At 40.5% G+C, this 1,153,433-nt stretch overlaps 2 protein-coding genes across 3 annotated transcripts; one reads left to right on the forward strand and one right to left on the reverse strand.

Annotated features, from left to right (window-relative positions):
* Positions 1 to 194,587: 194,587 nt before the first annotated feature.
* On the reverse strand, positions 194,588 to 878,636 carry SPOCK1 (SPARC (osteonectin), cwcv and kazal like domains proteoglycan 1). Of its 2 annotated transcripts, XM_089529615.1 has the most exons (12): positions 878,491 to 878,636; positions 877,533 to 877,709; positions 663,207 to 663,252; positions 462,286 to 462,400; positions 395,381 to 395,513; positions 335,717 to 335,831; positions 230,106 to 230,222; positions 216,468 to 216,689; positions 213,177 to 213,239; positions 206,323 to 206,460; positions 203,260 to 203,340; positions 202,950 to 203,031 (listed from the first exon to the last, which is right to left on the reverse strand). In XM_089529615.1, the coding sequence occupies exons 2-11, from the start codon at positions 877,707 to 877,709 to the stop codon at positions 203,264 to 203,266; spliced, it is 1,203 nt and encodes a 400-aa protein (XP_089385741.1). In that variant the 5' UTR covers positions 878,491 to 878,636; the 3' UTR covers positions 202,950 to 203,031; positions 203,260 to 203,263. The 2 variants fall into 2 exon arrangements, with proteins under 2 accessions (XP_089385732.1, XP_089385741.1); XM_089529606.1 differs by lacking the exon at positions 203,260 to 203,340 and having other exon boundaries at positions 194,588 to 203,031.
* LOC149321840 (uncharacterized) lies at positions 424,216 to 426,763 on the forward strand. Its single transcript, XM_089529629.1, has one exon. It carries the CDS (start codon positions 424,533 to 424,535, stop codon positions 425,577 to 425,579), a length of 1,047 nt encoding a protein of 348 aa, XP_089385755.1. The 5' UTR covers positions 424,216 to 424,532; the 3' UTR covers positions 425,580 to 426,763.
* Positions 878,637 to 1,153,433: the final 274,797 nt, after the last annotated feature.

Below are 1,153,433 nucleotides of genomic sequence, written 5' to 3' on the forward strand. Positions count from 1 at the left end.
AAATATGGATGACTGTAGATTATTTCTGCAGTGTGTTTTGGACCTAGGATTCCAATCCCCACTCAGCCATGGAACTCCACTGGGTGACACTGGGCAAATCACACTGTTAGCCTTAGGGGAAGGCAATGACAAACCTCCTCTGAATAAATCTTGCCAAGAAAATCCTACAATAGGGCTGCTACAACAAGTACAGATGATTAAGGTCATTGGCTAGAGCAGAGAATTCTGGCCTTCCACATCATCTTCATCACCATCACCAGTTCTATCCCATCTTTTCCCCAGATTATGACTCAAAGCATTTTACAATGATCAAAAAACATCTTTAAGAATCCACAAAATACAAAAGTTAAACCACAAACAATCAGAACTGCCATGCCCATTAGGACCAAGCAGCTTATATAATGATAATGAATGCTGGGAGTTACCTTTCAGCAACATCCCACTCAGATTCATGATCCCCGTCCTTTTGCCAAAATGATGTGTAGCTTCAACTACATCCTCAGAATCTTCTAAGGTCAGGGGGAAAATTGCTTTTGTATGGGAAGGATCCCAAAATAATTTTCTTGAGTAACTTATTTGGATGTACCACTCCTTGAGATGCTATTACACAGAAAGCTGACTGGATGGAAGAAAGAAAAGATATGAACCTATGACTGGAATTCACAATTGCAGTTTACAAATGCATAACCTAGAGTTACACATTCAAAACTAATTCATATTCACAGTCCCCATGCATTCAATAGAGTAGGTGGGCAGTAGCTGTAGCGAGTGAGAGAGGCCTTTTCTCCTGTTGATCTGGATGCCCAGACGGCTGTGTCCACCCTCTCCCTCCAGCTGTCTCCGGTGAGACAATCTGAAACAGGATTGCAATTCCTCCTTAAACCATAGATCACCAGCAGGAAGGGGTTGGAAATGCCAGTCTGCTGCATCTCTGAATGATAAGAGAATAAACCTCCATTGGTTATAGTGACTGCTGCCTGGGAAATCAGGATAAGGGGGGTAGTCAGGCTAGGAGATGGTACTTAGCTACACAACTAAGGTAGTTATGTAATTAAGTAGCACATTTAGAATATGAGTACCAGCTAATATTAAGAAAAGAGAAAAGTCCAGTTAGCCTTATGAAAAGCACTGAAGCCAGGTATGGGGCCACGCCAAGTAGTCCTACTTGTGCTATGATGTGACAGCACAGTAAGTCTTTTAAAAAGGTTATGGAATTATAAACTGTTTAAGCATTAACAGATCAAATGCCTGCATGGAGGAGGTCTTTGTGTTTACTGTTGCACCAGTAGAAGCCTTTGTATAATTCAGAACCCGGCATTATTAGATTTCTGAATCCAATGGAAGTCTCCGCAAGCACAACACTACAGTCAAAGGACTCCCTACTGCAGCCTTTTATTCTGTAAGCAGGTATGCCTGCAGGGATGGAGCTCTGGCATCATGGATGGGGCCAGAATTGGGCTGCTGTGTGATGTCATACAAGTTTATATTACAATATTTTACATGGGCAAGCAAAACTAGGGATGCGTATGAAGACTGTGTGGCTGGTATGCAATGTCAGGGCAGAGTGAATTTGTATAGCATGAGGAAATGAGAGCAAAGTGGTGTTGGAATTATGCAGGGAAAGTGAGGAGGCCTTTACTCTGACGTCTCTCTTGTTTCTCTGAATCTGTACCAGAGGGCTATAGGAGCAGGTAGGAAAAATTACATGCATGTTTATACCAGTATTGAAGGGAAATGGCTTTCAGTGAATATGATGGAGGTTGCAATCCTTCAGTGAACCCTAGAGGATTTGTGATTTATTCAGACAGTAAAAATAATTCAGGTACAATCTAGGTCGAATCTTTGTTGTTCACATTCATTTAGAATGAATCTGACTTAATTTTTTTTTTTGGGGGGGGGGGCTGCTAAAAACGCACTTTACTTGGGATAATAAATGTCAAACCTCCCCTCCAGTTTTTCTAAAAGATTTGGATTCTCAACTGTGTGAATAACCAATGTGAACAGACTGAGTTAAAACTCTGCATTCCTTGAACATGCTTTGAATATATTTGAATCATCGGCTCCATCTTCATTTGAGTGCTAACACATGTGAGCAACTGAACTTGCAAAGATACACATAGATTCAGTTCCATGGTGTGAATAACAAACCCAGAATGCTTGAGTGAGATTGCTTGGTTGTTGCGCTAAAAACAATGTGTGGATGACCCATAAGTCTCCACTGGGTTCACTGGAATATGTAGGTTACTCCACCGGAGTAAGTAGGTTCACTGGAGTAGGCAGGCAACACTAACTGTGTTTTTCACTTTCTCTTTTAAATAAATGATCTAAAGAGTACCTAATTTCGACTGGATTGCATCCTGTATTTTCTTAGCTATACTGTATTCTTATCTGATATTTATTTGAGGGTTCTCTTAGACACTGCTTGTGGAATACATTAAGCCAGAAATATGAAAACTGAAACGTTCAACACCAAAATAACAAGAAGAAAGAAAGAAAGAAAGAAAGAAAGAAAGAAAGAAAGACCAAAATATATCCCACTCTTTCCCAGAGCTGGGACCCAGAGCAGCTCACAGCATTAAAAGAACAATTCAGTTAAAAACATAGCAAAGTGATACATTAAAACAGAATTAAATGGTTACAACATTAAAATAGATTACTACAGATAGCTCTTGCCAGGTACCTGAACTGACCACTTGAGGAGGGCTCCTGAAATAAGATCCCCCCCCCCAATCATACAATAAGAAACTACAAGTTAATTTGCCCCATCACAGTTATTATTTTCATTTTGCAATTTAATTTGTGGCAATCTTTGCTGCACAAGCACAATGCAGTCTTCTCTGCTGCTTTTCCCACACGCTGCTTCAAATGCTTTGCTCCATATTACATCCCTGCATTCTATGCCTAATTATTTTTTTCTGATTTTGAGAGCATGTAGCAATTAAAAAGAACAGTGGGTAGATGAATGCTCCACATCACTCAATTAGAAGACAATCCATCTAAAATTCTATAAGTACAGCCTCTCCAGTGAGGTGCCTTGTGTGTATCTGGTGTGTGTGTATGTGTAAGTGGCAGCCAGAAGAAGATTGGTGCTAAAATATGGATAAAATTATTTGGTCTAGGAAACTGCAGTCTAAAATCAGACACTGGGGGCCACTATAGGCCAGCTTGTAGAATAAAGTGAAGCCCAGTTGCTGTGACTGCAAAAACCTCTCTTTCAAAAACATTTGCAGCAATTTGAATACTCTTTTCTAATTGTGTGTTAGCATAATAACAGAGGTGTACACCACAATTATCATGTGCAGGTACACACACACACACACACACTCACACACACACACTTTGGTGTGTTTTCCCTGACTGGTTTTAATACCAGATAGTTAACCTAAAACATGAATTATAAGATAAGCAGTTAGTAGGGTTGCGTAGAAGTAATATGTGCAGTACCAGTTCATAACTTCCAACATTTCCAGTGGGCACACTGAGAACAAAACCTTGCTTTTTGCCATTTTGATCCTTGACTGGACATCAAGGTATTCAAAAATAGAGCATTTTACCAATAGTCACTTCTGCTCCAACATGCACCTTAGCAGCAGGAAGGCTCCAGAAAAATGTGAACTCAGTGTTGTCAGTGCCCTATGCATATGAAAAGAGCCTGTGGGAACTAAAGAAGTATTAAATTATCATTTTGTATAAATATGGATGTGACCTTTGTAACCACCTTTCCTTTAAAATAGGGGTGGGAATTGTTTTTGGACTGTAAACCCCAGCAGTCCTAGCCAGCATAGCCAATGGCAAGGAATGTTGTGGGCTGCAGTTGAAGAACATCTGGGGGGTACACAATTCCCACCTGTGCTTCAAAACCCATGAAAAGTTAAGAATGCACTAGGTAAGTTAGTCATTTTCTGTTGTAAGTACAGTACACGTCTCATCTTTGGACTATTTCTCATGTGTCCTCATTTATAAGAAGCAACCATTAATTCATTAATTGTACGGCAGTCATAGATTAAGTAAAAAGTGTTCTAACATAAAATGCTTCTGCCTGAGAAGAGCTAAATGAATTAGACTTGCATAAAAGGTAAAACATTTGGCTTCACAAAGAACTGCATTATATGACATCCAGAGGATTTCCCCACTTGATCAGGAAGGAGATTCAGACCCATTTTAGATGACCCCTACTTTACTGAATTCTCTTTTGCAATAATTTCTGCCAGATTAAGCAAGCCTATTTTTGCTCTGTAACAGTAGTGAAAATGCTGTTGGATTGCAACTCCCAGCATTCCTCATCACTGGTTAGGCTAGCTAGGTCTGCTGGAAGTTTAAATACAACAACATCTGGAGGGCCATGTGGTTTCCACCCTTGATGAACTGAGTTCATCTTAAATCAGTGGGTTGTGTCCCAGCCAACATTTGGCTTCAATATTGCATTTATTAATTTGTTTATTTTCAGGTTTGGGGAAATTTTTTCCATCCAGATGTTTTGGACTACAATTCCCACAGGCTCTTACCATTCTTAGCATGCTGGCTGAGCCTTCTAGGAGTTGAAGTCTGAAACATTTGGAGGACAGCAAGATCCTGTGCCACAGATGTGCACACTTGCTAATCGTTCTGGACATGCAGATGTTGTGATAGATTAGGTGTTTTATACCCTGATTGACAAGTAGCCCCTGCCAAAATTCCCTCCTCTCCCCTGTTTTTTAAAAATAGGACCTTATTCTTGTGTGATCTAGTCATTATGAAGATTAATGGGATGGTGATGTAACTTGCATATCTGCTAAAGAAGATAAAAGTGGTTGTTCCATGTTGAGGTTTGAGATTAAACCCAGGTGCTTGATCTGACAGAAATTCCTGATGAATATGATACAGGCATACCTCGTTTTAAGATACTTTGCTTTAACATGCTTTGCTATTACAACACTTTTTTTGTTATAATTTTCCTTGGAAATTCCACATACAATAAAAGTGTCATATACAGAAAAAAAAAAAGACTACACAAAGAAAAGAAAAGCACTTCCAATGGAGCTTTCAATGAAGATGGAGCTTGGACATTTGTGAGAGTGCTGCACTTCTCAGAAACAACTTTGCCAGTGAATACCAGCTGCGGGAACCGGCAGCTCTGGAAATTTTGCTCTGGACTGAGGACGAAATGTGGGCTCAGACAGATCAACTCTCAAGCCAGTAGTTCCCTGTGGGGAGATCACCATCATCAGCAATCACTGGTTAAATAACAGGACGGTGGTGGATAGAACAGCATTGCCCAGCTACTGAAGTCAAGCCACTTAAACTAATATAAGATCACCTAACCCCATCTCTTTAAAGGTTTATTTTATGGAAGTTTGGATTAACTAAGGTAACTATCTCACTGGAAAAAATAATAATGCTAGGAAAGGTGGAGGGAAGCAGAAAGAGAGGGATGGACTCTATTAAGGAGGTCACTGGTATGAATTTTCAGGACCTGAGCAAAGCAGTGGAGGATAGGGAGTCTTGGAGATGTTTCATCTACAGAGTCGCCATGGGTCAAGATCGACTCAGGGATGATGACAACAACAACTAACTCACACCAAGGGTGAAAAGAAGCCCTGGTAAGCTCCCTGATTCTATGAACAAGACAGAGTGCATTGGAGTAGGGGGAGGAGTAGTGATTCATGTTTAAAGTCCAAAAGTCAAAATGCTACTATACTTCTTAAACAGGAAATCAATCAGACAATCAAATTTAATGTTAAATAAGGAACTGAAAGAAAAATGGAATCTTTTTAACCATGAGTAGTAGTTGAGCTGGGATGAAGTGATTAGATAAGCACGTTGGTAGATATATCAATTGAATGTTTATGAAGTGAGTGAATTTGGATGATCTCTGCTACCATCTAGTGGACACTTGATAAATTGTGGGGCTAGGGAGGAGGAAGAGTTTTTGGACATGGGAAGCTGTGTGCTTCCATCCTAAAAATGGTTAATGTGCTGGCATCCCAGAAAAGCAAGCCCATTTGCTAATGGTTATCACACACAAGAACACAACAAGAGGTTAAAGGCATGTTACTGAGGGTCCAATGCGAATTTGGGTATCAAACGGAGGAGGACAAACCCCCATTGTAGAAATACTTTTTCTGTGCATGCTCCAAACTGTCATTTCCACAAGTGCATACACACACATATGCTCCAGGGAGGGAAGCAAAATGGGGAGGAAAAAACTCTTTGCCCCAGAAGCCCCAGAAACTGTGTCAGTGGAAGACAGGATGAGTATTCCCTTTGCAAACTCTTTAAAACCACACACAGAGACACACACGTACACAAGAGAGAGAAGGAGGAGGGGGCTGGGTCCATAAACCTGCCTGATTCCAGTGAGGGCTTATGCTCCCAGATGCCCTCCTTTTCCAGGATATGTCCTCCATTTCTCCCTCCTGTCCAGGAGGAATGCCAAAACATTCTGTCTCTGCCTTCTCCCAGCAGCTGATCCCTTAATTAGAGGCTGCAGGAGGAGAGCAGCCGGGTGAGAGAAGGGTGTGTGTGTATCCCTTTAAGAACAAGGCTTTCTCTCTTTCCCTGGCACAGCAAGGGACCCAGGGAAATCTGGGAACAGGGGGCATCTGGAGGCTTGGTTTTCAGATGGCTGCCATTACATGAAGAGAGTGAATTTGCAAGCAAATACAGTAGTTTTGCAAATTTGCTTATTTCCTGATTCACCTCACTTTCTGTCTGGAAACTGTTCTGTTTGCATGCAACGTCATGTGAAAAGCGGCTGCAAACTTGTCCCTAATGCCCTGGATGACCCTGCATTGGCACCAGTATAACCTTCCAATTTTCCTCCGTGTGAAAAAGTCCTGAAGGTATTTCATTCAAAGAAATGAAAGAGGCAAAGAGAAGAACCCACCCATTAATGCGACTTGGTAGGAGATTTATATAGTTATGAGAATGCTGAGACAAAAGATCTATGAAAGGATAATAAAAATGGATACATAGGGAACAAACGGAGATTGAAGAGAGATACAGATGAAAAATGTGGATAGATGGAAAAGGATTGCAAAAGAGGCAAGCTCAATCTGTAACAACAGCCTCTGAAACGGAGATGTTTTGGTACCCTCAGAGAAGAGAGAGAAGAGAGAGAAGAGAGAAGAAGATGAAGTTGGAATCTTTAAAAATGCTTGGAGAAGTCCCTTGGGATCAAGGGACTTAAAATTGGTGTGAAGAGTGTTGTCTGGGAAGGACTTTTTAAAATAAAAAACCTCTTATATCAAAGAAGACATGCTGAATCTGACTGACTGCAGGTATGCTTTCTTTGAAGATGAATTAGAAGGAAACAAAGCTATTCAAAGAAATAGCCATGTCAGTCTGTAGAGAGATCTTGTAGCACCTTTGAAACTGAAAGAAAGAAGTTGGCAGCATGAACTTTTATATAAGTCTACTTCCAAATGCATCTGAGGAAGTAGACTTAACTCTACTGAGATCATTGCATGCAAAATCCATGCCAGGTTACATGCAGGTTGTAACTGTCAAGGACAGATCTTATTGTGCTGCCCCATGCCCAAGCAGTAGGCAGCCCATATCAAACCAGGGCTTCTCCCACAGCTTTTCATGAATGGGACTTTCTGTTATTGACAAGTTGCTGGAGAAGCCCGGTTTGGATATGGGCTGCCTACTGCCCGGGCATGGGGTAGTGTGATAAGATCTGTTGCTGACTGTTACAACCCACATATTAACCCGGAGTGGATTTCATGTGCAATAATCTCCTACGAAAGCTCATGTGGCTAACTTCTTTCTTTCAGTTATTTATTTATTATTTACGGTATTTATACGCCGCTCTTCAGCCCTAAAGGCTCTCATATATCACTTAGTCTTCAAGGTGCTACAAGATCTCTCTACATTGAAGGCTATAAAAGTTGGTGCTGGTAGGAGGTTATACTTATTCCAGTTCCTTCTTCCCTGGATACTGCATGTTCAGTACTTATTATGGCTGAAGTTTTTGGCAAAAAAAAAAAAAAAAAAAAAAAAAAAAAAAAAAAAAAAAACCACAAGTAAAATTTAAATTAAAATTTTATTACGAGATAACAGTAAAGGGGTAATTTTACCTGTTTTTGGAGAATATGCATGGTTTTGTCCTATTAGATGTGGGAGCTCTAATATAACGAAATTACTATATATAAATGTATTTGAATTATATTAAAGGCAGAGAGGTTAGTTAACTAAACATGATTACAGTGGTAATAAGTATTATTGGTTAATATGAAAAAAATTTATAACATTTGTTAATAAGGTTTTAGAAGCTGCAAATTTCTGACTTTTTGAAAAAGAATTAGAGTGATTTTATGTTTGTTGGTTTTACTAATTAATATGAGTTAAATATATAGATGGAGTTTAACTAATAGGCAAGTTGGAGAGGGGAAGAATTTAAAAATGAAATGTACCTGCAGAATAGATAGTTGGAGGTGATCTTTTCCAGTTCTATTCTGTTGGTTATAGATTTTGTTCTCTGTAGTTTGATTTATATAATGTTTAGTTAGTTGTTATTGTTGTTGTTAATTGGATTATTCAATTTTTATTTCATGTAGTTTTTACTCAGTAAAAATAATTCAAAAATAAAATAGAAGACAGATAAATAAAGAGATAGAAGTAAACTAGCAAGAGAAAGGAAAAAGAAAAAGAGAAAATTTAAAAATGACTTCCAAACTTCTCTTCAGTGGTTATTAAAGCACATAATTAGACTACACCTCTCTCATCTATCATACTAAATCCTCCTCCTCCTTTCAATAACAAATGTTTACTAATAGTATCAAAACTCAGGATAAAGTCACATACAAATTTCCTACAGAAAGACAATAAAGAGTAATAACCTTTATCGAAGAGACAGCATGGCATAGTGGTTTGAGTGGTGGATTATGACTCTGGACACCAGGGTTCAATTTCCTGCTCAGCCATGAAACCCTCTAAATGACCACGGAAAACGTCACATGCTGTCAGGCTCAGTGGAAGGCAGAGTCAAAGTTGGAAAACAACAACAATAACAACAACAACTCTTTTTCAAATAGTACTATTAACATCCCACTAAATAAGCTAAACATGTTATCCCCTCTCATTTTCTATTTTAATAACAATCTAGTATAATATAAAATATCCTTGTTGCATACTGCTTAATCCTTCATGTTTAAGAACAGATCTCTGTTTTACTATAGGGGTTAAGCAGATGGAACAGAAGGAGTGGCCAGAGGCCACTCCTGCACCAATCACCCTGGGACCGCCATGGGACCGTGACAACTGGATGCTGTGGTCCTGAGGTAGCCTGCTGCTACAGTTCTGAATAGGCCGTGAAAAGGAGCAGTAAGAAACTGCTCCTTTCCCAGCTATTTTTGGGCCACGTTCGGCTGCCCTGACATGGCCTCTGTGCGGCCTCTGCGCAATCCAGGGGCATGTGTCATGTGCACACCCCACCCCTGGATCAGCCTGACAGCAGCCCTTTTGGGCTGCTTGTTTGAGGCCATAGTTAGTCTTTTCTTCATTTACTTCCCACGACACTGCTCTTCTCTTAATTCTACTTTAACTCCTCTCTTCTTCAAAATAATATTTCTTCTAATTATCTAACCCTCCAATATACATATAAATCAACTTTAATATTATTCAAAACAACCGCCTTGGTTTTATATACCCCCTCCCCATCATATTTTATTAAAAATTATTTAAACGAGGCCAACATCAAGCAACAGGATAGCATCTTAATTCCAGTAAACTGAATCCTTATTTCTTCAGTCTCAAACATCAAGCAACAGAATTTCTTTATCCATTTATTTTGAATGTAACCTTTGATTTCCCCCCAAGACCTCTGCAATTTCACCCAATGAACATCAGTCATAAAAAAACTCCTTCATATTGATCTTGTTCACTTTGTTCTAATCATTATCTTTTCCAAAGATTGAACTGAGAACCAGATATCATCATTGTCTTTTAGAAGCTCCCCTCAAATATCAATGTCCTCTCTGGTGACTTTACTCTAAATTTCAGCCTTCCACCCTCCAAAATCTCAATTGCCTTTCAAGAAAATCTTCCAAGAACTCTTCTCCTTTTGAATATTTCTGAAGTATCCAATATTATTCCTCTACTCTCTGTTGTTTCCAGTTTATTCATTACTTTTCCTTGGCTCCTCTGAACTCACTTCTAAATCTCCAAAATCAACTTAATCTGGCTTCAAATCACTATCCCTTGTTTTTTTCCTTTACACTCAAATATCTCCTCTGGAACCTACTCTTCCATATGATGCCCTGTTCCTTCATCTGATTCTCTGTAGTCCATCATATCGAAGATAACAAATGTCAAGTTTATTTTTCATCAGTTTAAATTCCTCCCATATCTTCTGCCAGACTGCTAAATCACAGTTTCTGAAAGTTGAATCATTGCCATTATTCTATTTAACAAAACCTTGGCATATATAGGGTTAACACTTTTGTTTCCATAGACACTCAGATACAGTATTGCAACAACACAGCTTGGATATTTGTCTTCATTTGTTCTTCAAATTGTTTTCAATGGGATGGCTCTCACAGACAAAACCAATTCCCTTTCCCATAACAAACCAGTCTCTTTCATAATTCTGTTTCTATTTTTCAACTTTAAAAATTACTTTCCAACTAAAATAAAAATCTTATTAAACTTTCTGCTTTCCAAACGCAGTCTTAGGAATCTTGTGGTGTCCTCGCAAAGGGCCTTTTCCATCTCGGCCCCAAAAATGTGGAACAACCTTCCCGACGAGCTCCATTCCACCACCTCCCTGGATCTTTTCAGAAAGAACCTTAAGACCTTTTTCTTTCACCAAGCTTTCCCCCCATGAGATGTGATATTATGCCCCCTCCCCTTTTCGCAATGTTTTTGGATCAATTCAACCAAGCTGGCTGTGTAATAGTTTTTAGTGGTGGGATACAGACCGCCGCTTTGCGACGGTCTCCCGCCAGCGCCATTTACTCCGCGCGGGAGCTGCAGCAGCCAAACTTCTTTCTGCGGCGCACTGATGACGTCGCGAAGCGCCAAGGGCGCATTCGTGACATCATTAGCGCCGCGACACGTCTGGACGCTATGCGTCCAGTACGTAAAGATGGCGGAGCCCATGTGGAAAGGGCGCCGCCATCTTGTACATATTCTATACGTACGAGGGTTAGGGGGGTGCGGAAGCACCGCCCCTTCCTAACCCTAGTACGTATAGAATACGTACTATATGGCGGTTTGTATCCCGCCAATATGATATTTTTTACATTGTTTTTATTGATATGTATGTATTTTTATGTTGAATTTTAATCTGTAAGCCGCTTTGATCATTGCAGAAAAGCGGGATAAAAATAAAATCTATTATTATTATTATTAAAAATAGTCCTTAACATCTCTGATATTAGTTTGGAAAGCAGAATAGTCACTGAGGTACTGGCATCCCATCGAGTTGAGGAACTCTTTTTGTTTAGGTTCAAATAATTCCAGAAGTTTTAAAGACATAAATAAGAAAGTGAGGTTGTAGGCTTAATAGCCTTTAAAAAGGCTTGCATACAGCAGTATGAACTTGGTGGAATTTGTCCCACAGATCCAGCCCAACTTTGCTTGCTTCAACTTTTACAGTCCCCACAAGTTTAGTGAGACTTCCAGACACTTGTGTGTGATATCTCTATGTGTTCCTCTTCTATGGAGAGGGATTGACCAGACAAAACTGGTCTTCACGCTGGCGGCTATTGCTACTGAAGCTATTCCTTTCATGAAAAGATGTCATCTGGCTATCACCTCACCTGGAAGTCCCAAATAAAACACTTTTCAAATATACAGGAAGGCAACATTTTGTTACCTACATTTATTCTGCTTGTAGCATTTGAGCCCTTTGTGTGTCAGTATCATATTCTGGCAACTCATTTATTTATTATTTCTATTTTTACTTTTTTTTTTTTTTACATCCAGCATTATTGTACTTAATAAATGATAGTGTAAATATGTGTTTAGGTTTCTATGTCCACTGGCAACTGTTAAAAAAAACCAGTGATTCACTTTAAGGTGATATTTGCTTTACAGTTGTGGTTTAGAATTAACCCACTGTATAAGCAAGATATACCTGTACATAGATATGCAGCTGAATATGTGGACCTGAACACTTTCTGCTGTTGAGCTGTAAATAAGAAGAGGATCACATACCAACTGGCCAATTAGGCAGAACAATAGATGCTGTTAGACTACACTCCAACGTATCCTTCAGCAATTGATTCCCATTGTTTATGCAAGCTACTGAAGACTATTTTATGGTTTTCTGAAACACAAACACACACACACTGGCTTGAATCTAATGTCACACTTGTGGTCTCAAGATGGATTATTTCTGCAATCTGTTTTGGCCTGTAGTCTCTCTTCTCATTTAATTGACAGAAGCAGTTATGATATCACAACAGCACTGTTGGATCTTGGCCGTTTATATATATTCATAAATTACAGTTGTGTAGACTATAAAGGAATGTTTCTGCTGCAATGCTACATTGTTAGCATTACTGTCAGGTAAGTGCAGCTGGTGGATAATTTGCTCGTGATAATACAGTGGATCCTTGTTATACGCTGGGGTTTGGTTCCAAGATCCCCCGTGTATAACAAAATCCGTGTATGCTCAAGTCCCATTAAGTTTAATGACATAGCAAAATGGTGTCCCTAATAAAAAATGGAACATCAAGGTAAATTTATCCTTTTTTGGAACATTTTCAAACCGTGTATGCTTAAATCCGTGTATAAAAAATCCGTGTATAAGAAGGGCCGACTGTATGTACAGCTTCTATTGTTTACTTCTTTCACTCCATTTCACCTAGAGGACAAGGAAAATTCATATCTCACAAGTGGGAAAATTTATGTGAAGCCCATCCTCCTGAACTTAAGAAAATAATCACATCGTGTCTGCCATAAAATATGGTAGTCAAACTTCATCATTATCCCTTACCACTTAAAACATCCTAAAGAAAGTTGGACTGTGTCCTTGTCTGAGGTCCTTGGTGCTTTTTGAAAAAAAGTATAACTGGATTCTTTCACTGGTCTAGCTTTTCACTGCCTCAAAGTTGCTCAGAATTTGCTTCTGCCAAAATGAAGGCAAAAAGGAACCTAAAACTCCATTATAGCAAATCCCCAGACTCACCGTAAAGAACAAAGTTGTTTTCTCTTGTGTGTCATAAAGGCTTTCTTCTTTTGAACACGGGTCACCTCCTTGGGGACTCCTATATCTCCTGTGAGGGGACCCTCAAATGTTTTGTGGTCTGATGCACAATCTTTTATGTAGCTTGAATTGGATTGCCAATGTGACCTAGAAAGCGTCTGCAGCCTGGCACTCGAAAGAAAGAACTAATGACTGAAGAACAGCTGAGAGTGGGGCTCTGCTTTTTTTTTAACTCTGCAACTCAAGGGCGCCTAGAGATGACTTCCTTGTGTTTTTATGCTTCTCCCTGAGGATGGTGAAAATTGGAACTCCTGGGTATTGTTCTCAACTCAGTGCTCATCCATGAATAAGAGCAGCTACAGCAATAATGTGATAACAATATATTACTATCCTAGTTTCATGGGAATGTTTCTGTTGCCGTGAGCAAGATCATACCTCTGCAGTGCTATTCTGTATCCTAAATACTCTATGGTGCATATTTTTGGGGCCAGAGTAAAAACCGAGTATATCTTATTAAATGGCTTAAGAATATGAGGTGACTTCCTAAATTATTCTGATCTTCAGAGAATTTTGAAAAATAAACTGATTGGAAAACTCTGTTTAGAACCTAATTGTGGTACAGAGCTTGGATATTTTACTTTTCTTTTTTGGTCTGAATTCCCCCAGTCAGCATAGTTGCTGGCATCTGTGGTACAAAAAAGTAAAATTACTGATCTTATGTGAACTTTTGAGAGGACAGTCATAACAATGAGTAGAGGTGCTTTCCCTTTAAAAGCAGGGCACTGTGTTGATGGGCAACATTGCCATCACTTATCACACTACAGTGAGAGAATCTTTAGCTGCAGTCAGTCTGCCTGTCAAACATATTAAAAGGGGCTAGCCTTTCTGGAAGATGGTCATCAACTGTTAGACTGTGGGCCTTGTAATTCATAGCTGGTGGGATTAATGTTGCCACCTAATGTTGCCACAGTAAGGCTCCTGTATATTTAATAGCCGCATGACAGCCAGAGGTGATGCTCCCTACACAAAATCTGTTTTGACTTCTGCTTGCCATCCAGCTGCTAATGGAATAGGCAAGCTTGTAGCACATGCTTGGAAAAACCAAGTATAAAACAAAAGACATACACGGAGGCCCAGGCTTATCATGGAAACACAACGACATCTGGGAGGAAAGCTTGGCATGTTTAAACATTAACTTATTGAGTAGAGGAAGATTAATTTGCTCTTGTTAATGATGGGAAGGTGATTTGTTACATTAATCATTGATTTATTAATTTGTTAGATTTTAATGAAATTGCAAAATTGATAGAGAATGGCATATTTGGTTGTCATTGTTGCTCTCTAAGTTCACACAGAGTGTATGTATGCATGGCAGGGGTACCTTTCTCACCCCATTGTCGTCCTGGGTTACCTGTTCAGAAACCTACCAAGTTAAAAAGGCCTTCCTGCACACGAGTGCATAGGTTATGGACAAAAGGTTTTAACTGTAGCAATATCAGAGTGTTTACAAGGGTGCATCTACACTATAGCAATAATGCAGTTTTACAGTTCTCCAGCCTACAGAGTCTTGGGATTTGGAGTTTGTGAGGCACCAGCACACTTTGACAGAGAAGGCTAAAGGCCTTGTAAAGCTACAAATCCCAGGACACCATAGGATAGAGCTACAGCACTTAAAGTGGTGTTAAACTGCATTATTTCTATAGTGTAGTTGCACCCAGAGTAGAAATTGCATGTTTCCTGATTAGGGGGCATGTTAGAGGTGTAAAGGCATCATGTATTAAGTAGTTGGTGGGAGGGGGACAATTGGAAGATAGTCCTTGGTGTTCCCTCTATTCTTTCCTTAAACCTATGTGCTGAGGCTTGTAATTTCTCTCCTACATGGGGCCCTTTCACACTACACAGTTGCAGTGCTATAGTCCACCTTAACTGCCATTTCAACTTCCTATAGTTTCCTGTAGTTTGTAGGAGGGGTGTAGCAATGTGGGGAATTCTGTCTCCTGAATGACATTCTTCTTCATACCACAAATTGTTAGAATTGCCATTGAAATATAGTAAGGCATCCTCTCGCCCTAAAAGATATGGTAGAATCCTGCACAATTCCAACACTAACACTAACTGAACTTATAAAAACATTGTACATGTACAAGGAGTCCTTTCCATGCATGTACATTTTACATGCTGCAGGAGTAATCTCTGGCACATCTACAGTTGTGTAAGAAAATTCATTCTCAACTTTGACACATGTGCTGACACCAGATTGGCATTCAATGCTTCATCAGACAAAAACAAATTTAGTAATCCTGGCTTTTGAAAGTAACATATTTCAAGTGGACAATTTCTCTGCAGAGAAATCATGTTGCTTTATACCGTTCATATCATTATAGTATATAAATGTTCAGATCATTACAGTAGGCTGACTTCCACAATATGCATTTGCTTCTAAATCACTGTTATTTACTGTAGTTTACACAACTGTCTGCATCTGGAAAATATTATATTTTAAACTGATTTGCTTTTTTGAAAGCTTCACAATATAGTTCCTAATTAAAGTGCATTAACTGAGCAGTATTTTTGCAATTACCTTTTCCCACAGAAATATTTCATAGTGATTGATGCCCAAATCCTTCTGTCCCCTCTTTTTTCTCTCTCTGCCCCTGCCCCTACCCCCACCCATGAAAATTGTCTTGCTAAACGCATGGTTTGCAGTTTTGTGATGCACAAGAGCTCTGTGGTTCAGAATGCTAAATATCCTTCCCTAAACTACAGATCCCAAAATTCCATAGGATGTTGACATGCCAGTTAAAGTAGAATCATAGCACTATAATGACTCTTTTGAAATTGTTTCCTCTACCATCAGGGAAGATAGTATCATTTTGTCTGAGGATGGGACAGCTTCATGGGGTCTCATATTCAATTATAAGTGCTAGCCTGCCCCATGCATAGGAGCCAGTAGATACTCTTTTAACCAAGTCTCCTTTGATTATGTTCTTTGTTTACCCCTTTCTTATTCCTTGATGGAAGACAATAAATTACTTTTTAAAAAATCACTAGAGCATTCCAATGTGGCATAATGGTCCGAATGTTGGACTATGACTCTGGAGACAAGGGCTCAATTCTTGCTTGGCCATGAAGTAGGGTGGGTGAAACACTAAGTGATCTTGGGCAAGTCACATGCTCTCAGCCTCAGGGGAAGGCAACGACAAACCTCATCTGAACAAATCTTGCCAGGAAAACCCCATGATAGGGTCACCTTAGGCTTGCCATAAGTTGGAAACAACTTGACGGCACACAGCAGCAACAAATCAGTTAGAATAAATTTGTGTTTCTACAAGAGTTGTCAGGTGAAATCAGGAGCATGTCTCCTGTCTCTTTAATAGTTTTGTACATTAAAAGAATTTCAGCAGGTGTGGCATACCTTCTGCGCAACTATTAAAGGCATACGCTGCCCCCTTTTATTTCACCTGGTAACCCTAGTTTCCACCATAAGTTCACATGGCTCTAGTTCATTATACTGTGCCAACATAAATACCAAATATCCCTACACTATCCAGGGGAGACTAATCACCTTAGGTAGCTTTAGGGGATTTTTTTTTCTGTCTGTCTCTCATACTCCCATCTAGTTCTCCAAAGTCTCGCCTTAAATCCTCTTGCTGATCCCAGCCAGGATATTCCTATTGAGTCAGCAACTGAATGATATGTCAAGCTTATATAAATACTATTGATTCAACAGGACTGTTCTGGAAAGGGCTAGCAATTGGATTTGGGCAAATCAAGCATTGTCTTTTAGAGCCAGCCTGAATCATGTCTTCATCCTTCTGGCACCACCTGCTGCCACACATAAAGAGGAAACACCTGCTATTGGGAGCACTCTTAATTAAACCTTGTTGGGAAAGTGAAAAAGGAAGTAGTGTGTAATTAGTAAAATTAAACAACCTCTCAAATTTAACTAAAAAATCAGGAAACACATTCAGCGGTAGCTGTATTGGCCCTGCAGGAAAACACAGCCAAATCTAAAACCCACAAAACAGCAATACCTTTATTGGCCAACTGAAATGCACAAAATGCATCATGTCCCCAGTCCCCCAAGAAGGGAGTAGTTTCTGCCTGCTTCGGTATTGTTATAGATTATAGACTATTGATTATTTTAAACCCAGAATTTTAACCAGAAATCAGCAGGGAGACCAAGGAATTGATTGGAAAAGAAACATTTTTATTATTGCTGCAGCATTGTTCCCAGTAGGAAATTCATCCAAATTACCGGGAACCAGTTTTTATAGTATTTTGAATAAAGAAAACTACAAATCACATTTCATTGGTTACACTGAATTAAACATTTACACCCCTGTATTTTCATTGGATATTCACATATTACACCTAACATATGTCACTATCCCTCGGATACCTATCAATCTATTATCTTCATGTTTTGTTTCACTGACTCCAAACTGTTTATGCAGTATTTCTTTTTATTTTGGTTAGAAATTCAAATCTGGAGCCATTCAGAGTTGTTTACATTCCTAAACAGAACTTTTGACATGACCTGGAATAACAATCCTTTGCTCTCATTTCAGCACTATAATCTTCAGCTCCTGGGCATAAGTAAAATTCTGAATTTTAACCATTCTCCCACAGTATTTGTCCATATCATCTTAACTTACAACAGATGCAACACTTGAGATGTAGGCCTATGACTCTAACATTGTCATCCCCCCCCCACTCCTGTATGATTTTTAACATGTTTGCCTGATGATGAAGCCAGTGAAGCTTCAAGTTTGTCTGTGTGATGAATTTTGTGCATTTCAATTGGCCATTAAAGTATTGCTCTTTTGTGAATTTTGGATTTTGTTATACAGTGTGCCCGCGCCATACGCAGGCGCGCCATACGCGCTCAAGTCGCGGTGCGTGCGCGGGGCAGAAGGGGCGTCACGTCCCATTCAATTGAATGGGCGTGCGTGCCCGTTGCACCCTGCGTGCGCCCGCGCCGCTGCGCCGCCGCGCATGAGCCCCATTGTTTCCAATGGGGCTCGAGCATAGGAGGAATTCGCCTTACGCGGAGGGATCCGGAACGGATCCCCCGTGTAAGGCGAGGACGGACTGTATCAGTTACCATATATACTTGACTGTTGAGAAATGTACGCTCCAAAATGAGCTCCAAAATCTTGGGTAGACTTATACATGGAGCAATACATAAATACAGTGGGGATCTGTTCTGGATCCCCCCTTCACGGATACCCAAAACAGTGGTACCTCAAGTCTCGTTTTTCCTAATGGCCACGTGAGTGCTCAAAGAGGCTCACAATTTAAAAGACTGATGCAAATCAAATATGAGAGCTTGAAGGAATTGGGAGGGGAGGATAAGCAAAATACTCACAACAAGTGAAAAAAGTAAAATAGACGCACACCAGGCAAGCGGAGCCCTCCTTACATACGAGCCCCAGGCTCATTGCTCCTGGACCCACAAAAGTCCTCCAGAGACACCAACACTGCCTGCGGAGGCCTCCTTGGGCCTGTCTTTACATGAGGCTGGGAGGAGGCCTGGGCTTCTTTCCAGGCTGGGCTACAATCTCAGCTTGGCACCAGCAAGCATGCAGCTGAGCAGCACAGTCTCTCCTCCTCCGCCACATTGTTCACTTCCAAACAGCTGGGGATATTGCTGGGCGGGCGTCCTTGCTCTGCCAAGTCCTCTTCTGCTTCCTCCGTTGCATCAGCCATTGGGATCCCAGACTGCTCGAAAGTGAATGACATGGCAGAGGAGCAGGAGGAGGAAGACAGGGGAAAGAGACAAGGAGACCTGCCCACTTCATAGTCTGCTGTGTTGTTCACCTTTGAGCAGCCTGGGGGCTTTGCCAGGTGGGCAGCTTTGCCGCTCAAAGGTGAACGACACAACAGAGGATGAGGAGGACAACGTGGTGGGTGAGCATCCTTTTCTGTTTTCTCCATTCTCTTCCTCCTCCTCCTTTGCCATATCATTCACTTTCAAGTGGCTTGGGGGCTTCCATTGTCCCATGGCCAATGCGATGGAAGACTCGGCAGAGACAATGATGCCCGCCTGGCAAAATCCCCAGCTGTTTGGAAGTGAACAATGTAGTGGAGGAGGAGAGACTGTGCAGCTTGGCTGTGCATTCACTGGTGCCAGGCTGAGATTGTAGCCCGTCCTGGAAAGAAGCCCAGTCCCCCTCCTGACCCCATGTAAAGACAGGCCCAAGGAGGCCTCTGCAGGCAGTGTTGGCGTACTCTGGAGGACTTTTGTGGGTCCAGGAGCAATGGGCCTGGGGCATGCATGTGGAGCCTGGGAACAAAGGAGGACTTTGTGGGGGGACTCCGCTTGCCTGTTGAGTCTATTTTTTTTATTTATTTTTTTACTTGTGAATATTTTGCTCATCATCCCCTCCCAGTTCCTTCAGGCTCTCATATTTGATTGGCATTGGTCTTTTAAACAGTGATCCGCTTTGAGTCCGTTGCCCCCAATGGCAGTGCAGCTGCCATATTTTACCCTCAGTGTATCCACGGATCATAGTAAAATCACCAATTTTGGTCTCTAAATGACTTGTAGTTGAATATATATGGTAGTTAGTTGTTTTTAAAATTCTGAAAAAGTTGCCAGGCAACAAATTAACTCACTGAGCTTCCTTGTGGGAAAGAAGTAACCCATCAGCACATACCTAGTTAAATTTAACTATTTGTTTTGAAGCTCTGTAAAACAGGATGTTACAAATACTGCTGTGCTCTTATGCCTCCCTGTTTTGTAAGAGAAAACTATTTAAAAAAACACAGTTTGATTAAAAATACATAATTTGCTTGATGAGATCATATAAAATTAATAAGGGCTATCAAAAAAGAAAAAGCTTTCATGATGAGCAGGAGATTAGCTCAATGGCCTCAATTTCTGCAAAGTGATTACCAGAGAAATGTGTGCATATGTGTTTCTGTACAACAATAAAAATGTGTAAGAAATGAGGGATAGAGAACTGCTTAGAGCAAACAGAAACTGAGAGTTCATAATGACAGCTTCCTAGTCTGCAAATGTGAATATTAATCTTTTAAGTAACTGCCTACCCTGCTGAGTTCTAGTAGTGTGGCTTTTGTAGGCTAAACTATGTACTCCTCCAAGGTGTGTACCTCCATCTTGCAAATTCTTACAGGCTGATGTGCTTCGTTTTATAATAAACTGTGCCAGGGGAAACTACCTCTATTAAATGGAGCCATCTCCCCCACCCTCCAGAACTGTTCATTGCAATTTGCAGGTGACATGTGCAGAAACAGGGCAGGAGGAGCAAGGGAGAGAGCGACGAGTTTAGGAAAGGCAAATTGGCCAGATTTCACATTAATTTTGGAAGATGGTGTGATTTGGAAATAAAATTATATGAGCTTGAAGGGAACTAGGGTGAATTTTAACATGAAAATATAATCAAGCAGTAGAAAAGCTGAAATACTGTCTCTGCTGGGATCTTTTTTTCAACAGTTATCTCAGCATGTTCTATTATTCTTTTCTCATTTAAAAAAAATCACAACTAAAAAGAAATGCATCCTGAACTCACAATGAGCTACTGCTTGTTGTGTGACCAATCCTTTGGTTAGTCTCAAGTAATATACATGACTGAGGATGGGCAGGGAAGGAAGGCAATTTTATTTAAAATCTGGTGTTCCTTCTTATCTGTTGAGGTCACTTCTTTCTTCTTCAAGAAGTTAGTCAATCTCTTTCTTTCTTTGTCTGGGAGTCAAGTAGTCATGGGGTCCATCTCCAGTAATGGTTGCTCATGTATGCACATACATGACAACCATCTTTTCAGCAGTGATGTCTGCTAGTCTTTTACTTTAAATCTCAAGACAAGTTTAAAGTCTTTTAACTTTGATTCTCAAGCTGAACCTCAAGTCCTTGCAGGATATTTTCATGTCAAGTTTCAGGTCGTTTCAAATCTGGGGGCCAATTTTAACAGGAAAAAAAAGAGGTGGCAATGGTGTGTGAGTGTGTGTGTATGTGGCCTTTCAATAACTAGAAAAGTTAGAAGATATGCACAATGTTAGGTAACAGAACATTAAAACTATGCCCAGGAAAAAAATTGATATTTGACATGATATAGTCTGCTCTTTTGACCATGCGTGGAATTTATAGGTTCTGGTTATAATTTTAAAAGGTTATACTTGTACTATATGAAGTGGCAGTGGGGTTACTAAAGGATTGGGGGTATATGGCCCACACTGGGCGGCACCCCAGAAGAGGGGTGACACCCGATTGCCCTCCACCTTGGTGGCGCTGCCTCATCTTCCCCATGAAGAAGAGGATGCGGCTGCACCAAGGAAGGACAAGTGTGTTTCCCCACCTTGGTGCTACTGTCTTGTTCTCCACATAAAGATAATGACATGGTGGCACTGAGGAAGCTGCTGCCTTATTATTCTCATGAAGACTCATGAGCATGACACTTCTGGAAGATCTCTCCCCCCCCCCCCACACACACACCAGAAGCCCTACTCCCAAACTAGGTGACACCAGGGACAGGGATGTCACTGTGAGGTAGGTTGAGGTTCATCATGCAAGCACTTGGAGGGATGGGTTTCCTGAGAGCTGTGGCTGCTGCAGGGAGCAACATGTCAGTGCAGAAAGCTGTTTGTATCTTAATGGCTGATCCTGCCATTGGGAACAAATTCCACGGCATCATTCACTTTGACAGCAACAGGCAAGACTCATCCACAAGAGCCCAGGGCATGCTTCTCAGAAGGGAACAGTTAATGCATTTAGGCATGAGCTCTGCCCTCTGGGAGTGACTCTTGCCTGTTGCTCCTTGAAAAGCTTTAAAAGAACATTCTGCCTCAAGTCCATTCCCTAACACTTTTGCTCTTCCCCTCTGAGAAATGTTATGAATGTGTTACGCTACTGAATCAAAGCCAGAACGTTGATTGCTAAAAATATATAAGTTGCAGATGATACTGAAGGCACAATTTCAAACAGTTCCATTGAGAAAGAAAAATGGGAGGTGTCTCAAGAAACCAGGATGGATGACTAAGAAACTTTCAGCTGAGTTAAGTTTTAAATGGAGCATGTATAAGCAAATGGAAAAAGGAGGAAATCGTGAAAAAGGAATTCAATGAAATAGCAGGCATGTGTAGGGGTAAAGTCAGAAAAGCTAAAGCACAGAATGAACTCAGACTTGCTAGAGAGGTTAAGAACAACAAAAAGGGCTTTTTTGGATATGTCCACAGCAAAAGTAAGAAGAAGGAAATGGTAGGGCCACTGCGTCGAGAGGATGGCAAAATGTTAGCAAGGGACAGAGAAAAGGCAGAATTACTCAATACCTTCTTTGCCTCAGTCTTCTCAGAAAAGGAAAAGGGTGCTCAACCTGAGGATAATGGAGCAGAAGACAGAATAGGGGAATTTCAGCACAGAATAAGTAAAGAGATAGTAGAGGAATACCTGTTTAACCTAAATGAATTTAAGTCTCCAGGACCAGATGAACTCCGTCCAAGGGTATTAAAAGAACTGGCAAATGTAATGTCTGAGCCATTGGCAATAATCTTTGAAAACTCCTGGAAAACAGGAGAGATCCCAGCAGACTGGAGGAGGGCAAATGTTGTCCCCATCTTCAAAAAGGGAAAAAAAGAGGATCCCAACAATTATCGTCCAGTTAGTCTGACATCAATACCAGGAAAGATTCTAGAGCAGATCATTAAACAGAGAGTCTGTGAACATCTAGAAGGCAATGCCATAATCACAAAAAGTCAACATGGGTTTCAGAGAAACAAGTCATGCCAGACAAATCTGATCTCTTTCTCTGATAAAATTACCAGCTTGGTAGATGAAGGGAATACTGTGGATATAGTATATCTTGATTTCAGTAAGGCCTTTGACAAGGTTTCCCATGACATTCTTACAAACAAGCTTGTAAAACGTGGACTAGACAAGGTAACTGTTACATGGATTTGTAATTGGTTGACTGGACGAACCCAAAGGGTGCTCAACAATGGCTCCTTTTCATCCTGAAGGGAAGTGACCAGTGGGGTCCCACAGGGCTCTGTCCTGGGCCCAGTGCTGTTCAACATCTTTATCAATGACCTGGATGACAGAATTGGGAGCATACTTATCAAATTTGCAGATGACACCAAATTAGGAGGAATAGCTAATACCCCAGAGGACAGGATCAAAATTCAAAATGACCTGAATAGACTAGAAAGCTGGGCCAAAGCTAACAAAATGAAATTCAACACAGAGAAATGTAAGGTATTGCACTTAGGGCGGAAAAATAAAATGCACAAATATAGGATTGGGGACACCTGGCTGAATGAAACTACGTGTGAAAGGGATCTAGGAGTCCAAGTAGACCACAAGTTGAACATGAGTGAACAGTGTGATGCGGCAGCTAAAAAGGCCAATGCAATTTGAGGCTGCATCAATAAAAGTATAGTGTCTAGATCAAGAGAAGTAATAGTTCCACTGTATTCTGCTTTGGTCACGCCCCACCTGGAATATTGTGTCCAGTTCTGAGCACCACAGTTCAGGAAGGACATTGAGAAACTGGAGCGTGTAAAAGGAGGGCGACTAAAATGGTGAAGGGTCTGGAAACCATGTCCTATGAGGAACGACTTAGGGAGCTGGGGATGTTTAGCCTGGAGAAAAGAAGGTTAAGAGGTGATATGATAGCCCTGTTTAAATATTTGAAGGGATGTCATGTTGAGGAGGGAGCAAGCTTATTTTCTGTTGCTCCAGAGAACAGAATGCCGAACAATGGATGCAAGCTACAGGAGAAGAGATTCCACCTCAACATTAGGAGGAACTTCCTGACAGTAAGGGCTGTCTGACAGTGGAACAAACTCCCTCGGATTGTAGTGGAGTATCCTTTTTTGGAGGTCTTTAAGCAGAGGCTGGATGACCATCTGTTGGGGATGCTTTGATTTGGATTTCCTGCATGGCAGGGGGTTGGACTGGATGGCCCTTGTGGTCTCATCCAACTCTACAATTCTTTGATTCTATGATTCTATGACATCTAGTCAATGTATCATAGCAGAAGCGAAACTGAGTCATTGAAGTGACTTGAGTCTGACTTGAGTCCTAGTCAATCAATTTGAGTGTGCATCACTGCATTTCGGAGCTTTTGTAATGAAGGTCAACTTCTTTTGTCTATCTTCTTTTCTACCCTTTAAAGGCACACAATGACACTTTAATTCCATTTTAATTCTCACTGTTCTGTCTTAGGGAATCCTAGAGTTTGTACCTTGGTGTGGTACTTAGAATTCACTGCCAGGGAGCTCTAAAGTTGTAGTTCAAGGGAGTACACTAGTGAATTTAACATATCCCCACCAAACTAAAAGTCCTGGGGTTTTTAAAAGAATGGAGCCATGAATGAGGATTCCAAAGGCCCCTTCCTTAAACTGCAAATCCCAGGATTCAACCATATAAGTTAAAGTGAAACCATAGTGCTATAATTGTGTAATGTGAAACGGCCCCAGGTGAGGTATTTTTGCCCCCCCCCCCCCCCCCGGAACGGCCTTTTTTTCGTTCTGTCTCAGGAGGCGGTGCACATATAAATCACTGCAAAGTCTTAGTCTCAGAAAGTTATTTTTTAAAATAAATATTTTTATTAATATACAAACATCCATCATTCTCTGTACATCAATTATCCAAATAAAGGGTTTTATTCATTATTTGCAAACCTGTTTCCTCCCCCTCCCCACTCATTATTGAGTTTATTCTTATCTCTCGAGTTTATCTCCTGACTGTTTCTTCTATTTGTTAATTCTTCTTAAATGTTATTCTACATCTTTGTAATCAATAAAATTATTTCATATATAAAAACATTGTTTATCAATTCTTAATTTATAAATCAGATTTTTATATCACCTAGATGATGATGATGATGATGATGATGATGATGATGATTAAAAACACTTTCAGTCCTCAGCCTTGCATGTGTATGCAGAATCTGATACTCTTGGGGTTGAAAGACCATCCTGAAGGGGTGGTGAGATGCTGCCCCTTTCCTAGTCAGATTGGGGCTGTGGGAACTTCACACCACGGCCCCAATCCAGTCTTTCGAGGGTTGCAAAAAGGAGCTGCAAAAAGCGGCTCCCTTTTGCACCCTCAAAAGGGTGCCATAGCCATGGTGGCTTGGCTATATGATGCTCCTTTGGCACTGCGTCATATGGACACAGCGCCAGAGGAGCGCCATGATGTGAAAGATCAAGACATCTAACCTTCACCCCAAGTGGGTGCCATAGGTATTCACCTGGCCCCTAAATCTCTCCCCGTCAATGGAAGTGACCGCCTATTTAAGTCCACACCTAGGGATGCCATATCCTGGTGGCTGCCGGGAAAATCACGCTTTTGGGGGCCCCTCCCGGTCACTGTCCGGTTTGGCCCCCAGCCATGCATTGGTCCCGGTTCAGGGTCTGCTCCTGTGGCCATTGCCGCTGCCGCTAATGCGGCTGGCCACGGCGCCAACTTACCTCCTCCTCCTCTTCTGGAGTGGTGGGCAGCGCCAACCCACCTCCTCCTCCGGCTCTGCCTTTGTCCTCCTCGGCGGCGGCAGCACTGCCGCTGCCGCACCTCCCGCGCGCGCATCCGCGTGCAAGCCTCTGAAGCAGGAGCTCGTCCCCTGCTTTGTTGCCAGCCAGCCATTGGCCAGCTGGCCAAAGGGGATGGGCTCCTCTGCACGCGCCACCTGGGCGTCAGCAGGAGCAGCGATCGCGGCGGGCCCCCGTGCGCCTTCCTGGCCTTTAAGGAGGCCTGGGACTCCTTAAAGGCCAGGGAAGAGGGAGGAGGCTGGCCGGGATCGCGGCCAGCCCCCGCTCTCCTTCCTGGCTTCTAAGGAGGCTTGAGCCTCCTTAAAGGCCAGGGAAGAAGGAGGAGGCCGCCGGGATTGTGGTGATCGTGGCTGGCCCCTGCTCTCCTTCCTGGCTTCTAAGGAGGCTTGCGCCTCCTTAAAGGCCAGGGAAGAGGGAGGAGGCCGGCCGCGATCGCCGCGATCGCGGCTGGCCCCCACTCTCCTTCCTGGCTTCTAAGGAGGCTTGAGCCTTCTTAAAGGCCAGGGAAGAGGGAGGAGGCCGGCCGGGATCGTGGCGATCGCAACTGGCCCCGCTCTCCTTCCTGGCTTCTAAGGAGGCCTCTGTCTCCTCAGAGGCCAGGAAGGAGGGACACTTTTTTTGGTAGGACACTTTTTCTTATTAAATGGAGGACACCCCACACCCCTTCCTGGCCTCTAAGGAGGCCTCGGTCTCCTCAGAGGCCAGGAAGGAGGGACACTTTTTTTGTAGGACATTTTTTCTTATTAAATGCAGGACACCCCACGCCCCTTCCTGGCCTCTAAGGAGGCCTCGGTCTCCTTAGAGGCTGGGAAGGGGCGCGGGGTGTCCTCCATTTTTAAAAGTCCTACATTTGAAAATGTTGTCCTACATTTGTCCCGGTTTGGCAGTCCTGACGTATGGCAACCCTATCCACACCTAAACCAATTTTCAATTCCTTGAGTGACAGTGTGAGGTAGGCGAAAAACTCTTGGCAAGGGGAGAAAAAGTCAAGGCAGGAGGGTGGGAAATGCAGCAAAAGAGGAGTAGGAGAGGGCGGCATAGGCTTAAATAGCCTTAGCTCTGCCCAGGCTCCATCCATAACATGGTGCAAGGGTGCCACGACAAATTAATTTGCTGGCCTCTATTGAAGAGGCAGCAAATGCACGTCCCCGGCCATGATTTGGCCCGGTGGACGTGGATTCTCTCTTGCTTCTGATTTGGAAACTGTAGCATCAGGTTTGTTAATTTGCTGGGGTACTTGCTTATTATCCTGGGTAAGAATTCCCTAGTTTGGAAATAAGGGGGAATTCTGGCTTATTATTCAGGCCGAGAGGTTCACTCCAAAGGTATTACATAAAGGAGTAAAGAGTGGTTTATGAAGCGGTGGACAAACAGCTGAATGCAGCCATTGTGAACTTGAACTGCCCAGTTGATACATGAGTGTGAATCACCCATGCTTGTAGTTATGAGTCATTCTGGGGAAATGGTTGGCTATAATGCAGAAAGTAGAGTTAAAATGGTTAAATATTTCAGGATTATTCTTTAAACCAACGGCCAGTTCGCATATATCTGCACAAAAATATATAGCTCGTTATATGTTTTGTTGCCTAGAACATCTGATATTTTAGACTGCAATTCTTTGCCATTTTATATGAGAGTACTGTAGATCTAATTGAAGTCCATGGAATTTACTTGTGCATATATAGTCCATGGAACTGAGCTTTCTATAGACAGACATCCACTAATTCATGTGCCATCACCTACTCCTGTTTTACGGGTTTCCAACACATGAATGTGAATAAAACTTTGGCTGTCAGAATTGGATCTAGGTACTTTAAGGTGCTTATTTATATTGATTGGAAATTGCTATTATTTTGAGTCTCCCTCAACGTCAGTCTGTCAGAGTTCTTTTTATTGTTGTTGAAAGTGATGCTATTGCATATTCTTCTTCCCAGAATCTGTTTCAAATTCAGAATATATCATTTGTATGTTAGCTTCTTTCTTCACTTTGATTTGCTTACTAATGATCTCTCCTACTCCAGGCTGTTCAGTTGTGCTACATGGAATCAGACCTAATGATGCCTATAAAATAAAATGGATCAATAGTTTTTCTTTTTAAATTGTTTGGGGAAAATGGTGTATGTTTTAAATTTGTATAGTACTGGTGAGATGGATGTTTCTTTATAATTCTGGGTTTGAATAAAATAGGCGTGAGATTCCTATAGCTCTTCTTATAGGCTGCCATTGGTCATCCATGCTGCCTACAAGGAAAGACTTGATTAATGAGCCAACAAATAATGAAAGTATAAGCAGCAAAATGAATGGTATGCCTGGAGGCTGATCATCAAAATTTTTAATGCAGCTAAAGCTTGTCTATTGAAGGATTCAGAGTTCCCACAGTAGCATCTTAAAACATATAAAATAAAAGGTATCTACAAGCAATTAATATACACTGTCAATTTAAATCCACTTGAAGAAAATATTAGCCTGATATTATATTTAAAACTAAGTAAAGTCAAGAGACATTATATAAGAATTCTGACCCTTGTAAAAACTCTGAATAAAAGCCTTCAGGACAAAGAGAAGGCATGCCTGATGCTACAGTGGGTGAGTGTTGCACATTTATCTTTGTCATGCATTCTCCTCTGAATGAAGCAGCCATCACTGTAGCTGCTGTGTAGAAGACAAAGGCAAGATATGTCATGTTGCCAGTGGTTTTGCTTCAGTAGTAATGTGCAGATTCTACTGACAGTGAATCAAAAATCTCTCTCAGGTGGAAAGCACCCAAGCAGAGCGCTATCAGTGACTTTTTGGGTACTTTTTCCTTGGCTGTGATACATAAATGGGCTATACTGCAATAGGATGGGGAGAAAAATGCTGTCATGTGTCTTTAGTTGGGATGTTTTTGCTTATCTATGGCGGGTTACAGAACGGCAGCCGCCGAGGCCCCGATCCGCCGCTTTTCAGGCTGCGGGGAAGCAGCAAAACGCCGCTTCCCTGCAGCCTGAAAAGGGGTGTCCCTGGGGCTTCAAGCCCCAAGGACACCCCGCGGTGGCGGGGAGGGGGAGAAAGGGGCCACTTGGCCCCTTTCTCCCTTGCTTCGCTGGGCGCAGCCGTCTGAAGGCTGCGCCCAGCGAAGCAAAGCGGCGCCGCAAACCAGGAAGGAGCTCCGAAACGGAGCTCCTTCCTGTTTCGCGCTAAGGGCGCCCTAGGCGCCTTGGTGCGGAGCGAGGACGTCACGTCCGCGTCGCCCCATATAGAAGCGGCACGGCCGGGACGTCCTCATGACAGCGGACGTCTGGAACGGCCGCTGTCATTTTTTACGCGCGGAGCACGTATTAGGGTTAGGGAGGTGCGGAAGCACCGCACCTCCCTAACCCTAGTACGCGCTCTGCATGTACTTTCATGGCGGTCTGTAACCCGCCTTCGTACTGGAAGTATTTTCCTCCTTACATGCAAAATGCTAAGTTATTACTCTTTGAGGACTAGCAGAGATATGAGTCATTTAAGATACCATACCTTCCAAGCCATGGGAGAGGTTTGTGCCTTGTTTATATTATCATTGAATCAGAGACAATTAATTTCAAACTGTGACAACATTCCATTACAAAGAGATTAATGCAAGGATGAAGTAAGTTCTAGGTCAGGCAAAAAGAGACTTCTTTGGCTTGAGATAATTTATAATACAGTTCACTTTGTGCCAAGGTCCAGTTCCTGTGAACTTATTACTTGAAGATTGCAACACGAATTGGTGACTTGCAAGCATGAATAGTCAAATACCACACATAAAACTATCATCTATACATTACTTTTCAATGGAGGCAGTTGACATGTTAAGTTGAGAGTCACTGTGTTTGAATGGTCAGTGCTTTGTGTACTAATACTTAATAGCTTTAGAAAGTACTGAAAGGTTTGTCTATTTGTGGTTTGAGAGAAATTGTTAATAGATGGAATGATGTACAATCTTTATCTTTTCTTTTCTTGTCTTTTGGATTAGAGGTGCTATATCTGTATCTTTTGATAATAACCATGTTTTTACATACAAAATGAGATAATTGGAAATAACATTGGTATCCACAATCCTTGATAGTGATTAACACCATTGGTTGAATAAAGCATATAGCAGGAGAAATTGCAATTTGATGATATCAGAAAAATTAAGTTTCAGAATCAAGCTACGTAGGCTTGTCACTGGACAAGTAAAATGTGGCTAAAAAGTAATCAAATATTTAAGCTGTCCATTCATTAGTTTAGTAACAAAGACCAAGGCTAATTATGCACATGTAGTGCAATCAAACTGAAGCATTGTGACTGTAGTTGAACTACTTTCTTTGGTTTTGTAAGCCATTTGTGTGATAACAGTTAAACTTTTATTCAGAAACCAAAGTGAAGTTAACTGCTTGATTTCTGCAGACAGAACTCTCATAAACCCGCATTACAAGTATGTAGAAAGCAATACTCCCCCCCAGGATTTCATGGGCTTTCTTTCCATTTCCCCATTCCTCAAAAATTTACACATCTGCTCCTGTCCACTCACACCCCTCTTTTTTTGGACCTCTGCCATTCCTTCCCGTGAGACTGACCTTGGTGACTGCTACCAGTACTATTCCCCCACACATCTGCTCATTATCCAGTCAGGCATTCCTTTCTCTCCCCATCATGTACGGACACATCATATCCCATCATACATGGACATGGCATAGATGTCACTATGAGGCTACTTGAACATAGCCTTAATCCAAAACAGCACAATGAGGGCACCATTAGTGTACCATAGTATTATAGTATTGTAGTGACACAATGGGTCTGGAAAAGAAGGCATGGTGGTGGTGGGTTAAGGAGCAAAGTTGACAAGCTCCGGGGCCTGGGGGCCAGGTCATTTGGCAAAGATTTCTTTTCTGTAAAGAAAAAAAGTTTAAGTTTCTTGTTGTTACTTTGCCAGTTGAAATGCCTACCACCTCCTCCTCCTCCTCCTGTCCATTGCATGTCCATTAACCACTCCAAACCAGACTACTGAAAATCACCATTGGAGTTTAACTTTCATAGTGCAAATCATAGCAGCACAGTTGTGGGAAAGGATGTCATTAATGATTTTTTTTCAATAAATACAAATGCTTGTAAGACAATTTCACATAGGAGAACAACAGGAGAGCAACAGCATCATGTGATAAACCCAACCGATGGTGCAATTATCTTGCTCTATTTCCTATTTATCTACCTCATGTGAAAAGCCTCATGGGCCTTATCACACGAGGGGTTTTGCAGCACAGATCCAGAGTCACTGAGGGTCCAGCCATGCGTATTCATGTGATAAATTATCAGACATGATTGCTTTCTACGGGGGGTCGTTCCAAGACGGATCCACAGTCAGTTTGGAGTGACTCCTCATTTTTGTGAATTCGGTAACAAGCGAATTCACAAAAATTGTTTCCAAGCTCACTTCAATTTCACTTCAAATTGGTCTGGTGTGGAAGATCACGCCGATCTCACCCCCTCTGCCACCCTTCCACCTGTCCCATCATCCCCTGCCTCCTCCTTCACTCCGATCTCATCCTCAATGACCCCCGTGACCTGTCCCATCATCCTCTGCCTGCACCTTCACCCTGATCTCACCCCCTCTGGCACCCAGCCACCTGTCCCATCATCCCCTGCCTCCTCCTTCACCCCGATGAAGGATGACAGCTAAGGAGGGGGCAGGGAAGGATGACAGCGTCCAGAGCCCCACTGAACATGCGCAAGGGTGCCAATTTGAATGGTTGAATCCCTCGGGTGTGGTAATACAATGTGCGCTCGCTCTGCTTTGCCCAAGTAGAGACCACAGTTTTGTTCCTCAGGTATGATAATACATCATGTGAATTGCCTTTGATCCGAAGTGACCCTGCTCCTCCCTCGCTTCCAATTGGAGCTCCTGTTTCACGTGTGATAAGGCCATAGTTAGCTGTAAATCTTGTTTTAAGTGAGATCAAGTAACAAAATTTATTTTGAACAACAGCAACAACAAAGAATCAACATTTTGATTGACAGCTTTGGATGTAGACTAATGCAGGACTTGCTTCTTTCTTAAGGAAGCACATGGAACTGTAAGAGTGGGCACATCCAGAATCTTGGGGTTTGGGGGAACATAAGGAGCCTTCACTCCTGCCTTTGGTGTGAGATGACATTATGATGCCATTAAAAAAGAAGCATTCTGGGCTTTTGGAAATATTTGATGATATGTGGTCATGATACAAGCACTGGTGGTGATCAACTGGCATCACCCTAGTTCAGGGATGGATACTTGTGGTCCTACAGATGTTGTTGGCATAATTCTTCACCATTGGCTGTGAAGGCTACTGATGATGGCAGTTGCAGTCATCAACAATACATGGAGAGCCTTAGGCGGGTTACACACCGCCATTTAGTACGTATTCTATATGTACTAGGGTTAGGAAGGGGCGGTGCTTCCGCACCCCCCTAACCCTAGTACGTATAGAATACGTACAAGATGGCGGTGCCCTGTTCATACGGGCGCCGCCATCTTTACGTATCGGACGCTGTGCGTCCGGATGTCGTGCAGCGTCTATGACGTCGCGAGTCCACCCCAGGCACCTCGCGACGTCATAGGGGCGCTGCAAAAAGAAGCTCCAAAATGGAGCTTCTTTTTTGCTCCGCGTGGGAGCCGCGCAGTGTGGCTGCTGCAGCTCCCTCATGGAGCAAATGGCGCCGGCGGGAGACCGCCGCAAAGCGGAGGTCTATAACCCACCATAGTTACTCATTCCTGCCCCACATAAAATTGCTGTTGTTATATGCCTTCCACTTGTTTCTGACTTATGGCAACCCTATCATGTTTTTTTTCTTGGCAAGATTTGTTTGGAGGTTGAAAGAGTGTGACTTAGCCAAGGTCAGCCAATGGGTCTCCAGGGCTGAGTGAAGATTTGAACCCTGGTTTTCAGAGTTATAATCTAATGTTCAAACCACATTGGCACACTGCCTCTCAAATACTAAAGAGTAAAATTTGGTCTTCAGTTCCATTCCTGCTTGTAAGTAATTTGCACTCTTACCTTGAAGTAAGCTCCATTGATCTTAATAGTGCTTACTTTTGAGTAGACAAGTAATAAGATGGCATTGTTAGTCTCTTATCTCTCTTCCACAAGATGGCACCACGACAATAAAAGCTGGCTGTGTCCGATGTATTAATGCAAATAAAATTTGGTGTGTGTTTGTGTGTATGTGACTGAAATAAATTGTTTGCTTATCAAACAGGGTTTTTTTTGCAAAATGTTTTTAGTTCTATTGTTTTTATGGCTGTATCTCAGTCCTGTTGTTTAATAATCAAAATGCACACACCAATCAGATGATAGGTAATTGAAAAAAAATTAGTTGGGTAAATTTTGTCCTAACAGCCACGTACTATTTGCTCTGCATCAAAGACTATTCTTGAAATGGATCATGGACTACATAGCTTACCTAAGTGACATTAATACTGGCCAACATGTTGTGCTTCAGTGATATTTTTGTAATTTCCTTTGTTGGGACTGACTCATGGCTTGACCTTAAGATTTGCTTGATCAGCAGTCTTTTAAAAGATTACTCTGGGACAAGGGTCACACTGGAGATCATGAGTAATACTAATACTGATAGTGTGAGAAAGATTGAAATGTTAAGGTTTAGATTTGTAATGCCAAAGCAGTGGTTTTAATTTTTGTTCTTTAAGAGATAGGCATCATAGAAGCAATTTCTTTCTGGCTTCTTTTACACTGCATTCCTTAAGTGTCTCTCCAAATTTCCTAGGATTTATATTCCTGTGCTCCTCAGTATCAGATTTGGTTCAAGATTCTTCACACTTTGGCTTCCTGAATCAAAATGATTTTCTGTAATTCAGTTTACTACTGTATGAACATAAACCATAAGGAGGGCTGTGACCTGCTACTCATTTTGATATCTTTTCCCTATTATTAATTCTGCAGATGCTGAGAATCTATGATACATGCCTCCAGATACTTAACAGTGCCTTCAGATGTAGCCAGCATTGCACACATGCCAAGAGTGAACATGTTTATTCATAAATGGATATGTATCATAGAGATAAGTTACATGCACATGCTGTGCATGTTTAATGTGTCTAAATAATGCTGTATCTGAGCAACATCTTGAATACTGTGTGCTGTTTTGGCCTTTTTTGTTTGATTTCAGAGAAAGGCTGATATCTAGGATGTGACATATTCAGCATTAAATCATGGGTCAACACAGGGTCAAAAGACATTACAATATAGCTAATTGTCTGATGGCCTCTCCATTGACAAATTCCAATGGAAAAGATGCTTTGTGATGGTAGAAAGAAGATGTAGAAACACCCATTCCACTGAAATGTTTCTCCCAGCTGCTTTTACCCTGGAGTTATTGTAATGTTTGTTTCTTGAGAAATAAACATGACAGGGAACACTTGCAGCAGAAACACAGCTACGAAGGAAGGATGTTTCATGGGTTAGGTGGTTAGCATAAGAAGTGCTAAACAAACTGTTCTCCCTTGCAGGCTGTAAAGCACCCTCCACCTGAGGGTCCATTACAATCATTGTTACATATGGTTGTTCTGCAATGTATAATTTGGCCCCAAGGCAAAGGTGAGTCAGGCCAGGCCAATTTCCCTTCTAGATCTTCTCCCTACAGCAAGCCCAGATACCTTCATTTTCCTCTGAAGTCCTTCTCAAAATGGTGACAGGAAATATTCACGTCATTTTCTGTTGCCTTTTTGAGAGGGACTCTGGAGGTGTTGTGTCCGGGAAAGCAGCCAAAGGGCTGATAAGGCAGCTAGTTCTCAAACAAACAAACCCCCTCCCAGCACAGCAAAGTCAGTGTAAGCTACACAGTCCTGGAGATTCACAGTAGTTCCACCAAAAGGGATTACCAAGAGAATTGTCAGACGGTCCGAGGTTCAGGGCAACAGATAGGCAGGTCGATAAAGCAGTCCAAGGTCAAGGTTTCCGGGTAGTCAAGACAAGAAGCCAAAGGAGCCAGAGACAGAGTCTTTCCTCTAAAAGAGTCAGATATCCACTGGCAAAGAACCACACATGCTCCAGGTGCTTAAGAAGGCAAGGAGCCGGCCTTCAGCTGTGTCTGATTACGAACACGCTTCTGATAAAGCCTCCGAGATCTTCGAAGGCCCTCTCTTTCTGCTCGACGCTCATTGAAGGTAGGCACACTGCCCAGATCCTCCTCCATGTCCACAGCCTCGGCACCAGGCAAGCTTGACTGCTGAATCTCTGGAGGGGCCATAGACTCTGCTCCAGCAGAACTAGGGCCAGCCTCTGGCTCCTCCATTACAGGTTCAAGCCCCAGGAGCTCTGGCTCCTCCATTACAGGTTCAGGTCCCAGGGGCTCTAGCTCATCCTCTGAGTCCTCCAAGCCGTCCTCCAGGCTGGGCATGACATGTTGAGAGGGTTCCTTGCAGGGATAGTGGTGAGTATCCTCATGTGTTTTCACATATTTGGGAATTTTGGCGAGTTACAGAGCGCTGAAAAGCGGCGCTCTGCCTGCGCCGTCATTAGCTGCGCCGAGAAGCCCCAGCAGTCAAACTGCGAGGCTTCCTGGTGCAGCTAAAAAGAAGCGCCAAAATGGCGCTTCTCTATGCATCGCGGCTATGACGCCATGAGGTGCCAATGGCGCACTCGCAGCATCATATCCACCGCGCGATGTGTGGACGCAGCGCATCCGCTACGTAAAGATGGCGGCCCCCATGTGGAACGGGCGCTGCCATTTTGTACGGACTTGGTCCATACTAGGGTTAGGGGCATCCGGAAGTGACACCCCTTTCTAACCCTAGTACGGACTGAGTCCGTACTATTATGCCCGTCTGTAACGGGCCTTTGTGTTTGGGGCAAAATTGTGCTGATTTAAAAAAAATATTGGGCAGATTGTGAGGCTTTGGGGGACTTCAGGGGGCACAAGAGTGGTTATAAGGAGCACACTATTCCCATCCTTGCCCTAAGGATTGGATCCAACTGTTTGGATTCACTAGTTTGTCTGAAACTTTAAAAATAAAAGGCATACCTAACTGTGTCAAGGATGTACATAAATGTATCACATCTTGTTAATGTTCTACCTTCTTGTCTGAGTAGTGAGAAATTTCGGGGGTATAGTATTTAATTGGATTTTGTTTTTCTTGGCTTGACTGGATACTTGAGGCTTCACTGGATGCTTGAGGCTTTTTGTATTATTTGAGTTCACAAGTATATAGACTGACTGTAGATGTAGCCAAAAAGTACAGCAATGGACAGCAGCCTCTCATCCTAGAGGGAGGCAGCCCCAAATGTTTGCTGAGCCTGAAGCTTCACTCTCTGTCTCTTTAGCAAACCTTTCTATTTTTTTCCCTATTTAGAAACACCTGCATGAGTGGCTTTCTGCATTTTCCCCAGACAGAGCAGCTGAAAATTGCTATAAATCTTGAGGAAATCCTCTAATTTTTTTATGTTTGTTTTACTTATCAAAGCACATAACTTTATTTTCATAGCTTCACTATTGCCATTTGAATGTGATGAATATTCATGTTTCATCAAATCAGGTACAACATTGATCATATTTAGGTACAGGTCAGATTCTGCAGTGATTCCACTTAAGTGTTGTTTGAACATAGCTCAAGGACCAAGACGTGTCCATAGACAACAGATTGAAAACCTCTGACCTGGAGTTCATCAGCCTTAGCTGGTGGCACTGAGGAAGGGGAATGAGCTCTTCTTTTGCCCAGTTTAGAAGACTTAAGAAAGATTTACTGTTGAGAGCAATCTTTGTAACAAAAGGTGCATCTGGTAAGTTAACTGTCAACTGTTGAGGGCAAGTCAGCATTCCTTCTGGCTCCTATTAAATCACTTTTATCCAAACCTCAGTCTTACCAATGGTATGATTAGAACTATGTGCATCTTATGCTGAAAAACATTATAATTAAATCTGCTCTACAGTAATCCAGATACTGTGCTAAGAAAAGCCTAAAGAAAAGGAATGAATTCTGCAGTATGCTAGAGATCTATTCCTTGGCACTTTCTGCATATCTTCAGGCATTCCTTTTCAACAAAATAGACTAAAACTTTCTTTAAGTCTTATGGGATGAGCTGTCTGGGGAACAGAAAGTGGTTTGGATGCAAGAAGGCTCTAGGCTCAATCCTGAGCATTTCCAGGAGAACATTTCTTCCTGCAATTCTGGAATGATCCTGTAATGATATACTTACCCTAACATTTGCCTTTTAAATGTCCTGTACTTCAGCCACTCACTCACAATCCACAAGGTTGTGAGCTCAGTCCCAGCCAGGGGCTCAGGGTCGACTCAGCCGTGCATCTTCCAAGGTCACTAAAATGAGTACTCAGCTTGTTGGGGGCAATTAGCTTACAGTTGTAAACTGCGCAGAGACTGCTCAGTGCAGTATGAAGTGGTATATAAATGAAGCTGCTATTGATAATGTGTTGAACTAGAGCTCTCATCATTCCCAGCCACCATAACCAGTGGCCATAATAGTTGGAATATGGGGGGAATTTGATAAAGGAAACAAATGTAATTGATACTAAGCTGAATGTACTGATACTCCGACTGCATAAGGCAGCTCCATACAATTTTAGAAATAAGTCAGATGGAGCCTAATAATGTTGAGAACACTTTGCTGAGCAGGGATTGCTCTGGTTAGCAAACTGGAGGGGTTACCAATTACAGCAAAATTCAATACAATAAATTATGAGGGAACATGATGAGTCCCTGGCTCTAACCCCCTGCTTGGTGCAGGATCTCTAGCTAGAGCATCTCTAATGGGTAGCTGTTCAGCCTCTTTTCAAAGATGTCCGGAGAATGAGTCCCCACCACTTCTCTAGGCAACTGGTTCCATTGTTGAACTGCTCTCACTGTTAAGAAATGCCTTCTAGTGTTCAGTAGAAATCTATACTCCTGTAACTTAAAACCATTAGACCTAGTTCTACCCGCGAGGCATCAGAGAACAAGCCTGCACCATTTTTTTGTGTCAGCCCTTGAGGTATTTAAAGAGTTCAATCATGTCACCCCCCCAAGTCACCAAAACCCACTCATGTCATTAAAATATATTCTCCACTGAAAACCACATATTTGTTTGCATTGTGTAGTGCATACTTATTGCCTAACTCTCCATTTGATGTGGAAGGTTGCATGTTCTCTACTGTCCAAAAATGGTAGATTTAGGTTTCTTTCTTGATCTTAAGCTTATTCTGTTTTTATATTACCAACTCTGTGCTGAGAGGACACAAACAAAGTATGTATTTTTTACTGTTTTCCAAAAGTAAAAAATCTTTTATATAGTTCAAATCCCTGTGTTATGCTGTTGAATATTTGAGTGAAATTTTATTTTATTGGGTGCTTATATGACAAGACACTCCCTGGTTATGCAGGAAAAGCTATTGAGAAATAGTAGCAGTAACAGTAATAATAATACAAATTATTTGTATGTATGGCAGGTACCAGATCCCATCTATCTTGTAAGCTAAGCAGGGTCATCCCTGTTTAGTACTTGGATGGTAGACCACTAACAGATACCAGGAACTATAGGCTGTATTTCAAGGGAAGAACCTGGCAAAACCACCTCTTGAGTATACATTGCCTAAGAAACCTCAACGAAATTCATGGGGTCACCATAAGTCAACAGGCGACTTGAAGAGACACAAGCACATGCACATGCACACACTAGTATAAGAGGTCACCACTGTTGTGCACTTGGTGCCTCACACTCCAACAGCTAGTTCTGCTGTGCTATTACTCATTGGTATTACTTTGTACAATTGCAAGAGCAGTCTCAAGAGAAGGAAAAAGGAGAAGTAATTTCCACATGCCTTTTCTTCTCCCATTGGGTACAATATTATTATTATTATTATTATTATTATTATTATTATTATTATTATTATTATTGTGTGCCTAAAGGTCAACACCAATTTATAGTAACACTCCCATTAAATTTATTCAGCAAGATATATTGAGAGGAGGTTTGCCATTGCTTTCCTCTAAGGATGAGAGGGTGACATCCAAGATCACCCAGTGGGTTTCCATGGGAGAGCAGGGATTTGAACCTTGGTCTCTCAAAGTCTTAGTCTAATGTTTAAACCACTGCAGTGCACTAGTCTAACATGTATCATCTTTAAAAGGAGAGGAAGATTTTATGGTCAATATGGACAGTGGCACAGGGGAGCCAGTACCTTGTAGAGCCCTCTCCCAGCCCCCAAATCTGGAGTTAAAACTGCATAGTTAGGCAAGAATGAGAAATCACTAGAAACCCAGTCCTGTTGCCTAGAAAGGCAACCCCTTGCCTGCTCTTTCTTTGGTACCATGTAATAATATAAATTATGTGATGTTACTGAACATTCAGATTCACTCATCCAGGAAAGTGACAGTCAGTGAAGAAGTGGAGACAGTGGGACTTGTGTGGTCACATCAAGTGGCAACGGTGCCAGGGACTTAAGTGGCATTTCAGAGTAGTTCACAAACAAGCACAGTTTAGTTCTGCTCTAATTGATAACATGATTGCTTTGGAGACTGTTGTGAAGGCAAAGCAGTCCAGAAGGAAGGTGAGACTGGACCACTTTATCAAAGTGGAAAAGTGCGAGGTCAATTCATAGTCTTAGCATTTTCCTTTTAGTATTCCCTTGAGTGCTACATGTGGTGAAAAGATGAGTTAGAAATTCTAGAAATAAGTATCAACATAAGAAAGTTGGTATATCCTGATGAGAAGAAAATTTCCTGCTTCAATTGTGCAGTTATTATTATTATTTTTCAGTTAGGAGTTAGCCTACCCAATGAATCTGTGGCTCAGGTGGAGCACATGCGAAAGTTTACCGCACGCAGCCATCTTAATCTAGCATGACTGTGTTTAGATCACATTGATACTTAAGAAATCACACAACTTGTGTGTCTTATTCAATGGCTTAGAATGCTTTGACCTCTGTATTCCTGATGTTTAGCCTCCATGTTCATTTTGGTAAAGATAGGTTTTTGAAGTCTAAGTGATAAAAAAAATCATGCTGTGAAAATCTGAGCCCTGGCAGGGTGGGATTAATCTTCATGTCAGTGGATTTGGAGATTGATTAAAGCATTAGCCACAGGTCATCCTTCTCTTCTGTATGTTGCAGCTTGTGGCTATTAAGGCCATCCAGTGTGATTCACAAATTGCTGCAGCTGCCTTAAATTCACTCCTCTAGACCCCTTGAAGGAAGTTGCCAGCTTTAAACTAGTTTAAATTCAAATATACCTGTTTAAATGGGCATAGATCACAGGAGAGTCATGCTCTTAGTCTTTTCAGTCCAATTGAAGTTGGATTAGATTAAATCCATTTGCAGACCAGGCCTGCTCAGTAAGTCTCCCTGTCTTTGGCAGTTGCATTTAAAGTTCAGTCATTATGTCACAAGAACAAGTTGGATATATACTTGTACTGCCATGAATAGACTTTGGTTTTTAGATAGCCACTGCATGCTAACTTTGGCATGCTGTTCACATTCAATAACAGATTTACACATACAGTAGAAAAATGTGGTAAAGTTTTCTTGCAGGTTACTACTTCAAACTAGCATTAGTGACAAATCTAAACATGATGCTGCATAGATTGGGAGAAGGAGTGGTGCTAGATTTGAACTGAACATTAGAAGGAACTTCTTGATAGTAAGTTTGGCCTGTTACAGACTGCCAAAATAAATCTGCTTCGGGTCTCTTTGGAGGTATGCTGTTTAAATGATGCACACATCCTAAGAATCCGGAAGCTGCACCAAAGCTGCACTCCAGTGCTTAGGAATGGAGTGTGGCTTTGGCGCGACCTCCAGACTCTTAGGACCCTTGCATCATTTAAATAGCATACCTCCAAAGAGGCCCAAAGCAGCTTTATTTTGGCAGTCTGTAACAGGCCTTTGGTTTGGCAATGGGACCAATTGCCTAGAGAGGTGGAGGAGTGTCCTTCTCTGGATGTCTTCAAAATGAGGCTGGACAGTATTGATGTCATGATCATTTGTTGCAATTTGGTAAACCTATGGACTTTTGTTTTCTTGCTCCCTTTACTTATTAATAAAGGAGCCGAGAAATTTGCCACCTCTTTGAACTAGGCATGAGAATCTTCAGATGATTCGTTTGCAAATGGCCTGACAAGTCAATAAATGTCCATTTGAAATTTGTTCTCAATGGTTTTATGGCGTCAGTCCTTGTTGAGCACTTAAGTAGTGGGGAGGGGGGCTGCAGTTCACACTCTCTTCTTGTTGTTTTTGTGTGCTTTCAAGTCATTTCTGACTCATGGCAACCCTAAGACAAACCTATGGCAGAGTTTTCTTGACAAGATTAGTACAGAGGGGGTTTGCTTTTGCCTTCTACTGAGGCTGAGAGAGTGTGACATGGCCAAGGTCACCTAGTAGGTTTCTGACCCAGTGCTCTAGCTTGTATGATATTCTTAAGGGCCATCTTAGATCATTAGCTCCAGGAGCTGCAGAGACTACAAAATATGTTTGTCTGTGGCTTCAAGTAGCAGTTTCAATGGCGCGTTACAGACTGCCTAAAAGCAGAGGTCTGCCAGCGCTGCTGGTTGCTCCGCGAGGGAGCCGTAGCAGCCAAACCACGCGGGTCCCACGCGGAGCAAAAAAGAAGCCCCCAAATGGCGCTTCTTCCCGTGGCGCGGTTATGATGCCGCGAGGCGCCAATGGCGCACTCGTGACATCATAAGCACTGCTCGACGTGCGGACGCTATGCGTCCGACACGTAATAATGGCGGCGCCTGTGTGTATAGGGTGCCGCCATTATTACGCCCCTGTCACGTGCTAGGGGTGAGGCCGGTGTGGGCGCTAGGTCCCCGGCCAACCCCTAGCACGTGATGGTGGCGCCTCAAGAGCCCGTCTGTAACGGGCCAATGATTCAGATGCTGCTGAGTGCAGCTGCTAGAATTTCCCAGCATTGGCTACACCAGCTAGGGGATGTTGGGACTTGCAGTCTAGCAAGAGCTGGAGTGCCATATGTTGTGATAAAATAACACAGTGGTTCAAAAGTAGTTTTTTTAAAAAAAGGAATAGCTGCATAATTGAATGGGACAGCTGTATTCTCTGTTGAGTTCTGAGAGGAATATATGGTCTTGGATTAAGTCCAATAATCTTGTAAGACTTAAACTCTGACACTGACTGTCATAACGCCACAATGTAAATTTAAGTTGTATCAAGGATGGAAACCCAGATGTTTCTACCCAAAGTCGAACATGCTAAACACCACGCTGGACTGTATTTTCTATGTCCATTAGCTGATCCAAATAAGTTGGGCATTACAGTATACACTGGAGAGAAGGGAGTAGAGAGAGATAATTAGAACTTGGAAAGGTTTTGGACAGTAGCTCCTATAATCCCCCATGTATGGGATCTACAATCCAAAAAGGCAATGTTTCCAAGCTCTGACAGATAAGAAACAATGCAATTGAATGAACATTTGTAGTCTCTTCAGGGAAGTGAAGACCACAGTGTGTGTGTTTCCTGAGCTACATAGAGTGCTTCTTCTATAGATCGATTTGGCTGGAATGCAACACACAAGGAGCTGAAATGGAAAACTGATCCCAGCTTCTCTTTACTATATTCTTAATATATCTACACATATATATTCCCAAAAAAGATACCTTTCCCCTCCATTTTCTGTTTTAGGGTGGACAAATTTGAATCCAGTCATTTGCAAAAACAACAACACAGAATTTCAGCATCTCATTATCAGTATGTATGTATTAGTCTGTCTTTATTTATTATGATTGAAAATGCCCCCAAATCGCACTCTCTCAGCCTCAGATGAACAACTCCTCCCGCCCCCACTGTTTAATTGCTCAGCTTAGTATTGGGGCAATAAAGTCATCCAGGACATTGAATTTCAAATGGACCCCCCCCTCCATATGAGATACGAAATATTTTAATTTTCTCATACTTCATCTGCAGGGAGAACAGTAAATTTATGTCCCACCTTTCTCCAAGGACTAGAAGAATGTTGACAGGTATTTCCATTCCTACTGGACAGGTACCTACAGGGGATACTTTAGCGGGAGATCCTGTACTGATTCCTCCCACCTCTATGATTCTGCTCCCATTGCTAAGCTTTGTTTCTAGCTGTATCTTCTGCAACCATATTGGTCTGTCCCATCACATCAATAAAATGTATTTGCTCCAAATCAACCAAAGCGATTTTATAGAACTCTGGACTCTGAGTCATTTTCTCCTAAGAAACATCTATTTACATTTGCAATGGATAGAATGATGAATTATAAGATAGGATGCTGCTTCCAGAATCCTATGAGGCATTGTGTTTCTACTATAATATTCAGCAACACCAAATTTCAATACAAAGCTAGTTCAGAAATTCAGGTTTTTTTTAACATGTGCCTGTTAAAGTACATCACATCTAGCAGTATGGGACATGACTTTGAAAATCTCCCTATTGCCACATGGCCAGAGGGAGGATGAGCCTGCCTACAAAAGATATTCTCCTCAACACAACATATTTGTTAAGGACTTGAACAACATGCAGATAATTGCCCCCACCCCCTCCTGTTTGGTTTGTATCATCTTGCCTGATGAAGAAGCCCATGGAGCTTTGAAAGCTTGCAACAAGTAAATTGTTCATTTTGGTTGGCCAATAAAGGTATCACTGATGGTTTTTTGTTTGTATTTATTAAATGGCCAGCAGAGCTACCCCTGCATGTTTTCTATGCCATTCAACACTTAGACACTGACTGGGGTTGGATTTTAATGCTGTGATACCAAGAAGGTCATCTCCCTTGTTCCCACCACATAAACCTGGGAGAGTGGTGGGACAGAGAGAAGGGCCTCTTTAGATGATCATAATGACCTAAGGGGCTCACTAAGGGAGATTTGATTCTTCAAGTAACCTGGACCTAAGCCATAAAGGGCTTTATTTGTCAAAACTAGCACTTTGAATTGTGTTTGGAAACAGACAGGCAGCAGGTGGAGCTATTGCAACAAGCTCCCTGTATCCAGCTCCAGTTAACAATCTGGCTGCACCTCTATGGGTCAACTGAAGTTCCTAAGCACCTTTCAAAGGCAGTCCCATGGAAAGCACATTACAGGAATCTAAATGGAAAGTAACCAAGGAATGTTTTACTATGACCAGCTCTGATTTCTCTATGGACAGGCACAGTTGGCACACTAGTTGCAACTGCACTCCTGGTCACTGCTGAAACCTTGGCCTCCACGCTCAGAGCTAAATCCAGGAGTGCCCCCAAATTGAGAACTTGCATCTTCAGGGGAATTTGCATCTTCATCTAACACAGGCTAAACCCCTATTCCTGGATCTGTTATTTTTTTTAACTGACCAGGAGTACCTCTTTCTTTGTCTGGATTAAACTTCAATTTGTTCACCCTCACCCAGTTCTTATATGTATTGAATCATGAATTACTAATTAATTTTTTTATCTAGACCAGATACTAAGAGCTACTACATTTTTTAAAAAAATCCCAGATATAATCTCAAAATACAGAATATCTGTACATTTATGGAAGGTAGTTATCTTTTGTTGGTACAGCAACTGGGCAGTTGATATGCACGATTGCTGTTCAGCCCATATGTACAAACAGCAGAAGACTGTGCTTGCCCTGATCTGTAGACAATACAGTATAAATTACATTGTAGCCCTAAACTTGCTTAAGTATACCTGCATGGCTCAACTGCTGTATGAAAGACAACTTTTCATGAATTATTGCTTGTATTAAAAAGCAAAAAAGAAACATTTATTTGAAAGAAAAGCAATGGCCCATAGATGCCTTTTGGAAATCCACATGTAATGTCTTTTGTCCTTTCACCAAATTTTTACTAACCCATTCTGTGACAGACACTATACCCTAAATCATCGCTTTCCATTTATCTCCAGTGAACCACATAAATCATTTACCAATTCAGTCCTACATGGCCCAAATCATTTTGAAATTTATTACCATTGCCTCTTAAATTGACAATGATTTGCCCCTGTAGTTTGTACCATTATCCTTTTCTTTATCACCTTGCTACATATTTTTTTTCCAGACCACTGACACAAAAAAGTGAAGAAAATCAGCCTTGATAGTAATCCTTATAACATTTTCCAAGAGAGCGACTTCCACCTCCAAAATGCATCAGAATGAATTTCAAAGAGAAGATGGACCGGATCTGTCATACATAAAAAATTGGTTCATTGCAAAAAGTGAATTTAGTCCAGGTTTACATAAAAGTGGTATATTTCTATAGCACAGAAATTAAAAAGAGGAAAGACCTGGGAAAACTAATGTGCACTTCAATATAGGTGTCATTTCTATGTTTTACCATACTCTTCCCACTCTGAAGTATAAATTGTTTTTTGAAGGAAGCAACAAAGAATTTTAGTAATTTTCTTCATACTGTGATAAAGTCTTTTAAAATGGCAGTTTTTAAAGATTAGCCACAGTTTGGTACTTATTCTTCAGAAAATTAGGACATGACATTTTTGTGCAAAAACCAGAATTTTCTGTGCAAAAGGTATTTTTTTTTTTTTGCTGAGAAAGTACTGCTTCCTGCACAGAAAATGTTATAATTGGCAAAAATGGCAAAACTCACATTTTGTGTGAGTTAAGAAAACCACATTGCACAGAGATACATTTTTTTTGGCAGAGAAAATGCTGTTTCCTGTGCAGAATATGATGTAGTTGGGACTTATTCTGTTTACTTTCTGTTTTTTTGAACCTAAAGTATCATTTTCTGCACAGAAAATAATACTCCTGCTCAATATTATTTCTTGAACAGAAAATACTTGTAAAAATTTGGTTACAATAAACCTTGAGCAACAAAAATGCTTGTCAATCCAGATTCTCCTCATCAGGGTTTCTCAATGCTCAAGAATTTTTCTCTTACTTCATGCATCAACTCTCAGAAGATAAGTAAAGAAATTGATTAAACGGTTTCAGCTATCTTAAGCCTGGCATTGCCTTGTTGACTCTTCACTTTTAGAAAATGGCATGTATTGTTTTATTTAATGTATCTAAAGTTCACCCTCTCTAAATGACTGGTATATTTACTGAGGGAGCATTATCATCTGAGTAGTCACCAGGTCATCTAAAGGATACTTTTTGCTGGAATGCCAGGGTGTTGTTTGGGTATTTACACCCCTACGCTGGCTTATGGGCCATTGGATGCCATATAATGCATCCTATAATGGCTTAGATTGGGTTACTGTTTTAGGTTAAAAAATTAAATCTGTCTTTGTTGTAAGAGAAATTCCAGAATCTGTATTAGTGATATTCCATCTTTAGGTAACTCAGAAAGGGTCTTATTGCACATTGATACTGTGGTAACATAGTGATCAAGTGACACCTCCAGCGATCATGCCCTACTGCATGACATTGTTGATGTTCTGGTGTCATCTCACTGTAGCACAGCTGAAAATGTGCATTTTTGCATGCTCCAAATAATCCTTTAATGACCCCCCCTTTGCACTACCAAACAGTAAGCCCATAAATAAAATAAAATAAAACAAATAAGCGTTTTTGCTGCCGAACATTGATTCCACTTTCTTCCATTAAAAGTCCATTACTGGGTGGGATGTGGGTTTGGCCAGCTAATTCCTCTCTCAGAATTCCCCAGGAGATTTGTGCAGGGAATCCAAAGACTACTACCAGTGCTTGTGCTGAGAAGATCACTATGGTATGTTTTTAAACCCTCCTGTTCTGTCATTGTAAAACCACAGTATTATAGCACCTTATCATTTATGTAATAGCTTTATGGAACTTTCCACTGGGAAAATGCTTGACTACATCACACTTTTTTTTTTACCAAAATCATGCATGCCTGGACAATGGGGGAGGTATGCACAAGAGGATATGCAGTGCTTGAATAATCTCATGTGGGTTTGCAGTTTTGTTTGGGTAGGGTTCTTTCTTTATATACAATGTTTTTCCTATGGTCTGAACATTGGACTAGGACTTTGGAGATTTGGGTTTGATTCCCTGCTCAGTCATGGAAACCTCACACACTCTTGCCTCCTGAAAGCCCTGTGAGAGGGTCAACATAAGCCAAAAATGACTAGAAGACACACAACAACAACAACAACAGTAATGACTGGAAGGCACACAACAACAACTCCCTTTAACCAGCTCCCCATTTTCTTAGCTCTGTCTGCTGAATAGCTTTCTAGTGCTTCTGGAGGGAAGGAGTGATTGGGGTGGGTCTTCCCCTAAGCCTCTGATTTATACCTTTCCATGGATCATGACAGTGGCATTATATTTTCTTCTGTCATTGTGCATTTTGCAGGGATTTCTTCACCTTTCCAGACAATTTATGTCACTGCTTTGGACATAGTGCAATAGCAAGAGAATCGCAGAGCATGTAGTCTTTGTGGGGATGTGAGCAAAAATTGTGCTGGTGCAGGGTCCTTGAAGTAGCAATGGTGGAGGATGATGAGGGGTATGCACAAGATTACTTATAATTAGCATTTCTTATAATTAGTATTTCGTCTCCTCCATCTTCAGGGTGCTGTTGTTGTTATAGACAACACAGTGTACCAGTGGCATGCTGCTAGACAGAAACAGAAGGAAGCATGGACAGTGCACACCGCCTTGAGTCCCTGTAGTGGGAGAAAAGTGGGATATAAATAAACATAACAACAACAACAACAACAATTTCTGCACAGTAATAATTTCTGCACAGTATGGGCCTTCCCTATCACATAATGTCCAGCTCTTGCAAACATTGCCCAATATTTGCAGCAGTTTCAGAGTAATCAGGCACAATTAGCACAAACAATGGATGCAAGCTACAGGAAAAGAGATTCCACCTCAACATTAGGAGGAACTTCCTGACAGTAAGGGCTGTTTGAACAAACTCCTTCCTTGGAGTGTAGTGGATTCTCCTTCCTTGGAGGTATTTAAACAAAGGCTGGATGGACATCTGTCAGGGATGCTTTGATTGAGATCTCCTGCATGGCAGAATGGGGTTGGACTGGATGGCCCTGTGGTCTCTTCCAACTCTATGATTCTATGACAACTAATCATGTTGATGGCCATTGTAACTCACATGCATTTTTGTTGTTATGTCCAAATGTACAACTGGTTAAGTTGGTGCTTAAAGGACGTATCAACTCTGCAACAGGGTACTCATCAAAACAATGTATAATTATTCATAATCATGCTTTCTTTTCTTGCCAGAAACTTGGACAAACAGTAGTCTATCTAGGATGTCCCCAGACATGAGGCCCAGACTGGATAGGGGAAGAGGCTGAACTGGCCACAGAGGAGAGAGCTTAATGCTTGCTATAATGAACCATGCAAGCCTGGAAGCTGACTGTTCTCATGCAATGAGCAGAGACGAGCACCAGGAGCTTGTTCGTGGCAGTGATGGAAATGTCAAATGCCATGCTAAAGGAACTGATCAATACCAGCAGGGTGGATACATCAGCAAACATGGACAATAGGCAAGAATTGTTGGAGCAGGTGTGTACAGGCACATCACTCCTCACTGCCCTAGTGAACAGCTTTCAAGCATATGTTGGTGCCAAATGGCTCCAGTAGCCAGAGTAATGAGACAATGCCAGGTGTTGCAGGAGCAAGAACAGGCTGTGGGGGCATCCCCATCTTCTGCAGAACTCATTAGTGCATCTCTGCCCAGGAACATGGATGCAGGTGGAAACTACATGCCAGCCCCCATCAGGAATCCTCCCACAAAGACAACAACCAACCCAAGACAACAACAATAACTATTTACCTTCTTTCTCCTCCAGTGGTACCTGTTGTTCTTCAACAGAATTGGGACAAAACTTGCATTCCATGTGTGAGGAAGTAGCAGATCTTAGAGGAAATGCATGCAGTCCACTATATCAAAACAAAACAAAACAACCTTGAATATTACAGCCTATTAGTCTCAGAAAGTTTAACACTGTTGAATGTATTTTTTCAAATGTTTGGAAATTGCCACTTATCTCTGCATGTGAATATTTCATTCAAGCATTGTTTCTGTCATACCCCTACTGTCTGTTTGAATAAGATGCATAGTGCTGAAATGGCAATTGCAGTGGGAAGAGGAACCCAAGTGTGGCTTTGGAGAAGCATCCTCCCACTCCAAAGTGATGGCCTGTAAAAGATGGCATTAGTTGCCATCAAAGAAAGATGCACATTCTAGGGCAGGCACAGTTCAGGTGTGTTATTGTGTCCTTTTGCTAGATGCTGAGCTCTGACAACACCATAATTGTCATGGATTCTGCTGTGCTGGCGAATGGTGGGGTGGGTTTTTTCATGTTCAAGGCCTGCACTTACTCAATGGTCAAACCCAATCCAGAATGCAGTAGACAAATTCTCATCCACACATAAGGCAGAGACCATCCTACCATGTATGTTTCTCCTGTAAGGCATAGCGAGACTGGGCTTGGCTAAAAAGGGCAGGTAGGCAGCACCAATAAGAGCACAATATTTGGCAAGGAAGCAAAAGCAAGGAGATGGCAGCTGTCTTGTGTGATGGGGAAGGAGAATAGCCACCTGGGTGCCAGATTTGGGACCATTGGAGAACAATGGTGTAAGGTGTGGAATAAGCAGCCATGTCCCACACCATGCCACAGTGCAATTTATTTAATTTACTTAATTTATTTAATTTAATATTAGTGCACAGCCTAGAATTAGTTTGTAGGGAATCCAACATCGGTTCTGTAATAGCACTATCTGATTTCACGGGATGTGTGGCATCTTTGGAGGTTTGTAAAGATGGACACATTGCAGCCATTCAGTGATAAAAATGCCAACAGGCAATGGTTTTGGGAATGGGAGAGACTGCTCAAAGTGTGCCAAACACTGTTGTATGGTGAACACCAATTTTATGATGGTGGCTTTTTCTTTGTATGGCTGCCCGACACTGTATTTCCTATTTATACTTTTAGACAGTTAGTTAGGAGCATGAAGAATCTATGCAACTGGTGAGTTCCCCACCATGGGGCTTCGAAGTGAGTTTCTTCCAGCCACTGCAGTTTCTCAGAAACAGGAAGGTGACCAATGTGTATAAAACATCCAAGAATTCTCTACTGAGAGCAACCAGTCATAAATGAAATGACATTATCCTGTTCACCCACACTGTCCAGATACCAAAGTGGTCCAGTACAGTGGAGCATGGACACAGGGCTACAGTTAGCCAGAGTGGAGTGGCTGAGAGAAAATGTTTAGAATACATGGGCCTGTTACAGACTGCCAAAAAAAAAAAGCTGCTTCGGGTCTCTTTGGAGGTATGCTATTTAAATGATGCATGGGTCCTAAGAGTCCAGAGGTCACGCCAAAGCCACACTCCATTCCTAAGCACTGGAGTGCAGCTTTGGTGCAGCTTCCGGATTCTTAGGATGCATGCATCATTTAAATAGCATACCTGCAAAGAGACCCGAAGCAGCTTTATTTTGGCAGTCTGTAACAGGCCATTATTTCTTTTGCAAGCTCTGGCTAAATGCCATCCAAACTTGTTTCTTAAGTTTCTTAAGTTTCCAACAATAAGTGCTCTATTTATTAATTGATTTTTCTCATCATAACTGGAGTAGAATGCCATCTGTAAATCATTATGAAACAGTTTTCCTCTAATATCTATGTTGATAGCTTGTGATCATTAAATATTTCCATACGTGAATATTGATGCATACATCTTCTGTCAAAAACACTGCACAATATTTTACTTGTTCTAATTCTGCTTCATAATAATGCTACACACACACACACACACACACGTAACCCTCCATGTATTTGGTGAATCTATTGAATCGCTTAATGTATGTTTCCTCATAAATACCAACAATGTTGTTCTCATTTGAAAGTAGTCAAACTGAAGCAACATTCTCCCTTAAATTTTATTTTGATGTCATATGAATATAATGCTCATAACTGTACTAGTAAATCCTTAATTCCAGAAATGCACTTCCCCCCGCCCACCCTAAACTTTCTGAGGCTTCAGTTAAAATGAAACTCATTTGATATTAAGGCAACAGTGAACTTCAATCCTGATTTTATATTTGTTGCAAGTTTTTAATATGTTTATTAACAGTATTCTTTATTTTTTGAGATTCGTTTTTATTTATTTTTAGCACAAACATTCTAATTTACAATAAAAGTAATATCCAATGAAAGATAAAGAAATGAAAGCAAGAACAGGAGGAAAGAAAGAAAACAAGACATATAGTGAATACATAGAAAGCTCTGCCCCCCAATCCTGACTGTTATTAAAAAAGAAAAAAGGAAAAAGATATTTTTGTACCATTACAGATCCAACTAAATAATCCTACTAAAATTATTAATAATTCAGCAAAAGTTTATTACATCATTAGATTTCTCATTGCTCTAAAAGTCCATAAACCATTTACAGTCTTTCAAAAAGTCCTTAATTGGAACATCCTTTAGAACCCATATTAATTTGGCCATTTGGGCTAACTCAGAAACTTGAACTCTTCATTATTCCATCATTGTTGCTTCAGTTTGTTTCCAAGTTGGAGCAAACAACATTCTTGCTGCTATTGCCATATATCGAATAAATGATTCATATTTACCACCCAGTTCTTTATCCATAATGCCCAACAGAAATATTTCTGGTACCACTACAAAATCTACCTTTAGAATTTTTTGTGTTAGCATATAAATCTTAGACCAGTCACTTTTTGCCTTTTTACTAGTCCACCAGAAATGGGGGGGGAGGGGGGTCCCTCCTTATCTTGACTCCCCAACATTGATTTGAAACATTCTAGTCCATTTCAACAGGTTTTTGGGGGTTAAATACCATCTATACATTATTTTATGCAGGTTTTCATTGAAATTACTGCATAAAGTAAATTTTATAGCTTTGACCCACATTTTCCCCATGTATCCATATGGACATTATGCCCAAAATTTGGGCTCATCTCTTCTTAACAACTTCTCAAGCATTTAAATGTCTCTCTGGGGTCTCTTCCTTCAACATTTAGATCCAATATCTTGCTTGCTCCAAAGAGTTCATCATATGTTTTTTAAGTGCATAAATGGTTATCAGACTCTCTGGGGTGATCCAGCAAAAGGTTATATATTTTTTTCTGAACACCTCCATCAAGAATTTATACTCTCTGTGTTTTTTCAGCATTCTTTTGGGAATTTCTTTAAACATAATTACAGTCAGCCCACCTTATCCATGGATTTTTTTTATCTAGGGATTCAAACATCCACAGCTAGAAAATACTTTAAAAAATATACAAATTCCCATAGGTAAACCTTGATTTTGCCCTTTTATATAAGGGACACCATTTTACTACACCATTATATTTAATGAGACTGTTTAGCCAGCATGGATTTTGGTATCCATGGGGGGGTCCTGGAACCAAACCCCAGTGGATACCAAGGGCCCATTGTATTTCATTCTCAGTTCTTTAAAGACTTTTCTTAAATTGTGCTCTCAGTATTTCACCTCTGATGCTTTTATAGGTAAAACGAATTAGCACTTCTCCAAGTTTTTTCCTCTGTGCAAAAGCAGAGTTTTGCCTATATATTGCTTCTTTTTTCTTATCAAAATTATTCACCAGGGCTGTTCATAAGGTCCAACAAGGCTGTTAAGACTGTGTGTTTTAAGTAGTTGGCTCTTCTAGAATAACTCTTAATTTAATTTGTGTTTCCTTTGATTGGTACTCCATCACACAATTCTACCCTGTGCCTTTTCCAAATCCTGCTGTGAAATGTCCATTCCCTTCAATTTATCAGAGGTCATCTGTTCATGTTTATGTGTAATCATTGTGAGATTCTAAAATTATGCCATTTTCTCTTTGAATTGTTTTCCAACAAGGTCTTTAAAAATATTTGTTTGTCCTGTAATCTCTAATCTTAATGGGCCTAGTTTAAGTTCCCATTCCTTTCTGCTACACATTTACTCAACTCTAAAATCTCATTAGAGATCACTTATATTATGGCTTGAATTTTAATGAACACAGGGTCAGTTTTGTCTAGTCCAGTTCTGGACATTTTTCTGGAGGCCATATTTATGATACCATATAAATCACTTTCTGTTTAAATTCTGGCATCAGATGCAATATTTATTCCCCCTTTCTGAAACTTAGATCTTTTAATTGATTAAATCTTGGAGAAACAGATTCTACACCTTATTTTTAGTCCAAATTGCCAATTAGTTTGATTTTCAATTTTTGAGCGTTATGTTATCAGGTTCTTTCAGCTCCTTGTTTCACTTTGTTTCTTTTTCAAATTCTTTTTCAATGGAGACTGTATTTTGAAAGTGTATGATTCAAATAGTTTACACTCACTCAAGTGTAATAAATCAATTGAGCAGGGAAATTTCAATATCTGTTCAGCATGGTCCATCCAAGATCTTTGATAATATTATAAATCTTTTTTTGGATAGGCTTTTATCTAGCTGACCTCTTGTATTTTGCAGTGGGGAACGTTATAGTTTCCAGGGTATACATCTTAATCAGACAGCTCCTCAGCTCACCTCTGATCTGGGAGTGTATGTATCTGGGAGACTGCATTTCTGCCCTTGTGTAATCCTTCTGTATCTTTATATCCTTAAAGATATTAATAAATCCTGCAAAGCTAGGAACAGCGCACAAATGATGCTACCAATAGTCAGCAATCTTGCCAGAGTCCATACCATTCTTTCTTTTTTTCTGACTGTGATCTTAATAGACTATCTAGAAAATAATAGAATGCAACAAAATATTAATTATTGGATTAAACACACACACACACACACTCACACTTGATTAAAAGCAAACCAACAGCAATTCCCCCAAGTTTGTCCTGGATACTAGAAACATGAATTTAATCACTGAATATGCAATTAACAATGAGAAATTAAAATATATATATTAAGAGCAAAACATTTTAGCTTCTACCGTCTTCATTTGCCAAAGATGAAACCACACTGTGCAGTAGATGGCAGTTTAGACACATTCTGGACAAAAGGATCAGTTTTTAGATATATAGGCTAAAAACTCTAATAGCACATGGCCTCAACATATGGGTGAATACCATCATCCATTAAAAATGCTGATAGTATAGTATTTTAAATTGCCAGCTTGTATGCAGTTCAGTTTCATCTTTAGCAAGTGAAGAAGCCAGAAGCCAAAATATTTTGTTCTTGATATATTTTAGGGAGAATTCTGGAACCCCAGAATCCCACTGGGTTCCCCTTAAGAATGTAGTATTGTAGGTGGACCCTGAATCAGCCAAGGAAGGGGCAGGGACGTAGCTAGGATTTTAGGAAGGGGGGGGGGGTTCCAGACTAAATGCCACCATTATAATGGGGCTTGGGTGCGGCAGCGCAGCAGCACACACCATTCATTTTTCTAATTGAAGGGGGGGTCCGGACCCCAAGAACCCCCCCCCCTCTTGGCTACGTCCCTGGAAGGGGTAAATATACAGAGAAAGACTTACTATTAATCAAGGGGAGGTCTTCCAGGAGATGCATGAACAGGCCAGAGCTTGTCATTTGTAAGAGGGACCACTTTGTTGATTAAGCAAAGGTTTTATAACTTCACTTTAGTGAAGCTCATGATAATCAACAGCAAAGTTTTTGATTCACAGTCAGTATTGTTATATATAATATCACAGTGGAAGGAACAGAAGAGTGAGCTAGAAATGTTGCTATTTACAACAATAGAGGGTTGTAGATCTAGTGCCTGGGAAGGCAGTCAAGCCAGAACCACTTGCAACATTTGGTTACACTGAATTCCTTTCCATAGCTGCCTTCTGCAAAACCTGTTCTCTTTGTTTCAGGAATAGGTGGGGAAGCAGAGAGAGATGATGAGGATAAGAGCAGTCCCCAAAATGGTTTTACAGTACTGTGGTTCACCAAACCTTGTCTGGGCCGTGCCATAAATTCTGTAGAATTAAGTTCTGTAAAGCAAATTTAAGTAAGCAGGGGGATCCAAATCTCAAACCAATTTCTGGTTTGCTGTCCAGGGTTCTGATTTCTGTCCATTGGTTAACATAGAAGGGAACTAGCTTAACTTCCTGTCCTTCTCTATAACCCAGAATATATTTTAAGTAAAGATTGTTAATAGATAGATAACAGATAGACAGTGCATTCTGAAAGATTCAAAAAAGAAGCCTTCAATATGGAGTCCATAGTTTTTAATGGGGTTTTTGGGCTATGTGGCCATGTTCTAGAATACTTTCATATTCTTTAAATAGCACTGGTGTTTAATCTGGTGGCCAGCACCTACAGTGAAAATTTAATATTTTATACTATTGGACAGATGGTAGCCTTAGGCTAGAGGATCTTCCAGTGATATCAGTTGGATCTAGACTTGCTGTTCCATGAACTGAGGTTTTTTCCCCCTATTTGAGGAAGGGACCAAGATCTAGTGGCAGCTGTATGTGGAAGAGGAGGGGAGAAAGTGATATTCATAGATCTTCCCTTCCCTCTACAGCTCCACACAGTCCTAAAGCAGCTTTTTGGGAATCACAAAAGCGTGCCAGGAAAATGAAGAAATGATATAAAGTAGTCTGCACAGAACTTGATGTAGTACCCATTTTTAAGATGCCATCACATCCACACTTCCCAAATCAGTATGTGACAGAATGCAGTACTTCATAATTTCCACTTTTCATATATAGGTGATGCAATTATTAAAATATATATTTTAAAAAAGTGCACATAAACACAAGTGGAAAAATATGTTTTTAAAAGCATTGTGTTAGGGAAAACTGGTTGAAAAATTAGATATATTAGTCAAAGGTATATTAATCCATATGTTAGAAACAATAAATGTGAAAATGCTTATGAATGCTTGAGCAGGTCTCCTCCCTTCAGCATTACAACAGATGAAGTGCAGGTCCAACTAATGTAAAAATGAGTCAAAATAGACAATACAGTTACCAAATTTCTCTCTCTCTCTCTCTCTCTCTCTCTCTCTCTCTATATATATATATATATATATATATATGCTTTCCCATGTGGGGAAAGTCATCTGTTTATTTTGCAGGTGATTTTCCTAACATACATCTCTTGTGTTTATTTTGCTTTTTTATGATTAAGTAAATATGGGTTTAATTTGCAATACATCCTCCTGAACCATGTATTTCTGAGAAAATTCTGGTGTGTGTGTGCATGCATGTGTGTAGTCCCATTATGGGAGAGAAATCAAATTAATCATAGGAGAAAAACCAACTTAAACCCCCTACTCTCTTGTTTCAATCTGGGAGAATCTGGAATTGGCAGGTTTATTTGTCTTTGTAAATTATTAAGTCATTATGGAAGTAGGCTGTTGCACAAAGTGCAGCTCATGAGAAATCTAGATCCAGTCCTCTCTATTTGTTGTTGTTGTTGTTGATGGTACTGTTGTTGTTGGGTGCACCTTCAAATAGTTTCCAACTTATGGTGACCCTAAGGCAAATCTATCACAGAGTTTTCTTGACAATATTTGCTCAGTCTTTTCTTTTTTTCTGAGGCTGGGAGAGGATCACTTCCTGAAGTCACTCAGTGGGTTCCCATGGCTGAATGGGGATGTGAACACTGGTTTCCAGAGTCATAGTGCAATGCTCAAACCACTGCACCACACTGGCTCATCCTCTTTATTCATTCATTGTTTTTCAGAAATGGAAGTGGGTCCTAAAAGGGAACTAGTCAGTCAGTCATTACACAATTCATTTGACTCAAATATAATTATTCCACAGGAAGCCAGTTCGGTGTTCAGCTTTACTACCATTAGGATTCTAAACATACTTGTTTCAAAGTATCATTCACATTTAGACCAATGAAATTAAAATTATTAAAGCTGGTTTGTTTTGTTTGGGAGATTTTTTGGCTCCGTTTGGAGCAAAGGTGTATTTTGAACCCCTCCTGCTACTAAAGTAATGTTGCCAGGTATGATAAAATTAATTAAAATGATGCTGGGTTGCAATTTTAATTAGTTTTGAAGGTGGAAAATCAAACAAATGGCGTGTTTTCTGTTTCAGCCTCCTTAATAGCTCTGAATGTTAATTTGGTGAATTAACTTAAACATTTAGCCTCAGAACCTTTGTGAAAGATTAATTTTGTTTTGGGTAGTGGTGGGGTCAGGATAAGACCCTGAGAATGAGAGAAGGGGGGGAAGAGAAGTTATAGAAACAGATAAGAAAAAGATACAAAGAAGAGAAGTTGTGTTTAGAGAATTATAATTATATAGTCTAATATCCATTCAGTTTTCACAATGGTTTATGTAGTAACAATAGCGACACTCACACATCTGAGGGAGGCATTGACCCACTCAGTGTAATGAAGGGGAAAAAACAACAACAAACTGGCACAGGTGGATGTGGGGACCCCAAATAACAAAATGAAGATGTCAGTAGATTCAGTGGCCACAGAATACTGTTGAGAGAAAACAGAAAACCAGATGTAAGAGAGAAGCAAAGGGAACAGATTGAATAGAGCAGATAGAGAAGGTGGTCAGACTCAGAATCCCAGACTTGTACTTTCCAGAAGTCAGATTTAGATTTCCCAGTTACTGGTGGTTAGACTTAGAATCATAGCAAAGTACCCCTGTGAAAGATAGCCATCCAGCCTCTGTTTAAAAACTTCCAAAGAAGAGACTCCACCACACTCCGAGGAAGTATGTTCCACTGTTGAACAGCTCTTACTGTCAGGAAAGTCTTCCTAATGTTGAGCTGGAATCTCTTTTCCTGTAGTTTGCATCAATTGTTCCAGGTCCTATTCTTTGGAGCTGCAGAAAACAAGCTTACTCCATCCTCAATATGACATCCCTTCAAATATTTAAAAAGGGCTATTATGTTACCTCTTAACCGTCTCTTCTCCAGGCTAAACATACCCAGTTCCCTAACCTGCTGCTCATAGGGCATGGGTCCCAGACTTATGAACTATTGCTTATGGAGTGAAAACTGGTACCGTCCATGCACAAGAGGGAATTATCCACATGCTTGAGATACCTCTAAGATTTAGCAGAAGCACAAAAATAATTGGGAGAGGAAAAGTCCTAAGATGGTATATTCCCCAAATCGTCCAATGAAGTGGTCAGTGCATGACATACTGGACAACTGTGTAGGAAAGGAAATGGACTGAGTATCTGAAAGACTGAATAGGAGCCCTTCACATTGCAGCATTTTGTTGCAGGTTCACATGCATTTTGGAAATAATGTCAAATATTCCCCGCCCCCCAAAATGTTAGTGTCACCCAGGAGATTATATATTTCCAGTGGAAAATGCCCTCTGCACAGATTTTGAGAAGAAGCTGTCAAGAAACTTCAGTGGAAACGGTTTTTGAGTTTTCTCACAGTGGATCCTGGGCAGTCTTTCTAGCTAGCCGTTCTTTCTACATACTGTAATTCTATGGTGGGTTACAGACAGCCGAAAAGTGGCGGCCTGTACCCACCCCTTTCCCCGGAGTATCGGGGCCTCAGCGGCTAGAACGGCAGCCGCTGAGGCCCCAATCCGCCTCTTTCCAGATTGCGGGGAAGCGGCAAAAGGCCCCTTCCCCGCAGCCTGGAAAGGGGTGTCCTTGGGGCTTCAAGCCCCAAGGACACCCCGCGACGGCGGGGAGGAGGAGAAAGGGGCCGCTTGGCCCCTTTCTCCTTTGCGTCGCTGGGTGCAGCCGTCTGAAGGCTGCGCCCAGCGGCGCAAACCAGGAAGGAGTTCTGAAACGGAGCTCCTTCCTGCTCCGCGCAAAGGGCGCACTAAGCGCCCTGGCGCGGAGCAACAACATCACATCCGCGCCGCCCCGTATAGAGGTGGCGCGGTCGTGACGTCGTCATGGCGGCCCCCATGTAGATGGCATGCCACCATTTTGTATGGACTCAGTCCGTACTAGGGTTAGGGGGGTGCGGAAGCACCGCACCTTCCTAACCCTAATACGGACTGACTCCGTACTAAAAGGCCCGTCTGTAACGGGCCTATAGTTTCTATCTCCACTGAAGTTCTTGCTTTTACATAAGGTAAGGGCCTTGTTAAATGTGATTAATTTACTAGTGGAATGGCGGTTCCATGTTCAAAGGTGTTGGTAAACAATGTTTAATTGTCATACACACTCACACTTGTTTTGCTGTCTGTATATGTACTGGAAAGTCACCATCTGTCAGTTCCTCAGTGAGCTGAAGTGCAAGAAAACAGAATGCAAATATACTCATGACTGCAATTCATGATTTGCACATGCAAATATTATCTATGTAGGATACTCATATGAAGGAGTCTCAAGCAATTCAGTACAACAAATTACATTCATGCAAAGTGAATCACATTTATTCAATAAGTCAAGAATGCCCTTGTCTCTGTAACATTTCCACTTGGTATTTGCAAGAGCAACTCAGGTTAAAATCGATTTGAATAATATGCATCAAAGTTCATTGCCCAGCTGTTATTATCAGTGTTTGGCACAGATGTTCCTTGTGTGAGCTGAAAGAACCAGAACACAATGTACTATATTTCCTGGCCAGTTAATAGTTTTGCCTTTATTTCTCAAGGAAATATTAAGATTCTACACAGCTCCCTCTGCTTTCCCTTGGCCAGGGGGGTATGCCAGTTCTATACATGCTCTCATCCTCAATTTCACTGCCTGTTCTTCCTTTAGCTGGAAAATATTTTTCCTTATATCTTTCTCTTGCTTGAGAGAAAGCAAAGCAAATATCCTGTAACTATTTTAAGCAACATAACCTCACCACCTGATCACTTGGAAGCTTTTATTAGTGATTCTTTATTTGGGATTCATCATTCAAAGAACAGTCCTTAATTTTTCTCTCTGTAATTTCTTCCCTTTTAATTTTTTTTGGCATTCTGTGCTAGGACACTTGGTGGTGTAGTATGCTGAGAGTTGCAGTTCAACAACATTTTGAGGGCCACTGGCTTTTCACCTATTTAATGTTATTTATAAGTCAGTCCTCTATACATCTACTCAAAAGTGAACCCCATTGAGATCTGGAAGTGAAAGACTATATTACTGGATATTAAAGTTAGGATGGTCCATGCTGTAGTATTCCCTATTTCTATGTATGGTTGTGAAAGCAGGACAGTCAAAAAACATATAGGAAGAAAATGATTCATTTGAGATATGGTGCTGGAGAAGAGTTCTGCAAATACCATGGACTGCTAAGAAGACCAATGTTCCTAGATCTGATCCTAGAACAGATCTTGCCAAAAGTCTCTGTAGAGGATGAGTAGGCTGTGGTTGCTGAACACTGGTCATATCATGAGAAGAAAGGACTCATTAGAAAATACAATATAGTATAACTACCCTAAGTGGTGAGAGAGTACTCTGTGAAATAAAACAAGCAATATATATTACCTTTTGTCTTAGTATAGATAGTCAAGAACCAATAGAATGCGATAAGACAGACTGCTGCTACGTTCTTGAATAGTATCTGCTCAGTGAAGCTGGTACTTGGGATCTTTGTCAATGAAAATTAGCGTATGTAAGCTATGCTTAATTTAATTTTATGCTATGTTAAATCTCTCTGGGGTTATAGGGATTGTAAAAGTGTTTGTCTGTCAGTGAATGTTTTTCCTTTCCCAATTCAGTCTTAATGTAGTCTGTGAAGTCTGCCTTCTCATATATATTGGGAACTGAAGGAAAAATTAATTTCGGAAGGCAGAATTCTTATTCAGGGTAGCAATACTCTCATATTGTCCTCATCCCATAGCTAGGTCTCTGTTCCCACTCCTACATTCAGATGATAGCTGCATACCTGCTGGATATTGCAACGAATCCAGAGGCTAACTTGGTCATCTCTTTGAAGTCAGGGCCATCATGTTATCTGCATATCATGGATCAGTTCACCCGATCCAGTGTATAGTACAACGTTACTAGTAATACAAAACCCCACAGATTACAATCAGACTTTTTGATGCTTGTATGCTTCTGATTTATGTTAGGAGTAAAACTTGGTCCCCCCCCCCCCCCCCCCCACACACATAAGTACTGCCTTTGAAGTTGATCAAGCAATTTGAATTCTTAAACTTGATGAAATACTAAAACATAGGATTCAAGAAAATCATTATTTGAAATGCACAACATAAATTGTTAGCTAACAAAACTCAGCTGAAAATTATGTTTTTCCATTACTGATTTGAAAGAGCCAAACGTGTTCCAACCAAAATTGCTTGATATAAAATATCTTTATGTTTCAGAAATAATATTAGTATAGTAAAACACTACGCTCTTGCGACAGAGATTGCCAAGTTATCTAGTGATAGTAACAGTGTACAATGTGGATTTACTAGACTTTGTACAATATATGCTGTGTGCATGTTGTACTTGGTTTAATTCAAAGCACCTACTTTTTGAGTAGTTTAGCCTCAAATACTGAAATTGTTGAATATAAAATAAAATAAACCATCTATCTGTAATGGAGCAGGAAATTGCTTCCCCTGTTTCCATCACATTTTTCAGTAGCTGTGAATGGAGATCTCATGTCATAACTACGTGGTACATTAAGTCTGTATCGCTCTGAGATCCTTTTCTGTTTTACACTACAGTAAGTGTGTGTTACCCCAATGTGAATCAGGTCTGGCATAGTGGAAGAGAGTTAAACTCTCCCCATCTGGTTTTTATTTTTGCTCCCCCCCCTCCCCCGCTACCACATGGGATTTGAAATTTGAGTATTTTTTAAACCTCACATTGGAGGGGAAACATTTAAATAATGAAAAGGCTGAGGGAAAATCTATACCTTGGCCTTTCATAATTGGCTGGTCCTGATTCATACTGGAGCTACACAATCTTTGTTAAAGAGTAAAATAGAAAAGGTCTTACACTGCTTCATATGTACTTAACATATTTGACCTGAACCTTATTGTTAGTCCCAATTAGATTAGATCCATTGAATCAATGGGATTTCCCAGTCAACAGTTGATTAATTGGGCCAGCTCTAGTTAGGACTAACCAATAGCATTCAGGCCATTGTGTAGATTCATTCACCCTGGGGTGGACACAGTATTGTCTAGAGCTTGGTGCGTAACTATTGATGAGGTGTAGGTATGAATCAGCTCATAAGGTGGATATGATTCTGTTACAAGTTCTTCTAAAACAATGAGATGGAGCCAAATTTAGCTAGAGTAGGACCACAGAAATCAATGAGATTGAGTCCAGTGGTATCACTAGCTAGAGTGTCGCCTGGTGTGGAGACTGTCACCAGAGATGGGCACATGTTCACTCCTTCTGCTATCTGTCATTAGGCTTGCTCTCAAGGGGGAAAACCTGACAACAGAGAAGCTGGGAAGGGCATACATTTACCCTTCCTGCACCAAAGGGGAAGGAGAGCCCAACCAGGTGTAACCCCTCCTGTGAGGTGTCACCTAGTGTGGCCTGAACCTTTGCACCCCCATTGTCACCACTGACGCAGTCATGCTCCATTCATTTCTGTGGACATGTTCTGTCAGTCTGTGTCCAAGTTGGATCCAGCCTGCCTCAGTGGCATGGCTGAGAGAAGGGACAACAGAGTCAGCACAGACAGTACAGTCAGAATAGCCAATATTCCATCAGAGAGCTGGCCTGAGAGAAATGAGGGGTTGCTCTTACAGGAATTTATTCCATGCTTCTGAACAACTGCTAGAGCACCAAAGGAAGAATAAAGAAACCTAACACATTGCTCCATTCTGTGGAGTCTGCATGGCTATGAAGATTTTGATATACCATGGTATATTGGACGAACTGGAAGGAAATGGATCCTGAGCTTGCTGTAACAGCACCTGACTTTGCAGAAAGCTCTTATCGACCAGATCAAGTTGCCACTATATTTCTGGACAAATGATAAAGCCAAAAGGATGTAGCGTACAGAGAGTGGGTCTTATGCTTGGAATGAAAGCCTTTAATATATCTAATTTCTTTCCTTTACAGCTCATTGAAGATAAGGAAGTTGTGGCTGTTTGGAAGTATTTCATGTTGAGATGTTAGCAGTGCTTGTTAATGTTCAACACTCCTCCTTCCCCCGCAGGGAGGCTTGTTTTTCCTCCCCTGTTTCTTCCAGATCCCCTTTTCTCTTGGGCACCCGTCTCCTGAGATTAATAGGCTGAAGTAAAAGGGAAAGATGAATGCTTGCCAGGGGGAAACAGAGCCTCTTCAGACTTCCTCAGATTGCTTGGCCTGTTGCTGTCCATTGTGCTGCCTGTTCTTCAGCATTTGCATGCCTCCACAGTACTGTGGGCCTGAGGGACCGGAGGACTGCTCACGGCTTGATAAAGTTTTTGTTTTCTGGAGAAACAAAATATACACCAAGCCTGTAGCGGTCCCCTCAGATTTGCAGACTATGCAACAACAGGCAACAGATGCTTTTGTAAAACCAAAACCTAATTAAGCCCAGAGCAATCCCACAGGTGCAGAAAACACAGATTTCTAGATTGCTGTGGTAACGTGTGCAGGCTTTTTAAAGTGGCGGAACACATTTGTGTGTGTGTGTGTGTGTGTGTGTGTGTGTGTGTTCTTTTTGTGCAGTCCTAAGATGAAAATGCTGACCCTCTTTGACCTGAAGGACATAGAGCAATATTTTTCTTGGTATCTGAGCATTCCCTAATTGGTACTAAAGCATGCAGCCTTTCATCACATTGTGGCATCAGCTTGTTCCTTGTCACTTTCCATTTGAAAATTCTGACATTTGTTGCAGGCATAGAATTTTGAGCTGGTTTGTTGAAAAGTCAGTTCAGATTTACCAATGCTGGAGGAAGGCAAAACAGCTTCTGATGCATTAAAAAAAATTCTGACTGTGTGACTTTTAACATGGGCTCTATGAAGTCTGCTTGGTGAAGCCTTCTGAATAGATATGTGTTTTAATCTTAGCACAATGTATACTTTACAAGTCTGCTCAATGTTCATTTGTGATCATTTATCTCTGGTACAGTCTGCTCACATGAAGAATAGAAATTAGTGGTGGAATGGATTCCACCCATTAGTTCCCTAGTAACAATAATGACAACAGTAGCAACTACTACTACTATTTTGTTCAGTTTCATCTAATTGTTTCAGCAAAACTGAGGTCAAGGCACTTTACAGAAATTAAAACAAATACATATAAAATGTGCTCCCTATATAGTAGATGATCTTTTGGATCAGGTTTGCAGAAAGACTAGGGTGGTACAACAGGAAAAAGAGCAAGCCTCATTTCACAAGCGGAAATCTGCTCTCATGAAATTGCATGGGACCTAATGGGAAGCCTAAAATGGAGATCTGATATGACATTATCACATTCCAACGATCTTTCTCCAACATAATGATTCCAACAATAATTATCCATAGCAAAAGAAACTTTGGATTGGTTTGCACCTATGAGAATAAGTGAATGAAGTACAGGTAATCGACCAATTATTTCATTTGAATTCAAAGATATAGCTGTGTTAGTTTGTGTAAGTATCCAAAAGGAGCTTGTAGCACATTTGAATCTAGGTAAGAGCAAGAAGTATGTACTATAAACTTCCCTAGACTCAGTCTACTTCATCAGATGCATCATGAGTCTGAGTCTGCAAATTTCTTTCTCTTTGGCTGCATCTGCACTGAAGAAATAATGCAGTTGGACACTGCTTTAACTGCCATGGCTCAATGCTATGGAATTCTGAGATTTGTAGTTTTGTGACATATTTATTCTTCTCTGTCAGAGAGTGCTGGTGCCAGAACAAACTCCAAATGCCAGGATGAATCCAAAGGAGTTATGTGCTGTTGATAGGAAATGGTGCCTAGAGGAAGGGAAAACTGAAGTTCACTTAAGATCCCTCTCACTTTTTTTCATATTCTTCATTTAATAGCTACATATTAATAGCACCACAACTTCTAATTGTTGTGATTTGCATAAATGTTAAGCAGCATAGGAGTCAGAATAAAGATGGAACCCAATGTGGTAAAGCAGTAGTTCTATAGCTAAGTCACCATAAAATAAAATAAAATAATACCTCCTGTGTTTCAAAAAAAGGTGCCTCAAAGGAATACTGTGGCTGATGGTATGGAAAAATTCTGAGAGATTCTTCAGAACACCCACACCTTTCCATTTCTCATGTGAAACTATACTTTGTATATCAATCAAAGGGTTTAGGGTATTATGTATCTGAAAAGTAGAGTAAAATATATTTACCCTTCTGTAAAACAGAATACGAGTTTGGAATGATACAAGGTACTTGTATGGGGAAGAACAAGTTTATTTACTTGCTTTCTTCCAGTATGGTTTAGTTGTGAATTTTAGCTGCCAGACTTGTTTTTGAAATGTGTTGCATAGAGATACCTTTTAAAGTCATGGACTGAGGGGGGAAAATCAATGAAGGTGACAAGAAGTGTTTACTAATAGCTAAATGTAATTCACAGAAACTTTGTGTGGGTTTTTCAGAGTTCCAGCTGAGTGGATAGAAAGTAGGTATATATGCTCTCAGCTAAACTTTGAGAAATCTGTACATAGCTATCTGCCATAGTATTGCATATCTCAAGTCTGTCTTTTTGACAGAGTTCAAAGTGCAAAAATAGTTCATGCTTTTTTTCCCCTTTTTAAAAAATTTTATTACACAAATAACAAACATACAAACAAAACAGACATCACAAAAGAGAAACAAATGACAAAATAAAAATCAATACATTATACATATTTCTTATTATCACTTTCACTTTCACTTCTACTTCTATCTTCTATCTTCTCTACAGACTTCCTTAGGTTCGCATCTTCCACCCTCTCTTTTGGCCTAATATTAAAACAAACTCTTATTCATCCAAACTTTCGTTCTATACTCACACCATAGGAAATAGGCAACCACTCTAATAAGAAGAATCCCAATAATTCCCCTGGTTCTAAAACCAACAATTTTCCCCTTTTCCACTTTAACCTAGAGATCTCTGAAAATACCCATCCCAGTAACTACCTCCTATTATGTAAATATCTATTCCAAGGATCCCATTCCCTATTAAACTCATCTAAACTCCCTTTCCCTATCAAGGTTGTTAACTTATCCATTTCACAATACTCCATCACCTTTAAACGCCAGTCTTCAATCGAAGGCAAGTCTTCCGTCTTCCACTTCTTGGTAATCACAGCTCTTGCGGCGACGATCATATAAAATACTATCTTTTCTTTATATGCTTCCTCTTTGCTCAAATCAGTAATATTTAGAAGATACATTAAGGGGTTTGGTTTTTCTCTAATTGTCACTATTTTTTTTATCTCTTTATGGACCTCTCTCCAAAACCTAAATATTCTGGGGCAACTCCACCAACAATGTAAGTACGTTCCTACCTCCTTTTTACACTTCCAACATGTATTATTTTGATTAAACATTTTAGATAGTTTAAAAGGAGTCAGGTACCACCTATACATTGATTTATATAGATTTTCTTTAATATCCACACTAGGTGTTATTTTTACTCTTCCATTCCAAACACTTTCCCATTGCTCCAATTGAATCATTTCTTTTAAATCCTTAGGCCATTTAATAATATAATCCTTTATAATTTCTGCTTCCAATTCATACTCTCTAATTAAATTATAAAGTTTGGCAATTTGTTTCCTTGGATCTAATATAATCTTTTCTAATTGTGGTTCCCCTTCCCCTATATCTTCCATTTTCTTATCCATTATAAATCTTTCTTTAAACTGTCTATATGAAAACCAATCACATTTAAATCCATCCCTCTCCAATTCTTCTTGTGTTTTCATACTTCTCACTCCTTCTGCCACAGTTGTTAACTGTTTATATGTCACCCACATATTGTCCTTTATAACCACTCGATTAAAAAAGGCTTCATTAGGGGAGGTCCACAATGGAATTAATAAACACCATTTTTTAAATACCTATTCTATACCCTAATCAAAGATTTACGTATAATATGGTCATTAAAGTATCTGTCTATTTTAGTTTTCCCATATATCAAATAGGCATGGAGACCGAATTTTAAGTCCCTTTTCTCTAGATTTATAGCCCTTCTATTATCTAACCTAATCCAGTCTAATAACCAATCTAATACTGCAGCATAGTAATACCATTTTATATTCGGCATTGCCAATCCTCCATTCTTCACCGCGTCCTGCATTGTTCTTGCTTTAACCCTTGCTTTCTTTTTTTTCCAAATAAAATTATTTAAATCCTTTCCCCATTTCACAAACGGTTTATCATTTATTATAATCGGAAGTGTCTGGAATAAAAACATCATTTTTGGCAGTACCATCATCTTAATTGTGGCAATTCTCCCCATCCAAGATAAATTCAATTTGTCCCATCTTTCTAATTCCTTTTTAATCTCCTCCCATAATTTATCATAGTTGTTTCTGAAAAGATCCGGATTTTTAACTGTCAACACCCCCCCCCCCCCAAATATTTAACCTTTTTCTCCATTTTAAATTTTGTTGTCTGCTCTAACCAGTTCTTTTCTTCTGTTGTTAAATTCAAGGCCAAAACTTTTGTTTTGTCCACATTAATCCGGTACCCCGACACTCTTCCAAATTTCTTTAAAGTTTTCATTAGCTGTTCACAACTCTCCCTAGGATTAGCTATTGTTAAAACCACGTCATCCGCGAATGCTCTAAGTTTATACTCTTCCCCTTTATATTTAAATCCCTCAATCAATTGATTCTTTCTAATATTCATTAATAATGGTTCCAGGGCCAGAATAAATAGAAGCGGGGACAAAAATAGTTCATGCTTTAAGTCAAATATGAAACTTTTTTATAAGCTTCCAAAAGTCTTTGGATGGCTTCTGAATAAAGCCAGTATAGGAGTTTATCACACGGGGGGCAAATGGAAGTATAAACAGTGATTAGCCTGTGATAATCCTGCAATTGCGCTAATGATTTTCACATGATGTTGAGGTGAAACGTGATTAAAATGTCATTAACCTGTGAATAACAAGGCAAGGCACAGCAGCAAATCACTCACAGGATTTTCCAATGAATGACTTTTTGCTGTTTATTGCCTGATTATTCCCTGGTTATTCACAGGATAATGGCTCTTGCATTAATCTCATTTTAATCACATTTTAATGACAATTGCCCAATTTTCTCAGGTTAGCCATTGTTTAAAGTCCCAATTTCTCCCCATGTGATAAACTCCAATCTGTTGGGAAACTGCATGCAATCCGGTGTGCAATAATTCTGGATTAAAGAGCTTTTCCTGGTGCTCCTTTGGTACAGGAGGTGATGGCCATGTTTGGATGGCATGATGATCTAATGCCATGGCAGGAACCCTGGGTGTCAAGGGCAAACAGCATGTTGGGTGCTGTGGGTAGCTAAACAAAAGCACAAGCATCTGGTTAGTTTAGCCCCCTTCACCGTGCATGTAAAGTCATTAATTTATTTTGCAGTTTAATAACATTGAATGGCCTTTCACATTTCAATGCCTATTCCCTCATTTTGAACCTTTTGGAGCTCTTCACTATCCTACTTTCTTTTTTGTTGCTATGTGCCTTAAAGTAGTTTCCACCTTATGGCAACCCTCTTGCTGGGTTTTCTTGGCAAGATTAGCTCTGAGGGGGTTTGCCATTGCTCTCCTCTGAGGCTGACAGCCACTCAACAGGTTTCCAAGGTTGAACGGAGATTTGAACCCTGGTCTCTCAAATCCCTAGTCCAACACTCAAACTACTACACAATGGTTTCTGTTTTAATTGCCCTTAATAATTTGGTAATATCACCAAACCTGATCTCCTTGCTGTCATCCATAACTTCATGTCATTTATGAACAAGACATAAAGTGCTGGTTCCAGTATAAATCCTGATTAGAACACTCCATTGTACATATATTCTGTTTATTCCTACTCTGTGAACTTTTTTCAGGTTTGGCCTTCTGCAGAAGAAGAATGAACCCTTTGCTCATTGCTGTATTCATTACTGCCAAATTGACTTTTTGTGGTGGGTCCAGAACCTTTATGATGCAAGCCTATCTAAACATTACAGAAATGCCTTTCTACCTCCTGTTGATCCCATATGGGCTATTTGTGAGTACTATGTGCTGAGAGCAATGTTGTACATGGTCACAGGTTATTCATAATGCCAGGGCTCAGTTTTAGCTCTGAAATAAATTCTTATGATAAGCATTGTTGGTTTCTAGTTCAAATTAAAACTTATTTGTGCTTGTGTGGTTGAAGCAATTACTATCCTCTATTGTTTTTAATGGGGGCAGGTATCATATGGTTCTCTATTTCTGGCAATACTGCATCTCCCAGCAGGGACGTAGCCAAGGGGGGGGGGGGTTCTTGGGGTCCGCCCCCCCCCCTTCCACTAGAAAAATGAATGGTGTGTGCTGCTGTGCCACCGCACCCAAGCCCCATTATAATGGTGGCACTTAGTCTGGATCCCCCCTTCCTAAAATCCTAGCTACGTCCCTGCTCCCAGGAACCTTTGCCAGTATAGCCAATGGTGGGGAGAGTGAAGAGTTGGAGTCCATCAGTTTCTGGAGGGTCATATGATTCCCATCTCTGTTTTAGAAAAACAAAGACCCACATCCAATTGCTACAGATTGGAGAGGAGATCCATTGAATCTGTGGGATTTCTGAAAGTGTTTACTTACTATTCCACAGTTGTTTCAGTCAGTGTACTCTAATTGGAATTAGCCACTGGATTTAGGCCAAATTATTTAATTTTGAGAGAGAAGAAAGGATTTAAAACAGCAGGTAAGAAGTCTGAATGACAAGATGTGTTTGTATACATGTGTGTTGACGTTGCTCCAAAACACACGAATCCAGTAATTTGTAATGCAGTATGGATTAATTTCTAAATTAGCTTTATTTGGAAGTCATGCCTATGCTTTTACATGAGCCCACAGAGAACAGATATTGTTGCTACATCCACATTATATTTCAAACTGCCTAGTCTGTTAGTTTCAGAGTGATTCTTGAATAATGGAGAATATAGTCTGATGCTAGAAGATTATAGCAACTGCAAATAGTCCATTTTCATTTAGATATGCTATATGAGTCCCAGTATCAGAACTAGAATGGTTTTTAAAGATTGCAGCACCACTAACTCAAAAAAATCTCCAGGCTACTGTCTAGCACTGCAGCGAAAGGTTAAAATACAGATTATGATAAAATAGGTAGCTTGCAGCTGGCTGTCTTTTTCTTTTCTTTTCACACAAATGAGTATGTAAGCTCCAACCTGGATAGGGGCTATGGCTAGGAAATATTGTTAGGTATGCCCTCAGAGCACATGAATAAATTCATACATATTCTAACTATACATGTCTATCAAGGGTCTTGTGACTTGGACAATAGTGTGCTTAAGGCAAATTGGAATCAATACCACATTCACAAAAGAGCCCCTGGCTGGTGCAGGTGAGTGTTGGACTATGACTCTGGGAGTCCAGGCTTCAAATACTCTCTCTGCCATGGAATGCACTGGGTGACCTTGGGCAAGTCACATTCTCTCAGCCCCAGGCAAAAGTAAATCCCCTCTGAACAAATTTTGCCAAGAAAACCCTGTGATAGGTTTACCTATAGGTGAAATAGGTTGGAAACAGCTTGAAGGCAGAAAACCACCACCACCATATTCATGCAGACTCCGTAAAAGGGGAATTTTATTGAACACACAGAAATCAAGATATACAGAATAGTTTCACTGGGGGAATAGCAAGTGTTATAGTAGAGCCTCATAAATGGCTAACAGTACATGCAAAATAAACACAACTGCTTAATAGATAACAGTGGTTTTAGAATGGAGAGATACTAGCTCAGAATGAGCAAACTTGCAAGGATGTGAGGGTTTGGGATTAAGCAACTTAAAGTTTGAAAGAAAGAGGCTCAGAAATCTGGGCAGTGTAATACTTTCTCTAACACATACCAGAGAGAAAAATGATTTCTCCCCCAGAAGCAGCAGCATACATACTATTGATTTCAGAGATGTCCAGTGATGTCCAGTGGACCCTTGTTATACACTGGGGTTTGGTTCCAAGATTCTCCATAGTTAACAAAATCTGTGGATGCTCATGTGCCATTAAATATAATGACATAACAAAATGGCGTCCCTTATAAAAAATGGAAAAGCAAGGTTTGATATTTGAAATTTATACTTTTTTAACATTTTCAAACCATGGCTGCTTGAATCAGTGTATAAAAAAATCCATGTATAAGAAAGGCCGACTGTATTTAAGTCTTTTACTTCAAGTCTCAAGTCAAGTTTCAAGTCTCATCTTAAGTTCTTGGAGGATACTTTCAAGTCCACAAGTTGAGTCTCAAGTCTTACAAAGTATTACACAGAATGAAGTGGTCATCCAAGCATTCCTTTTCTTGTTGTTGTGTGGCTTCAAGTCATTTCTGACCTATGGCGACTCAAGGGCCACCTTGTCATACAGTGCCTTTCCCTAGCCCTCTCTCTTTCCATAATTGCCTGGCTCCAGTCAGCAGACCCTCCCTCTCATTTTTGAGAGGGAGAGGAAGGGAGTCTGCCAGGGGCTTCAAATGAAGCTGTTGTCCTGACAAACCAAGAGAACATTATGGCTTTGATTGGACTGTGGTTAAAGAGGACTGTGTGTGTGTGTGTGTGTGTGTGTGTGTGTGTGTATGAAAGTGAGTGAGACTGAGGGGGAGGCCTCAAGGGTTGAAAAGATGGAAGGACCAGAGGAAGGAGTTAGTGCGTGTAGAAAGGTGTTGCACAAGTGTCAGCTGAGAGGAGTCCCCCTTCCCCTCCATTCTGAACCACTCATCTTCTCACCTGCCTGCCCAGCTGCTTTGAGAAAGAGAATGAGCTAGTAAGAATCTCTGGTCAGATCCCAGATTCTGGGGGACTGAAGGTGTCATTTCAGCTAAATGAAACTTAGCCTAGGCAGTAATATCACCAGGAGAGACAAAATAAAAAGCTAAGCCACTGATTGCAGCAAGAACAAATTTTAGCTGGTGATTTCAGCAAGAGGCCTCCAGAAGGAGGAGGCAGGCAAACAAAGCTCTTGGTTCATGTACCCCCCTCTCCAATAACAACATTTGAATTTAGTATCCTTTTAAAAGGAAAAAAAAATATGACATCCAGAGGTTCTTTAAAATGAAGGAAATTCTTAAAAACAACAGGTGTCAATCTGGAATTCCTGAGAGACACCATCCAATGCTTGGTTTAACCAAATGTAATAATGTCTCAAACAAACACTCACTTTAGAAAGACATCCCAGACAGTGACATTTCCTATCAATAGCATTTTGTGTCTATAATGCATTTTTTTTGTCCACTGCAGGGCCACATGTTGGGAGGGAGCACCTTTTTTGGGCGGATATTCAATTGTTCCAATAGTTTAATCAGTAATCTTGACATACCTAAAGTTCGCATTATTGGAATCACATTCTGTCAGAAATGGATGCTGGTTACAAGATTTTGACTTGGGTGAAGTTTTTTTGGCTAACCTTTCCTCTCCTAGGCCAGCACCTCAAAGAGGGTCCATGTTAGAACATACATATGTACACCTTGATGGGGTGTTATACAGGTCCTAATGTCCCCTGGTGCTTGTTTTCTTAAAATTCCTCCATCCACATCTAAAATGCTGAGGGAGGCTTCATTGCTACCATGGGCAGCTTAACCGAAAAAAATTGTAGCACCCATAGAGTGGGCTGAATTTAGTAAAACAGAGAATGGAGGGAGAAAGTTTAAACCTCCTCTACCTGTCCCTAGTGTTTCTAATCTGGTTAAGGACACCATATGCTTTCTTGTAAGTAAAAGTGATAAGGCTGATGACATGCTACATATTTAATGTATTATAATTGACTTGAAGTAATCCTGTTGATCAATGGCCTGTTCTTACATGTTTTATTATAGACATAGTAAACCCAGGAGAAACTTGTGAAAGATGAAATGTTGCACAGGTTCAAGTTGCAACATGCTATTTTTAATGGAACAATTAATTTTGGTTCAATTCTGTACTCTTGAGAAAAGCAAGTAAGAAACAGAGGCTTACAGGTCAATTTTCTTAATGAACCAATTTATATGTGACTTTACGAGTGTCAGTAAGACAAGGCATAGCCAAACAAGAAACAAGAATAATTTGTCTGAAGCATATGAAGGGGGGGGGGGGGGGAATGAGAACCCAAAAGACAATGCCTTGAGAGTCCTCACCCAACATTTGAAGTTCTGTGGATGCATTTTGAAATGTTTCCAGATTTTGATGGGTTTGAATTCCCATCCTTCCTAACCAGCATAGAAAATGAGGGGGGAAATGGAAATTGTGGTCTCTGGAAGGTCCTGTATGTCCTTATTTCTGATTTATGTAGTTTCCCTTTGTATGACACTAAATGTTGTAGAAACCAGAATTACATAGGTATTGTAAATGCCAGCCACAGCTGCTCAAGACGTCTGCCTGAGCCTTAACTATATTGTACTGAAAGGTATGCACATGTTCTGCCTGTGTGGTTACCCATTTCTATTTAAGCCATCTCTTTTCAGAGGCAAATCTTATTTAAGCTGGTCAGGACCTTCCACAGGACTCAGTTACCTGTTAGTTCTGAGCAGTAATCTACAACACACACATTAATCTTAAATGGCAGTATGCACAGAGGCGGGAATAAACAGCTATTGATATCTGTGAGGTGATGCTAGTGCTACAGTGCTGGAGTCATTATTCATTATTAAGAGAGATGTCATACTCTGTAAGTAGCACACATGGCCATGCTCTGTAGGGAGCTGAAACTATACTGGTAAATGAAGATTGCATTCTGCTAGCACAGATGTGTTCTTCTAGAAGCATCCTTTCTGATCCCATCTCCCCCCTGCTCCCTTTTCTCTGCCATCAACACTGCACCTGCTTTTGTGGGCTTTGAGATAGTAAGGTTGTCCTCTGAAGTATCAGAGGTATCCATGCAGCTGGTTGCTGTTGTTGTGTGCCTTCAAGTAGTTTCCAACTTATGGCAACTCGAAGGCTAATCTATTATGATGTTTTCTTGGAAAGTTACATCAGAGGGTGTTTGCCCTTGCCATCTTTGGAGGCTGAGAGAGTATGACTTGCTCAAGGTCACCCAGTGGGTTTACAAGGCTGAACCAGGATTCAAACCCTGGTCTCCAAAGTCCTAGTCCAACATTCAGACCACTACACCACGTTAGAATGAGGGATATCCAAACTGGTCTGTGCAGAGTGTTTTACCCTGGAAAGAATGTGTAAACTTCTATGTGTAGACTGTCTAGGTCTCTTTCCCTTCTCGTCTTACAGTGTATCCACACTACACAGATACAGCACTTTCATACTACATGGTGCCAGTTTACAGAATCCTGAGATTGGCATTTTGTTCAGAATTCTCTCCCAGAGATTTCTAGTGCAGCAGTTCAGAAGGGCAGGCTAGAGCTCTCTAGTAGAGCATTGCAAACACCCAGGGCCGGCTCTAGGTATTTTGCCACCCTAGACAAGAAATATTTTGGCGCCCCCTGGCACCCTTCATGGCTCATTTGACTGCCTTTGTCCTACACAAATAAAAGCCAAGTGATGTCCTTGCCATCAGGGAAAAAACCTGCCACATTTGATATTGGGAGTTTTATATTTCATGCTTGACTGAATGTATGATTTGTGTATAGACTAGGGAAAACAAGGGTTCTTTCACAATGCCACCTGGAAAAATTCCTTGTTGGACTACAACTCCCAGAATCACCTGGTCAATTGAGTCAGCATGCACAAGAGGGGGTATAGATTGCCTGGGCACGGCCAAAACAACAACATCATCATCAACAACAACAACAACAACAAACAGCTTCTCAAAATTGAGATTTCAAATAGATCTGCTTCTGTTTTGTTTTTTGCTTAAATCTGATGTATTAAATGTAGCTGTAAATGCTGTATTTTTGTCTAGTGATTTGCAAACAGAGAGGGAACTGAAGGCACCTTTCTTGCCTCTTCTTACCTGGGTGAGGGAAAGCACGCCTCAGGGCACACAGGTGCTGCACCTGTCACTTCAGAAGATTAATACAGAAGGGAGCTTTGCCTTTCCCCCCTTCACTAGCAGCAATAGCCAGCAGGAGCGCGAATGGCGCCTGTGGATTCCTCCAAGCTCTCCCCGACAGCTGCTTTTTGTTCTTTGCAGGCAGCAGGAATAACCAGCAGGAGAGCAAGTGGCACCCTGGGGATTGCCTGGGCTGTGCACGCGTGCGCGCCAGCCAAGCACCCTTCACTCTCCCCTGGCCCTTCTGCTTTTTGCTCTTTACAAAGAGCAAAAAGCAGCAGAGCCAGCAGGAGAGCGAATGGCGCCCCAGGGATTGCCTGGGCTGTGCGCACGCTCTCTCTCAGCCTATCTTGTCACCTGTTGCGCCAATGCCGCCCCTAAAGTTTTGCCGCCCTAGGCAGCTGCCTAGGTTGCCTATATGGATGAGCTGGCCCTGCAAGCACCTGAACAGAATACCAGTCCCAAGATTCCAGAAGTTGAGGCCATGATGAGTAAAGTGGTATCAAAGTGATGTAACTATGCAGTATGGATACACTCTTTAATCAGGAGGGAGAAGGACTTAGAAAATGTACACATTCCTTTCAGAGGAGTCCACAGACCAGGGGTCCCTTTCACACTATGAAATCATAAGACTATTAACTGCATTGGCTGCCTCTTATAGAATCCCAGGGTTTGCACTTTGTTGGGGCACTAGAGGCAGAGAATTCTCAATAGTCCCTCTTTAAACTCTGTCAGAGGATGGAACCATGTCACTTCATGTAGGCTCACACTGATATAATTGTTTTAATTGTTTAGTCCCTTGTATGAGCAATTCCTCCAACCCTCTTGTAACTTGAAGAATCAATTCTATTAACTCTGAGAGAGGGTGTCTAGTACTGTAGACAGTTTCAAACTTTAATTTAATATCAAAATATGTGCAAATGCAGGCTTGAAATATAACTTTTGTTTCAAGAATTTGCATTTTGAGAGATAGTGATTCAGAATTTCCAAATTTTCATATAGATTGATTCCAAAGACACCACTTTAACTGTCATGCCTCCATCTTACAGAATCCTGGGATTTGTAGTTTTGTGAAGCTTCTCTTTGGCAGAAAAGATTTTGTAAAAGTTTAAATCTCAGGATTCCATAGGTTCTAGAGTATAGATGCACCCTTAAAAGCCCTTCATTACCCCCCCCCCCCAGGGAATTAATTCCTGTGTGGATTGTGGATATTTCAGAATTAAATGATGTGTGGCTCTAAAATCATGTTATTTTCCCTCTCACCTTGTCAATAATAGTTTTGGAAGATTCAGACGCTGCTTATGTTACTCTGCACTTTATTTATTTTGATTTATTCTTAAAGGCTGTGTTCCAAGCTCTAGACAGGACAAAACTATTAAAACATAACCACACTGAAAACCGATATCATTTTACAGAAATGTTTGCACCCTCCTTGTTTCCCCTCAATAAACCTGCTATCATAAACTATTAATTGAAATAATATTACTTCATTTTCTATAGCTAGATATAAGGACAAGGCTAGATATTTTGCTGGGTATAGCACCTTTCTTTCTGAAGGAGGAGATCATAGAAATCTATAGCTATTTGTTTATGGGATCAAGATTAATGTGGTGTGCACAGAAAAGTGTATTTATAGACCCATGGTTAATGTAGTGTGCACATTCTACATGAGTGAACATTAATGAATATTTTTCTGTATGAACTTAGGTTTAAGTGAATGGACTGTGCATTAGTTCCATGAGAGAATCTACAAAAGTAAAGTGGTGATGTAATTTAATTTTGGCTTCATAAAAGTACACAGCATTTAGTAAAATATTACACATGCACCTCTTTTTTTAAAACCACTTTGCACATAATGTTATGGGGAACAAGCAAATGGGTTCCTGTGTGCTGACCAGTTATTTCCACATGGTTTTTCCTGCATACATGAACCAGAAAGCTTCAATCAATTCCTGGTTTATTGTTCTTCTAGCTAATCAGATGCTGGAACAAGGATTTACCAGGAGAAGAACAAGCCAGGGATCCTAGTGTGGAGAAACCAGGACATAATGCTCAATAAATCACAGAAGAAGATTTCTGCAAAACGGCCTGCTTTTTTCTCAGGAGTCAGTCTAGAAACCTCAAAATTGTTCCCAGAAAAATGTTTTCTGAGAAGTTTTGAATCACTTCTAATTGATTGATTCTTGGTAGCTCCTGTAAGTAACTTGAACATGAAACTTGGAAGCTGATTAGGGTAGTTGCAACCCTTCACTAAGGGTAAGATGGTTCAACTGCATTCTTCCATTATAATTAGACATAAGAAGGGGTAGGATGCTGAAGCTCACATGGAGAAAACAGCTCATTGTCGGAGAGGTAAGGTAGCTAGAAGATGGTCCTTGCTGATTTGCTGGTAGAAAGGATACGATGTGGTAAGACATATTCAGGGACATTTCTAGGAAGTGCAGGCTATACCAGGTGACACTTCAGAGGGGGTGCCTGCCTGCCAGTGTGGAGTGGACTGTTAAATTTTTCTGCAGATAGATCAGAACTCTCAGAGACTGAAGATCCTGAGAAGGAGCCAGTCCACTTGCCTGGAGGCAGCAGGGAGGCCAGGCAGGATGCTGTCTGCACACCATGGAGAACTCCTGGAGACCGTTCCCATCACTGGTGGCAAGTAGGCTGAAGCTTTCTCTTCTATAGTGTCCTGAACTACTCCAGAGGGACAATTGGCCTGGTGGCGCTGAACCTGGGGATGACAGTATGAGTTACCACACTGGGGATCATTTGTGAATGATTTAGGTTGCCAGTTGGGTTTTTGTTACATGTAATGTTAACATCATTGCATAGACTCTAAAACTCTATTCAGATGAACAAACATCTTCTAAACTTTCTATCACTTGACCACTGACAATCAGCCAATTTCAAGATAGCATCAGTTAAGCATACAATATGCATATTGCCTACATAATAATGTATATAATATTGCATAAATTATATTGTGGCTTGTGGTTTGCTATTATTATATGGAAAGGTCGAGTAGGCTAGTGTATGAAGACTGAGTGAGAGGGATACAGTGTTGGATAAATGTGCATATGACTGGTAATTGGTGGAAATGGTTTGGGTGGGAGATTCTATAATGATGTTAAACAGAGCAAATCTTTTAAAAAGAAGGAGCATGAAAGTCAGCTAGCATTAGTTTTGTTCTGAGTGAAAGTGTGAAGGTAAATTGTGTACTGTGTTAAGACTAGTTGGTTTTAGTGTATTTCAACCTATTGCTGTGAGGTTCCTTGGATACTGCACAGGGAGAAATGCAGGATAATCAATAACAATTGATTAATTAGTATGCAAAGGGATCTTGCAGAACCTTTGAAATTAACTGTATGAAAGAAGTTGTAGCATGAGATTTTGTAGATTTGATCTATTTCCTCAGTTGCATGAACTGATGCCTAGGAAGGGCCTTTATATGGTCCATACCCATGGAGATGCAAAATTTGTGGGTATGGTGATTGGTGACAAGTTCAATTTTAACAATGATCATTGAGGGACAAAGGCAGGATGAAAGATATTGCCAGACGCCAGCATCAGTGAGTGTGCATATGAAATGGTGGAAGGAAGATGTAGAATGTGGTGTGGGCAGGGTGGAAACCAGAAAGGAGATATGTTAACTGGTCAAGGGCATCCCGTGTTATATGTGCAGTGTGTCAGGAACCCCCTGTCTTTGTTCAACCCTATATGGATGGATTGGAGTTTGTGAATATATTCTAATTCAGCTGTTTCTATTTCCAAACTTTATTTGTAGATTTTAATTTTATTCAAAGACCACTGTCCTGAGGTCAGAGATGGAATGCCCAGGAATACTGAAGTTTTCTGCAACAGGTGTTTGTATATTCCCATTCCTAATATCTGATTTATGTCCGTTTATCTTCTGGTGCAGATGTCAGGACCATGTGGCACATTGGTCTGAAAATGACATGGATGTGGCCAATAGGAGTCACTGGAGCAGAGGTTACTACAGTTCAAGTGCCAGGTGCATGAGTCAGCATTTGGAGAGCTGTGCATCATGGGAAGTCTGATGCAACATGCACAGTAGGTGAAGTCAGCCAGTAGTGCATCATGGGAAATATTCGGATGCAACAGGTTCTGGGTATGAAACCAGCCAGGTTTCATTGGTGGCTTGACTGTCACATGGCTTTCAAGAAGACCACCTATATAAGGGAGAAGGTGACTATGTCTATTGTTGGGTTGTTGTGGTTGGCGGTTGGCAAAGCACTCTCTTGGATTGTATGATAGTGAGTATTCAAGACGGCGGTCTGATACTCAATGTCATCTTTGTCAATAGTTGGCAACAAAGATTAAAAACCTTCATGTTGAGTGAAGTCTCGTGGTCCAGAGATTCATTTCCTCAGGCTGGGAGCTCAAGGCGGCAGCCTGTGTGTGGGAGGAAATTTGCTGTGCAGCTTAGAGGCTTCGCAGAACCTTTGCTCTTTGCAGACCTTCTTCTAGGCATCATGCCTACATGCATCAACTCTGTGTGTGGTCATAAGGGACACAGCTCGTCTCTCTATGCCCTATCAGCAGAGACTGGCCTGTTTGCCCAATGTAGTGTGCTGAAGGACATCACTGACAGAGGATGGCATATATCACGTTAGAGGATGAGTAAGTGAAAATGCCTCTAATATTATGGATTATGTGATTAAGTCTTTTGATGACATTTCCTGAATAGATGTGTGGGCAGAGTTAGCACCTGGGATTGTGGCAAACCTTTGTATCCATCTCCCCATCTGTGTTGTGTGTCCTTCAGAGAAGCCATCCTTGAACAAAAGAACTACAAAGGAAGATTGGAAAGAGAACCAGCAGAACTTGAATATATCCATAAACTGCAGTCCATCAGCAGTGGGGAGAACAGAGACAATGGTTTCCTGGCACACTAAACACATTATAACACTAGCTAATCTCCCAGCCTCATGCGGGCTCTCTTAGCCAGTTCATCATATCTTCTTTTTGGTTCCCACACTATATCCCAATACTCATTCATATGGTTGTCAACTCACTTTGGCTTTAGGAATATCCTTCGTCTCACCACAGCCATAATTAAAACTGGTCACCCCATCTCCACACCAACAAGGTTTTGCATTCCTATGGACATTCTCCCACACAAACTGTATATATAGGTCTGTCCCTGGACTTTCCACTCTACTCCATGCATCTGAGGAAATAGGCTCAAGTCCATGAAAGCTCACGCTAACAACCTCTCTCTTTCAGTTAATCTCAAAGGTGCTACAAGATCTCTTTGCCCGCTAGTAGTACTACAACTTCTTTTACACAATTAATCTCAAAAGTGCTGCAAGATCCCTTTGCATACTAATATTCCAGACTGAAATTTAGTTGGTTATTTAAATGGTTACAATTGTTATTGATTATCCTGCCTTTCTCTCTATGAAGAAGTGGCCAGCTTTATCCCCAACAGGTGACAATTAATGTTTGGGGTAAAATATTGACCCAGCCCTGTTATATTTGTGCCATCCACCTAATGAAATCAGATGCAAATACTGGTTTTACAGTACATTGAAGAGATGGATTTTCTAATGCTTAATGAACAATAAAGCAGACAAAGTTGTTGTTATTGTTATTATATCAAACTGAAGGTTGGGTTCAGGACGTTAATGAAAAAAACCCAATGAAGTGGTTTTGTTGTAAATCATTCTTAGGGTGTGCAAATGGCATGAGATCCTAGTATAGAAGTATGCTGAATTAATCAAGTTTCTGGGCCTGAAGATGACAGAAGCCCTTTTTACTTAATGAAAGAAAAATATATAATCTCATCTAAAGGGGATTTTTTTGTTCCCATTTAGCCATATTAAGGGACAAAGCATATAAGGTACGATTTTGAATTAAAGACTAAAGATCAGAGCTTTTCCTCAGAGCAGAACAAAGTCAGCAAGCCACTTTTTGCATTTTTCTGCTTTTTACTTTTGACACCTGCTTCCCACTCCCCATGCCACACTAATAGCTAAATGGTTATGTGAGTTTGAAACCTACAGCCTTTAAAGCCCACAGGCAAGATTACTATCCTCTGAACAGATCTGATAATTTCTTTTGTCCTGACATTTACCTTTATACCTTTTGTCTCTTGAAATATTTGAAATTCTACAGGTAGCTTTTGCACAGGACTGTAACTTCATCTAATTGCTGGTACAATTCAATGAGTAGCTTATTTGTTCTGTCAGTCATGTTTAGACTATACTGCATTTCAAAGCAGGTGCATGGACCTTGTGTACATGCAAGCAGACCCCTCACTTAATGTATGATATCCATTCATAGGCTTTACTGCTCTAGGGATAACCTCCAGAGGGGTCCTTGTGAAACAGCTTGACATACCACCATAGTTTCAGTCTCTTCATTGATTGATTGATTGATTGCACTTATATCCTGCCTTTTCCCCAAAATGGGATCTGACATGCCTTACAATAATTTTAAAACATTACACTAAAACTAAACATTAATTAACTAAAACATTAATTTACAAAAGTTAAAAAGGAATTAAAACCAAAATTATTTAAACATGATTAAAACATCAAAAACACTACAGACAAAACATATTAAAAACACAGTTTCAATAAAAGATACACACACAACACATCACTTCACATATAGCAATGCAATAGTTAAAATTAAACAGCTTGACTAAGTAAAAACGTCTTCACTTGCCAGCAGAAAGACAGGAGAGAGGAAGCAAACAGAGCATCCAGTGGGTGGGAGTTCCACAGCCTGGGAGCAGCCACAGAGAAGACTCTTTCCTGAGTTCTTACCAATTGCACCTGTGAGGATGGTGGGACTGCAAGAAAGCCCTGACCAGCAGACCTCAATGCAAACCTTGGTTTACATACCTCTGTCACATAGGCGGGTTACAGATCGCCCATTTGGGGCGGTCTGTACCCGCCCCTTTCCCCGGTGTGTCGGGGCCTCAGCTGCCAGAACAGCAGCCACTGAGGCCCCGATCTGCCGCTTTTCAGGCTGCGGGGAAGCAGCAAAACGCGGCGGGGAGAAGGAGAAAGGGGCCGCTTGGCCCCTTTCTCCCTTGCTTCGCTGGGTGCAGCCGTCTGAAGGCTGCGCCCAGCGACGCAAAGTGGTGCCGCAAACCAGGAAGGAGCTTTGAAATGGAGCTTCTTCCTGGTCCGCACAAAGGGCGCACTAGCCGCCCTGGTGCGGAGCAAGGACGTCACGTCTGCGCCGCCCCGTATAGAGGCGGCGCGGCTGTGACGTCCTCATGGCGGTGGCCATCTGGAACGGCCGCCGCCATTTTTTACGCGTGGAGCGCGTATTAGGGTTAGGGAGGTGCGGAAGCACCGCACCTCCCTAACCTTAGTACGCACTCTGCGCGTACTTTAATGGCAGTGTATAACCCGCCATAGAGATCTAAATTGTTGTGTTATAATTGTGGAAGTGGAGAGAGCAGTTTATTTTAGTTGTTCTTTTGTTGATGTTTTTCAAAAAGGCAAAACTTGTTAGGAATAGAATATTTATTTTATTTATTGTTATTGATTACATTGTTATCTCACCTTTACATTAAACATGAATCAATGTGGTCAGCAAATGTCCTTAAAACAAACAAAATCATTTAAAATCAATATAATAGTCAACAGAATATTAAAACAGTTTAAAAGGCCAATTTTAAGAGATATGAATTCACACCCTTCATAACGACAGCAATAGGATATGATCGCAACTCCATGCATGCAGCAGTTCAGGAAATGGTGACTCACAAAACACTTTGGACAAAACCACAGTAACATCTCCATATACTTTGACAGTGGAACACTGTAGCTGTTTAATACATGCTGAACGATCTATCAGAGCTTTGTGTGTGTGTGTGTGTGTGTGTGTGTACCTTCAAGTTTCCTGACACCTTATGGCGACCCTTGAATTTCATGGAATTTTCTTAGGCAAGGAATATTCAGAGGTTGTTTTCCCAGTTACTTCCTCTGAAATATAGCCTAAAGGACCTGATCTTCCCTGGCAGGGTGGACCCAGATCTAAGATCAGCCAGGATCTGGTGTCTTTGAGGTATTTAGGTCCATTAGAGCTTTACCAATAACATTTTAAAACCCATACCTAGTTGAACGTTTTAATGAAATTTTACAGAGCCCCAATTCCAAAGAGCTGGAAAACCTCAAGTATAGTACCAGTTCCTAAGAATCAAGGAAAATACCCATCATCAAATGATTTTTGCTCTCGTAAATCAGGATTTTAAAATGCTAGCTGCGATATTAGCTTCTAAACTATTTTCATTCATAGCACAATAATTAATTTGGATCAAGATGGATTTATGCCTAAAGGGAAATTACCTGATGTGATTTGTAAAGTTCTAAATATTATTTAGTTTTCTAATAAAAATAAAATACCAGTTGCTTTTATATCTCTTGATGCTCTTAAATCATGTGATCATATTAATTGGTCTTACCTGTTTCATCTGTTACAAGAGATGAACTTTGGTGAAAATTTTATTAAATTGATCTAAACACATTATAAAGATTCAAAAGCAGTAATCCATGGTGGGTTACAGACCGCCGAAAAGCGGCGGCCTGCACCCGCCCCTTTCAGCCGGATCGGGGCTTCAGTGGCCAGAGCAGCAGCCGCTGAGGCCCCAATCCGCCGCTTTCCAGGCTGCGGGGAAGCGGCAAAAGGCCCCTTCCCCGCAGCCTGGAAAGGGGTGTCCTTGGGGCTTCAAGCCCCAAGGACACCTCGTGGTGGCAGGGAGGAAGAGAAAGGGGCCGCTTGGTCCCTTTCTCCTCTGCTTTACTAGGTGCAGCCATCTGAAGGCTGCGCTCAGCGACGCAAACGGCAAAAGGAGCTCCATTTTGGAGCTCCTTTTGCGGCTGGGGGAAGGGGCTCACTATGCCCCTGGCGCAGCATGACGACGTCACATCCGCGCCGCCCTGTATAGAGGCGGTGCAGTCATGACGTCATAATGGCGGCAGCTGTGTGGAATGGCCGCTGCCATTTTGTGCGCACTCCACGCGTGCTAGGGTTGGGAGTGTCTGGAAAGGACGCCCCTTTCTAACCCTAGCACGCGCGGAGCACACACTTTTAGGCCCGTTTGTAACGGGCCCATGTTAATAAAAAAGATCCCCCACTTTTTTTTCTTTTCCTATAGGAAAAAAACAGGGGTGCCCCCTCTCTCCGATCCTCTTTGCTGTCTCAATACAACCTTTAGTGAACATTATTAGATCAAACAAGAAATTCAGCACCTGGATATAAATAAACTAGAGCATAAAATACCCCTTTATGCAGATGAAGTGATGATTAATTTAATTAATTCCTCTCATTCTCTTCCCCTGCTGCTCAAATTTCTTAAAATCTTCAACCAGTTTGCTGGCATAAGAATACATTTTAATGAATCCAGTGTACTATGTTTAAATTCTCCACTTGGTCTTCAAAAAGAAAGGCGGTTGATCTCAAAATGCCAATTTAGGGTCTGTGCAGACCGCCCCAAAGAGGTGGCCTGAAGTCGGCTCCATCTTTGCCAGATTGGGGCCATGGCAACTGCACGCCATGGCCCAAATCTGGCCTTTCCGCAGTGCAAAAAGGATCTGTTTTTTGTGCTCTGGAAAGGACCCCATAGCCACAGCACCGCAGCTTTATGGCACTCCTTTGGTGCTGCATCAGCTAACAGTGCCAGAGGAGTGCTGTGATGCTGTGCACCATGTGGTGTGGTGTGTGGCATCACATCAACATGGGGTGGAGTTGGTGCATGCATCATATGAATGCCACGCTTTGACTCCACACCCAGGCCGGCCTTTGGGTATTCTTATCACCAAAGATTTATCTCAATTAAATCCTAGAAATTATAAAACAGTGACTAATTGGATGAAATGAAAATTGAAAATATGGAAATCATTTACCCTCTCTCTTTTGGGGCAAAAAGGCCTTTTAAAAATGTTCCTTCTTCATCCTGGTTTCACGTTTGGTGGGAATGCCCCAAGGTAAAGAAATATTGGAGCCAAATCCATTCATGTATAATAAAAATTCTTGGGACAAATTTTGATTTAATACCAGAAATCTATTTGCTGAACATGACGAATAGAATCCCATGGGAAATAGAGAAACAACACTGGCATAAAATCCTATACATGGTCTCAGCAGGAAGATTACTGTTAGCACAATATTGGAAGAGTAACGAAACACCAACTATAGATGCATGGTTATTAAAAATATATGACATGATGGAAATGGATAGATTAACAAAAATAATTCAAGGAAAGGATGAGGAAGAGGTAGAGAGAGAATGGGAGACACTAAAAACCTTTTGTGGTAACCGATGGAAAGATGGATAAGTTAACGTAATACAAAAGAACTGTTAAGCAATACGAATTAGCTTTTAGAGGATAGGGAGATTTATAATGGTAAAGCAATAATTAGATTGGAGTTATCAAGAAATATTAGTGCATAAGGAAACATTAATATAGAAAGTAATAAATTCTCAAGACATATGTTATACTTTGGAAGTTTATTTATCTGTTATATAAATTTGAAAATACAGTAATTTTTTTTGTATATAATAATGGCATGATGAAGGTACAGGAAGCTATTTATGTTAAACATTTCGAATTGTGAATAATATGTTTTTAATTAATAAAAGGTTAAAAAATAAAATAAAAATGTTCCTTCTTCCTAAAGGTCTGTTTTTGTTTCAGTCAATTCTGCTAGCCTCTCCATAATCATATTTTAAAACTTGGCAAAAAATTACAAAGTTCATACACTGACCATTTCATGCTAGATTCTCTAATTGTGCTAAATTTATTAGTGCTAAGGATGGAAGCGAGCATCACTGAACTTTTAATTTTTCTTTTATGTTTTCCAATTTTTTTCAAATAGCTCAGTTAATCTGTTATGACTTTTCAGTGAAATGGATTTCGATGGAACTCGAACACGAATTCTCTGCAGCAGTTGAATACATCTTCCCCAAATCCCAAGAAGTCCCTTTCTTTGAAGTTCAATATGGATTTGGAACAAATGGAAATCATTATTAGTTCCTGCTTCCTCTCCAATTCGACCTCTGCTATTACATAATGATTTTAAATTCATTGATAAATTTTGTCAATATAGAGATTGGAAGGATAAGGATTTGCATATAATGCATATAATGCGAGATCACTTTAAAAAATTGTCAGTTTGTTGCAGGGATTGTCTCAAGGAAGGTTCATATATACATATGTGGATTTCTTGTGATTATGTCTATAATCACTTTACAAAATATTGTGTTTTGTCTAGCTTTTCAGTTTCTACAGAGAATATAAATCTAAAATATAAAGGATTAATCTATTCCCCTTTAACTAACCCAAGGCTAGAAATAGCCCCAAACTGGAAATCAGGACAATGGACTGTAGATAAATTGTGGAATCATTTATGGAATATTTTATTAATGAAAAATTTGACAATTACAATGAGTACACTGCAGACATCAAATAGATCTTTCAAAGAAAAATGGTCCTGCTCCTAAATTATGTCAACAATCCACCTTAAACATTACAACTAGAAGACTATTACAATTTTTGGAAGATATACATTATGTGATTTAGAAATTCTTTAGTCCATCATTATTCAACAGATTTAATTGTTTATGTCCTTCCATATTCAGATGTTCAGTAAAACAATCATCTGTAGTATTTACCATATGTACTTGACTATAAGTTGACCTTGTGTATAAGTTGAGGTCAGCTTTTGGGGCCCAAAATGTGGATTTTTACATGACTCATGAATACATCAAGGGGGCAGCCCAGCTGGGGAGAGGCTGCTGGTGATCGATTGCCCTTCCCAGATGTCCCTGGCTGGGCTTTATCCCACGGAGGCAGCCGAGCTGGGGAGAGGCTACAGGGCGATCCATTGCCCTTCCCAGGCTCTCCACAGCTGGGCTTACCTTCGCAGATGACGTCTATCTGGGCAGAGCCTGCAGAGCGATCCATCACCTTTCCCAGCCTGTCCTCAGATGGGTTTTCCCCAATGGGGGTAGCCCAGCTGGGGAGAAGCTGCAGGGCAGTTGGTTGCCCTTCCCAGTGTCTCCCCAAGTGGACTGTTCATTGTGGATGGAGCCCAGCTGGGAAGAGACTTGGTCGAAGTACCATACTGCCCCGTGTATAAGTCTACTCAAGATTTTGGAGTTCATTTTGGGGCATAAATCTCTCAGTTTACAGACGAGTATATACGGTAGATTTGACTTCTTGTCATATCCCCCCCCCCCCCCCCCCGCTCCTGATTATCACGCTTGGTTTTATGGAATAAACTTTAATTTATAAAATCCAATAACATTTCTAAAAAGTAACATCTTACCCTTATCATTCTGATTAGCCTTTCTGTGAGGGACAATTTGTCCCAGTTATTAATGAGAAAGAACACATAAGCAAAGAAAGGCTGCAGCACTTTGCTTTTGCCTGAGCCTATGGGTAAGGGCAACATTCTGCTCCCATCTTAATTTAATGCAAACTGTTTTTGTACTTTGAACTCAGTTTGCCACAAATCATGTAAGCTGAGGACAAAAGGGGAAGTGGGAGAAGGAGAGAAAAACTGGGATATTTTAAAAACAGGTGTAAAAGTGGGACAACAGAAGATTAACTGGAACTATGTTAATTGGGACATTCGGAGAGAGTGCTACGGGCTACTGAAAATATTGTAGTCTTTGCTGCTTCCAAGGGTGCATCTACACTGTAGAAATAATACATTCTGACACCACTTTAACTTCCATGGCCCCATCCTACAGAATCCTGAGATTTTTAGCTTTGTGAGGCACCAGCAGTCTTTGGCAGGGCAGGCTAAAGACCATGTAAAACTGTAAATCTTTGGATTCTATAGGATGGAGCAATGACAGATAAAGTGGGGTCAAACTGCATTATTTCTACAGTCTAGATGCACTCTAAGGGCCTCAATAGACTGGTGATCAATGCCAGTTTCAAGGGAGAGTGGGGGCGTGGCATCCACATGACGCATGCCCTGATGCTGCCCTGACACCGCCATCACATTGTGCACCTGACCGCATGGCGGGTGGCATCATGGTGCTCCTTTGGCACTGCATCCAGATGATGCAGCATCAAAAGGAGAACCAGAAGGTGCTGCTGTGGAAATGCCAGATTGGGGCCGCAGCATGTAGTTGCCACAGCCCTGATTGGGCGCTGATAGGGCTGGCTGCAGGCTGCCCCTTAGGGGTGGTCTGTTTAGCCCCTAAGTGAAAATAATAAGCCTTCTGGTAGGGAACAAGGTGACATGGACCTCCTGTTCTCACTTGTACAAATTACTCTCCCACTCATGGCAATGTTGCTAGAAGAAAGAGGCAGCTGGGTTATGAAATCATCACCAAGCTTGTCAGGGTTGTAAAAGCTGCAACATCAGCACCACACCTGTAATAATGTTGTGTGATGCAGGGAAGTGGTAGCCTGGGTTCTTCAATTGTTTGATAATTTCTTATCATTTGAGACCTTAGGATGGAGTGGCAACTATATGGTCCTCAAGGTGCTTTGGACTACAGTCCCTAGCTAACATGGTCAATGGTGCGGAATGCTGGGAGTTTCAGTCCAACAATATGTGGAAGTGTACATGAAACCCTCTTTCCCTCTCTCTTTTTTCTAATGGGGATTGAGAAGTATGGGGAGACAGTCCTGCTCCTTTTTCCACTGTTTTGTAAGGCAGTGCACAGTATCTCTGGTGAAAGGGAAAAAGCATTTGAACAGTCTTTAAAGGTCTAGACTTTTTATATTATGTAGGGCTGTTTAAAGGGATTTTCCTTTACATAAATTGTGGAATTGTTAGGTGCTGTTGGCTTATAGAGGGAAAATGTTTACAATGCCTTCTTGATGGTGCAACAATGACTGAGGGCGATTGTGTCATAGTAAGTAGTAGTAATAATAATAATAATGTGTTTTTGTGATGGCTTTGTGGGGCACCAGGTGACCTGCCTGTGACTCTCTTTGAGGGCCTTGTCACTTTTCTCAGTAGAAATGTGAATTAAGACATGCTTCTTATGCTCTGGGCCAGGATCATTTGGGGACTAACTCATGTCACCATCCTATTTTCACATTCACTTTTCAGTCTCCAGGGTTTGGAGATAAAAGCTTTGCATGTCTTAATATTTTATCCTTTTCAAAATAACTCAACAAGACAATCCCCTAAGAAAAATACCATTGAATTTCAACAGTAGTTATTTGGATGGCTGTGCTTCCATTTATATTCAGAGGCCTTCAAAACCATGTACCTTTCACTCTCCAGGCTAAGAAAAACGTCCAGATTTTTTGGAAGGAATGATTTCCTCAGTGATTTTATTTCTTAATCTTTATGAGAATACATCTCCCAGACCTCTTTGAAATACTTTCAGATGACTGAAAGGGGGCTAATCTTCTTCACTGTGCAAAGAACATCTACCCACAATTTTATTGTATCATTTGCACATTCTTCACAACATTACAACTATGCCTTGGGGAAAGGATGCTTGTTTATTATTTATGTTTGAATAGTGCCCTTCATGGAGTTTGAATTTCATTGCAGTTTACACAAAGAATTGTGAGAGGATATTTTTTTTTTACCTCAAACTTTGTGTGTGAAGAGCTGTTTCTTTTGGGGAAGGGGGCAGGAGTGTCTGGGCACAGCTGCATGGGAACCCCCCAAGTTACATGACTCCCATCCCTGATCTAAAAAGCTACATATTTGTTGTTGGTGTTTGTGTGCATTTAAATAATTTCTGACTTAGGGCAACTCTAACGTGAACCTATCTTATGGTTTTCCTGGCAAGATTTGTTCAGATGAGGTTTGCCATTGCCTTTCCCTGAGTATGAGAGAGTGTGACTTGCCCAAGGTCGCCCAATGTGTTTCCATGGCTGAGGTGGGAATCGAACCCTGGTCTCCAGAATCATAGTCCAACACTCAAACTCTGGCTCTCTACCATATTTCTTATTTGTGTCCATTTTCTTTGCTTATTTCCTTCAACAGAAAGAAGTCGTAACAGAATGCTCTCTGTGTGTTTACAAGGATGTTCACTATAAAAGTAACTTTTTACATGACTTCAATCGGTGACAACACAAAGATTTTTTTAAAAAGATATCCCTCACACAATGTCATCTGGCTGAGTTCAAAAAGCCTTTGCTGCCATTTTGTCTTCTCAAATTATTTGAGCAGAGTTGATTCATTTTTCTGGCTTTCCCTTCTACATTTCAGAAATGCCCTGCAGTGCAAAACACACACAAGCATCAAAGCATGGAAAATAATTTGACTTTCTTAGTTCTGGGTGTATCATTTTTATGTAATTCTCTCAGTAGTCTGTGAAGGCTGATTACAGTTTCAGCATTTGAAATGTAGCAACAGTTTGTTTTCTAGAAAACTGCCTGCTTTTATGTTTATACAGTTCTATTCCGGATTTGCTGATTCAAGAGCATAGCCTTGTCCACATGGGTGATTTACCCTGAGTTCTCTCAGGCTTGCTACATCCTGTTTAAGTGATGCAGGGCCAAAACCCCAAAATGGGTCTGGACTGTTTTCATGATGCACACACCCAATTCAATGCTTCTTCTCCCTTATCCACATTTAAATAACTTACAATTTGCTGTGGATTTTCAACAGGGAGTGTGTCAGCAACAACGGTGACTGCCTTTTCACTTGTGGTCCCCATTCATTGCCCTATGTTGCTGCTGCAGACATGAGTTGCTTTGAGGTCAGAATAAGGTGCCCAACGTTGATAACATGAGTGGGCACCTTGTTCTGAACTCAGCAGCAGCGCTGGGCAGAGAACAGGGACCATGTGAGAAGATGGCTACGCATTACTCCTGGGAAAAACTTGCAAGGTAAATTGAATATTTGGGGGGAATTTGGGAAGGGAATATTCTGGGGGCAGCCCTGACTTGCCACCTCTCAGTGAAAGATGATAGCTATGGAAGTATATTTTGAGGGCTTCCATTGCTTATAGGGAGGGAAAAAAACCCTGAAAGATGTTTTTTATTTGCAAAAGCAAACTTACTGAAACATGGAACTGAACTGAACTGACTAGTGGGGGAAAGAATTCTGGCCAACATTGCTGTATTGATATGTGCCATTGTAGTGATCTAATGCTACTAGATCTCTCTACATAGTGATGTGTGGTATTTGCCATCATCAGTTCCATGCAGAACAGATTAATCTTTGTAACAGTCAGTCAGTCTCATAACACATTATTTAATATTTGTGATGTGCTGAGAGTAATTTCACAGTGATGTTTACAGGACAGATCGTCACACCTTGGGAATTAGACAGATGAATGAAACTAACTAGCTGTGGGTTGTGATCTGCCAGGTCTATTCAGGTTCTAATGATTTTGATTTCATGGGCCACCATTTGGGTCATAACATTTTCAGACTTATGCTAGAATGTCCATGTCTCATAATTAGGCCTAATGTTTTGTTGCTTGTTGTACTGAGTTAGAAAATGAATTACTTAATACATGTCCAAATTCAGATATTAATAAAAAGGTGGGATGGGGAAAATGTACCCCATGGGTTGCATGCAGCTCCCGTGGTCCATTCACATTACACAGTTATAGCTCTTTGATTCCACAGAACCATTTAGAATTTTCAGCCAGATAGATAGACAACTACAGACATCAGGAATATATTGGGTTTTGCTATGACATTTAAAGTGGAATCACAGTACTATAATTGTGAAGTGTGAAAGAGCACCAGACCACACCTTTTTGGCCCTTGTAGTTTACCAGCAACCCCGGCCTCATTTCCTTTAAAGAAAAAAATCTGCAATTTTCAAGCAATTTTCACCCCCAAAGTGCAGGAAATTGCCTAGTAGCATCTCCTATAGGGAATTTTGGAGAAAACAAATTGCCCACAAATTTTTATTGGGAAGGGGAGGGGGATATGTAATCCATGAGCCACAATTTCCCCCACTCTTGTGGGGGATTCTACCTGGACAAGAGCAAGATGATGTTTCATATTGAAACAGTGCAGTACTAAACTTTATTTAAACTGAAATGTTACAATATTTTAATATTCTTCATATTGTACCAGTTTTTAGATTTGCTGAAGGTTTTGTGCTAGCTTCTGCCTGTGACCCTTATGCTGCAGGTGAAGTGCTCTATGCAGCAATCACCGGCTAGAAGAGGGGGGCAGTGAAATTGTCCCCTAGAGTAAAGGGGGACATAGGGAATATCCACAAAGTTCCAAAAGTCCCCTCCTGAGGACCAAATAGCTATTAGCTGCAAGCTGTCATGAGTGAAGGTGAAAAACCAGCAGAAACACTGTGCCCACTGTGTGAGAAGCCTCCTCTTAAAGGGCAACAAGCTTCATGTATAAAGAAAACACAGTCTCCCCTCTGTTCCTGCGGACTTGAAATCCGTGCTCTTGAATATTCAAGGAGAGGCGACCTCTGTTATTTTCAGTGGGGCTTGAATATCAGCGAGTCTCCATTTTCACAGGGGGCAGCGGGCGGAGGGCCGACTTTGGGGTCTAAAGCTTTGGGGTCTATTAGATTGGATGATGAGAGCTATATTTCTAGCAAAAATACTTTTTTGTGAGTAAAATGGCATAGAAAATATTTTGCTAGTTCAGAGACTCTATCATTTCCTTATCCTCTTTTAAAATTCTTCTTAGTTTTCTAAGGGTTTTTCTTCTGACAGCTTCAATAATTGCAAGAAGCAAAAAGGAAAGAACTAAGGAACTTTAATGAATTAAGAATAAGATGGCAATTCCCATGCAGTCAGAATGACAAAACAATAGATAAACAGATGTCTCATTGTTACCATATTGACTGTAATACAAGTGAATTAATTTTTTTGGAAAGAGAGGACAAAGCTCAATGTTCTGCTTCCCTGCATCAGGAGGCCACATGGAAAAGAAAGAGTGCTCAAGGATGATTGGGATCACCAGTTGTGATGCGAGTGCTTGGAAAGTAGGACCCAAGATGGCTTGCATCTAATTTGAAACAAAACTAAAAACTATTTGTGCAACTTTTTTTAAAAAATCAAACAACAAGCAATGCTGTTAGAAAAACAAGAGTTACAACAGTTTAAAACACAGTGGAAGCATCTGTTATATGCTGTCCCCCGTCCCTGCCCCAAAGACATCACAGGTCCAAAATACATTGCAGGAATAATCCATTTGGAGAACTCTTTAACTGTTCTGTCTCAGTGCTAGGGAATCCTGGAAACTATAGTTTATTGTGGCACCAGAGCTCTCTGACAGCGAAGGCTAAATGTCTCACAAAACTACTGTTCCCAGAATTAATAGCACTGAGCCAGGGTAGTTAAAGTGGTCTCAAACTGGATTATTTCAGCAGTGTGTTTTGGACCACAATTTCCTTTCTGCTCTGCGTGGATATACTGTGCACCCATGCCATACATGGGCACACCACATGTAGCTTTTAGATTACACTGAAGCCATGCTGTAATACACTGAATGGTGCCCGTGCCACACCACAAGCACGAGACCCATTGTATTCAATGGGGCTTAAGCATGCACATTTTTTGCCTTACACGGGGGGGGGGGGGTCCATAACAGATCCTCCACGTAAAGTAAGGGCCCACTGTACTCTTGAATACTCATCAAGACTTTAACTGAGGAACCAGACTAAATGTGGCAAACAGCTACTGGGTAGTGCTGATACTGGTGGAGGATCTGTCAGAAACAACAGCAGTTGCACCATAGCTAATGCTTTTGAATACTGTACAGAAGGAGGCATGGTAAAACCCTTTTGAAGATCTTTTACCAAGGAAACTCTGTGATGAGACAATCCAAAATGAAACAAAAATAGTGCTAGAAGATGACTCTCCTAGGATAGAAATCCACTCGGCAATCTACTGGGGTACAGCAGAGGACAACTATGAGCAGCACTGGTGTTAAAGATGCAATTGACCTCAAGCCAAAAGATGACAAAATTGACCCATTAATGCAACTGTTCAATGACTTGTGCTCAAAGACAAAGAGTACTATAATAATCAATGCAGAGAAACTAGAGATGACAACAAAAAAAGAAAAACAGGAGACCTCTTCCACAAGATCTGAGAAATCAAAGAGAAATTTAAAACAAGTGCGGGCATGCTGTATAACTAGCAGCAGAACTCATTACATGCTCAAGTAAAAAGCTGGTGGAAACAATACACTGAAAAACTACATAAAAGAGATGAAGGGATGATAAATTAATTCAAGGAGGAACAAGGAGGATGATAAACCTACAATTTTTTGAACGTGAAGTAAATACTGCAACTAGGGCAGGAAGACTGTAGTTAAGAAATCAGAAGAAGGCTAGGACTTGGAAGGGCTGTTATGAAGGGACTAAACAAGATCCTGATGTGTAAAGATAAGATATAATTGAATATTAAAGTTAGGATTGTCCATACTATTGTATTCCAGTTCTTGTGTATAGTTGTGAAAGCTGGACAAGAAAGCTGATTAGGGGGAAAAAATCCAACATATTGGAAATGTGGTGGTGGACAGCAGTTCTGTGGGTACCCTGCACTTCTGAAAAGACAAATAAATGGGTTCTAGAGTGAATCAAACCTGAAGTTTTCCTTGATGCCCAGATGACTGAGAGACTGTGTAGACCGGCCATTAAGGCCAACCTGGGGATGGAGTCAGGGTGTGGCATCCACACAATACATGCCAACTCCATCCCATGGCAGTGTGACACTGTGCACCACATTCACAGCATGTGGTGTCAAGGTGCTCCCATGGCGCTGCATCTAGATGACGCAGCACCAAAGGAGTGCTGTAAAGCCGTGGCACTGGAGGCTATGGCGCCCTTTCCAGGACACAAGAAGGAGCCACTTTTTGCGGTTCATTTTTGCACCATGGAAAGGTGCCGCAGTGTGCAGTTGCTACTGCCCCAATCTGGTGAAAACGGAGGCAGCTGCAGGCCGCGGGGGCGGTCTGCACAGCCCCTGAAACTGTTATACTTTGCCATATCATGTGAATACTTGATTCACTAGAAAAGACAATAATGCTTGGTAAGGTAGAAGGCAGTAGGGCATGACATTCCAAAATGAAATTCCAGATAGATAGACCCAATCAGAGAAGTCACAGCCCTGAATTTGCAAGACCTGAGTGGTGCAGTTCATGACAGTGTGACTTGGAGGGCTCTCATTCTTAGGGTCACCATAAGTCGGAGTTGACTTGACAGTAGTTAGCAACAACAAATACTCTAGTTATTGTGTTCACCTTCCTTTTTCCATAAACAAGAATAAATTTGTTGTGATTTTATTGAGCTGTAGGTAATTGTGTAGTCACTTTGATGGATAGAAAAACAGTATGTAAATAATTTTTAATAAATAATAAAAGCAAACAACATTAATCACACCTAAGAACAAACATAAAACCATCAAATTAAGAATAAGCAACAAAAATTTATGGGGCTGTAGTCAAAGGAAGGGAAGCATTGAGGTAACTCGTATATACTTTAACTGTCCTGATTTGACAGGAACTTAATGCTACAGCCTCCCACTTTTTCACCTTTTAAAAAAGTATCCCGTCTTTTTCTCCTCCTCTCTTTCCTACATTGTCCTCAGCTTACTTCACTTTCTCCATACTGATTTGAAAGTGCAAAAGTAGTTTGAACTCAGATAACTCAGCAAGGGGGAAGTAAGTAAGGGCAGAATCTTGCCCTTCCCTCTAGACTCAGGCAAAAGCAAACTGCTGCACCTTTTATTAATTTATGCACTGTTTCTCCTTATTAATGTTTGCCATCTTGACCACCCATTGATGTTGCTTGACCACACACATCCCAATGGCTCTGGGGAAGGGGAGCACTGAGGTGGGATATTAAAGATACAGTCAGCCCTTCTTATACACAGATTTTTTATACATGGATTCAAGCATACACAGTTTGAAAATGTTCCAAAAAAGTATAAATTTCAAATATCAAACCTTTATTTTCCATTTTTATAAGGGACACCATTTTGCTATGTCATTATATTTAATGGAACTTGAGCATACACAGATTTTATTATACACGGGGATCTTAGAACCAAACCCCAGCGTATAACAAGGGTCCACTGTATTTAGACAAATTGTAATAGAATGTAGGAAATATATACACAGAATTATGTATTGTATAATAATCAATATTTAATGTATGAATTTTAATAATAAAAATTAATAAAAATAGACTCAATTAACATGTCAAAAGCAAGTTTGGCAGAGGTTTAAAGAACATTCTTCCACTTGAAAAAAAACAACACATGAAGGCACATGCACACACACACACACAAATAACCACACCAATCTCAACAAATAAACTTTGGTTGCAGCCCCAACAAGAAATGGTAGAGTTGGAGGGACCCTCAAGGACCATCCAGTCCATTCTGCTTCTACTATGAAGGAATACATAGGAATACTTAGGATCCTAGAGGACATGTAGTCTGATCCCCTGTTCAACACCATGATGGCAGTGGAGGATGTGATCCTAAGGCAAACCTATCACAGGATTTTCTTGGCATAATTGTCACTTGCTATTTGATGTTCTTTTGTTGTCTGTTTTATTGAATCATTTCCTGTATTGCTATGTATTTTATATGTATTATCCTACTAGAAAGGCCCCTTCCCCATCACCACTCCCTTCTCCTTTTGTGTCGTGTCTTTTTAGATTGTAAGCGTGAGGGCAGGGAACCATCCAATTAAAAAGATTGCATGTACAGTGCTGTGTAAATTTACAGCGCTTTATAAATAAAGGTTAATAATAATAATAATAATAATAATAATAATAATAATAATAATGAGGAGTTTTGCCATGGGCTGCCCCTAAGCTGAGAAAGTGTGGCCCTCACAGAAGAGAAGAATGGGGTGGGGTTGGTGGCAAATGGCAATGCTCTTCTTCCAAGAAGGAATTTGACCATGGAGAAATCCTAGCATTAGAAGTGATCCCAGTGGTTGTATCCAGCCCCATTCTACCATCAAGGAATAGCTAAAATTCTCAGCCTCAGAGGCAGGGCATGACAAACCTACTTCTGCACACTCACTCTCCTAAGTGATCCTAAGGCAAGTCACTTGCTCTCAGCCTCCAAATCCAACCATAGAATTCTAGGTATTACTTCATGCTAGAAGGGAGTTGAATGAGATGACCCTTGGGAATCCCTTCCATTGCTAGGAACTCACTCCCACCCCTTTCTTCTCTTTTGTGAGAATCTGAATGGGAGAGCATGATGAGAAAGAGGAGAAAGTCTGGAGGTATCCACCACCACCTACACAGAAAATGCTCTCTCCTTTTGTTCTCATTTGTTTTTTAAAGCAAAGCTGTGGGCAAAGATTTGGGAGGGCATCACCCCAATAAAGGAAATAACCTCTGGTAAAACCTAGTATGAATGGTAGCTTTGCTTATGCAAAATAAGCAAATCCTGGCTATCCAATTGTCAGCTGAAAGTCCCATCCCATCACTTCATTTGGAAATGATTAAAAACCAAAATTCTTACTCATTGATTGAGAAGTGCTAATAATTTCTTCTCTTTAAAAAGCTTACAAAATATTTGAATAACAGATATTTCATGTGTTTATCGAATTTTGATAAGAATTCTTTACATCACTAGGACTGGCATCAGTCCAGGAACCACCGCTTTGACTAACCATGTTTTACTGGACAAAGAGAAACCATAAATGCCTCTTATGGTTATGGCTACTCTTTTGCTAACTACGCGTGTACAAGTACAACCAGAATGAGTTCATAGTTGTTAGTCAAATACAGAGATATGTGCTTTGATACTATGTATGTTTAACCTCTTGTTGCCTGTTGGATACAGTGATATTCCCAGCTCTCTTAGCAGCTGGGTTCATTTTGTATGGTCCAGGGATGGGTTTCCCTGTTGAAGTTATGCTTCAGTTTTTATTTTGTTGCAGCTGCTGTGAATCATTAAATTTGATCAAAAAGAGGGATATAGTTAAGCAGTTCTATCATAGATTTCTCCCCAGTTTACCAAACCACTGCATCCAAATACATATTTAAGACCCATTTGTTAAGGATATCTGGAACCTTGTGCGCTTTAGAACTGTGGTGAGGAACCTGTGAATTAGCCTCCATAGTTATATTGCATGAAATACTGTGTTTATTTGTTTTCTAAACACATTAGCAAACTAACATTTCTGAGATCCCTTTTCTGAGGTGGAGGGAGATCTTGGTGCCCTTGTGTGGATTGATAGACACTGTTCTAATGCTGTTGGTTCTCAGGCAGTGCTGCAATATGAATCATGATGATAAGTAGACTTCCAGTAGAATTCAATTAGGAAAGCCATTAGAACTGCAAAGAATGGCTCCGATTAAAGTGAACAAGTGCTTGGAGAATCACATCTCTTTGTAAACAGCAGTGCTGCATGTTATTTATAGCAACATGTTTGCGAATCTAGATTAAATATGCTTTACTTGTTAAGAGTCAGCCTTTATCAGAGAAAATAAAATGATCATTCTAATCTAAGGTATCTCTGGGAAAGAGGGAGCTTTGTCTGTGTGATAATGTGTCCCTGTAGAGATAACACCAAGTGCTAAGATTGAATGTGTACAGGGAAGCATGTGTATGTGTTTCTTTTTGTTTGTTTCTTTGGAAAAGCAATTCAGAATTGAATTGGCTTTCAGGTGCTTTCAAATAACTTTTTCCATCGCTGTTTGCTGTTCAGATAGAATGATATGCACAGAGAGGTGAAGCAGAGTGACTTGTGTCAAAATATATTTGGAAGAATGTTTTCCTGGAGAACTTTGTAATAGTGAGGCCCATACACATTACAAAATTATAGCACTATTGTTCTTTTTTTAGCTGCCATGGCAACATCCTATGGAATCCTGGGATTTTCAGTTTAAGGAAGAGTATATAGAATTCTCAGCAGAGTGATCCAGGGCCCGAACATCATAGCATGAAACAATTGTAGTTAACAATTGCAGTTAACTACAATTCCATAGTGTGAATGGACCCCTGGTGCCCAAGAGCCCCATAGAACTTAGGGTTCAGTTTGAAGGCAAATGGTCTAGAAATCTTGCTGAAGCTAAACAGATTCAGGTCTGGGCAGTGATGGATAGGAGCTCACCTTCCAACTCTGTCTGCATCATCTTGAGTTCCATAATGTGGAGCAAAGTTGCTTATAACACAACTGAATAAAGGGTTTTTGGCTAGTTACCTGGAACAGGTCATGCTTTTGGTTCCAGCATTCTCTAACTTTTGGTTTATTTGCAGACTGTGCTCAATATGGTTGCATTTATCCTAAAACTGTAAATATGGTAAAACCATTTAAGATACCTAAGAGGGCACCTATTATCATAGGAACCTGCCCAAGCCCTGATGTCATCTGGAAAGCTCTCCTGTAATTATTTGGTGGGAATACAGTTGAGAATGCGTGCATGCTGAGATTCCAGAGATCAGCAGTCCCTTGTTCAGAAAATCCCAAAAGCTAGAGCATCAACAATAGATGGCCACCTTCTCCTGGAATCCTAGAAGTTGGAAGAGACCACAAGGGCCAATCAAGTCCACCCCCTGTCATGCAGGAATGCCCAATCAAAGAACCCTGACAGATGGCCATTCAGCCTCTGTTTAAAAACCTCGAAAGAAGGACACTCCACAGAAGACCTCCTGCAAGGGACAGCAACCTCCTGAGGTAATGGGTTCTTTTGTAGAATTGCATATGTCATTATGTAAAGAGATTTTGCAGCATCTTTGAGACCAACTGAAAGAAAGAAGTTGGCAGTGTGAGCTTTTGTAGATTTAACTCTGTTTCTCAGATGCACTTGAGGAAGTAGACTGTAGTCTATGGAGGCTCATGCTGCCAGCTTCTTTCATTCAGTTAGTCTTGAAGGTGCTACAAGATCTCTTTACATACTGATTTTACAGACTAACATGGCTATATCTTTGAATTCTGCATTTACCATTAAAACCTTTAATGTTCAAGCAAAATGTCTGCTGTAACTTAACTTAGATCTAGTCTTTCCTCTGGAAAGCAGAGAATAATTTTTTGCCCTTTTATATGTGACAGCTCTTTTTGTGATAATATTTGATGACTACAGTACTGTTAAGCATCCCTAGTCTTCTGTTCTCCAAATTAAACATAGGTCTAATCAGGACTGCAGAAATAATGCAGTTTGATACCCCTTCAGCTCTCATGACTCAATCCTATGGAATTTGGTAGTTTTGTGAACAATTTAGCCTTCTCTGCCACAGAGCTTGGTGCCACTACCAATCCCAGGATTACATTGAGCACTGAGCCATGGTAGTTAAAGTGCCAAAGTTAATAGATGCATTTGAGGAAGTAAGCTCAAGTCTATGAAAATTCATGTTACTAACTTCTTTCTTTCAGAGAGGGACTTGACAGACAGTCCCTAAGAGGCAGCTCCGTGCCACCCCTGGGAGCACTGTATCGGGGCTGTGGCAACTGCATGCTGAGGCTCTGATCGGCTCCTTTTTGCTCCATGACACCATCCAAGCAACCATATGGTGGCAGCATGTGTAAATACTGTGCCATAGATGTGGTGTGATGCCACCCACTGTGTGGCTGCTTGGGCAGCATCACACTGGCATGGGGGCAGAGTCTGTACAACCCTTTAGTCTCAAAGGTGCTACAAGATTCCTTTGCATACGGCTAATATGGCTGTGTCTTTGAATTCTACCACCATGGAAAGCACCAAATTTAGCTGGGTAGAGTGGAAATCCATCAAACTCTTCAAGATTATACTGTATTATGGAATCCCTACAAAATGCTGGGATATAGTTTGGAGCTAACATCATTGACAAGTCAGAAACCCTGGACTTCTGTGGTGCTCCCTGCCACTCTCCCCCGATCAAACAATAGTTTCTAATTCTGATCTGTAAAGTGTAGACCACAGTTTCCTGTGTGGATGAAATGGCAAGCTCTGGTTTGTGGCAAACCAGGACAGGAGGGTGGGAAGTAGGCAATTAATCCAGAAGCTCCTGGCAGCTTTGTCATCAAATACCAAACAATAGGGATTTTTTTGCTTTCATCTGAACTAAAGGTAATAATAATAATAATAATAATAATAATATGTTTATTTATAGCCCGCCTTTCCATAGATCAAGGTGGGTTACAACAATAACAGTTACAGAGTAAAAACACAATACGCAGTAACAGCAATTATACATTAAAATCACAATAGCAATATCCAACTAGCATAAGATGTTTACAACAAAGATAATAATGGTGAGGGGGAGGAAGGAGGCTACAAAAGAAGAAAGTTAGGGGAAAGCTGTTTGGAACAGGAAGGTTTTTAATTCCTTCCTGAACCGCTCAAGGGAGGTGGCTGAGCGGAGCTCACTGGGAAGCGCGTTCCAGAGCAAAGGAGCCGAGATGGAATAGGCTCTACGCGATGTTGTGGTGTATTTAGAATCTGGGACTGTCAACAAATGCTTCCCAGCCGATCTGAGTGTGCAGGGCGGATTATATGGGGAGAGGCGGTTCTCCAAGTACCCTGGGCCCAAGCCATTTAGAGTAGGACTAATAAGAGCAATGTATTATATTGGAACAAAAAAAAATTATTGATTTAATGAGTAACATTTTCTAGATATTTTTTTAAAAAAACTTTTAAACATATTTATGCATTTGAGAGATATTTTTACAATATCGTTTTAAGTTTTCTATCACTCTTATGAACATGTTAGAGTTTTTTTTTAAATTAGCTAAAGACTAACAAGTAAGGCTATGAGTAAGGCAGTGAGTTACCTTTTCAACATTGCAGCTAGTAACAACAATCAATTACTTTAAAATGACTGTAACGAGGAACAGGAAATAATTGCTTCAAAAATATCTTCTCAGTCTTTGGCCTGGATCACCCTTGAATTTACTCATGGGTAGGGACAAGTAATATTTCTGCCTATATATGACATTTCTTCAGGCAGGCTTTAATCTCTTTAATTCTTTTTTATTGCAAATTACTTCATAACTCTCCACAAAATCCATTTCTTGCTTTCTGGTTCTGAAAAATAATAGGAGAAAATATAAAGAGTTGATTTAGTACTGAGCAAATACTGAAGGGAGATATGTGCCTGTGATTAGAATTTATGTGCTCTGTTCTTATGTGTCCAAAGAAGATCTGAGGTAATGCCTAAAAACATACTTGAAAGATAATTCTTAAGGAAGGCTTACTAATGTAGATAGAATAGCAACTTGAAACAAGTACTGTGTTGCAGGACTGATATATAGGGAGAGCCCATCTGAATCAGGTCTTATCCCCAACAGTGCCTAGTAAGATGACTCCAGAAGGCCCAAAGGCAGGACATGAAGCCAACAGCCTTACACCAGCAGAAGGGCTTAGTACAGCTTGGGAAAGTTATTTTTTAGATAGTCTAGTGAGTCCTGAGGTGTTTTACTCCCTCAAAATAACTTTCACAAGAGGTTTGCTGCTTCTGAATCTTGAGCTTGCTCTAAGCAGCATGGCCAATTGTAAGTCATTATGGAAGCTGTTATCCAAAAATATCTGGAAGGCCTCATTTCCCCCTATATCTTCAAAATATTTTTCACAATATTGGGGTGTAAGATTTCTCTTTGTAGAAGCCAAGCTAACTTATTTTCAGCAAGGTTTATTCTTCTGCAACTTCAATAACTCTTGCTTTAATGGTATTTTCTATCACTTTCCATGAACATAAGATTCAAATATATAGCTGTGTTAGTCTGTAGAATCAGTATGTAGAGAGATCTTGTAGCAGCTTTTAGACTGACTGAAAGTAAGAAGTTTGCAGGATGAGCTTTTGTAGACTAAAGTCTATTTCCATCTAAGGAAGTAGACTTTAGTACGAAAGCTCATATTGCCAAGTTCTTTCATTCAGTTAGTCTCAAAGGTGCTACAAGGTCTCTCCACATAATGAACTTAAGAGATATTCTCCACCAATGATCATTATAATTACGAGTACACAAGATCCCCTATGGATGTTAATAAAAATATTGGAAGATGACCAATGGGGAAAAATTCTATAATACTGAGGAAAAGGGACATGTGAATTTAAAATTTGCAATAGAATCTAATAGGACTCATTTTCAACGGACTCCATTTACAACAGAATCCAATAGTACTCATTTGCAAATTATTTTTCTTGTATTGTTCCATGTCGTCCAATACATAAATGGTGCTCTCACAAGCGTCCTTGCTTGTGAAAAGCTTGATAGCCTTCCTCTAACTTTTCTTATAAGTTGGAGGAACCAGTCACAGTGAGCATTGTGCACCTACTCATTTCTGACCAGGCTCCAGTTAACTTTGTACTATATTATAATTGTAGAAACAAACCAGTTTATTGTTCTGCCCTGGTCAGAAGGAGATGGGGAGGATACTTGAAAATTCTGGATAAGAACGTGAGCTGTAACCAAGACACATAGGAAGGAATGGGCTATATTTGCTACATCTTACTGTGCAGATATAGTTTAAATTCACCAATTTGCTTGTCTAAACCTGAGGCTTTTATATTTTTAAATATGATAAATATGCCAAATAGTACAATTTGGTATGCTGACTAGGTCTGGATGAAGCATTTTATCTTGTTAAAGCAGTAAAATAAGTTTAGATTTGATATGAAAATAAGTATTGCATATATTTCAGGTTTCTCAAAGTGTCAGTCTCCTCCCCACAAAAGAGGAGAAAATGATACCCCCCCCCCCCCCCCAATGGCTCAATGGTTTTAGAAATTTGACATCTCTGAAAAGGAATCAATTATATTGAGAGAGAAATCATGCACAAAAAGCCTTGTAATCAAGTTGGAAGTAAAGACTTTTCCTTCATTTAGCACAATTTATGCAATGTAGAGTGCGTATATAATGACAGATGAATTGTCAGGCTTTAACAAGGTTGTTATTCTTTAAAGAACTTGAAAAATTTAGTATTAAGCAGTTGAATTACAGCAATTGTTGAAAAAAAGTAAATACCTTCCTTTCAAAGAATGGCCTTTTGGCAATGAGCACATAAGTATTTTTCTTTTTCTTTGGTAGATGTCTTCTGGGATTATTGGCAGAAGTAGTTCATTAAAAATAAATAATTTAAAGAAATGACTTGAATCACAGCTTTTAAAAATAACATAGAAGCAGAGACGTGTTGGGATCTGGGCATGAGAGACTCGATTAGAGATCCAGTGAGGTGGAGGGGTTTGCGCATTGTACTATGACTCTGGACACCAGGGAGTTATTCACACTGTGAAAATAATCCAGGATGAATCTAGGTTGAATCTCCATTGTTCACACACATCCCAAATGCACCTGATTAGCCACCCCCCCCCCAACTTAATCTGGGATAATTAATATCAGGTTTTCCCCAGAGTTTTTTTAAAAAGATCCGCATCATCAGTAGTGTGAATTAAGTTGATGCGAATAGACAAAACACTGCATGCCTTGAAGTGTTCTGAATACATTCACATCTTCGACTCCATCTTTATTTGAACATTTGCATGTTTGAGTAACTGAACTTGAGTGATGTGCATCGATGCAGTTCCATAGTGTGCATAGTGTGCAACCTGGAATGTGTGACTAAGATGATTCTTATCATTGTGCTTTTTTTTTTTTTAAAGACGTCTGAATGACCCCCAGGATTCAGATCTCTTTTCAGCCATGGAAACCTTGGGCATGTCTCCCACTGTCAGTCTCAGAGGAAGGCAAAGGCAAGTCACCTGTGAACATATTTTGGCAAAAAAACCCCCATGAAAACCCCTTAGAGATGCCCTAAATTGGAAACAACTTGAAAGAACATAACAAATATCTAGAATGTGATGCTATATTTAGAGAAACTGTGGGAGATATAAAAGTCACTTGTAAGCATTTCAAGAGCCTTTCAGGTGTATAAAAACATATATAAGTACAAGTAATACAGATTTACTGGAAGAGTCCTTACAAATTCTATAAACAAATTACAATGGAATAATCTATAGATGATATCCTCCTTTGCTGCTGTGATTCATTTTGTCATTTGTATTACAGCAAAATACAAACTGAGCTGTTTGAAGATAAACCGAATTTTAATTATTTCACTATTGCTGAATGCAAAAAGTAAAGACAATTTAATAATGGTTCAGAATGTCTATCATATTGATTGCATATGATTCTTTTCTTTCATCCTAAATAATCCGTACTCCTGTGTATCATCCTTATGGTTGTTTTCTTTTGTGTATGATGTCACTTTACAATGGCATCTGTACACTTCTGAATTGATCACAAACACTATTCTAATAACATCCTAAGAAAAACAAATCATATGTTTTAAAAATGAGAGTTCAGTAAGATTGTTACCTCAATGTTTTGCATACCAACACAAGTTTCTCTTTCTTTCTTTCTTTCTTTCTTTCTTTCTTTCTTTCTTCTTCCTTTTGTAAACCTGATGAGCTGAAATCAAATGTTTCTCAACTTATAGATTCTTAAAGCATACTTGCTGTTTTTCAGTCAAAGTATACCTGTTTCAACACAATGCATTTTGGGACGTGTGTTTGATGAACAAATTTTAATTTTCAGTCATGGTGTTGGGCATTGAAAATGTCATTTAGAAAGCTAGACATTCCATTTAGCATCCATCAGACTTGTGTCAGATATTCTCACCTGTCTCTTTGCAGCTTATTCTGTAAGAGAAAGAGATGGCAGAGTTCTTGTGGAGAAAAGGAAGGAGTGTGTAAATTTTATGTAATATTTTTATAACTGTACAAAATCTAAGAATCCTTCCAACAATTCCAGTAAAGTAGGTTGATATGGTTTCCTTCTTCTAGTGTGTTTATAAACACATGAAAACAGTTGTGCTGGATCAGGCTACAGGTCTACCTACTCCAGTATTTAGCTTGCAGAGGTCTATGTGAAGCATTCAGCTAAGGCTGTGTCTGCACTACTACAGTAATCCAGGTTGATACCACATTGTTATGGCTTAATGCTATAGAATTCTGAGAATTGTAGTTTTGGGAGACATTTAGCCTTCTCTGCCAGAGAGCTTTGCTGCCACAATAAATTAGAGTTCCCAGAATGTCATACCATTGAATCATGGCCGTCAAAAGTGGTGTTAACCTGGATTATTTTTGTAGTGCAGGCACATCCTAAGAGTTCAGTGAAAATGATGATGATGATGATGAAAGCAATCAGTTGCTTGCTTTCCATTGCAATGAACCACGAAGGCATTCTGCCCTTGATAATAGAGCGAGCCCTCTGTATTCATGGATTCTTTGACCACAGATTCAACCCTTCATGGCTTTCTGTTCCAAAAAAAAAAAAAAAAACATTTTATATAAGGGACACCCTTTTACTACCCCATTGTATAAAATGAGAGTTGAGCACCCATGGATTTTGGTGTCCACAAGGAGTCCTGGAACCCAAGCAGATATCAAGGGCCCAGTCTGTACAATAGTGGCTAGTGGCTTGAGTTTCAGTGAAGTATTCAGTATGCTCTTGATTCTATTCTAAACTCTGAAGTTGCTATACAACATGCTGAACCCTTATCCCCATATAGGTTCATTATTTTGGATAGCTCCTTTAATGTCTGGACTAAAATGTGGAGCAAATTCACAGCCCCAGTGACATGGAAGCCAACAGTTGTCCCAGAATATACAGTACGGCCCCTGTATCTGTGGTACTGCTATCTGTCATGTAAAAAACAAAATAAAAACCAAAGTTCTTTAGAAATTTACTAGACCCTCCAGTGCAATTCTATGGTATGCTTGTAGCAGAAGTTGACCTTAGTCATGCTAGAGCAACTAGAAATGGCTAGATATATGTTCTCTTAGGATTCTCTAGGTCTTCCAGTGTGACTCTATGGTCAGCTTCATTTATTCATTTCAATAAGGTTCACTGTTATCTGTGGTTTTGTGTTTCCAAAGTAAGCCCGGGAACATATCCTTTGCAGATATGAGGATCATATTGTATAGCCATCATGACTAATAACTATTGATAGGCTTCCATGTTCTGGCACCTTCCAGAAGGATTGGACTATCCCTCCCACTAAGAGCCAGCATGGTGTAATAGTTTGTTCATCGGACCCTGGAGACCAGGGTTTGAATCCTTGCTCAGCCATGGAAACCTACAGGGTGACCTTGGGCAAATCACACTGTCTCAGACTCAGGCTTAATTTGGTTGGTGTTTCTTATATAGTAACACAATCCCTGACATGTTATGGCAGGCACTGTCATCAGCCCTTTGCTAGCAGAACAGAAATAATGTATTTGCCCTATATCCTCCTGGATCTTTGGATGCAAGCTATCTGATTTCCTTTGAATCAGAACTGGTTAAATCTTGGTCTCATCCAGAATGGCTTTTCTTGGATTCTTATACACTCTTCTCTTTTCAAACCTAGCAGACCACTGCAACTGCAACAGATCACTGCTACAGCTAAAGCAGTCTGTTAGGATTTGGTCATCCCTATGATTAATGTAGCCTTTCGAGCTCTAACAAGATGAAATTGTACTTGCACTACCCCATATTTTGGAGCTGAAAATTAAAGTCTATTAAGAGGGTTTAAGCATTCAGGAGTTATGATGGAGGTATCCATCACTGCAAAAGCATTATCAATCAACTGAGGCCAGTGTAAGAGGAGACTGAAAGGAAAAGAACTGATAGGATTGTCCAGGAGTAGAAGGAACTATATGATAAAACAAAATCTCCACCACAGAATGACAATTATGGATTCATGGTCTGTCTTTGCAGATGAAATAGAAGTTGATTGAGTGGCAAGATTCAAAATTAGGAAGCAATGTGTAGATATGAGCTAGAAAGGAGAATGTGTGCAAGATTGAGAGGGGTTTGATTAAAGTTTGAAGAATAGGAGAAAAGAGATTGTAGCACCAAAGGAAAATGTTGAAAATGAGTTTTCTGAAAGACAGCAATTTGTCAGTACAAGCAGGAAAGGGATGAAAAATTCTAATAATCAGCAGGAATAGGTAAGCACTGAGGGAGAGAAAAGAAAAGAGAACTTTTAATGTAGTAGTACTGGTAAAGTTTTCAGAAACACATATGTAATTTAGGATTTTAACTCCTCAAATCCCTGTGAGTGCAGTGACTGTTTTCTCAAGGGAATGAGAAAATGTCATAGGAGAACACTGAAGAATTCTTATTATATGCCTACCACAAAAGAAGGCATCGAGAAGCAGATGTACAAGTGGGAAGGGAAAACAATGTGTAATTTGGTAATGGGTTACAATGACTATGCCTTTGATTTTAACTTTCCTGTATACATCTGTGCTTCATAAACATAACTAATCCTGTAACAGCCAAAATTAAGTTGATGTTTTATCAGCTATGGAGAAGAATGACTAATTTCTTTTTCCTTCTTCTTATTTTTGGCTGAGATGAAATTGCCTTTGCTGTAGGGTAAAGTCAAATATCATGCAGAAACTGGAGTACTAAGATTCTAGTGGCTGGATTCTATCCACCAGGCATTAGCTTGATTCTAGTCAATAACAGAGGAGAGAAAGAGTTGAATTGAATTGCCTGGGAAGTGTATACCGTGGCTTACTAAAGGTATATAAAGAGGCAATGGGAGAATTTGAGAGAGTTGAGGCCAATGATGGGTAAAGTAATCCTCTTAGATTGCCCTGCTGTGCCACAGCCTCACATTTTCATTTAAATCTTCCTAGTCTTATGCCTTTTCTCTGCATGTAATGGAATCTGTAAACTGTGGAATTCTCATTGTATTAGCAGAGCTGTTCCAATGGGTGTTTTTCTGTTTGTTTGGTGGGGGTTTCTGGCATTTTGGAAAAAATTGCCAAACTGAGTGACTTTTGACTGCACACAGCTGAGTTACAATTTCCGTTTACATATACCTTTTTGTAATACATATACACAACAACAGATAGCATAAGGGAAAGCACTATAAATAGAGTCTAATGTCCAGATAATACCCTCCCCCCTTGCTTTTCCTTTGTAAAAAGAAAACACCACAGATATTTGGAACATCTTTTTGACAAGGAATAGCTGCCTCTACTCCAGCTAGATTCACAAAGGTTTATCAATTGATTACTGGATATGTGAATGAGCCATCTAAAAATATAGTGAAACTTTCAGATCATCTGAATTCATTTCCAGTGTGGTGCCTATATCAATGAAGTCAGATTACACATTCAGCTGCTAGTCCTCAAGTGTAAGAAGATGAGTAATATACACCCATGTGTACACTGTAGTTTTAAGTGATATTCTTGGAATACCGCAAGTCTGTATTAGCTGTGTAAAAATGTAAAGTTCAAGTTAAAAGAAGACATGCTGCCAGCACATGAACAAGACTGTGCAGTCAGCTTTGATGTTATCCTCTTTTCTCTGAAATACAGAACACGGTTCCTTGTTGCTCTTTATCTTGCTCACTACTTTATATCTTATTCTAAATCTTCACATCCTTCTATTCCTTCTTTTCAAAAAAAAAAAAAAAAAAAAAAAAGAAAAAAGAAAAAGAAAGAAAGAACTGACCACTGGATCTAATAGAGGACAAGCTCTTGAAAGTGCTGTGCAAAATCCCACTGTGCAAATGTCTAAATCAAAGGTTATGTGAGCAAAAGAAGTGGGCAGAGGAAAGTTGTATTTGAAGTCTAGACTGAATCAATGGCTTTAGAGGGTAAAATGTAATTAAAAGCCTGGAGCCAGATTGAACTACCATGGGTAAACCAAAATTAAACATGATTACACAGCTAACTGATATAATGTGATAAGTTACATAAAAATTAGGCATAGGGTACATGACAGAAGCAAATCAACAGAAGGTCCTTAGGCGCTCGTCAGCCGTTGTAAATTTTTATGCCCTTAGCCAAAAACCGCATCCAGTATTTTGGATCGTGTAGGAGAAGAGAGCCAGTACTCATGATTAACAAAGCCTTGAAGCAAAAGTCTAATTGATAGACGGTGGGGACAGGAACTTGCAGTATCTCAGCACAGGATGACATTCATTACTGGGGAAGATTATGAATTGCTACAATTGCTGCATTGTTATGTGAAAGCCTTTATAGCATTACAAATGATTGCAGTTTTAGAGGGCGAGAATGGTATGTAGGATTTGGTTTCTTGTTTGAGAACGTAGATAATAGTAATACCATAACATATGCTGAAAGAACATTAACCATGGTCCAGTATTGAGTTAGATATACTTAAGCCTTTTGAAATCAGTGGCTAACTCTGTTGAATTGTGGTCAATATGCACATTGAACCCAGTGACCATTATAAGTTGCCATTCTCTTCTGGAGGGTTGTTGATGTTGTTGTTGAGATGAGGGCAAAAAAGTACTGCAGTATGCAATGTGATCACCAATAAAAGAAACTTTAGAAGTTAGTATCTATCAGATAATAGAATACAAAGACTGGGTGCCTGGTGGCTCAGTGGTTAAATGCCTCTACTGCAGCCACTCACTCACAAACTACAAGGTTGTGAGTTCAATAGCAACCAGGGGCTCAGGGTCGGCTCAGCCTGGCATCCTTCCAAGGTTGCAAAATGGGTACCCAGCTTAATGGGGGCAATTTGCTTACACATTATAAACTGTTTAGGTAGTGCCTAAGTACACTGATAAGCGTTATAGAAATGTACTTGCTGTTACTTGCTATTGTGGCTGTTGTCTGAATAAAACCAATAAATAAATAAATAAATAAATAAATAAATCCTTAGTAAGCCATTCAAGACAATACTGAGCAGTGGGGAAAAATGTCTATTATTTTGTCTGCTACTCCTAGACTGGAATGACCTGCCAAAAAAGATACGACAGCTGAAAGTGCTGACAACATTTCAACAATATTAAAAGTGCGTCTCTTTTGGCAGGCCCACTCAGTCAATTTTAAATCATGACTTATTAATTGGTATACTTTAAAGAAAGTATTATATGGGTGTATTTTAATGGTTTTATGTATTGTATTTTAGCTCTTGCTTTTATGTGTTCCCTTTTTTTTTATTGTGTTTTGTATTTTAACATGTTGCACTCTACCTTGAGCCTTGAGAAGAAATAGGGAAGAAATTGCTGTTGCTATTATTTATTTATTTATTTATTTAATTCTGCCTTTTAAATGTTACAATGACGTCAAGGTTGCTGGTGATATTCCTGTGTCTGTGTTTTCCCATATAAAACTACTTGACCCCTGCCTGGCCCTTTAGATCTTCAGGACAGACCCTACTCTAAGTCCCATTAATCTCACAGGGATCTCTGGCTGAAATGTGAGAGAGGGCTGCTCCTTAGGCTCTGGAACTCACTTTCTGGAGGAGTAGATTGACCTCCTCTTGTTGCCTTTCCATTTGCTGTCAAATAATTTTTTATTTAGACAGACTTTCAGGAACTGTTTTTTTTAAATTTAAAAATGGGGTTTAAAGGGTACTGTGCTGCTGTACTGTTTTGTAAGTATGTTTTAAATGTATATTTTAATGTTCTAACATAATCTCACTTCTGAATGAGAAGGCAGGATAGATGATGATGATGATGATGAGGAGGAGGAGGAGGAGGAGGAAGAGCTTTTGTCTTGTGGTGCTACAACTCTGCCTCCCCCCACCTGAACCGTTCACAGCACAATCCTTTGTGTGTTTGTTTGGAAGACATGTTTACTGCTAGATAATAGCAAAGTTCACTTTCAGCATCATTATCATAAATGGAAAATGCATGTGCAGAGGGAGTCCATATATCTTGGATATGCCATAGAACCTCATGCAACAGTATTACAAGCAGTCATTAAAATGTGTATTCATTTTAACTGTCTTGACCCACTGATGATACTAGTGAAATAGTTCTCTTCCTCTTCAGTAATAACACTCCAGGCAACTCCCTCTTTATACCTTTCTGGTTGCACAGCCTGGTATAAGTTTTGCAGAGCAGGGACCTCATAGTCCCCCATCATGCCCAAAAGGAGTTTTACAGGTCAGGATTCCTTGGTGGAGTGGGATGGGTAGATTTTTGTGAGCTGTATAAAATCAATGCTGGTTACACAGCCCAGCACACCATTAACTTTTCAGGAGCAGGAATATCCAATGCATATTTCACACAAGTTTGTTAAACAGTTTGCTGTGGTCTTGTGAATACCTGTCTTGTAATCCTTGCTGAAACAAACACATACAGAATTATGCAGTGAATGAGTCAAGTGTGAGGTAGGGCAGAGTTGTAGCACTAATAGACAATAGCCAATTTCATACAATAATCGCAACAGACATTACTATGCTAACAGAGAGGGTCTTTGCATTTTCCACAATACATTTTATGCACCTACTGTTGAAGCGTGCCCCCCTTTGCCTCCATGCCGGACTCCGCAGCCAAGCCGCGTTTCTGCCGGGCGGTCTTCTCCCGGGGTGTCGGAGGTGCGCATCTGCGCACCGCCCCGGGAGAGCCGCCCACGGACTGGAGAGTCACCGCAGTGGGACTCTTTTTTCGTTGGCTGCTTGGCGTTTGCGGTGCCGGGAGTGGGCCTTTAAGACTCCTGGGGGGAAGCCAGGGAGAGAGAGCTCGCCAGGTGAGAGCGGCGAGCTCATAAGCCGGACGCCCGGACCTTCCTGACACACCCCCCTTTGCCTCCACGCCGGACTCCGCAGCCAAGCCGCGTTTCTGCCGGGCGGTCTTCTCCCGGGGTGTCGGAGGTGCGCATCTGCGCACCGCCCCGGGAGAGCCGCCCACGGACTGGAGAGCCACCGCAGCAGGACTCCGCAATTGCGCAGCTGCGCAGTTTTTACGGGGCTAGGGAGGTTGGGGTTAGCTTGGGTAGAGGATGCCTGTAGTGGCTAACCTCTGCCCTTTATTTGTCGGTGTAGGGTGGGTGGGGGGAGGTCATGGACGCGGGGGATGCACGGGCTGGGGAGGAAGGGGACGACATCATTCTGAGCGGAGCTCCTATTGAGGTAGTGTGGGGCAGGGGGAGGTATGGCGGTGGGAGGAGGGACATGCGTTCCAGGGGAAGGCGAGATAGATGCTTCATATCCATCTCTCCTTCCGGTCCCCCTCCCAACCTAAGGGACCTGAGGGTCGCTCCAACCGTGCCACAAACCCTGTCGCTGCTCCTGTGCAATGCCAGATCTATTAACAACAAGACCCACATCCTCCACGATCTGTTGGAGGACCGGAGTTGTGATCTGGCTTGCATTACCGAGACCTGGCTGGGGCCTGAAGGGGATGCTGTGTGGGCTCAGGCCCTGCCTGCCGGGTTCTCGGTGAAGGACCAGCCCAGGTTAGGTGGGCGGGGGTGTGTGTGGCCTTGATACATAGGAACACCGTGTCCCTCACTAGGAACCACATAAGACAGACGTCCTATATCGAGTGTATTTACCTGACCCTTAAAGCTAGGGACAGTCTAGGGATTCTGTTGGTGTATCGGCCACCCCGTGCGCTAACTGACTCCCTTAACGAGCTGACACAGCTGGTCGCTGAGTTGATGCTGGAGACGCCCAGGCTACTAGTCCTGGGCGACTTCAACATCCCTCTCACGGCCAACTATGTTCCACCCGGTGCGGCTCGCGAATTCATGGATACCATGGCTGCCATGGGCCTGTCCCAGCTAATCCAGGGTCCTACGCATTGTGTGGGTAATACTCTCGATTTGGTCTTCTGTTCGGATGTGGAAAATCCGTGGGTGGAAATGTCTGATATTTCCCCCTTGCCATGGACGGATCATTTCCTGGTTGAGGTGGAAATCAAGGTCTCTACCCAGATCCCTCCCGGGGGTGGTGGACCTATTAGGATGGTCCACCCTCGAAGGCTAATGGAACCTGACCGGTTCCAGGCAGCCCTAGAGGGATACATGGTTGGAAGCGACGGCGACTCTGTTGATGCCCTGACTGGTATCTGGAATACCGGTCTTTCGAGGGCTATACACAGTATCGCTCCCAAGCGCCCTCTCAGACCCGCTTCCAAACGCAAGCCCTGGTATACGGAAGATCTCCGGGCAAGGAAGCGGGAGCTGCAACGGCGGAAACACCTTCGCTTACACGACAAGACTCTCCTAGCCCAACGGTTAGAGGACTACGGAGAGGCGATACGAGCAGCAAAGAATTTGTTCTATGGTGCTCGTATCGCGTCCGCGGAGTCGCGTCCAGCAGAGTTGTTCAGGGTAGTCAGGGAGCTTACTCAGCTCCCTCCTGCCCTGAACCAGATCCTTGAACCTTCTAAGGCCTGCTGCGACTTATTTACCGACTTCTTCGTGGATAAAACTTCTCGCATAAGCGAAGGTCTTAACGCCGACATTCAGGCAGAACCTAACGTAGAGGCGTCCAGGGCCTCCGTGGACTTAGTTAAGCTGGATCGGTTTGAGTCGGTTAGTACCGAGGAAGTGGACAAGATCCTCGGAAGTGTTCGGAAGACAACCTGCTCTCTCGATCCCTGTCCCTCGTGGCTAGCAGCCCAGGGGGGACCGGCTGTAACTTTATTGTTACGCCGGATAATTAACACATCTCTGAGGGAAGGGCAATTTCCATCTGTCCTCAAATTGGCCGTAGTAAAACCTTTGTTAAAAAAGCCCTCCCTCGACCCCCTGGTGTATAATAATTATCGGCCTGTTTCACTGCTGCCATTTTTAGGGAAGGTGATCGAGAGGGCGGTTGCAATCCAGCTTCAGAGGGTCTTGGATGAAACGGATTATCTGGACCCATTTCAAACTGGCTTTCGGGCAGGTTATGGGGTTGAGACGGCCATGGTCGCCTTGGTCGATGATCTCCGTCTGGGCATCGACAGGGGAAGCGTGTCCCTGTTGGTGCTCTTGGATATCTCAGCGGCTTTCGATACCATAGACCATGGTATCCTTCTGTGATGCCTGGCAGAGGTGGGAATCGGGGGCACTGCGCTCCAGTGGTTCCGGTCCTACCTCTCTGGGAGGTCCCAGATGGTGCAGCTGGGAGACGTGTGCTCCGACGAGAGGGCCCTTAAAACTGGGGTCCCTCAAGGGGCCATTCTGTCTCCCATGCTATTTAACATTTACATGAAACCGCTGGGAGAGATCATCCGGAGACATGGGGCGCGGGGTTATCAGTACGCTGATGATACCCAAATAATCTTCTCTATGTCTCCGACTGATGCAGTGACTGAGGATGGCGTCTCTCCTCTCGTGGCCTGTCTGGAGTCAGTAATGGGCTGGATGAGGGAAAACCGACTCAAGCTGAATCCAGAGAAAACGAAGGTACTCGTGATAGGTTCCCCTGGTCCAGGAATGGCGGTGGTTCCACCTGTCCTGAACGGGGTCACGCTCCCTGTGAAGGACTCCGTGCGCAGTCTGGGGGTGCTTCTTGACTCGTTGCTTCACCTGACTCCTCAGGTGAATGCGACGGTCAAGAGCACCTGCTATCAGCTTCGGCTTCTTCGCCAGCTGCGCCCATACCTGTCCCAGAGGGACCTTGAAACTGTGGTACATGCCCTGGTAACCTCGAGATTGGATTTCTGCAATGGACTCTACATGGGACAGCCCTTGTACCTAACCCGGAAGCTTCAATTGGTGCAGAACATGGCCGCAAGGCTGGTCACTGGCACGTCCAGGGCCAGCCATATAACACCGGTTTTAAAAAACCTCCATTGGCTGCCCATTCGCTTCCGGGCGCAATACAAGGTGCTGGTAATGACCTATAAAGTCCTAAATGGCTTGGGCCCAGGTTACCTGAAGGACCGCCTCTCCCCATACATTCCGCCTCGCACCCTCAGAACATCTGGGCAGCAACTCCTTAGGGTTCCCGGGGCGAGGTTATCCTCCACTTCCAGGAGGTCCTTCTCCATCGCCGCCCCGGCCCTTTGGAACACGCTGCCCATAGAGCTCCGCTCAGTCACCTCCCTGGCCCAATTCAAACGGGAGTTGAAGACTCACCTGTTTAACATCGCATTCCCCGATTAGTCCTCATAGGCCCCCCCGCCATAAAGGCCGCACAGGCAATGGTTGGCTAACCCGGGGGCATTTGTTGTTGTTTTTTTCTTTTGTATTGTTTTGTAATTTTAATATTGTATATTGGAATTTTTTAATGTAATTTTAACTGTTGTGAACCACCCTGATCCTACGGAAGGGCGGTATACAAATAAAACAAATTTATTTTTTTTTTTTTTTAATATACAAGAAAGATGAAAGCTAGTGCGAAAATGTCAGGACTTTACATAAGAAATATATGCAAGGTGCCCATTTACTGTTCTAAAAACTAGTCATCTGAAAAAAACTAGACATCTGGAAAAAAAGATTAGTTAATGCATCATCTATGTCTGCATTATATTAAAACTACACAGTGTTTAATCCCCCCCACAGCTGCTCCTCACCTTTCAATGAGTTCTGATTATGTTTCATATTTGGACTCTAATTGTGAGCAAGTGGAAGTCTTGGCAAAACACATAACATGATAATGCCAGACATTTGAGTTGCCTGCAAACATCCTCCTTTATGATGCTGCTGCTGCTGGTGGTGATAATGATGACAATGATGATTTTACAGATGGACATCAGTTTTCTACAAAAAACAGAGTCAGTGCTGCTGTTAGGCTGACTGAAATAGTTACCTCCATCCTGGCAAGTTCCTGCTGTGGAGGAAAGTTGCTGTTCTTCACACTTCTGGTTTCTACCACCCCTCAATTTTGTGAATGCCCTCCTTCTTCAGTATCCCAAGCAGAGGAGAAGCATGCAGCTGCAGGAGCATCACTATTTCTCCCATTATGGTATGCCACATAAGGAGATGGAAAAACTCATCAACAACTCCTGGAGAGGAGATGGAGGAAGCAGTGACTACACTCTTTTTCCAAGAAGGAGGCAGAGAACTCAACCATAGTGAGTCCCATTAGGCCAACTGCATTAAAGAATAGCTCCTCCTCCTCCTCCTCCTTCTCTGAACTAGGCTCTGACATAGTGACGTTGTGGTGATACCACAATTGTGCCCTCCACCACCTCCTTGGGGCTAAGCACCTTTTTTCTCTAGAGATGGATACCAGGTGTCACAGCCATGTCCTCTTCTTCTGAGATGATGGAAGGTACAGACAATGCCACAATGTCCTCTTTCACTTTCTTGGATGGCATCACCTGCTTCTCATTATCCCTCCTCTTTTGGGGATCGGGGTGCTTTCTTTAGGAGTGAGTGCTTGTAGTATCTTCTTTTTTCTCAGGGCATTTAAACCACCTTTTCCTGTATGTATATGCTTGAATTTTGCATTCATTTCCTGAAGTCCTGTTACGTGTCTTTACTCCTGGAGAAGCACAATTGGTGGGGACTTGAGCTGTCTTTTGTATACCAGTATCCCATTCTTTGGGAGAGGGACCAGTGCTGGTCTACGAACCTTTGGCTGCTGGTAAAGCTGTTACATTTTGCTGAGATTTGGTGATAGAGTATGTTCTCCAGTTTTTAGATAGCCCTCCCTATTTTTGTGTAGTATGCCCCTTGACCATTTTTTTTTTTAATTTCAGTGGTTGTATTTTATTTTTGTTAAAGGTTGTTCCAAGGATTCCTTGAGCAGAAGGGCAGTTCAGAAATACATTAAAATTAATATCCCTGTCAGAAGTTACTGGCAGTTGAAACAGTTCTCATTTAGGACCTAGCAACTCCAAGCTGGAATATGGACCAGCTCTTCTGCTTGTGTAAATTGGTCTAGCTCCATTTCAGGTGCGCTGATTAGAGGAATTGACTCTGCTTCTATAGATACTTTGGCTGTATATATTTAAGCAGCTGTGCACCTTTCACTGACAGCGATTTTAATGAAAGCATCCCACTCAGCTAAGCCCCAAACCAATGGTATTGGCTTTCTTTCTCATTTTACTAATAGAAGTAATGGATTTATCTACCTTTAATCCAGAGTGCTCTTGGCAGAGCTGAGGAAAAACAAAATGAGTAATTGTAACTTGTTGGCTTGTGTTCGTAAACATGAATTTGCTTCATCAGCACAATCTATTTGGGCTGCTTGGCTCATAGATCCACTAATTAGTTTATTTGATGGCTTTACCCTATTCTGTAATTATTCTGTAGTTTCATTAAGAAGCACAGGCCAGTGGATGATCCAATTAGTCTTCACTCTGAGCTATGAGAGTAACAACTTCTCCCACCAAGACAGAAAGGCAGTTCAATCGCTGGTGGTAACTTGTGAAAGCTAACTTGTAGGAAGATACTGAGTGGAATGAGGGGCAGACAAACAACTTGATGATATCAACAGAGATGATGGAGGTTGTAAGGAACTCGATCAGAAAATCAGTCAGGGTCTCCTGAAAAATCTAACATACCCTCTCCTCGTGGCTGTGCTCCTGTACAACAGAAAGACCAAACCAAATATCTTTATGATGAGAAGGCTAAGGTGCAAGAAAACCCTGTAATAGGTTTACCTTAGGTTCCATAAGTCAGAAATAACTTCAAGGCATACAGCAGAATCAACAAGATACTGCAAAGAGACCCAGCAGACCCTATTGCCATCATGGTGTAATGATCAGCATAGGGGAGGAAATGCTAGAGTACCATAGCGCGTTACAGACCGCCCAAAACGGGCGGTCTGCCACTGCCGTCATTTGTAGCGTGGAGGAGCCCCAGTGTCCAAATCGAGCGGCTCCTCCGCGCTGCAAATAAGAAACGCCAAAATGGCACTTCTCTTTGCAGTGCAATTATGATGTCGCGAGGCACCATATGCGCCACGTGACATGCAGATGCAACGCATCCGCTACATCAAGATGGTGGTGCCCGTGTGGAACGGGCACCGCCATTTTGTACGGACTCGGTCCGTATTAGGGTTAGGGGTGTCCGGAAGGGACGCCCCTTCTCAACCCTAATACGCACTGAGTCGACCCTACTACGCCACTTTGGCGCATCTGTAATGTGCCATAGATAGACTTCAATTCCCAGAAATACTTTCTATTTATTATGCTATCAAGAGCTGCTGGAAGTTACCATCCACCAATACTCAGAGGGCCAATGATTCTTAACCTAGTCTAGGGCATTTGATTAGAACTGAGGTGATCTAAAGTCAAATCTCTGCTTGGGTACAAAACTCACTGTGCACCAGGCCAATTGTTATCTCAAAGCTTGTCCCACCTCACAGGCTGTTGTGAAGATAAAACAGCAGGAAGAATGCAATTTTCACCACCTTGAGCTTCTTAGAGGATAGGTGGGATATCAGTAAATAAATGCAGAATAAGGTGCTTAGTCCCATTAATGATGATAGAGGTTGGTGGATTGTTCTACCTTAATAGAGAAAGTCTTCCCTTCTGTAGAAGTGTTCCATTGTCTGCATAGTTTTTGCCTGTTTCTTATGGAGATGTGTGTGTTTTGAACATTGTTTCTTGATTGCTGATTCCATCTGCTTTATGAAATACATACATGCCCTCCCCCCCAAGCTCAATTTGGGGCTGTACATACAGCCCCTAAGGGATGGCATGATGCTGCCTCTTTCCTAGCCGGATTGGGGCCATGGCCTTTTGAGGGTACAAAAAGGAGCCACAAAAGGGCACCATAGCCACGTTGCTGCAGCTATATGGTGTTCCTTCAGGTGATGCATTGTTTGGAAGCAGTGCCAGCAGAGCACCATGACACCGCATGCTGTGTGGAGCAGTGCTCAGTGTCAGGGTGCCCTGGGGGATGGAGTTGGACGTGCATCATCAGAACACTACGCCTCAACTCTGCCCTCGTGCTGGCCTTAATGGACGGTGAGCGCTTTAGTCTTCACATTAAGCTGGAAGATACTTTAAGGTGCCTCTGGAGGATATGGCAGTACCCTCTTATAGTGCTGCTATTCTGATTTTACTGCTCTGACTATGTTGTGAGGTATTCTGAGGTTTGTAGTTCAGTGAGGCCTAAGAGCTCTTTGGCTGAGAATTCTAAACACCTTTTCTTAAACTGAAAATCCCAGGATTCCACAGGAGGCAACCATAGCAGCAAAAGTGGAATAGCACCACTATAAGAATGTGGTGCATTATTCTCTTTTGTTGTTGTTGTTGTTGTTGTTAAGTGCCTTTGAGTCAGCCCTGACTCATGGTGACTCTGTAGACGAGATTTCTCCAAGATCTTCTGCCCCCCACTGCTGTGCTTATGTCCTGCAGATTCAGGCCACTGACTGAGTTTATTCATCTTGTATGTGGTCTTCCTTTTGTTCGTCTACCTTATTGTCTTTTCTAATGTGTCATGCCTTCTCATGATATGGCCAAAATACAACAGTTTTGTCATCTTGGCTTCCTGGAAGAGTTCAAACTTGATTGTCCTAGGATCCATTTGTTTGATTTTTTGACTGTCCATGATATCCTCAGCCCTCTTCTACACATCAGATCTCAAATGAGTTTATTTTCTTTCTTTTGGCTTTCTTCACTGTCCAGCTCTCACATCCATACATGGCGATGGGGAATACAATGGCTTGGATGATCCTAACTTTAGTATTTAGTTGTATATCTTTACACTTTAGGATCTTTTCTAGTTCTTTCATGGCTGTCTTTCCCATTCATAGTCTTCTTATTTCTTGACTACAGTCTCCATTCTGATCAATATTTGATCCAAGGTATGGGATATCTTTATTTTGATTTCCTAATTATCTGGGTTGAATTTGTGTAGATCCTCCAAGGTCATTAATTTTGTTTCTTTATGTTCATCAGTAAGCCAACCTTTGTACTTTCTTCTTTGACCTTCCGTAGTAATTGTTTCAAGTTATTCACATATCTTGGATTGTTGATATTCCTTCCTCCTATTGTTTCTTTTGCTGCTGCTGCTGCTGCTGCTGCTGCTGCTGCTTCTTCTTCTTCTTCTTCTTCTTCTTCTTCTTCTTCTTCTTCTTCTTCGTCTAAATCTGCTTTTTGGATGATATTTTCTGCACACAAGTTGAACAACTAGAGTTGTTCAGAAGGGAGGGTGCCTGGCTCCTTTGCCAGTTGGGGTATTCTATTTCTCCCTATTCTGTTCTAACAGTAACCTCTTGTACTATGTACAGATTTTTCATCAGGTCTATCAAACATAGTGGAACTGCCCTGTCTTTAAGAGTGTTCCATAGCTTTTCATGATCTATGCAAGTCAAAGGCATTGCTATAGTGTATAAAATACATGCTGATTTTCTTCTGGAATTCCTTGGTCTGCTTCGTTGTCCATAATGTGTTTGCAATGTGGTCCCTAGTGCTTCTTCCTTTCCTGAACCCTGTTTACACCTCTGAGATTTCTCTCTCCAGGAATGATTGAGGTCTATGCTGCAAAATTTTTGAACATAATTTTAATTGCATGGGAAATTAATGCTATGGTTCTATAATTGCTGTGCAGTCTTTTGTGTCTCTTTTTCATGGATGGGGATGTATACTCTAGAGAACAAGGTGGAAGTTACAGGAAGAGATTGGGAAGAATGAGAACAAATATGTAAGACAAAATGGTTACCAGTAGATTAGAAATTTTGTTTTACATGTTGTTTTGTTTTACATATTTGTTGGCATTTTCCCCAATTTCTCTTCACTTCATTCTCTAGAATATGAGGTTCATCTTCGTATAGTTCTTAATTCCATGTGTCATTCATTTTTACATCTCTTTTTAGTTCTTCATTTTGGCTGCATTTTAACTACAATAGGAAAATGAGTACCTGGTAAATCAGTCTACTTTCAAACTGTTAAATCTAAAGCAGACGTGAGCAGCTTGTGACATTCAGAAAGTTGCTAGACCACAGGTCCCATTAGCCAGCATAGCCAGTGACTGGGAATTACAGTGATGATGGGAATTACTGTCCAACATAATCTGGAACCCACAAATTGCACACCCTGGTTTTAAAACTCCAGTCCTGTACACTGAAGCACTGTAACAGTGTTTTCTTGCACACATCTATTCATATATAGTTAAATGGGTGGATTCCCAGGTAAATAGGTATTAGATTTCAGGTAAAGTCTCATGGGTGGAATTAATGGAGGAAGCATAGACTTGTCATTTGTTGTTGCGCGCCTATAAGTCATTTCTGACTAATAGTAACACCATCATGGGTTTTTTTTTTTTTGCAAGATTTGTTCAGAGGAGGTTGCCCTTTGCCTCCCTCTGAGACTGAGAAAGTCTGACTTGCCCAGGGTCACCCAGTGTGCTTCCATGACCAAGTGGGGATTTGAACTGTGGCCTCCAAAGTTGTCATCCAATGCTCAAACATCTATGCCACACTGCACCACAACCTAAAAAGACTTCATGCCATTTCTGCTTGCAATCACAGTGTCAGGACTTTCTTTTTGTAATAGGACAGGAGCCTGGTGTTGTGGCTAAGAAGGAACTGTTCATCTTTCTCATAGTTTATCTAGCTAATCTAGAGCCACTCACAGAGGTGAAAGTATGTTCCTGACTTTAATATTATGCTGGATTGGATGAGTACTTTAAACACTCAGTTTGAGGGTGTGTTTTCAACAAATATTTTGCCTTAGTTTTGATCACTGTCTCTGTCTGAGTTCCTGTGAATGGGCACAATTCCATCTAAAATTAACTTCTTTAGATTTATAGATCCCATTGGGAGAGTGTTAAATGGGTGCTTAAGGCTACAGTTATAAGTAGCTAACTATGTGGATTTGCTCATAGGAGCAAATCCCACAGAGAGTGCCTTCTGAATAACCACTATGTTGATGATTGATGGTAATTTTTAATCTCACTTTTCTGCTAAGGAGCCCAAGACTAGACTGTGCAAGATGATCTAGTCCTAAACTAATGTTGTTGTCCATTTGATGACCAGTCTGAATCCCATAATTCAGAGTCATTTAGATATATGTTGCTTAGACACGTCTCTCCTGGCAATACATTAACTTTTAGACTAGATTAAGTTTCCCTGCATAACCGAGGTAATTAATTCCCTAGGCTTACACAGGCAGTTAACATTTAAGTAAATGTAAACATACACCATAATGGCTTATAGAATTAAAAAGTATTCTTTTTCTGTTTAAATTTTTATTAATGTGAATTCTACTGTGGCAATAATTTAACCAACGGTATAGCCCATCATAAATGCAAAGGGCCCCTTCCATTCACTAAACAGACTCAGATCTAATAGAGCCTCTTGCTCATGGGACATGAGATGATTGTTTTTGCTAATTTCCTTTTCTCCATATACCCCTGAGTGCCACCTCCTATGCAATTTAAGGGCAGTGGTTCTCATTCTTTAGTCCTTGAATGTTTTTGATTTCAGCTCCCAGAATCCCTGACCATAGGCCAAGTTGTCTTGGGCTTCTGAGAGTTGAGGTCAAATATATTTGAATGACGAAAGACTGAGAACCACTGTTCTAGAGGATCCCAAAATCCATAACAGAAGATTTCACAAAAGGGTCCATGGGAATTATTTATTTATTTCCTTTATTTATATGCTACCTTTCTCTCCAAAGGGACTGAAGGTGGCTCACAGATTTAAATAGCATTACAATAAAATTAAAAACAGTTAAAATCAGCTAAAACAATATAAAATTACATTAAAATACAATGCAAGTTAAAAGGCAATGCTTATTCTCAATATAGAAACCATTGAGGCATGCTTATATTTTAAATCCTTGCTTAAATAAAAATGTCTTGGTCTGCCATCAAAAAGCAGGCAGGGAGGGGCCAGTCTAGCCTCCCACAGAAAGAGGTTCCAAAAGATGGGAGCAGCCACCAAGAAGGCTGTCTCTTGTGTCCTCACCAAGCGAGCCTGGGATCTTGGTGGGACTGAGGCAAAGCCTTCCCCCCAAGATCTTAATGTTCTGGCAGGTTCATATGGGGAGATACAGTTCTTCAAATAATCTGGACCTAAGCCACATAGGGTTTTATAGGTAATGACCAGCACTTTGAATTGTGAATTAGTAAAAATAGCCCACTCCCATTTCATAAGCAGGAATTGATCTATGCCAGCATAAAAGGATAGGATAAATGTAGTTTCTAATTGGGATCCAAAGGTTCCACAGGATATCTTTTGTTTAAAATGATATGTTGTAAAAAGAAACCTTAGCCCTGTTGAGAGGCTTTGTTGTAGAGACAAAAATAAGATACAGTATTTGAGGTTAAAGAATGAATTAACAAAATGAATTTCAGCAGGGATAAATGTAAGATACTATGTTTAGACAGGTAAAATAAAATGCACAACTATAGGATGAGTGACACCTGGCTTGAAAGCAGTATGTGTGAAAAGGATTGAGGGAGCTTAGTTTACCACATGCTAAACATGAGTCAACAGTGTGATGTGGCAGCCAAAAAAAGCAATTCAAGCAAGAGTCTACTATCCTGAGTGAGAGAAGTAGTAGTGTCAGTCTATTCTGCATTGGTCTGACCCTACCTGGAATACTGTATCCATTTCTGGACACCACAGTTCAAGAAGGATATTGACAAATTGGAACATGTCCAGAAAAATGTGACCAAGGTAATAAAAGGTCTGGAAACCAACCCTTATTGGAACATCTTAGGGAGCTGTTCAGCTTGGAGAAGAGAAGACTAAGTGGTGACATGACAGCTATCTTTAAATATCTGAAGGGATGTTGTGCAGAAGATGCAGCAAGCTTGTCTTCTGCTGCTGCAAAAACTAGAACATGAACCAATGGATTAAATTACAAGAAAAGAAATTCCACAAACTGCCACATTAGGAAGAACTTTTTTAAAACTAAAAGCTATTCAAAAGTGTAATGGGTTACCTCAGAAGGTGGTGGACTGTTCATCTTTGGAGGTCTTTAAACAGAAGTTGGATGAGCATCTTCCAGGAATGCTTTAGTTGTGTGGGTCAACTCTGATTCTATGATACTATAATATGGGCAGCCTGTGGTCCTCTGGTGGCACTTGTCATAATTTCAAAAATTCTCTGCAAGAATTATATGTTCTTTCCCCAGCAGAATTTGGAAGGAGGGTTGGGGGAAAGAAAGGGGTGGCAGAATGAGAAAAAAGAGAGTAGTAATGCGGGTGAGTGGGCTTGCCTATTTTTGGCTTGGAGCACTCCGTTCGGGAATGTGACTGTCAGCAGGAAAAAAAAAGTGAGTTGCCTACTTTTGACCTGGAGATAGGCTGCCTTTTTCTCTACAGCATTTCCCCTCTTGGGAATAATAAAAATATCTGTTTATACAAAGATATAGTGTAGGACAAGTTAAAACCATGCAGGATAGATATCAACATATGGGAGCTTGCAACATGGGACAGAATTAGCTCGCAGTCAGTACCACAAAGCCTTATACATTTTTCAAGAGTGAAACAGTCACTGCAGGAAGAAACATACACATTTTAAAGCCAAACTGTCTGTCTTTTCCTAATATCATATGTTTTGTAATATACCCTAATACCCTAAAAGCACCCATCTGATCAGGAAGCTAGGCGAGGTTAGTCTGGTTAGTACTTGGATGGGAAATTGCCGAGGAATACTAGGTGCTGTAGGCTATATTTCAGAGGGAGGAACTGGCAAAAACGCGTTTGAGGATTCTCTGCCTAAGAAATTCCTATGAAATTGACAGGCAACTTGAAGGCACAATCATACACATGCATGCAGTTACATTTGCTAGACTATGTTTGGTCTGATATTTCATGTGAGAAACGATATTGACCGAGGACTCAAGCCAGCAATGGTGTAGATCCATCTGTCATAGCAGCAGGGACTGAGAGGGAGAAAGACAGAGAGAATTACTATTTTGCTGTCATTAAAAAGAGACTGGTATTTGCATTATACCAAATACAGCAGATGCCTCTTGATATGACACCAGGAGCTAAAAGGTAATCTGCCCACAAACATTTACTGTTTCCTCAACAAAAGCTTCAAACACTTTGTAGTAGGTACAGCCTTGGACTTAATTTGCATTTTTATTTATACCTATCTAATCTACCTGTCTGCCATTCATTGTGCTAGTTATGTAAATGTCAACTTTCTTCTATTTCCAGTTAACCTTGATCTAAAATGCCCTGCTTGAATGATGCAATACCAAAGGAAAATTAAATTTCATTAAAAAAAATCTCTGCTATCAAGTATCTTGAAAAGCACTCTACAGGGATGTAACTATATCCCTGTACCATGCTGTACATTTGTCTTGGCTATTGCTTCTTCAAGCTTTATTTTTTTAAAGCTTTCTTTTGTGCCATATAATGCTCAGATGTACTATTAAGCAAATCAGAATTCACTGAGAAGTCTGCTTAACTTTAAGGAAATGAGCAGATTTATGAATGCAAAACAGGTTGACCAAATGGTACTTGAAGCAATGACAGCACTGATTATAGACATTTTAACATTCTGACTTCAGGAGACCTGTAATTCTTGTTTCTTTCTAGAGTGGAACTTGGATTACATTTTGAATATCTTTAAAAATTCCTAGCAGAAGTAGCAAATTATGGTGACCAGAGAGACCAGTCTTTCCTTGATTGAGATAACTTTCTTAGGAACATCTATAGATTTGGGGCCTTCTGTTATATCTCTGACATAGTTCCTCCCTGATTCACCATTCTAGAAGAGACTGCACTCAGGGAGGACCTGCCCTCATTGAAATATAAGACTGTTGCCAGGCAGGGTTGACCTGTGCATTGTAAGCAATGGCATCAGTAGGGTTGGTATCACCTAGTGCAGGGTTTGTGGGGTGAGCTGCCTTGACTCTGAAGGCTTCTTCACCCTCCCCCTTGGCCTTCAGGGTTCCATGTGGTGGCTGCTATACGTGTGGAACCCCAAAGGTACTGCTCCTACAGAAGCCACCCCTACTGAAGGGGGTGGCACTGCAGTCTCTGGAGGGCTGTTTAGGCCTCCGGTGTGGCTGCTTGGCAAGTAGTAAAGTGCCCTTTCCCACTTGCCCAGTAGCCATGTGGGTGTACTATGCCACTGGGTGACACCCCCCTCTAGGGTGTCACCTGGTGTAGTCCACAGCCCCCGCACTTCCCAGGCATGCCACTGATTGCAAAACCTCTTAAATATAGCAGATCAGCACAGAGAACTTGCACTTACTTTTGGAAAATGGGAAGAAAGAGGATTTAAACTGTTTTTCTGGGGAAACAGTCATGCTTGGGCTCTTTCAGATGCAGCAAAAGAAGTGGATCTGTTTGCCATTGCAGCTGTCAGGTTTTAATCTCCCCCCATCCAAACAATGTTTCTGTTCTCCCAAACTATTTTCTGACAGTTCCCAAAACTGGCTTATTCCCACCCTGATTGAGTTTCTTTTTAATTCTGAGAGATATCAGAACAAAAAATTATCATTTTTGTCTCCTCCTTTCTTTTTAAAGATACAATATTTTTCTTATACTGCGTCAATGAAATGGCACTTTTGTACAGTATCCTTCTTCTTGTTGTTGTTATTCAAGTTGTTTCCAATTTATGGTAACTGAAGGTAACTCTATCATGAGGTTCTCTTGACAAGATTTGTTCAGAGGAACTTTGCCATTGCCTTCCCCTGAAGCTGAGATTATGTGACCTGCCCAAGGTCACCCGGTGGGTTTCATAGCCGAGCTGGGAATCAAACCCTCCAGAGTTGTAGTCCAACACTCAAACCACTATATCATGTGGGTGCCTTAAGAAAAAAGTGCTGAGGAAGGAGGAGAAAATATGCCCTTCAAATAATAGGATCACCTCAGCAAACCATGCCATTGGTTTAAAAGAAAACCTTTGGAAATGCCCTACTGCAGACTCAAGAAAATGCCACCAAAAGAAGGGGGCGAATGGATGGGCAGGCAAGTACAACAAGCAACAATTGGAAAGGCCAATGGAGTTATATTGCACGGATGGATGCTTCTTCAGTCTGGAAGAGGTACTTGAGAATCTTAAAAGATGCAATGCTGCAACCTCCAAAGACATTTCCTACAATGTTGTATCACCCTAGCCCAGTATGAATCAGTGAGCAACAAAAGGATCCCACAGTGCTCTGAGTGATATGGGACATTTGTTTTTAAATTAAAACAAGTGACAAGAGGGAACTTGAAGGCAATCTCATACATTCAAGATAAGCATGGATAAGATTCCTCTATCCACTCCAAAGAATTACATCAAAAATAAAATTTCACTCCTGAAAATAATGTTGTTCTGTTCTTCAGTAGGATAAATTGTATTCCCCTCATTATCCAGGAAAAGTAACTCATTATGAGTAATGATGTGAATTGTAACAAGCCACTTCTGAGCTCTGAGTTTTACAGAAATATGTATGTCAAGCATTTTGAACACTTAAAAAGTATCTGCTGATGGGAGGATGAATAATCTCCTTAAGTATATCTGTGTACTGTATGCCATCCTGCAATTTCTCTAAAGAGTGGGGGTAGAAACAAGCTTTTGTTATTGGGAAGAAGTCAGATCCCTCATCCATCTACTTTCTAAAAGAAGACATCTTTTGGATTTATAGCTCTTTGTGCTGTGACTTAATGCTTACATTTGCAAAGTGCTTTATTGTGTTCACCCTCATAAAAGCTGTGTCCTCTAATCCACTGTTTCTCCATTTTACACCCTCCCCCCCCCTCAAGCTAGCATACTGGTAGACACTTATGTTTGCTTAATAAAATTACTTTATTTACTTAGCTCTCACACTCTCTGAGTGTACCATGACATCTCCAACCGTGCTGTCTTTAAAAATGGTTTCAGGAAACATTATCAGCTATTTTCTTTAGATTATCTTAATGATATTTTTAACTTTACATTGTTGCTGGAATCTTCCCAGAAGCAAGTTTTTTTCCTGACCTATCTGTGCTCTTTACTATCTTTGAGACATTGATTTTCTTGTGTTTCCAACAGAGCTTGAAATTAACACAGCTGTGCTTATGATCAAAAACAAAAAAGCAACCATTACTTTTGTAACATCAAGGTCTATATCAGGCCTGGGAATCATGTAGCCCTCAGATGCTGAACCTCACCATCCCCTGCCAGTGCTTATTCTGGCTAGGTCCACCGTTGGCTGTGCTGGGATTTTCCCACTTGATGCATGCAGTTTTGGAACGCTTTGCTTGGATAATCACTGACTGTGTTTGGACAAGAAGATTGGTTTTAATGTTTTGCTGGCAGGATAACATTGAGAGTTTACAGCAGGGATGGGCAACTGTGTAGCTGTGTGGGTGCCCAGTTTAAGCCTTGCACCCTGCTCCTGAACATCTATGCACAGTGATGTCACTGCCGCTTGATATTTTGGTCAAATTTCAGATGCTTTAAAAACAGGACCAAGTTAAATTGCAAACAATTTTGGTGCATTTAGGGCCATTTCAGGAGTAAAAATAAGCCCTTATATAACTTCCAATATGTAAATTTGGTGAGGCTTTTTGGGAGGAGTATGGGGAGGGCTACAAAAGTGGGGATATGTACCTTATGTGTCTCAGGAGCCCCTTTTTCTTCACTCTTAGTTGGACAATGGTCTGGTAGCAGAGGAAGGGGATGCTGGGAATTCTAACCTGCAGGCCTTGATTGTAGGACTGAAGTCCTGTGTGTACTTTCTGGGAATAGGCAACACAGAGCTCACTTCTGTGTGGATATACACAAAGTTCCATTGTTTCACAGGGAATTTGGAAATGAATCTAATTGAGAGGAATACATTTCCAAATTAATTAAAAAGAGAGCATTCTGATATTGTAGTCTATTGATGTGAGGCTTTGGGGGGGTCTTTGATGGCATTGGGTTTCATACAAAAGTTTGTCAGAATTAAAGACTGGTTTAAACCCTGAATGCATTGGGAACCTAGAGACTTTACTACAGTACCAGAACTGAACTGGACTCAAGAGTTGTTGTTATTATTATTATTATTTTGATATGTAAAATCTGCTTCTGGATAGATTTTTCTATAGCACAAAATAGGTGGCAGAAACTGTATTGTTGTTTCATATCTGAAAAAAATATAACAAACTTTTGTTTTGTTCTTGACTTTAGTACAATCCACACTGCAGAAATAATCCAGGTTGACACTGCTTTAACTGCCCTGGCTAGGGAATTCTAGGAACTATAATTTAGTGAGACATTTAGCATTCTCTGTCAGAAAGCTCTGGTGCCACAATAAAATGTAGTTCCCAGGATTCTCTAGTACTGAGCCAGGGCAGTTAAAACAGTGTCATACTGGATTATTTCTGCAGTGTGGGTTGGACCATAGACTGATAAGGAAGACATTGTTAACATTGTTCCATGTCAGTGTGTCTTCCCCAGTTCTTGACCATAGCTTGTGGTGTAAAAACCTCTAAGAGGGATCACAGCTCATATATCATATAACTTTTAGTTTGACAGGAACAGTGGAAACCTTTAAAGCTGAACTTCCACATTGCAAAGGAATGAATGAAGAGGTTCCAAGTTCACAGAGGTCGTGCACGGATGTCTGCTTTTTCCATGTTGCAAGTACCACTGTTCTCAGGCAGAACTGCAGTGCTCTCCCAAATGCTGAGAACTCTGGGAAAGCTAAAAGGTCTGGGAAGAGTGAGGGTGAACTGAGTTTTAATGGCACCTCTCAGCATTTGGTGCTACATAACCCTCATTTACAAGCCACTTGGAAACTTGCAGCTTGTCCTGCTTTGAGCAAAAGGTTGGGTTCACATCCAGCTGCTTTGTTGGAAAGAATTAAATAGTTTTCCTCCTCTTTACCTGTGCAATAGCTTTCATCTCTCAAATGATAATACTTCTTTCCTTCTTGACACAGTGCAATGCATGAAATACCACCCCAGACAATCAAAGTCATGTCTGTTGGTTTCCAAGGCAACCATCTCAGATACGTTCATTTGAACCAATTTCAGATGGCAGAAGGAAACCAAATAAGAAAATTGAAATCCTTTTTGCTTTTCAAAACTTGGGATGCACGAATCCCCGTCAGAATCCTGTTGTCCCTGCCTGACAATGTCCACACAGGAGATGAAGAGAGAGAGAATAAAAGAAGTATTTTCATGCAAACCAAATGGATAGGAACCCAAAGCAAAATATGATTAAAAATGATACCCACAGTTGCAGTGTGACCTTATCGCACTCACAATTTTAAACATTCTGGGGACTGGAGGAGGAGGCTCGTGTGCGCGCGCGTGCTGCAGAAAATGGAGTTTATCGCACATGAAGACATCCTCCAAGAGGCCCCGTTCCGTCCCCCGGCGCGCACCCGTTTGCATCCAGTCCTGACGGGTGTGATTTTTTGCTGATGGAAAATCTGTCCCCAGAATGTGTGTGCGATAAAGTCCCAAATTGCTTCGGAGATGCTAAAACTGTTCCTGGATTCTAAGAATGTGGACAACAGAGGTGAGATCTTTGAATGTTGCTCATGGGAAGCAATAAGTGCACGTCGGCTGCATCTTCACTGCAGAAATAATCCAGTTTGACACCACTGCAACTGACATGGCTCAATGCCATGGAATTCTGGGAACTGCAGTTTGTTGAGGCATCAGAGCTCCCTGACAGAGAAGGCTAAATGTCTCACAAAGCTACAATTCCTAGAATTCCATAGCATTGAGCCGTGTCAGTTAAAGTGGTGTCAAATTGGATTATTTCAGCAGTATGTATGCAGCCCTAGAAAGCTGGTGCATGCCATGGAATAGACTAGTTACAATCAGGTTCAGTGTTCTGGGAGATGGCTGTGTAGGTGAGCCTAACCCAGAGCCCTGGAGAGGTAAATCTGAAATAAAATAAAATGGAGGCTCTCTTTCTTCACTCCTTCCAGTGCTGTCAGTAGATAGTGGAGTATTTAAATAGATGGAGTAGTGACATAATGAATGTATTATCTAATTTAATATATTGAATTCAGTGGTGAAGAATTTACTAACCTGCCTTAATGGAGTGAAAAAGGAATAATTTACAATCCGCAGAAATTCTAAAGCATTATAATATCGATAAACATTATCCACTATATGTGGTGAAAACCACTGTTGTAGTATTTTGAGCATTACTGTTTTTGTATGTGAGATCAAAGCAATGGTACAGTGGTTATTGCAATCCCTGGTGTCCCCTTTCTTGGGGACTGAAATATATATTCATCATGGTCCGTTGTTTTGTTTTCCTTAATTATAGACAGATTTTATTTAGACATCAAATAGATTTTGTCTTTGTAGCTTAAAGCAGCTCTGTTAGTATGCCATCTGTTCCTGATGATTTATTTTTCCAAAGTAATCTAAGGCGGGTTACAAACCGCCATTAGGGACGTCCTGAGGATGTCCCAGTTTGGAAAAGGGGCATCTCTTCTAGATACCCCTTGCCCTATCATGGACTTAGTCCGTACAAAATGGTGGCGCCCTGTTCATACGGGTGCCGCCATTTTGACGTAATGGACGCTCTGCATCCGCACATGGCGCCCCAGAAGTGACGCCGCAAGTGCGCCCTTTGGCACTCGCGGTGCCTCTTCCAGGGCCTGAGAAGGAGCACGATTTCTGCGCTCCTTCTCTGCAGCGTCCGGGAGCCACGCCGTTTAAAGGCTGCAGCTCCCGGATGCTGCAAGCGGCAGTGGAGCCAGACCGCCGCTTTTCAGCGGTCTATAACCCGCCTAAGTGCAGCTTCCACTTCACTTTCTAAAACTGTAGGTTCATATTCAAATGTTCTTATTCAAATGAATCTGTTATTCTTTCATCTCTTTTATATAGTTCTTTGATGTATTGTTTCTATCATTTTTTTATTTGCAGTTTGTCATATAATGTTTTCCCCTGCTGGCCATACAGCATCCCCACTCTTGGTTTAAATTTTACTTGTTGGTCATGTAACGTGTTCTCCTGCTAGCCATACAGCATCCCTACCCTTGGTTTAAATTTCCTTTTGATTTCTCAGATCTTGTGGGAAAGGTCTCTTGTTCTTCCTTTTTCCTTGTCATCTTTTATTTTTCTGCATTGATTATTATAGTAATTCTCCTTGTCCCTGTGCACAACCTGCTACCATCAGCATAGCCTCTTTCCTCACAGAAGCATGCAATCCCACTACTCTGGAAAAGTAATGCCTTGGTGAGGAACTTTTTCTTAGGCTATGGTATACCCTAAGTAATCCTTTGCCTTTGACTGAAGGTACACTTGTCCAATAAACTATTATGGGGCAGAATTCATATTTTATTGCATGTATATTCCGCTTTGTAATCCCACCCCTGAGCTGAAAGCAGTGTTGGAGCCTCACCTAGGTTTCACTCAGGACTGCTACTAGAACCAGTTTACTGTCTTCAGCCAAGTAATCACCACAACACTCAAACTCATCTGCAAGAAATTCTTATAGCATACTTGGACTCTGTAAGTGCAGTGCCTTAACTGTCAAAACAGAAAGGTGCTATTGTGAAAACAGCAGCAACACCAAATTGTTTGCAAAAACTAAAGGATGGAGCTTAAAGTGGTGTCAAACGGTATTATTAATGTAGATGCACTCCAAGTCTAGGTAGATGCAACAGAAGAAAGGACTTTCTTTGAGGATAGTGTTGCTAGAATTATCCACTTTTCTGACTGTTTTATCAACTTTGATGGGCCTAAATGAGTTGAGGCTTAGGTTTGGAAAGGAGGACTTTTAGTCATCCCCTCTGCCCTGACAATACCAAAGGTTAAAAACAGAATCATAAAGAAAGGAGAAGGTCAAGGGGGAAGGGTGAGAAGCATAAGTAGATAGATTTAGAGTCTAACAAGAACTGGTTTGACATAAATCTGTGGAGATTATCAGCCGGGGGACAGGATGGGGATGGGAAAGAAGCAGATCACTCCCCCATCCTTTCTGCGATCCCACAAAAGAATGTCATAAACATCGTGCTTATCTGGTGATTATCCTGTCAGCAGAAGTGGAATTGTCCTGTCACTAGTATTAATGGGTTATTCCGCTAATGAAAAATGAAAGGAAATGATAGGACAATTTCACCTCAGTGATGGGGCAATGATGGGATCAGTGTGACATCATCAGAAAGTCTTTCACATGGTCACGGTCAATTGCACTTCAGTGTTGGGATAACTGGATAAGCATGCCGTCGTATGAAATTCCTTTGCGCAATCATGTGATAAGGACAGGAAAAGGACAGGATAAGGGTGTCCTTTCCCTCATGTGATAATCCCCTGTGTCAGTGGCCACACTGGACAGAGTCAGGACAAAGAATAAGGTTTCTGTGGGGATAATTCTTGTAAGGCCTACTTTTCATCATGTGTCAGAGGCTGATACCATATTTTTACCCTTTGGCTACAACAATTTCATTCTTTCTGGAAATTCATGTGCCTGCCAGTGCCCTTTGACAGATTTGTGGGAAACCTGGAGGGGGCTTCAGCCCCACAGCCTTCATGAAGGTTGCCACTACGGCCTAGCACCTTCTCGCTGCTATCTTTTTTCTGTTTTTCTTTACATGGGCATCATTCAGTCACACAAATCACACTCCTCCAACAGCAGTCATAGGATGATATAGACCAGGAAAGGTTTCACCACTTTCTGCTTGTTCCACAGACCAAAATACTAAAGGAGAAGGCCATTAAAAAAAAACTATCAGAAAGTAGTGAGAATCTTAACTGGTAGAAGATGAAAGGAGGCTATCAAGAGAATTATAGTGACAGTAAACTTGACTCTCAGTATACATTGCAAAATAAAACAAGGATCTCTGTCAGTTGCCATTTCCTATTGAGGACATTAACCTATGCAGCTATGGCAATGCCATTTGCTTTTGCTGGTTTCTTTTGTATCTAGTAACAATCTGAGTGCTAGCTGAACCTACTCTTCTTTGTTCAGATGTGTGCTTTCGGTCTTGGACTCCTGACCTAGCAACTACAAGACAATGTCTTGCCAAAGGGTGACTGTGTACCATATTGCTCAGCCAGAGGGAAAATGCAGTGACATTACAAGGAATAAGCTTTAATTAGGCAGCAAGGCAATGGATCGTTCGTGCAGAGTGTAAACTACAGAGTTCCATGTACAGCATACCCGCAGTGAAGGTCACAGTGGCCAAAATATTTCTTTGATAGGATGGCTGTACTTGACAGAGGCTAAAAGTTTTGTATTCTATAAAGTGAATATTGATTTTTTAAAAAAGGCAAATGTCACCCACGGTATCTTTCGTTCAAGAGAGATTCCCCCTCCCTTTCAGAAGGGCTGTGATGGTTGTTTTGAACCAGAATTCTGTGGCTGCATTTTCTGTTACTTTGCCCTGTATGTGTCAGAGAGGAAGAAGGAAAGTCATTTTTATCAGCTAGGATAATAGAATCTTAAAATCAGAAGGGACTGACATCTAGTCCTTACATTTCTATACCACTTCATAGTGAATTCAACACTCTCTAAGCAGTTTACATTCTGTAAGCCAATTGCCCCCAACAATCTGGGTACTCATTTTACCAACCTATGAAAGGATGGAAGGCTGAGGTAACCTGGAGCCCTCTGGGATCAAACTCACAATGTGGTGGCTGCAGTACCAGCATTTAACTACTGTGCCACCAGGGTTCCTTTCATTATGTGAAGTCTAACAAGAGATGAATAAATTGTGCTACTATTTGTAGTACAATATACTATCTCTTTAGTTTAAAGATAGATAATGGAGCACACCAGAGAATACCAGAAGAAAATCAGCATGTGCTTTATAGACTATAGCAAAGCCTATAGATAGATTATGAAATGCTGAGGATTGCACTTAAAGAGATGGATGTGCCAATACATTTGATTGTCCCGATGCAGAAGTTCCCATTATGCAGAGAAATGGTAGCTCTGCAAACACTTTAATGATGAGATGCTTCCATGACAATTTCATCACGGGAGACAAGCATGACCGGTCATCACACCCTCGCACTTTAGGGACGAACTAGCCACATTTTAAGCCTCTGTGTGATAATTTCCTGTGTCCTGGTAACTTCTCTCCAGGATAAAGAGAAGCCATTGGTGAATGTACCCTTTGGTGGGTCAACCAGTTACAAATCCACCTAACAGTAGCACTGTCTAGCCCACATTTTATTAGTTTTTTTGCAATAATATCAGGGGGGACCTCATCAAAGGCCTTACTGAAATTAAGATATGCTACATCCACAGCATTCTCTTCATCTACCAAGCTTGTAATTATAGATTAGTCTGGCGATCTGTATTAAGGTTGGATTAAACAAAGTACAGTTGCCCCTCCTAATTCGTGGACCTCGGATCCACTATCTTGAAAATCTGTGGAGGGGATCTTTGCTATTTTTAATGGGGTGTGCTCCTGCGCACCTTTGCGTGCAGGGGCATGAGCCCCATTCAAGCCTACGTGGCTCTAATATGTGCGGGCCTCTGTTTCATGGGGGTCCAGAATGGATCTCCTGCGAAAACAGAGGGCCAACTGTATTTTTTAATTAAAAATGCTGATCAAATATATTTTTTTCTTAATAATATTCTTAAAGGTTATTTAACTCATAAAATTGAGTTCTTCAGAGAAGTATTTTAAATTGTGTTTTAAATCTATTTAAATCCAATCAACCCAAGTGTTTGTAGTCCAACAACATGTGGAGGGCTGCATAATTCCCATCCCTTGACTAAACCTCAGGACGATGTCCTGATAAGTCTTTGTGAACTATTCAACGGTGTTCTGGTGGTCTTCTTTGCTACTTTTTTCTAGAACATTGGCTCAATGGCCACCTATCAAAGTTGCTGCAAGAGTGCATTGAAAAGAAGTGGGATTTGCTGACCCTTGAGGTTTGTTGCAGTTCAGGCCACATAAAAAATAAGCCAAATTTTACCAGAACCCACACTTACTGGCTAAAAACAATGTGCTAGGGCATGCTTCATGATCTCTTCCATTGCTTTTCCTTTCAGACAGGACTCTCATCCATGGCTTGTTCGTCACAATATCTGAACCAGGAATTCTTGTCTTTCTTCAAGCAAGCCAGTGTCATAAAGAATTGTTTGTTATTGGTTTTTCACTCTGGCTTGATCATGTAGAAGCAGATCCTGTCCTCATTAGCCATGTTAGTTAAGTGGCAGTTTGGTTTTGAAAATAAGAAAATAAGTTAACTAAATAAACTGCTGCACTTTCTGGTTCTTTCTAAAACAGGCAGAATAACTCTTAGAATTTGTCCATTGGGAAATAAGAACTTTACCCATATCCTGCATGCTGGTGAGCATGACCAATAATTTTGTTCCAATATAATTATATATATTCTCCATATGTTTTTTCCAATTAAATTCAAGTACATGGGCATTTAACTAGGCTTCAGTGTTTTTCTCATTAACTAGTAAGCTCTTTCAGAAATCCAGGATTAGTAAAGCAAATTGCTATAGTGCTTATGTTGCTCATCTGTCTTCCAGTGCTCATAGCTTTTTACCATTGCCTCTGTGGAACATCTGTAACAATGCAGTAATTTTTCCACTGGTTTAGCAAATGAAATAGGAGGAGGACAGAATTGGCAGGATTGAAGGCACAGTGACCTTTTAATGGTAGACAGAGAGGTACTAATACTGAAAGACAATTATCTAAAGTGCCAGTGGGTGCCAGCATCCTGTTGATAACCTGCAATGCTAATTACATACAAGAATTCAGGGCAGATATTTGTGATTTGAATTAATTGGCATGCAGGTAGGAATAGTCTGGTCACTAGCAAAAAAAAAACATACAAAGAGCAAAACAAGGTTGTTTAGATAGAGGCCGACCTTTTGTCATTTTTATCTCCTTCACTCTTGAGTATGCCAGTATGCTGTTGTTATGTCTATCCAAGATAACTTCAACTCATGACAACCCAGTCCTAGGGTTTCTTGGCACCATGTGTTCAGAGGGAGTTTGCCATTGTCTTCCTCTGAGGCTGAGAGAGTATGATTTGTCCCAAGTCACCCAATGGGTTTTCATGGTTATGCAGGGATTTGACTCCTTTTCACCCAGAGTCATAGTCCATCATTCAACCCACTACAGCATGCTGGCTCCTACTTTTCTCCTTAGCTTTATTCAAATATTTCTGCATTACTATTTGCTGCATCATATTTAATTTAACCATACAATCTTTAATGTGTTTACATGGTATTAAGCCCAATTGCATTCAGTGGCATTTCCCCCCCAAGTAAATAAGTCCTAACCTGAGTAAGAAGAAGGGCCCTCCCTCCAGTCCATCTGCCCTGGTCCAGGGCAGGGAAATGTCTAACAATTTATAAGCCGTTCTGATAGCCTTGGCTGAAGAGCGGGTTATAAGTAAATAAATAAATATTATTATTATTATTATTATTATTATTATTATTATTATTAAGTATCTTTCATTTCTACGGACACCATACAATGGAGCTGACTTAATGGCAATTAATTTCTACAAGTGTGTATGGGACCAGAATTCTACTTGTGTACAGTTGCACTTTTTCCAGAGTCACATAGCAATGGTGAGGGACATGAGAACCACCAGCTCCCACTTTTTGGAGCACATCTATGAAAAATACTCTTATATGTCGTTAAGTACTTTCCTCAGGAGCAGGTAGTCTTCTGTTATCCGGGTCCCAGAAAGTATAGAATTTAACTAGCACTTATACTTGGAAACAACCTAAGGGTATAGGAAGAACTTTAATATTGCAGTTTGGGGAGGGATATTTAGAATTTTTAGCTAGAGATCTCCTCATGGACTACAATCCCAAGGATTCCATAGGATGTAGCCAAAGTGGAATGATAATACTATATCGTGTCACCTGAAAGGGCCACAGGTTGGAGAAGGCTGTGATATATAGATAAGACTAAGCCCCACATTCTCTTTCCTGTACCAGATTTAACCTGGCAGATTCTGTCATTAATTCTGTCAGCCTCATGAATCTGGAATAGGGAAGGAGACTTTCAAAGAAAAAGTGATGCTTTAGTGCTGCCATTGAAGCCCTCATCTCCATCATTCATTCCAGAAATTATGAAATTAGCATTCTGTCCTGTTGTGGAAAAGAGTGAAACACTAAAAAAAGGAAAAGAGCTGAAAATTGAATTGATAATGTTGACAGCCATTTCAGTTAGGGTGATTAACAGAGCAAGACTCACTTTCTTCACTGCTCATGACATCTCCCCAATCATGGCCAACTGTTGCCCTATTTACAAATTCAATTGTCACGACACACAAATTCAATCGAGGGAAAAATCCTGACCCAGTGGACAGCAGTGGAAACTCTTCTTCTGGCTTCCAAAAGGTACATTTGCAACTTTGGGGAGGGGGTTATCCCCAATTAATTTCAACAATAAGAGTACGAAAAATAAGGGTAAGAAGACCATTTTAAGAAAGACATTTCATTCTCAGAACTTCAAATGTCTAGAACTTTTGTCTGCTTTCTAAAGGCAAGGAAAGTTTAGAAGGTGATGCCCATGCTCATGGCCAGGAAGAACCTTTACAGCCTGTGAGCTGAATGTGGGCCCTAGGGCTAATTTCTCCTGGGTTCATACTTTGACCCCCACAAGGCCCCATAGGGAGTGTGAATGGCATTCTCAGGGGTCAAAAACATTTTTTGCAATTTTTTTTCTAAAAAAAATATTTTTGCCAAAATGTTTGAAAATGACCAGTGGGGTATATTTCCATCACATTTTGCAGACTTCCTGCATCCATTTAGTCCCAGTTGTAGCTTCTTCTTTTTTTTTGGAACAGGAAGTGAACAGGAAATGATTTCTCTTTGCTTCCAGTTGTAAAAAAGGGCAGTAGGGCTTCCAAAGATCGCCAAAATGCTCCATATTCTCAAGAGGACATTTGGGTTAAAAAAATTAAAATTATTTATGTGTGTGTGTGTATTTGTAAAAGCTGGTATGGTAGAGAGTTGTGGCCCTCCAATGTCTCCTGGGGGCTAATGTGCCCCTTAGCCTTCCACAGTTGCCTACCCTTGTTTTACACCATGAAAGTACCACAAAGAAGAAAATGATCTGCTTGCAGTTGTCTAACAGGACAATATGGGTATGCAGAGCACGGTATTTCTGCTTTGGATGTTACACTGCTCAGAGTAGTATACAGTATATTAACCAGTATTAACTGGGTGCAATAACCTCCACAACAACTGAAAGGGCCACTTTCTGCCTGTATAAATAGATGGTGATGATGATAAGAAGAGCAACAACAATCACACAACCACACCACCAGTCAGTGGTGATTTTAAGATTTGCAATGCTGTGATTTTGAGAAGATGTCATACTGTATATTATTTTAAGAACATGACTAGCTGGCATATCTCTCCTCTCTTACTCAAAAGTAAAAGTGGAAGATTTGACTGAAATCAAGGATGGGAGCTGTAGTCCAATAAATATGGAGGGTGCCAAGTTTCTAGAAGGCAGCTTGTAATTTTAAAGAACTACATATGCAATTGGTGATCTGGCTATAAGCTACATTTTCACAATTGCTTGAACATATATTCACTTGGGAGCTATTGAAAATCTCTCTTTCAAAATGAATCTCCAGATTAATTTCCAGATCAGTAAATTGATTGTGAGCACAAAGGAGCCCATCTTCAAGTATGATGAGAGTACATTTGGAGAGTCAACTTTTTATGAATTCTAATCTGCAGAATACTATATCAGAAATGATGTTCAAATTCCTTGTGCTCTCCCTAGGCACATCACATCATGGTTGCCTTACAAAAGTAGTTGTCCCATGTACCTATATTCATTATCTGAATGTCTTGAATATCCCTCAGGGCAATGAAATAAATGAGGTTGTACCATAATTAAAATTTGACTAGATCAGTCATGCTTGCAGGCTACAAGCATGGCATATGCCACTGTTAAACAATAATTGGGAAGGATTTACAATCCTTAGTATCTAAATGCAGATAAATTCACCTATAACCATTTTTTACATCCAGTTAATCCCATGCAACATTGTAAATACTGACTTTGTGGCTCCTAATTCTGTTGTATTTCTTTCTTAAGAAAATTGAGGTTAACAATCTAGTAGCCATGCAGATATGTACAGCCCATCTAATGTTTACTGTTAACTTTGCTATCTGGCTCAGCATATATATTGTCCTCGGCATCAGGCTGTATGCATTTATGTTCCCACATAACCTCAGTGTACATCTCATTGTATGTCTTGCATGCTGAGCATATAGACTAAGGCTGTCATTCATCTTGGCCACTCAGTTGCCAATGAATGTAGCTCCTGTGTCTAGTACATACTTAGCAGTTTGAGGTATGTTTGTTCAAGCTGTTATTTGTGGTAAAGTGAAGCCATATCTTTTGAAAGGTCCAGTGAAAGAGAGGAGAAAAAAAAAAGCCTTGCAGTTTGTTAGGGTTAACCTAAGGGCTGTAGTGAATCCTGTGTCTTCAGTGAAAGCACTTTTAAAGATTTCTTTGCAACAAATATCTGAGAACAAACTGATCTTGAAAAAAAAAGTTTCTGAAGGGTCAATGTTTGTTTATATATGATTGTCAATTTGATTGGTGAGTTTGCAGAGAATACTGGAAAAGGAGAGTGGAAGTACCAGAAGGAGGTGTAGAAATACCTTGAGACTCTGTAATAGTATGCCCTTGGCCTATCCATGTCCTATCCATAGCTTCAAATCTGGTTTGTAAGCTACATTTCACTTTTCTTTATCTGTGGTGTGCTCTTTCCCTATCCAGGAGTTTATCCAGGCGTAGTGGTTAAATGCCTGTACTGGAGCCACAAGTGAGTTCAATCCCATGCATGGCTCCAGGGTCCACTCACCCTGCCGTTCTTTTGTAGGTCAGTAAAATGAGTACCCAGCTTGTTGGGGGCAATTGGCTTACACGTTGTAAACCACTTGCTAGTTCACTGATAAGTGGTATGGAAATGTACTTGCTATTGCTATAGTGTTGTTGGTCATGGGAACAAAACAAGATACAGTGCGCCTGCATCATACATGGGCACGCTATATGCGGCTGGAAGCCAAGCTGGAAAGTCTTCTTCCGAGCCCTGGAAGAAACAATGTGGTGTGTGCCTGTGGCATGTGCCGCGGGAACGAGCCCCATTGTTTCTAATGGGTCTTGAATTTAAGCAGTATTTCTCTTATGTGGCGGGGTCCGGAACAGATTCCCCGTATAAGGGAAGGGCCAACTGTATTAGCATACTGGCCTGACTCTGGCACTACATGCAACCCAGGGAAATCAGCTCTGTGTACCAGTTTTACCCTGTATATATGATCCAATTTGTACTTTATGTGACATTCTTGATTTTTGAAGAAAAAAGAAATGACATAAAAGTTAAGTCAATAAAAGTTAAGGAAGAGATTGATTGTGGATGAACTTTGGGGATTGATTCTAGATGGGTTTGTCTGGCATAGAATTGTGTAATCTTTGTGGAATCTCCCAGAGGGTGTGAACAAAATGATATAATGTTTGGATAGCGAGGACCAGACTTACCATGGTGAAGGAGTCTTCTATGGCAGGCCCTACTCCATCAGACCTAGCCTGAAAAAGAAGAGCCCTCCCTCCATGCCATATATCATCATCTGGCCTGGGAGGGAGTGAAAACATAGACTCAGCTCCATCAGAGCTAGCCAGAGCAAGAAAAAGGGCCCTCCTTCCAGTCCATCTGCCATGGTCCAGGCCTCAGAGGGAGAGAAGAACCAGTGGACTTGATTTCCTCCCTCACCACCATTCCCTTCTCCTTTTGTGTCATGTCCTTTTAGAATGTAAGCTTGAGGGCAGGGAACTGTCTGAATAACTATCTGTAAGCTGCTTTAGGGCTGAAGAAAGGGGTATAAATAGAGTAAGTAAGTAATTAAGTAAGTAATACATTTTCTTACATATATATGTATAAAAACATAAAAACAAAAGTAAATCTAAATGTACATTCAAAAATCAAAACGACAATATATAATTATGTAAAAACATGTACATAAAACATTATAATACATTAAATTTTTGTATCCTGATTAAAGCCTATGTTGCTGTTATGTGCCTTCAAATTGTTCTGGACTTATGGTGACCATAAGGCCCCTATCATGGGATTTTGTGGAGCTGAGAACATGTGACTCACCCAATGTCACCCAGCAAGTTTCCATGGTTGAGCAGGAAATCTATCCCTGATCTCAAGAGTCATAGTCCAACCCTCCAACCACTACACCATGCTGGCTATACATACCAGCATATGCATACCAATATGAAATCTAGCTGCAAAAATTTCTGGGGCTGAAAATCCCATTCCATTTGTTGGACTGAACTAGGCTCAAGATTTTTAAATTTTTATTTTAACAGATGGTCAGAGGGGGAAAAGCAGGGGAGGAAAGAGATATCTTTTAAGGATGTCTCATGGGACCAGTGTAGAAAAAGTTCTGAGTGAATGTACAAAAGTGGGAGGAGATCAAGTTCTTCATTTAGTCCTCCACTAAATCTCTCTCCAAATTTGTAAACCCACTCAGAACTTTTTCTAGTCTGGTTGCATGATACACCCTTAAAGGCTATCTTATTTCTCCTTCTTCCTCTCCCTCTCATTTTGTCTTTTTTCTTTTCCATTCCCTGTGTTACTCCATGCAAGAAATCTTTTTGACAACGTAACAGCAGCAGTAGAGAATATGTGTTCCATGCTAAAGATCCCAGGTTCTATCCTTGGTATCTCCAAGGAGGTTTGGGAAAGACCCACACCGAAAGACAGTTGTTGTCAGCCACTGTGTACAATGCAGAGTACAATGTCTGACTCTGGCCCTTTTTACACAACACTACACTGTGATTCCACTTTAATTGTCATGGCTGCATCCTGTGGAATTCTGGGATTTGTAGTTTGGTCAGATGCTGATAATGCTAAAGGCCCCTCCCAGAATTTCACAAATCCAAGGATTCCACAGGATGTTGCCATGGCAATTAAAGTGGAATCACAGTGCCATACTTGTGTAGTGTGAAAAGGAATCTCTGTGTATAACAGCTTTCTGTATTCCTGACTGTGCTTATTTACATTGTGAAAATTTGCCTGACAACATGAGAGACATATACACACATTAGCATTGTCATGGAAAAGTTCGTAGTTTTCCTCATTGGATGTTTTACTTGGATGTATGGTTTTTTTCCCCCCACATTCAGTTTATGTGATCCATTTTCAGTGAAAGTGCATGGATTCGTTTTTCATTCTCGTCAGCAGTGCTTTGGGCAAAGAGCTTTTATTCCTGTGAATTTGAGCGGCCAGACGTGAACTAGCAACATAATAAATAATGGCATGACAGACTCAAGGAAAAGAATGAGCCTTCAGTAGTAATTGGCCCCATTCTGCTTTATTATTTTAAATACATTACCTTAGATATGCTGTTAGTGTATTAGAATCCATTCTTTAGGAAGACAGGTTCCTGGGTAAGTTGTTGAATTTTGACATTTGCTATGAAATCCATCAAATAAATTCATAATTTCATTTATGTTCTCATAAAATTGAGCTAGCTGGTGGCAACCTGAAATATTAGACCTTCAACATGCAACACCTCAAGGCAGTGATTCTCAAAAGGTGGCAGATCATATTGCACCAGTGGGTTATGGAAGATCTGTATGTGCGTGTGCCTGGAATAATGGTATGCTTGTGGAGGGGCAAAGCTATTACCTTGAAAGTTGGAAGTGTTTGAGGTGATATAGCACAAAGAGCTAAGGAAGAATTGACAAGTCTCAAATTTAAAAATAATGTAAATCATCAAATAGTTCTGTGAAGAGCTTAAAATGGGCCTGACAGTCCAGAAACCTGCTAATATACTGTCTGTCTGTGTCTGTCTGTCTGTCTGTCTATCCTCTATCTTTCCATCCATCCATCCATCCATCCATCCATCCATCCATCCATCCATCCATCCCTCCATCCTTTCTTCCTGTTCAGGACCTAAACAGCTTACCATCCAATTAATTTCAGATTGACTTCATTGGTAAGTCTTACGTTAACTGTCTTTGGAGTTCTCCTGCTTATTTTTTACAAGCAACATCTCCATATTGTTGTTACTTTGATTAGCCTGTTTGCTCTCCATCCACCGGAAAAAAATTACAGATCAGAAGCTTATCATAAGTATCCTTAAGTAATTGTATGTGTTTCCTCCACTTCAAAATGAATCATTACTTTTTTTTGACACAAACAGATAGTTCCAAATGGCTAGCATCTGCACAACTTAGTAACAGACTGACAAAATTGATAATGACCAGTTTCTGCAACAGATGGCTTGTAGACAGATTCTTGTGTAAACTGACAATGGGAAGTTTAAATTGAAGGCTCCAACGAATCCATGCATTATAGCTATGATTACCATATCACTTAGACCCTCAAAAATTAAGCTAAACTTTAACATAAACATTATGTAATGTCTGAAGCAAAAGGTTAAGAATGATTGATTTGATAATTATCATTGCTTTATCACATCTGCAGCGTTCTTATGTAAAATTCCCTGCCTCATCTGTTACAAACGAGTATTCCAAAAATGATTATATAGGTAGGAAAGAGATACACTTGATTTATGGAGTATATTTGTTTCAGGTTTGAAAAGTCTAACTTAGTGGAAAATTATCCACAGTGAAATACTAAAATGCCAGGCTGAAGCAGTCTGACAAAATTAAGAGGAAAGAAACCTTGGAGTCACCTGAGGAGTAATTTCACCCAAATATAAAGTAGCTGTCATTAAAAGTCCACATTTCCTTGCTTCTTTCTGGTGCCGGGACTTCTACTCTACAGCTCTTGCCTGCAGTATCATCATATGGCTGCTGATGTATTGCATCATGCATGTGTCTAGAATAGTCTGCTACAGCTACCTAGACTATCACTGAAATAATGTCTCTGGTGCATTTAACTGCTACCCCCTTGAAATTCAACTACCCATCTCTCATAGGTTTCCTGTTACAACTCAGCTTCTGACATCTTAATGGCCACATGAGCAAAACAACAAGGGTTTTATTTTAATGAGATCCATGGCAGTTATGTGATCAGAGAGGAAATAAGACAGATGTGCATTCCAAATCAGTGATGAAGCCAAGAGGGGGCTTTCAGTGGGCTCCGGACCCCCTTCCATTAAATACAATGAATGGCACAGTGCCCAAGCCCCATTATAATGGTACTTTGCCCCCCCCTTCCCAAAATCATGGCTACGTCCCTGTCCAAATGGAGATAATTCTAGAGGTCCCCTTATGAATCCTAAGCACTTCGCAAAAGGGGGCAATGTTGAGGTGAGATTTAGAAAAGTGTCTAGAAAGTGGAGATAGGGTTCCACCTCTCTTCTAGGAGTTGACTTTCTCACCATTGAGCTGGATGGGTGGGAGATAGAATCTATTCATACTGAACATCTTCTGCATAGTAGCCTTAAATCTTGACAGAAACAATTTGCTTAGGATAAAAAGGGAAATGAGACTAATTTCTCCTCTGGAGGAGTTTTCATAAAAACAGGACGCAAATCTAACAATAGAAATAGCAATATTCAAAAATTGGTTGTGGTTCATTTCATCTTTCCTGGACATACAATATGGGACTTACAAGTTGTAATTCTTGACCAAAAAATGTCAAAGGAAGACTGGAAAGACTAACAGTGGAACTAAATTATGCTCACAAATTCCAACCCAATACCAGAGATATGAACAAAGAAAATGGTTTCATGGTGCACTGCAGATAGTAATGAATGAGTCCTCACAACAGCACATGTAACAAAAGGAGTCTTCTTAAAAGAGAATTGACATTTTGTAAGCAGGTTTGTTGCTTTCATTTGTCAATACTAATAGGACATTTTAAAAGACTACTGCCATTTGAAAGACATGTTATTACCTTGCACAGCTTTTTCAGTATTTATGGTTGTGGTCTAAAATTGTATCTTTCTGTGTCCTTTTACATTCTATCCTACTCCCTATGCAATTATCCTTAAAAATCTGTGATTTTAATATCACTCTACTAGTGCATCTGAAGAAGAAACCTCATTTTAAAACACCAACCACTTAGTCTTAAACATGGGACTAGATCCCCCTTGCTTTTCCTTTTTTATCATCATGAGAAGACTGCTTTTTCCCTCTACTAGAGATGGCTAGAGATTTCTTGTATCATATTTTGGCAGGGATAATTTGTAAGCAGTAGTAATGAGAGAGAGCCAGGCAGCGTAGTGGTTTGAGCATTGGACTATGACCCTGGAGATCAGGGTTTGGTTCCCAGTTTAAGCATAAAAACCCACTTGGGTGACCTAGGGAAAGTCACACTCTCTCAGCCTCAGAGGATGGCAATGGCAAATCCCCTCTGAAGAAACTTGCAAAGAAAACCCTATGATAGGTTTGTTTTAAGGTCACCATAAAGCAAAAATGACTTGGAGGCAAACAATATAAAGCAAGAACAAAAATATATATATAGTTATTAAAAAGGATGACATGTGCCTTTCTGACATGTTTAAGAATCATACCACTGGGATGGGAAATCATGCTATAATCCAAAAGGCAGAGGGCATATCTGGGGCTATGTGGGCCAGGCCTAGGACTGTAGCAAGGATATCAGAAGTGTTTGAGCATAGACGGCTGTGACAGATTCACAGCTATGACATAGCCTCATATTCACAGTTAAGGGAAGATTCCTCCTCTAAGGTACATTACTTTGCATAGATCACCACTTGCTAACATTTATTGCTCTTGCTTTGTTGTACTTCCTGACTCTAAACTGTTAGGAGAAGACATTTTTCAGCTTTTCTGTAAATGCTTTGTTACTTTTCATTGAAGTGTAATGATTTATGTGCAGTTTCCATGGGATTAGTCGATCTGATACAAGCTTGAAATTGAAGCTGTAAAAATACAAAAGTGAGTTCCATTGTGGCTTGTTCTGTCTTTCATCAACCTGCACAAAATAATTGCCCACTTGAAGAAAGAAAAACATTTAAATTCCCAAGTTACCTTAATCCATAAACTCACATAAATATTATTTTTAAATGACAGGTTCTATGCACTTTGACTTCAGTGGACTATTTTGCAGATAGGCAATAACTATTTCTCTGTTGCATGACATAATGCTAGAAAATCATTCTGCTCAGTTCTCATTTTTGCTAAACTGCTATCGTTCATAGTACATGAGGCTCTAGTATGGTGGGAAATTGCATAGTAAAAATGTATCAAGATGCTAAGCTTAGTTAATTTCCATAAAATATTCAATTCACAGTTTACTCTGGATTATTTTCCAACACAAATCATTTTTTCATGGATGTGCAATGCTTTTATAATGACACAGAGGCTATTATGGTTTCAGTTTCTCAGAGTGATCAACTTGTACAATAAAAGTGTTCTGTGTCCTAATCCTCATGGCAAAGGCAGGTGGCTTATTCTTTTGTTAGTTGCAAGGAAAATGAAATCATTTCCTTGTGTTTTATTCAGCTGGATTCTGGGTATAGAGACTCTTGGGGGCAAGGACTGGACTTTGCTTCAAAATTAAATGCAAAAAAGATAAGAAGCATGAGATCTCCCCATTTCACACTGAAGAGAGCTAAGGCAGTACAATGGAGACAGAAGCCAATATGACAAATATGAGTATTTGGGATTTGTAATAGCATCATGTACAGCTGTATTTAATACATGTATTTTTCTTCAATCAGAGCTATGTTATTCTCACTGAATAAGACACTGAGATATTGTATATATACATAAGATTTTTTGCACACCATCTCTTCCCACAATTTGTCTTTCAAAAGTAGTCAGTCTCAGAATTCCTAAAGTGCCCTTTACCACATGTGCTGGAAAAAGGAGCATGAGCATTAGTTTAAAGAGAACCTGCTACCAGTGTCTCCATGGTATTTTTCCCAGTGCTCTCTCTAAAAGATTATCATGACAAACCTCCCCACTCCCTGTTTTTGTTTAAAATTTCAGAGAGGAGCCTTTAAAAAAAGAACTATAGAGGGGAAAGTGTGGTGCTGAATGTGTCTATCCTTCTGTATTTCTGTCTATAATACTAATATAAAGCCTAACAATTTGTGAGCTGCATGGTCAGACTTTTTCAAAGGTCATGGTAGTAAAACATAGTGTTCATCAGAAGTGGGAAGAGGTGTAATGATGCTAGATCAGAAATTGCTACCTGCTTGGTTTTATGTCACTGAAATAGGACTTTATTTTTCCTGTTGCCTCTCCTCCCTACTGCCCCTACCCAGGGCAATTTAATATTCTTATATATATAAACTAATTAGTAAATGAGTAATGAGGAAACAAATCTTAAAATAGGCCAAAAAGTGTTTATGTACTGCTTAAAAACCTGTCAATAATTTTGCACACGGGAGGAAGAAGATGCTCAAAGCAAGGAGCAGAAGCTGTGTGGTATATACAGTTCTCTATTAAATGACATTGATTTGTACATGATACTATTCCTACTAATAGTAGTTTGGCTTAATATTTGTAGAGCAATAGTCATTACACTAGATTGATCAAGACACTGGTAGAATTATTCAGTGATATTGCATTATGTAGCTAAGGAGGCATGCTTCTGGTTATGTTTCAATGAACGTCACAGATAGAATTACAAACACTGTGTTTGCACCTGAACCTTCATTGCAATGGAGAAAGAAATTAGACATGCAAATGTTCAGAGAAGAAGAGTGACTTCTATTTTTACTATCCAACAGCAACCTAAATATTGAGATTTCATTGAGAGTCATAAATGAGTGAATTTCAGCTGTTCATACCTAACAACCATCAAGGACTATTTTATGACTGTAATGACAAACAGGCATAAGAGATTAATTATCCCTCTAACAACAGCAAGAATCCCTGAAGCAACATAAAATCAAAGCTGGCCTGTGATTGATTTTGACAGAGAAGAAACTCAAAGATATCTGCATCGCTTTACTGACTGAGGTGGAAAGGTAAATTTAAGAATTGACGATGTCACTTGAAACACTGGTCTCCATATTGATATATTTCTAATAAATTAAGGAATAGGATTGGTAAACAGCAATACAGGTCAAAGCACTAAGACCACCATTACACAAGACCTGGATGTAATTATATGTAAACTGGATTTAGCCTAAATAGTCCTAAGCATGCTTTTCCAGGAATAAGCATTATTTGACTTGAGTAAACACGTTCAGGAAGTACTTCTTAGGGCCCAACAGATAGATGATGAGGGTAATAATGAAGATGCTGTTGATAATGATGGTGGTGGTGGTAATGTCTGGTGCGATAATAGCAACAAAATGAAATGTGAAATGCAATCTGAGACCCATATTCGTGGGATTGGTAACCATGGTTTCACTTACCTGTGTCTGGAAAAAAGGGCTAGTTAGTTAGTTGGTTAGTTAATTAACTTCATTTATATGCTGCCTTTGGGAAAATGTTCCTTAATCCATAGGTATATTTGTTTATCAGACAGGGAGTACAGCTCTTTTTGCAAAAAAATTAATAAAATAAAAAAATAAAAAAAAATCACCTCATTCTTGGTCTCTTCCTTTCTCTCCTACTTTTCTTCATTTTAGTTGCCTAGTTTAGGTTGGGAAGAGGTAGCCTTTGTCATTATTGTTTGACAAAAGCCAACCACTGGAGCTTGATCTACCAAGAGAAGAATGGAACAAAAGAGGCAACACACAGTTTTGTTGCGATATAAAGGCTAGAGCTTTATGGGCTACAGCTTCAAAGTAGCTTCTGGCTTTTGTAGGGGAACTGGATAAGAAGAAAATCAACTCATTTGATATGTGGTGCTAGAAAAAGAGTGCTGAGGATACTGTGGAAAGCCAAAAAACACACACAAATGGGTTCTTGAACAGCTCAAGCCTGAAATCTCCTTGGAAGCCAAGATGATTAAACTGAGGCTGTTTTACTTCAGCCACTTCATGAGAAGGCATAATTCATTAGAAAAGACGATAATGCTGAGAAAGGTTGAGGTTAGCAGGGAAAAAAAGACTGTATGTCAGATGGCTCAACTCAATTAGGGAGGTTATCGGCATGCATCTACAAGACCTAAGCCAAGCAGCGGAAGACAGGGAGTTTTGGAGATGTCTCATCCACAGGATCGCATGAGTTGAGATTGATTCAAGGGCAGTTAATAACAACAAAGGTGGACTGGACCACAGGTCCCTAGCCAGGGGAGAATTATCGGTGTAAAACAGAGCAGCTATGCTCACTGTTCTAAAAGCAATTATGGCCCACATCTGACAAATAGATGTCATCAGAGTGACAAAGCCCAGTCTGCTTAAACTTTATCTCTGGATAACGAACTATCAGTCCCTGAAGGGCTGGTTAACCCAACTGCCAAATAATGTAAAACCTATCTCACCTGCTGGGCAACTTTAGGAATAGTGGAGATTATATGCCTGTCTACAGTGTGGATAACTGGGAGATACTCCTTCCACCACCAGGTGAGCCTGCAAGGTCCTTGAATAAGACCAGTATCTCCAGGTTTCTCTCCAGGTCTCTCAATGGGCAAGGAAGCCTCCATACCCTGAACTTCGATCCAGCTCCATGCCTCAACACACCATAGAGGAAGGTGCTGTCTGACAGCTGTCTCTGCCAAAAACCTAACAGAAATAGAAACCCATCCAAAAGTCCATTCCAAAGCAACCCATGTCCCCATTATGACAAATGGACACCTTCAGAGTGGCAGAACCCATCCTGCTAGAATTTAATCTCTGAATGATACATAACCAGACTCTGAAGGTCCAAAACCATATAACCAATGTTTTTGTTAATGCTCTTTTAGGCTCCCTCCACCCAGGCCCCCCTCTGCACAATTTTCTCCAAGAATTCTGACCCTAAGATCCTCTTAGACAGGAACTGTTCATACAGGCTCTGAAGATTAGCTCAGATTACTAATGACAAATTGAGGACTTTTCATTTTACGCAGATCATTTTCTGCAGCTGGACAACCAGTACATCTGAGGCACTCCTTTGCTGCCACTGGTTGCAGGTGGTTGCCATGAACTCATACCACAACATTGGCCCTCATGCCCAGCCAGAATACTTGCATGTAGCTAGCAAAGCATAAGTGTGAATCCCATCAATTCTGCTGCATGCTGGTGGTCCCAGAAGATAGTCCTAGAGTCACATAGAATTTCAGATTTCTGGCTGGCTGCAAAGGCAAACTAATTTGCACTGAAAATATTTGGAAGCAGATGTAAACTTGATAGGTTTTCAAATTCAGCCTGCCCAAAATCTGAATCTGTGAGGCTGAAATGTCCAAGAGAGATTTTGACCTAGCAGCCCTGACGTGAAATGAGTTTGTCCAGACTCTTTAGGTGGAAGACTCGACAAACAAAGGAATTCCAATAAACTACACAAAGCACATCCCTAGCAACTAAACTACTTTGGATTCGGAGAAAGCAAGGCAAAAAATAAATAAGGAAGTGTAGACTGAGGACATCTATTCACTTCATCTTTCTAAACCACTCCATCAATAGAGGCAAAACATGTATCAGGAAATGCTTTGAGGAAAGAGTGTGGTATGTAATGTAGTGGATTTGTGAAACATATAGGACCACCATTTTGGTCTGAGCTGTGCATGGGACAGGATCAGGCTAAAATGGGGAAGAACAGGTGTTTTTGCACAGTAAATTGCTGCTGTGCTGCTGCACGACCATCGCCTGTCCCCCAGGCACACCCTACCAGCTGATTTTGGCAGTATGGAAGCTTTCTGTACCACCAAAATCAGACGGCAGAGCACTTCTGGGGGACGGGTGATGGTTGGGCAGCAGTGCAGCAGCAATTTAGTATGAAAGAACACCCATTCTTCCCTGTTTCAGCCTGATCCCGTCCCGTGCATGGCTTGGACAAAAATGGCCATTCGATAATCTCCACAGTGAGGTTGCATTATCTCCACAGTGAGGTTGCATTAGGAGGAGGGCCACTTGCATGGCCCAGAGTTCTAGGTACAATAATAAGGAAAAGGACACCAACTTGTTAGAATATGTATCATATTAAAATGATTACACACCTAGGGGTAGCTCTGTTGGCCATATAACAAAATATAGTAACATTCAAAATCCACAAAACAACAATACCTTTATTGGTCCAACCAAAAATACATAAAATACATGATGCAAGCTTTTGAAACAGCACTGGCTTCTTTATCAGAGAAAAGGATTAAAAATCATATAGGAGAAAAAGAGAAAATTATGATGCTAGAGTCACAGGCCTACATTTTGTCAAGATGTTTTTGTTGTTGTACATTAAGATTATCTGGATATCCATGTAGGCAGAAGCCCCTCCTCCCTATGGCCAGGTGAGCTCTGGGAGACAAAGGATGGTAAAATGCAGGAAATAAAGTTTAAACTCATAAACATCAGGAAAAGTAACTAGAGATCGAGGCTGTTTACGTCCCGGGTGAAGCTACCCATCTCTCTCTTAGGCAGAAAACATTGAATTTCTCAAGAAGGCTCTTTACTGTTGCTTCTGGAAAACCTTTAGGTGCTGTATAGATAAAACCCACCAAGCTAGTCTAATAGCTACACCTAATTCATTTTGTTAAGAGAACAATCATTTTCTGTCACAGGACCTTTCTGTGATTCATGATTCTCTCTCTGGCTTTTCTTCACAAATGAAGATTCAGGAAGGACTCATCCCATGCTTTCTACAAGTGCATTGATGACTAAAGCTGATCCAAGATAAACAATTCCAGTTGCAGAAGGCACAGCAAAATGTCTCCTTGGGTGATGTTTCCAAGTTGTAGTTCTTTCTGTGTTGTTGTTTCTCTTCGAGACTCATTTGGCGTGAGTTTTCAAAAAAGGCTGCAGCATCATGGATAATGCGTCTCCATGCCTCCTGATGCGAGGCCAGGGCGGACCATTGTTGGTGATCGATATAGCCAAGCCTGAGATGTTGTTTCAGGGAGTCCTTGTATCACTTCTTTGGGGCGCCCCTCTTACGCTGACCCTTGGTGAGTTCACTGTAGAGTATTCTTTTTGGGAGGCGATGGTTCTCCATCCTAGAAACGTGTCCAGCCAAGCACATGATTCATGATTACCTTCTTTTCTAATGCCTAGCTTTTGTATTCTGTCATTGTCACTCCCTTTTTAGTGTTATTTCTGTTGAAATTGAGTGCACAAATTAGACTTCTGCCCATCTAACCAGAGCATATTAGCTTAACTGAGAAGTGGTTATTCATAATCTATGATCTTATTATGTGCTCTATTGTAACAATGTCATATTGCTTCCACTCACAAATGACACTTTCACTTTCACCAGATTTATATTTGTATTACATCTTGCTTTTATATTCATTGGATTGTCAATAGCTACCTAATTTCTCTGTCTTTGTTTATAGGGGCTCTACATTACACAACAGAGTTGTGTAGGGTGTCATCCTTGTAATCCTAACTAACTACATGTGTAGTTCCCTGATGTTATTCTTCCTGGGCAAAGAATATTTTTGATACAGATTTTTGATTTTTATGGGAGAAGCATACACAACTGTACAATGGAAGGCATTAAGTAGGACAAGACAGCTCCAGAGGTAGCATACTGTAAGTACAATTAAGTGGCAGCAGATATGAAGTCACTGTCATTAATACACACATACAAACAGACACACCACAGCACACACACAGTGGGGCCCTTGGTATCCACTGGGGTTTAGTTCCAGGATCTCCTCATGGATTCCAAAATCCATGGATGATCTAATCCCATTATACATGATGGTGTAATAAAATCGTGTCCATATAAAATGGCAAAATCAAAGTTTGATTTTTGGATTATTATTATTATTTGAATATTTTAAAGTTGTGGATGGTTGAAACTGTGGATGCAGAATCCATGCATATGGAGGACTGACTGTATGGCACTGTAAATAGGGAGGCATTGACATTTTCTGTCTTAGCTGCAAGAAAGTATTCTGGCAAGGCCTGATATATGAGATTGTGGAATCCTTTTATTCACACATTGGATATTATGTTGTTGTTGTTGTTGTTGTTGTACCTTCAAGTTGTTTTCAATTTATGGCAATCCTAAAGTGAACTTCTAGTGGGCTTTTCTTGGCAAGATGTGTCTAGAGGAGGGTTGCCATTTCCTTCTTCTGAGGCTAAAAGAGTATGAATTGTCCAAGATACAAACCCTGGTCTCCCAGAGTCCTAGTACAACACTCAACCCACCATACCACACTGGCACCAAAGGCATTGTATTATCCATGATTAAATTATCTGTGTTCTCTGCAAAGTTCAAAAATATTGTTTCTACAGCTCAATGTGGTGCTTGTAGAACAGGACCTTCTGCTGTTGTCGGAGTGCTGATTCCACCAGTCTTAACCAGTCAACTTTGAGGAATGTTGGGATTCTCGGAGTTAAAAAATATCTGGAAGGCCACATAACAACCATCTTTATTGGAGAATAATGGACATTGTATTTATAATGGAAAAGATAATGGAAACAAGTGGCAAAACCACAGGCAATGCTTGTGTTTCTTCACCAATTTCTGCCCCCCCCCCCCCCCCAGTCTTCACAGTGATAGCTGGCACTGTGACCTTAAATAATTTCACGAAGGCATAAGAAGCAAATCAGGGAAACTTCCATGAAGTTGTACCAAAGCCATTGTGGCAAAACAGGTTACTAAAAGGTGATTTCATGGTATTTTACTTTTCATGTCTTGGGAGCAGAGTGTAGATTTCATTTAGATTGGGGCAGGGACCCATTTTATTGCATATTTTTGGTTTTTGCAAGATACTCCCTGTGAGTCACTACATGTACATAATAGCACAATGCTGTGTGATATAGCAGGTAGCTGTGATGCTTCCTCTATGTTAAGGACCATCAATGAAGCTACTAATACAAAGCACTTTTGAAAAAAGTACATTATAAATTTTAAAAAGCTCAGAAGGAATTTTAAATGTAGAAATTGAGCCACCTAATGTGGCATTGGTCCTCTTTGTGATGAAAGATATAAATAATACCTGTTATGTTTCATTAAAAGGGAAAAATAAGATTAAATTTTAGTTATATAGTATAATTATTAGTATCATTATGGTGATGTAACAAGGTGTTTTGAGTACCAGAGATCTTTCTTGGTTCTTCCAAGATCTTTCTTGCTCCTGGAGTGTTGTGTTCAAAGTGTTGATCAACAGATATGTAAGTATACATTATTTTAAAGTACAACCATTGAGTGGACTAATAATTTTTTTTATTTCTTTTGATTGAAATGCAGTTTTTGTTTCTTGTTTTTTTCATTGTCATATTCAAAAAATTATGCTTTCAGCAGTAATATTGTTTTGAACGTTCATGGAGAACTTTGCTAATATGATCCACTGACCATTTGTTTTATCCAGGTCATCCACCTTTTTCTTTGGCTTCATCTCTCTCTCAGTCTCTTTCATGCTTTCACACAGCTCATTCAGTTTCTGAGAATCATGTTTATATAAAGGAAGAATCTGTCAGTTCAAGTAAGATTAAAAAAAAACCCTTTTCTCTCCCAAATATGTGCTTTGCTCAAACCACATTTCTTACCCATCCCTAATCTGGTTAAATGTCAAATGGATTAAACTAAAATACTTTAAGTGAGATTCCCAGCCAACCCTTCATGTGAAACAGGAGATTTGTGGCCATAAAGGAGGGAGAGATACACCCACAAGTCCTTTTATTGGATTTAGGCTTGTCAGGTATAAAGTGAGGGAGTGGGTTGTTTTGCTGTCTGAGAATCAAAAGTAAAGACTGTAGACATATGGCAAAAAGGTAGCCCTTTAACTACTTGACAGTGACTACCATCAGTGGTGCCACTATTGGGGGGGGGGGGTATGGTGCGGTGACCTGCACTGCCTGACACCCTAGAAGGGGGTGACATCTTGTGGGGCCCTCCCCTGTACTCCCTCTCTACATGCTCCTCCCTTCCACACATTCCTGAGGGCACTCTCACCTTTTGGAGCGTCCTTGCACCATCTCCGTGTGTACTTCTATCTTCCTGTGTGTCCTTGTGCCGTCCCCATATGAGATCCCACCCTTCTGCACCCCCTTGCACCATCCCTGCACCCCAGTGCATGCTTCCTTTACTGCACCATCCCAGACAGTGTGGTGTGCACTCCTTTGCCTTGTGCCGCCTTGTCTGGGATGGTGCAGAGAGGAGTGGAAGCATGTGTGGGGAAGCCCCCCCTGGAAGGCCTTCCTCCACACCGGGTGACACTCGGTGCAGGGATGCCACTGACTACCATAATTTTCAAAGTAGCGACATGTGTACTTTAAGTGAAGGGCAGGCAAATCTTGTGTATCATCTTTAATTAAAAAAAGTAGGGTGTGTGTATATTTTCTCCATGAAAGCCTAAGTTAAAAAAAAATGCTTCTCTTGATCCACTTCACCTGTATGCTGTCAGGATAAACTGATATCCGGCTGTAGTGTTTATGGTACAAATCTTAGGATAGAATAAAGAAGTTCATAATCTGCCCCTTTCCCTCCCACTGGGGGGGGGGAACCTTTGATATAGCAAAGGTGTACTGCTTAGAGGATAAAGGAAGACCACAGGTGGATCAAAACAAAATGCTGTTATTGGAATCATTGCTGGGCTAGAATCATCCATATCCCATTCTAAGAGCCATCACCTGATAATAGTGAGTGATTTCATCATGTTGTTGTGAGAGCATGGAGAGAATTTTGTATATGGAGGTGGGAAGTATATTTCCTGCATGATGCTGTTGCACTGTAATGACATCTCTACTGTACAGAGCCAACAGCAAGCGGTGATGTGGTGGCCTCCCAGCTCCAGGGGTTTCTGAATAAAATGGAGTATGTAGATCCATTTTAATCTGGCTTCAGACCCAGTTATGAGATATAGAAGGTTATTGCACTGGGGTTAAAACATTCCCCAGTGCGTTCTAACAGGGGTGCGCACGGAGTGTGATGGGAACCTGATGGGGCCCAGAACGCTAGTTTACTGCATGGCAGAATGCCGCTGCCACCGCTGAGTGTTCCCATCGGGTTCCCATCAGGTTCCAGGGGACGCCATTTCTGGGCACACTTTGAAACCGTCCCCAGAAATGGCGTCCCCTGGAACCCGATGGGAATGCTCAATGGCAGCGGTGTTCTGCCGTGCAGTAAACTAGCATTCTGGGCCCCACCGGGTTCCCATCACGCTCCGTGCGCCCCCCCGTTAGAACGCACTGGGGAACGTTTTAACCCCAGTGCAATAATCTTCGGAGACAGCTTTGGTTACCTGGGTGGAAGACCTATGCAGGGAACCAGACAAGGAGAGTGTGTTCCTGTTGATCCTGCTGGACCTCTCAGTGTCTTCCGATATCATTGACCATAGTAGTCTTCTAGGCCACCTCTCTGAGATGGGACTTGGAGGCACTGTTATGCAGTGGGTCTAGTCTTTCTTGGAAGGGTTAAAAAAGGTGGTATTGGGGGACTCCTGTTTGACTCTCTGGTCATTGGCCTGTGGGGTTGCACAGGATACTGTTTTGTCCATCACATTTTGCAACATCTACATGAAACCAATAGGGGAAGTTGTCTGGCATTTTTTGGGTGTGGTGTCACCAGTATGCGGATGACGCCCAGCTCTGACTCTTCTTTCCATTTGATTCCAAGGAAGCTGTCTCTGTGTTGAACCAAAGTCTGTTGTTGGTAATGGATTGGATGAGTGCAAACAAAATGAAACTTAATCCAGATAAGACAGAAGTGCTCCTGGTCAGTTGGAAGGAAGAATAGGGCAAAGAGACCCTGCCTGTGTTGGATGGGGCTATATACCCTCTGAAATCTCAGGCTTGCAGCTTGGGTGTTCTCCTGGACTCAACTTTGAGCCTAGATGCCCAGGTTTCAGCAGTGGCCAGGAGTACTTTTGCACAGTTAGAACTAGTGCACCAGCTGCTCCTGTTCCTTGAAATGTCTTACCTGGCTACAGTGACATATACATTGATTACATCACATTTGCATTACTGTAATGCACTCTAAATGAGGCTATTTTTGGAAATTGGAAATTTCAGTGGGTCCCAAATGCAGCAGCCAGAATGGTGGCTGGGTCCAGTTATAGGGAGTATGTAACTCCCTTGTTGAAACAGCTTCACTGACTCTTGGTTCATTTCCAGGCACAATTCACAGTGCTGGTCATGACCTATAAAGTCCTACAACTTAGGTATAGATTATTTCAAAGTCTGTACCTCCCCATATGAACCTGCCAAATTTTATCTGTAAAATGTGATTTTTTCACAGGCTCGCTTGGTGAGGTCATGAGAGAAAGCCCTTTTGGTGACTGCTCCCACCTTCGGGAATTCCTGGATAGGCTGCCCCCCTTCTATTTTCTTTTCACTGGCAGGCACAACTTTCTTATTTAAGCAAGCTTTTTAAGGATCTAAATGTATGTTTTATCTCTTTTTAACTTTTGTATGTTTTTGAATAAGTTGTATAGTATTTTATAGTGTTTTAATGTGGTGTTTTTAAATTTGTCTAGAACTTTTTGTAACATGTTAATGTTATGGAAGCCACCTTGGGCCCTAGCCTGGGAGAAAGGTGGCATATTAACAAAGTAAATAAATAAATAAAATGATGGGAGCTGTAGTCCCTAAATATAATCCCCATCCTTGTGGTGTACAGTGCATGGGGGAAGAACCCCATTTATTATTTCCTGAGCACCATGGAGATAAGATAGAACACTAATATGATAGCGGGTAAACAAATGCTTGTTCTTTGGTAAAGTTTGGCCATTGTCTCGGGCAGATCATATTCACAAAAAGCAGCACATTGATGCATAGGCTTGAATAAGGTCAGTAAAGATCCTTTTCCTGCTTTAGAAGTCGCTGTTCCTCCTGAGTTTTAATGGCAATGTAAAACCATTGCTGTCTGAAGAAGACGTTTCTTCTCACTTCACCTTCAGCACTTCAACAATTTAATTGGATTCTAAGAGTTAGGAAAACAGCATTCATCAGTACTAATCATCCTCCTCTTCCACTGCCCTACACATTGAGTGGGCTTTGCATTGTAGCAGTGTCATCCAGTCACACTTATGTGTGATATTAACATCAAGTGCAGAAACATGTTTAAGCTCTTGATGCAAATGAAATTCTCATCACAGAAATCACACCCCACTAGCATATTTTACAGCATCAGGACTTCAATAAAGCTTTTGCTACATTTCACTTTTCCTTGATTAATTTCACCTTTCTGAGCCTCCTTTGATACACTAGTGAACCTATCAGCTAAATAAGTTTTGTTAAGCAGATGAAATAAGCTATATATTTTTATTTGCTACAGCCTGTTTTCATTTATTATCAAGCCTGTCCAATGTCAGCTATTTAGTTTAAAGGATTTCACTATATAAATAGGATTCCAGCACTATAAATTTATCCCTGTTACCTCCTGAGATAGTAATTTGATTGGGCTGAATGTATTTGGATTAAGCTGTTATCGAGCAAGGTGATAAGTACAAAATCCTGATTCATTTTTCACAAAACAAGGTTGAGCATCTTTAAAGTTTTGCTTTATCTTTAGATGTTAACTTTCCAGTATTACAATGAAGCCTTTCTTAGGAAGGCAGCTTGGAAAACAATATTGGAAAATAACTGGTGCCATTTCCCAGGCTTTCTGTTTTTTGTGAACTGTCCATCAAGAGGTTTCAGTGCCAAGCCTATAATACCCCTCACTTCAACCATGTCCATTTTACTATATATCTCTGTTTCTGACCCTGTCCCCATAATTTTTCTTTTATGATGGTTATTTAACAATACACCTCACAGGCTTCCCCATTCTTTCTTTAATAACACAGGCCTGCAAAACTGAGTGTCATAAATGTTTTTTAAAATGTATGCTGGCTTTATAGGAATTTGGCATTCTAAATCCAAAAATGACCTCGAATTTGCTCCATTACATACAGCTTTTTTTTCACAACTAGCTATGATATTTCTATGTTACTAAATGAATGATGCTGCAAAAACTTATCCTGCAAAGAGTAAGAAAGGGGTTAAAGTCTCCTAAGAGAATCTCAAAACACTTTAATTCTCTGATAAGAAACACAAAAATATGTTCAAAAGCACTAAAAGAAATTGCACCAGAACATCAGTATCCACATTTAATCATAGTTGAGTAACAACTGGAATGATAAAAATATCAAATTTGTGAAAGAACTGTGTGTGCCACAACATTTTTATTGTTTTTTTTAAATTCAGCATCCCAGAATATATTAAAAACAAGTACAATATTGAAAAAAGTTTTTTTTTTTATTGCAGGTCCATGTAATTAGCAAAAAAATGTAGTGAATTAAATCGATGGTCCTGGTGTTGGTGCTGATTACGGAAAAGAGATTTCAGTCCACACAACAAGAAGTAACAATAATCTAACATGTACAGTGTAAGAATAGATGCTGCACAACAAACTGGCTGAGATCAGCAAACTATCTGTGGTGTATAAAGGTAAAAACAAACAAAACAAAACAAGCTTCATTTATATACCACTTCATACTGCCTAAGCAGTGTCTAAGCGGTTTACAACTGTAAGCTAATTTGCCCCCAACAAACTGGGTACTCATTTTAGCGACCTTGGAAGGATGCAAGCTTGAGTCAAGCTTGAGCCCTTTTGCTGGTCTTGAACTCGCAACCTTGTGGTTTTGCGTGAGTGGCTGCAGTACAGGCATTTAACCACTTAGGCATTTAACCCACAATTAGGTAGACTAATTCTCAATTATTAACCAATCCCAGGTTGTTGTTCAGATGACTTGACCAAGGCCAAACATCAAGCTCATTTTTAAAAGCATACACTATTACTTGATCATTGTTTCTCCTATTTTACCGATGAGATACAGAGGCTGGAAGATGGGTTGTTTTGCCAAAGGCTATCCATATCATATAATGTCTGCATAATATAGTATACAATTTATTTTTTGTGTTGATGTTACTTTAATTGGAAATATTAATTTCTAGAGAGAGTGCAAATATTAAAATAGCTTATTGTAAGATTTAACTTTTAACTTGAGTTTTAAAGTAGATGGATCATGGGTGTGTGCTTAAGTCCATATTTAGATTATGGCGGACTATGTTTTTATTGTAAAAGTTTTTAAACAGTTTTATCTGTGAGCAACCTTGGGTCCCTTTCTGACACAAAGGCAGCATAGAAATGAAATGAAATAAATAAAACAAACAAATAAGTCTCAATATCCAGTCCATTTCTTTTTTAATCAGGGTCCTCTCATTCTGGGGAAAAGGTTCATCAAGGACCAAAAATGCAGATTGTTTCCAGAAACTGGTCAACAAAAGTGACACCTGATTTTCTGTTCCTAATACTGCTGAGATATTCCTCTACACAGATTTTAAAACATCTAGATGGTTTTCCCTATATATAATTTGTTACAGGAACACCTGATGACATTAATCACTTATGGCATGCTACAAGTTGAAAATTGTTTTAGGGTGTATGCCCCCCGCTTAAGGATCATAAACTCTGTTATCTTGAATGCATACTTACAATAAGTACAATGCCCACATGGGTGATGGTCTCTTGAAGCTGTTGTTGATGGTAGAGTGTTGGGATGGGTGTGTTGATGTGTTCTGAAATCACTTCTTATTAATATGTCACAAATGCTATGAGTTCCCTTGAAAGAAATAAGAAGCTTTTCCTCACACCCATGTAGGTCTTGCAAGATGTGCCAATATTTTCTGATACCACTCTGCAATGGTTGGGTTATGCTTTCATAAGCCAAACTGCAGTTTATTTTGGAATTAGTTTTTTTCTCTCCTTTTTTCTTTTTAAAAAAGATCAATATGTGTTGTCTAGGCAGCCCTGTTGAAACTGTTGTTAATGACAGACTCTAGATAGCCTCTGTCCTGCATCTGGCAACGGAGTGACCTTGATCCATCCAAAAAAGTTTCACTTGCTTGTACAGTTTCTTTTAGTTCTCAAGAATTAACTCTATGGTAGATTATTTCTCAAAAATCTATGGTGTCAACTGTCAAACCTTAGATAAGTATTTTTATCAGGTGTTTTTTTTTTTAAAAAAAGTAGAGAGAGCTGCATAGTTTTGTCCTTTAGTGATGTCTAAAATGTGGCTCTCACTGAAGTGATAGTGAGTATCAAGCTAAATGTTATTTATAGAACTGGCACACCCAGACTTCCTGCCCAGATAAGGAGCACATCATCAGTACATCTGTACTCACTCCCTATTTTTGTAAGGACTGTTAGAGATAATAATAGCTCTCTTGGAACTTTACATTCATAGGTTGACTGGTTCTGAAGCCATGGGACACCCCATGGCTGCCCTTTTAATTTACCAATAAAAATTATTGTCAGTCCTGAAGCTAATTTAGCCAATGTGCTAAAAAATTTGATGTGGGACTATGTCTATCAGTTCTCTTTTCTAAAGTTTGAGTTTTTGTATGTAAAGCCTGATGTGGTATATGTGTATACAGTGGACCATTGTTATATGCTGGGGTTTGGTTCCAAGATCCCCCATGGATAACAAAATCCATGGCTGCTCAAGTCCCATTAAATATAATAACAAAATGGTGTCTCTTATAAAAATTGGAAAATTTTGATAGTTTTTCTTTTTTAACATTTTCAAACCGGGGATGCTTGAATCCATGTATAAAAAATCTGTTTATAAGAAGGGCCAACTGTATAATCTTATTTTATAACAGGGGAGTCTAATTTTTAATGAAATGCATAGAGTAACATATGTATGATGGAATTAGAGGTACAAAAGGGTTTTTTAAAAATGATCAACAAATTTGGAAAGAGGTTCCAACACAGAATTGCAGCCTGAAACAATGAGGTGACCTGGAGGATGAGGAAGCTTTTTATGATCTTACATAAATTATTTAAAACAGGAGTTGATGCTCAATAAAATACACACATATGCATATACCCATATACTTTGTATTAATCCTGCATTTGCCACCAGGGACATGTTCAGTCTACCATCAAACAAAAGGCAGTTTCCAACACATTAACAGATATAGACTGCAAGTGGGGTCATTGATTCTCAGCCTTTGATCCTCCAACCAACAAATCAATCAGTCAGTTTCCATCTTGCCCTTTCCCCAAGACTGGGATTCCCAAGACTGGGACTCCAAGTAGCTAGACTGGGACTCCAGAGGTTTTGGACCACCTTCCAGAAACTCCCCCAACACAGACTATGGTTTGGTATGATGAGAATTGAATTCCCAAATGCCTGGGGATGCAGAGGTTGAGAACTATGTATTGCTCTGAACCCTGGTCAGCTATGACACTTCTTATTATCCTATCAAGAAATGGAGGAAGAAAGAAAGGCTAGATTTGCAGTATGCTGGCATTCTGCTATTGTTAGACTGATGATGCCATTCCTGATCAACTTAGTCTTGTCAATGTCTTGCAGATCACCCAGAGGTTGTTTTAGCACTCACTTATCATCAACCAGACATGGCCCTGTTGTTCCTGAACCTCTCTGTCAGCTCAGAGGTCTGCTGAGATACAATTCTCACCTATTAGCACAGCTTTCCTTTAGGATGCTCAAATGAAAGGTCAAAACTGACATTAGCTGTAATTAATCTTTTCCAAACATGCTGCTTGACTATTTGAAGAACGGACAAGAAAACAAGGTGCTTGGCTCAGCTCTTTAATGACTTATGCTATAATCCAAAAGTGCTGTTTAGTAGGGTAGGCAGCAATTGTATTGGCACATGGTCAAAGTGGTAAAAACCATATTTGCCACTGGTAAATAAGAAAAAGAAAAAAAGATGGATATATACTGGATTATAACAGACCTCAAGCTTATTTAACTCTTAGACATTACAAAACTGTAGCAAAATTGGGAAGGGCATGGAGGAGTGTTGCTGACTTTCTAACCTCATGTTAAAGAAGATCCCCTGGGGTCTGCTGAATAGCCTGAAAATCTCAGCAATAAACCCCATCAAGCCCCTGTAAGCCCAACTGCCTTGTTTTCTAAGATGTGATGGGGAGCTTGTGGGCCCTCCAGAAAATGGTTGGACTAATCCCATTGGCAATGATCTCCAGTGCCGATTGGCATTATAAGGAGGACCACAGTTACCCACTCCTGTTCTAGGATCCTAGAGGCTGTGATTTATTCAGCACATCTGTGCAGATTCAACCCTGTCCGCCCTCTTGAGATCACCTTAGGAGCATTGCTCTCCTACCCTGCCTTTGAATCACATACCCATTCCTTTCATTTGTCAACTGAAGAGCTCTTGAGATATTGTAAGAAATGTACAATGAGACAAATCACTGCAAAGATACTTTGTGCCTAAATGTAGAGCTCAGGTGAACATACCCAGGCCAATAAGGAAAGTTCTGGAGGAAAAAAGCATCCATGAAGGATAGCGAAACAAACCCCCATTATTCATCATCTCTGTGGTAGATTGAAAGTGGGCTTTGCTAATTGTTGGATCTCGGCTGCCTAGAAAGAGAGTAGGAAAAAAGCTTATTTGCTTTTTGCTGAAAGGCTCATGATAGTTGCAAAACATTTCTTATTCACACCACTTCTGGACCATCATAGTCTCCATGCCCAAGTCATTCTTTGAAATTTTTGCTGTGGGAATTGAGATTTAGCCAAAGCGCCAAAATGGTGTAGCAATATTAGTGTTGGACGTAGGACTCTTGGAGACCAGGATTTGAATCCTCATGCAGCCATGGAAACCCACTGAGTGACCTTGGGACAGTCATACTCTCTCAGCCTTAGCAGAAGCCAAAAGAAACCCACTCTGAACAAATCTTGCCAAGCCAATCCCATGATAGCCTTGGGGTTGCTATAAATTGAAAACAACCTGAAGTATGCAACAGCAGGTTTTGATACACAGAAAGGCAAGCTTCTTTTAGAATTGCAATCTGCTGGAGCAAAATAGTGAAATGAAGCTTTGTCTGTACTTCCATGTTTGCCATCTGCAAAGCTTCCTTGGATCATGGCTCATATGACTAATTACTGTGCTACAGCATATAGCAACAGCATTGTAAAAGTAAATTGTGTCCATGCAACCACAAAAATGAGTAATCAGAGTCTGTAGAATAATAACAGCCTGTGACTTGTCCCTTTGGGATTCTGATTGACACATCCTCCTGCCAGCATTATGCCAGTACTTCAGCTTGACAGGAGATAGGTTTCAACAGCCAGGCATGCCTATTGTACAGTGCTTCTCCCATTGCAGTTGCCTTATTATTATTGCCTTGTGTTTCCTGTTGAGACACTCCTGAATTGTGAATATATTTTGAACGGACATAATAGTGCCTGCATATTAACAAACATCTTTAATGACCAGTAGTCTGCTTAACTTGAATGGTTTGAGGGACCTTTTCTTTTCTGCTTCTAAAAAAAAATTCTTTGTGCTGATGTTTTAGTTATTGTAGAATTGAAAAACCCAAGAATTCTTTTTACCTGAGAGAACACATCTCTAGGAATCTCCAGGTCTACAAATGCTTACAGAAATGTTTTCTCTAGGAACTTCTAGGTTCTTCAGCACAATTCTATGGTGAACCTCTGACAGGGTTGTGCTGGAGGCCCTAGAGATTCCTAGAGAGAACAGATTAATCAAACTGCAAATAATCAAATCTGAAAAAGTCAAAGCCACAAATGTGGAGGGCTAGCTGTAGTTCTGTCAGTGGAGCAGGAATTGGGGACATCCTCTTGACTAGCTGGCACTTTCACAACATCTGCTCTGGAGAATTTTTGAGTGCATCTGGAAAGCTCCAGGGGAGAGGAGAGGAATTAGAAGATTTTCCCATTGTGTTAGCAAGTTTATGCTATCTTGCAATCAGGTGTCACTAGGGATGTAATTCTTCACTTTCTTTTCAAAGATAACAACAAGTAATTTTAGCAATTTTTTTTCCTGCTGCAAGAAAGTTTTCAAAAACCACACTGGCTATTTGCAATTCAGGACTTATTCTGTCAAAATATTTGCACATCATTGTTTTGTGCAGCATAGTCTTGTATAGATTTTATGCAGAATAAATTCCCGCCTAATAGCCTTTTCTGCAGAGAAAACTACATTTTCTGTGCAAGAATTGATATTTCTGTGTTGAGATACTATTCAGAAAATTCTGTTTCTTGCACAGAAAATTTTGTTTCCTGTGCAAAATAAACCACATGTTAATTTTGCAGAGACTAAGTCCCAAGCTGTGAAGATTCTCTCAGCCCAGGAGTCTTCTCATCGGTTTCCCAACACTTGAAATACATGGTTGTTTTTTCATAACATTTTGAAATATTTTAGGATACAGTAGAATTTAAAAATATTCTAGATCTCACCCAATAAACTGATGATTGTTCTTCTGTATGTCAGACAGCAAGACCTTGTGTTTACTAGACATACTTCAAGTAAGTACTTTAAGTAAGTATATATAGGATTGAATATTATTACTTAGGCCCAGAGGCAGGTGATAGACCTCCCTCCATCTTAACTCCCAATACGCCTCAGAGAAAGAGAAAAGATAAGCACAGCTCCACCATGCCTAGGCCCAGAGGCAGATGAAAGGCCTCCTTCCATCTTAACTGCTATCATCCTGGTCTTGGAGAGAGAGAAGAAGCAGGAACAGCTCCATGCTTAGCCCCAGAAAAGGACCCCCTCTATTCCAACTGCCACCATCTTGGCCTTTGAGGGAGAGAGGACCAGCCGTATTTGCTGGACTTGATCCCCTTCTCCACTGCCATTCCCTCCTCCTTTTGTGTCATGTTTATTTAGATTGTAAGTCTGAGAGCAGGGAACTGTTAAATTAATATTCTGTCATCTCAGCTTTTGTGGTTGAAGAGTGGGGTACAAATACTCCAAATAAATAAATAATAGCCTGCTAGGATCTCTTTGCAGTTTCATGGCTCTCACAGATCTCTGCTCCTGGCAATTCACCTTCTTGGACTTTTCAGTCCAACAGCAATCTATTCTCCCACCAATTTTCAGTGGCAAATTGGGCAATTTTAAAGAGCCAGTTGATGGAGTACAACTCTCCCACCCCACTGCAGCCTCTAGGACTGTGGCTTCTCTGTTTAGAAGAGAATGATGGAAAAATCCTGGTGCAATTTTTTTGGGGGGGAACAGTAGGAAAAGTGATGGAGAACTGCAGGAGGCGGTAGTAAATTGGAATATAAGGAGATGTGTTTTCTCCATTAAGCCAGAGAAAACACTTTACTAGATCAAAGGCCTTCCTCTGAGGGTTCATCTATGGAGTTGTCTGCATGGACCATAAGGCCTGTGTTCCCCACAGCCTTGTTTCATCAAGGTGCCATAGCCCAAAGCCCCAGGGCCAGGATTAGGCCCAATTCTGCCAGACTGGGCACAGATCTGTTGGATCAAGCCCGATCCCAGGTTAAACAGTGTTTATACCAGGTCAGTTTGACCCCTGGTTTGCCTCAGAGTTTCCTGGAAACTCTGTGGCAAACCCCAGCTGTTTATTTGCCCCCCCCCCCCCATGTTCCTTACCTTGATGTAACATTACTTGTACTGAGCAGCCCCCCCCCCCCATCACCACACCTGATGTGGAAATGGGGTGCCTGGCCACACAGGTGCAGCCAAACACGCTGTTTCCTCATCAGATGTGCTATGGAGTCAAGCAAGGCAAGTTAAGGGGTATGTGTCATAATGGATCCCAGCATGGGGACAGATGTGTAAACATCTGCCTGTCCCTGCACCAACTGGGGACTGGGGCTAGAATAGCACTGGGTCAGCTCATGCTATCCTAGCCCATCTGCTCAGCTTCTATGTAAAGCTTTTGTTGGATGTAACCCACTACTAATTTTTGAAGTGGTTAAAATATTTACTCACTTAGGGGCTATACAGACCACCCCAAAGGTGCGGCTTGCAGCCCCCCTTTCCTGGTTGGATCAAGACCGCAACAGCCACACACTGCGGCCCCAATCTGGCCTCTGGAGGGTGCAAAAAGCTCCTGTTTGCGCCCTCCAGAGGGCGCCATAGCTATGGCAGCATGGCTGTATGGCACCCTTTTGGTGCTGTATCATCTGGACATTACGCTGGAGGTGCGTCATGATGGTGCACACCATCTTGAGCAGTGCATGTCATCATGGCACCCTAGGGAGGAGTTAGGGCCTGCATCATCAAGATGATGCACCCTGACTCTGCTCACAGGCTGGCCTTTCAGGCCGATCTGGTTACCCCCTTACTTACTGAATTTACATACTGCCTTGTCAGGGTATGCCAGTTGTGACTAAGTTGTGACTGGATGAAAGTGTAGTAAAGTGGCAGGTGAAGTCCATGATGGTAAGCCTGCACTGGTAATTAGTGATGCTATCAGGCAATTGGGCCGGGTGGTTATGATAGCCACTTAGCTGAGTATAACTGCTTTGGGAATCTGCTTGGTATTTTGAGAGTGTATTGTTCTCCATGCTGGCCAGGAGCCTGTTGCTTTCCATGTTGCTGGGAAGTAAGTTTTCTCTCCTTGCTAGGGAGTTGTAGTATTGTTAATATGCAAGAAGTTATGCTATGCTGATTTATTTTTGCATTGTATATTGCTTATTTTTGCTTTGCTTATTTTTGCCTTACACTATGCTGAGTAAAGCTCTATTTTTGTTGACTCCATGACTCTGCTGTGATGTTTTGCAATACACTCTAACATGCCTTTCTCCTGAAATGGTGTTCAAGATGTATAAAAGATAAGCCCAGTCCTGAGATCATAGAGAAGGAAGCTTAATGGTCATTTTAGAGCAGTGATTCTGTCTTTGCTCCTCCAGATATTTGGGACTTCAACTCCCCAAATCTTGACCATTGGCCAAACTGCCTGGAACCTCTGAGACAGAAGTCTGAAGTGCCTGGATGACCTCTAATTGTTTTATACAAATTGGGAGGAAAGTATTCCACTGCAGAGAAATAAGCATGTGGTAGATGAATGTGAAAGTGGCTTAGGTTTCCCAATTCTCTGTGCACCTATATCCACAAAAGTGATCTTTATCTGTGCTTTCTTCAGTTATTAAGAAAAGCAGGAAGCAAATTGTTTTATGCTGAAACTTTGTATCAGATACATAAGGGACTGTCAATTAGTGAGCTAATATGCACTTTCCTGATGTCTAGGTAAACACTTTTCTGTTGTTAATAGCAATTCCCATCCCATTTATTCAGCTAATTGTAGAATGTGTCCCTTGCAGTAACCATTTAGAATTTTTATTCCAATTATTTTTTCATTATTCAGGAAACATTCTTTGCCTGCTTTTCATCAAACAGCAGAAATATAATCTGATCATTAACACAATCAATGGTGAACTGGAAAGTTCTGAAATCGAAATACAGTACAGTTGAATAAAAGTGTCCCAGGATGCTATTAAAACAGTGCATGTAATGCCTAAGTATAATACTGGGTTGTAGCACCTTTATGAATGGCAATATTTTGAGGTCTTTCTCTCTCTCTCTCTCTCTCTGTGAGAGAGAGAGTTTTTAAAAAGGATACAGTGAGTTGCTTTAAGAAGATTACAAATTGTACATGCACCTCATTGCATACATAATCTACACTTATGCAAATACAAAGATATGCAGATTAGAGTACATAGAGATGTATTTCTCTGTTTATTTGCTCAGATACCTATGTCCTAAATACATTTACTAGGAGTGAAGCCTTACTGAACATGAGACTTACTTTTGATTAAATATGCAGAGTATTGCACTTTGAATGTGCTAGAAGTCTTCTTTTCATTCCTGAACATTTTTCAATCCAAGAATTTCCTCTATAATCCTAACTTCATGTAATTCTAATTGTAAACAGTAATATCAAGTACTGCTATGTTTCATTTTGTTTGTTCTAGGAAAGTAAGAGGTCTAAAACAGATGCTGGAATTCTGTTTACAGTGTAAATGCTATAAGATGAATAACATGTTTTTTTACTGTCTTGAGTCTATTGGTTAGTTGCAATTAGAATAGACCCACTGAATGGTGAGTTAATGCATAAATAAATCATATCCATTTGATGGGTGTATTCTAGTTGGGATTAACAATAGAATTCAAGCTATTGTTTTCCATATTTACTGCATCTGTAGAAATTTAGGGATGTTTAAAACTGAAAAGGATAGGTGAGGGATTAAATGTCACTGCAGGCTAATAGTGGTCTGTTGTGAATATTTCCTGCTGTGTTTCTTCAGTATTTGATGAAGCACAATTTGAACACTGAATGCCAGCACTGAAGCTCTTTGAATTATCTGTGCTCTATGGCTGGGCTGAAGAACATTTGTTGTGTCAGAAGAGGAACACAACAGAATACTCTCAGATCTTAATGCTGAACTATCAGCATGTTGATCAAAAGATTTTGTTATCAGCCAAACTCTAAGCCTTTTGTATCTCACTAGGAGACCAGATTGAATTCAGCATCAGTTGATCCAGTGCTTGATTAATATTCTTGGAGCATAAACTACTAGAATGCAACAGTCCAGTTGCCCATTCAGATCAGTATATTATCTTCTGTTGGTACCAGAGATTTTAAAGAAGATACATATCAGTACGAAGCAAATTCTTTGTAATCTGTCACATGCTCATTGTTTTTGTTGTTCTGTGCTGTAAAGTTGACTCAGACTTACCATGACCCTACCTTAGGGTTTTCCTGGCAAGATTTATCAAAGCACATGTGTGAGTTGTCCAAGGTCTCCCAGTGAGTTTTGCTGGCTGAATGGGGATTTGAACCCTGGTCTCCTAGAGTCCTTGTCTAGCACTTAAACCACTACATTGCTCTGGCTATAGTGATGACAAATAGAAAATATGTGGTCCTTTAAAAATATTTTTGATAATGTTTGCCAGTATTCTACCTGGGCTGGCATGACTTTGCCTGATCCATCCTAACGGACAACAGTTGAATCAGATGAATGGGATAAATTCAGATGGTGGTCAGGGCACAAGGAGGATGACATTTCCACATGCCTTCCATCAGTAAGAAAGGCTGTGACAATCAGAATCCTGCCTCAGCTACTTGTTGCAGCTTTGCTATCTGGTGGAAGGGGACTGGAAAGATCATCCTCCTTATGCCTAAGTCAGAAGCTGACAGGCCTCAGTCACCCAGTCCGTCTCCGTGTGCTTAAAATGGGTGAGCAGGAGATGTTATTTAGTTTTGTCTCTGAAAGTAAGTAGCTGCATTGTTTTAAATGAACTGTTTATTAGAGCTTTTAAAAATATTTTTAATTGTATTTTATTCTTTTAATTTGAGGTGTGAATTGTTTTGATAGCTCAATTGTATTTTAATGTCCTCTTTTTGTAGATTTTAAAATGTATTGTTCTTTTAAATTGTTAGTTGCTTTGAGGCCCAATTTTGGGGGGGAGGCAGGATACAAATAAATATAATAATAATTAGAAGAGGAGGAGGAGGAGAAGAAGAAAAAGAAGAGGAGGAAGGAGAAGATACTGATGGGACTTCTTTTTTAAAAACATAATTGCTGGAACTGTATTAAATGCACAGTAAACAGATGTGTTGTGCTCTGGATTATTCTTTAAACCATAACCAATGTTACGGGGGGTGGGTGGGTGGGTGTTTTTGTATTTGAATATTACCGTAGTTAAATTTTAGAATGATTCTGTGACAAGAATGGCGGATTACAGACGGGCAAAAAGGGGTGTGTTCATGACATCATGAAGGTAGAGCCTTCAGACGGCCCTTACCTGAATGCCGCCATGAACACGCCGCCCGCACGCCCCAAGCGGGAAGAAGCGGCATTAAAAAGGTGCTGCTTTTCCCCGCTTCTTTTCTGTATGATGCACAGCTGCGCAGCTCCGTCTGTAAGCTGCTGCACCGGTACGTCAGAATTGTTACGCTGCTAATTTAAGTTGCCCATTTAAAAGCTCCGAGTCAGCTGCGTCGCATAATGAGTCGGGGTCCTGGAACATGCACAGTTTGCAGTCAGGCTTTAATTGCAGCATAAGTTGCCATGCAGGTGTGGAAGCTGCAGCACAGCATTTTAAGACTCGTAACCCTAACCCTAACCCTAACCCTAACCCTATCCCTATCCCTACAGCAACATGTACACATGCGCTGCTAGAATCGGGGAAAGTTTGGACTTTAAAGTGAGCCCCTACACACATTCCTGTGCCATTTTCACCTAACAATAAAAAACCCCTAAAACTTTAAATATTTACATATGTACAAGGGAGGTGATGGGGGATGGCAGGGGGACAGCGGTGGCAGCGGCGACAGCTGTGGCTGTGCATTGCAGATTCAGCAAGAGCGCGGGGACCAAAGGAGAGGAGGCATCCATGATGCTGGTGACATTGGCAAAGTGCAAGCGGACAAGGATGCCAACACCAGCTGATCACCAGCTGGCAGGAGACCACCATTGTTCTTGGGCAGGGCGAGGGAAAAAGTTTTAAAGGGGCCTGGGCGCTTTAAATGTGCACATAGGCTTTCAGCCGGCAAAAGAAAAAAAAAGCCCCGTTTTTGGCCGCCCGTGCGGAAGCTGCCTCTCTCTTTGCAGCGGCCTCCGAGGCGGCGGTATGGAAACTGCGGATCAGAAACAGCCCCAGGTGAGGCGTCTTCACTGCCCCCCATGTGGAAGCCCCATACACCTGAGCCACGCCCCCGGGGCGGGCGGTCTGGAGGCTCCGTATTCAGCAGAATACACTTCCAAGACGTCTTCCCCTGCCCGTCTGTATCCCGCCAATGATATATTGGCTTCACTCTGTGAATTCAAAGGCAATGCATAGTTGGAAATGGAACATGCTTTTTCTCGGGATCTACTGTCTGATACTCCAGCCCCATCCAATCCTTACTGTTACATAATGGAGCTTTTGAGTAGTAATCTCTTGGTAGAAATTTTGAGAAAAAATGTCAAGTTTCACAATCGAAGTTTGTAGTAGATGCAAGTAGAGGTGATTTTATCTTTATAACATCAGGAAATGGTGAAAAGGCAAGAGATTGCAAAGTCCTATTTGCCATCAGATTGGAAAACATGACAGTTTCTATTTAAAAGAAAGATATCCTTCTGCCATGACAATAGCTTTAATCCAAACAAGGGTTATAAATTATTTCCAGGGTTTTGTTGTAATAGCAATGCTGTGAAAATCAGAAACTCTGTCACAAGTCCTTGTTGCAGCCTTGCTTGCTGGTAGTTGGAGGTTGGAAATGTAATTATCCCTCTGCTCCAACTGGCAGCTGAACATACCTGCTTCACCCAATCTGACTACTGGCTGTTAATGGGGACTGGGGGAAAGTCATTTATGTAGTTTTGCAGTATAACTATAGTCTTACTGAATACACAGCAGTTACAGATCCATAACTCTTGATTATGAATCCACAACTGCAAAACAGAATGCCAACCATTATCTATTTGTCCCATGAATTCATATTTTGCAGTTGGCCCTCCTTATCCATGGATTCTCCACCCCTGGACTCAACCATCCATAGGCTGAAAATATTAAAAAAAAATTCCAAAAAGCAAACAGAAGAAACAGCAGGACCAAGGAGTAATTTTTAACTGAGAAAATGACATGAGACAAAATTTAAACACCCGTGGAAGGAGATGGAACACCTCTTTTCTGGTCACTTTCAGACCCTCACCTCACCCAAATGCTTTAAAAGTACAAAGACACCCTATTAGATACTGTCATACAAATAGCAATATCCGTTTTCCTCCAGGAATGCATCTTAATCTATAGGAGTTGACTTATAACACACTTTATGAAATGAATAGATTGGTGATTATGTATGTCCCCGTGTGTGTGTGTGTGTGTGTGTATTTAAAGAAAACCTGTGTGCAAAACTTTTAAATTAATTCTTTCTGTTTCTAGTGCTATGGTTTGGTTATTTATGATTATTTTGATGTAGACTTATGAAAACCCTATGATTTAATGCATGAGAGATCTCCAAGAGACTTGCTGTCAGCTGCCTTGTTCACGTCTTGCAAACTCAGGGTTGTGGTTTTTTGATAGAATTAAACCACCTGTAATGTGGTCTCCCTACTGTGTTTCGCTTTACTGAACATTATAATCTTTTGCAGTCGCATGATTTGATGGTATGCACATAGTCCTTTTAACATATCTGTTTTACATATCTTTTTAAAATCATTCCTATTGTTATTGGACTTGAAATGACTGATTTACAGTAAAACTCTTTTTGCCTATAATAAATAATAAAAGCTATTTAAACACACACACACTTCAAGATATAGTGGGTTCATCTTTTCCTGATAAGTTAAGATGATGCCTGAGGGCTGAATGGATTGATTTATTTATCAGAAGAATTAAGTAAGAAGAAGCATTCAGTGTCAACAAGAATTTTGTCCACCTCCCAATGAATTTTTACTTCAGTCCAAAAATTCTTAGTGTGGTAATTTAAAACCCCAGTTGACCATTTAGGAAAAGAAGTGGGCAAAGTTCTCTAGGGAATGCAAACACAGTAAATGTAAGCATTCTAGGTGAAACCTGTCACACATATCATTCTCAAGAAGGCTAGAAATGTGTGAACTGCAAATTTCATGGGAATTATAATTCTAACTTAGGGTGCGATGTCCTCACACACTTCTGCCTTGGCTATACCCTGATTTCAGCCCTCTATCCACCTCCGTGATGCCTGTTCAACTTCTCTGTGAATGGAGAAAAGGATTTGGCATGCACTTGAAGGAGTTCTCCAATTTTGCCTAAGCTGCTTATGCTACTCACCATTCCGAAACATACATACACACAGACACTTTTGAAAAAGGAAACTTGGGAATTCATTAACCTAATTAGTTTTTATTAGGGCACTCCCAAGCACTGTTATAGTCCTAGACACCATTCATATTTGCATGTTTATATTATACATTCAATTTTTTATTTCTAAATCGGTATCTTTCAGGCTGCAATCTTATATCCTGGGGAATAAACCCCATTGAACATATAATAAGATTTACCTCTGAGCTGACAGCATAGGATGGTGCTGCAGATGGCAAAAATAACTGTTCTGTTAGGGGATTTGCTTTTATTAGGATAATAAACTAACAAAACAAACAAGTATAAACTGGCATCAAGTTATCTCTCTTCTCCCTCTCTTTTATTTTACCTTAAGATCAAAATGTGGAGTGACAAAACAATATTGTATGTTTCCATGGTTAAATCATCTCAGTTTTGCATGAAAATTCTTTCCAAAGTGTGTTTACCTCTGATATTTGCCCCAAGTGTCTATTTAAATATATTTTGATGTTGCTTCAACCATAAGAAATGACTAGTTGCATAAAATACAGTTTTCATACTGTGCCTCCAGTTTGGATCACAAAACATAATAAAGTGTTCTCCTTTCCCTGAAATGCTTCCTACCTAGCAAGTATTTTCATAGGCAGGGTTTGAGTGTATTTACTATAATAAAAGCAAGTAAATAAGTTAATCATTTTTAGAAATTATATGCCTTTTTTGCTTGCGGCCTCAAAATATTACTTGAGAAAATGTTTGGCGGATGCCAACATATTTGTGCAATATCGTATCTCTGATGGAACATATTGCAGCTACATATTAGAAATCATATGCCCCACCACAAGCAGGAATTATGTATCCCATTCCCCCCCCCCCCCTGCTGTAAATTTAAACAGATATAGAAAAGGGCTTAATATGATTAGTTAGCTGCTAATATGTTTAACTGATTACATTCATATTAGAAAGGAGCAGTTAACTATTATGTTTATGTTAAATTCCCATTTAAATTTAAGTTAAATACCTGCACTAAAATACTGACTAAAATGAAGCTTTAAATAAATGCCCTCCTTGATGTTACTTCTCACCTCCAGTTCATGTTTTGAACATGAGGGAGAAGGAAATAGCTGCATAAGTTATGGTAAATCCAATCTCTTATCCAACCCACCAGCAACCCTTCTCTTTCTTTCCCTTGCTCCATCCCCTATTATATCATTTTCTTATCTCTCCCTTTCTTTAGCTTACACATTTTCATGTGGATTTCAGCAAGAGATCCAGGGTTTAAAATGTCAAAATCCTGTCTTCTAGGACAAATGAGGAGCCTCTATACAGTGTGTGATGAAGAATTTAGGAAAACTACCTGGTTAAAACTGAATGTTGTTGTTGTTGTTGTTGTTGTTGTTGTTGTGTGCCTTGAAGTCATTTCTGATTTATGGCAAACCCAAGGAAAACTTATCATGGGATTTTCTTGGCAAGAATTGTTCAGAGGAGGTTTGCCATTGCCATCCTCTGAGGCTGAGGGCATGCAACATGCCCAAGGTCACCCAATGGGTTACATGGATGAGCAGGGAATCAAACTCTAATCTCCAGTGCCATAGTCCAACACTCAAACCACTGCATCATGACAGCTCCCACTTAAATTGAACTATCATTCTCTAATCATGAACCAAAACTCCCCAAAGGTTCCTGAAGCCATTTGCATTGATTAAACCAACTGATGAAGACATTAATATTTTAGGTCAACTCACACTTATCTCAGCCTTAGAAGAAGGGAATGACAAACTGCCTCTGAATGAATCATGTTAAGAAAGCCCTATATGAAGGTAGCTATAAGTTGGAATCAACTTGAAGGTACATAACAACAATCAGAAGAGGTTGGCTTCTGATTTCCATTTGCTAGGGAGTAGGAGATGGGGATATTATTTCACATTATTATTGCACATAAACACATGCTTTCTTAAATGGATTTCAGTAGTTTCTCCTATTTAGATAGAATGGACTATATTTCCATTTGATACTGCACTGAAATCCTTTTTAGCACTGGCTCAAATTTCATTAAATAATAACTTAATTTTGAAATGAATTTGATGCCAAAATTCCAATTTAAGTCAGTAATTTAGTTAAAAAATTAAAATTAATTAAGTGGCTCCACTTCATTAGAAGATTTCTTACTTAGATGAAAAGTTAATTGACTTCAATTAGTCCATTTCTATGACTGATATTTAGTAAGGCAGATTGTGTGATTGGACATCATGCTCCAATCCATTGGCTGCTCTGGCAGATGAAGTGAACTGCAAAACAAGAAATCACATTGTGTCATTGTGTGGTTTACTAAACATTAGCTAAAGCTAAAGTAATCTCGGAACCACTGCAATAATCTTTGAAAATCCCTGGAGAACAGGAGTAGTCTGAACACACTAGAGGAGGGGAAATATTGTCCCCATCTTCAAAAAGGAAAAAGGAAAAAGAAAAAGAAGAAAAGGAGGACCCAAACAATTACCATCTGCTTAGCTTGACAGCTTGATTGGCTGCTATATGAAAGAAATTGCTGGAGGAGCTGGTCCTCAGCCTGATCCAGCACACTTCTTCTTATGTCCTTAAAAACTAGAGAAATAGAATGACTTCTTTTGCTGGTCAAGAATGTAATTCTAGCTATAGACTTCAGCTATATATTCAGCTAAGAACTTACCGCACTACAAAAGTAACACAAGAGGCAGCGAGATAGAAGCAATTTTCTCTGTATGTCCTCAAAGCACTTCAATTCTATATCTGAGGGAGACAATAATAAAATCATACCTTTTGTTGTGCTGGAGAAATCAGTGGGACAAAAAGCATCCTTTTCTAACTGTCTCATTCTGGAGGAAGAATGGAAGTACTACGATGTTATGTGGAAAGGTAAGCAGAAGGCCACTTGTATCTCACTTCATCTTGTCTTACTTTTCAAAGATATAGCCATGTTAGTCTGTAGAATCAGTATGTAGAAAGATCTTGTAGCACCACTGACTTCCGGTGGTATGGAGGAGCAAATTAAAGAAAGAAGTTGCCAGCATGAGCTTTCATAGACTGGTCTGTTTCCTCAGATGCTTCTGAGGAAATGCATCTGAGGAAATAGACTTAAGTCTATGGAAGCTCATGCTGCCAACTTCTTTCTTAGTCTCAAAGGTGTTACAGGATCTTTTTCCATGTCTTATTTTTGTAATGACATCTCATTATGTAAATGACTAAATCAGGCATACACAGCTGGCAGGAACACTGTATATGTGTTGAAGGTAGTAGAAACAAACTCTGGGCTACAAGAGTGCAGCTATGGGGGGTAGGCAAAATAAGGGCATGACCTTCCACATAAGAATGTGGTTATTTCATCAAATTTTCATTCAGTCCCAAAATTTCTAGTATTGCAGAGAATGAGACAGTCACAGCTGTTTCACCCACATTATTTTTGTGTTTGTATTTCCTTGGTAATTTTGTTTGTCCCATTTCTTTGGATGTCTAAACTGTATTTTTGTAATGCTCTACTGAAGTTTTCAGTTAGTAAGGAGGCTAAAGGAAAATTTCTTATATTAGGAGGTGACACTCTCATTCCTTCTCCCACCTCTTTAACTACACCCCTGCTAAGCACTTTTGCACTTTTGATGAGAACAGAGTTAGAAATCCTAAATGCCTGCCAATCAAATATTTAGATTCACCTCTAAAATCCTATACTAAAATTAATAGCAGGCGCCACCCAGATTGAAATATTTGCATTTCATTGTGCCTGCTGCAGTAACACAGAAGGAAAAGATGCTTCTTCCTTTCCCTTTGTATTTCTTGAGCCTTTCCAAATGGCAAAATGCAATTGATGTGCTGTTTCTAATTTTGTTAACCTCCCCTCCAACCCATGCAATTTCTCTCTAGATAACTAAGCAGAGTGATGTTCAAAGCATTACATTGGTGAAGACCCCATGGAAATGAAAGGGGATTGCATAGAGTGAGGTTTTGAATCATTCTTTATCAATACCTAGAGGAGAGCCTTTGAGGCAAGGACAGATTTGAATCTGAAAATAGTGACAAAAATGCTGCTTTGAAGTCTCTCTCTGTGTGTGTTTCTCTGAGAATGTCAGCAAGTACCTTTTCATTCCCATCTGGAAAGCAATCAAAGTTGGCCATGAGAGACCAGAGCTGTATGTAAAGCTTAACAAATGGTTTTTCTGATGTTGTGTATAGCAGTCATTTTGAAGATTTCTCCCCCTACTGTTGTGCTTCATCAAGTTCCAGATCAGCTGTGGATATTGCATGGTCCTGGAATGAGAGATGGGAGAAAGACCAATATACTGCAAACCAGCTAAGTAAACACCTAGAGACTGTTTACACATGCCTGAAAAGGACTGAAATATGGTTAATTCAGCAAGTCCTTCAAATTCTGGTCCTTGTGAGTCACCCAGCTCTGCACATCCAATTCACTTCATCCTCCAAGAAAGGGAAATGACAGATCCCAAGAGACTTGTAAACCAGAAGAGAGAGAGAGAGAGAGAGAGAGAGAGAGAGAATTAGTTCAAGGAAAAAATGCTTTCTTCATCTCTGCAGTCCTTTTTTGGCCACAGCACCTGGTGCACAGCATACAGGTAAAAGTCTGAAATGTCCCTTATTAAGGATAATTAAACTGAGGCACACAGCATGTCTTAGGTTTACCTGATCTAATGGAATTCAGACATCTCAGAGGACCTTTCTGCCCCATTAAACTCCAGCGAGCCATTACTTTGGCAACCTGCAAAGAAGCTGAATGAGGAGCAGCCCTTTATGTAAGAGGAGGTGTACTGAAGTGGTATCTCACAGTTTCAGAAAAGTACCTAGAAAGCATAACAGCATGGGGAATGCAGACAATACACTGTGGTTTTTTGAGGTTTTTCAGGCTATGTGGCCATGCTCTAGAAGAGTTTCTTCCTGACGTTTTGCCAGCATCTGTGGCTGGCATCTTCAGAGATGCGTGCCTGGAAAAAGTGGGTGTATATATATATATATATACTGTGTGAGCCTGGGAATGCAGGAGTGATTTGCATGTGTATTGTTCTGTGCTGATGGCAGGCCTCAGAAGGGGAGGCTAATGCAAAAGAGGATTAGTATCTGCTAATTGATGGGAAAGCCCCTGACTCTGAATGGTTTCCCATTTGCATTTGCTGAGTCCTCATTTTGCTATTCCTCAGGACTGGTAGCCAAATTTTGTTCACTTTAACGGTTTCTTCTTTCTGGTTGAAATTATCCAGATGTTTGTGGATTTCAATGGCTTCCCTGTACATCTTGACATGCATCTGGCATGGTCCAGAATTTCAGTGTTTTCAAACAGTATTTTATACCCAGGATGGTTTGTGGCATGTTCTGCTACTGCTGATTTTTCTGGCCCAGTCTGCAGTGTCTTTTGTGTTCCTTGATTCTTGTTTGCACACTGCGTTTGGTGGTCCCTATGTAGACTTCTCCACAGCTGCATGGTATGCGGTAAACTCCTGCGGCTGTGAGAGGGTCTCTCTGGTCCTTGGCTGAGTGAAGCATTTGCTGAATTTTCTTCATCAGTTTGTAAATCATTTGAAGGTTGTGCTTCCTCACCACTTTGCCTATTCTGTCTGTGACTCCTTTGATGTATGGTAAAAATACCTTCCCTTTGGGTGGCTGCTTGTCTTCACTTCTCTAGGTTTTTCTGGGCATACAGCCCTTCTGATGTCTGAGCTGGAATAACCATTAGCCTGTAGAGCCCGGTCCAACGTCCAGGTTCATCTTCCAAGAAGTGGGGTTCACAGTTGTGTTTTGCCCAGTCTACCAGTGTTTTGATTGTGCTTTTTTTTGTCCTGGGTGATGGTTGGAGTTCTTGTGCAGGTATCTGTCTGTATGTGTGGATTTTCGGTATACTGTGTGACCCAAACGTTGGTTCGGTTTGCGAATGACTAGGACATCCAAAAATGGCAGTGTTCCTTCCTTTTCTTTTGCCATAGTGAATTGGATTTGGTGTGGATGTCGTTCAGATGGTTCAGGAATACAGCCAGGTCTTCTTCTCCATGGCTCCAGATGGTGAAAGTGTCATCCACGTATCCAAGTTGTGGGCTTTTTCGGTGCTGTTTCCAGGGCTTGCTTTTCAAAGTGTTCCATGTAAAAGTTTGCTATCACAGGGCTTAGAGGGCTTCCCACTGCTATTCCATCTCTCTGTTCGTAGAATCCATTGTCCCACTGGAAATAGCTTGTGGTGAGGCAATGTTTGAACAGGGCTGTGATGTCTTCTGGAAAAATCTGTTAGATGAGTGTCATGGTGTCCATTATGGGGACTTTGGTGAACAGGGAGACCACATCAAAGCTGATTACTATGTCTCCGGGTTTTAGTTCAAGGTTATTGATTTTTCCTATGAAGTGAACTGAGTCCTTGATGTAGTGGGAGTTCTGGCCACACAATTACAAACCCATATAGGGTAGAACCCCCACTACATCAAATTCTGGACCATGTCAGCCACTACCATGTCAGGATGCACAGGGAAGCCAGTGAAATCCACAAACATCTGGATAATTTCAACTGGAAAGAAGAAACCCTTAAAGTGAACAAAATTTGGCTACCAGTCCTGAGGAACAGCAAAATAAGGACTCAGTAAATGCAAATGGGAAACCACTCAGAGTTAGAGGCTTTCCCAGCAGTTAATGATCACCAATTAGCAGACACTAATCTTCTTTTGCATTAGCCTCCCAGCCTAAGGCCTGCCATCAGCACAGAACAATACACATGCAAATCACTACTGCATTCCCAGGCTCACACAGTGTGTGTGTGTGTGTGTGTGTGTATATATATATATATATATATATATACACATACACCCACTTTTTCCAGGCAAGCATTCTCTGAAGATGCCAGCCACAGGTGCTGGCGAAACGTCAGGAAGAAACTCTTCTAGAACATGGCCACATAGCCTGAAAAACCCACAAAAAACTATGGATGCCGGCCATGAAAGCCTTCGACTTCACAATACACTGTGTGTTGCATATAAAACAGGTGGTGCTATGGATGTAGGCAGAATGAGGATGTCTCCCCATAACAATAGCTAAATTAAAAATTTAGACATACAGTTTAGATAGCCAGACAAAAGGGGCAAGCAGAGTTCCCAAGGGAATGCAGACTCAGAATTCATCAAGTTCCACATCAGCTGTGGATATTGCACACTCAAGCTGAGGGATGGGGGCTTAAGAGTTCTAGGTGTGAAAGATTTGTAGTGTCTCATTTTGCAATGCTAGAAATCTGGGACTGAAAACAAATTATGGGAGGAGGCTAAAACTTTTATTTGGGAAAGAGCAATGCCCTCATCTCTGTCCCCCCCTGTAGCTACACTCCTGAACTAAAAAAGGTCATTAAAATGGCTTTGCTGAAAGGGTCATCTAGAACTTAGAATCTAGATGCTAGTCCAATGTTCCATTTTCCTCAGCAACCTGCCAGGTGCCTCTGGGCAGACAGATGATATCTAATCTCTGCTGGTTGCTCTGGTGGCTTTGTGTATGTATCATGCCTATTTATCTATATGACAATTTCATTCATTCTCATTACTGATGTACATCTTTGCATCCTCACAAACAAGAACAAATAATTGCTGCAGTTTTCTCTCTCATATTTGAGAACACAAATATTTCTGCAGTATTCCATAGCAATTTCAACCTCTGGAAGTTTGAAAAAACAATTGTGTATGTACAACCCACCCTTCCTTTTCATGGGGGATCTGTTCTGGATACCCACCCCCACATAAAGGGAATTCTGCCTTTGCTTGAGACCCATTTAAATGAATGGGGCTCGTGCACGTGGTGGAGCGGTAGTGCATGTACACCATGGGCACATACGCCATTACCCCTTATGGGGCATGCTGCCCCTTTTCCCAGCATATGCTGAAAGCAGCATAATGTGTGCCCGCGTATGACGCGGGCACACTGTAAATACACATTTTCTGAACAAAATGCATGGGTTCCTTCACAGAAAACATGATTCAGGCACCAAAATACATTTTTTTGTGAAGAAAAAAAATGTAGGCTTGGTCAAACAAAATGCCCTAGAAGACTTCCTAAAGCAAAGCTGCTCTACTTTTCCTGGCAGTGTTTACTAAGTGTAGAGAAATCACGACTCCACAATGTAGAGAAATCCTATTTTTGGCCAGAAAACAACCCATAAGAATTATTCATTATGTCCCTACAATACATACCTGTAGTATATCAATGTAGTGTATCACTTTTAATAATCAAATAAGCAATTTGAGCCAATGTCTGTCACATATTTCATAGTGGTGAATAACATTAGTTAATTGGACATTTTATGAAGAAATGCTTCCTAAAATAGGTTATGACCAACCAGTCAAATTCTCATTTAATTCCATTGGATGAACCTGGGTTCTAGTGGTGTAAGGAGGAGGAAACCATATCCCTTTACACAATTCATAATTTTGTAAACCTTTTTTATGTTTTGATTTTCTCAATTTTCACCCAATTTAGAATGTCCCAATTACTTTCCTTTTTAATAGTTTTTTTGTGGATTTTTGGGCTATGGAGCTGTGTTCTAGAAGTTTTTTCCCCCTGACATTTCACCAGCAGCTGTAGCTGGCATTTTCAGAGAATGTTGGCATAGAAGAGAGGGGCATATATACTGTTGGCTGAGGGGAGGGGGTGATTTGCATGTTTATCTGTGTATTGTTCTGTTGTTGAATGGAAGGCCTCTGGGTGTTTATTTAATTAATGATCCATTGTCTGCTGGGAAACCCCCTCACTCTGGGTGGTTTTCATTTGCATGGGCTGGGTCTTGATTCTGGTGTTTTTCAGGACTGGTAGCCAAACTATGGAGCTTATTACTCACCTTTTAAAACCAGCTCCAGCCTCCTAGGCTGGAGCCGGGACACAGAATGGAGACAGGGTTTATCACTCACTAAATCACCACAGAACCATCAGCCGCTATCAGCCTGGGTCCAAGATGGCTCCCAGCTGCATTCTTGGTGAAGCTTTCCGACTTCTAAAAAGTGCTGGCGGAGCGCAGCTGAGACCCGGCTTGGACTCGGGCTGATGGTGCCCAGTGGTTCAGTGGTGATTTAGTGAATGATAATCCCCATCCCCATCCCATGTCCTAGCTCGAGCACGGGAGGATGAATCCAGTTTAAAAAAGTGAGCAATAAGCTCCTTTGTTTACTTTAAGGGTTTCTTCTTTCCTGTTGAAGTTGTCCAGGTGTTTATGGATTTCAATGGCTTCTGTGTGCATTCTGACCTGAGAGTTGTTGGCATGGTCCATAATTTCAGTGTTTTCAAACAGCATTTTATGCCCAGGATGGTTTATAACGTGTTCTGCTACTGCTGATTTTTTTGGCTGATCTAGCCTGCAGAGTCTCTCATCTTCCTTGACTCGTGTTTGAACACTGTGTTTGATGGTCCTTATGTAACTTGTCCGCAGCTGCATGGTATGTGATAAACTCCTGCAGCCATGAGTTTATAACACCAAGAATGTGCCTTGGTGATATAACTGATAAACTGACAATATGGGGAACAATAATTGAAAAAGCTTCAAGGCAATTTAGAGGATAGATGAGGAAAAGGGGAGAATAATGAGCACTTATAAATAAAACCCACAAACAATAAATTCAAATTAGAGTGGCAAGCTGTAAATAATCAGTGCAGCTTTGTTAAACTGAAGCATTCTGCTTCTTCAGGGAAATCCCTTTTTGTTAAAAAAAAAAAAACATGGGACAGAATTCAGAAGGAGAATAAGAATGGGGGAGCTTCCTTGTGGGTTTTTCTAAATGTAAAGCACGAGGCAAGTGTCTGATTTAGCCCTTGGGTTCTTTCCTCATATAACTTAGCTTGCATGATAAAAGCAAAGGTGCTGCCACTTCCTTTTGCTTCCATCTAAGTTCAATCAATCCTGCTTTTTGCTAGTTTCTGCATGAAAAGTGCCTAGTCAAGAAAGAATTGATTGAGGCTTCAGAGACTCTCAAATACAGCTTAATGGAGAAAGCGGCTATAAGTGAATAAATCAGGGAAACCTGAAGGTCAAATTACACATAACATGGTAGATGCACGCACCAATTTTCCAACAGTATTTTTCAAAAAATTGAAAAGGGTCTGTGGGACACTGCAGACTTGACCGGATGTACACAAAAGAGTATGTGTCTGGGTTCTACAGTGGTCCAGATCCAGTGTGTAACTAAGTGTATGAAGGATCAGAATAAATTGACACTTTCATGTGCTTGCGCTAAGAGGGGTCAGATTGCATTATCTGTGCTTGTATTTAAAATCTCTGTGGTATAATGGTGATTCTACTGTCATATATGACAAATAAAATATAAAATCATGATAAAACTTATTAAAATATCATCTGGAAAACCAATTGGCAACAGATACAGTAACAGTAGTGTCAGATCACTCTGAAGATCAGCTAAAAGTAGCAGTATTTTCAGATTACTTTAAAAAGCCAACAAAGAAGGAGTTTGACTGGAAGGGATTCCAAAGGTGAGCCGCCATGACTGAGAAGACCCTGTTCTTTCTTTCCAAGACCATATTTGAGAAGATGAGAGTTAGTTTGAACCCAGAAAGCACTGGTCCTATCCTCTGGATGCATTTCTGATGTGAATACTGCAGTCACCTTTCCTGACCAAGCCTCTTAGCAATGCCTGTATTTGAAATAATTTTTGTCTGACCTCTGACAAAGTTCTGGATCTTTTGGGGATTTGGACTGTGGAATTCTAAGAGCAAATATATTTAGTACAACAGAAACAGCATTTTTAAACTGTTTTGGCAGAGTTTGCTGAGAAGAGCAGTTTGCATGTCCTGTGAGTCAGCTGTTTACATATATTTGACAACAAATGTTGTTAGCAAAAGATGAAAAACAGCAAAGAACATGATGGTGGTTGAGTTTGCATGACAAATTTTTAGAAGAGAGTGAGATTATCTGTGCAGTTCTGCACAAAGAATACACCAAGGTGAAGGGAAGAATCCTGTTGGTGATATACCAATATATGTATGCAAATCTCTAGGTTTACAAATGTCTCTTTTGGGACATTGGAAAATGCCGCCTTACACAATAATTACGATAAACTGATCAAACATCAGGTAAAACATAAAAAGGCACAAATAAACATCAGTCAACAAACATCAATACCTTACACAATGTCCCCCACTATGGCTGATTTCTGTCTAAGAAGGGATGATTGCAGACTTTCCATTAATAGGCTTGTTATTGTTGTCTTCTGTTTAAGCAGAAAAATATATTATGATTCCTTTTCTGTTTCATTTCTTATCTAGTGATTTTGAATCTTGGGGCCTAGTGAGTACCCCATTTGCTAATTCCAAGCATTTTTAAAGCATTAAGTTTAATCTCTCAGAATGTCCATTGCCAAACATCAGACCACCAATAGAATCAGATTCAGGTTTAATATGATTGACTGGAATTTTTGAAAATAATCTTTATGAGATGTGATAGCCTAGTAACAAAAAGGACAGGTCACCTCTTAATAAAAATATGAGAAAATAGTCAAATAAATATTTGTTTACATATTAAAATATTTTTATCTTCTATTATGAGATGCCCAAAACAACTAAGAAAAGCAAATTTTAAACTAATGAATGAACAATCATCACATCCTACAAACGTTTATAATATAAAATAGAACTAAGGCTCTGTCTGCACAGGCCGAATAAAATGTCTTTTCCTGTCCTCTTGGTGGTGAGTCTGGAGTTGGACAATGCATACCCCAAACCCCAGTTCTTGTTCAAACAGTCCAAACACTGAACACATAACCTGCTCTATAACACCATTAAAACATTTTTTAAGTTACCATTTTGATCCAGATCTTCCTGGAAGATCTGGAGCCCTCTTGTGATGCCAGGTGTTTACAGTGTGTCACACTGGGTTGCCTGGCACAGCTGCTGCCACTGCACATTTCTCTCTCTCAAATCAGAATGAGGCACCCAGTCATGTGATCAAGGCTGGGCACCTTGTTTTCAACCTCAAAGGGAGCAACTCACCATTGCAGTGGCCACACCAGGTCTCACAGCTTGATGTAAAGTCGAAGGCTTTCATGGCCGGCATCCATAGTTTTTTGTGGGTTTTTCTGGCTATGTGGCCAAGAAAGAAACTCTGCTAGAACATGGCCACATAGCCCGAAAAACCCATAAAAAACTACAGCTTGATGTACTTGTAGACACCCACCGGCACTGCAATGGAGGTAACAGGATGGTGTCAGGATAGTTTCACAGCCAGAATACTCTGGCTAAGAATATTTTGGCCCATGCCACCACCAATGCAAAAATATAGCAACAAATAATAAAACAAAGTTTACTATAGGCAGTAGTTGCTAGTAGTTAGTCGAGGCTTCAGTTGTATTCCTACTTACATTGAAGTAAGTCCTATTGAATGTGTGTGTTATTTCTGAACAAACATTATTTGCAGGCCTAAATAACCTAAAGGCACTCGATCCTGTCTGAACTTGTTGACTAAACAGGGTCAGCCCTGATTAGTACTTGGATGGAAGACCACCAACAAATATCGGGTGCTGTAGGCTATATTCCAGAGGCACAAACTGGCAAAACCAGGGGTTGCATAAATCAACAGGCAACTTAAAGGATCAAACAAATATCACTGGATTTTGGACTGCTAGATTGACTCTGCATGGCTGTCCTTTCATTGGCAGATGGAGTTCTTTCTGTTCCAGAGGCTTTGAAAAGTGACTGTTTTATAATGAGTTTAAATCTATATATGTTTTTATGTGTATTCCTTTTTTATCTTATAAGCTGCACTGAGTCCTAGTTTTGTGGAAGCAATGAAGTCTAAGGCCTGTTACAGACTGCCAAAATAAAGCTGCTTCGGGTCTCTTTGGAGGTATGCTGTTTAAATGATGCATGCGTCCTAAGAATCCGGAAGCAGTACCAAAGCTGCACTCCAGTGCTTAGGAATGGAGTGTGGTTTTGGCGCGACCTCTGGACTCTTAGGACCCGTGCATCATTTAAATAGCATACCTCCAAAGAGACCCGAAGCAGCTTTATTTTGGCAGTCTGTAACAGGCCTAAATAAATTAATTCATAATGTGGTGGAAATTCCTTGTTGAAATAAAAAGCCATAGAAACATGGAGTCGCTTTGGTTAAAGAAAAATAGGTTTTTAAAATAGAGGCTTGGAGTTTAGAAAAAATTAGAGCAAAGGAGTAAAAAGAGCATCATGACCCGTAAGAAGCTGGCACCAACAAAATTAGACATAATATACACAATTTAAGATAAGGATACATTGTTGATGTTCAGAAGTAAGGTTAGAAGGAAAGCTACTAAATTCCTAAAGGAGGGGGTAAGGAGTGATTATGCAGTTTTAATGTATGCATGTATTTCTGTTCTGATTATAATAATTCTGTATGTTTAAATTGTAATTAGCCAATCAGGTGTACTGAAGAAGCTTCTTTGTCTTCAATAATATAAAAAGAGCCATTTTGTCTTGTTCGGGATCTCAGCTTTTTGGAACTTGAATTCCACTGAGTTCAATGTTTTCCTTTGTCGACAATTGGAAATAAATTTATGGATTTTCAATTTACTAGGTCCTCTTGTCAATTCTTTGCTATGCCAGGCCTAGAACTTTAAGTTTACTGAAATTTCTGTTACAATATTATGATGTCCTTGTTCCACCTCCTGGTGGTTTTACCAGATAAGAATGTCTTTAAGATACACAACTCATGGACAATACAGACTGAGCTCATTCCCAGTCAGCAGGGATCAGAGAACTGGATCTTTCCCGTGTGTGTGTGTATTGGAAAGCCCAAAGAGCTGAAGTCATTTATATTTATATTTATGTCTATATTTATTTTTAATTTGGAAATCATTTTGTACGGTGGAAGTTTTTATATCTGGGAACATCCATAACCAGAAAAGATTCCAAGACTGCTAATTTCAGTGCCTGTTGTTTTCATTACAAGCTAGTAATAGAATTTGATGGTATGTTTTCTCCCTTATAATAATAGATATCTTCCAAATGGGAAGGTGGGAATCAAAGCAGTCTTTCCAATCCATCTCAGGAGACCTGTTTCCACTATGTATTACTCCCCTGAGATGGAGCTGTAGATGTAAATTTGGTGTGCATAATTCATAATGTAATTTAAGATGCTTATACCACTGGTCTACACTGCATTGCTTTTAGTGGGATGTGTGCTCTGTCTCTGTCTAAACATATGTATACAGTATAGTATATCTAGTCATATATACATAACCTTTCAAAGCATGACTAGAGCTTTGTCTGGGTAAATATCTATTACTATCTTCTACCTTTTTGTGCTCTGAGCATAAGTGAATTTATATTTTGGAACTTTTCAACTTTTCCAGTACTTTCCAGGAGTTCTATTTAGCATGAAAATGTTTTATTCTTATTGGAAGATATTTGATGTGTAAAGGTTAACATGTATTCCCTCCAGCCCAGGTTGGTAATTATTCTTAACAGGGCCTAGATCATGGGTCATGCCACCCAAGCATAGCCAGTAGTGAGAAATATATGGAGTTGCAGGCCACCTGGAGGGCTGTATGAGTTTGACCCTAATTTACATTTACCACAATCAGTATTGCAGTCAGTATTTGAAGTGAGTTCAGACTGGAAAAAAAATGCAAAATTGGCTGCACCTGCCAGCTCATTCCAGCAAAAGACTCTTTAAAAGACAGCAGAGCAATTGGGAAGCAGTCCTCCTTGAAACCTATCAGCTGCAGGCCCTCCACACTGCAGAACTAATGTAGTTTGATATCACTTTAACTGCTATGACACATCTTACAGAATCCTGTGATTTGTAGTTTGGTGAGGCACCAGGGCACTCTGAGAGACCATGCTGAATACCTCACCAAACTATAAATCTCAGAATTCTGTAGGATACATCAAGGAAGTTAAAGTGACATTGAACTGCTTTAATTCTGCAGTGTGGCTACATGCCTAGGTCTGACTGAACCCCCCTCCCCATGTGGATGCACGTGTATGTATGCATGCACGCACACATGTGCAGGGGGATTTTCTAAATCTTTCACTGCCATTGATGTGGAAAGGATTTGGTAAAGAGGTCTTTTGCTAGTATGTCTGTTTGCATAGGAGAGAGTGGCTGAAATAGGTAGAGGAGTGTGGATGATGTTCTATAACCTGAGATATTTGTATCTTATCATCACATCAAAGGATTCCATATGTCAAAAAACATTCAGTGAAGAGTAATCTGCCATGGTAAACACAAGACATTGAGAAGAAATGTGTCTCAAGAGTGAACTGCGCAGGAAAGGGGAGAAGAGGGAGAAACTCTCTGTCTCTCAGTCTCTCTTTTAATGAGGGTAGATGGAAAAAAATGGAAGGAAGTAAAGCTTCGGAATAATGTATATTTCTAATTAATATTTTACTACATAATTGCATATTTTGCTACTTTTTCAACTTACATTTTCCACAATCAGTATTGCAATCAGTGATGCTAGATGACTTCTATTTCTGTTAGGAATGTAATTGCCTTTGGAATTTTATTTTACTGGTTGTTTTATCAGTTCAGTTAAAGAAGAAATAAGATTGTAAGGACAATAGGTGGAATATATGACGCTGCCCGAGTTTAAAAATCCTCAGCATGAGGGCTTTCTCTTGTTTCCACTACTGCCACAGTCAAGCCAGTTGAGGACAGATGACAGTCTTCTTGGTGACTGTTCCCAAGCTGGGAACCAAGAAGACCACCTCATCTGTCCTCAACAGACTGTGATAGTGATGGGACCAAAATGGAGTCCTTCCTCAAAGATTTTAAAACTCAGGCAGGATCATATTACCTCTCCCCCCCAGTTGTCTTTACAATCTTATTTTCTCTTTAGTTGAACTGATAAACTAGGTTGCGCAGGCAGCTCACATCTCTGCTCTCCTTCCACAAACAGTCGAGGACCCTTTTAATTAGACAGAGTTTTGGCTGATTGTTTCTGAATAGTCTTTTAATGGGTGTTTGTGCGTGCACTGCACTGTTATCTTTCAAATGACTGTAAACTGTTTTAAAGTAGTGCTGTTTCAATTGGATAGTTTATTTAACTTGTTATTATAAACTTTATTTAAAACTGTACCTTATTTTAATCTTTATTGTGATCAACCTGGGTCCCATGTTGTGAGTGAGGTGGTATATAAATTATAGATAGATACAAGTATATCAATATCAAATAAACTCATATGAGATGTGCTCCTGGAGAAGAGTGCTGAAGATTCAACGAACAGTCAAAAAGACACACAAATGGGTCCTTGAGAAGATAACCACAACTCTCCCTGGAAACCAAGATGATGAAACCCAGGCTATCATACTTTGCCCTCATAATGAGAAGGTACGTCTCACGTGAAGACATTAATGCTTGGAAAGGTGGAGGGCAGTAGAAAGAGAGGAAGGCCACATGACAGATGGATAAAATCAATCAGGGAGGACATGGGCCTAAACCTACAGGACTTAAGCAGAGCAGTAGAGAATAGGGGGGCTTGGAGATGTCTTATCCATAGGGTCACCATGAGCTGTGGCCAACTTGATTTAGGGTTAATTCAAGGGCAGTTAACAATAACAACAAATAGGTATAGATATATTTCTTAATTTATGTGTGCATGTATGCATGTGTATACGCATAGAAATGAAAGAAAATACAGAAAGGTATAAGAAGCAAAAATGCCTTTGTTCCTCCTTACTCCTTCTCAGTCTTCAGTGGGCATCTTTCATGTAATTACTCTTCCATCTGTGCCCATCCTACAGAAGACCCACTTGGCAGTGATCCGTGATCCTGTGGTGATGACGATTTGTGTGAATTAAAATACCAAGGGTTTCTTTGGTTCTGCATCAAATTGTATTATGCATTCCACTTTACTGGGTAGTCCTAAGTCACTCATTGGAGAGCCAGCATGCATAGTGGTTTGAGTGCTGGACTGTGACTCTGGAGACCAGAGTTCAATTCCCCACTCACCCATGAAACCCACTAGATGACTTTGGGCAAGCCACATGTTCTCAGCCTCAGGCAAAGGCAATGGCACACATCACCTCAACAAATCTTGCCAAGAAAACCCCACGATTGTGTCTCCATAAGTCGGAAATGACTTGAAAACATACAACAACAACAACAACTAATTCATTGAAGCAGATAGTGGTGAAACAGGATACAGGGAATGGTGCGACTCTCAGTATCAATAAAGTCTCTCCTAATTTTAGTATTGTGTTTGGAGAAGCTAAATGACACACAGAAGGATACAGTGGAGAGGAAAGTAGCCTTTTCTATTTCTACTGGATTCCACTGTTCCACCAGCAGCAGTCCAATACTGAATGCGGCTCACAACTGCCCCAATCCACCTATGGGCCTCTGCAGCTAGAAACAGTTTTCATACACAGCTTATATCTGCTCCATCAGGTGACTGCTCCATGAGCAAAGCTGCAATGAGATTACTAGTGATCATGTACTTGAGAGAAGGGTAGGAAAAAATCAGGGAACCTCAGGAAATGTTCAGTTATGCAACAGAGATACGTGTGGAGTAGTTCACACAGTTAAATGGAGCCAAGTGTGCCTTTGATACACATGCTGAGTATCCCTTACGTGAGATTCTCACATCCAAAATATTTTAAAATCCACACGGGTGTCAGAGATAGTGGTTCAAAATACACTGCAGAAATAATCCAGTTTGAGACAGCTTTAACAGCATGAAGTGAAAGGCTTTCATAGCCAGTATCCATAGTTTTTTGTGAGTTTTTCGGGTTATGTGGCCATGTTCTAGAAGAGTTTCTTCCTCACCACAGATGCTGGCGAAACGTCAGGAAGAAACTCTTCTAGAACATGGCCACATAGCCCAAAAAACCCACAAAAAACTATAGCTTTTACAGCCTTGGCTCAATGCTAGGGAATTCTGGTAACTGTAGTTTTGTGAGACATTAAGCCTTTTCTTTCAGAGAGCTCTGGTGCCAGAATAAACTAAAGTTTCCAGGATTCCCTAGCACTGAGTCAGGGCAGTTAAAGTGTGTTTTGGGCCAGTGACATAAATGTGATGTAAACAAAATTTGTTTCATGCACAAAATTATTAAAAATATTACGTATAAAATTACCTTTAGGCAATGTGTACAAGGTGTATTGAAAACATAAATAAATTTCATGTTTAGAGTTGGGTCCCATCTCCAAGATATCTAATTCAAGCACCTCTGGCCCAAGCATTTTTGGTAAGGGAGAATTAACCTGTATTACAATCTTCTGCACTGAAGGAAGCTGTTTGTGCATAAAGCACAAAGAGGTTGAGTTTGGTCTCAGGATTTACCTTCTGGTTTGAGCCATTGACCATTTTATAACAGACTTCATGCACATTAGTTTTTTGCAGAAAAAGTGCAGAATGTTTTTCTAAATTCCAGTAATTAAACGAAATAACTGTCAGAGAACAAACGGTGGCAGACAAATTAAAATTTATTGAGACAGACAAAAATGCAACTACTTAGGACTACAATTCAGCATTTACAGTTAACCAAGGAAATCAGCAAAATGTTCACATTCCATTTAAGTCTTCATGGGAAAAAAGCATTCATAATTTACTATGCTACTCTAATTAACTATGATATTGTACATTCCATCTACAGTAGGGACATAAAACTTAAACACTTAATATTTGGATCTCTCCTTACAACGCTACACATTAAACAGTAACGGACATCAGCAGCATTGAGAAAAGTATAAAAAGACCAAGTACCACCTACTGTAGAAAGGGCTCTTTGATGTGTATTCACTGTAGAAAGCAGTCTGTGCATTTAAAAAAACCCAAAACCTGAATGGCAGAACAAGAAGACTGTAGTGTAAGAATATATATGGGAGACAATGTATAAATTGAGATTTCTGGGAGTCTGATGCAAATTATAACCCTAGATTCAATAAGCAACAATTCCCATTGATTTTAATGAACTCTACCATTTACCTAACATCGAATCCGAACAGACAGGCCAAAATAAAGCTGCTTCGGGTTACTTTGGAGGTATGCTGTTTAAATGACACATGCATCTTAAGAGGCCAGACGCTTCACCAAAGCTGAGCTCCAGTCCTTAGGACTGAAGTGTGGCTTTTGTGCAGCTTCTGGCCTCTTAGGATACATGCATCATTTAAACAGCATATCTCCAAAGTGACCTGAAGCAGCTTTATTTTGGCCTGTCTGTTCGGGCCCTAAAAATGTGAAAGAAAAGTACTCAACCTTGGTTAGTTTTTGCCCTACACAATGTCTTGCTATCAGATGACTGATGAACCATTAACCAACTGTAAAGTCCCCTAATTTTAAAGAAATTTATTCTCATGTGCATAGGATGATTACTGTAGATTTTAATTGATTTCCTTCTGTGAGCCGCCTTGGGTCCCACTTTCGGAGGAAGGAAGCATGTAAAAAAAAATACTTAGTAGTAAATTTTATATTGCCTAACTTGGCTTTGAATGGTGGGCATAGTCTTGGATCCACTATTACTAGTGGGAGCCATCCCTGTGTGCAATTCCCATGTGGTTCTGGAGGGTCTTTCTGCTCTCTTGATCTTATTTGGGAGTGGGGATTAGGAGATTGCAAGAGAGGAGGGAATCTTAGAAGATAACCACCTCCTCTGCTATTACACCCATGGAAATGAAATCTGGACCTTTAGTCTTTAGTAGACTGGAGGAATTTGTTCATCCATGCAAGGCAGATTCTTAATCCAACCCACAGGAAGATTTTAAGCCAGGAACAAACAAAGGTAAAACACAAGAGAGATGGTGTAGAAGTAAACTTATATTATCATTTGTGTGCACAATCTGCAAAAAGAGCCTACTGAAACAAAAATGCAAACACTTGACAAAATTTCTGCATTTATGGGGTGTGTGTGTGTAAAGATAACATGATAGAAATAGGTTGCAACCATCAAAGCTTATTTACTAGAAATAGTAAATATTTACTAGAAGGAATAATTAGCCTGAGAGAAGAACTGGTCTGATTGTTTTTAGTGTAGGAACCTTCTCATTTTTCATTTTCCATAACTTTTGGAAGGTCAGTGATTCGAAGGAAAAATGAATAGTTTGGCTTTCAAAGGGAAACGAATTCAGCCAAACTAGGGGCTCATTCCCACTCACCTTTTAATTCAATCTGTGACGTGCCTTTACTTCGCTTTGGGGAATCAATTTGCTAGAGGAGAAGTCCCCACTATGAAAGCAGATCTTTTATTAGCCCATTGTAATAGCTTTTATTTTTGCCCTGGCTGTCATCCCCGCTAGAAGAGCACTGCTTCAAATTGGCCACCAATCATCTGTGCGTCATCAGTGACGCAACTGGCAGCTCAGGTAGCCTGGCTTGGGTGGATATTTCCTCAGAAAAGGTTTGACTCTCCCAAGCTCACCTCCCAGAGCTCCCTGGACCTGGCAGGACCAGCCCTTGTGGCCTGGAGATGAAAAAGCCCCCCTCCCCAGGCTGCCCAGCTGGGGATTTGGACCCTGGGAGAGGGAGGCCAGATTGGAGAATGCATGGGAGGCAGGCTTGGGGATGGCAAGGGAGGGAGCCAGGCTTGGGGAAGGAGGATGAAGGGAAGGACAATGGTTTCTTTAAAAAAAATAAAATTGATAGAATTTTCGATAGACTGATTTTGCAAGTTCACAAGTAGTTTTATAATCAATCTACTGAACATTCGATCAATTTAAAAAAAAAATACAAAAGGCAGCTCTGGAGGGGGGAAATGGTGGATCTGTCAAAAAAACGGAGGTAAGGTAAACACTCCTCTGCCATAGTCCCTCCCCCTCCAGAAATAATTGATTCTGATCTGTTGTTCTCACTTATGGAACTCACTTCAGAATCGATTCCTCTGGAAAAGACTGCATATAAACTACTCTCTCAAAAAAGCGGGGTTTTTTGCTTTTGCATCGCTTCACTGTGATTGTGATCGATCACACTAGAAACAGAACAGGTTGCAAATGGGGATGAGAGTTGTATAATTCACTTTGAAATGTGCTGTTTTTCGCAGTGGGAATGAGTCCTAGGAGTAAATTAAGAGTTTCAAGTTGTCATTGTGGAGTATCAGAATATTTCATTCTCCTATTGGATATAATAGCCACTGGCTCTACCATATTTTGTTTAATGCTTTACAGAACTAGACTATCTTTTTTCTTGAGGTATGTCCTGAAACAAGAAGGGAACAGCAGCAAAAACACAAACAAACAAACAAACAAACAAGTCCCTGAAGCATGCATGCATTGGTGATTTCCTGAACTGTTTAGCTGTCAGTTGTGAACAAATTGGATGGTTAATTATTTGATGATGATTTCGATAACCAGTGCTAATGCTCCAGTTGAAGTGCATTATCAGATTTACTTTCCACAAGATTTTGTCTTTTATATGTTTTTTCCAGGAAACTTAATGCTGATGAATTTTTAAAATAGTATGATTTAAGTAAAATTTATTTTTAAATAGTGGTTGGTACATCCCAATTTATTCTTTACAAGTTGAAGCCATGGTTTCTTGAGAACTCAGTTGTGCAAACATTTCAACATCTATTCAGATAATTCAACCATTCATTTTTTTAAAGTCCTTAAAATATTTAATCTGTTGCACTTTGTATGGAGTGGATGCTTTGTTGAACCATTCATAAGACCCATTCATCACATAGAAATTCTACGAGGAAAATAATTGTGTTGGATTTGCTGTGTAAAAAAAGCTCAAAATAGTCTGTTTGTGTGTATGCCTATCATCTTGTGGGGATTTCATTAATTTCACAGGGCTTTCTCTAGCATGGAATACTCAGAGGTGGTTTTGCCAGTTCCTTCCTCTGAAATATAGCTTACAGCACATGGTATTCATTGTCATTTTCTCATCCAAAGAATACCAGGTACTGCACTCTGACTTAAGTAATGAAGATGCTGTTTCAAGTTTTGTTTCCTGTATATAAAATATGTAATTATTTCCTTTGCTTTGCTTTTAGGAGCCTTCTTTGACAATGTGTTGGGAATCTGTTAGCTTAAATTAGGCAGAGAGCTTTGCACGAGCCATTCATATCTAGGTAAATCTCAGGCAGCAATATATAGCATGAATTGTCTATGGCCATATTCTACACTTTAGTGCATGTTAAATGCCATTGATTTAGAGGAAATTTCCATAAACACATCTGTGATGTAATACAAAATTATGTTACATTGATTTCTTGCTATGGGGAGCATCATTTGAGGGGGGGGAAGAGAAGGTTACCCTCCCAGTAAGGTCACAGCTCATATTATTAAAGATTTGGAAGGAAAGTTCTTTGAAACTGGAAATGCACCCATGGTGGGAGGTAGGGTGGAAAAACTAATACATGTGTTCTGTTATCCATGAACTAGCCAGAAGTTGCTATTCATATAACTAGAATTCCATGTTGGCAGTGATTTTTCTCCACAGTATATCTATGGTTCCCAATTGAATTGACAGAGGAGGAGTGGAAGTGGTGGAGCTGAGGTTGTTGTGCTGAAAAAGAACCTAGCTCTTCCACTCCCCCATTTCAACAACTAAACAATTTTTGGGAACCTTTTCTACCCTCCTCTCCTTTGCAATAGAACTCAGTGTTATTCTGACTTGATGGCTAACATAGATTGTGGATTGGCAAATTATACCCTCACCCATGAGCTCAAGCCCATCTCTCAGTTTAATGCTCTGCTGCCTTGTTCTCTGCTTAGATAAACTTCAGGAGCATTAAGGTTATGAACATTCTGGGTAGAAAATGCATAGCCCTTCAGAAATATGCATAGCCATTTAATTTTTCAGTTGTTCATTGTGATCGAAATGGTGATACTGATGAATTTAGAAAGCTTTATTCTGTTTAGAAGTGGGTAGAAAAGTAAAGTAATGCCTATGACTTCAAGGAAAATTGTTATAGGACTGGATTCAGAGACTCCTATGTTCAACAGTGTGCTGTACACAGTACTGCTACACAAGACCATCTTCCTGGTCCATGGATGGTCAACACCATTAATGTTATCAGAATTCATTGCCTTTTAGGAGGAATGGGAAAGAAATGGGAAGTAATTCTTCACTCCTCCCAAAAGCTGATTTACAGAGTCAACCTTGCTAATTCCAACAATATGCTTAACAGTACAGTACACATGGGGTGGAATCTTCTTGGTGACTTAAGCTGGTATAACAAGGGGTTATACTGCTTTTCCGGATGTTGCATAAGGAAGCATCTAGTACCTCCTTATGTAATGGTTTCTTCAGGCTGTGCAATACAATGGCTGCTAAATCATGCCCAAGCACAGCATTATTCCAAATGGTTACTGATTTGCTGCTCGGGTTTGGTAGTGGACAAGAGTGTGATGTGGCTGCCTGGACGACTATCTTTGCCTTCCCTCCTCACTCGTCTGCCTCTACTTTCTCTCTTCTGGACCTTTGCAGAAGTACTCAGATCTTTTAAATAGGATTTTGGCCATGAGTTAGATGTAGGGCTGTTTTCTCATAGAACGTCATTTTTGTGTGCATGAAATTAGATATCATGATGTGGAATCCTGATTCCACCTATGGGTTAAACTTGTTTGATCATAGCATTGGTACATAAATGTATGCCTACAAATTAAAGAAAAAAGTCAGTTGGTATGAAAATACCTGCAGTCTTTGTAGGGTAGCATATGGAAATCACCTGAAGATAAGTAATCAGTGAATGTGACACAGATCTTTTAAAAAACTGATTTACATGTGACAGACATGAAACAGAACAATGGAAGCTGTATTTCCAGAGACAAGTCACACTATGGCTTGATCTTGCACATATCTTAGATTGCTCTTCATTGCAACCTCTTTGAACCTGCAGATGGTTCTGACCACAGTGTCAAAATTGTATATACTATTGCACAACATAAATCAGTTTGTTATTTTTATATGGCAGAGCAGAACACCATTGTTATATTTTGTTTGGTAGAAATTAAACTCATTGGATGCTGTAAACAAAGTAATTTTCAGAGAAACTAGGATAGGAGGTTTCCTATTGGCTTAGTAAAACAAAATTGTAGTTACATTTATTCTCCAACAGAAATTTAATGAGAAATGAATGGCATCATTTATGCTGTGGTTCGATAGGAACCTCAGAGAACTGGTCATAGGTTTGTATTTGGATTGTACTAGTTCTGCACAATTTCCTGAAGCTTCATGGATTCAAGCTACAGGAAAAGAGATTCCACATAAACATTAGGAAGAACTTCCTGATGGTAATAGTTGTTTGACAATGGAACACACTGCCTCGAAGACTGATGGAGTCTTTGGACATTTTAAAACATCTGTCAGGAATGCTTTGATTGTGTATTCCTGCATGGCCATTGTGGTCTTTCCCAACTCTATGATTTTATGATGATGTTTTCTCTAATTCCTGAAACTTGCATAGCCAGTCTTTATGGGGTGCAAACAATTCAGCGTGATTGTGAATACATGATATTACATTATATTATTTTGTGACTTTGAAGGAAGAATTTCATTTAGTGAAATTGGTAGTATTTTAACAGGCTGCTGGGGGCTTGACTACATTGACTTGATCTTTCTTTTAACTTGTTACTGAGATCTGACATTGTTGGAATGCCTCCATTTGTTGATGTTGTTATCTTCCAACTGAAATTACCAGAATCAGTGGCATTTTTCCCCATGTCCTTGAGACTTTTCATCTTCTAATGTTACGTTTTTTTTTTCTTTAGAAAGAAAGAGGAAATCAAATGGTAGGAAGTCAGAAACTGCAGAGAAAATTAGTTTGAACCAAGGTGTGTCTTCAAGTATTTATTTTATAGCAGTAATTGATATAAAGATTCTTAAAACTATTGTTCCATTTCTATTGATTAATTCTACGCAGATATATATGATCCTTTCTTGCAATTTTTCCATCTTGCTATACAGCTGGCCCTCCTTATCCATGGATTTTTTATCCACGGATTCAAACATACACGGCTTAAAAATATTCAGAAAAAGTATAAATTCTAAATAGATAAGCTTGATTTTCCATTTTATATAAGGGATGTCATTTTGCTATGCCATTATATTTAATGGGACTTGAGCATCCATGAATTTTGTTATCCATGGGGGATTCTGGAACCAAACCCCAGTGGATAACAAAGACCCATTGTATTACCCTGGATTTGTTAGAAAGGAAGATTATGCTTTATTTATTTGTATGTAATCAATTCGAAAACCCTATTTCAAAGACTACAACTTAGTATGTGTTCATGAATGTAAATATGTACTAAACCCCTATTTAAAAAGTGTCAGTGTAATGTTTCAAGATAGTAGAACTGGAACTTAGGCAGAGATTGATACCAAAGTCACAAAATCAGAAGACAAAGATACTCTAATTTTATCTGGATGTATAATCACATGACTTACATTATTAATACTACAACTGACTTTAAGATTTCGATCTGCATGAATACTATGATTCTCATCCAGAAGATAATGAATCTTATTCTATCCAGTAGATGACAAATATTCATTGTTAATTTAAGTTTTGTTGGATGACATCAATATGACCTAGATGTAAGTTCCACAGGAATAATACTGATCAAGTGCTGATTCTAATTGATCTCCTGCATACAGATGAAATAGCCACACACAGATACATACACATCAAGAACAGCTGCTCATACAATGATATTGTGTGTATGTGTGTGCACATATGCGAGAGACAGAGTGAGAACAATGCCTAAATGGTAGTTGTCTCAGAAGTAAGAAAAAAATAATCCCTTCCTCTAAAACATTCACTTGTACAGGTTTTTTTAAATTATCTAAGCAGTCAATGTGGGGAAACTGAGTACATCACTACAGTTTCTAAATCACCATTATGTAACTATTTTGTTCAATAGCTGTCCAGCCAAAGCCCATATAGAATTCAATATGTAATCCAGTAAACCCTTAATGTGGCTAGCTTTATTTTTTTGGAGGCAGGGGGATGCATTCATATCATGATCCCATTAATTGCACATAAACTGCTTGCAAGGGTGAGACTGAGATATGACAGTACAGTAGAAGTCCCATGGCGTGGTACTCTGAGGTGTCTTGTGAACATGGGGTAGGACTGGGGTGGTAAAATTATGTGAAGACAGAATAGGATTTTGCACTTGGACTAAGACATGACTCATATCCCTGTTTCTGAAGAAGCCAAGAGTCTAACTATTTCAGTAGCTGCCTCTTATACTTTGTGTGTTGCAGCTGTCCCATGTAAGGGTAGTTGTATGGCTTTACTGGGAGAGGAGCAAGGGTGGGGAGAAAGGCGGAGCACCTCCTTTCCACCATTGCATGGTAACCTTTGGGGTGGAAGTTCAGCATAAACCTCAATTGTTCATTCTTGAACTAAGGCAGGAGTGGAAATTGAGTGGCTCTCTAGATGTTGTTGAACTGTGACATCCAGCAGCTGGACCAGGAACATAATCAATGATAAGGAATGCTGGGAGTTGCAATCCAGCAACATCTAGAGAGCCACAAGAATCCCACCCCTGATATAAAGGGCTGTGGCAGAGGCCAAATGCCAATCAGCGCAGAGCCCAATGGCTTCATTGGATCCTTTACATTTAAGCATAGTAGAACAAGTCAGAGTTTCCATTGCTGTGGCTAAAGCAGATCAACAAGCCAAAGCTATAATGTGGATTGAACTCAGCAGGGGCTATCCATTTATTTAGGTATAGAACATGTACATTTGTGGATGGTTGTCAAATACAGGCCCTTTGGTTCCTTGACAGGCCAAAGGACAATTTGCCCATTTAATTACTGGAATCCATTGTGCCCAGGATTTGGGTTAAGGCTGTATCTGGGAGGCACCTTCTCAGCAAAGTATTATTAAAAGTTTACAAGGCTAATGAATCTAGGCGGCGCTTCCTGGCAATATCAAAACCAACAGAAACAGGCAAAATGCAATATTAACATTTTGAGATTTGGCATTACTATTCAAAGGGTTCATCAATGCAACCAGACTGTGTGTGACACACTATTAAAAAAGCAACCCCAGACCTTGTCACACCAGAAGCAAAATGCATAAATAAGCTCAATATCACACACAGCAAACAAGAATCTGAGGATAGATACCACTGTGCAGCTGCCTGAAAACTGTACAGAAATCCACACTAAAAAAGTAGCACTTTCTCACAGAAATATAAGCTTTTTTCAAAAGTGTACAGGCCATGATCATTACTGATATAACAGCACTATGTTTGCCCTGACAGACAAAAGTATTTATGGCCCTTAGTGTCTGCAGAATTTAAGAACTATCTTGCAGTTACTCCCTTGAATTTAATGAGAAAACCAGGGGACCTGTTAAAAATGCATTTTTCCTTCCTCTCACACTCCTTGTAATGTTCGTCATGTTTTGCCCTTATGTGGACAATAAACATAAGAAAAGGTTTGCCATGCCACCATCATTTTTCTATACTAAATAGCCACAGGGCACAGTGGCATGCTGCTATGGCAATATAACAATGTGGTAGAGGCTTAAGATTAATTTTAATCATGCTCCTCTGAGTTATAAGTGTAATGATCACATATCATTTTAACCAGAAGTGATATTAACCATAGACACAACTGCCTAAGGATGTTTTTCTAGTAAAATAGAGCAAATAAATATTAACAATTTAAAATAAAGGAAAGACAGCTTATTACTTTTGATGGTTAGTGCCTCTGACAGCTTCAGTGCTTCCAAATGAGAAATCATTTAGAATAAATGAAGAAAAAGCATTTTCAGCAAATCCAGTGGTATGCTATTTAGGAAGCAGAAGCAGCTTGCATAGCATTAGTGCAAACTTGATCAAAGCAAAATCCAAGACTTGCAAGCCGGCAAAATGATAGCAAAAAAGTGTTAAAAAATCCACAAGTGATTTTAGAAAGCATTCCTTCTTCTCATGTTTCGAAAAGCCACTCTTGCTAAAAGTGTGTGTGTCTGTGTACACACAGGTAGACACAGGCACAGGTATTTTCAAGTTTTCTCAAAGAAAAACAATATCAGAATTAAGACTATATTGATGATCTCTAAACTGATTAATGGCAGAAAGCGTCAGCAGTGGTCTTGCCCTACAATTTCTTACTTAATGAGATTGGCTGGAGTTAGGTTATGCCAACAATTGTTAGAGGAAGTGGGTAAGAATGAAGAAGGAAATCTTTCTGATTTAAAGCCACACTGAAAGATGCTAAGTTCCATATGGAGAGATAAAATAACCACCTGCTTTTGCCATTAAAGAAGGAAAGCACAGTAGTAACTTATAATGAATTGCACATTTGTTTTTAAAAAAAACTCAATTAATTGAAAACTTCCAATATTGATAAAAGAAGAGGAGCCTACTAATGTTGCTCAGATGTGCTGACTCCCTGTGGTATTCTGCATTCCATTAAAAATGATGAACTATGTGACCAGATTAAACTATGAAAGTTTGACTAAAGAGTATGCACCACCATGCCAGTAAGAAGGAAAAATACTTATTCAGAACAGTAGCTAGCTGTGGGGGAAAGCTGTCTTCCAAATTAAACATTGTGTACAAAATTATACCAAGTGGATAGAGAATCTTCCCCATTCTACAGTTTGCTGGGCCAAGGAGCTCCTGTGCACATGTGTGTGCAAAACCATCTCACATGTGCAACGAGCTCTCACAAGTAAAAATGCTTCCCAGTTCACTTCAGTGAAAGCATGTTAACCTCCATCTTGTGGAGTTATGCCCAGCAGTAAAGTGAAAGGGAAGCCTCATTGTAAGGGAGATCTGTGTGCATATTGAAATGCCCATACGGCTTTAGGCTGAGTCTCATGTGTTATGCCTGATGTTTCTGTTATCATTGCAGAGATACGAAATGACTTGTGATATTGTGCAAAACATGAGTCCTTTAGTGCTATCGGAACTACCATATATAGCCAATTTCATCATCCTTATCATCATCTTCATCTTCATCATCATCATTAGCTGCTCTTACATGGATCTTCTGTTTTCCATCTTTGTCCTTTTTTGTTGCTTCATGCTCCTCTTCCAGATCATCCAGTAATATTACTGATCCACCACTGCCAAAATCTCCTGAGGTTTCTTGCTCTTCTTCTGCCACATGGAAGAATTCAAAGTTATAGTTTCAGCATTATTTTCTGTCAAGACATATCAAGCTCTCATTACTTAGAACTACTTTTTTTTGCAAAGTCTGTTTTTTTAAATAGGATTTTTACAAACAAAAGCATTCCAACAGGTGTTCAAAATAACATACAGTCGTCTGCTGCACCCACAAAACCATGCATTTTCAGGAGGAAGCAATAGTGGATGACAGAACCTTACATCTCTACATGGTTGGTTCAAATCCATTCCAGGTCAATGGTGACTGAAAGACACCACCATCTGATGAGTGTTCGGAGATATCTGAAATGAGTTGGCGGTCTCAGTAAATTGCAAACCTCATAAAAAGCCCTATCACAAACAACACTGACTGTGAACTTTTGCTTTTGTCCTAATATGGGCAAACTGAACACAAACTGAGGCAGGAATACCTTTAGGGCTGATTGTAGTCCTATGTAATGAAACAAATATGGGGATGCTCTAGGAAAGCATAAATGGGCCCTTTCTTAATTACATTAAGATACATAGGTTGATTTGTTCATTCTTGATTTGTTTCTTATGGTTGCGGGTCACATGTATGGCTCTGCATATTCACATTAGGCATCCCGGATCCTGAACTGAATGCAGAAGAGGTAAGCTCTTTTTTGTGCATGTGACAAGCTCCTTAATCAAACAGATGTATCCTGGGCATTACTTCTTTAGCAGAAAAATAGTTGCCAGAGGCAAAAATAATATGGGAAATGGTAGGGATCGGGTTTTGCACCTCAAAAAGAAGAGCAGTTAGACAAATTTCAGTGAACCTTTTATTCAAAACTAACAATATGTTTGTCTTCATGGATGAAAAACAACCAAGTCAGGTTAGACTTGCATGCATAAACAAAAGCATTTGGAACATTTCCTAGAGACCAATTGAAGGCTTACAAAATGTGTTCAGAGATTACTTTCTCTTTCATCAGCCTCCACTTCTTTTTATGATGTCCAGGTCTGGTGGCCAAATTTACTGATGTATGATTTTTTTAACATGCCAATGAGGCAGCTGGGGAGGAAGACTTATTTGCTCTCCTCTTTTCTCACTGTTCTGCTATTCATGCTTATTCAGTAATGAATTCTGAAGTTAGCACCTTTGTTTTTTGTGGGTTTTTTAGGCTATGTGGCCATGCTCTTCCATGGCCACACAAGCCCCAAAAACCCACAAACAACTATGGATGCTCGCTGTGAATGCCTTCAACTTCACATTAACTGCTTTTTTTTTTAAACCTTGCCTGTGGTAGGCAGGGGCACATAGATTCTGTAGGATTAGCTAGAGTAGAATCCTGCTCTTTCCCAGCTCAAACCTTGCATATTGCATTGCTTATTGCAGATAACTGTTACAGACTGCCAAAATAAAGCTGCTTTGAGTCTTTTTGGAGGTATGCTATTTAAATGATGCATGGGTCTTAAGAGTCCGGAGGTCGCGCCAAAGCCACACTCCATTCCTAAGCACTGGAATGCAGCTTTGGTGCAGCTTTCGGATTCTTAGGCTGCATGCATCATTTAAACAGCATACCTCCAAAGAGACCCGAAGCAGCTTTATTTTGGCAGTCTGTAACAGGCCATTGTAACCCAACCCTGAAAGTCTGTATTTCTCCAACCCATTTTTACTATTCTCCCAATGTGAATGCTGGTTTAAAAAAATTGCTAAACAGAGGAGGAAGAGGAGGAAAAGAGTTGGGCTAGATTGTGTAAAAAGCCTTTATGAAAAGGAATTTAAGTCAAAGGCTTTCTTAACCAAGGCATGCCTGTATTAAATTAGGGTTTTCAGATTTGGTATGAATGTGGTCTTGAAAGAGTGGAATCTTGGGGAACTTTTTAGTGTCTCCCTAATGAGATCAGTAAAGGCAATGAGTTCCCCTGAAAGTCAGTGTACTCACAACTGTTGATTTCCTCCTGCAATATTGGCTTAGTAGTGGACACGTGGGAACCCTCTTCTCAGGCCTTGCAGGCTTAACCTCCACCCAACAGATAACTGAATATCTGCCCCTGTAATGTAGTTTAGAATTATCTACACAGGGAAGCCTATTTTGGCAATGCCAGTTTTTATGGGTTTTTGGGGCCAAAACTGAATTGGGGGCAATGGCTTCCAAAACTACCTGTGCCATGGGATTGACAATTTTGCAAGCAACTGATCCCAGGACTCCTTTTAAATTGAAGAACAGTCCTCCCCCTCCCACACAAAGGCTGACATTGAAAAAAAGGGCTGCTTGGAACCAGTGACCTTCTTTTTCTGGTAATACCAATGGAGAATCTGCCTTCCTTTTTTTGCAGTGCTTTTGCAAATCCCACCAGTTTTGCCATTTTTCCACATTACACCAGTGTAGGTATGCCAGTGGTGTTATGCCAGTGTAGGTATGCAACAGTAACTCGGCCTAATCTGATTTACTTTGTAGACTAACTCAATATGGAGAGGATTATCAAAAGGAAGTTTGAATGCTGCTACATTCTCCTACCCTGTCCTCTTGAAAGATAAAATTTAAGCCTAGACATACTCCAAAATTAACTTTAGTGCTTGAAGTCCAAAGAAGAAGAAATCCCAAGCCTGAAACTTGATTTGTTAAGAACTGGTTGCCTTTTAATAATGTTACAGCTGTCAATATTTTTGTAAGACTTGACTGACAAAAAAAAAAGTGCTGTCTCTCTCTTATGTCAAGATGTTTGTTGTAAACTAATTTCCTTCATCAGAAGAACTAATTTTATAAGAAAATGTACACATTGCCATTCATTATTCTTTGGGTATGTGTATGTGCTTGTGTATGTGCACCTGGTGAGGCAATATCACAAACTGTTGTTCAGATGAAGCCTCTATGATAAACTATAACCCAAAATACAGACAGTCTTTAGAGAGGTTGTACTGAATGACACAGTTCCTTAATGATGTATTTTCTATTGCATGGGGAGCAACACAATTATTGTAAAATCCACATTAAAAATACCGGCCTACAACAACTTCCTCAACAACAGCATATTTTATTTTAGTACAACCTACTATAGATTCTAAGCTGGCAGGGAAAACAGATCAGATATTTTCATATTGTCATGAATGCTCATATTGACTTGCGTGCAGAGAAAGGTTTCTTTTATGACCCCATATGGACTCTAAATACAGATTTGTACATACTTACCAGGACTGTTAAGATGCTTCTCCTTATGCCATAATGTACTCTCATAGTAACATCTTGCAGCAGTGGGCAAGGGTTTATGCAATATTAATTCCTATTTGGGCTGTGAGGGAAGTGTGTCATTACTCACCACAGCTAACTGTCCCTTGCTTCCTTGAGCCGGCTATCTCATTTCCATACTTATCCACACACCAACACTGGCCAGTACTTCCATGGCATTGAGTTGCTTTGTAATAGCCTTCCTCATTGCATCTTGGGATGAAAGTACCTGGAAATAACAAATCAGGCCCATGTCAGTAATAGAAAATCATGTAATTGTATAATTCAGTAGGAGAAGAAGTTGGCAATGATCTTCAAGGAGTCCTCTTCACCTGTGCCGCAAGAGTATACATAGATATCTCTTCCTCAGTCAACAGCTCTTTGATGGGTAAAATGCTTCCACAAATACAGTGTTAAGAAGAGATTGTGAGGAAGAAAAAGCCCCCAATTTTAGGGTGGAATCAGGCTGATGCTATCCTGGAACATTTTTTTCTTACCTTACAAGTGTGTTTATGTGTCCTCAAGTTGTCTGTTGACTTATGGTAACTCCTTGAATTTCATACGGTTTAATTGGACAAGGAACATTAAGAGGTGGTTTGGCCAGTTCCTTCCTCTGAAATATTGTCTACAACACCTTGTATTCATTGGAGGTTTCCCATGCAAGTATTAACCAGGGTTGAGCCTGTTTAGTTTCCAAGGCCTTTAGAGTATTTAGGCCACTATCTTAAATATTCAACCAATTCAATATTATATGCAATCCACTTAATATTACTTGAAATACTGGAGCAGAGCAAACCACTGAGAACTTTTGCAAACTAAGGTGGGACTTTTAATGTTGTGCAGTTCTGTTTTAAAGTTGGTATACAGTATTTTAATGCATTTCAAATATTTTTAATGTTTAATATTTTAACTTCATATTGTTTAATTGTTTTTAAAATCTTAGATTTATATTTTTATTGATACTTTTGTCTTGTTTTAATTTGTATTGTTTTAATATGTTGCTTTTTAGCTTGAGTCCCATTATCGGGAGAAAAGCAGGATTAAAAATGAATAAAACAGCAAAAACAACTGCAGTTCTGCAACCACCGTTCAGTTCCCTGGATATATCTGCAATAATAGTGATATTATTTGCCATGGGAAAATTTCTTATATTGCAAATACAAGTGTGAGATCTATAGAGTTCTGGTATACATCACATACATCCTATGATGCTGTTTTATTTTTCATTCCTACCTGCACAAATAAATGCAGTCTGGTCTTTTCTGCCTCGCAACAAAATCTTTGCACACATGCATTTGTGCAATGCTACTGTGGAAGGCCAATGAGAAAGCAATTAATTGATTACACATTTCCCTTTTAATTTACAGATTTTAGTACTGACAATATGAGGATAAATTATCCCTGGAAGGTTCATCCCATCTGTTTATAAGAAGGTCTATGTATATTAAATATGCACATTTGTTGGACTTATTCACATGAGGAGAAGCCAAGCCCAAAAAAAAAAAAAAAGGGGGGGGAGGTTAGGAAAAGGGAAAAATAATTATACATATGCCTTCATTTTATAATGAACACACTGACACCAGCTGGTTTTGTGTATCACTGTGGTCCTTCACCCAAACAATCTTTTCTCTCATAAGAATGCTTGTTTATTTCTGTCACTAGCATCAGCAGATACAGTGTAAATACTACACCTGAATGCATATATGTATTACAAATCACTTCTTTCTAGAGATGAGTTAGATGAAACCCTTGTGAAAGCCTGTATAGTAATTTCCATTGTCTGTTGTTTGCCTCAGTTCCAAGAACAGAAAAGCAGGCTTTTATAGTGTCCAATGATATTTGAGAAAATATCTTGCACCTTTGTCAGAGAGATGCCACTTGATTTATTGCTCATAATAAAAAAAGAGGCTCCTTTCACCAGTTCCATACATAGAGTATCTCTGCAGAGTGTGCATATATGTCAAAAGGACTATTTCCACTCCATTTCCCATGGAGGGGAAAATGAAGGGAAATGCATTGTTCAAATGCCATGCCATTACTTACATAAAAGACACAGAAATGGGAAATCACTCATATATTTAATACATTATAAATCAGTACATTCTCTATTCAGCCACCACAGATATTAGAGTGGGTACCCAGCACTTAAATGTTACAATGGTAGTTTATAAATACATGAACATTAATCTTCCTGTATCTAACCTGATCTTATGGGAGGTGATTATGAAAATCATACCTTTTAACTCTGCTTTTTCAACTACATTAAATCAATGGACCCTAGAAACCATCACTCTGAGTGGAAAGTGAGTATCTGTAATTATAAAATGCTGTCCAGACTATTAAAACATCCTTTTCAAAAATCAACCTGTCCCCAAATGAATTCACCATCTCATGAATTCACCACCATTTGTAATAGGTGAATCAAGGAGAAATTTCAAAAGTTTTAGGGAAGGGTTTTCATATCATTCTGAAGACAAGGCACAACCGTGTTCATATGATGGCAGCCCTTTTATCTTTCCCCCATTTTGGTTTACTGGAAAAAATGCTTCTTGCGAACCTTGGCAGTTCAAATATACTTTTGGATATCCCCACCTGATCTGCTGAACATATCTTTCAAATTATGCTAGCCAAATATGTTTTGCCACCAACTCCTTCTAAATTCTTCTTCCTCTTTTAGGGAAGCACTTCATCCGCCATTCAGCCAAAGTGGTAATTTGGGAAGGGGGCACCCCACTCTGAATGGCAACGTTGACTTAAGGAATATTTTTCGGATACATACCACTTTACCTTCTGTAATAAGTTCAGCTTGTCAGACCCAGACCTCTAACTACTCCCACCAGTACAGTAGTAAATTCATGAAAGGATCACCTCTGTTGATCTGATTTCACTTCTAGAAATCCTGGGAAATGTGGATCTGCTTTTAGAAGCTTCTGTTTGTCTGTCTGTTGGCTGTTCTTATTTCTGTCACTGCCCTGATGTTTCCTAAGATCCCCAGCTCCATTCATTCTGTAGTCATGATGACCAGACTCCTGTATCAACTATTTAGTCATGGTACAAACATTGTTATTGATGAATAAATCTAGGTAACTGTTTTGTAGTCACAGTTGCTAGTGAAACTAATGCCGTGACTGTAACTCCCTCTGGTCAGGAGAGGTTACTTACCATACCTAACTAAGTAGCTGACTCCTGCAATTGTTTCTGGTTCCATCTGGTCGGTTATGTTTCTCCTCCCATACTCAGCTCCAATTCCAGTTACAGATGGGAAGAAACACTGAGTCAATAATAACACCAACATTTCTGTGTGCTGGCACAGTAATGAGAAGAGAATCACTCTCATGAAAAATCTTTCCCTCACCCAACTTTAGTGCACTGATTCATTACACTGATTTTTTTAAAGCTTCTTTACTTGTTAAATTCTATTTAGCTCAGTGGCACTTAATTCTAATTACAGTAAAAAACCTGTATCTGTGGGACCAGTATCTGCAGTTTCACTTTCCCACATCTGAAAAAAAAGGTTCTCTCTAGGCATTTTCTAGTTCCTTTGACATGGTTCTGGGGTATGCATCTGGCAGACATTGACCATAGAGTTGTGCTCAGTGACCTAGAAATCCCTAAAGAGGAGTTTTCTTTAAGAATCTCAAGGTCTTCCAGGTCCTCTATGCTCAACTTCAGTCATAAAGAATTCATTTCAGTAGGGTTTGCTATTATCTGCAGTTTCATGTTTCCACAGTAAATCCAGGAATGTATCTGCCATGGATATAGGATTTGTATTTTATACATGCACTGAATTACACTGTTAGGCTTGTTTTTCCCACCCTAAATGGAATGGGATGACTTTTAGGCCTTTGGCTCTGCTTTAGAATTAACTGTCTCTGTGTTGTTGGTGGGTTTTTTTTAAAAGGCACAGTTATTTATTTCAGCACAGCTGATTTTTTTTTAAAAAACTCACTTTGGTATGAATGAAACAGCATCCAAAGGATCTTGCCATTTCAAACTATCTTTAGTTATAGTTACAACTTTTTCTGCACCTTGGTTGCTGTTAAGATCCTTTGTAGCCTTCTTGCATTAGTTATTTTTATATTATTTTATTATTTTAATTTTGCCTTTCTCCCAGCAGGGCCTAAGGCATGTTACACGGGAAATACCTAAAAGTCTCATGATACAAAAGGTAAAAAGCAATGGTTAGTATACTGTTAGTCAATTATAATTTGTGAGCCAGTGTGGTGTAGTGGTTTTAGCATTGGACTGTGATTCTGGAGAACAAGGTTCGAATCCCTGTTCAGGCATGACACCCACTGTGCACATTACATGCTCTCAGCCTGAGACAATGGCAATGGCAGACCAGTTCATCTTAGAGTTGCCATAAGTCAGAACCGACTTGAAGGCACACAAAAACAACAACAACAACAACAACAACAACAACAACATGCATCTGAGGAAGTAGACTTTAGTCTATGGACTTTATCACACCAGCAAAAAACAAACAAACAAACAAACAAAAAACCCAAAACAAAACAGGAGCATAGTGGGATGCGCCCATCAATATCGTGTGATAAAGTAGTGATTATTATATGGTGTTGCATGACAGTGCGATTATCCCATGATCATTTATTTATTTATTTATTTACTATATTTATACCCCACTCTTTAACCAGAAAGGCTCGGAGAGTGGCTTACAAATAGTTATCTTGTGGATAAAGAGGAATTCAAGCTCCACTTTCTATTCATGGGATTTTCCATGAACAAAATTCCTCTTTATTCACAGGATAATCGCGATGTCACGTGACATTGTGTGATAATCATGACTTTATTGCATACTGATGAGAGAGCATCCTGCTATGCTACCATCTTTTTTTGATGGTGTGATAAAATCCTTTGAAAGCTCATGCTGCCAACTTCTTTCTTTGAGTTAGTCTCAAGGGTGCTACAAGATCTCTCTACAAACAACAGCAAAATTTGACTTAGGAAATTGTTTACTATTTTGTATTCTCATTTATGATTGCCACAACCACAAATAATCCTGAAATCTACTTTCAGTGCCACTCAGCCATCTGGAGTGGTGGAGGTCTGTTCGGCTGGTGAGTGGACATGCTGCAGAATGATGTGACCCGCCCCCTCCAGCCAAAAAGTGAGGATGTAAGGAGCACCTCATCATAGCTCACTTGCTGGTAAGGGAAACTGGTCATGTCACCCTGTAACAATGCACTCATCAGCAAAACAGATCGCCATTGTCCCATTTGGCTGATTGGTTTTTAAGGGGAGTCAGGGTTGGATGAGGAGTGAAAGTGCAGTTACAATGCTGTGGTTACATGTTTAATGCAGGATCAGCTATAATACAGGTTGAGTTTCCCTTATCCAAAATATTTGGGACCGGAAATCTTTTGGATTTCAGATTTTATTGGATTTTGGAAGATTTGTATATACATAATGAGATACCTTCTAGGTGGGACTCAAGTCTAAACATGAAATTAAGTTTTATTTTATATGCACCTTAGACACGTAGGCTGAAGGTAGTTTTATAGATAATATCCACCACAAAGCAAAGGTGTTACTATTTTAGCCACCCATGTGGACAATTTTAGATTTTGGAGTATTTTCAACTTTGGAATTCAGGATGAGGGAGACTCAATATGTACTATGTAAAAACACTGAAAGCATTAGCATTTAAAACACTCAACAGTATAGATAAAAAACCAATGCACACACACCAGTAAAACACTCTTCCATGTAAAGGTCTTCCTCTACTGTACCAATGCAGTAGAAGCAGGAGAATCAACACAGCACTATAAAATAAGATCCATTTCACTCATTTTAGAAGTTTTGTCCTAATGTAGTCCTCAGTAGGGTTACCTGGAAATAAAGCTGTCCTAGACAAGCACACATTAACCTCAGTGGGATTCATTTGGGGAGAACAACTGGACAAAGTAGACTGGGTAATGCAACATTGAGGGCTACTGTAATTAAGAGTGTTAATCTGTATGAAATAATTAAGCACCACTATGCTAACATATATAAATGTGTGAAGATCAATGACTTCACACATGAAATGAGGTCTGCATTTATGTAACAGCTATGTTCAATCACAGGGTTGTCTCTGTATTCACAAAGTTACGATAACTTGTGGAAATGTCTGACCTTGGAACTCAGCTACGATTTGAGATTTGAATTTCAGTAATACTCATCAAGTATACTAATGTTTACCACTGTCCTACCTATAAGCATAATTGCTGTCTCTAGAAAAGTTTCAGGACTCCAGTAGAGAAGGCTCATATGATAAAGCCTCCCTTTCTATTCCCAGTCTTTAATGTTGCTAAATATAGTGGTTTTTCTTTTCCACTTTGTAGGAGTTCCAGTATTGGCACTTTAGAGTGATGAAATTATACCAGTATTAATTTCCCCGTGTATTATTTCACTTTAACTGCCAATCATTATTAGTGGAAAAGAAATGCACTCAAATATTACCTCACAGTGTCCTAAGCTATTAAGATGAAAAACCTGCAGTTTAACAGATGGATTCTTCAGTTTCCAAATGGAACTATGTGATTTACAATATTAATAATCCATTAAGATGCTTATCATTACAACACAGTTAAAAGTAAAGGACTCCAGGAACTGGGGTTAGAGTCAATAAGTCAGGTTTTTATATTTCAGTGCTGTAAAAAAATAAATTGAAACTATGACTGCACAGTGGATCACTAATGGAACTGATTTGAAATTTCAGTGGAAGAACCATTTCTCTTTCATGTAATGCTATCTAGTATGGCAAATCATAGAACACATTTCTAGCAGAGACTGTTCTCCATTATTTATATGATTCCATGAAGAAGCAAGCCCATAACAGAGAGGTGGCATAATTGGGAAACTGTTACAGCATATAACATCATAGTAGTAACAGAAGCTTTAATTAGTGGCTAAAATGAGTGAATGGCAAATAACTGAGCTTACCCATCAAGCTTTTCCCCTTGCCCAGCTTCTGAATTCTGTTCATCTCATTCTGGCAGGGGAGACCTAAAACATAATATATGAAAGTTAGTTTCCAGATGGTAAGGGACAGATTCTCTAATGATTAGCTTCAGAATTGACAGGCAATGTAGTCGATAGCTCACCTGGGAACAAATGAACCACATATGCTTATACTGTACTGCAGAACAAATGTCTGCCATTAGCTTTACTAATTAAAAAATTCACAACAAGCTATGCTTAAAAATAGTGTTTAGGGGCCATTTTGCTTGTTAAACAGTTTTCCCTTCCGTTCATCAGCCTCATATAAAGCCAGGATGCTAATTTACAGCTTGCTAATAGACTAATTTGCACATTATCAGCAATAACATAAGCAATAAGCTAATGGCAAATGAAATGGGGTTCTCATTGCAAACAATAGCTGTGGTCTAGATTTCCTAGGGCACAACTGACAGAACAAAGTAAGGCTTTGTGTGAGTGGAACCATATATCTAATTTGCTGTCACCAACTAGCAGGCCACTAACACATTGACAACAGCTAAAGGAGCTGGTACATCTGAGATGTTCCAGACTTCAGGCACCATAATCTCTGGTCCTTAGTCATACTCAAGGGATTTATAGTACAAAACAAAGGGCACCAGATTGCCTACCCATAATCTAATGATGGCCAAGGTGGTATAGTTCTTGATTTGGGACTGGAATGAGATTTAGGAGATACAGGTTCTAGTCTGCATTGAATCTTGAACACACTGGTCAGCTTTGGGACAGTAATTCTTTCTTAGCCTGACATTATGTCATGGGATGATTGCTTGGATAAATGAGGGGGCATAAGAACCTTCTACACTGCCCTGATTTGAGCTTTTTGGAAGAACAGTTAAATATAAATGCAATTAATAATAACAATTTAATTAATCTAGACTCCTTGGTCTCTATGTGGAAGAGGGCACAGATAATTTTGTGTCACATACATAATATATAATATATACCTAATACCTAAATGTGCTGCCATATTTATTCCCCCTTCCTTTCTCCTTTTTATACATAATGACAGCACCCTTTTCATGTATGTGCTTGGAGACTACAGCCGTTCTCCATCATGTGTCACAAAACTCATACTTTATGCAACAATCACTCCTTACTGGGCAGCAACTGCTGCAACCATTGCAGGTCTGTTTCCCTGTCATTTGGAGAGAGGTTGATTGCTGTTTCCACCTCTCCAGTGAGCAATGTCTGTTGCACCAAGCAGTCGTGGGTCCCCCTCATGTTGAGGAGCAGATAGATGGCATCGTCAGCCAGGTGCTTCCTGGTCAATAGGGGAATGGATCTCCTTTGATTGCAGCAGCTGCTTCCTAGTAAGTGGGGACTGGGGGACTTTCACATTCTCTATCTAGTTCCTAAACTAGAGGCTATGTAGGGATTGTGAATACATAACAGTCATGATTGTGCTACTCCAGGTTACACATTCACATCACAACTGTGATAGAAGATTCTGGCCATTTCTTCTGAGAGAAAAGTGGCATGGGAAAGAAAAAAATGCATGAACAAATAGCAAGATAGACATTAGGAAGGAAGGAAGGAAGGAATTTTGAGGAATTTGTGTTTGCAGGCTCTGTGTTTGCCTCTAGAAATGGAGTGCTTTCAGTTCAGTCCCATGGCTTGTGGGGTGTCTCAGGCTTCTGTCTTATCCCTCATGACGTTTTAATATCTATATGATGCAACTGGATGGGTTTATTAGGAATTTAGGTGTTGAGTAACATCCAGATGCTGATGACACTGAGCTGTATTTCCCCTTGTTTTCAGAATCACCTGGGGCTGTTCAGGTACTGTATCAGTGTCTGGATACTATAATAGGTTGGATGAGGATCAGTGAACTGAAGATGGATCTCAATGGAAGAGCTGTGAATTGATGGTTCTTTGGTCTGGAAATTGGATAAATGACTTGTCCTGAGTGGTACTGCATTCCTCTTGAGGGAGCTGGTGTATAACATGATAGTACCTGGTAGTACAATCCCTCTTTGTCACTGGAAACCCAGGTAGGTTGCCCACTAGCTACAGCCGTTACTGGACAGGGACAGTAACTTCACGATTAGACTGTTGTAATGTATTGGTGAATGAAGTCTCACCTAGACACTATGTAACACTATGTAACAACAGTATTTATTTTATTTTTTTTAAATTTTATTTTGGAGAAAGTTGGGTTACATGATATAATACATTGCTACAGTTATATTACACACGATTACCTTCTGTAAACCATCCCACTTTCCCCCGATCTTAGAAAAAGATAAGTATTATTGTTATTGTCCGACTCCAGTTTGCTGTTATTATTGAGTTAATAATCAGACTATTCTTATTCTATTAATTAAAGTTACCATAATATCACCCAATAACAACAGTCTTAAAGGAATTGCATTGACTGCTAATAAGCCTTCAGTCTGAATTCAAGGTACTGATGATAACATTCAAGACCATGAAGGGCTTAGGATTTCTATACTTGAAGGTACCCTCTTGCTGTGTATGCTTTCTGCAATGACTGAGGTCTGCTGGAGGGGTCTTCTGGTGTCTCTCATCAGTGGGAGCTTTACACTGCTGGAGGACATGGGAAAGACCCTTCTGTACGGTGAAGTCATGTTTAGGGAATGCCCTCCTCTTGGAAGGTAGATTTCTTCTGATTTCATTTCAGTAACAAGTTAAAGCAGGTTTTGTTGTTAAATCCTCTGGGGCCTAATTTATTTTTTTCCCCAAAAAGGTTTATGTACATGGTTTAAAAGTTTTAACTTTTAAGCTGTTTTAATTTGAGTTGTTCAATAGGGTTTTTTTGTGTAAGTTATTCTCTTTTTATATTGTGAATTGTGAATTGTTTAAAACTCTTTCTGTGCCTGAAACTTTAAGTGTCTTGAAACTCCAGCTACATGGGAAGCTACTTGACCACAAAAGGGAACACTGTGGATGAGAGGAGTAGGAGGCAGTAGTAAATGATAGAAGGCTTTGCAAACAGTGGTCAGTTAGGAAGGGAAGAAATGTTCTTTGTGTCCTGGTCATCAACCTAGGACCTAATAACCAGGATCAAACATTTTCTCCCACCAGATGTTGAGTGCTAGCAATTTTGCACCTCTGTGCAGTTTGGGTCATTAATGCTGCATCCAGGATGTTAGCTAGTCAGGAGTAATAATAGCAGAGCCCAGAAACATTACTATTTTTGACTACAATTCCCAGAATCCCCCAACCAAAATGGCAAGTTGAATCAGTTTTCTAGTATGGAATTCAGTGCCTTACCTCCAGGCTTCTGAAAGCAGTAGCACCACTCATTGTTTGAAAGCTTCCCATCTTTAAAGGAGTCACAGGAGTTGAAGAGTGGTTTAATGCATGGCTCATATTTATCAAGATAAATGGCATTGATCTCAGAGTGATCAAGGAGAAGGTCATAGTTCATATCCAGTTTGTTGAACATCCAGCCCAATGAATCCTTACAGATTGGTAATATGCTAGTGTCAAATCCTGTAAAGGCAGGAGCAAACAATACCAACTGAGCCAAAACACACAGGCTTCTTTAGAAAACAAGAATCTCTACTAATTGATTGTGTTCACAAGTCTTTCAGAGGAGTGAGGTAAAATTGATTTCAGATTAACCTTTCTTTCTTGAAAATGGAACACAACCTCAATTCAGAGCAAAGCGTTAATGAAACAGATGGGCTAAAGAGACAGTAGACTGAATCTACGAGAGGAATAACATCCTGAATCACAGCCATTCATGGTTGTTTAACAAATGTGTGTGGCTAAATAAAGGGGTTTACATCTTGAGAGCACTGTGATACTCGTTAGTTTGTATCAACTTCATTTTCTTCATTAGAATGAGAAAACAGGAGCCATTATGAAAAATACCAGGACATTCTGCACTAAAGTCCTCCCATTCCTTAAATATTCCATATCTACAATACACCCCCAACCCCCAAACAAAATGCCAGCATTTTTCAAGTTAACAAACTGTTCCACACTCACTTTGATGAAAAATATATATTGCTGCCCATGTTATCTAAAGGCAAAGCCTTAAAAAAAAAAAAAAGAAAGAAACCTAAGCTGCATGATTTCCAGTAGCGATTTATGACAAAACTGACCCATGTTTCTGGTGGAAACTTGCAGTTTCAGATTCACTGAAGTGTCAGGGAATTGCTCTTTTCTTAACCAACTAGTATCTCTTCTACTGAACAGCAAGGGTGGGGGCGGGCAGTCTTATTGCAAATAGCAAATCTTCATCCCTGTTCCTATATACTAGCAATTCTTCAAAAATTGACCTGGCTAGACAATGGCAAATAGGGTACCAGGTCACTGCCTATTACGACAAATCAAGGGAGCAACCTGACCTTTCTTTTGTAAAACTATCATTTCCTGGTAACATATAAAAGGATTTTTTTCTCCATTCCATTTAGCAGTTATGTACTTGACTCCTCTGCTTTGTGTACCCAGCTCCCTTGCCAGCTGCTTCTGTAACCGGGGGGTGGGAAGAAGGCACCTATTACTTGGCTTGAATTGCCCTGAAAGCTTAGAACGGCACTGCAGTATATCTGCTATTTTAAGTGTTAATTTGAAGAAGCAGAAAGGCATCACACTGGAAATGGGGATCTTTGGCAGTAACTCCAGCTGAGCTTTGTCAGTGAGACTGAAAAACCAGCAGAAGGGGTTAAGATAATAGAAAAAGGAATAGTTTTCTATACTACACTACTTTTGACTGATAACACAACTAGTTCCAAGATGAAGAAAAGGAAGCCTGGGCTCTGGGAACAAGAGCCAGAACTTTCTAGTACATTGCCTCCTTCTTGTGATCTATTGTATAGCTGGACTTTAAAAAAGGGGAAAGTAGTACAGAAACCATAAAATAAAGTAATGAACGTACCATGTTGCTGGGATTGCTTACCCAAGATAATCTTTGGAAAAGTAAAGGTTCAGCTCACTTATCAAATAAGTGATTTCTTGAATTAGGGAGTAAGAAAAGAGAAGACTACTTCATATCCTTATTTGTGACATTTCTAGACTGCTTTTCAATTACACATATTCAAAAATGCATATATTCATAATGTAGTGGTATTCCAGTTAGTGGTAGAGCACTATTGTACTACTGCTCTCTTTATGGATTTCCCAAAGGCATTTTGCTGATGACTTTTCACATCAAGAGAAGACATGACACACTAGGAAAGACAATTATGCTAGGAAAGGCGGAGAGTGGTAGAAAGAGAGGAAGACCTCATGCTAGATGGATAGATGAATGAGTTGTTCAAGGAGACCACAACCCTGAGCCTGCAGGACCTGAGCAGAGTGGTTGAGGACAGAGAGGCCTGGAAACAACTCATTCATGGAATCACAATGAGTCAAAGCCTATACTAGATGGGGTTACACTCACAAAGAAGATGCAAGCTTTCAGTCTGGATGCACTCCTGGACTCAGCTTTATCTGCATTGGCCAAGAGTGCTTTTGCATACTTAAAGCTAGTACACCAACTGCACCTATTCCTGGAGATGCCCAATCTGGTCAGGGTGACATATGTCTCAGTAACACCTACTTTGGATTATTATAACACAATGTGAGGGATGTCTTTGAAGAGTGTTCAGAAATTTCAGTTGGTACAAATAGCTGCAGTCAAATTGTTACAGGGAATATACACTTTCCTAGCTATAGTGGTTCCCCTGGCTACCAGTCTCTTTCTGGGCACAGTTCAAAGAGCTGGTTATTATCAATAAAGCCCTATACAGCTTAGGTCCAGACAATCTGAGAGACATTAGGTCCCTCTATAAACCAGCCTGAGTCTTGAGATTCTCAGTTTGGGTTCAGATTATCTTCTCTCTGTCCCACCACTTTCAAAGTAGTGGGGACATGAGACAAAGCCTTTTGTAGCTTCCATTAGGACCTATATGGCCATTCCCTTGGCATTTTCCCTCGTGAAAAGTTATGAGAACTGAATATTTTTAAAGAAAGGGCTTTTACTAGGGCACTGCACTGTTTTAAAACTGCAACTGCTTATATATTTTAATTATATTTTTTATATTGTCTTAATATTGATTATTTAATTTGTAAGCCCACCTGAGTTCTAGTTTTGGGTAAATGTGGGATGTAAATAAAGTTAATAATAATAACCTCTACGTATCCTGAATTTCTCACTTTATAATCTTTAACACATTCCATTAATCACCTAGTACTCTGACTAACATAGCTAACAGCAACACTGTCACCTGGTATGTTCACTCTCACCTGGTATGCTGTCAGAGCACAGATATGCCTTTACTTTTAAGGGATCTTTGGAGTAGAGTGTCTTAGGCAGAGTGAACCCAATAATCCGCATCCACATAGAACTATCCAAAGAGGAACGGTATTGAACACACAATATTCACAGTGATTACATTGTGGAATCCTAAGTATGGTACAGTTTTATAAACAGTAAATAGTTAATAGATAGTTTTTTGTGGGTTTTTCAGGCTACATGGCCATAATTAATTAATTTGTTTTATTTATATACTGTTATTCCAAAGATCATAGCGGTGAACAGCAAGTAAGCTAATTAGCAAGTAAGCTAATTTGCCCCCAACAGTCTGGGTACTCATTTTAGCGGCCTTGGAAGGATGCAAGCCTGAGTCGAGCTTGAGCCATGTTCTGGAAGAGTTTATTTCTGATGTTTCCGTCTGCATGTCTGGCTGGCATCTTCAGAGAACTTAATAGATAAGCTCTGTCTGTCTGTCTTCAACTCATCTGCTGACTGAAAGTGACCCTATGAAGCTTATAGAGTTTTCTTAGGTAAGGAATTCTCAGAGGTTTTGGCAGTTCCTTTCTCTGAAATATAGCCTAAAGCATCTGGTATTAGTTTTGTGGTCTCCTATCCAAGTACTAACCATGGCTGACCTTGCTTAGCTTTCAAAATTAGATGGGATCTGGTGCCTTTAGGGTACAGCAAACCTGTGGATTGGAGCTCCCATGGATCACCTCATCCTATTCAAATCCTGGTCTCCAGAATCATCATCACACACTCTCACCTCAGGGCCGGGGAAGGCAAATCCATTTGAACAAATCTTGCCAAGAAAACCCGATGGTTGTCATAATTTGGAAACAGGGTTACCAACCTAAGATACAGTAAATAAAACTGTCTTGTTACTGGCAACTCTAGGAGGAATGGTAGCATACACTTAGCTTGGAGATGAATGAGAGAACTTAGTGTCTTAGATTTTCTCAAATGGCTTTTGGAGAAAGCTTGGCTGTAGGTCCTTGCTGTAATTCATTCCTCCCCGCCCCTCCCTTCTGTGATTTTAAAGTATAGCTAGCTATATGGTGTATTTCTTTTCACCAGCACCTGCTGTAACATGGGGTTTTGCAACAGCTTTACCCTGATAAATGGGCTTTATCTACTGTGATCCCAATGTTGTTTGGTCTTGGCTATACCACCAAAAGCTGCCCGATCCTCCACCCACCAGCCACAGTAGGTGCCACTGCCACTGCTGTGGAGGTGTGTACCAAATATGATAAATTTTCTTTTTTTTTCCAGTTCTTGAAAGTCTGTCTTTTGGACAAATATGTGTCTTGAATAGAATACATTATTTACTGAAAGTTTAGCCTCTGCAGAAGGAACAAAGAAAATATTTTATGCCTTTGCATTTTTGTATTTGACAATTGACATAGACCTACGAAACTGTGATCTACAGGCAATTTTAAGTGGAAACAAAAACTTGCTGCCATATCTCAGCACTCTAGCATAATGAAAAGGCCTTCCTAGCATTAATCTTTTCAACAGTGATACAGGGTGGTTCAAAAAGAATGGCACAAAGCTGAATGGGAACAGCTTTACTTTTGCACTATTTTTAAAAAATCATACTCTGTCTAAGTCACTGTTTCCTATTACCTGTCTGCATGTTTGCAAATCAAAGTAGACTCTTGACAGAGAAGGCTTAAGATAAAAACAAAAGGCTGCTATAATTATACATAATAGAAGTTATCCTAAAACTGTACAGGCAATTCTTTGGTTTCTGTGTTTGGCCTTTATGATGCATAATATCAGAGTTAGTTTCTGAGTATCATTTTTCCCCCTGGTAGAAAGACAAGATGCACATTTAATAAATAAAGTTTGTGTTCTTGTGTCCATGTTAGTTGTTTCATTCCTTTTTATGAAATTTTGAATTCAGATTACATTATGCAGAAATGTGATTACAGTGAAAGTCTCCAACCTCTTTCAATGGAGAAAACATAGGCCAAAATCCTGATTTGGACATACATATATTTACCTTCCCTTACACAGGCAGTTGGATTTTTGCGGCACTGCGAACCAGTCAATTCATGGCTGTGTAAGCAGAACTTCACAATTTCACATGGGCTTAAAATTTAGTTAGTTCTTACTAGAGTTGAACATCTGAATCAGTTGGATTTAGCTATGTATTGACTCACCATTCAGTAACTGATTTAATGGAACTATTCTAGTTGGGACTAATACCTGGATCCCAGCTATGTGGGATGCTGCATAACTATTTGTCAGCATCTTCAGCATACCACTTTATTAACTGGGATTGTAGAAACAACTATTGTGCATTCCCCCATAGTACAATTGTACAATAAGCAGGCAGATTGGCAGGTACTCCATACAATGTTGGTATTCAGCAGAGAGGGGTGCAGCTCAGTCATCTTGTGTTGTTGCCAAATTCTCTGCTTTTCTCAGCATCCCTGCTAAAACTTATGTGTTCATGTGTGTCCTACATGAAATAGTTGATGAACTAGAATTCTCTCTAGCACAGAAGAAGGGTTAGCCAGTGACTGAACAGAGACTTTCTAGCCAAATCCTTTGCACAAACATTGGAAGGAAATAAAGAATGTGACTCCATTAAATGCAATGAGCAGCAGTGTCAGGAGTTCACTAGTGTGACATGCTGCTTCATGAACAGGGAAATTGCACTGACAGGGAAGGTCACTTTTAGAACAGGGTAATTAGTTTACAATTTTTCTGTTTTGTTAGTCAAAATGGTAATAATTCTTCTGGCCACAACCAGCTGAACCTTAGTCATTTGTTTGTTCTTTTGTACTTTTCCTGCTCATCATCAAAATGATGTAAAATACTGAGATAGTTTATGAGTGTAAAATATGCAGGATGGAGAAGAGTGAGCACTTGTGGGTTCTTTCATCATCCCTAAACCATATAAAAGATCCTATACCTCAAAGCTGATTTCATTCTAAAGAGGAATCTGCAATCTGCTTCCATTTTTGTGATTCCTAAGAGATGTTTCCTTCCTCCCGATCTGACAAATTGCCTGCTGAAATCCTTGGCTATGCATTGCCTAGCTCTTTTAAAGCTAAAATCCCAGAGGTCTGGAATGCAATACTTACCTGAAATACTTACCTCTCTCAGTAAGACTCCCCTCCTCACCCAGAATTCAAGATTTAGTCAAAGAATTGTGTCCTTTTCTTTCTCAAAGTTCTGGTTCTCTAAGGGGTGGGGGTGTTAAATTAGTTTGCCTTCCTGTTCTATTCACTGTGTAATGTGCAATGTTTCCCAGCTTCCCTGCAGGAAAGTCTTGGTCTCTCTTTGGAGTACTTTCTCAGAACAGCGGTAGTTCCCTACTTCCTCTTTCTCTGATGGGCACATGAGTGGATTAGAGGAAACTTTGGTGAATCCCCTACTTATTCTCCCTTCTCCTCTTAACAACCCTTAAACCTCAGTTTGCTTATCCTGAAATGTTGCCACCTCCCTCAATCTGAGTCCAAAAGACAACCTAGACTTTAAAACCTTTGTCTTGTGTGTTTGCTTGCTTGAATTAATATTTTCCCATTCTACAGCCTAAATACAGTAGGTCCTACACATCTGTGGGGATTTGATTTCAGGCTCCCCCGCAGATGGGGAAAAATGTGGGAACTCAAGTTCCATATTAGTCAATGGGTGGTGATGTGCATGCATCCACATCAGTGTGCCCATGGACACCTTTTGCCCTTTGGGCTGAAGAAAATGAAGCCATGGAGGAGAGGCTTGGGTGCTCAGCTCAGGCCTCTCCTATGTGTCTTTGAACTTGACCCAGTCCTCTCCTCCACGGTTGCAGAGGAGAGGCCTGGGACTAGACCCCAGGCCTCTAGTGAAGCTGCGGAGGAGAGGCCTGAGATGACCCAGGTCTCTCCTCCCCAACTTTGTGCTCGGCCCAGTCCTCTCCTCCGCGGTCCAATGAAGCCGTGGAGGAGAGGCCTGGGCTGAACACCCAGGCCTCTTCTCAACGGCTTTGTTTTCTTCAGCCAGGGAAGGAGGGAGGGAACGAGAGAGGGAGGGAGGGAGGGAGGGAAGGAAGAAGGGAGGAGGGGAGGGGAAGTGAGGGACATTTGTCCCCATTTATCTGATGTCCCATGCTTCTTCGTGAGTGAAGAAGACGTCGGATAATCAGAAGGTCAGATAACCAAAGGACGGATAATCGAGACTGTACTGTACTTGTTTTAAAGACCAGGAAGCAAAATTGGTGAGAATTTAGTCATGGCACTCTCCTTTAAAGCTATTTAGCAAAGACAGTTGCTTGTGAAAAGGTGTCTTTCTTTTCTTTTCTGGAGAGTTACATGTGTGAATGCACAACTGACTTGGCCCCTAATAGACAGAATGGACCCCAGGCAACAAGCAGAGACAGAGAGACTGACAAGCTCAATGAATGATTTTATGTGTAATGGGCAGAGGGATAGAAAGTTTGGCTCTGGATGGGAAGGCAATGCTGCACCTGCTCTAATTTGTAAACTGCTTCTGCTCAATTGTGAAAATTTCACTAAATGATAGGAATCCCATGGATTGTTAGTCTGAGGTACTATGAGGGAAAAGGCATCATAACTGGTTTTGAGAAGCTAACTCACTTGGTATATACTGGCCCCTGTTTCAGAAAGTAGGTATGAAATAGCAACAGAGTTGTTTTGCTCAAAAAAACAAAAAACAAAATTGCACTCCGTAAGCACATAACTTAAATTCTGACCAAGTTCTTAAGTCCTGTAGTGTAAATATTGACTCAGCTATAGTTCTGAATCTTACCCCTGCAGTATGTTTTTTGCTTTTAGGATGACATACCAGTTGAAAGAAACAACAGGCACAATAACTATTACAAATATTTGTCTGGACTCTAGATTGTGACCAGCATCACCAACAACTATGATAAACAAGCCATTAGTTCCTCTTGGGGCAAATGGCTTACACAAACAAGTAATTTGACTTTCCTGGTGCTTGCATGGACAGCTACTGCTTCCTTTCATGAGTGATGTTGTATTGTTTGTGATAGCATTGTCCGCTTGCACAATTAGAACAGGACACTCCCGTACCATTATGTCGGTGGGGCTTTCTACTCTGTTCGTGTTCAACTGGATCTCAGCCAGGATGATAGAAATGTATACACTTGTGTACACCAGTGGCATGATGGGAAAAAAAGACCAGACTATGCACAGGGGAAAAAAACATAGCTTTTCCCCAGCACTGACCCCGTTCTTGAAACAGTGAGAAACTGATGTCCGATAAAAGTGGGATGATAAAGGCAACAGTGCAGGAAGTTATATTTCCCCACAGAGCAAGAAAGGATAGCACAGTCCATTCATATGCTGCCACTTTCCTTTTCCATCCTACTCCTGCACATTTTGTAAACGTCAGGGAGAAAACTGTTCAACACCCCATCCTTAATATCCCTGCATCAGGAAAAAGCTTTGTCTTTCTCACTAAAAGAAAAGTTGATCTTCCTTTCATCCCACTGCATGAAACAATAAGGTCCAAATTTAGAAGTCCCATCAATTTTTTAAGGATCAGTCTCTACTGCAGGCAGCTGTCTTAGCCATACATTGTACAATAATGTTTATTAATTACTGCCAAATGAGGAGGAGACTTCTTGTGATTCAAATGCCAACATGGCAAAAAGTAGGTTAAAACCATTATATGTTACAGCTAATTACAACTGCAAGCTTCTACCAGTTTCAGATTCTGGAACTGATTCCAACAAGTGACCTTATTGTTAAAGGGTTTCTATTTTCTCAATTTATTGCTTACACAAGGAAAGAAAATCTCAAGATGAACCTCTCATGTACACATAAGTGCCTTAGAAAACATTGAGCACAGCCCATCAACCATTTATACTGAAGTAGACCCCCCTCCCTAAAAAAAGAGCTAGTTAGCCCTTTATTATGGGTCCCATGTTTCAGGAAACAGACCTTGTTCTCTGATCCTTAAAGTGAGGGTAAGGAATCTCAGAGTGAAAGCATTTTCTTGAAATGTGTGTGTGCATCCATGGTTGTATTTAAATTGTAGAAATAATGCAGCATGATAGCACTTTAACTGCCATGGCTCAATCTAATGGAATTCCCGGGATTTGTAGTTTTGTGACAGGATTAACCTTCTCCATCAGAAATCTCAGGTGCCACAACAAACTACAAATGCTAGGATTCCATAGGATGGAACCATGACAGTTAAAGCAGTGCCAAGCTGCATTAATTTTGCAGTGTGGCAGCAGCATTTATCTATCTCACCACCTTGTAACATCATATGGGTTCATCTCTAGATTAAATAATTTTACAGTTGATAGCCCAATTACAGCTGCCTAAATTTGGATCCATCCCAGAGCTTTTGCCCAAAGCTTGCTGATAGTCTGGTCCATGCAGATGAACCAGATTCCACATGCACAGGAGGGATGGAAGCACAGAGCAGTCAGCACAGATGAATTACAGCCAATGAAGATCTGTGCTTGCATCAAAGCCTAAATTCCAGAAGCAAACCACAAGATGAAAATGACAATGGATGGACCAAATTAAAATGTAGATTACAACATAACCCTGGATAAAGTTTTGAATAGAACTTAGCAGAAGACTCGAATTGAGTCTGATTGAACATGAACTAGGGCCTATTGGAAGGCCTATGCTGAGGCAATGAAGGCAGCAAAGAAATTATACTTCTCTGCCATGATTGCATCTGCACAGTGTCATCTAGCTGAGCTATTCAGAGTGGTTAAGGGCCTTTTACATTCTGGCCCCCAATAAGAAAACAAAGACCACTCAACAGCTTGCTGTGAAGAATTTGCAAGACACTTTGCAGACAAAATTGTTCAGATATGCTTTGACTTGGATGCTGTAGTTGACACAGGTCCAGTGGATATAATCTTGGCACCTGCTTATCCTGTATTGTTGGATAAGTTTCCAACAGCCTGAGCATGTGGACCGGATCCTTGGAGAAGTGAGGACCACTATGTGCATATTGGATCCTTACCCTTTGTGGCTTCTGAAAGCAGCTATAGAGGAATTGGCTGAGTGGGTAAGAGGAGTGACAAATGCTTCATTGTTGCAAGACAGACTTTCATCCTATCTAAAGGAGGCTGTGGTGAGGCCATTACTGGAAAAAAAATCTTTCTGGATCCCACCATTTTGTATAACTATCAGCTAGTCTCTAACATTCCATTCTTGGTCAAGGTTCTGGAGTGAGTGGTGGCCTCCCAATTTCGGGGGTTTCTGGATGTGCTATCGTTGAGTTCTTTTGTGCCTAATGGCCATGTGGCCATGTGCATGCACCACCAAGGGACAATGGGGGCTGTCCCTAACGGTGACGTGGCCACGTTTATGCGCTGCCATCGGGGACAATGCAGCCCTAAGCATCCATGAATTTTGGTATCCACGGGCGGTGGTGGTCCAGAATGAATCCCCCACAGATACCAAGGGCCGATTGTATGATTAATGACATTATCAGAACCTGCCCCCTATGGCATTACCAGGTCTCCAATTTGGGATATTAAATTTTAGGGCCTGAGATACTCCTGATCTGACACCTCTATGAATGACATGAATGTAGACTGGACATGAGCCATACATCCCTAAAAAGTGTATATTTGTATAAAAATAATTTACATAAGTGATTCTGCCACCTAAAGCATGTTCAGGAATATGTTTATATTACCTACACTCCTGTTTGGAATTACTGGAGATGGGAGGAACGGATTTGGAATATTGACATGGACTCTCCAGGCATCTTTTTGAATTTCACAACTGAATATAGAGAGAATGTGTTCTAAGTAATTTAAGCTGACATTAGACATAGCCAGATACACACATATAGCATTTGTGCAGGATCATGATTTTAGTAACAAATTATGCTTGCCTGCATTTCCTTCCACCCATCCAAATAATCATTAATCCAGTGAAGAGGCAGGTTGACAAAAAAAAAAACCTCACAATATTTTGCTCAAAATTCAAAGGCTGTGTGTTTCTTAATAGGTGCTTTTTTAAAAAAATCCCACTCTGTTAAAATTATCTTCCCAATCTAGTGCCTGTCATAGATATATTTGCAGCATATCAAGCCTGCTGTGAATTTTTGACCTACAGATTGAAAAATTGCCCAGGTTTAATAAACTCTGTGGAGAAGAGGTGGGCAGCTGCTGACATTTCACTTAGTTTTAACAAAATATGCCACCTCTAACTGGAAGAAGACTGTAACAGGACTGACAACACACTTCTATTTCTCAGCTGCCACCCTACTGTCTACTGTCAGTTACCAGAATGTGAACAGGGCACCCGAGGGCTTGCTTTGGCTCAGATCCACTCCACTCTACAATGCCTGCTAGATATAGGATTTTGTGGGCCTACAACCAAGACACTGTAATTGATCCCTTTAACTATAAACTGTCCCTATGGTGCAAGAATAAGTGAACTGTGGAACAAGTTAAAGAGATCAATTACTGTCTACCATTCACAATGGTCACATATTACCATTGTGCATGGCAGTTGGTGGGTACTCTCCCCAGCTCACTAGCTTTGTGGTATGACTATGGATCTTCAGGGTTCCTCTGCCATTGTCTTACATAATGAACAATTGTCCTTGAAATTATGCTTACAAACATACTCAGGGTAAACCAGTCCAGACACTGAGTCTTGTGGCCCACTTTTCGTGCACAAAGTAGGCTGTAGCCCATTAAAGTTGGTCTTAAATGTGTCAAAAGACTTCCTTTTCCCTTCTCCTGTATCCTTTTTATACCCAAACAAACAAATTTAGGTATCTCTTTCAAAATCCAAACATTCAGTTGCACAAAGTCACAGAAATGCATTGGTCAGATATCCATATACCAATTCACATCTGGAACTCCCCTAATAACCTCCTCCTCACCCTTTATGTCAATCAGCTATGGCAGGAATGAACAATCTGTGACCCTTGGCTGTCCTTCTCTCCAATCAGTGCCACTCACATTTTCTCACCTAATCAGCTGGGCTATGGAGCTGAGGGGGACCAGTTCCCTGCTCCTGGGGAAATGGCAAGCTTAGTGGGGATTGACAAGAGATGGGTAGAGGCAAAAACCTCTCCCAGCTCCCAGCAGTCCCACCTGCATATTTACTATTTTCCTACAACGAGGAGCAACAACAGTGGCTGCCAGTGTGTTGCAGACCAGGGTTTGAATCCCCTCCAGCCATGAAAACCTCCCAGCCCCTCAGCCCATGACCTTTGGCAAATTGCTCTTTCTCAGCTTTAGAGGAAACCTTATCTGAATAAATCTTGCCAAGAAAACCCTAGATAAGGTTGCCATATGTTGGACTTGACCTGAAGGTACATAACAATGGGAAGCAACCACACGGCAACAGTGATCTTGTTGGTAACTGCTTGGGATGGGAGAGAGAATTTGCACTACTGCAATGCATTCTATGTGGGGCTGCCTTTGGAAACTGTTCAGAAACTTCAGTGTGTGCAAAACGCCACTGCCAGAATGCTGATTGGGGCCAATTATAGGGACCACATAACTCCCTTGCTGAAACAGCTTCACTGGCTACCGGTTCGTTTCTGGGCACAATTCAAAGTGCTGGTTATGACTTATAAAGCCCTACTTGGCTTAGGCCGAGATTATTTGAGAGACTGTCTCTCCCCATACAAACTTGATAGAGCCTTAAGATCTTCCGTAGAAGGCTTACTCTTGGTCTCCCCACCATCACAGGCTCGCCTGGTGAGGACATGAAAGACAGCCTTCTCAGTAGCTGTTCCTGCCCTCTGGAATGCCCTTCCATGAGAAGCAAGGCTGCCCCCCTCCTTGCTGGCCTTTTGTTGGCAGGTAAAAACAGCTCTGTTCAGGCAGGCTTTTAATGTGTAGTTATGGGATGGGTTTTATATGGGATGTGTATTGTGATTTTATTGTGGTTTTAATATTTGTAATTTTATATAGTTTTTAGCTGATGTTTTTCATTGCAATATGTTTTTAAAATTTTTATTGTGAGCCTCCTTGGGTCCCTTTGGGGAGAAAGGCAAGATAGAAATTAATCAATCAATCAATTAATTAATTAATTAAAAATAAAACATCACCTCCAACCAGGGATTCCCAATTACAAGATATGGGGAGGATGCATAGGAGTGCCACCCATCACTAGACCAACAAAATTGTGTCTCCTTGGTATATGAAGAGCAGCCCTTCTGAAGGTGGCTCTTGAATGATCTCATGCCTGTATTTGAGAAGACAATGGTTTGAAGTTCTCAAAATGCATGGCTGGTTAGTGAAGACTGTATCCTAAATAGCCTGTCTTGATGCTGATAGACTATCCTCCTCATCACTTATTTATGGTTTATGAAGTGTGAAACAGACTTCTGTACATTTTCTAGTTTAATTTAGCTTTTTCATTTGTGTCCAAAGGACACTAGCATGCAATCTGGGACACTTGAATGCCACAAGACAAAATATGGTTTCACTATTTACAACATTATCTTATCTGTTTAATGTACTGAAGGTTGCAGTCCTTTGACAGTTTCCTGATTCATGTTATTGTGAAAATGTTGGCAAATTATACTATCCCTATTTCTGTACAGAAGAAAAGGGGGGTGATGATGAAATAAGTGTGTGTCAGCATAAACAGGCAACAGAATTGACATAAGCTTTCATAGTAATTGTTGGTCTTGCTGAACTTGTGAACTTATTTCAAAGTTTATTTTTAGATTTGTTATCTTACTGCCTTGTGCTGAATCCAAGCTTGTTGGCTTGATTACACGGTTTGCATCTTCATGAAGAGCACCAAACCAGTCTTTTAGACGGGATGCCAGGTTCCTCAGCTCCTTGTCTGTGCAAGCTATTAAAAGAATGACACCAATTGCATTAGTGAGGACATGCCAGATATACTCTACAAAAATATGATTATTGTCTACTACTTGAATAATAAACTTTGGCACAAAGACCCCCAAGAAAACAAAACAGGGAGTAACAGGTCAAAGGGTTTCAGCAGATCAAGGAAATACAACCAGGAGAACAAGATTTATTATTATACTTGAATATTGGTAGAAGTGGGAGACATAATTTATGGGGTACAATCTGTACACAAATCCATCTTCTGTTGCTTTTTCAGATACATGTGGGCACTTTCTGGTAAGGGCCTATCTCCCCAGGAAACATCAATCAAACAGCAGAAGGAAAAAAAGTAGAGAGAGAATCATTCAGTATTTCTATTACAACAAGACCTTGGAAATAATTTATAATCCTTGTTTGGTTTGGTTTAAAGCTAATGTCATGGCAATAGGATATCTTTCTTTTAATGGAAGCTGTCATGTTTTCCAATTCGATGGCAAATAGGCCTTTGCAATCTTTTGCCTTTATCATTGTTTCTTAGTGTTATCAAGATAAAAGCATCCCCTACTTGCATCTGCTACAAATGTTTAATGAGAAACTTGATTTTTCATAATTTCCACTAAGAGATTATTGTCTAACAGAACCAGTATCTAATAGAAAGGATGGGGGTGGGGGTGAGGTATCAGAGAGTGTTTTTTTAAAAAAATTATTGTGTTCTTAAAAATGTTGTTTGCTGCCTTAAATCCCATGCTGGCAGAAAAGCAGGATATAAATTATAATAATAAATATTGGCTCAAAGAAACGTATACTTTGAAAAATACTGGAAAATATGGGGGTGGCAGATATCAGTAATATATATGAAAGTTAAAGGCCCATTCAACTGAAATGAAGATTATGTCACAAACACCAAGTAAATTTTGTTTATGAAGCAAGCTTAATAGCCAAAGAAATATTTTCCTTACTCCTATCCCCCTTTCCTGCTGGGAAGAAAGAAGCATATCATCAGACAGAACATTGAGAAGACTCAGCCCATTGCCCTTGTTTCATGTTTAGCTAAGATGAGACACCATGCCATGAGACAGCTTTGTGGGATATGGTAACAAAACAACTTAGTGCTTTTGAAGCCACATTCTCAGAATTAACAGGTGTATTACATTACTTAGCAGCAAGCATCATACCAGAATATTTTTTTCTGCATTGAAAGATTTGTATCCCTTTCATATGACTGAGTAACACCAGTCATACTGTAGTTAAAGCAAAAAACAAGCTGTTTACAAAGAAATCTAATGTGCAGTTAATTCTACCCACAAGGGAAACTTTAGAGGAACATATTAAGATTACCATGTGTAAACCTACTGAGATCAGAACTCTCAGGGCCAACTAAACAGGCTTGGATTAAAATTTGTGATGGTATTTATGAGCCACTTTGGCCAATTTTGCCTGAAGCAGCTATGGTTTGCCAAGAGTTGATATCCTGCAGTTGTAAGAAGGTTTGTAAGAAACCATGCAATTGCAAAAAGACTGAACCATTGTGTACTACACAGTGTTTTCATGATGGAGAATATTTTCAGCAATGAGAGATATGTTATACTGTAACAAACAACTCAGTCCTGATCAAGGACACTGCTATTGTTTTATTTTTTTAATTAAGCCTTCTTTGGCCAACAAATATTTCAAGGAAAAGAAATCACTCCAAAGTTAATAAAATTGGACTATGACTAAGACGCCTGTATACTGCTTCATTTTAGTTTTATGTTTTTTAATCCCTCTTTGACATGGCATTCAGCAAATGATCTCCTGATATGAATGTTCTTTGTATTTTTGAAAAACTTTTACAATGTCAAATGTAAGAAGTATGTATTAAAGCAGGGGTAGGCAACCTTTTTGAGCCGGGGGCCGGGTTTCTGTCCCTCAGACAACTGGGGGGCCGAAGCCGGGGGGGTGGAGCTTCCACCCTCCGGGGGCGGTGCCACACACTGGGGGTGGAGCTTCCACCCTCCAGGGGCGGGGCCAGTGCTGGAGGCCTCGCCCTCTTTCCGGGCCCCTAACGGGCCCCAGGCCCTGTCAGGGGCCCGCAAAAAAGCCAACGGCGGGCACCAGCACTAGAGGCCTGGCCCTCTTTGCCAGACCTGCCACCCCCCATCTCACATTCATTCTCTTTTCTTCCTCCCTTTTCCTTCTTCCATCTCCTTTTCTCATTCTCCCACTTCCTTCCCTCACTCCCACTCTTTTTCCTTCCATCCGTCTCTCTCTTCCTCCCTTTTCCTTATTCTTCCCTTTCTATTTCCCTTTCACCTTCTTACTACCCTTCCATGCCTTTCTTCCTCCATTTCCTTTATTCCCCCTCTCTCACTCTCCCTTTTACTCATTCTTTCTTTCCTTCCATTCATCTTTCTTCCTTTATTTCCCCTTTCTTCCTTCCCTCCATTCCACCTCTTCCTTTATTTCCCTCTCCCTTTCTCTTCCTCTTTCCTTCTTCCTTCCCTCCTGTCTTCCTAGCTCCCTTCCCTTCCCCCCATCTCTCTCTCCACACCTCTTTCCTTCCTTCCTTCTTTCCCTTCCTGCTGGAGGCAGAGGTCCATCCCTTCTTCCTTCCCATCTCCCCTTCTCTTTCTCCTTCCTTCCTGCCCTATGTCTCCCTTCACATCCCCCTTTCCCTCATGTCTGTCTTCCTCCCTCCCTTCCCCATCTCTCCCTCCACACATATTTCAATCCCTCTTGCCTTCATTTCCCCCTTCCTTTCTTCTTTCTTCCTGGCTCTCTTCTCTTCATCTCTGCCTCCACACAGCTCTTTCTTTCTTTCCATCCCTTCAACTCTCTCTCCTTCCTTTCATCTCTTTCCTTCTTTCCACCCATCTTTCTCTTCCTTTTCCTTCCCCCTCCCTTTCTCATTCTCCCCTTTCCCTTTCTCTCCCTCCACCTCTGTTCCTTCCTTTCTTTCCTTCCATCTGTCTCTCTCTTCCTCCCTTTTCCTTATTCTTCCCTTTCTATTTCCCTTTCACCTTCTTACTACCCTTCCATGCCTTTCTTCCTCCATTTCCTTTATTCCCCCTCTCTCACTCTCCCTTTTACTCTTTCTTTCTTTCCTTCCATTCATCTCTTTCTTCCTCCCTTTCCTTTATTTCCCCTTTCTTCCTTCCCTCCATTCCACCTCTTCCTTTATTTCCCTCTCCCTTTCTCTTCCCCTTTCCTTCTTCCTTCCCTCCCTCCTGTCTTCCTAGCTCCCTTCCCTTCCCCCCCATCTCTCTCTCCACACCTCTTTCCTTCCTTCCTTCTTTCCCTTCCTGCTGGAGGCAGAGGTCCATCCCTTCTTCCTTCCCATCTCCCCTTCTCTTTCTCCTTCCTTCCTTCCCTATGTCTCCCTTCACATCCCCCTTTCCCTCATGTCTGTCTTCCTCCCTCCCTTCCCCATCTCTCCCTCCACACATCTTTCAAATCTTCTCGCCTTCATTTCCCCCTTCCTTTCTTCTTTCTTCCTGGCTCTCTTCTCTTCATCTCTACCTCCACACAGCTCTTTCTTTCTTTCTTTCTTTCTTTCTTTCTTTCTTTCTTTCCCTTCCACTCTGTCTCCTTCTTTTCATCTCTTTCCTTCTTTCCACCCATCTCTCTCTTCCTTTTCCTTCCCCCTCCCTTTCTCATTCTCCCCTTTCTCTCCCTCCCTCCACCTCTCTTCCTTCCTTTCTTTCCTTCCATCCGTCTCTCTCTTCCTTTTCCTCCCACCCTTCCTTTCTCATTCTCCCTTCTCCCCATCTCTCCCTCCACACCTCTTTCTTTCCTTCCCTCCTTTCCACTCTCCTTCCTTCCATCTCTTCTTCTTTCCCTATCTTTCTCCCTTTCTTTCTCTCCCTTCCACTCTCTCTCCTTCCTTCCTTCCTATCCTCACTTCCCTCACCTGCTGGAGGCAGAGGTCCAGGAAGGAGGAGGCCAGCGGCTCCCCAAAGGCCCCGCCCGCTCGTGTGAGAGACCTTTGGCCTCTCGCGCGAGCGAGCGGCGCCTTCGGCCTCTCGCGCGAGCGGCCGCTTGCGCGACAGGGAGGAGGCCAGCGCCCCCCCAAAGGCCCCACCCGCTCGTGCGAGAGACCAAAGAGAGCGGCGCCTTTGGCTTTTCGCGCGAGCGAGCGGCGCCTTTGGCTTCTGGCACGAGCCGCGGCTCGCGTGAGAAGAAAGAGGCCAGCGGCCCCCCCCCAAAGGCCCCATCCGCTCGTGTGAGAGACCTTTGGCCTCTCGCGTGAGCAGCGGCTCGCGCGAGAAAGAAGAGGCCAGCGGCTCCCCCAAAGGCCCCATCCGCTCGCGCGAGAGACCTTTGGCCTCTCGCACGAGCAGCGGCTCGCGCGAGAAGGAAGAGGCCAGCGGCCCCCCCAAAGGCCCCATCCGCTCGCGCGAGAGACCTTTGGCCTCTCGCGCGAGTGAGCGGCGCCTTTGGCTTCTTGCGCGAGAGAGGGAGGAGGCTGGAGTCCCCCCAAGGGCCTGGTGCTGCCGCCGATTGCCGCCGCGGCGGCAGCACCGGCCGCGGGCCGGTCCCCTGGCCTTGGCGGGCCGCATGTGGCCCGCGGGCCGGGGGTTGCCGACCCCTGTATTAAAGAAATACAAAATGCTAGCAAGATGCAGATATTGCTGAATAAAAGGAACTGAATCTTCAGCTGTATTAATGTGCTGGGAAACATACTGTTGAGCAAAATGCTGGAACTCCATAATTATCCCCCGTATAACATTTAAACATTATGTGCAACAAATAGGTTCAGGCTCATTTTCTCTTACAGTGCATTTCGGCATGGCTGCCATTTTGCAAAGTAGGTGCTACCATCTACAGGAAGCAAATGGATGTTGCCTTAATATCCAAATCTGTTTAACATTTAGCAAGCAAGCTCTGTGCCATAGTCCTGCTTTTACCACAAAGTGCACAATTATTGTACATTTTTTCAGTGAATTCCTACTAAACATATTATAATACAGGTGAAATGTTCAAGCCTTAGGAATCAGAGCATGTGTAGAGTACAATGGGACATATAATAAACTGGCTAGTACAAGACATACTCTCTCACACACACTCCAAGCTGTAAAATATGAAGGAAGTAACAAAAGAGGGTCTTTTTATCCTCTTTGGCTTATGATAAGTGCAAGACATACTGTATTTACTTGTGTACAAGTCAACCTCTTGTATAAGTTGGTGGAAGGTTTCAGGGTCAAATTCATGAATTTTGATATGACCCATGGATAAGTCGAGGGAGCTATAACAAAGGATGGAAAGGGGAAAACACCACTTCCATCCCTCTTTCTCCTTCTCTGGATCTCTCCTGACCACCTAATACCACTTCCCAGTTGGTAGAGGAGAGGGTTTAACATCAGATCGGGGAGGAAAGGGAGTGGAGTTAAAAAAAGGGGTGTTTATTTGATGGGAAGAGAAGGCTTTCAAATTGGTTAAGGAAGGGAAGGAAGTGGAGATAAAAGGAGTGTTTTTTTTTATCGGAAGAGAAGGATTGCAAATTGGATTGAGAAGGGAAAGAAGTGGTGTTAAATGAGGCGTTTCTTTGATGGGATGGGAGGCTTGCAAATTGGACTGGGAAGGGAAGGAAGTGGAGCTAAAAAGGGTGTTTCTTTGATGGGAAGAGAAGGCTTGCAAATTGGCCTGGGAAGGGAAAAAAAGTGGTGTTAAATGCAGTGTTTCTTTGATGGGAAGAAAAGGCTTTCAAATTGGACTGGGAACCTCTTGCACACACACACACACACACACACACACACACACACACACACACACACAGAGAGAGAGAGAGAGAGAGAGGGAGGAACACCTGCGCCGAGGCAGGAAGAGTGGGGCATTAGGCTTGCTTTTTTCAGGACCTTTTAAAGCACTATTAGCATATTGATTCATGTATGTTGAGACCCAGAATTTTAGGGTCTCTTTTGAGGCATAAATTGTTGGGGTATGGAGATACGCCTCCACAGACACACATGCAGAGTTGATGCACATAGGCAGAAACAGCCAGCAGATGGTCTCTGTGAAGAGTTTGACTCCAAGTTGCTCAGGGAAAATCCTCCCATGCAGGCTGCTACTTCTCTTGGAGAAAGAATTGCAAGACAGCGAGATTCACTCAACAAGGGTTTTAATCTTTGTTCCAAAATATATACAAAGATATACAGAGTATCAGACAGCTCCATCTTGAATACTCACAACGCTATACAGACAACCAAAGTGCTTTGCCAACCAACAACCAACAACAACCAACAATGGAGATTCTGTCCCTCTCCCTTATATAGGTGGTCCCCTTGACATCATGTGACAGGTGTGACTTACACTATTGAAACTTGGCTGGTTTCATCCCGAGTGCATGTTGTATCAGCCTACCCATGACGCACAGCTCACCAAATGTGGACTCGTGCAGTCTGCCATTTGAACTGTGGTGACCCAGTCACCTTTGCCCCAGTTCCTTCCAGTGGCCACATCCATGTCATTTTTTATACCAGGGTGCATTTGTGCCTTGACATAAATTTCTTGACTTATAGTCAAGTATATATGGTAATCAAGCCAAAGGTCCAATTCTTCAAAACTTCTAGAGAGATATTTTTTTGCAGCTTGTCATGGTGCTGCTAATGGCCAAACTAGATTCACACAGGAAGCTAAGAACTGGCCTCAACTCAGTAAATGTTTCAAGACAACCCACTGGAGCTAAATGAGATAGCTATAAGGAACTGAAAACAGCATAATTATAATAATGGTGATGAAAGCAGACCAGGCTGTGTAACTGAATAAAGGTGCAATCAAGCAAATGGAAGCAGATGCTTTCATGACAAACATCTTTTTAAACACCTCAACCAAATGAAAACCCTTCTCTTCCCCAATCTGTCTATCCCACAGTCTAAAAGGTTTTACCATTACATTTTCTCCCCTAAAGTTTAACCAAATTTTGCTTCCCTACAATTTTCATCCATTGGCTCCAAACTTGTCTTCAGGAACATATATGGGCAGTTTGTGGCCCACAAGATGCCAATGGACTGCAAGTTCTCTATCAAGGATAGATAATGATGATGAATTCTGGAAGTTCTAGTACAACAGCATCTGGAGGGAAATAAATTATCCACCACATGGCATAGTGGTTTGAATGTTGGACTGCAACTCTGGAGACCAGGGTTTGATTCCCAGCTTGGTCATGAAACCCACTGGATGACCCTGAGCATGTCACAATCTTTCAACCTCAGAGAAAGACAATGGCAAACTCCGCTGAACTAACCTGGCCAAGCAAAATCCATTATAGTTTCCCCTTATAGGTTCTCCTTAGGGTTGTCATCAGTCAGAAATGACTTCAAGGCACACAACAATAACAAAGGACTAATTTAGGAGCTGATTTCTAGATGCCTCTGTGCACACTCTGGGTGACACCTTGTTGTTTACACCCAGCTAGAGTAGACCCATTCAATTAATTGTTGAATGGTGGGTCAACAAATTGGTAAATCCCATTAATTCAATTAATTCACGAATCAAAACTAACAACACAGTCTAGGCCTCCATTTGTCAATGTTCTTTTTGAATTGTTGCACAGTTAGACAATATGGCCAGAATCTTGTTGGCATCTTATGTATTAGTAAATTCGCCTATGAAAGAAGTTGAATATTTCTGCTCAATGCAGAATATCCATTTTCAGTTCAAAGACTGTGGAAGAAGAATTGCATATGCAATGTTATAGAATCATAGAGTTGGAAGAGATCACAAGGGCCCTCCAAGTCAATGCATATGCAAATTAGGTCATGCATTGATTTATACATTGGTTTGTGCATTCAGTTGTGCAACAATTCAATTCAACACTGACACAATTAATGCACAGTCATTGTATATCTTTGCATGTAAAGATTTGTGCAGCAAAACCCAGATGTGGGTTCTTGGCCTATGTTCCTGTTATGCAGCATATGACTGATTAGTTTTTTAAGCAGCCACATTGCACTGCTAGTTCATGTTTAGACTGTGACCAAACATGATAAACTGAAGTTTGAAGGTAATCATATTCTCTCCCACAGCATAATTTCTTCTGAAAAACATGTCCTGCAATCAAACTAAGCCCATGTTTATCTTTTGGTGACCAAGCACAAAATATATTAAATACAATCTACTTAAATGAGGAAGATTCCTTTCCTCACTGAAATGCTCTGAGGTCAGGGTGACTAGACATCAAAACCACAAAGGGGACAAACTACTGCAAATGTAGAACATTCAAGAAAAATGTAGAACATTACCAAATAAAACCTATAAATATTAATATAAATGTAAATTCATGCCTCTTAATCGTGCTCAAAATGAAGGACATTTTGGAATTCCTCCTGGATAGAAGGCTGAAATACAAACAAACAAACAAGCTTCATTTATATACCGCTTCATACCGCCTAAGCAGTGTCTAAGCAGTTTACAACTGTAAGCTAATTTGCCCCCAACAATCTGGGTACTCATTTTAGTGACCTCAGAAGGATGCAAGCCTGAGTCAAGTTTGGGCCCTTTTGCTGGTCTTGAAATATAGGACATGTCCTGGAAAAGAAGGACCTCTCACCACCTTATGTGAGGTAGATTTGCTTGTGTATCTTATACTGCGATATTATGTCCCATAAATCCATGAAGCACATTCTTCTGTCTTGTGGTTTTTACAAGCCAGCTTGACAAGACTTGATTAATCCATTAATGGTGAATCTACCAGGAAAATCAACCCAATTCTATGTCAAATTCTTTTTAGAAGATAAGATTCCCTATGTAACCTTGGTAGTTGCCAAGTTTTTCTCTGTGGCAGTTATGGTCAGGGAACAGCTAACTTGTGTACAAGGGGAAAATGTTTGAAATAAGCTCTCTCTGTATGAATTGACTAATTGCCCATTATGCTTCTAATTTACTTTATGTGTTGTAAATTGATTTTACTGGGTCTCTGGACCATAATAAAAATTGATTGACTAAATATGGAAGATCATGTGCTGTGACAAACAAATGTCTTCCACCACTCAACAAACATGTCTGAAAAAAGTATAATAAACATGTTAGCAAGGACACTATGGGAGAGTTGGCCAGTTCTTTGCTGAACTCAGTATTCAATGTGTCAACAGTGTTCCTTTCACCTATCAAAAAACAATTCTGTCAAAAAAGGTGGTAAGACTGGTACTGTAGTATGAATTATTCTTAATAAATTTGTGCTAATTCCTAGTTATGAACGCATCTGCTTTTGGCTGCTCAGAAACTAAGGCCCAGTACATACTGGCAGGAAGTGGCATCCTGGCAGCAATTCTAGGGTTAGGGAGCACGCACCAACCGCATGCTCCTTAACCCTAGCATGTCACAGCAGCGGCGTAATGGTGGCCTCCCATCCACATGGGGGTGCCATCATGACGTAAGCAACACACAGTGTAAAGATGTCTCTGCATGTCGCTTATGTCACAAGTGCACCAATAGCGCACTCATGACGTTTGTGTGGCATCCCAAAAAGAACCCAGTTTTTCTGAATTCTTTTTGGGGTGGAGGGACGCCATGCGGTTTGGCTGCTGCGGAATCCCTCTAGAGGAAAACTGGGCACCTCCAGCTTGCCCTTTCAGGACGGTCTGGAGAGCCCCTAACTCTCAATAATTTGTCCTAGAATTTGTCCTGGAATTGACTGGTTTGTAATTTGGGGCAACCAATTTGTAGTTTCTCAGATATTTCTTTGCTCCTCTTCCCCTTTTTGAATACAGACCAACAGTTGAACAGAGAAACTCTTTGCTCTCCCATCTCCCAGCATTTTGCCCATCTTTAGAAGTTCTCTAAGATTATAGACAGTGAAATAATTTAGGAGATAGTGAAGCTGGTAGTGAAGCTAATGCGATACCAGGCTAGACCTGGGATATAACTTACTTAAGGCAGATCTTATCGCATTCACCCGTCGCCGGGCAGTATGCAGCCCTCATGCAACCTAGGCCTCTCTCACAGCTTTTCAAGAATAGGATTTTCACATTCTTGAAAAGATGCGGGACAAGCACGGATTGCATAGGGGCTACATACTGCCCTGCGATGGGTGAATGCAATATGTTCCACCTTAAGAAAGTTACATCCTGGGTCTATCCGGGCAGCGAAGCTAATGCAACAATCTCCAGACACATATTCTTTATACACTCTGGAAAGCAGCAAGGTGTTCTCTAACCATCTCCTTACCTGTCTCTCTATTCCCTAGACTATACTACCGGTCACACTTGGTTGCTCTCAAAAGTAAATCAGCTATTTTCTATTAAATACATTTAAAAGCAAAGTAGACTTTTATGTACTTAACTGATTTCAAGTTGCAACTTGCACAGATTTTTAGAACAACAATACTAAAGACATAAACTTGTAAAACTGCAAATTATACTAAAAGAAAATATAATTTAAACAAGAATCCCATTTTTATTACTGACAAGCCTATGTATTATTCACCACCCTTTCCTTTATTATCAGACAGCATATGCAGCCTTATATTTTATTTAGTATATACTGTACTTCTGTCTTACTTTGTTCACAACCAGAAGTAAAAGATCTTAATTAATGAATTACCTGAGGACACTTAAGTATTTTCTCTAGAGAAATGAACTGCCAATAATGAAAAAGTACTTCCCATTTCCTAGCAGTTTCTCGGCTTAAGGAAGCATGCTAAACCGTTCTGAAACATACTGGGATGATGGAAAGCCTTGGAGATAAAGGAAAATATTTGAGGACTGGTGGCAATGGAGGAGTGCCATTTGCTAGTAGAGTCTATATCTAAACAAGGGTCATTTGCTTACAATGGTTAAATGTTCTGGTGAGCTCCCGATTGGCTTACTGCAATGTGTGATGCTGTCCTTGAAGAATAAGTGGAAATTTCAATTGGTATGGAATGCAGACACCAAAATTTTGTAGCCTATGCCTATCTAAAACAGCTTAATTGGTCACAGCTTTGCTTCATGGTCCTTACACACATAATGCTAAAGCATGCTTTAGAACTATCCTTGAATGAACACAGCACAAGAAGAGCATCATTAGCCCAAATTTCTGTTAAAGGTAACAAGAATCCAAGTGGACCATCTTCATTCTGCATATTTGTTTGTGTTTAAAGATACAATTACTAGCTAGCTTACATTAAAGCTTTGGAGAATGGTAAAAGGACTTTTCAGGTAAATGCAAGAAATGATTATGTTGCTTCATTACAGCACTGAAATCTGTCTCTGCCAATGTTTCAAAAGCCAAATGTTTTGATATCCAGCCAAGAGTAAGTCAGGGCTGTAGAGCTGCAAATAAATTACTCATCTTTTCTGTGAACTGTCTGCTTTATGCCATCTTGGAAAATATATATGTGGAGACATGCCCAGCAGCCAGTCGATGACAAATTTGGATTTGCCAATAACACTGTCCTTTTAGTGGAATTAAAGGCACACCCAGCAACATCCTCAGCTGATGATTGAAAGGTGAGTCTGGTTCTTGAAAAATATCCTAAAAGCCAAATCAGCAGCTTCAATTGCTTTTAAGTGCAATCTGTCTATCGCTCTCATGCTTGTACCCCATTCTTCCTTTTGAAAAAGAAAGCACAAGTAATTCATCAGAGACAACAAGTACCATAAGGAAAAGTTGCAATCATTTGGGAGAACCTAAACAGATCTTCTCTGAGCTGGACTAAATACCACGTCAAAGAAGAAAAGCATAGTAATACCAGCAGTCATAACATACATTTTAAAAATAATAGTGGCTTCAGTTATCTGGAAACAGTCTATGTTTGTTTAGTTTCCATTCAGTATAATTGGATATATTCTGAGGTTAGCGTGGACAAGATTTCAGACAGAGGCTGCAACTCTATTCTCACTTCCATGAAATAAGCCCCACAGAATAGATTAGGATTTAGTTCAAAAGACACATGTAGGCATTTTGTGTTAGCAACCCAGGTTTGCTGTCACAAACTTATAAGATGATTCTTTTTGCTATGCCATGGACGAATGAGTAGAAGGAAATAGCCCATGAAGTCTCTTACCACCATATATAAATCAGTCTCCATTATCAATTTTAGCTAAATTAGAAGAAGGTATAAAATGTATTTCCTTCCCCCCTTTCTCTGCACATGCATTCAAATGTATGTTTGTACAGATCTGAAATATATGTACATGCATCAAGAACAAAATAACATCTGAAAAAGGTCAGCCAAAGGGTTGGGAATGAATGCACTTTGGATACATGATTCCTCATTATTGTCAACATTTCATAAAGCTAGTAAGGAGCTCAGGTATACAAAGAGGATGTGAGCATTTGTAATGCATTTTTTCCTGAATAAGAACTTGAAACTTTGAGGAAATTGCATTTTTTTAGACACATACACTTGTCAAAGTGGTTCCCCAAAGTGCTTGTCATATACTATGTTCTGAGCATTTAATGGCCAGCCTGCTCGAAGCACAATGCCTGTCTTGATAACCACCTCTGATCCTGCTGTCATTTACTCACACCTGGCCCTGTAAATAAAGCCAAAGAGAACATGATGAGGTAGTGATACCTGTGACATGAATGCAGGAGCAGCCAAGGAGGCTGAACAGAGGAAACAAGTTCTGATGTGGAGCTTACCTACGGAGCAGGGCTTTTAAAGACACAAAACTGAGATAAAGCAACACAAAGAAGAGAGAAGAAAGCGTAGGCTTTAAGATTCCCTCCATACAGTATTTTGTGTCAGAACCTTTTCTAGAGATGTGAAATAAGGCTGAGAGAACGCTGAAAGATTTGGTGGTTTAGTTTAAACAAATATCTTGCGATAGATAATATTGTGGCTGGTGGCTCCAAAGTCAGTGGGGAGGTAAACTCAATCTGGTCCAAGCTTTAAAGCTTTTCTTTGGAATGAATTCACTGCCCCACTAAAATGGAAGCCACCAGTCACTACTACTAGACAGAGGCAGAATAGGTTTCTATATATTGTACACCAGCTTCAGTGATTCATCAGATGTGTTTTGTCTGGGTTAGTGTTCATATTTTCAGCAGTTGTCCAATAGGGAGCAATTAGGTGTACCTTTCCTAAGCATAAAATTGAAGTGATGCGGGATGTTTTTCCCTATTTGCAACATTGTGCTATACCATGATTTAATGGGAACATGTGAACTTGTTGTTGCTACCACTTCTTTTGGCAGGGATAGTATATGCTGGCATGTTCAGGGTTTAGGATTTCTTTGGTAGTCTCTCTCACAAGTGTGATAGCTCTGAGCAGATATCCTCAAGGCCACAAGGGAGGACTCCTCCTTTTGATGGTAAAAAGAACTCTGAATAGCTGCTTCTGAATAGCTGACTGTGGTGAAAAAGTGTGTGGGGTACACTGGGCACAGTGAGCAAATGGGATACCAACTTTGCCCTGTAAATAGTCATGATTCTCAGTTCACTGGTTTTTAGTGAACTGATCCCAGGACAGGCCAAATGTGTAAAAACCCAAGAAGAGTAGAGATATTGTCTTTGTGTGCATGTGTAAAAACAGAACATTTCCAGTGTTTTTCTTACATAGTAAGAATGTGTAAACATTACAAAAATGTTCCATCAAAACTGCCCACTATTAACATAATCCTCAGTATGTTGCTTTCTTCCAAAATAATCCTTATCTTTTTTTATTCTTATATCAAAGCAGATAATCTTTCTCTGAAGATGCCAGACACAGATGCTGGTGAAAAATATTTTCCAGAACATGACCACATAGCTCAAAAACACCACAAAAATACCCTATGGATTCCAGCCGTGAAAGCCTTCAAACTTTCTCCTTCCCATCATATGATCTCTCCTCTCTCTGCATAGACAGAATCTGTCCTCCCATTTTTAAATCAACTGTGATCTTAGAACAATGTAACTCATTCCTTTTCTTACTCAAAGATAACAAAAGAGTGCTTTTGGCTTTGGACAGGGACCCAATGCATCATTATGAGAAAGAGAAGCATGAATCCTGGGGCATAACTTTTTCAGCATATTGTCAACAAGTGTCAAAACTGAAATCACAAGGCTCAATAGAAATTCAATGAGATTAGTGGGAAATATTGGGAACACAGAGATAAAACTGATGGTTAACAAAGTGTATGAGCCTTAAAAAGCAGTGTCTTGAATGAGCCACCACATGCCACTAAACACCACAGGAAGAACTCCCATATCACCTTCAACCCAAGTGACAGCTATTATCACATTCAGCTGACACTCAAGCGTTAAAGAAATCCAGTGATGTGCAAGGATGCTTATATCATACCTCTGGGAAACCATGTCCTGGCTTGCAATCTTAATATACTTATGAACACACCTTAAAATATGGGTCACAGTGTTTAATGGAAAACACACGTGTGAATTACTAGCAGAAAAATATCCAAGAAAACTAAAGAAACAAAATTTATTTAAAATAGCACAATTTCAATTCTTATGTTTTGCAATGATTTCTGATGAATCTTAGTATGTGAACAGATTAAGCCAACAAAGGGCCCGATCAGACAGGCCAAAATAAAGCTATTTCGGGTCACTTTGGAGTTATGCTGTTTAAATGACCCATGCATCTTAAAAGGCCAGAAGCTGCATCAAAGCTGTGCTTAAGGCTGGAGCATGGCTTTGGCATGGCTACCCGCCTCTTAGGATGCATGCACCATTTAAAAAGCATGCCGCCAAAGTGACCCGAAGCAGCTTTATTTTGGCCTGTCCGTTCAGGCCCAAAGAATTTGAAAAAAAATAGGTTTTTTTATTATTCTGAATGTTCATAGTGCTCTGAAGATGAAATTTTGCACTAGTTGGCATGCACAATGGTAGTTAGCAAGCCTCACAAAAGAAGCGGAGCAAGCTAATTTATTTGCCTAGGAGGTTGCTGCAAATAACCACATAATACTGAGCTGGAAGAAAGGCCACAACTTTATTAAACAAATTCAAACAATTGGTAGGGTTGGCAAAAAGCATAAGGTCAGGATCCGCGAGATCAAACAAACCCATGCTTGTCTGATCAGCAATAAGCCTGGTAACTGCCAGGCGTTGGGATGACCTAGGGGCTAAAGAACGCCAATGACCGCCATGCCACCATGTGCTCACTTGTTCCTTAAGCCCCTAGTCACTGGGAAGCGCTTCCGCGTTATGGCCCCCACAATGGCCACAACGCCTGCCCTATTCGCCCCTGGGTCCCGAATGACTCCCAAACCAGAACTCCGTAGCCCTGGTACCACACCATGCAGATCCATGGCCTATGCTGCCGAACCACAGTTTTGACAAAAACCCACAGAACCCAGCGATGGGAGGGTGGGAGAGCCAAGCAAATTCTGACGCCGGGGCCAGACCACACGGCCTTATATAGGCCTATGGCCCCGGCTGATGACGTGGCCAGGAGACTCCTCCTCCAGAGCAGCTCAGCCAATGAGCTGCCCTGGAGGACCGAAACTCCCGGTCATAGAGTCCTCCATCCGTCCTAGAGTGGTGTGGAGCAGAAGGGCCCGCCCCTTCCACCCCGCGCAGCCAATCAGGGTGGAGGATTCACCCCAGAAGCATTCTGGCGTGAATTGCTGCCGCTCCAGGTGGCAAAGCGGCCTGCCTTTGGAGTCAGGCGGCCACTTTATGGCCACTGATGGGGAACCTTTGACAAGATTTGTTGTTTTGCACCTTGGTGACCATCTCATAGGGTTTTCTTTACAAGATTTAGTCAGAGGACATTTGCTATTGCCTGCCTCTCAGTCTGGCAGTGTGTGATTGTACTAATCACCCAGTGGATTTCCATGGCAAAGTAGGGATTCAAACTCTAGTCTAGTGGAGTCCTAGTCCTAGTCCAGGTTTGTTCTCTTGACCAGATACTTTGGGGCAACTCCCCATAATCTTTTAGGTTTGGCCATATTGGCTGGGGCTTTCAACTTAAAATATCTGGAGGGTCAAATGTTTACTCCCCACCCCTTATAGCAACAGATATCCAAATTGCATGGAATGTTTCATGTTAAACACAATGCATTAAGCACAAACTCTTTTAGTAGTTGAGCAGCTTGTTCCTGGGAAAAATGAAGCTATCAAATGACCTTAAAGGCCAATGCTATGTAGAATGACAACTGGAGTTTATGAATACAGATTATTGCTGCATGAGTCTCAGGGAGTTAAATCATTAGGGACATATACACATTTAAATTTCTGCTATGTCTGTGTATGAAGATTATCACACCAGCACTTACCATGGGGTATGTGCTGGTAAATCGCTTCTCAAACTTTGAGGAAGCGCACACGTGTGAAAGCCTGGTGTGCTTCCTCAATGTCACGGAATTGTCAGCTACCCTCTAGCATTACTGAATCGTTTGGGGAGAGAGCATTTCCTCTGAATGCAAAGTTCGTGTTGAGGAAATTCTCTCTTCCTGAACGATTCAGTGATGATGGAGGGAGCTAATGATTCCCTGACATTGAGGAAGTGCGCCAGGCTTTCACACCCACACACTTCCTCATTGTTTGAGAGGCAATTTAACAGTGCTTAAGCACTGGTGTGATAATCTTCAAAGTCCCTTTTAGGGTGCTGCAGAGGTTGATATTCCTTTCTTTCCGCTATAGCATGCAGCACCCCCTCCCACTACGTCCCATAGCCAGACGTAAAAATATGACATCCGCACTAAGATCCATCTGTTGAGGATGCTTCTATTGTGAGTTCCTGCATGGCAGGTGGTTGGACTGGATAGCCCTTGTGGTCTCTTTCAACTCTATGATTCTATGATTTTCCAGATGTTTCAGTGCTTTTGTAACCATTTCATATCTAGTCAAGTGGATGTAGCCAGATGCCTCTGTGATCATGCCCACTCCCCATGAAGCATAAAATGGTCATGCGAGGGCAGGGATCAGAGACTCAATTGCTCAGTAAGTTTAAAGGTAGTATTTGGCTCAGCTTAGCATAGGTCCATGGCCTATTACACTATGCAGAGACATAAAGGATTGCTACTTGTGTGTGTTACGGGAAGAGGAAGAGACCCACAATTCAACTCACTGAAATAGTTCTCCTGTTCATACAACAGCCAAGGAAATGGAATTATTGGTGGGGGTGTGCATTATGCCTCCTGGCCCTGCCTCCTATCCACACCCTGCTCCAAATCTTTGGGCAGAGTCTTGTGTATGCAGATTCTGTATGTGGGATCATGCATGTTACAAAATGCAGGATGAATTGTGTAGAGCAAGATGGTTTGAGCACAATTTGAGATCTAATCTGAGTATGCAAGTGGATATGCATTCCACTCTCTGGATCACAGGGCCAGTATATTTAAAATTACTCAAAGAATTTATAAATAGAAGGCTCTGTACAAAGCTCTGGAACAATTTATGGGTAAAAGTGAGGGTCAGAACACTGAAAAGGACTATTATAGTTAATTGGGGGGGAAGGGGCAAAAAGATTTCAGATGTTACACACAAATTGAACTATATTTTCCCCTCTGCTAAATGGCTATTTGTTTCAGGATTAATAGAAATGAAATCTAAACATGAATATAATTTATAGCATTCTACAGTAATGATGGTCTGCTTGGAGAATTCATGAAACCCTAATGACCATGAAAACAATCTGCTTGTACATTAAGGAGAACTGAGAAAAAACTAATTTAGTGGAAAAAAATATTGGCTGAAATTCAACAATTCTGGTTTCTGTTTACTGCTTTCCAACTGACTGGCCAGGTGGTGTTCTTGTAAATCAGTATTCATCATTGTGACTCATGGCCAGTTCACATATGAACTTGAAACAAGGCTGAAATGTGTGTTGAGGGCATGTGGACATGGCCTGTGTTTGAGCCTGCATAATTAAACCATCTTAAGCATGCAGTGATATTCGACAGCTTGGCACAATCTGAACTGGAAGACAGTCAGCTCAATATTAAATTTTCCAGGTCTGATATGAGCTGGAATAATATTAAGAGACTATCTCACACTGTGCATCCAGCACAATTCCAAATATATAAATGAATAAAATGCAAAATATTACAGTAGTGCAGAATCTAGTTTATTGAGTTTATAGATTTTATACTTTGAAGAAAACACATTTCTTCACCTTATAGTTATGGATTTTTTTTTAGGCTGTGACTTTTTAAAGATTATTTTTTATTAAATTTAACGCAAACAATCTAATGTATCATATTTTGTCATATTTTGAAGAAGTGATCAATTTTTACTGTCCAGTTCTTTATCGATTATGCCAAACAAAAACATTTCTGGTAACATTACAAAATCCAGCTTCAAAATTTTTGGATTGACATATAAATTTTAGATCAGTAACTTTTTGACTTATCACAAGTCCACTACATATGAAAAAGCAGACCACATTATCATGACATCCCTAACATCGATTTGAAACATTTTGGGCCATTTTTGACATCTTATTGGGGATTAAATACTAAATATTCATAATCTTATACAGGTTTTCTTTTAAATTACTGTACAAGATAAATTTTATGTCTTTGGACCACATTTCCTTCCATACAGTGGACATTTCCCATCTTCAGGGGTTCAGTTCCAGCCCCTCTGCCACATGGATGGCAAAGAATATGTACAGTTGCACCTCATTTTATTCAATGGCAGTGATGTGCATGTTCATACATCAGCACACTTGTGTCCATGGACTGACATTTAATAATATAGGACATGGTGATCTGTGGGCAGTCAGATCTACAGCTCTCTAATTCGCCAGTACAGAGGGTACACTGTACCTCCATATAGACATTATGTCCCCAAAAATATGAGCCCACATTATCATGTACTCTTTTATGGCTTATTTTCTCTTCCTAGTTTTAGAAGCCATTTATATGCTGTTTAAAATATATGGTCATCTTCTTTACACACCTTGAAATAAAACTCATTTTCTCTAACCCCTGTGGCTGAATTTCTCGTCTTGATTAAATCTGTCCTTAAGTTGCATATAAGCAAACCAATTAAGATCTTTGCCTTCCTTAAGAATAACGTCTCCTGATTTAAGCTTCCAGCTATTTTGTTCAAAATACAAAAGATTACCATAGAACAGGGCTGCACAAGATGCGGCCTGGGGGCTGGATGTGGCCCGCCAAAAGATTTCTGGAGGACCGGGGCCCCATTGTTGGGAGGAGGGGGATGTCCTGGCTCCCAGAGTCCTCGCCCAATCGCATGGGGCTTTGGAGGATGGGAGTAATGGACTCTTCCCCCAGAGTTTGCCTCTGTTTCCCAGGGGAGCTTTTGCTGGGGCAGGCTTACAGCTCCTCTCACCCCTTTGGCGAGGCAGGCCCAGAGGGAGGAGCTTTTTGCAGGCAAGCAGCAGAGACAGCCGGGAAGGGGGGGGGAGAGAGAGAGAGAGAGAGAGAGCTAGAGATCACGAGAGAGCCTTGGGCCCTTGTTCTGGTGAGTGAAGGGGAGGATGGGAGAAAGAGAGGAGGACACCCGACCACTGTGTTGTCCTCCTCTGCCGAGTCATTCACTTTTGAGTGTCCTAGTGGTTTTGCCTTTGAACGGCAAGGCTGCCCGCCTGGCAATACCCCAAGACCACAAAAAAAGCGAACGACTCGGCAGAGGAGGAGAAGGAAAATGCGGTGGTCGGGCATCCATCTCTCTTTCTCCCATCCTCCTCCTCCTCCTCACAAGGCTGCCCATCCAGCAATGGGAGAAAGAGACAAAAGAGGATGGGGGAAAGAGACAAGGATGCCCGTCCACCACGTTGTCTTCCTCTGCCGAGTCGTTCACCTTCAAGCAGCTAGGCTGCCCACCTGGCAAAACCTCCAGGCTGCTCAAAGGTGAACGAATCAGCAGAGGAGGAGGAGGACAAGGCAGTAGGTGGGTGTCTTTCCCCCATCCTCCTCTTCCTCCTCTGGGAGGAAGGAAGGAAGGAAGGAAGGGAGGGAGGGAGGGAGGGAGGGAGGGAGGGAGGGAGGAAAGCAAGAATCAAGGAAGTGAAGAAGTGGATAGGGAAAGTAAGAAGGGAGGAAGGGTCGGAGGAAGAGAAGAAAGAAAAAAGAAAAAAGGGAGGGAGGGAAGAAGGAAGAAAAGAAAGAAAAAGAAGGGAGGGAGGGATGAAGGAAGCAGGGAAAGGGAGAAAGGAAGAAAGAAAGAAGCAAGTAAATGAAGGTAGGAAAGGAAGAAGGAAGGAAGGAAGGAAAAGAGGGAGGGAGAGATGAAAGAAGGAAGCAAAGAAAGAAAGAAAGGAGGGAGGGAGGGAGGGAACAAGGAAATAATAAAGGAAGGAAAGGAGAGAGGCAGGAAGTAAAGAAAGAAAGAAAGAGAGGGAGGGAGGGAGGGAGGGGATGCCTTACCCCCCCCCCCCCCCGGTAAGGTGACTAGACTTACCCTCCTTTTCCCAGAAATGTTCCCCATCTTAGCCTTCCTGTCCAGGAGGAGGGATTCTACAATTTCCACTATTTTGAGCATTGCTAAGAAGTATGGATTTGCATTTTGCTTCCAGCTTTTATTTGGTCATGCCCCCCATTTTTAATGTCCTACATTTCACCTAAACGTCCTACATTTCACCTAAAACTGTTGTCGGCCCGAACAACCTTAGCCGATCTTAATTTCGACCCCCTACCTCCTTCCAAGTTTGGCACCCCTTCAATAGAGCAACCATGGCCAATTTTAAAACCACCCTTCTTTTTTTAAAAAGGCTTTTTATGATGAAGTAGCTAAATTTACCTTAGGAAAAAGTATCTGTTTACACTTATACCAAACACATAGGATAGCCTTTCTAATGCCATGATTTTTAAAATCATTATCACAAAATCATCTGCATAAACTCTCAGTTTATACTATTACCCTCTTCCCATACATTCTATTGTGTCATCTAATATCTCTCAATAGGGTCTTCCATGCCAACATAAAGGTGACAGAGACCATCTTTGTCTGGTCCTCTTTTGTATTTTCATCAGTTTCATTGTATTGCCATTTACTAAGATCTGGGCTTTTGGACTGAATAGATTATCTTTATTGCCCAAAGAATATTTTCACCAAATGATTTGTATTTTTTTAGTCTGAGGACATTGTCTATAAACTAGAGAATTCCTTGAGTAAAGTTTAAAGATGCAAATGATAAGGCAGCATCCTACATGATGATTAGCACAGGTAAGAAATTAAGTAAAAATGCTGAATAAATTATTTTAAAAATGACATTTTAATATACATAATTGTTGTAAGGCTTAGAATTCAGATGGGGAAACAGAAATGGCAGTAGAGATTGTTTTTTTTTTTTTAAACTACAAGATGGACTGCACACAGATCATGATCTAAAGCAGGGGTTCTCAACCTGGGGTGCTTGCACCCCCAGGAGGCATGATGGAATTTCAGAAGGTGCAACAAAGTGTGGCATGATGGAATTTCAGGAGGTGCAACAGAGTGTGGCTTTTGTCCTTGAACAACAAGTCATGAGTCATTGCTCAATTTATTTTCTGAATAAATTAGAACCTAATTGCTCAGTTTAGATTTGCATTTTATGCACTGAGTTAAAAGCTTTTTTAAAAAAACGTTCAGTTTGTTCACCTGTAGTTTTGTATGTGGATCAGAAATGAGAAATTAGACTTCTTCATCTCCAAATGTGACATTACTTTTGTAGGGGATATGAACATTAATCAAACACTTTTTTAAAATCGGAAATATCAGTGTTAATACTTTTGACACATAAATTTTGTTGGTCACTATTTTGCAGTGCAAGCAGAAGCGTAGTTCTGTCACCTACTTCCACTTCATGAAAACATGAGTTTTCTAATTCTGACTGTTTGGTATCGTGGAATACCCATGAAGTATTTTTAATCACTTGATGTACATTGGAATCTCCAAGGGAACAGAATATACCCAGAAGTCACTAAATGCAAGGTTTATAAAATACTTCTGCAGGAGGGTTAAACTAAATTTAGGCCTGAAACACATGGGCCAAATAGGGTAGCTTCCAGCCGCTTTGAGGGCATGGTGTTCAAACAGTGCATGCTCCCAAAGCAGTTAGAAGCCGCTCTGATGCTGCACTCTGGTCCAAAGGACCGGAGCAAAAAGGAGAGGATTTAAGCTCCTGTTGGCACTGATTTGGGACTGCAGCGCTGTCCCACTTCAGGAGCAGGCCATGCAGTTGTCATGCTCCCAGCCTGACTGCGGCTAGAGTGGCCTTTGCCTGCTCTTGACCAGCCCTGTGTTTTAACTCTTACTCTCAGTGTGTATAATACTGTATCTTCAGTGCAGGAATGGAGAAAAAGTCGTACAGCTTTCAGTGCAACTGTTGCTAGGAATTCAAGGGCTGTTCAGAAACGTGATACTACAGAATAATTTCATGCAGCTCCACTCAAATATGCTTGACATCTGAAATTAATTGGATCCCAGCTGGTTATTGTTTTCATTTTAATTTATTTAAAAATGAGATGTTTTCATAATATGTTTCTTTTATTACTTACCCCTGGGAAATAGACAGGAGTCCTCTTGTGAGGTTTTTTTTTATTTACTTAGTGAAAAGGTAAGCAAATAAGAAAGCATTAACTGTCCTTGTAGAGAGCCAAATAATTTATTTTAATCTAAGCTGTTTACTTAATATAGTATGTGTAATCATGTGTACAGCATTATAATGCTTTTACTCATGGGTTCTTCGCCCTTGCTTTCAGTCCATCTCTAATCCAGCAAATCTATGTAATCTGTACATTTCCTAAAATGCATATGTGAACTGCATCTGTAATTTTAAAATGATTAAACTACAGGGGAAAATCATAATCAGAGCCTCAATGTACTAGCCAACAATCTGAGGACTAAAACTGAGATAGAAAAGGCAGGTTATGTAGGTGTGCTTTAAAACAGCAAGGACTGATAAAATTAACACAGAGAGAAAGAGAATGAGAGAGGGGAGAATTATAAGCCAAAAATTTATGTACTGTATATACTCATGTATGTCTAGAAATTTTGGTTAAAAATTGACCCCAAAACCTTGAATCAATTTATCCATGGGTCAACAAGTACTGTACTTTAATTCTTACCAAATTAAAGCAAACCTCTTCTGAATAGATCTTGCAAAGAAAAGAAAAGAAAGAAAAGGAAAGGAAAAAGAAAAGAAAAAAGCAGTAAAGTATATTTAAAAGTTTTATATTCAGGCATAGAAGGAAGTGTTGGTGGGGTTAAACCAGGTCCAGGGATAGGAGCTGAGCCCTGAGAAAACCATTTCAGAGCTGAGGGGCTCCCATTGAGAATCCCTTTAGCGCAATCTGTCGTCAACTAAAACACAGAAATTAATGGTAACAAAATCAAAAGTTTCTAATAGAAACAGGTGGTCCTTCATATATCTGGGCCCTACATTATATAGGAATTGTAAAGGTCCAACCAGGGTTCCCTAGATCACAGGGCCTAGCCCCTCTTCTCTGGGCCTTGGGGTACAAGCAAGCAATCTCAGGGTAAGAACACTTCCTAAAGAAAAGTGTTTGGGTGTCCAGTCGGCCCTTGTTATACATGGATTTTTTTATACATGGATTCAAGCATACACGGTTTGAAAATGTTCAAAAAAAGTATACATTTCAAATATCAAACCCTGATTTTCCATTTTTTATAAGGGACACCATTTTGCTATGTCATTATATTTAATGGGAGTTGAGCATCCACGGATTTTGTTATATATGGGGGATCTTTGAACCAAATCCCAGCAGATAACAAGGGTCTACTGTATTTTATTTGTTAGGATATTTTTGAAAGGAATGGCATACTTTCTGCAAATTCAGCTGATGCATAATGTACAGTGGACCCTTATTATACGCTGGGGTTTGGTTCCAAGATCCCCCGTGTATAACAAAATGCTCAAGTCCCATTAAATATAGTGACATAGCAAAATGGTGTCCCTTATAAAAATGGAAAATCAAGGATTGATATTTGAAATTTATACTTTTTTTTAACATTTTCAAACCGTGTATGCTTGGATCTGTTTATAAAAAATAAGTGTATAAGAAGGGCTGACTGTATCATCATCAACAGGGCCTGTTCCTTGTAACACCAGCCTTGTTTGTAGCATCACAAGGAGTCAGCTTTAGGTATCACATTTTGGCCCTGAAATCCCAGGGCCTGGGATAGATCTGACCTGGAAACACTAGTTCCAACCAGAATTTTAAATTTTGTCGGCAGACAGACAGAAAAATAATGAAGATGTTTTCAGAGTGGTGCAGTGTGTTCCACCTGATCAATCTCCACGAGTTACTTAGCTGCTGCATTTTGAAGCAACTGCCATTAACGACTTATGGTGACCCCAAGATGAACCAGTCATAAGGGTTTGTGGGGCTGAGAGTGTGTGACATGCCGAAGGCCAACCAGTAGGGTTCCATAGCTGAGTGGGGAAGTGAACCCTGGTTTCCAGTGTCATAGTCCAATGCTCAAACCACTACACCATGCTGGCACTCAAATTGATGTTATGCCTCCCTATTAGGGCAATATTGTTATTCACAAAGCAAGTCTTGCTATTTTCATTTGGGCTCACTTTCTGTTAACTCTGTTCTTGCCCGAGACTTAGGGGTGAAAACACTTAAGCTTGCAGTTTTGCAGTTTATGGTAGTCTGCAGTGGGGGCAGGTGGCTTCCAGGTTAGTGCAAGAGTGCACTGCAGGTTTTCCTCTCAAGTTTAAGAGAACTCACCCAAATTGGTGAGCCTGTTGTGAAGATTATTTGCCCACTAAAATGGGGGCCACCTGCCACCACTGGCAGATTGCCAAGAAAGGGTGCCTCTCATGTATGAAGATTTTAAGGGAATTGGAGGAAAGGATGAGAAAAAGTTATGCCAAAAGGATGAAACTTGAGAGTGAAGACTTTATCTTGCAAAACAATGGCAAAGTTTTGTGTCTGTGATGTAGAGACAGAAGACTGAAGGGACAGTGTAAGAGATTTCGAGGGAAGAAAAAGAAAGTGGCTCTGCAATCCAAACAATCATGGGGGGAGATGGGAAGGTCCTTGTGGCTTTGGCTTATTTATTTTATTTATTGAAAAGCTTACCCTTCATAACAACCCCCTCAGGCAGTTAATTAACGGTGTCTGGAAATGGCAACTAACCAAATTATAGCTATTCAATTTATTATTGCTGTGTTTTTAATACCAGGGGTATTGAGATGGCAATATGAAGTGTTTGTGAGATTTTCTAGTTATGATGCCAAAATAGCTTGGATGGCCTTGGTCAGTATGTATCTTTTGGAGAAGATATTGTTTGTTGCATCACTTCAGGCAGCAAAGGTCTCAATGTGTCCTTGGGTATATCATATCCATACAAAATTGCATCAAATTCCCCAGCCTTTTGATGCCATTTCTAAAATATGATGAGCTTGGAAATTAATCCATGAACTGCATTTGAAATACATGGTTGTAGCTGGATGCGGAATGGAGGAGATTCACTATAAAGTGTTTCCCCATTCTTCCATCTTCTTCTTCTTCTACTACTACTGTTCAAAGGGATCTTTGCTGAAGTGACATAAATCTAATTCAATGTGGCTCCAGAATGATGAAAAGAGGCAGCTGCAAGTCAGCATATGCTTACAGAAACCGTTTTTCTCCTCCATTAGCTTTTTTGCATGCCCAGCTGATTTTGATTTTATATTATGTGCCTCCTCTGTGCTTTTATTTGTATGTTCCCCGCTGAATGTTATCATGTTTGCTACCACCAGGGCTTCATTAAAGGAGAATGTTGTCATGCAGTGAATTACTCTGAAATGTGAAAACAGAGACAGACTTCAAAAGGAAAATGAGGTGTTCTGGCGCATCATGGGGATGCCTGTATTTAGTGATGTCCCAATGCAATCCTCCCTGCAATTTTCTGAAAACCTGACAGAAAGGCAATGAGTGTGTGCAAATGAAGAGAAAACACGACTCACCAGAGAACTACAATGGAAAGAGAGCCATGGCAAGAACAAAGAAGATCTCTACCCTGCTGTGTTCCTGCTAAATTGAAAAGAATGAAACTTACGCTGGCAGGGCAACTCTTAAGCAAGTAAACTTCTGACTCAATACCCAAACACAAGACAAAGGCAGTTTTATTCCAATTAAAACACATTAAAATGAGGCAGAAAGGCCTGTGGGTTGAGGTTACCAGTTTCTGAATTGTTGATGTCGTATGCAATGTTTCCAAGAGAGGGATGCCCTCCTGCAAATGGCTATTGCTTCTGAAAATGTGTGTTTGTGTGCCCTCAAGTCACCTGTCATGCACCCCATAAATTTCGTAAGGGTTTCTTAGGCAAATATTACTCAGAGTTGGTTTTGCTACTTCCTTCCTCTGAAAATACACAGAACCAAATAGTCACCTCTGAAGAAAAGAATGCATGTGATTCCTAATGTGTCTCCTTCTTTCAAGGTTTTTAAACAGAGGTTGGATGGCCATTCGCTGGGAGTGCTTTGACTGTGTATTCCTGAATGGCAGGAGGTTGGACTGGATGGCCCTTGTGGTCTCTTCCACTTCTATGATTCTGTGAGTCTGTGATTTCATAATAGTTATGTTCTGGCTTTCATGGACAGGTGGGAATTGTGAAAATGCACCTCTGCCTTTAAAAAAATTGGAAAGATTTCTTTCATGTGGTTTTAATTACCTCCAATACCCCCAAACATATGTTCTAACTCTGAACTGGTTCTACAAAGAAATCTTGACCTTAACACCCCACACGCTTGTGTGCATTCATGTATGATTAAGCATTCATGGCCTTATATAGAAACTAAATTTGAACAGTAAGTCATGTCATAATCATGCCTTATGGACAGAACTTGGAATGCTACATATGAAAATTAGTATTATTCAGTGCTAGAAACTGGGTGATTAATTCATTTCTACTAACACAAATAGTTTAAATTGTTTAATTAGTTAGATTATAATTTACATTTATTATTCAAATCAATGTTGGGAGAAGGCTACTTTAAAATGACAGAGAGAACACTTTTGAAGATGGCAAATGGGCCCTAGGGATCAGTGGCATCATTTTCTATAAATTCCTATAAAGATACATCATGGGATCTATAGAGAACAGCACCACTGGTCCCTAGGGGCATATTCAGTTATTGCCACTGTCAAAAGAGCTCTTCCTGTCATTTTAAGGTTGCCATCCCCACAATAAAATGGTTGTCTCAATGGTTCCAATGTCTGGAAATTGACAAAAAGAATGTCCTCAAACATCTTACAACTTGTTCATTCACTTTTGTCATTGGTCTGAAACTCTCTTCTTTTGTATTTACTCCATCCCATCCTACCCCACATGTTCATATTTCATTTACCCCTTTAATGCCTTGTTTCTTAAATATGATTGAGGACTGATGTTAAAGGTTAGCAAGGAATGAAGTGTTAATTTCATTTAAAGGACATTGATTCACTGCAAGTGCAGCAATAAGTGGCTGGCTACAAAGTGAGTTAAGCAAGGGTGGGGAATTCATATGTCTGTAAGCATATTCCCAACATTCTTCTACATAACTGCATCACCACATCCTATCTGACACCCCATTTCCAAGCATGAAGTATAACTTTCTAAATGACATTTTGTACTCAGAAGCCAGGAACCTCAAGTTGAATCTATGGGATTCTTAGTTTAAAAGTAAACTGGGCAGACGGAGACGGACTAACACTGTGTGAGTGATAAACATCCAATGGTGCATGAGTGGGAACCTTCCACTTAACTATTCAAGAATATACAGTATCTACATTATAGAATTACAGCTGTTTGGTACTAATTTAGATGTCATGATTCCATCATACAAAATCCTGGGATATGTATTTTGGTGACATATTCTTCATTTTCTATTAGAGAGCTATATTGCTCCAGTTCAGGGAAGTGTACTTGAGTTCTTTCGCAGAGAATTCTAGGGACCTCACCAAATTTCACATCTCAGGATTGTGTAGGATGGATCCATGGCAGTAAAACTGCTAGAATTGTCCAGTGTGGCTACTTTCCAAGTGCCTAACACTGTATTAGTGATTAACACCCAAAGGAATACAGAAAGGTTCATTGCAATTTGCTCCAAATATAAAATGCATTATTGTATATTATGTTATATAGTATTACAGTGGTCCCTTCTTTTACATGGGGGATCCGTTCTGGACCCCCCCCCACGTAAAAGAAATTCCGTCTGTGCTTGAGCCCCATTAGGAGTAATGGGACTCATGCTCACAGCATGGCAGTGCAATGGTGGCAAACGTGCGCCAAAGGCACGGGCACTATTGCTCCTTCTGGTGCGCGGCACCACTTCTTCCATCGCTGCTTTCAGCATATGCTGAATGCAGCGTATAATGCACCTGCATATAACACGGGCGCACTGTATATTATTATTGAAATAGCCTTGGCATTTTAGTTGAGGAAGTTTCACCGCGAAAACAAATCACATCCACCCACCCTTTGTTCAATACTAGTGCTCATTTTTCTTCTTTTCCATTTTACTTCAGTTCTCAAACCCAGTTTTTCAGTTGTTTCCAGCTCCTCTTCTACTTCGGTGCTCCAGACAATTTTCTATCACTGTCCCTGTTCTGAAGATAGCTATGATAAAATTACACCCAGTAACTCCAATCCTAATTGTTTTTCTCCAGTGGCCATCTTGTTTTACTGAATCCCATAGAGGCAGAAATACCTATCGTAATGAATTGTAATGACCTATAACCAACTAACTGAAGCATACACATTACTTCAGAATTGATCAGGAAATCTAGTGATTTAAGAACCTTAAAGGAAAATTTAAGGAAATAGTAATTTTCTAATATTCATTTAACATGTTATTTCTGAGTATGGCATGAACCCATTTTGACTAAAAAGTGGATTAAAATGAAAAAACTAGTAGTCTCGTCTATGTCAAAAATCACTAAATGATAGCCCTTCTCCATGAAGAAATTCTCAAAGAGATATATAATACTTTGTTGATTAGGTCACTTTATTCTCAGCTGTTTTCCAATGACCTTTATCTTGTTGTGTTTCCCAGAATTGTCAAGCCAACTTAAATCTACAGCTGAGATCTCCTCACAGCTAAAGACACTCATGATGTTTTTTCCTATTTTCTGATTTACAGAATAACTGCATACCTCTTTCTATTTTCCTTGGCAAATATATAATCTTTTTATAGTTCTGTATAGTAACGCATAATAAAACTTACTTCTTACAACTGTCTTTCTCTCCCTAAACCTAAAGTATTATCTCTATAATCACTTCAATGATCTTAGGCATTTATCATTGCTTCAGAAGTGAGAAATAAAACATGCTCCATTTTCCTCACATCATTCTGGATTTTGTCGGCTAATTGTATAAACTTAAAATCATCAATGCATGTAATTGTCCAGATCTTTGGCACCTACACTAATATCACTGGGCTGTCATATTTGCTGTGACAGAGTTCTTTAAAAGATTAACAGGTCAATGTGTGTACATAACAGTAATAGTAAATAATGACAGTAATATTAGTAAGAAAACCTCATGATAACAGCTAATGCAACAGAAATTGTGGCTTTTGTTAGGGTTGCCTTAAGTAAAAAATAACTTGAAAACTCAAAACAACATAACAGTAATCATATTAAACAGGTAAGCAACAGTAAAATAGTTTACTAGTGGTAAACTCTCTCCTGAGGATTGCCCATTAAAGAAGTGAGTGTTGTAAAGCTAACATGCTTTGACCAGTACTTGTTGAAGATCCAAAGAGTTGGAAGCTAGGGAAAGATTGTGCACCTGAGCCTAGGCACTTGGAAGACACTACAGGAAAAGCACAGTTTGATGGCATCTCCAACCAGAAGCTAGATTTGTTTGGCCTGCTTGAAGAGGTGCCAGGCTATAGCTTGTGATGGGGTGGAGAGTGAGATTTCTTATGGCTCTGCCACCTCTTCATGAGCCACATTGAAGATTCGTATAGAGGAAACAATAGGATAGCATTCTTGCAGTGTGTCGTACCATTGTGGTTGCTTGCTTCTTTTGCACACTAGCTGTTGCTTTTGTTCATCTCCTTTTCTTGCTCTCCCCCTGAATTTTGTGTTTCCATTGCCCTTGTTATTTTGTACCATTTCTTCAGTACAGAATAAGTAAAGAGATAGTAGAGGAATATCTTGTTAATCTAAATGAATTTAAGTCTCCAGGACCAGATGAACTACATCCAAGGGTAGTAAAAGAACTGGCAAATGTAATATTGGAACCATTGGCAATAATCTTTGAGAACTCCTGGAAAACAGGAGAGATCCCAGCAGACTGGAGGAGGGCAAACGTTGTCCCCATCTTCAAAAAGGGGAAAAAAGAGGATCCAAACAATTATCGTGAGTGGTGAGTGGTATCGCTAGCTGGTGTTATTTGTACTGTGTATTCATGATTTTATTTTGATGTTTTATTGTGTATAATGCTGTTGTTGCATTTTTAACATGTTGTTACCCACCTTGATCACTGGAAAGGCGGGCTACAAATAAAATTTTATTATTTATTATTATTATCGTCCAGTTAGTCTGACATCAATACCAGGAAAGATTCTGGAGCAGATCATTAAACAGAGAGTCTGTGAGCATCTAGAAAGCAATGCCATAATCACAAAAAGTCAACATGGGTTTCAGAGAAAGAAGTCATGCCAGACAGACCTGATTTCTTTTTTTGATAAAATTACCAGCTTGGCAGATGAAGGGAATGCTGTGGATATAGTATATCTTGATTTCAGTAAGGCCTTTGACAAAGTTCCCCATGATATTCTTGCAAACAAGCTTGTAAAATGTGGGCTAGACAAGGCAACTGTTACATGGATTTGTAACTGGCTGACCGACCGAACGCAAAGAGTGCTCAACAATGGCTCCTTTTCATCCTGGAGAGAAGTGACCAGTGGGGTCCCACAAGGCTCTGTCCTCAGGCCAGTTCTATTCAACATCTTTATCAATGACTTGGAGGACAAAATTGGGGGAATATTTATCAAATTTGCAGATGACACCAAATTAGGAGCAGTAGCTAATACTCCAGAGGACAGGATCAAGATTCAAAATGACCTGAACAGACTAGAAAACTTGGCCAAAGCTAACAAAATGAAATTCAACACGGAGAAATGTAAGGTACTGCACTTAGGGCGGAAAAATGAAAAGCACAGATATAGGATGGGGGACACCTGGCTGAATGAGACTACATGTGAAAGGGATCTGGGAGTCCAAGTAGACCACAAGTTGAACATGAGCCAACAGTGTGATGTGGTAGCTAACAAGGCCAATGCGATTTTAGGCTGCATCAATAGAAGTATAGTGTGTAGATCAAGGGAAGTAATAGTGCCACTCTATTCTGCTCTGGTCAGGCCCCACCTGGAATACTGTGTCCAGTTCTGGGCACCACAATTAAAAAAGGACATTGAGAAACTGGAGCGTGTCCAAAGGAGAGCGACTAAAATGGTGAAAGGTCTGGAAACCTTGCCCTATGAGGAACGACTTAGGGAGCTGGGGATGTTTAGCCTGGAGAAGAGAAGGTTAAGAGGTGATATGATAGCCCTGTTTAAATATTTGAAGGGATGTCATATTGAGGAGGGAGCAAGCTTCTTTTCTGCTGCTCCAGAGACTAGGACCCGGAGCAATGGATGCAAGCTGCAGGAAAAGAGATTCCACCTCAACATTAGGAGGAACTTCCTGACAGTAAGGGCTGTTCGACAGTGTAACAAACTCCCTCGAAGTGTAGTGGAGTCTCCCTCCTTGGAGGTCTTCAAATGGAGGCTGGATGGCCATCTGTCGGGGATGCTTTGATTGCGATTTCCTGCATGGCAGGGGGTTGGACTGGATGGCCCTTGTGGTCTCTTCCCACTCTAGGATTCTATGATTCTATTTTGCTCATTTCTTGTACTTCCTGTCTATGCAGGCTTCGGTCCATCTAGGCAGGGGGTATTGTTAGGAATTTTTCATATGCACGACCATCAGTGTCCTTTTTCCTTTTTCTATCTTATTTCTGGTATTATTTATAAGCCTGAATACTTGTTTGTGGTCCTGTTCTTGTGGGCTTGTAGGCCTGTGGGGCTTTGTTGTCATTTTCTGTTATCTGCAGGTTATTGGGGTGGGGGGCTATTTTGTCTGCAGGTTGTGGGGGCAGCCAATTTGAGCACACTGCATATGGGTGCTGTCATTTTGTTTTTATCCCTGTTATGGAGGCCATTTTATTCAAGGTCAAGAGTGTGCAACACTATTTTGTTTTTGGCATTCTGGCCATATTTGAGTCTGTATTGGGCCTGTTTCGGCCAGTATCAGGTCTGTAATTTATCTTCCCCCTTGTGGGCCTTGTTTAACTGGTCAGTTGTGCTCCTTTCCTACTGGATAGAGGTTTGTTCTTGCAGGACCTGGTGTTGCCCCCTGGGCAGAGAGGGCCTAGAGAGGCTTATATTCTTAATGGAGGACTTATAGGACAGTGTGTCTGTTTTGTGGTTGGTCATCAATGTGTGCCTGAGCCTGGGCATCTGGAAGATGCTACAGCAAGGGCACAGTTTGATGGTCTCCACAATCAAAGGCTAGATTTATTTGGTCTGGTGTGGAGGGGGTCAAGTTATACCTTGTGAGAAGATGGAGACAGAGATTTCTTATGGCTCTGTCACCCTTTCATGAGCCCTCTTTGGAGATTTACGTGGACCCACCCTCCCATCCTCTGTGCAGTGTCTGCTCTGCTGGTTTACTTGGAGCAAGGTAGGAATCCCACCTTCTCTTTTACATGGGGATTTTTAACTTTTGGTGAAGGGTTGGTGAAACCTACTCCACAGGCTGGGAGGCTTCGGAAGTGGCAAAATAGCCTCTCCTTGGGGCTGACCAGGGTTTCTTTCTTTCTTTCTTTTTGCTCTCTCCTGTAAAGTCTATGGACTTGTAGGGGAGCGCCTTTAGTTTAGCTTCCAGTAAACAGCCGGCTGAAGAGCACCGATAATATAGATTGCCCTTGGGGTCAGGTGTTTTGCCCAAGGGAAGGCTGGAGAGGTGATCACAAGTTGATACCTGGTCCTCAGCTGGATCTCAATAATAATGATGATGATAATAATAATAATAATAATAATAATAATAATTTATTTCTATCCTGCCTCTCCTATATAATTGAGGTGGCTTACAACAACAATAACAATCATACAAAATAAAAATTAATCCCACTATCCCCTCTCTCCGTTAAACAAAATAACATAATAATCCCCACATAACATTAGTAAAATACAATTTAGATCATTAAAACAATCAGAGACAGGAAGACAGCCATCTTGGGGTAATCAGTAGGGGATCCGTATCAGTGGGTGTCCGAGTGAATTATTCAGGGAAGCCCATCAGGTTGGTCCCCCCTTTTGTTGCTTATTCCAGGTTCAGTTTAAATATGTTTTATGTCAAATAAAGAGCCCTTGTTTAACCCAATGTTTTGGCCTGGTCTAATTATTTTATGGTTGGTCATCAATAGTTAACCTTTGGCATCCACACACCTGTTTCCCTACTGGTGACAGCCACTGCATTGGCAGGAAATGAACACGTGCTATATGACTCATCATATCTCTAGCACCTCTTCACTTACTTCAATAATTTAAAAAAACCTGTTACTTTGATTTTTGCACATAGCTGTGAGACCTTTTCATCTATAAAAGAGCCAATAAATAAATAAAATAATAAAGGATGGGAAACGAATGTTCAAAGTCCTTTCTCAAATTCAAAGCAGCTTCAGTGAAAGTGAAAACAATCAATCTGATTTAAACTTTAGTAATTCTAGAGAAAATTAAGTAGCTGGAACTGTAGCTGTTAAAAGAAGATGCAAGCAAAGAGTGATGTATTGGGAGTTGGGTAAGAGACTTCATTTAAATGTAGATCTTGTGTGGTTCTTTCAAACCATTCTCCTGTTAGTCCTCATAGGTACTGTTCTGAATAATTATTTCATCAGAGTGGTTATGGATCAATGCACCCAAAGTGTTTGCAATTAACAAATCTTGTAAAAGGTCCAGCCAGGCATTCTCTATAATGAAGGTTTCTGAGCTCTAGATCAAACTTCTACATTATGTGTACATCATTAGCATTATAGCAAAGACTGTTTTAATTGCTAATAGCTTACTGCCATATAGAGTATGCACTTAACAGGTTAGCAATATAATGTGCACGGATTTATATAAAAATTCATTGTACATCTACACTGATATCATGCCTGGACAATTCAGTTATAAGGCTGGTTTCACTACATTTGAGTCCCAACTTTTGGTGAGAGAATAGAGTATAAAGAAATAAGTACCAGTATACTACAATATGATACAGGTCAGGAATGTTCTAATGAATCCAGTACAGTGAGTCCTTGGTATCCACTGGGGTCTGGTTCCAGGACTCCCCATGGATACTAGAATATGTTGATCTTCAAATCCTATTATATACAATGACATAATAAAATGATGTGTCTTATATAAAATAGCAAAATCAAGGTTTGCTTTTGGAGACTTATAAAAATATTTTTCAAGCCATGGATGGTTGAATCCATGATACAGAATCCATGCATACAGGGAGTAGACTGTAAATATATCATACATCTTCATCTTTGTACAATGTACGTCATTGGCAGGTTTCATTTTTATTGATTTTATTGTTTGTATGTACAACGGTGTGTAAATCTACAGTGCTATAAATAATAATAATAATAATAATAATAATAATAATAATATAGTATATTATATGCATTATATGTCTTTGTAGCAAAATCAAGGAGACAAAATATCTAAGTAGACCAGTCTTATACCAAGTCAAGACAAAATTTCCCAGTTTAGACCAGTCACAGCAGTCAATACTATGTTAGACTGACAAATACAGTTGGTCCTCTGTATCCATGGATTTTTTTTTATCCATGGATCGAAGCATCCACAGCTTGAAAATATTTTAAAAATATATAAATTCTAAAAAGCAAGCCTTGATTTTGTCATTTTATATAAAGGATACCATTTTACTATTCATTGTATTTAATGGGACTTGAGCATCCATGGATTTTGGTATCCACAGGGGGTGGGCGCATGGGTCCAGGAACCAAACCTCAGTGGATACCAAGGCCCCACTGTATTATGAATTGATATGAAGCTGTTTTGTAAGATGCTGTGACAAATCATTTCAGGTCTTTTTCAAAGTATGCCTCCTGCCTTTGCCAGTAACAGGTTGGCCATGGCATTCCAGACTCCCTTACTGGAATGCCACTTACAATAGAGCACAGTCCTCAGAAAATTACAGGTATTGAGGATGTAATTTACAGCACAAAGGGAACAGTGAGTAATTTTAGCAATATTCTCCCTCCCTGGTATGAGAAAGTCCTTCCCCCAAAAAACCACACACAGTTTTCAAAACCTATTCACAAACATCCAATTCATGATGGAAAAAGAAAAAGGAAGGAACATTATCATTCTTGGATGTTCTGGTCATCTGCAAACCAAACCAACGGTTGGGTCACACAGTATACGGAAAACCTACACACATGGACAGATACCTACACAAGAACTCGAACCATCACCCAGGACAAAAAAGAAGCACAATCAAAACACTGGTAGACTGGGCAAAAAGGATCTGTGAACCCCACCTCCTGGAAGATGAATGGAAGCACCTAGACTGGGCTCTACAGGATAATGGTTACTCCAGCTCAGACATCAGAAGGGCTGCCAGACCCAGAAAAACCCAGAGGAGTGAAGGCAAACAACCACCCAAAGGGAATGTATTTTTACCATACATCAAAGGAATCACAGACAGAATAGGAAAACTGGTGAGGAAACACAACCTCCAAATGATCTATAAACTGACCAAGAAAATCCAGCAAATGCCACACTCAGCAAAGGACAGGACATGGCCACAGGATTTTACCGCATACTGTGCAGCTGCGGACAAGTCTACATAGGGACCACCAAACACAGTGTTCAAACACAAATCAAGGAACATGAGAGACACTGCAGACTGGGCCAGCCAGAAAAATCAGCAGTAGCAAAGCGTGTTATGAACTATTCTGGGTATAAAATGCTGTTTGAAAACACTGAATTTCTGGACCATACAAACAACTATCAGGTCAGAATGCACGGGGAAGACATTGAAATCTACAAACACTTGGACAACTTCAACATGAAAGAAGAAACGCTCAAAGTAAACAAAGTTTGGCTACCAGTCCTGAAAAACACCAAAATCAAGACCCAGCAAATTCAAATGAAAACCACTGAGGGTGAGGGGGTTTCCCAGCAGACAACAAATTGTTAATTAAATCGACCCCCTGAGGTCTTGCCATTCAACAACAGAACAATATACAGATTAACATGTATATTGCTTCCTCTCATCCAACAGTATATATACTCGACACTCCAATGCCAGCAATCTCTGAAGATACCAGAAACAGCTGCTGGCGAAATGCAAAACACAGCTGGTGGAGAAACTAGAACACAGTTTCATAGTCCGAAAAACCCACAAAAAACATTCTATGGTACTGTAGACCCATTTCAAATCTGCTTCAGAGCAGGCTATGGAGCTGAAACTGCTATGGTTGCCTTAGTGGTTTATCTTTGCCTGAGCATTGACAGCGGAGTGTCTTCCTGATGGTGCTCCTGCACTTCTCCGTGTCATTTGATACCACTGACCATGGTGTCCATATGGAATGCCTGGGGGATTTGGGAACTGGAGGTACTGTGCTTCAGTGTTTCCAGTCCTAATCTCAAGAAGTTTCCAGTTGGTGGTGTTCCTGAAAAAAAGGAGCTGTTATATGGCATAACATAAGATGCCATCCTATTCCCAGTGCTATTCAACATCTACATTAAACTGCTGAGAGAGATCATCCAGAGGCATGGGGCATGGTGCTTTCAGTATGCTGATGACACCCAAATATATTTCTCTATGTCTTCAAATACAGCTTCAGTTAAGAATAGTGTGTCTCCTCTGAATGAATGCTTGGGAAGGTAATGGGCTGGATGAGGAAAACGAATTCTAGCTGAATCCAGACAAGACAGAGGTGCTTACTGTCAACTAGTCCTGGTTTGGGTTACACTCCCCCTAAAAGACTGGGTTTGCTTCTTGGGATGCTTCTAGATCTGGTGTTCCAAATGACAGCTCAGAGGGCCAGGAGTGCTCATTATCAACTTTGACTGTTATGGTAGCTGCACTCCTATGTTGAGCCGCAGGACCTAACACTGGTGCATACACTGGTAATCTCAAGGCTAGACTTTTGCAATGTGCTGTACATTGGGCTACTTCCATATCAAGTTCATAAACTTCACTTAGGTTCAAAACATACTTCAGGAATAATCCAGTTTGAGACTGATTTAACTGCCCTGGCTCAATTCTAGGGAATTCTGGGAACTGTAGTTTTGTGAGACATTTATCCTTCTCTGTCAAAGAGCTCTGGTGCTACAATAAACTACAATTCCCAGGATTCCCTAGCACTGAGCCAGGAAAGTTAAAGCAGTCTCAAACAGGATTATTTCTGCAGTGTGTTTTGGACCTTAGTTCAAAACACAGCAGCCAGACCGGTTTCTGGGACATCAAGAAGTGAACATATCACACCAGTATTAAAATCACTCCACTGGCTGCCAGTTACTTTCCAGGCAAGGTACAAAGTGTTGATTATTACTTTTAAAGCCCTGCATGGTTTGGGTCTAGGTTACCCACAGGATCACCTTCTCCTTCATAATCTGCCCCATACACTCAGGTGCTCTGTGGGACATTTATTCGAGTTGGTCAGAACTAAGTTGGTAACTGTCAGGCAGAGGACTTTTTTCTTCAGCTGCCCCTAGCCTGTGGAACAACCTGCCAAATGAGATTTGACAGCTGAATATGCTGTCTGAAATTAAGACAGCATTAAATAATAGAGTATTCAAGCAGGTTTATCCAGATGATTTTTAAATTGTAAAATTTAAATGATGCATTTTTAAATGTGGATTGTTTTAATACATATGTATTATTTAGCCACCATCTTGAAGGAGAGAGTGAGGCAGGTGAGCTCCAACTGCCTTCCTAGAAGAAGACTAGCCCTCCCTTCAGCCACCATCTTGAAGGGGAGAGAGAGGCAGGCGAGCTCCAACTGCCTTCCTAGAAGAAGACTAGCCCTCCCTTTAGCCACCATCTTGAAGGGGAGAGAGGCAGGCTAGGTCCAACAGGCCTGCCTGGAAGAAGCAGAGCCCTCTCTCCGGTCCATCTGCCTTGGTCCAGGCCTCAGAGGGAGAGAAGAATGCTGGACCTGATTCCCTCCCCCCCTCACCATTCCCTTCTCCATTTGTGTCGTGTCTTTTAGATTGTAAGCCTGCGGGCAGGGAACTGTCTGGTTAAAAAATAATAAATGTAAGCCGCCCTGAGAGCCATTAGGGCTGAAGGGCGGGATATAAATACCTAAATAAATAAATAAATAAATAAATGTGTGTCTTGTCTGTTCTTTTAATTGAGATGTATTTTTAACTGATGTTTTCAACAAATATTATGCATTTGTTGGTCTGTTGTTGTTCCCTGCCTCGATCTATGGGGAGAGGCAGGTAAGAAATAAAATTACTCCTTCTCCTCCTCCTCCTCCTCAGAAGTACACTAGCATCAGTATGGATGCCTTTTGCTATAGCTGCGATGGAAACTCAGAATGGAAGACAGAAGAGGAAAGAAGATGGAAGAGGATGGAAAGTTTTTCTATGCACAGAGATGAACTTTTCCTCCATTGCCAGATTGGAGCACCCTTTTCTGAGGAGTGGAGCAATGAAGAGAGGCCTCCACCAGGGCCTTGGCAGACTCGATGGGAAGGCCTCACAGGCCAGAAGTTCTCCAACTCCACTCTGATGTTTCAAAGAGGAAAACACAGATGTACTTACAATGTTTCCATTCTCATATTACATTTCCTGAGAGCTCCTTCTTTCTAGCAATATTACCTGTTGAGACCTTTTGGTCTTCCAGATGGTTCAAATTTCATTTCTCAGGTGTACCAGCACCATGGCCAGTGCTGAAGGATTATGAGAACTGTACTACAAAATGTAACAAACATTTTCCTTTAAAATAGAACAAAGAAGGTCTAAGGGGGGGGGGGGGAGTGTTACAGTTTCAAGAAAAATGACTTAATCTGCTTGCTAAAGCAGATTACATTTACCTACTAAACCAATTAAACATTTTCTGGATTTTTAAATTCCAACTGCCTTTAGTGTTTCCCTTGATTCCAGTGATAATCTTTCAGCTGGAAAAAAAGAGAAAATGCATCAGGGGTTGTACAACATTGGCACTGCATATTACTGAACAACACATTCTGCATAGTAATCTAAGGTGACCAGACTTGCTAAATGGAATAAGCAATTTTGTAATGACACCAAATTACCTGTTCCATTCTTTTTGAAAAATGTCTAGGTGAAACATTACAATTACTCCTTGCTCTAAATGGTACAGATTGCCTCATTCACCACTCATTATATTTAGCATGCCTGTTGAGCTACTGTGCATTGTAGAATTAGCCCCAGTGTGACAACTAAACCACACGCTGTGGACTTAAGTGGGATTTTATGAATGATTTTGGATTTCTCTTTCTGTTCCTATTGTGTTCATTATGAATGTAACAGGACATCTGTCCTACTTTACAGGTTGCAAATATTAATCCTTTTTAGTCACTAAAGCAAGGAGAAAGTAGTAGTAATAATGGAATGATTATTAGGGGAAAAAGGCTAGGTTAAATGTTGAGGAAGGCACTGTTTACTAGGGAGGAACAGATCTTTCAGATCCCTTGCATCACTCAATCTTGTGTTTCAGTCCTGTCCAGAGGTGAATTAACAGGAAAATGTATGTAATTAATTTCTAGTCTTGTGGGTTGGGCCAGGTATAAATAAAGGAACAGAACAGAACAAGTTCCAGAAGTGGGGTATATGTTGATTCCCTCAGTGTATCTAAAAAGACTTATAAAGCTGTTTATAAAAATCAAAAATCTTTAAAACATCACATAATCAGTAAAAACAGTTACGCCTTGAGTTACTTCATTACATTTGCATCTTTTCTCCACCTATTTAGTTATCTGTGTATGTTCATTGACAAAATATTGCAAAAAGTAATCTTGATTCAGTTGTATCTCTTGTAACTTTTCAGTGATATGAAAAGCAGCGATAAAACACCAAATATACAGAAACATTATACAACTGTAATATGATCACACTGTTGCTCTACCTCAGTGTTTTATAAATGTGTATGAGTGCACATTCACGAGTAGAAACACTGCATAAAAATAATCTTGATCCAATGTCACTCTACAGACATACAACCATGCTATGGCTGTATATATGATTCATCCAAGGGTGTTTTTGTACTGTGTTTTGCCAGAGTGTGTATCTGTATACACATACACACACACACACACACACACACTGCAATGTATATATGTATACATGTATACAATGTATGTGTGTATGTATGCATATATACATGTATGTTGGGAGGGGAGATACTTCATAAATGGAAGAAGCTCAAAACTAGCATCCTGTGCATGAATATCAGGACTGGACAAGGCTTTAAAAAGTGAAGCTCTGGGCAGTTTTAGGCTCCCAACATCATTTCTGTGGCCTTCAAACCTTCAAGACTCTCCTGTGTATCTTATCTCTGGCCAAAAACGGGTGAATCCGCTGTAAACATCCAGGAATGACACTTCACCCTTTGAAGGGGCTGCAGTACCCCACTGCATGGTTTAACATACAAACATACCAAAGTCACATTACTACAAGTGGACTTCTGTTCTTGGATGCTTTGGCCCAAATTTTTTGCTCCTAGGTTTTTGGTAGGTTTTTTTTTTTTTTTGCAAAGGGGTAGAAATTTGCCCCTTGGATCCACTGTAGGTACCTACTCTGATGAAGACAGTTTCCTGTAAAATTCATTTTTTTCCTAAAAAGCTCTATGAGTGATGAGTCTTAGGCCCGTTATAAACGGGCACCCTAGGACTGAGTCTGTAACAAATGGCGGCGGCCGTTCGACATGGCCGCCGCCATCTTGACATAATGGACGCTCTGTGTCCGCATGTCGCGCCCCAGAAATGATGCCATGAGTGCGCGACTAGCGCCTCGCGATGTCTTTTTCAGGGAGCAAGAAGGAGCGTGATTTTTGCGCTCCTTCTTTGCTGCATCCGGGAACCGTGCCATTTGGCTGCTGCGGTTCCCAGATGCAGCAACCGGCGGCGGCAGCAGACCGACGCATTTTGGCGGTCTGTAACCCTCCTTAATCAACTCTGATTTGCTCAAAGCTCATAAACAGATTCAAAAATAGTGAAGATTAGGTCAAGCCACTGGCACAAAAGAATATTTTATTAATATATAATGGTGAATATAAAATGCAGAGGACAGGGTACAGAAGAGAAAAGAATATTACTATGTTCTCCTGTAAGGGCATTGAGACCACAGAAAATGACCTCTAAGGCCTTTAGGCCACAAAGTTTCCTAGTCACATGTGCGCTCCAGCCCAGGAAGAAAGCAAGAGTGGGGTGGTATTACTGAACTTTCAGTATTTGTGTGACTCTTCTACAAACAACATGATTATAGAAGCAAAGCAACCACACTAACATCCTCCTTTCCTTCCCTAAAAACAAAGGGAGAGTGATCTTGTCACTGAAATAGTACAGTGGAACCTTATTATACACGGGGGATCCGTTCCGGATCCCTCCGCGTATAAAAAATCCGCCTATGCTCGAGCCCCATTGTTTCCAATGGGGCTTGTGCGCGGTGGCACGGCGGCGCGCGAGGCACAACGGGTGCGCGCACCTATTCAATTGAATGGGACGTGCCGCCCCGCGTGCGCCAGTGGCTTTGAGCGCCTATGCTCAAAGCCGCCTATAAAAAGACCGCGTATGCAGAGGCGCCACTGTATACACAAGGTGAAGGCTTCAGTTGACCAAACACTGTGCTTTGATCTTTCTTGTTGTTAACTGCTCTTAAGTTGACTTTGACTCATGGTGACCCTGTGGATGAGACAACTCCAAGACCCACTGTCATCATCTTTTTTGCTCAGGTCTTGCAGGCCCAGGCCCATGAATCCCTTTCTGCATAGCTTAATATGTATGCACCACTTTCAAGTTTTAAAGCTTGGTTTGGAATTGGGAACTAACTCCCAAAGCATGGTGTGTTTTAGGAGAGGAGGAGTGGAATCTCACCTTCTCCAGTAGGCAAATGGTAAAAGCAAATGGCTGCAGTCTTTCCTATCTTGCGTGTTCTTCTTCATGAAGAACTTTCTCCATTTTGGCCATGCTTTAATGTTGCTTGACCACATATATCTCACTTTTCATCCTTGAAATGTCAGAGGGTATATCATCCAGTTATTTTGAACTTCAACTCTCAGAAGCTTCAGCCAGCATGGTACATGGTCAGAGATACTTGGAGATGAAGACCGAAAGATCCAAGGGAGACTGATGTAGAACATGACCCAGAACCTGCTATAATGTATTGGTATTTGATGACAGCAGCTCACAGGATGAGCTGCTTATGAAAGGATTTCATGCCAGCTGAAAACTCCTGCTACAAACCATTATTTAATGAACAGTTATAGTAGACTGTCAATTGAGATAAAAATTGACTTATTACCTGATTAGATGAACTTCAAGAACTGCTGCAAAGAAGCCTGACTGGCTGACTTGCTGTCTTAATGTACTGTCCATTAGAAAACCTGGGGTCATCTTTTGTTGTAAAATGTAGTAAGCTGAGATGTATTTTCTTGAGATGTTTAATTTGGTGCAAACTTATTGCTTGAAGTGATCATTCCATTCAATTTTCAATAATAGCCATGAAGGCAGGTAAAATCAGTGCTTCTATTGCTGTTTTTAAAATCTTTTAAAAATCCCATTCCTTTTCATTTAGTAATGTGGGGCAATAAATTGTGATATAAGAAGTTTAGAAATTAGAAACATATAGTAAACATTATAATGGAAGCGAGAGGTAATGCAAAAAGTGATTTCTAACCTTACATGCCTTATTATTCCACAGATCATTTTAAGTTCTCATCCCAACTGTACTATTCTTTATACTGTTTCCATTAACTACTTTTTTCTGAACTGTATATATACTTGTTTTACCTAATATTTAAATGTCAGCATGATGTACTGGTTTGAGAGTTTGACTAGGGTACTAGGGTTTGAATATCCACACAGTCATGGAAATCCACTAGGTGATTTTGGGTAAGTTACACTCTTTCAGCCCCAGGGAAAGAGGAAGAAGGCAAACCCCCTCTGAACAAGTCTTGCCAAGAAAACCCTGTGATAGGTTCACCTTAGGGTTGTCCTATGTTAGAAATGACTTGAAGGCACAAAGCAAAAATAAGAACTCCATTGAGTGTAACATTTCACAGCTTGTAAAGGGCCTTTCAAAGAGCAAAAATCTACAAATGTAGAGTCTTACTGATACAGAATCATAGACAGTCATCTGTAAAGGCAGATCCGATGGCAAGGCATCAGCAAATCCCTGAAGTATATGATCTCTTTCCCCAATGCACATCTCAGTCCTTTATTGTGCTGATGCAGCAACTAACACACCACTTTATTAACTGTCAGCATCTCCTAGTTTAATTAGAAGAAAAAACATCTCATTCAGAATAACTCATCCACTGCAAACAAAAATGGATAAACTTTTATAGACAGAGAACTCCAAAAAACTTAAGTTTGCAAATTAACCTGTATGGTCCTTAATTAATTAACGGTGACTACTTCCTGTTCTGTAATTACACCCCACCATAGCCCATCAATACAATTTTCTGTCAGTTGTCACTTGAAACCCAAAATAATGATGGTTAACTGACTACCAATTTTCACTTCAGTTACAGGAATGCATTATTAGTTGGTAGGGGGATGATATAGGCTTTCAGACAATTTTTTAAAAAATAGCCATCAGATGATTACAGTTGGAAGGTCCCGGGCTGCCACCACTCACACATGGTGTAGATTCAGAGAACTCTTGAACAAGTTTGGAAATTTCAGAACAGAGATGGAAATAATATTCACCATTAATCATTTCCTGGGCAAAAATGGGATTCCTGACTGACCAGATACCCAGTTGAGAAGGATAACACAGAGGCAAGAATTAATTTTGTGCCGTTTTCACTTATTATTAACTCATTTGAAATACATCTGTGTGGGAGTTGATGCAAAAATTGCACAAAATCATGGCCAGAATCCTGTTGGAGAGTTATGACTGTGTAACTTGGAGCTATACATTTGTAACTGTGTGGTATAGAATCATAGAATCATAGGCCTGTTACAGACTGCCAAAATAAAGCTGCTTCGGGTCTCTTTGGAGGTATGCTGTTTAAATGATGCATGCACCCTAAGAATCCGGAAGCTGCACAATAGCTGCACTCCAGTGCTTAGGAATGGAGTGTGGCTTTGGCACAACCTCCGGACTCTTAGGACCCATGCATCATTTAAATAGCATACCTCCAAAGAGACCCGAAGCAGCTTTATTTTGGCAGTCTGTAACAGGCCATAGAATCGTAGAGTTGGAAGAGACCACAAGGGCCATCCAGTCCAACCCTCTGCCATGCAGGAAATCCAAATCAAAGCATCCCTCACAGATGGCTATCCAGCCTCTGCTTAAAGACCTCCAAAGAAGGAGACTCCACTACACTCCGAGGGAGTTTGTTCCACTGTCGAACAGCCCTTACTGTCAGGAAGTTCCTCCTAATGTTGAGGTGGAATCTCTTTTCCTGCAGCTTGCATCCATTGCTTCGGGTCCTAGTCTCTGGAGCAGCAGAAAACAAGCTTGCTCCATCCTCAATATGACATCCCTTCAAATATTTAAACAGGGCTATCATATCACCTCTTAACCTTCTTTTCTCCAGGCTAAACATACCCAGCTCCCTAAGGCGTTCCTCATACGGCATGGTTTCCAGACCCTTCACCATTTTAGTCGCCCTCCTTTGGACACGCTCCAGTTTCTCAATGTCCTTTTTTAATTGTGGTGCCCAGAACTGGACACAATATTCCAGGTGGGGCCTGACCAAAGCAGAATAGAGTGGCACTATTACTTCTCTTGATCTAGACACTATGTTTTTATTGATGCAGCCTAAAATTGCATTGGCCTTGTTAGCTGCTGCATCGCACTGTTCACTCATATTCAACTTATGGTCTACTTGAACTCCAAGATCCCTTTCACATGTAGCCTATATCTGTGCATTTTATTTTTCAGCCCTAAGTGCAGTACCTTACATTTCTCTGTGTTGAATTTCATTTTGTTAGCTTTGGCCCAGCTTTCAAGTCTATTCAGGTCATTTTGAATTTTGATCCTGTCCTCTGGAGTATTAGCTATTCCTCCTAATTTGGTGTCATCTGCAAATTTGATAAGTATGCTCCCAATTCTGTCATCCAGGTCATTGATAAAGATGTTGAATAACACTGGGCCCAGGACAGAGCCCTGTGGGACCCCACTGGTCACTTCTCTCCAGGATGAAAAGGAGCCATTGTTGAGCACCCTTTGGGTTCGGCCGGTCAACCAATTACAGATCCATTTAACAGTTCCTTTGTCTAGCCCACATTTTACAAGCTTGTTTGCAAGAATGTCATGGGAAACCTTGTCAAAGGCCTTACTGAAATCAAGATATACTATATCCACAGCATTCCCTTCATCTACCAAGCTAGTAATTTTTATCAAAGAAAGAGATTAGATTCGTCTGGCATGACTTGTTTCTCTGAAACCCGTGTTGACTTTTTGTGATTATGGAATTGCCTTCTAGATGCTCACAGACTCTCTGTTAAATGATCTGCTCTGGAATCTTTCCTGGTATTGATGGCAAACTAACTGGATGATAATTGTTGAGATCCTCTTTTTTCCCCTTTTTGAAGATGGGGACAACATTTGCCCTCCTCCAGTCTGCTGGGATTTCTCCTGTTCTCCAGGAGTTTTCAAATATGATTGCCAATGGCTCCGATATTACATTTGCCAGTTCTTTTAATACCCTTGGATGTAGTTCATCTGGTCTTGGAGACTTAAATTCATGTAGATTAACAAAGTATTTCTCTACTATCTCTTTACTTATTCTGTACTGAAATTCCCCTAATCTGTCCTCTGCTCCATTATCCTCAAGTTGAGCACCCTTTGCCTTTTCTGAGAAGACTGAGGCAAAGAAGGTGTTGATTAATTTTGCCTTTTCTCTGTCCCCATTTAGCATTTTGCCATCTTTTCCACGCAGTGGCCCTACCATTTCCTTCTTCTTCCTTTTGCTGCGGACATATCCAAAAAAGCCCTTTTTATTCTTTTTAACCTCTCTAGCAAGCCTGAGTTCATTCTGTGCTTTAGCTTTTCTGACTTTACCCCTACACATGCCTGCTATTTCTTTGAATTCCTTTTTTGTGATTTCCCTCTTTTTCCATTTCTTATACATGTTCTCCTCTGGCTACACCCCAGGACAAATGGATTCCTATAGCCACATCTACCAGAGAAGCACATGGATTTACAGGGTTCCTGGCAGAATCTCTCTTAAAACTCCAAAGCTTCAATAGGCCATACCAGTTTTCAGTTTGCAGCAAAAGCATGGAAGAACATATATCACCTCCTAAGGGAGCAGGACAATCCTGGAACTAATTCAGTAAAGTTTTATATTTCTTTAAGTGAAGAGAATCGTTGTCTCCTGCATGATTTTAACAAACAGTTGAAGATATGTACCACTTTTCCTTCACTTTCAAATGGATGTTTCCAATGATTTCAATTCTATAGAAAGTGTAACATCATCTTCAACATCATTTTCATATGATTTTATCTACATGCATTTTTACTTGGTTTTTTAATTTATTTTGCAAGCCACCTTGAGTCACAGCTTTGGGGGTGTGTGTGGTATTAATATAGTCCTGCCCAAACCAATGCAATTTATCTGTGTTGTTGTTTCCAATATGCAAAATAATCCATAGAAGACACCCAGAAATGCCAGCACATACACATGTGCAGAGATAGTTGGATGACCTCTCCTGAACAGCTTGTGCCATTCAGCAGTAATACAATAATTTAGAGAAGCTGACAAACTGACTTTTTAAAAAGCTACAAATAAGATGATCAATGCTTTGTGGTGCCTTTTTGATTCTTCTTTAAAAAAAAAAAACCTTAATGACTACTGGTTCTGTTTATAAATGTCTTGATTCTACCCATGATTTGTATTTATATTGTAGCTTTTACTGTTACACATTGGATGAATATGTTGTACCTGACACGTGGTATAGGAATCAAATAAAGAAAATGATAAGTAAAAGATATCCTTGGGGGGGGGGGGGGAAATCGTAGTAGAGCATACCAGTTCCTAGTCTAGTACTTGCCTTGTATGCTTTAGTTTATTAAGCAGGTTGTTCTCAACTGATACATTTCTACATAGTTGTTAAAGTGGTTCTTGCCCCCATCACCTTTTCTTCAGTGTCTGTGGTGTGCACCATTGTCACATGCATATAAGTTCTTTCCAAAAGATTATACTCTTTAGTGTTAACCATTAATTTATTTAAATTGCCATCCAAACTTTTCCTTTGTGTATCTGGCTTTCAAATGCTGATTAGCATAGTTTGGGGAGGTTTGAACATCTGTTCAGGCATTTTCCTTTTTCACACAAAGTGAAAATAAAATTGCATCTTTTACTGAGCTTTTAGAATATTACAGATAAAAAGTCGTCAACAGAAAAAAGACTCTCTAGTTCAGCACCAAGGCCTAAGGAACAGTATTTGCAGCATTATCATCCTGTGGATGGGTGGTATGTTTCTTACATTCTGGATAAACTACTCCCTCTCCCCAATTCTCAATATTTAGAACATAAGAAGAACCATGTTGATTCAGTCCAAAGGTCCATCAAAGTCCAACTTTCTCTTTATGTGGTAACCAAGCAGTTGCCTCTCAGAAGCTCACATGTGGGACATGGGTACAGAAGATCTCCCCCCCCCCCCCTTGTGCTCTCCAGTAATTAGTATTCAGAGGTACTCTGCCTTTTTGATAATGAAGATAACATTTATCTGCCTTGACCAGTAGCTATAGCAATGGCTTTATGACTTGCATTGTTGTGGCCCATTTATCAAAGTCTCCTAATTTTCCCAACTTCAAAGAGTGCGCCTATGAAAAGATGTGTGCTCAGATACAGACCATGGCAGCTGAGGTGGTGTTTCTAGTAATGTATGTCTGTAAGGACATATAAAAGAATAGTCAAAGAACTTTAATCTGGACAAAGGGATATGTTTTTGTAAAAGATCTCAATCTGTCTGACATTATAATTTCTTCTTTAGTTTTCTGTGGGTTTTCTGGGCTATGTGGCCATGTTCTGACAGAATTTGTTCCTGACGTTTCACATTCATCTGTGGCTGGCATCTTCAGTGGGGCCACAGGCGCAGGTGAAATGTCAGGAATAAATTCTTCTAGAAGGCAGCCACATAGCCTGGAAAACCCACAAAAAACTATGGACACCAACTGTGAAACCCTTCAGCTTCACATTTCTTCTTTACCTTCTTAGCAGGTGACTTTTCCCTCAATTTATTGCAGAAGCATTATTATTACATTCCATGTTCCTCATCTCTTTGCTCTCATTCAGCAATAGATTCTTCACTTGTCTCTCCCAAGACTCAGGTGAATGGTTCATGCCTTGAATTCCTTTGCTAGAAATTGCAATAAAGTAACACCTGAGGTTGTTTAAGCCTTGGATTGTTGAGACTGCTGAAAAAGTGGTCTGATGAAGTGTTAGACTGTATGCTTGAAAAGACCATCTGTCCACAGCCCACAACAAGTCAAAAATGATGTTTAAAAGCAATGGTTGAAAAATGCAAAGAGATTTGTAGAGACATGAAATCAGCAGAAGCCTGTGGCATCTGTGAATTCCTCTATGTCTCTTGAAATCCTTGACTGTTCCTGTAGATTAGCTTCCTGGCTGCTTTAAGCAGGGAGGAGGAAAAAAAGCTATGCTAGGACTCAATATTGATCCCCAGATGGTGTGCAAAATGAACATAACTGGCACACTGATAAGGAGGAGGAATTTAGCAGGAAAAGCAAAAAGTAGGAGCCTAAAAGACCAATTTGGTAGACTAAAGCTGCAGTCCTAAGTGCACCTACTGAGAGGCAGATCTCATCAAATGTAGTGAGACTTATTTCTAAGTAAAAACATGCTTAAGATCAGATGTCAAATCACACTTTGGTTGCACTGGTAAGATTTAAGCCAAGCAGTGGAGGACATGTTTTTGTTTCAGCTTACCTTTTTGTGTGCAGGGCATTCCTGTATTTTCTCCATTTTTCACTGTCCTACTTCAGCTTTCTTTGATTACATGCATCAGATACATATGAAGGTGCCCTATAGTGAGTCAGACAGTCCATTTAGCTCAACACGGTATAAATGGACTGCAAGCAGCTTTCCAAGTTTCCAGTAATCCTTCCCAACCTTACCTGGTGATGACCAAAGGATTTTCAGGTGCTAAGCACATATTATATGACTTAGCTTTGGCCCTTTCACAGCAATCAGTTTAGCCAGACAAACTGTATATAAAAAGGAAAAACCATGCCACCTCTCTGTCAAGCTATAGGAGAGAGACAGAAAATTTTGGCACAGTGTCTGCTCCTACTAGATTTTGCAATCCCTAATTAGGGGATGATCAGGATGAAAAGCAGCAGGTTCTGGCAAGACTTCTCTCTGTGCTGAATTTTGCTATATTGCTTTTTGTTTGTTTGTTTTTTGCTCATACACATACGTCTGTCTGATTTTACTTTGTTGTTGTTATGTGCCTTCAAGTAGTTTCTGACGTATTGCGACCCTAAGGCGAGCGCACAACAGGGTTTTCTTGGCAAGATTTGTTCAGATGGGTTTTTTTTTTGCCAGTGCTTATCTCTGGGGCTGAGAGAGTGTGACTTAAGATCACCCAGTGGCCGAGTGCAGATTTGAACCCAAGTCTCCAGAGTCATAGTCCAATGCCCAAACCACTAATGGCTTTGATTTCAGTACAGCTATGTTAATAGAGAGACTAATGGATAGAGGAAGGAAAGCGGTAAAAAGATGACCTGTTTCTATTTATACCTATACTTCTTTCCATTTGCACAACAAGGCAAACTTTGAAGATGATAATTACCCAGGAGATTGGTGGAGGATGTGGGCTGGGTTTCTTGTCATGTCTGGAGGTCTTTTTTTCTCTCTCAAGACTTTCTAGGGAGCCATGCAAACTACCAAAAATGTCAATTCCCTCCAAATTTGGATGTTGCTTCATGGAACAATGGATGCAAGCTACAGAAAAAGAGATTCCAACTCAATATTAGGAGGAACTTCCTGACAGTAAGAGTTGTTCAACAGTGGAACATACTCCCTCGGAGAGTGGTGGAGTCTCCTTCCTTGGAGGTCTTTAAGCAGAGGCTGGCTGGCCATCTGTTGGAGATGCTTTGATTGTGAGTTCCTGCATGGCAGGGGGTTGGACTGGATGGCCCTTGTGGTCTCTTACAACTCTATGATTCTATGATTTGAGAAAGATTAAAACAAACAAACAAACAAAAAACCTGTAGGATCCACCAGTACATTAAAACATCACAATCTGCCTTCATTTTTGTCCATCAGCTTTTTGGAGCCAATTCAGCCTGTCACTTTGTGCACACACCACTCTAGGTTGTGCATGCCTGCTCCTGGGGGCCTTTCAGATCCACTTGAACTGCCATGGATGGAGCTGAGAGAATCCTGACGCTTGTAGTTCAGTGAGGAACTAGAGCTTTCTGGCTGAGAATTCTAAATGCCTCTCCACATTCCAAGATTCCACCGCATGGAACGATGGGTCCATTCACACTACAGAATTATTGCTCTTTTGTTCAACTTTAACTGTTATGGTTCTCTATGCTATGAGACTTTTAAATGCCTCCCCCTAAAATGCTTTATTATGTAGTGTGAAAAGTCCTGTGGTTTATTCCAAATCTCTTAAAGACTGCATCCAGCAGATTCATGTATATCTCAAATTTTAGTCCTCCACAAGTTTTAGACTTCTATTCCCAAAATTCCTGAACATTTTCCATACAGGCTGGGATTTCTTGGAGTTAAAGACCAAAACATCTGGAGGAGCAAAGGCGAAGAACCACTGGTGTAGATATGAAATAGCAAAGGGAACTAGATGATAACATGAAGGTAATTTCTGAGGGTGTGGGCAAACATACAGTGAGCCAGTCCTGTTCTCAGCAACTTGCCCTATTAGTAAGGGAAAACCACTGTAAAACAGTACCCTCAATCCTTCAACACAGAAACATGATTGAGGAGGATACCATGCTCAGTAGTTATTAAGAGATACTGGGAGAAGAGTAATATAATTGAATTCCCTCTGTTCCTTCCGTGATAAACATAAACCAGCAGGGCAGACAAGGCTGGTTTATATTCCATACCTGGACCAGAGCCTAGACTGGAATGTGCCTAGATAATCAGCATCATTCAGTGTGTATAGATGAGTCACCATCATCTTTTTGAGCACCTTGTCCAAAATACGCATATTTGTCATGAAGAGACAGTTATTACAAATCTCTAGGTCATCCCCCCCCCCTTTTAAACAGAGGCTACACCAGCACGTCCTTAAATGATGCATTTTCTGTTTCCTGGAACTGCTCCCTGGCTAGTATTTATAAGGCATGATGGGCAAAGATCCAAATGATATGTAGTGGATTAAAGTACTACTAGTACTACTAGTTTTCTGATTATAAAAGCTGATAGTATTTCTACAAAACTGGGGAAGTTAGTGCAGTGGATACTTATTTGGACCTATATAAACAGAAGAGTTAAGCTGATTATGAAGGCAAATAATTTTTCTCCTCAAAACCTCTAAGGGCTGCTATATCACATTTTCTAGGGTGGCTATGAATAACCTCCAGAGCAACAGGAAAAGCCTGGACAGATCTGAGAACAAAATGGCATGGTTGAATAAGCCTCTTACTTATGAGCTCCATGGAAGGCACAATTATTCACTCTAATATGTATCTAGTTGACCCTACATCATATAGTCTAATGCCACTGATGTTCTAAACATTATTTGGCCCCCACAGCTTTTGTAGAGAAACTAGAAAACAACAACAATGACAACATCTGGTCTGATAATGAGGACAAGGTCACAATTTCTCCTACCCCATTAGAAAACATCAAATTCAGCACATGGTCTGCCCAGTCGGTTGGGGTGAGAAACAGCTTTGTGGCTGTTGTCATGAATGTTATGAAGTCCCCACTTGGTGTGCCTTCATTGGGATTTCTTAGGTCACTGAGGACAATTACCCTGGGGTTTTCCAACACTTCAGATTATTTCAACCAAATCAGTAGGGATGATGCTGAGCAGGAGGTTGAAAGTATATTAAAAGCACCCCCTATCTGTCTCTTTGGCCCAAGCAGAGATAACACAGTCTTGGTCTGCTTGGATAGGAGAAAAAGAGTTTCTAGTAAGGAAACTGGTATTTCTACAATTATCTCAGTAATACTTTGTAGGTCAGCCTTGTCATCCATCAGATATATTGATCTTATTATGGACTGACTGAGCATTAAATAACAGAATTGCTAGGCTTGGAGACACAGTAATGGAACAACTGGATTCCTGGAAATTAGGAACAAGGGAAGCCTGCAACCTGCTTTTTCTGGACAAAGGTTGAGTCGAGGTGAAAAAAAATGCCAGCAAACCTACTTAATACACGTAATCCTTGACCTGTTCAGCCAAAAGTACAAGTAGCAGTTACATGCATCAAGACACAATCCTTGTGGCAATTTCCGAGCAATGCTATTAGAAGTTGCAGCACCTCAACACAGTCTACCCCCCCCCCCCCCATTTCCTTATCCCAAATCACCCCTACTGGTTAAATTGCTTCAAGCCTTTTGTACTCTTAATATTTTATACTAGATTCAGGTTTATAATGAAAAATAGGCAAAAACTGAGCCTCTCCAGGTACACACCTAGTCACAGGCCACAGAGGAGGAAAAGGAATGAGAAAGTGCAGCCCTCCAGGCTAAAAACTACATCTTCCATGATCTCTTGCCACTGGCTATGCTAGCTTGTGCTCATAGTGTTATAGTCTCACATCACCTGGAAACTGAGAAATTCTTTACACCTACCTTTGAGTGAGCCCCAAGAAACTTGATCAATAACACTATATTTGCATGGTTTTTTCCCCAGCTGCAAAATGAAGTTATAAAATGGTCTACTTACAAGGCAGTAGCATTTAAACAAGGCCTCTCTGTCAGTATTACTGCAGTGCAGACACATCAGTGTTTTACATGGTAAATGATGTGTGTAGAAAAACTTGTCAGTCCCCAGTTATCTTAAATGACATGTTTTCATTTGTTTCCTTTGTTGGCTCCCCCCAACCCCAGCTGAATTGTTAAAGGCAGCTAGAACAGATTTACATTTAGATATTGAAAAGATACAGCAGTGACATGCGGCTACCAGAGAAATTCTAGTTACAATGCAAATAAAGGCAATAAAATTCACTTAACCATAGCATGGTACATAATGAACACTAACAATAATTATCTTCCATAACATGCTCCTGGTCTGCTTCAGCATTTCTGTGCTTCCTTTGTTGTCATTTATTTCAGAAAGTTCTACCGCTTGTTGCTCAGCACACCAACAAATACTAAACAGTTTATATATATTTTTTAAACAAATGCAGAATCTTTCATATGTGCAACCACTCCCAAAATAATAAGAGTGGATTTTATGCATATTTTAAAGGAACAGTAGGAAAACCACCAGACTTAGTACTTATGGGGGACCCCACGACATCCTAACACACCTCTGTTCTGATAAAATTCAGCCAAAGGATGAAAGGAAGCAGTGAAGGACGGCTGTTGTGTACCCTTAAGTCATTTCTGGCATATTGCAAACCCTAAGGCAAACCTGCCTTGGGGTTTTCTTGGCAGTATTAGTTCAGAGGGGGGATTGTCTTTGCCTTCCTTTGATGCTGAGAGAAAGGGTTTCCATGGCTGAGTGGGGATTTGAACCTGGGGTCTCACAGTGTCCTAGTCCAACACTCAAACCACTGCACCATACTGGCTCTTGAAACATGGTAGGTGTAAATAGAATTGTATTATTATTGGTTTATATGTTAATCAGATTAATCCTATTAGTTGATAATTCCAGCAAGTTCTTTTCCTTTTTATAAAGGTATGGACAGAAATTACATGCAGCAGTTCATTTTCTTGGATACTCTAGAGTGGTATAAAACCAGGGAGCTTAGGCTGAAATGAACTATAGTTGTTTAAAATCTACTCTGAAAATAGAGGTCTTCCAGCTACCTTGAAATTGTTATGTAGAAAAAACAGGACTAACAGCAATTACACAAATGAAAGAAATTCTTACACATAGGCTGACTGACAGATGGCATTCCTATTACCTTTTGAAAAGCCATGTTTGCTTCTCTCGGCCTCATTATTTGAATGTGGAGGGAAGTGAGAAGAGGAATTCCCATGGGCTTTGTGTGTTACAAAACAGGTGCAGGTGATGTTAGGTTAACAATGTTTCAAATGTTATGCTAATTCTGGCAGGACAAGTGATAGTGTGTTTACCAAAGCTCTGTCTTTTTGTATCAAAGCAAATAAATAAATAAGTTTTCCAGTGGATTTGTGTTCATCTGGATCAACACAAAGATTATATAAACCTCCCAAATGGACTGAGCTTGGAAGCCACTAGTTCTTCCTATCCAGATGTTATCTCTGCAGGATATTGACTGCCGGCCTTTATTGTGACTGCCATAAAGCTACTTGACTCTCCATCTCACTTTGCAGTGTGTTGACTGTACCACCTCCCTAAATGAATACAGAGAATGTCAAACTGAACTTATAACAGACAGATTGCTGATGATCCCTTGAGTAAACCACTACAGGGTCTTGGCCCAGGTGCCCTTAAACTGTGATTCACTGATCCAAATGAGATCAGTGGCCACTGCTGCATTCTTCCCTGAATGCTAAGAATAATCTGATACCTGAAACACGTGTCAGCGACTCATTCAGTTGGCAACCTTTGTTCTAAGACTAAGCTTACACTACAGACCATATGTCCACACACATCTCAGCTAGTTGTGAAATTTTCTATTTCTTTCCCCACCCCCTGCTTCTTGTTACACCCAGCTTGACAAAAAACTCTGCAGAGCTACAAAGCTTCAACAATTGTTTATGACATTTTGGCAATTTTCAATAAAAGTCTTGTTTAACTGTAAATTTATCATCTGATTATTGGATTTCTGTTTATTTTTTTAACTAACATACCAGCATTGCTACCACTGTTTTATACAGTCTGCCTAGTATGACCTGTCACTTGAGAATTGCACAGCATCCTTTCCCTATTAATTGAAAACATGGAATTAATAAATCACATTTGTCCAACTGATGCTGAACATACTCACCTAATAGGTTTCAGGATCAAACCTTCAAAGCAGTATGCAAATGTTTATTTTGAATTATTAGTCTCTTGACATGTGATGTGAAATTCCAGTTACTTTATCCTCATGCCTGTTTCAGTCAACAGGAGACGGTGGCTTCCATGTCAGTGTGAAAGGGAATATACTACTGATTTTAGTCTTCTTTAGAGGATCAGTGCTATCTTCAGTGGTGCTCAGTGTTACCATCATAGCAGGTTCAGCACTCTGGATAACATCTTTAACATCTTTAAACTAAGACTCAAAGAAGATTCACCACTCACTGACATGGGCCTGAAACAGACAAGTGAAAAATGCCAGCTTCGGCCTGATCCAGAGGTGTGATGTTCAGATGATGCATGTCCACAGATCTGGCTGCAAAAGGAGCAGAAAAAAACCCAATCCTTTTCAGTGGCCAGTTCAAAACTGCAGTGAGAGCCCGGACTGGGGCCAGGTGCATGTGAATGCTGTGGTTCCTCAACGATTGGGGTGGGAGCAGCCTCTAGCCACTCCTTTTGTCCTGTCTGCTTGATGCCATGGAGGCCACCATTTCTTAAGTACCAATATTGAAGTCTTCTATATAAATTATGAATAAAGAAAGCTGATAGGAAGAAACAACTCATCTGAAATGTGGTGCTGGAAAAGGATTCTATGAATACTGTGGAGCTTTTGGGTCCTAGAGCAAATCAAGCCTGAATTCTCCCTAGAAGCCAAGATGGCTAAATTGAGGCTTGGAGATCTGTCATTCATGAGGTCACCATAAGTCAAAGTTAACTTGATGGCAGTTAACTACAACAATAAATCTAAATTCTCAATACTGGGAGCTGGAGTTTGTTGTGGGGTCCTTGGCCCAAGGCTATGGATTCTGGGAGTTGGAATTTGTTGTGGGGCCCTTGGCTCAAGGCTATGGAATTCTGGGAGTTGGAGTTTGTTGCTCCCCGCAGCCTCCCATCTCTCCCGCCAGCCTCCTGTTCATTCCCTCCATCCCTGTCATCTACCCTTCTGAGCAACGGAAGCAATTGGGGCAAAATTGCAGCGCAGCATCATGGGAAATTTGCCTCTTTGGAGGTTTGGGGGGGGGTTGTACCGGGAGGGAAGCAAAGTTGCATTCCACACCAGATCAATTTGGAGTGAAATCGAAGTGAGCTTGAATGCGAATTCTGTGAATTCACTTTTGTACCGAATTCATCAAAATGAGGAGTTACTTTGGAATCACTGCGGAAGCGCCATGGAAGGAGCTCCCATAGAAAGGAATCACATGTGATAACACATTCACATTATGATGTGAATCCACATAATTGGACCTGCAGTCACGTCGGATCTGAGCTGAAAAATCTCCAAAAAGCTCTGTGTGATATACTCCATTGAAAAATGCACAGACTAAGAAACTCCTCTGATGGGGAGAAAACCTTTGAAATTCTTCATTCTTGCTGTGGTGATCCTTGGGGTCTAAGCAGCCAACACAGCCTCCCTGTTCTTGGCCTTAGCTCCAGGGGATCCCTTAAATATTCCCCCTAGAGTCTCCTGGGTCTCTATTCCCACTCCCTCCTGAGCTGAATGAGACCCCTTGAGATCCTCTAGTCAAGCTGCCACCACCCAGTCAATCTCCAATGAACTCCCCTTAGCATACACTGGGACTTGCTAAGGACTTATAGTTTCCGTCCCTTGCTAACCTACACAAGCACAAGCAGTAACCGAGCTAAGACACGGGTACAGGAGCAGAGACCGCAGATACTTTTAAAGAAAGGTATTTATTCTAAATAGACAGAATAGAGCAATAAGATATCATTCATGCAAGGCCTGCTTGCCTTGCAGGTACAGAATGCATAGTTACAAGATGTCCATTTCAGGCAAGCTATTAGATAAACATAACAAAAGCCTAAACGCACTAGCTAACACATTGCCTAAGCTACTCACACAGAGATGGGATTTGCAGTCCTTGATGGGTTTTCAGGTGCAAGGAGCTGGTCCTCATTGCCTAGCTCAACTTGCATCCCTTAAGCCTGCCTTTTGGCACAGGCTCAACAGCTGGGCTCCCAAAACAAGAAAGATGGAGACGGAGACAAAGGACCACATGGTCCCCGGGGCCTTTTTAAAGCTCTCTCATGGAATGTTCTTGAAAGACCCGGTCCAGCTCTGCTGATTGGTCAGTTGGGCCTTAGGTCAGCTATGATATCACTTCTCATTAGCATGTGCTGTAAGCTCTCACTGGAGGCCCAGTCATTACATTTGCATATGAGAACACAATAAGCAAAGATTTACATCATGCATCTGCTATGTGTGTAGAGCACCATTGAGTAATCCTCTGTGAGTGAATTACACTCCTACTACACATCTACACAGAAGTGAAGTACTGAATGAGGCCTTTGTTGTATGCCTTTAAGTCATTTCTGACTTATGGCAATCCTAAGGCAAACTTATCATGGGTTTCTTGGAAAGATATGTTCAGAGGAGGTTTGCCATTGCTTTCCCCAAGGCTAAAAGCCTGTGACTTGGCCAAGGTCACCCAGTCGGTTTCATGGCTGACCTGGGAATCGAACCATGGACTCCAGAGTCATAGTCCATTGGTCAAACCACTATGCCATGCTGGCTCCTCCCAAGTAAACAGGCATATCACTTCAGTCTTAGGAAGCAAAAGGCACACAAAAGCAGAGGGTTACAATACATGATGTAATTAAAAACCCCCATTTTAATTTGTTATATCCAGCTCACAGTGTGAGATTAATTCCTGATAAAGAATTTGGATACCACCCTTTAAAGCCGTTGTGTCATCTCTTGAATGAGTAAATTTAGCTGAAAATAAGCCTTGCCTCAAATGTCATAGTGTGGGCAGATTCTTCCGCCAGCTTCTGTTTATAATAAAATATGTGGCTGTCCTCCTTGTGTCTTAGTCACAAACATTTTATCATCATTAAAAGTCTAATCACACAGTGTACTATAAATCAGGTGTCCTGTTTACTTGTCAAATATGTCTGCAGCTTCAAACACACTGGCATTTCATGAAAAAGCTACCCTTTTACCATATTCATCAGTCTGTAAAAATCAGAATAACAAATAATCTGTTACAGTTTCACAGAGAAAAATATTAGCACTATGTCTTTTGCAGACATCATCAATTAGTGACTGGGTTGCAAAGGTAGCAGGGAGAAACCAAACAATCTGCTCTTACCCTAGTAATCTGAAGAATGGATTAAAATAATAATATGCGGTTGTATGACTTGGAATAATTATAAGGAATGGTAATTTAAACTGGGATGCTTTCTGTGCAAAATGTGGGTTTTATTCAAACAAAAAGGAGAAAAAAGGAAGGGAAAAAATGGAGAATTAATATTGCACCATTCTGCAATATTTATTATTCTATTTGTGCTCTCTAGTTCTTTGGTTTATCCAAGATTGTCCTCATCTTGGCTGTCTTTAAATACCCAAATAGCCAAGTTAAGATCATTGACTGGAATCCTGTTGGTTAATTCCAACTAGAATAGATGCATTCAACAAAATGTTGAATGACAAATTAACATATTGGTTTCAGTGTCGCTCTATGACTATGCGGACCAAGGTTGAATTTCAAGCTCAGTCTTGAAACCCACTGGATGACCTTGGGCAAGTCACATGCTCTCAGCCTCGGGAGAAGGCAATGCCAAAGCTTCTCTGAACAAATCTTGCCAAGAAAACTGCATGATAGGTTCACCATATGTCAGAAACAAGTTGAACAGTAACAACAACAAGTCAACATATGGGTAATTTTCATTGATTCAATAGATCTGTTTTAGGTAAGATTAACAACAGAATTCAGGCCAGTACTCCTATGGCTAAAAGAATTAGGAAAGTTCCTAATGTAAATTTGGCCTTTGTAACTCATTAGGTAATCTTAAACAGAGGCCAGAAGATATAACTTTTTTGGACCATACCTCCCAGAATCCACCAGCCTGTGGGATTTTGAGAACTGCAGGCCAAAGAGAATTTCCCTAATTTTCTGTTATTAAGGCACTCTCCTCTCTCCTCAGATCCAAAACACACTGAAGAAATAATCCGGTCTGAGACTGCTTTAACTACCCTGGCTCAATGCTATGGAATCCTAGGAATTGTAGTTTAATTGTGGCACCAGAGCTCTCTGACAGTAAAGGTTCAATGTCTCCCAAAACTACAGTTCCCAGAATTCCCCAGCATTGAGCCAGGGCAGTTAAAGTAGTCTCAAGACAGATTATTGCTGCAGTGTAGATGTACCTTTAGTTACCATATCTACAGTATGGGCCATCTTAACAAATATCTTTTTTCTAGAGTGGCAAGAAAGATTACAAGCAGAAGAATGTGGTGACTCCTGTGTCAGTAGGGACATGACTCTTTTCTGGGTTTTAATCCAGATTTAGAGGGAACTATATTTTGGAGGATAACTTTCAGCACTTTGAATTGTTCCTTTAACATTCAGACAAAAGCATTTATTATTATTATTATTATTATTATTATTATTATTATTATTTTCTTATATCCTGCCTTTCTCTCAATATAGGGACTCAAGGCGGCATGGAGGAGATTCACAGACATGGAAGTACCTTTTCTCTCATCACTGATTAAAGTTAAATAATGTAGATGAACCATTTTGAACTTCAGCAAACTGCTGTTAAGAGAGTCAGCCCAGGACCTACCTTGAGTAGGCCAATCACAGGAGAGGAGCAAAAAACCACAATCTTGATGGTCTTTCAAAAACCAAGGGTTCAGTCCTACAAAGCAAATATAGTGCTATGCTTCCATCTTAACTGAAATAGTTCCATCCTGTGGAATCCTGGCATTTGTAATTTAGGGAGAGGCCTTTATAATGTCATCCACATAGCTCTTCTGTAATCACATTGCTTGATTGCAGCCCAATTGGACTACATTAATACACTCTACATGGGTCTGCCTTTGGAAATTGTTTGGAAACTTTAGCAGGTGCAAAATGCTGTGGCCAGAATGCTGACTGGGGCCAGTTATAGGGAGTATATGGCATGGTACAGACCACCAAAAAGTGGCGTACCAGTGCTGGTTTTAGGGTTAGTGAGTGCGCACCATGTACACGCTCCCTAATACGTGCCGGCAGTGGCATAATGGCGGCACCCTGTGTACACGGGCGCCACCATTATGATGTCATGGCTTTGCTGTGTCCAAATAGCATGGTGTAGGCATGACGTCTTCGTGCTGTCCCAGGCCACTTAGTGTGGCCTGGGCACAGCGCACAAAGGAGCTCCGAAACGGAGCTCCTTCTGTGGGCATGCCCTGTTCCCGCAGCTCCTAGGGTGTCCAGGGGCATGAAGCCCCAAGGACACCCCTTTTCCAGGTATGGGGAAATGGCATTTTGCCACTTCTCTGTGGCCTGGAGAAGCGCCGGATTGGGATGCCAGTATGGCTGCCCTGGCCCCTATTCTCTGTACTGTGCCTATAATTTCCTTTTTGAAACAACTTCATTGGCTTTTCTGTGCACAATTCAAAGTGCTGTTCGTAACCTATAAAGTCCTATACAGCTTAGGTCCAGACTATCAGAAGGACAATATCTCCCCATATAAACCTGCAAGAGTTCTAAGATATACAGAGGAAGGCTTTCTCTTGGTCCCAGCACTACAAGATCACTTGGGGAGGACATGAGAGGGACTTCTCAGTGGCTGCTCCCACCCTCTGGAAGTCCTTCCACAGGAGGCTAGAATGGAATGCTTTCTTTTCAGCAGCAAGCAAAGATTTTTTTGTTTAAGCAGGCTTTTAATATATAATCACTCCCAGGGAGGCTTTTCATTAGAGTGTATGCTTTATTTTTTTTAAACTTTTTAACTGTATGCTTTTCAATAAATTTTGTACTCTATGCTTTTATTTATATGCTTTCAATAAATTTTATTAAATTTTATACTGTTTTAAATGTGATGTTTTTAATTACTTTTGAAATTGTATTGTCAGGCCTTAAGTGATTTTCTTCTTTATCTCGGGTTTCACTCTGGGAGAAAGGCAGCATATCAATCAATCAATCAATCAATCAATAAATCCATTAAACAAACAAACAAACAAACAAACATCTTGCCAGAACAAAGCTCCCAGGATCCCATGAGATGGACCCATGGTGTTAAAGTGGGATAATAGTGGTGTGATATTATAGCGTGAATGGGCCCCTAGAATGTGAAAATCTCAGCTTCAATTTTATTTGCTTTCTTCTCCCATGGAAAAATAGTTTTTAATGACCTCCCCTTTATTAATTCAATTCACCTCATTTATGGATTTCTTCTCATTAAGCAAAGTATACTTGTGCATATTTATTTCAAAGGTATGCATTCTAGCCAATCACATGTGGACTGTAGTACACACAGTTTATTTGTCTGAAACACCTCGTAAGCCTCACAAATGTGCAAAACCTTAAGGGAAAGTATCTTTCTTCTCACAATGAGTCTCAAGAGGGACAGAAATGCCACTTCCACTGAGAATCACGAATTCAGTGCAGTTATATTCTATCCCTAATGGAGACAGATGACTGAACATGGCACGGTGGTACTATTCTAAATAAGGGTGGGAAAGGGCAGCACAGCATGTGTTTTGCTGGCAGAATTTCCTAGGTGCAAACCTTAGTAGATCCCATTAAAGGGGTTTATGAAGCATGTGGGCTTTGTTCAAGAATTTGGAGAGCAATTTCCAGCCAAAGCAAGCAAGCCTGTGCTAAGGTCAGACTCAGAAGAAGGTCATTTCATTTGTTCTTCCACTTGTGCTTATTCTGAATGAGTTACTTGGAATATATTATTTATCATTTTGACCAAGAGAATACCCAAAAGACAGTCACTAAAACAACCAAAAAGCTTTTATCTCACTGTAGTAGTGCTCTATTAATGATTATTTATTCCACAATACGCTCTCATTATTTCAAAATATTTATTTCCTTCTAGAAAGGCTTCCAATTAACACAGCCAGACATATCCATAAACTGATGCTTTATTCCTTTCTTTGTCAAAAGAATTTAAGTTCTGTAGCTCTTCATTTTACTTAGCATATTTAGAGGGTTCTGCTGAAAATGCGGACACAGGGAAATCGTAGCCTGGCAATTTTCATCTAACTGCTACATTTTCCCCTCCCATTCTATTGTTACCACTTCTGCAACTTAATTTCTTCCTTGAATATTAGACAGTGAAAGAGGCAGTTACTATGGAAAAGCATTCATTCTGACACTATGCATACATGCGATATATGAATACGTGTCTTGCCCTTCATTCTTTCACTTTTAAATTTTATTACCATTTCTCCCTCGGCAGTTAGTTTGCTATGTCAAGTGTGCCTTCAGTGTAGGGCTACCAGAGTGAAAACTAGAGACTGAGTTATAATGTGCTTTTAAGCATCATATAGCAGAGGGAATAGCAGGTGTTGCTTGTCATGCAACCAACTAATAAGCAACTCCTGTTGAAATTCTCTCTTCTGCACAACCGTTAATAGTACAGGCATTGTCTCCAGTTTTCATTCTGGCAATGCCATCTTAGTGGCTAAAATTATTTGAAAGGAGGTCTTATAGTAGTAGCAAGATTTATTCGGTCGTTTACCAGTATTCAAAATAACTTGATAAAATAATAATTGCAAAATACAATTATTAATAATTGTTAAAAACCATTTCAGATGCAAATTCAAGGTCATGTTATACACATATCAGTTTTCACCAACCAATTGGGAGTATATTTTACATATGATGTAACGAAATTTTGCTACATTGTGAACATCACTTGGTTTCTGATTGCCCAGAAGATAACGTAAATAGAAAGTATCAGTATGTCCAGGGTATTTGTTTAGAAGAGGAGTAATCAGCTGGTGGCGACTGTCCTTGTAGAATTGACAGTACAATAGAACATGCGCTGTAGTTTCAGTAACGCCATCATTGCAAGGACAAAGCCGAGTTTCGTAACGTGGTTTTTTAAAATCTCCCTTCCAGCACTGCTGTTGGGAGAGCATTAAATCAAGCTAAAGATAGAGCTCTCCTAAATTTGAGTATTGTAACATGATAAAGATAAGGAGTAGGGGATGAAACCAAGATTTGGTTATACTGTGTGTGTGTGTGTGTGTGGACTTATATATTTTTATATATTTCTCTTCTAGTCTTCCCATTGCAGAATCTATGGGAGAATGAGTCAGTCTGAATAAAAGAGGTGGTAGTGGCAATACAAGAGGGCCGAGCAGAGTCTGTTTCCTCAACCTACTTAAGGACCAGGACATTCTGGGAAATATCTCTGTACAACAATATTAGGAAACTGCCAGGGTTGGAAGAGCCATCTATGCCCTCGTGAGCCCTTCCAGTACTGCACCCCTCCTCCCAAACATACCCCTGACCCTGATTTTAAATATAATTAAATTCAAGATGCCTCCAGGCTCTATGTTTTCTTCAGTTTCCTTCCAGTGATTTGGATATTTTTTATTCATTCATTTCAAAGATCCCATTGTGGAAGAAAGGCAGGTATATATAAATCCTTGAAATAAAACAAACAAACAAACATTCATGCACTGTCTTTCAGGATTTCATGGGCCCTGGCTGACTGATGGCCAATGCATGAATGAATGAATGAATGAATGAATGAAAGAATAGTATAGTCATGGTAGGGTTGCCATAATTGTTCACTATTACCAGGGACAAAATGTGGAACAAATTCGAGACCAAACTGTAGAACAAATGTAGGACAAAACTCAGCCCAAAATGTAGGAGATTTAAGAAAAATGGAGGACCTTAAATATCCTACATTTTGGGCTGAGTTTTGTCCTGCAGTTGTCCTACAGTTTGGTCTCGAATTTGTCCTACATTTTGTCCCTGGTAATAGTGGTCAGTGGACATGTAAAATATAAAATTAATTAATTGTTATGCTTCTTTAAAGATCTCTCTCTCTCTCTCTCTCTCTCTCTGTCTCTGTGTGTGTGTGTGTGTGTGTGTGTGTGTGTGTCTGCAAATGTACATATGAACCTAAGGTAATAGCAATGGCAACTATGCACCTATTCAGCACTGACTTGGAGGAGATCAAGCACTTACATTTACATAATGTCTCAAGAGGAGTTTTAAGTGTAAAAGGTAATGTTTGCATCAATTTATTTTCCGTTCTTGTCACAATCATTAATGCAAAATCAATTTATGTTGTGGCATTTTCAGTTCTCATTATGATCTTTGTCACAAGAGGAGGTTTTTAATCCCTCCATAAATTCTGAGGAAGGCAGCTGCATAATACGCACTAAATACATTATACATTCTGTAATATGACCTTTTCACGGTTCTGCAGTTTGACTGCCTGGTCAACTCCTGCACTCTCTCTCTCTCTCCTCCTCATTTATAGCCTTGGCAAACTAAGAGAAGCAGGTGTAAAACCTCATAATCAAAAAACTGACCTCCCATCTTAGGCTATGCTTGTTTCTACAGTAGTCAGGGGTTTTCATGGATCCCTATTCTCCCCATTAATTCAGCTGAACAGAAGTGTGCTTTGACACTTCTAGAGGAAAATAATAGACTAAGCAATATCTCCTTATGTGGCCATTCCTGATTTTAAAATGAGGTTGATAAAATAGCATTAACATATTTCAGCAAAAACAGTTGTGGGTGTGAGTGTGTGAGATGCAAGAATAATTGCTGTTGCTTTTTGCTGATTCCCATAGCCCCTCTTTTTTGTTTTTAAAGCATATTTTTGGAACTAAAGGTAAGTAATATCCATGTTTTAAATATCCCCCTCTGACTTCATGAAACAAACATGCATACATTTGTAACTGGGTCCCTTCTGCATGGGCCAAATAACCCATCCCCTTGGTGGGGAGTCCAGATGATGCAGGGCCCAAACTCTTGAGTATGCCGCAAACAGACCAGGCAAACAAGATCCTCAGTGTGCCCATTCAGCACCAACCCTGGGGTATAATCCTCTTAATAAGAAGCAAAATAAATAATTTTGCTCTGGATCTTCCTGGAATATCCAGAGCCCTCTATTCCAATGCCAGGCAGCTGTTTAAAATGCATCCCAGTGTGCCACCTGGTATCGCCACTGTGACCCTCCTGCATTGAGGTCAGAATGATTTGCCCAGCCATGTGATCATTTTCATATGCATCTTTCTGCCCTGAGAGTGAAGTGCCATTTTGCAGTGGTGGATATGCCAGGGTGGCACAGGGGGCCGTGTATGTGAACAGTTGCCCAGCATTGGAATGGAAGGTCTGGAACAGTAGTGTTCAGGACATCACTGGGGCCAGGATATCCAGAGCTGCCCCTGGAGTATCCTGGCCAGTTCAGAAAGGACCAGAGAGAAAAATCAGTTTGAAACAAGAAATTATGGTTGGAACTCTACTTTCGAAAGTAAGGATAACCAAGTTTCCATTAGTGCAAACTATGGACATGCTGACTCTCTCTTCTTGTACCTTAACTTTCTCCCCAAATAAACTCTGCAGTACAATCCCACTATTCACCCCATTCTCTACATAACACATTACTAGAAAGGCTGAAATTAAATATAAGCTTTGATAGTGTCAATATCTATAGCCAGCAGTTTTGCAGTGCAGTGAAGTCCGATGCAAAGCAGGAGCACAGTTCATCCAATGTATATGTATAGGAGGAAAGGCAATCTTGTTGTGCTTAATAGCTTTAGTTCCAGGTATGGCAGATATACAGGATACTTTTTGTAGATATGAGGGGGAAGCTTTTCTATCCCACAACTGGAACTCTACATTGTCCATTTGGGTAAAAGCTACTCGTAGAGTATTCAAGCTTCAAGTTTTGCCAAAAACCTGGCAGAAGTGAGACAGAACATGAATTAATAAAAGGGTGGCCCAAACAAAACAAACAAACAAACAAAAAAACCCTATAGCATCCACTGTTCTTTTCTTTGAGGGAGATGACATTGAAGCCAGCCACAAATGATAAATTTATCACATTTAGAACCACTGTAAAAATATACAGGAAAGCTTCTGTATAATGGTTTTTCTATATGCTACAGGCAGAGGTCCTTAAATATGAACAGGCTATAACAAATATGTTCAGAATTCCACCTGACACAGATATCTTAAAGTACAAAGCTTCACTTATTCTGTTTCTAAACTGATGGGAGAAGAGAATGCAATTGCTTTTTCTCCTTCCATTTTAATCTTCAAGCAGGTAAATCTATCATCCAACATCATCTCCAGCATAACATTTGAGCTGAAAAGAGAAACACAGCAGTAAACATCTGAGGTCATACAGACATCCTGCAATTTGCTACTAGAATGTGTGCCTGTCCCTTCCTCCCAGCATTTTAAAACTGCTTAGCACCTGCTTTCATGGCTGAAAAGGAAAAAATAAGAGGGATGCGCAGCTTAGGGGCACACTAAGGATCTTGTTTGTCACCTTAATTTGCAAAAGGTGCTATTTACTGAATGGTGAGCACATATTATAGCCACAGGAAACACTCATCCTTTCAGAATGTGTGTTTTCAGATTACTTTCCTCCTCTTGCTCTTTGACAGGTATAATTAGCGAGGCCTACCTTGCTTCTCTTATCACCTCTGGGTAACTGCCAATATGAACTGTGCTCTGGTCAGCTGCATAGTGCAGGTGAGTAAGTGCTTCTAAGCAAGCACAAAAAGTGATCTGATGCACTTGCAGAGAAAGAGCGGGGAGAGGTCTGCCCTTTAATCTCTTTTTTGCTCCCCTGATTAGACACACAAAAGGCTGTTTGGAACCTATTTAATAGGTAGGTAATATGCATCTAGTGAAGCAGAGTATGCATCATTACCTAGCCACTTACTCAGCAGTATGGTGGCCTCTTGAAATGCAACACCATGAAGGATATTTCCATTCGTCTGATGCAGCTCAGCATACAAATTGTGTTGTTTTGGTGATACACAGTCAAGGCACTCAGCATCTTCACCAAAAAGGTTTGCCTTGTAAAGCATTTGCATTTCACCCAGGCACCCAATGTGCTGTTGTTGTTTGTTTATGTTACTTGGGATTCAAGATTATAGGGAATGGAAAATGGAAGTCTTTTTTTTTTTTTACTGGACAGTATTATTTCTTTGCAAGCAATACCTTTTGATTTCTACTCTGTTGCTGCAAAACAAAATATGTGCACAGACAAAGAGCTTCATACTAAAACAGGAAGTAAAAAAATATTTAATGGTAGTGAAACTATAATTAAACGTCCACATGACAACATGGAATTAGATTATATAAGTTTGGTGCATTGCATGATGTTAGCTGAGTAGTACGATTATGATTAATTTCAGATTTTTTAATTTTTCGGCTTCCATTTGTTTTGGACTTCACATCCCAGAAGCCCAAGCCAACCTGGCCAATATTATCTTTAAAGCCCTACATGGTTTGGGTCCAGGTTACCTCCCATATAATCCTCCCCATATGCTCAGGTCCTCTGGCAGATATTTACTCTAGTCAACCAACACTAGGTTGACAACTGTTAGCCAGAGGACCTTTTCTTCAGTCTCCCCTAAACGGTGGAATTACCTGCCGAAATAGACTCGACAGCTGCATACACTGTCTGAATTTGAAAGGGCATTGAAGACCAGTCTCTTCCAGCAGACCTATCCAGAAGATTTTTAAATTGTGAATTTTAAATGGTGGGTTTTAAATGTGGATTGTTTTAATATTTGTATGCTCCAAAACACACTGCAGAAATAATCCAGTTTGAGACAGTTTTAATTGCCCTGGCGCAGTGCTAGGAATTCCTGGGAGCTGTAGTTTATTGTGGCATGAGAGCTCTCTGAAAGAGAAGGCTAAATGTCTCACAAAATTACAGTTCCTAGCATTCCTTAGCATAGAACCAGGGCAATTAAAGTGGTCTCAAACTGGATTATTTCTGCAGTGTGTTTTGGACCTACATCTTATTTGCCATTTTAAACTGATATGTGTTTTAAACTGATATGTTTTAAATGATATTGTTATTTAATTGTTGTTGTCCCCCACCTTGATCCATAGGGAGAGATGGGTAAGAAATTGATGATGATGATTATGATAATAATAATAATAATTTGTTGTTGTTGCCAGAAATTATGGGAGCTGAGTCCAAAACATCAGGAGGACCAAAAAAAATGGGAATAGTTGTTTTAGAACATTAAAATGTGGCTACATAGCACTTCCTGCTTTCCATGTGTGCTGCTCTTGCAAGCTTATATCTTAAGTAAAACAATTTACCTTTTTTTGGCAGTGTTTATCAGAGTCTCTATTAAAGTTTCCTTGGGCCCGTTACACACGGGCACCCTAGGACGGACTCAGTCCGTGCTAGGGTTAGAAAGGGGTGTCTCTTCCAGATGCCCCTAACCCTACCACGGACTGAGTCCGTAACAAATGGCGGCGGCCATTCCACACGGCCACTGCCATCTTGACGTAGCGGACGCTCTGCGTCCGCACGTCGCACCCCAGAAGTGACGTCGTGAGTGCGCAACTAGTGCCTCGTGGCGTCTCTTCCAGGGCCCAGGAAGGAGCGCGGTTTTTGCACTCCTTCTCTGCAGCGTCCGGGAACCGCGCCATTTGGCTGCTACGGTTCCCCGACACTGCAACCGGCGGCGGCAGCAGATCACCGCTTCTCGGCGGTCTGTAACGGGCCTTACTGAATGGAGAGCAATCCTTAATCAGATATATTTAATTACATATTAGAATTTTGGAAACAATCAAAACTTCACTTTGCATTGAAGGGAGGGGCACCAAATGTGAAACACTACACAGAATAAATGTGGTAGATGAAAAGAGGAAGCATTGTAATAAAGCTGGCATTATTTGGATCACTTCCAAATCAATTTGTGCTCACCAAGATCCATTAAGTTGCACAGATTCCAGTGCTGCTAACACGAGAAACAATGTAATTAGCAACACAATTATATGATCTCACTGAGATTTCCTTTATTGTTCAGAAGTGCTTGATGACAGTGTACTCTTTCCTCCCTTTGGATAGCTACCACCTTTTGCAGCACTCCATCACTGTAACATCTAATCACTTTCCTTCATTTCCATTTTTGCTTGGCTCCTTTGAGAACAGTTTAGGCTCAATTAGTTCCAGGGAAGGGTAGGAATGTATATCCTAAACACAAAATATCATTCAAGGTGCAGCCACCATTAATATTGTCTTTATAACTGACATGCATACTAGACTACTGATGAAAATATCTGACAAAATATTACACAGACAAAAATAGTTATCAGTGCTTTTGTCACAAAAAAATTGTCTTTTTTTTTGTAGCCCTCAAGATTTTCATGTTAAAACCCCACATGTATTTCTATGCATAACAGTCTCCTGAAACAGTTCAGGATATATAAGTACTGGAGAAAATCTGTGCTAAATTTTCACTCCTGTGTTATCCTTCCTAACCAGTCTGCTGCATGATGGAAAATCCATTTTTAGACTGGATCCACACCATCTTGAGAGTATCAGAGTCCTTGGAGTTTATCATATGCAACTTTCATGCCAACCCAGGCACAGGATGAGATTGGTCTGGAATGGGTGAAAACTGATTTTACCACATGCAAAATTGCTGCTGCGCTGCTGCCTGACCATGCTCACGAATTAGCCCTTAATTGGGCATGAGGCAGCTGCACACAGTGGGCTAAACCCGGTGCAGCAGTGCAGTGTTGGCTACATTGCCACCTGATCATCATCCATCCTCCAGCAGTGCTCTGGTGGCTGCTTTTGGTACATGGAAAGCTTCCGTAGTACCAAAATTGCCCAATCCAGGGCTAGTTCGTGAGCATGATGATCTGGACTAGCCCTGTACTTACTGGCCAGTGTAGACAAGGCCTGTGTGACTAAAGTCCTTGATACAATCACTTACTTGATAGAATCCACTGTACCTACATTCTTGTGAGGAGCATGAAGAAAGGAAGGGTTGTTGTTGTACGGAGATGGGTACCTGCATTACTCTTCTCACTCAGTTTGTGCAGCAATTTAGTGTTAGTTTGTTCAGGTTAGAACATTCAATACCATTTTTCACCTTTTATTTATTTTACAGCTTAGTAGTAGAAGGGTTCTTCTACAATGAGAAATCCTGACAAGGGAGATTATCACACTATCAGTCGCCGCTGAATCGTTGGGGAAGTGGGCATGAATGAATACCTGGCACATTTCCTCAGCGTTATGGAATCATCAACTGCCTCTAGCATCATGGAATTGTTCAGGGAGAGTGACTTTCCTCTTAACGCTAAGTTTCCACTAAGAGGGAAGTCATTCTCCTTGAACGATTCAGTAATGCTAGAGGGACGCCAGAGGGAGCCGACGATTCACTAATGTTTAGGAAGTGCATCAAGCTTAGACACACCCATGCTTCCTGAATGACCTAGCAACGCTTTACTGGTGATTCTGCCAGGTATGAAAATCTTCAAGAAGAAAACTGAATTGATGAGAATCTTCATAGTTCAGGTGTTATTCTAAGGGAAACTGGTGTATGGTTGCCTGACACAGAAAACAATTTTTTTTGTGCAGGAAATGCTGTAGTCAGGGTCTCATTAGGCATTAATTGGAAATGGTTATTTGGCACAGAAAACATAATTTTATTCACATTACGTAAACAGTATTTTCTGTAAAAGAAAATATGGTCTTCTAGGCAAAAGGTTACTGTTTCCTTTGCAGGAAATATTGGTTTGTTTGTTTTTAAACAACCATGTATGAATTTTGCACAGAATATATCCCAAATATATATGTGAATAGGCATTGAAAATGGTACCATTTTTGATGGCAGTGTCAAGACTGCAAGATTAATGCAATTTGACATCACTTTAACTGTCATGGCTCCATGATATGGAATCCTGGGATTTGTAGTTTGTTCTGGCATTAGGGCTCTCTGACAGGAAGCTAAATTCTCCGCTTTTTCTTCAGTTTCATTGGGTGAATTATCCAAGCTCTTGAATTCTTCTAAACCAATGACCTGCTCTCTCGATCCGCTTTCTTCTCATCTTTTGATTTCTGTTGCCCCCTCTAGTTTACCTTTTCTTCTTTATACTATCAACCTTTCTGTCTCTAATGGCTCCTTCCCTTCTGTCTTTAAGCATGCTTTAGTTTTGCCAATCTTGAAAAGGCCTTCTCTTGATCCATCTTTTCTCTCAAGCTATCGGCCTATCTCACTTCTTCCTTTTCTATCTAAGGTTTTAGAACATGTTGTTTATTTTTGCTGGAGTTTCTTACTGCTAAGTCTATTCTTGATCCTTTTCAGTCCAACTTTCGCCCACTGCATTCGACTGAGACTGCTCTTATTAAGATCACTGATGATCTTTTAATGGCTAAATTTAAAGGCCTTTATTCTATTCTAGTCCTCATGGATCTCTCTGCTGCATTTGACACCGTTGATCATGGTATTTTGGTGGATTTACTCCAAGACCTGGGTTTTGCAGGATCAGTTTTAAATTGGTTTAAATCCTACCTGTCAAACAGATCTTTTGTGGTGGTTACAGGAGGTCAGGTTTCTGCTCCTGTCTCATTAGCTGTTGGAGTCCCTCAGGGTTCTGTCTTGGGTCATTTACTGTTTTCCCTTTATACCCTGTCCCTGGGAAATCTTATTAGCTCCTATGGCTTTCAATATCACCTGTATGCTGACGACACCCAGCTGTACTTCTCTACCCCTGAGATTTCACCAGGTGTTGAGCAGCAATTATCATCACGTCTTGCTGCTATCTGAGTGGATGATTCACTGGCATCTGAAGCTCAACATTGCTAAAACTGAGTTACTTGCCATTTTTGCAATATTCTTTGTCAATTACTGTGAATGACATTTCCAGTCAATCTGTCAATGAGGCCCATAGTCTTGGCTTCTTATTTCACTCTTTGTTTTTGTTCACTCCACAGATCCAGGCTACAGCCAAGTCATGCAGATTCTTTCTTTATCATCTCATCAGAAATTGGCCCTTTCTTTCTGTGTCAATGGCGAAGACTTTGGTACATGCATTGGTGATATCAGGCCTAAATTATTGCAACTCCTTGCTAGTGGGTCTTATTCGCTCCTATGGCTTTCAATATCACTTGTACGCCAACAACACTCAGCTGTACTTCTCTACTCCTGAGGTTTCTCCAGGTGTTGAACAGCAATTATCATCATGTCTTGCTGCTGTCTCTGAGTGGATGATTCACCAGTGCCTGAAGCTCAACATGGCCAAAACTGAGCTACTTGTCTTTTCACCCAAGCCATCTTTGCAATGTTCTTTGTCAATTATTGTGAATGACATCTGTGTTCAGTCTGTCAATGAGGCCCATAGTCTTGACTTCCTATTTGACTCTTTGTTATAATTCACTCCACAGATCCAGGCTACAGCCAAGTCATGCAGATTCTTTCTTTATAATCTCATCAGAAATCAACCATTTCTTTCTTTTTTGATGGTGAAGACTTTAGTGCATGCATTGGTGATATCACACCTGGATTATTGCAATTTATTGCTAGTGGTTCTTCCTATTTCCCACCTTAGTTCCATAATCTCTGTGCAACACTCAGTGGCCAGGATCATCTTCTTGCCTGTCGCTTTGATCATGTTACTCTCTTGTTGTTATCCCTCTATTGGCTCCCCATTCCTTTCAGAAGCCAATATAAAATTCTTCTCCTGACCTTTAAAGCCCTTCATGGCTTGGCTCCTTCTTAATCAGTGCACATCTCTCCTTACCTCTCTCCATGCCCTTTGAGACCTTATGACACCAGTCTCCTGACCCAGCCAAGGGTCTCTTACTTCTCTGCTTGAATTCGCCCCTTCTTCTGTGCTGTTCCTCATGCCTAGAATCACCTCCCCACACAATTAAAAACTATTACTTCCTTGGCTTATTTTAAGGGCGAACTGAAGACACTCTTGTTTAGGGAGGCAGTCCAAATTACTGGTTGTTAATCTGCTGCTTACTTTGTTCTTATTTTATACTAATTAGTATCATTTTAGCGATATTTTAATCAAGTAATGTTGTTGTTTTAGATTGTACGCCACTTGGCAGGTTTTTATTATCTTTTTTCCTTTATTTTATTTGATCCTTACTATGCAAAGCACTGTGCAAACTTTACAGCACTCTATAAATAAATGTTAATAATAATGTTAACACCTCTCCCTACACAATCCACCCCACACTCTCAGAACATCTGGGAAGAATTTATTAGAATACCATAAACCCAGGTTAATGTCAACTTCCCATTGATCATTAATGGTCGCAACCCCCCAAACTATGGAGCAGCCTACCAGAAGAGATCCGTCTTATCACCACCTTAGATGCCTTTAAGAAGGCAATTAAGACAGATCTCTTCCCGTGGGCTTATCCATATGACCTCTTATAGGAGATCTTTAAGAAAAATGCTTCACTTCTGGTTATGATGTATGTTTTCTAAATGTTTTAGATGTTCTAGATGTTTTAGCTATTTTATTGAATTAATAATAATGTCGGTGTTTTATTTATTGTATTTTATAGCTGTACTGTGTTAATTTGTTGATGTAATCCCACCTCGATCCGCAGGGAGAGGCGGGAAAATACAAATAAGATTATTATTATTAAATAAATATCTCACAAAACTACAATTCCTAGCAATCCATTGCACTGAGACATAGTACAGTGTGCCCTTGCCTTACACTATGGATCCGTTCCTGATCCCTCCACATAAGGCAAATAGTGTGTATGCACGAGCCCCATTGAAAAAATAATGGGGCTTGTGCATGACATGACATGACCACGCACACCATTGCAACCATAAAAGGCGTAAAAGTTGCCCATGTATGACGTGGGCGCACTGTATTTAAAGTGGTGCCAAACTGCATTAATTCTGCAGACTTTTTTGTAGTGAGAAGATTGCTAAAATTACTTTCTTTAAGAAGAAAAATGGGGAAGAATTACATTCTTACTATAAATAAATAAAAAATAAAGAAATAATAAATACTATCTAATCTAGTTTGCAGAGTGATTGATCATTCACTTGCCAGAAACCCACCAGTCAGACACAAGGGCAAGAGGATCCTGTTGATTATGCTTACCAGCAACTTGTAGCAAGACTCATGTCATTTCTGGTACAGAGGTAAATATATACTTATTACAACTAGTAGCTATCAACAGTTTCATCCTCTATCAAATTTTTCAATCCACTTTTGTAACCAGCCATTCGTGCTGAGGACCAACACAACATCTTGTAGTAGGAAATTCCACAATTTAATCATGTACTTCTCTGAGTCCTGCCTAAATCCTCCACTAGTCCTTTGGCCATTCTCATTCCAAACATGCACTGACTATTAAGGAAAAAGGCCAATGGTAAATCAGATCAAGAAGCATGGCATCCCAGTATCCTTAGTTAATTTACAGAGGAAGACAGCAACTCTGGGTGAAGAGCCCATGGCACGGTTGATAAAGAAATGTGGTGAGCAGTTGAAATAAGGACACATGATGTTACATGCTAACACATTAAGGCCAGATATTCAAAGTGAATTTTCACCCAGTTGCTAGGAGATTTGTAGACCTCAAAATCCCTAAAGGCACTAGATCCCATCTGATCTTAGAAGCTAAACAGGGCCAGTCCTGATTATATTGACTGATTGTTTGTATTTATAGCCTGCTTTTCAGAAATGCTCTCAGAGTGGCTTGCTAATTAGTAATTAGACAGTTCCCTGCCCTCAGGCTTGCAAACTAAAGACATGAGTCCAGCAGAAACTGACACTTCTTCTCTCCCTCCAAGGCCTTTCTTCTGCCTCTGGGTTAGGCATGGTGGAGTTGTGCTTTCCTCTTCTTTTCTCCCCCAAGGCCAGGGCACAGGCACTTGGAATGGAGGGAAAGCCTTTCTTCTGCCTCTGGGTTAAGCATGGTGGAACTGTGCCTGCCTCTTTCTCTCTCTCTCAAAGCCAGGGCAATGGTAGATGGGATGGTGTGAGGGCCTTTCTTCTGCCCCTGGGCTAGGCACAGTGGAGCTGTGTTTGCATCTTCATCTATCCCTCTGAGACATTTGGAATGGAGGGAGCTAGGACATATTACCACTGATTAGTATTCAGACAGGAGACCGCCAATGAGTATCAGTGTTGTAGCTGTATTCCAGTGGAAGAAACTTGCAAAGCCACATATGAGTATTCCTTGCCCAAGAAAACCCTATGAAATTCATGAGGTCGCCATAAATCAATAGGTGACTTGAAGGCACATACACATATATAAATCCCTTAAGAAGCAGCTCCAAAAGCTCAAGCCCAGGTCTTCTGGCAATGTTTAATATTATAGCTTCTTGGTCAGCTTGATTTCTCTTGAGTGCTTCCTTGCATCCTGACCTACTGCTAAGGGCATTTTTCATACTTCAGTCTGATAGAAAAGGCTCATTTAATCCTGTTACAAGTTGGCATACTTGGCTTGTAAGACAGAGCCCTTTGCTTGTCTCCTCGGGGAAATAAGCACTTTTAAAAGTAGTGTGGATTTGTAAAATGGCTTAAACAAATACAACAAAATTCTACTAGTGAGTCATTCTGTTTTGTGCTTCCCACTAAGATGACTGTAATGAAAAAGGTGAGTTTTTATGTGCTGTTATACAAATTCATCTGTGACTTTATTTCTTTATTGTCCTCATGTTCCCTAGGGCAGCCAATTTCTTTTTCAAGCAGCAAAGACTCCACAGACCCAAATACCCAATTGCCAGAGGAGGCATCACTTTACTTTTTTATCACTGAAATCCCTTGTGGAATGCCAGTTGTTTTTGCAGGAGCAGAAAGGTGAAGGACAAAAAGCAGGTGCCAATTATCTCATGATTCTGAAAAGCAAGGATACTGAAATTCACTCAAAATGTAAGCTGGGAAAAGCATATACAGGAGTCAATAAACTACTGAATATAGCACACTTGCAGTGACTACATTAAATTGAGATCTGCATTTTTAAACACTGCCCTACAACAATTTGGGGGTACTAGCCACTAAGATACTGTATATTATTGAAGCAAAATTGGGAAGATGAAAACTTCTAGATGCTGTTGGAATACATCATTCCATGATCCTTCACCACTGGCTAAGTTACTCATGGCTGATGGACTACATGCTTTCTCACTCCTCTTTTAAGCGGGTATTATGACATATCCACACAATGCTTGCAAATGCTAATCCTATTCTATCAGTCTTAATATAGGTTAAAACCTAAAGTTGTTTTTTTTTAAAAAATCTTTTTGTTTAGTTTGTGGGGGCTTTGGCTATACAGCAAACAATATTGGCCACATACAGGAGGCAGATATTTCCATAGAGTGGGTTCAGTCATGCTGTACCATCCTTGTGCGGGTACCTTTGTGATTATATGGGATATATTTAGATGAAGAAATGCATGTTGTTTGTTGAGAAGACAGTGCAAGACTGCTTGGGAGAACACAATGCATCTCTGAGAACTGATTCTATTGTAAATGTCTTCTTCATAGGGAAAAGATCAGTTAATTAGATATACAAGCAGGGTTCTGCAGAAAAGGTCTAATGGAAGAACATGTGAGAATCATGTGTCCTCCAAAAGCCTTGTTTCAATTGTATCATGTCATTTTCAATATATTTTACTCTATTTGGGGGGAGGGAGGAATAAAATGTTATGTAAAGATTTGTTCTTTTTCTGAAGAGACAGACAATTCTTTTATCATGCTATAGTGAGGTACTAAGTAGAGTACGGACTGCAGGAAAATGAAGTCAGGTTCTCCACTTATCTTTTTAAGTATAGGGATTCTGTTGTAATGGTTTGATGTGATGATCTGGCAGTCCCTCTGGCTCTGAGGAGTTCCACCCCAGGTCTCCTTATATAGTTTGCACTTCTGCTGACATTACTGTAGCAGAAGTCCAGACTCAGAGATGACTGGCTAGCTATAAATATTTCTTCTTAGATGGTACAACAGAGATAACTCCCCTGCAATTTTTCAAAATATGTCAGAGCAGTATATCTGCATCCTATCTAGTTTTTAGATACATAGCCATGTTAGTATGGAATATCAGTATGCAAAGGAACCTTGCAGCACTTTGAGACTAACTGTGTGAAAGAGGTTATAGTATGAGCTTTTGTAGATGCAGACTACTTACACATTAGGAAGTAGACTCAGGGGTGAAACAGACTGCCCTGAAGGAGCAGCCTGCCACCACCCTCTTGAGTGTCAGATCAAGGCTTTGACAACCAAATGCTGCGGCCCTGATCTGGTGGTTTTTCTGGGCCAATGTGACAACCAATGCCACATCTTTTTAGCCTGGAAAAAGGGCACCCTTGCAGCTCTGGTGACACTTTTCTGTACTTCTTTTGGTGTGCAGTGTGTGAATGTCATGCTAAAGGAGCACCGAAACACCACCCACCATGTGGTTAGGTGGGCAGCATGATGCCAGCTTGGGTGAACAGGTGCAAAGGGAGAAGCTTCTCCCTGGCGAGGAAGTACTCTCAATCTTTCTACATTGGAGCAAAGATGGGCTTAGCTGGTGTGAGTGTAGGGGGCTTACAGAGGCCACATGCCTTGGACTGAATACTGGCATGGATTGGGAAGGGGAGAGCTTTTAACTGCAGGAGCTGCTCCAAGACAAAAAAAAAAAAAACCTCTTTCCAAGAAATGATCCTAGATACTCCTCCCTCACCTTCATCAGAGACATGTCTTCCCCATCTTCAACTGCCCCCCTACAAACATTGCTGCTTCTGTTACCCCTTCTCTTTGTCTGTCTGATGAAAGAAAACAGGAACAGCACAACATCTCCAATCTGTCAGCCAAGTCCCAGCAAAGCTCACAAATCTTAAGTAGGGTCCCAAATTTGAAAGCTCCTTTTTACTGCTGCTTGTCCTGCACTGCCATGTGCTCTAATTCCTTGCTCTAGTAAGTCAGTCTGTCCTCCAGTGGTGCCACTTTGAACCATAGAACCATATCCTGCACCCAAGCCTTGCAAGAGTTTCCCAACTGCCACTGCCACCACCAGTGAAAGATGCAGCTAAGGGAATGAGTTAAACAACTGTTTGTGAGCAAATGTGGGCAGGTGAAGAGCACAAGACACCACCAAACAAAATGATCAGTGAGGTTGCATTGTGGTTTTCAAAGACCCTGAAAAAACATTTCATTAACCCTCATCCCCATCATGGTCCTAAAGGCTGCTGATTCCCCTTGTCTTTCTTATACACCAGTAATTTGACTGACGCCCCCCTTGCTGCCCCCTTTTCCCCTCACTGCCCCCCTGGATCTTTCCACCACCTCATGGGGACATACTGTGGGAATCAATGGCATAGACTCACCAGATTTTGTTCCATCTGAGTAAATCTTAAAAAGAGTTTGAAGGGAACAAAGAACATTTTCAAATTATTCAGAGGTGATAGCAGCAGCAGAACAATATTTCAGTGACCAGACCTCAGATTTTTTTTTGAAGGTGTAAAAAAACCCCAAAGAAACAATGTGTCAAGTGCCTCAAACTTCAGGGTAATATGTGGACTAGCTCTAGGCCATTTTTTTCTTGGTCAGGGTGAGAATTTTTCAGCACCCCTTCATAGTTCAAGCACCCTGAGTCTTGTCAGGGATGATGGGAGTTGTTGCTCTTCACCTCAGGCTGTAACTCACCACCTTGTTAATGAAGCTGAGCTGACCAGCTTTGGTCAGTGGTTATTGCTTTCTCCCAAAGCAGCAGAATTTTCTGAGAATAGGCTGAAGACCCTGACAATCTTCTCCAAGCCTTCTCACTCTTCTTCTTCAGATGCCTCCAAACACCATCAGGATCCTGCTGGTTCTTGTATCTTCACTCAAGACACCAACACAACTCAGTAGTCTTAGATAAAAGATCTACTTTATTCTACTATATACAGTTATTTTCTCTATATGCCCAATAATCCACAATATCTCTACACTCTACCAATACTCCTCAACTACCCACAAGTTACATTAGCGAAACTGGCAATTATTATAGCAAATGTTTGTTACCACCCACTAGACAATTACCACCCAGTGGGTGTGTACATTCACAATGAATGGTTGACTTTTGTTCATCCCATACTCAAGTCCAACCCATGAACATCATCTGATCACCTTGTACATATAACAAGTCTCAGGTGTTACCAATGTACATTCCTTAATTTTGTCCTTGGCTCCCAAGACTTCTAAATTATATCATCCTTTACACCTGTGTGATTTCTTAATTGTTCATGCTTAGTCATTCTGACTCTCACATACATATTTTATTTCTATAACTGCATGTCCCATGTTGCATTTCCTTGACAAGTCTTTCCTCATAGGGCATGGTTTCCACACTCTTCACCATTTTAGTCACCCTCCTTTGGACTCGCTCTAGTTTCTCAATGTCCTTTTTGAATTGTGGTGCACAGAACTGGATACAATATTCCAGGTGGGGTCTGACCAAAGCAGAATAGAGTGGCACTATTACTTCCCTTGATCTAGACACTATACTTTTATTGATGCAGCCTAAAATTGCATTGGCTTTTTAGCTGCCACATCGCACTGTTGACTCATGTTCAACTTACCGTCTACTTGGACTCCTAGATCCCTTTCACATGTAGTCTCATTCAGCCAGGTGTCACCCATCCTATATCTGTGCATTTCATTTTTCTGCCCTAAGTGCAGTACCTTATATTTCTCCGTGTTGAATTTCATTTTGTTAGCTTTGGTCCAGCTTAAATTTTGATCCTGTCCTCTGGGGTGTTAGTTACTCCTCCTAATTTGGTGTCATCTGCAAATTTGATAAGTATGCTCCCAATTCTGTCACCCAAGTCATTGATAAAGATGTTGAATAGCATTGGGCCCAGGACAGAACCCTGTGGGACCCCACTGGTCACTTCTCTCAGCTAAAGGTAAAAGTATTTCTCATTGTCAAGGTTATCAGGTCGTGTGTGACCATAGGGGGTGGTGCGCATCTCCGTTACTAAGCCAAAGAGCCAGCATTGTCAGAGAGTCTCTGTGATCATGTGGCCAACATGATTGCACAGAACAGTGTTTATCTTCCCACCAAAGTGGTACCTATTTATCTACTTGCATTTGCATGCTTTTGTACTGCTTAGTTGAAAACAGACTAGTGACAGGAGCTCACCCCATCAGGCTGCAACTGGGCTGTTGGCATCCTATTTTTCCCCCTTTTGAAGATGGGGACAATGTTTGCTGCCCTGCAATCTGCTGGAACTTCTCCTGTTCTACAGGAGTTCTCAAAAATTATTGCCAATGGCTCTAAAATTACATTTGCTAGTTATTTTAATACCCCTCGATGTAGTTCATCTGGTCTTGGAGACTTAAATTCATTTAGATTAACCAGATATTCCCGTACTACTGCTTTACTTATTCTGTGCTACATTTCCCTTATTGTGTCCTCTGCTCTATTTTCCTCAGGTTGAGCACCCTTTTCCTTTTGTGAAGCAAAGAAGATATTGAATAGTTCTGCCTTTTTTCTGTCCCCTGTTAGGAAATCATATAATTGTAGTGTGTACAAAGTTTATACATTCTAAAGTTCTAAGCTAAAACCAGTTTTTCTTTCACATGCAATCTTCCAAGTTATTCCTTGGGAAGCTAATTAAGCAGACTAGTCTTCGGTTCTTAGTTCTGTTAGAAAAATGTTCTCCTGAGATGCAAACATTTACACACTAATCCAGGAGTAAGTCATATCAAACTGCATGGGACCTACCTACCTCTGAATAGACATTCATAAAACCAGACTGTTAACTATAATATGCTATCACATGTCTGCACTAGGCATTCCAGTGAACACAAGTTTTTCAAAATTATGCTTTAAATAATGTAATTCTAAAGATTGCTTTTCAATGAAAATTGGAACCCTTCCATTCCACACACATGGCATGATACTTGATAAACATGTTCCTTTTGTGGTTAGCATCTGAAATTCATACTGAACAAAGACTTTGAATTTAGGAAGACTTTTTAAAAAATGGCATTAAGGGTTCTTTTAAATCTCTACAATAATATCTACTAAGGCAAAGTTCCACACATCATTCATGCAGCATTACAGACACGGTTCTAAAGTCCATATTATTTTCCATTTTTGTGCTCTTTCATAATGCTAGAAGAACTGACTCACATATATAATGATTTTGTCCTCAAAACCTTTTGCTGGGGGGGAGGGAGTGGAGAACAGAGAGAGAAAAGAAATTAACTGAAATTACAATGATCTTGGCTGGCAAAGCACATCTAATCATTGCTTGTATTCAAACACTTTAAATCTTATTTTTATTCAAGCCATATTTTCAGAGCCTGAGGCTGCTGACTCTTGAGTTGATGTGCAGAATAATCCAAAGCCTGGGGAATATTTCCATTAACTGCAGCACTGTTTCAGTTAACTTAAAATATCAAAATTGAAATAAGCATCTCACTCGAACAGTTGTGTCTATTCTTTGCACTGCAAGCAAGTGCAAAACAGTAAGTTCTGATCTCAACTGTGACAGGTGAGGTGGAAAACTTACTGTACTAGGGGGTCCTTGTTCTGAGGATAATCTCAAAATGAATCCTGATGGGTTGCCAGCACTAGTTGATCTTAGCTTCAGCACTGGAGGCTGTCCAGTTGGTTTAGCAGGGTTTTTTAAGGCCTACCACCAAGGACACTTCCCTTAAGGCCAGCTCAAGAAATATTATATAGTAAGGAGCTTTGGATTTGCTTTACCAAAGCTGAGAGAATTAACAGAAATGACCGATATATCCCAAGAACAGATGCTTAACAATTGTGCATTCCTAGCTTATATGGAAAACTTTAGAGAACATTTTAAAAGAAACAGGTTGAGAATGCACACACACATATATAAGGGGCAAAAAATGTGTGGGTCTCCAAATGTTGCTAGATGGCAACATTTAACAGTCCTAGCACAGGTAATAGTGAGAGATGATGGGAGTTGTCAAGCAACCTCGCACACCTTTATCCCTGATGCAAATAAAACAATCTGTTATTTTATTATCAAATAAGGTCAGTGATCAAGATCATATACTGTATCAAGACTGTATAGCCTAGATCTCTGCACAGAGTTAGGCCATAACTGTATTACACAGCTCTTGTACTGAATAGCAATGTTGTGCAACGGATCTAAGACAGCAAATGTGCAACTAAATACATAATCAAATATGCATGCAAATCAATTCAAAAACTACATTCATGCATAATACCATAACTTTGGCATTACATGGTGCAACTATGCTTCCATAACCTTGCAGTAAATGCAAATATTCCACATTGGATAAATATGTCTTATTGCTTTTGTAGGAGAACTTGTAAGCTGCCTTAGGTCCCGTCCTGGGAGAAAGACAGCATATAAATGAAAATAATAATAATAATTAAAAAAACATGATTAAGATACCAACAGGTTTCTGGCAAATGTACCTTAGTTACATTTTAACAGGGGCCTGAAACAGATGGGCCAAAAGTACCAGCTTTGGCCTTATCTGGGGTCATAGCATTCAGATGATGCACATGCCCAGATTAGGTTGAAGTTGCAATGCAGCCCAAACCAGGCTACACAAAGCATTCCTTTTTGGGACCATGGTTGTAGCCCAGATCAGGGCCCGGAGCTTGTTGTCACCATGGTCCTGCAGCAATTGGGGTGGGAGCAGTAGCATCACTGGGGGTATTCAGGCCACACCACCTGACATCTTCTGTCATCCATGCATGTATGTGCCATCCCTTGCCCCACATGCACACACTACTCTGAGCTGTGCATGCACACACCACTTCACATACACCCCTCACCACTCTCACCTGCCCACCTGCCTGCCCAGCTCTCTGCTCTCCACTCTGCCTGCCCACCTCTCTGCTCTCGCCTACCCAGTTCCTGTACACATCTCCAGCTGCTCACCCGCTCGCCTGTCCACCTCCCACATGCCTCTCCACCCTGTCTGCCTGCTCAGGTCACTCCAGCCTGCTCCGGCTAGCCTGCACCACTCCAGCCTGCCCACCCACCTGTCTGGCTGCTTGCCTCTCCTCCCACCTGTCCATCCTGCCTGCCTGCGTGTGCCATGTTGGCCTGCTCCGACCAGTGGATGCGTGCTCTGGCCAGCACCTGCACACCTGGAAACCATACTGGAAGTCCCGCCCCAGAAGTCCCACCCTGCACTGGGTAACACTGGGTGGGAACAGCCTCTGACCACTCCTTTTGCCCTGTCTGTTTGAAGCCTTAGCTGGGTAGTCTCGAGTTTCAGGACATGTGGAGCATTTCATGTTAGAAAGATAGTCAGAGAGAGTGTAAAAATATTTTTGGTCTCCTAACCTTGAAGATTCTAGGATGCCAAATGCTCAAGGTTGAAGCCTCATGTATTTTTGGCAATCTGAGGCTAGTCTAAGATGGGCTCATAACAAAGATGGACTGTGGTTTAATGCTGAGACAAAGTATTATCTTGGATGTGAGTCGGGTAGATGGCTAAAAAGAGAGGGATTTAGCTGGTACATTGGTCTGGGGCTTGGAGAGCCAAGCAGGGGGATGTGAATTTCTGATGGTCCCCTCCCTAAAAAACAAAAACAAAAACAAAAACTCTCTCACAGCCTCCTTCCATTACATCATTTTACACAAGTTAGCAAATATGCAGCTCTTCAGAGGTTTTCTGGGTTTTTTTTTTTTACCAGGAGCTGTCTTTTTCCCCAATGAAATGAATGGATCATTTCACCTTGTGAAATGGGGTGTATTCACTAAGACTTCTGTGTTCTGGTGGTTGATCATAGCTCACATTGACATTGTAACCAGGAAGGCCATTATTCCATCATATAACATATATTTCAGGTCCAAATTTGACAAGTTCCTTTTTAATAACTACCCATTCTGGTCATTCTGATATGCAAGAAATAAAGAAAAAAAATATGAGAGTTTACCAATGATCATATTTAGATAGCCAGAGATTAGCTGTCATATTCAATTATGCTTTTATAATCATACACATAAAGCTGTCTACTTTGTTCACATTTTATCATAACCACATTTATGGTTATAAATCCTCAGTTTTGAGAGGAGCCTTCCCCCCCCCCACCCCCCCAGGCCTGGTGGCAGTCTTATTCTGCTTTACAAAATTTCTCTCTGAGGTTATGCCAAGCATAAATGTATTTAGAGGCTAGCTTCATTACTTTAATGATTCTGAGCTTTCACTATAGTCAATGTCATAGTGTGATGATTGTAAAAGAAAGCTTACCCTGAGAAAGTATATTTAGAAATAAAGCCCAAATGTACTTGCACATTCAGCACAATGGTGCCAAAATGCAGACACTGAAGATGGTTCTGTTAGAGTGCACCTAGGGTGGTCATAAGTTGCATAAGGCATGCTTGACCTCCAGAGTCCCTCCCCAGTATTTCTCCCAGACAAGCAAACTATATACCTTTGGACTGAAATTTGCTATTTGAATGTTATTACTCCAGGGATTGTTGTAGGCCAGGGGTTTCTGTGTGTGGTGTTATTGTTGTTCTTTTAAGAAACAGCTGCTTTGTTTAGTCTAACACAGGTTGACAGAGGAAGAGAAATGGCAAGCCATTTCTACAGAGGCTCCTGGGACACAATTTCCTGTTTGAGAGTGAAACATTTCTCAGTGGGGGATGAGGTCAGAGAAGATAGCCCTGGATCTTCAAAAGTATAGTGTGTGTCACACAAGTACATCGGTGTCTTTAAGCATTAGGAACTAAATTAATATTTATTTATTTATTTATTTATTTATTTATATTATTTTACTGACTTTATACCCTGCGTTTCCCCCTAAATGAGATCCTAGCCAGCTTACAATAATTGTAAACGGTCCAACGAAAACATTAGTTTACAAAACTTAAAAAGGAATTAAACATCAACATTATTAAAAATATGACTAAAATAGCTAAAACACTAAAAACTCTTAAAACATATTTCAGATACAGTTTCAAGAAAAGATTAATGGCTGTATATACACACTTCTCATACTGCACACTAGATTGAAACAATGATGCAGAGTCAGAAGGGAAAGCATTCCTTTCTGCAAAAAGGGAGAAGAAGTGCTTCCAGTAGGGGACAACACTACCAGCCAAAAGACACTGTGTAGCTACTCCATCTTCCTCTTCTTAACAGATTTCTAGTGGTAATAAAAGGCTGGAAAAATTGGGGGTAAACCATGAGAAGGTTATAAGCAGAAAGGAATACTGGTTTGGACCACTGGCGAGCTTATCCACCTGACCTAGTGCAAGAGATATTATTCCACCTCCTTGATTATTGTATGATTGCACTGTTTTTGTAGTGATGCTAGTGTAAGTTTTAATGTAATTATTACTGTATTGTATTTTATTTATATGTTTTGTATGCATTTTATGGCTGTAATCCTGCCTCAATCCACTTGGGAGAGGCAGAATAATAATAATAATAATAATAATAATAATAATAATAATAAAAATTTGGTGAATTTGACAGCCATGCGATAAAAGTTTAATGTGGAAGTATCTTGGATTACTTTTCTCACTGACCAAAATGCTTCTCTGCTCCTGGTCCATTTCTAATATTAGGTAAATTCCCTATAGTACATAAATCCATGAGTTAATGCACCATTAATGTCATTTGTATATGTTGCATTGGTTACTCACATTATTTAACAGACTTAATACTGAAACTAAGGGCCCAAACAGACAGGCCAAAATAAAACTGCTTTAGGTCACTTTGGAGGTATGCTTTTTAAATGATTTGGCCAGAAGCCGCACCAAATACACACTATAGTCCTAAGGACTGGAGCGCAGCTTTGGCGCAGCTTCCGGCCTCTTAAGATGCATGTGTCATTTTAAAAACATACCTCCAAAGTGACTCGAAGCGGCTTTATTTTGGCCTGTCTGTTCAGGCCCTAAGTTGTGTTTGAAAGAATATCTTCAAGTCAATTTTTTAATGGTTGAATCAGATTAAGACACAGAATGTTTGATCAAAATGTTTTGTGCGTAGTTCAGATAATAAATGACTACTTTTAAGCCTGAGGTTTGTCTCTTCTTTCACACTCTTAGCTTTTTTTGGTGCTGCCACTCTACTCCCCTTCTATCTTACGTAACCTCTTTTCACTGTATGAAGTAGCACATGTAGTAAGGTGGTATTACCTAATTGTTTAATCACTTGGCATGATGGGAAGGTACATGAGGCAGCCACTTTGCTGAAACTGAGCAATTAAAAAACTGGTCATTCAACATTTCATGGATGAAAATCAGATTACATGTGGCCAAACAACATCAGAGTGTGGTCAGCGTGGCAAAAGTTATTAATGAAGAACAGCAGACAAGCTAGGAAAGACTGCAGCAGTTTGCTTTTGCCTGGGCCTACAGGGAAGCCAAGATTCTTTCCCTCCTCTTTTCTTCTCCCCTGTTCTCTCCCTCATGCTGTTATTTGAGCACAAATTATTTTTGCACTTTGAAATCCATTTGCAGCAACTGAAGTAAGTTATGGGCAGAGGAAAAGTGGAAGGATGAGTGAGAAACTGCGATGTTTTAAGTGTAGCTGAAAATGTAGGATGGTCGAGGTTTAATTGAGACTGCCTTTGCCAAATCAAGACAGTTGGACGGTATGTCAGTGCCTGGATGGGAGTCTGCTTGAATATTCTGGGTAATCTCCCCTGAGCTCCTTGAAGAAAGAACAATAGGCTAAAGTGTAGTGAATATATACAAACAAATACACTTGTTAGTCTGCAATCCTAGACATATTGATTAGGAATCATACACCATTGATCAGCATAAACATGCACAGGACTGTAGTGTTTGCAGTAGTGTTCTCAGAAACAAAGGTCAGAAGCAATGGCCATGAATCTAACTGAATTATGGAAATCTTACAGCAAACACACTTTCAAAGCTACTGACAAATATAAAGGTTTGTATAGACCATAACTAAGTTTTATTTATTCTGAAATCATTTCGTTTTGCTTGTTTTAATTTGTTTCCTGTGAAACTGTGGTGTGATGCTGTGACTTCATTTATATTTCTCCCTTGTGCCAGCTGCCAAGAAGTGATGAAGTGGCTTTTTAATAATTATGTGTATTGAAAGGAAATCAGAAATGGCAATGTGGTAACAAGAAAGAGTTCATTTATAATCTTCCTTTTATTATGCTTTTAAGAGGTTCCAGGGTCAAGGCTTTGCTTAAGGCTTTGCTTAAGTGAATTATAATCTAAATGAGATAGACAATTAATTTAGGACAAAGGAGGTCACATTTTGAGAGTAAGGCACATGCTTTAAGAAGGTAGCTTTCTAAAGGAGTTAAGAATCAGAATTTTACTCCTATCATACTCAAATGTTTCAGTACTGAGATCCACTGACATCAAGATACATCATTATATGTCACCATTACAGTTACTCGCTGATCAATCTAATGTTAAGATAGGATACAATTTTTATGTCTTAACTTTCTGATTTGAAGCAGTTGAGGTATGAACAGATGCTGGCCCATAAAAAGTTTATTATGCAGCATGAATCATTGTTAAAGTTACAACCCATAAAGACTTCTATTTATTATATCACAGTGTTTGTTTTGTTTAACGCAGCTTGGACTCAGCAATTTTTTCCTGTTCTAGTTTCTGCCACAATACTAGTTTGATTACTGTGATTTGGATGATAGGCATGAATTAATTTCTTGAAGGATGTAATCATTATTTTGAAGGACTGGACCTCAATTATTTTAGCAATTTTATTATCCTATAATGGTCAAAGAGTTGCTGCTTTTAATAATGAAACTCATACTTTGTTATCATGTTTCATCAAAGTATTTCAGCATAGCTTAGCAATAAAATGAGTGTCTGCTTTTAACTATTTTTGAATGGCCAGTCTCTTCCACAAATGTATAACTCTTCTTTTATCAATTGATGTATCTTAATGACAGATGACGCTATAACTCCATTTCTACTGAAATTTCTTCTGGTAATTTTACTTCAGAATCCTAATGCAGGAAACTGAATCATATGAAGGATATACACAAACCATGGTTTATGAAGCAGAGATATTAGGAAAAAGCGCTCCTTCCTTGTCCCATCCCTTTCTTTCATTGTGTATGAGCTTTGGACAGAAGAGCGTAGCCTAGGTTAAATTGCATGCAAACCAAGAAGTGTGGCTTAATGTTGGTTAACAAACCATCACAATAAACTTGGATCACAGTCATTACTGCCACCCTGAGAAGTACACCTCTTTTGAATGGCCATAACATTAGTTTATAAGACTGTGAATTCTGAACAGCATAAGCATATAACTGGAAAAAGGTAGCTGGGAAACAGTACTTGGAGATATACTAAGAACTGTTTTCCCCCCACCATGCAAAGGTAAAAACACAGATCTGCCACTGTGTACACTCATTAGGAGTAGGATCTAATCATAGTAGGTCCTGAACATATGTACATTCATAATGTATGCATTTATCAAGATCTTTTTCTTTTCTTTTCCTCCCTCCCTTCCTCTTTGCATCCCAACATCTTAACAGGACACTTAAATCCTGTTTGGGCATTCAAAAGAGGGTTAAAATAAATCAACTGAAGGAACAAGCCAGCTCCATCCCCTGAAGTCATTCTCTTCATGTGGAAAGCCATAGCTTGAAAAGGACCCAAATCTCCAAGGGTACCAGAGTATATGAGAAGCCTTCACATGAAGTGGAGGTTTTCCTTTCCAGACTTTTGCTTTCCACATGAAGAAATTAACAATGGGGGTGAGTGGTGGGTGGGAATAGCATGCTCCCTCTACTCACATATTCTCTCTACTCACATGTTAACCCTGCAGTGGATGCCTGAATAGGGATCTGTAAAATGCATAATGTGAAATGCCATTATGTGTCAAAAATTGTTGCTTTCACTTTTGAATTATGAGTGAACAGAATTCTCTGTGGTGTCTCAAGTTTGATTGGGTCAAAAGAAGAATGTGAAATGTTGGCTAAGCACTCAGAAGTGACATTTTTAGAGTCTGCTATGGTCATTGTTTCTGAATTTTGTGTGTGGAAACCTATGAAAGAGATGAAAATGCCAACTTTTTCACCCTTCCCTTCTGTTTCCTGTGTAACAGACTGTTCCATTCATACCCAGAAAACAGCTCCTTTGAAGGCTGTTGAAAGTAAACAAAACTATTTTAATTTATTCCCTTTGGTAAAATATTTATTTCCCCTCCGAGAGAAAAAGGCATTAAAAACAGTAGGATCAATTCCAAGTTTTGGCTTCAAACTCAGTAAAGCTGATTAGACAGCAAGTGTTCCAGAATAAAACACCTACAATGGCATATACTTAGAGAAAGAGAGCGTTTAGAGTATTTGTTTTGAAATGAACATGATGTCTGCCAACATGTTTGGTGTAACATTATCAAGTGCTGTGTCAGGCACAGACAACGTTACAGCTGCATGAAGATGAGGAAAACAGAATTAATAATATCCTGGAATTAGGAACCAATTTTTATAAAATCCATCCTATTCAAGCTGTAAGAATTTGTGGGCCCTTGAGTTTTATACTTAGCTCTCTGAAAAGTCAAAAAAGATTACAATGAAATATGAGCCAAAGAGAAATTTGGAAAGGTCTAACTGTGAAATGAGATATTCATAATACTATGTTTGCCAGTTGTTTGATCATTACGCAACCAGATAGCCAAATAATGCTGTCACAAAATAGTGGGCTACAGCATGCTTGATATTCCAAGCCTCGCCAAAAAGGAGAACATGGTCCTCACCAAAAAGGAGGACAAGGCATCACAAAATAGCAGACATTCCAAAAACATATAGGACAGTGATTCCCAAAGTGGGCTGTATGCCCCACCCTAGGGCAGGTGGACAGATCCAGAGGGGTGGTGAGGAGGAAAGGGGGCAGCAGGGGGTGGTGAGGGGAGAAGGGGGCTGCAAGGGATCTTTCAGTCAAAGTACTGCTGTGCAAGAAAGACAAGGGGAACTAACAGCCTTTAGGATGATTATGGGGATGAGGGTTGCATGAAACTTCTTTTCAAGGACCCTTTGAACCACTGCAGAGCCATGCTGATTGCTTCATGTGGTGGTGTCCCCTGCTCTTCACTTCCCCACCTGAGCTCACTCCCTTAGCTGCATCTTTCACAAAGAGTAGTGGTTGGAAAATTCTTGTGCTGGATGTCTCTTGTGGAGCAGTGCCATTTTGAGACAGTCTGATTCCTGCAGCAGAATCCCTGGATTCCTCCTGCACCTCACTCCTGAAGCTGGAGACTACTGTCTCCCATTCTAATAACAGCCTTCTGCTTTGGTAGTTAAGAGGGGGGGGGGGAATCCCTGGATTCCTCATGCACCCCATTCCTGAGGCTGGAGGATCTTGCGTCAATGGCAGACAGCAGTCTTCCTCACACTAGGGCCATACCAAGATGTCAAAAGAACCAAGAAAGTCCTGCCATGCCTCCTTCTCTTCACCCAGAGTGTGTTTGAAGCTTAGTAGCAGGAGAAAGGAGAGGCCCTGTTTGTCCCACTTTCTAGGCACAAATTCTCTTCCACTGAGCCCCTTGAGTCCTACAAGGTACATTAATGCTAAGTCCCATTAGGGAACAACCATGGTGTTGTCATGAGCCAAAATGCTGCAAGATGGTGCCTGTGGTGTCACCTCACTTAAGGTGTCACCTAGTGTGGCCCACATCCTCCATGCCTAGTGACACCTCTGCCACAAGTGACACCTCTACCATAAGGCCAACACAAGTGAGAGGCTTCTCAGTCACTACTCAGCCAGTTATTTGGTTGCTGCCTCCAGGGTGACCAGGTGGCAAAAAGAGCAGCAACTGAGATTGGTTGTTTGAATGTGCAGTAGTACAGTAGACCTAATATCAAGAAATACATGTGTGTGTGTGCATGCGTGCATGTGTGTGTGCTAGAATTGTCATCCAAGAGGTAGTGCAAGAAAGTTTGGAGACCACTGATGTAAGACATGACCAAGTAAAAGCTCAAACCACTCTTATAAATATGAATTCATGCTTCTTAGTCATGTTCTAAAGGAAGGACATTTTGAAATTCCTCCAGGATAGAAGGTTGAAATGTAGGCCATGTCCTGAAGAAGGAGGACATCTTGTCATCCTGCATATGAAGGATATAAATGAGAGAAAAATGTACTGTATCTCTCCATATGAACCTAACAGAATTAATGGTTTCATACTTTTAGCTTAACTTGTTTTTAATTGTTTTTTAAAACCACTGCCCCCTCCCGAATTCGTCCCTTCTCGCTTGCTGCCCCTTACTCCTGGAACCTTCTTCCCCCACATGCACACCTCATCACTTCTCTACCCAGTTTCAAAACTGAGTTAAAAGACTATATTGTTTAGAGAAGCATTCCCAGAGGCTAGACCCTCTCTGACCCAGGAAGCTTTCTTTTAACCATTAATAATAATAATTAATAATTTGTTTTATTTATATACCGCTATTCCAAATATCATAGCGGTGAACAGCAAGTAAGCTAATTAGCAAGTAAGCTAATTTGCCCCCAACGGTCTGGGTACTCATTTTAGCGACCTCAGAAGGATGCAAGCCTGAGTCGAGCTTGGGCCCTTTTGCTGGTCTTGAACTCGCAACCTTGTGGTTTTGAGTGAATGGCTGCAGTACAGGCATTTACCCACTGCGCCACCAGGGCCAGTGGGTAAATTAAGAAGCCAAGCCCTTCCTCCAGTCCATCTGCCTTGGTCCAGCCCTCGGAGGTGGAGAACTACTGGACCTGATCCCATTTTCCACCACCACTCCCTTTTCCTTTTGTGTCCTGTCTTCTTAGATTGTAAGCCTGAGGGCAGGGAACCGTCTAACTAAAAGATTGTATGTACAGCGCTGTGTAAATTTACAGCGCTTTATAAATAAAGGTTAATAATAATAATAATAATAATAATGATTTTGTATTTTAACTGTTTTATTGATGTGATGTATTTAGTTCTGTTTTTAAAAGTTGTATGGTTTTTAAAGTATCTTTAGTGAGTCACCTTGGGTTCAGTTTGGGAGAAAGGTAGCATATAAGTGGAATGAATGAATGAATAAATAAATAAGGCAGAGGACCCAATCTGAAGAGATGCAGAAAACATATAGGCCACATGTCCTCCCTGAACATTTCTGGACCCTTCTCTGTCAAATCCTGAGCATTAATGAAATCTCCACTGCTGACAGGATCCCAGGAGAATCACATTTCCAGTGGGCTCTTGGGAATACAATTCTGCTGGTGTTAACATCACTGATGACAGGCATATGGCAGCAACAGCAAAAGTGTATGATGCAACCTGTAATCTTGGGCAGCTGCCCACTACATTTTCGGTGCTGGGAGGAGGAATGATCAAAGTAGCTGAAAACTCATAGATTTTAAAGTATGGTCTCACAAACTTATTAACAAAATACCACACATTTATAAAGGATAATTGATGGGAACTTGCTTTTAAAGTGTTTGGTAGTATCTTGATATGGAGGATTGGTGAATCTCACAAAATTTATTAAATTCATGTCATGAAAGTATCATCATAATGAAAGTCCTATTGATTGGAACCATCATCCTATTACTGCATTACTTTGCCATTTGGGCCATTCAGAATTTGATCATCTGCTTACAGAAGATAATCTGTTAGCTTTCTAGGCTCAGGCCATTAAAAGCCGGGCATGGAGACAAAAATGTTTTTCAAATGTTCCATGTAATGTTCAAAGATATAGCTGTGTTAGTCTGTAGAATCAGTATGAAGAGAGATCTTGTAGCACCTTTGAGACTAACTGAAAGAAAGAAATTGGCAGTATGAGCTTTTATAGACTTTCGTAGACTTATATATGTCTGTACCTGGCTTCCATGCCACCATGTAATGTTGGTATTGAAAGGGGGAAATGATCAAATAATTGAGGCTGAATTGGTGTACATTATCTAAAGGGCCCTTAGCTTGTATTCTATAGGGCTTACAAGTGATAAAACTGTTGCTCTAGAAGCTGTTAATATTTTCCTAGAAGAAATCCTAAAGGTTTATGTTATCTTGCAGCATTTTGGCTCATGAGAAGTTGATTTCAATTCCAGGAACTTCTTTTCTTCCTTGCCTTCTGAAACAGAGCAAACCCATTTACTGCATTCTGGATGGCTTCAAGATAAATAATCCAGTTCAAAGAAATCCCGCTGAAATCAAAAGGAAAGGCATTAACTATTATTGATCATGCCATTAAATATAGTTGACTAGTGAACTGATGGGGGAAAGGCAGATAGTTACATTTGAACAATATCCTGTTCACCATGGACAGGATAGTGCATTTCAGTGCATAAAAGTAAACTAGGCAAATTGCCCATATAAGCAATCTATTGCATTGACCAGATTTATAGAACAAAAAATCACTGTGTCCTATAGTGGTCCAAATACTGATTTTATCAATCTCTTGATAGTATTTAAAGAGGGCAGGAAACAGTGTGGCAGAACTTCATTTCTGATAGGCACAACAGCGAGGCGCTTTGACCTGAGCAGTCAGGAATGGAGAATATGGAAGAGCTGATATACTGTAAATATAAATCTACTAGTAGTTTTGGTTTGTGTGATTTGATTGCACTGAGTAGACCTTACATCCTTACTTCTTTGTCTCACTGGAGCATGTGCGTAGGATGATAGAATGACACAATTTAGATGATATTATGTATGTTTTTCCAAGAGCTCTGATGGAAGGATGCTGTCAACATTTGATAGGCAGAAAGTGTTACATAAGAGTTCCAGCTATTCTGCCTCCTTGTCAACACTACTATTATTTATTTATTTTATATGTTGCCTTTCTCTTGTGCCTTGCAAACAAGAAAATAAAATGATCTAAAACATATTAATAAACTTATAATATAATTTAAATATCATCATTTTAAAATTCATATATTAAACAATATAAAAACATTTAAAAACATGCAAATATTAAAATCCCTGCAAACAATTAGTTATTCAAAGCCTGCTTAAAGAAAAAGGTATTTCCCTGCCACCAAAAGTTGAACAGGGCAGGGTGGGACCAAGATAAATCCTTTCCCTGAGGATCTGAATATGCTAGCAGAAGTGCCCCATAGTTGCTTGAGAGAGAGAGAGAGAGAGAGAGAGAGAGAGAGAGAGAGGACATCCCTTGCTCTAATTCTTTGCTATCCCTCTACCTATTTCAGTTTCTGGTATCAACTGTTTTATTGCCACCCAGACCTCCCTAATGCCATCTCTTCTCTTTTTTGTTAATTCAGTATAGTGAGTCATGTGACAGAGGTGGATTTTTTTCCAGGAAAAATCTTAGGATCGCCAGGGTTGGTGAGAAGGCTTTTAAATTTTGTAACTAAGGATGGCAGTTCCAACTGTGACTGAACTGCCCTATCTCAGAGCAACTCTTGCTATAAGCAAAGTGGGACATCATAGATAATTGTTAATTTGAGCTACTCTACAAATAGAACATTCAAGTTTTATTCAGAAAGGCCTCTGGCTTGTGGGTTTTTGTTGAAGGGGCTTCACATCATTAGGCATTATTTTTTACTGATGTGTTTTCAGTTGTGTTTTTATATTTTGCTTTTTTGGATTAAATTGTAGTACTGTTATTCACCCCCCCCCCCAAATGCTGTTTAATTTTTGGTAAAACATGAACTATAAATAAAATAAAGGAATCCATAAAAAACAGAGGAAACATTTAGAGAAGTGTGAGAAAATCATACTTGCTTTACATAATATTAAAGCTCTCCACAAACAATATATTCCATTTCTTGACTTGCAGTTTACTTTCTGGTGCCAAACCCACAAAGATGGCAGGGGAGGGGGAGAGAAATGACCTAGAAGTGCCTATACTATAATCATCTTTGTGTCTTGCTTCTTTTTTTTCTTTCAGATGATGTTGAAAGGGGGTGTGTGTGCCTTTTTTAGAAGTTTCCCTTCTACTCTTCCTCTGAGGATGCCTCCCTGAAACTTCCATGTTTAGTACAAGAACCCACCACATGGGCTCCCCCCACCCAAAGCCCATCATATAAGCTTTCTCCACTTCTTGGCAAACTTGCTCTGTCTCTGCTATTCTGGGACTCTAGAGCATTTGTACATGCACTGAAACCACTGGCAAAATTGCCTTCATAATGGCTTCCATAATCACACACATGCTCTGAACATCCTCAAGCCCCTAAAATCACCAGAGACAGATTAGGTAAGGAAAGAGGAAGTATTCACATAGATAAATTCTCCTGTCTGGTTGATTGAATGGAGGTGGTGCTCTGTCAACCTAAAAAAGCAGACATGCCTGGATCATGCATAAAGATATCCACTCCACAAAAAGAAAAACAGTGTACTCTTTTCCTACCCCCATAATCACTACACTCTTCAACCACTGGCAGAGGAAGAAGCCACTACTTGCTATGTATCGCCAGATAGAACATCACCTTCCAGAGTTGTCTTTCTCTTCACTGCCTGCCTGAGAAGCCCATGAAATCAAGGAAGGAAGTCCATGGAATTAAGGAAACTGCTTGTGAAAAAGGCACATGAATTTTTCCAGAGCACCCCCCTCTCAAATACGGCCGCTTAGCTCTGAGGATGTTCAGGCACACACACAACTGAAAGGGTACTCCAGACAGAATTGACCTCTAGCAGGAGCTTGTTTGGTGATTTGACATAGAAACGCCAGTAGGGCAGTCTGCTCTGCCAGAACTGAATAGAGTCTTAGGGAAGGAAAAGAATGAGATTGCTCTAGATTGTTGGATGATTTTCTGTTGAGAAAAATGACTTCCCTGGACCTAAAATGGCACAGGGAGGAATGTAAACATGGCAGAATAATCCTCTAAAATCCCAAGTGAATGTAGAGAACATTGGGGGGGGGGGGATTGTTTTGATTTTTTTAACCGGGGGGGGGGGGTGGTCCTGGGGGTCATGGAAACCTAAAAACAACCTTGGGAAATACATGGAAGTCTGCAGTTTGTACATATGAAATGAACTGGGGAAAAATTAAGCCATAGTCAAGCTGAGTAAGGCCTGAAACAGATGGGCCCAAAGGAGCAGCATGAGGCTGCGCTGGTGCCATTTGCACCAGGACTATAACAACTGCATGTACCTTGTCACAATCCGAGCCACCACAAAGAGTGGATTCTGTCTGCTCCTTCTTAGCATGTTTCTTTTTTATTGGTGCAGCCCCGATACAGCTTCAAGCTGCATTTGGGGCATGCGTTGTGTAAATGGCATGCCTCCAATGCTGCCTAAAGCTGCATCATTTTGCCTGTCTGTTTCAGGTCTAAATAATAGAAAAAAATTGTTGGAATCCTGTTTTCATATGGAAAAATACATTTTGCATCACTGAGGGCTATCTTAGTTCTGAAATCTTGAAATTTATGTGGCATGTGATGAATTTAGTGGGGACAGGATGTGCACAAATCTAAGGCAGTGTACATTTCAAAGATGCAAACAGGTAAGAATGAGCATGTTTGAAAAGTGTGCACAAACATGCTCTTTGCTCATTGTAAAATAAACCTCTACCTCACCCTCATTCCATTTTTTTCACCTCTTTTATAGGTAGAAAAATTTTAGATGAACATTATCAGTATGAGTCTCCATATTGACTGCTTGCTGCTAACCATGTTTTTAAACCCAGAAGTCACCCAAAATGCTGCTATTTGACAATGGTATTATCACTCTAGAAGGGGCTCTTGGATGTAAACAACCGAGGAAATACTGGTGATGTGTGCACACAAAGAATTTGAGTCTGAGAATTCTTGGTTTAAATTATTGAATTCCTAATGGGTTTGGGCATACAATACCCAACAGCTGATTAAAGTGAAGAAAAAATCAATAGTGACAGACTGGTAGCAAGGAACAGTATTCTATTTCCAGAACAGATAACAACACAGCATTACTGTCTATCACTAACCAGTGATCTACAGCCCTTCCTGGACAACTATCTCTTTCTCTCATAGGCGCTGGGAAGTAGACCTGGACATGCTTAGAGATACTTGCCCAAACTCGGGAAAATTACTTAACAACATCTCTCCACAGATCTACAGACACAGGCTTCATCTCCACTGCAGAAATTTCTGTAGTGCAGATTAGACCTTAGACTAATGAGTGCCTTTTTAGAATTACAGCCTTTTAGAGTTGAAGGCTGGTGTGTCCATTCATTTTTATTGTTCTTATGGAAATATTGATTTTTTTCTGGGTGCAGATGATAGGGCAAATTATAATTCTGTTTAGTTCTCCTCTTCTTAATTTTATTGACTTTCTTCTGGTTTCTGTTGTGTCATGTTACTGGGAATGATCAGCTATAGCCCGTTACAGACAGGCAAAAATTATGTACTAGGTACATACTAGGGTTAGGAAAGGACCCCTTAACCCTAGTACATACCTAGTACATACAAAATGGCGGCGCCCATTCTACATGGGCACCGCCATTGGGACATCACGAACGCGCTGCCACCAAACGGAGCAGTGCAGAAGTGATGTCCTGGCACCGGGTGAGGGCGCCAGGGGCACCCTTTCCGCGGCACTGGAAGGAGCTCCGAATTGGAGCTCCTTCCAGGTTTGTGTCGTTGGCACAGCCTTTACATGGCTGCGCCAGCGACATGAATGAGAAAGGAGCTGAGAGGCCCCTTTCTCTTCGTCCCCGCCACTGTTGGGTGTCCTTGGGGCATGAAGCCCCAAGGACACCCCTTTCCAGGCCATGGGGAAGCGGCCTTTTGCTGCTTCCCCGCGGCCTAGAAAGTGGCGGATCAGGGTCTCAGAGGCTGCCGCTGTGGCAGCTGAGGCCCGATCCAGCAGGGAAAGGGGCAGGAACAGGCCGCCCCAAAACCGCCTATGAAACCTTTTGTACTCTTTCACTGGATGTATTGCTCACACAGTGCTGGGCACTTGGATAACTGATAAATCTCCCTCTCCTCCTCAATCCTTTCCCACATTCTACTTTTCACCCACTTCCTTATTCAATGGGTAACACTCATTCTTTGTTAATCTTGAGGCTTCTGTTGTATACTAAATAATGACTTAAGCAATGAACTAGGGAACATAATTAATGATTTTAATTATTAGTGTGAATGGCAACAAATTAACATTCCAATTTCTAATGTTCAGCATTGAGAAATAAATGTTCAAAGCTATTGTTTCAAGTTCTGCCACTTGACTTTTTGTTGTCATAGTCACATAAACACTTCCCATAAAGACTGCACTAATATTAACTGTATAAATAAAACTGAAAACCTGATCATGCAAACATACCCTGGTATCTTGAAATTACAGTATAATACTACTGAGAAATACTAAAGAAAGTGAAATCTAAAAGGAAACGGGCAGAAGCATTATCCGTATTCTGATCCCAGAAGTTATATAGAAACATATGTAGAGTAGAGTGATTTCCATATAAAAACTCACCACTTTCCATGGAATACTCCTTTGAGACAGCCAGCCCTCCTTCCTTAAGGGCCATCCTGTAATTGTTGCCCTTTATCGTCTTATATAATAACTCTTTGGAACCAAATGGAGTGTCACTCAAGAGATTGCTTGTTGAAAGTTTAGTCTAGCACCTGGCACAAAAGTTGCTAGAACAGATGCTTTTGAAATATGTTCCAGGTACTATGCATTTCTTTCCCGCTCTGCTAAAATATTCTAGTGACATTCTTTTGGGTTCAGATAAGTCAAAGAAATTGAAAAAGCCAAAGCTACACTTGTGCCTTACAGTTTTCTTTTTTTTAAAAAAATCATTCTTATTAAAACACAATTAGTCTCTCTCTCTCTCTTTTTCTCAAACATCAATAAACGACAAAAGATATGTCACTATCAAATTAACAAATATAACTAAACATAAACAACTTGTGCCTTACAGTTTTATATCATTTTGATCCCTGTGTTATGATTTACAAGACAAATGTTGACTATTGTCACCTAAATTTATTATTGGGTAATTGCTATTACAATCACTCAAGCAAAACTAAAAACAACTGACATAAAAACTTATAGAACTGACTTATCCAGTACTCCTCATCAGTGACACATGTATACAAGTGATGGCTTCACAAACATTGTACATCAGAGTAAAAGGTAGACTATGAATCTGAGAAACCCATGACCAAAAATGGAGAAAGTTCTGGAAGCCATTCCCTATGAGGAGCAGCTTAGAGAGCTGGGTAGGTTTAGCCTGGGGAAGAGAAGGTTAAGAGGTGACATGATGGTTTGTTTATTTGAAGGGATGCTATATTGAGGATGGAACAAGCTAATTTTCTGCTGTTCTAGAGACTAGGGCCGTGGTGGTGAACCTATGACATGAGTGCCCTTTATGGTATGCAAAGCTATTTCTGGGGGCACGTGGAGAGACGGGAAGGCGGGGGGAAGAGTAGGAACAGGTGTCCCTCCTCACCCCTTCCCTCCTGTGCCCTTAGCTGCCTTTCCGGAGACAGCTAAAGGCCCGGGTGTCTGGGACTGCTGCCAGCGCGCGCGCACACACACACACCCTCGCAGGCATGCCCTTTCTGTCCTCCTTTGGCTGAGGTTAGGAATTTCAAAGTCCAGCTGTTGCTCTACATCTCTCAGGCCTGGCATCTCTGCTGAAGCAAGGTTTGGCTGCTGATCCACAACATCCACTGAAGGAGACTCAACAGCACCAGGACCTGGCAGGGATGAGTTGAGATCTGGCAGGGCAGAACTAGGACCTGGCAGGGCAGGGCTGAAGTTTGGCACTCTCTCAAGTTCCTCCTTGTCATCCCCTGAGTCCTCCTTGTGACTGACCATGACATTGGGAGGGTGGGAAAGAGGAGAAACAGGCACACACCTGTTTCCAGGAAGGCAGCTGAAGACCCAGGAGGGTGGGGGAAAGAGGAGAAACAAGCACACCCCTGTTCCTCTTCTTTTCCCCACCCTCCCAGGCCTTCAGCTGTCTCTGGGGAAGTCCTGGCCCTGGAAGTTCCACCCCCGGAAAGTGGATGTTCTGCCCCAGAAGGCGGAAGTCCTGTCCCCTGGAAGTCCTGTTTCCCCCAGAAGAGCTGCCCCCCAGCACTGAGTAACACTTCAAAACGGAGCTGAAGACCATCCTGTTCAGAGAAGTGTTCCCAGGCATTGCATAATTGTCACTTGCTTTTTGTTGTTCTTTTGTTGTCTGTTTTATTGAAACATTTCTGTATTGCTATGTATTTTATATGTATTATCCTACTAGAGAGGCCCCTTCCCCACCACCTTTCCCTTCTCCTTTTGTGTCGTGTGTTTTTAGATTGTAAGCCTGAGGGCAGGGAACCGTCCAATTAAAAAGATTGTATGTACAGTGCTGTGTAAATTTACAGCGCTTTATAAATAAAGGTTAATAATAATAATAATAATAATAATAATAATAATAATAACAACACCCAGTGAAGTAACGCCTTTGAATTTGGGCACTCGGTTTCTAAAAGCCTTGCCATCACTGGAGTAGGGCATGGAGCAATGGATTTAAACTACAGGAAAAAAGATTCAACCTAAATATTAGGAAGAACTTCCTGATGATAAACACTGTTTCCAATTCTGTGATTCTTTGATTTTATTAGATAACCCGAGTTTCTTCAAATTGTGGCCTGGCTGAAAAAAAAATCCTGTGTTTAATTTGATTTAGAAAAAACAGGGACATACTGTCTGAACGGGCATCAAACATGAATTTGAGCTGACCGCAAACAAGCCTTCCTTTCAATAGCTTAGTTAGAAATTGATCATTAAAACAATCAGCCAGGTCTGCTACTGTTGTAAATAATGAAACACAGACAACGTTTTGATATATTTAAAAGAACATGTGTCAGAAGGAGGGTGAAAAAGGAAATATGAGAACTAAGCATTGGCTTTCACTTAAATTAAAAAAAAAACCCTGCATTACTAATATAATATCAAAATGAGGATTTTGCTTCTCAGACTGATCAGAATTCAATTTTAAAAACACATACAAGAGAAAACTGTCTCCTTACAGATTTTACTGCACAATGTCAGAAGAATACAAAAAATTATTAATCATTACAGTGATGAATCCTTTTTTAATTTTCCTTTTTTAAACCATCTTGCCATTTAAGTAAAATAATAATTATGTGAATGGCTTTTTGATATTTGCTGCTCATGCAATGAAGAACTACATAATTAAAGTAAATTATTAGTCTGGTTTTCCTTTCTGTAGACTTGAGGCTCAGTCTGCTGAGCAACGCTGCTAAGCCATTTCTTCTCTTTTCAGTGGAGCTGCCATGTAAGTGCTGCAAGAGATCCATGGAAGATGTGAAGTGGCAGATTATTATTATTATTATTATTATTATTATTATTATTATTGCTGGGGATAGGATTGAATCCCAAGTTATTGAACAATCACATAAATCTTTACAACTAGTGTTGTATAACTTTGCTTCTTGCCAGGGAAATCAGTTACCACTTCCCATATTCCCAGGGAAACTGTGCTCAGATCGCCTGATTCATAAGTGAATTGCTGGCAAAAGTACCAGCAAGCAGGGGTATGTGGTGGGATTCTCCAAAGTCTTGGGGCTTTTCTCAATGGTCCAGGAGGACCATTCAACTCTATGATCCTACAGAAACATGGGGTGATACAAATCACTTGTCAATCATTTTTGATCCATGCTAGATATCCTGTATCCTTGCTAGCTCTGTAGTGACATCAGGACTGGACTCAGATTGGTTAAAGGTCCAGTGTCACCAGGGTAATTGTGCATTGCGTGTGTGGCGACCCTAAGGTGACCCTATGACAGAATTTTCTTGGCAACTTTCTTCAGAGGGGATTTCCCCTGAGGCTGAGAGACTGCGACCTGCCCAAGGTCACCCAGTAGGTTTTCATGGCTGAGTAGGGATTTGAACACTGCTTTCCAGAGCCACAATCCAATGCTCAAAACAATACACAATGCTGCAGAGGTTTAAATAAGGATGACATATCCAGCTACCGCTTCAATAAGTGCCACTGATCTCCTGAGCAAAACAGAGCATGGTAGAGCCAGCAGCTGCAACAACAGTATTTATTTAACCTTCACCTTGGGTATGGAGGATAAGCCTGACTATTTTATACCTGGCTGTCTTGCATCCTCTTCTCAGACCGATCCTCAAGTAAAAAATAAAAACAAAAACAAAAACCCTAAAAAAATATGGCCAGATAACTTATTCATGTGGAACAAGTTCCTAGGGGCAGAAGCTCCAAGACTCCAGCATAAATGGTTTGCCCTAAAATCATTCTATAGTCAATTTTTCATTCAAAGCTGAACAATCAAAGACCATATGTTACACACAACTTTCCTGCATTGTAATCTCCAACCACAGTGGAAATATGTGAGTATGATCAGTTGAGTGACAGTATTTCTGCTGAGTGATCTATTTGATATAGTTGTTTAAATGACATACATCCTCCAGTAGTATTTTCTGGAATCCCAACACAAAGAAATAACTTCCATATGGGGTCTGTCTTTTTTCAGTTGTAGTTGTAATTTTAAGCATAATGGCAGGTATGAGCTAGTGTAGTGTAGTGGTCTGAGTGTTGGATGACTCTGGAAATCAGGGTACAAATCCCATCTCAGCCAAGTAAAGCCATTGGGTGAGCTTGGGCAATTGCTATCAAAATTCTAAAATCTCAGAGATGTAAAACCATGTCCAAAATCCAATAGATAAACACACAAAGCATTAGTCTAAAGGTTTGCATAATTTTTTGAAGAAAAAAAAAGTTAAATGATTATCTAAATGAGCTGTCAGTGTGGTGTACATGGTTTGAGTGTTGGCTGACTCTGGAGATTAGGGTTCGAATCCCTGGTTAGGCATGGAAACCCACTGGGTGGCCTTAGGAAACTCACACCATTGCTGACTGAGAGGAAGGAAAAGGCACACTACCTCTGAACAAATCTTGCCAAGAAAACATCATGATAGCCTTAGGAATGCTATCCTAAATCAGCAACAACTTGAAGCACACAACAACAAAAAAAATGGCAGATATAATGGCACCCTCACAATTAATTTAGAGTAATATTTACATTCAACTAAGTAAATATAAGCAGAATAATACACAAAGCCTGGTAGATAGAAGTGAAACAATGCACAGAGACCTGAATACTTTTCATTAGTCTCAACTAGAACAGACCCAGTGATTCAATTCAACACACAGGTTAATCCCATTGATTCAGTGAATCTACTCTTGTCAGGACCAACAACAAAATTTAGTCCATAGCTACCTCAGTTGTACAGAATTTATGCAGCAGTTTGGCAAGCCACATTTTCATGATGCTCATATCTTTGGCTCTAGAACTCAAGTGTACTATCTTCTTGCTAACATTCCACTCCTGATGCAATGATTTCAGCATGCTCTTCTATTTCTGATTAGCAGTATGGTCCTGTCTGAATAGATTTCACAAATTCAGCTCCTCATTAAATAAGGGAAATACAACATCATCTATCAGCAAAATTCAGTTATAGGAAACTTGCATCTGACATACTCATTGAGAAAAGAAATTAATCTCTGAGAGATTTATTGTTTCATACCAGCTCAGCACAATGAAGACACTTCTGGTAATTAAATAACAGTTCTGCAGGCCAGACACAAAATCACTTGTTTTACAGGGCTAGGTTGAGACAATGAACATGGAATCTTCTCACATATGAGCGCATGTTTGTGGAAACAAAAGGAGTCATGTGCACCTGTTACTCACATGTAAGGTATTCACGTATAACCACATGAGGGGGACTCATACTGTATGGTTGCCCTATCCATGACACTCTGCTCCTGGGCTAATTCTGCTCCCACCTATTTGATTGGAACATCAAGTTCTGAACCAGAGGTTCTCCTCCTGAGCACACATTGCACATTGGACCTCCAACCAACCTGTATCCAGATCACATGAGGTCCAAATAAGTAATTGCTCTTAAGGAGAACTTTCTCTTCCAACCTTTGCATTCAACACTGGATGGTCAGGGTTAAGCTAGTTCAGGAGTGCAGAGCCAGGGCGAAGAGCTCCTGTAGCTACACATTTGTGGCCTACACATGAGCAGCATGTAGGGCTTAGGGATATATTTGGATGGCATACCAGCAAGTATCAAGGGCAATGTTAGGGGAAACTAGTATGCATTCACCAGAAACATACAGTAGGTGATCAAGAATTTTGGGTCTAAGTAGTTCTGACCAGATACCCTGAGGGATGCACTGAATGCATGCTATTCCCACTAGCCGGTTCTTACTAATATGTTTTTGCTTAGCAATAGAAACAAGGTGGTGAGAATCAAAGGGTTCAGGAATAAGGAGACTAATCTCTACTCACTGCTGCCCATCTAGGATGGCAGATGAAACCTTGATACCTTCAACAGATTTAAGAGAAGCAGGGTCGAGACAGCTACAAATCACATACACATGGTTATTCATTGAAGATAAAATATGTACTTGGGCCCTGACAGATTCCACTCCAAAACAATTATTGTCTCAGGCATCCAAGCAGTAAGTTTTTAGAAAGTGAGCAAACATGCCACAATGTGCTCTGCACAGCAGAATTAACTAATTGGAGATTCAACCAAAACAAAAGATTGCCCTGCTGAACCCATATATCCTGTCAAATTGAATTTATCAGTGTAAGCGTTATTAGAATTTATTCTTCTTGTATGAATGAAATTGTGAGCTTAAAATGTCACCAAAGATTTATTAATACGATATTCCTTCTGATAAGGGCATGCAGCAGGGCATATAAAGAGCAGATTATGAGAGCTAAAGTAACTCTGTGTTTGTATGTGTTTGTGTGTGTTTGTATTTGTAAGAGTGTGTGGTGTGTGAGCAAAGAAAGAAAGGGAGGGAAAGAAGGAAGGAAGGGAGAGAGTGCAATTTCTCTGCTCTGTTCTTCCAAAATCATCCTAGCCATATCAGGATTTATGAACAGGGGGAAGTGGGGGATAGAGAATTGTAATGTGCTTTATATGAAGAGTAACCCAATTAAATGTTCATCTTTTGATCAATAACTGTAAACTAAAGCACATTCCCTTGTACTTTTCTCCCACCAAGAATTAGCAAATCAGTGGACTAGGGCTTGGAAAGTTAGCCCGAAAACCCCACAAAAAACTAAAGCTTGGAAAGTTTGTTTTTTAAAAATAATAATCCATTCCTTTTACTTATTACAGTGTTTCCAAATAACCAGTTGCTGTTACTTGTTGCATTGTTGAAAAAGTAACTTGTTGTATTATACTTTGTGCTATACATTCCTTTATGTTAGATTTTTCAAAGAGAAAAAACCCTTAGGGTTGATAAGAGAATGGTATAAAACCTGGAACATTCATGTCAGAACTCTTAAATTTCTCTTTAGGGCTGCATCTATACTGCAGAATTAATGCAGCTTAACACTGTTTTAACTGCCATGGCTCAATGCTATGGAATCCTGGGATTAGCTGTTTTGTGAGATATTTAGCCTTCTCAGTCAGAGACAGTTATAGCGGTGTCATTCTGCATTAATTCTGCAGTGCAAATGCAGCCACTGTCATCACCTGCTTGCACTGCTCGGTCCTTCACATAAACTTACATTAATTTTATAATTCAGCTGCAAAATGTCAGTGACCTGTTTTGTATTTGAGAACTATTGGTCTGGGATTCCAAAAGGACTTTTGAGCTACCTTCACAGAGCCCCAACCCAAGAACTCAAAACTTGTAATCCAAGGGCTATGGCACACATTGCATTCCTGGGGCCATTTTGTTGATAATAGGCCTCAGTGAGCTTATTGAGCCTCCTCTTTGGGTAAGCATCAGGAGTACTCTTTCCATGTAATTAGGAAAACACTGAACATTTGATTTAACAGGTTAACTCACCAGTTTTCTCAGTCTTGTGTTTCGGACTTTCTTGTCCTGGAAGGCATGGACATGGTCCCTCACACCGAGCCACAATATTTTTGCCAGATGTACAGGCATGAAACTCCAACTTGCACTATAAATGTAACAAAACAAAAAAGGGATTTTCATTTGAGTTAAAGACAGGACCAAGAGAAAAGAAATGACACATTGTCACCTGTGGGGCTTTGGCAAGGCTTTCATTAGAATCACTTGTATTTACTCCTCCAGAGCACTGCTGTGTCTGGCCAACTCAGTTGTTCTACACACTAGCTGAGGAATGGAGAGGTCACTCTAAGTTTATTGGGATTTGTTTTCCCTTTTTCACAGTTCTTGTCTATCTGAGTTAGGGGTGGAAGTAATAATTAAATATATTTGGGAAATGGCTGAAAGAAAAGGGGGTTACTTGAATGTGAGGAAATCCTGACAAGGTGAATTGTATATGGGTGAGAATCTTTGCAGTTCAGAATGTCTGCTGAAAAAATTCACATGGGGGTTTCTTTGTGTGGAAAATGTCATTTCTGCTTCATATAACTTCACAGACATGTTTGCCTTACTGCTAGCAAGATTTAGGTGTTGCATTTACAAACTTGCTGTACTGAAACACACCTAAGTATAGGACCTACATTTTAGAATCATTACACAATATTATATACAGGATTATTATTGTTTTACAATAACAGTATAGGAACATGAGAACCCCATAAGATATGACAAGTAGTAGTATTTTTAAACAAAAACGTGAGCAAAAAATGAGCCATAAATTCAAATGTGAGCAATAAATTCTGTAATCATTTTTTTAAATTCTGTTGAACAGAATTGACCTTCTCACACTTAAACCTATTTTCACTGAAGCATGTCTTTTAAATTTATATTGGGGTTAAATCCATTTAAATATGCTGACAAGTGCAGTCAAAAATCCCAGCTAGGATGGGAGATGGAACTGACTGGGAAACAATGAAGCACTTACATATATTCTGCAAAATGACATCTTTCTTTTCTCTTCTGCTACAACAAAAAAGCAGAGTGAATGGAATGTTACAAGATGTTGTTACAAGATAAATGCCTCCTGCTTTGAAAATGCCACAAATAGCTTGGTTTGGGCTTGTGTGTATTATTGCTAAGAGGACTCAGCCTTCTCAGGCTTTAATCTAGCAGCAGGAGACCATTATCCTCTGACAACATTGTATCCAAGTGACATTATCTCCTGGGCGCTTTCTGAACTTCACAGGACCCTGATGATTGCAAGCTCCCTATGATGTTCTGTCCTTCAGATTTAGAAAATTCACAGACACAGCCAGCTTTCTGCTTGTGGCTTTGCTCAGGAGGGACTGTTGATATGCTGCTTTTCTGCATTGTTGGTGATGTGAGAGGCTACAATAAAACCACACATAACAGCTCTAAACTGGGCATAATGGGCTACCTGGAATTTGTTCAGTGGGGAATAAGGATTTTAAAAAGACAGGGAAGCAGTAGCAGCATATAATGTTGGAAGAGAAAGGCACACTCATTAAATGAAAGGATCTAGAAAGGTTAATACACAGATGGATTCTATGTAGATAAATGATATGGGCAGTGAGTAGACTGGAGATGATTAGCTCAGACTCACATCAGACTCAAGTCACTCCAGTGATTTGACTTAGACTCGACTCGGTAATAAATGATTCACTAACTTGATTTAGGAGATTATTGCATGGCCCAAAAAAGTGGCTTACCCCTTCCGGGATACAGTCGCTTATCAGTTGCAGTCAGAAATTATCACATTGAAAATGCTGCTGATGCCACTGAGCAACTTCATCCCAGCTGCATCCCGGCTCCCAGCCATGCTCAGCTGGCCAATTTACAAACACGGAAAGCTCCTGTGTTTTCAAATTGGCTGGCTTAGAGCAGCTGGGAGCCTGGTTGCAGCCACTATGCCATCACCCAGCGGCATTGGTGGCATTTTTAATCCAATAATTGCCAACTGCATCCTGTAAGCGACTGTATCCTGGAAGGGGTAAGTCATTTTGTTTTGGCCATGCACTAAAGTCCTGCTCAGCAGACTGTCCCTGCTGCACATTTGCTGAGCCTTCTAAAACCTTTGAGAAGTTTTAGAAGGATTGTTCATCCTCAAGCCCATTGCCTAACACGTTTACTATTCCAAGGATTTTCTAACCTAGCTTTGTGCACATCTTCTTGATTTTCTGGCTATTGAAAATCACTCCCCCTAACACACGTACCAGCACCACCACCTCCTCTTTTTTGCTGTTAAAGTTAGGTTCCAGACTTGAGACTCACCCTGAGACTTGCCTTGAAAGTATCTTGAAAGGACGTGAGATTCAATTTGAGATTTGAAAGGTGAAATGTGACTTGAGCCTGGGAGTAAAATACCTGAATATATCTCTGGGTATGCGTATAAAAATACAGAGCTGAGGTATATACTATTATTTAGCAGGCTGTGCATATAAATAAAAGTTAAAAAAAATCAATGGGATGTTCAATTGTGCTGTCCTGAAAAATTCTTCCTTCCTTCCTTTCTTTTGAACATGAATGTGACAGGGTTATCATCATGTTAGTCTCAGAAAGCTAAGATGATGAGATTTTTCCTTTTCTGTTTAGAGCCCTCCATACACAAAAAAACTGATTCCCCTCCAAGAGGTCTCTGGTTGCACATTTGAGAGGATACACACAGGTGGGTAAATTATGCTCTATGAAGGAAAAAAAGTCACATTATTTGTTCTCCTTTTTCTCTGTTTGCAGTATGCCTTGTAGAATATTTAATGATGTCTGGACAGAAAAACCTCAGAGAGATAGGCTCCATTTTCTATATAGAGAAGTCAATGCAAGAGCTACTAGCTACTTGCTTGAGGTTTCATAATGCTGTTATGCTTCATCTATGGCACAGATCACTGGGTAAAGGCAATGCTAATGATACTCATGCTTAAGCTACATTTGTTTATACTGATCCCTAAAGACTGGATAAGTATTCCTGAACCATTTTATTGCAAATGGAAATCAGCTCTGTTATCTCCTGTATTTGCTGCTAAATTCACATTGATACAATAAAATATAAGAAAGGGGTGTGTGCGTGTGTGTTGCAAGGAAGAAAGATGACAGAACCAGCTCCTGAAAAACCTCTGCACTAGTTTATACAGTTAACTGAACCTTGCAAGTTAGTACAGAGTATATATGTTGGCTAAAAGAGACCCTTGAGAATTCTCAACCTTGCTCAAGAGATGATTTCATTTTCATTTCCCAAAAAAACCCTACAGCAATGTCTTTTGCATAAATATTCATAATTTAAGAGAAATGTAAAAGTTATACTATGAACACTTTCCCCTGGCTTTTACAATATCTTTTGCATTTGTAAGCCCCTAGCCTGCTGCCACCATCTGCAGAGAAGAAGGCAGAAGCTGCTTCCTTTGAATAGAGCAGTGCTTCTCAATTATTTTCTGTCATGCCCCCCCCCCTAGGAAGAAGAAAACATTTCGCGCCCCCCGCGCGACTGTAAATAGTATCATTTGTCTATAAAATTGTTATAAGTACACCTCTGCATAACAGAGCCTCGCCCCCCCCCCCTTTACGGAGCCTTGCGCCCCCCCTGGGGGGCCCGCCCCACTATTTGAGAAAGGCTGGAATAGAGCATAGTTGTTGTTTTTTCTCCTGTTGATAATGGCTCTGGCACTCAGGGTGAAATAGTAAGAATTTATCTTCTCTTGACTCAGTTTTGTTGTTTCTTGAGGGTTAGCCTTTTGTTTCACTATACTTTTATTGATGCAGCCTAAAATTGTATTGGCCTTTTTAGCTGCTGCGTCGCACTGTTGACTCATGCTCAACTTGTGGTCTACTTGGACTCCCAGATCCCTTTCAAATGAAATTACATGGGCACCACAATTTAAAAAAGATGTTGAGAAACTGGAGCATGTCCAAAGGAGAGTGACTAAAATGGTGAAGGATCTGGAAGTCATGCTCTATGAGGAACAACTTAGGGAGCTGGGGATGTTTCGCTTGGAGAAGAGAAGGTTAAGAGGTGATATGATAGCTCTGTTTAAATATTTGAAGGGATGTCACATTGATGAGGGAGCAAGCTTCTTTTCTGCTGCTCCAGAGACTAGGGCCTGGAACAATGGATGCAAGCTACAGCAAAAGAGATTCCACATCAACATTAGGAAGAATCTCCTAACAGTAAGGGCTGTTTGACAGTGGAACACACTCCCTCAGAGTATAGTGGAATCTCCCTCCTTGGAGGTCTTTAAACAGAGGCTGGATAGCCATCTGTCGGGGATGCTTTGATTTGGATTTCCAGCATGGCAGGGGGTTGGACTGGATGGCCCTTGCGGTCTCTTCCAACTCTATTATTCTATGATTCTATGATTCTCTACATTCATTTACCCTGAATGGTAAAGGGTGTCAGGAGGTCTATTTAAATAATAATAATAATAATAATAATAATAATGATGATGATGCAAGATTTTAATTTGAAGTGACTTAGATTTTCGTTGCTCAAGCAAATGGATTTTCCAAGGAGGAGTAGGAAGAGGAGAAACCCTTGTTAAGACCTGGAACAAAAGAAGTTCAGCATCATGCTGTGCTTATAGCAGCTTCTTCAAAATCTCTAGCAGTTAGCTTCTTTGAAGCTCACAAAAGAAAGCTTTTGCCCTAAATTTATTTTATGGGCTATATTTATCTTTTTGTTCAATTTGTCCTTTCCATACACTTTGTATTTAGCCAAAAATGTAAATAATTTTGGACCCTTATAAAAAAACCTCAACTGCTAAATAAGAAAATCTATAACATTCTGAAGGGATGGGATAGTGGTGACCGTGACTATTTCCCCAGCTAAGCTGTCCTTTTATTGCTCCCCCCCCCATGCTTCTTAGCAGATAATTAGAATCAGTTGATAATTTAGACATCACTTTGTGAAAAGGATTTTGTTTACATGTATTTGAGTATTGCCTGCTAGATTTTTATTGATATTTACATTATATTTCTATTCTGATATTTCTAACTTAAATGGGATTGGAAGAGGGATGGAGGCTGCTATAGAATTCAGCTCTACAGAGGAGAAGAGTGCTTTTTCCTAACAATCTGTAGAAACAAAAAGTTTGGTTCTCATAAGGATAGGATCCCCCCCACTCCCTCCAATGCCATTTGTATGCTGTTTATTTTACATGTTACATTTCCTATTTGAAATTGCAAAACATTTAAGCAAACCACAGTGGGCTGTGGACATTTGCTCATGCAAGAGCACAGCAGCACACATAAGCACCAGGATCCATTTCCACTCCTTGTTGTATCACCCTGAGGACCCTTAAACTTAAACTGGATTTATGTCTGTGTAAGACAAGCAGCATTTTGTGGGATAACTCCACAGGATTTGGATAAAATTATCTATTGAACATTTGGGTCCACATTTGAATGAAGAACACTGGTCTCCAGGTGAATTTGCATCATTGTCATTAATATTAATAGTCATTAAACCTGCCAATCATGATGGCTGAAAGCCCAATTAACATTCAGAGTCTATTGTGTAAATATGTATTTAGCCATCTGGGCAATAGACATGTTAAATTTGCTTTCTAAAGTGGATGTTGTTTGCCTCTTTGAAGTCAATTTTACAGCTGATTAGGTCAGAAATATCAGTTTTACTAGGAACTAAATGTAGATTGACATGAAAGACAATTATTGACTATTGTGTAAACGGATACCCATTCAAAACTCCCTTCTCAGTACATATTTACACTCCAGGCTAGCAATTCTTAATCGGCTATGAAAACAGTACACATTAGGAAAAATGCCATGGTTAACAAGGTTCAGTATGTATTTACAAAGGGCATCATTTAGCAATGAATTGAGTACGTTCATTAGCTAGGAAGGTTATTCTGCAAACCATCAGGGGTCACCTAAAGACTTTGGGGAGTGGGCCTCCAAGAACATGGTGATATCATGTAGAAGCATTTCTGTTCCACCACCAGTTGAGAGACAGCAGGTGACCTTACTGTAATGGTCTGTTTTGTTCACTAAAACAGGCTGATAATGAAATTATGGATGCTTTCTTGGGGAGATGGAAGGAGGACATAGCTTCTGAAACTGGGGTTGAATGAAACAATGGAAGCCCAAGAACACAAAATTTCAAAACTTTGAACTCCTTGAGGTTGCATCCCATGGCTGATATGGATCAAATCACATCAGGTTGCTTAGACTGCATTTCATAAGCCCTGCTCAGATTATATGTTCATAGACAATCAAAGCACATGGCAGATCATGACTGTTGGTCATACTTATAGTTTCTGTAGAGTAATCTGAACTTTATACAGCAACCATACTGACAGGGCTGAAACTCTGTAGAGGATCAGGTTTTATGCAAAATGTTTTGAGTAGGTCAGATGCATGATCTCTGTGCTTGCTCATGACCTCTTCCATGGATATGTTCACTATACGGGGTTGCAGATAGCTTGCACAGGATGAGAACATCTGCCTCCAGGCTTATTTTGTTCTCATAGGTGGGGTACAGACCGCTCCAAAAGGGCGGTCTGCCAGCGCCCTGGTTTGCTCCGCGAGAAAGCCACAGCAGACAAATTGCATAGCTCCCTCATGGAGCAAAAAAGAACCTGCAAAAAGCACCATAATGATGCCACAGTGCACCATAATGGCACCATTTGTGGCACCATAATGATGCCACAGTGGCATAATGGCACCATAATAGCACCATTTGTGGCACCATAATGATGCCACAGTGCATCAATGGCGCACTTGCGACATCATTATGGCGCCGCAATGTGCAGATGCTAGGCATCCATCAAGCCAAAATGGTGGCACCCGTCTGTACAGGGTGCTGCCATTTTGACACCCTTGTAATGTGCTAAGGTGAGGCACATATGGGCAGTGCTCCCTTGGCCAACCCCTAGCACGTGGCGAGGGCGGACAATAGGCCCGTCTGGATCAGGCCATAGTTACTGAGAACCTTTAGATGGGATGGTGGGAAATAGCAGCTGTAACTGCTACTCTTGAAGAAGCACAGAACTTCCTCATGAAATCTACCTTTATTTTCTTTACATTTCCTTCAGTAACTGTTTCAGTACTGCTGCCACTCTGCATATAGAGCTCTTCCATTATTTTATTTTCTAGTGTCATTCCTAGTAGAATATTTTCCTTCACAGAAATTGTAACAGCTTGTACCCTATGTCTCTTGACTGTGATCAGAGCACTGGTATAGGGTTATACTAGAGCATTACATGCAAATCACTACATTTATGCAGAAATTGGCATTGTTCTTTATTAACTCCCACAAATTCATTGGTTTTGCCCTGAAGGGACAGAGGGGCTTGACAGACCGGCAGTTTATGCTGTCCTGCGTGTGTGGTAGGGTTGCAGTAGGGCTGAGCGTTCACGTGCTCCAAGCCCTTGTTCTGCCACCTGTGCACCATTATGGCACCCACCCATCATGCCCAAATGGCACTACATGGAAGTGGTATTATCATGGCACATGAGCATACCTGTGGCACCCCTTCCATGACACAAAAAGAACCTGTCAGGAAGTGGGTTCTTTTTGGTTCTTCTGGAGGCCGTAGCATCTGGTTGCTGCAGCCTCCAACCAGGCCTCAAAGGGGCAGCATTGAGCTGCCCATTTCTAGAGGCTCTTAGGCGGGTTACAAACCACCACTTATGATGCACTCCGTGCGTGCTAGGGTTAGGAAGGGGGGCTCTAGCGTTAGGAAGAGTCACCCCTTCCTAACCGGCCCTGGCCCCAACATGCACGGAGCGTGTCGTAAATGGCGGCGCCCATCCACATGGGTGCCGCCATTTTGACGTCTTGGATGCATAGTGTCCAGACATGTCACAGCAGAAGTGGCACCGCAAGGGCGTGCTTTGCCCCTCGTGGCACCACTTCCGCATTTTGAAAAGGATCGCCATTTCGGCGCTCCTTTTTCGCTGCGCTGGGAAGCCTCGCGGTCTGGCCGCTGGGGCTTCCCTCTGGCGGCGGCAGGAGAATGGCCACTTGAGGGCAGTCTGTAACCCGCCTTAGTCATCATTCAGGGGAGTGCTAGGGGTGGAAAGAGTCAATTTTTAAAATATGTGAACCTGAATGCTGGAGAAGCTGAATAGCTATGGGCTTTTATCATCTTGCATAAGATAACTACATGCATGGCTAAATTGCAAGGCAGTGGGGAATTTTTTTAAAACTTGTTATATTCACATTGTTATTGCAGACTATGATCTTCTAGGTGCAATGTATACATTAAAAGTTGCAATTACTATCCTATTGTTTGGACCTGAAATGGTCTGCAGAGGGTAACTAATTGCCCATCAGACAAATATTTAGACTGGAATTTGGATGAGTATCAAGTTTTCAATCAAGAATTATCAATTTCTCTTTGGACTACGGGGAAACTATGACTTGCATAGTTCTTCTCAGACTTCATGCATTTAGCTGTATGTGAGCAATTACTGTATGAATAACTGTGCTTTTAACTAAACAATGTTGATCAATTGAAATCTTTCCACATTTTATTTCAGCTCAGCTCCAACACAGGAAGAGGCTACATTTACTCCTAAGCTGAATGCTTGCAGTTCCAGCTGTTGCATTTTGGATGGATAGCAAAGCCAGGTTTAAAGCTGGCGGCAGCGGGGTGGGGTTGAGGCATCATCTACCATTTTAGTTATGAATAAGAGATATGCAAAGCTGACTATATATTGATGGGAAACAATATATTTCCCTAAAAATGGTGATCTAGAAATTGAGCTTTGGAGATGATGCATTTCCCCCTTCCATTCTCTAAGGTAACCTTTCTTTTAACATACAATGAGCCAAACAAAATTTTGTTGCCCTACAGAATGACATAGGCAACCCCCTTTTTTTGGTTTGGATAGCAGGTTAACCATTGGTTTTACAGTTGTTTAATTGCTACCCTAAACGCTTAAAGAGGAGTCATTTATACAGGATTTTATTAGATAAGTTAAAGATTGGCATACAGAACCCCAGCTGGCAGTCTAGTTGAAACATTTCACTATTCTAGAGGCAGGGCTGGAAGCCAAATGATATAATCATGTACTACTATAAAACTGCTCATCTATACCTAGCAGAATCAGCTTATTTCAGGCCCTGCAGACTGATTGCTCAACCACAAAATGCTCTTTAATGTCAAATAGATTGTCCTAAGCAGTATCTGAGGACCAGCTCATTCAGTGAGAAGCAGAAATGCTGAGAAATTCAGTTAATCACACTGGTTTTATGATAAAAATGTGTGCAAAGTGATAGAAAGTGCCAGTGCAATGAAGGATTTGAAAATTTAGCAAGTACTTCATAATGCTTTTACCCTCCCCAAGTATTAAACTAATCCAACAGGAAACTCTAGGCCTAGAGACAAAGCCTAGCAAGTTACTACTAGCAAAAGTAGAACATGTAAACGATCCATACTCAGCAGTCACCACATGGTGAATCATTTTTGTAAAAATCTTACCCTGAAGTTCATCCTACAGTTCTTCTTAAAACTACAAACTTCCCATGATGTTGACAAAATTGCCTAATTAGCTGAAATGATTTGTGCCACACAACATTTTTTTGCAAGGTGGAATGTTATAACATGACCTTGCAGTAGTGTTGTCCTGGCAAGCCATCTTTGAGGGGAATGGAAGTCTCCTAAAGTCTAATCTGCACTGTTTGACACATGCTTAACTGCTGTGGTTCAATGCTATGGAATCCTGGGATTTGAAATTTGTTGTGGCACCAGAGCTCTCTGATGGAGAAAGCTAAATATCTTACAACACTACAAATTGCAGGATTCAATACCATTGAGCTATGACAGTTAAAATTGTGCCAAACTGTATTAATTCTGCAGTGCAGATTAGACTTTAGTCTCTCTTGAGAAGTAGCAGTCAACCATTAGCTTTGTCCTATGGTCTAGTGAATGACTGTACTCACTAAGGTTTGGACCTCTATTAAGAGGTGGTAGGGCCCTGACAAGGATCAGGTGGAGTTTGTAGCAGTCTCTTGTGTAATATGCTACAACAGAGGTGACCAATATGTGGCCCATGAAGTACATTCAGTTTTCCCACCCATTTGGAAGCTTCTGGACACTGCCACTACACTGTCACCACAATTACCCCTTCTCACAAAACAAGGATTGTGCTCATGAAAAAAAAAGAAAATAAAGAATTTGTCTTCATTGTCTTGATTTGTGCCCGGCTATATTTCCCTTGTAAGCAAGCCTATCTATGGTTCAATTACTCTGTGGACTTTACTGCATGAGCCCCATTCTCACCACAGTAGTGCTTGTCAGTGTAAACAGAGTTACACCTGTCAGTAGTCCCACATCATCTCAGGTCTTCCCAGTTGTGCAACTGCTGCCATCACACTTGCTTCCTAACTCCCCCTTAAAGCTGCCGGTCTGCCCTATGCCCAGCCCAGCCCAGCCCAGCAAGCGTTCTGTTTTTTAAATTTTAGTTTTATTTATTTTCACTCTTTTACACAACTCCAGAGCTCTGGGAAAAGGTAATCAGGCTTCTTGAAAATAGTAAGGGTATGAGGGCATAGGGGGAAAGGAGGGGACACTGACACTACATAACTGCTGATAACATGACTGCCCTGGTAGCATTGTTTTGCACCTGGGGATGTGCATGATTTAATGCTCATTGGTGGATTTCCCCCATCAATCAGAAGGGATGCCCTAATTGTGGTTTAGTGATGCAGCAGCTATGGGTTGGAGGCATCATTGTGCGAAAAGTACCACCAAAGCTGTTTCCCCCCAAAATCTAATTGTGGTTCAAAACCCATGAGTAGTAATCGCCTTTGTCTTCTAATTTTCTGGATCCAGCCAAATCTTGTTGGTCTTTTTGCAGCGGTTTACTTTTTCTTGGTAAAAAAGTTAGCATCTAGGCTTGTATTTGTACAATAAAAATATAATTTACATAGCTGCAGAGGTATGTTTGTATATACAGTTGGCCCTCCGTTTTTGCAGGGGATCCCCCCGCCAAAAAAACAGAGGCTCACACATATTCAAGCCTCATAAGCTTAAATAGGGCGCGCCTCCATGTGTGCAGCCTAGGCGCATGTGCCATAGGATATAGTGGAGGTCGCCCCTCTGCGGATATTCAAGGACGTGGAGTTAGGAGGGGCGACTGTAGTTTAACAAGAGTTTTTAATCTAGTCCTTTGTGCGGAGATGTTTCTTAGTCCACTGTCTGCATTATATCAAGTTCAGTGGACTGATCTAAAGATTTTCACTTCCAAAGACAGAGTCATGGCACAAAAAGTAAAGGAGAAAGTTAAAAGTCATGGAATAATAGAACTTATGGAAAGTCATCTAAGCTACCTTAATGGCAATTAGAATAGATCCACTGAAATCAATGGGATTCAGTTAGGCATCACAAAATTGTTGTATTGATTCCAATAGGTCTACTAAAAATGGCTTTGACAGCATCTGCACTGGAGAATTAATGCAGTTTGACATCACTTTAACTGTCATGCCTCAATGCTATGGAATCCACAGGTTTGTAGTTTGTGAGATATTTAGCCTTTTCTGTCAGAGAGCTCTGGTGCCTCATAAAACTACAAATCCCAGGATCCCAGAGGATAGTGCCATGGAAGTTAAAGTGGTGTCAAACTGTATTATTGATGCAGTGTAGATGCAGAATAAGTCTGAATATAACCCAGTCTTGCAATGCAACTGCGTGCAGGTATTTCTCAACCAATAAAGCCAATGTGTTCCTAGGCATTATTTCTTTGCCAGAAAATTTTGTACCAGAGGTAGAAATATTATGAAAAGTATGTCAAGTTCTTAGAGTAACCAAAAACAAAAAACAAACAACCCCCGCTCCCCCCCAAAAAACAGTTCCACTTGTTTCAGCAAGCCTTTTATTCTAAAACGTATCCAGGGATGATCCCCCCACCCCAACCTCTATTTATTATTTCCAATTTGGTGGCCAAACTTATAAATCCATGCTTTTTTTAACAGGTTGGCAGAAGCTGGTGAAGGAGGTTTTTCTGCTCTCTTCCTTTTCCTCTGTTTTGACACTTAAGCATGCTCACTAAGAGATTCTGGAGACAGCTGTTATGTTTCCTTGCCTATTGTAGACAAGCATGAAGTTGTAGACCGCTACAGTAGGATTGGCTAGAACAGAATTTATGAATTGTTTACTTGAGACATGATGTTGCAATCCAGCACTGAGGCCCTGTATGTATGGGCCAAATAAGCTGGCAAGGAGACTGGATAACACATGGACTAAACCTTGAGTCTGGTGTGAACAGACCAGACAACATCTGGCCCATTCAGCACCAATTTGGAGCCCTCTGTTCCAACATCAGGGGGCTGTTTAAAATGTGTGCTACTCTGCTGCCTGGTGTGGCTGCTGGTGGTGTGCATTTCTCACTCTGAGGTCAGAACGAGGTGCCCTGCCATATTTTGTTTTAAGCACTTGAAATCAAAAATCACTGTGAAGCTATTTTGTCTTCCTCCAGAAAGAGATTTCTATGGTAAAAAACTGGTCAGAACAAACATCATGTCTTACAAATAGAAGAAAAGAACATCTATAAATCACCAGTATTTTCTGAAGAATTTGGTACAACAATTGGTTGATTGCCTGGTTGCTGATCTACTTTGAGAACAAATGAGGAAAATTACAAGCTCCATTATTGTGATAGGTGGGTTTAAATGTCTAAAGATAAGATGAGCTCCTTTGTTGTTTCTGATGTCTTGGTGCTTTTTCCTGGAAAAGTGAATTTCTACAAGGCCAATGTTTCAGCATGAAAATGTTTAGTAGATTCTTGGAGGTTGTCTAATATATCTAATTAAATCATCTGTGTCCTCCTAGTTCCAGATGTGAGTACTTACTCTTTTCCCCAGGATAATAATTACTATATAATGAATGACTGTGCATTTCTTTCCTGTAAATGTTTCTTTAAATTCCCTTGCTATTGACAAAATATGGCCTACTTTCACACTTCCAAATACTAGCTCACAGAAGATGGATTTATTTAGTATAGCAAGTTTATCTAGTAGAGCAACAGTACATTTTAACTGGATAGAGAGAAGCAACTGAGTAAAATGAAACAAAAAGTAGGATCGGAACAAAATTAAAGGTTTTTTAATACATTTATTAGAATGACAAAAACAATTTGAGTTCTCTAGAACTCTGTTTCAACATGAATGATAAAAAAATTAGGGGATGGGGAAAGAAACTAAGTGCAGAAATCTGACCAGATGGTGCAGCAGTTGTCTTTGCAAATGGACTGACTTCTAAGATGGAAATTGCAGAGACTGTAGTAAAGTATCTGCATGCATAGTTCTCTTCTCTGTAGACAAAGACTATTGGTCTAATCCTAGATCGTCAGGAGAAGGCACAATAGTCCCTGAACAGACTTAGGGCATTCAACCAGCTATTAGGGAAGACCTGAGGACTAGTACAAGTAGTGCTGTGTCTAATGGCTCAACTGGACTCAAGACAAAAGGTTGTTCAGCTACTGATGCTCAGAGGTGAAAGAAAAGTTCAAAGCTGCACATAGAATTTAATAAGCTTCAATCAGGGAAAGAAAGAAATAATAAAACAAAAAATTGTAATCTATGCACATAGTTGTTGTGAGTGAACTAATAATAATAATAATAATAAGCTTTATTCGTATACCGCTTTTCCATGGACGATCAAAGCAGTTTCCAATATCAGATTAACAATACATAACACATCATGGCTCTGCTTCTCTCCCCTCAAGATGGTGGTCAGGAGGAGGGCTCTTCTTCTTGGCAGGCAGAGGACTGTTGTTTCTTGCCTGCTTCTCTCCCCTCAAGATGGTGGTTGGGAGGAGGGCTTTTCTTCTTGGCAAGTGGACAAGAATGGGGCAGTTTCGATCATATAACTACACAGCATTTTACTGTTGCAATGCATTCCCAGAAGAAATATGGTGACATTAAAAAAAGGAGAGCAAACATAGCAGGGTGATACAAGGTGAAATCAGTAACATTTCAAGGAAAACCTATCAATATAACCCTAATCCAAGTTTATGTTCTCACCACAGCAGACAAGGAAGAAATTGAAAGATTTGTATGCATGTCCAGGAGGAAACTGATCATATACCAAAATGGAACGTGTTAATAAACATAAGTAATTAGAATGCAAAAATAGGAAATGGAGCAAGAGAACAAATTATCAAATTTTGTGAGGCCCGCAGGTTGTTTACTAAAAACAGTTCTACAGGCAACCAAAGAGATGACTGTGTGTACACCTGGACATACTGGTTAATCAATATAGGAATAGAATTGGAATCAAAAGATGGAGAAAATCCATCTTCTCTAAAAAACAAGCCCAGGAGCTGATTGTGTCATTGACTATATACTAATACTACTATATATTTTTTTTAAAAAAGAGTAAAGCCAAAGAACTACACTACATCAGTCATCATGCTAAAATACAACATGAAGAATTAATTTATAGGAATAAAGCTCATATAAAGAATATTTGTACTACTAAGCGTAAGACAGGGAACCAGAAGAACTCTGGACTGAAATCAAAGAAACCAGGGAAGAATGGAGAAAGTCACTATGTATAGCCAAAAAGAGGGAATTCTCATTGGAAGACAAATCTCTTCAAATGAGCAGATCAATTGATGACTGGGACTCTTGGAGATCTCTCATTCATAGGGTCATATTAAGTTGGAGTTAATTTGATAGCAAACAAACAACAACAACACTGTAGCAGGCTTAACAATTGTTTCTGTTGATTTTCAATTATGAATTTTAATTGATATATTTTAATTTTATATAAGGATGATTTTAATATATAATGATCATATTAATCCTATGTATATGTGTTTAAATGGTTTCATATGTTTAGCTATATAATGTATTTTAATCTATGTTGCACCTCATCTTAACACTGGAGAGAAGCTGTTGTTATTATTACTTTTATTTTCAGTCTGCATTTACTATAGATCTATCTAAATTATAGATCTATCAAACTAGCAGAACCATCCACTTTAATAAAAAAAAACTACACAGAGAAACAACTATGGTCACAACAATGCCACTGAATGGCAAAGGACAAAGTTTTCTAATGGCATGAGCAAAAGTAACTTCATGAGCACATGTAAGATCGTTACAAAAAAATCTTCATGGAACCTGATTGTGTTTTTCTATGGTCTCCTTTACAGCAGAGTTGATTTAAAAGGTCAACGTGTCTATTTATATCTGTCAATCAAATGTATTTACACTTCTCTGTGTTTACATAACAAACATTTTATTCCTAGTATACCATTATTGGGGGGGGGGGGGCTACTGGTTACCACTGAAACAGCATAAAACTTCAAGAAAACTGAACAAACATAGGCTGAACTGTTTGTAGCTTTGAAGGTAAAGTTTGCAGGAAACATGCTATTTTCTAAGGAGAGTATATCCCAACAGTTTTAACACATTTTAGGCCTACACTTAATAGTTGGGTTAAAGATGGATGAGCTGTGACTGAGGCCTGTGCAAAAAAATGGGAAGCAACTGTTTCTGTTCTGCAAGCCACCACAACTAATCCCCTTTGCCATATTCATCTATCTGCCTTTAATAAATCGGTGTAAAATTAGGGATTAGCCCAGTAAGAAAGTGCTCCTTTGATCTTTTAAATGGTGTAAATAACTTCTTCATCAAAGCAAGATTACTATAAGAGCTAAGTATTTAGGAAGTACAGAAGACATGTTTCCCTTTCAGGGGTAGGTGAGTGAGAAATATCTCATTCTATCAACTGTCAAATTGACTGAACTCTCCATTACTGTCAGATCTAGTTTTTATATTTCAAATGTTCAGCTAATTGGTAGGTAAGACAAATGCATTTTCCATAGGGTCATCTTAGCATGGTTTCAATTCTGAGCAGTGACCAGGAAGGAGGTGTGTTCCAGTATTCTGTAGAGTTCTAGGGCTGATGGTATGGGCTGCAGAGGCACCAAGCACAGAGCTTTATACCAATGATTGACTTAACTGCCACCTTGACTCCCAGCTTTGGGGGAAATGGCAAGGTGTCAATAAACCAATGACAACATAACAACTAGCAGAACACTCTCTGATTCAGAGCTGTCAGAGTTGGTATTCCTCTTGGGAAAATGACCTTGTCCTCGAAGGCAACACTTCTGTCTATGGAAGGATGCATTAGTTAGTTCTGCTTTCTTCCATCTGCATTTAAAAAAACAGGTTCCTTCATTTTCATATATGAAAAATTGTGAAATTTTGTAAGTGCTTATCAAAACCGACATTTTCAGATAGCTGCACAGGCAAAATTCAATAGATGGAGATATTTCCAGGATAAGGAAAACCTGAAAGCATGGCATCTGGGCCAGATGTTGATCCAAACACACACCATACTGCATGCCTGGAATCTGGATACAACCTGATTATCCAGGTAGCACAGCAATTCTAAAGTTGCAGAACACCATCTTGTGAATTTAGCATTCCATGATCCAAAGCCACTGCAACATTCTGCTGTCAAGACCTATTCCAGAAGGATATAATGGTATCAAAAGCTCCTTAGAGGTCCAGATGAACCAAGAGAGATGCATTCCTCTTTCTAGTGTAGATCTGAGGATGAGACCAAAGCTGTCCAAGGCTTAAAACTGGACTGAAATTGATCTAGATCATTTGCTACTTCCAAAAAAACTGAAGTTGAGAATATATCACATATATGACCACCTTGTCTATAATTATTACAGTCTGAAATTCTCAATTATGGTGGGGCTAGAGAAAGATTCATTTCATTGTATTTTTTTTTTAATAATGAAAGGGTAACCCATTCTTGCAATGAGACAGTTTTCATTCTAAGCACCCACAAGCAATCCACCCTGGCTGCTCCTATTAGCCAGGAAGGGCAAGAGTCAAGTATTCATGGAACTGGCCTCACTTTTCCAAGCATTCTGTTGGCATTTGGGAGCTGCATGGATTGGAATACAAAAGGTGCTTTATTAGCCTGAACATTTTGCCCTTTTCAACATACTACAAGTCTATTTCAAATAATGGGAGATGATGACCTTCTCATAGACATTTAGAAAAATTCAGGAAAGAGGCACCAGTTGACATGTGCATGTGTGTGTTTATACCTGCTGAAAGAGCACCAAAGCATCTTAAATTAGATTGTTACTGCTGTTATGCACAAACTCTAAGGAGATTAATGTCACAAAGCTAATCCCACAAATGATATCCATTAAGGGAAAAACTGTCTCTTCAAACAGCATAATACATATAAAAACCCAAACCATTGACTTTTGCACTGTGCATCCAGAGACGCAAAATACTGTCATCCTTATGTTGTTGTTGTTGTGTGCCTTGAAGTCGTTTCTGACTTGGTGATCCTGAGGCAAACCTATCATGGGGTTTTCTTGACAAGATTTGTTCAGGGGAGGTTTACCACTGCTTTTCCCTGAGGCTGAGAGCATGTAACTTGCCCAAGTTCACCCAGTAGGTTTCATGGCTGGGCTGGGAATCGAACTCTAGTCTCCAGAGTCATAGTTCAACACATGAACCACTATGCCATACTACATTTCTTCAAAACAGGGGTAGGCAACATGTGACCCTTCAAAACCTGTGGGATGTTCTATGCCACAGTCTCTTCGGGCTTTATGGGACCTATGGCATGCAGTGGAGCCCCTGATCCCTGGCAACAACATGTATACCCACGCCTCTACATGAGGCCATTGCTGAGATCACTAACATTCTACTTTCCCACATCTGTGTGATTCTATGTGTGTCACAGGTTGGGTGCTGCTGCTTGTGTTCACAACAGTTATTTGTGTGTTTGTGTAACAGATGCATTTTGAACATTCACTAACATGGACATTTCAGCAATCATACTTAATGCCTCCAATAATTTCAGCAAAATAGCTAATCACTCACTCACTAAAAAGTTCCAGGAGTGTATCAATCAACTTCAGAGTGCACAACTGAATTCTTGCCAATGGCCCAGAACAGATAGGCCAAATGAAGTGGCTTCTACCAACAAGTGCCTCCAAAGAGAATGAAGTTGTGCCAAAGCCATGCTCCAGTTCTTTGGATCAGAGGAAAAAGGAGCCAGGGCAATCTGGCTCCTGGCAGCATGGGTTGGGTCATGTGGCTGCAGCCTGCTTTAGAAGTGGGCTGCGTGGTCAGTGCTGTCCTTACCCACTAGTGGCTGGAGTGGACTTGGACCACTCTTTTGCACTCATCTGTTCCAACCTTCAGATAAATAAAAAGAAACAAAAAACTTTAATAGGGATAGACACACAGAATTTCTGGACATTAGAGGCCATGGAAAAACACCAGCTTTTATTTTCCCAGAACCAACTCCCCCCCCCCCCCCCCTATTTTGGGGAAGTATTGGAGAAACAAGCATTATGTACAGATTGAAAATAACTTTGTTACTTAATACCAAGACCAGGAATTTGAATAATCAGATACTGTGTATTATATTAAGTAAAAGTACTGTTATATAGTTTTCAGAGATATTTTTGGGGAAAGAAATATATGCACATCTTGTCTTAAATAATCTATTCATTATTTTAAATGAAAATGTTCTAAAAACTTGGTTTTTCCCCCCAGTGTTCAATTTTCCCTTTTTATCTATAAAAGGGGGGCTTTTGGGGGGGGATCCATTCATATCTCCAGTCAGATAGAATGTCTCCTCCATAACATTCTAACTCTCTTCCCAATAAAGGAGCACCTGAAAATTGAAACGATTTGGTCTAGAAACAAAGCTTTACTGAACTCAGTGGTGTTTATCTGACATAATATGTATAGAATCAGGCAAGAGCAAAAAAAATGTAAATAAAACTTCCAAAAGGGATGTAAATCCTCAGTTATTTCGTTCCATGTGAAAATGAAAAATCCTTGTATGTCTTCCCCATGGTGTGCAAGATTACGGGAATTTTCTGGTAATTTTCAATATTTTTTGTGCTGCTGGCCTTTGAAAATTTCACAAGGGTTTTCTTGGTGCAGATAATTTGCAAACAACTATGTGTTACAATTGCTTGTCATTTGCACAAATATGTCATATTTGTTATTGGGTACATTCAACTCTTTTCCAACTTATGGTGACTCTAAGGTGGACCTATCATAGAGTTTTCTTGGCAATATTTGTTCAGAGGGGGCTTACTATTACCATCCTATGAGGCCGAGAGTGACTTGCCTGAGGTTTCCATGGTTGAACAGGGATATGAACCCCAGTCTGCCAGAGACCTAGGGGATAAACAGAAGGCCCAAAGGAGTGGCTTACCACTGCCCTTTTGAGTGATGGATCGGGGCTGCAGCAATCGCATGCCACAGTCCTGACCTGGCAGTTTGCTGGCTCCAAAAGAAGTGGCAGAAAGCTGCTCCTTTTGGAGCCAGCAAAAAGCCGCCCTTGCCGTGACAGCAGCGACTTTCTCCCATTTATTCGGTGCAACATGTCCAAACGGTGTGCCACAGAAATGTCGTGATGCCGCCTGCTGCCTGATCATGCGGGCAGCATGACACCAGCATCAGGGTGGAGTCAGGGCATGCAGCATGTGGCCGCTATGCCCCTACTCCACCTGATGCCAGCGTTTCTTGTCAGTCTGTATAGTCTGCTAGTCAAACACTCAAACCACTACACTACACTGGCTCACAGTGTCATGACCAACTTAAATTTGATTAATTACATGGGTTCTAGACTAAGCATAGCTAAGGCTAGATCCAATATGTGGAATACAATGGTATTCCAAGTGCTAGTAATTAATTTGTACTTTCAATATATCAAGCATGCTAATTTTACACCAAACCAAGGCGCAGCATAGACTGCCAAAAAGCGGCATACCTACATATCTGAAAAAATCTTGCTCTAGGACAGGACTTTGGCCATTTCTCTTGTCCCCTTGTCTGATTTTGTGAGTTTTACATTGGCATTTCCCAACCTGATGGGAAATTGAAGAAAGGTGTTCAAGATTACACAGACCCATCTTAAATTCCAGGGATTGGACTTTCAACACCCTTTCACTTCTCACCAGTGCAAGGAATGACATAGGTCTTTCTTGTATTTATATACAGTGGACCCTTTTTATACGCTGGGGTTTGGTTCCAAGATCCCCCGTGTATAACAAAATCCGTGTATGCTCAAGTCCTATTAAAGATAATGACATAGCAAAATGGTGTCCCTTATAAAAAATGAAAACTCAAGGCTTGATAGTTGAAATTTATACTTTTTTTGAACATTTTCAAACCGCGTATGCTTGAATCCGTGTATAAAAAATCAGTGTATAAGAAGGGCCAACTGTAGTAGTGTGGATTCATGAGATACACAACAATCTTGTGTTAAATTTGATTGTAGGATTTTGGGTTTTGTTAGTTTGGTCTTACACGGTGGCAATACTTAATGGGCAAACAGTCACATATTGCAAGTATGTCAGAGTTCTTGTAAACATCTCCATTATTAATATTTCATTTTTACTGCTATTGTATCTTATCTCTGCAGTGAAGAATTCCAGCCTGGTGCAGCTGAATATTTCCAAATAAAACATTGTGAGAAGATATACTGTGGCATTTGAAGGATATTTCCCAAAAGGTGATGAAAGTTGTAAGCAAGTTGAACTATGGCTTTTTCTAGTTCCCTGTAGGCTCCACTTGGATTATTGCACATTATTTTTACATTATATTTTTAGAATTCTCATTAACCTTCTTTTTGTCAAGGTTGTACAAGACATGCTGTTAGTTCACTTTATGTTTCTGTGTTACTTGAACAATTTGACACATAAATGACAACTACATATTTCTTGGTTAATGGACTGAAGGTATGGGGAAAAATTAATGGCTGAAGGATGGTGGTGCTTGGAGTGTAGGTTTCTTGAACTTTTCTCGATTATTTATATGCCTTGTCTTCTTTACTTCAGGATAGCAAGCAGCATTTTCAGGTTTGCATGGTTCTCAACACATAGGGGAATGGAATGAAAGGTCAGACCTTTTGGGGGCATTTGGAAAAATGCATTATCTGTTCCCAGAAGTTTGAAAATATCCAGGTCTTTTAAAATGTATTCTGAAGCAGGCTGTTTCCAAACTCTGTTTTTTTTTGCTATTCATTTCTGCTGTCCTTCTACCCACTATGGGTCAAGGCATTAAATTTGTCAAGAGATTTAACATCCAAGAACATTTATAATGAGAAGCTATTATAACTGCAGCACAACATAAAGAAACAACATGACTGACAATTTCTATATGCATTTTAGAAGATTTTGCAGAACATTTCTTTTATATAGCCACTAACATTCATCTACAATGAATGGGAACATTCTAATTAAATATAGAGTTAGGTTAAGCCATGCAAACAATTTTAAATGCATCCAGGAATTTTGTATTTGTAAATTCTGTGGAAAAATCATAACATGAAATTTGTGGCAGTATGCTTTAGAACTTTAGAGAAATATATTCAATGTGAAGTCAAAGGCTTTCATGGCTGGCATCCATAGTTTTTTGTGGGTTTTTTGGGCTATGTGGCCATGTTCTAAAAACAAACTCTTCTAGAACATGGCCACATAGTACAACAACCCCCCCCCCCAAAAAAAAACAAAAAACTATAATTCTATTCAGTCTACAAATGCTAATAGTTAACCATGAAAAATATAGAGACTTTCATATGTGCATACATATACACATACAAACACACACTCTACCAGCCACAAATAATGTAAAAGTTATGAAAAGGAAATGGAAATAGTTTGCTTTCAAAGGAGAAGTAAAGAAACACCCAAATATATGACATTCCTGAAATGCAGTAGCCATGGACAAACCCTCAGCTACAATGTTTTTGGAAGCTGCATAGATTTGTATATGCTTTCTGCTCACTCAACAGAACAGTTGAGTCAACATGCTGTCTAAAGTGGTAGAGTCATCTGCCTGATTGGATCATCTTAGTTGGCATGAAGTTGTGTCAGCAATGGACTAGATCCGTCAATTTCAACTTTGAAGTATGGATTATTGGAAAAAGAGGAAAACAGGACAACGGCCAGTTGTAAGGTAAAACAAAACATAACTACAGTCCCAGGAACAAAACGAAGTGTAGGGATAAACTGGAATGAAGTTTTTTTATGAGTATGCCGCTTGTCCCAGAAGCTCTCTCTTCATAGATAATTAAGTAGACATTTTCATTCATAAAGCTAATGTGGTCTCCATCTAGGACACTGTTAAAGGATGATGGTAATTCTAATGCAGAGGCTACAAACTGGTCCAAAAATTAACATGAAACCAAAATTATTAATACTGTACAGTGGAGTCTTGCCTTACACGGATATCTGTTCTGCCCCCCCCCCCCCCCGGTGTAAGACAAATATCACGGAAACTTGAGCCCCATTCAATTGAATGGGGCTCAGGTTTGCGGCAGCACATTGTGCCATTTAATGTATTCCAGTGTGGCTTCCACGTAAAGTGGAAGCCGCATATGGTGCACCTGCGTATGGGTTCAAATTTTTCCAGTCTGTTGGATAGCAGTCTGCCCTTCAGCTTTATTGCATAGCTATTTTTGCTCTACATTTTTTAAAAATGGCCAGGAATTAGCAAAAAAGTTATTAGTTAAGCTTAGATACAATCTTCAGAACTCCAAGACTCAGAAGTTGAAAAGTGTTTCATTACAATAAGATATTCAGTGACTTCATACATATTAATAGACACTTTGAAGTGGAAAAGGCCAGCACTTCTAGTTTAGATAAAACACTGTGCTGCTAAATGTGAATGAAATAAAGCAAACAAGCCAATTCTTACAAATATTTACCTCCTAGGAAGCCTTGGTAAGAAAATGGGCAAGCCACATTTGCAGGCTTCAAGCTGACAATATATATATATATATATATATATATATATATATATATGGGGAGTCTGTTTACATATTCAAAGTCAATCCACTCCAATAGCCAAAGGAATTCTTTTCATATACAAAATACAAAATCATACAAGCTGAAAAATTTACCTGAATAAAAAAATATTTGCAGTTCAGATAGCATTTATTAAATGACAGCATGTTTAGATAATGCACATCAAGATGCATTCAAAGAAAAATGTATTCAGTTGCTCATGTGAAATCAGACTGCACAAGTATTTCTGTTCCTTTGAGCCATGATGCAACCAATGTTATACAATTTAAATCCTGATTTAAATTTAAATACAATTTAAATCCTGATTTAAGCTTGAGCTTAAATTTTTTCCACTGAAATAAACTGAGCTTACAAATGTCTAAATATGACTGTTTCATGTCCTCTCTGATAGGTCTGCAATCCATCCATACTAGTCAAGTGTCTTTAGCTCTTCTAGTCTTCAAATGTCAGGCCCAGTCCAATTAGCTGTTCAGTGGGAAGAGAGGAAAAAGAAGGGCCAATACCTAGTTCCATATTTCCCCTTCCTAAATGCCTGGTTGGTACTACTGCTGATGTTTGCTATTGAAAAGGTAAGGCTAATTTCCACATTAAATATTTGATTCAGCCTGAAAGATTACATAAAAATAGACCTTTGTTTGGCTTTATGAACCTCAATAACAAGGGAGGTTGAGCACAGGGCACCGGGCATATTCTTCATCAAGCCATATTCAGGCACCATGCCTAATGAAGATATATTAGCATCCATAATATGCAGTAACATGCATAAGAGAAATGGTTTTCTGTGTGCTTGCCACATTCTCTAAACTCTAGTCCATTCTTGTCCCACTGTTAAGACTGCCCCCTCCTGAACTGAGTAGAAAAGTTTGATCAACTAAGGTCCCCAAATGCATTTCAAAAAATATGAGATCTCAGCAGGCATCACTGCTCAACCTAGAGAAGCTGGAAGCACTGGGGGCAGGACTGACACACATAGTCCCATTCTCTAACATGTGTTTCTGTACCTTGTTCAGTAATAACACATAGATAGGGCTTCAGTCTGTTCAAACAGTTTTGGGCCGGAGTGTGTGTGTGCTTTCCAGGGAAACCTGAGCACCAATATTTCTAATTCAGCAAATCAACCACTAGTCAAAGGCCTTGACAAAGATCTTCATGGGGCAACCAAATTGTCTCTAGCACACTTGAAACAACAATTTATTCACAAAAGTGATGTGTCCAGCCCAGTCTGTCTGAATGAATCTTCTTAATAAAAGATTACAAGTGAAGTGATTTTGATCCATCTGAAACCTTGAGGATATCTTAGGAGGAATGAAATATACATTTATCAATATGAAGTTCATAAAGAAGATATCACAGCTGGGAAGGCTCCTTGCAGTGTATGGTGCAAATTCAAAGGACTAAAACTCTTCAGGCAATCAAGTACTCTGGCCTCATTAATTAAAACTGCATGAGGTCCTCAGCCACACACAGTCAGCATCCTATGTAGTAAGAAGGGCAGGGAAGCAAACTGTCATAGACAATGTAGAAAGGAAAGAACAAGGTAGTTGTTTTTTTAAATAGCATTCCTGTCTCTACGCAATGAATTTTTAGATACTAAAATACTGTTCAGCAGAGGAGAAGTTCAAAAGTGACACATTCTGCTACCTGCTGCAGTTTAGTTCATATCATTATGTAGCACAGGGATCTTTTCCTTTAAGGCTCCAGAAATAAACTTGAGTCTCACTGACTATGAAATCAATTATATAAATCTAACTGCCAAATCCCAAGTAGAGTACATTCATTCAAGCAATGGTATTGGCAGTAACAATTGCCAAGCTAGGTGCTTCCATTCAAGAAAAGGAGGGAAAACTGGCCTAAAAGTTAAATTGCATGATATATTCAATCATGTAATGTGCAATTTGGGATCTCTTCTCCCCATGCCCCCCCCCCCACCAAGCTAGCATGCAGAGACCTGATGTTTCAGAATGACTACATGAAAGCAGGAGAGATATTTAGACCTTCAGACTTGTGTTGTTTTTCCCCAAATCCCCTCCTCCCTGCCATTATTGTATAAAATTAATTTATTATATTAATCTGAAAAGGCTCAGTAATAAATAAAAAGGCTATCATTTCTGCTTCTATAGAATCAGTGGTTTGTGGGTAAAGAATCCATGGTTTGTAGGCCTGACAAGATGTCTTGGGAGGTGTAGTATCTTCCTGGGGCAAAGATCCATGATGTGACGGAGAGGCTGACAAGACTTGTCAAGCCTACTGATCGTTACCCTTCAGACTTCAGAATATCAGAAGGGATTATGGTGCTCTGGGTAGCAAGCTGAAAAAGATGGATGCACAGGTTGTCATCTCATCTCTTTTCCTAGTTGAAGGGCATGGTCCAGGAAGGGAAAGGAAAATAGCAGAGGTGAACAGCTGGCTCCACAGATGGCGCTGCCAAGAACGATTTGGATTTTTGGATCATGGGCTGCAGTTCCATGAGGAGAATCTTCTGGCAAGGGATGGGTTGCACCTCACTACAGTTGGCAGAAACGTTTTTGCCAATAGTCTCAAAAATTTGATCAGGAGAGTTTTAAACTGAGTTATGAGGGAGAGGGAGACAGTACTTTGAAAGGCATGAGTTCATCAAGGGCTGAAGATAACAGTCAAACTGTTATTGAGAGAACAAGTCAAATAGTGTAGGGACCCAACAATGGTAGGGGAAAAGCTTTACACAAGCAATTAGGGGGGAGGACCCATGATCTTAGATGTCTCTACATTAATGCACAGAGCATGGGAAATAAGCAAAATGAACTTAAACTCCTAGCACAAGAAAGCAAATACAATATAATAGGGTGGGTGAAACCTGGTGGGATGAGTTTCATGATTGGAATGTAGTAATAGAGGGCTATAACCTTTTTAAGAGAAATAGGCCAGACAGTGGGAGTGATCATGTCTTCCTGGAGTTTGTTATACAGTGCAAAGGAAAAGCCAGGCATTAGGAAAGCTGATTTCAATAAACATAGGGAAATACTGAGGGTAATCCTGTGGTTAGGAATAGTAAAAGAAAAGTGAGTTCAGGATGGATGTGAGTTTCTCAAAAGAGAGATACTGAAGGCACAATTTCAAACAGTTCCAATGAGGAGGAAAAATGGGAGGTGCCTCAAGAAACCGGGATTGATGACTAAGGGGCTATACAGACTGCCCCTTTGGGGTGGTCTACAGCTGTCCCTTTTCTCCCTGGATCAGAGTTATGGCAATTGCACGATGTGGCCCTGATCAGACCTTCAGAGGACACGAAAAGGAGCAGCAAAATGCATCTCCTACTTGTGCTTTCTAAAGGCACCATATCCACCGCAGTGCGGCATGATGATGCCCATTTGGTGCTGCATCATGTAAATTGGCATACACCAAAATGGCACCATGGGGGTGGGGTCATGGCATCGAACATGCTCTCTAAAACTTTCAACTGATTTAAGTTTTCAACGGGACATGTATAAGAAATGGAAAAGGGGAGTAATTCTAACAAATAGCTAGCACAGGTAGGCGTAAAGTCAGAAAAACAAAAGCACAGAATGAGATCAAGCTTGCTGAAGAGGTTAAGAACAACAAAAAGGGCTTTTTGGGGTATGTTTGCAGCAACAGCAGGTAGTGTTGCAGTGCTCCAGTTACACATTCATATGCTGCACACTGCAGGAGTGGCGGTGGCAGAAAAGCCATCCTTTTTCTGGTTAAAAAAAGCAGCATTTTGCCACTTCTTTTGTGCTGAAAAATGTTGGATCATGGCCACGTGAGTGCTTTGATCTGGCACTCAAAGGGGCAGCATCAAGCCTCCACTATACAGCCATCTGTTTCAGCCCTAACTCTCTTGTCCTTTGATTAAACGCAGTATTATTTAGGAGACAGTCTTAAGTTCACCAAGGGATGTACACTCCGCCCTCCGTATACACAGATTTTTTATCCACGGATTTAGACATCCACAGCTTGAAAACATTCCAAATTCAAAAAGCAAACCTTGATTTCACCATTTTATTATAAGGAGCATCATTTTCCTAGGCCACTGTGTTTAATTATTTTGGTATCCATATGTGTGCGTGTCCTGGAACTAAACCCAGTGCATACCAGGGATCCACTGTACACACATATGCATATAACTCTACTCACCACATATTTATAAAAACTGGCTTCCCAAAGGAATCTGTGTTTGATGAACTAGTTCATCTTCTGCACAGACGATGGATAAAATTCAGATCTTGCCTGATTCACCACACCTCCCTCCTCCCATTCAGGTTTTACTTATTGTCCTGTAGATACCCAAATCTCAATCAGCATATATGAAATCTGCCTATGAACTTTTAAAGGGACTACTGTGCTCACCCCGAGCTGTGTTATGATACATAATGAAAATTACTGTATGAAGGAAAGCTTCTGGCAATCCTTTGAAGAAGATCAAAGTATCACAGTGTCCTGATGTTTGTAGCTTAAAAATAAAATAAAATAAAAACAGCCAAAGGCACATATTTTTCAAAGGATTTGGTCTTTTCACTAGCCTTACCTATATAGCCCTAGTTATTCAAAGAACCACACTGGAGAAGATCCTATAACTACTACAACTACTATTAAAAGCAAGAATAGGAATGTGGGGACTTGGAAAAAATATAGTTCAGGAGGATTTTCTTTGCCCAGTGTTGCTTGCAGAAAATATATTCACAATGTGCTTTCCTAGTGCTTTCTTGAAGAATGTTGGGTCACTTGGGTGTAATAGATTTTGGTTCTGAAACTGTATGGAACACTTATTATTTCCCTTTCATTTGTGTTTAAAGTGGGCTTTAAAAGATTTTTTATAGTGTAGATAGAAGCAGGCAAAATGCAATCTGCAACTGATATGCTTGTTCTTGCTTGTGACCTGCGTGTGCTGCATTCTAACGCATCATGGATGCTCAATGGCTTTTCCACTTCAGTTCCTTTGAAATCAAAATTGTGTGTGTATGTGTGTGTGTTCTCCTGAAATTTCAAGCCATTAGACTTCATGCTGCCACCTCCAACTGTGTCTAATCCCCCTTGGCACAATGTTGCTTGACATGTCTCCTTCAAAAACATGTTACACATTATGACATTGAAATTGGAATTTCCAGAGAGTAGTTCTCTTATGGGAGAGAGGCTGGGTAGTGTTAGAGAAAAAATGTAAACCTGAAATGAGCAGGGTGAAGATCATTAGCGTTTTGAAACCATAAGCTACAGAAGACTTGGAGTACTTGGTTGAACTTAATTTAGCTGTTAAAGCAGCCTCTGGTATATGGTGCCTGCCTATAAATGAGATTAATTAAGATTGTACTTTACGCAGTATGCAGTTTGATCTCTCTCAATATTCTGTATTCTAGACTAATAAATAGTATCAATGTTGCTATCTCACATAATTATGTAATTTCTACACATAATTAATTCCATCAATTATCTTCCTATATATGTTATCTTTAACAGGGCAATTTGTGAAGCAGTTAAAGGGAGTAACAGCAATAGCATCACATCATATTCAGTGACTAACTTCTGCTTACAACCACATAAAAACTAAGTGACAGGCAAAGAGGTCTTAATAAAAAGGAAATGTGGGGTGATGGTGGGAGGGGGAATGGTGGCAGGCAGCCTAATGAATGTCATAGAAAGTCCTGCCTCTAGTAGTGTAATATAGTTTCAATCTTAATCAATATTGTTGGAAGGCTCAATAATTTAATGTGGAAATTAACCAGCTATTCCCCAGTTCTGCAGTTTTCAGTGAGATGCTCCAGTCCCATCCAGTCTACAAGGGAAGGAAAACTCAGTTTGCATTACCAGGACTCTTTTTAGAATTTGTTGTTGTTGCTGTTGTGTGCCTTCAAGCTGCTTCCAACCCATGCAACCCTAATCTATCATAGGGTTTTCTTGGCAAGATTTGTACACAGGATTGCCATCCTGAGGCTGGGAGCATGTGATTTGCCCAAAGTCACCCAGTAGATTTCATGACTGAGTTGGAAATTGAACTCTGGTCTCCAGAGTTGTAGTCAACGTCTCTCAATATTTCATACTAAATAAGCTTGGAAGTCAAATAGAGATTTTATAGTTTCTAAGTGAATAGCCTACCACTTAACATACACAACAATTAAAACAGAAACTTGCTTAATGGTTTTTCCAAATACAACTGTTTGACAAGTCTGGGTCCCCCCCCCCCACCACCACCACCACACACACACACAACGCAAGAGAGCTGGGATGAGAATCACTGTGATGTACATGCAGCCATTTTGAAACTTAGGAAAATAACATAAATTATATTTCTGATATATGGAACCTACTCAGAAGTAATTTCCACTGAATGTAATGCTACATATTCCCAGGTAAATGTATATCAGATTACATCAAACATATCAGAATTAATATGGAGACAAACATTTACAAGTAATTAACAAAAATGGCAATCATTATAATCCAAATACAGTGCTGAATTTTTTAATGTCATTATCATTTATCCAAAGTTGATCAGCAGATTTATTTCATTTATTATCTCTTTGACTAGGAGCCCATACAGGGAATGCTCACTTTTATCCAAACAAGTTTTTTGACAAGTCACAATGCATGGAGAATGGCTACTTCCTTAACTGTCTTCCTGATTAACAAAAATATTAAATGGAAAGCAAATTAAAGATGATTATTATTTTATTTGTTCCTTAGCCTGCTTTACTTTCTGAGTCATTTCCTCCAACACTTGTACAGTATATCAGTTCTCTATACAAACATTAGACTCCCTTTCCTTTGTTAGTGATTTCTTGCTGAGTTTCATTAGGAGAAATTTGTTAAGTTCTTGGTATAGAATATTCAAGTTACTTTCAACAAACTGAATTAACAATGCCAGATCTGACCAGATGGCAGATGATTTCTGATCAGACTCTTTCCCTAAACTGACATATGTGTCCACCACATATGGAAGTATGTTTCAAGATTCCCATGTCCAAACATCAGAATAGGATTTGAGGCACATGCAAATTTCACAGGAATTAAGCATTTTACAAACTATTTTAATGGCATTTTCCTAATATTTGCCAGAATAGATTTTAGGGATTTCTTTGGCAGTTTTAATTCCATTTTAATTCCAATTTTAATTCTTTTCCAATAGGAAAGCCAAGTTTTATTCCCATACCTTCTCTAGGTCCTGTGTAGAGTAAGCAGCAGTTGTAAGCAACTCTTTAAAAACAAAACAAAACAGGGCTTGGGAAAAGGTATCCCCTCCCTGGTTATTTTAATGGCCTTTGGCCCATTAAAATATCTATACAGGTCTTTTTTCAGGCCATAAAAATGAGTAGTCTGCCTCCCTTGGAAATATTCAGAAGTGTGGTTTCATCTATTTAATAAAATGCTGTATCCACCCCCTACCTTTGCACTGTTTAACATTAAAGCACATCAATTTTGCAAAAGCAAAAGTTGACTTCTAAATCATTTGAGGGACATGTTTGTATGTTTTGGAGGGTCCCAAATTGGCTGTAGCACTTTCCTTCTGAATTATATAGTACTGGTCCCCTTCTTTCTATTGTTGTAACTGATGACAAGGCATTCAATTGTGGTGGAATTCTGGTGGCTTGTTGCCAAAACTGTGGATGTTTGGTAACTTATTTTTTTATTTGTTGTCCAAAGTCGTTTTCCATCTTGTGGGTAAAAACCAAGTAGCCTGTATGAGCCAACTTTTTTTCCAGCCTGCAAACTAGGATATTTTGTCTAGGTGATAAAATAGCATCTCTACATAGAGGAATTAGGGTGTAGCAAAGGAGATTCAGGGTATCAGAAATGTGTGCCATTTCCTTTGTGAAATGTAGTTTGAATTAAATGGGTTTTCTTTAAGAACTTTTGGTAAAAGGAAAATACCCCTTGGCCTACCCCTTTACTGTCTAATGATTCTCATTATTGTTCTTGGGGGAGGATATTTTTTGTAACCACAAAGAGCAATGGCATTTTCACATGTCTCGCTTTCACAATCCCTTGTGCTATTTCCTAATACGCTACACTTTCAGATATCTTCTATCTTTTGCCTTCTTGGTACAAAATTGTTTATTCTTTTGCCACTTGGTTAAACATCTCTCTGTATTATTATTATTATTATTATTATTATTATTATTATTATTATTATTATTAACTTTGTTATTACTACCATTACCACCAATATCAGGACCTTGAAAATGAGGAAGGATATTTTCCCCCTTAACCACAGCAGTCTCTTTCACATAGTTATGGCACCACAATATAAACTACTTCAACCTTTTGCCCTAAACCAACAACAAGCACCAAGCTCTAAAACTAAAGTGTTAAAGTAGATTTGTGATATCTCTTTGTCAGGGTCAATAGCATAGGTCAGTGCAGAAATAAATTCTACAGATGAAATGTAGCCTTTTCCTTCGGTAAACCCAAGTTTTAAATTGAGGGCCAAGAATAAGTACAGCTCGAAGACATTTCAAAGACACACTGGATGAAAATGAACAACATTGCTGTGTGCAACTATTTTGTATCAGAAATAAGCCAGTTTGCTTCTTGTAACAACGTCTGTGTTTTCTGCTGTCACTTCTTGTCATTTCCAGAAAATGTTGTTGGTGCCAAGCTGCATTTGCATGATGATATTTAAGGAGCTTCTTTTAATTATTTTGCATTATGCTCTGCTCTCCAAGCAAAGAAATGAAAAGGAAGAGATAGGCAAAATGTATGATGTAGTTACAACACTGCCTTTAAACGAACTAATTTACATAAAAATCTACATATTTAAAACACACATGCACAAATATTGACAGAAGGCATTTTCTTTTATGGTTTGTGAAATGGGATGTAATGTGAGCTGCATAAGTTCTCCGTGGACAGATTCTGATTTATTTATATTAAAAAAAATTAAGAAAGAAAATGACTTTCAGAAAAGAGAATGGAATAACAGCTTTTTGAGAAAGATGCATTACAGAAACATGTATCTTTGATACAGATATTTCCTTTTCTTCTCTATGGTTATATATGGCAAATATTTAATTCTTATAAAATAGACCTCCCTTCAAAAAAAAAAAAAATCTGGGATCAATTAATATATATGATGCAATTATTCAATACCAATCTAGTTTTCTATATGCAGTAGCATTTTCCACATTTGTCCAGCTAAGTGTGAAAATGCTATTGCCTGTAGAAATGAAATCAATACCCAAGGCAAGACTGTATGGCATATTCTGCCTTGAATCCACAGAACATGATCTTCTTGTGGCTTTTCTTTTTTATTCTTTCAATTTGAAGAAAATATATGAGATTTGGAGTGACACCCTATTACTTATGTTTGCTCAAAGAGACCCTCCACCTTTCTCCAGCTAAGAATCCCAACATGTAACACTGCAAGCTGTGACTCTGTGAGATGCTTGATGTTGGTAGCAAAAGGTCATTGATTCCCTTGGGATTCTCTTTCCACAGCAGGAAGCCTGAAATTATCTGGAGGAAATTGTTCCCCAGAGATGCACAATGAACATAGGACAAAAAAAAAAATGTTCCAATTACTAGTTATTGAAATAAGTGGAAAGTAGGCAATCAACTCACCATTAATTTTGAAGCAAACTTCTTTTGCAATTGTAATTGAGTTGTGACAGGATTTCACTAGGGTTACACTTCCAAAATCAAGATATGAACAGGAACAGTATATAGTCAGCCCTCCATATCCATAGATTCAACCATATATATATTCAGGCTGTGGATGGTTGAATCTGTGGATATGGAGGGCTGACTATATACTGATTATATATATATATATATATATATATATATATATATATATATATAAAATCTCTCCTTAATGGGACCTGAGTGTCCATGAATTTTGGTATTCTGAATACTAAGGGCCTACTGTATCAGGAAGAGATGTACACATGTCTAAAATAAAGAATGGGATTACATATATCCATTCTGGAGTTTGGACCCCCTTAGGATACTATAATCCATGCAAGCTCAAGTCCCATTACATAAAATGGAGTAATAAAATGGTGTCGCTTATTTAAAATAACACAATCAAAGTTTGCTTTTTGGATTTTTTTTAAAAAATATTTTTGAACATTTTCAAATGGTTGAATCTGTGGATACAGAATCTGTGGATGAGGGGGACCAACTGTATATAGGGAAACTGCTTTAAGAAAACAGCCAGAATCTTACTGGTTCACAAACAAGAATGGTTTAACTATGTGCTGCTGTAGGTTCTATCAACCAGAATGAACAAGGCTACAGATGTGTCAGCAATAAAGGAAGTAAAGCACTGGAGAAATAAGCTGCTTAGAGCTTTCCTTTGCCATCACTGTATAACACTGGAAAAAGTGCAAAAGGATTCTGGTTAATGTGGATATTAGGCAAATGTATATACACAAACATGTATATTAGGAAAATGTACATGAAATTAATGTACATGTTGATGTATTAAAAAAAATAAACTAATAAAGAAAAGGGATTGAACTAATTTAAGAGAGAGACCATTAGTTTGCATGGAAGACTACTTGATCCTTCTCTGGGAAATAATTAAAAATCTAGTTTTGCGGTAGTGTTGCCAATGTTTTATTTCATACATAATCCTCCCTGGGCGGTGCAGATTAAAATGTCAGGTTGGAATTGAGACAGAGACAGGTGGATGGTTGGATGCGGTGGTCATAGCAACTCTCAGGCTGGGAAGTCAACATTTTCAGGGCTGAAGTTTGTTAGCTTTTTAGACTACATTGATGTTATTTCTGGAATTGTGCCTTTGGTATAGCTGTTACACATGCCCAGTTGTTTATAATAATAGGTAATTTAGTGAGGAGAAATAATGTGTTATACAGAAATATGGACACACCTTCAAAATAATCACATAGGCCTGTTACAGACTGCCAAAATAAAGCTGCTTCGGGTCTCTTTGGAGGTAAGCTGTTTAAATGATGCATGGGTCCTAAGAGTCCGGAGATCACGCCAAAGCCACACTCCATTCCTAAACACTGGAGCGCAGCTTTGGTGCAGCTTCCAGATTCTTAGGATGCATGCATCATTTAAACAACATACCTCCAAAGAGACCCAAAGCAGCTTTATTTTGGCAGTCTGTAACAGGCCACAGATTCAGAGGTTGGGAACAATACTCTCACTTTCCCTTCATTCTGCCAGCAAATGCTACAATACTCAAATTTCTGTGATATTTGTCCCCCTAAGTATTTGGGTATAAGCACAATATCAAGTCAGTAATAAATATTAATATATGATAAATACAATATGCAAGCTATTCTTGAGAGAGCTGTTATAGCACTGCAGTTAATTCTGGCCTTTTGACATAATTCTTACTTAATACAGGATGTTTCTTGAGCAGAGACTGCCAGCTGTGCCAAGCTGCATTCTATTACCAGGATAATGAAAAATGAGAAGGACTCTTGCCTTCCTCTGATGAGTTACTAACCCACCCGACATCCAGAACAGGATTGCAAAAAACATAGAGCCCCTGACAGTATGAGATGGAAGGTTGGTTGAGAGCTATAATTTACTGTATTTATCAATAGAGGGGAAAAAAAAGAGAAACATTTCTTCTTCATCTAATTTACAAGAGCCCTAATACTCAGCAGCACAGTACGTAAGTATCCAGAAATTAAAGAAAGGTTTGTTCAAATTCTGTTGCTTTGTCTCCACTCTTGAGTTCAGCACTGTGAAAAAAATAGCATTAAAATACGTCCCACTTCATTTGAAGCCCACAAACATGAACCCGAGCCCAAATGTTCAACAATACTTTATTTTCTCTTTCACCTAGTACAGAACCTATTACCGGAAAGTATAAGTATTACCTGAATCTGGACTGGAACACTACCAGAAGGGGGAAAATATCCCAGTTTACAACTTAAGAACAATAGTTTTTTGTGGGTTTTTTGAGCTATGTGGCCATGTTCTAGCAGAGTTTCTTTCTGATGTTTCGCCAGCATCTGTGGCTGGCATCTTCAGAAGATTCTCTGAAGATGCCAGCCACAAATGCTGGCGAAACATCAGAAACAAACCCTGCTAGAACATGGCCACATAGCCCAAAAAACCCACAAAAAACTATGGATGCCGGCCATGAAAGCCTTCGACTTTACATTAAGAACAATAATTTAATAACATCACAACATAGCTCAAATGGGACACTCACTGGGTCAGTGAATCTGAATGTATATACTGTATAAAATAAAACCAACATCTGGAAGGATGTATATATTTTTGGCTTTTTATGCTTCTGTGCCTTTTCCCTGGGAAGTACTTGGCAGCCTATTTCCTTTTTGTGACAAGTTGCAATTAAATGGATGAAAGTATAACACATATGGGATAAGATGCAACAATACAGTTCAAGAAAGCCAGGATACACTTGGAGTCCCCCATCACAGCCTTGATATATACAGTGAGGACATATGTACAAATATAAAAAGAATTAAAATTTTGCTTTAAATTTTGTTTGTAGCACCCAGTGTTACAGATATCTCTAAATTTTGTCATACATTTAAACAATAGAAGTCACACGAGCATTGATTTGTTAAATCCTTAGCATTTTTTTACATGTTTCCTAGGATTCATCCAATGGGATCCTAGCAGAATAGTACTAGGAAGATGGAGATTCCTGTTCTTTTCTTCTCCTGCAGTCCTTGGAGTACTTTGCCTCCTAAAACAAGCGCCAGTGAGTTTCCCAGTCTTAAGGAGCCTATTTTTGGGGATGCACAATAAATTGCAATGGGAATGGGAGATTATCTCATTGGCTGCTCCTATTTTGGCAGCTGACAGCCAACTTTGGATGCTGTCCCTGGTATTTTATGCTTCTACTAAGGCCTTGTCTGCATGGGCCAGGATACACCAGAGTATCCTGGACCTGGAGTTGCCCCAGCCTTCCTCCATTACCTGCCCCCCCCCCCCCCACACACACACACCGGGGCAGCTGTCTGCATGTGCATCCTGCTGAGCTACCCAACTCATCTGCTGCCACTATGGACCATTCACTTCAGAACTAGGTACCCAGCAATGATCAGATGGCTGTGCATTTTGTTCTGACCTCAGGGTAACAGTGAAATATCTGCTGGATGATGCAATGGGATGTGTGTGCAGTCAGACTCTCTGGTGCAGGAATAGAGAACTCCAGATCTTTCTGGAAGATCCGGAGTAAGACATAAGTTTTGAAAATTTGTGTTAAGGGTGTTATACCCTAGTTCTGATGCTGAATGTGTTGAATGTTGTCCAGTTCATACAAGAACTGAACAGAAAACCACCGGAACAAGGGGAAAATGGGCCTTTTGTCCATGCAGACAAGGCGTTAGTTACAATAGTTTTGGGAGTTTATCGCACTGGCCCTGAAACGGGCCCAGTGTGTTCTAAATGTGTGTGCGCACACGCATGGAACAAGATGGGACCAAAACTCCCATTTTATTGCACACTGGATCGCAGCCTTTGCCGCCGGGCATTCCAGTTGGGTCCCCGTTCCATTCCAGAGGGCACTTAGAAACAGTTCCCAGAAATGGCGCCCTCTGGGATGGAACGGGGATGCAACTGGACCGCCCAGCGGCAAAGGCGGCATTCCAGCGCGCTATAAAATTGGGTTCTGGGCCCCATCCCATTCCATGCATGCGCACACGCGTTCATGTTTAGAATGCACTGGGCCCGTTTTAGGGGCCGTGCAATAAACTTCTTGGATTTGCAAATTTGGTATACCCCACTTTGTATCATTATAAATAAGATGCCTTACATTTATGTTTTATCATGTAAACTGGAAATGAGTTGTGTATGACTAACAAATTACTAAATATTTCTTGACGTAACATGTAACCAAAGTAGAACAATGTGAATCATGATGATCATGATCTGGAACTAAACAACAATAGTGATGGATGATGATGATATTGATACTCATTCACCAATACAAAATATTAATAGGATGGTATTAATGACTTGAAGGAAATGGCTGTTTAACTTCAGATCCATTTTTAAAGAAAAATATGTTGGTTGTAAAAACCTGGTACTTCTAGTGCCAAACTACATTTGGTGACCTCAGAAAACCCTAGTGGTCTTTTATTTCTTTTAAAGAATTTTCAACCACTACAGAATGCAGTTTCAGCACTTGCTTTCAATATAAAATATTTGCCTGTGCTTGTGGAGTTATCTAGCATCATTCCAAGACTGTGGAGGAACAGCATGCTGTGGAGGTAATGAGTTTTAGCCTGATAGGAAAGGAAGGTAGGACTAAGTGGCTCATAAATGCATGGTTTCCTTTCCTCTGCTTAATCAAGCCAAAGCATTTTCCCACCTAGTCTCAAGAGTGCTTTATAATACTGAGTGCAAGCTAGAATATGTATGCTTCCATCTTCCCAGGATTATGCCCTGAAACGCACTGTAAAAAACATATGTAAAAAAAAAAAGAATTGCTCCTTTTACAGGAAGAAGAGATCTTTACTCATATATTTCATCATACAATATGCTCAAATGATGCTTAAAAATACATTTGTTTCCATCAAAGAAGGGGTGAGCAGGAGAAGTGTCAGCACATTTGAATGATGACTTGGCCTCTTAATGAGCTCACATCTGCTCTGCCAAGGGCACTAGATCAAATGCAGTAGTACAGGCGTGTATGTGATTCCTTTATGTCAGTGTGGAACAGCAGCTCAATATAGATAGAAAGCATCAACTTCATTCAGGGGAGGATCTCCAAAGCTTGGATTTGCAGCTCAACAACTAAAGTACAAGAAAGTTACCCAGTTTGTTATCAGAAAGTAACATGACTCCGTGTGCCACAGTCTGTGCAGTACCTAGGATTCAGCTTTGATGTTTCTCACCAACACTATAAACTGGATGATAGGAACAGGTCTAGCATCCCACAGCAGCAGCAATCTATTCCAACATATGTGTGTGTGTGAAACGAATCTGCATATACCCAGTAACAAGGAGGATTAAAGTCACAAAATGTGCATGCTAGGATTTGTCTACTCTCACCCAGATTGCAGAAAATGGTGTTGCAGCTCAGGTACTTAAGCGGCGCATGCACTCAGTTTACATGGTAGAAGAAATCTGTAGAACAATACATATTAGGCTGCTTTTCATGGTGTGAGAGCAGAATGGCAACACACAGTCTGGTCCCTAAAAGAATACACAAATGTTGTGGCCTCCAATGCCACCTTCCCAATGGTTTCCTAGAATCCCTCCACTTTCTAGAGCAAATGGAGGTGGGGGGAGCAGAGATAACTGCAAAGGGAGGAGAAATGAGTGACTGTTCTCCCTTCTCATGTTCAACCAGCAAGGCACTTCTGAACAAGAAATCGTCTGCAGATGGAAGATGCCCTGCCACCCCAGAGAGGAATATTCTAGATCCAACTATGTTTGCCTTGTGACAGACTTAAAGACTAAAAAAATATATTGTGGCATAAGCTTTCGTAGGTGAGAGGCAATTTCATCAGATGCAAGAAGAATTGGCTCCTCACATCTGCAGGGGCTAGGAGTGCAGCCCCCCCCCCTCAGCAAAATCTGTAGGCCCTCCAACAGAAGCCTATGGTCAACTTGTAGACAACTATGGTCCTTCATGCTGGAGGACCTATGGATGCCTAGAGAGAACATACTTTTTCGGCAACAGGAGCAAACATAGTAATTCAAAAATAATCAATTCTGCAAATGTTTAACCCACAAATGTGGAGGAACAACTGTAGTGATACTATAGTTGGCAGATTTTTGAACCCATCCCTGGGTCCCAAGACATTATTCTGTCTCCATTTGGGACACAAGAATAAAAATGCAGCCCCCCCAATCTCAAAATTCCCATTGGTGTGGACCAGTGGTCTGACTCGGTATAGATCACTACATGTGTCCAGTATGCCATTCTTGTTTATGATTACATTGTCCAAGGTTGTTGCATTTTTTGGCCAAAAATCTACAAATTATGAATTATGGGATCACAGTGGTCATCAGACTAGGGGTTGGCACCACAAAATCCTCCATATACTATTGGACTGCTACTCCCAGCATTCCTTACCATTGGGTATGCTGCTCATGATTGATACGAGGGCCACAGGGCTTCCACTCTGAATTATACTCACATATTAGACTATACTAGATAGCACAGATGACAAAAGTTATGCTTGGAATGAGACAATTGAAGATGGAAATGTCTGATGAATATTTATTTAAACCTGTATGAACTAATATTTTTTTCCAATCAGAATCTGTCCTATTTCCTTTTCCTGAGGGCTGTACAGACCACCCCTAAGTAGCTCCATTCTGCACCGTGGATAGGGCACTGTAGTTGCCACTGTGGCTTTTCCATGCTCCTTTGATGCTGCATCATGTAGACGCCATGCTAGAGGAATGGCATGATGCCTGCCATATAGTGTGGCGCACAGCATCATGCTAGCCTGGGGGCAAAGTCAGGGCATGCATTGCATGGACGCCACAGCCTGATTCTGTCCCTGGGCCACCCTTAATGGCTGATCTGTACAGCCCCTGAGTTCTTTTTTCCTCATACTGATAAAGGCTCAGTGTTCATAGACATAAATTTTAGAATATATATAATTCCACATAAGAAATGTAGGGTTTTTGTTTGTTTCAATGCATCAATTTTAAAATTATTTTCTATGTTTTGCATATTTGTTTCCCTTTTGGTTTCTTTCCTGCATAGTGAGAATCTACTAGCTGAAACAACTGAATGCCATGGAGAGACCCTTTGGAGGATGATGCATAATGTATAAAAAAGGAACACATGCCAATCCCACTATGGGTAAAGAGAAGCTTTATGCCTATCTATACAGACTCAGAATGAGGGGCAACGTCATAGTTTCAAATAGCTCATGTATTTTTCATGGTTCAAATTGGCTGCTTAAAAAACTCAATTTCTTTACTTCCAGTGTTTCAAGGGAATGAATGAGAGTTTACAGTTGTGAACCTTATGGCTTACATCCAAAAACAAAAAGAAAATGTCTGCAATCTTTTCTTTTTTGCATACTAAAAATGTTAACACTGTATCACCCTAATAATCTCATTTTCCAATTCCTCTTGCTTAACACTGCTGGCTGGAACCAATTACAAATGCCTTTAGGCTTGCCTACTCATAATCATAACGTGACAGGTCAAATTTTATTGTTTGCTCCATCCATCATTACTGACATGCTAATTCAAAGCAAGCCTGGCACCGTCGATTCACTGCCTTTTCTCCCTGTGCAACTGTGGTAATTTTAATGCAGAGGGCTATTATGAAGCATTCTGCCTTTTCTCCCTGTGCAACTGTGGTAATTTTAATGCACACTTTCTCTGTAAAATTTGAAACTAGAGCCTATAATTATGCCTCTTCTCCCACTGTCTGTCTCTCTGTTTGTATATATATAATGTTTCTTACTGCAACTGGGCAAACAAACCCAAAGAGGCCACCATAGTTGATGTTTGTTGGAAAAAGTCAGTTCTGATGTAATGTACAAGGCTGAGGTGGAGAGGGTGATGGTGAGTGGAGTGCTGAGAAGGCGCTGTGCATGCAAATATTAAAACTGCTACTAGTCCCACTCTGCATGTTTCTGTCCTATGCTCCATTCAGCAAATGGCCCTGGAAGTAGATGGTCAGAGTGCAAGAGCTGTTGGGTCCTTAAGCCAGTCCTATCAACAAGAGGTGCTTCCTAATTTTTAAGAACATTGAGGACTCTTCTCATAGCCAAGCCTGTGAAGTTTTACGGGAATTGTGACTATGGGATTGGTGTTTGGGGATGATAGCATTTCTGTCTGCAAATGTCTTCCCACTAACACCTACAGTTACTGGAATAAAGCTCTTGCTGTTTGAAATGCAGAAGGCTAGTTCATTGAACTGTGCAGGGTAGTTCCTGGCACTTACCCAATGAGTCCATGGAATTTGCAAGTCAGGGAAACCTGGGCATGCTACTGGTGAGTCCCAGGTTCTTTCAGTCACTCTGCTCCCAGCCCTGCCTGACTGGGTATTTTTATCTATTGCCATGAAGGCACAATCGCAGTGTCAGTTTTAGGGACAATATGTGAGGGTGAGCAATGGGTTCCATAATATTTATTTTTCTCAAGGAGAGAGCCCTCTATCCATGGAACTAGAACCTAAAGATAGTTTTTATTTTTTTGTATTAAAACTTCCAGAGCCAGCCGGAGGCCAGGCTGACTAGGAGATCCTGAAAACTACAATCCAAAAGGCCAACATCTTATTGGGGAAAACTTTCACCATCCCCACAGAAGCAATTCCTCACTGGTCATGTCAAGATACTTTCTGATGAGGCAGTGACAAATAATAATAATAATAATAATAATAATAATAATAATAATAATAAATGCAGAGCTATACACAACAGACAGTCCCTTCACAGAAAATATATTACTTCTATTCTTTTTGTATTGCATTCCTCTGAAAATTAATTTAATACTGAAAGCACTACATAAACTGCCTTCAAAATACTGTGGCCCCACAGTTACAATTAAAACCAGGCAACTGTGAAAAAGTGTTTGTCTGAAAATAAAAGGTTTATGAATACAAAAAGTAGAGATCAATAAACTGACAAGATATGTTAATCACACAAGAAAATAACTGTGTGAAACCCTATTCCTTAACAGTATGGTGGGGGCATCTTTAAATTGCTTTTAACAATGTAACTTTAATGAAAAAGAAAAGAAAAAGAAAAAAGGAAGAAAATATGAGTTTTCATATGTTAGACAGGACCAGAAAAAAGGTATGTATATTTCTATATTGCAGTCAGACTTACTGTCATCATATGTTAACGTATGTGGCTAGAGAAACTTTGTAGGTGGAAAGTGTGACAAACAATTAAAGGAAAACTGTCAGACATGATCAATTTTCCAATATAATGGTTTGCAGATATACTGGTCTATCAGTTCTGTATTTTGAATCTGATGATGGCCAATACTGAATACTTTCTGCCATATATATGAGATTCATTTGGTGAAACAGTGAGAGTAATGTCAGATAATTTCACTATGTTAATCTAGCATGAAACAACAAAACAAAGTGCAGAAAATATAGGTTGACATAGATTTAGATTTGCTGCTATTTCCAACTTCCACAGTTTCCCATGAAGATCTCTCTAAGGTCCTATTTTCCTTTTTTGTGCGTCAGTGGCCTGTTACAGACTGCCAAAATAAAGCTGCTTCGGGTCTCTTTGGAGGTATGCTATTTAAATGATGCATGGGTCCTAAGAGTCCGGAGGTCGCGCCAAAGCCACACTCCATTCCTAAGCACTGGAGTGCAGCTTTGGTGCAGCTTCCGGATTCTTAGGATGCATGCATCATTTAAACAGCACACCTCCAAAGAGACCTGAAGCAGCTTTATTTTGGCAGTCTGTAACAGGCCTATGTCTGCAAAATAGTAATAATAATAACAATCTTACAGCCAAAACTAACCATGTGAAAATGTAACATCAGAATTGCAACACAATCTGGGTCTTTCAAGAGCAATCTATGAGCGTGAGCCAGCAGGAGTTTTATAGAAAACCCATCTGTATTTTCAGTTTTCAGGTGGCACTAATTAATGCTTGGGGTATCTTCCAGACAGCTTCTGATGATAAATGTGTTGGGTTCCCTTTGAAAGCTTTCCCATGACATAGGCTGTTGAGAATACATACATTTTGCCTGTAGTGAACTTAAAATTCCAACTATCAAAGAGATAAAATATTTTATCAACTGGACATGTTCATTGACTGAAGATGAATTAACAATCCTCTATGTGTATGGAGTACTCCATTTATTTTTTTAAAACACAAACAAATAAGCTTAAATTAGGCACCTGTATGCAACTAATGGCATCTTTCCTAACTGAAAACTAGAAAGTCTGTTCTGGGTTTATATGTTCTTTGCATTTTTTTTTTATTAAACCCACCCAAATTGAATATTTGTTCAAAGCACCATGAAGGCAGGTATGCCATTCAAACTTAATAAATGTTGGCTGAGAAATCACATAACATTAGTCCATGTTATTAACTTCCACAAGGAGTAGTATGTTCCACTGGCAAGACATATTCCATTGTGAGTTCCTTTGGAAGAAGGGATCACAGGAGATGTGTAAGCTTTCAGTAATATTTGTGTATATTTATGAATATACAAAAGGAACATAGGTGGAAAGATGCAGTTCAACAGTGGCAAAACATGGCACAGGGTTCCCATATTGCAGTCTAGAACTCTGAGGTGGTACCTGTTTTCCTTCACCTTATATATAAACCCTTCTTTATGCCAATGCTTGACTCTGATGGAAACTATGGTTTTCATTTATTCCTTTACATTAGGGATAGAGAAGTTCCAAATCTGACCACTAGGGTACAGGCCCATCAGGTCCAGCAGAACCTCAGGTGCAGTTCCTTCTGATGGTTTACCCCTGTGATAGCGGACCTATGGCACACATGCCACAGGTGGCACGTGAAGCCATTTTGCCTGGCACGGGCCAGGGAGAAAGAGGAACAGGCACGTGCATGCCTGTTTCTCCTCCTCCCTGCCGTTCCCCAGCCTCCAACTCTCTCTGTTTATTTAGGGAAGTACAGACTTGTGTGGGAATTCTGCAATATATTTAATTCATATATTTATGAAATCTTTAGAGATTCAATACAGTATTTTAAAGGCTTGAAAATGCAAGTTTTAAGCTGTAAAGAAATACTGAGACAGACAGTAGTGGCTAAAGAATTATAGTTGAGAGATGTCCATCTGCTAGACTCTAGTAACCCTCCTGCATTTATAAACTTTCCCTCGATATTTTATCTACATTTCGAAGCCTTTTTACACAAACATGAAATCTATAAAAGATGAAATAAAGCAGGGAGAGGGCAGAGGGCTTGTAAAATTCTGAAACTGGTAGCGTTTGTAAAATTCTACCAGATTTTGTATGGAAGGAGGGCCATGGCCACTTCCAAACATTTTGTTGCCTGAGGTCACACAGCAACGGGTAGTGAACAGTACTGAAAAGTATGTAAAAAGCAGAAAATATTAAGGACACAAACTCCATGTGTTCTGAGAGGCTAAAGTGCAGAGTACACTGACATCTAAATGGAAACATATATTTTCTGTCTTGCACCAAGATGCTCTCAAAAGGTAAATGGGAACACAAGGAATCAATTGCCAGACAGAAGTTGCTTTCTTATAATCAAGCATTTGATTTCAAAACTGGCCTCACACAGGCAAGCATGAAATAATGCAGATAAAACAGCTGTATGATACCTAAACGTGCTGCCTTATGAGTACCGTTGAACAGAACTTTTCCCTCTGAAAGAAAAACTATTACAACTAGTGTATTTTTGAATAGACATAGCCATACTTTAGGTTCTATGAACTTGTGATATATCAATAGCATTGACAATTTCTGTAAGATGACACAGTAGTAAGTGGGCAGAGGGAAGGCAGGAACCATAGCTCTCTTATGTGGTGATGAATTGGTCAAAACTCTCTGCTAAATGGAAGAGATGTTATAGCTCTAAAAACTTAGTTGTCTCTTTAATAAATTGCTCTACTGTTTCAGCTTTGTTATGAAGACACCAAGATGTCATACAAAACTAGACATTAAAACATATTGTCTGGACAAAAGCTCTCTTGCAGTGCTAAAACGAATGCTCCATCTATAGACTGGCCATAAGGCAGATTTTTTTTCTTATTATCTGTTATGACACTGGGCCCTGGGAGCATCCGTGGGCTAGTTAAAAAATATCAGTTGAACTTTAGAATTATCTCTTGACCTTGGTTTTCCTCCAGTTTAAAATAAAAAGATAGGGGTTCAAAATTTCAGAATCATTTTTTCCCTCTGCTTTGTTCTGGAATTCAAAGATACAACCATGCTAGTCTGTGGAATCAGTATGTAGAGAGATCTTGTAGCACCTTTGAGACTAACTGAAAGAAATTGGCAGCATGAGCTTTCATAGACTTCTGCCTATGAAAGCTCATGCTGCCAACTTCTTTCTTTCAGTTAGTCTCAAAGGTGCTACAAGACCGCTCTACAGACTAGTTCTGGATGTTCATTTTGCTGCTGATTAACACAACATAATTTCTTATGTAGGTAGCCAAAATTTCTTTCTAGGAGTCATTCTCTTCTTCAGATATGTATTTATTCATGACTTTCACCCCATATCTAGCTCCTCTTTGCAGAATGTGGAAATCTGGACCATTCCATTCATGTGTGTTTTGGTTTATATGTGCGGGCATGTATATCTGAGTATGTATGGAAAAAATACTCCATCCTAATTAATTAATGAATAGTTAATCATTAATTAACTAGTTAATAAGCCACAAATAGAAAGCCTGGTCAAGAAAAATAATACTGAGCTGACAATGTTGCAGTTTTTGCCCAGTATTTGCACAAACCAAGCGTTTGGGGAAATTAATCTCTGAAGAAATCCACATATCAGTTTTGTGTGCGAAAGTCAGACATTTTTCATGCAAAATGTTATTGTTTCCAGGAACTCGATTTTGTGTGAAAAAACAATTATTTTTCAAGAAGGAAAAGCCACATTGGTTTTTGGAAGGAGTAGGTTTTTTGTGCAACAACACATTTTTTTTTTTTGTATACACACATACATACTGCAGCAAACTCTTTTCAGAAACTCATATTTTTGTACAGATCTCATGGGTTTTTTCCCCCATGAAAAACACCAATTTTACACTAAGCCCATGTGGGTTTCTGGAAACAATTTTTTTGCACAATTTTGCACGTGTGTGTGTGTGTGTGCATGCGTGTGTGCGTGCGTGCGTGTAAACATATTTTTCAATCAAATAATGACTTTCCAGAAACCCATGTGGACCTTAGTACAAAAAACATTATTTTGCACAATAAATAACATTTTAGTTTTATCTTTTAAAATTATTGTAAACTGCCATGAATCTTATTTTGAGAGAAAGGTGGGATATAATTCCATAAATAAACAAAAACCTTTGCATAGCCCCCTCATGTATTTCTGCACAGAATAATGTCCCAAAACGCTGAGCATGAGTGACGACCAAGGGGAACTATGCAGAAATATTCATTTTTTCCTTGCCACTATGTGGAAAGTTTCAATATTCAGATAACCAACAGTATTTTCCCCATTCTATCTGATATTAGGGAAGTCACTTTTAGATAGGAATCAGTTTGGATCTAGCTTCACACATAGATAAAATCTATGGGCTGAAGTCAGGACTCTGTTTATTTCTAAATGTCTGAACAACAGGTACAAAGAACTGTAAGTAATATTATTAACACCACCACCAACAACAACATATGTGTTCACATTAATTTAGATGAAGAGATGAGTTACTGAGCACCATTATATGTAACACACTTCTTAAACTGGCTAACTCAGACATATAAAAAACCAACCTAAAAAACCCTGCAAGATATATTGGAAGCTTTAGGAAACTCTATTCATGATGATAGTTGTTTGTGGTGCAAAATGTTACAGTGCATAGATTATTACTGCCTGTGTCAACATTTACTCATCCTTTTTCCATTGGACTATTAGTATGTTCTATATTTGATTTCAGAGAGCTAGGGGAAAGGAAGTAGAAGAGAAGGAAGATGACTTGTGATGCATGCTGTAGATTATAGGGGTGCAGCTGCAGTACTTTCAACTCTGTCAGCCAGTGGGGATGGTATTGCGTGCCAGTTGGGTATACATAATTTCAGCAAAGCAATAGATTCAGTTGCATGACATACATGTGTCTATTCCAATGAGCATACAAATTTAGGACTTGGGTTCATCACTCTGCCATTGATAGCCACAACCCCAAGGTATTGGAGAAGCTGGAACTATCTATAGCACAGGACACCATACATATCCTTACTGCTGAAATAATGTGTCTGCCAAGAATTTGACCCTTAAGGAGCCCAATTTTTCAGGCATTTTGGCGGTTGCACGAACACGGAAAACCCAAAACACAATATGTTGAACTGATTTGTTGTTGTTAATTTGATTATGTTTATGTAGGAAACACTAGAGAAGACAGAAGTGCATTGAGCATGACTTAACTTTCCCAGTATGCATTTTCTTTCATTTCAGCTGCCTTGATTAAGCCTGATCTCAAGCAGTGGGTTATTTCAACATTAATGGCAACCTTAAGAAAAAGCACCCTGTGTTGAAAGACATCTGGGAGCCCAAATAAAGTATAATTTAAACTATTACACAGGAAAGCAAACAAATGCTAAACAAACAAGGAGAACGTAAAACAGGCACATAAGCCATTCTACAAGCAATAAACATTGTAAAAAAAAAAAAGAAAGAAAGAAAGAAAGAAAAGGTAACCCAGTCTGGATTTTGCACACCACACAATAATCCAGTGTTGGTCCCAACTACAGCAGACCTATTTAATCAATGAAACTTACAGAAGGGTAGATTTAACAAGTTCCTATTGAGTTAACCAAGGCTCCAACTCTTTCTCTCCCCCCCCCCTCCCCAGTTTCTGGAAATACTATTTTGTCTCTTGTTTTTCCATGTTGAATTAGTGAGAGCTATGACAATAGACATGTTTTGTCCCCATTTTTAAACAAGAGTCTTGATAATTGGATTAATTTGTTTACAATGATTTAATTAAATTTGTGAAACAACAAGGTACATACTTTCAGGGACAATAATTATACCTATGTGTACCTTCCAATCATTGAAAAGGCTGTTAGTCACAGGGGAAGTATTTGGTAATTTAACATCACCTTTATTTTCATTTTCTGATTAGTGAAGAACAGTCATCGTCATGTTCAGGTAATTGCTTTATTAACTAGCTTAATTACATCTCCCTTAGAAGTGGCAGCTATGCAGTTATTCTACTTAATGTGTTGCTGAAGGAAAAAGTGCTAACTAATTGCTTACAGAATTTTTTTTTTGGGGGGGGGAGCTCTAGAATGCTTGCTGGCTTAATTCACTGTTATTTATTAAGGCTATGTTACCTGGAGTAAGATCAAACATGAAGCTTAAGTTATGTTCAACCTAACCTTGTAGAGATTATGGTGTAGTTCTCTGAACAAATAGAAAAAGGCACTAATCTTTAAATTCGCACCCTGAAAGCTATGAGTAGGTAACTGTTGAACACTGGCTCCAAAAGGAATACTTAATAGCAATTATCATTGACTCTCATGTAATTTGCAATTAAAATTCTTTCTTTTCAGAAAAATGTGTTCATGGTCAAGCTGAAAAATTGTAAACTGACCACTTTTGTTATAGTATATAATATCTGTAATTATAATTTCAGCCTATAAAGAGCATGACAGTTCAAGGATGAACAGAAAATGATTCTGCCTTGGTAGTTAATGCCTCACTGTTTAAAGCTATGGTGATACAGTCTTTGGATGTCATCCTAAATGTGGTTACCAAAAGGCAGCTTTCACTGAAGGTACCAAGATTATGATTTTCTAAGAAGAGGAATGCATTTATTCAGGTATGGTCTCATTTTTATTTTAAATGAGACTGTTAGCCTGTGTGGTAAATAAATCTGTCATAAGCAAAAAACGCAGGGAACTTTAATGATTCAAGAATTACTCACACTTCTCATTTTTCCCTCAGTTCAACATACCTGCAACTAAGATTGTGCACCTTAGTTTCACTTTCTACCACATCTGAATTTTTAAAATTTTGTTAAATGGGATCAGAAATAAGAAACTAATCAGCAAAAATATCTCAGCCACCTAGGGACCAGCAAATTTACATTGATTGATTTATTTCTATGGAGCCTTTCTCCCAGGAAAGGACCCAAGGTGGCTCACAAATAAAAATTCTAACAAACATATTACAATAAAACAAAAACATCAGCTAAAACAATATAAAATTGCAAACATTAAAACCACAATACAACCACAATACCCATCCCATTTAAAAGCGATCCCAGTTTTAGTTTAGTTTTTGTTCATATTCAGAGTTCAGAAATGACATGCAACAGAATTCTGACCCATCCCATGGACTGTGGGAATAGCATGAAAGCAAGCGAAATTCTAATCCCAAGGATAGCCTGCCATTCCAGACTTATAGTATATTGAACCAGTAATTTCTTTGCACTACCATGATAATTAACAGGTAGTGTTTTCCTTTTCCACAGAACCCTAATACCTTACTATTGTAAGGGATACTGGATCAGGAAAAGAAAGTGGAGTGTTACAGAAGAGGCAGTGCATTCCTTTGGAGGAAGCAAGATTTCTGAAGGGAATGGAGCATCTATTGCTTCAGCACTCTTACTCCTACATCCTAGATGTATGTGTGTGTGTGTGTATATATATATATATATATATATATATATATATATATATATATATATTCAGATAGGCTTTACTGGTTTTAATAGACTTAGGAAGCTTAGAATAATACATTTCTGTTAATGTACACTTAATTATATAAAGGCATACTTTGTACATAAGAAGTGCATTTCTTTCCAGTAATCTCTGCTACTTGCAAACTCTATCCAGAAAAAGGAAGCCTTTGTTCCCTCTTATACTCCCACTCACATTGCCTTTGGTTTGTTACCATGATTATGAACAACATATTATCATTCTAATTTTGATTATTGATATGGTATTTGCAATTAACATTTATAGTAGATTTCCTGTTTGGAACATTATATAAAATTACCATACATATTCTGAGAGAATGGCATTATTATGAAACAAAGGCAATATCCTAGCATCACAATTAGGGTTGTCATATCCCGCCTGGGGGCGGGACAATCCCGCTTTTGAACCGGGCGGGGTCATCCCGTCCCAGTTTGCTAACTGACCTGGTTTTGCCCTGGGTCAGCTGCTGCTGTGGAAGACTATAGCGGCCGCGCTTGCTGTGGCCAAGTTGCACCGTGCACGGCCGCTCCTGCAGCCCTCGTGCGGGACTGCTCGCGCAGGGCCTCTCGCGCGCTCACACGGGGCTAATGAGGAGGTGTTCCTCCTCCTAAGGCTGGGGCTGAACAACCCACTCCTTCTGCAGGCTGGAGCCTGTCAGTGCTGGTAGGGGGCGGGGCTGTTCCAGCCCCAGTCTGCCCCCATTGGCCAGCCAGACTCCAGAGGAGGAGCTCCTCCTCTGTTTGGTCATGGGCTGGCCGGAGGGGAAAGGAAAGGGCCATTTCCTGGTGCCTTTTTTGGTGCCAATGAGGATGAAGAGGAGGAGGAGGAAGAGGTGGGTGTCCATTCCCAATACTGTATGTATTTTTAAAGTGCATTTTTAAAGTGTATTTTTAAAGTGCATTTTAAAGTGCATTTTAAAGTATATTTTAAAGTATATTTTTTAAAGTATATTTTTAAAGTGCATTTTTAAAGTACATTTTAAAGTACATTTTTTGCAATATTTATTTTTATTAAGTGTATTTTTAAAGTGTATTTTTCCAGTATTTATTTTTATTAAGTGTATTTTTAAAGTGTATTTTTTCCAATATGTATTTTTCCCCAAGTGCCTTTTCTGCGTGTTTTTGGTGCTTTTAATGCTAACAAGTTTGCCTTCTTTTAACAATGATAGTAATGATGATGATATTGATATCAGTCAGCTTCTGAGGCCGGAGCTCACTCTTTCTGAAGACGTGACAGTGTGACTTTCAAAGTGCATTTCTGTGTATTTTTGGTGCTTTTAATGCTAACAAGTCTCCCTTGTTTTGTCAATGATAGTGTGACGATGATGATGATGATGATGATGATGTGATATGAGTCAGCTTCTGAATCCGAGAGTGTGTTGTCAAGCGTCACCTTCCAAAGTGTGTTTTTGGTGTATTTTTGGTGCTTTTAATGCTAACAAGTCTGCCTTGTTTTAGCGATGATGATGATGATGATGATGATATTTATATCAGCAAGCCTCTGAGGCATGGCCAATGTAAGTTGCTGTGATTTTTACAAACTCATGCGCAGTGAAGAAAAAACAAAGTCTCTTGACCAAGTACACACTTCTTAGTAGTACACTTGGTGCAAGACACCTGAAACGGCAAATCCACTTCTTGTGAAACCACCTGGACATGTCCAATATGCATATCCATGTTAAACCATGCTAAGTGTTAAACCCAAGGGGTTTGGTTATGGAATAAGCCTCTGAAATATGCAAGAGGCCATGTTAAGTAAAGCCATGTTCAATGCCCAAATGTGCTGTTGTATGTGTTTTGGAATAGAGGGGGGTGGTTTGGCCAGAAAGGGAAGTACATTTCTGCCATCTGTCTAGGAATAATGCCCAAATGTCCTCCATTTTGATCATGCCTAAGAAACATGCATTTATATTAACATTTTTAAAAAAATCATCAAATTTTTTCGCATGCCCTCCATTTTTTAAAAATGTGTCCTACATTTGAAAATGTTGCATTCCATTTGTCCCAGTTTGGAGGTCCTGACTTATGGCAACCCTAATCAGAATCATATTTTTGGTATTATGTATTATATATTGGACCACAGTGCTCTATATCTTCTTGACAGAAAGCATCTGAAATCTAAAGACACAGCTGTGTTAATCCGGAAAATCAGTTAGTCTCAGATAGTTTCAGTTAGCTTCCAAGGTGCTACAAGATCCCTTTACATCTGAAACCTAATCATCAAATGCCAAAGAGTGATTGCCAGTGAATACACAGCAAGCCCAAATGCTATTGTTAGTGTTAATCTGCAGCAACAACAGCAGCAATAACAAAAATGGAACAAACATCACTATTTATTATGGCCAGAGAAGAAACAAAGAACATGTGTGGAAATTCAGCCATCGCTATTGATAGTTGGATTGCCTGCCGTCACCAAGGTATTAAAAGTAGAAAGCAAGGAAAACAAAGTCACTTGGAAATATGGTTGTCTCCCCTGGCCAACATCTTTCAGGAGGATTACAGCTAGTGAGATTCAAGCTTTCTGGAAACTAGAAAGAATAATTGGGGTGGCTGTTGTGATCTTGTCCAAACCAATAATTTTGGCAGCACAGTGGGAGCCATATGGATGCTTGAAACAAGAACACTGTGGCCATTTATTATAAAAGGTTGCCCTGCTGTGGACAGCCAAAATAACAGGAAATCTGAAATCCATCTGACAGTGGCTTTGGTTATCATAAACTCACTCCATCATGCAATGTAGTAGCATTCTAATTTAAAAGGAACAATTTCATCCTCCCCTTAAAAATAAGCAGCAAAGAGAGTAAGAGAATAAATTAAAATGCATAGTAAGGTATACTCCTCTTAATATAGTTGTGGGGAACTGTTCCAAATGGAAAATACTCTTTTAAAAAAGAGTACAAAGTTTAAAAGACACAAGTCAGTTTTTCAAAAGCGAAATAAAGCAAAGCTTTTTCCCCTACAGCTTTTTGGGTTCTTCCATATGTTTCTGTGCTATATTTTTGAGGCTCTCTTTTTTCTGAATTACCTTGTTTTATAGTCACAGCACTTAGAATATTGGGAAATGAAAGTTGAAAGAGAAAGAAGGAATTACATATGCCAAAGGCCACCAGTGAAATCATGTCTAAGCACAGTGGTGGCTCATGCTTTCATGTCAGTGGGCAGCTAAATCTGCTACGGATTGTAAAGCACACCTGCATCAAGGGCAGGCTTGCCATCTGTAGTTCTGAGCCTCTGCAGATGCCAAGTCTCTGCTTTGCAATGTGCGTGCATGTTTTTTTTTGTCATCTGTGTGTGTGTGTGTGGGGGGGATCCAGAATGGATCCCCCACAGATTCCAAGGGCCCATTATAGTTTTAAAGGAGTTATCCAAGAGGCTGAAGCAATATGTGGACAGCTCTTTGGATAGCACCTTTACATTATGAACTAAGGCATGGAGGAAATTCCCTACCTTGGTGGCATGGACACGGGATATCACCACATTGGCAGATTCACCACATCATTGATATGGAAGCCACCAGCTGCTAGAATATAAGCAGAGAGCTGACTAGAGATACCCTGCTGACTAGTAAGGCCATTGTCAGACTCGCCAAGGGGTTGAGGAGGGGAAGGGCAAGCAGACTTAACCTTGTGTGAGAAAAGAGCATTCAGAGGACAAGGATAGGATTATGTGAGGGCTATTCTTCAGATGAATGAATGGAAGCCTGCCAGGAAACCTAATTACAGGGCTGTAAGATGGAGAAGAAGGCTGCACTCATTGGGCTGGTGCTGACCAACTGTATTGATGCTAGAATGTCAAACTCACATTTATTATCTAAAACAGTTGCTAACCTTCCATAAGGTTCTCCTCCCCCAGCATATGTTGGACTTGATGTCCCCTCTCCCCTTCCACAGCTTCCAGTTGTGACAAAGCAGAAAGCATAAACTATATATTTTCATGAGATAAATGCAAATACGGCATAAAGGAAATAAGAAAGCCATGAAGCAGTGACTCCCCATAGCCATATAGAAACACAGTTGCTAAACATCAACTGAGAGACACTATGACTATATGAAGCACTATAAGGAAGCTGCTGGTCCAGAATGGAAAAGCTGGCCTCACTGGTCTATATGGCCTCTTGAAATCATGCTTGAAATCTTATAAGATTTCCTGTCTTGTGAGATTTACTTTCAGATCTGGCATGAGATTCACACCAGATCTCACCTGAGGTCTCATGACAGTTCAGTTATGAAACCTCCCTGATGGACTCTGAGCAGCCATTCAGACTCCAGAGCAGACTTCAGTACTGGCCCAGGGATGCCCTTTGCAATGGCACCCCTCTGGAAGTATCAGGATAAAACTTGTGGTGACAAAGAAGTATTTGGTATAATACAAAAGAAAACAAGAAAGCCATTGTACTTAATTATATTTAATGGGACTTGAATATCCATGGATTTTGGTATCTATTGGGGGTCCTGGAAGGAAACCCCAGCGAATACCATTGACTCACTGTATATCTTCTTTAAAAAAATCCATCCCCACTGTTGTATGGAAGACTTTCCACAAAAGTTCATATCTTAAGACAGATATTCCGATATATTTCATCACATTAGGGCAAGTGATTTTCAACATTGCATGTTTAAGAGGAAGCCTTATTTATGATACTATAGTATTATCTCCATCCTGTCAGATGTATCACATCTTCTGGGTTACAATTCAAAACAGCAATAATCCATAAATGCCACTTCTGCTGCACTGAATTTTGTCAAGCTCATTAAGGTCTTTGTTCACTGAAGCCTAGAACATTCCTTTAAATTTTGGACAGGCACTAGAATTACCTGATAATTACTTACAATCATCAACATTTTATTTGCTAGGGCAGTAAATCTTGACCTTTAGTTTCACATCAGTTGTTTGAAACAATTTAGATTGCACAGGGAATGAAACCTTGTGTGAAGTCAAACACCTGAATTAAATGCCAAGCCTATAAAAGCTGGTCATGCTAAAAACCACAGCAGTAACATAGTGTGTTTGTGTGTGTTATCCTGTATTACATATAGAAGGCTTTACAACTCTCCTTAGTCAATTGCCTTGAAGTACCATTTACTGTGGAAGCACAGTTCTTTTTATACAGCAGATGATATAATGTAGCTTCTATTGAGAACCATGATTTCTGCAGAATTTAAATATGAAATTAGCACCCAGCAAAACCTGAGCATAGGGCTTATTGGTGGTCAACCCAAAATGTGTAGTCTCCAGGACCATCTCTCCAGGTCTTTCTCTAATGTGCTAAGATCCCCTTGACCTTCTATTCTGTTTCTGAAACCCTCCAGCTTGAAGACAGGCAAAATGTCTCCCTTCCCATTGCACTGTAGTTCTGATACACTATTTCAGAAATTGCCTGTATATCATACATGGGAAAGATCCTGTCTCATCTGGAAAGCTAAACAAGGTAAGCCTTGGCTAATACTTGGATGGGAGGCCAGCAGATGAATACCAGATGTTGTAGGCTATATTTGAGAGGAAATAACTTGCAAACCTCAGGCTACTCCCTGCCTAAACTCTGTAAAATTCATGGAGTCACCATAAGTTGACAGGAAACTTGAAGGCATGCACACCCACTTCAAAAATACAATGGAGTATTGGAAAGCCTTGGCACTCCCCCTTATTTTGACCTTCGAGTTGGGGAGGGGCCGGTGGAATTACCCTCACAGCAACCCCGCTTGAAACTGCCAGGGTGGCTTCAAAGCATACCACAATGTCTATGATGTAGGTAGTTCCCGCTTCCCCACCACCTTGTTGCTGAATGGCTATCAGTGGCAGATTGGTGATGTCATGGCCAGCCAAGATCAGCTCTCGGAGGATGAGGAGGAGGATGAGCCTCCTCCAGAGTAAGGGCTGATTGAGGCAACGCCAGGTGCTGTTCCTGCCCTGCCAGGTCCCAGCTGTGATCCTCCAGCCCCAGAGGAGGAGGTTCAACCAGGTCCTAGTGCCAAAGAGAGGCTTCCTTCGGTACCACAGCCTAGTGGTGACTCTGGAGACGAAGCTTGCCTGCAGGTGCCTTCTTTCAAAGAGAGAAGAGCCGAAAGTTCTTGCAGACGCAGATCACAGAGGATTGCCGAGAGGCAATTAGCCAACCAGCCTCAGGTGGCACGAGGGAGAGTTTCCCTTACTTAAGTGGGAGAGAGACTAATGCTGGTTGCTTGAGTTTATTGCATGATCTTTCGGCGTGATTGCTGCTAGCACTAGCTCCTAGTATCTGGATTCTTTGTTACCTTGACCTTGGACTGGACTTCATTATCTCTTGGCTGTTTGACTAACGTTGTTTCTCGGTATCCTGACTTCGGCTTGACTCTCGGAACGTTTGGACTTCTGGAATTCTGAACTCGGCTTGTTTTCTCGGACTGCTCTCAGACTGATTCCTTGCAAGGTCTGCTTTACTTTCACTTCCACTGGGCTAAGGCTCTGTTATCGGCTACTGTCAAGTGCCTGCTGGCAGCATTCCCGGACAGGTGGACCCCAGTCCCAAATTTGTACAATCACTGGAACAGATATGTTGGGGCCATGCAAATGAAGCTAACATTCAGATTCAAAATTAAGAGGCAATCTAAGACTTGTCCCTATCAGAGGGTACTCCCAGAATACTTGAAATATTTCAGAAGTATAATGTAAAACCCTGTCCTCTCTTCAGCAGTAAGGCTGGGAGAAAAGCTGAATGTGTAATAAAGTACTCATCAGAGGGGAAAGGAAAGACACTAGAGTGGGACTATGGATCCTTCTGCATTTGGTATGAATTTAGCCAATTCTCATATTTTTTTCTCAGCATTCAATACTGGCTCTAATTACAGGTTTTCAAGAAGCTAGAATTTTGTTATGATTTACCATACAGCTTGAAGTGCAGACCAAATGGCACACACAATAGCTTTTCTATGTTTCTTTTTTGAATGAAAAATCTGTTGTTCTTTCCCCTGGAACTTGGAACTTAATTAACAAAAGAAGTTCCTGTACAACAACAACAAACCTAAGCCAAAGATTTCATTGTTACCAGAGTCAAACTGAAGAAGCTGATACCTGTTTGTGCCATTTGCAACAAAGTGCTGCCACAGAAAAGTACTCTCACAAAGGTCCACTTCCTTGCTGTACAAAGCTCAAAGGCACTCTGTACTTGGTATCTGGGGCTGGCACAGCTATTGAAAGATTACTATTTATTGCACAGTAAACAGGGGAAACTTCAACCCACATTTTCTGTGAAACCTGTAACAAATATTCCTGTTCCAGGTGAAAAAGAAGTAGAAATATAAGAAAGGCATTACACTGAAAACCACACAAAGGATATTTGCCCACCTTAGGAAAGAAATATAGTATAGAAATAAGTGAAGTGCATATGAAGTGAGAACTTTATATTTTGCCAGCACTAATTAAAACAAAAAGTTTTCTTAATATCCTTATGGTGCCACAAGTTACTGTCAAGCTACTGAAATAGAATTTATTAAGTACATAATTTGACATGTCAGAACTGTTTATACACAAAAGTCCTGCCCCTTCCTCCAGCCAGATGCCTCTCTGATTGGTTGCAAGGCCAGGAAGGGATGGAACATCCAGCCATGCTTCCTAGGGCTGGGGAAGAGGACCGAAGAAGGAGAAGCAGAGTGAGCTGGAGGACAAGAGCGGCAGGTTGGAGGACAGGAGGCCAAAACTCAGGAATTGGCCCCAGGCCACCACAAACTGGCAGTTTGTACTGGGCCTGAGCATACTGTAAATGCTAAGAGGAGATTGGAACAGAAAAGTATTTACAAGAAAATGGACATTTATTTCTGGAAGAAAACACAAAAAGAAGAATAAATGGGCCAAAGCCAACTTAATGGCAAACAAAAATCTCCCAGAGAATCTAGTGTGTGTGGTGGAATGGGGCAAGAAAAAAAGAGATCATTCCCAGTCCTTATACTGGGACTCCTTTTGACTGGAAATAACAGGGTGTGAATTGATGACCTTTAGTATGTGCTCTGTCATTTAGCTAAGGCTCTGTCCTTAAATATACCACAGAATATTTAAGTGAAATAATAATATTATAACCACTTTAATTTGTGGACTAGCCTAAGTAACAGTTTTGGAGGAAAGCCAGGCCATAAATAAAATTGATATTGGCCCAGTACAGACCGCAGAAAATGGGCGGTCCGCAGCCGCCCCTTTCCATGATGGATTGGGGCCAGGGCAGTCTCACTGGCAGCCTAGAGGCCATGGAGGTACTTACAGTAGTGGCCTCAAACTCAGGTACAGGGATACAACCTCCAGTCCCAGATGGCGTCACACTCTCCTCAAAGGACTGTGTTCACAGTGGGAGTGCTCCTAGATCTGTCCATCCAGATGGCTAATCAGGTAAATGTGACGGTCAGGAGTGCCTGTTATCAGCTCTGGCTGATACACCAGCTGCATCCTTTCCTGAAAGTTAGGGACCTTGAAACTGTGGTGCATGCACTGGTAACCTCCCATCTTGATTTCTGTAATGCACTCTAAGTGGGACTACCTTTGTGCTTGGTTCGGAAACTTCAGTTAGTATAAAATAAGACAGCCAGGCTGGTCTCAAATACAACTAGGAGAGACCACATAACACCGATTTTAAGACTGCTTCACTTGCTGCTGATTAGTTTCCGGACCCAGTACAAGGTGTTGGTTATCATCTTTAAAGCCCTAAATGGCTTGGGTTCAACCTGCCTGTGATTATACGCCTCCTTCCGTATAATCCGCCCTGCACACTCAGGTCCGTTGGGAAGAATTTGCTGCAGCCCACAAAAACTAGGTTGTCCGCTACCGCCCAGAGGACCTTTTTGGCAAACACTACCAGATTATGGAATGGTCTGCTGGATGAGATCTGTCACATTTATTTTAGACTTTCATAGAGGTACATGTTGGCTAGGGAATTCCAGCTTTAAAAAAGCTGTTAAGATAATAATAATTTGCAGGCCTTTCACAACTAGATCCCCAGCCACCAAAATAAGGCCCACTTGTTATATCCTGACTTGGCTGCAGTTAGCTATTTTGATTCTGTTTTAAATCTAAACTGTTTAATTGTATTTTAAGGGAGGGTAGGATTTTGAGATGTAGGAATGTATGTTTTAATTGCTGTAAACTGCCCTGGTTGTGTTATACCACCATAAGTCTTCAAAAATGGTTACCAAGGTGTTCTACTGAAAATTACATTCCTAGTTATGGAATGCTTCTCCCCCATGGATTTGCCATACTGTGAATGTTAATATAATCCAGATGTAATGTGAGAAATTATTTGTGTGGGGGTGGGGGTGGGGGAATCTACTGGTTGCCATAGAAAAAAATAACAGAGACTTTGGGGCTAAACAGACCACCCCACTAGAATGGTGTCTTGCTGCCCCTTTCAGCACCAGCTTGGGACCACATTGAAGCCCCAATCCAGCAGTTTGCCACTTGAAAAAGAAGCAGCAAAATGCCGCTTCTTTTTAGAACGGAAAAAACCGCCCTTGCCGTGGTAGTGGCTTTTCGGCATTTCTTCAGCACCAAAGAAAAAGTGTGATACCACTCACCATTTGGTCAGGTGTATGGCGTGACGCTGACACTGGGGTGGAGGTGGGGCATGCAGTGTGCGGTCACCATGACCCGACTCCACCTCGATGCTGGCATTTCTTGCTGGTCTGTTCAGGCAGTTTGACAATCATTTTAAGGTATCTATATTGGGGATTTTTCTTCTGCATTTTTATGCGATTTGGCTTGTTTTAATACAGAATCATGGCCGTGCACAACCCTTGTGAATAGGGCAAGTTATAATTTAAATGACTGGATGAATAAATAAATGAGTAATTCAACAAAAGACATGGTAAAGAACAAAGCACAGAAATTTTAGCTCTACTTATAAAGTGAGCTGTCAGTGCCTGAATTAAACATGACTAAAGTGGTAATTTCCTTCTACTGAATCGATGCTTATGGCATTAATAATCTGACTGTTTTTAAAATATCCACTGGGTTACCTGTTTTTAGATGTGAAAGTTCTTTACTACTTTGATATTGCCTTTGGTGTAGGGTGTATATGATCTATACAACACCAAGTTACACTGCTTATCTTTTTATATTGCTTGAGATATAAATATTTAAATAAATAAATGCATCCTTCTGAATTGTATTTTCACCATAAAGTCAAATGTTACACTTCCCACCAAGCCCTTTTACTCTCCAACAGCCATGCAATGAGTGATATAAATGCAGTGCAGCACTGTCTGTTTTAATGTGTTAAGCTACATCATAAAGAAAAAGAAATATGGAGTAGCATAAAGTCACAGATATACATAGCAGGCTTTCAATCAATTCTGACTGCTTTCTCTGCACAGTCGAAATACAACATCCATATTGTCTCAATGTGCACTCAATCTGGCAATTTTGGTTTACTTCAAGAAATGCTTCAGAACGTAGCCTGCTTTCATTTTCCACTTTGATAATACCCTGATGACAACTGCACAACTGATAGATTCTCTTGTAAGCAGTGATAATTTCACTCCACAACATTACACATGGCCATTACACACGGAACAACAGGTCCCCTTTTCTGTCCACAGTTCTCCAACTGACTTGCTTTGAAATACTACACATTAAATTTCTCATGGAGCTTTCATTGCAACTTGAATTATTGCACAAAGGTTTTCACTAACTGCATGCAGTTACCTTGGTTGTGTAAATATGTCCATCGGAGCCACAGACAGGGTTGGCATGCATCACTGGGCATGGCTTGCATTTTACTAAATTTGCTGGCCCAGTCCAGTGTCTCTGGGGAAGGTTCCCTTTCTTTTGCCGAAGGCTAGAAAAAAGGAGGGGAAAAATACACTACTAAAGTTGCTTTTATGACCAGTATGAAAAACGTGAGAACAATTTCCATTTTCTGCATATTTAACAGTATCCGTTCCCAATAAAGGTTTATCCAAGAATGTTTCCAAAAATTATTGGCATTATTATTTTTTTCTTTCATATCCCAATATTTCCTTCCCAATACTGGGACTGAAGACAGTTTGTATGTGTTTCCTGTAAATATGGTAACCACATGAATTTTATAGAGTTTTCTTAGGCAAGGAATACTCAGAGGGATTTCCTCTGAAATAAAAGCCTGCTGCACCCAGTTTTCCATTTAAGAACTAATTTAAGAGAAAGACAGCATATAAAATAACTAATGAGCTACAGTTGGCCCTCCTTATCCATGGATTTTTTTTCCACGGATTCAAGCATCCATAGCTTGAATATATTCAAAACAAATATAAATTCCAAATGGCAAACCTTGATTTTTCATTTTATATAAGGGAAACCATTTTGCTCTGCCATTATATTTAATGAGATTTGAGCATCCACAGATTTTGTTATCCACGGAGGATCCCCAGGGGATAACAAGGTCCCACTATAATTAAATAACGAATAACCAGTGATGGACCTCTTTAGCTTCATAAAATTACAACAGATTTAAAAATTTACAAAAACATCATTCTCATATATATATATGTGTGTGTGTGTGTGTGTGTGTGTGTGTGTGTGTGTGTGTGTGCATGCATGCTATTGTTTAAAAGAAATTAAGCAATCCATAGGATGTGTTTCAAAAAGGCAGGGTATAAAACAACAATACCACTAAGCATACTGCACTCAGTTCCTAAAAGGCTCTTGGAATAGGAAGGTTTTCCCTTGTTGAAGAATGAAGGAGGGAGCCATCCTAGCCTCTCTAGGGTGCAAATTTCTTTAGGAAATTTCACTGGGAGCAGTGGCTGAGAAGGCCCTCTTCCTTCACTGGGTTATCCACTTAGAAGAAGAGTGATGTATCAGTGATTGGCATAACATTAATAACAAAAATAACAAATACATATACTAATAAAGCTCAAAGAGAGCAACATGGAGCACTGATGGTGGCAGGCTAAAGGAATGTTGTAGTTTATCCTTCATTCTTCAACAAGGGAAAACCTTCCTATTCCAAGAGCCTTCTAGCCCCATCCCCCAGTGACCCACAAAACTGACTCACAATTTTAAAATTTTAAGAACTCACTAAGCCAAAATGGCCACAGAGAACCAGCTTTTGAACATACCGAAAATGTACAGGACGATAAACAGGAATTTATATAAGGGAAACCATTTTGCTCTGCCATTATATTTAATGAGATTTGAGCATCCACAGATTTTGTTATCCACGGAGGATCCCCAGGGGATAACAAGGTCCCACTATAATTAAATAACGAATAACCAGTGATGGACCTCTTTAGCTTCATAAAATTACAACAGATTTAAAAATTTACAAAAACATCATTCTCATATATATATATGTGTGTGTGTGTGTGTGTGTGTGTGTGTGTGTGTGTGTGTGTGCATGCATGCTATTGTTTAAAAGAAATTAAGCAATCCATAGGATGTGTTTCAAAAAGGCAGGGTATAAAACAACAATACCACTAAGCATACTGCACTCAGTTCCTAAAAGGCTCTTGGAATAGGAAGGTTTTCCCTTGTTGAAGAATGAAGGAGGGAGCCATCCTAGCCTCTCTAGGGTGCAAATTTCTTTAGGAAATTTCACTGGGAGCAGTGGCTGAGAAGGCCCTCTTCCTTCACTGGGTTATCCACTTAGAAGAAGAGTGATGTATCAGTGATTGGCATAACATTAATAACAAAAATAACAAATACATATACTAATAAAGCTCAAAGAGAGCAACATGGAGCACTGATGGTGGCAGGCTAAAGGAATGTTGTAGTTTATCCTTCATTCTTCAACAAGGGAAAACCTTCCTATTCCAAGAGCCTTCTAGCCCCATCCCCCAGTGACCCACAAAACTGACTCACAATTTTAAAATTTTAAGAACTCACTAAGCCAAAATGGCCACAGAGAACCAGCTTTTGAACATACCGAAAATGTACAGGACGATAAACAGGAATTTATATAAGGGAAACCATTTTGCTCTGCCATTATATTTAATGAGATTTGAGCATCCACAGATTTTGTGTTTAATTTGGTTATTATTTTAGTAATAGAAGTGGCATGTAAATGGGGAAATGTGCTAGACTGATAGATAGGAATTTGTTTTACAGGGCATATATGGCAACATCCAGGTTTCTCATGTAATTATGAATATGTAAGGAAGAATGATTAACATAAGAAATGCTATATTAAAGGGATCTTAACAATTTTTTGAAATAATATTTAAAAAAACTTGTGGCAAAATGTAAACATTGTTTTATTTATGTTCATGCATTTTCATCATCATTAATAAACAAAAACAGAAAAAATACCATATATTTAAATCCATATATTCAACTATATCATAACATTAAAATACATAGCCAAAGCCACTGGTATGAAATGAAGATGTTTCCTCTGAAAAGAGACACTGACTATCATTTTGCTTTTCTTTGTAATTAACTCTATTTTTGGACTGAGAACATTTCCAAACCCTTTAAAAACCAGAGCGTACAGTTATAGCTATCCAAAATGTCACAAACCAATGGTTATCATGACTTTGACATGGTTGCTTTTACTACTTCTCTCTGATATTTTTACTTCTTCCTGTCCTCCCTTTTTGAGTTGTAAAATGCTATTACTACAACACATATCGGGATGTAAAGAATGTCCACAATTTTTCTCAACTTCAACAAGAATGGATGTCTCAACATGTCAAGATAATTTATTCAAATGGTCAGCACACAGTAGATTTTTCACCCTGGGCAAGAATGGGAAATAGTGTGCTTTCATGTTCATTGTTTTTTAACCATAAAACATTGTACTTTATGCAAAACATGTTCTTGTGCAAAAAAGTTGAAGGATTTTTGCACAAAATACGATGGGATTTGTTGCACAAAATTCATTTTCCTGGTCACCGGTCACATAATAACAGGCCAGAAGTGTGGGAAAAAAAAATCAAAAATTCTTTGTCAAGCAAGAAGAAAACTATTTTTTCTCTCATTCACAAATGGAATGAAGATTTACACTCCTATACAGAAGTCTTAAAAATATGTATTGATTTTCTATTAAAACATTTTCCTGCCCTTGAATCATCAGTATCCCCAATGTTCCTGCAAATGATATTTTCCATTTTCTCATAGATGTGAATGGCAACATTCATATTAAGCAGAGGAAGTAAAGTTTTGTTTTGGGATATGTCCAATGTTTAGCGAGCTTGTTGCTGCTGCTGTGGTTGTGGTCATGTGCTTTCAAATCATTTCCCAATTTATGGTGATTCCTATCACGAACCTATCACAGGGTATTCTGGGGCTGAGAGTATGTGACTTGTCCAAGGTCATCCAGTGGCCGAGGGGAAAAGGAAATCCTTGTTTCCACGGTCATAGTCTAATGCTCTAATCATTACACCATGCTGGCTCTCTAGTGAGATCATACTCATTCTCTTAGGTCCAAAACACACTGCAAAAATATTCCATTTTGAGACAACTTTAACTGCCATGACTGCATGCTATGGAATCCTGGGATTTGTAGTTTGTTGCAGCATCAGAGCTCTTTGACAGAGAAGACTAAATGTCTCAGAAAACTACAGTCCCCATAATTCTCTAGCACTGAGTGAGGACAGTTAAAGTGGTCTCAAACTGGATTATTTCTGAAGTGTGTTCTGATCCTTATTTGTCACATAGCAAGCATGTGTTATAGACAACAGGTCAGGCAATATATAAGCAATTGTTCTTGCAAGAACTATAGGTTTTTTTAGAATATGGATACAAATCCACTCTATGAACCTTTTGTCAGGCAGGATTTATTCCTAATTCTTATCCCTATTCTTAAAAAATAAATAAAAAATAGCTGTAGCTACTGATACTGCTGGGTTTTTATCCAAAGGCAGAAATTTAGAATAAAACTGGTCAAACTGGAATACTAGTGTGTTCAGTAGAGGGATCATTTTTGGTTGGTAAACTCCGGTATATAAAGTGCCAAACAAGAGATGATACACTACCAGTTTCAGCTCCCAGTTATCACACATGGGAACTCTTGCAGAACAGAACTTCCCAACAGTATGATCTGTTTGACAGTGAAACACACTCCCTCAAAGAGTGCTGGAGTCTCCCTCTTTGGAGGTCTTTAAACATAGGCTGGATGTTTGTCAGGGGTGCTTTGATTGTGTATTCCTTCATGGCAGTGGGTTGGATTGCATGGCCCTGTATAATCCTTGAGGTCTCTTCCAACTCTATGGAGATTATCACACGCGGCGTCATCATTGCCCAAACTTCATCAAAATAGGGTGGAAGGATCATGGTGTGATCGTGCCTGGTGCTTTTAAACTGAAATGGAAGCATTATCTTCATGGAAACATCATGGAATTGTCAGGGAAGCAGCCCTTTTCTTATTAACAGATTAATCTGTTAATAATAAGAAAAGGGCTTCTCTGCTGACAATTCCATGACAATAACACTTCCATTTCAGTTTAGAAGCCCCAGGCATGATCACACCGTGCTGCTTCCACCCCATTTTGATGACGTTTGGGTGAAGTTCCGGACCGGGTGTGATAATCTCATATGATTCTATGATTCTATTATTGTAATCTGACTAGAAGTTTCATTAGTTCTTCTTGCCTATGGAGGCTTGCTTGAGAATGACTGTGCATGTATGTGCTGCTTGCAAAGTGACTGTAAGAATGGTTGGCAATGTAACCAACTGCCTAGGATAATATTTCCTTCTTTGGATGTCTTTAAAATGAGGTTGCATAGCTACCTGCTGAGCATGCTTTAGCTGGAGTCCCTGCATTGACCAGAGGGTTAGACCTGATGGCCCATATAGCCCTTTCCAATTCTATTTGTCTATTCTATGTATTTATAATCTATTCCAGAGCTATTAAAGTTATCAGATATATCTTAATAGGTTATAAACTGATACACCAGCTGTGTTCCTTCCTGGAGCCAGGGGACTTGAAAACTGTGGTACATGCGCTAGTAACCTCATACCTTGACTTCTGTAATGCGCTCTACATGGGGCTGCCCTTGTGCCTAGCCCAGAAACTTCAATTAGTTAAAAACATGGCAGCCAGATTAGTCACCAGGAGAGGTGAGTAATGTAACACAGATTTTAAAATCTCTTCATTGGCTGCCTATTGGTTTCTGGGTACAGTGCAAGGTACCTTTAAAGCCCTTTATGGCTTGGGTTGATCTTATCTGTGGAATTGCCTTCTTCCATATAATCCTCCCTATGCATTTAGGTCCTCTGGAGAAAAAAATTATTGAAACCAACAAAAACCAGGCTGGCCACAGTTACCCAGAGGGACTTTTGATCTGCCGCTCCCAAATTATGGAGTGACCTGCCGGAGGAGATTCGACATATTACCAGCCTTGACAGCTTTAAAAAGGCTGTCAAGTTGGATCTCTTCTGACAGTCCTTCCCAGAATAATTGACTCAGTCGCCCCCACTGATATGGACCATCCTATTGACGATCCCTTGAATGTCCTATTTTTGTTTTAGCAATCATTTTAATGATTTTAATTGTATTTTATTATAGTTATTGTTATGTTGTACTTAACATAATGTCTGGAATAACAATGTCTGTACAATCAAATAATCTATGCAGTCTTCTAAAACATCATAACAACAGGAACAATAAATTCTATATCAAACATTTTAGTGGTGGGGGAGAAGCAGTCTCAGTCCTTTGCTTCGATGTAAAACACATCCAACTAGTTTAGTGGAGAGAAGGAATATATTTGAAAGCAATACACCAAATGACTTTATCATACTTTAGAAAAAGGCTGCTGCCCGACTCACCGGGCAGGCAGTGTTGCCACCGGGGGCCTGGCGCCACGGAGGTCTGGCGTGCCCCAGCATGCTTTGCTGGGGTGCGTTGGCCTCAAATTGGCCAGCCGAGGGGGGAAAAGGAGGGACTTCTGCCTCCTGAGCGACAGTCTAAGAGGCAGATAGTCCCTCTCTATGGTCGCCCAGGTTCTCTAGGGCAGCCGATTGGCTGGCTGCTCCTGGGGGTGGGGCGACTCCCCTCTCGGCCCCCACCTTTGGAATAGGCCTATATATAGGCCATGTGGTGTCCTGCTCGGCGCCATTTATGCTTGGCTCTGCTGCTGAGCAGAGCAGAGTTTTGGGGAGGTGAGCACAAGTGGCTTGCCCCCTCCTCCCCACTTTGGAACTAGGGTCCCTGCAGCCCTGCACAAGACAGGTGGGGGCTTCCTTCCCCTTCCCCACCCTTACTGCAGTCTTGGGAGATAGAGAGCTGCGGTTGCCATTTTGGGCTGGGCTCCCTGCCATGGGGCCCAGTTAGTGAGTAGTTTCAGCTGTTTTCCCTCCCCTCCCGTATTTGGATAGGGCTTTTGGTTTTGGAGAGTGTGTGGCTTGCCCAAGGACCCCTGTGTTGGGCTTGCTTGCTGTTCTCTGTTCAAATTTTTTTCAGCCTGGTCACACTCTCTCAGCCACCTGTTTTGTTATTTGCTCTTTCTAACTGGCAATTGCTGACTGTTTATTCATCATGCCCAAGAAAGAGGGGCGTAAAAAGACATCCTCGGCAGTAGCTACGCAAATTACATCTGGTCAATCTGGGGGACTTCAGCGTATGCCGGCCTTGAATTTTAATGCCACTTCCTCCTCTGGTACTACGTTGGGCTCAAGTTCCAGAATAGTTTCTACATCAGGATCTTCACATGTTGGGCCATCGGCAGCTGTTCATTGTTTGTCTCAATCAGCAATGTCGGAGCTGTCACGTTCCATTGCTGAACTGATTGCAAAAGCCACTTCAGCTAAGTGATCCAGAATCTCCTTCACTTCCGACAGTTGCCAGATCTCCTGGAGCCTCATCTTCCAGCCAAGTACCTTCGGCAGACCGTGACAAGACCCCTGTGGCAGTGAAGCATTCTGTTGTCTTGTCGTCATCCAGCTCCAGTTCAACGTCGTCATCATCTTCCTGTTCGGACAGCGAGGCGTTTGGCAACGTTGATGGTGACAACAGACGTAGATGGCGCAAGAAAGGTCACAGAGCCAAGAAAAGACATTGACAGGCTCGATCCTCACAAGCTGCTCAAGATGCTTTCAGTGCTGTTAACTCACCTTTACCTTCTGGCAGAGATCGCTTTTGAGTTGAGCATGCCTTGGCCCCAGGCCTGCCGCGCTGGGCATCAAGCATTGTAACTGGTGACCCAGTCTTCAGGGGGTTTGGGCCGACCAGGAAGCACAAGGGTTTCCAGTTTGCGCACCTGGAGAGCACTCTCCTGGCTCTCATCTACCTCGCAAAACCAGGAAACTGATTCTCAGAGGCTGTTTCGTTGATGTCCTTGGTTTGGTTCCTCCGACAGGTCAAGCAGCTTTGGCGGTTACCTCGTCCAAGGAAAAAAAGAAGTCACCCTTTTCCCCTCCAGTTGACTGCAATTTTGACAATTGGCTAGAAGGTTTCACCGTTTTTAGGGCTGTGCTTTCCATGGCCTTCCCTGAACGGGCTTGGCAGCTTGACAGCCATTTGCTGCATGTCCTTAAGGCCAGAGAGTTCGCCAGTGGGGCAGCAGCCATTGTTTACAATACGGCGTTCTGCCAGCATGCTTCCCAGAATTCTAGAGAGCGATGGGATCACCTTCATTCCGAAATTTTGCTATTGGAAGTTGGAACTCAGGCTATGCTGCTTGCATCTTCCACTTGCTCTGCTCCTTCCGATAGTCCGGGCCTTGTTTGCTGAGATTTCAATGTTGGCAAATGTTCTCGCATGCAGTGCAAATTTGATCACCTTTGTGCCTCTTGCAGAGGTCCTCATGCTAGGCTGTCCTGCCCTTTAACCCTTACCAAATCTCTGGCCTCGCAGATTCCTTGCTCTGCCTCTCTGCACAGCGGGGGAGCTGGCCCTGCTCCTAAATAGCCATGCTTGAGCTGTGGTTGGTTCACTTGGTTCGCGTGGGTGCTCCTATCCCTTACCTTTCTCATGACATGTTTGATCACTGGATCTTTGTACTGTTTTGTTTGCTGTTTTGCACATTGCGATTACTGGTTTCCACTCTGACGGCATTGAGGTTGAACCTGGCTTTTCATTGGTGGACATTATGCATTTCTTCAATGTACATCCAGTAGGCTGAACGCGTTGATATGTTTGCACCTTCAGCCGTTTTGGACTTATTTTTTATTTTTTTATTTTTTGCATGGGTCAGGCCGGCTTGGCAGCTTCTCTGAACCTGGTTGGTGTTGCGTTCGGGGTAGGGTTGGCGGTGGCGTTCCTTCGGAACAGTCTTTGTGGCAGCAGCAGAAGTTCTGGATCAGGTAGGCATATTCTAGAAGGTTGCATAGCACTGTATCGGGAGTTCCTATGGGACATGGGAGCAATGAGGGCATACATTGTGGTCATTGCGGGGGCCATAAAGTGACTAGGTGCTTTAGTTAAATGCAATATGCGGGTTGCATGAATATGAGAGGGCATTAATTTAGCCCCTAGCTCATCCCGATGCCTTGCTTTATATGACATGCAATTTATCCTACAACAGTGGGTTGTAAGATGATCCAGAACTCATGCTTTTGGCCAACCCTACCTTTTGCTGATGCTTGCGTTAATAAAATTGTGGCCTTTCCTCCACATGCGGCTTTGTGTTTTATTGTGGCGATGCCCTCATAGGCAAAGGCTGCCGCCCGACTCACCAGGCAGACAGCGTTGCCGCTGGGGGCCTGGCACCACGGAGGTCTGGCGCGCACCAGCATCCTTTGCTGGGGTGCGCTGGCCTCCAATTGGCTGGCCGGGGGGGGGGGGAAAGAGGGACTTCCGCCTCCTGAGTGACGCTCTAGGAGGCGGATAGTCCCTCTCTATGGTCGCCCCGGTCCTCCAGGGCAGCTGATTGGCTGGCTGCTCCTGGTGGGGGGGGGCGACTCCCCTCTCAGCCCCCACCTTTGGAATAGGCCTATATATAGGCCATGTGGCATCCTGCTTGGTGCCATTTCTGTTTGGCTCTCCCACCCGCCCTCCCTAGGGTGCGTGGTTTGCTGTCACAACTTTTGGGGCGGCAGCAGAGGTTCTGGATCGGGTAGGTATGGTCTAGAAGGTTGCATAGCACTGTATCGGGAGTCCCTATGGGACACGGGAGCGATGAGGGCATATGTTGTGGTCATTGCGGGGACCATAACGTGACACCACTTCCTGGTAATTAGGGGCTTTAGTTAAATGCAATCTGCGGGTTGCATGAATACGAGAGGGCGTTAATCTAGCCCCTAGCTCATCCCAATGCCTTGCTTTGTATGACATGGCATTTATCCTACAGCGGCGGGTTGTAAGATGATCCAGAACTCATGCTTTTGGCCAACCCTACCTTTTGCTGATGCTTGTGTTAATAAAGTTGTGGCCTTTCCTCCACATGCAGCTTTGCGTTTTATTGTGGCAACGCCCTCACAGGCAACACACGTAAAGATGCTCTTTAAAGCAATTTTGCCTCAGTTTGCAATTTGCTGCACAAAACAAAGGCTGCTGTAATGTCACATTCAGCTCCTAAAATAATAAAAATTCTATTCTTTCATCCCAGCTCAAGTTTTCTTATGTTTCAACCTTTGCTACAGTGATAAATAGTGTTATTAGGAAGATTGTGTCCACAAAAGCAATTCCATCATGATATCATAAACTACAGAAAGAAAAGCCTGCAGTCGGACCCATTGGCCTTCATTATCAAAAAGAAGCTCACTCAGTATATGACAGCAGTAAACTTCTAGCCAATGTAATCTAGTGGTTTGAGTGTTGACCTATGACTCTGGAGACCAAGGTTCAATTACCAGCTCAACTGTGAAACCCACTGGGTGACTTTGAGCAAGCCACACTCTCTCAGCCTCAGGGGAAGGCAATGGCAAACCTCTGAACAAATCTTGCCAAGAAACCCCCATGATAGGTTCTCCTTAGGGTCACCATAAGTCAGAAACAACTTGAAGGCACACACAAACAAAAGCTTCTAGAATGCATTTGTTTTCTTTCAAACCACCCCCATCATTAATTTAAAGCAACGAAATACACTGGATTCAAGCAGAAGAGGAAGAGATGGTTGGTTTCTTCTGGGTGTGGAAAAAATCTGTGGTGTTTACTGTTATATTGTTGTTAGAGTATTACAAGAGATCTGCACTTTTGTATTTGAAAATGCTTGCAGGATTTTTTTTGGAGGGAAAGATATTGTATATGGTCATAACCACCTGCATGAAGCAAGAATAAAAGTGGCTGTAATTGCTAGGGTCTTATATGAGGGTTGAAGCAGATGACATTAGGCAGAAAACATTTCAAAACTATATGCAATCCCATATATGGTGTCCACAGGTTACTCATGCATATGATTTTTATGCAGCTGACAAAGTCTTGTCAAAATAATTCTAAAATTATGTGCTTTTTAAAAAGGAAATGTTCATGTCTATGGCTGCAAATGTAAACTTCAATATGCTATTTCAAAATGTGCTAGTTAGTGATGAACAATTTGCATACCCATACTCCATAAAAAATATCCTGGTTAGATATTTACTCAGGAGAGAGGGACTTTGTAAAGTGAAAGAACAGTCAGATGTCCCCAGTGGCCAATATCTGGGCTACATACTACCAGTCTGACAGCTGATGAAGGTCTGATGAAAGAGGACTTTGATAAATTAATAGTTTCACAATACAGTGCTGTCATTGTTTGAAGAAGCAGGATTTCTGTCACGATACACCTGAGTACACACTGTTAAAGTACCTTTTCAAAACATAAGTTAAAACCAGAAAATATCTGCAAGAGATGTTAAAGAAAGTATCAAACATCAACAGGTTCAGTCCCCCAAAGTGCAAATGTAATGGGTCTTGACCCGCCTCTTATTCCTTTAAGTTGATGATTGATTGAGTCTTCTGAGGCCCAATCCATCTCTTTCTTACATGCTGAAAGTTTGCAATTAGCTCATATTGTCTGCCTTTTCATTTATGTGTTATTTCACTTAATCCATCAACTTGGTTGTCAGTGTGATTCACAGATAACAAACTCTTTCAGCCTTTTAAGTTACTTGTTAATTTGTTTGTCTCATTGTTTTAAATTTTAAATTCTCTTAAACCATTCAACTTATTTTAAATGTATGCTCCCCTGAAATCCCATGAAACATAATAAAAACATAATTAATAAAAACATAAATATTCCATACATTAATGTTGCTGAAATGAAAACTCAATGTGTAAGAGGGGGAAAATGTAAGAAAGAATGTCTGTTGAAGGGACGAGAGACCCTGCAAACTGAGTCAGACAGAAAAATCAGCACTAGCAAAACATGTTAGAAACCACCCTGGGCAGAAAATACTGTTTGATAACACTGAAAATCTGGACCATGCCAACAACTATCAGGTCAGAATGCACAGGGAAGCCATTGAAATCCATAAACATCTGGATAAGTTCAACTGGAAAGAAGAAACCCTAAAAGTGAACAAAGTTTGGCTACCAGTCCTGACGAATAGCAAAATGAGGACTTAGCAAGTGCAAATGAGAAACCACGCAGAGTCAGGGGCTTTCCCAGTAGATAATGATAACCAATTAGCAGACACTAATCCTCTTTGCATATCCTCCCGCCCTGAGGCCCTGCCATCAAAAATAGAACAATGTAACATGGAATTCCTCCAGACCCAGGGTCTCACAGGATATATATATACAGTTGTCCCTCCATATTTGCTAGGGTTAGGGGAACAAGACCCCCGTGAATATGGAAAAACCGCAAATCACAAAAACACTGTTTTTACCTGAGAGGACACCTCTCTAGAATCTCTAGATCCTCCAGTGCAACTCTGTGGTCAATGTCCAACATACACTGACCATAGAATGGCACTGGAGTAGCTACAAATGGTCTTTCAGTGCAACTTTTAGTTAAAGTTGACCACAGAGTTGCACTGGAGGACCTAGACAGTCCTAGGGAGAACATATTAATGAAATCCGTGAATAATCAAATCCACAAATATCAAAGCCGCAAATATGGAGGGATGACTGTATATATATTCAGAGAATGCAGGCCTAGAAAATATATATATATATATATATCCAGCTGTTTTCTATGCCTGTATTCTCTGAAGATGCCAGCCACAGATGCTGACAAAACATCAGGAATAAACTCTTTTGGAACATGGCCACATAGCCCGAAAACCCTCAAAAAACTAAAGCAAATGATTTTTAGGATGTTTGAACGGGTCAACTAAAATAAGTATTTATTTTGATTTTAAAGCTATAGATACCTATCAAGGGATATTTGCAACAATTTATCTCATCCATACTAGGCTCATTAAATTAATGCCATTTGCAAACTGACTTAGCAAACTGCACTATGTAAGTCACATGAATTCAGTGAGACTACTCTAAATATTTGGATTTAGCTCCAAATGTTCTTAGCACATATTGTTTTCTCTATAGGTTTTTTAAGGACAATAGGCAACCAACATTGGGAAAAAAACCCCGGCACAAATATAGGTTGAATATCCCTCATCCAAAATGCTTGGGACCAGAAGTACTTTTGCATTTCGGATCTTTTGGGATTTTAGAATATTTGCATATACATAATTAGATATCTTTAAGATGGGACCCAAGTCTAAACACAAAATTCATATATGATTCATAAATACCTTATACACCTTATATATATCCTGAAGGTAATTTTATACACAGTATTTTAACTAATTTTATGCATGGAATAAAGTGTGTGTACACTGAATAATCAAAAAACAAGGATGTGAACCCAAGTGAACAATTTTGAATTTTGCAACATTTTGGATTTCTGGATAAAGGACATTCAACTTGTATAACAAATACTCAATATTAGTTCCCATGCTCCTTAGCCCCCTGGTCACGTCAACTGAGGGCCCTTAGCAGATGTTTTACTTAGCCCTTGAACAAGCTCCTCCAACCTAATACTTGAAATTCAAATGAGACCATATTATTCACACACACACACACACACACACACACACACACACACAGCCTTTGCTGTTGTTGTGTGCCTTGAAATCATTTCTGACTTAAGGCAACCCTGTATTTAGTGGCTAACAATCACTCTTGAACCTAAGAAAATTCAGGTTTGAAAACAATATGGTATGAAGCACAGCTATCTACGTAAGTTGTTTTTGCTATGATTATCCTTTTTTCAATACTTGTCAGAATCCTTCTGATAACCAACTTCTATTTATTAACAAGAGGCTTTTTAAAGGGGGAGGGAGGAAGCCCTTCAGTTTATACTGCAAATCTAAGAGGGAAAAAGTGGTGTTAAATCTTTTCCCACAAATATGTCAGAATATAATAGTTTTAAAGCTGTTTCTGTTATGAATGGTTTGTCTTTTCAGCTTGACAAAGATGTGTGTTCATTTTACTTTTATCTCTCTGCCCTGCTCAGTTCCAGGGGCGTAAGTGCTTTGACTCAAAGTATGACCTGTCAAAATTCAGAACCCAGACAGGAAAAATATTTTTTTTTTACTACCTTTTTTCTGTCTGGCTTGGACTGTTATCACCTATGCGGCATTCATATTATCTCACAAGTTTTAAAAGACTAGATTTTAAACACTCATAGAAGGGTTCCTATTGTATGCATCACTAAAAAGAGATAGTGTTCAAATTTTGGCACTTGCTGAGAGTAAATGGCATTTGTATAGTACTTTTAGAAAACATGTATTTTCACATTTTAAGCCCAGTAAGGAAAGATATAACAAAAGGAGTCAAAGTATATAATGCAAAGTCTGATAGAATCATGTCAGTAAGACCTCAGGGAAAAATCATCAATATAGCCTTGATTCAAGTTTATGCTCCAACTACAGAGACAGAAGAAGCAATTGAAAGATTTTTTTCAATTGGTTGGTTTTTTAAATGCTGTGCAATTCATATGTCAAAGTTTTTAATACTTTTAATACAATTTACTATTTGTAATATTTTAATGTGTTACATTTTTAACTCAACTTGTTTTTTACACTTTGTAATGCTCTTGTATCATCTTTAATTTTTATTGTTTTAAACTGGTTGGAAGCCGCCTTGAGTCCCTATATCAGGAGAAATGTGGAATCATCATCATCATTATCATCATCATCATCATCATCATCATCATCATCATCATCTGTACTCAGGAAGGAAATTAATCACACACTTAAACAGGACTTCTTGTTAATCATATGTGACTGGACTACAAAAATAGCAAATAGAGGAGAATCAAAGATTGGCTTTGGATCAAGAATTGAAGCAGGAGACTGACTGACTGACTGAATTTTGTGAGGCCAACAGTTTGTTAGTCGCAAACACATTCTTCAAGCAACCCAAGAAGTGACTGTATAATAGACATCATGTGAAGGCCAATATAGAAACCAAACTGATTTCATAATTGGAAACAGAAGGTGTAGAAGCTCTATTCTCTCTGCAAAAACAAGTTCAGGAGCAGTCTGTCTCACAGACCAGGAAATACTAATAGCAAAAGAACAACACTAAACCAACTATCATGCTGCAATACAACCTGAAAAAACATCCCCATGGAATTTAAGACCCAGAGGTCACCCTATCACATCATATTGGCTTCCATACCCAAATAATTGCCTATCTCTAAAGATGCTGAAGTTGAAACTGGGCAACTGAATGCATTCCATAGCAGGGACCATGACTGAAACACTAAGGCTGCATGCACTTCAGAAATAATACAGTTGTGTCTTCAAGTAATTTCTGACCGCTCTTCTGAGGTTTGAGATGGAATGCCCAAGGAGATTGAAATGTTTTGCCACTGGTTTTTGTGTATTCCCATTCCTAATATCTGCTTTAAGTCTATTTATTCTCTGGCCTGTTTGCTCAATGCAGAGTGCTGAAGGGCATTGCTGACACAGTATAGCATAGATCACATTGGAGGATGATCACGTGAAGGCCTCTCTAATATTGTGGGTGATACCATTAGGTCTTGTGATGACATTTTCTGGATAAATGTGTGGGCAGAGTTGGCATCTTGGTTTGTGGAAAGGCTTGGTACCTATGTCACCATCTGTGTTGTGTGTCGTCATGTAGGTGAGTACCTGTTTGAGGTTTGGAGGCTGTCTGCAACTGAATAAAGGTCTACCATCAAAGGCCCTTGAAAGAGTGGCATTATTGTCCAGAATGGGTTATAGTTCATTGATGATGCCTGAGTGGTCCCAGTTGGGAACTGTATGTGACCACTAGTGGGGTTCTGTCATTTTCCCTCTTCATTTTGTTCTGTAATAGATCAGTTCTGGGTACATGTCTTCCCTTGTTTATTTGTTTTTTCACTTCATGTGGCGGATACTGTAGTTTGAGGAATGCTTGTTGTTTGGCTTCCCTGTCTTGTGGTTCTGAGCAGATGTGATTGTATTGGAGGGCTTGGCTGTAGACTATGGGTTTAGTGGTGTGTTTAGTTTGGAAACTGGAGGCGTGTAGCTACATGTAGTGTTCTGTCGGTTTGCATTATAGTGTGGTGCTTATATGTTCATTGTGTAGCTGTACTGTGCTGTCCAGAAAGTGAGCTTGTTCAGTAGATAGTTCCAGACTGAAGTTGATGGTGGGATGGAAGTTGCTGAAACTCTGGTGGAATGTCTTGAGTGAGTCCCCTCCATGAGTCCAAATTATGAAAATATCATCAATGTACCTCAGGTAGAGGAGCGGTTTCTTGGTGCAGGTGTTAAGGAAGTGTTGTTCTAGGTCAGCCATGAAGATAATGGCATATTGTGGTACCATGTGTGTGCCCATGGTAGTGTCATCACCTTGAAGGTATATGTTGTTATCAAAGGTGAAGTAATTGTGTATGAGAACAAACTGGCAGACTTGAGTGACTACGAAGTCGGATAGGTTCCCATCTGGAATGACGTTTCTGATGGCTTGTAGTCCATCTCTCTGTGGCATGTTGGTGTACAGGGATTCCACATCCATGGTGGCTAAGATGGTGTTTCCTGGAAGGTTGTGGATAGATTGTCTCCTCTGTCTGTGGTGTCTTTCACATAGCTGGAGCTGTTGGTGGCATATGGTTTAAGGATATTATCCATATATTTGGAGACACCGACTGTAAGTGTTCCAGTGTTGGAGATGATAGGTCTTTAAGGGTTGCCCTGTTTATGTATTTTGGGTAATAGGTAGAATATGCCAGGTTGGGGTTCCTGGGGTGTACAATAAGGGTTTGGTTTTGTGCCTCAATGGGAAATTCCCTGAGCAGCCTGTGTAATTCCTTCCAGTATTCCTCTGTGGGGTCGTCTGATAGGATTCTGTAAAATGTGGTGTTGGACAATTGCCTTTCAGCCTCCTGTCCATGATGACTACTGCTCTTCCTTTGGCAGCATCTTTGATGACAATATTAGGGTTGCTCTTGAGACTGTGTATGGCATCTTGTTTCTTGCAACTGAGATTCTGTTGTAAATTATGCTTCTTTTTTATTATTTCTGCTTGGGCACAGCGGTGGAAACTCTCTACGTAGGAGTCTAGTTCTCTGCACCAGCCATCAGGAGGAGTCCATATGGAATTCTTCTTTTTATGAGATATATTGCTGTAGTTTCTACAGCTGTGTTGAGAAGACAAGTATGATCTTTGTGTGTTGTTCTCCTGACTGGTGTCATAGCCCCTGAAATATTCTTTGAGGCATAGGTGGCAAAAGAAGGCCACTACATCACTGCAGTAACATATCATGTGCATGGGTTTGGAGGGGCAGAAGAACAAGCCCCTTGACAAAACAGACTCCTCTGCCTAGCTCAGGTTGTGGCTTGATAAATTTATAATATTGCTGTTTGGAATCATGGCACACCGGTTGTTGGCTGTAGAGTTTTTCAGTAGCAAGGCAAGTTTATTCTCCTTCTTTTTCATCAGGGAAGGGAAGTGCATCTCATAGATGGTTTTCCTGATGTCTGAGAAATTATGTTCATTGATGGCTTGACAAGAGGGCTGGCTCCTTACTTGTGCTTTTACACAGGAGATTTCCTTTTTGATCTTTTCTTGTTTGCTGTAAATAATGCTTATGAGATGTTTAAGTATTTTTGTGTTGCATTAATTCTCACTAGATGCTTTTCGGTCTTGTTCTTTATCATCTAAAAACTTTTTTTAAAACAAAAGAGATGTTAAGTAAAAATCTTTCTTAACATGTATGAACTAACTTAGAATATTTTAACTGGTGATTTAATTAGTTCCTACATTGCCTCTTTTTCATTCCAATGTATAATTCATATTCTATCCTAGTCAGAGTTTATATTTTCAGGAATTAGCAGCTAGTATGCGATGAAACTTAGCACTCATAACATTTTCTGCTCCTCTTGTCCTCTTGTCATTTTGAAATACTGTGATAAGAATCATCTGGGGCTGCTGGAGCAATTCATTGAATCTGGAGATCTTTCCCAACATCATACAGTGAATATAGGGAACATGCAAAGGCTTCAGGCTAGGGTTGCCCTCTTTAAAGTTGTTTCAAAGGCCATCATAAATCTTCTTTTGCAGGAGAATTAACACAGTAATTCTTACAGTATAGGGGAAACTGACCATGTTATTGTGTTTAGTCATGTCTATGCCTATAGACTGAGCAGTCTGTGCCACTATTCGGGACTAGAAACTAGTCTGAAATAAGTGGACCAGTAGTCTTGGGCCACACAGTTGGTGGCTTTTTGTTACAACCTAGTATAATAAGGGGATGAATCTGAGGAGAGAGAAGGAGGAGGGGGGGAGGAGGAGGAGGAGGAGGAGGAGGAGAAGGAGAAACTGCGTGCAAGAATTAGCCTCAGAGGCACATCTCTACCAGAAATCTTTATGCAAGAAGAATCCTAGAAGTCAATCTTGCCCTGGAGAGTACTCTGGAAATATAAAAAGAATTCAGAAACATTCTCATCCTTGATGAGAAATGGTGCCTTGACAGATCAAAAAACTTCACTGATTGTCAACCATTGCAAATTAAAAAACAGAACACTGAACGTCCCTCCCTATTTTTCATTTTTATGAAGATTTTTCCAAACTCCCATCAGGTTTTGCAAAAATACATTACAAAAATTAAATTTTCTCAAAACGTCCCAAAACGATGGTTGTGCTGTCACAAAAAACTGTCATTCTTCCATTCAGATTCTCAGTTTCAAGACACAACACTGACACGGAAGAGTAGAGTGACCTATTGCTATCTGCTCTTCAGATTCAGTGTCTTGAAAACTGGACAGAGTCAGAGAATCCATAGAGGCAGCACTTCAAAAATGGAGCTTCTTCAGGCACCCATGGTTTCCTCAGATGAGGGAGAAACTAGGAACACCAAGCCTAGGAGCAGGTCTATTTAGGAAATCAGTTGACTCCACATCCCAGTTTGCTGTATCTACCCTAAACTTTGCCCTGCTTTGCTCAGAAGTTGTACATGATATTACTTCTCTGTTCAAACTCTTGTTTTGTTTCCACTATGCCTGTGGACTCCACAAAGTGAGGTGGACTGTCCCTTGCCTGGATTCAACTTGGAGCTGTCCATGGTCCAATGTGATTCCTATAGTTTGGTTTCGCTGTCTATTAATTATAGCAAAAGCTATGATTGTGTAGCTCATGAAAAATCAAGGGCCGCTCTAAAAGAAATGGGTTTGCCACATCATTTGATTGTCCTGAAGCATAAAATTATACTCTGGACAAGAGGGCATATTCAGGATACAATTCAGAAAAAGAATATTTTCCATTTGGCAAAATGATCAAACAAAGGTGTATTATATCACTCTTTGTTTTATTTATACACAGAGCAGATACAGAAAGCAGGATTAGACAGAAAGCAGGATTAGAAGAAGGAGGTGCAAAATTTGGAGGACAGCACCAGTAATTTAAAATATGTAGATGACACCATATATTAATAGCACAAACTAACAAAAACAAGGTAAAACTACTAATGAAAACTGAAAATGAAAGTGCAAAAGCAGGGTTGCAACTGAACAGTAAGAAAACAAATATAAGGAGTACACATTACTTACAGAACATTAAAGTGGGTGATGAAGACATCAAAATAGTTAAGAACTGTCTACAATTTGGTTGAGTAATTAATCAAAAAGAGACTGTGGTCAATAAATCAGAAGATGATTTACGACTTTCAAGAAGAGTTATGAAAGAATTATGTGAGATCATCAAGTGTAAAAATATATCATTAAAGACCAAAAACCAGTCATCCATTCCATGGTGTTTCCCATTTATATGTATGGATGTGACAGCGGACACTAACAAAAGATGATAGGAAGAAAATCTACCCATTTGAAATATGGTACTAGATGAGAGTTCTGCAGGGACCTTCATAAAAGGAGGGGGAAAGAAAAATGAAAAAAAAAAAAAAAAACGTGGGGGGGGGGGGGAAGTGTACAGAAAATTAAGCTCGAACACTCACTAGAAGCCAAAAAGCTGAAACTGAGGGTATTCTTCTTTGGACATATCATGAGACAAGATGACTAATCAGAAAAGATGATAATGTAACAGTTAAAGGGTATCATTCCCCCCCCAAAAGTAAATATATTTTTATAGCAAAACCTTTATGATAACTAACCCCACCCCCACTCCCACCTAGACACATACACACACACACTAACAAGAAGCCAGTAAGGTGAGCCAGCCTAATTTTAGACAGCAAGTCAAAATACAACAACGAACCATTTGAAATAATTGGACAAAATTCTATTACACAGTTCTTGAAAAGTAGATAGCAATTTCTGGTGGGAGGAAAACAGAAGGTATATCAAACCACCTGCTGAACTACAGAAGTGCACACTTTTCTTCATGGAGAGAGAATAAAAGATTTTGGCTGCTTTTCAAGTGCATAACCCTTCGCTGCAAATCAAAATCTCAAACAAACAAATTAAAATCCAGATTAAAACACCACCTGTAAGAAATTGACAATCTGCGAATCTCTTCACACTGGAAGGAGAAACACACACGGTGAATCTACTTTGGTGTGCCAATTATCCTACTTATGAACAAATGTGTCTGAACATCATGGGCCAAGGCAAATGAAGCCCAGTTTGGCTAAAAATCTAGAACCCTGCACACTAGATTTAAGATCTGCAGTTGAAAGCAGTTGAACCCCTTTCCCACTAATAAAGGAAAATAAGTATAGAACCTAAGATTCTGAAGTTGCTGCTGCAGCTTTCATGTGGCATAAAAGGATGGGTTTGATGATACCTCATATATATTACAGTGAAAATACAGGTCAAGTCTCCCTTGTCTGGAATTCCAAAATCCTCATAAAAGGAAGCCTAGATGCCAGGATCACAGAATCACATCCTGTCCTGCTTCCTGCCCCTCTCACTGTCAGAAGCTTCTTGCCTCCTGCTCTTGGATGTAGCTTGTTGGAACCTTGCTGAAATTGCTTAGGTTAGCCTTGCCTGTCTCATTTCTAAGCTGGAATCACTAATGCTTGAAACTCTAGGCTAATCTAAAACCACTCTTGTTCCCAACCTCCTCCCACCACATCCTGGAATTTGGCCAAAGAATCTAGTTCCTTTATGTTTGCCCCTAAAGACCTAGTTCTGACACAGAAGACTCTGTTAGTTGGTCTTCCTCTTTTCACTGGTTGAGCTAGAAGTACAGCAATACCTAACACTGCTTCAGGAAAAGTAATCTCTGTCACTCCTAAATCTATTTTCCAGGGAGTACATCACATACCAAGTGATACTGAGACATGTCTATGAAAACTGTCTTATACAGTATCTCGTGTATCTGAGATGCGATCACACATTCTAGTAACATGCCCAATAGTGGAAACTGGCTTGGAATTAACTGCTACAGTGGAGTTCAGAGAGGTGCTTTTTAAGCAACAACAACAAACCAACAAATGACAGAAAGGGGCTCATTATCATCTCTTTTAAGCCTACTCTATACTATGCTTGATTGCACAGAGGCACTCCCTGTTTGCCATGTACCTTTGGCCCATCCTGCTTACTTGCCTTTATAAGCAAAGAAGGCATGTCTCAGACACACATATGCTAGACTTCACTCTCCAATGATTTCTTGGATTGTACAAATCATGATTCAAAAGTATACCCCACATATGGACAAGAAAAAGTCAAATTTATATCTAAACTGATTCAGGGATGTATATTCTTGTTGTTGTGGTTGTTGTTACTGCATGTGAGAAAAATAAAACAGAACCCTTTCTCCTGAATCGTGAGAGAAGTTCCATCAGTCCTGAATTTTCCCCCTAATAGAAAAATTTTTGTACACGATTGTGCAATTATAAAACTACTCTCTTGTTGCATGGATTTGTTGCAGGGACATAGCTGAACTAGTGCAACAACTTCTCCCTCATTACATGGACATTTAGGAAGCAGAAGCATCACATGTCTGCATCTTTTGGGTTAAACAAAAAGATCTGTACCTTGTGAGTGCATGGGTGTATATGCTTCACAAAGAGAAAAGACGCTTTTGTATAGAGAAATTGTACACAGATTCAGATTGTGGACACCTTTATAGTGGAGGGAAAAAGCACTCATTTTATTCTCATTCTGGAAGAGAAAAATCTTTTCAGGGTTAATCTTAACAGGCTGTCTTGGAAGATTACCCCACTACACTCTTATAGTGCTGCTATTCCACTTTTACTGCTCTGGCTGCCTCCTGCTGTATTCTGGGGTTTGTAGTTCAGTGAGGCCTAAGAGCTGTCTGGCTGAGAATTCTAAATGCCCATCCCTCAACTGCATATCCCAGAATGCAACAGGAGGTAGCCAGAGAAGTTAAAATGGAATAACACCACTATAAGAGTGTATTGTGGTAATCTACTTGATGTGTTGGGATAGATTGTCAAGATTTTTCATATCTGAGCAATATTATCTCGACTGTGTCACATATATTGATTACAATGACTACTGGAGGATCCAATTTATTTCAATAAGTTTACTCTAACTAAATTGGAACTTGACTCAATAGTTTTAATGGGAATGTGTACTGGGAATAAATAGTTCATAATAATTATTATGCATGTGTGTATTAGCCTTCACGTTGCTTGTCAACCTATGATGATCCATGAATTTCATAGGGTTTCTTAGACAAGGAATTCTCAGATTTGGTTTTGACAGTTCCTTCCTTTGAAATATAGCCTGCATTACCTGAGTTATGTTAGTGGTTTTCCTTCCAAGTACTCACCAGAGTTGATCCTGTTAGCTTCCAAGATCAGATAAGATCTGGTGCATTTAGGGTACTTAGATATGTACAGCATAATTCTTACAGTTATTATAACAATTACATTTATATTTATTATAGTTGGTAGTAGTTGTATCTGTATTTACTATCTATATAATGTTTCAGAGTGCTCAGTTATTATCTAAGAATTCTTTACCCAATGCTGCAAGATGGGGCAATATTCCTATCTCCATATTGCAGATAAAATAGAGGCTACAAGATGGTCTACAGCTATTTCATGTTACCTGCATACTTTGTGAATGATTCCTGTGTCTTTTACCACTAGACTGCTCTGGTTTTGTTGCTATAATAATCACACTAGCAATGACAGTTCTCTGCTTCTCCCACAAGTTTAGTACACACCTTTCTTTTAGCTTGTCAAAGAAGGACAAGACAAGACAAGATAGGGTGTGATAACATTAGTCAGTAAGTAGGCAGATCATTTAATTGAAAACTTAGGTTTATTAATAGAATACATAGGATGTAGAATTACAATAAAAGATATACCTACTCTTAACTTCTAATAAACTGTTAATTTTATAACATCTTATAATTGCTTTGGCTGCTAATATATATAGGTATTTATATGTTATGTGTACTCAGGGTGGTGCAGTGGTTTGAGTGTTGGACTATGACTTTGGAGACCAGGGTGTGAATTTCAGTTCAGCCATGTAAACAATGGGTGGCTTTGGGCAAGTCACTCTCTCAGCCTCAGAGGATGGCAACAGAAGAAACTTCCCAAGAAAATCCCATGATAGGTTTGCCATAGGGTCACCATTAGTCCAAAATGACTTGAAGGCACACAACAACTGTGATATGTAGCTTCAGAGGTTCTAGTAGCAGAACCAAAAGTCAGATGTCTTTTATTTTCTTGGTAAAGGACGCAGTTTGAAATCCAGAGACCTTCTTGCCAAAGTCAGTTGAAGACATTTAACAGAAGACTTGCTTGTATATTTAAAAGGTTGTGAAATCAAAACAATAATAAGACCTAACTTAAGATATCAGGCAGAAAGAAAGTTAATCAGTGATTACATGCATGTAGTTTTGCCCCAAGAAGAATTGCAAGTTGAGGTCTAGATCAAACAATGAAACTTCTACCTTTGAACTTAACTCACTTGTAAACAGATGAAGATGGCTATCCAGCCACTGTCATATTTAGTTTGACTCTAATAAAGAAAAATGTCTTGTGGTCCAGAATTCCTTAACAATGACATTACCTCAAGAACATATCCTGCTATAGTAACTTTTCAGGTTCTGCCATACAGAAGATTTCTGTTTTGGAGAAGTGTATAGGTTCAATGTTAGCCCGGCTGATAATGTCAGAAGATTACAGAAAAGGCCAGCATGCATATGAACATGTACTCAGTATCCTAATGAGGAAAGACCAACCACTACAATGAAATTATCAACAGAGATGATGCAGTACACTTTGCTGTGACATACAAAACCACACACATATTATCTATCATGGAGGCTGACATAATTTTGTTATAGTAATTTAAATATTCATAATTCACATTTCCTCACAGCTGCAAACAAATAAATAAGAAGCACAACAACAAAAGGCATTTTACTGCTCTGAGGCAGGCCATCTCAGCTCATCTAACAGAAATGCAGGAATTGTCTGTGTTACAGCTTAGCTTCAGAGAACAGGAGGGGAGAGGTTTTAACAATATAGGCCAATATGTCAATCATTTGTGAATGTTTATCCTTTATTTCCTCTTGTACATTGTTTTTCATTGGTTCACCTGAGGGTCTGACCTTTTTGCACATGTCAAGTGAAGAAGTGAAGGAATAACGTCACAACCACTTAGTTCCTGGGGAGATATCTCAGGGCCCATAGCACTTTTAAGATTTTATCCTCTGGGGACATGGGAGAGAGAAAGAGAGAGGTTTGCTCTTGAAGACACAGGTCCAACATCTCAAGCAAAGGTAAGTGAACAATCTCTTCTTGAGGCTGTGGAAAGGTCCACAGCTGGGTGCTCAACTGATGTTGGAACTCTGATGCTGCAGAATACCAAATGGAAGCATTCCATGGGTGTTCAGTGTATATGCAGGGGGAGACTGTGGCTTGCAAGATCCAAAGCCTTTATGAGCCCTGGCACTGATCACTGATGGAACAGGTATGTAAGTGCAGGAGCTGGCACAGTTCACCTCTATTCAACTTGAATCCTTGGAAGAGAAAAATAAAGCTAAGTAAAATGAAGAAAGCAATGTGCAAATTAAAAGAAAAGAATCATGCTTCCACCTTCCACTCCATTCAACAGAGCAATGGAAAATGCAATTCCTCCACTTTGGTTCCTCCTACTCCATAGGATTGCTCTGTCTATAAAGATAATAAGAGTTTAACTTTTGGAAAGCAGCTTATCATGTAGCACAGGCCTATTAAGCTCTAACCATCTGAATAATTTTATTCTCTCTATAATGATTCTGATAAGTCAAGAGAATAAGCTGAGCCATTACAGCATATTTTAAATAGCAAACAATATCAAAAGAAAATGTTTCCACTGTTCTTGTTTTGCTGCTGCTTTGAAATAGTCAAAGCATAAATAGAAGCAGCAATTTCGGAGGCTTACAGTGTAATTACATTGTTTTCTATATTAAAAAAAGGATAAATTAAATTCTCCTTACAAAGTAACACTTAAACATTAACAAAAAAATAACATTGATATAATTCCAAGATGTGTAAACAAATGTTAAAATCATCATATAATGTGGTCCCTTTTAGTCTCTTGAAATAAACAATTAGCTATATATTGCTTCATAAAGTATATCAGGTGTTCACCTTAGAATCACAGCAAACATGCTACAAAACTATTTTGACTTTGAGATGGCTGTGTAGGGCAAACAAAGCAATTTTTGAAAAAAAATATTCCAAGAGCTGTCTATACATTTGGTATGGTATTTTTTTTGCGTCTCTAGAAGTTGATAAAATTTTCCTATTTGGCTAGAAAGTTGCACCAGTTGGTAACAGTTCTCCAATCAGCCTTTTTTGTTCCAAGAGACAGAAGGGAACCTAGTTAATCTATCTGGCCTTGAGCAAGGTGAAATGTTGTATAGGGATGTATTGTTCTGTTCTGAAACTGAGAATGCTGAGGAATTAAAATAATACCAAAATAAAAGTAATGTGCTGCAGTTGAGAAAACAACACAATCAGAATGTAGTTTAAGGATCCCAACTATTATATAGCCAGAACACTAAAAGACACAGTAATGATCAAAATGCCTAAAGAAATTCCTAAATTTCTAAGGAAAGTGATATTCATGTGCTTGAAATATCAATGCTATGAATAGGAATAACAGTAATATAATGTTTCATATGCATTGCAGCAGCATAAATAACCTAAACAAGATACAACCCAAGAGCAGTACACCCCACTCTGAATTTTGAAATAGCATCAAAGTCATGTTTTTTTCATTAGTAGGTAGTGACAAAAAGGAATCAGAAAACTGATAGACAATGGGGAAGATTCTATGTAACTTTGGGGTGAGTTTACTGGGAATGTTGGTGACACTCCTAGATAAGGGCACTGCAAGTCATTTTTGAGAATTTTTCCCCCCAACACTTTATCTTTTTGAGTATGAATGGGTGATCATGGATGAACCTTTCTTCAAGTCAGCTCAAGACATGTGAGGTAATGTGTGCATGTAGTGTGCCTTCAAATTGTTTCTGACTTATGGCAACTCTGATTGCATCATGGGGTTTTCTTAGTGAGATGTCTTCAGAGGGGGTTTACTATTCTCTTCTCCTGAGGCTGAAAGAATGTGATATGCCTGAGGTCATCCAGTGGGTTTTCATGGCTGAGTGGTGGTTTGAACCATTGTCTCCTAGTCTAACACTCAAACCATGGTGGGTCTTGAATGGGGTGGTACCTGCTGTGACAATTAAACATCACTGTGAGCTGTCCTTTAAAAAAATTGCAGTGTCCCCCATCAGTCAGGCAGTGAATCTGCTCCAGGATTTAGTCCAAACTTTAAAGCAGCTAAGACTATAAACCCTATGAGCACCTTGAACAGCTCCTTTAAATTTCCAGCCAGTTCTGGGAGTAGATTCCCTACTTCATTGACAAAGGAGCCATTGTGGTAGAATTCAAAAATATAGCCATGTTAGTTTGTAGAATCAGTATGTAGAGAGATCTTATAGCACCTTTGAGGCTAAGTGAAAGAAAGAAATTGGCAGCATGAGCTTTTGTAGACTTCCTTAGATGCATTTTGGTGGAGTGGAGGACAGGTACAGACATATATATGCCATTGGTATGTGAGGATGTCAATTCAAATTACAAATCCTTTGTGTATGGAAATGAAGTTCCAGGTCCAGTTTTAATGATGGTTATTAGTGCACAAAAACACATCAAACTGGTCTTTGTGCATGGAAATGAAGTGGCAGATCCAGTTTTGCAATGGAAATAGCCTGTGGTGAGGGGAATAGATGAATGTAGGGCACCCCCATGAGGATGGGGTCAGATAGGTTGAAGTGCAGCTAGTGCATCAGGAAACCATTGTCTTTGTTCAATCCATTGCTGAGGGATTGTAGTTTGTGGATGCATTCTAGTTCTGCTGTTTCTCTTTCCAATCTACCTTTGTAGTGAAACTACTTGCCCTTGAAAATCATCACGTGAATTTAGATTCACCCATTACGTTTTCAATTATAAGAGTCTTGGTTAGGCTCCATATCTCATAATCTATTTCAGAGTGCTAACCAGCCCTTGATCATGCAGTAAAGTTGATTAGAGCCTGAGGAGTTAGTGTCCTCATAGTAAAATTTCATATACACTCATTTTTGCTGCCTCTCCATCAACAAGCAATGCCAATCCCTCTTTCTTTAAGACACTTTTTTTAAGAGCTCTTTCTCATTCCTTGCTGCCCTTAGGACACAGTTCAACAAAGTGTGGCTCATGGGCTACATGTAGCCTCCTGGTGTTTCTCTTTTAAAAGTATTCAATAAAATCTACAAAACAGTATCCATCAAAGCATCCAAGAGCCTGAACAGTGATCTTTAAGGTGATTTGCAGTCCCTCCAGCACAGTTGGGGACTGTCTTTCAAAACAGGAAGTAACAACCTAAGATGGTCACTCGCACCTTCCTCAGAGGCTTCAGGGAACACTAATGGTCATTCTTGTCCTTTTTTCAGGAAATATTTTGAGGAATGGAGGCACTGTTTTCCAGTATCCAATTCTCTGGGATCCCAGAACTGTGTGACTCCCTGACACAAAAAGTCTAGACAAAATGAGGTTGTGGCCTCCTCTCAGTTCCTCCAAGGTAGTGGAGAGGAATGATGTTTCATTATTCATCACAGACTCTACCTCATACCTGGTAGTCAAATACAGACCAGTAAGAAAGGGATTAGTAATCTAATTAAAAGTCTTCTCAGGCCAGCCATATCCTCCCAACCACCATCTTGAGGGGAGAGAAGCAGGCAAGAAACAACAGGCCTCCGCCTGCCAAGTTGAAGAGCCCTCCCCCCCGACCTCCATCTTGAGGGGAGAGAAGCAGGCAAGAAACAACAGGCCTCTGCCTGCCAAGTTGAAGAGCCCTCCCCCGACCACCATCTTGAGGGGAGAGAAGCAGGCAAGAAACAACAGGCCTCCGCCTGCCAAGTTGAAGAGCCCTCCCCCCGACCTCCATCTTGAGGGGAGAGAAGCAGGCAAGAAACAACAGGCCTCTGCCTGCCAAGTTGAAGAGCCCTCCCCCGACCACCATCTTGAGGGGAGAGAAGCAGGCAAGAAACAACAGGCCTCCGCCTGCCAAGTTGAAGAGCCCTCCCCCCGACCTCCATCTTGAGGGGAGAGAAGCAGGCAAGAAACAACAGGCCTCTGCCTGCCAAGAAGAAAAGCCCTCCTCCCGACCACCATCTTGAGGGGAGAGAAGCAGAGTCATGATGTGTTATGTATTGTTAATCTGATATTGGAAACCACTTTGATCATCCATGGAAAAGTGGTATACTTCCTGTGGGCGTGGCTAAGCGTTAGCAGCGTTTCAAAGGAGCTCCTGAGAAACGCTGCTCTGCCTTGTGAAGGGAACAGCAGACCCCCCCGAAAACAACAAGGGGTGAGTGACAGAAATCCTCTTGGAAAGAGGTGTCCGTGGGACCCGCAGAGGCTCCAAGGCTGGGGGTGTTCTCCGAGAGGAAGAGAGGTGTTGGAAGGGAGACCACCCAGAGATAGCACTGGAGCCACAGGGAAAAGCCCCAGCAAGGCAGAGCTGCAACGGCGGGGAAACCGCAACGCAAAACGCCCTGACTATTAAGAACAAGAATAAGTGGAAGCTTGGGGCTGTTCCCCAACCGGAGAAGACCTATCTGAAGTAATAGGCTTCACAAGCAATAAGAACAAGAGGTCTATAAGAATAAATAAACAAAGATGAGAGGAGGAGAAAGAGGAGCGAGGAGTTGGAAAAGAGAAACTGATTAAGAGAATAAAAGAAAGAAATCCCAAAGAGCGCAAAGGGCTTGAATCCTCCAAAAAATAAGGGCCATTGGAAAAAGTCACCAGATAAGCTTTGTATTTAAAATATAAAAGAAGAGGTGAGAGATCTGGGAGACTTTGTTGATATTATTGCCTTCTGTTTTTTCCTGACCGGGACTCTAAGTTAAACAAGGAACGGATCGGGTTGCAGCAGGAGAAAGCTAAACCAGCTGGAGGTAATTAGCTGCAATCCGCATAGGCAGAGATAAACTTTCCCTAATCTCTTGACACATTGTTGTTTTGAATTGCCCCTGACTGTGAAACATTATTGCTTCGGTCAAGGAAAAAGATCATATAGAGGCAACTGGGAAACTTAGAGAATACTTTGAAGGGAAAATAAAAAGGACTGAGGAGAAAGTAAAGAATGGCGACATCCAGAACTTTTACAGCAACAACACAACAGCAGAAACAACCTCAAAGGAGACAGTCCTTCAACCAGATGTCGTTACTGGAAGAATTAAGGAAAATGCAAACACAAATGCAGACAGAAATGGATCAGAACATGAAGAGGGAGATTAAGGCGCTGAGAGCAGACTTAAAACAGGACTTTAGATCCCAAATGTCAGAACTACGGGAATCTTTAGAAGATATATCCAAAGATATGAACAGTGCCAAACAAAGAATAACAATCTTGGAAGACAAAACAGAGTCTATTGAAGAAGAAGTAGCAAAAATGAAGGAAAAAGACAAAGAGGAATTGGAAAAAAGACTTGATGAAAAAGCCTTGGAAGATTGGAAGGCTAGGGAGAATTGTCTGAAAGTAAGAGGATTTAAAGAAGAAAAAGGAGAAAATCTTTATGATCGTTTGATCCCTATTTTAGCAGAATATGCAGAAATTCCAAGACAGGAACTACACTGGGATGTAAGCAAAATCTTCAGAGTGAATTCTGTAATAGCCAAAGAAAAGGAGTGGCCACGAGACATTGTTATTTATTTTCTGAGAAAAAGGATAAAAGATCAGATATTGGAAACAAGCTATAAAAAACCACTTTTGGTGGAAGAAGAGGAACTTAAAATCTTTAAGGACATCCCCAAGAGGATTTTGAGGCGGAGAGAAGAGTACAAATTTTTAACCATCTGGTTAACTGAGAATGGAATAATCTACAGGTGGGAGAAGCTTGATGGACTGTCAGTATTGTATAAACAGAAATGGCATAAACTAAATTCTGTTCAGAAAGCAAAAGATTTCTGGAAAAGGTGTAAAAAGGACATTAAGAAGAATACCGGAAAAAACGACTCCAAAAACTACAAAGAAAAATTAAGATCCGCAAACAAAACAAAAGAAGGAATGAACCCAAATGAAGATTTGGAGAAAACACCAGACGAAGCAACTGGAAGTGGAGGAGAAGAAGAAGAAGAAATCGGCAGCGAAGGAAAACAGGGACAAAACTCAGAGGAAGGAGGGATATAAGACTCATTAGATTTTTTTTGAATTTTAATAGATTTAGCCAATAGAAGGCCAATTGCAATGACAGAATTTAAGGATTTATGCTTTCTCTCATGGAATGTAAAGGGATTAAATGATAAGAAGAAAAGGAGGGAAATTTTTCATAAATTAAACAGTTTGAAGTATGATATTGTGACACTGCAGGAAACGCATGTAAGAGAGAAAGATAAAAGGATATTAAGGAACCCTAAACTAGGGAAGGAGTTTATTTCAGCATATAAGGAAAAAAAGAGAGGAATTGTGATATATGTATCAAAAAAATTGGAAGCAAAGGAAATTTTTAACGACACTAATGGTTTTTTTTTAGGGTTAGAAGTGAATGTGCAAGGAAGAATAATAATTTTTGTGGTAGTTTATGCCCCTCAAGAGAGGAAGGCAAAATTCTATAAGAGATTGGGAGATTTAATGCAGGAATACAATGGTAAAGATATTGTATTATGTGGTGATTTCAATGGGGTATTAGACCCACAGATGGACAGATTGACAAGCAAAAGAGTAAAGATAAGGCAAGGAAAATTACCGAATACTTTCTTCAATCTGATGAATTCAATGAATTTGATTGATATATGGAGGTATAAAAAAGGAAATGTCAAAGATTTTTCTTTCTTTTCTGAGAGACATAAATCATTTGCCAGGATAGATTTTTTCCTAGTTTCGACAACACTCTGTACAAAGGTGAAAAAAGTTGATATTCAGGCAAGAACACACTCGGACCATAACCCAATAAGTTTAAGATTAAAGATAATAGAAAGTGAGTACAATTGGAGATTACAGGATTATTTACTGGATAATGAGAAAGTAGTTGAAGAAGCAAAGAAAGCTTTGAAACAATACTTCAGTGAAAATATGCATAAAGAAGTGGGAATGGAGACAGTGTGGGATGCCGCAAAGGCAGTTATTAGAGGGTTCTTTATACAAAAACATAAACAAATTCAAAAGAAAAGAAGGGAAAAAATAAGTAAAATAACAATGGAAATCAAGCGAAAGGAATCAGACTTAATTATATGCTCTAATCAGGATAAGGAGAAAATAATACAAGAAATAAAAATCCTACAAAGACAATATTCTATAGAAAACACCGAAGAGATAATTAAAAGTATGAAAAAACTAAAAGCTAAGCAATTCCAGGGAGCAAATAAGGTAGGGAAATGGTTAGCCTGGAGGCTAAAAAAGGAGAGAGATAAGAAGGTGATAACAAAAATTAGGAAAGATGGAAAGACCTTTACTGAACAGAAAAAAATTAAAGAAATCTTTTTTCAATACTTTAACAAATTATATAAAGACAAAGAACTGAAAAAAGAAGATATGGAGGAATATTTAAAGAGATGCAAATTACCCAGAATAGAAGAGGATCTTAGTCAACAATTAAATCAACCAATTACTAAAGAAGAAGTAGAGAAAGCTATAAGGAACCTTAAAAATAATAAGAGCCCAGGTCCTGACGGTTTTACTTCTAAATTCTACAAAACCTTTCAAGATGAAATAAAAGATCCTTTAACTCAAACTATGAATAACATCAAAGAAAGAAATATGCCTAGAACATGGGAAGAGGCCAATGTCTGTTTAATATTAAAGGAAGGGAAAAATAAGGAAGACATGAATAGTTATAGACCTATTTCTCTTCTGAATGAAGATTATAAACTATTTGCTAGTATTCTTTCAAACAGACTTAAGAAAATATTAGAGAAGATAATTTCTAAAGAACAATGTGGCTTCATCCCCAACAGGCATTTAAAAGATAACATTAGACAAATTATCAACATAATAGAGTACTATGAAGTTCATAATCAAAAACAAATGGCCTTAGTTCTATTGGATCTTGAAAAGGCCTTTGATAATTTGGACTGGAATTTAATGAAAATGATACTAAAACAGATAGGATTAGGGGTGGAGTTCCTTCAATGGATAAATGCAATATATAGAAAACAAACAGCGAAGGTAATAATCAACGGAAGCAGAACTAAAACAATAGAAATAAAAAAGGGAACACGGCAAGGCTGTCCCCTTTCCCCACTTTTATTTGTGATCACTTTAGATATTTTCATCAGGCATATAAATCAAGATTCAGAAATAAAGGGGGTGAATATAAAGGGTGATTTCTATAAAGTCCGAGCTTTCGCAGATGACATTGCAGTATCAATAGAAAATCCCACCACGTGTATATCAGTTTTGTTAGATCATATTAAGGACTTTGAAAAAATCTCAGGATTAAAGATAAATTTAGATAAAACAAATGTTATCACCAAGAATATGAGGAGAGAAGAAGAGATACAATTAAAGGACATGACAGGATTTAACATGACCAAAAAAGCAAGATATCTAGGCATTATAATAACAAATAAAAATGCAGACTTAATTTGGAACAATTACGTTAAAAAATGGGAGGAAGTGAAGAGGGAGATGAAAGAATGGAAAAACCTGAAGTTGTCTCTCTTGGGAAGGATCGCAGCAGTTAAAATGAATTTAATTCCAAAGATATTATTTCTATTTCGTACCATACCTGTGATTAAAAATGACAAACTTTTTGTAGAGTGGCAAAAACAGATTTCAGAATACATTTGGGATGGCAAGAAACCAAGGATAAAACAAAATTATATGCAAGATTCAACAAATAGAGGTGGGCTAGCAGTTCCTAATGTGAAAATTTACTATGAAGCATGCACTCTAGAATGGTTAAGTGCTTGGGCTAGATTAGAAGATAAGAAATTACTAAAACTAGAGGGTCATGATCTTAGATTTGGATACCACGCCTATATGTTTTATGATAAAGCTAAAGTACATGCTGCCTTCAAAAATAATTTTATAAGAGCTTCCCTATACAAAATATGGGAGAAATATAAAAGATGGATCAGTTCAGATATCCCCCTCTGGTTATCCCCCCATGAAGCATTGTTTAATACTGATGTACAAAAAAAAGAAAATTGGTTGAGGTATAAAGATGTATTAACAAAAACGGGCAATGGATTCGCAATGAAACCTTTAGAACAGATTAAAGATGAAGGCTTTAAGTGTAATTGGTTTTTATATTATCAAATGGAAGCTAGATTTAGAGTGGATAAAAGTACAATGAAAATTACAGAAAATCTCTCGAAACTAGAAGAAATAATGTTGAAAGAGAAACCAGCTGCCCTATCAAGATTCTATAAGACATTATTGGATTACCAGATGGAAGGAGATCTAGTTAAAGAAAACATGATCAAATGGGCGAAAGACTGTAAAAAATCATTGGAATTAAGAGAATGGGAAATTTCGTGGGGACAAAGAATGAAATATACTGTAAGTCAGGATATAAAGGAAAATTTTGTTAAAATTATGTATAGATGGCATTTATCTCCGGAAAAACTGTGTAGAATCTATGGTAATGGTCAAATCTATTGTTGGAAATGTCAAAGGGAGAAAGGTACGTTTTATCATTTATGGTGGAATTGTATATATGCAGAAAATTTTTGGAAAATGATAGTTAAAGGAATTAAAGAAATATTGGATATAGAGTTAAAGCACAAACCTGAAATTTTGTTATTAAATATGTTGGAGGATGAGATAGAAAGAAGATTCGGCAAAATAATTTTCTACATGTTAACAGCTGCCAGATTAACGTATGCAAAATACTGGAAAAAAAAGAAAGACATTATGTTGGAAGAATGGATTCTCAAATTGTTAGAAATGATGGAAATAGATATAATCTCAGAAGGATTAAGAGATAACTTAGCCATAAATGCCGAAGCTAAAGAAAAAAGGAAGCAGGATAGAAAGGTCTGGGAAAAACTGTATAGTTATATAAGGGGAAAATGGCCTAACATACAAGACAAAATCTAACAAGGTACTTACGTAGGTAAGTCAGTTTAAAAGAAAATTAAATGTTTAAGAAAGTAATATAAACAAGGAGAATGAATTAAGATCAGGAAAGTCAAAAGCATTATAGGTGAAGTCAAAACAAAATCAGTTACTACTAACAAAAAGATAGACAATTAGAGTCAATAAAATAAACGGTAAGGGTTCAGACCAAGGAAGTCAGTTTTGTGTTGTCTAGTCTAGGGAATGTATGAAGAGGAGTATGGAAGGTATTTTAAGTTTAGGGGAGGGGGAGGGGGGAGGGAAGGGGACGATAGAGACGAATGTTATTGGTTTATGTTATATGTTATATGTTATATGTTATGTATGTGTACTTTATTTGTAATAAATAAAATTATTAATATAAAAAAAAAAAAAGGAAAAGTGGTATACAAATAAAGCTTATTATTATTATTATTATTATTATTATTATTATTAATCTTTCCTCAGAATCTAACTTTACTACATTGGCCTTTCTCCCCATACCAAGCTACCAACGTATTGGTGTCTTACAACCACTGCATTTTTGGGCTACCTCTGATATACTGAACACCCATTCTTTTAGAACAGAGTTTGACACATCTGCTTCATAACAGGATTTGCCAAATATACATGTTCACTCCATATATGTTCCTGCATGGCAGTGAGTTGAACTGGATGGCCCTTGTGGTTTTTTCCGACTATATGGCTCTATGATTCTATAATTCTATGATATGATTTACACTGGCAACCCAACCCAAGAAAAATCTATATCAACCAAGTATAGGAAAACTGCACTCATCAAGCTGTGGCCACTTCTAATCTGTTTCTATCTCAGTGTCATTTGTTTTCACTCCAATAGTTCTTGCTGCAGTTGTTTCTGTCAGCACAATAGGATTAATCTGGTACAAGTGACATGTGATGGAGTTTAGATAATATGCTATGATGGTTGTTCTGATGCAGGGAAATGTCTATTAAAAAGTTATCCAAAGTTTTGAAAGTCAAAATAGATTTAAGATATTTTACAGTCGTTGTAATGATTCATTGTTAACAAGCAGCAAAGTTTTAAATCATGTTTCTGTTCCTTGTGCACACAGTATTCTTGTCTGCTAGAAGGAAACTTATCATTATAACAAGAGAACAAGCAGTCCCTGGACTGCATCTGCTTTTCCCTTGTGCAGGGTGGTTCCTTGTGATTTCAGAAAAGAAAAATGATAGATTTTGAATTTGCTAGGATAAATGTCACAGCTATGTTCTCTTCTCACATAACTGTTCTGTTCTGTACATTTATTGAAGCAGAGAGGCAAGCCACATTTTATGCTCTTCTAAATTTTTAATAGACAACATAGATCCACAGCTGCTGTAAGAGCTTTCTGCTTAGATTTCATTTTATAGGAGAAAAAATGATCTCCACCTGTATTCTGGTTATGAGAAATAAAGCATGCTTTTGAATGAAACACAAACCCTTCATTTAACATAAACCCTGCAAAGTGAAAGGCACAAATCAGTTCATTTTCCCACCTGGATTAAACACTCCCATTTACAAAGAAAAAAATGGGAGGATTTATCTTGTCATTTCATCATCGTCCTAGATTATTTGGATAGAATTTCCATGATTTAATTGAGATAAATGGTGTTGCAATTTTAGAATGCTTTGAGGCAAATTACTACTTTCTCCCCTTGTTTTTTCTCCCAGGGCTGCCTGGCACAATAAACTGCATAGCTGTTGGCATCTTTTTGGGAACATCAATTGCTTTCGATGACTTGGAATGGCTTTGACTAGAGAGCACTGATGAACACTCTGGTAGTTCTTTTCTGTGCCCGAGCACATAGTCCAAATCCATTTTTCCTGAAAGCTGATGAACAACAGTGAAATTGCACCACTTTGGCTTAATATGAAGACAGAAGTCCATTTAATTTAAGTATTTACTCAACTAACAGGTAAGTGTAAAAGAGGCAGTTCTGCAAAGCAGTGATGAAGGTTTAGCAGACATTTGAAATGAGTGGAGGAAAAGAAGTGTCATCTTGAATAGTGCACTCCTGAAGCCCAAACTAAGCATTCCAGAACACATGCAGCTGCTACAAAGAAAGAAAGAAAGAAAGAAAGAAAGAAAGAAAGAAAGAAAGAAAGAAACCTGCAGCATGGCATCATCATGTTCATTATTTTTCTGCCCCTGTTCCTTGTACTCCACAAAATGTAACTCCACTAACTTGTGTGCATGGGTTCTTGCTGTTGTGTGCCTCCATTTTTTACTTACAATGACCCTAACCTATCATAGGGTTGTCTAGGCATGTCTCTTCAGAGGGGTTTTTGCCATTGCCCTATTCTGACACTGAGAGTGCAAATTGTGAAAGGTCATCCAAATGGTTTTTATGCTCAAGCAGGGAATCTATCCATGAGCTCCAAAGTTATGGTCCAATGGCCACACCACTACATCACACTGACATGGGTTCTTAGTACTGCACAAATGTATTTTCTAACGCTCCTTGTATCCAAGTAATTTAATGCAATTACTGTACATTATATCATGGAAAGCCAGCACAATTAATTAGGTCTGAATCTGGTCACTAGGGCTGAATCCATAATGCAGAAATAATCCCATTTGACACCACTTTAACTGCCATGGCTCAATGCTATGGAATTCTGGGAATTTTTGTTTTGTGAAACATTTAGTCTTCTATCAGAGAGCTCTAATGCTACAACAAACTACAATTTCCAGTATCCACAACATTGAACCATGGCAGGTAAAGTCTTGTCCAACTAGATTATTTCTGCAGTGCAGATGCAGCCACAATTACTATTTGACAACTTTCACTGGAATCCTCTGTCAACTTTTATTTAACATAACTTTATGTATACTTACAATAATAATAATAATAATAATAATAATAATAATAATAATAATAATATAGCCCATCCAATCACAAGGAATCTGGGCAGGTTACAGCAATAAAAATACCTTGAGAATACAATAAAATAAAATACAATAAAATAAGATAAGATAAAACAGAGCGATGTAATTCACGGTAATTCACAGCTAGGCCTCATGGAGTTGGGTCTTTCTTTTTCACTCCCTTTCAGGCCTGATGATGACAGTTGGCATGGGGGGGGCTCTTCTTCTTGAGGTAAGAATTTAATTTTAATTAATTTTAATTTAATTCTTCTCATTAAATTTAAGAGAAGAATTGGTGGACAGAGTGACATAAGTCACAATAAACGGGGAGAGGAACTTGGTAGGGAAGGCCTGCTGGAAGAGATCCATTTTAAGAGTCTTCTTAAAGGCTGTAAAAGTAGGTATGTGGCAGATCTTAGAAGAGACACTAAGAAATCCTGTTAGTGTATTGAAATAATAGCAAGAGAGCTTGATGCACAGAGGGGACCAAAGTGAATTGGTCTCATTGTGCACTGGTCCCATTCAATGGCATCACTAGTGGGTACAGTAGTTCAGCTTGAACCAAGTGACACCCCAGAAGAGGGATATTGATGATGCAAAACTGTTCAGTTCTAATTTCTGCAAATGTAGATCCACCTGCAAATGCATAACTTCCATACAAGATTCCGGCCATTAATCTCAAGATAAAGAGAACTTGCTGTAAACAGCATTTTGGACTGGACAGCCCTTGTGGTCTCTTTTCAGTTCTATAATTCTATCTTATTGAATATGATAATACTATACCAGGACAATTTTGCCCTCCAGTTAACTTTAATCACATCCATTTGTAGGTCTTCTCTCATTAGTCACAGCCTGTTTCCTCTGCCAATGGGAGCCTACTGAGTCTACTGCTAGACATAAAGGGGATGTTTAATCTGATTCTATATGAACATGTACTTTTTTGCATATTTTTCCGACATTTCTTTAGAAATTTAACTTACAAAGTCTGTAGATTATAAATAACTGAGAATTACCCCCTCACTGGCAAAATACCAAAGGATGGATCTAAACAAAACAATTACTTCTTCTATGTCATTAAATTGTCCTCTTGAAGGACATGGTTCAATTTGTGCACACTTGTCCCAAAATCTACTTGTAAAGCACACTGTTAATAGAAGCAGAATTTACTTTGGAAAATAAGTTCCTAAAAGGAACACAGACAGCATCAGCATTTTAATAATATGAACCTTAGGGAAATGTGTAACTGAAGGGCTCTTGCTTACCAAAGCTCTTTGAACTGTATTCTGGTGCAATGGCTGGATCTTTGTATTAAGAGCACTTTTCCTGGCTAGTGGCAAAACTACATGGGATATCTCATCTTGGGTCATGTCTGAGATTGTCATGATTTTACGATCACTAATTCCCAAAGACATTTTTCATTTCTTTCACGTTGTTTTCTAACGTGACCCATTTATATTCCAGAGTTACAGATGTCAAGGGGGAAGAGATCATATGATTCTGCAGGGAGGGAACTCTAGCCAAGATAGCTAAAGAAGAGGCAGCTCATGGCAGGCAGTGTCAGTTTTTGCAGATCACTCTGACAGACACAAATTTTATATAACGCATCAGTATCTATTTTATATAGTAACACATAATAACAAATAAATTGTTCTTCTCTCATCTCCTCAATTCATAATTCATGGAGCTTTGCTGATAAGAATCTCAATTTGTTGCTGCCCTCACAGCTGGTGAAGAAAGAAAAAGCAATTTTCTAGGAAATAAGCTTTTTTTATTCAAAACTTCAAAGGTTGTGATAAAGACTTCTAGACTGAGGGCAATATATGCAGGACAAGAACCAAATTAACTCTCTTTTTCGCTAGACATTAAAAGTCTTGAGGATAGATAACTGTCATCTTGTAAATGGTGCAAGAACAGATATATGACTTCTCTCATAACCTTACTATACATTGGATTTAGATCAGATATTTGAACAATGGATAATTCTCTTATTTTTGTTCACTTTATTTATATACTTTTCATAAGAAATATTTATACAGCAAATAGTATAAGGACTAATTCTCACTGATTAGGTTCATCTTGACTTCAAACATCAAACCACACAATCTTTGAATTGTAGTTAGGAGCCACATGACCTGAATATCCTTCCATTAAAAGAAAGCAAAGATTTCTTCTTCCATGTGGAAAACTGGATGTCAGGAAGAAGGATTCTAGTTCCCCGGCCTGGTAGGGTGTTTTTTTTTTTGGTAGGAAAAAGCATTCAGTCATATAACCAACCATCCATCTCTGCTCCAAAACAATGTACCTGGGTTTATCACTTCAGTAAAAACTGGAGGGTTTTTTTTTCCCCTTCTTCTTTAACTTATCATATAGACATAGTGTTACTCAAGGAAGGGGACCATTTACTACATAAAACACAGACATTTTGTTGTTACAATAGTTTGTGATGGCCTGTGTGGCCATGAAAAGTTATAGTTTTCCTCTCCTTAGCCAATGCTTAGAGGTGGCAGATGGCTGGTGACATCTTTGCATAGGTTGTGGCTTATAAATCTCAATGTTGTGATTTACTCCTATGAACATTATACTAGATAAAATAGAAAAGAGTCTTTCAGCTTTAGGTGTTATTCCCCCCCCCCCTTGATATTTAACATCATTCATGTTCTGTTCAAACTTTCTGTTCAATATTCTTTTTATGTAACACCAAGTGCAGTAACACCAATTGAGGTGAAGCAACTAATTTTAAGTCTACATAGAAAGAAGGCACCTGGAGAGGACATGCTTCCTCCAGAGATATTTTGGGAGAATTTGTACTGGTGGGCCCCCATATTAGCAAAGCTTTTTACTTTTATAAACTCAGTTGGGAAATTTCCCAATAGGTGGAGACAAAGTATTGTGGTTCCTATCTTTAGAAAGGGAGATAAAACATTACCAGCTAACTATCATCCTATTCTCTGAAGATGCCAGCCACAGATGCTGGCGAAACATCAGAAACTCTGCTAGAACATGGCCACATAGCCCGAAGAACCCACAAAAAACTATGGATGCCGGCCATGAAAGCCTTCAACTTTACATATCATCCTATTAGTTTGTTAGATGTCACCTCAAAATTATATACAGGTTATCTTCTGTCCAAGGCTGAAGATTGGGCAGATCAAAACAATATGATTAGTGAGGAACAGGTTGGATTCTGACAGGGCAGATCAGCTACTGACCACTGTTTTGTACTGAACCATCTGAGAGCAAAATATACAAGTACCCATAAAATTATTTATATGCTATCTTTGTAGATTTAACTTCAGCCTTTGACAGAATAAACAGGCAGAGGTTATGGCATAAATTGTGGAGGTAGGGAATGGATAGAGGCTTACTATTCTTAATTAAGAATGTATACTCAAATACTAATATCCAAGAGTAAGTAAAATAGGACAATTATCAGAAGAGGTTAAAACTTCAAAGGGTGTGAGACAAGGCTGTCTGCTTGCCCCATTTTTGTTTAATATCTATGTAAATGATATAATTGCTCAACTGGTCAATAACTCTAATTTTCTTGTGTCCTTAGGAAATTGGAAAATTAATATTCTACTGTATGCAGATGATATGGTCCTTTTGGCACAAAATTTAATAGGTATGAGAAGATTATTGAAAACTTTTGGGGAAGTATGTAAAAAAGAACAACTCTGTGTGAACTATACAAAAACAAAGGCTATGGTCTTTGGCAAACATCCACCCAAACATAAATGGGTACTGAATGAGTTTCACCTGGAACAGGTCAAGCAATTTAACTACTTAGGGGTTTGCTTTTCTGAAAACGGCTCATGGAATAGCCACTTGACATCTGTAAATCTGAAGGCACAACGATCTATTCAAACTGTCTTAAAATTTGCTAGAATCAAAGGTGGAAATGCAACTGTGCCAACTCTAAGGGTTTATGTGGCAAAGGTCATATCACAGATTACATATGGAGCAGAGGTATGGGGAAATATTAAGACAAATACATTAGAGGTCTTACTAAATAAATTTTTAAGAACAATATTGGGCCTTCCACCAGGAGTACCAGTCAGCTATATGCGAGCAGAAATTGGATTAATGCCTATATCTTATTACCTCTTATATGCATCATTTCTTTATTTTGTAAAACTGAAATATTCAGACAATGAATTAGTAACTCGCGCTGTTGATTAACAAAGAGGTTCTGTCTATAAAAATTCATAGCTATCAGAATGTGAGGCAAATTTGAAGAAATTTGGCCTGGACCCTATAATTCTAAAATCTGTGATATACAGCATAGTAGGAAAATCATCAAAGAAAGGATGCAAGAGCATTATGCTCTGCGGGATATTAATGTCATTAGAGCTTCAAAATTCTCTTCTAGTTTCCCTTTTCTAAAAGTATGTTTTGGAGAGGAAAAATATTTATCAGAAATAACTCAATCTCTTCTTTGTAGGGCTTTTATAGCCCTATGATTCCAGATAATGAAAATGAACTACATTGAAGGGAAATATAAAAAGATTCCCAAGGAATCTTTGTGGAAGTGGGGATATTGAAGACAATATACACTATATGCAAATTGTAAGATATATAAAACCCCAAGAGATAAGTTTCTGAAGAGAAGTTTAGAACTTGTAGCTAACCAAAATGACTTGGAGAAAATCACTTACTTGTTAGCTAATGCAACTAAGTCTGTTATGTTCAACACTGCTAGATTTGATGATACTGTGCTTTGCAATCTAGAAACCATAGTGGCATGATGATGATGATGATGATGATGATGATGATGATGATGATGATAGTCAAGGATTTTTTGGTGGAATACAAGCAAGTATCCCCTTTTCCTTTTTGGCATTTTCCATCTTCAAGTTATGTTTTTCATAACTTATTTTCACTTTATTACCTACCAGAGGTTACAAATAAATGAAAAACAACAACAAATACTACCTCCGTTGTGGCGTCAAAGCTTTCATGGCCAGCATCCATAGTTTTTTATGGGGTTTTCGCGCTATGTGGCCATGTTCTAGAAGAGTTTTTGAAACTTCAGGAAAAAACCTCTTCTAGAACATGGCCACATAGCCCGAAAACCCCACAAAAAACTATAACACTGCCTTCATTGTTAATAATATATTCTTTTGAGCAAAGTAAGATTGTATTGAAAAGATTATATTTTTATGTGGTTAAAAACGCTAAAGCTAATATTATACTATCTTCTCTCATGATCTTCCAACCATCCAGTTTCAGACCAGAATAACTGAAAAGAGTATTTGTAGCAAAATAAATTGGCAGTATGTCAGTCATTGCTGGTGTGATGTCTATCTGACATCTAATACCTTTTCTGTCTTTAATAGTAGAAGCTTAAGGATGTGCGTAAACCCATTTAGCTATGTTCTTGGTGATGGATGGTGGTACTCTTTACAGTCCTGACTATGAAGCAAGATGGGGTCATTCTTCTGGAAGGCTGGGGTGAGAGAACATCTTGGAGCAGTAGGTGAGAAAAGAATGTGGATGTTGACTTGGTGAAAATACTATAAATTATTAGTGTACTTCCTTTGGAAAGATATGGAGAACCTGGTGTCCTAACATGAAGGAAAAATGAGGAAAAATAACACTAGAGGTGGTGCCTGGCTCTGGGCTGTGGCAGAGGGAAGCTGGCAAATATGGGGCAGAGTATGCTAGAATGCTGTAAGGGTAAGTGAGAAAATCAGAAACTAGGTGTACTGTTTCATGGTGGTGAGTGCCCTTGGTGTTGCCACTGCAAATCATGAGAGCAAGTACAGGGCAAACAAAGCCAGAACAGGGTTGAACACAGAGGATTCATGAAGGCAGAAGCCTGGCCAATGCAATCCAGGATCTGAGCTTGAAAAATATTCCTAGAAATATTCCTGGAAGTGTCATAAGCCAAGCAGGGAACCACTGAAGATAATAGTCCAAGAAACAAGTTGAAAGTCAGAAAATGGGATTGCAGGAAATGTTACCCTATCCTAAACAGAGAGAGCAGAACAGAGATAGCATCTTGAAGCAAACAGATAGAGTTGGCTGTGCTAATCTGCTGCTGTTAATCTTGTTGTTTGCCATTACGTTGAATTTGATTTATGGCCATTCTATTGATGGGAGACCTCCAAGAGCCCTGGTCATCAACTGCCCTGCTCAGGGAAGAGATCATATGATCAAACTCAGGGCTGTGGCTTCCTTGATTGAGTCAAAACACCTATAGGGTGGTCTTCCTCTTTTCCTATTGCCTTCCATTTTGCTTAGCATTATTGTCTTTTCCAATGAGTCCCATCATCTCAAAGTATGGAGGTCTCATTTTTGCCTTCTTGGCTTCTAATGAAAGTTCAAGCCTGATTTGCTTTAGGATGCACTCACGTTTCCTTTTGGTAATCCATGGTATCTGTAATTCTCTCCTCTATCACCACATTTCACATGTGTTGATTTTCTTCCTATCAGCTTTCTTCACTCTTCAGCTTTCACAATCATACATAGAAATCAGAATTTATATCCAGCTACAAATATATAGCCATCTGTAAATCAGCACAGCAAGCATAATTAGCTCAGTATTTCCTTTTTGTAGCATGACAAGTAAGGTCCTACCCCTCTGTTGATGCTGCTTTACTCTCTCTCTGAGGTTCAGAAGAGAGAGTCCTGCTTTTCAGGGCTTACACACAATGGGGTAGGTTCTGCTTCCAAGTCAGGACTACCAACCACATCAGATGCTAACTAGAGCCTGTTATCTGGGCTCTCTTCTTACCCTTCTTTTTAAGAAGAGACTTCTACCAGATAGCACATGCCATTAGGACTACAAGTTTTCAGAACTGGATAGAGAATAAATTAAACTGTCTGAGAGACAATGGCATGGTTTACCATACTAAATTTAAAATTGAGCAGAGAGTAATTCTCCCATCAATATCCTTAATCAGTGGGACACCATATTGCAGGAGGTCAGCACTGTGAAGGCTGTTGAATGATGAGAAATGGTTCCTCCTCTCTCTCAGTTGTCACTTAGAGGCAGCATATACTTACACAGCACCAGCTCAATGGTGGATATTCTTAGAAATACTACTTATGTATTTCTTATATAGTTCTTAAAAATACTCTTATGACTTATTTTTCCTTACGTTTTTCACTGATGACTTTAAAATACACCATGTTAATTATTTCCTTAATATGTCTTGAACTCTAGAGGTGTATCTACACTATAGCAATAAAACAGTTTGACACTACTTTAAGTGCTAGAGCTGCAGCCTATGGAATCCTGGGATTTGTAGTTTTACAATTTATTTAGCCTTCTCTTCCAAAGAGTGCTGGTGTCTCACAAAACTACAAGTCCCAAGATTCTGTAGGATAGAGCCATGGCAGATAATGTGGTGTCAAACTCCATTATTTCTACAGTGTAGATTTACTGAAGGTTTCTTTAGGACCAAGGTCAAGAGTTATTTGGGGCTCTGCATAACAAGAACACAATTTACATGACTGCATAAATAAGAGGAAGGGATGGAGAGGAGAAGAAAAAAGAAGATATGTAGCACCATCTCTAAGATTAAATGATTTTTATTTTAGCAGGTTTTATTTTAGTTAGTCTTTATTTAAGTTAGTCTTAAAGGTGCTTCTACATTCCTACTTTTTCTTCCTTTGCTCCTTGCTTCCTCCTTTTTATGCTGCAAGAGACAAACACAAATACTTTGAAAATTAACTGCATAAAATAAAGCAACAGTTGCAGCAAGGGCAATGTGAAGTCTAAATTAATATTATCCTAAACCTGACATGCCATTCATTACTGATCTTTGAAAATTCTGGATGAACTTACAGCTGTGTCACTGTTTGCTTTGCTTCAAAGTGAATAAATGTTTTTTTTAGGAACTGTAATGAAACACGATTAAACAAAGGTATGTTTGTGTGGCAATGAGGTATAAAACTAAGAACCAAACACAGATGTCCCCACATGGAATTCAGTGACATGATCTATTGGTGGAATATGCTCAGCACTGACTTAACCAAAAATAAACAAACCAAACAAACAAAACCTACAGAGAAGAAAGAGCCTTACGGAAAGGCTGGATGAATATCTTTGCTCAAGTATTTTAGAAAAGGCTGATTCTTAAAGTTTGCATGTTCAATGAAACCTTATTAAATGGCTAAGAAAAGTAAGGGCTGGAACAGGTGGCCCTAAAGGAGCAGCTTGAAGCTGCTCCTTCCAAAGATGGATTGGGGCCATGACAAACACATGCCACAGCCCCAATCTGCCTTGAACCTGGCCAGAAAAGGAGCAGATAAGATCCACTACTTTTTTGGCTGGGGAAAAGCTGGATTTGCCAGCCTTGCTGCAGCGCCATAGCAGCTTCATGATGCTCTGGCAATGTGTGCTTTGTAAACTCTGGGGGTGTTCCCATTGGCTTTTATTCCGTGTTACAAATCGAATCCAAGGTACATCGTTCCTATTAGAAACCGAATTAACTCTAGAACAGTTCTAGAGCAACCTGCAATCGTTCCCACTAAAATGCGAATCGTCAAATGGATTTTAATTTGATCCGTGTTAAAGGCATATAACCCGTGTTAAAAAAATAGAAGGGTCAAACCAACATTTTTTCCTTGATTCGAGATAGAAATTGGGTTATTTAAATAGGAACAATCAGCCTCAGAAATCGGGCTAGCTGGATGGGAGGAGCAGAGCGCGATGGGCTGGCTTGGGGGAGTCGCCCTTTCTGTCCTCATCCGTCGTGGCTGTCGCCATCTTTGCTTCCCTCACCCCTTTGTCCGCTGTGGTCTTTCAATAAGAGATAAGGATATTTTTTTTATTTTAATGGTTTACAGGCGCTTAATCTCTTCAGCACTTTAAGCGCCTGAAGTCCCGGCCACTCAAGCGACTGCATCTGCCAAAGGACTCTTAAAGGCTTCCCCGGTGGATGGCAACCTCCCCTCTGTGTGGGGAGAGCCCATTTGTAACGGAGGAGAGGCAGGATACACAGCAATCTCTGGGGAAATAGAGCCTTTCCATCTCTCTTTCCCAATCTGGGGAGACACAGGAAACCCTGGATGTGTGTGTGTGTGTGTGTGTATCATTGAACACCATTTGTAATGGAGGAGAGGGAGGATGCACAGCAATCTTTGGGAAGAGTGCTCCCTCCCTGCTTTTCCAGCAGCCTCCTCCATTGATCTCTGGGCTGTCTGGAGGGATCCCTGGCTGTCTGTAGAGCCATGAAGTGGGAATATGTCCTGCAAAACCCATCCCATAGTTCCTCTGGAAGCAGCTTTCCCTAAATTCACTTTGCCTGCAGCCTCCTCCATTGATCTCTGGGCTCTTTGGAGGGCTTTGCCTGCAGCCTCCCCCAGCCTGGGGTCTTTCTTCCAAGGCAGCAGAAGTGCTTTGGGGAGGCAGTTTTCTCTCCTTCAACCATCCTTCCCCACGAATAATTGCAGGACTCATAGGCGCCTCCTGGTCTTTCAATAAGAGATAAGGATTTTTTAAATTATTTTAATGGTTTACAGGCGATTAATCTCTTCAGCACTTTAAGCGCCTGAAGTCCCGGCCGCTCAAGCGCCTGCTGCATCTGCCAAAGGCTTCCCCCGGTGGATTGCAACCTCCCCTCTCTGTGTGGGGAGAACCCATTTGTAACGGAGGAGAGGCAGGATGCACAGCAATCTCTGGGGAAATAGAGCCTTTCCATCTCTCTTTCCCAATCTGGGGAGACACAGGAAACCCTGGATGTGTGTGTGTGTGTGTGTGTGTGTATCATTGAACACCATTTGTAACGGAGGAGAGGGAGGATGCACAGCAATCGGGGAGGGAGGGGGAATAGAGCTTTTCCATCTCTCTTTCCCAAACGGAATCTGCCTTCTCCTCCAACCCTGGAAAGAGAATCTTTGGGAAGAGTGCTCCCATCCCATAGTTCCTCTGGAAGCAGCTTTCCCTAAATTCGCTTTGCCTGCAGCCTCCCCCAGCCTGGGGTCTTTTTCCAAGGCAGCAGAAGTGCTTTGGGGAGGCAGTTTTCTCTCCCTCAACCATCCTTCCCCACGAATAATTGCAGGACTCGGCACTTTAAGCGCCTCCTCATTGGCTCTTTTATAACAAACCGCAAAATTTAAAAGTGATGTTATGATGACATTGCTTTGATTGACAGCCCCAAAATGGTGAGTGGGAACGAAATAATGCTAAAACCGGTTTATATATACACCGTTTTATTTGAATAGGAATGAAAGAGGATCACTTAAAGTGAATCAGTTGGTAAATGAGAACGAAGAAAAAAAAGCGATTCGGAACGTGGGATAAGACCAGGGTTATTTTGAATCAATTTAACTGATACCGGTGTATTTTAAAGCGTTGTAAATCGCAAGTGGGAACGCCCCCTCTGTTCTGCTGGAGCATCATAAAGCTGCCCACATCTGGGTGGTCTCTCAACTTCTGGGCAGCTTCAGGGCAGCTTCTTGAAGTGCAGTGTCAAAATGAAGCTACGCAGATGGTGGCATAAAAGGATAGTCTGTTTGGCCCCTAGAGGAGTTTACATCAATGTAGTTCACAACATTCAACAACAATATAGTGAATATTTTGAAAAGCAGTTCATGCAGAACATACTGCAATCATTCAGCTTGGAAAATATCAAATCATGTAGCAGGGCACAGAGAGCCCCTGTGTCTTTTTGAGGTGTATTCCTCCCCCCCAACAAAAAAAATCATTTTATTCAAACACATCATTCTTCATAAACAAGTATACAGGGCATAATATAAACAGCAGACTTTGACATCTTCAAAATATGGCTTTACATGAATTCTTCTCCATTAAAACCTTGGTCATCTTTTCTGCATATTTTTATATAAACATTATATTCCACTAAAACAGTTGCTGTCAGCTCTATTTCAGAGGGTGGAACTGGCAAAACAACCTGTAAGTATACCTTGCCTAAGAAAACTCTATGAAACTCATGGTGTCACCATAAGTCCACAGGTGACTCGAAGACACACACACACACACACACACACAGAGACACACAACCTTGTCTTGTTCTTTTAATTTTTTTTTTCTTCCTTACTATCTGGTAGATCTCCTGCCACATGCCATCTCACAAATATTCAGGGGTCCCCTTGGGTTCCATGGTAATGAAGTTCAAATTGCATTTTTTACTCCAAATATAGTTCAAGTGCTTCAGTGAATTGTTATCTCATTATATGTTGCCATTACAAATAATAATAATAATAATAATAATAATAATAATAAACCCCAAACAGTCTGTTTACATTCATTTGTGCTGTTGCTATTGTTGAAAAAAACATGGATTTTTCTCTTGCCCTCTTAACAGTTCCCCTGAGGCCCTGAGCCCATTTTTAGACAGATTTCGATGAATTATTTTAAACCATACTGCCATAAATAGCTTTGACCCAGGATATCTAATATTGAGGTCATAAAATAAGAACCTTCTTTAAGCATGTGTAGTTAATGAGTCTCAGAAGATATTTACAAGCAGCAAGGGCTTCTCAAAGTCCACCCTTCCTCTGCTGAATTATTTGATTAAGAACACCTCCCCAAACCAAAAGCATCAGGGTTGATTCCAGACTAGGGTTTGGAAAAGTTATTTTTGGGATTGCAACTTCCAGAATCCCCCCCCCCCCCCAGCATATATGGCCATAGAATTCCCCAACCAGCATGGCCATTTTAGGAATGGAAGTGAACAAATTACTTTTAAAAAGTTACTTTTACAAGTAATTATTGCTATATATCTATAATAACATAATGCCCTTTTTTTTAAAAAAAACTAGCATTATGGGGTAATAGCTCTATGTCACTATATATGTTTTTTTAATTAATATGCAATGACCTTTCCTGTCCCTACCGTTACTATTACCTTACTAAAATAGTGTGACTGGATTTTTTTTTTTAAAAAAAATCCATCATTTAAAAAATTATATATTCCAATGTTGAGATACAGCTACTGCATACAACAGTCTTATTTACATGGGGCTACCTTTGTGCCAAATTCAGAAGCTTCAACTGATCCAAAACATGGTCACCGGTTCTTCCAGGTTTGACCATATAACACCTGTATTAAAATCTCTTTACTGGCTGCTGATCAGCGTCCAGGCACAGTACAAGGTGTTGGTTATTACCTTTAAAGCCCTACACAGCTTGGGGCTGAGTTACATGCAGGAACGCCTCTCCCTACATAATCTGCTCCGCACACGCAGAACATCTTGGAAGTACATATTAGAGTTACAAATGACTAGACTAGTAACAATTTCCCAAAAACTTTCACAGCTGTTTCTCCAAAAATTGTGGAATACCCTCCCAGAAAAGATTCATCTTATTACCTCCTTGGATGCTTTCAAGAGGGCAATTCTCTTCTGGCGGGCATACCTGCCCGAACTCATATAAGAGATACTGCTCTATCCCTATGACTATGATTGTTTTGGAATTCTTTTTACTGCTGTTATCAATGATTGAGTTGTTTTTTTTAACTAAAAATACTATTGTTGCTGTGCTTTACTGACTGTTTTCTGGATATATTTTAGGTTGTAATCCCACCTTGATCCAACTGGGAGAGGTGGGAAATATAAATAAACTATGTAATTATTATTATTATTATTATAAGTTTAGGTAAAAAGGTAAAAGTATTCCCCGTTGAAAAGGTTGTCAAGTCGTGTCTCTGACCATAGGGGTGGTGCTCTCTCCATTAATAATCTGAAGAGCCAGCGTTGGCAAAATACTTCTGTAATAATTTGGCCAGCATGATTCACAGAATGCTGTTTACCTTCCCACCAGAGTGGTGCCTATCTATCTACTTGCATTTGCATGCTTTCGAACTGCTAGGTTGGCAGAAGCTGGGACTAGTGATGGGAGCTCACCCCATCATGTGGCACCCAGGCCTCGAACTGCCAACCTGCCAGTCTTGCAGTCAACAGAGTCAGTATCCTAATCACTTGATCTACCCTTTAATATATATTTAAAGTAGTCATACAAATGTCCAAAACACACTGCAGAAATAATCCAGACCTCTTTAACTGCCCTGGCTCAGTGCTAGGGAATTCTGGGAACTGTAGTTTTGTGAAACATTTAGCCGTCTCTATTAGAGAGCTCTGGTGCAACAAACTACAATTCCCAGGATTCCCTAGCACTGAGCCAGGGCAGCTAAAGTGGCCTCAAACTGGATTATTTCTGCAGTGCATTTTGGATCAAGGAAAAGTGGTTTGGTGCTGTTTAGAAAATTGATTAAAAATTAACTAGTGACAAAAATGGTGCCCATTGCAAAGATGATATGAATCAACTACTACTGTAAAGAGGTTACTGTCAAACCACATCTGTTAAAAAATGGAAACAATAAAAAATTGCTAAGGACATCTGTACTGATGGGAGAATGAATTACTTTTTTTGTCCTTCTAAAAAAAAGTTGAACAAGAAAACAAGAAGCGGCACTGGAAAAACACAAGCCTCAAATAAAGTACATATATACAATACTTGCTACGAATGGTACCATAAATATGTTTGGCATATTTAACAATGATAAATGTAGCATAATCTGCAAAATAGGTTCTCAAAGCCTGTTTTTACACTGTATCAAAGACTGAGAGCCTGGAATGTACCAGTACACTTGTGTTCATCCCAAGCAAATGCATTCAGAAACCTCAACTTGTTGGAATATAGACAAGATCTAGAACTTTGGTCATTATAGACTTAATGGTGAGTTACTGAGATGGAAATAGCTTCCAGCTGTATGCATTATTTTATTCAGCTGCAGAGCCTTTATACGGCTAGCTTTCTTTTGTGACTTTCCCTTTCTCTCAGCCTTTCCCCTTTTGTGCTATATTTTGTCTTACCTTGCTTCAGGGTAGTTTTTATTGTTTGGCATATTTGCTATTGTGTATTATTTTGCTTGCCATGGTTGCTCTTGTTAATTTTGTATCTTCTGTCTACATTTGTTAGGAATGCTTTGTTATACATGTTGTTTGTTACCTTTTAATAGACATAGATAAAGACCATTCATATTCCTTTTTTGTCTTCAATCTTATTGTTTCAACACAAATGTCACTCAAGAAATTTCTGCCTCCCACTAATGCTAAGGTGGACAATGGGTCTCATGTTTCCTCTATCGATTTTTGTGCTTCTATTACCCTCTTGTCAGACTCACTGCTGCTCGCTCTGGTACCATGCCACTCAATTTGGATGCCCAGTAGCAAAATGAAGCACATTTCCTGAGTAAAACAAGGTGCATGGGCAAAGTCACATGTTTTAAAGTGACCATGGGGAAAGTGTGGTTTGCAAGTAATCCCAATACCGTTTTCATATCCCCAAGGAAGGCATTTTTAATTTTACTGAAATGGCTATCACATTCCCTACAGGCTGTGCAGTACAATTTCACCTAATTTTCAGGCCAGGACAATACTTTTTTAAAACAACAACAAAACCAAAAAGTAAAATGATCCTGGGTCTTTAAAAAAGCCTCTCTTAGGCCTAAAACTGCCTTTTGGGGGGCATTGTAAAATTTCCTGTTATGCACTCTATACAGCAATTTTTAAAGTAAATATATTTTAAAGGAAGTTTTTAAAATGTGGAAGATTGGTGGGCAATGCATTGTCTTGTGAAGGGTGTGTCTGTAGGCCCCAGACCTTGGGCAGTCATGCATCACTGTTTTAAGATCTAATCATGTTTCTGAAAGAACAAGTCTCCTTTAAGACAAGATATGCAATCTCCTGTGCCCTGTTTATTCTCCTAGAAATGCAGTTTACTTTGCTCTAGCTTGGCCAGGGAGTTGCAGCCTGACTAAGGAACTTATCACATGAACGTTACAACCATCTCAAGCCTCCTGGGTTGCAGCCAGGATGTGGGATGGAGGTGGAGATTATCACATGCTAAATCCCCACATGCCATTAGCCCGGGTCTCAGCTGCACTCCGCCAGCACTTTTTAGAAGCTGGAAACATTCCAACTTTGAAAAAGTGCTAGTGGAGTGCGGCTGGGACCCGGCCTGGACCTGAGCTGATGGCAGGTGGTGATTTAGCATGCAATAAACCCTGCCTCCATCCTGTGTCCCGGATGAAGCCAGGGAGGCCTGAGGCAGTTTTAAAGTTCATCTGATAAGCTCCTGAGAAGACCAACTGGCACTAAACCCACTGAAGTTGCCCTAATTTTGGGTCCAAGTTTCAGCTTGTGTAGTCAGGGCACATATAACCTCCCTTTCCCATTGAAAATACTTGGAAACACTGTTACCAGGAGAAAACAATGCTGGGTGCACATGTAGACCTATTAGGCAACTTGAAATTTCATTCATTTCTGGCAAGGGGAAAAGGAAACGAATATATTTTTTATTCCCAGATAAGCAACCCATAAAGACTACACACACTACTGTTGTTCATTCAGCTCATGATCTCCATGGGTTCCCTTGACTGAATGGTTGAGACATCCCTACAGAGAATTGTACATCAGACCCTAATAATTTTTTAAGTCAACATCAAGGTAATGTATGAAATGTGTACAAAGTGTTCATAATATAACATGGAGGAATTGTTTCAAATATGTGGCTGCAAAAACATCAGAGCAAAGCTAATATAAAAACAAGAACAATAACAAAAGGGATTGGAAATCCTTCAAGAATCAATTACTGCATCTGCACATACACCTATAGGACTTTGTAATGGCTAAATGAGGTTATGATCCCACCAGTGGGATTAATATTATAGACTATTGGGGGTTCTTAACTCTTTTGACATCCCATGCATTGGCATAAAACACAACTCTAAAATGAATTAAACAACCTGACTTGTTTCTGACACTAATTAGTCTCTGGTATTTGATGCTAACTGCTGATAACAGGTAATTATTTAGAATTGGGGGGGTGGGGGGACACTGTTAATGAAAGAAGATAGGTTGTGTGGTAATCAAACACTGGAAGGCAGAGGTCAACTAAATTAACAAGACAACACTCTAAACTGTCAGCCTAGATATGTAACACAATTATTAGGAGTCTCCTCTGGCTATTATAGTAATAAAACTATGACAGACTTACAATAACAAATTTATCATGACCAATTATTAAAAGTTCAATTTTGTAAGAATGTTGTAGTTCTTATTTGGAACTTCTCTGAGAATACAACACAGCACTGCCATATGCTGTGATGGTCTGCATCAATAAGCTGTTCGTGCACATCAGCTTGCACATCAGAATCCACTGGCCACACATAAATGTACGCCTATGGTTTACTGCTTGTAACGTACATACTATAGAGTGGAATGCTGCTGTCTCTTAATTTTTCCCCTATGTGAATTGAAGGAAATAAAGATATACTTTCAATGTAAAAAGAAAAAAACATGTCCATTCATATATATGCACGTAGGAAAATGAGTTGAAGGAAGGACACAATTGCCCCTGTACCTTAAACTATGTAGTCCTTAGGACAACTATTCTCAACTCTGAATCCCTAGATATTGCTGGATTACCATTTTCCTGGTTCATTGGCCAAGTTGGGGACTTTGGGAATTGTATTCTAACAATATCTAGACTGAGGCTCATAGCAGGGAACTCTCCCCCCCCCTCCAAATTTGGGTAAGTCTATGTTTTTCTCAGTGGTTTCTGCTTTTACTCTAGAACCTTTTGAACTCTGTGAAGTTGAAGGCTTTCATGTCCAGCATCCATAGATTTTTGTGGGTTTTTGGGGCTATGTGGCCATGTACTAGAAGAGTTTATTCCTGACATTTTGCCAGCATCTGTGGTTGGCATCTTCAGAGAATGCCCTTGAACTCTGTTGTCTAAAATAGCTGTCTCTATTGCCTGTTTGGCTGAACTGGCCAAAGAATGATGACCTTTTAGAAAAGCGCCTTATTAAAACCAAAAAACAAAAACATGAAAATATCTTTTTAGGATACAATTCTACACACATTTGCCAGTTCTAACATTGTTATGGAAGTGAACAAATCAACTCCCTATGAAATGTGGTTTTTGTTATCACCAAAAACATACTGTTCAAATATCATTAATCAAGCACACTCATACATGCTAAATGGTTTGTGATGGTCCCAGAACTGCTATATTTTAAATGCTGTGTTCAAATGCCATAGCACCACCAACTGCCAAGTAACTAACAAGAGTCAAGACTCTCCTGGTCTGATTATAAATGCCTAATTATTAGTCAATTCTAGAGCAATATTCTACTGCAGAATTACTTTCAATGGGCCAAAATAAATCTTGCAATCCTAACTGTTACCTGTAATGCTGGTTGTTTCTTCAACCAACTCTCTCATCTGCCATCCTGCCCATTTGTCAGAATCACTGCAGAGATGGAATCCATGATTGGACGTAAAAAAAAATTGAGGTTGCTGTGTTGTTTCGTAAAAACAAAAGAAAATTCAAAATAGCTACCAACTGCAGCTGTCAGGAGACAGTAACATTTCCTTAATTTTAAGAAAGTTATGGAATAAAGTTGCCCTGAAGCAGTGTAAACTGAATTTCTTTAAATGAATGCATGCCACATAAAAAAACCATGCCATTCATCATAGTGAAAGCAGCTGGGATCCCACTGAAGAGCTCAGTAATGGTAGTTTATTTTGCATTTCATCAAGGGAAACATCAATAAAAAATAGTACAATGACTGAAGAAGCTTCTAGTTGTAAGAAGTGTGTGTGTGTGCTTAAAAAATGTTAGGCTGTGTAATATCTTGTCCAGCAGATACCCAGTGTATTCTCAGATACATGAGAGAACACTAGCTCTTAAACTAAAGACATGCAATCGTTTCTCTATTAAGACTTTCTAGTCAAGCTGAGTGGTGACGAAATTAGAGAAGACCTGAGATGAAATGTCAGAGCATATTTATTCCAAAGATTCTGAACAGTTCCTGTGGGAACAAGCCCATAAAAGTGTCCTCAAACTAAATTGTCTGAATGAACACATGGCTAAAGTATTTGTGGCATGCTTCTAGATGTCATGGAATCAATTGCTCTTGCAATTAAGAAATAGTCTACCACAACAGCAAACTGGAAATGTTACAGGATTTCTCTTCAGAAAGAATAGATGTCTATGTGATCCTTTTGTTCCTTCTGTGCACACTCTAAAACTGCTCTGTTAAGTACCTATGTTGTTATGGAAAATGTGTCTTGACCAGAGCATGGAATGAACTAACTTTTAAAGAACTAAATGTCTTGAACTGGGATGAAACTGCACCTTTCACCACTGTGGGACCTAACCTCTACTGTGGGATGAAATAGTCCATGATAGGGATTGAATCTAACATGGCTTTGCATTGCCTATTGCTTAAGGTGTTGTGGGCTTCAGCATAAAAATATTTGTTACAGTTAATAGGGAATTCTGCCAGAACCCACTAAGTTAGCAAGTGAAGGTTACATCCAACATAGTTTGTTCTTCACCGGAACAGAGGAGTGCAGGGGCTTCATGACAGAGTAAATTGCTCACTCAGAAGAAAAGAATAGATGGAGAATTGAAAACTCAGCCTGATCGATATCCGAAACATCAGTCTGAAATGCATAGCTTGCGAAAAATTACCTTTGCACATGCACAATGTATGAAGACTTTGCAAATTATCTGGAAATTATATTAGGACAATGGTTTAGGGCTCTCCTTCTGCAAAGCAGCCTGGCTGCCAGAATGTAAGACAGAAATGCATTTCTGTCCATCAGGCTGGATGCCTGATTCACTACCATGGACTTCTAAGTTTTCTTGGGTTACTGGGGGAATAAATTTCTCTTCACTCTTCCCCTTTGGACTACAGGATTTGCTGCTACTACTGATCTCTGCTATACTTCATGGCTCTTCATAGCTCTGGATAATACCAGATCAATAGGTGCCAAGTGACTAAAGATGTCAATCAAATTCCATCAGATCCTAATCAGTCCATGTTAAACTTTTTGTTTAGTTAAAGGTAATAATTTTCCCATTTCTCTTAAATGTTAATATGGTGCTTTTCTTTGTGCAAGATTTAGACTTAATTTAAAACCTGAGCAATACTGTATTAATAGAATTATTTCAAACAAGCAAGACCCCTTGACTTAATTTTTACAAGCATTAGTATAATTCATATGTTCAGAGCCTGGAAGACTGTGCTTATATGGCTGATGCCCATAAATAACATTATTCATGGTTCATTGGTCAAATTAATCTGATAGAAAATGACTAAATTGAAAATCTGTGGGTTGAACTTTTGATGAGTTTTAGCAGAATGCTAAGCAGGCAATTGTAGGCTTATTAATGGAAAAGGAGATGGATGGAAACAAAGTACTAGGAACTGACAGATTTAAAGTTAAATGTGGTAAGACCAGCTATATCAAATAGGGAAAAATTGTATTAAATCTTTTTCTTTTAATACAGACAACTCAGGATTCAATCATGAGTGCTATAATATTTGAAAGCTGTTGTATATCATGGAATGTTGAGATATCACTTTAAATAATAATCTTTGGTGAAAGAGCTGTAAGCATCCATTAAGCAAACCTTTTAGCCTTATGAATTAGAAATTAAAAACTCAACTAGTACCCACATCGGGGGGGGGGGGGTGTACACAAGCTTTTCTTGACATTAGCAGTAACTTTAGCATCATGGCTTCTCTGTAGGCTTATAAAACTGTTGTCAAGGGGTTTGTCACAAAAAGTTACAGAGTGCTCAACAAATTTAGTAATCCATCAGAGTCCCAAAGAACCAGAGTCCCAAAGAATATTCTCTGTAGATTCTGGTGGACATTTGGCACAGATTCATCTCAACTATCTCATAGTCACTCAAGGTCAGCAAGGAAAGCTGCTTTAGAAAGGAAATACTGCAATGCACACAGTACTTTTTATAAATCTTTCTGTATAGGGATTAGGTTGATTATTATCAGATTAATTGGTCTGTTTTTGGACACTTGAATTCTTTATCTAGAGTAAGTGGAAAATACAGAATGCTGCTTAATGCTCTCGATGATAGGTTACAGTAAGTGAATGTTAGCTGGCCATCCATCCCCCTCCCATTCAAACCAAGCAGAATTTTTCAACCTTATTATACTTGTTTACATTCAGACCTTAGAACAATAAATTCAAAGGATTCAATTTGTAAACTTTCATTAATCTATTGAGATCTCTTTTTTCTACCATTTATAAAGGGATTTCATGATGGCATACAATAAACCTCTTTAAAATACCCTGTTTTCCCCAAAATAAGACATACCCATAAAATAAGCTGTAGCAGGATTTCTAAGCATTTGTGCAATATAAGCCATACCTTGAAAATAAGATATAGTGATAGGCACAGTGTGGAATGGAAAGGGGCAGGAAGGGAGCAGAAAGATTGGGGCAATAGTTCTAAAGGAAATGGAGTCGCAAGAAATTCAGGATGGAATTCCACGTTTGGAGAGTTATGATGATGTTCCAGACGAAGACGACTTAACCATAATTGAATAAATGTAGACTGTTGTACCATACTTAATAAAAATAAGACATCCCCTGAAAATAAGCCACAGTGTGTCTTCTTGAGGAAAAATAAATATAAGACAGTGTCTTATTTTCAGGGAAACATGGTACTTACAGATTACAGCCATAAATAATGTAAATAAGACAAAAACATTAAACAAGACAACAGTTGAAACAAGTTTACAGACTACAACAATTTAAAAGAATGTACGTGTACATTCCAAAGTAAACAGTCCCCAAAGGTTGTAATAAAAAGCCATATTTTAACATGACACTAGAGAGAAACCAATGTTGGAGTCAGTTGGGATGCCAAAGGGAGGGCATTCCACAATAAGAGCACCACAGTGGTGGAGGTCTTCCTTCATGTCCTCCCATTTTAAAAGGAGAACAACGTTTTAGTGTTGAAAGCAACTCCAAGGAATATCTAATTCAATTAATCCAACAGATTAAAACATCAATGACTGAAAGCCATTCAGATGCAGTTTAAAAACATGCAATGGATATTCCATCACTTTCTGAAACAGTCTGTTCCTCTGTTCACTAGTCCTTACTATCAGGAATTTATGGTTAATGGTTAGCTAGAATTGCCTACTTGCAGTTTGAATTCATTAGTTCAGATCCTACCATCAAGGGAAAAAATCTTCATATGTGCTTTTAGTGAAGAAAGTAGCATTTTCTGTACACAAAGCCACAGGTTTTTTTTGTTTTTGTTTTTGCAATGAAACATAATTATGGCCCAGTACAACCGGGCCTCATCACGTGCTAGGGTTGCCTGGGGGCGGAGTGGCCACATGCCCTGCAATCCTAGCATGTAATGAGGGAGTAATAACGGTGGTGCCCTGTATACATATAGAGCCACGGAGTATAGAGCTGTATAGAGCTGCGGTGGAGATGCACTCGTTGTGATTTTTGTGGGTTCTTTTTCCGCCAACGGTAAGCCATGCAGTTTGGTGGCTGTGGCTTCCCTCCGGCAGAAAAATAGGCACCAGGAGAACGCCAACAGAAATGTGCTTTCTGAAGAAAAAGCCCACCTTGCACAGAATAAAACCTGAACTGCAAAGATTCTCATGAATCCAAGATTCTTAATAGGATTTTCCACAACTCAAAAAACATATTTTTCAACTATATTTATATTCTTTCCAATACTACTGGATCATTACTTAAAAAAAAAAAAAAAGCAAGCCAATTAACTACAATTTGAAAGAATCTCTAAATTAGCTGATTTCCACTAAAATGACTTTTTAAAAGCAGGTATTTACAAATTCTAAAATGTAATTAAAATAATTATTACTGTTGCCCTTCTTTTTCAAAAAATCTGAATGCTGCAAGTGTTTGATTTTTCATAGAAAGCACATTTTCCTTCCTTCTATTTCATTCTCATCACAAAACCCACAAGGCAAAACACAAGGCAGCAGCACAAAGAAAAGAATAAACCAGCCCAGCTTGAGAGCGAGATCTGTCCTATGAATGAAATATTTCAATATATTTATAATATATGTTGCAAATGGTATTTTTATTGTGCTGCACATTAAAATATTTTCCACCAGTATAGTACATATGCTAGGATTTGAAGAAAGGCTTTAATAAAAACCTATTGTTTGTAAACATAAATTCCAATATTAAAAAAAAAAAAAACACCTTTCCTTTTATTAGCAGTAATAAAGACTCATCTGCCCAACACATTTGTGTCTGGTAGCTTTTGCAGCACAAACACCAATACATGTTGAATCTCTTCTAAATAGGTTATTGTATAAATAAAGAATAATTTAAACAATGTTTGTGGTCATTTGTGAACACTGAATAATTTTTTTCTGGATTGCCTAGCCAACTTCAAATATGGGCAATCATGAAAAAAAATACAGAATTATGGTCAGTAATATTACTGTATTATTGGCAGCAGTAGAACTAAAGTTGTCATTACTATAAATACAAAAAAGAACAAAAAGTGGAATTTTCAGCAGTTAAACATGGAAATCCTGTTTCTCATATCAAACCTTTCTTCAGGTTGACCTAACAGTGACACTGACTTGGGAATAGAAAGGTAATATGATCAGTTATTTTCACAGCCTTACAACTAGAGCTGGATGGTCCAAGTTGTATAAATGAATCAGGACAAACTGGTTAACCAAATTCCTCTCACAATAAAACTGTACTTAGTAAGTGAAGTTCTCCCAACCTCATGTTCTTCTTCTAAGGCAAATATGAATTTGAAGAAGCACTTGCAGAACAGAATCACTGGGCAGGAGTCAAGTTTTCAGATTAGATCTGTTCACATCTATCTCTTTTCCCCATTCAATTACCCTTTGACTATTAGTTATGGACCTCTTACTCTCTGGAAGCAATTTTCTGGAGATGCAAGAGGAAGGAGAAAAGCATCATTACCTTTATTCCAACAATAGCCTCTGATGAGTAGAGAATTCTGCTCATGTGAATTCTGAATTTTGACTATGCAATTCTCTCTGTCCGCTTCTTCCACATTGTGCATATTTTTGTGAACTTTTATGATGTTCGCCTTAGTTATGTTTTTCCCTAACCTGAAACCCTTGAGCTATGTATCCATGGACATTTTTGCTTCTCCTTTTCTCCACCTTTCCCAGCAAAAAATAATATAATAAAATAAAACAATTTTTTTCATTGCCTTGTTCTTTTCTGCATCTTTTTCTGTGATACAATTTCTTTTCAAGTTATGACATGAACAGTACATAGAATTTTTATAAACAGCTGCACCATTGATCTGTTTAAGGTCATTACAGTAATGTAATATTTAGTTATTGCTTCTCTAATAATTCCTACCATTGAACTCATCATTCTCATAGCTGCCATACACTGGGCTGACATTTACGCTGGGCTATCAACCGTGACTCTAAATCTCTGCCATCATTACTCTCTATCAGTTCAGATGTCATCAGTATAAATGTGAAGTGGAGATTTCTCCTTTAATATGCATCAACTTTCTTACACAGAACCTTGGTTGCCACTGTGCTGCCTATCCCCTCATCTTGGAGGGAAAAGTCAGCATCCTGTTCAAGCACTACACTAGTGGTTGAACTTCTCCTGGAGATTTCCAGTGGTGGAAAAAATCTGACACTACTTCACTTGCCATGAGTGAATGCTATGGAATTCTGAGATCTGGAGTTTGTTGTGGCACTGGAGCTCTCTGAGAGAGAAGATTCAATATCTCACAAAACTACAAATTGCAGAATTCCACACCATTGAACAATGGCAGTTAATGTGATGTCGACCTGGATTATTTCTGCAGTGTGGATGCAATCTATTACTCCAACATCTTATCTTGTTCTAATCTGGGTATTTTCCCCTCCTGTTGTCACTACCTGATTTATTTATTACACGTATATACCACCTTTCTCTTCGAGTGAGTGGGACATGTACCACTTTATCAACAAGAATTCTGGCCATTGGTTCTGAGGAATTAACAGTCTCTTAGCATTTCACGATCATGAGTATTACAGGACTAGTAAATAAAACTGGTCTCTCTCTAATGGCCCTTTACCATTGGTCAGTGGCATCACTATGGGTGTGTGGATCTGCAGACTGCACCGGGTGACACCCCAGAAGAGGGGTGAAACCCAGCTGAGTGCCCCTCTATGACACATGGCAGGAAGGAAGAGGATCCAGCACAGCCCACCTCCCTGCCCAGTGGATCTTTACTAATGAGTAATGTGGCACTAGGCAAGGAGGAAGAGGACCCAGTGCACTCCACCTCCCTGCCCAACACTGCTTTACTCACGGGTAATGTAGTGCCAGGCAGGGAGGAAAAGGGTATGGCCTGGAGCCCACTGAATCCCTCCCTTGAATCGGGTGACATCCTGGACAGGGATGCCATTGCCATGGGTTATTCTGACCTTGCCTTACAGAATCAGGTCTGTCCTACAGTCAGTCATGAGACATACCAGGATGCTCCTCTCTTCCAGTTTTAGATTCTGTAAGTATAGAATGAATATGCAGAGATTTAAGATGGTGAGAACCTTCTGGGTTACCTCACAGACTTTGTATTGCTTCCTCAAGCTGACAACTGACAGGTGTAATAAGTGACACCTATTTTAAGATGAATAGTAATAATAATAATAGTAGTAGTAGTAGTAGTAGTATATCTTCAAACCATGCAATAATAAATTATGAAGGTTGCTTAGTGAAGCATGCCTAAACCAATAAAAGGTCAGAGTTACTACAGCATGCATAATCTTAATTTTCTCCCTAAGCATAAAGAATGTTAGTCCATATTTACTAATATAACCTTTGTATTTTTTGGTAATAGCAGATCTGTCCAAAGATAGATACTAAGAACATCCATTTATTATATGTTGTATACAGTCATGTCTCTAATATTAAAGTGGCTCATGTTGCCCTTCCCTGCAATTAATAGTGAACTTGAATTATTTCTGTAAAAGAAAATGATAATGTTGTTCAAAAAAATACCTTCAGTCTTGCCTACTGTTGAATTCATTCATAGATCAATACAGAAATAAAAACAAGTAACTCACTATATATTCACAGTCAAGTTAATCTCTATCAAATGCAGCTATTTCAAACAGGCCAATTGTAGAGATAAACTGTCTTGTTTTATAAAGTTCTCAAGGGCATTTGAATGAACAAAATTGCTGGAAAAATAGGTCTAAATGGAACCTACCCAACAGAAATTTTACTGCAGTTTTCTATCAGCAGGGGAAGGAACCATATAGTTCATATTTCTTGGTGGCTATTATTTCCTTTGTCATAAAATTTGAAGCTCCAGTGCATAGTAATAAATTGCCTGGCCATCTTATAAAATAGACAAAAGATAGTGTGCTATTATAAAGCTTTGGATTTTTCTCTGTTGAGGTTTTTTTTTCTTTTTAAATGTCTGGTAATACCTTTTTTCCCTTGACCTCCAAAGCAACTTCCTCATGATCATCTCAGACTGAATGCAACTGTAAGGGGGGGGGGAGCAGAGCTTTTAAAACCCATAAATATCAGAACCTACTAACGTTACTTTTGGTGTATATATAAATTTATATAAATTGGGCCATTTTGGTAAGGTGGCCGGAAAGGAAGACTACATATCATTGCCTTTTCATCTGTGTATTTAATGATAATATTTTAATTAAACAGGCCATCTTTTCCCCTGACTGTAAAAGTGCCAAATGTTTCTGACCAGCTCCCCAAGGAACTAATCCCACGTTTTAATCTCTTTAGGTTTAAAATAAAGGCTTAATTTTTTTTTTTAAAAAAAAACCTCTATGAAAGGCATAGCTGCATAAATTTATCAACAGTGTGAATGTTCCCCTGTTGGGATTTAACTTGTAATATGGCTATGGAAGCATAATGCTCTTAAATAAGTTTCTACAACAGTGGGATTTAGAATATTTCTCTTCTTTTCAGATAAAAACTAGGGGGACAGTTATTTATTTATTTACTAATTGTATATACACATGCTGTCTTTCTCTCAGAGTTCACCCCAAGGTAGCTCATATATTGAATCAATTAAAAAAATTTAACAATAAATTTTAAACAATTAAAAATGCCACATTAAACAATGTAGAACCATTTTAAAGACATACACCCCCACCCATAAGAATTTCCCTGCTTAACATGAAAAGCTTAATTAAAGAAAAAAGTGGGATGGGCATGTGGAGGGGTAGTGGTGAGAGGGAGGACTGGCCATGGCCTTTATAGTGGGAGGATATGGTCAACCCTAGGAGAGTGGGAGGATAAGGTGCAGAGTACATCATGCCTTGCACTTCAGGATTGGAGGTGGGTCTGCTGGCCTGTTTCATAGTGTGGTAGTAAATGACCAGCCTTAGGATGGCAGGTGGTTAGGCCAGCTTGAAGGGAGGGAGAGGGGCCCACATGGTTAGGGTTGGTGGGACAGATAGGTAGTACAGTGGGTTCCTGGAATGGGGATTTCTCCATCACCTTTCACCTTCCTCCTTGCTGGCTGAGAGGATGGGTCAATGGCCATTCTGGGGGGTGTGGCCTTAGGGCCATTTTTTGTTTCCCAGATGAGTGCGAGTTGGGTTGGATACCTGAGGGAACTGTGAGTAATGAAATGCAAACAAACAAACAAGCTGGCATTTACATTAGAACCATTGCTTGTCATCACAATGACCACAAAGCAATAATCATAACACAAATACCCCTTCATTGGTAAAAAACAATTAATGCCTATAGTCATCTAATGTACAAGCTATGGGGAAACTGAAGCTCTTAATAATGTGTAACTCTCTTTGTGGTGGAGTTTCCCAGAAAATCCACTATGACAGCTGCATGCTCCCTTATCTGCTGCTGCTTTCATTCTCTGTGATAGCCTATGCCATGGCCTATGATATTGCAAGGGGGCGGCTTGCCATGCACCCCATTTTCAACCTTACCAGTCATGGCAGGGGTCTTCACAGAGAATGGCAGCGGCAGCTCCACAGTGTGGTGGTGAACTGGCATCCAAACACCTATCCATAGTCACAGAAGCCCAGGTGGGTGCCAGGGGCACGAACGGGCCAGATAAATGGCCAGGATACTGTGAAGTTAAGTCATGCTATCTTGCCCATGCATGTTCTCCCAAGACATCTGGAGATTGCCATGTTTGAGAAAATTGGTCTAAATGAACAAATATTTTTATTTTTTTGTTTCCAGCCCACATAAATACCAACTTCAGAATTTGCTATGTTGAAATATATCAGATGAATAAATCTAAGTTGCTCGTATATTCTAACTATAAGTGGCATCTCATGTATAGACTGAGGAGAATTAAATAAAAATGTCTCAACAATTAGGATGTATTTCACATTGCCTTAGCTATAAAAAGGCAAGGGTCAGATATTTAATATATGGAGAAACTATCTCTAAATGAGTGCTTGGATATAAGCCAACTCTTAATTAAAATTCTGGCAAAGCAGGAACATAAAAAGAGGGAAACATGGAGATGTACAAGAGATGAGATGAAATTGATTAATGAGACACAGCCCAATTTTATAGGCTCCATGTTCAACACATCATAAAAGAAAATGCAAATAGTGCTTCTAACCCCCCCCCCCCAAAAAAAAACCCAAACCAAATCCAAAATAGAAATAACTAGCAGTAGCACACTATTCAACTCAGTCTTCCCATCCAAAAATGCTAAACAGGACAGACACAGATTAATTTGTAATGCCCAAGTTCCTACTTCAGTTCTTTAAAAGAGTCAAGAGTCAGAAATTATTGCAATGGTTAGTATCTTTCCTTCCTGAGTTTCCTTTTAGGCACAGCTTGGATCAAATACCCTGTAGATTAGGAGTGATGCAGACAGTTTTGCATGCTTGGGTGAAATGATTTTATAGCTTTTATATGCCACAGGGAGTTAGCTAACGAGTTGAATTAAATAGTTTTTTGGAAAGGAAAAAAAAGATTAACTCCACTTCTTTTGAGTAAATGGAGTTGTTAGTGCTGTCTACTGCCCCTAGTCAACAGAAGGTTCTGATATGCGGGTTGCAGAGACAGATGTTTCATCTGGGAACTTGTCCAGATCTTAAAAATGCTTGTGCACATGCACACACACACACACATGAGTTTACACTGAACATTTGCCTTTTTGGTCCTCAACAAGGGATCTAGCAGTTCTGAGTGACTATCAGGAATATACAGTTAGATATTTCATGGTTGATGGACTAGAGACTACTATACAGTATGTCTCCAGTTTCAACATCTGGCAAATCTATACATTAATAGTCTTCCTTTTCTCTCTCTCATTTTATTTTCAGGATCTTAGGTGCGTTACAGACGGGCCCATGAGGCGCCGTCGTTACGCACGAGGGGTGGCGCTTCCTGATGCGCCTTGCCCCTCATGCGTATTGAGTGTGTTAAAATGGCGGTGCCCTATACAGATGGGTGCTGCCATTTTGATGTCGCGGACACATAGCGTCCGGACATCGCACTGCGGAAGTGATGCCATGAGTGCGCGCCTTGCACCTTGCGGCGCCGCTTTCGGGGCACAGGAAGAAGTGCCATTTTGGCGCTTCTTTCTTGCTGTGCCCGGGAACCGTGCGGTTTGGCTGCTGCGGTTCCCGGATGCAGCAATTGGCAGCGGCGCGAGACCGCCCGTTTTGGGCGGTCTGTAATGCGCCTAAATTTCTCTAAAAATGTGCATTTTCAACTCAAAGTTAAAGAAAATGTAGTAGTGTGTAGGGTATATGGGTCATCTTCAGACTGGAGACAAGAGTAGAAATTCTCCAGTTTTGAGGAGACAGCTCCAGGAAAGGACCATGTGCAAATTCCCAGTTCACCTAATAGATCAGAAGCCTGCAACAATTTGCAAGCTTTCAGGAAGTCTATACAGTCTGCCCTTGCCTTATGCGGGGGATCAGTTCTGGACCTCCCTGCATAAGGCAAAAAGTGCGTATGCTTGAGCCCCATTAGATATAATAAGGCTCATGCATGTTGCATGGCCATTGGCACGCTTGCCATTTGCTCATTCTCCTGGTGGCTTCTGCATAAGCTGGAAGCCACCTATAGTGAGCCCACGTATGGCACGGGCTCACTGTATATTTATTTATTTCACTTACTTTTTCCCCCCTACAAAGGAACCCCCTAAAAAGTCTTTGGCCTCATAAAGAATGGAGACTATTGGATTGCAAAGGAAGTACTTTTTTGTGTTGCAAATGGATGTTAAATTTCCTGGACTTTGAGAATCTCCTAGTTGCCACATGGCCAGAAGGAGAAGGTGCAAGATATGCCCCTCCATACCATCTTAACTTGGATTTTTGATTGGGTTTGCTATATTTGCTAAATAAACATAATTATAATAATATGACCAACATGGCTACCCAGGATCTTTCGTCCTTAGTCATTGTGGCTCCATGGCTTAACTTTCACTCTGTTCTACATCTACTTTCTGTATAGTAGCAAGTGTTGTTGTTGTGTACCTTCATGTTGTTTCGAATTTATCACAATACCATCATGGGATTTCTTGGCAAGATTTGTTCAGAGGGGAGTTGCCTTTGTTATCCTTTGAGGCTGAGAGAGTGTATCTTGCCCAAGTTCACCTAGTGGTTTTCCATGACCTAGCGGGGATTCAAACCTTTGTCTCAAGAGTCCTAGTCCAATAGTCAAACCCCTATTCCATGCTGGCTGTCTATCAACCAGTAGGATAGATTAAATGTTTCTTATCCCAAAATAGGTGAGATGGAACAATCCTCATATTACACCTTGACCTGGGAACAACCCTTTTAGTTAAATTGAGATAGGAGGGGAAATTTGTAACACAACCTTTTGCCTCTCTGCAAAAAGCATTTGCAGTGTGTGAGAAAAATGAGAAATGATGCTTGTCATTTTTGCAATGATGGATGTTGGGGTGAAAAAGGAAGTCACCATTCTGGCTGGAGCAATCACATTGACCTTTCTGTCAAAGGAAATGAAGCCACCAGCTCAACAATTGCAAGGGATTAACATGATTCTTGCAACAGTAGGAAACAAACCTTCACCCCAGTTTCAGGATGAGAACAAAGACTTCATTTGCTCTCACTGACCTTGCGAAACAGCTATATCTAGTTGTTGTCACAAGATCACATTGGTAGGCTACGATCCTGGGATGTTTTCCAGAGCAACCAGAAGTATTTAACTGCAATCATAAATCACCACATCCTTACCTGTGTACTAGCTGTTTGCGGCTTACGCAAATGGCTGTCTCGTAGTCATGAGTGACACATACTTTATGTGGGCTGCACTTTACCTTCAAACATGGGTCTTTGGATGGATCAAGTGCTATTAAAAACAAGATATAGAGAAGTAGTTTAGAAAATTACCTCTTAGTATTCATTAGTCAAAATAATGAGCTAGACATCTCATGGGGGGAAAATCCCATACCACTTTCTCAGTGCATTTATCCTCAGAATTCTGTGAGGCAGATTGTGGCCAGATATAGTCAGTTGGCCAAGATCACCCAATGAGCATTACAGCTAACCAATCGCACTGCACAAATAATGCAGTTTGATGCCACTTTAACTGCCATAGCTCAATGTTATGGAATCCTGGGATTTGTAGTTTGTTGTGGCACCAGAGCTCTCTGACAAGAGATGGTTAAATACCTCACAAAACTACAAACCCCAGAATTCCACAGCATTGAGCCATGGCATTTAAAGCAATGTTAAACTGCATTATTTATGCACTGCAGATGCAGCTCTAGATCTCATATCCAGGCCCAGGATTCTACCAACTGCCATATCCATTTTGCTGCTAATTACACAGCCCCATTACATGAACTCTTTTGTTTCAATCAGAACTGTTCAGAGGAATAATACTCAAGTCCACTTCCTATCAGTCAAAGAGGTTAGCTATTGTTAATAGACCCAAAGCAGCACAAGTATCAGTGGTCATCCAGATAATAAATAAAAAAGAGAAACCAAGCTGTACTAATGTCAGAAGACTAAACAGAGAAAAGGGATATATTTTACATGAAGAAACTAAATACCAGCCTAAATTAAAGTTCTATGCTGATCACTAAATGTTTAGCAAGGATGGGTGTGGGGACTCCTCTGTTTCCAGTATGTATTTTGGGTTGAGAAATCTATAGTACAATTTATTTTTAAGGGTATGTTAGACCAAGCAAGAGTATTACAGAAAAACACAATACACAACATCATCCGTCTGTCATGTATAGAACTCTGGATTCTTGCCAAACGCTACTGGTATCTATTGAAGCAACAATTACAGTCTATTTAATGGTTGCTATTGTGTAGCAGGACATGTACTGATTGCTCAGCCCTATGTGAAACTGAGCAATCCTGCCTTACTACAGTGTATGATTTCCTGTACTTGATTGAACATAACTCCTAAATCAACAAAAACACAGCATGCCGTTTCTAGCCACTACCAGCATGACACACAAATACTAGTGTGCAATGGAGATACTATCATTATCACAATTACACTTTTAAACACAGCCTTTTGTTTACAAAGAATCCAAAAGGTCTTTTGAAACTCTCTCTCTCTCTCTGTATGCATGGATATATATATATATGGATGATGCTCTGTTTCCCAATTAAATATAATTACATTCTGCAGGGCAATGTAGTCCCAATATGGCACAGATTTGAAGGAACTAATTAATCACAATCAAACTGGGGCTGTTTTTTCAATGTGACAGAAAGAAAAATCAGTACAAACTGGGAATTTTGCCAGGCTGCAAGGATTAAAACAATTGACATACGCCCAAATTTTCTTTTGGGGCCTAAAACCAGCTTAGTGATGTCTTTCCAGTATTGCAAAGAGGATCTACTATGAAAAGGTCCCATTTACATGTTGTTTGTAGGCCATACACTGAGCCTGCCACATTGACAGGTTAGCCATCTGTGGGTTGGAGCTCCAGTGGATCTCTCTACTCCATATTAGCCAATGGTAGCAGGTAACCAGCAGGCTTGCTGATATGGGTACAGGCATGTTGCCACCCATTAACCAATATGAGCTTGAACTAATTCACTCACTCATACATTCTTCAAAAAGAAACTACACATGTATGTTAGAATATCAACATTTATATGTTTTTTTCCCCTCACCTAATTGTATCACATATATTAGTAGTATAGAGATCACCTCCTGCCCCACATTGTCAAAGGAGAAGGGGAGCAACCCCATTCTTGTTCTGTCTCTCGTCTCCACATATTCAATGTCATTATGACAGGGGAGTATCCATACACAGCTGAAGGAATGCTGAATATTTCTCCAGACCTTGAACACATTGGGGTTTCTGATCACATGGAAAAGCTGCATAGAGTCTGTTTTCACACTAACACTGAACATATGGAAGGGATGTCTGTCTTACTGATTTATTTAACATCCTGCAGTCCACCACCTTGGACACGAACAATGCATGAAAATAAAAACAAATACATTATAGATAAAGCATGAAATAAAATAATTGTTAAAATACAATCAACTTATCTGTAACACCCAAAACCATTTAAAACTGCCATTCAAAATACAAAAGATGAAGAGCACTTAATTTTTTTTTTTTTAAAAACTGAATTGAAATTTAAACCGGGAGAAGTAAACCGAATTAATAAACCAATCAATAAGATCCTAAATGTGTGCAAACTACTTTTGTACTTTGAGCTCAGTTTGCAGTACCTAAATTAAGCCAAGGACAATGGCAGAATGTGCAAAGAAGAGAGAGAAACTGGGACATTTTAAAAGCAGCTAGTAAAAAATGTGATAATAAAGGATTAATGCCTGTCAAATGAGGGCATTTGGAGGAAATGGGCACAGAAAATTCCCACTTTCATATCCTACCAGATGTTCCTGTGAATGAGAGAAAAATACCTCATCTGGACCTAGACAGGCTTGTGTAGGGAAATGCAGTTCTCCAGAATTAAAGCCATTTAGGGATTTTAGGTCATAACTAGCACTTTGAATTGTTCTTAGAAGCAGACTAGTAGCCACTGGAGCTGTTGTAACAAGAGCATCCTGTTCCCTCTGTCATGGTCAACAGTCTGGGTGCAGATTTTGGGACCTATTGAAGTTTCTGAACAGTTATCAGTGGCAAACACATATAAAGCATATTATAGTAATCCAAATCATTTTGTAACTAGGATCCTAAGCAGATGGGCTGGATAGTATGGGCCAAGCCCATGCTATTCTGCCCTGGTTCCGGCCCCCAGATCAGTTCCCTGGCTGGTGTGGCAACAGGCAGGTTTTTATATGCTCTCCCATCACCGCCTCATGGATCCGCTACTGACCCCATACCTGACCTCGCTATTGCATCTGGTAAGAAGACACCTATCATTGCCAGTAAGGGTAAAAACACAGTGCCTGGCTAAACTCATACTCTCAGTCACCCTGTTTCCACATTGGAAGCTGAGATGGGGGTCTTTTCATCAGATATGACAGAGGATGGCACATGGGGCTATCCAGTCTTCCAGCTGTTGCTGTGGAATTTCCTAGAAAATTCACAGCAAACAGCTGGGAATTTTAGACTGGTTTAAAGGACCTTTGGGCTGAAACTGAGCTAGATCTACCAGATCTATGTCTTACTCGCTGGACTATGTCTTACTCGCTTGTCTTGGCCCGGGGTTAATATTTGGTGTTATCCTGACAAGACAATGCAAGGGTGAGCATGGGGCACAGGCCTTTTGGCCCATGTGCACAGGCCCTAAGGCATGTAGCATCATGGCCATTTCTGAGATCTCCAGGAATGTGCATAGACCACACGCTGTACACAAAGAACCACCAGCTACCACAGAAGCCTGCAGTATACTGAAAACTGAGAATCTGTGTATTCAGGGAGAATGTAACCCATCCAGCAAATGACACAACTCAAATTCTCTGATCTGCCTTTCAAAAGGCCAGGGGAATCTTTCTCCTGTCTGGATGTAGTTTCAGTTTGTTCACCAGTTTTCAGTCCATTCATGATGACAGCCACTTGGTTTAGAACCAAAGAAACTGGTCAGTGTGTTTCACTTCCTTTCACCTTCCAGATGTCTGTTGTTCTCCCTCTCTCTACAGGAATGTTTCCCCCATAAACTGTGCTGGTCAAAATGGATGTTGTTGGACTGCTGACAGACATCTGTGGTATGTAGAGAGATCTTGTAGCACCTTTGAGACTAAGGGGCAAACAGACTGGCAGTAAGCACTGGCTTGGGGGTGGCGTGGGGGCGCAGCATTTAGATGATGCATGCCCCGATGGCACCCCCAAGCTGGCAGCACACTGCCTGCCTGACTAGATGGTGAACAGTGTTGTGGCTCTCTGGCAGTGTGGTGTTCAGACACTGCATGCTGCAAGAGTGAAGAAGAGCTGTGGCAGCAGTGGAAAGGGCAGCTTTTTTCTACCGCAAAAATGAGCGTTGTTTTGCCATTTCTTTTTGGACCAGAAAAATGCCAGATCAGGACCATGGTGTGGTTGCTGCAGCCCTGATCCAGTGATCAAAAGGGTAGCTTTCTGACACTCTGTAAACTTTTTAATAAATATATTTTCTGAGCCATAAAGATTTCATAAATTCATACATTGATTAGCCAAAGGCCATATTGCAAGCAATTTCAGCAATGTCACTTTTTTCTGGCAATCTAACATTGTATTTCCAAAGCACTACCATATGTATATGAGCCATAGCATGGTATGCACAGGGTTCTCACCAACTAGGCTAATCACATACCCATTTAATAGCAGAACTGCTGCACCTTTCTGTCTCATGATACATATTCTCAGCAGTTCTGAAAGGTAAACAAATCTCCCACACTGGCTTTTCTAGATGCTGAAGGGAAAAACAGCATGTCTCTGATGTATGCTTATGAGGCCTTGGGATAAATTACATCTGACAAGGATGAATTATCACTGCCCAGACAGGAGAATGAAACCATTTGTGAATATAGTTTTCTGACCATACAGTGAAATGTTCTGGAGTTACATCTCATTCAGTAAGAAACACTCACTGGATTTCAAGTCCACTTTCATTCTGCAGTTTTCAGAAGCATGCTACTCCAACACCTTCTACCATTCCTTTGCAGCCAATCCCATAATCTCAAGGTACAAACTTCCCCATCAAACAAGAGAAGAACTTGAAATTTGTGTGTTGTCCTGGATTCAACCTGGAGCCTGCATTCCCAGGTTTCAGTAGTGGCCAGGAGTGAAGCATGCCAGTTATGTACTGATTTCTTGAGGATTCAGATCTGGCTACAGTGACACATGCTTTGATTACATCCTGTTTGAATTATTTTAATACAGTCTATGTGGGGCTACCTCCAGAAGGTCCAAAAACTGTCCTCTTCAGGTACATCCAGACTGCTGACTTGAACTAGTCACAGGGAACATAAAATATTATTGTTCAAACAGCTCCACTGGCTGCTGGTTCATTTCTGGGCACAATTCAAAGTGGTAGTCATGAACTATAAGGCCCTATATGGCTTAACTCCAGACTATGAAGTTTATTGCACTGGCCCTAAAATGGGCCCAGTGCATTCTAAAACATGCGCGTGCATGGGCGTGCACGGAATGGGATGGGGCTAAGAACCCCATTTTACCACACACTGGAATGCCCCTTTTACTGCTGGGCATTCCAATTGCGTCCACATTCTGTTCCAGAGGGCACCATTTCTGAGAACTGTTCTAAAGCGTTCTAAAAAATGATGCCCTCTGGATCAGAACGGGGACGCAATTGGAACGCCCGGTGGTAAAGGCGGCATTCCAGTGTGTGGTAAAATGGGATACTTAGCCCCATCCTGTTCTGTATGTGCCCGCGCGCGCACACATTTTAGAACGCACTGGGCCCGTTTTAGGGCCAGTTCGATGTACTCCTATATGAAACCATGGGAATTAAAGTGGTGTCAAACTGCATTATTTCTGCAGTGCAGATGCAGCCCTGTTTACCAGTATCAGTTTCAGCCTCTGTGTCTGCTTCATTATATTTGTAATCATCACCGTTATCATGGACTTCTAAAAACTGAAGTTTTACCCAGATTGAAACAAGCTTCTCTACCCTTTCACATTTCAGTTCATTTTTTGATTTACTGTGTTTTCAAACATAGACCAGATTCTTTCACTGCCCCCTATAGGAACAAATGCATCTTGCTCTTGCACTGAAGAGTTCAGTTGTTAAGCTAGGATTTGCTTGTCCTTCTCATTCAGTGCACAGAAATTAGAATAATCTGATAGTGTGCATATTATTTAGAAATGATTTGGAGAATATATTAACACCTTGTCTTAAATATTTTATTTATTGTGCTAAAATAAAACATTCCATAATCGATTTTTTCTTTTTTTCAAATTTTCAATTTTGGGGGGGGGGCAAACCCCCCCAAAAAGCTTTCCCCCCAAATTTTTCCATTTTTTCCCCAGGCCTTCACATCTCTAGCCATGGTTCATGCTGACAAAGGAATTCTGGGAAATGAAGTGCATAAACAAACAAATAAATCCCTAAGCTCTGGTCTTCAGTTGTCTGCATTGCTCTCATGCTAGGCAGTAGAAAAGAATGCTGGGAACTGCAATCTAGAAACCTCTGGAGGACCACATGATTCCCACCTGATGTCAAAAGTGGCATGGATGGGAAAGTGTGGCCCATGGGCTGCATTTTTTTTAAAGAATATTTATCCTCTGCTCTTCTACCACAAAGGCTCTCAGAGTGGCTTATAAATTAATTAGACAGTTGCTTGCCCTTAGTCTTACAATCTAAAAAGACATGACACAAAAGAGAATGGCAGTAGGGAAGGGGATCAAGTCCAGCAGATACTGCTGGTTCCTCTCTCCCTCCAAGGGCAGGGTGGTGGCAGTTGGAATGGAGGGAGGACCTGTCCTCTGCCTCTGAGCTTGGCATGGTGACATCTGGAGTCATTTATATGGGCCCCAGCCCCCATTTTTATTTTAATAATAATAATAAATAATAAATTTTATTTCTACCCCGCCCTTCCATAGAAATGATCAGGGCGGCTTACAAAATTTATAAAAAACATTTCAATACAGGATTAAAATTCATTATAACAGTTAAAACCATTACTACAAAAAACAGGAACAGGAAAACAGTAAAATAGGAAAATACACATGTCAGGGACAGAAGAAAAATGAAAAAAAAGTTACATCGATTCAGGGTCAAAAGGGAAAAAAGGGGGCAGGAAGAATAAACAGACAATTTAAGGTGGGAAGGCCAGCTGGAATAGATATGTTTTCAACTGTTTTTTAAAAACAGCTAATGAGGTGGCGGAGCGAAGCTCTGCAGGGAGCTTATTCCAAAGTGAAGGGGCAGCAGTAGTAAAAGCCCTCTGTGAGGTCCGTGTAAGGTTAGACCTAGGGACCTCCAACAATTTAGTCCCGGAAGTTCTGAGTGTGCGAGGCGGATTATGTGGGGAGAGGCAGTCCTCCAAGTACCCTGGGCCCAAACCATTTAGGGCTTTATAGGTCAAAACCAACACCTTGTATTGAGCTCAGAAGCGAATAGGCAGCCAGTGAAGATCTTTTAAAATAGGTGTTATATGGTCCGACCTGGAGCTACCAGCGACCAATCTAGCTGCCATGTTCTGCACCAATTGCAGCTTCCGAGTTTGGTACAAGGGTTGCCCCATGTAGAGCGCGTTGCAGAAATCCAATCGAGAGGTTACCAGAGCATGTACAACAGATTCTAGGTCCTTTCGGTCCAGGTAGGGATGCAGCTGGCGTATCAGCCGAAGCTGATAACAGGCACTCCTGACCGTCGCATCCACCTGAGAAGTCAGCTGGAGCGACAAATCAAGGAGTACTCCCAAGCTGCACACCGAGTCCTTCAGGGGGAGCGTGACCCTGTTCAGGACCGGGTGACAGATCTCACCACCAGAAACCGGGGAACCTATCACCAGTACTTCCGTTTTCCCTGGATTCACACTGAGTTTGTTCTCCCTCATCCAGCCCATTACCGACTCCAAGCAGGCATCTAGAAGAGAGATGCCATCCTTAGTTACTGCATCAGTCGGAGACATAGAGAAAATTATCTGGGTGTCATCAGCGTACTGATAACACCGCACCCCATGTCTCCGGATGATCTCTCCCAGCGGCTTCATGTAAATGTTGAATAGCATAGGGGACAAAATCGCTCCCTGAGGGACACCAGATGTCAGGGCCCTCCTATCGGAGCGACAGTCCCCCAGCTCCACCATCTGGGACCTGCCCGAGAGGTAGGAACGGAACCACTGCAAAGCAGTGCCCCCAATTCCCAACTCCCTCAGGCGTCCCAGAAAGATACCATGGTCGATGGTATCGAAGGCCGCTGAGATGTCCAAGAGCACTAACAGGGACACGCTCCCCCTGTCCATGCCCAGACGGAGATCATCAACTAAGGCGACCATGGCAGTCTCAACTCCATAGCCCGCCCGGAAGCCGGTTTGAAATGGGTCCAGAAAATCGGTGTCGTCCAAGATCGACTGAAGCTGGAAGGCGACTGCTCTCTCGATCACCTTCCCCAAAAAAGGTAGCAGCGAGATGGGTCTATAATTATTATGAAGCAGGGGGTCTAAGGAGGGCTTCTTTAGCAGGGGTTTAACCACTGCTAATTTTAATTTAGATGGAAACTGACCCTCACTTAGAGATGTATTGATTATGTGATGTAACATTAGTCGCACCACATCTCCCCCCTGAGCTGTCAACCATGAGGGACAGGGATCAAGAGAGCAAGTCGTCCTCCTAACACTTCGGAGGATCTTGTCCACTTCATCAGTACTAACAAACTCAAAGTGATCCAGTGTAACAGGGACCACGGACGCTTCGGACACCTCTCCTGTAGGATCTGCACAAAAACTGGCGTCGAGATCAGCCCTTACCCGAGAGATTTTATCCGCAAAGAAGTTGTTAAAATCGTCACAGCAGGCTTTAGATGGCTCCAAAATAGGGCTCAGAGTGGGAGGGAGCCGAGTTAGCTCCCTCACAACCCTGAACAGCTCTGACGGACGCGACTCTGCGGACGCAATACATGCAGCATAGAAAGAATTCTTTGCTGCACGTATTGCCACTCCATAAGCTCTCAAATGAGAGCGAAGGAGTGTCCTGTCAGACAAGCGCTGATGTCTTCGCCATTTATGCTCTAGTCGTTGCACGACCCGCTTCCCTGCCCTGAGATCTTCCGTATACCAGGGTTGTTTATTGGAAGCAGGCCGGAAAGGACGCTTGGGAGCGATACTGTGTATAGCCCTAGAGAGATTAGTATCCCAGATGTCGGTTAGGGCATCAACAGAGTCGCCGTCAGAGCCAGTCGTATACCCCTCTAGGGCTTCTTGGAACCTTATGGGTTCCATCAGCCTTCGAGGGTGGACCATCCTAATAGGTCCGCCACCCCCGGGAGGGTTAATGGTAGGAGCCTTGATTCTAGCCTCAACCAGGAAATGATCCGTCCATGACAAGGGAGAGACATTAGAAATCTCTACCCACGGAGCCTCCATGTCCGTACTGAAGATCACATCAAGAGTATTACCAGCACAATGAGTTGGCCCTGAGACTAATTGAGACAGGCCCATGGCTGTCATGGTAGTCATGAACTCCCGAGCCGCACCTGTTGGAATATCACTGGCCTCAAAAGGGATGTTGAGGTCCCCCAGGACAAGAAGCCTAGGGGACTAAAATTTTTTTTATTTTTGGGAAAATGTATACTCCCATAAATGTATCTTCATCAAGCCAGTGGAGCTTTGAAAGCTTGCATCATGTATTTTGGACATTTTGGTTGGTTGTAATAAAGGTATTACTGTTTTGTGGATTTTGGATGTTATTGTAATTTGATTTATGGGTGATCTTGGGCAAGTCTCACTCTCACAGCATTAAAGGATGCCAATGACAACCTCTCTCTGAACAAATCTTGCCAAGAAAACCCCATGATAGTTTTGCCTTAGGATCACCATAAGGCAGAAATGATTGAAGGCACACAACAGCAAACAACAAATATGGCCAGCATGCTTCATGGATGTTCACATGTTACACCCATGTTACACCCTGAATATGTTTCATGGGTGTTCATATGTTACACTATACATGTGTTTACACCATGTGTTATGGTTCCTTAGTTGTGGAACTCTCTTTGTAAAAAACTTTGATCAGCGCTGAAGTTATATTCTTTTGGGGAACAAGTCAAAATTACCTGGTCAATTCCCCCCCAGGCATTTATAATAGTTCATGAAGCTAGATGGTGTTGTTGCCTATTTTCTGTTTCATTATTCTTCTCATTTATTGTTGTTTGCTTTTCCTAGAAACTTCTTTTAGACAATGCAAGGTCTACTAGGAGAAAGGAAAGTCCTTGTTGCCCTCTTGGGGGTAGAACCTACAAGGTTCCAGAATCCCTTTCTCTTAGTGACCATTTCTCTGTTAGTTTGCTGAATTCAATATTTAATTCATTGCCAGCTCAATATTTAATTATTCTCTGTTGCTCTTGTATCATATTCTGTAATTTCAATGGATTTATTTTATTATTCTGGTTCCACTATGTTACTTTAGCAATTTTTAGCTCCATTTTTCCTGTGTGTCAGAAAAACAAAATACAGATGTCAGACACCAATACATGAAAATATTCATGTACCTAGTCAATGTGGGGAAAGAAGAGAACTCTTATGTTTTATTATGCAAAATCTCTGAATATTCACAAACTGGATATGCACACAGAAGGGATTAGCTGTATTCTAGAACATGTGAAAAACATATTACACAGGACATATGTTCACACTATGTTCAAATGTTTGTGAGAATTTCTATAGCAGTGTTCCTTCATGGCTTGTAACCAGATACAAGAATCTATTCCTGATTTGTACTCAAAATAATTATTTTGCAATAATCAGTTCTATCCTATTCTATTCTAGGAAATAGATTCCACAGTATTGTATTATTTGACACTGGACCAATCTATACACACACAGCTAACATTTGGATATGGAAAAGATTATTAAGGTTATAAATTTTAAAAATACCAATAAAACCAAATGAGTATTTTATTCTTAGATGCAGAGAATGCATTTGACCACTTCAAGTGGCCTCATTAATTTAAAGAAGTTTAAAATGGGAGACCAATTTTGCAATTCAATGACTAGGAAACTAAAGCAATTATTTGAGCAAATGGAGTTAATTCCTACTGTATACAGTTATAGAGTAATACTCATCATGGATGTCTCCCCTTCCACTGACTTTTGTTTTGTTTGTTGAACCAACAACATCCACAGTTTAGATCAAATGCTAGGGTGAAATGTATTTAGCTGTGCCAGTGTGGTTAAAATCAGTCTATAGGTTCACGGTCTTGCTTTATTTCTTAAAGAACGGGAGAGGTATTTTCCTGCAGCCATTAACTTATTAAAACAAATTGGAATAGTTTCAGGGTACAAAGATGCTGTCTTTGGATATGTGAATAAATGTGGTACCCCAGAGGAGACTGCAAAATTACTGTTAATTTATTAATGGATTCTAGAATTTTTATCAGCTATCAAACAAATATAAAAATATATTCCTTGGATAAGAGAATGAAAGCTGAGGGTCTGGGAACTGCTTTTTTTGTTGAAATAATGTTTTGGAATAATAAAGAATAGGAGAAGGGAAAGTGTCATGATTTGTATGGAACAGTGGATGGAAGGAAAAGCTAGGCTGTGCGTTGGAATTATTTATAAAATCTGGCACGGGGAGCTACTGAGTAGCTTAGTTGGAGGAAATCCAGAAACAAAAATGTTGGTGAGTTACTGAAATGTTTTCATATGCTTTACTGCACAGCAAACTGCAAATCTGTTGGCGCTTTCCCCTTTTGGATAGTACATTATTCATATCAGCAACAAAAATGTATTCCAAAACTACAGGTTAGTCTAAGGCAGCTTCCTTTTTATTCAGTGTCCAAGTAATCACTGGTGGGTTGTGTAGAATGGGCCAAGAGCAATACGTTATCGATAAATATTTGCTATACCTATTTTCAAACCTCATGCAACTGCAAAGCTGCTCTTACTAGATAACTCTGATCTTCAATGTATATTTTCACTGAATGGGGATACAATTCCATAAATACAGATGTATAATGTAAACAAAAATGTGGGTTACCTATACATATTTGAGCTAAAGGTAGACTGATAGGCAGAAAAGGTTAAACATATTTTGTTCCATGTTGTATCAGGATGCAGCCATGTTATCTGTCGAAACTGCACAAACACATAAATACAAAAACTCTCCCATGCTTTTTGCAGTTAGTATCTAATAATAGATACTAGAAATGAGATCTAATAATAGATAATAGAGAGTCATCACAGTGTAGTGGTTTGAGTGTTGGACTATGATTCTGGAGACCAGGGTTCAATCCGGCTTGGCCATGTAAACCTACTGGCTGACCTTAAGCAAGTGATACTCTCTCAGCCTCAGATGATGGCAATGGCAAAGCCCCAAAGTCAATGGCAAACTTGCCAATAAAATCCTATGATAGGGTCACCATATGTTGAAAAAGACTTGAAGGTATACAACAACAAACAACAATAATCTAATAATAAGATATTATACTGCATGTGAACAATTTCCATGTAGCCACCACGGTCTAATAAGTAGCAAAATAATTTATCTCCCACCATACTTCAGAGGAACTGAATAGTTCTCAGCAGTAGCATGATCAGTACCTATTCTAGTGAAAAATAAAGCATTTCCAAAAGGGAGACTCTACTATTCTCATCTCTATTGCATTTGGGTCCTAGAATGTACAGGGATGTACCTTGACACAAAAATAAAAGGTGGAGTTTCTTTTTTGATTCTTTGGCCTTTCCTAGGAATGGTAACCACTGATCTTTTCTTTCATTCTTGGTCACACGTATACAAGACAATGACCCTTCTCTGGCAAGGACAGAACCTACAATACATTTTTCTGAAATATGCTAATGCCAGATCATGCTCCATTAATCAGTTTCTAGGAGCAGATGCTCATCATCTGTTGGGAAAGAAGACCCATGGGAGTCAGATCAAAGAGAAACAAATCCTGTATTTTGTTATCATGGCACTTTGTGTCCTAAAGCAGTGAGTGTGAAAGCTTTGAAATGAACAGTTACAAATCTAGATGCATAATAAGAGGGAAAGGAGGCAAGGGAAGAGCACAAAGAATTATTCATGCAGACCTTGTTCGGCAATGCAAATAAGTGCTATAATGAGGTGGTACAGCAGCTTACCCTGGCTACATGGCAACAATTACCTTGTTATATTTCACTCTGATAAAAGGATAACAGTTTTGTCAAAAAAACTCAAAGGAAGTACCCTTTACCACTTCCCTTTACCAAGATTTCATCAATTTACCATCCCATATTTCAAATGAGGTAACAGTTGTTGATGATGTTGTTTTTAATCATATGTGTGTTGCCTTAGAGGGACGCCACCACGGACAAATAAGAACAGAGCATGTTGGAGGAAAGGCCACAACTTTATTAGCATACCAAAGACATCAGCACAGAACGTAGGGTTGGTTCCAATGCATGAGGTCTGGATCTGTCATTCATCAGCCCAGTGCTGAGTGAATGAACCAAGGTGCTTGGTCACGGCCAAGCTTCAGGATGGCAAGGGATTGTTGTTAATGCATACGCTCCAACCGTTTTGGCGATTGATCGCATATTTGCAACGCGCATCAACGCCTAACTATCCCTTGTCAATGGGGGGAGCTGTGCCGATGATGCCCCCGCAATGGCAACCCGGCATCGCTCGCAGCCCCCCCCCATGTCCGGATGGACTCCCGATCCAGTGCTACGCAGCCCTGGAAACCACGCCCCACCAGATCCAAGACCTATGCAACCGCCCCAAAAAAGTTGTGACAACACACAATGAACATAGGGAGGGTGGGTGGGTGAGCCGAAATGAGAATGGTGCCAGCCCTCTCGCCTCGTGGGCCTTTTAAAGGCCCACTGGCCAATAGGAGGCCGGGAAAGGGAGCCAGAGCTGGCCCCCGGCCCCCCAACCAATCACGGGCGGTGCCATCTTGTGACGCTGCCCAATTAGCAGGCACCTCCGCCCGCAATGCCCGCTGGGACCTGTAGTCCCAGCGGTGCAGGTGGAAGTCTCACCTCTCGTCCTCCCTCCGGGCCAATCGCGGCTCGAGCGGCCCCGCGCAGGGGCTTTTGGGTCCGCTCGAGCCGGGAAGGGCTCGCTGCCCGCCGCGGGGGGCATCCCCCAGCGGCAACCAGGCCATCCCGCCGAGGCGGGCGGCCTCATTTGTCAGCCACTGAAACCCACTGGGTGGCCTTGGGCAAATCATACTCTCTCAGTCAAGAGGATGGCAAACCTTCTCAGAATAATTATTACTGCCCAGAAAATCCTAGGAGAGGGTCGCTGTAAGTCAGAATAGACTTGCAGATGCAGGACAACAACTGTTGCCATCAGAAACCTGTGAGGCCTATATTTAGGGATGTAATTCTTCTCAAAGGTAGCAATGAATAATTTCAGCAATTTTCTTCCCAGTGTGGGAAAGTCTTGAAAAATGATGTGATTTTTGAAGGCTATTTGGAACTCGAGAGTTATTCTTGAGGAGGGGGGGTAGGCACATGTGGTTGTTTTGCACAGAAATCAGCCACTTCTGCATGGACTATAAAATTTCAATGCAGAAATATAACACCTGCACAGAAAGTGTTGTTTTCTATGAAAATCAACCATGTGTAAATTTGATACTGAATAAATCCCCAGGGGGAAAAATACAGCATTTTCTGCATAGGAATTAAAATTTCTGTATTGAAATGTTATTTTCTACCCAGAAAAGGCTGTTTTCTTCATGGAAAATGCTGATTTCTGCACATGTTTTTTTTCCAGAATAGATTCTGAACTGCAAAGATTCTTGTCAGTCTGGGATTCTTCCCACCATAGTTTTTCAACACTCAAAACATGTTTTTGATCATTTAAAAATATTTTCAAATCTTGTTTCCACCCCTAACGACATGTTTGAAATGTATTTGTAGCTACAGGGTGCTCCATCTTTAGAAGCCATTATAACAGATAACTCAGTGTGACCACGTCATACGTGGGAGTGCTTTACGTGGCTTTCAGCATACGCAGCCAGTGAGGAGATTTTAACACAGGTGTTATGTAGTCAGACCTCGATGTACTGGTGGCTACCCTGGCTGCCACATTTTGCACCAATTGAAGCTTCCGAACTTAGTATAAGGGTAGCCCAATATAGAGCGCATTACAGAAATCTAAACGAGAGATTACCAGTGCATGTACCACTGCTTCAAGGGCCTTTTGGTCCAGGTAGGGTCACAGTTGGCATATACCAGGAACAATGGATCCAAGCTGCAGGAAAAGAGATTCCACCTCAACATTAGGAGGAACTTCCTGACAGTAAGGGCTGTTCGACAGTGGAACAAACTCCCTTGGAGTGTGGTGGAGTCTCCTCCTTTGGAGGTCTTTAAGCAGAGGCTGGATGGCCATCTGTCGGGGATGCTTTGATTGTGATTTCCTGCATGGCAGGGAGTTGGACTGGATGGCCCTTGTGGTCTCTTCCAACTCTACAATTCTATGATTCTATACACTTCTAATATCTATAGAGAAGATAAAAATATTCTTTTTCATTTTAGACATAAATGTGGACTGGGAGAGAAAAAAGTCTTACTAAAATTGTTTCATATACACAACGCTATATGTTCACAGAATAGATTGATGCATACATTTATCTACATAGGGTAGTCTTTCTCACTTTAAAAGAGTCAATTGCTAGAAGATCTATATTGTTTCTGGAGCTTGGAGAAGCTATGTTTTTAGATTACAGCTTCTAGCACCAGCTAAGCAGCACAGTCACAAGGGACTGTAGTTCAAAAAGCCTAACATTTCCAGACACTGGTTGGTTTGCAATATATATTTATTCCCAGTCCTTTTTTCATTTCCATTTTAAGAAGGCCAGGAATCAAAGCACTAAAATACCCTCTTAAAAACTGTATCTCAGGGACAACTATAGACAAGGTCTTTAAAAAAATTAAACAAAATCTACAAAAATTTACAACTGGCCAAATACTTGATTATAAGAGTTCTTAAATTGTGAACAACTCCCCTTCAGCTATCTTTTTCATGTCCACATAGAAAGTTCAGGTCCATATAGAAATGATTTGCGCATGGTATGTACATGAAAAGAGGGCAGCAAATGGCTATTTGATCACATAAGTTATGTGTCCTGCATTTTGTGTAAGCTAGTCCTATGTTGTGTTTTTCCTGCTCATCTGTGGAAAAATGCAGATAAGATAACTTTCCTCCTTTCTCTCCTGGCTTGGAAAAAGTCTGAAGGCCTCTCTGGATTGCAGATGTAGCAGCCACTCTTCCACAGTTTGATTCAACAGCACTGCTGAAATATTTACAGGAATATTGAGATATTCTTCTCATACAACTTTCATTTTGATGGAATCAGGAACAATTTAAAATTTCTACTTATAGGTTTACCAGCAGATCATTGTGAAGGACAGCTGTGAGCCAAAAAACATCCCTGGATTTACAACTAGCCTAATGAGATAGACTGCTGCTACTCCTGTCTCTGTGAGTCAGGCTGGGGAAAGAGGATCTCATATTTTCCAGTATATTCCTAGGGTTCAAGTTAACCAGGGGTTAAAGCCCTACACCCTGTGTTTCCAGAAAATCAGTCCATAATTAATGAATAGAATAAATGATCAAAATAGGTACGGGATTCAGTACTGAGGCTATCATATATATATATATATATATATATATATATATATATACAAGCCAAATTTGTCACATTTTATTGAAAAGGGAAAAAGGAACAGGAAACCATTACAAATATGGAAGAACAAGAGTAACAGCTGAGAAGCATATTTAGGCAGACAACAAGAAAGTGTTCTAATCCAGCAGGATGGATCTCATAGAAGGCAGTAATTCGGGACCAGAACAGCTGATACCACAGGGGGAAAAACTGGAAATTAGAGTCTGCATGGCAGGTCTCAGCAGCAAATATCTTTATATTCTGTCCATGGCAATATAGAAAGCTCCAGATAGCCAATCACAGGCCTAATTAGCCAAAATGTTCCAATGTAATGATTCTCAGAATGTGCCAGAGAGATTTATTCTAATGAACAAAGTCCAGATTGTTGATTTTTGATGTTCTTGAGCTACAAATAGCACTGCTCTTCAGACAATTACTTAAGATCATCTTATTAAGAAAGTATCCCAAATTTGAGAGCACATGGGAAGGGAAAAAAACAAAACAAAGAAAGCTAAACTCCTTCCTGGTCACAGACACTGGAGTGGTGTTGCAAGGAAGAGGGAGAAAAGATCAGAGAATAAAAGTCATTCCTGGCCCTGAAAGAATAGACTGCTCTTACCCTTCAGTTCAAGCACACATAATCTGTCACTAAGGAAATCATACAGAACTGACCCAGGCGGAATACCTTCCATTTTACAACAGATGATAGGAGTTAACAAAAATTTATGGACATATCAAAGATGGATGCAAGGTCACAGACAGTTTCTCTGGTTACTAAAACCTGCCGAGAGGCTGAGAGGCAGGCAAAAGGTCAGATAAATCCATGTCTGAGATTAAAAGATTCTTCCATCTATGTAGGATGCTTGAAATTCTCATCCAACATCAATCTACCCAAGCTTACTTTCTGGCTTTAACCAATAAGGGGAGGGGGGAATGTATCTACTGTAGTGAGTGGATTTTTTCTCATTGTTTCCTAGATGACCTTTTGTTATTCATAACTTCCTAAGCCCCTTATTAAATCTATAAATCCTCTGCAGCATCTTCCCAGAGCTATCAAAATAATTGGGAAATAAACACCAACAACTGTATCAAGTTCTTAACAAAAGCCATGCATGCGTACACATACACGACTCTGTGTTGAATTTTAAAAAATAGTCCACTTATCCTATGAGTCTCTTTTCTGATAAACTAGAGAGTAAAACATATTGCCATGAACAATATACTCTCCTTTGGCTGCTCTCTTGACCTGTCACAGAAAGCTGAAACTCAACAATATAGATCATTGTTAGACAAAGAACTAACAGAAGTGCTTGAGCTACTTTTCCATTACATTTCATGCTCATATATAACTACTATAAAGACAGACATATGTCCTGAGAGAAATTTTTTCAAGTTCAGATGGTAGAAATCCATTAGAGAGTTGGCACAGAAGACTATATTGTATCTCTAGGTTATGTGTTAAACACATAGCACACCAAATTTATTCTTCATACATGTGAAGAATGATAACAAATAAATACTCTCCCAAAGGCTTTCTTGCAATGGATATACATTTCAGCCCAACTTTGTAATGCAGTTGCAAGATGATTTATGAACCTGGCTTTGCTTCACGACCATTCTTTTATTTTTAAAAAATCAATCCAACTTCACAAGCATTCAGTAAAGCTGTTATTTAAAATATAGGAATCTAAGCGAATGTGAAATTATGTAAATCTTTATTTTCAATATTGCCCAACTGCAACTACCATAATCACTAAAGAGCAAAAGAGTTTTATAGGATGAAATGTGAAGTGGAGTTTCCTCAAATAATCCTCTTGAAATGTTTCTTGGTATAAGAATAAAGAAAGAACAGCTGTTCAGAAATGACTAAAAAAGTTACATATTTTCTTGGACACTGAATGAAAGTGTCAGGGGCAAGGCTACCAGCCCATTGCTTCCTTTTTGATGATATGTCACAGAAGATGTACTTCCCTTTGGTAACAAATGGGTCCTTGAGTGAATCAGGCCAGAAATACCCCTGGAGGCCAAGATGATTGAGGCTGTCGTACTTTGGCCACATCATGAGAAGACAAGCGTCATTGGAAAAGACAATAATGTTGGGAAAGGTTGAGGGTAGAAGAAGGAGAGGTAGACCTCACACCAATGGCTAGGCTCAATTAGGGAGGACATAGGCATGAGTCTGCAGGAAATGAGTAGAGCAGTGGAGGACAGGGAGGCTTGGAGATGTCTCATCCACAGGGTTGCCATCAGTCAGAGTCGACCTGAGGGCAACTAACAACAGCAACACCTAGTTTATTCATCAATACTCAACCACAATAAGTTGTGGTAAGTCAACATAGGCGGGTTATAAACCGCCGCTTTGAGGCGGTCTGCCGCCGCTGCCGTTTGCTCCGTGTGGGAGCCGCAGCAGCCACACCGTGCGGCTCCCGCACAGACCGAAAAAGAAGCTCCAAAATTAAGCTTCTTTAAGCGGCGCCTCTGTGACGTCGTGAGGCGCCAGGGGCACATTCGCGACGTCACAGACGCTGCGACACATTCGGACGCACAGCGTCCGATACATAAAGATGGCGCCGGCCGTGTGGAACGGCCGGCGTCATATTGTACGGACAGAATCCGTATTAGAGCCAGGGGCATCTAGAAGAGACGCCCCTTTTTTAAAATGGGAAGTCCTGTGGACGTCCCACGTGGCAGTTTGTAACCCGCCATAGTCTTGGTAGAGAATATATCTACTTCCCCATGTCAGATGCCCCCTAAACTACCTTCAGAACTCAAACACATTTCTTGACTCTCTCTCCATCTTCTGCTTTCATCCATTCTCCTCCAAGCAAGTTCTTCCACATGCAGAAATTTAACACTTATAGATATCTGTGGTGGTGATGGTGATAAGGCAGTTGTCATCTTCCCCAAATGGCTCTCACATTCCAGGGTCCTTGCGGAATCATCATATACCCAACCTGAAATTTCCTCTGAAATTTCACTAACAAGACTGGTACACCTTTATCAAAAGGATAAACTAACAATAAGTCTTGTCCGAATCATTGTCATTGATGTTTATCACACTATACTCTTAAAGTGCTACTATTCCACTTTGACTCCTCTAGCTGCCTGCTGTTGCATTCTGGGATTTGCAGTTTTAAGGAGGGGTATTTAGAATTCTCAGGCAGAGAAGTTCTCTGCCTGAGAATTCTAAATACCCCTCCTTAAAACTGCCAATGCCAGAATGCAACAGGAGGCAGCTAGAGGAGTCAAAGTGGAATAGTAGCACTTTAAGAGTATAGTGTGATAAACATCAGTCACTTGTGTTCCAAAAGACAGGGGTAATGATAAGTAACGAGAGCCAGCATGGTCTGAGCATTGGACTAGAATCCTGGAGACCTGAGTTCAAATACATGCTCAGCCATGAAAAATGAATGGGTGACTTTAGGCTAGTCACACTTTTTTGGCCTCAAAGGAAGGCAAAGATAAATGCCCTTTGCAAAGATCTTGTCAAGAAAAACCACATTATAGGTTTGTTTTAGGGCACCATACATTTGAAACAACTTGAAGGCACAGAACAAGAATAATCAGCATCCAGGCAAAAATTATTATCTTTGAAATGTCAACAACATAGATCCACATTTTGTATATCTGTATACCTGTATTTATAGCTGGACACATCCTTCCATCTTTAGGAAGGCAATAATAAAATTAGAAAACAAGATGAAACATCCAGTTAAAGTGCTATTACAAGCCAGTGTTATACCCTTCAAGGGGTAAGACCTACAGGCAGTCAGCCAGTGACAAGAACTTTGAAGACCTAACTATTAATCCTCTGTTCTAACAAGTATTCACCAGTGCTACCAATAGTTATTCGGGATAAGAAAGGAACTTTTTTAAACTAACATGTTTAAGTAAGTCAAAGCATTGCTTTGGTTACCCTTACAGGGACCTGGTAGTGAGAAAGTAATCTGAGGCCCGTTATAGATGGGCGTAAAGTACATCCTGGGGACGTACTAGGGTTAGGCAAAGTGCGTACCTTACACACACACCTAACCCTAGTACGTCCCCAGGACGTACAAAATGGCGGCGCCCGTTCCACACGGGGGCCGCCATTACGATGTCACGAACGTGTCGCCTCCAAATGGGGCGGAGCAGACGTGACGTCGTCGTGCCGCACGAGAGCGCATAGAGCGCTCTTTCCGCGGTGTGAGAAGGAGCTCCGAAACGGAGCTCCTTCCGCAATTTGCATCGCTGGCGCAGCCTTTAGACGGCTGCACTAGTGACGCAAGGGAGAAAGGGGCCGAGCGGCCCCTTTCTCCTCCTCCCCACCACCATTGGGTGTCCTTGGGGCATGAAGCCCCAAGGACACCCCTTTCCAGGCCGTGGGGAAGCGGCCTTTTGCCGCTTCCCCGTGGCCTGGAAAGAGGAGGATTGGGGCTTTGGAGGCTGCCGCTCTGGAAGCTGAGGCCCCGATCCGGTGGGAAAAGCAGCGCCTACAGGCCGCCCCAAATGGGCGGTCTGTAAAGCACCTAAGGTTTCAATAGCACAGTTATTGTATATATTCTTATTTTTACAAAATACTTTTTAGTGGCAAGACAAAGAATAGAATGGAAGACAACAAAATCAGTTGCACATAATTAAGTTTTTTTATTTTCCTTCCACAAATCTCAGTATAAATCATTCTGGTTCATTAGTGAGAAAATTGTCAGTGACACTCCCACACAGAAGCGATGGGGGGGGGGGGGGCTGGAAGTGAGAAGGGGCTCTGATTAATAGTCAGATATTTAACTCTGTTTTTCTCCCCCAGCCCATAATTGCTTTTTGTTATTTGCATATGGTAGTCAATTAAATTAAAATGAACATAGATCTGGCTGCTTCGAGCATATATATGAATTACCCTCAAAAAATGAAATGGGCAATGTAACAAAAAAAATGTATAAATGGACAGAATAACATTCTCTGTTGTATCCTGGCTTTTGGCATCTTCCAAATTCATCTTTTACAGCTGATGTCTGATGAAGCTGATGGATATCCAAGCTACAGATACTGTAAAAGGACCAAACAGATTTGCTATCCAAGTGTGATAAGAAACCTAAATAATGACAGTAGGCTTGACAAAGGTATATGAGATGCTGCTATAGACGTTGATGGGAAGAAAGAAAACACCAGGCTGGATACGTGTGATAAACACATTTGTGGCAAATATATGATTCTACATTTCATGCTGATATGAGCATTTGCATGCTTCACTAATAACAAGATGGATATCCCTTTTAAACATGCAGGTAAAATCCTCAGAGGCATATCTTCTTGAGAGTCCTAAAAACAGGGGAAGTATAACATACTTTCCAGTTACATCACATCCCAAGACAAGGGTCGTGGGGTAAATGTCATCATATCAAGAACACCTAAAATTCTTATGTCAATTTAAAGCTGGATGCCCTAACAGTTAGCCAGAAACATTAATGTATATTTTAATGCCCTTCTTAACTGATAGTTCCCATTCACGAGAGGAATTTAGGGATTCTTGTGGGAAACAGTACATTGAAACTGAACATCTAATTATATTTCATAAAAATAAGCTTTAAAAAAACACTAATGGAAATCTGGTCTCTGGTCTCAGATCTTTACTGGTTTACAGATCTTTACTGGAAAACCTACATGGACTCTCAGCTGTTTTATTGTATACTATGCCTTTGATGTAAAATGCTGATGATGTCCAACAACAAAACATTTTAAAAAGAGGCCAAACAATAATTATAATAAGCAGTAATATTAAAAACAATCAAAGACAGACACAGAAAATCAGACAATGTCAGGAAGAGCAGTGCAGCAGCAGCAGGAGGACAGCAAGGGAAACAATTTAGTGGTCCAGACACTATCTAAATAAAAAGGTTTTCCTTGAAGGTGGAAGGACATCAATCAATGTGCTGGATGGACCACATTAAACCAGGATTTCTGAAATCTTGGCACAGAGACTGAGAAGGTTCTCTCTCTCAAGTTCCTGCCAAACATACATCAGATGTTGGCAGGACAGGCAGAAGACTCTCTGAAAAAATCTGAACATTTGGCAGGGCTGTACAAGAGAAGGAGGTCCTTCAGGTACTGTTGCCCAAGTAATTTGCAGGCTTTAAAGGTTAGGAGCAGCACTTTAAAGTGTGCCCAGAAACAGACCAGAAGTCAATGAATCTGTAACATCGAAGCCACATGCTCCTAATAATTGGGCCCATTTAACAGTCTGGATGCAACATTCTCAACCAGCTGACAATTTCAAGCAGACTTCAAAGACAGTCCAACCTAAATACATTATAGTAATCCAAACAGTAACCAAGGCTACATGGAAATGCTCGAAGAGATGGGTACAGTTGGCACAACATATTCAGCTGAGCAAAGGCACCCTTGGCCAAAACAAATCTTGGACATTCATAGTCTACGATGGGCTTTCTCCAGAAACCAACTCAAAATATTAATTTGAGATTCCAAAGAGAGTAAAACCTCAAGTAAAAGCAGGCTGAACATTAATTGTGTGATCTGTTGTTCTGTCATCCAGGAGCACCTCTTTGATTATTACATTTGACTTATTAGATGGCTGCACGGTAGCTACAAATAATATAAAATTAGCTGGAAATATTGTTCTGTATATTCCTAATAATAATGAACACTCAGTCAAATTTGTAATATGTTTAGCAATACAACGAGAAACCAAGTATATTTGCTGCAACCAGAATCAGGTTTGAAATGCAAACAATTAATGGATGCAAAAAGCATTCTTTTCAGTCTAATAATCTATAATCTGACATCTGTAGTATTTTTGGTCCCTCAAATCCCAGTTGCTGTCTGTGAGAGTTAATTTGTTCTTGGATGCAGCCCCCTTTATGGCAGCTATGCCACATGTCCTGATAAGCTCAAGGCCAAACTCTGTTTGAAACTAAATAGCTTTGAAACAAGGTCAATGGTTGGCTGTTTACTCAATTATTAACTCACAGAAGTACAAAGAATACAAATGAGGAATAACTTAAAGTGCTAGAATCAAAGCATGTTTCTCAAGCTAGTGCAATGTCATAGTATCTCACCCATGCCTCAAAATGTATGGCATGCTCTGCTTTTGACTCTCTCAGGGGTGCACCCATGTCTTTCAAATGTTGTGTGTGCTGTGCATAAAATTAGAATTACGTGTAGAAACCCTATTACTAGATTGTGTTTGTAAAGAAGCAGGATATTGCACGGAACCTAAATGAATATATCCACTACCCAGGGCTGTGCACATGAGTATGTATGGTGGATGATAAATCAGAACAACTGAAGCAAATGTCTGGCCAAATTCTAGATGATGTTTTGGACTTCACAGACCCTAGCTACCATAGACAACAAAAAGTGATTTGGTCATATGAAGGACCAAGGTTCCTCATCCCTGTAGAAAAAGTAATGCATAGTAGGCTTGGAAAGCACCTAGCGGTTTGTTTTGGGGAAAACAGAGCTTGGGTAATTTTTTTTATTAGCTTTAAAAACAGTTACAAACATACATAGAATTGTACAGTGATTGCGAAAGGATATTTTCTAATTACATCTTTTTCTATGTCGTTCCCAATATTTGCATTGAGATTATTATATCTTAATTCATCCTTGCATAGTTTACAAACTTCTTTCTTTAAAAAAACCAACTGATATTCTGATTGTCCTTATTATTCATTCTATTATTACTTTCCCTTTTTTTGCATCTCCAATATGATCATATTATATCTATAATCTATTTTCATAGAGTCCAATATTTTTTCAAGAAGTCATCTAATATCTTCCAGTTATTAGTCTTTTCTTTTGTATCTTTTAATAACATGGTCAATCTGTCCATTTCTCTTAAATCCATTATTTTTAACAACCAATCTTCTATATCCGGTATTGTCGAGTTTTTCCAATTTTTTGCCACTAGCAATCTGGCTGCTGTTATCGGGTAGAGAATAATTTTCCAATATGTTCTTTCTATTGTATTTCCCAAAAAGGAAGTCATATTTAACAAATAAAGTTCCGGCGTCATCGAAAATTTTATCTTAAACATTTTTTGTGTCATACAATGAATTTCCCCCCCCAAAATATTTCATTTTAGGGCATGTCCACCACATATGATAGTACGTACCTTTTTCTTTTTTGCACTTCCAACATCTATCGTCGCTCAATTTATAAATTTTTGCAGTTTTAACTGGAGTGAAGTACCATCTATTAGATACCTTCATGTAATTTTCCTTGAGGTTCTGTGCCACTGTAAAGCTAGCTGTTCTTTTCCAAGAGTTTTCCCAATTTTCCATATTAATTGTATGCCCAACGTCCTGAGCCCATTTCGTCATATTATCAGTTACAACTTCATTTTCCAATTCCCATGTCATCAAAATTTTGTATAGTTTTGCTATTTTACCTTTCTCTTTATCCCAAATTATTTTGTCTATTTCATTTTCTCTTTTTTTGAAGCCTTCTTTGATTGCATCATGTTTAAATTTTGATTTAATTTGTAAATATCCGAGGTAAAATTATTTTTGGACTACTAATCATAGCCCCATCTCAACCCCCATCCTAGCCCCAAGGAAGGAAAAGGGAAACAGCCAGACACAAGGTAAAGGAGAATCCACTGGGATAAAGAGAGAGAGGGGAGGCAAGGTCCATCTCAACCCCCATCCTAGACCCATGGAAGGAAAAAGGAAGCAGTTGGCCACAAGGTCAAAGGAGAGAGCCAGACAAAACAGAACAAGAGGGTCCAGAGGAAATGCAAAAAAGAGCCCAAAGACAGCTGAGGAAAGAAAGAAGAACATGAGAGGAGAAGGGAAATAAAGGGAGGAAGGAGGAGATGGATAAAGGAACAACTAATTCAACAACTAAGGGGTGTGTGTGTAATAGGAAACGCTACTGGGCAGCAGCAGTAGAGATTTCTGGCTTGATCTGCTCCAAGACCCATTTGTTTGTCTTTTTGGCTGTCCATGGAATCCTTAGCACTCTTCTCCAGCACCACATTTCAAATGAGTTGATTTTTCTCCTATCCTCCTTCTTAACTGTCCAGCTGTCAGAGGCATACATGGCCATAGGGAATACAATGGCTTGTACGAGTCTAACTTTTATGCTCAGTTTTATATCCTTGCATTTTAGGATCTTCTCTTGTTCTTTCATAGCTGTCCTTCCCATTCCTTTTTAAAATTTATTGTTTACAAAAGGTAAAACACAATTACATCCCCATTCTACTTTAAGAACACAAGCTAAAACACAGATTTAGAAAAATGAGGTCTCATTCAAATCTCCAGACCAAAATCTCATGTGGTGTTGTTGTGGAACATGAGCATGAGAATTGGAGTTTATATATTCTACAAGAGATAACTACTTTTTCTTGAAATGGCTGCTGTTCCTTGGCTCAGAATTGTTGAACATTTGGGAACTCCAACTACATGTGTAGGTATGTACCTCTTGCCCTGTAACCCCTCCAGTACAAAGGAGATGTCTTCCTTCTCATTTGTGCTAGCTGGACAGGGGTCAGGCACCATCTGTATACCACTTTCACTGTGTTTTCCCATAGGGCAGGTGGCTTAGACATTTAAGGAGGACATGACCATATATGATCCCATTCTGCATCTGAAATATCCAACTCTCACCCTATTTTATAAAAAGTACCCCTTCCAACCATCCAGTTATACAATGCAGCTGACCCTCCCTTCACTGACAGACCTGGGACTGTACACATTTGTTCAAGTATGGTCAATGATCTAGGGGTTTTTCCTGACCATTCTAGTTGGGACACAATTGAGGTAATTTGTTGAATTTGGAGCCAAGAGGGTCTAAGGGGTGACAACATATTTAAAATACTTTCTGTAGTTTTAGGGCCCTACTGCTAAGGCAAATAACACTAGTGACACCCTTGTTTGGTGCCTCTGCAGAGATCTATCCTTGGAGATTCTTGCTTGTTTATATAAATTTTTGCTGCTGACCCCATGTAAAGGTTTCTACTAGAACTGTGAACTGTGACCCCCAATTCATGCCTTCCAGAACCCCCCCCAAGATAAGGCCATTCTAATCTATCAAATGACTTGAGGGCATCCAAAGATAACAATGAGAATTGCAAGTGTGAGTGATTAGCATCATATATGGTGTTCAGCCTCCTCCTAACTGTATCAGCTAATCTTCGGCCTGGCATAAAACCAACCTGACTATCATGAATATATTCAGTTATAAAGGTGTTAATCCGGTGAACTAGAATCGATGAGAGAAGCAGGGACATAGCCAAGGGGGGGGGTTCTTGGGGTTTGGACCCCCCCCCCTTCCGTTAGATAAAATGAATGGTGTGTGCTGCTGCGCTGCCACACCCAAGCCCCATTATAATGGTGGCACTTAGTCTGGACCCCCCCCCCCCCCTTCCCAAAATCCTGGCTACATCCCTGAGAGAAGCTTGGCATCTTGATTAATAAAGTGCGATGGGCCTGAAATCCTTTACCATGAGATTATCTGCAGATGGTTTAGGAAGTGGGATGATTCATGAGAGTTTCCAGCTAGGTGGTGGTAAAGAAGTAAAGAACAATTCATTAAATAGCTTTCCAAGGTGAGGGCACAAGTCCTCAGAAAGAATTTTATAGAACTCCCCTGTGAGCACATTTGGGCCTGGCGATTTGCCCATTTTAAAATTTGCAATAGCTGATTTCACATCTTGTTCCAATGTTGGATTATTAAGCATTTCTCTATGTGCAGTGCTTAATGTTTTAAGGTTCAGTGATCTAATGAAGTCCTGCATGATTGTTTCTTTGGATAATTCAGATGTATATAAAGCAGCATAATTTTTTTTGGAATTCCTCCGATAACACCTTTAGTTTGGTCACAGTCTTGCCATCTTGTGTAGAAATGCTATGTATGGTTTTCTTTCTGTTTGTTTTTTTTTACAACCCCCCCCCCCCCCAAACAAACAGGATTTGCTAGAAGTTTAGAGTTTTTATTACTATATCCATAATAGCAGGCCTTTGTAAAGTAAAGAGTTGAATGTATATGCCTTAGATCTAACTCCTTCAATTCAGCTCTTTTTTGGATAGCTGAACAAAGATATCTGGATTTTGCAATGCTTTATGAGACTGCGGCCCGTTCCGCATGGGCCTTTGCGGCGCCCCCGTCACGTGCTAGAGGTTGGCCTAGGACCTAGCGTCCATACCGGCCTCACCCCTAGCATGTGACAGGGGCGTAAAAATGGCCGCACCCTATACACATGGGCGCGGCCATTTGTATGTGCCGGACGCTTAGCGTCCGCATGTAGTGTCATGAAAATGACGTGTTGAGTGCGCCATTGGCGCCTCGTTGTGTCATTTCCGCGACGCAAGAAGAAGCGCCATTTTGGAGCTTCTTTTTAGCTGTCCTGGGAAGCCTCGCGGTTTGGCCGCTGGGGCTTCTCGGCGCAGCTAATGACGGCGCAGGCAGAGTGCCGCTTTTCGGCGCTCTGTAACGCGCCTGTGTAAGGGCAGCAATTTCTAATAAAAGATTGGTTCTTTTAGCTTCCCTAATTTTCTTCTGTACTGCCCCTTCCTGAATCAGATGGCCCTTCAAAACTGCTTTGAGAGTATCCCAAAGCAATGCTTCTATGGTTTCTTCTGTTTTATTTTTCACATAGAAGAATTGGATGGACTCTCAATTTTGTTCACAAAATTGGGGGGTTAGGAGTAGCTTGGGACTAAAACGCCAAATTTTGTTAGGCATGTACAGTATCTATATTTAATGACCAGTTTAGGGTAATAGGTGTATGATCCGAATAAAGTATTGCTTCAGTTGTGGTTCCATCTATCTGAGGCAAAAGAGATTTATTAACAAAGAAATAATTCTGGAATAAGACTGATGGTTTGGTTAATGTCCTTCCCATTCTTAATCTTCTCCTGATTTTCTGGTTGCAATCTCTGTTTCTATCAATGCTCCCAGATATGAGAATTCTTTTACTATTTCTATTTCTTCATTGTCACTATGGGTCAAAGTTGACTCGAGGGCAGTTACCAACAAAAAATCCTAGAATCTACCAGCAAATAGGGCCAGTAGCCAAACTGGTCAGAATATTCTGGGAGCTGTAGTAAAAAGTAATGTTTTCAAGTCCTGAACAAAACTGAATCATGACCTCTCCTTTCCCCCTCTTGAAAGGGTTCTAACAGATACAATTATCGCTTTTAGGGCTATATCTATAGATCTGAGGCACAATCCTGAATAATAATAAATAATTCTGTTGCATTTTAGTGATTACAATTGTATTTGGTTATGATCTTTCATGAAGTGGATTCATCAGGTACAGCTGTACCACAGTTAAGGAAGCAGATGGGCATGACTTTTTAAACAGAAAATTTGGTATCAGTGGCAGGAATAACATGGAAAGAATATTCTATTATCCTATTCCACAAACAAAATCAGCAGTGTAACATGTTTTAGCAAGCTATTCATTCAAAACGAAAAATATGCCCATATGAAACAACCAGGTCAAATAGGTATTGCACAGGTAAACAAAAATATTTTGAATTTTCTAGAGACCTCTTGAAAGCTTCTGTCAAAATGTATCCAGGAATTATTTTTCTTCATTAACTCTACTAATGATTTCCATTTTGGTGATGAAATTTATAGATCTATATTCTTTGTTTAAAAAAACAACAAACTGGGCAGGGACATAGCCAGGATTTTAGGAAAAGGGGGGGGGGGGGGGTCCAGACTAAGTGCCACCATTATAATGGTGCTTGGGTGCAGCAGCGCAGCAGCACGCACCATTCATTTTATCTAACGGAAGGGGGGGGTCCGGACCCTTAGAACCCCCCTCCTTGGCTACGTCCCTGAGCTGGGGATAGCAAACTTATGACTGGAGCATGGCTTTGGCATGGCTTCTGATTTCTTAGGACACATGCATCATTTATACAGTACACTTCCAAAGTGACCCGAAGCAGCTTTATTTTAGCCTGTCTGTATGGGCTCTTTGTTAACTGAGATATGCCTATATACTTCAACAATCTTAATAAAAAACCTTTTTACATTACTCCTCTTACCTTACTGCTATTGAAGACACTTGTGACAATTAATAGATATCTGATTTTGCATTAAAGGTAAAGCTGAGGGTGTAGCCTTGCCAGAGTTAAGCACTTTGAATGGCACATGCTAAATCCCTTTTGGAAAACAATGAGAGTTGAATTTGGCTAGATTTTGGAACCATTCTTCAATCAGCAAATCCTAAGACAAAAGCTAACAAAAGGTAGCTTTGCGTACTGAAATTCTCAGCCACCAAATCCCAAACAAAGCAATTAGGATTTAAATTTATGTAGGCCTAAACTCTGCATGAGTAACCTATATAATAATGTAGCTGGTATATTTCACTAGTTATATAATTTCCTCCTTAGTCTCAAAGAAGAGATATTAGCTAGAGCCGCTATGTAGCTCTGCAGTAGCACTATGTCTGCTGAAAACATATGAACAACATGAATGTTTAATTTGCAGATTTGCTGGCAAGCTGTGCATTCTGGAAAAAAAAAAGACAGCTCCTCATTAATAACCCTGAGCCTATTATCATTTGCCGAAAATTAAGCAGCAAATTATCAAGCTTATGAATCTGAACTTCAGTAGGAATAATAAGACTCTCTTTTTGATTAAACATTACATGCTGTAAGCATTTGCTATGAGCTTTTGAAAATTCATATCCCTAAAGACTGAGCCACATATGTAGAATCGTACTGCTAGTGTGTTGACAAGTATAGTTATTATTGTGGCTGTAATTCCCATTCAGGGAATCAATCTTACACATTCAGAACACTCAGTGTTACAAAAAGCAATTAGGCATGATGATAGGTTGTGTTATATTCTCAACCTCCAGAGTAACTGGAGTATGTCTTCTTTTAGTGGTGCTTTTCTGATACTACCCCTCCCATGCTAAATAGTGACAGCAATATTTGTTCTTCACATATTTCCTACACAATTAGCACCCAACTGAAGGGTAGTGTCAGTGATTTCTATTGTCATTGGAAAGAAAAGATATCTTGTACTACCCCAGCTCAATGAAAGGGGTACCTTTGGGTTGTGCAATAAATATATGTAAAAAAACAACAACCCTATCTGCAGAGCCAAGTACACATCAAACCAAATTTTATATTTGCACTCAGGATCTTAAAATGCACCAAAGCTGTTTTTCCTACAGCCACATGCCCATTTGGTGTTAGGAATACAAGGTAGAAGTATTAGGAATAAGATAGTTGTTGCTGTTGTGTGCCTTCAAGTAGTTTCCTACTCATGGCAACACTAAAGTGAATCTATCACAGGGTTTTCTTGGCAAGGTGTGTTCAGAGTAGGTCTGCCTTTGCCCTCCTCTGAAACTAATAGAGTGTGACTTGGCCAGAGTCACACAGTAGACTTCCACAGCTGAGCAGGGATCCAGACCCTGGTCTCCTGAGTTCTAGCCCAACACTCAAAACTTACACCACATCCATATAAAGTTCTGTTTCTCATTTTGTACAGCCCACTTTAACAGTCTTTACTACTATTTATTCCTATATCTAAAACAGAAGCAATACCACTTATTTAGAATCATGGTGATTTATAATAGTTTTCTGTCTGTTACCAAGGAAATGTATGGATGCATTTTATTCCCTTTATCAACAATTAAAGACTTGTTTCCATATTATGTTAATGTTAGTCTTCACTAAGAAACCCAAATGCAAAAATGAAAGGGGGATTTCAAAGACTAATCAAGTTTCTTTAATATGAAAATCAAATGAAGTTTTGAAATCCATATGAACGAAAAAACCAAACCAAACCAAATATTCAGAGAGTTCATCACAATCCCTTCCTCACTAAATGATGAAGCAGCACTATCACCTATTCCTAATCAGAGTTATTTGTGCCAAAACACATTCTTTTCAGTGGGAGTGGGAATCACTTCCCGTATACATAATCATGGGTAGCTTGTGGACAGAGCAGGAGAATACATTCATCCACCATTTTGGGGTGAGATGACTCTCTTGTTGGTCCAAGAGCTGCGACAGCACAGAAATAGACACTTCAAATTGCAGATTGAGACAAATTCTTTTGTTGGTAACAAGTGACAGTTCTCTTCTGATTAAAAATGTAAGTTTTGTGATGCAAACTGAAGAATACAAATCTCATTGTGAGAGTATGATCCTGCCTATAAAAAGGAAATTACTCTGTCTTGGAACTGTTACACGGATACCAGGTTTTCTCCAGATTCAGGCCCGGTAAAGATGGGCACAAAGTGCCGACCTGTGGGCAGAGTCATGGCGGAACTTCCACACGCTCGATGCAGTGACTCTGCCCCCTTGCACCATGACACCACACACTGTTCTAGAGGCATCATAATGCGACCCTGGCACTGCATCTACATGATGCAGCACCAAAAGGCTGTCACAAAGCCGCACCGCTGCAGCTATGGCGCCTTTTAGAGGGAGCAAAAAGGAGCTGCATTTTGCAGCTCCTTTTTCCGCCCTCCGGAGGCTGGATCAGGGGTGTGGCATGCATTGGCCGCGGCCCCATTCTGGCCAGTAAAGGGGCAGCTACATGCCGCCCCTTAGGGTGAATATCCTGGACCAATTTTAGGTCATTATGATGTTTTCCCCATAAAGTGTGTGTGTGTGTGTGTGTGTGTGTGTGTGTGTGTGTGTGTGTAAAGGGGGTGTTTAAAATAAACTTGTGCCACACAGGTCAATAAAAGTTTCAAAAACAGTTATTATACAGCTGTAATGCAATAAATAATACAGAAGCTAAAGGCCATTGCTACATTTCATTCTTATAAATGGACTGGCTGGTCACTCTGATGTCAGTAGGAATCTGAAATTATTCTGGGTCTTAGTCTGAACCTTAAAAGAGTTGTCGAAGGTGTTGTACCTATTTTGCCAAAAGGGTTCAGCATCTTGTTTACACTAGTGCTTATTGGGCAATCTGATGTCAAGGGCCAGCAACTACATTTTTCCAAGGTGCTAGGGATGAGTAGTAAATTTGTGCCCAGTAGGTGCATTTCTTTCTTTCTTTCTTTCTTTCTTTCTTTCTTTCTTTCTCTCTTGGAAACCTTCCATGGACCAGCAGCCATTGACCAAAGGAACCAACACCAGTCCATGGACCACCATTTTGGGTAGCTGGTTTAGACTGCACCTTTTGAGTGAATTCACCATCCCACTAAGCGGGAAATCACCAATCATTCCTGCTTGGACATGTTAATGAATAATACATTAATATATATATATATATACTGGATAAGGGAAATTTTGGAGCAAACTATACTTTTCCAGGCTTGTTGTCACTTTTTCTTTCCCCCCAAATTACTATACTGAAATGTAGTCCTGGTAGAGATAACCTACCAGCGTGTAACATCTGATAAACTAAAATCTGTCAAGGAAGAAAATAAGTAATATTTAATCAAAGCAATCACTCATTTAAAAATATTGCCACAAAACCCTAAATGGATATTTAATTCAAATACAACTAATATGTTTTTAGATAAATATATCTATAGAGCAGAGGATTTTAAAAATCAACAACATCTAAGCCACTTGGCATCATTTTAGTCAATGTTTTCTATTTATTGAAATGCAGAGGAAATGACAAAGCACTGGAACAAACTGAATGTTAATGTGGAGGTTTTGTCATTACTGTCCATGGAAACAAGGTGAGTTAAAAGCAAAAGCAAAAACAAAACAGATGAATTGATCAAAAAATGGTTGAAAAAAAATGGGCTGATGTCACTATTGGTCTCAATGAAATCAACAGTTGCCTCAAGTATGCCTCAGTGCCCCTTTGGTTTCTGGGGGGAAATAACCCCTCCTAAATTTGCCCACTCCTCCCTCATTTTACCTTCCATGGTAAGGCACATATATGAAAAATGACCCAATTTCAGTCCCTGACACCTTGAGGTAGGGCTGAGAAAGGACCCTATTTGAAATGATGGAGAGCTTCTCACTGTCAGTTTGTAGGACATTACAAAATATAATGCCAATGAGTCAATGGCTTTGACCCAGCTTTGGTCAGTGTGGACTGAAGAGCTGAAAGATTTCTAAACAAGAAGTGACCAAAACATATTTTGTATCAACAAGAACTGATGACTCAGGACACCCTTCTCTAGAGAGAATTCAAGGGAGAAATCCTTACCCCAGTAATCCCTTTGGAAGAGGGCTCATCATTCTTTAACCTATATAGTAAACTTTTAAGGGTGGATGGGGGAAAAAATTCTGGTCAAAGACAGTATGCAAAAAATATGTGAAGTCGAAGGCTTTCATGGCCGGCATCCATAGTTTTTTGTGTTTTTTTTCGGTGATGTGGCCATCTTCTAGAAGAGTTTGTTCCTGATGTTTCGCCAGCATCTGTGGCTGGCATCTTCAGCTACAGATGCTGGCGAAATGTCAGGACTAAACTCTTCTAGAACATGGCCACATAGCCTGAAAAACCCACAAAAACTATACAAAAATATGTGATACTGGAGTGAAATTTTACCCTATTCTGTAATTCCTTTGGAGTCTTCCTGGGACCAGCTATTCTCAGTAACAGCAAGAATAAAGGAAACGTAATACTTGTGTCCAATTCATTGTCCTCTGTGTATGAAGAGTCCTACAAAAACAATGAGGCCAAGGATGTTTCAGGATGCTAGAGAAAAATAAGTGATTCTGTACTGCTTATCTTTCTGCTCTCTTACAACAATACAGCTCTCAAAGTCTTGTTAAGGAGACAGAGACAGAGAAACTGTGACCTTCTATTCAGTAAAGAAAGACACACATTTATGAAGTATTACTGTACTTGTGCTACTTGAGGCATCATGCTAATAAAGTGTTGGTATTTTACTCTTTTATAGAAGTCAACTATTTTTGAGGTAGCACAGCAACCTCTGGGAGAGTAAACTAACATGCAGAACAACAGATGTGTGATTAATTCTCTTATCCGGGCAGCTGGGTTTTTTTTAAAGCATTGAGGGACTTTTTCTGAGATATTTTGGACCCCAACTTATACTTATTTATTCATTTGATATTTATCTCACTTCCCCCCATGTTTGAGAGATATGACAGCTTCTAACAAGTTTTGATAAAAACATAACAAATTAAGTTAAATTATTAAAAAGTATCAGGCAGGCAGTGACTGAAGGCTTGCTGAATAGGAATGTCTTTGCTTCCAAGTACAATGGATAGGGACTAGTCTGCTCCCCGATTTGACTGAGAGAGATTATTAACCAGCAGGGTGAGCAGTACACCAATGGAATTGCTATTTGTCCAAGGCAGACAGCTTGAGACACTTAGGCTGCTGGCGAAACATCAGGAAGAAACTCTTTTAGAACATGGCCACATAGCCCAAAAAACCTACAAAAAACTATGAATGCCGGCCATGAAAGCTTTTGGCTTCACATTTTAGGCTGCATTCACACTGCAGAAACAATCCAGTTTGACACCACTTCAACAGCCATGTCTCAATGCTATGGACTTCTGGGAATCGTATTTTGGTTGAGACATTTAGTCTTCTCTGTCAGAGAGCTCTGGTGCCACATCAAACTACAAATCCCAGGATTCCAAAGCAGTGAGCCGCTAATGTGTTTTCAAATTGGATTATTTCTGCAATGTGGATGTGGTCATACATTCAAATGTGACAGACTGTGGGATAGGGAATTTTCTGAAGGGGATGGAATCATGGTAGGCCACTGCACCAAGAACACCAGTGGCCAGAGAGGAGAGAGTTTAACCTACACTCCAGTTTCACTCCCTGTCTCTGTAATACAGGGGAGGTCAGTATGCTCATCCAGGAGTGAGCATTACATGAGAAGTGTTTCCCTATTCACCCACCTGGAGTTCATTGTATTAAGAATTTTTAAAATACTTTGTGTTCATCGGTACAGAATCAAAGGTATTTCACAACTGCCTAACACCCAGAAACAGAAAATAAATGTTTACTTGAGGTGAAACATTTACTTGAGTACCATGAATACTCATCTATAAACTGAGAAATTTATGCCCAAAAATTGATCCCCAAATCCTGGGTCGAATTTATATGTGGATCAATATGGTAATGCCGATGATGGCAGCTCATTCAGTGACAGACACATCGACACCTTCCTTCTCACTTTCCCTCCCTGCCTGGGAATGGGCTGCTGGAAGCAGAGAGAGTGCAAGGCAATTTTTATTTCTTTGGAGCAACAGCTGATCCAATCACAAACACACACACACCTTCCTCACCACTTTCCCTAGTTCAGCACACACACACACACACACTCCCTCCCTGCCTTAGTTCTTTTTACGTTTGGCTCTCCCCCAACTGACTCTTCACCCCCACCTCCTCCTCACGTTCTGTGAGAAGGCAAGCCAGTTGCTGCAGACAACTGTGGATGAGCAAGTGGTAAAGAGTTTTCATTCCATGGAGAGTCTACTGTAAAAGTAGGTTTCTTGGTGGGGCTGAAGGGGCAGAGAGTGCCTGTGATTGTTTAAGTCCACTCCAAGGAAATAATGGCTGCAATTGGAGCAGTGGGCAGCCTCTGTCCACTGCCAGGGAAATGCTGAAGAGCCACCATGGTCTTGAGCAGCTTCAAAGTTTCATCCTTGACTTATCCATGGGTCATACCAAAATCCATAACTTTGGCCCAAAAACTTGCTCTGGACTTATACATGAGATTGCCTTATAGTTGAGTTTTCATGGTAGATAACTTGAGACCAGGGTTTGAATCCCTGCTTGGCCATTGGCTGACTTTGGGCCAGTCACACTCTCTGAGCCTCAGAGGATGGCAATGGCAACCCCCCCTGAAGAAACTTGCTGAGAAAACCCTATGATAGGTTTGCCTTAAGGTTGCCATAAGTTGGAAATGACTTAAAGGCACACAACAATAACAACAAAGATATCATCCATTCTTTTCTGCAACAGCAACAACAACCCTGTAACCAAGACAGTTGTTGTATCTTTTCACACACACACACACACACACACACACACACTAATATTTTGATCTTTTTAAGCAGAACACAGTGCATGGCAAGTGAATGAATTTCAGCGACTTTTTAAAACAACAATTCATGTGACAATGGTTGTGTCTGCAATGGCCTTTTCCCATTCTTTCAATGGGGAGACCAGATAACACACAACCCAAACCCTAGTTCTGGTGCAAACAGACCAGACAATATCTGGCACATTCTCCATGACCCTTTTTTTCTTTTTAACTCTGCATGAAGTGTTTTTGGAACTACTTGTTCTTTAAGTCATTAAATTTTTTTGATTTCACTAGATATACCAAAAAAAAAATAATAATAATAAAAAAAAAATGGAGCTCCAGAAAGTGATGGTACATAGCAACAGAGCTTTGGGATGAGAAGATCTTTGGGGCAGACAGTTACTGATTCCACCAGTGTGGCTATTTTCAAGGCATGCATTGTCTTTAATTCTGGCAAATGAAACCAGTGGAGACCTTTGCTTCTTCACAGGCAACTCAGGTTTTAAGAAAGCATTTACCTGCCAAATATTTGCAGAAGCCCTAAAGCAACAGGCCTGGAAATTTACCAGGGCTGAACTAAACAGAGAGAAATTAATGAATCCTGCCTTGCAATAAACTGAGCCACTAATTTGACAAAAGTTAAGACTCCACATTTGTTGGAGTGGAATCATATGAACAGAAGCCTCATGTGAAGAATCTCTTGGTGTTCCACTCCAACAAATTCTTCACATAAAGCTTCTGATTGTACAATTCATCTCTCAGTCATCTGTAAAAAGGCCATGGAAAATGTCTTGTCTTTTGAAATGTGCTATGTCATATAATGCACGCATGCAGAGAAATGGGCTGATCAGTGCCTCCAATCTTGTCTCTACTATCAATCATTTTTAAACTAGCTGCTTCTTCTTTTTAGATCAAAAGAATGTCACCATTAACATGTCTGCCATGATTCAAAAGTGTATGTGCATGTACATGTGCATGCATGCAGTATGTATGCCTCGGCACTCTTACAGACACACCTCATCTCCTGAAGAGAAATAAGCAGAGGATCATTTGCCTGACTTCAGTGGTTTGGATTAGCCAACCTATTTTGCATTGTGTGATAAAAGCATTAAATTTTGCACAGTGAGAACAATTCGTATTGCTAAAAGAATTAGGCATTTGGGAAATAGAGATCATTTAACTTAGTGATATTTTCACACAAGCTCCAGTACAAACATAGATAAAGCAAGAAAGAAGCTATTCTTAAAGAAAAAGAACACATATTTGATTCCAACTACAAGGGCAACTTTAAATATTTTTTAACCTGCAATGGTCAAGCTGAGAAGCGGTCCTAGAACAATAGCAGAGGCTGCTGTGGCAAGACCCAGGCAAGCCGATGCCTTCCTCCCCATGGAAGTCAATCCCACCACAAAGCTACAGCCAGAGCTTAAAGCTCTTCCTCACTCTTTTTTCCACTTTCACATCACAAAGCCACTGCCAAAATTCAAAACGTCATCTCACTCTGTTTCCCACCCCTCACAAGGAAGCCTATGCCAGAATTATACTCCTGCCTCACTCTGTTTCCACTTTCTCACAAGGAAGCTTCTACCAGAATGTAAACCCCTTTTCTGCTGATACACCTCTTTGTCCCACTCCTTCTGCTGACCCTTTCTGAAGTGGATTGGTGGCAAAGGGGTTTAAAATCTGGCAGAAGCTTTATGATGGGAAGGCTGAGAAGGTTAGAAACAGAGTCAGGAAAGGGTTTAAACTGACAGAGACTTTATGATGGGAAGTTGGGAAACAGTGCAGGAAAAATGCCTTCCTATTCTGCAGATCATGTTGCTGAGATAATTTTAAATGTTAAATACTGACGAGCATCCACAGTTTTTGGTATCTCCGATGGATTCTTGAATGAAACCCCTGTAGACTCCAAAGTCCCACTTTATAACATAATCCTGGATAAACAAAACACTGTCAATTCTAAGAAAAAATGAGAGGTCAGTTGTAAATTGTGCACTGGAACTTAAGCAGCCAAGGCAGAACGTGTAAAACTAGGGCTAATGCTGCTTCAGTAGGGATGACCAGTTTGAACTTTGATTTAGAAAGGAACTATCTGGAGATTGCTTCACTCACTATTCAAGAAGAAGGTTAGATTCTAGCCCTGAACAGAGAAGGATGCTTCAGGAAAGCAAGGAACAAGCAGGCTGATAGTAAACCCAATTCAAATCAAGAAGCCATTGAGCTGGCTAATAGTAAAGCCATGCGGTAGCTGGAAAACAACAGTGATACTCCTCTCACCAGTCCTTAACTCTGAAGCCTGAACTTGTTCATTGAGTAGCACTAGAAAACAGACCAGTACCATAGATTTTTGTGGGGTTTTCGGGCTATGTGGCCGTGTTCTAGACGAGTTTATTCCTGATGTTTCAACAGCATCTGTGGCGGGCTTCTTCAGAGAATGCTTGCCTGGAAAGGAGTTGGGTATATATATACTGTGTGAACCTGGGAAGACCAGTACCAGTTTATTCTGTTTGTTTGTTTGTTTGTTTGTTTATAGATGGTTAATATTTCTAGATTGCCTTCCAGTCCACAAGAGCTCTAGAGGCAATCAACAAATAAAAACCAACCAAAACAATACTGAAATTAATTTTTTTTAAAAAACAACAACACCAATACTCTTTAACAACTCTTAGAAGCAGTCTAAAAACATACCTAGAATACAATTTAAAAACAGTTGAAACAGCAATTCTGAAAGATGAATGCCCTGTGGAAGAGCAGTGTTTTGGCTGCCTCCTGGATGCTTAAAAGAGATGGGGCCACACTAACTTCCTTGGGCAGGGAGTTCCACCGTTGCAGCAGTGCTACAGAGAAAGCCCATACCCACCAACCTAACTTCATAAGGTGTGAAGGAACACAACAGGCCCTCTGATGATCTCAAATTTCTGGCAGAATTGTATGGGAGGAAGCAGTCTTTCAGATATCTTGACTGCAAATCCTTTAGATCATCACCAACACCTTCAATTGAGCTCACATGAAAACTGGAAGCAACTGTAGTTCTGGCAAGGCTGGTGTTATATGTCTCTCTTCCTCTTTCTACTCCACTGGCTTGTTCTACCTCAACAGCCATTCCTCCCCTTGCGCACTATGACTGAAATGGCAGCACTTACGCGCACATACACACATATATTCTGAACACATATTCAGCTGACCAGAAATACAGAACAAACAAACTACCATAAACAAACATGGTAGTCAGTTTAGCCTGATGGACTCCCAATACTTAGCCAAAGCTGGCCTTGTGGGATTCTATTCAATATGAATTCCATTTTCATATTTAAAGAGCAAACTTGCTGCTCTGGGAAAAGCTTTCCAAGGCAAATGTATTGTCTTGTTATACTATCTGCTACATCTGGACTCAGTGAGTAAAGCATGTGTCCACTGGACCTGAGGCTGTGGCCCTATGGCAAAAGTCCTTGACAAGATGCCTGCCTTAACAATACCTGCAGGGGGAAGGAGCTAAACACAGTCTCAGGATCTTCCATTTCAGTTTCCTCCACAGCAACCAAGCTTCCTCCCCCTCCTTCTTGATGTTCTCCAAAAACTAGGATACAAGATGGCTCCATAGTTATGTAGCTTTGTATTTTATACTATTTCTATCCTGTCTTTCAGCTTTTATTGATGTAACATTATCTCTATATGGCTTCAGTCTTCACCTATCAAATTCTGGAATGAGAGAACTTCAGTGACATTTTTGAGAACTTCAGAATAAGCGTCTGACATTAATATAAGTTATAAGCAAGTATTAGAGTGGATAATTTGAACGAGATATTTAAAGCAATACTTCAGAACTTAAGCATATGATCTGCAAACCATTTACAATAATTATTGGCATGTAAAGCCAGAAAATGTTGATTATCTCCAATATGTTCAAGTCATTTTGAGTACAAGGGCTCCACTTAAGTAGCCTGTAGATTGCAGTGTAAACACATTTCGCTGTAAAATGCCTCTCTAGAGGTTCTCTCTTGGTTTCTCAGCTAGTTTTCAATAGAGCTGTTTATATAATGATCCTTTCTCCCACTTAACCATATTGCACTTATAAAAGCAACTTGCGAAGCACTATAAAAGCTATGTTGGTCCTTCATGCAAGTATTACTCCATGTGAAAATGTAATGTATGGTTACTACTGTGAAGATTCATCACCAACACACACAGAGGCACACAAATACACACACACACACACACACACACACACGGACAGGACTAAAGCCATAGGTCTGGCACTGATAAACAGAACCAATGAGGAAATTCCTCTTCCTGTGCCTAATAAGGACATTGTTTTCATGCCTTGTAGTTCTAAAATGAGTTGCCAATCTCTCAGTGTTTTCCCACCCATTTCCCATCCATAGGTGGACTCCAGCATCTATAGTCTGTAATGGAAGGTGAAATATCAGTTGGGGAACAAATGGGGAACATGTCAGCAGCACACTAGAGTCATTTGTCAGTTACTGAGAAGAGGGCCATTTCTAGCTGAAGAGCTTCACTTTCCATCAAAAGATTATGTGAACATCATAATATGAAGTCTCCAAACACTATTTCATTATCTTTTTCACACTTTTTTTACAGCATCATGGGGGCTTATCTACCATACAGACTGGAAGATGTCTTAAAAATGCAACCCACAACTAATGTCAACCTGTCAAGGTGTCTAAATATTTGGAAAATCATTTGGGACTAAAGATTTCAGGACAATTTTAAATAGCAAAAAACAAAAAATCTCATATACTGAAGCACCTGGACCAGGCTTTACAGGCTAATGGTTATTCCAGCTCAGACATCAGAAGGGCTGCCAGGCCCAGGAAAACCCAGAGGAGTGAAGACAAGCAGCCACCCAAAGGGAAGGTATTTTTACCATACATCAAAGGAGTCACAGACAGAATAGGCAAAGTGGTGAGGAAGCACAACCTTTAAATGGTTTACAAACCAATGAAGAAAATCCAGCAAATGCTTCGCTCAGCCAAGGACCAGAGAGACCCTCTCACAGCCTCAGGAGTTTACTGCATACCATGCAGCTATGGACAAGTCTACATAGGGACCACCAAACGCAGTGTGCAAACAAGAATCAAGAAACACAAGAGACACTGCAGACTAGGCCATCCAGAAAAATCAGCAGTAGCAGAACATGCCCCAACCATCCTGGGCATAAAATACTGTTTGAAAACACTGAAATTCTGGACCATGCCAACCACTACCATGTCAGGATGCACAGGGAGGCCACTGAAATCCACAAACACCTGGACAATTTCAACAGGAAAGAGGAAACCCTTAAAGTAAAGAAGGTTTGGCTACCAGTCCTGAAAAATAGCAAGATAAAGACTCAACAAATGCAAATGAGAAATCTCCCAGCAGACAATGAGCACTACCAAGCAGACACTAATCCTCTTTTGCAGACCCTCCCACTCTGAGGCCTGCCATTAGCAACAGAACAATACACATGCAAATCACTCCTGCCTTCCCAGGTCACACAATATATATACCCAACTCCTTTCCAGGCAAGCATTATTTGAAGATGCCAGCCACAGATGCTGGTGAAACGTCAGGAAGAAACTCTTCTAGAACATGGCCACATACCTGAAAAACCCACAAAAAACTCATATACTATACCAGACACTGCAGAATTTATCTGGCTAAACTGTAAAAAAAATTCAGAGCCAAGAAGGCAAGTATCCTCAAACAGAAAAATATATGTCTTTTATCTTTTAACAAAAGGTTAAACATATTCCTTATGAATATGTTTAGTGTCCCATATTTGTATCAAATGTATCAAATGTCTGTGAGCTGAGACAAATACTACAGCAAACCTTAAGCAGTATTGTACATTCAAAATACAGACATATCCTGAGATGTGCAAATATGGGCTGGTGCTAGGGACATCCCAACAATATGGAATATTTCATGGACAAGCTCTTTTTAGCAACTACCATATGGTTCATGTTGTAACTATCAGAACCTCATATGTGCAAATCTGCAGTGCTAAATAAATAAATAAATAAATAATAAGAGGGAGGGATTTTCTAGCACATTCACCATCAAAAAAAGAGACTAAATGGCAACATCTCTTTTCATTAAACCATGTCTCTCAAGACAAGCCAATAATACTAGCAACAAAAGAATATGGGAAGCTGTCTTTTACTGAGCACAACCAACAGTCCATCTAGTCCAGTACTGTCAACTCTGATTAGCAGTGACTCTCTAGACTTTTAAGCAGGATTCTTTCATAGCCCTAAATAAAGATCCTTGGTAGTATCCCATCTGCACACAAACCAGGTTCACCTTAGGAGAAGAAGGCACACAGCAACAACAATTTAGCATTTATTAATCACTTTTCTCCACCAAAGCTCCCCTGCTCCAAAACAATATATAACAAAATGCAATTTAAAATGTTAAAAAACATATATAGAAAAAGTTAAAAATCCAATTTTAATTATTGAATTCCAGATGGTAAACTATAGTTTTGGCCTGACAGTGAGATGCTACTACAAAGAAAACCATGGTTTCTTCCCAAAAATAGGGAGTTCTGAAGTCTGAAGTGCACTTGGAATGCTCACCATTATTTATCATGCTGTTTAATTTTGGCATATGGATGAAACACTTAAGATGGAACTGTTCTTGGGAAGTTTGCCAGGTGAAAGAGGCAGGTTATTTCCAAAGCAACAAAGGAGGGACTTGGAGAATCAATCCAGCTTGGTCACAGTCTCCCTAGCACCTGAAGTGCTAAAAACCCTCATGCCAACTTCAAGTAGTAAGTTTTGCAACTTAGGTGTCATGATATTTTGAACTTCCTTGCCTACTCACTGCAATGAATATGCATAACAAAATTAAAGATGTTAAAGTTGCTTCCAACTGAGGTGACAAGAAATAAAATTCTAGATGTTTACAAATTTAAAATAAACAGTTCATTATGTCCAGATGGTTCTCATTTGAAAGAGTTTTTTAAAATATAAAATTAACCCAGATGTGAAATACCATCTAACAAGAACAGTATGTAACATATTGTTAAGATCAGGCTCTGTACCAAGAAAGTGAAATACCACCAGAATAATGTCAGTTTTTACAAAGGAATATAAGGGAGAGTCAGATATTACAACTGGTTGGCCTAATGCCTGTTCCAGGTTAATTTCTGGAAATTTCATGAAAGTTGAAACTGTAAAGCACATGGGAGGATAGGTTGTACTGTAAAAGAATTGGCATGACTTCTGTAAACATTAAGCTTGTCTCACTAACCCTTTAGATTTGTTTTTAGCGTATCAATAAGCACGTGGAAGGGGCTGCTCCATCATGGATGGAGAGATGTCATTGGACTGCAACTTCCAGCAGTCCTACCCAGCATAATCAATGGCGAACAACTCTGGGCATTTCAATCCAGCAACGTCTGGTTATAATGTTGATTCAGTGTGTGGATGATATGAAAACAAGGATAACTGCACTTGGAATAAAGTGTAACATTCTCATCGAGGATCTTAAAAAAGGGGGCAAGTACTGTAGAACTGAGAGCCACCTTGGTACACTGGTTTGAGCATCATATGATTCTGGCGACCAGGGTTTGAATCCTGGCTTGGCCATGGAAACCTGCTGGATGACCTTGGGTATGTCACACTCTCTCAGCCTCAGAGGATAAAAGCAAACCTCCTCCAAAAAAACCTTCCAAGAAAACTCCATGATAGGTTCACTTTATGGTTACTATAAGTCAGAAACAACCTGAAGTCACACAACAACAACAACAATTGAAAATAGTGCAGAAAAGAAAACAAAGCTTATCAAGGATCACAACCAACTCTCCTATAACAGACATTTGTAACATAGAGAGCTTTTTGGCTTTTTTAAAAAGTAAGTTCTGGGTTAGCCACTGTGGAAACAGAATGCTGGACGTGATAGGCTTTTGATCTGATTCAGCAGACTTTCTTTTTTCTTTTTTTATGTTCTTAAGACATTTCTTAAACTCTAGAGAAGTGATATTATCAAGAAACGCTGTCGCTTTTTCCTCAATCTGAGTGTGCAGAGGAAATTGGCTAGGCCAATAACTTCTTCTCTGTTATGACTGTATATATTCCCCTGCTGACAAAAGTGTTAGACAGCATATATGAATCATGCTAAAGGTAAAGATTGCTTTATCATCCTTTTTATTTTGGGGGTAGGAGGTAGACTTCAGTTTTTCATTTATTGGTAGCAAGCAGCATCTTGGAAAAGAACCAGCTCCTTCTACAATGAAAAACTGTGGAAATATTGTGGGATCCTAACATCGGTATACATGGTTAATCTTAAAAAGGCTTACTGATACTGTCAATGAGCTATAAACAACAGAAGACATCAGAGTAAACAATTAGATAAGAGTGAAAATTGGGACAGGACACAATGCAATGCAAAGTGACAGTACCAAACAATACAATGGGCTATAAAGACCTGAAGGGCAAGTATGAAATATCAGTACATCTCACAGAAAGGACTAAAATTCCTAAGGCAAATTTCCAGTAAGAAAAGGGCTAATTAAACAGCTACCAGCATATGCCTTGTCATTTGGAAGAGATTTAGGGCCTCACATAATGCGCTCCACAGAACTTGCTGGTGAGTCACCACTGCAATACAGGATGACAGAGACAAGGAGAATTGAGAGCACCGGAGCAATTAGAGAAAGAGCATATCAGAAAGCAAGGGATCAAGCAAAGCAAGCCCACTGGCTTTGTTCATGCCATCTGCTGGGGTGTGTTCACAAAAATAAAAGTAATATAATATCCATCTAGTGCTCTGTTTATTATAATGCACAGCTCACAAAACAACAACAACAACCCTGAGATAAATCAGAGACTATTCCTTGGCTTCCCACGATAGCTGTGATTCAATTCTTGTTTCTAACTCAATCTGTTACCAATATTCCAATCCATAGTTGGGAGCTTCTGTATGCAAAACACAGATTACAGAAGCTGCAGCCTGATTTCTGCTTTGTACTCTTCAGTACAGAAGATTTCCAGACTTGGAAACACTAAAATAGAATTTTTGTTTTAATTATATTGTAATCATTTTTAATTTTAAGCCAACTAGAGTCCCAATCCTGGGGAAAAGGTGGAATATAAATATAAATAATGTATAACAGTGTATTATAGTTGTTGTTATTATTAAAGCATAATTGAAACATTCTAAAAACATATTAAACAACTGAATTTAGCTCAATAAAGTGAAGTGGAATCTCTCCAGGCTAAATTAGGGATATGACAAGGATAAATGGCAGGTAGTCAAAGTAGGCAGAGGTTTTCCTTTTCTTTTTCCTTTCCGTTCTGTTCTCTCTGTCCACCTATGGAGAGGCAGCTAACTGTTTTGATAGCCCTCAATCTGTATGCTCTTATTCTATAAATTACACATGATCTTCCTGATGTACTGCATAAAGGACACGTTTTCTCATTAATATAAATTAAATTTCCATTTCCAGCCATCTGAGTGTTGGACTGGAGTATGTCCAGAGCACCTTTGGCTCCCAGTGAAACAGCTCAGACTTCTTCAGGATCCAGACTTAATTAATATTATGTGATCAATTTATTATTATTATTATTATTATTATTATTATTATTATTATTGCAATGTACATCTTGGGCTTCTTCATTTCACATGCATGCAACAGCTTAGACTACTGACTAGATATCAATTGATTTGAGACATGAAGAATAACATCAGATAAATATTTAAAAGGTGAAAGTTAACCTGCATTCTAGGATGTTCTTTGGGGAAAGAAATATACTTTATTTCAGCATATGCTTTTAGTATGGTATTACACTTTATTAAAAGACTTTCTAAGTGGCAAAGGATCTTGAATCTTATTTCACTTTTTTCAGATTATGTTGAAGAATATATATTTCTATCTAGAAATGTAGTATTTCTGGAAACTGAAAACCACATGGAGCAGGGGAATGACTAGGGAGGGTGCATGGATGTGGACCACATCTGGTAACATTTCAGAGGGCAGTGTCACCTAGTGAGATGGTAGAAAGGGATGCTAATGTTCCAGGTATGGAGGTTTTGCTAGCCAGGCAGGAAAGGGGTTTCCTTGTTCTCCCTACTAGCCAGCAGCTCCATCTGACCTGGAAAGGCTGTGGGATGTCAGAAGGTCTCTGAGTCTCGCAGCTTTGCTGGTGGGGCAGGAAATGGAATCTTCTCCTCTCACCTGACCAAAAGCAGATCCTGCTTCCCCTGCTCATCCTCTTCTAGCTCTTTGGTGAAAGTAGCCTGGTGGTTCAGCTGGGCCATACAGAGGCAAGCAGGTGGGGAGAGTAGCCAAGCTACTCTTCAGCAGTGTCAGGAGTGCCCTAAAGAGATGAGCATTGACAGTGGCAGTGAAAGGTATGTTGAGGACTCAGTTGGCTTCTGTCACCACCAATGCTCATCTTTTGGGGGCACCACAGCCCCCCAAAGAGTAGAGCATTGGTGGCAGGGCCAGCAGACAAAGTCCTCCACATCTCTGGAAACATCATGGCCAATGCTTACTCTTCGGGGCACTATGGCCCCCAAAGAATTGAGCATTAGCAGCAGGGGTGGCTGCCCAAGTCTTCCATGTTCCTACCACCACCATGTTGCTAGTGCTCATTTGCTTTGTGTCCTATGGCCCTGTGACGAGACAAACGTTGGTGGGAGCAGGCACATGGAGGACTTGGCCCACCACCTCCGCTGCCAATAGCTTGTCTCTTCAGGGTGCTATAGTACTCTGAAAAGATAAGCATTGATAGTGGTAGTGGCAGAAATGGAAGACTCAACAGGGTTTTTTTTTGACGTTGCCTTCCCCTGAGGCTGAGAGCATGTGATTTGCCCGAGGTCACCCAGTGGGTTCAATGCCCAAGCAGGAACTGAACTCTGGTCTCCAGAGTCCAACACTCAAACCACTATGGCACACTCGCTCTGTCATACATTTGTCTTATTTCCCTTTAACAATTTTTATAGTGACTTGGAGGTGAATCAGACAAGGGGCTCGGGGCAGCCTCTGGTTGCTCCAGCTGCAAGTGAGCCCCGATCGGCATGGGACCACAGCGACAAGATGCTATAGTCACATGGCCAGCTGCAGACATAGCCCAGAATGGACCACCAGCAAGAAGCATTTTTTTCTACTCCTTTTGCAGCCAGATTTGGGCTGCCTTAGGTGGCCTCAGCATGGCTTCCAGCTGAGCTAGAAGCTGCTCTTTCTTGCCTATCTGTTTTGGGCCTATGCCACTGAACCCTAACTGTGACCATTCTAGCTGGCAGAGCTTTTCCTAGTTGTAAGAGCAGGTGGAGAATAATGATACCCGTGTTTTTTAGCACCAGGGCCTGGATAAATTAATATATCTTTGGCTCTGAAAATTAAACTACAGCTAAAAATCAAAATCCTATAGTTCATGATGCCAAAGGATGAACATGGAAGCTTCTAACTGCAGAATATATATTTTGTTGTTGAGCGAAGCCATTCAACCAATGACTGAGTTGACATTTTACATGTCCCTATGTTTTAAAAGCCTCAAAGCTAAGCTACACAATACTGAAGGCCAAGCCAGAAGCCATGAGGATCCAGAGAAAGAAATAACCTTGTTTTGTGGCTATTTTTTCTTTATTTTGGCGGGATACAAACCGCCATATAGTACGTATAGGATACGTACTAGGGTTAGGAAGGGTCGGTGCTTCCGCACCCCCCTAACCCTAGTACGTATCCTATATGTACAAGATGGCGGCGCCCCTTCTACATGAGCGCCGCCATCTTTACGTACTGGACGCATAGCGTCCAGACGTGTCGCAGCGCCTATGACGTCGCGAGTCCGCACCAGGCGCCTCGCGACGTCATAGAGGCACCGCAAAAAGAAGCTCCGAAATGGAGCTTCTTTTTTGTTCCGTGCGGGAGCTGCGCGGTTTGGCTGCTGCAGCTCCCGCGCGCAGCAAACGGCGGCGGCGGGGAAGCGCCGCAAAGCGGCGGTTTGTATCCCGCCAGAGTTTCTAAAATGGGAAACCTATTGAGTCATCCATTTAAGTCTTCTAACTTGCACTAAGCATTCTGTGTTACAGATTAAAATGGCATCATTTTTATTTTGGTATTACTTTTTTTTTGGAGATGAGGTATTCATTAGACCCTGCTCTTTTAAAACGTTACAGTAAACCTATACTTGTTGATCATATCACTGTGGTGACAGAAATATAGCAAAATTTCAGAAGCTATGTGCAAAGAATGAAATCCAGACACAGCTCTAAAGATATCACACTATTCAGTTTAATGAAGTCTAAAAGACAAATTTAAGAAGTCAGAACACCTGTGCCACCACATGGGAAAAATAAAAATCCCTTCACAATTTAACTGGCCAGGACTGCTGCTGGTAATGGAAGCTGGCATTTCAATAACACACTTAGATGAAATTATCTTAGCCTTTTAAAAAGAGCTTTCAAATTGCTCACTGATAATTTACAAAAGGGACCAGGAAGGCTGCAGCCTGCCATATATTCAGTTCTGTCCCCTCCCTCACTGCCCAACTTTAATTTGAAAGCTGTGTCAAAAAAAGGAATATGTTGTTAAATGCTGTTCCTCTGATCTTCATTCCTCCTTCTTCCAAGTCTAAACTTGCTCTGTGTATGGAGTTTTTTGCATATAAACTGAATAAATAGGGTGACAGAATGCAGCCTTGCCAATTGGGGACCATTCTGTTTCTCTGTGTTCAGTTCTAATAGAACTGTGTTTAGTTATAATTGTAGCCTCCTGTTCTGAGTACACATTATGTATCAGGATGTTCAAATATACTCTCATTTCTTTAAGAGCAGTCAATTGTTTTTCATGATATATGTAGTCAAGAGCTTTGTTGTAGACTATAAAGCACATGCTGATTTTCTTCTAGAATCCCCTGGTGCACTCCATTATTTAATGTATGTTTGCAATGTGATTCTTAGTGTCTCTTCATTTCCTGAACTTAGCTTGCTCCTCTGGAATTTCTCACTCCACATAAGTAGGAATCTTTGCTGCAAAATTTTGTGTGACTTTGCTTGCATGGGAAGTTAATGCAATGGTTCAATGGCTAATACAATCATTGGTGTCTCCTTTTTTGGGAATAGGAATGTATATCGAGCTTTTCCAGAAAAAGCAATATGATTTCTTCCATACAATGCAACATTTCTTGTATTTCATTATCCTCCCCCCCCCCCCATGGTCTTTCTTCACAGTCATTAATTAAGTGTGTTCATGATTTTTTTAAAATGTGATTTAATAAGCATTCCATTGCCAACTGCTTTAGAAGTCCCTGCCTGGAAAGATGAATTAGGCCCAGTCCAGATTGGCTGGAAAGAACGCCCTTGTCACGTTTGAGGGGTGCCTCGGGGTGGTGCTTCCAGATGCCTCGCAACCCTCGCATGTGACAAGGGAGTCAAAATGGCAGTGCCCTATACAGGTGGGCACTGCCATTGTTATGTGCCGGATGCATAATGTCCGCATGTCGTGCTGCCATTATGACATCACGAGTGTGCCATTGGCACACTGCAACATCATAATGGCAGTGCAAGAAGAAACTGCTTTTTGCAGGTTCTTTTTTGTTCCGCAGGGATGGTTTGGAGGCTGCATCCTTTTTGGATGGTCTATCCCACGCCATAGAAATACATTTTTTAAAAATCGCTGTGATCATCTTCCCATTGCTTTTACCAAAAAATGTACAGTCCGCCCTTCTCTTACGCGGGGATCCATTCCAGACACCCCCCCCCCGCGTAAGAGAAAAAATGCAGCTGCTTAAGCCCCATTCAAATGAATGGGGCTCATGCCTGTGGTGGTGCGACAGCGGCGCTCAGGTCACACGCCACAGGAGCACACCCCATTCATGCGAATGGGACGTGCTGCCCCTTGCACCCCGTGCACTCCCCCATGACTTTGAGTGTATGCTCAAAACCGCGTATAGCATGCCCACATATAACGCGGGTGCATTGTATTATCTGTTCTGCATACCCCCATTTGTACCTGATTTATGTATCCAAAAGAAAATTAAAGAAAGGAAAGCGGAAAGAGAAAAGACAGCTGTTCCTTATCCTAAGGGGCAATTGATAAACTGTTAAGTCAAAGGCTTCCATAGCTGGTGCCCATAATTTTCTGGGGGTTTTCCTGGTTATGTGGCTGCATTCAAGAAGAATTTAGCTTACAGTTGTAAACCGCTTAGACACTGCTTGGGCGGTATGAAGCGGTATATAAATGAAGCTTGTTTGTTTTGTTTTTTTGTTTGTTTTAGTCCTAATGTTTCACCTGTATCTTCACAGGGTGATGGCATGGAAATGTGTGGAGTATATTTACTTGTGTGACCCTTGGTTGGGAGGAAGTGATTTACATCTTAATATGTATGCTGGTCTGTTGTTGAATGGCAAGGCCTCAGGGTGGGAGGATATGTGAAGTGGATGTGTGTCTATTTAAGTAGTGATCTGTTGTCTACTGTGAAACCCCCTGACCCTGGATGATCTTCATTTGTATGTAATGAGTCTTAATTACAGTTAAGGATTGGTAGCCAAACTTTGTTTACTTTCAGTGTTCCTTCTTTCCTGTTGAAGTTGTCCAGGTGTTTGTGGATTTCAATGGCCTCCCTGTCCATCCTGACATGGCAGTTGCTGGCATGGTCCAGAATTTCAGTGTTTTCAAATAGCATTCTACATCCAGGTTGGTTTATGACATGTTCTGCTACTGCCAATTTTTTTGGCTCAGTCTGCAGTGACTCTCATGTTCTTTGATTTGTGTTTGGATGCTGCATTTAGTGGTCCCTACATAGACCAGCCCACAGCTGCATGACATATGGTAAACTCCTGCAGCAGTGAGATGTCTCTCCTGTTGATAAACTGACACATTGGTAACTGAGAACATGAAATTACCTTAGTTTATGACATTATCAGTGACCAAAGGTAATAGTTTCTTACTGCATCAGACAATTACATATTAATGACAGGATAAATTCGAAGGGTGTAATCCTATAACAGTCTGGCTACATGCAGCTTCTATGTACCAAGTTTTGAAATTATAATTATGGGAGTTGATATATAATATATACTTCACAAGTAACAGAAAAACATTTACTAAAGCAGTACCAGCAAAAATTACTGATGGTAAAATAAAGCCTTGAGGAGAACAAAACAACAAAAAAATCAGGATGAGTTCAGTCACCTTCTATTTTAATATGTATGAGCTGATAAATCAAAGGTAAATACTAACAACATGCTATCACAGCTCCCAAAGAATGAATCCAATTACAGAGGGGGTGACTGTTCTACCTTTGCAGTGGAGATGAGAAACTTATAGGCATTTAATTTACCTTGGAGCTTAGATAACATTGGGAAGATTTCTTCCTCTGAGTTTATTTATTTATTATTTATACCCCACCTTTGTCCTAATCCAGGGTTGCAAGACAGTGTACAGCATGATTAGAAAACATTGTATCTGTTATTGTAGTTAAATTATTGTCATGGTCTACAATTTTAAAAATTAACCCAGAATTGACAACTAGAATTCATTTCATACATATGCACATAAGATACAGATTCATACTAAGGCATGCCAATGATCACATGACTGGATCTATCTTGGAATGGTTATGATTTATTTTAAAAAAATCAAGGGTAGCTGTGTTGGCCATTGGGTAAATCAAAAATCTGCATTGCCTGATGAAGAACCCAGTGGAGCTTCAAAAGCTTGCAACATGTAATTGCAATTTGGTTGGTCCAATAAAGGTATATTTTATATGTGAACCCTGTACAACTTAAGACCATTCACACTGCACAATTAACATGCTAGATTCCACTTATGTTGTTGTTGCATTCATCATGTGGAATCCTGGGGGTTGTAGTTTGGTCATAGGCAGCAGAGGAGCTCCCGGAATAAGGATTCTAAATTTCCCTGACTCAATTCCAAATCTTAGGATTCCATCAAGCCTTTATTGCACAGATCTAAAAAAGTTATGGCTTGCTCTTAGAGGAATGGGAGCACCATTACATTTGCGTGTCCTGATGTAAAACTTGTACTCAGGACAAGAGGCTGCCATCAGAACTGAATTTGGAGAAACAGAATAGTTCCCAATTGGCAAATGGGTCAGTCAGTGCTGCATACTATCAGCCTTTTTGTTAAACCTGTATGCAGAAAATATTGTACACAGAGCAGATTTAAACTCAGAGGCAGGAAGAGTGAAGACTGGAGGAAGAAACATGAACAACCTATGATATGCAGATGACACAATACTACTAGCAGATATCAATGAAGACCTGGAACAATTACTGAAGGTCAAGGAGGAAAGTGCCAAGGTAGGCTTAATAATGACCATGGATGATCTATAAGACTTCATCCTAAATAATGAGAAAACTGAAATAGTCAAAGTGTTCCTTGGATTAAATATTTATCAGAACAGAGACTGCAGTCAATAAATTAGAAGACTAGGAATTGGAAGGGCAATTATGAAAGAATTGGACAAGATCTTAAAGTAAGAAGATATAACTCTGAACATCAAAGAGAGGGTCATCCAGGCCATTGTATTTCTCATCACCATGTATGGATGTGAGAGCTAGACAGTGAAGAAAACCAATAGAAAGAAAATAAACTCATTTGACATGTGGTGCTGGAGAAGAATATCAAGAATATCATGAGTGGGCAAGAAGACAAACAAATATGCCCTAAAACGTTCAGCTGTGTTGGCCATTTAAAAAATACAAACCAAAATCCATATCTTTATTGGCCAACCAAAATGCACAATATACTTGTTGTAAGCTTTCAAAGCTCCATGGGCTTCTTCATCAGACAAGATGTTACAAACCAGACAAGAGAAGGAAGGGGAAAAAACCCAACAACTGGAGATGTTAATCAGATGCCTGCATGTTGTTTCAGTCCTTAGTAAAGATGTTATGTTGGGGAGGATATCTTTTGCAGGCATGCTCCTCCTCCTTCTGGCCATGCAAAAATAGGGAGATTTTTGAAGTTCAGGAAATTTAAAACCCATTTGCATCTCAAGAGGGACCCCTCTTTTGCAATCCAATATGTTTCCATTCCAGTGAGGTGGATTGAGGTGAAATTGGTCCTCCAGATGTTCAAGTAGCAGAAGTCTCAACCATCAGAATCACCACTCATTTAGAGATTAGGAGACCTAAAGAGCCAAAACACCTAAAGGGCCAAAGATTGAGAACCACTGCTCTATAGTCATCTGAGAACTTGGAACTTGGATTTCTACTTCTTGCAGAGGCTGAAAGCTTGCCTCAATAATACCTAAAGGTGGTAGAGAAATCTCTAAGCTCTGTTTGCTATGATGACCTCTACTAGTTGCTTGTGTTCACAAGTCTAAAAAGGAAGGCTCTCCAGTGAGTGCAAGGAAGGAACCTTTGTTCTCAGAGATAGGAGTAACATTGTGAATGTGACACAGTAAATCTTAAAGAAGATGCTGACTGGACTCCTGAGCTCAAAGCACTCTACTGATTAATTACAGAGATGTACTGTGAAGCAATTTCAAAGCACATTTTGTGTCTTGCTCTCCCGGTCAAGCAGTGAATGCTACAATTCCAATAAGCCAGTTAGAGGGTTAAAAGCAGGGGAGGGCCAGGTTAAAAGGAGAACCAGGAGAAAAAGCTTTCCTATAATGGCAAAATTTATTTAGTGATTAAACTCTGTCCCTACCCCACCAACAGAAATAAACCAGTCTTTCAAAGTGTCTGTGGAGAGCAAGTGGCATTCCTCTGCACCACTGAGATATGATTAAATTACACTAGGGCTGCATCTGCACTGCAGAATTAATGCAGTTTGACACCACTTTAATTGTCATGCTTGTGATATATTTAACCTTCTCTGTCAGAGAGCTTTGGCGTCACAACAAACTACAAGTTCCAGAATTCCATAGCATTTAGCCATGGCAGTTAAAGCAGTGGCAAATTGCATCGTTTCTGCAGCGTAGATTGGGCCTAGTGCTTGCACAACAGTAGTATAATGGACACATATACCGATGCAGTTGCAGTGAAACAGGGCATTAAAAATGATGCTGTAAAAGTACAATTTGTGCTACTATAACTACCCACTAAGATATGTATTTAATATCACTAATGTCCACAGGTGGCAGTAATAAATACAAATAAATAAAATACTATCATTTAAAAAAAAATTAGATTTCACAACGGTGCTTAGATTTCCTGTATTTTATCACCTTCCCTTCTCCAGTTCAAAAGTGGTTTTGTATTTCAGACTTCACATGGCCGACCTATTAAAGCAGACATATTACTTCATTACAGGCATTTTGCAAAGGGAATAATTTTTGCACACTGCAATAATATTCATGACAAATAAAAATTGCTGAATTTATCAGTGTCTATTAAAAAAATAAGAAATACTACCAATCCTATTTACATGAGGAATATATATCTTCAAGCCACATACATGTTAATTTAAAAAATAAAAAACAAAGTTTTTGTTGATGGGAACCAATGCTGTTGTGCACTGGAAAGAATTTTCTCTCAGATTTGTTTAATTTTTTATTAAAGCACACACATCAGTCCTTACTTGTTGGTATGTTTGAGTGGAATAACAAGCCTGGATTCAGTAGGTTCTGAGATATGAAGAGCATATTCATGCACGTTGCCACAGTATGTCTTTTGTGGCTACTTTTGAATTAGCGAAATGGGCAAAAAAATTTCAAATCTGCTATCCATAGTGTGTCTGTGGTGATGTCTGTACATTATTGTACCCATGATGTCTCTTCTGAAACAAGTAATAGATTATGACTTTGGTTTGGTTGAGGAGAGGTGAGTTACAATTCCTGGTGCAGACAATACAAACAAATCTATGTGATTTATTTAACTCCTTCTGCTTGTTCATGGAGACATGTGGGGGTGATCATTACACTTCTCATTATTGATATGCCAGGGTTTCAGCAAATCCTGGCTTTTTGAGATATCTGAATGCAAACATTGCCACTGATTTATTGTATCTATTCTACTAATGACTTTAAAGTATAGCACTGGCTATTACCATAGCTTTTTTTAAGAGAGAGAGAGAGAGAGTGTGTGTGTATAGCTCACCAACCACCCCCAGTCATATGAAGATAATTCCAACTCTCACTTAAGCCTACATCAGTCTACGTCTGATATGTACATTCTGATACCATTGTACCATATCCCTGAAAGACAGTAGTGGTGCTGCTACTTGGCAGTGTGCTGTCATACACCTGTCATTGGATGTTATACATTTGTACTGAAAAATGAAACTTCCTCTCACACAGAGTTAAAAAGGTCACTTAGGCGCATTACAGACTGCCCAAAACAGGCAGTCTCATGCTGCTGCCGGTTGCTGCGTCCGGGAACCGCAGCAGCCAAACCGCGCGGTTCCCAGGCGCAGCAAGAAAGAAGCGCCAAAATGGCACTTCTTCCTGCACCCCGGAAGAGGTGCTGTGAGGTGTGAGGCGCGCACTCGCGGCGCCACTTCCAGTGCGCAACGTCCGGACACTGTGCGTCCGCAACATCAAAATGGCGGTGCCCATCTGTATGTGGCGCTGCTATTTTGACATACGCATTATGTGCGAGGGGCAAGGCGCGTCAGGAAGCGCCACGCCTTGCGCATAACGACGGCACCCCATAGGGCCCGTCCGGAATGCTCCTTAGAACAGTCTGCAATGAATATGTGCAAACTGGTGTTTTGTCCCTTGTATCGGTGCAGTTATTTTCTGAAGATCATAGAAATGTTTTATCACATTTCTTGTTGGCAAGACATTCCAGGAGACAATACTGCACAGTTCAATTTCTTTAGCACTGCAGAGAAGTTGTATTTGTAATGTAAGCTTTTTTTTATAAACACACAGTGGATGCTGCCTTCTGCCAAATCAGACCATCAATTCATCTAGTTTAGTACTGCTTACACATCCAGGGGCTTGTGTAAGCAGACTTTCACTTTTCCTTTTCTCCTCTTCTTTCTTCCATGCTTCCCAACTATATATTGTGGAAGAGAGAGGAATTCCATTTACTTTATGATTTCATACTTTTCTCCTCCATAACAATGAATTGAGATTTTAGATTAAAGTCAATTGCCCACTAAAGAAATGAGTGCAGAATTATAGAGTTTAAAACCTCCAATGAAGGTGATTCCATCACTGTCTGAGGCAGTATGTTCCACTGTCAAACAGCTCTTTCTCTAGACATGAAAAGACATTCAAACAATCTCACAGACCCCTGGGCCCAATCAAGAGACACATGAGGCAAAACTACATTGCTAGGATGGCCATACTCTCAATATTACTATATTCTCTTTTTCAGAAAAGGCTATGACATACATAGCTGCAAGTGAACCAAGGCTCACACAACTTGAACGGAAAATATTAACAACTGTTATCACAAATGGTGATTTATCATTAAAGTTTTATACATCTTTCTCACTATCAGCAAAAGCACACTCTACCTCTGAGAAGCAATTTTCCCACAATCACTATGGGCAAGGGAAAAAGTTTGCTCCTTTACTTCAGTAAGGGTGGCTGTATACTAACCAGGGATCAGGAGACTATACTGGTACCTTCTGAACAAATCAGGTGCTACAGACAACATGCCGTCACTGGTGAATTTGCAAGTGTGGTGTCAGAGACAGCTTAAAAAGGTGCTGCCTTCCCCTTAAACAATCCTCTTCTACCCAATGATGCCAACCTCTGTGGTTCAGTATGGAAGAGCTTGTATCTGTGTTGCGTTTGCCCAGTGTTGGTAGACCAAAAAGCCAGGAGCAAAGGAATGAAAGAAACTGAAGAGTGAGCCAGTGGGTGCTATTGTGCCATTTCGCGAAGAATGCCAGTGATTAAACCTGTGCAGCTCCTTGTTGCAAAAGTGGCAGAAACACAGAGCCTGGAATGAAAACTTCTAGTGGGCTGGTGATGAAACTTCCAGAGCCTCCAACAGCAGTGCAGGGCCAGGGGGAAAAAAAACCTCATGTTATGTGTGGCTGCAAGTAGGCCACAGGTGATGTGAGTCTTTGTGGAAATGGCATCAACAGATTCTACCAAAAACATATTTTGTCAAGCTTTGGTCTAGGTTTGACAAAATCTGGATAGCTGAATTTTACTTGGATTTTCTTAGATTCTTTCCTTCCTGCCCATATGCATAATTGGCTGGACTGGAAGAAGTTCCTGCCCCCCAACATCCCTCGCTTTGTGACTACATTCCTCCTCTTCCTCCTCCTCCATTTCTAATATTCACTATTTCAAGATGACAGTATATAGTGCATGGATCTGTATCTGATGTACAGCTCTTTAAGTACACTAAAATAGACCCTTCAGTCATCTTTATCTAGTACATACATTTGCATATTGTCCGTCTCTGTATATCTTAAAAGATATGCAGGAAACCCACATAGTCTGTCTCACTCTTCCCTCTACACACACTCACACTCACATGTAATAGTGTGCAACTGTTGTGCAATGCTTTCTCCCTGTGACATCACCAATTGGCCATGAGATAGAAGCTCCTTGCCACTCTCAGGTTTTGTGCCTGAAATCTCAGGGAATGGGAAGCCGCTGACCTGACAATCCTACTTTATCAGCCTTTCTCAGTCCCCAGACTTGACCAATTTTCTAAGGTGGATGTATTTCAATGGCATGTGAAGAACAATGAACAAATGTATTTGGCTTTGTATGATCAGAACGACATTCCAGTTAGAAAAGACCTCTAGCTCTCCAGAGATCTTTCATCTTGTTTACATTTCTTTTTTTTTTTGTACCACCTGACAGAGGTTTGCATTTTATTTCTTCCTGCTGTTTCTGCATACAAAATATATCTTAGCAGACACTTACTTCTAGTTATTCCAAATAACTTCAACTCCCTGCTGTAAAAAGAATCAACATGCTTAATTCAAAAAACAACACATGTGCCTTGGGAGGTGCCTCGCTTTGTCTTGAATCTGAACAGATTTCCGCTATGGATTTTAGTGCTTCACAAAGGAGGTTTATGTACCTTTCAGTAAAGATGTGAGGACTGTTTCCATCGAATTGTCTCTCTAGGAAATTTTTGTTGTTGTTTTGGTCTTGTTTGAGCCAGAATATCCTGTCTTTCCACCTATACGTTTCTGTAAACCAAGCCCAAAGTCTTCTTGCATCTGCTTCAAGTTATGGAAATAATCACTTCTTCTCTTCCTAGCTCTGCAGTGGTTTTGACCTGACACTAGGTTTTGCTTCTTGTGGATTACAAAGAATGAATGAGAGATTGAGAGAGAGAGAGAGAGAGAGAGAATGTGTCCCTGAGGGATTTTTATTTCAGCGAGCTTCTAGCTCTATTTTGAAAATTCAAGCTGCAAAACACTTATTCTCACACAGAAGTTTACTTTTCAGTGTAGTGGTCGGAGAACCCACAAATTTAGGAAATATCCAAAAATACAAAAGCAGGAGTGGACAAAGATTGGTCCATAGGCTGTATGTTCTCCCTGATGTTTTAGCAGCCCTTTAGCCTAGACTGCCATCTTCTCTGGCCACAAAACAGGGGAAAACTGCCTTTATCAGAAGCACATACAAGCTTTAAGTATGATGTAGCCTTGCCACAACAATTTAATATTTTAAAATGTGCATTTTCACAACCAAAAGTGGACTTCGGTTTTTCCCCCCAGATTTTTTGTTGCTTGATTTTGGAACTTTTGATAGACTGAGCAGAATAGAGTGGCACTATTACTTCCCTTGATCTAGACATTATACTTTTATTGATGCAACCTAAAATTGCATTGGCCTTTTTAGCTGCCGCATCGCACAAGTTGAACGTAAGGCAGCTACAAAGACCAATGCAATTTTAGGTTGCTTCAATAAAAATATAGTGTCTAGATCAAGGGAAGTAATAGTGCCACTCTATTCTGCTTTGGTCAGGCCCCACCTGGAATATTGTGTCCAGTTCTGGGCACCACAATTCAAAAAGGACATTGAGAAACTGGAGTGTGTCCAAAGGAGGGCGACTAAAATAGTGAAGGGCCTGGAAACCATGCCCTATGAGGAACGACTTAGGGAGCTGGGGATGTTTAGCCTGGAGAAGGGAAGGTTAAGAGGTGATATGATAGCCCTGTTTAAATATTTGAAGGGATGTCATATTGAAGAGGGAGCAAACTTGTTTTCTGCTGCTCCAGAGAACAGGGCCAGGAACAATGGATGCAAGCTACAGGAAAATAAATTCCACCTCAACATTAGGAAGAACTTCCTGACAGTAAGGGCTGTTCGACAGTGGAACACACTTCCTTGGAGTGTAATGGAGTCTCCTTCCCTGGAAGTCTTTAAACAGAGGCTTGATGGCCATCTGTTGGGGATGTCAGGGATGATGGGAGTTGTAGCTCTTCACCTCTGGCGCTAACTCACCACCTTGTTATGCAGCGGTGCTGACCAGCTTTGGTCAGTAGTTAATGCTTTTCTCCAAACAGCAGCGTTTCAGAGAATAGGCTAAAGACCCTGACAAACTCTCCAAGCCTTCTCACTCTTCTTCCTCAGATGTATCCAAACTTCTCCAGGATGCTGCTGACTCCTGTATCTTCACCCAAGACACCAGACAACTCAGTAGTATTATAAAAAGATCTACTTTATTCTACTATATACAAATACTATCACAATCTCTACAATCTCCAATACTCCAAACTATTCAACTACCCAAACTACCCACAAAATACATTGGCAAACATAGCAATTATTATAGCCATTGTTAAACACCACACACTAGTCAGCTTCCACCCAGTGGGCGTGTACATTCATTTTGATTGGTTCACATAGTTCAACCCATACTTAAGAGTTTCATCATTTCACCTTGTACACTTAATGAATCTCAGGTGTTTTCAATTGTACATTCTATAATTCTGTCCTTGACATTCAAGTCTTCTAAATTACATTAGCTTTTTCACCTGTGTGGCTTCTTAATTGCTCTTGCTTAGTCACTGTGACTTTTACATACATGTTTTATTTCTACTACTGTATGTCCCATGTTGCATTTTCCTTAACAGGGGATGCTTTGATTTGGATTTCCTGCAATGGCAGGGGGTTGGACTGGATGACCTTTGCAGTCTCTTATGATTCTATGATCCCTGGGATAGTTTAGGGGTGGTAATTAGGACTCAGGTGGGCATGTCACACTTTCTCAGTATCAGAGGATGGCAGTGGCAATCCTCCTCTGAAGAAACTGGCCAATAAAGCCCTATGATAGGTTTGCTTTAGGGTCCCTATAAGTCAAATATGATTTAGAGTCACACAACAACAACAACAACAATTTGTGGCATTTGTCCATCATTCCTTATAGTCTTTCTAGTGAAATCCTTCACTCCAGACATGTGACATAGGTCCAGAACACTGCAGAAATAATCCAGTTTGAGACTGCTTTAATTGCCCTGGCTCAGTGCTAGGGAATCCCGGGAATTGTAGTTTATTGTGGCACCAGAGCTCTCTGACAGAGAATGCTAAATGTCTCACAAAACTACAGATCCCGGAATTCCTTACCACTGCACCATGGCAGTTAAACTGTCCCAAACTGGATTGTTTCTGCAGTGTGTTTTGAACCATAGTAGGCAAGCTCACAGTGTTCATAATAATCAAACACCTAAACTCACAATGGTGTTATATGAAAATTATGGGAAAATCCAGTACAACAGCAATACAAATCAGCAAAGTATTAGTTTACTCAGTAGGGAGAAATTGCCACATGCCACCTCTTTATCCTCTAGTTGGAACTATGTTCAATTCAAGAAAAGTTCAGTTTTGGAACTTTACTATGAAATAGTCAATTCCTTGATTTTTCTCTCTTTCTTCACCTCTTAGATTCCTGCTGTATCTTGTCTCACAGCTATCTTGGTTTAATTGTAAGCTGCCTAAGGCCTGATACACACCGGCAGTTTGCACAGTCTGGGGCCAAAACTAGGGCTCGGTAGTGCGCACTAATCACACGCAGCTGAGCCCTAGTATGTGTGTGTGTGTGTGTGGGGGGGGGTGCCATGATTGCGTGGCCCCGCCCACACATTGCACATGTTGGTGATGTCATACATGCGCCTCATTCAAATGGCACGTTGCACCAGCGACATCACTGAGATGTCCTATGCTGCTTGTGGTGTCGCAGCTGCTCAGCAAACAGGAGCTGCTTCTGAGAGCTCCTTTTTTTTGCTGTGCAGCGGTACTGCACCATTTGGTTGCTGCGGTAATGCTACGCAGCAAAGAAAGGCGGCTCCAACCTGCCTTTTGCAGGCAGTGTGTATCACACCTAAGATGCATTCCTATTAAGAGAATTTTATTGCACACTTTATTTCTTAGCACTTCGTAATACTATGAACAAAAGAGAAATACCATTTTAATTCAGTGGGCCTGCAGTTGTTAAATGGCCATTGCAGGAATTTCATTTAATGAGATGTGCTATACTTTATCTTCACTATTATGTTTTAGATACTTTTACAATTGTTTTAAATTAACGTTTCTAATTTGATTGCTTATTTAATTGTTTTAAAATGTTTATTTTCATTCTATTTTATTTTGACCTATATGGTAAACTGCTTTGGATCTCACACTGGAAGAGAGGTAAGATATAAAATAAGAGAAAGAAAGAAAGAAAGAAAGAAAGAAAGAAAGAAAGAAAACAATGACTGTGAAAAATGTTTGCATACATAATTTCAGTATCACTGAATATTCAGTGCAGTATTTAGAAATACTTTGAAAAATTATCCTGTCTCTAATAGCAATGGAGCTCTCAATTTAGGTGAAAAAAAGACCCTATGAAAAGTTCTTCTCCAGTTTTGGTACATACATCAATAATTTCCCCTTACTTGTTTTGGTGTTTCAGTAATTTTCCACAATTGAGCCTGAAGTAAAATTATTAACATGAGCTAAGTATTATTCCTCACAAATGAAAAGCATAATTTTGCACTTTTATTTCATTTATTTTCAACTTATGAAAAAGTGTTGTTACCCTTCATCATAAAAGGAGAGTACATTTCTGTTTCCATTAAGCTTCTGATGCCAGCATTAGCAACCAATAAGAGAGTTGAAATTTCCCCTTATTTTCTCACCCACTCAGTATTTAGTTTAGTTTACATTTCAAACTGAATGTAAAATAAGTAGGGAGAAATAGGTTTTAAGGATCTGACAAATGAAACATCTGACTAGCAGCAACATTTCTGTGTCAAATAATTTAGGTTTCACCAAGGTATCTTTTAATTGGCTATAATTTAAAAGGTCAGAATTCAGCCTGACACTTTCAGATTTAGGTTCTGAGGTATAGGTTCAGAAGATGCTATTTAATAATATAATAATAATAATAATAATAATAATAATAATAATAATACCCCTAAATGTTTGCCTTTGCTAATATACCATGTTCCCCAAGAATTCTTTAGCAAGCTAGTGTTGTCTAAAACATTCATTTTGACCTGGAGCCAGGGATGGGGCAGGAGGAGCAGCCAAAGCCTGCCCAAGCCCCAATTTCCCTGGGAACATTGCAGAACCACAGCAACCAGACACCACTGTCCTGAGGGTGCCTGCTGCTGTGGTCCTTAACAGGCCATGAAAAGGAGTGGTAAGAAACTTTTCCTGTCATGGCTGGTTTTGGGCTGCATTTGATAGCCCCAGCACAGCCTCTGCGGGACCTCTGAGTAATCCAGGGGGATGCATAATATGCATGCCCTGCCCCTGGATAGGCCCAGTGGTGACTTTTGGGGCCTTCTCTTTGAGGCCAATGTGCATTTTCTTGATAGAAACAAAAGGGAGATACAGACAGGCAGAAAAGGGTGGTAAGACGCCGCCCCTTTCTGCCCCAGATGGAGGCCACAGCAGATAAACTTTGTGACTTCTAAAAAGAACCTGCTCCTGGTGGGTTCGTTTTGTGCTGGGCACCCTCACACGCAACGATGATGTCCACATGGTGCAGTGCTGTTTGGGTGCTATGCCACGCGAACATAATCATTGCACACCCCATATGGACAGGTGCTCACATTCATGGCAATTGTAGGGCTGGGTGCATGCGGACGCCCAACCCTACAAAACTCTAATTTCAGCCCCAGACCAGCGCAAAGCCCCAATCTGTATAAGGCAAAACTTTCCATGTTCCATGTTAGAGTTAACAACAACCAAATTTACTTCAACTTCCCAAAGAGCGTTTAGCATAGCTGTCCCAAGATTGTGGAATGGTCTCTGGGAAGAGATCTCTTTTACCACCTCCCCGGAAACCTTCAGGAGGGCGGTTAAGAGGGAGGCTCTTCTGGCGAGCATATCCACCTGATCTTATGTGAAACACAAATCCACTTCCACATACAGGTGAGAGCATTCTGCCCCACCGTTGCTTGTGAAACCCTGTTTTAATTGCTAACTTCCTATTCTATGAACTTGTTTGTATTATTTGTATTTTAACTCTGTCATATTTTATACTATGCTGTAATCCCATCTCGATCCACCCAGGAGAGGCAGAAAAATATAAATACATATTATTATTATTATTATTATTATTATCATCATTAAGTGTTCCAGATTATTCCAGAAAGTAAAAACACAGGATGTTGCTTTATAATCAGAGACCCCCAAGCTTTTTGGACAAATGGTCAAGTTGAAATTTTGAGAAGGTATCATTATGATGCAGTAACTAAGGTTGGCATCTCTCCTCTTGATGCCTGCTTGGCGTCAGTAATGGGCTGGATGAGGGAGAACAAACTCAGTGTGAATCCAGGGAAAACGGAAGTACTGGTGATAGGCTCCCCGGTTCCTGGTGGTGAGATTTGTCACCCGGCCCTGAACGGGGTCACGCTCCCCCTGAAGGACTCGGTGCGCAGCTTGGGAGTACTCCTTGATTCGTCGCTCCAGCTGACTTCTCAGGTGGATGCGACGGTCAGGAGTGCCTGTTATCAGCTTCGGCTGATACGCCAGCTGCGTCCCTACCTGGACCGAAAGGACCTAGAATCTGTTGTACATGCTTTGGTAACCTCTCGATTGGATTTCTGCAATGCGCTCTACATGGGGCAACCCTTGTACCAAACTCGGAAGCTGCAATTAGTGCAGAATATGGCAGCCAGATTGGTCACTGGTAGTTCCAGGTCGGACCATATAACACCTATTTTAAAAGATCTTCACTGGCTGCCTATTCGCTTCCGGGCTCAATACAAGGTGTTGGTTTTGACCTATAAAGCCCTAAATGGCTTGGGCCCAGGGTACTTGGAGGACCGCCTCTCCCCACACAATCCACCCCGCACACTCAGAACATCTGGGACCAAATTGTTGGAGGTCCCTAGGTCTAATTTGACTCGGACCTCACAGAGGGCTTTTACCACTGCTGCCCCGGTACTTTGGAATAAGCTCCCTGCAGAGCTTCGCTCCGCCGCCTCGTTAGATGTTTTTAAAAAACAGCTGAAAACATATCTATTCCGGCTGGCCTTCCCACCTTAAATTGTTTGTCTGTTTCTTCCTGCCCCTTCCTGTTTCCTTGACCCTGGATTGATGATTGTTTCTGCATTTTTCTATTGCCCCTGTCAGATGTATTTTTTTTTTATTTATCGTTTTCCTGTTCCTGTTTTGTAATAATGGTTTTAATTGCTGATTGAATTTTATCTATATTGTAATGTTTTTATAATTCTGTAAGCCGCCCTGATCATTCCTTGGAAGGGCGGGGTATAAATAAAATTTATTATTATTATTATTATTATTATTATTATTATTATTATTATTATAGGTGCCATCACAAAATGGCTGCCATAAAAGGCACGACTCAATATGCTAAAAGTTGAAACATCTGACCTGTAGCCATCTCCTATTTGTACTGTTTAAAAGTACCTCTGGATACACACAGGACACAGAATTATTTCTGGAAAGAAAGTAAATGTGACCAGTGGTGTCTGTGGCAGATGTGCAGTTGTGTGGCCAGCCTTAGGTGGCCCCCAGAACAGGGGTGACACTTGGTTGGGCCCTCCCCTCCTATGCCATCCCCACATGCTCTTGTTTCCCCATGCTGTCTCCATATGCACTCCTCCCCCACACTGTCCTTGTGTGTGCTTCTACACCCCTACACCAGCCCATACACACTCCTACCCCATGCCATCCCCACATGTGCTCTTCCCCCATTTTGCATGTGTTTGGTCCATAAAACCAGATGTGCCTGTTTGAACTATTTTTTTAAAATAACTTTTTTGTATAACTTGTTGTCAAAACAGTTTTTAAAATTGATTTTGAAACAATAAAAAACCTGATACTTTTCAAAACAAGAATCATAAGCCATGATCAATAATAAAACAAAACATTCTCATATGGTTTATAAACTATTTTAAAAAATGAGTTTGGTCTCTTTTTAAATTCTTTTATCTGTTATCACCTTGGGAAAACTGCCAGATGGAAAGGTAAATAATAATAATAATAATAATAATAATAATAATAATAATAATAATAATCAGCAGCAGCAGCAGCAGCAGCAAATGAAGGTACTGTATTTACTAAAGTAAAGTAAGTGCTGAACTGCAAACTACTCTGTGACTATGCTTGTTTATTAGCTGCTGGTTATCATGTGTGCAGCAATCAGCCTGTAACTGGTTGCCTGGACTGTATTTGGGACACTGGCATTGAGTAACCAGGAATGAGATATTGGGGTTGTGGTGGATGTACTCTCATAATGTGTGGGTTTAAATTTTGTGTACTCTGTTGTTAAAAAATAGATTTCATGTTTGGGATGAGAGAACAGGACAGATGGCTTCCTACTATGATCTGGAATCTCCAGTCAGGTCATCACAATCACTATCATAGTGCAGGCAAAGGCAAAGTCAAGAAGAGAGCAAATTACTTCTCCCCTTCTTTTATCATCTGAATTAAAAAGTACAGTATCTGTTTAGGTTTAATGCAACTTATTCACAAGTAAACATAAACAGGGCAGTGTGTGAGTGTGTGTGCAGTTTAAGGCGAGGGACAGACAGCCCCAAAAGGGCAGCCTGCTGGCGGCCTAATTTCCTCCGGAGGGAAGCTGCAGCCACGAAACTGTGCAGCTTTCCTACATAGGAAAAAGAACCCGGAAAAAACAGGTTCTTTTTTCACTGCAGGCCCAATGTTATGTAAGTGCCATGTGATGACATATGGACACTGCACTGTGCTTATGTAATAATGTACACAGGGTGCTGCCATTGTTACGGCGCTGCTGTGCTGCATTAGGGTGAGGGACTGTGCTGTTGCTGCGTGGTTCCTAAACCTAAAATTGGCGCCAGCATAGCACTTCATGCCCATTTTTATCGGGCTTAAGTTACTCTTCAACAGCCATCTAAATCCCCCCCCCCCATTTTTAGTGCATATCTGGTTAATGCCTAAGAAGGCTCAGATTCACATGAGTCTTACTGGTCCAATTTTGCTGAGGAGAGCTAACCAAGGCCTAGCTTAGTGTTAATCCCTTGCCTCTGTTTCAAGATCTTTGGGCCTGAGGAAAAAATACATTTGTTTTTACTTTTCAAGCTTAGAATAAGGAGAGTGAGGAGAGGTGTGATAAAGAAGTATAAAATAATGAATGGTGTAGAGAAAAATGAAGTTTTCTTTCTTAATAATAGAATACTGGGTCATCAATAAAGAAGAATGGTAACACGTGACTCAGCGGCATACACAAACATACACAAGGCTTTCAGTAAATATCAGTTAGAAATGCTGTGGATGGAAGGTTCCAACAAGAGGGTTCCAATTCCTGCTCAGCCATGAAAACCCCCTGGCTGACCTTGGACAAGTCACACTCCTGGAGTCAGAGGAAGGCAAAGTCAACCCTCCTTTGAACAAATCTTGCCAAGAAAACACTATGCTAGGTTCATCTTAGGGTCTCCATAATTTGGAACTGACTTTAAGGCACACAAAAAAGTAATAAAAACAAAATGATTTGGGGGGGGGGGGTTGTTGCTGCTTGTAACTGTTCTGGAGTTTTGTTTTACTCTTCAGACTATTTTTGGTGTTTTGGCAAACCTCAGGCTTACTCTGAGCATGCTATGTCCTGATTTTTTCCTACTCTGACACCCATTTTTGGCAGCCCTATCCCCTCAACTCCCAGGTTTCTCTCAGTGGGAGGGGTTAATGATAGAGAAGAAGGGATCTTCTGGCCTGGGAAGGAATGAAAGGACAGGCCCAATGCCATTGGGCCTGAAGAAGAAGAGCCCTCTCTCCTTGCCAACTGTCATCTTCTGGCCTGGAGGGAGTGAAAGGACAGGCCCAATGCCATTGGGCCCGGTCTCGATTAAGATGAAGAGCCCTCCCTGCAGTCCATCTGCCTTTGTCCAGGCCTGAGAGGGAGAGAAGAACTGCTGGACCTGATACCCTTCCCCACCACCATTCCCTTCTCCTTTTGTGTCGTGTCTTTTTAGATTGTAAGCATGAGGGCAGGGAACCATTTAATTAAAAATAATAATTGTAAGCCACTCTGAGAGCCTTTAGGGCTGAAGGGCGGGGTATAAATACCACAAATAAATAAATAAATAAATAAACAAACAAACAATCTTAAAGGGCCCTGGTGGTGCAGTAGTTAAATGCCAGTACTGCAGCCACAATGTTGTGAGTTCGATTCCAGAGGGCTCAGAGTTGACTCAGCCTTCCATCCTTTCCTAGGTTGGTAGAATGAGTACCCAGCTTGTTGGCTAACACATTGTAAACTGCTTAGAGAGTGCTGATTTCACTATTAAGTGGTATAGGGATGTAAATGCTATTGCTATAGCTATCTTTGTAAGTTTCATACTATGAACACTTGGCAATCAAACAATGAGTGACACCCATCCTCTTAATTCATTATAGGTTGGACCTATCTGAGATTTACACAAGCATCTCAGGAAACTGTCAACTCAGAATAATCACATTGCCAAAGCTACTGTTTTATCACAGGCTATTGCCTCCTGGTTTCTGTTCTTTCTTCCTATCTTGAATATTAAATTTTCCAGCTCTCTGCAATGAAGGCTTCTGGGCATTTTTTGACTCTCCAAATAGTAAATAAGAACTGTGGAAATGATATATATATTCAGATTTTTCCAAGTCACAAGGAGAAATGTAATACTGGGACTAGATGGCTAGTGGGATGCCTTCCAACGATGATTCTGTTGTTGTCCAAAGTTCATACCAGCAAAAGTATAATCAATTTAGCTGCAGCCCCTGGCTTTATCCTTCTTCCTTTCAATTTTCTATGTTTACAAGAAGTGTGGAAAACTGAAGAGGGTAAGAAATTTATCACTATACCATTACAAACTAGAAGGCCATTGGGCTGGTTCAGCGATGTAATGGTTTTATGGGTGGGTGTGTCCAACACAGGGGAAAAAATTCATGACCTATACATATATCCTCTGATTTTTTTTAAAAAGACAGAACCATAGGGGATTTTCAGCAGGGAGGGAGGAATTAAAGAATATGTATATGTGTATTTCTAACACTGATTCAAGAAAGTAGTTTAATTGATTCCCATCCCTGCCCTGTCCTAAGTTCATTTCCTTTCTATTCATATCTGAAGGCACAATACACCTGACAGGCTTAGCTATTGTAAAAATGCCACAATAATTAATCACTTTCCTTATTAGAAAGATACATTTTTCACATTGATTAAAAATGACTTCAAAAGCTGATAACCTGTTAGTTTCTTAGCAAGACAGCTCCACAAATATTAGAGACAATAACCAACAGGTATATCACTGACAGCATACAAATGAGTTATAGAGAAAAAGTAAAACCAGTGTTGGCAGAAGAGTTGCTCATATATATATATATATAGACTCAGACTACCTTAGCTTGGTTTGATGAAACAGTTCTTCTAACAAGTGCTTTCATGTTGTCTTCCGTATACTGTATATATGTATTCTCTATTTATATATTCTGTTTTCTCTACCACAAACCCCAAGAGAAATATATGGGGAATTAGAATGGGCAGTTGGCTTTTATTGCCTCTATTTAAACACAGATCAGCTTTCTTTTTCTAACTAAAGGAAAGCAAAAGCATAACAAACCACTTAACTTTAACCTGATCATATCCCATATCTATACTCTTGAGTATACCCTTGACTGATATGGAAACAGCTTGGATATTTGCTCAGAATAGTTAATACGGAAGAGAATAATCATATTTCTTTCTGAAACACACACACTTTCTTTCATATGAACAAAATGGTGGTCAAAGCAGGGTTAAAGGAATAGCTATCACATCTCATCTTGTGAACTCCTTCCCTTAGTATATTTATAGGTTTAAGAATGACAGCTTCAGAGGCACAATGAAGAAAGAAAGAGATCACAAGTGGTTGTAGCTATGCTTTGACCTGATACACTGTTGGTTATAAGTTGGTTGCTACATGACCTCAGAAGTACAAAGGAGAAGAGCCTGGATTCTATTTTTAAATGAATAGAGGAATTTCAAACTGATTTATTCTATTTCTCTGACAAAAAGAGTAAGGCACTAAGTGTGCAAAAGTAGGTGAGCGTTTGTGCGTGAGGGAAAAAAATATGTAGTAGATCTTTAACACAGTTTTCTTCTTGCTTATTACTTGTGACAAGTGAACAGGAATATGCTTAACCTCATAATTATTACCTGTTTGAGTACTTTGGTGCAGTTTTCTAAGGCACTTATTTTGTAACTGACTTCACTTCAAGGTAGCAAAACAAGCACCTGTCTTGCGCTCTCCCAACTCATCAAATCCTTGTGGTCAGCCTATTTTTTTCCACCAAAAGAGTGTGGATGATGCTACATATAGTCATGTAAGCAAACCAAAAGAGGCAGACTCCAGCCACAGAGAAGTTCTGGAAGGGTTGGCAAGTGCTTTGGGGTTACCTAAGCACTCAAGGATTGCACTTCATAATTATCTTCATTATTTTTTATTATTTTAATTTTTAAGGGAAAAATAATATTAAAAAGACAGAAGTAGTCGGTTGAGATCCAGCATCAGTGGCATGTATTTGGCTGAATCCATATTGCAGAAATAATACAGTTTGACACCACTTTAACTGCCATGGCTCAATGCTATGGAATTATGGGAATTGTTTTGTGAGACATTTAGCCTTCTCTGTCACAGAGCTCTGGTGCCACAACATATTATATATAATTGACAGAATTCCATAGTATTTATTCATGGCAATTAAAGTGGTGTCAAACTGGACTATTTCTGCAGCATGGATGCATCCTATGATAGCATAGCTATGCTTTCGCTCCTGTTAACCTCTGAAATCCAGCTTATAAAACAGCTAAGGATGTAATACTTCACCAAGTTTCTTCTTGAAGGTACTGATGACTAAATTCAGCAATTTTCTTCCTGCTCTGTGAAGGTCCTTGAAAACCAAGGAGTTTTCAAAGGCTATTCACAATTCAGGACTTATTCTGTGCAAAATTTGCTTGTGGAAACTGGAACTTTTTGCACAGAAAGCAGCATTTTTGTGTAGAAAATAATATTTACATGCAAAAATATTAATTCCTACACAAAAATGCTGTTTTCTCTGAAAATAATGCTGTGATTGGGGTTTCATTCTTCATAAAATTTGCACATAGTTGATTTGCATAGAAAACAGCATGTTCTGTGTATAAAACAGAATTTTCTGTGCCAGAATTAATATTTCTGTGTTGACATATTATTTTCCACACAGAAAACGATGTTTTCTGCACAAAACAATAATGTGCAAATTTTGTGCAGAATAATCCTTGAACTATAAAGGGTCTGGCCTAAAAGAGACAGGGCAAAAGAGCGGCTTTTGCCTGTTTCAGGAGTGTGGTGTGCACAGGATGTACACCCCCAAAGTGGCTGGAAGTCTCTCTGAGCCCAAAGCTCAGGCGACCCAAAGCTGCCAGAAAAAGGAGCAGCAATAAACTGCCCCTGCTGGTTTCCTGGGCAGATTGCAGCCTGATCATGGCTAGAGCAGCCAGAGGTCACTCTTAGCCAATGGTCTGCTTCACTCCTCAGTTGTGGATTCTTCTTGTCAGAGTTTCTCAACACATGGAAAGCAAGGTGTTTTTTTAAACATTTTCAGAATATTTTCAATAATTCTTCCTATCCCTAAAGCCAGCCAACTGCACCAAAGGATATAGTTCTATAGCACTGGTGAGTGAGGTGCTGCAGGGTGATGTGACTAGCCCCACTCCCAGCTTCCACTGCATTGTAATTTGTGCATGGCAAACCACCTGCTTGTTAAAGACAGCAAGTGGAAGCATTAAAATAAAGTAAGGGGCTATACAGACCGCCTCAAGGGGCAGCATACAACCACCCCTTCCCTGGCTGGATTAGGGCTGCGATCATGCCGCAACCCTGATATGGCCTCTGGAGGGCACAAAAAAGGAGCTTCAAAAAGTGGCTCCTTTTTGCGCCCTCCAAGGGGCGCCATAGCCCTGGCAGCATGGCTGTATGATGCCCCTTCGGTGCTGCATCATGTGGGTGCAGCGCCAGAGTCATGGCATGATGCCACATGCCATCGGGAATGGCACAAAGCATCATGACACCCTTAGGTCGGAGTTAGAGTGTCCAGCGTCAGGATGCTGCACCCTGACTCTGTCCACAGGCCAGCACAAAGTGCCAGTCTGTACAGGGACTATGCCATCATAAAAATAATCTCCTCTTTATCCCCATCATTTCCTGCTTTAACAAAATGTGTGGTCTAAATCAGGTCAGAACTCCTCAGGTGGTCACACTGTTGACAACCAGCTATGACAGCGATAGACGTCATGTGCAGCCAATTTCCACTTGGTGCCACTAGGAGATCATCAAAAATTGCAGCTGAAATTTACTTTTCAGTGTAATAATTGGTTGCTAAATTTTGGCAGCAAATCATAATGTCAGAAGTTAGCATGTCCAGTTTCTCTCTCTCACACACACACACGCATGTGAGCATATGCACACATGCATTTACGACAATCAGAAACTAGTTGTAAGGGACTACGAATTCACTTCAATAAATAAAAGTACAATGTACCGTGTGTGTGTGTGTGCCATCAGGTCATCCTTCAATTTATGACAACCTCATTGGGTTTTCTTAGGCAGAAGTGCCATCCTGGGACCAAAAGTAGGGCTGGGGAGCACGCAGCAACCGCACGCTCTCTAGCCCTACTGCGTATGGAGGGCACCATCTTGGCATGGTGCCGTCCATACGCAGCGCGCACCAATACCATCATGTGTGCGCCACGTCCAAATGGACCAGCACACACCTGATGTCATCGCGCTACTGGAGGGCGCTTAGTGCGCCCTATTTGCGGCACGAAAAGGAGCTTCGAAATGGAGCTCCTTTTGGGCACATGCTTCGTTCCTGCGGCAACTAGATTGCTGCGGGAACAAAGTCAGGGAGAAAGGGGCCAAGCGGCCCCTTTCCTCTCTGGCTGTGTCTGTCGGGATGTCCATGGGGCATGAAGCCCTATGGACACCAGTTTCCAGGCCATGGAGTAGTGGCGTTTTGCTGCTTCTTGGTGGCCTGAAAAAGTGGCGGATTGGGGCTTCTGGGGCTGCCAGTATGGTTGCCCTGGCCCCAATCCACCATGGAAAGGTGGTGTACCGCCCCTTTTGCACAGTATGTACCATGCCTAGGCAAGGAGTACAATGTATTACCTTTCTTAAATAAGAGCTTCCAAAAATTAGTATTTATTTTAAACCTGCAAGTCTCGAAAAGTGTATTCATCTCTGTTGGCCTGCACTAACATCTGTCTCCCTGAATAACATCTTGGTTCCACTGTACTGGAAGATGGTTTTTACACTGTATTCAGAGGTCTGTTAGTCCTTCCTATCCATCTTTCTGGTTATTTTGTACTGACGGATTCTCATTCCAAAGCCTTCCAGGAACAATGGTTCCCCCCCGAAGTCCTCCAGAGCTCTAGGGAGCCCATGATAGAGAGATATTCACTTGCTGCTGGTGTTGTTGTCCAACTATCCTAGAAAACTTTTACAATTTTAGGTGAGTTGATTCATTTTAAGAATAATAAAATAAAAATAATAAAATACATTTTTTATTTCTATCCCACTTTTTGCCAGGCAATCAAAGCGGCATACAACAAGTTAAAATACATCCATATATATATAATGCCCCCCTTAAAACAAGATTAAACAGTATAAGATTAAAAACTACATATTAAAAACCAACTAATCCAAATAATAATCATCATGGGCAGAGTTCACTAGATGGGAAGTCTTATTCGTGGCCGAGTATTTTATTCTGGGAAGGCCTACCGGAAGAGATCTGTCTTAATGGCTTTTTTGAAGATCTCTAGGTTAGTAATTTGACAGATCTTGTCCGGCAGGCCATTCCATAAATTGGGAGCAGCTGCAGAAAATGTCCTCTGTGAGGTCGCCGACAGCCTGGTGTTTAAGGGCTGTAATAAATTCCTCCCTGAGGACCTGAGTGTATGGGGCAGATTATATGGAAGCAGGCAATCCCTTAGATAGGTTCGGCCCAAGCCATGTAGGGCTTTAAAGGTGATAATCAACACCTTGTACTGTGCCCGGAAACTGATAGGCAGCCAGTGGAGTGACTTCAATATTGGTGTTATATGGTCACTCCTTGCTGTTCCTGTGACCAACCTGGCTGCCATATTCTGTACCAACTGGAGTTTCTGGACTGGGCACAAGGGTAGCCCTATGTAGAGCACATTGCAAAAATCAAGTCTTGAGGTTACCAGTGCATGTACTACAGTTTTGATATCACCCTGTTCCAGGAAAGGGCGCAGCTGGCGTATCAGCCGAAGCTGATAACAGGCACTCTTGACTGCCGCATTCACCTGATTCCTCATCTGAAGTGACAGGTCAAGAAGCACCCCCAGACTACGAACACAGTCCTTCGAGGAGAGCGTGATCCCCTCTAGGACTGGAGGTTGCAGCCCAATACCTGGTTTGGGGCCCCCTACTGTGAGTACCTCCGTTTTGTCTGGATTCAACTTGAGCTTGTTTTCCCTCATCCAATCCATTACTGCCTGAAGACACTGGTTGAAGGGAGAGATGCCATCTGTCATTGTCACTGATGACCGGGACATGGAGAAATATATTTGGGTGTCATCAGCATACTGATAACACCCAGCGCCATATCCACAGATGATTTCTCCCAGTGGCTTCATATTGATGTTAAATAGCATCGGGGACAGGATGGCGCCTTGAGGGACACCACAATTAAGCTCTGTTTTTGAAGAGCGACTGTCCCCGAGCATCACCCTCTGGAACCTACCCAAGAGGAAGGAGTGGAACCACTGCAATGCAGTGCCTCCAATCCCTAACTCTCTCAGGCGTTCCAGAAGGATATCGTGGTCTACTGAATGAAATCTTAAGCATTTAGAGGGGATGTTTAACAGTGATGGTGGGGATTTTCCTGACTAAGTGATCTCTAATGAATTTAAAACAGCCAATTTACTCTATGTAGATTGGGTAATTATGAGTTGGAGAAAAATTTAGTATGAATAATATACGAAAGGTTTTCCATGGGTAGTTACTTATAACTATAATAATGAATAACATAATGAATTTCATAATAAAATAACAGAAGATTATTTGTGAGAGATTATACAGTAGTAGAGATAAAAGCATCCCTAAGCATTGTCCACTAAGTACAGCAGAAATCTTGAGTGTCGTAGCACACCTTTGTCACCTGAAGGCACACAGAGTATTGCCGGGGAGAGAAAATATTTTTTCTATTTGGATCTACTGTACTTTGTATTTTACTCTATTTATTATTCATTAATGTGTTTAATTTCTCAACTCCCACACCTAAGAAACCTCATACAGAGGAGGCTCTGTTTTTGACACTGCTCCAAGGCCACATAAATTTTAATCCACCCCTTATGCTATGATGGAATGGTTCTCTTAAACCTGACTTAGCACAGGATCTCAGTGTGTCTTAATGTGTCCCTGAGTACTAGCTATGTTCATGACACACTTTCACATGTTACCTTCTCAGTTATCTCCCCAAAGGAGCCAAGAAATATTTTGCTATTTAAAATTTAAGAGTTTCAGCCTTCAAAGGTGTAAAATATGGCTACCACTGGACCATCAATAGTTTGGAGCAATAGTGTTCAAGTAATGTGATCTGTGACTTTGTGTTATTAAAAACCACCTCCCAATTCCCTGGAATTTTGTTGCTGTTCGTAAATGGCAACATAATGTTAATTGAATTTTGATTTGGCACTCAGAAAGATTGGCGTCAGGAACAATCAAAATGACTGCATAGACAGCTCAGCAGTGTTGTTTATTCTCAACTGGTTTTCCAGTCAGAAGAGTAATATCAAGCAAAATTGACATATTTCCATTTTCTGGGCAACTGTGTAGCCACACCCAATTATCAGGAATTCTGAAAATAAAAAGTACTCTGGTAGTTTTGAATCTCCTGTAATGAAAACCAAAGACACTGATCTCGACAATCAACAGAGGAAAGGGAAAGGACTAAGAAACACTGGGATAGTAGACAAGTTAACTATAAGAAAAACAAACCTGCCAAGTTTTTCTATAGGATCTTATAAGAAGGGCTGTGGTATGAGACTTCTGAAAGGGCTGCCTGACATATGCAACTGAATGGGTGGTGGTAGGCTAGCAGTACTGTTTCAGATTATAGGTAGGCACATCAATTTTGGATGCTCTTTAAACAAAACAAAATAAATAAACAAACAAAAATGTCCTGCAATTAATTGATGTACAGCAAGATGAAAGGTTTTCACTCCAATTAGTGCCTATTAGATTGTAAGGAGACAAGAGGTGCATTCATAAACATGATCCATTCAGCCACCTGTTGTTTATGACCATAGAGTCATGTAGCTCAGTACAGCCAGTTAAAAAGTAAATGCATTTCCTAAACATTATGTCTTTAGCAGAAAATTTGGTATCAGAGGCAGAAATAACATGAAAAAATAACCACAAAAAAGAGCAGTTCAATATGTTTCAGCAAACTTTTTGTCTAGATTTAATAATATGTATATGTGAAATGAAACAACCAGTTGAGATCAGCCTTGTATACTGTATATACCCATGTAAAAGTCTAGAAATTTTAAGTTTAAAAAAATGGCCTGGGTTGACTTGTCCACGAATCAATGCAAGGCCTCATTTCCACTACCTTTTAAATCAGATTGCAAATCGGTTTGAACCAGTTCAAACTACCCTGGTTCCCACAATCCGAATCGTTGAAGCGATTCTTGGAGGGGGGCGGGGCGGAAAATGTATGTCTTGCATTTTAGGATCTTTTCTAGTTCTTTCATAAGTACCCTCCCCATTCACTCTTTTTCTATTACTATTTCCTCCTTGTCTAGTTTGAATGTATGTAGGTTATCTGTGGTCATTATTTTTGTTTTCTTTGTGTTCAACAGTAAACCTGCCTTTGCACTTTCTTTTTTGATCTTCCCTGGTAGTTGTTCCAGGCCTGTGAAGTTCTCTGCTAGTATTATGGTGTCATCAGCATACTGTATCTCAGATTGTTGATATTTCTTCCTCCTATTTTCACTTCTCGCTCTTTCATGTCCAACTCTCCTTTCCTTACATTATGTTCTGCATATAAGTTGAATAGGTAGGGTGATAGGATGCAGCCTTTTCTGACTCGTTTGCCAATTGGGAACCATTCTGTTTCTCCATGTTCTGTCCTGATAGTAGCCTGAGTAGAGATTCCTCATCAGGACTATCAGATGTGTTGGCACTCCCATGCCTTTAAGGATGTTCTTTCATGATCTTTGCAGTCAAAGTCTATAAAGCACATGCTGATTTTCTTTTGGAACTCCCTGCTATGCTCCATTAGCCATCTTATATTTGCACTGTGACCCCTGATGCCTCTTCCTTTCTTAAACCCCACTTGGACCTCTGGGATTTCTCTCTCCATGTATCATTGGAGCCTACAATGCAGAATTTTGAGCATGATTTTGCTTGCATGGGAGATTAGTGCTATAGTTCTATAGTTGTTACAGTCGCTTATGTCTCCTTTTTTGTGGATGGGGATGTATAATGGTCACTTCTAATCTGCTGGCCATCATTTTGTTTTCCCTATCTATTGACATATGTTGGTTAGCACTAGAGTTGACTCTGTCAATGTGGATTGTAACACTTCTATTGGAATATCATGTCATGGCCAGCCAAGAGCAGGTCGATGAGGAGGAGGATGGGGCTCCTCCAGAGCAAGAGGTAATTGAGGCTACACCAGGTGCTAATCCTGCTCCAGTACAAGAGGTAATTGAGGCTACACCAAGTGCTAATCCTGAATGCCAGAATCCAGCCCTGATCTCCCAGCCCCAGAGGAGTAGGCTCAGCCAGGTCCTAGTGCTGGTGGGATTCCTCTGGTGGTACAGCAGCCTAGTGGTGACTCTGGGGAGGAACCAGGCTTGAAGGTTCCCTCCTATAGACAACGCAGGGCTGAAAGTGCTGGCAGGTGCAGATCCCAGAGAATTGCTGAGAAGCAATTAGCAAATCAGCCTCAGGTGGCATGGGGAAGAGTTTCTCTTACTTGATGAGCAGAGAGACACCAACTCAGTGCCAGAGTTTATTGCATGATCCTTTGGTGTGATTGCTGCCTGCACTGGCTCCTTGTATCTTGACTCCTTATTGCCTTGACTCTTGACTTTGGATCGGACTGGACTATTGCTACCTTCTGGCTGACCTGACCCAGGACTGGACTGACTATTGTGACCTCTGTTATCCTGACTTTTGCTTGGCTTTTGGTTTGCTTTCTCTCTTTCTCCCTGCAAGGTTTGTGGACTACCTTCCAGCTCCATAGTTAATTGCCTTCCTTATTGGCATGTGTCTGTGTGTGCTGGCTGCAGTCCACGACATATCATCTGTTCCTGAAGTCTTGGTTTTTGCCATTTCCTTTATTTCAGCTCCCACCTCAGTTTTTAGAATCCGGGGTTCATCTCCATATGATTCTTTGTTGCTGTCTTCTATTTCTCTACATTTGTTGTTGTAGTAATTTTCCTTGTGCACTAGGCATTTTACTGTTGCATTCATGGTTCTTAGTTTATTCCTATCTCCTTTTTGTTTTGTTTCTCTTTTCTTTATTGCTTCTAGAGTTTTGTCATCCATGGTTTCTTCGCTTTCCTTTCGTCTGTTGGAAGTGTCTTGATGCATTCTTCTTTTATGATTTTTCACATTTTACCCTTGATTTATCCACGGGTCATGGCAAAATCCATAATTTTGGCCCCAAAACCTGATGTGAGGTCAATTTATAGGTGAATGTATATGGTAATCACAAAAATTGTGATCATATAATTTGACCAGTCTGAATTTAGCTGATATTATATGTGTATTTTAGATTTTAAATTGCACTCCATAAATTATGTTATAAAGTGTCTGGAAGACAATATAGCATTTATAGTTTGGCTTTGATGGCTTTATATGCTTTGAGTCAGAACACCAAATTCAATTAAGGGTCTTCTTCACCTAAACAAAATGCTTCTGTTTCTTCCTTGCCAATCAGTTACACTGTGGTAAAGTACTAGATTCAGAATTTGAAACAATTTATCTTTTTGGACTAAAAATCCCAGAACCTCCCATGGCCCAACTTTTCCCAACTGTTGGTAACCTGGGCTTGCAGACAGCCTTTCTCAGATCCTGACTTAATTAAAAAGCTGCTGGAAAAGCATTATCTAGCAATTATTTCTCAGCCTAATTCACAAGGGTTTTGAACAGATAAAATGGAGAGACAGTAGAAGATCCCACCTCACTGTTCCAAGATCCTTGGAGGGGGAAATTTTAATAATTATAAACACATTTATGGTCAGAGGAAAAATACTAGTATGAATGTCTTTATTAGCTCCTTGAGTAGCCTAAAGCCTTGCTCTACATCTTGTGATAATTGCAATGTATAATTTTTCCCTTTACAAATATCTTTTAATTTTCTCTTTCAAAGTTTTATTTGGATGCTAAGAACGCATCAGTATTGTATCTAATAAGTGCATTCATGCCGCAGTGCTTTTCTGAGAAATTATAATTCTTTGGTCTCCCAATATGCACATCAAAAGCATCTGTTGCATTTAAATACTCTACCTACCAAGGTTAATGTAACTGAACAAGTGAGGGAAAACTGTTCTACAACCTAATAATTTTTTAAGTTAGTGGGCAGTGTCTGTGTTTAAGTCACCAGAGTCCCATTTATATCTATTGCCAAATCAGCAGCTGCTATGGCAGCAGTGTTCCCAGATGAAAGACAGAAGAGATAAAAGGAAAGAGAGAATGTTTATTAATAAACTTCAGATATTTAATGATCCCCTCTTCCAATTCACTCTGTCTAAAATTATTGGCATGCATTGTGACCTAAAGATAAATTGACTGGCAGTGTGTGTGTGTGTGACCTAAAGATAAATTGACAGGCAGTGTGTGTGTGGCTATGAATTTCTAACACATGGATCTTCATTTTCCACTTCTTAAATGATCAGATTCAGTTAATGGAGTCACACACCATTGTCTTAATAGCCACACACACAGGAACATAGTTGCCATAAGGCCCCATCAGAACTTATCCAGTCCTGTAACATTATGAATATATGGCATGCTTTGAGCATAGTGTACTGATAAAATAATAATAAAATAAGAACATAATAATCATACTGAGAAACGTTTTGAAACTGGTGCAAAAAACATTTTAAAAATGATAGCTGCATTTTCTTCTTCTTTTCACTGTCTGTGTGAGTCAAGGAGAGGATCCTTGACACATCTTCTCATTGATTATTCTTAAAAAATGAAAAGCAGACATAGACTCTTCTAGGGGTAAAACTGAGCTGAAAAGAAAAAGAAGAGGAGGAGGAGGAGGAGTTTTCCTTAAGATTTAATGCTGCCTTAACCTTATATTGTGCAGAATTACTCATGTGAAGAACAAGTACTTGCTTTGTGTTTACTTAATTCTAAACTAAACTGGTACATCCAACCATAGCTGTCAATTCAAAAGGCTAATTTAAAAATCTGACAAGTATTTAAAAAGCACTGTGTTGGAGGCAATTTCTTCTAGTGAAGCTACAAGAATTGATCACACTGTTTACAGTTTTTGAACTAACTGGATGAGGTTGCCATACATCAACAGCACATAGTATGTATGAAACATGTACTAAGCTGAGGAATTAATTCTAAAACAAAGTTGTTCCAAAACATTTGGCTTCAAGATTAACAAATTTATTTTGATGTGAGCTTTCATGGATTTACAAGCCCCTTCATCAGGCACAGGAAGTACTTAAAAAGATGAATTCTACTTCAGCGGTTTTAAATTGGTATTTGTCTCTGAACTGCTTTTGTTCAGGAATGGCTCCCATGAGGTCAGTGAGAGAGTCTCTGGAGATATTAAAATATAGTCCTACAGGTTTTTAATTCTGTCATTTCTAATGTCAGATTGGTGTGTTTATCTTGCATAGAGTATTGGTGGAAAGTGATAGCTTATTTCACAATTGAAAGATCAGTATGTATATAATTCCCTAATGTTGTAGAATGGATGATAACACTGCTAGAGCAGAGAAAGGGTCTGCCTCAGGGGGATAATTCCTGTGTGTGCATCCCAGTTATATTGTCTGTGAGTGTAGCCACAGTGAAGAATTAAAGCAGTTTGATACCACTCTAACTGCCGTGACTGTTTCCTACAGAATCCTGAGATTTGTAGTTTTGTGAGGCACAGAGTTCTGACAGATCAGGCTGAATACCTCACCAAACTATATATCCCATGACTCTGCAGGACAGAGTCATGACAATTAAAGTGGTATCAAACTGCTTTAATTCTGAAGTCTGGTTAACTTAAATTTGATAACCTTGCCTGATTTTTAACCCAGAAAAGCTGACAAACATATTCAAAGCATTCCTCTTGTTGCTCCTTTGAGGGGAAGTTCCAAAGAACTACCACCACCCCCATTTTCCCACCCAGACATTCAAAAATGTCAGAACCAGCATCATGGTGGAGAACATATAGGGGATCGGTGCTGCTTTTAGGTGTTGCCACAATGGACTACACTCTCATGTTTTGCCACTCTATTCAGAGAAGGGAATGGTTCTTTCCCCCCTTCTTTTGATAAGAGTTAAAGTACAGTACTTAGGCCTCATTCCCACTTACAGACAAATTGGTGTGTGATCTGAATCAATGGATCGATTTGGCATCAGATAGTGGTTTACACTACACTTGCCCCGATTGTATTTTTGGCATTTCCTGGCATCAAATTAACCCACTTGTGGTTCCCATTCACAAATGAATTAATTCAAAATTATTCGGTTCCAGCCGGCCAAAGGGGAAATTTGAATCGATTCTTATCCGCATGTGGTTCACACTTGCATGGAATCCATTTATCGAAAAAGAAGTGGGGAAAAAGTCAGCATCAAAAAGATGGGGAGAAAAGAGTGTATACTCAAGCGCTATAGAAAATAATGGGGCACGTGCTCGCAGTGACACGTGTTCATGGCTGCATGGGTACACACCCCATTACTTCTGCCAAGGCTTGCTTTGCATGTAAGCTCAAAGGCGTGGAAGGCAAGCCTGCCTATGGGGAGGGCTGCCCGTACAACTCAGCACAAAAGTCAGAATCATATAAGCCACTGTATTCCCTATCACCATGTATGGATGAGAAAGCTGTACAATTAAAAAAGAAGATAGGCAGAAAATCAATTCATTTGAGATGTGATGTTGGAGAAAAGTTGGGCTGAGGATCCCAAGGATAGCCAAAAGGACGAACAAGCCAGAAATATCCCTAGAAGCCAAGATGACAAGACTTAGACTGGCATACTTTGGACACATCACAAGAAGGCATGAATAGTTGGAAAAGACAATGATGTTAGGAAAGCTGGAGGGAAGTAGAAAGAGAGGAAGGCCACATGCTAGATGGAGGGGCTTTATTAAAGAGACCATGAACAGGGACGTAGCCAAGGGGGGGGGTTCTTGGGGTCCGGACCCCCCCTTCCATTAGAAAAACAAATGGTGTGTGCTGCTGCGCTGCCGCACCCAAGCCCCATTATAATGGTGGCACTTAGTCTGGACCCCTCCCCCTTCCTAACATCCTAGCTACGTCCCTGCCATGAATATGAGTTTGCAGGAGCTAGGCAGAGCAGTAGAGGACAGGGGGGACTGGAGTCATCTCATCTATGGGGTCGACATGGACACAAAGGCAGTTAACAACAACAAATAACAAAAACTTGGAGGCTCCTTCAGTGTGTATATCTGTGCATACAATAAGAGAGACTCTAACTGAGGCTTTTTGCTTCAGTGTTTTTGTTTCAACTTTGGTTTCAGTCTTCACCCAGACAGTGATGGCTAGTACGGGCAGGAGAGGGACTCTTTTTGTCTAATAGTAATTAATCACTTAGGACTCTTCCTGCTTGGCTGAAGAGAAAAAGAAACTCTTTCCCCACTGCATGGGGAAGTCTGAAAGAGCTGCTATCACGTTACCATATTGACCTGTAAATAAGTCGACCTAGGATTTTGAGGTCACTTTTTCGGCATAAATTTTTAGACTTATAGACGAGTATTTACAGTATGTCTGTTTTACATTGATGCTGTGATGGGGAAGGGAGTATCAAAAAGCAGCAAGAGTATAAGATGGAGTAGTTCCAGGAAACACTTGATTAATGAGGAAAGCTCTTAAGGAAAAAAAGAGAAAATGTATAGGTGTAAGGGGGAAGAGTGAAAGGAAAGGTGCATATACACTATAGAAATAATGCAGTTTGACACTTCTTTAAGTGCTGTAGTTCCTCCTATGGAATCCTGGGATCTGTGGTTTTGCAAGGTCTTTAGACATCACTGCCAAAGAGTGCTGGTTCCTCATAAAACTATAAATCCCAGCATTCTGTAAAATGGAGTCATGGCAGTTAAAATGGTGTCAAACTGTGTTATTTCTACAGTGTAGCTGTACCCAGACAAAACACACCAGCAGAGACATACAAAAGGCAGAACACACAGGAGAGGAAACTGCATGTGGATTTGCTGTCCTGATATTTCCCTACTAAACAAATGACGAGTACTTTGAAACAGGCCCAAAGAGTGGGATTTAGCAAGTGCAAACAGAGGAGGAGATGGGAAGTTTCATCTTAGGAACAGGAAATAACAACTGATTTTCAAAAGTACAGTTACTCATGGCAGTCTACTGTGCTGAAATCCATGACTGAAAAGGAGACAGAACTATTTAGATTTTGATGGTGGGTCCTCGGAGGACCACAGCACATGATATAGGCAGAGATGTAAAGGGATGGATAACAATTTCCCTTTGGATTAGTTGACCGTTCTGAGGGTGCATCCTTCCAGATAAGTGGTTAAAACTAAAAGTATAGCTCCATTTATCGTAGATTCTATTTTGTTGGGTTTCTTCACCTGCATTTTCTTGGCATCCTTGTTTTGTATAGAATTGTGAGTCCTTGTGTTTTCTTCCTGCACTGCAACTTTAAACTGCTTTATGCATTTATTTGTCCATTTTGTGTAATTTGTGCAACATTTCCCTACTGGCTGAAATGTGTTTCTGTGTACACCAGAAGCCCTGGTGGCACAGTGGTTAAATGCCTGTACTGCAGCCACTCACTCAAAACCACAAGGTTGCGAGTTCAAGACCAGCAAAAGGGTTCAAGCTTGACTCAGGCTTGCATCCTTCCAAAGTCGCTAAAATGAGTACCCAGATTGTTGGGGGCAAATTAGTTTACAGTTGTAAAACCGCTTAGACACTGCTTAGGCAGTATGAAGCGGTATATAAATGAAGCTTGTTCGTTTTGTTTACATTTCCCCCCAATTATGTGTATTTTAGCAGTTTGCATTTTAAAATTAGTGCATTTTGTGTGCATCTTATTTCTCAGAAATGCTCTGTAGTCCTTGAAAATCTATGAATTTGAATGGTCAAATAAAGTATACATTTTCTTACAAGGTCTTTTTTGCAGAGACTTCAAGTCAAGTTAAATTTATTTTCTTCCCTACTTAAAGGTCTTCATGTGTATGTGTGTGTGTGCCTTCGAGTCCACTGTTGACTTATGTCAACCCCATGTATTCCATAGGGTTTTCTTTATACATACTTAGAAAAATTAGGTTTTAGCCTTCTGACCTGCTGAACTCTGACTGCACATGTGTAGATTCTTGTGCACTGTTGTGAGCCAGAGATGAAATAATGCTATGGGTAGAATATTGTTGTTGTGTGACTTCTAGGCATTTCTGACTTATGGTGACCCTAAGTTGAACTTATTACAGGGTTTTCTTGGCAAGTTTTGCTCAGACGGGGGTCAGCTTTGCCTTTCTCTGAGGCTGATGGTCACCCAGCGGGTTTCCATGGCTGAGAGAGGATTTGAACCCTGATCTCCCGAATCATAGTCCAACACTCAAACCACCACACTATGCTGACTCCCAGACTATAATACTGGTAAACGTTATGTGATAAATTTATTTATCAACCATTCTAAGAAATAATGAACATCCCTCACTAAAATAGGTGAAGTGGACATGTCATATGCAGGACCTGGATCTTTATAGGCAATCTTTAATGAATTTTATTAGAATTCCAAGTTACTGAAATGTGGTCCTGCTCAAACATGAAAAGTAGTCTTGCTCATGAAAGCACCCTTCAATATTTGTAACACATACTAACTGATTAACAAGGGTTTGGTTAAAATGTGGCACAATTTTACAAAGGGTAAAACAGAAACTAAGATGTTGTTCTGCTGTATCTTGGTCTTCCCTCCATTCTGTCAGTTACTTTTAGTAGAACAGCATCAACAGTGCCTTTCTGTTGAACAAACCTCATTTAAACCTCTGGAAAGATCAATGATTTCCCAGTGTAAAGAGAGAATGTTTGTGGGCTCATGCCAATGGGAAGTGTTCTTACAGCTCAGGATAATATATGATAATTTAAGTCTATCTTGGTTGGGTGGCTGCTTGCCTAGCTCTTTGGATTCCTATCAAGTTCTGTGCCCAGGAGTCCTTCTTCTTTTCTATGCCCTGTAGCCATGTGTTGTGACATACATAAAATGAAAAAGCAAGCTCAAAAGGTTATTTTATTTTGTTTTTTAGTGGATGCATCTAGTTTCATGTTTTTTTTAAAAAAAATACTGAAAATACTGCAGTAGAGGAGCAAACAGGGCTTATTTCACACATGGGAAAGCAGAAACACATTAAAATATTTATGCATTTTCAGTGGCACTTGAATATAGATATAATAACCAGCATTCTTATTGTCAGGAGATCAAGTTGTCTGTTGCTCTCTTTTCCACTCTGTGTATGTTTGTTTACAAATTATGTTAAAATCTGTGTATGGACTTGTTTTTTATTTTTAATCTCAAGAATGCATGATAAGAACAGTTACCTTATATGTCTTATTCAATATAAAGAAGCAAAATGTTATATAGCTATAATTCTTGAGTCATTAGTTTGAGCCTGGAAAAACAGAATGTTGCCCACTATTAATACAGTTGGCCCTCCTTATCTACTGGTATTTTTTTTTATCCATGGATTCAAGAATCCATGACTTGAAATATTTTAAAAAATATACGTTCCAAAAATATGCATTTCCTTCAACTATAAGCAACGGTCGCCCGCCTCGCCGGGCAGACCGTTTTGCCACTAGACGCGGCTGGACTACAAGCCCCAGAGTGCTCTGGGGCTTGCCCAGCTTCCTATTGGTGCGTGGGGCGGAAGGGGCAGCCCTTCCGCTCTGCGACGCTATGGGAGATGGTTTCATTGGTGTGGGGCTTCCGGTCCTCCAAGGCTGCCCATTGGTGGGCTGGGCCTTGGAGGCGGGGCCCCGCACAGCACGCAGGGAGGGAGGGGCCTAGGCCTATATAAGGCCATGTTGCTGGCCCTTTCCCTCAGTCGGTTGCTTGGCTTTGAGCATAGCGGAGCTAAGCTGTGGAAGGGAGCAAGTCTTGGTGCTTCTCCCGCCCGTCCACCGCTGCTGTTAGGTGGTTTTTAGTCACAACTTGGCGGCAGCATAGGCCAGGATCTGTATGTTGTGGTACCAGGGCTATGGAGCTCTGGTTTGGGAGTCAATAGGTACCCGAATAGGGCAGGCGTTTGGCCATTGCGGGGGCCAGAACGCAGGAGCGCCTCCCGGTGACTAGGGGCTTTGTGAATTGGTGAACGCAAGACAAAGTTTGTGGTCAAGTTGTGTTCCTTAGCCCCTAGGTCATTCCAAGCACCGAGTGGGTGCCCGGTTTGGATAATCAGACTACATCGGGTGGTTTGATTGCACAGATCCTGACCTTATGCTTTGTGCCAGCCCTACCAATTGTTTGCAAATAAAGTTGTGGCCTTACTTCCAACATGTTCTACTGTGGTTATTTGACAGCAACATCTGAGGCAACATTTTCTTGCCCTGGAGATTAGGTCACATCTTTAGTTTTCTCCTAATGTGCTGTATAGGAATTGAATAATGGACTCCTAGTTTGAAGTTCCAAAGAATAAGTTTATAGCATGGTATACATCTTCCATATCAGTTTTGTTTTATTGCAGTTATTTCAGTTGACTGTTTTAGGTGCTTTTAAAGTGAGCCCTTGGTATCCACCAGGGTTTGGTCTTAGGACTCCCTGTGGATAGCAAAATCTGTGGATGGTCATGTCAGATTAAAAACAATGGTGCAGTAAAATGGTGTCCTTTATATAAAATGGTAAAATCAAAGTTTGCTTTTGGTAATTGGTACCTTTCTGGAATATTTTCAATCTGTGGATGGTTGAATCCCTGGATATGGGGGGGGGGGGGGCGGGCGATTGTATTATTCCTGTCTCAAGCTGTAGAACAGGAAATGCAATCAAGGAATTAATTTATTTTTAGATATGAGTTTTTAACTTGTCCAGTTCACTTGGCTGAATGAGACTACGTGTGAAAGGGATCTAGGAGTTCAAGTAGACCACAAACTGAACATGAGTCAACAGTGTGATGCGGCAGCTAACAAGGCCAATGCGATTTTAGACTGCATCAATAGAAGTGTAGTGGCTAGATCAAGGGTAGTAATAGTGCCACTCTATTTTGCTGTTGTCAGGCCCCACCTGGAATATTGTGTCCAGTTCTGGGTACCACAATTTAAAAAGGATGTTGAGAAACTGGAGCGTGTCCAAAGGAGGGCGACTAAAATGGTGAAGGGTCTGGAAACTATGCCCTATGAGGAAAGACTTAGGGAGCTGGGGATGTTTAGCCTGGACAAGAGAAGGTTAAGAGGTGATATGATAGCCCTGTTTAAATACTTGAAGGGATGTCATAGTGAGGAGGGAGCAAGCTTGTTTTCTGCTGCTCCAGAGACTAGGACCCAGAGCAATGGATGTAAGCTCCAGGAAAAGAGATTCCACCTCAATATTAGGAGGAACTTCCTGACAGTAAGGGCTGTTCGACAGTGGAACACACTCCCTCAGTATATAGCGGAGTCTTATTCCTTGGAGGTCTTTAAGCAGAGACTGGATGGCCATCTGTCGGGGATGCTTTGATTGAAATTTCCTGCATGGCAGGGGGTTGGACTGGATGGCCCTTGTGGTCTCTTCCAACTCTATGATATGGGCAAAGTGTAGGGCCACCTATTCTTGATTAAGCTGGGAATTCTGAAGAAGGTACTGAGAAACAACATCAGAACAAATCATCATAATCCAAACATGATATCCCAATTATAAAACAATGGGGGACTCACAGTATAGTACAACAGCAGTACTAGCTGCACAGGGACATTAAATAAAATAAAAAATAAAATAAAATTGTTACATTGTACCACCAGACAACTAACAGATCACACTGCAAACCAAACAACAACAACAACAAATCAGTGACATGAAAGCATCTTCATGTGAGCACAAATTTTTTCTACAGAGAAAAAAAGAGGTATTTGTAATTCCAACTGATCTGCTTGGATGAATAAACTGCATACAGGAATGTGGCTGCCTGTGTATCATGGCAACTAACTTTCAGACCTGATTGAGTTGATAGTGGCAACTGTAAGATAGTAAACTGCCCTAAACACACTGAATAGGAAAATACCAGAAAACAAACAAAGCCAAAACAACAACAACAACAAACCATATCCTTCTCTATTGCTAACAGCTGGGGATTGATTTATTGATTAAAATATTTATATCCTACACTATCTCACAAAACCTTAGGGTGATATATGGATAAAATCAATTTAAATTCATTTAGAAGCATTTAAATTTAAAACAGCAAGGAATTATTTAAGTGACTTAAAAGCATACTAAAAAATTTAGATATTTTTTAAAAGTTAAAACAGTCTAAAGCCATGTACTAAAGCCATCTGTACTGACCTGGACAAAAGCAACATACATGAAAGGCTTTGATAAAAAACAAAACAATTGAGGTTGGAATGAAGCCAGTGTTGACATCGAGCCAGCATCCAAAAGGATACCAAAACAGAGAAGCCCTTCTGCCAGTTCCTTACACTCCATGAAGGGTGACACAAAGGAGGGCCCCTAGATCATATATATGTTTATGTGGCAGCATTTTCCCAGCATACTTTATTGCCTGAAGGGTGGAACAGATGGGCAGGAAAAAGTGACTTCAGCCTGCTTTTTCCAAAAGCATGTTGAAACCCTGCTGTCTGCATGGCCAACTCCCAAGGCAGGCTGAATGAGCATGGTCCAACCACACAGCATGGCATCAAACTGTGCCACTGGATAATTTTTTTGGTTGCCTCCCTACCATGCATATGCGCCATCATACAAACACACTACCTGAAACCTGCAAGTATCTCCCACATCCACCCAAATACCATCCTGTTGCATCCCCTTTGATCAGCCACACAGTCACACATGAGATGTTCCATCTGTATAGGACACTAGTGCATTGTTGTGCGAGTGATACACTGGCAATGCACAATTATAGAGGCCCTGCATACATTCCCCCTTTACTGCTCTTTACCTCATGTCCCCCTGTTGGACTGTCTGGTTTATATATGTTATAATTGCATCCATTGGAGTTGTTGCACTTTCATTTCTTTGCTTTGCCGCAGCCCTGCACTTGTGTTGAGGCATGAAGATGCCAATTTTTCTGCCTTGAGTTGGACTATCCTAGCTTCTTTCTACTCTGGCTTTTTAGCCCCAGAGCATGGCTTCAGTGTAATATCCAGCCACTTTCAAGGCATGCGTTGTCTAAATGCTTCTCCTTCAAAGCAGCTGGAAAACGCTTTATTTTACCCCTGTGTTTTGGCCCTGAGGCAACAGAATGGTGCCACTCACCATATCCAGTCTCCACCATTTTTATATGCTAAAATGGCCCAGACTGTTAGATCTTATTTTAGTATTGGTAAGAGTAGAACATCCTGAGGGCAGGAAAGTAGCTTATAGCATTCAGATCTGGCTGTATAGCACTCACATCTCTAGCCTCCATGACTTTGCATTCCAGCTACTTTGCACCTGTCCCCATAAAAACTTTCATCTGAGACGATTCTTTTATTCTGCCTAACGGCATGGCCAAACTGTGATATCTATATTCCTGGAGATGCTACAGCATTTTTTTAAAGCCTATTTTACTGGAATACACAAAAAGGTTCCTGAAATATCAACAAATGCAAGAGAAGCTATGCCTCATTTAGGTAAAAGCATGCACAAGAATAATGAGAATAAATGACACTCTTAGCAGAAGGAGAAAAACAAAATGGAGCACTGTATCTCGATAAGCTATGAGTAATGAAGCATTGTTTGTAAAAGGAGTATAGATGAATATATACTAAACAAGGATCCCTGAAAATAAGGTACACCATCACAGGGTCTTCCTTTTATTTCTTACAAGAACAGCTGGGAAATGATCAAGGGAGAATAATATAGACTGAGTAAATGCACATAGCAGCAATTTCTTCCTGTAAAAAGAAAAGACAGTATTGAAATGTTGTTCATAATGTCTTCATTTACTAAAAAATTAAGGACAAACAAGCATGTATACTGAAAATAAAAATAACAATGGGCTGTGACTTGCCAATGGCTAGTTATACCGATATGTTAGTGAGCATCCCAATTTATTGTTGCCTCCAATTAAAGCTAAGTTTGGAATTCTAAGGCCACGGGTTAAAATTAAGATACTAAAGAAAAAGAAAATCCTTTAGTTAGCAGATTTTCAATGTTCTAGTAAAACAAAAGTTATTATCTGAGAATCTATGAACAGGTAGATAGCATCAAACTGCAGCCATCTGGTCGCCATAGCCCCGCACCGATTGGGGGGGGGGGGGGCTGACTGGAGCTGGAGTGGCCAAAGGCCACTACAAACTACCAATCTGCTTCACCCCCTAGTTAACTATTTATTTTCCTTTTCCCTTTGTCATGCTCCACCTTTCCACTGAAGCTGCCTCCTGGCAAAGCATGAAGTGTGCACATGCATGCACGAACGTGCACGCACGCACACACACAGAGAGAATCATTCCATTCCACACACTCTGAGAGGGAAAATAATAGAAAGAAGAAAATATAAGTATATACATGTATACATATACACACACAAAACTTTGGCTTTTAACCCATTCTTTCCTGAAAAAAGCTGCTTGTGGTAAAGTAGTGAATATTATCTAACTATTACTAGCATTTTTTCAGGAAAAAAATTATAAGCCTGCTTATATTTATACCAAATCTGCAAAAGGGCCTTTTTAATACAATTTTTAAATCCAGTATGTACATTGGGGCATGTATATAGGTTTCTAGTATGAGTATAATTGCCATGTAAACAATTAACGTTAATAAGCATTATATACAGTTGAGCTATAATCACAACATTGCTAGCCCTGGTGGGGCAGTGGTTAAATGTCAGTACTGCATGCACTCACTCACAAACCACAAGGTTGTGAGTTCAATACCAGCCAGGGACTCAGGGTCGACTCAGCCTTGCATCTTTCTGTAGGTTGCTAAAATGAGTACCCAGCTTGTTGTGCACAATTCTGCTTAGGAAGTGATTAAGTGCACTGATAAGCAGTATAGAAATGTACTTGCTGTTGCTATTGTTATTGCAAGTGCCCATAAATGAAGACAAAAGAATTGCATGCATACAAAACATAAGAGAACTGTACATGTGAGGGTTACTATGACTGAAAAATTTATTTCTTCAGTATTGTTAATAAAATAAGAACTAACAGGAGTGGTACATCAGTGGCCAGCTAACTTGAAACTGGTAAAAGAAGAAGGAGACATAACCCACCCCAATTGCCTTGTTGTGCAGAGGGGTGGGATAATAATAATAATAATAATAATAATAATAATAATAATAATAACAATGACCTTTCCATTGATGTTTTGTAGAGTGTAAGATCTAGAGACCAACCACTCAATGAAATGCCTTCTCATCAGCATCAAGTATTACCGAAACAGAGAACAGAAAAGGATTGAATGGAGCTCAAAAAAAGACTATGGCCCGGTACAGATGGGCAGTTTGCGACATCCTCACCATGAACTAGGGCTAGATGAGGCTGGGCATTTAGATGCCCAGCAGCCCTAATTCGTGAGGACGCCACCATCATGGCTTGCTGTCCTCCACACAGACAGCACCATGATGGTGCAAGTGTTGTGCAGCGCCCAAATGGCTGTAGCAGGAAGTGACACGATTGGGGTGCACCCTTTCCAGGAAGCTGCTTTAGGCAGCTTCTTTTTGCTCCCGGGAGGGAGGGTGTCATTGCTGTGCCATTTGGTGACTGTGGTAACAATGCGGGGCTAAAAGGGAGGCACGGAACTGCCTGTCTGTCAAGATCCTACGACTCTAGAGACCAGGTTTCAAATCTCCACTCCACCATGGAAACCCACTGGGTGAGCTAAGACAAGTCACACCATCTCAGCCTCAGAGGAAGGCAATGGCAAACTCCCTCTGAAAAAAATCTCACCAAGAAAAGCCCATTATAGTTTTGCCTTTTTGATGGCAATGATTTAAAGGCATGTAACAACAACAGCTCAGTACTGTATTGCTATTGGAATGCAAACCAGATTCTCATGAGAAAGTACATCATCCCATGGAGTTAAAGATGAGAGAGCCATTGCTCATCAAAATGTTGGCTAAGAAGCAGAGATAGTCCAGTCTGGTCCAAGTCATGCATGGTTCAGTGAATAGTTCTGACAAGCAGTCCAAAGAATAGTCTAAAAGAATAGTCAGGAGTCCAAGCAGAGTTCAAGGCAAGCAGGCAAACGGTCACGGAACACAGCACCAGTGTTGTTTCTACCCAGAAAGATTGGTTGTCTTGTCAGCAACATTTGTCTGGAGGAGGTGCTGGATTATTTATAGCCCGTCTGGGTCTCGCAGGTGCTCCCTAACTGCTTTGTGCTTCCTTTACAAGTGTTCTAAGCATCCACAGCTTTCTTTTTCTCGACAACACTCAGCTGGCATACATATAGGTAAATCTGCATCTTACTCTGAGGGTTGTGGCTGCTGGGAACTCTGCTCATGTGGCTGTAGAGCTGGTATGTCCTCTGATCTCTAAAGCTCTCTATCAGAGATATAGTTCTCTGACTCAAAGTCCATCCCTGGGACTGGAAGCAGGGCATGATAGTTCTACTATGAAGAAAGATTGCAATATTTGGAGGAGTGGGATGGACAAGGTTAGTGAAAAGACGCACAGAGCAAGGAGGAATCCTTGGGAAATGTGGCAAGTATTGTGAATAGATTTATTCAGTACTCAGGATACACTTTGTCTTCTTCAAATAGCAGTTGCATAAATTTTCCTTCAAACTAGAATGTTAATGGCTCTATCTGTAATGTAATCTTTTTTTTTACTAGCTTACATTCTTTTCCCATGTCAATAGATATAGGGCTGCTTTGTGTAAACATTAATATGAATCACGTGTTGTGGCCTTCAAGGAGACTTGTCATGTTTAAGGGGATTAAGGAAGTGACTGATCAAGGAACATATTTTCCACCACCACTTACTCCAGATTACTTCATTTCCAGAAGCCTCAACAAATGAGCAGCACATCTTGCCACCACTTCTCTCACTTGAGGATTTGACAATGCTATTTGTGCAAAGGACTCCAGAGAACCACAGTCCCCTTGATGTTGGAAGAGTCAATAGTTACAAAAAAGGCAAGGCCCCATTAACAGAACCTTTTTCTTGAAAAGGCATTGCTAGCAGCTCATCAGTCATGTCTACATGGGCCACTTGCAGTGGGTTCTCTTGGTCCTCATATCACCCTGGCCAGATGACATAGGTCCAAAGGCCTGATTTAACTGCAGAATGTCCATACATGGGAAGGGCAATCTCACAGCAAATCTGGCAAACCCACTCTCAAATAACTAATCATTTTCTCAGATCTTCCCAGAAAATCCAGAGTACTCTGAAGTGATGCCAGGTGGCTGTCTGTACAGCATCCTGCTGTGCCACCACTGCCACAAGGGAAAGACACTCATTTGAGACCAGAAAAAGGAACCCAGCCTTGCTGGATGACTTGTTTTCAGCCTCAGCAGGAGTGAGTCACACTGGCAGCAGTGGTGGTGGATGGCACAGAAGGACACTATGTAGATAACTGTTCAGCATCGCTGTGGAACATGCAGGTAATGGTGGGAAATCAGGGTGGCTTTCTGGCCAGAGTAGACCCACTCATAGTGAACTTTAGCACTATTTATAAGTCAGTTGAAAGCCCGGCTTCAAATGCAACAGTCCTGATGTGTATCACCAGACTGAACCCATGATGTTTCTCCAGAACACAGAAAATTGGTAATGCTCACTCTGTCCAGGGTGCTAATCTTGATTTCCACTCAAGACTTGACCTTGTATTCTTGCCTTGAACTGAATCCCTTCTAGATGGAACTCCGCCCCCCCCCCCCCCCCAATCTGTCTGTGACCACTACATGCAACAAAACATGTAGGAAGTGATTAAATAGTTGGATGCATTTTCACTCTCTGTTTAGTCTGCTCTTTGAAAGGTGTTTTAAAAGATTCTTGGCTCCAACTAGCTCATCATTACTATTCCTGAACAGAATTCAGTATTCAGAATTCAAAGACATAGAGCCTGTGTTATACGCCGGCGTGGAGACATAACGTATGGCTGACACCATGCCATGCACCCAACTGCATGGTGGAGGGCCGTCACGACACTCAGTTGGTGCAGCGTTTAAACATGCTGTGACAAAAGAACACTGAAAAGCCACCACTGCCACAGGTAGGGTGCCTTTTCCATGATCCAAAAAGATGCCATTTTTTGCAGCTTCTTTTTGTGCAGCAGAAAGGCCAGATTGGGGCAGTGGCGTGTGGTTGCCACAGTTCTTATCCAGCGAGGAAAGGGGCAGCCTGTTGAGCCCCATAGTCTGGAAAATTAGTAAGCAAAAGGATCTTGTAGCACCCTTGAAATAAAGTAAAGAAAAGAAGCTGGCAGCATGAACATTTGTAGACTCCATGTATCTGAGGAAGTAGATTCTAGTCAATGAAAGCACATGCTACCAGCTTCTTTCAGTTAGTCTCAAAGGTGCTGCAAGATCCTTTTGCATACTGTAGACTGAACAGGTTATCCTTCAGATAAATCTGATGCAGTATCACTTTTGCTGGGTCTGGAAAATAGCTGTTGTTTGTAGCACTGAACTTCCATCTTCCAAGTTGTTGTTGTTTACCATTTCAACAATATAGGACACTCTGTAGTTGCACAGAACATAGGCGGCTGCATTATAATTTGGATCATCTTGATCAGAACTGTCTACTCCTACTAGAAGTGGCTCTCCAGGATTTCAGGCCAGAGATCTTATGCCATGGATTGAAACTGCGACTGTCTGAACACAAAATATGTGTTACAATCCCTTTCCAAACTGGCATTTTATATAAAGCATGTTGAAACTTGCTGTGTTATATTAAAATGAGAAAGAATGTCAGTATAAATGCATATTAAGCAAGGCAATTAAATGACAAAACAAATTTTATTTTCTTTCTCTTCTTTTTTATGGAATAAATGTGTGTTGTTTTTAGCGGACAATTGAGTGGGGCCACTGAAAACAGCACTGAATTAATCCAAACTTATCTTTCTTACTTACTTACTTTTTCCAGTTTACCAGGATACGTTTATTTCACTCCTTTGGAATTCTACAAACTTAAACATACTTATAGACTCTGGAATGGCAGCTATAGCACAATGTGCTTGGCCTTAATGCACAAATCCTGCCCCAAGTCATATCTGCATGATTAAATTAGATGGCAAGAGTGCCAACTTAAAAAGGGATAAACAGGTTGATGCTGGAGAATGTCATTTTGGAAGAAGGAATTATCTCAAAAATTCAGAAAACTGTGGAAATTGAATACCAGACATTTTCTTTAAGCCCCTCTCTCTCCCAGGCTTGTCCTGCTTTGTAGATTCATTTGGGCAAATGGCCGCATTAAAAGATAAATATCAGAACTTTACACATTTGTCATTTTTGCAACTGCAATATAAATGTCACCAATTGCATTAATCTGATTGGAGGAAGCTTGGAAAACATCTTCTATGATATTTGTACCTATCCTTGTTTAGAAGCATGTAACAAAGTTGTGTCTCACTACCTTGCTAGGAACCTATCAACTCTATTAGAAAAGAGGGAAAGAATGTAAGAATTGCATTTAGTAAATGTCTGAATAAAGGAATGAGGTGTCTAGCAAACAAAGTCTCACAAAGCTTTACCTTTGTTTTGATTAGATGCTGACTCCCCACTATTCAATTTTAAAAAGTTAACTCATTATGTTTTTTGCCTTTGTCTAAGGATCACTCTTGACTTGTTCAACACAACACAGTACCCATATGCCTCCTATACCAATGGAGGATGTGCTTATATAATAAGCTTATTGTTAAGCTACTGCCCAGGTGCAAAACAACATGTAGAGTACCTCGCAGATTTTTTTTAAATAAATAAAAATAAATTGGGAGTATGTGTCATTACAAGTAAAAAGGGGCTTCCCAACCTTGCTCACAACATCTGAATTATCCCTATAGTTTATTTTAGATTCCAAATAGAAGGACTGGGGTCAGTCCTCTTCATTTTTGACTCATGTACCTTTGTGGAGTGTCATGTGTGCCAATGGCAATACAATCAGCCCTCTGTATCTATGTATTCTGCATTCATGGATTCAACCATCCATAGCTTGGTGGGGGGATTAATCCAAAAAGAAAACCTTGATTTTTCCATTTAATATAAGAGACACCATTTCACTATGTCCTTGTATATAATGGGACTTGAGCATCCATGGATTTTGTTATCCATGGGGGTGCTTGGAACCAGTAGATACCACAGGCCTACTGTCTCTGTAGAGAAAAAAATCACATCCACACGCATGAAGCTTTTGAACACACAGTAGGTTTTCTGAAGTGTTACTGCCAATAATACTTCATCACAACTGAGCTGTTCTCATTTTCTGGATCTTTTTAGCACATACAACTAGAAACTGCAGCTAAAAAAAAATACGGAAGACCATTTTGCATTTGAAGAATTAGAGTATATCTGTTGTCAGGCCTATACCCTCCACCGGGAAGTGCTACTACACTATACAAGCCTCCTTACATGACAACATTAACTACTGTATGGCTGCCAACACCTTTTATTAGGCTTTGCAGGCTACAAACAGCTACCTGGATTTGCCCCATTAGGTCACCTAGATATCTCAAAATAGCCTTGAGGGCTGCCTATAAGCACTACTTTTCCTACTGCTGACTTATGTCAAGTCTGATCATTGGACTAGCTACATCAATATTGAAGTCGAAGGCTTTCATGGCCAGCATCCATAGTTTTTTGTGGGTTTTTCAGGCTATGTGTCCATGTTCTCAAAGAGTTTATTCCTGGTGTTTTGCCAGCATCTGTGGCTGGCATCTTCAGCTCCCTGTTTGACCTAATTGAGGATGCTGCCACACTGCAGAATTAATGTGGTTTGACACCACAGAGGCACCAGATCTCTCTGACAGAGAAGGCCATAGTCTGTAACCCCGCTTCAATACAATGGGAGAGGCGGGGAAACATAAATAAAATTTATTATTATTATTATTAAATATAGCACAGAACTACAAATCCCAGAAATCCATAGCATTGATCCATGGCAGTTAAAGTGGTGTCAAACAGCATTAGTTCTGCAGTGAAGATGCAGCCTGAACTCCCCTCCCATTTCATTGTCTCTGAAGCTTTCTCTCTTTGCATTTTGTCTGAGGCATTGTGATATTGCTCTGCCAGCAGCTACCTGGTAGCCCCAGTGCAACGCAGACCTCTCTGACGCTGAAAGGGCTGGAACAGCTGCAGCATTTCTTTCAATCCCAGCCAAACTTTTTGCCTGATAGTCTGTCAGTACTTTATTCTGAACTACAGAGTCAACCATAATCTAAAATGTATGCTCAGGACCAGAGTATTAATAATGAATATATGATTCCCAAGGAATAGAATCATATCTATTATGTAGCATTCTATGTATGCTTGCATTGTGCCTACTGAAATAATCACGTCAATAGTGTGTCATGTCACTGTGCATAATGGTGTCATCATATTTCTTGTTATCCATTTGACAGAACATTTTATAGGCCTGTTAGAGACAGCCAAAATAAAGCTGCTTCGAGTCACAGTGGAGGTATGGTGTTTCAATGATGCATGCGTCCTAAGAGTCCAGAAGCCACATCAAAGCCACGCTTCAGTCCTTAGGGCTGGAGCGTGGCTTTGGTGCAACTTCTGGACTCTTAGGACGCATGCATCATTGAAACACCATACCTCCACTGTGACTCGAAGCAGCTTTATTTTGGCTGTCTGTAACAGGCCATAGTTTCTTTTCACAGTATTGAAGAAATATAGCTAGGAGAATCTTAAGTTTGGTTCATGTGGATTTTATGTCCATTGTGACTCAAAAGTAGCTCAAAAGCACTTTTTTGGTGCAATTCCCTTTAAATAAAATCAGCATTGGTGCAAATCAAGTTTTATAATTAATGCCTGTTTTAGAAGCAATTGATACTGCCTATTTTGTTTTCATATGTATTTTGAAACAAGAGAAAAGTAAGTGATTGTGGAACAGGAATAGCTACTTTTCCTTAAACAGTAAAAATCGTATATCCACTAAGGCTCATCACATTCAATTGGATATAACTCTGAATCGGCACGCCTAACATTGTGCTGTGAGCTTGTGTTTTAATAATAGATTTTATTGTAATAGTTCCATTTCAAGGCATTCAGCATTTTCCTATCCCTACTGCTGTAGATATTTCCTTCTTTAATACACTGTTGTGCAGATGGCATCCTTTTTAACAGAAGGAAAGAGCACACTTTCTCAATGCAGTACTTGCTACTCTTGGGGGAGAAATTTAGTAAATGGTGTAAATGGATTTGAAATTAATGTTGTAACACCTTTTACATATTGTTATATTATCTAATTCCTTTGATAATATTATAAATACATTACTGTTTCACATCAGGCTAGCCATTTGAATGACCACCCCAAACTTCACACCCCATTCCCATGTAGAGATTAGGATTGACTAGTCTCAGGATGCTACTTGGAGTTTCAGGAAATTGATGTGATTCTTCAGGTCACCAGTGGAGAGGCAAATCTCATGGAAAACAGCACTAGAGAAGAGAGGAGTTTTATTTTTGTATGTCAGGTGTCTTTAAAACCTGGGCACCCAACTCCACACATTTGCACCTGGCACTCTTGCTCAGTGTGAAGATGTTTGTATGTGCTTTGTTCTTGCACAACCTTGATAAACCAAAAGGCTTGAAATAAGTGAAGGGGACTGGGGACAGAGATGGTGTGTGAATACACATGGGCCAATTTGGAGTCAGGGAGAGATTGGAGTGACTTCTTGTTGTGCAAGTCCTGGAAGACGTGGCAAGAGCATTGTTGAGGGGAGAAAACACCCACAGAATGGCAGCAAACTTTCTAAAAAGACCCAGCAGCAGCATAAGGCCTGGGAACACTTCTCATATGTCATGTGAGCTATAGGTAAGTTCATGTGGGATGCAAGACGGTGGAAATGATGGCAACATTGTGCCACTTACCCAGCTGCCCCCACATAGTTTCCCACTGCCTGTGGGTTGCCATATTACCCAGTTACATGGGTTTTGGCCAAAGTATGGTCTGCTCATTTCTGCAATAAACAGTAGCAGTTTCAGCCCATCACCCTATTCATACTTCCCCCATCTCTTTGATGTCACAAGGACCCACTCTTTTTCTACATTTCCCTCATAAAAGTGTGTTTGGTGCTATGTGAGTCCAGGATCTTACTGAGTCAAATAGCTTGTGTGCAAGATAGTAACAAAGCTTAACATTCAAAATAAAACAACAACAACATCTGCCTAACAGTACAACTGACTAAAGTAAAATAGCATCAAAGAATGTGTGAGGGATTTAAGCAGAATATTTATGTAATGTAAGAAGCCTGTTGTTGGTGTTATCATTTATTTATACAGTGCGATCAATTTACATGGTGCTTTACAATTACAACAACCCAAAACAGCAGGTCCTGCCAAAGGCATACAACCTGAAGTGTATATATACCCATACACACAGAGGAAAGGAAAACAACATTAAATTAAAGTTTCAAATGCTTTAGAAAACAGGAAGGTTTTTAATTCACATTTTAAAATAGTAAGGGAAGGAGCAGTCTGTCAATATACAAGGGCTGTCCAAAAGTCTGACTCTATTATTCCAATAATCACTAAAACACTTCAGTAATTTTCCTCCCTATAATTCCCATTTATAAAGAGGAAAAAAATAGTTCCTTGCTGGTAAACTTATGTCTGAAACGAAACATAAACATGAGTTTCTTGTGTCTGGGGGTGGGGGGGGTCAGCATGGCATAGTGATTTCAGTGTTGGATTAGGTTACAAATCTGTGCGGGGTTCAGATCCTGCGTTCAGCCATGGAAACCCATAGGATAACCTTGGGCAAGTCACACACTCTCTGCCTTCGAGGAAAGCAATACCAAATGCCCTTTGAACAAATCTTGTTAGAAAACCATATGCCAGGGTCACAATAATTTGGAGTTGACTGCAAGGCACATAACAACAACTCTGTCGTCCAAGCACAAATATTATTCGCTAGACCAAATAAAACCAACATTTTGCCTTTTTCTTAGCACTATTTCTCGCAGGTGTTCTCAAACTTGCATTTTCTGTAACCACAGCCTATACCATACTGTTGCTTACTATCCATTTCATTATTATTATAAGTGTTAAAGCTACTGATATGGTTTTCCTCCCTCAAACCCAGAATATGTCACTTTTCCACCGGCAGTACTATATAATATATTTTTTCCATTAAGAAGAGAAATTCAACAATCTCTTTATGTGGCTGGCTTGTGTGCTTCTATACATTCACTGAAATATTTTGAATCCTACTGCCTTTGGTGAATTTTATGTATGTCACATACATCCCTGCAACTCCACAAATGTAATTGGGAGTTGTATGCATTTATTGTGGCTCACAATGGGACTGGTTTATATTTTGTTCCCTTAGGGGAGCTATTTTTGTTGCAGATGGAAGCAAAGCAAAAGAGAGCTGGTACAGTGAGCCACTCATGGGAGAGGACAAATTGAATTTTACACTAGAATGCAGAAGAATGATAAAAAAAAATAATTTTATCAAAAGTATGATAAGGCAAAAAATTATTCTGGGGAATCTGCACACTTTTTCTTAGCCATTTTAAACTTCATCCAATCCACTTTTATTTTACGGGGAAACCTACAGATATATAAAAGTTTATTACGTTTTAAAATTCATTTAATATGTTTTAAAAATAACTGCAGAAATAAGCAGCTTCCTGGGTAGCACACAACAGACAGCAACAATGGCATCCATTACCTTGTTGGTGCCTCCATTCATATTGGGCATCTGGACATTATTTAATGGGATATTACCAAGTACAACATGCCTTAACTCCAACAGATCATATTATTTCTGAATGAAACTTTATGAGTCTTTTCCAGAGTTCAAATTCATACATTTAAAAAATTACAATGACCACTGCAATGCCCACACAAATAATTATCTCTTCCTCCTATTCAAAAATCACTAACCTACATATATGGGTGGTAATGGCCTGTGGTATAAATTATATTCCTGTCCAGTTCACTTTATCACCCACAATAGAATGCCAGACACATGACAAGGCAGCATCTGAACCATACGATATTTCTCTATTGTAAAATCATGGGGAGATGTTGTTGTTAACTGTCCTTGAGTCGACTTCAGCTTGATCCCATGGATGAAACATTTCCAAAACCACCTGTACTCCACTGCTCTGCTCAGATCCTGCAACATCATACCCAAGACATCCTTAATTGAGTATATCCATCTGGTGTGCAGCCTTCCTCTCTTTTTATTACCCTCCACTTTTTCTAGTATTATTGTCTTTTCTAATGAGTCTTGTCTTCTCATCATGTAGCCAAAGTACAACAGCCTCAATTTGACCATATTGGCTTCCTGGGAGATGTCTAGCTTAATCTGCTCAAGGATTCATTTGTTTGTCTTTTTGGCTGTCCATGGTATCCTCAGCACTCTTCTCCAGCACCACATCTCAAATGAGTTTATTTTTTTCTTGTCTGCTTTCTTCATTTGCCAACTCTTGCACCCATACATGGTGAATGGAATACTATGGTCTGGGGGATTCAAATTTTAGTGTTCAATTATATATCTTTACTGTTTAGGATCATGTCTAGTTTTCTCATAGCTGTCCTTCCCATTCCTAGCCTTTTTCTGATTTTTGACAGCAGCCTCCATGATGATCAATGTTTCATTATTGTGACTTCCTCTTTTTCTATGTTGAATTTATGTAACTCCTCCATGGTCATTATTTTCGTTTTATTTATGTTCAGCATTAGGGCTGCCTTTACACTTTTTTCTTTGACCTTCCTGAGTAATTGCTCCAAGTCTGTGATGTTTTCCGCTGGTAGTATGGTATCATCCTCATATCTTAGAGTGTTGATGTTCCTTCCTCCTATCTTCACTCCTTCTTTTTCTGAGTCTAAATGTGCTATTAGGATTTTTTTCTGCATACAAGTTGAACAAATAGGGTGATGGAATGCAGCCTTGCCTGAACCTTTTGCCAATTGGGAACCATTCTGTTTCTCCATATTTTGTTTTCACTGTAGCCTCCTGTCCTAAGTACAGATTTCTCATCAGGACTATCACATGTGGTGGCACTCCCATGTCTTTAAGGGCCATCCATAGTTTTTGTAAAGCACATGCTGATTTTTTCCTCTGAAATTTCTTTGTTCACTTCATTCGCCATCATATGTTTGCAATGTGACCCCTAGTGCCTTTCCCTTTCCTGGACCATACTTACACATCTGGTATTTCTCTTTTCATGTATGGAGGGAGTCTATGTTGCAGAATTTTGAGCATAATTTTATTTGCATGGAAGATTAAAGCAATGGTCATATAGTTGCTTCAGTATTTTGTGTTTCCTTTTTTGTGGATAGATACATATATTGATTGTTTCCAGTCTGTTCAGAGTTATATCATTTGTTTAACAATCATTGTGATCAATTCTTATCGCCTGTAAGGAGCTAAGACCACAGAAAAAGCACTGAGAAGGAAATGGAAATGAATTCTAGCCTAGGGCTCTTTCACTATATTCTACTTTACAATTGTCATGGTCTGGGGATTGTAGTTTTGTGAGGCATTCAAACTGTATGGGATGTTGCCATGGCAGTTAAAATGGAATATAGAGCTATCATTGTGTAAGGTGAAAGAGTCCCTTGAGAAACCACATAGTCTTAAAAAGCCAGATTCTAGTAGTAAAACACAAGGTCTCCACCTTCCCCTCTTTTTCTTACTATCAGATGGACAAGGAAAAATACATACTTAAGTAACAACTCAAATGTAGGCCAGCTCCTTGATTCAAGAAGGTTTTTTTTTTTTTTTGCACTGGATTTTAATTACACTCTAGATTCCCCCCCCTTTTTTTCAACCTATTTCCAAATGTCTGTTTTGCCATTCACACCGATACTGACAGACCAAAAGGCAATTTGAATCTCTTCTGAGCATCACCTTTGTGAAACAGCGATACAGTAGCATCATCTTTGTGAAACTAAAAAAGCAAACTACAATTCACCTTTCTGAAAGCTACAAAAGAGCCAAACCATAATGATTCCTGAACAAAAAATGCTGGTAATGAATTTTTACTACACTATACAAACAACATTAAGGTCTTCCTGAGCATTCCCTAAGTAATGTACTCAGGAAAATAGAGCATACTCATCAACCTTATATAGCATTAAAAAGGACCCCTGCTGTACGGAGCTTTTTTTGAATTAACTTTTCATGCTCTTTTGCTATAGTGTTTATTTACAATTTTTTTTAAAAAAATGCAACATTATCATATTTCAATTTCCTTTTATGAGAATTGTAATATTTCCCTTGCTAGCATACAAAGCATCATTGAAAAACTCTTTCACAACTCATATTGTAAGAATGTGTATCAGGTTCTGATAAGCCTGGAGCCCACACTGAACTCGATTCTTTCCTAGTATGAGTAATCTCTGAGCTGAAGCACACTTCCCTCTGAAGTAACTCAAACCACTTTAGACCCAACACAAAGATTTGTTTATTTGTAATATATGGCTCCAGAAAAGCAAAAACTTTGGTCCATAAATAACCTCTTTTTAGGTTTAGTTCTGTAACCGCACTGAGGAGAGGGGCAGTGGGTTGAACGACTGACATGTCTATCTTCTGTTTCTAGGCTGCCTCTTACAAGTGCATTGATAGTTGTTTTGCTTCTGGATTGGGACTTATAAATACAGTTGCTTCTGTTTTATTACTATTCAATTCTTCTGCTGCAAGAAACTATAACCATGTTTTAGTGTTGGGTTATGGTTGGGGTAGCATAGAGTTCTGTTTTCTGGTTATTTTAATGTCCTTTCCTTTTTCCTTAACTCTTTCTTTAACACTTGATATTTTTATATTTGTTTTTACTTTGTTACTCTATTTAGTCTTTTAATAGGTATGTATATTCATTTGGGCAGTTAATCTAATTATGAAAAAAATCTATTTTTAAAGCCAGTTTTTCTAGAGTGTGTGAGTGTGTTTGTGCATTTCATTCTACCTTCATCTAGATTAAATTTGAAGTTGAAGAATAACTGACTTTCCTCCTAATCTCATTTGCTTCCCCAAAAGCCTCTGAATACCCCACTAACACAAATAGAGTGCATAGAGAGTTGTAAAGCGTGAGGTTTTTCTTTTCCCTTCTTATGTCTTCATTTCTCAGGCATACTGATTAGTCTTCAAAAAACCGAATCTCCATTGTTCTGAATTCCAGGCATTTTGTGCTCAAACAAATTCACTTCCACATTTACCCCCAGAATTACATGTATTGTTTTGAGTGAATCTGAGGCAGGAGCCCATCCATATGTAGTGGGCATGGGTGTACATACACCTTTACTATATAAAAGAATATATTATTTTATCCTCAAAAGGCATGCAGCCAGGACAATCTAATATGCCTTGGTCTAGGCCTCAGAGGGAGAGAAGAATTGCTGAATCTGATCCCCTTCTCCACCACCATTCCCTTCTCCTTTTGTGCCATATATTTTTAGATAGTAAGCCTGAAGGCAGGGAACCATTTAATTAAAAATAATAATAATTGTAAGCTCCTCTGAGAGCCTTTAGGGCTGAAGGGCAGGGTATAAATAACATAAATAAAATAATAATAAATAATGGCATAGGAAGACAACTGAAACACTGAATTAATTGAACATATATGTATCCAACAATTCTGCTGTGGTTTGGAATCTCTAATTAATCAGGCCATCACAGAAGCTGTCATAGTGCCTTAAGGTACAGTCAGAGAAAATTATGGCGGGTTACATACCGCCATTTGGGACGTCCTCAGGACGTCCCAGTTTAAAAAAGGGGCATCTCTTCTAGACGCCCCTACTCCTGTTACGGACTCTGTCCGTAACAAATGGTGGCGGCCGTTCCACACAGCCACCGCCATCTTGACATAACAGACGCTCTGAGTCCGCACGTCACGCCCCAGAAATGACGCCGCGAGTGCACGACTAGTGCCTCGTGGCGTCTCTTCTGGGGAGCAAGAAGGAGTGCGATTTTCACGCTCCTTCTTGGCAGCGTCTGGGAACCGTGCCGTTTGGCTGCTGCGGTTCCCAGACGCTGCAACCGGCGGCGGCACGAGACAGCCCCTTCTGGGCCGTCTGTAACACGCCAATGTCTCCTATCCATTATCATTCAATCATCTTAGAATCTGAAGACTCTTACAAGTATAGTGTGAACAGTGGATCCTTTGTATCAGTGGCATAGCGATTCATGGATTTGACTGCCCACAGATCACCATGGTTCTTATTATTCAATGGTGGTGTGTTCACATGGAACTACTGACACACATGTGGGCACATCACCAACACTGGTTAATATGGGGCAGACCATCCATGTTTATTTGCAATCCGTAGCATCTGGAACCAAACTTCTATGGATGGAAAGAGTCCATTGCACTTTAAGGTCACTCAAGAGAAGGGGGTTTGATCGTTTAATATCCTTATTACTGATAATTCCTGAGGGAGCTCAACTACACATGAGTCTTGATGAACCAAATTTGTCTGATAATATCATGGGGGTCCTGTCCCTTGACTACCCCTGTCCTATGGCCCATGCAACTCTTTTGGAAGAACACTCAAAAAGAAAGATCTTAAGGCACTCTCATGAATTGCACTTGCAGGGCGGGAGGAGACGTTTGGCAGTAGATTGCTCACTACTGATAGGCACATGTTTGTAAAGGAGAAAATATATGTTTGCAATCTAAATAATAGAATATGTTGTATACATTTTCTTCTACTTTTGGTACCACAGATCTACATGAATACAAAGTGTACTTCACTAATGCATGGACAATAAGGCTAAGAATAAGATAAGACAGAGAAGATTAAAATAAATGGATATATGAATATTGATGAATTGTAAACCCTTAAAAATTGCTGGACAAGTGGTTTAAAAGGAATAAACCCACTAATCTGGATATGTTTGCTTTTGGAGTCTCATGAATATTCAGTAACTAGATGTTTAATCAACTAATCAAAGCACTTGGGTAATTGAATGTTGATTGCCTCACACACTAAGGGGAAAGTCAGCTATCCAACCATGACTGAAGATGGTCTAATAATAAGCAGAGATGGTTTTTTGTTAAGCTTTCATTGAATAAGAATATTAGTCTTCTGAAACACCATTCAGGGTCTAACAAGACCCTCACCTGGCAAAAGGTCTTTAGAAGAAACCATTATTACATTTGTATACTTGATTTTTTTTTCTGTAAGAAAATGAAACACAGAGGTATATCTCAAATTTCAGTTCTTGAGAGAAACACATCCATCAAGTTCATACATAAATTCACAGACACATGCAACACACACACACACACACACACACACACACACCTTCCACAATTTGACTGAAGATGTATACCATGGTGAGATATATACAATTATTTCAACCCTCTGTGCTTTGGGAATGTACACCAATTTCTCTTTTCAAACCTTGGCTTCCTGCATGCTGAGTATAGCCTCTTCCAAGTAAGATATCCAAGCCATGGGCACTAAGCCAGCACTAGCAGTTTACTGTGAACATTATTTGTAGCTATTCAGAAGTGGATGTCACCTTCTGTGTACCATGTCTCACACAGAAGGCCATGAGAAACAAAACCAGACTAAGAATATACAGGGCATATGGAAATTTTAAATGGATGATTCCTAGGGCTGAGCCAGAAAGCCCGCAATTTTACCCCTATATTCATGGACAGGAACACTTAAAAGGACCTCACTGTAATTTATGTAACACATTTATTATTAGGTTTTTTTGGTCTTTACAGTATTTTTGGCACAAAAAATAAAATGGCAGGACTGTCTCCACCCTAAGGATTGTAGTTTGAAAGCCACCAAGACAAAAGAGAAAATAACTGAGGGTAAGAAGAAGGGGAGAAAGCAAATTCAGGCACTATTTAACATAGAAATATTTCTAGGTCAGAATGAAATTATAAAATATGGCAAAAAGTAAACAACTGTAGGTATAATGGTAGAACAAGAGCTATAGTTAAATGGTGCCCTAACAAGTTGACAAGTTAAAGTCCAGGAAAATAAATAAGGTATTTCTTGGGGCTCAAATGCCTGGTGAAATGGCATATGCTGCATCTCTCAGGAGAAGTTGCTCTGATGGTCATTTGGGCTGGGGATTGGGAGAGTGTATCTGCTGGCTTCCGGCCATTTCCATGAACCTTGCATTTGCAGGGAGGAAAATCAACCAGGGCTTCATTCCCACTTACATTTAAACCGTTTTCCAATTCATCGTTGCTCCGTGTTGGTAAATCAATTCCAAAAGATCCATCATTCCCACTAAGAAAGTGGATCTTTATATTATCCTTTTGTAATCACTTCTTTTTTGACATGATTGTCATCCTCACTAGGTTTTGCTGCTTCAAAATGCACGTCAATCATCTGTGCATCATCAGTGATGTAAGCAGCAGCTGGGCAGCTTGGCTATATATATATATATATATATATATATATATATATATATATATATAATTGATTCAGTGGTTTGTCATCTACTTGCCTCACTATGAGTTGCAAAACCAATGAATCGAATCTTTTTTTTTAAAAAAATGATAGAAGATTTGATTCATTGGTTTTGCAACTACTTCCCTCATTGATTGCAAGTAGTTGCAAAATTAATGATTCAAATTGTCTATCAATTTTATTTTATTTAACTTTTTTTAAAAAATCATGCACCCATAAGTCACACCACAAGGACAGAGGCAGTGCTGAGGGGGTGGTGGTGGTGGATCTACCAAAAACTGAGGAGGAAACTAGTGCTTGGCTTGCTTTATCATGACAGAAATGGATCAAAGTAGGATTGGAGCCAGTTTCAAATGGGAACTACAGTCATATACAGTCATATAACCCAATCAGCAATTCACTTTAAATCACAATGAGAACATGCCCCAGGGAGGAAGAGATTATTTTGATACCCTTTGCCTTACTAAGGATTCAAGCAGGAAATTCCCATTTGAGAGCTTATGGCTGAGCCCTAGTGCTCTCAGGAAAAACCCATGTCAAAGCCATCTATGAGTACCAGATGCTGGGAAGGCTGTTTGAAGTGTCACACCTTTGGCGGACCACAGAAGGACTCCCTTTACCACCACCACCACCCAGCTTCACATTTGGGTAATCTATCATTCTCTTTCTCTTAGAAGTAGCCCTTATAATGGTTTGAATTCCAACTCACATTTTAGCCCAATGGATTCAGAAGCCAAGAGCCTTCCTGGACTGATGATCTTGACTTGGGTCTTGGAGAGTTTATTTGGATTTCAAAAATTCACTCAGGGATACCTGAGTTCCAAATCACATCAAAGTACATTTTATTTATTTATTATTTATTTATATTAAATATACATCTTAGGTGAGAAGTAAGTCATGACTCATTCCCTCTGAGATCATTTTGTAAGTATGTGTGGTTGGGGCCTCAGATTCCCAAATTATTTTTTATCACCACTTTCAGCCATAGATTACTGGCTGCAATATATGTGTGCTGATACCAACCTATGGCACTTTAATTTTAAAATATTCCTCTGCAATTCATCATTTTTTTTAGAACAGTGTAGAACTACTGAATAATGATTTTAATATCACAAGATGGAGATTAATGATAGTCATAACATCAAAACTAAATATATCTAATGAATCCTTAGGTGGGGCAAAAAAACCCCCTAAAAAGACACATGGGAAAAGAACATCAGGTGGCGCCTTCAGTTTTGTTCCATCATGAACGTCGCTGTCAGGCTATGAAAAAGAATTAGAGTACACTGTCACTTTGAGAGACATATTCATCCTCCTAGAGGCAGTCTTCACCGGGCTTGATTAAGTGAAAGCTCTTTAAAGGCACACTGAACTGACAGTTCTGGATATTGAACCATTCCCAAGATCCACAAACTATCTATCCCTCCTCAAAGGCAGCAGAACAGAGACAAGAGCAGCACAATAAGAAGCGGTCCTGAGTTACAGCATGAGTGTACACTGATACAGCTCCCAAATCAGCTCCTAAATATTGTGACAGGGGTTAGCAAGCTCCAGAGGTCACAAACCCTGGATCTGCTTCCAGTTGGACCAGCCCCACATGTTCCAGGGAAAAAAAGAGCATGTGCCAGAGGTCCACTTCCAATGGCATATCTCATTTTTGATCAGACAAGGTACAGAGGGTGCATCTTGTTTGAATGGAGAACTTCCACTCCAGGAGGCTTCCAGGAATTGCAATTTTCTGTATTTTTTTCTTATTGTTTAGAGCAACAAACAAAACCTTTTGATATTTTGGAAATATTCTGGCAGATCACAAAAAATGGACAAAGGTTTGCATGTGCTCTACAGGAAAGGGATTATAACAATGTGTTTCGATGTCCACATTTCCAGTTCTAGGTAGGAAATAGGCGGCTGTTGGTTTACAAATGCCCATTGAGGATATTTTACACCTCCCCGTTGGAGATATTTTTAGAGGCAGTATGAAAAAAGAGCCAAATTTCTAAATTCATCAGCTTCTCAAATTTCAAAATTTGCCAACTGAATTTTGGATTGAAACCCTGGCACACACAGGGGAAATTCCCATGTATTGATAGTACAAAAATTAATCCCGCCCTCCCCTCTTCCTAGTCACTGTCCTCTTTTGTGTTGTGTCCTTAGTTTAGATTGTAAACCAGAGAACAGGGATCAGCTTGTATCTTATTTATGTTTAAGCCACTCTCAGAGTTTCCTGTTCTAAGAAACAGAACAACAGGATTAATTTTTAAAATAAATAAATAACAAAGGCAAATATTTATTACCCTGTGTCTGATATTGCCAGATATTAATTGTTGCTGTGTCTCAGCTGTGTTCCAATTGTTCCCTGCTACTTGTCAAGCAGCATTCAGTTTTCACTACTACTGCAAGGTGTAGTAGTTTGAGAGCTGGACTGTGGGCCTATACAGACAGGCATCTTGTGCAGGCCTGTGGGCGGACTCAGGGCACAGTGTCCTCACACTGGGCACCATAACTCTGCCCCCAGGGCACCATTTTGGTGTGCATGGTCCACACAGTGTGTGCCATCATGGCGCGACTCTGGCGCTGCATCCACATGCATAAAGCTGTGCCACCGCAGCTATGGTACCCCTTGGAGGTTGCAAAAAGGAGCCACTTTTTGTAGCTTCTTTTTACACCCTCCAGAGGCCAGATCAGGGCCATGGCATGAGATTGCCATGGCCCCAATCTGACCAGTAAAGGGGTGGCTGCTGACTGCCCCATTGGGTCAGTTTGTATAGCTACTATGACTCCAGAGACCAGGATTCAAATCCCTGCTCACCCACTCAAACCCACAAGGTGACTGTGGACAGGTCACCGTCACTCAACTTCAGAGGAAGCCAAAAAGCAACCCCCTCTGAACAATGTTTGCCAAGAAAACCCCGTGATAGGTTTGCCTTAGGGTTGCCATAAATCAGAAACGATTTGAAGGCACACAACATCAGCAGCTTCTGCTAAATGCGAACTGCAACACAAAAATTCTTTTGTAGTCAAATTTTCAAGCTGACAAATGTTTGGCAAAGGCTTTCACAGGGGATAGTCAAAATATTATGCACCAGGAGCTTTGTGTGGGGAATTCTGAAATTAAGTTCAGCTCTGAATGTTTTATCTTACTTCACAGTAGATGCGAACTGGAATTTCTCAGTCTCTTCTCACCAAACGAGTATTTTAGCTATAATTTGGGTGAACAATCCTGTCTAGGGTTCCATCTACACTGTAGAAATAGTGCAATTTAACATCACTTTAACTGTCATGCCTCCATCCTACAATATTCTGGGATTTGTAGTCTTGTGAGACACCAGCACTCTTTGGCAGAGAAGGCTAAAGAACTTGTGAAACTACAAATCCCAGAATTCCATGGGATGAAGCTATACTCCTTAGAGTGGTGTAAAACTGCATTATTTCTTCACTATAGATGCAGCCTAGGTTTAGCGACTGCAATTTTCTGCTAGCTGCCCATGATTGCAGAAATGACTACTGGTTGGTATCTATGCAAAATCTGGTTTACAATGAGCTCATGAAGGAACTATGTGGGGTAGAGAGGCACTGCCTTCATATCTGAAACAGTCATTGGTAACACAATTTTGATGTCTAGTGACTATAATATTTCAGAAACAGAGATTAATTATGAATGGCAATGTGAACTATAGCTCGAAACAAACGGGGCAAATAGAGTGGCTTGCAGCCATTTTAGAGGTGTTTAGATGGCACACATCCCTGAAGCATTCAAAAGTTTATTTGAGGCTGCCTAAGGCAGCCCAAAACCACCAGAAAAATAAGCAGATTTAATCCACTCCTGCCGACCGCCCATTTGGGACCATCGTGGTGGCCCCTTTCAGGAAAGGGCTGTGTGGTCACCATGGTCCAAGAGTGATCATAGCCAGAGCAGCTGGAAATTGCTCCTTCATGCTCATCTGCTTCACCCCTAAGATAAGCTGGTCAAAAAAACTTAAATTCCCAATATAAACAAAATTACATGATGATAGAAATGATTTGGTCACATATGCACTTCAGAAATCAACAGGACAATTCTCTGAGGCTTCAATCAGTGTAATTTAAAACTTTTATTCCTGATGTATGTAACACTTTTACACAAACTGATGTATTGATTACTGTGCCCAGGAGGCTCTCAATGTTTTAAAAGAGCTGCATGTTCCTATGTCATACAAGTGGAACAAATATATCCTATGAGTACTTTGATTCATTGTAAGATCTGAATAGGATACAACTTCCATTTGAAATAAAAGTAACCATATTGACACTTGTAAAAGTACATTTAGATATTAAAAAAAGGCCAAAGGAGCCTGAAAGCAATTTTTAGAGGCCTTTCCCTTGGTAGAAGTTAGTCATGTTCTCCCATACCTAATAAAAACTGCACATCCAGACTGAAATTTGCAGCTTCCCTGGAGCAGTTAATTTTCTTTGTACTGCTATATAAAATTCCAAGGCTAGCTCTTCCATTACAATTACCTCTTGTACCAATACTGCTCTCAGCTACTCCAAAGCAAAACAAAAAGTTGTGAATAAGAGGTCTTGTACATCACTGCCACCATGATGAATTTTTTCTCCTGTCAGCTGTTTGTACTTGACCAAGGTCACGTTAATGTAGTTGCAACAATACTCTCTACAAAGGTAGCATTGGAATCTCAGTTTCTCATATATGTCTGGCACTGAAATTGATAGTCCAACATATTTTAAGAGAGTCAACTTGAACCAAATGAACAAAATCAGAACATAGCTATACCTGTTACTTCTTAAAATTCTTTAAAAATAGAAAATTGAACTGTACCACCCTGAAAAAATTGGTGTCACCTGGTTTGGGAAATTAAACAGGGTAAAACCTGGGTAGGTATTTATGTTAGAGACCAACCTGCAGGTAGGGGTAGGAAAGACTTCTGCATGAAGCTCTGGAGAGTCAAAACTTATAAAGGTGCAGGGGCTCTTTAAGGACCACCTGGGGGGAAGCCAGAAGGGAACTCCGCCAGGTGAGAGCGGCGGAGATAAAGCCGGGCGACCGGGCCCTCTCTGACACGCCCCCTCTTGCCCTTCGCACCGGACCACCGCTGCCGCCGCCGCTGCTGGGACTGCTCTCTCTGCCGGGCGGTTCCTCCCGGGGTGTCGGAGGTGCGCAGCAGCGCACCGCCTCGGGAGGACCGCCCACGGACTGCGGAGCACCCCGAAGGGGCTCCTCTTTGGACTTTGCAGTGCTGGCTTTGGCGTTTGGCGGCCAGTTTTAGGTGCAGGGGCTCTTTAAGGACCACCTGGGGGGAAGCCAGAAGGGAACTCCGCCAGGTGAGAGCGGCGGAGATAAAGCCGGGCGACCGGGCCCTCTCTGACACGCCCCCTCTTGCCCTTCGCACCGGACCACCGCTGCCGCCGCCGCTGCTGGGACTGCTCTCTCTGCCGGGCGGTTCCTCCCGGGGTGTCGGAGGTGCGCAGCAGCGCACCGCCTCGGGAGGACCGCCCACGGACTGCGGAGCACCCCGAAGGGGCTCCTCTTTGGACTTTGCAGTGCTGGCTTTGGCGTTTGGCGGCCAGTTTTAGGTGCAGGGGCTCTTTAAGGACCACCTGGGGGGAAGCCAGAAGGGAACTCCGCCAGGTGAGAGCGGCGGAGATAAAGCCGGGCGACCGGGCCCTCTCTGACACGCCCCCTCTTGCCCTTCGCACCGGACCACCGCTGCCGCCGCCGCTGCTGGGACTGCTCTCTCTGCCGGGCGGTTCCTCCCGGGGTGTCGGAGGTGCGCAGCAGCGCACCGCCTCGGGAGGACCGCCCACGGACTGCGGAGCACCCCGAAGGGGCTCCTCTTTGGACTTTGCAGTGCTGGCTTTGGCGTTTGGCGGCCAGTTTTAGGTGCAGGGGCTCTTTAAGGACCACCTGGGGGGAAGCCAGAAGGGAACTCCGCCAGGTGAGAGCGGCGGAGATAAAGCCGGGCGACCGGGCCCTCTCTGACACGCCCCCTCTTGCCCTTCGCACCGGACCACCGCTGCCGCCGCCGCCGCTGGGACTGCTCTCTCTGCCGGGCGGTTCCTCCCGGGGTGTCGGAGGTGCGCAGCAGCGCACCGCCTCGGGAGGACCGCCCACGGACTGCGGAGCACCCCGAAGGGGCTCCTCTTTGGACTTTGCAGTGCTGGCTTTGGCGTTTGGCGGCCAGTTTTAGGTGCAGGGGCTCTTTAAGGACCACCTGGGGGGAAGCCAGAAGGGAACTCCGCCAGGTGAGAGCGGCGGAGATAAAGCCGGGCGACCGGGCCCTCTCTGACACGCCCCCTCTTGCCCTTCGCACCGGACCACCGCTGCCGCCGCCGCTGCTGGGACTGCTCTCTCTGCCGGGCGGTTCCTCCCGGGGTGTCGGAGGTGCGCAGCAGCGCACCGCCTCGGGAGGACTGCCCACGGACTGCGGAGCACCCCGAAGGGGCTCCTCTTTGGACTTTGCAGTGCTGGCTTTGGCGTTTGGCGGCCAGTTTTAGGTGCAGGGGCTCTTTAAGGACCACCTGGGGGGAAGCCAGAAGGGAACTCCGCCAGGTGAGAGCGGCGGAGATAAAGCCGGGCGACCGGGCCCTCTCTGACACGCCCCCTCTTGCCCTTCGCACCGGACCACCGCTGCCGCCGCCGCTGCTGGGACTGCTCTCTCTGCCGGGCGGTTCCTCCCGGGGTGTCGGAGGTGCGCAGCAGCGCACCGCCTCGGGAGGACCGCCCACGGACTGCGGAGCACCCCGAAGGGGCTCCTCTTTGGACTTTGCAGTGCTGGCTTTGGCGTTTGGCGGCCAGTTTTAGGTGCAGGGGCTCTTTAAGGACCACCTGGGGGGAAGCCAGAAGGGAACTCCGCCAGGTGAGAGCGGCGGAGATAAAGCCGGGCGACCGGGCCCTCTCTGACACGCCCCCTCTTGCCCTTCGCACCGGACCACCGCTGCCGCCGCCGCTGCTGGGACTGCTCTCTCTGCCGGGCGGTTCCTCCCGGGGTGTCGGAGGTGCGCAGCAGCGCACCGCCTCGGGAGGACCGCCCACGCACTGCGGAGCACCCCGAAGGGGCTCCTCTTTGGACTTTGCAGTGCTGGCTTTGGCGTTTGGCGGCCAGTTTTAGGTGCAGGGGCTCTTTAAGGACCACCTGGGGGGAAGCCAGAAGGGAACTCCGCCAGGTGAGAGCGGCGGAGATAAAGCCGGGCGACCGGGCCCTCTCTGACACGCCCCCTCTTGCCCTTCGCACCGGACCACCGCTGCCGCCGCCGCCGCTGGGACTGCTCTCTCTGCCGGGCGGTTCCTCCCGGGGTGTCGGAGGTGCGCAGCAGCGCACCGCCTCGGGAGGACCGCCCACGGACTGCGGAGCACCCCGAAGGGGCTCCTCTTTGGACTTTGCAGTGCTGGCTTTGGCGTTTGGCGGCCAGTTTTAGGTGCAGGGGCTCTTTAAGGACCACCTGGGGGGAAGCCAGAAGGGAACTCCGCCAGGTGAGAGCGGCGGAGATAAAGCCGGGCGACCGGGCCCTCTCTGACACGCCCCCTCTTGCCCTTCGCACCGGACCACCGCTGCCGCCGCCGCTGCTGGGACTGCTCTCTCTGCCGGGCGGTTCCTCCCGGGGTGTCGGAGGTGCGCAGCAGCGCACCGCCTCGGGAGGACCGCCCACGGACTGCGGAGCACCACAACTGCGCATCTGCGCAGCTGCGCAGCATTAGTGTGGGAGGCTTGACTGGCCCTTGGAGCAGAGGATGCCTGTAGTGGCTCACCTCTGCTCCTCTAATAGCCATAGAGGGGTGGGGGGAGGACAGGGTTGTGGGGGATGCCTGGGCCAGGGATAACACCTTGGTGGGCGGAGCTCCAATAGAGGTTGTGTGGGGCAGGGGGAGGTATGGCGGTGGGAGAAGGGACTTGCGTTCCAGGGGAAGGCGTGATAGATGCGTCATATCTATCTCACCTTCCTGTCCCCCTCCCAACCTAAAGGACCTGAGGGTCTCTCCAACCGTGCCACAAACCCTGTCGCTGCTCCTGTGCAATGCCAGGTCTATTAACAACAAGTCCCACATCCTCCATGACCTTCTGGAGGACTCTAGGTGTGACCTGGCTTGCATTACCGAGACCTGGCTGGGGCCTGAAGGGGATGCTGTGTGGGCTCAGGCCCTGCCTGCCGGGTACTCGGTGAAGGACCAGCGCAGGTTAGGTGGGCGGGGGGGGTGTGTGGCCTTGGTGCATAGGAACACCGTGTCCCTCACCCGGAACCACGTCCGACAGACCTCCTATATCGAGTGTATTTACCTGACCCTAAAGGCTAGGGACAGTCTAGGGATTCTGTTAGTGTATCGGCCACCCCGTGCATTAGCGGACTCCCTTAATGAGCTGACACAACTGGTCGCTGAGCTGATGTTGGAGACTCCCAGGCTTCTTGTCCTGGGTGACTTCAACATCTCCCTCACGGCCAGCCATGTTCCATCTGGTGCGGCTCGGGAATTCATGGAGACCATGGCAGCCATGGGCCTGTCCCAGCTGATACAGGGTCCTACGCACTGTGCGGGTAATACTCTCGATTTGGTTTCCCCCCTGTCATGGACGGATCATTTCCTGGTAGAGGTGAAAATCAAGGCTTCTACCCGTATCCCTCCCGGGGGTGGTGGACCAGTTAGGATGGTCCACCCTCGAAGGCTGATGGAACCTCAGAGGTTCCAAGAAGCCTTAGAGGGGCTCACGGTTGGAAACGACGGCGACTCTGTTGATGCCCTTACCGGTATCTGGAATACCGGTCTTTCTGGGGCTATACACAGAATCGCTCCCAAGCGTCCTCTCAGGCCCGCTTCCAATCGTAAGCCCTGGTATACGGAAGATCTCCGGGCGAGGAAGCGGGTCCTGCGACGACTAGAGTACCGTTGGCGGAAATACCTACGCTTAAACGACAAGACTCTCCTAGACCGCTTGTTGAAGGACTATGGAGAGGCAATACGAGCAACTAAGAATTCGTTCTATGGTGCTCGTATTGCGTCCGCGGAGTCACGTCCGGCAGAGTTGTTCAGGGTGGTCAGGGAGCTAACTCAGCTCCCTCCTGCCCCGAACCAGATCCTTGAACCTTCGAAGGCCTGCTGCGACCTTTTTAATGACTTTTTCGTGGATAAAACTTCTCGTATAAGCGAAGGTCTGAACGCCGATGTTAATGCAGAGCCTAGGGTAGAAGTGTCCAGAGCCTCCGTGGACTGTGTTACACTGGATCAGTTTGAGTTGGTGAGTACCGAGGATGTGAACAAGATCCTCGGAAGTGTTCGGAAAACGACCTGCTCTCTTGATCCCTGCCCCTCGTGGTTAGCGGCCCAGGGGGGACCGGTAGTAACAACATTGCTACACCGGATAATCAACACCTCTTTGAGGGATGGGCAGTTTCCATCGGATCTAAAATTGGCCACCGTAAGACCGATCCTAAAAAAGCCCTCCCTCGACCCCCTGGTACATAATAATTATCGGCCTGTTTCGCTGCTACCATTTTTGGGGAAGGTGATTGAGAGGGCGGTTGCGATCCAGCTTCAGGCGGTCTTGGATGAAACTGATTATCTGGATCCATTTCAAACTGGCTTCCGGGCGGGTCACGGGGTTGAGACGGCCATGGTCGCCTTGGTCGATGATCTCCGTCTGAGCATCGACGGGGGTAGCGTGTCCCTGTTGGTGCTCTTGGACATCTCAGCGGCTTTCGATACCATAGACCATGGTATCCTTCTGGGGCGCCTGGCAGAGGTTGGGATCGGGGGCACTGTACTCCAGTGGTTCCGGTCCTACCTCTCTGGGAGGTCCCAGATGGTGCAGCTGGGAGACGTGTGCTCCAGTGAGCGGGCCCTTAAAACTGGGGTCCCTCAAGGAGCCATTCTGTCTCCCATGCTATTTAACATTTACATGAAACCGCTGGGAGAGATCATCCGGAGACATGGGGCGCGGGGTTATCAGTACGCTGATGACACCCAGATTATTTTCTCTATGTCTCCGACTGATGCAGTGACCGGGGATGGCGTCTCTCCTCTCGTGGCCTGTCTGGAGTCAGTAATGGACTGGATGAGGAAAAACCGACTCAAACTAAATCCAGAGAAAACGGAGGTACTAGTGATAGGTTCCCCCGGTCCGGGAATGACGGTGATTCCACCTGTCCTGAACGGGGTCACGCTCCCCGTGAAGGACTCCGTGCGCAGTCTGGGAGTGCTTCTTGATTCGTCGCTTCATCTGACTGCTCAGGTGAATGCGACGGTCAAGAGCGCCTGTCATCAGCTTCGGCTGATCCGCCAGCTGCGCCCATACCTGGACCGGAGGAACCTAGAAACTGTTGTACATGCCCTGGTAACTTCGAGATTGGACTTCTGCAATGTACTCTACATGGGGCAACCCTTATACCAAACTCGGAAGCTCCAATTGGTACAGAATATGGCAGCCCGGCTGGTCACTGGTGCGAACAGGACCAGCCATATAACACCTATACTTAAAGATCTTCATTGGCTGCCTATACGCTTCCGAGCTCAATATAAGGTGTTGGTTATCACCTATAAAGCCCTAAATGGCTTGGGCCCAGGATTCCTGAAGGACCGCCTCTCCCCGTACAATCCGCCTCGCACCCTCAGAACATCTGGGCAGCAATTGCTGAAGGTGCCAGGGGCTAGGCTAGTTTCTACCTCTAGAAGAGCCTTTTCCACAGCTGCCCCTGCCCTCTGGAACACGCTGCCCACTGAGCTCCGCTCATCTACTACCCTGGCCCAATTTAGGAAGGACCTCAAGACCTTCCTATTTAAGCAGGCATTCCCCGACTAAACATCCTGCGGGCCTCCCTCCTCTTCCGTGGCCATGAGGATGGGCTAATGGGGCTTTTTATTGTTTTATTGTTTTTATTGTTTTTGTATTAGTATTGATGCTGTCGCTGTGTTTTTAATCTGTGTCTGTGCTTTGTCTGCATTTGGAAGCCGCCCTGATCTTTTTGGAAGGGCGGGATATAAATAAAGTATTTATTTATTTATTATTATAACTAAAAGTCACCTTCATATTCATACTGGTTACCTAATGTGATTTCTCACCAAATGTGTGTGAGCATATGCACACACACACAAGGCATATGTGTACTGAGTGTACATGTAAAGGTCCATGCTCTCTAATCTGGGTATTGTAGGACACACAAATCCCAATCATTTTAAAAAAATTGAAACTAGAATTTTCATATCTGTAAAGCAGATACATTGGTTCTAATTAGTAATAAGTTTAATCTTTTATGAACATTTTTCCTTCCTACAAAATGAGTGGTTCTTTTTACATTTTTTTTCATCATCTATGAAAGGGTTTGCAATCATCACAAGACTGCAAACCTTGGGTATATGTGAGGAATGCAAATAGAAAACTGGGCCCACATTTATCAAATTGTAATGCACAGTCAACTATGCAGCCCATTAAATACAATGCAGTATAGAATAACTATGTTCAGCTACAAATATTCATTATATCATTGAAGTAATGCATTCCAATTACAAATATTCATTAGCATGGTGAAATAATGCAGACATTCTTCTGCACTGCATTAGAGTCAGCCCTCCATATCCATGGATATTTTGACATGGATTCAAGCATCCACAGTTTGAAAATATTTTAAAAATATGTAAGTTCCAAAAAGCAAACCTTGATTTTGCCATTTTATATAAAGAACACCATTACTATGCCAGTGTATATAGCGGGACTTGAGCATCTACAAATTTTTGTATCCACGTATAGTCCTGGCACCAATTCCCAGTGGATAGAACCGACTGTATTTTCTTTTTTTATATTTTTTATTTATAACATATAAAACAGATGAATAAAACATAGATGAAGGTATTATTTACATAGTGGTTGTTCCTAATAGATGGGTATAGCCTTATGAAATAACAATCTTCTACATTCTTGATCTTTAAAACCTTTTTCCTCCTTTTAATGCTTAACTTTGCTATTTTTTACTTTTGGTAATACTCAAATCATCCTATCAACAGCATTCTTTAAGTTATAAAAGATTCTCTGTGGATCTGCCTATTAAAAAAACTACAAAGATCCCAAAGGGAAAAATATGCTATTAAGAGGAAAGATTCATAGAAAATAAAATACAATTCTTATATTGAGTTTACAGGTGTGTTAAATATGTTAATTTCCCATTTCATTGCAATACACTATATTATCAAATCTTGCCAACATTTCTTCCAGTATTTTGTCACTGGAAACCATACTTTTTCTACTTCTGTTAATGACTTATTATTTAAGCTACAGGTAAACTTTATCTAATTCAATCGTATCCATCAATTTTATTAGCCACTCTTCAATTGAAGGCATTGTTTTTCCTTTCCAATATTTGGCTAAAAGAATATCTGCAGCTGTCACCATATATAAGATTAGTTTCTTATGTTCCTTTTCATCTGCTGTCTCTAGAGTTGAAATCATGTTGAGCAGAAACCCATTGTATTTTCAATGGGAAGTGCACTGGGATGTGAAACAGAGATTGGTCTTGAATTTGGTGTTGGAGATACTGCTCCTGAGAAATTTTTTTGTGTGTGTGTGTCAAGGCTTCAGTTTCCAAGATGGTTCAAGACTTCTTGGTTGCTGTAACATGTACATAGTTATCACAACATCTCAATGGACCAATGCATATGGTTGGACCTATTCATGATGCAGTTTTCACTAACAGACAGTAAAATAATGATCTGAAAGTAGAAAACCTAATATTGGTCCCACTGTCATGATCATCATTTTCATCATTTTCTAGTGGAATTTATGGTGACCTGTTTCCCTCTCTGTAAGACAGAGGAACTTGTTAGGATTATTTACTCCCCTCCCCCCCCCTTTTTTGGTTGTTTTTGGTGTGTTTTTTGGTTAATTGGTGGCCAATTATAGAAACTCTAGAAAATGAGGAAAATGTAACCTTTTTGTGGTCAGTTTGATGCAAAATACCTGAGTAGCATTTTGTATCAGCAAAGAGAATCTAGAATGCAAACAATGTTACATTCTGGTTTATAAAAATCAAAAGATCAGAAATGGGAAGGGCTCACATTAGGTTAAAGGGAACACTGAGTATCCAGCTAAGGCTGCCTACTGTGATAAGAAAATGGGCCGCTGTTACACATATCCTATATGGATAACTGATCCAGCTCTGACAAAGGTCTAAACGGGTATACTCTGCAAGAATCTCTAGCTCAGGACCTGTGAACTGTGTGAAATGCAAAAGGATTAGATGAAATGACTACATATGTTGCAAGGCCATAGGAAGTAGTTCCTAAACTGATAAGATCCTTCTTCCTTTGCAGCTATAGAGGATGCATTAGAAGGTTTTATCTGTTGGGGGTGCTTTGATTGTGTATTTCTGCCTGGCAGGGGTTGGGAGTTGGACTGAATGGCCCTTGAGGTCTCTTCCAGCATTATGATTCTACGATCTTCTGCCAGTATGTGGATGAAGCAAGATTACTGTGGAGTGGAGTTTACAGTGTTTAGAAAGTAGAGAAAATAGTAGCATTTTCAGAGCTCTGTATCTTCTGAGCTCTGCCTATTTTGATATATTAGTTATCTAAAATTAGAATTATTCCCAAAAAGAAGAAAAAGATTTGGTAACAAATTTGATTACAGCAGCGAGATTAATAGGACTGGTATAAAGAGGTATGGAAATTAGCGATTAATGATAAATTGACATGTAAACTGGAAGTAAAAAAGAGAGTATGGAAAAGAAGTGATTTTGATGGAATTTGGAAAATATTTATTGAGAAAGTACAGTTGGCCCTCATATACGGATTTTTTTATACATGAATTCAAGCATCCATGGCTTGAAAATATTCAAAAAAGTATAAATTTCAAGTATCAAACTTTGATTTTTCCATTTTATATAAGGGACACCATTTTACTATGCCATTATATTTAATGGGACTTGAGCATACACGGATTTTGTTATTCATGGGGGTTCCTGGAACCAAACCCCAGCAGATAACAAGGGTCCACTGTACTGAGAAAAAAAGATGGAAGATTACCTCCACGGGAGGAATTGAGATTTTGGATGGAATATAAGGGTGAAATTGGTTCTGGGGAAGGGGAGCACTGAGGTGGGATATTAAAGATATTTAGACAAATTGTAATAGAATGTAAGAAATATATATATAGAATTAAGTATTGTACAATAATAAAAAATCAATGTATGAATCTTTATAATAAAAATTTAAAAAAAGGAATTATTCCCAAATATTAAAAGAGATGTCATAATAGCCCAATCTGTTTCCCTCTTTGCTTTTCCAGGCAGGTGGGCCACTGGCATGGGGACAGTATCCAGTTATAGGCCTTGGCACCAATATGACTATACCAGTCTCTGCCAGCCTTGTATTAAAAATAGATTTAAAACTGATATGAAAGTTGCATGTGCAATGAAAGTTAGCCAGGAGATGACTTGGGGGGGGGGGGGAGAGTCCTCACAAGGCATAAATGAGGCCTTGGTCCTACATAGGTTAACTCTTTGGAACTCATGTCCTTTGGCACCTTATGTCACCTGAACAGGAGGGAATTTTTCTTGAGTGTCACTTTTCCTTAAAGTAAATTTTGTTGGTCTTATTTGTCAAAGATCATTCCAAAAGAATTACGTTAATTAATTTAATTAATTAAGTGGTTCCCAACCTTTGGTCCTCTGTTTGTTATGGACTTCAGATTCCAGAAACCCTAGCCAATTTTGCCAAAAGTAAACAATTATGGAAACTAAAGATCAAAACAAATGGAGGACCAAAGGTTGGGAATCACTGAATTAATGGATTAACATCTCTACTGCCACTTAAGTGGTAAAAGAAAATTTCCTGAACTATCACCATTAATAATAGCTCATCTCAATGGGTGCTCCATTTTATAAAGCAACTTGTGAAACACTGACATTGTATTAACACAGAAACCACTGACTATGATATTTAAAGACTTTAGGATAATAAAATAATACGAATGAAAACAAAGGTGAAAAATTGAGGCTTATAGTAGGCAGAGAACCTTTTCTGCAAACATGAGTTTAATGGGTTTATCACTGGCATACATGGTTCCAAAAATCATTTTATTAACATTATTTTGAACCCTTGTTAAATGGAGAAGCAACAACATATTGAGTGAATTATGCACTTAACAATAACAGAAGAATGGCTCACTGGGTGCAATCACTGTGGAAAGTGTAATTTGCTACACACACAATCTTATAGAAGTAGAAATACTGAAAGCTGAAAGCATAATTTGTGAATGAATTCCTTAATATAATATGGTACTTTCCAGTGTAAAGAAATACCTCCCATTCTACATTTTCTGAAATAGGTAGAAGCACTCTAAAACATACAAGTAAGGAGATGATGAATATAACCACAGGCAAGAAATACAAACTATTTTCATAACAATTTGTTTAGTCAAGTATCAAGAGACTCTACTTCCAGCTTGTGAAATAGATAACACACCATTAGTCTTGATTGAATCTGACTAAGCAAACAAACAAAATATATTTTATTGTACATAATGTATAAAATCCAATGCTTCTAAAGGCTTCGATGTTTCAAATCATGCTGATAAAGATACAGTACAGTTGGTCCTTCCTATAGGCAGGCTTACCTTCCACAGTTTTGAGCTTATGTGGAAGGCAAGCCCCAGCAGAAATAATGGGGTGCGTACTTGCACCGCATGTCCAGTGTGCCACCACTAGCACGTGCACCATTATTTTCTATGGGGCTTGAGCATATGCTCTTTTCCCCATAACTGGGTTTGGGGGGGTCCGGAACGGTTCCCCGTGTCTGGGGAGGGCGGAATATATATCTATTTGTATGAGCAAAGTGAGGACCGTGGACTGCATTGGTAAACCTCCCCACATCTAGTGGGGTTGGGGGGCAATTTCACTATAATAATAATTTGTTTTATTTTTTTATTTATATACCGCTATTCCAAAGATCATAGCGGTGAACAGCAAGTAAGCTAATTAGCAAGTAAGCTAATTTGCCCCCAACAGTCTGGGTACTCATTTTAGCGACCTCGGAAGGATGCAAGCCTGAGTCGAGCTTTGTTTGAGCAGAGTAGCTGACCTGTTTTAGGTAAAAGGACTTATTTTCCACCAAACCAAAATGAACTTTCAATCATATCTTAAATGGGAAAAGATCTTTTACCAGGTCTAAATCAAACCAGGAAACTCCGAAAGTCTGACAACGTCATCCCCTACAGGCTACAGATGGCCCTTCCAGGTCTGATGAGGGTGTATGAAGCCCCCGGTCCTAGGGTAGCTGCCACCCCAATGTGTAATGTACACCACAATGCTAAGTCCAGATAGATGGCACAAGTCCAACTCTGTATGTGCACCTTCAATTTGCCTGCTGACTTATGGCAACCCCATAAACTTCATAGTGTTTTCTTAGGCAAGGAATACTCAGGGATGGCTTTCACATTTCCTTCCTCTGAAATATATGTTCAGCTGACTGCACCCTTAATTCTGCTATCTAAAGTAGTTGAGGGAATACACACACTCCACATAACTGAAGGATACGCTCTGAAATAAAAAGCATTGAATAATGTAGTATCAGGAACATAAGCCATGGGTGATGGAAAGGAAGGAACAGTGTACAGAGACATTTTGTTGATGGCTTTCTTAAGGCCTATCATACCAAGCATTAACACCTGATACTCTTGAGTAGCTGGCTGGGTCGCAGTGCCCACAGTGCTCTAGAGTTTTTAGTTATATTTAGGTTGGTCTCCTAATGCTCTATTTTTTGTCCCTTTTCTATGGAATATTGAAAACCTGCTCTAATAAGAATTTTCAGATTAGAGAGCTAAACACAATGCTAAAAGCAGAATAGATCTACTGAAATCATTTGGACTTAAATTACTTTTAAGAATTTCCATTCATTTCAATGAATCTCATATTCAGTTACTGTGTATACTCATGTATAATTCTAGAAATTTTAGTAAAAAAAAATTGACCCAAAAAACCTGAGTTGACTTATTCACAAGTCAATGTAAGTACTGTACTTTAACTCTTATAAAAAGGGAGCCATCGCTTGGTAAAAGGCAAAAGTGTAATCTGTCCTGAAAGTACTGACCCCCACCCCCCTCTTCTTTCTCATCCATCCAGCCTTTAATGGGAGCACAAATAGTTATGTCTGCTTGAATTTTGTTAAGTTCTTTGCCATCATTTTCCTTTGCTACATCCTATAGATCCTATGTCACAAGCCCCCAAATTTTACCCTCAACTTATATATTAGGGTCTCCCACCCTAAACGTATTATTTGAACCAACTAAAGCCTGCTGTGATGCTTTTAATAACTTTTTCGCAGATAAAATCTCTCGGATAAGGGCTGATCTGGACACCAGCACTATAGCAGAGATGGGAAGAGAGATATCCAGTGACTCTGTGGACCTTGTTAGACTGGATCATTTTGAGTTTGTAAATACTGATGAAGTGGACAAGATTCTTGAATGTGTCAGGAGGACAATGTGCCCTCTCGATCCTTGCCCATCATGGTTGACTGCCCAGGGAGGGGATGCAACAAAAACATTACTACAATCTATAATCAATGCATCCCTCAGGGAGGGAAGATTTCCATCACAATTAAAGCAAGCAGTCGTTAGACCGCTTTTGAAAAAACCCTCCCTGGATCCCCCTGGTGAGAAACAATTATAGACCAGTCTCTGTTTTACCATTTTGGGGCAAGGTGATCAAGAGGGCAGTCACCTTCCAGCTCCAAGCTGCCTTGGATGAAGCTGATTATCTAGACCCATTTCAAACTGGTTTCAGGGCGGGATGCAGAGTTGAGACTGCCATGGTCACCTTAGTCGATGATCTCCATCTGGGCATCGACAGGGGAAGTGTGACCCTGCTGGTGCTCTTGGACATCTCAGTGGCATTTGATACCACAGACCATGGTGTCCTTCTGGAATGCCTGAAGGAGTTAGGTATTGGGGGCACTGCGTTCCAGTGTTTCCATTCCTACCTCTCAGGCAGATTCCAGATGGTGATGCGGGGGGATAGCTGCTCATCCAAGAGAGAGCTGACATCTGGCTACCCTCAGAGCGCTATTCCGTCCCACATGCTTTTCAACATTTACATGAAGCCGCTGGGTGAGATCATCTGGAGACATGGGGCGCGGTGTCATCAGTATGCTGATGACACTCAAATTTATTTCTCTATGTCCCCAACTATTGCAGTGAATAGGGATGGCATCTCTCCTCTGGATGCCTGTCTTGGATCGGTAATGGGCTGGATGAGGGAAAACAAACGCAGACTCAGACTGAATCCAGAGAAAACGGAGGTACTCGCGATAGGTACCTGAAGTCCAGGGATGGAGTTTTGTCACCCAGTCCTGGATGGGGTCACACTTCCCCTAAAGGACGAGGTTTGCGGTTTGGGAGTACTCCTGGACCCGTCCTTACAATTGACATCCCAAATAGATGCGACGGCCAAGAGTGCTTGGTATCAGCTTCGGTTGATACGCCAACTGCGTCCCTACCTGGACCAAAAGGACTTTGAAGCAGTAGTACTTGCACTGGTAATCTCTCAGTTAGATTTCTGCAATGCACTCTACTTGGGGCTACCCTTGTAACAAATTCGGAAGCTTCAATTGGTTCAAAATGCAGCAGCCAGATTAGTCACCGGAACATCTAGGTTTGACCATATAACACCAATACTGAAATCTCTTCACTGGCTGCCAATTAGCTTCTGGGTGCAATACAAGGTGTTGGCTATTACCTTTGAAGCCCTACATGGCTTGGGCCCAAGTTACTTGCGGGAGCGCTTCTCCCTACATAATCTGCCCCGCACTATCAGAACATCTGGAAAGTTCTTTGACAACTTCACATAAGACATTCACTGCCACGGCCCCAAGGTTATGGAATGACCTATCAGAAGAGATCCATCTCATTACAACCTTAGAGGCCTTTAAAAAGGCACTCAAAATGGATCTCTTCTGGCGGGCTTATCCACTGAATTCTATATAAAAGGTTATGACGACTGCTCTTCCTTGACTCTGATTGTTGGCTAATGGACGAATTATAATTTTTTAAAGAACTAATAGGAATTATTGGTAAATTCAGTGTTAGTACAATTTACAATCAATACAACAATAAAATACTAAGTGTCTTTTAAGGTTGTAATCCCGCCTCGATCCATGGGAGAGGCGGGAGGTATAAATAAACATTATTATTATTATTATTATAATATATGGGTCATATCGAAATACATAATTTTAGCCCCCAAACCTGCCTTCGACTTATATATGAGGTTGACTTATACTTGAGTATATATGGTAATCTACATTTGTAGATTGTTGTGTGGCATTGCTATAAGTATTTATGCACTCTTTTCTTGCAATCTATTCTGAAAAAATCAGATTTCACTGCATTCTATTTTGTAACAGCAAGCAAAACTTTGCTGCAATGCATTTGAAAGATCAAACAAGACAGAGAGCAACAACATCAACATCCACATCAACATGGTTGGGTATTCCTGAAAAACAACAAAAGACTTTGTGGTTATGAATTTGGAAGCAGACTGTACAGTCATGTATTCCCCTCTCCAAACCAAACAGGAATGTATTGTTTCCTTCTACCTTTACTTGCAACCCAAGGTATGGCCAAGTAGCTGAAATGAGTTTTCAGTTTGCAATAGTGGGAGAAGTCACCTTCATTTGCATTAAAGCAGGATGAGCAAAATTCACTCCTAAAAGTGGACATAATAGGAGAGGTAAGAGCTTGCTTTTGAAATATTAACCTTACTTAAGATCATATCAGCAGTTGGCTTCTATCCTTATAACACAAAATAAAAAAAGTTATTTATTATTATTTGAAAGCAAAAAAATGTGAAATACATACTGTAGCATGTAATAAAGTACTACAGTGTGGTATGTTTTTGTTCAGTGACTTTTTGTCTCACCTTCTCCCAATATTTTTTTCTTTTTCAAATTATTATTATCTTTATAATTATTACACACTAACTATACACACTACAGACTAACATACAATATTCACCCATACAAATTGAACAAGACTATGACTTTTCATATTTTTGCAAGATGAGGTATTCTTAAACCTTCTGATACCTATTGTTCATGTGTGGGTCAAGTGTATGCTTATTGGCATAAGGAATGGCATTTACCTCTGAACAGCAAAACAGAGGGAATGATTGATAGTAGCTAATTAATATCCTCGACCACAGAATATAGCTTGTTGAAATTTATAGCTGCTGTCACTATTGTCTGTATCTTTTAAATGATCTGATATAATAAAAATCCACAGCATAGTTGTCATTGCTGTGATTTAGGGGGGAAAAACTCGTAGAGAAGGTTACATGATGTCAGGCCATCCACTTACTTGTGTGTGTATGTGTGTGTAGCATAGGGTTTTGTGTATTACTTTTAAACATGTAATGTAAAGTGGGTAACATTTCATCACTACTACCTGATAGCTTGTCTTTGGGTCAGCATCACACAGTTCTCTGATGCAGAAAGAAAGGAAAAGCCTAATCTTTTCTAAAGTTATGTTCAGTTAAGGAGAGATATAGCTGTGTGAATCAGCAATATCAGTATGCAAAGGGGTCTTGCAGCACCTTTGAGACTAAGGCGGGATACAGACGGGCAAAAAGGGGTGTGTTCATGACGTCATGAAGGTAGAGCCTTCAGACGGCCCTTACCTGAATGCCGCCATGAACACGCCGCCTGCACGCCCCAAGCGGGAAGAAGCGGCATTAAAAAGGTGCTGCTTTTCCCCGCTTCTTTTCTGTATGATGCGCAGCTGCGCAGCTCCGTCTGTAAGCTGCTGCACCGGTACGCCAGAATTGTTACGCTGCTAATTTAAGTTGCCCATTTAAAAGCTCTGTGTCTGCTGCGTCACATAATGAGTCGGGGTCCTGGAACATGCGCAGTTTGCAGTCAGGCTTTAATTGCAGCGTCAGCTGCCATGCAGGTGTGGAAGCTGCAGCACAGCTGCAGCGCATTTTAAGACTCATAACCCTAACCCTAACCCTAACCCTAACCCTAGAGCAACATGTACGCATGCGCTGCTAGAATTGGGGAAAGTGTGGAATTTAAAGTGAACCCCTACACACATTCCTGTGCCATTTTCACCTAACAATAAAAACCCCTAAAACTTTAAATATTTACATATGTACAAGGGAGGTGATGGGGGATGGCAGGGGGACAGCAGTGGCAGCGGCGACAGCTGTGGCTGTGCATTGCAGATTCAGCAAGAGCGCGGGGACCAAAGGAGAGGAGGCATCCATGATGCCGGTGACATTGGCAACGTGCAAGCGGACAAGGATGCCAACACCAGCTGATCACCAGCTGGCAGGAGACCACTATTGTTCTTGGGCAGGGCGAGGGAAAAAGTTTTAAAGGGGCTTGGGTGCTTTAAATGTGCACATAAGCTTTCTGCCGCTGCTGCTGAGCGCCGCAGCTGCGCAGCTGCGCATCCTCCAGCCGGCAAAAGAAAAAAAAAGCCCCGTTTTTGGCCGCCCGTGAGGAAGCTGCCTCTCTCTTTGCAGTGTCCTCCGAGGCGGTGGTTTGGAAACTGCGGGTCAGAAACGGCCCCAGGTGAGGCGTCTTCACTGCCCCCCATGTGGAAGCCCCATCACCTGAGCCACGCCCCCGGGGCGGGCGGTCTGGAGGCTCCGTATTCAGCAGAATACACCTCCAAGACATCTTCCCCTGCCCGTCTGTATCCCGCCTAACTGAGCAAAAGATGTGGTAGCATAGGCTTTCATAGAATTAGTCTACTTCCTCAGTGCTCCTGAGGAAGTAGACCAAGTCTATTATACTTATGCTACAATGTGTTGGGTGCCACAAGATCTCTTTACATACTTTGAAACTAGATGCCACACAAAGTTGCAGAAGTCTTTGGTAGAAACATTTATAGTAAATTTCAATTTGAAATTCGGTAACATTATATAGAGCTTTATTACATATGTTTGTGTAAGGCTGGTTATGTAGTGATCTGAAAGATTATATTTGCAACTGGTTTGCATTAGAATTTGACACATTGTAATTATCCATGGTATACTTTAAGTTTTAAAGAAACGACAACTTGAAAATGCAATTCTTATAATTTAGTATCATCATTATATACTTCCATGCTTGAAATGATGCATCAAAAATACACTATATCAAGGCTGCACCCATAAGCAAACTTCTCTAGACCCTAACCCCATATAATGTACAAATGTAATTTCCTATATGCACAGAACTGGCAAATGTGCATTATTTAAAAGTGCCACATGTAACCTGAACATTATTGTCACTATAGCCTTTATAAAAAGTTTCTTGGTGCTGAAAACAGAAAAGCAGATTTAATTAAGTCCCTTATGAAAACAACAGCATGGTTTCACCCCACATTGTTGTATTGTATTATTTAAGATTAAAATTATGCAATTTAACAAAGATAATAGCCAATACTGTGCATCCATAATACCATAAATAAATAAATAAATAAATAAATAAATAAATAAATAAATAAAGCATCACTCAACTCATGTCAGAATGCATATCCAATCAAAGAGCAAAATGGCATCACCTCTAGTTCACCTGTAGAAGAAAAAACAGGTTGGCTTTTGAGTACTGCAGTAGCCCCTTCTTTTCTGGGGTGGGTGGGTTCAGACCCCTCCATGAATGGCAAAAACTATAGGACCTCAATTACTGTGATATTTAATGGCAGCATGTGCATGGCCATGCCTGCATGCATGTGTGGCCATTGAAGTAAATGGGGTTTGCCATCTGTGGATGCTCAGATTCATGAATGGCAAGCCTGCAGTTGGGGTGGGCACAGTGTATTCTTTAAACACTACTGACTGTACAATGTTTTTAATTACGGAACAGATGGACAGTTGCCTCTCTTCTTGCTTGGCTACAAGTCTTTGCCATTGGTGTGTTCTGTAATACACTGGGCAAATGCAATTAGGCAAGACAGACAGTCAGTCTTCATAGGCCAGCCTAATAAAAACTGCTAAGGCCACTGCAGCTCTTTTTGAATAACTGGCTTAGGAGGAATGGACAGAGGGGTAATAGCAATTCACCTGAGGCAGCAGGCTAATGGCAGTGACAGCTGATGGGTGGCCACTCAGCTACCTGAGCACAATGCTTTTGGTGTGCAAGCTTATCTAGAATGGGGACCAGCAGCTAAAGCCATACAACTCCCTTTTCACTACCTTCAGATTATTCCTAAATTCTGTTTCACATGCACTCAGCATACAATGTTAATGATGTGTGAAACCACTTGCCCTTCTATCTGCTCTTTGGTTAACCCATGCGTTTGGAGATACCACTGATCTGAAACACAATATAGCTATGGGTTTATTTTAAATCACCCTTATATGAATTCATTTGAAGATGCTCAACTTGACTGCAGATTCTAGCTACAAGTATGACAGGAGATTTAAGTATTTTCAATTATAGGAGTACACTAATTAACTTCATAAGAATAGTTTTCATTGAAGGATTGGGCTCTCACATGTCACAGAGATTACAAAGAAATATTTAATTCAAGGTAGTCAGAACAGAAATACAATTCCAAACTCTATCTTCCATTCCCAAGATATAAAATTATACTCAGTGTCTCCAATACATTCTGCTTCATTCCATTCCATATCTGTTATGACTTTTATATAAACTCCATTTTGCCTACAGGAAGAAAAAAAAACCTTCCATCAGTTTAACAATTTGTCCAGCAATCTGTTAACATAAAATATACTCCTTTTATGAGAACAAGACTGGTAATTTTTAAGTTAAGAAATCTTTCATTCCAAATTATTTGCACAGTAGTGGGTGTTCACATTCTTGGCAATACAAATCTTAAAAGGCACTTCTCATGAATTTTAACAAGCAGTTGCATTTGATGATGAGCCTGCAGGTTTGATCTTGAAATGGATGAAGAGCCCAGACACTTTCAGTCATATATGCAATGTGTAATAAAGTCAGCTTCCATCTATACTTCCCCAAAACAATGACAAACTGATGAAGACTGGTGTCTTTAGATGGTGATGCCCACACAAGGAAGTTCTAGTAATGTCATGTTATGGATAGTTAGGACTGTTTCATTGTGGCAACTGGATTACTATCCACCAAACTTAGGCTATCCATACAGCTGTCTTTCTCTTTACTTTCAACAAATATACAAGACAACAAAAAAAGTGGCCTTGGCAGTTATTCACTCCACCACAGTTAAGAACTTACATTATGGGCAAAAAGGGTTTTCTGAAATAGTGTTACCATGACAATCAAAGCAAAGGCTCTGCTCTCATGGAAATTGGGCCCAAAACAGATCCTCGCATACATGTTTCTACTGCTTGTAGGGATTCACCCAGGAGAAGGTAGGTACTTTAAAAAAGAAAAAGAAAAAAAAAAGGTCCAAAATTTATTTAGGACCCCCCCCCCCCTCCAATCCAAGCCTAATTAAATTACTAGGGACCAGCAAATGGCATTCTTTTACCTGCTCCAAATTTCAGCAGCAGCAAATAGCTGCACTCTTTCTCTGATTAAACATTTCTTTTCTACTGTAGAGGGGGGCAAGATTTCCAGGCTCTTAACATCTTTATAGGTGTTTGGGTCAAGGTGTAATTGAGCACCCACATTGCTTAAAGCTTTCAAAATCATACTGAAATATTTTCTCTTAGAAAACATGTAATGAAAATGACCAGCTAATTCAGCAAAAATACCCCTGTGAGAAATCTTTAATTGTACTACAGCTGAGAAAGGCAAAAAGGTTTGGAATATCCTCAGATCCTGCTACCTTATCCTCCTCAGGCCTATGTGCCATAGGGTGCTCCTTTCTTGCCTCGTTTACAAGTAAGGAAATGTTCTGTGAACAACAGCAGGTAATAATATATAGAGAAGTTCTATGTATGCCTTATGAAAGATAAGTCCCTCTGAATTTAATAGCATGTGTATAGGAGTTGTGTGTAGGACTGCAACCTTAAGACCACAATTTAGACATGATATAACCCACATGTATTTAATAGATTTCAGATATTTTGAATAATTTTAAATTACTTTTTAAAAAGTAACTTTTGACCATCCTGTACTGGTCACAATCCATAGTTCACGTATTTTAGAATAAGAGCTTTATCACATTACAACATTGCATGCTGGCACAACAGCACTGGCAGAAAGCTTGCTTTACTGCATGACGCCATATGTGTCCTGGTGCCATACTGTTGTGGCAAATCTGCATTTTTACCTGCTGAAAAAAGTCTGTTAATGGCTGCCTCTTGCACTTTAAAACAGTAGTTTTTTTGCTGTGTGGAACTCTGATCCTGCTTTCTTTCATGAGAATCCCATGACTGGATGGGATGTGGACACGTTAGGGGAGGGTGGCTAGCTAGTACCTCCCTCAGAATTCCCCAGGAGATTTGTGCTGGTGATACAGACTACTACCAGCAACTGTCCAGGAAGATCACATCAGTATGTTTCAACTCCTGCAATAGTGAAATACTATAATACTATAACACTATACTATCACAACAGCAAAGCACTCCCTGAAATACTTAAGTATGCACTGTATTCAAAAAACAAACAAACAAAAAAAACACCTTTACAGAGGCATTCATATGAAAAGGTGAGGACAAGTTCTTTCATCCACACATAAGATAAATGGTGGGAACAGTGTAGCTACCTTCTTTTCTTGTTCAAGGTCTTGCAATGAAACATCTCATGCTGTTCTCAACATGCCATCATACGGTCAAGAAAGGTAGAGGGACATTGTGTGTGTGGGTGGGGGGGGGAAGGACCAATCATGAAGCTAAGGGGTGGGATAGGGGTGGAGGCTGTGACACTGTACTGTGCCTGTACTGTAGAAGAGAAATCTGCATGTGGAGTGTTTGCGAGATTACTACGGAAATGATACAAGGTGCAGTACAATTAGTTTCCATTCCATGAATCTCTGCAGCAGATCAACACAGCATAAAGGTAAAGTGCAGTAAAGCTCTAATCTGCTAGATGGGACTACTGCACTTTGAAGTCACTGTGTACCTTCAAGTCATCTGTCAATTTATGGCCACTCCATGAATTTCATAGTTTTCTTAAGCAAGAATACTCAGAAGTATTTTTGACAGGTCCTTCTGTTGGGGCATGTAGAATCAGGATTAAACATGCAAGATGCAGAAGACATGCACATGGAACAGGAAGACCACTGAAAGGTCTCTGCTGTGTAGCTCTGTGCAGGCTGCAAAGGAAAAATCCTCTCACACAGAAGCTGCTGGCTGGATAAAGAACTGCTGAACTGCCGAGTTCTCACAAAAAAGGACTTTATGCTTTGGTTTCGATATTTACAGACTATTAAAGTGCTTCGCCAGACTACTATATACAATCACTACCACACAAAGCATTCAGCTCACTCTCTTATATACACATCCCTCCTTGGGTTTTGAGTCCTTCCCCCTCCTGGGACGTCACCCAGTTTCCCGTCACCTGACAGCTGTGACTCTGTATAATTGAAGCCTGCTGGTTTCACCTCCTGCCCCTCTGTCATCAGCTATCTGTGACTCAAGACTCTACAAATCTTGACTCATCATGTCTGCCACCTGAACTCAGGTTACCTTGTCACCTTTGTCTCAGTTCCAGGCTTATAGCCACATCTCTGACATTCTTCTGTCCAGGGTGTTCTGTACTCTGACATCTTCCTCTGAATTGCACAGCCTACAACAACTGGTATCCATTGACAATTTTCCATTCAAGTACAAATCAGTGCTGACCCTACTTAGCTCCCACAATCAGAAATCATCTGGTGTTTTTAGGGGAGTTAGGTCCTTTTGAAGTCAGTACTATATCTTAAAAATTAATGCATGCCACAACAAGGTTTACTACATAACAATGAAAAGCAATGTTGCCATATTCAAACAGTTGCCATCTCCAAAGAGTGTCAAAGTCACTTTGTAACAGTATGTAATTTAGTAATATATTTAGACCCTTTTCTCCAAAAGGAAATCCAGTCCACTCTGCAATATATCATGCAATAAAATGGGCCCTAACGTATACAAATAAAAGAATAATACCAGAAAAATGCAAGGTAAGAATTAATTAAATTCTGGACAGAGCAAATATGGAATTGAAGAGAACTTCTCATTACAAGGCTATCAGTGATTGCACATGTTTCTATTCAATTATGCCACCTTAACTTCAGCGTGCATATAATTCTGTAGCATAATGCTTCTTCTTCATGGAGACTGATGGACACATTTCATGCAAATTCTTCCCACAGTTAGTAAGCTTTTATTTTCCATGTCAAGGAAACAAAATGATGAGAAGCAACCAAGCAGAAATGCCACTGCATATTTCAAAATGTCATTATGTTGCAGCCCAAATTAAAGTGTTTGGCACACACACACACAGAGGCTTCCTATTTCTGTCTCTAGGGCTAAACACCAGAGCTTGGAAATAACTGATTTCAAATAAAAGATTACTGGTAAGTCGTTTCTGGAATAACTAAAGCTTCACTAAACCATATTATGCTTTTAAAGTAGAAAGGAGTATATTAATTCTTTCTGCATTGTAACTGTAACTTTTTAGTTACTTTCACAGAGGGAGGTTATGTGTGACCTTTCCATTTAGATGTATTAGTACTACAGCCCAGTGACTTGCAAAAATTTGCTGTTTTAGTTAAAGCCAAAAGTTACTTTTAGAAAGTGTAACCACAACAGCAACTAAATACATGGGAGGTGCTTCTCAGAATGGAAACTTGCTGCTTGCTTAAGGCTATTGTCTAAGCTTTGAAACTAACACCACCTGAATATCAATACTTAATATGCATGCTAATAAAGAACATTGATGAATGTAGTGTATGGGAAAAAGTACAATCCCATTTTATTGTGGTGTTTTATTAGGAAAGGAAAGGTCGAAGAGAAATATCTCACTACCTATCTATACCACCAAGTTCTGTTTTTTGTTTAATTATAATGTATAGGCACTTGTTTCCAAATTTAACGATTTTATACTTCCAACAATTCAAGATGATCAAATCAACACTTGGATGCATATAGCATAAAGCATCTAAAACTATAGTTTCCTTTCTATAACTACAAGGCAAACCAGAAGTTTCTATCAGATGACTTTTAATCCTTAAGTGATCTTCATGTCTGAAATCATACTCTCAACTTCCTTCAGAGCAGAGCAGAACAGAACAGAACAGAATCTATAAAGAGGAAATGCAAATCACACACCGTTTGTTGTGTCCAAGGATGTGCTATTCACAGGCAAATAAATATATGTGTGATATAACATGCTCTTTACCATTATGCATGCCCTTAATTTCAGAAAATTCAGTCCAAGCATGCAAAGATCAAAGGAACTTTGTATATTTTCTGTCTCTTGTAGGTTAAACAGAGATATGGTCTGTGTCTGAGATATGGTTTGCCTCTGCACTTGTCTAGGGTTGTAAATAACACTTACAAAATTTCTTATCCTTGTTGAGAAAGAGTCAATCAAAATAATGATCAGGCCCATTTTTACTATTGCAAAAATCATAGAATAATTTTTTTAGGGGGAACACCTGTCGTAATCTCATATAGAGAAAACTTTTGAAATAATTTATTTTTGCATGGAAAAATGAAACAAATGAAGATTTACATCCCTACGCTTGTTCCACCACACCACACTATGTACCAGCACACTGACAGAAAATATACAAAGTTCCTAAGAGAGACTGGGGAGAAAGATGCACACATTCTGTTCTATGAATTTGCAGTGCAACGAATGAGGGATAGATGGCTGCCAGACTAAACATAGTACAAATTATTTATGGTACATGTGCCCAAACACATGACACCCACAACTGTCATTGGAACTGAAGCCAAAAAATTTATTTTTAGTTTCCATTTGATGACAAATTTGAGGTCAAAGTGGATGTCACAACCTTCTCCCAACACCTAAAAAACATATTTTTTTAAAAAATTCTAACTATAAAAAGTATACTGTTTAGCTTTACAAAAAAATGAAGATAGTCTGAGAGAGTGGTTTGAGTGTAGAATTATGACTCTGGAGACCAGGGTTTAAATATCTGTTTGGTTATGGAAACCCAATGGGTGATCTTGGGCAAGACACACTCTCTCAGTCTTAGAGGAAGGCAAAGGCAAACAACCCTGTGAACAAATCTCGCCAAGAAAACCCCATGATAGGTTCTCTTTAGGGTCACCATAAATTGGAAAGTACAGGAAGGCACGCAACAACAGCAACAAAATAAATCCCTGTGACAAGATAAACTGACAGTAAGGAGCAGAACAGATGGGCAGAAAAAAGCGGCTGAATCCTGCTTTTTCCAAAAGCAGGTCAAAATCCCGCTACCGCACTATCCACTCCCAAGGCACAGGCCAATTGCATGGCACATTTTCAAGCTGGACTGCTGGGTAATGTTCTTGCATCCCCACCATACACGTGCATTTGCAGACTAACACACCGCTGCCTTAGACCAATTACCTTCCATATCTGCCAGTGCCATCCCATTGTATGGCTGCCCTTTTGATCTGCCACACATTTAGACATGCAATTTTCCACTGGTTTAGAGCATTGGTGTATTTGTGCATCGGTGTGTGAGTTATACATTGGTAAAGCACAATCATGAAGCCCCCCCTCCAACATGCCCCCTTGTCCCCCTGTTGGATTGTCCGGTTTGTGTATGTTGTAATTACAGTCATTGGAGTTGTCACACTCTCATTTCTTTGCTTTGCTGCAGCCTTGCACTCACATCAGAACATTTTATATGGAGCTGCAAAGATGTGCATCTTCTGCCTTGAGCTGGCCTGTCCTGGCTTCTTTTTGCTCCAATTTTTAGTCCTGAAGCATAGCTTCACTCCAGTTTTCAGCCATTTTTGGGGTACACATCATCTAAATGTCCCACCTTTAAAGGAACTGGAAACCGCTTTATTTTGCCCATCTGCTTCACCCCTTAGACAAGTGAAATGGGCCATTAAAAGAACAGTTCCAGCATAAAACCTTAATACTGCAATAAAATTGACTGGACCATCCTGGGGCAATCTTTTAACACTTTATTAACCTTTTTTTCATTAGTCTGAAATGAGTTTAAAAATGTGCAATTTTAAAAAAGGGATCCCAGAGTAACACTTCAAAAAATACATGAAACATAAAGAGAACAAATTCAATTACAAATTCAGAGGGACAGAAACTCTTCAAGCCAGCAAACTTTTTTTTAAAAGTTTTTTAACTATTCAAAACTGCTCCTTAGAACTTCACCATGGAGATCTTTACCATGGAGATGAATAATATGGAAGTAAAGTTCCTGGATAAAATAGAAATAAAGAAAACTCGACCATGGCCTTCTTTTGAAATGTTTGAGCCTAATTAGAAGGTTGAAACTATCTGATGTATATCTATTGGCTAAATATAATGTTAACCCCAAATAGAGTAGACCAACTGAAATAAATGGGACTTATATAATAGCATATACATTTCTGTACCGCTTTTCAAGGAACTCGGCACTGTCTAAGCAGTTTACAATTTGTAAACTAATTGCCCCTAACAAGCTGGGTACTCATTTTAGTGACCTATGGAAGGATGCAAGACTGAATGGACCCTGGAGTGCTGCCTGGGATTGAACTCACAACCTTGTGGCTGTAAGTGGCTGCAGTGCTGGCATTTAACCACTGTGCCATCAGGGCTCCTTTATCAGTATATAAAGTTCTTTCATTTACTAGTTCAAACTAACATTAGATTTAAGAGCTTATCTCTATCTTTTGGGTTCTCAGGTTGCAGGATGCAATCTTAATAAATTGCTTTGCTTTTCTTCAAAGCTAGGAGACTCATTTCAAGACAAATGATGCTGAAGAAAAAACCCTGATTTTATTGTGTGCAGTGGTTTTCAAACCCTGAGGGTCCATGTCAACCCCACTGGCACCACAACTTGTTGGTTCGGGTGTTTGTATCTGTGTTGCATCTGCACAATGCCAGCCTGCCAGAAAGTTAGGGGTGAGGTGAGGAGACTGATGAGACTTTGGCAGGTGCAGGATGCGAGCATCATTACCTATAGGGTAAACAGAGATATGGTCTGTGTCTGAGATATGGTTTGCCTCTGCACTTGTCTAGGGTTGTAAATAACACTTACAAAATTTCTTATCCTTGTTGAGAAAGAGTCAATCAAAATAATGATCAGGCCCATTTTTACTATTGCAAAAATCATAGAATAATTTTTTTAGGGGGAACACCTGTCGTAATCTCATATAGAGAAAACTTTTGAAATAATTTATTTTTGCATGGAAAAATGAAACAAATGAAGATTTACATCCCTACGCTTGTTCCACCACACCACACTATGTACCAGCACACTGACAGAAAATATACAAAGTTCCTAAGAGAGACTGGGGAGAAAGATGCACACATTCTGTTCTATGAATTTGCAGTGCAACGAATGAGGGATAGATGGCTGCCAGACTAAACATAGTACAAATTATTTATGGTACATGTGCCCAAACACATGACACCCACAACTGTCATTGGAACTGAAGCCAAAAAATTTATTTTTAGTTTCCATTTGATGACAAATTTGAGGTCAAAGTGGATGTCACAACCTTCTCCCAACACCTAAAAAACATATTTTTTTAAAAAATTCTAACTATAAAAAGTATACTGTTTAGCTTTACAAAAAAATGAAGATAGTCTGAGAGAGTGGTTTGAGTGTAGAATTATGACTCTGGAGACCAGGGTTTAAATATCTGTTTGGTTATGGAAACCCAATGGGTGATCTTGGGCAAGACACACTCTCTCAGTCTTAGAGGAAGGCAAAGGCAAACAACCCTGTGAACAAATCTCGCCAAGAAAACCCCATGATAGGTTCTCTTTAGGGTCACCATAAATTGGAAAGTACAGGAAGGCACGCAACAACAGCAACAAAATAAATCCCTGTGACAAGATAAACTGACAGTAAGGAGCAGAACAGATGGGCAGAAAAAAGCGGCTGAATCCTGCTTTTTCCAAAAGCAGGTCAAAATCCCGCTACCGCACTATCCACTCCCAAGGCACAGGCCAATTGCATGGCACATTTTCAAGCTGGACTGCTGGGTAATGTTCTTGCATCCCCACCATACACGTGCATTTGCAGACTAACACACCGCTGCCTTAGACCAATTACCTTCCATATCTGCCAGTGCCATCCCATTGTATGGCTGCCCTTTTGATCTGCCACACATTTAGACATGCAATTTTCCACTGGTTTAGAGCATTGGTGTATTTGTGCATCGGTGTGTGAGTTATACATTGGTAAAGCACAATCATGAAGCCCCCCCTCCAACATGCCCCCTTGTCCCCCTGTTGGATTGTCCGGTTTGTGTATGTTGTAATTACAGTCATTGGAGTTGTCACACTCTCATTTCTTTGCTTTGCTGCAGCCTTGCACTCACATCAGAACATTTTATATGGAGCTGCAAAGATGTGCATCTTCTGCCTTGAGCTGGCCTGTCCTGGCTTCTTTTTGCTCCAATTTTTAGTCCTGAAGCATAGCTTCACTCCAGTTTTCAGCCATTTTTGGGGTACACATCATCTAAATGTCCCACCTTTAAAGGAACTGGAAACCGCTTTATTTTGCCCATCTGCTTCACCCCTTAGACAAGTGAAATGGGCCATTAAAAGAACAGTTCCAGCATAAAACCTTAATACTGCAATAAAATTGACTGGACCATCCTGGGGCAATCTTTTAACACTTTATTAACCTTTTTTTCATTAGTCTGAAATGAGTTTAAAAATGTGCAATTTTAAAAAAGGGATCCCAGAGTAACACTTCAAAAAATACATGAAACATAAAGAGAACAAATTCAATTACAAATTCAGAGGGACAGAAACTCTTCAAGCCAGCAAACTTTTTTTTAAAAGTTTTTTAACTATTCAAAACTGCTCCTTAGAACTTCACCATGGAGATCTTTACCATGGAGATGAATAATATGGAAGTAAAGTTCCTGGATAAAATAGAAATAAAGAAAACTCGACCATGGCCTTCTTTTGAAATGTTTGAGCCTAATTAGAAGGTTGAAACTATCTGATGTATATCTATTGGCTAAATATAATGTTAACCCCAAATAGAGTAGACCAACTGAAATAAATGGGACTTATATAATAGCATATACATTTCTGTACCGCTTTTCAAGGAACTCGGCACTGTCTAAGCAGTTTACAATTTGTAAACTAATTGCCCCTAACAAGCTGGGTACTCATTTTAGTGACCTATGGAAGGATGCAAGACTGAATGGACCCTGGAGTGCTGCCTGGGATTGAACTCACAACCTTGTGGCTGTAAGTGGCTGCAGTGCTGGCATTTAACCACTGTGCCATCAGGGCTCCTTTATCAGTATATAAAGTTCTTTCATTTACTAGTTCAAACTAACATTAGATTTAAGAGCTTATCTCTATCTTTTGGGTTCTCAGGTTGCAGGATGCAATCTTAATAAATTGCTTTGCTTTTCTTCAAAGCTAGGAGACTCATTTCAAGACAAATGATGCTGAAGAAAAAACCCTGATTTTATTGTGTGCAGTGGTTTTCAAACCCTGAGGGTCCATGTCAACCCCACTGGCACCACAACTTGTTGGTTCGGGTGTTTGTATCTGTGTTGCATCTGCACAATGCCAGCCTGCCAGAAAGTTAGGGGTGAGGTGAGGAGACTGATGAGACTTTGGCAGGTGCAGGATGCGAGCATCATTACCTATAGGGTAAACAGAGATATGGTCTGTGTCTGAGATATGGTTTGCCTCTGCACTTGTCTAGGGTTGTAAATAACACTTACAAAATTTCTTATCCTTGTTGAGAAAGAGTCAATCAAAATAATGATCAGGCCCATTTTTACTATTGCAAAAATCATAGAATAATTTTTTTAGGGGGAACACCTGTCGTAATCTCATATAGAGAAAACTTTTGAAATAATTTATTTTTGCATGGAAAAATGAAACAAATGAAGATTTACATCCCTACGCTTGTTCCACCACACCACACTATGTACCAGCACACTGACAGAAAATATACAAAGTTCCTAAGAGAGACTGGGGAGAAAGATGCACACATTCTGTTCTATGAATTTGCAGTGCAACGAATGAGGGATAGATGGCTGCCAGACTAAACATAGTACAAATTATTTATGGTACATGTGCCCAAACACATGACACCCACAACTGTCATTGGAACTGAAGCCAAAAAATTTATTTTTAGTTTCCATTTGATGACAAATTTGAGGTCAAAGTGGATGTCACAACCTTCTCCCAACACCTAAAAAACATATTTTTTTAAAAAATTCTAACTATAAAAAGTATACTGTTTAGCTTTACAAAAAAATGAAGATAGTCTGAGAGAGTGGTTTGAGTGTAGAATTATGACTCTGGAGACCAGGGTTTAAATATCTGTTTGGTTATGGAAACCCAATGGGTGATCTTGGGCAAGACACACTCTCTCAGTCTTAGAGGAAGGCAAAGGCAAACAACCCTGTGAACAAATCTCGCCAAGAAAACCCCATGATAGGTTCTCTTTAGGGTCACCATAAATTGGAAAGTACAGGAAGGCACGCAACAACAGCAACAAAATAAATCCCTGTGACAAGATAAACTGACAGTAAGGAGCAGAACAGATGGGCAGAAAAAAGCGGCTGAATCCTGCTTTTTCCAAAAGCAGGTCAAAATCCCGCTACCGCACTATCCACTCCCAAGGCACAGGCCAATTGCATGGCACATTTTCAAGCTGGACTGCTGGGTAATGTTCTTGCATCCCCACCATACACGTGCATTTGCAGACTAACACACCGCTGCCTTAGACCAATTACCTTCCATATCTGCCAGTGCCATCCCATTGTATGGCTGCCCTTTTGATCTGCCACACATTTAGACATGCAATTTTCCACTGGTTTAGAGCATTGGTGTATTTGTGCATCGGTGTGTGAGTTATACATTGGTAAAGCACAATCATGAAGCCCCCCCTCCAACATGCCCCCTTGTCCCCCTGTTGGATTGTCCGGTTTGTGTATGTTGTAATTACAGTCATTGGAGTTGTCACACTCTCATTTCTTTGCTTTGCTGCAGCCTTGCACTCACATCAGAACATTTTATATGGAGCTGCAAAGATGTGCATCTTCTGCCTTGAGCTGGCCTGTCCTGGCTTCTTTTTGCTCCAATTTTTAGTCCTGAAGCATAGCTTCACTCCAGTTTTCAGCCATTTTTGGGGTACACATCATCTAAATGTCCCACCTTTAAAGGAACTGGAAACCGCTTTATTTTGCCCATCTGCTTCACCCCTTAGACAAGTGAAATGGGCCATTAAAAGAACAGTTCCAGCATAAAACCTTAATACTGCAATAAAATTGACTGGACCATCCTGGGGCAATCTTTTAACACTTTATTAACCTTTTTTTCATTAGTCTGAAATGAGTTTAAAAATGTGCAATTTTAAAAAAGGGATCCCAGAGTAACACTTCAAAAAATACATGAAACATAAAGAGAACAAATTCAATTACAAATTCAGAGGGACAGAAACTCTTCAAGCCAGCAAACTTTTTTTTAAAAGTTTTTTAACTATTCAAAACTGCTCCTTAGAACTTCACCATGGAGATCTTTACCATGGAGATGAATAATATGGAAGTAAAGTTCCTGGATAAAATAGAAATAAAGAAAACTCGACCATGGCCTTCTTTTGAAATGTTTGAGCCTAATTAGAAGGTTGAAACTATCTGATGTATATCTATTGGCTAAATATAATGTTAACCCCAAATAGAGTAGACCAACTGAAATAAATGGGACTTATATAATAGCATATACATTTCTGTACCGCTTTTCAAGGAACTCGGCACTGTCTAAGCAGTTTACAATTTGTAAACTAATTGCCCCTAACAAGCTGGGTACTCATTTTAGTGACCTATGGAAGGATGCAAGACTGAATGGACCCTGGAGTGCTGCCTGGGATTGAACTCACAACCTTGTGGCTGTAAGTGGCTGCAGTGCTGGCATTTAACCACTGTGCCATCAGGGCTCCTTTATCAGTATATAAAGTTCTTTCATTTACTAGTTCAAACTAACATTAGATTTAAGAGCTTATCTCTATCTTTTGGGTTCTCAGGTTGCAGGATGCAATCTTAATAAATTGCTTTGCTTTTCTTCAAAGCTAGGAGACTCATTTCAAGACAAATGATGCTGAAGAAAAAACCCTGATTTTATTGTGTGCAGTGGTTTTCAAACCCTGAGGGTCCATGTCAACCCCACTGGCACCACAACTTGTTGGTTCGGGTGTTTGTATCTGTGTTGCATCTGCACAATGCCAGCCTGCCAGAAAGTTAGGGGTGAGGTGAGGAGACTGATGAGACTTTGGCAGGTGCAGGATGCGAGCATCATTACCTATAGGGTAAACAGAGATATGGTCTGTGTCTGAGATATGGTTTGCCTCTGCACTTGTCTAGGGTTGTAAATAACACTTACAAAATTTCTTATCCTTGTTGAGAAAGAGTCAATCAAAATAATGATCAGGCCCATTTTTACTATTGCAAAAATCATAGAATAATTTTTTTAGGGGGAACACCTGTCGTAATCTCATATAGAGAAAACTTTTGAAATAATTTATTTTTGCATGGAAAAATGAAACAAATGAAGATTTACATCCCTACGCTTGTTCCACCACACCACACTATGTACCAGCACACTGACAGAAAATATACAAAGTTCCTAAGAGAGACTGGGGAGAAAGATGCACACATTCTGTTCTATGAATTTGCAGTGCAACGAATGAGGGATAGATGGCTGCCAGACTAAACATAGTACAAATTATTTATGGTACATGTGCCCAAACACATGACACCCACAACTGTCATTGGAACTGAAGCCAAAAAATTTATTTTTAGTTTCCATTTGATGACAAATTTGAGGTCAAAGTGGATGTCACAACCTTCTCCCAACACCTAAAAAACATATTTTTTTAAAAAATTCTAACTATAAAAAGTATACTGTTTAGCTTTACAAAAAAATGAAGATAGTCTGAGAGAGTGGTTTGAGTGTAGAATTATGACTCTGGAGACCAGGGTTTAAATATCTGTTTGGTTATGGAAACCCAATGGGTGATCTTGGGCAAGACACACTCTCTCAGTCTTAGAGGAAGGCAAAGGCAAACAACCCTGTGAACAAATCTCGCCAAGAAAACCCCATGATAGGTTCTCTTTAGGGTCACCATAAATTGGAAAGTACAGGAAGGCACGCAACAACAGCAACAAAATAAATCCCTGTGACAAGATAAACTGACAGTAAGGAGCAGAACAGATGGGCAGAAAAAAGCGGCTGAATCCTGCTTTTTCCAAAAGCAGGTCAAAATCCCGCTACCGCACTATCCACTCCCAAGGCACAGGCCAATTGCATGGCACATTTTCAAGCTGGACTGCTGGGTAATGTTCTTGCATCCCCACCATACACGTGCATTTGCAGACTAACACACCGCTGCCTTAGACCAATTACCTTCCATATCTGCCAGTGCCATCCCATTGTATGGCTGCCCTTTTGATCTGCCACACATTTAGACATGCAATTTTCCACTGGTTTAGAGCATTGGTGTATTTGTGCATCGGTGTGTGAGTTATACATTGGTAAAGCACAATCATGAAGCCCCCCCTCCAACATGCCCCCTTGTCCCCCTGTTGGATTGTCCGGTTTGTGTATGTTGTAATTACAGTCATTGGAGTTGTCACACTCTCATTTCTTTGCTTTGCTGCAGCCTTGCACTCACATCAGAACATTTTATATGGAGCTGCAAAGATGTGCATCTTCTGCCTTGAGCTGGCCTGTCCTGGCTTCTTTTTGCTCCAATTTTTAGTCCTGAAGCATAGCTTCACTCCAGTTTTCAGCCATTTTTGGGGTACACATCATCTAAATGTCCCACCTTTAAAGGAACTGGAAACCGCTTTATTTTGCCCATCTGCTTCACCCCTTAGACAAGTGAAATGGGCCATTAAAAGAACAGTTCCAGCATAAAACCTTAATACTGCAATAAAATTGACTGGACCATCCTGGGGCAATCTTTTAACACTTTATTAACCTTTTTTTCATTAGTCTGAAATGAGTTTAAAAATGTGCAATTTTAAAAAAGGGATCCCAGAGTAACACTTCAAAAAATACATGAAACATAAAGAGAACAAATTCAATTACAAATTCAGAGGGACAGAAACTCTTCAAGCCAGCAAACTTTTTTTTAAAAGTTTTTTAACTATTCAAAACTGCTCCTTAGAACTTCACCATGGAGATCTTTACCATGGAGATGAATAATATGGAAGTAAAGTTCCTGGATAAAATAGAAATAAAGAAAACTCGACCATGGCCTTCTTTTGAAATGTTTGAGCCTAATTAGAAGGTTGAAACTATCTGATGTATATCTATTGGCTAAATATAATGTTAACCCCAAATAGAGTAGACCAACTGAAATAAATGGGACTTATATAATAGCATATACATTTCTGTACCGCTTTTCAAGGAACTCGGCACTGTCTAAGCAGTTTACAATTTGTAAACTAATTGCCCCTAACAAGCTGGGTACTCATTTTAGTGACCTATGGAAGGATGCAAGACTGAATGGACCCTGGAGTGCTGCCTGGGATTGAACTCACAACCTTGTGGCTGTAAGTGGCTGCAGTGCTGGCATTTAACCACTGTGCCATCAGGGCTCCTTTATCAGTATATAAAGTTCTTTCATTTACTAGTTCAAACTAACATTAGATTTAAGAGCTTATCTCTATCTTTTGGGTTCTCAGGTTGCAGGATGCAATCTTAATAAATTGCTTTGCTTTTCTTCAAAGCTAGGAGACTCATTTCAAGACAAATGATGCTGAAGAAAAAACCCTGATTTTATTGTGTGCAGTGGTTTTCAAACCCTGAGGGTCCATGTCAACCCCACTGGCACCACAACTTGTTGGTTCGGGTGTTTGTATCTGTGTTGCATCTGCACAATGCCAGCCTGCCAGAAAGTTAGGGGTGAGGTGAGGAGACTGATGAGACTTTGGCAGGTGCAGGATGCGAGCATCATTACCTATAGGGCTTCTTGCTGAGTGCTGACACCAACAGCACAGGAGAAAAAAACCTGGGGAAAAAACTCCCAATGAGCTGGTGGTGAGCCTTCCACAAGTTCCAACAGCTGCTCAAGGTCTTGAAATGCTCTCCATGTGCTATGTGTGGCCAGAAGATAAAGCCACACAGGATATGAATCCTAGTGCAATGGCAGCAATCTCTGTAGCTGCTACTCATGATTTTCCTCCATAAAGGTTTTCTGGTTCTGGTCTTGAGATCACATATCATTCAGTTAGCTGTATTTTTTTTAAGTTTCTGAGTCTCTATACTTGGATCCCTTCATCTCCTGGCCCCATTTCCACAGTTGGTAGGCCAGGAAGTAATTCCTACCTACTCATTTCTTCCCTGTGGTTGACTATCTGTTTTCTCCTCCACTCCTTTTAAGTTATGATTATTTGCTTTGTTATAAATTACAACTGCATATACACTTCACTTTTAATTTCCACAGTTTTAGTTTCAGAAAACTATTATGTTTGTCCCATTGTTTTGAGCACTGGGAAATTGCAACATTAAGGTTCATCAGGGAGTAGCTTCCTTTTGGAGGAGAGGAGCATGGCATTTTCATAGTATTTGTCAACTTATCCTACATGATGGTCCTCTCAATTCTCTGTTCAGAGCCTTTCAGAGAAAGGCCAGTGAAAGTTTTTAAAAAGGGCAAAAGGAACTAACCAGAAACATCAAAAGCATCCCCTCATATTTTGAAAAATAATTGTGTGACTTAATGGGACCCTATGTTCTATTTTAGGAAAAGCTCAGTTGCAGGTCTTCTAGTAATTCCACCGAGCCTGCTGCTTACATCAGTATCTGATTTTTAGATATAAAGAATATAGAGTAAGGCAGGACTAAATGACAGCATCATAAAAAAAAACCCACATTGTTTCCCAAAGAAAGACTTTCAATGAAGTCATAAATGCTGGTGAGTAAAAGAAAGAAAAAGAAAACCTTAGAGAAAAAATTATAAGTGGCTCACTTTGGAAATGAAACAATGAAAGAACATATTAAAATTGATGCATTTTTGACCACAGTACTATTCATTATTATGGATGAATAAATCTAAAGCTGATTGGGAACATGAACATTCCCTTCGGGAAGCTCTGAAAAGGCATAAATTAGATTAAATTGCTCTTGTCATTGTGTTTGAATACAGAAGCAACAAAAAGTAATTTCAGTTCAGAGAAGCTTAAGGTAAACAATGGTAATATCGGGTTTCATTTTCATTCCAATGGGTCCTCTCATTGATGGCGTCCCTTTAATTGCTTTTCTAGGTATCTAGTAGAGCATAACTGTGTGATAATATTCAAGCTATTTCACTTTGTTTTATTAGTTCCTTTGGGAGATTTTCCCCCCCCCTGGCAAAGCACTGCATAATATCGAACTCCAAGTAACAAAAGGCTAATGCTCACTTGGTCAAGATAAAATTGCCTTCTCAATATGTGAAGAACCAGAGCTTGTTTTTATTGCCAGTTCCTCCAATTTGACAAAAAGCAGTCGCCCCGCTGCCGGGGCAGACTGCTTTGCTGCTGTGGAGCGGCAAAACTACAAGCCCCAGAGTGCTCTGGGGCTTGCCCGGCTCCCTATTGGTGGAATGGGGCCGGAAGGGGCGGCCCTTCCGGCCCAAGACGCTCTGGGAGCCGGACTCGCTGGTGCGGGGCTTCCGGTCCTCCATTGGTGGGCTCGGCCTTGGAGGCGGGGCCCCGCAATTGCATGCAGAGGGGAGGGGCCGAACAGTATATAAGGCTGCTCGGAGGTCTCTCCGCCTCAGTCGGCGCTTGGCTCAGAACAGGCACGGAGCGAAGCTTGGAAGGGAGGGAGCCTTGAGCTTCTCCCGCCCGCCCACCGCTGTTCCAGGTGGTTTTTTGTCACAACTGTTCGGCAGCATAGGCCAGGATCTGAACGTTGATGGTACCAGGGCTATGGAGTTCTGGTTTGGGAGTCACAAGGTACCCGGGGGTGATGAGCGAAGGCGGTTGGCCATTGCGGGGGCCAGAACGCAGTTGCACCTCCCGGTGACTAGGGGCTTTGGAAATTGGTGAACGCAAGACATGGTTTGCGCTCAAGTGGTGTTCCTTAGCCCCTAGGTCATCCCATGCACCGGGTGGGTGCCCGGTTTTGGATAATCAAACAACATCGGGTTGTTTGATTGCACAGAGCCTGACCTTATGCTTTGTGCCAACCCTACCAATGGTTTAATAAAGTTGTGGCCTTTCTCCCAAGTTGGTGTACTGTGGTTATTTTGACAGCACATACAAGGCAAAGCCCTGTGTACTTTAATATCAGATTTCTTCATATGGATGTTTGTTATACAAGAATAAATACCAAGAGAGCCATGCGTTGTTGCTCTTTGCCTTTGAGTTGTTTCTGATTTATGAGAATCCTAAGGCAAACCTATCGTACATTTTTCTTGGCATGAATTGTTCAAAGGAGGCTTGCCATGCCTCCTTCTGATGCTGAGAGAGTGTGACTTGCCCAAGGTCATACAGTGATTTTCCACAGCCAAGCAGAGATTCGAACCCTGATCTCATTTGCCTTCAAAGATGCCCATATCAATATAAATGTAATTGGCGGTCATTATAAATACTATATGATTCATAGGTGAGATGAGTCTGGAAAAGAGAAAAAAGTGCCATTGTGGGAAGAGACAGAAGACAAGAAAAAGCAGATGGAGGAAGTGACAGCACAAAGTGAAACATTTTCACATCTGATAAAGTGGGGAGAAACAGATTCCCCATCAAGTATTCCTACCAACTTCCATTTTTGTGCAGCTCTAATTTTCTTTCTCATTTTCAACTTATACCATATTGCTGACTCAGCAATTTAAAAACAACAACAGATTTTTCTCCCAAGATCTTAGGTCCTCAAAATGCTTCGCATACATTATACCAATCACCCTTACAAAATTTCTTCTTCAGGTGGCATACATCTGTATTATTACTCCCACTACTGCAGACTGACCCTATTTGCCTAAATCTAGTGATTATGGATCTAAGGTGAGGTTTAAACCAAGGTATGTCACAGTACACGATTTATTCTCTTAAGTGCTGCTGAACAAGCCCTAAACAATGCAAGCAAAAATAGATCTTCTATAGGAAGGCCAAAGGGCACCTGTTTACCACAGGTGCTGACTCTAGATACACAAAATTGTGGCATTTGGTGCAGCTCACATGTAAAGAAGTCACATCTTTGAGATGTATCACTATCTATGTGGCCATGAGTGTCCTGCACCAAACCATAGGGAATACAGATACCAGTATGAGAAGAACTTAACTTAAACAGATTCAAAACCTATTGGATACTCATTTAAGGAAGCAAACTATGCCACAGGCTTTGCCATCAGATTGAGTAAATTTATTAAACAAACTCAAAGTCCACAGTGCTTATCATTAAAGTGAGCCATCTCACCTACAGAAATCAGATGAAGTCAGGCATCAAGGAATACTTGTCTACTGCTCACCATTTGCTGCAAGTGCCTGGAACTGCCAGTTAGAGGGCATAAACCGTGCTGAACCAATAGCAGTGGGATATGGTTTCATAAGCTTGCCTATTAGTTCTAGTCATTTCCTCTACTCTGAGTTTGCCGTTGCTGGAACTGGGCTCCTCCTCACTGTTGCTGGAAATAGGCCCAGTGTCCAGGTGCAGAATATCAGATAAATGTAGTTCAAATCTCTGGCTTGAGCTCTGCACACCCAGAGGATACTTGATAGAAGCCTAGATACTTCTTGTTGTTCAAGTTGTTTATGAATTATGGCAACCCTAAGGCAAACCAGCCATGGGGTTTTCTTGGCAAGATTTGTTCAAATGAAGTTCCCCATTGCCCATGAGAGTGTGACTTGCTCATGTTCACCCAGTGGGTTTCCCTGGCTGAGCTGAGATTCGAACCCTGTTCAACAGAGTTGTAGTCCAGTGCTCAAGCCACTACACCGTGCTGGCTCCTGTCTAGATACTACAGCTTCTTAAAAATCATCATATTCTTTTGAAACAATTATCTAAGTTCAACTCTTTCTTTTTTCTTTACAATGAACTCCACCCCCTAAAATCCAAGATGATGTCTACTGATCTTCCTGTGGCTACTCTTGGCTGAGGGAAGAAAATATATTCTGACCTTACTAATGGGCAATATTAATATGGTAATATTCTTCTAGTATGTTTTCATATTCTCCATTAATTCACAGATGAAAACTGGAACACTGGTGACCAAGCAACATCAAGAGGAAGAACAAGCAAACCAAGAGAGAATTCATCAGTTTGCTTTCTCCTGATCCTACTGGGAAATTTCTGACCCCACCCCTCCTGATGTAACTAAGTGCAAAATAGTTTTGCACTTTGATTTCAGTTGGCAGCAACTGAAAAAATCTGAAGCAAAGGAAGGAAATGGGGGTAGAAGAAACAGGCCTAGAGTTTATCCCATTTACAAATAAGCCAGTTTACCTCTTCCGGCTTAAATTCAGGATCCAGGATGTTCCCGGATGTTATCATACCCAAATCACCACCTACCTGGCCTCGCTCAGCCAGCACTTTTTTGAAGTTGGGGAGCTTCCAGCTTCAAAAATAGGTGGTGATTTAGGTATGATAACATCTGGGGGCATCCCAGATCCTGAATTCAAGCCGGAAGAGGAAAGCTAGTTTATTTGTTAATGGAATAAGCTCAATGGACATTTTAAAAACAGTTTCAAAAGTGGGATGACAGTGGATTAATCGCAACTGTCCCTATCAAGCTGGGACAGATAGAGGATATGTGTTCTAAACTAGGCCTAAGGCTGGTGCTCACAACAGTAGTGAGATCTATGCTTTGCTTCACCTTGGCTCACATCAGTGCAACAAAGATTGCACAACAAGACTTCAGACTGGGTTGTCTTCTAAACAGAGAACACAAGGATCAATAAGGGTAAAGGTTAATGAGGAAATGTGGAAAGTTAATGGTATGAGTGGGTCATTGCACCAGAGCAGGCCAATATTGTAGTGCCTCTCAGTCCATAATAAAAGGTTAAATTAAAGATGTGTATGCTTTAACTAATGTTTTCAAAATAGATGAAAGTGTAATTTAAAATACTAAAAAGCATATATTCCCTTCCCTCAACCAGGTGGAGAAAGGGCTCAGCACAGATTTGCATTTTCTATCTACATCTATTGTCATCTCTTCAAGACAATATTCACTTCAAAATGCTATAATTTAATGCACTGATGGTGATGCTGATTCAATTTTCTGCTTGTATAAATATCTTCTAAATCCCTTATTATGAAAGAACACGGTTGGCCCTAGGTATAAGAATTCTTTTTCTAATCAAGGAAGCCACCAGAACTAATGATTTGGTAATGACTCTGTCATTTGATAAACTGATCAATCTGACCTCGTATACTGTACTGTGCCATTGTATATGCATCAATTAGTAAAAAGCATTAAATAAGACAAGATCTGTTAGTATTAAGCAGGATTAAAGGATTATTTAACCGGATTGAAGCAATGAGGGTGAAATTATTTTAAACAATGTGGAAACCCTGCTTGCAGGAAGCCTGGAGATTGAAGCAAAATGCTGATGAAAGCAATGGCTTTCTCATGTTTTTGAAGAATCTATATAGTTAGTAAAAATCAACACGTATGGAAGACAAATTCAATTTTGGTTCACTCACGTGAAATACTCTTCCTCTTATTTCAACAATTTCTTTTTGTAATTATTTTTCTATTAAAGCTGTAGTGAGCAATTGCATAAACTTCAAGGTGTGGAAAAGGTAACAATCACATGTTAGCTTGCTAATACAGATTTTCCCATAAAGTTTGCATTTGGTAGGTTCAATACTCTAGGAATGGTTTAATCTTCATGTTTGTTAAAGTACTGACCTACCTATACACCATTACATTTACAAAGAGACCGCAAAACTTAATGCAGCGACGTTTCTTAATAGTTTCCTCAGAACGAATGCTAACCTTTCATATTAATCACAATTACAGCTATTCTCCATACTAAATTATAATTCTAAACTAAAATGTGGAGCTGGTTAAGAATCATAGTTAATCAAAGAGAATGGGCAACTTTAAGTACACATAAAACTGTGTCTTTTAATTATGGTCTGAAGAAGGGCTGGGAACACTGGAACACAGAGTAAATAACCCTCCTACTGACTGTGAGCCTTTTGACTGCAGTGGAAACAAGCTCTTTGCTACATACTCAGCTGCTAATTTGTTATGAATTTCAACTGATATCTGGGCCAATACAAGGAGCTTTGACTGATATGGTTCCATCCTATAGAATCCTGGGATTTTTCATTAAAAAAGGAACATTTGAAATTCTTAGTCAAAGAGCTCTAGTGCTTACGCACTCTACAAACCCCACAATTCCACAGGATGCAGCAACAGCAGCAAAAGTGGAATCAAAATGGTGTAATTATCCCCCAGGATTTGATGGAAATCTCCATTGTCTTTGTTCCTATAAACTTTGATGGTGGCTGGAGCAATGGCAGAGCTGGAGAATAGTGATCTACCTTAAACTCTCAGTGTCAAAGATCAATGCTCTATGTGGGAAAATGAAATGGTGGGTTACTGGCCAGACAGGACGCACACATACCCAGTGATCTCTATCTCATCTACATTTATCTATTTCTGTACCTATAACAATATAGGCTTAAGCCCTAAACCAAAACAGGTGTCTGTCCTGAAGTTGCCCATGTATAATATTGTTGAAGATGGAGTTGTATGTGTATCTGAATGACTATGTCAAGCAAATGTTCACTGACTCAGTGATAGCTACTAATTCACAAAACTGGATAAAGGGGCTCGACAGACGGGCAGCTCTGCGCCATCCATTTTTGCCCCGAGTTGCTGCTGTGGCATTGTAAACAGGAAGGGATGCCACCATGATGCCACTTCCTGCCAGCCATGACTGGATGCTGCGCAGTGATGGCGGCATCATGGCAGCCCCTGTGTGGACCGGAGGCCACCATGATGGTGGCATCCATATGGCCCAGGGTTCCACAGAGTGCGGTTGGTGCATGCTTTCGAACCCTAGAATCGGCGCCAGCATGCCACTTCCTGCCTGTTTGTACCCGGCCTAAGTTATCAATTAAGATGTACATTTTCTAACAAAAGAGGCAACTTAATTCAATATATTTTTATGGAGGGCATGTCCACACAGGCCAAATACATTGGTCTCCCCCTGTCTCCATGGATGACATACGGCTCAAACCTTGGTTCTAGTGCAGACAGATAGGATGCTGTGAGGCCTGTTTCATGCCAGAACTCATGCAGGGGCCCCTTACTGCATGTCAAAATAAGTCCTTTGTTGTTCTGGTTCCTTTGGAAGACTTCTGTCACAGTGTTGGGTAGCTGTTTGCACTGGGCCATCCAATACAGTCACATTTGTATTAATATTACTCGTAAATTGTAAATTGTAATTCCCATATACCACTGAAGTTGTGACATAAACAACTAGCAAAATTACAATATCATATTCACAACCTAAATGTATTTACATATACATAGTGAATATGTGGTTACAATGTGATGTTTTAAAAGAAAATTTAAAAAGAATAAATATTTTTATTTTTTTAAATGAAAATTTGAAATTTTAATTTCAAAAAATTCTGGGGCCTCTCCTTTCTCCTCCCACTGAGCTTGATCCCACTCCCACCATCTCTTAAAGCATTTTAAAGGGAAGCAGATGAATGCCACAGCCTCTCTCTGCCAAAAGGTAGGTATCTGAGGAGCAGTGGTGTCACCCTCATTAGGGTGTCAGCTGGTGCTGTCTGCATCCCTAATGATGCCACTGATACCACTGTATTAACATGGATGTTATACTGTTTTAATATTACAACCCACCTTCAGAAAACTATAGTCTTAAAAGTTAGCTAAGAAATAGGTAGGATGAATAAATAAATGCAAATGAACCAGTGTGTTCTAAAAGCCACAGAACTAAAACACCCACAAGTGAGTGTTTTCCAAAGGTTTCCTCTCTATAAGTGAGATAATCTAATTTACTCTGAATCTAGTAATGCTTCAATTTGCAGCAAAAGCTGGATGCTTTTTTTTTTTTTTTTTTTGTGGATCATAACTGCTGGAAGAAACAGTTCAGGGACAGATACTAATTCCTGAATCTCTGAGGAGATTAATGTTATAATATCCCATGGCTTAATCACAATGCATTTTACTGTGAACAGATTTAATCCTGCCTACTTGGCTGGATGGATTCACACAAACATATTTCTTTTATTTGTTTTTCAATGGAAAGTAAGGGCTTCTTTCTGCCATTAGTAAACGCTTAAGATTGTGCTGAACAGTCTTTGGCAAAAAAAAAATCTTAAAAGCTAGAAGACTGATGCTGTAGACCAAATAAGTCACACCCCCTGAAGACAGAAGAGCCTCATTGCAAAGGAGAGACCATACCCTTCACATGTTCTCATTAACTCTTTTTGCCAGACCACTGAGAGATTATCTCACATCTAATCAGATTTTTGTCTCTATGGAGCTAAAGCCATCAGCTATTTCAGATCCCTTTTGTCAATCCTTGAGAAAGTGATGAAGACATTTGTCACACTGAATATCACACATAACACCCCTTGAGTATATGAAATGGGATATAGATATCCCCCAGCCCTAGTCATAGTCTCTCTGCATAACCCTCAGATGTTGTCTAAGCCACTTCTTGGTTTTCCATGGACTGGTAATTACTATTGTCTTTATCTCCCGATTGCTGTTTATCGAACCTTAGATTCTTTTCTTTCTGATACCCTTGTATGGTTCTTAGGGTTGCATTGGTTTTTGTAAGTTTGTATGCATCCTTACACGTTTTTAAATAAAATCCTTTTATTCACTGAAACTGGAATGCTCTCTGCAATTAGTACTGGAATACATAGGTGACAAGATCCCCAAAGTTATGCTCCTCTCACAGGCCCTCTTTTGAGCAATAATTTCCCTAAAATTTCATGGAGATACTGACACTGAAATACCCAATGCCCTCCCAGCTTTTAGGATAACACCCCACCCTGTTTTTAAAAATGAATCTGGTATGTGATATATAGGAAAAAGTATTTAACACACAGGAAACTTGTTATTCTACTGTGATGATGCCTTGGAACCCTGAAATATGTGCAATATTGCTGGTGAAATAGCCTATAGAATTGAGCAAATAGGTAAAAAATGTTAAATAATAATAATAATAATAATAATAATAATAATATTTATATCGCACCTCTTCCGTTTTGGGGATCAAGGTGGGTAACAGCAAAGTTTATACAATATACAACAATAAATAAGGAACTTTTGTAAGGAACTTGATGCTAGAGACATTCATTTATAGCTTTAGATATATATTCAATAAACCAAGTCATCCCCAATGAACTAAAAGAAAGTGCAAAATAAGAATTGATAGACAATATGAGACTGATATGAGAAGTATATACTGTATAAGAGGATTCTGGAGTTTAGTTCCAAATTTGTGAGTAAATGATTATATCATTTCATTGTATCAATGTATCATGTAGAAGGCAGAAACTGTGATAATTGTATGACAACACTTGGAATAGAGGAACATAAAGGGGAGGGAGGTACAGGACCCATAACTTTAAAAAACAAACAAACAAATGAACGATCATTTTAATAACTGAGCCTAAAATTACAGTGGGCCCATAGAATCTGCAGGGGTTTGGTTCCTGGATCCACCCATTCCCATGAATATAAAAATGCATGAATGCTCAAGTCCCACTAGATACAATGGTGTAGTAAAATTGTGTCTCTTATATAAAATGGCTTATATATCAAGGTTTGCTTTTTACAACTTTTTTCTTTGGAATATTTTCATGCCATGGGTGACACTATGGATGCAGAATTCATGGATATGGAGGGCTGATAGCATATTAGGATTTTAAAAATGAATAAATAAAATCAATTTACCCCAAACAATACATATCTAAGCCTCTCTCTTATGTAAGTTTCTCTCTTATGTAAGATTCAGAACTAAGGATGCATTTATGCAAACCCTTTAAAGCATTTGATTGGTGGTCCCATCTGATGCTGCCACTGTCTCCTTCTTTCCTACTTGCATCCACAAGGGGAAAATTATACTCTGTGAATTGTTCCCAGCAAGGAGAAGGGCCTTAGCGGTATCTTGTACTAGGAGCAAACACAGCCGTGTTGCAACAGGAAAAGAGTGAGGATGTCTCTATGCCCCTTCTTCCTGTGAACATTTCCTTATGAGGCTTTTGTTTAAGAAATGTATCCCCCCTTCTTTCACATCTAAAAAGGACTCATTGAAAGTGGCTTAAAAATATTAAAAACATAAAACCAATCTTTAATCATCAAAACACATTTACAACACATTTACAAATACACCCAGATATTTACATATCCTTAAACTGATGTGTGAGCCCTGTTCAAGACCACCCTAAACTCTTTCTCACTAATATTTTTAAATATTATCTCTCTATTTTATAACTTATGTCCTGTTCAACACATTATTAAATCTCTGAAATCATTAATATAAAAGAGATGTTCATTAATTTTAATCTAATTATTTCAAAAATCACTTTGAACAAGTATTCTATTGGCTGAGAAGATTTTGCACATATACAGGCACATTATTAAACTATTTGGCATCCTCAGAAACTGTTACTTGAGAAACTAAAAATTAGTTGTTAGAGTTATTAGATTGTTCTCATTCATTGACGCAATATGTATCAAGAGATAGGCAAATTTAATTTAATGCTCTTTTCCTTAATCACACTATTTTAATGTAGGTATTAATATAACCAAGGCGAAACAGGCTGCACAATTAATTACATTAGAGATGTGAATTTTACAAAGAGATGTTGAGTCCAATTGTAACCTGTAGTTGTGAGGAAGGGGGAAAAAAACATTTAACCTAGTACTTTATTCTTACAGGCTTTCAAAAACTAAATGTTTTTAAAGAAAAAAACTTCAACAGCGTGCGGTATTGCTTTTAATAGCACTTTTAAAAATTGCTTTTAATTGTATGCTATGAATTTTATTACTTCATAATCTCAGCCATTATTAACCTGGCCTGGAACAATCCATAGAACAAATGACTGTGCACTTATAAGCACCACACTTTATTGAAAACTCATTGTTTTCTACACATATTTACAAGCCCCCAGTTTCCACCCATACACACTACCAATTCTATTGTTTACAGCCAAGCTCTCCAATACAACAGCATCTGCTCAGATCCAAAAGACAGAGACTCAAAACTCTTGGATATACAACAGGCATTTCACAAATTACAATATGCACCTAAGGAAGTGAGGAAACAAATTGAAACGACAAGATTACTACCTAATAACTATTTAGTACAAGGCAGACCATAACACAAAATGACATTAACACTCCTATAGTTACCTACAGTCCCTAGCTGAGGCCATTCAAATGCATCATCAATAAGCTAAAACCAGTTCACGAGAAAACACAGCACTGTCACAAGCTGTAGTGGCCTACAAACAGCTTCCAAATCTTAAACAGCTTCTCACTTACAATAACATACATAACATGGATAGTAATACAGGGACAAGACCCTGACACTAACCCCAGTACTAACTCTTTTTCCATTTTTAATCTGGGAGTAATATTACAGGGACAATAACATCATTCACAACATCAGAAGTACATTTAAATGCTCTTCCTCCAAAGTGTTATACACCATCCTCTGCCAGCAATGCCCCACTATTGGACAAACTCCACATTGGACAAACAGGACAGTCTCTATGCAAGACAATGAAGGGACACAAATCTGACATTAGGAATGGCAATACGCAAAAAGCAGTTGCAGTACATTCAACTTTCCTGAACACTTTGAGTGATTTACAGGTTGCAGCCCTTGAACAAGGAAATTACAAAGGAAGACTAGAACAAAGCATTTATTAATTGAATTATATTCACAAATTCCAATGCACTAGCAGATGTATGAACAAGGATAATGACTTCATGGCACACAACATATATTAATACAAGAATCCTCACTACTGCCCACATAACAAAAGCAATCTTCTCAGAGAGAGTTTTGCATCCTGGGAAACTGACTTTCGGTAAGGGGAATTATTGGTTTCACACATTCACACTAACTGACCACTGTAAAAATCTGTATAGCCTCATCCAGCGCTTTGAAAATTTTGGGCAAGGGTCATGATTTGATTCTTTCTGGATCCTGTTACATTCTGTGCCACTCCCACAGCTATATAAATATAATTTATGCCTGAGCCCTTAAAAACCCTTTGTGGGTCTATAGCCACAAAAACACATGGAAAAAAACAACAAAAAATATTAAAGGTGCTGCCACATTTATTTTTCCCTTGCCTTCCCTTCTTTTTTTAAAAAAGCTATATTGTAAGTTGCCTTGAGTCAATGAAGAACAAGAACACCACTATCTGTTCAAATCTTTTAATGAGGCAACAGTATCATACAATTCTGTCTCAGAATGATTTCAAATTTTACAAGACTGCAGGGGAGACAAGGAAAATTGATAGTTCTGTGGTATAACAAGCCTGTAGCCAAGCAAGATGACAATATACTAAAGACCATGAACCACATCTCACAAGGAGCTTGATATGCTCCTGTTTTCTGTAACTACTTAGGTCTGGAAAGATGTCAAATTCCTTGCAACCTGTAGTACAAAAAAATTGGTCTATTAGGTCAGACATTGTGCTAACTGTCCTACCTGGAAATGCTTGCAACATTTCCTCAGACTGGATTTGCACAGAAATCTCAAAGGGAAAAGGTAGAAAAGCTCCATGGTTGTGCTTTGAAGACTCACATGGGTACTTTCTGTGGAGGAGATGGACCAGTCAGGAGAACAACACACAAGGAATCATGCCTGTCTCTTCAACACAGCTGTAGAAACTACAACAATATATCTCAAACTCATAAAAAGAAGAACTCCACATGGACTACACCTGATGGCTGGTGCACAGAAATTAGGCTGTTTGACTTACCAGGCCAGCCTGGGTGCTGCTGGGGAGGAGTAATAGCCACTGGAGTGCCCCCCCAGCAGGCACTGTGCCAGGCTAGCCAGGCTAGGATTGGCTGATGTGGGCAGTGGGGGCGACACTTCCGGTCCTGTGCCAGGACTACAACTCCTGGCAGGCACTGGAGTCTGGAAGTGCACTTGATTGGGTGGCAGCTGGGTGGACCTGATCCTGTGATTGGTTGGGGAGCTGGGGGGGGGGCAGAACTTCCCCTCTTTTGGCTCCCGATTGGTGGGATGGCCTATTTAAGGCCACATGGTGCCCTCGGCCAGCGCCATTCCAGCCTGGCTCTCTGCTCCCTATGCTTAGGTGGTAGCATAGGTCTTGGATCTGGAGGGTGTGGTTTCCAGGGCTGCGAGGCACTGGATTGGGAGTCCAACGGGGACCTGGGGGTTCTGGAAGGTTACAGTGTTGCCACTGCGGGGGCAGCATCATGTCAGTGTCCCTCGGTGACAAAGGGTGGAGAAGCAAACTTGTAATCAATGAGTTAAAAGAGAGGAGGATGGGCAATTAACCGGTCACCCTCTTTGTCATCCTGAATCTTGACCATGACCAAGCAAATGGGTTTATCAATCAATATAGAATTGACTGATGACAGATCCAAACCTTATACATTTACAGGCCAACCCTACTTTTAGCTGTTATTAATAAAGTTGTGGCCTTTTCTCTTCAAATTGAGATGTTTGTGGGTATTGTTGCAGAGCCTCCACTCCATGTCAACTATACTCCTACATAGAAAATTTCCACTGCCATGCCCAAACAGAAATAACAAGAAGCACAATTTATGATAGAATCTCAGTCGCAAGGAACAACATGCCATACACAGTCTCAAGAACAATCCTAATATTGTCATCAAATATGCTGCCAAAGGAGGAGCAATATTCATCATGGACAGATCTGCCCACATACAGAAGGCTGAGAGGCAATTGTCCACCACCACATTTTACAGAATCCTATCAGATGACCCCACAGAGGAATACTGGAAGGAATTACACAGGATGATCAGGGAATTTCCCTTGGAGGCATAAAACCAAATCCTTATTGACACACCCCAGTAGCCTGGACTTGGCACATTTTACCTATTACCTAAAATACATTAACAGGTCGACCCTGGAAGATCTATCATCTCAAGCATTGGAACACTTACAGTTGGTGCCTCCAAATATATGGACAATATCCTTAAACGATATGCCACCAACACCCCCAGCTGTTTGAAGGACAGCACAGACAGAATAATAATAATAATAATAATAATAATAATAATATTTATTTATGTCTTCCCGCCTCTCCCATTGGATTGAGGCAGGATCACAACAGAGTTAAAAAACAGTTACAGTATTCCAACATTAGTTACCGTGCAATTAAAGCCACAGCTAAAAGCATAAAACATCTATCCACAACTTTCCAGGAAACACCATCCTATTCCAGGAAACACCATCCAATTCTAGGTTCCCAGATGGGAACCTATCCGACCTAGCCACTCAAGTCTGCCAGTTTATTCTCACACACAAATACTTCACCTTCGATAACAACATATGCTTTCAAGTTAATGGCACTGCCATTGGCACACGCATAGCACCACAATATGCCAATATCTTCATGGCCAACCTAGAACAGTGCTTCCTTAACTCCTGCACCAAGAAACCGCTCCTCGACCTGAGGTACATTGATGATATCTTCACAATTTGGATTCATGGAGAGGACTCACTCAAGACATTTCACCAGAGTTTCAACAACTTCCACCCTGTCCCCACCATCAACCTCAACACAAGACCTAATGGTATCACCCACAATATTGGGGGGGGGGGGAGGGGGGCTTCATGTGCTCATCCTCCAATGTGATCTATGCTATACTGTGTCAGCAATGCTCTTCAGCACTCTACATTGGGCAAACAGCCCAGTCCCTGCACCAGAATTTGTAATTTGAATTGACATCCTCACATACCAATGGCATATGCACCGAGGAAGTAGACTGCCAATTTCTTTTTTTCAGTTAGTCTCAAAGGTCCTACAAGATCTCTCTATGTACCGATTCTACAGACTAACATGGTTATATCTTAGAATTCTACCTTTCCAAGGAGTTTATCACACTAGCAAGATCCCGTGGGAAAATGGGAGTTAAACAAGATTTAAAGCAAAGAAAAAACCCAGAAATGCCCAAAGTTTATCACATGATGTAGCAGTTAACATGAAATAATGCAAAGTTGATCTGAACGCAAAGCAGAGAAAACCAGCAGCTTTTTACTTTTGGAACAACCCAAAAGTAAAAAAAGCTGCTGGTTTTCTCTGTTTTGCATTTTGATTATCTTTGCATTATTTCACTTGGGCAGTCCCCTAGTATGATAAATGTACTTTAAATCTCGTTTAACTCCCATTTTTCCACAGGATCTCGCTAGTGTGATAAACTCCCAAGGGTTTATCTGGGGAATTCACAGAAATCCTACAAAGAGGATTTCCAAAGAGGTAGCTGCGTTAGTTTGTTGCAGCGAAAACAATAGAGACCTTAAAGATTAACAGGTTTATTGTAGCATGACCTTTCATGATCTTGAGTTCAATTTATTAGATACATGAAGTGCTATCCAGAATTTCAGGTATGTACAGTGGACCCTTGTTATATGCTGAGATTTGGTTCAAAGGATAACAAAATCCATGGATGCTCAAGTCCCATTAAATATAATGACATAACAAAATGGTGTCCCATATAAAAAATGGAAAATCAAGGTTTGATATTTGAAATTTATACTTTTTTTGAACATTTTCAAAATGTGGATGCTTGAATCCGTGTATAAAAAATCTGTGTATAAGAAGGGCTGACTGCAGCTCTAAGGCGGCTCCGGTAGCCGAATTCGGGACATCTGGGGGGAAGGCGGAGTGAGGGGCGTGTCGGGGCAGTGGCACGCTATAAGCCCAGTTTGCTGGCATCCTCCTTCGCCACGCCTCCTTTGCCACCGGACCTTTGCCGAGCTGCGTTTGCTGCCGGGCGGCTCTCCCTGGGTTGTCGGAGGTGCGCATCTGCGCACCGGCCCGGGGAGGCCGCCCACGGACTGTTTGGAGGACTCCTGCCTGCCTGCTGCAGTTGTTTGGAGGACTCCTGCTTGTTTGCTGCAGCTCTAAGGCGGCTCCGGTAGCCGAATTCGGGACATCTGGGGAGAAGGTGGAGTGAGGGGCGTGTCGGGGCAGCGGCACGCTATAAGCCCAGCTTACTGGCATCCTCCTTCGCCACGCCTCCTTTGCCACCGGACCTTTGCCGAGCTGCGTTTGCTGCTGGGCGGCTCTCCCTGGGTTGTCGGAGGTGCGCATCTGCGCACCGGCCCGGGGAGGCCGCCCACGGACTGTTTGGAGGACTCCGCAGCTCCGCAACTGCGCAGCTGCGCACTCTTTGGCTGCGCAAGGGCTAAGAGAGGTGGTGTCAATGCCAGCTTTAGAGCAGAGGATGTCTGCAGTGACTGACCTCTGCTCTTTTAGTTGTTGGGGAAGGGGAGGGGGAGGATATGGACGCGGGGAATGCTTTGGCTGGGGAGGAGGAGGGTAACATCTCTATGAGCGGAGCTCCCACTGAGGTAGTGTGGGGCAAGGGGAAATATGGCAGTGGGAGAAGGGACTCGTGTTACAGAGGAAGGCGAGATAGATGCGTCATATCTATCTCTCCTTCCTGTCCCCCTCCCAACCAAAGGGACCTGAGGGGCACTCCAACCGTGCCACAAACCCTGTCGCTGCTCCTATGCAATGCCAGGTCAATTAACAACAAGTCCCACATCCTCCATGATCTGTTGGAGGATAATAATTGCGACCTGGCTTGCATTACTGAGACCTGGCTTGGGCCTGAGGGAGATGCTGTGTGGGCACAGGCCCTTCCTGCCGGGTTCTCGGCGAAGGACCAGCCCAGGTTAGGTGGGCGGGGGGTGTGTGTGGCCTTGGTACATAAGAACACCTTGTCTCTCACCAGGAACCACATCCGTCAAACTTCCTTTATCGAGTGTATTTACCTGACCCTAAAGGCTAGGGACAGTCTGGGGATTCTGTTGTTGTATCGGCCACCCCGTGCGCTAACGGACTCCCTTAACGAGCTGACACAGTTGGTTGCGGAGCTGATGCTGGAGACACCCAGACTGTTAGTCCTGGGTGACTTCAACATCCCCTTCGCGGCCAACTATGTTCCATCCGGTGCGGCTCGGGAATTCATGGATACCATGGCGGCCATGGGCCTGTCCCAGCTGATTTCGGGTCCAACGCATTTTGCGGGTAATACACTGGATTTGGTTTTTTGTACGGATGCGGAAAATCCGTGGGCGGAAATAACCAATATTTCCCCCTGTCATGGACGGATCATTTCCTCGTGGAGGCACAAATCAAGGCCTCTACCCAGATCCCCCACGGGGGTGGTGGACCTATTAGGATGGTCCACCCTCGAAGGCTGATGGAATCCAAAAGGTTCCAGGAAGCCCTAGAGGGACACATGGTTGGAAGTGACGGCGACTCTGTTGATGCCCTGACTGGTATCTGGAATACCGGTCTCTCTAGGGCTATACACAGTATTGCCCCCAAGCGCCCTCTCAGGCCTGCTTCCAAACGTAAGCCTTGGTACACGGAAGATCTCCGGGCAAGGAAGCGGGAGCTGCGACGGCTAGAGCACCGCTGGCGGAAACACCAACGCTTAGCCGACAAGGCTCTCCTAGACCGCCTTTTGGAGGACTATGGAGAGGCGATACGAGCAGCTAAGAACTTGTTCTATGGTGCTCGTGTCGCGTCCGCGGAGTCGCGTCCAGCAGAGTTGTTCAGGGTGGTCAGGGAGCTAACTCAGCTCCCTCCCACCCTGAACCAGATCCTTGAACCTTCTAAGGCCTGCTGTGACCAATTTAACAACTTCTTCGCGGATAAAACCTCTTGGATAAGTGAGGGTCTTAACGCCGGCATTAGGGCAGAACCAAGGGTAGAGGTATCTAGAGCCTCCGTGGACTCCATTAAACTGGATCAGTTTGAGTTGGTTAGTACCGATGATGTGGACAAGATCCTTGGAAGCGTTTGGAAGACAACCTGCTCCCTCGATCCCTGTCCCTCATGGCTAGCGGCTCAGGGGGGACCGGTAGTAACCTCGCTGTTACACCGGATTATAAATACATCTTTGAGGGATGGGCAATTTCCATCCAGCTTGAAATTGGCCACCGTAAAACCGCTGTTAAAAAAGCCCTCCCTCGACCCCCTGATGCATAATAATTATCGGCCAGTATCGCTATTGCCATTTTTGGGGAAGGTGATCGAGAAGGTGGTTGCAATCCAGCTTCAATCGATCTTGGACGAAACGGATTATCTGGACCCATTTCAAACCGGCTTTCGGGTGGGTTACGGGGTTGAGACGGCCATGGTCGCCTTGGTCGATGATCTCCGTCTGGGCATCGACAGGGGAAGCGTGTCCCTGTTGGTGCTCTTGGACATCTCAGCGGCTTTCGATACCATAGACCATGGTATCCTTCTGGAGCGCCTAGCAGAGGTGGGAATTGGGGGCACTGCGCTCCAATGGTTCCGGTCCTACCTCTCTGGGAGGTTCCAGATGGTGCAGCTGGGAGACGTGTGCTCCGATAAGAGGGCCCTTATATCTGGGGTCCCTCAAGGAGCCATTCTGTCTCCCATGCTCTTTAACATTTACATGAAACTGCTGGGAGAGATCATCCAGAGACATGGGGCGCGGGGTTATCAGTACGCTGATGACACCCAAATAGTCTTCTCTATGTCTCCGACTGATGCAGTGACTGAGGATGGCGTCTCTCCTCTCGTGGTCTGTCTGGAGTCGGTAATGGGCTGGATGAGGGAAAACCGACTCAGTCTGAATCCAGAGAAAACGGAGGTACTTGTGATAGGTTCCCCTGGTCCAGGAATGGCGGTAGTTCCACCTGTCCTGAACGGGATCACGCTTCCTGTGAAGGACTCCATACGCAGTCTGGGGGTGCTTCTTGATTCGTCGCTTCACCTTACAGCTCAGGTGGATGCGACGATCAAGAGCACCTGTTATCAGCTTCGGCTTATTCGCCAGCTGCGCCCATTCCTGGCCCAGAGGGACCTTGAAACGGTAGTACATGCTCTGGTAACCTCTCGATTGGATTTCTGCAATGCACTCTACATGGGGCAACCCTTGTACCACACCCGGAAGCTGCAGATGGTACAGAATATGGCAGCCAGACTGGTCACTGGTACTTCCAGGGCCAGTCATATTACACCTGTACTCAAAGATCTACATTGGCTGCCCATTCGCTTCCGGGCACAATACAAGGTGTTGGTGATAACCTATAAAGCCCTACATGGCTTGGGCCCAGGATACCTGGAGGACCGCCTCTCCCCATACATTCCACCCCACACCCTCAGAACATCTGGGCAGCAATTATTGAGGGTCCCAGGGGCTAGACTAGCCTCTACAGCAAAGAGGTCATATACCATCGTCGCCCCGGCCCTCTGGAACACGCTGCCCATAGAGCTCCGCTCAGCCACCTCCCTGGCCCAGTTCGGGAGGGAGCTAAAAACCTTCCTGTTTCGGTTAGCATTCCATGAATCAAGCTCCAGCTAGTCTTCCCCTACCCTTCGACAGCGATGGTAGCTGGCTGATGGGGTTTTAATATTGGTTTTAATGTTGCTGTTTGTAATATGTATGTGTATTTTTATTGTATTGTATTGAAATTTGCTGTTCACCGCCCTGATCATTGGAAGGGCGGTATACAAATAAAATTTTTATTTTTATTATTATTATTTATTTATACACACAGAAACACACACACGATATCCATAGGTTGTAAGGGATGAAGGTAGGATTGTAGATATCAAAGTCACAGGCAAATTAGAGAAACAAAGCACTGACAGTGACAATCACCTAATACCATGCATTTATAGAACTAGGCATCCTGGCCCTTGTTAAACTAATTAAATGATGAAAATATTTTAGGTTCCTCCCCCCCCCCCCCATTGAAACATGTCACTCATTGAAGTAACAGTTGTTGACATCCTGGGGAATCAAGCTTGTTTCTTTGCCATCATGAAATACTTGTTTCTTTCTGAGTTTATTTACGACTCTAAATTCCCTGGGTATACAGCAGGCATGAGGAGCACATGTAGAATCATTCAACCTTTTGCTTACCCCTCAAGCTTATTGTATCCCAAACAACTCTCAGTAAGTTATACCCTCTATACTGTTATTTACAAATAGTTATGAACCCAGTGTCACTGTATTTATACTATAGAAGCAGTATAGTCAAACAAACAAATAGGTCAGGTATTTCTGAGTAGAGGAGGCATTTAAATATCCAGTATTGCATTCTTGAATTCATTTGGCTTTTTTAGATGCCAAACTGTGGAAATTTATTTCATATAGGACATTACATGTTCATTCTTTTTCTCAGTGGTCTTTTACCTGAGGCTCACTTAGAAGTACCTCCATAAAAATATCAAATTTGCAGATGACACCAAATTAGGAGGAGTAGCTAATATCCCAGAGGATAGGATCAAAATTAAAAATGACCTGAATAGACTAGAAAGTTGGGCCAAAGCTAAGAAAATGAAATTCAACACAGAAAAATGTAAGGTACTGCGCTTAGGGCAGAAAAATGAAATGCACAGGACGGGGGACACCTAGCTGAACAAGACTACATGTGAAAAGGATCTAGGAGCCCAAGTAGATCACAAGATGAACATGAGTCAACAGTGTGATGCGACAGCTTAAAAGGCCAATGCAATTATAGGCTGCATCAATAGAAGAACAGTGACCCTTGTTATCCGCTGGGGTTTGGTTCCAGGAACCCCTGTGAATAACAAAATCTGTGTATGCTCAAGCCTCATTAAATACAATGGCATAGCAAAATGGTGTCCATTATATAAAATTGAAAAATCAAGGTTTGATACTTGAAATTTATCCTTTTTTTAATATTTTCAAGCTGTGAATGCTTGAATCTGTGTATAAAAAGTCCTTGTATAAGGAGGGCCAACTTTAAAGTGTCTAGATCAAGGGAAGTAATAGTGCCACTGTATTATGCTTTGGTCAGACCCCAGCTAGAATACTGTGTCCAGTTCTGAGCACCAAAAAGGATGTTGAGAAACTGGAGTGTGTCCAAAGGAGGGTGACTAAAATGGTGAAGGGTCTGGAAACCATGCCCTATGAGGAACGACTCAGGGAGCTTGGGATGTTTAGCCTGGAGAAGAGAAGGTTACGAAGTGATATGATAGCCCTGTTTAAATATTTGAAGGGATGTCATATTGAGGAGGGAGCAAGCTTGTTTTCTGAAACTTCTAAACATTACCCAGAAAAGTATAAATAAAGATTGTGGCATAATAGATTACAGTTAAACTGTGAGCCGGGCCTCTAGTGAAATTTCACAGGGAAGTTCCACATCTTTCTACCTGTACTCATTCAGAAGCAATTATACCATTGCCATATGCCAAAGTACAAATGAATCTAGTCAGCACTCAGTGTCTGAATGATATAAGGATTTTGTAAAAATGACTTAAGAGAATTTGACATCAATGAGTGGAAAAGTCTGGAGAGGAAAAGAAACATCTGGTGGTGCAGCAGCTGGGCTAGGACTCAGAATTGCTAGGAGAAATCACTCCTACAGCTTCAGCACAAGCACAAACATAAGAAGGCAGAGTTTCAGTTTTCCCTCTGAAATTTGCAGATGTGAAATATGAGGTAGGTCCTAATACACTTGGAGTAGTCTCTTCAAAAGAAATACAATTAATATGCATCTAGACCACATAAAGGGATGCTGTTTATTACCATACTGTCTGAATTTTACATGGCATCCTGTTTTTCTGCTGTTCCCTCAGTTCTTTCCAACAATTCTTCAGTGAGGCCTGTTCCTTTTCCTACCCCTCCTTTAAATCTCATTAATGTTAGGAAATCTTAGCAGTAGTGCCTCAATATTCTTATACAGTACTTCCTAGTCCTTTAAAAAATCTATGTTGAATCAGTTATGTTTGGTCCCAGCTCTCCCATGAAACCCACTGGGTGACCTTGGGTAAGTCCCATGCTCTAAACCTCAAGGGAAGGCAATTACAAACCTCCTCTGAACAAACTTGCTAAGAAGAATCCATGATAGGGTAGCCTTAAGGTCACCATAAATTAGAAATAACATGAAAGCACACAACAGCAAAGTTATGCTTGCTCAGGATTTTGTTTCTGAAAAGCTTCCCCTCCAACTTGGTTCATAATTTCAAGTGGAAATAGTATCTCCCTTGCTAGGTAAATAAATATGGAGATATTATAAAGATACAAGATGGACAGATGATTATGAGAACTGAAGAAGAATTGCAACAGAGGGATTTTATTATTAGTTGGTTTACATATAGACAATTCAATGAGAGATATGGGTGGGAAAACAAAGGGGTTTGAATTAGATGATAAAATAACAGATTTAGGGAAAATTTTATCTGGACAAAGCATAGAATTATTGGATTAATATATAAAAACTTATTAAGAATAGAAATGGAAGAGCAAATTATTAACGATCTGATGATCTGGGCAAAAATTTATAGGACATTCATTGCAACTGGAACAGCTGGAAGAAACAAGGATAAAAGGAACTAGATACACAATGTCACAAATTCTAAAATAGAATTACTATAAAATGTATTTTCAATGGCATCTAACCAGATAAAGTGGCAAGGATTTACAAACTGAAGGATAACAAATGCTGGAAGTGTAGGGAAGGACAGGGAATCTTTTACCACACTGATGGACATATGAACAGGCAAAGAGATACTGGAAAGGAATAAGTAATATTTTGAAGATTAAAGTATGATTAAAACATAAAACATTCTGAGAATGTTAGAAGAGAATTTGGAGAGGAAATTTGGGGAAGTTTTATACTATTAGTTAACCAAGCAAGAATCACATATGCCCCAAATGGAAATCTAAGGACATCCCAACAAAAGAATAGTGGCTGATTAAAATGTACTATGTATTGGAGATGGGTAGACTAACCTATTTAAAGAAAGATAAATCATTGAATCAATTTAATAAAGATAAGTTAATATTGATAAGATTTTTGGAAGAGAAGTGGGGAAAGACAATAATACTGAGTTTTAGTGAATAAAATTTGTTTTAAATTTAAAATAGGTTATAAAGAAGGATAGAAATAAAAGAAATAAAGTAAGATTGATATAGAGTGTTAAAATTATAAAAGGAATGTATTTTATGATGATAATAGATGATGCGTGACAAAATAAAAAAAGTATTTAAAGAAAGTCACAGAGTAAATGAAATATAGAAATATACTGGCAGAGAGGAAGTAGCTATAGAAGGTAGAGAGAATGAAGGTGAAGAAAGGTTTGTGAAGAAGAGCATGAAGGTATGAGTAAGTAAGTATGGATTGAGTAAGTGAAGAAGATGTGAACAGGAATAAGAGGAAGATGGGATTGAGAAAGAGGATGGAGAGGGAGAGATGTGGCGAAGAGAATAGAGGAGAAAATGAGGAAAGATGGGAATAGAAAGGTAAGAAGGGGAGAAGGAATGAGAGAATAGGGAAAGAAGGAAAGAAAAAATAGATGAAGGAAGCAGAAGCTATAGAAGAGAAAGGACAAAGAGGACAAAGGGGGGTGGAAGGAGTTGATTATAGAGAGTAACAGTTTTGCAAGGTGTAAGTTGTAGAATGTAAAATTGTAATATGTAGCAGGTTCATACGTGGTATGTAAGATGTGATAGGTATGATGTGTTATATGTTTTTATATTAGAGGTTAGGAATATTTTGGTTTTTGTGTAATGGATTTGACTAACATGATTTTGGTGTTATGAATGAATGATATGGGAAATGTGCTTTTGTTTGTTTATTTTTATAGTTAAGAAAAATATTTTAAAAAAAAAGAATTTCAGATGGAAACTTGGAACAAAAACTTGCATGATAAAAACAACAACGACAACTGCTGAATTTTGAGCTACTAACTCCAATTTGTCATGGGGGTAGAATTTAGATACCTAACCATTTTTGTCTGGAATATCAGTATGCCAAAGGATTTTGCAATACCTTTGAGATTAACTGTGTGAAAGACATTGTAGCATATGCTTGTGTAGGGTTACTTCCTCACATGCATGGTGCCTCCATGCACCTGAAGAAGTATACCAAAGCTGAATCTGCACTGCAATTTGACACCAATTTAACTACTCTGTTTCCAAACTATGGAATCCTGGGATTTGTAGTTTGTTGTGGCACCAGAGCAATCTGACAGAGAAGGCTAAATATATCATGAAAGAATACACCCCAGAATTCCATAGTATTGCCCTATGGCAGTTAGAGTGAAAGGGCTCAAGCTCGACTCAGGTTTGCATCCTTCCGAAGTTGCTAAAATGAGTACCCAGATTGTTGGAGGCAAATTAGCTTACAGTTGTAAACCGCTTAGACACTGCTTAGGCGGTATGAAGTCGTATATAAATGAAGGTTGTTTGTTTTGTTTTGTTTAACTGCATTGTTTCTGCAGTGCAGATTCGGCCCAAGTCTACAAAGGCTCATCCTACAAGTTTTTCCATACAGGTGCTGCAAAATTTCTATGCATCCCCATTTTCCAATGAGTTATGGGATCCTCCCCACACACACTTTGCTCCTAGGAAGCCTCTTCTTTGGGATGTTGACTTTTAAAATGAGAATGGGTGCTGGTAACTCAAAACCATCATATCACATTTGGTCATTCTTTTCTGTTTCTTGCAACCTGACCCCCCCCCCCCCCCCCCGCAATTTGGAATTGAAACTGCAATAAACAACTGTGACGAGGAGAGTCAATCACTCAACTACTTTTCTTGGATAAGCACAATGGTTCTTTTTGATCTCACTGCTGTCAGTAATTATCTGAAGATGATGGCCACTATCCCAACAATTCTTTACTGCAAGACGCGAACCCGGGATTCTCTTAAGTGTCTCATGCAATATAACTCTCTTTAGATGCCAGCACTCTGGATTTCAAATGTTTCCCAGCTTGACACCAACTACCCTTTGACAACCACACACCAACTATCTAATGTGTCCCAAACCTAAAAGGCTTTTCTCAATGTTGGTAGCATTTTTAATGTGTTTCTTAAATCACTCCAGACAGCTGCTTGTTGAAACAAATAATAATTTATTTGCAAGTCAGGCTGAATACATTATTCCTTTTAGTGGATGGTGTTCACAATGGATATGGTGTATAAATACTTTATTAGTTACACGGTTTAACAGTTTCTTTAGCTTGTCTTTGTAATTGGTTTTTTATAGCTTTATATATATATTCCCTTATAGACTAAGTTCTCACAGACCTTTTATTAAACTTTTGTATCTTATAACCAATCTGGTTACTTGTTACCAAACACTATGTCTCCCAAAGGACACTACTACAATTTCATTAAGGACACTCTTCATCCCTTTCTTGGGTACCTAAAACCCTTTCTAGCTGTCCCTCACAGCAGCCTAGCCTATCCTCAATGGATCTTTAACTCTCTGGGCACATTAAACATCAACCCCTTTCAAACCTACTTCTTCCTCTTATATACTCACTCCTGGGAGCAGCCCCCCCCTTTTCCTGGCTTTCCTCCCATTGGCTAGTGCCAAGGTTCTAATCTGTCTGTTATCGCCACAACATTATCCACAATGACAACAAAAACTTCTGTAAAATTTGGAGACACCTAGCACAACGTTCCAGTGGGTTATGGCTGCCACTGCTACTCAAACATTCTCTGTTATTGTTATAGATGTTTTGACAGATGTTTCTTTTACAAATTATATGATATTTCTTGTTATCATATGGAGGTGGATAACCGATGAGTAGGATATTTGGTGAAACTGAATCACCAAGAATATTAAGTGTTAGGATTTTCCAACTTTCATTGCAGCCAAGAATTCTTAAGATTCCCCATTTCACAGCAGGCTCTAAAAAGAAGATTAACTGCTGCTGAAATAAAATTTATGTGAAATCCATGTTTACAAGTCATTTAACTACAATGCAAACCATACAGCAGCAATGACAGCCTACTTTCCCTGAACTCCAAATGTGGTTTAAATATTAAATGTTACTACACATTACTTCACAACACCAAAGAGGAAAATGGCTGAGAAGAGAAAACATTCAGCAGGCATCAAAGTTTTCTTATGTATCTCTAGTGAACATGGTGAAGCACACCCTGCTTGCTAATATGTGTGTGTGTATGAGTTGACACACCATACACACAATAAGAGAAATTATTTTTAATGAAATCTGTGTATTCTGTGCACACTGTGATACACTTTTTCACTATAAATCTCCACTCTATTATTCCTATAACCTCATGTGCACCTTACTTAAAGTGTCTTTCTCCTTTTCCCTATGTGATAACAAGAATTCTCATGTAAAATTTTAAAAGGAGCATCTGTCAAAAGTTCATCTCTGATGCAATTTTTAACCGCACAATCAATCCAGGATACTCATTTGTGGGAATGGTTTCATACATCAAATATGTTTTATAAAAAGAAAACCAAAAATGTTACTAGAAAAACAAGCTTTAACCAGAAAAGACACCATAGCTGTAGTTGGCTCATATCTGCATAGAATAAAACAGCATTAAAAAAAGATGCAGAAGCTCACTCTTGAAAATAAATCTTTGTATATTTATTTTACAATTGGATTATACTCCTGGGGAAAAACAGTTCTGCAAAGATATTCATACTCACATACGTGGCAACTGTCTATACTAACAGAAGGATGAGACAAATAATGTAAGCTGTGGGGGTGGGTGGTGGGGGTGGAGTTTAGTTCCTAAATATTATTTCATGCATATGAATCACATGAATGGTATATGGCCTTAGGGAAGCACTCCTGCTGCAGAATCTCTGTTTGTTTCAGTGAGGCTTGCTGAGCAGTCTTCAGAAGCCCTAATGTTTTGAACATCAGGTGATACTAAGTTCATAAATCACAAACTTCAGTATAGAATTTTATTGCTTGCAATGCTGATCTTTTTCATGCATATATTCTTTGCTTATTTTGAAACTTCATACTCTCCAACAGATGAAAAAGGCAAGGTTTTGCCTGTGTCTCTTTGCTCCCTCCTGCTGAGTCAACTGAGTGCAAACTGCTCTTACACTATGTGCTAAGTCTTTAGCAATTGCAGTATGCTGAGGGAAAGTGGGAGCAAGAAAGAGAAACTTAGGCCCGGGACAGACAGCCCTTTGTAGCGTGGTGGCAGCACAACCACACGGTCCCTAACCCTAGCACAGACTGTGGTGCTACAATGGCAGGCACCACCATTGTGACATAATGGACGCATAGCATTCATATGTTGTGCCACACCAGTTACGTCACAAGTGCACCATTGGCGCACTCGTGATGTAACAATCACGGCGGAAAAAGAACCCGGTTTTCCAGGGTTCTTTTTCCTCCGGAGGGAAGCTGCGTGGTTTGGCGTCTGCAGTTTCCCTCTGGAGGAAATTAGGCTGCCAGCAGGTCACTTGATTTATGTTCCACTGTAAAGGAGGGGGCTTACAATATTTTAAAAACAGGATGTGCTTAAAAAAATATTTATACAGAAGTTAGAAAAAAATTAACAACAGTGCAGTTAAAAACAAAAGAAAACAACAACAAATACACACGACATAATAAAAAATAAAAACACAATCCCACCAAATCCCCTGTCTATTATATAAATTGTAAACCAAAGGCCAGCCAGGACAAGAAGGTATTTTCCTGTCTGTGAAAGAAAAGGCTACTGTTTTGGTTTATTCTAGATTTACATCTTTGTTTTGTCAGGTATCATCTTGTTAACCTATATACATGCAAATCTACACAGCCAGGTGAACTGAATACCAGAGTATGGAAGGAACTGACCACTATTTTTGAGATGTCATGAACAACAGGTGAGAGGCCCGAGGGTAAGAGAGAAACAAATGTTGTCCCTTTCTTTAAAGAGAACATCCAGGGAACTTCAGACCAGTCAGCCTGACCTCAGTACCAGGAAAAACATTACAATCAATTATACAGGAATCTGTCTGCCCATACCTTGATAAGAATGCAGTGATTAGGAGGAGGCAGCATGGATTTGTCAATAACAAATCCTGCTGAACCAACCTTAGATCTATCTCTTTTTTTTATACAGTTCATTACTGTAGTAGATGGTGGGAATACTGTGGATGTTATTTATCTGGAGTTCAGCAAAGCTTTTGATAATGTTTCCCCATAATATTTTGATTACCAAACTCATTGAATATGGAATAAATGCAAACACTATTAGATGCATGAAAAAGTGACTGGAAGACCATGCTTAAAAAAAAAAAAAACATCCTCAGTGGCTCAACTTCAGACTGGAAGGAATACCTCAGGGTTCTGTCCTGGAGGCATTACTCTTCAGTATTTTTTATTATTCTATGCTGTAGAAATAATGCAATTTGATACCACTTTAAGTGTTGCAGTTCTATACAATGCAATCATGGGATTCATATTTTTCCAGGATTTTAACCTTCTCTGCCAAAGAATGCTGGTATCTCACAAAACTGCAAATCCCAGGACGGGATGGAAACATGACAATTAAAATGGTGCTAAGCTGCATTATTTCTACAGTGTAGATGCACCCTTAGATGACAAGGTGGAAAGAATCCTTATCCAGTTTGCAGATGACAAAAACTGGGAGAGGTAACTAACATATTGGAAGATAGGACAAGAACTTAAAAGGACCTTGATATACTAGAAAATTGGGCAGAAATTAATAAAATGAAAATGATCAAAGAGAACTGCAAAATTCTACATTTAAGACACAAGAACCAAATGCACAGATATAGAATGGGAGACACATGGTTCAGTAATACTACATGGAAAAAGGACTATTGGATTATTTTTAAATATAAATTGAACATGGCCCAGCAGTGTGATGCTCCAGCATGAAGGAAAATACTGTTAGAAAGCACAGTTTAGTTGAAAGGGAAGTAATAGTCCCACTATATTCTATGGTGTTCAGGCCTGATACAGATTACAGATTCTATTAATTTCTCTAAAATATTGCCTTTGAAGTAGTGGCTATTATTTCACCATTATCAGTACAAAAAAGAACTAGGGTATTAAACTCACAATGAGGAAGAGAACGTTTGACCTTTGTTTCATATGCTCAGTTTCTGAGAGGATCTTGATGCAATGGTTTGCAATCATTGACATTACTGCTTGTGTTACAACAAATTGTACCATATTAAAATAGTACCTAGAAGTGTAATAGCATAAAGGACTGTTTAAAGCTTCTAATTTACCTTTTCCTCTAGACATTTCAATTGCTGCAACCAGTTGCACAGTACAGCAAGTCAGTGGTGCTTTCAAGGCAGGTAAAAGCCCAAGGTCCACTCAAGAGGAACACTAAATGGTTTCCCAAATGCAGGGGGCTCAGTCAGATCACATTTAGAAAGCAAACAAGACAAATTGTTTTCTGAAGTGGGTTGTCTCTAAAGAGTATTTGAACTAAGTGAATTACATAGCCCTCTAAAGAGTGTCTCCCACAATACTGTTAAGTACAGATGCTGGGAATGTAATTCTTCATAAATTTCATTCTTAAAAGAAGCAACAAGCAGTTTTCCAATTCTTCTCCTGCTTAGAGAAAGTCTTGGATATCTACAGTTTAGGATTTATTCTATGCATAGGTTGTTTTTTTAAAAAAATAAAAATAAAAAACAGCATTTTATTTTATTTCTGCACAGTAAACTGTGTAGAAAATTGCTGTTGCTGTCAAATTTTCAGTGTGAATTTTTCACAGAAAAAATCCTGAACTGAAAGATTCTCATTAGTCCAGGATCCTTCTTAATAGGATTGGCTGACACTTGAGAAACATTTTGTCTACAATATTTTTAAAAATTCAAATATTTCCCGCATCCCTAACCCACAGACATACACACCACAGCCACCCTGGATCCCATTTCGGAAGAAAGGTAGGATATTAACCCAACAAACAAACAAACTATATAAGACTATGAAAGTCCAGAGTCAAAATTCACATAATTGCACAACTATATTAAACTATCTAGAACATCACTGTATGTGAATTACAATGTAGGAAAGTCTAATGAGGCTGCCTGAGTCATACCATATCATTTGTCAGTAAATCCTTAAAAAAAACACTCTGAAAAAAACCTATCAGATCTGTAAAATAAAGTTTATTTTATTTTAGATACATTACATGACATTATCATACCCTGTACAAATGTATACATAAAACACCAAAGTGTTGTATAACATAAAACCCACAATAACAAACAAGAATCAGGAAGACAAGATTAAAATCAATGTATATTTAAAGCTCAAAATTCAAGCAAAGCCTGGGGAGAAGGCAGGGATGGGACATTAAGTAGATGACTAGATTTTAAAACTCTGATAAGAATAAAATACTGATAAGAAGGCAGGCCAGGAGCTGAAAAACTACAGGCTCTGTTCCTGATAGCCATAAGGCAAAAAATGAGCTATATAGCATCACCACTGGTATGTGAGAACCATGGAACCAGGCAAGTGAATAGAAGCTAGATGGCCGAGGAGATGATAATAATAATAATAAAAATAATAATTAATGGTGATGTGACAGATCTCCTCCAGCAGGTCATTTCACACTTTAGGAGCGACAGATGAGAAAGCCCTCTGGGAAACTGCAGCCAACCTGGTCTTCCTAGGCTCCAGTAAGTTCTTCCCAGAGGACCTGAGTGTGTGGGATGGATTGTATGAAGGAAGGCGTTCCCACAAATAAGCTGGACCCAAACCATGTAGGGCTTTAAAGGTTACAACCAACATCTTGTACTGCACCCAGAAACTAATTGGCAGCCAATGAAGAGATTTTAAGATTGGTGTAATGTGGTCGGCTCTAGACTTACCGGCGACCAGTCTGGCTGCCATATTTTGAATCAGTTGAACCAGATAACCCAGGCTCATATTATTTAGAGCTTTATATATTAATAACAGAACCTGTATTTTGACCCAGTAACATATTGTCAGCCAGTGTTACTTTTTCAGCACATGTATTACATTATATTGAGAACATACTCTACTCAACAGCCTAGCAGTGGCATTTTGTGATAGCTGCAACTCATGTACCAACTTCAAGGGACATTTGACATAGAGTATAAAAAGGAAGGAGCAAGAATGAGAAAGACAGAAGGAAAGAAAGAAATATGTCAACACCTTTAAGACTAACTGGCTTTTATTTTTGCCTGAGCTTTTGTCACTATAAACCCCTTCTTTGGATGCAGTCAGAAAGAGTATTAGGGCCTCAGGCATAAAGCATATTTATACAGTTGCATAATGAAGAAAGGGGGAGGAAAAGAGAAGTGGGGCAGCACCTTTAATATTTTTTTGCATGTGTTTTTGTGGCTATAGACCCACTTCTTTAGATGCAGTACAGAGAGGCTTTTAATGCTTCAGGCATAAATCATATAGGTGGGATACAAACGGGCAGGGGAAGACGTCTTGGAGGTGTATTCTGCTGAATACGGAGCCTCCAGACCGCCCACCCCGGGGGCGTGGCTCAGGAGATGGGGCTTCCACATGGGGGGAAGTGAAGACGCTTCACCTGGGGCCGTTTCTGACCCGCAGTTTCCAAACCGCCGTCTCGGAGGACGCTGCAAAGAGAGAGGCAGGTTCCTCACGGGCGGCCAAAAACGGGGCTTTTTTTTTCCTTTGTCGGCTGGCGGATGCGCAGCTGCGCAGCTGCCGCGCTAAGCGGCGGCGGCAGAAAGCCTATGGGCACATTTAAAGTGCCCAAGCCCCTTTAAAACTTTTTCCCCCGCTCTGCCCAACAACAATGGTGGTCTCCTGCCAGCTGGTGATCAGCTGGTGTTGGCATCCTTGTCCTCTTGCACTTTGCCAGTGTCACCAGCATCATGGATGCCTCCTCTCCTTTGGTCCCCGCGCTCCTGCTGAATCTGCAATGCACAGCCACAGCTGTCTCCGCTGCCACCGCTGTCCCCCTGCCATCCCCCATCACCTCCCTTGTATATATGTAAATATTTGCAGTTTTAGCGTTTTTTATTGTTAGGTGAAAATGGCACAGGAATGTGTGTAGGGGTTCACTTTAAAGTCCAAACTTTCCAAGCAGCGCATGCGTACATGTTGCTCTAGGGTTAGGGTTAGGGTTAGGGTTAGGGTTAGGGTTACGAGTCTTAAAATGCGCTGCAGCTGTGCTGCAGCTTCCACACCTGCATGGCAGCTGACGCTGCAATTAAAGCCTGACTGCAAACTGCGCATGTTCCAGGACCCCGACTCATTATGCGACGCAGCAGACATGGAGCTTTTAAATGGGCAACTTAAATTAGCGGCGTAGCAATTCTGGCGTACCGGTGCAGCAGCTTACAGATGGAGCTGCGCAGCTGCGCATCAAACGGAAAAGAAGAGGAGAAAAGCAGCACCTTTTTAATGCCGCTTCTTCCCGCTTGGGGCGTGCGGGGGGCGTGTTCATGGCGGCATTCAGGTAAGGCCCGTCTGAAGGCTCTACCTTCATGACGTCATGAATACACCCCTTTTTGCCCGTCTGTATCCCGCCATTGTTTTGGCAATGGCATAAAATGTAACAGGATCCAGTAAGAATTAAATCATGACCCTTGCCCAAAATTTCAAAGGGTTGGATGAAGCTATACAGATTTTAACAGTGGCCAGTTATCATGGACATGTGAAAACAATAATTCTCCTGACCAAAATACAGTTTCCCAGGACTGGCATATAACACATTGGAGGAAGAACAACTAAATGTATCTCTGATATTATGAGTGATGTTAATCTCCCTTAGAAGATTGCTTTTGTTATATGTGCAGCAGTGAGGACTCCTGTATTAATATATGTAGTGTGCCATGAAGCCATTGTCCTTGTTCATACCTGTTAATAAATTGGAATTTGAAAATATAATTCAGCAATGTTTATTTCTAGTCTCCCTTTGTAATTTTCTTGTTCAAGGACCACAACCTGTAAATAACTTGCACTATGTGTCCATTTGTCATCTTGCACAGAGAAGATCCTGCTTATCCAATGTGGACTATAGAGGGGTATTGCTGGCATAGGATGGCATATAACACATTGGAGGAAGAACAAGTAAATGTATCTCTGATATTATGAGTGATGTTAATGGCCCCTGTAATGTTGCTCCAAGAGTAGAGATGGAAACAGAGTTGCCATTGGGGTTATTATTATTATTATTATAGTTTATTTCTATAGCACTGTAAATGTACACAGCGCTGTATATACAAATGATCAAATCAACAAAAATAAAACCTGCCAATGGCGTACAAACTACAAAATATGTATAAAACAATAGGTAGTGTAAGGGTATTGTCCCTATATTACTATCTATGTTATGCATCCTGTAGGTGCTTAAGATTTGGAAGTTGCCTGTAGGTCAAAAAAGGCCTACCTCCCAGAGCTTGTGACAGGTCTGTGTTACTTTCCAGAATTGGCTGTACCTTGTTGATGATGTGTTGCTTGGTCTCAGTTGGGAACTGTAGGTGGCCACTAGGGATGTTCTGTCATTTTGGGGTTTGAGACTATTCCTGGGCATTAACCCTGCCAGTCTTCATCTCCTTAGGCAGGCACTGTAGTTTGAGAAATGTCTATTGTAAATCCAAGAATCTCTGCCTTGTGGGTCTGAGAAGATGTGGTTGTATTTGGAGGGCTTGGCTATAAATTATATATAGTTCATCATGTAGGCAATAGAAGTCCATTGTGCAGTTGCACAGTGGTGTCAAGAAAGTAAAACTGTTGTGTGAATGTTTCCAGGCTCAAATGATGGTACAGAAGAAGTTGTTGAAATCCTAGTGGAATTTAAATTCTTGTTTTCCTTGTGTCCAGATTACAGAGATGCTGTCATATACTGTAGGCAGAGGAGAGATTCTTGGGTGCATGTGTTGAGGAAGTGTTGTTCCAGGTCAGCCACTGTGATGTCATGAGGGTCCCCATGGCATTTTACTGACTTGAAGGTACTCATTATCCCCAAAAGTGAAGTATTGATGAGTAAACACTAGGTAACTTCTCTATCCAAAAAAGAATGCTGACCCTTAGATTGATCAATGAATTAGTCACTAAGAGAGCTTCTGTCTTGCCATGATTTTTCCTCAATGTCTCGTTGCTCATCTAATCCACTGTTCCTGACATTGGCACAGCATCTACATGACCATATGATTCAGATTTTATGGAGAAAGAGAGTTTGTGTTAACACTTTGCTCCTAATCTACCTACCAATACCCATTCCCAAGAGTATCATAAGTAACAAATAACACTGGGGAGAACATAGTTGCCTGCAGCCCAAAGTACACCTACCAGGAGGTACAAAAAATAACCACTCCTCTAATATTACTGCCTTTTCCAAGACTGTTTGGCTCCCTGAGGCAAATTTCTCATCCAAGAACTGAGATGTGTATCTGAAGTATCAAGGTGGATATAAATAGTAGTGGAAACTACATATTTTTTCCTATCACAAAATCTAGTATGACAGCTCCTAAGCATTCTGAACCAAAGTAAGACATTGTTCTTCCATTAAGTTTATTGAATGTTTAAGTGCACATAGCTTTGCAAGGCATGAGGTATTGTAGAAAACTAGATGTAGTTGGTTCCACTTCTGTTGACACCACTCTCCACTGACTAGTTACAGTGGGCATCAGTTGGCAGTTGTCACTGGTTGGAATGCGCCACCCTGACTGATTTTTGTGAGTAGGTTTTGTCCTTCTTTCTTTAAAATAAATAAAATGTAGTTTAGTTTTCCTAGACTTATTTGATTTTCATCCACAGCTGAGTCTAGGGATGGGAGGATAGTAAAAAACTAGAGGAGAATGATGGAATTGGTTTCATTAAAATTTGGAAGTAGCATTAAATGCAATTCAGAATATGGTTATACCATGTAAATGAGTATTTGCACTATGTCACATAAACATTCTCTATCATTCCTGGAAATTGGGAAAGCTTTGGAGGAGTTGGCTGTTATGCTTTACTGCATAAAGGAATGTTTGTATTTGGAGTGGGAGACAGACAGAGATAGAGACTTCTAATAAAATGTTAGTTTAAAAAGTATGAGCCATTTTAATTCATTTATTGCTCTTATTACAAGTGAGACACTAAATAAAGAGAATTAAAAATTCTAAATCAAAGTATATAGCATATCACACTGTATGACACAAAGGTAAATTAGGTAATTAGAATTGCCACTGTGTTTATAATAATGCTTTATATCTATTATCTGAAGAATATGAATATGTAATCTAAAAATACACATGGTATTAAAAGAAAGTCCTTCTCCTTAACAGGAACATTATATTTCTTGATTTTTTTTCCTTGGGGCAAGCCTAGGTTTTCGCATCTGTTTTAATTATGAGCAAATTCAGACAGAGACTCAGGGTTAACTAACATCATGCTCACAAAACTGAATGCAAAAAATTGAAACAGAACATTAACACATTATATAGGAAGGTAGATCTAATATTTTACTTTTAGGAATGACGCAACCAAGCATAGATATTTGAATTTCCATTACCATAAGTGAAGGAATTAAATACATCTTTGCATCTTTAACATTGAAATCCATAAGATTTAAACATGCTTAATTTCAGCTGAATAATGCAAATATACAAATACAAGCTTGTACAAATACAAGCCAGTGGTTGTTATAATGCTACTGTTTCATGTTTCTTGAATGCAATTTCAGTACAATATCTTCATCTTGTTTTTGCACTTTTTTTTTAACAAAAAAAAAAAAACAAAACCCCCCAAAACAAACTGGAATCTTGGTCAATTTGCTTGGGAGGTGACCCTCACAATTAATGTGACTCTGTATACCTACTGAGAATTCATAGTAGATTCTCACTACTGAGAATTCTCAGTAGAAATAAACAGATTTGTTCTGTAATAATTTAAAGATATGAGAAACATACTAAATGTTACGTTATACTAAATTATTACCCAAGATATTTTAAATACTGTAAGTTTTTATTTAAAATATTTTATGGTCCAATGTTAGTTCTACATAGAGTGAAATGAATTGAGTAGGGACTTACTAATCTCATCCATTTCAATTATTCTACACTAGTTAGGACCAGCATTAGATTTATCCAATACTACTTTATTTTTAAAGTATCTAGAGTATAGTGTTCAGATTATTTTCATTTTTCAAGGCTTCATCTTTTTACAGTATTACTTATCTTATTGATTTTTATTATGTTCTATTTTGTGTGTAGCCTGAAAAGATTTTGCTATAAAATGCCATTTAACCATTTGTATTCCAGATGGATAGACTCAATCAAGGAAGCCATGGTGCTAAGTCTGCAAGACCTGAGCAGGGCTGATGACAGGATTACTTGGAGGTCTCTCGTTCATAGGTTCACCATAATTTGAAATTGACTTGGTGGCGGTTAAAAACAATGGCAATACATGTAAAAAAGAATATTTACATGTTTGTGGCAGCCATAACTTAGGATGTAATTAATATATAGCAATAGCAAGTACATTTCTATAGAGCTTATCAATGTCCTAAGCGGTTTACAAAGTGTAAGCTAATTGCCTTCAACAAGCTGGGTACTCATTTTAGTGACCTACAGAAGGATGCAAGGCTGAAGTGACCCTGAGCCCCTGACTGGTACTGAAGTTGCAACCTTCTGGTTTGTGAGTGAGTGGCTGCAGTACCGGCATTTAACCACTGTGCCATCAGGGCTCCATATACAGTGTGCCTGTATCATACGCGGGCATGCCTTATGCAGCTTTCAGCATATGCTGAAAGTCATGTTGGAAAAAGCCCTCGCGCACACCGGAAGAAGTAATGGGTTGCATGCCATGCCACAGGCACAAGCCCCATTATTTCTAATGGGGCTCCAACATATGCTGGATTTCCCTTACACAGCAGGGTCTGGAACAGATCCCCCATGTAAGGGAAAGGCCCACTGTATTTGTTAAATGCTAACAGACCCTCATCCCTGTTTTTGGCTTCTTGATCTACTGAGGAGAATTATGCTTCTTCAGAAATTCCCACCAAATCCATAAGTAAGATTAATATTAGGCATTTTTCTTCTTTCTGAGAAAACAGCAAAAACTACACAGCGTACAAGATAAAAGCATGCAGAATATTCAAATGTTACAGACTAGTAACCCAAGGTTTCAGTCTGGAAACTTTGACTGGCTTAGATGTTCCTTCCAGAGAGAAAGCTGTCATTTCCAAAGAAACTAGCAGGACCATAGTTTGCAAACAAGGAGCCAATGATGGAAAAAACTGGAGATCACTGGGGGCAGTGGAGCAGAGAGGCTTCACTGCCCCCTAAAATGAGAGTGTGATTCACCTCTTCAATGTCCCCTTCCAGAATGAGAACCAAGTGCCTTCTTCATGGTAGAAAGTAAGTAAAGAAGAATAGTGGCAGTGTCTCTCCCCTTGTCTTTCCTTTTCAGAGGTAGTAGTGATGATTCACCTGCCTGGAATCTTCTTTTTCTGCTGTCAGTTGCTATCTGTCTGTCACTTCTGTATGATCTGTTTGTGTGTTGAGTGGTGGTAGTGGAGTTTGGCAGGAAAGTAGAGGGATGGTGGTAAGCCAAAACAAAACCACAGAGGAAGTTAGGAAATAATGGTTTTTCCCCAATCTGATCGCATCTTCTCAGCTCCTCAGAAGGAACATGAAATTGATATTTAGAATGGAAATCAGTGAAGAAACAAAGATCTTCCCTGTAGATGAGATTATTCAGAAGTTGGGTGGTTTGTCTCTCTTGAATGGAAATGTGGTCCTCTTACGGGAACAGAAGCACACTCTTTGGGTTCTCTTGGATTCTTCTCTTTTATTGGAGGACCAGGTGGCCTCAGTGTCTTCATCTGGTGCTGCAACAATGGCTGTTTCTGAACAGCAATAGTCTGGCCACAGTAATCCATGCTTTGACAATCTTAAAACAGGATTATTGTAAGGTGCCCTATGTGGAGGCTACACTTTGTCTTGGTTCAGAATATGGCAGCCAAGCTGGTTACTGGCACACCTAGATCTGCTCACATCATGCCAGTTTTAAAATCTCACTGCCTATTAGTTTCTGGGCAAGATACAAAGTGTTGGTTTTAACCTTTAAAGCCCTACATGGGCTTCTGTACCAATTGAAGTTTCCAAACTTGACACAAAGGTAGCCCCATGTAGAGTGCATTACAGAAGTCAAGCCAAGAGGTTACCAGCACATGTACCAGTGTTTCAAGATCTTCCCGCTCCAGGAAGGGGTGCAGCTGGAATATCAGCGGACTCTGATAGCAAGTGCTCCTGACCGTCGCGTCCACCTGAACCGTCAGATGGAGAGACGAGTCTAGGAGCACCCCAGAGTGCAAACAGAGTCCTTCAGGGGAAGTGTGAGCCCATCCAGAACTGGCTGGCATAATGCCATTCCCAGATTGTGGGTCCCTACTGCAAGTACCTCTGTCTTACCTGGATTCAACTTGAGTGTGTTTTCCCTCATCCAGTCAATTACCACATTAAGACAGGCTTTCAGAAGAGAGATGCCATTCTTAGTCACTGCATCAGTCTGAGACATAGAGAAATATATTTGGGTGTCATCAGTGTACTGATAACACCCAACCCCATGACTCTGGATGATCTCACCCAGTGGCTTCACGTAAATGTTGAACAGCATTGGAGACAGAATCGTGCCTTGAGGGATGCCTGACCTGAGCTCTCTCTTGGCTGAATAACTGTCCCCAAGGGACACCATCTGGAATCTACCCAAGAAGTAGGACCAGAACTACTGCAAAGCAGAGCCTCCAATTCCCAATTCTCTCAGGTGTTCCACAAGGATACCGTGATCTATGGTATTGAAGGCCGCTGAGTAGTCCAAGAGCACCAGCAGGGTCACACTTCCCCTGCTGATGCCCAGATGGAGATCATCGACTAAGGCGACCAAGGCTATCTCAACTCCGTAGCCCGCCCTAAATCTGGTTTGAAATGGATGTAGAAAATCTGTTTTTTACAAGACTGCTTGGACTTGAATGGCAATTGTTTTCTCAATTATCTTGCATAAAAATGGTAACAATGAAACAGGCCTATAGTTGTTTCTGTCCGGGGGGGGGGGGGTCAAGGGAAGGCTTCTTTAGAAGTGGTTTTACCACTGCCTCCCTAAGGCAGGGTGGGAGGTAGCCTTCCCTAAATGGTGCATTAATTATGTAATTCAATAATAGCTTAATGGTGTTGCCCCCCTGGATGGCCAGCCAGGACGGGCAAGGATTGAGAGAGTAAGTCGCCTTTTTTCATACAACCAAGGAGCTTGTCCACATTCCAGGTACTAATCAACTGAAATCGATCCAGAATAACAGTATAGGCGGAGGTGCTGGATGCCTCTCCTAATGACTCTGTTTTAAAGCCTGCATCAAAGTCAGCTCTTGTCTGAGAGATTTTGTCTGTGAAGTGATTATTAAAAGCATCACAGGAGGCTTTTGTAGGTTTAACAAAGGATTCAGGATGGGGGGGGGGGGGTAACTGAGTTAAATCCCTAATCATACTGAATAGCTCTGCCAGATGAGACTTCTCAGTCGCAATAGATGCAGAGTAGAAAGACTTCTTGGCTGCATCTATTGCCACATCATAGGATTTAAGATAAATCCTATGATGTGCCCTGTCAGATATGAGTCGAGATCTTTGCCAGTCACACTCAAGTCATTGTCCAACACGCTTCACTCTCCTGAGATCTTCAGTATACCAGGTTATGGTTAGAAGCAGGCTGGTGAGGTTGTTGTACCAAGTGTTAACCAAGGCTTCAACAGTTTCACCAGCTCTACCAGCCATTAAACCCCCTAGGGCCTCTTGGAACCTAGTGGGTTCCATCAATCTTCAAGGGCGGGCCATATAAGGGACACCATTTTACTATGCTATTGTGTTTCATGGGACTTGAGCATCCATGGATTTTGGTACCCACAGGGGATCCTTGAATCAAACTCCAGCAGATATGGACAACTGTATTCATATTTAAAGGGCTTACATGGGAGCTAAATGCACATTAGCTAGGATCCAAAGGCATTGATGCTAATGAAAAGCAGCCTTTTTACAGTGTTTTTTTCACCTAGGTCCTGGGGACTTTTCCTGGAGGAGCCAGGAAATCCCACTTGTGCTTCACTATTATGTGTTCCTAGATCTAACTCAGGGTACTTGGCTCAGTGCCTTTTAAAAAAAGCAATCATATGTTTCTTATGTGAAACAACAACATTAACATGAAATTGAATTAAAAAGTTGGTGGCATGTCAAAAACAAACACATTTTAATATAACTTGCAGAGGATTTGAATAAAATATGAAGACAGCCATATAGATTTTGTTCATATGCAGTGTGTCAACTCCTATGGCTATTATAAAAATACATTTTATATAATATATAAGCACTTAATCTCACTCATGGAATTTATGTATGTTATTGTCCTCTGCTTACTCAAACATTATTAAAATGACTGTGATTTACTTCCTTATTACTATTTACTACTTATTAGCAAACTTATCAAACCAGACTTAAAGACACACACACACAGAGAGAGAGAGAGAGAGAGAGAGAGAGAGAGAGAGAGAGAGTATAAAACATGAAAGAGAAACTCTGCAAAGAGAAACAAAAATAGAAATAGTTTTGAAATGGCACATTTATGGGGATCAGGATATATTGAACAAGAATAAACAATTGGAGATAATGAATTTGTGAGAGGCTTCTCAAAAAGTGTATCTTGGTTAGGGCAAGAAGGAAATTGAAGCCTTCCAAAATAATTGCTGGTTCCATGATCCTGCCTTACCATGCATTACAATTCTCTCATTATCTCTTCCTGTAATGTGTTCATTAACCCCATTCTCTCCCCCCTCCCCTGCATTCTTCATGCACAAAAGGAAGCCACTTCTGGAGTTGTCACTCAACTGTCACACACACAAATGTTGTGGATCTTATTTTCACTTCAGGTGACAGAGTAGAAGGGCCAATACATAGGCAGGTATACGTGAATAAAACACTTTAGTGATCATACGTTGATAGCAGGGACACACTTCCTCTTTGGACAAGAGGGCACATGCCTTTTGTCTGCAGCAGCTGACACAAAGCAGCAGCTGATACAAGGCTACTGAGAAAACAACCAGTATACCAAAACAATAAGTAGTGTAAGGGAACCAATATTTTTACAACTCTGAAACATAAGAAATGTTTCTGTATAGACAGTTTCTGGACACTTGCATTGGTACTTTTCATCTTTATGTAGCTTTTTAGATGAAAGAAAAAGTGAGCTACTGATGTGCACATTCATTAAATAACTAGGAACTTTAAGGTGTTACCCCCTGTTTTGCAAGGGACAGAATTTAATTTTTTTTCACATTCTAGGAAGTGAAACATAAAACATGTGTTTATCTCCTACAAGTGACAAAGCTTGAAGTAGTAATGTCTGAAGTACCTGGGTGGGACTTGCTCCTTGTACAAGCTCTTAAAGGCTGTGGGCTGAAAAATAACTTCAGAAAGAAAAAGAAAACCATGCATTTCCCTAAATCTGACCTTAAATTATTTTTCTGATCCATTAATTACAATTGGTTCTTGCTTCTTACAAGGAGAAGGAAAGAAGGATCATGCAAAGATCACGTAAAGCCTGCAATGCTGGTATGGTTCAGCTGTTCTTAGCTTTTTTTGAATTGATTGTGACTCATGTGAATGTCTCCAAGTCCCCCATCCTCTACCTCTCTGCTCAGGACCTTCAGGCTCAGGCCCATGGTCTCCCTGATTGAGTCTATCCATCTGGCATGTGGGCTTCCTGTCTTTCTACTTTCCTCCACTTTCCCCAGCATCATTGTCTTTTCTAATGAATTGTGTCTTTTCATTATGTAGCCAAAATATGACAGCCTCCATTTAGCCATCTTGGCTTCCAGGGAGAGTTCTGACTTGATCTGTTCTAGGACCCATTTGTCTTTTAGCTGTCCATAGTATCCTCAGCACTCTTTTTCAGTGACACATCTCACATGAATTAATTTTCTTCCCATTTGCTTTCTTCCCTTTCCAGCTCTCACAGCCATACATGATAATACGGAATATAGTGGCTTGAACAATTCTAACTTTAGTGTTCAACTGTATATCTTTACACTTTAGGCTTTTGTCTAGTTCTTTCATAGCTGCCCTTCCCATTCCTAATCTTCTTATGATTTCTTGACTGCAGTCTCCATTCTGATCAATGTTTGATCTAAGGTATGGAAATTGTTAACTATTTCAATTTCCTCTTATCTGAGTTGAATTTATGTAAATCCTTTGTGGTCATTATCTTTGTTTTCTTTAAGTTTTAATATTAGGCTCCCCTTTGCACTTTCTTCTTTGACTTTCTTTAGTGATTGTTCCAAGTCTGTAATGTTTTCTGCTAGCAGTATGGGGTCAAATCATTTATCCCTGAGCTAAATTAGATGGAAAATAAGCAGAATAGTCTAGATAAATACTAGAGTGGAGCAAAAGAACAATATGATAGGAGAGGGAAGAGGGGAAAGAAAGGGGAAAGGGAAATAGAATAGGAGAGTACAGTGAGGGAAAATTCACTAAGAAAAAGAACATTTCAGTGGATAAGAAGAAAGAAGACAACTTAGTATAGTGGCCTGTGTTTTGGTTCCAAAAACTCCCATGGATACCAAAATCCATGGATTAAATATAGCCTAATAGTAAAATTGAGTCCTTTATATAAAATGGCAAAATCAAGCTTTGCTTTTGGGAATTTATTTATTTGTATTTTCAAGCCATGGATGGTTGAATCAGCAGAGGACGAATCCATGGATACAGAGGGCCAACTTTATCATGTGATTGAAAGAACACCTGGCTGGCTAAATAAAAAGACAGAAGACATTCTGGATGGGTAGGAAGGGAAATAAAAACATTAATGCAGGGGCAGGGAATAAGGCTTGGGCATTTTTGATAGTAAGAAAATGCCCATCTACCTATCTCTCTCAAACAGCAGTAGTACTTCTTTCATTTTCAGACTCCTCTGTTTGGTAATGGTATATTCTCTTGCACCACAAATTGTAGAAAACAAATTACTAAATCCAGTTGCTAGACTCAACTAGAGCATACCCACTGAACTAAATAAGTCAGCACTTATGTAAACCCTATTGACTGAACGGGTCTACTTTTGCTGGGACTACCAACTGGATTGAGGCTATTAAGTATAGTATCTGATATAAAGCAGCTTTTCCTGTCTCAGTACAGTATATCCATCTGCTTGATTATTAGAATTAATAATTGCAGTTCAATGAGACCAATATATTTAATTGAAACCATATATTTCTACATTGCAAAATACATCCCATTACTTCCACAGTTTTGGCCTTTGGGGTAATGATGCCTTTTAAAGTGCCATATGGCAAGCGAATTATAAACCATTCTAAACTGGTTCAGTGAATATAAGACTATCACTGTTTATTCTTTATTGGTGCACATTACAGAAAGATTAACAGCATCTGTTTGCATATCTAGGAATTTTGCAGAACTGTTAAGAAGAAAAATGAATCTCAGTTGCAATTCCATGTAAGACTTCCTTACGTGCTTCATTAGGTCTGTTCCTTAACAGTTGTCACTTTAATTTATATCTACTACAATATCAACAAGAGTTAATCTACTGGCACCTAGTGGTGGGCTTTTGAGACAGTTGTGAGATCCTGTTGGAGCAATGTCCCTGAAGGGCATTGCTTCTTTGGCAGTAATGGTAGTGGCAACAGCTACTTTGGCATCACTGGGGGGAGAGCTCATTGCTTTCTCCTTATTGATGTTGCTATGTGTCACAAAATTGGCTTCAATTTGTGTTAATCCTATGAATGATAGACCTCCAAAACCCTGATCACCAATAGCCTTGCTAATGTCTTGGAAACTCAGGGCCATGAATTCTTGAATTGAATCAATTCAGCTGTAATATGATCTCCCTCTTTCCCTACTACCTTCCACTTTACTGTGCACTGTTGTGTTTTCCAGTGTCATGTCATCTCATGACATGTTCAAAGTACAACAGCTTCAGGTCCTGCTCTGAGACAAAGGTGGCAAAAAAAAGTAATCTACTTTAAATTAAATAAATTGTCTGTATTCATTCCTTTTATTTTCTTGATATTCTATGGTAACCTTGCTGTTACATTTTCTTCCTTAATTTTAATCAGTAGTCACTCTAAATCCTAACTATTTTCCGCAAGTAACATCATGTCATTTGCAGTTATTAAACATTTGATATTAATGTAAAGTTGAAGGCTTTCATGGCTGGCATCCATAGTTTTTTTGTGGGTTTTTGGGCTATGTGGCCATATTCTAGCAGAGTTTCTTTCTGATGTTTTGCCAGCGTCTGTGGCTGGCATCTTCAGAGAAAGCTTGCCTGGAAAGGACTTGGGTATATACATTGTGCTGGCGAAACGTCAGAAAGAAACTCTGCTAGAACATGGCCACATAGCCCGAAAAAACCACAAAAAACCATTTCATATTACTTCCCCAATTTTACACCACCTTCTTCCAAGTCTAATCCTATACAGGGCACCCACGTCATACACGGGCATGCGTTATGCAGCTTTCAGCATATGCTGAAACCTGCATGGAGAGAAGGGGCGGCACATTCTATAGGGAGCAATGGTGTGTGTGTCCATGCCATGTGCACGCTGCCTCACCGCCGCATGCATGAGCCCCATTCATTTAAATGGGACTCGAGCATAAACAGTATTTGTTTTATGCGGGGGAGATCAGAACGGATCCCCCACATAAAGCAAGGGCTCACTGTATTACTTCCCACAATTTTACACCACCTTCTTCCAAGTCTAGTGCTATATTACCTCCCACAATTTTATACCACCTTTTCATGATCTACACAAACATGGGCTCAAGTCCCATGAAATACAATGGCATAGTAAAATGGTGTCCCTTATAGAAAATTAGAATTTTCTTTTTGGAATTTATATTTAAAAAATATATATATTTTCAATCTGTGGATGCTTGAATCTGTAGATTTAAAAATGTGGATATAGAGGGCTGGCTATGTGTGTCTGTGTCTCTCTGTGTGTGTATATATGATCCTGTCTGTCTCTAAATCTAAATCAAATTACTCAGTCTTATCTTAAAATAGCCTTCCTTCCTTCTTCAGCTTTCCTTACCTTATCTATACCTTTTCATATGCCAATATATATCTGTCTGTGACCTTTGCTTCTTGAGATACTACTTTCCTCAGCTGTGCAGATCTCCAGTGATTCTGCCCTTTCTCCCTTTAGACTCCTTGCAAATCTTTTTGATGGCACACCTCTCTATTCCTTGATATTCTTCATCAAAAACCTTCTCTTCTGTGCAATGAAGCCTTGGACAAAGTCTTCTTTTTCCTCTGTGGCAGAAGTGTAGCTGATGTACACACAACTGACCTGAAATATGGCCCCACACTCATTTTTACAGCTTAATTCCCTTGTTTTTATTTCCTTTACTGTTTCTTGATTTGGTGAGTGCCTTGAAAAAACTTCTTATTCTGTAAACCCACAACATACACACATACAAAAGAAGGCACTCATAACACAACCCCCTCTGTAAAAACACACACAGCCTTTTCATTCTATGTTTGTGAACTATGTAGGAAAGATATGCAGCCACTTTTCCAGTTTTAAGCCCACCATCCTCACATTAATAGGTGGAATTACTGTAGAAGCAGAACTAATATGTGTTCTTAATGGGACTTGTTTAACAACAGTTGTTTAATGTTTGACAGCAGACCCCAGGGTGTAGCTCAATGAGCAGCAATGGAAATGCTATATAACAACATGAAGCAAGACTGTCTTCAGAAATCCACAAACAATTCAAAAAGACTCAGACAACAGAATCAGAACACATGCTTTATGTATACAACACCCATGTTATTCCACAGAGATAATCACATTGTGACACGTGGCAGGGGTATTTCTAATTGGTGCTTTGCTGTTATTCTAAAAACTCAAACCTGAAATGGTACATTCACAGCAGGCACTTTCCTCCTGGCAAGTGGCAACTGAAAGAATTGGGATGATATTGTGGATCTGGCCATGTGGAGTGGGAAATGCAGAGGGGAATTTATATATTTCTCTGTCTTGCATGAACTACAAATTTTACATGTTCCTTACCCCATAAAGGGATGAATGTAAAGTAGCGAATGAATATTCTTATATGGCAAAATGTGAAACCATGGTGTTTCATAGAAGAAACATGAACAGAAAGCACAAGAGACATGTATTTTCCATTTACTCCTGTATTCTGAAATATCAGATGTAATCTTCACTTATAGCAAATGGGTACTTCTTTTGCCTCATGCCAAAACTAGTCTGGAGAAAGTATCACAATTAGCTTTCCTGTCCAGTAGTAGGCCTATCCTAAATTCTGAACATGTTATCTTCAAGAGTAAAAGAGTACACAGTGTTGTGGCATATGAGATCTCAACCCTTTAGTTTTCTTCTCCCTATTGGGTGCCATTGTTAGTCTACAGGGGAATGAGAGGAGGAAAACATCCTTTCATCCTCTTACATCTCTTGCTCAACCTGTTCTCTCATTCTCTGTCAAGTTCTCACATCTGAAGTGGAAGAACCTCTGCTAGAGTATTGAAAGAGAAAAAGTATCACAGCCTTAGTAGAGAAAATAACGCTAAAGGTATACAAAACACGTTAATTATTATCCTGTAAATTCCCACTTCAGTTTGATGGCCAGGAAGATTTCCTACCAATATCATTTCCATATCTTTCTATCTCTGCATCACTCTCCTTTAAATCAAACAAATAAACCCCACAGGAGTGAGAATTCAAGTTGAAGAATTATCCCTGTGAGATTTTTAAGGGAGGGTGGAGTTCAAAAGGTTTGTTAAACACCATAACAAAGACCATTGACAAATTAAATTAGTATTTAAAGTACAACTAGAAAGATTGAGACATTAGTAAGTTATGGTGTCCTAGTTTGTCTGTGGAATGATTTTTGTGCTGCTGTCCTCTTCTTATGTGCATTATCATGATCATCACTATGAACATCACCAGGAACAACTTACTTGGGATAAAACTCACAACACATCATAAGAATAACTTGAACGAGGCAATCTGCTTCATTTTCATTGAAGTTCAATTGCCCTTTTATGGCAACTGGCAACCTGAAACCCATGCAAGCTTTCTTTGATGTAAGCGGTAGATCCCACTTAGTTTACTGGAACCTTCTATTGGGAGTGCAAATAGGATGGATGTTGAGACCAAAAGTATAATGGTGGGAAACCTGGAGTTTTTTCTCTATTTCTTTTTTCTCTGTAAGTTTCACATCCAACATGCAGAGCACAGAATCAAAGATGTAATATGCTGTGGTGCAAACATTCACTGTGGTTTTGATGCCAGAATACCAGAATACCAGCCTAGGTTGATGACTAGCTGTAAAGGAAAATTGTACAGCAGTAATTTTCTATTTACTTGTTTGGGACAGTCTTCATGATTTCCATGGGAATGAGTGAATATAAAGGAGGTGATTTTAATCTTGACAATGTAGCTTGTAAGGAAATTTCTAGTAATAAGAAATATTCTGTGCTGCATTGTATCAATTATCTCTTCATTTTTTTTAATTTTGTCCTAAGGAAACAGGACCTGTCTAACGGTCAGAGTGAATTATCTGATGATGGCCAGCCAATTTATGAAGTCTGATTGCTGAACAGCTTAATCAATAATTTTAAACAGGTCACTAATTGTATGTCAAAAGACCATAGCTGTGCTTTGATTTCTGTATGTAAGTGTGTGTGTGTGAGTGAGAAATACATGGAGGGTGGAGGAGGAATGTGCAGAGTACCTGCAGAAGCCCTATACTGGGGACTTGGCATTCACAATAGAATGTCAATAGACTGATTAGCAACTTTAATAAGGCAATTAATAATATAGGAGACAGAACTGACATCATTGGAATACCAAGAACACAAGGACATTTGCAACCCAGGAAAATCTAAAGCAACAAACAAAAAAAAAATTAACAGCTAATGCAAAATAAGAGGATATGGATTACTTCTATAAAATGGTCACATGTAAGCAAAGAGTGAAACTAAACCCCACCCCCTTGTAATACATACACACATCAAATCACTATGAAAGGTTGATTAGAAAATAGGTGCATAAGCTGCATGAACATAAAAAAATTATACATTAACAATCACAGATGCAAATGATTATATGTCCACAGAGGAAGCTAATTTAACACTGGTAAAAAGATGCTATTTAAATAATGGAAACAATGAGTTAATCATTTAAATCAAGGAAACAAGGCTCAAACAGGGATTCAAGTAGTCCACATGCCACTGAGCATCTAGTCCAAACAAGGATGTATTGATTAGTATTCAGTAGCAGCAAATGATGAATTATGCATACCTGACTGCCTAAACCCTAGTCCAAAGACGGCATTAAGAAAAACGCAGGAGATAAATCTGTAGCACAGCAGCCTAGGGCAAAGCAGCTCTTTAGCAGCAATTATTACATCTTGAATGTAGTTTTAGAACTTACTAGGAGAAATACTGATCTGCAACTGATTTGACATGTATCATGTTGCATACCAATGAATATGGGAGTCTGCAGTGCATATGAAAACTGGCTGGGGTCCCCCCCCCTTATCACACTCCTGGTTAGCTCTTACATAGGAATTTAAAAAAAACACATGATTTGTCATGCTGACCACCACTTTGGCTGTTGTCTTTTTATATATGCAACAGTGCCTGCACTGCTTGTTTGCAGTAGACACCATGCAGAGCAGAGATGATCAATAGCATCTGTTTAAATGTTAATGAAGCAAGATTCAGGGAAGGTTAATTGTCCCACATGTTCTCCTTGCCAATAACAGAGACTTAATGAAACACAGTTTCAGGCAGCTTTGTTTTTATCTTATTTGGTGGTTTTCAGAACACCAGAGCATTCTATTATACTGCTAGCTTTAGTGGCAATGTTGTATCAGCTATAAGAAAAATGTTACTGACCCATAGGGACGGAATGGAAATTTGCCAATTTCCCAACTGAGGTTGAATTTAGAGTTCCTGATTAACTTATGCAGAAAGAAAAACAGCACATCAAAAGTTCCCAGATCTTTGTGGGAACTTTTGTTTGTTTGTTCCTGACACAAATAATGCGCACACTTTCCCAGAACTGCATAGGAATTTGATCAACCTTCTAGCTTTGCAGTAAACTCCTATCCTTGAGGTGTTTTGACTATGCACAGAATACAGAAACTTTCTGAGGTGGGAAAAAGACCAAACCCACCCACTTATATGGTTTCTTGCTACGTATTTGTGAATAGTGTACAAAAAGCAGAAGTAAACTGGCCACTACATCCCTATACAAAGAAGAGATTTTGATATTGTAGCCATTTGGAGTGGTGGGAAAAGTGATGGAAAACCAGAGAAAAGGATAGGGTGTATCTATATTGTAGAAATGGTTCTATCCTACAGAATCCTGGGATTTGTCGTTTTGCACGGCACCAGCACCCTTTGGCAGAGATGACAACAGACCTTATAAAATTTCAAATTCCACGATTCCATAGGTTGGAGCTACAGCAGTTAAAGTGGTACCAAACTGCATTAATAGACAGAGAGTGAGTTTGAGTGACTTCTGAAAGTTTGCAGATACAAACAGCTTAATTTACAATTCTCTGGAGAAATGGAAGACAAGCAATAAAAAAATCTGAAAAAGAAACCTGGGCTGAATTAATGCTGTGTGATTTAATAGGAAAAGGTAGGTTATTGGTTTGGGTGGGATATCCAATCTGTATATCCAGTCACATTTTGGGATGGGAAATAGTGAAGATAAAGATCTCATAATGTGACAGAACTCTACTGGGACAGGAGGGGTGATGGATGCTGCAGCTGTGGTGATTAGTTGGAATAATGCACAGCCTAAATGTTGTGCAATTAATAGGGAAAGGTGAACTATTCTTGGTAGGGGCAAGGAGGTTTGTCATGAATCACATTGCAGCTTAAGGAACAGGGAAGTTATAATGCATTAAACCCCTTATAGAAAACAGCCAGGCAGAGAAGGAGTGACTTTGGCTGCACTGCAGTGATAAATATCCTTAGCAAATGTACAACTTTCACAGTTGTTCAGTGTTTATTACATAGAAAAAAGAATGAGGTTCCACAGGTAAGAGGACTATCAGAGGAATCTCCTATTTGTTCCCTGTCAGTCTTCCATCCTTTATTTCCATGTCAAAAACAGCACTTTTCAGGAAAGTCTGCACTGTTCTCAGAAGAAGCTGTGTGGATTCCGGAAAACTGTGCAGTTTACAGGGTAAGCTGCACAGCTTCTGTAGGAAAGCAGCACAGTTAATTTAGGTTTAAAAATATATCCTGATAGTTCCAGCAGCAAGAAAAATCTGAATCAGTGTTTTCAACCCAAGTCAAGATTTACCATCACATCAATGAAAACTGAGGTTTACCATCACTGCTGTCCTATTAGAAGGTGTAGTGCAGTCTCTTGGCAGTCAACAATCTGAATTATTCTTTTCAGATGAATGATTAAGGATTCTTTCCTTGGACCTTTCCACACAGGGCACAGACGTAGGGTCAGTTCGCATTGGTCGATGCGTATTCGCGTTATATCGCATTGGTGTTCCACACCTGTGAGCTCAGAATACGTATTGATCAATGTGATATAACGTGAATACGCTTTGGCCAATGCGTATTCATGGCGGAGTTCCGAACTGAAGGCAGCCGGCTCCTCTGTTTTGCGAGTCCGCAAAAATAGTGGATTCACGGAATCCGTATTGATGGCCAGTGCGAAACCTCTGCTGCTTTGGCTGGTGGGTACATCCAATCTGCTGGTTCTCCTGAAGACCAACGGGTTACAAATTTCCCATGATGCTGTGCTGGAATTTTCCCCATCTCCTTCTGTTGGCCCTTTCCCCTTTCAGGACAACCGCCGGGGCTGGGGAACAATTTTTCCACTGAACGAGATAAAGCAGAAAACTTTTGTGTCGGGGGGAGGGGGAAATGTATATGTATATGTATGTATGTATGTGTGTGTGTATATATATATATATACACATACATACAGTGCGCTCACGCCATACGCGGGCGCGCTTTACGTGGCTTGAGCATACGTGCTCAAGCCGCGGGGTGCGCACGGGGAGGAAGGGGCGGTGCGTCCCATTCAATTGCATGGGCGCGCGCGCCCGTTGCGCCCCACGCCCCGCCGCACTGCCGTGCACGAGCCCCATTGTTTACAATGGGGCTTGAGCATAGGCAGAATTCACCTTACGCGGAGGGATCCGGAACGGATCCCCGCGTAAGGCGAGGGCCCACTGCACACACACACACACACACACACACACACACACACACACACAAGATGTGTGTGTAAGCATATACATGCAGCGTTACACTTTCGACTGCTCCACAGTTTGTGTGTGAGTGTGTGTATACACATACATACATACATACACACACACATATATATATGTATATGTATATGTATATGTGTGTATATATGTATATGTAGATATATATATATATATATACACACATACACACACACACAAAGATGTGTGTATAAGCATATACATGCAGCATTACACTTTCGGCTGTTCCACAGTGTGTGTGTGTGTGTGTGTGTGTGTGTGTGTGTGTGTGTGTGTACATATATATATGTGTGTGTGTTTGTGTGTGTGTATGTATGTATATGTATATATATATACACACACACACACACACACACACATACACACACACAAAGATGTGTGTGTAAGCATATACATGCAGCATTACACTTTCGGCTGCTCCACAGTTTGTTTGTTTGTGTGTGTGTGTGTGTGTGCGCGCGCGTGTGTGTGTATATATATATATATATGTATATGTGTGTATATATGTATATGTGTACACACACACACACACAGACAGCTGTGTGTGTACACATATAAATACGGCTTCACACTTTTGGCAGTACCACTATGTGTATATGTGTGTATATCTGTGTGTGTGTGTGTGTGTGTGTGTGTGTGTGTGTATAAACACTCATACAGACAAATGTGTGTGTACACATAAAAAAAGGCATCTCACTTTTGGCTTTACCACTGTGTGTGTGTGTGTGTGTGTGTATGTATTTATGTGTGTGCATACACACACACACACACACACACACAGATGGTGCATACCCCTTTCGTAAGTTGCTAAAGGCAGCAATTCTCGTGATATTACGTGCTAAACAGGGCCTCATTCTTCACCCCGGAAGTTAAAAATGTTGCACCCCGTTCAGAGCCCCACAGAGCATGCGCAAGGTTGCCGATGCGCATAGGCCAATACACATTGTATTGGGCTGGTGTGGTTATCCAATCTGCACTTGCTTCACTTTGCCTGAATACGCATTGGCCGATTCGCAAAACCTCGATTCGGAAGGCCGCCCAGGTGTGAATGAACGATGCGATATGACGCAAATACGAATCAGGAAAGCGTATTCAGAGATCGCGGGTGTGAATGAACGATGCGATATGACGCGAATACGCATCGACCAATGCGAACTGACCCTACTTCTGTGCCCTGTGTGGAAAGGTCCCTTGTTAGTCACTAAGGAGAAGTTGTTAAGTACCATATTCCCAACCATCCTTATATAATTCTTTTAAAAAAGTAAAGTCTCCACCATTCTGAATAGCAGGAACTCTCATTATGTTGAAGCCTTCCCCTCCAAAAAGAATAGGTGGCAGCTGGGAGAAAGGCATGATTTCTAAAGAAATACTGAATATTGAAAGCAGGCAGTGCAATTATCTTTTCCTGCCCACCTCAAACCAAGATATGAATGGATTATATGACTTTATCACAACCAGATGACACTGCATTCTCTTATTTCTTCTGATGTGACTGAGAGAGCAAGGAGCTAGGTAGACTATTGCTTTAAAGTTCTTGAGAGTACTTTATCAGTGGGATAAGAGATATCTTCTTCTAATGTGGTGTATGGATCCTTTCATGCAGCAGCAATAGGCTACATGCATGGGGCTATAAGCAAAGACCTCTGGATATGCAACGACAGAACACATGACTGTTACTAGGTCAAAAAGATGTCTTGGTCAGTGGCTAAAAAGGGTATGTTTTGAAGCAGGGAGGGAAGAGAAAAAAGTTTGAGAAGAGTCCATTGGAAATTCCATATGGTGTCAATGAGGTTCTACTACAAACTCATAGCTGAGAGTGTGTCACAGCAATAATTGGTCACAGCAAGTAGCAGTTTTCATATGACTTTCCGACAGAGCTGGTGGCTTAAATATATATCTGTTACATATTACCAAAATTGAACTGTGCAGACTACATTTCATCATGGCTTTCCCTATTTATATCTCTCATTATATATACTACAATGTAGTGGTTGTTCCCCCCTCTTTTCTATGATGAGAGAATGATATTTTGACAACTTGTCCTTTAACACATTTGAGGAATGTACCCTTTGCCCTAGGAGATTTTTGCACTCATGATGAAACAAAAATCACATTTAGCAAGACAGTCCTTCAGTGATAGTATGACAACATTGCTAACATTGACCTTTGATTTTCAGACTGAGAAATCAAACCAAGACATTACTTGTTCACATTCCCTACAAAAAGAAAAAGAAAAAGAAAGAAAAAGGAAAGGAAACACAGCAATAAAAATAGAAATACCACAAAAGATATTGCAGTAAATGTTTTCTTTGTTGGTACAACATTTCAATTGTCAGATGAACAGGTTTTTTTAAAATATAATTAAAGAAACAGAAATACAGTAATAAGACAGGTTAACAAACATAGGTGGGTTACAGACCGCCCATTTGGGGCGGGCTGTACCTGCCCCTTTCCCCGGTGTATCGGGGCCTCAGCTGTTAGAACGGCGGCCGCTGAGGCCCTGATCCGCTGCTTTTCAGGCTGCGGGGAAGTGGCAAAACGCTGCTTCCCCGCAGCCTGGAAAGGGGTGTCCTTGGGGCTTCAAGCCCCAAGGACACCCTGCGGTGGTGGGGAGGAGGAGAAAGGGGCCGCTTGGCCCCTTTCTCCCTTGCCTCGCTGGGCGCAGCCATCTGAAGGCTGCGCGCAGCGATGCAAAGCGGCGCCGCAAACCAGGAAGGAGCTCTGAAACGGAGCTCCTTCCTGGTCCGCGGAAAGGGCGCACTAAGCGCCCTGGCGCGGACCAACGACGTCACGTACGCGCCGCCCCGTATAGAGGCGGCGCGGTCATGACGTCGTCATGGTGGCCCCCATGTGGAAGGGGAGCCGCCATTTTGTACGGACTCAGTCCGTACTAGGGTTAGGGGGGTGCGGAAGCACCGCACCTTCCTAACCCTAATATGGACTGACTCCGTACTTTAATGGCGGTGTGCAACCCGCCATAGACTCCTTTTTGCACTAAGGGGATGGATTCCATGTTAAGATTTTTGTGCAAATGAGGGAACAATATGGTATTTCTGGAAAATAATATTTGGAATCTAGGCACAAAGTAGAACACACAAAGCAACCCCCCCCCCCCCCCAAATTTCCAAATTCTAAAATAGAGCAAATCTTTACCATTAGTGCAAATATAAAAAGTGGCTTTAGAGTTCAAAAGACAAAACAGTTTAACAGAGTGAATCTAATATTTATTTTACCTTGATCAAAAGGCTTGTTTGGATTCCAGTTTCTGAAATAATCATCCTAAACAGAATATGGAAACAAAAGGTTAAAATGAAAGGTAAGTATTCTTTTGCATCACTTTTATTACTAGGTTTTTTTATACAAAAATATACAAAGTTATTTTTGAATTACTTATTCAATAGTATGCTCTTGTGTCAAGAGAAAAACAGAATTAAAAAGAAAGGATGATTTTTCAAACAAAAAGAGAAAATGATATATTTTAAAATTCAACATTTGGTGTCATCTTTACAGTTTTTGATTTTTAAAATTAAAAAACCCTATCTTTTTTGTTTGGGCCTGTCCAATGGGACTATTTTCCCCCTTAAGACTCAGAGGCAGCTGGGTTATTTTAAAGTTCCGTTCCAGACCTTTTGGTCCATCCATCTCTCAGCCCCAAGTCACTAACTAGCTGTTGTTGCTGCTGCTGCTGCTGTGTAAGCAATGCCAACAGATATTTCACCTTCCCAGATGTGGCTAAAGCTGTGGCAGAAGCTGAGCCAAAGACAGCAGGTAGGGCCACCCTTCCATTTATTTCTTGCTTTGTGGGCTATTGCAATGCTGGTATCAGGGATGAAGGGAAATGTAGCAAAGAGTCAGAGGAACAGCAGGGATTTAACCTGGAAATAGTATAACCTTTTGCCCTACTCGAGTTGCCACCAAGCCATAGCTTCCATGGCCAATAAGGAGGAATACAGTGTTAGGCCAGTAGGTATCTGCAGAGGTTGCATGAGACAGTTGCAGGTATAAGGGAAGGTACCTCTAATCTAGAGTGGAGCATAAATTAGCTGGGGCAAAATAATCATTGAAGTTTTCCAAGCCAAAGTTTATGAACCTTGGGGATATGACATCAATGATATGCTTTAAAATACAACAATGGCTTTATTTTTTAGTTGTAAATGTGTGTTTCCTTCTGTGTCTGCAGACAGGACTGATATGTTGTCAATCCCCATCCTTTACCTTTTATGCTCCAGGAACTTTAATGTATTTGGCAAATTAAGCAGATTATGTGACAAGTAACAGGCTGTGTACAAGAGGAATGAACACAGAACATACTTGATAAAAATATGTAAGTATGTGAAAATATTTATCTTCATGCATAATGTAGGCTTCTAACTCCTTACACACATCCAGGAAATGAGAAACCACAGTCGTTGTGTTCAAACAATCATATCTCAGTCTAATGGGCAACAACCTCTGGACATGGTCTAGGCAACAATCATTTTAGTAAGGTGACACCAGGGGCTCCAGGTGGTCCAGAAGGGTCATTCAGAGTACATACCAGCTACAAGTAGGAATCTGTTCCAATGTTATGTCAGTGGCTGAGAGGAAATGGAGTTATATAGCTGCTGATCCAGGAATTCATGAATTGCAGTTTTCGAGTTGGGAGTGGGGAAGAGAGATGATCTTGCAGTGGATTTAGTCAGCACAATGTTTTACTATTTTGAGTGACTAAATTACTTGCACAAGCAAATTTTCTCCTTACAAAATTTTTACTGGAAGGTACCTCAACTTAAGCTTAATTGCTTGTAATTACCCTTGATATAAAATGCAGTCATTCAATGTTTCTTTGCCCTCTTTTATTCTCTAATGTACCAAATGATTTAAATTATTTAAATGGTGAGTCTCTTGAATGACTGTATCTAAAAAAAAAAAATGCTCTCACTTTTTCTGATCTAGGGCATCTTAGAAATAATATAAGCATAGATATAGCTATAGATGCATAGTGATAATATTTCTGTAAGATAGAAGATGCAGGTTTAGTTGGGCTTCCTGTTATTATTGGAGCGATACCTTCTCTTCAACTTATTAGCTTTTCAGACCACATTTTCTGACCCGAAAACCCATTCAAAAACATAGTACAGTCAAATTTGATGTGGTGGTGTAACACAGAAGAACTTTACCAGAGCAAAAATCTTCATATTATTTTTAAGTCTGGCAAATACTGGTAAATATAAAGGGAGCTTTCTGGGGATAATAACAATAAATTAGACAGCAATGAATATATTGTGGCAGAAGTAGCAAAGTTAAGAATGAATGGATCAGGAAAAACCTCAGCTGAATTAATGATAAACTATATGATGCAGAACTATTAGGCTCAGTGACTTTAACACATTCATACCATCCCTGTATCTGAGTATGGTCCTCAAATAACAACAGCAGGCTTAATTAGACACATCAGAAGATATACAGTCTACTTACATTACTGAAAGATTATGATGCACAGTCCTGTGTAGGTCTATTCCTCCTATAGTCTAATGGAGATTTCTCCAATGTAAGAGCCCTTGGGATCTGCTGGGGTTTGGTTTCAGAACCCCCCATGGGTAACAAAATCTGTGTATGCTCAAGTCCCATTTATCACAGAGGCATAGTAAAATGGTGTTCCTCATATAAAATGGTAAAATCAAGGTTTGCATTTTGGAATTTGTTTTTTTTTTTAATATAGTCAAGTCGTGGATGGTTGAATCTGTGGATTAAAACAATCTGTGGATATGGAGGGCCAACTGCATTAACAGAGAAGATTGGAGAGACAGGGCTATAAAGTATTGACTTCTTTTCCTAACCCTATTTAGATGAGGATATTTGTTCATCCCACTGCAGAGAGCTGGAATACAAAGGCTTCCAAAACTCAGTAATCAGATAAACTATGAACAGAAATTAAGTATGCAATGCTAAACTTGCTTATTAGGGAGTAAGCTCCAATGAACAGGGTGCCAGAGGAAACATTTCCACCAGTAGTTTCTATCTTTTACACCAGGGGTCGGCAACCTATGGCCCACAGGCCACATGCGGCCCACCGAGACCTAGGGACCGGCCCCAGCCCGGCCCTGCCGCAGATTACCACTGGGGCCTTTGGCCTCCCGCGCAAGCGCACGGGGCCTTTGCGTGCAGGGCAAGCGGTGGACAAGGGGGGCAAGGAGGAGCAAGTGGGGGCAAGCGGCGGGCAAGAGGGGCAAGGAGGAGCAAGTGGGGGCAAGCCGCAGGCAAGGGGGAGCAAGGGGAGCAATTGTCTATAGAAGCCTCAGAAACATGCATTTATATTAACATTTTTTAAAAAAAATCAGAAGACTTTTTTGCGTGTCCTCCATTTTTTTTATTAAAAGTGTCCTCCATTTTAATTTTTGTCCTACATTTGTCCTGGTTTATTTATTTATTTAATTTTTTTAAAAAAAATATTTAATTATTTTTTTGGCTTCAGCCCTCCGAGTTGTCTGAGGGACAGCAACCCGGCCCCCGGGTCAAAAAGGTTGCCTACCTCTATTTTACACTATGGGTAAACACATTCCAGAATATATCATTCCATGTGAAACTGGACTTGGAGAAGAAATACGCAGGCACACATAAACAATATATGGAAACTGTCTTCATGGCTTCATACAATGAATACTTTAAAGGTTAAAAAAAAAAGCTCTCAGTTAGTTTCTATTCCCTGCAATCCAGAGTCTAATCACTTTCTGGAAGCATTTGGTGCTCAAAAATATCAACATGGGATATCTATTTTTCAACAGTCACAAATACTCAAGCTCCAGAACAAAGTTGCTAAAGTATGAGCTTTGCATTGCCAAAGGACATGTTCTCCAACCAGTATTGCATACATAGATGTATATTTCATATACTACAGAGAACATGCCAAAAAGAGTTGTAGTATGTATAGATCTGAAAAACTTTTCTCAGGGCACCAAGAGATAGAAAATGATGTGTATGTGTGTCTGTCTGCATCTGTCCCCAAGCTACCCACTGTTATCCCTGAATTGGTATCACACTTTACTATCAGCAAAATGTACCAAAAGCAAAACCCACTTAAATCTTTGGGAGAAGTAAAAGTATTTATTTTGACTCCAGGGTATTCTAGGTTTTGAGGTTATTACATCTTAATTTAATCCCCAAAAGGTTATGTTTTAAATCTTCAACAGAACTGGGAAAGAAAACCATTTATTACTAAAGAAGGTCTATTTTATTTCACAACCAGATACAACCAGATATAAAAAAGAACGAAGTAACTTGGGACACAAAGGGTAAGACGTGATGTAAAATTTTACAGTGCATAGCATGTCATGCAGTACTGTTTAGTTCAAATTTTAGTAAGAAAAATCAAACATACCTCAACTTCCTTATTACGTAAGCATAAAAAATGAAGAAAAACAAATGAATGAAATTACATGCTGCAAAGGAATTCTATCATTTTTCAGCTTTTCACATACAACAATTCAAGAACATATGCATCCCATTCAAGATGATTTAGAATTTCAAGATTGGAATGTACTTTAGATTTGTAGATGTAGCAATTTAGTTATCTGACACTGATATTACATGACAGAGGAATATGAAAATATACACTTAAATTTAAAGAGGTCTCCACAAACTAGAAGAACATCTAGAATTTTGAATATCTTAAGAACACTAAAGTTTTGCTATCTGAACTCTGAAATAGGTATTTCACTTCATAATTTAAATTGTGTCTTTTTTATTGGATAAATTAATGAGACTAATACAAAATTTTCTAAATCCTGTAGCAGATCATTTAGCATTATCTGATATATGTACACTCAACTTTGTACACAGTAAAGTTCTTTAAAAAACACATTAAATATCTGTCAAAAAGTGACATGCTTTAGGTGAAATTAAGTAAAATAATGGCTATTTTATAAGCTGTTGCATTGAAAAATACTGTTAAAGTTATGGACACCTCTGAAATTATAGGGGGTTTCTGTGGGTTTTTTTCAGGCCATGTTCTGGAAGAATTTATTCCTGATATTTCCTCTGAATCTGTGGCTGGCATCTTCAGAGAATGGTGGCATGGAGGTGTGTGGGGTATATGTAGTGTGTGACCCTTGGTAAAGAGGAAATGATTTACATGTTAATCTGCATTTGTTGGTAAATGGCAAGGCCTCAGAGTGGGAGGATAGTTCGCAGTTTGGGAGTACTCTTGGATTCATCTCTGCAGTTATAATCTCAAGTGGATGCTTGGTACCAGGAGTGCTTGGTACCAGCTTTGGCTGATACACCAACTGCGTCCCTACTTCGACCGAAAGGACCTTGAAGCAGTGGTGCATGCACTATTAATCTCTTGTTTAGATTTCTGCAATGCGCTCTACATGGGGCTAACTTTGTACCAATACAGAAGCTTCAAATGTTTCAAAATGCAGCAGCCAGATTGATTACTGGAACATCTAGGTCAGACCATATAACACCATTTCTAACATCCCTTCATTGGTTACAAATCAGCTTCCGGACGCAATGCAAAGTGTTGGCAATTACCTTTAAAGCCCTATATGGCTTGGGCCCAAGTTACTTGAGGGAACGCCTCTCCCTACATAATCTGCCCCGCACTCTCAAAACATCTGGCAATAATTTATTAGACTATTCAAAGACCAGGTTAACAACAACTTCCCACAGAACATATACAGCCATGGCCCCAAATTATGGAACGACTTACCGAAAGAGATCTATCTTGTTACCACCTGAGATGTCTTCAAGAAGGCACTTAAGACAGATCTCTTCTGGCGAGCCTACCCACCCAATCTTCTATGAAGAATTTAAGGAAAAATCCCACTTGTGGATGTAATTATGTATTTTAGATGATGTTTTTATTGTCTTGAATTGTATTTTTAAGCAATGTTATTGTTTTATTGCATATAATCTAGATGTTATTGTTGTTTTATGGTTGTAACCTGGCCTCGATCCACAAGGAGAGGTGGGAAATATAAATAAAAATTTATTATTATTATTATCATATTATATGCAAGGAGGATAGGGTTTACTTAATTAGCAATCCATTGTTTGTGGAAAACACCCTGATCCTTGATGGTTTTCATTTGCTTTTGCTGGGTCTTGATTTTTGTGTTTTTCAGGATTGGCAGCCAAACTTTGTTTATTTTCAGGGTTTCTTCTTATCTGTTTAAGTTGCCCAGGTGTTTATGGATTTCAATGGCTTCCCTGTGCATTCTGACCTGATAATTGTTGGTGTGGCCCAGAATTTTAGTGTTTTTAAATAGCATTTTATGCCGAAGATGGTTTATAATGTGTTCTGCTACTGCTGATTTTTCTGCCTGACCAAGACTGCAGTGTCTCTCATATTCCTTGATTTACGTTTGAACACTGCGTTTATGGTCCCTATGTAGACTTGTCCACAGCTGCACAATATGTGGTGAACTCCTGCGGCCAAAAGAGGATTTTTCCTGTTCTTCGCTGAGCACAGCACCGGCTCTATGTCTCCCCAGACCATCAGAGCCCCACCCAGAGGACTCTTCCCTGCTGGAGGCAGGAGGAGACCGGCTTACTTAAACACCGGCTCTATGTGTCTCAGGACCACCAGAACCCCACACAGAGGACTCTTTCCAGCTGGAGGCCGGAGGAGACCAGCTTACTTAAACACCGGCTCTATATCTCCCTGGATCATCAGAACCCCACCCAGAGGACTCTTCCCTGCTGGAGACAGGAGGAGACTGGCTTACTTAAACATAACCGGTATAACTTTTAAAATAATAATAATAATAATAATAATAATAATAATAATAATAATAATAATTTTTATTTCTATTTCCTGCCTCTCCCTGTGGATCAAGGTGGGATTACAACAAACAAATTATTCCAGCAATAATAACAATAACAATAAAACAATAGCATATTATCAATACAATAAGTTTAATAAAACACAATTAACTTTCATAAAACATATAGTACTAATGGAGGTGGGATATGTTGCAGCAAATTTGGTGGATAGGCTCACCAGAAGAGATCTGTCTTGAGTGCCTTCTTGAAGGCATCTAAGGTGGTAATAAGGTGGATCTCTTCTGGCAAGTCGTTCCATAACTTGGGGGCTATGGCGGAAAATGCTCTGTGGGAAGTTGTTGTTAACCTAGTTTTTGCACACTCTAATAATTTCTTCCCAGATGTCCTGAGAGTGCGGGGTGAATTGTGTAGGAAGAGGCATCTCCTTAAGTAACTCGGACCCAAGCCATATAGGGCTTTCAAGGAAATAACCAACACTTTGTATTGGGCCCAGAAGCTGATCGGCAGCCAGTGAAAAGATTTTAATATTGGTGTTTTGTGGTCAAACCTAGATGTTCCAGTGACCAATCTGGCTGCAGCATTTTGAACCAAATGAAGCTTCCAAACTTGGTGCAAAGGTAGCCCCATTACAGAAATCTAAAGGAGAGATTACCACTGTGAGTACCACTGCTTCAAGATCCTTTTGGTCCAGGTAGGGACGCAGTTCCAAAGTTGCATCTACTTGAGATGACAACTGCAGAGACAGATCTAGGAGTACTTCCAAACTGCGAACTTCATCCTTTAGGGGAAGTGTGACCCCGTCCAGGACAGGTTGACAAACTTCCCTGCCTGGGCCTAGGGATCCTATCGCTAGTACCCCCCATTTTCTCTGGATTCAGACTGAGTTTCTTTTCCCTCATCCAGCCCATTACCATCTCAAGGCAGGCATTCAGAGAAGAGATGCCATCTTTGGTCATTGCAAGAGTTGGAAGCATAGAGAAATGTATTTGGGTGTCATTGGCGTACTGATAACACCGCACCCCTTGCCTCCGGATGATCTCTCCCAGTGGCTTCATGTAAATATTAAACAGCATGGGGAACAGAATGGTGCCCTGAGGGACATCGGATGTCAGCTCTCTTTTACGAGAGCAGCTGTCCCCCAGCCTCACCATCCAGAATCTACCCGAGAGGTAGGAATGGAACCACTGAAGCGCAGTGCCCCGATACCTAATTCTCTCAGGCGTTCCAGAAGGATACCATGGTCTATGGTATCAATTGCCACTGAGTTGTCCAAAAGCACCAGCAGGGTCACACTTCCCCTGTCAATGCCCAGACAGAGATCATTGACCAAAGCGACCATGGCAGTCTCAACTTCGTATGCCACCCTGAAGCCGGTTTGAAATGGGCCTATATAATCGGCTTCATTCAAGATGGCTTGGAGTTGGAAAGCAACTGCCTTCTCGATCACTTTGCTCAAGAATGGTAGTAAGGAGAATGGTCTGTAGTTATTTCTTATCAAAGGGTCCAGGGAAGTTTTTTTCAACAGTGGTTTAACCACTGCTTGTTTGAGTTTAGAAATTTCCCCTCCCTAAGGGATGCATTGATTATAGCCTAAGGTAATGTTACTGCATCCCCTCCTTGAGTGGTCAACCAGGATGGGCAAGGATAGAGGGGGCATGTTGTCTTTCTTACACAACCAGGAAGCTTGCCCAGTTCATCAGTATTTACAAACTTATAGAAATACTGGAGGTGATCCCATGGTCAGGAATACTAAAAGAGAAGGGAATTCAGGACAGATGGGAGTATCAAAAGGGAGATACTGAAGGCGCAATTTCAAAAAGTTCCAATGAGGAAGAAAAATGGGAGATGTCTCAAGAAACCAAGATGGATGACTAAAGAACTTTCAACTGAGCTAAGTTTAAAACAGGACATGTATAAGAAATGGAAAAATGGGGAAATCACCAAAGAGGAATTCAAACAAATAGCGAGCCTATGTAGGGGTAAAGTCAGAAAAGCCAAGGCACAGAACGAACTCAGGCTTGCTACAGAGGTTAAGAACAACAAAAAAGGCTTTTTTGGATATGTCTGCAGCAAAAGAAAGAAGAAACGGTAGGGCCACTGCATGCAGAAGATGGCAAAATGCTAACAGAGAAAAGGCAGAATTACTCAACACCTTCTTTGCCTCTGTGTTCTCAGAAAAGGCAAAGGGTGCTCAACCTGAGGATAATGGAGCAGAGGACAGAAAAGAGGAATTTCAGCACAGAATAAGTAAAGAGATAGTACAGGAATACTTGTTTAACCTAAACGAATATAAGTCTCCAGGACCAGATGAACTACATCCAAGGGTATTAAAAGAGCTGGCAAATGTAATATTGGAGCCATTGGCAATAATCTTTGAGAAGTCCTGGAGAACAGGAGAAATCCCAGCAGACTGGAGGAGGGCAAACATTGTCCCCATCTTCAAAAAGGGGAAGAAAGAAGATCCAAACAATTATCGTCCAGTTAGTCTGACATCTATACCAGGAAATATTCTAGAGCAGATCATTAAACAGAGAGTCTGTGAACATCTAGAAAGCAATACCATAATCACAAAAAGTCAACATGGATTTCAGAAAAAGAAGTCATACCAGACAAACCTTATCTCTTTCTTTGATAAAATTACCAGCTTGGTAGATGAAGGGAATGCTGTGGATATAATATATCTTGATTTCAGTAAGGCCTTTGACAAAGTTCCCCATGATATTCTTGCAAACAAGCTTGTAAAATGTGGGCTTGACAAAGTAACTGTTACATGGCTTTGTAATTGGTTGACCGTCCGAACCCAAAGGGTGCTCAACAATGGCTCTTTTTCATCCTGGAGAGAAGTGACCAGTGGGGTCCCACAGGGGTCTGTCCTGGGCTCAGTGCTATTCAACATCTTTATTAATGACTTGGAGGACAAAATTGGGGGCATACTTATCAAATTTGTAGATGACACCAAATTAGGAGGAGTAGCTAATACCCCAGAGGACAGGATCAAGATTCAAAATGACCTGAACAGACTAGAAAACTGGGCCAAAGCTAACAAAATGAAATTCAACACGGAGAAATGTAAGGTACTGCACTTAGGGAGGAAAAATGAAATGCACAGATATAGGATGGAGGACACCTGGCTGAATGAAACTACGTGTGAAAGGATCTTGGAGTCCAAGTAGACCATAAGTTGAATATGAGTCAACAGTGTGATGCGGCAGCTAACAAGGCCAATGCAATTTTAGGCTTCATCAATAGAAGTATAGTGGCTAGATCAAGGGAAGTAATAGTGCCACTCTATTCTGCTTTGGTCAGGCCCCACCTGGAATACTGTGTCTAGTTCTGGGCACCACAATTTAAAAAGGACATTGAGAGACTGGAGCGTGTCCAAAGAGGGCGACTAAAATGGTGAAGGGTCTGGAAACCATGCCCTATGAGGAACGACTTAGGGAGTTGGGGATGTTTAGCCTGGAGAAAAGAAGGTTAAGAGGTGATATGATAGCCCTATTTAAATATTTGAAGGGATGTCATGTTGAGGAGGGAGCAAGCTTGTTTTCTGCTGCTCCAGAGACTAGAACACGGAACAATGGATGCAAGCTCCAGGAAAAGAGATTCCACCTCAACATTAGGAGGAACTTTCTGACAGTGAGGGCTGTTCGACAGTGGAACAAACTCCCTCGGAGTGTAGTTGAGTCTCCTTCCTTAGAGGTCTTCAAACAGAGGCTGGATGGCCATCTGTCAGGCATGCTTTGATTGTGATTTCCTGCATGGCAGGGGGTTGGATTGGATGGCCCTTGTCAAAGTGATGCAATCACTGGACATCTTTCCCGTAGTTTCTGTTGTAATACAGATTTTATATTATAATTTCCCCCTTCTATAATTCCAGCTCTTTTCCCTTTCCCACCTTCCCCCAGCTCAAGATATAACAGCAAGAATAATATCAATATAAGAGAAATCAGAGTTAGTAGTTGGTGCCTGGTCTGATTTCTGGTTCTCAGTATGTAACGTGTAGATGATAGCTATTTTCTTATCGGGGGAGAGATGGGGATTGCTCTCTTTATTATTCTAGGTTATGTTTGATTATTATCCTATGTCATGTTACTTTAACATTTGTAATTGATATGGATTGTTGTTCTGCTGCTAGGGGAGTGCTGGAAATTGTTTAGATTATTAAGCTATGTAATGGGCCCGCTAATATGCTATATTTGTATTTTGGACTTTGTATTTTGTATTCTTTATTATGTATTTTTCTTTTTTATATAATTATGGTATTGTTATTATATTTGCTGTAATGTATTTGGTAGGGGATGCATTTTGTATATTTGATCCCTTTGCTTTGTAGTCTGCCTTGATTCTGCAAAGAAAAGGCAGAATATAAATAAATCACATTATTATTATTATTATTATTATTATTATTATTATTATTAGCTGGGTTTTCTTGGTCGGACTGTAGATCATTTGGAGGTTGTGTTTTCTCATCAGTTTCCCTATTCTGTCTCCACATTATCCTGTCTCTTCTATGCCACCATTCTCTGAAGATGCCAGATACAGATGCAGGTCAAATGTCATGAATAAATTCTTCAATAAAATGGCCACATAGCCTAACCCCCCCCCCCCCCACACACACACACACAAACCCTATGGATGCCAGCCATGAAAGCTTTGAACTTCACCTCTAAAATTGACTTTCATTGATCCCATATTTGGATATTCAGGAATTACACTGCAGATAGGGTAAGACTTTTGTTTGCTGCAGTTAGAGGACTTACTGTGCAATTACTACTTTCTCACAGTTTGTTCTGTGCTTATTTCAAGATGCTGTTAAAGTCAAATGAATAATCAGGCTAGAACTCCAGCTACAGTACTAGTCTTCTTGGAAAGGGAACATGCCCCTTAGCATGTCCAGGGAAGTGAGATTTCCCCTACCAGTCTTTCCAGGTTGGAGGTCTTGCCATGTCCTCTTTGCACATACAGTACAGGTGGGTGGAGCTCATTTCTGATACCAAAGTGCACCCATATATTTATAGAAACAGCCTCTACACTCATCCCTATTGAAGCTTCTATTGGATTTTTCTTCAGGGCATACACAGTAACAACTTTTCCTGTTTACTATTGTCATATAGTATCACATCCCTCATGTAAACCACAACAGCAATAATAAAGCTGAGATAAGAGCAAAGCAAGAAAGAAGTAAAAAGCAGTAACAGTACATTAAAGGGGACATTATACATAAATAACAAATCTGATCTTATACTATTAGAATTGTCCTAACAGCTACCAAAAAAGGAGGCAAACCAATACCCTCATAGTAAATGAAGTAATACCTATTGATAATGCACCTCTTAGAGCCAACAGTTCAGGATCAGGAATGCCCAGGACACAGTCTTTGTCAGAATCTTAATTAACTAATAAATTTACAAAGTCTCTCACCGTTACATACCATACAGCCAGGAATATCGTGCCAAGCTGCAATTTTCTTTGAGGTAAGACAGATAATATTTTGATATTTTCTTTCAACTTCACAAAAAATGTTAATACTAGTCCTCATTTGATCGATACTTTGAACCAGGCCAGAGAAGAATTTGGGGCTGGAATGCCTGCCTCTTTTTCAAAGGTCCAAAGCACACTGTAGAAATAATCCATTTTGAGACTTCTTTAACTGCCCTGGCTCAATGCTAGGAAATTCTAGGAACTGTAGTTTTGTGAGACACTTAGCCTTCTCTGTCAGAGAGCTCTGGTGCCACAATAAACTACAATTCCCAGGATGCCTTATCATTGAGCCAGAGCAGTTAAAGTGGTATCAAAATGGATTATTTCTGCAGTGTGCTTTGCACTAAAGTCAGCAATATGAGTCCCCAAAACTTGCATATGGTCTTTAATAATGTTACCACTCCTTCTCTGAATACCAGTAACAGATCCAGCAGTTTGTCTGCTTGATACTCCAGAACATCTATCAAGTGTGCATGGCAAGGACTTGGAAAGTGTGTTTCTCCAGATCTTGTTGGATTTCAGCTCCCATCAATCCTGGGCCATTTGGTGAGAAATGCTGGAAGTTATGGTCCCAAAATATATGGAGCATAGAGCTGCAAGTTGTCAACCCCTGGAGAGTTTCAGTTCTCTGAATAATTAAGTGAAAATTGTAGTGACATCAATGAAAATTTTCAATGCACATTCCAAGTAACTTAACTAGCATCTGTATCAAAATGTATTAAATTCTTAATGAATCAGATAAAATACTGAAGAAATCCATTTTGATATTTGTTTACCAAGTTGAAAAATTCCCAGCAATTTGTTTTAATGTTCTTGAAGTCTTGTGTAGTGCCACCATCTTTCAGTTTGTTAGCTCTTAGCTTGTCTTCATGCAATTGGTGTGATTTGCGTTATTTTAGTATTTTCTTATCTGAATGACACTAATAAAATAAGTGAACACTAATAAAATAAGTGAACACTAATAAAATAAGTGATCAAAAATATCGTACATTTAGGGATCACAACAGAAGTGCAATCAAAATAAATAGGATTTTGCAATTTTCTTGGTCCTTGAAAGATGAATAACTTACATGAGCTCCAAATACATGTATCTCCATCCAGAAACCTTACCCATGCTTCTTCCATTTCTGCTTTATCAACTGAGAAATTTAGCACCCTTAAGTACATGCAAACTTTTGATAACAGAGGAACACATTTCTTAGACATTTTGCTTGCTTGTCAAAAAAGAGGAACTTACACAAGATGTTTATATTTATGAATACCAGTCACATTAGCTAAATGGGGCCATAAATACTTGTCTTTTGTCAGATTAATGGGAGTTATTATTTATGCTGGTATATAAATCCCACAGCAAGAAGATAATGAACTAAATAGCTCCATAGGAGCCATACCACTCTCAAGCCATCATTCACACATTTAAAGAATTGAATTGCTAATCTCAGCTTTGCTTTTGAAGGTTGCAAGAAACAGCTGTTGGCAGGGGTGGAGGAATGTAGTCCAATGCATTTTGGCTATTAGTTTTCAGCTATATCTATAGCAGTAGAGGAACTGACAATAAATTCTATAGATATTCACAGAAACCTCACACATTCAGCACTCTGAAACTTTGTTAAATGTAATGCTAAGCACCATACACAAATATGGATCATTTCCAACTTCAGCACTGGCACACAGTGACTTTTCTCCTCCCTTTATCTTGATAAGTCAAACTTATTGACCCCACCACCACTGTGTTCCATCTGCAGAGCATTTGAAGAACTCTTTATTGTGGCTCTTCCCTGCACTGATGGGATAATGTGGTGCAGGAGGATCCCATGATGTGCCATAGATTATGATTGTCCCTCCTCCTGGCTGGGCTTCCTCTTTCTCACCTCCGTCCTTTAATTTCTGTCCAGCATTCAGCTGCACGCATTATCACATCCGCCCATCGCTCTGACCACATCTCTCCTTTGTTGGCATCCCTTCACTGGCTCCCCCTCCCTTTCCATATTCAGTACAAGCTCCTGCTGTCGACGTTTAAAACTCTCCATGGGCTTCCCCCCCCCCCCTTATTTATCAGACCTTCTTTCTCCTCACCATCCCACTAGGGCCCTCCGTTCAGGTAGTCAAAGTGAGCTGTCCCAGCCCAGGATTTCCTCTTCCCCATCTAGGATTCGCCCCTTTTCACTTGCTGCCCCTGGAACCTTCTTCCCTCACGAGCAAGGGCCATCACTTCTTTAACCAGCTTCAAAATGGAGTTGAAGACCATCCTGTTCAGAGAAGCGTTCCCAGACATTGCGTGATTGTCACTTGCTATTTGATGCTCTTTTTGTTGCCTGTTTTACAGAACCAGTTCCTGTATTGCTATGTATTTTATTTGTATTATTCTATCATTTCTTAGATTGTACGCCATAGGCAGGTTTACTCTTTTATATTTGTTGTTTTTATGTACAGCGCTGTGCAAATCTACAGTGCTATATAAATAATAATAATAATAATAATAATAATAATAATAATAATAGCAATTACAATCCCCTAACCCTCAGATGTCCCAATTTGACAGGGGTATTCCCAATTAATCCTCTGTCATCCCATTTCTTCAACTGGTTTTGAAATATCCCAGTTTCTTTTTCCTCCTACCATCTTTTGTCTTTGTCCTCTTCCTATTTCAATTGCTGCAAAATGAGTTCAAAGTCCAAAAGTAGTTTTGACTCAGTTAACTCAGCCGGGGTGTTGGGTTTGGATAGGAAGGGGCAGAAACTTGCCCTTCCCTGTAGACTCAAGCAAAGAAATGGTTGCAGCTTCTCCTAGCTTGTCTGTTCTTCCTTGTTTATAACTATTGTAATCTTGATTTGTCTGAGGTTGCTTGGTCACCCATATCATGGTTTTCATCTTGTTGGAGGGTATTCATTCCAGGAAGAAACCTTGCTACTGTAGTTCCCATGCCATCAGAATAATGTAACAAAACTCAGATTCAACAGAAAGTACTGAAGAAGCACTGGAAATAACTATGAGTCCTCCCTCCTCGGAAATTAGTCCTAGGAAGATGAAGCTATAATTGTTTTTTAAATTTCCTGTACCTCGTAACATTGAAGATTCATCCCAACATGAAGGTAATGTTAGCACAGCAGCAGCAACACCAGCTGCTGCTTACTGACACAAATCTACTCTGGACCATAAAAATCTCCCCAAGGCCTAATGTCTATTTAAAGCAAATTGTAGTGTCAGCAAATTACATTTTTCTTTTTCTTTTTCTTTTTGGTTAATGTGAATGGAGATTTCCCAGTTGTAACTACAGATGAGAGCTGCTTTAGTAGAAAGGTTAGTCTCTCAACCTCTTCAACACACTGTAATCTTTCTAGCAATCTTATTCTGTTATCTCTCTTGGGGGATATGGAATATTCATTCAATTAGTCTGGTTTCCACAGTGAGTGGATTTCATATACCATGGGCAATGTTTCTTTCTCCCCCACCCCCACCCCTTCAGCAGAAGGAATCCTTCAAAACATAGTGATACATTTCCCAAGCCAGCCGAAATTCAAGAGCTATGACTTTTGTACATGACAATCTGATAAAAATATACAAAGATCATTGATGATAGCAGTGGTACTGAAGGACGAGGAAAGGCTGAGAAAACTGGGATCTCCTCAAGTTAATGTATTTTCATTACTAATGATGTTTTAGTTAGGTGCTTAATTTAGATGAGACTTCACCTTTAAGCTCTAACCCTGTATCCACGTATCTGTGAGTAAACACCATTTGACATACTGAGATGTATTTGTGAGTAGATTTATTTGTCATTGGTTGCCTTGCTGATATTTATATTCCATTTTGCTGACCCACAATGGGAATAATGAGGCGAGATACAAGAATTTGGATTGGCCACTTTATTGACCTATTGAACTACTAAACTAATTTAAACACTTTGATATACAATATGGGGAACAACTTGGCGAGGGAGCAAGTGAGGCAATAGGTCTCCACCATATTCCCCCTGGGTGAACACCAGAGCCCCAGGGAGAACCCAAATATTTGCATTGCTCTTTGGCCAGCCCTGCAGTGGAAGGCAAATCTATTAAATCCCCCCCTCCAAATTGTGTGACTTAAAGTGAAGGCACAGCCCCCAGACTAGCCCTAAGGGTAGTCTCACCTTCCAGTCCCACGACCAAAACAGGTAGTTCCAGAGACCATCCCTTCACCAAAATGGGTGCAATAGGTGTCCACCAAAATCTTGCTTTTCTCTCCCCACTACCTGTCAAATAACCATCTATTTGCAGATCCACCAAGTCAATTGCCAGTTCCCTAAGATACAGTGTATGGTAAGTTAAAAAAAAACAACATGGAAAAGAGTGGAAATTCCTACCCGATCCCAAAGCAACCAGCAAGGCTTATACTACACAAAGGGTGGGTGGTAGGATGGGTGGGTCAATTGCTGGATCCAGAGGAAGCAATGGGACAGACATAAGCCCTGTGGCTCCAACCTCTTATGCTCAATATCATGGCACCGTGTGCTGCCATTGGTACATGGCATTGTACATGAACTAGATCTCCTCTTCCTTGGGCCCAGAAAAATTAGTTCCTTATTGTAGCATTATGTACTGTGGCTCCAAATCTGGCTTTTAACCAATGAAGATAAATGCATACAACCTCACTATGTACGACAATAAGTTTATTTTATTTCAGATTGAATAGTTAACCAGGTACATTCTTTGTACTTCTCATGGATAATAGCTCTTGATATTCATAGAAAGTATTTAGTTAATAATTATTAAGCTATATACAGGCATACCTTGACTAGTTGGGTATTTTAAAACAGTATGGGAATTGTGAAGATGTTGAAGGAAGGGCAAAGAAACACAGACTTTTGACACTAGGTTGCAGTAGCATGTCTGCAGTAAACAACGTAATAAAGTTTGAGCTAGGAAAAGGAGGGGTTCTGTTCTAGCCAGTGCTATGGTGGCCATGTATGCTTGTTTATAGCAGACAAGGTAAAAGGCAACTGGCACTCGAATCCCTTACTGAGTACACCAAAACATAAAGAAAGCAGGGAAGCAGATATACCAACCTCACCAGCTACTCACAGCACGTTAACATGGATAGATCTGTAGGTCTGGTCACTAAAATGGAAATCATAAGAAAAATGTGAAAGAAAGAAAAATCCCTGTATGAATTTGGGAAAAGCTTCCAAGTAGTCTCTAGAAGGTTCAATTTTTTGTTGTTTGATTATTACTTATACAAAGTTTATCTATCCTGGTTGATTAAACTTCACTAGTGCATATTGTTAGCTTTGAATAAAAAGTTTGCCAAGACATGTTGAACTGCTTTTCCTCTTTGTGATGTGGGAACATATCTCTATTCTTTCCACATTATATCTGCCTCTGGTACCAAATTTTCTGTTAAAGATGTTGAGGGACGTCCAGGAACACATCTAGCTTATTAACTAAGGTATACCTACACACACACACACACACACACACACACACACACACACACAATTTATATGTCTATCTAAATAATGATTAACTAAAATTAACTCCATGTGTTTGTGTGTGAGAGAGAGGGTGGGAAGGAGGGAGGGAGGAAGAGACAGATTCAACTACATTTATGCTAGATGGGTAAATATGACTACTAGGTTTATGCTAAATTGCCATTTAAATTTAAGTTAAATGCCTGCACTAAAAATCTTACCAGAATATGACAGAGAACACCATCTATGTGCCCCTTTCCCTTATTTTGTACTTTCAAGAGAAAGAAACAGATGCATTAATTTTAAAAAACTTGTTTGGCTATTTTCAACACACCATGCATAATTTTGTGAACAATAATTCTTCTCCCAACCTGAGGTTGTTGATCCAACTAAAAAACAGGGCCAAGAGCTCTAAACCTTTTGATCATTTTGGTTGCCTGGATCAACATTTCTCTCATGCTATACTATTGTTTTGGAGATGAGCTAGGCAGAACTTAGCCTAATAGTTTATATTCCAAAGAACGATGCAAAGGCATTGCAATACAAACGTCAAAAATCAGCCTCCTTTTTAATAATCTCCATGCATGGAATATGCATTTTTCACTGCCATCACAAAGAGAAAATATTTTCAGTGAGTGAATCACCATAACCCCAAGATATCTGCTGTATTTGCTTCATCCGTGTATGTACAAAATTAGAATGATTACCATTTTGTTCCAATAAACATCACTATATATCATCTTATTTGCTCTTTTGTTGTCCATTTACCCAATTTGGAATGATCTTCTGGAGCTAATTTTAGTTTTGCTTATACTTAAACCATCCTGGTATGTAAATGAGAAACTTGCGCTGCAGAAATAATCTAATTTGACATTACTTTATCTGCCATAGGTCAATGCTATGGAATTCTGGGAACTGTAGTTTTGTAAGACATCAGAGAGCTCTTGCGCCACAATAAAATACATTTCCTAGAATTTCACAGCATTGAGCCATGATAGTTAAATGGGATTATTTCTGCAGTGGATTATTTCTGCAGTGCAGATGCAACCTTGGTTACCTCACTGCTTATTTTGACTCTAGATTACTCCCAAATAAGTGACATAGTACAAGACTTTGGAGGACAGCAATACATATTTCTCTCCGTTGTTGGTAATAACATTTTACTCCTGTCCTCTTTTTCCAGTTGACCAGCTGTTAACCCATAAATCACCCTGTCCTCTCTCTCATGACCATTAAGTTTATGCAGGAACTGTTGCTGAGGAGGCAACCAAATACTTTGCAATACTTTGCAATATAGAATTTCTAGCAGTTTAATCTCACCTTAATACTCTTTAAAAGAACATTAAATGGTAAATCAACCAGGATTTCTCTGAACAGAAGCTATTTCAATTTTTCTTCAGCAAGGTTTGCTCTTCTGTATACTTAAAAAAATCTATTTGTTATTTTACTTTACACCATTTTAATGACAGTCTTAAATGTAGTAAATGTTTTTTTAATTTCCCCATATCTTTCCTCAATGCCAAAGAAATAGAGCATAGAATTTCATTTTATTACTACTGCATCATTTCCCCACCTCCATCCCAAAAAACCCACCAAGGGAAATAATTGCTAGTAATGAAACCCATACCAATAGTTCTGTTTTGTATTATGGGAACAACTCACAAGTTGTTTTAACTCATAAATTAGTAAATCTGAGAATAAAGAGCATCAGCTAAAATAAGTGTTCTCCAGATATCATGGTTCCCTGGAAGTTAAATTATAAATCAAATTGTAATTATGTTCCACAAAGAACTACAAGCCCCACTGGTTAAAATCTGTAGGGAAATAAAGAGAAACCAAGAACCAGTTTATCTCCCTCTAATATTTAGTTTTACACATGTTCTGGTTCAACTGAAATATCCTAAAACATATTCAGAGTTTTTCCAGGTGATCTTTAAAATCAGCAACCAACCATGATCAAAGCAATGTCTACTATTTTGTCTATGTCACAGATATTTGTAAACACCCACAGTTTAATTTTATCTAGAAGCACAGAGAATCCCTAAAATTGTTTATATATGGCATGCATTATACCTAAAACAGGTTGAATCATCCTTGTTGGAAATTTTTGGACCAAAAATGTCTGGAAATTTAGATTTTTTTCCCCAGATTTTGAAATATTTAAATATAGATAATGAGATATCTTTCAGATGGGACCCAAGCTGAAACATAACATTTATTTATGTTTCCTATACATCTTTTACACATAGCCTGAAGGTAATTTTATACCATATTTTTGATATTTTTCTTCATGAAATAAGTCTGTGTATACTGAAAAATCAGAAAGTAAAAGTGTCACTTCACCTGTATAAAAATGTTTTAGATTATGAAGTATTTCAGATGTCAAAATTCCAGATAAGAGACTCCTCCTGTATAGAGAATGTACTCTGTACTTCTTAAGCAGATGCAAAATGGTGGTGGATGTTTGGCTCCTGAAACAAACTGCTTAACAGATGCAGGATTATTTTATTAAAATCTGAATCATGGACAAGTAAAGGAATGAGCTAATACTGTCCATTCTGGCTGAAAGCAATGCTCAAGGATACCATATTGTTACTTTTTTTTCTTACTTGGCTTCCTGCCTCTTCTCATGAGATGCCAGAGATTGAACTATCCATGTTTTGTATGCAAAACAGATGCAAGGCCAGGGCTCTTTCTGCCTGAAACCTCATGAATCATTACAAATTTGTGACTTCTATTCCAGTTTACAAAATGAATGTATTAATTTCTCATAGCACTCTTCCTGTTCCAGGATACAAAATAGCAAATATCTGAAACTCTTCAGCAAATTAAAAACATACTGCCCAAACAAAGAGCACCCAACATTTGCACAAGATCTGTTTTACTGATTCAACATGTAGCACATTACATCAGCCACCATTAAATAAATAGTGATATTCACCACGCTAAGGAAGAAAAAAAAGTGATTTAGCAGTTAGCATAGATTTGTGGAACCCCAAATAGTTTGCTGGGAAGATAATAAACACAGCCTTAGATATGTTAAAAACAGTAATCATGAGCTAAGTAATCTAATGGGGCAGACACTGAGAATCCATAATAGCCAAATTATGACTTAGTGGTTAAGATGCCAGTTCTGATGATCAGAAGATCAGAAGGTTGGCAGTTTGAGGCCTGAGTGCTGCATGATGGGGTGAGCAATAATATCATATCATATCATACTATGTTTATACCTTTACCAATAAGTGACTCAAGTGGTTAAGATGCTGACTCTGTTGATTGCAAGATTGGCAGGCTGGCAGTTCGAGGCTCACGTGCCTCATGTTGGGGTGAACTCCCATCACTGGTCCCAGCTTCTGCCAACCTAGCAGTTTGAAAGCATGCAAATGCAAATATAGCCCACAGTTTCATGGGGGATCCGTTCCAGACAGACACACACCCATGAAAATGGAAAACCATGCATATTCAAGCCCTATTGGTTTGAATGGAGGCATGCTTCCATGAGGGTGTGCAGGAGAGCGCCATGGACACCCCCCATTTTTAGCCCCCCACAGATAATCAAGAGGTGCAGATCCCAAGTCCTTGAGAATGGAGGGAGGTCTATAGATAAATAGGTACCACTTTGGTGGGACAGTGACAGCGTTCGGTGTAGTCATGCTGGCCACATGACCACCAGAGCAGCCCTCGGACAACACTGGCACTTCAGCTTAGAAACGGAGATGGGCACCGCCCCCTACAGTCAGTTACAATTAGACATTCATGTCAAGGCACTACCTTTACCTTTTTACCTTTACACCCTGTTAGTCTCAAAAGTGCTACAAGATCTGTCTACATACTGATTTTACAAACTAACATGGCTATATTTTTGAATTCTTATATCCTGTTGGACTCATAAGGGGTGTAAGTAATGTCTTTTTTGGAAGTGAGCTTTTATAACTGTTGAAAACATATTTCTAACCCATTTTTGGCAATATTAAAGAAATAAATGACACCAGCTCAAAGTCAAGCACACCATCCTGTTGATCTTTGTAACAGAATATCTGAGAGAGATGACCAAAACAGTCCATATCCCCAATACTACACAGATGAAGCTCCCAAAGGTCTGTGTCTATCACCACATGGGATTTACAGCCTACTGCTGCTCCCATCTTCCCAGAGACGTAAGCAGGGTACACACCGCCAGAAAGAGGCACGTCTCTGGCACCTCTCTTTGCTCCACAGGAGTGCCACAGCAACCAAATTGTGCAGTGCTCCTGCAGAGCAAAAAAGGAGCGCCGGGAAGCAGCTTCTTTTTGTGGTGCACTTCTGCCACCTCAAAGCACCAGCGATGGTGTGGGGACATCGCAGCTGCACTGCCCCATTTGAGGTTGGTGCAGCTGTGACATCACCAGTATGTGCCTCGTCTGGTGGGCGTGCTGCAGCTGCGGCGCCCTCGTCATGTGCGAGGGCTGCCAGGCATGTAGGCACTCCGCCCACAAGGCAGCCCTCGCATGTGACGAGGGCGCTGCAAAGGCCTGTTTGTTCCAGGCCTTAAAAACTCTTTTTCAGAATGATCTAATATAAATACAGAGGTACCTTGTTATCTGCTGGGGTTTGGTTCCACCCCCCCCCCCCCCATGGATACCAAGATCCATGGATGCTCAAGTCACATTAAATACAGTTGGTTAGTACAATGGTGTCCCTTACATAAAATGGAAAATCAAGGTTTGCTATTTGGAATTTATACTTTCTTTTTAATATTTTCAAGCCGTGGATGTTTGAAGCCATGGATAAAAAAATCTGTGGATAAGGAGGGCTGACTGTATAAAGACTGCTAGAATTCTAATGGTTTGAGTGTTGGACTATGGTTCTGGAGACCAAAGTTTGCTCGGCCATGAAACCAACTGGGTGATCTTGGGCAAGTCACATGGTCTCAGCTTTGGGGGAAGGCAATGATGGACCTCCTCTGAACAAATCTTGCCAAGGAAACCCCATGATAGTTTTGCATTAGGGTTGCTCTAAGTTGGAAACAACTTGAAAGTGCAAAACAATAACAGAATTCTTCAGAGTTCATCAAGGTGGGAACAATATGCTCTTGTAAAGTTGCTCTTGTAAGGTTTTTCTTTAAAAAGAAAACTTAGGTTTATTGTCTGAAGAAATCCATCTCTAGATAGGAAAAGAGATAGTCAAAAGTAATTGACCTATATGTGGTTACAAGCACTTCTAAAAGCCAATTCCCAAGTGTGGGGTTAAGCTGCCAGCCACTATTGGGGTTTACTCCCCATGGATGCTATCTTTTCAGACAAAGGAAACAAAGAGCCTACCTCTTTTAAGAAGGGTGAAGTGACATAAAAAAGGTAGAAGGAAGAAAAAGAAAGACAAGTACATTTGTCCACCCACATGGGGTTAGGGACACAAGATCCTAGTGGAAAAACTGCTAATAACAAGAACACTATGTTTTTACCTGAGAGAACACCTCTCTGGGAATCTCTAGGCCCTCTAGTGCAACTCTGTGGTCAGCATCTGCCAGACATAGAATCATAGAATCATAGAGTTGGAAGAGACCACAAGGGCCATCCAGTCCAACCCTCAGCCATGCAGGAAATCACAATCAAAGCATCCCTGACAGCTGGCCATCCAGCCTCTGTTTAAAGACCTCCACGGAAGAAGACTCCAACACACTCTGAGGGAGTGTGTTCCACTGTCGAACAGTTCTTACTGTCGGGACATTCCTCCTAATGTTGAGGTGGAATCTCTTTTCTTGTAGATTGCAGTCATTGTTCTGTGTTCTAGTCTGGAGCAGCAGAAAACAAGCTTGATCCATCCTTAGTGTGACACCCCTTCAAATACTTAAACAGGGCTATCATATCACCTCTTAACCATCTCTTCTCCAGGCTTAACATACCCAGCTCCCTAAGTCTTTCCTCATAAGGCATGGTTTTCAGGAAAGACTTAAGGAGCTGGGTATGTTTCACCTGGAGAAGACACAATTAAGAGATGATATGATTGTCCATGGAATTGCGCTGGAGGAGCTACAAATGCTTAGTGGAATGTTCTCTCTATGAACCTCTAGGTCTTTCAGTATGACTTTGGTTAAGATGACCACAGAGTTGCACTAGAGGACCTAGATATTCCTAGAGAGAACAGATTAATAAAATCCTTGAATAATCGAAGCCGCAAAAGTAAAAGCCACAAATGTGGAGGAATGAGTATATTATCCATACTCCACTAAATACTTTATACAAGAGTTGATACCTCTTTGCGTCCAACATATGTGAGATAAATTTCCTATGTGAGCTATTTCCAGGATGGAGATATTTCATAAGTTATTAAGAGCAACACATTGACCTAGTATCTCTAAGATTTCTCCATGGTAGGTTGAAATAGATTAGGGAAAATTTGAAGATGTTTCATAACTGTCATATTAGTTTTATGGGAAAAATAAGCACAACAAACACCACATCTGAGTTCTGACATTGTCCCTCAGCACAAAGTTCAATGTTATTCAGCAGAGCTAGTGTTTGTTCTCTTTTGCCTGTAAGATCTGTTCCCATATAAGGACCATGCAGTGAAAGAAATTTCTGTGGAATGAACATAAGTATTACTGGATCATGTTGTACATTTTTCAGAACAATCACATGCTACTTTTTAAGGATGTGCAGTAGATAGAAGACCTCACCAACTTTCCATCTGAGGTCCAATCCACACTGCAGAAATAATTCAGTTTGACACTGCTTTAACAGCTCTGGCTCAGCAATCCTGAGATTCGTAGTTTGTTGTGGCACCAGAGCAATCTGACAGAGAAGACTAAATGTCTCACAAAACTACACTCTTCAGTATTCCCTATTCAGGGCAGTTAAAACACTGTCAAACTGGTTTAGTTGTGCAGTGTGGGTTGGACCTAAGATAACTTTAATCATTCAGAGAGCAAGGCAAAATTCACTGCTTTCACCATTGGCATGGCTGAAAGACATGTGATTTTAATGTGATTTTAATTGTATTGTTTCTTTTTGACTATGTGGTTGTGTTTTTATTGCTGTACACCACCCTGATTGCAAGAAGGGCAGTATAAAAATAAAACTTTTATTTATTATTATTATTATAATGACCATAGTTCAATAACAAACTATGAGGATTATCACACAAAGGCACTTACCATTGCTAAAATGTTCCTGAAGCGTTCCTGAAGCACAAAGCTGTGATAACTAATCACACACCTAAATTGTCATTGAGGAATCCTGCTTCTCTCCCATCCTCAAAGCGTTTGCATAGCAGCCATTTCTTGAATAACAAGAACTTCCATTATTCAAGAAATGGTTGCTCCGAAATGCTTTGAAAATGGGAGAGAAACAGGACACCTCAATGTCAATTTAGAAACATGACCAGCTATCACACCTTTGTGCTTCAGGAACACTTCAGGAAGGTTTTACCGATGGTAAGCCTCTGTGTGATAAGGACCTATGTATTTTGCAAGTAGTGGTTTGTTGAATCATATTTGTAGTTTCAACTAGAGTGAACCCATTAAATCAATCATTGCATTGTCAGTCAACAGTTGGGTAAATTCCTTTGATTCAATGAGTCTATTCTAATTGGGACTATCAACTGGATTCTGAGCCTGGATGCCCAGGTTTCAGCAGTAGTCAGGAATGCATTTGCACAGCTAAAACTAGTGTGCTAGCTGTATTCATTCCTTGAGACATCTGATCTGGCTGTAGTGACCCATGCCTTGATTACATCTTGCTTGGACTACTGTAATGCATTCTATGTGGGGCTGCCTTGGAAACTCTTTGGAAACTTCAGAGGGTTCAAAACATTGCAGGTAGGATGCAAACTGGGGCCAGTTATAGGAAGCATATAACTCCCTTGTTGAAACAGTTTTGCTAGCTACCAGTTCATTTCCGGGCAGAATTCAAAGTGTTGGTCATAACCTATAAGGCCCAACACAGTTTAGGTCCAGATATTTGAGAGAATGTATCTTCCCATACAAATTTACTAGAGCTCTAAGATCTTCAAGAGAAGGCTTTCTCTTAATCCCACCACCATCACAGGATTGCATGGTGAGGACATGTGAGAGAGCCTTCTTGGTGGCTGCTCCTACCCTTGGACCCTCTTCCATGGGAGGCTAGGCAGGATCCCTCCCTGCTTGCCTTCACCGGCAAGTAAAAACATTTTTGTTCAGACAGGCTTTTTAAAATCATGAGAGGCTGGCTTTTACATGGAGCATGTGTTTTCGATGATTTTTTAAAACTTTTTTGTTTTTAATCTTAATTTTATACTGTTTTACCTAGGTTATTTTAATTGTTTTTAAAAATTGTTTTAAATGTGTGGTTTTTTTGAGCTGCCTTGGGTTCCTTGCTGTGTAATAAATAAATAAATAAATAAATAGTCTCAACATAAATTTCTAATGATACTGGGTTAAGTGGGTAGACTGAAACCCTGAGATCCACTATTGTCTACTGTGTAAACATTAATAGTAAGACTTAACATGGTGATATAACACACTGCAAGGAAACTTTGCTGTTTACATGTTATCTGAAAGGGAGCAAATATATTTTAGCCACAGTAGAGGTTTGAAAGGAAAGAAAAACTTGGGTCATAATGAATTGTGGACTATTGTTTTCTTTTTGTGGGCTCTACTTCTAGAATTTTTCATTACATCCTCTTATTTTATCATTGTGGACCTTTCTCATCACTGCATCCAGGTGTGGCTCTTGTAGATATGTGATCAGCTCTAGTTCATGAGATCTACTGTATAGTCCTAACATATGGTCTATTTAAGTAATTAATTAGATTATGGCAAACTACAGAATCAGAGAATACATTTCTTCCTTCCAGATTATCCCTCCATATTATTCCCATCCTATTTTTACTATTAAATATATGCCTCATAGGATAGGGAGTCTCATTTAATCCTTCTTACTGCAATATAGATAGGCACTGATGTTTTCTCACAATAGCAATTCTATGTTTTCCATGATGACAATGATGAATTATACTTTCAGCTTGGTAGTGCTGAAGCACACTATGAGAGAAATGAAGAGCCTGAAAGAATGTCAGCAGTGGAGGTGGGAATGATGTTGAAGACAGGATTCTGGAAAGAAAACAATGCTGTTTCAAAACTTTTAAAGCAATATCCAGAAAAGGGCTGTTCTAAAGTGCAAAGACTTTCCCAGTTACTGCATGCTGTTCTGCTCATCAGTACCTCTCTAGAAAGTGAGGGGAAGCCAGGAACACTACAAGCCTTTTACTCTCCACTTCTGGATTTATTTGCCTTCGTTTGCAACCCCCCCCCCCCCACCTGCCTAATAAATATCCAGAATACTTGGGACCAGATGTGTTTTGGATTTTGGATTTTTTTTCAGATTTTGCAATGTTTCCATTCCCATTTGGAGATGGGGCCCAAGTCCAATATAAACACAAAATTCATCTATATTTCCTATACATCTTATACGCATAGCCTCAAGGTAATTTTATACACAATATTTTAAATACTTTTATGCATGAAAACAAATGCTGAAGCAGATGGTCCAGAAGGAGTGGCTTCCTGCCACTCTGGTGCCAATTGCACCAGGACTGCGGTGACTGCACAGCCCACTCTCGAAGGAGGCCTCCATCATGGTCCCAAACGGGCTGCCAGCAGGAACAGATTTAATCCACTCCTTTTTGTGCTGGCTCTTGCTGCCTCAGTGTGGCCTCCGTGCCACTTCCAGCCACTTCAGGGGTGTGCATCATGTAAACATCATGTCCCTGAGGTGTCTGGAAGCTGCTTTATTTGGCCCATCTGTTTCAGGGCAAAGTTTTTGTACACTGAGCCATCAGAATGCAAAGGTGTCACTTTCTCAGCTACCCTTGTGGACAATTTTAGATTTTGGAATATTTCCAAATTGCAGATACAGAAGATTCAACCTGTATTTCAATATCTCCTTTAATATTTATTGTTAGGTTCTCTGCATGAAACTGAAAGCTTTGTTGGCTGTAGCAAACATACGAGTGGGACTGGATGAGTACCAAGCAACTCCACCCAGACAACATACCTGTTGAATCAGTTCCCCCACCCCCATATAGTACCAATACTTGCAATATGGAGGACTTTATACATACAGCTGTATGTATAGCAGACACCATAAGTGGACATCACATGGGGAGTACTGTATGTACAGTTGTACAGGGAAAAGCTAAGTTGCTTTAGACAGAGTGAAAAGGAGGCTAAAAGTACATGCAGCTACAGAGCTAAACAATGCTCATACATTTTCTATATTTTTTTAAAAAAAATCATTGAAAAACCTCTTTACATAAAACTTGTTTGTGAAAAACTAGTTCGCACAAAAAATATGGGGTAGCACAAAAATGGTTTTGCTCAGAAAATAATGCTTTTGTGCAATTTACAAAAAACCTTAATTTTTCTGAACCAACAGGGCTGGCAGGTTTGCCCCCCCCCCCCCCCAAAAAAAAAAAACCTCCTTCAAATGAGAAATATAATTCAGAAATCACTTGTATTGTCACCCAACAAGGGAAAAAAAGGACCTGTTTTGCACAGAACATAGCAATGCTATAACTGGAGACTTAAACTTTGCAGAATTTGCACATGGTTGTTTTGTACAGAAAGCAGGATTTTCTGTGTGGGAAACATTATGACAGAGATATTACAGAGATATTAATTCTGCCTTCTGGACAGAAAATGATTTTTATGCACAAAACAATCATGTACAATTTTGCACAGAATAAGTCCCAGACTGCAAGTAGTAATCAAAAACTGCAGTTTTCAAAGACTTTCTCAGAGAGAGAAGGAAATTGCTAAAACTATTCAATGTTTCCCTCGAGAAGTAAATGAGTAACAATTTCCAATGATGTTGATTCCTTTAAGCTACCAGATGGAACTCCAAATGAGTAAATTAAGTGAAGTGTGGCCTTCAAATGCTTAACTGTATCTTTACAAATGCCCAGCAATACATATCAAAACATTCAAAAAGTAGTGGAAAACAACTAAAATGCATTAAAAGAGTCTACTTCAGCACCTGTGTGGGTAGACTAACAATGAATGACAAAACATTATAAGCCATAAAATTGCATGCTGTCATCTGCTTAAGGCGATAATATTTTCAAGATAAACTATTTGTAAGCTTGAACAGTGTTTGAATTTGAAAGAGCTTGCTAGAATAGTCAATAAAAAAAGAAATAAAAACAAGATAAATAGACTAAAAACACAATATACCGGTTCACTGGACAGACCACTAAACTACAATAATGGTTGCACTGAGAATCAAATGCAAAAACTGTCAGTGTCCACAGAACAGAAATTTCAGGAGGGTGGGTTTGACTTTATTTATGGGGAGGGAGGGAGTAAAAGAATATGACTGTCTATATCTAGTATGAACTCTTGAAGGTTAGTATAAAGGTAATTCCAGTCTTGAAGCTGAAACTGTTAATTGACAATTTAGTCTGGTTTCAATCCACTCACTCAGAATAGAATTGGCTGTTTAATGTCCAAGGTGATATTTTGATAACAGGGGGTTTGATAGGCTTCCAAATAAAGAAAGCACTGTTGTATTTAGGATGGTTCTCTCTGAAACCACCCATCTCATAAGAAAGCATTTTCACCTTTTTCATTATTAAGTTAGTAGAAAACAGTTACCTGTTCTGTTGTTCCATTAGCAAGTTTAGATGATCAACAGCAGGAACAAAACAAAAGCCTCTCTCAGTTGCTACAGGAAAACATGGAAAAAGAGGTACCTGTATATGTTTGTATTCATTGTCAAAAAACAAACAAACCTGAATACACACTGGTGAGATTAAATCCACCATAAAGGGAGATGTGATATCACAACAGTGCATGTGAAGCATATCATAATACAGGGGTAGGCAACCTTTTTGGGCCGGGGGCCGGGTTGCTGTTCCTCAGGCGACTGGGGGGCCGAAGCCGGGGGTGGAGCTTCCACCCTCCAGGGGTGGGGCCGCATGCTGGGGGTGGAGCTTCCACCCTCCGGGGCGGGGCCACATGCCGGGGTGGAGCTTTCACCCGCCGGGGGCCAGGCCTCCCCATCTTTGCAGGCCCCTGATGGGGCCCCAGGCGCTGTCAGAGGCTGGCAAAAAAGCCTCTTGGAGGACCCCAGTGATGGCACCGGGCCTCCTGGAGGCCCGCTGCCGCCGCTGGAGCCCTCTTGGAGGGCACCACCAACAGCATCGGGCCTCCAGGAGGCCCGCTGCCGCTGCCGGAGCCCTCAAATAGGGCTGCGACGGTGGCATTGGGCCTTCCAGGGGCCCGATGCGGCCATCGGAGCCCTGTTCGAGGGGGCCAGCAATGGCATTGGGCCTCCTGGAGGCCCGATGCCATCGCCGGGGCCCTCAAGCAGGGCTCCAACGGCTTCAGTGGGCCTTCCAGAGGCCCGATGCGGCCGTCGGAGCCCTGTTCGAGGGGGCCAGCGACGGCATTGGGTCTCCAGGAGGCCCGATGCCATCGCCGGGGCCCTCAAATAGGGCTCCGATGGCTTCAGCGGGCCTTCCAGAGGCCCAATGCGGCCATCGGAGCCCTGTTCGAGGGGGCCAGCGACGGCATCGGGCCTCCAGGAGGCCCGATGCCGTCACCGGGGCCCTCAAATAGGGCTCCGATGGCTTCAGCGGGCCTTCCAGAGGCCCGATGCGGCCATCGGAGCCCTGTTCGAGGGCGCCAGTGACGGCATCGGGCCTCCTGGAGGCCCGATGCCGTCGCCGGGGCCCCTCGAACAGGGCTCCGACGGGTTCAGCGGGCCTTCCAGAGGCCCGATGCGGCCGTCGGAGCCCTATTCGAGGGCTCTGGCGGCCACATCAGGCCTCCTGGAGGCCGAAGTCTCGCGCGACCTTATTTGAGGTCGCGTGATACTTCGCCTCTGGGCGCCGCCATTTTGGGCGAAAAATGGCGCCAAACTCTCGCGTGACCTCAAAGAAGGTCGCGCGAGACTTCGGTGCCATTTTGAGCAAAAAATGGCGGCGCCCAGCGCGGCTTTTTGCCGCGCTACGCGCCGTTATTTTTTTGCCTGGCGGTGGCGGCGGCAACTGCCCCCGGGGGCCGCAACGAAGGCCTCCGGGGGCCGGATCCGGCCCGCGGGCCGGAGGTTGCCGACCCCTGTCATAGTACATTACATCAATTGGTATTTAATACCTTATATTTTTAACACTATTATGCCATTGTTTGTTGTTAACTGCCCTCGAGTTTGCCTCGACTTATGGTGACTCTGTGGATGAGAGATCTCCAACCTCTCCATCTTCCACTGCTCTGCTCAGGTCCAACAGATTCAGGCCCATAACCTCTCTGATTGTATCTAGCCATCTGTCATGACTTTCTTTCTACTACCATCTACCTTTCCTAGGATCATTGCATTTTCTAATGAATCATGATGAATCTCATGATGAAGCCATAGTACAACAGCCTCAATTTCAAGATCTTGGCTTTCAGGGAGATTTCTGGACTCATTTGTTTGTCATTTTGGCCTCTATGGTATCTTCAGAACTCTTCTCCAGCACCACAACTCAAATGAGTTGATTTTCTTCCTATCTGCTTTCTTCACTGTCCAGCCCTCACATCCATATGTGGTAATGGGGAATACAATGGCTTGGGTGATTCTAGCTTTAGTGCTCACTTTGGATATCTTTACACTTTGGATCTTGTCTAGTTCTTTCATAGCTGCCCTTCCCATTCCTAGTTGTCTTCTGATTTCTTGATTGTAGCCTCCATTTCGATCAATATGTGGTCCAAGATGTGGAAATTCTTTTACTATTTTGATTTCATCATTATGTGTTTATGTAGATCATTATGTGATCTACATTATCATTATCAATAATGTGGTCATTATTTTTGTTTTCTTAATGTTCATCAGTAAGCTTGCTTTTGCATTTTCTTCCTTGATCTTCTTTAGGAATAGTTCCAATGACTCTGATATTTTCCACTAATAGTATGGTGTCATCTGCATAGCTTAGATTATTGATGTTTGTTCCTCCTATCTTCACTCCTTCTTCTGAGTCTAAACTTGCTCTTTGTATGATATTTTATGCATACAAGTCAAACAGAGTGATAGAATGTGTACCATAAACTTAACTGACATCCTCCCAACAATCAGATCCGTACACAAAATAAATCTCAGAAAAGATTTAATATCATAGTTCAGAAAAACTTAATGCATTTTAACCCTCAATCCATCATGTAAAAAACAAAACAAAACAAAAAACCAAACTTAAATTGAGTGCCTTGTACTGGTGTATTTTTCAATCCCAGTAAGAATTCTGTGTTCTCATTTATCCTGAGTCAACAGGAGTATTTGTGGGTGCAGAATCAAAGTTCTTCCACAATACCCAAACTTTCTGGGCCTGAAAATAACATGTTTGTATAAACTAGGTTTTAAGATTTTTGTTCATTTGTTTGTTTGCTTCAATTATTTTTATGGCAAAGGCTATTTATCTTTAAATATTTAAAAACTAGCTTTTTCAGGATCTTGTTTGTTTTACAATCTCTTCATTACACTCATCTGTTTCTTCTTACGTTAGAGGAAGGCCATTGAGTAGATTATAATTATTCTTCAGCCACAGAATCAAATCTCAACAATGCAAACAAAGCAGCCAACATAACATAAAATGCACCAAAGCAGCACATTACTGCATGCTATCAATCAGAATCCCACCCCAGACATTTGTAAGAGAAAGTGGACAGCCATATGGGCGGGGTGGGGGGGGGGCTCTCTGTAGGCATTTACAATAACATTATACCACAGTGGTTTGAAGTTCTCTACCATTTCTAGTCTTTTAGTTTGTTTTACTTTGCGAGTTGTATTTTCTGCCAAAATCTTTTGTTTTAAGGCAGCAATCTTTTTTTGCCAATAAATAAACAAACAAATAAATAACCAACACAAGACTAATAATATATTTGTTGTAACAATCTTTGTTGCAATTGTTGACCACTATCCTTTGCACCACCTGAAAAATCAGGCTCTGGAGCTTACTTTCTAGATATTCTAGGCTGATTCCCCTGCTGTCTTTTCGTTAGCAGCTGAAGACCTCTTTTAATCCAGGCGGTATGGGAGTCCATTAACTGACTGTTTACTGAAAAAAGGGAAGGATTTTGAAACAATGTCTTAAATGTTCTTATTCTATTAAGACAGATGGGTACTATTTTAATCAAAACCAGTTGTAAGTTTTGAGTTCCAAGTGTATTTATTTGTATTGTTTTAAAGCTGCTTTGAGTTTCAGCTTGGGAGGGAAGATTGGGGGGGGGTGTAAATAAAGGAATGGTTAGATAGGCAGGCAGGCAGCCAACCCAGGCTGAAACTCAGGGATAATGTTTACAACTCTTCAAGTAACAAGATTGTAAAATGGCTCCCTTGTAAGTCCAGTTCTGTGTGTCAGTTCATCAGCAAAGCATGACTTGGATGATTAAAATGTTCTGTGTTCCTGGATAGGAGTTAAAATTTTCTCTGACCTAGAAATCTTGGGTCAAAAGTTCAGTGGGGTTAGTTTAAATCTTCCTTTCATCTTTTGATCTATCCTTTGAAGTGACATGGATATATAACTTTCATCTTTCCCATACCATTTGCATGAAAACTTTCAAGATTTTTAAAATAATCCTAGGCATCCTGCCAAGTTTTGAAAATACTGGCAAAAGGGTGCCAATTCCAGGGGCAAAGGGGGAACTGCTATTTGGAAAAACACACAGAGAACTATTTGCATATTCCATATAAAGTACCCTACCAATCTCAGGTTGTCTTGCATAAAATACCATTAAATATTCAGGTAATTCTCCTTAGATCTATTGCATAAAGGCAGTAGCAGATTAGCTGGACCAAGAACCTGCAAAGTGCAATAGTTTGAGTGCTGGATTCCAGAAGATCAGGGTTTCAATCTTTGGTTAGCCATGCAAATCCACAAAGATTCATCTCAGAGGAAGGGAATGGCAAATCTAATTTGAATGAAAACTGTCCAGGAAACCCCAGTATAGGACTGCCATAAGAATTGATTTGAAGGAAAATAACAACAATGATAGTGGACCAGGCAGCACTGAATTGCTGGAGAGAGGCAAACTGGATATGTAGGAACACAATGCTAATCATAGGTGATGAGAACAAACAAACAAACAAAAAGGGAAATAGAGCAGAATCAAAGATTGTAAAAATATTTGGCTGGGCTCACGAAACAAAGCAAGAAACATACTGACTGAATTTTGTGAGGAATGAACAATTTCTTCATTGAAAACACATTCTTCAAGCAGCCCAAGAAGTAACTGTTTACATGGGCATCACCTGATGTCAAATATAGAAATCAAATAGACTACATAACTGGAAGCAGAAGAAGGAGAAACTCCATTCTATCTGCAAAAACAACACCTGGAACAGATTGTGGCATGGACCATGAACTACTCATAGCAAAAGTTAGAGAAAAGCTAAAGAAGAACACTAAACCATCCATCATATCACAGTACAACCTCAAAAGCATCACAGAAGAATTCAAAGACAAAATGGAAAACAGATTTGCAATATTAAGTTTAATTGACCAAGAGCCAAAAGAACTCTGGACTGAAGCCAGGGACATTGAGCCTCTATAGACCGGCATATGCTGGTGTGGGGGCATGGCATACACACACTGCCCACCCCCACCCCACCCCACATTGGCATCATGCCACATTCCCAACCACACAGTGGGGGAGAGGGTGTCATGTGCTGCAGCATTTAAAAGTGCTGCTCCAAAGAGTGCTGAAAAGTTGCTGCCATAGCAGCTAGGGTACCCTTTCCACAGTGCAAAAAAGGGCTAATTTTTGCAGCTACTTTTTGCACTGTGGAAAGACCAGATTGGGGGGCATGGCATGTGGTTGCTGTGGCCCCAATCCAGCAAGGAAAGGGGTGGCACAGAGTCTGTTAAATCCAATTGTTAGACAGGAAAGCAGAAAGACACCGTTTATAGCTAAAAAGAAAGAAAAGCCTCAATGGATGAGAGCTGAAACTCTACAATCAGACAATGACAAAAAGAAGCAAAATTGAATGGTGACACAAATAGGACCAGAACCCTGAAAGCAAATGTACAGTGGTTGAACACTAGGATATGGAGAACTACTATAATAATCAATGCAATGAAATAGAAGCTAACAACAGAAAAGAAAGAACAAGAGACCTCTTCAGCAAGATCTGAGAAATCAAGAGAAAAATTAAGTCAAGAATGGGGTTACTCTATGACCAGCAGGGGAACATATTACATGACCAAGAAGAAATAAAAAGACAATAGGAACAATACTCAAAGAACTATATAGAAGGAATGACTTGATGACAGATTCATTGAAAGAAGAACCGTATGAGGACAAACCTCAAACTTTAAAAAATGAAGTGGGAGCTGCACTCAGAGCACTTAACAGAAATAAGTCACCAGGAACTGATGACATATCAATAGAGATGCTCCAAGTTACAGAGACAGAACTATTGTAGTAGCTTGTTACTAAAATATGTCAATAAATTTGGAAAACAAAACAATGGCCCACAGATAGTAAATGCTCAGTATATATTCCAGTCTCCAAGAAAGGAGACATCAGGAACTGCAATAATCACAGAATCACTGTTTTAATTTCTCACACAAACTACGTGATGCTCAAGATTTTAAAATGAAGACTCTTATGGAATGGGAATTGCCAGATGTTCAAGTGGGGTTCAGGAAAGGAAGAGGCACTAGGGATCATATAGGAAACATATGCTGGATAATGGAACAAACTAAGGAATTTAAAAATAAGATCAGCCTGTGCTTTATAGACCATAGCAAAACATTTGATTGTTTTCATCATGTGAATCTATGGCTCAATCTTAAAGAAATAGGTGTACCACAACATTTTATAGCTCTGATGTGTAATCTGTACTAAGGACAAAAGGCAACTCTTAGGACAGAATACAGAGAAACTGAATGGTTCTTAATTGGCAAGGGGATCAGGTAAACTTGTGTTACAATAGCCGGACGTCTTCTATTTTAATATCAAAATCATAGTGAGGTTCACCCCTTCATGACTCTGGATGTATCTGCCATAAGCTCTCAAGCATAATGTCAAGTTGATATGTTTTGGGAGTTGCAGCAGGGATGATTCATTCACACACATCTCAGGAAGGCTAGGCAATCCACTCAAGAAATGTACACTAATTTCGTGGTGCAATATTTGTTCCTGTCTCTTGCTCCTATAGATTATATGCTTATTTTCACACTATCTCTCACATCAGATGCCCCCTCCCCAGTTGATTACTGCATACAATTTGGAGCTTTGGCCATGAGACCCCCTGTTTTTTGCCCAGGTGGGATTCTGCTATAAAAAGCCCAGATTCCCAGTGTTCCTCAGACTAGTTTGGTTCGCAGGCAGGCATGCTATCAATTTCAACTCCACTAGACCTGGCTCACATCTGCCCCTCTGAGCACTCAGGAATGGCTGAGTCCCATATCCCACACAACATCTAAAGGACTGGTAAATGTCACCATTAGTGGAGCCTAAACTTCTATTCCAAATTTAACTCCTTTATTTCCTAGTTTCCTGTGTATGTATATGAGAGAGTATGCATTTGTGTGTGTGATTTATCCATTTAATAAAAATAACTAATAGAGAAATCTGCCTCTGCAGTTGTTTGTCTCATCACCTCCATAAACAATTGGGGCAGTATCCTGAGCTGCTTGTAACCTAGCCTCACATTGAGCTCATATTAAAAATTCCCTATACCCCCTGATCATAGCTGTATTCTATCATCCTATCTAATCTATATGCCAAGGACATAATATGAATAGCGGGACTGGACTTGGAGGAGAGAGGCATGAAAACTGGAAGAAGGCATATCAACAATCTTAGATATGCAGATGACATCATAATACTAGCAGAAAATATCAGATTTATGGAGATATTACTGAAGAAGATCAAGACAGAAAAATCAAAGGCAGGTTTATACAGTAGCTGAACATCAAGAAAACAAAAATTATGACCACATGTGATCTACACTTCTCCCTCCACATTTGCGGCTTTGATTATTCATTAATTTGATTAATATGTTCTCTCTAGCAATATCTAGGTCATCCAGTGCAACTCTATGGTCAAAGTTAACCAAAGATTGCACTGAAGGACCTAGAGATTCCAAGAGAGAACACTCCACTAGGCATTTGTAGCCCCTCCAGTGCAATTCTATGGTCAATGTCTGGCATATGTTGACATCAGAGTTACACTGGAGGACCTAGAGATTCCTAGAGAGGTGTTCTCTCAGGTAAAAACATAGTGTTTTTGTTATTTGCGGTTTTTCCATATTCATGGGGGTCCTGTGCTCCTAATCCCAGCAAATGTGGAGGGACGAGTTTACATAATTTTAAAGAAGAGGATCAAAATAGTTCAATATTTTCCTTACTCGGGCTCAATCATCAGAGAGAAGACTGCAGTCAAGAAATCAGAATACTACATCTAGACTAGACAAGATCCTAAAGTGTAAATATATATCATTAAATACTGAAGTTAGGATTGTCTATGCCATCGTATTTCCCATTTCTATGTATGGTTGTGAAAGCTGGAGAGTGAAGAAAGGAGATGTGTTTGGAGGGCGGGGGATGAATGCATTTGAGATATGGTGCTGGAGAAAAGTACTGAGAATACTGTGGACTACTACAAAGACCAATGGAAGGGTCCTTGAGAAAATCAGGCCCAAACTCTCCCTACAAGCAAAGATGATTAAACTGACATTGGCATATTTTGGGCATAGTGCGCCCACGCTATAAGTGGGCGCCCCATATGCAGCTTCCTGCTTATGAGGAAGCTACGCGATGGGAGAGTGAATGGCATGCGTGCCCATGGTGCGCACACTCTCCCGTGCCACGAGCATGAGCCCCATTCAATCTAATGGGATTCAAGCTTACGCGTTTTTTGGCTTACGTGTGTGGGCCGGAACAGATCCCCCACATAAGCCAAGGGACCACTGTAATAAGAAGAAAGAACTCACTACAAAAGACTACAATGCTTGGTAAAGTTGGGGGCAATAGGAAAAGAGGAAGATCATATTCTAGATGCATAAATTCAGCCAAAGGCCATGGCCATGAATCTGCAAGAGTTGAGTATTGTGGTTGTGGATAAGTTACATAGAGGTCTCTCATTTATAGGTTACCATAGGTTGAAGCTGACTTGAATGCATTCTGTTACCGGCAGTTCTACATAAAACATTGTGCTGTAAACTAGCCATAAACTGTGGTTTATCCAAACAAGCTAAAATTTAGAATCCATAGCTCAATCTTGCTTGATCAAAACATAGTTTAAACTGAGTTTAAACTTAGTTTGCCTATGCTTAGACAAATTGTGGTTAGTTTAAAACAGAACTAGATACTCCCAAATTCTTTACAACTGTTCTAAAACAGGAGGGGGAGGTGGAAGAGACAACTGTTTGAAACTTGTTAATCTAGTACTCAAATATTCGTTGTTTGTTGTTGTGTGCCTTCAAATCATTTCCAAATTAGGGCAGCCCTAAGGCTCATGGGTTTTCTTGGCAAGTTTCTTCAGAGGAGGTTTGCCATTGCCATCCTCTGAAACTGAGAGAGTGTGACTTGCCCAAGGTCACCCAGTGGGCTTATAAGGCCAAGATGGGAATTGACCCTGATCTCCAGTCTTAGTCCAATGCTAAAACCACTACACCATTCTGGCTCTCAGTACTCAAATGTAGTCAGTCTTAAATTTGAAGGTAAACACTAGAGCCACTATGCTAATGAAGAATGGCTTACAGAAGTGAGCTTGAGGTTCTTATGCAAAACCACTGATTATTTCATAATTCTAAAGATATCTGTTAATTATATTCCAAAATATATCTATTGAATTCACTAATATCTGTTGAATCCTAAAGAAATCCACTAAATACATCCCATGCAGGGGTGCGGGGGTGGACTCTCACAACAACTGAGATATTGATGTTTCTTGTTCAGGATAAGAAAATTTACACATTTACACATATTCTTCACATCCATGGTCCATGCTGATAGTATACATATATTTACACTTCCTAACCTTCTGTAAGCTTGGGCAGTAGAACACCAGTGACATTCTCTCCTAAGCAAGACTTTTGAGAGATCTGGAATGCTTAACAAATGAGGAGGAGATCCATTCTGCATGCTGTCTGTTCTAGTAAACAGTACGCATAACATCTGAGCCATCTGAACACATGAGAAAAAGCTGTGGCATATATAAAGGATGGTACTTGGGGAGGGAAGGACAGAGTTACTTCCATTCTTCAAGTAATTATGATTTTGTGCCACTAAGGCTGCTATGTTACACATGCTTACAGTGCCACTTAGTATCTTACACACATTTACAGCAGTGCCTACAGTGACACTGTTAAATACTGCATTGTTCTGTAATTCAAACAATAATGAGAACCAGCAGCAAATAATAAGGAAACAAGGGGTGAAGTCAAATGTTTAGACTTTTAAAATTAACTGAGAGCATGTAAAATGTCTTTTTTACACAAAAAATGTATTTTTTACATTTTTGTGAACCGAGGGCAGATAAGCAACAAAGTCTGTTACAGAGGGAAATGATCTGCTCTTGAACTTGCCTGTACACCTGATGCTGTGCTTCAGTGATAAAAGGTCAGTGTTTGCTTTCTCCTCAGCATGGTGCAGCCCAGGATGGAATGGGTGATGACACATGAAACCCAGGTGAAAGAAAACATTATTTCACACTGTTCAAAAGCTTCCTAGCCAGATAGCTGCAGCTCAAGAGAATATAAAGCTTTGGAATCTCCAAGAAGCAATTTTCAACTTTGAGGCAGTAAAAAGAGGCATCTTTCTGGTTTTTGAGACATTATACTTACTACCTGCTGAAGGGCTGAAAATCCCAAAATGTGTCAAAACAAAAAACAAAACCATTTCAGAAAGCCTGGAGGTGCGAATGTGATATTTAGAAGAAACAGCACCTGTTAAATAACAGAAGACTGGAATTTTGATTAGCTGTTAGCTTATACTCAGGCTTCAAACAATGAATTCATCATTACAAAATTGCAGCAAGCAAGCACACACAGTTTTTCTATTAATCACCTCAACTACTTTATATGTTCTCTTATCACTGTGACTGCAGCCTTCTCTCTGGGTGCTTCCACACTATTCATGTAAAGGGGGATCCTGTATAAATATTTTGAACTAAAACTCCTATACCCAGATGTATAGGTTGAAACTGAATCTCACTCCCAAAAAGACTCTGAGATCTTAGTTAAAAAAAAAAAAAAAAAAGCACGGTGAGCCCTTGGTATCCACTGAGACTTGGTTCAAGAACCTTATGTGCATGCCAAAATCTGTGGATGCTCAAGTCCAATTATATATATAACGATGCAGGAAAATGATGTCCATTAAAAAAAAATACAAATTAAGGTTTGGATTTTGGATTTTTTTCCTTTTGAATATTTTCAATGGTGGTGGTAGAATATACAAATGGCCAACAGTCTTCCTTCATAGGCTGACTGGAGTTCAGGGCCATTTGTAAGAACTTCTAAGCTACTTGTCAGTTAACATCAAATATAGGGTATATACTGGCCACCACCTGTTCCAACCTGCTTACTTAGCAGGAAGTGCTGTGGAAGTGCTATATCAATGTCAGATTAGTAAGACAGCAAGCAACCCAGGCTTTATATCAAGACATATCTCAAGAAAAATCTTGTTTCTTGGATTTGTTTCTTATAAGAACTATCTCAATAGTGAGCCCTTGATTTGCCTTTTTAAATTGAAAATCTGACCATGAGTGTAGGATGCTGTAATCATAGTGAAGTTAAATGGGGGATGACAATGTACATGTTACAAAACTAGTACCAACAAAGTACTCTTTTCACAGCAGGAAGATTTTTTTTATCAAAATTCACATTTTCCTCTAAGCATCTCAAATGGGTGAATTCAAATCAAAAGTTTTGGACAGATCTTTTCAGATAAGTTTTCAAATTTACAGATGCACACTTAATATTCATAAACCATTCAAACTCTAGGCATGTTTATAGATGTATGAAGACAACTGTAGAGACTAGTTGTATCTTGCAGGCTAATCTGTATATATGCTAATTTTTGTTTCCTGCTCAATGTAATAATTCTATGATCAGTAACAATTATGTTCCCCCACTAGAAACAAAATAGGGATTATCTCAAAGTGATATGATTTCTTGTCTAATAAGCTTCTGAACTGGAAATGAATATTGTGACAATCATCTTGATCTTTCCATCTCCCAGCACTTGTTCTAGGGGGAAAAATGAAACAAGTAACAAAGATTCTACTTTATATGAATTTAAGATTTTTGAAAATTAGTAATCTAGAAAAGAAAGTACAGGTAGGATGCTCATTCCCCCACGCTACAAGATTATACTTCATTACAAAAGGACAAATAGATTTTATCTATTTCCAGTTATTTTTCAGTATTTCCATCTCATGGTATTAAACGGCTACTCTTCCCACGTAGACTACCTAGCATATCCATGTTTGGTGTGTGGGTTTGTGTACATATATCTTTCCTCATCCCTGAAACACCCCTCTTTCAGTCCTTTGCAGAAAGGGTCAGGCATCCCAATGTCAGGTCTGGAAAATTATATGTGATTGTGTCTTATATTGTCCCTCTGCAGTGAGACTGCTGCATTTTCTGCCTCCCAATCTATGTATGATTTCTGGGAAAGCACTAGTGAGTTGTAACCTGCCCATTTGCAGAACCGACACTAGTTTCTTTGAAGTCATTATATATTTTCTATTTACCACCTGAAAAATGGAAAAGAACAGAGGTGAAATAAGGACTGCACCATAGTGACCTTAACAGAGAAATACTTTTTCTATTTAGTGGGAACCCAAACTGGTTTGCCATCTTAGATGAGGCAAAAACATTTTACTTTACCAGTATTTCCATTTTCTACTTTCTCCTCAATGCTATCATGTGTTAGGGCATCATTGATAAGTTTCCATATTCCCTCCCTTATAGTATTCCATGTCTTCTCTGGGGTGGGAAGTCATAAATACAAAAAGGGGGGGGGGGCTGGCAACATGATAGGTGCTGCTAGCTGAGCATCCCAGCCTCTCCCAAAAGCTGTGAACCAGTTGCATCAATCAGCATCTGAAACAATCATCTCATTGTTTCTGGATGTCTCTTATAAGCTTCAGTATCCTCACATATTCAACGACTGATGCCAGTCTTAAGATGAAACTGACCTCCTTCAGCGAAGAACCATCCCTGAAGACATTAAACTGATCAGAATTACTTACAAACCACATATGATTTTTTTACCTCTGTGCCAAAGGATCTTCTCTAAACATGCCACAGAGATGCAGGAAAGGCTTAACAGCTTTGTCATTCCTCTTTGTAGCCCCTGTATAGGATTCCTTGACCTTGTACAGGATTTTGCCTTCTCATATTCCTAAATTCAAAGGTTTATTTCTTCTCTGAGTAATATCAGCAGGAGGTTTCACATCCAGATTCTAATAAACCTCACCCACCATGGAAGTTAAATTAGACTTAACTGGACATAAGGAAGGTTCAAGATACTTGTCTACAGCAGGAAATATAGAACTATTCAATTGTTAGCTCCAAGTAGAGTAGATAATTGTATCAGTGGAACTTTGCATCAGTTAACTCACCAAATTCCTATTCATGCACTGGGTTTACTCTAGTTAGGAATGCTAGATGTATTTAGGCCACAGTAAATGTGTATATCAGAAATGGAATCCAGTATCTCACTATGATATCTGTGCTTATATTACAGCACTACATTTCTGTAGAAGACTACTTATTTCTTTATTTGGTTTAGATCCTGGCTTTCTCTCAAAGTGAAGAGAAAGCAGCTATAAGATGTGACGACCATTTATTTTTGAATTGGAATTTTGTTTTTTTTTTGGGGGGGGGGTAAGATGACCCCCAAAGATTCTTCATTGTGTTGGGACTCATGAGCCCCTCCAGATGGTGTTGGATTGACGATCTCAGCAACCTTACCCAGAATACCCAATGGTTAAAAGTAGCCGGAGCTGCAATTCAGCACCATCTGGAAGGGCCACAGTATTCTTGCCTATGACATATGAACAAGCCCAAAAGCATCACCTTTAAGGGGAGAAATACTTGCTTGCTCTGTTGGTAGAAATATACAGTGCATGCCTGAATTGCAATATTATTACTAGTAAAACTGAAGCAGTCTTACATCCTAGAATGTTGTAATAAGAAAAAAAGTATTCTGCTACATGCCTGTTCTCAAGCACATTTTTTCCATGCTAACCCCATATGTAATAGGATCATCGAAGAGCCAATGTGGTAAGAACTTGCAGCTTGCTTAAAGGGAAAAAACAACACACAGGCACACTACACTTCAGTTTGACAGACTGAAAACTGATCCAAGAGACCCACTCCTTGTCATGTCAGAACTGTGAGATGCATTAATCAAATGTAAATAGAGCCTTAAAGGAAATTTCTGAACTCACAGCTGTCAGCCACCCACTAGTTGAAATGTCCCATCATTTGTGACACGGGAAGGTCTAAGCAGGCGGTAGCACATCCAGATATTTCAAATGCAAATAAGATCGTGTGGGCTGGCTGCAGGAAAGATTGAGGACGTGAGTAGGATAGGAAAGGTAATTTCTCTTCCCTCACCCCATGTACCTGAATTGATTTCACTGCATCTTCACTGGTAATGCACTCTCCATTTTCTTACAGTTTTCTTATAGTTCAACTATAAATGCTTGTTTTCTCTAAACCACCTTTCAATGACTCAAATTCAGAGGTCAAATTATGTCAAGCATCAATTTACTTTTAAATTTGTTTGTTCTGGGAATGTTTGCTGTAGTTATTTTTATTATCTTTTATAATGTCTCTTATTAACCAGAGAGACTGCTGTTGAATCCATGTTCATGCGGATGAAACATGGGGTGGTTGTGGTGGAAGGCAGTCATCCTCTTCATTTTCTCTTCTTTTTTACTTGCCCTCCACTGTAAAACTTTCAAGATACACTGAAGCCATCCCTGTGTTTGCAATATTAGACATTCGTCATTTGCACATAACAAAACAGTAGCTGTTTCTTGTTAATGACACTTATTTCCCCTGTCAGTCCATATTCCTCTTCTAGCCTTTGGCTTGCAAGGAAAAGAAGGTGTGTGTGTGTGCCTTAAAAAGATTGTTTAAATTTGTGTTTTGTCGTAATATGTTGTTGAAACAGTGTATTCATAGGAATATGAGAAAGTAGTCAAAAATGCAAAACACACATAGGAAGGACATGACTAACACACACACACACACACACACACAGAGAGAGAGAGAGAGAGAGAGAGAGAGAGAGAGAGAGAGAGAGAGCCCTGATAGAATATTTTGCTGATCTCACACCTAATTAGTATCTGCAAAAGGAGCTTAAAAAAACAAGCAGTTCTTTCACATCAGATTTTCATATAAGATTTAGAGAAACTCAGCCTATACTCAGAGGTATGGTTAAGAACACATGACTATGGAGAAGTGAGGGATGTACTGGGATGACTCCTCATTAAAAACCCCTTCCTCCATAACCAGTCAGTTTCCCAAAGCTTCAAACTGTTTCATAAAAGAGGTCTTTCCTACCAGCAGAAAGTCAGTTTTCTGGAGGCATCTTTGAATACTGCTGTTTTGTCTAGACCTCAAACAGAAAGTCATGAGCCATAGCAAGATGACAAAGTGGGCACAGCTAAAACATCTTGCAAAAAACAACTTGCTCCAATGGATCCATGAAGCTGACTGAAGTCTTACATGTGGAATGGACAACTTCTGGTGATAGGGAGGACACAATGGCACCTACTGTAGCCACAAGGGGTACAGCCTGCCACACACAAAATTTCAGTGGTGTGATTTTGTACTGGATAGTACTGGATACATTTATTCTAGGAGCTTAGGTTTCAGAATATTCTCCCCTTAGATCAGCAAATTCCGCAGTGGAGGACAGCAGTGTCATAAGGAGGGATGGAGACCACATGGAGTTCATGGGCCACATGCTCTCCATCGCCACCTTATGCAGTTCAGCATGTATTGTGAGACATGAAGTGCTCAGATTTTCAGAAAAAATGTGGTCAGAATTTGCTATCTGGCTAAGACATTTTAGACTTACTGCATATTGTAGAACTAAGGTTGAGTATCTAGAACATGCTTTATTCTGCAGCAGGAGATATGAAACCTAGTCCTGTTGGTATATTATGGTCTCAGTTGTAATTTTTCCAGGATTGTGAAGGGATGTTGAGGGAAGGCAAATAAAATGTGCTGTCCTGGGAGCAGTCAATTCTTCCACTGCTTGAACTCCTTCACAGCTGCTACACCCATGGCTTTTTCGTTCTATTGCCACCAATTACTCTGTTGTAGTTATGCTGCTGTTGCTCACCATGATGATACTAGCCATGGTGGCCATGGTCTTTACAGCCTCTTTCTCTGCCTTTTGAATGTCACTCAAAGCCAGGGCCATGACATTCATTCAGATGAAGAAAGTGCCAGAGGCACTTCAGAACTTTGAAAATCATGAAGATGCTCACATTGTGAATAAAAATGTCATCTTTGCAATTGGATATTTTGTAGTAATATATTACTATCCTCTATTAATTTTAACATTCCAGCTTTATGTTTACTGATGCAACAGATGGAGAAACAAATCAGCCAAGGAGCAAATAAAGATTAAGAAATACAGTCTGAGAAGCTTTGAATGACTCTGCATGAGGTGGCAAAGCTGTTCCCTTTTGAAGTTATATATTTATAAACTTTAATATAATGGTATATTAGACTGAAGACACCACCTTTCCTGGATGAAGAACAGTGTCCATGATCTAATCTCAATGTAATTGGTAAATGTGAAGGTAGGAAATGGCTTGTAAGAACAGGTGCCTGGATAGTACACTTTGAAAGAAATATATACCACAGTACACATGATTCTTCTTAATATGAGATGGCTAGCAAGAAAAGAACAGTTTCCATAAATGTCATTTTCCCTTCGTTAACACTAAGAATTTATTTTAGAACAATTTGTTATTTTGCTCTGAACCACAATTTCTGTACATCTAGTTAATACCCATCTGTAGGATTTACAATGCAGCTAACCTCTTGCTCTCAAGTCTGATCATCCTGTGACTACAAGTATTGCATGGACAACAGTTAAGGGGAAAGTCTAAAATGATTCCCCTGTCCTGATAATGGGAGTTTAAAACTGCCTGGTCCTGTTTCTGAATTGCAGTTATAGCAGCAGAGACCTTCCATTATGACAGTATTCATTCTTTTAGTTCATTTCTTTCTTCTCTGTTGTTGTTGTTGTTTGTCTTGAAGTCATTTCAGACCTATAGCAACCCTAAGTCAAACCTTTCATGGTGTGCTATTGGCAAGATTTGTTCAGAAGATGTTTGCCATTGCCTTCCCTTGAGGCTGAGAGCATGTGACTTGCCCTATGTCACCCAGTGAGTTTCATGGTCAAGCAGGGAATTGAACTCCAATCCAACACTCAAACCACTTCACCATGCTGTCACATTCCCCCTCCCATTTCCTGTGTGTGCATGTCCACTTTCATGTGCAAGTGCGCACACAGCAATCTTCCCTCCTTTGTGTTTGCACCAAGTTTCTGTAGGATTTCACAAATGCATAGGAGTGCAAATGTGAAATACAGTGCTGCTCAAAAACAATGATGATACAAGCACAGATGCAAACACAATGTTACACAATTTGCTATGAACACTTTAAATAGCCAGTTTGCATATGATCATTGGTAATATGGAAAGGGGAAGAATTTTACATGCCCTGGTTCAAGTATCAATGCTTACATTCTCCTGGAAAAAAATCAGAAAGGAGAGTGAGTAAGGTTGCACTGAAACAATGAAAGGGATAACAATTATGCCCCCTTCCCTCTCTCAAATCTCCAAATTGTGCTCTAGTTCATCACTGTAATAATAATGCTCCCATAAGGATTCCCACTTATTGGTAAACAAGATACAAGATAGAGAACCTCCATATATTGGTTTGTGAAGAGCCATGGGATTGACATTTGTAAATCACAGAAATGGAATTTTTAATGAAAAAAGAAAGCCTCGCTTTGTGACAACTTTATATTTTCTGATGTCTGTGAGATGACTGTGAGAATGCAAAAGGAACAGAACACAGAGCAAATCCTCCTGGCATAAAGAAAAACAAAGGCATCTTGACTTTACAGAACAACAGCCAAAGGCTGAGGCTCTCAGTGATTAGAGATAACCGTAGCCTCAGCTGAAGCATTTCTGACTAGTGAACTGGAAAACCTTTATCTGAATTTGAAAAACTAAGTTGTTGCTTACTGGAATGGAGGAAAAAAAGCTAGATTCTGCAAGTACATATTTCCCAGTGTGAAGAGTCAAAGACTTGTTTGAACTTCCACCAGAGACTTTGCTCTGTCCCTTTGACTTGCCCAGTGTCAAAGGCATAATACTCATCAAGTGCACTTTGATGTTAACCAGGCAATAGAGAGGTGTTCCCATGAGATAATATCAAGCTATCTCAAGCTCCTTGTGTGATAAAGCCTTCAGCTTGGATAAAATATTCAGAGAGCAGTGAAACTGATGGAAGATTAAATGTGCAAAAGTAGAAAGCTACTGTCGGGTTTGAGTTTGCAGAGGGATCTAACAACCTGTGTTTCTGGAATGTAAAGTAAGTTGGAAAGCATATTGACTTGTTAATGCATTTTGATGTGTGAACAGCTTTAATATAAATTAGTGCGAATACTAAAAGGGTTCAAGCTGTAACAATGATACAAGTCCAGTATGGGCCACTGCATCAGATTTCACATTTGTTTGGTTTCTATTCCCATAGTATCAAAAAGAGAAGTCTACATGGCCTCTCAGCAGTTGTTTTTGGCTGCATTATTCTTTGCTTCGCCCCTTTAAAACAAAAGTTTCATCTAAATGAAACACTGCTATTGTCAACGGATTGGATCTGACAAGGGAAAGCATTTGTTTTTTAAGTGACTGACCCACTGCACATCTGAAAAATATATATAAATAAGGTAGTGGTTCCTGCATGTGTGATATTTAAGTCCAATGTCATGTATCCTAAATGATTAACTTACTCTGCTAGCCAATAGATATGAAAATACTGTACCTGGCAACTTTCTGGATTGAATCCCAGCACTCAGATTAATTCTGATTAATCATGCGCAAGTGGGAAAGTGTGTAGCTTTCTGAACTGGGCTCAAAAAGCATTGGACTCTCCCAGGAAATCAGTCCATTAGAGCTAGCCAACCCTATCTTCTTTTAAATTTATCATTGCAATTTCTGTTCTCATGTGTAAAGCCTTTGCTACTTACATTGTTAAAAAGGTCACAAGCTTCTCCATATTATGCCTAATTTTATGTGGCAGTCAAAAGGGCAAATTGGTGAGTGAACCCAAATTCATTTTCATTTGTGACCCAAGCTGCATGTTATCTCACTGTGGTAATTATACTCAGTAATGCTAACCCTCTGATGTAGCCTTAAGTCAAAGAAAAGACAAGCTCTTGACCAATATTCTTAGCATATTAGCTAGCAATCTGTTTATTCAGGGTCATCTTAAATGGGTACATTTAATTGTCTTATATGCATTTTCAAGAGACACTCAATTATAATGTCATTAAGGTGGGATTTCCAATACAAACATGACATTGACATATCACTGCTTTCATTTAGTTCAGTTTCAACATTCCTTTTAGTGAAACAAAAACCTGCTTAGAAACATGAACTTTCTCTTAAAATTTGTCTTTTTTATCACCATTTTGAGGTAATCTTCACTGAAAATGGTTAATTTGCAATATTCCAAGGTATCTTGTGTCCTACTCTGGGAGAAAGATGGTATATTAATGAAATAAATAATAAATGAATAATTGGCAGCTATAGCTTCTCTCTCCTATACAGATTTTGATCATAGGTAGAGCACAGCCCATCAATACAGCTCTTTCTTACTTTACATAAATAATAATAATCATGCAGTAGATCACTGTATGAATAAACAAAAGTTCTAGATACTTGATCACAAAAAAGAAAAATAATAACTTTGAGGAGTTTTAAGCAGATAAACATTTAAAACTGTATGATATCAAGACAAATTTGATTTTTAAAAAACTTCCTTGGATCTGCTTTTTTAATGTCAAAAAGGAAGAAAGGTGATAATTTTCCTGTCAACATTGCTTAGTGAATTATATATGTCTAAAATATTAGCTTTTTAAAGGGAATATATCATCTCTTGATCAAAAGAGCAAAAATGATGATCAAATTTTTTGTCAACATTCATAATTAAAGACACTGTCTCTGTTTCATTTACTTCCTCTCAGTTTTCTTGTTATTAGTTTAAAAGCTACTGGTGGGTTTGTCAACATCCTCTAGTTTATATGGATTTTAAAATAAGGGAATTACACATAGAAGAATATGTAGTAGAAAAGCCTATCAATGGCTACTGATCAAAATGGTTTTCTTTAGTGATTATGTCCCTGATTGTCATCAACTCAAAAACATCAGTAGGGGAAGACCATTGTGTCCTAACCTGTGGGCAGTCCATCTTGTTGACCCCTGTGAGACAGGAAGTTGGACTAGATGGGCCTTTGGTCTGATACATTAGGGATCTTCTTGTATCCTTATGTAAGCATAAATCATCTTGTATTTTATTTTACTTATTGTTATTCCTTTTGTCCTCCTCCTCCTCCTCCTCCTCTTCCATCTTATGTGCCTTCAAATCATTTGTCACTTATGGTGACCCTAAGGTAGACCTATGATGGAATTTTCTTGGGATGAGACTGTGTGATTGGCTCAAGGTCACCCAGTTCCATGGCCAAGCAGGGAACTGAACCCTGATCTCCAGTCATAGCCTAATGCTCAAACCAATACATCACACTGGCTCTCGTGCATATTACTACCCATACAGAATTAAACAGCTTCAAGGGCTGTTGAACTTTTGGCAGCACAGTCACACTCATGAATTACTAAATTACCATGTCATGTAAACAAGTGTTTAGATGTTCACGTTTTTAACATTGCAATTCTAGGCATGTCTGCTTAGTAGATATATGCCTGCATAATCCCTACTGATAAAGTTTCATACCTGGAAAACATATACTGTATAAGATTATAACCTAAACGTTTCCAAAAATATTTTAAATGTCCGCTCCTTCCTGTGTTTTCTGAATTTAAAGCAAAATTATAACATCTTCCTTGTACTGTTATATAAGTAATTTCTTAAATTTCATATAATTATAGAATCATAGAGATGTAGAAAATCCATCTAGAACATTCCCAGCAGAAAGCTGTCTAGACTCTTTCTGAAAACATCCAGAAAAAGAGATAATTTCACTAGGTAACTGTCAAACAGCTCTTACTATCAAGAAGTTCTAATCAAAATCTACCCTCCTGTAGATTCTTGTCCACATTTTGAGTAGCTGAGGGGAGTCACTAATACTTCAGTACATGCAGAGAAACCTGTTTGTAGTTTATACAGCAAAGTTTAACAGTAGCTGCTAATAACTTCAGGGAATAACTCCCATACCTGACTGCAGTGGAGTTTACCCTCAAATTATTGCTTAGGATAGCTGGCTGTATAATGGAATAGTCTACATTGTAAGTACTCTTTCTATCCAAATAGATTTCTGTAGACTACATAAATAGGTAATCTGTTCTTCTCTTTTTGCTATCATAACATTGCACTGGGCGATTCTGATTAGCTCTTCTCCTTCTGCTGCAGTAAAATTCTGCAGAATGTCTGATGGATGTATATTGAGTGTGAATAAAGACAGTTTCTGCAGCCATCCATAAACTCAATTCATTTAAATTGCAATCTGATACTGGTGAAGGATGGGAGAGCCCCCTCTTTTCACTTCTCCCTCCCTCCCTAAAGCATCTGTTTGCATTGTGTGGAAAGCTGAATGGAAATACTGAATCTGAAAATAAACTCAGATTTCAGTTTTGATTAGGGTTAAGGTGTATCCTTTTCTTTACTGTGTACTTCTCAGTAAAGTAAATAGTGGATGAATTTATATAGCAGCATTAAGATGTTTTATGATTCTTCTTTTTAAAAAAGCAAACAAACAAACAAACAAACAAACAAAAAACCCCACAAGCATATGTGGTATTTTAGATTTCATAATTTGTCATAGGGCACAGTAAGAATTACAGATGGGGAATTCTTTTCCATTCTGAGGTTAGAATCATAGACTTGAAAATGACCACAAGGGCCATCCAGTCCCCTGCAATGCCAGAACTCACAATCAAAGCATCCCCAACAGGTGGCCATCCAGCCTCTGCTTAAACACTTATGGGGGGAGATTGGAGATTTTTCATTCACAGGTTCGCCATCAGACAAGGTCAACTCAAAGGTAGCTAACAACAACAACAGCAAGCTATTTCTACTACTACTACTACTACTACTACTACTACTCCTACAGAGGATTCTATTACCTTCACTGGGATTTACTAAAGTTGCTTTGTTGCCAGATCATTATCAGATCTAACAAGATCAGAAAGTATTAAAAAGAAGGGCTAAAACACAAGTGAAGAACTATGACACCCACTTACTACGTTGGAGGACGTACTTTTCATACTGTACCTGTTCCCTGTAGTCTCAATCAAATAATATTGAATCTCTAGGTAACTAAGTTTCTAACAAACAAAAACAAGGAAAGCAACACAGAACAAAACAAAAAACCCTGAGCTGCAGGATTATACTTATGATTTTTGAAAGAGACATTTTGAAACTGCTAATTTCAGAGAAATAAGGCATAAACATAAATGAAGATGAAACAAGGAAATTAACATAATATTAATTCCTATCTTCATAGAATCATAGAGCTGGAAGAGACCACAAGGGCCATCCAATCCAATCCACTGCCATGCAGGAACTCTCAGTCACAGCATCTCCAACAGATGGCCATCCAGCTTCTGTTTAAAGACCTCCAAGGAAGGAGACTCCACTACACTCCGAGGGAATGTGTTCCACTGTCGAACAGCCGCTATTCTCAGGAAGTTTTTCCTAATGTTGAGGTGGAATCTCTTTTCCTGAATCTTGTATCCATTGATCCAGGTCCTGTTCTCTTCAGGGCCTTCTCTGATGATTGTGAGCTGGCTCATGAGAGTTTATGAAGTTAGAACACAGTAAGTATCAGCACTCACATATGGATTGGAAGCATGATGGAACGTAGGCACCCAACTGTCCTGATTTGGCAGGGATAGCCCCAATTAAACCTCCAATGTTACATTTTTTTCAGCTGCTTTTATAATGACCTAGTTTATCTTTCCTTTCCTCTAGGGGACAACATGGGCAGAAGTCTACAAGTAAACAGAAGTTATTTCCTATTTCAAAGAAAGGTCTCTCTCAGGCCTAAATTGTCCAAAAGTGGGCCCAACACATGAAAATGCACCCCACACTCCCTACAGGGCATTTTGGTGCAAAACAATTTTTGAAAAAACAAAACAAAAAGCAAGGTGGTCAAAATGTCATCCACACTCCCCAGAGGGCTTTGAGGGGCATTTAGGAGCAAATATAACTTTTTTAAACAATGATGTTTTGCCATTTTTGACCTTCCAGGGTCCAGGAGGCCACAAAATGACCATAGGGGCTCATGGTCTTTGCTTTGCTCACCTATAATATAGTCCTTCAAACTTAGCTCACCTATAATATAGTCTTTGAAAAATTGGGAGCAGCATGGTACCCTGTGTCACCTCAGACAGCATAGCTGTCAAGGGACTGAGAAACAATTATCCAGTGCTACTGACAGATGGTAGGAGTAGAAGTGTTTTAAGCAAGCACCTTCACATCATTCCCACGAGGCCAGGAGGATACCATTTTCAGTGGTATCAAATGCCACTGAGAGGCCAAGAAAGAGCAACTAAGGCTGAATCCATCCCTAAATCAGGCCTTAATCTAAACTGAAGTGAATCCAAATAGTCCATTTCATCTGCAGTCACAGAGCAAGTATCCTCTTAAGCACCTTGGAGACATAGGTGTGGTATTTGTGGAAGTTGGTATAATGTTCTGATTTCAGGGAGAGCTTCTTCAGGAGTAGTTGCACAACTGCTTCTTTAAAGGCAGCTAACATTTGCATTTATTTATTTATTCATCTATCATTTCTATGCTGCCTATCCTCTGAATATTCTTTCAGCTATTTTTCATGTGTGTTACCCAATTGCATGTACATCAACCCTACTCTATCAAAACCATAGGATCAAAAGGAGATAGACTGCAAGCCTAGCTAATATGGCCACATGTACAATTTGTACTTTCTTTAGGAAGAATTATGGACAGGACTACAGCTTTGGTTTCTTCTTGTGCTTTCTCTCATGTAATTTTATTATCAAGCCCTCCTTTTCTCCTTTTGTTGAACAGAACTAAGATCAATACCATTTCTTCCATTTGTTCTGACTCTTTTGAAGAGTCTAGACATGGATGAACATACTGAGCAGAGGAGCTTCTGTCCTGTTGAGAATGAGGGGATAATTTTCTTTGCCCTTTTGGCCTTCTGTACAAAATCTGTACTGCATTAATCATTTCTGAACTGTGTCCCAGTGTGAGTTGGGAGCGCAGTGTAATTTACTGTGCTGGCATTGGATTTTGTAATCCCTCAATCTTTTGCACAGTTCACTGAGAAACCAGTGCCTCTACACAGCTGTGATAAGGTCCTCTGGCTGAGATTATTGTGTTTAGTGAAAAGTAGAAAATAAACAGTTAATTCCCTGATAAACAAACATTTGCTTGTCACAACCACTGAATTAATAAACATTAAACAAATTATATGAGAGATGGGACTTTTCCACAGAGACCAGGCATACAGCCATCTATACACTTCCTAATTAATTGCAATACAAATGTTGTGGTTAATAAAGCAGACAGACTAGGTTGTGTTACTTGGTCTGAGAAATACTTAGATCTGTGGTCAACTCGTTTCTAGAGAGTGGCTGTGGACACATTGCTCATGGGGCAGCACTGATATATGGGGACATGTTGCCCATAGAGCAGCACTGACATCTGTTCTATATACCCAAGAGACTGAGCAGAAAGATACACAAAAGTGTCACAAGGAGCATTATGGACTACACTAGGGATATAAAGAAATCTTGCTAAATTACGCTCTCTCAATAGCTATCTTGACATTACTCCTTGTGGGATTACTCATCTCCAGTGTCAGAACACCAGAGTGAGCACTCCCTCCCCCACTATCATCAAGGTTTCTGATTTTTTCTTGCAAATTGTTTCCATGCACATTTCCAACACATTTGAACAAACGTTTCCAACACATTTGTTCAAGCCAAATCAAGGTGGGTGGGAGCAAAACTGCCAGGTTTTTCAGCAGTTTTGAGCTGTTTTTCAGCACATGAGGGTGAAAAATTAGCAAAAACATAACAATTAGAGAGTCTACGGTTTTTGGGAGGTGTTCTGGGGGAAGTGCTCAGATGCAGCAGAAAAGTGTTTGAAGCTGCATGCAGCCTGTTGGATGCACCTTTTGCACTCAAGGGTTATTATCACACCTACTTTGCATATCACAAAAAACACATGGCAAATTTTAAAGTTACAAGTACATTAATTTCATACATAGTTCAATACATGATGCATGATTCCTAAGCTATATAACACTATCCATTTACTTGAGGCAAGCTTCCAAGGGTTCTGTTTAATTAATTGATTTGTATCCTGCCTTTCTCTGGGGAAAGGCAATTTTAGGCAGACCCAAAGAAATCCCAATTCCCCCAAACCCAAAAGGAACCTCAACTCCAAATTCCTGTGTTGTGGGTTCCTCTAACTGATTTATCCTGACAAAACCCAATGGTAGCTTGTCAGCCATGGCCTATAAAATAAAAATTTTAAAAATTGTTAGAGAGCCTGTGGTCAGTTGTTAGAAGGAAATGTCTTAATCAGTGATTCCCAAACTCTGGCTTTCCAGGTGTTTTGGACTTGTCTGGAAGAAAGACTTAGGGAGCTGGTTATGTTTAGCTTGGAGAAGAGAAGGTTACGAGTGTATATCATATCCCTGTTTAAATATTTGAGGGGGTGTCATATTGAGGGGCTGTAATCCCGCCTTGATCCACAGGGAGAGGCGGGAAATATAAATTGTTGTTGTTATTATTATTATTACATTGAGGATGGAGCAAGCTTGTTTTCTGCTGCTCAAGAGACTAGGATCCAGAGCAATGGGTTCAAATGGCAGGAAAAGAGGTTCAACCTAAACTTAGAAAGAACTTGTCAATAATAGGACCTTTGGAGGTTTTTAAACAGAGGCTGGATGGCTGTTGGGGGTGCTTTGATTGTATCTTCCGGTATAGCAGGGAGTTGAACTTGATGGCCCTTGACGTTTCTTCCAACTCTGAGGATATCATATGATGGGTTTTGCAGCTCCAATCTGAAGTCACTCCTGGTCCAACCATGCGAATTCACATTAAAATGTGATGTATTATCACATGTGATTGCTTTCTATGAGCGGTCGTTCCGAAGCAGATCCAAAGTCAATCCAAAGTGACTCCTGATTTTGGTGAATTTGGAAACAAGTGAATTCACAAAAATTGTTTCCAAGCTCACTTCACTTTCAATCTGAATTGTTCTGGTGTAGAATGCAACTTTGCTTCGGCCCTGGTACACTCCCCCAAACCTCCAAGATGGCAAATTTCCCATGATGCGGCGCTGCAATTTTGCTCCATTTGCTTCTGGTACTCCTTCAAGAATGGAGGGCACAGAGATGGGAGCAATATAGGGGGCGATCGGAGGCAGGGGGGAGAGATCAGAGCAACGGAGGGGGCGATTGGAAGCTGGGGGGAGAGATGGGAGCAATGGAGGGGGTGATCAGAGGCTGGGGGAGAGATGGGAGAAATGGAGGGGGTGATTGGAGGCTGGGGGGAGAGATGGGAGCAACGGAGGGGGCGATCAGAGGCTGAGAGGAGAGATAGGAGCAGCAGAGGGGGTGATCAGAGGCTAGGGGGAGAGATGGGAGCAATGGAGGGACTCATTAGAGGCTGGGGCGGAGGCTCCAACTCCCAGAATTCCATAGCCTCGAGCCAAGGACCCCACAACAAACTCCAACTCCCAGAATTTCATAGCCTCGAACCAAGGACCCCACAACAAACTCCAACTCCCAGAATTCCATAACCTCGAGATGGGAGCAATGGAGGGGGCAATCGGAGGCTCGAGGGAGAGGTGACAGGAATGGAGGGGGCAATATGAGGCTGGAGGGAGAGACGACAGGAACAATTCATGTGAGGCTAGCATTCATGTGAAACAGGAACCAGGAAGTGGCCCCCTTCTTCACCCCGGAAGTGATGTGTTCAGAGCCCCACTGAGCATGTGCAAGGGTGCTAATTTGAATCATTGAATTTGCATCATATGTACCGCTGTGATAATTTAATGTGCACTCACTCCGCTTTGACTCAGGAATTACCACAATTTTGCTCTTCACATGAGATAATTCATTACGTGAATTGCCTTGGATTCGAATTGACTCTGCTTTCCCTTCACTTTGAATTGGCTCTGGATTTTAGTTCAAATTTCACATGTGATAAACTCTTATGATTCTATGATACTCTGAAATTCTACTTTTGGCTAATATAAGGAAAGTATCCATCCCTCATTCTTTCATTCATTCCTCCACTCCCCACCCAGTGTTGACTCCTTGCAAGTGAGTACTGTCTTCACTCCTTTCCCTTTTCTGGCTCTAGCAGTTCTAACTCTGGTGCTGTACTCTACTGCTCTATACAGTTGATGAGTGCAAAGGTCGCAACCCAGTCCTCCATGGCAGTATGGAGGCAGAGCTAGCCATCACTGGGAAGCGTACAGGTAGGACTGCTACAGTCAGCTCTCCTTATTTGGTTTGGTTCCAGATCCCACCATGAATACCAAAAATGCAGGACTTCAAGTCCCATTAGCACCAATGGATGCTGACATGTGCAAGGCCACATTGGTATATGGGTGTGTGCACATGTCACCATTGAAGATAATGTAGCAGGACCATCTGTAGATGCTCCAATTCATAGATGGCTAGCATGCCGATACAGAGTGCCAACAGGATTTGATTGGTTTTGATGGAGACCCCACATGCCCTCTGTGCAACAGCCCTTGCAACAGGTAAGTGGTGATAACAATAGTAGTTGCCCTGGCTCCCCAGGCATAGTGCTCTCAAGTTTGCCCCTCCAGTTATAGATGAGATCTCCATGCATATTCATTCATCTCTGAGGAAACAGGAGCTTTGAGTGGTGATGACAGCAGCGTAAAGAACTGCAGGGGCCCCATGAGGTGATAAAAACAGTGAATTTGCCACTACCCAGCACTTTATCATTTGAGGGGACCCCTGCCTCCAACCTCATGGCACAGCCTTGGTATAGGACTATTAGTAAAGCTACTAACATTATTTTAAACCTACAATTGCTAGCACTTTTGAATGAGAAGTGTTCAGTGCTGATCAGTGGAAGAAGTATTACCTCCCCGTCATTTCATTTGCATCAACATTGAAATAAAAATGCTTTGCATTCAAGTGTTACAAATTTCTGGAGAAGGGCTTTTGCTGAAGGCTGAAATCAAACCAATCACTGCAACTCAGAGATAGCATCACAATTTCAAACTACAGACCTCTTCCTACATTTGCTTCAATGATAGCAGGATTCCCAAAGAAACAGGACTTCTTAGGGTTCCCTGTCTCTTTATTTTAGGCTTTTTACCTAGACATTGACCTATACCATTTCCCCCATAGTAATGAATTTTATCTCCAGACAGCAGCCGCTGCCAAACAATTGTGGTTTGTTGATAACAGAGTGCTAAAAATGTCAATTTCCCAAGACACTAATTCTACCTGCTGCCAGTTTGTTTGCTGAAACACACCATATGCCCATAATTTAAAAACAAAACAGAACACAAAAACAGGAATGAGCATATTTTTGAAGGGCTAGACCTGTTGGGTGTGGGAGAGAGACATTATAGTGGTATTTATTTATTTTTTAAAGGATAAAAAGTAATTCCAAGACTGATAATGGTTTCAAATTTAAATGGCACCATGGACTAATTCCAAAGTAGCACTAGCAGACAAAATGATGTGCTGAGTTCTCTTGGATATTTCACTTGTCTAAGTGATAATGCAACCATGGACAAGTGGTCTGCATTGTCTTAAATTACACAGGCATGTTATTCATTATGCGACCTCTTGCACAATTAAAAAAACCACAACAACAACCCAATTCCGTCCTTGAACAGACTCTGGCAGAATTGTGGTGACAGAACGATAATGTTAGATACTAGTCCATTATTAAAAATTCTCTTGGCTTTTAACTAAAACATACAACATAATTGTCTCTCTCCAAGAATGAGCAAATATAGGCATGGTAAAAATGTGTGAAAAATCATCCCTGTTATTTCCTTTTTTTAAATTTGATTTTTATTGTTGCATTTTCATACAAAAAACAAGAAGACACATTACAACATCACATAACATAACATACCCTATTTACAACAAGGACAATAATACTAACAATACACACACCACTACAAGATATGACCTACATCTAACTATCTTTATACTAAAAACATATAACATAAAACACAAACTTCCAGCCACCTGCGTCTTTTTTTTATTCCTTTAGTATTATTAATAATTGTTTTATCTATATATTATTCTCACTGCTGACTTTTACTTTCTGATCCAATTCAACATTATATTGTTCTCATTGCATTTAAATTTAGTTGCTGAACCTATTTTTGTGCATTTCCTTTGAGTAAACTCAATTTCTCTCCAGTTTACATTATTAATTATATCTATTTTCTTTTATCTTATTTCCTATAACTAGGCTATATCATCTATAGTTACATTCTTTCCTTACATTATACAGAAATTCTGATTTCAATCTTATTTCTTAATTGTTATCTCTCTCCATCTTATTTGTAAATAGTTATAAAATAAGTCCCATTCTCTCTTTGCTTTGTCTTCATATTTATCCTTCATCCAACTTGTCATGATGTCCATTTCTGCCATCTCGTATGTCTTAAGCAGCCATTTGTCTGGTGCTTTGTCTGCTTTCCAGTGTTTAGCATAAATAATTCTAGTACATGTTAACAGGTAAAATAACGTTTTCCCATAATTCTTCTCTATCACTTGTTCTACAATTCCCAACAAAAAGGTTTCTGGGCAAAATGATATCTATATATTCAATTCTACTGTTATTATATTAAAGATTTGTAACCAATACTTCTTTGCTATCTTACATGACCACCACATGTGGTAGTATGAACCTATGTTATCTGCACATTTCCAGCAGTTTGGCTTTGGTTTTTTGTACATTAAAGAGATCTTTTGTGGTGACAAGTGCCACCTGTAAATCATTTTGTATACATTTTCTTTCAGTTCTTGACAGACAGTGTATTTCATTTTCCTTCCCCATATCTCTTCCCACATATGATATTCTATATTATGTCCTACATTCTGTGCCCATCTTATCATATTATGCCTAATTATTTCTTCTTCAGAGTCCCATTTCAACAGCATCTTATAACATCTAGCAATCATTTTCCCCTTCCTTTATTTAGTATTTCATCCCATTCTGATTTCTCACTTTCTATTCCTTCCAATTTTTTTTATCAATCCTGAACCTTTCTCTCAACTGCCTGTATAGATACCAATGACAGTCCACTCCAGATTCTCTCAATTCTTCTTGAGATTTCATCACTATTTCCCCATGTACCGTTTTCAGTATGTCGGAATATCTTAGCCATTTAATTTTTAAAATACCTTCTCTTCAAATAACGCTTCATAAGGGGAAAACCATTGCGGTATTTTCATACAAAGTCTGGTTTTATATTTCCCCCATTTAACAAAGCCTTTCTCACTAAATGATTTTTACTTTCTTTATGAATTTTATCTTTACCATATACCAAATAGCTGTGCCACCCAAATCTCAACTGGTCTCCTTCTAAGCTTAACAGTTTCTCATCTTCCAATGTAATCCATTTTGCAATCCAAACTAAACAACAAGCAAAATAATTGGGCTTTAAATTTGGTAGTCCCATTCCCCCTCTTTTTTTATCGTTGCATAAAATTTTAAATTTTATTCTAGGGCTTTTCTTCTTCCAAATAAATTAGCAATTTCTTTTTGCCATATGTTTAGAGGTTTAATGTTATGTATTATTGGCAATGTATTAAACAAAAACAAAAATTTGGGAAGCACCTTCATTTGTATTACTGATATTTTGCCAAGTAATCAGAATTGCACCTTATCCCATTGTTCTAAGTCTCGTAATTTCTCGTAATTGTTGTGGTACAAGTCAGATTTTTTTATTTGTCAGGATTATACCTAAATACTTGACTTTTTTCTCCACTTTATATCCACTCATTTCCTCTAAATTCTGTCCCTCTTTCCTAAGCATATTTTTAGTTATTATTGTTGTTTTCTCTCTGTTCACTTTAAGACCTGAAATATTTTCAAATTCTGTTAACACATCTGTTAATGGTTTCATACTCTGTTGTGGGTTCTCTAAGGTGTAAACAATGTCATCCGCAAATATTCTCATCTTAAATTCAATTTTTTAAATTTTTATCCCCATAATGTTTTCTTCTTGTCTTATTCTGTTATTCAAAGTTTCTAGGGCTAGAATGAATAGAAGGGGGGACAACAGCTAAACTTGATGGGTTCCTTTGGTTATTTTAATTTCCTCTGTTTTTTCCTGGTTTACAATTATCTTAGCTTTTTGATTTCTATATATTACTTTGATCCAGCTTAAATATAGGGGTCCCACTTCCAACTTTTCCAGTGTTATAAATAGCATATCCCAACTTAAATTATCGAATGCTTTTTCCAGATCTACGATGATAAATGCAATTTTTTCCTGCTGTGTTTTTCAAAATATTCTATTATATTCAAAATGTTTCTTATATTATCTCTACGTTGTCTCTTTGGTAGGAATCCTACTTGATCTTTGTATATCCATTCTTTAAGTATTTTTTTATTCTTTCTGCCAAAATGATAGTGAACAACTTATAGTCCATATTCAACAACGAGATACGTCTATAGTTCTTTACATCTGTGACAGCTCTGTTTTCCTTTGGTATCAATATTATGTTAGCATGTTTCCATGTCTCGGGAAAATAGTCTTCTCTGATTGCATTCATTGTCAATTTAAGTGGTATAAGTAGTTGTTCTTCAAATTTCATATACTGTAGTAGTCTGCAGGGAATCCGTCTGGACCTGGTGCTTTTCTTTTTTTCTTTTTCATTACTTCTATTATTTCTGCTGTAATAATAATAATAATAATAATAATAATAATAATAATAATAATTTATATAGCGCTGTAGATTTGCACAGCGCTGTACATAAAACAATAACTATATAAGAGTAAACCTGCCTATGACGTACAATCTAAGAAATAATGGGATAATACATATAAAATACATAGCAATACAGGAAATGGTTCAGTAAAACAGGCAACAAAAAGAGCATCAAATAGCAAGTGACAATCACGCAATGACTGGGAACGCTTCTCTGAACAGGATGGTCTTCAACTCCGTTTTGAAGCTGGTTAAAGAAGTGATGGCCCTTGCTCGCGAGGGAAGAAGGTTCCAGGAGTGAGGGGCAGCAAGTGAAAAGGGGCGAATCCGAGATGGGGCAGACAAAATCCTGGGCTGAGACAGCTGACCTTGACTACCAGAACGGAGGGCCCAAGTGGGAAGGTGAGGAGAAAGGTCTGATAAATAAGGAGGGGCCAGCCCATGGAGGGCTTTAAACATCGACAGCAGGAGCTTATACAGAATATGGAAGAGGAGGGGCCACTGAGCACATTTCTTTGATGTTCTGAGAAGGGTTTTAGTTTAGCTTTTCCCAAAAAATCTACTATTTTTTGTTTGAGAATATAAGTTACTTTATACAATCTAGTATAAAATTCTTGAAAACATTTTTTGATTTTCTTTTGATCTGTTGTTACTGTTGTATCTTTTATTTTAATTTTTGTTATGACATTTCTTTCTTTCAACTTCCTTAGCTTGTAGGCCAACTACCTTCCTGGTTTATTTGCCTGTTCAAAATAGTTTTGTTTTAAATATTTCAGTTTATTTTGTAATTCGGCAGCTTCTTCTATTTCTACTTGTTTTTTAAGTGTTTTTATTTCTTTTAGTATTGTAACATCCATTGTATTATCTTGTAATTCTTTTTCTTTTTCCTGAAGTTTTTTATAGATGGAGTTTAGCCTAACTCTTTTTTTCCTTTGTATGATATGGCTCTGTTGGATGAAGTATCCTCATATTATCTTCTTTCATGTTCTCTTCAAAATACCACTTATTTTTCATAGGATTTTTTCACTTTGGAGAAGTGTGATGCTAGAGGTTTAGGATGTTAATTCACAGAGATGGATAACTAATTCTTATAAATGTAGGATTTTCTGCCATTTAGTTCATCCTCATCCTAGGCGGGATACAAACCGTCATATAGTACGTATTCTATACGTACTAGGGTTAGGAAGGGGCGGTGCTTCCACACACCCCTAATCCTAGTACGTATAGAATACGTACAAGATGGCGGCACCCTTTCCACATGGGCGCCGCCATCTTTATGTACTGGACGCATAGCGTCCAGACGTGTCGCGGTGCTAATGACGTCACGAATGCGCCCTTGGCGCTTCGCGACGTCATCAGTGCACCACGGAAAGAAGCTCCGAAATGGAGCTTCTTTTTTGCTCCGCGCGGGAGCCACGTGGTTTGGCTGCTGCAGCTCCCACGCGGAGCAAATGGCGCCGGTGGGAGACTGTTGCAAAGCGGCGGTCTGTATCCCGCCATAGTCTAAATGCATACTATAATCACTAAAATTGCTATTTTTCATGGTGCTGTCCCTTCCCCAGATTATTTCCCAGCCTCCCAGACCTGTGAATTGGCTTCATTTTGCCATTTCTTGCACAAGAAAACAGAACATTATTTTACATGGCTTTTTGTCTAGAATATTGAGACTGTGCAGGTAAGAAGAGAACTAGAGCAAAGACTTTGTATCAGCTCAGCCTGTTTCTGGAGATGTCAAATTTGGCCTTAGTGAATGTCTGCTTGAACTGTTCTATGTGGGTGTGCCTCTCAAAAGTATTCGGACACTTCAGAATGCTATTGCCAGATTCCCGTGTGTGGCTGGTTAGAGGCTGTAAAAATGTAAAATTTTAATTATTTCATCCTTGCATATGACAACAATCAATTTCCAATTTTTTCTTTCTTCTGGAGGGAGTTTTTGCTTGGTATTTGTATAGCCCACAGTGTTTGAGGAAATGAATCTGCACAGAGACTAATATGGAGGGGTGGTGGGGAAAATGGGTTGGGTGTTTGTTTGGGGGGGTTGCACATATTTTGTGCATGATACAAACTGATTCCATCAACACACTATTTGTGTGTGTAAAAATTGTGGTTTTTGCAAACAAAACAAAACACCAACAACATGATTTTTGCATCAAACCCCACATGTTTCTGGGGAAGTTTTTTATTTTCTTTTAGTTTCAGGCAAAGATCAAACACAATGCATGCATTACTCTCTGGACTGACATTTTAGCTTGTACACATTTTAAGAATCAGATTCATCTTACAATCTGTTATTCCCGTAACTTTAAATTTACCTCAGTAACTTTAAATAACCTTCCCCCCACAATATGCTTCATCTCTTCACCAGAATGATTTCAGTAATTTATGCAAGATGTAAGCATACCCCAAAAGTTTCAGAGCATTTTTGATTCTCCGATCCTCTATTCCTTCTTCATTTCATGAAGACACCTGACAGTTATGAGTTAGTATGTTAATAAAATAGCAATATTCCACACTACTTCATTTCAAATTTGGAAACAGAAATATATTCCACTTCTGAAACCTGTCAGGCAAGGGAATCTATCTTCCACACCACCATCTTTTTGGGGTGGGGGTGGGGTGGGGTGGGGAAGATGCAATAACACAAGGTTGAGTTGCATATTACTTAAGCACCTGCTCCAATTGAGTTATGTGCTGTCACATTTCAACAGTTGTTCTCCCTTTTTTAATGCTTGATGAGAACCAAAGCAAGGCGGATAAGTAACAGCTTCAATAATACATGCTGACAAATACATAATTGTAATAATAGAAGCATCATGGATCCAAATGTCTTCTTATTAATCATGTACTGATTATATTAGTTGAGTGACGAAGTTACTGAATCCAAATTAAGGTGCCAATGTCAAATTACTTCTACAGAAGAAGAATAAAAACCATTGCCATGATTTAAGATACTGAAACTGGAATATGAGACTGATACTAATAAAGTCTAGAAAAGGAACTGGGCAATAGCTTACTTATAATTAAAATAGCACCTCTGGCCTGTTGCCAGTCCTTGTACACAACCAAGATAGTAGGCTAAAGTCATTATTTCAAGTAACCTGATAACGGGTTCACTGTCAGATTAAAACTGTGTCAGTATATGTTACATTAGCCTCCACAGCTTTAAATATATAAAAGCATCTAAAGCAGTTTATTGACTAGCCAGTAGCATTTTACTAGTCCTGTTTCCTCTGCCATTAACGACAGCATGAGTATTTTTCCTATCATGAAAAATAAGGTGAGGGACAGTCCTGTTTCTACATGTGCAAGAACAGGAAGTGCAATCCATTTTATTCACATATATTGGGTTGCTTCAGACAGTGGAATTGACACCAGTGGCAGACCAAATTCTTCCACTTCCTTAACAATATTTCTCCTGACCTTCTCCTGGTCCTGGGAGAAGGCTTTGCTGGCCTCTCATTTGAGAGACCAAAAATTTAAATAAAAATGACATGCTTCTGTGGCTGTTAGCAGGGAGTGGGTGGGGCTTAGCCTGCTTGAGGCTCTCCTGCCTTATCTCCTTGTCACTTGCCTTGATCGCTGGCCCACCCTCCCACCTCGACAACAGTTTGAGTTTCATTCTGGTCGCTTCGGGGCCGGGTAGGAATTTTTGCCCTTGTTTTTCCAAAGGTTTTTTGCCTACACTACACTGTTAATTGGGGAATTGGACAATTGGCTTAGGGCATGGTCATAAATAGACTTCATGGCATAGGAGGGGGGAGATAGACATTTTGGTGAACACCTCGGCACCCTCCTAAAGGGTGGTGGGTCTCTGGAACTGAAGTTTACATCTTGAGACTAAACATGAAGGGAAAGAGACTTGCCTTGGGGCTGGCCTGAGATTTAAACCCTCACTTAAGTCTTGAGAGTTAAGTGGGGGAGACTTGGGTTGGCCTTCCGGATGCAGGCCATCCGGGGAGCAACCCAAATTATGGATTGCCCTTGGGGCTCAGGTGTTTTCATCCTTTGGAAGCTGGGGAATTGGCCTTGGAGCAGACTATCTGCCAGATGTTCCTACATAAGGTTCTCCCCCCTGGGCTTGCAGTTCTCAAAGAAATAAAATTAAATAGGTTGAGTTTTAATAAAGTTGCCCATTTTACAACCCAGTTATCTGTGTCTGGTCTCATTATTCAATGAGTTGGTCAGCAAAACTCCTATGTACTCCGCAGTCCTGCATCAAAATATGAGGGGCCATCTGGAGCAGACTGGGAAGATCATTTAGAAAGAGACTTCAGAGAAGAAGATGGACCTGGAAATTCAATTAAGCAAATGGAAGACCCTTGCTTACTGTTGGAATTATATGTGTCAATTCTGAAGCACTCTGTAAGTAATCCAAAAATATTTCATATATTCAGGGATATTATTGTTCTTACACTGTGAATATGGTAAGGGATGAGGTAACACTTCACATGAAGACACATTTTACACAGGGCGGGGATCCATTCTGGACCCGCTTGCGTAAGAGAAATTCTGCGTATGCTTGAGCCCTATTAGAAGTATAGAAGCACATGCCATTGCTCCTTCCAACGTCCGGCGCTGCTTCTTCCGTCGCTGCTTTCAGAGTATGTAATTCAAACAGTTGGTTATGACCTTATACAGCATGCCCTTGCTTTATGCAGGGGATCCATTCTGAACCCCTCCACGTAAAGCAAATAGCGCATATGCTCGAGCCCCATTAAAAATAATAAGGCTCATGCATGATGTGCAGTGCAGCACGTGCACCACAGGCATGCACACTATAGCAACCCTGTTGTGCGGATTTCAACATAAGCTGAAAACTCTGTAAAAGGCGCTTGCGTATGACCTGGGCACACTGTATAACTCAGGTCCAGGATATCTGAAGAACTGCACGCTCCCAAATGAGCCTGCTCAAGTCCTAAGATTTTCAAAGAAAGCACTTTTCTCTATCCCACCACCTTCACAGGCATGCTTGGTTGGAACATGTGAGAGGGCATCCTCTGTCACTGCTCCTACACTTGGAAAATCCTTCCTTAGTGCCATGCCCAGTCAGGTTGAGGACTCTGAGGATGAAGAGAATGAGTTAGAGCCTTCACTGGGACCTAAGCCTGAAGCTGAAGTTGAGCCTGAGCCTGGCCCTAGTTTGCTCCTGCCAGCCCCAGCAGAGTTGGTGCCTTCCAAGGAGGCTCAGCAGTCAAGCCTCCTGGCAACAGAGCCTGCAGGCAGGGATGAGGGAGAAGGGATAGCAGCACCTACAGTTCCTACCTTCAGCCAGTGACAAGCAGAAAGGGAGGGCCTCCGGCATTCAAGGAGACTTTATCTAAAACGCAGAGGTAATCAAGAGCAGCTGGATTCCTGCAGCTTGGGAATTGAAACAAGTGCAGAATGCCTCGGTGTCAGAGATTATCTGAGCTTCCCTGCAAAAGCACACTTGATCCTGACTTTCCTTGTTTCCTATCTGGAAACTCTGCTCCTTGGATTGTGGATTGCCTTGTCTCCCTGGACTTCTTGACCTTGGATTTGCCTACATGTCTTGTGACTCTCTGGAACCCTGGACTTAGGATCTCTGACAGCTCTCTTGGTTTGTGCTCCTGGACTCTCTTGCTTGTTTTGTTGGACTGCAGTAAGTTCTGGACTTTGTTTAGAATTGTGTGTTCTACAGCAGTCTATAGCACACAATGAAAATTGCCCTGTTAGAATGAGTGTAGAATATGATCTGCCCATGTGTGATCCAAATGCTTTTGTCCTGGGAGCAGGGTTGAAAAAGTCTTCAAAACTGGAAGAAAGAACTGTTACATTATTTAGCGTACTATTCAGAAGGATGTGCATTTTGGCAAAGGGTGGGTGGACAGGCATTTTTTTGCCCCACTTCGAAAGGCAATGGCCATTTAAATAGTTAAAGGGTAGGGAGGAAATAGGTGAATGATTCTTCTGCTCCATGTCTTCCCCTCCCCCTCTCTCCTAGTTAACTTTTTCTTTCCTCATGAAACTGTTTGATCTGAGGAAAAATAAAGGAGAAATTTTCAGTTTTTTCTACCCCCTCTCTCAAGTTATGCCTGGGTGGACAGGGAGCAGTAATGGTCCTCCACCACCACTCTTCCTGGACCCAGAATTGGAATGTATTTCAGGCAATCCTCCTAGTGGCTATTGTTTCCTCTTCTCTCACCCACTACTTGGGAGAAGAGAGGGCTAATTTTATTAAAACTCTGGCTCAGTTCCTCTGGATCTCAAGCAGTGGGGGTGCAGAGAAGCGTGACAGAGAACACCAGTGAAGGCTTTACATTTTTGGTGTTGTTGTTATTCTGAGACAAAAGATGGACACTAAATTTTAAATAAGATCAAAATTTTATTTAAAGCCAATATCATCCAACACCACCAGGAATAGGTGACAATGCAAGCAGATGCACATATGTCTTCCCCTTTGATTGATAGCTGCTGCATGTTGCCAGCAGAATATGCATACATGTGATTAGGTTGGAACGCACTCTGTAGGCAATTGAATGCTGATGCCAGTTCACATAACACACCTACATATAGACTAGCCCTTAGTCTGGAAAAAGGAAGGGTATAACTTTAAAAATATATATATTTATTTTCTTTATTTATATGTCTGCTAGTCTGGGATCCAAAGGGAGGGAAGGAGGGAGGCAGGGATGGGGAAGAGGAAAACATGAAAAAAATTTTTTTTTATTACAACACTAGAATCTCCTGGTTTATATGGCCACATCCATGCTGACTGAGAAATTCTGGGAAATGTAGTACAACAATAATATTTTCAATCTCCTGGGGAAAGGCAATTACTAGAAATTTACTTAAATTCATATATTGGGTTCATGGAAGATGCAAGATAGAGCTCACAGCTCAATATCACCTCCTCCAATGAAAAATGTAAATTAAGAATGCCAGCAGAAATGAAACCAAAACAAATCAACCTGTTTGGGGAGGGGAACAGAGCAAAAGTTCAACTTTTGAATAACTACCAAATTATCAGAAGATGCCAGCCATAGTGAAGCATCGGGAATACACGGTTATAGAACGTCGTCTCATAGACCAAAAACCCCACAAAAAACTATCAGTAACCAAATCCCTAAGGAAGTAACCCCCACCTCTTTACTCTAACTAATGATGATAGGATGTGCTAGTGGGCGTGGCCACATAATATTCTGTGTCTATTGGAAGAGAAAATATAATACAGTAGGGTTGGTAAACAGAATGAAATATCCTAGAAAACATCATGGATGGCTGTTAAAGGTAAAGACAAATAGCAACGTATTGTTCCAAATCCAAGCACTGCACTACATTTTCTCTCAAGTAACTGGACAGAGAAAGGACAACAGCTTCAAAGCAGGAAATCTATTTTAGTAAAAATAAAGGGAAGTGAAGAGATACTTTCTGCTTGGGTATCCCACAGCCCTAATAATCCAAGAGGAATGACATATCACTACTACTCAAATGCAGCAATAGGGCTAGTTTAATCTCTCATTCATCTTTATATACGCAGCTGCACCAGAAGGAAACAGGAGACAGTAACAGAATGGCAATATTATATCAATTCATTGAATACTTATAGGTAGATGACTGAAGTCCAAAGTGATAAGCCATGTCAAAAAAGTATAAAAACAATTTCTTTGCTTCAGTATCAATTCAAGTTATGATTTTAAAACTATCCTGCTTTATGTATATGAGCAGAATTTCTATTATCTGCCTGTCACAGAAGAACATTTCATTCACAAAATGAAATCAGGTGAACCATAAAACCTTTGTAACAATGCAACCAAAAAGTTATTAGCAGTCTTGAGAGATTCAGTAAGGTATTGATTCCTTTAAACACTTCAAGGGTACACCTTCACAGGAGCTTCCTGCACCTTGTGTTTTAAAGTGTTAAGCTAAAATCAATAATGTGGAAAGAGGTCCATGGGTGAAAGGAGAATGTGAGCTGAACTATAACTGTAACTTGAATGACATCAACTGCAAGGAGGACATACCAAAGAAAAAAATTGGAATTATAGATATGGTATAGATATGGCGACTAATTTATATGTCTTTATGAAAGTTAGAAAATGAGAGAATCACCCATATAACATAATAGGAAAAAATATCATTTTCGTGTTCAGGGGCAGGATAGCCCACAAAGATATGAGTAACCTTGCAAAAGCACACAGCTTCCCTGGGTTCAAATCTGCTTTCCCATTCCTGTCCCAGTGCTATTATGTTTTTGCCCAAATATTTTTTTTCTTTCTCTCCCCCCCCCCACTTCTTTTTCCTCCACACTAGTACTCACTCAGTACACTTTGAAATAATCAACTAATCTTTGAACTAATCCACGTTGAACTAATCCACATTGTCAAAATAAAACAGTTTGACATCACTTTAACTGCCATGGCTACATCCTGTGGAATCCTGGGACTTATAGTTTGGTGAGTTATTAAGCCTGGTGTGTCGGAGGGTTCTGGTGCCTCACTAAATTACAAATCCATCTGGCTTAGAAATCCCTTAACCCTCCTGCCCTCTGGGAGTATATTATATTATACATACTGAATATATATTACACACACACACACACACGTACAGCTGGCCCTCTATTTTCATGGGGGATCTGTTTCAGACCCCCATGAAAACCAAGGCTCGCACATAAGCCCCATAAGCTTGAATGGAGCGTGCACCATTGAAAACAGCAGAGGTCGCCCCACTGCAGATATTCAAAGTTGCGGATCTCAGATCCCCAAGTTAGGAGGGGCAACTGTGTGTGTGTGTGTGTATGTGCACACACACACACACACATTATATATACATTAACTGTCACAGGGGAAGAGACTGCCAGTGTACTGGACTTTGCCATCTGAGGCTTCTGCCTCCAACAAAGGTAAAGCAATTTCCCCCCTAATATTGGCACTGATTGGCATGTTTTACCATCTAAAGTTCTCTTCATGCAAAACATGAAGACCTCTTGAGAAATTCAGCATTCTCTACCTACCTAGGAGCCTGTGGTTTCACAAAGGAAGGAGATAAGTTGGATTCCAAGGAAACATCTTCTTTGAATTGCAAATGGAGATTAAATTTCCTTGAATTTGAAAATCTACCAGTGAACACATGGCCAAAGGGGGAGGTACCAGCCGGCAGATAGCCCTCCCTACCATCTAAACTAAGAACAGAAACAGAAAATGCAGGCCTATGACTAACATGTTCAGTTTCTTTCTCCTGTTTGCCTGATGAAGAAACCTGTATGACTTTGGAAGCTTGCAACATGTAATTGTGCACTTTGGTTGGCCCAATAAAGATATCATTGTTTGGATGTTATTGGATTTGCTATATGGCCAACACGGCTACCCCTAGATATATACATTATAAATGTATACAGAGAGAGAGAGAGAGAAGCATATTCAAACATATATGCCAGGGATATAATTTTTTATAGACGGGTTGTCTGCATTGGCCAAATCAGTCAATCAAACCAACTTGTAGCCAAACTGTTTAGACAACATATGACGTCAAACCAGGTAGAAACCAACATGAAGCCATGCTCTGGGGATAAAAACTGGAGCAAAAAGAAGTACCAATAGTCTGCCCTAACTCAGAAAATGCACATCATCACACGTGCATATAAATAGCATGGCTTGAGTGTGGGAATGCAGGAAAGCAAAAATGCAAAAGTGTGACAAACAGGGCAGGTTATCAATAATGCAATCAATGTAATCAATGTAATTACAAGATACACAAACCAGACAGTCCAACAGAGGGGCATGGAGAGAAGGGGGGCAGGGGGGAGGTATGGGGAGGGCTCCATGCTTTGCCATTCTGTCACTAAGTGTACCTATGCACTATATGTGCAATGCATCACTTGTGTGGCAGCTGGACAGGAGAAGGGAGGTAGTTAGTGGACACAAGGAATGCATTCACGCAATGGTATGCATGCAAGTTGGGAAGGCAAAAAAGTAATAATCCCCAAATCCCTGAGTGCTGTGGCTTCATGCTACATGACGTGTCTTCATGCCACGTGGGTGTTCAGCCTGCCTTTGGAGCGGGCCATGCAGACAGTGGGGCTTCATAAAAACCAGTACCAGTCTGGTTTTTCCAGTCCATCTGCTCAGCGCCTGAATTTCTTCTCAAAGGTAGCAATGAGTTATTTGAGTAATATTCTTCCCGCTGGGGGAATTGAAAATAGAAAATCACATGGTTTCTTAAGGCTACTCACAATTCAGGACTTATTCTGTTAAAAATTTGCACATAGCTGTTTTGTTCCTTTCAGTCTGAGATTATTCTCATCAGGCTTTTTTCTACTCTCAAAAAACAGGTTTTTGACCATTTAAAAATATTTTCTAATATTATTTTCATTCTTTACATTTCCTAATATTATTTTCATTCTTAATACATTTTCTAATATTATTTTCATTCTTTGGTACTTGGGGATACAGACATACTTTAAATCATTGAAATTTCTCCCTTTTAAAAACAAAATAACTTAGATATACACCTCAAGGGACTCAAGTTACAGTGTCTAGGCTTCATGGTCTTGGAGCTAAGGCAGAAGTCTTTTCTCCCCTTTACTATATATAGATTAAGGTTGCAATCCTAGATGCAATTCAATGTACTTACTTTGGAAAAGACATTTATAGATTTGTACCATAAATGTTTTCTCCATCTTTCTTTTTTTTTTTTTATCTGAATGCAAATTTGGAAGTACTTATGTCATACACAAAAATAATGAATCCTTTGTTCTTACCTGTTCAATAGGAAAGAAAAAGAAAAGAGGAGAACTATACCTCCAAACTATTTGTCGTTCTTATCACTGAAGTCTAGGAAGTAGCGAGTGTACCAATATGCACTTTGTTCGTCTGTTCTTAAGATAGAGTCTTAAGATCAAATCAATAAAACCTTGATATATTTCTCTGCTGAAAGGATTACATGCCAGTGGAGATAAGAGAAGGCATTCCTTGCCATTGTTTCTGAGGAGGGGGGGGGGGATATAGTTAAAATTTAAAACAAAAATTTCTTGCAAATGACTTCTCCAAGGTTTTTGACATATAATTCCTGGACTTCAACAAGGCCAGGTTTTCTTAAAGAAAGAAAGAACAATTAGCTTTTGGCCCATCTCCACCACATGTTTTCACTATTTCTTAGATATTGGCCAACATCAATCACATAAAGTTATTTAGCTGATTATATTACCAAAACAAACAAACAAACATTTTTTTATTATTATTTGACTGAATAAACAGCTTCCCACACCATGAGAAAAGGATGCATGAAAGAAAGCAATAATACCAGTACTATAACTACATTTAATACCCAGAGAAATGAGGAAGGGAAAGCTCTGAGGGTGTAGAGACTTCATAAATGAATTTATAAAGAACTGGCTTCCAGTAATGATAGACTCTATTACCTACTAAAATGATAACAGTATTCTTACCCCTTTGAAACACCACAGAATAAAGGACTAATGTTTTATTTGGAGCAGTTTGCAAACTTTACAGTCCTAAAGTTTAGTACTTTGGGTGGGCACGTTTTCTGAAAGCAGCTTTTAAAAGCCAAAGCAATTCACTCCAATTTGCCAGGATGGTCTTAAGAGTTTTGTATCAAATAGGATGCACCTGTCTCCAACAGACAGTTAATGAGGTTCCCTGCCAAGCCCTTGCTGAAAAGCTGCTGAACCTCAAACTTCATTATACAAATACTGTTTCCTTGTTTCAAAAGTTATTGTCAACTTGGTGCCAGTGAACAGAGGGCACACATAGTATTGTGGAGTTGTTACTGTTTTTATTGGACCTTGGACCATTTTGCACTGATGAAAAAATATTCCAAATTTGATTTTTACGTAGGTACTCTTCGGCAACTTCAAGGTTTTTCACCAACTAAATTTGATCCAATCAAGAAAAGATAAATTCCTCCCAAATTTTACACTCCAACTTTTGATACTGAATTCATGCTATAGTGATTGATGCCAATGCAGTTATTTTTTCGAATGGTTTTATATGGATAAATGCAACATTTAGAGAACAACTTCAGACTAGTTCTTGGGCACTATAAATAATAAAATGACTGGACATGACCCAAGTAATTTCTTCACATATATTCATTTTCGACCTACCTCTTCACTCTCCCAGAAATGTTTCTTCTTTCCATCTTAGGGAATATATCATACCCCTCTTCATTTGTTCATTGCATCTGATCTGTATATTATGGCAGAAAGATCACTGCTAGAAATATTTGTCTCTTAACAAATAGCTTATTATTATAGTATATTATAGTATATTATTATTATTATTATTATTATTATTATTTATTTATATAGCGCTCTAGATTATGCATAACTTACGTATAACTGTAGTGGATAATGTTAAGAAGTGTACTCTATCAACCAATGTCTTTTTAAAAACATAGCACAGTACAACATTATATTTGATCCCACATTTCTAAGGAGCTTGGAGCAACAAAAATTGTATTATCCCATTTTATCATCACAGTAATCCTTTTAGTTTGGTTGGTAGTCACCAGCCAAAAGCTATCCCATGAACTTAATACATGACCTTGTATTTGAGGAGAAGATATTCTGGTCCCAATTCATCATTCTTACATCTATACATTTTCCCATGCGTCTGAAAATTCCCTCTGAAACCTTTGTGATCCAAAGAGCAGCCTCTGATTTTATCCCTAAGTGATATTTTTAAATGTTCACAGGAAATAAACTAGTCATGTTGAAGAATTAGGTACTCTGGCCTACAGTGGTTGGTGTCCCATTCCTTCTACACTAGATAGTTGTAGCAACACACTGGTCCTTTGGAGAGAGATTAGATGGGTGTCTAGTTGTACCAGCTTCATGCTATACATACACAGGCAATAACCAATAGCTGTCACTATTTGCTAACATATGACTAGTAGGGCTCTCATGTACCACATAAAAATAATCCAACTTGCAATTTCTCACCCTCCAAGGCTGCAGAGTTAGTGCAAACTGTCTCGGTTACTCAGTCAAAAGGATGGAAACATTAAGATGAGATGTGATAACATCTCTCCAAATCAGAAGAGAGAAATGTGTTCCATAAGAGATTGCTTAAGGGGGGAAACATTTTAGCTTCATATATTTGCTGTAGCTGACATAAAGGAGCAAGTGATTATCTTTAATGCAAATACAGAAGATTAATAGCAAAAGGCTGCAGTTAGGAGTCAGATTTCAAGTTTTTTTTCCTATTGGCAACATATACAATGTAAAATTCAGGAATCATGGAGTTGGAAACTAAGAAAAATCCATTTCCAGAAGCTTATGAAAAAACCAAAACAGCCTGTCTCTCTCACTCCTCCCTGAAGTGCCTGGTGATCCCTCATAACTTCTCTACCAAAGACTCTGGGCCTTCATGAACAGTCTGTGGACCTGTTCTGGATTACCTAAGTTATAGATGGTACAGATGGCTACCCACATCCATGGATTCTGCATCCATGGATTCAACCATCCATGGCTTGAAAATATTTTTAAAATATATTCAAAAAGTAAACCTTGTTTTTGTCATTATATGTAAGGGATGCCTGTTCTTGTCGTTGTGTACTTTCAAGTTGTTTCCAAATTGTTTCCTATCAAGTTGTTTCCCATCCATTAAGAAGCCAAGCCTTCCCTCCAGTCCATCTGCCTTGGTCCAGGCCTCGGAGGTTGAGAAGAACTGCTGGACCTCATCCCCTTCCCCGCCACCACTCCCTTCTCCTTTTGTGTCGTGTCTTTTTAGATTGTGAGCCTGAGGGCAGGGAACCGTCTAATTAAAAGATTGTATGTACAGCGCTGTATAAATTTACAGCGCTTTATAAATAAAGGTTAAATAATAATAATAATAATAATAATAATAATAATAATAATATAGCAGCCCTAAGGCAAACCTATAATTGGGCTTTCTTGGCAAGTTTCTTCAGAGAGGCTTTGCCATTGCCATCTTTACATGGCTGAGCAGGACTTGAACCCTGGTCTCCAGAGTCATAGTCCAATGTTCAAACCACTACAGTAATGCTTCTCCCCGACCATTTGGGCTGGGGAGGAGATTTTGCTGGCCTCTCATTAGAGACCAGCATGTTAAAGGAAAACAGCATGCTCTGCTGGCTGTTGGGAGAGGAGGGGGCGGGGTTTAGCTTGCTTGGGGCTTCCCTGCCCAAACTCCTCTCACTTGGCTTCAAACGCTGGAGCAGGAAGGAGGCCTCAGATGCCTGTTCCTGCCCAGCACTCCTGTGGCCAGCCTTGGAGAAGAGGGGCCTGAAAGCCGGCTTGATTCAGGATAAGCCAGCAGGAAGCCATCTGGCCTGACTGTGGGAAGCCCTTGGCAGGACAAGAGATCTCTGGAGGCTAAGTGATGGGGCTGGGAAGGGGGCTTGGGTCCTTCTTCACAGCAGCCCTCAGTTGGGCTTCTGGGGGAGGAAGAGAATATCCCCTTCAAGTTCTGTGCCTGCTACCTTCCTCCCCCTGTTAATAATTTCAGTAGCCATTTAGTTTGGGGCTTGGCAGCCATTTTGCATTGGCAGCCATTTCATATAGCTGCCTTGCAGCCTTCTTATGGGAAGAAGGCCTGGGGCTCAGTGAGGAGGGTCCTTCCACTGCAGAGGGCCCCAACTTTACATAACAATCCTCAATCAGACCTATTCCACTGATCCCTTAAAGGACTCAGATCCTGTCTGATGTTGGGAGCTAAGCAGTGTCTGCCCTGGTTAGTATTTGGGTGGGAGGCTGCCAGTGCTGCAGGCTATATTTCAGAGGAAAGAAGTGGCAATGCCACCTCTGAGTCTTATTTTAGGCTAAAACAGTTAATGCTAAGCTGGGTTTGCCCAGATGGTTTTTGTAGGGGAGTGTGCCCATAAACACAAGAGCAGCTGGTGTTTCATTCACTGCTGGATGCCTCCCTTGCTGCTAAGTGTGGCAGCCATTTTCTATTGGCAGCCATTTTCTATAGCTGCATTTGCAGCCTTCTTCTGGGGAGGCCTGTGGCTCAGTGAGGGTGCTATGCATCTCCAGGGGCCCTAGCTTGGCATAACAATCTCTAATCAGTCATTTGGGAATAAAAGTTTTCATGCTAAGCTGGTGTTTAATTCATTCTATAACAGCATTCAGTGCTGGCTGCCCTCCCTTGCTGATTTGGTTGAGGCTCAGCAGCCATTTTGTATTGGCAGCCAGTTTATATAACTGCATTCCCAGACTTGTTTGGGGAGGTCTCTGGCTCAGTTGGGAGGTCAAACAACTATAGAGGGCCCCAGATTGCCATAACAATCTGTAATCAGTCATTTTGGAATAAAATTTTCATGCTAAGCCAGGTTGGCCTGGACGTTTTTTGAGAGGGAGTCTGCAAATAAACGCAAGGGCAGCTGGTGCTTAATTCCCTTTATAACAGCATTCTGTGCTGGCTACCCTCCATTACTGATCAGTGTGGCAGCCATTTTTTATTATTATTATTATTTCCCCAGCCATTTATTATTCTCACATTGTCAGCCTTATTGAGAGGATGTCTGTGCTTCTACAAGGGGTGTCATACAATTTCAGGGGACCCCAGTTCCACATGTCAAGTGTTAATCAGCCATTTTCAAATTAATTTTTATGCTAAGCTGGGTCCAGTATGGATGATATTTGGAGGGGAGTCCACCGTTAAATACAAGGATGGCTGGTGACACAAACATATACATTCATTAATGTTGGGATGGGTGATATATTATGCAATTCAAGTTTGTTCTGTTCAGTATGGCCTTTGTTTTTTGGAGCACATCCTTATAATAGGAACTATCATTTACTCAGTTAAAGTAATTGCTAATAGCTCCAAAGAAAGGAATAGAGGGAGAAGGGCCCTGCCCCCAAAGAGGATGATAGTGATAAAGATATTCATTGGGATTCAGTGCTATCCAGGTTGCAGGCTTTGGAATCTGAGAGGGTGGAATATGTTCCAAATGCATCTTCTGGGCATATGTCAGCTGTGATGTTGGAACAAAAGAGATTATTTAACAAAGTTTGCTCTCGTCTTACTCCCCTTGAGCAGTTACAAGCCCAAGATGAGGGTTCTTCGCAGTCAATGTGTCAGGAGGCTTCCAGAGGGTGAGCGAACTACAGTGGATGGTAATGTTTCAGACATTTCACCAGGTGAGGAACTTGAGCAACAGTTTCTTTCATCACTGGTCACTTGACCACGGGGTCCAGGCCAGTTGCAGGCTGTATCACAGCCTAACCCCATACCTGGGACTTCCAGGGCTACAGGGGTGCCATCTTCCCCTTCTGCTAGGCCTACACAAGGTGAGCGCTTGCATAGTGGACATCTGGTCCAGAAAACGCCTATTTTGTCTTCCTTTCATGGTTCGGGACCAACAAGCCAACAACAAAAACTGTTATGCTGGGAGTTTGGCTCACAGGGTGTCTGTAACCGAAAGCCCTGTAGGTTTAAGCATGAATGCTCATTGTGTGGAGGGAATGAATCCTTTAATAACTGCACCCTGATAAGGGGACAAATGGGACATAAGGACCAAGATACGAGAAAGGTAGGTGGCCCTGCCACCCCTGCTACAAAAGGGACCTAGCTCATTAGATGCTGATACCTTCTCTATCTGGCTGAAACGTTATCCCATCAGAGAGGCTGCATTGTTCTTGTTAAAAGGTTTTACTTATGGTTTGAAGATCCCCTTTTTGTGATATTTCGTCCCCCTTTCTGGCTCCTAACTTAAAATTAGTTAGGCAAATGGGAGACCTGGCATATAAATGATAATCAAGGAAGTTCCGAAGATAGGTTGATTGGACTCTTCCAGGAACCTCCTGTTCCAGACCTGTGGGTCTCTCCATTGGGATAGTCCCTAAGAAGACACTGGGGAAATTCCAGCTTTGACATCATCTTTCTTTTACCAAGAGAGACTGTGTTAAGGATGCCATTCCACACCAATTGGCTACTGTTAAATATATCTCTTTGGCACTTCCATGAGGGAAGTCAACAAATACGGATTGAAAGCAGAGTTGGCAAAATGTGATATTCAGCTTTTCTCCTGTTGCCAGTTCACCCAGGCAAATTTGATTGGTTAGGTTTTAGTTTTGGTGGTACATTTTATATGGATCTGACACTTCCTATGGGGTGCTGAATGTCTTGTTCAAATTTTCAAATGTTTAGCACATTTTTGAAATGGGTGTTTAAGACCAAATTGGGCTTAAAAGGGGTTATACATTATTTAGATGATTTCCTGTTCATGGGGGCATCTAGCTCTGGACAGTGTCTCCAATTACTACAGTGTTTTGAAACATTAGCTGGAGAGTTGGGGGTTCCTTTCTCACCAAAGTAAGACAGAGGGACATGCCAATAGTTTACCTTCCTAGGTAAAATTGTAGATATGGTTAACCAATGCTGGTAGAGGGTCAACTGCTTTGCTTCCCTTAGAAAGGCAACACTAAGGGAATTTCAAGAGCTCATTGGCCACTTTAATTTCGACTTTAGGGTTGTGGCCCCAGGTAGGGCCTTCTTAAGATGTCTCTGTGATGCCTTTGGTGGTATTTCACACCCTTACCATAGGACAAGGTTGATGCAAACTATCCACCATTTGATCTATTCTTAGATAAGTTCAGTGGTATAACCATTTGGAGAGAGGTTAAGAAGCTAGATGCCCAGCTACATATTTTCTGATAATACAGGTTCAATAGGCTTTCTAGTCCACTTTTTGAAAAGATGGTATGCCCACAGGTGGCCTGTGCAATAATTAGAATCAGATATTACTTTAGACTTAACATTCTTGCAATTGTTCCCCATTTTAGTTGTCGTACATTTGTGGACAAGCGAGTTGGCCAACTCTGGTGTGACAACATGGTGTTTGTACAAGGAGTGAGTTCACTGACCTCTAGATCACATAAAGTCATGAGATTAAAATGTGCATTCACATTGCATTGCTTGTCGCATAACATTCTCTTCGCAGCCTCCCTGGAATTGATAATGAGATTCCTGATTCTATTTCTTGTATGCAGATGGAGCGATTCAGGCAACTAGCTCCAGAGGTGGCAGATTCTCTACACCTGATGCTAACGGACATATGGAATATTGGCAGGGAAAATTAGTTCTGGCTTTGGGATTGTCATTGACGCCTGCATCAAAGAAAACCTGTGTTGGGGCGGCCAATGAATTTATGACAGTCCAAAGATGCTCAGGGTTGGCTGACCGGTACCCTGTGTCTGTTATACATTTCTTACAGTTTTGTGTGTCCTTACATGATAAAGGATTAACAGTTTTGTCTAGACAGAACAGGCTTTTGGCTATAACCTTTTGGCTACAGCCATGGTACTTCAAGTGATTTTAGGATACATAAGCTACTGGAATGATGGTACAGGGAAGCTATAATAACTAAGGACCCACACAAGCTTCTGTCACCCAATACTTTAAAGGGTCTCAGTGTTATTTGGCCATCTCTATCCACTTCCTCTTATAAGGCAATGCTTTTCCATGCAGCCACACTAAATGCCTTTTTTGGCATGCTGAGGATAAGCGAGCTAGTGGTAGCTTCAAGACAAGATTTCTCCAATAAGGCCCTGTTATTTCAAGATGTTACTCTATCCGAGCAGTCTATTTTCCTTTTTATCCATTCCTCCAAATCAGACCAGGCAAAAAATGACAAGGTGCTGCAACTACTATCATCCAGTGATAAATAGCTCTGTCCTGTTAGAGCTTTAGACAAATTCCTACAAGTTAAAGGACATACTACCCCTGGCCCTTTGTTATGCTATTTGGATGGGCTACCAATCACCAGGTTCCAGTTTTGTTCAGTTCCAGAAAGAATATTAAATTGTTTATGCTTTAACGGAGTTGTATTTGCCACATACTCCTTTTGTATAGGGGCTGCATCTACAGTGGCTGCCTTGGGCGTACATCAACGAGATATGCAGAGGATCGGTCGATGAAATCTCAGGTCTATGGGTCATGTTTGCGACCTCTGACTTATTGATGGTGTTTTTGTATGATCTGTTTCAGATGCAGTACACCCTGTGATGAGACACCATGTGTGGATCTGCGGACACATCATGGTGTTCTGTGTGGTCCGCCAAGCCAGGAGGTGCCATTTTGGAAGCCAGCTGGGGCTATCAGATAAGGCCATTGTTGAATGGAAAGAAAAACGTGTCCTGTGGTGGCACGGGCTACTGTCTTTGGCGAAGGCCAGTTTCTGCTCCCTCTTGTTTTGGAGATACATTTGGGAGGCAATGATTTGGTTTTGTTTAATGGCAGGGCCCTTCTTTGTCAAGCCATTCATGACATGCGGTGCATTCATGAGAGATGGCATTTTGTTATGCTGTTAGAGTCGGCAAAGCTGCCACACCAAGTTTGGGGCGGTGGAGGTGATCCACGCCTTTACAATAGGGCCTGTAAAAGGGCCAACAATAAGATCTGCAAGGCTATGAATGGAGGACTGGGTTTCTACCTGGTTCACGATGATATCATGTTGCTTAAGCCTGAGCTCTACTGAGCGGATGGCATCCACGTTTTTGAAGTGGGGAACCAGCTCTTTCTTCGAGATCTGCAAGCAGGGGTTTTGGCTGTTTGGCCAGCCTTGTGGGGGATAGGGGCTAAGCGGACGCTTGCCCCTTATCTGTGGCATAGGCGGGGGGAGATAGATGTTTCGGTGAACACCTCGGCACCCTCCTAAAGGGTGAAGCTAGGTCTCTGGAAATCACGTTTAGGTCTTGCGAGTAAACGTGAAGGGAAAGAGACTTGCCTTGGGGCTGGCTTGAGATTTAAACCCTCACTTAAGTCTGGCGAGTTAAGTGGGGGAGTCTTGGGTTGGCCTTCCGGATGCCGGCCGGGGAGCAACCCAAAGTATGGATTGCCCTTGGGGCACAGGTGTTTTCGCCCTTTGGAAGCTGGGGAATTGGTCTTGGAGCAGACCATCTGCCAGCTGTTCCTACACAAGGTTCTCCCCCCTGGATTTTTGCAGTTCTCGAAGAAATAAGTTTAAATAAGTTGAGTTAAATAAAGTTGCCCATTGTATAACCCAGTTCTCTGTGTCTGGTCTCATTATTAATGAGTTGGTCAGCAATGCTTCTCCCCGACCATTTGGGCTGGGGAGGAGATTTTGCTGGCCTCTCATTAGAGACCAGCATGTTAAAGGAAAACAGCATGCTCTGCTGGCTGTTGGGAGAGGAGGGGGCGGGGTTTAGCTTGCTTGGGGCTTCCCTGCCCAAACTCCTCTCACTTGGCTTCAAACGCTGGCCCACCCTCCCACCTCGACATCAGTGTGAAAATTAATTCTGGTCGCCTCGGGGCCGGGTAGGAATTTTCTCCCCTTTCCAAGGGTTTTTTCGCCTACCCCACACTGTTGGTTGAGGACTTTGACAATTGGCATGGGTGTGGTCATAAATAGGTTCCACGCATAGGCGGGGGGAGATAGATGTTTCGGTGAACACCTCGGCACCCTCCTAAAGGGTGAAGCTAGGTCTCTGGAAATCACGTTTAGGTCTTGCGAGTAAACGTGAAGGGAAAGAGACTTGCCTTGGGGCTGGCTTGAGATTTAAACCCTCACTTAAGTCTGGCGAGTTAAGTGGGGGAGTCTTGGGTTGGCCTTCCGGATGCCGGCCGGGGAGCAACCCAAAGTATGGATTGCCCTTGGGGCACAGGTGTTTTCGCCCTTTGGAAGCTGGGGAATTGGTCTTGGAGCAGACCATCTGCCAGCTGTTCCTACACAAGGTTCTCCCCCCTGGATTTTTGCAGTTCTCGAAGAAATAAGTTTAAATAAGTTGAGTTAAATAAAGTTGCCCATTGTATAACCCAGTTCTCTGTGTCTGGTCTCATTATTAATGAGTTGGTCAGCAATGTATATAGTGGAACTTGAACATCCATGGATTTGGGTATCCATGAGAGTTCAGGGAAGTGCAGGGAGGCTGGAACCAAATCCCAGCACACGCGGGGTACCACATATACACCTTCATGGATAGCAGAATCCATGGATGGTCAAGTCCCACGAAAGGCCCACTGTACGACCTTGCAAAGCATTTCATAGATATCTGGGTAAGTGAAGGAAAGCAAGAATAATATGACCCTGCCAACTCATGTTACCTAATCTTTGGAATGTTCCCCCCAAAAGACCTCCATTGATTTGCTGTCAGTGCTAGGCAAAAATCCCTATCCAATATTTTCAGGCTTTTCAACTCACATAGCTTCTTCTTTTTAAAAAGAAGCTTCTAATTGTTTTTTTAAATAAATGCTGCTTGTTCTTTTAGAAATTTAATTATACAATGGGCCCTTCCCTTATGCAGCCTGGACCCCCGCATAAGGGGAATACTACATATGCTTGCATCCCATTGGAAACAATGGGACGTATGCTCACGGTGTGGCATGTGCACCATGGGCGCATATGCCATTTCCCCAATTGCTGAGTAGCTTCAGTGTAAGCTTGAAACCACATATGGTGCTACTTCTTAAAATACTGCGCAGATTTTTATTTGATTTGATTCGTATCCTGCCTCTTTCCCAATGTCGAGACACATGGTGGATTGCAACATTTTAAAATACATAGTGAAATACTTAGGTAAATATAGATGAGCCATTGTTTTTGTTTCATTTTAATATATATCTCCTGAAAGACAGGAGAAGCTGCAAGGTGCATTTCTATATGTATATTAGAGGTAGCACCACCATCACTTGCATTTTTTATACCTCTTATAAACTGGATGCACAAGATTTCAAGCTTCTGTCATTAGGAAGACAGACAGACAGACAGACTGACTGACTGACTGACTGACTGACTGACTGACTGACTGACTGACTGACTGACTGACTCACTCACTCACTCACTCACTCACTGACTCACTCACTCACTCACTCACTCACTCACTCTTTTTTGGAGTTTCTCTTCAATTCCTTATCAATCAAGTTTTTCCCCAAGTAGTGCAAAAACTATTCTCCTGAAGAACAAAATCAATTCCAATTTCCAATTCAGTAATTTCCCTAAGAACCAAGCAGAGAACAATTCAGAAATAGTCAGGTACTTCAAAATAAAATAAATATACACATTTAGTTGAACAGCACTTATCAAGACCTGAGAAATAACACATGAATGCAGTTTTGAGATTGAGGTGAGCATTTCAGACTCCATGACATAGCTAAGGATTTTATTGTACTACCTTCAGTGCCCAACTTACCCTTCCAAATTTGACCCAAATTTGGAAGTTACACTGATTTTATTGCACAGACTTTCCCCTCAAAACGGCTTCCCATTTCCTCCAGTGTTAAATTCAGGCCTGGTAGGTCGCTTCGGTGGCCATTTTTTCCAATTCTGAAACTTCCGATTTGGAAAAAATGGCTCCCAAAGCGAGTTATGGGGGCCGAATTCAACACTGGAGGCAATGAGAAACCATTTAGAGGGGAAAGTCCATGTGATAAAATCAGCGTAACGTCTAAATTTGACTCAAATTCGGATAAAGGTAAGTCAGGCACCAGAGGTGGTGTGATAAAGTCCTAAGTCTGGTCATGTCTCTTTACTCATTATGAAAGGACAAATGGAGGTTCTTTCACACAGTGAGATATTGCTCTTTTCTTTGTTTATCTCTGAGAGGTAAATTCAACTCATTCAGTAAGCTGGAGATACTTGGACATACAGCAAAACCAGGTGAATCCTACAGTACCTATGCATGTGTATATGTTCAGATTCATTTCTAAAAAGGATCCAGGGGGATTACAGTCACACCAGCTAGTCTATAATCATGGGTTGTAGTTCTGAGACATCCAAAAGTGGCCAATTCAGGGAATGCTGTGTAGGACATGGATAATTTGGGCTGTTTAACTGGGACAATTTTGCACTTGCAACAGTCAGTGTATTTTTGAAACAAATATCAGCCAAAGGTAGATATGTGCTACCATTGTATGTAGCACTGCAGTCTCATGTACATACATGTTATATTGGATTGTGCATCACTCTCATAAATTTTTATGTCACATCCTTAACTGCCAGTGACAATAATATCAATACAGGTTTTGGCTCACTTAAGGCAATAAGTTGATAGTGAACCTACTACCCTCAGATTAAGTAAAAGGACATTGGTGGAGTTCCTCATGATTTTAAACAGAAAAACGGAGTTCAGAAATAAGCCATACTGTTCTGCTACACAGAGTGGAAGCACAAATACAATACTAATAAGTCTTGACATTAATGCACTGCGCTGAATTCTGGTCACACCATTTCTGAGAGGAAGAGGCAAATTGGAGAAAGTTCAGACAAGGGTAACAAAAATAACTAATGGCATGGAAAGTCTTCCACATGAGGAAAGATCTGAAAGGTTAAGACAATTTAGTGAGGAGGTGAATATGAAGTGACATGGTCTAAGTCTGAAACAATACATGGCAGAGAGAAGGTCAGTTCTAGTTACTTTTCTCATTTTAACAGAACAGTAACTACTAAGAGAAGAAGACATTATATTTGAGATGGAAGAGTCAATGAAAACAATGGTTGTAGCCCATATGGATCTTTTTATTGTTTCACTAAAAATAATGGAATGCTAAACTTAAGTTTTGTTGGTTTTTTGTCTTTTAAGGATTTATATTAGTTTTTTTTAATTAGCAATTTTAATCCTTAATTCTTTCCTACAGATATACCATAATTTACATTTTTTCCTTCTCTTTCTATTCCTCTCTTCAGTTCTCCCCTTCTCAAATCATGAAGTCATGAACCTTATCATTGTCAATTGCCAAGTTTCTTACCTTAAGAATTTTTGTAAGCAACAAATAATTAGGAAGCAAATGCTGTTATGAAAATCAAGGCTATACGCAATATCTGTTGGGAACCTGGAGACAATGTGTCTTAGTTTTAGAAATATTGTACTGCAAGGTAAAAAAATAAATAAATGATTACTTGACAATTTCAATGGTCACAGGTCAGGACCACTGCAGTAGTAAATCAGACTAACAGTATTAGAATATAAATGGCACTTTGTGTTTTTCATACACAGCACAGCTTATTTTAGTAACTCCAAGCAGTCGTTTACCCATTTTAAAAACAAGGCAAAAGAAGTATGTTAGGTGTTGTATCCACAGGCCAGACAGCCTGGGTTCCCCTGGCCTCATGTCACCCAGTTCAGGATTGAACTTGGACAGGATTGGGCCTGATCCTAACAGATCAGATGCAGCGGATGCAGCCTGATCCCAGGGTAAAAAACAACCTTTATCCTGGGGTTTTGCATGGACTTTCCTAGAAACTTCATGGCAAAACCTGGCTGTTTACACACACACACACACACACACACACACACACCCCGCACTACTTACCTTGCGGGCTGTCACTTTTACCTGACACTGAAATGGGGTGCTTGGCCTCATTTCCTAATGCTGGCTTTCTGCATCAGTCACGGCAGTTGAGAGGCTTCTGTGTGAGTGATGGTCAGCAAGATAAGGAGCACACAGTGGTCCTGGGTCAGCACAGTGACAGGCCCATCCCTACACCATCCCAGGGATCGACTACGGTGAGTACCAGGGCTAGGAAAGTACAGGCTAGGCCCATGCTTTCCAAGCCTCTCTACTCAGCCCCTCAATCTTTTTTGTTTTTGATGTTTTGTTTTGTTTTGTTTTCTGCAGTGGGGGTTCAATTCAGATATAAATCAGCACTGGGCTCCACATTACATAGATACTTTGGATGCATGTACTTTGTATTCTAGTTTCTTACACACTCACAAAACTAAACATATCACCTGAAGTGGATAAGATTTATTCATACACAGGTCAGGGGCAAATCTGGTTTAATGCTGCATCTGTTAAACTCATTGCTCTTTAAGAGCACCTGGCACTACAAGTGACAGCATAAATAGAGCAAAACATGTGACATGAAATACTGATCCAAATTTTAAATAATATAATGCAACATGCTGAATGTTACCAGACACTGCTATGAGACAGAAGAAGAAAAGATTCAAAGTTTCTGCTGGTAGAAGCAGCCATATCATCCTGTTCAAGCACCAGCAATCTATTAAAACTGGATTAGATACAAGGAGCTTTAGAGTGATCTTGAAAAGGATTTCACTCCTACACCATTTACAGATACCATTCCTATCACTTACAGAGGTAAGGGTGCTGAAAAACAGAAGAAGTTTGCAGAATCATACCTTCAGTCATAATAAAGAGAGGGAGGGAGAGTGAGGCGAATGAATTTTAGGAGCAGACAAACTTTATGCACCATTGAGGAGAAAATGCAAAATGAATTGTGTCACCACCTTGAAAAACTCTCCAAGGAGTCAATTCTATTAAATATGTGGTTTGTGCCCCTGGGGCTATGGCTGTCCTGAATATCATATTGGGAGAGGAAATAGCATACTACACTACAACCTCAAAGACTGAGGTCATGCTTTAAAATTTTTATATTTTCTCTTTTCCCAAGGTTTTGTTCTGTAAGAGAACCAAAGCTTTATTTTGCAACTCACCATTTCAGCCCTCAGCCTACTTTCACTGATAAGCTCTTCTCTCTCTGACAACAAATCTACTGTCTACGTGACTTAGTTTAAACTAACTTGAGATTTCTTCTGAATGATTTATCATCCTGTAATAGAAAGCAACTCCAGTCTTATCAGTGTAGCTTGGGAACCCAAAGTTCAGTTCAAATGGTTTGTATCTGGCTCTCACTTTGAGTTAAAGGAGGCAGTTATGATTACATAGGCACTGATAATGGGTTTTGAAAAAGAGCTACTTATAGCAGTTTGAGATTAAACATTAAATATGAATATACCATGTGGGAACAAAAAACATATTCTGCAGATTAATTATTTTGATTTTGCTTTAGTAAGTAATAATGCTAAAGCAGGCCTGGAAAATTAACCCATAAAAATTGTGTGTTTGTAGGTGTAGGTGGCTGGGTGGGTAGGCAGGTATGCTAATTGATTTTTATGGGGATAGGGGAAAGTGAGGAGAATGGAGTGAGTGAGCAGGTGGAGAAGACTGATCATTCTGCAAACAGGATGCTGGATAAGATAGGCCTTTAGTTCTTAAACTGTTATGCTAAGATAGCTAAGGAGTCTAGTAAAGACCTGTAAGGAATGGATGAAGGCATTTGTTATCTTTACATTGCAGAAGAAAAATCTGAGATGTACATGGCAGCACACTTCGGATACCTAAAATGAGAGGGAAACAAAATGCAATGGGTTTAAATTACAAGAAAGTAAATTATTGTTGAATGCTAGGTCTTGACAGCAGTTTGATTTGGGTGGTATGGGAACAGAATATTGGCTTAGAAAGGTATTTGGTCTAATTCACCATGGTTATGTTTTATTGTTGTTGATAAGATGATCAGCAGAACACAAGACAAGTCCAATGAGCAAAGTGTAAAGCATCCTGAATAAAACCATTTAACTAGGATGGCAGTGCAACTCCTACTTACTGGATGTCTTTCCCTCTATGATTTTCAATATCAAAAAAGGGTTGGAGTGGAGAGTTTATATGTTCCTTCCCCAACTCCATGGATCCATGAATACATTACACTGAATTAATTCAACTGACCTAATCCTATTATTTTATTATGATTATTTTATTCATTATTCAAGTCCTGGATTCTTCTTCACACTATGACTTACAGAAATGAAAACGTATAGATTAAAACCTCTCATAAGTAAAAAGATACAAGATGTTAAAACATATTTGAATTATCAGTAAATTTAAACACAGTTTAAAACATCTGTTAAAAAGCAAGAACCATTCAACACACTATTAAACCTTCCTTATAAACAATCAGTTAGCTTGTCAAAATTGAAAAAGCCTTCTCCTGCTGGCAGAAGAGCAACACAGAAAGGGTGTCCAGCCTCTCAAGGAATTATCATATATATTCAGCTATATGTCAACCTTATATATATGCTAAGGGCAAGTCTTTTTGCTACAATTATGGATTTTGATATGACTCGTTGATGAGTTACTTAGGGATATGTAACAAAGAATCTAAAGAATAAAGCAAAGGAAAACAATGCCAAAGGACTTAACATTCTGGCAAACCTAACTGTTTGTGCTCATATTAAGGCTGGGATGGATGAGACAGTAGAAGGGAGTCAGTACTTCCAGGACAAATTACACTCTTGTCTTTCACCAAGATATATTCCTTTTCAAAAAATTATTAATGTGCATTACATATATTGACCTGTGGATTTCACTTTTTCATTACTGTCACTTCTGTTAGAAACCAACTCCTAGGTTAGTCAAACTCAGTAATAGCTTTTTTTAACTGAGTTAAATTATTAAAAGCATTTCATATATATTCCAGCATCTTATATAATATTAAACAAATTTGAACCTCTCTCTCTCTCTTTGCCTATCACCACAACTGAACTGGCACCCTCATTCATGTACTCTATCACATGATGCCAGTTCCTTAAGCAAATTTACTCAAAAGTATATCTCCCTATGTTCAATGGGGCTTACTGTATTATGCAAATATGCATATGCACTGATCTAATTTGGAAAAGCGGTATATAAATAAACATTATTATTATTATTAGACCAGTCAGGAGTAAAATATTTTGGGAAGGTTTTTTTTTTTATTGCTTTTAAGAGTGTACAGAAGCCTTGCCTTGGCTGGTGGCAACAGTTTTAGGTAAGGTATCCAATTAATGGGAACAGATTCTTCAATACAGATTTGCAACGAAACATACTATTGATGTTTTGTGAAAGACAGTGCAGTTGCCTCAGTATAAATCTTTCTCTACAGCTAATAATACCAACTTGGCTAATTGTTAAGACTGGCGATTTCAATATAATTGAATGGAAAGAATGTAGTTAAGCATTTAAGACTTCAATAACCTTCCCAGGAAAAAAAATCAATGCTACTTTTAAACAAGCCTCCTGGGCCTGAGGTTTTACAAGCAAGTCAATAACACTGAAAGCATTGCGCTGTCCAGCCCTGTATAACTGTCCCTTCCATACAGATCACTTACACCTTGGAAGAGAAAAGTTTGTAGGGTATCTCTGGAAAACTCTCAAAACCAGGTCAAAAATCAATATGTCTCTCGGCACCAGAGACTGCTGGATATGATAACTTCTAATTTGCATATGTGTGGTTGTCAGCATAATGATTGATTGCCTATGTGTCTGATGGTAAAGATCAATATCATCTTTTAAAAGAACTAGAGACATACAAAAGATGTTGATCCCAAATCGTTTATTGGATTCTTTTGTTTGTGTCTAGAAGAAGCAAAATCAACCCAAGCACATGGTCCTTAGGTGAAAATTCAGATCCTCATTATTGCCGTGCCACACTTCAATTTTTGGTGAGCAGAAAATGTGGGAATTCCCAGGGTACTGGTGAAACATGTTTCCCACTAGGGAGTGCAATTGAGACTACTGTTTCCAGATTGCCCCTCCCCTCCCGGGTTGAAAAATTATACTGTAATATTGGGAAGACAACGGCAAAACTGCTCTGAAATCTTGCCAAGAAAACCCCAACTCTCTAGGCTGAGTTGGCATATGGGTTTGTGTGTCCTCTTCTAGGTAAGCAATCATTTGAGACTGGAAGACTATCTGTAAACAAGCAATGGCCTGCCACCAAGAGCCCTGAAGGAGGTAGCATTATTTTCCAGAACTGGTTGTAGGTCACATGATAAGTGATTTCAGCTGGGGAGTGCAAGTGACCACTAGTGGGATTCTGCCATTTCCTGTCTTTGTTCTGAAAGAGATTACTCCTGGTTACAAGGCTTGCCTTGTTGATTTATTTCTTTATATAATAGGTACTGTAGGTTGAGGAATGCTTTTTACATTTCCTCTGCCCCATCTAGGATTTGCCCCTTTTCACTCGCTGCCCCTCACTCCTGGAACCTTCTTCCCCCGCGAGCAAGAGCCATCACTTCTTTAACCAGCTTCAAAACTGAGTTGAAGACCATCCTGTTCAGGGCAGCGTTCCCAGGCATTGCATAATTGTCACTTGCTATTTGATGTTCTTTTGTCGTCTGTTTTATTGAATCATTTCCTGTTTTGCTATGTATTTTATATGTATTATCCCATCACCACTCCCTTTGTGTTGTGTCTTTTCAGATTGTAAGCCTGAGGGCAGGGAACTGTCCAATTAAAAAGATTGTATGTACAGTGCTGTGTAAATTTACAGTGCTTTATAAATAAAGGTTAATAATAATAATAATAATAATTATAATAATAAATACAATTCTGTGAGTTTGGTGTCCCTGTCTTGTGGATCTGAGCAGGTGGACGTGGTTGAAATTCTGGTAAAATGTCTTGAGTAAGTGGTCTCTATAACAACCATTTATGAAGATATCATTAATGTAGCTCAGCTAGAGGAAAGGCTTCTGAGTGCAGGTGTTAAGAAAGCATTGTTTCAGGTCAGCCATGAAGATGTCAGCATATTGTGGTGGCATGTGTGTGTCCAATGGCAATGCCATTAACTTGAAGATATATGTAATTACCAAAAGTGAAATAATTGGCCCGTTACAGATGGGCCTAAAAGTGCGCGCTCCACGCGTGCTAGAGTTAGAAAGGGGCATCCTTTCTGGATGCTCCCAACCCTAGCACACGCGGAGCGTGCACAAAATGGCGGTGCCCGTTCCACACGGCCGCCGCCATTATGATGTCACGACCGTGCCGCCTCTATACGGTGTGGTGCAGACGTGACATCGTCACGCCGCACCAGGGCGAATAGTGCACCCCTTCCCCAGCTGCAAAAGGAGCTCCAAAACGGAGCTTCTTTTCCGTTTGCGTTGCTAGGCACAGCCTTCAGATGGCTGCGCCCAGCAACGCAGAGGAGAAAGGGGCCAAGCGGCCCCTTTCTCCTCCTCCCCGCCGCCACAGGGTGTCCTTGGGCCTTGAAGCCCCAAGGACACCCCTTTCCAGGCCTCGGGGAAGGGGCCTTTTGCTGCTTCCCCGCAGCCTGGAAAGTGGCGGATCAGGGCCTCAGCGGCTGCTGCTCTAGCCGCTGAGGCCCCGATCCGGTGGGGAAAGAGGCGGGTGCAGGCCGCTGCTTTTCGGTGGTCTGTAACCCGCCGTTGTGTATGGGAACAAAGTGGCAGACTTTGGTGGCTAAGTTTGCCATAGTTCCACCTATTTTGTTAGGTAACTCGTCCCATGTGTTTTTGTTTATTTTGTTTTGCTGTATAAAAAAATCTCTGCTAAACAGAGAGAGGCTAATTCTTTCCCCTTCATCTAAACAAGCTTCAGTAATACATTCCAGGTCAATACATTTTTCCATAAAAGGTTAAAAAGAAAATATGCTTTCCCATTGACTGATCTGGTATTTACATCACCACCAATAAACTGGAAAGGACTATTTACAAACGTTTACTGCATCAAAAGCAAATAAGATAAAAGGTTTGTTGTTACTGTGTGCCTTCAAGTCATTTCTGACTTATGGTGGCCCTAAGGCAAACCTATCATGTGAATTTCTTGGCAAGATTTGTCCAGAAGGGGGCTGCCAGTCTGAGTCTGAGAGAGTATGAGTTGTCCAAGGTCACATGGTGGGTTTCAACAGTTTAACATGACAATTTTCTTAATCAGAAAACAACTTTTATATTTAGGCCAGAAAGAAGTAACATCAATCCAGCAAGTGGTATCTATCAAGCTCTTCAGAATTGTTCAAGAGTGTGTAGACCATATGCGTATATGGATACTTCAAAGGGCTTTTGACAAATTTAACCCTGGATAAGAGTGCATGTCCTCTTATGGAAAAATGCAGGCATCTTACTAACATCTCTAATTTTTCTCCTGTTTGGTATGTAACATCTTGTCTGATGAAGAAGCGAATATATTGTGCATTTTGGTTGGCCAATAAAGGTATCACTGTTTGGTGGATTTTTGTTCTCTTATGGATTAGTTGGTAGTCAGTTCCTGAACAGGAAAAAGGGAGTAGCAATAGAACTAAAGGGGTGGACCCCCAACTGAATAAAATACTGTATTTCCAGGACCAAATGAATTTATCATGGCAGTGTAGAAATGAGGTTTGTTTATTTATATGAGAAGAATGTACAAAGTAGGAGAGTTCAGAAGAAGATGTGTGAGAGAAGTGAGGATTTACTGATTTGTGATATCCCTTGGAGAGGCATTTTTTTAAAAACTTGGATTTCTATTATCCTTGACTTAATTGTAACTACAAAAAAATTTCTAGCCAATTGCTGGGAAAATTGATGTAATGTCCATCATGAAAGTATGGCCGAATAGTCATGGGTATACAATGTTTATATGTGAACTAACATAAAAATAATGAGAGGGAAGAATAAACATAGCTGTTCAAATTAAAGAAAGGTGGGCTCTTTTTAAACCATTCTAGAATTTATAGAAGGCAATTATATTATTACATCAGCATTGGCACACTGAAGTTAGAAATATAAAATAATTCAATGTTAGAAGAACGATGATGGATCTAACCACAGGCTCATTTAGACCAACATTCTATTTATATGGTGGTTACTCAGTTGCCCACAGGATGTCCACCAGCCAGCCAGAAGTACAACAGCATCCTGCATCTCATGATTGATACACCAACAACTAGAATACAGACCTCTGATACTATCTCTGATACTGCAGGAGACATTTAACCATCCCGATTTATCTAATCCCCTTCTAAAACCAGCCAAATTAGCAACCACTGTGGCATCTTGTCACAACAAGCTCCACAGTTCTACCACAACCCCAATATCTCTTTCTCTGTGATTAGTTCCATAATTATACAATCAGATGTTAAGTTTCATTTCATTTTGTTTTGTTCATAGAACACTGGATTGACAGTTGTATTGTCGATGTTGCCTCATTGAAGTGAAAATAGAATATTTGAGAGGGTATTAAATGGATATTTGCATTGATGAACTGTATGGATATATGTATAAAATAACAGGGCTTTTCCACCCAAAGAATTTCTTTCATGACAAAGCTCTCCATCTCCAAGGAAACAGAACTTTACAATTGTTCAGCTGCCAATGAGAGTGTCTTCCTTTGTGCCTTTGCAGCAGTCGAGAGAGGAATCTTACTTTCTTCTTAGTGACTCAGTTCTTCTAGTTGTCGCAAAAGGGAGGTCACTAGTTTTGAAATTGTGTTACTAAGCAATTTTGTAGGGTGTGCCTTTGCACTTCTCTTCTTGCCTCTGAACATGGGAGAGGCAGAGGGAGAAGAAGATAGCCTTTTTAAAATGCAATCTGAAAAAGAATGGAAAGTGCTTAAAAAATTCCTGAGAGGAGCAGGTCCTCACAGATCAGATTGTGGCAACAGCTTGGCAAAACTAGATGCTTCAGTATCCTTAGGATAATGAATCCAGGATTTAGCTTAGCCTTTAAAGAAGCTAGCCAAGGTGCTAAAACTAGTTTGGACACAGTGTGCTTACTGCCCAGTGGATGGAAACTACCAGCTGCCACATCTGTTCATTCTGTGACATCCTATGTGTTTCCTTTTGTTACCAGGAAAAAGAGCAGCAGTGGCAGCAGCAACAATACTTGTGTGATGCTGTTCACGGTCATAGCCATGTCTTACGCACATTGCCCCATGCTCTCTATGTTGTCCTCTAATCCATGCTTACCTTTTCTGTACATATATTGTCTTTTCTTGCATTTTGACCTTCTAACTCCCTTGTTGCAATATCTTCACAGACACTGAATCATTTCTAGGCATGATTCAAAGTGCTTTGGTCATCTATATATCCCTATTCAGCTTTGATCCAAACTATTTCCCCATATGAGCCTGCCTGAATTTTCAGATCCTTGCCTCCTCCCAGGAGAACTTTCACTTGGTGGGAAGAACACATGAGAGAGCCTTATCAGTGGCTGCTCCCAGGCTGTAGAACTCTTCCATGGGAGCCTAGATTGACCCTTTCTCTGCATCCCTTACAGTGGCAGGCAAAGACATTTTATTTTGGTTGCATTGTTGCAGAAGGGAACTTTAAGGATATGCATGCACACTACTTCTATATTTTAAATGCATGCAATAGATGTCTATTTTAATCATTTAATTTTTTAAAAAACATGATTTATTATAATCATTTTAATTGTACTTTTGTTTTAATCTATGTTGTCAGATGTCCTATATATATTGCAATATCAAAAAATTAAGAAGCAAAGATTTACCTCTCTATACTGCTTTCATGCTGGACGTTGTGTTCTGTGCTCTGCCAACCAGGGAGATGTGACTGGTATGATTTTGTCTACAGTGATAGGAGCCTGGTAATGGAATCTTTCCTCAAAAAGATCAGACTAACCCCAATTTTGCTATCTTTAAAAGAGACAGTTAAAACACCTTCTCTTTATTTCCATCATTGTTTTACATGAGGATTTGTATTTTTGTTTCCAACAAGGGAATATGTGTGATCTTCCTCCCACCCCCTTTATGTGTGAATTTATTTATACATTGTACCTAATTTAAATGCCTTCCTCATAGAGTCATGTTCGTGCCTTTTTTTCCTTTTGTGATCATAAAATTAAAGAATCATAGAACCATAGAGCTGCAAGAAACCCCAAGGACTATCCAGTCCAACATCCTGCCATGCAGCAACTCACAATCAAAGCACCCTGGACAGATGGCCATCCAGCCTCTGTTTAAAGATCTCCAAAGGAGGAGGCTCCACCACTCTCTGAGGGAGTGTGTTTCACTGTCAAACAGTTCTTACTGGCAGGAGGTTCCTCCTAATGTTGAGGTGGAATCTCTTTTCCTCTAGTTTGAATCCATTGCTTCGGGTCCCAGTCTCTGGAGTAGCAGAAAATAAGCGGGTTCTATCCTCAATGTGACATCCCTTCATATTTAAACAGGGCGACCATATCACTTCTTAACCATCTCTTCTCCAGGCTAAACATACCCAGCTCCCTGAGTCACTTCTCATAAGGCGCTTCTCACCAGGATGAAGAGGACCCATATTTTGGTGACTTGCATTTTAAAATGCACACATTGCTTTGTGCACACTTTATTTCTCTAAAACACCAGATACATCTTTTGTGACAAACCCCCAGATTATCACTAATGTGTTGACTGAAGGGTGAGGGTGGGGGGGAGGTGACTTGCCATTTATGGCCCTGCATTTCTGTAGCCAGGAACAAAAATCTCTGGCACAGAAATGGGTTCAATAAGCAGTTCAACAACAATTAAGAAACAAACAAACCAGTAAAAGTTTTACTTCACATCTTCTTTACAACACATAATACCAGGTTGGCTTCAGTTTACAGTTCTCAAATGTGTTTGCATTATTTATTTATTTATTTAGAACTGAAGATTTACACAGCATAGTACATACAAACAATAAAATACATAAAAGTGAAGTTCCTAACCTTTTCCTGAACTTATACAGAGGGGTGTCACTACTGGGGAGAAGCAAATGAGTGCATCACCCCCAAATAGGGATCCTGCTCCCCTCAATGAAATTTTTCTTCAGTTCCCAAATTTCCAGCATTGTAGTAACTTGAAATTTCAGTTAAACATTTAGAAATACAATTTAGGCATCCAAAGAAAACAGGCAGGGAAAGTTACCATATACAGTGTACCTACGTCATACACGGACACAACTTACGCAGCTTCCAGCACACACTGGAAGCCATGCTGAAATATGCGGTACTGCACCCCAGAAAGAGTAATGGGGCGTGTGCCTGTGCTTCTACCTCTACAAGGTAGAGTCTATTGTTCATCATCCTGGATAATCATATCTACTTGTTGTGCTCCCCTCTTCTATCTAGAAATTTTATAAAAAAGTACCAGGCAAAGGTTTTTGTCTAGCTTTTTCATTTCATTTTTGGAGGATTATTTTTTGGATTTTAGCTATGACAAAAGGTATGTTTGCATTTTAGGGATTTCGATTGTTGGTTGTTGGTTTTGTTCTAAGGCTGCATCCAACTATTAGTCTCTATCAGGGTATATCCGCTGAATTTATGCAACTTGTAAATGTGGTTTCCCCAAGTTCTTTTTGATTCTGTGAATCTACTCTAGTTGAGACTAACAATTGGATTTAAGCTCAAGAATCAAAATCCTAAAACCCAAATCCATATTGCATTTTAATAATATATTATTTTAATATTTTTTTAAAGTTGTGTTTTACTCTACTGCTTGGATTTTTTATTTGTATTAAATATTTATAAACCCCTTTGCCCCTTTTTGGTTCAAAGGTGGTACAAGAATAAACTGTATTATCTTTATAAAGTAGAAAGATAATTCAACAAACATTATGTATATCAGGAATCTCACCTCACCACTTGGAGGAAAATGGAAAGAAAAGGAGAAGCAGCACATACTTTGTAACAACTGATTTGCAGCTAAAGCAGAATTTTTAAAAAAATATCATCCCATTGTTAATTATAATGTCAAATATTCTTTTGCCTGATAATTACTATAAAAGCTACTTATCATCCTTACCTACCCTCAGTCCTTTGGAAATTTTAATGAATTGTATGAAAATCCCTGAATGAATCTTCAGTTGAGACCTTTATACAATGTAATTTTCCCTTCACAGCAATCATTTTATGCTTCAAAGAAGGCAGAAAAGATGAGCAGGCTACCCAACCACCACATACAAAAGTTAAGGAGGAAAAGCAAATTTAGCAATACAGGTAACCAGAAAGTTATCAGTTCAGTTCCACTGATGCAATTAAAATGCCCAGTATATAAATATTGCATAGATTTGCTCTAGTCCCTAGAGTCTGAATTTTCCTCTAGAAGATTATATTACTTTCTAATCTATATAGTATTAACCATTTTGTTTTCACTGCTCTTACTGAGGTCTCATATAGACTCCTGTCACATAGCTTTGATATATCTAGACGACAACCATCAAAATATTATTCTTATTTTGCAAGTCTCAGCAACACAGGGAAGTCCATGGACAATAACTGAACATATAGGACTTCACGGTATGGCACACTCTCAATTCATGCTTCAACTTTTAAGTAGACCACAAATATTTCACTTTCTATTGGATGCACTGTAATGTCTAGATTTATTCAGATATCAGTTTAGAATGCAAGTTAGGATTGGCCAAAACTATGAAGAAGCCAAAACTATGAAGCAGACAAACCTGGGAAGACATAAAGGACACTGTCCACACCTTTAACCTTGTCATTTAAATTTCTGCTGTCATCATTTACTGGGAGAGGACAGAAGCCTTGTGGGTAGTTAGCAGTTTAGAGGTCAAGAAGTGTGGAAATCAGTCAGTAGCCCAGAAAACCAAAGCAGGCAAAGGAATAGTCAGTTTCCAGTACCAAGGATCCAGAAATCAGGTCAGAGTTTTTAAGCTGGCATGGAAATCCTTTCCACAGAGCAGGTGATGGACATTGTTTCCAGCAGCTTATGGGTGTTTGCTGCCAGCTTTATCTTGGCAAAATATGGCAGAAACAGTTATTTTTAATCCTCTGCCATCCCACTTTTTCAACTGTTCTTAAAATCTCTCATTTTCGCTCTCCAACTCTCACTTTCCCCCTTTGTCCTCTGCACACTTCAATTTCTATAAATGAGTTCAAAGTACAAGAACAGTTTACACTCAATTAATCTGGGAGGTGAGGAGAGAGAAGGAGAAAGAATCATGCTCTTCCCCTTAGGTTCAGCCAAAAGCTCATTGCTTCAGCCTCCCCTGGCTTGTGTCTTCCTCAATAACGTTTGCAATCTTGACCACTCTCTGATCGTGCCATGTGTGTCCCAGTTTTCCTCTGTGAACTGTTGTCTTCAAACTATAAAAGCCAATTCTGTTAAAGATTCCCTCCAACACACATGTTCTTGATGTGGCAAAACCCCATCCTACCTCATGCTGGTTATTTATGAAAAACAATCATACATGTTAGAAGTAAAAACATGAACACCAGAAGTTGATGGCTTTGTTTATGGCTATCCTCTGTGATAAACTACTAAACTACACCTGGCAGCCGTTTTGTAAAGTATTTTAAGGCTTTAGACTGATTGCACCTTTCCCAACTCTCCACAGGATCTTCCTGGGGGGAAAAAGAATATAATGATTTCCTGTTAGAGCTTCACCTTGCTTTTAGCACCTAGATTTTCTTCAACACTTGTTCCATTTCTGTGGCTGGCCTTGCTTCCTGACTTGCTCTTCAATCGTGCCTACCAGCTTCTTCCATAGCTGGTTGCTGGCTTACCTCAGACTGCTATCACTGTCCCAGGTCTGACAAATAATTAATACTGCAGTAGTAGCCTTAAAGCCATCATGATGCGAGGGAGGCTGGACAGATAACACATGTACAGTTAGGGTTTTTTTTGGAGGGGGTATATAAGGTCACAACTTTATTTATAACAACTATATAGTGTTGGCTTGGCATGAGGTCTGGATCCATTTATTAAATAACCTGACTCTTACATGATTAGACCCACTCCAGCTTAACTGTCAGAGGAAAGAAAGAGTGTTACAGCAGGAGTGGTAGCTGTAGAATCATGTGGGCACACAGCCACTGTGTGTTTCCCTCTACATGGTGGTGAGGAATGCCACTCTGCCCTTATAGAGGGCTCTGGCTTTCCGGGATACTCCAAGGTTCCTTATGATGGGACTCCTATAAAAAGGTATGCCACTAGGTACTCTGATTATGTTTTTTTAAAAGCCATGGATTCAGTCCTCGTGCCACACTGCAAAATTTGTGACAGAGAACAAGCTACACTAAAGTATGCATTTTACCATAACTAAACAATTGAAAATGGGTTTGTAGGAAGACTATCAATTGAGTGGCTAAATAAATTCCTCCCAGGTAGACCATAAAGATGGTGTCTTTTTTCCCACGCTGGGAAGGTCCCAGCCCCAGCTTGTGTTCAAAGTGTCTAGCTGCACCAAAGGCTGCATAAAAAACATAACCTTCTGCAATGAAGAAGGATGCTCGATGGAGCAAAACAGCAGTTCCCAATGCCCTTATGCTGTTGCAGAGCCACAAAGATGTGGCCTATTAATTCTGCCTACTTTGTCAAATGCAAAGAATATTTACAAATCTGTTCAGTATCTAGTTTTGTTCAACTGCCAATCATTGCAAGCTTTTCTCTACATAAGAGAGAAAAGACCAGCCTTTATTTTTGTTGGTTTAGAAGCCTTATAATATTCACAAAATACAACAAATAACATTTTGCACACATACACAAAAAAACTAACAAAAAACTTTTGAACTTTTGGGAAATGGCCCCAAAATATGTAAAAGAAGCATAGCCTTTCATAATCTTAGCAGGGAGTAAAAATGTTGATTTTTTTTTCTTTGTATATGTGAGAAGATTTACATCTTTACTCCTTGGCTCTTATCCTAATAGTTACTTACCTGCATTGGAATACCTTCTAAAGATATATTTGCAGAAGGACTCCTAATTAGAGTGATTAATATAGAATGAAATTTAATTTAAACAATGTGCATCAGGTTTATTTACTTCATGAAAGTTAGACCTGCACATTCCCTGTTGAGTAAGAGCCCTGATATAGCATTACAAATAATGTGGGTACATAATTACCTTGTGAGTAGCAGGAATTACAGTATGCCTTAGTCATGGCTCTAGAATTTGGTCTGTGAGCTACCTGGATGATGTCTGTTTATGTGATATGTGTTATGTGTTATGAATGTTATGAGTAATATGTTTTCTTTTTTGGGATCAATAAAAAAAGGATCAGATTCAAAAAATAAAATAAAACATTGATCATGTCAAGCACAAGAAGAAGAAGAAGAAGAAGAAGAAGAAGAAGACATAGTTCACTAAAAAGAAAAGAAAAGAATGCTAGGAAAGGTAGAAGGTAGTAGAAAGAGAAGAAGAACATACACCAGATGGATAGGCTCAATTATGGAGATCGCAGGCCTGAATTTACAGGACCTAAGCATATCATTGGAGGATGGGGGGTCTTGGAGATGTCTCATTCACATGGACTCCATGAGTTGAGGTTCACTAGAGAGCAGTTAACAACAACCACACACACACATGCACATATCCCCCCTCCAAATAGTACTTAAATTGTCTATTGACTTTCTGCTGACAAGTGCCTATGATATGAAATAAAACAGCTAAAATTAAAATTTATCAAATAAAACAGCTAAAATTAAAATTAATCAATGAAACAGATAAAACATTATTTAAAATCAAATTAAAACAATTTCTTCAAAAATAGTTTTAAAGAACCATAAACTCTTAAAGCAACCAGAGATCTACCTCCCTGGTTTTAAGGAACAAAGGCCATACAAAATCCTATTATTTTACCTGCCTGCCAAAAGCACAAGAGGGATGAAGCTTGACACGTACATTCCCCCATTTACTAACTTCACTTCCTGATTTCCCCACTCCCCAGGAAAAGCTTTTTCATTGGTTGAAAGTCATTTGTTGGCAGTAAAAGAACCATTCTTTTCTCTCATTCACAACTACATGGTTCAAATATTTCATGTTTTCACTGTATAAAAAATTAATGACAATCTCATGATGAAAACACAGAAGCACTTGTCCAATACTACAGCCTGAACATGCTTTAATCTTGGCAGTTGAGATTCATCATAAAGTTAGCCTGCCTTTCTATACAGGCTTATCTCCTGAAGAAATGAAAAGCAATACACCTTAACTCTGCAGCCCCATTTGCAGACCACACTGCATGTTCTTTAGATCAGAACTGATGTTCTCTTGCCATTCTTTTTTTTTTAACCATAGACCAAGTTTTACAGTAAAGAAAGTGGTGGAATATAAAGCATCAGAAGCTAAAAACAATAGTAAAAGGGAAAGATTTCTTTATATTCTTACACTGAAAACATCAATATGCGTTCTCACTTATTTTCTTGAAACTTTGCAAAGACTGATCAGACATGTAGAATTGGAAAGGTTTTGTTGCTGTGCCTCCTGGCTAAAGTTTTCAACAGTTGCATGATCAACTCAAGCATCCCTCTGCCTTGAACTTTAGTTTAATAGGCTTTCTGACAGTTCTTTCCTTACCAAACTGATCACAAAAGCTCTGCAACATAAAAAAATAGCAGACTACTACTTTTGGGAACGGACAGTTAAAAATTGTCTATCATAGCCAGTTAGCCTCAAACTAAAACTATTTAAAGCTTATCAACCACACAGTCTGTGGCATGCCTTGAGATCTGTATTAGAAAGATTCCTTGGGGACAAAAAAATTCTATAGTGCATATATGGGAGGAGGGTGGTTATTGGAAGTTGCAGTTTAATGCATTTTATATCAAAGTAACCTTCACTGAACTTAGAAGAATATGAAGCATGTCTGATTAGACAAGTGCAAAATGGGGCTGCGCAAAACTTGCTTTAAACTTTAACATTTTTTAAAAAAATGTGAGAAATGGGCATTGCAAGATCTATTCTCCCTCCCTGCCCCCTGCTTGAGATCTGATATCCCAGAAAATCTAGCTTTTCTTGGTAAAGCTATCATTTGGAAGGTTTTACAGAAAGTTGATTTTCCAATTTTCTAAGTGCTTTTCACATCAGTCCACATGGGACTGATTCTCCTCTGAATACATCAGGACATCATCCAAATATTCCAACACCCCCTGGTATAAGAATTCATGAGGTACCTCATTGATTGGGTATGTAAACACTCTCAGGGACCTGCTCAGTCTCAATGACATAACTACCTATTCATAAAAAGGAGACACAGAGGACTGCTAAAGCTATAGGAACATAGAATTAATTTCCCACTCATGTAAAATCATGCTTATAATCCTGCAATTTAGGGGCTGGACAGACCACCCCAAAAGGCCGGACTGGAACCACCTGTTTTTGTTCCTCAGTGATGCCACAGAAGCCAAACTGCAAGACTTCCCTCTGCACCAAAAAGAACCAGGAAAAACTGGGTTCTTTTAAGTCCATGCAGTGGACGTCACGGGAGCGCCAATGGTACACATTGTGACGTAAGCAATGTGCAGCGATGCCTATATGCTGCACAGTGCTTACATCATGATGGCAGCCTCCATGTGTACGGGAGGCTGCCATCATGGCACTGCTGTTACGTGCTAAGGTTCAGGAGCATGCGGTTGGTGCATGCTCCTGAACCCTAGAATCAACACCGGCATGCTGCTTCCCACCCATCTGTCTCAGGGCTGATTCCATATGGAAAGAGAAATCCCAGAGTTCAGGAAAGGTAGAACACTAGGGATCACACTGCAATCATACAATGGATCATGGAGTGTACCAAGGAATTACAAAAGCAAGTCAGTATGTACTTTATACCAAAGCCTTTGACTGCATCTATCATTGAAAACTATGAAACACTCTCAAAGACATGGAAGTGTCACTATATATGACAGTCCTAATGAGAAATCTGTAATGAGGACAAGAGGGCACTGTGAGAACATAATATGGAGAAACAGAATGGTTCACAATTGACAAGGGGGTCAGCCAAGGATCCTACTTGTGCAACTGGTGTGCAGAAAATATCATAGGAAGAGCAGGATGAGACTTAAAAAAAGGAGGAGTGAAGATAGGATGAGGGAACAGCAACAATCTAAGATATGTGGATGACACAATATTACTAGCACAAAAAATTATAGGCTTGGAACAATTACTAAGCAGTATCAAGAAAGAAAGTGCAAAAGCAGGCTGGCTGCTGAACATAAAAAAACCCAAAAAATAATGACCACAAAGGAGCTACATAAATTCAACCAAGACAATGAGGAAATCAAAACAGTTAAAGAATTTTCATAACTTGGATCAGAATGGAGACCGCAGTCAAGAAATCAGAAGAAGGCTAGGAATGGGAAGGGCAGTGATGAAAGAACAAGAGAAGATCTTAAAGAGGGAAGATATATAATTGAGCACTAAAGTTAGAATTAGTGATGTGACGATTATTCGTCATGGTTCGCTAAAGATACAAATTGCTGATTTCTCAGCCCCTTTATTTGATTTATGTATAAGCCGAGAAATTTGCCACATGATCTCATAGGTGTGAGAATTTTCATATGGTTCAATTGCAAACAAAGTAAAAGGGAGGGGGAATTCCTTTGTTTTATTGTTTTATGGTATTGTTACAATAAAACCTCAGGAGTGCAAGAGCGTATTAATTTTCACACTCAAGTCACACACAAAGCTGCCTTACTAATGAGATGTTGAAATTGTGTGTTGCTGTTGTTTTTTCAATGAATAGGATTCCCATTTGTCAAAACTCAAACGGAAAATGTCACACAAAGGAGGATGGGAGTGAGGGGAGGTAGCTTGGTCTAGTTTCTGAAGGAGACAAAGTAAAGAAGACAAACTGGGATCAGTTTTGACAACAAGTCCTATATCTGAAAGTGGATTATGGAAGCTGTTGTCCAAAACTTTTCCAAACTATAATTCTCTTTCTATGGCCCAGTACAGGCTGCCAGTTTGCAGCGGCCTGGGGCCAATTCTAGGGTTCCAGAACCTGCAGCATCCGCACTCTCTGGAACCCTAACCCATGATGGTGGCAGCATCTTTAGGCACCACCGTCCACATGGCGTGCGTATTGATGATGTCACATGTGTGCCATGTCCAAATAGTGCAGCGCACGTGCAACGTCACCATGACGCCCCAGGACACTTACAGGACCTTGGCAGCATCCCTGGAAGAAACTCCATTTCGGAGCTCCTTTTTGCTGCGGATCGTTGCCGTGGCCATGCAGTTGTCATGGCAACAATCCGGAGAAGAAGGGGGCAGACTTGGGCTGCCCCTACCAGTCTGTACTGGCCATGACATCTGGCCTAGTAGGGTGTCTGGGTTTCTTTGCATTATGGATCACTAAAGGTTGTTTGGATTCAAGCCATCTCAGAAATATTGGATTTTAGTGGCCTCCAACCAATCAAGTATGTGGCCCACTAGGCATCTAAAATCCAGCACTGACCTGTTCCCCTGCTCCAGCCACTCAATGTTTGTGCATGTTTTCTCCTGGTGGAACGGGTCCTTGAACTGGGCTCAGAAGCTGGCCATGAAGGCACTGAAGTCATCCAACTTTGCTGCCCCCACATCTCATTGGTCAACCAACCACTCCATGGCCTTGCCTTATAGCTGTGTCAACACATAACACACTTTAACAACCTAACACTAGAAAGTGTGCTCCCACTTCCACAAAAAGCCTTTGACTTGAGTCAGGGAAAAGGGCAGCTTCTCGGAAACCCCCCAAAAGCAGCTTTTAAGTCCCGATCAGTGTATGGACATGGCTCAATGAGGCCAGGAGCAACTGGTGTCAGGTCAACTCTTTTCCCTTTTAACCATTGGCTCTCTTGTCACTGGAAGTTTCTATATCATCTCCTATGTCCCAGGAAGTTTCATCCTCCTTCTCTTCCAGAGCTTTCGCTGTCAGCTTCTCTTGCACTGACACCTGGGTGAGTGTCTCTTGGAGACAGCACTTGAGTTCTTTCATCTCAGTACACACATTCTGTAGTTCTGCCTCCAGCTCCCTGTGATTAGTCTCCTACAGACGGAATGGAGTGAAGGCCCCACTTGACCTGAAGTCCCACCATTTGGAGCAACGGTCCAGGCACCTGCCATAGCCTTGCATGCCCCTTGCATGCCCAGAACCCATGGTCATCAATCACTAGCTGGCCCAGCCCAGGCTAGTCAGTGCTGACACATCTTCCTGGGCTGCCTTGAGCTGTGACACAGCCTTTTTCTTTTGGCCCTTGAGTTTGGCCCCTGGGACTATGACCTCATTAGCTAAACCTATTTTTTGGGTTCTTTCTCAGAAGACATGATTACTGTGGGAAAAGCCTTACACTGAACTGAGATCAGGTAATCTGTAATGCCCTTTCTCCATCTAACTCAATGAACACACTTCATAGATGAAACCAGGAAAAAGTTATAGTTAAGATCAGCACTGAAGCAAGTCATTGTCAGATCTGAATTAAGAAGCTAACTTTCACTTCTAGTAAGTAAGTAAGTAAGTAAAAGTTTATTTATATACCGCCTTTATAAGACCAAGGCGGTTTCCAACATACATACAACAATACAGCAATATAAAAACATAAAAACATAGCATTAAAAACCTTTTACAATAAAACAATAAGCGCCACAATTCGTGCCAGTTTGACATGCTGACGAAGGGGGCGAGGAGAGAATACTTTAGGGGTCAGGGAGTCAGGGGTAAGCTTGCTCGAACAAGAATGTTTTTAACCCCTTCCTGAACTGGGTAAGGGAGGCGGCTGAGCAGAGCTCAAAGGGCAGCGCGTTCCAGAGGCTGGGGGCCGAGATGGAGAAGGCCCTCTTAGTGGTGGCAACTAATCTGGCCTCTGGAACCCTTAACAATTGCTGCCCAGTTGATCTGAGTGTGCGGGGCGGATTGTATGGGGAGAGGCGGTCCTCTAAGTACCCTGGGCCCAAGCCATTTAGGGCTTTATAGGTAACAACCAATACCTTGTATTGCGCCTGGAAGCGAATAGGCAGCCAATGGAGGTCTTTTAAGACTGGTGTTATATGGCTGGTTCTAGGTGTATTAATAACCAGCCTTGCTGCCATGTTCTGTACTAATTGTAGCTTCCAGGTATGGTACAAGGGTTGCCCCATGTAGAGCGCATTGCAGAAGTCCAAGTGAGAGGTTACCAGAGCACGTACCACCGTTTCTAGGTCAGCCCGGCCCAGGTAGGGACGCAGTTGGCGTATCAGCCGAAGCTGATAACAGGTGCTCCTGACCGTCGCACTCACCTGAGATGTAAGGTGAAGCGACGAGTCAAGGAGCACCCCCAAACTGCGTATCGAGTCCTTCACAGGAAGCGTAATCCCATTTAGGACAGGTGGAACCACTGCCATTCCCGGACCGGGGGAACCTATCAAGAGTACTTCCGTTTTCTCTGGATTCAAGCTGAGTCTGTTTTCCCTCATCCAGCCTTCTAAAAACCCCTCAAACTCTCTTCCCTCCCATCTTCAACATTCTTTCCCATACAACACCAGACAGCTACATGACCTTGATGTTCAGACAACAATCCCCCGCACAACTAAGTAGGCCTACCTTAACATGGCACAGAGCTAGAAGGGTTGACTCTGACACAAAAGGTATAGCCCTTTATTATTGGTAGCACATCCATGGTGGGAACTGCACACAGTTGGGTAATTTGTTATCAATAGAGCTGAACTGAATCTAAAAAACAAAGGTTACTGTGTCTTAAAGAAACTGTTCACTTTATTTATCTCTGTCACATCTTTGAGAGAAGACACTCATATTTTTTAACAAGCCAGTCCAATTTTGTAGGCACTTCCAATTCTTTTTCCATCCTTGGGTGACAACCTGTAGTGTCACCAGATCACCTAATCAATAGTGAAATAAAAGAACTGCCAGGTTTAATGAAATAAAAGCATTCCACCTGAACCAGTGAGCTTATTCAGACCACTGGAAACTCATAGTAAATAGATATGTGACAAAATATTCAAATGAGCACAATTTAGTTTTGGTTTAAACTACACGTTTTCATTTTAATATACATGTTTCCATTTTGAATATATTTATTCAAAATATGCTTGTAGAAAGTATAGGTTTGTGTCACAGTGAGAGATGGGGTAGGCTGCCAGAGCCCTCTATTTGTTGCTGGCTAGCTAGATACTAGCTAGGGATGCTGGCAACATCTGGAAGGCTGCATGACTGCCAGCAGTGGCATAATGAAATAAACACATCTCAGCCAACAATTCCCTTTGCCAGTTTTAGTCATAGCTGGGGGACAAAGAGGGCCAACAGCCTGCATTATCCCCAAAGTTCAAAAACTAAAGTTAGACTGACCCTGTCAGGATCCTAGCCACGACAAGTACCTTCAAATAATATATAAACAAAGCTCCACATTATATTATAACTATCTTATAGATAACTCCAGGCTGTTCTATGTGACCCAAAAGACAAATCTCTATGCTAACTGTATCGGACTATAGCCAAAATGGCTTGTCTGCTTTTTACAAAATGATTCCTCTCTTGATCTTGCTTTATTTTCAATGCTCTTTTCTTTTTCAAGGTGGGTGAGGCAGCTATATGAGGCACTCTATTGGCAAATGATAATTCTGCAGCACATCCAGGCCATCCCAGCCTTAAATAGAATTTTAAAAACTCACCACTTGCTCTGGATTTTCCAGGACAATCCAGAGCACTCTGCAGTGGCAGTGGGTGGCTGTTTACACAGCATACCACTATGCCTCCTGCTATCACTGTCACCACTAACATAGGGTGCTTCTTCTGAAGTCACAACAAGGTGCTCAGCCATGTATTTGACACTGAGCACCTTATTTGCTACCTCAGAGGGAGCAACACATGGCAGTGGAAGGGGTGCTAGGTGGTACAGCAGCATGCTGTGTAAACAAGTCATCTGGTGTCACAGTGGAGTGCCCAAGTAACGGGGCAAATTCAGAACAGTTTTCAGACCAAAATACTCTGGGGCAGCCAGTGTAGCTCCACCTAAAGCTAAGCCTAAACTGTGAAGGCTCAAGTGAAATAGAAGAATTAGCAAACACTGACAAAAATTTATCTGTCCAAAATGTACTGTTCACTCCATGAGGATTTTGAAGCACTGACAGATTGTTTCAGAGATATAATCATACCAGTAATACAAGATTTAAAGAGGGAAGTGAACTACCAGAAAGGTCAAAGATTCAGCCTAGGAATTAAGTGACTGAGGAAAAACAGAAACTTAAAAAGCTTGGGCTTTTCACTGCCCAAACTTTGAGAAGCCCAGTAGAAATAATGTATATAATGAAAACTGAGGAGAGGAAAGAAGATGAGTTATAGATACCGAAGGGGGGAGAAAAGGAGATATAATCTAGGAAACTGAACCAAAGTTACAACACTACTCCAGAAAGAAACCTGTATAGAAACAGCAGTGCATCAAAACTGAATAAGATAAACTAAGAAAGATGAAATCTGCCTTACTGATAAGTAAAGATGCTCATGGAAACAGCTCACACTGGAATCAGTTTCCCTGTGACTAATGTATCAGATCTGGAAATCTGAAGAGAAGTAACTCTTGTTGATTATCACAGAAAACACAAGCATAAAAGGTGTTTGTCTTTTAAACTGAACTGTCAATAACTGATTTTTTGGAAGCATGGGTAGAAATCTGCATGCATAGTAGGGAGGTAAATTTTCATAAATGTTGTTCTCACAGGCAAGAATGAATATTAAACAATTTTCTCCTCACTACTAAAAAATAGTTGAAAATTCTACAGTTTTCAAAGACTATCCACAGGGCTTATTGTGTGCATATGTATACATACGTCTGAATGTGGGTTCTTGGGGTTTTTTGGCACAGAAAATAGCATTTTCTGCACAGAAAACATTTTTCTATGTCAAAAAGAACATTGTTTTCTTTACAAAAATGTTATTTCTTCTATAGAAAATAACAACCTTTTCTACACAGCAAACATCATTTTCTGCACACACTCCAGTATATTATTTGTATTTAATAAATCTCCAAAATGCAAAAATTCTTGCCTGTCAAGGATTCCCATTGCAAGGTTTCCAGATGGTAAAGAAACCCATTTTCAACCTTTTTCTACCTACTTTTCCACCTCTAAAGTAGTTCCCTCTTCTGAGGCAATCAGATAAATGTATCAGGATTTTATTTTATTTTGTTTTATGTGGAAGAAGAGGGAGTGAAGGGACATATTTAATGTCCCTTGTGGATATGCCTATGAAAAAGATCAATGAAATATAGATATATTTAGATAAATATAAATCCTGCAAAGTTTCAAAAGAATAAATACAGCATCTGATTTGAAATGACAAGAATAATTTTGTTCCTTTCCCCTCAGATTTTGAGGAAATGTAAGAAAACCTCACTTTTCTTTTGCTCTGAATTTTTTCTAGAAGTTTCCAGGCCAGAAAACGGCACTTTTTTTCAGAAAAGGTGCAGAGGTTAGGGAGTTATAATGCTTGAAAAAACACTTTAAGGTTTGTTTGGGTTTTTTGTTTTGTTTTTCTTCAAACCCAAACAGTCAACTCTGGTGCTGTTATGAAAGAGGAACCAATTGTGAATGTCACAGGTTCTCATTCAAAAATACAGAAATCGAAAACACTTTGAAAAATTTATCTTATAGATTAGAAGAGAGACCCATCATTCACTCACTCACTCGCCCTTGTTTCCCACCATGACTATTTGTTATGTCAAAGATACTAAACAGTGGTAGACTCTGCCTTTCCAAAGTGTGAAACAAACAAAATTTCAGCTGGGATTAAACCTCTTTTTTTTTTTTTTTTTTGCACGTTGGGAGTGGGGGAGAGAAGTCTGTTTCATCTCACTAAGCCCCCAAACCTCCATGAGGGAGTCAGTCAGTCAGCTTCTGCTCAGATCTTGGCCAAATCTCATGCATACCCCAATGATAAGCACTAACATGGCTGCTGCTGTGTGCCATCAAGTATACTCTGACTTACTGTGACCCCCTCACAGTGTTTTCTTTGCAAGATTTATTCAGAAGAGGTTTGCTACTGCCTTCTTCTAAGGCTAAGAGAGTATGACTCTTCAAAATTTATCTAATGGCTTTCCATGACTAAGTAGTAATAATAATAATAATAATAATAATAATAATAATAATTTGTTTTATTTATATACCGCTATTCCAAAGATCATAGCGGTGAACAGCAAGTAGGTATTTAAACCCTGGTGTCACAGTTTGGAGTACAGAGTTGTAGTCCAACACTCAAACCAGTACACCACACTGGCTCTTAAGACAGTGTAAGATGGATCCATTTTCTCTGTTTCTTTTTATGGCTAATGTTCAAACAGTTCTAATATTAGAGTTTGATCCCTACAAATAATATCAGAACATCAGTCTAACTTGATTTGATTTTAGAATAAAATAAATAACCTGAATGCCATACCACTATTATGTGCAGAAAGCTGGGGAGACTAGTAATTAAGCTCTATAGATCAAAATGCTGTTTAGTGGACAAAGCCAAGGAACAAAGATATGAATGCTATGAATTTTTTTTAGATTGTAGGCCTGAGGGCAGGGAACTGTCTAATTTAAAAAACACAAAAACTGTGAGCCGCTCTGAGAGCCTTTATGGCTGAAGAGTGGGATATAAATACACAAAATAAATAAATTAAATACTTTAATTGCTCTTTTTGTTTTATGATTTTCTGTAGTCCATGTGCTTTAATGTTTAGTAGGATTGGTTTAAATTGTAATAATTATTTAAATAGTTAAAGATCTGATCTGCACTACAAAAAATGCAGTTTGACAGTGCTTTAACTGCTATGTTAAGTGCTATGGAATACTGGGATTTGTAGTTTGTAGTGACACCAGAGCTCTCTGATACTGAAGGGTAAATATCTCACAAAATTACAAATCCCAGAATGCCACAGCACTGAACCATGAGAGTTAAAGTGGTTTTGAACTGCATTATTTTAGCAGTGAAGATTAGAACAAGGTATTTCTTATGTTGTTAGCCATTTCAGAGATCCTGTTATACATCCCAACAAGCCCAGATATTTTGAGGACTAAGGAGAAGGCCTCTCAGTGGCTGTATCTAGGTTGTGGTACTCCATTACAAATGGGAGCCACCTCTCTTCAGTATTATTAATATTCAAAAACAAGGCAAATACTTTCCTTTTTAGGAAGGCATTTTTACCTAGTCATTAATAAGCATACCGTATATACCCATGTATAAGTCTAGAAATTTTTGTCAAAAAATTGATCCCAAAAAGCTGGGTTGACTTATCCATGGGTCAATATTTTAACTCTTCTCCTTCCCTGAGTAAAGTGGCAAAAGGTAAGAGCTTAGCTCATCCTGGGAGCACCCAAACAATGCACTAACCCCCTCTACTTTTTCACTATGATGCTGCTTCTGGCCTTTTTGAATGCTTGGATGGGGAAATGGCAGTGGTGTCACTCTTTGGTGCTTTCCTTCAAAAGAGTGCCAAGAGGAACTGGGCATAGAGGGATTTGAATAAGACATTTCTGTATGAAGACAGTAAGCTTTGTCCTTTACATCCTTTGTTGCATGCCCTTAAGTTTTATCCTCAACTTACCCACAAAATCCACAATTTTGGCCAAAAAATTTGCCTTCAACTTATAAATGAGGTCGACTTATAGTTGAGTATATACAGTACATTAATATGTTCCTATAAGAAAAATAACAGCTGTTGTAGTTTCATTATCTGCTGCTACTGTTTTGTGTGTTTCAATATTTAGTCTTTTTGTTTTGGTCTTTAAGGATTTTTTTTGAATGGCAAAATGCATGATTATTGTATTTAGTCAATAGGAATGACAAGGTATAAAGGTTTAAATTAGAACATTCAATTTGATGGTTATAGTGAAGACTAAAAGTTGAGGGTGCATTACCTGTTTTCTTTGATAGGCCTCCCAAATAAACTAGTTTATATAAGTCCAAAAATGACAAGGAATGAGAATTTTGTTTTGCTACACTGAATTAACATATGAAGCCACCCACATTGTCTTGTGAGTAAGCCACCCAGTCAAAAAGAGCATGATGCAACTGGAACACTCTAGACATCTTGACTCATACATCAGTTTTAATTTTGAGATAGCAAATGGAGGACAGAAGATATAAAACAAACTGTTCAAGCTACTTAATTTTTAAATTCTGTATATGAAAAGCAATCAGAGGACATCAAATCTCATATTCTTTATGCAGTAGTACCAGTCCGCAGTCATGCTAGATAGGGCAAAACACCCAATGGAAGCTGAAGAAAAAGTCAACAAAAAGGGAAGCCAATTAATTTTGGATTGATTCCCTTCATCCTTGCAGCCACACTCCTTAGAATGTGAAGTCGAAGGCTTTCATGGCCAGCATCCATAGTTTTTTGTGTGGGGGTTTTTCAGGCTATGTGTCCATGTTCTAAAAGAGTTTCTTCCTGATGTTTTGCCAGCATCTGTGGCTGGGATCTTCAGAGAATGCTTGCCTGGAAAGGAGTTGGATATCCAGACACTAGGATCCGGAGCAATGGATGCCAGCTCCAGGAAAAGAGATTCCACCTCAACATTTGGAGGAACTTCCTGACAGTAAGGGCTGTTCGACAGTGGAACAAACTCCCTCGGAGTGTACTGGAGTCTCCTTCCTTAGAGGTCTTTAAACAGAGGCTAGATGACCATCTGTTGGGGATGCTTTGATTTAGATTTCCTGCTTGGCAGGGGATTGGACTGGATGGCCCTTGCGGTCTCTTCCAACTGTACGATTCTATGACTCTATGAGTGATTTGCATGTGGATTGTTCTGTAGCTAATGGCAGGTGTCAGGGTAGGAAGGTCTGCTAAAGAGGATTAGTGACTGCTTGATTACTGCTTATTGTCTTCTGGGAAACCCTTGACCCTGGGAGATCTCTCATTTGCATTTGGTGAGTTTTCATCTTGCTATTTTTCAGGACTGGTAGCCAAACCTTGTTTACTTTAAGGGTTTCCTCTTTCCTCTTGAAATTGTCCAGGTGTTTGTGGATTTCAATGGCTTCCCTGTGCATCCTGACATGGTAGTTGTTGGCATGGTCCTGAATTTCAGTGTTTTCAACCAGTATTTTATGCTCAGGATGGTTGGTAACATCTTCTGCTTCTGCTGATTTTTCTGGCTGACCCAGTCTGCAGTGTCTCACATGTTCCTTGATTTTTGTTTGCACACTGCATTTGGTGGTCCCTGTGTAGACTTGTCCACAGCTGCATGGTATGCGGTAAACTCCTGATCCTTTTTTTCAGTTCTGCTTGGAAAAAGAAAAAGGCTCAAAGCCATAGTAGCCTCAGAGGGAGGTCTATTGTCAGAATGTAAGGAGATTATCAACTGGGAGGGACAGTGTCCTTCTGCCATCCTTCTCCCATCCTTAAACTGGGCTAATCATGTGATCAGGGGCCAAAGATTACCACACCCTCACATGCTTCTGCCATACTTCTCCCATGGGAGAAGCACACAGGGATGGCTCCATGACACTTTACCCATGGGAGAAGGATCACAGAAGCACGCGGGGTTGTGATAATTTTTGCCCCCCCCCCCGATTGCATGATTAGCCCAGTTTAAGGATGGCAAAAACACGTGGGGAAAACCACTACAGCTTTCACACAAAAAAAAAAGCCTACAGGGGCAAAAACATCCCCCCCCAATTCCCAGCCCCCAAACCTCCCATAAACAATCTTTTTAAATAATCAAAAATGGTAGCTTGAAGTAATATTCATATCTCTGCAGACATGCTGAAACACATTGCTGCAGCCCATCAGGCAGGTGCAGGAAGGAAATATGCCCCATACCATGTTTGTAGTTGCCCACTTGTGTGAGAACCTGATATCCATGCAAACTTCCAAGGGAAGTGATAATGCATTTTACGCATAAATGCATCCGAGATGAAATAAAATCATAGAATCATAAAGTTGAAAGAGACCAGTCTTCAAGAGACTCATATAAGTAAAAGAGATTGTAGATTTTTTACAGAATAAATGTTTGAGCCTAGAGTTTTGTTTGCAAATAAGGACTGAAGAAATGGAGCATGGAAACCATGGACAAACAAAAAGACAACTATATGGGTCCAAGAACAAATCAAGCCTGAACATTCATTCCCTCAGAAGCCAAAGTGATCAAACTGAGGCTATCATAGGGGCTGTACAGACCTCCCATAAGGGGCAGCCTGCACCTGCCTCTTTCTTCTCCAGATTGGGGCCGGACACCATGTCCCCAATCTGGCCGTTCTGCAGCGCAAAAAAGAGCCACCAAAAGCAGCTCCTTTCTGTGGCATGGAAAGGGTACCATAGGCCCGTTCCGCATGGGCGTAAAGTACATCCCCAGGACTTGCCCCTAATCCTGGTATGTCCTGGGGACGTACAAAATGGCAGCGCCCGTTCTACATGGGTGCCGCCATCTTGACATCACAGACACATAGCGTCCGCATGTCCCACGACAGAAGTGATGTCGCGAGTGCACCATTGGCCACTTGCAGCGCCACTTCCAGGGCCCAAAAAGAAGCCGCTTTTTGCAGCTTCTTTTTGGTGCGTCTGGGAACCACGCGGTTTGACCACTGCGGTTCCCGGACGCAGCAACCAGCGGTGCTCTGTAACGCGCCATAGACACTGGCACCACAGTTTTTCTGTAATTCTTTGGCTCTGCATCATCTGAACACAGTGCCAGAGAAGAGCTGCGAAGCCAGCCACCATGTGGCGGGGTGCATGTCATCACGTCGGCATGGGGATGGAGTTGGATTGCACATCATGCGGATGCAATGCCCCCACTCTGCCCCCATGCTGGACTTTATGGTCAGTCTATACAGCCCCATAGTTTGGAGATATGTGACAATGTGATATATTAGAAAAGATGATAATGTTTGGTAAAATACAAGGCAGTGAGAAAGGAAGGCCCCAGTGTAAGTAGATTAAATCAGTGAAGGAGGCCACTGCCTTGAGTTTGCAAGATCTGAGTGGAGCTGTTAGTAAAAAAAAGTCTCTTGGAGGTCTCTCGTTCATTAATAGGGTCACCATAAGAGACATCAACTTGATTGCTTATAATAAGTTTAGTGAGTGAGAGGTTATATTAAGACTTGTCCCAGAAAGGGACAAAACTGGCTTAACCAGCTGCAGTTAACAGAATGATGTTCCTTGCCACAGCCTCCATATTATAATCCAGGAGATAACCAAAGACCAAACTGTGTTGTTTTTCACATGTATTTTAAGTCCTTATGTTCTGAGTTTAGACATAAGACTAAAATGTCCATGGCATGTGGTCATATCTCAAGGGATTGATTGCTAAGCTTATTTGAATCGTGAATTGAGGAAGCAGTAGCAATCCCTATTTCACTTGAGCCATATGAAAGTGGATGGGGTTTGGGCTTTTTGGGGAGGGGGGTGGATAAAAAATATAGTCTCTGTTATTCAGCTGTAAAGAATAAAACAGGCCTGTAATGGCATAAATGCAAATTCAGGAGACTGTTCAGAGGATATCTGCTAATAATGGGGTTAGACAGAAATGCCACTCCCAGTTAATTCTGTCCCCTGGCTGGGTGTGTAAATGTTTGAGAGGGGGCAGTACCTTCTCCCAAGTCTTTGAGAAATGGCTGTGCCAGAGCAAGACACAGTGACCTTCTGTCTTCTGGGAGTGCACAGTGGCGTTTCTTAATTTTGGTTGGTGGGCTGTAAATAGATTTTAATTTGTTTATGACTTCTGGGATACAAGTATAATCAATACTGGATGGAACTCAACAGAATGATGTTGTAAATCTGAACAAATACCAATGAAGCTGATAAATTACTCTTGAACAGCAACAGTAAAATATGAATACCATCTGGTACAAATCTTTAACCAGTATAAAGTATGAATGATCCTAGTTACTGACAGTTTCTCTGAAGTCAATAAAACCATACCAAATTTAACACAGCTACACAGCTATTGTGTCACCTCTTATGAGCACTGTAGCAATGATTCTTTTAAGTTCCTATTTCAGCATTTTACTTTATACTTTCCCTTTACAGTCCAAAGAACACCTTGAATGTACATATAGTTCCCTTCCATCCTATATAATGCAACAGCTGCTGTCTAATAACAAGCTACCTAGAAGAAAGGCAGAGATTATTTAGCCACATTTTCCCCTGAGTCAAAGAAGAAATATACTCTTCGCTTATGATGATGAACCAGTACATTTACTCACAAAATTTCAAGGCACTTTTATTCATATTAAATCTTGCAGAGTTCAGCAATCAAAATGTTCTCCTGGATTAATTCATGCAAGTTTTTTTTCCAAAATACATTATGGATGACTTGATTAAATATGATGCATTTCTATAAAAATCACCTCAAAATGCATTTTCCCGAACTTAAGTTTCAAGTATTATTTAAAAAACATGACTGAACACCAATTTCTTCCTATTTGGTAGCTGAGAAAAATCACAGCATGGGCACGTATTCCAACAAACATCTATGTCGGTCTCAGTGAAGCAATTTGAAAGAGTAGGCACTTTTTAATGAAGATTCACCATACACAGAACTGTACTGTAGTCATCTGTTTGATGGCTATCCAATATTTTGCATCCAAAATATTGCATGAAACATACAAATCACATTTTACGCAGAGAATATGAAAAATCCTGTGCATCTGCCCATCCAAAATAGGCCATGCATGAGGACTATCAGCTGCACTGATTTTTCAAGACTGGGATTTTTTTTTTTTCATTCTCCAATATTTAGTTAAGCCAAAAGGCCCAAGTAGGCATCTGTTCCCCTGCTTCTGGTACTGTATTTATTCTTGGAAAGATGGCCTTCTTGGCTCTGGAGATTGGCTGTTGGAGTACTTTCCTCTTGGCCGGCTGGTGCCAGTGCTGGTCTCATTTCAATGCCAAATTGAGACCTGGCTTTCTTTCCCTCATTTGGGAAGGGAGTTGTTGCTCAGTTCTTATTCAGTGTGGTTGATCTTATACAAGATTACTGCTTGTTGACTGTATTCTGCTCTGAATTATAAAAATATAGAGTGAATTAGAGATATTTCAAAAGGGGGTGCTTGTCTACTACTGGGGTGCTTTTAATCCTCATCAAATATACCACGAAGATTCCAACAATTTTTTTTTAAAATTGCATCCATTACAAAAGAAAAAGGAAACGCCAAAAGTCCACAAAAGTTTCATAACTTTATTAATTTATTAGAATTGGAAACTTTGGTGCAGTTTGTTCTGTTGAGAGCTAGAAACTAGTCGGGGCGGGGGTGCTCAATCATGCTCCCCTTGAAGCTGAGATTAATGCTAGAAGTCTCAAATTGTAGACTCATTTCGGGAAACTAGCCCTGGGAGTCAAGCTCATACCCTGAAGGCTGCAGAATTTTGCCTAGCTAAAAGCAGTTTTACTGAGGGAAAGCTTCAAAGCAACACTTTAGATAAAGCAACCAAAAAGTATCTTTGTTTTCTTCTTTGAGTCAGCCTTGAAAAATTTCCTCCAGGAAAAATAATAACAAATTCATTAGGCTGGTCGAGAAATTATCAAGAGGTATTATTCAACCTTAAAAGAAATAGTTTTGATTCATTTGTCAATGATTCTGCTATGGTCTCAAAGGAGTTCAACTATCTCAAATTACAGCCAATTTTAGCAGCACAACAATTAGTCAGAATTGTCCAGGCTGATCCTCCTGGTTCCTTGAACAGTAGACTGAACTAAATGATACAGAAATTTAAATGGAATATTTAGACTTTCCCCTAATCCCTCACTTGAGTCTCTATTATATGCTGACACTTCCTTCTCCTTCTCTCCAATGAGTAAGCTTATTTTTATCCCTTTGGTCTGCTTCTTTGAACATTCATTTTAAAAAAAATCTTATTCTTCTAAGCTAATTTCCCCTTTTACTAAGCATGCTAGACATAGGAAACATGGCAGCACATGTTAAAGGGGGGGGGGGTGAGGGACCTTGTTTTTAACCTGGACCACTTCACAATACTAAAATAAATGTCTGGTATCTATTTGAACAGTTTGGGTGCACTGCTAATATGAACATGATTATGTATCTGAGTTAGAACATTCAGCTTCCCAAATATCCCAGTTCATAAATCTGCATTCCTCCTCTGATCAGAGTTCACTTGACTACAAATATAACACATGACATGGGTGGGGTTCAAGAAAAAGTTCTCCAGCATGTCAACGTATCTTTAGAAATATAGGGGAGACAAAGGCCCTCGACAGACGGGCCCTTTAGCACATAAAGAATACGTGCTAGGGTTGCCTCGGGGCATCCTTTACAGATGCTCCTTAACCCTAGCACGTATTCCGTATGTCAAAATGGTGGCGCCCTGTACAGATGGGCACTGCCATTTTGATGTGATGGGCATGGCATGTCCAAACAGCGCGGCACGGATGTGACATGCTCGCGCCGCTATAGGGTGCATAGGATGTCCTATTTGCAGTGCTGGAAGGAGCTCCAAAACGGAGCTCCTTCCTGGGGAGCACCTCATTCCCGCAGCCACCAAATGGCTGCAGGAACGAAGCTGGGGGGAAAGGGGCCAAGTGGCCCCTTTCTCTCCCGGCAGCGGCTCCCTGTGGTGTCCTGGGGCATGAAGCCCCAAGGACACCCCTTTCCAGGTCGGGGGAAGAGCCATTTTGCCGCTTCTCCGAGGCCTGCAAAAGTGGTGGATCTGGGCCTATGGGGCTGCCACTGTGGCTGCTCAGGCTCCGATCTGGTGGGGACTGCGGCACCTGCAGGCCACCCCAAAGGGGCGGTCTGTATCCTGCCAAAGCACCCATAAGGTTTTATTTCACCGTTTGTGTAGTCTACTTGCTGCCATTACTTTTAGAGGAAATCAGCTTTCCAAAGTAGGAAGACAAACTTTCATGGTTGTTCTTTTGGTAAGTTTCTAATACAGTGTACATGTCTGGTCTAAATCTGCCAGCTTTCAAAACTAAAAGTTTTTTTGCAGGCCAAGATATAATAAAACCTTAGAAAGTTAACTACCCAAGTATAAGACACAAAACCAGAAGGCTATGAGAAATGTCAAGTCAATCCTAGTGTCCAGATGCTGAGAGGTGTTCAGCAAACAGGAGAATTATTGGAAAATGCAAGAGAGGGTCTCTATCCTGCATTGCCAGAAATATTGGCAGGATCAGAACCACCATTTGGGGCCTTCTTCCTGCACAAAAATAGACAGAGGGTTCAGTCCTCTCTAAGCCCATCACCCCAAATTCTTCTTGTAGCAAACATTGCTTAGCTTGGAAAGCACTGTACTTGTTAACCCTGTAATATATACCTCTGGAAAATATTCGTGTTTCGGGAGAGGCTATTTTCAGAGATCTCTCTTCTTGTTCCTTTGTAAGCATGCCTGCTCTGCAATGACAGATCCAGAAGACTAGAGGTTTGGGAACAGCCTGAATCATCACAAAAGTCTTGGCTATCTCATAAAGAAACATTTTATACTTCATATATATGTCAAAAATATGTATGTCAAAATAAAATTATGAAGTCATCTATGGACAATACTGCCTAATAAAACTTTATTTTTAAAATGTGAAGGCAACCCAATCTTTGTAAAATTGGACTGAACACCATTGACTTGGCATAGACATTTGCCAGACTTCCAAATGTAAAGTGTGATAGAGAATTAGACATATATGGACCAGCTATTTAATCTCAGGTGACATATATCATATATGTCAGTTGTTATCATACCCTACACCCCTCTTGCTGATTATGGGGTTTCATATTTTCCTATATGATATCTAGCATCAGGCATGTTTTTAATAGGTCAAGATGACCTTTGGAAAACTAGGAAGTTTCAAGTTGTAAAGGCATGTTGGCTTGAAGACATGTAGAAGATCTAGATAGTATCAAAATGGGTTTGCTGATCACACCCCACAGGCTTTCTGTATATCCTCTTGTGATGAAGAGTAAGTAGTTACACCAAAAAGCAGGTAAAGAACATGCTTCCTCCTGACCGTAGGCTGTGTCCCTACTTGCGCTTCCTATCCAACTATCCAAGGTTTGTCTGCAATCCAATCAATGTTATGTCAATCTGGAGTTAAATCCATCAGTCATTTCAAGTCCTTTTGTTAATTCCATGGGAAATCCACCAAGTCTTTGTTACACCTTGGGATACCACCAAGCACCCCTCAAGGCTATGAAATTGAATATAAATATTTGCCCCAGATATAGCTTTCTTGCACAGTTTGTAACCACATTTGCTAAAAGTTTCCCAAAGACCCTGAGTACACAGCGGGTCTCCTTCATTCACTGTGTAGCCATCAGACTCTGTCTGAGCCACTTTCCCAACCTCAGTTGAACCTTCTCTTCAGGACTGGTAATTATTGTTTCCCAATTCCTTTTACACCTTTTTTTCCTGTTAATCTTGTATAGTTCTTGAAGTTACATTGTTTTTGTATGTTTGCACACATCTTTGCACCTTTCAAAATAAAACTCTTTTATTCATTGAAACCAGAGTCCTTCTGCAGTTACTACTGGGTATACAGAGGTGGAAAGATCCCCTTAAATTAGCAAGAAATAACTTTTTTAAAAAAAACTTGGCAGTAAAGAGTTAACATAGCTTTTTCTCAATGCAGTACAAAAATGGTATATCTGCAAAATATGCTGCAGTAATGAAGACACAAGCTGGTAACATGGATCTTTTTTCACATTTAGCCAATATGGGAAAGTCATCCGTGCATTAAGATCGAACCATCTAAAGTTTACATGAAAGATATTGCATTTCCCCAACATTAGGTTCTGTTCTATAATAATGAAATCGTTTCTATAATCACTCTTTCCCCTTAAAACATAATTTCAATGCATGGAATGTTCCTCTGGGGCAACACAGCCCAAGCAGCATGTCTGTTTTAGTTACTTTTGCCAGAGCATTTACCTTTGTATTATTTTGCTCAGAAATTTCATTTCAGATTAAGCTGATAATCACAAACACTTGTCAACTGTAATCAATCTGCTGGAAATGCAAACAGAATATAATGAGATGTCTCAAAGTTTTCTGTGTTAGATTAAAACTGCAGCTAGGAGTAAAGAGTGACTTCTGCATATCTTGAGGAAAAGATAACACTTTACTGTAAGACTCTTACTGACTTGTTATTCCTATTGGTCTGTGCCACTGTATCTACAGAATGCCACAGATAACTCTGTTAGTCTATTACCATAAAACTTATTCAGAAAAATGAGTTGGTTTTCAAAACTCTCCCAAGGAAAGTGATAAAAATATGTAAAATCTGAAATACTGTATAACTAATAGCCTAGAGAAGAGATGACACTGCCTAACTGCAAAACTGTGTCTCCTAATTGAGAGTGATCTTTCAGAACACTGACTTCTACCTCTTTCCTTTGACATTTTCCCTTCCAGCATGGTTAACCATGGTTAACACGGCTAAGTCAGTTTGCTTTCCAGGGCTTGCATTGCAGGACTTTACATTTGTACAGAAAAAAAAATAAGTAACAGCTTTCTGGTTTGTTGGGGGGGGGGGGGGAGAGACTATGTGATTTGCACAAATACTGAAGTTTGGGTCAAGGGGTTGATTGGGAAGAGACTGGAGATCCAGAGGTGACCAGAACACATTTCAATATTTTTGTATCACACAGCTCATATAAAAACCTCCTTGACAGTAATATATATTAACAGCCTGCTGGAGAAAGGAGAGCAGGGAGGGGGCCAGTCTAGCTTCCCACCAAAGAGCATTCGAAAGTGTGAGAGCAGCCACTGAGAAGGATCCTTCCCATGTCCTCCCCAGGTGAGCCTGTGATGATGGCAGGACTGAGAGAAAACATCACCCTGTAGATCTTAGGACACTGACAGGTTCATATAGGCTTTCAGATAGTCTGGACCTAAGCGACATAGGGCTTTATAGGTCATGTGACCTATAGCCAGTGAAGCTGTTTCAACAAGAGGGTTATAAGCTCCCTGATCAGCCACTGCATTTTGAACCCACTGAAGTTTCTGAACAGTTTCCAAAGGCAGCCCCACATAGTGTGTGTTACATTAGTCCAAATGGAATGTAATCAAAGCATGTGTCAACATACCCACATCTTACATCTCAAGGTACAGGCACAGCTGGCACACTTAATTTTAGCTGTGCAAATGCACTCCTGGCCACTGCTGGAACCTGGGCATTGAGGCTCACAGTTTGACGTTGCTTGATATATGGGGTCCCTGTGTTGAGGTGCATCCCCATGGCTGAGTGAGATAGAAAATGGACTCAGAAGTGTTATATAGAGAAAATCAAACTGTGTAAGCCTGACCCATCTCCCTGCCTCCACTCACAGCTGAGAACTGTGCAAGCAACTTCACAACAGAGAAAAAAAATTCCCTCCCCAAGTCTGTTCTTGGTCTTTATATCTTTTCACAGCCTCAGACTACGAAGCTAATGCAAAACCTATCAAACAAGGTCACTAACACAAATGGACACATTCTCTACACAAGATAGCTGCTGATGTTTGGCCATGATGCTAACAAGGACTCCAAAGCTCATCTGCCTAGTGGCAGAGGCCCAACTCTCTACAAACATTACCATGAAAGAAAAATAAAGGCTAAATTGGAGAACATCTTTTAAAACTGGGTTGGGCAGCCTCTGAAGACTCCAGGAATTTTTGCCTCACTCTAAATACAGTACATCCTTGGGCCTTGGAAGGGACACCAAAAGGTCTTGAAGGATAATCATATCTTGATGGTGCAAAATGTCTTTCAGATCTCCTGTGGTGTAATTTGCCATTTTGGAGACTAATATAGGGCCTTTGTAGGCATGTGGTTGTCATGACCACTTTATTCTCCAGCACTAAGTTTCTTTTATGATAGCACCCTGGGCCTTTTCATCCCACTGCTGCCACTTAATAATCACGAGCACCTGTACTTTTAACACTATTTTCTTATTAATTTGTGATCCTACCACATCTTTGTGACTGTCACTTTACCCCCAAAATATGTTTTGAATTATTAGTAGCATGGTTCAGGTTCCTTCCTGGAGGGGCAAATCCAGAAGATGGCACTGGGGAACTCATGCTCAACTTCTTTGCTGTGTTTAACGCAAAGTAATATAATATATATGCATCAGGCATCACACATAGTAAGTACACTCATCCCTCCACATTTGCTGGTGTAAGGGACACAGGACCCCCATAAATGTGGAGAAACCACAAATAAAAAAAAAAACACTATGTTTTTACCCGAGAGAACACCTCTCTAGGAATCTCTAGGTCCTCCAATGCAACTCTGTGATCAACATCTGCCAGACATTGAGCACAGAATTGCTCTGGAGGAGCTACAAATGCCTAGTGGAGCATTCTCCCTAGGACTCTCTAGGTCCTTCAGAGCGAATTTTGGTTAAAGTTGACCATAGAGTTCCACTGAAGGACCTAAATATTCTTAGAGAGAACATATTAATAAAATCAGTGGCTTGGGCCCAGGGTATCTGGAGGACCGCCTCTCTCCGTACAATCCGTCCCGCACCCTCAGATCTTCAGGGCAGCAACTATTAAGAGTTCCAGAGGGGAAATACACTTCCACCTTTAGGAGGGCCTTCTCCATCTCGGCCCCCACCCTCTGGAACTCGCTGCCCTTCGAGCTCCGCTCAGCCACTTCCCTAGCCCAATTTAAGAAGGGACTAAAAACCTTTCTATTTGAGCAGGCTTATCCCTGACCTTCCCTGAATACTCTCCCCCCCCCCCCCCCCGGTCAGCGTTGTTTTGCCAGCATGAGTTTTATTATTTTTATTGCATTGTTTTAATCTTTTTTGTATAATTGTATTATTGTATTGATGTGTTTTTGCTGTGCACCGCCCTGATTTTAAGAAGGGCGGTATATAAATAAAAATTTTATTTATTAGTGAATAATCAAATCCACAAAAGTCAAAGCCGCAAATGTGGAGGGACAAGTGTATATACAACTGATGTCATCAGTACATTGCAAAACAACAACAACAACACTAAAAAGCAGCAACAACATCAGCACAGGAACAACATAGATTATATTCCTAGAGATAACATATTAATAAAATCCATGAATAATCAAATCCGCAAAAGTCAAAGCCGCAAATGTGGAGGAACAAGTGTATATACAACTGATGTCATCAGTACATTGCTGAACAACAACAACATCAGCACAGGAACAACACAAATTATATATTAACATTATTATTTCTTCAAAATGCAAATCGAAAGATTTCTTTTTTTTTTTAATTTACTAAGTAAAGTGTTGGTTTAATAGATTTTTTAATAGATTTTAATAGATTTTTCTGCCACATCTCTCCCACCCACCCAAAAAAAAAAAAAATTGCAAATCGAAAGATTTCTGTCATGACTCAAGATAATGTATTATGGATAGAGTCACAATAGGGGTGTGACCAGAGACACATGAAACCAGTCTATACTTGATCCCCCAAATAATCACTGTAATGTGAGATTTATCTTAAAAATGGCAAATAGGCAATTTGATAAAGGTAAAAAGGTAAAGGTATTCCCTTTGACAAGATTGTCAAGCTGTGTCTGTAGGGGGCAGTGCTCATCTCTCTTACTAAACCCAAGAGCCAGCATTGTCTGAGGGTCATGTGGCCAGCATGACTGCACATTAATACTGTTTAACTTTTCACCAAAGTAGTAACAATTTTTCTACTTGCATTTGCATGCTTTCGAACTGCTAGGTTGGCAGAAGCTGGGACTAGTGATGGGAGTTCACCCTAACATGCGGCATGTGGGCCTCGAACTGCCAGTCTGCCAATCTTGGAATCAACAGAGTCAGTGTCTTAACCACTTGAGCCACTGCATCCCTTATTGGTAAAGGTAAACATGGTATGATATGATATGATATTACTGATAAAGGTAAACATGATAGATTAAGTTGCCATTCATCTCTCTTCCTGAAACAGTTTTAATTTGCCTTTTTGCATGGTGTGAGACAGTGTCCAGGTCATACACAAAATTCCATCATTACTTCACATCACTAGATTGCAGACAATAAATTAAAACTGTACACTAAACAGCTGGGCATTCCTTTTAATAAGATCTTTTCCTGTACCCAAATGGAAGCCTGCCACTGACTATAGACTAATGCTGAACGTCACACTTGGCATACGCTTGGATGTCTCTGATGCTGTGGAAAAAGAAATAAATGAATCAAGTCAAGTGCAGTCAAGATCTTAGCTCAGACTGAAATGCAAACTGAAATGCACAAAGGTGGCTTGACAAGGTTATTGATTCACACCCACTCCTTTCCTCACTAACATATTTTTGTTGATGTGGAAATCATAAAGGTAATATGCTAGAAAATGCAACTGCTAGGAAGCTTTACCATGAAGGAGTAGATTACAGACTTGCAACAACAAATTAGTCTTCATGATTTCCATTAATCACTGGTCAAATTTTTAACATCTGAAAAGAACTGGAGTTGGCAAATTTGCCCCCAAAGAGTGGTATCAAATCTTACTCCAAGCACCTCACTGTATTCCAGCACAGCACAAGCTCCACTATACGCTATGAAGTGGGTGAGGATTTGAATACAGCCTGGGGGTTGCACATCTGATTTCTGAAGATTCCCCTAGCTAGATACAGAAAGGCTTGTCACCAGAAGGTTGTCAATCAGGTGATGAATCATTCATAGTCAGTATGAACAAAACAATGGTGTTAAATACTTCCATTCTGCTTATTCAGGAAAGGTACTCCCTGCATGGGCAAACTCATGGATCTTCAAACTACTGTGAAGAGAATTATGATCATAAATTCCAGCCCTGGCAAAGCTTTTCCACAATTTATCTGTTGTAATGAAAACTCAACTGGGATCTAGAAGCACTGAGTACATTATCAAATTCCTTTCTGTTATTAATCCATGGACTAAATCCTATTGTGAGACTCAACTAGAGTAAAGCCATTGAATCAACTGGATTTGCCTCCATGCCAACTCATCGTTCAACAATTGATTCAATGTGTGTGTGTCCAAGTCGCCTGTCAACTTATAGCAATGACCCCATGAATTCCATAAGGTTTTCTTAGGAAATAAATACTCAGGGGGTTGGGGTTTTGTGTTTTTCCAGCTCCTGCTTCTGAAATATCTACTCTATTTGGAACAATCAATGAACAGAATTTACACTATACCTGTTTGTACAGGTTTTGTTATGGTTTGGGGGGGGGGGGGGAATAACTTTAAATGAGTTATAAAAATATATATATTCCTGCATACTGTTTACAGTGAAAGGTTATCTTGATTCCTCTTTCAATACACTATCTATTACTTGGAATTTTACTTATGCTGTTGCTGTGCCTGGAATATATGCCAATTACAGGAATTTAAAATTTACAAATAAAGTTTAGAATCTTAAATTCAATACACAACAATGCCATTTACCTTTTATAATATAATAATAATAATAACTTTATTATGGCCATTTGGCCAGCACAACTTTTATAAATAAATTATTTTTTTACAAATCTGAATGATATCTTAGGTATGGTCCAGACTGGCCACCTACCAGGGTTGCACGGGGGCGGAGCGACCCCAGGTGGCCCCTTTCTCCCATGGCTCTGGCTCCCAGGGTGTCCAGGGGCATGAAGCCCCAAGGACACCCTTTTTCTGCACCATGGAGAAGTGGAATTTTGCTGCTTCTCCATGGTCTGGAAAAACTCCAGATTGGGGCTGCAGGACTGCCGGTGAGGCTGCCCTGCCCCAAACCTGGAGCTAAAAAGGGTGCCACAGACCCACTCCTTTGGGGAAGTCTGTACTGTCCTATAGACAAGATGGTGAGTAATTAATGGTTTGTTCTTTCAGTCCCCAAATGGTAGAGAAATCCAGACAGGAGCCATTTTTTAAAACCACATTTCACATTCATCTGAAATCCTCAACATGGTCCTTGGCATCTCAAAGTGGTGGTGATGCCCAAAGAGAAAAATATTTTGATGCCATCTTACATAAGCCCATATCTATACTTGGCTGAAGAAAGTCCTTTCTCTGCCCTGTCTGCCTCCATGACCTTTGGGATGACATACTCAATTTTCCTGCCAATGGAAAAATACACTATGCTCAAGGTACTATAAAGTACATCATATTTGTGGATTCTCCTACTATATACATCAAAGACTGTACAGCATGGTGTGTTGTTGTTGTTGTTCTGTGCCTTCAAGTCATTTCTGGCCTATGGTGACCCTTTGTTGTTCAGAGGGGGGTTGCCTTTGCCTTTTTCTGAGGATGAGAGTGTGTGAATTGCCCAAAATCACCCAGTGGGTTTCCATAGCTGAGCAGGGATTCAAACCTGATCTCTAAAGTCATAGTCCAATGCTCACACCACTATACCACACCATCTGTATAGTATACAGAATGGCATAGCTTACTTGGATTGTCTTGGTCACTAAACAGCAAATATGATGAACCAGTAAAAGGACAAACAAAAAACAGTAAAATAAAGCCAGAAGGTACATGACAGAGCAATTACATAGAAGCTAAGCAGATTTAGGTCTAGTCAGCATCATAATAGGAGTCTCCTGGGAACCCTTCAGTGAACCAATAAAGCAAAACAAGAGCACAAATGATCCATCAGGCCTTGAGGCCACTCAGTAAGTGGGATATTGCAATATTAAAGATGTTTTAAGTGTAGCTGTCTTACCAGCTAACAAATTTATGATAGCTTGAGCTCTCTTTCAAAATTACTGGGTTGAAATGATTTCTAAGGTGTTATTTCCTATTCCTTTCCTTTTTCTCAGAGTGCATCTATACAAACTAGTACTACATCCCTTAGGACATAATACTTGGAAACCCACCCACATCCACTTTTCATCATGTGCTGCAGATCTTTTTGCTGCATTTTGTGTTGGGTGATAATCTTTCAGACTACTTCTCTGAAATACACATATTTTCCATAGAACAATAGCTTCCAAAGAATAATTACAAGATTAAAAAAGCCAATAATAAAAAATACAGAATAAGGAGTCAGAAAATAAGATATGTGTTTATGTAGCAATTATTGCATATAGTAAATATATATAATTTATGTCATTAGTAAAATAATAGTAATAATAATACATAGTATATATTAACATTATTATTTGTATTATTTGTGACAAAATTATTATATAATTAAGATAGAATGGTTACATAATATTTATGAGTCAAAAACTCCCACTCCCTTCGGTTCAGTAAACCAGTCTTTATTTTGGTTAGCAACAAAGCAACAGTATGGTGTTTGTAGACAGAACTATCCTAATTCCCAGATACCCATATACAGTTAGCAGTTAATGTCCCATACATTCATAGGCTTCATTTGTCTATAAATGAAAACATTTTTACAGCCAGTGCTATTCACCTCCTGCCTTCTTCCCACAGTTCTCTTCCAACTCTTTCAACACGGTGCCATGGTTGGTACTACTCCCCCCCCCCCCCCAGTTCACTATCTAGTTAAGCAATTACAGTGGGTCCTTGTTATCCACTGAGGTTTGGTTCCAGGTCCCCCCATGGATAACAAAATCTGTGGATGCTCAAGTCCCATTAAATATAATGACATAGCAAAATGGTGTCCCTTATATAAAATGGAAAGTCAAAGTTTGCCATTTGGAATTTATACTTTTTAAAAAATATTTTCAAGCTATGGATGCTTGAATCCATGGATAAAAAAATCTGTGGATAAGGACTGTATTTTATTTTGCAGTCACTACAAATCCCATCAACTTTACCACCAAATCCCTCTTCCACTCCTATATGTTTCTATAAGACATAAACAACAGCAGTACAAACAGTAATAAAACAGCAAACAGAAATAACACAACCACTATTTCCATGGCAAGATCTGTCACACTGTTGACATTATGGTTTTTGGCCAACTGAGAGCAGAGAACCATTTTGGCTTAAATCTTCATCCTTAGTTTATCTCCTCCCCACCTCTATTACAGGATTGTTTCTTCATTCCCGCCCTTTGGGTTAGTGCAAATAAAACCACAAATAAATTAAACATTCTGTTCCTGTTATATTACTTTGCATGAAAAGCTATGGAATGCCCTTAAAGACATGGGACTGCCAACATGTCTGATAGTCTTGATGAGGAATTTGTACTCAGGGCAAGATGCTGCTGTCAGAGCAGAACATGGAAAAACAGAATGGTTCCCAATTGGCAAAGGATGTTGGGGCATACAAGAGCAGCTATGTCTAGCATGCACACATGCAGAATTGAAGTATGTAGGCAGGATGAAGGTCTGCGAAGAATCTGAAGATCTGCGAGGCCTCAGAGCTGCACAGTAAATTTCTTCTCACACACAGAAATGAATCTCTGGACAGTGAGCCCTTTCTCAGCAAGAGGGCTTTTAAATCTTTGTTACAGAACTATATACAAAGGTTATACTGAGTATCAGACAGCTGTCTTGATTACTCACCGATGTTTCAACAACAGAACAGATCAGACCAGCACACACCAACAACCAACTGATAGACAGAGAGATAGTAACTCTCTCCCTTATATATATGGTCTTGAGTGAAGTCATGTCACAGCCTTTTCGCCAATGAAACCTGGCTCAATAGGTATTGCATCAGACTACTCATGATACACTGCTGGCTGACTTCATTCACTGTGCTTATTGCATCAGCCTTCCCATGATGCACAGCTTCAAAAATGCAGACTCATGTACTTGCCATTTGAACTGTACTAAATTGTGGTTCAGCGCCACCTAGTGGCCACATCCATCACATTTTTTCAGACATGTGTGTAACATGGTCCTGACAAAGGGGTCAGACAAGGCTGCATCTCATCACCCTACTTGTTCAACTTATATGCAGAACATATTGTAAAAGCAGGCTTGGACACAGAAGAAAAGGAGGAGTGAAAATAGTAGGAAGAAATATCAACAATCTTAGAGATGCAGATGACACCATAATACTAACAGAAAACCTTAAAGACCTGGAACAACTAAGAAATATCAAGGAAGGAAGTACAAAGGCAGGCCTATTGTTGAACATGAAGAATACAAAAATAATGACCACAGAGAACCTACATAAATTTGAATTAGACAATGAAGAAATAGAAATAGTAAAAGAATTCTCATACCTGGGATCAAACACTGATAGAAATGGAGACTGCAGCCAGGAAATCAGAAAAAGATTAAGAATGGGAAGGATCGCTATGAAAGAATGAGAGAAGATCCTAAAATACAAGGATATACAACTGAGCACAAAAGTTAGAATAGTATAATCATTGTATTCCCTATTCCCATGTATGAATCTGAGAGCTAGACAGTTAAAAAGGAGGATAGAAGGAAAGTCAACTCTTTGGAGGCACGAGAACATAATGGTGACTTTATACAGAAGTGGCAGAACAATTTATTATATATACTTTTGGGTAGAATAGTGTCAGGACATATGGAGAGAGATGGGCGTGGACGGGGAGAATTATTATGCTATGTTATTATGCTATGTCCTGTATCTTGGATTATGTCATATATCTTTGATTTTTTGTACTTTGTACTCTTTATTATGTATTTTAGACTTTTTGTATAGTTAATTTATTGTTATTATGTTTGCTGTGATGTAACTGGTTATATGGAGAGTATTATCTCATCGCCGATTTCTTGTCTCCTCCTCCCCCTGCCCCGCCATGGTCCTAGATTGTAATGTTTTAAGATTGTGTATCATTTATATTGTTTTTTAGGATTGGGATGGGGGGTTGAGGTTGGGGATTATTTTCTATTTTACTTGTTTTGTTCGCTTATCACTATGTAATATACTTTGTTAATTTTATTGCTGCTGTGAATTGCTATATATTTTTTGCTGTTTATTGCTATTGTAAATTGCTTTGTTATTTTATTGTTATTGTTTATTTGCTTTGTGCTTTCTTTAGTGTTCTAACCCATCCTGATTCCTTGACTGGGTGGGCTATAAATAAATTATTATTATTATTATTATTATTATTATTAGAATTATGGTGCTGGAGAAGAGTACTAAGGATTCCATGGACAACCAAAAAGACAGAAACAAATGGATCCTGGAGCAGATCAAGCCAGAAATCTCCCTAGAAGCCAAGATGACAAAACTCAAGTTGTCGTACTTTGGACAAATCATGAAAAGACATGAATCAGTGGAAAAAATAGTAATTCTAGGAAAGGTAGAGCGAAGTAGAAAGAGAGGAAGGCCACACACGAGATGGATGGCCTCTATTAAAGAGATCATGAGTATGAGTTTGCAGGAGTTGAGCAGAGCAGTGGAGGACAGAGGGTCTCATCAGCAGGGTTGCCATGGGTAGAGATTGACTCGAGGGCAGTTAACCATAATAAATATTATTATTTTTTAAAAAAAAATATTAGCATTAAAATACATCCACAAAAACAAATCATATTTACAATGTCGATAATACGTTCATCAATTACAATTGACAAGAAAGGAAAGGGGAGAGGGAAGAAAGGAATAGAAAGAAAAACAAAGAGAGAAAAAGAAAAAAAGGGGGAGGGGAGAAACCAACAACACGGTAAATACAAACACAAAGATGACTTCCTGGAGTTCGTACTGACCTACCGAGTCAAAAGTTTAAACACTGAAGTTTTCAACTTGAAATCATAAACATTAAGAGTACCACTTAATATATTTACCAGAGAGATGATTAATATATGTACATTACAGTTTCCAGTAATTTTAAGTCCTTATAAATCAATTACAATCAGTTACAAGATGTTCATTTCAGGCAAGCTATTAGATAAACATAACAAAAGCCTAGATGCACTAACTATCACATTTCCTAAGCTACTTACACAGAAATGGGATTTGCAGTCCTTGTTGGGTTTTTGGATGCAAGGAGCTGGTTCTCATTGCCTAGCTCAACCTGCATCCCTTAAGCCTGCCTTTTGGCACAGGCTCAACAGCTGGGCTTCCAAAACAAACACAAAAATGAAGACCACATGGCCTTGGGGTCTTTTAAAGCCTTCTGATGGAATGTTCTTGAAAAATCCGGTCCAGCTCTGCTGATTGGTCAGTTGGGCCTTAGGTCAGCTATGATGTAACCTCATTAGCATGTGATGTAAGCTCTCATTAACATGTACCTCCCTCCAGTTTAACCCCTTGTGGTTTGAGAGGAGTCCTCAAATGACTGGAGGCCCAGTCATTACAACCCTATCCACAATGGCCCTGGTCGGGACCTGCAGAGTTAGGGTTGTAGTCTCTTTGATTGAATGAATAACAACGACAACAACAAGAACATTTAGTTATAATGCCTGTTATACTAAAGAAAGGAACATCAAACACATATAATCAAAAATGGACAACAAAACCAACAGGAGACATTCCAAAGCTGAGGTAATTTCTTTCTTTTTTTTTTAAAGGTGACCTTTTTTTTTTAAAAAAAAAGCATTCTTTCTGAACAATTTCCTAAGTTTCAAGGTAGTATGAGATACTGGTAGGATTTCTCAAAGCTTTTTCAGTCTATTACAAGAGAAGACAAAGCAATTGCTTTAATGTGCTTATCAGTTTGCTTCACAATCCACCCACAACACAATTACTACTGTTTATTATGTATGTAGCTAATATAGGCTTAGAAACACCATTTACCAAATGAAGCTTAAGCATTCTTGTAGACATAAAAGTTATGCATCACTATTGTTCCACAAGATTGTTTATGCCCAGCAGATTCATTTGAAGGGTTTTCTCTTGAATAGTACACGAACAGGCTGCAAAATGATTCAGACTTTATTAAGACTGGCTTCATAAACATGAGACATAATAATAAAGTGACACTTACTTTTGTAAAATAAATCAAGCAGAATATTGTCACTTGCTACTTACTGCTATGAGAAAATTGGGAAATCGAAAAATTGTGCCTAGATTCATTTCCCAAAGCAATAACAGCACACCATTTTGCAAAAATGTCTACATCCTTGATACTAAGATTGAAAGTGCAATCGTGCTAAATCAGTTTAAAACTCCACTAAGTGGCATTTGACATAATGATGCTTGTAACTGCCAATTGAGAGGGGGGGAGCTATACAATCTATTATGCAAATCGTATCTGATCTCAAAGTGTTGGCAAAGCAAAAGCAAAGATTATTAAAATCTACTAGATATGAGCTAGTTGTTAAAACCTGGACTGTTTCTCAAAGGAAACTAACTTATTACTGATCTTTGTAGACTACTACAGACAGAGCCTCTTTCAGTTGAAGAACAGATTAAAAATATATCATATTATGAACAATTTCCGATGCCCTGACACATAGATTTAAAAATTGAACTCTGGAGGTCAGCAGGCTGTATCAATGAAGTCAGCCAACTTGCCCACTTATGTGAGTAGAACTCAGCTTGTGTGATGTTGGGAGTATGGATATTTTATATTTGTCAGCATTTTGTTTATTTCATTTCAAGTGGAGATCCTGAATTGAAAAGCTGTAGTTTTATTTATCAGTGATGCTCTAAACAATGTAAGAAATTTTACAGAAGACAAACCAAGGAGACGTACAACCCAAAATGTTTAAGCTGTTAGAGCTAATTTACAGCAGCATCCCTAAACTGCTTTTCTGTCTCTATAACTGCATTATTACTAGTTTGCCTGGTGTAGAAGTTTGGCTTTAGGTCAAAGATCTGCTGTTACTCAGTCCAAGACCACAGTTACCAGTTCTGTACTCACTTTGCCAGAGCCAGCCTTGGAATACTGTCAGCCAGAGCCACAGCTGTTGGAGCAGACTTAAATAAAACATTTCATATCCTGCAATCATTGAAATATAATACCCAATAAAATATAATAGATAACAAGCATGGTGCTTGAGTTGAGTGTAGAAAGAGTGGTACTTTTCAGCATGCCTAACAATGTCCTGCTTTCCAATAAGCTACTATTTTTAGTACACCAATTACACATTTTGGCTTTTAAAATATCTGATTCCTTATTGGAAGTGCAACAATACTCTACATTGAAGAGTCAGTGTGCCTTAGAGTTGGCAGTAGCAATAGGGTTAGAAAGCTGAGAGACCCAAGTGCCCTCCCTACTCCTCTGTTCTGCTCACTCTTGTCATATAAACTGATACACTTAGGGATGTTTACAACTCTTCTCCTTTTCAGAGTCTTCTCAATACTCCCCAGAAAGCAGCTAGGTTAGATGAGCTCCCTGAAACACTTTCCTATCTTAGAATGGAGTTCCTGTAATAAACCTTATAGACTGTTTCCCTAAGCTATTGAAGTGTTTGCTTCTAAATCAGGATCACTAACTGCTGCACACCCATGTTATTCATAAGTAAAACATGCTAAATATATACAGGTGCAAGTAATACATTGTCAAGAAAGATTTTGTTTCAACATACTGAATGAAAGGAACAAGAGCAAAGCCTCCCCCCACACACACACCTGCAGAAGGTGTGTGTGTGTGTTTGTGTGTTTCAGTGCCTTGTGAAAGATCAGAAATGGGAATGCTAACAACAGAAGGTGTTACCCAAAGTAAGGTGGGAGACTGGGGTGGTCCTCACCAAATATGAAATTTCTACTTTAATTTCTGGAGAAATTAGCTCGTGAGAGGCTTGGATAACCTTTAGGACTTTTCACGCCTATGTATACCAGTAATAACTGAAGAAAACTTCAGATTTGGGGTGAATTAAGAGAGCTTTATTTTTTAAAAAAATCCAACACACGTGCAATAATGAGTCATACTGGAGTTATCACATTGTCTTTACTCCCACAACAGATCATATCACATTTCTCCATTGCCAGGCAGTACATAGCCTGTATGAAACTTGGGCTTCTGCTGCAGCTTTTCAAGAATGGAAAACCCTATTCTTGAAAGGATGAGGGAGAATCCCAGAGAATCCTGGGTTGCAGACTGCCTGGCAATGGGGAAATGCGATAAAATCTGCCTTCTTAAAGTTACATCCTGCATCTATTGCAGGAGCAAAGGCAACGCGATAAGCTCCACAGACACAGCATTCGGGGGGGGGGGGTGTGATAATTACCTATCTGATGAGTAAACCATGGTAAGCTGAAGGCCATGTAGGGCTTTACAGGTAATAACCAACACCTTGTACCTTGCCTGGAAACTAATTGGCAGCCAATGAAGAAATTTTAGAACAGATGTTATATGGTCGGTTCTGGATGTGCCTGCAACCAACCTGGCTGCCACGTTTTGTACTAACTAAAGTTTCTGAACTTGGCACAAGGGTAGCCCCATGTAGAGTGTGTTGCAGAAATCAAGTCGAGAGGTTACCAGTGCATGTACTACTGTTTCTAGGTCACCCGGCTCCAGGAAGGGTCGCAACTGGAGTATCAGCCGAAGCTGATAATATGCACTCCTGACTGTCGCATCTTGTGCAGTCAACTGGAGAGACGAGTCCAGTTCACTTTGTGTGTTGAACTTGTTAAGAACCTTGATGGTCATTATTTTTGTTTTCTTCATGTACAACATAAAGCCTGCCTTTGTACTTTCTTCTTTAATAATAATAATAATAATAATAATAATAATAATAATTTGTTTTATTTATATGCCGCTCTTCCAAAGATCATAGCGGTGAACAGCAAGTAAGCTAATTAGCAAGTAAGCTAATTTGCCCCCAACAGTCTGGGTACTCATTTTAGCAACCTCGGAAGGATGCAAGCCTGAGTCGAGCTTGGGCCCTTTTGCTGGTCTTGAACTCGCAACCTTGTGGTTTTGAGTGAATGGCTGCAGTACAGGCATTTAACCACTGCGCCACCAGGGCTCCATTCTTTAGTAGGTGTTCCAGGTCCATGAGGTTTTCTGCTAGTACTTATGGTGTCATCTGCATATGTTAGATTGTTGATATTTCTTCCTCTTATTTTCACTCCTCCTTCTGTGTCCAAGCCTGCTTTTCTTTAAGGTCCTCTATTTTTCTTAAATGTCCTACATTTTGGGCTGAGTTTTGTCCTCCAGTTTTCCTACAGTTTGGTCTAGATTTTGTCCTACATTTTTCCCGAGTTTTAGTGGACAAGTATGGCAACCCTATGTTGAACAGACAGGGTGAAAGGATATAGCCTTGTCTGACCCCTTTGCCAATTGGGAACCATTCTGTTTCTCCATGTTCTGTTCTGACAGTAGCCTCTTGTCCTGAGTACAGATTTTTCATCGAGACTATTAGACGTGTTGGCACTGCCATGTTTTTAAGGGTGTTCCATAGCCTTTCATGATCTATGCAATTGAAGGCTTTGCTATAGTTTATAAAACACGTGCTGATTTTCTTTTGGAATTCCCTGTTGCACTCCATTAACCATTGTATGTTTTAATGTGGTTCCTAATGCCTCTTTCATTTCTGAACCCTGCTTGGACCTGTGGAATTTCTCTCTCCGTGTATGATTGGAGTCTATTTTGCAGAATTTTGAGCATAAGTTGGCTTGCATGGGAGATCAGTTCTATGGTCTTACAGGCCTGGTACAGATGGGCTGTTTGCAGTGTGCCCATGACATGCTAGGGTTGCTCGGGGGCGGGGCAACCCTAGCACGTCATGGGCATGCCACAGCAGTGCGGCACCATCCAGATGGTGCACGCAGCGATGATATGCCAGCAGCGCAGTGTCATCATGCCATTGCTAGTGCTTTGGCATAGCGCAAGTGCGCTGCAAAAAAGGAGCCGTTTGCACGTGCTCCTTTCTTCCTGCACAGCAGCACCACACAATTTGGTTGCCATGGCGCTGCTGCAGAGAAAGGAGAGGCGCCTCCCCAGCACCTCTTTTTGGCACTCTGTACCGCACCTAAGTTTCTGCAATCTTTTGTGTCTCCTTTTTGTAGATGAGGATGTATATTGACTGCTTTCAATCTTTCAGTTTTCAATTATCTTAATCATAATTAATTAACGATTAATTATTTAAAACATTAATTAATTAAATAATTAAAAATTAATATTTTTTCTATTATGTGTATTTTATCTATTCAGCCTTTAAAATATTGAAAATTGTCAGTAAACCTCAAGGCAAATTGAACATTTTCTCACAAGAAGCTCAGAAGGTGTGAAAATGCTATTTTTTGGCAAGACTGTCAAGTCCAACAAAATTTATGTCAATTCCTATTAACAAAATATGTTTAGAGATGTTGCTGTACTTCAAAATAACTTGATCTGAAATATCTGAAATATTCAAGTATCCAGATCACAATGCTCAAGAATCTTTAGAAATCAATGGCGGGTTATAGACCACCCATTTGGGGCGGGCTGCACCCACCCCTTTCCCCGGTGTATCGGGGCCTCAGCTGCCAGAATGGCAGCCGCTGAGGCCTCGATCCGCTGCTTTTCAGGCTGCAGGGAAGCAGCAAAACGCCGCTTCCCCGCATCCTGAAAAGGGGTGTCCCTGGGGCTTCAAGCCCCAAGGACACCTCGCGGCGGCAGGGAGAAGGAGAAAGGGACCGCTTGACCCCTTTCTCCATTGCTTCGCTGGGCGCAGCCGTCTAAAGGCTGCGCCCAGCGAAGCAAAGTGCCGCCGCAAACCAGGAAGGAGCTCCAAAACGGAGCTCCTTCCTGGTCCGCAGAAAGGGTGCCCTAGGCGCCCTGGCGCAGAGTGAGAACGTCACGTCCGCGCCACCCCGTGTAGAGGCAGCGCGGCTGTGACGTCCTCATGACGGCGGCTGTCTAGAACAGCCGCCGTCATTTTTTACGCGCGGAGTGCGTATTAGGGTTAGGGAGGTGCGGAAGCACTGCACCTCCCTAACCCTAGTACGCGCTCTGCGCATAACTTCATGGCAGTTTGTAACCCGCCCATAATTTCTCCAAAACGGTCTTCTATGTTCAGAATATAAAAAACAATTACACATAAGGACTTTTCCTTAAATTCCTTTTCAATCTGTGTCAATCCTTGAGGGTAACCATAATTTGGATGACAAGTTTCAGAAAGATTGCCCTTTAGATTTCTGGGAACCAAACAGAAATCCAAAAATGCTCCTAAAATGCAAGAACCAGCCATGCCAGTAGGCAGAGTGGAACAGTGGGTAGCAGTGACAACCTCCTTGCAGTTGCCTTTTGTTGGAGAAAATAAAACAGAATGAATGAGTGAAATGATTTTGGCTGACCCTGACACATTAGCTTCTTTGACAATTCCTCAAATCTATAGACTAAAGTCAGGTGAGCAGTCTGTAAGATCTTCATTACTTTTTATGACCGTTTCATGACCTTCATGGTGTACAGACTGAGATTCTAACAATGATAACACAAAGAGACAGTGTAAAAAGGAAAGAGAGAGGAATGACATGTGAGGAAGTAGATTAAAGACTTCACATTTCCTTTTCTGATCTAATAAATGATCTGAAAGAATGGCAGGCGTGTACTTGTTTATGTTGCAAAGCCATTCCTGTTCTATCTTTTTAAACATTTGTCAGCCCTTGAGTCCAAGGGTTGGGGAAAAGGTGGGATGATAATGGTGATGATGATGGTGGTGGTGGTGGTAGTGATGATGATGATAACAATAACAATAATAAGCTGGGGGCAAATCTAAAGCAACTAACCAAACATCTGATTGAAATTAGGATCCCAACAGCACAATTACAAAAACTGACACATTGGATCATGCCAAATTATCTGACAATTCTTCACCAATTCATAGATTCTTGGATAGAATCCACATGACTGATGAGCCAGACCTCCAGTCAGTACCACCTGATAAGACTGAAAAATATGATTACATGATCATATTTCCTTTCATCCATGTCCTTTTATCCACACTGGGCCTTCTTGGATTCTTTCCCCTCCCAACTGAGATTCAGCAGTATGGAACAGCCACACAGGGGTCAAAAGGATTACAGAGGAAGAGAAATAAAGCATGCAAATTCAGAAGGGAAGGCATCCAGCTCCTTCCATGCTTTACAACTGCTACATCGTTCCTGACAAATTAGATCAACAAGCAAGTCAAATCATTGACCAACCTTTCCAACAAGGAAACCATATGAAGTTCTCCATTTTTAATTCACAGTGTGATCCTATGTATTACTTCTACTCAGGAACGGGGCCCACTCTGTTCAGTTATTCCCACATAAGGCTGTGTGCACTTGAGTTAACATTACGTTAGTGATCAGAAGATATGTGAATACATTAATTAGGCACTATAATGTGGATACATTTGTTTCTATTGATTCAGCCTAGTTAACATGTCTCTAAATATAGGATCAATCATATGACAGAATATAATCCACCCCAGGAAATGAGTCACTTTTCTACACTGCAGAAGTAGTAGTAGTAGTAGTAGTAGTAGTCATCCCTGGAGAAAGGAAAAATGGAACCTATTGAAAATTACATCTTTCAGCGATTCTAGTATGATGAAGCTTTCCCACTTATTTATTTATTTAAAAGAAAATGTGGCAAAGAATACCTGACAAATCAGAAATGGAAGCATGGACAAGAAAACTCTGGTCTGCAGTTTTTGCATGCCTAAATTATTACGATCCAACCCTGATATTCTGAGTCCAGTGGAATCTCTTACTATTTGTTTTTCCTTGAGTGTATAGTTGATGTAGTGGTTTCAGTATTGGATTGTGACTCTGGAGGGTTTGATTCTCAGCTTAGTGACCTTGGGCACTGGGTGATTTTGGGCAGGTCACATGCTCTCAGCCCCAGAGGAAGGCAATGGCAAACTGCCTCTGAACAAATCTTTCCAAGAAACCCCCATGAAAACCCTTAGGGTCGCTGTAGGTCAGAAATGTCTTGAAGGCATACAACAACAACAACAAATAGTTTCTTGAGTATATAGTTGTTCACACTAGAGTTTTTCCCGTAGATTGTGGATGCACTTTAAGCTCTATGAGCCTTTTGTGTCATCCTTACTGCAGCCTATCCCTCAAAACAAGGGACAGAAAGACTGCACTACCAAGAACCCCTGAAAATTAAAATAAAATAGGATATATTTTTATTTTTCAGGTAAGTATTTAGACAAATGTAGCCCTAGTTATATTGATTGCATTCCAATTCCTTGCTGGCATTGAAGTACAATACATGAAAAAATATGTCGTTTTTGCTTATTTGTTTTACTCTTTAATTGTAAGTCTCTGAAGCGGTACTGGCTATGATAAATGAAATGACTGATTAGATAATACTTCAGTATTCAGGCATAAAGAGCAGCAAAACGCAAAACTCAATATACTGTGAACAGGACTTTCCTATTGAGATACAGGCATATTCTTCTAAGTAGTTATTTAAAAATAGTAAGTTTGTTTGAATGAAGCATTCATTCCATGAGCTTTCTTACTAAGTCCTGGTTAACACCTTATATATCTCGTGAGGGAAGATTAGCTTTTTTAAAAAGAACACAAATCATATATTTTACACTTATGCTATAGATCAGACAAGGTTATGGATTTTCACCATTTTCTTTTTAATCACAGTAGTTTCTCGAATTTCATACCACTGATCTATGTGGAAGTTAAAGTGGTGTCAAATTGGAATATTTCTTCAGTGAAGATGTAGCCTCAGTTAGTGCAGCACTAACCAGGAATTTGGCTATTTAAAATAAAGAACTAAAGAATTTTGGAAGAGTTGTTCTCAAAGGCACATGCCAAACTTTATAAGGCAAATATAAAGAATGTATTAGAAAATATTACTGCATCAGTTAATTAAATTGATCTTATCACTGCATGTTTTACTTTCTACATCGTTAATAGTACACTATAGCAACTTACATTGGAAATGATACAATGGGATTTTTGCATTTACGTTTGGAACTTTCTGCTGGATTTAGAAACCATTTTTATCTACTGGGTTGGTTGCCTTCCACTAGTTAGTTTCTCATTGACTTATGGTTAATAATTTTGTCCCTTTCCCCCCTTTACATAACACCCTTTTGTTATTTTATTTTGTGATGGCCTAACATTACAAGCAATAAATCCCTTCTGAGCTAAATAAATGTACTAGAATTGAAAACCTCAAGTTAAGAATTTTTAATTAAATGATTTCAGCCCAAACTGGCTGCTTCTGCTAATGTTATTAAATAATATAAATTATATTGTAAATACCCAAATAGCTAAATAAATATTTATGTACTAGAAGGGGACATGGATTCAAATCAGCCTACTCTCCCATTCTGTACTGTCCCTCAGTATCTTCTGTCTGCATGTGGTTTTTACTCTCTACAGATTAAGATCCCCTGATTTAGAATGGTTGCTTCTAAGACAGCCTTTAAATAACTGGATTGGCAGGTAGAAATAATCTGCATTTAACTTTTCTCATTAAAGCACTATTTATACACCCTACTTTGCATTATTTTTAGGGCTGATGTCACACCCTCGAAATCATCTAAAACATAATCAGATCGTGAGAGCATGAATGAGTTGGAGGCTGTTGCTATGCCCTACCCTCCTGAAAATTCTGAAAGTTCTGAAAAAATTTTTTTTATATATTAATGATATATTATTTACATTATTTACATTTTCTCTTCAGTTATATATATTTACGTTGCATATTGGAATTTCCTATCTGCACTTTTTCTTAAGTTTTAACTCATGTTTTTTGCAGATTTTGTATCTTCTATACATAAATTAACTTCCATTTGTCTAATTTGATTAGTAAAGCATTATAAGAATAAAGAAAAACAGTTCCTTGTGATTGTACAATCTGCCCTCTCCGTATGCGGGGGATCTGTTCTGGACCGCCCCTATGCGTATGGGGAAAATAGTGTATGCTTAAGCCCCATTGAAATAATGCGGTACATGTTTGCGGTGGCACAGGTATGTGCCCATTACTTCTACTGGGGCTTGCTTTCCACAGAAGCTTAAAGCCATGGGAGGAAAGCCCGCCTACGGCGAGGGCTGATTATTTTGTTCTTAAGTGGCCTCAGGCATAAAGCTACATATTTTTCTTGAACTGTACATTATATGGTGTAGTATAAATATTACTTCTTTCATGACCACCTTTTCTTGCAATAACTCATTAAGAGATCCCAATCAGTGCTAAATGTTTCAAATGCTTTCCCTTCTGTCCAGCTAGTTAGCCTATCAATTTCTACACTATCCAGACTGCCATTCGTCTATTGTGCATAAGTCATCTGATTTCCACTTTTGAAGGATTCTAGCAGTGGTGATCATATAAAGTATTGCTTTACGGTATTTCCTTGCATTGTTATCCATTATTTTATTTGTTATATTCAAGAGGTAGGTTTCTGGTAGCATATTAAAGTTTATTTCTAGGATGTCATTTATCTTAATGTGGATATTTTTCCAGAGCATTTTGGTCTTACTACATGTCCACCACATATGGTACCAATTGCCAGTTGTTTCTCCACATTTCCAACATTTAGTATCTTTATTTTTATAGATCTTTCTTAATTTTGATGGAGTCAGGTGTCATCTGTTGGCCATCTTTAGATAGTTCTATCTAATGTTTTGGCATTTTGAAAATTGAAATGTCTTTTTTCTTGAATATTGTCAGCTTTCTAAGTCTATAGTTCTTCCTAAATCTGTGCCCCATTTTTTCATTGTTTCCTTTATGATTTCTTGTTCTTGATTTCTTTCTATAAGTATTTCATAGATTTTTGATACTAGTTTTGATTCATTTCCTTCTAGTAACACATCCAGTTCATTTTTCTTCATTTCAAAGTCTATTTCCTTTTGGTCTATTATAAATCTGTCTACTAATTTATTATACATTAACCAGTATCTTTCCAGTTCAAAGCATTGAATTTCATTTATTGATTTCAATACATATTGACCTAGGTTGTTCTTTTTCATTATGTATTTATACCTCATTCATCCCATAGTCAATTTAGTCCTTCCTAGGATGGCTTCTTGGAGTGATACCCATCCTGGTATTTTTGGATAGAAGATGGGTCTTATTTTTTGTGGCAATAATCAATTTACGAATGAAATGGTGCTCAAATTCTTTGTGTATCTTGCCTTTATCATACCAGAGATAGGTGTGCCGCCCAAAACGTAAATTGAAGCCTTCCAAGTTTAGCAGTTTTGAGTTTTCTCATTTTACCCATTCTAACAGCCATATTAAGATGTTTGCTTGATGGTAATGTTGCATATTGGGTAAATCATAGCCTACATTTAATTTTTTTTCTGTTAGTGTCTTCCATCTTACTCTGGATTTTTTTTCTTTCCCAGATAAGTTTTTTGAGCTCTCTAGTCCATATCCCAAATGGTTTGTCATTGGTTATGACTGGAAGATTTGTGAAGAGAAAGTTGAGTTTTGGGAGGATTATCATTTTGATTGTGGCTCTTCTGCTTAAGAAAGATAGTTTCAGTTTTGTCCATTTGTACATGTCTTGTTGGATGGTTTTCCAGGTTGTTTTATAATTGTTATCTAATTAGTCTGTGTTTTTGTTCATCAAGGTATTTGGCTTTCTTGACTATTTTACATTCAGACATTGATTGTGATGCATTCTTTTCTATATTTGTCATATTTTTTTATGAACACTGGTTTTCCTTGTTTATTTTGAAGCCTGCAATATCTTGTGAAACGTTCATTAGTTTAGTGATCCTTTCTGTAGGTTCCTCTAGGGAAATTGCGAGGTCATCTGCATAGGCCTTAAGGTTATATTCTTTGCCTTTAATTCTTGTTCCTTTTATTTCTGGATCTCTTCTTATATTATCTAGAGTCTCTATTACTGAAATAAAGAACAAGGGGGACAGAGGGCATCCTTGATTGGTCCCTTTTTGTATTGCTATAGTGTCAGATTTCTCTCCATTTCTGATAAATTGGGCATATTGATCTTTATATATGCTTTTCACCCAGTTTAGAATTTTTTCTCCCACCTCCATTTTTTCTAGGATTTCTAGCATGCAGTCCCATTCAATGTTATCAAAAACTTTTTCAGCATTGACTAGTAGTAGGGCATATTTCTTATTGTTCTTTTTTTCATAGTATTCAATCAGATGTAACACTACTCTTATATTCACCTCGATGGATTGGAGGCTGTTGCTATGCCCTACCCTCCTGAGTTCTGCAAATTTCTTGTCATTATCTCAACTACTAGTTAGGTTAGGCCACAATTAAAAAAAACAGAATTATGACTTAAATTGCATTATGGTTTATGGCCAGATTATCTTCCTACAAGCCTGCCTGAGTTTTAATATACCCAGGGGAGCATTTTCATTGTATCCCATCATTGCCATAGGCACCAGGGTTCAATTTTCAGCTTAGTCATGAAATCCAGTGGGCAAGTAGCATGTTCTCAGCTTCAGGGGAAGGCAATAGCAAACTTCCTATGAACAAATCTTGCCAAGAAAACACCATTATAGACTCTCCTTAGGCTGTCATAAGTTGGAAATGACTTGACGGCACACAACAACAACAATAACCTATTTAGATTACTGGGTTTTTTTAAAAAAAATAAGAAAGCTTATCTAGTTTTAGTGATAAAAAACTTTTTATCACATGCTTCTTTTAGCTGTTATTGTTGTTAAACTGCTGCCATGTTGACTTCAGCTTATGGTGACCTTGAATGAGAGATCTCAAAATCCCTCTCTCTTACCTCAGCTACTCTGCTCAGGTCTTCAGATTGAGTTTATCCATCTGCAGTGTGGTATTCCGCTTTTCCTGCTGCCTTCTACTTAACCAGGGTTTTTTTTCCTTTAATGAGTCATGTCTTCTCACAATATGTTGAAAGCATGACAGTTTCAGTTTAGTCACCTTGGCTTTTAGGGAGAGTTCAGGCTTGATTTGCTCTAGGAACCATTTATTTGTCTTTTAGCAATCCACGATATTTGTAGAACTCCAGCATCATGTTTCAAATGAATTTATTTTCTTCCTATCAGCTTTCTTCACTATGCAGCTTTCACAACCATACATAGAAATTCAAAGTACAATGGCATGGACAATCCTGACTTTAATATTCAATGCTTGAATGAAACCCTTTTTACTTTACTTCAATCTAGATTATAAACTGCTTTGTCTCCCATACCAGGATGAAGGCAGTATATAAATTAAATGAACAAACAGATAAATCCATAAAATTGCTAATACTGATTTGTTGTACTCTGGCAGGTCTAGTTTGCTAGAATCTTGTTTGGGATATCAACTGTGGGCACCACATCATTCTCTGGGCCCACAGCAGAGTGAGCAGCTCCAGGATGGGCTTCTTGAACAACCAGCAGAGAGTGATTGGTTGTGCAAATGTGACATGTGATGGGACTGTTTCTAGTTCTTGCATCAGAAATATTTTGTATGTGATTCCCCCTTGGATGTCCTTCTTATTCATTTGTGGGTAAAATGATTTGTGGTATTCAACAGGCAATTAATGCAGCAGGATCCTGAGACACTACATTAGCTTAGATCCAAACTAGCGTGGCAAAAAAATGGGAAAGAACAAATTGATCAAAGTTACCACAGAATCAATCATGCCTTGGATCTGAATTGTTTAGTCCCTATATGGCATTTTATAGAACACTGTCCGGAGTTACCTTCACTAATAATTTTCACATTATAGATCGGCTACACATAACGTAAATGAGGTCAACTTAAATAAATAAAATCAAGGTTTTTAAACTTTGGTGTCTCTTCTTAGGGAAGGAAGGCAATGCCCATTTCCTTGTATGTTATGATGATCTAAGATTATATGCAATAAAAATCATAGGAAATTAACACAAACAGTTCAATTAGAAACCTGGAATTAAGAACATTTACTTAAATGATCTCACCCTTTTACTTGAATGATGGTAACTGACTGCTTTTGCCAAATAATATTGTTTTCTATTATTACTTAATAATTATATACTAGGTACTCAAATCCCCTGAACAACTGCTGATCCAGATTGAGCTTGCTGTTCCATTTTGATAAAGAATATGAAGGGTGCTTATTGGGTCAGTTATGCCACAGTCCAGAGAAAAAGTTGCCTCAGATGGCTGGGTGCTGGGAGCAACAAACTCACTGCTTTTCCCTCACCTCATTTCAGGGAACTGCCATACTCTTTTCAGGTACTCAAAATCATCCACTGATGGTGGCAGAGATGACAAAGGCTAATTCTACCTCTTTCTCCAGTGGAGGGAATGCTGCTGCTGCTAGATTCTCCTCATTTTAGATTGATTGTGGTGTTTGCTACAGTTATCACCTAGATAAGCGGGTTGTTCGTGCCAACCATGTCATCCTCATTTATAAGTATCAGGCTGATATTTCATTTGCAGTATTCTCTTCTGTTGGTGAGTGTGGAATACAGGTGCTGTTGCCTCTGACTTTTGGGGTACAGTAACTGCTGCCACCAATGCCACATCCTCCTTTAGCCAAAGGAGCGGAGTGCTGCTGAACAGCACACTGTGAGGAGTGGCTGTGGTTTGTTTCCTTCTTCAAGCAGTGGGGGACCTTGGCAACACCTGTTCTACCTCTTAAAGGAAAATTGACTGCATATTTTTCATTTACAAGTTCCCCCTTCCATGAATCTTGATTTCCCCCCTCAAATTGATTCTCTTTTGGTCTCAATAACTCACTCACTCAGAACAATATCAATGAATTGCAAACAAGCTATTTCCAGTCAGAACTACTACGGGTCTCTTGTGCAAGATGTCCTGTAAGAAGCCACCAAAACATCTGTCATGTCATAAGGAAATGGTAACATGCCTGAGCCTCCCTTCATTCAGTGGTGAACAAAGGGTGGTGAAAATTTAATAGCTACAACTGAACTTGGTAGTCATAATAAATGTAAATAATTTTGTGTCTAAGTAGCCCCTTTTATGCTGATATTTGCCTCCAGAGTCTACCAGATTTAATTTTGATAACTAAGCATGTTAGTTGCAATTGTTCACATTAATGTGAATGATCTTGGATTAACCAGCTTCTGTTAGTTTACACCATACATTGCTATGTGGCTACCAAAGAGTCACATATGTTTGGCTCTCAGGTACCACACGATTAAAAAAATGTCATCTGGCATGGATAGAGGAAAGCAGACACAAGAGAAATCTCATTGTTGGCCTTTTAGAAAGGATTCTAGGATGTTGTATATTACATATGTGCATTGCTAAACAGAAGAATAGAAGAACCATAAGGTTTTTCTGCTTAATATTTTAGGAGGGCCAAGCAAAATTAGATAATATATAAATGTCAAAAGGTAAAGTTAGTGGGCAAAGTATATCCAGATGTTGTAGATGTGCATCTGTCGGAATCTCACACTATACTAATTAGGACTGATGGGAGATAATGTCCAAAAATATCTGGAGGCCCACATTTTGTCCCCCCTCTAAATAAACATCTGGGAAAAAACATCTGTAACTGGCAGGAAAAATTAATGTGATGTAGCACTGGCAGATTCACATTGTTTTGCCTTTTTCATTCTAGCATTCAGTATTTAATAGGTAACAAAATTAGTATTTAGCTTTGTAAGCCTTGGGATCACAATATTCCCCCCTCCCCTCTTCCATGCGCAAAGGGAGGAGATCAAAAATTATGACACCTGGTTTTTAAATAAACCGTGGCTTCCTACTGCCCTTAGCCTCATACTTAACTATATACTTAATATTCAGCTTGGAAAAGAAATCTGGAAGCTTCCTCAGCTACTTAAGCATATTCTGTTACATCATCTGGGACAATAGCTTAACTATGGTAATTTTAAACACATCAGCTTTAAATCATACCCTAAACCAGTTACTTAAACAGTAATCCATAGCAATCTTTAAAGGATAAGATGCTGGATATGGACTACACAACAGGCTATAATTAATCAAAACCACAGGGAAAAACATGAATTCCTTCTGCTAGCTTTATAGTGCAGCAGTTTCTGATTATTCATGTTGAACTATACAATATTTTAGCATGATGTATATATCTGGGCATGATATTCAAATTTAGGAATGATATTTTAACTGGTGAGCTGACATACTTTTTTAAAAATAATCTCAGGAAGAAAGTTGTGGAATTCTAAACAGGTCCCTATTAACATCAGCCATACTTGGCATAGGGACAAGATCCTGCTACAAACTGAGATGCCAGCTCTGTTCCCTTATCTACCCTGGCAGCAATGATCACAGATCATAAAAACTGAGGAGCCAATGTTCAATAGTTTGAGTGTTGGACTAGGATTCTGGGAGACCAGGATTTAGCCATGGAAATCCACTGGGTGATCTTGAGCCAAACACACTCTCTCAATTTTAGAGGAAAGTAATGGCAAACCTCTTCTAAACAAATATTGCCAGGAAAATCCCATGACAGGCTTGTCTTAGGGTGACCATAAGTCAGAAACGACTTGAAGACACATCATCACCATCATGAGTACATTTACTTGCTCATCCTCCAATGTGATATATGCCAACTTCTGTCAACAATGCTCCTATACCCTCTATACTGGGCAAACAGGACTGTCTGTATGAATGAGGTTAGATGAACATGAATCCAACATTTCAAATGGTAATACTAAAAAAACCCAAAAAAACACCCAGCACTATCAGACTAGATAAGTGATATTGTTATATGACTGGGACACATTGCCTAAGAGTGTAGTGGTGTCTCCTTCTTTGGATATTTCTAAACAGATGCTGGTCAGCCATCTTTCAGGAGTGCTTTGACTATGCATTCCTTCCCACACTATGATTCTATCCTAAATTTAAATATTGTATTAATAGAATGTTTATAGCCATTTTTTTAAAAAAATACTCTGATTAGGGCCAAAAGATGTAATGAATTATCCTCATTTTTATACATCCTTTTCAGTTAAAGAGAGAATGACAGTAAAATAATTATTTTGCTAAAATAAAATATTGTAAGCAAATAAAAAGAAGTAACGCTAGAAGAGAACTACAGATAACTAAACTGACCACTGGATATGAATGGGTTTTAGCAGAAGTGCACAGCGCAGAGCTGACAGTACTGGAATTTACAGTGATTATTGTGTCGAAACCATGTTTACAATGCATTATAGCCCACAACTGGAAAACTAGTTACTTCATCTACCATAGTCAAAGGCAGTTTCTCCCAAGCAAACATGATTAGGACTAGCTGCAAGTGTGTAAAAAAAAATTATGATTAGAATGGATTTATAAAAATATTGCAAAAATAGAAGCCATATTTTTCTAATCTCACAAACCATGAACTATTTATTAATATATTCCACAGAGACAGCTCTCACTAAGATCTCCAATGACCTTTTACAGGCCAAGGCTAATGGCCTTTACTCTGTTCTCATCCTTGTTGATCTGTCTGCAGCCTTTGACACCACTGATCACTGTCTTCTAGTGGATATACATTCTGACCTTGGGTTCTCAGACTCTGTTCTTGATTGGTTTCGATCTTATTTGTCTGGCAGATCTTTTGCAGTGGTTGCAGGAGGTCAGACTTCATCTCCTGTTCCCTTATCTGTTGGAGTTCCCCAGGGCTCTGTTCTGGGTCCCCTTCTGTTTTCTCTATACACACTGTCCTTAGGTAAACTCATTAGCTCTTTTGGTTTTTTCTACCATCTGTATGCCGATGACACCCAGTTGTATCTTTCCACCCCTGACCTTTCTCCAAGGCTTGAACAGCAAGTTTCATCATGTCTCACAGCTGTCTCGCAGTGGATGCGCCATCGGCGTTTGAAGCTCAACATGTCCAAGACGGAGCTTCTTGTCTTTCCTCCTAAGTCCACCCTTCAACACTCTTTTTCTGTCTCTGTGGACAACATTTCTATTCAACCAGTCCAGCAAGCCCGCAGTCTTGGTTTTATCTTTGACTTCTCTGTCATGTATCCCTCAGATCCAGACCACAGCCAAGGCTTGTCAATTCTTTTTATACAATATTGCCAAAATCCGACCATATCTCTCCGCCTCTGCTGCCAAGATCCTGGTTCATGCCCTAGTGGTCTCAGGACTCGATTACTGCAACATCCTCCTGGCTGGGCTTCCTCTCTCTCACCTCCATCCTTTAATCTCTGTCCAGCATTCAGCTGCACGCATTATCACTTCCACCCACCACTCTGACCACATCTCTCCTGTGTTGGCATCCCTTCACTGGCTCCCACTCCCCTTCCGCATTCAGTATAAGCTCCTGCTGTCCACGTTTAAAGCCCTCCATGGGCTGGCCCCTCCCTACTTATCAGACCTTATTTCCCCCCACCTTCCCACTAGGGCCCTCCGTTCTGGTAGTCAAGGTCTACTGTCCCAGCCCAGGATTCCCTCTGTCCCATCTCGGATTCGCCCCTTTTCACTTTCTGCCCCTCACTCCTGGAACCTTCTTCCCCCGCAAGCAAGAGCCATCACTTCCTTAACCAGCTTCAAAACGGAGCTGAAGACCATCCTGTTCAGAGAAGCATTCCCAGGCATTGCATAATTGTCACTTGCTATTTGATGTTCTTTTGTTGTCTGTTTTATTGAATCATTTCCTGTATTGCTATGTATTTTATATCTATTATCTTACTAGACAGGCCCCTTCCCCACCACCACTCCCTTCTCCTTTTGTGTCGTGTCTTTTTAGATTGTTAGCCTGAGGGCAGGGAACTGTCCAATTAATAAGATTGTATGTACAGCGCTGTATAAATTTACAGCACTTTATAAATAAAGGTTAATAATAATAATAATAATAATAATAATAATAATATTCATAAATCATTTTCTGCAATCTGGAGCTGAACAAGGAAACACATTTATACTGAGAGCTCCTTACACAATTCCAGCCAAATGCCACTATATACAGTCTGCCCTTTCTTTACGCAGGGGATCTGTTCTGGACTCCCCCGCATAAAGTGATTTCTGCCTATGCTCCAAATGGGGCTTGTGCATGCGGCGGTGTGGCAGCACAGCGGCACAGCAGCGCACGCACACCACAGGCGCATGCCCCATTGTTCCCTATGGGATGCACTGCCCCTTCTCCCAGTGTGGCTTTCAGTAGGAGTACTGAACTATAGAACCTAGCAAGGCTGGTTTATTGGATCATTGTCAGATACCATCAAAAGCCAATTGCCAAATCCCGAGGCCAGGACTTTAAAGTCTTTAAAACTTCTGTAGAACTATGGAAAGAGAAAATCCCTGTGGTTTCCCATATCATCTGAATATGGGAAAATAGTTAGAACAAGCTAGAGAACATTATGAGATGATATTCTAGTTGGCTGGCTCAACATAGTGTGTACAAACCTTTTTCCTATATTCAGATAAAATGGGAAACTGCTATTTGTTCGAAATCATGAGAGGAAGCTTTACTGCCTACCAAAAACTGTCTGCTCCTTTCTTTATGTCAAGTAAGAAGCTTCCTAAAAGATTTTGAATTCTGCAGAGCTTGCAAGTGCAGAAACCAGATGTGTCCGCACCAATTCAAATACCTCTAAACACACTTCTAACTCAAGTACTCAGGATTTTTTTTTAAAGAAAAGGCACTGAGAAGTGCAAATGTGTGAGTATGCATATAATCCCATACACTCTCCACACTTACACACTGTTTAAACTCCACGGACCTCAGTGGATTGTATTTCTAAGTAAGCGCCTTTAAGATTAGGCTACATGCTACAAGTACACATTGTAGGTTATATTCCCCCATAGATACAATTGCTCAAACTGAAATTATTTATTTTCCCCAAACCTATAAATTATATAAAATTGTCTACTAAATCCCTATGTGAATATTTAGTTTAATCATGGCTAGAATGTCTGTAGAGGTCTGATAAAGGAAACATGGATGGCATATTTAGATAAATTAAGTTGAAATCTTTGTCTACTCCAGCTAGATTAATCTATTTATAAGAACCATCTGCAACTGTACTGCAACATTTCAGCTTCCATTTATTTCTGATGATATGCATTTCAATATGGGGGGTGAAATGAGTGATAATGAAAGAATCCCTGGGGAGGAGCAGTAGTACCTTGATATAGTTAAGTGCGTGCTTGCAACTGGGTCCAGGTATATGCCTTGCACACATCCATGTGGATATAGAGGCACACAAAGCAGGACCTTATTTCAGAGAAATCAGGTCATACACTGTCAGAAGATGAAGGCCAAACCTTCTCCTGTCATAATGGGCCTGAATGACAACCATTAAGCCTATATGGAAGGTAACAAAGTAGAGGAAATGTATGTGAGGAATGTGAACCTATCACTTCCATGCATGGAATTGAGGAATTGACATGGCATCCTCCACCTAGACACCTGCCTGTCTTTTCCCATTTGTGAAAATAATGTAGAAATGAGATAAGCAAGGTATGGCACTATATCAATTTTCAAACCTCATCCAGCTTAACCACCCATTTTTCTGCAGGAAGTACAGTGCTTCTAGTGAATATTTGCTACCTGCCTTGTACACCAAAAGCAACCCTCCTATAACTGTAACAGAGCAGATAAAACTTTGCTTTATCTTAATAACAGGGGAGATTGCTTGCAAAAACATTCAGAAGGCATATGGCTATAAATGCTTAGAGTCTGTGAGTTGGCAAGGTTTTAGGATGAGGGAGAACTGGCCAACCATCATGTCCTTTTTTCTATCCCTTCTCTACACACATATTTCTCCTCTACACCAAGGGTGATTCGAAACAGATGGCTCCTTGTAGTAACAATCAAGAGCTGTTGTGCAAGTATTTAACCTTTCCTCCTTAGCAGATGGATAGTGGTGAAAAGAAAGGGGGGGGCAGTATGGAGAAATAGAGCATAGTCTAGACTGAGCAACAACAGTGCCATCCAATGAATGAGACATGAAATGAGACAAAGAGATTGCCTATTTTCACTTGAAAATAGGCCAGTACTGTAGTACTGCTGTTTGCTGCTGTTTTGGTGCAAAGTACGAAGCCAGCTTCTAATATCCAAACCATAGGAACAGCATTCCCACTTGCTTGCACTGATCCCTGTATGAATATTTCTGAGACTTGTACATTGAATTACATGTTGTGCATATATGGTTGTGATTCTGAAAAGCACAGAACCATAAATGTGATCTCATGCTGGGCATGTATGGTTTTACTGTACAGCAAAGCATATGAATTTCCACTACATACTTCAGTGGGAAATAGAAAGGACTAAATTCCTATAAATAAACTGAATTTGTATTTGCAGCAATATATCAAATTTTGCTTGCCAATGTATGTCACATACATCAACCTGCTATCATGGTCACGTTGTGTGAAAGAAAATCTAACACTTTTTATGCTTATTCCTGGCCACCCCCAGATACAGCCTCTCTAAATCTGGAGCACATCAAGTCACCTTATACAATGTCAGGACCTTTATATCCCAAGTAAAAAAAAATCTTTTGAAGAGCAGGCTTGGGGGTGCTGTATTGTTTTAAATGAACAGTTTTAATAGCTTTTTTAAAAATCACATTTTTAACTTTTAACTTGAAATTAATGCTGTTAATAATTTAGTGCTAATGTTCACCTTTTGTATGTTTTAAATTGCATTGTTCTTGTAAATTGTGAGCTGCTTTGAGTCACAAATTTTGGAAGGAAGGCGAGATACAAACAAACAACATTTAAATCATTCTTGTCTAGATGACTAGGATTTCAGAAAGGAACTTTCCAATCCCTAGCTAGAGATGTCAAGGACTGAACCTGAGAACTTCTCCATTTGATCTATAAATGGGCTATGAACCTCAAGTGTCATCAAATATTTTATTTTATTTTATATTTATTTATTTATTTATTTATTTATTTATTTATTTATTTATTTATTTATGGTATTTATACCTCGCCCTTCAGCCCTAAAGGCTATCAGAGCAGCTTTGACTCAATATGTGATGGGTTAACTTCCCCGCCTCCTGGCGTTTATGCAGCTTCTTTTTTTAGAGAGATTAGGCATTTTTTAAAGGAGCCTTCACACATTAAAGACTTTTATGCATGTTTTTGACTGTAAGCACCTAAAATTTCCCCTTTGCTTTACAAAAACTACACTCATCCCTCCACATTTGAGGCTTTGACTTTTGTGGATTTGATTATTCACAGATTTTATTAATATGTTCTCTCTAGGAATATCTAGGTCCTCCAGAACAACTCTATGGTCAATTTTAACAAAAAGTTGCACTTAACGACTTAGAGATTCCTAGAGAGGTGTTCTCTCAGGTAAAAACATAATGTTTCTGTTATTTGCAGTTTTTCCACATTCACGGGGGTCCTGTGCCCCTAACCCCAATGAATGTAGAGGGGCATTCCTGTAAATCAGTAAAACTCAAATGTTTTCAGGGTGAGTCTTCATCTCCATCAGCACTACTTTGTTCTTCTAAATAACCTGCATTGATTTTCCTTATAGCAACAATTATGATCTATTCACAAAACCTGAAGCAGATTCTCAAATGAAATTTCAACTACAATGTCATCAAGAGGAATGCAAGAGTTGAAACGTAATATGATACCAACATTTATAAACGAAGCATTCTAAATGACAGTAATCATGATGCTATTAAAGCAATTTGATTATCTTTCTCTAGCCAACAAGACAACACTAGTAAAAGAGATGAAAAATATTGGCTGTATTTATTTAGGTATTGTAAGAAATTGCATTTGTTGCATTAGCAATATTCTGATGGGTAATAATTATTGTGATCAAATAACAGCATGCGACTACTAAAGTACAGACCTGCAATTAAATATTGAGTTGATACTTGAATTATACCACTAATGGAATTCACAGTAAAAATGTGTTCTCGAATATAACCAGATTATGTATTGCTAGGCAGAAATAGTTACTCCCTTTTTTTCTTTTACAATTGATAGCACATTATAGAGTTACAAAATGGTGAGTTTATATGTACATAATTCTTCATAGCATAACTTATTTCAATCTTCACAGCTTTGGCGGGCATCTGATAAATGACTTAAGAATGACCATTTCTCCATGCTCTCAAACATCATAAATATATACTGGCAGGTTCAGAATTCACACTTGAGAATAAAGTATCTAACATCACTAACTTTTTAAAATACAAACTTGGAATGTGCATTGTGCTTTACCAACTCATGTAGATTTTTTTGTACTGCTTGTAGCAGCAGTTCTGACATTCAGCAAAAACAGTTGGATTCAGATTTGGCCACCTTAAGACAGACTAATTTTAAATTGTTGGGACCTTTTATAATTGGAGCAGAAATTAAATTAATCCTGGATCTAACTCTACTAATTAGCTGGCATCAGACTTAATTTTTTTTTCTTTTATATCCTTTCAAGGGAAGATACCTTAATAGAGCTCTCATTCATAAAGTTCTCATAAAGTCATAGGCCCAAAACAGATGGGCCAAAGGTGTGGCTTCTGGCTGCTTCAAGGGTGTGTAGTGTGCAGAAAATGCATGACCCTGACATGGATGAAAACTGCTCTGAGGTCACTTAAGGTGGCCTGAAGCCACCAGAAAAAGGAGCAGCAAAAAGTTGCTCCTTGCCAGTGGCTCATTTGGGACAGTGGCAGCAGCCCACTTTCAGAGCAAGCCGTCCGGTCCCTGCAGTTCCCGAGAGGAAGCTCCAAGCTGCTGGTCTGTATCAAACCATAGAATCATAAAGTTGGAAGGGGTCTCATGGGTCATCTAGTCCAACCCCCTTACAATGCAGGATCTCCAGGTAAAGCATCCCCAGCAGATAGCCATGTAGCCTTTTTCTGAAGATGTCCAGAAAAGGAGACCCATTACTTCTCTAAGTTCCTTCTAATGTTCAACTGAAGCCTCAAGCAGATGGGCAGCTTGGAGCAGCCTCTGGCTGCTCCAACCATGAGCATACCCTAGGAGTCACAATACTGTGGTGACCAGATGCCACAGTTGTGAGGCAGCTGTTGCCCCAGTCCACAACAAACTGTCAGCAAGGAGTTCTTCTTTTGTACTCCAGTTTTGGCTCGCCTTAGGCAGCTGCAGCACAGCTTCATCCCAGTCTGGGGGCATGTGTTATCTGAATGCCATGTCCCCAGATCAGCCCAAAGGAGGCGCTTTTGGCCCATCTATTTCAGGCCTGAAATCTACTCTTCTGTAACTCCAGATCATTAGATGTGGTCCTACCCTCTGGGGCAGCAGAGAAGGCTCAAGGCGGAGTGCAACATGTTAAAATACAAAACACAATTAATAAAGAAAAAACATAAAACCAACAGTTAAAATACAATACTATAAAATCATGAGAATACACTCATACTTTAAAATATACCAATTAAAAATCATGATGTAAAAGTCACTGGGTAGGCTTGTCAGAAAAGATGTGCCTTCAGCTGTCAAATTTCTTCCAGAAGGTCATTCCACAGTTTGGAGCAGTGGATGAAAAAGTCCTCTGGGAAATTGTTGCCACTCCAGTCCTGGCCAGTTGGAGCAAACATTTCACAGAGGACCTGAGTTTACAGGGTGGATTGCATGGGAGCAGGCAATCCTGTAGGTAAGTTGGACCCAAACCATGCAGGACTTTAAAGGTAATAACCAACACTTTGTACTTTGTACTGGAAACTAATTGGCAGCCAGTAGAGTGATTCTAAAATTTCTTGATATGCTCACTCCTGGATGTACCCGTAATCACTCTTATCTGCCATATTCTGAACCAGCTGAAGTTTCCAGACCTGGTACAAAGATGGCCCAATGCAGAGTGCACTGCAGAAGTTTAGCCCTGAAGTTACCAGCACTTACACTACCATTTTTAGGTCCTCCAATTCTAGGAAGGGGTACATTTGACATTATCAGTCGAAGCTGATAACAGGTATTCATAAATGTTGCATCTAACTGAGCTGGCATTTGAAGGGACATATCCAGGAGCATGAAGAGTGCCATCATGTCACTCCTCAAGTTTTTCTTCACCAAGCTGAACATGCTAAATTCCTGCAACTTTTTTTTTCATATGCTTTGCTCACCAAACCTCTTATCCATTCTTGTTACCCTTCCCTTAACATGATCTCCGGACATTGCTGACCAGATGTTTCACAAGCATCATGGATCCCAAAAGGTAAGGAATCATCATGACCACTTTCTCTGGAGATCAATAGCTCTAGGTAAAGAAGCAAAGACTTTCAGAGTTTAACCCTGTTTCACTAGAACATGATGCCAACATTTACCATGGAGAATCACATATATTATTAAGGCCAATAATAGCACTTAATGTTAAAGCTGGTGCATCTGGAGGGCTCCCATATTGATTGCTCTATAATGCTTTCTCCCCCATGACTGATATATTCTATCCAACACTTCATTTTGGTGTAGCGGAATGGATTAGCTTACCCAGGAGTGCTGCATTTATTACTAATGTTTTTATTGATCTGTATTTTGTTATTAGCTACAGTGTTGTGTAAGTTCTCACCACATGAAATGGACTAACATGAACTTGCCAGGAAAAACCCCTGAACATAAATCTTAATGTAGCATATCATATCAAATGATCAATATTTACTTTTAATGTGTATAACTGAGTAGACATTGCTAGCAACATAACATACTTTAAGTGTTCAATGATCTTTAATGCTTCCAATACCTAGCTTACACTAGAAGTGTTCAATCTTGGCTCTGTCACATAAATTGTTCAACATTTTTAGGTTACATATTTTTATCAACATATAATTATAGCTCACAAAAAATATCACATCAGACATATTGAAAAGGTTGAGGTTCCTGCTTATCATACGTAGATTAAACACTCTGAAATTCACTGAAGTATTGGCTTCAATAATAAAAAGCATGCTTGAAATGTGCAAATATTCAAACAAAGATTTTTGAGAATAAAGAATTCAAAAGTCTTCTCCCTGGGTGAATTTGTCAGCTTCAGTCTCCTCAGTTTCAAATTATAAAATTTCCATCCTGTTTGCTCCATCCTGTCCTTTCCCCAAGTTTCCCAACAACTGTGTCACTGATGAGGGCTGGATGAGGGAAAACAGACTCAGCTTGAATCCAGAGAAAACGGAAGTACTCGTGATAGGTTCCCCGGGCCTGGGGATGGATATTTGTCCACTTGTCCTGAACTGGGTCACGCTCCCCTTGAAGGACTCAGTTCGCAGTCTGGGGGTGCTTCTGGACTCGTCGCTCCACCTTACATCTCAGGTGGATGCGACGGTCAGGAGCACCTGTTATCAGCTTTGGCTGATACGCCAGCTGCGACCCTACCTGGGCCGGGGGGACCTTGAAACGGTGGTACACGCTCTGGTAACCTCTCTGTTGGATTTCTGTAATGCGCTCTACATGGGGCAACCCTTGTACCAAACCCGGAAGCTACAATTGGTTCAGAATATGGCAGCAAGGCTGGTCACTGGATGTTCCAGGACTAGCCATATAACACCTATTTTGCAAGATCTACACTGGCTGCCCATTCGCTTCCGGGTGCAATACAAGGTTTTGGTAATGACCTATAAAGCCCTAAATGGCTTGGGCCCAGGGTACTTGGAGGACCGCCTCTCCCCATACAGTCCGCCCTGCACTCTCAGATCGGGCGAAAAACATCTTTTAAGAGTTCCTAAGACAAGGTATGTGTCTTCTTCACAAAGGGCTTTTTCCACCACGGCCCCTCAAACCTGGAACTCTTTGCCCGACAAGCTCCGCTCAGCAACCTCTCTAGATCTCTTTAGGAAAAATTTGAAGACCTTTCTTTTCCGTCAAGCCTTCCCCCATGTGCCTTAATACCATCTTTTCTCTCCCTTGTTGCATACTGTTCGATCCAGCTATTTTGTTGTACGGTTTTAATTGGTTTTAGATTGTGAATGATTGTATGGAATGTTTTTAGATTACTCTGTATTGTTTTAATCGGTATGGGTGGGTTTTTGTATTGTTGGGATATGGGTTGTAATATTGTCTTCTGATGGAGACTGTTGTAAACCGCTGTGATCTGCAAGGAATAGCGGTATAGAAATAAAATTTCATTCATTCATTCATTGTGGTTTGGCATAATGTGCTTACAAAGGCTGAAATATCTACTTAGAGTTATGTTTACACTACTGCATTATCATTTTGTATCATTTTCTGTTTATACACCCCAATGTGTTTAGTGGTGTGAAATTAACTAATTTCTGCATTTTCAAGGACAGTAAATTTAAACAACCATCTCAAAAATGTACCTGAAACACAATTTCTTCCTGCCATTTTGAAGTCACCCCCTTGACATCACCAAGGGGAAAATGTATAAGGATCATTGCTGTTCATCCAAAAAAAGTAAAGAAATGATTCAAAAATCAAAATCTATATATTGTCTTTGGTATCTGAATTTCTCAGTCTGAGTTCTATTCACTCCCCTATATCTGTATACACTTCCAATTGTCTGCTTCTATAAGTCCCATTCAGTGACAAAAAGCTTAATATCTTCTATGAATTATCTCCTTACGGACCAGGTAGATCGTTACCCCTGGTGTCTTCCACAGTATCCAAAACTTATAAGATTTGAAGATGCCCATCAATTCCCTTATTATTTATAGACTTTAAAATAGACAGCTTGTATGGCATTACAATGTATAGGTTGTCCAAACAGAGTAAACAAAAAGTCCCATGTAGACAATTAAGATAATAACTTACATATATCTAAAAAAAGCAATTGATGGCACCCTTGTGTGTTTTAAAATGCCTTTTCTTAATGTGGCCGTGGCTTGTTCTTTGGTTCCCTCTGCTTCTCTCAGTCTCTCATCCTAGTCAAATTCCTGACTGGTCTCCAGACCTCCAAGATATGCGGAATCAAGCCTCCACCAATTCCTCTCTGAATCCTCTGGGTCAAGATAATAATTTCTGACCTTTCAGGTATCTCTAAAGGTCCAGAGTCCCTTCAGAGTGCCATAGCCAACTGGAAGTCTACATCTCTCCTTTCTGAGTGTGTGGTCATCTGTTCTAGAAAGGCATCGTCCAATTCCTCAGTCTGATGGGGGTCAGCAGTAGACTCTCACAATAACATCCCTGTTATTTCCCTCCTCTTTACTTTTTATCCAGATGCTCTCCACCTGGCTTCCAGGATTGAAGTCCTGGATCTCCACACAGGTGTAAACATCCCTAACATATAATGCTATCCCTCTTGCATTTCTGTTTGGCCTATTTCTCTTAAAAAGGTTATACTCCTCTATTACTACATGCATGCTTGACTCTTATATGCCTGATTAATGCAGTCATAGCAGCACTGATCAAATGGGTAGAGAGAGTGGTAAATGTGTATTTGGAAGATTATGCCAGCCATTTTAAAGGCAGCTGTTATGAAACCTGTGTCAAATAAAACCTTTCCACATCTCACTATGTTAGCCAATCTCCAACTATTTCCAACAGAGACTACTGGTTAAAATGGATTATCTTAGCCCATTTAAACCTGCCCTCAGGTCTGGGTTTGGGACTGAGACACCTTTTGATTTACCGGACAGATGATCCAGTCTGAGAACAAGACAGGAGAGCATGCCCCATTTGGGTCTTAGCAATGTTCAGTAGAACCAACTTCTGTATCCTTCTGGACCATCTGTCTGGCATAAACTTGGGATATGCCCTGTCATATTTGGCTCCATTTCTTCCATAAGGGTCAGTTTTCAGAAAATGGTAACCATTTATGAAATAGTATTCCTTAAGGTTTAGTTTTGATCACCATGGTATATAACATCTACTTGAGGTGGCCTGGAAATCAAGGTTGCACTATTACCAATATGCAGATAACAAATAGCTCTAACTTTTCCTTTACCTGGGAAAAATATTGATGCTCAGAATCTGAGTTTAGAAGCAGCAATATGTACAATAAGGGCTAATATACTGACATTAATCTAGGCAAGACTAATGTGCTCCTAATCAAGAGATAGATGGTTTGGAATAGGAATTCATTTCCCCTTGTAGACACAGGTTTTCAGTTTGGGATGCCTCTAGACATACTTTTGCATCTTTTTGCTACTTTAGCCTGAAGTGCCTTTTTTAATGTGTTAACTCTGTCTGTTCTAATAAAGTCAGATCTCACCATGAGGACACATGCCACAGTTATATTTGGATTTTATGACTGCCTTTCAAGAGTCTTCAGAAATATTAGTGTGAATGTTCATGGGTGCTTTCTTATAAAACCTTGTGCCACATGTTTTGTGAAGGCTGCATAGGAAACTACTTTCTTTTTAAGCAAAATTCAAAGTCTTAGTCTTCCACAAGAACACTTTACAGGCTACTCATTATTATCAAATGGAGAGGAACTCCTCTGTGCCACAAATATGATGGAGACATGAGTGATGGAAGACACTCAGTAGCCAAAATCAAAGCATGGCATTCTTTGCCCAAGTAGGATAAGATGGTAGCATTTCTGATAGTTTTCTGCTATGGTTTTAAAAAATCCTGTTAAGGCAGGTAATTTTTTTGTTTGTTTTGCATTTGTCCACGGTATCTATTCATTTTTATCACAATGCTGTTTTTACAGTTTTAATTGTTGTTCGTCATCCTGAGTGTTAAGCTGTTTTATAAGTGAAATGAATAAATCTTGACAATTCACAATAACTATGTCCTTAAAATACATTTCACTTGTCAAGTGGAGTATGGCAAGCTTGAGTCTATTACAGTACATGTACATTTGAAAAGTCAGTTTCACATGCCAGAATCAGGAGGAGAGGGCAACTTCTTGTTCTAAGTTTTAAATGGAATTACCATGAAGACTGATCCCTGTTGTGATATATTATTGCAGAAGGTACTTCTCAGTGCACTGCTCTGTTTCAGGCAGATTACTGGAGCATAGCTGCTTCTCATTGCATTCAGTCTTTGACATAAAAAGAATTCTACCAGGCAAGTCAACCATTTTTGTTTGGAGAAGAAGCATCCTGTTTTCCTGTACCCTTCCATTTTCTTTGTTTGCTTCCCACTGCTTTGCTTTACTGTGATCTTTCCTAAATCCATATCCGCCTCAAGGCATATCTGTCTGTCTCCCTTCTCTGAACCAGTTCTTGTTCTTTTCCTTATTTCATCAGACCTTTAATAAAGTCTTATTACCTATGCTTCCAATCAATTTCTGAGAGTCAGAAAATAAAACTTCTAAAGCAGTGACAGCCTCAGCTACTCTCTACAGTTTGTTTTTAACAAACATATGTCTTAATTTTTATAACCGAAGCCTTCTGATTCCAGCCAGCAATCAGCTAATTCCCTGTAGTTCAAATCAAAAATGGTCATCTGTTTTAAGTGTTTGCAAACAACTCTTGGCAGAGGGTGAAAACTTCTCTTTAAATCCCTTAAACATTTCATCTATTTCTGTCTGAATCCTTCACATGAATCTTAGTTCAAACATAGCTAAATAGGCTGTCTTGAGAAGGCTCTTTTTAAAGACTGCAGGGAACCCAAGGCTTCAAGGCAGCGCTATTGGGGCTGATAGAAGCCAAAAGCCACGGAGCAACTTTCAAAGCAATACTGCAGCAAAAGCAGGTGGTTTTTTCAAGGCTCTGCTAGCTTAAGGACTACAACTCCCATCATTTACATGCAGCATGGCCAATGGTGAGGGTTACAGAGGCTGTAGTGAAACCCTCTATGATGGCACCTTGCTAGGAAATTCATCTCTAGTAGATGTTTCATTCAGTTTATAGTGGGCCAATCCAAAAGCTATCTGAATAGTACCATCAAGCTCTGGTCATGGACCAACTTTGGCTTAGGTCAAGTGGAGGGTTCACAATAATACAGGAATCAACATCATCACTCTGGCAACTAGGCTATCCTAATGTGGGTCATGTAATGTGAATATTCTGTTTCTATAGCATGTTGAGGGTGTTAAGCTCATGTTGGGTGTCTGCTCTTTACATATTAAAGAAAGTTTGAAGGCACTGTGGTAGTGCTTATGTCTGGTCTTGGACCCCTCAGCACATTTTGCACAGTGATAGCCTTTTCTATCCACCAAGAGGATGAGACAGCAGGCCAGTTCCCATATATATAGCCAAATTGGACCTTTCAAATATTGTCTGACTATTCCAAGTGAGAGCTTTGAAAGTAAAAGGGCAGAACAACAAGCTTCTTCCCCAGATCCTCAGTAGTTCTATGAAAATATAAGCCAGTGCAAGGAAATCTACCAGTTGTTTTTGTGTGCCTTCAAGTTGTTTCCCATTTATGGCAACTCTAAGGCAAACCCATCATGGGATTTTCTTGGCATGTTATTTGAGAAGGTGTTTGGCATTGCTATTCTCTGAAGTTGAGAGAGTGTGACTTACCCAAGGTCACCCAGAGGTTTACATGGCCAAGCCAGGATTCATAGCCAGGTCTCCAGATTCATAATCCAATGCTCAAACCACTACAGTATGCTGGTTCTCTTCCAGCAGAACTGTATTATCTTCCCATTCTCACTGACAAGGCCTGAAAGCATCATTGGGTTTTCCTACCATGCATAAGGTCCTAATTGGAGCTGTCTTGGGCCTTATGTGATAATTTGGTTTTCTGGGATTCATGCTGAAAACAGATTCAGGTTAAAAAACATTATCTATGTTGGTGTAAATTTTGCTTTTCCATTACAACTTGTAGAAGACCATTAGGTAATATTAGGTTATATTCACATTGTTCATGAGCACTCTGAGACAGGCAAAAGGATATTTCAAACCCTGATAATTACACATTTCAGCAGCATCACTAATTGTAGCTCCCAGATTCACTACAATCACATCACGTCAACCCCCACCCCAATAAACATAGTTTCTCAAACCAATTATATACATCCCACTCTTTGTAAATTAGCTATTCAAGAACAGAATATGGCTGAATGGCACATTAATGGATTCTCTTTAACCCAAGACGCATCCCTTTATGTAACTGAAGATAAAGAAACAATAACATAGGTTGCAGGATTAACATCATAATTAGAGGTTTTACAGAAATTGTATTGAACAAGCAGCACTTAACATGCAAAATATCCTTTAAAATTATTATGCATAGGATGGGAATACTGACTAAACTATAGTTACCTGTGTCTCAGCTTTATTCATAATATATCCCAAAAGACAACTAAAATTAAAGTTATTCTTTAAAAAAAAATCAGGATGAAACATGCTAGGTGCTCTTGTGCTAAAAAAATTTCTACACCACACTAATGAAAACTGTTCAGAAGAGTGACTCGAAACTTCTGTTTTTAGAGCATATGATCATTTCTTCTTTTCCTAATGAACCGAACAGGAGGTTCTTTTAAATGGAATACATAACTATGGTACCAGTTATGTACCAGTTCATATACACACTCTTTCCCAGATTTGGAACACAACACAGTTTGCCATTTTGGCAAACTATAGTTAGAGAAAACTATCATTAGAGGGTTGCCTCCAATTCACTTTGGGAAAAAAGTGAAGTATTATCACATACAAGCTCATTTTGCAGTGCTCTAAGAAAAATTAGTTTCCACAGCTCATGGAGAAAGTGACAGCACACTTAGATCAGAAACAGGTTTTCAGAAATGTAAGACCAAAACAGACATGGGCTGCATCTGCATTACAGAAATAATCTGTTTTGATACCCTTTAACTGCCATGGCTTAATGCTATGGAATTCTGGAAATCGTCGTTTGGTGTGAATTTCAGCAAAGCTCTGGTGCCACAACAAACTACATTCCCAGAATTCCATAGCATTGAGCCAAGGCAGTTAAATGGTGTCAAACCAGATTATTTCTGCAGTGCAGATGTAGCCATGAACAAAATCTGTGTGTGTTATGACCACAGAGTATATGATAGTGATAGCTTTTCACAGGTGGAAAGGGCTTAACTCATGTTGGATTAAAAGCATTTGTAATTATTTTAGTGTAATTCTAAGAGTTGGTACATGAGGGGAATGTAATTTTTATCTATAGGAAGAAGAGACAGCACCAGACAGGGAGCCTGATTGAGGGCTGCAGCTGGAGGGGTGCCTCCCCCCCCCCCAGGAGTCTGTATCTTCTCCCCAGGATTTCACATACTTTTTGCACTCTTCTGGATGCAGCAAGGAAACTGGCCAAAATTGGCATGACTGACCAGAGGTTGGGCTCTTCCAGGTAAACCTGTAAATTTCACCAAGTTCTGCCTGGACAGCAGAAACGTGCAGCTCTGATCACCCAATCTTCAGTCAGGTGTCTGCCTTAATCCTGCTCATCCTTTCAAAGGGGATCTTCAGAACAGCCATTAAGGGCAGCCTGGGGGTGGAGTCGGGACATTGCGTGCACATGACACACACTCTGACTTTGACCCCAACGGGTCTCCTCCAGTGCTGTGTCCGTACAATGCAGTGCCAAAGGAGTGATGTATAGCCACGTCACCATGGCTATCGTGCCCTTTCCAGGGTGCAAAAAGGAGCCACTTTTTGCAGCTCCTTTGTACACCCTGGAAAAATCGCAATAGCCGCAGCATGCAGTTGCTGCGGCCCTGATCTGGCTGAAGAAGGAACGGCTGAAGGCTGCCCTTCAGGGCTGTTTGTACAGCCCCTTAGTTTGTGATTTACTTTGTACTTACTTTGTTTTTTCCTCTGTCACACCTTTTGATAGTTTTGTATAGAGAATAATCCTGCTGGGGCAGAAAAGAGACCTGTGTACCTGTCATATCGATAATTCCCTAGCATTGAGCCAGGGCAATTAAAGTAGTCTACAACTGGATTATTTCTGCACTGTGTTTTGGACCCATATGAACCAACATCTTTTAATATATATATGATTCTGATAGCCAATACTTCTGAAATATTTGCACTAAATTTTGTATAAATTGTGTTTCACAAACCATAAAATGACAGCAATCTTTTTACTCCAACTCACACTTTTTAAACAATAGCCTTAAAGCAGCAATATTGCAGCCTCTTAGGGCTAATCTACATGTGACTGAAAATGCATTTCAGACCATTTCCAGACCTATGTTGACACACATTTTAAGCATGACTTCCACATCAAACCCTGTTTTACCTCCCCACCCCCCCCCACCCCCGCTTGCTGTCATGGGCTAAATTTGGCCTTTTTATGCATAGTCTGTGCTCTGTCTTAATCCCAATTTTTATCTTGCATCAGAGGGCAAGTTTTAGTATTTGCTTTCTTTCCCACTTGGGATAATGCACATATTATGCATCACAGCTTAATATTTGCCCCAGACTGTAGGCAGGAGGGCTACTGTTACTGCTTTGTGCTGATTGGAAGGACTGATGAGGGCAGGAGATCCTTTACTATTTTTGTTGTTCCCAGTGAGTCAGACTCCAAACTTTCCAATGAAACATTTTATAAGGATCCAGAGGGCTTTGCCACCACTACCTCCCATGTTCAGTGTTTGAGGAGATCAGTAAGGTTTAAAGAGTCCCAGTGGTGTTCAGCTACTGGAAAAAAATCCAGACTTCCACTCCTTTTCTCGTCAAAGTGAAAGGAGGCTGGAGAGACAACATTTACCTGGGAGTAGATCCCACTGAAGTAGATGGAGTTTACCTTCAAATGGATACATGGAGAATTATACTCAAAACAAGTTGACTTAATCTAGACAAGACAGAGGTGGTCCTGACCAGTCAAAATCAGCAAATAGGAATTTAATCAGTGTTGGATGGTGTTCCATTCCCACTGAAATGTCAGATTTGCAGTTTGGGGGCTACTGGACTCAGATCTTGAGCCCGGATGCCCAGGTTTCAGTGATGGCCAGGAGTGCATTTGCACAGCTAAAACTGGTGCACCAGCTACATCCATTCCTTCAGACATTTACAGTGACCTATGTCTTGATTTCATCTTGTTTGGATTACCGAAACACACTTTACATAGTCTGCCTTTGAAAATTGTTCAGAAACAACAGCAGGTCCAAAGTCCTGCATCCTGGTTGCTGACTGGGACAGGTTATCAGGATCATATAACTGCCCTTGCTGAAACAAATCCACTCTGTTGGCTGCTGATTTGTTTCTGGGCAGAGGTCAAAGTGCTGACTAGGACCATGAAAGATGTAAATGGACTGGGTCCAGACCATTTGAAAAAAATGCATCTCCCTATATGATCTTGCCTGTAGGTGAAGGCTTCCTCTCAGTCCCACCAACATACCAGGCACATATGGTGAGGACACAAGAGAGAGCCTTCTTGATAGCTGTTCTGTGGAAGCCTGGCCCTCCTTGGAGGCCTGGGAAGGTGGCAGCAGGACAGGTGCACACCAGCTTCAGAGGGCTTCGGGAGGCTCAAATTTATTTACCTGTTCCAATGCCTGCCAATAATAAGTAATGAAAAATGTTTTATAGAGTGGAAAAAAGAATTAGCTAAATTTGTTTGATCAGGGGAAAAACCGAGGATAAAATGGAAATTATTAACAGATGCTAAAAGCAGGGGAGGTCTAGGGACTCTGGACTTAAAACTATATTATTATGCCTGTGGATTGGTATGGATATTAGAATGGGTATCTTTACTAAATGAAAGGTTGTTGACATTAGAAGGACACAATATAAAGCATGGCTGGCATGGTTACATGATCTACGATAAACTCAAAGATGATAAAGAATTCTGTAATCATTGTGTAAGAAGAGGGTTACTAAATATTTGGTTTCAAAGTAAGAACAGATTCTATGTCAAAATAGCAGTGTGGACCTCCCCTCAAGAAGTGTTATTTGAGAAGTTTAAACAGATAGATTTAAAAAATGGATAACATATGAACAAATACTAAAAAAAGAAAGGAAACACCTCCTGAAAATAAAAACTAGAGAGGAGCTGGAAAAAGAGGATATAAAACTAGATTGGTTTTCATATAGAAAGTTAGAAGAAAGAACAAAAAGATCTAAAAAATGAAGGTATATAAAGAGTTAAAACAGAAACAGACAGAATAATGTTAGAAAAAGATAAGAAAATGATTAAAAGTTTTTATGAAAGTTTATTGAAAAGAGATCTAGAACAAGTAAAAGAAGTAATGATTAAATGGAGTCAGTTTTTGCAATACTCTATTGAGCTAGAAAAAATGGGAAAGATCATGGATTAACACAAACAAATTTACCGCAGCTCAAAATTTGAAAGAGAATTATTATAAAATGCTATACATGTGGCATCTTACTCCAATGAAACTAGCAAAAATGTATAAAAATGTCAACTCTTCCTGTTGGAAATGCAAAGACAAAGCTGGTGGAACTGTAGTAAAGCTAAATCATATTGGAAAGTGATACATGACACCATTAAGGAGATACTACACACAAACTTTGAATTAAAACCAGAACTATACTTGCTAAACATGGTTACCAAGTATGGATTTATATAAAATTTTGGGTGCCATGCGATCTGAAGCCATGAACCCTGACTGACCCCACAGCAAGCCGCCATTAACCTAAAGGCGAGCAGACAGCTGCCTTGCAAGGCATGGTCTCAAGATTTGAAATTTTCCAGAGGAAGTTTTGGGAATTGCTAGACCAGATTTGCAGAAGCCCATTCAAGGGAGACAATAGCTATGGCTCCCTCCTTAATGAGCCAGTGATTAATTTAATGGCTCAACCATCAAGGTATTTGCTCTCCTGAAAGGTGTCAGACCTCTTGCATTGTACAACCATTGTGAAGATTTCAGCTTAGACAAAGATAAGCAATCAGAGCCTTTGTCTGCCAGGCTGCCATCGCCTGAGGATACGTTTAGCAGTATATAAGGACCGCACTTTTCGCCCTTCAGTGGGCTTGTCGAGTATTAAATTCCAAGCCTTATTTCCAAGCTGGGCTTGTTGAGCTTCTAGTTCTGAGCCTGAGTTCCTAGAGCATCTTGCTCTGCTGAAATCACTTGAGCGAAGCCAAGCTCACTGTCACCGGGCCTCTAGTTAGCTTTGCCCGCCAGAACTCAGCTCCAAAGCCACCGCGGCCACTCTGTCCTTTCCCGTTCCCGCACCCGTGTCTCACCATCCATCCTAAATCACATCCGACTTCTTGGAGAAGACGTCTAAGGTAATATTCCCAACAGTGCCTCTCTCTTCCCTCCTTTACTCCCTGAACTCACCCCTCCCTTGCTATAGCACTGAATGTGTTTGCGCGTGTGTGATCCCTTTTGTTGTGTGACTTTAATAAATGTTCATAGTTTAACTGCACCTCATTGGTATTTGAGTCTCTTTCTCTTGGGGGTGGACTAGGCGACCTCTGGTATACACCAAGGGACAAGATCCTGTGCGTGCTTTGTTAGGACACGCCTCTCGTAATATTTGAGCTAATTAAAATTCCCCTAATTCGATCCTTCCTAACAACATGACTTTCATGTTAGATAGAGACACAGAAAGAAAACATTGAAAACTAGTTTTGTACATGGTTACAGCCGCGAGGATAGTGTTTGCACAACACTGGAAATCTCCACTGATTCCAACCCTAGAAGAATGCTTAAAATATTTATTGGAATTGAGAAAAGTAGATAGAATTTCTAGAAACCTAAAAGAAGAGCCTAACAATACGATCCAGGAGGAATGGGAACTACTAACGGGGTATTGGAAAAGAAAAGTAGAACTAATTTAAGTTAATAAAGTTGCAAAAGGTTGGAGAGAAGTAACTTAAAGGAAAATATAGGGTTTTCTTAGATAGAAATACTCAGAGGTATATATACATATATATTGGATACAGAAAGAAAAAATAGTCAAAACTACAGAGGCTTTTCTTGGAGAATGGTATTTGCACACACTCAACTTAAATGAAAATCAGCATTTTGGTATGTGTACAGTGCTAAGAAATCATTATTTCTGTTCAAACTTCTGCTGATAAATTAAATTTTTGGAATCTATCCAAATACAAAAAAAAGTTGTCTTATACGCTGGAAAATACGGTACTAATCAGGGCTGATCCTGCTTAATTTCCAATATCAAACAGGATCTGGTGCCTAGATATGGCTGTGTTTAAAATCTAAATAAACACATTACAGATTAATACTTTCACAAGATATTTAAATCTGTTCATATATAATCATAAATATAAATAAAAATATTTCCTGAAAAAGCACATATGCACACTTGTCAGAGAGTTGTTTGTTTGTTTGTTGGTCTCTTAATAAAATCCCAGAGGCTGCAGCTGTATGGCCAAGACAATACTGGATTTCATGCTAATTACATGTACAATGATCCCATACCCCCTTACTCCAATTTTACATTTGTGTGTAGCTCACAATACAAGTTCAGAGTTGGACTTACAACAATATCATATGCCAGGGGTCAAAAATAATCTGAAGCAGATTCAGGAGAAGTTCAGAACATGATGTCATGTTCTGACAGAAAGCAAGGAACATTAGGTGATAGCACAGGGAAGTGTGTGTGTGTGTGTGTGTGTGTGTGTGAAAAACAAAAAATATATTTTATTATATAGTGTTATTTGTAACTTCTAATAGCTGTAAATACAGAAACAATTCATGACAAATTCTAATTATAAAAAGAAATTATCTGTTCTGCAACAGCAATTTTAGTGACATTTATAATACAGAAGAAATCATGAAACTTAATTATTGGAATTTACTGGAGCCTCAGATGCTGTACTGAAATCTAATTAAATAGATCTGGTAGTACTTCCAGACAGAAGGTTCCAAGTGTGGAATTGGCTGATCCATGTATTGGTTTTCAAATCAGTTCCTGACGTCCTCTAAAATAAAAGGAAAAGCAACCTTGTAGAAATTATCAGGCAGACTGGAAAAGACCTTTCTGTCACAGGCTTAATTTTCTCAACTTCAAAGTTATTTCACTTGATTAGCTACTACATCCTCTGTTGTCTTCCCAATGCTATTTTTTCTCCAAGGCTAATTAAACACTAAACTTAAGTATATAAACTCATCATTTTTCATCTTTTAAAACTATTATGTTAACCATAACCCTATGAATGAATACAGTCACTGCAGTCTGCTCTGAAATGTTTTACTGTAGTATGGAATGGATTCTGTCAAAGTATGGCACATGAAACACATCAATCTTCATTCCTGGCATGAGCAAAAAATTCTACTGTTACAGTACTCTCATCACACACTAAAGCACAGGGATGAGGAAAATTTAATGCAGTCTGTATACCCATCAAATCTATTATCATCTTTCCCAATTGGCATGGACATTGTGGAAAGGCATCAGTCCTGAGAGTACCCTAGAGGTTCTTCAGTTTCAAGTGAAAACTGTGATTCCAGTCCTGCTTCTGGTTGGAGTTGAGTTACACCGTATCACTATATTGGACTCCAGAGCCATATGAGCCATATGGACAGGAGACATGTTAACCATGTGCATAAAGTTTATTTCCAAATAATGTTAGAAATTATGCATGTTCTCTGATTACTGAGTATTAAGGTCAGAAAGAAAGACTGTGCTATAAAGGTGCCATAAGAAGGACACAATCAGGTCTAACTATTGAAATGGCTACACACACACTCATGAGTGCAGAAGAGCAAATGAAAGGGCTGGGAAACCATGGCTACTTCATAACTTTCTACTACCAAAACATTTTTAAGAATGTAACCAGCACATTCAGTTTGTAACTTCATTTGTAAAGCTGCCAGATCATAATGAGGAAACTGTACATGACCTTTCTTAGTCTTAGACAGAATGAAAGGAAACACACCTCCTTTAGGAAAGAAGATGGTCTTGCCACTTTGTTTCTCCACCTACTACCCACATCCCTGTTAGAGGTAGGCAGTGTCCCCATGTTTCCCATATTAATTTGAAACCATATTCTTTAAGAATTGTTCTAGGGAATTCTTTGGAAATAATACAGAGTTGTCACATTTTTGGATATCCTTCAAATTATTCTCAGATAGGCTTACACATCACCAGCTTTCCTTCAAAAAAATTTCTTCTCTCCTTCCCTTGAACTTTCCACCTCATCCTCGTTCTACCAATGATAAGAAACAGGCATTCATTAGCTTGAAGACGAGGTTATTCTAAGCTATTATGTTGCCTAAAAATGACCCACTCTGAAACTTTTTGCAGGAAAACCTTCACATCTTCCCTTTCCCTATATTTATTACTGAAAATTTTGAAACACCTTCAAATAATGAAACGTAGTTATGAGCCAACCTAAAATTCAAAATAACTTTTGTCCCTCTCTCTTGCTAATCATATAGTACACACACATACACACACATGGACATATGGATGAGGGGGGAGAGATTTTGTGCAATTTACAAGTTCATATAGCAAATTCCCCTGACACTAGGGACTGTAGACGTCTCACTATCTTTAAAGGCCCTGGCCCCTTAAATGGACACAGAAACCCTAATAGTCAATAGCATGTTTATCAAGAACACCAATCACAACAAAAACCCACACCAAATTAGATTCACACATATATCTGTGATTTAAATATACTGTGAGTCACCCCGGGTTCATTTCTGGGGAAAAGGTGGTATAAAAATGAAATAAATATAATTAATTAATTAATCAAAATAACAAAAACTGTTTACTCTAGTCTCCAAGGTTAGATGGGTCATGTTTTGGATCCAGTTTTGCCTTTCAGTATATTGATTTCAGGAAAATTTCAGAGATCTGAAGTCATGAATTCTAATCCATCACAGTTCAAGCTAATATTAATCAGTTATTCTTTAAAGTGTTGTTAAGATTCCTTCTCCCTGTCTTTTCTTCCCTTCCTTTAATAATGAAACAAACCAACCTGACTATCTCTTTGAATAGTGATTCATCACCATACACTAAAACTTAAAACCTGCTGCACACACTGATATCCTGTCACATCATGATTAGAAAAGGAGGCATTGCATCAAAATGGCTGAGACTGACAGGTTTTAGCTGATAGTTGACAGGACTGTCTGGCTGAATAATTCTAAATTCCATCTGAGTGGAATTATATGTAAATAAACCTTAAACTGAATATTCATTCCCTAGGTTTTTCTGAACATACCCAGAAGGTGCTACATTTTATATAAACTCAATTGCAAGTGAAGGTGACTTTAAAGTCTCTCTCTCTAGATTTATTCTCAGATGTCTGCTAATCTGTATTTGATTTAAGAATTATATCTTGATTTTAATTTATAAAAAAAATGATATGCTTTCTATGAAGGATCACAGGCACAGCACCAGGTTTCCTTTTAATCTCAATTCAATTAACTCTTCATGTCTTTTTCAGAGTACCCATGTTCCTAAGAATTAAGAACATATTCTTAAGAAAGTAATAGTAAGAAACAAATAGCATTACAGGTGCAGCTCACCATAATACAACAGTGACTTTTAAATGGAACCACAATTCTAAAAATGTTGCATCTATTATTACTACATGTTCTGGTAACACTAAAGACTTAACCTGTACTCTTTGGAGTTCTGTGAGGGAAACATATTTAGATGCCTTCTCTACTCAGATGGGAAAGATTCTTTCATTTTCTGGAACACTGGTACCATGCTGAATTTCTCTGAGAGGATGGTGGAAGCCCAGTAAAAGAAAGGAAAAAAAAATGATTACAAATTACCATCAGTTTTTACTCACAAATTCCATTTGTTCAGAAGGATGTACTTGGATGAAGTATATCTACTATACCTACTTTGCTCCCTCTTTCCATCCATTAACTTGTAGGCTGTGCTACAAAGACAGTTCAAATGGTAAGTTCCTACTGGACGGTATCAAAATAAAATCCCACATCCATCCTACGTGGACCTCTTATGTATGCTTACTATAATGTACCCAAGCGAGCGGAGTAGCTAGTCAAGCTGACTGAAAGTGAAAGCCACCAGTACTGCAATTCCCTGCAAATTTCTTCAAGAGTCCCATTTCTCAAGAAATATCATAAAACACAAGTGATTCTCTTTATAAGGTTTCAGGTTTCAGAAATTTTTAGTATTTCAATCATGAGCAATGTGCCAAAGTGTATAGCTTCTTTAAGATCTCCACAAGTCCTAGCTCCGCAGGCACTATAGGAAATCAATTCTGAAGGCTTTACACCACACCACTGAAGTCAGTGGGAGATTTGCCTTTAGCGTCAGGAGGAGTGAGGTCGTGCCTTAAGTCCTTCAAGCTGACTAACTATGCCTTTTCAAGAATCTGCCAAATAGAGAGAAAGGGAGCTACATTAAACTTTCAGTGTGTGCTCGGTAGTTTAATTTACACCTCCCAGCATGCTCTTATTCCTTATGCCTCAAGGAAAACAGACAGGAATGGCAAGGTTAGCTTAGGCACTTTTTTTTTTGCCTGTGATAATGTTTTTGCAAAGAAAAGACATTGAAGATTTTGGGGGTATATAAAAAAAAATCTTAAGTTTTAAAACCTTGAAGGCTAATCACATATTATCTATTATCTATTATTTTTATTATCTATTATTTATTTTAGAAAGAAAACAGGTAAACCAGAACATCAGAGTCATACATACAACCATCTTTAACAGGCTTTGTTGTTCTTATGTGCCTTCAAAATCCTTTCCAACTGATGGCGGTCCTAAGGAGAAGCCTATCATGGGGTATTCTTGACAGGATTTGTTTGGAAGGGGTTTTCCTGCCTTCCTCTGAGGCTGAAAGAGTGTGACTTGCTTAGGGTCAACCAGTGGGTTTCCACAGCTGAGTGGGAATTTGAAACCTGGTTTCCAGTGCCACCGTCCAATGCTCAAACCACTACACCATGCTGGCTTTCCTGTTAAACAGGTTAATAGTCTGTTACATTTACTGAATACCAGTAAAATCAATATGTTATAAGTTACCATAGCATGGATAATAGTGGCAAGACTCTCCAGGAAGAGTTACAGTTGACACCTCAGCCTAAACAGGTGAAAGGGACTTGGAGACCATTGCCACCAGTTGACAGTCAGACTTCGGTCAGATCTATTCACAGGCTATGTACCTGATTCTGAACTGAAATCCTAGTCAGAATAAGTACATCACCACTTCTTGGGGATGGAACAGATGAACTGCACACTGACAGGGTCTAGATTAAGGGAAAGTGTATTAGCCCATCTCCAGCCTATCACCAAATCCATATACCTGACAGATGGGAATGGTGTGTGTGTATTTGAATTACTGCTTCTCACATATTGAGTAGACACATGTTCTTTTCCCCATTCACACAGAAGAAAAATAACTGTATGCCTTTTCTATTCATCTCCAAGTTCAATATGTTACAAAATAAATGACAAAGAATAAATGAGCAGGAAAGGCACAAAGTAGGAGAACAAGTTTCATAAACTGCCGTGAGACCACAGAGCCTGAGACAGAAGATACCTTCTGTGAAGAATATGTGAGCAGCAGGATAAGCCTCTGAGAACTGGATAAAATCCAGTTTTATGACTTGATATGCAAATAAATCATTGCCAAATAAGCAAAATGTTATTTATCTCTGTCATAAGAAATCTAGTGGGGCAGCGAAAAATCAAAACTATGCACGTGTGGTGAAATGTTAAGTGTTTGTGTCTGAACTAAATATGCTTTTTGTTTTATTGATTTATTGATTTATTTGCATACCAAGTCATAAAACTGGATTTTATCCACTTCATACTTGTACATGGTTTTAAACTGTTTTAACTTGTGTAATTTACTATATTATTTAATATATTTCATGCTGCTTCAATAATGCTTAACTGTTTTTTTTAAATTTAAATCATTTTTATTGTATTCTGCCCTGAAATCTTTTCGTATCAGGAGGAATATAAACACACACACACGAATTAAACAGATCAACATAATGCTGCATTAAAACAAACTCCAAATTAAAATCAAAATACAATAAATAGAGGTAAGTATAAAACATAAGAGCAAGATCTGTGGGTTTATTTTAAAAAATACAATGAGATTTAAACGGCCTGAGAAAATAAAAAGATTTTCACCTAATACCAAATGGATGATACAGCACAACAACAGACCTCTCTTCAGAGGAGGCAAGAAGGGGTTTATTGAGTAGGTGCAAGGGGAGGGGAAGGAGAGAGTAAGATAAATGGGAGACCAAATGGTGCAAGTTAGTGGCACACAAGAAATAAGGGAGTGGCACACCATTGTGGCACAACATCAGGCAAGGGAGGAGGTAGGAAAAACAGGAGAGTGGGTAGTGCAAGCAAAAAAGAAAGGACGCACTGCAACAGTGCAAACTGAGATGAGGACTGTCATGGCCAGCCAAGATCAGCTCTCGGAGGATGAGGAGGAGGATGAGCCTCCTCCAGAGCAAGGGCTGATTGAGGCAACGCCAGATGCTGTTCCTGCCCTGCCAGGTCCCAGCTGTGATTCTCCAGCCCCAGAGGAGGAGGTTCAACCAGGTCCTAGTGCCGAAGAGAGGCCTCCTATGGTACCACAGCCTAGTGGTGACTCTGGAGACGAAGCTTGCCTGCAGGTGCCTTCTTACAAAGAGAGAAGGGCCGAGAGTGCTTGCAGGCGCAGATCACAGAGGATTGCCGAGAGGCAATTAGCCAACCAGCCTCAGGTGGCACGAGGGAGAGTTTCCCTTACTTAAGTGGGAGAGAGACTATTGCTGGTTGCTAGAGTTTATTGCATGATCCCTTGGCATGATTGCTGCTAGCGCTAGCTCCTAGTATTTGGATTCTTTGTTACCTTGACCTTGGACCGGACTTTGTTATCTCTTGGCTGTTTAGACCTCGGACTGTTTGACCATGCTGTTTCCCAGTATCCTGACTTCGGCTTGACTTTCGGAACGTTGGAATCTCTGGAATCCTGACTTTAGCTTGTATTCTTGACCTGCCCCCGGACTGCTCCTTTACAAGGTCTGCTTTACTTCCACTGGGCTAAAGGCTCTGTTATCAGCTACTGTCAGTGTTTGCTGGCAGCATTCCCGGACAAGGACAGAGTACAAAATATGGAAGTGAGTGGTATAAGGAGCAGTGCACAAGAAGGGAGCAAGAGGCATACCAAGCAGGCAGGAGTGATGGGTAAGAGAACAGGATGGGTAGGAAAGGGAAGAGTGCAAGCAGCAGTGTTCATGATGTAAGTAGGGGTGCATCATCATGGCAGGAGTTGAAGCAAGGGAGGGAGCAGGAAAAAATAGGAGAGTGAGTGGCCCATGTGGAAGTGTGAAAGAACCAAGTGAGAGATAAGTGGTGGTGTGCAATAAGCAAGCCAAGGGCTCACTCCGAGGTAGTGGGATAAGGTGAGATGGGATGCAAGAGGAATAGGAGAGATGGGAGAGTGAGGCAAGGCAAGATGAGAGTGAGGGAAAGGAGAATGAGAGTTGGAGTAGCAAGATGCTAGAAGTGAGAGAGGCAGGCATGATGAAGGGCAGGGGCAAGAGATGGAGAGCTGGCATCAGAGAATGAGATGAGGAGGGAACCAGCAGGACATACAACAGCAGCAACATGCAAAGAACAAGGCCACCTTAGATCCTGTATGGAGAAAGGGATGATATAAATCAATCAAACAAACAGACAAGGGAGAGGAGAATGACTAAGACGTGAGGTATATCCATGGAGATGGAAGAATGGGGGGGGGGGGGAGTGTGAGGAGCATAGCAATGGAGTAAAGGCAGCAAGAGTAGAAGCACCCAGGTAGAGGGAACACTGTAGTTCATTGTTTTCATGCTCGCCTTCCTGAGCTGGTCATCTCGCAATGCTTCTTCTTCTTCTTGTATGCCTTCAAGTTATTTACAACTTATGGAGACCCTGTCATGTGTTCTTGGCAAGATTTGTTCAGAGTAAGTTTGCCATTGTCTTTCCTTGAGTCTGAGAGCATATGACTTGCCTAAGGTCACCCAATGGGTTTCATGGCCGAGCTGGGAATGGAACCCTCATCTCCAGGGTTGTAGTCCAAGACTCAAACCATCGTGCCACTCTGGCTCTCTTTGAGGAAAGAAGGAGCTGGGGAAAGGCAAGACAGAAGCCTACTGAGGTAAATATTTGATGTGAATCTTTGTCAGGAAACAAATCTAGATAATTTTGAAGTAAAGTCAAAATGGTTTTTGATGGACTAATTACATCTTTATTTTAGGGATATGTTATGGACATTTGAAATGCACATATAACATTCCACTAAGTTAAATATACACAAGAGAGGAATACTAGTTACCTGTACAATGTCATTTACCTCCTCATTGTAGACTCTCTCAGGAAAACAAAACAACAGCTACAAACGTGAGGATGTGGTATTTTTATGCAGCTGTAGCTTTTTGCCATCAGTCAAAAACCGATAGCAAAAAACCTGTGACCTGATGAGAATATCAAGAAAGTGTCTGTGTGTGGCAAAATGTTTATATTGTTCTTGTTGTTCTTTTTATTTATACTGTACTACAAATGTACCTATTCATTTCATGTGTTTCTCTCTCTTTTACTCGTAATCCTCACAGCAGTTCTGAGAAGTAGGTTTGCTGAAAGGTAATTGTGGCACATGGAAAATTCTATAACTAAGAGAAATTTGAACTTGTGTCTTTCCATTCTAAGTCCAACATAGTGGGAAGAGGAAAAATAATGTCTTTCATTTGCATAACTAGAATGCAAATTAGTATTATGAGAACAATGGGTATTATGAGAAAAAAAATGTATGTTATACAAATTAGATCCCCCAGATTTAAACAAGTGGAATATGGTAAACCTACTTTGATAGCAGTCTCAGGGACTGGATAACTTCATATGATAATGTATGGCTTTAAGTTATCCACCTGAAGCCATTCACATAGAAGACTCTAAAGTGAAGACCCTAGAAATATATTTTGATATAGCTGCGCATGGTTTTGTTCTGTCACTGTAGTAACTGAAAATGGATAGTTTTACATTTTTCCAAGAGAACATCCTAAAATGTCTTTCTTTCTCCCTCTTCCAGATTTTGGGGTCTGATTTAATTGCCTGGCCTTCTTTCTAAAATGAAGCTGCTGCAGGTTGAGATAATATTGGGAATAAGGTGGGGTATAACTAATGTTATGAAGAGCCTTAAAATTCAGAACCTGCACTTTAAAATTAGGCCCAGAAATGGACCAGGCACTGTCAAAAATGACAACACATGCACATAACATGTTTGTCATGTTCAGTTGCCTAACACCTGAGGATGAAACAAGTGATTCTACTGTAAAAGTTTTGTCACATAGAATTACGAAAACTATACAGTGAACTACATTGCTGCAAATACACAGGGAGAAATACACAGGGAGATGCAGGATATTTATGCTGGGTTCACTAAAGCAAACAAAGCAGATAAATGAATCTTGTGCACAGCTGAATTCCATAGTTATACCACCAATTATGGTGCAAATTCATTCAGCCTATTCCTGGCATTTCTACATTAGGTTTTTTACTTTCAGATTACTAGCTTTACTCTTTCATGGACTCACACTGTAAAGATATAACTAAATATCAGCCAGCAGCAATGCAAGCCATTCATATACAGTGACAGGAAATGCTGTTGCCTTAAATTGAGGTAGATCAGATTTTCCCATGGAATTAAAGGAAATTCACATCAAGTAAATCCCAACCCTGCATGGTTAGTAATAAGTTAGACTGATTTTTCTTTTCATGTGTATAATGTGGGAGTACGCACCCTCAGATTATGGTGGAGTCTCCTTCTTTGGATGTTTTTAAGCAGAGAGTGCATGGAATCCGTTGGGAGTGCTTGGATTGTGAGTTCCTGCATTGCAGGTGGTTGCACAGGTTGGCTCTTGGAGTCCCTTCTAACTCTATGATTGTAGGATAACTCCATTATTCTGAGGTATTAAAGATTATATTTTTCATAGCCTGTAGTTGTCATGTCATTGGCTAAAGAAATGCTGCTATACAAAATGTGGTCCTCACCAGCTATCTCCACCATAATTAATGTTATCCTCACTGCACACTGTACTGTAGTTTTGTTTACTAAATGTTGATATGAAAGGTAACATGAGCAAAGGTGAAACTACTGATGATACCCTATCCGTTAAAAATGAATGGCTTCTGTCTTTATGTATTGCCCACATGAACAAATAAGGAAGCATAACTCACAAAAGCTTTGTCGAAAAGTATTTGGATTAGAGCTTTAGGTTTTAGCTCCGTTTCATTAAATAGATACATTTAATTGTACAGAGCTTAGCAGTACATTATTAATCACATCTAACAGCAAGTTATTTCCACTGTCATGCAGGATAATACATCAGCAAATGCCACATAGTATCCTTCATGACAAAAGAAAAATCCATAAGAGGATTTCTTCAAATGAAGAAAATGTTCCCTTGTAAATGGCACCCCCAAGACTGTGTAATGTAAAGTGTCACTTATGTTACCTCATAACGGTTTGACTGTTATCTGTGTATGCCAAGAAATCAGCTCACCACAGACTTGAATGATCAAGGATAGCTATATGCCAAATCACCCACAAACTGTAAAATATGGGAAGAAAGTAAATGTAGTAGTGCTGTTAGCTAATGCCACTCAATAGCCATAAACGGGAAAGATAGCTATCTTCATTTTTCCTAAGATTCAAAAATAGCACTGTAAATCCAGAAGCTACAATTGTACAGAAGAGGACCAACTCTGTGGCCCGTTACAGACCGCCCAAAAGGGGCGGTCTTGGGCCGCTGCCGGTTGCAGCGCGGGAAGCTGCTGCAGCCAAACCGCGTGACTCCCCCGCGCTGTAAAAAAGGAGCGCGAAAATCGCGCTCCTTCCGGCAACCCAGAAGAGACATCGCAAGTGCCAAAGCGTGCACTCGCGACGTCTCTTCCAGGTTTAGACGTCCGGAAGCTGCGCGTCCGTTACGTCAAGATGGCTGCGCCGCCATCTTGCTGTACGGAATACGTGCAAGGGGCAAGGCGCATCCGGAAGCGCCGCCCCTCACGCATATTCCTGGTGCAACGACGGTGCCGCTTAGGCCCGTCTGTAAGGCGCCTCAGTTTTTGCAGTCTCTGAAGCCATGATGGACCTGTTTCCTGCTGCATATTTCTTACTCTTGAGTTATCTTTTTTCTGGATTTTGGGGTTCTGGGTTCAATATGCAAAGAAGGAACCCAAAGCCTCCTCAGCTTTCATTTCCCCAGATGGATAGGAAGGTGAAGCCCTACGGCTGAGCCCCACGGATAATTTGCAGACCAGTAAAATGCATTAGCTGATGCATCCAGCCAAACTGCAAGGAATAGTATGCTGGTTATGGTAGTACAGGTTTTTCTGAACTTTTTTTTTTACTAAATATTCAAATTTATTTGGTTTCCACAAACGTAAATGGGGAGACTTCCTAGTGCAACATCTTTTTTCCTTTCTTTTTGAATGGAAATAAGGTCTAAGAGCAAGGTAAGATGGAAAGCAGTAGTTTTTGCTTCCTATATTAAGAAGTGCCACCATTTCCATGTGGCCTCCTCTGCCCTTGGCTGTTACTGAATACAGATTCACAGTCCCATATGGCTTTTTATTTATGTCAGATTAGGTGTGCCATTCAAAAATCAACTATTATAGAGAGTGGAAGGATTGTTCACAGCATTCTCTGCTTAGCTGTAGGCCCCATTATCTGACTGACCATTCCTCTTGCTACCACAGGACCTGCTTTAAAGGGTGGCTCTTGGTCAGAGGTATGGGGGGGAATTTAGATTTTCTGCTTTGGGGAGAAGAGGGTAAGATGTAATAATAATAATAATAATAATAATAATAATAATAATAATGCTACAAGTTTCAGTAGATGATCATTAATTTTTCATAGCCACTTAAAACAGTTCCTCTTCTTACCCTGAGCACACATTTGGTAAGCGACCAATTGTACCACAAAGTTGGTAAACAAGACCTTTACTTTCTTTCCATAAGTATACATCCAGAAGTGATTGGATATAATGTATGATAAAGCTCACAACACCTTCTGAACGGACCACTAAGACATTAGTCTCAGCTGTGATTCCAGAGTAGCCTTGTGAAGAAGAACAACCTGGGTAAATAGGTAGATGTAAGAAGAGAGAGAAAAACTGAGATATCTTCTATTTCCTCCACCACCACAACCCTTGATGCCCAGTATATTAAGGCCTTATGCTGCCTTGACAGCACTTACGTCCATGGTAACCATGAATTAACTTGTACTGCTTAACTGGAGGAATTATGTAACATATTGTTTTAATAAGCAGCTATATTCATGTTATGCTTACACCAATTGCAACAGAATCTTGTTACCCAGGATAAAGTAACATGCAGTACATTTAAACCTCCAGGGAAAGGCTTTCTATCCGTACACAGAAGAGAAACTAATTATATGGTCTCCTTGGAGAAAAAACTGGAAAACTGAAATGGAGCTTGTAGAAAAGCTTTCATCATTTGATCATATTTTCCGTAAGAACAGAAATATGTTTTCAGTAACCTATATAAACATGCTTCTCATTCCCGCACCACCACATACAAAAGACAGTTCTGATGAATTATAACCATTGCTTTCAGCATTTTAAATGTGCAACTTTGCACATGCACATTTCAGAGACAAGCTATCTTTCCTTTGGGTTTAATCGAGATGAAAAAACAAGGTCATGCTGTACTGGCTTCAGAACATTCACTGGATTCTAAAGGAAACATTCCATTTGATCTTCCGGATAGTCATATTTCTATTTCCTCTTCTCCCCCCCCCCCCCCACCTGTGTTCTTTTAGGTGTCAGTCATTTCGGAGAGGAATCATGGCAATTAACTACAGCAAGCTGTAGAGCTACCCGGAAAAAAGAAAAAAAGGGAGTTTCAAAGCCACTTCTCAACACCTGCATTTTGTCACGTTCTTCCCAGACAACCTTTCAACCAAATGAAATCTAACTTTGCATCTAATGTGTTTGGATCAAACAAAAGTAGTCTGGGAGCAGATCTCTGCATGTTCACACACCACCCAGAAAGATTCCCTGATAAAAACTAGCAGTCTTTTCCACCAATCATTAAAAATGCTCAAGCTCTATGGACTTACAATGGTACTGAGTTTTCCTTGTATTATATCATATAAATTCTCCCAGTAAGGGTTCAATTAGGGCCAATATTCCGTACCATTTCAGTGCGCCATCCTAGTGTGCCAGAAAATGAATTGCCTTGAAATGTCTTGCACCAGGACAATGGTGAAACTGCCATACAGCTGCACCACTTTGTGGCCTGAGAACTCAGTAATGAGTTCTGCAATCTTTCAATCAACGTCTTTCAGAATGGCTGTACTACAACCTCAGTCCATCAAGAGATAATGGTTGAGATATCTAGTCCTGTGGTGAGGGAAGGTTAGCTATATTTTTAAACATGCTATCAGCATCTCTGTTTTGTGGGTAGAACTGGACATCTTTGGACAGAATTGGACTCTATGGCTTAGATAGTTTTCTGTATCAGCAGATCTAGAATCTCCATGTTGTGCATCCATACAAGTCTTAATATGAGACTTGTATGGATGCACATCTCAGAGACTCTAGTTCTACTGATACAGAAAACTATCTGAACCATAGAGTCCAGTTTTATCTAACTTACTTTTTGCAGTAAAATTTACTATTCAAGACTGCATCCATGTTGGTCAAAGGAAGACTGTGGCTAAATACAGGAAACTGAGCACGAACTGTTACAAAAAATGCATCTGAATACAACATCTAAATGGTAAAAGATTTGGAAACCATGCCCTATGAGGAGAGGCTTAGGGAGTTGGGTATGTTTAGCTTGGAGAAGAGAAAGTTAAGGGGTGACATGATGGCCATGCTTAAATTTTTGAAGAGATGTCATACTGAGGATGGAGCAAGCTTGTTTTCTGCTTCTCAAGAGATAAACCATATTACTGCACAACATTCTTATAGTACTGCCATTCCACTTTTACTGCTTTGGCTGTCTCCTGTTGCATTCTGAGGCTTGTAGTTCAGTGAGACCTAAGAACTCTCTGGCAGAGAATTCTAAATGCTCCTCCTCAAACTGCAACAGGAGGCAGCCAGAGCAGTTAAAGTGGAATAACAACTCTGTAAGAGTGTAGAACAGTAATCTAGCCAGCCATGGAGCAATGGATTCAAACTTACATCTGGCCTCATGTGTAAGCCACTCTGAGAATCTCTGTGGCTGAAGAGAAGGGTATAAATACTCCAAATAAATAAATAAACTACAGGAAAAGATATTTCACCTAAACATTAGGATGAACTTCCTGGCAGTAAGAGCTGTTCAGCAGTGGAATATTCTGCCTCAGAGAATGATACAGTCTCTTTTTTCGAGGTTTTTAAACAAACTGGATGACCCTCTGTCGAGTGGTTCGATCGCTCCTGCATGGCAGGGGGTTGGACTGGATGAGCCTATATTGTTCCTCCCAACTGAAAATGTTCAGCTTGCATTCAGCATAACATAAATAGTGGTAGAAAAGTAACAGTAACAGAAATAAATCTGTATGAAAATGAACATGAATCTGATCAAAAAAAGAAGCCACATACAAAAAAAGGTCAGGCCCACAACAACGCTAAAGCATCAGAATTTTCTTCTCCAATACAAAATCTGATGAAAACAGATGTAATCAAAGGCCTTAATTGTCAGGGATGATGGGAGTTGTGGCTCTTCACCTCTGGCCTGGAACTCACCACCTGGTTGTGCACCACGCTGACCAGTTTTGGCCAGTTGTTATATCTTTGCAAGAGTTGCAGAGAACAGGCTGAAGACCCCGACAAACTCTCCAAGCCTTCTCACTCTTGCTTCCACAGAAGTCTTCACCCTTCTTCACCAGGGTCCTGCTGGTTCTTGTAGCTTCACCCAAGACACCAGACAACTCAGTAGTCTTATATAAAAGATCTACTTTATTCTATTATATACACAGCTCCACAACAATACTCAACTCCTCACTCTCCAATCCACTACTACTACCCACACAATACAATGGGATCCATAGTCATTATTATAGTCAAAGCATGATACCACCCACTGTGGTCTGTTTCCACCCAGTAGGCGTGTACATCATTCCCATTGGTTCTCTTTGTTCATCCTACAATTAATGATTTCATCATCTCAGCCTTGACCACTTTACAATTGTCAGGTGTGTCCAATTATTCACTATGCATTTCTTGTCCTTGGCACTCAGTACTTGTTAATTGTATTACCATTCACACCTGTGTGGTTCTCCATTGGCTTCTGCTGAGTCACTCTGACTCTCACATACATGTTTTATTTCACTTACTGTATATCCCATGTGGCTTTTTCCTTAACATTAATGTCTATACGATGGCCAGCTGAAGGCACTCATGTGAAAAATTATGCAAAAAGCATACAATTACACAACTGCAATCATAGAATCATAGAGTTGGAAGAGATCACAAGGGTCATCCAGTCCAACCTTATGCCATGCAGGAACTCACAATCAAAGCACTCCCAACATATGGCTATCCAGCCTCTTAAAGACTCTGAAGAAGGAGACTCCACCACTCTCTGAGGGAGTGTGTTCCACTGTCAAACAGATCTTACTGCCAGGAAGTTCATCCTAATGTTGAGGTGGAATCTCTTTTCTTGTAGCTTGCATCCATTGTTCTGTGTTCTAGTCTCTGGAGGAGCAAAAAACAAGCTTGCTCCATCCTCAATGTGACACCCCTTCAAATACTTAAACAGGGCTATCATATCACCTCTTAACCATCTCTTCTCTAGGCTAAACATACCCAGCTCCCTGTCTCTCTTCACAGCATATGGTTTCCAAACCTTTCACCATCTACGATGCTAATAGGGCATAGAATTCCCAAGCCAACATTAGATAGATGAGGTTTCATACTTTTTCAAAAAGTGTTTTCCTTTAAAAAAAGCAAACTTTAAATTTTCTGTCCCACCAGTTAAATGATTAATTACATATGAACACACAGAGAGATTTTTAGTGTAACTTTTTTAGTGTAACAATAGGGAATTTAGAGATTTTTAGTGTAACAGAAAAAAATGGAATAGAACAGCTGCAAACTTTTAGACAAAATGACAATACCCACCTCAATTAACCTGTTTCAAGTCATAAAATAATAAGATACTACTTGGAACATTAGTTCTGAAACACATACAAATGGGAGCTAAACTGAGCCAGTAGTGCTCTTAGCCAAGAATAGACCATTGTAGCTGCTATATTATAATTTAGGTAACACCTTCCTATAAAAGGAAAGGAGTGTAAGATAAACTAGTATATTGCAAACAATAGGCATGCTATGTAGAGACTTTTAATAGTTGCTTGTGAGAATTGGCGTGTATCAGCATGAAAAGTGCATCATCAATCATTCAAACATATCTTCAATACTCTGTGTGTGTGTAAAGTGTTACAGGAAGGCAGAAAATTTGCCACAGAATCTGATTTAGGCACTTCTGTCATTTTATTTTGGGCTTTTTATTGTTACACCTATCAGTGTTCCCCCTAGGTATTCTCAATGGGAAAGTTTTTAATATAATCTGTCTGTCTGTCTGTCCATCTGCAGCAACAGATACTAAGGTTATAAACCATTATCAGAAGACAGAGGCGGGTTACAGACCGCCTCCTTGGGGCGGGCTGCACCCGCCCCTTTCCCCGGGATATCGGGGCCTCAGCGTCCAGAGCGGCAGCTGCTGAGGCCCCGATCCGCCACTTTTCGGGCTGCGGGGAAGCAGCAAAAGGCCCCTTCCCCGCAGCCTGAAAAGAGGTGTCCCTGGGGCTTCAAGCCCCAAGGACACCCTGCGGGGTTCAAGCCCTGGGACTTCAAGCCCCAAGGACACCCGTCTGAAGGCTGCGCCCAGTGGACCAAACCAGGAAGGAGCTCCGAAACGGAGCTCCTTCCTGCTCCACGGAAAGGGCACATTATGCGCCCTGGCGCGGAGCGAGGACGTCACGTCTGTGCTGCCCCGTATAGAGGCGGCGCGGTCGTGACGTCCTCATGGCGGCGGCCGTGCGGAACGGCCGCTGCCATTTTGTACGCACAGAGCATGCACTAGGGTTAGGGGGGTGCGGAAGCACCACCCCTTTCTAACCCTAGTATGCGCTACGCGCGTACTTTCATGCCCGTCTGTAATGAGCCCAAGTCAGCAAGTTGTTCTTACCTCAGGTGGCTTATTCCACCTCCTATCCACATTATGACCTTTTAATGCCAAATGACTTGAAATAAAAATTCCAGGATCAAAAATGACACAAATGAAAATAAATTGAGGGTCTTACTCCTACTGAACTGTTCTCTCTCTTACAAGGTGTTCTAAGGCCAGACATTTTGTGAACAAGGATCTGAAATACCAGAGACTCTTCTGAGTCTATGTGGGAAATACCAAAACCACTGCCCCTCCTTTGTGTAGCAGGTGCCTATACTGGATTTCAGTTCCTTCCACAGAAGATCTGAATCCAATTAACTTAATATTCCCGTACCTGTTCCAGTTCCAGGTGGACCACGTGTACTGGGGATGATGAGAGTTGAAATCCAAAACATCTGTAGGGCACCAGTTGGCGAAAGTTGATGATGATGATGATGATGATGATGATGATAATAATAATAATAATAAACCATGGGCTGTCAGCAGATGATCCAAGCAGAGTTTTCACCCTCTCTAAATCCAGGTGCTGTAGGCTATATTTCAGAGGAAGGAACTTAAAAAATCTACCTTTGGATATTCCTTGCCAAATAAATTTTATAAGTCTGCCATAAGTTGACAGGTGACTTAAAAGCACACGTGCACACACAACATATATCAACTGCTGAAAATCCTTTTCTTAATCACTGACAACTGGATTTCTATTGGTTTACATAGCTACAGTTCAACTGTCATGTTTCCATCTTACAGAATCCTGGGATATGTAGGTTTCTGTAGTACTTTGACTGTTCTACCAGAGACCTATAGTGCCTCACAATGATACAAATCCCAGTATTCTTAAAGTGCTATAGCAGTGCTATGATCATATGGTGTGAAAGAGATCTGTGATACAAAAATATATTAGGGAATAAAATGTGAAAAAGATATCTAAAATTAAAGGACTAAAAACGTTACACATTTTAAAATACTGATTGGTATGAACCCTATAAACATGTAAGATGGGGCATATGTATTCCTGGAAGATGCAATGGAAACATTCATAAAAACAACTAGGGATGAAGAGGGATGAGGGAAGAGCCCATGAAAATCTATCACCATGTCTCCCATGAACGCCAGCTATATAATTCTGTTGATAATGATAGTAGACTGTTCACATGAGAAATAGTTATTTGTATAACTAATGATGAACATTTTCCCTGGGTGGAAGGTTGGGGAGAAACTCAAGGAATATTAGTGGGGAAGAGCAATCTTTAGCAAATCACAATGTAGAACTAATTAAAAATGGACAATTTTTGCTAAGGTTTGTATGCACATACTCACAAAACTCTCTCCCCCTTTGCATACATTGCATAATGAAAAAGGGAGTGGGATAACCTGATCAGTGATTTAGGAATTGCTGCTCTGGTCCTGATGGTACTCTCACTTTAATTAAGTAGCAAATAGCCCACATATTCCATATGTCACTTTCTGCAGCCATTGCAAAACGGAACAGACTTTCTCCCTGCTGCCATGTGAGTCAAACAGCTTTTTGGTTCACTGTATGATACACAGAATGATTACACTGATGTCACAACCTCTGCTTATTTTATAAAAAAGTAGAAACTTTTGAGGTAATGCTCACTTCAAGGAGTCTCATGTTGCAATATTTCATCGGGTATTTTTTTTTCAAGCCATGTTATTCCCTATCACTGGAAATGATCAATATATATCCCAGTCCACAAATAAGGAGACACAAAAGACTGTAGCAACTATAGGTTCATAGTATTAATCTTCCACGCAAACAAAATTATGCTCAAAATCCTGTAACATAGACCCCAACCATACATGGAGAGAGAAATTTCAGAAGTGCAAGCACGGTTCAGGAAAGGAAGAGGCATCAGCAGCCATATTGCAAACATACGATGGCTAACAGAATGTACAAAAGAATTCAGCATGTGTTTTATAGACTATAGCAAAGTATTTGACTGCGTAGATCATGAAAAGCTATGGAATATTCTCAAAGGCACAGGAGTGCCACTACATCTGATAGCCCAAAAGACAAATCTGTACTCAGAGCAAGCGGCTACTGTCAGAACAGAGTTCAGAGAAACAGATTGGTTTCCAGTTGGCAAAGGGATCAGGCAAGGAAACATTTTAGCACCCAATTTGTTGAGCTTATATGCAGAAAAAATAATAAGAAAAGCAGGGTTAGACTCAGCAGAAGTAGGAGTGAAGATAGCAGGAGGAACATCAACAATCTATGTGGATGACACCATAATACTAGTGAAAGACATCACAGACTTGAAACAATTACTAAGGTGAGATAAGAAAGTGCAAAGGCAGCTTTAATGCTGAACATAAAGAAAACAAAAATAATGACCACAGAATAAAATGTACATTTAACCTAGACAGTGAGGAAATCAAAATACTTAAAGAATTCGTGTATCTAGTATCAAACACAGATCATAATAGTAACTCCAACCAAGAAATAAGAAGACTATGCAAGGGGAAGGGCAGCTATGAAAAAACTAGAAAAAAATCCTAATGAGTAAAGATATATATTTAAGCACTAAAGTTGGAATCATCTGAGCAATTGTATTCCCCAACACCATGTACAGATGCAAAAGCTGGGCAGTAAAGAAAGCAGATAGGGGAAAAATAATTCATTTGAGATGTGGTGCTGGAGAAGAGTGCTGAGGATATCCTGGGCAGCCAAAAAGACAAACAAATTGGTCCTTGAACAGGTTAAGCCTGAAATCTCCTTGGAAGCGAAGATGATCAAATTGAGGCTGTTGTACTTTGGCCACATCATGAGAAGGCATGGATCACTAGAAAAGGCAATAATGCTAGGAAAGGTAGAGAGTAGTAGAAAGAGAGGAAGACCATATGCCAGATGGATAGACATAATCAGGGAAGTCACAGACATGAATTTGCAGGAACTAAGCAGAGCAGTGGAGGATAGGGGTTCTTGGAGATGCCTCATCCACAGAGTCACCATGAGTCGGGGTCAAATTGAGGGTACAACAACCACAACAACCACCACAACAAATTCATTCTTCTAAAAACTGGACAATTTTTGAAGATCTTAAAGAGAAGGAGAGAGACATCTACACAGAATATTCATACATATACAGTGGGTCCTTGTTATCCGCTGGGGTTTGGCTCCAGGACCCCCTGTGGATAACAAAATTTGTGGATGCACAAGTTCCATTAAATACAATGGCAAAGTAAAATGCTGTCCCTTACATAAAATGGAAAATCAAAGTTTGCTATTTGGAATGTATACTTTTTTAAAAATATTTTCAAGCTGTGGATGCTTGAATCCATGGATTAAAAAAAATCACTGGATAAGGAGGGCCGACTATAGTCAAAAACTGCATCTTATTTTTAAAAACAGAAAATAATGTTGGAGAACATACTTTCCTCTTCATACCCAGAACTGAAGCTTTTCTGTTTCTATACTCCTTTTATTTCTGTTATTTCTTGAACTGCTCTTGTGAAGAAATGCAGGCACATTTAGAGGCATACAGAAGGTATTGTTTGCAATATGTCATCAAAATTTACAGTCTGACATATAAGAAAGAAGCATGCCCTACAAAAGATCACTTTGTTTGAAGTTAGGATGCTGTCCTAAATATACATTATGTGCTAAGAAGTTGTAACAACTCTATACACTGAGAGATGTCATCTCTTGTTTTGACAGAACTATATCTCTCTATATATACACTTTAAAAGTCCAGGGAATGAAAGCACAGTATAAAACATTACTGTAGTATCTAACTGAATGCTCAATTCATTCTGGCTATGAGATACATATAAGCCATCTCACACAGATAAACACTAGAAATGCTGCTGATGTTTGCTAAGGTTTTTTTTTTTAGTCAGCTGATCTTGAACTAAGAAGAAAAGGCAGGGAGAGGTAAAACCAGCTGATCCTGATTATGTAGGCTGGATGCAACAATTCAGCCAGTCTCTTCAGGACATAGAAATACATCCTATATATTGTAAGCATGTAAACAACTATGGAGTGGTTCTCACACTCTTAGGAAAATAGGGAAAATAATCTTTTTAAAATTTAAATTTGTGTAAAGGACCATTTCACAACTAATTACTGGTCCAATTTTGCATCTAAAATTTTACTATCCTGGATAGTAGCTCACATAAATTTTAACAATTGTTCCCTTAGGGCAACAACTGCTTTCTAAATAGATTACACGGACCAAAAGAAACCACTCTGTTTTGCCCTCTGGCTTTCTATGTACAACTAGTGTCCTGGTGAAATGCTGACAAAACTCTCTTACATTTCCTGGCTTTGAAGAGCTTATGTGAAGCTAGACAAGGAGGCAGAGAATAAATGTTTCTTTTTTTCAAAAGGAAGTTATAAAAACATTACAAAAGATCACCAAAGAAAATGGACAGAACTGAAAGCTTGTACTCCTCACAACTGCCTTTACAACTATATTATATAAATCTTACTGTTCAAGTTAATGCTGAATCTTATTTGGCTGTAGATTTGGGGGTTAATTTTACCATGTTTCAAACAGTTATACAATTATAATGAAACAACTAAGAAAAGATGTCTAACCCTTTAGAAATGAAAAGATAAAAAATTCCCATTGTTATAGAGAAAATAAGATGGATATTTACAACTAACAAGGCAATATGTTCTTATTCTCTGAAATCCTCTCATTACTCTCAGTGATTTTTGATTCATGTCATGCTGTCCATACTGGTGTTTAATCCTGTGACATTTCTTTTCATTATACCAATACAAAATGTAACACAAACTGCATACCATCATTTGTTTTGGCACATTGTTTTGGTTTCTGTAGTTGAACAATAGATTGTTTTATTTTTATTTTCCTGCTTTGTATCATTATTTTAAAGTGTCTTTTGCCTTTGTATAAACATAGTGAGAAAAACTAAGCATGACTGGCACTCTTAGTAGATGCATAGTTTTAACACTAGTGCTGTGCCATCTGTTCCATCTCCAATTATGAATGTAACAAAATTTTGCCACTAGCTCAGCAAAAAAGAAAAGTTAAGTGGGCTCCTACAGAAAATGCATCCACATTTCTTCTTTTAAAGGGAAGCAGACACTCTAGACATGCAGTATACAAAGAACAAGAATTAGGTTTTTACATCTTGTCCTGCTCTTTTAGATAGATGGTATGATAAAAGAATATCATATCATATGTAAAAGGTGGTATGATTACTTCTGACCACTGGATTGCCTTTACCAAGAAGTTGTTCAAAATGCTAAGTGATAGCTGTGAAAATGCTAGCTGCAGATAGGAGACATGAGCAAATTACAAAACCAGTATTGATATTTGACTTTCACTGACCTTGAAAATATATATTTTCATGTAGAGGAAAAAGAACATGGGTGGAGAATTTTTGGGGGTGTGGGCGGACTGCACCAAGTGATGCCTCAAAGAATGGTGTGTCCTTGTTCACTTGTGGGAAGGGACAGTCTTCCAGTGTTTCCAGCTGCTCCTCTCAATGAGTAGACTGGCAATCCTGGAGGTTGAAGGTCCTGAGGAGGATCCAGTCAACTCTCCAGGAGGCAGTGAGTCAGGAAGGTCAGGATGCTGGCAGCTTGCCATGGAGAAATTCTGGAGGGGACTCCCTTCACTGAATAGTGCTTAGACCCCTTTGGGAGTTGCAGACAAAGCAGGTAGACTGTAATAGCCTGGGACACAGACAGACCCTTTGGAAGCCCCAGTATACCAGCTGTTGGTGGAAAGTAGACTGGAGGTTTTGTCTTCCACATCAGCCAAATTTACTCCTAGAAAACCATTAGCCTAACAGCTCCAAGCATGGGGTGCCAGTATTTATTTATTTTATTTATTTTGCATTATCACAATGGGGTGACAATATACTTTATCACACTGGGTGGCATCAACCCTAGTGACACTACTGAATATGGCTATAAATGTTGGGAGTAGTCCCACTAAACTATTAAAGTAACTTGCACAGGATTATACAGGACATTCTGCCACATGTGTATTTTATGGGCACAATGGCTAAAATCAACACTTCCACAATGCTTTTTTTAATACCCACATGCTGTTCTATACCCCTGGAGGTATGACAAAAATACCATCATGTTTATGGATCTTCCAGGACCATTTTAGACTCAGGGAGGCTTTTTTTCCCTAGGAGGAAATGACGCAGAAGTCAATTGGAAAAAGACAGTCCCTCTTGAATCAAAAACAAGCCAAATCTGATTGGGAAAAAATGGGCCCAGAGCCCCCTCAAACCAACATTTTTGCTGTTAAGTATACTGTTTTAAGTAGTCTTCATATTTTGATAAAAATGTTGAGTGAGATATTATTAATAAGGCCAAGAGTGATGAATTTATGGTACAGAAACAATGTTGGCAATATAAAGATGACAGTTTAAACATACCAGCAAGTCACTTTTAAACCTAAAGTTACACTACATACAACTTGCTCATTTAGTCATTAGAAGAAAGGCACATATGTACTGAAAGCTCTACAATGCAATACCTTGATTGAGGATTGTCTGGATAGGCTAAAAGTAAGGGTCCCATCCCATTTCAAAATCTTCTTGTTCAGACAATGCATGTGGCTAATACACAAAGGAGACAGACTCAAGCCATAATCCAGGGCTAAAGAGCACAGGAAAAAAAAATCCTGGTTTGCTCTGCTCCAAACCAGAAAGAGTGAACTATCAAACCAGTGTGCTGGCTACAATTTTTTTTCACCTCCCTGTGAATTGATCACACACAAGCACACAAGTAGTCAGCTGAACCACTACACCATTGAAGACTATGTGGACTGAAATGACAACAAACACATCAGATTACCAACAATACAATGGATTTAACAAACACATTAACAAAGTGGCTTGTGCAAAAGGGGGCTGGGGAAATGGGGGTGAAAGGGGTTATGTACAGGGGGTGACCATAATCCTGCTGTACCAGTGTGCTATACAACCAGTTGATCAGTCATGCCATCCAATGGGCTAGCAACTGACTGGGACAGGAGAGGGGATTGGCTGCTGCTAGCAAACATCCATGTGGAATGGGAAAAAATAGTGGTGTGGCACGGCTTGAAGGTGCAAATGCTCCATTATGGCAGGTCCTCCCTTGCAGCAGGAGGAGGGGGTGACACAGATTGTGTGTCAGTTATTGGATCATTGTGGGAGCCAGTGGTGTGGTCAGCTGGCTATCCTCATGAATCAGGAAACCCAGGGAGAAAGTCAGCTTTTCCCTCTATCTACAACCAGCCCTTGGTTTATACTTGTGAATATGTTAGTTTTTAATTCTCAAAATTTTCCAGTAAGAAACTAATCTGGATCAGTGGTACATAAACCTTAGAGATTTCACATATCTCTGTTAAATAGCATTCTCTAGCATTCTCCTGCTCCCTTAAGTCCCACTCACTGCACAAGTGGAAGTCTGCTGGCATGACACAGGATTCAGGACTAAGTAATATAAGGAGAGGCAAATGACAGATATATATGAGCAGAGATTCAAAGTAAAACTAACATAGGCTGTATGTTTGCACTTCTGTATTTAATATCTGTAATATGTTTTGAGGCTATTTCATCAACAGTTTGGAAGCTACAATGGAGGAGTCTTCAAGGATAAATGCACTGTGAGATAAAGAAAAGAATAACACCCAAATTAATAAGATTGATTGGCAGCATAAAAAAGTGTCCTTCACTTAGAACAAATTTCAAGTCAACACCAGTATAGTAAAAATAAATAAATAAATAAATAAATAAATAAGAAAGATAGTATAGGAAGAAAATGAATGATAAATATAATAAACATCAATATAGTTAACTCTTTTAAAAAGTTAGCATGAAACAGTGACATTTTCCAAACATGTTCAAGAGCTGTGTCTAGATGATCAATGAATACTGTACTTCCCCTACTTTTACGTCACATAAAGGTACTTTTCATGTAAAGTGTTCTTTTTTTGGCAATGAATTCAGCACTGGACAGCTCCTTGTGGCTTCCTGGTCACAGGAAACAAGTGAGATTCAAGTTACTAGAAATCTCATTTTAAAGGCCAAAAAAATCAGAAGTCATTTATCAATGTGTCTGTGGGAGCACTAGTTAATAGGGATAGTAGCACCATATAAATTATGTTTCAAAATGCTTAAATTTATTATACACTATTATAGCACTTTTACATACTCTTTATAGCATTTTATACCACTCAGTAAGAAATTCTGTGTTTAAACTCTGTGTAAGCAGAGATTAACTAACTGATAATGCATTGCTAACTTGTACATCCACACAAATAAGAGCATTTCACTGCCCAGCTATCCTAGAGGACCATATGACAAAAAGTAAAGGAATAATTTGTGAATGGCTTCATTTTCTTTCTCAGTTAGTAATTCCTGAAAACTCTGGAGGAAATTAATCCCAGCAAACCTTCTGAACTTCAGCAATACATTTCCTAGAATTGTGGGTCTAAAATAGTAACAACAAATCATCCTTTTCAACCTGTACAGAAATACAACTGCAAATATATTTATTGATATCAATATACTGTTCCTCATAGCAGTTCAAGCAGAGTAGACACAGATACTATACAGAAACTTCTTTATCTATATTTAAAAAAATGGTATGGGTTGATTCACATGCCTTTGTACATCTCCTGCGGAGATATTTCTGCCTTGGGACAGATAGAAATAGACAACTCTAGGGACTGGCAAAATTTGCAGACAGGCAAGAAAGGAAGTCAGTTTGAAATAAATACATCAAGCAAAAATGGGAGATAAAACAGCATGAATTTCTTCTACATTCCTCCAATATTGTCCCTGGAGTTTCCCAAATTGATTTATTGGTATTAATCTAGTATAAATGTAGGTCCAGTGTTATTTTAAAGACAGCACTTCTTTCCTTCCCTTTCCCCCCTCTTTCTTTCTTTCTGTAATTTTGTTTTTGTGTGGGTTTTTTGGAACGTCAGCATCCAGTACCTAAAAGTCAGAGTAAAACTGACTGGGAAAAGGTTAAGGTGAGCCTAATGTAGAGGAAAAGGAAATATCTTATCTGAGTTTGAACACACACGAATAGACACATTTCATAAGATTTGAGTGATAAAGCAGAGCAGAAGAAAAGCAACACAAAATAAGAATACTGGACTGGGAAAGGTTTGAAGGACGTTTAATAAGCTGAAAATATTTACTCACTGAAAAGGACTGTGCACCATAAAAAGGAAAGTTAAAAGCCATATACATAGATATATAGAATAATAACATTAAACAGTTCTTTCCTCACAACTTTTTTTTGAGAGAAATAAAGTCTCAAATTGCCCAGGCTTTTATGTTGCAGTAGTAACTGAAAGAACTAGTATTAATACACAATCTAAAAGGTGCACTAATAATACATATGATTAAAAGACACACCTCATGCTCAAACAATACTTTAATACAGCATAATATACATCAGCACAGATTATATCTGCAAAAATCAACATGTAGTATTTAAATCTTAGAGTGGAGATACATTAAGGGGATGAAATACCCTTGTATTTCATTTTGAAGGATGAAAGGAACATCAGTGACAACCTTAAAACATATACCACTTGGGTAACCCACAAAGCCAAAGACAGTGTCATGCCCTGCCTCCAGGACCCCAGTGCAGACTCCAACAGTGAATTCTCAGACAGAGAGATAGAGTGACAAGAAGACATGCCAGTACTGGACACAGAGTGTGGGGTCATCCCCAGCAGCCACAGCCTGAAAAAGACACAGAAGGAGATACAAAGCTGGCAGTATTGATGCTAGCAGAGCATCAGTGTGAGAAGGAAGAGCGGAGGCACTCCAAGTGCTTCTATCTAAAATCCTCAGTAATCAAATAGTACCTGTGGAACGATGTCAGAGTATAAATAGCCCAGCACCTCTCTAAGAAAGCTGCCGCTGACAACTAACCTCCATGGGAGAAGCAACCTTTATGCCTTGTGTTCCTGTTCATGTTGCCTGATAGCCTTGGATCTTGCTTTGTTAATTGACTATGCTCTTGGATCTCCCTTTGGACTTTTGACTGGATTTATTGCTGAACTGTATATGACTTAGACTGATTTCACTACTTCAGTCTCCTTGCTAGTGAGCCATGCTTCTCCCTGTGTTTTTCTTGGCTTGGAATTTTCCTCCATTACCTTTCTAAGAATCTGCAGGACAGGGAGCTCAGCAGCTATTTATGATGTGTTGCTATACGCTTGACCATCACTATGTTTCTGTAGTCCTGAGAAGCCACCAAAGTAGGCAGTTCATCAGAGCCATCACTAATTATCCTCCAGATGACTGGATTGTATACAGCTTGGTTCTTAATCAGTTATGCAGAAATTTTAAAAACTTATTGCACTGCAATAACTGCATACAGCTGCATTCTATTCATCTATATATAAAAAGTGATGAAGTCAAACACTGAGTTTTGAAAGAGGGGGAAAAAAACCTATGGAAGACTTACCTTACAAGTCACTAAACAGCAGCATGATAAGCACAATAGGAAACAAAAGGCTAAGCCAAATCCTCTGTGGCCAATTAAATAAAAAGCAGCAGATGAGAAAAAAATATGAACAAGACTTCAGGATGGTGTCTTGCAAATGACTGTTAAAGTTTAAGTAGCCTTACAGTACTACACTGAGATAATAGTCAGATAAAATATGGGATTCCAGTTTAGTGGGAGAAATGTCCCAAACAAAGCAAACAGGCCTTATAGTCTAGGACGTTTTAACAATCAGTTCAATATGAGGATTATCTATTGCTATAGCTCAGCTATAGAGCACATGTTTTGTATCCAGAATGACTCAGCTTCTCCACTCAATTTCTCTCTCTCTCTCTCTCTCACACACACACACATGCCTCTACATGAGAAAATCAAGATCTGGATGACACTCTGCTTGCGAAAATGGAGAACTATTCCTTACTATACAGGGCTGACACAGAAAGATTAATTCAGTCCAAGGCCGCTCCAGTGTGAGTCCATCTCAACTGCTACTGATGTTTGGCTAACAATATGTACAATACTGTTTAAATTCTGCAAATTTGTATTTCAGCACAACCATTCTTTAGTCATAAGGGAACAAAACTGACTTACCCTGAATTCTACTTTTCTCTCCACTTAGCACAACAGCAAAGGCATGTTCAAAAGCTTTTGCTTCTGTTTAACTAAATGGAACTTGCCATGTTGTCTGAACCCTAAATTGTAGTTTAACTTAACTGTGACCCATAGAGAACAAGTCAGCTATGAATGGAAGACAGCTTGTGTCAACAAGCCATAATAATTAAGATTAATTGTGTATTTTCAAAGCAGAGACAACACAGCAGTTGGCAGTTAGCCTAAAGGAAACCAAAGCTTCCAAATTCATCCCTATAGCCACTTCAGAAAAATAGGGGAGCACAATAACTAAGAGTGGTTTTCATATTGACTTGGGGGCTGTACGTATAGCCCATAAAGGGAAGCAGGATGCAACCCCTTTCCTAGCCGGACTGGGGCCACAACAACCTCATGCCACAGTCCTGATCCAGCTTTTTGAGGGTGCAAAAAGGAGTAGCAAAAAGCAGCTCCTTTTTGTGCCCTCAAAAAGGTGCCATAGCCAAGTAACTGCGGCTATACAGCGCTCATTTGGTATTTTCCAGTATTTTCTGGCATATAAGACTACTTTTTAATCCAGGAAAATCTTCTCAAAAGTCAGGGTCATCTTATACGCCGGGTGTTGTCTTATAGGGTGGGCGCTGAAATGTTCGAGCCGGAATGGAGTATTTGTGGTCGCCGCATATGGTGGGGGGAGCTAAAAAATGGCTGCGGCTGCATCCCCTCCATATGTGGCAACTGTATGAAAGCAGCAAGGGTGGCACTGTACAAGTATGGTAGAAGAAAATCTTGGAGACAGGGAGGGCTGGGCAGGCAGGGAGAGCTGACCAATCCAAGCAGGCTTTGTATAGAACAAGTTTTCCTGCTAAGTACTTGCTTGTCATAAGCATTTGAATTAAAATTACCATATTGAAATCAAATCTTATGGTTTTTTTAAAATTTTTGTTTGGTGTGCGTTGGAAGACGGGTAATCTTATATGGCGAGTATATCCCAAACCACATTTTAACTGGAAAAGTTGGGGGTCGTCTTATACGCCCAGTCGTTTTATACGCCAGGACATACGGTACATCGTATAGACTCAGTGCTGGAGGAGCGCCATGATGCAGTATGTTGTGTGGAGCAGTGCATGGCATCAGGACGCAATGGAGGAGGATTCAGGGCATGCATAATCTAGACGCAACACTCTGACTCTGTCTCTAGGCCAGACTTTCAGGCCTGTCTTAACAGGGCCTTACTACTCTCTCTGAACCAGTACACAGGTTAAAACATTATATTGTTTCTTCTTTCACATAAAAAAGTGAATGCATTTCCATGAAAAGCATAAACAGGAATCCATTCCCAGAAAGTACTTGAAATTTCACTTTGCATGAGATTTAAATACAATCCCCAGAGACACAAGACAGATTTCCAAATTATCTGAAGACTGCATATGTAGCACATCACAGTGGAAGGCTCCAGCTTTGGCTGTTACCTCCTAATATTACTGTAATGTGAAACAGCAGAATGTATAAACTAAATTTCAAAAGTCTAGAAACTCACATTTGGGGGAGGGGGGGAGGAGGAAGAAACAAAAGCTTTCCTGAAAAGGTTCCTCTAAATTCCATTTCATTGTTACCTTGCATTTCCTTATATTTACAAAGCAATCTCCTTTCTATGATTTATAGTTATTACTCATAGCTACGCCAAAGTGTTTACATAACACAAAGAACAAGCTTTGCAAAGCTTAACCGAAATCAAAGAGATAGTATGCTGTATCTCAGTACAAGTGAAAGCACTAGAAAAGTAATATAATTATTCTACAGGTCAGGACATTCAAGGTAAAACAAATTTGGAAACACTAGTGATGACTTTGGATAGCAAGTTATGAAATCCTGGTTGTATACTGATTATGTTTTTAATTGGCAAAAATGCTGAAAGGTTTTGTTTAGAAATATTTTGTAAGAACATATCCCAAAGATGCATACTATATATGCATCCATAGTATTTATTACATCCTTGAAAAGTGTACAGAACAGTTTTGGATAGCAGGCCTGTGCATACATGTATGCAAACATGCGTATCTGTTTTAATATATATTACACAGCTCATACAAGTGGTTATCATTTTACAGTTGTTTTATTCTTATCAAATACCTCTTGACCCATTACAAATATTCAACACACTCATTTAAACAAGGGCTGCTACCCTGAAAGATGTTTCCCAAACCATGCCATAGATTTTCCCCTCATCCATAACATCTAAATGTGATAGGAATTACCTAGCATCTTGTTGTCTGACAGGACAAAGTGTTGGACATATGCCTTAGCAACCCCCTTTACCGGTTATTGCAGAGGTCAGACATCACTACCAAACAGGCAGCAACAAAAATCCCCAAATTCATTTACTACCAGCTGTAGCTCTTCAAACCCAGCCATTTCCTCATGGGTGGAAAGCAGGGAGAGTAGCACATAAGTATCCAGATTTTCTCCTACAGCTGGACTCACAGAAATGAAATCATCTCCAGGGACTCCTAGAGATCCCTGCAGATACCTGTCACTATAACTTCAGGTGTAGGAAAACAGCTGGATGCTTGTTTGCTGCTTCCCCACACATTTTACTAGTCACGGACTGCAGTTCAGAAAAGGTGGGTTGGCGGGGGGGGGGGATGGATGGAAGACCATCATAACTACATCTTGTAATTATTTCTCTCAATAAAGCATCTAAGCTAAGATGTTCGCAAGAACTTGAAGTCAACTCAGCTGTCAGTGTCATACAGTATCCTGATCCCTGACCAAAGTTAACACAGAAAGAAAAATGTTGTACTTTATTTTAAAAAAAAATATGAGAGAAGAAGTCAGTAACTGGAATAAATCAGTTACAGCACCAAAATAGTGAAGTATGGAATTTTGAAGGGGAATGATCCTTACTTGGAAACCTCTTGTGCTGTCAAAACCAAACGTCACTGAAAAACAGGCACTGCGCAATATCCAGTCACATTTAAATGTAAAGTATTTGGCTTCTTTGACTAAATCAGTGTCATAAATATGCTCTACCAGTGGCCAGAAACTTCGGTATAGATGACCAGCTTCCCCCAGGATTACATGTACACTACCGTATATCTGGCAGCATTCAAGTTTATGATAACAATCACCACAACTATGAGGTGTTCTGTGTGATCACAGAATAACTCACAGCATTGTTGTAAGAATAAAATGAGCAAGCTCCATTGGAAGCCAATAAGGCATAGAGAAAGGGGTGGGTGGTGGTGGTAGGACATAAATATAATAAATTATAATTACTATCAGACATGTTGCACATTCATTTTAAAAAGTGTTGGTGAAGAAACAAATATTAGTCAGAAACTGAAACATAATAGATACCAACATCTGTGAATCTACGTCTGTCAGGGGAGATAGCACAACTTTTTTTAAGCCAAAGGGGGGGGGGGATGTTGTCAAATTCAACACATGTTACAAGACAGAGGGATAGGAAATTAAACTGTGCTTGTCCTACTGCAGGGGTGTTAAAATATGTGGCCTCCACATGTTGAAGCCATACCTAGCACAGCCAATGATCAGGGCTGGTGGTTCACAACAAAATCTGTAGACCCATATGTTTTCCAACCAGTGCTATAGATTTATATCACCCAGTTGCAATAGGAATATCTAGCTTCTTTACTTCTGACACAGAAGAATAAATCTGAATACTGTTTCTTAGAAATATCTCAACAGAAATTTATAAAAGCAAATGTCATATTAAAACATTTTTTCACCTGGTAAATCTGAATAGGGTGGCTTAGTGGTTAAGTGGATTTATTATATTCACTTAATTAAACTGGGAAGTAATTTACAATTCTATGCATGGCTACGCAAAAGTAAGGTTCACTTAACTCAATGTGTTTTGCTTCTAAGTAAATGTGAATGGGAGAGAACTATTAAGTTAAAAACACTCTTTAAGTCACTTGTGCCTGTCTAAACTGTAAACCAAAACTGTCCTTGGTGTCCAAGGTATTAAACCAAACACCTCCCTGGCAATAGCTTTGCTGAGCAGCTTAAGGAGTTGTTTTCACTAAACAGTCTTTTGAAACATGTCTTTCACTTGAATCTCATGATGGAATAATAGCAGTATTCAAATGAATTTCTTAAAAAATAAATAAAATAGAGACTGAAACAATGTTCTCAAAAAGATAGCTGAAAGTAACAAAAAACGTGAGAATGATGTACATTGTTTAATGTTTTCAAATGGTTTGAAATTAGTGTTTAGTAAAACCACATGTTTCTTTTTTAACATTTTTAACATTTCAACTGTAAATTGTTTTTATTTATATTTTGTTTTAATGCATTCTGTGAACTGCCTTGTGCGGTTCATACTGAGAGAAGAGTAGGATATTAAATAAATAAATAGTTTAGACATCAACGTTCAGATACATTGTTGATGTACAGGATAGGTAACTTACAGGAAAAGATTTTATTTTTTGCACATGTGTAAATAAAATTCATGGTGTTTGGGCATGCTATGTGCACCTTCAATTTCAGAGGAAGAAATATGCCAGCTTTTCTGAAATATAGAGCTAGCATACCAAATTAACTGTCATACAGAAAGCAGCAACTTCATCATTCTTTTTTTTAAATTGAATTTAAGCACCATTTCAATTTTAAAATATCAGTTCTGCAAATATGTTGCTTCCAACATTTCTGCAAGCAGGAGGTCTTCCTAAACACAGTCCCACTCAGAATACCCCAGCCAATGGGAGGAAATGAAGGGGAATTACCTTGGACTTTATCACACAGGGAAAAGGCATTATCCAGGGAAAGTTGCGCAATCTCAGCTAAGATTATCACACACTTTGTGATTAGAGAAGTCTTATCCTGGGAATAGTCAGGAAATACCCAGCAACAAATCATTCACTGGATTTCCCTGTGAATGATTAGTTGTTGGTTATTCCCTGTTTATTCCAAGGATAAGTCATTTTGTAATTGCGACATCATGTGATAATCTTAGCGGCAATCGTGCAACTTTCCCTGGATAATGCCTTCTGAATCCCCCAATTTTCCCTATGTGATAAAGTTCCTTGTTACAGATGTCTGGCCCACCAGTCCTCACCCAGTACATTTTTAAGACAGGAATACATGGCCTAAATACATTAAAAGCACCAGATCCTGTCTGATCATGGAAGCTAAGCAGGGTCAGCTCTGTTTAGTACTTGCATGGGAGACCACCAGGTGCTGCAGGCTATATTTCAGAGGAAGGAATTGGCAAAACTATCTCTGAGTTTTCCTCACCTAAGAAAAGTCTTTGAAATCTATGGGGTCATCATGAAGTGACAGGCAAATGGAAAGAGAGAAAAAGAGATGGAGAAAATACATGATTTCAAGGGGAAAATAGCAAAATTTCATGCACATCCACCAGCACAAAGGCTGCATTAGTCCACAGAAGCCTCCTCTGGAGAGAAAGAACTCTTCCTTCCACAGAAGGCAGATCCTGGAACCAAGCAAAATGATAATTTCTGGAATGGATACTGTGCCTTTGTTTTTTGTTTTTTTACCCTGCACTTGTATTTATCAGCATTTATCCAAACATGATGCTATAACCCATTCAGTGGATGCTTCCCTGGTGTTATCTTCGAGTTGAGCTCTTATTCTCTAGCTCTCTCATGATAACCCAGCATGATAAACAAGTGCCAGAAAATGTGAAGTTGAAGCTTGGCCAGTCTGGGGATATACCCCAGCACAGCTGCACATTTTGTATATTTCAAAAGCCTCAGCACAATAAGGAGTTATCTTCTTCTTCTTCTTCTTCTTCTTCTTCTTCTTCTTCTTCTTCAACATGCTGTAGGCCAACAATAATGTGGATGCCCTCAAACTACATTAGGTTCTATAGTCTCAAGTAATGCTGTCAGTATACATCATGGATTGCAGTATATGAAGATAGGCTCCTGCCTCAAGAAGAAGCAGTGGGAGAAAAAAGCAAATGTAAGAAAGGATCTTGCAACCACCAAAAAATGTCCACTCAAATATGTTCTCTTTTGCAACAGAGGCAAAGTCAAGAAAAAGGGAACAACTGCTTGGATGGTGATGGGGTGGAATTAAGTCTCCAAAGAGTGAAGTAATTTCAAAACTGCTGTATGGAATATAGCTATACCTACAACTAGGTTGTTTGCTACCAAAATGCATTTTCTTTCCCAAACCTGTTTTGCTGTTTACCAATGTTTATAATGAGGAGACACAGAAGTGCTTTTGGCAATATTGTTTCATTTCTGTTTAGGAATTTGCCAGTACTGTACTACTTGAAGAAAAATTTTGCCCATAGGTTTCAAATTTAACAAGGTTTGGGATATCATCAATCTGAAAATCAATTCGTATCTGGCTAAAATGTAATTTGTCCATTTACCTTTTTCCATTCCTGAAGGCATCTGTCTTCCATGTAAAGGTTGCTGAGTCTCTGCATTTTGTTCCACATAACAATTCACCCAAAGCAGATTTTTTTTCTTTTGTCCCTCCACAAGAATAAATAGTACGATCTCAACATCATTATATTTCCCTGCAGCTTGTCTATTTTCAGTATCTAGAATCCACATACAGGAAACAAACTATAGTTGCTTTTTAAAAATGAATCCAGACAAAAGATAATAAAACATGGACACAATTTAATAAGAAAACAGAAAAGCCTGATAGAAGTTACCTTTAAAAAAGGACAAACAGAAATAAACATGTCCAATTCTGTAACTGCAGTTGTTCACAATTCAATTCTACATTTCTTCCATTGTGTTAAAAAGTGTCCTGAAAACCACTGCACTGGTTTTCTTTTCAGGCAGTACACCCACTCTCTCTATCTTTTCCTCCCTCCACCTCCCTTTATATAAGGATTTTATTTTGCTTGTTATTAACTCAAGAGTGAAATCTATACATAAGATACAGGCATCATTTGACTTGGTAAAATTCTCTGTGGCTATATTCCTGGGACTGTAGATGCCAAAGGGAAGTTAGGTATTGACAATAGTAAGCATATTTTGTTGTTGTTGTTGTTGTTGTTGTTGTTGTTTTTGTTTTTGCATGCCGTCACAAAGTCTCCAACCTATGGCTAACCAAAAGCAAATTTATCACAGGGTTATCTGGGTACGATTTGTTCAGAGGAGGTTTGCCATTACCTTCCACTGAGGCTGAGATCATGTGACTTGCCCAAGGTCACCCAGTGGGTTTCATGGCCAGGAAACTGAACCCTGGTCTCCAGAGTCACAGCCTTATGCTCAAACCACTATGCCATGCTATTTTAAGGGCTAACAGTTATTTGCTTAAGAACCATAACAGCCATTTGTGCAAACAATTACTTTCTTCAATTTTGAAGCAGGTAGTGTTGCTTCATTTTGTTGTTGTTCACATATCTGAATGCATTATACTGCTACTTTTCCAAGGTTTACACACACCAAAACTCTTGTCCTCGTCCATGATTTTTCCATCTTCCTGCATGACACCTATTTGAATGGATGCCCTATCAAGACTTAAGTAGTTTCAAACCTAATTTAATAGAGTGCTGATCCATTTCAAACCAATGATGTTTTCCTCATCTGTGAGTTATTTCCATGATTTTTTTCCAGTGATGACTGCTAAGAGACCTATAAACATCTAGATGCCCAAGCCCTTAAGAAGGATTTGAGCAAGGAAGGGCCCTTGTCTCATGAGCCATCATTGGTTGACACTATTAGATATCTGCATTTGTTTGGTCACACAGAGCACTTAATTCTTGATCCACCTGAAGCCATTCATATAGAAGACTCTAAAGTGAAGACCCTAGGAATGTATTTTGATATAGCTGCCCATGGTGTCATTCTGTCACTGCAGTAATTGAAAATTGATAGTTTTACATTTTTCTAAGAGAACATCCTAAACTGTCTTTCTCTCCGCCTCTTCCAGATTCTGGGGTTTGATTTAATTGCCTGGCCTATTTTGAAATGAAACTACTGCAGGTTGATATAATACTGGAAATAAGGTGGGGTATAACTAAAGTTAACAGCAACACCAACAATAGTTAAGTTCAGTTGCTCTCTTTTCATAATTCCAAGATTGATGTTCACTGTTGTGCACACAGAGTTTTTCATACCTATAGATTGACAGCATAGCACAGAAAAAAGCAATCCTGATCAAGCTTTGTGTAAGGTGGGATCACAGTTTTGTGGTATTTTGCTGGTGTCCATGTGAGTATCAGTAAAATACTACAGTAAAAGAAATTAGTGCTGCAATACATGAAATTGCGTTTTATGGTATTTTAGGAATGCAATCATTATTAGTAATGTCTATTAGTAATGTAAATGATAGAAATACACAATGAGAGAAGTATGTTAATGGCAGAATAGGTTACAAGTGAAATGGATGCCCTGAAACCTTTATATTAATTCCTTCTGGAATTGATTTTTGAAATTCACTCTTTTAAATCTGAAATGCAGGTCAAAGTATATCTACCAAAGTAGGGGAAAACGGGACAGGGAAAAATAGTCTCCCCATTTATTCATTCTTTGAATCCTCAAGCAGCTAGAAGGCAAAACTTCTTTTAAATATTTTTTAGCTCCTAACAGTGACACAGATTGGAGAATGTGTATTTCTCTAATTAAAATCCATTACTCCAAATTGTCTTATTAAATATTGATTACGAATGCAAACCAGATGGAGAAGTTTATTCTCAATCCTGGTATAGAAAGACACTCAAAAAGACAATTTGATTCCTCATGAGTTGCTCTTATTTTTATGCCAAATATATCTGATAGCAGAGTGAACATTTAATATCTACAGAAACTCTACAGACTTTCTAGAGCAGGGGTTCCCAACCTTTTTGACTTGCGGGGGCCTTATTTCTATGGCAGAGCCCCTTAGAGACCTACCCTATGAATTACAAGTTAATGGTGTTAAGGAGTATATATAAGAATATATTCATATTCTTTAATTTCATTCAATTTTTATTTCTTTCATTTTCCTGGAGTGGCCACTGAGCACCTGGAAAGTGCATGCAGAGCCCTAATGGCTCCTGGGAGCACAGATTGGAAACCCCTGTTCTAGAGTATAACAAATGGTTCCATTTAGTATAATTTTGGGGACAAAAGGAAAGGTTTTATTCTACTTTACCTAGACGGCCCCAGTATAGATTATACCTCATTTCTGATCTAGAGAGAGAGAAAATAATAATTCATTCACACCTACATGAAGGCCCCAGATCTGCTGAGAGGTTTTCATTTTTATTTTCCCCTCAGAAGATCAGAGTGCTTTTCTATATCCCAAGACAGAAGTTGCCAATCCAGCCCAGTGGTGGCAGTGGCACATTAACAAAAAATATTAGCTTGTCAAACTGAGGAGATCTGGATGCTAGGAGTGTCTAACCTGAAACAGGAGGTCTTCATTGTATCTAGGAGTTTTCCCTAAAGCAAGGGAACTTGTGATTTAACCACTAAGCCACCACAATTAGGGCATGACATAATTACAGCACTCTCATCACTGACCAAATCTCACATCGCACATCTCCCACCATTTTTATATCTTTCTTCTATGAAAAACCAAGGTGCTTATCACACCAATCAGCTGTTTCAGTTTGTCTTGTTCAAAAACTACTTCACTTGTACTCACTAAGCTGTAAGACCCGTATTTCAGCACAATGTCATTATAACACACACATCATTACGACACACACATCAATGTCATTATGACACGCACAGAAGAGAGATGCACCATAGCACCTTCTGCCATTTTTAATATCTTTCTCCTGTGAAAAGTGAAAGTGTTTTCTTACACTAATTAGTTGTTTCAGGTTGTCCTGTTCACAAGACTGTAGCAAACACATTAGTTCCTAATTCCTCTTGGATATATCTGACTGTAATCTGCCTGATATTTATTGAGAAATTTCTACATTACTTTTATTTCCAAAAAACCCCAAATGGTTTGCAATGTTGCATTTTAAATTTCATAGTCCACAGTGAAATCAACACAACCATAAAAAAGCATTTCTTTTAAAGTACTACAAATATTTGGGACAAATGATTAGATTGGAGAGAGGGGAACAAAAATTTCCCTCCATGTACCTTTCTCCTTCAAATGCTTGCAACAGCCTTAGAACAAATGTTGCTGACCCAATCACAAAGAGAATCTAAAACTTTGATTTCCTTATTTGAATACAGAACATTTTAGGAACAGTAATTTAAGACATCCAGTTCCTGGGCTTTATAGATAACTAGCACAAAGAAACCATGTGTGTTAATTTAAATTATTATTCACTGTTAGAATGTAGGACACATATGGTTATTTATCCTCATCATCAGTGGGTTGTTCTGTAATTTTTAATGAAAAAACTGTTTCAACAGCATTATTGCTGCTAGAATTAAGGTACTCCCTTCAAAGATATGCATCATGCAGAATTTGAATAATGTGCACTTCTGTTCTGTGATTCTGGGGAACAATCTACCAGGAATACATGGTGTGCAAGGCTCTTGAAACCAATGGAAGCTATTGAGGTATTCCTCGGGTATTTTTTTTTTCAAGCCATGGTATTCCCTATCACTATGTACAGATACAGGACAGAGAAGAAAGCAGATAAGAAGAAAATAAATTCATTTGAGATGTGGTGCTGGAGAAGAATCTTGAGGATTCTGTGGACAGCCAAAATGACAAACAAATGGGTCCAGGAACAGTTCAAATCTGAAATCTCCCTGGAAATAGATGATTAAGCTGAGACTGCTATACTTTGGCCACATCATGAGAAGGCACAACTCATTAGATGAGACAACTATGCTAGCAAAGGTTGAAGGTAGTATAAAGAGAGGAAGATTACACATTAGATGGATAAACTCAGTTAGTGAGGTCAGGGCATTAATTTGCAAGACCTGAGGAGAAGAGTAGAGGAGAGTCTTGGAGATGTCTCATCCAGAGGGTCCCCACAGGTCAAGATTGACTTGAGGGCAGTTAACAACAACAACAACAACAACAACAACAACAACAAGCTTTTCTCACTCAAAATAAAGGGTCAAATAATGAGCTGATGAGAGTGGCAACAACAAACAGCTAGTGCAGTGAAGAGAAGTGAATTGGACCACTGTGTGATGTAGTAGTTGAGTATTTGGAAAAGCCATGAAGCTAACAAGCAAAATAAAGAGTATCTGATATATATTAAAAAAACCAGTGGTATTTGAAACCACAGCAATGTTCCAATATTTCAACATATTTTTCTAGAACTAGGTACTTTTATAGCAGGAGTGGGAAATAGCCCTAGATTTTTTGCGAAGAGCAATTTTCTTTCTCTGGAGGTCTGTGGAGATTGTAAAAAAGGAATTGGTCAAAAATCTGCATCTGGTTTAGAAAAAAACAATTTTAAACAGTATGGCAGTTTATAACCTACTTAAAAGATGAATTCCTGTTCCTGAGGAGATAATTCATTTTCTTTTTCTTAAGCAGAAAAAGGTTAGTGAGTAGAGGTCTGAATATGTTAAAGGCTGCAAAAAGAATTGAGGGAAGAAGTCACATGAAGCTGCAAGGCTGCACTTTGCCCATGCTTTTGTACAGAGAAACACAGATTAATATTCTTAATGACTGTGATCCAGAAAAAAGCACACAAATAGTTGAGTGCATCCAAATGGGTGGGGGGCAGAGTAGTGTAGTGATCTGAATACTGAACCAGGGCTCCAGGAGACCAGGGTTCGAATCCCCACTCAGCCATGAAAACTCACTGGACCCTCATCAAGTTACATTTTCTCAGCCTCAAACACCAATAATGAAAAACCTCCAGTGAATAAATCTTTCTGAGAAAACCTATGATAGGGTTGCCAGAAGTTGAAACTGGTTTGAAGGCACACAGCAATAAGTCAAAGAGGAATCTAGGTTTGCATGTCTTGAACATCAACCTTCCTATATGGGAAGCTCTGAAATTGAGGAAACCTAAAAAGTTTGTGTTTTGATCATAGCCAACAGCAAACATTTTCACAAAGTTTTCACATCTCTTCACATGCACAGTCAACCTCAGTCCTCCTAACAAAGGCCAATATTATTGCCATTATATAAATTGTAATATTCTAATTTTGTAAGCTGCCTTGAGTTCTAGTTTTGCGGGAAGGAGCTCCGAAACGGAGGGTTTTTTTGCCAGATGCATCAGTGGCGCAGCCTTTACATGGCCACACCAGCGATGCGGAAGAGAAAGTGGCCGAGCGGCCCCTTTCTCCCCTTCCTCACAGCTGTTGGGGTGTGCTTGGGGCATGAAGCCCCAAGGACACCCCTTTCCAGGCCACGGGGAAGCGGCGTTTTGCTGCTTCTGCAAGGCCTGGAGAAGCGGCAGATTGGAGCCTCTGGGGCTGCCACTGTGGACGCCCAGGCCCCAAACCAGAGGGGAAAGGGGTGGGTGCAAGCCACCTCAAAGGGGCTGTCTGTATCCCGCCATAGTCTCCCATTAAAGTACTAAAAAGGGCTAACCCTGCTTAGCTTCTAAGATCAGGGAAGATCTGGTGCCTTTAGGAAATAACAATATAATCTGAAGATGGGTGCATGCTACTAAATGTACCACCCACACCAGATTTCAGTCATAACCTCCCCAGGTCATACTTTTCACTACTATTCCTCAGTAGCTTTTAAACATTATTTCACAAAGAATCCTGTTAACTATTTGATACAGTCTGTCTATATCATCAACCAGCATGGAACACTCGCTCCTTAATATTCAAAAATGTCTCATCCTTTACATCAGGGAAGGTGAAATAAGACTTTCTCATCTCAATATGTGGTACAATTTCAAAATCTTGATGGCCAACAATGACATTCTTGAGTACTAAAACTGCAGCAGAATTTTTTTTTGAGTAGTGGGGATGATAAAGCTTATGAAGTTTCATCAAATCCTGCACGTTGGATGCTCACTTAAAGAAAAAATATTTTAAAACGTGCTAGGTAGTTTATTCACTGCAAATACATTCTTCAGGCAAAGAGATGACTGTATATATGGATGTCACCAGATGGCTGGTGTAGAAATCAAACAGACTACATAGTAAGACATAGAAGATGCAGAAGCACCAAGACCAAGAACAAAAGTACATACCATGAATTGCTGGTTTCCAAAATTATAGTAAAGTAAAGTAGGAAACTACATCAGTCATAGTGCCAAAATACAGCCTAAAGAATATTCCTGCAAACGGTGAAGATCAACCTAACTGACAGAGAAGCAGAATAACTCTCTGGACCAGAGGCAGGGAAACTATCAAGCAAGAATGCAAAAAGACATTATGTGCAGCCAAAAAGAAGAGCGCAGAACAGATGGGAAGGAAAATGTATATTGAACCAGCATTTTCTGGAAATGGGTTAAAACTTTGCTGTCCGCACCAGCCTCTTCCAAACTGGCCCAAATGCACACAGCCTGACGGCATGGCATGTCATCAAGCCATGCTGCTGGGTAATTTTTTTGGTTTCCTCTCACCATGCAAGCACACCATCACACAAGCACACTGCCAGTGACTGCCTGCTGCCTACCTAGATGTCATCCCATTGGATGGCCACACCTATGATCCTCCACTGGTACAGGGCATTGGTGCAGCGGTGTGCCCAGTAAAACATTGGCAAAGACCAATCATGGAACTCCTGCTACATGCTCCCTTCACTCCCCTTCAACCCATGCCTCCTCTTGTACTGTGTGGTTTGTGTATGTTGTGCTTATATCTATTGGAGGTGTCATACTTTGACTTTTTTGCATTGCTGCACTGACCGTTTAGGTATGCCAGTTCTGTCCTTTTTTTAATGCTCATCTGCACTGGTGCAATTATATACATCTTTAGGGTTAGGGTTAGAATGGATTGCTCCTTCAGAACTACTCTTGCATCAGATTGTTTATATGCAGAGTTGAAGGTGCCCATTTTCCACCTTTAGCTGGGTAATCGTGGCTTCTTCTTGCTCTGGTTTTTAGCCCTAGAGCATGGTTTCAATTTAGTTTCCACCTGCTTTGGAGAATCATGTAAATGCCCCACATTCAAAGTGGGAAACCACTTTATTTGGCCTGTCTGTTTCACCCTAAAGAAAGAAGTCTCATTGGAAGACAGATGAGACACAAAATGGAAAAAGTGACAGAAATAAGGTCAGATCCTGAACACAACTGTTTAGCAACATGTGTGTAGGGAAGAAGAGCTATATTACAATAATTAAGAGAAAGAAATAGAACAAAAAAGTTAGAACAAAAGTCCTCTTTCACAAGTTCTGAAAAATCAAAGGAAAAAATAAACCAAAAGAAGGGATGCTATATGACCAACAGGGGAACACGCTATATGTTCATGAAATAAATAAATAAAATGATAATGGAAACATGGAATAACTATATAAAATAGACAAAAGGATGATAGATAATTTGGACAACAAACCCACAATTGTAGAAACCAATGTGTAAATTATTCACAAAGCAGAATCCACCAAATTTCAAACAAAAATCTGCCAAAAAATATGGACAATGAAATACTGGTCCACATACTAGAAAAACCCAATATACACTCCCATCACCGAGAAAGAGGACCCCAAGGATTGTAGTATCAATAAAATCATTATATTAATCTCCAGTGCTAGGAAAGTAATGCTCAAAATTTCACAATAAAGACTATACCATATGCGGAATGAGAAATGTTCCATATTTTAAGGTGGTTTCAAGAAAGGAAGAGGCAATAGGAATCTTTTCATAAACATACATTTGCTAACAGAGTATACCCCCCAAAAAAAAAAAAAATCAGAAAAATATCAACCTGTGCTATAAAGATGGGAGTAAATCCTTTGATTGTATAGATCATGTAAAAAAAAAAGTATGAATTGCTCTAAAAGAAATGGCTGTACCACAATATTTGATAACCCTGATTCATAACCTATACTGAAGACAAGAGGCTGTTGTCAGCACAGTAAAAGGAGAAACAGTATGGCTTCCATTAGGAGGGGAGTCTGACATGAGTGCATTTTATCACCCTATCTGTTTAGCATATATGCAGAACATATATGCATATATGCAGATCAACAGAGGGATATCAGGGTTTTTAGTTTTAATTGCTGTTTTTATGCTAGATATTGTGTTTATAATATGTTATACTATTTAATACTGTCTTAAGGGGGGGAGGGATAAAGGGTTTTTAATTGTCATATTTTATATTTTACTGTTGTTAACCGCCCGGATTGGTTTGCCAGAGGGCGGTATACAAATAAATATTATTATTATTATTATTATTATTATTATTACATGGAAAACAGGATCAGACTCAGAGGAAGGAGGCATGACTTAGGGAGCTGAGGATGTTTAGCCTGGAGTAGAGAAGGTTAAGAGGTGATATGATAGCCCTGTTTAAATACTTGAAGGGATGTCATAGTGAGGAGGGAGCTAGCTTGTTTTTTGCTGCTCCAGAGACTAGGACCCGGAGCAATGGATGCAAGTTACAGGAAAAGAGATTCCACCTCAACATTAGGTAAGGGCTGTTCGACAGTGGAACAAACTTCCTTGGAGTGTAGTGGAGTCTCTTTCCTTAGAGGTTTTTAAACAGAGGCTGTCAGGGATGCTTTGATTTAGATTTCCTGCATGATAGGGGGTTGGACTGGGTGGCCCTTGTGGTCTCTTCCAACTTTATGATTCTATGAAAACTGTAAGAGAGAACTTCAATATTTTACAGGTGACACAATGTTACTTGCAGAAAATATTAAAAACTTGGAATGGCTACTGAGGAAAAACAAGAATGGAAGTAGAAAAACAGTCTTGTAGCTGAACACTGATAAAGGAAAAAGAATGACCAGAAATTATTTACTTTAAACTTTAAAGTGGGTAAAGGTAGTTAAATATTTTTATATGCTCATTTGGTTAACGACATGGAGACTATAGTGAAGAGCCCAGAAGAAGACAAAGACTTGGAAAGGCAGCCATGAAAGAACTAAATAAGATCCTCAAGTGAAAGATATATCATTAAATGCCAGAGTTAGATCACTCATGCCACAGTAGGTACAAATTTCTATATATGGTAGTGAAAACTGGAGAGTGAGGACAGTTGACAAAAAGAGAATGAATATACTTGAAATGTGGTGCCAGAATTCTACAGACACTGGGAACCACTAAATTAACTCTTGAGTAAATCAAGCCTGAACTGTCCCTGGAATTCAAAATAAGTATACTGAGGCTATAATACATTGGAAATGTAATTAAAAAACCATGACTTGTTGGAAAAGAAAACAAAGCTGGGAAAAGTTGAAGGCAGTAGTGAAAGGCAGTAGTGGCAGTAGTGAACAACCACAACACAGGTGTAGTGATTTAGGCCTGATACAGACAGGCCAAAATAAAGCTGCTTCAGGTAACTTTGGAGGTATGCTGTTTAAATTAAGAGTCCAGAAATTGCGCCAAAGTTACTCTCCAGTCCTTAGTACTGGATCATGGCTTTGGTACAGCTTCTGGACTCTTGGTACGCATGCATCATTTAAACACCATACCTCCAAAGTGACTCAAAGCAGCTTTATTTTGGCCTGTCTGTATGGGGCTTTAGTTAAACAAACCACAGTCCTGAACAGGGCTATTAATAACAGTGTCTTGGCTTTCTCTCATTCATAGTCACCAAAAGGCAAATTTGGTGGCAGTTAAAAACAGGTTCTGTATGTTTCTTACCAGCAAGTTGGTGATGTCTAAAGAAGAAAGAGCTTCCAACTTTTGAAATTATTTTTTATAGATATCCCTTTGTTACTTACTGATCACTGCAGCTCAAGCTACCATTGTTTAGTTTTATGTAGACCATCAAAAGTGTCATCTGTTCATAAGGAGTCTGTTAAGGGGACAAGAAGAGATCAGGCCCTCTTTTGTGATGGGAAAGAGATGGAGTGGGCCAGCAGTAACCATTACTTTTTAAAGTGGTGATACAGGGAAAGTTTGAAATGAGGAGGTACAGCAAGCAATTCCTTTGCAACCTCCCAGGAATCCCTCTTCCTTGCTTGTCTAACAAAGCTTCTCTCAGTGCCACTAAAGAGTCAGAGGTGATGTTTCATTGCTTGTTTGAACTTACTAAAAAAAGGTAATTGTTCCTTCTAACAGGCAGTTGATGCAATCACAGAGTACAGTATTCTTGTACTCTGCCCTTTTTGTTTTGCTGAATAATTTCAGCTGTAATTGAAACGCACCATGCTCAAAAACAGCAAGATTCCTATTAAATTCTGACCATACCAATCAGTCCCTCTTTGATGAGAATCACTGGGTGAAATAGAATGCCTCCTGCATGGGGTTGGTGATTGCTTATGCAACGTATAGTTAGACTCATCATTTATTTAAATTATATGATGAAGCTGGATAAATATCAGTCAGGAATGGGCTACAGCACTACTCAGATAGGAAAAAATATGCAGTAAAGCCACAGATTGTAAACATTACAGACAAGCAGATGCTATCTTCATTTTAATGCCTGAGCCTTTTTCTTCTGTGCCCTCCCTTGCCCACCTAATGCCTTACATGATGCTGAAAAAACAGGGCACACAAATACTGCTGTGCATCCTCCCTTTAAAAATTACATAGTGCAATTGTTCCTCCTCATCCCTCTTCCCACAGTCCTCTAGCAGAATATCCTTGCTATACTACATGAGACAACTTCAAGAGGTGGGATATCAGAAATGGCTCACAAGACTATTTCTCCCACAGGGCTCTAAGCCCTGCCTTACATGCTGTTGTTCTAGGGGTGGTTCGTCACAATGAAGAATCCTTCCAGAGTGCACATTTTCACTGAAGTTTCACTTACGCAGTGTATGATTTCCATGCCACTTCATACAAAACAGACAGAATTGCAGCACAATCTAGAGGGATGAATTGCAACATATTCCTGAATTTTCATCATGTCAAGGCTAAGTAATACAGACACTCAAAAATATGCTCAAAAAACAGAACCAAGGCAACAGAATTGCCTGTTTTGATCCCCTTCAACCTGTATCAAAGCATCAGCATTTACCACTTTGTGGTACATGTGAGTAAACAGCTGTGTGTGTCCCTTGCGACAGGTTACATTTCATTGCCACTAACCTTTTGCAGTGGGTACACCAAGCTCTCTGAAAGTTATGCCCTCGAGGAAAACTGAAGACCAAGAGAACTAACCACCAGATAAATGTATACATTATACCAATACTATGAAGACTGAAATAGTGCTGATATTTTTAAAGAGAGGAAGCCGTCTCCTTCAAGTTTGACAGCAAGTAGATCTGGTGTGGGGGGGGTACCATTGCAGAAAGACAGCCAACTCTGCTCTCCCTCCAGAGCAGAGAGGACCACAATCCCAAGAAGTGGTTTGGGGAAGAAAAACAAAACCCAGGCATACTTACATCTCTGAACTTGTTCCAGTATTTGTCTTTGTCATATTGGGAAACCGTGCTCAGCCATTTGTCATTGTCCAAGAAACTGCCATGGCTGCTGCTGCTGCTGCTACCAGTGGCGATGTCAGGGTGCCTGCCTTCCACTTGCAGGAAACACCAAACCACGATGGCCAGGATCCTGGGCATCTACAAAATAAGAAGGGCAGAAGAAAGTGGGCCCAGGAGGAGGAGGAGGAGTGGGATGGGATGCAGGAGGGAGAGGAAAAAGATCTGTCTCAGTCCAACAACAACAACAACAAACCCCCAAATAGACAAGTCTTTTTTTAAAAAAAAAACAATCTCAACTAGCTTAATCACAACCAGAGGCAATGTGGGGCAACCAGCTGTTAGAAGGAGACCAAGGCTGATGCTGCCACAATCCACACTGGAGACATAAGCTGATTTGGCACTGCTTTAACTGCCCTGGCTCAAGGCTATGGAATTCTGGGAGTTGGAGTTTGTTGTGGGCCCAGGCCCACAACAAACTCCAGCTCCCAGAATTCCATAGCCTTGAGCCAGGGCAGTTAAAGCAGTGCCAAATCAGCTTATGTCTCCAGTGTGGATGCAACCTGAATGTTCTGGCTCTGTGCTATGTGATGCTGGGATCTGTAGTTCTGCTGTGCCCCCAGAGCTCATGGCAGTCTCAAAATCTGCTTTCTCTCCTGCAGTGTGGATGCAGCTGAAGCCCAGGCTAGGGCTTCCAAGGAAACTGCAGGAAGAGGGTTCCCAGGAAAGTTTGGGAGGAATGGGCGCTGGCTGGCAATGAGAGATCCAGGGCCCCTCTTGCCTCCCTTCTCCTCCTCCCAAAGGCCAGCCTTCCCCAGCCTCCCATCCGACGGAGGAGAAAAGGAGGCGAGGAGAAAGAGGAGGAGGAGAAGCATCAGCTGCAACTTCGCTGGCCAGGGATGGCTGGTCCAGCCCTGCTCACCTTCAGCCAGGGAGCTCTCCTGCTGCTAGTGGTGCTGGTGCCTGCGCGGCTCTCCTCCTCCTCCCGGTCCAGGCTCCGCGGTGGCTCCGTCGCCCTTCCCTTCCCTGCTTTTGGCTCGGAATGAGCCCCTGGAGCCCCGGCGAAGCTTCAGCCAGCCGCTTTGTGCAAGTGCCGGGCGGGCTCTGGGCGCGCGCCTCACAGATGCTGCTGCTGCTGGTGGTGGTGATGATGGAAAAAGCCTCGACCTCTGGCGCCCCCTGCTGGCCGGCAGCCCAAACTGGCCTCAGCCAGGAAGCAAACAAGCAGAGGGCTGGAGAGAGGGTTGAAGGGAATCCACTAGGGCATCACTGGGGTTGGGGTCACCTCCCTCCCCCCATTGACTTCTCCCCTTGCCACACCCAGCCAGAAGCAAGCCTTAGTCGTGTCTTTTTTAGAAAACATTGTATTTATTTATTTGTTTGTTTGTTTGTTTTCAGCATAGTTTTCCATCACAGAAAACACCCACACTGCCCATCCCCTTGCCTCTGACTGGCTGATTATTTAATTTAATTTTAATCCTTCATTCTTGATTGTTTAATTGATATTTTTAGTGTAGCAAGGTTGGGAGGGAGGGACTGAAAGGGGTGCATTTTAACTGTATGTTGTATTTTATAATCATCATCATCATAATGATGATAATAATTTAGTTATACACTAGTATTTAAATGGTAGAGGGGATATGTGGGGAAAGAAACCAGTCATTGGGCAAAGTTAGCAGAATTCTTTGAAGAAAGTAACTGTATAGCCCCAAACAGATGTGTTACGGCTCCAGGTTGTTGAGGCCAGCTCAACAATTTGCTGGGTTGAGGTGAAGGACTCCCATGAATGTGGAAAAACCACCAATAATAATAATAATAATAATAATAAAAAACCACTATTCTTTTTACATAAGAATTTCTCTCTAGGAATCTCCATGTCTTCTAGTGCAACTGTATGGCCATCATCTGTCAGTAGTTGATCACAGAATCATGCTGGAAGACCTACAAATGCCCAGTGAACCGTTTTCTCTAGGAACGTTTAGGTTCTCCAACACAACTCTCTGGTCAACCTCAGATAGGGTTGTGTGGGAGGACCTAGAGATTCCTAGAGAGAACATGTTAATGAAAACTGCAAATAATCAAATCCACAAAAGTCAAATCTGCAAAGGTGGCCAACTGTATATTGTTGTATCTGATGTGGAGAACAAATATGTGACCTTTAGTGTTTTCAAAAAGAAGTGCCAAAGAGGATTTTGCTCTTCTAAGCCTTCCAGATCACTGTACATCTATAGCTGATGCTTAAAGTTTAGCTGAATTTAATGTTTCCTGGTGGGACACTGTGAGCTCATAGTAAAAGTGAGCAGCTAGGAAGTTGGACTAATTTAAGTCACGCTGCTTAACTCACTGGTTTCAGTTGGGTGGGAAGCCCTATAGATACTTTGAGACTGAGCACATCATGGCAGTATGATTTCACCCCTGGCTACTGAGAATTCTAAGTAGCTCACCAACCTACAAATCCTAGTATTCCATAGGATGGCGACTGATACAATTGTACACACAACGCCTCTTCCTTCCTACCCCCCCCCCCCCAAATACATTTACTAGAGAGTCTGAACACAGTGGTATTTAATTCTGAGTGAAAAACATAGTAGTTTTATGCTGCAGTGGAATAAAGTTTTGATGTAGGTGACAGGTTGAGTATCCCTTATCCAAAATGCGTTGGACCAGAAGTGTTTGGGATTTTTTTTTTAATTTTAGAATAATTGTATATACACAATGAGATATTTTCAAGATGGGACTAAACACAACATTCATTTATGGCTCATATACATCTTATACACATAGGCTAAAGATAATTTTATGCACATTATTTTTAAAATACTTTTTGCATGAAACAAAGCTTGTGTAAGTTTGATCATCAGAAAGGAAAGGTGTCATTATCTCAGCCACACATGTGTACAATTTTGGAGTATTTCAGATTTCAGAATTCCAGATGGGGGAGACTCAGCCTGTATTAATTTATTTTAAATAGTTAAAACTTAATTCATATAGTGAGCAGGCTTCCTGAAGAGTCTGAAAACTCACCAACCTGCTTCCACCCCCTTAAAATGGTAGTATAATCTAGGGCTGATGTTGTTATCTATGTTTGGTGAACAGATGGTTGGTTTTTCTGTATTATTTATTGTTTAGGTGGCTTGAAGATTTTTGCCCATTCCATAGTGTCTTCCATACTAGATTCATGTTCATGAAGACCATGAAGAGGAGGTAGGTAAAGGGGTAGCTCCACCTCATGTTGAAGTGTTTGAATAAACCCTGAAAATTATGAATGGCCTTACTCTAAACACTCAGGACTACAATGGTCAATCCTTCTTTAGCTCAAGTTTGGGCCTAATTGCAACCCCCCACTGACTTCATCATTCAAATATACAGTGTTTCATTAGAAAGGTAAGCCAGCAACAGGCCTAGTGAAATGACGTACTAGCAGGATATCACTGATACTGGTCAAACCTTTGGAAAGAATGAGAGGTTGCTTGTAGAGAGGGAGATTTTTTTAAAAAAAGTGGGATAAGAAGAAATAGCAAAATGCAGTGGTATTGAGAAAATGACAGACTTCTTATGATCCTCAAAGGCTAACAAACTCCAAGGTACTGAGCTACCCGCAAAAATAAATTTGCCTGAAATATGTGTTTCACTTGTGTATTCCAAACATCTTAATGTGGATAATGTTTGCACAAGATAGATGTGTTTCCATTTACCCAATTATAGCATAATTCCATATTCCAAATGCTTCTAATCCCCTTTGATCCTACTAAATGTGAGATCTAGGTTTAATCTTTGACAGTGATTCACATCCTTCAGCATCTGCAGTACATCACAGCTGTTTATCACTCACAGTTAACTGTTAACAACACCAAACATCCTTGTTTGTAGATTTAATAATGTATTTACCACCAACCAGTGCTGTAACGTTTTCTACATTTAATGCTGGAGATATAGCAATGTATGATTCTCTTGCAGGAAAAAGACTCTGAACCTCCAGATCAGTACAAATCCTAGGGTTATGTGGCATTTCCTTCTTGAATCTACCCATAGCAGGGCTGGAGGAACTCTATGACAGGGCTGGGAATCATATGGCCTTTCTGGTGTTGCCAGGCTGCAAATCTCATTATTTCTAGTTAATGGTGTGGGCTACTGGCAGGATGCACCACAAGCATAAGCCCAGGGCCTGGGAAAAATCATTTATTTTTAGCACTAAAATCCCCCAAATCCCCCATGTTAACTGGGGATTCTGGGATCTGTTTTCTAAAACAACAACTTTTTCTAGTTCTGGCTCAGTTTCAGTTCAGCCTTAAAATGTACAGGGTAATCTTTGTAGCCAGAGTTGTAGCCACTTTCAGGTTGGGACTTTTCCACATCTTATCAAGCAGTTGGAGTCAGGGTCTCAGATACTCCTAGATCTGTAGCCAAACCAGAATTATGACCTCTGAGACCAGAGAATAGGGAAGATACAGTATCAGGAAGGAGTCTAAACCTTGGCTTACATTAAACCAAATTAGCAAAACATTATCACACTTATTTTGATTGTTATGACTATTATAAAATGCATTACATTTTTCTGCTAGATTTTTTTATTTTTAGATGACTTACACAAGCTTTACAGACTGAAAAATCCTGAACCGGTTAATATTCTCTTGAAACCAATTGTCCATAAAAAACATACAACAAAACATCTGAAAAACAGCCACAGATAGTCCCATGTGTGTGTGTGTGTGTGTAGTCTTTTCCCCTTAGGTCTATGTGTAACAGCTCGTGATGTTTGATTTCATTCTGGAAGTAGTTGTTGTTGAGAAGCAGGTTAATTAGTTTGCATATTTCCAGTACCACTTAATCACAGAGTCATGGATTGTCAACCATGTTCACCAAGCCTCTCTCTTCTCTAAGAGTAATTTGTCTAGCAGTCATACAGTTTTTCTAAGCAGCTGAATATTGGATACTAGTTAGTAATCCTCATAGCTGTTCTGCTGCTTCTTGGCCTAGCCATTATTACTGCAACCAGCAGCATTGTTATATGGTGGAGCAGAACCAGAGGTTGCAAATATATCCTAATGTTTTGCTTCTAGAATTTTGACTACCAGGTTTGTAGTAGCTGATATTTGGAAAGAAGGGGTGGGGGTATTGCCTCCCACATGAAATTTTTCTTCTGTCTACAAATTTTTAGCATTGAAATAAGTGAAAACTTCAGTTGAACATTTAGAAATACATCTTTCACACGTTCCAGGTGCGAAAAAAGTACGTACTAGGTACGTACTAGGGTTAGGAAAGGGCATCCTTTCCAGATGCCCTAACCCTAGTACATACTTAGTACATACAAAATGGTGGCACCCATTCTACATGGGCGCTGCCATTTTGATGCCTCGGATGCTTAGCATCCACACGCTGTGCCGTGGTTATGACACCGCAAGTGCGCCATTGGCGCCTTGCAGCATCATAACCGTGCCGCAAAATTGCACAGTTTGTCCGCTGCGGTTCCCTGGCGCACCAAACACGGGCACCAGCAGAACGCCCTTTTTGGGCACTCTGTAAAGCACCTTTGGCATCGAAACAAAAGAGACTGGTAAGCTTGTCAACGAGGAAGATGATGCTGATGGCACTGACAGAGTAAGCCAGACTTTTTATTTGCTATCAGGCTAGCATTCACCATTAATTTGTTCTATAGAAATTATCCTTACATTTTGCATCTAAAACTGGAAACAAGTCTAGCATTTTCCTAAAGTAATATCTTTATAAAGGCTCTGTGAGTAAAATTTTATTTTAAGTATGTTTTTATATGAACAAGTATGCACATTGGGCCCCTGGGAAAGGTTCCAGCTTTCCAACTGATGCGAGTGATTTAAGATAGTTTACCTCCCTATGGGGTAGATAAAATAAAAAGTAAATAGATGGGACTCATTAAGACAACATTTCTTGTTCTGCATTAATAAATATATTGTAAATAGTGTGCATTTTCAGTACCTCAGATGAAAAATACAGATAAAGAGTAATGTCAGATGCCTGCTGTACTATGTATCAAAAGAGGGTGGGAGGACCTGTTGTACCCAAGGCCTGAATCTGCAGGCAAGTTGGTTGAACTTACTTGTTTTCTTTTCCTGGTGTGGTCACTTTTAAGATTGAAGGGCCAGCCAGGGTGCCTCTTTGGAAAATCCTTCAATTTGTATCCTCAACTTGCTAATTGTAATCAAAACCTTTTCCACAGCCTTTTCAAAAGGCTAATATAGAAGAGTCAACAGAGTCCTAATTACACTTGATTCTTTTTCACATTAAACTGTCATTATATTTGCAAGTGGGCATAAGGGACGGCCATGCTACCTGTCCCTTCTCCTGCTATATCTACCAGACTGGAGAGGCTGCTTGCCAGCTGAGAAGAAGAAGGATCCTGACAGCTGTACCATTGATTAATCAGTCATCCAGCAACAGTAAGGGCAACAACACAGGCATAAAAGCTGAGCCTATAGCAAAGAAAAGATAGGAAGCAATCAACAGTGTGCTTCTCAGCCATGGAAGACAGCCACAGGATGAGATGGTGGTAGTAGGTGCAGGCAGATAAGAAATAGTCTACAACCAACCCTGGAGGGCTTTCTTGGGGAGATGGCAAAGAGGTCAAGGAATACTCCCCAGTAGGCTCCCCCTCCAGGGTTTGGCTCCAGATCTCATGAGCACATTTGCTTATCTCCTTCCTACCTCTAAAGACCTACAGTCCAACCAGAAAGAGTGTTGGCCAGCCCAACCCTGGAAGCAGCTAAAGGCCTTTGCTGAGCATCTATTTCAGCTGTTGGATTGGTTTTATTCAGCCTGAACCTGAATCCTTCCCCACAGGTCTTCCCACACTTGGGCTGCATCCAACTGCAGAAATAATCCAATTTGACACCATTTCATCTGTCATGGTTCAATGATATGGAATTCTGGGAAGTGATGTTTTATGAGATATTTAGCCTTCTCTGTCAAACCGCTCTGGTGCCATGACAAGCTACAATTCCCAGAATTCCATAGCACTGAGCCATGGCAATTAAAGTCATATCAAACTGCATTATTTCTGCAGTGTGCATGCTGCCTGAGACTTGAGGTTGGAGGGACTCAGATTCTACCCAACTTATCCTTCTTCAGGCAGGTCATTGTGAAATAACTGTGTAAAGCCTGCTAGTCCTGCAGGCTGCCCTGAGTCAAAGCTTTACTACTATCCTGACTCTATGGAGGAAGTGTAGGAAGTACAGAGTAAATAATGATTTGGGGCTAATAAACAACTGTGAAGCAGAATGCTTGGTTATTCCCAGGACTGTGGATTCAAATTTGTAGCTATAGTATAGCTATAGCTATAGAGTAAGAATGTAAATCTGTGTTCATTTTATGTTTTTGTGAGTATGAACATTTTTATTTTTTCCTCTCTTTGCTGGGTGAGGTCAAACAAGAATTTTGAACTACATTTTTCATATACTGTAAAAAAATAAAATAAAGGTTTCTGGAAATACATTTATTTTTGTGCAAAATATAATCTTGTATTTGGAGCAAAATGTTGTATTCTGCCCCAAATATTGTATTTTGGTGGAAATATATATATATGCTGGTTTAGTGCAACATGAAACATTTGGGGGAGATGGGGTTTTCCACAAAGCAGAATGAAATTTAAAAGTAGTTCTGGTCTTTCCCTTCTCAACCTGGGTTGAAAAAATCACAGCAGTTGATAATTATTTGATTGGATATTTTGATCAATTGAGACATTTTTTTTCACCAAGGGTAAGAAAATTAGTGAATGTTCTTTGAATCCATTATAGAGTAGTACAAAAAATCTTGTCTATTCTCTGCTGGAAATGATTATCAGGTTGGGAAATGTTCCTTAGACAGTCTTCCACATTTCATTGAGCTGCAATTCTTTCCCTATCTTTTTGCTGCTCTGAAGTAAGAAGCATATTTTAAACAAAGCAGCAGGCAGTGAATGTAACTTGAACTCTTAATTCATAGCTTCCACAATGTTAAGACAGGTTTGCTTTCAGTCCCATATGGCTGTGGAAGAATATTTTACTGTCGAAGGACATGGATCTTGTCAAGAGCCTGCCATATCCATACAATTAAAGGAGAACTAAAGAATGATGGCACTTGGCGCACAAAATAATGTGCTAACTGAACAGAGCAGCACTGACCATATATTAAACTTTGCAGATTTTCTGTATACTCAGCAGTTGGATATACTCTTGTACTGAAATTGCATACTCCCAGTGGCTCAACAGAAGAAATCCCATTGACTTTAATCGGAGCAGCAAAATTGGACTCTACCAAATTAGCAGATTCTGCAAACAGTTCATTAGTCTTAATTAGTTGTAATAACCTGAGCAAAAAAAAAAAAAAGTAAATTTAAAAATGTACTGCAGCTGCCAAGTTTGCAGTCAACACAGGTGCTGGCTAGGTACATTGGGGCAGAAGCTGGAAACCACAGTTTGTTATGAGTTGATACAAATAATTTCCAAATTTTCACATACCTTTTCAAAGCAAAAAGGGTGATAATAGTCCCCACACACACACACACACACACACAATCCCACCATCATTGACATGACTAGTGTAATGGGAGCTCACATGTGCTCTTTAAGAGCTTCTTGATGAATCACATTAGAACCAGTAAGATACATTGGTCAGAATCTTAGGCCTGTTACAGACTGCCAAAATAAAGCTGCTTCGGGTCTCTTTGGAGGTATGCTATTTAAATGATGCATGGGTCCTAAGAGTCTGGAAGTCGCGCCAAAGCCACACGTCATTCCTAAGCACCGGAGTGCAGGTTCCGGATTCTTAGGATGCATGCATCATTTAAATAGCATACTTCCAAATAGACCCAAAGCAGCTTTATTTTGGCAGTCTGTAACAGGCCCTTGACTGACTTCTTAGTTACATCTGCGTAACTAAGCAATGTCTCCAGATCTGACTGTCTGCCCCAGCCCATCTTAAGAGCTAGCCAATGGATAGGGTGTTTTTATTGTTTAAATTTCAAGCCATGGATACAGAATACAGAAGCTGTGAATATGGAAGGCTGACTGTAATAGCTTCACTTTATCTTAAAAACCCATTGACTGCAATGGATAAGATTCAAGCAAGGTATAAAGGCTAAATTACACTTTAAAAAAAGATCATAGGTGTGTTACAGACTGCCCAAAGGGGAGGCCTGTATCTGGCCCTTTTCCCACCGGATCGAGGCCTCAGCTGCCTCAGCTTCCCCACGGCCTGGAAAGGGGTGTCCTTGGGGCTTCATGCCCCAATGACACCCAATGGTGGTGGGGACGCTGAGAAAGGGGCTGCTCAGCCCCTTTCTCATTTGCGTCGCTGGCGCAGCCGTGTAGAGGCTGCGCCAGCGACGCAAATCCTGGAAGGAGCTCCGAAATGGAGCCAGCTTAGCCAGCTTAGACAGCTTTAAAATGGAGCTCCTTCCGGTGCCATGGAAAGAGCACCCCAGGTGCCCTCCCGCAGCGCCGGAACGTCACTTCCATGCCGCCCATGTGTATAGGGCGCCACCATTTTGTACATCCCCAGGTCATACTAGGGTTAGGGCGTCCAGAATGGATGCCCTTTCCTAACCCTAGTACGTCCTGGAGATGTACTTTATGCCCGTCTGTAACAGGCCATAGTCAACACTACCCCATTTAGATCAGAGGAAGTAATAATAAATAAAACTTTTATTTATATCCCGCTTTTCTGTGACAAGACAATCAAAGCAGCTTACAACACATTAAAATCCACATTTACAAATTTATGTCCTAAATCCCCCCCGCTTAAAACAGGATTAAACAAGTTACAATTAAAACATCTATTAAAAACACAATAAAAATACAGCGAGGACAGAGCGGTGGGCTAATACATGATGTGAGTGGCAGTCATTCTGTGGCCGGGCACTTTTATTCAGGAAAGACCTGCCGGAAGAGATCCGTCTTGACAGCTTTTTTAAAGCTGTCTAAGCTGGCAATTTGACGGATCTCGTCTGGCAGACCGTTCCATAGTTTGGGGGCAATTGCAGAGAAGGCCCTCTGGGAGGTAGCAGTTAGTCTGGTTTTTAAAGGCTGCTCCCAGAGGACCTGAGGGTGTGGGGCAGATTATATGGAAGCAGGCGATACCTCAAATAGGTTGGACCCAAGCCATGTAGGGCTCTAAAGGTTATAACCAACACCTTGTACTGTGCCCGGAAACTAATAGGCAGCCAGTGAAGAGATTTTAAGATGGGTATTATTCGGTCACTCCTAGTTTTTCCGGCAACCAGCCTGGCTGCCATATTTTGCACTAGTTGAAGTTTCCGGACTAGGCACAAGGGTAGCCCCATGTAGAGCGCATTACAGAAATCAAGTCCCCGAGCATGACCCTCTGGAATCTACCTGAGAGGATGGACCAGAACCACTGGAATGCAGTGCCACCGATTCTTAACTCTCTCAGTCGTTCCAAGAGGATGTCGTGATCTATTGTATCGAAGGCCACTAAGAGGTCTAGAAGCACCAACAGGGTCACGCTTCCTCTATCAATGCCTAGACGAAGATCGTAGTGCTTGCTCCCTTTTCTGTAATCCAAATCCAGATTGCTATAAACCATAAATGTAATAGCAGTTCAGGTTTGCTATGAAGAGGGAAAGAGCTGGACATCCCTCTCCGCATGTCATGACCCTGATCTATATTGATCTCTCAAAGCTGAGCAGAATGTGATGGCAGCTCCGAATACATGGCACCAATTTATCATGCAATTTAATCCTAAATATCCCATTAAAATCAAGAGCAGCATTTGTATAATATTTTAAGATAATTTTTCAAATGGAAATCAAGCAAACTGGAAAAGTAACAATGATGTGAAAAAGTTAGCCATTTTTAATTTTCATTGAAATATTTTATTAGTCCTCCATCCCACTCTGAATGTCTTGGTGGTAGCAAAAATGGCTCCCTTTTCTTTTTCCCAGGACAATGTAACTCAGGGGCAAAACAGATCGACAGCCAATGCGAGCTGGGGGCAGTGTGAGGGCATTTATATATCGCATGCCCTCACACCACCCCCACACTGCCAGGAAACCACATGGCTTACTGTACACGGGGCTGCTTCATGGCGTCTTGGCAGAACAGTGTTTACACACGCCATGCTGCAGAAATGCCAAAAAGCCACGGTAGAGGTGGAAAGGGTGGCTTTTTTCCACCCCAAAAGCGAGCTGCATTTTACCACTTCTTATTGGGGCAGAAAAATGCTGGATTGGGCCTGTGATGTGTGGTTGCCATGGCCCTGATCTGGTGCTCAAAGAGGCGTCTGTTTCAGCCCTGTCTCATTTATTGCTCGGAGACAGGACCATCTATTAATAGAATTCCTGACATCCAAAGAAACCTCCAGAGAAAGTGCAACCAACTCATTTCAGGTGACCTTGGGAATTGATGAAAATGGATGGAAAGAAAAGAAGGATTGTAGTCATTCTACTCTTATTTCTGATAGGTTTGTCAGAATGGCTTTGACTCCCTAATGTCATCCAAAGGACTTACCTGACACACTTTACTGAAGCAGCTGTATAAAATCAAGACGTTAATTGACTTCTGCCATCTATGATTATGTTTCCTTTCCTCCTGTTTCTTTCCTCTTACAGTCTTTTCCTTTTAACCTTTCTCCTTTCTGATTTTTTTTTCTGGCTCATTTGAGTGTCCTATTAGAATGTTTTAATTGATTTCTTTGGGATTACTGTGCATATCAGAAATCTTCTCAGCTGGTCTCCACCCCTCACTGGACAGAGTCTCCCAAAGCACTCTCCCCCTTCATGGCTCAAACTTGGCAAGATTTCTAATAAGAGGCTTGAAATTGCTGAATAGCACTAAACATATAAAGTCTGAATTTTAGTATGCCTGAAAACGACCACCAGTCATAGAACCTTGTTAAATATATTAGCTTAATTAACAACTGTGTGTGTTACACTGTTGATAATTTAACCGAAAATATACAATACTTCCATGCATGCAACCAAATCTCTTAGAATTTCTAGTTCTTTGAAAATCATGTGTATCTTCTAAAATTTGCTGTTCCTCAGCAGAAGTGTTTTCCAGTCCTTGAATAAGAAAATAATCCCCCGCCCCTTTTCTAATTGGAGGTCTCATAACCTGCTTTCCCATTTAATATTTCATTTCCAAAAAAAAACCCCATGTGTTATAGGAGTACAGGCTGAGAACCACTGAGTCATACTACAGATTTTTAAACCGTGTTAAAATATTTACTTTCAGAGATGTTATTATCTCCTCTGTGTATTAATATGAAGTCTCTTAATCTATTACCAAGCAACCCTTAACAAAACTGATCTCACACTGAACCCGTTCAAGCATTTGAATAATGCATATGAATTCTTGTCTGTTCTTAATTGCTGCAAATTATTATTTTTCTGGTTAAGAAAAAACATAGAATTTGAAGTAACTTCTAAAAAAAACAGACCTGCTGTAAAACCTTTATCAACCATCATTTTTATGACAACAAAAACAGAAAGAAATATAGCTTTCTCTCTTCTCACTTTCAACCTTTAGTGATGAGACAATCATACTTCTTGAACATGCAAGCATTAAATTTAAAGTCTTTATCACTCTTATGTAGATATGATTTCATCAAAACCTTCACTGTGACTAACATTGATCTAATGCATTGAAAAAACAGCACTGACCATTCCTGCTACATTGTTCACACTGGGCATCCAACTAATTATATATATTTTTGTATGCAAAAGCCCTCCAAAGTCAGCTAGACTGGACCGTTACGTACACAGTTCCCCAAAGTAATTTCTCATTACATCCATGTGCCTCTTAATGCAATGATTGGCTCTAGGAAGGGATTGAGAACTACTAGCTCCCAAAACACTGGAGCCATAGCCCGTAAGACTGGCAGTTTTGGAAATGTCACATCTGTAAAGTCTCTTGGTAGCCAAACCCTTTGTAATTCATGAGGTAAATATCTTAAATTAATATTTCCCACCCTCCCTTCTTCCTTCACTGTGATTGGTCTCAGTCAATTTTATTACATATATGCAATGAGAAATGTTTGTGCAATCATGAGGGCTGCACGCTATGTTGACTGGGAAGTGGTACACAAAAGGAAGAGGGAAAAAGAAGGGATGCACAAATATGTTTGGACAAGGGCAATCTTTCGCCCTCATCTCCCTCTGTGTGCTTTCACACCCTAGTAATCTCTTCTGGTTGCTCCTTATGCACCAGAACTAGCAGATGAATAAATAAAAGCTATAAGTGGAGGATACTACTGATCGGCTGGACATTTTGGAAACTATGGTGGGTTACAAACCACCGAAAAGCGGCGCTCTGCCGCCGCTGCCGGTTGCTGCGTCCGGGAACCACAGCAGCCAAACCACGCGGTTCCCGGATGCAACAAAGAAGAAGCGCCAAAATGGCGCTTCTTCTTGCGCCCCAGATGGGATGCTGCAAGGCGCTACTCGCACACTTGCGGCGTCACATCCGGGGTGTGATGTGTGGGCACTAAGCGTCCAGCACGTAAAGATGGTGGTGCCCGTGTGTATAGGGCGCTGCCATCTTTACGCCCTCGTCACGTGTTAGGGGTGAGGCTGGTATGGACGCTAGGTCCTCGGCCAACCCCTAGCACGTGACGGGGGCACCGCAAAGGCCCGTTTGTAATGGGCCTAAGGGTGGAGGACACAGTGGGTCTAAATTGGTCACAGTTGGGCCATGAATAGTCTCAGAGATCCATGTTTTATATTTCTGTTCTAGTGAGTTTTATTTAAATTCTTATTCTCACCACACTAAAAGTAATAGAGTGGGTAGATGCCTTCAGGACTTGGATGATCCTAGTCTAACAGCCTGTGCAGACCTGAGTGCAGTTCTTTTAAAAGCTTTAAAGAAATAACATTGACTACTGGAGAGAATACATAAAGAGCTTAACTTTTAAAATAAATACAGCCTGTTTTTTCAAGTGTCTTTGTGACACACACACAAAATAAATGTGGCTTGAATTGTCTTCCTTTCCAATTTCCATCTGAGACAGTCTTGTTAAATTGTTCCCATTATTTTCATCTATCACTTAAAATTTGCAATGTCTTCCTCAATATTTCATTGTACCTTGAGCATGTAAGAGACAATGAATTAAGAAGAATCTAGAAGATGTGAAGTATACAGGTCTTTTCAAATGTATTGGCTATTTTTAATCTGTCCCCCACCTCATCAGCACTATAAATGTACATTTATGAATAATGCTGATCCTTGAAAAATTTAAAACGAGAAGTGATCATCATGCTTTGTCTTAGGATGATCAAAGAAGAAGTAATTTTCATACTATTACAGGTTTCAACATGTGGAACTCTCACATGTGTATCAGCCACATATTTATGAGAGGCTAATTGTATAGATGAGAAAGAATATACAAAAATAATTTGTATTCATATGCAGGGTTAGGGTGTCATGAATCTATCCACTTGAAAATACTAAATCCTGATGATATTTGGGCATGTTGACGGGGGGGGGGGGGGGAACAAAGTGTAGGGAAGGCTGTGGAAATATATAGAAACTTCTGAAGAATAAAACATTTAATGCTGACATTTTTTTAAAACAACAACAACAACAATCTGACATTTTGATTATTGTTCTGAGAAATATCATTTTCTATTGCTCCATCCCAAGGATACAAACCTAACTTTGTTATCAATGTTGGACAACTCGTTCTGACCTAAGAGTAGCTCATGCCCACAGCACTGATGTCGGCAGCTCTCAAGGACCCCGAGTGAAAGCAGTTACTGTTGTGACTGCAGTGAGAGATGAAAATACACAGTAAAAGTGAAGTTATTTAAATTAGGATTAAGGGGAAGAAGCCCCAAATTGGGTGCAGGCACCATGAAGAAAATCTACACTTGATTTGGCATTTTAGGGCAATTTGTCCTCAGATGTGGTTGAGAACACCAACCATTTCTCAGTGCTGAAATATTACCAGTCCAATTACATATATAATATATAATAACCTTTAAAATGTGCACATCTGTTTATATATTGTAGTTAAACATGTGCAGATTAAGCATTGGAATATAAAGGTTTTCAGTGGTAGCCATCACAAGAGCTACATGTAATCTCTGGCAGGGCTTAATAATAATGAGTTATCACTTGCTACATGATTATTTGTGATGAGTTTTCTCAACATGAGTAATAAAGGAATTTAAAAGTTACATTTGAAAACAATGAGTGGGAATTAGTTTTTGAATGTAATGAGCAATTTTTAAACTTGCTTTCTCATTTTACAGTGGAGTTTTCCAGTATTATGAGCAGAATTTTTTTAAGTTTTATGTTCTTAAGAATCCCATTTTTTTTTTATGTAACGGGAAAATAATGGGGTGGGGAGGGAAACAACTAACATAATGAGGTGCAATGTAAATGTTAGCAAATTCTTCTGGGAAGGTTGTAAAGAATTCCTTAATGAATAAAAGTAACATTCAGAGTTCTGACCCTAAGGTTTACAGGCAATAGGATATTAGGTATTAGCCACCAGGAAGCGACATGGAAGAGATTTAGAGGCTGTGCAGACTGCAGCTGCCTCCAACTGCACACCATGGCCCCAATCTGGGCCTTTCCAGGGTGCAAAGGGTGAAATGGCCATGGCACTATGGCTTTATGGCACTCCTTTGGCGCTATGTCGCATGGATGCAGCACCAGAGGCGTGCTGTTACTGTGCACGCCATGTAGAGTGGCATGCAGCATCACACCACCCTGGAGGCAGAGTCAGGGTGTGCATCATGTGGACACCATGCTGTAACTTCACCCCCAGGTCAACCTTAATGGCTGGTGTGAACAGTCCCTTACTGACTTTATGTTATGCTTTTGGGTTTCTTAGAAGCCTGAAGATGGCCACCTGTGGAAAGCAGGACTCTGGAGATAAACAGGACTGGCTGGCAGATCTCATCTCTATGTACTCTACATACAATCCACTCCAAATTTTAATGTAAATGTCACAGGAACTATTTAATGTACTGAGGTACTATTTTGCAAAACGTTTAAGTAGCTTTGATAGGTCTTTAAAATCTGGACTAAAATTCAGAATAGATTGCACTAGCTACCTTTGGTCAGATCCACTACACAGCTATTTTAGTTGCTTATGTCGTTCTTGATCAAGGCTAATTTTTCTCTTGCATATTAATAACATTTTAACATGTTGGCCACTAATCCAGACCAATGAGTGGCCTTAATCCTGCATTTATTTCTTTAGCAGATTGCATTTTATCTGACTGAGGCGCGTTAGAGACCGCCGAAAAGCAGCGGCCTGCACCCGCCCCTTTCCCCTCTGGATCGGGGCCTCAGTGGCTAGAGCGGCAGCCGCTAAGGCCCTGATCCGCCACTTTCCAGGCCGCGGGGAAGCGGCAAAAGGCCACTTCCCCGAGGCCTGGAAAGGGGTGTCCTTGGGGCTTCAAGCCCCAAGGACACCCCGCGGTGGCGGGTAGGAGGAGAAAGGGGCCGCTTGGCCCCTTTCTCCTCTGCATCGCTGGGCGCAGCCATCTAAAGGCTGCGCCAGCAATGCAAGACCAGGAAGGAGATCCGTTTCTGAGCTCCTTCCTGCACCAACGAAAGGGCGCACTACGCGCCCCCGCGTGGCACGACGGCATCACGTCCGCGCCGCCTCGTTTGGAGGCGGCACGTTCGTGACGCCATCATGGCGGCCCCCAAGGTAGATGGGGCGCTGCCATCTTGTACGTCCTCAGGACGTATTAGGCTTGGGGGCGTCAAGAAGTGATGCCCCTTTTTAAACCTAGGACGTCCTGAGGACGTCCCTTATGGCAGTCTGTAACGCGCCTCAGTTTTATGGTTAATTCACCATCAGAAACCTATTAACATCTGGGGGCATATGAGCACAAAGAAATCATATTGGTTAATGCAAAACCTTCAGTACTGTCTGATCACTCAGGTCTTCAATAATAAGCAACACACACACACACACACAAACACTAAAAGCAGTGATTAGCATTTTCTCACCTTTTAATACTCATCCTTTAAGTGAGGATTTATTTTCCCTCTTCAAGAAACAGCATTCAATGTGCACAATGTTTGCCTCTTTCAATGGTCTCTCTTTTTTTTCTGTTAAAAAGTATAATTTTATGACATCTTATGCATGTTATATACAGTTGGGTGGACAAGTCCACTTATGCTGTGAGCAGAGTGTTGCCATTAGAGCATGTTGTTGTGAGTTGTTATGCATCTTCAAGTCATTTTCAATTTAAGATGACTCTAAAGTGACCCTACCGTAGGGTTATCTTGGCAAGATTTGGTCAGAGGGGGTTTGCCATTGCCTCCCTCTAAGGCTGGGAGATTATGATTTGCCTAAGGTAACCCAGTGGGTTTCCATGACCAAGCTCTTGTCTCCAGAGTTGTAGTTCAACACTCAAACCACTACACCATGATGGCTCTTGACATTATTGCATATTCATGGCAAATAAATGTGTAAATATGAGTACCTGTGTTGTTAATTTTTTCCGCAAAATCTGGGAATTGTAGTTCAAAAGTATGACTTTTACAATCTTAGATCATCAGTGCATCACAAATTTTGAGGGTGCTTACAAGAATATACACATGTCTCACCACTGTCACATCTGTGAAGATCTTATGTACTAAACCAGGCCTGTACAACTTACGGCCCGGGGGCTGCAAGCAACCCGCCAAAGGATATTGGGCGGTCCATGAAGATGTGGAACAACTTCAAGGCTCCTCTACTGCATGAACTTCTCCTGAGGAGAGGGACAGGAGGAGGAGGAGGAGGGTCAAATGCTCACCCTGCAACATTCCTCCATGGCTCTGCTTTCTCCTGAGGAGAGGGACATGTGGAGGAGGAGCAGGAGGACAGGCAACTTCTGGCCCTACAAGGTTCCTCAGCTGCTTTGTTTTCTCCTGAGGAGAGGGCTGGGCAGAGGAGGAGCAGGATGGAATTAATATTAATAATATGTAGTATTATTAATTACTAATAATTAATATTGATTAATTAATATTTAACTAAAACCTAAATGTGGCCCGAAGAAGTTTAGCCTATTTTAAACTTGGTCCTTTCCTCCTGCCAAGTTGTGCAGGTCTGTACTAAACCCTATTGCCAAATAAGGTTCTATTTTCAACAGCCTCATCAACTCTTTGTGGAACACCTTACTCTTTTAATCTCAGCACACAGCATTTAATACAGACCACTCCCATAACCTGTGGCATAACTTTGTGACCCTATCTGTTAAAATATTCTTCAAAGTCTCTTTGTGTCCTAGATGCATGGTTATTTTGGGACTAGAAAGATAATTTTTCTTCTGTAGTTTTGACTAGACTTTGGAACTCTTACTCAGAGGGGGCTCATTTTGTCTCATCTTTGACAATATTCAGCTAAGTCCCTTGCCTTCCTCTTTTGGGGTGGTATTCAAGTCACAAAGGGATTTTAACTTCCTTTACTGAATCATTTAAACTTGCTAAACACTGCTTGAAAATGGTTTTAATAGCTGTGTGTATTTTCTTCCCTTTTTCTGTGCTACCATTTTTATGATTGTATTGTTATACATTATTTTGTTTTCTATTACTGTTTTGAGCAGGCTTGAAGAAATCCAGCATATGTTTTAACTAAATAAAAATGCCTGAAATGTAATACAAAGTTTGCCACCAATTGCGGAAGGTGTGGAAAACTGCTCTGTTCAGGTGAGGCAAGATATGTACCATGGAGGCTATTGTTAAATTTTGCATTCAGCAGTGCTACATATTCACAAGATAAATCAAGAGGACTGTGATTATGGGAGCCATTGCAGTTTTGCTTCTTCTGGCTGAAGCCTAGGCCATAAAGAAAAAGAAACAAAGAGCTTAGGAATACTGATGAGCCAATCAAAACCCCACAAACAAAATTTGGAGAGCTCCAAAGCTGGGAATCTTAATTTACAGACAGCATGGTGATCAGCAGGAAACATCTATTACAATACAAGAAGACAAAGCATGATTAGAAAGCACCATTTTAAAATACTAAATCCTGATGATATTTGAGCATGTTGGCAGAAAAAAGCCAAGTGTAGAGAAGGCTGTGGAAATATATAGTAGCTTCTGAAGAATAAAAAGTTTAATGCCGAAAAGTTAAAAAAACAACAAACCAACACACACCACAATCTGACATTTTGATTATTCTGAGAAATATCTTTTTTCTGTTGCTCCACCCCTAGGGTGCAAACCAAGCTGGGCTAATCAGCACTAATCTTACAGGTAGTAAGGAATTCTGATTCTAGTATATTGTTGACTGATCTGATCTGGCCATGAAAGGCTTTACTGCAGGGGTAGGAACTCTGTAACCCCCCCCCCCCATAGATGCTGGTGAACTACAACATCCAGCTTTCCTTGACATTGGCTATGCTTGTTAGGCTAGGATGAGTTGTGCTTCAACATTTGAATTTGCAGCCTCTGCTTTACTGGCATTGGTTATGGACTGTTAAATCTGGGTACAGATAAAATGTGGGTGCCTGGAAGCAGGACAAGGAAACTGTTCTGGGTGCTTCACAGGAAGCAAAATTCTGTCTAATTATACAAGACAGTGGATCCACGTGGCAAATATCAGTGAGATCATATAACCAAAAGGAAAACTCTGGGACTGGAAATGTGAGCATGGTGTTAGAGGTGAACAGGGAGAGCTGAATCAACCTTTGAGCATCCTTGGAACTGCATGATAGGGGACCTATCTATACACTACAAATCATTGTTTTATTTCACATGGGGGAGGTTATAGTCTAGGAGCAACTTGCGTGGACTTCAGGACCCTCCTTGATCAGCACCCTCAGAAAATTATTATTATTATTATTATTATTATTATTATTATTATTATAGTTTATTTCTATAGTGCTGTAAATGTACACAGCGCTTTACATACAAATAATTAAATCAATAAAAATATAAAAACTGCCAATGCCATACAATCTACAAAATACATATAAACAATAAGTCATAATATTGTTTTATCCCATCTAGGAGAGGTGGGAAAATATAAATAAATTATTATTATTATTATTATTATTATTATTATTATTATAAAATAGAATTAGTTAAAAAAGCAGGCAACAATTAGATCATCATCATCCACTATCTAATAAAATATCAGATAAATATTCACCCAGTGCCTGGGAATGCTTCCCTGAACAGAGTGGTCTTCAAGTCAGATTTAAAAGTCATCAATTAACTGATGATTAATGTTCGTGGGGAAAGAAGGTTCCAGGAGTGAGGAGCAGCAAGTGAAAAGGGATGGATCTGGGACAGGGCAGTGGGGATCCTAGGCTGGGACAGCAAACCTTGACTACTAGAATGGAGGGTACGAGTGGGAATGTAAGGAGAAAGAAGATCAGATAAATAAAGAGGGGCCAGCCCATGCAGGGCTTTAAAAGTTAACAACAGAAGTGAAATCAAAGGCTTTCATGGCCGGCGTCCATAGTTTTTTGTGGGTTTTTCAGGCTATGTGGCCAAATGTCAGGAAGAAACTCTTCTAGAACATGGCCACATAGCCAAAAAAAAAAAAAAAAAAAAAAACCCCACAAAAAAAGATTAACAACAGACGCTTATACTTATACTGTCTCAGCCCAGGATTTCCTCTGCCCCATCCTGGATTCACCCCTTTTCACTCGCTGCCCCTCACTCCTGGAACCTTCTTCCCCCACAAGCAAGAGCCATCACTTCTTTAACCAGCTTCAAAACGGAGTTGAAAACCATCCTGTTCAGAGAAGCCTTCCCAGGCATTGCATAATTGTCGCTTACTATTTGATGTTCTTGTGGTGCCTGTTCATTGAACCATTTCCTGTATTGCTATGTACTGTATATGTTTTATCCTACTTGAGAGTATGTATTTTTTCTGGAAAATGATTAACCATTCATTATGAAGCCTCGCCCTCCCTCCAGTCCATCTCCCTTGGTCCAGGCCTTGGAGGTAGAGAGGAACTGCTGGACCTCTTACCCTTTCCCTCCACCACTCCCTTCTCCTTCTGTGTCTTGTCTTTTTAGATTGTAAGCCCGAGGGCAGGGAATCGTCTAACTAAAAGATTGTATGTACAGCGCTGTGTAAATTTACAGCGCTTCATAAATAAAGGTTAATAATAATAATAATAATAATAATAATAATAATAATAATATGAAAGGGAAAGGGGAGCCAGTGAAAGGATGATAATAAAGGAGAAACATGGTCAAAGCAGCGTGCGGATGTGATAATGCATGCAGCTGAATGCTGGACAGAAATTAAAGGATGGAGGTGAGAGAGAGGGCTGTTCGACAGTGGAACACACTTCCTCGGAGTGTAGTGGAGTCTCCCTCCTTGGAAGTCTTCAAACGGAGGCTGGATGGCCATCTGTCAGCGATGCTTTGATCTGGATTTCCTGCACGGCAGGGGGTTGGACTGGATGGCCCTTGCGGTCTCTTCCAACTCTATGATTCTATGATTCTATGATTCTAAGCCCTGCCAGGAGGAGGTTGCAAATACTTTGGCTGAAACCACTAGGTTTTGTCCAGAAACATTTTAAAATTCTTGTCCATTAAATATGCTCTTTTAGGGCAAAACAGAGTGTCGCCTCAGAATAATAGCCCTAAAGGTGATTTAGGAGTGAATCAACACCATCTCCATTCACAAAGATAGCAGATACAACAGCACAGCTGCAGCCCTCCAGACTTCCTGAAGAGCTGAAAACCAGCTGGTGCAGTCCTCTGGCCTCCATAATATGCCCACTCCTGATTTAAAGGTACTCTCATAGGGTTGTTTATCTAGGGTGATTCTATAAAGGCCAGGGAGGTTTTGCAGTAATCTGGCATCACTAAACTTTCACTGCTAACAAAGAAGATTCATTTTAATACAGTTTACTTATATAGAACATACATATTGTGAACTTTACGTTCAAGAAAGTCTGGTGCCCTAGCTTACTCTTGTCAGGATACCTTTGCTACTAGGTGTTGTAAGACCCTTATTCACATTGCCCTCCCAGAAATATCTGTATCATGCTGGAGTAATGCCAACAAGACTGCACCCTATATGTGAAGAAACCAATATGGCTGAACTTCTCAGAAATGCAGCTCTGCTGCAAGCAGTAAGTCCGCAACTTGTTATTGGAACTGTTCTTCAGTCAGTGGTCAGACAACAGCGTGGTGCTCATTCTAGGTGCCTGTGCTTCAGCCACCTTTTCAGCTTGCCACTATTAGTATTATGTCCCACTTCCGTCTTAGTTACTCACTATTGTTCAATTCATTCTTCTGCTCTTCACTACCTCAGTGGCCACTACTGTCTCCTCCTAGCCTGGTATTCCTCAAATTCATGTGGCCTGTGCCACTTATGTCCACATGACAGCTGGCTTCATGTGTTATGAGCCTTGCTATTCAGGTTATTAGCATTCCAAAATCAGATCATCATGTTTGTACCAATAAACCTGCCTTTTTAGTTTCTGGGCAAGGTACAAAGTGTTGGTGATTACCTTTAAAGACCTACATAGCTTGGGTCCAGAATACTTAAAGGAACGCCTTCATCCGTACTGTCCATCACACACATTGAGGTCCTCAAAGAAGAACCTTTTTCAGTCAAAAAGAGCTAGGCTAAGCTCAGTCACCCAAAGAGCCTTCTCTACTGCTGCTCCGAAGTTGTGGAATGACCTGCCAGAGGAGATCCGCCACATTTCTACTCTTGCAGCCTTCAAAAAGGCTCTTACAACGGATCTCTTCTGGCAGGCCTTCCCAGCCTAGTTAACAAACCCTAGTTTCCTCTCCCCATTTATGCATATGATTCCAACTGTGATTTATGTCTCCCCACCTGCCAAATTTTTCCTCTAATTTTAAGCTAATTATATATTGTATTTTATTGTTTTTAACTCGGACTATTTAATTATAGTTTTATCATCTGGATGGGGGTTGGGTAGGGATTAATTTTGTATTTTATTGTAGTTTTAAATGTATTTTTACTGTTGTAACCTGCCCGGATTCTTCATGATTGGGTGGGCTATAAAATTATTATTATTATTATTATTATTATTATTATTATTATTATATTTTATATAGTCCAGTATGAGCTCTCTCTCTTGTGCTAGGGGGTTATATGAGCATATAGTTATAAATGCTTCTGTATATTAAAATTTGAGATTGCTCTGGATTCCACACTAATTTTTTTAAAAAACAAATTTTATTAAATAATTAAAAATATTACAAAAAATATTTATACATCATACATTATCAAGAAAGAAATTACATCAAACACTTACACATAATTGATACCTACTCTACTTCAACTTTGCCTAGAGTTATGTCTATGCTGACCTACACTTCTTTATTACATTAGCAAATATTCTCTGATATTTACATTCTTTCACATCCTTCCACTTGGTACCTTCCTTTCTCCCTTCTCAGTTGTTTCCCTATGCCTACTTTCCTTTCTTCTTCTTCTTCCTCACTTTTGTTTTTCCTTACACTGCTCCTACCTCTCCTTCGCTACCTTCTTCATATGTTCTTATCATTTACATTCTATCTGTTCACTCATTGGCATTCGCTCTCTCACTCTCAATCTACTTACGCTAACCTTCAACCACAGACTTAAACTTGCTACTCATACTCTTCATTCAAACAATACTTCCTATCCATCATTTGCCAATGTATCAGTCCCTCTATTACTGACTTTCTAGCGCAGATGCGTGTTGTAGATCACATCTGCTTAAGTTGTAAAGCTCGCTTATGTATTATTTGTTATCTTGTTTGGTTAATCGGAATCAATTTCATCCTATTCTTTATAATTCGTAATTTGCCAGTCTGGGGTCTTTATATTCCTGCAGTCTGTTTTTAGGAGGTCTTTCCCTTATACAACCTACTTATTTTACACCGAGTAGGTTTTGTCCTGCACACTTCACCTCCTCTTTGCTAAGGCTTAGTCTTCAATTTATTCTTTCAGTTTAGATCATTCCCTACATTACGTTACATTGTTTCTGAGGTCAAGAAAGGAAACTACATCACTTTTACTTTTTTGGTTTTTATGTTTGCTTTTATGTCCTCCATATCTTAGTTAGGTAATTATATATTGGTTGCCAGTCATTCATCATGCTATCAGTTTGTTTCTCATTTAAAATTTGGGTTAATTTATCCATTTTGATTGCATCAAATAATTTAAGTCACCATTCATCTTTGCTGGGGACATGTTCAAATTTCCATTTTTGGGCAAGGGCTACTCGTGCCATAGTTACCAGATAAAAAAGTGTTTCCCCAAATTTGGTTTCAAATTCTTTGTCCACCATATTTAACAAATAGGTTTCGGGTTTCATTTGCATTTTAATAGATATGCTATCATTAATTGTATTGTTGCATGACCACTAACAGTGGTAAAAAGTTCCTTGCACTTCCAGCACTTATTATTGGTGTTTTTGTATATTTTTGAAATTTTTGCTGAAGTCAAGTATCAACAGAAAAAAATTTTGTACCAATTCTCTCTTAATGTTTGTGATACCGTATATTTTAATGTTTCCCCCATGCTTTCCCCCATCTATCTAATTCCACTGGGTGTCCTAGGTTTTTCGCCCATTGAATCATCTCCTCTTTGATTACCTCCTCCTCCATTTCAATTTTTAGGAGGGCGTTATAGAGTTTTTTAATTAGCTTTTGGGGGTCTTTGATTAATATTTTAGATATTTCTGAATCTTCAATTTCAAATCCAACAGATTTACTATCCATTGTGTACCTTTCTTTGATTTGTCTATATGGAAACCAATTAATATTATCCCCTTCTTCTCTCAGTTCATCCTGTGATTTTAGTCTAGTTGTTTCTGATTGACTTTTAAGTAGTGATTTGTAGGTTAACCAGTTTTCATTGTATATCATTTCTCTTCTTTGGAGAACTTCCTGTGGTGAAAGCCATAAGGGGTTTTTGGATATTATTCTGTTTTTATATTTTCCCCCCATGTTTTCAGCAGTGGCTTTCTGATACAGTGATTATTAAAATCTTTTTTTACATTTTTCTTTCTCATATACAGTACCAAAAAGGCATGCCAGCCGAATCTCAGACCTTTCCCCTCCTAACAATTTGTTGTCTTTGAGTTTCACCCAATTTCCTAGCCAAGTTAAGATACAAGCTTCATAATATTGTTTTAGGCTGGGGACTCCCAGTCCTCCTCTTTCTTTTGAGTCTTGCAATATTTTGAGTCGAATTCTTGGCTTTTTGCTGGCCCATAGATAATTAGTCAGTTCCTTATTCCACAGTTTAACTGTTTTATCTGTTATCATAATGGGAATCATTTGAAAAGGGAATAACAGTTTTGGGAGGACTGACATTTTAAATGCTGCAATTCTCTGTACTAGTGATAAATGAATTTTGTTCCATCTAATTAAATTCTTTTTCTTCCCAAGTTTTGATATAATTTTTCTCAAATAAGTCTGTGCTGTTTGGGGGGATGTTGATTCCAAGATATTTTACAGGGTTTTTTTTTATTTTGACTCCTGAAATGCTTTCTATATTTTGCTCTTCAGTTTTGGATAAATTTTTAGTAATTATGGATGATTTTTCTGAATTAATTTTGCACCCTGTGATTTCTCCAAATTCATTTAATAATTCAAATAGCAAATTGATACTTTGCAGTGGATTTTCTAAAATTATAACTAGATCATCTGCGAATGTCTAATCTTGCAGCTTTCTTTTTTGAATTAACTTGTGTTGACCATTGAAAAATGACCTTTCTCAGTATTAAAATTAAGTAAGATGCAAATACAGGGACATGGTGGCTCAAGTGGTCAAGATGCTGACTGTTGATTGCAAAATCAGCAGGTTGGCAGTTCAAGGCTGCATTATGGGGTTAGCTTCCATCACTAGTTGCAGCTTCTGTCAACCTAGCAGCTCGAAAGCATGCAAATGCAAGTAGACAAATAGGTACCACTTTGGTGGGAAGGCAAACAGCATTCTGTGCACTCATGCTGGCCACATGATCACAGAGTAGTCTCTGACAATGCTGGCTCTTTGGCTTAGTAATGGAGATGAGCACCACCACCTACTGTCAAACATGACTTGATAACCTTGTCAACAGAGAATACCTTTACCTTTACGTAAGATGCAAATATTGGAGAATCACCAGTTAGTCTCAGAATGTCCAAGCATACTTCAGTTAACAAAGCTTCTGATGAAGTAGTTCTTTTTCCCCCCAAAGTATTTTTATGCCTTCCCACCCGTCCTTGCTTTTCCTTGCCCTCTGTCTAGTTGGATGCTTTTACTAGCATTAGTATTGGGAGAATGGTGGAGGAGGGCTGAAGAAATATAGAGTTGCAGCAGTGTGTTCACAGTAAATAATGCAATAAAAGCTTGAGCCTGGATAATAAGGAGAATCTCCTCTAGCTGATCCTACTGTAGCTGTGTGTGCCAGTGTACAACAGGCAAGGTAAACAGCAGTTGTCTCGAGGATTCCTTATGGAGGCTTTTGAACACCAAAACAAAGAGATGGGGGGAACACTGATAAAGCCTGCTTCATCAGCTACCTTCATCAGTTTTCCCCATCATATTAAAGAAGTAAAGATCTATAAGTCTTGCCAACAAAATGGAAATCATAAGAAGTGGAGGTTAATGAAAGTGGGGAAAAAACATTGCAATATGCATTTCAAGTGGTCTCAAGGATTCAAGGTGTTTTCTTTACTTATGCAGGTTTTACCAGATCTGATTCTTTGATTTTGAATGTGCATATTGTTAGTTTTGGATGCAAACTTTGTTGAAACATGTTGGATTGCGCTTTTATTTTGGGATGTAAAAACTATCCCTATTCATTTCTTGTCATTTCTGCCTCTAGTACCAAATTTTCTGTTAAAGAAGTAAAGTCCAGGAACACATCTACTTTGTTAACTGAACTATACCTCTACTGGATTTTGCACTGATGTGGTTGATGGAGGACACACAAGAAGAAATGGTGCTGGATTTTTTTTTTCTTATGCTTTCTGCAAGATCCTGAAAGATCTATGACGTTAGATGTTTGCTCTGCAATAAAAAGGCTTTCATGGCAGAAGTAACTATCTGCACATTAACAAGCAAGCTCTATGTTTTCTAAAAATATTTTCAAGTCAGGGTCACGTTTACTCTTACATGATAAGAATGTCTCTGCAAAATTTTCAAACAACTAACCTGAGTACAGGTAATTAAAAATGGTCAAGGATAAAAGGTATTCTGAGAAAGGTGTAAACTGAGTGAAGGAAAAGAGAAATAAATGGAGAGAGAGAATGGGGCTGGCTCAGCTTCTCATAGATTATAGTATCCCAAATGTAACATGCAGTCACAGGATCAAGGACAGTAGCTTGAACATTATCATTAATACAGGCATGGAGATCATGTAGATAATAATAATAATAATAATAATAATAATAATAATTTGTTTTATTTATATACCACTATTCCAAAGATCATAGCGGTGAACAGCAAGTAAGCTAATTAGCAAGTAAGCTAATTTGTCCCCAACAGTCTGGGTACTCATTTTAGCGACCTCGGAAGGATGCAAGCCCAAGTCGAGATCTACAGGTGTTGCTGAACTTCAAATCCTATCAGCCCTAATCAGCAAAGTTAATGGCAAAGAATTTGGGGAATTGAAGTCCAACAAAATCTGGAATGTTGCACTCTTCCACCCCTACATTAAAGCATTAAATTGTTACAGAAACATCATCCGTTCTTGTTAAACCACTGAGAGTCTTTAAATGATTTATGCTAATTGTCAACAATATATGATTAATGCTTCAGTTATAAATAAAATACTGAAATCAGTGAAAAATGGCTGCCACCACCCTGAAGTATCAAATTAAACTGATACAACATGATGTTACTGAACATTGTTGGTGTTAAAAATATTAATTTTAAAATCATGTAGAAAACATTTTCATGACTTAGAGGTTACATAGTCCTATTTAATGAATTATTTTCTAGCTCTGATCACAGGGGATGTATAGCAACTCTCCACAGCATACTCTGCTCCCCTCTAGCTTTGTAGCAATAAAGCACTCATGCTTAGTGTTGGCAAGTCTCTCCAGCTCTCAGCTCTATAGCAAGGGCATAAAAGAGGGGAAATGATGCTTTGCATACTATTGCATAGACTTCCATGGCCCATGAAAGCAGCAGAGAGCAGGACTAATGTAACAAGATAAAAAGAGAAGCTTTTCTGTCAAAGGTCAGAGAGGACTAGCTGGCCTGATTTGATGGCAGGAACATTATTTATTTAGTTAAAGGCATACCCTAGAAAAGTTACTATTTTGGAGTACAGTTTGGTTAATTTAACACAGAATCGACACAGAACAACACAGCATGGGGAGAAATTGAAAAGTCAAGGATACAGACATTTTCTGACAGTCTCAAACAGTACTGTGAGGCTCCTGTTCCAGACTGGCTAAACATTTTTGTTACGATCTGGAGATAACACTGCAATTTTTGTGGTTCCCAATTAGTGATTTCTATATTATCCATCACTTGTTTGCTCTGTAGATAATAACTTAATTGTTATTTTATTTTGGTGGATTATATTTCATGAGGTGAGCTTTCTGTAGGAGGAATTAAGCTATAAATCAAAGGATGATACTGCAATCTTTGCCCTGCAGTCCTATGGTTGTCTTTACATCTCCAGAATAGCAATGCTGTGCTTTGTTATATAATTCACATGAACTAAAAAGCTTTTCTTTGAGGATTGGCATGGGGGGGGGGGGGGGAATGGAAATCTCATGCAAGACTCTTGGCCTCATTTCCAATTTTTGAGGTCGTTCTGCCCCACTGTTTGAAAAGGTACATGGAAAGCAATGCACACAATTGTCAATTCTCATCTCAGATACACCTGGATAAAGTTTAGAGCAACTGAGTAGAAAATGCAGCTTTTGTATGTATTTGAAAAGAGCAGTTTGCACAGTTCCCTCTAGAGGCAGGTGAAAATTAATCCGTCAGCTTCTAAGGGGAAACCATGAAATGTTCCATTCTTCAGAGGAAACTGTTCTCTGAAGATGCATTTAAATGAGCCTTATAAAGTAGCGAGGACTAAATTCACTTCCATGAATCCTTATTAATTTGTTTAAAAAAAATAAGGAAAGAGACAGGATGGAGAAGCTATTGGCTCTTTCTTCCTTCCCTGCTAGATATACCAGGCTCCATTTTTAATGTTTGACTAATGTTGTATTCAAAATGATAGGATGTGAATTGTCTGTTAATTTTTATTTTTGTTCAAGTCTGAGGTTGGGAAACTGCAGTTCACAACATCTGGTGTACACTTCCTAGAAACCTTACATGGGCTCACTTCATCCCCTTGTATCCATGAAATGGTTTGACTATAGTCCCATATATGTCTTATAAGTTCTCTTAGGCTACTATGGCAAGAAGGAGGCAATAATACTTTTCATATTATCCTGTGGGCCTATATGGTCCATTAAGGCAGCCAAGACCAAGACTTTTGCACCCAGACAAAAAATAGAAACTTTCCTGTTAAAAGGTGTCAGAACGAGCTGCCCCTGTGGTAGCACTGGAGAGGCCACTTCTTTTTTGCTATCAGATGTGCAATAAAATACACATTAAATGGCTCTTCTATGACCCTTATGTGGATGCCATTACTATAAACCTTCTATCACACATAGGATAGCACTAGGAGTCACTTGGGCACAGTTTTTCTGGATTCACTGGAGGAGGTAAGAAATGCCAATAGTGGGCTGACACCAAAGAGTCAATAACTCAGGTAGTCCTGCACGCTAATCCCTCTTGCCTCGGAAATGTGCGCCCATCACTTACATTCACATCACAATGTTACCACTTCAGGATACTGACATCAAAGTGATCCAAACCCATTTCAAAGAAGGCACCACTATTTAGCTATTTTAATACCTTGAATTTTGCCCCAGGGGTGAAATTCACTATAAAAATATTTTCCTTGGCTTAGCAATAGGCAGGCATGTTGCTGGTTTTACTTGGCTAGCTTCTCTTTCACTTGCCAACCCCCACTTGTCTTGGGAGAGATTGAGGTCCTGGACAGGCCAGTGGGCAGAATCATGGTGTAGCATCCACACGCTCAACGCCATGACCCTGCCCTCATGGCGTCATTTTGGCGCAGACCCATTTACATGGCATGTGCCATGATGATGCCACTGTGGTGCAGTGCCCAAATGGTGCAGCGTGGAAGGGGCATCATCATGGCGTGCCGTCACCGCTCCTATGATGCACCTACAAGGGAGAATAAATAACCTGCTTTTTGCATTTTTTTTTTTTGTGCTCCCTGCAGAGTCTGCGGTGTGTGGTTGCAGCAGCCCCAATCCAAGGTTAAAAGGGGCAGCGTTCCACTGCCTGTCTGTACAGCCCCTGGGTTCCCTTTTCATCTCTGGATCTGTAAGAAGAGGAACAGTTATCCATTCAGATATAGTATCTCCATTAGTCTGGTCTACTCTGTTCCAATGTAACACCTTTGAATTTCTTAGTCCTTGTGAGCATGCATGGTTGTGTGTTTTCATATGATTGTTGATTTCCTCTTTTAAAATAAAACTCACATTTCTTCTAGGATCCTGCCTCTATAATTCTCTGGTCTTGGTATACATAGGCATTTGGTCCCACGGCTACATAACTTGGCCAGTAGACATCGCTACTTCATCTAATTCAATTCCTCAAAATCTCAAGGGATACACTTGCTTGACAGCAAGACCATTGCATTTTTAGGGATAGGAACTTCTGGGAGATGCAGTCCAAAAGAGTAATGTTCCCAGTCTCTGGTAGGAACAGGAAACATTGCTGAGTGGATAACAGTTGCTTAGGGAAACTGGGGTGCACATCTTGCTTGATTACATGTATTTATCTTCAACTTTCTCTCCCTACAAGGTGACTAGAAATGAATCAATAAACATTACAATAAAAAGAAGTCTAAAAAAGAAAAAAAATAGCAATTCCAAAAGACTAGAGAAAGGTAAATTTCTGGTCTCTAAAGAAGAGAAAAAAGAAGAAACCCACAAATTTAAAATTATTTTTACAAACAAAAACATATTGTCAACCCTGAGTCCAACCAGGTTAGAGAGTTCCAAATCCTAGACACAAGAAGGCCATATTTTGTTTCCTATCAAGAGATGAAAGGGAGCTGAAGACTGGAACAATAACAATTTTGTGGGATTAGATGGTTTTCCATGTACCATTTTTAGGGCTTTAAAAATACTGGCCTCTTCTTCATTCACATTCTTTCCTTGAGTCAGTCAGAACCATGTATGTGTTCAGCCTTCTTGTTCACTGATACTGCCTACACATCTTATTGACCAGCAAAGAAGTATTGGCTTTATCTGAGGTTCCTTTTTTTCTCACTGACATCAAGTCATGCTACATTTCCCTATACAGCATGGCAAAAAAAACAACAAAAAAAAACAGGTTTTCCTTTCAATCCATGCAGCTGAAGTTATGAGTCATGCTCTGCTCATTTCTCATTTTGACAACTGCTTTGGACACTGACATTCATTCAGTTTTGTTGCCATTCAGATCATGTGATAACCAACCTCAGCTTCCATCACTATCATCCTAGGTATTGCATATTCATTATCAACTCTTTGTGTTTTCAAAGCTATCCCTAGGGTCTGACTTTGCTCCAAACTAGTTTTCTTTCCTTATATGATATCCCTTGCCAGAAAGTCTCCCAAAGCTCCACCAATGCCCTTCATTGTTGGCTTATTGATACCTTTGTCAGTGTCATGCCAATTGAAATGTGAATAGAAGGGAGCAGCAGATCAGTTTCCAATGGACAGCCTTGTATCCAAGGAAGTATAAGAAGCTTTGTCTTGACCCCTAGCCAACTGCCACTTGTCCTATCCCTGTCCTGAGTGACAAGATGGCAGAAATGAAAATGTTCAGGGATGTGGGGAGATTTGAACTTCTTGGCCAAGGGCCTCTGCACACTAAACTAATGTATTTCTTAATTAAAGTATTTATCTCCTACCTATATAAATAAAATAAATATAAACAAGTAAAATAAATTAAAATAATTAAAATAATTTAGATAGACCAAAAATACAGACCAACTCTCTATATCCAGGGATTCAAACATCCACGGCTTGAAAAATCGCCCTCTGATCCAAAAAACATTTTGTTATATTACATAAGGGACATGATTTTACTGTGCCATTGTATATAAAGGGACCTGCATATCCATGGATTTTTGGTACCCACAACAGTAGGGGAGATGGGAGTTTGGGAACTAAACCTCAACAGTTATATAAAAGGCCCACAATATACTAAACACATTAAAAAATTTAGAACAGTTTAAAAAGATTAAAATCGTATAAAACCATGTGCAAAATATTTTGTTGTTAAAGCAGTATAAAACCATATGCACAATGTTTGGGCTTGACAGTTTTAATAAAAAGCTGTGTTTTTACATGGTACCTAAATGAAGCCAGTGTTGGCACTAATTGGACTTCCAAGGGGAAGGCATTCCATAATTGGGGTGCTACGACTGAGGATGTCCTCTCACATAACTATTGTTCTCTTTGGTGAGACAGAGAAGATCATGCCACAGCATCCTCAGCCTCCAGGCAGCATATTTAGCAAGTATGCAGCTTCTTCTACCTGGTGATTCTTGGGGTATTGATGGAATAGATGATCCTCCTTCATTGGGATCCATCACAACTTTTCTTATGACTAGAACTTAGAGAAGATACTTGTTTGGGGGTGTAGCCACTGACCATGCTGGCTGAGGTATTTGGGGAGCATAATTTAAAAGAAATACTTTTCCTCATGCTCTGACAAGACTGTTAAGGAAAATGCAACATGGGATATACAGTGAATGAAATAAAACATGTATGTGAGAGTCAGGGTGACTCAGCAGAAGCAATTAGGAGCCACACAGGTGTAAAAGGTAATGTAATTAACAAGTCCTAAATGCCAAGGACAGAAATGTAAAGTGGATAATTGAACACACCTGAGAATTGTTAAGTGGTCAAGGCTGAAATGATGAAATCATTAATTGTGGGTTGAACCAAGAGAGCCAATGAGAATGGTGTACACGCCCACTGGGTGGAAACAGACAAGAGTGGGTGGTATTTTCCAATGACTATAATAATGGCTATGAATCCCAATGTATTTTGTGGGTAGTAGTAGTGAGGAGTATTGGATAGTTTTGGAGCTGTATATAGTAGAATAAAGTAGATCTTTTATATAAGACTACTGAGTTGTCTGGTGTCTTGAGTGAAGATACAAGAGCCAGCTGGATCCTGAAGAAGTGGGAAGACTTCTGTGGAAGCAAGAGTGAGAAGGCTTGGAGAGTTTGTCAGGGTCTTCAGCCTATTCTCTGTAACTCTGCTGCTTTAGAGCAAAGCTTTAACCACTGGCCAAAACTGGTCAGCGCCGGTGCGTAACAAGGTGGTGAGTTCGAGCCAGAGGTGAAGAGCAACAACTCCCATCATCCCTGCATATTTTGAATTTCTGAAGAGCTAACAAAGGAAAATCCCATTCTATTCTTGCTGTCATTCTTTTATTTGTCAGAATTCTTCTGTGTTTATTCCACTGAAAGGTCAACTGCTAAGTGTTCCACCACTTCTGTGCTATCACAATTTGTGACACTACAAAATCCACTGTGTCAAAGGCAGTTTTGGAGATCAATTTATACTGAAAGCTTGTCTAGCCTTCTAATGTTGCACAGGTTGATGCATTTTTAGATCAATGGTCCATATAAATGTCAGAGAGAAGTGAGTAAAAATTCTAGAAACAGCACTAGCTGGAGAACAGGATAGAAATGGCTTATGCTACTCTATTGCATTAAACAGTCCAGACAGTGCAGTGACTAGTGCAACTATATCATTACATGTACTGGACAAATGTCACATTGTGTGGGAAAAGCAATTGCAAGTAATTATCTTCTGGACATCCAAAGAGATAAAAGACAGAAAAGCTGGTCTGGTCTACTTTTGATGGTGCAAATGTGCAAGACTGTTGTTTTAAAGAATTGTTCCTTAGGTAGATTTGGAAATATGTCAGCTGAAAATCCCATAAATATGGTCATAATTCTATATGTAGAATCTCCACAAATTTCATTCAAAAATTTTGTTGCACACAACAAAAATAAAAACTACAAATATCAGAAAATCATAAGAAACAACAACATAAAAACTGATGGTTTCAACCAGATAGTATATGCCAGAGCTAGGAAGCAACAAGTTACAGTGACCTGTAACTACTTTCCTTTGGGGATAATGAGGGTATGAAATTGTTACATTGTAAAGTCAGTGTAACGAACAAGACCAAAGTCACTGTTTTGGCATTAATGTGTATTGGCCTTCCCTAGCTGATGTCCTGAAGTGTAATACTCACTTCATGGGCTCCCCTGCTTAGTAATGTCATGGCAGCCCCTTGCTGAATAGAGACATTGTAAAACCACTCAGTTCTGTTCCCCACAGATGCAAGTCCACTTACATAGCCATAGGTTCCATACTGAATTCCAGCCATTGGCAACAAGTAGTTTTCACTTTTTAGAGTCCTTTAATGAGAGGGCCCAGTGGAAAACAGACTGGAAGAAATGTCAAAGAGGGGGCACTAGTCAGTGGGCCCCATCCCTTATGTCCGCTAGCCCAATTGCACTTACAGGTGAGCACATACATGCAGAGCCTCTAAAACTATTCTGAAACCAATGATCAAAATATTGATGAGAACAACTATGCAACACACCTGAGTATTGTACGAACAATAATCTTCAAAGTGGATTTTTCTGTCAAAGTTTATTGTGTAAATATACATCCTGAAGAAAGAGTCAGCACAGATTGATATGTTGCTTTTGTCCTCCCTGATATCTTGCACATTCTGATACATGTAATCACTTCCTTTTGTTTTTGTAAAAATAATGGCAATAGAAATCCACATTAATTTTGAAAACAGTTGGAATAACTCAGCAGTACAGAAAAATCAAAAACCACCAAAGACTGCTAACAGCAGAAGGCTACCCAGCAGTCCACTGCAATTGTTGTTGATATTTTATAGGAAGAGAAGTAACCAAACTCTATTCTGTGTAGTATGTTTGGAATTCACCACAGATATAATATTAGCAAGTAGCTTTTAAATATGTTTTTCTATATACCTGCAAAACAAAAGTGAAGGAAGGCAAGATATACAGTCATGATCCTGTGTATCGAATTCCTCAGGACATATCTCTCCTCCTTCATCCTCATAATTTTAATGATTCCTTTCACCCCACAAACCCATATAATCATATTGTGCATTATTTTATGTACATGTTCTCAATAGCATGTTTAGATTCCAACACTGTGCCCATGTAGGTGGAGCTTATAATATTCTGTGGTTGCACCAAAAATATCTATACTTGTGCTTATTTGTGCAATTTTAATAAGAGAAAAGTGGATTTCTTCTCCAATGTGCCAGGGACTAGTACTATACTTTGGCCATTGACTGCAACTTTATTCTTTACTGGGAACTCACCACAGACTGGAAGCCGACAACTCACAGACTAACACTAGTCTACAGGCCACCATTTTGTTCTACACTAGGTTTTCTCTTAACATCCATAATATGTCAGCTGACATTTGTCATACAGTCGCCCCTCTGTTTTCGTGGGAGATCCATTCCAGACCCCCTGCGAAAACAGAAAATCTCCTATATTCAAGCCCCATTGGCTTAAATGGCGGTGCGTACTCCATTCCTCCCCTCCATTTGGCGCCTGCAAATGGGTGAGAGACGTGGACTTCAAGTCTGTGAAAATGGAGGGGCAACTGTAAACTTACTTTACACATCCCAAGGTTATGTATGGTTACTTTAAAGAAAGTATCTTTGTGACCAAGAGGACTTATTTCCATAAAAGAGTGACATTTTATTAAAAATAGGCTTCAATGTCACTCTGGTGCTTTGGCTAAGCCAGCACTGATGGCAGCAATAGTCCTAAGCACAGTGATGGAAAAGTAAATTTCTTGATATTCAAAAGGGCTTGCTTTGCATGCACACAGTGGTCTTAGTCCAGAAACCAATTTGAACTCTGTGGTTATATGAAGCCCCTGTACAACACTTCCCTATTTACTGCAATGGAGTAGTTAAATCCATGAATATATATGGGTTTACCTCATCCACTCAAGTTAATAAGGCAGCCTTATGGAGCTCTAAAATGGAAGTATCACACTGCTAAAAAAACACAGGTTTGGTTTCACAGACTAAAAGTGACATACTGGCTGGGTGATAGTTGTGAAGTTTCTGTATAATAACATGTGGCATTATGGAACTTCCATCTATTATTGATGTGGTTTGTAGATTTCTCAAACCTCTCTAACACATACATTTGTCTTTTAATGCATGACCCCTTTGAACATTTTTCTAATAGCTAATGATTCATCCAGTGAATAATGATTATGGTAAATTACTGGAAAGCAATGTCTTTGAATATATATAATAGATATAAAGGCAATTGTTTAGTTCCAGGGAAAATCACTATTTGACTCTTTTCTTTGTATTCCTCTGTCTGAATGTCAGAAGACTCTACAATAATTCCTAAGTAAGAACACTGAAAAAAAAATGGTTTGGCAGACATGGTACTGTATGAAAATGCATTCTGTAGAACACACCAAAAGGAGAGGATCCAGAGGTTCATTTCTTAAACACTGAATAGAAGAAATACATTTTGCATTACCTTTCACGCTACAATGTGTATAGAATCATAGAATCATAGAATAATAGAGTTGGAAGAGACTGCAAGGACCATCCAGTCCAACCCCCTGCCATGCAGGAAATCCAGATCAAAGCATCCCTGACAGATGGCTATCCAGCCTCTGCTTGAAGACCTCTAAGGAAGGAGACTCCACTACACTCTGAAGGAGTGTGTTCCACTGTCGGACAGCCCTTACTGTCAGGAAGTTCCTCCTAATGTTGAGGTGGAATCTCTTTTCCTGTAGCTTGCATCCATTACTTCTTTAACCAGCTTCAAAACAAAGTTGAAAACCATCCTGTTCAGAGAAGCCTTCCCAGACATTGCATAATTGTCGCTTACTATTTGATGTTCTTTTGGTGCCTGTTTATCAAACCATTTCTTGTATTGCTATGTACTGTATATGCATTTTCCTACTTGAGAGTATGTATTTTCCCTGGAAGATTAACCATCCATTATGAAGCCAAGCCCTCCCTCCAGTCCATCTGCCTTGGTCCAAGCCTTGGAGGTAGAGAGGAACGGCTGGACCTCTTACCCTTTCCCTCCACCACTCCCTTCTCCTTCTGTGTCATGTCTTTTTAGATTGTAAGCCCGAGGGCATGGAACCATCTAACTAAAAAGATTGTATGTACAGCGCTGTGTTAATTTACAGTGCTTCATAAATAAAGGTTAATAATAATAATAATTGTTCCGGGTCCTAGTCTCTGGAGCAGCAGAAAACAAGCTTGCTCCCTCCTCAATATGGCATCCTTTCAAATATTTAAACAGGGCTGTCATATCACCTCTTAACCTTCTCTTCTCCAGGCTAAACATCCCCAGCTCCCTAAGTTGTTCCTCATAGGGCATGGCTTCCAGACCCTTCACCATTTTAGTCGCTCTCCTTTGGACATGCTGTTTGTATAGTGTGCGTGTGTGCATGCACGCCTTCATGGTGGTTGTCTATTTATTACAACCCCATGAATTTCATAGGGGTTTATTTAACAAGGAGTACTCACAGGTGGTATTGCTAGTTCCTTCTAAAATCTTGCCAACAGCACCTAGTATTCATTGGCAGTCTCCTATCCAATTACTAACCAGGGCTGACCCTACTTAGGTTCCAAGATCAGATAGGATCTGATGCCTTTATGGTATTTAGGCCCTTCATTTGTGTAATTAGGAAGCAAATATAAATGACTATCAAAATGCTGTTGTAAGCTGAGTCTTGGAGGTTAAGAAACAGAAGCAACAGCATTCGATTGTTCTTCCCTTATTTTCAGTTACTTGGGAGTAAGTATCATTGGGCTCAGTAACATTCACTTCTGGGGAATTAGATTGCACCTCAAATCTCAAAGTATATCCTTGAAAAATAAATAAATTTCCTTCTGCACTACTTTGTAACCCAGTATGATATATTGATTAGAATGCAGGTAGAAGGCTGGGAGAAGACCAGGCTTTAATCCCTAGTGAGCAATAAAACTCATTTGGTGATTTTGGACCTCTTAACCTAAGCTACCTAAAAGAGTTGTGGAAAGAATAAAAATTGGAGGAGGAGAAAATTATGTGTGCCACTTTGAGCTTCAAGAGGATCAGATGAGATGAAAACAAATCAAGAAACCTTGCAATCTGTAGAATACAACCATTATATTATTTATGCAATATAATGTGCTTTTTAATTTTTTTCTTAAAATAAACAAAGTAATGCCACCAGTTACCATAGAATTAGCCATTATCAATTACAAATCATTGTATGAATGTCACAAATTCCACCTGCTAATATTTTCCAATACACCTTCCACCAAACAGAACATGTCTGTTCCTATGCAACATTTTCAAGTAAATCAACAAAACTGTCTGCAAGTTTTTGTGTTCTGCTCTTTAATATGATACCTCATTTTCATATCTGTGTATTCCACCTCCCTAAGATGTAGCACTATAAGAGCTACATTGTTGTACCTTCCTAGAACTAACTCTTATACTAAGGTAAGAGTATTATCTGCCCCACTCAGCATTGTTTTTATCTTCACTGGTAACATCTCTCCAGTTCCACCTGGATATGCCCAGCATTGAATCTGTGACTTTTTGCACATGAAGTATGTGCTCTCCCACTGAACTATGGCTTAATAAGATAGACTCTGATTTTAACACTGCATTCAAAATAAAACTGAGGATGCTACTGGAAGTTCTTTGGGGTTTATATGTCTCAAATAGAGTAAAAAAAAGCTTCTGTTTATTGTAGGTATTGCTGTTTCTCAGTTTGTCTTCCTCATTCTCATATACCACAATTCTTCTGTGTCTTACTTGAGCAAGTTGGCTGTAGATGGGGTACTTACTCATTGTTCTATGGCCTTCTCTAGTGCAGAACATTAGGGGGAAAATAGAAGCATATCACTTTTCATTTACCATGGAGCAAGAGTGAAGGAGAACATGGCCAACTATACCCAGGAAGAGAAGAGCCCAGTTTCCTTTTTTTTTGGAACTAAACTACACTGTAATTAGTGAATATAGAAGTAATGCTGTACAGTATGAACTTAATACAAATTTGGGAGTAATGTGCAGTATTAACCCACAATGGCTAATACTGCATTGGAGGTGGGATTTTAATGCTACTGTGAGGTAAGAGGCTATGCTGATAGTAACAGGCTGCCCATAGGGAATACCATGCCAGACAAGAAATCTGAAAATGACTAGGTCTTGGAAGAGTACCTATGAAGTAACTAAATAAGATACTTAAGTGTAAAGATGTATCATTACATACCAGTCAGAATCATTCATGCCCTCATATTTTCAGTTTCTACAATTGTGAAGATCAACAGCAAGGACAGCTGATAAGAAGATAATCAACTCATTTGAAATGTGGTGATGGGAAAGAATTTATCTGATAGCAGGGACTGCCAAGAAGCCACCTTAATATGTTCTAGAATAAATTAAACCTGTGCTCTTACCAGACACCAAAATAATTAACCTGAGAAGCCATTGTACTTTGACCAAACATCACCCTTCATGGCTCATTAGAATAGATAATAATGCCTGGTAAAAAACAGAAGGCAGGAAGAAAAGAGGAAGGCCAGTTCATAGGTGGAATTGTTCTTGTTGTTGCTGCTGTGTGCCTTCGAGTCATTTCCAAATTATGGTGACCCTAAGGCAAACCTATCAGGGGGCTTGCTTGGCAAATTTCTTCATCCTTTGAGGCTGTGACTTGCCCAAGGTCACCCAGTGGGTTTACATGGCCAAGCCAGGATTCAAACCCTGGTTTCTAGAGTTATAATCCAGTGCTCAAACCACTACAAACCAATCTTCTTTATAGGTGGATAGACTCAACCAAAGAAACCATGACCCCTGAGTAAGTGGGACCTGAGTAGGATTGTTAATTACAGGGTATCTTTAGCTCTCTTATTCAAAAGGTCACCATAAGCCAAAGCTGACTTGACAGCAGTTAACAGCAACAGTTACCTGCACATATTTAATGATATGCATTGGTCAGATTGTACGACAGGATTGGAAACTCATTCCCCCCACAATACTATTGGACTTCACCTCCCACCAAGTATAGCTAGTATGGCCAATGGTCAGAGTTTATAGTATCTGTAATTCACCAACATCTGAACAGTGCAGGTCCCTTACCCCCATTGTACATCTTGATTTTGTTTTCAGTAAGTGTGATGAGGAAGAAGACAGAGAAAGAAATAAGGTCCACTGTTAATGATATCTTAATAATAATGATGATGATGATAATATTAAATAATTTATTTATATCCCACCTCTCTACAAAATGCAATCAGGGTGGCTTACAAGATTACCGCTGTGACCATATCTCTCCTGTGTTGGCATCCCTTCACTGGCTCCCCCTCCCTTTCCGCATTGTATAAGCTCCTGCTGTCGACGTTTAAAGCCCTCCATGGACTGGCCCCTCCTTACTTATCAGACCTTATTTCTCATCACCTTCCCACTGGGAGCCTCCACTCTGGTAGTCAAGGTCTGCTGTCCCAGCCCAGGATTTCCTCTGCCCCATCTCGGATTTGCCCCTTTTCACTCGCTGCCCCTCACTCCTGGAACCTTCTTCCCCTGCGAACAAGAGCCATCACTTCTTTAACCAGCTTCAAAATGGAGTTGAAGGCCATCCTGTTCAGGGCAGCGTTCCCAGGATTTATTATTATTATTATTATTATTATTATTATTATTATTATTAACCTTTATTTATGAAGCGCTGTAAATTTACACAGCACTGTACATACAATCTTTTTAATTAGACGGTTCCCTGCCCTCGGGCTTACAATCTAAAAAGACATGAGACAAATGGAGAAGGGAGTGGTGGAGTGAAAGGGGATGAGGTCCAGCAGTTACTCTCTACCTCCGAGGCCTGGACCAAGGCAGATGGGCTGGAGGGAGTGCTTGACTTCATAATAGATGGTTAATCTTCTTCCAGGGAAAATACATACTCTCAAGTAGGATAATACATATACAGTACATAGCAATACAGGAAATGGTTCGATAAACAGGCACCAAAAGTAATTGTTACTTGCTATTTGATGTTCTTTTGTTGTCTGTTTTACTGAATCATTTCCTGTATTGCTATGTATTTTATATGTATTATCCTACTAGAGAGGCCCCTTCCCCACCACCACTCCCTTTGTGTCATGTCTTTTTAGATTGTAAGCCTGAGGGCAGGGAACTGTCCAATTAAAAAGATTGTATGTACAGCGCTGTGTAAATTTACAGCGCTTTATAAATAAAGGTTAATAATAATAATAATAATTAAAATATACAGTCCGAACCCTCAACCCACCCACCCCCTGCTTAAAATACAATTAAACAATGTAGAATTTAAATCATAACACATACATAAAAACAATACAATAACTGTGGTGACATCAGAAATCAGCAATAAGATTTTCTTTCTGATAGCTGGAGAACTATTCAGGAAAGGCCTGCCGGAAGAGATCTGCCTTTATAGCTTTTTAAAAAGCTATTTAGGGTGGTAATGTGACAGATTAAAAACATCAGCACCATCAATCCAGTATTGGCAAGATCATATTCAGGACTTCTACCCATATATTTGGATAGCTGAGTGTGGTTTTTGAATCCCAATGATCTTAACCACACAAATGGTGCCTATCTCAGTTATAGTTCTGAGCAATGGCAGCTATCTCAGTCAAGTGGGAATTGGCATTATAAATGTATTTAGAGATAGGGAAGAAAGCATGAGAACAGTAGCCCTACTTTCCTAAAGTATTATTTTACTTAAGGTGAAGGGTCTAAGTACACATAATGCTCATTGTGTCGCATGCAGCTCCCTCCGCTTTGTGGTTTTATTGACTTCAAAGACAAATCTAGTGCATGGACATGTATAAGTGGCATTGGGTGGGTGGATGGCAGGAAAGGGCAAACCTCTGTTCCTGAGGCTACATCTACAGTGTAGAAATAAGGCAGTTTGACACCGCTTTAAGTGTTGCAGCTCCATCTGATGGAATCCTGGGATTTGTAGTTTCACAAGATCTTTAGTTTTCTCTGCCTCAGCCACTTTCCCCTGCACTAAGTAGTGTAACATGTACCCAAACTATGGCGCTTTACAGATCGCCCAAAAGGGCAGTCTGAAAAGTGCCCTCATTTGCTGTGCGGAGAAGCCTCAGCGTCCAAACCGCACGGCTCCTCCGCGCAGCAAAAAGAAGCCGCAAAAAGCAGCTTTTTGCAGTGTGCTAATGATACTGTGCCGAGACATGCGGATGCTAAGTGTCCACTACATCAAAATGGAGGTGCCCATGTAGAATGGGTGCCGCCATTTTGTACGCGCTTGGCGCGTACTAGGGTTAGGGGCTTCCTAACCTTAGTACGTGCCAAGGACGTATTAGGGTGCCTGTGCGGAACGGGCCCAAGTATCCACACTACATAGTTACAGGCATTTAATACCACTTTAAATGGTGTGGCTCCATTTTAAGGAATCCTGGGATCTGTAGTTTAGTGAGGTATTCAGAATTCCCTGCTGCAGAGCTCTAGTGTTATATATTTCAAAGGAATGAACTAGAACTCTGTACCTGAGAATTCTATATACCTAACAAACCGAAGATTTCAGGTTTCTTTAGGACAGAGCCATTAAAGTTAAAGAGATATTAAAGTACCATAACTGTAGGAATTTCTACTAGGAAAGACTATTTAGAATTCATAGCTAGCATGGCTGCATCCTAATGAATCCTGGGATTGGTAGATTTGCAGCTTTCTGACTATGAATTCCAAATAACCCTCTGCAATTCCCAGGATTTTATAGGATGCAGCCACAATAGTTAAAGTGGTATCAAAGTGTAACAAGTGTGTAGTTTCCTCTTGCCAAGAATATCCAGAGAGCTGGAACTAGAGAAACATCTACAATGAGCTGTTATAAGGCTTCACTTGAATAAAAGCAGCACAACATATTTCAGGAAAAAAACTAAATAAATATTTATGATTTTTTTAAACAAATGTAAATGAATAAATGATAAGGGCTGGGACCAAAGTGGAGGGGGGAAGGAGACTGGGAATGCCAATGGTCCTGTCAACTTTTTCATATGTGACCCTTTTGGACTCAGAGCACCCAGGCTTTCATATTACAATGCTTTTACATTTTTCACACTGTGGAATATTTAGTAGTGAAATCTCACATAGATGCCCACAGCTGATTGCCCTATTCAAATTTCATTAGATTTTAAACTAAATTTCTCAAAGAGGCTGATTCAGGTTTTTTTTTCCATCTCAACATTTTTCTAAATTAATAAAGAGTAAGAGCAACACAGCTGCAATCTGTTGTTTGACCTCTCTCAAGCTTGTGCATATTAAATAGAAACTCGTGTTAATTACATGCAACTTAAATATGCAAGATGTTAACCTAACCTCACACTTCATTTTCTTCTTTTTCCTGCTTGCTAGTGTTGATGCTTGATGCCAGACAGCTGTAACTAGATCACAGGAAAAGGTGTGGTAGGACCAATCAATGAAACTGTTGAGACACTTGGAAGGTATGTCAAATAAAAATGAGACAAAAACAATGGCAAACTGAATCACTCAAGAGAGCATCCCTTCCTTCTCTTTTCCTTTGACAGGCTGGTGCTGCTGTAAGGCAGAGTGAAGGCACTGGGCAGCAGATGCTGATGGGTTTGGAAAAGAAATATGAGGTGTTGAAGGAAAAAGCTGTGTGGCCAATCTAACATCACCTAAACAGGGCTGCTCCTCTCAGGTATAGCAGAAGATACTGTCCCCTTACCAAAATCCAAGTTAGGCTGTTTTATAGCAATAGCAGTAACAATAGCAGTTACATTTCTATACCTCTTTGTAGTGCTAAGCATGCCCTAAGCAGTTTACAATCTGCAAGTCAACTGCCCCCAACAAGCTGGGTACACATTTTACCCACTTACGAAAGGATGGAAGGCTGAGTCAACCTGGAGCCCTGCAGGATCAAACTCCCAAAATTTTGGCTGCATTACTGTCCTTTAACCACTCTACCACCAGGGCTCCTTTTGTACATGGAATAGTGCTTGTGATGGCATCTTATCCTTCATGAAAGAACATGAAAAAGCATTTTACACAAAGAAAAACTGCTTCCTGTACAGACCGGCCTGAAAGGACTGCTGGGAGGCAGAGTCGGGGAATAGTGTCTACACGACGCATGCCCCGACTCCGCCCCTAGGGTGGCTTGATACTGCACACCTCACTGCATGGTGTGCAGCAGCAGGGCGCTCCTTTGGCAATGCATCCACATGATGCAACACCGAAGGGAATACCTATTCTGTTCTGGCCACCCATCATTAAGTAAACACATTAAGTAAACACACTCATAGCCAGCAGACTGTGGGATAGGGCACCTGGTAAGGGAGATGGAATCCCAATGGACTACTGCAACTCCATCTCCCCACCCCCCAGTCTTCACCTGCTGTGTATGGAGAACACAGATGGGCAAAGCTGGGAGAGATTAACACACACACCCAGCTTCATCCAGCCAGATGATAAAGGAATTTAGAGGTATCTCATTCATGGGGTCCCCTTAAACCAAAGTCAACTTGGTGACATTTAACAACAACAAATGTAGTATTCTCAGCCAGAGAGCTGTAGTCCCTTAAAAAGTTAAAGGTAAAAGTAGTCCCTTGACATAAATGTCTATTCATAACTGACTTTAGGGGGTGATGCTCATCTTCGTTACTAAGACGAAGAGCCAATGTTGTCCGAGGACTGCTCTCGTGGTCATGTGGCCAACATGACTGCACCAAACGCTGTTACCTTCCCATCAAAGTGGTACCAATTTATCTACTTGCATTTGCAAGCTTTCAAACTGCCAGACTATAAAACCCAGGCTTTCATAGACTGTTGCCATTAAAATGGAATCATAGTGCTTTAATTGTGTAGTGTGTAAGGGCCCTCAAATGGTCACCTTAAAAAGAGGCTCCCACAGAATCTATTTTTCTAATAATCAGATTTTAAACGGGTTTACTCAAAAGTAAAAGTGTTTAATGTGGGGATTTTGCATTGTTTTTTTAAAATGTTAGTGTAAATGTTTTTAATTTGCTATTTCTGGAAGTCAGCTTAGGTCTCACTCTGGGAGAAAGTTGGGATATAAATGAAATAAATAAATGTATGTATGTATGTATGTCCGTCCCACAGTTAAATAAAAGTCCCACAGTTATCAACCATGCATTTTCCATGCATTTAGGCTTCCTCAGCACTGTAGAAATAATCCAGGATGACACTCCTTTAACTGCCATGGCTCCATGCTATGTAATCCTGGGAACTGTAGTTTGTTGTGGCATCAGAGCTCTCTGCTGGAGAAGGCAAAATGTCTTACAAAACTACAAACCCCAGGATTCCATAGCATGGAGCCATGGCAGTTAAAGCAGTGTAATTCTGGATTATTTCTGCATTACGTCTGCGGCCCAGCCCTAGTGTATTTAGGAATAAAGCCTCAGATTTCGCCATACATTGTGCTGCTCACTCATGATGGAAAATTGCATTCATATATACTCTTAACAAGCAGTATATCCCAGGAGTGTGAGTCTTTCTCAAATTTGTTGAGAACTGATTATTGTTACTGATTTATGACTTGGTGTGATTGTTACATTGGAATAGAATTGTAAATTAGTAGTAGTCCTGAAAGTTGACAAAAATAAACTCATTTCAGAGTGACATAGGAATTTGGTTGCAAACAACATAAAAGTGGAGAAGCACTGTGCTATTTCTTACCTGAAATAACCGTATGTACCAAGTCTATCTCATATTATTAAATGATACAGAAATGCTGAAAATGGTCCCTTCAAATCTAAACTGGGCATGAGAATATTTCACCATGAATATAAATTGCTAGAAATTTTAGATAAATATATTCATAATTTTTAAGGTGGAAGAAACCCATTATTGCATGACCTCCTGTCTAATAGAGGCCTAACAGATTCACCTAGCAATTTCTGCATCCTGTCTGGAAAATTCTGACATTAGCAAATACATGCCCAGAATTTGTATTCTTATAGGCATTTTCTTTGATATTGCAATGTCTTTTTATTTATTTTTTTAAAATCTACAGGAACCCTCAGAGGCTAGATGTGATTTTGCCAGGCTAAGATATTTTGAGTAGATCAGCAGAGGGCAATTAAATAAGTCCCTCAAGTATACTGAATATGGCTTTTGAGATCACACAGTATCGTAAATGTTGAGAGGCATTTTCTGTTGTGTCATTTGAAGTCAGATAGAGTAGTCTCTTGCTCCAGAGCCATGGCATTGACTAGCTTCTAGCAAGACAAATATGAGTTTCAAGCTTTCAGTCCCAAGAGAGGTGCATGAAGTGCTCTCTTAAACTTTCCTTTCATCTTAAAAGTTAAGAGCTCAGCTGTCAGAGAAAGAAGCCTAGCAGTTAGTATCAGCAGCATGGGATTTTACAGTTAATCAAGCCTGTCTTGAACAATAGGCATTGCTGAATTAATACATATTACTGTAGAAGGGTTTGGTTAACTCAGGAGAATGCTGCTTGCCTGAACAATAACTAGATGTCAGTGTCTCTCTTTCCTTATATGTATATGACTTTAGACTTTTATGTTTACGATGTAGCAGCACATCACAGATCTTGATTTGCCTTTTAGAAATGAACCTATTTAAGTGTTATTAGTCTGCCCTTCAAGAAGAATAGAAGCATTAATTAGACCAAATACATTAGTCCAGACATTTAAATAAAAGGACTCTAGTGCAGGTTTGTGAATGTAAAGAAAATAAAATTTCAAAGTGGACTAATACATCCTCAGTTATTGGAGAAGTGTTTTACTGCCATCTCTCTCTCTCTCTCTCTCTCTCTCTCTCTCTCTCTCTGTATAGAGAGAGTTGAATAAAGCAACTGAACTGACTACTCTGTGTGTGTGTGTGCGTGTGTGTAGTCTATCAAACTGACAATTGTTGAATAATCTACTTCAGAGTCCCTCTGGTTTAAGTAGCATGCTGTTGAGAGTCCTGTAGCTTTGTAGAAGCACTGCTTCTTTATCATCAGCATACCAAAGTATTCAGTGTCAAGTCAGTTTAAGTCCAAATACTTTGTCTGGATGGTTTGTTATGTTGCCCACTTTCCCAAAAACATCATCCCTCTCTCATTTTATCAACTGATTCCCTTCCCTTTTTTGTCATTCTTCAATACACATGTCCAGAGCAAAGCTACCCTAGAACCTTTCCTCCACAGTGGTTGCCTGCCTTTCCACTCCCCTGTTCCTAGAGTATATTTTTGAACCCTTGTTCTGTCCCTTCTTCTTAAACATCACATAGAAATTATAAGTCCTCTTGGCAGGGATCTTGTGAGTTTTGTGTTATTTGTAGCACTTAAATTGTTGATTGTACTTATTAAATATTTCATCCCACCACCAGCAGAGAGTAGATTGATGGGAGCAGATTAATAGGTTCATACATAGAGTCTTTCTTCTAGGTACATTTATTAGTCCTAGTATTGGCACGACATATATACACATAGGGTAGTCTTCCCTTTAAATCCCTCCAAAGTCTATGCTGGGCTTTTGTCATTAAGGAATTCAAAGTCCTGTTCAAAGGGCTGCCATAGATTTGCTCTGTGACTGGAGCCAAATGCCTTTGAAAGATTCTGCTTTAAGTTTCTTATCTTTAAGAGAGAGGGAGAAACACCAGCAACAAATCCAACTATTCTTCCCAGCTTCAGTTTGACATTGCTTCTTCATTTGCTCCTGCCAGATATGCAAATTTACAGCTGTGTTGAACAATGCAATGAGCTTTCTTCTATATAATAGACAACTTTTATTCTGGCTCATTTTACCGAAGTGTCTCAAGTTAATGCATGTTAAGAGGGCATATTGGATTCAGCCATGTGGAAGGAAAAGGGGAAAAGTGAAGAATAAAGGTCCTCAGATAACATGATGCAATGTCTCTTCACAATCACGTATTGTGAAAGAATCGAAAACTGTCGGAGGGGAAGAGAAAAATCTGAGGTTAAATTTAAACAATCATATTAGAACCTTTGGCATCAAAGAAAACCCTGGAAAAAATACTAAATTTGACATTTGTAGAAAAGTTTCATTTTACAGAGGGACATTTGTTCATTAATTTCTTCTGAACAAGCATGCATATTAAAAAAGTTTTAATGTGAGCTTAGATTGAGGCCCAGATCAAGACAGAGAACCTATGAGGTTTGAGCCAAAAGGGAGGCAGTTTTGTGAACCTTGAGAAGCATTATCTTCATTCTGACTTCGCTTGCTTTGAACAACTTTAGTGTCTAAAGAAATATGATTGGCTGTATAGTGTTGCAACATTGTATTATTCATTATCTGCTCTGTTGTTGGCTGGCATTCCCTATATTATTGATCTATAGGCCCTTTCACACTTCCCAATTATAACATGATTATTCCACTGTAACTGCCATGACTGCATCTGATACAATTTTGAAAGCTGTAGTTGGTCAGAGTCACTAAAGGAGCTCTTTGGGTATGAATTCTAAAAGCCCTTATCTAAATTGCAAATCCTAGGATTTCATAGGATGTTGCCATAGTGATTAAAGTGGATTCAGAGCACTACAGTTGTGTAGTAAAAGGCTTCTTAAGGGGGTGGGGTGGGGTGGTCTAGTTTTAACTTTTCTATGTTTTTTAATGATTTTAATATTGTTGAATTCAGTATTTTAATTTAATTTGATCTTGGTGTAACAATGGTGTAGAGGTCCATTAGATGGTCACATCATGCTAAAAACTTTCCTTTTCCGTCAAGCTTTCCCCCCTATGAGTTGATGTTTTATTGTCTGTTTTTGGATTGTTATTTGATGTTTTAATGCTGTTTTTGCTGTTTTTATACTGTTTTTAACATGTACACCGCTATGATTTTGAAAAAGGAATAGTGGTATATAAGAATAAAGTATTATTATTATTATTATTATTATTATTATTATTATTATCATCATCATCAATGGAGAAGCTCACACAAAATCTATTCTTATAACAGATAGGTAAAATAACTTTATTGTTAAAAGCTAAAAGTGTGAAATTTTGAAATGAAATTTATTATTATGGTTGATGACCAGCATAAAACAATATAAAACTTTTCAATATTATACAATGCCCAATAGAAAAAAAAAACAAAGCAAATGGTACAATACAAATACAACAGGAATACAGCTTGGAGGCTATAAATTCAAGTAACTATATAGAGTAAAATCCCTTCAAATACTAGATGAGATCAATAGAATAAAAAATTAGAAATTAACACACCATTTTTCATCTACAAGCTATTGCAGCAACACAAAAACTTGACACCTTGGTTATAATCCCTGGCTGCTGGTCAGTTAGTAGGTAATCACTGTAAAATATATTAGGTTTACCTGGTATTTTTTTGTAAAATTGGTGCTATAAAACAATGCTGCAGATCCCGGTAAAAAGTGCAATACAATAAAACATGCCCCACTGTTTCTACCTCCCCAGACCCACAAGGACACAAACGTTCACAGAATGGTTTGTTATTATATCTTCCTGTAAGTAAAGCTGACGGAAGCACTTTAAATTTGGCCAGGGTAAAGGCTTTCCTATACTTTGGATTTGGTAGATTGTTCAAATATGCAGCAAGGACAAAGCCTCTCCCATGGTCTTTAAAAGTTGAGTGTAAAGAGGCTGCACTTATATGATTTTGTAGTTCATTGTACTGTGTGCGCTGGTGAATGTTCTCTTTGGCTTTTCCATACCCCATGGCTAGAATAACAGATTGTGAGAATCCCAGGGATTGCACTTTTTCCTCGACCAGCATTTTCCATCTTGACTGAAATATGTCACACTGGCCGGTTACAGACTGGCACTTTATTGAGTGACGAGCACGCACTAGGGTTACAAAAGGGCGGTGCTTCCGCACCGCCCTAACCCTAGTGCATGCTTGTCATGCACTAAACGGCGGCGGCCCTTCCATATGGCCGCCGCCGTGAGGATGTCACGGCCGTGCCGCCTCTAGACGGGGCGGCGCAGACGTGACGTCCTTGCTCCGTGCCAGGGCGCTTAGTGCACCCTGAACACGGAGCAGGAAGGAGCTCCGTTTCGGAGCTCCTTCCTGGTTTAGTCCGCTGGGCGCAGCCTTCAGACGGCTGCGCCCAGCGGACTAAAAGAGAAAGGGGCCAAGCGGCCCCTTTCTCCTTCTCCCCACCGCCGTGGGGTGTCCTTGGGGCTTGAAGCCCCAGGGATACCCCTTTTCAGGCTGCGGGGAAGCGGCATTTTGCTGCTTCCCCGCAGCCTGAAAAGCGCCGGATTGGGGCCTCAGCGGCTGCCGCTCTACACGCTGAGGCCCCAATACACCGGGGAAAGGGGCGGGTGCAGACCGCCCCAAATGGGCGGTCTATAACCCGCCTAAGAGTCTAGGGGCTAGACCTTTGGGAGTAAATAACATCTTTAACTAAAAATCTAACTTATATATCCATATTTGTGATTCAATAGAGATTAAGCCTGTTTCCAACCTGAGAAAAACATTTGGTACACATCTTGGCAGGCTGGGAATAGTTCTCAGAAATTTTGATTGAACAGTTTCCAAAGCTGCAATATTTTTAAATGCACCTATTTGTGCACCAAATAACATTTGGGGGAGGGTCTTCACTTTAAACACTTGAATAGATGAAGGAATGTGTTGTCCGCCTTTGTGATAAAAGAAGGAGATAAATGAATTGTAGTTCCATTGTATATTTGCAATTGCATAGGAGATTTGGGCTCTCCAAGATCCAGAACAATGAAAAATTACTCCCAAATATTTGCATGATTTAACCTGTTCAAATTGGTAGCCATTCACTTGCCAACGATGTTTACATTTTTTCTGAGTAAAAATTAGAACTTCAGATTTTTTCATAGTTAATTATTAATTGTTCTGTGTTACAATATGTTCCCAGGGTTGTTAAGAGGCGTCTCAGTCCTACACAGGTTAAAGACAAGAGAACTGCATCATCTGCATAAAAGAGTGTGGAAATAGGTCTCCCTGCCAGTTTAGGTGGATGGAAGTTCTCTCCGGACAATACTCTGACCAGTGAATCAATGTAGAAATTGAAAAGGGTGGGAGCCAATACACAACCCTGTTTTACCCCTTTATATGTGGGTATCACATCTGTCAAATGCCCTTCTTGATCACATCTTACTCTCAAGGAGGTTTGGTCATAAAGGCTTTGTATGAGGGTCAGTAGGTACCTATCGATATTAGTGGCCTCCAGTTTTTGCCAATACCTGTCTCTTGCAATTGTGTCAAAAGCAGATTTAAAATTTATAAAGGCTGCATAGAATGTCCCCCTGACAGGAAATGAATATTTTTTTTTTCTAGTAGATGTTGCAGTATAAGACCCTGGTCCACTGATAAATACCCCTTCCTGAATTCTGCTTGTTTTTCCCTCAGAAAGTTTTCATCTTCTATCCAGCACAATAATTTCTCTAAAAGGTGACTCGTGTACAGCTTACTAATTATACTTAATAGACTGATGGGTCTATAATTGGCTGGGCCAGATCTTCACCCTTTTTTAAAGACTGGAACAATAATTGCTAGTCTCCAGTCAAATGGAATGGAAACTGTCTGTTTTATGTGTGTAGATAAGGTGGGTAGGACTGGTGACCACCATTCAATGTTTGATTTTAATAATTCTGGTGGAATGTGGTCACATCTGAGGGCTTTGCCATGTTTCAGGCATGTAATAAGGCCAGCTATTTTGGATGTTGAAACATGGGGCCAAGCAGGAAGGTCTTCAGGATATATCTCCTGTTTTTCTTCCAGTATACATTGTACTAAAGAATGATTCCCAAATTTTTACTGGAATATGGGAGTCTAATTGACAGACACTGTTTTGCCAGCCCCTGGACACTAGTTTCTAAAACGCGGCCAGTTAGTTCTTACTGCCTGATTCTTTTTTCCTTAATTAATTTTTCGTATTTCTTTTTTAACAGTAACCAATCCTTAGGTAGAGATGTCATGTCAGAGTTTCTATATTACTTACATTTTGCCACTAGAGGTTTTTTTTTTTAGGGTGCTGCACTCTTTATCAAACCAAGGGTTGGTCCTTGAGTGGTAAAAATTATGTGTGGTGTCAAAATGTGATTCTGGTCCAGCTGGTAGATACAAAAGCAATATAAAAGGATCAAAACACAGAATTTCTGGGGGGAAATACAAATAAACAAAATAATAATAATAAAATAATCCCATCAATAAGTTACAGTAATGCAACAATAGTGATAAAAATCATATGGCAAATGAGACTTCAAATCCTCACTCCCATCTTGAGAACAAAGTCTAATCTTACTAGCAGCTAAAGCACATTTTGCCACCATGGAGGTAATGAATACATCATTATCAGCCAAAAGCATACAGATAATAAATTGGTTTACTCAAAAATAAGTATCCCTGATTTTTTTTTTTTTTAACATGACTTGGGGCCCATTCACACTTCATTTTAACCTGGGCTCCAATCCAGTTTAAATGAGGGTCGTACATACCTGCGCCGGGGTTTCATGACCCGAATCGGAGGGTCATTCATACTTGCTCGGTGTAAATCCCCTTTACCCCGGGGTTTTTTACCATGGAATTTCTTGCAGTTATTTTCAAAAGAACTGGTTTTTTAGCCAATGGGAACTGGAAAATCGTTCCCATCTGATTTCTTCCTTCCTCCTCCTCTCCCTCAGCCACCCCCCGTTCTTGCCTCCCTCCAGTCACCTCCGATTGCCCCCTCCACTCTTGTGCTTCCTCCTTCTCCTTCCTCCTCTGTCATCCCCGATCTTGCCTCCGATTGCCCCCCAGTCCTGCTCCTTCCCTCCAATTGCCCTCTCAGTCCTGCTCCTTCCCTCCAGCCTCCTCCAATTGCCCCCTCCATTCCTCCTCTTCCTCTCCCTCAGCCACCTCCACTCTTCCTCACCTTCCTTCTCCCCTCCTTCTGCCGGGATCGTGGCATTTTACCCTGTTGCCAAAGGTGAATGGAATCTCAGGATAAAATGCCACAATTGTGGCAAATCAATGCCACAGATAGAACTGATTGTGGCATTTCAGGGAAATAACCCAGTTCCCACACCAGGTTATTTTTTAGTGTAAATGGGGCCTTAATTTTCAGGCAATGTACTTTTGAATAAAGCCTAAGGTGTCTCCACACATTATTTTGTTCTCTTACAAAAAATGGAAGTCAGGCAGTGTGTCCCAGTGAGCTGGGAATATGCTTCATTCTCAGATTAATGTAACATTTTTGATAGTTATGTTGCTATACAATTGTATGCTTATCATGCAAAAAGTGATATAGAATCATATGCTTATTATGTGAAAAGGCCTCAGGAAGCACTACCACCATTCCCAACTGGCTTCATTTACCCCACAGTACCATTGATACAATTGAGAGCCAGCATGATGTAGTGGTTTGAGTGTTAAACTACAATTCCGGAGAGCAGGTTTCAATTCCCCACTTGGCAATGGAAGTATCCCCTGGGTGACCTTGGGTGAGTCACACGCTCTCAGCCTCAGAAAAACTCATGATAGAATCATAGAATCATGGACTTACAAGGGCCATCCAGTCCAACCCCCTGCCATGCAGTAAGTCACAATCAAAGCACTCACAGCTAGTGGCCATTCAGCTCCTGTTTAAAAACTTCCAAAGAAGGAGACTCCACCACACTCTGAGGGAGTGTGTTCCACTGTTGAACAGCTCTTACTGTCAGGAAGATCCTCCTAATCTTGAGGTGGAATCTCTTTTCCTGTAGCTTGCATCCATTGTTCTATGTCCTGGTCTCTGGAGCAGCAGGAAAAAAGCTTGTTCTATCCTCAATGTGACACCCCTTCAAATACTTAAACAGGGCTGTTGTATCACCTCTTAACCATCTCTTCTCCAGGTTAAACATTCCCAGATCCCTAGGTCACCCTCCTCTGGCCATGCTTCAGCTTCTCAACATCCTTCTTGAAATCATAGAATCATAGGATCATAGAAATGTGGTGCCCAGAACTGGACACAGTATTCCAGGTGAGGCTTGACCAAAGCAAAATAGTGGCACTATTACTTCCTTTGATCTGGACACTATACTTATATTAATGCAGCCTACAATCGCAGCTGTTGTTGACTCATGTTCAACTTGTGGTCTGCTAAGGCTCCTGGATCCCTTTCACGTGTAGTATTGTTCAGCTAGGTGTCCCCCATCCTATATCTAACCATTTCATTTTTTTCTGCCTAAGTGCAGTATCTCAGGGTCACCATAAGCCAGAAATGACTTCAAGGCTCACAGCAGCAACAAGAACAAACCATTGATACAAAACATACCTGATCACCTACGGAATGTGACTATCCTATCCACTCCACAATCCCCACTGGTTTTGCATCACCCATGTAAACATGACAGGAGAAAGAGGACCCACGAGTGAGAAGAAATGGAATGAAGATGGCAGAGGCAGTAGATAGGGGAAACAACAGCAGAGAACAGGACAATAGTTTTTGTTTCACCCAAGGTTTTAGAATAAATATTTTGCATACTCATCTTCCATAATTACTACTTTGTACCCAAGAACCAAAATAGCAGAACATTTGCTGCAGTGGTTCAAGCTGCAAATTACATAAAAGATGGAATATGAACTTTCCCCTTAAGCTTCCCTTAATCTGAAACTGTCATAAATGAGGTTAATTTCAGTTTAGTACTAAGCTGCTAAAGGCTTTTTGCTTTTAGAAATGTTTCCAAATTTGCAGAGTGTGAAATGTAATTTTTTCTCTTCCTAAACCATTTCTGTGTGAAAGCAGGGGGGAAAAATAGAGAGACTCCTCAATTTCAAGCTTTTTACACAGAGCCTATTACCATATTTAGGAATAATTGCTCTCCTTAGACGTGATTGAACATACAAATACCTGCAGCCTGGCAGAAAGTCTTGTAAGCATATTTATTTCAGGCAAAAGAATCAGAGAAGCAATAGAGGGAGCTAGAAAGCAGAGCCCCCAAAATCAGGTTGAAACATACAGAATCTTTTAACAGAGTGGTTTCATGTACTCTGAACCATAAGGTAACTTTCAGAATTCTAATTAGAATTTCTAGCTGCAAAATGGTAATTCAAACAATCCTAGCTTATTAAGGAATGTTTAGGTTGTCCAGATGCTTTACAAACATCTGAAAATTACAACTCTATACTACAATAGGTTAAAGCAGGGTTCAGTAAATTTTTTGGCATTCAGAAAGCACATTGGGCAATCCATAACTTTTCGAGGGCTGCACCCAGTCCTCAACCACTGAGAGTGAACCACATACTACTATTACAACAACATGTGGTTGTTGAGCCACATACTACAAAATGGAAGAGGAACATATTCAAACTGACAGAAAAAGAAAGTGTGTGGCTAAGACCAGCAAGAAGGGAATGCCATTAATGCTGTATATGCTATGCCTAAGAGAGTATGCCTCTATTGGAGAGACACACAAACGAGCAACTATTTATAAGAATGTTAAAGTTGATACCTCTAATACTGTGCAGCTTATGGAGTTTATGCAAACTCTGCCTCTCTAAGGATGTTAAAGCACTGATAAAAACCCTGAGTTCTCCTCAACGGGATACAGTTGCTTTTTGGGCTGCTACTGGGAATTATCACACATAATTCTCCGGCTATGCTGTGGGTGACTGAAACGCACACACAGCCTGGGGCCCAACTTAGCTGGCTGATTTTAAAAAACAGGAAACGCCCAACTTGGAAAAGCAGCCTCTGAAATGCATTCAGGACCCGGGATACAGCTGGGATGCAGATGCCTGGTGGCAATGGTGGCAAATTACATGCAATAATTCTCAGTAGTAATCCGAAAGGTGACTGTATCCCATTGGGGAGCAGTGGGCTTTTTTGTCAGTGCAATAATCATAGAATCATAGAATCACAGAATCATACAGTTGGAAGAGACCACAAGGGCCATCCAGTCCAACCCCTGCCATGCAGGAAATCACAATCAAAGCATCCCCGACAGATGGCCATCCAGCCTCTGCTTAAAGATCTCCAAGGAAGGAGACTCCACTACACTCCAAGGAAGAGGGTTCCACTGTCGAACAGCCCTTACTGTCAGGAAGTTCCTCCTAATGTTGAGGTGGAATCTCTTTTCCTGTAGCTTGCATCCATTGCTCCGGGTCCTAGTCTCTGGAGCAGCAGAAAACAAACAGGCTCCCTCATCAATATGACATCCTTTAAACAAAGCTATCATATCACCTCTTAACCTTCTCTTCGCCAGGTTAAACATCCCCAGCCCCCTGAGACTTTCCTCATAGGACATAGTTTCCAGACCCTTCACCATTTTAGTCGCCTTCCTTTGGACACGTTGTAGTTTCTCAATGTCCTTTTTGAATTGTGGTGCCCAGAACTGGACACAGTATTCCAGGTAGGGTCTAACCAAATCAGAATAGAGTGGCACTATTAAGTTCCTTGATCTAGACACTATACTTTTATTGATGCAGCCTCAAATTGCATTGGCCTTTTTAGCTGCCACATCGCACTGTTGACTCATGTTCAACTTGTGGTCTACTTGGACTCCTAAATCCCTTTCACATGTAGTTTCATTCAGCCAAGTGTCGCCCATACTATAGCTGTGCATTTCATTTTTCTGTCCTAAGTGCAGTACCTTACATTTCTTCCTGTTGAAGTTCATTTTGTTAGCTTTGGCCCAACTTTCTAGTCTATTCAGGTCATTTTGAATTTTGATCCTGTCCTCTGGGGTATTAGCTACTCCTCCTAATTTGGTGTTGTCTGCAAATTTGATAAGTATGTCCGCAATTCTGTCATTCAAATAATTGATAAAGATGTTGAATAGCACTGGCCCCAGGACAGACCCCTGTGGGTCCCCACTGATCACTTCTCTCCAGGATGAAAAGGAGCCATTGTTGAACACTCTTTGGGTTCAGCCAGTCAACCAATTACAAATTCATCTAACAGTTAATTTGTCTTGCCCACATTTTACAAACTTGTTTTCAAGAATGTCAGGGGGAACCTTGTCAAAGGCCTTACTGAAATCAAGATATACTATATCTACAGCTTTTTTTTCCATCTAACAAGCTGGTAATTTTATCAAAGAAAGAGATAAGGTTTCTCTGGCATGACTTGTTTCTCTGAAACTCATGTTGACTTTTTGTGATTATGGAATTGCCTTCTAGATGATCACAGACTCTCTGTTTAATGATCTGCTCTAGAATCTTTCCTGGTATTGATGTCAGACTAACTGAATGATAATCGTTGGGATCCTCTTTCTTCCCCTTTTTGAAGATGGGTACAACGTTTGCCCTCCTCCAGTTTGCTGGGACTTCTCCTGTTCTCCAGGAGTTTTCAAAGATTATTGCCAATGGCTCCGATATTACATTTGCCAGTTCTTTTAATGCTCTTGGATGTAGTTCATCTGTTCCTGGAGACTTATACTCATTTAGATCAACCAGATATTCCTGTACTATCTCATTACTTATTCTGTGCTGAATTTCCCCTGTTCTGTCCTCTGCTCCATTTTGCTCAGGTTGAGCACCCTTTGCCTTTTCTGAGAAGACTGAAGCAAAGAAGATAATGAGTAATTCTGCCTTTTCTCTGTATTCTGTTAACATTTTGCCATCTTCTCCATGCAGTGGCCCTACCATTTCCTTCTTCTTCCTTTTGCTGCGGACATATCCAAAAAAGCCCTTTTTGTTGTTCTTAACCTCTCTAGCAAGCCTGAGTTCATTCTGCACTTTAGCTTTTCTTACTTTACCTCTACACATGCTAGCTATTTGTTTGAATTCCTCTTTGATGATTTCCCCCTTTTTCCATTTCTTATACATGTTCCATTTAAAAGTTAGCTCAGTTGAAAGTTCCTTAGTCATCCATCCTGGTTTCTTGAGACATCTCCCATTTTCTTTCTCATTGGAACTGTTTGAAATTGTGCCTTCAGTATCTCCCCTTTGAGAAACTACCATCCGTCCTGAATTCCCTTCTCTTTAGTATTCCTGACTATGGGATCACCTCCAGTATTTCTCTAAGTTTATTGAAATCGGCTGTCCTAAAGTCTGACTATGCCTGGCTTCTCCTTGTATAACAAACTCTAGGAGAATAGGGTCACTGATGTCATGGCCAGCCAAGATCAGCTCTCGGAGGATGAGGAGGAGGATGAGCCTCCTCCAGAGCAAGGGCTGATTGAGGCAACGCCAGGTGCTGTTCCTGCCCTGCCAGGTCCCAGCTGTGATCCTCCAGCCCCAGAGGAGGAGATTCAACCAGGTCCTAGTGCCGAAGAGAGGCCTTCTATGGTACCACTGCCTAGTGGGGACTCTGGGGACGAAGCTTGCATGCAGGTGCCTTCTTTCAAAGAGAGAAGAGCCGAGAGTGCTTGCAGGCGCAGATCACAGAGAATTGCCGAGAGGCAATTAGCCAACCAGCCTCAGGTGGCACGAGGGAGAGTTTCCCTTACTTAAGTGGGAGAGAGACTAATGCTGGTGGCTAGAGTTTATTATGTCCGGGAAAGCTGCCAGCAACACTGACCGTAGCTGATAACAGAGCCTTAAGTTTAGTGGAAGTAAAGCAGACCCTGCAAAGAAGCAGTCCGAGGGCAGGTCAAGAATACGAGCCGAAGTCAGGATTCCAGAGATTCCAACGTTCCGAAAGTCAAGCTGAAGTCAGGATACCGGGAAACAGCGTTGTCAAACAGTCCAGGGTCAAAACAGCCAAGAGATAACGAAGTCCGGTCCGAGGTCAAGGTAACAAAGAATCTAGATACTAGGAGCTAGTGCTAGCAGCAATCACGCCGAGGGATCATGCAATAAACTCTAGCAACCAGCATTAGTCTCTCTCCCACTTAAGTAAGGGAAACTCTCCCTCGTGCCACCTGAGGCTGGTTGGCTAATTGCCTCTTGGCAATTCTCTGTGATCTGCACCTGCAAGCACTCTCGGCTCTTCTCTCTTTGAAAGAAGGCACCTGCATGCAAGCTTCGTCCCCAGAGTCCCCACTAGGCAGTGGTACCATAGAAGGCCTCTCTTCGGCACTAGGACCTGGTTGAATCTCCTCCTCTGGGGCTGGAGGATCACAGCTGGGACCTGGCAGGGCAGGAACAGCACCTGGCGTTGCCTCAATCAGCCCTTGCTCTGGAAGAGGCTCATCCTCCTCCTCCGAGAGCTGATCTTGACTGGCCATGACAACTCCCACCTAAGGATCCCACCACTTGCACCCCATTAACTAAGTCTCCTCTGTTGGTTAAGATCAGATCTAAAATAGCTGATCCCCTTGTTGCCTCTTCCACCTTTTAGACAATGAAAGTGTCTTCGAGGCAAGTGAGGAGACGTTGCTAGACGTTGAGGATTTGGCTGAGTTTGACTTCCAGCAAATATCAGGATAGTTGAAGTCACCCATCACTACTACATCTCTCCTTTCTGAGTGTGTGGTCATCTGACCTAGAAAGGCATCATCCAATTCCTCCATCTGACTTGGGGGTCTGTAGTAGACTCCCACAATAGCATCCCTGTTGTTTCCCTCCCCTTTGATTTTTATGAGATGCTTTCCACCTGGCTTCCAGGATTGATGTCCTGGATCTCTTCACTGGTGTAAATATCCCTGACATATAAATATAATGCTATTCCTCCTCCTTTCCTGTTTGGCCTATTACTCTTGAAAAGGTTATACCTCTGTATTCTTACATTCCAGTCATGAGACTCATCCCACCAGTAATGCCTGTTATATCATATTGGCCTTGTTGTACTAGGAGTTTAAGTTCATCTTGCTTATTTCCCATGTTTTGTGCATTGGTGTAGAGACATTTAAGACCATGTGTTTCCTTTACTTGCTGCCTGTGCAAAAAATTTTGCTTCCCACTGTTGGGTCTTTGCACTGTTTGCCTTCTTCCCTGTACAACAGTCTGACTATTGTCACCAGCTCTTTTGCCTTCCAGAATACTCTCCCTCCCCCGTACTCAGTTCAAAGTCCTCCTGATCAAACTTTTGAGACTATTGGGAAAAATGTTTTTGCCAACTGGCATGTGATGCAACCCTTCCCTTGCCAGAAGTCCCTCCTCATGGAATCTCAGACCATGATCCAAGAATCCAAACAGTTCTTGGCAACACCATCTACAGAGCCAGTTGTTTATATCCACTATTTTCTTCTCCCTTCCTGGACCATGCCCTTCAGCTGGGAGAAGAGATGTGATGACAACCTGTGCATCCATCTCTTTCAGCTTCTTACCCAGAGCTTCATAGTCCCTTCTGATATTCTGAAGGCTGTGGCTTGCAATCTTATTAGTTCCCACATGGATAAAAAAAAAAGGGGGGGGGGTAACAGTCAGTAGGCTTGACAAGTCTTGTCAGCCTCTCTGTCACATCACGGATCCTTACCCCAGGGAGACAACACACCTCCTGAGACATCTTGTCAGGCCCACAGACCACTGAGTCTGTACCCCTCAGCAAGGAGTCCCCCACGACCACCACACACCTCTTTCGAGGCTTAGCAGTGGCTGTTCCCTTTGGTGGTACTGTCAGGCTCCCCTGCTCTGTCCTTGAAATCTGTCCATGGTGCCCTTCCTCATCATCTTTGATAACAGAGAGAGATTGAAATTGATTCTGTAGATGCAAGCTCACAGAATGATCCATGGTTTCCCTACTTCTGTGTGTGACAATCCTCCAACTATCTACTTCTGTTGTATTTGAAATGACTTCCTCCTCCCCAGCAACCTCCTCTGTGTGCTTCCCATCCAAGATCCTTTGGTCTGTTCTGTCAAGGGAAACTTCTTGCTCCCTAAGATGTTGAAATGTAGATACCTGGGCCTCCAGCTGCTGTACTTTCTCTTCTAGGAGGGCTACCAACTTGCACTTGGTGCAGGTGAAGTTCCCCACATCCATAGACAAGAAGACAAACACCCCACAAGTGCTACAGGTGACTGCAGTAGGTCCTTCAATGTCCATACTGAGAAGTCTTAAGGAGGCAATAAGGTCCTAAGTTGGTACTCTTCCAGTGTTACACATCTGTTGTTAACCTCTTGCTCTCATTACACTCTTGCCTACCTACCTGTCGTCTTCTATGTCAGGCCTCCCCCGTGAATTGGCTTTCAGCTCTGGTTGTCATGCTCTAACATTCATAAAAGTAAGATGGGTGGGGTATACCTGGTGAACAGGGTTGTATCCACACTGCAGAACTAAAGCAATCTCACATCACTTTAACTGCCAAGACTCTATCATACAGAATCCTGGGATTTTTAGTTTTGTGAGGCACCAGAGCTCTCTGATATACCAGGTGGAACACCTCACCAAACTACAAGTCCTAGAATTTCACAGGATGGAGCCGTGACAGTTAAAGTGATGTTAAACTGTTGTTATTCTGTAGTGTCTCCTAGCACTCTTCAAAGAAGATGGTGGGCATTTCTACTGATAATCTGTTCACTTGCTCTTACCAGTGGTTATGTCATATGGTTATGAAAGACAGTATAGTTCCAGACAGGCCAAGTCCGTTTTTAAGAACAAGTGTTCTTAAAACCTACTGCAGTTAGGTAATTTTATACTTTAGATTTAATGGCAGCCTGGGAACATCCCAGTTTTAAATAGTTATGTGTGGCATTACTTCCTTTGCTTCATGACCAGCCCTCATGTGTTCATGGACTCTCTTTGTCAATCAGGTTGGTGAAGCCCTGAACAACTGCCCCACAGTCCTACCTCCATGGTGCAATTATCTATTGTCTCAGCTTTCTTTGCTTGATCCTCGGCCTTCTTTAGCCCTTTTCTGGTTGCTCTTTCAATGACAAGCATTTAAAAAAATCAGAGAAGGCTTTAGGCTGTTAATCCCGCTTACTGCTCAGGATAGTTTGATCTGAACATTTGTTCTATGATTATGAATCTTATTAAACTGGCTATTGGGCTGGCTTCTATTATTTAAAAAATGTTTACTTTGCAATATCTTTTTAGAATGCATTTTTACTGTTGTCTGCCTTGAGGATGAATCAATGGGCATAACTGAAGCTTCAACTTAAGTATTTCAAACAGGCATCACATTTACATGTTTCCCCTGTCCCCATGTGATTAATTTGGCCTAGACTGATACATCTTCTCTCAAGAAAACCTTTCCAACACACCAGGCATTTATACAGTTTCATCACATATGAATAAATTGGTGTTGCTTAAGGTATGATTTCTGCCTGAAGCTCTTTCCACATTCATTTCATTTATACATTCAGTCATACATACATGTGAATAGCACTTAAAGAGCTTAAGTGAGCTTAAGTTGGAGATCATATCTCATATCACACTATTTATTGGGTGGGTGGGTGGCACCCCAGCTTTCATATCAAAATTATATTTTGTTTGAAGAAAAAAAAACAAATTCTATATTTGGGCTCCTTACTGTATTTTAGGATAAACTTAGTAGATTCAGCACACTGCTTGCCTTGTAGCTTCTTTGATAGGGACATGCCTTGTAGTATTTGCTTTCTGTGTTACAAATTATCTTATGCTTTCTTTTTGTTCTTGTTTTAGAAAATTCATTGGCATGTACAGGTGTCCATCTCCCTCTCTGGTGTAAGGTGCAAAGAAACCAATGCCCTTGCAAGATGTGTTGTCTTGCTCAATTAATGCAATACTGCTGTTCTCTCCTTAATGCAATACTGTTTTTCCTTCTTTATCTATATGGATTTGCCTTAGGAGATTCTTACAGGGATTCCCCACCCAATTTTGTGAAGGATTTCTGAGGGGTATTTGAGAGAACAAAGGAGTTAAGGAAACCAAAAGGTCAATGAATAAGAGCTAGAGACAATAGGGCAGTAGATGTTCAACTTATTTTGTATGGGAAAGTAGCAACATTTTTAAGATTTAACAATTATTTTGATTACCCACAATACAAAATATTCCTTATTCCTACTGTTTTAAGCTTTAAATGCTATATTAGAAATTTAGGGAAAAGAGTCTGTCTCCTCTTCTTTGAGTGAAGGGTCTCTCTTTCATGGATAAAAGTGCACTGTCCTCTTGAGTATAAATCTCTGAAGACATGTTTGTCCTTTGGCAAGAATACTTGGGTGAGAAAATAATTTATGCAGAATGTAGACAGTGCACAATGTAGACAAGTGTAGACCTTCAACCATCAGTGTTCACTGGGAATAACCCCTGTGAACATGTTTTGAATGTAATGGGCACAAAACCCTTTAGGAAGACTTTAATAGCCAGATTTTTTCCAGCAAGGAAGATCTGCTGCTATTTTTAAAGAGGGAAACCCAGTAGATAATAGTCTCAGTTTGGTCTCAATTTACTTGTTTACCTAGTGTACCACCAAAATACTTTATTTTATTTTATTTGCTCTTTTACTGATCTTAATCCAAGATTACAACAATATTCAGCAAAAATTTTCATATAAATCCCCCCTCCTTACTATTTCAGTAATTTCACTTTCAATACATGTTCTTTACTTCCCTTCCTTTAACTATCAATTACTCCAATAAGTATCCTTCCCTTTTATGATCTTTTATCTTTGTAATGATAATTTTCCAAAAGATCCCTTTTCTCAACCCCTCCGGCTTAAAACTAAAAAAAATAAATAACAAATCACCCCTTTGTACCAATGTCTTATTCAAACAATATTTTCTCTTCCACTTTATTTCTTTCTTCCTCTGTTTTCAAGATTTAATAACCTTGTAAAATTCATTATCATTTACTGTCAATAGTATAATTGTTTTAATTTCAAATCCTTTGAACCTTATATTTACAAATCTAAATTTGTTCCCATGTTTCCCAATTTACCCCAATTTGCTACCATGAAAGTCATTACTTTTTCCTAGTCTCTCTTCCATTTCATCTTAGGTTCTGATTTCAGTTTTGCAAATTTATCTCAAGTATGTTATTTATTTTAACTTGTATTTGTTTCTCATATATATATATATATATTTGCTTTATTGCATGTCCACCATAGGTGGAAAAAAGTCCCTACTTCTTTTTGGCATTTCCAACATTGCTTATTTCTTGTCCCATAAATTCTGGGGTGAGATACCAGCCGTATCTTATCTTATAATAGTTTTCTCTCAAGTCTTGACATAGGGAGTATTTAAATCTTCCAAAATTTTCCCCATTGTTCAAGTTCTATTGTCTTCCCACAGTTCTGGGCCCATTTGACCACAGTCTCTTTTATTAGTTCTTCCTTGGTAAACCATTGTTAAAAATTCTTATATAATTTTGACATTAATGCTGATTTGAGGACCATAAAATGTCTTCTATTTCTGATTTAGAGCTGTAAAGGCCTCTTTGTTTTATGTTGATTTGAAATCTCTCATGAAGCTGTCTGTATAAAAACCAATTTATATGCCTGGTGTTTTTATCATAAATATGTAAGATGCTACCAACATGGAAAGAAGTTAATATTATTTTGATCCCGAAGGAAGGACGTGACCAACAATTAGCAAAGAACTACAGACCAATTTCCCTGTTGAACATGGACTACAAACTTTTTGCTGATATTATGGCAAACAGCTGGAAAAATGTATTGCAACAGTTAATCAGGAAAGATCAGTGTGGTTTCCTGCCGAATAGATACTTAAAGGAGAACCTACAATATATTGTAAACATTATTGAACATTTTGATATACACAGTGACGGGAAGCTAGCACTGGTCTTTCTTGATTTCGAAAAGGCGTTTGACAGTGCCAACTGGCAAACAATATTGGAAATATTTTCTAGAATAAAAACTGGACAAAGATTTGTAAATTGGATTAAATCTTTATATAGTTGGCCCTCCAGATTTGCAGTCTTGAGACTCGCGTTCTTGATTATTCGTGAGATTAAGGCCACTCGCCTGGGCATTCCTCCTCCCCCTTCCTCCTGGGCTTTTCTCCTCAGGAAAAGCAGCCAAGGAGCCAACTCCATTTCTTTTACGATGGGCCAAGCAGCAGCCTGGTCAGAAAAGGGAGGGGGAGCCTCCATCCCCCCAGGACCCTTTGTCTGCCCCATCTCTCCCTGGACTGTCTAGGGGGTGATGGAGCAGACAAACGGAGCTGACTAGAGGAACAGGAGGGCGGGGGAGGTAGGTGTGTGCCTCTTTCTCCTCTTCCCCTCACCCCTCAGTCCCTTCAGCCATTGCTGGAAAAGGAATGAAGGAAGGGAGGATGAGAAGAAACAGGCATGTGTGAGGTGAGGAGATGGGGAGAAGCAGGTCATGCCTCTTTCTCCTTATCTCCCCCACCCACCTGTCCCTATAGCTGGCTGTGGAAAGGGACTGAAGGGTGGGAGGGATGAAGGGAGGCAGATGCATGCCTGTGCCTCTTTCCCCTGCCATTTTGTCTCTTTCACTGGCTTCCCAGAGCCAGTTAAAGGCCGGGAAGGGTGGGGGGAAGCCGAGTGAGCTCCCTCTGACATCGGAGGGGAAGTGGGAGGGGCTTACATTCACGAATTTTTCATATTCATGGGAATTCTGTTCCTCTAACCTCCACAAATGTGGAGGGACAACTGTGTACTAATCATATAGCAAGAATAATAATAAATGGACAAAGAACTAAACCAAACCAATAGGGGAACCAGACAGGAATGTCTATTATGTCCCTTGTTATTTATTTAGTGTTGGAAGCATTACTAACTAACATAAGAAAGGAGATGAATATCAGAGGGATAAAATTCAAAGGGGAATGTTTGAAAGTTGGAGCTTACACTGATGACATTGTTGTTACTTTAGAAGACACTTTAAACAGTGCTAAAAGTTTAATAAACCATTTAAAAGATTTTGAACAGATCTCAGGACTGAAAATAAACATAAACCAGTCTAGAGTTATTACAAAAAATATGGAAACAATTGAGCAGAAATTATTGATGGAATATACAGGTTTCAGTATCAGCAACAAAGTCAAATATTTGGGAATAACCCTAACCAATAAGAACCCAAATCCATTTAAAAATAATTACCCAAAAAAAAGGGAGATAGATTTTTTTTAAAAGGCTTAAATATTTCAAGGGATCTGAATTTATCATTGTTGGGTAGGATTGTTACCGTGAAAATCATGGTATTTCTGAAACTATTATTTTTGTTTCAAGTTATCCCAATTATAAAAAATCAGAATTTTTTAAAAGATTGTCAAAAGGAAATGACAAATTCTATATGGGCTGACAAAATTTATATGAGCTGGTCAGATTTCTAATTTAATTCTTACATGACCCAAAAGACAGACGAGGCTTCACCCTCCAAAGCTGAGCTTATATTATGAAGCTTGTGCTCTTATATGGTTGAAAGAGTGGCAAATGTTGGAAGATAAAAAAACGCTAAAGCTTGAAGGATTTGGCATCAGATTCAGAAGGCATGTTTTTTTTTAATTCTACTATAAGATCAAAGCTAACTGAAACTTTAATAACCATTTTATTAGAGCCTCGATTTTCCGTGTATGGAATAAACACAAACATAGGATATGTTCCAAGCTACCACTTTGACTTTTTCTTCATGAAGTCCTATATTTTATCGATCCCAAAAGAGATGAAACTTGGTTAAGATACAATAGATTTTATTTTATGAGGAGCTTTGCTGTTTCTTCGTATTTTTGCTCTTTGTGTCATGTGGAACCTTTGCATTTTGCCTAAGATAGCAGGTTTCTGGATCACAGTCAGCTTTATATGTCTCAAGATGTATACCTACTATTTCCTTTCCATCCCAGCTTGTTTTGCTTCAAACATTCTGATACCTATAAAACCACCAGTTTCTACACATTTTTTATCATGGTATTGAAGAAAAGAACGCATTATGTAGTGGTTTGAGTGTTGGATTAAAGGGACCAGGGTTTCCCACTTGGCCATTGAAACCCACTGGGTGACCTTGGGCAAGCCACACTAAGCCAGCCTCAGAGGAAGCCTCTAAACAAATCTCACTATTAAAACCCTGTGGTAAGTTCACCTTAGAGTTGCCATAAGTCAGAAATGAGTTGAAGACACACAACAATAATTTTCTTAAGAGCTATACATAGAAAGAAGAGATATAAACTGAAATAATAAATAAAATTGATCAGCCCTGGGTTTGCCAGCAAATATAAAAATCCAAGACTGTTAGCCAATTTATACATACAAGAATAAGATGCTGGATCTGATCACAGGACTGTCTAGCAGGGAGTGGCCATCCAGGCTATCTTAATTGACAACAGAAGTAACATCTGAGACAAAATATAGGTCCTTGACTTTAACATTCCCTCTTTTCTTCTCTTGGATAATTTTTAACATTTTTGCCTGATGAAGAAGCCAGTGGAGCTTCAAATGTTTGCATCATATATTTTGTACTTTTTGGTTAGCCAATAAAAATATTGATGTTTTGTGAATTTTGGATTTTGTTTTCTTTTGTGGTGAAATCGTGTCCCTTTTTCTTTGCAGATGATTTCTGTAGTACTACTACTTGTTCTACCAGATGGCTTTATCTGCCTTAACGATACTGAAGTTTTTCTTACAGTTCTCTAGCAACCCAGCTGCCCAGGTTATTATTCTTTTTCACAAACAAAATTCTTTCAGAGTTGCAGGAGAAGATAATTAAAAGAAGAGATTGGCTTTTCTGTTTTAATTACCATGCATTAACTTGGTGTTATACAGCCTGCCATCGTAAAGGGAGATAATGTTTTCTCAACCATGTGCACCTATATGCGTGGGATACTTATACCTATTGCACATTCAATACAGTTAGTCTGAAGAAGAGTTGAAGCTATCAGTACTGTCTAGGATTGGCCAGATTCATGTCAGTTACTTAGATGAACATGGGAATGACTTTGCATTACTTCAAAACAGATCTGCATAATGTAATTGCTTGCATAGCTTACAGACCCCAGAAACAGTGTGGCTGAGGAAGCCAGAACAGAAACTTGGCATCCTAATCTTAATCATTATGTAAGAATCTACCATCAGTGAAAAGCTTTGTATAGAACATGACAGTGAATTCAAAATTCAACATACCAGCCTTCTTAGACATGTACATTGTTGGACACACACAGAGAGCATAGAAAAAACAGCACTTAGATGTCCTTGAAGACAGACATCACCACAACCACTGGAACTATGGTTCAGAAAAAATGAATCAGATTTCCAAACGATGGATGCAGGCACATTATTAAGAGAATGCTAGGAAAAATTGGCCATACAATTAGGCAGAATAAAGCAGCTGCCTCAGATGGTGAGAAATGGGGAGCAGACATCTATGTGTCACGTGGGCTCCCTAGTTAGTTTTTTTCTGTGTGCGTGTGCGTGTGCGTGTGCGTGTGCGAAATGTGATGAAGAATATTGCCATCTGTAAATTAAGATTGGATTTCCGTTCCAGCTGGCTCTTTTACATTGAGATCAGAGGGCACCAAAATTTGTTACAGTGATAAATACTGGAGAGCACCCAATAGAATCCATGGGGTGGGGTGGGGGAATGGGAGAGACATATCTCCTAGTGCTCAGTTGGTTGCTGCTTTTATTTTGGGAAAGGAAGATGATATGAAATCTAATGGCTCCAGTTAAATTTTATATCACTTCTGAAGAAAGCCATTGAAAAACAGGCTGACTATCCCCTTCTCTGGAATTCTGAATTCTGACATCCAAAATACTCCAAAAGCCAAAATTGTTCACATGGGTTGGTGAGATGGTGACATTTTTCCTTACTGAAGGTCTAGTTTGCACAAACTTTGTTTTATGCACAAAATTATTAAAAATATTATGTATAAAATTATCTTCCAGCAATGTGTATAATGTGTACATGAAATATTAATGAATTTCATGTTTAGACTTGTGTTCCATCTTCAAGATATCTCATGATATATATGCAAATATTCCAAAATCCAAAACACTTCTGGTCCCAGGTATTTCAGATAAGGGATACTCAACCTGTATGTATATATAGGCCAAAACACATTGGGCTTTTGCCAAAATAAAAATAGCCATCCACTGAATATCTGGAGATGTTAATCTCTTTTTTATTTTTCCTGTGAACCAAAGTTTGTTGACCAAGCCTTAATACAATATCACTGTGTCACCATAGTGAGGAATCAGTGCAGTTCACATACAGATTATTAGATATGAAATCTTTCCAAAGTAACTAATTGTGACACAGAAACAAGAACATAAAAATAGCTCCAAGGCTTAGACACTTCCAGATGGTGGCATTCTACTATGATCACTCTATTGAGAATACCGCACTGCGTTCTGAGAACTTTCTGGGAACCCGATGGGAACGGAACGCATTTAAGTATACCGCACGTATGTGTTCCCATCGGGTTCCCAGAACGTTCCCAATGTGTTCCACATGTGTTCCAGGGAGGGTACGGATTAGATGTGTTCCCAGCGAGCTGTAACGTTCTCAGAACATTCCACAAGAGGTCTGTGCAGTATTCTTCCGTTCGCAAATCCGTTCTCTCATTCCTCCGTCTCCTGATTGGCTGAAAGAATGATAGGCAGGGAGGCAGGGAGGCAGGCAGGCGAGCGACTGCAGTGAGGGAAGGTGTGTGTGGGGGGGGGAAGAAGGAGGAAGGGAAGGAAGGAAAAAGGGAGGGAAGGTGGGACAAGGGAGAGAAGAGGAAAGGAGAGAAAGAGAGAGAAAGAGAGAAGGAAGGAGAAAATGGAAAGAGGGAGAGAGAAGGAAGGATAAGCAGCGAGAAAGAGAGTGGGCAAAACAGAGGGAAAAGAAAGAAGGAAGGGAAGGAGGGGACCAGGGCAGAGAGCAAGAGGGAGAGGGTCTCGTGTCCAGCGGGGCTCCTGTGCTGTCAGCCTGCAGAAGGCAGGGATGCCAGGGATGCCCAGGACCCTCTCCTCCTTCCCTCCAGGAAGGAACCCACAAAAGCTCCTCTGTTTGGAGCACCACACAAAAGCAAGCAAACAACTCCCAGAATTCCATAGCAAAGAGCCAGACAAAGAGTTAAAGTGGGGAAGGAAGCTCACAATCTGAAGGCAAACAATGCATGCACACACACAGGAGGCAAAGGGTGACAAGCTGCAAAAAAGGGGAACTGGAGTGACAGCAGAGGACTCTTCCTTTCAAACCGGTTTAAAGAGCTGCAATGGCAGCCAGGGCTAAATACCCAGATTGAGGTATTTGTAGTGGGCACTTGCTTCCAGAGGCATTCGGAGGGGCAGAAACCGAATCTTCCCAGTTCCTTACAGTCCTCCAAACATAATACGTATGTGCTACAGCAAAACGTTCTGGGAACGTTCTCAAGAAAAAGGGATGCACTGTGTGGTAAAATGCATTCTCATCACGTTCCCATCACATTCCACTTTCCTCAATGCAGTAATATCCGTTCCCAGAACGTTCCCAGAACGTTCCATCTAGGAACGTTCTGAGAACGATATGCGATAGTCTTCTTGGTCTGCATTATGCAGCAAAGAGGAATAAAACTAGTCTAGTAAAGAGTTCCCAAAAGGGAGAAAGTAAGAAAAACTAAAACGCAGAATGATCTCAGACTTGCTAGAGAGATTAAAACCAATAAGACGGGCCTTTTTATTGTATCCATAGCAAAAGGAAGAACCAGGAAATAGTAAGGAAATGGTGTGGAGAAGATGGTGAAATGCTAACAGGTAAAAGAGAAAAGACACAACTACTCAACATCTTCTTTATCTCAGTCTTCTCACAAAAAGAAAACAGTGTTCAGCTTTGGGAAAATGGAGCAGATGATGCAGTAGGGGAAATGCAGCACAGAATTGGTAAAGAGATAGTGCAGGAATATCTGGATAGCCTAAACAAATTCAAGTCCCCAGGGCCAGATAAATTACATCCAAAGGAATTGAACTGGCAGAAGTAATCTCAGAGTCACTGGCAATAATCTTTGAGAATTCCTGGAGAACAAAAGCCTCAGCAGACTGGAGGAGAGCAAATGTCATCCACATCTTCAAAAAAAGGAGGGAAAAAGAAGAAGATTCAAACAGTTACAACCCAATAACCCTGACATCAAAACCAAGAAAGATTCTAGAGCAGATCATTAAACACGCAGTCTGTAAGCACTTAGGAAGGAATGCCATGGACACTAAAAGTCAATCAGGGCTTCTCGAAAAACAAGTCATACCAGACTAATCTGATCTCTCTTTTTAATAGTTACAAGCTTGGTAGATGAAGGGAATGCTATGGATGTAGTGTATCTTGATTTCAGTAAGGCATTTGACAAAGTTCCCCATGATATTTTTGGAAATTTTATCTAGCTAGTAAAATGTGAGCAAGACAATGTTACTGTTAGGTGGATTTATGATTAGTTGACTGGCCAAAACGTGTTCAGTAATGGCTCCTCTTCTCCTTGAAGAGAAGTAACCAATGGGGTGTCACAGGGTTCTGTCCTGCTCCTAGTGCTGTTCAACATCTTTATCAATGACTTGAATGATGGAATAGAGGGCATGCTTATCAAATTTTCAGATGGCACCAAATTACGAGGGGTTGCTAATACCCCTGAGGACAGGATCAAAATTCAAAATTATCTTAATAGATTAGAAAGCTGGGCAAAAACTAACAAAATTAATCTCAATAAGGAGAAATGCAAGGTACTACACTTAAGCAGAGAATAAAGAAAGGTTCAGATATAGAATGGGTGACACTTAGCTTGACAATGGTACATGTGAAAGTAATCTAGGAGTCTAGTATACCACAAGATGAGCATGAGTTAACAGTGTGATGTGGCAGCTAAAATATCCAATCACTTCTAGACTGCAACAATAGAGGTATAGTGTCTAAATTGAGGGAAATAATAATACCAATCTATTTGACTTTGGTCAGACCTCATCTGGAATACTGTGTCCCATTCTGGGCACCACAATTCAACAATGATATTGACAAGTTGGAATATTTCCAGAGGAGGATAAACAAAATGATGAAAGGTCTGCAAGCACTGGCCTATGAAGAGTGGCTGATGGAGCTGAATATGCCTAGCCTGGGGAAGAGAAGGTTAAGAAGTGACATGATAACCATGTTCAAATATTTGAAAGGATTTCATAATGGAGAAGGAGGAGACTTGTTTTCTGCTGTGTCAGAGATCAGGACACAGACTAATGGATTCAAACTATGGGAAAAGAGATTCCACCTCAACATTAGAAAGAACATCCGGACTGTAAGAGCTGTTGGACAGTGGACTGCACTGTCTCAGAAGATTGTGGAGTCTCTTTCTTTGGAGGTTTTAAACATAGGCTGGATGGCCATCTGACTGAAGTGCTTTGGTTGTGTATTCCTGCATGGCTGGGGATTGGACTGGATGGCTGTGGTAATCTCTTCCAACTCTTTGGCGGGATACATACCGCCATTTAGTACGTATAGGATACGTACTAGGGTTAGGAAGGGGCGGTGCTTCCGCACCCCCCTAACCCTAGTACGTATTCAATAAGTACAAGATGGCGGCGCCCCTTCTACATGGGCGCCGCCATCTTGACGTATCGGACGCTGAGCGTCCGTACGCGTCGCGGGCGTTGTGACATAGCGAGTGCGCCCCTGGCGCCTCACTACGTCGCAAACGCGACTCAAGAAGAAGCTCCATTTTGGAGCTTCTTTTTCAGTCTGCACGGGAGCCGTGCCGTGTGGAGGCTCCGGCTCCCCCGCAGACTAACCGGCGGCGGCGGCAGACCGCCGCAAAGCGGCGGTTTGTATCCCGCCTTTGATTCTGTGACTCTATAGAAACAAATCAGAAACAAAGAGCAAGGACACAACAGCTTAGCAGAGACATCAGTAGTGGCAAACAATATGGAGTATATACAAAATGCAATGACCACTTAGCTTTTCTAAACATGTCATCTTATCCAATTCACTCTGGGACTGTCCTGTCTACCATTTCTTCAGTTCTAATGACTTATTTGCCTGATATTTTCCTCAGATTTTTTTTTATTTAGCAGTCCAGTGGCACCTTAAAGAACAAGGAATGTATTGCACCATAAAACTTTTGTGGGGGCATTAAATGTGAATCTGTTTCTACCTTCAACAGGTCAACATAGTACCATTCTGGACTGTTCTGCTTAAGAGTTATTTGAATTATTGAAGTACCTGTGTCTGACATTTTTGAGTAGCCGTGGAAAAGATAAGTGTTATAGCTAAGCAAGGGAAAATGGCTCTGTCTATGCGGAGTTGGTGTCAAGGCAGACTATTTCTTCAGTGAGATGCAACCAAAAAGGTGTCAAGGCAGACAATTTGTTCAATGCGGATGTAACCAAAGTGGTGTCAAGGCAGACTATTTCTTCAGAGGGGATGCAACCTTGGAGTGATGTAGGAACTGTGGATGCTACATACTAACTCTGATATTGTTTGAATGAGTTTAATAGTATCTACACTGACTGGACGGTACTTCCCAAAATTTCTTGGATATGCTACAGACTGAACCAGGGGCCTTCTGCATAAACTGTGTGGTATATCATTGAGTTATGCCTCTTCCTGAAATGGTAATAATGTCAACCTCTTCAGTCTATCAGAATGTATGGGGTTACCTCACCATAGTTCTGATATTTTGCTGGAGTCAAAGGGAAGAATGAGTAAGTATTGCTAGGAGCATAAGCATGATAGTTCTGTGTGTTCTTTCCTTTGTTATATATTTGCTATGGGGGCTACTTGGGTCTGCTTTGGATGTAAAGTTGTAATATAATCAACCATAGAACTGAAGTTTAAGCTTTTAAAAATAAATAAATAAATGTGTGTGTGTGTTTATAAAGCTTTGAATACTGAGTGGATTTAGTAGGAAATCATAGTCCTCATGTGTACATAGAGCATCTCAGGTGGAGATTTTTATTCTGTACTGTGCTAATTTCAATGCTTTATAGAAATATATGAATGCCTTCCTGGGATTTTTATTTTACTATTAGATTTCATAAATTTCACTAGCTATAGAATAAAGCTAAGTTTAGCAACACTACCAACTGCCATGCAAAATTGTAGTATTCCAGCACAGTAAACTGCAGTTATTTGCTAACTCCAGTATTCTACAGAAAATTACCAGAATTAAAACAGTTTCTGCACAAAAGATTGAGAAGCCCACCATTTATCATACTGTGAAATGTGTAACCAAAGCAATTCAGCAGGGGAACTTAAAACAATACTAGTGAGAGACTTAAGTGCTGGCATATCACAAAAGCATGCAATTGTATTGTATATCCTTATGTTGTCCTGGCACCCAAACTGTGTGGGTTTTCTAACCACACGAGAAGTCATTTGCTTGGGGGTCTCCCTTGATCTTGTTAGAAACTACTTTTTCATATTATTTCAGTGTTGAGAACCATCTGGAGAAATCCTTTCACACCAATGGTTGGGTATCCCACATGGCTGGGATCCCAAATGGCTTGTGCTCTTAACAAAACAACGTAAAGGGCTCATTTCATTATTGATGTTTGTTAGCAGCCAGTAAGGATAATACTATCAAAATCTGATGTTTTAAAAAGTCAGGATGAGGGGCCATTCATGACATGACACAGATGAAGAGTCCTTTCACTTGCTGGTGTATCTCTGCCTGACAATTTATAAGTACAGTGGGCCCTTCCCATCTGCAGTGCTGCCCCTTACAGATGGGAAAAATGCAGATGGTCACACTCCATATTGTTCAGTGGGTGGTGACATGTGTACGTCTGTGTGAGAGTGTCCACATGCATGCACTGCCATTGAATAATATGGGACATCGGGATCTGCAAGTGGTCAAATCCATGTGTTACCAGCCCACTGTTGCAGTGGGCCCACTGTATGTATATATGTAATGAAGTAACTCCATTTGCTTACTTTGCCTGCAAGGAATTGAATTTGGACTGCTAACTGAACATTGAAATTTGTACCTAGTGAGAATTTTTTTCATTGCAGAACATCAATGGTTTCTTGCTTCTCTGTTCACAGAAGATGTTTTTCACCAACTCTATCACCCATCTGAAGCCCCCTGCTTGCATTCCAAGTGTTAAACACTCACTTGAGAGGGAAGGAGAGAATTTTCAGTGGACTACTCACCCATGGAAACCCACTGGATCACCTTGGGAAAGTCACACTCTCTCAGTCTCAGAAAGTGGCAGTGACAAACCCTCTCTGAACATGCCAAGAAAACTCCATGATAGGTTTGCCTTAGGGTCACCATAATGGTGAAGGGTCTGGAAACCATGCCTTATGGGGAAAGACTTAGGGATCTGAGTATGTTTAGCCTGGAAAAGATATGGTTAAGAGGTTATATGATAGCCCTGTTTAAGCATTTGAAGGGGTGTCACAGTGAGGATGGAGCAAGCTTGTTTTCTGCTGCTCCAGAGAGAATGGATGTAAGCTACAGGAAAAATGGATGCAAGCTACAGGAAAAGAGGTTCCACTTCAACATTAGGAGGAACGTTTTGGAAGTAAGAGATATTTGATAGTGGAACACACTCCCTCAAAGAGTTGTGGAGTCTCCTTCAGAGGTCTTTAAGCAGAGACTGAATGGCCATCTGTCAGGGATGTTTTGGTTGTGAGTTCCTGCATGGCAGGGGGTTGGACTGGATAGCCCTTGTGGTCTCTTCCAACTCTATTATTCTATGATTCTATAAGTTGTAAACAACCTGGAGGCACACAACAGCCAACAATACCAAGTGATGGAAGAAGGGAATGGGGAAAGCCTTTCCCATGAACATGAATTCCATAAAGAAAAATTTAGATCCAAGCCAATGAACTTGCCATTAAAATTGAATATTTCTTAACATACTTTCCCCATAGATTTCCATTTTGTCTATCATAGTGACAGCTTCCCTTATTAAAATTATTTTCCTCTCTCACATAAAGGAAAGGATCATGTCCAACCTTCTGATCTCACCTAACATCACACAGGAGGCAAAGTGCCCAAATCCCATGGATAAACGAGGTTTAGATCCTGGGAATATCCCACAAAGGCGGGATTGTTTTCAGGCACATTGGGCTAATTGAGCATATATAACAATAACCTGTGCAGAAACTGGGCAAAATGTGCCACTTTTTACTTTCTGGAAAATCTAGAAAGTAAAAAGCAGCTGATTTTGCCCACTTTCTGCATGGGTTCATGTCAGGTTAATGCTCAATTAGCTCGTGTCATATGAAAATAATCTCAGTTTTGTGGGATATTCCCAGATTTAAATTTGGTTTATTCACAGGATTTGGGAGCTTCCCTTCCATGTGATAAGGTTATTAGCACTTTCTAAAACTACCAAAATATCATTAGCTGGTACTTCATACATCTTGATGAAACCATTAATTTCCTAAATTACTTTTGGAAAGAGCAATATGTTTGATAATAAAATTGCTTTTTCTTCCTCAGTATAAAGGGACAGCTACCATATACATCTCAAACAATATTTAATCATGGCAATACTTCAGCCACAGAAATTGTTCTGCACTGACGAAACCTTTAGGGATTCATATTACAGACAAGAACAGCATGAAATGCTACCAGACCTTTTTTTGCTGTGGTCACTTTGTCAACTACAGTACATCTTCTGAGAATTTGATTATACATCTCCATATTGCTTTTGTATGTGGTGCAGAATCACAGGTTAATGTATCAGTTTTCATGACAGTAATGTGCCTAAGATTCCAACATGTACACAGTACATTGTGTTAGATTTTTGGAATCTACCTAAATTTAATCCATCTAATGCTACCAGCTGCTAACTCATTTTCATGTATTCTGGAACTTTATTTTTAAAGCAAGGACTTCAATTAATGAAGCATAATCTTGTCTTGTGTTTGAAAATCTTAGCACAGGATTCAATCAATAAAAAGAAGTTGAAAAAAAACCCAAATTTAGAACAATCTCAGCAGTGTAAAACAAGTGTCCGCAAAGTATGGCCCTGCAGATGTAGGTGGACTGTAACTCCCAGGAGCACTAGCAGCAGCATTGCCAATGGTGAGGGATGATGGGAGTTGTAGTTCAACAACATCAGGAGGATGTTCAGCCCATTTTTAAAAGGGCACTATTAGGAACCTACAGTTACATGCAGAGCTTTGTTCTTCTCTCAACTCTCTTCAACTATTTGCTAGTTAGTGATGCATAGCTCCCCAAAGCTTTCAGAATGTCTTCCCTATATACATTACAGAATTTGAAAAATCACTTTTTAGAAGGTTACAAGTTATCCAGCTATCCAGCCACATACTTCTATAACATTTAATGAGAAAATATATTTCCAATTGGAATATATCTTCCTTTGCTCCCCTGCCACCTGTTTCCTTTGTTTTATTTCATTTTAATTCCACCTTTCTTCCCATATGGGACTCTGTATGGGTTCACACTTTCATGTAACAAACTGAGATTTATTATCCCAGTTGGATAAAAACTGAATGCTGAAACAACTGGGGACACAGAACATTTCAGATCTTGCCCCATGTTTGCATGTGGACTCGGTTTTAGAGTTCAGGATTAGAGATAAAGCATATTGGCAACTCACAACATTTGAAACCATTTCAGATCAAGCTTACACTTAGATATGAGTTAAAAATCAAAAGGTTGGGGTTGGGGAACCCTTAGTACAAAGGTGTGCCCTTCAAGGGATTTTTGGAGGGCATGAAGTATCCACCCACCCCCTTTGTGGTAAAAATGAGTGAACTGGAATCCTCCAGAGAAGCAATTCAGTTTTAAAAAAGTTACAGACACTTACCCCCACCATATAATGTTTTTATAAAATAAATAAAATGACATCCTGACACTTCTGGGTTTTGTTTTTCAGATGGAGGGCATTTTAGGCAGTCTGCTTAGCCCCAGATGACTCCAAATACAGAAAATTGGCTCCTAGATCTGCCAAATTTGCCTAAATCCTCTTGGAATTATAAGTCAGTTCCATAGTACACTGCTTATGCCTCCATGTATTTTTTGGTTAAATTTAATCCAGACTAATGGATGGGTCTGTCCAAAAAGCCAGAAATCATTTTCATTCTAATTAGCTTCAATTTAATAAATAAACAAAATCCTGCTTAATATGATTAAATGTTGATGTTTCATTCTAGAGCACTCTCTGTGTGTATGACTGCTTAGTTAGGCAATTATCATGTCCCTTAACTGTCCTTTGCCATGTTTACTTTGTGACATTGAAAGTCAATTAGCTCCTGGCATGCTATCAGAGTGTTTGGAAATGTTGTAAAAGCAATAAATATTGCTGGTAAGCCTGGTAGCACAAGCATGAAATGCTGTAAAAGTAAAATTTACAAGGCACAAACCTTGTAGAGAAGATACTGAGCAGGTAATGGTACTGTTATTAGTCAGATTATGACTGTGCAGAGTAGACTGCCCTTCAATGTACATGTTTGCTAATATGAATCAAAATCCAATTTGAATGAATAACAAGCCCTTCTTTCCATCATAGTGATCTGACTTTCTAGAGCAGTGAGCAATCAGTCTCCAAACTGAGTGGCCAATGAGCAGCAACAAGTCATAGTGTCTGTGCTCTGGAAAGTAGTGTTTACTGTAGGTACTATGGTAGTTGAACATGTCCCTACACATTTCCTCTTTCATTAGCCTAGATATCTTGCCTAGTCAGATAAATAAACAAACTTTAGGGAGAAGAGAAGTGGAGTAAATATGAGTGTTGTGTGTAGATTAGGAGAGATGAATTCCAAAGTTCAGCTATGAAGCAGGGCAGGCCCCTGGGCCTGGGTATGTTACTGTCAACCTAATGCTTTCTCACAAGCTGACCCCACAAATGTCTTCTCACTTTGAGCCCAACCAAGGGGGTCAACTAGAGAGAATGGGATGTGTTATTTTGCTATAATGAGCAAGAGTGATCTTATCTAAAATCTGTAAGATGTGTAGTACAGATCTGAAGCTGTGTACAAAAACCAGCTTGCAGCTGGGTGGACCATGAACACCACACATAATATCCCACTGAAATGAAAGAAAAGGAAGAAATCACAGGACTTCCTCCTTATTACTTTCTTAGCCTGAGTCCTGCTTTGAATAGAGTGCAGGAATCAGTTAGAGGGGGTGGGGGTAGTGAGACAGATAAGCAGATAGTCTGCCTGGTCTCCCATTTTAAAGGGATGTTTAAAGGTACTGTTTTCAAGGTAGCAATCTAAAATGGACATATTTGCTCCCCTGAAGGACAGCAAGAAACAACCAGGAGCCAGATATATCACCTGAATTAGTGTTGGTTACACAGTTCCCTGCTATCCCTCATTATATTTACAAAAGAACGATCAGTTCTAGAACCAGAATGAAGAGGTAAGAGTCATCAGGCTGCAATGAAGTAAAATTAACTTTATATTAATGGGCAGCCTCTGCAAGCAGCCTACTATTAGAGAAGGCAACTAACTGGGAGAGCCCCAAAATACATTTTCGCTTGGATGTCATTCCATGGCTCAGAGAAGTCTGCCAGACAACTTGCCCTTTACTGTTTGCTCATCTTAAAAGTGAGTTGAGAAACCTATTTTCCCTAAAAAAAACATTCTTTCTTTCTTATTTATACAGTATAATGGCATACTGTACATACTATTTCTGTATCACTCTCTTGGCTAAAAAGCCATGATAAGGATGCAGAATAAATCTGAAGTGAAAAACTGCCAACATGCAAAATAAATAAATAAATAAACATGAAATGAAAATATTGGCCTAAATTCTACTGTTAGGCTCTACTAGATTAGACTCATTAAAACAACTGGATTTATCTATGTGTTGACTCACCATTCAACAATGAATTTAAAGAGTCTGCTCTAGTTGGGACTAATCAATAGAATTCCAGCCAATATAAAACAAAATAATAATAGACAGTTTGTTGTTGTTGTTGTGCCTTCAAATAATTTCTGATTTATGATGACCCAAAGGCTTGAGAGCTAGTATGGCACAGTGGTTTGAGTGCTGACCAAGGTAATAACTTGCAATTGTTATTATGGAGGAAGTGCATCCCAAAATCTGGAAGACATATAGTAGTAGGAGACAGTCCTTTTCATTCTGTCTGACAGACAGGTAAGTGATGATATCTTTATTTACTGATAATACTGCATAAGTATACTATGAGACAGACAGGTCTTTAGCTAGCCAACAGGCATGGATCCATTCAAGGCTATAAAACAGCGGTGGGGATTGTGTGGCCCTCTAGATTCTAGAATTCCCAGCTTGCCTTACTGTTATGCCAGGTAGGGTACCTGAGATTTATAATCCAACAAATTTGGGGTGGGGTTTGCATAATTCTCATATCTTTTTTAAAGATTAAAGCAAGACCTTCAACTGAGTCAGAAAATATTTTCAGTATCTCAATAATATTATAACTGTGTATCAGTTAGCAGGCCAACTGGTTCATGTCCAACCACTAAAGTTTCTGCCATTCCTTAAGAATGGAATTACAAAGAATGCCTTGCAATAATCTGTGTGATGTAACTAAGGGTGCATCTACACTGTAGAACTAATGAAATTTGACACCACTTTAACTGCCATGATGCCATTCTACAGACTCCTGGGATTTGTAGTTTTGTGAGGCATCAGCACTCTTGGGCAGAGAAAGTTAAAGTCATTGTAAAGCTACAGATTCCAGGATTCCATAGGGTGGAGCTACAGCAGACTATAATGGGTCAAACTGTATTATTTATGCAGTATACATGCATCCCAAGGCACAGACAACAGATGCATCATCACACTATGGGATAAAGCTCCCAGGATAATTCTGTCTACTCTTGAGCTGTCTGGTAACCTTCAATCTCTAGGTGCCCACCAAGATCAGAATTGGGAAAAATTGTTGTACTACAACATAAGGAGTCACCCACTCAGTGTATCTATTGGCTATGTTATGTGGAGTATTTTGAGAGCTGTAGTTCAAATATAACATGAGCAATCTTTGCATGGTAGCTACCCTGTTTCCCAATATGGCTGTACTATCTGCCAGGTATAACCCAAATGAACCATCAGTCAGCCAAAACAATTCTGGACTAAACAAGCTTTTGGTCTGGTCTAGCATGGCTTTTCTTACAGTATGGAGACTCTGTGTGTGAGAGAGAGAGAGAGGGGGGGGGGAGAAAGAGAGAGACTAAAGCCAATTGAAGACATAATCCCCCAAGTCTATTTAAACCCCCCTCCAAATGGAAACTGGTTAACCCCATACTATTAAGTAAGGATAGGTGGGTGGGTTGCTGTGCTAGATCTGAAGAGGCTTTGGGCTGGGCACAGCTGCCTTATAAAAATGCATGTCTCACCTCCTCTTTGGTTAGATGTTTTGATACTGTGAGTCTCTGATGTTGATACTGCTCATACTATTCTAATTCTTGGGTCAAAAGCACTTGTGCCAATATAAATGTCATAGCAGTGGAATTTCTATTTATACTACTGCTACTGTATGAAATCTGGAATCCCATACAAAGTGAAGTCGAAGGGTTTTTTGGGCTATGAGGTTGTGTTCTAGAAGAGTTTGTTCCTGATGTTTCACCAGCAGCTGTGGCTGGCATCTTCATCTTCTTTGAAGATGCCAGCCACAGCTGCTGGTGAAATGTCAGGAATATATGCTTCTCGAACACAGCCTCATAGCCTGAAAAACCCACAAAAAACTACCCATACAAAGTGTTTCTGATTTGGACAGAAATACAGCAATACAGGTTATGTGGCTTGTGGAACATGGTACACTGTGTCATTTTATGGCTGCAGCTGGGGTCTCAGGCAGGTCTGGGCAAAAATGGATGCCTGACTGGAAGCTTTTCTGCAGAATTCAGGTTCTTTATGTTTCTGGGGAATTTTCTCCATTCATTCTTTAGTCACATTGCATGCATTATCACGTGCCAGATGGTTTGCATTAAATAGGAGCACTGCTTACATTAGTAAATGACTGAAGTCCTATTTTTTTTTCTTCCTGGGAGCTTGTACATTGTTGGGCTTGAAGAAAATGATATCTTTTTTTAAAAAATCACAACCATAATTGGCTGGAAAAATTAATCTAATCACCAGCGTAGGCACCTGGAAATGCTTGTAATCTACCATGACACTAATTCAATTTTATGCTGATGTACTACTCTCTCAGTTTTCATGCAACTGCAGTCAAACAAAATGGTCAGTGAGATCCTTCATTTGCCATGTGGGCTTTAGCATGTGCTATTCTGGAAATGATATTTCTTAGAGCAACTGCTGCATTCTGCTTGGCAAAGCAACACTAGATACCAGTGTTCAGAATTTAAATCCAAACCCCCAGACTCCTTTATTAACTCATTTCCTACTCATATACTGTTGTATAAACACCATACATCATAGTGCTATAGAAATTGACTCTCACTGTATCCTCTGCCAAGGCATGGATTGTTCCAGAGTGCAGTGCTAGAAATCTTGCTTAAAGGACATCAATTTTTAATTGCCCAATTTATATTTGCTAGTAAAATATGACATTAATTAAACCTCTCTATGTAGCTTGTATACTGAGAACATATTACTGGTTTCAGTATCTAATATCATTGTTTAGCCTGGCATTATTGATCAATTGTAAATCATGTCAATATTATCTTTGTGTGTTCTAGGGATGCGACTTTCCCTCTGATTTTGCGAGGCAGATGGGAATATTTTCACGTTGTTAAACATCATTGTGAATGTACTTGATATTTCAGAGCATGTCTGCATCAAAGTGGATAAACATTTTTTTTTTTTTGCAAGCCTTGGAAACAGCGCTTTATAAATATATATGTTAATTTATATTCTTACATCAGGGCACATTAATGTAATAAAGTTTATTCGACAGGGCACATTATTTCCCATTCATTTAAAGAAACATAGATTGGCAAAGCATCTATGCATCCCAAACATTTGAAGCTGAGGAGGTTGGAAATAGATTACTACTGCACTGATGGGACATGAATAGGTACCAAGTCCTAAAAGAGGGGGGGGGGAACACAGCTGGAAAATGGAGAGCTGGCAGAAGAATGGGAGATATGTGCATAGCATCCCTTGAAAACTACCTTTCCCCACCAAAAGCAGGGGTCAAGCCAGAGAAGATGCTCACGTGTCACATGGTGACAGACAGAGCTAATTCATGCAGACTGAATATGGATCAACCCCATTGCAGGAAAGGGAGTGAAGCACCATGGAGAGAGAGGAAGAGGTAGCAGCTATGGTCAGGTACAAGCTTACGTCTGTCAAGGAGGCTACCTATATCTGTTGAAATTTCCTCTTCTGCATACCACTCAGAGGTCCAATAGCTCTATCATCCTTTGCCTCTTTATAAATGTGACTTATAACTGTGGCTCCTCCTTCCCTTTTAGGTGGTTCAGTGGCATCAGTTCACAGGGGAATGGCACAGTCTTAGGAGTTTATCACACGTGGGGAAAATTGGGGGTTTAAACATTCATTTCCCCGTAAAAGTCTGTGATTGCGGGTGAAGATTTTCACTCATATCATGATTAGAGAGGACTTATCCTGGGAATAACCAGGGAATAACCAGCAACAAATCATTCACGGGATTTAATTGTGATGTCATGTGAAAATCTTCACCGCGATTGCACAACTTCCTGGGAAAATGATTTTTTAACCCCCTGATTTTCCCCAATTTTCCCTGTGTGATAAAGTTCTTTGTCCCCTCATGTAACAAATAACTCTAAATCAAGGTAATGCAATGTATGCACTTAAAATACTCAAAATAAAAATGTGATGACTGTCAATTTGCACATCCAAGTTCAAAGGTTTTATGTAACAAAGGTTTTTTTATGTAAAATATAAACATACATACATGTACAAAATATATTTAAAACATTTTGAATACACACACACAAAATATTTTGGCATAAAATACCAGCATTGGGCCCAAAAAGAGATAAGGATGTGTTTAAATACTGAGCTAATAAACCTATAAAAGATAAAACAATTAGCAGTCACCACCTGTGCCAGAATGCCAATTAATCCCTGCTGATAAATAGCATAGCTTGTTTGAACCCCTGCTTGACACTGATATTTAGTTTCAATTGATCGATAAACATTGCCTTCTTGATTTTAGCTCTTTGGAAGCTACATTTCATTAGTAGCTCAGAAAGGTTTACTGAAACTCCTTTGCTGAAATGTTTCTCTTTTTATAAAACACTGTTTTCTTTAGATGCTTCTTCCAATAATAATAATAATAATAATAATAATAATAATAATAATATGAAAGACATAGCTGTTTTAGGAGCTTATCACACACGTATTGTGTAATGTTTTGTGATTTGAACAAGGACAGAATGGAATGGATTTTATCGCAAAGCCTCATTTACTTAACGTTCTTCTCCAGGGCGCTTTCCATTCTGTTAATGTGAAATGTCTCTGACGATTGTATTCCGTCTTCCCTTCCCAGGAAATGTTCTGAGGCCATTACTCCCACTGTGTGTGATATCTATGGTGTCCCGATTACGTCCCCATCTCAACCCTAGTATTATGTCGTGTGTGAAACCCCTTTTCCTGACTATCATCTTCCCTTACTATTGTTCTTGTCAAGAATTCCTGTTCTTCCCCTTGGGCTGCCCGAGGAAAGGTTGGGGAGGAGAAGAGACTCAGAGAGGACAAGGCAGCTCTTGCCTTCTTCCCAACCCTCTCCTTGGGGTTTCCCAGGGAAAGGATTGGGGAGGAGAAGGGTCTTGGAGAGGCCAATGCACCTCTTGCTTTCTCCTCCTCATCCTCTTCTTGGGCTGTCCATAGAAAGGATCGTGGAAGAGAAGGGACTTAGAGGGGCCAATGCACCTCTTGCCTTCTCCTCCCCATCCTCTCCTTGGGCTGCCCATAGAAAGGATTAGGGAGGAGAAGGGATTTGAAGGGGCCTTCTGCATTCCTGCTCCATCATTAAGAAACAATTCATGGTGTGGTGAAGGATATTGTTATGGTCAGCCAGGCTGAGGATTCGGAGGAGGAAGATGAGTTGGTCCCTCAGGTACAGGTGGAACCTGAGGTGGAGACAGGCCCCAGCTCTGTCCTGCCAGGCCCTAGTTCTACTCTAATAGCTCCAGCAGAGTCAGCTGAGCCAGTCCCTAGCTCTGCTTTGCTAACTTCAGCAGATCCTGCGACTCAGTAGCCAAGCCATCCCCCAGTAGAGAGTCCAGACCTGGGAGACATAGAGGAGCAGGATGATGATAATAATAACAACAATAATAACAATAATAATAATAATAATAATAATACAGATTTATTTATATCCCGCCTAATCACATGGAATCCGGCTGGGTTACAACAATAGAGGAGTACAATATAATGCAATGCAATTCAAACAATATCAAAAGAATACATTAGAGATAAATAAAGGTCATTATTAATCCCTTCCCTTCCCAGCACAACTCCACTCAACTAATATTAAATAAATTAAAACAATATACAAACATATCATAAAACCAAAATAAAAATGAAGAGTATGAAAAAATACAAAATACAAAATACAATACATAACATAAGAAAAATTAAAGTATAACATAGCATATAATCAACTAACAATAATTAACTCTGGCTAGAGGGGAATACACCCCCCCCCAAAAAAAAATATCAAGCAGCAATAATACAGTTATAACAAGGACTATAGTCCATGTACCCTCACAGACATTATAAAATACAAATTTTCATAATTAATTAAAAAACCCACCACAAAAACAACTATAATTACTTCAGGGCTCAACAGAAAGTCAAACTTAGTTTCTGCTTCTGTCTGCCTCGCAGCGGACTTCCACATCTCTAGATGTTAAAGGGGCACTCTCACTGCTTCCACTGAGCTGCTGGGCTTGATGGTGTTGGGATGGTGAGAGTGGTCTTTATGTCCTCCACTTATGTCCTCCACTTAGACACACCCTCCTCACTCCAGCTGCGCTGGTGCCTTGGCCCTGGATGTTAAAGGGACAAGGGGCACTCTCACTGCCTCCACTGAGCTGCTCCACTTGATGGTGTTGGGATGGTGGGAGTGGTCTTTATGTCCTCCACTTGGACACACCCTCCTTGCTCCAGCTGTGCTGCTGCCTTGGCCCTGGATGTAAAAGGGGCAAGGGACACTCTCACTGCCTCCATTGAACTGCTGGGCTTGATGGTGTGAGTGGTCTTTTTGTTCTCTGCTTGGACACACCCTCCTCGCTCCAGGATGAGCTGGTACCTACCTTCAGCCAAAGAAGGACAGAAAGGGCATGCCTCTGGCATTCCCGGAGGTTATGTAAGAAGCGCTCACTAATCAGCAAACAGCTGTGCTAAGAAGCTGGCCAAATATAACCACCTGTGAGACACTGAGCCTCTCTGTCAGAGTCTATCTGTTTTCCTTGGCGAAAGCTTCTCTCTCTCTAACTCCCTTGGACTGTGTTGCTGGACCCCTTACTTTCTAGACCTTTGATTGACCTAGAATTCTTGACCCTGGACTGTATTCACTGACCTGCTCTCCAGAACCCTGGACCATGGACTGGCTTCTGGTTTTGCTCTATTGGACATTGGACTGGTATTGTGCTCATAGATCTGTTTCCTTGCTGCTGCAAAGCTGTGTATTGTTTGTATTTGCCTGCCTCAGTGTTATCAGCTTCTCCGTTTGGCTGCTTTCCAGGACAGATATCCAAAATATTCGAATCCATTATATGCTTATACACAGAGAGGCACGCAACACCAAAGATCACAACACAAAGCTATGAGAGATGGCAGAAATGTCCTCCTTTTGAACTTCATGCCCAATCCTTTTTTACAAGTATGCATGTGCAGAAAAATGGGGAAGAATGGGTCTCGCGTGAGAAGAGACCTAGCTGTGTAGTAATAGCCATTCACAGCTAGGTCCAAAAACGATAACACGTCATTTTCTCCAGTACTGCTGTGTGATAGCAATAGTTCCCAGTATGTTTACATATAGAGCGGTACAGTGAGTGCAGTAGCATCAGCCCTCATTTCGTTTCACAACCTGTCGCTTTGTGAACAGGAAATGAACAGGGAAAAATTGAGTGCAATAAGATTGTACATCTGGAAAATCAGTATACAAAGTGATCTTGTAACAGAAAGAAGCTGGTAAAATGAGTTTTTGTAGACTTGAACCTACTTTCCTGCCACACTACATTAATTTCACCATTATTTAACCACTACCCCTCATCCTCATGACAGCATCCTTGACCCTGACATCACATCTCCCCTCTGTTTCCCATACTACATTACAAAACTCATTCATATGGTTATCTACTTTCCTTGGCTTTAGGCAACATCCCTCCTCCTTCTTTTTCCCCCCGTGACGATTATTAAAACTGAACTTGTTGCCTCATTTCCATACCCACAAGGTTTTAAATTTCAATTGACATTCTCTCACACTACAGGCTTTTATAGATCTGTCTCTAGACTCTTCATTCCACCCTATGCATCTGAGGAAGTAAGCTCAAATCTATGAACGCTCATGCCACTAACTTATTTCTTTCAGTTAATCTCAATGGTGCTCCAAGATCCCTAATTTGTTTTGTTTTGCTTTGTTATTGCAGCCACTGCAAATGGCACAATGTTTTGTAGCATTGCTCTGGGACTTTGTTGGTGAGAAGACTTAGGTCTGCTGTTGCACAAGCACATGGTAGAGAATATTTAGAAAAAAATCTGCGAAGTGGCTCTCTATCTCATTCTAAGAAAATGTTTAAAATAATGTTTTGAAAAATCTCTTAATGATGTTTAAAAAAATGTCATTGGTTCCATTCTTTAAAGTTATTGATTGCTTGTGAACTGGGCAGATAAATAAAACTTTTGCAAATCTGTCTAGAGCAGTGCTTCTCAAATAGTGGGGCGGGCCCCCCGGGGGGGCGCGAGGCTCCGTAAAGGGGGCATTTTATAGACAAATGATACTATTTACAGTTGCACGGGGGGCGCAAAATGTTTTCTTCTTCCTAGGGGGGGGCATGACAGAAAATAATTGAGAAGCACTGGTCTAGAGGGTGGTCATCTATGTATCTCCACATGTTGTCAGCATGTAGCTCCTCTCAGTTCAAATAGTTCTAGTGGCAATAGTTTATGGAAGTTGCAGTCCACCAGTATTTGGAGAGTCCTGTCCAGGGACCACAGAACTGTTTTTGATGGGGGCCTCAACATTGGTAGGCAAAATGTTATTAATTTTGCCTACTTACAGGTACTTGTAAGAGAAGGGCAAATTTCTTTCTCCATCCATGACCAATGAAATACCATTCAATATGAAGTCTCTTAGAAGCATAATGTGTACTTAGAAGCACCCTCCATGTGTTGAGTGTAGCTTATTCTCTAGTAGGTGTGCACAGGATACATTACAGACAGCCTTTGCTATCTTTGGGAGAGCTCAATGATAACTGCTGTCTTAATATTTCTTAGAACTCTAGAAAACTTCTGATTCATAATTTTGGAGGAGGCTCTACTACACATGAGTCTTTTGCCTGATCATTTCAGGGATGTTTCAGCTTCAACAATCTAGTCTGGCAAGATCTTCAACCTCCCTGCCCCCCCCCCCCCCCTGCAGATTGTCTTTATGGTACTTCTGTAGGAGGAGAACCAAATGAAAGTTGTTTTTAGTGGAGGTACCACATGGAAACCAGAAATAGTTGGTGTGGCAAGCTGAAAAGGCAAGAGCTCTGTGCCTTTCATGGGTATGGGAGAAGAAAAACTTTATAAACCACCTTGAATCCCTTGGCAAGAGAAAGACCTGTAGCAATGACTTAAGAAGGTCAAAGAGGAAAGTGTCGAGGCTGGATTAATGCTGAACATTAAAAAACCAAAAGTAATGACCACAGAAGATCTACAAGAATTCATTCTAGAACACTAGAAAATTGAAATAATCAAAGAGTTCTCATACCTTGGTTCAACTATTTATAAAAATGGATGCTCCAGGCAGGAAATCAGAAGAAGACTGGGACAAGGAATGGCAGGTATAAAAGAAATGGACAAGATCATAAAGTGTAAAAACATAACTCTGAATACTAACATGAGGATAATCCAAGCCACTATATTCCCCATCACTATGTGGGGGTGTGGTGCATGCTCCAAAAGTAGCCAGAAGCTGAACCTTTTCCGAGCAGATTAAATCTGTTCCTGCCTGCTGCTAGCTTGGGACTGCAGTAGTGGCCTGATTTGGGTCTGGGCTATGCAGTCCCAGCCTGATTGGGGTTGCAGAGGCCAGAGGCTGTTCCTTCTATGCCATCTGCTTTGGCCCACTGATGCTAGGAAAGATTGAAAGCAGAAGAATAAGAGGAAGACCACCTGCCAGATAGTTATCATAAATCAAGGAAGACATAGGCCTGTGCCTGCAGGACCTGAGCAGAGAGGCTGAGGACAGGGAGATTTGGAGATGTCTCATCCTTAGGGTCACCATGAGTCAAAGTCAACTCAATGGCAGTTAACAACAACAAATTGAATGAATAGATAGGCCTGTTACAGACTGCCAAAATAAAGCTGCTTCGGGTCTCTTTGGAGGTATGCTGTTTAAATGATGCATGCATCCTAAGAATCCGGAAGCTGCACCAAAGTTGCACTCCAGGGCTTAGGAATGGAGTGTGGCTTTGACGTGACCTCTGGACTCTTAGGACCCATGCATCATTTAAATAGCATACCTCCAAAGAGACCCGAAGCAGCTTTATTTTGGCAGTCTGTAACAGGCCATAGAAGGAAGGAAGGAAGGAAGGAAGGAAGATAGATAGATAGATAGATAGATAGATAGATAGATAGATAGATAGATAGATAACATATTTGTCTGTAGATGCTGTGGTTGAGAAAGTTTTTCATTAGAACTTCTGCTTCCTAAAAGTATGAAGGACATGCCAGAAAAAGTGGGCCATCTTCAGCTTGAACTGCAGTAACACATTTATAGCACATCTTTCCTTCTTCTGCCAAATACACTTGTCTCTGCCCTGAGGGAGGATGAAGTGGGGGCTTTGGGAGTTTTCTGGCAATTTTAAGTTGGCCTTTGTTGAACAGCATCAGCTTATTCTAATGCTTGCCTCTTTTCCTGTCTTAAGTAATTTCTTCACTCAGTTGCCTGCTCAGTGGGACATTGTACCACATCAGTTTGCACTCTAATATCATAATGAACAATTGAATGCTCAGCTAAGGCTGAACTAAATTAAACTGAGAAAAATAAATGGGCTGGCCCCAAAATCCCACTGGAACATTTGACATCATAAACCAGAGATGTAAGAGCAGAGCAATCACTGTTTCATTGCAGTCTTTATTTCTATATATTGTTCAAATCTCTGGTTGACTTTCAAGCAGTTACATTTTTATAAAGATGTTCTTCCTTTAAACCAATCAGTTTGGGTAGTTTCCAAACTGTGAATTTCCTAGCTGCTCCTTCTCTTTTTCTGTGTAGGCCTGGTTGCAAAATCAGAATATACTGAATGATGGTAAATCATGTCATTGGTAACTGTACTGGGCAAAGAACATTTGCTACATGTACAGTGAAGGGTTGTTGTTTTTTTGGTGGGGGGTGGTGTAACATTTCCTTGCCCATGGTAATATATGTTCTGATCTGCAGAGTAGGACCATCAGAATTGTGTGCTGCAGCTTGTATCAAATCCTACCACTTTGGGAGCAGGGAATCCATACTGGAAATACTCTGCCATATTTGAAAGCCTTGTACATAGAATATTACAAAGTAGTAGCATAACAGTAATTACCATATGATGGATAGCATGATAAGCATGAGAGCCAGCATGGTATAGGTGTTTAAACATATGACTCTGGAGACCAGGGTTGGGATCCCTGCTAAGTCATGGAAACCCTCTGGGTTTTCTTGGACAAGTAACACTCTGTCAGCCTCAGTAAAAGGCAAAGACAAGCCTCCCTTGAACAAATTCTGCCAGGAAAGCGCAATGATAGGTTTGTCTTAGGGTTGCCATAAGTCAGAAATGACTGGAAGGCACACAACATCAACGACAAGTAGTTTTCCGTCCACTAATGATGAGGTGGAGAGAATTTTAAATATTTTATTTCCCTACCTATTGCCCACAAAAACTGGACATAGTAGAGTTAAGACTCTTTTGCTGCCATATACATTACCAATGCCCAGTCTAAAGAAGCTGCTCCTTAGCTTGAATATTTATGCCAGGGGTCTGGAAATTATGGCTGCATGCAGCCTCCCAGGACTATATTCAAGGCCTCTTGAAAAAGTTCCCTTTGGTGTGGTCCAGACCGGCACTTTGCACCAGCCTGGCCACATACTAGGGCTGTGCGGGGGCAGAGCGACTGCATGCCCCACAACTCTAGTACGTGGTGGTGACATAACAATGGCGGCACCCTGTATACATGGGTGCCACCATTGTTATGTAAGCACCACACGGCATTCATACGTTGCCATGCGGTGCTTCCATAATGAGTGCTCCAATGGCACACTTATTATGCTGCCCCTGCAGCTTTAAAAGAACCCCCCTTTTCACTGGTTCTTTTTCCACCAGAGGGAAGCTGCATGGTTTGGCGGCTGCGGCTTCCCTCTGGAGGAAAAACAGGCACCGGCAGGCCACCATTTTTCAGCGGTCTGAACTGTTCCTTTATTTTCTATTTCTTTTAGAGATAAAACCATCCCTTTCAAGAAAGAGCGGATGTTAAATACAAATGAGAGTTAGGAACACAGAATTATACAAGAGATTTTCTCAGTGGGATAACTAAATCTGGAACACATAATGAACTGGTTGATTCATCTGTACATTATAGTTATGGTCACTGTTGATTCTCAAAGAATTTTAGAAAATGAGGTGATAGGCCAATTCATGTGGCACAAATTTGTTTTTAATCATGGTGACAGCAGAATAGTCCTTAATATTTCATGATATACAGTACTGTTCTACTAAATTCATGGGGAGTAATTGCTCTTTTTGAAGAAATACAGATTCAGAGGTGATAAATGGTGCTCCTTTGGGTAATTGAACCAGAAGAAATTCATCCTTCTAAATTCTTAATAAGAAAACAAGTGTTTTGGGGCAAGGTCTAATAAGAGGTCCATTGAACTATTGCAATCATCCTGAACACATGTGATTTTACTGTTTCAGAAGCTAAACAGGATTGGACCTGGTTAGTACATGGGTGAAAGACCACCAAATATTCTGGAAAGAGCTGTAACAGATGAGAGACCAACAAATATTCTAGGAAGGGCTATGATGGATTGCAAACCACCAAGATTGCTAGGAAAGGTTACAAAAGACTCCTACGTGACACACTGGTGAGGAGCTCACTACACTCAGAAGAAAGCAGCTTTCCTGGGTTTCTGATGACACTTAACTGGAATTTTGACAGATTGCAGATGCTCTTTGCATTCAGATGGTCATTGATCAACAACAATTTCCCTTGGAAATATTTCCAAATTTCAAAGTCAGGATTAAACGACATCATACTACAGTGGAAACTCGCCTTACGTGGGGATCCATTCTGGATCCCCCCCCCCCGCGTAAGGTGAATTCCGCCTATGCTCGAGCCCCATTCATTTGAATGGGGCTCGTGTGTGTGCCATATGTTGGTTAGCACTAGAGTTGACTTTGTTGATGTGGATTGCAACAGTTATATTGGAATACCATCTGTTCCTGGAGTCTTGTTTTTTGCCATTTCCTTCATTGCAGCTCCCACTACAGCTTTTAGAATTTGGGGTTCATCTTCATATGGCTCTTAGTTCCATGTGTCCTTCATGTTGTCATCTCTTTTATATAACTCTTATGTGTATTGCACAATCATTTTTTTATTCCTTCCTGGTCTTGAATTGTGTTATTTGTATTGTCGTAGAACGTCCCGGTCCTTGGTTTGAACTTTCCTTTGATTTCTCAAATCTTGTGGAATAGTTCTCTCATTTTTCCCTTTTTGTTGTTGTCTTCTATTTCTCTATATTTGTTCTTGTAGTAATTTTCCTTATCTTTGCACACTAGCCATTGTACTGTTGTATTCATAGTTTAGTTTATTCCTATTTCTTTTTTGTTTTGATTCTCTTCTTTCCTTTATTGCTTGTAGTATTTTATCTGCCATCCATGGTTTCTTCACTTTCCTTTTGTCTGTCGGAGGTGTCTTTATGCACTCTTCTTTTATTATGTCCCTGGCTTCAGACCAAAGCTCTTCTGGTTCATGATCTACTATTCTTAGTACTGCAAATCTGTTTCTTGTATTGTCAATGTATTCTGTGGAAATGTTGTTTAAATCATATTTTGGTATAATGACTGGTTTTGTTCTCTTCTTGAGTTTTATTTTTATTTTTGAAATGAGCAGTTTGTGATCTATGCCACCTAGTCTAGTCTTGGCCACTAGTATGGAGCTTCACCATCTTTTACTTCCAATTGTGTAATTTCTTCTTGTTCTGCCTCAGTGGTTGGTGCATATACTTGAATTATGGTGATATTCAGAATTTGGAACAACCTGCTCGAAGAGATCCATCATATTAACATCCTAGATGCTTTCAAAAAAGCACTTAAGACGGATCTCTTCTGGTGGGCCTATCCATTTGATCCACCATAATTGAACCTGGGTAATACTCTTTCTTCCACCAGTTATATAGGTATGGATTGTATTCATTTTATTGAAACGGTCTTGTTAATTAATTGATGTAATTTTAGATAAATTTGTGTTTGTTATAATGGCGATTTTATCTGTTGTACTCCCGCCTCAATCCATGGGGAGAGGTGGGAAATATAAATAAAGATATTATTATTATTATTATTATTATTATTATTATTATTATTATTTGGTTTTAATCTCTCATCTGAATTCTGTTTTCTCTTCTCTTCCCACTGGAAGATGGGAGGAGGGGGAGCTGATATGGTCTGTGCCAGGGCTGAGATGGAGTCTTTCCCCCGCTTTTCCTTGCTGCTTCCTGAGACTCCTTCAGGATGGGGGTTAGATGGAGCCTTATCCCCATCTCTTCTTGCTACTTCCTCAGGCTCCCTCCCTCCCTCCCTCCCTCCCTGCTTACCTGCTTCCTCCGAGGCTTCTGCCCTGGCCACCAGGGCTAAGTCTTGAGCCTTGGAGCTCCATTGCCAGGCCTAGCAGCCAGGACGGAGCCTCTAGGCTCCAAAATCCAAGCCCTGGCCCTGGACCCAGCTCCTTCTGGCCAAAGGGTTTCAAGGGAGCCAGGGCAGAAGCCTTGGAGGAAGCAGGTAAGCATGGAAGGAGGGAGGGAGAAAAGGAGAGGGGGAGAGGGGAAGGAAGGAGGGAGGGAGGGAAGAAGGGGAAGGGACCTTTCTCCCCAATGGCAGCAAAGCTGCATGCTTGCTGTCATTGGGGACAATATGGGCTTGCCAACCGTGATGCTCAAATCCGTGGACGGTAAATCCACGTATAAGGAGGGCCCATTGTATGTTTATAGAGGGTTTTTTTGTAACCATTGTGTTGAATAGAAATATTACACAAGTGGAATGCACAATTGAATGTGCACAAGTGAATGCACAGCTGAATGTCCATCTGTATGTGAAATGGCACTGCATGGGAAACTCTTTCCATGACCTTGAGTTAAAAGTGGAGTTTGTGCATCAGACAAAAATGTCCAACTACTTCTATAGGGAAAGTTATACATATGCTAGACACCAAAAGGGATCTGGACATTATTTCTCTCTTCTTTTAAATATTTTTCTATGAAGATGAAAAATATATCAAAGTCATTTTTTAAAAAATCCGTCACAATGATAATATGCTGCATATCAGATATAGTATGCATATACAAATACAGTGGGCCCTCGTTACATGTGGGGGATCCGTTGCAGACCCCCCCTTGTGTATAAAAAAATCAGCATATGCTCAAGTCCCATAGAACTCAATGGCACTTTGCCCCTGCCCCCTCCCCAATGTCAGCCTTGCGGCTCTCATTGCGGCAGGCAGTGGGGGGATACCTCTTCGGTCTTCTTCCCCCTCTCCTCTTCCTCCTCCTCTTCTTCCCTGTCACTGCTGCTGCAGCTCTTCCTTCTCCTCTTCCCTCACCTACTCTGCCTTCCTCCTCCCCCTCTTATCCCCCTCTCACCCTCCTGCTGCTGCTTGCCCTCCTTTTATTCCTCCTCCTCTTCCTCTTCTCTGCTGTTCCTCATTCCTTCTCCCTCCTCCTCCTCTGCCAATGCCACCACCCCCCACGGGCTCTTTCTCCTCCTCTTTCTCCTCCTCCTCCTGCTCTTCCTTCTCTTCCTTTTCCTGTTCCTCTTCTTCCTCCTTTCCTCACACCTTCTCCTCATTCCTCCTCTTTCTCCTCCTTTTACTCCCCTCCATTGCCCTGCTGCCGCTCATCATCATCATCTTCCTCCTCCTTTTCCTTCTTCCTCCTCCTCCTCTTTCGCCCTCCGCTGCCCTGCTGCTCACCTTCCTTTTTTCTTCTTCATCCATCTCCTCTCTGCCTCTCTTCCTCTTCTTCCCGCTTCCTCCACACCTGCAGCCGAGGAAGAGGAAAGAAAAGGAGGCCAAGTGGTGGCAGCGCAACGGAGTGGGGAAAGGGAGCAGGAGGAATGCACAGGAGGTGGGGTGGGCTGGGAGTGACCCCTGGGAGCTGAAGGGCAGCAGGTTCACCTCACCCTCAGCCCCCAAGACAGGCAGGTGGACAAGGCAGCCCAGGAGGTGCCCTCGGCTGCTCAGCCAACCAGCTTTCCCTTCCTCTGGAGAGGTCAAGGGCCGGGCAGAGCAGAGCGGAGCCTAGCGGAAAGTGGTGGGCGCTGGGGCCTGATCCAGGCAGAGGGTGCGGCCTCCTTTCCTGCCTCTCTCTGTCCCTCTTCCTCCTCCTGGTCTCTGCCAGGTGGCCATGTGCTGCAGAGCCAAGAAGGAGGAAGAGCAGGATGGTGAACAGCAGCGGCGGTGGGAGAGGCTGTGGAGCGCTGCTGACTGAGAGGCCCTCCCTCCCTCCCTCTGGAGTAGGAGCAGGAGCCGGGTGGTGGCAAGTGGGTGCAGGCGCCTGGTTCCTGCAGGAGCTGCCTGCCTTCCTGGTTCCTCCGCTTCTGCTGGCCTCCCAAAGCCCCCCATCCCTGCTGCCCCTCGGCTCCCGGGGATCTCTCCCAGTCCACCCCGCCATCTCTGCATTCCTCCTGCTCCCACTCCATCGCACTGCCGCTGCTTAGCCTCCTTTATCTTTTTCCTCCTCCTCTCCTCTTCTTCCTCATTCTCATTCTCCCTCCTCTTCCTCTGCCAATGCCACCCCCCACGCGGGCTTGGCATCCGCGTATGCTTAGGTCCGCGTATGGCAAGTCTGCATATACGGAGGGCGGACGGTAATCCTTTAGCTGTTTGTTTGTTTGTTTCATTTGTATGCTGCCTTTCTTGCAGAAGGGACCCAAGGTGGCTCACAGAGAAAACCATTTAAAAAACAAACACTGGGCAGAATCCTATTGTGGAATTATACTTTTGTAAGTGGACTTATGTCTGTGGGAAATAGAACTGGACAGTTCAATAATATCTGCATTCAGTAGAGTGCTGCTGTTACATTACTGTGTAGCAGAGATATCAAAATGACTGTTTATAATTCCATGCAGATTGCATCAGTCCTGATGCACATCACATCAGTTCCAATGTTCATTGAGCATCAGTGCACACCAGTTACTCTTGCTAGTATCCTGTTCCATATCTTTACAATTCACTAACAAGGTTTATTATTATCTCTGCTACATAGCTACATTAGTTTAAAGTTACATAACATAGATAATGATATAGGACTCGAGTGACAGTATCTAACTACACAATAATAGCTCAAGACAACATGCCATTCCACTGACCGATATAGAATTGTGGCAAAATCAGTTTAACTTTTTTAAAAAACAAATATGTGAAAAATGGAAATGAATCCCTAATAAAACTATATCGATAGAGTTCATTTTAATCTCTTCTTTACTTAGTGCAGTAGTTTAGATTGAACTGCATCACTGGATTGTTTTCTTTTAAAAAAAACAACAACAACTGTATAAATGAACAATTCTAGTCTTTTCCCTTTACTTTGCTATAGGTACCCAAGTCATGAATGAACAAATTTCTGAACTGTGGAGGATGATATCCATTTATTACACTGGCTTTGGCCTTTTGATGCATGAAGAATATTATTATGACATTACTTTTGGACAGCAGTATATATAACTGCTGATGAGCAGGAAGGATTTCATATTCAGTCAAAGAATCAAATAGACTCATTTCATATATTGTGCTGAAGGAATCCACAGATGGTTTGGGGCTACAAGCACTTTTCCTTAAGAATTGGCAGTGAATTCAGAGTAGGCAGGTATAGAATTATTATACTTAACACAGCTTGGTCACAGCTGTGATTTATAGCTTTAAGATTACTTACCATTAAAGAATGAAAAAGTTACTTTTTGGACCATGTCTTGGTTCAAGGATTCAGGAAACTGTAGCCTCCAAAAGTAACATTTATAAGCTCTGCTTAATATTAAAGAATGTTCTATCAAGTCACATGTGAACGTATGGTAACCTTCAGGGAATTTTCCATGGGTAAAGAATACTCAGATATTTGTTTGCTATTGCCTTCCTCTGAAACGCAGCCTACAATACCGGGCATTCCCTGGTGATCTATCTCTGTTCCCAAAACCAACCATGCCTTACTGAGCTTAGCTTCTAAAATCAGACAAGATCTTGTGCCATTAGGACTGACAAATTATTTTAAATGATTTCTTACTTGCTAATACAAGGTTGGTCTATCTCTATATGTGAATCCTCACTCTGTCCCCGTGTGCTAGAGCTAAATCCAGTACATACTTTTTCTGTATCTTTTTGATACAAAGCAGTTCTCCATGGCATATTGGAAGACAGGCATAATGGAATGTGGAGCAGAAGAATTAACCCATGGAAGAATAATAAAACTGGGAACTGAGGGGAATCTGTTCATTTTTACCTCAGCTTTGTCAAAGCTCATTAAACTTGGGTTCCACGGCAGTGCAATTTTGGGATCTGCTGATCAGTCTTTTCAATTTACAAGACTATAAATGAACAAATTATTACAGAAAAATCCCCATTCTTCCCTCCTTTGAATAATTCATGATCCCATAAAAGTTACCCTAAACAAGGAAGGATAACAGCATAAAAGTCTTCTTTGGTACTGTGTCACCATCTTGACACATCTCACTACTACTCCTGCTGAGAATGGATTCATCTCACTGGAAAACTTCATTTGCTGCTGGCTGTTTTATTGCAGCTCTTCTGCATGACTAGTTATTGTAAAGCTGTTTTCTCTTTTTGAGCCCACATGTTCTACTAAAGAGACAATGACCATGTTTGCTCCCAGATTTTTTTTTGTCCTGTTGATCACTTTGGCTTGGCAGCTACTCGTCTATTCATGGTTTATGCTATAAGGATAATTGCATATTCAGAAGTACCCTTACATGGTGGTAATGGTAGTGGTGTAGCACAGGAGAAATAAAAGATTTGGAAGGGAAGCAGTCAGTTCATTGGGAATCTACATGGGACAGAGTGCAAATTTCACACAGAATACAACAAACAAATCCAACTGTCTAGAGTGCCACATACTGCTCTCTTCTTTTCTGTGTCTGGCCTCCCATATCTGTCTTGCTCTCACACTGCAACAGTACACAGAGTGCCAAAAGATCAGTGGCCAGAGGAACAAGCAATATCCAGGGTCAGGAATCATAAATCAAAGCAGTTGCCAAACAGGAACAGTAAGATATCAGAGTCAAGAAACAGTCCAAAGTCATAACACATAGGGTCATATTTCACAGTAGACACAGGCTGAGAGAGAAACTGAGGTCCAATACAGACCTGCACTTTGTGCCAGCCTGTGGGTGGAGCTACAGTACAGCATCTGCATGCTGGACGGTGTGACTCCGCCCCATTGTGCCATGACACCACGCACCCTTCTAGACAGTGTGCGGCATCATGGTATGACTCCAGCACAGCGCCCAAACAGCACAGCACAGAAGGGGTGTCATAATGCCGCCCTATTGAGGCTATGATACCCCTTCCAGGAAGCTAAGAAGAAGCCCATTTCCATGGCTTTTTTTTCTCCCTGCGGAGACGTGGCGTACAGTTGCTACGCCCCAATCCAGGGTGAAAAGGGGCAGTATCCTGCTGCCCGTTTGTACAGTCCCTAAGTAGGTTTCCAGCATATTACTGGGGGAAGGGCCCCTAACCTATACAGCCTACCAACTCAGCCCCATCCAACAGAGGAGGTTACTCAGCCTATCACTTCGCTTGTGATGCAGAGACTGGGCTTGTGCCAAACCCTTTGCCTTTCCCAGAGACCTGGAGTTTTCTCTCCTATCTTCTCCCCTTCTGTAAGACACAGATGGCTGCCAGGCTGAGGTAGAGAAGGGCAAGGCTGTGGGAGGTCTCTTTTTACTTCTGAAGCTCATGGGGTGTGTGGGGCAGGGAGACACTATCCTACATGAGGATATGGCTCATATATAATTCATATACTGCCAGTGACAGCATGACTCTACTTTTCCTTATTGGCAAGGCAATAGATAGATGATAGATAGATAGATAGATAGATAGATAGATAGATAGATAGGTAGGTAGATTTTGACCCTCAGTTATGTCAGTGAGGGAGCTAAGAAGGACCAAGCGTATACCAATGTACAGGATCTGGTAGGTGTACAGGACGGACCTATGTACAGGACTCTTTCACTTCAAGGAAGGCATCAATGAAACAATCTCTGAAAAAAATCATTGGCTTCACTGTTCTGCTCTTCTTTCTATGAACGACACACATCAACATGATGTATAGCCCCTCTATTTGCTGTGCACATTTGAGTAGTAATCCAGAGGCCAAGATGGATAATTGCATAATTTAAACACAATAGGAATATAGAGCTTATCTATCAATTATTGTCTGACAGATTTTTATTGACTAATTCCATAAATGCAGGTTTGTGACAGAGTTCTTGTTAAGTACATTGTACATGTGGTTAAAATTGAAAAAGGCTTTTTTTAAAAAAAAATGTTGCCATGGTTTATATGCTTTTAATAGCTGTCAATTGAAAGTTGCATGAAAAAAACAGAAATGGAGATTCTTTCTCACCTTAGGTGACAGATATTTTCACAATAGGTGCATTTATCCAGATGCCAATTTTATCCTTGTGGCTATTCTGGTAACACTTTTGTAGGCTCTAATAATGCCATCCATAGTATCAGGCTAGCCTTCACTTGTATATAAATGCCTGAATAAAAGGGCTATATTCCATCCATTTTTATAATAATAATAATAATAATAATAATAATAATAATAATGTTTATTTTTATACCGCTTTTCCAGAAGATCAAAGCAGTGTACACAAAATTTAAAACCAGTTACAAACACATCATAAAATAGATAAAACCAATAACACAATATACAATATACAAATATAAAAGCAATCATTCGAAAGGGTGAGGCAGAAGGTTGAAGTGGGGTGCAGCCAGGAGAAACTTATGCAAAATAAAACCTGCTGATCTTTAAGGTAATGTAGTGGGTGCAGTCCCTTCCACAAGGGAAATGCATTCTACAGTCTTCAAAAAGTTTCTATGGTGGGATATAGACCGCTCCTTTGGGGCGGCCTTCCTTGAAGGATCGGGGCCTCATCAGCCACAGCGGCAGCCCTGGCACTTTTCCAGCCCTTGGGGAAGTGGCAAAACACCACTTCCCCGTGGCCTGGAAAGGGGTGTCCTTGGGGTGGGGAAAGTCAGTATTGCTGGTACCGCCATGTTAAGGCTGCGCCAGCGATACCAGCAGCGAAAGGAGCTCCGTTTCGGAGCTCCTTCCAGAGCCGCTGAAAGGGCGCCACAAGTGCCCTGCAGCAGCACGCGCTGTCTGGCTGCGGTGCGGCCATGACATCATAATGGTTGCACCTATGTAGACAGGGTGCCACCATTTTGATGCCCCGAGGCAACCCTAGCATGTATCCCGGCCAGCGCAAAGTGCCAGTCTGGATACCGCCTACCTTTTGTTTTCTTGGACATTAATGACAGGACATTTATGACATAATGCTATTTTACAACATTTTGGCCCATCTTATGCTAACTAGTAGGACAGCAACATTTTCTCTTTTTATATTTGAAAAGACAAGGTCTCTGAAGTTCAAAAAGGGCTGGAAGTCAGAGAAAAGTGAAAAGGTTCATTCACTCACTGTGATACTCAGCCACATCACTACACTGAAGCTTTCATACCCTAACTTTATCTCTGGAAACTGAGATATAACAAACCTGAAGAGATAATGTTCCAACAGCTGACCTGTGTGGCACCATCTGTATATCTACTGCTGCTAAAAAGAGCAAGTAAGAGAACCAGAGATACAGAAATAACCAACATATCATTGCTGGTCATAGAAATAATTTGCTGCAAATATTTGTTGCTATGTGCCTTCAAGTTGTTTCAGATTTATGGAAATTCTAAGGCAACCCTAGCATAGTTTTGTTTTGTGTTGGGTTTTTTGCAAGATTTGTTCAGCAGGGGCTTGCCTTTGCCTTCCCCTGAGGCTGAGAGCATGTGGCCTGCTCAAGGTCACCTAGTGGGCTTCATGGCCCAACTGGGAATCAATCCCTGGTCTCCAGAGTTGTAGTCCAATGCTCAAACCACCATGCCACTCTGGCTCGAAGTTTTGATGTGCTTTGTTTTTTCACTACTCTGCTATGACCGTTTCACCTGACTCAGATCAATTAAGGGGCAGTGTAATATGCAATAGGAGTTTTAGAATGGGACTTGGGGGAGATCCATATTCAAGTCCTCATTCAGCCTGCAAACTAATAATAGCAAACTTGCCAAGTAGCTCTCTTTTATCTAGATCTGTTTCACAGGATTCTTTCTTTCTTTCTTTCTTTCTTTCTTTCTTTCTTTCTTTCTCTTGCCTTTTTCCTGATATAAAGGCTCAAGGTGGCTAGCAGAAAATTGAAAACAATACAAATTTAAAACAATACAAAACATTTTAAATATATAAATATAACATTTAAAAAACAATTTAAAATGTATTGTGAAGATAAAAGGGCAGGAGTGGATGAGAAGACAATCGTGTACACTGTTTTATGCTCATTGAAAAAAAGGTGTTATATAAATGTAAGAAATAAATTGACAAGTAAATAAGTACAATGGACTCTTCCTGTCCCTAGGGGTTTGGTTCCAGGCACACTTGTGGATAGAAAAAACATAGATAGTTGTGCCCCATATAATGGATGGTGTCGTGTCTGCACCAGCATGACCATACACACACACCACCATTGAATAATATGGGTTGAGGTGATCCACAGGCAGTTGAATCCATGGAGTGGGCTCACAGCATAGACAAAAGAGGGGGAAAAAGAATATAAGAACTATTAATTAGATCAGTCCACTTCCAAGAAGTGTATAACTCATGAGAACTTTCACATTACTTAAGCCTGTGAGCAGGGGAAGCAGTGATATAAGGCAGCCTGTGGGTCATTTGAGTACTACCTCCCCTAACAACTGCAAGCAGAAACCTTAACTAATATCTGGTGAGAGCATCTGCCTTTAACATGAGAGATTTAAGGCTCATTCATTGATCCTAACATCCTGGAGGTGTGCTTCATAAATACAGCTGAAATGTCACAGCTACTTTGAGCATTAACTGACATCTGTACAGAGAATTCTTTCTTACTCAGAGGAATTAGAAATGTGTGCTCCATCAGTGAACAAAATCTGTGTTTTGAGTTAGTGTCACTCCTCAGCTGATGGACCTTAGCTTCATAATAAAGCATATGATTTGCATGCAGAAAGTGCAGGGTACTGTCCCTGCATATTCAGGAAAGGCTAGGAAAGACTACTGCCTCAGAATCTGGAAAACTATAGACAATCCATACAGCCAGTGGAAGAGGGGAATTTCCTTAGAGGGAATTTACTGTGAAACCAGTTTGTGTCTATGAAGTGTCCGTGGGTAATCTGGTAGGTACTCTACAAATTCAGTTGGAACAACTACAGGTAGATTTAGGTCTTCCTTCTACTTACTAGCTGGGAAAGTAGAACATCAGCTCACAATTTCCCTGTATACAGTTTCCCTATAGCCCCTTTGGATGTCTTTCTTTCTTTTCTTTTCTTTTCTTTCTTTTCTTTTCTTTTCTTTCTTTCTTTTTTTGAAAACAGACAGAGGAAGTAGCTTTGAATATCTTGTAGCTCTTTTTTTCTCTGAAACTCTGCTGCTCTCTAGTGATCAAATGCAACTTCCTTTATTTTTTTCTGTCTTATCTTAGACTTCCTTAATATATTCTCAACTAGGGATTTGGTCATATATTCAAATATTTTGAAGTATTTCTTCAACTTTCTGCATGCTATGATTCAAATAATTATTCAAATTGTGCACATATCTGAGTGTGATGCACATACGCATACTTTTAAAGCAGATTATCAGCACCCAAACAGTCATCACCTTTGGCATTCTGTGCATCCTCCTACCTTGTCTCCCACTCTGGCATAGTTTTTGCTGGAGTTTGGTTCTAAAACCCCCGTGGATACCAAAATTTGTGGATGCTCAAGGCCCATTAAAAACAACGAACGACATAGTAAAATGGTGTCCCTTATATAATATGGCAAAATCAAGGTTTACTTTTTGGTGTATGTATATATATATATATATATGTGTGTGTGTGTGTGTGTGTGTGTGTGTGTGTGTATATATATATATATATATTCAAGCTATTGATGGTTGAATCCATGGATAGGGAGGGCTGGCTGTACTCATCAGTTGTAATCCATCTGCAGTCCTATCTACACAATGCACAATGTCAGCATATAGTTGCTACTGCAGTTTTTATTAATATAAAACTGAGCAGTCCATGAAATCTTACCATTTTCAGAAGAGCATTCTGCCAATTTATGGCACGCTTACATCTCAGTCACCCCTCACATAATTTCTAGGAGCCTGGGTTTCTTTGTAAGTGGAACACATTTTTTGACATTGGTGCTTTTATATGTACCATCCACATTGATGTTTCCTGAGTTATGATCCCAGAGGTAGCTCTGCATCAGGTCTGGAGAACCCAGAGCCCTCCAGGTGTTGTATGACTCTAGGTTTCATCAGTTCCCAACAGCCTGGCCAATAGGAATAGTAGTTCATAAACATCCTGGGGCACAAGTGTACCATCCCTGCTCTCCATGTTCACAACCTGAAAATTATCTCAGTAAGAGAAATATCAGACACTACCTCTCCTGTAGCAGTTATCCTGAATATTTGTGATATACAAAGCTTTGCTGACATATTGTGATAATTCTACTCAAGTTATTATGATCCAAACTCTGCTTTAGCTTTTGCAAGTTATTATTCCTGTTCAGTTTCTTCCATCTCTAGAACAGGAAGGAAGGCTAAAAAACATTTGAGACCTCCTCCATATTTCCATATCCATTATTTAAAACAATCCAGCTGAGATCCATTATATATTTCCATGAAATTGAGTTCCCCAAAGCAAAATGCAAATACATGTCCAAAGAAGAAAAGGAAAAGCTCCAGTGGCCACAACTTACCGAAGTTTTCTGACTTCATCTTCTATAGTGTATCATTGAGTTCACTTCTGGAATGTTTAATGGTAGCTATTGGCATTGACTTATGAATTGACATTAGACCTTTCTTTAGATGGCTCTTTAAAACATCTCATATGCAAAATCTAATGAACTAAATGGTAGCCTTTTCCGCAGTATATAAAATCTTTCTTCAGTATTTTGCCAAAATGCAAAATACTGAAGCTCACAGCCAAAAACTGATTTTCCACATTCAGATTGTCATTCAAACTTTTAAAATATCTCCCTAAGGACCTTGCTGCAGTGGATTGTAAGGCAATTTTGACCATTTAAAATGTCAAAAGTGTGTTCTGAGTGTAGACTGTTTTCTAGATTTTGCTTTATTATTATTATAATAATAACTTTATTACAGCCATTTGGCCAGCACAATTACAAAATTCCAATTTAAAACATAACTTAGTTTTATACCATAGGTTCATATACAGGCAGATTGGAGAATATAATCAAATGATAGTTTATAAAAGGTAAGGATAAAAAGTAAGGATAGGACTGCACGATCAGGTAAACACACAACAATGAGTAGGCTGCCATCACCTCGCAAACAACTCTATCATATTGTGTATTTTGCTTTACCACTGAAATAAGACCACTGAGAAACAACCTATATTTTGCTGAATGCACAATGAAAACTTGACTGGATGACTGAATGCAGTCTAGGGCATTTGGGACAACATTCCAGGGGCCATTTGAATCTATTTGGGGGGGCTTTTCTAGTTGCTGTTTCAAGTTGTGGGATGTGTGGAGTTGTTCTCATTCATTGGGCAAAGTTTTTAACCATTCTCTAGAACTGCAGTTTATTGTGGAACTGGAAGTGTAAAGAGTAGTGGCTACTCCTGACACAGATGTATAAAAAGTACAAGGTTTATCCTGACATAATGGATTCCAGCCTAGGACCCCTTTTACTATTTACAATAGAAATTGATATCAGCTTATCTTGATGTTCCAGTCTAGCACCAGGGGTCTGCACTTGGATCAATGTGATATTGGTGTTGTCAAGAACTATTGTGTGTGTGTGCATATTATGAATGGTCATTGTTAATAAAAGAATAGACATTTTCACTACTCTCTAAATTTAATGTCCCTCTCATTTCACCAACTGTTCTCTAACAATATGCACCTCCTAAATAGCTGACATTCTGGAAACACTTCATGTATCTAGTGAAGTGTATTCCGAGAAAGCTTTTGCCATTATATATTTGTTAGTATTTAAAGTATGTCAGGTCTAAATTTCCTCTTTACTGAGAAAGTCCAAAATTTAATTTAACCAAATGACTCCTAACCAAGTATAAGCAGTGCCCTCTGCTGTCTTCTTTCCATTCTTATTTGCTCTTTATAATATGTTATTGTGAAACTGTAACCCATTTTCTTCACAAGAGGTCCTCCTGTGCCAATATGCAGCTCCTCATAGGTTTCAAAATAATCATTAGATGGCTCATTAAGCAGCAATTTTGAAAATAAAAACATGGTCAAATTGCAATTTGAAAATTGCCACATTTAATACAGCAATCTGAGAAATGTATTGGAGGTAGCAGATTGAAATCAGAACATGGCATGCCTCCAGCATTGTGCTTTTCATACAATTTCTTTTAGCTTTGTCAAGCTGGCCCCAGAATGTCTTCCACTGAGCTGGCAATTAATTCCTGGAATTAACAGACACTATTAACTTCCATAGCACTGCTTGAAATTAGCCCAGTCTGATTTAAACAAAACTGTCAGATATGAAAGGGCAAAGGACAATGTAGCAGTAAAGCATTTTTTGCCCTGGCAAGCCAGATAAATTATGCTGAATAAATTATGTCTTGTAAAACTTCATTTATTAAAAAGATTGCAGTTGAATGTCTAACAAAATAATAATATACAAATTTCACTAAGTAAGATATACTAAGTAAGAAGTAAGTTACACTGTGTTCAGTGGAATATTATCCTAGATAAGTGTGTATAGAATTGCAGCCTAAATTGCTGACATCATGGAGCAGGGAGTTCCACACTCTTTTGCATAAAGATTGATACATTTATTGATTTAATGGGGGGGGGGGGAATTCCCTAGATTCTAAAGAAGCCTAATATCTGGAAATGTTAGAAAGATGTGTTCTTAGATCTAATCATGAACTCTCCCGGTTATTCAAAGACATAACCTGGTGGCGCAGTGGTTAAATGCCTGTACTGCAGCCGCTCACTCAAAAACATAAGGTTGTGAGTTCAATACCAGCTAAGGGGGCTCAAGCATGACTCAGGTTTGCATCCTTCTGAGGTCACTAAAATGAGTACCCAGATTGTTGGGGCAATTAGCTTACAATTGTAAACTGCTTAGACACTGTTAGGTCAGTATGAAGCTGTTTGGTTTTTTGTTTGTTAGTCTGGAAAATCAGTATGCAAAGGGATATTGTAGCACCTTTGATACTAACTAGGGGGAAAAAGCTGGCAACATGAACTTTTGTAGACTTGACTCTGCTTCCCCAGATGCACTCCACTCTGTGCATCTGAGGAAATAGACTCAAGTCTATAAAATCTTATGCTACTAGCTTCTTTCTTTCAGTTTGTCACCTGGTTTTTATTTTCCAAGCTCAGAATGAAAGGGGAAAAAATAATAATCCTACACCAGCTTGGCAGAATGTAAAGCTTTGTCAAGCTCCCCTCTATCTTGTGCATGCAGCAGACATGCATACTCCACAACCTGGAGTGGGGGTGAATGGGATGGCATGTCCAGATGCCATCTAGCTACATTTCTACACACAAGAAAATACCATCCTGCTGAAACTCCAGAGGATCTCTGAGTTTGGCATTTCACAGACAGTATGGAAAGATGCCTTCTCCTTTGTGTGTGTATACAGAAAGAATGATAGACACTCCCTGGGTGCCTAATTTCTCCCAATGGTGGTGGTGGTGGGGAACACCAGCAGCAGACAGGTAAGTTGCGTGAATGAGTGAGGTGTGTGTGTATGTTACAACACAAGGGAGGCATGGATACTTCCTTCAACCATGACCTTGGAACAGGGATGGGCAAAGTATGATCACTGGTTGCATGCAGCACAGTGTTGTTTTCCTTGAGGTCCCCAGCAAGCAATAGTCTTCCCTATGGCAACCCTAATAGAGTTCCAAATGTTTTGGAATCTGACACCCATCTTTCCTAAAATCACTGACTGTACTGATTGGACCTGAAGGGAGTTGTAGTCCCAAGCAACAGCAATAAAATTTACATTTCTGTACTGCTTAATAGTGAACTCAGCACTCTCTAAGCGGTTTACAATCTGTAAGCCAATTTCCCCTCAAAAGCTCAGTACTCATTTTACTGATATCCAAAAGGATGGAAGGCTGAGTCGACCTTGGAACCCTGGGATTGAATTCACAACATTGTGGCTGTAGTACTGGCATTTAACCACTACAGCACCAGGTATCCTTTTTATGTCCCAAACATTTGGAAGGTATCAGGCTGTAGAATGCTTGATGGGAAGGCTATATCCATCTCATAAGCCAACCTGGGTCCTGTACTGGAAGTAAGGCAAAATATATATTTTTTGAAAAATATAGTGGACTCTTCCTATCTGTTGGGGATTTAGTTTTGCCCCCGCCACACACACACACCCCAGTGTGGATGACAAATGAAATTGTGTGGAGAGTGGCAGCTAAGAGCACTGAGAACTATGAGGCTTGAGCTGTAAAAGATTAAAGATTAATTTGACAGAGATTCTCATTTCTGAAATGATTAATTATCAGGATGTTTCATTGATCCTAAGTGCAAACTACATGTAAGCCAAAAGGATCAACCCAACAAATTAACAGCCATGACAGTATTACTAACAATGAGTAACAATCAAGGATAGGAGCTGATAAATGCATTATTTATCAGATTTTTTTAAAATGTTGTACAGCACTGGAATAAGTTTTATATATTTTAGAGTAATATAAAAATAATATACCCTTACCTGTTCTTGCATCAAAAAGAAGAAAGTAAACTTTAGTTGTAAGCTGCTTTTGATAGCCTTGGCTGAAGAGCGGAGTATGAATAAATAAATAAATAAATAAATAATAGTTTCTCCTTCTCTTTCTAATCCAGTGTTGCTAGGTAAACATTCATTTACATGCTGTTTTGATAGAGGGGTTGTGAATCAATATTTCTAAAAGTCTTGCAATGAGATAAAATAGGGAAGTAGTTAAGGAAGTAAGGGAAGAAGATAAAGGATAGTTGAGGGTATAAATATGTTGAGGAAGGTTTGAGTAAATGGAAAGGTTGGGGAAAGGAGGAAGGAGAGAGGATAAGGAGGAGAAAAGGGAGAATGAAGGATTTAAAGAAGGGAAGAAGGATTGAAATTGGGAAAAGGAGAACAAGAGGAGAATAATGAAGAAAAGAAAAAGGAAGAAGAAGAAGAAGAAGAAGAAGAAGAAGAAGAAGAAGAAGAAGAAGAAGAAGAGGAGGAGGAGGAGGAGACAGGGAAAAGGAAAATATAAAGAACGATATAAACTAAAGAAGAGATTGTAAATATATGAAAGTATATGTTACGTGGGTTTTATGTTGGTATGTGAAGAGAATTTATGTTTGTATATTAAATGAATAATAATAAAAATAAAATTTAAAAAAATCTAAAAGCATTTTTTTAAATTGAAAAACATGTTTTTGATATATTTCTTTAAATATTGTTTAATATTCTTCCCATCCCTCAAATGTAATCTTTATGGATGTCTCATTGGGCAACACACTATGTACATATGCATGGTCTTTTGCCCAATAAGAATAGATAAAAACTTGAAATGGTTCTGTTCTGCCAGTGGCCAGTCTGGCTGGAGGATCCTGGGAGCTGAAGTCCAAGAAAGTAACATTTCCAAGTTCTATTGCAGAACTTGTTCTTTTGTATTTTGCCTAAGATACAGGGGATAGGCCTTTACCTGATTGTCCCCCTCTTCCTGTCTTCCATGGGTTGAGTGAATGTCTGTGTGAATGCATCAGAAGAGGGCTATTTCCTATGATGTACTCTAATTTATATATGAGTTTGGAGTATTTATATGCTACTTGGTAAACAAGTTCTTTGGCAGTTTGTAATCAAATGTTACAATACAACTGCACTGTACTGTAAACCGTTAGGAGCAGAATACATAATTCAGCAGAAAGATATCCAGTTGCAGAGAATAAAACAATTGAAAACTCCCAAACAACACTCTGACACTTCTTTCAACAGGATAATCATAGGATGTTTCTATAGCACTCACTCATAACCAGTCTATAGTCCACATCATCCTTACACATGAGCAAACAGTGTTATCATCTCACATCAATGCTTGCAGCTGGATGAAGTGCATGGTGTGCATTGACCCAACTTTACTCCTATTTATAGAAAGCTAGTCTCCTGCTCTTCCTTCCTCCTACTGCTTGACAAACAACATCCCCAATGGGAGGAGTAAGAGAAGAGAAGAACAAAGAAGAGGCAAGTAGCAATAATAGCTGTCTACTTCCTTCTCAGTCAGATTTACAATCTTATCGTGTTCTTGAACCCCATTTTTCCAAAGTGATAGATCACTTCAGATTTGCACTTGAAGACACTTGCCTCAAGTGTCTTAAACTATGTATTGTGAAGCTCTTAATCCTCTGTTGAAAGGGATATTTAGTTTGAAATTGAGCCAAACTCACTGCGAACACTAGAGGGCAGCAAACCTCTATGCATTACTAGTATTTTGGTGGGAATGATTTATTGGCGGGGGGGGGAACTCAGGTTTTGCTGCACACAGACAATAATACATGGGCAAAAGCTACAGTGTTCATCAGAATACTGCCCTAGCTAGCATAGCCAGGGTGAAGAATGATGGGTGTTACACTCTAACAACATCTGAAGTGCTGTCCAAAATCCAGAAGGCAGTCAAACAATGTCTGCTATCAAACATTATTATTCCCACCTCTGACCTAAACTCTAGATGTTGATTTCCAGGAACACCACCAAATTTGTACCCTTAGACAGGCTATTTTATCATATTGAGTGGTGCCATTGGTTTGATCTTTCTTTTCCTCAGTTCTGCACAAGTTCATCCTCTTTCTTTCTTTTACTCTTCCACTTCCTCAGTCAGGCGAGCCTTGCCTCTCCTCCACATTTTTGTTTGTTTTCCACACTGGTCCACAACCTTCTTTCTTGGTTTCAACACCTCACTTTGGATTATGAATAACATCTAGATTTTAAAAACCTGGACTGAGAAACCAGTGGAACCCCCCCCCCCCCCCAACACATTAACATACACATCAACACATCAACTTCTTGGAAAGTATTTCCATTACAATGTGAAGTTGAAGGCTTTCATGGCCAGCATCCATAGTTTTTTGTGGGTTTTTTGGGCTATGTGGCTGTGTTCTATAAGAGTTTATTCCTGACGTTTCACCGGTATCTTCAGAGAATGCTAACCTGGTAGAGAGTGGGTATATGTATACTGTGTGACCCTGGGTGAGGAGAAGTGATTCCCATGTTAATCTGTATATTGTTCTGTTGTTGAATGGTGATCATTGTTTGCTGGGAAATTCTCTGACCCTGACTGGTTTCTCATTTGTATTTGCTGAGGCCTGGTTTTGATGTCCGTCAGGACTGGTAGCCAAACTTTATTTACTTTGAGGGTTTCTTCTTTCCTGTTGAAGTTATCCAGGTATTTGTGGATTTCAATGGCTTCCCTGTGCATTATAACCTGATAATTGTTGGCATGGTCCAGAATTTCAGTGTTTTCAAACAGCATTTTGAGCCCAGGATGGTTTGTATTGTGTTCTGCTACTGCTGATTTTTCTGGCTGGCCCAGTCTGCAGTGCCTCTCATGTTCCTTGATTGTTGTTTGCACAATGCATTTGGTGGTCCCTATGTAGGCCTGTCTGCAGCTGCATGGTATGCAGTAAACTCCTGCGGCTGTGAAAGGGTCTCTCTGGTCTTTGGCTGAGTGAAGCATTTGCTGGATTTTCTTCGTTGATTTGTAAACCATTTGAATGTTGTGTTTCCTCACCACTTTGCCTATTCTGTCTGTGACTTGTTTGATGGATGGTAGAAATACTTTCTCTTTGGGTAGTTGCTTGTCTTCACTCCTCTGGGTTTTTCTGGGTCTGGCAGCCCTTCTGACATCTGAGCTGGAATAACCATTCACCTGTAGAGCCTGGTCTAGGTGTTTCAATTCATCTTCCAAGAAATGGGGTTTGCAGATGTATTTTGCCCGGTCTATCAGTATTTTGATTGTGCTTCTTTTTTGTCCTGGGTGATGGTTAGAGTTCTTATGCAGGTATCTGTCTGTATGTGTAGGTTTTGTGTATACTGTGTGACCCAAACGTTGGTTCGGTATGCAGATGACTAGGACATCCAAGAATGGCAGTGTTCCTTCCTTTTCTTTTTCCATAGTGAGTTGGATGTTGGGGTGGATGCTGTTCAGATGGTTCAGGAATAGAGCCAGATCTTTTTCTCCATGGCTCCAAATGGTGAAAGTGTCATCCATGTATTGGAACCAAGTTGTGGGCTTTTTCAGTACTGTTTCCAGTACTTACTTTTCAAAGTGTTCCATGTAAAAGTTTGCTATCACAGGGCTTAGAGGGCTTCCCATTGCTACTCCATCTCTCTGCTCGTAGAATCCATTGTCCCATTGGAAATAGTTTGTGGTGAGGCAATGTTTGAACAGGGCTGTGATGTCTTCTGGAAAAATTTGTCGGATGAGTGTCATGTAGTCCATTATGGGGACTTAGGTGAACAGCAATACCACATCGAAGCTGATTGGTATGTCTCCAGGTTTTAGTTCAAGGTTATTGATTTTTCCTATGAAATGAGCTGAGTCCTTGATGTAGTGGGGGGTATGCCCTATATGGGTTTGTAATTGTGTGGCCAGAAACTTGGCCAAGTCATATGTGGGGGATCCAATAGCAGTCACTATGGGTCGGAGTGGAATGGAATCCTTGTGGATCTTGCGAAGTCCATATAGTCTTGTTTGGAGAGCCTCAGATTTGCACAAACTTTGTCTTGTGGTTAACTGCATTGAGGAGTTTTTGATCAGGGTGTTCGTTTTTCTGGTGATTTTGCTGGTTGGGTCTTGTTTCAGTTTTTTGTATATTGTAGGATCCAGGAGTTCCTTGATTTTTTGTCTGTATTGTTCTGTTTCCATGATTACTGTGGCATTGCCCTTGTCTGCTGAGAGAATGATGATTTCTGGATCTGAATTGAGGTCCCTGATGGCTTTTCTTTCCTTTTTGGTTATGTTGCTGGGAGGTGGTTTTGCCTTGCACAGAATCCTTGCTGTTTCCCCTGTTATCTCTTCTGCTTCCTCTTCTGGGAGATGGGGGAGGTCCAGACTATCTGAAAAACCCTATCTCTCCATATGAATCTGCTACAGTCTTAAAATCTACAGGGAAAGTCTTTCTCTAGATCACATAAACATCACAGGCTTGTTTGGTGAGGACAAGAAAGAGAGAGAGAGAGAGAGAGAGAGAGAGAGAGAGAGAGAGAGATTTCTCAATGGCTGCTCCCGTCATCTAGAACTCCCTTCCACAAGAGTCTAGGCTGGCCCCCTCCCTGCCTGTCATTTTCTGGCAGGCAAAGACCTATTTATTTAAGCAGGCTTTTAATGTGTAAGCATGGGAGCTTCTAACAGGGATGTATATTTTACTATTTATTTTAAACATATATATGTTTTTAAATGATTTCATATTTTTAATGCATGGATTTTTAATTTAAAAATTAAAAAAATATTTAATTTCTTTAGGAACCACCATGAGTCCTACTCTGGGAGAAAGGTGGCATACAAATCATAGAATGATAGACTCATAGAGTTTTTAAGAGACCACAAGGGCCATCCAGTCCAACCGCCTGCCTTGCAGGAACTCTCCAAACTCATCCTTCAGAACATAAGAAATAAAATAAACAAATAGTTATTATATTTAATCACCTCTGTGTTCAAAAGAGATTAAATATTAGCTTAGTCTGAGATAAGGTAACTCATTGAATGCAATAACAGTCACTTATTGTTGGGAAGTTAAATACATATAGTTGATCTGTAGTGTTTTATCACTTAATAAAGAATGTTTATTTTTTGCAAAATGTGCATACTATTTTGTTATTTATATTTTTATTTATATCCTGCCTTTTCCCCAAAATTGGGACACAAAGCAGTTTCCAAATTAAAAGAACAAAGGACTTCCGGTGGTAATGGCGGCGCCTTGAACTCCTCCGAAGAAAGGCTCCGGAGGGAGATCGCGGCTAAAAGTGTCCCCCCGATAAAGGGGAAGCAGAGGGGCTCACCAGGAACCGGCGTTCCGTTCTTCTTTTGTTGCCTGCTCTTGTTTTTTTTGAGAGCAGGACGAGGGAACTGCACGGAAAGGGAGTGACCACGGCCGCGGAGAGCAGACACAAGCCGCGGCTTGTGCTGGATGCAACGCCACCACTTTTTAATTTGTTAAATTTGATGCTGCTTGCATGCTAATCGTCATAACTACCAAAAAACTGCTATCGTGCAACTATCTCCCTGCCTTCAATTGGGCAGCAGAAAAGGACAGGGACGACATTAAATCCTAAGCTAGGAAGAAAGGAAGAGAGTTCTTTACCTGGTGTCTGATCTCCAATTTTGACGCTGCTAATAATAAATGGTTGTGAAACTACAAAGCAAAGTTCATGAGCTGGGATTTGCTCTGACTGAGGATATAGGGGAAAAGCTTTGATTGCCCCCCTGTGCTTTCATCTGTTCTGTTTCTCTCTAAACTGCCCAACTCTACTTAATGGATGGACATTAGAACTGTGGAGCTGGAGGGTTTTTTTTCTTCTCCCACCCGAAGATCTTACTTTGGAAAAGGGCTCTTCTTTTTTACTTTGCTCTCTTTTCTGTGAGACTGTTTACACTGGGAAAACTTGGAGAGATTCCCTTTAAGGACTGAAGCTCATTTCAGGGGGAAGCTTGTCAAGACCGATAAACAAAGGCCTGAAGGAGAAGGGACTTTTGGTGTTTATTGCTGTCTCTATAATTTGCTTACTAACTGAAAGGGAAGGGGTTAATCTTGCAACCAAGCCGCGCAGCTGAGAAGAGAAGAGATTGAGCAGGAAACACTGGACCCAGCTGTAGCAGATTAACTTGAAGGCTGACTGAGAACGAAAAAGCAGGAGAGTGGGGGAGGGAGACGCAGAAGGGGAGAGAGATCCAATGCACTTTCTCTCTCTCCTGTATTATTATTTACTCTTTATACCCCTTTTCTATCCCTCTCCCTGCTCTCTACTAAGTATTTCTGATCTCCTTGCCAATTTAAATAAAATCCTCTCTCTCTTTGAAAGTTAAAAATACTCTAGCAGCTTGGAGTGTTTTCTATTCCTTTGTTTCCCCCTCTTCTCTTTCTCTTTCTCCTTTTCTTCTTCTTTCCCCTTCTCCTTATCTCCTTCAAAATCTACCTAAGGCCATAGAACGACCTACACCAACTAGATACTGTAAAAGGTATATTGCAACTTTTGACATTGTAACTCTTGATGCTTTGTAACTGTATCACTAAATGGTTTGGGAATACAATGTGGAAAGCTATATAGAAAGTTGATATTAATATACTTTGAGAAGGCTAACATAGGTGGGTAAGGTTAAAACAGGGAAGTGATTTAATGGTAATAATTTGAGAAGCTGAGAAAGTAGATTATCTTTATTTGCTAACTAAAAATAGCTTAGATACAACAGAACTACCAGGCTACTCCAGTGATTTGTATTAATAGCCCTCTCTACTGTTCTCTTTATTTTGCCGACAAAGTTGTTTTGAGATTCCTACAAAGAGTACCCCAACCCGAAACTTGAAGGAAATACTGTGCTCTCAACGCTCTGTAAGTGTACTAAAAATTAATTTTGAGCCTAGCGCAAGAAGTCACATAGATTGTTGATATTAATATTAGCTTGTTAAACCTACTCGGTTTTTGGTTACAGAAAATTGAGATTATCTATATGAAAAGCTGCTTACTCGATACAATTGACTTGCAAAATTAATTTACTGATATATATATATATATATATATATATATATATATATAATTTTTTTTTCTCTTGAGCTCTATCTTTCTTCATTAAGTTATAACAAAAGCAATTAAGTTAGATAAATTTTAGTAAAAGCTATTTGACTCTTGACTTTTCCCCCTCCCCTCCCCCTTTTGGCTGACTCAGACACAGAGCAGTACACTCATATCTTATTTGATAAAGGATAACTGAGAGGCAAGTATAAAACGTTCCTGCAAAGTTTATAAAACCGAAAGGGAGAGAATTGAGATTTGAGTCTTGGTCTACTGTGCCTCTAGGGAAAAGCTGGATACGAGATATCATAATTCTTGTTGCTATAGTATAACTAAGAATTTGGCTAATTGTCTCCCTTCCCCTCATTGGTTTTTTTTCTTTTACTCCCCCCTCTTTTCTTCCACACACAAAGATGATGAACACAAGAAAGAATGCGGTATCAAATTCAGCCCAACCTGGTAATGCAAGGAGAACATCGGTTGAAACTATACCCAAACTGTCTGAACATAATGATGTATTAATTGAAGAAATGAGGAGGCTACAACGTGAAACGAGCAAAGAGATTCAAGCTTCAAGAGATGAAGTTAAAACTGAACTGAAGGCGGAAATTAAGCAACTAAATACAAGATTGGACTTAATAGAGAACAAATTTAATCTAATTAATGGAACGATTAAAAATTTAAAGAATGAAGTAAAGTCAATTGAAGAAAAAGTGGATCAGGCGGAAAGAGCGAGGGAAGAGGACCAAGACACGATTTTGAGAATCTTAGTTAAACAAAGGGAAAATTGTTTGAAATTGAGAGGCCTCAAAGAGAATGTGAATGAAAACTTGTACACCCTGTTATGCCCAATACTAGCTAAATTTTTAAATGAACCAGAGGAACAATTTCCTTGGGAAATTGACCGGGTGTATAGAATAAGCTCCAGGATAGCAAAAATAAAGAAGTTGCCGAGAGACGTAGTCATTTATTTTGTAAGAAAGCAGACGAGGGATTTGATCCTCAATCAGAGCTACGAGACGAAGTTGATGGTAGACAATCAAGAAATAACTATCCTGAAAGATATACCAAGCAAAATTTTGAAGCGACGCAGAGAGTACAAATGTCTGACTGACGTTCTCAATCAACACAAAATCCCTTTTAGATGGGAAGAAGTTGAAGGTCTTGTCGTTACATGGAAACAGAAGAAAACAAGACTAAATTCTGTTGAAAAGGCAAAACTTTCCCTGAAAGGTTTGAAGAGTGACCTAGAGGAAGGAGAGAGAGGAAGGGAGGATGATGGGGGAGGGAAGGAGGACTAAATAGTCGAATTGCAAAACTAGAAGATTTTTTTTTCTTTTTGTCTAAATTGGGATCTTTTATTCTTTACCCTCCTTACAGTTTGAGCAGATTAGCTATTGTTGTGTATAACCATTTTAAAATTCGAATAAACTTGACAGAAGTTTTTCAAATTTTTATTTGTGAAAAGTTGTGATCATTTCTATCTCCTTACTTTAAGATAACAAACTTTTTTGAAATGAAAATACTATCATGGAATGTAAAAGGCTTGAACTCCCCTCAGAAGAGGAAAAAGGTTTCTCTCTTTCTGGAGAGAAATAAGGCTGATGTTATATGTTTGCAAGAAACCCGTATCAAATCGAAAGATGTTAGATTATTAAAGAATTTGAAAATTGGCAAAGATTATACTTCAGCCTTTGGAAAGAGTAAAAGAGGAGTCACCTTGTACATTAAAAACAACATTGAATCTAAACTCTTATTTGCAGACTCTAATGGCTATTATGTAGGGGTGGAAGCTATTTGGCACGGGATAAAAATATTGATTACAGGAGTATATGGCCCCCAGGAAAGAAAAGGTTCTTTTTATGCAGAACTGCATAGGAAATTACTAGACTGTGACTACGAAAATGTGGTCATGATAGGAGACTTCAATGGTGTAATCAGCCCCAAAATTGACAGAAAGTCTGATAAAAAGATAAAATTGGGTCAAGGTAAACTCCCACAAAAATTTTTTGATTTAATAGAAGGCTTTTCTCTAATAGACCTATGGCGACATTTGTATGAGGATGAGAAAAGCTTTACATTCTACTCAAGCAAGAATCGATTTATGTCTGGTGTCAAATACTTTAATCCAGGAAATAAAAAGCATGGAGATTCTTAATAGAACTATTTCGGACCATAATCCCTAATGATCTGCTTTAGAGAAAAAAAGACCAATGTGAATTGGTCGCTAAACGAAGATTTGCTAAAAGACAGACTAATCCTAGAGAAAGGTAAAGACTGGCTAAAATTTTTTTTTTGAGACAAATTTAAATGGAGAGGTCAAACCGAGCATGGTATGGGATGCATGTAAGGCCTCCATGAGAGGTTTTTTTACTCAACAAAATATAATTCGGGGGAAACATAGGAAAGATTTGAGAAACAAATTAAATAAATCACTGAAGGAAAAAGAAGAAGAATTAAAGAAATATCCAAGAAGTAAGACTATTCAAAAAGAAATTAAAATTTTACAAAAACAATTGGATGTCGAAATGACCCAGGAATTGGAAAAAAGATTAAAAATAGTAAGACAGAAAAACTATGAACAAGCTAACAAAACAGGGAAATGGCTTGCCTTTCAGTTAAGAAGAATTAGAGAAAAGAAAGTTATTAACAAAATTAGAAAAGGAAAATTAGTACTTACCCAACAAGAGGACATCAAGGGAGAATTCCAGAGCTATTATGCTGACCTGTACAAAGAAAAAACAGTAGAATTAGATAATCTAGAAAAATATATTGATATTGTAAAACCTCAAATTATTCAAGAGAAGTGGAAGCTGGAGCTTAATAGATTGATCTCGATAGAAGAAGTCCGGGAAGCAATTATAACTACGAAAAGCGGAAAAGCACCTGGCAACGATGGTCTTCCAATCTCCTTTTATAAGACTTTTATTGAGGAAGTCGCTCCTCCCCTTCAACAAATAATGAATGAAGTCTTAGAAGATAACATACCGAACTCATGGGAGGCAGCTGATATATCTGTAATACTAAAGGAAGGCAAAGATCCCGAATACCCAAGCAACTACAGACCGATATCCCTTCTAAACAATGATTATAAACTATTGGCTACTATCTTATCTAAAAGACTAAGAAAGTGTTTGGCTGAAACAATAGGGGAAGAGCAAAGAGGATTTTTACCAACTAGACAAATTGGGGATAATACGAGACTAGTAATTGACCTAATAGAATATTATGAGAAACATAATGAGAAGAAGATGGGTTTACTGTTTATTGATTTCAAAAAAGCGTTCAATTCAGTTAATTGGAACTTTTTACTGACAATATTTTTAAAAAATGATATAGGTCTAAACTTTCTAAATTGGATAGCAAAAATCTACAAGAAACAATATGCACAAATTAGAATCAATAGAGAGAAAACCAATAAAATTCAAATCCAAAGAGGGACACGGCAAGGTTGCCCCCTTTCTCCCCTATGCTATTTCTGTTAGTAATTGAACTGCTAATCAAGAGAATTAGAGAAGAATCGGGTTTTCAGGGAGCTAGAGTAAGGAATTCTAAGATCAAAATCAGAGCATTTGCAGACGACGTAGTTGTCGTCATAGAAGACCCGATGAAAAATGTTCCAAAAGTAATGGACATTATTGATGAATTTGGTAAAGTATCGGGATGTGTAATTAATAAAGACAAATCAAGTATATTAACAAAAAATATTAGTAAGGAAGAGGAACGTATGTTGGAGAACCTAGCTAAAATAAGCGTGGTAAATAAAGTTAAATATTTAGGACTGATCATCACTAAAAAATCTAACGAACTGTTTGAAAATAACTACATTAAAAATTGGAAAGAAATAAAAAGAGATTTGATTAGATGGAACAAATTAGATATCTCACTATTAGGTAGGATTGCAACAATCAAAATGAATATTTTACCAAGGATGCTATACCTTTTCCAAACGCTCCCTATTATCATGTCAAAAAAAATCTTTAAAAATTGGAACAAAGATATATCGGATTTTGTTTGGAGGGGGAGGAGACCAAGAATCAAATTTAAAAACCTACAAGATAGCAACGAGAGAGGGGGTCTGGGATTACCCTCTCTACAACTGTATTATGAAGCCTGTAGTTTGGTTTGGGCAAAGGAGTGGATGTTACTAACGAACAAAACTCTGCTAGATGTGGAGGGAGATGATCTCAATGTAGGATGGCACAACTATTTGGTATATGGAAACACTGCACTGAATAGATCCTTTACAAACCATGCACTCAGAAGATCTCTTTTCGAAACATGGACAAAATATAGAAGGCATATCTTACCCAAAATTTGTGGTTGGGTTTTCCCACATGAAGCAGTCTGCAGGAAAGAGTCGAGCTCAGGGACCAAGTGGCTTAAATACGAGGACCTGTGGGCAAAAAAGAGAGAAAAAGTAAATATAAAGACGAGAGAAGAAATAATTGAAGAGAGAGAGGGAATAAATATTAATTGGTTTACTTACAGACAAATATATGAGAGATTTAAAATGGATGAAAAGACAATTGGCTTCGAATTAGACATAAAAAAAGCAGAACTGAGCAAAATTCTATACCTAGATAACGAAAAATTAATTGGGAAAGTGTATGCAGTACTGTTGTCTTTGGAAATGGAGGAGGAAACAGTCAAGAGTCAAATGGTCAAATGGGCTACATGTGTAGGACATCCAATTGCGCTAAATAAATGGGAAAAGATGTGGAAAGATATTAAAAAATTAACCTGCTCACAGAATATTAGAGAAAATTGTTTTAAAATGATGTATTTTTGGTATCTTTCACCCTTCAAAATGGCTAAAATCTATAAAACTAAAAAGGACGAATGTTGGAAGTGTAAAAAAAAAAAGGGGGACCTTTTTCCATGCATGGTGGGAATGCACTAAAGCTAAACAATTTTGGAAGATGGTCAATAATCTAATAAACCAGATAATGGGAACAAACCTTAGGTTGAAACCAGAATTGTATTTACTGGGAATGATTGATGAGGGGGTTAGCAAAGAAGAAGAGAGAGCAATTTTCCACATGGTTTCCTTGGCTAGAATTTGCTATGCGCAAAAATGGAAATGTGAAGCAATCCCATCGTGTGACGAATGGCTACTAAAAATTTACGAAGGAATGGGGATGGACATTACGATCCAAAATACAAACAATATGTATAGAGAAAAACAACCAGAGTATTGGAAAAAAGTAGTAATATTTTTTGAAAAGAAATGGGGTAAGGAAGCAATTATAGGTTTAATATAAAAGTAGAATACACAAAAAGTACAGTTGTAATGTACTTGAACAGTCCAATGTCCAAATTCTCTAACGGCAGTGGAAGACTGAAATGTAAATGTATATTTAAGTTTTTCTTTCTTTTTCTTTGAAAGTATTGTTTAAAACGAAATTTCGAAAGCCGATAGGCAAAGGTTAACAATAAGATTCTTTTTGGTAGTCAGGAAGTCATCGTATGTGTTAGGTCTGATGTGTTCTGTTGTAGATGTTTAAATAGTAGAGGGCCAGTCGGGAAGGGAGGGGAGGGAAGGGTGATCAGGGTGAACTGTTGGGAAAGGGAAAAGTGGTTGAGTCTGTAGTGTATATGTGTATATGTATGTGCAAAGTTATATGTATATGTATGTATTTTAATCTAATAAAATTTAAAAAAAATAAAAAAAACAAATTAAAAGAACAAAAAAAGTTTAAAATCATATAAAAGTGAGCATTAAAATAGAATTAACTAGTACAGTATTAAAACACACCACTCATGAAAAAAAAATAGAATTAAAAAGATAAAAGCTTGTAAAAACAGTACATAATTTTTTAAAATGCAGTAAAACAATAAAAACAAAACTATACGCAGACCCTTATAAATGTCAAAATCAGCACCGCCCAGCATTAAGAGTCTAACTTCAATTGTTTGTAAAGGTCCGGTGGCACAAAATTATTTTAAGTTAATAGTGAAAACAATGTATGTTTGTTTGCATGTGCATGAAATAGGTATAGAAGAATGTGTCCTTCATTCTTGTCTAACATGAGCTTAGTTCCATGTGCAAATATTCTAGGTGCCATTTGAGGGTGCTGGAAGACTGTAACTTCTTCCCCTCACATAACTTCCTTTGCATTCATATCAGATCCCTCAAATGGTAGTGTTCTTTACTGTGCCAATAAAAATAAAAGTAACCAGTGCAGACTTTACAATGTTTTGCTTTCTTTTATTTTTAAAGCAGCAAAAGTTTTACTTAAAAAACTGATCTAAAATGATATTTTCCAGGAATAATTTCCAAGTGCTTTGATGTGACCCAGAGAAGGGTTAATCTTATTGCAGACCTTCAACAGGGTTTAACCATTGGGCTATGTTCAGCCTTAGACACACATTGGAACACTTGTAAGGGGTTAAAATACAAATATCTGTTGAATTCAGCCAGATCTCAAACTGAACTGGGCTGATTCAGAAAGATGTGAGAATAGGATTGAAATTGGACTTCATATAAGCCATGGGGAAATATGCAGCCCTTCTGATGTCATTGGAAGGCAACTCCCAGCAGGACTAGCCAGCAGGGTGTCACAGTCCAATTGGATCTAAAAGGTCAAACAATTTTCATCCCTGTTTAACAAAACGAATCCTAAGATAAACCCTCCTGAAGCTACATTAGTTGTTCAAAGGGAAGAAAGAGAAAGAGACTTAGGATACTCAGTTGTTCCATATAAAGAAAACATCAGGAGAGGGGAGGGAGAACTGTTAGGGAAATACAGTGGTCCCTTCCCTTATGCGGGAGATCCGTTCCAGACCCACTCACCCACCCCACCATCCACCCCCATGCAAGGGAAATTCTACGGATGCACAAACCCCATGAAAGATAACCCCCTGTGTAAGGGAAATTCTGCAGATGTTCAAGTAATGGTGCACATGCGGCAGTGGGTGGCGGAGCATGCCATGGGTGTGCGCCATTACTTTTTCTTGGCTTCCAGCAGAAGCTACGTAAAGCATATGATGCGGGCGCAATGTATCTAGATAGATAGACAGACAGAGAGACAGGAAATTGTCAGGGCTCAAAGACTGATCTCTTCTAAACTTCTGGCAGCAGCTGGTTGTGAAATGTCAACTGGATACATAAAGATTAGGGCTCACATGCTCCACATCTGCTACCCCTCATCCTGATCCTAAGTGCTGGACAAGGGGAGCACCGATTTCACACAGAGTGGAAACTAACTTTAAATATCTGTGAATATGATTTAAGGTTCTCATGAATGTATTAACACAAACATATTTTTCATTCATCATTCTATGCCAAGCTGAGAAAAAATATTTACTGTGTTGAAAGTGAGCTCATAAATCTGGGATTCTATCCAGATCCCTTGCATATAAGCCCAGATCTATACTATACAGTGCTGGCTTTACACATCATGAAGCTTGCCTTTGCATGTAAAATGTGTTTTGCTACACTTTTAATCCATGCCAACTTCCTGTTTTTTCCAGTTTTATACTGGGTTAAAATAAACTGATCTGGGCAGCTGATATAAAAAGTCTCTGCTCATATTGGGAAAGCATTCTGGGATATCCCAGAAAACATTCTGGGAAAAACAAAAGATGTACACCTCTCTTAAATAATAGAGGAAAAAACAGGAGCAAAATCTGGAACTTTCTGGTCTCCTAAATCACTCTGAATGTGCTCTGTTATCTCTGATCAACGATTGGAGATAAAAGAATGATTCCTCTTCACCACTCACAGAGTCTATTGGTAGTATGCCTTCAAGGATAGGAGGCACCAGTGAAACCTGGGAATCTTCATGGGCTTAATTTAGATCTTACATGAGCTAAATAAAAGCAACAGATTAAAAGATCCACCATTGTCCCTATGGTTTAAAGACTGGCAAAAGGAGTCCAAAACACACTGCAGAAATAATACAGTTTAACACTGCTTTAGCTGCAATGGCTCAATGCTAGGGGATTCTGGGACCTGTAGTTTTGTGAGACATTTAGCCTTCTCTGTCAGAGAGTTCCAGTGCCATAATAAACTACAATTCCCAGGATTCCATAGCTTTGAGCCAAGACAGTTAAAGCTCTCAAATTGGATTATTTCTGCAGTGTGTTTTGGAGCAGGGAGTCAGGTTTTGTAGCCTCTGTTACCAGCCCATAAGTCATAATGGGCTTGTCTCTGGAGTGTTTCCAGGAAAGAAAGAAACAATTGTAGCTAGTGGAAAAAAATATGTTATTAGTACCTAGTACACGGGAAAAATTATTACTGTCCCCCTACATCAGGTAGCTCAAGATTTCATGCAGTTTCTCTATCAGTTTCATACTAAATTCTAAGCAGTTGTAGGCGTGGTAAATACCGCTATAAAGCGGCGTACCAGCTGGTTCTAGGGTTAGGAACCGTGCGGCAACCGCATGGTCCCTAACCCTAGTATGTACAGATGGCGTAACAATGGTGGCGCCCTGTGTACACGGGCACTGCCATTGTTACATAAGCACTGTGCAGCGTCCGCATGTTGCTGTGCGGCATTTATATAACGAGTGCGCCAGTGGCACACTTGTTACGCCACCCCTGAGGTTCTTTTTCTGCCAGAGGGAAGCCACAAGGTTTGGCGGCTGCGACTTCCCTCCGGAGGAAAAAAGGCCGCTTTTTCCACTTTTTTCAGGCTGTCTGTCTTTTATTAGTGTGACTTGATATTGTGCCTTTGCTCTTCATTTTCAGAATCATTTATAGAGCAGTGACCATTTGCTTCAGTGCTAAAAAATCTACTTGTCAAGGTATACATCTGCTTGTTCCTAGATGGATGAGCGCCAAATATATAGGGCCTGTATGAGAGTTAGGAAGTATCAAATAAAAGGAACACTTCTAAATTCTTATGAAGAATCACAGCACTCTCTTCACTGAGCAACATCTACAATGTAGTTTTAAAAAAGCAAGATGAAAACATATGAAGCAAAGAAAGGGAAAGCAAACCATTTCAAATCAAATTTAATTTGATTTCAGTGTGAACAATTCCACCTTAGTTGTGGTATGTTTTGACAGAATATCTGCCAAGAGAAATAACAGATGTGACCTCAACTTTTTATGTTCTTCTTCCCTGAAAATATGGAAAGCATTTTATATGATAAATATTATCTCTTACTTCCACAGCACAATAAGGAGGGAAAGGAAGAAAATACTCACTTTTCATTTTTAACAATTTTTGACATGGTTGCCATTATTCAGCACACTTTAAATTAACACATGTTGTAACTAGAGCTTGGTCTTTCACCATTTCTCTTCCTACTAAGAAATGTATTAACCAAAAGAAAGAACAGAATCACATTACATGTCATCTATCTATCTATCTATCATCTATCTATCTATCTATCTATCTATCTATCTATCATCTATCCATCTATCCTCAGGATAGAAGTGTGGGCAACTGTAAAGGGGATGGGAGTCTATATTTGCCCTTGCGGTTTTCTCCACCATCATCATAGGCTTTGGTACTTTCAGTGTGCTAGAAATGATGTCGTATCATTATCATTGTCTTGCCTTTGGGACTCAAGATAGCTACTACATAATATTATTCTGATTTAAATTCACAAAAAAAAATTTCCAGATATATCTGCACCGGGTGTCAATCCTCTTTAAATTTTCTAGTGAGCCCGATTTGATTAAACAGGTTAATTTATCATTTTTCATTAGATCATACAATTTCCATATCCAATCTAGCATATCCGGTATCTCCTCATCTTTCCACTTTCTCACATATATAAGCCTGGCAGCAGAAATCAAGTAAAACAAAATTTTCCTGAATTTTTTTCAAATTCCTTACTAACTATTCCAAGTAAAAATGTCTTAGGGGTTTTTAGTAATTTTATTTGTAAGATCTCTGATATTACTACCTGTATTTCTTCCCAGAATTGTTTAGCCATAGAGCAACTCCACCATGTATGTATCATAGTACCCCTCTCCTTTTCACATTTCCAGCAGCTGTCATTTGTGTTATTATACATGTGAGCTAACCTGCTAAGTTAATTTAGTCATCTTGGCTTCCAAGGAGAGTTTAGGCTTGATCTGTTATGGGACCCATTTGTTTGTCGTTTTGGCTGTCCATGGTATCAGCACTCTTTTTCAGCAAATCAAATGAGTTGATTTTCTTTCTATCAGTTTTCTTCACTCACTGGCTCTCACATCCATACATGGTGATGGGAAATACTATGGTTTATTATTATTATTATTGTTGTTGTTGTTGTTGTTGTTGTTGTTGTTGTTAAGCTTTATTTATATAGCATTGTAAATTTACAAAGTGCTGTACATACAATTAAAATACATAAAATACATCTGCCTATGGCATACATTCTACACAAATAATTAAATAATACATATTAATTCATGTTAACATTCAATAAAATGGGGCAGACAACAATTTTAAATAAAATCAGATAACAATCATGCAATGCCTGGGAACGCTTCCCTGAACAGTATAGTCTTCAACTCAGTTTTGAAGCTGGTTAAAGAGGTGATGGCCCGTGCTTGTGGGGGAAGGAGGTTACAGGAGTAAGGGGCAGCACATGAAAAGGGACATATCCAGGACGGGGCAGTGAAAATCCTAGGCTGGGACAGCAGACCTTGACTACCAGAATGGAGGGCACGAGTGGGAAGGTAAGGAAAAAGAAGCTAGGATAAATAAGGAGGGGCCAGCCCATGCAGGGCTTTAAAAGTCAACAACAGAAGTTTGTAATGAATATGGAAAGGGAGGGGGAACCAATGGAGGGCTGACAATAAAGGAGAGATGTGGTCGAAGCAATGAGCAGACATGATAATGCATGCAGCTGAATGCTGGACAGAAATTAAAGGAGGTGAGAAAGGGGAAGCCCTGCCAGGAGGTCACAAAAATCCAGTCGAGAGACCACTAGGGCTTGGACCACAATTTTGGCAGTGGAGGCTGAAAGAAATGGTTGGATTTTAGCAATATTATAGAGAATGTATAGCCCACAGTATTGCCTCGCATCTATTCCCGATTTCCCTCCTTTATTTCCTCAGCCATGTTTTTGTGTGTTGCTGTGTGTTTCTCTCCTTTTAATAAAATTGGACTTTATCTGAAGAAGCCTGCCTCTGCACTATTTCTTAAGGAATTAACTGGTCCCTCTGTAGACAGACCAGGAATTGGTCTCACAGGGTCTTTGTAACACCCCCCTCTCAGCAAACTGAGTTAATTAAAATTCCCCTAATTAGAATTTTCCTTACACCACTTTGTAACCAATTTTCCTTTACATATTGGATGTTCTGGGCAGATGGAGAATTGAGGAACCTCGAGAACCTCAAGAGAAGAGGAGCAGAAAAGGGAATTTTTATGTGTTTTACATTTTAACTTTGTAGTGTTTTAATTGGGTTGTTTTAATTGTCTGTTAAAAAATTGTTTTAATGTGTTTTTATATTGTGAGCTGCTTGAGTCCCTTTTTAGGAGAAATATAGCATAGAAATTAAACAAACAAACAAACAAACTTTTGAGTAGAAAAAAGCTGATGGGGAAAAGGCCACATTATTTGTATGTTTTAATATGTATTGGTTTTATGTGCTCCTTTAAACTGATGATGGCCTGTTACAGACTGCCAAAATAAAGCTGCTTCGGGTCTCTTTGGAAGTATGCTATTTAAATGGTGCATGGGTCCAAAGAGTCCGGAGGTCGCGCCAAAGCCACACTCCATTCCTAAGCACTGGAGTGCAGCTTTGGCGCAGCTTCTGGATTCTTGGGGTGCATGCATCATTTAAACAGCATACCTCCAAAGAGACCCGAAGCAGCTTTATTTTGGCTGTCTGTAACAGGCCGTTATGTGTTTTAACTGATGTTATTTGTTGTATTTTTATCTGTTGCTGTTCCTTGCCTTTATCCATGGAAAGAGGGAAGTAAAAAATAACAACAACAACTTCTATTATTATTATTATTATTATTTTCCTTCTTGTAACTATTCTATTCTATATTGTTTCTCTCTGATGCTGCTTTGCTCATTTAAAAATAATCTTTGAATATTGTTTCAAGCAGGACCTACCAGACCTACCAGCCTTTCAGTTAGCATCTAGTTAAATGATTTCACTTCTATGCAGGTCTTTATCCTCCACATCAAGTTCTAAGAGAGACAAGGACACACACATAAGTTGTGTCCCAAACATCTGCAGCCATGGGAGTTGCCTCTAAATGTGCATCATTAACTTTTCACATACAGGATGCATTTATGAGCTTCCTTATGATTTCCTTGTCCCATTGGTTCACCCAATTTCTGGGAAGTTTGTAAGTCATTTTTATGTGCCTATGACCCCTACATAAGTCCTTTGTGCTCAACATGCAAAGGCACAGAGGGGAACTGAATGGAGAGCTTGTGCACATATCCTAACCCCATCATACTTCCATTCTTCTTGTTTTCAGGCTAAACTCCAGTAGAATGTCTATGCTGATTGAATCTGGACCCTCGGGATAACACATATATTTGAAATATGTGCATTCATTCTATTCTCATTAAACACACACACCAAATATAACCCAAGCCATGTTTACTGTAAAACCCTCCCATTAGTTGCAAGAGAATGTACTGGCTCTGCATCATATTTTAAATGATGCAAAAAGGGTATTCTTTCACCCCACAAAAGACAGTGTCAAAAGATAATCCAACTTAAACTTTTATCATGACGTGGCTCTCTTATTATCAAATGTAGTTAAGGTACCCTCTTACCTATGCTCTTAGGTGGAAACCTAATTTAAAGCCTATACTGGAAAATAAAATAGCTATTATGCAACTCTTGGTAAAACACAGTAAAACCTACAAGCTTGCCCTGCCTTGTTTCTGATCTTGTTTCAGCTGCAGCAGTTATGTGCAGTTTTGCTGGGAAGAATCCATTTTTCAGACAAAGACCTGGAACAGACAAGTTGGAGCCAGGGTTTAATGAGATTTTTCCATAAGTAAACATTTTGAAGACTGCAACCTGTAGTGAGCATATTTATAATGGCAGCTTTATTGTCCAATTTGCCACTTCAGTCATATACACACTTGTAGGCCCCAAAGCACAAACAGCTTCATGGACAAACAACAACAACAACAACAACAACAACACACACACACACACACACACAATATTTTCAACAATTACTATATCCAAGGTGTAAAAGTAAGACTGAGGAGGATCATTGTAATTGCTCTGTCTTTCTGTATTACATTGGGTTATACAATTTCCACCTAGTAATTTCTCCTGGTGGGAAAGTGGCTGTAACATGTTCTCTACATCTTGCAGGAAATGAAAACCAGAAGAGCCAAGAAATGAACCAGTCCTTGCATTTCAGTTCAAACGGGTCCATTCTGGCAGATGTATTGCTCACTTTAACGTATGGTTTTATATCCTCTATAGATTTTAGAAATATTGGAGGAAGATGAGGAATCACTGGGTTCTGGCAAAAATTATTCTTTTTAAAAAGTAGAATAGATACATAAGAGATTATTGCACACAACTATCCCCAATGGGCATTTTGCTGCTTCCTTTTGCACCAGAAAAGAGATGGATCAGGGCCATGGCATATAGTTGCTGAGGCCCTGATCTAGTGCTCAAAGGGGCAGCATCAAGCCATCCTTATATGGCCATCTGTTTCAGCACTTAAACTCAGAAGAAGGAGGAGTGGAGATAGGAGGAAGAAACACCAACGGTCTAAGATATGCAGATGATGCCATACTACTAGCACCAAACATTACAAACATTACAGATGGGAACTTTGCATTAATAGGAAATTCAAGGACAATAGAGGTGAGGGGACTCTTCACTGATATTTCAGAAGTGTGACCGGCTATTACACCCTTGTGCTTCAGGGATGTTTTACCAGCGCTTTACCGGCACTTAACCCATGATAAGTGCCAGTGTGAAAATCTTCATTATCACCACATGTTAGAGAAGAGATGATTCATGAAAGGCTTCCCTTTTAAGCAATTTCATCTAATGCTATATTGAACTCAGCCTGAATATGCAAACTACCTTTTCAGTTGACTTAGGAATGGAGGAAGCTGCCTTCCATCAAGTCAGAACTTTGGTCCATCTAGTATTGTGAGGTGCAACATTAGTTTGCCAGGATGTTAACCCTTTTAATGAGAAACAAAAATATACGGGTATGAAATTTAAACTTGTTAGAGTTCAGCTTTCATCAACAGAACAGCAAAAGTGTGGATCAGCCTATTATTTTAAATCTGTCTTCCTAAAAAATAAAGACATACTCCAAAAAATAACAAACATGCAGTTTGTAGCTTAAAAACAAATAATAATAACTTTAATAAATAAATACATGACAAACTAAATCCTATCTTAACTGGTGTTAATATAGCAGGAAGAAACTGTTAACCTCACTCAGAGGAGACTGTTACTCCATCTTAGACTGAGAGGAGACAGTTACTGTACTGAGAGGACACTGTTTCGAATCTTGAGAGAGTCTGTTGAACAGGCTCCAAGAGTGAGTGATAGGAGTCACATATATAGATAGAATGAGATAGACAGAGGGAAGTCCCTGTGTATCTAAGGAGGGAAAGGAGAATGCAATACATAACATTTCCAACAAGTATTGTTTATTGTTGGTATCAACACTCAACAAGTTTCTAAGGATCTGGAAATGCCTGGAATTGAACCTGGGAGCATTTGGATATACAGGGAGTTCGTCTACAAGTGAGTTACAATCCTTCACAGCAGAGACCTTCCTGTGGCGTTCCTGATACAAGCTTATGTCTTCTACATGTTACATGTTGAATCCTGATTTTATATGCCCCAACAATGGTGACCCTGAGGTAAACTGATTGTGGCATTTTCTTGGCTCAAAGAAGGTTTGCCATTTCCTGCCTCTAAGACATTGCCTTCCTCTAAGACTGAGAGAGTGCAACTTGCCCAAGGTCACCCAGTGGTTTTCCATGTCTGAGCAAGGATTTGAACCCTGGTCTCCCAGAATCCAAATTCAATACTCATACTACTATGCCACACTGTCTCTCAGTCACATAAATCATAAAGCATAGGATGAGTATGGCTTGCCAGGTTGCTCCCCCACAGCTCTGCAGAAACAATTTTCTTTACTTTGTAGGTTTCCACTGTAAATGCCACCTGGATAACTTGTGTACCTTATGGTGCACAATAGCATTAGAGAAAATAAAACAAGCCTTCAGACCAATTTTATTTTTAAAACATCATACACAAAACTGATGCTTGTTTTATGAATTGCTGGGTACAAAGTTTACCATGGCCCTGACCCATTGTGTGATTGAATCTTTGCAACTATGGATAATTCCTTGTACCAAATCTGCTGTTGTAAAAGACAAGGGTGTAAGGTAAAAATGTGAGGTTATTTTTTAATGTAATAAACTGTTTGGAGCAAATACTGCAAAGCTTTAAAACTGAATGTCCAGAGTCATAGGAACCCCGGTGGGGTTAATTACCCTGAAAAGCCTGTGGCAAAAATAGCATTCTCATTTTACACTGATTATAAAATTGTGAACTGTTTTTTGAGCTTGCAGGAGGGATAGAAGCGTCTTCCATAATAAGTTTTATGGTGATGCTTCTTGTTATTTGTGTTTCTCTGTGGATAGTTCCTGTATGACACTCAGTCTACTGTAAATCATAAGGTAACATTTCTGGGGTATTTTGACTGTATTTTATGTACTTGCACAAAAAGAGAAATCATGGATTGATGTGTATGAACAAGAGATTCAGACTTTCTTCTGTTGGCTGTGGAGCAGAAGATTGTGCTCCACACAAAGAGAAGTAAAGTTATTTTGGCACATAATCTGACAAATACTTATCTTTATTACTTGAAATTAAAAGAATAATAAATACAATTTGATTGTGAGTTCCCGCATGGCAGGGAGTTGGACTGGATGGCCGTTGTGGTCTCTTCCAACTCTACAATTCTATGATTCTATGAAAATGACTCTGCTGCTCTTCCATGATATTGCCAAGCTACCACCTGACTGAGATAACTGCCTCACTGTACCACATGATAGGAACAGTCCTGAGAAGTTCTAGATTTTTTTTAAAGAAATTGCTTTGTGAGAGAAATAGTCTGGATATAATGCTATACATGATATTCTTTCTATTTATGGTAAAAGAAAACTGCCAATTCTGAATCTGACTCCTGGTGGACAAACAGGAAATCACCCAAACAAGGGACTTCTCAATATTTTCAATTGAAAAAGTGAGGAAAACCTGGTTTAAAATCCAACAGTTTTCTTTCAGATGTTTGTTATAAGTTGCCATACATTTGCATGTATCTTGCCTCCTGAGAAAACACCGTGGTTTTCACTCCATTTTAAAATAGATTATACTGGTTTTGGTTCATTACATTTCTGGCAAATGAAACCCATTTTTTTGGCTTGATTTTGGATTGGCTAGGGTTTCTGTGGTTTTGGATACATTACAGTTATTTGTTGGCAAATATATTGTGAATTATATTTTTGGCTTTGCATACATATTCATAGGAATGAAGAAGATCTATGCTGGATCAGACCAAAGTTCTGTTTAATTCAACATTATGTTCACACAAAATGTGGCCAACCACCTGTCTATGGGAAGCCTGCCTGAAGGGTATGAGAGCTTCTTTTATACATCTCTGATTCTATCCAAGGCATATGTAGTAAGAGATTCTCCACCTCACCATGATACATTATCATTTTTTGCTTCTTGACCAGAGATCAGACCACATGTGTTAATACTTTGCTGTTGTGTGTTTTCAAGTCTTTTCCAACCTATGGAAAATGGGTTTTTCTTTGCAAGATTTGTTCAAAGATGTTTGCCATTGCCTTTCCCTGAGTCTGAGAGCATGTGACTTCCCAAGGTTACCCAATGGGTTTCATGGCTGAGCAGGGAATTGAACCCTCATCTCCAGAGTTGTAGTCCAACACTCAAGCCAATATACCACTCTAGTTATACTAAAAGGGCTCCCATGACAAGCAAGTAAAATGTAGGTTAGAGAATGCAACTGTTAAATGGATTTGCAATTGGTTGACCAGCTGAACCCAAAGGCTACTCACCAATGGCTCCTCTTCATCATGGAGAGAAGTGATTGGATTCTGGTGGCCTGAGTAAAGCATAACCCAAACTGGGAAGGAATTTTAAAAGAAATCTATTTATTTATTTTTATAAGAAATAAAACTGCTTTGACTACTGTTAAATTATGGTTTTATAGGTGTTAAGGAGGATTTCAGTTCAGTATTTATTTATCAAATACCTCAACTTTCACCCAATATAGAATCTAAGGTAGATTACAATATTACATTATTCTAAATATAGCCCACTCTGGCTGAATGGGAAATGGGGCCGCGTGACTCAATGGGCCGGTCCAGTTGCCATGCTGGGGAGCTGCAGCTTGTGGCAATGGCTCCAGGTGGGCTTTCTCCTGGCATCAGGACTACAGTTCCCAGGAGGTGCTGGGGCCAGAAGTGCTTCATGAGCATTCCCCTGGGATGGGGGGGGGGGGGACAAGAGGGCTTGACTCCCACCCCATCTCGGCCACTGATTGGTCAGTGGGCCTATTTAAGGCCATGTGGGCCAGGGGCTTGCAGTTGCATAGGTCTTGGGTTCCAGGGCTGTGTAGCACTGGAACAGGAGTCCAACAAGGACATGGGGGTGCTGAGAGGGCAGCGATGTCGCCATTGCAGGGGCAGCATCGATTCAGCATCCCCCAGTGACAAGGGGCACAGATGCAAACATGCGAACATTTGAATAACCAGTTACCATAGGACATTGGGCACTGGTGACCGGTTAGCCCCTTGTCCTCCCGAAGCTTGGCTGTGACCAATCAAATGGGTTCATTTATCAATCAGGGATTGATGGATGACAGATCCAGACCTTATTAATTCGAACCAACCCTATGTTATGGTTATGTTGCTGTTTAATAAAGTTGTGGCCCTTTCTTGCCAACAATTGGTGTATGTGGTCTTTCTTGTGGCAGCTCCCCTTCCATGGCAATTAAAAATACTACACACATAGTTTGAGAAATCGTACATGTATATGAATATATGCCTAGTTTTTAATTGCAGCACTGGGCATTTAAAGAAGTGTAGATGGATATTGGAATCTTTGAAGATTATCGCACCGGGGTTAAAACATTCCCTGGTGCGTTCTAACGTGCACGCGAGGGGGGGCGCACGGAGCATGATGGGAACCCGACGGGGCCCAGAATGCTATTTTACCACACAGCGGAATGCCGCCGTCGCCGCCGGGTGTTCCTATCACGTTCCCATCGCGTTCCAGGGGACGCCATTTCTGGGGATGCTTTGAAACAGTTCCCAGAAATGGTGTCCCCTGGAACTCAATGGGAATGTAATGGGAACGCCCAGTGGCAATGGCGGCGTTCCGCTGTGTGGTAAAATAGCGTTCTGGGCCCCATCGGGTTCCCATCATGCTCCGTGTGCACGCCCGTGCATGCACATTAGAAGGCACTGGGGAACGTTTTAACCCCGGTGCGATAATCTTCTTTATACATGGCTGGATGACTATGGAGTTTATCACAGTCCTTATCTTCCGCTCTGCTCCCGTCGCATAAACGTCACCAATCTGTGACGGGAGCCTCCTGGTGTGATCACGGATGGCACAACGCTTCATCATGGAAGCATTATATTAAGTGTTTAAAAAAAGGTCCTTTTTAATAATGGATTAAATCATTATTAAAAAGGACCCTTTTTAAAACACGATAATGCTTCCATGACAAAAATGGAAGCGTTGCGCCATCCGCGATCCCACCATGAGCCTGCCATCGCAGATTGGTGACATTTATGCGATGAGAGCAGAGTGGAAGGTAAGGAGTGTGATAAACTCATATGATTCCTTATGGTATTAAAAATAGATTTAAATGAAAAAATAACTGGCTTCTCTATATTTTTCTAGGCTGCTGCTGCTGTACTAGATATCAAGCAATGGGTAGAGGGACCACCACGATTTACTCTTAGCTTAAATAATGTGATAGCTTACCACTGATGGGAAACAGCATTAAGCATCATAACCATGGAGGAAGAAAGCCTGCTTGGGAAGTGCAGTTTTGCCTTCACCCAATGCCTATAGCCACTGCTATGGAGATAAAACTCCTCAGCCAATGTGGAACAACATTTTAGAATAAGCCTTGGTTAGAATGACAGTTTTCTGCCAGGTTGCTTTTCATTTATTTTATTTTAAAATATCCTACACAGAAGTAATGTTTTTTTAAAATGACTCACTAGGTACAAAGATCACCATGGCCATGACCCATTGTGTGACTGATTTTTTGCAACTATGGAAAACTCCTTGTACCTACACCTCGTTGTGCTAGGTATAGTGAATGTGTTGTGCACGTGTCATCCCTTTCCTTCCAATTTTGTCTCAGAGGCTTTTCCTTTATTTATTTCATCTTTTTCTTTCTTTCAGAAAGTCCATATTGAGAAATGGAAGAAGGGGATTGAGAAGAGGAGATGAACAGCAGCAGAGTAATCTCCATACTTGAATAACTGTGTATACTTAATAATGCTAGTATTACTTTTGGGATTCTCTGCTTCTTCTAAAGATGTCTAACTGAGCATAAAATAATAATTGTTGCTGACTATTGTTTCATTTTTTTAAAAAAAAAATCAGTCTTGTAATTAAGATTCATTCATTCTTTCTTTTTTTTTTTTTTTGGTGGAATATTTTTGATGGGAGTGGATGCCAGTGTCTTTCATAGAATCATAGGCCCGGTACAGACTGCCCAAAAACGGCAGTCTGCAGGTGCCCATTTTAACTCTGGAGGGACACTGCAGTCACTAGACTGCATGAAGAAGAAGTGGAACCTACTCTATTTCAGTACTGTTTTAGTGTAGTAATATAAATCACGTAGGGTTGTTGACAACCTCTCCTCTTAGAAGTCTCTCATTCATAAGACTGCCATAAATTGAAACAAACTTGATAGCAGACAATAAGAACAAGGTACATTTAGGCAAGAATCCCTTGGTCATGCTGAGATATGTAGTTTGAATGACATTGTGCAAGAAGGTATCCTGTACCACCCAAAGTAACCTTGCTGCCACCAATGCTCAGAAGCAACCAGGTGCTCTCAGGCACCTTGTAATGGGGAGAGAAATTGATTATTTTTCTGACAAATGCACAAGAACTCTGAAATCATATTTAGCTGAACAGTCTTATACTTTCTGTGAACAGGAGAACTCTGTAGTCATGTTCAACTGAACATGGTTAGAGAGTCCCATATAGATTTCTGTGCTCAATGTGTGAAGGTCTGAAATGCTATCCTGGCCTGTGCCATTTGAGATGGTGCACACCCATATCCCCATACCCAGTTTAGTTCTATACCTGAGCTGGTGAATGCTTGCTGTGCCAGGGTCCCAAGGGAGCGTCCACAAGCAATAGTTAATAGGGGAAATTTTAGCTCAAGTGAAGCTACTGAAAGGGCAGGGATCAAGCATGTATATATTGGTTCTGAGAAACAGAATGCCAGAATGTAGGGTCCAAATGTAGTTTTATTTGTAGATATCAGGGAATCACACACACACATTCAAAAACTAAAGATATAAAGGTAATACAGATAGCACCTTCAGGATTGCAGTTTTAGAAGCAGAGGTTCCAAGCATGGGATTCTGTGAGATGAAGGTGGCTCTGTACTCTTCCTGTGGATCTGGAATGGCCAATGGTTGCTGAAAAGTCAGGTGAGATGTAGACAGAGTATCTGTTCTCAAAACAAGATCAAATTGGTAGTGCTTAATACTTATAGGGCAAAATGTATCCTGGGGCAGTTATGGGATTAAGGTGAAATTTCCAGGAGGGAAGAATAGTACTGGGAATCTGTAAATTGCTGGACAGTCACCATGAATGTCTCTGGACAAAGGAGTCTTGGTCCCAGAGGGAGGTAATCATGTGTAAGCCTTAGGTCTATCACCCACCATCACTCGCATCAGTGAATGTAGTATGTAAATTCTGGTTTTAGTTGATCTATCCTGGCTAAGTACTCTGGCTTCCTCCATGCTGAGCCAGGATCTCCAAATAGGGTTCTCGTATGTCATGGCTAGTTTCCTGCACTGGAGATGCCCTCTCAGCTACCTGCCTCAAACATCCCTTTAATATCAAACTGATATAAAAAAGGAAATGCAGAGGGAGGCTTGACCTTGGGGTAACACCGCACAAGGCTTAAGATGCAGATGGATACATAGTTAAATAGACAATTGGAATGATTACCATGAAGCAACAGGAAAGAAAAGTGGGTGAGATCTTGCACAGCTCAGAAATTACAGTTGATTGCATGCACAGGCTAAATAGCAAAGTGGTGGAATACTGGCTTAGTAGAGTAGATTCTGTTGCTTTGGAATGCAGATGTGAGAAGAAATCACTGAATACTTTTCTAAACAGAACAAAACAAGAAAACCACATTGAAAGTAAAAACTTAGTACATGTAGGGAAAATGTCCTAGTCTGTTCTCTGTGCTAGAATAACAGAACAGGTGGTAGTTGTTGTCATTATCATTGTTGTTAGTAACAGTAACCACACAAGCAGCAGCACCAGCAGCAATATTTTATAAGATATTTTTCAACAACAAAAAAGTAAGCTACTACTTGCATCCTGCAGTGTGAACTACCACACCAGCACCTCAGGGTATTATTATCTCATTCTTGTTTCATTCTGCTAACCAAATTCCTCAGAATTCACTGCAAAGTTCTGGATATTTCCATTGATATTACTGTTTACAATCCAGATATTTACCTCAAGCAGCTGTAAGAAACTGCTAAGTCTATTTGGCTGTGAACCAGATGTGCTGAACATCACAGCATATCTACGTACTAAATACTCCTTAGGCAATTGCTATATTTTATCCATTACATTCAGGTTCTGATTCATGTTGTACCATGTAAACCTTACATAAATCTAGACAAAGTGGTAATGTGTTTAATAATTATTATTATTTGATTTTGTTTTTTGTTCTTTCATGTAATCAAAGTTTTCAACCAGATCTCATAATAAGTGCGAATAATGGCTGGAGGCAAGTCATTGGTGCAAAGAAAAGGATGGCATTGTGTGTGACATTTTGTTAACAACTTTTGTGTCGTGTATTTGCATGTTCAAGGCAACCTCTCCCACCTTTGCAAAATGCAATCCAGCAGAGAACACATAATTTTTTTCATGAAATCTTAGGAAATAAAGACTGAAAGAGCAGGAATGAACTAAAGGCCACCTTTACATTACCACACAGGGGCCATAGAATAGATTAGGTGATGTAATTAGATAACCAGGTGAAAGCAGGGGTGATCAACAAATGCTTAAAGAACAGGAAACTCTGCCCAACCACATTCTACTAAGAGACTATAGATGCACATAAGCTTCTCTACTGCAGATGTCCAAGCTAGCATGTAAGACAAACTGTCCATTGTTTGCTTTGAAGCAAGAGATTTGGCCCCATCAATTCATAGAATCATAAAATCATAGAATCATAGAATCGTAGAGTTGGAAGAGACCACTAGGGCCATCCAGTCCAACCCCCTGCCATGCAGGAAATCCAAATCAAAGCATCCCTGACAGATGGCCATCCAGTCTCTGTTTAAAGACCTCCAAGGAAGGAGACTCTATCACCTTCCAAGGAAGTGCATTCCACTGTCGAACAGCCCTTACTGTCAGGAAGTTCCTCCTAATGTTCAGGTGGAATCTCTTTTCCTGTAGCTTGCATCCATTGTTCCGGGTCCTGTTCTCTGGAGCAGCAGAAAACAAGCTTGCTCCCTCCTCAATATGACATCCTTTCAAATATTTAAACAGGGCTATCATATCACCTCTTAACCTTCTTTTCTCCAGGCTAAACATCCCCAGCTCCCTAAGTCGTTCCTCATAGGGCATGGTTTCCAGACCCTTCACCATTTTTGTCGCCCTCCTTTGGACACGCTCCAGTTTCTCAATGTCCTTTCTGAATTCTATTGATGCAGCCTAAAATAGCATTGGCCTTTTTAGCTGCCGCATCACACTGTTCACTCATGTTCAACTTGGACTCCTAGATCCCTTTCACACGTAGTTTCATTCAGCCAGGTGTCACCCATCCCATATCTGTGCATTTTATTTTTCCGCCCTAAGTGCAATACCTTACATTTCTCTGTGTTGAATTTCATTTTGTTAGCTTTGGCCCAGCTTTCTAGTCTATTCAGGTCATTTTGAATCTTGATCCTGTCCTCTGGGGTATTAGCTATTCCCCCTAATTTGGTGTCATCTGCAAATTTGATAAGTATGCTCCCAATTCTGTCATCCAGGTCATTGATAAAGATGTTGAATAGCACTGGGCCCAGGACAGAGCCCTATGGGACCCCACTGGTCACTTCTCTCCAGGATGAAAAGGAGCCATTGTTGAACACCCTTTGGGTTCGGCCGGTCAACCAATTACAGATCCATTTAACAGTTCCTTTGTCCAGCCCACATTTTACAAGAAGAAAGAATTTTACAAAGAATTCATATGAGGTTCATTAGCCCCATTTTTTAGTTCTAGTCCTATCTAAATGCACTCAGAAGGCAGAACTGGGGAGCTGCTGTTCAGCCACAAACCTGTTGGTTTATGAGTCCCAATGCGTCAGAATGCTATGCTGTATGCTTTTGAAAATGTGTAAGAAGTCACACATGTATATTTGTGCTGGGTCTCATTACTATACTGATGACACTTTCCACATCTGGATCTATTTGCACTCCCTTTGTGCGATCATTTGCACAGTGCTCTTGGGCCCATCATTGATTTCAAAAGGTAAAGTGCCCAGCTGTCACCCTTCTTAGGGAAGGCATGTTTGGCCACATTATTATCTAAGCTGCTCTAGAAAAATATTGGAAAGCTACAAAAGGTAAAAGTTTTCCCTTGACAAGATTGTCTAGTCATGTCCAACTGTAGGGGGTGGTGCTCATCTCTGCTACTAAGCCAAAGAGCCAGTGTTGTCTGTGACCATTTGGCCAGCATAATAATAAATAAATAAACTGTTTATTTATGTACCGCTTTTCCAAAGATCAAAGCGGTTTACATTAGTCAGAATTACAACCGAAGACAAAGTACAGCGTAAAACCATTAAAATTACAATATTAGCAATTCAGATAAAATTATCTAAAAACATACAGTTAGCTAGAAGACAATTGTTTACAAAAAGATACAAACAAATTGGAGAGTAGGTTCTCTAAAGAGAGTCGGGAGGGTAACCTTCTTGAAAAAGATGAGTTTTTAATGCCTTTTTGAAGGCTTCCAATGACCCGCTGAGGTGGATCTCTTCTGGGAGGCCATTGCAAAGAGTGGGCGCTGTGGCTGTATAGGCCCTTTGATGGATCGACACAAACCTCACCTTGGGGTGTTCAAGCAATAGTGTCCCTGTCGTTCTAAGGGTGTGGGGCGGATTATGTGGGGAGAGGCATTCCCTCAAGTAACTCGGGCCAAAGCCATTTAGGGCTTTAAAGGTAATAACCATCACTTTGTACTGGGACTGGAAGCGAATTGGCAGCCAGTGGAGAGATTTTAGCATGGGTGTAATATGATCTGATCTAGATGCTCCCCTGATTAATCTGGCTGCAGCATTCTGAACCAACTGAAGCTTCCGAACCTGATACAAAGGTAGCCCCATGTAGAGCACATTGCAGAAATCCAAACGATTTCTTTCATTCTCATGCTGGAGGTGAACACTCTTGCTGAGACTGGTAGCTGCTTGGCACACTGTCTCAAGAACCTCTCTTGTTGAGAGTGAAAAATGCTGATAATTGTCTTAACATAATTTAATTTTTAGACATTTCATTTCCATTTGTTTTAATAGGAAATTAACCTAATTGTTAAATTTCTTCATAGTATGAAAGAAAATTTGAGATTTTTTTTAAAAAAAATGTCTTTGAGAGCTTAAGTCTGGTTTTGAATCCCTGTGTGTTCAACAGTGTTAATGCTGAATTAGGGTTGCCTTGCTAGCTCATTTTTCTCAGAGGTTCTTACCCATTAATACCTGATCTAAAGAATCAGCATATATCAAAATCTATAAAAACAGTCTTGGTGGCTTTATGCAGTGCCAGGGCCACACTTTGCCCACCCTTGATAGGACCCAATGTGAGTCCTGCAAAAGCAAAACTCCCTAGAGTTGGACTATAGAAGATATGCCCAGGAAATCTTGTTTTTTGCTTTAATAGTACTTTAGATATTGCTACATCACTGACTGCACTTTGTTGTACAGCTTTAGTTCCCGCCATGGTAATTATAGATCATTCGATATTCGGGGAAGTGAGGTAATAACCTGTTGAACAGCCGATTCTGTCCCTTACTGGCTTGGAGTGTTTTCTTCATGGAATGAAGAAATAAAATAAAAATAAAATGGGACAAGGCTGTATAGTGACTGCACTGTGGACAGGGCTGCAAAAGGAATAAAAATCCTAATAAACAGTAGCAAACATCTGGCATAACCATGGGAAGGAAAAAGTAAAGGAGGCTCAACTGGAAACTGACAGGCACTTCAATCATTCCCTGATGTTCATGCTTCTTGAATACAGCCTCTCTTGATTTTAGCACTGATTGCTATCTAAGACAATCAAGTCCTGGAGCTAGATGAATTGTCACTTCTTGTGGGAAGACATGAGCACTTCTTTTCTGTGTTTTTGCTCATATTCAGGAGCAAGCTGTCTCTGATACTGGAGGTACTTCTAGCAATTGTGGCTAATAGCTTCAATAGTCTTACAGCCTAATGGGCATGAAACAATAGGCAGCAGAAGAGATTTTATCACAGGAAACTTCCAAAATAAGGGACTAGAGTTTCAAGTACTTGCTAAAGCACCTAATTCCTTGAAGGGTGTCCCAAAGTCCTTAAATACACTTACAAAGCAAGTGTGTGGTCTTGACAAGATTTGGTGGTGGATAAATTACCTTCTATAAAGCCATGTCAACTCCCTGAAATTAGAGTAGGAGGTGATAGTGATGGCTTATTCTTATTTCTTTTTTATTAAATATATGTAAACATTTTGATCTCACTCTTTTATCAAAAGATCTCAGGGCAGATAAAAGCAGATAAAACAATACAACCAATTTAAACAACTCCAAATTAAAGTCACACTCTCTCAGACTCAGAGGAAGGTAATGACAACCCCCTCTGAACAATTCTTGCAAAAAACAACAACACCCCTCTATGATAGGTTAATTTCAGTACAAACAACAACTGTGAACTGTAGTTTTGTGAGACATTAAGCCTTCTATGTCAGAGAAGGTGCCACAATAAACTACAATTCTCAGGATCCTCTAGCACTGAGCCAGGGCAGTTAACACAGTATCAAACTTGCATATTTATGCAGTAAATTTTGGACCGAAGCTAGCACCAGCTGGGACTCTTAAGAGGAGGCAATTCTGCAAGAGGACAGCTCAGAAGGTCTTCTCCCATGTCCTTCTACCTATTCTCCCTTCTGGTGAATCATAGGCTACATCTGTAGTGAGGAAATAACACAATTTGACACTGCTTTAACTGTTATAGCTCCATCCTACAGAATCCTGGGGTTTGTAGTTTGTTATGGTAACAGAGCTTGCTGACAGAGAAGGCTAAATATCTGACAAAATTGCAAATCACAGAATGCCATAGAATTGAGCCATGACAAGTTAAAGCATTGTCAAACCACATTATTTCTGCAGTACAGATGCACTCCTAGAGGAAAGTCTTTCTGGCAGATCTCAGTGAGGCAGTCATATAAAGGGAGAGGCTCTCTTTCAAGTATTCAAATCCCAAACAATTTAGGGCTTTAAATGGCATCACCAGTGCCTTGAATTCAGACAAGAAGTGAATAGGGCAGTTAATTTATCCTTCCTTCCCCTCACTGATACCTGCGTGAAGAAATTAACTATACAAGCTCTAGCTATGGCATAATTGAAAACCCCTTTTTGGATATATCAGGGGACAAGGGTGCTTTGGGCCTTTTGGATCCAAGGCCATCCCTCTCCACCACAACATACCCTTGGCAGTCCTTGATCTCTCTTGCAAGCAAAACACTGCCAGTGGTACATCAGTGTCCCTGGAACTTTCTGCCAGTGCACTGAATGCTACTCTAAGGATATAAATGCCATCTTGCTGGTAAGAATCTTCTTCCGTGGCTTAGTGACACTCTCCTACCTGGTCTATGGCCAGTGTTAGCATTGTAGTTTTAATTCCATTTGTTTGTTTCTGAGCTTAATTGCAACCTGGATTTTTATTTAAGTCTTCAGCTGAATAAACTTTGATTTATAACAACTGTTACTGATGAACATGGATAAGTTACTTGCCAGCAATCCATAAGGCTACCAAAAAGAAAAAAAGAAAAAGTCAGCCTTGAAAACTATTTAAACAAAAAAGCAATATGAAATTGTTAGAATGTGATTCTTCTCTGGCAAAAAAATCAAAGTTCAAAGATAGGCCAAGACTGTCAGATTATATTATCATCTTCACTGTAACATCTACTTGAGGCTGCCCCCTTCAAATGCCCTCAATAAAGGAAACAAAAATAGGGAAGAGCCTTTTGAATGGTAACAACCACTTGTGGAATATCTTAGCAAGGAAGGTAGCCTGATGCTTTCTTTCTTATTAATTTGGTCCCAGGCAAAGACTTCTGCCATCCCCACATTTTAAAACTTTACTAATGTTTTAACCCTCTTCAACAGATGTGTTTTTATTGAATGAATATTTTACCTAGTGCTATACAGGGCCCGTACAGACAGGCCAAAATAAAGCTGCTTCGGGTCACTTTGGAGGTATGCTGTTTAAATGACACATGCATGTTAAGAGGCCAGAAGCTGCACCAAAGCTGTGCTCCAATCCTTTTGGCCTGTCTGTACAGGCTCATTGATACTTAATTGTAGTTCTATTTGTTCTGCAATATTTTAATTTTTCTAATTGTCTGTATGCCTGTCTGTAAATGCTGTCTGACTATTGGAAGATGCAATATAAAATTAAATAGATAGATAGATAGATAGATAGATAGATAGATAGATAGATAGATAGATGCATTTTATTCAGAGCTTCTTTGATTGTATAAAAAGAGACATTTGAGATAAATTAATTTGTCAATAATAATAATAATAAATAGTTTATTTATATCCCACTTTTCCAATTTTTGATCAAAGCGGCGTACAAGTTTAAGTGAAAAATGCATCAAGATAAAAACAATTAAAACAGTATCTAAAAATAATCACAATAACAATAAAAACAACAGGCTCAGCTGAATGGGGAAATCCATAGACATCACAAGGTCGTCAAACCGAGGGGGTGGAACTTAAACTAACATCTCATGGGGGGAAGGCTTGAGAAAAGAAAAATGTCTTAAGGTTCTTTTTAAAAGTATCTAAAGATGTGGTGGAGCAGAGCTCATCTGGAAGATTATTCCATAGTCTTGGGGCCGAGATGGAAAAGGCCCGTAGCGAGGTTCTTGCATAACGTGCAGTTGGGACCTCTAGCAGATTCTTCCCTGCTGACCTGAGTGTGCAGGGCTGATTATATGGGGAGAGGCGGTCCTCCAAGTACCCTGGGCCCAAGCCATTTAGGGCTTTATAGGTGATAACCAACACCTTGTATTGAGCCCGGAAGCAAATAGGCAGCCAATGAAGGTCTTTCAAAATAGGTGTTATGTGGTCTGACCTGGAACCACCAGCGACCAATCTCGCTGCCATATTTTGCACTAGCTGTAGCTTCTGGGTTTGGTACAAGGGTTGCCCCATGTAGAGTGCATTGCAGAAATACAGTCGAGAGGTTACCAGAGCATGTACTACGGTTTCAAGGTTCCTCCGGTCCAGGTAGGGGCGCAGCTGGTGTATTAGCCGAAGTTGATAACAAGCGCTCCTGACTGCCACATCCACCTGAGATGACAGCTGGAGCGATGAGTCCAGGAGCACTCCCAAGCTGCAAACCGAGTCCTTCAAGGGGAGCGTGACCCCGTTCAGGACAGGATGACAGATCTCACCACCCGGACCCAGGGAACCTATCACCAGTACCTCCGTTTTCTCTGGATTCAGACTGAGTCTGTCTTCCCTCACCCAGCCCATTACCGACTCCAGACAGGCATTCAGAGGAGAGATGCCATCCCTAGTCACTGCATCAGTTGGAGACACAGAGAAACAAATTTGGGTGTCATCAGCGTACTGATAACACTGCGCCCCATGTCTCCGGATGATCTCTCCCAGCAGTTTCATGTAAATGTTAAATAGCATGGGGGACAGAATAGCTCCTTGAGGGACACCAGATGTTAGTTCCCTCTTATCAGAGCAAACGTCCCCCAGCTGCACCATCTGGAATCTACCCGAGAGGTAGGAACAGAACCACTGAAGAGCAGTGCCCCCGATGCCTAACTCCCTCAGGCATTCCAGAAGGATACCATGGTCAATGGTATCGAAAGCCGCTGAGATGTCCAAAAGCACTAACAGGGACACGCTACCCCTGTCCATGCCTAATGAAGAGATACCAATAGAACTCCTTGTGATTTTAAAACAAATCACAAAGAACTATTCAAAGTATTTTTTTAAGGAGAGGATACTCTGCAAGGCTCAACACTCACATTCTTTCTGTAGTATAATCCCAGAAATTCCATACATTGAAAGCAAGACTATGATGCAGCAGGGTCGACATTCAAGAACAGCTAACACCAGTACCTCTCACAAATATGTTGAGCAAAGTAACCTGTTGGTTTGATATTGCCTGAGAATTTCAAGTCACTGTGAAGAATGGACTAAAGAATTTACAATAACAGTAGCTTGGAAAGCAGTACATTCTATACATGTCTTTATGTTTTGCCTTCATATACAACAATCCTGGATAGTACTGATAGGAGCATTTCAACCAAGACCTACCTATGTAAGGTACAGTACACTATAAGTAAAATTTGCTAATATACATATCCAGCTACCACTATAAATCAGGAATTGGGAGCTTTATTTGGCTTGGGGCCATAAGGCAATTTGGAGAGATCTCCATTGGGTATGGCTGAGGGGTAGGACCAGGCAAGGCTAGATGTAATTCTTCTCAAATTGACTTATATATATTATAAATGGTGGAAATGAACACACATCATAATAAAAAGCATTAGTGAATGTTCTGTGAGTTTCTGGCGTCTATAGTAACATAATTTCTCAAGGCATCTCTGTGAGGTGGCATCAGGAAATGCAATGCTACTATCATCTTCTTCTACTGCAGCTACCTCTGGAGAAGTTGCCACCTGTTGTGCTGACCAGTGGTGAGAAGAAATCTGGCAGCTGTTGATCAGTCACCCAGCAATAAGGAGATGCCAGAGACCCAGCAGCTAGGGAGCTGGGCTATCACAAGTAGGAAGTCTGAGGCTGTAGCCAGGGAAGATTAGGAAGTAGTTAGAGTGTGGAGAGAGTCTTGAATTTGTCCTAGCCTTGAAAGGCAGCTACAGGAGGTGAGAACAAAGGAATGAGGAAGACCCAAAAACCCTTCCAAGGCTTTTTTGGAGAGAGTGAGAGAAGGTTAAGCAAGAGCTCTTTTGCGTCTAACCTCACAAGCTCCAGCTTTACTAGCTACGGCGGGTTATAGACTGCCCATTTGGGGCGGTCTGGACCCGCCCCTTTCCCCGGAGTATCGGGGCTTCAGCGGCTACACCGGCAACCGCTGAGGCCCCAATCCGCCACTTTTCGGGCTGCGGGGAAGCAGCAAAACGCCGCTTCCCCGCAGCCTGAAAAGAGGTGTCCTTGGGGCTTCAAGCTTGGCCCCTTTCTCCCTTGCTTCGCTGGGCGCAGCCGTCTGAAGGCTGCGCCCAGCGAAGCAAAGCGGCGCCACGGATCAGGAAGGAGCTCCGAAACGGAGCTCCTTCCTGGTACGTGGAAAGGGCGCCCTAGGCGCCCTGCCGCGGATTGAGGACGTCACGTCCGCACCGCCCCGTCTAGAGGCAGCGCGGCCGTGACGTCCTCACGGCAGCGGCCATATGGAAGGGCCGCCGCCGTTTAGTGCGTGACGGGCACGCACTAGGGTTAGGGCGGTGCAGAAGCACTGCCCTTTTGTAATCCTAGTGTGTGCTCGTCACGCACTAAAGTGTCGGTGTGTAACCGGCCCACATCAACTTCCAGAGCAGTGGTTCCCAACCATTCTAATGCTGCGACCCTTTAATACAGTTCCTCATGTTGTGGTGACCCCCAAATTATTTCCTTTGCTACTTCATAACTGTAATTAAATAGGTGTTTTCTGATGGTCTTAGGTGACCCCTGTGAAAGGATCATTTGACCCCCAAAGGGGTCCCGACCCACAGGTTGGGAACCACTGCTCCAGAGCATTTCTAAAGAGCTGGTCCAGGCCCATCTCTGTACTAAAAAGGGCCTACCAACTATGTCTGTACTTTGTAGTCCAGCCAGGAAGAAAGTTGCCCCTGGGAAAAGTACTAAATGTGCTAAAGGCACCTGCCTGGCTAATCCAACTCAAGTGACTGTTTGAATCAGTCAAGGGGCCTGATTCAACACAGATGGAACTGCCTCCACAGGCTTGCTTCACCATATGGAAATTTGAGTATGGAAGGGAATCTCATCCTTCCCTGATGTTCCCTTCTCCTGGTGGCCAATTCTGACGTAGCCTAAAGTCTGCTAGTCCTCCAGGAGGAAAGCTTGGAAGGCCTCCTCACTATCTTGCACCTGTGAATTAATCTAAAGTAGGAAGGGTGGACTTTTGGAGCCAATGTAGTGTAGTTATTTGAGTGTTGGACTACAACTCTGGAGATCAGGGTTTGATTACCTGCTTGGCTACAGAAACCTATTAGATAATATTAGATGAGCCACACTTTCAGCCCCGGAAAGCCCCCTGATAGGTTCACTTTAAGGTCACCATATGACAGAAACAACTTGAAGGCACACAACAACAAGCACAGTTTAGGACCAAGAAACACCTGTGGAATGGAAATGGTAGATATGTCTTATGAATAAACCATGAAGATTGAGGACTATGATGTATCACTCTCCATGGAAGTGACAGAAGGCATCACAGTCTCTCTTCCTAGCTATCTGATCTTTTAAATGCTCTTTAATTTGGGAAAATATTATATTCCCTCCAATATCAATTGAACAATAAAGGAAATAAAACTTCAAATGCAATATATATATTGACTCCAAAAAAAGTTGCTGTGAGCAACTCACACCGAAACTCTAATACAGGACATTATAAAATGATAACTGTCTTGTTCACCTGATTCCTTTTGCTCTAGTTTCTCTATCTGAGCATTTTAAAAAAGCTCCCCTCATTATTCATAGCATGACTGTGCACTAGAATCCAACAGTGTGGTTCCTCTTCAGATCAATAAGCTGATGGGGCAGTTTAAAATTTTAAGAGTGACTTTAGAAATGAAGGAGCATTTATTTCTGCCTAGCAATCTGTAGTTAAGAATAACTATGATTAGAAACAGTCCAGAATATGTCAAAAAGGGCAGCCGAGGCAGGAATCCAGGGAAAAGACCAAGAACAGTAATTTGTGTACAGTTTTCTCTGGCCTACTGCATTGTTTAATATTCTTTGTAAACCTTTTATCAGGATCACCACTGTACAGCGGCTTGCATAACCTATTGTCTGAGATATAAAGAGAATTAGTTGTGTATTCCTCTTTTAAAAGCCCATGAAGAGGATGGACCTGGTTTATTTTTTCTCAGTACTTTCCTTTTATTATCAAAGTATGTGTTAATGCCCTAGTTTTAGTTTACACATTTGATTCACAGATCCGTGGTATATCATCTGGCGCACAGTATGGATGCCTACTCCAACACAGACCCATATTGATTCCCTAATCTCTCTCTGTTTAATAGAATCCTTGCTAACTGCCTCCCAGGTTCTTTGGTGCTTAACTCTTGAAAGTGTTTTAAAAACCAGTATGTATTCAGCCATATCAGTGCTGAATGGATGAAGGCTGACACATCTTTTTTTTTCTTTCTGAAAGTGCATCAACTTTAACATCTAAATGGCAGAAAGGTATAACATGCTCTTTCACATGCTGGTAATAGCTCTACTTTTTGGGTGTGGTAAGAAAAAATAGGTGAAAATTTAGTTGTAGTTAATTATTGAAGAATTTACCAGGTCTCAAAATGTCTATATTTAGGATCGAAAGAGGTATAACAAAACAGTGAGGTTTTCACACTGAGTCTAGGCTCACTTGCTACTCTTAACATTCACTATAAGGGTTACCACTGAATCACTCTCTCATTTCAAATTTGGCTTTTAGGATTGAAACAGATGGGCAGAAGGGGCAGCTTCAAGCCATCCCTTTCGAAGATGGATTAGGACTATGGCAGCCACGTGCCATGGCCCTAATCTGCCTTGAAGCAGCCTGAAAAAGAAGCAGCAAAAATTGTTCCTTTTTCAGGTGGCAAAAAGCTGCGTTTTCACCTCCTACTGTCACCTATGGCAGCTTCAGGATGCTCCAGTGGCATGCAGCATGTAAATACCATGACACTGGAGCGTCATGAAGCCACCCATGTCTGGGCAGCCAGGCAGCTTCAAGACGTCTTGAAGGTGTGTGGCATCTAAACACCATGCCCCCAAGCTGCTGCAAAGCTGGCTTTTAGAGCCAGTTTGTTCCAGTTCATAATCATTTTGATTTTTCAAGTGAGTCACATCATCTCATGATACATCCAAAGTACAGCAGTCTCAGTTTACTCATCTTGGTTTCTAGGGAGAGTTCAGGCTTAATTTACTCTAGGACCCATTCATTAGTCTTTTTCTCAGTCGTCTAGCACCACCTTTCAAATGAATTGATTTTCTTCTTCTTAGCTTTCTTTCTGTCCAGCTCTTATACTCAAGCAAAGCAGTTGGAAACACTATGGCATAGTTCTAGATACCAGCCACAGATGCCAGCAAAACGTCAGAAACAAACTCTTCTAGAACATGGCCACTTAGCCCAAAAAACCCACAAAAAGCTATGGATGCCAGCCATGAAAGCCTCTGATTTCACTATGGTATAGGTAATTCTGACTCTGGTATCTACTGATATTTTCCTAGCAGAAACAATATGTATAGCAAATATATATTCTACACCTGTAGAATATAATTTTAATCATATTTCTAGTTAATGTGATTTACTTCTTAATAATAATTTCTATACCCATCTGACTACTTTAGATTCCACATCACCACACCTGGGAAAGTTTGAAATTCCAGAACTTCCTCCTTCACCTTTATTGCATGTATCATTTATCATCTCAGTGACTGCATCTTAGGCCTAAAACACTGCAGAAACAATCCAGTTTGAGACCACTTTAACTGCCCTGGGTCAGTGCTCAGGAATCCTGGGAATTATAGTTTATTGTAGCACCGGAGCTCTCTGACAGAGAAGACTAAATGTCTCACAAAACTATAATTCCCAGAATTCCCTAGCTTAATCAGGCACTTAAAGTGGTCTCAAACTGGATTATTTCTGCAGTGTGTTTAGGACCTTAGTCAGTCTTGAAGACTTATAGTTCAAGTCAAATTAACATTTTTGCCTGCCCTATAGAGAATCTCATCACCATTTACAGACAAAACAACCTGAGAATCCAGTGATTTGATAATACTCATATTACATTCAACATCTTTATTTGAAGAAGCCTTATCCAAATTTATTGTTTAAAATAAGTTTCATTATCAGTGATTGTCAGTGATTCATATTCTAACACTCAAATATGTCACTGGTTCATACACTATCTTGCATCTAAGGCCGAGGTCTGAATGCAGAAGGGACTAATAGTGCATCTGCCAAGTGATATCTAGGGGGCATTCCCACTCGCTTATACACCGGTGTGATGTCCTGCCAGGACTGATTGAATCTCCTGCTGCATTTTCTCTCACATTGGTTCAGGCCATAGTATGTTTAGTGTAGAAAAGTTCTTTGTATTAGTTGTGGGAGGAGCTGTAGGATCCCCTGCATTATTTCCAGGTTTGGTTTGCCCTTTCCCAGCATGCTCTGTTGTAGCTGGAAGCTTTTAGTTTTGGAGCAGTCTTTGCTGTGAGCAGGCAGAGAGCTGTCTTTTGGTGGCAAACAGGCCCAGACAGCCGGAAAGGGCATTTCTTACACTTTAGCCATTTTAGTTACCAATTTAGCCATTTTAGTTACCAGGTTTTAGCCAATTTAGTTACCAAGTACTTTAGCCAATTTAGTTACCAAGTACTTTAGCCAATTTAGTTACCAGTACCAACTCAGCCAAATTAGTTACCATCAGCAAGCGAATAAAGGAATTCAGGAGCTGAAAGACCCTGCACCAGCTCCATTGAGAGAGGAGAGCAAACTAACATCAGACCCAGAAATATGACATCCGGAAGATTGCTGAAACTGTAAAGTATCTTTTATTTAGAGCTGGGGAGGAGAAAACTCTTTATTTTTGTCCTTTAAATTAAATTTTCCCCCTTTTGAACTTTACATTCAGCTTCAGAGCCTTTTTGGGTAAAGAGTTTGATCTCACCAGGGTACCGGCGTTGCACACCCAAAGCTGCCACCACCTTTAGTTGGGTGTGTCTTCATAACCGGTTTACAAAGCGAATCCAGGGTGTATCGTTCTCACTCAATCCCGAATTAACTCTAGAGCAGTTCTAGATTTACCGTCTATCATTCCCACAGCAATTCGAATTTGATTCGAATCCAAACATTTAAACCGGATCAGAAACCTATAAACCGGCGCAAAAAAATAGTAGGTTTTATCCCAGGTTATCTCTTGTGCCGATATACGAATCGCTGTATTTAAACGGGGATGAAAGGGTGTCTGATTCGGGAACCTGGAGATGGGAGGAGCAGCGCTCAAGGGGCTGGCCTGGGGGTGTCACCCTCTTTGTTCCCTTTCTGCATCGCCAGCACCATTTTCTTCCATTCACATAATAGCCTTTCCTCCGGTGGATTGCAACCTCCCCTCTGCTCCTCATTCATAGACCGATGTGTGAGGAGAGCCATTGAACACCATTTTTAACTATTCTTTTTTTCTTTTTCACCTCTGCCTGAGCACCAGAGCAGCAGATGGGCTTTGGAGGACATGCCTGCTTGATTGCCCCCCAGATAGCCCAGAGATCAATGGGGCAGGCAAAGCAAATTTGGGGAATCGGGGCTCTTTCCAGAGGAACTATGGGATGGGTTTTGCAGGACATCCCTGCTTCATCGCCCCCAAGACAGCCCAGGGAGCAATCTTCGCCAAAGATTCTCTCCCCAATGAAGCCCTGTGCCTTCTCCTCCTTGATCTGATTTGGCAAATACACAGACACACATACTATATAGATAGATAGGTAGGTAGGTGTGTATGTGTATTTATACATACACATGTTTATATATGAATGCTCTCACACACATGCATATATGAATGCTCTCTCACACACACACACACACACACACACACACATATATATATATACACACAAACATATAGGTATATACACACATACATATTTGTATGTTTGTGTGAACGCACATATATATATACACATATGAATATATATTTGTGTGTGTGTGTATTTATACACAGACATGTTTATATATGAATGCTCTCACACACATGCATATATATACACACACACACATATACACACACAAACATATAGGTATATATACACATACATATTTGTATGTTTGTGTGAACGCACATATATATATATACACATATGAATGTGTGTGTGTGTGTGTGTGTGTGTATTTCTAAAGTAAATTATAAAGTAACAACTTTTTTTTTTACAGGGAAAGAAACCTCATCTGTAGTTCAAAACCCACTGTAGAAATAATACAGTTTGAGACCCCTTAACCTGCTGTGGCTCAATACTAAGGAATTATAGGAACTGTTGTGTTTGTGAGACATTTATCCTCCTCTGCCAGAGAGTGCTGGTGCCATAATAAACTACCATTCCCAGGATTCCTTAGCACTGAGTTATGGTATTTAATATGGGGAGATACAGAAGAGGACGAATAAGGCTCCTTCTTGTCTGGGGAGACGCAACAGAAGAGCCTCGAATGCAGACGATTTTCATTGGCTGCCGCCCCTCCAAAAAATCACTCCCCAAATCTCCAAGCCAGAAGGATGACTGCTTTGCTGGAGGAACTTCCCCCAGCCTCTCTGGCGTCTTTCTTCCAAGGCAGCCAAGCAGAAGTGCTTTGGGAAGGCAGTTTTCTCTCTCCCTCACATCAGGTTGCCTAAACCAGCCCTTCCTGCACCTTCCAGACTCATAGGCACTTAAGTGCCTCCTCATTGGCTCTTTTTAAAAAAAACGCGAAATTTAAAAAGAATTAAAAACAGTCAGGAAGTGGGAACGCAGGTACAGGCTACATCGATGCATGTTACTCCGAATTATTGTGACGTCATGATGACGTCGCTTTGATTGACATGACATTCATAGCCGAAACAAGTGAATGTGAATGAAAAAGTAACAAAACCAGTTTAAATATACACCGATTCATCTATGAATGGGAACGATACTGTGTCAATTACAGCGAATCAAAATAAAACGTTACGTAAATGTAAACGATAAAAATAAAGTGATTTGAAAAGCGGGATAACACTTGCTGTATTTTGAGTAGTTTTAAAACGAACCGCTGTATTTAAAATCGTTTTAAATCACAAGTGGAAACGCCCCCCTAATCTTAACAGAGTTTCCCTGTCATCTTTCTCCTATGTCATTTTTTGTAGGTCTTTGCCATTCTGCTGCTAGATATATTGATGAATGGTAGTAGTAAAAGTTTATTCGGTCATTGACCAGCAAAGATGAATGGTATTTTCCATTGGCATTATTCCTCTTGAGACACCTGGGAAGTGGAGGAAGAAAATCCCACCAACTTCTAGGTATCCTTGTATCTGGTAGTGACTCTCTTGGCAGTGAAGTTTCCCCCTCCTGCATTATCAGTTTTCCCATTGCCATGGTCCCTTTAAACACAGTGCTCTAGTAAAGTGATTGAGAATTCATTTGTTTCTCTCTTAAGTGGTTACTTGCAGCAGATGATCCTGGGAAAGCTCAGAAATGAGGGGAAAAGTTCACTCCCAAATGGACAGCCGGTGACATAAGGAGTCATCTCTAGAAGTGATTTTAAAACACAATATATTTGCAAATGTAGAATGGAGCAGTTCTGGTCACTCACAAAGGGTCAAATCTAATTAGAGTCATACCTTTAGCTTTGTGTAGGGTTTTCAGTTCTATACCCTCAAAATTTAAGAAGTGAGTATTTGTGAAGATAAATTCACAATACAATTAATGGAAGTGTCTTCCAGATTACATTTCCTTTTTTTTCTTTGGTAGCTTAGGGAGATGAATCAGGCATTTATGAGATCCTTTTTGAGATTCTATCTTGCACTATCTACGGTCTTCATCAAGAATTGTGGACCAAGCAAATACTCTTCCAATAAATAATGTCAAGGAGGGATATTAGAAATGTCACAAAGGAAATGATCTGAAAACAAAGACCATTGTGTCAGTTTAGAAACAAGAAGGGGTTCCAAAAAAATAAGTAGGAGATAAAGAGACATGGGGAGAGACAGGGAGACATTTCTCAGTAATGAGAAATAAAAATAGTTATTTAGAAAGTGAAGGTTGCCCTTGATCCAAGAATATTGCTTTGCTGATGGAACTCAGCAAAGAGTCCAAAAATATGTCAGAAATGGATATCTGTTCGTGAGTAGCAGCCAGAAAGCAAACACTGTAGTATCATTTTGTAGTCTAGATGACATTTTTCATTTCCTGTATTTGTATTTCTATATGGGAAAAATATCTTGTTTGGTTAAAATATTTATATCCTTATTTTCTAGTTAACCTTATATCCAAAGTGTCTTACAATAGTCTGATAACTTGTTACTGCATCCAAAGATATGGGCTTATATTCCCAAAAGCTCATGCAAAAATAAAAACCAGTTTTTCCCCCTCCCTCTTCCTTCCTCCTTTTTATATTGCAAGAGACTAACACAGTCTGACTTGTAAACAGTTGTTGTTTGGAGGTGAGGGACATATGCATGCAATGAGTTTTAGCATTGGAAGTATATATATACATAAAGCTGACACAAGGAGAATAATTTGGGCAGCCTCACACAGATTATAATTCACCCACAGCTCCTATGTTGTGAATTTTCCCCATTATTATCATGGCTTAATGCCAAGTATAAAGCTGCCATACACTGAATCAGACTAACCAAGTCTTAATTATTAATTAAATGTATCCCTCCCCTTTCTATTACTTTCTATTACTCAAGGTGACTCACAACAATAAAATAAAAGCTAAAATACAAAATTATAATGAAAACATTTTAAAAAACCCCAATCAATAAAATAAATCAATTCATTTAAAAAGGAAAAATGAAGAGAACCTCACCTATATTTCAGCAAACAAGTCAGGTTAAATGTATTTTCCAGCTGATGGAAGGACTATAAAGTTGAAACTAACTGTTTGGGAGCCACTACTGAAGAGACTCTCGTTTGTATTTCTGAAAAAATGTGCTGCAAACATTGGCTACTCTGGCTTTTGACAGTTCTCCAACAGAGGTCCTTTTTTATTACTGCTTTGTGTGACCATTAACAAGAGATGTTAAGGGGTGGATCTGGGACCTGCTGCTGAGTTCTGTCCCTTGCTTTAAATACCTTGAAATACTGTGGACAAAAGTTCTACATTTCGAATCTCAAAAATTAACTTTGAAGGACATATGTCGAAGGTGAAGCCATCATCTTCAAAAGACTTGCCCTGATAAAATTCTTTAGAGGCTGGTCTCTAAGGATGGGTGAACCTCTCTTTCTGCTCACCATGTTTTATGTACCATTGGGTCCCCTCTGTAGGGAATGCATTGCTAAAAGCTTTTGTCACCTTCTGTTATTCCTAATTTTGACCATTTTTTTCCTCTTCATGTCTAGAGATTTAAAACAAGAAAGCCTTTACAAATATAGAGCATTAGGTGATTCTAATTGGCATCAAAACTTGAGGATATGGCCTGAGGGAAAAAAAGTATGTGCCATTAATATGACCGGTACACTTTAATATTAGTGTATGGGTAGCTCTATCTAGATATGGCAATTCCCACCAGAATTGTTCTTCTGATCATTGACAAAGGCAAGTCCACATTAGCCATTAAAGGTGAGTACTTCTGGGAACACTTTTATGATGCCCATTCAAGTGGGTGGCTCAGAATATTGACTTAGATTTCCAAGTTATTGGTTTAACACTCTGCTAAGGAGCAAATGTGAAAAAAGGATGAAACAAAGTAATGCAGAGAAGAAAAACGAGTCAAGGACAAGAAAGAGGAGAACTGAGAGAAATTGGGGTAGGGACAATGGAGTATGTAAAAGTGAAAAAGCAAATATAAAATTTTATTACCCTCCTTCTCCAAATACCAAACATTGGCCTTAATTCTTCACAATTCTTGCATTCCAACATTCACTCACCTGTAAGTGTGCCACTATAACACTTAGTGGAGCTTACTTTTGAGTAGACATACCAGACTGCACATTCCCAACTCATATATGCTGGTAGCAATTCCTCCTTTTTCAAATCAGGCAAGTAGATTTGTAAATCCAGTTAATACAAAAATGAACTCCCGAAGCTGGCCTTTGTCTTATCTGGCAAAAGGGGGGGGGGGGCATTATCATATCTGGTATATGTTGGGTTCTTTTCTGATCTCTAATTCCTTTGGTTACTGTGTGAGAAACCAGAAAAAGACCCATTATCTATCAGAAGGCTTCTCTACACTGGCCAGAATACCGCTGCACTCTGGAGCGGCTGTCTACACATGCGTCTTGCTATACCACTGAGTACCAACACTGCTAAAGGGAGTTGTTTCCTCTGAGGTCAGAAACAAGTCACCCAGTATTGATCACATGACTGGGTGCCTCAGTGTCACCCCAGACAGAATGACTTGCACACTGATGATGATGAGTGGTGGCACAATGGGATACATGTGTAAACAACCACTCAGCATAACTCCAGAGTATCCCAGATTTTCCAGCATAATCCAGGGCAAAAGCTGAGTTTTCTCTCACTGGTTTAGCTAGGAATAGGGTGGATTCCGTGTGGAACTGGCCTTCCCTCATAAGTCTGCACTCAAATCAGGAGTTTGGCCATGTGTCATGTAGACAGACTGTACTGAGGGCAGGAGGAAACCAGTGTAATTGGCCCATGTAGAAATGCCCAGAGATTATAGTGCCTTCTCTTTGCCACTTCCCAAGCACTTAAATTTGAAGCTCAGTTCAAATGTTTTACTCAAATCTTTACCCCAAAGCATGCAAAGGCAGATTGGGTAGACTGGACAATCTTTCTCATTGATATACCCACATATGCAGAATGAAGTCTGCTGGGACAGAACCTTCTCATACATACCTGTACTCATGAAGTCGTCATGATCTAGAACCATTGTGTTTTATTTATTTAATTAATTAATTCCTATCCTCCCTTTCTCCTGCCATGGGACCACAGGAGGCTTTCAATAATTTAAAACAGAAATTGGCTAACAGTATTACAAATGTTAAAAAAGAAACAGTAGTATTAAAGGCAGATAGTTAAAAACAGTTTGTTGTTTGCTGTTGATTGTTCTCGAGTCAGCCCCTACTCATGGCGACCCTCTGGATGAGACATCTACAAATTCCCCTGTCTTCCACTGCTCTGCTTAGGTCCTGTAATATCGGGCTTGAATCCAGCCATCTGGTATATATAGTCTTCCTCTCTTTCTACTCCCTTCTACCTTTGCTAGCATTATTTTATAGTTTACAACAGATTTGAAATATAATTAAACCCACTGAAGATAAAAAACACAGCACTCTACTTTCAGCATCATTCTGCCATAGAGTTAAAAATCATCCAGAAGACCTAAATAAATAGGTCTTAGTCTGGCAGTAGAAAGAAAGCAGGGAAGGGGCCAACCAGACCTCCACTGAGGTTCTCCACTGAGAAGGATCCAAGTTATGTAGAAGCTTTAATTGAGAGCTCCATTTTTGCAGCCATTCAAACTGTTTGTGCAGCTGCTAGGGAACAGGGTTGCTTGCCCACATTACCCTGAAGGCACTGTGTTCCACTTATGTCCCTAAGTATAATGCCTCTACAGAACTTGTGTCTTGGACAAAAAATATATTGAAGTCTTTGGAAGAGGGTAAATAAGCAGTTACTCTGTTAGCTACTTTTTGCTGTTTCTACAAATGTTTTTCTGTCAGCTGACTCTCAAGCCATTTGGAGGTCATCTTTAATTTAAAGATAGTTATTGTGTTAAAGCTAGCAATGGTGCTCCATAGAAGGATGAAAAGCCAAATTTATTTCACAGGTGTTCTTGCTGTAATCACTCCACATTTCCCCCTGTTCAGGATTCAAACAAAAATAGTTAAAAACTTAATAGCATAGAAAAGTTAAACCACCATAAAATTAAAAGCAAACAAAAAGAAATTAAAGTCAAACACATTAATAAATATATTTATTAGGGCCAACCCCAAAAATTACAAAACAGCAACTGGGCATTATATTTTTCTTCATGATATGGGTTCTCAAGTGCTCGTCATCAGGGGCCCATTCACACTGCACCATTACAGCCTTATGATTCCACTATAAGCACCATAGCAACATCCTATGTAATCCTGGGAGTTGCAGTTCAGGGAGGGGTACTGTAAATTCTCAACTGGGGAGCTTCTCTGGCACCTCTGACCAAAGTAGTCATGCCAGTTAAAGTGAAATCAGAGTGCCATAATTGTGTAGTATAAATGGGCCACACATGAGATGTTCAGCAAAGGCAAGGGGAGTGAAAGGTCTGCCATGGTGTTAAAAGCACCACATCTTCCAGCTCATACAATATTGGTAGGGCAGTGATATACTTTGAAGTCCAGATGCTCATTGTGACAGTCTCCCTATCCCCAAGGGGGGTTTAAAAAATCTCAGCTGTGTATCAGTAAACTAATTCTGTTAATTTTCATATCCATCAGGAGCAAGTCATTTGTAAAGCTAATGGTTCTTGACTGCATCTTCAAAAATGAACTATCCCAAAATACTGCACTGCAACAGAAATTGTTTACAGCATGCTGGTTCTGGGAAAATTCAATCTACTCTACCCTACTGTGAAGACTACAGATAAAATCAGGGGCTCTACAGACTGCCCCTAAGGGGTGGCGGGAGACCGCCCCTTTCCTGGCTGGATCAGGGTCAATAATTCATAGGTTACAGTCTTTTATAAAACGCATCAAGCTTTATTCTGGATTAGAGGGGCATAGTTTTAAAAGTTTTAGAGATGCAAAGAATATTTGCAAGTATTTAAAAAGTGAACTATGAAAAATATGAAAAACATTTCTCAAGGAAACCTTAATGAGGAGAAACCTGGACATGCAAATGTTCATAGTTCAGGATGACTTCTTTACATAATTTGCACGTGAGGTTTTTTGCACAGTATTTTTTGCATAGTGTTTTTGTCATCCATGATTTAACTCCCCCTCCGTGCCGCCAAACTATTCTGAGTTGGACACAGACCTCTTTAAATGTGGGACATTGGCTGAGTTCTTTCATTATCTTGTTGATTTGGTTAGAATTTCTCTGTTGTCATATCCCATGATATTATAGTTAGTAAAGGTGGGATTGGGTATATAGTTCAGGAGATAATGATGTGGTTGCTTGATCCAAGCATCATTCCTTCCTGGGAGATTGACAATGCTGTCTAGGAGAAATTCTTTAGAGTCCTCTTCCCATCTATCTATCTATCTATCTATCTATCTATCTATCTATCTATTTCTCTTCCTTGATATCCCCCTTCTAGGGCCTTAGAGTTAAATAAACATGTGAGAAAAGAGCAAATGGAGTTGGTATCAAAGTAGTATCAGCCTTGCTAATGTAACAGAGGAGCATCTCCTTCCAGTCACTAGCAAACTCTACCCAGTTTTGCCTCTATTGTTCCAAGTGTGCTTTCTAATTTGTTAAAACATTAATATGCAAACATTGCTAATAAAATCATGCTTTGTTTTACTTTGACTCTCTCTTTTACAAGTGATCTGTGATTTTCAATTAGTGCTAAGACAGTTTTGGCTATATATTAATTTTGTATTTCCAAAGGGATATCTGACTATGTAATCTGAGATCTGTACTTCAGAGAACAATTCTAATTTAATTTTTTTCTACAAGGACATTTTTCATTACCTACTTAATACTGAAAGTTCCATCCCTTCACCAAATATCCTGAGGAAAAATTCTGTGGTCATGATGCCCCCTCCAGCTGGATCAATTTTAATTGAGTTCAGCTAATGCAGCTATTTTCCTAAAGAATTGAAAAAACAGCTTAGTTATTTCTTAGGCTGATTCTAAGGACTTTTTAAATCCTGTTAGCATATTTGATGCCCTCGGGTATGTGCAGTGGGGATCAAAATCCTTCTCCCAACCCCAATGATCAAGTCTCCCCCCACCCTCCTTGCTGCTATTTTTCAGACCACTGTCCCTACCAAAGATGGATGAAGCAGTAGGAAAGGAAATATTAAAATGGGTGGGTAGTGGGGCTGGAAATCAGAAGAAGATTAAGAATGGGGAGGGCAGCTATGAAAACAACTAGAAAAGATCCTACAATGCAAAGATATACAACTCAGCACAAAAGTTAGAAAACAAGCCATCATATTCCCTATTACCATGTATGGATGTAAGAGCTGGACAGTTAAGAAAGAAGATAGGAAGAAAATCAATTCATTTGAGATGTGGTGCTGGAGATGAATGCTGAGGATTCTGTAGATAGACGAAAAGACAAACAAATGGGTCCTAGAGCAGATCAATCCAGAAATCTCATTGGAAAGCAAGATGACAAAACTTAGGCTGGCATACTTTGGACACATCATGAGAAGGCATGAATCATTGGAAAAAACAATAATGCCAGGAAAGTTGGAGGGAAGTAAAAAAAGAAAGGAAGGCCACATGCTAGATGGACAGACTCTATTAAATAGATTATGAGTATGAGTTTGCAGGAATTGGGAAGAGCAGTGGGGGCCAGGGTTGTCATGGGTCGAGGTCGATGCAAAGGCGGATAACAACAACAAAGTGGGGCTGGAAGGTTTTGTTAATAAGCTTTAGGAGAGAGAAGAATTAACAGTCTGTACTTCTTAATGTTTACTGTACAATTGGGGCAAGCCCTAGGCACTGCCAATTACTGTATTCTACGCCAAGGAAATACCTGTTTGCCAATGGCATTGCTCTCTTTTACTTGGAAACCTGAATACCACAAGTGTGAGCACTGCATGATTATAGCAATGGCATTATTTTATTTATGAATTCAAATAATTATAGGTCCTGCTGTACTGCATTATCTGTGGTTATTTTATGTTTGTAATCATAATCTGTCCAGAACAAAATGATTACAGATTGACTATACACCTCAAACATTAAGACATAATTTATCTTTAAATTGGGGCTTGTGCATGCACCCAAACTACAGCTCATTTTTAGCTATCACTTGTGTGATTTTTCTCATCTGAATCTTACCAAAGTAAGGATTGGATGGACCTTATAGAGAGTCACAATGCTACCAGTTCATTAGGACTAATTTTTTTTGGTCATTTTAAAAAAATTATTATTATAAGTAAACAACTATATACAAAACATGTCATAACAATAAAGCAAAATAAAACAGTTCATTTCACAACTTTGAATTATGTTGAGGGGCTCCTTCTTGGGTTCTGGTCAATGTAAGTAGTCATTTTAAAGTTCAGTGCTGTCTTTGTGTAAATGTAGTACAGACCGAGCAAAGGTTCAGATGAGATAGAGGTTGTCTTCTCTTGTTTCTGTTTTTGTTTACAAAGTCAGTGGGTGGAAAGCATTTGTCTATGAAAGTTCCTGATTTTGGTTGTCCTGTGTAACTTGCCATTCTGTTAGACAGTTTTTCGAGTAATCATAGGTCCCATACCTTTTCCCACCACATATCTAAAGATACCGCCCCTGTTTTCCAGCATCTGGCAATTTCTACACAGGCTGCTGTAATGAAGAAATCTATGAGGTTTTTATGCTTCAAATTTGAGTTTGTGTCTACATATATTGATAACAAAAGCATTTCTACACATAACTTTACTTCTCGGTTGGTAACCAATGAAATTTGTTCAAGTGCCAATTGCCAAAATGTTTTTATTTTGGGGTAATCTAGCCACGTGTGTAGAAATGTGTCATTATTATTACAAACCATACCAACATTTGGAGGAAATGTAAAGTTGAAGGCTTTCATGGCCAGCATCCATAGTTTTTTGTGGGTTTTTCGGGCTATGTGGCCATGATCCACATAGCAGAGTCGCCCTGCCACTGCTGGACTGCACCCCCTTTGCCGGACGGCCTCCTCCCGGGGTTTTTCGAGGTGCGCAGCTGCGCACCGCCCCCGGGAGTGCCGCCTTTGGACTTGGGGAACATCCCCACTGAGACCGGGACTGTCTGGCTTTGGCGTTTGGCGGCCAGCTGGGCGTGAGGGCCCTTTAAGGACCATCTAGGGGGAAGTTTGGGAGGAGCCCCGCTGGTGAGAGCGGCGGGGATAAAAAGCCGGGGAACCGGACCCTCCCGACACGCCCCCTCTGCCGTCACGCCGGACGCCGCCGTCGCCCTGCCACTGCTGGACTGCACCCCCTTTGCCGGACGGCCTCCTCCCGGGGTTTTTCGAGGTGCGCAGCTGCGCACCGCCCCCGGGAGTGCCGCCTTTGGACTTGGGGAACATCCCCACTGAGACCGGGACTGTCTGGCTTTGGCGTTTGGCGGCCAGCTGGGCGTGAGGGCCCTTTAAGGACCATCTAGGGGGAAGATTGGGAGGAGCCCCGCTGGTGAGAGCGGCGGGGATAAAAAGCCGGGGAACCGGACCCTCCCGACACGCCCCCTCTGCCGTCACGCCGGACGCCGCCGTCGCCCTGCCACTGCTGGACTGCACCCCCTTTGCCGGACGGCCTCCTCCCGGGGTTTTTCGAGGTGCGCAGCTGCGCACCGCCCCCGGGAGTGCCGCCTTTGGACTTGGGGAACATCCCCACTGAGACCGGGACTGTCTGGCTTTGGCGTTTGGCGGCCAGCTGGGCGTGAGGGCCCTTTAAGGACCATCTAGGGGGAAGTTTGGGAGGAGCCCCGCTGGTGAGAGCGGCGGGGATAAAAAGCCGGGGAACCGGACCCTCCCGACACGCCCCCTCTGCCGTCACGCCGGACGCCGCCGTCGCCCTGCCACTGCTGGACTGCACCCCCTTTGCCGGACGGCCTCCTCCCGGGGTTTTTCGAGGTGCGCAGCTGCGCACCGCCCCCGGGAGTGCCGCCTTTGGACTTGGGGAACATCCCCACTGAGACCGGGACTGTCTGGCTTTGGCGTTTGGCGGCCAGCTGGGCGTGAGGGCCCTTTAAGGACCATCTAGGGGGAAGTTTGGGAGGAGCCCCGCTGGTGAGAGCGGCAGGGATAAAAAGCCGGGGAACCGGACCCTCCCGACACGCCCCCTCTGCCGTCACGCCGGACGCCGCCGTCGCCCTGCCACTGCTGGACTGCACCCCCTTTGCCGGACGGCCTCCTCCCGGGGTTTTTCGAGGTGCGCAGCTGCGCACCGCCCCCGGGAGTGCCGCCTTTGGACTTGGGGAACATCCCCACTGAGACCGGGACTGTCTGGCTTTGGCGTTTGGCGGCCAGCTGGGCGTGAGGGCCCTTTAAGGACCATCTAGGGGGAAGTTTGGGAGGAGCCCCGCTGGTGAGAGCGGCGGGGATAAAAAGCCGGGGAACCGGACCCTCCCGACACGCCCCCTCTGCCGTCACGCCGGACGCCGCCGTCGCCCTGCCACTGCTGGACTGCACCCCCTTTGCCGGACGGCCTCCTCCCGGGGTTTTTCGAGGTGCGCAGCTGCGCACCGCCCCCGGGAGTGCCGCCTTTGGACTTGGGGAACATCCCCACTGAGACCGGGACTGTCTGGCTTTGGCGTTTGGCGGCCAGCTGGGCGTGAGGGCCCTTTAAGGACCATCTAGGGGGAAGTTTGGGAGGAGCCCCGCTGGTGAGAGCGGCGGGGATAAAAAGCCGGGGAACCGGACCCTCCCGACACGCCCCCTCTGCCGTCACGCCGGACGCCGCCGTCGCCCTGCCACTGCTGGACTGCACCCCCTTTGCCGGACGGCCTCCTCCCGGGGTTTTTCGAGGTGCGCAGCTGCGCACCGCCCCCGGGAGTGCCGCCTTTGGACTTGGGGAACATCCCCACTGAGACCGGGACTGTCTGGCTTTGGCGTTTGGCGGCCAGCTGGGCGTGAGGGCCCTTTAAGGACCATCTAGGGGTGAAGTTTGGGAGGAGCCCCGCTGGTGAGAGCGGCGGGGATAAAAAGCCGGGGAACCGGACCCTCCCGACACGCCCCCTCTGCCGTCACGCCGGACGCCGCCGTCGCCCTGCCACTGCTGGACTGCACCCCCTTTGCCGGACGGCCTCCTCCCGGGGTTTTTCGAGGTGCGCAGCTGCGCACCGCCCCCGGGAGTGCCGCCTTTGGACTTGGGGAACATCCCCACTGAGACCGGGACTGTCTGGCTTTGGCGTTTGGCGGCCAGCTGGGCGTGAGGGCCCTTTAAGGACCATCTAGGGGGAAGTTTGGGAGGAGCCCCGCTGGTGAGAGCGGCGGGGATAAAAAGCCGGGGAACCGGACCCTCCCGACACGCCCCCTCTGCCGTCACGCCGGACGCCGCCGTCGCCCTGCCACTGCTGGACTGCACCCCCTTTGCCGGACGGCCTCCTCCCGGGGTTTTTCGAGGTGCGCAGCTGCGCACCGCCCCCGGGAGTGCCGCCTTTGGACTTGGGGAACATCCCCACTGAGACCGGGACTGTCTGGCTTTGGCGTTTGGCGGCCAGCTGGGCGTGAGGGCCCTTTAAGGACCATCTAGGGGGAAGTTTGGGAGGAGCCCCGCTGGTGAGAGCGGCGGGGATAAAAAGCCGGGGAACCGGACCCTCCCGACACGCCCCCTCTGCCGTCACGCCGGACGCCGCCGTCGCCCTGCCACTGCTGGACTGCACCCCCTTTGCCGGACGGCCTCCTCCCGGGGTTTTTCGAGGTGCGCAGCTGCGCACCGCCCCCGGGAGTGCCGCCTTTGGACTTGGGGAACATCCCCACTGAGACCGGGACTGTCTGGCTTTGGCGTTTGGCGGCCAGCTGGGCGTGAGGGCCCTTTAAGGACCATCTAGGGGGTAGTTTGGGAGGAGCCCCGCTGGTGAGAGCGGCGGGGATAAAAAGCCGGGGAACCGGACCCTCCCGACACGCCCCCTCTGCCGTCACGCCGGACGCCGCCGTCGCCCTGCCACTGCTGGACTGCACCCCCTTTGCCGGACGGCCTCCTCCCGGGGTTTTTCGAGGTGCGCAGCTGCGCACCGCCCCCGGGAGTGCCGCCTTTGGACTTGGGGAACATCCCCACTGAGACCGGGACTGTCTGGCTTTGGCGTTTGGCGGCCAGCTGGGCGTGAGGGCCCTTTAAGGACCATCTAGGGGGAAGTTTGGGAGGAGCCCCGCTGGTGAGAGCGGCGGGGATAAAAAGCCGGGGAACCGGACCCTCCCGACACGCCCCCTCTGCCGTCACGCCGGACGCCACCGTCGCCCTGCCACTGCTGGACTGCACCCCCTTTGCCGGACGGCCTCCTCCCGGGGTTTTTCGAGGTGCGCAGCTGCGCACCGCCCCCGGGAGTGCCGCCTTTGGACTTGGGGAACATCGCAGCTGCGGAACTGCGCATCTGCGCAGTTCCGATTAGAGCGTGGGAGGGTTGGGTTAGCCCGAGGAGCATGAGGATGCCTATAGTGGCTGCCCTCTGCTCCACTAGTTGCCATAGAGGGTTGGGGGGAGGTTAGGGACGCGGGGGATGCCAGGGCCAGGGATGACATCTGGGAGAGCGGAGCTCCTATCGAGGTAGTGTGGGGCAGGGGGAGGTATGGCGGTGGGAGAAGGGACTTGCGTTCCAGGGGAAGGCGAGATAGATGCATTATATCTATCCCGCCTTCCTGTCCCCCTCCCAACCTAAAGGACCTGAGGGTCTTTCCAACCGTGCCACAAACCCTGTCGCTGCTCCTGTGCAATGCCAGGTCTATTAACAACAAGTCCCACATCCTCTATGATCTCCTGGAGGACTCTAAGTGTGACCTGGCTTGCATTACCGAGACCTGGCTGGGGCCTGAAGGGGATGTTGTGTGGGCTCAGGCCCTGCCTGCCGGGTACTCGGTGAAGGACCAGCGCAGGTTAGGTGGGCGGGGGGGGTGTGTGGCCTTGGTACATAGGAACACCGTGTCCCTCACCAGGAACCACATCCGACAGACCACCTATATCGAGTGTATTTACCTGACCCTAAAGGCTAGGGACAGTCTAGGGATTCTGTTGGTGTATCGGCCACCCCGTGCATTAGCGGACTCCCTTAACGAGCTGACACAGTTGGTCGCTGAGCTGATGTTGGAAACGCCCAGGCTTCTTGTCCTGGGCGACTTCAACATCTCCCTCACGGCCAGCTATGTTCCATCCGGTGCGGCTCGGGAATTCATGGAGACCATGGCGTCCATGGGCCTGTCCCAGCTGATACAGGGTCCTACGCACTGTGCGGGTAATACCCTTGATTTGGTCTTCTGTACGGATGCGGAAAATCCGTGGGTGGAAATTGCTAAGATTTCCCCCTTGTCATGGACGGATCATTTCCTGGTAGAGGTGGAAATCAAGGCTTCTACCCAGATCCCTCCCGGGGGTGGTGGACCAGTTAGGATTGTCCACCCTCGAAGGCTGATGGAACCTCACAGGTTCCAAGAAGCCCTAGAGGGGCTCACGGTTGGAAATGATGGCGACTCTGTTGATGCCCTTACCGGTATCTGGAATACCGGTCTTTCCGGGGCTATACACAGAATCGCTCCCAAGCGTCCTCTCAGGCCCGCTTCCAATCGTAAGCCCTGGTATACGGAAGATCTCCGGGCGAGGAAGCGGGTTCTGCGACGACTAGAGTACCGTTGGCGGAAACACCTTCGCTTAAACGACAAGACTCTCCTAGACCGGCTGTTGAAGGACTATGGAGAGGCAATACGAGCAACAAAGAACTCGTTCTATGGTGCTCGTATTGCGTCCGCTGAGTCACGTCCGGCAGAGTTGTTCAGGGTGGTCAGGGAGCTAACTCAGCTCCCTCCTGCCCTGAACCAGATCCTTGAACCTTCTAAGGCCTGCTGTGACCTTTTTAATGACTTTTTTGTGGATAAAACTTCTCGCATAAGCGAAGGTCTGAACGCCGATGTCAATGCAGGGCCTAGGGTAGAAGTGTCCAGAGCCTCCGTGGACTGTGTTACACTGGATCAGTTTGAATTGGTGAGTACCGAGGATGTGGACAAGATCCTCGGAAGTGTTCGGAAAACGACCTGCTCTCTTGATCCCTGCCCCTCGTGGTTAGCGGCCCAGGGGGGACCGGTAGTAATGACATTGCTACATCGGATAATCAACACCTCTTTGAGGGACGGGCAGTTTCCATCGGATCTTAAATTGGCCATCGTAAGACCGATCCTAAAAAAGCCCTCCCTCGACCCCCTGGTACATAATAATTATCGGCCTGTTTCGCTGCTACCATTTTTAGGGAAGGTGATCGAGAGGGCGGTTGCGATCCAGCTTCAGGCGGTCTTGGATGAAACTGATTATCTGGATCCATTTCAAACTGGCTTCCGGGCGGGTCACGGGGTTGAGACGGCCATGGTCGCCTTGGTCGATGATCTCCGTCTGAGCATCGACGGGGGAAGCGTGTCCCTGTTGGTGCTCTTGGACATCTCAGCGGCTTTCGATACCATAGACCATGGTATCCTTCTGGGGCGCCTGGCGGAGGTTGGGATCGGGGGCACTGCACTCCAGTGGTTCCGGTCCTACCTCTCTGGGAGGTCCCAGATGGTGCAGCTGGGAGACGTGTGCTCCAGCGAGCGGGCCCTTAAAACTGGGGTCCCTCAAGGAGCCATTCTGTCTCCCATGCTATTTAACATTTACATGAAACCGCTGGGAGAGATCATCCGGAGACATGGGGCGCGGGGTTATCAGTACGCTGATGACACCCAGATTATTTTCTCTATGTCTCCGACTGATGCAGTGACCGGGGATGGCGTCTCTCCTCTCGTGGCCTGTCTGGAGTCAGTAATGGACTGGATGAGGAAAAACCGACTCAAACTAAATCCAGAGAAAACGGAGGTACTAGTGATAGGTTCCCCCGGTCCGGGAATGGCGGTGGTTCCACCTGTCCTGAACGGGATCACGCTCCCCGTGAAGGACTCTGTGCGCAGTCTGGGAGTGCTTCTTGACTCGTCGCTTCATCTAACTGCTCAGGTGAATGCGACGGTCAAGAGCACCTGTTATCAGCTTCGGCTGATCCGCCAGCTGCGCCCATACCTGGACCGGAGGGACCTAGAAACTGTTGTACATGCTCTGGTAACTTCGAGATTGGACTTCTGCAACGTACTCTACATGGGGCAACCCTTATACCAAACTCGGAAGCTTCATTTGGTACAGAATATGGCAGCCCGGCTGGTCACTGGGGCTACCAGGACCAGCCATATAACACCTATACTTAAAGATCTTCACTGGCTGCCTATTCGCTTCCGAGCTCAATATAAGGCGTTGGTTATTACCTATAAAGCCCTAAATGGCTTGGGCCCAGGATTTCTGAAGGACCGCCTCTCCCCGTACAATCCGCCTCGCACCCTCAGAACATCTGGGCAGCAACTGCTGAAGGTGCCAGGGGCTAGGCTAGCTTCTACTTCTAGAAGAGCCTTTTCCACAGCTGCCCCTGCCCTTTGGAATACGCTGCCCATTGAGCTCCGCTCATCTACTACCCTGGCCCAATTTAGGAAGGATCTCAAGACCTTCCTATTTAAGCAGGCATTCCCCGACTAAACATCCTGTGGGCCTCCCTCCTCTTCCGTGGCCATGAGGATGGGCTAATGGGGCTTTTTATTTTCATTTTTTATTGGCATTGATGTTTGCTGTGTTTTTAACCTGTATTTGTTGCATTGTTGCATTTGTAAGCCGCCCTGATCTTTTTGGAAGGGCGGGATATAAATAAAGATTTTATTTATTTATTTATTTATTTATTTCTGACATTTTGCCAGCATCTGTGGCTGGCATCTTCAGAGAATGCTTTGCCTGGAAAAATTGGGTGCATGTATACTGTGTGAGGCTGGGAATGCAGGAGTGATTTGCATGTGTATTGTTCTGTGTTGATGGCTGGCCTCAGCCTGGGAGGCTAATGTAAACGAGGATTAATGTTTGCTAATTGGTGATCATTATCTGCTGGGAAAGCCCCTGACTCTGAATGGTTTCCCATTTGCGTTTGCTGAGTCCTAATTTTGCTATTCCTCAGGACCGGTAGCCAAATTTTGTTCACTTCAAGGGTTTCTTCTTTCCGGTTGAAATTGTCCAGGTGTTTGTGGATTTAAATGGCTTCCCTGTGCATTCTGACATGGTTGGCATGGTCCAGAACTTCAGTGTTTTCAAACAGTATTTTATGCCCAGGATGGTTAGTGGCATGTTCTGCTACTGCTGATTTTTCTGGCTGACCCAGTCTGCAGTGTCTCTCGTGTTCCTTGATTCTTGTTTGAACACTGCATTTGGTGGTCCCTATCTAGACTTTTCCGCAGCTGCATGGTATGCGGTAAACTCCTGCGGCTGTGAGAGGGTCCCTCTGGTCCTTGGCTGAGCATAGCATTTACTGGATTTTCTTTGTCTGTTTATAAACCATTTGAAGGTTGTGCTTCCTCACCACTTTGGCTACTCTGTCTGTGACTTCTTTGTATGATAAAAATACCTTCCCTTTGGGTGGCTGCTTGTCTTCACTCCTCTGGGTTTTTCTGGGCCTGGCAGCCCTTCTGATGTATGAGCTGGAATAACCATTGGCCTGTAGAGCCCGGTCCAGATTCTTCAGTTCATCTTCTAAGAAGTGGGGTTCGCAGATGCGTTTAGCTCGGTCTACCAGTGTTTTGATGGCACTTCTTTTTTGTCCTGGGTGATGGTTGGGGTTCTTGTGCAGGTATCAGTCTGTAGTGTGGGTTTTCAGTATACAGTGGTGCCCCGGGTTACGAAATTAATTCGTTCCGCTGTCAATTTCGTAACCCGAAAGGCTTTCGCAAGCCGAATTCCCATAGGCGCTAATGGGGAAAAGCCGCGATTCCGTGTGAAATCGCGCCGAAAAGCACCAAAAGTTTTTTCGTAACCCGAAAAAACTTTCGTAACCCGGAACAATGTTTTCCAATGGGATTTTTTCGTATCCCGAAAATTTCGTAACCTGGGTATTTCGTATCCCGAGGTACCACTGTACTGTGTGTCCCAAACGTAGGTTCAGTTTGCGGATGACAAGGACATCCAAAAATAGCAGTGTTCCTTCCTTTTCTTTTTCCATAGTGGAACTGAATGTTGGGGTGGATGTTGTTCAGATGTTTCAGGAATACAGCCAGGTTTTCTTCTCCATGGCTCCAGATGGTGAAAGTGTCATCCACGTATCCAAGTTGTGGGCTTTTTCGGTGCTGTTTCCAGGGCTGGCTTTTCAAAGTGTTCCATGTAAAAGTTTGCTATCACAGGGCTTAGAGGGCTTCCCATTGCTACTCCATATCTCTGTTCGTAGAATCCATTGTCCCACTGGAAATAACTTGTGGTGAGGCAATGTTTGAACAGGGCTGTGATGTCTTCTGGAAAAATCTGTTGGATGAGTGTCATGGTGTCCATTATGGGGACTTTGATGAACAGGGAGACCACATCAACGCTAATTAAAATGTCTCCAGGTTTTAGTTCCAGGTTCTTGATTTTTCCTATGAAGTGAGCTGAGTCCTTGATATAGTGGGGGGGTCTGCCCTATATGGGTTGTAACTGTGTGGCTAGAAACTTGGCCAAGTTATATGTGGGGGATCCAATAGCAGTCACTATGGGTCGGAGTGGAATGGAATCCTTGTGGATCTTGGGAAGTCCATAGAGTCTTGCTTGGAGAGCCTCAGATTTGCACAAACTTTGTTTTGTGGTTGGCTGAACTGAGGAGTTCTTGATCAGGTTGTTCGTTTTTCTGATGATTTGCTGGTTGGGTCTTGTTTCAGCTTATTTCTAAAGGCGAGCTTTACAAAACTTGAACAATAAGTACTATTCTTAATTATACTCAGGCTGCAGTCCTAAGTACGTTTGCCTAGTAATGAGTTCTAGCACACATCTGAGCAGACATGTATAGGATTTCACTGTCAAAATACTGATAGTATTTGTAGTTACTAGAGGGAAGATTTTAATCTTGCAGAAGTAAAATCCTTGACATTCTGCAGAATAGAGTTGATGTTCCAGAAAGGGCAGTATTTCTGGAACCAAGAATCTCAAATGACAAGGCAAATCAATAGTTCCCAGTGAGCACATCAAGGGAGTGGTGTTACCAGCTATTGAAAATATTGTGGAAATCTGTTTACATAAGCTTTCGATCAAGCAAATAATCAGAAAGGAAAATGTTAATAAAAGTGGCCGCCTGACTCACCAGGCTGGCCGTGTTGCCCGCGCCACATTCTGCTTCTTTGTGGGCCTGCCCATGCCCCAGCATGCCTTGCAGGGGTGGGTGGTCCCACGATTGGCTGGCCAGGGAAAATGGGGAGGGACTTCTGCCAACCGCTGGGAACTTCATTTCCCAGCATGCTCGGGAGGCAATAGGTCCCTCCCATTGGCTGCCCCTAGTCCTCCAGGCAGCCAATTGGTTGGTTGGCATGGAGGTGGGGCTATCTCCCTCCCTCAGCCCCTCCCTCTCCTCTGGGCCTATTTAAAGCCATGTGGCATCCCCTTCGGCACCATTATCACTTGGCTCTATCACCCTCCATCCCTGGGTTTAGGGTGTAATTTGTGACAACTTTTGGTACGGCAGCATTGGTCATGGATCTGGTGGGCGTGGCTTCCAGGGCTGTGTAGCACTGGATCAGGAGCCCTTCAGGACCAGGGTTGCTGAGGGCATGCATTGGGGCCATTGTGGGGGGCCACATCGTGGCAGCGCCTCCCGGTGACTAGGGGTTTAACTGAGAACATGTGATCGGCCGGTTGCATGTCTGCGAGATGGCGTGTTACATAGCCCCTATGACATCCCGAAGCCTAGCCATGACCAGGCATTTTGGTTCATCGAACAACCGGGGTTTTGATCGATGTTCCAGTTCCAGATCTCATGCTTTGGGCCAATCCTATTTTTGTTGCTGTTTGATTAATAAAGTTGTGGCCTTTCCTCCACTTTCAGATCCTGGTCTTCTTTGGCGGTTCCTCTCCACGGCAACTTTTCCATTGTTGCTAGTGTTAGTAGTAATAATGGGATCCTTTACAAAGTATTGCTGAATTGGCCCCTATCCTCATTCCTTCATAGTATAGAGAAGGAAAAAGGACTGTAGTTCTATCTTCTATGCTAGTCAGAATGAGATAAAAGGATCACACTAATTAGTGCCAATTAGTCTCTACAAAGCATTGGGATTTTACAAATAATGGCATTCACTATCAAAGAGATTTGGGGGTTCATTTTAGAAACCAGAATAAATTATACAAACCATTCACTTAAATCTCAGTCCCAAATTTCCTGTGCTGGGTTCCTTGTGCAAAGTGGAAAGCAGGGCTTGCGGCAGGTTATTAAAGAGAAGGCTTGAAAGGATATGCAGTGCTATCCTGTAGATGCCAAAACCCTGAAGCAAGTTCAAGGAAGCCCTGTAGGCTTCTCCTCTCTTTGTGAGGAAAGAGGAATCATAGGATGTATATGGATAGCAAGGGAAGAAGAGCACTGCCACTGTATGGCTCTGGATACCATATTATTATTATGCTTTATTTATATAGCGCTGTAGATTTGCACAGCACTGTACATACAAACAATAAAATAGATAGTATTTTATTTACTTATTTGTACTATTGTACTTATTTGTACAATTTTCTGTACCCCCCCCAAAAAAAAAAAAGTTAAGACAGTGTATTAAGGCTACAGACTTTTAAAATACCCAATAAATAAAATAAACTGTAAATATAAAAATCAGACATTAATTGAAAACAACCCTTAAAATATTTTGAAATAGCACCTTGATGAATACATTAAAACATTAAAAGTTAAAAACATTGAAACTTCATCCCTTCATTCTTTCCTTCTTTCCCTATGTTCCTCCCTATTATTCCATTGGAAGACAAAGTTAAAAAAGCAAAAAGCAAGAAGGCATGGAAATTTGAGTAGTGCATCAGGAATGTTTCTATTTCCATTGCTGGCCAGTCAATATTGCTTCCATCATCTTCACCCACCCAGAGTATCCTAAGTAGTCTCTTCAAGCTTCCCCTAGGAATATTCTGGATGAGAATTAAGCAAATGATGATGACTGGTGAGCAAAAAAGAAAGAGCACTGCCTTTTTGGAACACCTTGTCTCCTTCCTCCCTCATATTCCTGAGCAGCAAGATAGAAGGAACCTTCTTCTTCTTCTTTTCCATTTTAAAATAATTGGCTTGGGTCCTACTTTTGAGCAACTGAAAACAATCTTGCTCAGCCTTCCACATGGCAGTCCATGTGAAGATGGGTTTCATATCTCCTCTTTATCTTGTTTTCTCCAGGATAAACATTCCCCAGTCCCTCAATGATTCCTCTGAAGGCTTGGTTCCCAGATACTTCACTATCTCCACCACCCGTCTCATACCATGTTTCAGCTTGTGAGTATCCTTCTAGAATGGCACTATCATTTCCCTTGATATGAGCAATGGGTTACTATAGGTGCACTTGCACTCCTCCTCATCCACCATATTCTCTTTTCACAGGAGCCAAATAGATGCTCCAGAACGGCCATGGCATCCTCCCATGTATATTCCCCAGAAACTGATATTCATCATGATTGGTGGTCATCTATAGCTGTAGAAATAAAACGAGAACTAAATACTTCAGGTCAGTTCAATTTAATCTGTCTGCCTTTTGTGTGTTTCAATGAGTAATTGTGACAATATGGAAATATTTGAACCATCACATTGTGAAGGGTCATCTTGTCAGTGTTGTCTGTTATATCATGGGGATAACCAATTATTATTCCAGGTACACCACTTGGATTCTAGCCTTTTAGCCTCTAGCTCTGCTTCCGAATGCTTCACTAATCACTAGCTTGAGGGTGTGGGCCATTTTGCATCAGCATTTATTTTCTGCAAAGATAAAATATCTTAAGAGTTCTCCTTTCTCTTGTGAAATTGCATTCTTTATATTCTCGTGTCATGAGAGTCTTCATTGCATATGATGTGATTTAACATCTGGGTTTATATTTGCAATGTCCTGCTAGTGCCTGATTTTGATTAAATGCCCACTGAAGCAAATAGAAAGGTACAGGTTTCTGCCAGAGTTGGATTGATTCCATGGGAGGCAGGATCATCTTTATCTAGTTTTCATTTTTCTTAACATAATACTTTCGTAATCGTATTTATCAGACCAGGAACATGTACATATTACATTTTGCACAACACTTTCCTCAAAGAAATTACTTTTTATGCTTCATGCCTGCCATCTGTCATGGCCTGAGGTTTTCTTTCCATCTTACCTCCAGCATTTCTTACAACAGACCATCAGCTTTCCAGAGGCAAAAGCAATTATCATCTTTTAGCATAGCAACTCAAGAGTAGAATATAATGTGCAAATGAGACATCAGTAATCCACTGATACCCAGTGCCTTAAACTCACATTTCCAGGCTATCCATACTGAGGTAATCAAATTAATATCATAGTGAAATATTTTCCTAGAAGAAATGCTTTTAGAACTACCACCAAATTATTGACCAATGTATTCACATTCAAAGCAAGGATGTAGTGAAGGTGTGATACACATGTTCCCCCCTCAGAGAGTGAGAGAGTGATTATCTCTTTTGAGTGTAGTTTGCGGCCCAAAATTGCAAACTACAGTATCCATCCCAGAGTTCACTGAGGATGAATGTACACAATCCAAAACACAGTATGCCACCAGAGAGAAGACATTCTCCACAGGACCTGTTTTCAAGCAAGTAGGTTTAGCAATGTACCAACTGAATCAAGCCATATATTACAGGGGAAATCAAACAGAGGAATAGGAAACAACAATAATGGGGAACCACCGTAAACTAATCCCATCCAAACTCTGATTTATTTTTATTTTTTTTAGCATGAGTTCAACCATCCAGACTTCTCCATAGATGTGAACATGTGGCAATATATGCCTTTCCATTGTCAAAGAAGAAAGCTTTGTAACATATCATATTTTACTCAGGCAGATGGTGTTTCTGTAAGAATGTTTGGTATTCAAACATTTCATATTTAACATGACCTGTTACAAAAGTAATATCCATTGATGAGTCTGCCCATGTTTTCAGGAAAGGCTTTTCTCGTGCTCCTGCAGTCTTCACAGGCATTTTTGGTGTGATGTGACAGAGGACATTTTAGTGGGCATATCCAGGCTTTGGAACTCCTGGCCAGAAAAAGATATATTGGCCTTCTCTCCTGTGTTCTTTTTAAAGAGAGAGACCTTTCGGCATTTAAGTTGGGTGTTGTTGAAATGGGGGTGTTATTTACTTTTGCTGAAGGGATAAGGGATGGAATTTTAGTTTGTACATGTTAGGTATTTGTTCATGTATTTTATGTTTTTGCTTATGTAAATTGTTTATGTATTTTATGTATTTATCTAATTTGTAAACTGCCTTGATCCTTTGGAAAGGCACTATATAAATAATAATAATAATTGTTATTGTTATTGTTATTGTTATTGTTATTATGCTGGCCACATGACCACCAGAGCAGTCCTCAGATAATGCTGGCTCTTTGGCTTAGTAACAGAGATGAGCACCACCCCATACAGTCAGTTATGATTAGACATTCATGTCAAGCGATTGCCTTTACCTTTAATTTCTCTGAATACTTATAGGAAGGTTAAAAGAGAACTCCTGTTCTCTGTACTGTCAAAGAGACTGTGGAGACCCTAAAACTGTTTTTTTTTAAATGTGCAAGACCACTCAGGCAATGTTATGGAGATTCTGTGTGCTGTCTGTCTCGCTTTAGCTGGGAAAAGGAAAGAATCGGGAAGTGACTTTACAGCAAGAATGAAGGAAGAAGTAAAGCCTAAGAGTAGCAGTCACACTGAAATGACAAGAAATGAAAACACAGGGGTTATCTTCTTATTGCCCCTCATCCAGTTGAGATTATATGGCACTGGTGATTTAATTTCTAACCATTTTAGCATACTGTTTCTAACATCCAGAAATGAGAACTTACCTCCTTTGGGGCTTATTTTGTCCTGCTGTCATGTACAGGCCAAAGAAATTTTTTTCCCTCTTAGGCGGGTTACAAACTGCCAAAAAAATACGTATGGAATACGTATTAGGGTTAGGAAGGGGTGGTGCTTCTGCACCCCCCTAACCCTAGTACGTATTCCATACGTACAACATGGTGGCGCCCCTTCCACATGGGGGCCACCATGTTTACGTATCGGACGCTGTGCGTCCGCACATGTCGCGGCGTCTATGACATCGCCAGTCCGCCCCTGGCGCCTCGCGACGTCATAGAGGCGCCGCTTAAAGAAGCTCCATTTTGGAGCTTCTTTTTTGCTCCGCAAGGGAGCCACACGGTGTGGCTGCGGCAGCTCCCTTACGGAGCAAACGGCGGCGGCGGCAGACCGCCTCAAAGTGGCGGTCTATAACCCGCCTTAGTAATGATTGACCATGTTCGTCAAACTTCTTATATCGAGTATATTTACCTGACCCTGAAGGCCAGTGACAGCTTAGGGATTTTGTTGGTATACCGGCCACCTCGTGCGCTGACTGACTCCCTGGACGAACTGACACAGCTGGTCTCGGAGGTATTGTTGGAGTCTCCCAGGCTTTTAGTCCTGGGTGACTTCAACATTCCCTTCGCGGCCAGCTATGTTCCATCCGGTGCAGTTCGTGAATTCATGGATACCATGACTTCCATGGGGCTGTCTCAACTGGTCTCGGGTCCAACGCATTCTGCGGGTAATATGCTCGATTTGGTTTTTTGTTCGAGCATGGAAAATCCGTGGGCGGAAATAACCAATATTTCCCCCCTGTCATGGACGGATCATTTCCTTGTGGAGGCAGCGATCAAGGCGTCTACCCAGATCCCCCTCGGAGGTGGCGGACCTATTAGAATGGTCCACCCACGAAGGCTGATGGAACCCAAAAGGTTCCAGGAAGCCCTAGAGGGGCTTATGGATGGAAATGACGGCGATTCTGTTGATGTCTTGACCGGTATTTGGGATACCGGTCTCTCCAAGGCTATACACAGTATCGCTCCCAAGCGCCCTCTCAGGCCTGCTTCCAAACGAAAGCCCTGGTATACAGAAGATCTCCGGGCACGGAAGCGGGTTCTGCGACGGCTAGAGCACCGCTGGCGGAAACACCAGCGCTTATCCGACCAGACTCTCCTAGACCATCTTTTGAAGGACTATGGAGAGGCGATACGTGCAGCTAAGAATTCGTTCTATGCTGCACGTGTCGCGTCCGCGGAGTCGCGTCCGGCAGAGTTGTTCAGGGTAGTGAGGGAGCTAACTCAGCTCCCTCCTGTCCCGAACCAGATCCTTGAACCTTCTAAGGCCTGCTGCGACCAATTTAACAACTTCTTCGCGGATAAAATCTCTCGGATAAGCGAAGGTCTTGAGGCCAGCCTTAGAGCAGAACCTAGAGTAGAGGTATCCAGGGCTTCCGTGAACTTGGTTAGTCTGGATCAGTTTGAGTCTGTCAGTACCGAGGATGTGGACAAGATCCTTGGAAGTGTTAGGAAGACAACATGCCCTCTCGATCCCTGTCCCTCATGGCTAGCGGCACAGGGGGGCCCAGCTGTAACCTTGTTGTTACAGCGGATTATTAACACCTCACTGAGGGATGGGCAATTTCCAACAAATTTGAAATTGGCCGTAGTTAAACCTCTATTAAAAAAGCCCTCCCTTGACCCCCTGTTGCATAACAATTATCGGCCTATCTCACTATTGCCATTTCTGGGGAAGGTGATCGAGCGGGCGGTTGCAATCCAACTTCAATCGATCTTGGATGAAACGGAATATCTAGACCCATTTCAAACCGGCTTTCGGGCGGGTTACGGGGTTGAGACTGCTATGGTCGCCTTGGTCGATGATCTCCGTCTGGGCATGGACAGGGGAAGCGTGTCCCTGTTAGTGCTCTTGGACATCTCAGCGGCTTTCGATACCATAGACCATGGTATCCTTCTGGGGCGCCTGGCGGAGGTGGGAATCGGGGGCACTGTGTTCCAGTGGTTCCGGTCCTACCTCTCCGGGAGGTCCCAGATGGTGCAGCTGGGAGACGTGCGCTCCGATGAGAGGGCCCTTACATCTGGGGTCCCTCAAGGAGCCGTTCTGTCTCCCATGCTTTTTAACATTTACATGAAACCGCTGGGAGAGATCATCCGGAGACATGGGGCGCGGTGTTATCAGTACGCTGATGACACCCAAATAGTCTTCTCTATGTCTCCGACTGATGCAGTGACCGGGATTGGCGTCTCTCCTCTCATGGCCTGTCTGGAGTCGGTAATGGGCTGGATGAGGGACAACAGACTCAGCCTGAATCCAGAGAAGACGGAAGTACTCGTGATAGGTTCCCCCGGTCCGGGGTTGGCGGTGGTTCCACCAGCCCTGAACGGAATCACGCTTTCCGTGAAGGACTCTGTATGCAGCCTGGGGGTGCTCCTTGACTCGTCGCTTCACCTTACATCTCAGGTGGATGCGACGGTCAGGAGCACCTGTTATCAGCTTCGGCTGATACGCCAGCTGCGTCCCTACCTCGACCGGGGAGACCTTGAAACGATTGTACACGCCCTGGTAACCTCTCGTTTGGATTTCTGCAACGCGCTCTACATAGGGCAACCCTTGTACCATACCCGGAAGCTGCAACTTGTGCAGAATATGGCAGCCCGTCTGGTTACTGGCACTGCCAGGGCCAGTCATATAACACCAGTCCTTAAAGACTTACATTGGCTGCCTATTCGCTTCCGGGCGCAATACAAGGTGTTGGTTATTACCTATAAAGCCCTAAATGGCTTGGGCCCAGGGTATCTGGAGGACCGCCTCTCTCCGTACAATCCGCCCCGCACACTCAGATCATCAGGGCAGCTATTGTTAACCGTTCCAGAGGCGAAATATAGTTCTACCATCAGGAGGGCTTTCTCCATCTCAGCCCCCAACCTCTGGAACGCGCTGCCCTTTGAGCTCCACTCAGCCACCTCCCTAGCCCAATTTAGGAAGGGGCTAAAGACCCACTTATTTGAACAAGCTTACCCCTGACCAGTTACTCTCCCCCCCTCCCCTTGTCAGCACTGTTTTGCCGGCATGGACATTTTGTTATTTTTATTAATCTGTTTTTAATGTTTTGTATGACTTGTTGTTATATTGTTCGGAATTGTTGTTCACCGCCCTGGTTTTTAGAAGGGCGGTATACAAATAAAGTTTTTATTATTATTATTATTATTAATGGTTTTGATCTTGAGATTGTTATATCATTTTTATTGTTAAATTGTTTTGAATAAAGACTACATAAATAGCTATATGAAAATACTGTCGAAAATAATTCATGTTTGATCACTGTGCTATATTGTGCTGTGCATTAGAGTACAAGATATAAAGTAAAACAGTGTACAAATAAAGCCAAGATGCTTTTAGTGTTCCTAATTCTGCAGTCCTTGACAGAAGGCTCAAAATAATGAGTTAACTCCCAGAGCATCTCTCCCTGAGTATGCTTAATTTTGCTAACATTTAAGAATGTCATGGAAATCCAGCATTTTTCAAGATATTGAAACTGTCTGTATGGCTGTGAGATGTTGTTTGAAAAGGTAATCTTTTTTTGCCATAAAACATATTAAGCTGTTGTGGGGGTTTTTACTTTATAACTGACAACCACAAATGCATATCTTTCTGCCTCACAGTGGCAATTCGTGAAGATGGAACTCCTAGACCCAGTGTAGTCTATTTTGACACCACCAACGAAGCTTAACAGAATGAGATATTGCAGTTTATTGACTTATACAAATCTTTGTGCATATGGCCAAAGGCCTTTACACATAATGAAAGAACAAGCACCATCTGTTCAGTATAAATATGACAGCAGAACTAAATGCATCTGTAAAAGCCTAATACTGTGATAGAATGCAATAGAGGCAATCAATTTTAAAAAGCATTCACAATACCTAATTTTAAAAGTGCTCAAAATTCTCTAGCAGCTGTATCAAACAATGCCATCCTTCTAAAAAAAATGAATAAATAAGAGATTGTCTGATAATAATTGTATCGCAATATCATGTGGTATTTTCTTTACACATTGCAAGACAATAAATGACAAAAATCTCACCCTTGGGCTAATATGTCATGGGGAATTGGATTATATCTTTGGTGACTTTTGCTTCTACTGCAGAATACCCAAACAATGTCATTTGAGATATTCAGATGAAGGCTAAAACATTAACTCTCTAACAGCTCTATGTACCTAGCCAAAAATCAGTGTTTGAACACAAGTTTTTTATGATCTTCCTTGTTGTTGTTGTGTGCTTTCAAGTCATTTCTGAATCATGGTGACCCTAAGGTGAACCTTGTTATTGTTGTTGTTGTGTGTTTTCAAATTTCCAATGTATGGCAACCCTAAAGCAAAACTATCATGGGGTTTTCTGCACCTGGGATTGCATGACTCACTAAAGGTCATTCAGTGGGTTTCCATGGCCAAGCAGGGAACTGAACCCTGATTTACAGAGTTGTAGTCCAGTGCTCAAACCACTATGCTACAGTGGCTCATGGTTTTTCCTAATTATAGAAAAAATTCATATATTAATTCCCTGAGCATCACAATAAAAATAATTTCCCTCAAGACCTGGAAGTACTTAATTGCCAAAGATTGTCAATATATGACTGCACAGTATATTTTCATATCTCTCTACCTAGCCATCTCCCTTCAGGTGTTCAAACCAAGAGAACCTTAGTAAAGGAGTTTGCATTTAATCTATTGAATAATTACATTTAATCTTTACCAGTATTTTAAATAAAGTGGCTCAGCTTTCACTGTAGTGGATGGTGAGCCAAACTTAACTCTAAGAAGAAGAGATGGGGTCTTGAGGAAGATTCTGGTTAGTCTTTATGAAATTATTCCATAATATTTCTAGATTTGTTTTTGTACCTCCACCAACCAAATGAAAAAAAGGGATGAACCCAAGCAAATTCTTATACCAAAACAGAAATAAAGGCAACTTGTACAACTGGCAAGTTGTGAAGGAAACCATAGTTCCCAAAAGAGAGTTGGAAAGTGGGTACAAACAGTTGCTTTAACAACTGGATTTAATCATAGGCTAGTTATGACCCAATTATAAACAAGAATTCTGTCAAACTGCCCTACTCAAATCTAATTGCATAACAGAGTAAAGATATCCATCCTGTGGTCAATACTGCAATGGAAACCAAACCAAACTTTTATTCCAAAATTGGCAACCAACTAAACTAGTCCTCTCAGTCATTGAGAGTGGGATCTTAGAATGAAGCAAATACACTAAACAGGTCTATCTATATACTTCTCTGATGGGCTAAGATGCAAAAGACCAATCACACACACAAAACCCTTCAACCCTAAGTCTGAAAGGAGAGAGGTTGATGGAGGAGGAAAGAGAGAGCAAGAGAAAGGAAATGTGTGGGCTCATTTTTTATGTTAGGCATTCATTGAGGTTTGATTCCAGGACCCTGCCCCCATGATGCCCAAATCTGTTAATACTGAAGTCCCGTTATATGCAATGGCATAGTAAAATGGTGTCCCTTATATAAAATGACAAAATCAATGTTTTTTTTTTTTAAAAAAAGCAAAACCACACACACATGTTATATATATCTTCAAGCCATAGATCTCAGGATGTAAAATCTGTGGACATGGATTCCCAACTCTATAGTAAAACCACTGGAGAAGATGAAGGACTTTTTATTAACTGTGCTCTGAAGTTTATGGCTACTAATATTGCTTACTGATGTGTGTGGAACCCTTCCCAAAGTACTGCCTTCTACAGGCCACGAAACCATCTACTTGAAATGTGGTCTTTCAGAATGAAGATTTAAGTACCATAAATCTGCATAATGAACTGCAAGGCCTGAGCACATCCATTAGTTTATCTAAAGAGGCTTCCCTGTTGTACTTCATCCATCACTGACCTTAGTTCAAATGTAATTGTTTCAATTTGCTTCTTTTCTTTTAATGGACTGGATTAAGGAGGGATTAAATGAAGAGTCTCAAGATCATTAGCCTCTCTGTAACAAAAACATAATATGCTGCTGACACATCATCTTATGTAAGTTGGTCAATTTGTGCAAAACTAATTTATAGAAGATGACATGGACACAGCCTATTGTATTTCATACTTACAAAGACTAATGATTTTTAGACTTTATGATGGATTTCTATTTAATCTGGTTTTACTCATTAGTGCTTTTCAAAAACTTTTCCATATCCTGATTAAAAGGATAAGTCCATAAATAAATAGATAGCTTTATTGCAAAATCATTATTAAATGCTTTAGAAGTAAGTCCAAAAGGATTTAGGGCCTGTACAGATGAGTGGCTCAATGGCGCCCCTTTGAGGCCTGGATGGAGGCCACAGCAACCAGACACCATGGCCTCTGGAAGGACCAAAAAGACCCACTTCCCAATGGGTCCTTTTGTGTCCTGGAAGGGGTGCCACAGGTGCGTTCAAGCACCATGATGACACCTGTTCTGCAGAGCGCTGTTTGCTTTGACCAAAAGTATGTGTATATGTGTGTGTATTTAGAAAACTAGAATTACATTTGGACCTTTGGCCACTTCTGTTTTGGTGCACAATGAAATCTATATTCAAAGTTACCAGATGTCTTAACAGCAAAGGGGGACAAAGCACCACAATTTGTAGGTGTGACGGAATCACTGGGCAGAATTGGTTCCCTGGCAGCCAAACACTATGAGGGAGGAGATACAGGAGAAGGAGTAGATATAAAAAGGGCAGGAGTGAGTGACTATGAGCTCAGTTGAGGGGAATAGTGTCTTTTGAGTAGAAGTTGAGTAGCAGATGAGTTTAGTTGAATGTCAGTTGAGTGGGAGTTTAAGAGAGTTGAAGGGAGTTGAGTTGAGAAAAGGATACCGACTGGGAGAGAAAGTGTATTGGAGACTGTGAAGAGGAAAATTCTGAAATGCAACTATTGTATTAATGGACCCACACTATGTTTTGAACTATTTTACCTGAGCTACATTCTTCCTTAATGTTATTTAATAAAGTCAAAGTTTCTTTGTTATAACAGAAACCTCTGCCTGAATGAATTCTAAACCATATGGGCACATACAAACACACTACCTAAGATATTAAACTTATAAAAGGAAGACACTTGGGACCCTAGCCCTTATACATTTAGGGAAAGTGTTTAAAGAGTGGATGTTGGGCAGGTGTCATTGACAAGGGACCTCCTATAAGTGAGAGGTAAAAGGTAACATCAAGGCATAGAAAGGAGGTTGTGTCACAGTAGGATATTTCTCCCACTCCTACCATATCTGAAAGCTGAGAGGGGATAGAATATGCTAGGAGTATTTCTTCATCAGCAAAAAAGTTGGACAGCAGGTCTAGCACACAAGTGGTATGAGTGGTATAATGCAGTGTGACACTGGGTTGATGCTGTGGAATTTTGGGGTTTTTTAAGCTTTATGAGATATTTTCACTTTTTCAGTCAGAGAACTCTGATGCCACAACAAACTACAAATCCCATGGCTGCATACTATCTAGCCATGGCCGTTAAAATGGTGTCAAACTGCATTTTTAAAAAAAAAAAAGGTTTGTAAAAAGGATCTTCTTTGTCAGAGGCATTGTTAACTGAGGTATGCTTGCATTGTCTCTCACTTGTGTTAACTAACAGCATCCAAATGGAGAAGACAAAAATATCTGCCCTTTCACCTTCTGCCCAGGTATATCTTGGCAAGGAAGTAGCCAGAGGTTTTCTTCTACCATGTTGTATTTTTAGTCACTTAAAATACCATTGAACTCAAGGGAGTTTACCTCTGAGAATATATGGGTTACTGTTCCTCCCTGCTGCCTCAATAACCCTACAAAGTTCTGATACCATGGAAAGACATGGTTCAGTATTATTTCAGTTTAGAAAGGGACAAGGAAAGTGCTGCATGAAACCAAAGGCCTTGATAATAACTGTATTGTACATTCTCAGAAGTAGACAAATTAGTTATGAAAACAATATATGCAAAATGGTACTATTATTTATTCTGTGTAATTGAGTGCTGAATTTCTGTTTAATACAGGATTCAAATTATCTCATGAATATTGATGCAGACACTCCATTTAGGACAATGACATTACTTAGCGCCAAAGCAGCAAAAGTATTGGAGCTCATTCTTCAGTGTGTTCAACGGTGATATATGCACCAAAAGAGAGGAATATTTGCATACATTTGTTACATCGTATACTTCACATTCAAGCTTATGCTTAGCTTAATATATAGAGTCCCCCCCCCCCCCCCGGGTTAGATTTGTAGTCTATTACTCGGATAAATCAGTTACTATAATCTATTTCAGGCCTAAATACCTTAAAGGCACCACCTCCCATTTCATTTTGAAAGCTAAGCAGGGAGCCTGCCAATGAATACCAGGAGCTCTAGGCTATATTTCAGAAGAAGGAACTGGCAATACCACCTCTGAGTAATCCTTCTTAAGAAAAGCTTATGAAATTCATAGGGTTGCCATAAGTCACCAGGTGACTTGAAGGCCCATACATGCATATTCTGTTTGGGAGTGAGCAGCTGTGCTTGTGTGAGCATGTCTGTGTGTGTGTGTGTGTGTGTGTGTGAGAGAGAGAGAGAGAGAGAGAAGTTTGACATCATGAGATGGTATCCCAGGAGTACCATGAGCTGCCAGTTTCAGGAATCCATACATTTCTGATAATGCAATGGTTAAACAAAAGAGACAGTACTTGCAATAGCAGTGATGCTATCTAAATATAAATGTTTGTGTGCATTACAAATCTTCCCACTTTACATCTGTGGCAGGCTGAACTTAATGGATTCCTGTGCTGCCGTCCTGCTCTACTTTGATTTTGGAAAAAGTATTAATATGTATTGTCAATTATATTATATTGTAATAATAATAATACCTTTAATAGTTGTGTAGTAAAAGGAATTTCAGTATGTGTTACTTGTCACATAACCAGGTAGCAAGCAATGGTTGTCTTCAAATCATTTCCGACTTATGGCAACCCTGAAGCAAACCTGTCATGGAGTTTCCTTGGCAAGATTTGTTCAGATATGGTTTGCCATTGTCTTCCCCTATGGCTGAGAGCATGGGAGTTGCCCAAGATCACCCCAATGGCTTTCATGACTGAGCAGGGAATCAAACCCTGGTCTCCTGAGTTGTAGAATCATACAACTGTAGAGTGGGAAGAGAGCACAAGGGCCATCCAGTCTAATCCCTGTCTTGCAGGAACTCCAAATCAAAGCACAGTTTAAAAACCTCCACCACTCTCCAGGGGAGTGTGTTCCACATTCAGACAGCTCTTACTGTCAGGAAGTTCTTCCTAATGTTTAAGTGGAATCTCCAACATTCAAACCACTACACCATGCTGGTGGTGTATGCTTACTGAAGCAATACTTATGGAAATTCCTTCTTCTACACAACCATTAACGACATAGCACTCATTTTCAGTTTTTATTCTGGTAACCCTGCCAAGGAACCTCCAGGGAAGAAAAGTTCCCCTTTGGGGAAGCATTAAAAAGGGTGGTCCACAGAGTGTAGGGAGTTTGAGGGCCACCAAAACAAACCTCCAAAAGTCTTGGGGATTCGAGTGTGACCCTGAGTCAGTATGTGTCCATGTCCATTCTGGAATGTGCATCCCTAACTTCTATGAAACTGACTAGCAGAAGGTCTTTAAGGTCTCAGCAACTGAGGCTTTTCACAGTTCTGCTATGCATTCCCTAGAAATGCCAAAGGATGAATCTGGGAGTGAGACTCCTAAAAAGAGTGTGAAGGAAATGGCCACAGCCCAAAAAACTGATGAAAAACTGTGGATGCCAGCCATGAAAACCTTCAACTTTACAATGTGCTCACTGCTTATACATGGAGCTCTTAATTATACCAGAGCGATCCAGGATTAAGAGTGTTTCCAAACAATTCTTAGATTTTTCTCCTTATCATGCCAAGTAAAACGTTGGAACAGGTGGTGGGGGAATATGAGTTAATGATGAAGATGTTTGGAGCTCTTGTAAAATTTAGTGAATAATACAGGGCAGGGGTAGGCAACCTTTTTGAGCCGGGGGCCGGGTTGCTGTCCCTCAGACAACTGGGGGGCCGAAGCCAAAAAACTGGGGGGCCATGTGCCGGGGGTGGATATTCCACCCTCCAGGGGCGGAGCCGCATGCCGCGGGTGGAGCTTCCACCCTCTGGGGGGGCGGGCCTTTCTCTGCTCCCTTTCCTGACCTCCAGCTGTCTGAGAGACAGCTAGAAGTGGGGGGGATTGGGAGAGGGGGTGACAGGCGCGTGCCTGCTCCTCCTGCCCTTCCTTGGCCCCCAGCTGCCTCTCAGAGACAGCTGGGGACCAGTAAGGGCCCGTGAGGGGCAGGAGCAACAGAAAGGCCCCTGCTCCTTTCCTCAGGGCTTTGCCAGGCCTGAGGTGTCCTCCGAAGGACACCTCCGGTCTGCTGAAGCCCCGTGGGGAGGAGGACGAGGCCGGCGGCCCCTGCTCCTTTCCTCGGGGCATTGCCAGGCCTGAGGTGTCGTCCAAAGGACACCTCAAGTCTGCCGAAGCCCCACGGGGAGGAGGAGGAGGAGGAGGCCGGCAGCCCCTGCTCGTTCCCTCGGGGCTTTGCCAGGCCTGGGTTGTCCTCCGAAGGGGAAGGAGGCCGAAAGGAAGGGCTTGGGCACCCGTCCCAGGCTCTTCCCTTCGGCTCTTCCCTTCGGCTGAAAGGGCTCCAAGGGGCCCTTTTGGCCGAAGGGAAGGGCTTGGGCAAGCCGCCTCCAGGGCTCCTCCACGGCCCTTGCAGCCCCAGGCCTCTCTCTCTGGAGGGAGGCCTGGGGCTGCATGGGCCGCGACGGAGCCTCGGAGCGGCAGGCTGCCTCCTGGGCTCCTGCACGGCCCTTGCAGCCCTAGGCCTCTCTCTCCGGAGGGAGGCCTGGGGCTGCATGGGCCGCGACGGAGCCCCAGAGTGGCAGGCCGCCTCCGTGGGCCCGTTCTTGGCCTCTGCGGAGGCTGAGGTCTCCACAGAGGCCGAGACGGAGGGAGGAGGCCACCACCTATCGCCGGCGGCCCCGCGGGCTCCTTCCCTGGCCTTTAAGGAGGCCCGGGCCTCCTTAGAGGCCAGGGAAGAAGGTGGAGGCTGGCCACAATCGCCGCGATTGTGGCTGGCCCTCGCGCTCCCTCCCTGGCCTTTCAGGAGGCCCGGGCCTCCTTAGAGTCCAGGGAAGAAGGTGGAGGCCGGCCGCAATTTCTGCGATCGTGGCCGCCCCTCGTGCTCCTTCCCTGGCCTTTAAGGAGGCCCGGGCCTCCTTAGAGGCCAGGGAAGAAGGTGGAGGCCAGCCGCAATCACCGCGATTGTGGCTGGCCCTCACGCTACTTCCCTGGCCTTTAAGGAGGCCCGGGAAAAAGGTGGAGGCCAGACGCGACCGGCCCCCGTGCTCCTTCCCTGGCCTTTAAGGAGCCCTGGGCCCAGGCCTCCTAAGAGGCCAGGGAAGAAGGTGGAGGCTGGCTGCAATCGCCGCAATTGCGGCTGGCCCTCGCGCTCCTTCCCTGGCCTTTCCGGGCCCGGGCCTCCTTAGAGGCCAGGGAAGGAGCGTGAGGGCCGGCCACGATCTCCACCTTCTTCCCTGGCCTCTAAGGAGGCCCAGACCTCCTTTAAGGCCAGGGAAGGAGCGCAAGGGCCGTCTGAAATCGCGGCGATCACGGTCGGCTTCTACCTTCTTCCTTCTAAGGAGGCCAGGGAAGGAGTGCGATCGGCGACAATCGGCGGCAGGACCAGGCTGGGGCCAGTCCCAAGGCCTCGCCGGGCCAGATGTGGCCCACGGGCTGTAGGTTGCCAACCCCTGATGTAGGGCAATGACATGATAAAAGGCCTGTCTAGAAAGATCCTAAAATGGATTGGATCTTATTTTTGTGCTTCGATTATTTATTCAGTTGCACTCTGGTATTATGGCACACCCAAATCATAATAGAGCATGGAATGGAGCACAATAATCACTGTATGGTATAATATTGCAGATCGTTTGATGGTAAGGCCTGCTAATTGAATGAACCTTTTGATATATAGCACCTATCTATTTTGTCTTGTGTTCCGTCTTTTCTAAGCCATTCTGTAGTGCATTGCACATATTGTGTGACAGTGCAATGTGGAGAAATCATTGTGGAACCTTTTCTGTATGTTATCACAACTTTCTGTTTTTGTTCTGTGAGTGCCAACACATGGAGCAAGTGATCTGCATTAGGGGGAGGGAGTATACAGACAAACTTAGGACTCAGTCCTATTATTACTCCAAAATAGAGTGACCCCATCAAATCAATGGGATTTCCTTGTGTGTTGGTTTTCCAAAGAATTTGTTCAATTAATCTAATTGTAACTAACAGGATTCTGGCCCATGAGTGTTTATTTCCCACCTGTACTTCCTTAATCTAAATTATTATTGGATGAATGCCAATTTGGTATGTATATTTTGCAAAATATAAGTCTCTAATTCCTGCATATCAAGGAAATAAGTGTGCTTACATAAAATAAAAAGATGGATTTTTAAAAATATAATTATTATTTTTTTAAATTTTAAATTCAATGTTAAAATTTTAAATTACCACTTTACCAGCTAGTTCAGGGTCCAAAGTTCTCTGACAGAGAAGGCTAAATATCTCACAAAACTATAAACCCCAGACTTTGATAGCATTAAACTGTGACAGTTAAAGTGCTATCAAACTGCATTAAATCTACAGAATAGAATCAGCTTCAGCATTAGGGAACAAAACATTTGGTGTGTTCCTGTTTCACCCTTGAAATCACTGTTATGTACTCAAGGCCAATGCTACCATTAGGTGCAATGAGGCTTCACTAAGAGGTCTCAAGAAAGGGCAGCCAAAATCAGTGATTGTCTTTGTTATTATTTTGTGCTTATTGCCAGTGTGCCTAAAATGCATGGCAGTCTTGGGATTCTGTCTACCTTGACGTGGGGGAATGGGAAGCACCATTTATTCTTTCTGTATGCAATGAAATCCTTAGGGACAGCTCCGAGTGACAATATTTTATGTTGCCAGAAATATTTTGTTCCTTATTTGGTACAATTACCATATATACTCAACTATAAGTTTACCCCATGTATTAGTTGAGGACAGGTTTGGGGCTAACGTTATGGATTTTATTATGACCATGGATAAGTCGAGGGTAAGACTTAGGGGCATGTAACAAAGGATCTAAAGCAAAGGAAAACAATGTCAAAGAATTTACAAAATTACAGCAGGCGTAACTGTATGTGATCACACTAAAGACTGAATGGATGAGAGAGCAGAGGGCTGTCAGTGCTTCCAGGACAGATTACATGCTTGTGTTTCACCAGGGGACGGTTCCTTTTTAAATAAGAGTTAAAGTACAGTGCTTACATTGACCAATGGATAAGTTGACTCACATTTTGTGGGTCAATTTTTTGATTAAGATTTCTAGACTTCTACATTATTATATACAGTATGTTTTACCTGGCCTTTCTTTCTTTCTAACTATTGAACTGGAAATTAGTCACAATGTTTATGCATGACAGGGATGTCATATATTTTATTTTATTTTATTTTATTTTATTTTATAAAATAAATGAGCTTCCCACTCTGCTCATCCCACACAAAAAGTAAGGGTTGGCTTTTTTAAAAATGCAGCTGGTAAACATGCTACCTTCTTTTTTTGTTGTTACTGACTTATTTAAAATTATATTTTGCCAGCAGTTTCTGCAGGAGTGAACCATTCTTCTTCCTTCCAACACCCTTCCCTTCCCAATTATCTCTTTACAGAAAAAGCTCTTAAACACCAAAATGTGTTGCTTTGACAATTTCTTTTAAGAATCTTAGATGGTTTGCACAGGATAAAATTGGGATTTTCTTTTCAAAAGCTTTGCCAGCAAAAATTATTTGACATTAGTAGGTTAAGAGAAAGAGCTTTGAAATCACACACATTCCAATTCTGATCTAAATAGGAAATAAGATAAAAGAAGCATGGTCTGAATGGATTCAGATCAGATCTTGGAAATATTGTGGCTCACAGGTTCTAGAATTCTAAAACTTGTGTGGCTAGTGCTAACAGGAATTTTGGAAGTTGTACAGGGTGTGTTTGTGTGTGTGTGTTTTAATGTAAAGTGTCCAAGTCCTGCTGTTTCCAACAGTGGCTTAGCCTATGGCCTTCTCTCATACACACACACAATGTTGGAATTACAATCATGTGGCTCTAGATGTTATTGGACTGTAATCCCCATCAGGTCTAGTCAGGCCATTTCTGATTTATGGCAACCTTAAGGTGACCCTACAGTTTTCTTGGCAAGATTTGTTCAGAGGGGATTTGTCTTTGCCTTCCTTTGAAACTGAAAGAGTATGATATACCCAAGGTCACCCACTGGGTTTCTGTGGTAGAGCAAGGATCTGAACCATAAACCCCTGAGTCCTAGTCCAATGCTCAAACCATTAAAGCATGCTGGCTCTTGATATCTCAGCATGCTGGATTCTGATATATTTATTTATGATATATTTACACTTGTACTCCAATTAAATATCCCCAGGTCCAAGAGAAGGGCCACTCCCAAATATGAGAGCCCAGGCAGGCACCTGTGGGACATTATGGGCCTTCCTCAAAAGATCGGACTCACCAATTTCTCTGATTTTTTACATACATGCAAATTAAGGTCAGAATCCTTTTGTGACTTCTGCTGCCATAAACAATATCAGTGAAAAATGTATGACTCTTAGGCATGGCAATATTAATTCTACATTGCTAGTAAAATAAATATTTCTTCAGCAGAAGTATATAAAACAGAAATTTTAACTGATTTATAGTATCATATGATAAGACTGTGTGATATAAAACTACAGTGTATAAAACAAATCATGTAGTAGGAGAAAGATGAATAAAGTTAAATGCTCAAATGTGCAAAATAAAATTTAAACTTAGAGTATAAATATTATCCATTATACACAAATTAAAACCCTGTCAGTTCAAACATTTAAATATGTAAATAGATAATGTTATAAGTCATATGGGAGTGTGAATGTGCGAGAAAGAGACACATAGTGAAATATACATTTTATAACACAATATGCTGGTTCATTGTCATGACCTCACGGCCAGGAGGCCCCAGGGATCTAATGGTGTAAGCTATGGAGACAAACCAGCTGCTGCACTGCTACCAAGTCAGAACTCCAAAGCTAAACCCTCCATCAAACTGCCACCCTTATGATCTTCTACTTCTGTTCACCAGTGAGTACAACAAACCTGTCTAGAATGAATATAATAAAAACAGAGGGCAGGAACTCAGGCAATCTGCCTATATGTTTAAGGATCCTTGTCAAATAGTGGCTGGAACCTAGAAGTGGTAGCAGAATCAGTAATAAGGCCTTGACTTAGCCCTACTATATACTTGCAAAACATTAGTAAAATGTGGGCTAGACAATGCAACTGTTAAGTGGATTTGTAATTGGTTGACCAGCTGAACCCAAAGGGTACTCAGCAATGACTTTTCTTCCTCTTGAAGAGAGGTGATCAGTGGGGTGACACAGGGGTCTGTCCAGGGCCCAATGCTATTCAACATCTATATTAATGAGTTGGATGATGGAATAGAGAGCATGCTTATCAAATTTGCAGATGAAACCAAATTAGGAGGGGTTACTAAATGTCCCAGAAGAGAGGATCAGAACTCAAAATTACCTTAACAGATTAGAAATCTGAACCAAAACTAGTACAACATTTGGGAAGTAAAGGCTACTACACTTTGGAAGTAAAAATGAAATGCACAGATATAATAATAATAATAATAATAATAATAATAATTTATTTATAGGATGAGTGAGACCTGGTTTGATGGCTGCACATGCACAAGGCATCTAGGAATCTTAGTGGACTGCAAGCTGAACATGGGTCAGTAATATAATGCAGCAAGTAAGAAAGCCAATGCAATTCTAGGCTGCATCAATGGAACTATAGTGTCTAGATCAAGGAAAATAATAGTATCACTCTATTCTGTTTCGGTCAGGCCTCACCTGGAATACTGTGTCCAGTTCTGGTCACAATTCAGAAAGGATGTTGACAAGCTGGAATGTGTCCAGAGGAGGGCAACTAAAATGGTGAAAAGTCTGGAGACCATGCCCTTTCAGTGCCTTAGGAAACTGGGTATGTTTAGCCCAGATAAGAGAAAGTTAATGGGTGATGTGATAGTCATGTTTATATATTTGAAGGGATGTCATATTGAACATGGAGCTTATTTTCTTCTGTTCCAGAGACTAGGACCCAGAGCAATGGATTTAAGCTACAGGAAAAGAGATTAGGAAGAACATCCTGTCAGTGACAGCTGTCTGACAGTGCAATATGCTGCTTCAGAGTGTGGTGGAGTCATCTCCTTTGAAAGTTTTTAAACAGAGGCTGGATGGCCATCTGTCAAGAGTGCTTTGATTGTGTATTCCTGAATGGCAAGGGGTTGGATAGGATGGCCCTTCTGGGTCTCTTCCAATTCTATGTTTCTGTGATTGATATAAGATTTCACCCAGCACCTGGAAGTCATAGAAGTAAATTTTCTGTTACTTGGAAGTAGTACTGAGTGCTGTGGAGCCTATCTTGTGCCTTGTTTTTGTTTTCTTTGTTGTGATTATCCTTTTGTTCTTAAAGGACTGATTCATGGTATATTTATTCAGATAAGTAATGTATATAGTTCACAATATTTAAATGTAGCAAGATATTTTTTGTTTGTTTTTTAATTTGGAGGAAGTGAAATTGAAAACCTGTTGGCACACACCAGATTGTTTCATAGAAGTTGGTCATTTTGCTTCCTTATTCAATACACCACTGATTGCAGACTTGATTAAATATATGCTTGCTTATTCGATATAAGATTAGGGTCCCTGCATTACTCATGGAAATGAATAAACCTAAGTTAGCTGCCTGCAAGAAGAGCAAGGCACACTTGCTTAAGTTGCAGAAGCCCAAGATGTTTTCCTGTTTGGGTTGGAGCAACATATAGTATTTCTCTTTCCCATTCCATGAGCCAGGAGGAAAATTCTACAAAGAGAATAAAATCCTTTTGTTTAAATAATAAAGCAAGGGTTATGACCATGGGGTTAAAATTCCAGCTTACCTTTCCCGAATTCAGTGCTAATTCAGGAGGCAGCCGGGTCTTATCACAGAGAAATCGCTGCTGAATTGACACCTGGGTCCATCCCGGATGCAGCCCAGGTTGTCTAAGCCACTTCGGCAGCCCCTTTTTGAAAATAGAAGCTTCTGACTTCTAAAAATGGCTACTGAAGTGACTTAGATGATCTGGGCTGCATCTGGGACGGAACTGGGCAGTGATTTGACAGAAATTTCTGTGTGATAGGACCTGGCTGCCTTCTGAATTAGCACTGAATTTGGGAAAGAAGTTTTAACCCCATGAAATAAGGTCCTGAGACAAGTTATAGCAAATCTTTGGCCCCATTCATACTGAGCTATTTGCACTGGATGGAACTCGGTAAATCTGGATCGCCTCCCCCTGAATCTCTCCAGTAGCAAGTGCCCACTAATTACCTCAGGGTAATTTAACCCTGAATGCCATGCAGCTCCGGGGAGAGTTCTCATTTGCCAAACCAGTTTAAAAAGAGGCTCCTTTGCTGTCAATCAAATTCTCTTCCACTTTCATCAAGGTGACGTTTCTTACAGTGATTGGGCCACCAGATGGGTGATTTCCCCCTCTTCTCCCTCCTTTAAAATAAAAAAAAACAGGCACCAGTATGTGCATATTTTGTTAAATTTTAAAACCTCCTCTGTGTGTGTGTGTGTATGTGTGTGTGTGTGTGTGTGTTGTGGGTATTTGGGACACTGCAGGTTATAGATCTTCCCTTGGCCTCGTTTTCAACCCCAAAATGCCCTCTAATGCCATCTCTGCATCCTGCATTCTCCTTCCTTCCCACCCCAGAGTGCCTCTTACACATGTAATAATAATAATAATAATAATAATAATAATAATAATAATAATAATATTAATTCCTCACCTCGGAATGCATCTTTTCTTTCCCTCAGCTACCCTGAATGCCTTACAGACAGTAGCAAAAGCATTCTGTATCAGTTTGCCAAACTGGAAAGAGAAACATTTGTAATAATAATAATAATAATAATAATATGATTTATTTATATGCCGCCCAATCACTGGGAATCCGGGCGGCTTACAACAGAGGGGATAATAAACAGTTCCCTGCCCTCAGGCTTACAATCTAAAAGACACGACACAAAAGGAGAAGGGAATGGTGAGGGGGGAGGGGATCAGGTCCAGCATTCTTCTCTCCCTCTGAGGCCTGGACCAAGGCAGATGGACTGGAGGGAGCGATTTTCATCTTCAGCCTAGCCCTGATGGAGCTGGGCCAGCCTAATTCTCTCCCTCACAGGCCGAAAGATGACAGTTATGAAGGGAGGAGCCTCTTTCTTCAGCCTAGCCCTGATGGAGCTGGGCCAGGCTAACTCCCTCCCTCACAGGCCGAAAGATGACAGATGAAAGATGAATGTTTGTAACATTCACATTGTAGCATTCGCAAAGGGAAAAAAAGCCTCCTGCAAAGTGCTGCTGGAAGGAAGGAAGTGAAAGGGAAAGGGAACAGGCAGGCAGCCACATTCTATCTATATATCTATCTACCTGTAGCAAAAATATGCGCATAGTCTGTCAAAAATAATTTTAAAAAAATAAAAAGAGAGAGAGAAAGCTGCCTGGTGCGAGAGCGGAGACTTGCTCCGTCCTATGCCCTCCCTCTGAGCTACTTTTCATCCTGCTCTTTCCTTCCCCTCCTCCTGCTCAATTACCCAGATTGCCCTCCATGCCCCTCTTCTTCCCCCAAGCTTCTTCATCCTCCTTCTCCGTCACCGATTCTCTTGGTACCCTTTGGCTCCTTCCTTCTCCTCCTGCTCCTGCTCCATTACCCCTATTGCCCTCCATGGTCCTCTTCTCCCCCCCCCCTCGGCTCCTCCCTCCTCCTCCTCCTCCTCCTCCTCCTCCTCCGTCATTCTTGGCACCCTTTCTCCAGTTCCGCCCTCTGCCCTCCCTCTGCCCTAAATCCCTCCTCTGAACTTGCCCTGATCATGATTGGGGGCAAGTTCATATTGACCTGCACTAAAGGGCATTTGCCCCAAAATGGGTGTGGAAGCCTCAGATTCACTTGTGGAAGATTCGGGGCGAATATGAACTTCGCGTGCATAATTCGGTTCCTGATCTGGGGTAAAAGGTAGTTTGAATGGCCCCTTTGACTTTCTCATTTCACTTCATAGAATCATAGAATCATAGAATCGTAGCGTTGGAAGAGACCACAAGGGCCATCCAGTCCAACCCCCTGCCATGCTGGAAATCACAATCAAAGCATCCCCGACAGATGGCCATCCAGCCTCTGTTTGAAGACCTCTAAAGAAGGAGACTCCACTACACTTTGAGGGAGTTTGTTCCACTGTCGAACAGCCATTACTGTCAGGAACTTCCTCCTAATGTTGAGGTGGAATCTCTTTTCCTGAAGCTTGCATCCATTGCTCTGGGTCCTAGTCTCTGGAGCAGCAGAAAACAAGCTTGCTCCCTCCTCAATATGACATCCCTTCAAATATTTAAACAGGGCTATCATATCACCTCTTAACCTTCTCTCCTCCTTCATTATCTATGTAAATAATCTATGCTCATTATTTTTGTTTTTTTAATAGTCAGGTGTAACCCAGCCTTTGCACTTTTTTTGCAGGATTCAAGCAACAGCATAAACTTTGCACATCTGTTTTCCTTTGAGAATTTTTGATCAAGCTGGGCAGGGTTTGTAGGAATAATTTTACTTTCTGTCTTTGCTTTTATTACTCTCACTGCTTCTAGAAGGGAATGGGTCATGTCTAAAAAAAAGCATTGTTTAGATTTTACTATTTAAGCGTTTCACCTAGTGTGGAATGGTAAGAGTTATACCTCATCAACATTTGGATGACTACATGATTCTCATCGCTGATTTAGACTGTGGATAGCACTTAGATAAACCAACCATATTACTTTTTCCTAAATAAATAAATAATAAAAAATCTGATCTGTAGTACATTTATACTTATAGCTTGCCTGTATGCACATAACTAGAAAGTCAACTATTCCATGTTTTCTATGAATGAAAACTGTGTGGCTAGGAGTGGGGTGGGCTATGGATGTCAGAACTCAACACCATGTTCTAGTTAATCTGTTACAGAGAAGGGAATAAAACTAATGAACACTTTATAAAACATATGGTAAGCGTGGATACACAAGATAAGGATATTAAATCCAATAAACCAATTAAGCTGTTAGTTCTGGATGAACACGGATGCTTATTAATTTACCTTGACACTGAATCTTGGAGAATAATTAATGAAGGGCCTCCTTCAGCAAGTCATATTGGAAAGATATGAGCAACCTGTGGTTGGTGTTTTACTTAGTAAGAAGGGTGATGCAGACTGAATAAACTCTATAGCTGGTATGGCAGAGCCAGTGTGGTGTAGTGGTTTGGGCATTGGACTATGATGCTGGAGATATTTAAATCCTGGCTCTGCCATGGACACCCACTGGGTGACCTCACACTCTCTCAGTCTCAGAGGATGGCAGTGGCAAACCCACTCTGAAGAAACCTGGTGTGATAGGTTCAGCTTAGGGTCACCATAAATCAGAAATGACTTGAATGCACACAACAACAAAGCTATACATGGATATTTTGTTTATAAATATGCACATAAACCATAGCTATAAAAGGCATTATGGTTGCTAGTAAGTTAGGAAGTATCATTTTTGCTGCAGTGGTAATGTTGTACTACAGTTGCAATTGGGGAGGACTTCTATAGAGCTAGTCTGTTAGCTCCACCCCTTAGTGACTCACAGATGTGACTCACAGAAGCTCCCCCTCCCCAGCAACAAGCACACTCTCCTCAGGGTTTAAAAAAATTCAAACACTCGCCACTCAAAATGGCCACCCAGCTACTTCTCTCCTCCTCTTCTCTGTGGCAGGAACTGGGAGAAGGGAGAACAACACAAAGCAGCATTAGATGTCACGGAATACTTGAGTACAAACTCCTTTAAAAGGTCATGTCTAGAAGAGTGTCATTCAGGATTAAACACTTTTTACTTCTCATTGATCTAAACTACAGGGTTAAGGGCATTCTTATGGCTCTTCCTCTGAAGTAAATATATCTTAATACTGTTCGGTAATGTTAACTCTTTACTCATACATGTGTCTACACATGCATGCACACATATATGAAACAGATAAAAACTGGCAGAAAACAACTCTGAAATTTAGCAAAGCCATGTTGGAAAGCAGGCAAAGGCTGCATGCAGGGCAAGGAATTTCTTCACAAGATATCTTAATAGTATTACAGCTGAGTTACTGAACAAGAAAGAAATGAAATGTCATTCTTGACAGCAGCATATGTTCAGCTACAGGCTCTTGTTCTCAAAACCATTCTGGGTTTCTCATGCAGAAAAGAATCATTTTTTAAAAAAAATACTTATTGGGCATGGCGAGTTAATCAGCATTGCCCAGTAAGATGTTATATTTCTTTAACAGAAGTGCAGAAATGGGGACACAGTTCATAAGTAATGTTTTCATTTGTCAGAGAAATTGTGTGAGTGTACTTACCAGTCTGGATGAATCATACATAAATGTTTAACACTGTTTTTATACAAAGAAAGGCTGTTGCAATATCACTTAAACACATTTCATTCTGCTTTCCCTGTGTTGTCTCTTATTCATAGACACTCAGAGACAAAAAACATGAAGTTTAGTAGCTCTTGTGTGTGACATAGGAAAGCAGTGATCTGCACAACAGCTGGCTAAAGACTTGAATAAAAGCCAGCCTGAAAAAGGTACAGCTTACTTGCTCATAACCAATCTTGTGGAGGAAAGCTATTGCTTGAAGTTTCAAGAGGCAGGGAATTTGAGCTCTTTGTTCGGTTGATTGCAATTTCAGAAAACACTTCAATAGAAGGGGGTCACTGGAGTAAGAAGGGTATCTCTCTAGAAGAAAAGACTCAGCAATTTTATTTGCATCAAGACCAAGAGGCTGGGCACTATGTTATGGGTTAGGTGCGATGGCCACAACTCTAATACAAATTAGATACATTCACATACATTTCCTATTAGCATACTGTGTGTAGGGAAAGGTGGAGCGGGGGGACACTGGGCTCTATGGTTTCCAGAACAACACATGCTCAAGCAGGGCATTAGGCAACAGGTGTCTGCTAGGTATCTGGCAATGCTTGCCATATTTTCCAAACTCTGGGGGTGAGGAAAATGGCCTGTTTGAAAGGAGGATCACTGCAAATGCCCAAACTGCATTTAGCTCCTCTTCCACCAGCAGCCCCAGGGTTTCTCACCTTCCAATGTAAATCTTGCTCAATGTCCCCTTTTTCCTTTCTTACCCATCACCGGAAGGGGCCAGACTAACTTGGCACCCCTTCCCCTCTCCAGTCCTCTCAATGAATTGCCATAACTAATGAATTAAGGAATCCAAACAGAGGTCACCATCTTCTGGGGAGATATGTACACCATTACGCCTGTGCAGGTATGCCAAGTAGCTATACATATGCCCAAGTGGGAGATGGGGGCAGTACCTATACATCCAGCTAAGGTTGTGAATAACATCACAGTTATCACAGTGCCAGGCTGCACCGATGGTTGAGTTACTCAACCATGCACAAAAGAAAAGCTCTCTTATTCTACAGTAACAATGTTAAATTGGAATGTAGAATGTAGACATTTACATTTAACCCTTCTCTACTAGGAGTCTCTACCTGTTTTTGTCCCTGATATTATGGCAAGTGCTGTAAGAAGCAGTTTTCACCTTTGTTTGAAATGCAAAAGACGTCATCTGCCAAAATCAGGAGGATACTGATGACAAGCTATTTAGCCTCAAAAAATATCAAACGATGTGTCACTTGTTATTAGTAGGATGTGCCATCAAATGCCCCACTGGCAGAAAAACAATTCATTAACATCTATGCAACTGTGGAATGAAAATGAGCTTTATGGATATTATTTTGGAATATGTTTCAGGAAAAATGGCATGTTTTGTTTAGGATTTTGATGCATCATAATGACTTTGAAAATGAACTTCCAATTTAAGGGAAAGAAGGCAAATGTGAAATTGCTGTGAAATTGGAATGGGGAAAGTGCAACCTGCAGGCTGCATATGGCCACCAAAACCATTTTTGAGGATTTGGTGGCCACCAAAATGATAATTCTTTTAAAAAAATGAACTCATACCCTTCAGGGTTGAGGAGGACAATTTTCTGCATTGCTGCATTTGTCTTGCAGACCAGGGCACCTTTTGCCTAGGAGAGATCTTTTGTTCACTTATTAATCTCTTCCTGCTCGTGTCTGGCTGGAAAATGTCCTCTGCTAGGCCTGAAACTGACTGTGAGAGGTCAAAAACACAGGAAATTGATAGCTCTTTGAACTATATAAGAGACATAACAGTTCTAGAGCAATTTCAGATAAAAAAATAAAGATGGCTGTATTAGTTACCCTTTTTCAAAGTAAGAGTACTCTGAAGGCCTCATTTCTTTGGTTAGTTGGTCAGTAATTACAGCTTGGAAACTCACATATGGCATAACTAGTTCTAGGTGGAACTGTGTTGTGATACAAACGCTTTTTTGACTGTTCAACACTATTCTAACAAAACAGATGTTGATGGGAAGATGGTTGCCTGACTAAGTCATTATTATTAGGAACAGCAGAGTCTAATAATATGGTTGCAAAAATATTTGTAATATCTGATGCAAAAACTGAGATCCCTTCTTGAGTGAGGTCTGTTCTGAGGAAAATACACCGAAAGAGGCAAGAACCTGTGGGCAAGGTGTAGAGAGGGAAATAAGACAAGTGGAAAAAGTGGGCTACAGACGGGCAGGGGAAGACGTCTTGGAGGTGTATTCTGCTGAATACGGAGCCTCCAGACCGCCCGCCCCGGGGACATGCTTCAGGTGTCGGGGCTTCCACACGGGGGGCAGTGAAGACGCCTCACCTGGGTCCGTTTCGGACCCGTAGCTTCTATACCGCCCCCTCGGAGGACGCCGCAAAGAAAGGGGCAGCTTCCGCACGGGCGGCCGAAACCGCGGCTTTTTTTTTCTTTTGCCGGCTGGCGGATGCGCAGCTGCGCATCTGCAGCGCTAAGCAGTGGCGGCAGGGGCACATTTAAAGTGTCCAGGCCCCTTTAAAACTTTTTTCCCCGCCCTGCCCAAGAACAAAGGTGGCAGAGGAGAATGTGGTGCCCATCCTGGCATCATGTGTCATTCTGCACAACATCTGTGAGACCAAGGGCAGGGTCCTGGATGAGGGCATGCGATATAGGCGCCGTTTTGTGCTGCCCACCTTGGGAGCAATCACGGAGGATGAAGAGGATGCCAAGAAGGCAGCAGGGGAGGATGTGAGGAATGCCCTGGCAGATTTTTTTCTGACAAGGAGAATCTGAAGCATGGCTCCTGTGCCATCATCTGTGATGTCAGAGTGCAATGTCCTGTAATAGCATAAGCACATGAATAAATGTATCCCATTATCCACAGTTTGAGTCTGCCTATCATTCCTGATCTGTGCTGTGGGCATGTTTTGCCACGTGCCTGAGGGGGACACACACAAACACACACACACAAAAGGTCTCCTGGCGCCTGTTTTCCTGGGTCAAAAAGATACATTAGCTCCAACTGCCAATTGCCCCTTTGACAATGTATCAATCCCCCTCAAATTCAAGCTTTCCTAATGGCCCATTTGAATGTATCAATAGGGCACCCAGAGGGCATCTATTGGGGGAGAGATTCAAACTGCTCCTCTGAAAGCTTTCATTGGCTTAGGACCACCTTGGCCTAACGGCCTTGAGCCACAGGTGCCCATATATACCCGTGCACAACTGTGCAAGACCCCAGGACGGCGATCAAGATGGCAGAGCCACGCAGGAGGGTCCCGATCCGCATGGCCTACTGGACCGATGAGGAGGTCGGGATCCTCCTGGACTCCCTGATGCCACAGGCAGCTGCGAGGAGGGTGATGGCCAGCACCAACAAGCCCAACCGGGGGTACTTTCTCGAGTCCTCTCGTGCCCTCCGAAACCAAGGGTTTCAAAGAACGCTGCACCAATGTAGAGTGAAGTTTAAAACTCTCAAGGCAGCGTTCTTTGAAACCCTTGAGGATTTCGGAGAGGAGCCCCCGGTTGACAAGCGGCCACCATTCTTCTCGCGGCTGAAGGACCTGTGGGTCAGGGGAGATAGGCCCAGACCGGAAGATCGCCGTCCTCCAGGTAAGCCAGAGCTCTTGCCATGCCCTGTCCTACCCTCCTTGACCCTTCCCTTGCCCTCCTCTCCTTCCTGCATGGTGCCAATGCCATCCCTCCTCTTCCCTTCTGCAGGCGTGCGGCCGAGGCAGAGGCGGAGGGAGGGAGGGCACCGTGCCAGGTCGCCCTCTCCACCATCCTCGGGGGACGAGGATGTCCCCGAGGGTGGGCCACAGCCAGGACCAGCTGCTGTGGCCCCTCCGCAGCCAGAGCAGGCTCCTCTGGCGGCAGGTAGGTCCCCAGGGTGAGGAGTGGGGGTTGCCTGACTGCAGCCCCCACGACACTTGTGCCCTCGTCTGCCATGCCAGCATGGTAACTTGGGCCTTTTCTTCCTCTTTTGCAGGGCTTGAAGTCCTTGCTGCTGTCGCCGCCGCTGAGGAGCCTGGCCCGAGCCGCCGCCTGCCAGGGGAGCCAGGGGACTTGGCCCTGGATGCCAGGACCCTGGATCGAGTCCTCCAAGCCCGGCAGCAAGGTAAGTGCAGAGGTGAACCCAGGGAAGGGAGCGGGGGCACCCAGAAACCCTGCCTGTGGGAGTGGGTGATGGGCTCCACAGGCTGACCCTAACCATCCTCTTTCTTTTCCCCCCACAGAGAACCGGACGGAGAGGAGGTTCACTGCCTTGGAGGACAAAGTGGAGAAGCTGGCGGAGAGAGTCTCCTCCATGGAAGAGACCCTCCAGGAACTCCTCCGCCGGCTTCCCGCCCCACCGCCTCCTCCCCCTCCCTGAAGCAGCTTCCCTCCCCTGCCCCCTCTGCCATCCCCCCTTCACCACCACCCTTCACCCTCCCCCTTCCCTTTGTACATATTGTATATAGAATTTTTTTTTATTGTTGTTATTAATAAAAAAGTTTATTTTTAAAAAAAATTTGTGTGGTTCATTATGCGCAACTGCGGCAGTGTGGCTGTGAGTGTGAATGTGACAGCTTAGGCGCAACTGTGCAGTCTAAAGCTAGGCAGGAGTGCTGGGAGGTAGCAATGTCCAAACTCTGTCCTTCCAGGCGTTTGGACTTCATCTCCCAGAATCCCAGACCACAGGGCAAGGTGGCTGGGGATTCTGGGAGATGAAGTCCAAACGCCTGGAAGGACAGAGTTTGGACATTGCTGGTTTGGGGACCAGTGAGCCAGGCATGGTGGGAGGAGAGAACAGGAAGGGTAGACTAGAGTAGATAGGGCTGGGAGGGAACACATGCCCTGGGAGGGGAAATGATGTCTTTATGGGACATCATGGGACCTAGTGCCTTGTCAGTGCTCCCTGCCCCTTGATCCCAGGCCCCCTCTAGTTGCCCTTTGCCTTTGGGGGCGGGGTGTGGGTGGTGGGACTGCCACAGAGTCACTGAAGAGGCTGGAGGATGGCCCAGCAAGAGGCTGCTGAGACAACTCCACCTCCATGGCAACTCCCTGCTCCTCAGCTGGAAGGATTGCTCTTGCTGGGGGCTCCTGCTGCCCTACTCCTTCCTCCACGACCCTGGGGACAGCCCTGGCTCTTCCAGCTCTTGCTGGGGGCTCCTGCTGCTCAACCACTTCCTCCACGACCCTGGGGACAGCAGCCCTGCCTCTTCCACCCTGCTCCCTACGTACCCTTCTGCGTCTCGGGCCACCCTGCCCTCCCCTCATGATCTCCAGCATTTGCCCCATCAGAACAGTCTGGGCTTCCAAGGTGGTGTTGAGTCGCCTCTGCTCCTGGTTTGACCTGTCTATTGATCTCTCCTGGTTCTGAATGGCCCTCTCTTGAACTTCCACTGCCCTCACTTGCACTTCTAGGTTCCTCTCTTGAAATCCCAGTGCCCTCACATTAACTTCTAGGTTCCTCTCTTGAACTCCCAGTGTCCTCTCTTGAAATCCTAGTGCCGTCTCTTGAAATCCCAGTGCCCTTTCCATGAGCACCCTGCGGGACTGTCTGCCCCTCCTCACGGGCGGCCAAAAACGGGGCTTTTTTTTTCCTTTGCCGGTTGGCGGATGCGCAGCTGCGCAGCTGCAGCGCTAAGCAGCGGCGGCAGAAAGCCTATGGGCACATTTAAAGTGCCCAAGCCCCTTTAAAACTTTTCCCCCCGCTCTGCCCAAGAAAAATGGTGGTCTCCTGCCAGCTGGTAATCAGCTGGTGTTGGCATCCTTGTCCGCTTGCACTTTGCCAGTGTCACCAGCATCATGGATGCCTCCTCTCCTTTGGTCCCCGCGCTCCTGCTGAATCTGCAATGCACAGCCACAGCTGTCGCCGCTGCCACCGCTGTCCCCCTGCCATCCCCCATCACCTCCCTTGTACATATGTAAATATTTACAGTTTTAGGGGTTTTTTATTGTTAGGTGAAAATGGCACAGGAATGTCTGTAGGGGCTCACTTTAAAGTCCAAACATTCCAAGCAGCGCATGCGTACATGTTGCTCTAGGGTTAGGGTTAGGGTTAGGAGTCTTAAAATGCGCTGCAGCTGTGCTGCAGCTTCCACACCTGCATGGCAGCGGACGCTGCAATTAAAGCCTGACTGCAAACTGCGCATGTTCCAAGACCCCAACTCATTATGCGACGCAGCAGACACGGAGCTTTTAAATGGGCAACTTAAATTAGCGGCGTAGCAAGTCTGGTGTACCGGTGCAGCAGCTCTCATGGCTTCTTCCACTTCTCGATATGTGTCAGCATTCAGGTAGGACTGCTCCAGTTTCTGCAGAATGCTTGGCTGGGACCATATAGCTATAAGGTCAGCCGTTTCAGTATGAGACCAAGACGTCCCCCTGCCTTTTTTCGGGGTGCTGGTGGATGGCTGTGCCATCCTGCCTGGTGGCAAAGGGGAGCCGCCGCACAGCTGTGCCAGGAGCAGCCGAACTGTGCCCGTTCCCAGGTGAAAATGGCGCAGGAATGTGTGTAGGGGGTCACTTTAAATTCCAAACTTTCCCTTATCACTTTCTACAACCAAAACATCTGCCGGCAAAACTTACAACTTCCCGCGATTCCAGCAACGCATGCGCACATGGAGCTCTAGGGTTAGGGTTACGAGACTTAAAATGCGCCGCAGCTGTGCCGCAGCTTCCACAGCTGCATGGCAGCAGACGCTGCAATTAAAGCCCGACTGCAAACCACGCATGTCCCGGACCCCGACCCAATATGCGACGCAGCTGACACGAAGCTTTTAAACAGGCAACTTATATTTGCGGCGTAGCAATTCGGGCGTACCGGTGCAGCAGCTTACATACGGAGCTGCGCACGTACGCCGCAAATCAAAAAGAAGCGGAAAAAAGCAGCACTTTTTTAATGCCGCTTCTTCCCGCTTGGGGCGTGCGGGGGGCGTGTTCATGACGGCATTCAGGTAAGGCCCGTCTGAAGGCTCTACCTTCATGACGTCATGAATACACCCCTTTTTGCCCGTCTGTATCCCGCCATGGTTTCTTTTAACATGATAACCTGAAAAACCACAACACTGGACATATCTGCCTCTGCTTGGTTTATAATTAGCAACTTGTAAGCAGTTGCCTGATCTCTTACTGCATAGGCACAGCTCCATAAGACTCAGAGGAGCCCACAGAGTACAGGCCCAATCTTAACAGTCATATACCTAGAACAGGGAGACACAAAAAGAAATATTGAGCTCACAGTGTGAATATGCTGTGCTGAGAGAAGTGTGAATTCCACAGCTGGCTGAGAAGCAAAGAGTGCTTTCCCAGGAGGCGCAACAGTGTCTGAGCAACCATGGAAGTGGTTCACACAACAAGGAGGAATGAAACTCTTGCCATGGAAAAGTAGGCTAGGTCTCATAGTACATTCTAGGGAGGATCATGAGAAAGAGGCTGAGCCATGTGATTGATTCTTGAAGTAGTGTAGCATAGAGTTTCTTCTCCCTGGTGTCCATGAGTGGGGAACATGCTTGGTTCTGGAATTCAAGTGCAATTATAGACTCAAGGCACTAAAGATAAGTGGTACACCTTCATTATGCATATGTACCTTAGAAGGACATGTGTGTACCTCATCTCCATCTCCATCTCCTTAATCGTATTCCTCATCATGCCTACTCTCCCTACTTCCCCTCTCTCCATTTGGCCCAATTTAGGAAGGATCTTAAAACCTTCCTATTCCAACAGGCATTCCCCGAATAAATATCCTGTGGGCCTCCCTCCTCTTTCGTGGCCAAGAGGTTGGGCTATGGGGCTTTTTTACTGTTGGTTTTGTTATATGTGTATTTTATTTAGAATGTATTTTAATGTGTACTGTAAGCCGCCCTGATCGAAGGAAGGGCGGCATATAAATAAAAATTTTATTTTATTTTATTTATTTATTACTTTATTCTCCCTTCCTTCCTATTAACTCTCTTGCATCATCTTTCACCCTCACAATCCACCCAGCTTGCTTTTTGCACTCCACTACTTACATCATGCAATCTCCCATTTCTCTGACTCAGTCTCTTGCCTCATCCCATGCCCTTGCAATGCACCCCTCCCTTGAATCTTGCACTCTGCTGCTTGAACCATGTGGACTGTCCTGTTCACGGCTCACTCTCATTTGTAAACTTCCAAGCTGTTATTAGCAGACTAATCTGACCACAGAGTGGCTCCCCATTTTGTTTCTACAAGGGCTAGAGATGTACGGGGGAGAGGGATGAAATAAGGTCTAAATACCCTAAAGGCACCAAATCCTGTCTTGGAAACTAAGCAGGGTCAGCCCTGGTTATTTATTTATTTATTTATTGTCTATGCTGCATTTCTCCCAAAAACGGGGCTGAAGGTGGTTCACAAGAAAAAACACACATTAAAATAAATTTATAAAAGACAATTAAAATAACCTAAGAACAATATAAGTCTTTTTGAGTCTTAAACCTTTGTATTAAGCATTAATATACAGATGTATTCTTATTAAAATTAAGCTTTAGTATAATGCCTTATTAATATTATGCCTTTTGTTATCTTAGGCTATATGTCGGTGGTACTCCTGCAAAAGAGATTTGGAGTAATTTCAGAGATGAGGAATAAGACTGTTTGTTGGTATTAGGCTCAAGGAGCTGTTAAGGATAAATTTAGGTCAAGTTAAATCTGTAAAAATTCTATTTCATACTAATTTGTATAATTTAGGGTTAGCATAGTCTTCAAAATTTATCCCTGTGCTACTTTAAACAGTATGTCCCTGAAAGAATTGAGATAGTTTAGGCACACATAACGTTTAATTTATTGGGTTTATCCAGCTTGTTTTCAGAAGTTACAGTAAGAATGTTAATAGTGCAGCTTTTTGTCATGACACTTCTCAGATCTGCTTGTGGGAAGAAAATGTTCCAAACAGATGCTCCAACGCTCAAACAATGACATGTGAAGTATAAAACTGATGTGCTTCATTATGGCCATTTCTGCGTAGTATGAATTCCATTACAGTGCTCTTGTGACAATAAACCTGCTGACTAAATTTTAATTGTGCCAACATCCTCATGTAATTTCATTTGCATTGCAGTGACAACTCTAATAAGAGATTTATTGTATTAGATTTTAAAAAGAGAATTTTTGGGAAAGAGGCCTTTGCAGAACAGAAGTCTCAACCAAATCTAGCTACTTTTTTGTTCTTTGGTTGGTGCCTCTCTTTTAAAGGCTGACATCTTTTTGAATTAATCTTTCCTACACTTATTTATTAGATCTCTCCTTGGCAAGTTGTGTGTTATTCCATTTTATGCTCACACTAAACTTTTGAGATAGGTTAAGATTACCCGTAGTAAAAGAGGAAACTTATCACCAACAAAGATGGGCAACATGGGATGCAGCTTTACATATATGAATATTCCAGTTAGGTTGAGAGGAAAACTAGTCCAAGGTCAGCTAGGAAGCTTTGTGGCTACGCATAGATACAAAACCAGGCTGCAACTGCACTGCAGAAATAATATCTCACAAAACTACAAATTCCAGAATTTCATGGTATTGAGCTTTGGCAGTTAAGGGAATGCCAACCTGCATTATTTCTGCAATTGGATCACTGCTGCTCAATAAAAGCACAAGTGAAGAAATCTCTCTGTGTGGATAAAAAACAACAACATTTATTTCAACAAGGAATAGTTGATTATACTGTGAAGTTCCACTGCAATTCACATGAGTTTGCTTTGGACTGTGTTAAAGCAATCATTAAGTTAACTCCCCTTGATAAATTTATAAATTCCAGGCAAACCATATAGTCAGATTATATCATGTAATGGAAGAGTTTGATAACAATACTGTCAAATTGCACAAAATGGTAGGTGTATTTGAGTTTTGTGGATATGAACCTGGATATATATAAACCCAACTACTCAGCTTACATTATCAATCCTCAACCTTATTTCTTGTGCCTGTTCATGCCAGGAAGTGGCTAATCCTCTGAGGATGCCTATTAAGACATCTTAAAAATCCACGGTACGCTTACACTACTTTGCAATATAGAGTATTCATCCAGTTTCCCAAAGGGGATGGTTTAAAGCACTCTATGTAGCAGGCTTTTAACATATCTTCTAAGCAATTTCAAAAAATAGGAAGTCTGAATGGGCATTATACTGTCACTTATGCACTCAAATACCCTGACAACGCACATCAAACATCTCAATGAAATATGTGAACATAATACACCAACTGAAATAATTTTGTTTAGTTTAGTGTATTATACCTTTAATTGGTATGCCATGCCTATATCTATGGATCTGAGTCCTCAGAAATATCTCATTGATATAACTTTTGTTGGGGGGGGGGGGAGATCTGGGTTTTTGTTTCTTACAGTAAAGAATGCAGTTGAGATATTTTGCATTGAATTCCGTTTGTGGGTCATGGGACTTTGGAGTAAAGGCTTTACCAAGTGGATTTATCACTGCTGTCAAGGCATATGTTGCACATATAAATGTCAGTGGAATCCATTAGCAGCTGCCGCTCGCCTTTCTGGAAACTTGCCAAGTGCATCAGGAGCATACTGATGGAGTGACAGGTGGCAATTCTTTAAATTTCACAGACTCTTGTAAAAAGATATTTTGAGAAAGAATAACAGAGATTTTGCTCAAGTTCTGCACAGGAATATGAATCACACTGCCAGAGCTACTTGGCTTCTCATTCAGAATGACACCAATATATTGGCAAGCTGCCTAACAGGAGAAAGCAGGTACAAACTCAACTATCCATCCAGCACAACTGGAGACATTGCCAGAACTGATTACATTTTCTCTCAGTATTTTATTATCCCGTGGCTTCATGGAATATGATAGCAATTTCCAACAGGAGAAGCGACTGACCAGTGCAAATGGTTTGCTCCATTGGAAGGTCTGGCACTGCCATTAGCAATAGCAATTGCAATATACTGCTTCATACTGAACTAAGCAGTTTCTAAGTGGCTTACAACTGTAAACTAATTGCCCCCAGCAAGCCGGGTACTCATTTTAGCAACTTCGGAAAGATGCAAGCTTGAGTTGAGCTTGAGCCCTGGCTGGTACTGAACTCGCAACTTTATGGTTTTGAGTGAGTGGCTGCAGTACAGGCATTTAACCACTGCGCCACCAGGGCTCCTCTGCCATTAGGGGTATCCAGCTGCAGATTTATTTTATTTTAAATCCCACCTTGTATCTGAGGATAAATAACAATAACTAAAATTATATTTTAACTATATTAAAGGAATTATCTGTTCATACCAGAGAATTTAAAACAATTTAAAATAATGTCAACCACAGTACGTGTGCAAATTGGCTAAAATCAGTTAGTACTCAAAGCAATGTCTCAACTTGGAGCTGGAATTATACCAGTGTTGATGCCAGTTGGTTACCTTAGAAGAGGATATTCCATATGCAGGATGCCACAGCAAAGAAGGCCCTTTACAATGTCCTCTGACAGTGTACTGCCTCCACAATGTATTGCCCTACACATAGAGGTAGGCCCCTTCCAAAGAGCTCAGTTCTCAGACAGGCATATATCAGAAGAGGCACTCCCTCAAGTATGAGGTCCCAAGCCATTTACGTTTTTAGATGTTATCAGCGGCATCTTGAATTCAGACTGGAAGTATATTGGCAATCAATTTAATTCCTTTAAACTTGTGTTACATGGTTGTTGTACAGAAACAATAGTATGATGCGGCAGCAAAAAAGGTGAGTGCTATTTTAGCCTGCATTAATAGAAGATTAATAAAGGTTCCAAGTTGAGGGAAGTAACAGTACCACGATATTATCCACTGCTCAGACCTCATCTGGAGAACTGTGTTCAGTTCTGGGTGCCTCATTTTGCATCATGTCATGGTTTGAGTGTTGAACTATGATTCTAGAGACTAGGATTTGAATCCACACTTGACCATGGAAATCCACTGAGTGACTGTGGGCAAGTTACGCTCAGCCAAGCAAAATGGTTTGGGCTAGCACTCTCCATTGAACTGAAAGAGGAGATGTGGCTCAGTGTACCACTACATTGGAGACGTGTATTCCAGTTTTGTCAAATTTATATGTCAAATTTGTCCCTCTCTCTCATACTTAAGAGATTATCATGCAATCCTATGCATAAATATTAGGGATAATTGGGTCCCATTGAAATCAGGAGGACTTACTCCTACCCAAGTGTGTGTAGGAATAAAATATAAATGTGTTCAGCTACCAGTTTTTCAAATATTCCAGTTCTTCTTACTATAGCCTAGTTCTGTTGAAAATAAAGGCAGAATTTGTTTAGATATTGCACTCCAGCCTATCATTCAAAGTAGCATTTGCAAGGTAGCAAGTGGCCTAATAGGAGAAAGTAGGCACAGGTTCAAATGTCCACAAATAACAAAGAACGAGACCAGAAATGAGAATTCATGGGCATAGCCGTGCTAGTCTGGAATATGAATAGGCAAGGGGATTGTGTAGCACCTTTGAGACTAACTGTCCAAAGGAAACTGTAGCATAAGCTTTTGTAGACTAAGGAGCAAAACAGACTGGCAGTAAGCACCGGGTTGAGAGTGGTGTCTGAGCATGGTGTTTAGATGCTGCATACTCTGACACTGCCCCCACATCACTGGGAAGCTGCATGGCTGACCGCTTCACAGCGTTTTGGCAGGAGTGGCAAGGGTGCCCTTTTTCCACCCCAAAAAGGAGTGGCATTTTGCCTCTTCTTTTAGGGCTGGAAAAACGCTGGATTGGGGCCACAGTGTGACACCGCCCCATTAGGGCCATCTGTTTTGGTCTTTAGTCTATTTCTTCAGATGCATGAACTGGTGCCCAGGACCAGAAGACCAGAAATGATTAAATTCCTCCACTTCTATTATTGGGTTTGAATGGGACTTTCCTTTCATGAAACTCTAGTAGAAGACTTTGTGGATCAAGGATCCAACTTTATTTAGGAATAGAAATGCACTTCTTCCCAACTTTTACTTGCAATGCTTCAAGTCACTTTCTTTCCCAGTTATTTGCTTTCTCTCCCCTTCTCCAGTCATCAGCAGCCTTTCCTCTTTGCCTTCCTCAGTGTCTTCCTCTCCCACACAGCTGTAGCTTCCTTTTATCCTCCTTTCCCTGCCCCCTGATGACCCTGCCTCTTCTCTGCTGCACAGGTCCTTCCATCCTGGCTTTTATCAATCTTGGCTTCATTCTCCTCCAGGGCGTTCTGTTCAGCTCTCCAACAAACTCACTGTCCCTGCGAGGGAGAGGTTTTCCCCCTCTGTTCCCCTCAAGTCTCCTGGTTTGTCTGTTGGTTCAGGAGTTGGGAAAAAACAAGGCTGGGAGGGATTCATTCCCCCAGAAACCTGTGAGCTAGCCCTGTAGAGCAGTGCACACCCCTCCCTTCCTGCTGCTGTCTCACACATTATTAATCAGTTTCAGTACTGGATAAGCAGGGTTTTAAAAATAAATAAATGGATTATTATTATTATTATTAATAATAATAATAATAATAATAATAATAATAATAATAATAATTTTTATTTATATACCGCTATTCCTTTTTAGATCATAGTGGTATACATAGATCTTAAAAACAATATAAACAGCAAAAGCAATATAAAAACAGCAAAACCCCTCCAACCCCCAGAGTACTATAAGAACGGTTAAAAACATCAATATTAGCATCTTAAAACATCATAAACCAGCATAAAAACCATGATAGATAAACATCTCTAACAATTCTAGCCTGAGATGTAAGTTGTTAGCAAAGCATGTGAATTATAAGCAATTAAAATATCTAGTTCAATTGCAATATCATTTTCATGGTGTATGTGTTCTGTGATGATGAAAAACTTTATCACGTGTGGATTTTAAACCACAGATGTAGCAACAGAATTGCGCATTCAGCAGTACTTATCAAACAATATTGAGTTCAGTCTGAGTCTGTTGCTGCTGTGCCACTGAAGTGTTGTTAGAAGGCATCTTGTCATTGATGGGGAAACCTGCCAATGTGGCCCCATTAGTGCATCAGTTTGACAGTGACAGTCCATGGTACTTCTGATGTTGAGCAGTCACGTGGTGTAAGTCTTCTCCTTTCCCTCTTTCCCTCACTGTTCTCAGGAAGCCTTTTTTCCTTATCTCTCTCTCTTTACCTTTTCCACTTTTTCTTTTCTTTTGTCCCCCTTTTAAAAAATTGCATACCCATAACTCCAGAATAGAGTGAGCAAAATAGAGTGAGAGAGAGCTCACTATAAAGCTAGCTTTATTAAGATTCTAAAGTTGATTAGAACTATGCTATGCAACTGGAAGTCATCTGTGCTCTCAGTAGCTCTCCATTAATCGTGTAGTGGTCATTAACCCTATAATGGATCAAGTGTAGAGCTTGTTACTATTCCAACAGGAATCTGGGGTCTATGCTGGCTATGTTTATCCAGAATTGGACTCCTCCAGTCAAGTGCCCTTGATGCGCCTTACTTAGGACTATGGGATTGGGTTATCTATTTGGGTGTGGTCCAGCTTTCAGCTAGGGGTTGGTAGAAGGCAGGCCCCCATTGCAAGCAGTAGCATGGTTCAGGGATCTGGTGGGTGTGGCTATCTGGGCTGCAGAGCATGCATTATCAGCAGTTTCATGGGGGACCTGGGGGGCTGGGATGGAGAAGGAGTCACTAATGTAGGGGCAAACTCCTTATCTGTGTCCCCCAGTGACAAGAGAGGGAGTCCAGAGACTCTTTGCCATCCCTGGGCCTGGCCTTGACCAAGCAATAGGGTTCATTGATCAACAGTCGGGTTGGTCAAATGCAAGATACTGACCCATGCCTTGGGCCAATCCCACTTGTCACTTGTATGTAATAAAGTTGTGGGCTTTTTTCTTCTATATGGTGATCTCTGTGTCTTTCTTATGTGTGGTACCCCTTCCCTTGCAACGTCTTTTTGCATTCCTCCTTGACTTCTGTCTATAGTTATTCTGGCTCCTGGTCAACTAGGCTTAATAGTGTGAATCTATTTCACACATTGTCTTTGAATTCTGTTGGGGTGCTCTTTAGATCAAATTTTGGCATGGTAATTGTTTGAGTGTTCTTCAGCTGTATTCTAATTTTGGATATTAGTAGTTCATAGTCTGTGCTACAATCTGTACCTGGGCTAATTTTTACAGCAAGAATGGAGATTCTCCATCTTCTTTTACCTATTATGCAGTCTGTTTGGTTTTTGTGTTCACCATTCGGTTATGTCCAAAGGTACAATATTCTCTCTGGTTGGCTTCACAAAACTCTTTGTTGTATTGGTGTATTGTGTATGTCTCTTGGACATATTCTGCCAATGCTATTTGTTACGTGAATTATTCTTTAGATTTCCTGTTCTTATACACATAAGTGAAGCCGTAAAAATCAGGCTTGAGCTCATTTCCTTTATCAGTAAGAAGAACAGCCAATCTTGACTTGCTTGTGAAGACTAATCTACTGGCAAAGAGACTGATACTACTGTTCAGTTTTCTTTTGTCAAGGTAAATTAGCTCACGCTAGAAATAAAAAGAATGTATTTGGCTTTTAAAAAGCTATTGGTAATGGGCTAATTCAGACACAATTAAGGACTTCTTTTTCACTGAATCCTATCAATTTAAGGTTCTCCCACTGAAATCAATGCAGCTTAGACTGCTTAACTTTGGCTATCAGACCATGCCAACTATTTCTATCCTAAAGTAATTATCCCAAAGAACCAAGCTTTGGACATAAGCTTTAATCTAGTTATTCCAGAGCGATTTCATTAGTGTTGGCATTGGCCCCATAATGCTACAAAACCTACTTATAATTTTATTGTTAAAAGGAATCAATCAAGGAAAGGAAATTGAAAGTATACTTGGAGGTAATTATCTGATGTAAATTTTCTTTAAGCATAAAAGGTTTCATCATTCCTTTCTGCCCTCTTAATAAAAAAAAGGCAACTGAAAGAAAATGCTTCAGAGTTGATATGTACCTTGAATTCTAGTATTTTATGGCCTGCAATGTAAGACTGCTGGGGAGGGGATAAAAAAATATCCTTCCATCAACTATCATATCCCAGCCTATATCTTTGCAAATAGTTTAATGAAATCTTTGATGAATGAGTTTGATAATTCAGTGGTATTCATTATATTGCTGCTTATATACATAACAACTTTTTGGTAACTTTAGACACAGGAGAAACATGCCTGAAATGTATCAAGAAGGATTTGCCACATGGTTGTGGAAAATGAAACATTTTGTACCAAATGTGCTCATTTTTTCAGTATATGTTATATTGTGTCTGTTTACATTTTTTTCCTGCCTACCTTTCTACCTAGCTACCTACCTATCTTCTGACTATCATCTTCAGACTTCATTCCCACTGCTTGCAACTATTGCAGTGTACAGACCGCCCCTTTCCCCGACAGATCGGGGCCTCAGCTGCCACAGCGGCAGCCCCAAGGCCCCGATCCACCACTTTTCCAGGCTTCGAGGAAGCGGCAAAATTCCCCGCAGCCTGAAAAGGGGTGTCCTTGGGGCTTCAAGCCCCAAGGACACACTAACAGTGGCGGGGAAAGGGAGAAAGGCACCACGCCTGTGACACAAGCAGCAGAAGGAGCTCCGTTCCAGCACAAGGGTGTCACACATGCGCCACTCCGTTTGGAGGCGGCGCGCGTGTGATGTAATCATGGCGGCCCCCGTGTGTACAGGGGGCCACCGTGATTATGCCCCCATCACATGCCAGGGGTGAGGCCAGTATGGACGCTGTGTCCTCAGCCAACCCCTAGCACATGATGGGGGTGCTGTATCTGATGGTCTAGATACCTCCAATACTAGATAAATGAAAAGTCATGATTAAATGAAAACAAAATGGAGCCCTGGTGGCGCAGTGGTTAAATGCCTGTACTGCAGCCATTCACTCGAAACCACAAGGTTGCGAGTTCAAGACCAGCAAAAGGGCCCAAGCTTGACCCAGGCTTGCATCCTTCCGAGGTCGCTAAAATGAGTACCCAGATTGTTGGGGGCAAATTAGCTTACTTGCTAATTAGCTTACTTCCTGTTCACCGCTATGATCTTTGGAATAGCGGTATATAAATAAAACAAATTATTATTATTATTATTATTATAAAACCAAACCAGTAACTAGATTGACTGATAAAGCCACTCTGTTGCACTATTGGTGAGGGGTTGACACTGTGATGTTTATCACACTATGCTCTTAAAGTGCTACTATTCCACTTTGACTCCTCTAGCTGCCTCCTGTTGCATTGTGGGATTTGCAGTTTTAAGGAGGAGTATTTAGAATTCTCAGGCAGAGTTCTCTGCCTGAGAATTCTAAATACCCCTCCTTAAAACTGCAAATCCCACAATGCCACAGGAGGCAGCTAGAGGAGTCAAAGTGGAATAGTAGCACTTTAAGAGCATAGTGTGATAAACATCTGTGAGTTGGACGGAGAAGGACAAGATGCAGGGCTTGTTGAGTGTCAGTGTGCTGCAGGATGCAACCCTGAAGGGATGGGACTTCACTAGGTTTGCCATACCAACTGGATGGCTAGGTTTGAAACTGCTTCTAGGCATGGTGCCCATTTGCACCATTACCTGGCCCAGATTTTATGCTTTCAACTTTTTTTTTCCAAAGTAAGCCCCTAGCTCTTGTAGGAACTGAGTTGTGGGACAAAATATGCAGTCACTCTTCTATTCAATTATTTTGTGAGAAATAAAACTGTCCCTTCTTGCCTTTCAGTGTATTGAGACAATGGCAGGTTATAGACCGCCCATTTGGGGCGGTCTGGACCCGCCCCTTTCCCCGGAGTATCGGGGCCTCAGCGGCCAGAACAGCAGCCGCTGAGGCCCCAATCTGCCGCTTTTCAGGCTGCAGGGAAGCAGCAAAACGCTGCTTCCCCACAGCCTGAAAAGGGGTGTCCCTGGGGCTTCAAGCCCCAAGGACACCCTGCGGCGGCAGGGAGAAGACAAAGGGACCGCTTGGCCCCTTTCTCTTTTAGTCCGCTGGGCGCAGCCATCTGAAGGCTGCGCCCAGCGGACTAAACCAGGAAGGAGCTCCGAAACGGAGCTCCTTCCTGCTCCATGTTCAGGGTGCACTAAGCGCCCTGGCGCGGAGCAAGGACATCACGTCCGCGCCGCCCCGTCTAGAGGCGGTGCGGCTGTCAGGTCCTCACGGCGGCAGCCGTATAGAGGGCCGCCGCCGTTTAGTGCATGACGAGCACGCACTAGGGTTAGGGCGGTGCAGAAGCACTGCCCTTTTGTAACCCTAGTGCGTGCTTGTCACGCACTAAAGTGCCGGTCTGTAACCGGCCATTGTGTGACACCTCCAATATTAAAATCACTCCACTGGCTGCCAGTTAGTTTCTGGGCAAGGTACAAATGGTTGGTTATTACCTTTAAAGCCCTAGATGGTTTGGGTTCAAATAACCTCTGGGATCGCCTCCTTCTGTACAACCCACCTTGTACACTCAGGTCCTCCGGGGGACAGTTGCTTCAACTGGCCAGAATTAGACTTGCAACTGTTACCCAGAGGAATTTTTCATCAGCCACCCCTAGACTGTAGAATGACCTGCTGGGAGAGATTTGACAGCTAAACGTACTGTCTGAATTTTAAACAATATTAAAGATATATTTCTTCTGGCAAACCTATCCAGCTAATTTTAAACTATGAATTTTAAATTGGTATATTGGTATATTTTAATTTTGGTTCAGAACACACTGCAGAATAATCCAGTTTGAGACCACTTTAACTGCCCTGGCTCAATGCTAGGGAATCCTGGGAATTGTAGTTTATTGTGGCACTAGAGTTCTCTAGTGTTTAAATGGTTTTATGTGTTTCAATCTATGTTGTATCCTGTTCTCTCTCAATTTCAGCTTCCATTTCCCTGGGTCAGTGTGTTTTAACTCTGCAGGAAAATCTAGCTTTTGGTTGAAACTCTCAGCGAACTCTGATTTGCTACTGTCCTGGCAAAGACAGTACAGACACCAATGTAGCCACTGAAGTGAAGGAGGAGTGGAGTAAAAAGCAGGGTAACAATTACATCGCAGTGATTAGTGTTAGGTGGCATGTCCAGCTACAAGTGGAAGGATGGTGGTAATCATTCATATACATCATGAATATACACTAGAATGATTTACATCTGCAAGTACAAATATATATTTAATTTCACACAGATGAGTGGTTGTAACAGTTTAATTTATAGAAGGAAGTGTTCTGTTGACACTGTTAAACATTTGGAAATTGAACGCCTCCCCCCTATATGATTCTTCCCGCATACTCAAGTCCTCTGAGAGGAACCTACTACAGCTGAAGAAAACCAGGATGGCAACTTCCCAGAGGACCTTTTCAGCTGCCGCTCCGAAAATGTGGAACAACCTGCCAAAGGAGATCTGCCAAATTACATCTTTAGAGGCCTTTAAAAAGGTGATAAAGATGGACCTCTTCCGGTGAGCCTTCCCAGACTAACCTCCAAAATGAGAACCCGAACTGTTCACCTACCCACTGTCTCTCCCTACAAGCACTCTTGTAAATATTTTTCCATGCTCCTAATTTTAGCTGCATTCTCTATGCAATTAGGTGTAATGTGTGATACTGCTACTGTTATTATATAGTATGTGTTTTGTTTGTATTTTAGGAGAAAGAGGGAGGGCTAGGGGATTCGGATCATGTTACTACTGTTTTTAAATGTTATATTGGACTGTTGTTACCTGCTTAGATCCTCGAAAAGGATATAAATAAATATTTTATTTATTATTATTATTAATCATTTCCTGATGTCCTAGAAATTATCCAACAGTCATCCCAACCTACTTTCTTCCCAACTTTTTTCAAGAGGAGAGAAGAAGAGGTGGTAGATACTTCCTGGTTCCTCAAAAAGTCTCAACTTTGCTGGAGCAAGGAAAGTTTCTATTTTTAGATTTTTGTGGGCTTTTCAGGCTATGAAGCCATGTTCTGCAAGAATTTATTCCTGATGTTTCACCTGCAACTGTGGCAGAGAATAGTAGCAGGGAAGCGAGTGGGGTTTATATACTGTGTGACCCCTGCTGGGAGGAAGTGATTTACATGTTAATCTGTGTGTTGGTCTGCTGGTTATCAACCAGGCTTTAGTTACTGGTGGTGTGTTCTGTTTATGTTTAACATAAGGCTATCCTAATACCTTCCCATCTGACAAATCTAGCCAATAGAAGTGACAACCGCACTAGCAAGGCAGGAACCAGGCTTTAGTCAGCTGACATGGAAATTAGCATTTAGGATTGCTGGATTGGAGTTTAGGTGTTCACTGCCCAGCCAACGTTTTCTTTGCATTCTACATTGTCCCTCAACACCCATGATACCTGCTTCCTTGCTCTTTTTCTGACAGGGTCCCTTCTTGGTTTTGGAACCAAAATTTCATACATCAAGCATACAAGATATTTATGAAGTGTTGTAGAACAATGTCTTTAAAATACAGAACGTTTGAGAAGTGGTCACCAACATCTGCTAATTGTTTTCACCAAGGTCATCTACATTTCACTGTTCTTCACAGAGGATGCACAGTCTAACAAAAGGTGGACTTTCATGAGCCATTATGTCTGACTGATTTTAGTGAGACATTTTAAATGATCTTTGAGTTTGAACAAATCATTTTTTTCTTTTGAAAACACACAATGTATTACCATATATCTCAGCATTTCCCCATGAAACCTTGAAACCAAACACTCAGTTTTATTGTTCATTCATTTTAATAAGATTTTCCATTAGGAGACAGTGATGAAATAAGGAACACATTGAACAGAAAAAAATATTGTGGCATTTGAAATAACCAGTAAAGTCTGATGATTCTGTCAAACCTACTAAAATGGGAAATGAGACACAGCAGGACTGAGAATAGTCTAGACTCACATCCATAAAATGTTTGAAATCAGATGCTGGCTTTGTTAATTGATGTTCTCTTGATGAAAATAAAGGAAATTGAATTGATTCATGGAATGCAGGCCTTCATACCCCATACTTGTTTGTATCACACACTTATAGTGTAAGGCAACATGTGGCATACAAATGCTTTAATTTATGAGCAATCAATATAGAGGGTTCCATAGTACTAAAAGCTGGAAAACCACCTCATCAGAGCACAGGAAAATAAACTAAGTGGAGTGATAGAACATAGGAGTGCATCCTGAGTAAAACAATATAACTATATTCAATAATGGCACCAAAATTATCCATAATCCAAAAATAAATTAAAAAATGAGCATTTAATCATCAGAAATGTTTGTGCCTAGTTAAGGTCCCATTTGTAGTATTATAATAGATACAGATATGCACTAAGAATGTCTGGTCATTAACCCCAGGAAAAAAGCCTTGGTTGCTTCTGAAAAGGAAACATTCCTAAAAGTAAATCAGTATTGCAGTGTATTTCAGAAATACTTAAGAATGAATGTTGTAATTATGAAATATTGGGGAAAAAATCTTGACAATTAATGGAGAGCATGGTTCAATTCACTGGGATCACAGTACCCATGTTTGAGGAATCCTCATATGATAGGATGGAGGAGAACTTTGTTCATCTTATATTTTGATAAGAAGCTATGAAAATCAATTACAATGGACAAAGCAGAGTGCTGATATTATTTGATATTCCAACCTCTTGGACTTTAACAGTGTTGTACAAAAGCATGCATACAAAATTCTGTATGTTGGGGAGGTACATATAAAATGCATAAGTTAGTGGAAAGTACACAATAATGCCTATAATTAGTGAAAAATATAATAAATGTGACTTTAAAAATGTGTTAGGCCAATTAACAAACCACATGCCATTTAACAAATTCCCACGTTGTGCCTTTTAGTTTTTTCCAGACCAGAACACGAAAGGCCTCTGTATTATTTGCATATTTAGTTCCTTTATGTCCCCGTTTTGTTTCATTTTGTTTTTTGTTAGAAGCTGAAGGCAAGGTTTACTATTCCCAGCATTTTATGTTTTCTGTATCCCTTTGAGGCAGATGAGGCTGAGAGACGGTGGCCCTTAATCATCCTGCAGAGCTTCAAGAATTTCTAATCTGGCAGCCTACTGTTATACCACATAATACAGCACATTCATCTCTCCTTGAGTTGGTCAAGGAATGTAAACTCCAGACTTAGGTGGCATCTTCACTGCAGAAATAATGCAGTTTGACACAGTTTTAACTGCCATGGTTCAATGCTATGGGATCCTGGGATTTGTAGTTTGTTGTGGCACCAGAACTCTGTAACAGAGAAGGCTAAATATCTCACCAGACTACAAATCTTGATGTGACTATCGGAGTTACAAAAAGGCCTTCCTCCCCTTCCACCTAATTATATGGTCTGTTCACTGCAAGGGAAGAGGGGGAAAGATGTAATCTAATATTCAGTACATGGATGCTTCTCCATATGAATGGATGGGATTAAACAAGCAAAACCATGAGACAAATAGGGTTCAACTGATTATATCTATTAAAAAGTCTAGCACATTTTGGAAAACCCTACAATTCCTATGTCAGAAACAAACTGCAAATAAAGATATTAGACTTGCAACTGTTACCCAGAGGAATTTTTCATCAGCCACCCCTAGACTGTAGAATGACCTGCTGGGAGAGATTTGACAGCTAAACGTACTGTCTGAATTTTAAACAATATTAAAGATATATTTCTTCTGGCAAACCTATCCAGCTAATTTTAAACTATGAATTTTAAATTGGTATATTGGTATATTTTAATTTTGGTTCAGAACACACTGCAGAATAATCCAGTTTGAGACCACTTTAACTGCCCTGGCTCAATGCTAGGGAATCCTGGGAATTGTAGTTTATTGTGGCACTAGAGTTCTCTAGTGTTTAAATGGTTTTATGTGTTTCAATCTATGTTGTATCCTGTTCTCTCTCAATTTCAGCTTCCATTTCCCTGGGTCAGTGTGTTTTAACTCTGCAGGAAAATCTAGCTTTTGGTTGAAACTCTCAGCGAACTCTGATTTGCTACTGTCCTGGCAAAGACAGTACAGACACCAATGTAGCCACTGAAGTGAAGGAGGAGTGGAGTAAAAAGCAGGGTAACAATTACATCGCAGTGATTAGTGTTAGGTGGCATGTCCAGCTACAAGTGGAAGGATGGTGGTAATCATTCATATACATCATGAATATACACTAGAATGATTTACATCTGCAAGTACAAATATATATTTAATTTCACACAGATGAGTGGTTGTAACAGTTTAATTTATAGAAGGAAGTGTTCTGTTGACACTGTTAAACATTTGGAAATTGAACGCCTCCCCCCTATATGATTCTTCCCGCATACTCAAGTCCTCTGAGAGGAACCTACTACAGCTGAAGAAAACCAGGATGGCAACTTCCCAGAGGACCTTTTCAGCTGCCGCTCCGAAAATGTGGAACAACCTGCCAAAGGAGATCTGCCAAATTACATCTTTAGAGGCCTTTAAAAAGGTGATAAAGATGGACCTCTTCCGGTGAGCCTTCCCAGACTAACCTCCAAAATGAGAACCCGAACTGTTCACCTACCCACTGTCTCTCCCTACAAGCACTCTTGTAAATATTTTTCCATGCTCCTAATTTTAGCTGCATTCTCTATGCAATTAGGTGTAATGTGTGATACTGCTACTGTTATTATATAGTATGTGTTTTGTTTGTATTTTAGGAGAAAGAGGGAGGGCTAGGGGATTCGGATCATGTTACTACTGTTTTTAAATGTTATATTGGACTGTTGTTACCTGCTTAGATCCTCGAAAAGGATATAAATAAATATTTTATTTATTATTATTATTAATCATTTCCTGATGTCCTAGAAATTATCCAACAGTCATCCCAACCTACTTTCTTCCCAACTTTTTTCAAGAGGAGAGAAGAAGAGGTGGTAGATACTTCCTGGTTCCTCAAAAAGTCTCAACTTTGCTGGAGCAAGGAAAGTTTCTATTTTTAGATTTTTGTGGGCTTTTCAGGCTATGAAGCCATGTTCTGCAAGAATTTATTCCTGATGTTTCACCTGCAACTGTGGCAGAGAATAGTAGCAGGGAAGCGAGTGGGGTTTATATACTGTGTGACCCCTGCTGGGAGGAAGTGATTTACATGTTAATCTGTGTGTTGGTCTGCTGGTTATCAACCAGGCTTTAGTTACTGGTGGTGTGTTCTGTTTATGTTTAACATAAGGCTATCCTAATACCTTCCCATCTGACAAATCTAGCCAATAGAAGTGACAACCGCACTAGCAAGGCAGGAACCAGGCTTTAGTCAGCTGACATGGAAATTAGCATTTAGGATTGCTGGATTGGAGTTTAGGTGTTCACTGCCCAGCCAACGTTTTCTTTGCATTCTACATTGTCCCTCAACACCCATGATACCTGCTTCCTTGCTCTTTTTCTGACAGGGTCCCTTCTTGGTTTTGGAACCAAAATTTCATACATCAAGCATACAAGATATTTATGAAGTGTTGTAGAACAATGTCTTTAAAATACAGAACGTTTGAGAAGTGGTCACCAACATCTGCTAATTGTTTTCACCAAGGTCATCTACATTTCACTGTTCTTCACAGAGGATGCACAGTCTAACAAAAGGTGGACTTTCATGAGCCATTATGTCTGACTGATTTTAGTGAGACATTTTAAATGATCTTTGAGTTTGAACAAATCATTTTTTTCTTTTGAAAACACACAATGTATTACCATATATCTCAGCATTTCCCCATGAAACCTTGAAACCAAACACTCAGTTTTATTGTTCATTCATTTTAATAAGATTTTCCATTAGGAGACAGTGATGAAATAAGGAACACATTGAACAGAAAAAAATATTGTGGCATTTGAAATAACCAGTAAAGTCTGATGATTCTGTCAAACCTACTAAAATGGGAAATGAGACACAGCAGGACTGAGAATAGTCTAGACTCACATCCATAAAATGTTTGAAATCAGATGCTGGCTTTGTTAATTGATGTTCTCTTGATGAAAATAAAGGAAATTGAATTGATTCATGGAATGCAGGCCTTCATACCCCATACTTGTTTGTATCACACACTTATAGTGTAAGGCAACATGTGGCATACAAATGCTTTAATTTATGAGCAATCAATATAGAGGGTTCCATAGTACTAAAAGCTGGAAAACCACCTCATCAGAGCACAGGAAAATAAACTAAGTGGAGTGATAGAACATAGGAGTGCATCCTGAGTAAAACAATATAACTATATTCAATAATGGCACCAAAATTATCCATAATCCAAAAATAAATTAAAAAATGAGCATTTAATCATCAGAAATGTTTGTGCCTAGTTAAGGTCCCATTTGTAGTATTATAATAGATACAGATATGCACTAAGAATGTCTGGTCATTAACCCCAGGAAAAAAGCCTTGGTTGCTTCTGAAAAGGAAACATTCCTAAAAGTAAATCAGTATTGCAGTGTATTTCAGAAATACTTAAGAATGAATGTTGTAATTATGAAATATTGGGGAAAAAATCTTGACAATTAATGGAGAGCATGGTTCAATTCACTGGGATCACAGTACCCATGTTTGAGGAATCCTCATATGATAGGATGGAGGAGAACTTTGTTCATCTTATATTTTGATAAGAAGCTATGAAAATCAATTACAATGGACAAAGCAGAGTGCTGATATTATTTGATATTCCAACCTCTTGGACTTTAACAGTGTTGTACAAAAGCATGCATACAAAATTCTGTATGTTGGGGAGGTACATATAAAATGCATAAGTTAGTGGAAAGTACACAATAATGCCTATAATTAGTGAAAAATATAATAAATGTGACTTTAAAAATGTGTTAGGCCAATTAACAAACCACATGCCATTTAACAAATTCCCACGTTGTGCCTTTTAGTTTTTTCCAGACCAGAACACGAAAGGCCTCTGTATTATTTGCATATTTAGTTCCTTTATGTCCCCGTTTTGTTTCATTTTGTTTTTTGTTAGAAGCTGAAGGCAAGGTTTACTATTCCCAGCATTTTATGTTTTCTGTATCCCTTTGAGGCAGATGAGGCTGAGAGACGGTGGCCCTTAATCATCCTGCAGAGCTTCAAGAATTTCTAATCTGGCAGCCTACTGTTATACCACATAATACAGCACATTCATCTCTCCTTGAGTTGGTCAAGGAATGTAAACTCCAGACTTAGGTGGCATCTTCACTGCAGAAATAATGCAGTTTGACACAGTTTTAACTGCCATGGTTCAATGCTATGGGATCCTGGGATTTGTAGTTTGTTGTGGCACCAGAACTCTGTAACAGAGAAGGCTAAATATCTCACCAGACTACAAATCTTGATGTGACTATCGGAGTTACAAAAAGGCCTTCCTCCCCTTCCACCTAATTATATGGTCTGTTCACTGCAAGGGAAGAGGGGGAAAGATGTAATCTAATATTCAGTACATGGATGCTTCTCCATATGAATGGATGGGATTAAACAAGCAAAACCATGAGACAAATAGGGTTCAACTGATTATATCTATTAAAAAGTCTAGCACATTTTGGAAAACCCTACAATTCCTATGTCAGAAACAAACTGCAAATAAAGATAAAGCATGCCTAAAATGACTAACTACAGGAAAATTACTACTGCAATTTTTAAATGAGATGCTTTAAAAAAAAAATCTAATAAGCGATACTTAAGAACATAGTACACTTTTCTGTTTAATCACAAATGCTCTGGTTCTTTATAATTTTTAAAATAAATTATTTAATCTTCTGTGTGTCAATATACTTGTATTTATAACAGAGATAAAATGTGTATGCCATAGCAATGAATTAATTTTTCAGTATTTATGGGTTGTTATGTTTCTTTTGCAGGGGGAATTTTCCTACAGTCATAGATTTTAAATCTGTTTTCTTTATAGTCATGATCTCCCTCAATGAAGGAATAATAAACTTTTCCAAAAGAGCCATTTTCAACCAATGCAAAAATGCTGACAACTTTGTTTCTCTCAGAGTGATCCCGGCTAGAATAAAGCCAATGATTTAATTTGATTTAAATACATGTTGACTCACCAGTCAATAAATGAATCAATGGTTCCACTTTAGTAGGGACTATCCAATAGGATAATGGCAAGTCTGTGTATGTTTGGAAAAGGAAAGAGATAAGCATATGCTTGTTTCATTAAAATCAGTGACCATTAAGACATCTTCCTTGGATAAGACACTTGGAAAGGAAGTGTGTGAGGGGTGCTGGCCCACTTGACTCCACCTTCATTTGGTAAGTGGATCATTTGAAAAGGAATTTCTGCCCATGTACAATTGTTCCAAAATAGTATTTCTGTTTCTATACTTCTACATTTATATATATTTTTTAAATAGGCTCCTCTTTTCATGTCCTTTTTAGCATGGATATATGTGGGAGCAAAAAGAAGTTGACAGCATGTAGTTCTCCCTTCCATGCTTGTGCTGCCTGCAAAAAATGCATGGGGATTTAAAAGAAGTTTTCTGTAGCTAGAATATACCTCTCTTTTGCTAAAGATCCTTTCAAATACATAATCTCATGACTTACTGAAAGGAAAGCTTTATTCTTATTATATTCATTTATATGCCAGTTTTCTCCCAGAAGTGGACCCAAGACAGTTCACAGATAAAATCAGGTAAAAACTTTACAATATTTTTTTAAGGGCCTTGAGTGCCTATGCTGGGAGGAAGGAGGGATATAAATAAATAGAAGAAGAAGAAGAAGAAGAAGAATCGCCTTGCTAAAACAATATAAAATTGCAATTAAGCATTCAAAAGTTTTTTAAAAACACAAATAAAATTCATGCCCCATATAAAAGCCTCATATAAAAATGTCTTTGGAGCAAAATAGACCACCTCTTTGTGCCGGCTTTGGGGTGGCATCAGAGCATGGCATTTAGACGTTGCATGCTCTGATGCTGCCCCCAAGCTGGCATCACACTGCACGCCCGGCCACATGGCAGGCAGCTTTGTGATGCTCCCAGGGAGGGGGCCAGCCTAGCCTCCCATGGAAGGAAGTTCCAGAGGGTGGGAGCAGCCACTGAAAAGGCTCTCTCTCACATGCTCACCAAGCAAGCCTATGGTGGTGGCAGGACTGAGAAAAAGCCTTCCCCTAAAGATCTTAGAGTCATTGCAGGTTTGTATGGGGGAGATAATAGTCCTTCAGATAGTCAAGACCCAAGCTGTATAGGGCTTTATAGGTCATGACCAGTACTTTCAACTATATCTGGAAATGAACTGGTAGGCAGTGACTGGTAGGCTCCCTATTACTGGCCCTGGTCAACATTCAGACCACCACAGTTCTGACTTGCTGAAGTTTCTAAACAGTTTCCAAAAACAGCCCCACATAGAGTGTGTTACAGTAGTCCAAACAGGATGTAATCATACATGTGGCCCGATCTGATGGCTCAAAGAACAGGTGCTTCTGGTGCAGTAGTTTTAGCTGTGCAAATGCACTCCTGGCCAGTGCTGAAATCTATACATTATATACATTATACATTATACATTATATATATCATTTTATATATAATGTGTTGGTTTCATTGAAAGCAATGGAATGCTGTTTATGCACAGCTGGGTGAGTTTACTTTGATTTCAACAGGGCTTCATCAGTTTTTGCAGCACATTTACAAAATCTCAGTATTTTTAGGCACTGGAATACTAAAAATGTATTGTGCTTTGACAAAGAGAGGAAAAAATCCAACTGGAAAGGAGCCATTTTTTCAGCTGTGCTAATCCAAGCACAGAACATATTCTCCCCTACAACTCTTCACCTGCTGTAAAATGTGTGGAGATGCAACCAAAATATAATGAGCAAGCATAGTATTTAAAGTAAGCTAAACTTCATTTAAATATTTCCATCTCACTGTTGGATGGAAAACTGAGTTCTTTACAGGCATGACAAATATGAGCCTCGTAAATTTTCTGAATATTCATCTATGTGTTCTAAAGTGATAGACTCAGCTCATTAAAAAGAGGAAGGGAATGCTGAGTTTTCTGTAACCAGATTTTCTGCATATCAGCCTAACTAAAAAAGATTTCCCTCCTCATTCTTTTCAAGGCACCAGCAGTGTCATGGAATGAAACAGATTTGAAGTAAATGGAGCAGGGAATAACTTGCATGTAGACTAAGTATCTGTACATGCCAAATTTTGGTATTGATTGACAGTGGCAGCTGGTGGCTTCCACATTCTTGGGCAATAAATCCACTATAGGACCTAGTATGAACTTTAAAGGAACTTCCCCTTTATTGTTGTTTATGTGTTCTGTGGGCCCTCCACATTTGCGAGGGTTAGGGGCACCTGTGAAAGTGGAAAAAAACACAAACCAAAACCCCCACTTTTTTTGCCTGAGAGAACACTGCTCTAAAAACCCCTTGATTCTCCAACATAACTTCTGGCAGATATTGACCATAAAGTTGCACTGGAGGAACTAGAGATTCCTAGAGAGAACATATTAATCAAACTGGTCAGTAATCGAATACTCAAAAGTCAAAGCCACAAAAATGTCTTTGTTTCAGAGTTATGATGACCCTAGCACAGGGTTTTCTTTGCAAGGTTGATTAGAGGAAGATTGCCTTTTTCTGTGAGGCTTAGAGAGTGTGACTTGCCCAAGGTCACCCAGTGGGTTTCCATAGCTGAAAGGGGATTCAAATCCTAGTATTCAGAATGATAGTTCGATGCTCAAACCACCACACCATGCTGATGCTCAGCATCCTTTTTAATTACTTTAAAATCTACACTGAACCCCAAAGTGGATTCAGTCCTTACTGACATTAACTACTAACTACCACTTTTGATTTATTTCATATCTTAGTAACTCTATAACAGTTACTACACTCCACCAGAGAACCACAGCAAGGACAATACTCCCACACAAGCACAGATCAAGCACTTTTTTTTTGGCTTGGTGCTGAAAATGAAATGCATATAGGTCCTAGGTATATATTTCTCTTGACAGGACAGTCCATATTGTAGATGTGGCTGACAGCTGAGAAAATGGAGGGTTTTACTTTCTTCTGTGATTGCTTAATGTATCTTGGGCGCATTACAGACTGCCCAGAAGGGGTGGTCTGCTGCCGCCACCATTTGCAGTGTGGAGGAGCCCCAGCGTCCAAACCGTGAGGCTCCTCCATGCTGCAAATAAGAAGCGCCAAAATGGTGCTTCTCTTTGTGGCGCAGATATGACGCCGCAAAGTGCCAATGGCGCACTCGCAGCGCCATATGTGCCATGCAACGTGCAGACGCAGCACACCCACTATGTAAAGATGGTGGCTCCTGTGTGGAACGGGCACCGCCATTTTGTACGGACTCGGTCTGTATTAGGGTTAGGGGCGTCCAGAAGGGATGCCCTTTTCTAACCCTAATACGGACCCAGTCCATACTTTATGCCCGTCTATAACGGGCCTCAGGGTGCAAAAGCATTCAGAGCAGCATCTCCATTGACAGTCCCAGAGTGGATAAGAATGCTCACAGATAAGGTCCTCACACATGAGACATGCTTGATCCATGCTTCTTTATTCCTTTATACATAGTATTGTATATCTTTTGTAATACAGCAGAGAATTAACATTGCAAGTTCAGTGCCATTTTTTTATTTAGTGATACATCTCAAATATGGAAATGAAGAGTTCAAAGTATAAATCTGCCAATTCAAGAAGGTCAGTCTAGGTTGGCCCACCTTATCCACATATTCAGTCTCCCACAGCTTGAATATATTTTAAACATTACATATATTCCAAAAAGCAACACTTGTTTTTACCATTTTATACAAGGGATACCATTTTAATGCACCATTGTATTGAATGGGCTTCAATATCTAGAGATTTTGGTATTCTCAGGGGGTCCTGGAAGCAAACGACAGCAGATACTAAGGGCCCACGGTACAACTTTTTGAAGGTCAGGTTATTTTTGAGACATCTATCCCATTGATACCTAGCAGCTGCTGCAGCTGAAGTTTTTCCTACGAAAGCAGTAAGGTTACTGGGATCACTACTTACTTTTGGCTCCTTAAGCTTTCCAAGGACCCAGGAGCATGCTCATTAACATATTGGAATCCAAGATTCCTGCAAGTCATACTTCCTTGTGTTCTTACTAGTTACAAGATGTTATTCCATCAGTTTTCAAATGCTTTACCCTGACATGACTGCTAGGTGTGTTTTGTGAGTAAAAACGAGGATATTGGCCATATTTGGGGGTGGGAGTGACCCATGGGCTTTATGGCATCCTCATTGACAGCACCATCAGGGCATGAAAAAAATCAGGAGATCACAATGGGTTTGAGTTTAATATGAAACAAGGTTTGGTCCAAGTTACCCTTTGGTCTACTTTGAATCCAGTCCAGATTAATAATAATAATAATAATAATAATAATAATTATTATTATTATTATTATTATTATTATTATTATTATACCCCACCTCTCCATTAAGATTGATAAGATAAATTATCCATTAAGATAAATTGCAGCCCTGCCTACATCACCAATAAAATAAAATAATATACGCAGTAAATCACAACCATAGTCAGAGGGAAGGTCATATTCTATCATATAAATATTTATACTTCCTTGTGAAATGCAAAATAGTCACCTAAATCCACCCTTTTAATGAACCCTAATATATGACAGCAAAATTTGGTCATCAAAATCAAGGCAGGTATTGTAATAACAGTGAGACATACAAAGCCAATAACTAAAAATACATAAATAACCAACAAAACCTATATTTGCGTGTCACACCTATGCTGAAAATTAAAGTTTTATGTATCCCTTTGTAAAACTATAGTTTCGTCTTGTTGTTTCCTTAGAAGAAAATTCAAGTCACCTTACAATGTAACAATATGTTAAAACCAAATATAACCTACACAACTTGAATCAAGCCTCCTCCCTGATGCAATTGCTTTCTATATTTAGGGTATCTTTTTCACAGATGGAAGAGCAACTTCCCACTCCACCCTGTAAAATCAAAAGCAGAGCAGCATCAGATGACTGTATGCTGTGCTTGTTTTAATCCACCCAGAGAGACACAGAGAGACAGAGATAAAGGCAGAACACAAGAAGAGTCAGAAAAGTCAGTAATATGTCAAAATACCAAGGGGCTCAACAGTCCGCCCCTTTCCTAGCCAGATCAGGGCCACAGAAACCTCACACCATGGCCCCAATCTGGCCTTTTGAGGGCACAAAAAGGAGATATAAAAAGCGGCTTCTTTTTGCGCCCTCGAAAGGGTGCCATAGCCACGGTGGCGCAACTATATGGTGTTCTTTCTGCACAGCATTGTATGGACACAGCATTGGAGGAGCGTCATGATGCTGCATGTCATATGGAGTGACACGTGAATTCATGGCATCCTAGGGGCAGAGTCAGGGCATGCATCATGTGGACTTGATGCCCCGACTCCAACCCCAGGCCAGCCTTTCAGGCCAGTCTGTAAAAGGCCTAAGTTAACAAGAAATGGAAAATTCCTTACATGTGAAACTCCCTCCGATCAGTAATGGTATGTTTGGATGGGGGATATTTTTGAGCCAGACATGAAACTGACTATATAATATCATTTAAAGTTTATTTGTAGAAAGCAATCCTTTGTCATGTTGCTCTGAATAAAACACTATAAATACACACACACACACACACACACACACACACACACACACACACAGTTAATCTGGAGGCCATGACATAAACTGAAATCTCCTGAGTATCTTGCAAAATGAAAACAAGTCAAACTACACAATTATGATTCCATTTTACCTACCATGGTGATATCCCATGAAATCATGGGACTGACAGTTTAGGGGGAGGAACACTCAAAATTCTTAACCAGAGAGCTCCTCTGGTGGCTCCAACCAAATCACAGCATATCATAAGATCTGACCAAGGTAGTTAAAGTGGCATTGTAGTACAGGTATACCTCATTTAATGAAGATGATGTGTTCCTGGACTTTACTTCTTTAACAGAAATTTTGTTACTCCAGGTAGAAATAACATGGAAAGAACAGAGATAGGTTCCCATGCCACAACAAAGAAGAGATCAACATATTTCAGCAAACATTTAATTCAAATCTTATGATTATGTGAAATGAAACAACTAAGTCAAGCAAGCCTTGTCTAAATAAACGAAAACATCATCTCAAGACTCTGTGAAAGCTTCTTCCAAAATGAAAAATTCTTTGAACAGCCTCCACTTTTCTTATGATTTCAATTTTTGCAAAACTTAGATTTATGCTTTTTCAGCATGCCAGATAGGCTAATCTACTTTTCCCTTTTCTTTCTGTTTTGCTCTTCACACATACTCAATAAGCGATTCTAGAGGTTGCTCATTACCTTGCCTATTGTAGGTAAGCACACACAGTTACAGTAGGATCATCCAGAGTAGAATCCCATTCTTTGCCAGCTCAAGTTTGAGTGCATTGTTTATTGCAGACATGCTGCTACAACCCAACACTGAAATTGTCTTTCTCCAGCCTTCCTTCATCATCCTCCCTATGCTAATGCTGCAAAACAAACAAACAAAAGCCAAAAACTTCCAGCTAAACAGAAGACAAGAAAAGAGGGAACTGGGCTGGCTCCCCATAAAAAGACTTTGTAAAAAAGAGCTTCTTTGCCAGAGTCTTTTTAAACTCAGGTATGCCTGTGCTATAACTGTGTTGTGTGAAAGGCCCCAAGAACATATTTAAACAAAAAGGTTATAATAAAACACAACAAATAAAATATGCTGCTCTAAATCATATTAGTTTGTTGTGAGAAGTGTATACCCTCCAAGTCTATTGCTGAATGATCTGAGCAATGCATTTGATGACAGAGGATCTTGGATGTATCTTGTTCGTAATGTTGCCTTAAGTCAAAGTCGACAGCAATTAATGACAAGAAATGTAACATGTGGGGAACCCCGTAGTTTAATGGATTTTTTATAGGTAGGAGTAATAAGAAGACTCAGATCATTGCCTATTAAATTTAAGAAAACACTATTTTAAATACAGTTGGCCCTCTGAATCCACAGATTCTGCATCCACAGATTCAACCATCCACAGCTTGAAAAAAATTCCAAACAACAACAGTTCCAAAAAGCAAACCTTGATTACTGTTTTAGGCAAAGGACACAACTTTCTTGTGCCTCACTATATAATGGGACTTAAGCATCCACAAATTTTGGTATCCATGGAGGCCCTGGCTGGAACCAAACCTCAGAAGCTACCAAGGCCTCACTGTATAAACCTGATAATGGTTCTATTGGCTTGAATGTTTCAAATAAGATTTAATAGGTAAGATTATCCACTTTCCATCTAATTAAGGAAGAAGAAATAAAAGCTACCTGTAATCTACCTGAAACACTGCTAGCAGGGATGTAATTTAAATACTGTGCTGTTGTAATTGCCTTTCCTTCTAGACATGGGTTTAATGCTACAAGTATATGAATCACAGATATCTAGCCCAGACACTCTCTAAATATCTTATGTGACACAGAAAGTAGACATCTACATATTTTCCAACTCATTAAGCATGCATCCTTGATCACTGAAGTAAGAGAATTATGCCTGACTGAAAGAGAGGAGGAGACTGCAGGGTTTAAATGATTTCTAGACTTCTGGCCTTATCTGTGTAACTGTGTTGAATTCAGTATAACTGACTGATTCAAACTCATTTTAGCATGTTGTGTTGTCTGAGCTATGTAAGAAAAAGATGCTTATTACAAAGAATGTTTTGAGCTATGTCAAAATCCTTTCATTGAGGGCAACCCTTTTTACTGAGAGACAGAGTCTTATTCTGAACTGGAAGTCTAGTTCAGAATTATGCCAATCACAATGGTTTAAGTGGGAGAGTATAAACTATCAAAACAATATGATTGAAAAGATGAAAAAGCAAAAATATATATAAATAATATCTATTTCTGTTGAAAAGTAAAAAACAATGTGTATAACAAGAGTATTCAAAACAAATATGGACAATAGATACAAAATGAACAAGAGCAACAATGGCAAGCAAAATAATACAAAATATTGAACATACCAAACAATAAAAAACTACATTGAAACAGGATAAGGTCAAAATAAAATACAAAAGGAAAAAGACTAAGGAGGAGTCACAAAAGAAAGCTAGTCTTATGAAGGTTCAGCAGCTGATACAGAGGCTGTGCAACTGATCCCAAGCAGACTGCCTTCAGCTGCGCTGGATTGGGGCCACGGCAACCACATCCCACGGCCCCAATCTGGCCTTTCCAGGGTACAAAAAGGAGCCGAAAAAAGTGGAAAGGGGCATGATGGTCACCCCACCCCAGCCTTTGGTTGTGTGGATGCAGTGCCACAGGGACGTGGGGAGCGGTGTACGGCATCACGCCACACCGGAGGTGGAGTCAGTGTGTGCATTATGTGGATGCCATGCTCTGAGTCTGCCCCCAGGTTGGCCTTTATGGTTGGTGTGCACAGCCCCTAAGATACTACATACAGCTAAATGCTATTTCCATCTCAGCAGCTCACCATTAACCCTATAATGACCAAATTTCTAGATTTTGTCCATATTTCAACATAAACTAGGCTTTCTAAAAATGCATTTGTTTTAACATTTACCCTCATTCTGGACCCTGTTGCACATCCAGAAATGTGATCAGGACTCTGACAAGGGCAAGATACTTTCCTCATACAAAGGATCAAATTCACCGGGAGATTTAAAACAAGGATATAATGATAAGGTAGAATACTTCCACTGGTGCAACAGGACCTTCCTTCTTTGATTACTTCCATAGCCTTTCACATCATCTGAAATATCTGCTGTAGAGAAAATCTTAGCTCTTTAGGATGGATTTTGACGGCACTTGGGAGTCAGAGAGTATTCCACCAGGAGCCCTTTCAAACTAAATAATAATAATAATAATAATAATAATAATAATAATTTATATTCCGCTTAATCACTTGGTGATTATGATGGTGTTATTTTCCACTTTTAATTGGCAAAATCCTTTGGAATCCTGAGATTTGCAATTTAAGGAGGAAAACAGAATTTTTAGTCAGAGAACTGCACCTCACCAAACTGTAAATTTCAGAAGTCCATAGGATGTAGCCATGACAGTTATAGTAGTATGTGGAGCTATAATTGTGTGCTGTGAAGGAGCCAAGTTCTGTGGCTGTTGGATCCAACAGTGTTAGATCCTTACTGTTGTTTTAATGAACACTCCATTTTCATTGCTCCTGGCTTTTGGACAGTGCCATGGATAATTATTGAAGTGGCTATGCCTCAATTTGCACTTCCTCCTTTGTTTTGGAAAGTTTAGGAGAACAGTAGCAGACATGGCTGGCTATCTGTGTGTGCTGAAATAATGCAACTTAAGATCTGCCTGGACTCTGTGTGTGTGTGTGTTTTCTCAACCTAGTGGTCAATAGAGCCTGTAAGGAAATCATGGGACTCTCCAGTTTCCATTCCCCAATCTGTAGTTTACTGAAAGCAGGAATTGCTCAGTCGATTTACATTTGACTCACACTACAGGAAATACAATTCCACCTAAACATTAGGAGGAACCGCCTGATGGAGAGAAACGTTAAACAGTGGAATGCACTCCCTTGAAGTGTGGTAGTCTCTTTCTTTGGAGGTTTTTAAAAAGAGGCTGGATGGCTCTCTCATATTGGGAGAGCTTTGACTCTGTATTCCTGCATGGAAGGGGGTTGGACTGGATGGCCCTTGAGGTCTCTTCCTACTCTAGCAGTCTATGAATCTATGACATACTGTACAAATTTACATACTTCCCATTTTAATAAGATAAGGCTTCTGTTCTGGGGGAAAAAACATTTTCCAGAACTTTACATTTTGAATTTATTTGAAGGAAGTTCTCCTGTTTGTAAGAAGCTGTCCTCTATGCTTGTGTATGTGTGTGGAAGTTTGACTTGGCATATTCTGTTGGACAAGTTGCTATTCAATGCAAGAGTTGCATTGTGCAATCAATGTGCCAGTCTGAATGTTGGGATTTATGTTCTTAGCCCCAGGAGAGGATCTCAACCAATGAAATAGTGAAACCACATTGCTCTGGGATGCAGAGCATCATCCCACCACTGCTTCATTAAGGATGGTTTCACTATATCATTATATTCACTCTTTTTAAGAGCGTGCAAACTTTGGCCTCTGTGAATATATGTATTTTCGTCATATATCTTTAGGCTGAACATTCCTCAGTGCTACCATTAAGGCATAGGGAGATTCATTTTCTCTTTAAATGATTTAGAAAAAAATAAAGTGAGTACCAACAAAAGTCTAATTCCAACTGCAAAAACAATCTGCTAATTAGGCATTTAGCACAGCACGTCGGTTCTTGCCACAATCATGTTAATGAGTGGAAGTACATAAATGCTGGTGTGGGCACACTCCCCCTGCACATCCCTTCATTAGTGCAACTGGGTCATGACTGCCCCTCATGCTTTCTTTCACCCTCATCCTCAATCCTGCCTCCTTGTCCTGTGCCCTACCAAATATGTCTTTTGTATTTCTGTGTGTGTGTGTGTGTGTGTGTGTGTATTTAAATTCAATTCCGTAATTATGCAAATGTGGTTTAACAAAATAATAATAAAACCAAAAATAATAATAAAAGAAAGTTTTTTAAAAAGAGGGAGTGGGGAGAGAAGGCGACACTGACACCAAATGACTGCACAATCTGGGAACTGCCACAGGATAATTTAATGCACTTGAGGACTAGCTCTATTCTAATGCTATTGGAAGGAAGCTTATTTATAGGTTTTTCTGTCAATGGCCTGGTGTGGACTAATCACACTTGGAGGACAACACAGTGATGAGAGGGAGATGGCATCATGCAGTAGGTATAGCCAAAAGCACTATTATCAAACTTTTATGGCAGTTTAAAAGCCACATGTGATAAAGTCCTTAGCCTAAAGTCCTTAGCTTAAATTTATGTCATTTCACAACTAAAATAGAACAAAGTATTGACTTATCTCTGAGCAGTTTATGAAATGGCCTAAATAAAGTGGCTAATCTAGAGTAAACCCATATTCTCAGTTCCTGAATGCTAAGCCAAAAACTGTGTAAGTCATGCCAATTGAATGTGTTTGCTTAAGTTGGAACTAACAATTGTATTTGGGTCAATGCATCTACTCTAGCTGGAACTTATCATAAGATTTAGACCCTTATGAATGTTTTCTTTCTGTCTTTTTCTTTCATTTTCAAAATTTTTTAAAAATATTCTCCAATGTGTGTGTGTGTGTGTCTATGGCAGGTTACAGACTGCCGAAAAGCGGTGGTCTGCTGCCGCCACCAGTTGCAGCATCTGGGAGCTGCAGCAGCCAAACAGCGCGGTTCCCAGATGATGCAAAAAGGAGCACGAAAATCATGCTCCTTCCTGTGCTCTGGAAGAGACGCCACAAATGCCGAAGCGCACACTCGCGGCGTCATTTCCGGGGCACGACATGCGGACGCAGCACGTCCGCTACATCAAGATGGCGGCGGCCGTGTGGAACAGCTGCCGCCATTTCATATGGACTCAGTCCATACTAGGGTTAGGGGCATCTGGAAGAGACGCTCCTTTCTAACCCTAGTATGGACTGAGTCCGTGCTAGGGTGCCCGTTTGTAACGGGCCTATGTGTTCTTCTTTCTTATACCTATTTCTCCCTTCCCAATTATCCTTTCCTTAAATCATCAAGAGCAAGGAAATTTTTCTGATGGTTTTCAATGAGGGTGTTAGAATAAGAATATCTGAATATTTTAAAATGTCACACAGGTTCTGTATTGTTGGCTGCTTGTGATTCACAGAAAGCAAAGGAGGGAAGCTCTTTCCCCCCACAATCAACAATTTAAGCCTGCTATCTTTACCAACAAAATGTTTTGTGCTGTATTTTACTCACAGTCTGAATAACAGCTTTATTGATGATATAAGCAAAATGTTGCCTCATTCATTAAAGTCAATGACTTTGCCTAAATCAAGAATTAAGCAGCCTAACATGTCAAGCTAAATCTTCATGTGTCAAATCTACTTTAAGCAAGTGGTAACTGGAACTTAATTAAGTCCCAGTGAAAGCAATAGAATAATTGCATCTATCTTTCAGTGCACTAGGTACGTGAGCTGCATCTTTTTGTCACTAATTTAAAGGAAGGCAGGATTGCAGTTACATTAGAATAGTTAGCAGCTATGCATCATAAAAGCTAGCAACATCTGGGAGGGAGTGAAAAGACAGGCCCAACTCCATCAGGGCTAGCCAGAGCAAGAAAAAGCGCCCTCCCTACAGTCCATCTGCCATGGTCCAGGCCTCAGATGCAGAGAAGAACTACTGGACTTGATCCCCTTCCACACCACCATTCCATTCTTCTGTGCCATGTCTTTTTACATTGTGATGTCGAAGGCTTTCATAGCCGGCATCCATGGTTTTTTGTGGGTTTTTCAGGCTATGTGCCTGGGGGCAGGGAATGGTCTAATTAAAAATAATAATAACTGTAAGTTGCTCTGAGAGCCTTTAGAGCTGAAGGGCAGGGTATAAATACCATAAATAATAAAAATAAATAAATAAACATGTTTAAGACAGTGACATAGAAACTATTTGCCTTACCCTGTATTAAGCCTATCTAATCTTAATAGAACTTGGAGCACTAGCTCCAGCTTCCACATTGTTTTAATGTTTGACAAGAGACAATGGAAGTCTTTGCTTCTGTCTCATGGCAGCCCATACAGTGAGCACATGACTGTGCCCATTTCTTTGGGTCTCATTATTCTGTAATGTGGCAAAGTTATTGACCAGTATCCTGTTAGTGAAATATGTAGGCCTAATGTCATCTTACACTGCTGTATGCCCATTTATGGTCCTTCAGGGCAGAGATAGCCAGAAATTCAATCCAAAAAGACTCTCTGCTTGCTCAACCTACTTCCCTATTGAAATATTCCATGGTGGCTGTTTGGTGCTTGGAAAGAGCAACTCATGGCCAAGTAGTGTCTGGTTGTGATTTTGTAGCTGGATGCACAAATAAAAAGGCATCCTTCTGTACCTTCTGGGAGTCCTGAGGAGGTCCAGGGGGATACGCTGTTTTCATGCCTCTGGCTGCAGAAAGCTAGAGACTGCCTAGCCACTCTCTGTTTTTCCCCAGCCATTAAATAGCTTTGGACATGTGGCCAGGTGGCAAGGAGGTAGGGTGTGTATTCAGAGATTATATTTGTTGCTGTTAGTGGTGGTGGTGGAGCAGTCAAGTCACATAAGGCAATCCTATCATGGGTTTTGCTTGGAAAAAATCTTCAAAGGGGGTCTGCAACTGTCTTCCTCTGAGGCCGATGCAGCCTCATGCAGTCCTAATCCAACACAGTTATATTTAGCGTAGTTTTATGCTCTGCCATATCAATACAGGATCATGGTCACCATGTTAACAGTAGAGATAGGAAGAATACTCATTAATTTTTACATCCTCAGTGAAAGGAAACATCCAATTCAAACTAGGTAAATTTGTTAAAGGGGATATCCACCATCGTGCATGGGAATAAAAAGTTTTATTCATCTGCTTTCTCAGAGGTGTTTTTAAAATGTGAAGCAATATTCTGACTGCTATTGAAAAGTTTAGGTATCTTTAATTATGGTTTCTCAGATTTTAGAGCTGTTTCACATCAGTTTTAGGGAGTGAATTTCTACTGTTAACATTCAGTTTCTACTGTTCCATTCAGTTTATCTTAATATTAAAATTCACATAGATAAACAACTTTGCTCCTATTTTAATTTCTGTTAAATCCTCCTCTGCCATTATAATTTTCATTCTGTTGACTCACTTGTAATTGGGAATATATTGTTTTACATTCTGAAAAATAAACAAAACAGAAAATTGTTTTGAGCAATGGTATAAAATAGAATGAATCAAAACAAAACATGTTATTTGCAGTCGTTTTTAAAAACAACAACAGTATCTATGACCAAATCATTTTTAAAGGAAACAAAACATCTCAATGATAGTATATGTATGCAGAATTTGTCTTTATGAGCCCCAAATGGTATTTGCATAAAATCAAATTTACCAGAATTAAATGAGGACTAAGATTTTGTGCACTGCAGGCTTATCTGTTTAGAAATGACTGCCTACTCAAAATGCCAGGCTCAACAAAATTTAATTTGCCAAACACTTGCATCCAGTTGGCTATGCAAACTACATGACATGTACTCCTCATTTTACCAACTCAGCTGATAATTTTCTAGTAGTCTGCTGCTTTGTCATGGTTTTAAAAATGAATATATTGTTGTTGTTTTACAGATACCCAACGGGTCACTGCTGGAGCTCATTCATATTTATTCATACTCTGTTCTTCTTCTACACCTTGGAGTTTATCACACGGGAGGAATTTCTCTTAATTTCAAATGAAAAAAAGTGGGGCCATAATGCATTCACGTGAATTCACTAGTTCAGCAAATTTACATGAATTCGAATTGTGTTCGAACTGGCTTCCCATTGCCTGAAAATAGCATGCCATTGCCCAAAATTGTGTGTGGTAGTCTATCACGCAATAACGTGAAACCACATGATTGTGTTCAGACTGACTTCCCATCGCCCAAATTTGTGTGTGGTAGTCTATCACGCAATAACGTTAAACCTCATGATTGCGTTCGGATTGCCATTGGATTATACTTCCAATTTCCCTTGTCTGATAAACTTCCTTGAGAGAGATCAGAATTAGAATTAATATTAATGCTGTTAAATTACAGTGGGTGGGGATTTAACCCAGAAATTAAAGTCACAAAACTGGCTGTGATTTTGAAGAGTTTTTTTTTTTTATTTGAGGAGAAAAAAATGGGAGGAGGGAACTCTGTCAATCAGGGTTCAATTCCCAGTTTAGCCATGAAGCCCACTAGATAACCTTGGGCAAATCACATGCTCTTAGACTCAGGGGAAGGGAATGGCAAACCTCTTCTGAACAAATCTTTCCAGGAAATCCCCAAGATAGGTTTATCTTGTTGGGTTGTTGATTCCCAATTGGCAAAGGGGTCAGATAAGGTTGTATTTTATTACCCTATCTGTTCAACTAGTATGCAGAGAATATCACACATAGAGCAGGTTGAGACACAGAAGAAGGTGGAGTGAAGATAGGAGGAAGGAACATAAAGAATCTAAGATATGCAAACAATAGCATACTACTAGTGGAAAACATCTCAGACTTGAAATAATCACTAAAGAAAGTTAAAGAAGAAAGCACAAAGCCAGGCCTGATATTAAACATAAAGAAAACATAAATAATTACCACTGAAGATTTACATAATTTCAACCTAGATAATTTGGAAATTGAAATAGTCAAAGATTTTCCATACCTTGGTTCAAACATTGATCAGAATGAAGACTGCAGTCAAGAAATCAGAAGAAGACTAGAATGGGAAGGGCAGCTATGAAGAACTAAGCCAGAGCCTGAAGAGTAAAGATATACAGATAAACACTAAAGTTAGAATTATCTAAGTCACTGTATTCCCCATTACCATATATGAACATGAGAGCTGGACAGTGAAGAAAGCAGATAGGAATAAAATTAATTCATTTGAAATATGGTGCTGGAGAAGAGTCTGAGGATACAGTGAACAGTCAAAAAGACAAACAATTGGGTTCTAGAACAAATCAAGCCTGAACTCTCCCAATAGTTTAGGCAAGATGACTTAACTGAGTCTGCTGAACTATGGCCATATCATGAGAAAGCATCACTCATTAGAAAAGATGACCATGGACTTTCGGATGGTGAGAGAAGGCATGGGAAGTGTTTGGTTGGAGCTCTACCAAACATCTCTTCACCAGAGGATTTTCCCCAGAGAAAATGAATGAGAAAATAAGCATAAATCTGGGAAGCGAGTACTCCTTGGCATAGGAGATACAAATGTTCTTCACAGAGGCTCAATTCCCATTCAAGTATCCGCTATGGAGAGTGTTGCCATGAGTTGAGGTCAGCTCTAAGACAGCTAATACCAACAGTCTTCATTTGTGATATTGTTCCTCCACCTTGCCACTTGCCCTGCTATCCTTGCTGAAAGCTTTGATTCCAATGCATTAAGATACAGAAGTGTGCCTATGCTGAAAATGGGAGGAAAGAAGAGTGGATGCATGATGAATGAGATGCATTTCAAAAAAAGGGAAATGAAGAAAGGGATCTGTGCAAAGAAAGGGAGGAGGAAATCATATAAGACTAGAGGTACACAATGAAAGAGCAGTCCAGAGATGGAAATGACATAATAGAGAGACAGAAAGCACATGGAGAAGCAAGAAAGTGAGCATTTTCTTTTTGCCAAAACACCCAAATGTACAGGCTTCCCAAGCAAGATGTATTTCACCCTATTGTCACTCAAGACAGGACATCTGAAGAGGGAAATGAAGCTCCAACAAATTTGTTTTCTATTCCTATCAACAACCCAGTTTGCATACCCAGTGCTTCTTTACTTCTTTGTCCATATAACAAGTAAGGGCAATGTGCAGTCTTCTAGAGGCTGTTTGACTGCAATGGCCACCATTCTTCAAGAGTGGCTATGTTAGCAAGGGCTGATATAAGTAATGTGTGGACAGCAACATTTTGCCTGTGCCTCTCTTATCATGCATCCCTGCATTGCAGTGTTTTATCAGTAGATGCAAACATAGGTACTAAGAGAGCCTATGCATTGCTATGGTGGACCGTAGAATTGCACTGGGAAGATTCAAGTTCAGATTTTTGCTGAGCCATTAAGCACATCTTGGCCAGCCACTACTTCTCTCTTAACGTGCATGGTTGTTTTGTTTTTTTTAAAATCATGCCATCCTGGTATCCTTGGTGAATGGATGGGGCACAATAGTAAGAAATAGATAAAATGGCACAGAGAATCATAACTAGTAGGAAAACACATGTTTGGGAAGTCTAAGGGTGAACTGTAGAAATAATGCAAGCTGACACAACTTTAATTGCAATGGATCCACCCTACCAATTCTTGGGGTTTGTAGTTTTGCAAGGCACCAGCCCTCATTGTATTGAGCCCGCTTCCGGGCTCAATACAAGATGTTGGTAATGACCTATAAAGCCCTAAATGGCTTGGGCCCAGGGTACTTGGAGGACCACCTCTCCCCATATAATCCGCCCCGCACACTCAGGTCGGCAGGGAAGAACTTGTTGGAGGTCCCAACTGCACATTATGCGAGGACCTCGCAATGGGCCTTTTCTACCTCGGCCCCTAGAATATGGAACAATCTCCCAGACGAGCTCCTCTCCACCACATCTTTAGATCTTTAGATCTTTTTAAGAAGAATCTTAAGACCTTCTTCTTCTCCCAAGCCTTCCCCCCATGAAATGTCAATTTATGTTTCACCCCCTCTGTTGAAGACCTTGTAATGTTTATGGATTCCCCCACTCAGCAGACCCTGTTGTTATTATTGTGACTGTTTTTAAATGCTGTTTTAAATGTTTTTATCTCAGTGTATTTTTACCTAAATCTGTTTACCGCTTTGATCAATAGCTGGAAAAGCGGGATAGAAATAAACTATTATTATTATTATTATTATTGATAAAGAAGATCAAAGACCTTGTAAAACTACTAAGGTTTTAAGTTTCAAAATCCACTCTACCTCTTTCTTCTTTAAACAATTCTCCTTTTTATTATTTATCACCTCCAGTACCTAAAAGCTTATGTCAGTTGTTGCATGTTTCATTTGTTCTAACCTCTTCTAACCTGGTTGGTGTAATTAATGTAAGTCTAATGGATGAATATAACTTTGACTCCTGCTAGTTCATTATTAATTGGTGCTTTTCAGAGTGTACATCTGAAGAAAGTAAGAAATCTTTGAAAAGGTGTTCTATGAGCCATATATTTCTTCCTCTTAAAAGCAGATATGCCAGGACTCATTGAACAGGTGAAGGGACTTTCAAACACCTCTTTCTGATAAAGTACATTTATGTTGAACTGTTGAAAAAAATGCACTCTCTAAACCCAATCATACTGTATGACATTCATCCATTCTCTAATGTTCAGTTGGCAAAGAGTTGGAGCCTATAGTGGTGATATAGTTCCTGGATGAGACAGATGATCTAGAACCATTTTAGTCTAGCTGCAAGGTCACTTATGGCAGGGGTCGGCAACCTACAGCCCACGGGCCGGATCTGGCCTGGTGAGGCCTTGGGACCGGCCCCAGCCCGGTCCTGCCACCGATTGCCGCTGATTGCAGTCCCCTCCACAGCTTCCACACCACTCCTGGTGCCAGGGAAGGAGCGCGTGATCGCCGCGATGGCGGCCAGCCTCCACCTTCTTCCCTGGCCTCTAGGGAGGCCCAGGCCTCCTTAGAGGCCGGGAAGGAGGGAGGAGGCCGCGGGGAGGCAGGGAGGGTGGCGGAGGGTGGCAGGGAAAAGGGGAAAAGGAGTCGGAAGAGGGAGGAGAAGAAGAGGAAAGGGGAGGAAGGAAGAGAAAGAGAGATGAAGGAAGCAGAGAAAGAAGAAGGGGAGGAAGAGGAAAGAGGAAAACAGAGAGGAGGAGGAGGAAGAAGGAAGAGGGAGGAGGAAGAGAGAGGAGGAGGAAAAAGAAGGAAGATGAAGAAGAAGAGTGAGGGGGAATAGGAAGAGGGAGGAAGAGGAAGGAGAAGAAGTACAAGGAAGAGGGAGAGGAAGGAGGAAGAAAAAGAGGAAGAATAGGGAGGAGGTGGGAAAAGTAGGAGGAGGAGGAGGAGGAAGAAGGAAGAGGAATGAGAATGAAGAAGTGGAAGGAGGGAAGAAAATGAGGGAGAGACAGGAGGAGAAAGGAAGAGGACTGAGAAGAGGAAGGAGGAGATGGAGAGAGGAGGAAGAGAAGATGAAGGAGGAAGGATAATGATGGAACAACAACAACAACAACAAGGAGGGATGACTGAGGAGGAGGATGGTGATGGATGGTGATGATGATGGTCATATTAATCCCTATTTACGTCATCAGATGCACCTGGTCTTCCAGATACGCTGCAGAGGTAAAGCAGTTTGACTCTACTTTAGCCGTTATGCCTCCATCCAGCAAAGTCCTGGCATTTGTTGCTTGGCGAGGCCTTTCAGCTGGGTTTATCGGAGCACACTGGAGCCTCACCAGACTACAACTCCTGAGGCTGTGAATGGTTTTGGGAGAACTGCGTTTTGAAAGGCGTTGCATGAGCAGAGTACGAGGCAGTGCTTATTTTTTATTTATTTATTTAATTTTTTAAAAAAATATTTAATTATTTAGTTTTTGGCTTCGGCCCCCCAGTTGTCTGAGGGACAGCAACCCGGCCCCCGGCTCAAAAAGGTTGCCTACCCCTGACTTATGGGATGTAAATGGCTGGTGGAGTAGGGAGTAGAATTCAAAGACATGTTGTGTTAGTGTAGAATATCACTTTAAACAAAGGTCAATGAGGGAGAAAGGCAGGATGAAAAATGTTGCCTAAAGCCAGGGTGAGTGGATGCCCAAAGGAATGGTGCAGGGAGTTTTGTGATGCAATGCGATATTGGCTGGGAAACAGAAAAGAGATGTGATAAAGGCCCGAGACAGATGGGCTCAAAGCAGCGTGCCACTGCCGATACTAGGGTTCCAGAGCGTGCAGCAACCCCATGCTCCGGAACCCTAGTCTGTACGGGTGGCGGCATCATGGTGGCATTCCGTCCACACAGACGCCGCCATGATGACATAAGGGACACACAGCATACAGAACAGGTCACCTGCGCCCCTTCGGCCAGCAGAACTACCACTGATGATTCCATCCAATGTCACTATTTATTCTATTTATGCAACAGGAAACCCACAAGCCCCTCTTGACTTGCTTTTTGCAGGTTCTTTTTACTCTGGAGGGATGCTGCACAGTTTGGCTGCTGTGGTGTCCCTCTGGAGTTAAAACTGGCACTTCCAGCCTGCTGTTTCAGAGTGGTTTGTTTTGCCCCAAAGTGACCTAGAATACCTTCATGAGACTTGAATGTCAACTAGTGTTATAATGTGTGGTGTGCCACAAAGCCAAGGTTTCCTGCCTTTTCCATCAATAACCATTGTTAAAACTGAATTTATCACTTTCTCACCATACTCACAAGTTTCGTATTTCTATGGCTATCCATATAGTCTGCTTTAAAAGGTCTGTTTCTAGGCTCTAGTTCACTCTGTGTATCTGAGGAAGTAGACTAAGGGCCAGAACAGACCAGCAAAATATGCTGGTGTTTGCATTCTGCATGCCCCCTATGCCACCCCCAAGCTGGCATCACGCCGCCCATTGACCACATAGCAGGCGGTATCCTGGCATTTCTGCTGGGCAGTGTTTACACATGCCGCACTGTAGAAATGTGAAAAACTGTCTCCTCAGCAGAAAAGTCGGCTTTGTACTAGCTCAAAAAGGAGCAGCTTTCTGCTGCTCCTTCTTGAGCTGGCAAATAGCTGAATCAGGGTTGCGGTGTGTAGTTGTGGCCCCGATCTAGCACTCAAAGGGGCAGTCTGTTTTGACCCTAAGTCTATGAAAACTTATGGTACAGTCAGTGTTTTCCCCTCAGTTAGTCTCAAAGATGCTACAAGATCCCTTTGCATACTATTGATTTGGGTGGATCTCTTGTTGGTGTTCATTATCACTGAGAGTAGCATCCTCTGGGCTAATTCATTGATGGTGTCTCTAGAGGTACCAATTGGTGGCTTCTCCATTTCTTTTTGAAGGGTGTGTGTGTGTGAATTTCAAACATGGTTCTGGGGAATTTCTGCTCAACACCATGGTTGTTGGCTGTTAAGACACACCACCATCTGTCTTCTCCTTGAGATAGTTAATATATACATGAAACTGGTGAATGAGATTGTCTAGTGTTAGGGATTTGGTGTGACCAATATGTTTTTGACAGACATCTTATCTCCCTGTTTCAAATGAGTACAGGAAGTGTTTGTAATGCAGTTGATGAGGGTGAAAAAATGGAATTTGATCTAAATAAAGCTGAGATGCCCCATGTGAGCTGAGAAAGAGGCAAATGATTATACTGGCAATAAACCTTAAGAGGGCTGAGTGTGACTATATAAATATCTCTGTTCTCTTGCATAGCCCTCTGAAAGTTTTTGGCCAGTGCCACAATTTGTACCATCCCCACAATTGTATTCTTCAATGCACATGAGGAAGTAGATTGAATTCCACAAAAAGCTTATGCTAAAACCAGCCAAGTTATCTTAAAGATGCTGCTAGATTCCACCCTCCCATTTCTTTTTGGCCATGTAATGTAACCAGCAGTTAATCACTTCCCAACATATGAATGATCTCACATCTTTATTATCATGTCACTCAAGTGTTTTGGAACTGTCAACATGCTATAAGCTATTATTTTAAACACATGATCTGTAGGAAGTCTACACTGTTTGATTTGGTTACTGTAGAATCCACTGTTAGCTTGTTCTAAATCTTCATCATCTTGTTTTGTATTTCCTTTAGGGAAACCTCATTCTGCAGGCTCTAGCACCAGAGCTTTTATGTTGTTGCTTTTTTAATGGAAGAGAAACGCTTTTTTAATGGAAGAGAAATGCACAAGATGAAACATTCATCCTCCACCAAGAGAATGTTGCCAATACCAGTGGCTAGCCCCAGGCCTCCTCCACATGTTTCATCTTTCACTTCCTGAGGGAATTCCAGTATTCAAGTGTAAGAAAAAGCTACATGGGAGAGGAGTTATAAACAGAAGAATTGATTGTAATTATATGCTTAAGTTAAAAAAAACAAAATAAACAAGCAATGCTTTTTCTCATTAATTCAACATTATCATAGATGCAATTGATTATAATGAGATTTTGTATTTACCATCACTACTAAATGTTATAGAATTTCATACACGTGTAATGGCTAAGGTCTAAAACACAGTCCAGAAATAATCCAGTTTGAGACCACTTTAACAGCCCTGGCTCAGTGCTAGGGAATTCTGGGAACTGTAGTTTATTGTGACACCAGATTTCTCTGTCAGAGAAGACTACATGTTTCACAAAACTACAGCTCCCAGAATTCCCTAGCATTGAGCCAGGGTAGTTAAAGCAGTCTCAAACTGGATTGTTTCTGCAGTGGTTTTGGATCTAAGTCAATAAATATGTTGATTCATTCCTTATGTTGTTTGACCAGGATGCAATATAAATTCCAAGATTATTTTGACGTTGTTTGTCTATCCTATCATCTTGGAGGCACCTTGCCAAAGCATTGAGACTGGGGCCATTGGATGTAATAGTCCTTGTCCCAACCTTGTATATATCAATTTTATTCACATATATGTTGTCTAAATGGACATCTTGAAGCACTTTCTCAACCACATCTACTCTTAGTTTTACATACCTCACATACTTCATGGTATACAGGTGGATGAATGGGAAATATGTTTATGAAAACAAAACTTTGGCGTATGACAGATGTAATTAATGAAATTCTATGGTTTAGTCTCTAAACACAGCATCTAATGTCAATAGCTTGAAGACAGTACAGCAGTTCACCACATTTCTTAACTTTATATTATCAAATATATCTTTAAGAAAGGTTTCTTGTCAGACGACACGTATGATTAAAGAAGACAACCTGCATTAATTGTGACTTTTCCAGTGAAGATGGAAATGATAGTAGTAGAAGAGGTCTAAAGATCCATGAAAATACTAACTAAAATATATCCTTGGAATCAATGGGGTTTATTTAAGCATTTTACAACTGAGCCCTGAGACAGATGGAAGGGGCAGCTTGAAGCCACTCCAGCCAAGTTAACTGGAACCGCAGCAACCACACAGCCTGCTCCAAAAGTGGTATGCCACCACTGGCTCCAATCCACACTACCAGGAGCTGGCTTACCCTGGCTCCTGTTTGCTCCAGGCCACTTTGGAGGTATGCATAGTTTGAATGCCATGTCTCCAAAGTGACTGAAAGCCGCTTCTTTTGGCCCATCTGTTCTGGGCCTGAGTCAGCAGGGCTACTTAAGTTAGACTAATGACTAGCATGTATATTAAAAGACTACACATACACAGATACTTATTACTCAAATTTTGCAAACTGATGATAGAAAATCTGTTGAATTTGTCATTTTAACAAGTGTTACATTACTGTTTAAGAGCTTCATCAAAGAAAGAAATAATCCCAGATGACATAGAAATGACCTGCTACATCTCTTTTTGCCACTATTGAGGAATATAAGCTTATGGCAAGACATGAGGGTGTCCTTGTGAAATGTTTGCTGGATGAAAACATACATATTAGTTGACAGCTGGCTATCCTTTTTAGAGCCTTGGCCTTTTATCATTTACCAGATTTTTTTGACAGGTAGCCATGGGAAATGGTTTGCATTACATTATAGCAATACTTTAGAGACCATCAAAGATTTAATTTAGTAAGTGTTCTACAATTTTCTTTGTTAAAAAGTACACATTTTACTTTATCTATAAGCAATATATATATATATATAGTGCATTGTGCTCTTTTCATAAAGACAGTAAGCTTCTATTCTTCAATTAATGTTGCAGAGCAATAGATTAAAACAAAAACAACCCCTGTGAGCTGTTTCTTTGACTGTGGTTAAACTAGTGTTTCAGTTGTGAAGTTGAAGGCTTTCATGGCTGGCATCTATAGTTTTTTGTGGTTTTTTTCGGGCTATGTGGCCATGTTCTAAAAGAGTTTATTCCTGACATTTCGCCAGCCACATTTATGAAATAAATAAATACAATTACTGTATTAAGATTCTTTGGGGGGTTTTGGTGCTCATTGCTGTGTTTTACTAATTTTATCATCAGTGTGTTCTACTCTGCTTACAGATATTTCAGTTATTTCTTGTCAGGGAAAAAATTGTGGGTTAAAAAACCAAACTTCAAGGATAATAGAAATGCTTCTTCGGGTCCCTAATTCAACCAGTGATCATTTAAATTCCATTTAAGTATTTCCAGATTGAAAAATATATAGTGTGTTGACTATGAAGGAAGGGTTGTGGAGGTTATGGTCACAGACTATGAAACAGAAAGAGTAGAAGACCCAGGGATGACTGTTAGTAATACCAAGCTATATATTACTAAAGGGAGGGATAGAAAGAAGTGAAGAATGAAGGGAAGGATAGTGAGAAGAGATGTAAATCCTACTTCCTTTGTCCTTGTATAAACAAGGACAAGGAATTCTCCTTGCCACAATAGTTTCACCCATCTCACATTTTGTGCGTTTTAAAGACTGATTTTTAAGCATTTCTGTGGATGTGCACAATTAAAATCTGTGATAGGGTTGTCTTGTTGCATGCACTGCTATAAATAGTCCCTTTAGATGGATCCTTTGTGTTTTCTTGAACAATCAGCCTGTCTTTTTATGCTTGCCGTGTGTTCATGCCTAGCTGCTACACAAAGGGAAAAGATGCTTGTTCTGTGCAGAGACATTTGGCAGAAATTGAGGAAAACAGGTGGGAAAAAAATGCTTGGTGTCTTGATATTGCACTGGAAGTCTGCTTGCAGCACTTGAACAAGCTTCCAGAGTTAAAATGGCCTATCCTGAAAAAAATCTGGTTCACAATGAGTTTATGCACATACACTCCATCCACATGCCTATTAAATTCCCATCTGTCTTTGTTCCTAGTGGTATAGCTAATGCATTATTACAAAAGCTATGGACAAAAACCTTTTTTATTTTTTTCACAATAATGCTACTTCTGCATCACAGAGGATTGTGATCACAAAAGAATGGTTTGAATGTTTTCCCTTGATTTGTAGAGCTACAATAACAAAAATACATTGGCTTGGTATTAAGGTTTACAAGAAATGGGACTTGCCTGAAGAAGGTGAACATACCATCAATCATTCATACCTTATTTGCCTCCAGATGGGAAAACTGTTGCCTTAAAAGATAATTCAGAAATTCCAGTTTATATAAAATGTAGGTGCAAGATTGCTAGCTGGCATCATGATATCAGAGCCTATTTTTCTGATTTTAAGTTATCATTTGTATGTGTTTATGGGTGTGAATCAGCACCAAAAAATTGCCCAACTCCAGCATGGACTATTCTTGTTCCTGCTTCGTTCTATCTGAGCTACATGTATCCCCTTTCATCCAGCGCTGGGGAGACAAGACACACAAATTCAGTAGTGGAGTGCCAAGTTGGTTTAAGGGGACTCTACACACTTGGGGAATGTGAGCTTTGGATAATTTTGGCCTACACAGCAATAGAATCAATCCATAGCAGATAGGTTCTCCTCCCCCTTCTATTTGATACCTCAGTTTGTAGTTTTCCTTCAGAGACACCCTCTACTCCTTCCTTATTGGAGTGCTGGTTTCATTGAGGTTTGGAAGAGGTGCTTTTGACCTGTTCCATAGAGTCTCATACCGCTTTAAGATCTGTTCTGAATCAAACTTATAGGGGACCTGTTCTGGATTTACTGTAGTATCCCTCTCTTGTTTTTCCCTCTTCCAAAGTGTGTACAAAACTAGCTTAACAGCACAATCCTATATATACCTACCCATGCACATAAGTTCAGAGTGGCTTATTCTCTAGGAAACAGATTGTTCTATGAGATATTTCTCCTTCACCCTCCCCCACCCCGTGTGCAGCTCTGTATAGTCAAGGCTTTGCAAATGCCCTGCATGCAAAGAAAAAATAGCTTTGACATCCCTCCCACTCCCTCCCAATGCTATTCAAAAGGACATCTGTCATTCTTGCAAACTCAAGTTTCAAATAATACTTAAAGTCACATTAAAGGCAAGCAAAAGTACATAGGTCCAAAGGCTCTGAGTTATAAATATATGTGATGTCCTCTATTCAAGGCTTCACATATGTCCAGAATAACAAAACAAAAAAATGGCTTTGGTCCTTTCTAGCTGCCACACACTTCTTCCCCACTCTCCCCAACCACTTCACCCTGATCTCAACTTATAATAATTAATAATTTGTTTTATTTATATACCGCTATTCCAAAGATCATAGCGGTGAACAGCAAGTAAGCTAATTAGCAAGTAAGCTAATACATTGTATTACCATTTGGCCCTCCATATTCACGGTCTTGAGACTCACAGTTTCAATTATTTGCAAGGTCAAAGCCACTAATAAGGGTATTCCTCCTCCCTTTCCGTGCCCGATTTCTCCTTGGGCAGCCCAGGGAGAGATCAGGGAGGCAAAGGCAGGAGATGTCTTGCCCACCCCCAAGACCCTTCTCCTCCTCGATCCTCTCCCTGGACAGCCTAAGGAGAGGATGGGGAGGAGAAGGGTCTCTGAGGGGCCAATGCACTTTTTGCTTTCTCCTCCCCAATCTTCTCCTTGGGATGTGCAGGAAAAATATGGGGGGAGAAGGGTCTCAGAGGGGCCAAGGCACCTCTTGCCTTCTCTTCCCCATCCTCTTCCTGGGATGCCCAAGGAGAGGATCAGGAAGGAGAAGGGGCAGGGAGCCAATTAAAGGGACGGGGGGGGGGAAGGTGCATGAACCCCTGCTCTTCTTCCCTCAAACACCCTTCCCTTTAACTGGCTTCTGAGTTGGAGGTGGAGTTATTTGCAATTTTCTCATTCCCCTAACCCCTGTGAATATGGAGGAAGGACTCTATTTCAATTAATAAATAAATGGGCAAGAGTTAATCAAGCCTGAACACTTGCAAATCAAGCCTGAACGTTCCCTAGAAGCCAAGATGACTGTGAGGCTGTACAGACCGGCATTATACTCTGGCTTCAGGGCAGAGTGGGGGCATGGCATCCACACATTGCATGCCCTGACACCGCCATCATGCTGACACTGCCATCATGCTGTGCAACTGACCACATGGTGCTGTATCCTTTGGTCCTGTGTCCAGATGACACAGCACCAAAAGGAGCACTGGAAAGTGCCACCACAACAACAAAGGTGCCTTTTCCTCAGCATGAAAAGAAACAGCATTTTGCTGTTCCTTTTAGTGTTTGGGAAAGGCCATGTCGTTGCCACGGCCCTGATCCAGCGCTGAAATGGGCAGCAGCAGGCTGCTTCAAGGGGGTGGTCTGTTTAGCCCCTGAGCTAATAATGTCATACTTTACACATAACACGAGAAGACATTTAAAAAGATTAAAGTGGAAATGGAGGGCAGTAGGAAAAGAGGAAGAATGCATTAGAGATGGATAGACTCAATCAAGGAAACCATGACTGAGTTTGTAAGACCTGAGCACGGCTGTTGATAACACGGTGACTTCAAGGTCTCTCATTCATAAAATTATCATAAGTTGAAGTCATGGCACGTGCTATGATGATGCACATTGTGCATAACACCTAAATGGCGCTGCACAGAAGAAGCATTATCATGGTGCGCTGGCACGCCTATTGTGCCCCTTCTAGGAAGCTGCCTAGTGCAGTTTTTGCTCCCTACAGGGAGCAGATCGGTGTCACTGTGTGCAGCTGCTGTGGTACTGATCCAGGAGTAAAAGGGACGGTTACATGCCACCTATCTGTAGAGCCTCTTAGTTATATGCATGGGTGAGGGGAGAGGAAGAAGGTCATGGTAGTGGGTTTCTAAGTATGAGAACCTGGCTATTTCTACTAGTAGAAAACAGAGACAACTATTTCCTCCAACATGTTTCAGAGGATAATTTTCTCTTATGCCTTTTTCAAGCAAATAGCATGCAATTGCACATTATTGTTTGCTTGTTTGTCACTCATTTTCAGATGAGGTGAATAGCAATATCAAAACAGTGCACTACTTACTATAGTTGCTTTGATGGGTAGGACAAAGAAAATAAAAATAGGGTCTCTTTCCTCATCTCTCACTGCTGTTATTATGCATTGATGAATAATTATTATTCTTATTGTTACGATGCATGGGTAGAAATGGCACATAGCAGGGTGTTGTTCAGCAGACCTGACTCTCATTTTCTGCCATGCTTTGCTTCCCAAGAATGTGGAAAAAGGAGAGAAGTCATGCATTTTCTCCTGTGCTTTGTTCTCCTGAGCATGGGTAAGAGCATTCTAATTTTTAGAGCCTCTTGGTTGAAGGATCTGTAGATGGCTTTCTTCCTGAATATCCAATATTCTCTCATTACTTAATAACAGATTAGTACATCAGAACTCATTTCTCCTACTGCTCACTGCACTCATGGTGCAGCTTCAGATATGAATAATCATATTCAAGTAGCTAACTCTTGTTAGTACTGCACACAATGAGGTTAAGGTGACCCTACTTGTGTAACCCCCTCACCTAGAAAACCCTATGATGAGACATTCAGAGTGAGACACAGGCAGAAATAGAAAACAAATAAAGAGATGGGGGGGAACCAAGAAATCGCACTTGCCAGACAAGCCAAAGGCATAGAACAATCCAAAAGATGGTGAGACAAGCTCAAAAATGCAAATGCTATCTGGAACAGCACCACACATATAACAGGAACATGGAATGTGAAAAACATGAGCCAAGGGAAGCTAGACATAGTAAAAATGGGAATGGAACACATGAACATAGCAATACTGGGAGAAAGCAAGCTAAAATGAACAGGAATGGGTCACTTTGACTCAGACAACTGCACAAATAGAAATTCAGGGAATGAAAATACGTGAAGAAATGGGGTGGCTTTCATACTAACAAAAGAAGTGGCAAAAGCAATAAGAGAATACAATGCAAAATCAGACTGACTCATCTCAATAAGGCTCCATGGAAAACTTATGAATATTGCCATAATTCAAGTATACATACATACATAAACACCCACACACACACACACACACACACACACACACACACACAGAGAGAGAGAGAGAGAGAGAGAGAGAGAGAAGAGCTATATAAAAGGGATAAAAATGAAGGATGCATGGAATGAACAAAAGAAACTGGACACCTTTTTTAAAAAAGCTTTTTTACAATGATATATTCATTAAAACACATAAAACATTTAAAAACAGAAAAAAACAGAAAATTATATTGTGAAACATACATCTATAAACATTAGTAAACAAGAAACTTAGACAAACATGACATCTAATCTATTTTTTTAACTAAAAAAACCCCCAAAACAAAACATATAGTTGACTTCCTCTTCTCAACTAAGTGGTTATCATATGGTTCTTACTTTTTCCTTTCTGAAAACAAATAATGCCTTTTCTTTTTTCTTATGTATCTCTATATATATATATTTTCATATCAATTTCTTTTCTCATATTTCCAGTATTTTTAATTTCCTAGATATTATACTACTGAATCACCCCATTTAAACTTCCAAAATAGTATTATCTGTCTCCACTCTTCTAATTTATAATTTTTTTCATCTTTTAACATCATTGTTAGCTTATCCAACCTTAACATATCAAGTAAGATATGTAGCCAATCCTCAACTGTAGGGGTAATTTGTTTTTTCCAGTTCCTACCATAAACAATAAAAGCTTTTTTTGTTTGTTTTTAATTAATTTTTCCTTCTAACAAATGTAACATATTAAGTAAGTACAATTCCAGATGCATTGGAAAATTAAACTTCAGAATTTGTAGCATTGAATTATGAATTGCTAGCCAATATTTTTTTTGCACATGGACATTTCTACTAGATGTGAAAAAATGTTCCCAAAATTTCATTGCACTTCCAACATAAATAGTTGCTGTTTTTATACATTTTGGCTAATCTAACTGGTGTGAGATACCACCTAAATAACAACTTATAATAGATTTCCTTTAGATCATAACATAAAAAGTGAAGCTTAAATTATTTTTCCAGGATTTCTCCCAATGTTCTAGTATTATTTCATGTCCTATGTTTTGTGCCCACAAGATCATTCCCTCTTTAACAGTTTCTTGCTCCATATTCCAGCCGTGCAGAGTCTTATAGAATTTTTTGATCTTGTGAGTATCATTATTTAACACTATTTTTCTTGTTCTGTAACTTCAAATTCAAATCCATAAGTTATCAAAAACTGGGCACCTTTTTGATGATTGATCAGTGTTTATTGATTACATCAACACCAACTCATTTGCTATCAGACCGCCTACTCATCACGCTACCATTTGGGAAGATACTTTCTTTTCTAATACCCACAAATCAATGTCTAGAACAGATATGATTTGGTTGTCCAGAAATTTAATAAGTAGGGTTGGAAAAGTAGAAATTCTGTCAAAACCAATTTCAGATCATAATCCCATGCTGATGGCAATAAAAAAACAAAACATATGCTAGTAGATGGAGATTGAATGAATTATTATTGGGGGAAAAAGAAATAATAAAGAAATGTAAAAAGAGATTGAACTGAATTTGAACAATGAAGTACAAAATAACATTGGCCTGTTACAGACTGCCAAAATAAAGCTGCTTTGGGTCTCTTTGGAGGTATGCTATTTAAATGATGCATGGGTCCTAAGAGTCCGAAGGTCGCGCCAAAGCCACACTCCATTCCTAAGCACTGGAGTGCAGCTTTGGTGCAGCTTCCGGATTCTTAGGATGCATGCATCATTTAAACAGCATACCTCCAAAGAGACCCGAAGCAGCTTTATTTTGGCAGTCTGTAACAAGCCATAGTTTGGGATGTCAGCCAAGTGGTAATTAGGGGAATATTTATTTTTAAAAAATGAATACAAATTGGAGAAAAAAGAGACAAGAAATGACAGAAAATAATAATTAATGAAATTAGACAAAAAGAACAGAAACTATTGTCACCTACAGCAGCAACAAAAATATTAGGAACCAGATAGAGTTACTACAAAAACAATTAGTATGGCATTATTCAGAACAAGCAAATCCCAAACAGTTGGAAAGAAGCCAATATAGTATTAATCCATAAAGAAGATCAGGATCCAGCATCAATGAAGAATGATTTCTTTTAAACTAAGATTACAAAATCTTTGCTAAAATCTTGGCAAATAGATTAAAATTATTTTTACAAGAATATATACATAAAGATCAAATTGATTTTCAACCTAGAAGACAGATAAGCTATAAGGTCAATGATTAATATAAGTGAATATCTAAATTATCACAATGAAATTAAAGGTGCCCTGATATTTTTAGATGCTGAAACAGCATTTGACATCTTAAATTGGCAATTTTTACTAAAAGTGATAAAAGAATTAGAATGAGAATTTTTTAATAACTGCATTCAAGCAATTTATTCTAAACAAAAGGCAAAAATAATAATAAATGGACAATTTGAGGCCAGAATTGTATTTGTTAAATATGACAAGAAAACAGAAAGAACTTAGGAATTGTTTAAGTTATTTAATTACAGCTGCAAGACTGGTCTTTACAAGGAAGTGGAAAACCAATGAAATACCAACATACTTAGATTGGTTAGAAAAGGTTATAGAATTAGCCTCTTTAGATAAATTGTCAGACTTGGTGAGACATAATTAAGTGTAAATGTTTAAGAAAACATGCAATCCATTTATAGAGTATATTAATCAGAGAAGAGAAGGTATCAGTTGTGCAGGATTTAAAATATAAGATATTTTAGTTCATATTATTTCTATTATAATTTGTGATTAGAAAGAAAAGTTAATAGTTCTTATTATTATACTTATAATTATAATTATAAGTTAAAAATGAAATGTACATGAAGATTAGGGAGGGGAAATTATATATTAATTTAGAAAGCAGATAGAGGGAAATAGGAAGTCAAATTTTTATTTTTGTATATTAGTTGTTTTGTATATAATAATAATAATAATAATAATAATAATAATACTGTTTATTTATAGCCCGCTTTTCCAAAAAGATATCAAAGCGGGTTACAACAAGGGTACAAAACATCGTACAATTTACAAGAGTATCAACATCATAAAATATCATAAAAAATACACCATGTTAAAAACAGAATAAAATTACAGACATTAAAACCAACAACAAACTAGCTTGAAAGTGCAATGTGATGGGGAGAGAACAGATGTCACAATGCATGGGGGAAAGCCTGTTGGAAGAGGTAGGTCTTCAGCTTCTTCCTAAACAGGTCAAGGGAGGTAACAGAGCAGAGCTCATCAGGAAGAGAGTTCCAGATGTGTGAGGCCGAGACAGAAAAGGCCCTTTGAGAAGACGAGGTGTATCTTGTCTTGGGAACCCTTAGCAATTGCTTCCCAACCGATCTGAGAGTGCGGGGCAGATTGTATGGGGAGAGGCTGTCCTCCAAGTACCCTGAGCCCAAGCCATTTAGGGCTTTATAGGTGATAACCAACACCTTGTATTGCGCCCGGAAGCAAATGGGCAGCCAATGTAGATCTTGTAAAACAGGTGTTATGTGGCTGGTCCTGGAGCATCCAATGACCAGCCTCGCTGCCATGTTCTGAACTAATTGAAGCTTCCGGGTTTGGTACAAGGGTTGCCCATTGCAGAAATCCAGCCGAGAGGTTACCAGAGCATGTACCACCATTTCAAGGTCCCCCCAGCCCAAGTAGGGTCACAACTGGCGTATCCGCCGAAGCTGATAACAAGTGCTCTTGACTGTCAAATCCACCTGAGATGTGAGGTGAAGCGACAAGTCCAGAAGCACCCCCAGACTGCGAACAGTGTCCTTCAAGGGGAGCGTGACCCCGTTCAGGACAGGTGGACAAATTTCCTTCCCTGAGCCAGGAGAACCTATCACGAGTACTTCCGTTTTCTCTGGATTCAAACTGAGTCTGTTTTCCTTCATCCAGCCCATTACCGACTCCAGACAGGCATTTAGAGGAGAGATGCCATCCCTAGTCACTGCATCAGTCAGAGACACAGAGAAACATATTTGGGTGTCATCAGCGTACTGATAACACCGCACCCCGTGTCTCTGGATGATCTCTCCCAGCGGTTTCATGTAAATGTTAAATAGCATGGGGGACAGAATGGCTCCTTGAGGGACACCAGATGTAAGTGCCCTCTTCTCGGAGCACACGTCCCCCAGCTGCACCATCTGGAATCTACCCGAGAGGTAGGAATGGAACCACTGGAGCGCAGTGCCCCCGATACCTAACTCCCTCAGGCGTTCCAGAAGGATACCATGGTCAATGGTATCGAAAGCCGCTGAGATGTCCAAAAGCACTAACAGGGACACGCTACCCCTGTCCATGCCCAGACGGAGATCATCGACCAGGGCGACCATGGCAGTCTCAACTCCATAGCCCGCCCAGAAGCCAGTTTGAAATGGGTCTAGAAAATCCGTATCATCCAAGACCACTTGAAGTTGGAAGGCAACCTCCCTCTCGATCACCTTCCCCAAAAAAGGCAGCAGCGAAACAGGCCAACAATTACTTCGAATCAGGGGGTCTAGGCAGGGCTTTTTTAACAAAGGTTTTACCGTGGCCAATTTCAAACTAGATGGAAATCGCCCTTCCCTAAAAGATGAATTAATCATATGGCATAACATAGTTGTTACAGCCATCCTCCCCTGAGCTTCTAGCCATGAGGGACAGGGATCAAGAGAGCACGTTGTCTTCCTAACACTTTGAAGAATCTTGTCCACTTCCTCAGTACTCACAGACTCAAAATGATCCAGTACAACAGAGTCCACGGAAGCTCTGGAGACCTCTACTCTGGATTCTGAAGAAATACAGGCTCGAGATCAGCCCTTATCTGAGATATTTTATCCACGAAGAAGTTGTTAAACTCGTCACAGCAGGCCTTGGATGGTTCCAAAATAGGGTTCAGGGAAGGGGGCAGTTGGGTAAGCTCCCTCACTACCCTGAACAGCTCTGCCGGACGTGACTCCGCAGACGCAATACATGTAGCATAGAACGAATGCTTTGCTGCACTTATTTCCACTCTGTAGGCCTTCAAATGAGAGTCTAGGAGCGCCTTGTTGGCTAAGTGCTGGTGTCTTCGTCAGTTGCGCTCTAGTCGTTGCAGAACCTGCTTCCTTTCCCTGAGATCTTTCGTATACCAGGGTTGTTTCTTGGAAGCAGGCCTGAAAGGATGCTTGGGAGCGATACTGTGTATAGCCCTGGAGAGATCTATATCCCAAGTGTTAGTCAGGGCATCAACAGAATCGCCGTCAGTTCCAACCATATACCCCTCTAGGGCTTCTTGGAACCTTTTGGGTTCCATCAGCCTTCGAGGGTTGACCATCCTAATAGGTCCGCCACCCCCGGGAGGGATTTGGGTAGAAGCCTTGAATTTAGCCTCAACCAGGAAATGGTCCGTCCATGACAAGGCAGAGATATTAGTTACCACCGCCCACGGAGACTCCATGTCCGTACAAAAGATGACATCGAGCGTATTACTTGCAGAATGCATAGGCCCTGAGACCAATTGGGACAGGCCCATGGCAGTCATGGTAGCCATGAACTCCCGAGCCGCACCAGTTGAACCATGGATGGCCTCGAAGGGGATGTTGAGGTCCCCCAGGACAAGAAGCCTCGGGGACTCCAACATCAGCTCCCAGACCAGCTGTGTCAGCTTGGCCAGGTAGACCAACAGAATCCCTAGACTATCCCTGGCCTTCAGGGTCAGGTAAATACACTCGATATGGTCAGTTTGTCGGACAAGGTTCCTGGTCAAAGAAAGGGTGTTCTTATTGATCAAGGCAACACCCCCCCCCCCCCGCCCACCTAACCTGGTCTGGTCCAGTTTATGCAAGTTTACATATAGACCTCCAAGTCTATGTGTTATTTGTTTATTAATTGTTTGTTTTTATTTTTGTTATAAAACAAATAAAAACATTTAATTATTTTAAAAAAGATGAACTCCAAAGTCTAAAAAGAGATGTGGAAGCTCTCAATTATTTCAATTAGTGAAATGGGAAAAAATAAATTACCAGGAACAGGCGATATTCCAATGAAGATGCTTCAATTCCTACGGATAGAATCAATACCATTGCTAACTGACATATGTCAACAGATATAGAAAACAAAATGATGGCCAACATATCAGAAATGATCAACATAATCCCCACCCACAAAAAAGGAGATATAAAAGACTGCAGCAACTATAAATATCGCTAATCTCTCATGCAAGCAACATTATGCTTAAAATTTTGCAATATAAAACTCCAACCATACAGGAGAGAGAAATCTCAGAGATTCAAGTGGAGTTCAGGAAAGGAAGAGGCATTAGGAGCCATATTGCAAACATATGGTGGTTAATGGAGTGCACCACAGAATTCCAAAAGAAAATCATCGTGGGCTTTATAAATTATAGCAAAGCCTTTAACTGCACAGATCATGAAAGGCTATGGAACGCCCTTAAAGAAATGGGAGTGCCAAAACAAGTGATAATCCTGATGAGAAATCTCTACATAGGACAAGAGTCTACTGTCAGAACAGAACATGGAGAAACAGAATGGTTCTCAATTGGCAAAGGAGTCAGGCAAGGCTGTACCCTTTCACCCTATCTGTTCAACTTGTATGCAGAAAGTATCATGTGAAGAGCAGGCTTGGACACAGAAGAACGAGGAGTGAAAATAGGAGGAAGGAATATCAACAGTCCAAAATATGTAGATGACACAATATTAGTAAGAAAAAAAAATATCACAGACCCAGAGCTAAGTAAGATCAAGGAGGAAAGTGCAAAAGCAGGCTTATTGTGAACATAAAGAAAACAAAGGTTTCCCACTGAGAATTTACACAAATTCAACCGCAGTCAAGATATCATAAGAAGTCTAAGAATGAGGGGGGCAGTTATGAAAGAACTAGAAAAGATACTAAAATATAAAAACATAGAACCGAGCATGAAAGATAGAATCATACAAACCATTGTGTTCCCTGTTACCATGTATGGATGTGAGAGCTGAACAGTTAAGAAAGCAGATAGGAAGAAAATCAATTCGTTCAGAATGTGGTGCTGGAGAAGAGTGCTGAGAATATCATGGACAGCCAAGAACTCAGACAAATGAGTCCTAGAATAGATCAAACCAGTAATCTCTGTGGAAACCATGGTGACTAAACTAAAGCTATTATACTTTGGCCACATCATGAGAAAGCACAACTCATTGGGAAAAACAATAATGGTAGAAAAGGTGGATAGAAGCAGAAAGAGAGGAAGACCACATGATAAATGGATGGACTCTGTTAAAGAGGTCACAGGTATGAATTTGCAGGAACTGAGCAGAACATTGGAGGACAGGGTGTCTTGAAGCTGTCTTGACTACATGGTAGCCATGGGTTGGGATCAATTCAAGGGTGAATAACAACAAATGGAAGATAATATTTCAAGCCATTTTGTGCCTAGGACTATTTAACCTAACTGACAAGCATTGCTCTAAAAATACTTTGAAGCAGAGTCATCCGTCAATCTGCTATCTAAAATTCTGTAATTAGTGTTGTTGGGTATTGTGCAGGGCAATCTTTTACTTGCAAAGCATGCACTCAGTCACTCATCCATGGCTTCTTCCCTCCTACTGATGCCTTCTAATGCCCTTTCTCTTGTACTCAGAAGATAAAACACTTGTGGCTGGTAGTGAATCTTATCTACATAAGTTAACACTCAATGATCTTAACGTTATGCGAATGATATCACCCTGTGGGGGATCTTGGAAATAGGAGCTCTTTAAGTATACAACAGAAAATGAGATTTGTGCAAGGTTTAACCAATACTCACTCTACACAAAGTGCAAGATGAGGTAATAGCACACACTTTAACCACTGCCTTAACTATCCTAGACTTATACTAGAAATACTCTTCAAAAGTCACCTGAAGCTAATGCTTCAAGAGCAATTCTTTCATTAAAAGTACAGGGTGGAAGGTTGTCATAAATACTGCATGATAAAATATATTCTCACATGATTCAAAGATATACTCTTTAGCAAGAGATATTTAAACACATCCACTTTTTATTATTTCCCTCTTCATTTTGCATGAGAAACATGCTATACAGGACAGATGGTAGTTTTAATGGTAAATTTCTAGTAGAATTATATGCCCAAAACACATATGGCGTACTTCATGAGATAATGGGTTTTTCCCTAGTTTCTCTTGTACCATTCAAATTAAAGTTGGCAAGTTTTTATTAATGGATGTAGCTACATTTTGGACGGTATTCAAATAACTAAAGATAGGACATTGAAACTGACTAATAAACTGCTGGACTTGATTGAACAAAATTATTTCATTCTGCAGCCATTCACCTGAAGTGTGCAATCTACAAAGTTTTCTTTCTGGATGAATGTGATTTGTTTGAATGAGCAATTTGTGCAAAAATTGTGCAGTATACATCACTGTTAAAATTGTCTTAAGTCATTGGCCATTGCCTACTTATTCTGGCAAATCTGACATTAGAATAATTCTGTGGGCTTAAAAGTTAAAATGACATGATTCAAAGATCTCAAAATAATGAAGACGATAAAGCACATTTTCCTATATAAACTGAGGTATTCAGAAATCCTGAGAGCCAGCATCATTTTAGCCATTTGAGGTTTGGGCTCAAGCAGGGTTCAAATCACTCTGTGATTTGGGGCAAGTCACATTCTCCCTAAACTCTTGAAATGCCCGGTCACTCTTAACTTCCTGTTTAGAATAGTAAACTAATGGTTCTAGAAGTGTATGCAGGTGTGTGGTAGTTGTAGTGCTGATAGTATCCTGTGTACCTGCATTCAGTCACATGAATAAGACTGGAGGATCAACAGTTGATGTGTTGTTTAATATTGTATGTCCTGCAAGTCACTGTCCTAAAAGTGACAGCCAGCTTAAGATATTTACTAGTGATGCAACACTTTGAATCGCACAAGTGTGACCCTGGATTACTGACTAGTGTTTTCAGGACAGCTTTTACAGTTAGCCCCACCATTTTACTACACCATTGTATACAGTGGGACTTGAGCAGCCATAGATTCTGGTATCCATGGGAGATCCTGGAAGCAAACCACAGTGGATATCACAGGCCCACTGTACAAGCAATCTCCTTAGATTTGGTGGTTGCTGGAAAAGGTTGCGAGTTCAATACCAGTGAAGAGCTCAAGCTTGACTCAGGCTTGCATCCTTCCAAGGTCACTAAAATGAGTACCTAGATTGTTGGGGACAATTAGCTTACATTTTGTAAACTGCTTAGGGCGTGCTTCAGTGCACTGATAAGCAGCATAGAAATGTACTTGCTATTGCTATTGCTATAACTAGAGGCCATTCAAATTCAGATGTTTTGAATTTGTTAGGAATGGATAGGTTTCTTTAAATGCCATATGGCAATTAAGAGATGCTGGGTGGCTAACACAAATGCAATGCATTTTTAGTTGTTACTTGACTCATGTATTTTGTGGAGTTAATTTTATCTCAGAATGATGGTTGCTCTCCTGATAATATCAATTACTGTATGTGGGGAGGATATCCCCTCTGATAATATTTCAGGTAAACATAAGCATCAGGGTGCTTATTGTGGAGATTTGTGATGATTTTGTGATTCTCAGTGATAAAGAGGTGATCAAGCACAGGGATATATAGATGTTCAGTTGTGTTACTAAATGTAAACTTGATTGCAGGATGGATAGTGTTGATGTATGCAATATAAACTTTTCTAAGCATTCCTTTCCTTGGGCCAGACCATAAAATATTATCAGTGTATTACCACCAAATGAGAGATTTGCCACTTACTTTGTTAAGAATGTTATTTTCTATTTTGCCCACAAACAGATTTATATATGGAGCCATGCGAGTACCAGTAGCTGTACCTGCAGTTGTTAAGTAATGATCTTCACTGAATGTGAAATAATTACTGTACAAGTGAGGACTAGCAACAGTGACAATAGCTTCTGTTGGAGGACCATTATTGCCCTTAGTATTAAAGACTTCATATAAAACATGAATCCATTCAGTGACTGGTATGTTGGTGTAAAGGGATGTAATGTCCAGGGTAACCAGTAAGGTCTCTTTACCAAATTGATAACTGTTTATTTAAAAACTTAATTTTGAGCAAGAAAACATTGGTGTCTGTGATATATGATGGGAAGTGTTTTTTAGTTTTGTTTTCTAATTAAGTTCTGTAAATTTAAATTAAAATACACAGAAATCCTTCCTATGGCTGTGTTATGACCTGAGACAATAGGGCTTTGTGGATTTTTGACTTTGTGGATTTTTGGTAGCTTATAAAAAACATCTAGCATTGGGATTTGGATTTATGAGCAGAACATCTCTTTTTTTAAGCAGTTAGAAAAGTTTGGTATAGTTTCAATTTTATGTTCAGTACTTCCTGTGGGAATGTAGGCCCGAAATAGCTAGGCCAAATATGGTGGCATTGGGCTGATTTGGGGGCATGGCGTTCAGATGATGCCATGCCCCAAGATCAGGCTGAAGCTACGCAACAACCGCCTAAATTGGCCCAAAGCCATCCACAAAAGGAACACAAAAATAAGCACTCCTTGCTGGTGGTCCATTGAGGTCCATGGCAGCAGCCAGCCTTGGGACCATGACATCTGGCCACTGCAGTCCCGTGCCACTCAGGGTGTGCTCATGGCCGCTCCAAGCCAGCCATCTGCTTGAGGCCCTAGTTGTCTACAAGTGTGCATTTTTTTAATGATTTTTCAGTTCTCTTTGGCCTTCTACATGTAGTGTTGAATGTAATAATAGGGTCAAACAGACTGGCAACTTGGAGCAGCCAGGGGCTGTTCCAGTCCCAATCAACCCCCAATTGGTTTGGGACTGCAACAACCAGAGGCTGTGGTCCCAAGGCCAGCCACTGCCATGATCCAGAATGGACAGCCAGCTAAGAGTGGTTCCACCCTCCTTTTGCGGGCAGTTTTGGGCCATGTTAGATGGCTTTAGCATGGCTTCTGGCCAATCCAAGAACATAGGTCATTTGCACACCATGCCCCCTGATCGGCCTGGAATAAAGGGATCATCACCAACAGCTACCACATGTCTATGTCTTCTCAAAAGGACAGACAGTAGCTTTCTCTGAGGCAACTTTTACCAGGTTCCTTTTATGGCCCTGCTGTAACATGCATTATTATGGTGATTTTATTTTCATGATTAATGGTTTACAGTGTTAATTTGGGTGGTTTTTTTTAAAAATGATGTTATTAGATACAGCAAGCACTATTGATAGTGGAAAACGAGGGTGGATTTAAAAATGGACAATTAACCAGAGTGACTCTAAGTGAGAATGAAGAAGAAGGAAAGCTGATTTTTTAGCAAAAACAATTATTATTTTTATTAAAAAAACGCCAGGAAAAGATAGCTGTAGAATCCAACAGAACTGTCTATACTCAATGCAAGTTGAAAGTGGCATGGCAGCTAAAGAACCTTATCCTAACCAAGCTGTGGTGAGATTTAATTTTGGGCCAGAACAGACAGGCCAAAATAAAGCTGCTTTGGGTCACTTTGGAGGTATGCTGTTTAAATGACACATGCATCTTAAGAGGCTGGAAGCTGCGCCAAAGCTGTGCTCCAGTCCTTAGGACCAGACAGAGGCTTTGGCATGCCTCTTAAGACATTTAAACAGCATACCTCCAAAGTGACCCGAAGCCACTTTATTTTGGTCTGTCTGTTCAGACCCTTGGAGACTGGCTGTGAGACTTGGAATAGAACACACATCTTTGCTTTGTTGCTTCTTGCATCATCTCATCTGGGAGTCTTATGTATATGTTGCGGGTTTTCCTCCATTCAAGGAAGCTACAACTATCATGTTGCTAATATTTTGTTGCTTCAATATTTAACAAATGATGCTCCATAGCAAATATATTCTGTAGGCATGTTCAGAAGCATATATTTCATCTTAAATGTCAGCTTCTAACCCAAATGTCCTACACTCTTAGCCAAAGATTGATTGAAACAAGAGGAGGGGGGAGAAAGAAGAAAAACCTCACACTAGACTGCAATTGAGAATTTTTACAGAACTCCAGTGGCAACAGCTCCTCAGGTGAATTGTTTGGCTAAATCAAAATGTCCACACTGGAGTAATTTTCTGAATGGTAACATTCAATCACTTAAAAACAAACATACACCTAAACACTCACATGTGAGCATGAATCTTAAGGGTGCTGATGCTGAAGACTTCTAAATAAATCAAATTCTCAGTCATCTGTCAATGTCACAGAACTGTAAAAAGCTTTTATCTAGGCTAAACTACCTTTATCTTAAAGAAAGCCACTGCACAGACAAGGTAGTTTAGGCTGGCACTCAACTGCCTAGTCGGAGGTCTCCACAGGCAATGGACTGAAACATATTGTAGATTTTTATCCTAATTGGTTCTGCCCAATTAGTCTTTTCTTCTACCTGATTCTGAATGGAGTGTTACCACCAGAGGCTATCCTTCAGCCTTATGTCAGATGAAATGAGCTTTCCAAATGCTTTTCACCAGTGTAAAGAGAGAAGTGGGAGAGAGGGAGGGAGGAAGCGAAGTAAAATGAAAAAGAAATTCCTTCATTGTAGGAGATCTTAATATCTCAATACTTAAGGCTATTCTCTACAAATTAATTATTAACACATAATCCCAAACAGATGTTCATTGATATCACACTGATATTACAGAGACCACACACAAAGAGAACTATGGCTTCTGGACACTTTTTTTTTCCTAGAGAAGTAGCTCCACATTGATTTCATTTTCAAATAAAGCAATGAGGAATTTTATAAATTTTGTTCTTGCAAGAAAGGCTTTAAAAACTACTAGTTGTTTAAAAAACTACAGGGTTTTTTTTGAAGTTGAAGATGTTTTGTAGGCAACATTTTCATGTTTTATTTTTGTGCAGAAAATAGTATTTTACACAGAAAACAGCAGTATCTGTAAAAAAACACAACACCAACAACACCATACACCGGGCACTCCATTCTGAATCCCCTTGCATAAGGGGAAATCTGTGTATGCTCATGGTCCATTGGAAACAATGGGGCATGTCCTTGCAACTGAGGATGGCATGCATGCCATTACTTTCATTGCAACATGACTTTCATGTAAGCTGGAAGCCACATATCATGCGCTTGCATATGGCGTGGCACACTGTACTTTTTGCAGAAAATAGTATTTTCTGTTTGCTATGCAGAGAATTCATTTTTGTGCAAAATCCCTGTATATTTTAAAAGGGGGGGGGGGGGGGAGAGAGACTAAAAGCCATACAACTGACTTTAAGCCTTGTGCCTCCTTGCCATTGGGAACTACTACTATTACTAATTGTTAGTTTAAATTTAAATATTATCATCTCCTGTAACTGATTCAGAATACCAGTAGCCAAATGGTTTTAAATCTCACAATCCTCCTCAGAGGTCTTCAGTTGTGTTATTCATCACATGTTTTTCTGGTAAGGTGATGAATCTATGTTTTTGGAGCTCCCCCCCCCCCCCCCATCTTGAATTCCTGGGGAATTCCAGAAAAGTGTTTTAGATAGATAGATAGATAGATAGATAGATAGATAGATAGATAGATAGACAGACAGACAAGATCTGATTTGGTCTGATTGCAGCTTTCTGTGTTTTTCCCCCCTGTGCCTCTTCTCTCAGCAGACTGTGCTGAGAAGAGCCTTGCTTGGATAAAAAAAAATCCCTGTTGTTTCTATCACAGTTGTTTGGATTTACTCTAATGCTAAGGATTTCTATAGTTTCGTCTTGCACTTGTACAGCAGAAAACATAACTAGGCCTCAATGGACACCTACCACCACCACCTGTGTTATTCCTTTATCTGTTTTTCAATGTATGAGAAAGTATTCAGATTGCCAGCTGATCTAGACAGCCACATAGACCAGAGGTGCCGCATCTGTATAATGTCTGGAAAAGCTCTCCAGAATTTGGGGGAAGTCTTGTTGGCACTGGAAAACCATATCATTTGCCACCCTTCAGCAGTGTTGCATGGAGCTGAGGATTTGTCCAGTCTAATAGGACAGACAGCCCTTTTTCAGCAGGGCTGTGCATTGTAGTCAATGAAAGCTTTATCAATAATCATTTGTTCCCATGTTTGCAAGAAGAGAAGGAATTGGTGGCAAGGATTAAACAAAAGAAACATTGCAGAACCATACAATGTTCTTCTTGTGTGGGATATTCTCACCCACAGTTCATGTTAACCTTCCCTAATGAGATGATCTAAAGCATGGTCTATTATTAAAGAGATAAGGCAACACCATTTTCAACAGCCCTCACAGATTCTTTAAGAGCTATTTGAAAGCTATCAGATCATTTAGAGTCTCTAAAGCCAATTTAAAAACAATCAAACACCTAGGAAAACAGGGTAAATTTTACAAGGTACTTAATTATCATTAAATGCACTGCCAAGTGGACTTATAAAAAGAGAGACTTATTTAGTTGGGATGCAACCAACTAGAATCTGGTATGTGACAATAATATCCAGAAAGCCCAATACCCAAGAGTATTCAAAGCTTTAAAGCTTAAAACCAATTTAAAGTGTGTCAAGAACAGCTTATCATTGTTGATGAAAACACAGCAGGATCCAGCATTCTTCTAAAATAATTGCAAAACAAATGAAAATACAAAGAAAACCCTGACTTATTAAAAGGTTAGCAAATTATACTCAGAACCATAATAAGTCTTTTCTCAATATATTTCTTCAGGCTCTTTTAAGTTTTTAAATACATTATTTTTCAGAGTTTACATGGAAAGAGAACAAAAGTCTTCTGAACAAGAAGCAACAATGTGATTTGTTTTTCCTAGTTTTCAACATTCCACAAGCAGGGACCCTGGTTGGCTAGAATGACCTAGGTAGTATTCAATTCAGAAAAAAATATAATATTCTCTGAAAATAAGCTTTATTGCTTCATTAAAGCCACCTAAACCTGATATACTAATAGTATAATCAACCAGTTTCCTGGGTGTTTGGGACCACCCTAGAAAGGAAGGAAGACATGCCGGACCATCATCAGCTGTTGCAGTAAACAATGGCATATGATAAATAAGATGAACATTTTTACATTTAATGCATGTTTTGGGAAATGCTTTCCCAGCCTCCAACAACCTGAAACTACTTTCAACTAGAAAATCAAAATAGGTTAACCTTTTTCATTATTCTAGAATCACAGTACATTTGTTCATCATGTTACCACTCATTTGCTACCATTATTTCTTTTGAACAATGGGACTCTTTCATTACATCTTTAAAACACATATTATTTTATTAAAGCAGGAAGGGATGTATTTGGAGACCGTGTTTAAGGCTCATGCACTTGGATGAATTTCAAAAGATAGAGATCATATTCTCTGCTGGCATAAAATTATGTCAGCGGGGTGCTTTATTTCAAGCTGAAAATCTGACCCAAGGGAAATGGAACAAACATTCTCCTCCTCTTCAAGTTAATTGCTTTTTTTTATCTTCCCTTCATTGAAGGATGAAACATGACATTCACTTGCTTTTTTCCACAGTGATCTTCAATATCAGAAGATATTCAAATGTGCATGATATGACAACAGGTGGAATACATTTGAGTATTTTTCATTTATTAAAAAAATGTGATGCAGGGTGAGACATGATGGAGGTTCATGGAATTATGTGCAGTGTGGAGAAAGTGAAGAATTTTTTTCTTCCACTGTCATAATATTAAGATTCAGAATCAGACTGAAAAACGTGTCAGGAATCTGTTCAGTACCTTTTCATGGGCATCTTCCTTTTCCCCATGTCCAACTCACTTCCATACCAGAGCCATGTGATTTTTTTCTCCAGAAAAAAAGGACATGTTTCTATGAATTTTTTAATGGATGTATGCCCCATTGACTGAAGCATATTTGTTAATGCCACAGAACTGTGCACAGTGGAAGTAGGGTGTTTAATTTTGCATTTTTTTCAAATGTATGGATGTTATTGAGCACATATTTCTTTCCTTCATGGAATGCCTCATAAGTTGAGAATTGTATAGATTTCCAATAACAGATTGTTTTCAATGCTGTGTTCAGTGTGAAAAGTGCAGAAACAGGAAAATCTATATTAAAAATGATTCTCTTACACATCTTTAAAAGAGGTTGACAGTAATTCCAGGATGGCAGACTTCACCACATAACAGAGAATTAATTCCACTGCTGCATTATTTTTCTATTTTTTATGCAGTCTTTCTCCCAGGATGGGGTCTTCCACAACAAGAAATTTACAATATTTACAAAAAGATTAACACCAATTTTAAAAATGCATGATGAGGTGTTGGCCAGTTTCTTAGGTGGTAATAAAAGGGAATTACACTTGTTTAGACAGTAGGTCTGTCTATGATTATTAATCATTATAGTTGTGTGAGACCTCCAAGTTCAGAGGCAGCAGCATATCTCTGAATATAAGACAAGGGTGGGCAACTATGTAGGAATCAGGACCAGTTTTCCAGCCTGCAGGTTGCAACCCACCTGTGCATCAAAATAGTTCAAAACTGAAACTGGTTCAAATTGTTTAATTTTTGAATAGGTTTTAGAGAGATTGAATTGTCTGATATAATACAGCATAGAAATATTGAACAAACAAACAAAATGCAGGTTTTATTTCCTTTTATGCAAAACTTTAGGAAAGCAAGGCTCCTGAACATGTAGAAAGGAACAAAGAGGCAGTTCAGAGAGCCTCGAAGGGGTGGCATGGAGCCACCCCTGTTTCAGCCACATCGGGGCCATGATAACTGCATGCTACGCCCCCAATCTGGCCTTTCCATGGCACAAAAAGGAGCTGTAAAAAGTGGCTTCTTTTTGTGCCCTGGAAAGGGCACCATAGCCACATTGCCGTGGCTTGGCAGTGCTCCTTCAGTGCCCCACTATGTGAATGCAGCGCTGGAGGAGTGCTATGGTGCCACATGCTATGTGGAGCGGTATGCAGCATCATGGCACCTTGGAGAGTCGATTCAGGGTGTGCATCATGTGTACATAATGCCCTGACTCCACCCCCAGGCCATCCGTAATGGCTATTCTGAACAGGGCCTGACTCTACATGCTCAATAATACAAGCTACAGATAGGGCACTGAATGCACTTACAGAAGAGGTGAAGTGCCTGGCACCACAACATTCCTGCTCCTTATTTGTTCATCACCAACAAAGGGCTCAGAAATCCTATTATAGACAGCCATGACTCAGCACACACACATTTACTGTGAGCTGTGAAAGAATGCAGATATCCAAACAACAATATCATAGCTTATTTATTTATTTATTTGTTTGTTGTTGTTGTTGTGTTCAAGTTGTTTCCAACTTATGATGACTCTGAAGCCTATCATGGGGTTTTCTTGGCAAGATATTATCATGGGTTTTTCATTACAAGATTTGTTCAGAGGGGTTTTAACATTGCCTTCCCCTGAGGCTGAGAGCATGTGAGTTGCTGAAGGTCACTCGTTGAATTTCATGGCCAAGCTGAGAATTGAACCCTGGTCTCCAGAAGTACAGTCCAATGCTGAAACCACTATACCACCTTGTATCCAGAAATTGTGCAACACAGTACAGTCAATAAAAAGAACCTGAAAAGGATTAAAAAGTAGTTAATAGAATTAACAGAATTAAAACAATAAAATGGAACAAAACAAAACAGAAGTCCCTTATAATTAGGTTAGAAACAAGTATGATCATTGTTGAGGTCTCAAAATGCTTGTGTGAAGAATAATATTTTAACTTGGCATCAAAATATATTGAGGCAAGTCATCTGGTTTCTGCCCTACAAAAAAGCAACTGTACAGCTGCCATGTTTGAACAAGCTGCTTGGAAATCTTCAGGTCTCATCCCATTTCTCTCCTCTATAAAAATAAATAATAGCGGCCTGCCTTTTTTAAAACTACAGATTTTCAGGCAAGATCATTTTCTTTTTCATTAATGATAATGTATGTGCTCAGTTTTAAGATGCCTTTTTTGTTTGTGTATGTGGAATTGTGATGGATTATATTCTACAATTTCACTTTCCTCTTTTTTCTTTTTTCTTTCTTTTAAGAAAAATAAATAAAATTATTAAGATCTTTACAGGAGTCACTGGCTGACTTTCTAGACCTCCAGTATTTAATCAGAAAGCCTTTCTCCTGATTGCTGTCTTCATCCCTGGAACTTTCTTTCTTTAGGAAATTGTTCAGAAATTGTTAATATTCTGCCAAAGCTTTTTTATTCATTTGGCTCCAGAGATTGCTCATTCTCTTTTCTCTCTGTCCCTCTCTTTATGTTATGATTTGTCAGCTTCTCTTTGTCCCATGCTGGTCTCTCTTCTTTTTATGTCATGTACAGTTTGTCACACAAGCTCTTTTTTTATGCCTTGCATTGAACCCTTGCACAGCCATAGAAACCCACTGCGTGATCTTGGGTAAGTCATTTCCTCTCACCCTCAAAGACAATGGCAAACCTCATCTGCATAAATCTTGCCAAGAAAATTTCATTATAGGTTTGCCTTAGTTACCTATTAGACCACTTTTTTGAAAGTGAATCTGACTGGATTCTCTGTGTTCTTGCCTAGAGAATCTCAGAAAGTGGCAGGAAGACAACAGGCCTTTTTTGTGTTGGCACTGTGCTTCCAAATTACCCTCTTGAAAGAAACTCATCTGGTCACACTGGTGCAGTACAGACTGTAGAAAAATGGCAGTCTGCCAGCACATGTTTTTCCTCTGCAGGGATTCCGCAGTCACCAAACCGCACAGCTTCCCTGCGGAGGAAAAAGAACGGGTTCTTTTCCCCTGCGCCAGTTACATATGCATCCATTACATCATAATGGTGGCGCCCGTGTATTTAGGGCGCTGCCATTGTGCTGCCACCAATACATGCTAGGGTTAGGGACTGTGTAGTTGCCACGTGTTCCCATAACCCTAGCAAGGTGCGAGCATGGCACTTTAGCATCGTGTGTACCGTGCTACTGTTTCCATCTTTTAAACACTTGGTAAAGGTATTTCTATTTTTCCAAGCCTTTGATTGTTTTGGTAGCCCAGCTTTCATTATTCACAACTATACTGGGATGATTTTTTTCCCCTTTAGATGTTATTTTTTTAAAAAGTTGTTTTTGTCATTTGTATTTTTCAAAATGAATATGCTATGATATATTGTGTTCCTCTGTTATAAATCACTATGAGTGATTTGAGTGAAGCATTTCATAAACTGGCAATCCTAAGGTGAACCTATCACGGGTTTTCTGGTTTTACTCACCCAAGGTAACTAGTGGGTTTCCATGGCCAAGTGGGGAATCCCAACCTGATCTCCAGGGTTGTAATCCAATCAGTGCCCAAACCACACAATGCTGGTATAGGAAACCTTTCTAGCAAACTATTAATCTTATTCTCTCTCTTGCTTATTGTTCACAAAAAAGTCATTGCCACAGCACTGCAAATAGACTATTTTACTCAAACTTTTTTTTTTACTTTACTTTACTTTTACTTTTTTATTGTACTTAAGACTTAAGACTCTTTGGTATTTGCTGATCTTCTGAGTGAATTAAAGGACTCTGGAGCTGGTGGCTCTCACATCAGTGGAGGGATAAATTCATTCCAAGTTTTAACTATTTTGAGGAAGAAATCTGACACCATAGAGTTTCTTTAAAACCTAGAGCACATTCACCTGTACACTGAGCCTTCTCTGGGGTGAAAGGAGAACTCCAAGGCACTGGGACTGTTTCCCCAAATACATTTACTACTTTGCTAAAACCTTTGCTAACACTAGGTTTGCTAAAACCTGGAATGGTGGTGCCATGGTGCTAGTGACAGAGAGAAAGGGAACAAAGGAAGAAGGTTATCTTGCATTACATCAAAATATCCTATTCAAAACAAGACTCGGGAGAGAGCGAAAACAAAGTTGATGAGAGAAACTCTTCTCTTTCTTGCAGTGAACAACAGTGTGTGACCTTTTGGCATCAACATCCTTCATTTTGCTTTGAAAACAGCATGCAGGAAACTACTACTGCTTGGAATAAGACAAATGAAATGCCACCCTTAAATCACTCTCCAACACACTTTTTCTCTCTTATCTTCTTTTCTTCCATCCTCCTTCTCTCTCCTCCTTTGTTTGTTTTTTTTTTTTTAATATAAATGTCAGCTAAAACTAATAATTGTTTGGGGACTCTTCCACTTTCTGAACAGATTTCCTCTGTTCTTCATTTCACCACAGGCCAGGTACATCTGAATGCTAGTTGGAGGCTTCATTTTATGAGATTCAGGACAAGATGCAAACACCATGACTTCAACATTGAGGATGGGTTTTTTTTGTTTTGTTTTGTTTTGTTTTTTGGCTTCTCCCACTAGCATAACAGACTGTGATTTATGAGCTGGGAAATGGGCTCCCATAAACGTGGAGGTACTAAATCCACTTTTGGGGCCCTTTCATACTACACTATGATCTCACTTTAACTGGCACAGTTCCATCTTATGGAATTCTGGGATTTGGAGTTGGAGTTGGAAAGTATTTAGAATCCCTTGCTTCAAGTGCATCACCAAACTATAAACTGCAGAATTCCATAGGATGTTGCCATGTTAGTTCAAATGGAATTCAGAGAAGGTAAGTAAAATGAACAAGCCCTTGATTTTAACCTGAATTTTAATTGGGCTATTTAATATGATGTTCCTATTTGGGGGATAATATTCAGATTTTGGACAGCTCCTATACAATGTCTGCTAAAGCTTAGAGCAAATTCCCTGCCCCAGTGACACTAGGGACCATTAGCTTGTAGCTGATCTCCTTGAGGAAACATTGATTTAAGCATGTCTCTTCAGGTGTCCCCAAGCTAGAATTTATTTAGGTCTGGATGAAAATCAGACTTTTTGCCTAGGTGAATCCTAACCAAATTATAGAGATGAGGGGGGATTTCTTATTCTGCTGCATGAATGATGTGCAGCCTAATTCTGAGTGATCAAATTAGGTTGCCTCTGTTTAAAGATAAAATACCTATTATTGAACTGAAGGATAAACCCTTAGGATTTTAGTTTTGGCTTTGCTTTATTCAATTAGGTTTATTATAAAGACTTCGTGATTCAGTAACTAAATAAACCATGGCTGTTTCTTGAAATAAATTTATTTTAATGATGATAAATGAATTAGAAAAGGCATTTCACGTTAAAGCCAAATGAGAAATAGCTGGGCAGAGGAAAAAACTTTATATCAAAGTAAATTGGGTAGATGAAATCCCAGTTTTCAATACATGTGGCCACTAATTTAATAACCAAAACTAATGAATGACATTTAACACCAGTCTTTGCTAATGAAGAAATAAGTCATGACTACAGTGATTCTGAATAGTTTACATTAAAATCATTGGCTAATTCTTATGAGGAAATTAGTTTGCATTATTCTTTGTCGAGCTTTGCTTAGTTCCTGTCAAATAGGTCCATTAATTTCTGGAGTTATAAGAAAATACTTCACATTTGGATCCTTCTGGAAAATTGGTTACATATTCTATAATTACCACCTAATGTGGGGAGAAATTGTGATTGGGTTTCTTGAAGTGTCACCACTAGCAGTTACAATAGCATTTGCATTTCTATACCATTTAATAGTGAACTCAGAATGTCTAAGCAGTTTACAATATGAAAGTCAATTGCTGCCAACAAGCTAGGCACTCATTTTACTGACACACAAAAGGATGGAAAGCTGAGCCATGGGATCAAACTCACAACCTTGCTGCTGCTGTATTGGCATTTAATCACTGTGCCACCCAGGATTCAATATGACTAGGACATGGAATATGGTGAAGTTTCTGTCTGTTGGGAACAATTATGGAGGTTCTGTCTACTAATCCTTTCTCTGACTATGTAGCAAATTCACTTTAACAGCTCTTCAAGTAACCTGTCAGCTTATGGTGAATTTCATAGGCTTTTCTTAGGCAAAGAAAAAAACCCTCCTCATTACACATTCAATATTACATCAGTGGACTACTGGGCTTTAGGTATGGGATAAACAGACATGGAAATTTATTTTGAATATTGCATTATATATATATATATATATATATATATATATACACACACACACACACACACACACACACACACATACACATCTTCCTGGCTGGGCTTCCTCTTTCTCACCTCCATCCTTTAATTTCTGTCCAGCATTCAGCTGCATGTATTATCACATCTGCCCACCGCTCTGACCATATCTCTCCTTTGTTGGCATCCCTTCACTGGCTCCCCCTCCCTTTCCGCATTCAGTATAAGCTCCTGCTGTCGAGGTTTAAAGCCCTCCATGGGCTGGCCCCTCCTTATTTATCAGACCTTCTTCCTCCTCACCTTCCCACTTGCAAATCTACAGTGCTATATAAATAATAATAATAATAATAATAATAATAATAATAATTTAACATCCCACTTTTCTCCTGGCAAGGAACCAAGGTGGCTATAACCAAGGATCTATAACTATAAGACAATGAGTGTAAGTAGAATATTCATAAATGATCTATCAGAACTTCCTTCCCTGATGGACTGGATGCTTCACTGGTTCCTGCAATATATATATATATATATATATATATATATATATATATATATATATATTGGAGGGGGGACATTGAACTTAGATTTGGTTGAGGGTGCTCAACAAAATCCATCTTTCAGGGACTGGTGCAACATCCAGTTCACCAGGGAAGCAGAGAGGAAGATGATTGCTCTCATCATAATGTCTGGGGCAAAGATAATTTGAAAATTAGCATCTTCTATCACCCTATCACTACAGCAGCCTCTGGGATGCCCATCGTCATATTTTCATGTGTTTTATAATCTCATTACCTGTCTGCATCATGATCTGGATGACAAGTGAACAATCTTTGAAATATATAACTAAACAAAGGCGGGTTACAGACCGCCAAAAAGTGGCGGCCTGCACCCGCCCCTTTCCCAGCCGGATCGGGGCCTTAGCGGCCAGAGCGGCAGCTGCTGAGGCCCTGATTCGCTGCTTTCCAGGCTGCGGGGAAGCAGCAAAAGGCCCCTTCCCCGCAGCCTGGAAAGGGGTGTCCTTGGGGCTTCAAACCCCAAGGACACCCCACGGTGGCGGGGAGGAGGAGAAAGGGGCCGCTTGGCCCCTTTCTCCTCTGCGTCACTGGGCGCAGCCATCTGAAGGCTGCACCCAGCAACACAAACGGCAAAAGGAGCTCCGTTTCGGAGCTCCTTTTGCAGCCGGGGAAGAGTGCACTATGCGCCCTGGCGCGGCATGACATCACGTCCGCGCTGCCCCGTATAGAGGTGGTGCGGTCGTGTCGTAATGGCGGCAGCCGTGTGGAATGGCCACCGCCATTTTGTGCGTGCTCTGTGCATGCTAGGGTTGGGGGCATCCGAAAAGGATGCCCCTTTCTAACCCTAGCACACGCAGAGCGTGCACTTTTAGGCTCGTTTGTAACGGGCTAAAGAATACTCAAATGTAACTTGACAGGGCGTAGAAAGGCAAATGGATGTTTCCAGAGAAAGAAAGAAATAACTGGCCTCACCAAGCCCTAGAAGATTATTTTACAGGGAAGCTTAGGAATCAGTTGATGCATTCCTTAATTAGAAAACTCTCCTCTTTTCACTACAGGTTTCCTTTTCCCTTACTTTGCCCCCAAAACTGATCCCTTTTCTGGGTTTCTCAAAATTCTTTATCTAGCAATGAGAGGAACTTACTAGTTAAAATCAATTTAGTTATCAATTGATGCATGGGAGCAACATAATTAAATTTTATGTTTTTAACTGAAGAGATTAATTTAAATTGGAATTTTAGAATGCATTTAATTCCAAAATTAAGTCACTAATTAAGTAATTAATTAATTAAAGGGGAGACAGTGCCAAAGGACCAACAAATTTTATGTTTCCCCACTTGGGTCTTCAGTTATCTTGGATTTTAGCAGAACCAATTCTTGATTTTTG

The sequence above is a fragment of the Sceloporus occidentalis genome, unplaced genomic scaffold (genome assembly GCF_023333645.1).
Source record: "Sceloporus occidentalis isolate IW3139 unplaced genomic scaffold, rSceOcc1.0.p SCAF_1, whole genome shotgun sequence".
Classification (NCBI taxonomy): Eukaryota; Metazoa; Chordata; class Lepidosauria; order Squamata; family Phrynosomatidae; genus Sceloporus; species Sceloporus occidentalis.

Excerpts from the sequence above, each read along its gene's own strand:
- SPOCK1 (XM_089529606.1), bottom strand. The coding sequence starts at position 877,709 with ATGCCCAGGATCCTGGCCATCGTGGTTTGGTGTTTCCTGCAAGTGGAA. Across the intron at positions 206,461-213,176 it reads CAAGGGGAAAAGCTTGATGG|GTACTTTCATCCCAAGATGC; the intron begins GTAAGCTCAGTT and ends TGTTATTTCCAG. Across the intron at positions 203,032-206,322 it reads GCAAGGGACAGTTAGCTGTG|AAGAAGAGCAAGAAACCTCA; the intron begins GTGAGTAATGAC and ends TCCATGTGGCAG.
- LOC149321840 (XM_089529629.1), top strand. The coding sequence starts at position 424,533 with ATGGCGACATCCAGAACTTTTACAGCAACAACACAACAGCAGAAACAA.